This window comes from Chelonia mydas, chromosome 8 (genome assembly GCF_015237465.2).
Source record: "Chelonia mydas isolate rCheMyd1 chromosome 8, rCheMyd1.pri.v2, whole genome shotgun sequence".
NCBI lineage: Eukaryota > Metazoa > Chordata > Testudines > Cheloniidae > Chelonia > Chelonia mydas.
The window spans coordinates 27,761,552-28,659,096 of record NC_057854.1 but is presented as its reverse complement, the minus strand read 5'-3'; the positions used below and the strand labels follow the sequence as shown (position 1 = coordinate 28,659,096).

General features: G+C 40.4%; 1 protein-coding gene and 1 long non-coding RNA gene across 4 annotated transcripts; one reads left to right on the top strand and one right to left on the bottom strand.

The window, feature by feature from the left end:
- The first annotated feature begins 26,418 nt into the window (after window positions 1-26,418).
- On the top strand, window positions 26,419-52,038 carry LOC122461429. Its single transcript, XR_006283313.1, has 2 exons — window positions 26,419-26,635; window positions 50,082-52,038. It is a non-coding gene; the product is annotated as an uncharacterized LOC122461429 (long non-coding RNA).
- On the bottom strand, window positions 42,472-875,194 carry TENM2 (teneurin transmembrane protein 2). 3 transcript variants are annotated; one of them, XM_043521038.1, is made up of 31 exons: window positions 874,492-875,194; window positions 844,377-844,606; window positions 769,526-769,801; window positions 524,987-525,070; window positions 383,281-383,490; window positions 309,456-309,690; window positions 282,173-282,411; window positions 216,394-216,516; window positions 202,609-202,814; window positions 193,444-193,639; window positions 186,616-186,717; window positions 170,919-171,113; window positions 162,584-162,784; window positions 159,361-159,546; window positions 118,324-118,470; window positions 96,176-96,386; window positions 88,837-88,956; window positions 86,630-86,891; window positions 85,586-85,853; window positions 84,324-84,467; window positions 80,902-81,151; window positions 76,905-76,925; window positions 71,980-72,212; window positions 70,346-70,500; window positions 68,932-69,806; window positions 63,117-63,292; window positions 61,187-61,422; window positions 53,752-54,048; window positions 50,325-51,939; window positions 46,819-46,949; window positions 42,472-44,365 (listed from the first exon to the last, which is right to left on the bottom strand). In XM_043521038.1, the coding sequence occupies exons 2-31, from the start codon at window positions 844,600-844,602 to the stop codon at window positions 43,604-43,606; spliced, it is 8,382 nt and encodes a 2,793-aa protein (XP_043376973.1). In that variant the 5' UTR covers window positions 844,603-844,606; window positions 874,492-875,194; the 3' UTR covers window positions 42,472-43,603. The 3 variants fall into 3 exon arrangements, with proteins under 3 accessions (XP_043376973.1, XP_037762744.1, XP_043376975.1); XM_037906816.2 differs by lacking the exons at window positions 769,526-769,801; window positions 844,377-844,606; window positions 874,492-875,194 and adding an exon at window positions 600,908-601,296; XM_043521040.1 differs by lacking the exons at window positions 524,987-525,070; window positions 769,526-769,801; window positions 844,377-844,606; window positions 874,492-875,194 and adding an exon at window positions 600,908-601,296.
- Window positions 875,195-897,545: the final 22,351 nt, after the last annotated feature.

Genomic DNA, 897,545 nt, shown 5'->3' with positions numbered 1-897,545 from the left:
GACCCAGTTTTGGCTCCACAAAACCTGCACTGAACCCCTTAGGTACCAAAACTCACCTGGCACCCACAGTTTTAAAAGTAAAAGTTCCCTAGGCACCTGTGTTGCAGACTCTGGACATGCACACTGCTCTCTCTCTCTCTCTAAAAAAAAAGAAAAGGAGTACTTGTGGCACCTTAGAGACTAACCAATTTATTTGAGCATAAGCTTTCGTGAGCTACATCGGTTAGTCTCTAAGGTGCCACAAGTACTCCTTTTCTTTTTGCGAATACAGACTAACACGGCTGTTACTCTGAAAGCTCTCTCTCTCTAGGCATCCAGATGCCTATCTCCTGCCTATATCCCAGAGCCATTCATAAACCAGGAAAGGTAGGGTTCAGCCACTTCAATTGCGTGCAGGGCCTGATCCAGTTCACAAGCTCAGAGGCCACTTACTGAATTGGGTCCATTCAAAATCAAGGGCGGGAGAGAGGAAGAGACGAACATGTCGGTACCCACCTTTAACTTTTAGCCCAGTGGTTACAGCACTTGCCAGGGAGGTGGAAGACAGGTTCAATTCCCCCTCTCTGCCAGAGGGGAGAAGGATTCAAAACTGGGGTCTCACATCCTAGGCAACTGCTCTAACCACGGGGCTAAAGGGGTGGCACCACTATCTCTCCTCCCATTTTGTGTGGAGCGAGGCAGAGGCTCACTCATTTGCTCAAGCAGCAGAGTAGGCACCTAAACCACCTGATTCTGGGCAGGAGGTTCCTGGTTGTGGGTTGATAAGCAGAGATAAGTCTCGGCTGCAGGGGGTGGTGCTTAGGTGTCTAGATCTATGACAGGGGTGGGGCTAAGTACAACACACACACCCCCGGCCCCCCAAAGCATCTCCCACTGGCTAGCTTAGGCTGTTCCCCACCTAACATACTGGCTTTTATGGATCACATTCCTATTTGCCTTTCTCTCCTCATGCATTGTATAGGTGCCTAGCTCATATTGTAGTTCTGTTCCTGTGATTTTTTTTCTTAGTGCCTAAAGTTTAGGAGCTGTGATGTTCACCATTGCGATGCCTATGTCCCTTTGTGGATCCCACCCCCCCACACCTAGTGCACTAAGAGAGAAAAATAATGCTAGGCACAATGAGCAGTATATGGAAGACAGCACAAAGCTGAACACACACTGTAGTGGCCTAGGTTTCTTGGGATGCTGAAAGCATCCTGATGTGTCTGCTAGAGATTACGTATACTTTTTAGCTAGTAGCCATTTTAAGGTAAAATACCATTTATTAACCCTTTCAGTTTTATACCAGTTGAGTATATCAAAACACTTCATTTATTAAACTCACACCATCACCCATGCAAGGTAGAACCGAGGATGAGAGCACTTAGGCTGTTTTCTCTGTGGTCATTAAAGTCAGTGTCAGGAATGAAACCCATTCTCCCATTTGTGTTTCACCACTAGAGAGGTTTCCTTTGATTTATACATCCCTTTTCATCCCAGCGTGTTCTGTGAACTATACACCCACTTCTGTTAGAGAAGGCTGCCACCTTCATATTACTAGGAGACACGTTTAGGCAAGACTATCGGGACAAATCTCTGCTCTGATGAAAAGTCCCATGGTATATTGAATGCTAACAGAATCTCAGTGACTGACATGTATACACACAGGAACCCACGAAAGCTTATGCTCTAATAAATTTGTTAGTCTCTAAGGTGCCACAAGTACTCCTGTTCTTTTTACTGAAGAGGTTGCCCTTGGACAGATAAAGAGCAAATCTGAGTGGTCTGAAAGAGCCTAGGTATTTTAAACCTGATATATCAGTCAGCCACAGAATGCAAGACTCTAATTGTCTCATATGTGCTATATACAGGCCCAGTTCATTCTCTTCTTCTGATTATGCCTTCAGGAAAAGACATTTTGGGGAGGAGATTTCAATGATAATCTCTCCATGTAGAAAGTTTCTCTCCCCCCGACCCCCTTCCTCATAGAAAATATGTTCTAGGGCCTAACTCCAAACCTAGCAGACCCCAAGGGGGTCTGCAGGAGCTCAGGATGATACATGAAGCAAGCTGTACCTCTCACCTACTACAGCTATTGAGCATATTAGCCAAATATCCACTAACACTTTATTGGCATTCACAAAGCCTTCAACAGAGTCCCTCACAAGGGCCGATAGGTGGTGTTCTGTCATGAATGAGAAACTGGTTAAGAGAAAACAACAACAAATGGGGAATTTTCAATATGGCAGATGTTAATTGTGAGGTTCCCCAGCTTGTGTGAGGACTAGTATTAGTGACCTGAAAAAGGCAGTAAGGTGGCAAAATTTGTCAAGGACACAGAAGAATAGGTTAGTCTAGAATAGGGCTGTCAAGCAATTAAAAAAATTAATCGATGTTAAACAATAATAATACCATTTATTTAAATATTTATGGATGTTTTCTACATTTTCAAATATATTGATTTCAATTACAACACAGAAGACATGCATAGTGCTCACTTTATATTTATTTTTATTACAAATATTCTCACTGTAAAAATCAAAATAGTATTTTTGTATTCACCTAATACAAGTACTGTAGTGCAATCTCTTAATGATGAAAGTTGAACTTACAAATGTAGAATTATGTACAAAAAATAACTGCATTCAAAAATAAAACAATGTAAAACTTTAGAGCCGACAAGTCCACTCAGTCCTACTTCAGCCAATCGCTCAGACAAACAAGTTTGTTTGCAATTTGCAGAAGATAATACGGCCAGCTTCTTGTTTACAATGTCACCTAAAAGTGAGAACAGGCGTTCGCATGGCATGTGTCATGCACTGGATCACAGAAACCCCCTTGGGGCTTCCAACTGATCTGCCAAGACTACTTCTGCCCCTGCTTTCCCTGCCAGCTTGGAACTCCAGCACCCTGTCTAGTCTAGTCTAGTACAGTAATAAAAGTGAATACAGATAAAAATCTCACCCTCAGAGATGTTTCAATAAGTTTCTTTCACAGACTGGACGCCTTCCTAGTCTGGGCATAATCCTTTCCCCGGTACAGCCCTTGTTCCAGCTCAGGTGGTAGCTAAGGTATTTCTCATGATGGCCGCCTCCTTTGTTCTGTTTCACCCACTTATATATCTTTTGCATAAGGCAGGAATCCTTTGTCCCTCTGGGTTCCCACCCCTCTTCTGAATGGAAAAGCACCAGGTTAAAGATGGATTCCAGTTCAGGTGACATCCATCACATGTCACTGTAAGACTTCATTACCCACTTTCCAGCCCACAGGTATACAGGAAGACTTACAAGTAAAACACAGCCATCTACAGGATAATTGTCCTGGTTAATGGGAGCCATTAAGATTCCAAACCACCATTAATGGCCCACACTTTGCATAACTACAATAGGACCTCAGAGTTATACTTCATATTTCTAATTTCAGATACAAGAGTGATACATTTATACAAATAGGATTACTACACTCTGTAGAAAGAAAAAGAGTACTTGTGGGACCTTAGAGACTAACCAATTTATTTGAGCATAAGCTTTCGTGAGCTACAGCTCACTTCATCGGATGCAGTGAGCTGTAGCTCACGAAAGCTTATACTCAAATAAATTGGTTAGTCTCTAAGGTGCCACAAGTACTCCTTTTCTTTTTGCGAATACAGACTAACATGGCTGCTACTCTGATACACTCAGTAGATTATAAGCTTTGTAACGATACCTTACAAGAGACCTTTTACATGAAGCATATTCCAGTTACATTATATTAACTCATTAGCATATTTTAATAAAATCATATAGAGTGCAACGTCACAGCACAGTTGTAGCCGGCCTCACAAGGTATTTACGTAACAGATGCACTAAAGATTCATATGTCCCTTCATGATTCAACCACTCTGATGACAGATTCTGCTTGATAACGATCCAAAGCAGAGCAGACCGATGCATGTTCATTTTCATCATCCGAGTCAGATGCCACCAGCAGAAGGTTGATTTTCTTTTTTTGATGGTTCGGGTCCTGTAGTTTCCGCATCTGAGTGTTGCTCTTTTAAGACTTCTGAAAGCATGTGCCACACCTCATCCCTCTGAGATTTTGGACGGCACTTCAGATTCTTAAACCATGGGTCCAGTGCTGTAGCTATTTTTAGAAATCTCACATTGGTACCTTTTTTCGTGTTTTGTCAAACCTGCAGTGAAAGTGTTCTTAAAACGAGCATGTGCTGGGTCATCATCCGAGACTGCTAGAGCATGAAATATTTATGGCAGAATGCAGGTAAAACAGAGCAGCAGACATACAATTCTCCCCCAAGGAGTTCAGTCACAAATTTAATTAACGCATTATTTTTTAACAAGCATCATCAGCATGGAAGCATGTCCTCTGGAATGGTGGCTGAAGCATGACGGGGCATTTGGATGTTTAGTATATCTGGCAGAAAAGTGCCGTACAGATGCCTGTTCTCATTTTCAGGTGACATTGTAAATAGGAAGCAGGCAGCAGTATCGCCTGTAAATGTAAACAAACTTGTTTGTCTTAGTGATTGGCTGAAAAAAAAAGTAGGACTGAGTGAACTAGTAGGCTCTAAAGTTTTGCTTTGTTTTGTTTGAGAGTGAAGTTATGTAACAAAACAAAAAAATCTACATTTGTAAGTTACACTTTCATGATAAAGAGATTGCACTACAGTACTTGCATGAGGTGAACTGAAAAATACCATTTCTTTTGTTTATCATTTTTACAGTGCAAATATTTGTAATCAGAAATAATAATACAAAGTGAGCACTGTACACTTTATATTCTGTGTTGTAATAGAAATCAATATAGTTGAAAATGTAGAAAAACATCCAAAATATTTAATAAATTTTCATTGGCATTCTATGTTTAACACTGCGATTAATTTTTTTAATCACAATTAATTTTTTGAATTAATCGTGTGAGTTAACTGCGATTAATCATCAACCCTAGTCTAGAATAAAGACAGGTATTGCAGAGTGACCTAACAAAGCTAATTGAATGGACATCACAATGGCAAGTCATATCCATGATTAATAGTTTCATGGTAAGGAAAAGCTTGAACTACTTTCACACTTTGCTGGGTTCCAAAGTAACGACCACTCATGGAGAAGCTAGTGGTCAAGAAGCAAACAACCATCAGGAGTCTTAAGGTATGAGAGGAAAAAAAATAGTGCATTTACTTCAGAACAGGTCATCTTACCTCAAAAAGGATGACAGCATAAGTAGAGACAAATTCAGGGACAGGCATTAGGAGTATTACAGGTGCAGGAAAGTTTCTGTACAAACTAACAAAATATCAGAACTGCTTGGTTTTGAAGAAAAACTGAGGGGATATGATAAGATCTACAAGGGATATCAACAGGTTCTGTGCCTGGTTTTGTCAGCCTTCTCATGAATATGAAACACCCCTGCAGAAAAAGAGAAGCCTTTTCGGAAGAGAATAATTTATTTTAAAAGGACTAAACCATATAGTAAACTCCTTTCATAAAATCTTCAGCTCATGAAACTACCTCTTGAAAAAGTAATGCTCAGAGCAGAAATTAAACCACAAACAAATTACATACATCTTGAACGCCTACTGGTCACAAAGTGTGGTGGTGGCACACATATACATGTCTTTGTCTTCTCCTTCCTTTTCCTCTGTAGAGCAGCAACCACCTTTTACCAGGCTTGCCTGTTTATATAGGCTCCCCTTGATTGGCTGCAGCTGTCTTGAGCTGCTGAGGGGAAACATCCTCTGGGTCCTACCTATCCCCCCACCTCCTCTTTCTTTGGTGAGGCAAAACTGGGGCATGGGGAAACATTAACCAGGAAAGACCCCTTTGGGCTCTTGAAAGGTTCATATTACCCATAAAAGACGGTAAATAAGGCACTCTTATTTCTTTCTCTGATAACAGAAAAACAAGGGGACATTCAATGAAATTGAAAGACAAGAAATTTTAAAACTGATGAAAGGAAATACTTTTTTAAAAAAAAATATACACAGTTTGAGTAACCTGCAGAACTCATTGACACTGGATATCACTGAGGCCAAGGGTTTAGTAGATTTTTTTTTAAAGGTATCCTGTTTGTAGATAATGAGAGCATCACCATTAGAAAGGAATTAAAAATGACTTTTAAAGGGAATAGAAAGACATAGCTACAGGGCATAAACCAGCCACTGACTAAAGTCAGTTAGGATGAAGCTTCCATAATAATCCATAATTGGATATTCCATAATTGTTCACTGTGGAGTTTCTTGCAGCTTCCTGTGAAGCATCTAGGACGGGCCACTGTCAGAAACAGGTTATTAGATTGGATGGTCCTCTGACTTGATCCAGAATAGGAATGCTTGTGTCCCTACACTAAAACTACTGTTGACTTGACTGGGAACAGGTCAGTCCATTAGCGAATAATCAAACCAGTTTACAGAAGTGGAGTCCACTAGACAGGAACTTGGAGTGAGAGTCAGGAGACATGGGCTTTGTTCTGCATTCTGCCACTGATTTGTTATGGGCAAATGCCTCAGTTAATCATTTTTATATTGGGTATAATGGTACTTCTCTCTCTTTCTAAAGCACTTTGAGGTCTACAGATGAAACATGCTATAAGAGAGCTAGGTAATATTATAGCAGAAAAAGATCAGCAGCAATTAAAATTTTAAAATTACATAGAAGGATGAGGAAAAAAGAGAAAAAACAAGGAGAGCAGTGAGCTCAGAATACAGGTGTATTCAGACAGTATAGTCTTCTCTTGTAATGCACACTATGTTTAAGTTGTATTTATGCCTTCGATGTATTGTTTTAAACAGGATTTTTTTTTAATATCTAGGAAAATATTTCCAGGCATGTTCAACTTCAAGTGAAAGCCGTTTATTATTCCATTGTTTTCTTTCGCTCCTTTTTTTTTTAAACTCCTAAGACTATCTGCTCATTATAACATATGCATGTACATAAGCAGGAATTTATTGCATTGGAACTCATCCCCTTTTACTACTCTTACTCACAACAAAGGAATTCAGTGTTATCAAAATCTGTTTGAATTATGAAGTAATAAACAAACAGGTGACTATTGCCACACAAGCAAACAAAAGGAAGAGATGATTCATAGGTAAGTTCTTTACATATGTAAAAGGAAGTGTTGTATGTAGAACAGAGCAGAGAACAAGGCATTCAGAACTCTTAAGTTCTGTTCCTGGCTCCCTGTCTCAGTGCTATCCACTGCCATTCCATCTATTATTGTTGTATTTTCAAAGCACCAAGGAACCCAATTGTGCTAGGCTTGTAGCTTTGTATAGTCCATTTTGACAGACTATTGGATAGCAGCAGCCATTTTAATGCTATGATCTCTCTAAATATAATAAACAGTGAGTTGCTGCCCAAAGCCTGGTGTATGTTTTCTATTTATTTAAGAATCTACTTATGTTCCAACCTAAACACTTAATCAAGTCGCTGCAGTTGTGCTTACACTGGGGTGTAATTAACATGGTGGTGAAAACACCAGAAGCCACCTGTCCTGGAGGGTGCATACCCCACATTGCAGTGGGGAGACAAGAGGCAGGCAAGGCCAGGGAAGGGAAGGGCCATGGAACCTGTGTTACATGCCAAGTATGGCATGGAATCTTTCACTTGATCCCAGGAAGGCAGCTATTTAAACAGGAACCAGCCCTCGAGAAGTGGCTTTTCAAAGGAAAAGAAAATGGGCTTTGATTACTGCTAGTCTGGCGTGGAGCCTGCTGGAGCTAGGAGAACCTTAGGAGTGGGTTGGGGTTTTTTTGGATCGTTAGGACTCCTTTAAGTGGGGAAATTGACCAGACTAGGTATTCTGAAATAGCTCCCCAAGCGGATGATATTCTGGAATAAAATGATTTCATTCCAGAATTACTCTGATTGGGAAGTGCGCTAATTATTCTGGCATAAAGTTACTTTTGTTCTGGAATAGAGTGCCCACATGGAGCAACAAGTGACTGAACACTTTCCAAAAAGGCCTGCTGATACCACTGCTTAATTCTTTATTTGTTTTCTTTGTTGTAAAGAGTGAAAGGAGCTTGACAGCGTTTGCTATAGAGACCTGGGAGCCTTGGACTTTTCCCCTCAGAAGTAGGCCAAAGCCTGGGACTTAATTTTTGGGCTTTCCATTCCCACCGCCAGATAACCTGACACAATATCCCATGGATGCCACTGGTATTAAAAGGGAATTTCAGTTTTGCCAGTCTCAAATAATGAGTTGGTAGGGCTGCCCCAAAACTGCAATGTTTTTAAAAAAATCTTTGTTCTCTGTACCCGTTTTCTCAGTCTGGAGCCTTTCAGTTGCATGTTTTCATCTTTTTAAACCTCAGCAACCATGAGAACTAGAAATTTTTAATAAAAGTTGAGGTTCTGCAACTTTTGCAAAATTCTCTACTGCTGAGGAAACTCTAGCGTCTGACTGTATTGGCTTATCTTTAAAATGGGGATTTTAATCAGGACGGTGGGAGTTGTGAGAAGTAATTACAAAATGCTTTGAGATCCCACTGTGGAAAGCTAATATACAGTGTTAAATGTTTCAAAGCAATTGGTAAAACACAGTTAGGGGGTGGAAGGAATGCAAAAGTAAACACTAAACAGATGCTTGACTTATTGTGCCTGTTCATCACAGACAAATCAATGAAGGATTTTGAAAATGAAGGGAAATTAATTCAACCTGCTTCCGTAGTAGATTCATGGTGTTTATTTTTGGATAGATTTAAAATTGTGCATTTAAAATAAGCAGTGGGCATGCTGTTTTTCATGAGAAGAATTAGTAATATATAGGGTTGCCAACTTTCTTCTTGCACAAAACTAAACACCCTTGCCCCACACCATGCCCTGCCTCTCTTCCAAGGCCCTGACTCTGACCCTTCGCTGAGGCCCTGCCCCCTTCTCTCTCCATTCCTCCTCCCCCCATCACTCGCTTTCCCACCCTCGCTCATTTTCACCAGGCTGGCTCAGGGGTTGGGGCATGTGGGGGGTATGGGCTCTGGGCTGAGGGTGCGGGTTCCAGGGTGAGGCCAGAAATGAGGGGTTCAGGGTGTGGGTGGGGGCTCTGGGCTGAGGCAGGGGGTTGGGATGCGGGAAGCTGAAGGCTCTGGCTGGGGGGTTGGGCTCTGGGGTGGGGCTGGGCTGAGGGGTTTGGGGTGTAGGAGGGTGTTCCAGGCTGGGATTGATGGGTTTGGAGGGCAGGAGGGGGATCAGGGCTGGGGCAGGAGTGTGGGAGGGGGTGATGGGTGCAGGCTTCAGGCAGCGCTTACCTCAGGCAGCTCCCAGAAGCAGCAGCAGCATGTTCCCCCTTTGACTCCTCTGTAGAGGCACAGACAGGTGGCTCTGTGCACTGCCCTGTCTGCAGCACCTCCCCCGCAGCTCCCATTGACTGTGGTTCCCGGCCAATGGGAGCTGTGGGGGCAGCGCCTGTGGACAGGGCAGCACTCAGAGCCACCTGGCTGCGCTTCCGTGTAGCAGCCGGAGGGGAGAAATGCCGCTGCTTCTGGGAGCTACGCGGAGCCAAGGCGGGCAGAGAGCCTGCCTTAGCCCCTCCTATGCCACCAACCAGACTTTTAGCCACCAGGGTCCCTTTCGACCCGACGTTCCAGTTGAAAACCGGACACCTGGAAACCCTAGTAATATAGGCCCTAATTCTGCAAATCAAACTGAAGTCAGGAATATTGCCAGCCCTAAGCATTCAAAAATCAGGACAACTCCAAAAATCATAAGATTTTTTAAAAATAATCTGCAGCTGCTCTGTTATTTACTTTCCAGTTTTTGAGGCTGTAGTGTACACTTTGGCCACCTCCTCAAGTTTTTCACTACAACCATACAAGCTAAAAACATTTATTTTTTAAATGAAAGATGAGATTCTCATGTAATCACATGAATCTGGGAGCTGGGGATTTAAGAAACAGCAGATATCTCAAGACTTGTGATAGGATCATGTTAGCAACACTTAATCGGTAGGACTTGGTGTAGGGGGGCTACCAAACATATCCCTTCCCAGATTGGGGCCTTAGGCCCAGGTCTTTAGGTGCCTAAATCCCACATAAATCAATGGTATTTAGGATCCTAAATATATTTGAGTATCATGGCCTTGGTCTACATAGTCTGAATCTACCCCAGACACACTAGCATTACAGCAAACATGAATTTTATGCAACAGATATCATTTAGAGCAGTGGAAAAATTGAATGACTAGATGTATGCAGTGTAACTGCAACCAGTTACTGAAGAAATCTGAACATAGTATGCAAAGAAACCAAATGACTCCTTAAGAAGTTTCACATAATTTATGCAGCTATTTATTTCAACTTTTTCAGCATAAGGCTGTGGAGAGACTGAGAGGGTAAATAAGGAATCAAACATGTTAAATACTAAATAATAAATAAGATTTCCTGTTAGTTGCAAACTTCAAGGAATCAACAAGTCAGGTTTGGAATAAGATATGTTATTTTTCTCCTAACCTGCTGCCTCTTTCTCAGTGATTCCAATTCCACGTTAGCAGAGATTTTTTTCCCCCCTCTTGGTTTTTTTTTTGCAAACTCCATTGTACAATAGCCTTCATACAATAAAGAAATATGCATTGTGGGTAAATTCATTGGCTTTGACATCGATCAATATTTTCAAATGGAAAATATTTTGAAAATGCCCATTCAGTGGGCATTTTGCCTAATGAAGAATCCTGAATGATGAGTGCATGATTGGGCCCATAGTCACATAGGTTTAGTTATGTAAGCAAGAGCAGGATGTTTTGATGGCTTTATGTTCATAATTATGGCAAAGGGCCTCAGTTCTGTCCAAAGAGGGGTTTCTATGAGACATGTTGTAAATATTTACAACAAGAGCAAACAAACACTCAGGTGGTTTTTCTGTAACAGCCTACAATATGGTAAGTTTGGGATAGCTTCTCTCTTAAATCCAATGTAAACATTCTTTAAAATGAGCTCTGTCCAAGTGGAACGTGACTCTCAGGAGGATACCTGCCGTAGAAGCATGAGTCATGTGGAATTTCACTTTCGGGGCTGGTGACTGAAGTTACTCAGCTGTCTGTTTGCTCTATGTCACCTTTGCAATCTCTGGCACTTTGTACACCTGCATTAAAAAGATATTTATCTCTTGGCAAACAGGTCTGCAGAGAGGGAATAAATTCCTCCTGGTGACCTCCAGGTGCTGCAAGGTCAGCCACCTGTTTTTCTTCACCTAAAACAAATTGCCTTTTACAATCTGCCCTTTATCTTCAGTATTTTGTTAGACGCTCCCTGCCACGCTGTCTGGAGTGATTCCGACCATGAGTGCCAACCCCATGCATCCAACAAAGTGGGTATTCACCCACAAAAGCTTATGCTCCAATACATCTGTCTATAAGGTGCCACAGGACTCTTGGCCGCTTTTACAGATCCAAACTAACACAGCTACCCCTCTGATACTTAACCCCAGGGCAGACTGTCAAGAAGCAGGGTAGAGACCGCAAACTGGTTGTGTGAAATGTAATTATAGAGCACCAACCCCATAAGAACTGTGAACTCCTGAAGCACTTGTAACAATCTTACCATGGAGTCACAGACCGTCTGCTTGAGCATTCCAGTGTATCTTGCCACCCAGGCAAGCTGGACTTAGTGAACGTTGCTATACACCGAAGATCACAAAGATTCAGGTTGTTTCCAGTTCCAAGAGACCAGTCACTTACCCAGGTCAATTTGTACTTCAGATCTCACACCAAAGACAACACCTATAGTAAACTAAGGATTTATTAACTAGGAAAAAGAAATGAGAGTTATTTACAGGTTAAAACAGGCAAATAGATATACACAAATGAGTTACGGTCTGTGGTTCCAAAAGGTGACAGAGTTGTAGTAATCTGTCAGCACTGAATGTCTTTTAGGGCGAACCCAAGATGACCCTAAGGATCTCTGCTTCTGTTTCATAGCTCTGGGCCCTGTCTGAGTCCAAACAGCAAGAAGGAGATGAAAAATTTTCTTGTTCACTCTCTTTTTTCCCCCTTCTTCCAGAATTCAAGCGGATAGGATGAGCCCTTTTGCTTGTAGCCTGTTCATGGGTGTGAAGGGGCAATTAAAATCTTCATATTGTGATGTCCCACAATGGCCCGTTTAGTTTTGACAGTCCTTCCTGATGGAGAAGAAATAATATCTTTCATAGGGCTTAAGCATTTTGCGCTAGGTAAAGTTTTTTCTTGTTGGGTGAGTTATATAGCTGTAAAACGTTTGTTTGGACCTATGCAGCAAACACATAAGGCATAATACTTAAAGCATTGGCTTCAGACATAAGTAGGATTTATATATGTAGCAACTTACAAGTCTAAATTCTAAACATTACTATAAGCCCAATACCCATCTTAACCATACTAACATACAGGTGAGCTGGACTGGTTTCCACCAATGCATTTGCCTAAAGCCTTGGCAAGAGCTGGCACCTCGTCTGCCAGCGTCACACTCCCACGTGCATTAAAATAACTGAGCTGTACTCTTCTCACTGTTGGTTGGTGGGAAGATTGGGCCAGCTCTCTGCCCTGATGGCCTCTTAAACCATAAGAGCATAGGTCCCCAAACTGTGGGGCGTGGAGGAACATTCAGGGGATGCGGCTGGGGCCCAGGCCAGCTTGCATAAGGGGTGGGGAGCACCACCCAGCTCCACTCCTGGCCCCCAGCCCCACACCCGGGGCTCTGCTCCGGCCCCACGTCCGGGGTCCCTTCTGCCAGCCCCACGTTCCACTCCTGGCCCCCAGCCAATGGCACCCCAGCCTCAGCCCTGAGGGCCCTGACTCTGCTCCCGCCCCCCCAGCTGTGGCCCCCACCTTGGCCCCCTTTCCCCTGTCCACGTCCCCCACTCCTGGAACCACAGCCCCACTCCTGGCTCCAGCTCGGGGACGGAGGGGCGGGGGCGGACAGGAGTAAGGGTGGGAGCAAAGGAGTAAGGGTGGGAGCAAAGGTAAAAAGTTGGGGGACCACTGCCATAGAGGGTAGGAGACTGAACAGTGAGGTGCTTATTGCTTGTTTTACAAATTTTAAAACATACAGTTGATTAAAACTACACAGGAAACGGGTCCAATGAAATTGCAGCTATCACTATCTCAAATGGAGTCTCCTAGTCCAACATGCTTCATTTCCTTGCCACATATGGCCTCCCAGAGAGCTAAAACCCACCCTGCCATTGCCTGCTGCTTAGCCTCTAACTCAAGGCAGGATCTGAGCCCAAGGATCTGTTGTTAATCCACTTCCTATTTAAAATGAGATTATTGTGGTATAGGGCTAGAACTACTCCCACTGGTGGTTATGCCACTGGCAGAAGTGGGATCAGGATTTGGTCCATACTGCCAACTCCTTTTATTTAAAAAAGCAGAAGTAAAATAAGACCACCCTTCTCTCTTCCCCCACCCCCTACACACACTCTAAAAAACCCCTGTGGATCAGCGCAAATACCGCAGGAGTCTCAGTCAATTTGATTTGATTTGTAATTCCTGCTGGCTCACTGTATTTGCCCAGAAGATGAGAAAACTTTGCCAATAGGAAGTGTCTTTCCTTATCACATGCCAGTGCACTTTCTAAATAGTCGCAATAACATTGGGCACTTCTGAAACTCTTTAACATGTCCTTTAATTTTTGCATTATATTGTAAAAATGGTCCACAACACAAAATCAAATCAGAAAACAACCTAATTTTAAAATTACTATCCCCTATACTGGTGGAGTGATTTTGAAAGAAAACGAAATACAAAAACTGATCTGTAAGTAATGCAGAAAATACAGTTCATATTACTGAATAGCACGGATCTTAAGTAATTTATTGAAATTAAGTAAAAAAGATCTCATAAGGAGCAGGCTTGTGGATTTAGCTATGGAGTGGTGTAACTGAGAAGCTTGTTCATAGGACCTGATGAAATTAGACATATACCTGATTCTTGTAACTTGAAACAGATTTCATTGGCAAACCACTTTAAAATTAATCATATACCTTTATTGACACAGGTTACCCAAGCAGTCTCAGAATTAGTATAACAACAACATATCCTTGATTCTGAACAAAGCATAAAATAAAATAGATGTTGTTGAACAAACTTACCTAACACTTCTGTTTCTCACACTAGGTATGTAGTAACAGAGTTGCAGAAGTGGATTCCAGAGTCTAGGTTTAGACTAGATGCTGGGGAAATTAAGATCAGAAACTGCCATAATTTGTCAGACCATGGTACATCTTGCCCAGAGTGTCATGGGGAGGGTAGAAAACAGGGTAATCATGGAGTGGATCACCCTTTCTTCCACTCCCAAATTTTGGTAATCAGAAGTTTATGGTCTCCCGGAGCATGGGGGGGTTGCATCTCTGGCCATCTTGGCTCGTATCCATTATCTAGTTCTTTTTTTAACCTACTTATACTTTTGGCCTTCACACCATCCCACCGCAATAGTCCCACAGGTTAGTTGTGTGAAAAAGTACTTCCTTTTGTTTGTATTAAACCTGCTACCTATTGATTTCATCGGGTGATCCCTGCTTTTTGTATTGTGTGAAACGGTCAATAACATTTCTCTATTCACTTTTTTCCCCCACACCATTCATGATTTCATAGACTTCTATTATATTCCCCGTTAGTCAACTCTTCTTGAAGACGAACAGCCCTAATATATTTGGTCTCTTCTCATAAGGAAACCATTTCATACCCTTGCTCATCCTTGTTACCCTTCTCTGAGCTTTCTCCAGTTCCATTATATCCTTTTTGAGATAGGGCTACCCAGTAGTCAAGGTATGGGAACACACCACAGATTTATATATAGTGACATTATGATACTTTGTCTTATTTTCTATACCTTTTCTAATAGTTCCTAACCTACTGTTAGCCTTTTTGACCGCTGCTGCACACTATGTCGAAGTTTTCAGAGGACTATCCACCGCAACTCCATGCTCTCTTTCTTGGGTGGTAACAGCTACTTTAGAACCTATCAGTATAGTTGGGATTATTTTTCCAATGTGCGTTACTTTGTAGTTCAGTCTCCCACACAAGCCTCCCACGATAGGTTAATGGATTTTCTGTTGTAAAGGAGCATAGCAGTTGTGGGTAATCCAGGTCCTGGAAGAAGAGATGAGAACCCCATAAAAGGACTTAGGCACCTAACTGCCACTTTAGGTAGCTAAATACCAGAATCAGGCATAACTGGAATTCACAAAACCCTTGCTGAGTGGCCCCCAAGCCCTATGGACCCCTAAAATTTCTTGGTGCCTAAATTTTTACAGTAAAAGTTCCCTAGGCATCTATGCTTCTGCTTCTGAGCATGTACACTGCTGATCCATGCCAGAGTCATGCACAAACCAGAAAAAGACAGGCGTTCCTCCACCTTACTCTCCTGTAGGGCCTGATTCGGTAAGTGTTTCCAGAGATTACTCACTAGAGCAGGCCCTACTAGCTGAAAATGATGGTGATGGCGGACTTCCGTCAACTTCCACCCTGGGAGGTGGAAGATACCCAGTTCAAGTCCACCTACCACCTCACGGGGGTGCTCTGACCACTGGGCTATGGGAATATTCTGGTGGGTGGAGGCAGAAGTGGGTCCCTCAGTCTCTCCTATTGAAGCTGTTCCACTGTGGATAAATAATTTAAAAAGTCTTTGGAGCAGGGGGACTGACTGAAACTGTTAATGAAGTGGTGGCCCCACCAAGACACACAGTTTATTATGCAAATTAGAATCAAGAAAGAAACAATGTTTATTTAAAAGTGTATCATTTCACTAGGGAGACATCTACCATCTGACTGGGATGTTCCTTAAGAAATTCTTATTACTTAATTAAATAATCCAGACGCTATTTTATGACTTCCACTTTATGCCCCGATCCTGAAGTGTGATGTGGTACTAAATTCTACTGGGTTGCACTACCATCATTATACCTTTGATCTCAAGAGATCCCACAGAATTGAACAAGAGACTTGATTCTTATTAAACTAAATGAGGATCATCAGCACATGAACATAAACACTTATTTCCCAGATGGAGCAATAAGAGGGGGGGTTTATACACCTAGTGGGTCTCAAAGGAAGCATAAGAGGATGAATGAGAAACGAGTGTAGTATTTGAAGAATTTGCTGGACTAGTAAAGTGTGTGGGCTTGAGATGGAATAGTTAGAGGAGATAGGCCAGGCAAATCTCTGAAGTTGGTGCAGGTTGTGGGTACCCAGCACCTCAGAAAATCAGGAGACCTTTCTTTATATATTTAAATATGGATTTAGGTACATAACTGTCATCCAGGATCAAAGATGCTGGCTATAGCATCTTTCATTTCAAGGATCCCCAAATGCTTACATATTATAGGCCAACTTAAAAGGTGTCTCTGTATAGATGACAGGTTCCCCGCCAACTGGAGCTGCGAAGCCAGCACTCTGGGCGGAGGCAGCATACGTAGCTGCCTGGCCACGCCTCTGCCTAGGAGCAGAGTCAGGGGGATGGCGCCACTTCCAGGGAGCGCTCCCCCCCCCCCAGGTAAGCACCACCCGGAGCCCACCGCACCCCATCGCATGCCCCAATCCCCTGCCCCTCCCACACCCAAACTCTGCTGCTACTGGAGGGTGTGGGGGGAGGCACGGATCCAGCCGGCCCCACCAACCCCCAAGTCCCCCGGACCAGCAAGGGTACTGGATGCTGGCCCGCCCCCACCACAGCACCCAGGCTGCCCTCCCCCAGGTTTTAGTCAGGGGTATATAATAAAAGTCATGGAAAGGTTACGGTCCATGAATTTTTGTTTATTGCCCATGACCTGTCCAGGACTTTTACTAAAAATACCCATGACTAAAATGTAGCCTTAACCATAAGCAATGCACTCAGATGTATATACAGCATACGCATTGATTTAAATGAGAACAATATGCACATATCCAAGGGTAGAAATTTGTCCCTAATGGAGTAAGCCAAAGAACTCACTCTGCTGTGAACTAATTAGGCAATGATGATAAGTAGGCCTTTTCTTTATTTTGTCAAATTTACAAACCAACATGTGTATAATTATTAGCCAACATGGACAGCACAGATCAACTTATGAATTCTCTGATTAGATAAGGTGACCGTATTTCCCCATGCTGAATATGGGACACCTGGTAAAATTACTCATATTCAAGCAAGTTCAGCAGCAATCAATCAGAACTATGCAGTACAAATGCTCAAATTAACATCAGGTTGACTGAGCCCCTGTTAAAAAGAAACACTGTGTAGCTGGATTCTTTTTATTTACCTTATCTTTAAGGCTTTAGGGTTCACACGGGGAGGGGGTCTTACCCCCCCCACACACACACACACTCCTGTACACCTCTCTCACACGGGCGGGGCGGGGGAGTGACCAACCGACTCAACTCTCCCAGCCTGGTGCTCTCCATGCCTGGCTGGGTCCTGGGGACAGACCCGCCTCTCCTGATACCTGGTGCCACATCTTCCCGAGGCAACACATGCAGGGGAGCAGCTTGTCTCTTCCTGCCCGCACAGTGTCAAAAGGCAGCTGACACCTCCAGGATGCTGCTGGCCACCGACATAACCCAGCCACCAACATAACCCAGGCGTCTCCTGTCCCCTGGCTACAGCACGGCCAGGAATGGGTTAAGGCCTAAGGATACATTGTGCACCAGGGTCCAGGGAACCTGACTGCAGGGACTTCAGCGAACCTGACCAGAGAGGTGGTTCAGCAGGGGAGGGTGCCTAGGAGATGGAGCAGTCCCACGCTCTCTGGGGGCAGGACTCAGGGCAGCGGGGCTCAGGGTGAAGAGGGTTCTAAGCCCTTACCCAGGGGGCTGCTGCAGAGCCTGCAGGGTCGGGGCACGAACAGGCTGGAAATCGCCTCCCCCTCCTCCCCGCCCTCTGCCACTCCAGAGCTTAGCTGAGGGGCAGAGAGGCTAAACTGTGCCAGCACTGTGTGGGGCTCTGGCACACACAGGCTTCGGCTCCTCCTGGTCAGTGTCCAGGCTGGAGGGTCTTGGGCTTTCGCGGGGTGCCGGCCGAGCCAGAGGCAGTGTGGGAAGGAAGGAGCCTGCTGGCCAGTTGATCAACTGAGCACTCTGACCAGGGACTGGTTCTCTTCACAATCCTGGGAGTGGGACATGCCCCACCAGGGGAGATATGGAGGAGCAGCGGGGCTGGGGAGTGAAGGGGCAAAGCAGGGAGAGGACAGCGAGAGGGGGAGCACGTAAACGGCGGATGGGTGGACAGCAGAGGCGACACCTAACTGGCTGCTGCCTGGCATCTGTCCACACTCACCAGCCACTGCAACTCGCAGCCAGTGCTGGCTGGAAACAGGACGGAGGGTGGGGCCCTGCTGGTCGCAAGCTGGCACACAGCAGAGAAATGTGCTGATGGACCAGCAGAAGGATCAGCCAGCCCCGTGCACTGCAGCTTTGCCCCACCACCAGCCTTGCACACCCACCCCCATCATCGGCCACTGGACCCTCCACTCACTGCTGGTGGGCAGGTGGCTAGCAAGCAGGGATCCGGCCAGCAGCAGGACCTGCCAGTACTGATGGGGTGAGACAGAAAATACAGGACAATTTGCCCATTTTAAAGAAAAAGTCAGGACACCTGCAGGAGGGCTTAAAAACAGAACTGTCCCTTTAAAAACGGGACGCCTGGTCACCCTATGATTAGATAATCATGCATCAAGTGTAAATAGTCTCCCAGAAGGTCTGACAGCAATATTTCTAGTGTACTTAGAACAATGATGTTAGTGGTTCTTAGAGCAGCTTTAAGCCAAGCATACAGTCAGAAAGATGGCAAGTGATTGCTAAACCCAGATGAATTAAAACACTGCAAGTATGTATTGTAGCGAGTGACTCACAGATGATTAAATTCTCCAAGAGCGTGCAGAACACATGCAGGAGCTCTCCTCGTTAATGCAAAGCCCACCGGGCGATGTCATAGCAATTACGGCCCAGATGGGAGAAGTCTAGATTCTAAATGTCTGTTTAATATGCTACTTCCTTGCTGGGTACTAGTGCTTTTTATTTAGCTTGTAAGCTATTTGGGGGCAAGGGTCAGATCTTTGTACATATCTAAAAAGTGTCTAGTTATGGCACCAGCAGTGTGCTAATCAATAGGCAGCATGGTAGGTTACTTCTTTAGTCCTCTAGCTATGGATACTGGGATTTAAAATCTGGTATAATTCACAAGCCAAGATGAATATGCTGCACCAATTTAGTCTTGTTAGTTATGCAGAATTATTGCATTGCCCAAATTGATTATCTTTGTTCTAAAGAGGCCACAGACTGGAATAAAAATGAGTTGCAAGTCAGGACTGAGGAACAGTTGAAGAACTGTGTGTAGAAGTCTGTGTAGCATCTGGCCACATATAGGACAAGGGGGTGCGAGCACTTCCTTTCCTATGAGGCAGAGCTGGAACTGTAGGCCAAAAGCCTAATGGGAAGAAATTGTCTCAAGTAAAATTGTACTCCATTTTGCTTATTTTTGCCTGATACTCCATTTTGCTATCTTTGAATTAGTAAGAAGAAATTGCTCTGAGTTTATTTTTTGCTGATTGCGTTAACAATTGTTCTTAGAAGGATAGAAGTTTTATGGCTGTAACTGGCTTATTTACTGTTTGGTGTGAGTGAAGAATGTATGGTAAGTAACTGAGAAAGGACAACGGGGCCGGATGGTCAAGAAGGGAGTGGAGGAGTCAAGAGGCACTAACTTTATTATCAATCACCCAGATGGCAGATTGTCGACCCTAAAGCAAAGGCATACATCCCAAGGATGAGATAAGGAGTTGAGCCAAAGGGACAGCTAAGAAACAGCTGCGGATCCTCCCGGTTACAACTCAAAATAATGCTAATTAAGAGCAACCTTGAATACCTCATGATTGACAGCTCCGGTGTGACACAGCAAGATCCATAGACTTGTATGGAAACTTATCATATAAAAGAAGGGTGTATTGCCATGGAACTTTGGGTTTGTTCTGCATCAACATCGGAGCTTCAAATGCATTCAACAGAGGATCAGATCCCCTCTCTCGTCTGCTGTTTCAGCTGATCACTGGAACTGACCAAGCAACACTAAGGACTGGTAACTATAAAATCCAGCTGCAGAACCTTTTGGTGTGCGTGTGTGAATGGAAGCATATGCTGATTTTAATGCTTAAATTGTACTCTCAATAAATGCGGCATATTGCCTTATCCCCTTTTTAAAAAGATTCCATGTGCTTCTTATAAGCATAACAGCACTAGGCATAAGAAGATTAAGTAATTGCATAGGGCTCCGAGTAGCTCAAGGGGATTCCCTATTAATTATTGGAATATGCTGTGTGTGGGGAGGGAGCAAAAATATTCCTGTTTAAGGGGCCCCCTCTGGCACTGCTAGGATGTGCTGAGCACTCCCTATTTCCATGGTCTCCAGTAGAAGTTAGGGGACATAGCACATGAAAGGCGTCGTGGCATGTTGTGAGATCAGGCCTTGAAACAAGATGTAGCCAGTACTTTGTCTTGTCGTTTAAAAAACATATATACATAGAGAGAGAGTAGACCCCACAAAATAAGCAACATCTTGTGCACTACTGCTGGCTCAGTAGCAAACAATGTGCCTGAGTCTGCAGGCCATAGTCAGATTACACCCCCTGTCATAACCATAAGGGTAGCCTAAAATTCCTCCTTACCTGTAAGGGGTTAAGAAGCTCAAATAACCTGGTTGGCACATGACCAAAGGAACCAATGGGGACAAAAGATACTTTCAGATCTGGGGGTGGGAGAGGCTTTGTTCTGTGTGTGTTCTCTTGGGAAGCAGAGAAGCATCAGGTCAGAAAACTTCAATCCATGTCCTCCAAACCAGCCTCTCATATTACAGAAATTGTAAGTAAATGCCAGGCAAGGCGTGTTAGATTATCTTTTGTTCTGCTTGTGAATTTTTCCTTTGCTGGAGGGAGGTTTATTCCTGTTTTTTGTAACTTTGAAACTAAGCCTAGAGGAAGTTCTGTTGTGTTTTTGAATCTTTTGTTACCCTGTAAAGTTATTTTCCATCCTGATTTTACAGAGGTGATTTTTACCTTTTTTTTTTTTTTTAAATAAAATCCTTCTTTTAAGAACCTGACTGATTTCTCTATTGTCCTAAGGCCCAGGGGTTTGGGTCTGTGATCCCTTTGTAACCAATTGGTTAGGATATTATTCTCAAGCCTCCCCAGGAAAGAGGGTGTAAGGGCTTGGGGGGATATTTTGGGGGAAAAGGAACTCCAAGTGGTCCTTTCCCTGTTCTTTGCCTAAATCACTTTGTGGTGGCAGCATACTGTTCAAGGACAAGGCGGAATTTGTGCCTTGGGAAAGTTTTTAACGTAAGCTGGTAAAAATAAGCTTAGGAAGTCTTTCATGCGGGTCCCCACATCTGTACCCTAGAATTCAGAGTGGGGAAGGAACCCTGAAACCCCCCCACTGAGAGTTTGCCTGGGAGGCTTGCTTGCAGGGCTTTATATATCTCCTAGAGCAGTTTCTGCATGTCTTGTTTGCAACACAGAAAGACACACAGAACAGCAGAATGGTGCATGAATTGAGTTGCATTCTCCTAAGTTGCTAGGGAGACTGAATAAAGGGGCCACATTCTGCTCTCAGGTAAACACATGCAACTGCAGGGAAGTCAATCTGAGGTTAGAACTTGTTTCAAAGTGCATGTACTCAGGTGGATCAAAGACTTTAAACAGCCAAAAAAGTACAGAACTGTTTAGGGTCATCGTGTTCTTCTAGCTCCCGCAGGAACACCAGTCACATGCAGATTTTTCAGTTCTTTCATCCCATTAATCAGCACTTTCTAATTTTTAATTGTGACCTATGTAACTAACCGTAGCAGGAGATACATACAGCTCTTAGTGAAACCCCAATCCAGTATATTCAGCACCAAAATCACAGGCCTTTACTAATTGAGCTGTAGCTCTTCTTTAGCTGACAGATAACAGGTTTTAGAGCTATTATGACCAGAGACATGCTCATACACAAGATCAAGGTACTATTCGTTATTTGTGGCTTTCTATTGCTAGGCAGAAGTCTTCAGATGGAGCACTGACACATATATGCCCTACAGGTTGACTGAAAGAGTACACTCTGCAGGTCAGAGCTGACAAATAATCATAAATACCATCTGGGTACTTGACTTGGAGAACCAAAGTCTGAATCAATGTCTTCAGGCTACTTGTTATAGAAAGGGAACAGTGAAGATGAAGGATCTTGGACTGTGGTAATCTTTAGGAGCAGGAGAGGATGGCTTTGCAGAAGCTATTATAAAAACATTTTCACACATTATGAAGTTCAAGTAATCACAGGATTTAACTCCCTTAAAGTAAAAAAACCCAGTGCCCACCCAACAGCAATCAACCACCACATACTTTGGCATGTTTGACAGTCACTACTCAAGGGTGGACTGGGACTGGATTTAGTGGCCTAGAAATTGCTGGTGAGAAAGGAGGTGCACTGGCAGAATGCTTGTCTGTACAATACCTGGATACTGTTACTCACTCAATTTCATGAATAAAATTCATTCATTTTTTAGGAAACAAAATGAACATGCAACAAACTACTATAAGCCAGGAACTTAGGTGGCACACCTCAGCAGGAGGGTCACATGCACAACCTGGACTCTGTTCGGAGACTGCATGTTATAATAGGAGCACCAAATCAAAGCCTATATTTTAATATTTTGGAGCTATTTCAAAGCAACACAGTACTTATTAAATCAATGAACCAGCTAGCAGGCTAAATTTGGTATAAAAATGTATGTCCTGAACTGATTTCTATTGTAATTACCTAAATATACATCTATCAAAAATTCATAATGAATAACAGTGAAAATATAATCCTAAATCCTCCTTCTGTGGGGCAAACATGAAAATGCCATGATCGAAGTTGACAGCAGAACCTAAGAAAGTCTTGCAAATGTTAGAGAGGCATTGAAGGGTGAGAGAATCTTAAAAAAAGGCAGGTATTCCCTTAAGAGGTATATTAATCTACTCCTAGTAATCTAATCTTTGTGAGAATTGAGTGTTCTATCTATGTGCATTTCTAAAGCACCCTTTGGCACAGTATCTAAGCATCATAGATAAGCATAAAATACGAAAACAGGTGGAACCTGTCCGCAGAGAGGCCCATATCTTCAAAGGTAATAAGGTTCCTAACTCCCACTGAAATCAATGAGAGTTAGACACCTAGATAGGTTAATTAAGGCCCAGATCTTCAAACATATCTGCCCTTATCTAGCCCTTTATTTCAGATAGTTCTTCTCTGCTTTTGGTTTATTTGTTGACTTAGTTTGTGAGATGTAATTCTCTTCTACCCTGATGCCATGCAAAGAGGTGGGGGCTGGCTTTGTGACCTGAAGATAGAGAGGGTAGGGGGGTTCCTCCCATTCTCCTTTGGGAGGGTGTTCCAGCTCCTTGGGCCTACAGTTGAGAAGGCTGCACTTCTTGTATCCTCTGGTCTATGGCCCACATTCTCCCCTGTGTTTGGGCTGCTTTGTGCTTCACTGCAAATGCAAAGTGGCCCTGAAGCTGGCATAGTTAGTCATGGGAGCATCACTGCAGCCCAGGGTTGTCTTCTAGTGATGAACAGCCACTATAATGAACATGCAAGTTTAATTATTGTGGCCAAAACTTTGTCTGAGAGGAATGGACTCAGGACCAGTTTTGTGAAATGTACTTCGCCACCTAAAATGCAAATAAGGCACCTAGGCACTTCTGAAAATCCCACTTGGCACCTATCTGCACCGCTGGGCATCTAAACACTTTTTAAAATCTGCCCCTGAGGCCTCCTACTGTCTGGATTTCTTACATTGTCTTGGGAAGAGGACAGGGGCATGTGGCAGAATCTTTCTAGCTGCAGAAGGCCCCAACCCAAGCAGGAACACAGGTTGAGGGAAGTGGTGCAGGGAACATTGCTGTGGAACTCAGCTGTGATCACAGGGGAGGTTGTGTGGGGGGGGGATTGAGTCCATTTACTGTGCAGCTCCACTGGCAATAAACACTACATGCATGAATTTGAAAGAGGCTGAATCATTTTCTATTGCAGCCCATGAGTTGAGTTGTACAGCTGTCACGGAACAGCTGTGAAGGTGCTCATGCCCTGGTTATGCCCTCAGAGAGGACTTGATCCCTCACATAAATCCCTCTTTTTCAGGCTGCGTGTGGGGATGAGAATTTCACACTTAAAACAAGTGGATGGGAAAACAAGTCCCTGAACCACACTCAATACATGCCTAGTTTGCTATCAGTTCTTGATTTCAATTCGTTTCCCTGTCATGGGTTGCACTCACACCTAGACATGTCTCCTCCTGGTCGCTCTGGGGATCAGGTCTGGCCAGGCATTGTACTCTCCTCTGGCTGTGTCTCTCCCTTCATCCTCTCAGCCCGCGACCCCTTTTGCTCCAGGAACTGCAGCTTCCTCTTCATGACATAGCCCTCCAGCCACATCACTATGAGTGTTTCCCGTGGGGGTGGGGGGTGAGGGATGTGTGTAACAAAGTCTTTCCAGAACAAATTCTCCCAGGCAGTGAACTGTCCTCTGCCTGGTCCGTGCCACATTCCCAGTGGCTGGTAGAGGAACCCAGGTCCACTCTCTACTCTGAAGAGGGGCCCTTCAAATCAGCAGCCAAGGTCTGCACGCCTATTCCTTGCTGCTTTTTCCTCTGAGCCTTCTCCTATCTTCCTGGCTTCCCCTCTCTTTGAGTTTGCCAGCCTCCCAACTCCCTCCTCCCATGGAGTAACTGTGGGCTGCCCTCTCTAGTCCTGAACACACCTACCTCCTCCCAGGGACTGACTGCAGCCTACATCCCTACAGCTTGTTGTGTTGCCAGCTTCCTGCCTAGTGCAGCTTCTTCTAATTAAATCCCTGCTCCCTGGCTCCTCCTCCAGGTGCAGCCTGGGGAGTTAGATTGTCCTGCTTGGCCACCGTAACCCTTTCAAGCCTAGGGCTGGGTGGGAGACACCCCATCACATTGCCCAAACTTTACATCTGTGTGGGTCAGCCAGGGCCAGCTCTCGGTTTTTTGCCGCCCCAAGCTCAGGCGGGGCTGGGGCTCGCAGGCGGCGCTGGGAGCGGAGGGAGTGATGTCACCTTCTCCCAGCGCCGGCAGGGACTTTACCCCCTCCCCCGCCCGGCCGCGGAGAAAAGCCCCGAGATAAGGGGTGGCACAAGGCAGCGCAGCAGCCAGTGCGCAGATGAGGAGGTGCAGCCCTGGCTCCCCGGTGGGACTCGCCCTCTCCTCCCCAGGTAGCGGCTGGGCCCTGGCAGCTCAGCATCCCGGGGCTGGGGCTTCCCCTTCCCGCTGCGGCCAGGACGTCTAAGTGGCGCAGCTCCGAGAGCGCAACTGCCCCGGAAAAAGAAAAAAAGGACGTCCGGAATGCCGCCGCCCCTGGAAATGTGCCGCCCCAAGCACGTGCTTGCTTTGCTGGTGCCTGGAGCCGGTCCTGGCGTCAGCTAATATAATCTAGCTCCACATCTAGACCTACGTGTTATTTATACACAAGCCCCCTAGCTCAGGGGTGGGCAAACTATTGCCCAAGGGCTGCATCTAGCCCTCGAGCTGCCACCGGGGAGCAGTGTCAGCGGCTTGCCCCACTCCACGCAGCTCCCAGAAACAGCGGCATGTCCCCCTTCCGGCTCCTACCTGTAGAGGCAGCGAGGGGGCTCCGCACACTGTCCCTGAGCCGAGCGTGGCCCCTGTGGCTCCCATTGGCCAGGAACTGTGGCCAATGGGAGCTGCAGGGGCGGGCAGCACACAGAGCTGCTTGGCTGCGCCGCCACGTAGGAGCCAGACGGGGGACTTGCCACTGCTTCTGGGATCTTCTTGAGGTAAGTGCCACCCAGAGCCTGCACGCCGACCCCCTCCTGTGCCCCAACCCCCTTCCCAGCACTGACCCCCCCCCGCCCTCTGAACCCCTCGATCCTAGCACCCTCCTACCTCCAACCCCTCATCCCCAGCCCCACTCCAGAGCCCGCACCCCCAGCCGGAGCCCTCACCCTCTCCCTCACCCCAACCCCCAATTTCATGAGCAGTCATGGCCTGCCATACAATTTCCATACCCAGATGTGGCCCTTGGGCCAAAAAGTTTGCCCAGCCCTGCCCTAGCTTGTAAAAAGGACAGTAAGGGTTAAAGAAGGAAGCAGTAGCCTTCACAAGTGTCTCATATTGCCAGGTAATACCAATCTGAATATCCATAGCTCTTAGTAATAGACACTTTGTGTGGGGGGTGGGAGGGAGTGAGACATCTGTTCAAGTTGTGCTCAGGGCAAAGGGAAACAAACCCTGTACTTTAAACAAAATGAGGGAAAATGAAGCATTAAGAACTAGACGTTGCTGCAATCAGTGGAAGAGTGGCTTGTGTATTGATAGAGAAGAAAGTTCAGGTAAATTGCTACTGTTGTGCAAAACAAGAGATGGTTGGGGATTGGTCCTGCTTTGAGCAGGGGGTTGGACCAGGTGACCTCCTGAGGTCCCTTCCAGCCCTGATATTCTACAATTCTGTGCAGAGGAGACACAGGCACACACAGATTCCCTTTTATGGAGACTTTGCATGTATGGATGTAAAAACTTAAAATTGGAAACTAACTTCCTATCTTTACTAGAGAGGCGGGAATATGCAGTCGTAGCCTGGAAGAACAAACAGCCTTGCTCCTGACTCCATGTGTTCCTTGAAGACCATTTGATAAGAGGCCTTCAGCGGTGAGGAGAAAGTACATCAAGGTAAGAAATAAGTTTACACATTGGCTCAGAGCTCTTCTGTGATTTGGTAGGACTTTTGCATTCACTAAAACCTTTCAACACAGTCTAAGGCTGACCTGTAATGGGACTTGTTACCTGTAATTTTAAAAGGAGCCTTCAGCGATACAAATTAATCTAACTCTTGTATAGTTAACCATACTGTATCCAGATCTGCTTATTGCTGAATTGGGGTTGTTATTGAATGGAGATTAGATCTTAAAAGCTTTCTTGTTGTAAGGTTTAGCGCTAGAACTTACAAGGGAATCAGATCTATGCACTATTATACATTAAAATATAGCATCTGAATATTAATGCATACAGATCTTAAATTTGATTTCCACAAATACTCAAGTATGTGTGCTCTAGATCTTGCCTTACACACCCATATTTGTGCTAGTAAAAATGAATCCCTCAAAAGTTCCTGGTACACAAATGCAAAAGGTGAATTCATCTTTAAAACTGGAGTGAGCTAACGAAAGCACATTGTAACTTTGATAAGAGCTGTTGCAATGGGATGGATGGGTTTAGTCAACCAGCTCTACTTTGTGCCTAGAATAGCCTGGTTGGATGATGATTATGGGGTTGAGTGCCACTCACTAGCACCCACTTTATCAGCTTTATTTTAAATTGTGTAGGACAATGGTTCTCAACCAAGAGTCCAGGGCCCCTGGGGGGCCATGAGCAGGTTTCAGGGGGGCCACCAAGTAGGGCCAGTGTTAGACTTGCTGGGGCCCAGGTAGAAAGCCGAAGCCCCACTGCATGGGGCTGAAGCCCAGGGCCCTGAGCCCCACCACCCGGGGCTGAAGCGGAAGCTGGAACCCCCTAACACCGGCCCTGGCTTTTATATGCAGAAAACGAGTTGTTGTGGCACAGGCAGGCCATGGAGTTTTTATAGCATGTTGGAGGGTGGGGCTCAGAAAGAAAAAGGTTGAGAACCTCTGGCATAGGAGAATTTCTCACTGGTGGTGAGTTGCACACTTTGGAGTCAGGATGTACTGAGAGGGCCTGCAAAATATCATGCCTGCAAACAGTGAGTAAAAGTGAAAACTGTATTTTAAACAGATTGGAAAAGAAATCTTTAGGCAGCAGCAGCTAATAGTGTTACAGAGACTCCTATGTCTAGTTGTTAAAATTGAGCCAAGGCAAATGGCTACTTAGCCTAGAAGCTTTGTGGCAGGACAATGCTAATGGTGTGCCAGTGTCCCAACTTTCCACAGCTATACCATCCTAAACAGCAGCCACTGTTTGAAGGAGTAATGGAAAATATTAGCAAATAATTTACAAAGAAGCACGAGGCTACTCAATGAGAAAATCCACGACTAGCACCTAGTCCTTCATAAGAATCCAGCCTCTTCAGTATAAAAATACTCATACAAAATAAGTGGTGAATACAAACTTGTTTCTTAAGGGTTTCTTAGGGTCCAGGGCTCTCTGTATCCTGTGGATTCATATTATGAAACTCCAGGCCAAGTTGCTGTAAACTCAGTGGACTGACTTAATCGCTGGGGTAGAATGGAGTTATTGCAGGGGTGAATTTAGCTTAGTGTATCAGCCTTTGACTCTTCCCATCAGTGACTGACTGTCTTACAGCTCGGTCTTATTGCTTGTTGTTTGCAGTCTTTCCTACAGTACTAGAAGACTCTCTTTTTTTTGAGTGGTGTCATATTGATTTTATAACAACTTAAATCTATTTAGTATGTATGATAAGAGAAATCTTCAAATTGCAGAAGCACAACTTACTTGTATGTTTAGTTGTAACAAATAATATCTGTAACAAAAGGGTGGTAGTCATCATCATAAGCCTTTTGAAGTCCTAGAAACACAAAAGGGACAAACTTTTATACACCTGTCGGTGCATGGGAAGGGAAATGAGGAGTGATCTGACCATATGTGCTCTGAACACTTATGTTTTTCTCCTAGAATTACTGTCAGTTATTTCTTTAAGTGCATGTCTGCCCTGACCCAAGCAGTGTTCTGAGCCATGTTGTCTTGCTTATTAGTAATCGATACTGATGGATTGGTCATGTTGTTTAAAGTGCTCTAGTTAAACTGGAGATGCGAGCAATCTGGGGCTAATTTTCACATATGGTCCCAATCCTGCAAACCCTTATGTATGTGTTACTCTCTACCTTGTGAGTAGACACATTGAAATCAATGAGACTATCAAGATGAGTGAAGTTATGTAGTATGTGACTTAAATGCTTGCAGAATTGGGCCTTAATATAATTGCTATATGAGATAGCAAGCTGGAAAATTATAGTGATTCAGAGGGATCAAAGGAATTGCTTTGGCCATTCTTTTCGTGCCATTGAAATTAACTCTTTTAACCTTTAATGACTAGCCCAAACTCTGGTCACATCTGAGACAAAACATCAGTTATCTTTAAATATAATAATGAGAAATCTTGGTGTGACCAGTTGGCGTGTAATCAGTCTTGCCCAGTTTTGGGTTTCACTCCCTAACAGCCAGGGCTTTAAGAGCATCAGCAGACTTGTGTGATGTGCTGTTACAGCTTTCCCTGTGGCATGTCTGTCACTGATTAAATGAGCTGCAGCCTTTCCTTTGAACTTTTTTCTAGCATAAAAAGTGACTCAGGCTGGAGACTTTAAGAATCTCAGATATAATTATAATTTCTACTATTATTTGTGAGGCTGGCAACTTAAAATCCCCATGGCAGTAGCCTGTGCAACACAGTGAACCATCAAAGCAGGCAGGTCAGATGGTTGACTCTGTGAGATAAAATGTATCTTGGCAACTCTAGTATGTGGTTTTGTTTCTCTTTAAACTGGTGTGTGATATTTTTTCCCAGTACTTTCTTGGGGAGACTTATCAAGTGTGGTCCTAGGGAGTGCCCAGCTGAGCAAGTTACAGTGATCTTCCACAAGCTTTTGCAATCTTTTTTGGAGAAAAAAACCTCTCACGTAGCTCTTTTGATAGAAGTCCCCAGATTATTCAAATGTGCACAATCGTCACTGAAGCAGCAAAGGACATGCTCCCTCTGACACCAACTCCTAGTGTTATCTACAATGGCCAGGACATATGGGAAGCTTCCATGACACAGAATTTTTGCAAGATTTGGTGCTGGGGCTATCTAACCTTAGGAAAGTTAATGGATCTGTGGCTGTGTAAATGCTAGTGTTTGCAAAGTTCTCTAGGAACAGCAGTGTCGTTGGTGGTTCTCTACAACAATGTTGTATGCTATGATGACCCTGACTTGTACAGAGGCTCATATGCCTCCCCCCAACTTTTCATCTAATCATAGAAGTGCATGGTGGTCTCCTGAACATATGTAGGGTCCTCAGAAGATAACAGCTCCTCATAAAAGGGTAAGGGCACTTTGGCCACCATTGTGAATGCCCTCCTTTCCCTGAGCTGCTTCATGAAGCCTTTTTACTGCAGGCTGACTTTGGTGCTTGCCACAGCTTTGGTCGAGCTCCGCCTGCTGGACACTCCTCAGGCTGCTCTGTATAGGTCTCACACTTTAGAACTATGTGCTTTTAAGCTTCCCTTAATCTAGATAGGCTGCCACACACTTTCTTTGGCCTCCCTGGTAGGTTTCCTGGATGCAGAGTTTGAAGAGGGACATTACAATCCAGCTGCCCTAGGCCCCAGGAACAGTTCTGGCCTCCCAAGACACACCGGTTTCTTAAGTACGTTTCCCTGAGCTTCAACCTTGTGGGCATTCTGATTTACTTTTTACCTCCTGAGAGACCACGATAGTTAAGCACAGAAGATGCAGATTGTGCAAAGGCTTCTAACACAATTATTCTTTACCTTTACAAGAAATATATCTAGATAAAACACCAATACACATTTCTCTGCCTCACCTTCCTTGTCACTCCGGAGTGTTCTTTAGGCTAAGGTCAGATTATTTTAAGGAATCCAGGATCCTTCTCCCCTTGTGGTTTCTCCCCCAGATCATGGAGTCTACTCTTGCTTCTGCAACCAGCTGTCTGCTTTTGGGTTCTTCTCTCTCTCTCTCAATATGAAAGACATTTTCTTTTATAACCTCCAGTCCCTTTTGTCAGGTGATCAAAGTCCCTCACAAGGTGATCTGTTGCTTAGTTACCAGCTCAATTAGCAGGCTGGTTCTGCTGGACAGAAGCCAACTTATTGTCCAAGGAGGTTTTCCATTTGAGTAGAGGACCTTGAAGGTTTAACAACCCTCCATTGTTAGCCCTGTGTCCCCATCCTTTGGAATTTCAATCCAATAGGGAAGTAAAAAGACAACAGAGAAAGCAGACAAGTCCTGCATGCAAAATGAAGTTTGCAGTCTGACATAGAGTCTTTAGTAAAGGGATCGGCAACCTTTGGCATGTGGCCCGTCAGGGAAAGCTGCTGGTGGGCCGGGATGGTTTGTTTACCTGCAGCATCCGCAGGTTCGACGGATCGCAGCTCCCACTGGCCACAGTTTGCTGTTCCAGGCCAATGGAAGCTTCACCTGCCGCCCATGGGTGCAGCAATACACAGCTTTGAAACCCACCCTGGCTACCCAACTCCTACTGAGAATGAAGCACAGATTACTATTTGTGCCTACCCAGGCTTCACTGACTCCATCAGAAACAGAACTTGTCTCCTAGTGAGATACTTGTTCTAGGTCTCTGAGGAGAGTCCATGCTGTTTCTAGGTGGGCTATTAATGACGACTGTGCGGCAATCAGTGCAGTCTGAATAATGGATTTTTCAGTTTGCTGGCAAGTCCAAAAAATTGAAAATAGTTTTTTTCAGTTTGAACAAAATGTTTTGTTTTCATAAAATCGAATATTTCACTTGGACTATCTTAAAATATTTGAATGCTTAAAATAAAATTAAAGGAAATTTTGAAACAGTCATTTCAAACTGAAAAATTGAAACATTACAAGAAGTTCAAAATGCAATGTTTCAATTATTTCAGAATTATTTTTTTTTTAACTAAAACAATTTGGCAAAACCGACACAACTTCTCAAAACTTTTCAGTGTCACTAAACCTGCATGTTTTTGACCAAAATCTTTGTCCACCTCTAGTGACAATTAACAAAGCATTATCTTTTCTAATCTCTTTGTGGACACTTGCCTTTTCAAATTGTTATTGTTCTGATTTTCGTATTACCCCTCTTCTCAGTTTCCTTGCCCTTCAGGCTAAACACCATAAACATGGGAGAAAATGTGAGGCTGCTTAATTCCTCACTGTAGCACAAAGGAAAAAAAGGTAAATGTGTCCTGACTTGATTCTTTGTGACTTATTTAAAAAGTCTGAAAGGGGTGTCATTTTTTACATTAGAAATTCAAGTCTTGTCTACCCTGTTTTTCCAGAAAGAGACTCTAGATGAGTAGAGCACTGCTAAGATCATGACATCAAGTGATGACATATAAGCGAAATCTGGTTGCGGGCAAATATTTTTATTTAGGCTGTTGAAAATTATTCAGGCATTTGAGTTACAAATATTAAACAGTGAAGAGAAGAAGTGGCTGTCTAAAGACTGATCACTTGCAATTAAAGAGAGAGAGGGCCATAGTCGCATGTAATACCTCCACTGGGACTACCAGGAAAGCCCATATCTTTATCATATCTTTATATAACAGGCTTACTTTAAAATTAAGGGTCTTATCATCTTGAGCCTCTTTTACATGGTCTGGGCATTTCCCTGTTTGGTATCACTCCACCTAGCAGAGTGGAGAGAGGATGTGCCTTCTATGGAAAAGTCATTATAAAATGGTTAATTTTGAGAGGCGATTCTTTAAAATACGAATGATAAAGCTTATTGTAATATTTTGTACAGTAATAGTACCTTACTATATCTTGGTAAAATCTCTGCTTATGATTGTATACATAATAGGCCAGATTTTAGCTAGGTATTTAAACTGTGCTGATTGGTTTTGTATCTGAGTACCATGAAATCAATATAATTACTCTAGATTTACATCAGTGTAACAGAGAACAAAATCTGATTCTGTGTCTTGTGTGAACATGAAAACTACACAATTAAGTATGCAACAACCCTGGGAAATTTAGGAACATCTCGGATGCGCCAATCTCTCATTATTACCTGTAATTATTCAATAGTGATAGCCGAAAGTGCATGGTGGCTGTGCCACACCTTAGTACATGGAGTGTAAGTTATGCAAAACCAAGATTAGGAGAGGTTTGGATTTGGGTCTCATTCAACTGAAAGTCACTCAAATTCAGAAGAGGAGGATGGGGAATAATGTGGCTGATCTGGATAAATGGTTCTGGGTTTGGCCCCTCACTCTTTCAAATAGAGACAAGGCAAGTAAGTCATTGCAAAACTCTGACAAGTTTGCCAGAACCAGAGTGGAATTCAGCTCTAGCTTCCACTTACCCCCCAGCCTTAAGATTGAAAGATATTTTTTCATTACTTAACTCAATATTAACAGAGCAGACTTCAGGTAGGCTCTGACTGTAGGTTATTCTGTATATACCATATATCAGACCCAACATGAAACATATAAACTGATATAAATTCACTAGACTAGCCAGGTTAGTGTAACAGATTTCTGTAAATTCTAATGAAACTCATTGCAAATGGTGTTGTATGATGAATTCATGGATGCCAGTTAAATACTAGTGAACATCTCTATTGGTTGGAGTAATGAAATAATCATTGCCTTAGGGTATTCCAAACATAAAGCTCAGAACCACATATCTAACCCTGCTAAGTGCAGTGATCTTGTGTTAACCAGGCCCTCGGGAGATGCTCTGATAGAATTTTTTAATAAAGTTTTAATCATAACAAATGTTCTGAGATGAAATTGCCAGGATAGAGTTCTGACTGGCTGTTCCAAAGCAGTGAGGCACCTCTTCTCTGACAGCCTGGTGGTTAAAGTTGCTGTTCTAGGGCTTTTGACAAAGATCAAGTGCAGGGGGGAGGGATTTGATTATCTAACGGTTCTCTTCCATCCTTTACCTCTGTGGCTGTGAACAATGGATTACTGGCCAAGGTAACTGTATAGAGTTCTATTCTTGTCCATATGTTCTGTTTGTGTGTGTGGCAGAGATGTTCTGAAGGAAGGCTATCCAGCCCTATTGAGCACATATAGGCATCCATCCTACTGGAATGGGAGCAGGCCGGTATTTCTCACTGACATCAGGCCACCAATTGTGACTCTGATGTAGTGAGGTCATTTCTGACATGCTTTTGAGGGGCAATGCTTTGAAAAACAACAAAGCTGTAGATCCTATAGCTCAGAGGTTTAGAGGGCAAAATGATGTATGAACAGCCTCAATAACTTTGATATTGAACAATTTTTAAAATCAGTTTTAAATATTACTTTGCACACTGAGCCCATGGAACTTAGTACCACACAGTATCACTGAGGCAGATTTCAGTATGATTCACCAAGGATGGATTACGTATACAGAAAAGCCACATGACCAGTTTTGGAGTAAAGATTAAAATAACTAAATTGTGAAAAAGAAAAACCCTCCTACTTCAGGACACACATGAATGGGGTTACAAAGAAACTCTCCTTATGGGCAGATGATTCTATAGCTGCCTGTTACAGTGTTTCTCTCATATTCCGCTGAAGCACCCGGTAATGCCAACTGGCAGTGGTGCTACTGTATTAAATGGGTAACTCATCCAAGCCCCATGGTCCCAATTTCCGATATTCCACATTTTCTGTTCAACTCAGCTGGGACCTCCACCCCCAATTGCTTCTTTGAAGAAGAGAAAGTTAAATTGTTAAAAAGGTTTTGGCTCAAGAGAAAAGTCATTGCTAACCGGTCTCAGACTAACATGCTGCTATGGGCAGTGATCCAGACCCCTTTGCACAGCTCCACCTAGTTAAAATAAATGCTAGGTTAGTATGTGTGTGGGCAGCAGGGTCCCCGCCAGACCCCGCTTCAGGTCCTTGCGCTGGCTTTGTAGGGAATGCCTATATCAAGCCCTGAGAATCTTAGCCAAGAAAACAGTATCTGTGCCCTTCACCCAATAAAGACCCCAAACTTCCACTCCAAGGACTTATTCCCCAGTCATGGCCCTACCGTTTTAGACAATTCTCTATCCTTGAAGCCAGGGAGAGAAGGTACCCAAGGTTTTTTTGGGGGCAAACAAAAGAAGAGTCCTCTCTCCTTTTTCTTCTTTTATGGGAGAGGAGAGTCCATAGGAAAATAGAGAGGTAAGGGTGACCTGGAACTCAGGAAGTCTTCCTGGGTCAGCCCTTTGGGCTTAGTGTAAATGGGGTCTACTCAAGCCCCTCCTTGTAGGGCACATTACTCTGCAGCTGGGTCTTGTAGCTTTGGGCGCAGTGATGCTTGTTGCTGAGTCCCTCTTGGGGTTCCTGTATCAGCCATCAGATGCAAGGCAAGACAGCCCACTTCCTGTTCACCACCCCTTCCTGGGGCAGATTTTCCCTTTTAACTCCCTCCACAGAACAAGCCTTGCAGGTTATACAAAAGTTTACAAAATGTACAAAAAAATGTAAATTTTAAAAATGTACAGAAAAATCTTAACTTTAAATGAACAAAAAAGTACTGTTTTTTTTTACATTGCCTCCTTGGTGTTGGACAGGCCAGGAGTAGCTAATTAGTCTCCTCTTTGCCAGAGTGAGGGTGTGTCCCTTCAGGTGAGTGAGCCTGCTGTGATTAGATAGTGGAAGCCCCTCAGATGCACAAGGTGATGAAGTGGAAAATGTTGTGGGGACCTTACCTTCCAAATTTCCTAGCTTGGAAATCACAAAACTTAATGTTGAACACTCTTGTATGTTTGATCTACGCTTAATATATCCTTTAGAAATGTTTGCTAGACTATTAATAAGAGAATCAGTCTGGTGGGCACAAGACATGCAGTAGCATAGAGCACTGAATTGTAAATTACCCTTTGCTTCCCAGGGCCAGGTGTGATGCACTTGGATCTTTGGGGAAGTTTGATGCTTACTTATTAACTTAGGCCCACTTGACCAACAAACCCAGAAAGACCTCAGAGGAGGTTACTAGTTCGGTCTCTTGGGCAGGGAAGCAGTATCACACTCCGCCAGAGTAGTATTTATTTACAGGAAGTAGAGATCCTGAGGACGCCATAGAGACCAGAGCTCTTCTAACGCAATATTAGTGAAGGTATACTACAGAAACAGTCCTAAGGTAGCCAAGCCTGTTGACATTCTTCAGATACATACTGAACCCTATGTATCCCCCTCACCTTGCTGTTCAAACTAATTGATGGATAGGAAGTTCTGATCTGGGGGTTGATCTAGTGTTGGTTCAGCCATTAGAAAATAAGGCGCCTGAATAAAACAGAAATATGGCTCTAAATGCTTCCTTCTCCACACTCTTTTCTCTCAAATATCAGGGGTGTTTGGATCCACTGCCTTTGTCTTGTTACAGGCTGCAACCCAGAAGTTTAAAATGCATATTTTTCATTCCATCAAAAAAACAAAACAAAACAAAAAACAGGCCCCTGACTTGCTGAACATCTTGTAGACAAAACTGCCACCATGTGGCTTAAGGGTGGTGGTACAGCTTCAAGGAGGGGAAAAAAAGCTGTAAATTCCACAGGCAGCTGACGGGACACTATCACATTGAGGTTGACACAATTTTGATTTTAAAATCAAAGTTTAAATGTTTCCATAACTTTGGAGAAAGCAATGCTAGCAGGTGGCTTTTGAAATCAAACGTTCTAAGTTTTCACAAGCATGGCCCAGCCTATTCACTGTGCTAATACATGAAAACCAGAAAAGCAAAACTGACTTCTCCCTTGTTGAAGCTACAATGCAAAATTAGACCTGTAGAATTCCTTGGTTATATATATAAAAAAATCTAAGTTACTACTCTTTCAGTTAAGGAAACCTTCTTAAACACTGTCTCTCCACCTTACTGTACCAGTCGCACAAAACAGAACTATATTCTTGGGCTTTGAAGTTTACAGTGCAGCAGAACCTTGACTCACCACCCTTTGAGTTTTGGATTTGAAAAGTCAAAGCAGATGCATGTGCCACACAGTTGTGTATTTGCAGTTTGCATGTCGTTTGGTCTCACCAACAGGTCAGATTGTGATCCTCTAACTCACATTGAGGAGTACTGTTCTTCAGGCATAGTCCCACTGATATCTATGAGGCTAGTTGCAGAGTAAGGCACCTCTCAATACGAGCAGACTTTGTCTCAGCATGTCTGGGACACTGGGGATAGCTGAGCCACAGTGTGCTGCTGGATTGCATCTCAAATGGGTAACCATTTCATAGCTGTCTGCAGATATACCAGACGGGAGCCAATTAATATTCATATTGATTGAAGAGTGAGGCCAGCCTGTGCCTGGCAAGGGAGTGCCTGTGACACCCAGCAGTGCACTGAATTTTGAGAGAGCAGGCTTGGGAGCAAAGACTTCTGTGAAGCGGGTATCCTTAGTCTGGCACATGACCAAATGCATTTTAAGTGGAGGAAGTGCAAAGGCAGGTTTGTCTAGTTGGGACAGTGTAACGGAGGAACCTGGGAGAGTGAAATGTGATTACTTAAATTTGTTTCCTACAGTAGGAACAGGATTTGCTCCACTCCAGCCTTGGTGTTAGGGTTACTTATGGGGTTGCGATTAACCTAATAGAAAGTAGGGGAGCGGTAGCAAAAAGAGGCTGATATGAATGGAGAACCCTCAAAGAGGTATGAGGGGATGGACATAGATCAGATGGCATCGTGGTGAGAGACAACGGGGAAAGTAAAGGGACTTTAGAAGGACGGAGGGGAGACTAGAACAAGGAGGCTCAGCAAAGGGAAGTGGGGAAACCATAAAGACCGCCGCAGAGGAGCCAGTGTTCTGACTGATCCTACCCAAGTAGATAACCACCCAGTTCCCCTTCACATTTAGCTTGAGAAGTGGTGACTCTATATTGTAAAGTCTGGAAATCACCTGAGCATGAGGGTGCCTATCCAAACCAAACCAGAGTGCCACACCCTTGAGGTTCTCCCATTTCTCATTTTCAATATCTCTTTGCCATTGCTGAAATTGTAGGAGACCCCTTTGATTAGTGGCAGTGTTGGAGGAGGAATGAAAACTGCCTCCTCTCCCTGGTTTCTAGGACAGAGAGTAAATTGTCGAAAAAAGTAGAGCCAAGGCTGGGCAGTAAGTCTCTGGAGTGGAAGTTTACGGCTCTTTATTGTGTGAAGGGCACAGAATTTTTTTTCTTGGCTAAGAATCTAAGGGCGTGATTTAGACATTCCCTACAAAACAGTCATTGACATGGGAAGGACTATTTATTTGTATGCTCGAGTTCCTTGGGATATTGGATTTCTGTAAGCAATTGTATAACTTGCAGAGGTCTTGGCAAGCAGTCTTGGGAGGTATCATGCAAAGACTTAAGACACATCCTTAGACATGGTAGTAATTCTCCAGGAAACATGAGAAGAAGCTTAATAGCGTGGGTGGGATGAGAGAGAAATGCTTTGAAATGGACTTATGTGGCTTTTCGCAGAATAGTCAATGGATAAGAAGAGTCAGTTGAGCTAAGAATGCAGGCATATTGGTAACCTCTGGTCTGTCTCTGGGAATTCTGAGTGGCATTATCTGCTTGTCTGGGAAGGAAAGAGGAGCCTGAGGTTCCCATGAGTCCACTTCAAAGACTTTATTTGGAGGCTGAGTGGGTACCAGTGGACTAGGTGCTATAAAAGGGTGGCATTTTCAAAATACCCAAAACACTCAGGAAAAATTCTACTGAAAATCAACAGGATCTGTGCTTTTCCTAAGTTATGCAAATGCGTTTGAAAACCCCACCCAGAATATCTAAAGAGAACCTGGTGAATAGTATCTGATCATAATTTATTTGGCTAATATTTAAATGGCTTTTGTAACATTTTCCAATCAGCCGTACTTATGAACCACTAGGTGGAGAAGCACTGGGCAGAAGGGAGTTGGGGGCCAGTTGCAGCTATCTTAATATTTCAGCATAGAAACGGGAGATTTTTGGAAGGTAACACGTTTTAGGGTGATTTGGAATCTCCCTGCAGATGCTGTCTGTCTCAGAAATTAGAATGAGTCAACTCCTGAGAGTGAAGTCTGCAAAGTCCTACTTACTCAGAGTAAACTTTTTAATGGGAAAGTAAAATACACTAGAAATTTTCCCCTATTGTTATTACATGGAAAAGAGCTAGCAAGTAGCCATTGTGCATGGTAACAAACTTCCAGAACTTTGTAATGTCATCAATGCTGATTACAGCACTTACACTGCACTCATTACTCTTTGTGTAACACCAACTCAGGACAGACATATAGTGTCAATAAAAGCTCTCGTTAATCAATTATGTGGGCCAAAGTCTGTTTTGATGCCTAGATCCCACATTCCTAGGGGCTATTAATATTTGTTCTCTTCAAATGTGCAATATATCACCTGCAGTACATAGCTAGAGCTGTCTGATGTTTGATATGAAAATAATCCTATGTACTTCCTATTATGGGGAGTCTATTCGAGTTTTAAATTAATTCAGAGAATGCTGTCTTCAGTCTGTCACCTTCCTCTGAGGCATTTATTAGAGCGCCTCTTGTTACGTGATTGCATGAGAAATACTTCTAGGTAAATGTTTATCAACACACATTAAATGAAATGCCAATGCTTCATAACAATCAAATTGTACTAGTGAAATGTAAAATGTAGGCACAAAGAAGTTAGATAGAACAGAGCCAGAGTCCTATCCTTGACAGCACGATACAGTCCTCTCTTCCCCACTTAGTAGAAGTTAAATATAAAATAGCTCCTAACCCTTGTCCGTAATCATGACCCCTTTTGCTTTATCAGAATGCAGAGGGATAACATAAAGCATCACTGACTCTGCTTTTTAAATCTATAGGAGCTCAGTACAGGAATAAAGGAGGAATTGCAAGGAGCCTTCACCTCTCCACCCTCCTCCTCCTCAAATCTTCCTTACCACAGAAACAATCCCATAGCACAAAATGGACTGAAACTCCTACTTATTAGCGCAGGCCAGAAATAACCAACATCTACATTGAAGGCAAAGTAAACTTCCAACAACTGCTACCCACTGCTTAACTCACCTGTTTAGTCCTTGTAGTCAAAAGTCAGATAATAAAATGAAGCTTCAAGTCCAACACCCCAGGCAAACAATGTGATAGAAACAAAATAGCCCACATGTGGATAGTAAATATGTACTAAGTCATTCAGCAAAGGGGAATTCTACACTAGTTATGTTTATATGATAATAAATGGATGCCTTGCCAAGTGCTGAAGGTACAACACAACTTGTCACATTGTTTTGCTTCCAACACAACTGAACACAGTGAATTCAAGCCTGCAATTAACTCAAGGGTCTCTGTTGCCATCACAACTCATAAGAACATCACCTCTTGGGTTATAAAGAGGCCCAAAGTCCCAAATGTAGAACTGATCTCTAAATTCACCCTGTGATGATTCCTGACTAATCACAAAAATAAACTAAAAGCAGGAGGAAACTGGACACTGTCAAACTTCCTTCTATTATCTTCAGGAGCAAAAGGTTAATCACATTAGAGAGGAACTTCAAACTTTCCTCCTGTTATTGCATATAACAGAAATATTGAACTTTATTTTCATGGCTGGCTGTTTCTCATCAACAGAGTGAATCTGTTTTATATGGCTATTGATAATCACTTTTTATTGTCTTTTGAAGCGTACTCAAAAATAAAATTGAAATTCAAGAAATTTGCTAATTGCACAAGCAAAGAATGGCAATAACATGTTTACCAGTCCGGGGAGGTGGGGTGGCAGTGGTGCAGTCAGGCAGTTGACAAAAATGTGTGTGTGCTTTTTTTTTTAAAAAATGCAACTGAAATCATTGGGTCACTTCTTAAAATGTGGCCTAATAAGTGGACATAATGAATTGTGTATATTCATTGATATCAGTGGAAATAGCAATATCTTCTCTGCAGCCTTTCACAAAAGCAAAATTAAACTTCCACATAATGTGAATAAACTGTCTTAGTTCAGGGAAATGATTGCCATTTACAATAAAACTCAGTAAAGCTTCCGCTTCAGAATTGCTCAGATGCATTTCAGCTTTCCTTCAGCCATATACAATCTGGCCATGCAGGCCATCTGGAACTATTTATAGAATGAAGAGCAGGTGTTTGGACTTGAATTAGGAGTACGGTTGCCATGTGTGTGGTTTTCGACCAGAATGCCTGGTCAAAAAGGGACACTGGCACTTTCAGTCAGCACCACTGACCGGGCCTTTAAAAGTCTGGTTGGTGGTGCAGCAGGGCTAAGGCAGGTCCCCTGCCTCCCGTGGCTCCACGCATCTCCCAGAAGCAGCGGCATGTCCCCCCCTCTGGCTCCTAGATGTAGGGGCAGCCAGGGGACTCTGCACCCTGCCCCCTTCCCAGGCGCTGGCTCTACAGCTCCCATTGGCTGGGAACCACAGCCAATGGGCGCTTCAGGGACAGCGCCTGCGGACGGGGATGTGCGAAGAGCCACCTGGCTGAGCCTCCGCATAGGAGCCATGCTGCTGCTTCCATGAGCTGCTTGAGGTAAGCGCCGCCCGGAGCCTACACCCCTGCCCCCGCACACACACACAACCCAACCCCCTACCCCAACCATGATTCCCCCCTCCCGCCCTCCAAACCCCTCGGTCCCAGCCCAGAGCATCCTCCTGCACCTCAAATCCCGCATCCCCAGCCCCACCCCAGAGCCCACACCCCCAGCTGGAGCCCTCACCCCCTGCACCTCAACCCCTGACAAAGTGCGGCACCCCCTACTGCACCCCAAATCCCTCACACCCCTTGCCCCAGCACGGAGCCCCCTTCTGCACCCTGAACCCCTCATTTCTGGTTCCCTCCGTGGAACCCTCACCCCCAGCCCACAGCCTGTATCTGCTCCCAGACCCCAACCCTCGCCTCAGCCCGAAGCCCCCTCCCATACTCCGAACCCCTCAGCTCCACCCCCCAGCCTAGAGCTCCCTCCTGTATCCCAAACCCCTCATCACTGGCCCCACCCCAGAGCCCACACCCCCAGCCGAAGCACTCACCCCTTTCCACACCCCAACCCCTGGCCCCAGCCCAGTGAAAATGAGCGAGTGAGGTTGAAGAGAGCAAACAACGGGGGTGGGGGGTGTGTGGAGTGAGCAGGGAGTGGGGCCCCAGAGAGGGGGTGGGGCAAGGATGTTCGGTTTTGTGCGAGTAGAAAGTTGGCAACCCTAATTAAGAACCCCAAAGTGGTAGCCACTAGAGCTAAATGAAAAGTTTCTAAAAGGCTAGCACTGATATCTGATTCCAGGTGTCTCACCAATGGGGCAACAACCTTGAATAAGATGTCACTAGAACAAAGTCTGCTCAGAGATACACTAGCATAAGTCGACAAAATACCTTCACTAAGTCAATGTACACCAATGTAAATGGGAGCAGTAGTAGTCCGATTGTCTGTACAATGGTAGATTCAAACAGCTGCAGGCTTGGTAAAGGTAGGATACAATAAAGGGATTATGGCCCTGACTCTAAAATTGAGTCAGTGAGAGTAGAATGGTTCTGTTTGCGGTTTACATATCCAGTTGCAGAATTGGGGCCTATATCTGTACACCTGCCTGTAGGGTTCCCCCCCCCGCCCACTAACTTTTTCAGTCGCTTTATTAACATAACTTGTATTTCATTGTTTTTCCCAAATTATTTTTGTTCTGCTCCATGGCAAAAATTTTTAAAATGTCTGCCAGTTTAACACGCGTAATAGAGCTGCTGGTGAATGTATAGCTTACCTGGAGTCCAGAGGAAGGGATATTAACAGAATTTGTATAATGTATGATGCTCGCACACCATTTCTGCATCTAAAAGGTGCATGTAATAGGTTATATAGACAGACCCACAGCTACACAATTTTCTTTCTCAAAACATTTCCACAATAGAGACAAATAATTCACGGGAGTTTTAGAGACTTTATTACGTATAAACAATTTAAACACTTTGCCATAAATTATCTTTGCCTGTCTCTATTCTTTGCTTAGCAGCAAATTAAAATTAATATAAAAACTCAATGAACAATTCATACATATATATTACAAAAAAGTTCTTGTACCAAAGTTATTAGCTTTTTTTTTTTTTTTTTTTTTTTTGTGGTGACCATAATGTGATTGTCTCAGTTTCTCGACCAAACAAACACACTAATAATTTTAAAATCTGAAACAGTGATTGTGCCTTCTGGCTGATGTATGTACAGGGTGATCTGAAGTGGTGCCCATTTGCAATAGTGTAACACAATGCCCACAGCTCTACTGGAACTGATACCAACAAACTACTGAATCTAAACAGACTACACCCTGTAACTGTGTTATACTGTCCACAATGGAATCTTCAAAGACAAACAGAGTATGAAATTTATTTGTAGTGATTATAGCCACCATTTTAAATTTAACTTTACACTCTGCCCTCTTTGAATAAATTAAACTTCAGGCCAGACAAATGCAGGGTCTGAGTGCAAGTGCAGGTTTGTTATTTTTTAAATAATTTTTTAATTTAGTATTTCCAGTGGTCTCTCCCTCGCATTCTCATTTTCCTCCAGTTATTACACACAAATCACCCAAGCGTCATATTTTAAATGCACCTGTATCTTGCTTTAAACGAAAACCTCTTGAATATTTATCAAACAAGCAGTGTGAATCATTTTTGTTCCATCAGCTGGTCTAGAGAAGGTGGCCCTCTTGAATTTCTTAAAGTTTGCTCACGTGTGAATGGAGTGAGGTAATATAATATGAGGCCTTTTTTCTATTTTTATTTCTTTTTTTTTCTTTAGACCCAGAACAAGTGGGTAATATTTTAGGGGTACTTTTTAATTTGTATGGTTAAAGTTATCAGTCTGGCTTTAGTCCACTTCAGGATGTGGTTTTTAATCACTTGAATAGTAGCATTTAACTCAAAAAATGTGAGCTTTCTTGCCACTCGCTATCCCAAAGTAGCTCAGCCTAGTGCCCCCAGTTAGGTCTTCATCTCCTTAGGAGAGGAGATAACAGTTGTGACTACTGATTCATCCAGCAGAGGATGACAGCAGGTTAATTTGTTACCTCTTTCCCATTTCGTTCTGTCTTAAAAACTGGATGTTGCTGCTACTGTCTGCTAGCTCTGGGTACTGCTCCACTGGAAGTACATAGTATCCCTCGTAACCTTGAACCCTTCCTGTGCTCAAAAGCTGCTGCTTCTCTCCATCAGTCCATAAGCGGCTGCCCTCTTTGCCATCCCGTGCCTTCTGCTGCTCTTTGGCCCATGCTGATCCCAAGGCTCGCTGTCGAGCTTGGTCTAACACTCGTGCCTTTTCTTCATCCAGTGTGTCGGGGGTCAGTCCGTACCGTATGTTAAGTAGCAGGGTAGAATACTGGAATTCAATATTCGTAAACCTTCGAGTCCTTCCATTGATAAGGAGGGTTGGCTGGGAAACTGTAACGTTCACTCCGCTGTCCAATACCTTCCGCCCACTGGTCATTGCCAGGGTGACAAGGTCACTGTCAGATGAGCCAATCTTGACAAAGTAATGGGTATCCTTTCCTTCAATACTGTAGTGCATCTTTTCCAGGTAGTACGCATTGTTAAGCACAGAGGCAATTTTTCTGCTGTCTTCTGTGGCTATGCTGGAAATGCCAGTTGTTACGCGGCCTTCCTTCACAGCAAACATGATCCCTTTCCCAATAATGGGAGTAGTTGTTGCAAACCAGTGCCCATCTTTCTCTCTAATATTGGCATGTAATCTTTTAGAGATGACCTGTCCCTCAAGGGCCATGAATGCTTGATTGTGTCTTTCTGTTGTCTGTTGAACTCCAGTAATTAGCTGCAGAAACAAACAAATAAGGTATAGACAGCCTGAAAATGCTGACCTCAAAGTCGTAGTTTATACCTTATTCAAAAGAACAAGGAGAAATGGTGCTGTAAAAAACTATAAGCTATAGAAGGTACCACTCAAACTGTTGTTGCTGGTCTATACACTGTACAGTGAACCAACTGAAGAGAGCAATACATATACATATTGCAGTTACCTAAACCAACATAAAGGACTCAATTTTCAAAGTACCGTAGAATTGACTGTCAGATAAAAATACTTTCTGTGCATTTGTCTTTTCAGATACACTATTTGTATAGTATATATATTCAGATTTATCTATCTTGGTTATCTACAGCATGCCCATCACAAGACTATTCAGGAGTCAATCAGCTAAAACTTTTAAAGAGGGTCTGTAGAACCAATGGTACCAATTTATTAACAGATTATGTGTAATTTCTGAACATTCTGACCTAGAAGATATAAGAGTAAAAATGTGCCATGTGCCTTAGGAACCTAAGTCACTTTTCAAAATGTGACGTAAAAGTCTTGTAGACTTTCAGTGAGACATAGGCACCTAAGAACTTAGGGTATGTCTACACATTTTATTACACAGATTATTAATGATCTGGAGGATGGGATGAATTGCACCCTCAGCAAGCTCACAGATGACACTAAACTATGGGGAGAGGTAGATACGCTGGAGGGTAGCGATAGGGTCCAGAGTGACCTAGACAAATTGGAGGATGGGGCCAAAAGAAATCTGATGAGGTTCAACAAGGATAAGTGCAGAGTCCTGTACTTAGGAAGGAAGAATCCCATGCACCGCTACAGGCTGGGGACGGACTGGCTAAGCAGCAGTTCTGCAGAAAAGGACCTGGGGATTACAGTGGATAAGCTGGATATGAGTCAGCAGTGTGCCCTTGTTGCCAAGAACGCCAATGACATATTGGGCTGTATTAGTAGGAGCATTGCCAGCAGATCGAGGGAAGTGATTATTCCCCTCTATTCAGCACTGGTGAGGCCACATCTGGAGTACTGCATCCAGTTTTGGTCCTCCCACTACAGAAGGGATGTGGACAAATTGGGAGAGAGTCCAGCGGAGGGCAATGAAAATGATTAGGGGGCCGGGGCACATGACTTACGAGGAGAGGCTGAGGGAACTGGGGTTATTTAGTCTGCGGAAGAGAAGAGTGTCGGGGGGAGGGGAGGAGGCAGATTTGATAGCAGCCTTCAACAACCTGAAGGGGAGTTCCAAAGAGGATGGAGCTAGGCTGTTCTCAGTGGTGGCAGTTGACAGAATAAGAAGCAATGGTCTCAAGTTGCAGGGGGGAGGTCTAGGTTGGATATTAGGAAACACTATTTCACTAGGAGGGTGGTGAAGCACTGGAATGGGTTACCTAGGGAGGTGGTGGAGTCTCCATCCTTAGAAGTTTTTAAGGCCCAGCTCCACAAAGCCCTGGCTGGGATGATTTAGTTGGTGTTGGTCCCGCTGTGAGCAGGGGGTTGGACTAGATGACCTCCTGAGGTCTCCTCCAACCCTAATATTCTATGATTCTATGATACACTAGAATGCTACAGCAGCACAGCTGTGGGTTCTTCTATTACTGTAGTAAACCCACCTCTCGAGAGACATTATGTCTGTCAATGGAAGAATTTAATTGACCTAGAGGTGGATTAGGTTGGTTTAACCACGTCTCTCAGGGGGGGTGAATTTTTCACTTCCCTGAGCAACGTAAGTTTTAGGTGTAGGTCAGGCTAAAAATTAATTACTTTTGAAAATAGAACTTGGGCTCCTAATTCACTTAGATGCTTTTAAAATTTTATTCTAAGACTAGTTACATTACTATAAATGTGGATAACTCCACTGACTTCTGAGACTAGAAATTGGCCCAGTATTTGGGTAAGTAATTTCAAGTGTGTGTGTGTGTGTGAGTGTGAGCATATACCTTTCCTAATCAGGCAAAGAAGTAAACATCAGTTTACTTTTAGTTGCAACACCAAAATTTACAACCCAAGCCTGCCAAAAATTAAGCCCCCAAACAAACAAAATATATGTATTTTTCCCTATAAAATATTGAGTAAAACTGTTCTTTAATAGTACAATAATTGTAAACCATATTTTTATTAACATAAATAAAAGGCATAAGGATTATAATGATAAAGATAGAACAGATGGTAAGTTATACATTAAGATTTCCATTTGCTATTGTTAATCGAGTAACAACTCAAGGGTATATATATGAAGAACTAACGATGCTGCTATTATGGTAATAAACTAGGTTGGTAAGAAAGATGGCATGTTCAGTACTCCAAAAGCTGACTATATTGAATTTCATATCACTATGAAACAAATATTGTGCACTCTATTTATTGTAGACCCTATGTCTATAGTCATAAAATGATACCCAAATACAATATAAGACCAACAAAATCTCTTTAAAACACCAAGAACTTCAGCATACCTGTCCATTTTCACAGGCTTGACTCTCTGACAACTCATATGGAGGTGGCACAAAGTACATTTTTGCTCTAGGGAAACCAGGAATAATGTTGCTGAGCTGAAATCCAAACATCACCAACCAGCTTTTCACATCTAAAAATCAAAAGTAAATACATGAGTGAGAAATGAAGGTGGGTAATGTGTATCTCAGGGAATCTATGGCCTCAACTCTTGATTTCAAGTAGAGTTTGGCCTCCAAATTTCTAACCTGTTATTGCTTGGAAGCTCTCACAATTGTACTGTTCAAGTGAACTGATGCAAGAATGACTATATAAAATACATTATAAATAGCCACCAGTGACATATAGCTGTAAGGACAGTTAAGCACTGGAACAGGTTACCTAGAGAGGTTGTGGAATCTCTGTCAAGGGAAGTTTTTAAGAACAGGTTAGACAAACTTCTGTCAGGGATGGTCTAGGTAAATTTAATCCTGTCTCAGTGGATGGATTAGATGACATCTTGAGGTTCCTTCCAGCCCTCTATTTCTGATTCTATATCAGCTCTCTGGTTACTCTTTCCATCTTGTCATATGGAACTGACATCCAATGTATGAGTGATCTAAACATTTCCTACAGTTCACCATAGTTACCCATAGCTCTGTCATCTTTTGATTGGATTACTACAATGGGGCTACACTCTGTGTGATACTGGATTAATGCTTGTGAGAACACTTGGAAACTTCCTCTGGCACAAAACGTGGTTCCCCTCTTAGGCCCTACTCCGGCAAAGATTTAAACAGGTGAGTAGTTCCATTCAAGTCAAGTTCATAAAGTAAAACACATGCACAACTCTTTGCAGGATCAAGGCCTTACATAGTGATGTTTCACAGGGAGCATTCCTCCTCTGCTCCAATGTCAGTTTTTGTGAAGTCCAAGGTATTGGTTTTTCCCAAAAAAGCTCTATCTGGTTTGGATCCTGACTACCAGATGGTTCTGTTCTATTCTATATAGGTTCCTGTCCTGCACTCGTCATGGTAGAATCTGAACATCTTCCAGCAGTGCATTAAGCAACATGTCTAAAGTGGTTGAAAGAATTTTTCCAAAAGTATTCAAAATACTCAGTCTGCAAGTTTTGGAAAGGTCTGCCTTTTGGATTATTCAAAAAAAATTTGTGAACATTTTTATTGAAAATGTTTCTAATTTTTCCCTCCCTTACTCCTTTCTCTCTGAAAATAGGGAGGGTGTGGGAGAATGAAAACTTTTTGCTCTGGAGTTTCATTGAAAAAAATTCAAAAATTTGTTTTTAATTGTTTGAAAAATTTTGACCAGTTCTCCTGCCTGACTTAGAGACTTCCTCTCTCCATGTGCTATCATGACTGCAGAAATCAACTGACGAGCTGGAACGACAATAATAAACCCCAGATTTAAAGGAGAGGGGACTGATGTCAGCGAGTGTCAAACTCAATCCCTATCCTGCACTTCATTGCCAGAGCTTGAATCTGTTGACATCCAGACCATGTTACAAGCTTGTTTTCCTAGTGTCCTTTAGGGGTGGGGTGGAATGAGCCATTACAAATCTAATTTTAGTGGGTGGAGAAGTTTTGAATGTGTAGCTTAATTTTTTTTTCCCCTCTAAATACTGAAACAACGTAGTACAAAATTTCAGATTCTATCCTGGTTACATTAAAGAAATGTGTACAGATCTTCCATGGCATCATACATTTTCCCTTCAGCTATATACAGCATAGGACCATTACTCCTTTTTCTCATGGTTTCAGTTTGTGATCAGATGGAATAACATTACCTCCCAAACAATTTACTTTAGCTGTCCTCATTTGGCAATAAAGAGGAGGTTCTCTCTCATTCTAATAGTTCATTATTTTCTATTTCTAATGTTCTTCACAGGATGTCGTTACACAGCTGGAGAAATTCTTTTCCGCAGCAAAAAGCTTTCAGCAAATCAGCATCAGGTGTTAACGGTAAATATGTCTAGAGGGCTGTGTATGAAGGTTGTATGTATTTCTCACTTATGAAAATTAACCCCATATATAACAACTTCTTGTCCAAGAACAGTCTTTTAGCCCAGGGAATTCTATGATAGCAGCACATATCTGCATTAGCAATAAACCATTTTTTGGTGGAATTAAAAGTTCATAGTGTACAAGCAATTAGTATATCTTTTCTGAATTTCTTCTGTGGATGCATGAATGAAAATGAATATAACATCTTCTGAGTGCAATGAAATCTCTTAAAGTGAGACAGGACCCACTGGATTTGGGGGCTTCTGAAATGAATCACTAGAGGCCAAAGTGTGCAGTTATTAACTGAGCCAAACCCTGATGGACATTGATATTTTTGTTCAATTAAGGACCACAGAATTAGACCCCAAGAATGCAAGATACTTTGATCACTGATAAATTCTTTCCCAGTATCGAGAGCAAATACTGAAGTGTCTTCAGAATGCAAAACGACTGAAGGGCAACCTGAGAAATTATGCACACACAATGTAGTCACAGTCACAAAGAACTAACAGTCATAATATAACTTTTCTTGAAGTGCTGCCAATAAAATTGTGGTAGCTCTGTTTTTTGTTTTTTAAATTGTACTGCGGTTTTTAATTATGACATGCTGCAAACTCAGTTCTCAGAGAGTTTCTCCTGAATTCATCTTAATTACCTTTCTTTTAAAAAAAATGGTTTGCAGCTAGTTCAAGTACTATGTGATCCTACTAAGTAGCAAATTAGTAGTAATTGAGAGGAAGTTAGATGTGTCACCCAAACCCAGTACATGCAGTCTAAACTGATTTATTGTCTCCACATCCTAACACTACAGATGTTCCTCCGTCTTCCAAGAGGAAACAATGTTTAAAACATTAAGGTTCTTTTCTTAAAGCAAGAGCTAAAAATAGGTTGGTGTTTAAAGGCAGAATTGGGAAAGTAAATAAATGTTTAATCAGTGCCACTCTTGGTAGTAATTCATGTTGTGCCCATGGACAAAGTCAGCAGGTAATTCTGAGGACACTATTGAAGGAATAGGGCACTGGACTGGAGGTCAGGAGACCTGAGTCCTAATTCCTGACTCTGTCACTGACCTGCTGGGTGACTTAGGGCACTCAGTTTCATCTGTCTTCATCTTTCCCCTTTGCAAAGTGGGGATAATGGTACCATCCGTTGCACGGCACTTTGAAATCTACGTGAAAAATGCTACATAAAAACTAATTATTATTTATTATTAGTTGAAAATGATTCCCCTTTATTTAATAACCATGTGTGTCTCTCTTTCATAGGTTCTTGATCTGGGGGTCACAACCAAGAGTCAGGGATCAAGACTATGTTGTCCTTTTCATACTCCCGAATGGGAAGACGGTCCTAGCTTGATGGGAGAAGGGTTCTGCAGGTGGATGAGGAGACAGCGGAAGGAAAATCCTGGAATGGAGAAGTTTGACCTATTTCTTTTTCCAACACAAAATTCTAAACTTTAGAAATTTGCACTAAAACCTTTTAGAAAACAACTGCTAATGAGTTCTCACCTGTTACGTAATTCTTTAAATCAAGTTCGTTGCTGAGAGGGTTGTTGCTCTTGAACATGTATAAGTTGAATGGAGCAGGCTCCTTACCAATATTTTTCCACATTGTGTAATCAGGCGATGTCCAACGCCCAGCTAGAACATCATAGTCTCTCTGAGTAAAATGAACCAGCTTGGTCAGAGGATCATACAGCCCTCCATGAAATCCAATGACCAATTGAAAGTCAGGGTTGGAATCATAATATATCTCTCCATATGCAGTGTACTGAAGCTGCTTGATCATGAGGCCATTAATACTGAATACCGCCAGTGGTGTACCTGTGTTATCGGAGGCAACATAGTATTCTTCTCCACTGCTGCTTTCCATTGCAAACAGATGGCCTTGTAGATCATAGTATAGAGAAGTAATTTCTGAATTGGAATGATTGTAAACATGTGTCATTCTCGTTGGGTTGTGAAGGTCAGCGTAAAAGTACTGAAGATGGTGTCCCAAGTTAGTCTTACAAGAAGCCCTTCGCCCTAACCCATCATAACGGTACTGAATACTCCATCCACTTGCTTTGTTGTAAGCTCTTGTTAAGAGACCTTTTGAGTTGTACTCAAATATATCTGAGCCTCGTTGACATAGGAACCCATCATCATCAATTTTGTACTGCATGTCACCCAGACGTGTAATCCTGTCTCTTAGATCATAGCGTAGCGGCATCAACCGTACGCTGTTCCCTGGATTCAAGAGATGAAGATTCCCATTCAGATCATAACTATAACGCCAGGTTGGTCTGTCATTTACTGCCACACTTTGGAGCTGCCCATCTCCATCATAATCATAGGTATATTTGGTTGTGTTGGCATAAGGTCCAAGCTTCAGTTCTCTCTTTGTTACTCTTCCCATGCTGTCATACTGGACTGTCATCCAATACATGAGTGATCGGAACATTTCATACTGAACTTCTTTAATACGCCCATGGGTATCAAAGTGTTTACTCAGTGTCATCACCGCTGTAGTAATTATTTGATTTATATCATAATAAATGACTCCAAATTTGCCAAAATGCTCTACTTTGCCAGAGATCTCATCATAACGATAAAGATCAACAGGAAGAGGAGTCTCACTTATTATAGGCTTGATGCTAGCAATCCGAAAGCTATTATCATGATAGGTGTAATCAAACCTTGCATTGACCATGCCTTCTTCAGAAAATCTGTAGATTTGTTTGTCAACCAGTGGTCCAATTTTACGGTACCGGATTGTGCAAGAAAAGCCGCCACTCTGTAAGTTAACCATTTTCAGAACTCCAGTAGTTTCATCATATCCAAAAGTAACTGCAGTGCTATCATAAACAATTTCAGACAGCTTGGATAGTTTCCCGTACTTGTAGAAGACTTGTCGACCAGTTCCTAAAAAAGATGTTTTCAAAATCCTCCCATCATCACTGTAATCAAAAATCACTGAAGCATTGCTTTCAGGAGGGTTATAAATATTCCTAATGTAGCCAATAGATGTATGAGTGGACATGCTGTGCCGAGCAACACTAGGCATGGTGACAGCCTGGAGACGGTCTGTGGAATCGTATTCAAAGATGTACTGCCGTTGGCTCTGAAGCAGTAGTACCATGGACTATTACAAAAATAAAAAGACAAAAGATTATATATTTTTAGTGTCTTTCCATTTCTTTCGCTTTCTGAACTTATGGGGGAAAAAGCAAATTTTTAAATCAAGAATTTATTGAATAGGTTTCAGTGTTACGATAATAAAAAATATAAATAAAATCCAAATACATCTAAGGCACAATGCTGCCCAACAATATGACTATATTGCCACCATCTGTGATAAGTAAATTTTCCTCTTTGAAAAAAAGATCAATCCTGAGAAGGAAATGGAAGGAACATTGTATCAACCTCTTCTACCCTCTTCCTTTACTGTTTTGGGGAAAGTGAGTTTAATGCCCTGATTTATATCTCCACTGGCAGTTGTAATTTACACTGAATACTGTAAAACATGTGTGAAGAAAGTTAGCAGAGAACTGTTCTAGCATACCTAAAACAATAGACTGGGAGGGAGGGGGTTTAGGGAACATGGCATGCAGTGTTTTTAAGGATTAGATAAACTCTCAAGATCAAAGTGATTTAAATTAGGTTAAATAGAAATGAATTACCATATTTTCATTTAATAAATAATGATTAGAGATGAGATATCTGCAGCTACTGGGATGTTCTGTCAGGCTTAGTCATGCATTTTAAAATAGTAAAATTCATCCTGTTAGTTCATGCTATTATATGATGACCTATTCTATTTTATGGATATATCAGAAGAGCTGAACCATGAACAAAGTATTTCCTTTGATTAATTGAATAACTAAAGAATTCAGAGATCTGGCACAAAAGACTTTTTAACTGTTGGAACACTAAGAATCCTAGGTCATGTATATGTATGTAATAGCAGAGTCTCTGTCCTGAATGTACAAAAGACTTTAAGCACCTAAGTCCCTGTTTTAGGTGCCTAAGTCCCAGTTTGGGCAACATTACAATGTACAAAACTCCCCCCTAATCTTGTAGGTGCATAAACGCATTTGATCCCTAAGTTTTTGCAGTAAAAGGACAACAGAAGTTTATGTTTCTGCCTTTTTACATGTGCACTGCTGCCTCCCTTCAGGCATCTGAGCACCTGTCTCCCACCAAAGCCCCAGAGCTATATTTAAACCAGGGGCAGACAGGCAGGCGTGTGGGGCCCAATCCAGTGGGTGCCCTCTGAGCACATCTCTCAGGCAAGTTGTGACGGAACAGCTGGGGCTGGTCGGGGGAGGAGGAAGAGATCCCTCATAACTTTTAGCCCAGTAGTGAGGATATTCTAATGGGGGGCTCCATCAGTCTCTCCTGAAGCTGCTGCCCTCTGGAGAGACTTAGGGAGACCCACATCCGCCAGGTGGCTAGAGCACTCACCTGAGAGATAGCAAATCCCTTCTCCCCCTCAGGTGGAGGGGGCACAAACAGGGGGTTTCCCACAGCCCAGGTGAGTCCCCTAACCACTGGGCTAGGTTTCCTCCCACCTCCAGCTTCTTGTATAAAGGCCTAACTCTAAACAGAGTTCCTGGCTGTGAATTGCTAGCACAGACAGGTCCCTTCCTGCAGCCCAGACTTCGGTGCCTGTCTCCATAAGAGGGGCACATATTCCTCTGGTCAGCATCTCCCATTGGCTAGTTTAGGCTGAACTTCACACCTAGCTTCCTGGCTTTTTTAATCACGCTCTAATGTGCCTCTCTCTCTCCATTCACTGTATAGGTAGCCTAGGCACCTTATACAGTCTTTGTGAATCCAGTGATTTCTAGATGCCTAAAAGTTAGGCGCTGTGATGCTCAGCATCACAAAGCCTAACACCTTTTGTGCATTCAGCCTTCGTAACTATTGCTGTAGTTTAAATTAAGCCACTTACCTTTTCCAGGTACGTGTAACTCCACACTTTCCCATCAGCAAACATGCGGGATATGATTCGGCCTTGCTTATCTATATCTGTTCTTTCACTCATAGCACCGCGTTGAAGTCCAGCCAGTCGTCCATTGAAGAAATAAGAAACGTTGACAGCAGCAAGCCCACTGCTGGGTAGCCAAAGAAAAGGACGTCCTAGCTGATCATAAATTATTCTCAGTGTAAACTTCCGATGATCATCATATATTTTCTCTGTGCGGATGTTTCTGTCATAATCAATGGATAATAAGTTCCTTCCATGGACCTATACAAATGGAAGAAGGCTATGTTCAGTGAATCGATAAATCCTAGCCCAGGCTAACTGCTACAGTGAAAATACTAATAAACTGAAAGGACAATTACATTTCCCAGAATTTGCTTAAAAAAATGCAGGTGTGTTTTGCTGAGACATTTTACAATACATCCTGGGCTAGCAGTAATCTCTGAGCAACAGCCCCTGGGCTTGTTATAAGCTGTTAACATTTAGTAGATACCGACAGAGTATGCTCAGAAGTAATTTTTCAACTGTATTTCTCAACATTTTTTTTCATACCATGACCCCACAGTACACCAGGAAAGAGTTTTGAGGACTCCCCCTTCAATCTAGCCATATAAACAGGAGGGCTGCCATGACCACTGTTGGAGTCACAACCCCCAGGTTCAGAATCCATGCCTTCAACACTTTCTCCTTTTACTTCCCCCACTTTCAACAGAGAGGGTTTTCCTCAGAGGTGCCGGCACATAATGTGTTTTGTTCAGTCCTTTTTGAGGCTTTGGGCTTTGATCCCACAAGGTGCTTGCTGAGCAAGCTGAACTCCCAGCATCTTGCAAGCTCAGGTCCCTAGTAAGCAATAAAAATCCCATAAATTTCTTTAAGCTGAGTAAATATATTTCACTTTCTCACTTTCTTTAGTAAGACTTTCAAAAAACAAACACAACACAGCATGAAAAGTTTCAGTCCCACAGGAAACATTTTTGGAAAGTTGTGAGCAAACGAGAACAAGGGGTTGTAAGAATTGTATATGTAACTTCAACTATAGCGTTCACTACTGCAAATGCTATAAGAAAGATAAAGCAGTATATTCACTGGAGGCCAACCACAGAAAATCCAGGCCAGCACTGTAATCTAATAAAGCTTCTTAAGTAATTTAATTGTGAACGCCCCATTAATAAAGTAGAAGTCTTTAAATTAGATATCTTTTGACAGCAAGGACTACTTAAGAAGTATTCATCTGTTCCTGGGAATTTGTTCTTCATCTTATATTTTACAGTAGCTTTGATTAAGCAACATTTTCTCTTATCCAAATTTAAACTGCACATCAAACAATATGTAAATTAATCCTGAGCCTTCCTAGAGGACATAAAAGTTATTCTGAATTATTTTCACTGGCAGAGTAAGCCCAATTCCCATCCCAACCCACTCTGTAGGAATTCAGTTCTATAAAAAGCAATTTTAAAATTAATACAATTTTGTGTTCATAAGAATTTTTTTTAAATTATCGTACATTTTTCTCAGTCTGATATTTTCCAGTTAATAAAATTCAGCTCTTTTAACACAGCTTTCATTTCTTTAGTAACTCTTTGAAATTGCTCTTCATGTGGGATTTCCCACAGAAGGTTTTGATATTGACAAACAGACTAGCCCTGATGTGAAGACAACAGTAGAAGTTAAGAAAAAAAATTAGGAAAGGAAATGCTCCATCTTATTCCTTATTCAAAGTTTTAGTAGATAGGAAGTCTTGGAAGCAGAACTCAGCCATAGAGGGCAAACTTTCAGAAGTGGCCACCATTTTTGTGAGTGCAAAATCTGTGTACATGTCAAATGTCCATGTAGACTCTGCACTTTAAGAGCTACTGGGGAAAATAGAGGTACCTGCTTGTTATATTAAAGACATCTGTCTGTAAAATTAAACGAAAATTCTAGCATAGCTCCAAAATTTCAATTCTTTCCAAAGTAGCTAAATTATGAAAAAAACTTTCCTGGCGAATTCCTCAAATAAATTGGGCTAATAAATTCCAATTAGTCATATGCGTCTGTGAGGATTAGAGAGAATTTTAGATGATTTTTGTATATAATTATCCTAATTACAGGGTTTTTAAAAGTTTCCAAGATGTTCTTAAAGGTCTTTTCTCCTTCTAGACCTAAAATTACTAGATCATAAATTCTCTATTGCTATATGTTGCACTGTGGGTTTCCATCAGTAAGTGATGTTGCTATGCTCAAACATACAAGAACAACAAAATCCCATCATCAACACTGAAATTTATGATCCTATAAAGCCAGTGGTGGGAGTTGCTGTTTGAACCTCAGGAAGTCCTCACCAAGCACCAAAACCCCATAACCAGCTCTTGTTCCTCTGTCGTCTTTATGTGTAGGAGAAATGGTGATCGCCTGCCTTCTTGGATGTTTTTTGCGTGGAGGGAGTGAGGCGAAATCAATTGTTTGAAAATTCAGCTCTTTTAAGAGTTTTGCATCTTTATAAACAGCTTGACATTTTTGCCTCATCACAGCAGCTGTATCCTGCACCCTGCCTTTGCCAGTAAACCTGACTTTCAGGGCTCTCTTTTTGCTCAGAAGGAAGCCGAATCTACTTTACAAAGGTTACTAGGTTTTTGTCACAGTGAGTTGAAGTACCAGCTTTCTGAACAATTATACACCAGAATAGCTACACAAAAACATTATTCTGAGAATAAAGAAGCACCTGTTTGATAATTCAGTAACTTCGCTTTCATTTGTAAAATAAGTAACACCACAGAGTATAATTGCAATGTCATATTAATTATATAGAAACCCAAACAAAATGACTAACTCCCACTCCTTCGGGGAACGCTAACAACACTATATGACTATCATGACTGAAGATTATCTAGCAAGCTATTTTTCTTTTGTTCTGCTACCTACACACACATCTGCTTCTTCTTTTTGCTGTTGCTGTGTAAGTCACAATAGGGAAGAGCCCTTCTAGACGTTGGTTAATGGCTCTTCCAGCAAAATTCACTTGAGTATATTACAGTGTATACAAAAACAAAACAAAAACAAACAAACCAGAAAGTGTAATCTCTCTCTCTGGGTTCTGTATTAAATTGCCTGAACAACATTCAATACACTACTGAATGTACCAGTAAACAACAATACCTGACATAAATTGGTTAATATAAAAAACAGTATACACTTTCCTATATAGGCTTAATTATGGCTCTTTAATCCTGACCCCTACGAAGGCAGAGGTTTCCCTACGAGCAGTGGAGCTTCATGCTGGCATAGGCAAGAGCAGGGATAATGCCTCCACAGCCACCGTGCTCACTGGGGCCCTTGTTAAACCTTTAGAGAAGGCATAGCATGCTCTTGCCCCAGTTACAAGCTGGTGCTCGGGGGAGAGCTACATCCTAGCCCTACCATGACATTGTTCCTGCCATTAGCTATGGCCCCTTCTCTTTTCCACTCAGGGAGTGCAAATAGGAGCGTTAGGTTGACGTTAAGTGCTCAAAAATTCATAAATCATGTGAACACTGGGATAAACTACAGAGCCAAAGCTCGTATCTCTAATGGGGCAATGTTATGCTCAACAACACTCCATGACCCTGGTTGGGATAAACTACAGAATTACTAATACAGTATTTTGCTACCATAATGCTGATGTGGTGAACTGTAAGTGGATAGTTGCATGTTGAGCAGCAGGAGTCTTCTGCCCAGAAGAATGTGGATGTGTCAGGTTGCGATGAGAATGCTGGTAGCACACAACACACCAATGAAGTATGGATGTATGGTTTTGTACGGCACCCATCACATAGAATCTGAGCACCAACAATCAGGGAATGGCTGCATCTGACCTCTCAATTGAGAGTCCTCAAGAAAGAGGCTCTTAAATTTGAGGTTGAAATGTACCTGTGTCCCGTAAACAAAGCTGATGTTATCTCACTTCAATCATGACTAATATTTACATGTGAAATTTCAGAGGGAGATTTAATATTGAAAATAGTATTTGCCTTAAGAAATTAATCACATACAAGGACAGACTCCTGGACAAATGCCTTTCACATGCACCTGGTTCTGTGTCTCTGTCTCAAATTTAGGCCTCAGCTGAGAGATGTGTGAGTGTAAATACCCATGGAAGCTATAACTCATTATCTCTTGTGCCCTCCCTTCATCTATCCCACACTGCTGCATCTCCTTGTCTACCTTGCATCCCACCTGCTCCCTCACAATTTTCCAATACAGTTGCTTTTATTTCATTCACTAAACGGTTTACAAAGGTGAATTAAAATAAATGAAATGCAAATAAATTCTACGCTTTCTCCCTCATTTTCAAATTGCATTTTCAGTCCCCTCAACCTGCTATAATCTCATAGTAATTTCCATTTAAAAGAGCTAAATGGATATGTGATTATTGTTACAGGAACTAACACCAGACAATTAAATGTTGAGGTGTTGCTAGATAAAGCTGTGTTTTGGTTTGCATAAACATGATGGAAGAAAATCTAACTCTGGCAAGAATTCAGCTCTAAGATTTGTGCATTTAACTTCAGCTAATTACCACAAATACCTCTATTAAATTTTTAATATTTAGAGTAAGGATTATAGCCATTTTATTTTAGGGCCTCATTTATTTTTGTTTTGAAGACCTAGTCAAAATGCAGAGCTGATTTATCTTAGAAAAGGAGTGATTACTACTTATAATCAACTTCTACACTACAGCATATCAAAAATCAATTACACAGTCCTGAAATCCAGTCATTAAGGATTTAGCTGCTAATCTCATTCCAGTTTTTGTCTTTTAAAAAAATACAGGAGCATGCAACTCTGAAGATACAGACAGCATAAAGAAAACAGGGAGAACTACTGATAACTCAGTGCTGAGAATTTGCTAACCACTAAACACCAGGAGAATGTTAGAATGTGACATCTCCTGTCTTATTTCTCTCTGCAAATAACTAAGCAGTTGATTCACTGTATAATATCTAATGATAAGAACACTTTATGCAATTCCTTAAGGAACTAGGTGAAACAATCTTGGAACTGCTAACAATTATCTTCAAGAACTCAGGGAGGATGGGTGAGGTCCCAGAGGACCGGACAATGGCAAACACAGTACTTATCTTTAAAATGGGGAACAAAGAGGACCTGGAGAATTATATACCAGTCAGCCTAACTTTGATACTTCGAAAGATACTGGAACAAATTATTACACAATCAATTTGTAAGCGCAGAGAAGATAATAGCATTATAAGGAATAGCCAGCACAGGTTTGTCAAGAATAAATCATGCCAAATGAAGATAATTTCTTTCTTTGACAGGGTTACTAGCCTAGTGGATAGGGAAGTAGTATGTGATATCTCTCGATTTTAGGAAGGCTTTTCACACTATCTCATATGACATCTCCATAAGCAAACGAGGGAAATAATGCTTTGAAGAAATTACTGTAAGGTGGGTGCACAGCTGTTTGAAAAACCATACTCAAAGAGTATGGTATCAGTGGTTCACTGTCAAACTGGGAGGGTGTGTCTAGAGCAGAGATCGGTTTGTTTACCTGTTGCGTCTGTAGGTTTGGCCGATCGCAGCTCCCACTGGCCGCGGTTCGCTGCTCCAGGCCAATGGGGACTGCGGGAAGCGGCGTGGGCCACTGGCCATTGGTCTGGAGCAGTGAACCGGGGCCAGTGGGAGCTGCGATTGGCCGAACCTGCAGACACAGCAGGTAAACAAACTAGCCTGGCTCGCCAGGGGCCTTACCCTGATGGGCTGCGTGCCAAAGGTTGCCAATCCCTGGTCTAGAGGGTCCCTCCACGTCAATATTGGGTCTGGCAGAGTTCCATATTTTCATTAATGATTTGGATAACAGAGGAGAGTATGCTTATAAAAATTGAGATGACATCAAATTGGGAAGGGTTGCAAGCACTTTGGAGGACAGGATTAGAATTCAAAACAACCTTGACAAATTGAAGAATTGGTCTGAAATCAACAAGATGAAATTCAATAAAGAAAAGTGCAAAATACTTCATTCAGGATGGAAAAAAACAAATGCACATCTACAAATGGGGAATAACTGTTTAGGTGGTAGTAATGCTGATACGGATTTAGGGGTTATAGTGGCTCACAAATTGAAAACGAGTGAAAAATGTGATGCAGCTGAAAAAAAAAGCTAATATACTTCTGAAGTGTATTAATACGAGTGTTGTATTTAACACATGGGAGGTAACTGTCCTGCTCTACTCGGCACTGGTGAAGCCTCAGCTGAAGTACTGTGTCCAGTTCTGGATGCCACATTTTAGGAAAGATGTAGAGAAACTGGAAAGAGTCCAGAGGAGAGCAACAAAAATAATAAAAGATTTAGAAAACCCCACCTATGGGGAGATATTAAAAAAACGGGCATGTTTAGTCTTGAGAAAAGACGACTGAGGGGGGACACAATAACAATCTTCAAATATGTTAAGAGGTATTATAAAGAGGACTGTGATCAATTGTTCTCCAGATCCACTGAAGGTAGGACAAGAAGTAATCAGCTTAATCTACAACAATGCAGATTTAGGTTAGATATTAGGAAAAACTTTCTAACTATAAGGGTTCTTAAACTCTGGAACAGGCTTGCAAGGGAGGTTGTGGAATCTCTGTCTTTTGGAGGCTTTTAAGAACAGATTAGACAAACCTGTCAGGGATGGTCTAGGTTTACTTAGTCTTGCCTCAGCGCAGGGGACTGAACTAGATGACATCTCAAGGTCTCTTCCAGCTCTGTATTTCTAGGATTCTATATACAGCTTGATCCAATACCCAATGAAGCCAACAGAAGTCTCTGATTGACTTAAATGGGCTTTGGATGAGACCCACCACATTTTTCTTCCCAGTATCCCAATGTGCCTTTCAATCTCTACATACTGGGGCCACTTCATCCACAGGGAAATTTTAGCCACCTTGGGGAAGAAGGGGGGAGGGAAAATCGTGGCTGTTTAACACAGCCTTGCAGTTTACAAAAGGAAATAAAGACAAATACTTATCTCAGAGAAATTGCAGGGGGAATTTAGGTTAGTAGAATGTAATTACATGAACTAGAATTTTGTTTGGAAGAACTCTTGTGAAGAGTTCCACAGTACATTGATAGACAACAAGTGGTCAGGATTTTGATATTACAGCTCATTAGAAAGATGGCAATTCCACTATAGTGACTCTACAGGGTATTTTTTACCAGCCTCCTTTTGAATCTTCTAGTTGATGGAGCTTCTGATAACTGGTAACAGCAGACTACTCCATAGGTTTATTTGGCCTCTCAAATACATAAAACGTTACCAATGCTAGTTCACTTCATTGTCTTATTCATTTTTATGAAGTAGAATTGAATAAAATATCATTTTGAGTAGAAAACGGTCTAGATACAGGACAAAAGGTTGTTGTTGTAACAGTGAGTTCCACTTACCCTGAGCTTTCTTCCGAACACCGTCACTTTGCCTTTTATCTGTTCTTTTCTTAGGCGCCACTCAATTGAATTTAAGCCATTTTCCATTGGCAGGGAAATATTACATCGTCCTATGGTAGGGGTCACAGTACCAGCCAGGACATGAGGTTCACTGTGGAAGCTAATACTCATTCCATTGGCATACATCACTCTCAAAGTGCCATTATTACAGAGCTGGTAGCTATTCCTCACTTGATCTAGTAAAATAATAAAAAACAAAGTTTAGCAACTTTAGTCATAAAGAGAAGATAACATCAACTTAATAGGTTTTCATGGTACTTCCACTGATGTCAAACGAAGCCTGCCTGAATTGTGCTATGGTAGATATTACCAATGTTATTGACTTATGTAAAGAACAATGGTATTAATGTTGCTAGCCTGCAGAGGTGCTAAAATTTATACTGTTGTTTTCCATTTACTCTTAATTGTAAATCAAAACATATAGTGATGTATTTCAGCGCCATAATTTATGTGGATGCATTTCTAAAAGGAACAAAACTCAGGGGAAAATTATATTTTTTAACTGAACTGTGGGATGAATAACAAGCCTATTAAATGCTGTGATGTAAAAAGAGACCATTGGAATCTTTTGTCAGAAGTGAACAACTAATCCCTTTTTCAGTCTTTTAAAAACTGCCCTCCCAGCAACTACACAGTGCGATGTTATAGATTAGTTTTAAATCCCAAAGGTGCGATACCCCAACAATACAAGCTGGCAGCCACAATCCTTTATGTGTGTATGTGTCATTCTTTATCCCACCATAAAGAAGCTAAGCTAGCCAATCAGATGTCTGGCCTTTTCGCTTACTGATAAAAGTTATAAAAATAAAACTGTACTTTTATAGCCATGTTATTCTCTGACTGGTTGACACAGCCAGCTCTATTCTGTAAGACAATCAGAATGGAGCTTTTCAATACTTCAGCTGTGCGCAGCTCACCAAAGCATCAATATCCATCTGACAAAAAGACAGCATCTACATAATTAATCATTTGGTATAACAGAAATAAAGTCATTGGAACAGGAGGTGTCAGAGGATAATAGTCTATAAATGTTGACATTTATACGTCAGAAGGAGACTATTGTCCTGTGACAATGCTCTTATTCCAGTGACATTATCTCTTAATTAAAAAAACATAATCCACTAAACTCCTTTCAATCTATCTTCCGTAACTGTGACTGTTTACATTGTGTCATATACAATGTTTGGTCCATGTCAGAAAGTTTCACACAAAGTAACATTTAACCATTTTGTTGCTGATTTCTTCTGCAGTATCTCAGCTGTGGCAGCATTCTCTGATGTGGTCATGCTGCATTGAAAACATGGTACACAATTTTTTTTGGCCATGGCATCAGAAAAGGGCCTGATCCTGCATTTTACTCAAATGAGCAGTTCCATTAACTTGAAAGAATTAACTTGGATAAATCAGGGCGACAGGGCTGATCTCATCAAGTTACACTATGATAAAAACTGCCTGCATCTTTTCTCAGCTAGGATTTTACAGTGAGATAGTTTATACAAGTTCATTACGTCACTGTAAAGAATCCACCTTTTTGTCCCTAAAGTCATAGCCAACGTTGCAATGGAGTGCAATGCACTCTGAATGTGGGTAAAGTAAACCTGACATGAAAGGCATTAGCAGAGCCAATTTACAACAGATAATGATCATACTGTATTTGATTCAACTAGGGTAGACAAAACTTCCCCTGCCTGACCTGAGGAACCGCCATTTTCACAGAGCATGTATGGGAGTTTCCTCCAAGAACCTTATGTTATTCTTTTTCCTGCTCAAAAGTGCACTTATGATATGAATCTTTTGAGAATGGCTCCCTTAAAGTACTAGGGAGATATTGGTGTTTGTGTCTAATGCGCTGAAAAGTACACTCTTGTACCTTGAACCACTGTATAGGAAGCCTCCACAGAGGAGAGATTGGTAATGACTGTTACATCATCATCCCGGTTGGAATTCTCTATATCGATGGTAATAGATTTTTCCATTTCCCTGTGAAGGCTGGTCACCACTCCAGTGGGACGTGTTACATTGGTCAAGCGTCCTTCGTGGTCATAGCTAATAGATAAATTAATGAGAGCAGAATAAGCATGTGTATAGTTATATGCTTCATTTAGTTGACATTATTAATGCAGCAGCTTCTTGCTAAAATATGGCATGAAACAGATCTTGATCTTTTAGAACATTTTGAGTTGCTCAATAAGCTGTGTTTGAAAACAATCTATGGTTGTGAATTAAGGTTTTTCTAGACAAATTCTGGTCTCTATTGTACCAATGTAAATCCAGACTAACTCCAATTGAGTTAGTCTGAATTTACAATGTTGACACTGAGAACAGTATTTGGCCCAGAATCAATACATATTTTAATATTTTCAAGCCACTACAACTGGATTAGCTATGGAAAAATCACACCTCTGTAATCTGTTAGAATTCTCTGTCAACAAGATATTGGATAAGAGAGAATTAGTTGATGTAATTTGTGAAAGGCTTTTCGAAAGTCCAGAAAAAGTCCTTCACAAGAGGCTATTAAGAAAAAGAAGTACTCATAGAATTCTGCCAAAATCAGCTAAGAAACAGAAAATAAAGAGCAAAAATAAATGGGCAATTTTCAGTTTGGTGAAAGGTTAACAGTAGGGTGGCCCCAAAGGTCTCTACCAGTCTGCACCAGTGTAGACTAATATGTTTACCAATTATCAAAAAAGGGAAAGAACAAGGAGGTGGTGAAATCTGTAGAACACAAAATTATTTAGATTAAGACTAGAAAAGTCTGTGAAGAACTTTAAAGTGATCTCAGAGCTAGGTGAATGCACAGCAAAATGGCAGGTGAGATTTACCATTAAACACAAGATAATTCAAATTGGCAAGAATAATCTGAACAACTCATACACGTTGCTGGGGTTTAAATTAATGAAAGAAAAGGAACTGGACATCACTGTGGACAGCTCATTGAACATCTCTGCTCAAAGTGGAATGGAATAGAAAATATGGAAAATATTCCAATGACATTTATATAAATCAGAGGTATGCCCTTGCATGGGACACAGTTCAGTTTGGATCACCCTATCTTGAAAAAGATGTAGCAGAAATGGAAGGGATGAAAATTACTAACTAGAAACATGAAACAAATATCATAAAAAGAGTGACTGAAGAGACTCTGGCTGTTTAATTTAAGGGGGGGATATGGTAGAGGTATACAAAATCATTGTATAAATTATATATATAAATTGTAGCATCAAATATATAGAGAAGTAAAATAGGACAATCTTACTTACTCCTGTCCCAATAGAAAAACAGAATTGTAACGAAACTCGAAGACAGTACATTTAGAACTGACAAAAGGAAATACTACTATTTATTTATTATTTTTTTTAACACAATGTATAATTATCCTGTGGAACTGCTTCCACTTATAAACAGCTGGTGGAGGCTACTGTCTGAAACAGAATTCTGGACTGCTCTGATTTGGTAAGGCAACTCCTATGTTCCTAAAATGAAGTCCCAGGGTGAAATCCTGGCTCCACTAAAGTTAATGGGCATTCTACCACTGATGTCAGTGAGTCCAGGATTTTGCCCCATGTTGTACCTACAATATTGCCCAGGAGGGAATGTAAGTAGCAGAGTTAATGAGGTGTGGGTGAGATCAAGAGCTACCCTGGAAATAGGAACATCAATGATTTTGAATAGGGCAGTTGATGAAAACTTCTTTAATGGGTGATGCTGGTGGCTCATAAACTGATTTCCTGGAGTTGTGCAGCAGACAGATATAATGCATTTATTAAAAAATGACTATGATGGAGCAGGACATTTCCTGGGAAATGATGAGTGCCTGGGAGAAGTTAGTACCTAAGACTCAGCTGGGAGCCATTAATCTTCAGGAAACGATCTGACCTGGAGTTGTTATTACCACTGCAACATGACAAGAGGGGAAAGGTGAATGGATCCTTTTTTATTTTTATTTTTTGGTTAATGGGTGAAGTAGTTTCAGTTGGCATATACTGGGTTTTCCTAAGATTTAATGCACTGTGATTATCCATGCATTCAGTCTCAATCATCTCTCAACATACATATTCAGGTTATAAATAATATTTTGAGAGAAGACTTTTATTGGTCCTTTCACCATTTTTGCCACATTGTTTGCAGGCCTCTCAAATTGTCCCAAGTATTGTTGATTACATTGTGCATCCCTTCTGCGTGTTTGCGTCAATATTCTATTCTGCATTCTATACAGAATTCCTATAATGTGTCTATTGCTTTAACATCTGAGCACCTAAATATTTAGATTAAGTGCACTGTGCACTCTTTAAGGCCTGAGTTCTGACCTTTAGAAGTTTAAAATATGCACCTGGTAGACAGGCTGTAGAAAGGATTTAGCTAGGTTGGTTTCAGATATGAAGCACAATAAAGGTGTAACAGCAGCATTTGCGCTAATTTGGAGATAGGCAAGGTGTATATCCACATACATTTAAACATATCCTTATTTCTGTGTCTTATAAAAACTAGTCTGATTCAAGGGAAAACTTCATTACTTTCTTGGGATACTCCAAAGGTCAAGTGGGATATCATCAGGGACCACTTCAAAGATCTATTCCTCATGCCCAAAAAACCAAGCTTAAATTATTTTAAGTGAGCCTGTTGTCAGCTGTTGTATTACTCATGAGCTTTGACTGTTCATAATGTGAATGAAGTGCATTTAAAAAAAAATCTGTAAAGCTTTTGGCATTTTAAGAAGATTTTTGTGTTGTCATTTCACAACTCCACTATCCTATTATGATAAAGGGGACTCATTATCTGTATTTGAATGTGAGGATGTAATGGTGTTGGAGGTAACACATACTGCCTTTACAGAGCACAGACTTGGTGATTCAATAGATTTTTTCCATCTTTAATTGCTATGATCCTATATTTACCAAAACAAATGCAGCAATGATAGAAAGAGAGATCTCTCTCTGGAAATACTTCACACATTCAATCTAAAATGTAAACAAATACAGTGCGCTATGTCGACAGGGATTCTCCTATATTTTATTTAACCATTACTTACCATCTCATTAACAAAACAGCTTTGTGCTGGGATGGATTCAGGATGTTAAAGAGTCACAGTAAATTGGCTACACAGAGTCAGCTCCAACTAGATGCCTCTGTTTATCCTTTGTCACATTTTTCCATATGGAGAATTTGCATTTTACACACCGGGTTAAGTTTCACCCTTTACACATTGTTTCCCACACACTTGGTATAACGCACATTCTTCTTGAAACTAAAAATGCCCCAGAGACACAGACAGCTTTGTGGATGGCATACTACAGATGTTTTGTAACCTAGATAGAGCTGATCATGTGGCTCTGTTCTTTAATTACATGGAAAAAACTTGGGCTGCAAGGGTATAGAATATGATCAGGGTGCTAATGCATATACAACTGGTGACATTCTAGATAAACAGAAAGCATAACCTTTCTCATCTACGGGCTGTATATTGTTGTACATAGTACTTAGCCCAGCTGCAATACTTACTTGCAAAGCAGAGGAGACAATTAGCTACTATCTATCCTTTCTCAAACATACTAATTTACTAATCTAGTGCTTAATCCTGTATTACTTAATACCAGGCATACTACTAAGAGGTGCTTAGCACCAGGAAAAGTCCGACTGAAAGCACCTAGCAATTTTATGAACACTTTAAAAATAACATATAATACTTTCAAGATGCATGTCAGCACATCACAGAACATGCAAGTCATATTTCCACTTTAGTAGTCTGAGAAAACGTTTCAGAAATCTTCACGTAGAATCACACCAAGATACTGTCTCAATCATGACTTTTAATTACCCTTAGGTAAACCAATATTGTAATTTTGAATTTTTTATACCGGTAATTTAAAAAAAAAAAAGATTTCTAATTATCAATTTTTTTAAAAAAATAAGTTTTTGTAATTTGTAATTATTCAAAATTATTGTAATATTGCCATTTTGTTCATCTAAATCTGTGCACTTGTAATTATTTTGTATCCATTCATTAAAATATGTGCTGTTTGATTTAAAGTGTAGTTTCTAGGAAACAAACTAATAGATACTGCCTGTGATCTAGTGAACTTTGAACTATTGATAATCAATAACGACTAAGTAAAGGTCTATCTAAAATCCCATGCACATCTCCTTATCAAGAGTGTTTCACAAAAGTCAGATACAGTTAATATTAATTTGATTTAGTGATCAGTATTTAGCACTCTCTTGGGCCTCAGTAATGTAACTAATTAAATATCTGACATATGTTAAGGAAACAGGCCTGTTACCTGTTAAAGATAACAATTATGCAGCTTTACCTATAAGATATATGAAAATGAACAGATGTTCAAATTTGGGTGGTCAAATTATACAGTGACCACCAGATGGCACTGTTTTCCTTTTTTTATAAACCAAACACAAAACACAGATAATGTTGATGTGCACTGATAATTCAGTTACGTCTCCAGCTAGATCAAGCAGTTACTTATGTTCAGGTATTGTTTTTGTTTTGTTTTCTTACAAAAAGTCAGCAGTGTTTAAGTAGTAGGCGACATGATACGATGCTTTGGCACATGTTAGTGGGGAAAAGCTATTGCTCAGAGGACAATCTTAGAAAAACAAACCTAGGTCCAGTCATTTGTAAATAAAGCTTGACAAATATTGTCTAAGTCTAACTTGGAAAAAATTATGAATAAATGTACCACTAATTAAGTATTTCAGCAAAATTCTCAATCTCTAGATAGAAAGCCTTGCCATAGTTAAAAGCCAAAATATTCAGCATATATAGTGCAGCATATATATATACACATATTCAGCATATATAGTGCTACTTATTTAGGAAACCCTCTTGTTGCCATGTAAATTACAATAACACTATTAAGGACAGGATAATTGTTAGAGAAAATCTGGTTTGCTTTTCCAGCTTTTTAATATACCTAGGCACTTTATCTCTGATCCATTTCAGTTAAAGAGGAAATTCTGTCTTTTTTTAATCTACCTGCTCATGAAAACCAATGTGCTTTTGGGCTATCTACAAATTATATAAGTCACACTGGGGTCTAGACCTTGGGATCTAATTTCCTCACCTATCTCAAGAATGAGCAATCAGTAAAGTTAATCAACACTTTATCTCCTATATGTCATATGGGTCCAATATCCTGACATTTGAACAGCAAGACTTGTAATTTGAGTTCCAAGAGAAACTAATATTGAAATCTCTTGACAGAGGCAGCCCTGTGGGGTGTAACCACAAATTATTGTGTTGTAAACTGAGCAGACCAGCTTGGAGAAGGGGACTTCTTTGCACTCCCACTTATGGCAAAGAAAGTTGGGCCCAGTCCTGCAAACAGCAGTGTAAATGCAAGTTACTGATCCTACAAGGTGCTAGCAATTTGCTGGGAGGTGGGAGAGCTCCCTCACCAACCATACTCTGCACTGGGACTTTAGGGTGCTCAGCAACTCACAGGAAGCATCCTCTCAGGCCCTTATGTAAGGATACTGCAAGACTGTTAAAGTTAACAAAATCACACACGTGGCTCCAGGACCCTATTACATCAAGATTTAAAGACCTGATTCAATGTTCATTGAAGCCAATAGAAGGACTACCACTGATTTCAATGGGCATTATATTAGGCCCTAACCATTCTCACTTGAAAGAGAAATGCATACTCAACAAATATAAAAAACTTTCTTACTCATAAAAGGTCGTCCACCCTGTTTCATCACTCTTTGTTGCCAAGAGCCCACTATTTCCATTGTAAGTCATTAATCCAAGTTCCAGGGTCTGGGTAGACACTACCTTGAGTCCACCATTCGTGCCGACAGCCAGTGTGACAATCTGATTGTCAGGCATCAGTAAATGGCGTGGCATTCCATTGTTATCCCGACGAATTTTTAAGGAGTTACCATTGTTATCGATCACCTCCGTGACATCGTTATCGGCGCTGTAGCTGAAATTATACAGATACTCTCCGGTAACAAGACTGAGGGTGTACTGGTGGATGCCATCAGCATTGAAGACGTACAGCTCCTGTTCTCCTGGAGAAGCTGCCTCGTACTGGTTGACAGAGTTAAGAACGGGCCTGTTTTTACTAACAGCCCTAATGCGGATATTTCCAAGGTCAGCTATGTAGATAGTGCCATCTGGTGCCACAGCTAAGGAGGATGGGGAGTTTAAGATGGCGTCAGTGGCATAAGCATCATCCCCAGAATAGCAATTACAGTTGACATCATTTTTGCAGTCACAGTCTGAAGCTGCTCCGGCTAGGAGGCAGATCTCTCCATTGGTGGTTACCTGGCGTAGTCGATTAATTTTTTTCTCATCTGTCTCACTGATATAAAGGACTCCTGTGTGTGAGATGGCAATTGCACTGGCTGACTCCAGCGCAGAGTGGATGGCCAGTTTGCTAAGGGAGTAGTCTATCCCAGGAACCTGACAGTGCATGGGACGTCCAGCGATGATGCTAACCTGGTGGTTTTCTGTGATCCGTAAAATGACGTTGTTCTCCAGGACATAAAGTGAGTTATCCATGGGATTGACAGCAAGATCAGTTGGCCATTCCAGCCGCACCTATGAACCACATGATAATTCATTATTATTGTAAAACTCACACTGAAGAAGTAAATTGTTTTCAACACATAACAATTATATGTGAAATGGCAGCAAATTAGTCAATGGTTTAACAGAGTAAATCATGGAACTAAATGCTCTACTTAAGACTTGCATGTACAAATTAAAGCTATGAACAGTGCTAACTTTGGTTAATTATGTATCTGTTGCAAAGAACTGAATGCTACATTACTGAAAGTCTACAGCAAGTACAGAAAAATAAAAGGCAATTATACAATAACTTCCATTATCTCAAACTTATTTCTCTATAACTGTGTAAACAACTTGTGTTAACCACCGCAAGAGGGTAGGTTCATTCTTTTCAGTAACTAATTATATAAGCTGTTATCCTGCCCTCCATAATGTCACCAATACCCTCTAAATCCTTTTTCAGAGGAGTCTAACATACTGTATTTTCTACAGAGAATGGCCAGGCAATTATCCAAAGTAAATAGCCATCTGTTGTATGGCACATACACAAAAAGGAAGTAAAACTCTACCTGGGTGACATCCATGCTGGAATCACAGCTTAGTGGTCGAACAGCAGTTAGGTCATTAGAGCCCAGCAGAGTTGATATAATTCCATTCTGATCAACTTTCCGAATCATAGTGGCATCAACAAAATACATAAGCCCGTACTTATCCACTGCAATTCCTACAAAATAAGCAACAATCAGTGCTCTGGTTTCATGCTTTATTGATAAGTTTATTCCAAATATGGAGGGTTACAAGGTGCCGCTTTTTTGTTCATCCCCATTTTTTCAGGCCTTCAGCCCCTGACACTGCAGTCCAGATCCTCAGCTAAATCAATGTATCTCTGTTGAGGTCAATGGAACTATGCTGACTTATCCCGTGGTTGTTTAACAAATCAACCTTAATCTTGAATCTTGCATTAACTTATTATTTTGCCCTATGCTCTTTTCTGCCTCTGTATAAACTTGAAACTATTTTTTTAAAGAAAGATTTTTCTCCTTGATTCTTACATGAAAAATTCAGATTTCATTTCTCCTGGAAGACTCTATGTGTAATTCGAGAACTTGTAGGTTTTGACCCCATAGACATAATTAAAAATGACTGAGAGTGGAAGTGGTTTTCACTCAGGATGTTTTAAAATTGTTTGAGTTCCATTCCTGCCAACACTCAGGCCTGGTCTACAGTCGGAAATTAGGTTGGTATAACTACATAACTCAGCGGTGTGAAAAATCCACAGCCCTGAGCGTCTCAGTTAAACCGACCTAACCCCGGTGTAGACAGTGCTAGGTTGATGGGAGAATTCTCTCATCAACCTAGCTATCACCTCTCAGGGAGGTGGAATAACTATGCTGATGGGAGCAGCCCTCCCACTGGCTTAGGAAGCATCTTCACTGAAGCGCTACAGCAATTCCAGTGTTTTAAATGTAGACAAGCCCTTACACATGTGTTTAACTTTACACATGCCAGTAGTCCCACTGCACTCACTCAGGCTACTTGTGATAAATTTAAGCAACTATGTAAGTGCTTGCAGAATAAGAGCCTTTGTGGGGGTTTTCTGTTTGGTTTTAATGCCATCTGCTTAACACAAGAATGGAAAGAAAAACTCTTTGCTAACAACTTGACAAACCCACCCTTTTAATTAGAGGGCTTTCAAGTCACCAATTTCAGTGCTCCAAGCAAAATAGTGAAGACAAGACTCTATTCCTGATTACGTTTGAGATGAAAAAAATACTTAAAAATCCCCCAAAATCCTTTATGGCACCTTACTATAAATTATAAAGCAGCTTAAAAAGACACAGATCCATTTTTTCCCATTTGTAGGAATACGCTAATGAACATCAGAACTAAAATTAAGAAAAATACTACAGAAGGCATCCCTCCTCCTCCCAAAAAGGACTGTGTTTCAAACAATGGTGTTTTCTCCTGTTTGCAAGTTTCCTTTTAGGAGGAAGCCCAATGCTGTGAAATCTCCTTTTGCAGCGAACAGTGAAGGGGTAATAAAGTTTGTTTTAACTAAAGCATAATCGCTTGCCAATCCACTGTGATTAAAGCACAGAATAAAAATTACCAAGCAAGTAGTGATTTAATTACTAGATAATTATATCCAGATCCAGCCTAGCCTCAGACAATTGCTTTCTCCAGTCTCTTTTACTTCCTTTACCTCTAGGGCTCATTAGGGTTGCGTCCACTGCCTTCCCTCCATCTCCACATCTGGCTTCATCAAACGGCAGACACTGCTCTCCAGTCCCTGCCACCACTTCAGAGTTACCGGCCAGGTCTTTTGCACCAGTGAGGGATTTGACTCGGTAAATTCGTCGGCTGTTGGTGTCTGATACGTACAGTGAACCCGAAACGGGATCCACAGCCAGGTAGTATTTGTGAGCTGGATTGTTGCTTTAGGAGGGAAAAAACAGAAAACAGAGATGGCTAAGCAATCTAAAATCATCCTAGACCTTTTGGCCTTAGACAGTTATCTGCCATTTAAAGAACTGGAAAGAACAGTTTGACATCTTAATATTCTGAGGGGTCTGAGTTACTTCCATTTAAGGACACTGTTATACTTTTCTATTGAAACCCTTTATTTCCCACAGTGCTGATATATTACTGCTTCATTTGGGCACATTGCTTTTAAAAATACATTAGCTACAAGCTCTACAAATGGCATGGCTTCTATGCAACGTGAACCAAAGAGAAGGAAAAAAGGAATGAAAAATGGATAATGTGTCTGGGTTCTGATTACAGACTGGTCAGCATTTTCTGAAGAGTGTGGAGCTTGTCCCCCCTTTTTAAAATCACTTTCTTCACATTCCACCAAACAATACACAATAGAACCCAACAAGCAAGTAAAAAGTAGAGTAGCTGACTTCTGTGCTCAAAAATATACACTGCAAAAGGCCCTTTCCTCCTCCCACTGTTATCCCTGTATGTTGCCAGAAAGATGACTAGCCCCTGAGTTAGATGGATAAATCTGGCATTTAGTGTTCCTACACGTCAAGTATCAATGGTTTCATGCTCAGAAGGATTAGTACTGAAAAAGTGAGATAATGGAAGTGCCTTGCTCATAGAGTGAAGCTCTAAATCCACCACCAACTGGGCTGAATTCTGCACTGTGTTGAACCAATGTGCTGAGGAAAGACTTTTTTCCAGTGTGTACTATCACGTCTCTTTATTATTCCTTTGCCAGGGACTGTTTTTATAAAGCAAGTGTTTAATGTATTGAAGTAAACTAGTAAAGAGCATTAGATTCTTCATTCAGCACTCATATAATAAGTTGAGATGGGGAAAGATGCTGCTACACTCTGATTTGGAAGCAGGGAGTAGTTGGAGGTACCTGCTCAAGGCCAAATCTCTTTGGTTCATCTCTAACTGTTGTCATTCTTGTACTTCCCTTGAAAGCAGAAATCTCAGGAATGAGATCAAAGCACCAGCCTCTGAGTCATGAATACTCTGACACCAAATTCATGAGGTCTTACATAAGTAGAAAGTAGATGCATAACAAATTTATCCTTAAACAAAGTTTGTTCTCATTTGTTCTTAAAATAGTATATGAAGTTGGCCATGTAACTAAAATCAGAGAGAGCCCAAGTATTTGGCTTTCACCTGGGCTACTCACCTGCAGTGACTAGTCGTGATTTGTTCTAAAAGTGGATGCTCAGATGTATTGCTGCATCTCTAATGAAACTATAATTTTTGACAGCTTATCAAATTCTGGAACTATTTTAACAAACCATCTGCAAATTGTGAAATTTCAGTCTCAGCCATTAACACATATAACTAGAGCTGGAGCAGAGGAACAAGATGGATTCACTTTAATGTGTTTTTAAACAAGATCTCTATTATGTTTACCAGTCTCGGGAGCCTACGGTGATCTTATTTAAGGTCAATGGAGATTTTAAAAGTGTGGAGGACAAATGAGGACAGCAAGAGAAAAGGCAGGTTACTTACCAGTAAGTAGAGTCATTTGCCTCCAAAGATCCACACTCCTGGATTCATATGGCAAAAGCGCACAACTCCAAGAGTGAGGATATGTCGAGGCAAGTTATGATGGAGAAAATAAGCCATTTCTTCATTAGACTCTCACTGGAAGTATAGCCACTGGCACCTGCTACAGATGGGTTATCAGCAGCACACAGACAACTGTGCATATGTGAAGACAGCCAGATTTTGGGTGAGGAGGGGGGGGGGAGGGACAGAGAAAGCACTCTCTATTGTAATCCTCCTTCTCTGCAACAGACTGACAGTGCCTGTAATATGGCATGATTCTGAGTCAATAGCACATTCTGCTCTTTGCTCAAAAACGGTAGATTCTGGAAAGGAGATTGATTTGGCTGAAATTAAATGGGAAGAGGTAATACCATCTGCAGAAGACTCACAGGACCATAAAAACGAAGAGATGGAAGTACAATAAATAAATAGAAAATACTTGGCAGTTTTATCCCATGCAAGGATCTCAAAGCCCTTTACAAAGATGGGTAAGTACTGTTAAATCCATTTCACAGAGGAGGAAACTGAGGCACAGAGCAATTAGGTGACTTGTGCAGTGAGATCAGTGGAACGCTTGGGATTAGAACTCAATCTCTCAGTCCTTTGTCTTGTCTTCTACAGCATAATACCTTCCCACTAGGTCATCTCATCACCTTCTCTCCCTTCCCCTTTCCTCACCAAAAAATATTTAACTGAATTTTCTACCTTTGCCTTGGATAAGTGCTGGGTTTGAGGAAAAGCCCTTAAGATGTTGACTTTAGCTAACAGGACCTCTTAGCTTTCCGGTAGATAAACATCCAGGTTTGTTAGTTAAAAAAAGTTTTAAATGTTGTTTTGAGGCTTTTCCCTCTTTCATGCTGTTAGACATGCTCTCCTTTAACACTGAAGAGCAGGTTCTGTCACCATACTCACTTTGAGTAGTATCTCATTCTGCAAGTAGATTCTACTGAAATTGAGGGGAAAGTAAGGTACCAAGCACTGCAAGGTAGGGTGGCAGACTCTGGTACAGAGGGTGCCTTCTGGTCCTCTTCCTCTCTATCTTCCTTGTACAGTCATCAATATATACACTGAGCTCACCGCCCCTCCCAGCTATCAGAATTCCATGCAGGCTGTGATCATGATGCAGTGATCTCATTCAGAGCATTCATTATCGTTTGTTTCAGCAACTCATTGGCACAGATGCAGACCTGTTATATATGTGTTTGCTCTTCATCGTGAGCCGAACAAGGGCAGAGAGGGTGTGAGCCTATCCACCAAACTCAGCAGTGAGCTCACAAGATCTGAGGGGCTTTTTTCTCCAAGTTTGATAATGGGGAAAATCAACTTTTGCAGATGGAAACTGATCTAAAATGATGCACCTTCATTACTCCCACAAACAGCTAATGGCGTATTTCCTCAAAGACAGACATAACATATACTGGAAAAATAAAGAGTTCCCAAACTAGCACTTGACTGGCTAAGCAGCTTTGGCCTCTCCCTTTGCCATTAAAAAAATCCCTTTAATTCTTTATTAGATTTACATGAAGGCAGGGAACGTATCCTTTGTTTAAAAAGGTCTTTAATAAAATAATCGGTATTGCTCAGAGATGCTCTACTACAAGGCCTCATCTCATAGCACTTACTAGTGAACATAACACTTTGTACCATGAGGTCAATGAGACTCAGTCTGTCAGGAAGCAGGTTGCCTGGGACTTAGTGTAGGCAGGAGTGGGTCTTAGAGTCTGATTCTCTGCTCACTTACACCAGAGTAACTCCATTCACTTCACTTATTTCTTCGATTTAAATACTAAGAAAAGCCACCCATACACAAAGCTCTAAGCGTCCTAACAATTAGTTAGATTTACAACTGCAACTAATGGCCACCCACCAGCACAAATAATCATACAAATAATTAATTGACTCAGCCTCCCTCCTGATTTACTCCATTGCGAGAGGGGAATCACACCGTTAGGCCCCAAACCTCTGTTGCATCCATCTTATACTGGGCTCAGGAGAGATGGGGAACCATCAGACTATGGTCCCCAAGGGACCATACACCATCTGGGGATTGCACTGCTCTTCATATGCTGACCACTCTCCTTGTTCTACTCCTCCTCTACCCTCCATTGGGAACTGTGAGGAGGAAGGCACAGAGGCTGGCTATGCAAGCTGTACAACTTCTGGGGACACCTGGCTAGTGAGTTTAGTACTCATGTGGTACAAAAATGAGATTTGAATGCCTTTGAACTAGAACTCCGTTCATGGCCTGGTCTACACTGCCTTTAATGCCTTTGAACTAGAACTCTGTTCATGGCCTGGTCTACACTGCTGCTTAAGTCGCTGTAAGTTACGTCACTCAGGGATGTGAAAAAAATCACCCTGGAGCGACGTAGCTTACATTGACCTAACGTGATGTCTACTCTGCGCTGTGTCAATGGGAGATGCTCTCCCGCCGACTTACCTTCCACCTCTCGGGGAGGTGGAGTACTGAAGTTGATGGGAAAGCACTCTGCCATCGACTTATCACGTTTTCACCCACAGACCCACTAAATCGATGCCACTGCATCGACCGCAGCAGCGCCGATTTTGCTTGCCAGTGTAGATAAGCCCTTAGAAATGGATTTTAAGCTCTAGTTAAACTAACTAATCAATTATATAACCAGACCACCACATTGTTAATAGTCAGTCAATATAAGAAAGAGTGAATCCAGAAAAAATTATTAATGAGTTGAAAATGAGTTTTTGACCCATTTCCAGTTCATTAGTCCCTTTGTGAACTCTGTCCAGCATTTACAAAAGCTACTGCTGTAGTTTGCCTCAACCATTTAGACCAATTACAGACCACGGGGAGAAATGCTTATGTAAAAGTTAACTTTGGGTTCATTATACTTGCATTCCACTAGAAATTCCTAATTACTGTCAGAACTTATTTGGTTTCTTTTTGACTGTATTTCATAATTGCTAACGTTTATCATATTCATAACATACAATTAGTACATAAAAATGTTACTAAATTTGGTACATGAAAAACATTATGTTACACAAGAAGCACAACACAAAAAGCAAACACAGTGAAGCAAACAAACTGTATCAAATTATATGTGAAAGAGCTTTTGGTCTTACCTATGTTTAAACTCTTTATTTCTTTATAGAAAGGGAACAGAAGGAAAAAAAAAGAACAAACAGTTAGCTGAAGAATAGATGGTAAAGCATACATAGCATTTTATTTTTATTTTACAAAAGGACACAAGAGAGGAAATCTCTCTTCAGCTCTAGCCTTAGGTTGGTTTCGGGATGAAGCACACCAGGGGGTATTGTAATCACCAGATAGTTCCCTGCTATGATACCCTCCCTCAAGGCATATTTTGCAAGAAACTTTCTGGATCATTGAAATAATCACTATGTGGAAAAATGTTCATCTTGTGTGCTGAGAGAGAGGGGAAGAAGGTGGCAGTTTACCACATGGAACAGTGGGCTTAGCGGAGAGGTGTGGTTAATATACAGTGAAAGCAGCACTAGGATCACTTCTAAGAGTTGATAGCAAACACTTTAAACTACCCGAAAGTAGTTTCCAAAAGGAATTTTTTTTAATCTTTTGACCAATTTCTACAGCAACACATTTTTGCCCTTTGGTCCCTGTGGTAGTTGCTTAAAGCAAGTTTGACCGTAAATGCAGCCATTGATCAAGAAATTCTCTAAGCTGATCAAAGTAATTCTTTGGTTACTGCTATTTGATAACAAAGCAATAAGAGACTGAACGACGTGAACTGTGTTTTATCAATTGATGCCTAGTGTGCTGTCTAGGCACAAGGCCAAAAGGCAAGTGCCTGCTATATTCCCACATGTGAATTAATACATTTTTTGTGCCTAGTGTGTGTTGTTGTGTTTATACAATACACGCTGAGCGGAATACCGATGATGTGCGTATCTCCTGAGCTGCAGCTTTAACAGCACAGTCAGAAGCTTGGAACTTTGCGAAGTTCATTCAGTAAATTGTGCCATCAATAATAGTCCTGGCTTTAACTTCTTATTAATCAGTGATATCAGTTAATGTCTTGGGGTAATTTTATACTGCCTAGTGAAAGTGAAATATCATGCATTATACTATTCTCGTATACAATTTTACACTGGTGTAACTCCACTGACTTCCATGGAGTTACTCATCATGATTTACACTGCATATGTAAGACCAGACCATTATCTGCCACAAATGAAGGAATATTTTGGTATTAAGTATGGAAATATTAGAAGCTTTAATAAAATTGTAAATATGCCAGTTTGGGATTCTGGTCTTGTTCATACCTAAGGGCCCAATTCTTCCAACCCCTACTCATGTAAGTCCTACAGATTTTCATGGGACCACTCTTCTGAGCGAGGATGTTTTCTATGAGTAACATTTGCAGGACTGGACCCAGATTCCTTTCTGAGAACACAGAGTTAAACCGACGAATGTAAGTCCAAAGACTGTATCAAGCCTGTTGTAGATTTTCAACAGTACCCAACATGAAATAGCTTCATTGTTCACTGTTAGTAGCTGTTACAGAGGCCAAGAAAACTATACTATGGAAAACAGACTTTAATAAAAGACAAGGGTAGCTGGATAGAAGCATAAAGAAAGGGTAAACACCCTGACCTTTGCTGATGTGATTTCTTACTTTTTTGCCAGATTCTAAAGAGGCTGAGATTGATACTTGTTCACCTGCACAGCCAGAAGGGAACAGTGTTCAAGCAAGTCCTGTTGTAAATTTTGGGCCAACATTTTCAAACTTGGAAGCGCACCTATAAAGGTGACCTGATTTTCAGAGATGCTGAGGTGACATGGAAATAAATGCTTGATATTAGGCACCTCAGTTTGAAAATGTTGGCCTTTACTTATAAACATTATAGAATCATTGAAGTGTAGGGCTGGAGCCTGGAAGGAACCTCAAGAAGTCATCAAATCCAGTCTCCTGCGCTGAGGCAGGACAAAGTAAACCCAAACCGTCCCTATTCGTCCAACCTATTCTTAAATACCTCCGAAGATGGGGATTTCACAGCATCCTTTGGAAGCTGATTACAGTGCTTACTAGCCTCATAGTTAACGTTTTCTCTAATATCTAACCTATATCTGCCTTGTTGTAGATTAAGCTGATTACTTCTTGTCCTACCTTCAGTGGACATGAAGAATATTTGATCACCACCCTCTTTATGATAGCCCTTAAAGACTGTTATCACATCCCCCATCAGTCTTCTTTTATAAAGACTAAACATGCCCAGTTTTTTTAACCTTTTCTCATAGGTCAGGTTTTCTAAACCTATTATCATTTTTGTTGCTCTTCTCTGGACATGCTCCAATTTCTCCACATCTTTCCTAAAGCGTGGTGCTCAGAATTGGACACAGTACTCCAGCTGAGGCCTCACCAGTGCCAAGTAAAACAGGACAGTTACCTCTTGTGTCTTATATACAACACTCCTGTTAATACACCTCAGAACAGTATTAGCCTATTTCACAGTTGCATCACATTGCTGACTTATATTCAATTTGTGTTGCTCTATAACCCCTAAATCCTTTTCAGCAGTACTACCACCTAGCCAGGTATTCCCTATTTTGTAGTTGTGCATTTGATTTTTTCCTTCCTAAGTGAAGTACTTTGCACTTATCTTTATTGAATTTTATTTTGTTGATTTCAGACTACTTCTCCAATTTGTCAAGGTCCTTTTGAATTCTCATTCGGTCTTCTGAACTGCTTGCAACCCCTCCCAGCTTGTGCCGAGCTATGTGTCTCAAGGCAGATTAGAGCCCAACTGAATTAAATTAATCATAAAATGAGGAGTCATAGAGTGGAATGATGTTCTACAATGATAAATGTTTATGGTGGGTCACACAGCCACACAAACTACCTGCTCGGAACATGTACTGATCTGCTAATAGGAAGCATGGCCAGTGTTATTTCACATCTGATGATAATAATGATAAGTCTGTTTTCTAGAATGATGTTTTAAGTGATCCCAGGGGTGAAGAGGCATTGATGTGCAGTGATCCACAAGACAGGTGTCAGGGAATTGGCTTAAGCATAGAGCAGCCTTGATTCTGACCTCTCTTATGCGAATATAAATCAGGACTCACTCCACTGAAGTTAGAATCATATCAGTGGAAAACTGGTGTGAGACCAGAACTAGGTCCATCATCTCTTCCTAGTCCAATCATTTTGCTATGTTTCTCAGGCACTGAAAGCGAAGCGATTGGTTATTGGTGGCATCACATAAATAGGTTAGCTATTTGAATTCTCTCGAGGTGTTTGGCAGCTTTTTAAAGTCTACAAGAGCAGTAGTTTGATCACATTGCATCTCTTGACAGCTGCAGAAGTACCAAGAAAGTGTTCACGTAGGTTCCAATCATATAGTTTTTCCTCACGTGAGTAATTAATTTGTCTCCAGAGACTGACCAGTAAGAGTAAGGACTAGTCACATGAGCGCAGGTTTTCAAGAATGGCCCTTTCCTCTCCCATAGGGAAGAAAAAGGACAGTGAACAGAAATGGGTGAAATGGTCCACTATACACTGGTGCCTTTTCTATTTATGTGACCAAATCTTCAGCAATTGTTTGTGCACAGTGAGATAATTTTTAAGAACTATACTATCCTGATTATGCACGTGGCTCTCTGATATCAACCTGATCTTAACTGCACTGACCAAACCTAAAGAAAGATATTTAAAAATGTGGGGAAGGGGGAAAGGAGTGGGGACAATGGCCATGAAAAAATGTTGATATCAAAAACTCTTCTGAACTCACAAGGCTTTTAAGCCCTGGCATATTGCTCTGGCTCACCAATGACAGGCAGTCAATCCCATAGTCTTGAAAACTAGGTAGGCTTTGTCTAATAGTAAAGGGAGATTGTATTAAGTGATTAACAAAAAGAGAAAACAAGTTGATTTTTTCTTTGATCATCAGTTTTTTTCTCTATTAACACTCATTGCTCTATGATCCATAGATACTGAGCTATGCTTTTCTTTGCCCCATTTTTCCATTGGAAACTTATCAGGTGGCAAGTGACAATGTTTTAGAAAATTATAAAAAGGAATGGGAAAGTCTGATTTCAGCACAGGTTACTTATCTCAAAGGGCTATGTTTGACGCCTTACCTTAATTCCAAAATACTGGTGACATTCCTAGATGGGAAGATGCGCCGAATGTAGTTAAAATCCCCAACAAAGAGGCTTCCATCAATTCCCACTGCAAGTGCCACAGGGGCCAAAAGCTTGTTTCCTTCTGCAAGACCATTGCAACTTGGGCAGGAGATGCTCCTTCGGCGCCCGTTCCCCATAATACTGGTAATCACGGCTGGCTGCTGAGTTAGAAACCGATTCTCTCCACTGCCTTTATGCAATATACCTAACAGTGAAGGGAAATGGAAGTGGTTACTATGATAGTTTGGAAAGTTGGCCTTTAGAGGGCCTGCTTTTAACAACTGATGTGACACTGGTTCAGGGATGTAAGGTGAAGTGCCTTCAGTTGCATGGTCTCAACATTATAGTGAGGAGAGGGATAGTTGCTGTTTTCAGGACAGCCTGAGCACAAGAGTTACTCAACTAGCAGTAAAGTCAAAGGTGTAATACTGGGTCATATTAGAAGACACTACAGACATTATGAGTCAAACCATTGTCATACATCTCTTCTCCCATCGTACGGAGGTGGGTTAAAGGAAGGCCCCTGTTATAATGTCATCAACTAGAAAGCAAAACAAAGAGGCAAAGAACTGAGAGCAAAAGCAAAGAGGCAAAGAACCTGATAAGCCCCTGAGTTTCCTCTGCCTTCAGTTTATTTCTATTATTATATGGACTCTTTTGTGTCAGCTCTCCTGTCTTCTTCCTTCTTCGCTTCTCCCTCTCCTGCTCCCTCTCGCTGTCCTTCACACTCAGGCAAGGACAGCAAAAGAGATGAAGGGAAGAAGAAGGGTGAAAAGGAAAAAAAGTCAGAGACAAGAGCAAAATGCCTGAAGAGGCTTTCAAGGGCTAGAGGGAAAGTGTGGAAGGCAGAGGAGCAACCCCATTTCTGGGGGTGGGAGGAATGTCTGAATTGGGACTGCCAACCACCCTGAGGGATAATGTGAGTCCTGCCTCTTCTAGGGCTGCCAGGGTACCGCAGCTCCAAACAGCACAGAAAAGCTGCCGCTAACAATGTGGTCAAATAATATGGAAAATACCGTAGGAAACTATCAACCACATGTTCATTTGAAAATCCAATTATTATATCCTTAAGTGAAGAGGTTTGTAGCACGGCCATGAGTGCAGCTATCACCACGGACAGCTGTAACAACCATCACACCGTATGCAAGGGTGGAATGCACATGCTGGTACAATGCCACAAAGCTCAACCTGCCACATAGCATCCATGGAAGTATGTGTTAAATAAACCGACCTCACTGATTTTGAACACTACACCTAGGGTTCTTGTGCAATTAACTATTCTGCAACTTGCTCATGGAAGCAACAGAAAGAAGGTTCCCGAAAAAAGTTTGCGAGGGTCACAAAAAAAGATATGCTAAAGTCTCCAACTCCCTTAGTCCTGTTGGTAAAAAATTTGAAGAACAGTAACCGTTTTAGATCTGCCTCATAGCTATTAGCTCAAGGCACTTAAAGTCTAAGACAGAGAGAGAGAGAAACAGAAGAAGTGATGACAGGAATAGACCAACAGGAATAACTGGAGAGAAAGAGAATAGTTAGCAACCGCATATTAAGTAGTTAATGGAGCTTTGCTTTGTTTTGCAATGCACAATTAACAATGTTATGACTGCAGAGGTTTTTGTCCTTTTTCAGACTGTGAGCTCTTAGGGCTAAGGCTATGTCTCCCTATAAGTCTGTGAAGCACATGGCCCATTTTAGGTGCTTGTTATAATATAAAGAATACTAATAATTTAATTGCAGAAAAATTACACAATTACATGGATCATACACACGAAGTGGTACAGTTACAGCAATAAAAATAACTTGTGTGCTGAAATCTTTGATATTTAAAGCCTCTTATTGACCCACAAATGCCACCTAAACGCTTTTTGACCAGCTTCTTGGGAATCTCTGGTGGCCTAAGACTCCTTAAAATAAGTTTTTCACAAATTGACAGAGTCAGTACTTCAGTTAGCTCATTCAACTGACATAGTCAATCATAGTAAAAACTGGCATTTACCAGAGTAACTGCTCTAATATATTAAAAAAATAGTGGACCCATTATCTAACCCCAGACTCCACTGTCTTCTCAAGCCTGTACTTGGCTCTTCTGGAAATTATTTCACCCTGGCTAAAGTCTAGTCAAGTAAATTTGATGAAAGAAACAACTAGCTGAACCTGAGTCTACCAGAAGGTAAAAACATGGAAACACTATTTCTATATAATTTACCCCTAGAACCCAATGAGAAGAGGGCTGAAAGTTAAAGTTACAATGAAACCTACTATCCTGTTTTCTGATGTCTTCAAAGCTGACGCAAACATTTCCACAAAGTGTCTGATGCTTGAAAACTGCTTTTAGTCTCTGTGCATCTCCCTCACACCCAGTGGAAAAAACACACAAAGCTCAGACCCTGTATGCCACAAGAAATTGATCAAAGTATTTCTCGTTGGCTTTTGTGTTACTAGCTAACTGTCCTGACATTTTCTGGTTCCGAGTATTGCAAGTCCCTGACACCACGGTAGGTTCAAAGGAGGTGTTTTTTCAGGTTTGCCTGGAATAGAGTTACTGTGCAATGAACTAGAACTCTCTTCAGTTGCTAGTGCTGCAGCACCATCTTTGTGCAGCTGACTGCTTGCTGTGGCTGGAGAATGGATGTAAACATATTCACACCGAAGAACACCTAAGTTTTGCAAAATTTTCCAAAAGGACATAGTGCGGAAGCAGAGATTATTTATTGTTTTTAGAATTGACCCAGTAGGCCACGGTGGTTGGCTTTCCTCGGGGGGTGGGGTAAATGGATTTGTTTAGTCAACCTGACATCATACAACCGTTGGCTAGATAACTTGGCAGTGTTTTTTTGCAGTAGATCTGTGTTATCATCAATAGGTAAGTGGGACTTCAGAGGCCTCTTCTGATGTCACTTGGTCCCTCTGATTGCCATATCCCTGGCATGTGTTTTAACATCTATAAAAATCATGTTTCCTGTGTCCAATTTGTGTGTGATATTATGACTATAACGGGACTGGGGTCTCCCAGCTCACCAGTTCATGTCTCTCAGTTTTCCCTGGGTTTATCTTTCAGTAGGATTACAGGAGCCAAAGGCAAACACAAGGAATCAGGAAAAGTCTCAGAGAACATTGGCAGAATAAGGGGAGGAAGAAAAAGGATCAGTGAAGCAGAAGGAAATGCTGGGGAATTTAAGAATGTGCTGCTCTGTGGCAGCGTAAGAAGCGATTCTTGGAAAATGACACAATTATTCTTAGAAACAAAAACAGTTCAAACTTTACAAAATTTTCCAGAAATGTAGTGAGAAAAACAGTGGAACTGGATTTTTTACAGATGGACAGAAGTTGCTATGACGGCATGTAGTTCAGAAAACACATGGAATCAGTTAACTCACCACTCTTGACATTAAGTACATGATGTTTATCCAAAGACCAGCCCCCTAGATTTGAGGGATCTAGTTCAAAGCCTTGCAGCAGCGCTGTCCTCTTCTCCCATAAGATCAGGCTGGGGCACGTCTCATATTCAAATCCCACAGAAACTGGGGGAAAAATGGTGATGATTATTGCATAAGCAATGGACCAAAATGACAGGACAGTTTTTCAAATAGTAAAACAACTGGTTCCCAAACAGTAAGTCAACTGGTTCCCAAACACTTTCAATGAGATGGAGTGATTATGCTCTCCTCTTTCATTCCACAATATTAAACTCAGATCTTTGACTTAATTCAACCTTGAAACTTGATTCCCTTGTACTCTGTAGGGACCTGATGACCTTTTCATTGAATAATTGGCTTTGGGAAGTGACCAGTTTGATGAGGGGAGAGTAGGAAAAATCATTAAAAAAATCTAATAAAAATTCTGCTATTAAATCACAGGACAGGATTCTACTTTTAATTAGCCTGATAGTCACCACATTTATTTATTATATTTAATGGTATTTTTTTCATATGCTATATAACAGCTCTTTTAAAATGGTATTATAGAAGGCAACATCTTGTATTGGCATGTATGGATATACATACACTACATACATTAACCTGGGATCTGTGAATTATTGGGAGAAGAGGTGCTATCGTGTGCAAGTCTTTAGAATAATGTGAAAGTGCAAGAGCAAGCAGATCTTTACAATTTTCTTTCCAGATTCACATTGCTTTAATGCGCATTTGTAAAATCCTTACATCAATTGTTTACATTTTCAGGTACAACTATAAAAGTTACAAAGGTTTTTAAGGCCATTTCTTTTGTTGCTTGCTAGAATAAAGATCTCTAACTATGCAATTTAAAAATGGCTATAAAAGTGCTGGAATGACCCCTGTTAGAAAATACCATTTTAATTGTAAGCATACTACAATACAGGCAAGCACTAACAATATACACTAGATTGCAAGTGGACTAGAGTATGCATGCCATTCCAAAGGTTAGAATCACTTTTTACCAACCAGGATATATGGAGACCAAATTATTCCTTCTACTAAATGTGTGGATGAGGCACAATCCAAGGATAAAATTGTATAAAGAAGGCAGAATTTGCGTAGTTTGTATTTGAGCTACAGGTAAATTCTTGCAACAGTCCTTATTTCAGTATTCTTACTAAATTAGCCATTATAAGCACTACATCATCATTTGAAAGTTTTAGAGTTTGAATGTCATGACATACCTACAGCATCTGACAACCCATAAACCTTCTGACCATATGCATCAGTTTTGTCCCAGATAAATGTATATGCCAAATTAGGGGATGCCTGGAATGATTTTTGAAACAGATGCCCTTCCACTGCTACCATCAGATGAACTTTAATTAGATTCAGAGGCACAAGAGATTGGGTCATGGTGATCTTGAGCAAAGATTTGTATCCAGCAGTACGGGAACTCAGATAACAGAGCTTTATGTTAGAGCCAGGGAACTCGATTTCTTCATGAAGAACCTGGATGGAAACACAGAATAGACATATTAAACTTGCCACTGTACACTTTATTTCGAAGAGATATCTGTTTGCACTTTACTTAAGAACTAACAACTTTCTGTGGTTGAAAATTTGTATCCTTGCCATGCTGCAGTGATACAGTTTAGGTTATGATTTCTGGATTAATAATTGTGTGTCACTGTTATGTTTTCTTTTTGAAAACAGTCTGTTGGAAAAATTGTAAATAAAAACAACAGGCTTTATTGCTAGTTATATACATAGGGGCCACAAGAGGCTGCAATTATACAAACCTGCGACTTCCACTGGCAATTGGTATAAAGCAAAAGGGATGCCAAGATGGAATAAACCAGCAATAATAATAATACCAGTGTAGATTATTAAATAATCCCTTATCGTTTATCCCCCTGACTAGCATAAGAGAAAGCAGCTTGTGGTTAGTTGCACATACAAAGTTTTTGCAAAATTCTCTTGAAATAACCTCAGCTATAGTTAGAAATACACAGGACTTGATGTACAATGTGATAATGAGAGGCAGGAGGAGAGAGTGTAAGGTAGTCGAGAGAGATGCCTGGGTGAGATAAGCCTAGCACAGCTTCTACAAGCTTCATTAGAGAAGTCTGTCTTTTAGCTCATCTGTTAGAATCAAAACACAAGGGTACCAGCTGAAGTTCAGTGAGTGGATGGTAAAACTCTGATAATTGGGTGTACCATCTCTGATGTGTGGCTATCACAGTGAGTGATTGTTTCTACATTCTTTTCACTCCCACAAATCATACCTGGGTTTCTGGTACTATGGGATTCCGACCAGGAGCATCACTGAAGAATGTTGAAAGTGGCGATGAAATGATGACTGGATCAGGACGGACAAAGCCACTTAAATCACAGCTGGGAATGGAGTTCTCCTCAGTTTTCATCACGAGCGTATCCATGGCGTAGAAGCTATTCCATGGCAGCCATACCGTCCTTTCCTGACTCATGAATGGGGCTCGCTCAAAGTGCAGCATTAGGGAAGCTCCACCATTTGCAATCAAGTCAAACCTAGGAAAATGTGGGCTTAACATAAGAGGTGACCAGATTGAATAGTTCCACAGTGATAGCATTCCCAGCAAATGGAAATTAATGATAAGATTTAACACACACATCTTGGCTCAGGCTATTCACAATGGGAAATGGAACTGTTAACTTCTAAGCTGCTGGTTGAAATTCAGACACGATCAGCAGTAACTTAGGCTATGTCTACACAGCGCACTTTACAGCAGCACAACTGCACCGCTACAGCAGTGCCGCTATATGGTATCCAGTGTATCCACTCTGTGTCCGCAGGAGAGAGCACTCCCACTGACAAAGCGCTGTCCACATCAGCGCTTTTCATCGGTAAAACTTTTGTCGATCAAGGGTTGGTTTTTTCACACTCCTGACCAACAAAAGTTTTACTGATGAAAGTGCAGTGTAGACATAAAGTCACTCTTACAAGTTTATTTCTGAAGTGAACAAAGGTCCATTTCTGAAAACCACTACCACCACCACCAGATCTGATGTTAATCAGCACCCTCGTGAACATTCTCAGCAGAAACTGCAAGAGCTTACTGAGCCTGGATACTGAATTATCTTTTCTCTCAGGATCTGTCCCCCTGGAACAGCATTGTAGTGTATGGCACTGGTAGAGAAGCAATGGGAAACTTGGGCTGTTTCTGTTCTGTGGCTCAACAAAGAATTTTCGTCTCCAGGACCAGTGATCTGGCACCTTTCAGAAGCACCACAGACAACACATAATTGTTGATAGTGGAGGGGGAGGCGGGGACACAATTTAAAGTTTCTGGTGGTATGCAGCAGGGCTCAGGACAGGGCATATAAACCCTGGCAGGAATCGGGGGGCATGTGACCCCGTGTGCCCCCCCCACACATCGCCTCTAAGAAGCACTAAACATTTACTCTTACCTCCCACCCCAAATATGATTTGCACATGTATATGTGCATGCCCATTAGCCCTTGGAAATCTGTCTTCAATAAATAAAATACTCACAGATCTCTTTTGCCAGAGAGCTAGAAAATGGTTATTTTTTCATGTATTATATTATCTCTTGGCAATGCAATGAACTGAATTACCAGTACATGGAATAATGTAAAACAATAACATAACAGGGCCTGATTCACAATTGAGTTACTCCAGTGTTACACCAGAGTAATGCTTTTGATTTCAATAGCATTTCAATAGCATTACACTGGTGTGATAATGTAGTAAAACGCTGGACTGTATGGAAATTCACATGCCCCCTGTGTTGATTCATGTCAATTATTCCAATTCAAAGTTTTTGTGGCCTATAGATACACATAAAACTGCAAATATTTACAGTGCATTTTCCATAGAAGTTTTGTTTTAGTGCCATGTCCAATAAATTAGATAAACCATGACACTTTCATTTTTGTTTGAACTGAACTGGTGTGCATTTCAAATCAGATGATACAACAGGGAAAAAAGCAGTTCTTCACACAGCGGGGAATTGTCTAAGTATATTCAATTAGAATCTTTTGATTATGTTCTACCCTAAAGAAACTCTAAAGATAGTGGATCTTCAAAAAGGAAAGATAGAGGCAGAAGGGAACTTTTAACAAAATATACTGTTTTATAATGATACTTTTTTTCCAGCAGTGTGTTGGCCTGCCTCGCATTTTAAAATGAAGTATTTCTGGTCTCAGCTGGATATTGCTGTAGTCCACAAATGTTTTCATAGATACAGGGCAATTTATCTGAAAGGAAGTCTGACTACTAACACATTATTATCAAAAGTCAGCTTTTTCATATTCACTTTCCGTTAGTATTCAAAATGCTATGTGAAAAATTACTTTTGTGTTTACTTGATAGCTGTTTGGCCCAGTAGGAATTCTGTGCATGATACCACACGGTCCCACTAGATAGCACCATCTGTTAATCTGCACAGATATTACATACTAAGTAGGTGCAGAATGAAATAACTACACTTACGTGCCATCCTGACGAGTGATGGTGTAGCCGTACTTTGGATACTTGACAAATGACACATTGACTCCAACAAGTGGAGTCCCATCTGTAGTCACTACTTGGCCTCTTATAAGAGACACAAGACTGAAAAAGAAACACAATTAATGTTAGCTATGAAAACAAGGGTTGTGGTGTTTATAAACAGATTAGGGACACTAATCTGATCTCATTTACTCCAGTGTAAATCCAATTTATTTTGTATTTACACCAACACAACTCAGAATATTGCCATTTATTTAATTTATTTATTTATGTGAATACATATTGATCTGAGTTGAGTTTATATATATACTCAACTCAGATCAATATGTATTCAAATAAATTCATATTTAATCCATATAGAGAGTTCTTTATTTGCTGAATGGAGATGAATGTCTTTATGTGGGTGGGTTAGCTGTGATTATTGAACCATTCCTCCAGGTCTGGTAGCACTTCGATGTATAGAAAAGGAATGCCACATGACTCACTGAAGCGAGAGCTTGGAAGGTCATTCTAGCAATAAAAGATTTTTGGATACATTTTCAAAATTGCCTAAATGCCTACATCACATTTTCAAAAGAGCCTAGGTCCCATTTTCAAAAAAGACTTAGGCACTTAGGGCCATATTTTCAAAAGTATTTCAGCTTCTAAACTTGCAGATAGGAGCCTTGTGGGTTTTACAAAGGCACACCATGTTTAGGCACTAAATTCCCATTGAAATAAAAACTAACAATATCCTTAGGTGCTTCAAAGAGTCTCAATAGGTGCCTATCTCCATCTTTAGGAGCCTAAATATCTTTGCCAGTTTGGCTCTGAGAGTTGGATTTACCTCTCAGTTCCACTGGTTTTACATTGGTACAATTCCACTGATTTCAGTGGAGCTACTCACCATTCACACCAGTGTCACTGAAAACTTAACGAGATCTGTTTGCTTTCTGACAGTTGATTTTCCATTGGAGGATGTTCTCCCAACTTTTGAACTTTTTCATATTGTGTGACTATGAGATTGGATGCTATGGATCATCACTATAAACTACTGCTATTCTGGATATTTCTCTCTTTACTGTCAGTTTTTTTTCCTTCCTGTGGCACTAAGCTCTCACAGTCAACTCTCATAATCACTCCAAAAAGAACAGAGGTGGGGAGGGGATATCTGTAGTTTTCACAACTAAATTTTCCAAATTAAGGTTTGTGCAACCTCATGCAAGTGTCTGACATCTGCAAACCTTGCCCTGAATCCTGATCTCCAATACCTTGTTTTCACTCAGCAAGTAGGAAAACAATTGGGAGTTTGTTTTGAGAAAGGAATAAGTAAAAACTGAGCAGAGATTTCACTATTCAGCCCAAACTGAAAACTTTTCATTTTACCATGAAGCATTTTCAACATTTTTCACCAGCTTCAATTTGCAGCTACACAGAGAAGGCAGATAATGAAAAGCTTCATTTCTGAATTGACCCCCGCACTGGCAGGTCTGCAGCTGCTCAGCAGCCTTAACAGACTTTAGGTAATTTGGCAGACACAGATTCTTGACACCTAAGGTTCTTGGACTGAGTCCCAGTTTTAAGACTAGGGGATTAAACTGACCTGCTTTTTGCCAAAACTTGTCAAAATTCACTTGCATTTTGGGATAGGTATACTGCTTTATGTTATGTCTTATAGATCAGTTACCGAAGGGATGCAGACCTGAGGGCACATCTATCTTTATTAGCAATACCAAAGATTATTTTTAGACCTTTTTATGAACTTTGAAATGTTTAAAATGCTCTAATGTGAATTTCTAAGTGCACTCCATTGGCTTTTAAACAAACGTGTTCTCATTTTTCTTTTATTCTATGCACATTGTAATATTCTCTTGATATCAGAAAAACATAACCAGTTCATGAAAAGAATCCTTTCTATTGCTTTTTAATGATTACCATAGCAAGATTTCTCGACTTTCTAGGTCAAATATTAATTTCTGAAATCAGCATACTGTAACATGATATTGACCTCAATAGAAATCCATGCATGATGCAGACCATATAATTGGGAATACTTTGGAACAAGCCGAGTATCTTCATGTTACTGGTTTTTCTCAGATTATTTTATTAAATATATCAATCAATCATGCTTTTAAAATGTTGTTGAAAAATAGCCTGCATCCCATGTAATTTTTAACAAGTCTGTTACTTCAGATTCTTCACACATGCCTTTAATGTACAGTAAATTTACAAACACAAATATCAGCAACGCATGATATAGGTTCATTTCTATTAATGATTATCCACCTGCAATAATAATACCACAGATAACACAAGCTAACAAGTAAAGTATAGTGATTTTCCATTGATGCCATTTGAATTTTTTGTTAAATCTCTTTTGTGAGCCATTCCCTCTTAAGCATGAAAATAATTATATTCCTCAAACAATTTTCTTCCTTTTTTCACATAATAGAAGTCAAATGCGAATGCAGTACAAATTAACACGGTTGTTTTTGTTCAACAGCTTCAGACCACCACGTCTTTGTCTGTGTACCAGAATAAGCAATGAGGTAAGCATCATTAGGGGAATTATGCTATTGATTATTAGTTGCTCCTGCAGAGTCAACAGGCGGAGCAAAAGATATTTTGTAGGATTGTGATGCCTATTTCCTCCCCCTTCTTCTCCTCCATTTCTTGGCAATGGGGTGGCACAAAGAGCTCAGGAGGAGAAAGATCATTATAATTCATGGGACTTCCTTCCAAAGATTAAGACAGCTTTAATGTATGTAAAATTTGGGGCCTAACCCCTTGACAGCATTTCTCTGAAGACCATGTCAGCACTTTAAGCCCCCAGTTTCAGCATTTTGGGCTTGAACACAAACATTTGCTTCTGTCCATAATTTGGCATCTGCAATACCAGGTTGGGGTGACATTTTCAAAAGTGACGAAGGCACAGATCCACAAAGGTACTTAGGCACCTAAGCCCCATGTAGTGGAGTAGCTGCCCCACTCCTGGAGAACAGGGGTTAAAACAGCCAAGCTAGGCTGATTGGTGTAGCAGCCACAGCTATGGCCAGCTCAATTAGGGCCCAGCTGGCCCTGATAAGAGGGCTGTGGGCCAGAAGCTGAGAGAAGTCTCACTCTAGCCCTGGTGTAGGTTGGCTGCCTGCGGGGGGGGTATTTGGAGGGGAGCAGGGCTGGGGAAAGGCCAGAGGAGTGGGGGAGCTCCAGCCTGGCAGCTCCCCAGGCTGAGGCCTTGGTAAAGGCCTATGCAGGTACTGGGGCTAGGAGGTGTAGCCCAGAGATAGGCAGAGACAGCTGAGACAGCTGGTCCAAGCTCCTTGCCAATGATGAGTGGCCATTACAGACTACAGTCTGCCCCAGTGAGCGGGGGCTAGATGCTGACTGGCAGTAGCCCCTGAGGCAAGGTGGGTGAGTGGGCTAGGGGTTCCCCTGGGAGGGGAGACCCAGAGTGTGGGGGTACTGCTGGGGAAGAACCGCGAGGTAAAGGGCACCAGGGTCCAGGAGGGACATGTGACCAGCGGCAGGCTAGACACCAGCCAGCAGAGGGTGCTCTGAGCTGGAATTGAGCTAATTCCCAGGATAACCAGCAGGAGGTGCCGCACCAATGAGTCTTTGCGTCACTACACCCCGTTTTCAGGCACCATTGCAATCTACAACCTCCCTGCTCAGCTGCCACCTACAGCCAGAGGTGCCTAAACTCTCTCGGCACGTGGACTGCTGCCTCACTAGGCACCTTTCCTCTGCCTATGCCTCAGAGTGATTCACCAACTGGGGAAAGGCAGGCAGTCAGCTGCCTGAGTTGCATGTGAGGCCCAATCTGGTAGGAGAGCTCAGAGGTTGCTTAGATCTACACAAAACAGCCAAGGGGAAGGATGAGGAGGAGGATGACCTCTCTTATAACCTTTAGGATACTCACCTAGGATGTGGGAGACCACTCGTTCAGGTCCTGCCTCTGCCTAATGAGGGGAAGGGATTTGAACAAGGATGGGCAATCTCTCAGTTGAGAGCCCTAGCCTGTGGGCTATGGGATATTCTGAGGTGGATCTCCCTCAGTCTCTTCAATTGAAGTTGTCCCACTTCAATTAAATAATTAAATATTAATTGGGTAAGAAAGAGTTAGAATGACTCGAGAGTCAGTGGTTTGGGCACTCACCTGAGAGATGGCTGATCCCTGTTCAAATCCCTTCTCCCCATCAGGCAGAAGAGGGACTGGAATTGGGAGTGAACCACGTCCCAAGGGAGTACCCTAACCATTGGGTTATAAGGGACCTTCTGTTCCTCATCCTCCATCCACTAAGATGCTCCACATGCAAGTTAAGTAGAGAAGCATCTATCTTCTCCTATTCATGGATTGTTATGAGAGACAGGCACCTCCCTGCAGCCCAGACTTGGGTGCCCATCTCCATGAGAGGGACAGGGCTTGGCACACAACCCTCTCATCCACATTGGCTATCTTGGGTGGAAAGCTGCCTAGCATGCTGGCTTTTGTGGATTGCATTCTAAGGCACCTATCTCTCCTCATTCATTGTATCGGGGGCCTACATGCCTAACTCAGGTTTGTGGATTGCAGTGCGGTTCCTGTGATTTTCTAGGCACTTAAGAGGCACCATGATGCTCAGCATCTCAGTGCCTAAGTCCCTTAGTGGATCCAGGCCTAAGTGATTGATGAGCCTAAGTCCTATTTTCAAAAGAGACTTATTCACTTAGGAACTAAGCAGCAATTAAATACCCATGACTGGCCTGGGTCAGCTCACTGAGGCTTGCAGGGATCGGACTTGGGCGCTGTAGAATTGCTGTGTAGATGTTTGGGCTCAGGCTGGAGCCCAAGCTCTGGGACCCCATGAGGGGGGTGGGCCCCAGAGCTCAGTACTCCAGTCCAAGCCTGAATCTCTAGGCAACAATTTTTAGCCCCACAGCCCAGACCCCACAAACCCATGTCATATGACCTGGACCAGCCGTGGCCGTACCATAGGTCTTTTATTCCAGCATAGATGTGATTGTAGGGGCAGATTTTCAAAGGTATTTAGGTTTCTAAGACGAAGATAGACACCTAGTGGGATTTTCAAAAGACCAAAGCAGATTGACTATCAATGAGAGTTACATGCCGAACCTGTTTAGCTGCTTTTGAAAATCTCACTAAGCGCTTATCTTCATCTTAAGGTCCCTAAATACCTTTGAAAATCTGGTCCTGAGTAAGTTAAGTCCCACTGATTTTCACGTTTGAAAATTTTATCTTAGGTGACTTGCAGCAACATTTTAAAACCAAGCCTGGGATTTTCAAAGGAGCCTCATTGACTTAGACACCCAAATTCAATCGAAATTGGGCACCTATCTCCCTTGGGCACTTTTGAAAATCCCAGCCCATATCCACAAATGTACATCGTGCTATTTCTAAGTTAGAAGCTTGGAGAACAATTCGCTGATTGCTTTTTAGCTTGTGATTTTTTAAAAACTTTTTATTTATTATGATGTTATTGTTTAGTAGGAATTGTTTTTATCATTATTAACCCCTTGTCCTTTCACTTTGAAAGTATGCACACAAGCCCAAATTTAATTTTCCTGACAGGAACAAAGAGGAATTGATAGTGAAGGTAAGCCAAGAATGAAATTTCAGACTTCCTGAGCTTAGACATTGCAAGACCTACAGTTTGTAGCATGGGAGACTGACCACAGGCTCCTGCGCTACTGAGACACAGCGTGTGAGGAGAGTTAAAGTGGTAAAGCTTTTGGGATTTATTTTTAGCATTAACTTTAACCCTCCTTCAATTTGTCAGATTGTGTCACAATTTAACTGTGAAACAAAATACAACTAGCTATTCTAAACTGTATAAGCAAAGAGAGAGGATAAATATCTATTTCAATTTTACATTTTAAAGTCTGACACTGACTGAAGTCATGACATTTCTACTGATGTCAATGAAGTTCTGGTTAAACTTAACTTTTGGCCTGCGGATAGGATAGCTGCACTTACACTTTGTATGAGGCGCCATGGCTCAGTGGATAAGACATGGAATCGAGAGTCACAACACCTGGGTTCTTTTGTCAATTCAGCCACTGAACTGACCATATCCCTTCTGGATATGTCGCACAGCTTGGTTGCATTAGCTGATTTGTTTCTGCTCTTGGTCTGTTTTACTCCTTATGCACCAGTACAGCAAAAGGCCATTTTTAGTCTTATTTACAGAGTTGGTCAGTTAATGCCAACAAACATTAAATTTACAGAATTTTTCATTTTTCAGACAGGTCACTTATTAATTGCTAGGGTTTTCTATAAAAAGAAAAGGAGTACTTGTGGCACCTTAGAGACTAACAAATATATTTGAGCATAAGCTTTCATGAGCTACAGCTCACTTCATCAGATGTCACCCATTGCTGTAGTATCTGAGCAGCACATAGATATAATGTAACAATGCTTTGTTTGGTACATAGGGAAATATTATCTCTACTTTACAGATGGAGAAACTGAGGTACAGATACATTTATGATTTGCCCAGGGTCACCCAGAAAGACTATGGAAGAATTAGGAATGAAAATCCAATTTCCTGATACCCAGTGCCGTGCATTAGGCACAAGACCAGATGCAGCTCCCTCTTCAGCTTTGACTAGGAAGATATGAACATAATGAATTTATTCATCAATTTCTTAAAGTTTCCCTATGAAGGGCTAAAATGCAGACACAGTTGAATAATGTCTGTGAATAGGAAAACAGTTTTTTAAATCTTATACATGTTTTTTTTCAATCACATATAAATGAATGATGAATTGGCTTTTAGATTATTTATAAATAAAGAATTAGGAACTAAATGCAGAGCAGGCCCAGAGCTTAAAAGAAAACATGATCTGATATGGTGGTTTTATAGTGGGTCAGCTAAAAGTAAAATGGATTTATATAATGAATAAATGATAAACCAAAACAGAGCTATCTACTTGCATTTATCTTTAAAAAATCTTAATTATTCCAAAGTTATGTTTCCATATTTGTCGTATTCATACCACACAAAATACAATTGTCCTGTTAATTGAAAACTAGGATCCATTTTCTCCCTCAGTGTAAATCCTAGAGTTCTCATGAATTAAAATTCCGAGCTACTCCTTCTCAGTATAGGGAACTTAGTGTTAGACTCTGCCAGAGTGATAGAACGCAAAGTGTAATGTTATGAAATAAAGGCAATATTAATAAATTGTGACAGAATGCCCTCAGTAGGATTGTTCCCTGAGACAGAAACAGATATAGCTGCTGAAAGCACCATTTCACATTAAAACATGAACAAAATCTCTGGGAGGGATGTTTCCATGCAGCGTATCCAGGCAGATGTAATGCAATATTTATGGCTGCTACCTGCTGTTGAAGGGATTTTCTCCTGGAATTATGTGAGTGCTGTCCTTCCCCACTAAGAGCTTGATTCGATCATAGAATGACTTCACAGCTGGAGAACCAGAGTGGCTCTGCTGTATGATGTCAAGAGGATCACGGGAACCACGGCACAGCAGGCTATTCTGACACGTAGACTGGAGGCAGCAGTCTGGATCCAAGCAGTCAGTGAGGCCATCTGAAAAGGGGGAAAATCAAAGTTCAGCCAGCTGTACTGTGCTACCAAATAATACTTAATGCACATCTTCAAAGCACTGCACACATTTTAACTGCTTAGTCCTTGCAATAGCTCAGGGAGGTGGGTTAAAAGTCACTGTACTCATTATATAGATGTGAAAGCTGAGGCTGAGATACTTTCTCAATCACCTCCATTGATTTTGATGAGGTTAACTGCTTGCTTACACTAGTGTAAGCGAGAGGAGAGTCAGGGCCAGCGAAGCTAAGCAACTTCTTTGAGGCCACATAGCAGCTTAGAACAGTTGAACTGAACAAAGGATAGAGAATCCAAGGAGTTCTTTCCTAACCCTTTGTGTTGCCGGGTTTTCGCTTTTGCTTGTTGGAGGATCTGCTGTGGGGTTTACTTATTTTTTTTGGAGGAGAGCGAAAGTGGGGATATTTTCATAACCCTATTAAAAGAAAAATTATATTCTCTGCCTATTTTTGCCAATTTATGAAAAAAATGGTGATGCTTCCCTTCAATTCAATTCTCTCCTTTCCCTTCCTCCACAAATTTGAATTGTTAGGCAACAATGTGCTTGGATAAGAAGGGCTCAATCATACCGTTGTTGAGTTCAGTCAGCAAGCTCTGTATTATGTCATCCATCTCACCTGCCCTGAAGAAAATTCTAATCTACTTAGCAGCAGCAGAAATTAGAATGGAACCTTCAACTGGGAGACAGTTACCAACCACGCATCTTAGTCTGCTGAGTCAAAGTTGGCCCTACATTTAAAATACATTGTAACATAATTTTAGGCATTACCCTTTTCATTTGGTATAACTAACCTAACTGAAATGTGTAATTTTACTGGAGTTCCAGTGTAATTCAGCTATTAATGTCCAATTGTTTTAAAATATTACCTTCCTTTTAGCAAGCAAATGAGAAAGTTGCAGTTATTTACTGATGTAAAATTATGGAAACTAGCCACTCAGTTTGTAATACATTTAAGCTTGTAAAATTTCAGGTAGACTACTTTAATTTCAGAGATTCTCCCTCATATTAGAAATCTGGACATCACCTTAGGAAGCAATGAATGGCTTGGATACATACTGAATAATGTAGTCCACAATCATGCCAGTGGATTAGTTAAGACCACATAATTATTTCCTTATAGTAAGACAGAATGAATATCCCCAAATCTTTTATCTTTTACCAAATTTTTGATATGCAAAAAGACTGACTGCATCAGGGGTAGAGGGTTCCTATTCAGAGCTTTCTGAATTTTGCAATTAGCATCTTATGTCCCATGGATTGTGCTTGAATTGAGTGACGGCAACTGCAATCAAAATGACTGCTTCTGATTTAAAAATAAAACTGCTGCGGTATGGTGGCAGTGTTTTCATTCAGCATCCATGGAAACTTCTTAAGTTAGATGAACTCCCTTGTTGTTAGAGCTATAGATTTCTTTAAGGTTAACGGCCCGTTCACATTAGGAGCCCCATTCATCTTGGAGCCCCTTCCATCCTGGAGCTGGGAATTTTTTTTTCTGCAGTCCATTTACCACCCACTTTATATAATCAATGTGAGGCCATCATTGGGTTCAGATAATAACTCAAGACCGTTTTCCTATTGAGCTTTGAGCCTTTCTTCCTCAGCACCCTGCTCTTTCTGGGTTTGTGACACCTTCACAACCGTGAACTTAAAATTCTCTATTGTTTAGTTTGCGCAGTGCTTTTATTCAGGCGACTGTCAGTCAAGAGAATCCTATCAACACATCTGAAATAGCAGAAGCAAAACATAGGATATAAATTACTCCCGTCTACACATTTACATTTACCTGCTCAAGCTAGTGCACATTTTTGCTATGCCTGTTGTTATAGGTGAGCATATGTTATGACTATAACGACCTCATCACGCAGCATGATTATGGGCTGCTGCAGCCGAACACTTTTGACGACACCGTGAACTTTAAATTGGCACACCAATCTCCCAGTGGCCTGTCAGTCATGAGAATCACATCTTTATGCCAGCAAGCCCCCTTGGATATAGTCTGACATTGCAATCTTCAGTAAATTACCCTGTCACTGCCAATCTTACAGTTATCTCGCAAACAATCAAGCAGGCAATCAAACTGTTCTGAATTGCCAGTTCAGGACCTGGGAGGCTAGAAACATCTCCATTCAATACCAGTGAGAAACATGCATATCATTCCTTTGACAATGGATGATTTTATATCTCTCTCTATCTAGAGAGATAGAGATGTGTGTGTGTACACATATACTCCCCCCCCCATACATTTACACACTTACGTCCTCAAAAAGGGCAAAAGTGTGCAATAATTTAATGTAAAATTTACACCTAATCTCTTTGTCTTGGACATCATACTACTTTTTAACATTTCCTAATTTACTCCACCTCACAAGGAATTTGAGGAGAATAAAAAGCTCCTTTAAGTAAACCACAGCTAAATTACAGCATTACTTGGCAGTATACAATATACATAATCTTTAATGGTAATTTAAAGGGAATTTAAACATTGCTAAACATCCCAGAAATTAACTACAACCCACTATTCTCATCATGTTAATTTATTATGCTCATTATGTTAATTCAGATATGTTAGTAACCACATCTATGGAAGCAAGGACACTTCATTTAATTAAGATGATCATGATGGTCCCTTCTGACCTTATTTCAGAATAAGGACTGGGAATGGATGCGTCATTACACAAAGGAAAACTATTTCCCCATGTTTATTCCCCCGTTCCTCACACGTTCTTGTCAACTACTGGAAATGGCCCACCTTGATCATCATTACAAAAGGTTTTTTTTTCTCTCCTGCTGGTAATAACTCACCTTACCTGATCACTCTTGTTACAATGTGTATGGTAACACCCATTGTTTCATGTTCTCTGTGTATATAAAATCTCCCCTCTGTATTTTCCACTGCATGTATCTGATGAAGTGAGCTGTAGCTCACGAAAGCTTATGCTCAAATAAATTGGTTAGTCTCTAAGGTGACACAAGTCCTCCTTTTCCTTCTGACCTTAAAGGCTATGAGTATTTTAGATCAGTGTGAAGCTTTGTGACTGGGAGGTAACTCTAAACTTGCATTACCCAGAGAGCTAGATCTAAGTGGATCTTAGTTGTTGTGGGGGAAAAAATACAAAACCCATAAAAGTACGGGGAAAAAAGGAACAACAAAGCACCTCAAAATCTACACGTAGGCTTAATCCAATTTTCCACTGACGTCAATGGAAGTTAATCAGGCTGAGAGTACAGCTTGATCACACAAATCTAAAATAATAAGTTTAAAAGATCTAATTTTCAATGATTTGGCGTAGCAACAGTTAGCATATTTTAGGACATCCTCCATATCAAAAATCTGGATGCCTAAATTGAAGAATTTATAGAAAATGTATCAAAACATGATAAGACAAAACGTGCACACACTGAAAACAAACACATGTAACTGGAAAAATTCTGCTGTCGTTTACACCTGTGCAACTCCACCTAAAAATATGGTCCCCGTGTAAAGGACAATGTCAGGGGTCAGGGTGTCAGGCCATGTGTCCATCTGTGTTGTTGAGCCTAGGCTGTTAGAATGGCCCCTTGAGGCTCTGCGTTCAGGCTGCTTTCTATATTACACTGGGGACTGACCCAGTACGTAACAGTGGCATGATTGAAAGTGGTATAAAGCCACCTTTGCAACCCCTTATAAATTGTGCTGGGTGCAAAAGGCCAGACAATTTGCATTTCTATTCTATTTATGCCAAAATTTGCCATCCAGACACCTCATTTCATAACTATTTGCATTTACGGGCACAACTGGGTAATTAATTACATTGCTGTTTGTTTTTGTTTTCTTTAATGACATTTAAACTGGAATGGGAAAGTTTGTCTGCCTCTGCCAATATACACCCGCATCACCAAATCAACAATATTAGTTAGTTCTTAAAAAAAGAGCTTTCATAACAACATACTCTTGTAACACAAAACTCTGCAATGAACATTTTCTTTGTTTCTATTGCAGATTAGTTTGAGGTTTTGTTCTAGAGTTTTGATGGATTCAGGACCTTATAGACAGGAATAAGCACTTTTATATTGTTAATCCAGTGACAGAAGCTTTAATTGGTTTCACCCAGGCACTGTTTTTCTTCACAGCAGACATATCAGAGTTTAAAGTGGATGCAATGCCTGTTAGCAGAGTTCTGAACCACTCTTACCTACACGCCAGGGGAAACTACTGTATATGGGTGTCAGAATGATGCTGCATCCCTTCCAACAATTTAAAAGTCAGAGTGAAATAACTGAAAGTACTCTTGACTTGGCTTTAACCTGGAGAAGAATGAAATAGGAAACTGATTTGATTTAAACTGGCAGCACAAGATTAGCTCTTCATTGCTACTCTTGAATATTCGGATTATCAAGCCTTTTTAGCAACTAACAGGGTGTTCATTTTAAAGACTTCACTTTTTGTTAATGAATTTGCCCATTTCTTTGCCTATGGTTAAATGATGCATATGCATTATTACAGATTAAATGCTTTGATCTAGCCCTGCTGCACAACAACAGAATTTTAAAATATTAACTTGTGCACTTGTGCATTTTGAATTTCTGGAGCAATTAGTTATTTTTTCCTCTTGATTAGTGTCCTCATTACAAGACTTAAAAAGTTTAGAGCAGAGATAGCGATATCTTCCTCCAGTTGGGCTGCCAACACATTTGTGACCCCTCACTATTCCTTTCTCTTCTCTTCTGAGTGACATTTTTGATTACAAGTGGTAAAGAAATGCTATAATGACCCTCAAGAATTGCTTCTACATACCTGTCTGCCCTCTAATATTGAGAGAGACAATGATGCTCCAACAATACTCTTGCAATGTGCACCCACAAAAATAATTCCCCTTATTCTATGATAAATTGTTCCTTGGCCATGTTGACTATTGGCTCTTGCTTATGGCTTCCTGGCCATGTTCACCACTTGAGGTTAAGGCCAGACAGGACCCCTTCTTCTGCTACAGCCCCTTTCTGCCAACTAAGTATCTCAGTAGAGTTAACTTTTGTGCTACTACAGAATTCCACGTCACTGGAATTTACATCACTTTGCCTTTATACCAATCATCCAATTTCTGTGCTTATGAGAGGTGGCACAGGATTTTGCCCTATAGGGTGAAACTACAATGGATGACTGACGGCAAGGAAAGAGCTGCAAGGACCTTACAATTTTGTCATGGAAGATTTTCTGCCCTAGAACACATATGTAACAACAAAGTATTGTATTAACACATAGAAGAAAAATTTTGGTTGACAGAAGGTTGAAAGAAGACGACAACAAGAAGATTTCAGAGTAACAGCCGTGTTAGTCTGTATTCGCAAAAAGAAAAGGAGTACTTGTGGCACCTTAGAGACTAACCAATTTATTTGAGCATAAGCTTTCGTGAGCTACAGCTCACTTCATCGGATGCATCCGATGAAGTGAGCTGTAGCTCACGAAAGCTTATGCGCAAATAAATTGGTTAGTCTCTAAGGTGCCACAAGTACTCCTTTTCTTTTAACAAGAAGATTGTTTTCCTTATCCCATTTAGCACAAAGCCAAAATCACAGAGACAAACTCAAAGTGACACGGTCCCTATTGAAATTGGTGCTTTGGCACTATGAGTGGGAGCATACAGACATTTAAACGGTCATGCACATATGTTAGTGGTGGTGATGACTGTCAGCAAGACATAAGCTAATACAAAATTTATAGCATTCAGGCCTTGAAAGAGAGCTCCTAGGTCACTCATGGCTCTGACTCAGACAAAACAATTTTCCTATCTTAGATCCAAGAATAATTAACAAACTCGACTGAGTGCGTGTGTATAAAATGTCTATATGGCACACATATATAGTTATTGGTCAGTTAGAATAAGGTTTAGGGCCAAATTCTCTGCCATTGGAAATGGGCAGAACTCCACTGAAATGTATTGGGTATAACTCTGCCTGAACAGGACAAAAGTGATAGCAGCTGAAAAGAGGAAGCACTAGAGAAGGACCTGGGGCCCGTGTCTTCTGGCTCTATTGAGGGAGTTTGCCCTTTGTCAAAATAATTTTCATGCAGGCTCAATGCTTTACTAGCTCTACCCCTGTTCCTTGATTCTCAGATAGAGGTCTTTTCCGTCTATGCCTAACCAAGAGCCTGTGCTACGTTCATCTATGCTTTTGCGGCCAAAAGGCTGGATTACTGCAATACATTGTGCCTATGACTTCCCTTGGAAACGTCAGCCAGCATAGAATGCTCCTCTGTGTCCTAATTGGGGCAGCATGCTATGAGCATATCACACCTGTCCTCCACACTCTGCTCCTGTCTTCTTGTAGTTTTCACTTCCACATAAAATTCAAGATGTTTGTTATGTTTAAACCCCTGTGTGGCCTGGGACCAGCCTATTTGAGAAAAGGGAATTATAACAATGAGTTTGTTGAGTTAAGTGGTCCTGATCAGTATTCTTTATAGGTATTCCTGGGTATGTGTGCGCCTGGGACCAGATATTATTCAATAGCAGTGTCCATTGGTACACACCTGCACACCACACTTCCTCGTATTGTGAGCTGAGGGCACAAGTGGTGGCAGAGATTGCCTCAGTTCCTACTCTACCATGAATCACCTGAGGATCCAAAGCATGGGGCAAGAAGGTTGGGTTTTGAATACCTATAGGGACCACACATTTTGAAAAACTCCAGTTACTATTGGGTAAGGGTGACAAAGCTCTGTCCTTGCCTCAGTGGGTCCCGCGTTTCCTGGCAGATTTTGCTAGCCTCAGAGGCTCACTGTGACCCTCCACGTAACCCTTCTTTCTCTACAGACAAGGATCACAGTCTACTGAGCCATTTTCATCATAAGCCAGCAAGGGAGGTGAGGAGAAGTTATCCTTCCTTGCACAGTCTCTGTTGTCTCCCAGTCTCAGTGATTAATCAGGGGGCAAAGGTGGGGGGGGGGGGGGGGGGGAAGAGGGAGCCCGGGCCCATCCTCTACTCCAGCCTCGGGACCCTAATAGTATCAGCTATGGTAGCTGACCCTTTAGAAACATGACATGTAGAATTCCCTGGGCTACTTCCCCCACAGTAGCCCTCCTTCCTCAAGCTCCACTTCACCCTTACCTCAGGGCCTCTTTCCTTATGCCTGATATGGTGTGTACTACTCAGCCTCTCCAACAGCACAACTTCCTTCCACAGCTCCTGACATGCACACCCACCTGACTGACTGGGAGGCTTTTAACTAGTTTCAGCCAGCCCCCGATTGGCTTCAGGTGTCCCAATCAACCTAGCATTCTCCCTGCCTTCTGGAAAGTTCTTAATTGGCCCCACGTGTCTTAATTGACCTGGAGCAGCTGCCATTTCACTTAACCTGGTACCAGGGATTTGTTTAGCCTAGAGCTAATATATCTATCTCCCACTGCTTTTCTATAGCCATCTGGCCTTGCCCCGTCACAGTAAGTAACTTCCCTTTTTTCTTCCAGTGCTGGTCCCTATGGTTGTTCACTGTGAGCACTTCCAAAGCAGTTCCTTTTTAAGAGGAGGGTGTGAAAAGGTATCTGGCACCACAGTTGGCAGCATTGCTGAACCAAAGGATGCATCATCTGCTGAGACTTGAGTCGGGGCACAGTGCCTGGTTAATGTTTGGACTGAACTCCAAGTAGCTGCTCTGCAGATTTCACAGAGGAGGACACCTTGCAGTGATCCCATGAGGCAGCTTGTGCTCTAGTTCAGTGAGCTTTGGTGCCACACAGAGGAGTTTCTGCAAGCTGATAGCATAGGAGGATTCAGCCCAAGACCCACTTCGAGAGTCTCCGAGAAGAGATGGTATCACCCTTCATTCTCTCAGCAAATAAAATGAACAGCTGAGGAGGTCTCTGAACTGGTTTTGTCTGATCCCAGTCAAAAACAAGGGCCCTTCGAACATCTACAGAGAGTAATCTCCTGCCATCTCTAGTGTTGTGAGGTTTCAGGGTGTATAAATAGTTTGATTCAAACAGAAGTCTGATGGGACCTTGAGAATAAACTTAGGATGTAGTTGGAGGGATACCTTTTCTCTGTGAAAGTGGGTCTACCATGAGGGCACAAAACCCACCTACCCTCCTAGCTGAAGTAACTGCTGTCAATAAATATAGGAAAGAGCTGGAAACCACGGTGGCCTCGGAAGTGCTGCTTGTACTAAGTTCAGATCTCAGGAGATGTAGGTCGAGATACTGGAAGGAAAGTTCTGACAATGCCTTTAAGGAATCAGGCTGTCATGGGCTGAGAAAAAACAAAATAGCTCTCTGTAGGAGGGTGAAGTGCATTGATAGTTACAAGATTCACTCTCTGTGAGCTGCTCAAAATCCCAGTGCCTTTAGGGAGAGGAGATAGTTCAACAGGGACATTCTGACTCTTCTGGAGAGAGGTAATGTTTATGGCACCACAGGATGTGGGAGAGGCCAGGTGCAGGGCCAGGGTGAACCAAAACTGGCAAAGCCACCATATGCTATTAGAGTTACTGTGCTCTGGATCTTTCGGAGGCAGTAGGCATCAGGGGGATAGGGAAAGAAGGCATACAATAATGGTTCTGACCAAGGATATAGGAAGGCATCCCCTGTGGAGTCGTGACCCTGGCCGGAGTGAGAGCATAAGCATTTATTTTCTTGGGTGACAAAAAGGATCCAGGATGAGAATCCTTGAAGAGTGGTCCTTGTTGAAATTCTTACTGAGCTTGTCTGCCAGGGAATTCGTGACTCCTGCAATATGTACTGCTGAAAGGGTGATGTTGTGCTGGATGCACCAGTTCAATAGGTGGATCACATCCCTGCATGGTGGTGGGGACCTTGCTCTTCCCTGTTTGTTTATATAGTAAACAGCAGTCATGTTGTCTGACCTGATTTGGATGTGAGTAGACTGAATGATGGGTAGGAAGCATCTGCACCCCTTGCTGACAGCCCATAGTTCTACCAGGTTGATATGTGTTGGGGTTCCTTTGAGACCTCTTCCATTTGGTTCTCCAAGAATTCAGTCCAACTCTAGTCTCATCACTCAGGTTCCTTCATTAGGCATACAATGAAGCTACACTGAGTTGATCAGACTCACACATGGGGGTGATTATAGGGTGTACGACACATCTAAAGTTACATAGAAACCCTCTTCCTTTATACATATTTACACATCACATTGACTATACATTGTATCACATGTTTTTGCGGTTGGCTTAGTTCAGGGGTTCTCAAACTGGGGGTCAGGATCCCTCAGGGGGTCACGAGCTGTCAACCTCCACCCCAACCCTGCTTTGCCTCCAGCATTTATAATGGTGGTAAATATATAAACAAGTGTTTTTAATTTGTAAGGGGGTGGGGGTTGCACTCAGAGGATTGCTATGTGAAAGGGGTCACCAGTAAAAAAAGTTTGAGAATCACTGGCTTAGTTACTTCGTAGAAACCAATCCCTGTACAGCATGCTCTGTCAATGCACTGTTCCTGTACAGTTTTTCTCTCTATCGCATCTTTACATTCCTGACTTATCTGATCTACTGTTCTCTTGTCCATTGTAAATGATTTCCTGGGTATTCCCCCTTACCTTAATTAGCACAGACATTCTGTTGTCCGCCTGCTGATCTATTTACCTCCCTGTTCTTGACTCCCACAAAATGAAGCCTCCCCTTATGTCCAATTACTCATGTCAAGCGACGCCTACAATATGGAGTGTGGACTTCTGCGGGATCCACAAGCCTTGGGCTATGTGATCATCCAGATGTGCTCCCCAACCCAGGAGAGATGTGTTGGCAATAAGTGTGAGGGCTGAGGTGGATTTGGGCATTGAGGTCCCTCAAGGCTAGAAACCTGTACAGTGGTAATTATGTTTTGGCCATGGTTGAGTCCAGGGCTGCTCCAGTAAACTCTATAGTCCAAGCAGACTTTCCTGGATTGACTTGGAGTCACCAGAACTGGCTCAGATCTTGTAGAGTGGTCACTGCTATCTGTACTTCTTGGTGGGACCGGTCCTTGTGCAGCCAGTCACTGAGGTAGGGAAATATGTGACAGCCAAGCTTGCAGAATTGGGCTGCCACCATTGCTATGAATTTGTGAAAATACCCTAACCCCAGGGCCTGTTGATAGCCCAAAGGTGAGTATCTTGTACTGGAAGTGGTCTGTGCCCACTGTAAAGGGCAGAAATCTCTCTTGGGCCAAGTGTATATTGATGTGGGAAATGTAATCTTTCAGATCGAGAGCAACAAAATAGTTTTTCATTCAGTGATGGGATTATGACAGCCAGTGTAACCATTTTGAATCTTGTGTGACAAATAAGACATTCAACTATCAGAGGACCAGGATTGGCCTCCAATCCCCACCCCAAGTCTTCTTTTGAACTAGGAAGTACCTGGAGTAAAAACCCTTCCCTCTGTATTCAGGAAGTACAGACTATATGGCTCCTAGCTGGATCAAGGAGTTCACTTCCAGTATGAGAATCCTCTTGTGAGAGGGGTCTCCAAAGGAGGATTGGCCGGGGAGGAGGGCATTGGGAGGTGAGGTGGACAGGAATTCAACGGAATAGTCAGTAGAAATAATGTCCAAGATCCATTTGTCCAAGGTTAAGGTCTGTCATCATAGAAGGAAATAGGCTTGGCGACTGCCAAACAGTGGTGAAGGTGGTGACAGAACAACTGGCTGGCTCTTGATCCAACAAAATGCCTTTTTAGAAGGCTGAGGAGTGTGGAGGGAAGATGGTGGGTGTGTTCCAGAGAGTATTTAATGAACAAGCAGTGGTTGTTGAACTTCAGCATCCACCACCTGTCCATTAAACTCTGTCTGGAACATTCCGACACCAGCATCAACTTTCTGGACACTATGATCACCTTCAACAATGGTACCCTACAGACAAGTTATACAAGAAACCCTCAGATCACCACACCTACCTTCATGAGTCCCACACATGTTTATCACACCACGTGGTGTACCCTCATTCAGTGCACTAAATACCCCAATAGCAACTATGTGGGGGAAACCAAACAATCACTACGCTCTCAAATGAACTCACACAGGAAAATTATAAGACAAAAACACCACAACACCTATGGGTGAACTCTTTTCACAAAGCAGTCATTCTATATCTGACCTATCAGTCCTCATCCTCAAAGGAAACCTGCACAACACTTTCAGAAGATGAGCCTGGAAGTTTAAATGCATAACTTTGCTAGACATTAAAAATCATGAACTGAATAGAGACACTGGATTTATGGCTTATTACAACAGTTTATAACCCACTAAATTCCCCTCAACTGCTCCCCCACCACTTTCCTCCCTATGAATGGTCCCTTGAAATATGTATTAACTACTTAAGCTAAACAATCTGTTCCATCTTGTATTTAGCAGTGACGCTCTGATTAAGTTTCCCAGACCTGAAGAAGAGCTCTGTATAAGCTCAAAAGCTTGTCTCTCTCACCAACAGAAGTTGTCCAGTAAAAGCTATTACCTCACCTACCTTTTCTCTCTACAAATCCACAAGACTTAAAGCTAAGTAGCTAAAAGAAAGAACAAAAATAAATATACACAATTATTTACAAGTAAATGTTGAGTGGAATTAGAGAATACAGACACAGGAGGGTTCCCTCCCAAATCACAAGCAGAAGAACAGGAACTGAAGATGTGGGCAGTCTGTGTCGATACTTATGCCATAGATTCACAGCACAAAGAGGCATAGCACACAGGTGCAAACCAATGGACACTGCAATTGAAGAATTTCCAGTCCCAGGAGCATGGAGTGCATGCACACCTACAGTGAATACCCACAGGGCCAGCGCTTAGAAGTACTACCTCTCCCCTTTATGCCCAACTGCTATGACTAAAATAAACAGGATAGAACTTTGTAGAGCATGCTCAGTGGAGGGCTCTCTGAGAGTTCACCAGAGCCAGGGTTTGGTGACCTTCAGAGTATTATTCCAGGATTTCTTCAGTTAGGGTGTTTTGCTAAATATTTCTAAAAAAGGTTAGGGAGAGAAGGATGCAGCTACTAAGAGTCCTAAAGGCAGAAGTCTCTTTGAGGACTGTAAGGGCAAATTATGTAGTTTGTAGTAATTTGTGAAGCATCAATATGCCAAAGTGAATGGGGCCATTATAGTGAGAGATGGAAAAGGCCTGTCAGATTATCAAAAAACTTGTCCTTTTCCCTGGAAATGCAGGATTATTTCCTACAGCATATTTTTCTAGCACAAGTCCCATAGTATAGTGTGACCCTCTCCCCAGGGAGACTATTCCACAGACTTATACCTCTGACTGTCAAGAAGTTTTATCTTCAGATTCAGCCTAAATGTTCACTTTCATAACTAGAACCTGTTACTGCTAATTATACCCGCATGAATTGTACTAAATAATTCCTCCCCATCCTTGATGTTAACATGTCAAACTTTTACAGACTGGCATTTCCCCCATTAGATGGTGCTTAACCAAGCTGAAGAAATGTTTGTACACAATTACATGGATTTATATGATTCCATTTTAAGCCCTGACAAAGGCCTCTTGTGGGCCAGTCAGAATGCTCTGAGAACTGCAAACCTAACTCAGAGGACAGGCTATATTTCAGAAGACTGTAAGCCGTGACCTATGGTAAGGAACAGTATGGTCCCAAGAAGAGCCCCCCCTCCCCCGCAGGTGCAATGTTTCTTGGAGTACAGGAAAAGCTCCCCCAGCAAGCGGTTAGCTCTGCAGGTCAGTGGGGAGTGGGTAGGGCCACTGAGCTACACCTTCTTTGCCTACTTTGAGGACTTTAGTTCTGATGATGGCAATAGATTCACAGGGATCATGTACTCAGAGGAAAACAATGTCTATTATTGTGCTAAGGAGCAAAAGGTGGAGGGAGGAAGAGAAGGCTGGGGAGCTATTACCTGAATATTTTTTAACTTGTGCCCTCTAACTTAATCATGCTTCTGACCCAACTATGTCCACAGCACCTGGGTCATCTTTGAGAATTTGGAAGACATGTTGAGTGCTCACCTCGAAATTCACACTCCAAACCCACACCCCCTTGGCGCACAGGAGACCTAGAGAGCTATAACCAAAACCAATCTTTAAAACAAACAAACAAACAAACGTGCACTCAACTGCAACTTGTGCCTGGGCACCCAAGGGGTACCGTACCTGTGCAAGCTTTGGCACCTGTAGGCCTTAATTTCCCTGCCTTGGTTTCCCCAATCGCTTGCATGAGTATAATAATATATAGTTACCTACTCCACAGGGCTATTATGAGGATCAGTTAGTTAATGTTTAGAATATGCTTTGAAGATGCCATATGCGCAAGTCACTTTATTAAGTTTAAACACACACACAAGCATGCACACACAGATTCACTGGCTCTTGCTAAACTTTTTCAAAAGCCATCTTTGACAGAGATGCCACACTGAAGTTTATTAAAAGTTTCCGCAATATTTCTCCACCAAAACGATCAATAACAGATTTCAAGTATTCAGTACATCAGATAGTCTAAAGATGACTATGTGCGCTATGTCCATTGTATTGACTCTGGGGAGTCTTTCTGTTCCCAAAGTATTGTGGGTATTTGTATTGAGAACCTCATAAAATCTTTTGTCTGTGCTGAATTAGAGACCCCTGCTGAGGCAATGCTTGTTGAGGCAAGCTAAAGTACATGATTTGCTTTTGTGCTGTGAAATACTTGTATTATCTTAAATGTCACAAGCCTGATGCAGTATCAAATCACAGGATTCACAGTTCTCTAAAAGCAAAGCTTGTCCAAATGCTTATTTCAGCAAGGCAAGTTTCATTTAATTTCAGAAATGACGTTTTCTAAGCAAACTCAAATACACAACCTTTCAATAGGTCAAATACACTGCCCAGAATGTTGTATTGTTCCAGAAATGCATTTCATCCTTGAACTGAAGAAAACCTCACATTGGAGCAGATAACTCACTTTCTCTTGTTCACTATCTTTAGTCTATTGTGCCAAGCAGAATTAACACTGACTGCATTTCATAGTGAGCGCTACAGCTGTACAGTAACATATCGAGGGACAAAATATGCCCTCTGAGAAGCGCACAACTCTGCGAAGCCCACTGGAATGGTGTGTGCATGTATCCAGGGGCAGAAGTTCGCCCTGAGTCACCAAACTAGAACTAAGTTGGGAAGGGATTTATAAAAGAAAAGAAGTAGAAGAAACTCCTGGTTTGTCCAGCAAACAGTGTGGATTCAATTCTATTCTATTCTACTTAACATTTATACTCCATCTGTTGTGATTTGGGGTTTTTTCTTCAATGCCTTTGGAGAATTAAGCTTTTGGATGAAGTGTGTTCTGTGAGGAAATATAACCAGTGGTAGGGCACAGTCAGTTTTGGGGTTTTCTGATTACTCCTATTCTCTGTACCCCTATTCCAATCCAAAGCAAATTTACCATAAAAGTCTAATGGATGCAGAAGCTCAGCTTTTAAAGAAAGCAGCAGAAGGCAACAAGTTGGGGTGACTCCCTCATTTGGAACTCACTTCCTGGCCAGAGACAGAATCTAGCCAGCGCTGAGGCTTTATGTAAGCCTCTCTTCCCACTCCTATAATATTTTGCTTTGCATTTGATTAATTGATTTTATTTTGTCCATTTTGTTTTTCCTCTCTGCAATGGCAGCGCTTAAGTGCCTTGGCAGTAAGAGCTATAAAAGGAATAAAATAAATATAAAAGGATATGGAAAGTTAAGGGTTAAATTATGGCTCCAAGAGCCAGTCAAATACTTGGGGGTATAGCCTAGAATGTAGCATGTAAATTGTGGTTGAGGGAACTGTTATGCCAGCATAAAGCCCCTAGGAGGCTGGGGATGGTGGTGGAAATGGGAGCCCACTGTAAAGCAGCACTTTCTACAGCTGTGGACCATGTTTAGTATGCTCTCTTTAGCCTCCTCTCCCCTGGTGGGAGGTGATCCCCTTGCCAGAAATGGAGTACAGCGAGCAGTGCTAGATACCGTTCCATCCAGCTCAGAGTGCAGGGAATACAAGCATTGTGGCCGCCTCTTGCATGGGTGCAGACGAGGAAAGGAGTATCTCTGTTCTCCCCTGTCTTGCTCACCTGCTCACAGCAGACACAATTTGGCATCACAGAAGAAAAGCTCTGGCGGGCTTAGACATACAAAGCAGCGTTAGACGTCTGCAAGCAATATGACAAAAAAGAAGACTAAAGGCAAGAATGCAGATCCAAGTAAGAGGAGTTTAGGGGAACGGGAGAGAAGAGAAGATCTTGGGGAGAGCAGCCCTGGGAAGGAGAGAACCTCTGGAAAAAGTAAGAGCTGTTTTTGGCTCAGACAGGGAGAGAGTTCTCACTTACTAGGCCGTGCGATACAAAAGATTTTAGAGTTTAGTGGACAGTCAGCAGTCATGATGGGCCTCAAAGCTAACTTGATTCTCATTGCTTCACTGATCCCTGCCAACTGCACTGGGACACTTCCAGACTACAGAGAGCAGAGCACAATGAAAACATATCCATTTTCTCACTCAGGCATTAGTGGGTATTTAACATTTGAGAGCACTCTTCATACAACATTTGCTGTTTATTTGTTCAGCATTTTATGGGCACCAAATAATAATCATAATAAAAAATAAAATCCCAACAAACCCAGAAACAACAAACCAGCACAGAAGTGACTGAAACAACACAGAGGCTAAAGAGCTGTTCCAGTATTTTGTACTTACACAAGGATTTGCATTTTACAAGCATTTTACAAACATTAGCAAAATAATCCTCACTGTCTTCCTGTGTGGTACATACACATTATCATCCTCCTCTTACAAACAGGGAAACTAAGCTAAGGCCAGCACTTTCAAACTTGGGTGCCTAAATCCTCAAGAGTTCATACAATGCCTGGAGTTTACAAGGAGTAAAATCCCAAACTCTCCAGAGACCATTCAAATTTTTGAAGTACCACAAGGCAAAGGAAAACAGACAAGAATGTTCTGCTAGCTGCTGCAGCACAGTGTTTTACACTGAGTCCCCGGGGAGCAAGCCTCCCACTCTAGGTCGACAGAGTTGGGCTAGCAGGGTTTGCACTAGTGCTCAAAAAACAGCTATGCAGACAGCACTTTGAAGTTGCAGCTTGGGCTGGAGCTTGGGCTCTGAAGCCTATGGAGCAGGGTGGGGCTCAGAGCCTGAACTCCAGCCTGAGCCACAACTTCAAAGTACTGTCTACACAGCTATTTTTAGAGCACTAGCATGAGCTCCGCTTCCCCAGGTCTGTCAATCTGGGCTTGAGCTTGCTCCAAATTGTTGTGTTGACATATCCAAAGCAAGTCAGCAGCAAGGCTGGGAACAGAACCCACAAGTCCTGACTCCCAGTCCCCTGATATAAACACTAAACAATGCTCAGTGCTGCTCCCATGCAAATCCCACGAAAGCACTCAGTGACTGTTTTGTGTGCTTGGAATAATTCCTGCAGAAAACTGGTGCCCAAAACCAAAAATTAATTTTGGCAGAATGATGGACAAATTTTCCACTTCACTCACGGCCTCTGCACCACTTGAGTCCCCTAAAACAAAGGAATTTCACCCAGCATGAATACGTGTAGAAATATACACAGAAAATAATTTTGTCTCGATATTTGAAATGTCAGATTCTAGGATGAAAATGGGCACTGTTTTCTACCAATGGTTTCACTGCGTGTTTCAGAGAATGCCTTATTGTGGAAAGTCTTGAACTAGAAAATGAGAGGAGGTTGTAGCATTTTGTGGCAAGGATAATGCACATCAAGGAAGTTAACACCACTTCACCTGCCTGCATTTTGACAAGGCTACCTTAGCCTGTCTCATACTGGGAACTAGTTGCTTTGGAGAAAGAGGGTGAGTTCTGCCTTCCATTACACTGACAATTTTGCTTCTAGGTGCTCTCTGGCAAGATATACACAGTTCACGTAGACTGTATTGATACACTATAACCACTTCAGAATTTAGAAGGATCCTAATTATCAGAAGTTTAAAAAATTGAAGAGGAAAGACACCATTGAATGGGCTCACATACAGTTCAACTGCTCACAGAACAGAGGAAGTCCAAAAGAAAAATTAATTTAAAAATAAATGTATCCTTCTGCCATCCCTGAAATTTTGTTTCTAATACCTAAACTTCGTACGTATAATCTTGAATAACTGTAATTCCCCCAAAATTAGAAAAGATGCTTAATAACTATTAAACTACTCAGGGCTTGATTAAGACGAGGATTAGATTTAAAAGTGGCCACAATGAGTGTTTTAATGGACTTCAAACATCTTCTTTTTAGATACCCAAAAGTACCACAATTTACAAAGATTTAAAAAGGGAGTTGGCCCCAGGAAAATCCTATCTGTTAACAGGCTTCTTCCTTAAACTCCCCCCCACAAAAAGCCCCCCTGGCTTTGAAACTTTTTTGACAAAGCTATCTGAGCATCACTGCAGATCTGAACAGGATCAGAGTAAACACCTGATTAAGCACATGTCTGAACTTGATCCATGACTAGTCAGGATAAAAATAGAAATATTTCCCAAGGCTACACTTGGAGTCTGTAGGAAAGCACTTAGAGTCCTTGAAAAGAAATACTGCTGAGAGACTTAGACCCTCCCTGGATCCCTACTGCACTTGTGTGATTAAGGGTCACAGAATTCCCATACTGATTGCAGGATATGGCAGTAAACCAGCAACAATCATGCACAACTCCCAACGAGACAGGGACCAATGTGCAACTTCTGGGAATAACACGCCTCACGGACAACTGAATTTAATCTCAAAAAGTTTAGGGAAACATCAGGTATAATCTTTTGTAGTTTGATTTTTCTCCTTGGAAAAAAAAATTAGAGCTCATGTTATGACTTAAATAGATTATAAAACAAAGGGTCAAATTCTGGTCCCAGTGGAGCCATTGGCAAAACTCCTACTGACATCAGTAAGATGTAGATTTGGCCCAACAACTTCAGATGTGACAAGGAAATCCAGCCAAGGTAAGGATGTGGGTCTAGCGAATAGCCATTCTACAGCGAGCCAGGTGCATTATAGTTCAATATCTTTCTCATGAGGAGCTGGGTATAACTAATTCTAGAAGTTAGACATAAGAAAACAAAATAAAAGGCACACATGTACTGAGAGAACTCATCAGGCATTGGACATAGAAAAAAACCACGGAAAAGTTACTAAATAACCCTATAGATTACACAAAATATGTTATATTCAAAGCGCCAAGCTTGCATGAGAGTCATGGACTACTTTTTATCTGAAGATAATCAGCCTCCAGCCATAAAATTATAAAAACGTTATGGTCACTTAATAGGCAAAAACTCAGATTGGTGTGATCACATTTTAAAAAGTTGAAGGGTGATCAGGAGCGAGACTACTTTAAACTTGTAGTCACACTGAGTTGAGAGTACAGGATAGTAAAAAATTGTGGGAGCTCGCATATAGGCCTTATAAATACACAGCTAGATGGATAGATGGATGAATGGATGCATGTGTGTGAAGGAGGCTTAGTGAACAGATGATGAGCATTGTATAACACAAGGATTGGCAACATTTGGCCCGCGGCCCGCCAGGGTAAGCCCCCTGGCGGGGTGGGCTGGTTTGTTTACCTGCCACATCAGCAGGTTCGGCCGACTGCAGCTCCCACTGCCCTCGGTTCACCGCTCCAGGCCAATGGGGGCTGTGGGAAGCGGTGCGGGCCAGTGGGAGCTGCGATCGGCTGAACCTGCGGATGTGGCAGGTAAACAAACCAGCCCAGCCTGCCAGGGGGCTTACCCTGGCGGGCCATGTGCCAAAGTTGCCGATCCCTGGTATAACAACACAGATAGAAGTGGGTAAGTGGATGGATTCTGAGTGGATGGATCTCCTCAAGCCTTCGTAGGAAAAAATCCTCTAGAATTTAATAAGGATGAAACCAACAGAGAGCAAGAATGATCTATTGGTTAAGGCACTGGACTGGGACTCAGGAGACCTAGGCTCTGTCATCAACTCCCTGGGTGACCTTGGAGAGGTCATGCAGTGCAGATTTTCAAACATATTCAGCTAGCCTTTCCAAAGTGCTCAGTACTTGCAATCAGGACCAGATTTTCAAAAGAATCCAGTTCCCATTTAGGCACTAAATGAAACAGCCAGAATTTCAAAACTGCACAGTAGCTAGGAGCTACTGAGCAATTTTGAAAATCTAGCTAAACTCTTTGGAAAATTCTGGCCCCAGTTGTGGGTGCTGAGTCCTTCTGATAATTATAATCTCAATCTTTCTAGCCCTCTGTTCCCCATCTGTAAAATGGGGATACTTATTTCTTTTTCCCACCCTCTGTCTTTCTTGTCTATATGGACTATAATCTCTTTGTGACAGGGATTGACTCTTACTGTCTCAGTGCCTACCGCAACAGTGCCTGGATCTTGGCTGGAACTTTTACAACATTACTGCAACATATAAATAAAATAAAATAACAATAATAGAGTTCTACAGAAATGTAATATGGTTCTATAGAGATTACTCTACATACAAACAGAATGTAATAGACTTATATCCTTATCAGTTTAACTATCCTATAAAATTCTATATAAGGGAAATAATTATTAAATTCTATAAGATGGTGAAAAACACAAAGAAAGGTTATAATTTTTTAATATATTCTATAGCATTTTTCTATACAGGCTAGATTGTGTTTGAGAACACAAAAGCAGATCCTTCCTCTCTAAACAACACTTTGCACATTTCCATCAGCTTATAGTAGATGACATAGAGCATTATAATCAATTACAACTGGTGACAAATGGAACAGATGAAGAGAACACAATGTTAGAAAATATTTGTATAGATTGAGTGTGCATGGGAGTGTTCAGAGGCCAGATGGTCTGCAAGTCTCATAAACCTCACATTTCCCACATGTAGAGGCAGTCTGCACCCTTTCCCCTTTGGCTATGATTAAGATGAATTAACAATCACACTTCTTGCTAGTGATGATTAATATTATATTCCTGTCATTTCACATATGCATTGTATATATTTTCAGACTTTAATGGGCTAGTATTTGCTCTCTGTGAGCAAAGTCGTTGAGGCTTGTAATTCTTAAATTGGGGTGATTGGTTGAATGGTCTCACAAGAGCCAAAGGATTTCCCCCCACTGCCCGCATGTCTGTTTTACATGTGTAATATACCCTAGGTTAAACATGTAAATAAACAAAGACAGTGAAATCATTCTCCCTACTAATTTTTTAAAGCTCTTATTCCATTATTATTACCATTTCTTTCAAAAATCACTTTTGGTTTTGGGGAGAATTTCTAATTTTGCAATGTTGGCATAAAAACTAGTTCATTTTTTAATTTATGATGTTAAGTCACACAGTCGTATTACATAAGGTGGGTATTTTTATTTGTATGGTCATATGGCAAGAGCTATTTACAGGAGATAGCCCTGAGCTATGAAGTTTTGCAATGTTCAGATCCATGAGGTTGATTTGGTTCTTACAGAGTAAGGTAACAGCTGCCAAGCTGAGATTCAGATCCCAACTTTGACAACAACATTTGAGGGTGTTCAGATCTGGGTATGTGAGTGCAGAATTTGGCTCTACTGGCTAGGATTTCAAAAGAGGTCTTCACATTGTGGGTTAAGCGATTTTGAAAATCTTTCCTCAGCACTGAGCACTTGGAAATCTGACCCTGAGCTCTTCAGAAGATCTGGACCTAAGGGATTATAAATGCTGTTCAGTGTTTGGCTAACATTACTGAACTGAAAACCCCTTTTTTGGATTTGGGGGTTTAAAGCAATTTCTGTAAGCCTTAAATATTATATAAGAATAGGACACTCATCTTAAAGGCAATTTCATTGCTGAAGCAATCATCCAAAGAATAAAGAGTCTTCCTGAAGTTTTGGGAAATACCACAACCAAAACATTCTCTGCAGCTACTGCTCCAGAAGAAATACTTCATCAGTATACAACAGATGTGCTCTTTAAAATAAATGAGGTCCAACCAAAAGTAATAGACTGAAGAAAAGAAGCTACATGAAATATTTGGTTTTGATGAATGTCAGAAGAAAAGGAGAGAGCTGAAAAGCTTCTATGGCTGGCAATCAAAAGAAATATAGGGAACAATATGAGAAAGTTACTTCAGGAAAAACAAGACAGTTTCCAGGGATCCTTGTTTATTTAGCCTATCTGCTGCACCACAAATCTCAGCATTTTACAGATGGTAGAGGTCTTTTCTTCCTTTCCCATGGATGACTCAATGTATTTGTCAGGAGACTAGACATCCACATTGTACAGCTTTTGGGAACTTTTCTGCTCTAAGATTTACACTGAAAGTTTCTACAATAAAAGTTTCCAGAAAACAAGATGTACTGCAGCCCTCTTTGAAAACCATGTTGGACCAAATCCTGAAGTCCACAATCATAATTTACTTAATGTTAGTTTGCCTGGGTAAGGACAGAGCGAAAACTGAATAAAGACCTCCGGATGTAAATACAGATAGGTTTGTTCAGTCCTTTACAGCTCTGCATGTTGGCAGCAAAATACGACACAGTGAGCTATGACTTCTTATGTGGTTTTTGCATATGAGGACATGACCTTGGCTTCTGGCACAAAGGTGAATAAATGTTGCTGAATATCCTGCTAAATCAGCTATTACACTTCTGCACATATGCATAGAAGTGATTTTACAATTCACCAGGTGGCATGAGCTTGCATATCTGAGGGTAGGATCGAGGTCTAAGATTCTAGGCCATATTCATCACTGATGTAAACTCCACTGCCTGCAATGGGGTTTATACCAAGGTGGAATCTGGTCCTTTGTCTTCAAAAGGAGGCCTTTCAGGTCACACCATGCTTCCTCAAGGACACAGCTTTCTCCATCTCATTTGTTTCAAAGGAAATGTAACAACAGTATTGACAATAGTATGAGAGAGGGCCTTTCTGTAGTAAAGTGACTCATGACGAAAGTGCATATAACCCTCTGTTCTTTAGGGATTGGGAACTGGAAGACTTTTGCTCACCTCCCTCATTATCCTTGTTATCAGCACAGGAGGTTTCCATGGCAACATTGCATCCAGGCCCTCTCCAGCCGGTCTGGCAGACACACTGCCAGCTGTTCTGACCGAGCGTGCATCTCCCATTGCCATTGCACAAATCAGGGCAGCCATCTGGTTGAAGAAATGAAGAAGATAAGTACTAGAAATACTAATTTACATTAAGATTCTATGCTCTAGGCAGGTAAACAATACCACTGTGCATACAAAAAGCAGCTTCAGCTAGTGGGATAAATAAAAACCCTCACTGTTGCTGAGTGGGGAGGGGCATGGTAGGGAAAAAATTCATATTTAGCTCACACCTTCATAAAAAGTGTGCATTCAAGTGTCACATTCAAGTGATATGTAACTGGATCCCCCAAAACTTTAAGAACTTGGGTTAATTTTTAATTGTTATAGACATAATTGACAGTCTGCTGACATTTTATGCCCATTTTTATATAAAATAACTCCTCCATCCATATATATCTACATAGGAGAATTGTTTTAAAACAAAGATGGCAGCATGCCCTGTGTCTTTTCTATAGTGTATTATAGAATCCTCCAGAACTTCTTCTAACATAAAGTTGGAATATAAAGAACCTCCAGCAAAACTATTTCAAAAAAACCTCTCTCTTTAGAAGTCAGGTTTAAATGCCCACCTTTAAAAGACTTAACTATTACAAAGCCTATTCATGTCAGGATTTAGCATGTTATATTTTCCAGAGAGACACCTTAGCAGGGATATCCCATAAATAATATATAGTGTGATTGTCTTCAGCTGTGCTCTTATTTATTGTTAGTAGAGCTGAATTGGGAATGAAATATTCTACCCGGTAGGCTGCCTGTGTTTATCAACCAAATGTTCATGGATAATGGATACCTTAACTTGTCAATCTACTTCCCATAGGTGAAACTGTCACAGTAGGTAGAACTGTACCTGGCCTGAATACCTATTGAAAATAAACAGACAGAATTCCCATTGACGGGAATGAAAGGGTGAGAACGGAGAGAAAGGAAGAAGGGGGGAAGCCTTCACGGCCTGATACACACGTGGTGGCAATAGTTCTTCACTACACTATTTACTCCACATCTGAGCCATTCCAGTAACTCCTCATTTGAGAAGGCTGAAGAGTCAGGCAACAAACCTCTCTCACATGTTGCAAACCGACTGAGGGAGGGTGGCATAAACAGGAGAGAGAGGACAGAATTGCCACAACTAGAGGTAGAAAAAATGATCTGATCTACAGTGGAAACAGGATCATTGTGCTTTAAACCCTCTCACTGAGGTTTGAAATCCAATCTCCTAATCTTGCTGTCTACATAATTGTCATAGAACACTGAGTAATTGCTCCTGGTATTGAATCTTATTGCTGCAGGAATCAGGCAGCAAGTTTCCCCCTATATACAGTTTTGCAGACCAGGCTATGTACATCATGGGGCTCTCTCACCTTCCTCTGGAGGATCACATACTGGCTATTACTGGAAGGAGGACTTGAAGGACCAGTGGTTTGATCTGGCAGAGCAAATCATGCTTCTATGTTAATTTTAATTCTCCATAACCTTAGTCCAAATAATCCGAGGATAAACTGATCTCAGAAGAACCTTTCAAACTCATCCACAGGATGCATCAGGGAAGGTTTCCTTTTCCTGGATAGCAGTGGGCTAGTAGATTGTTTCTTGTGGCAAACTGTATTCTCAGTCTGGGGCCAGCCTTGACGTCTGGCCTGCAGCAGTACTCTTGGATCTTCCTGGGAGAATATGTGTGGAACAGCATATGTTAGGTCTCTCTGTATTTGCCACACTGACCCAGAACTGTGACTGTTAATAAATGGATTATTCCACTCCCATGTCCAAATTGGTACAAGGGCACAGTGAAATTGACTAACTATCCTAGCAAAGCATGGCTGTTCCTTATATTAGAAAACAGTGAGGGATTTACTTGGCACCATTCATCTTTAGATCTGCATATTTTTGTATGTTTCTTTTACATTTTTTTTTTCATTTGAACAGAGAGCTTGTGAAAGATCCTGGCTTGAGAGCTCTGGACACTAAAGTCCTGTGTTCATCCACAGACCAGATCCATTACAGGTGGTAGCAGTCAAAGTTTCTACACGCTGTCCCGCCACTGTGCTTGAACCCTGATCACTTCAAGCAGTTAAATGGGAGTTCAGTCTCCATGCCCACTCAGTGCTTGGCCTCTCTGCTGAGATTGCCAATAAGAATGTAAACTATGGTGTGTTTTGTGATGTGGCTACCTGTTTTTGTGGATAGGGCTAAGACCATTAAACTCATTCTATGTAGACAAGCTATCAGCAGATACTAAGAAGCCCCATGAGTTTTCTTCCAAGGCTGCTATTGTGTATTTAAACTACACAATGCCCCCTTCACTTGAAAGAAAGGTTATTTTTGCATTACAGATCTTAGCAGCAATATATGAAATATTTTGAAGGCATTTTATTTTATCTTTGGCTTGTCATGTTGTTTGAGTGACTAAAATGATAATGCATCAAGGGAGGCATCATGCTGTAAGACAAATGATTTGTTTTAAATGTAAAATGAACATTAATTGTGAATACCTACTCAGGGTTTGCTTTTTGTGGGGGAACTGGAGAGAGAGATAAACACATCACAGTAGCAGGTTTGCTCCACAACATATGAGCAAGATGAAAACATGAACAGTAGGGAGCCAGCATAATCTCTGAAAAGTTTTAGGTGCAGCTGGGAATTAATGGACATGACTTTGCTTTCAGCTTGAAGAGTGAAGGAAGCAGCACTAGTGCAGGCATGATGTTGCTAGGAAACACTTTGCCACCACTGTAGAGTTCATTCAATTTGTGGCCTTCCAAAGAGAGACTTTGTGTTCCAGTAACGTAAAAAACAGCTTACATTTAAAAAAAGCAAAAAAGCAAAAAAGCTAGCACATAATTAGGTCACAATGAGATCTAATTATTTTTGGCAATGATTTTTTTCTTTAAAAAGCTGTTAAAATGATGAATGTATTTAGCTCTGGAAAATGGCTTATGTTGAAGTGAATAAGCAGGTAGTGGCTACTTTGGATTTTTACAAAAATGTACAAAAAGGCACTTAAAAATTATCTCCAAATAAATACTTACATGACAGGAGAGCCATTATGGTCTGTTAGGCAAAAAGTGGTTCTAAGAGCCTGTTTACACAATAGACCAAAACATCTCCATTTTGAGCTACAGAGTAAATAATCAGCTTTCTAAAAAAAGGTCTAAAAAAGGTTTCAACTACATTTGTACAACAAACTTTTACGTAGGTCTAAAATACCTGTTTTTAAAAACTTCCTAACTGTGCATTTGCATAATGATTGAAGCCGATACTGCCAGTCTATTACTCAGGGCATGTCTAGGCTGCGATCAGAGGTGTGACTGCAGCACTTGTAGACATACCTCAGCTAGCTTTGATCTAGCTATCTCAAATGACAATAGCAGTGAAGCCATGGCAGCACCGGCTAGCCACTCAAGTCAAGGTATAGTCAAGGTCCTAGATGGGGTTGAAAGGCCAGTGCTGCTATTGTTATTTGAGCTAGCTGGATCAAAGCAAGATTGGGCATGTGCAGGGGTCACAATGCAGATTGCCGTGCAGACATACCCTCAATATTTGTACTTGGCTAGCAGGGCTTGAAGCTTTTTGTCAAGCCACCTTGAAGAATGATAATCAAGCCCCGCCAAATGAAGTAATGTTAAGACTCGGATACAAAGCAAGATCCCAATCTTGCAAATATTCACTACAGGTCACAGTACTTTCTTCAGTGTGAGTGCTCGTGGAAGTAAGCACTGCTCCCAGCACTAAGTGATTGGGCACGAAAAGCTTGAACAGAATCTGCTACTCTCACTCACACTGAATAATGCATGACTCCTTGGGTAGTACTAATGAAATTAGTGAGGCTATTGAAGGATTAATATTCCTCTCAACGAGAGTAAGAATATCAGAATCTAGCCCTGAGAACAAATTCACTGCTGCATGGGGACTGCGGAGCTATAGTCCTGAGAAAGGGCCTGTCATCGTTGAGAAGACAGGTAGAGATATTCCTAGTGAGCAGAATATTCCTTCTTATCTTTTCTGTAACGTTTAATGGAAAATGTCAAAAAGTAAGCTAAAAAACTCAGGATATAGTGCCTGTTTAAAGTGTCAGATTGACAGCTCTGGAATCTAACGGCCTATTTATCCACAGAACGGGCACAGCATGGGCAACAACAATGCAAGTTTCTCACTTCTCCAGCAGCATATCTCAAGGTAACTTGGAGAGACTGCCTCTGTGGGTGAGAAAGGAGCTCAGTCTTATGCCCTTTCAGTCCATGGCTTGCCTATAGGAATGTTACAAGGGGGGAAAGGGGTAAGTGTGTGCACACAGGGAGAATTGCCTTAAGATGTTATTTAAGAGAGTTTTGGGGGGAGGGGGATTTCACAGTTAATAATATCAAGAAACGTTTCACCATTCTTGACAAAATAACGGATCAATGTTGTGAGAGGAACAGGATGAGAGTGAGAGCGGATTTTGAGATTAAAATCAAGCACATCTTGGAACATACTGAAACATCCCTCCTCCTCACTACAGACAGACACACTTACACACATGTGTAAGTGGAAGGAGAACACTGGGAGAGGGAGGTAAAGAAAAAGAGAAAGCAAAACCAGAATGTCTCTGCTTGATTTTAGAGTCTGACGCAAAAACTGTGTGTTCCACAAGGCTGAGAGTCTGTGATGCTTTATAAATTACTCAATGAAAAAAAATTCCGTATAATCTTATCACTTCAGAATTGTGAGTCTGTAGCGGGGTAGACACCTGCTCCTGCCCTGAGAAGCTTAGAACAGCCCAGGAGAGGGCTGTGGCTGGGGCAAGCAGACCAGCCTGAGTAGGGAAGTAGGCTCAGCTGGGGCCACGCGCCAATTAGGGCTCAGCTGGCCTTATAAGTAGGCAGTGAGCTAGGAGCTCACTCTCTCTTTCCTTTGGAGAGGGAGGGATCTGGCTGCAGGGAGCAGAGAGTACCTAGATTGGTGCAGGGCTGGGGAAAGGCCAAGGGAGCTGGGGAACTCCAGCCAGGAAAATCCCAGGCTGCGGCCTAGTAGAAGGCCAGGCAGGTACGGGGGTTGCAAAGGGGGCAGCCCACAGGAAGGCTGAGGCAGCAGGTCCAAACCCCTCCTTGCCAGTGATGAGTGGCTTTTACACTGCAGTCTGTCCCCGATACAAGCGCTAGTTGGTGACTGGCAGTAGCCTTACAGTGAGACAAGGTGGGGACAGTGGGTGCAGGGTCCCCTGAGGGGGGGGGAACCCTGAGAGACAGTGGGTGTACTGCCAGGGGGCGGGCAACCATCCAAGAGACAAGGGGCACCGGGTCTGGGAGGGACGCGGGGCCAGCGGTAAGGCGGATCACTGACCTGCAGAGGGCTCTCCGGAGCCTAGTGAGCTAATTCCCAACGAAGACTAGCAGAAGGCGCCGGAGGGGTGAGTCCACTCCCTTACAGAGACTAATCCTTAATGTCTGGTGTCACTTTCTTTCTATCTTAGGGTTTTCCATGGCAACCACCACCAAAGTCTCTAAAGCGCTTCCCAAGTAAATTAGATGGGCACAGCAAATTCCTTGGAGGACTTCACTGAGTCCTCTGCTCTTCATTGGTTGGACAAGGATTAGATATACTTAACTTGCTCATAGTCAACAAGGCTATTTCTTGGCAAGATACTTTTTTACTACATCTACATTGGCAAGTAGTATCAGATCATTGAATCCTACGGGAATCATCAGGTACATCTTGAGAACAATCTTGTAACTCTTAACTGCACCAGTCAGTAATTTAATAAATACTTTACGAATATATCATTGTCCCAGGGACTTTATATTCTCTAGATACCCATACTGCTTGGTAATGAATTAGAATTGCTTCAGTCACACTTCCTAGGCCAGTTTCAACACAAACATGACCATAGCACTCCAAACAAGAGAAACCTGGCTGATATGCACTATCTATGGAATTAGGATCAAAACATGACCAGCTAATTACTTAAGACAAATACTAAATAACATATAGAAGCTTTTTTATCAAAATAATTGATTATGAGCTCCTTGTAGCAGGAACTGATCTTTCTTGCCTTTCTGAAAAGCACACAGCACAAAGTAGGGGCTACTACAGAAATATAAATAATACATACAACAATAAAAAATTAAGAACACCACCACCATTAATAATACAAAGAGCTACAGAACTTTAACATTTGCAATTAACTCTTTCTATTTCCTATATGCTATTATGATTAAACATTTATACTGGAATAGTACCTTGACACCAATCAGGTCAGGGCCTCACTGTGGTAGGTGCTATAGAAAATGAGAATTCCAGCCCTAAAGAGCTTACAATCCAAAAGAAAAGAGATACTTAGAATGTAAGCTCTTTGTTATATGTTTGTACAGCACCTTCAGCTATGGGGCCCTGGTCCATAACGGGGGCTACTAGGAACTACTGCGATACAAATAATTATTAATAAATATTGGATGAGACAAAAGTAGATGGGGATCTATAATAATTAATCAGAATATTGTAAATGTCACAATTTACATTTCCTGTATTCACAGTCAATGAAATTCATCTCTGTGTGGAGGGCCAGTGCAAAATCTATGCAGCACTTAAGCTTATTTTGTAGACAAATATAGGACTTAAATAATGCAGTGACCCTGCAGACAGGTGAAATTCATCCAGATTGCATTGCAGAATTATAATAAACAGTGAACAAAGCCATCCCTGTTATTTATGTGCTTATTTTCAAGTTATAAATACAGTGAAAACCACATTGGGGATAAATCGTCATCAGTGATTCACTGCACATTTAAACTAAGCAGCGATGGTGCTCAGTAAATTTATTTGCTGTATATAGGCACTCTAGGGAAAACTTCAACCCAGTTTTAGATGAATGTCTGCCCAAAACAACTCCCCCTGTCATCTGAGTGATATTAAAGAATACCATGTATGCGCACATTTGTACACACAAATAAAAGTTATCCTTGGCATGAACTAGTTTTAAACTTAGTGAAACTGAAAATAGTTTGTCACACTCTGGATAGAAGGTCAAAGTCCAAATTCATGCTGACTGCTTCACTTGGATTTTCTATCTGAACCTTGATCCCATCTATAATCAGTAGCACTCCCTGTTTTGATAGGGCCAGACACCTTGGAAGGGAAAGGAGGGAGAGTGGAGCATACAGGGAAAATCAAAGTCTGAAAAACTCTTCCCAAATGGGCAAGACTCATCTATTTGCTCTTTTTCCAAATTTCTAAAAGTTTACAATAATAAGCACATTTTATTTTTTTTTAAACAGAGAAAAAGGGGAAAGACGACATGTAGAAAGAAATAGCGAAGGACAAACAGGGCAATCTTTCTGTCTACCTATCCAGGCACTTACATGGGCCTCATCACCATAGTATTGGAGTGGCTCACAATGATCTATGGATTTGATCTTCACAGAACCCCTATGAGATAAAGCAGTATTATACGTATCTCACAGATGGAGAATTGAGGCCCAAGTGCACACAGGGTGTCTGTGGATGGAGCTGGGAATTGAACGTAGATCTTCCGAGTCCCAGTCCAGTGCCCAGTCTACTAGACAATCAAATCATGGCTTTCTCCTCTATCTCCTCCACATGACATGGGATTGCTTGGAGACAGAAGGGATTCCCCTGGCCTTTCCCCACTTAGTGACCCCACCATGATGGTAAAGCATTTATTTGGTCCATAAAATCACTTCAACATGGGAGAAACTAATTAGGTCATCTGGGCTCTGATTGAAAGCCCTCTGTAGTCAATGGGAGTCTATCCAGTGACTTCATGACCATTGGATCAGCCACCCAATCATTCCCCTTGCACTGTACAGTCCAGTTTTAAATCACTCATGTGATGGAGTTTACCCCACTTCCAGGATGAAAGTATCTTTATTGCATTTAAATTGGCAGTCTAATAGAGCTATGATATTGGGTGCAAATTCTTGTATTTAACACAGCTACAACTAATGTGAAGAAGGAAAATAAAAACAAAAAAAAACCCAACTACCACCTAATTTGACGAACTTCCACCTCTACCTGTTCCTCTAAAAATTGTGTTTAAAATCTCAACCAAAGTACAGCTGAAATAAACAGAATGGGTAATATGCAAAAGGAATACAGGGTATGGCAGTGCCTAAGGAATGTATAGAAATGCCACAAAGGTAATCAAGGCAATAGTCTGTTTCATTTGGCTTTTGGATGATAATCAGATTGTTTTTGTATTTTGTGCTGTTTCCTTCAATGAGCTACTGATATTCCCATTGCCGTCTAGCAAATAATGAATGAGGTGCCAAGGAGTATGGAAATCAGAGCATGACTTTGATTTCTTATCTGTTATTTTTAACCATCCAATTCCTACACCCACAGGGCATAGTTAAAGCCAAAGGAGAGGCATAAAAATACAAATGACAGATAGTAGAGATGTAGGCACTGACCAGTTATTTACTGCATGGTTAGTGTTTGATCTTTTAACTAAACTGAAATCAGTTTATAACAATAAATAACAAAATGCTTTTTTAACCATACAAATATTGAAAAGCTAATGAAGTCACTAAACAGTTCTCCCATACATTGTACAAATAAAGAAATAGCTAAACTAAGCATAAACAAACATTTTGCTAATGAGTGAGGATGTGAAAAATGAAATTGACTCAAAAATTAAACTGATTAGTTGACTTTCATTGCACAAGCTGAAGAGATGCAAAGGGCAAGCAAGAAGCATCAACAACCTTGAATACTTAACATAAAAATGGCCATACTGTGTCAGACTGATGGTCCATCTAGCCCAGTATCCTGTCTCTGACAGTGCCCAAAGCCAGATGATTCTGGCAGTTGGAGATTTAGGGACACCCAGAGCATGGGGTGGTGTCCATGACTATCTTGGGTGATAGCCATTGAGGGACCTATCCTCCATGAACGTATATAATTCTTTTTTGAACTCAGTTATACTTTTGACCTTCACAACAACCCATGGTACAGGTTTACTGTGCGTTGTGGGAAGAAGTATTTCCTGTTTGTTTGTTTGTTTTTTAAAACTGCTATTAATTTCATTGGGTGACCCACTAGTTCTTGTGTTAATGAACTTTCTCCAGACCATTTATTCATATTCACTTTCTTCAGATCATTCATGATTTTATAGACCCCTATCATATCCCCCTTTTAGTCTGCTCTTTTCTAAGCTGAACAAGTTTCTGTCTTTTGAATCTCTCCTTGTATGGAACTTGTTCCGTACCCTTAATCACTTTTCTTGCCCTTCTCTGCATCTTTTCCAATTCTAATATATCTTTTTTGAGATGGGGTGACCAGAACTGCATGCAGCATTTAAGGTGTGGGTGTACCAAGGATTTATATAGTGGCATTATGACATTTCCTGTTTTACTACCTATTCCCTTCCTAATTGTTCCTTTTGGTTAACTTAATTGACTCCGCTGCACAGTACGCGGATGTTTTTAGAGAACTATTCACAATGACAACAAGATCTCTTTCTTGAATGGTAACAGTTAATTTAGATCCCATGATTTTGTATGTATAGATGGGATTTTTTCCAATGTGCATTGCTTTGCATTTACCAACATTAAATTTCATCTACCATTTTGTGGCTGAGTTACCTAATTTACTGAGATCCCTTTGTAACTCTTCACAGTCAGCTTTGGACTTAACTATATTGAGGAATTTTGTATCAGCTGCAAATTTTGCCACCTCACTTTTCAGATAATTTATGAATATGTTGAACAGCACAGGTCCCAGTACAGAACCTTGGGCATCCTGCTATTTACCTCTCTCCATTGTGAAAACTGACCATTTACTCCTATCCTTTGTTGCATATCTTTTAACCAGTTACTGATACATGAGAGGACTTTCCCTCTTGTCCTATGACTGATTAATTTGCCAAAGACCGTTTGGAGAGGGTCCTTGTCAAAGGATTTCTGAAAGTACAAGTATACGATATTGACTAGATCACCCTCGTCCACATGTTTGTGAACTACCTCAAAGACCTCTAATAGATCAGTAAGGTATGATTTTTCCCTTACAGAAGACATGTTGACTCTTCCCCAATACATATTATGTTTATCCATGTGTCTGCTAATTTTGTTCTTTACTATAGTTTTAAGCAATTTTCCTGGTACTGAAGTTAGACTTACTTGTCTGTAATTGCCAGGGTCGCCTTTGGAGCCTTTTTAAAAAATCGGCCTTACATTAGCTAACCCCCAACCATCTGGTACAGTGGCTGATTTAAGCGATAAGTTACATACACCAGTTCTGCAGTTTTATATTTAAGTTCAGAACCCTTGGTAAATACCATCTGGTCCTAGTGACTTGTTACTGGTTAATTTCTCAATTTGTCTCAAAACCTTGTCTATTGACACCTCAATCTGGGACAGTTCCTCAGATTTGTCACCTAAAAAGAATGTGACAAGTGTGGGGATCTCTCTCATATCTTCTGCAGTGAAGACCAATGCAAAGAATTAATTTAGCTTCTCCACAAGAGTCTTATCTTCCTTAAGTGCTCCTTTAGCACCTCAATCATACAGTGGCCCCACTGTTTGGCAGACTTCCTTCTTCTGATGTACTTAATTTTTTTTTTTTTTGATGTAAGTTTTTGTATCCTTAGCTAATTGTTCTTCAAATTCTTTTTTTGGCCTTCCTTATTATGCTTTTACACTTGACTTTCCAGAGTTTATGCTCTTTTCTATTATCCTCACTAGGATTTCCAGTTTTTAAAGGATGCCCTTTTGCCTTTGACCACCTCTTTTACTCTGCTGTTTAGCCTTGGTGGCATTTTTTTTGGTCCTCTTACTGGTTGAGCCTCTATTATATGGCATTTTAAAACAGTTACTGATTCCTCTCCACTCTTACTCATAGTGCAAACAATTATGATAAGTTAATTTCCCTAAATTGCCTGTGGATGTACAGTATGACAGAGTTCTCTTCCAATTGCTATCTCCTCCTCTATCTATGTAACTATCTAATCTCTCTCTCTGCTTGCTTATGATATCTAGGCACCAAAATTAAAAATACAAAAATGGAAGAGGAAAAGATGCAAAGTTGTTTACTGGGGATTTATTTAAATCCTCTGGCAGGGTGTCAATTGTTGATATACAAAAAAGCAAATCTCCATAGCAGTTGCCTGTTGGAATACTTTTAATTTGTTCTTAACTTACCTTTCTGGAGTGGAGGAATACAAGAAGGGAAAAGGAAAAATGAAAGACGGAGCGATCACATTACAGCATAAATCACATAAATTAGAAATGGAAAAAATCTAGTAGGTCACAGAGTCCACTTCCCTGCCAATGGGGATTTCTCCCAACAATATATTCTCAAGTGTTTTACTCAATCTGGTTTTAAATTATTCAAACAGTAGGGCTTCTGTTATTCCCTATGGGAAGATTCTCCTCATAGTCCCTAGCCTAGCTGGAGCACCACTGTATTCTGGCAATCAGTGGCTGTTAGAATGGCTCTTTGGGGCTTTCTGGCATATGGGCACAGATTGGGGCAGCACAGAGGCTGCTCTAAGTTGTGTTGGAGGCGGTGCTGGTTTTAGGGTCAAGGCTGGCAAAATGCAGCATCGGTCCGGCACTAAACACAGCACAGCTAAACCCAAGAATTGGGACCTTTATATATAAACAGTAGGTAATATTCATCTGTGCACTGCACATATTTTCTACATACCCTACATCTGCTTATATTCTAGAAGAGTTGGTTGCATAGGGAGAGCCATGTGAAGGGAGATTCTGGTGCATGTGTATGTGTGTTTGGGGAGGAGGAGATGTAAAAAAGTAAGGGATAGAGGCTGAATCTTCCAGCCCCACTACCGAGTGAGAGGGTGTTGAGGAAGCCAAGGAGAAGAGAGCTCCTGCTCACGCCAAGAAAAGGACTTCCTGCTGCAACATGGGGCCCAATTCCAGTTCTGCGAACAGCAGAATGCTCAGTGAGATCCTGCTCACACATAGACCAGATCCCCAGGGCTTGGACCAGATCATAATCTCTAGACACACCTGTGGTTTGTGAGGCCACTGGGGCAAGAGAATGGCCTGAATAAATGTAATAAGAGTGTACTGCTTGCTTTTCTGCCCCAATAAAAACTATTAGCTGTTCTGACTGCAACATCTATAAGCAGACAATAGGCCAAATTCAACCTTGGTGTATCTCCTCTGACATCAGTGGAGCTGCACCAAGGATGAATTTGGCCAATTAGATGACACGGACAGGTGTAGAAGGATTTAGTAAAGTGCGCTCTGGGGTGATACCACTTTTTTGTCAGTGAAGAGTAGGGTAACATTGGTCATGACAATTTGTATTAATGGAAACATGAAATAGAACACACTGTCATATTGATGTGCTCAGCATAGGGTAGGTACCTAATTATCCATAATCTGGAAAATACAGATCTACACTCTGTTAAGGATTAATTGACCACTTGGACATCACAAAATTTGTTTCCGGCACAGACTGCAGTATTGCTGTCAAATAATCTTCCTGGTATCAGACAGGTCTTATTCTTTGTGCATGCTGATAATGAGGATGTGCTCAGGAAGTAGAGCACATGATTTGTCACCTCCTCCATGTCACATACCCAAGGAACAGTCAGCCCTTCAGTGGAATACATTTTGAACAATGCAAAATGTTAGTCTGTCTCTTCTAAGTCATGCTATAGCTAAATAGTTAACTGGATGATGTACTAGAGATGCTATCCAGCTGCTAACCTGCAGAGTTAACATCAAATCAATTCACAGAATAGCCAACTCCCTGAAAAAGAAAAGCATGACTGATTTTTCCAATAAAGCTGCAAAAATCAATAATTCTTATAGATGGAACTGCTACATTCCTAACAAACTCAGACCTCATTCTCACAGCTGTGAATCTCCTCTAGAGAATCTATAACAAGCTGGAAAGAAGATTTTTGCCTTTCTGAAAATGGTCAATGAGACCAAGTTAATCAGCCCTCATAAGAATTTAGCCCTACTTATATTCTAGTTCTGCTATGAGCATCCTGTTAGGGGACCGCATAATAGGTCCGGATGCAGTTAGTTGGTGCGTATAAGATTTTGGCAAGATGCTCTGCTTTTATAGGGTTTGAATAAGTTATGATGTACTGCTATATGGATGTCTCTAGGAATAATATTCCATGCAGGGGCTAAGGGCTAAATATTGACCTCCTCCTTTTCTCTTGCATGTACTCATATTGTCAAAAACAAGCACAGAGCTGACCAACAGGGGACACAGCACACTGTGCAGCATGAAGCTGTGCTCCATAGTGACTACCCTGTGTACAAAATTACTAAACTCACAGTTCAAAACCTCTGCATAAGATGGGCAACTCCCACAGTCCCAAGAATGAAGCAGCTGTAGAGCAGCTGTAAACATGCTCTGTGGCCTGGCAGTAATTTGGAATGAGGATCCCATTCACTCAGGCTTCAAGAAGGAGATAAAAATATGTTCCCTACAGCCTAGGCTACACATTGTATACTTTATAGTAAGATTCATACTTAACACCCAAAAATACATGTGAAAGACACAGTAAAATTCATATTTAAGTTGTCTTTCATATTTATTTTATAGTAATACAATTCATTTTAACAATATCCTAGCATGGAATTACACACACACAACCAACAGCACAACCAGAATCATAGGTCCTATTAAGCTGTCTGATACTTGGGTAAGAGGACTGACATGGGCCTTTTTATAGTTTGTGTCATTGTTTCCAGCAGGAAAAGCCAAACAAATATAGTCTGAGGTGACTTTCTCTGTGCAACTATCACTTATTTTAAATATTTTGGCAACAATGTAATGTTGTAACTAGGGCTGTCAAGCGATTAAAAAAATTAATCACGATTAATTGCACAATTAATCACGCTGTTAAACAATAGAGAATACCATTTATTTAAATATTTTTGGATGTTTTCTACATTTTCAAATAAATTGATTTCCGTTACAACACAGAATACGAGTATAGTGCTCACTTTATATTTATTTATTACAAATATTTGCACTGTAAAAAAAACCAAAAGAAATCATTTTTTTCAATTCACTTAATACAAGTACTATAGTACAATCTCTTTATCATGAAAGTTGAACTTACAAATGTAGAATAATGGACCAAAAAATAACTGCATTCAAAAATAAAACCACGTAAAACTTTAGAGTCTACAAGTCCCCTCAGTCCTACTTCAGCCAATCGCTCAGACAAACAAGTTTGGTTGCAATTTGCAGGAGATAATGCTGCTTGCTTCTTGTTTACAATGTCACCTGAAAGTGAGAACAGGCATTCGCATTGCATGGTTGTAGCCGGTGTCGCAAGATATTTACGTGCTAGATGTGCTAAAGATTCAATGTCCCTTCATGCTTAACCACCCTGATGACGGATTCTGCTTGATAACGATCCAAAGCAGAGCAGACCGATGCATGTTCATTTTCATCATCTGAGTCAGATGCCACCAGCAGAAGGTTGATTTTCTTTTTTTGATGGTTCAGGTTCTGTAATTTCCGCATCTGTGTGTTGCTCTTTTAAGACTTCTGAAAGCATGCTCTCAGATTTTGGATGGCACTTCAGATTCTTAAACCTTAGGTAGAGTGCTGTAGCTATTTTTAGAAATCTCACATTGGTACCTTTTTGCGTTTTGCCAAATTTGCTGTTCTTAAAACAAACGTGTGCTGGGTCATCATTCGAGATTGCTATAACATGAAATATATGGCAGAATGGAGGTAAAACAGAACAGGAGACACACAATTCTCCCCCAAGGAGTTCAGTCACAAATTTAATTAACACTTTTTTTTTTTCAAACGAGCATCATCTGCATGGAAGCACGTTATCTGGAATGGTGGCCGAAGCATGAAGGGGCATACGAATGTTTAGCATATCTGGCATGGAAATGTCTTGCAACACCGCTACAAAAGTGCTATGCAGACCTGTTCTCACTTTCAGGTGACGTAAATAAAAAGCAGGCAGCAGTATCTCCCGTAAATGTAAACGAACTTGTTTGTCTTAGCGGCTGGCTGAGCAAAAAGTAGGACTGAGTGGACTTGTAGGCTCTAAAGTTTTACATTGTTTTGCTTTAGAGTGCAGTTATGTAACAAAACAAAAACTACATTTGAAAGTTAACTTTCATGATAGATTGCACTACAGTACTTGTATGAGGTGAACTGAAAAATACCATTTCTTTTGTTTATCACTTTTACAGTGCAAATATTTGTAATCAAAAATAATATAAAGTGAGCACTGTACACTTTGTATTCTGTGTTGTAACAGAAATCAATATATTTGAAAATGTAGAAAAACATCCAAAATATTTAGTCAATTTCAATTGGTATTTTATTGTTTAACAGTGTGATTAATCGCAATTAATTTTTTTGAATTAATTGCATGACTTAACTGCGATTAATCAACAGCCCTAATTGTAACATGGCCCAAGAATCAGAGTGAGTATGTGGATTTAGCAAATTGAGGGATGATAGGCAAACTTTAGCATAAGTGCAAAACAGAATATCTAACTCCAGGCACAAATCTAATTAAAATGCAATAACAATAAAATCATGTTAATTCCAGTGTTATGGTTGAGAGTTTAAAGGTTAGGAATGATAAAAGTCAGGACATTCAATGATATGGTTACCACAGCAACTGTAACGCAGCCTCCTTGCTCACATGCAGGGCTTTTTTTAATTACAGAAACATAATGTGAAACTTATGCCTTAATATATATGGGATAGAATTATAGTTGCTTTGAGAACTGTAATTTTAAACTGTTTTGAATAATTAATTTATGCAAAACATGTTGGTGAAAATGGTGAACTTGACTAAACAAGAATGGACAACCCATGCTTTAAACATGTGCCTGATATTAGCCATAACCCTTAAAGAACACAGGCCATACGTAGGTACAAAAGGAAGGATAATACACATACAGTACAGCCAGTGCTATGCAGGGACACATTCTGTACCATTCTATAGGACTACTGTAGAAGCACTGTAGAGAGAGGACAGAGTCGATGGAGACAGGGATCAGAGAATACACAGCAATTTTTATTTAGTGTGATCTTTGATGGGGGGACCTGAGATTTAGTACCATGGGTTCATAGCGCGCCCCTCCCACCCCAAGTTTAGATTTCAAGCTGAACTTCATACAACTCCTTGGAAATTAGTGAAACCCAGCCTGAATAGCTAAGTTTTACCTGGCTTTGGTAGAAGAAGCTATGAAAAAACACCTCAAGACCATAGGTGGGCTCAAGGGTCAGCCCAGACTTACTGAAGGGCAGCAGTCCAGGCTTTTACTCTGGTTTTGTGGAGAAGCATGAAACCAGGTGAGTACAAAGATGTGTCTAGTTTCATGTTTCATGATGAAGGTTGCACACAACTCTACTTGGAGCGGAGCAAAGGGCCCTGTTACCCTACACTGCACTTCTCAACCCACTCAACACTCCAGTGTAGGGTGCCATGGTGCAAGAGCCCTACCAACATCTGTGTTCTTACCACAGGTCACCTCCTAATGGCAGCTACTCCTTGCTCCTACCACAGGAGTGAGCGACTGCAGAGAGCTAGCCAGAGGCCTTGTCCTGCACCCACTGAAATGACTGGCAAGATGACTATTTATTATTTTATAGTGGTAGCACCTGGGAACCCTTGTCATGAACCAGAACCCACCCCATTGTGCTAGGTGCTGTAAAAAAACAGAACAAAAAGACCATCCCTGACTTAAACAGCTTTCACTCTAAGATTAAATGGTGCAGGATCAGGCTGCATGAGAGCAGTAGTATTGTTGTGATCGAGCCATTTACCTGCACTCTCCGATCTACATGTACCCCTGGAGGTACACGGAGGTCTTCCAGGGAGTACATCAAATCATCTAGATATTTGCCTAGTTTTACAACAGGCCATATAGAAAGCACTAGCGAAGTCAGTAGAAACTAAAATTTCATACAATGACTTGTTTATACTGCTCTAAGTATTATACACTGAAATGTCAGTACAACATTTATATTCCATTTGATTTATTTTATAATTATATGGTAAAAATGAGAAAGTAAGCGATTTCTCAGTAATAGTGTGCTGTGACACTTTTGTATTTTTATGTCTGATTTTGTAAACAAGTAGTTTTTAAGTGAGGTGAAACTTTGGGTATGCAAGACAAATCAGACTCCTGGAAAGGTTGAGAGCTTTACCCAACTGAAACACTGTCAAGGACATAGAAGGTGAACTCCACCCTCTCCCAATATCTTCTTGGGTTGATGGGGAAGACTTCAATTATTATTTTTTCTTCTGTCCAGTAACTGCTTGCCATTAAGAAAATACCATCCAATAGTAGCTCTATTTTAATGTTTAAAGGAGATGCAATTGTTACTTCTACTGCTCAGAAAATATTTTTAAGCTGCATTATTATTTGTTGTAATTCAATCTCTCTTAATGCAGAGGCAGAGAATGTAAATGTCAAACTAAGTTAGATCAGGCATATTCAGAGAAGTTAAATGCACAGATACATTAAATGCTATCACCTTAAAGTAACATAAACCCACAAACCCCAGGATATTCACAATTCAGCATGAAATGCTGTCTGTAATATACCCTGTACAGCCGAGACATTTAAATCTGAATGCCTTGTTCTTTTACTCAGTTATGCTGGCAGTAAGAGTCACATTTACTGAGGGCAAAAATGTATTTCCAGTACCCAATAAACCACAATGCATTGACATGAGATGATAGATTGGTTAACAATAACATAATTTTAGGACTTTCTTAATATATCTTCAAATAAACAATGTTTATAGAGAACAAATTGGAATATTCAAGGTAAAAAGAAAACAAAATTCTTCCTTGACATTGCAGAGTCTGAAAGCTGATGGCTAATATCTTCAGTACAGGGCATAATCATGGCCACAGCAAGGTTCTGGATCAGTTGAGCTATGTGTGGAGAAGCATCTTATGTTAGCTTCAAAGACTCATTAAAAAGTTGTTTTCTGGAGCTTTAAAGCCTCAACCTTTGTTGTAATCTGCAATAGCTAGCCGGAAATTTCTGCGTGAAATTCATCCATGGGGTGGAGGGCTACTGCAAAGCCTGCTGCACCCCTTAAGCCCTATATTTGGTTGGCTGAAGGCAGAGCAGATGCTAAGGGCTACCTGCCTGCCCCTTCTACACTTCAAAAGAAGTCTTGGGTCTGGCATTACATGAACTAGTTAAGGGCAGTGAAAGTGGCAATGTGGGAACCAAGGGCTCCATGTTTATACAGATTCATTGGCTCCAGCACCACATGCAAATGTCTTGTAGGGACTATGGTAGTTGCTCCAGGCTTTAGTCTGCAGTACAGGCTGTTTTCAGCCCCAACTTTTGACCCTCTTTGGGAGCTGGATTTCACCTGCCCAAACCACCCAAAAAGACCGATTATTCTCAGCCTATCTGAATATATTCCAGCCAGTTCAATGTCTCTGTATACCACTGTATCACTGGAAGAAATGTGTTCAGATCAAGAAAAGGAAAATTTTGGCTGGAACAGCAGGAAAACTTCCTAGTGAAGGGATCTGCTAGACTGAGTTCTCAAGGGAAGTGGTCAAAGCTTCAACGCTTGAGACAGTGTGTGGACTAGAACAAGCCTGCGTGAACACTGATACAGAGCAGGTAGCTTGGAAAGGCTGTGTCCAGCCTGAACTTCCATGGTTCTATATATAGTGTGTCTGCAATGCCAACATTTATATCCAAACATTTATACTCTCATGCCAACATTTATACTCTCTGCAATATTCTTCTGACTTAGATCCTCAGCTTCAATAAAGAGCTGACATTGTGCTTAACTTCATAATAAAATAATCAAGTTAATTCAATTCTGGATAGAACTAGCAAATACAGTCTGCTTCAGTGATGATCTGAATGATGTGGATGAAACATTCTTGCATGTACTCTAAAAATCCAGAATGTAGAAGGTTGGAAAGCACAACAGTAAATAGGCAAAACTATCCTAAGAGCATAGAGAGTGAGGAGAAATAAACTGAGCATGCCACAAAGACAGCCTCTCATGCTGTTAGGTGAAAGAATAGATATATAGTTTAAAGTGCTTGGGAAATTAGATTCAGGGTTGTAATGACTTTACAGGGTGTTACCCCTTTAAAAAATGGGGTTTGCAATGGGAATACTGGCACAACCTTAAATTAGATGCCCCTGTAATGAATAAATGCATTCACAAATTCTGCTTACTCTACAAGAGAGAATAGGAAGGGATATATTTACTCAATTTAAAGTACTATACAAAATCTATACAAAGCTACTAATTGGCTTAGGCTATTATGTACTAATATTACCTCAGTATTTGCAGGATTACTTAGGTATTCTCTGTGGTAAGTTCTGTGAATACTTGAAATAATAAGGTAATCATATCTATTTATCGGAAGCAAAACTGGCCAAGTTTACTGTAGTAGAATTAACCATCAGATCTGAAATACCCAGATTCCCAGAGATAACATCCTGGTAAACTGACTGGGATGACTCAATCCTCCATCCTTGTGAAGGAGATAAACTGAGAGCCAGATCCTAAAATGGTGTAAACTCACAAAGCTCTAGTGAGTTCAACAGAGTTACATGGTTTTATATAATTTACTACATTGAGGTCCTTCAAATAAAACTCTAAATGTCTAACAAGTCTACTTGTCAGAGAAAGGAGAAGATCCCATGGTCGCTTTCATAAGAACAGGGATTTACTCTGATTTCTTGGCTATTGCCTCTGAACTTTTGTGCAATATGCCAGGAAACAGCTGTCCACCTGGCTGCAATGCTTCACCCAAAGGTGGCTGCATTTCACTGCCTGGTAAAGTGCTGCTGCTGTATGCCCTTTCTGACTTGTGAAAGAGAATGACCCAACAGTGTCATTCCCAAATGAAATAGCTAATGCATCACTGAGAGAAAGCATCGTCCCTTCCTCCTTCAAACATGCAATAATCTGACCAACACTGAAGAAACCCACCCTGGATAGATAAGTTCTAGCCAGCTGCCACCCAGTGTCAAACCTCCCATTCCTGAGCAAGCTCACAGAGAAATTAGCCAGAGGCCAACTACAAGATCACTTAACTCAAGCGAATATTCTAGACCCAGCACAGGCCACAACATGGAACTGAAACCACTTCAGTGGCACTGACTGATGATCTGTCAATGGATAGAGGGTAGATATCTATTCTCATTCTCCCAGACCTCTCTGCATCATTTGACATTGCTGACCATAAGATAGTGCTGTCTCACCTGAAAGAGTTGGCAGAGGTCCAGGGTAATGCATTAAAATGTTTTGCGTCCTTCCTGGGGTGTGTGGGCACCTAATGAGTAGTGATGGGAAACTGAACCTCCCTCATTTGTGGAGCCCTACAAGGATCAGTTCTCTCTCCAGGCCTTTATAACATGTAGCCACTAGGTGAACGGGTGAGACAAAGTGGACTCAACAATATACAGGTGAGACACAGCTCTACCTGTCCTTCACCACATACAACCACATCACTACCATCAAGCTGGCTCAGTGCTTGGATGAGATCAGCTCATGGATGAAGAACAGCTGGTTGAAGCAGAACCTGAACAAGACAGACATGATGCTGGTAGACAGAGGAAAACATTTTAAAGAGTTCACAGTCACAGTGCAGTCTTCTTTGGTTGAAGGTATACATCTATAGTTGGTAAAGTCAGCCCACTGGTAAATTCTTGGATTCTTCATGGATGCAAAACTCTCACATACTAGCATCAGCAAGCCATGCTTTCTATTGTCTCCAGTCACTTAGGAAACTCAGTCGCATCCTGACAGCTTATGTCCTGGGTTCAGCTATTCATGCCTTCGTCAGCTCTTAAGTGGACTACAGCAATGAGATATATCTGGGCATGAAGACTCCAGTGCTTAGGAAACTCCAACTAGTTCAGAACGCTGCAGCAACACTGGCTACTGCAAGCACATTAAACTGGTTCTTCACACTCTACTCTGGCTTCCCACAGTATTTCAAATCAAGTTTGCGGTCTTGATCCTTAGCTTCAATGCACTTCATGGCCTAGGCCCAGGAGTTCTAAAAAAATAATCATCAGAAGCTCTGGGATGAAGACTGTGGTTAACAACTCCACTCCTCTGGCACAACGAAAGTCTCCACAGTAAGGGTAAAGCTCATCTGTGTGGGAGACACAATGTTCTCAGGGGCGGGCCTGGGAGTGGGGAATGAACTCTTCCAGAAACTAAGGACCATCACACACTTCACCACCTTTGCTTCAAGAGCAAGGCACATTTCTTTGAGCTCGAATATAAATTAATCGCATTATGTAAAACAAAAAAAATCCTACCAAAATGAAACACTCCACTACACATGCTTCTCCCCTTGGAGAGAGAATGAGAGAACAAGCAACACGTATCAGATGTTAGCTACATTGATTGATGCACTACTGGAAGGAACTCAAACTATGGTGATGAGTGCAGTATCAGAATCTATATAGACTAGAATAGAAACTGTTCTGTGGGTTACCTATCCCCCCCCAAAAAAAGTCCCACAATGGCATTCTGGGAGAGGGCCTAAGGAGCTTTAGATTGTAAACCTTTCAGGGCAGGGACTGACTCTCATTTGGGCACTATCATAATATAAATATTTACCACTAATAATAATCAGGGAGTAAAGTCTGTCTATAGCAATGGTCCCTATTCGCATAACTTGTTTTCTGTGTGACTGTTTGTGGATTATCTGTGTATCAGAGGAATACAGGATGACTAGGGAGGCCGCTAGCCAGAATACAAGCACACTTACTGTTGTTTTTTCCACTGCCTAGGCACACATTTATGAGCACATTGGTATGCTGTGTGAGAATTTGTCCCATAATTTGTATATTGCTTGGGGATCTTATCATGAGGCACTAGATAAATAAGATCTCGGGACAATATTTTACTGCCGACCTTATTATAGCACTCATTATATGGATTCCAATATGTGGCTGCACAGTGTGCACTTTACAGACTAGTGTGTGCAAACATCTCAACTCTCCTGCAGGAAAATCAAATGAAGGGCCAAGGAATAAAAACCTGTCAGAGGTGCACTGGAACGGTTTTGAATGAAGGAAGCATTAAAAACATACAACTACTCTGTTGCAAATTCTACTTCTTTCTAGCATTTTGGGAATCCTGAGTCTTTGTGAGTGTTCAAACCAGATTAAGAATTGATAACAAATACATATCTGAAAATTAGAAACAAATGTGCAACATGTTTTATGCTAATTATTGTATGAAGGGGGAATTCCTGGTGTAAAAGTAGTATAACTACTTTTAAATGTGTCAAATAGTGCCTAAACCCCGTGCAGGCACTCTTCCATTTGGAGTGTTTGTATAAATGGATAGATAAATAAATAGAGACACAGTAGACTGTATCAGTGATGCTAGACTGTATGGCTATTCATTTATTTTGGGGACAAAGTAAGTGTATTCCACCACGCCATTTTTGTTTTTCTTAACACCTGCATTTCACTCTACAGTGCATTGTACAGTACACAGCTTCTCTTTACTGAGTGTTTTGGCCTTATGAATAATGTTTTCAGGAAATTATTTTTTTTATAATTTATTTTTATGCAACAACTGCAGAAGTAACTGACAAAGAGCTATGGGAATAAATATTGTTTTTGTGCTATTATAGGTTAATCTCTGAACTGTCATTAACTCAGCATGCATAGATGGATAAAGGTGTGCCATTACGTCTCCTGTTCGTGACCTCTCTAACTGTCCATGTGGAAAAGAAAAAAGGGTCATTTATTTCGTAAAGTAGTAAAAAAGAGTTATCTGATATTTAAAATAAATAAATAAATGATTAAATCTAAAATAGATAGACCACTCATGTCTAAAGCTTTGCATGTTTAATGATTAGTCAGTTTCTGGTACTAACCAGAAAGGGAAGGCCTTTACGTTCTGTGTAGCTATATATTTAAAATGTTTACCACCAGATAATCCATAGTTTACCGCACATCCGCCCAACAGTTACCACAGAGCAGTGTTGCCATTAATTTCCTAGATCAAATTTTAAGCCAAGAGATATGTCAGTTTTGTGCTTCTAAACAGAATGGTTCTGCCCAACTCCCCTGTGTTAGGCATGTGAAATGACCAGGTGTTTACCACTGGGCTTTTAACTTTATAGCTCTGCATCTGTACTTGGTATAGTTTTTAAACTATGCCAGGATGAGTAAGATGAGAATAATTATAGTGAAACTGTTTTCTGGGAACTGTTCCCATGGAAAAGAAACATAATCTGTAAACAAGCTGGAGTGGATAGCAAATAAAATACTCCACTTGTGCTGTGATATGTACACATGATCAATACATTGTATTATTACACTGTATTTACCGATTCATCATGATTCAATTTCAGAAGGTGCAGAATTGTGTATTTTCCCGACATTTACAATAGGTTTATAAATTGTCAGGGACTAATGCTGACTTATCAATTCTGAAAAATAGAAGTGTAGATAGTAAAGAGAATTTCCAATAAGATTTTGGAAAAAAAAAATCAAACCTTTCTGCATGACATAGGTAAATCACTATTTGCCACAATTCTCTGCAATCTGCCTTGCATTTTCAACAGTTCTCCATGGAAGTTTATAGAATTTTAGCACATATTCTGGATAGATCTTGTAAGGAAACTTTACTTTTATGACTTCTATCCATATTATCAATTATCTTACAAAGGTGTAGCTGAGAAACTACAAGAATTTGGTTTTGGTTTGGTTTGTAGGCAGAGGGGTCTGATCAAAATGTAATTTGAGTTACAACATCTTATCTGCCTCCACCAACTTCAATTTGATGTAGTATTTACCTTCACTTTTTGTGTATTGCTAAGCAGTTGCCACACTGGATTTCAAAGCAAGTTAGAAACACTTATTAATTAAGCTTCACACTCTTTCTAAAGTAGGAAATGGGATATAACTATACAGGAATTATTTAATCAACCATTGAGAAATGCAGCCATCTCTACAGTGGAACATGGCAGCTGTTTAACTGCGCCCAGCAACATCACATCAGAGTTTAGAGTAGAAAGTGAAGAATACTGTATCTAACCCAAACTGCAGAGGCAATTACCTGAGCTAGAACTTGGCCAGCACCCTGAGGTTAACTCATAAAATGTTCCGTTGTGTCTTTCGAAACTGTAAGTAGTCAGATCCTCACCAGCACCACTTTGTGCAGCATCTAAATATCACTTCGAGTTCTCCCATCTGAGCACTGATTCAGTTTGACTCTATTGCGTTTATGAGCTCTTCACAGCCCAAAATGGGAAGTGCTAAAGCAGGGGTGGGTAAACTATGGCCCGTGGGCCAGCTACGCCCCACGAGACGTTTTAAGTTGGCCCGCGAGCCACATGCTGGGCTGGGGCGCTGGGGCCCCACGTGGCTCAGCCCTGCTCCGGCCGGGACGCTGGGTCGGGGGCCGCAAAACACAGTTCCCAGAAGCCGTGGAATGGCCCCACTCCGGCTCCTATGTGCTCCAACAGGAGCTGCAGGGGCAGTGCCTGCGGATGGGGCAGCGTGCAGAACCGCCTGGCCGCGCCTCCATGTAGGAGCCAGAGACAGGACATGCCTCTGCATCCGGGAGTCACTTGAGGTAAGCGCCGTTCGGAGCCTACACCCCGCAGCCTCTCCCCATGCCCCTGCCCCAGCCCCGATCCTCCTCCCGCTCTCCAATATCCTCGATCAAAGCCCAGATCACCCTCCTGCACCCCAAACCCTGATCCCCAACCCCACCCCAGAGCCTGGACCCCCTCCTGCACCCCAACCCCAATTTTGTGAGTATTCATGGCCTGCCATACAATTTGTATTGCCTGATGTGGCCCTCGGGCCAAAAAGTTTGCCCACCCTTGTGCAAAAGTGTGTTTGTTAACTAGTTAAGCGAAATGAACGTCTTTGGAGCAGTTTCAGACTCTGAAGTAAATACATATTTGGCAATATATTTCCGTGTGCATATTACTTACTCAATGACTGTAATAGCTTCTTTAAATGGTTATGGTCTGCTTGCAGAAATCCTTCTTAATCTGGGTATCATTAACTGGAAAGACTGTCACAGCTGTTTTATGAGCTAGGACTGTCTTTCCGGTCAATGTACAAATCCATAAGCTATAGATCCTTTAGCAAATTTTTCAACATGCATAGTTTCTTTTCATTTTCAATGAAACAAAGATATTCATTTTAATTATTTCCTCCACCAGGCAATGCAAATGAGTCCATATGCGGGACCAGTAACCCCAAATGAAGTTTCCTTCAGCAAAACAATGTTCTTGAGCTGAATGAGGACAAAAATCTGGAGCACTTGTATAAAAAACACCTTCCCTTTTGTCCTGTTATAAGTTGGGAACAACTGAACAATTTTTTTCCTTTTATTTTATAAACTAATTTGTTCCTGGGTGAAGGTCTAGAATGGTGAATTTTATCCTGGAGCACAAAATTTTAAACCTTGGGCCATATCATGGCACTGATTTTTAAGCAGAGTACCCCATAGATCTCAATGGGGAGGTCTGCTTAAAAAAATCAACGGCATGATATGAGTCCTTGTTTGTAAACTCCAAAAATACAGGGTTTTTTTTAATGGAAATGCTGACACAGCACTAACTATAGGAGGGCAAACAGCATGTCTATAACAAAATTGGAGGCGTAGGGAACATTCTGAAGTGAAAGGAGCATTTATGTCCCTCCAGTTCCCCATACATAAAATTTCAAAGAGTCAGTTTTTCACATGTAGAAATGTCCAAGCAGCAATCCCTTTACAATTAAAGTATAAGAATCTTCAGGTTTTCATAATAACCAAAAATACATTGCGTAAAGAAGATGGACTTTAATTAATGAGTGTTATTCAATAGAACATGTTGCTTTCTATATAGGGGATTAAAAGATGAAAAAGAATGGGAAAAATATCAGGTTTTAATGAGCTGCCATCTTCATTTGATTTAACTAAATTTCATCTACTGTAGAAAGTATTAACAATTATGAGAGTCATTTAAGTATATCCACAGAGTTTGGCACCTGACTGCTATCTTTATGTAATTAAATTGTGTAGGAAATGGATATAAACTACTGTTAGAAGTTAAAGGTTTCAGTTCACTCATTGATCTTTCTCCTTCAACATATAAGCAAGCAAAATTATTATAAAATAAGTTGACAAAAGATTCTGATGAAAACCCATAAACTGATAACTCATGCAGCTGCCCTCAGTTTGAATTAAGCAAAGGCTGATACAGCAAGCTAATGCTTAAAAATCAGTACAGATTTTGATAGGTTTCTCATTTCCCCTTCAGCTTTTCAGCAATATGTGCAGTCATAACACAGAAGGATATTCATTAGCTGGATTTGCTGGTCCAGAACCCACTCTGTAGAGGGATAATTTACAGATGGTAGCACTTGATTTGCAAGTTCATAGTTTTTCACAAAATACTACTTGTCTGGAATCTCCCTTCAGCAAACATTGCCCTTTCAACTTTCACAAACTCAAATTGTCCTTGATTCTAATAACCAGGTCCCTAAGTATATTTCTTTTTTTTTGGCAGATCTGATGTATTTCTGCCTATTTGTATTTTGGCAGAGTAGGTTCTATCCTGAACGGACACAACCAGAATATGTATTGATTGGCTTCAAAGTAATGAATCAATTACTAATGATCCAAGAGAGGCAAATGCAATTTTTTTTCAGGTTTCCAATGAAACCCATAAAGAGATGCCATGGATCTAAAATCTATGTCTCTATAGTTTTTTTCTAACTGTACCATCAATTAATAATGGTGCCTGGGAAGGAATGTCAACCTGCATTTACTTTACCCATTTCTAATGAACTCCTGAAAAGACGGTGTGATTCTGACTCTGAAATCTATGGCATCTGTTAGAATTCACTGAAAACAAGAACAGAAAAAGCATACTGCTATTGCTCCCCCCATACCATTATTAGATGTCTAACAAAAAGTCCGCAAGGAATATAGTTAGAATCACTTTTTTTTGATGTTGTGCTTTATGTTTTTACCAGCAAATAATGATCACGGAACGTGCCCTGGCTTACTGCTCTCAATAATAAATTATAGCTTTTCTTGTTTAAAAGTAAGTGATTACGTAATTTAAAAGCAAAACAGGGTAACTTTTTTGTTTGTTTTCTATTTAATTCTAGACACACTGCCTGGCACTGTAAGTCTCTATGCTAATTTCCCCATCAACTCCCAGAGGGAATTGGTCTGTAACCCAACAGGTACACATTTTGCCTTGCTTCATTAAATGAAAAGCAAAAGAGGTCAGATTGGTTAATATTCAAAATGTGCTGAAAAGTTGATGGCAACATGCTAAAGGAACCTAGTTCTACTTTCAGGTACTCCCAGTGGTTAAAACAAAAAGCCAGTTCTCTCATCTGTACTGATGTCTCTTTGGCTGTGTAAGAATTAAATCATCTGTGACATTTAGGTTTTTTGTGTTTGTGTATACTGAATTTACAAAAATAACATCATTGCTATCCTTGTGGGACTCACTCCACAAAGAATTTAGCAATCACCTCTGATTCCTAACAATTGGAGATCACAGGGTTTTGATGCAGAATGACCTTTCTGATCAATAAATCACCAGCATGTAAGAGAAAAATAAATAAAAATGTTATTACTAAGCTCGTAGGATAGTTACTCCTAATTTTTAAAGCATTTTCCCCAGATGAATAAAGAAGACAACCTGACAATACTTTTTGTAATAAACTCACTTTTGTTTTTTGTTTTTAACAAAAGCAATACTGCTTACCATGATCCTGATTGCACCATCCCATTTATATCTTTAGCGATAAGACCACTCTGGAAAAGGCCTGTCACTTTAGTGCTAATTGTGCTGTTTCTTCTTCTAATCTTTAGGACTGCGACTACATTCTGAACAACTGCAATTCACTAGCTCACAGCTTTCAATCATCTGAACAATTTACTCTTTTGAGACAAATTAAAATGTATGTATTTAAGATTTATCGTGCAGTTTACCCACTTGTAATATTCACTAATGCTTTTACTTAATTAACATATTCCAAAACAAATATCTTTCCCACCATTATAACTAACTGGAATGAATACAACATAGACAGACCTTTACCTTATGAAGGTAACAAGGAAAATATACAAACATGATTTATTAAAAGTGTGGGTTATTTATTAACTTTTAACTCTATCAGCTCCTATAATTCATTTCAGGCTAATCACCCCAAGAATGCTTAGGAAGAAAGTCTTAAACCTCTACTTGCCGCTATTGTGCATGCTAGCTTACTTTATGGCATATAAAAAGCATGCCACAGACTGCTGATGCGAGCTACTCTGCATTGGACTGTTAAAGACATTGAATAGAAACTAAAGATACAATGGGATTAAGAGAAAAGCCATAAACCCTGACTCTGATTGGCAGTTTTTCAAAATTATAGTTCCCTATTTACAGACTGCAATGAACCCAAAGCCTTTTAATATGCATTGTGTAATGGAATACAATACGAGGGGTGAGCTCAGGTAAGATGTAGGTATCGTTAAGCAAACAGTGTTAGAGAAAATGCGGTGCCTGTCTCCTAGTTGAACATCTGGGATTCACTGCATGGCTCCTGATAAGCAATGAGACAACATAACAAGAGGCAATGAATCCCAGATGTTACAGATAGGTCATGCTCCATGGAGCTGGCACATTGGAAAGTGGAAGAAATAAAAGTCACTTTTAAGTTTACTATAGGCTGACCATATCTTCCTATGCTGAATATGGGATACCTGGTAAAATTACTCGTATTTAAGCGAGTTCAATGGCAATGCAGTACAAACATTCAAATTAACATCAAGTTGACTGAGCCCCTTTTAAAAAGAAACACTGCGTAGTTGGATTCTTTTTATTTACCTTCTTATCTTTAAGGTTTTAGGATTCACAAGGGGAGGGGTGAAACACACACACACACACACACACACACACAGGGGTGAAACACACACACACACACACACACACAGTGACTGACTGATCCTCCCTGCCCAGCGCTCTCCACCCTCCATGCCTGGCTGGGCCCCCGGGACCCGCCTCTCCTGGTACCTGGCGCCACATCTTCCCGAGGCAACATGTGGGGGGGCACACATGGTCACATACCCCCCTCCCCAGATTTCTGCCGGGGTTCACACCAGAATGTGGCCAGCAGCAGCCTTTCGGCACTGTGCAGGAGTGAAGGGACGGGACGGGAGCTGCTTTCAGCCACAAGGAAGGAGGAGTGGGGGAAGGGATGACCTGGCCTGTGTCTTTGCAGAGCTCATCTCTCCCCTTACCTCCTACTTTGTCCCTTCCTGCCCACACAGTGTCGAAAGGCAGCTAACACCTCCAGGCTGCTGCTGGTCACAGACATAACCCAGCCGCCTCACTGTGGGCAGGAAGGGATTAAGCCCTAAGGATGCATTGTGCACCAGGGCCCAGGGAACCTGGCTTCAGCAAACCCAGCCAGAGAGGTTGCTAAACAGGGGAAGGTGCCTCGGGGATGGAGCATCCTTGTGCTCCCTGGGGGCAGGACCTGAGGTGCAGGGGCAGGTGAAGAGGGTGATAAGCCCCTGTCTGGGGCTGCTGTGGAGCCTACAGGGCCAGGGTATGAACAGGCTGGAAATTGCTTTCCCCCTGCCACTCCAGAGCTCAACTGAGGGGCAGAGAGGATTCCTGTGCTAGTGCTGTGCGGGGCTTTTGCACGTGCAGGGCTCGGCTCCTCTTGGCCAGCATCCCGGGCTGGAGGGTTTGGGGCTTTCCCAGGGCACCAGCCCAGCCAGAGGCTGGGGGCGGGGGAGAAAGGAAGGAGCTACTGGCCAAGCTGTTGGTGGGCTGAGCACTCTGACCAGGGGCTGGTTCTCCGCACATTGCTGAGAGTTGGACGCACCCTGCTGGGAGGATAGGGATGAGCAGCAGGGCTGGGGGGGTTGGGGGTTAAGGGGCAAAGCAGGGAGAGGACAGCGCGAGGCGGAGCATGTAAAGGGCGGATGGGTGGGCAGCAGAGGCAACACATAACCAGCTGCCACCTGGCACCTGCTCACACTCACCAGCCACCACAGCGTGCAGCCAGCACCGGTTGCAAATGGGACAGGGGATGGAGCCCTGCTGGCCAAGAACTGACAGGCAGCAGGAGCTGTGCTGATGGACCGACAGCAGCAGCAGCCAGCCCTGCGCGTGGCATCTTCGCCCTGCCATCGGCTTTGCGCAGCCACCCCCATCGTCTGCCACTGGACCCTCCACTCATCGCTGCTGGGTGGGCGGCTGATGAGCAGGGATCCGGCCAGCAGAAGGACCCACCAGTACTGATGGAGGGAAACAGAAAATATGGGACAATTTCCCGATTTTAAAGAAAAAGTCGGGACACCTGCAGGAGGGCTTAAATACGGGTCTGATCCTTTAAAAATGGGATGTCTGGTCACCCTAGTTTACTAGGATGAGTGGGGGCACAGCTTTGGTTGGATAAAGAGACAGCACATGACTGATCTGCCGAATGTTTGGTAAGATTTATGTGAATGATTCGTCAGACATTGTGTTGTCTGTGAACATAAAAGTTACTGCTTTCACATGAAAAACATGCAACTTCTGCATTGAGTTGCTAACTGCCCATTTACCTATTCTGCTTGGATGTTTTGTACCCAGTGCTCAGGGTCAGCTTTAAGACTTGAAAGACTGCCAAGAGGGTACTGGAGTGTTAGTCACCCCCTGCTCCATTTCTGTTGCTGAATGAGAAGTGGGAATGAGGTTGAGTGCTGTGCAGTAACCTCAGCAACTCATGTCCTAGTGTCCTCTCAGGTTTCTATAAATTTGGCTGACAAATACCAACACTGTAAACTGCAGGGAGGAATCAGTCAGTTTCTGGTCTTGTGCTTAAATCCACCCTGCATAGGTTTGGATGTGCATGTATTCATACACTGAGTTGCCTTGCTTGAGTCAGTCAGGCACAAACTGATACTATGGAAAATGTTATGGTCCAAAGTGTACTTTTTTCACAAAGTCCAAAGCTGAAGATGATTAAATCTAAACAATTAGTTTACATAACCCATTGTTAACAACAGCATCCCAAGTGAGATTAACAAACCCTCCATTTCTTCCATAATTAACAGGCTGCTTTACCTGCACCACGCATAAACTGTTATCCTTAAGTGTTTATTAGAGATGAATCAAAACCTCAAATCAGAACATCCCTGAACTGTGAGAAAGTTGAGACCTGAATGCAAACTTGGAACCTCACACTCATCTGTATCTTTATATTATTAATTTATCTGAACAAATAATAATCTGTACAGATTTCTAACTGAGAGGGTGCTTCACTTATGTTTATATTTGTATATAATCACAATAAAAATAAAATAGATTTAAAATCATAGAAAGAGGTATTTACAAAGGGTAGGGTTGCCCTAACATGCAGATTAGGTTTTGGGAGTGGATCAAGATGGGGATGGGACGAGAGAAAAGAGGTGGGAGACAGCAACTTTGCAAAAGCTTTACTGAATTAGAATGCCAGAGAATGAAATTCACCACAGTGCAGATGGCCTGTAGTACAAGGCCCCCCGTTCACCAGTTAACCCCATATCAGTGCCTTCACATGGGGATCAAAGCTTTGTGCAATGGGCTATGTGTGGACAGTCTGCACTGTTTGTATATTTCATCCCTAATGAAGTTTCTATTCAGAACCATGGACAGTAGCCAGTTGTGCTGCCAAAGGAAAGTTGATTATTGAAAGAAATTTTGAAAGGAAAATAAAGTATAACTAGAGCATGCAGCAAATTCCTGAAGTGATACCCCCAGTTTGGAGTTCTTAGGGAGACTGCTTCTGTTTTTAATTTCCTTTCTGACATTGGTGGTGGTGGTGTTTTGTCCTCTCCCAGCTTTTTGGTGTATTGTCCAATCAGGAAAATTCTAGGGGTGACATCATCATTTAGGAGCACATATTCCATTACTCTTTATTTTCAATTTGAAACAATTCAGGAGTAAGACTTAAGAGACAAAATTCAGTAGAAAAACATATCTAGAATGCTGAATATGTGGAGCTAAAATGTTTGCCTCTGGGATTTTGTTTCTAATACTCATTCCATTTTACAACAGAATTTGTGGCAGGGCCAGGTTCTGTGCTTATGGAGAGAAGAAACTCACTCAGATCAGTCTAAAACACAAACACAACACAATATAATAGAATAATGACCTGTGCTGTCTATTACACAGCAATAGCTCTGCTGTCTGGTTTGACAGTGCCTCTCTCTGGGCATAATACACCAGACCCTCGCTAGAACACGGGGTTCGGGATCCATGTGCAGTACCGCGTTATAGCGGGGGCCGCGTTACCATGGATCTCAATTAAAATTTTTAAATTTGGGATCCATCGCGGCGACTGCTCTATATGCGAATCTGTGCTACTGGGACATGTTGTAACAAGACTGCAAAGCCCACTCCAGAGCATACCAAAATACATGTACACCCATCAACTGAGCACAGGATTAAGAGCAGAGCTGTGTAGAGGATGGAAGTTCCATTTTTGTGATTTAGTTTGATATTTTGTAGTTTGGCTTCATTCTGAAATGGAGCAAAAATATCAAAAATTCTCCATGAAGGGAAATAATTTTTTTTTCATTTTGGGTCAATTTCACATTTGTTTCAGCAAAAATGTTTATTTCTATTTTGACTTTATGAGTATCATAATGTACAATATAAAACAAAATTTAAAAAAATTAAAAATAAAAAGTCATTTCAAAATGAAAAGTTGAAACATTTTGTTCCAGAAATGTCAAAATGGGAGATTGTGACTTTGTTGGAACTTTCCTTCACTTGGTTTTCTTCCAAAACAAAAATCCAGTGAAATAGACCCAGTTTCACCAAGCATTTTGATTTTGATGGAACTGCACATTCTGACAGACTATTGGTTCTGTTGAAATTTCTCTATCTCTAGTTAATAGAAGAGCACTGGGAATAACTATAGTACATATGTTCTTTGGGCCACCGACATGGGGATTCAGGGCTAGATTTACAATGATTTTCAGGTGCCTCAAGATGCAAATAAGCCCCTAGTGGGACTTGCACAACTACCTAAGTGAGTTAGGCACAATGACTTTCAATGGGGGTTAGGCGCCTAACCTGGTTGGGATCTTTTGTAAATCCCAGTTGACAGCCATCTGCATCTTTAAGCACCTAGTTACTCATCCGACCCTAGAGGTATAGGAGTTGTCGGGCTATAAGTGGTTCAAGAATATGAACATGTTCATTTTAGAACACATCAAATGAGATCCCTCAATTAAGCAGTCAAATATGGTTCCCTCTTGTGCTTCGATTACTATGTTGTTTTAATGTTTAACTTTTTGTGTAAGTAAAATAAAAATGTTCTCCAAGCTCTTTTTAGAAATACTACAATGCCTATCCTGATGCCACCCACCACTGACCCCTCACAACTGTTCAAATGTCTGTTATTTTGTATCCAGCAATATCATGTAATTCACTCACTTGCTGAAACCTGTGCTTGACACCACAGGGTATAAAATAACACAGAAAACATCATCTTTGGAACATTAGGGGTGGCTGGTGCTGTGAATACTCCTAAGAACAGCAAAATCAGCTTTTGCCCTTGCGCTAGTTAGATCAGCAGCTTGATCGATCCTATTTATTTTTTAGTTTTGCGAGAGTTCGAGAATTGGCCAGAAATCAATATGACCCACACAGAAGCCCCTCCAAAGGAAAGAAATACCATGATTTAAGTTGGGAAGCTATTTACAAGGATCTGTTGGGAGCATCTTTGAAGTCCTGGGCAAAATGTAGGGTGCCTAGCTGAAAATACGATTAGCTTTTTTGACTTAGAAAAAGAAGAAATAATGCCCTGTTGTGACTATATGCGACACAAGGAGGAAAAGTAAGCCATTTGAGTGGCCTGATGTAGCTCAGCAGCAGGTTCCGTTTGTTTTTTGTTTGTTTTTTTTTTGTTTTTTTACAGGAGTCCCTCAATAAGGAGCATAAACAAAAGAGCTGTTCCTACTGGAGTAGCTTGCTTTTTAGCCAAAATATATCCCCCGCAACTGTTCCCCTTGAGACTGACATATCAAAAGTAATTGTTTTTCTCAAATTCCCTGATACTGAAACCACCATCCCTATGAGAAAATTTATACACAACGGATTATATATTTGGAAGCAAATATGTTGTCCTGTTTCGCTAGGATGGAATTATAGGATGCATACGCTAGGTTCCGATAATCTCATCCTGCAGAAATTGTTGGGAATAGTTTACTCATGTATCAGATATAAAATCAACAAATAGTACTTTAATTCCTCGTGTGGAACTGTGAAAAGAACTACAAAGCAGAAGCAGAGCTTAGAGTGAGTTTGGAAATAGGAAAATTTTTTTACACAGTGCACAATTAGTTTGGGGAACTCCTGGCCATCAGATATCATGGAAGTTAAGAGTTTAGCAGGTTGCAGAAAAGATGGGGGATGAGAGCATCCACAGTTACATTAATAAGATTAAAAAAATATTTGAAAGGGATACAAACTTCATGCTCCAAGGCATAAATGAAGGAATTAAGGAAGAAGCTTCCCCTCTGGCCAGATGTGTACATAATGACTCACTTACAGGTTTCCTGAACCTTTCTCTAGAGCATCTGGATACTATTCTAGATAGACCAATGGTGTGATCCAGTATGGCAATGTCTATATCTGCTGGGTTATAAAATATTATATATGTTATAGTTTTAACTCCTGACATATCAGGGAGTCTCAGCTATAGCTCCCACACAGTAAATATTTTCTTAATTAAAAGAACTTCTATGAAATTAGGTTGAAAAAGTAACAAGCTATTTTGATTCTAAAAGTGTCTGAAATCACTGTATATCGTCTTTTACTTAAACCACTTGAACTTAGCAGAGGTTTCAGGCCATTCAATGGGATGCCTAGTCTGTATATGTAGATTGGGCTAGAACTGATCTTTCCTTTTCCTACCCCTTCCAGGGTCTATAAACTTCAGTTTCTCTATTTGTTTGATGTAATTTTTAAGCTCTTTTGGGGAGGAGACCATGGCTTTTTAAGAAACTCTGTAAAGCACCATGCAAAGTAACAGAGCTCTCTTTATAAATGTAATAAAAATAACAATAAACAGGTCAAGATCAATCTTGAAATTACTGTTTACATACCAACACAGAGCAAAACTTCTGTAAAATTTTTATAGGGGAAGGTGCAACTTCTTCACTCTGAAACCATCAAAGTTTGCAAGCATAAAATCAAAATGTAAATTATTTGCATTGAATCTGTGATAGTCCCTCAACTTTCTTCATCTCATCCCTGCCATTTTTCTGCTTTGCTGGGGATGGGAAGTGGTGAGGAGGTCCAAGCTGTGATACTCAAAAATAAAGTGTAACACAACTTCAACAAAAACTCCATCACAACTCTATGGTACTGTATCTAAGCAAAAGGTCTGCTACTGGGTATCAAGATGGTAGGACAATAAATACAAATGAATCTGAATTTCTAAGTGCTAAACCAGATGTGAATGTCTCTAACATTTGGGCATGTCTGCATACAAGCTTTTGGCTCACGCATACTTCCTTATTTTTATTAAGATAATAAATTGTGGCTGTGGCTCAAATTGCTATGTACTTTCCAAGCACAAAGAGAAAGAGCTGGTCCTCACCCCACAGAGCAAAGAATCTAAAACCCTATAGTCGTTAGAGAAACTTGGCTGATTACTTCCAGGCAGTAAATATATACTTATATTCTGCCTTAACAAGTGACACATTTTTTCTGTTATAGATCAGATTTAAATGGTTAGAAACATATAAAAGAAAATGTCTAATTCATGTAGCTGCCTCCCTCAACACGGCTTGTTTTTGTCAGATACAGTGCCTTTCCGCTATCTCCTCTCATACGCTGCCTTCCATCTCTCCTGCAAATTATCTTTTCTTTGTATCACTATTGTTGTAATTTAAGAAAATCAGTAAAAGAAAAGAAAAAGTTCTTTGCTACAAAGAATATTCAGAGGAGACAAAACTGTCCTGCTGTGTTGGAAGACAACCACAAAGGTATGGTTTTATTGATTATTGATTTATATTATACAAAAATGAAAAAATAAATACGAAACAATATTCTTGATGATGGCACTCTTCTCTCTCCAGAGAAACCAGTTCTCAATACAGTCTGTGCAACTGACCTCTTCAAATCTCCGTCAAAAATCAAGGTAGCTTACTTCCTATTTAGTACTCAGACCAGGGGGAGTGGATGCTTCAAGAGAGAACCCAAGTCTTTTACTTTCTTGGTCTAAATCCAGCCCATATTGGCAATGTCTGAAAGTAACTGCCTTTTGATGGCTGTCATATGGGCTATATTGAAAGAATTGGAGGTGTGGCGTCTCATTTTAGTGTCGAGTGGGCAGATGTCTACAACACCAAACCACCACATGGCACTAATTAACATTGGAACTTACAGACTGCCATATTGGATCACGCTAGTGATCCATCTAGGTCCTGTGTTCCATTTCCAACAATTGCCAGTACCAGATGCTTCGGAGGAAGATATAAGAAACCCTACAAAGGGCAATTACAAAATAACCTGCCTACAAGGAATGTCTCTTTCCAAATTCTGTTACTTAGAGATAAGTTTATCACCCTGAAGCACTTCACACTTATTGGCACACTTAGTAGAGAGGCCAAGGACTCAGTGAGGAAGGAGATGGAATTTGATTCTTATTCCTGGGGATGGAGTCTCCAGGATGGCATTGAGGCATATTGGCAGGGCACTGTGAGGAAGCTTGAACTACTTGTGCTGTGCCCAGTGTGTAGGTTAATGGAAGTCTTCAGGGTACATCAACACTGCAGTTAGATAACTGCAGCTGGCCCGTGATAGCTGACCCAGGCCCATGGGGCTCAGGCTGCAGGGCTGTTTAATTGTGGTGTAGGCTTCCCAGCTCAGGTTGCAGCCTAAGCTCTGGGACCCTCCCACCTCACAGGGTCCTACAGCCCAACCTACAGCCCGAGCCCAGATGTCTACACCACAATTAAGCAGCCCTGCAAGCCAAGCCAGCTGGCATGGGCCAGCCACGGGTTTTTAATTGCAGTGTGGACATACCCTCAATCTCCAGGTTATCAAAGGTGGCACATTTCACCAGCAGTAAAATGATCAAAGGAACAAAAATTGTATTAGCCAACTTGACCCAGGTACATCAGAATGTCTATATTATCAAATATCTTTGACCACTGCCACTGCTGTCTGCTGCTAGTGAGTGAAAGGAAGTGTTGATCCACTCAGACTGAGTCTAAACTACATATAATGTAGCAGGTGAGGCAAATGAGAAAGGGGTTTTGAGGGGTAGGAAATAGTGACACAAAGGCAACATTGGTGCCTCCTCTCCTGTTCAAGGGGGCAAATCTTACTTATACCACAAAACTGCCATAACTTTGTTGTCTGATTAAATTTCATTCTTGGACTGCACAATGCTCAGGATGAAATCCTGGCCCCACTGAAGTCAATGGGAGTTTTGCAGTTAACTTCAACAGAGCTAGGATTTCACGCTCAGTTCTGTTCAAATGTGAATTGCAGATGGACAGACATCTTCCAAGTGATGGACTGGAACAAGTGCATTTGCTTCTGGCTATTCATTCAGGTTTCTGCACATATTGTACTTTCCTTTGCCTACCATCACAATGTCTCTCTCTGAGAGAAATGGATTTCCACACTCTAGTAATAAGCAATAGTTCTAACTATTAACGTCTCGTTTTTGATGGGACTAATTCAACTATTTTCAATACACTTGTTTCAACAGCAAGGAAGAAAATCTCCCATCATAAAATTCATACATGAAATTGGTCCAGGATTTAGTTACTGTTGTACCTGGTCTTTTGCTGTTTATTAATTCTGGAATAATTTATTTTCTTCCTTATCTAGATTTTTCCCTACTGTTTGGTTATAACCTCATCCATGATTACAATCACTTAATAACCACATCATAGAACATGTCTTTTTTACCTTGGGTAAAAGATTCATTTTCTTTATCATCGGCTCACAGTAAGCTATTTCTCTCCCTAACTAACTAAAGTAGGAAAGTGAAGTATGAGGTCACATGTAGAGCTTTACTTTGATACACACACCAGTTATATAGGGTTAGCCACTTGTCCTCTCTCTTTCATAGATCACCGATGCACGTGTATTTACAAAGTCTGTGTGCAACTTCTCTTTTGAACTAACGTTCTTCTGTTTTTATACTTTAGCTCTACTGCTATATTCAGAAAACTGTTGATTTGGATTTAAAACATATTTTCCAATGAGCTAACACTAGGATTTTTGGAGACTTTTCAGATTTCCCTTGTTAGAATGCAATAATAGAGGAAGAAACCACCCTTTTTGTAGAATTTAGCCAGAGGGAAAGTTAGCTTGTAACAGTCTGAGCTGTAATGTCACACAGAATGCTTAAAATATGTTCTGATTTCTGGAAAAGAATAATTCGGCATCAAATAAAGTAAAATGTTCCGAGTTAGTGTGAACACCTCCAGCTTGCAACAGCTGTCACCTTTCCACTGCCACATTAGTACAGTGTGATCTATTCCTAAAGGAACTCCAGCGGAAGAAAAAATATTTGAGTGTGTTTCAGATCCTCCATTTCCCCACAAAAGAGAGCATTTATCTTAATTCATCTACCCCCAAAGCCCATTCTCAGTGCATATCTGCCCCCCAACTCTAATATTTACAAAGAAAGAAATAACATATTTTCCTCCCAAACTATATATGTTGATGAGAGTTTCCTTTAAAAAAGTGGTAAATCACTATGCTAAAAATAAAAACAGTGGGAAAATACTGTTATCTCACTCTCTATTGAATTCAGTGACAACGCTTTCTTTGCTGCTGTGAGATCAGTTTAGGCCAATAACAGAGATATGAAATTCCTTTACGTTCCAAGCACAGTCACAAGAATTAGCATATTAGCATATATATGTCTAAACAGCTCATTATTTATACTAGAGACAGGCTTGATATTAAAACATGAGATAATTACATTTACAGAACTGCACTTCTGCCCAAATCCCATCTCTGCTACAGACGCATAGACAAAAGTTCAACACATGCTTTTCTAATGAAAAAGTGGCATAAAGACATCTTATTCTCCTCAGGAGAAACACCTTTTCCTTCCTTGTGAGAACAATTTTGGTAATGTACGCTGATAACATTAATAAAATGTATACATTTCACACCTCTGGAACAAAAGATAAAAATCTCCCCTCACAGGTCACCTATCCTATTTATAATCTGGGATATTAACTAGTGCACATAACACTTAGCACAAAATGTCATCAAGCAATCCAATATAGGCATCTTTTTGTGTGCACAGTAGTGTAGATTTCAATTACATCAAAATATAGGAATATATTTCAAAAGATTACAAAGCGAAAAAAAAATCAGCGCAAGGTGGTAAACCTTTTTGGAAAAGGTAATTACTGCACACTTTGACACAGTGCAGGGATTACCGTTATTGGTTTTTTTTAAAGTGTGAGATTAAACAGCACAGTGATAAAATATCCTGATTATCTTGGCAGAAGATGTGATAATGGGGCAATAAATGCAGAGGGCAAAAGTAGAAAAAACACTCTGCATGTAGGTTGGTGACAAACGGCTGAATCACAAAATCTTTGATTTAAATTATTATATCTGAAGCATACAGCACCACAATGTAAAATGATATGCCCATAAAATACGTAGGTCGCATTTAATTAATTAATTAATTTATAAGGGTGTATATTTGGTATCCAATCTGTATGCGTTTCCCAAAAGGTTTATACACCCAGAGAGATTCAAAGGTGGAACTTAAAAGAAAAGCAGCTCAAGGGGTGCAAGATTTTGACCACAGTTTTAAGAAAGAACAATTCACTAGTAATAGGCCTGTCCCATTAGGGTCCACAATTGCCATTAAAATTTCAATTCACATGCTTCCTCTCTGTTGGTAAATTTATCAATGTCTTTTTTAAGGTAATTAAAATAATTTCATCTATGTTTCTAACTCACTGGACTTTTTAAAGAGAATTTGATAGCCAAATAAATGATATGGGGAATGGACAGATTTGACTGCAAAGAGAAAACCACACTGCCTCTAAAGTGCATATTCTTTCGATTTGCATACAGATTCTTCTGTTCCATAGTGGTTTTCCTCAGATTTCTTAGTAGACATAGGCCCAGTTAGAAATATTCTCTCCCCAGTTTTGCTCACAGCAGAGGGAAAATACAATTTTCAGCCATTTTAAGAGAATCTGAATAAACATTATACTACCTGATTTTTATGAGAGTGAAATAAAGAACTGAGTCCACAATAACTCATTCCTGTTGAAATAACATTTAAGTCGTTTTAATTTGAAATTATGTTATATACATATAAAATCTTTTTTGGAATTTCCCAGGGTGACGTATCACAGTTGAGATGCAATCATGTTAGTCATGGCACTCTGCATGATGCCAATGCTATACTAAGCAGCATGCTATTAGGAACGGGTACATCAGCATGCTATAGTACTGGCTAGACCCTCCCATGCTGTGACTGTCTATATGCAAACACCATGCCCACTGTCACAGCACAACGGGGCAAAATGTTAGGGAGCTATTTCTGTAACAACAGGAGCACTTATTCCCCCTCAACTTGACCCCTGCTCTTGGTGGGTATTGTGGTGATGTGATTTGGATGTGATATATAGTAGCAGGGAAGCATTGATGCACCAGACCAGGAAATTAAAAAAGATGCCATTCACACAAGGAAATGTTTAGTTAAGTTTAAACAGCTTGGCTCAGATGGTACCTTGATGGACCATTTGTTACATCTCTACTTGTTAATGTCCATTAGGTTCTTTTTTTTTTTTTCCTTCTCTTTCAAATTAAGTTCCTCTGCATTTTACCCTGGGTTTTGAGAGGCTGAGCTGATGTTTAGAAGCACTAGGGTCCTTAAAGGAACAGCCTGTTACAATACACAACAGTAACTATGTTTCTACAATTTATGAAAAGAAAGCAATATGTGCCTGTTTCGGTGCCTGTCGTTTGCCTACCAATGGTGCAGTGCTCCCCATTCCAGCCCTCTCTGCATTCACATTTCCCATCTTTACAGGTTCCGTGTTCCGTGCAGCGGGGATGGCACACACGCTGGTCACAGGCCACTCCTGTCCAGCCTTCTTCACAGCGACATGCTCCGCCAATGCACACCCCGTGCGTGCCACAGTCTACGGAACACACTTCTGGTGAAAAAAATAGAATTAGGATTACAACTGAGCACTGTGATTGGGAATGGGTCACTAAACATGTGGTGAAAAGTGACTAGAATCGGCACTTTGTTTCTGTAAACTATATGCAGAGTGTGGCATGCTCATATGCCCACCAAAATGAGACTTTGCTTTTTATTAAAAATCGCCCAAAATAACAAATGCTGCTAATTTAATGCAGGACTGACAGTGCTAGAGACAGTGTCTCTTCTATTCAGGTGCACATAAACTTCTTCATGCTGCTCCAACAACATGCCTCTGCCCCGGCTTTGAGGGGCTCTTTCTATCTATACAGTAACCACCCCCCATGGCACCGTGTCTCAGAGCCCAAATCAATTGACTTGGGCTTGTGCTATGATGCTAAAAATAGCAGTGTAGATGTTCCCATTTGAGCTGGAACCTAGGCTCCGATATCCTCCCTCCTCCTGTACACTGCCATTTTTAGCCCAACAGCATGAGCCTCAAGTCATTTGACCCAGAATCTGAAACACACTGCTGTAGATTTTTTTTTTTAGGTACCCTCACATCGCCCTGCTGTGATTGCCAACAAGGGAAATAATTAGTGGCAGCTGTGATGGGTGTGTGAAGTGGACGTTTGACTGCTAAGAACTAGATTGAGGTCCATGTAAACTCATTCCATGAAGAATGACAACAATTTGGGGTCACTCACAGTGGTTTGAACTGGTAACTAGGAAGAGAGGGGCTCTGCATTCTATTGCCAATTCCCTGAGTCTTTCAGTCTCACCCCTACACACTAGCTTTTACAACTCTGGGACAGTGACAGTTATGAAGTGGGTTCTAGCCCACAAAAGCTTATGCCCAAATACATCTGTTAGTCTTTAAGGTGCCACCGGACTCCTTGTTGTTTTTGGGGATACAGACTAACACGGCTACCCCCTGATACTTGACAGTTGTGGAAGAGTTAACTGTTGTTTTCCGCATCATGCATCATCACTGAAATTTCCAGTTAAATGCTCATTGATGAACTTTTAGGGCAGTTGATGATACATGAATCAGAAAGACCCAACTTGATATTCGTTTACCAGGTATGCTGTTAGCTCTGCTGGCAGTTAGAATAATCTTGCCTTTACTTAAGACAGCTAACTAAACTGGACATGGATGGAAAACAAATGTGCACCTCAAAGTACCATTTTTAGAGTCTTGCTGTGAAACCAGCTGCTTAGATTTTTCCATTTGAACTACTAAAGAGGAGAAAATAATCTTAATTTTAGTACAGTTTTGCTATTATTTTCTATAAATAAGTAGTATTTATGATGTGCAACACAAAGCAAAACAGAAAATATACCTAGCAGACAATGGGCTGTTCATATCTGTGGCAGCCCACTGGAACGGGATAACTTCTGCAGTGAGCTAGGTGCCAGTTTTTAAATGGTTAAACTACAAACTTAGAATTTGGCAGTCTGCACCTTTTAATTAGTAACTAACCAAAAAAGGTAACTGCTTGGTTACAGCACTTTAAACAAAGGCACTGACCTGGCCCTGGGATTCTGGATAAAGACTAGAGCAGTGTTTCCCAAATTGGGGTCCACGGACCCCTGGGGATTCCCAAGGGTACTCCAGGGGTTCCACAGGCCCTGCTGATCAACTCCTTCCCTTCCCTCCCTCAGCTCCTCCCCGTCTCTCCCAGCGCCTGCACGCCAGGGAACAGCTCTATCTCCCAGAGGCTATTGAAGCCAAACCGGGAGATTGTAGGCACTAAAAGTCCAGCAGCGCAGTGGGGCTAAGGCAGGCTCCCTACCTGCCCTGGCTCCCTGCCACTCCCGGATGCAGTCCGCACATCCCTGCAGCCCCTGTGGGGCGGCAGGGAGTCTCCATGTGCTGCCCCCACCCCGAGCACTGACTCCACAGCTCCCATTGGCTGAGAACTGCGGCCAATGTGAGCTGCGAGGGTAGTGCCTGTGGGAAGGGGCTGTGCACGGAGATCCCCTGGCTCCCCCACCTAGAAGCCACTGCCAGAGAGCCTCCGGAGATAAGCACCACACTCCTCACCCCCTCCTGCACCCCAACCCTCTGCCCTAGCTCAGAGCCCACATCCCCACCCCTTCCCAGAGCCTGCAGCCCCCACCCCCTCCTGCACCCAAACTCCCTCCCAGAGCCTGCACCTGCACCCAAACTCCCCCCCAGAGCCCGCACTCTGCATCCCCTCCTGCACTCAAACTACCCCCAAAGCCCACACCCTGCCCCACTTGGTGAAAGTGAGCGAGGGTGGGGGGAAAGTGAGCGACGGAGGGAGGGAGGGGAGACAGAGTGAACGGGCGGCGGGAAGAGGTGGGGCGGGGCTGGGGCCTTGGGGGAAGGGGTGGAGTTGGGTGGGACCTGGCACTGAGTAGGGAATTTGGGGATCCCCAAAATGTTTAAATTAAAATGGGGGTCCTTGGGTTGCTGAAGTTTGAGAACCGCTGGACTAGAGCACTCCTCTCCCACGCTAGCTTCACCCAGCACTCCCCCTAAAATAAGGCAGGCAAGCTTTCTTAACTTGTCTGTTGGCTCCTGATAGGTTATTTTCTCTTACTAGCCCATCTAGGCCATCGAAGGGCTATATCTTGTTGGTACCCTGGCCATAGTGAATATTTCCTAGGTTGTGTGTATCAGGGCACCTCCAGTTTGGGGCAGAGAAGGCCTGATAGATATCACAATTCTGAAAATATTTTAAAATTATTCCTTATTAGTAAAAACCCTGTTGTTTACGAATGGGGACACTGAGACATAAAGAGGTTAAGTGACTTACCACAGGCCACAGTGTCAGAATAGGGAAGTGGAACACAGTATTTCCTAGATCCCAATCCTGTGTTCAGAACACTACAATGTATAGTATCTATCATGTAGCTGCTAAATTTATAATGACTAGAGTATAACAAACTGTTCACTGATCAGATGCTGAAAGAGTAATGTAATTTGTATTTTAAACTTGTATTTGATATTCAAATGTTAATCAGTATAGTAAACAGGACAGGAAGATTATTGCAAAGCAGAATAGAAATATTTTTCTTACCAACGGAGCAGTCAGGACCCATCCAGTTAGGATCACAGCTACAGAGGCCTGTGTCAGAGAGGTATGTCCCATGGCCACTACATTGGTCTGGACACTGGGCTCTGGGAAGTTCACAGTTTAGGCCACCCCAGCCTGGGCTACAGAGACATTCTCCATTCAAGCAAACACCTTGATTGGAGCAGGTTGGATCCAAGCAATCAACTGAACAAAGAAAACAAAACAAATACTGTGTGAATAAAGGTTGGTTCCTACAGTGTATAGTCTGGATGATACTGCTGGATGGATCAGTGCTTTGTTAGTTTACACTATTGCAGTGAATACACCAAACTCTTGCAGTTGTTTTTTAGACGATTTATATCTGTTTTGAGAACTGGTGAATATAAAATGTCTTTCTATTTGCTAGGACACAGGCTCTAAAAGTGGAAAAAATAATTTACCAACTTTAACTAATTGTTATGATTGTTACCAATGTTATAGTACTGTAAAAGAGAAATATTATTAAACCCATGTTACACATGGAAAATGGAAGCACAGATTTGCAAAGTGACTTGCCCATGGTCATAGAGATTAACATTTTCAAAAGCACCTACATGACTTTGGAGCTCAAGTCCCATTTTCAAAAGTGACTTGAATACTTAGGGGCCTAAGACTCACTGACTTTCAGGTTCCATTAGGCTTTTAAGTCACTCATGAGCTTTTGAATATTTTATTCATAGTCATTGGCTGAGCTGTGATTCGAACCTAAGAATCCCATTGCCTAAACCCTGTTCCAACCAGTAGCCATGTTTCTTCTCTTAACAAAAGTCACAGATACATCTTCCCCATTTCTCAATCTGAAAAAACGGTAATTGCTTAAAATGAGATTTTTTTAAGGTGCTGGAAAGACATTGCAGGTGTCATCTTGGATTTCACTGAACAATGGGATGCTATTGCTGTATCAGAAGTGAACTCATGGTGACATCATCATTTTCAAGGTGTTTACCTTATATCAAGCATTTGTTTAAGTGAACTGCACTTTACTGTAAATGTCAACTTAAAGGTTTATGAACAGCCTTCCACTATAGAACTGATTACCAAGATCAAACTGATGTCCTGAGTAAAATGAATTAATGCCACGACTAGTGTATATTAGTTCACAACTCAAGAACTAAGAATGATTGGCATTCGCTCTTGAGGCAATATGAAGTTCGGAGTGTATAATGAAAGTGATTTATCTCTCATCTTTTCCCAAAGATCATCTTTCTAAATGAAGGAAGAGAGAATTTCACTGAACCCTGCATGAACAATACCTGATCCTTCAAATCTCAGCCTTTTCCATAAACACAAATGCTTATCAAATTATTTTAAGACATTATAGAACCTTTAAACATGAGTATATTGATCAGGTACTAAGCACAGGATTGAAGCAGACACGAATTTAGAGATAACAGGAGTCATCAAAATTGTTTTGATTTTAATTCAGATTACAATACTACAGGAATAAATTACTATAGCATTTCTAGTGAGATTATGGACTATAATGATGGCACAGGCCACATTTTTTCAAATAATTTAATATTCAGTTAATTGGTTTTGGAAATATAACACATTTAACTATTTATAGGCAAACCTAGAAGGTTTGGATGTTAAGTTCAGGTAAGCTTCCAATAATTCAGAAGTTTATCCAAAAACTTCTTTGGTCTATAAATCAAGCTGGACATTTCAGAAGAACAGAGTCCCGCTTTTGAGATGTTGGTACTTTCTGCTTTTGGCAGGATCCAAAGTACTGTCAAAAGTCAGAATAGTTTCTTTCGTGGTATTTTGGTATTTCTTCTCAATCCAGCAAATAATTTATTTGTTAATTTTTTATTAATTATTATTATTATAAAAAGACCCTCCAAACTAACTTTTAATGACCCTCAGAGCTCATCCTGACTCTGGGGAAAAGATTACAGTTTGGTGAATTTTATCTATTATATTTAAAAGAAATTTTAGAATGGACAAATCCCAAAGTTTATTTTTAAAAAAGAGATCGGAAAATGTGTGTGTTGTTTTAAATTTCTGCCTCAAAGTACAGATAGCCATAAAAAGTATTGTTGAATACTGATGTGGGGTAGCTTTTAGGAATGTATAACAATCCACTTAAAATTGAAGCAATAATAAAAGCAATGCAGAAAGAATGAAAAATACATCCCGCTTACAGATGAATTAGCCATCTTTCCACTTTCTTGAATTATGGTACACAGGCAGAGGAAAAGCAGTTGAGATTTATTACCTCAGAATACATCTGTCATCAACCCCCCCCCCCCCCCACACACACACACTTATTTTATGGAATAACTTGCGCTAAACCTCTCTAGCTATTGTTCTAGATAAATAAATTTTATAACTATTTAAAATACATCATCTGGCTGAGTAACAGCATTCAGACTTTAAAGGAGCCGTGAGTTTAGTTTGGCTTCAAATCTTGTTCCAATTTTATACAATGCTTTTAGGGTTGATATCTAGGGCCAGATCCTCAGCTGGTGTAAATTAGCAGAAATTCATTCACTCCAGTGAAGCTAAACTGATTTACTCCAGCTAAGGTTCTAGCCCCACATCTTCAGAAGGGGGTTATTTATTTAATAAGGATTTAGAAATGGAGTCTCCGTGGTGTTTAAACAAAGGATAGTGTGCTTTAGCAGTTAAGTACGTGAGACTTAGAACCCACAGCCCCTTGGCAGCTTAGATCATTAGAACTCATTTAGTGTTGGGCTCTCTGTAGATTTGACAAAAAGGGTAGAGAATGCAATTTGTATCCCTAAGGGCAAAAAAAGAGGTCAAGGAGTTTTCCGAACAATATGTACTCTAAACCTCCAAAGAGTCATGAATTACACTTATGAAGTTAAATGTCATTGAAAAATGACTCAACCATGAAGCTGACAAGAAAAACACTGTTAACTTAACCTAATTTGTCAATTTCACTTGTCTCTCCCCAAACCATATTGAATGAAACCTGACAAATATGCCATTTCATTTTCATGTGCAAATTTGTTAATCGAGCAAGAGTGTTTATGCAGCAAAAATTGTGGATTGCAAATATCGATTCCGGTGCCACCGCCATTTCAGGTAAATTGTTTGAATGACATGACTATGATGAATATCAGAAATAAAAAGCTAACTGGAAGAAAAAAATGCTGACCCACAGTTGCTAATTCCATTTCCCAGTTGGAAAATGGCATATGAATCAAACTGACCCATTCTTTTCAGACACACAAATCAATAGAAGAGATTTCATACTTTAATATAAAATCAGGTATGTTTACCTGTTCCGTTGTGCAGTTAATTCATTTAGAAAATTTAAATAAGACTGGGTGAATGCTTAAACTGTCGAGAAACCATTTCATATTCTATCCTTTATTCAACAGCTCCTGAATTAATGTGTAAAATATTTACAGAAGGGAAATAATTTTGAGGTAGCAATATCATTGCTATGGAATTTTTATTTTATTTGCCAAATGATATATGCAAAAGGTTATTTTAACCTTTCTTTTCATGTTATTGTCCCTTCCAAGTTTGCAGTTAATACAGCTTGCCTTCTGCAATCCATTTATCTTTTAAAAACCTTATCCTTTCAAGCATTGCTTATTAAATCATCTACATCCTCCTTCCTAACATACAAATTCACTGCTCAGAAACTTTGTTAATGCACAGTTAAAGTTGATTGGCACACCCTTCCAAAATGTTCAGTGCAGGTATTACTTAAATACTCTGAAAACCAGGACAAAAAAGAGTTAAGGTTGCCCCTCAACCTTAAACTCAGCCCTTTCGAGCTGGCAAGAGACACTGTGGATATATTATCAGAGGGACAGCCGTGTTAGTCTGGATCTGTAAAAGCGGCAAAGAGTCCTGTGGCACCTTATAGACTAACAGATGTATTGGAGCATAAACTTTCGTGGGTGAATACCCATGCATCCAACGAAGTGGGTATTCACCCACGGAAGCTTATGCTCCAATACATCTGTTAGTCTATAAGGTGCCACAGGACTCTTTGTGGATATATTATAAAGTATGTTTCAGCCAGGGCTGCCCTATCATAAACAGATAGGAGGAATGACTAAGTAAGAGTGCTACTTTACGTGCTGTGCCCCAGAGAACTGTATTCTCTCATTGCTCTACAGGGGGCACTACATCTGCCTTCATTGTGTTAGGGACAACTGTACAGATCGGTGCAGGAATTATTTGCAGTAGGTCGCCACAGCTCATGCTACGATATGAGGAAAGGTGTCTCTCCACCAAACGGATCACAAATACCTCGTTTCTGTGCTGTGTTCGGTTGCTTGTAGAAGCAGAGAAGCACAATAGTCTATTCTTGCTCTGAGGATTTGTAACAATAAGGTAGCATATATGAGAGTGTTCTACAGGGCAGAGGAGATGTTCCATGGGGAATTCTTAGACCAAAGGGTCAAAGGATGGTAGCATCTCAGGGGGTCTTTATACTCAGATACCAGCTCTGCCTCCTCCTGCCCCTTATACAAATATTGTAAGTATCAAAAAATGTTGATGTCACATGATTTTTTAGGGGGGCTATATCTGTGGCAGCTCTTGCTTAAAGGGCCTCAAATTTGGATCACTAACCCTACTCTGAATCCCCATGAGGCAATCTGAGTAAGTATGGAAAACTGGCTGCTGAAATCCACAAAGTACTCTAAACAGTAAGTTAGCCTCGCCTTAACTATAGTGATGCCACAACCCTTCTATAATTTCTTATGACTTTTGGGATTACAATTTATAATTAGCCTAGAATTTAATTAATGGCAAATGTTTATGGAATCCCTAAAACACTCCAATACGTATTTGGGCGAAACGGCACCTAGAATGCTGTGTTCTGCTCTGGAAACCTCAGAATCAGAAAGATGCAGAGAAATTGGAGGGAATCTGAAGAAAAGCAACAAAAATGATTAAGTGTCAGGAGGAACTATTTCATGAGGACAGCTACAAATTAATAAATATGTATAACGTGGCTAAATGATAAAAAAGAAGATAGGATTGGTCATAGCTGTCTATAAGCTTATAAAAACCAAGGTAGGAGGGGAATTGTTTAGTGTGGCACAAAATGGAATTAATAGGGTGAAATGAAAGACAGGTAAGTTTAGGCTAACTATCAGGAAAGCCCTCCTAATACTGACATCTTTTAGATTATTCTTTTGAATCTACCACATTTTACCAAGGGATGAGGTGGAATCCCATAACTAATTTTAAACTAGACTGAACAAAGGGTAATGTTTGTATTTAATGGAACGTTCCTGCACCCTGGAATGGGATGGATGCAGAGAGATGTGCTTTAATCAGTCTTTTCTACCACTGCTGATTTCTATGCAATTCCATGAGAATGTTAGATATATTTGGGCATTTTATTGTACAATGTTGTAAGAACCCCCTCTAATCATCTACTGCCAGCTGAACTGTAAATTTCCCTTTCTGGAAGTTCCGCATCCCCAACTACTTTTGGCATGATCCAAAGCCCACTGAAATCAATTGAAAGATCTCCACTGACTTTTGGATTAAATCCTTAATCCATATGGTGCTGTAAACAATTCCCGGGAGAAGGTGACAGGAAAACACTCTATAGCAGCTGGTTTAATTAACCCAGTGTTGATAGTCTAGTAGTGAGGCTAAGGATTATGAGCATCTATCTGCTTCCAGTGAAGTAAGTGACAAAAGTCCCATTCACTTATGAGGATGGAGGATCTGATCTTTCCAGAACAGATCTGAAACACAGTGGTACTGGGTGGGGAAACCCTGTATTTTCTCCAACCATGTTCTTTGATGGGAGAAGAGTTATTTACTACCCTATGAGATGAATTGGTGCTCTCAATCTAGTTCCTAGCAGACAGACACCTCCTACACCACAGTTAGACTGCTCAGTAGAGAGCCAAGGATTGAATTGGTATGGTCACAGACCTACCATCTCAACCCAAGCTGAAACACTGGCCGATCCAGCTGAACTAACTTGATTTGAACTTGAACTAACGCGGCCCTGTTGTGAGGATAAGCAGAGGACTTCAGAGATGTCTATCTAGGAACCCTCTGGAGCAGGAGTGGGCAAACTATGGCTGGGAGGGCTGCATCCGGCCCTTCAGACATTTTAATCCAGCCCCCGAGCTCCCTCCGGGGAGCCAGGTCTGGGGCTTGCGCCGCTCTGGTGCTCCAGCCAGGGAGTGGGGTCAGGGGCTTGCACTGCTTGGCTCCCAGAAGCAGCGGCATGTCCCCTCTCTGGCTCCTCGCATAGGGGTAGCCAGGGGAATATGCATGCTGCCCGCCCCAAGCGCCACCCTTGCAGCTCCCATTGGCCATGAACCGGGGGTGGTGCCTGCAGATGGCGTATGCAGAGCTGCCTCGTCGTGCCTCTGCATAGGAGCCTGTCAAGGTTCCTTCCCCACTCTGAACTCTAGGGTACACATGTGGGGACCCGCATAAAAGACCCCCCAAGCTTATTCTTACCAGCTTAGGTTAAAAACTTCCTCAAGGTACAAATTTTGCGTTGTCCTTGAACGGTATGCTGCCACCACCAAGTGTTTTAAACAAAGAACAGGGAAAGAGACCACTTGGAGATGTCTTCCCCCAAAATACCCCCCTGAAGCCCTACACCCCCTTTCCTGGGGAAGACTTGATAATAATCCTCACCAATTGGTATACGTGAATACAGACCCAACCCTTGGATCTTAAGAACAATTAAAAAGCAATCAGGTTCTTAAAAGAATTTTAATTAAAGAAAAGGTAAAAGAATCACCTCTGTAAAATCAGGATGGTAAATACCTTACAGGATAATCAGATTCAAAACATAGAGAATCCCTCTAGGCAAAACCTTAAATTACAAAAAGACACAAAAACAGGAATATACATTCCCTCCAGCACAGCTTATTTTACAAGCCATTAAACAAAAGAAAATCTAACGCATTTTCTAGCTAGATTACTTACTAACTTAACAGGAGTTGTAAGGCTGCATTCCTGATCTGTTCCCGGCAAAAGCATCACACAGACAGACCAAACCCTTTGTTCACCCCACTCCAGATTTGAAAGAATCTTGTCCCCACATTGGCCATTTTGGGTCAGGTGCCAGCGGGATTACCTTAGCTTCTTAACACTTTAGAGGTGAAAGAATTTTGCCTCTGGCCAGGAGGGATTTTATAGCACTGTATACAGAAAGGTGGTTACCCTTCTTCTCTTTATATTTATGACAGAGCCAGAGGCGTTACAAGCCGCGGCTTCTGGGAGCTGCTTGAGGTAAGCACCGCCTGAAGTCTGCACCCCTGACCCCCCACCCCATGCCCCAACCCCTTGTCCCAGCCCTGATCCCCCTCCCGCCCTCTGAATCCTTCAGTCCCAACCCAGAGCACACTTCTGCATCCCCAACACCTCATTACCAGCCCCGCCCCAGAGCCCATACCCCTACCCAGAGCCCTCACTCCCTTCCGCACCCCAACCCCCAATTTCGTGAGCATTCATGGCTTACCATACAATTTCCATACCCAGATGTGGCCCTTGGGCCGAAAAGTTTGCCCACCCTTGCTCTGGAACATTAAATTCCCTTTTTAAGACAACAATATTAAAAGGAGACAACGCTCCAATTTATCTAGGTTGCAACAGAAGAGATGAGGAACAAACACCACTGGGCTTGATCTATGACCATATTTGGTGACGCCATTTTGTTAAACCCTCTCATTTTTGTCTACACAAAAACTGCGGCTACTTAAATTTTCAATACAAGGAGCTTTTTAGCATTCATTAAATTGGTGTCTTTTCTATGTACCATCTACTTTTCTATACTTCTATGAGATTGTCTGTAACACGAGTGATTTACCCTATATGATGCCTCAAGTGACATGGTTACCTGCAGTCTCCTAAATCCATCTCCTCTTTTTCTGCATTAACTATGACTGAAACATTTGCCTTTTGTCGGTTTTCAATTATGCCATTTTCTCTACCACTTTTCTCTTTTGTTTGTTTCACCATTTTACATTTTTAAAATGTTCAATAAATATAATCCATTAAAAAAAAGAAAGAAAAGAATCATCTTGACTCTTCAATGAAAAAATCACTCAGATTTACCTGTGGCAGACAATTCTACCACTGCAGAATAATAAGGACCTTAACTACATGACAGATCAAAAAATATAATTTAAAGTTTCACAGGCCTGTAAAACTGGAAGTACCAAAATTTTGAAATTCCTTCCTCAGTACTCTCTGTTATAGTAGTTTTATACTACAGTATAATCATAGCATTTTCTCCTCTTTCCTGCCCTCCCTCCCGTTTAGCTCCACAAACCACAAGACAAGCTCAAAGCACAGACAGAGTTTGTACTGTAGCATTTACCTTCCTCACAGTTTTCTCCTTTGTAGCCAACAGAGCAGACACAGTTTCCTTCAACACAAGAACCATGACCTCCACAAGAGGGATCAATACACTGGCTGATGGGTACATCACATTCTGGCCCTTTCCAACCACTGTAGCACAAACAGGTTCCTTTGGAATATTGTCCATTGCCACTGCACAGAACTGGGCAGGCAGCTGGAAAATGGAATGAGATAAAGAGAGCACATTGAGTCATATATAAAAGCCCATAAAAGTGTTCTAAAAATAAACTGCTAAGCTACTGATTGATAAATTTAAAGGTGTTAATTTAATGGAAAATGCTAAGTCAGACTTTAATAATTCAGTTTCTGATTACTCAAAGTATGGGTATGATTAATTATCTGAGGATAATAAATACAAGCACACACATATGCTGTCGATACTCAATATATAGCTGCTATTCATTAGACTGTGGACTTAATATTCAGAATATATGGAGAAGTCTGGAATGATTATCAGGAACAAGTCAAAATGAATGGATTTGATTCTGATGTCACACTGGTTTTACACCTGAGTAATTCCTGATTTACAGAGAGTAAAGCTCTAATGATGCATTCAAAGTAAGTCCCATTGCGTGATGCTATACAACACTAGCTTGGCCAATTTTTTTCTTACATGGTGTTTTTGAATGATCTGTACCCAAAACTTCATCATTTTTGTTCCATAACTTTGGGCATCTTGGGCAAAGCAATTATTCAAGCCTACATCTGCATCACCTTCATCCTGCCACTAGGAGAAAGGCTGGGACTGAGAAAGAATGAACAGTGCAAACAGCAATTATATGAACTGCAGTGCCTGCCAAAGACTGAGAGGATGATTATCAGCCACAAAAATGGAGAAAACAAGAATGACAGACAGAGAGAGTCTTAAGAAGGGGCGAGGATGCATTACTTTGCCTGATATTGTTTGGTGGCAGTAGATCTGTTGAAAACTAGATAATGTTCCCCTCTTTTCCCACTCCCCACCATGACTGGACAGCAACACTAAGTTCTACAAAGTTAAAAACACTGGTGTGCAAGAGCTGCATTCCATTTTTAAAAAGCCCTTTATTTTTATTGTATGATTACTATTATTTTCTCCTTAACTTGAACCACCAGGAATCACTGAAATATCAGATGTAGAATGAAGAAATGAGTTCACAGTGGTACTTCAGCTATTTCTGCATAATACAATTGGGAACTAATACTGCAGTCCTACTTCCTTGAGTTGTCCCATTGATCCCATTAAGAAGACTGGTCCTATTTTGCAATAATCTATACCTTTTTAAAAATGAAAGGATTGATTAGAAGGAATATATTCACAACAATGTTAATGTGACTCATTTTGTCCCTAGTAGTTAGTCAATATTCAAGGCCATGCAGGTTTTTCCCCTTAGAAGTGAAACTGATGATAGAGCCAGGTATCTGTGATGCAGTCAGATTTATTTACACAGAATGTACATAGTCCTGTTTCTCTGAACACAGCAGGAATCAAAAGGCAGGAGGCAGTTTCTTTACTCACAGTTCCAAGTCCCTTTCTAACCAGCTGTCTGCCTAAAAGCTGACCCACCCCCCGAGATGCTTCAAAAGAATTTCAGTAATTGTACTTTAGCAGAATTTCCAGTCTATTATCTTTTAAATTCATTTAAAAATGACAGATGTTCACATGCAAATTGCCACAGAAGGATATAGAGTAAGGGCCATGTGCTCAGAGACAGCCTCTGATTTTGCAATCCCCAAAATAGGCATGCAAGTATGTGTACTTACATCACTGTGTGTAGACATGTTTTGTACATGCACACAGATATTTGCATGTCTAGACTGAGAAGCTGGGTGATCAAACAATGAACTGCATGCACAAATGTGAATGCATGAGGCCAGTTGAAAAGGTCAAGTGTCTTTGAATAAAACTTAAGTATCTAATTTTTGCTGGGGTCCAGCAACTAAATATTTACACAATCCAAACTTAACTCAGGTGAACCAACCACATTCAAGTCTACAAAACAGAAGTTTTGTGTGCCAGGGCTTGCAGACATGACTTTATCCCATCATCCTCCCATCCCTGAAGTGTGGGGAGGAGTTGATTTGTGGTAGGCTAGGTTTGCCACAACTTTTGCAGTTTGTCTCCTCAGCCAAAATAGCCTTAAAATGTGTTGCTAGGTTTTTTTTGGGAGGGGAGAGGGGAGAAGGAGTGGATTAAAAAATATTGAAAGAAAGAAAGAAAGAAAGAAAGATCTCTATAGCCAAACTCCATTTCCTCTTGGTTTTTAAGGTGAAAATTATCTTCCCAGTGTAACTTCACAATGTAAAACTCATTCAATAGGAGCCCAGATTAAAGATTTTTTAACTCTCTCATAGCACCTCTAACAGCTAATATAAATGTAGACTATATGCTCTTCTGTAACACAGAATATAGCAACAGTAGAATTTTTATTCAGATTCTTAATATTGTTTCATTAACACTCAGTGCTTACCATAATTTCTCTCAAAAAAATCTGCATTCCCAGTGGTAGTGCAATACTTGTATGCTGTTTAGACAAAGCTGCACAATTTCCTAGTTATGTGTTTATATGATATATAAAGTACAGAACTGCCAAATTAGAAATGAAGTTCTTTATTATTCCACTGGGAATTGTAGTAGAGACAGATATAGTATGAACTTCTTACCAATGATCTCAAAGCTGACCTTCTGGGAATACTTTCTCTAGGGAATAATTAATTCAGCCTCTGTAATAACTCAAACCAGGACTGCCTCTTAACAAAGATTAAGCTGCTGCTATTGATATAGCGTGCATATTGTGTGAGAGGGAGATGGATTATTGTTCACAAGACCAACCATTTCACTCTCAGCATCAAACTCAACTGGAAATAAGGTCCCACTGCTGCAAAGATTTATGTGAAATAGGTCCACCTACAACAACCTATTTCATAGATCTGCAAAATAGCATTACAGTAAGGTTCTACTACCTGTATCTTTCTTGATTTTTTCCTTAGCAACCCAAGTGAAACATTTCAACAACACATGCTAGTTTATCTCTATATGAATCCTAGTGGGCAAATTCTGCCCTAATGTAAGGAGGTGAAACTTCTGTGTAGCTAATGGAGTTATACTTTGCTAATGCTAGGGCTGAATTTAGTCCTACAGTCATATATCAAAGCCTTCCATAATTTAGACTTAGACCAGACTTGGATGACTAAGGTTAGCTTCCTAAATCTTATTTAGGTTCCTGAATGTAAGTAGTCTCATTTTCACTCACTAATGCCACTGAAATCACTATAAGCTGCAAGTCTCAGCCCACTTTTATTTAGGAGCCTGATTTTAGGCACCCTGTTTGAAAACATCAGAAAGGTGGTACAAAAGTGGTTTTGCTTGATCTAGTGCTTGCTAAAAATCAGAGATCAAAAGGGGTCAGAGAAATCAATGTTTCAGGTGTGGGGACTTCAGGAGCTGCTCGTTTTGTTTGACAAAACAGGCTCTCCTGAATTCTATTCAGACTCATTTTAATCAACCAGGTGCACATTTTGACATGTAACTGGACCAACAGTTTATCGTAGGTACCTGTATAGATGTGAAAATGCAAAGATATAAGGCCAGATCCCAGGTTACACTAGGTTATCTTTGTGCTGCTCCCCTGGAACAAAGCTGCCCTAAATCTGACATAACTGTTCACTAGAGAATCCTCCACAGTATAGGGGGATCGTTAGATTAAGTGGCCCCAAGACCCCTCTTCTCCAGCTATTCCATCCATCTCGTGAAGGGTATGTGGCCAGGAAACAAGGGGAATAGCTGAGCTGTCCTTATGCCCTGGAAATTGCTAGCTGTTGTAAGGGCTCCTTAGGGCTGTTGGCAAATGGCACAATTTCAAGGAGCCTTCAGGCTGCTCGTACTTATGCTTAGGAGTTTGCTGGCACAGATCAAACCAGGATCAGGAAAAAGCCAAAGTGACTTTAAGCAACTTTTATACACCACATCCCGAACTGCAGTGAACACTCAGCTCAAGATTTGGGCCACAACAGTTGAAAACTACTTCCCCCTTTACCTACCTGTTAAGATATTAGTTCAAGATTCAGTGTTTTCCTGTTTCACTAACACCTAAGGAAGTTTAAGGAATGCTCCCTGTCTCTTTTAGTTTTAGGAATGTCATCAGCTGTTGCAGGAGATATACAAAAACCTAAACTTTGGTCTGCTAGTCAAAATGCTTTGATGTCATTGTTAACCAAAAATGATGCCTGGTTGTGGGACTCTGACAGGACTGTGGTGAAACAGGTATGCACAGAGACTCAAAATACATGGTCATTCACAACAGCCATGATCTACAAGTCTTTAGTTTTGTGGCCCAAACTTGAGGCTTACCAAGTTCCCTATTCTAGTTCTGTCAAACTGCACATTAGTAAGCAAGAAAGGGATTCACAGAAAAATTTCCAGAAGGACAAAAAACTCATCAGGTGTGTCAAATCTCTGACATTCAGAAACCATGTGGGGAAAGCAGCACACGCTGACTTAAGCACTAAAGTATGGATGCTTTAATTAATCCGGGGTGAATTTAATTGCTTTAGTTAAGTGGAAATTGGGTTAAAAATGATGCAGAGCATGCTGGGGTGTGTTAAAAACATGACATATGAGTTGGATGAATCGATAAATTAAAAGCGCACAGATGTTTTAATTAAACCCAGGGAAGCTAACGAAGATCGCTAGAGACTTTTAAGCCTATGATTAATTCAATTCATTTAAAATACCTGTAGAGATATGGGGATGCCTCCATTTTGAGAGTTATAAAAGTTCTCAATCGATAAGTACTTAAGCTGCTCTACAAAAAAATTCTAGGGTTTTTTAAGAAGTGACTGAGCAGCATTAATTACATAATGAATATTTACATCCTTCTGAATGCTCAGGAAGCATTTGCTTTGGCCAAAATTTATCAAACAGGTCACCGTTTTTCTCATTATTATTGTCGGTGTGATCTTAGGTGTCAGAGTGAAAGCTTTTTCTAACCCTTCCTGCACTGTCCTACAAATTATCTACCTCCAGTAGATGGCTGCTTTGCTTACAGATATTATAATGTCAACAACAGTCTCACAAAGATGAGTGTATCTCTACACGTGTGTTTACCAGGTGGAATATTGCACCCTGTATCCTGGGACTAATCATTATGGACCCATAACAAATCTTATATTGTAAGCTCTTTGGGAGCAGAGATTATCTTTTTTGGTCTGTGTTTGTACAGTACCTAGCACAATGGGGTCCAGGTAAATGACTAGGGCTCCTAGTTCTACAGTAATACAATTAATAATCACTAATAAACCAGCCCCTAGCAATGGACAAATACAAAAAGCGTTCAAATATGACAAATATTTAGTGAGACAAATGTGGACCAAATATCCTTTGTCCAATACCTGACTCCATATTTAATGGTAGATTGAGGAGGTGGGAGCCTGCTTGCCACCTCCACTAAGATGAAGTGAGGAGAAGTAATGCAGCTAGCCACCCCTGTGGGTCTAGTTGCATCCTTAAAGATGCTGGGTGAGGGAGACGCCACTGTCTTCTCTGAAGAAGTGTCTAGGGATGAGCAATGGTGCTGACCTTCTAGGGAAGGGTTTCAGGCATGGGAAAATTGGAACTGGAAGTTCTCTGGGGACTGGTAAAGGGAAGGGAACATCTTAGCTGATATTTGAAATCAGGTGATTCAGGGTCCAAATAGTACACCAATACAAGCACTTCTGCTTTCAACTATCATCATTTGTGATCTGTGGTGAGCACTAACATTGGTCCTCGGCTTTGAGAATCCTAGGAATAGCGATTGTGTGGCTGATAAAATGCAGGAATGTACACAGCAAGAAATAGTGTTTTCTATCCTCCACTGAGGAGCATTTGAGGGAAATAGAAGTCGAAACAGACAATTGTCACAGGCAAGCACCTGGGAACCTAAGTTAGAGCTCTGTTAACTTCATCACTGAAAAGAGGGAGGAGGAAGGGATATCTAAAATATCTAAACTTGGACACTTCCACTGCTCTTCCAGTACAGACAGCCAATGAGGGTAAAAAAACAGATGGGGTTTCAAGCTTCTAGGAAAGAAGAGAGAGAAGAACAGTTAAATAGCTGAACTCTCTTGCCCAATGTACAATGCCTTAAGTCCTCCTTACAGGTCTACAATAGACATGCACTGACTCAACATGCAAACCTCAACACACACCTGGAAAAGGACAGGGGAAAAAAGAGGCGCCTCTTTAAATATTTTAGATAACATTTTGGCTAACTTTCAAGGGAAGAATGTGTAACCCTTAGCCGCTCCTAGGGCAGTGCTCTCGTTAGGGCTGCCTGGCTAAAGTCAGCCTAACTGAGGCAGCAGCCTGGCCAGAGCTAAGATGGACTGCGGCAGCAGACTGCATAGGGTTGAGGTGGGTTTCTCAGTATAACTTCTAGGTGTTTAATACCAAAATATTCTCAAATTACTTTGGGTCTCATTTTAATTCACATTATATAAGTTATCATTGTTATCAAAAATGGTTTAACTGAAAGATCCTTAAGTTACCGAGTTCTATACATATAAACCTGCTACAGATATTGAAATTTGTTGCTAAATTTGAGCAGCGAAATAATTTCGTTTGAGCAAGTAAAGCAGTTTGGCAGCTAACTGAGTTTAATCCAACTGGAAGCGTTGGTGTTTAATGCAGATGGGTCCAGGCCAAAGATTCAAGTCTAGATTCAAATTCAGATTTTAACATCTCTAAAGAACAGGGACATTCAGAGCTGGGGGTTTTGCTTCAGGACCATACATTCCTATTACTTAGATATGACAAACATATAGGGAGTTGGCACAACAACTTAATTTCATTGCTTAATTTGCAACAATGAATGCAGCTCCACTATTTGCTTAAATGATTTTTAGCATCACCACAAAGTTTTCAAGATGATGCCACCTACAAGCCCAAAGAGAAAGAGTTAAAACTAAATGGAACAAAAAAATATCGGTGCAAGACTATGGAGACAACGTAACTTGAAAAGAAAACAAAATGCAGATTGTAACACCAGTAGGTAAGCTAAGACAATTAAACACAAAAATAAACTACATTTAAGCAATGTTAAGTACACAAGAGGAAAGACTTTATGTGTAAAACAGCAGCCTTGCAAAGCATGGTTATTGCAGAACAATGATTCTCAGACTTTAGCTGAAGATACATAGCACTGGGAAAATATTTTTAACTCACCATAAAGGGGCTGATATGGTCTGGAAAATCCCAGGTATCTCCAAACATGGGATGCCAACTTCTCATGCATTGGAGACCTTACTAAAGCTCTTAGCCACAGGGGATCCATTGACATGAACATTAATTTTAGCTTCCGCATGTATACATACATGCATTTAGGTGAGGGAGCAAGACCTGAGACAAAGCACACTGAAGTCACTGGAAAGACTCCTATTGACTTAATGGGCTTTGGATCAGACCCAGAAAGAACAAGTGAGTGTGGGCCTTGCTCACCTTTTAATAAATCTGAAAATCTTATTACAATGCTGTCCACGGAAAAGCTGTTAAGAAGGACATTTTTCCAGTGTTTCCAGAAGCTTTCAAGCATCAGTAACAGCAGCACAAACTTTCTGACACTCGCCAGCCAATGTACCTCAGTCCCACTTTGAAGGAACCATAGATTCATAGATACTAAGGTCAGAAGGGACCATTATGATCATCTAGTCCGACCTCCTGCACAACGCAGGCCACAGAATCTCACCCACCCACTCCTGCGAAAAACCTCTCACCTATGTCTGAGCTATTGAAGTCCTCAAATCGTGGTTTAAAGACTTCAAGGAGCAGAGAATCCTCCGGCAAGTGACCCTTGCCCCATGCTACAGAGGAAGGCGAAAAACCTCCAGGGCCTCTGCCAATCTGCCCTGAAGGAAAATTCCTTCCCGACCCCAAATATGGCGATCAGCTAAACCCTGAGCATATGGGCAAGATTCACCAGGCAGATACCCAGGAAAGAATTTTCTGTAGTAACTCAGATCCCACCCCATCTAACATCCCATCACAGGCCATTGGGCCTATTTACCATGAATATTTAAAGATCAATTAATTACCAAAATCATGAAGCAAGGTAACTCTGTTGCTGTGTCTTTGGCCTCAGTCTCTAACCCCGAAAGTAAGATGCCTAACTACTGAGGAAATGCAAAAGAAGATGTGCTCCTTGGGATGAGAACACTGTGGAATCAGAAAACCATTATGTCATACAATCTCATTACTTTTCACCTACCAGTGTGGTGGCCAACTGTGGCATCTGGCAATATGGACAACGTGAGACACACTGCACTACAGGATATAATATTAGTGTATAATTCTATGTATAATCTGATGCCAATTTATATCTTTGTTATAATTCCCCCAGTCAGTCCTTTCCATCCTCTAACCTACTACCTCCTCCACTCTCAGCTTTGAGTCAGTAGATATTGGTATGCTGCCTTCAAAGATCCAAACTTCTTGCCTGCGAAGTGCCCTCTTTCTCAGCTTCTGAGTCCTTCTTTATTCCTCTTATTCCAGCAGTCCTTCCTATTCGCTCTCCTAAACAACACGCTTGCCCCCATTACACATACTGTTGTCCTCTCTGTGTTAGACTGCCAGCTCTTTGGGAAAGGGAACATGCCCACCTCCAGTCTTGCAAATCGCCATGCACATGCACATACAAGGAATGTATGATAGCATGGTGTGATATAAAGATTTTATTGGCATGAATTTGGAATGGTCACTTTACTCATGGATGATGAAGCCCTGAGAAAATGATTAAAGGTCATCCAAAAGGAATGCTAATAAAATCATATACCACACCATCATGTACTGTGTATATACCACATGGGTTACAGAAAAACTATTTTAGAAAAGCTTTAGAAAGCTTTAAAAAAAGGCTATTTCCTCAGCCTGTAAAGCCATTTTCTTTAGTTATCCTGAGTCCAACTCAGCGTTCAAGGAAGGTCATAGAAACCTCTAAAAATGATGACCTAAAATTGTTTTTATATACCAAAATTGTAGTCACTTTAAAGACTGTTATCTCAGATGTTCACAAGGCTAGAAGCTGGAAGCTGGTAATCATCTCTTTCCAAAAATACCACTTATAGCAATGCAGGGATGGGTGGCTTCTTAAAGGTCTTTTTTTGCATGGGCTACAGCATAATCTGTGCACCTGTGTCATAACAATACTTTTCCCGTACGTGACAAGCCTTACATACATTAATAAATACCCACAATGGCCCTGTCAGGTATTGCAGAGGTAGCTATATGTTCTTGAAGGACAGCAACCTGAAGTGCAGAGTGTTGAATGACTTTCCTTAAGTCACACAGGGAGTCAATAGTAGAGCTATAGATAGAACTCAGAAGTCCTGACTTTCCAGTCCCATGTTTTAACCTTTAATATTCAGTAAAATCCATGTGTAGTAGGGTGAGATTTTAGGACTAAAAGTCAGAACTCCTGGGTTCTATTCCTTGCTCTACTATTGACTGGCTGCGTGCCTTAGCCTGGTTTTGGAGTGAGCACTGCTAAGAATGAGTTTAGTTCTTGGCATCGGTTTAGATTGCCAATCATGATGCTGGATTTTATGGTGGGGACACCTGTCCACTAGGAACTGGATTAAGGCCACAAACTCATTTCACAAAGCCCATGGAACAGCTGACAGATGCCAATGACCATCCATAACTATCAAGCTGGGCTGCAAGTCAATTTATTTGTTCTGCAGTTATATCTGACATGTTTAATGGAGCAAAATACATTTAAATGATGCAAATGATGTAATTTTTTAAGGGCAGGCAGCACTCATGTGAAACTGGGAAGAAACTCACAGTAAAAGCACCATACTAGCTTTGAACCTGGAGATCTTTGCATGACAACCAATGATATTGCTCACCTGCCAGGAATGCAGAAAATCAGCTGAAAAAATATGTGATTAGCATGATGAAGATTTGGAAATTTATAATGCACTCATCATTAATTGCTGATTCACATAGGCTAAAACTTCGGAACAGGCACATAACAAAAGGTAACCAGTCTTATCTTGGTAAGAGTTTGGAGGCTGCATAAGTTCACAGTGAGACCAAAAAGCAAGGAATGAAAGACACTTTGCAGCTTCTATTGCAGTGGATACAGAAAGAAATACCTAAAGACAGACATAAGAAGAGATGATAGGAAGGAAGCTGAATACACTGAATGTGGTCAGCCCAATACCTTGGTTGTGGGGTATGTGTCAGCTGCAAATCATGAATACAGCATTTTAAAAAGAAATAGTACCTATTTGATAAATATATTCCACATGCTGAAACACTTCTTGAGCTGTGAGCTCATGGAACATATTTGGCAGTAAGCTTTTTTTTTTTGGCTACCCTTTCTCCTTTCCTCCCTCTCCCCTCTTGTCACTTCTGTCTCCTTCCACCATCCTTCCTGTTCTCCTTACCCTCTGGCCTCTTTCCTGTTCTAGCTCTGCTGATCCCACAAACTGAATTTCACCGTTGGGCACCCTTGTTTTCCTCCTGGACTTCTGTTTTGTTGATGTGCCAAACTGAAGTGATTCAGTTGAATAACACACCACAAGCAGTGAATGGGGTAGCATTAAACATGGACTGAACATTTCTCCTTCACTGACTGAGAACAGAGTAAAGGACCATCAGCCAGACAGGCAAGAGGCCAAGGCTATTCTGTCACACACTAGTCACTGAATGTGCTAGGGTCTTTGGTGCACCTGTTCTATATTCACCTCCTATAATTTCAGACCAAATTAAGAAGACAAGATCATTTCCATTAATCCTATACAAAGGAAATGTTACGAAGGGCTACTCATTAGCACAGGCAGAAGATCACTCACTCACCATAGATAAAAGAGATGGCCCCCATCTGATGTATAGTGCAGAAATGAACTGAGTGATCAATAAATCAGCAAGATGCCCTTTCACCTTCAAGTACTTCACACTGCAATCCCTCCCATACCCATTTTCAATGGGAGCATTCTGGGTGTTAGATTAGGAAGGCAAGGCCAGCCAACCTAATTGTTGGCATGGGGCTTGATATTTGCACAAAGGAAAATCCCTGCTCTGCCTACAAGTCTCTGAATAACCCCAGGTTCAGAGAGTGCCAAAAGAGTTTCACCAGCCTCTAATTAAAACAGCTTACGTTTTGTAATATTACCATTGTTTTTCTTCAATGACAACCACGAGAAGGAGGAGCTGTCATTTTCAGTAGTTAGTAGCTACTTATTTACCCAATAATTTAGCATCTAACCTGTTAAGTGTTTATACAGCAGGTCAAAAGCACACATGTAATATAGAAGGAGTGATAATGATAAGAGCTTCCATCTTATTAAAGGCAACCATTAGAAATACCAAATGCTTTCAAAATAAAGAAAAGAAATATTTTGTACGTGTTTAATAATTATTTTAAACATAAAAAAGGAAGAGCTCAAAATGAAAAAAATAATTTACAAAAACCTACCCTTGTATTTATACTTATTAAAATGGCACCATCCTTTGCCAGCGAGCCAAAAACAAACAGAATGAAAATAAAATAATGAAAAAGCCAAACAAGAAGAATAGGAAAAAGCTGAGAATAAATAACTGAGATCTATTACAGCCAGACAGGAGAAGCAACTGATGGAACATGCTACACATTGCTGGTTTAAAAAAAAAGCATTTTAGATCAAGAAATTAATCCAAACAAGTTGGTTATTATATTGCATAATTAATGAAATTCATCTGCTAAATACCAGCTTAATGGCCACCATCAGGAGCTATCACTAGTTGACTATTAACTTTTCTTCACAAATCAAGAATGCCAGTCATCAGCTCTCAAACAGTTCAGAGCAAATTTTGCATCCTTTCATTTATGTAGATGTTTATACCATGCTCATCATTATGGTATCTGAACCCTGTGTGATGTTGCATTTGGTATAAGTCTGGGCAGAATTTTACCTTTTGAGTTTAGCTGAACAATTTCATAATGCAAGCTCTAAGTTCACCTTAGAAGGTACAATTCAAAAAGGTATGAATACCAGCACATTTGCAAAACAGTATGATGATGGCTTTGGATAAACGTTTTTTTTTTTTCCTGAGGGGAGAGAATTTGCATGCCCTTCAAAACATTATAAGAGTAAAACAAATTGTAGTAAGTTTGATACACTCCGAAGATGCTAGATCAGTTGGTTTTTTCAGAAACAAATACTGTACTGCAAATCTCAAAAAGCAGCGCAGTAGGAATCATACCTGCTTATTGACTTAGCAAGGGACATTGGCCAATTGAAAGCACCTAAATCAGTGTTAGAACAGGAACAAGAAAAAGCATTAGAGTCTGTCAAGGTGAGGAAGAAGATGCATTTAATACCTCCCAAGAGGCATCATGGAAAGTATGGAAAAAAACAACGGAACACACAAAATAAATGTAACACAGTGTCAAACTAACATAATCATGTCTCTACAAAGTGCATATTCCCCGAATTCCTCCTTGACACTATTTTGTCTCTCTGTCATTGGGCAATTTTATGGCTAATACTTAAGGACATATTACCACTTATGAAGTTACCAGCAATACAGTTCAGTTTATGGCCACTTCTGCACAGGTTTAAAGCAAACACATATTTTGAAGACAGACACACACGCACTGAATTATCCTGGGAGTTAAAAACTTTTACATTTCTGTGATGCTTCAGTCACTTGAGATTAAAATGTAAAATGAGAAATTCCCTTTAAAATCAATGGGAGTTTAACCTGACTTAGTCAGGTTAAACTCCCATTGATTTTAAAGGGAATTTTGCCTGAGTACTGAGGATTGAGTATAAATGTCAGGATTGGATCCGTAATGGTATTAGCTTTCTCCACTATGGGTGAAATCCAATCCACTCACATGAAGCCTGAGTACTGGGGAGGTAGAAGCCACCTTTCACTCAAATCCAGGGCTAGGCTAATATTCCAGCCTATGGCTTCTGCGAGTAGCTGCAGTTCTTGCATGGCAGTCACATGTAGTACTGGGGACACTGGATACACACAATGTAGGATCTGTGGTCCCTCCCCAAGCCCATCCCATTGTGGCCTTCCACCACAAACTATGGGATGGCGTGATGACCCTTCCCATGGCACATACAGGGTGTGCAGGCACTCCCTCCGCTTGGAAACCCCTTAAGTGGGGTTAGATGTTGCGACGGGCTTTGCATTGACCCTCTGTAACAGAGGTGAGTTTCACCCTATATGAAGCTGTTACACTGTTATATTATTGCATGAATCAAGCTCTAACAGCTGTTCAAGGAACCCCCTAATTCATACTTCAGCTACATTGGCCAATACTCTAGAGATTTCTATGGACAACTGGAGAAAGTGAACTGTATGGTGTTTTGGAATTCAGAAATTAAAATCAGTTTGAAAATATATTATCTACAAACTGAACTAATAGCTAAAGGCTACCTTCATTAAAACTGATATATTTCAGTATATCATGTTATTATTTTAAGCTTAGCTATACATAGAATCCTAATTTGAAATTCTGCCCTCTCAAATGGCTCTCACATACAGTATCCACTGGAGTAGAAAGAAAAATCCACACAAAATGAATGGAGATATTAAAAGGCATATTCAGTGGGTGAGATATTTATCATGCACACATGTGCACAGCCCTACAGTTGTTGGTCTGTTCCAGACCAGTAACTGTATGTGAATCTATCTGCACATGTACATGTGAAGTTTGCATGCATACACATTTTGCTCTTTTACAGGCACCTAAAAACATAGTCCATGGTGTTTAATAAATGGGAAAGAAATTAAGGGCTTCCCAGAATTCATGGAACTTACTACTATACTTGTGCTTTTGAAAGGGGAAAGACACAACACATGGAAGACAAGAGCAAGAAAGATTGGGAGAGGCCTTATGTGTTGATTGAGTGGTGCTAGTTGACTTATTGAGATATAACTGTTTGACAAATGTCCTAGAATATGACGGTTAGTCTGATGGAGCCTGAACAGTGTTTTCTGCCATAAATCTGAAGTACAGTATTAAAGCAGATTTTGTAATACCCCTACACCAAAAGTGGCTTAGTACATATAGAATTATTGCTGCATAACGCAGAAGGCATATAAAATGTTTAGTGGCCAAGATTGTGGTGTCTAAAGAGTGGCAGTCAAGCATGAAGTTACTACACACACTTTTTCACAGAACAACAACAAATAAATGTGCATCAGTGTCAATATGCATTTACAGCACACACAGTAAAGCCGTATGCTTTGAATATATACAGCGGTCTCCTTTGTAAAACTTGCCAGTTATCTTAATGTCTCAGATAATAATGTCGCCTTGGTATTCCCTACAGTATGTATAAGTGACAAGGCTAGTACTGAAGTATACTTATTAATTTATTTAAGGCAAAATGGGGATATTTTTAAGGGTCACCACTGAATCTGAAATAGTATCCAACATGCATATTTCCCCCTTTGAACATTAACGAACCCTCACTCCAAAGAAAACAATCCCAAACAGACAGTACTGAAAGTTTTCAGAGTAGCAGCCGTGTTAGTCTGTATTTGCAAAAAGAAAAGGAGTACTTGTGGCACCTTAGAGACTAACAAATTTATTTGAGCATAAGCTTTCGTGAGCTACAGCTCACTTCATCGGATGCTGTAGCTCACGAAAGCTTATGCTCAAATAAATTTGTTAGTCTCTAAGGTGCCACAAGTACTCCTTTTCTTTTTGCGAGTACTGAAAGTGTGACATAATCCCACACGAACCAGGAAATTGAGGGTGAAGCCTGTTTTAAAATTACACCACCATGCCCACGAATTAAAGGGATCTCCACAGAGCAGTTGATTATATACAATATTGCTGTATTGCAGTAGCTAGGCTAAGCCAAGAGTATCTTCCTTGACTCTCAGTTTTCTGGCTTTTGTGTGTCTGTGAGACCCTGAACATGATTTGAACTTTATTTTTTGTAGTTTAATATTGTTATCAGAAACACTACCCCTCAAAAATACCTACCCCAACTTGGCTAGAAGCATTTATTACACAACACCCCGATATCATCCACACATGGATGTGCTTTACATTTGTGGTTAGCTTTGGAAATTGTGACACTGGATCTCATAGTGTTAATTCACTGAAATAAGTGTCTAGGGTAGGGTTATTTTTATACTTCCCTGAATATAAATCTCTCATTCTCATTCTCTGAAAGTCCTGTAAGTATTACAGTTTAAAAAGATTACAAGATTAAAAAAAACCCTTTATGAATTAGAAACATGCTTAGCCTAGAAAGAATATATAAAATGTACAAATAAAGAAGATCATCAGTTGTCTATTACAGGTAAATTAATGATTATCAGAAAGCACTCATGGTAATTCAGCTGATTTTACTGGAAATGAAGCTATTTCCTTTTATTAAATTCTTCTTTCCTACGTATCTTGGCACAGAAACTAACTACGCTTATCCAAGCTCATCAGCAATGCAGCATTATTTTCACTTGACCAACTGCTTTAATTCCATCAGATGGAAGATAAAATGGTGTGTGTGTGTTTGTGTGTGCGTATGTGTGTATATATGTATACACACACCTTTATATATATATAAAATCCACTTCTTGGATCTTAATAGAATCCATGTAACTAACCTGTTCTGGAGATCCACTCCTATGTCAAAGCCTAACACAAATTGTAGAATAATAATTAACATAGGGTAAATGGTACCTTTAGCACAATCAGCACCATGGAATCCTGGAAAACAGTGACAGACTCCAGATACACACTCGCCATTCCCATGACAATTACGTGGACAATCCTGCACTGAATCTGAAAGACAGACATCAGAGACACATTAGTTGTTCCTGTTCTTGGCTGCAGAAAGAAAGCTAGTGTTGTATGTATATCCAGTGCAAGTTTTGCATTCAACTTGATAATGACAGGCCACTTTTTAAAAAATGCTAAATATTTACTGTGACACCAAGGCACCCCCATATTCGCCACTGTCATATAATTATGATATATTGTGTGAATGCCTAGTGAGATGTCATTCTAAAAGTCTTGATCTGCTAAATATGTTTGGATTCTATGTGCTATCATTGTACGTGAAGTTATAATGTTTTCACCTGACTTAGGTAAGTATCAACCTCATTTCACAGATAGGGAAATTGAGATACTGGGAGATCTAGTAACCCGCTCAAGGTCACACCTACATTGAATCTTTGGGAGTCAGAATTCACATGACTCTGTGAATGTACATTTCCTTTCTAGGCTAATGTCACACTTCAGGATTCTGAATAGAAAACAAATCTGAAGCACAGTAAAGAATTCAGATACATTGAACAGACCATAAAGTGAAATAAAACTCAACCAATAACCATCAGCTAGGCCACTGGATAGTATTCTTGGTAGTGGTGAAAACAAAAGCCAAAATGTGTGACTCTTAAAAAAATGCCATTTTGTTGTCTTCTGAAGAGGACACCTGACTATGGAAAGATTTGTTTCTTTTGCTACACAGCGCATGAAAGTACTTTCCCTGTGTCCATATATTTAGTGTGGTCTGTGGCTGACATCTTCCCTGACATTCTCTCTCATGTTTCATATCAAAGAGGTTTTCAGTTCTCCCAGTGCCTCTTGTTAGTGAAAGTTCTGATAATAGATATATGTGGAAGAACCTCTGAACTGGATAAAATACTGTACTTTTCTCTGCATTTCAGTCCGATTAATATAATTGCTCTATCAAGATATCTACATGACTATTAGACCTATTACCTTTGACCTTCTTCTAAGATGTAGTCCAGACCTGGCAACATTAAGACAAGCAGTTTATCACATCTCAAGGAGTAGTGTTTGCAAGATGGGTCAGGGGAGTATACCAAACCAGTAAGGGACCTGTACAAGAAAGTTCACATGCCATTTGGAGTTGCAGAAAACTCTCTCGATATATGCGTGGACTATCTGTCTGTTTGTGGGTGTGTGCATGCATGTGCAAACACACAGACACTTATAAAATCATTTGTGGATTATGAAGGGAAAATCATTATTCATATCTCACATTGCAGCTTACCAGAAATAACTGCTCCTAAGACTAAAGATTCAAGGCTGGACTATCCTTTCACACCAGTGTTAATCAGGACTCACTTGAGTAAATTTGGTGGATTATACCAGTGTTTTCAGTGTACTATACCAGGATGATACCTGAGAGGAGGATCAGGCCCATAGTGCAGCTGTCTTTTTAGCATTGATCCTTCAAGCAATGAAAATGTCTTCCCTATTTTTCACCATTTTATAATGTCTCCCTTTAGGTTGTGGATCGTGATCCCCCTCCTCCTAGCTGAATAGGACCTGCACGAGACTCACAAATTGGACTACTCACAAAGGCCAGCAACACTGCTTCTTAATTCCTTAATCAGCAGAGAGGAAATGAGCAACTCGTAGGCTATGAAAATCTTTCACTAAATAGGGGAAACTCACTTGTGGTTTCAGTTGTTGCTGTGACAGTGACACTCAGCAAGGTTCCCCTAGCACTTCAACCAACTTCAACACATCTTTTGATAAAGACTTGGGACTTTGGCCTGGTTTTGGTTTTCAGTTGCCTGACTAAGATGGAATCCCCTCTGCCCTTGAGTGTACCTCTTCATAAAGCATCAAGCTTTCATCATAATTTTATTCTCAGGGCAAAGGGTAGTGGCCCTCTGCCTTCCATCCTCATGTCTTTAGGGGACGGTCCACTCTCAGATATTTGTGGTGGGGGTGGTGAGAGGACAGTTGGCCAACATACTTTCACCTCCTCTTTCTTTTGGGGTGTTAGTGATCAGTAGGCAGAAAGAGGGAGTTATGAGCATTATTTTTTATAAATATCATATATTTATAAAAATAATAGTTTACCTGCTTGATATTACCTTGCTGGACTTTGAGGAGTTAAATCAAAGGAGGCTATTATGGGTGACACAAACAGAAATGAAACAATGACAAAGATGAGGCTCTTTAAGGAAAAAATGTGGGAAGCTATTAATTGGGGAATGTCCCTGCCTGGCTCCAATCAGTTTTCTTTGTGAAGGCCTAGTCCTATGAGTAAAGAGGTTATGAACATCTGGAAGATGTTAGGCTAGGCAGGAAGGTGGGTAAGTGGGCTTTCAGCAATGGCCATGAGGGGGAGTCTCTGACAGACACACGCTGAGGACATAGAAATTGCAGCAAGCAGGCTCTTTCCCCCTCCCCAGAGATGGAAGTAACCAGGCTGAATGGAATTTACCAAAATTTGCAAGGAAAGGTTAAGGTTTAGATTAAGGGCGATATGCGTACTGGCCAGAGGTGGGCAAACTATGGCCTGCGGGCCACATTCTGTCCGGCCCCTGAGCTCCCGGCCGGGGAAGCTAGCCCCCGGCCCCTCCCCTGCTGTTTCCCCTCCCCCGCAGCCTCAGCTCACTGCATCGCCAGCACTCTGACCTGCTGCTCTTGCCGGGCAGCGCGGCGGCGTGGCTGGCTCCGGCATGGTAAGGGGTTGGGGAGCAGGGGCAGGCGGTTGGATAAGGGGCAGAGGGTCCTGGGGGGCAGTCGGGGACAGGGAGCAGTGGGAGGTTGGATGGGGCAGAGATTCTGGGCGGGGTGGTCAGGGAACATAAGAATGGCCATACTGGGTCAGACCAAAGGACCATCCAGCCCAGTACCTGTCTACCGACAGTGGCCAATGCCAGGTACCCCAGAGGGAGTGAACCTAACAGGTAATAATCAAGTGATCTCTCTCTGCCATCCATCTCCACCCTCTGAAAACAGAGGCTAGGGACACCATTCCTTACTCATCCTGGCAAATAGCCATTAATGGAGTTAACCTCCATGAATTTATCCATTTCTCTTTAAAACCCTGTTATAGTCCTAGCCTTCACAACCTCCTCAAGCAAGGAGTTCCACAGGCTGACTTCAGGAAGTGAAGAAGAACTTCCTTTTATTTGTTTTAAACCTGCTACCCATTAATTTCATTTGGTAGCCCCTAGTTCTTATATTATGGGAACAAGTAAATAACTTTTCCTTATTGACTTTCTCCACATCACTCATGATTTTATATACCTCTATCATATCCCACCTTAGTTTCCTCTTTTCCAAGCTGAAAAGTCCTAGCCTCTTTAATCTCTCCTCATATGGGATCCATTCCAAACCCCTAATCATTTTAGTTGCCCTTTTCTGGCCGTTTTCTAATGCCAGTATATATTTTTTGAGATGAGGGGACCACATCTGTACGCAGTATTCAAGATGTGGGCGGACCATGGATTTATATAAGGGCAATAAGATATTCTCCGTCTTATTCTCTGTCCCTTTTTTAATGATTCCTAACATCCCATTTGCTTTTTTGACTGCCGCTGCAAACTGTGTGGACGTCTTCAGAGAACTATCCACGATGATTCCAAGATCTTTCTCCTGATTAGTTGTAGCTAAATTAGCCCTCATCATATTGTATGTATAGTTGGGGTTATTTTTTCCAATGTGCATTACTTTACATTTATCCACATGAAATTTCATTTGTTGCCCAATCACTTAGTTTTGTGAGATCTTTTTGAAGTTCTTCACAGTATGCTTTGGTCTTAACTATCTTGAGCAGTTTAGTATCATCTGCAAACTTTGCCACCTCACTGTTTACCCCTTTCTCCAGGTCATTTATGAGTAAGCTGAATAGGACTGACCCTTGGGGAACACCACTAGTTACCCCCTCTCCATTCTGAAAATTTACCATTTTATTCCTATCCTTTGTTCCAGGTCTTTTAACCAGTTTTCAATCCATGAAAGGATCTTCCCTCTTATCCCATGACAACTTAATTTACGTAAGAGCCTTTGGTGAGGAACCTTGTCAAAGGCTTTCTGGAAATCTAAGTACACTATGGCCACTGGATCCCCCTTGTCCATATGTTTGTTGACCCCCTCAAAGAACTCTAATAGATTAGTAAGACACGATCTCCCTTTACAGAAACTATGTTGACTTTTGTGCAACAATTTATGTTCTTCTATGTGTCTGACAATTTTATTCTTTACTATTGTTTCAACTAATTTGCCCGGTACTGACATTAGACTTACCGGTCTGTAATTGCCAGGATCACCTCTAGAGCCCTTCTTAAACATTGGTGTTACATTAGCTATCTTCCAGTCACTGGGTACAGTAGCTGATTTAAAACGACAGGTTACAAACCATAGTTAATAGTTCCGCAATTTCACATTTGAGTTCTTTCAGAACTCTTGGGTGAATGCCATCTGGTCCCGGTGACTTGTTACTGTTAAGTTTCTCAATTAATTCCAAAACCTCCTCTAGTGACACGTCAATCTGTGACAATTCCTCAGATTTGTCACCTACAAAAGATGGCTCAGGTTTGGGAATCTCCCTAATATCCTCAGCTGTGAAGACTGAAGCAAAGAATTCATTTAGTTTCTCTGTGATGACTTTATCGTCTTTAAGTGCTCCTTTTGTATCTCGATTGTCCAGGAACCCCAGTGGTTGTTTAGCAGGCTTCCTGCTTCTGAAGTACTTAAAAACCATTTTGTTATTACCTTCTGAGTTTTTGGCTAGCTGTTCTTCAAACTCCTTTTTGGCTTTTCTTATTACATTTTTACATTTAATTTGGCAGTGTTTATGCTCCTTTCTATTTACCTCACTAGGATCTGACTTCCACTTTTTAAAAGATGCCTTTTTATCTCTCACTGCTTCTTGTACATAGTTGTTAAGCCACAGTGGCTCTTTTTTAGTTCTTTTACTGTGTTTTTTAATTTGGGGTATACATTTAAGTTGCGCCTCTATTATGGTTTGTCTTTGAAAAAAGTGTCCATGCAGCTTGCAGTGACTTCATTCTAGTCACTGTACCTTTTAATATGTTTAACTAACCTCCTCATTTTTGCATAGTTCCCTTTTCTGAAATTAAACACCACAGTGCTGGGCTGTTGAGGTGTTCTTCCCACCACAGGAATGTGAAATGTTATTATATTATTGTCACTATTTCCAGGCGGTCCTGTTATAGTTACCTCTTGGACCAGATCCTGCACTCCACTCAGGACTAGACCGAGAGTTGCCTCTCCTGTTGTGGGTTCCTGTACCAGCTGCTCCAGGAAGCAGTCATTTAAAGTATCGAGAAATTTTGTCTCTGCATTTTGTCCTGAGGTGACATGTACCCAGTCAATGTGGGGATAACTGAAATCCCTCACTATTATTGAGTTTTTTATTTTGATAGCCTCTCTAATCTCCCTTAGCATTTCATCATCGCTATCATTGTCCTGGTCAGGTGGTCGATAATAGATCTCTCCTGTTATATTCTCATTAGAGCATGGAATTACTATCCATAGGGAATGGGGAGCAGTGGGGGCTGGATAGGCATGGGAGTCCTGAGTCCATGGGGCCTCTTAGGGGTGTGGGTGTGGATAAGGGTAAGGGCAGTCAGGGGACAGGGAGCAGGGGGGATTGGATGGGTCGAGGGTTTGGGGTGGGGGGCAGTCAGGGAGCAGGAGGTGGTTGGATAGGCGGGTGGGAGTCCCAGGGGGCCTGTGGACAGGGGTCGGGGCAGTCAGGGGACTTGGAGAAGGCGGGGTTGGATAGGGGGTGGGGTCCCGGAGGGGCGGGGGTCCCAGGAGGGGGTGGTCAGGGTACAAGGAGGAGGGGGGATTGGATGGGTCGGGGATTCTGAGGGGTGGGGAATTGAGAGGGGGTGGGGGCCAGTCAGTTTGGGGAGGCACAGCCTTCCCTACCTGGCCCTCCACATAGTTTTGCAACCCCGATGTGGCCCTCGGGCCAAAAAGTTTGCCCAAATCTTGCATAGGCCTTTACTGGCTTTACCCTTTGCTCTGCGTGTTATATAACTTTGGGTGCAACGTTTTTTAGTAGCTGTTTTTCAACCACTTTAATCATTTCACTTGTCACAGCCCTGACAGGAAAAGGGCTTATAGGTGCCAAACCTAGTTGGGTCTGTCAGGTTAGCGTGGCTGGTAAACAGAGGGTGCCCACCAATCCCGTCAAAAGGTGGTATGGTTGCACCCAGAGAGGGGGGAAGGTAGTAAAACCATCACCTGTGGGGGTGTCTTCAAGGGGGACTAACAGGGATTTAAAGCACAGCTTATCTTGTAACCGTGACACCACCTAAGTCCCATGTAAAGTTTTGGTGAGTGTTTCAATGATGAAGTCTCAGCTATGAACTGCTGACAGTTGGGTGTGACAACACTGAAAATCTCCAAACAGCCAATTAGAATGCAGCTTTGCAGGAACAGTCATACACCACTATTATTAATATCTGTAGTTATAAGATATTATGGCCATTGTAAAGCCTCTGAGTTCATTCGTTTTCTTGTTCAAAGACAGCTAAATATTAACAGGATCACAGATTTCGGCCTTCAATATAAGCAACACAAAAGCATCCACAACTCACCCCTAGAAAGATTTCCCTCTTTTCCTACCTACACTCAACATACATCAAATATTACTGGATTAAAGCAAAATATGCACAAAAAGAGAGAGCTGATAGAAGGCCTCCACACTTTATAAAGATAAGCAAAGAGAGGGAAAAATCCTCAGCATGCAGGCATACATACCTAAGATAACTGTATTGAAAGAGACCACTTCTTTGTCCTTGCCATCATTGTAAAATGCCAGGTGCCACAAACCCACATCCAAGTATTGAACAAACACAGCTTCATTCTGAACCAGGGTCTGGATACTTCGACGTTCCCGGGGGGACTCCACCACACTCCATTTCTCTTTCCCATCCAAACGCTCCATGAAATCATACTGTGTGGTAAAACAGAAACAGAGAGACCTGAATTTAGAGTGATGCTACAGATAAAAATCTGGCAGAATATCTTGCCCTTTCTTCCTCCAAATGCCCTTTCCTTCAACCCTTATTTGGAGAGTGTGGCAATTTGAAGCTAGCCTTTCCTTATTCATTATGGGCCTGGTAGCAATTCTCTTACCCTTTCTGATAATGTGATACAGACAGAATTAAGTGTCTGCACTCTGCAAAAATGTTTTCAAGTGTTTGAGTAAAAGTCCTCCACAGTCTGAGCTTTTGAAGAAAGTTGCTAATTATTTACATTGTCTATTCTCATCTAAAAAAAATACTGAATGGATTTTAGACCAATGACAATATGTACAGCAGACATGCAAACTTTAATAAGATCATATGCTAAAGGGTGTAAGAATATTGTTCAAAGAGGTCAGGAACCAACTCTCCCCTATGTACTGCACTGTTCAGCTGGCCAAGCACATTATGGCGATTTTTTACCAGCTGAAGCAATAGGTATTGGCCACTGTTGGAGGCAAGATTCAGGATGTGCTGGATTAATGTTGGGATCCTTCATAGCAAGTCTTAGGTTCTTATATAAATTCTCAAATTAGGAAATCTCATTTTGAAAGAAACTCACCCATTCCACAGCAATCACCTACAGCAGTCTCCTGCTGGCACAGTATACAGAAATCTCAGACATGCCCCCTGAAGTACTAATGAATGAAAGTCTCCTCATTGTGAATATGGAATAAACTCATTGTTTGTGCCTAATATAAGGTACCCCACTTTGTACCTGACTGAAGCTTATTGTAGAAGCATCACCACAAAGAACAAGGAAGTACTGGTTGGCTCCATTGCAACTGTGTTCAGTTTTGGGCATCTCATTGCTCAAAAGTTACTGACAAACTGGAGGAGTTCAGAAAGGAACAACAGAAATAAGGAACTGACTTATGAGGAAAGACCGAGGATGTCAAGCTTGGATAAATTCCAGTAGAGGTGGGACATGTTCATGTTAATAATCCAGAAGGTGAAAGCACTGAGCAAGTAAGGAATTATTTAGCACAGAGGAGGGGTGCTACTAGTATTCAGATGAAATCAAGAAAGGGAAAATTTAACAAGAGTGTCAGGAAAATCTTCCCAACAGTGAGATCTATTAGGCTGGGTAATAATCTCCCAAGGGAAACTCCATTGCTTGGTATATTTAAAACAAGATTGGAAGAAATATTAGTTAAATCTCCAACATGGAATACTACCTAGGCAGGCAGGTGGACTAGATGACCTCATAAACTTTTTCTACCTTTAACTTCTGTGATTCTAGAACTCCCAGGCTGACGCAATGCTCAACCCACTAGTCCCCACAGCCTCTATATGAGGAAGTCCTTAAGAAATACACCAAAACCAATATATCTAATGTTTTTATAGCTATATAACAAGTCCCCTATGAAAACAGGTCTTGTTTTAGACACATTTATCTATCTAGCACTAGATCGAGATAGATAGATGTGTCTAAAGCAAGACGTATGTGTTCAATAAAATACAGTAATAGTATGTGCTTGCTTGCCAGGAGTCTTATTGCATTTCCCTCTGTTATCACGAACACCTACAGCCCAGGTTGGTGATAGCTCAAAGAAAAGAAACACTCTGCTTTTGTTTAAAAACAACTATCGTCCTGAACTCTAAACATGCCACTTCACCTACAGAGGACTTTGTGCGCTGCAGGCTGAATTCCATTAATTAATACCGAGTTACTGAAAATAAATTAAAATATAATAATTAAATAAACATTAATAATAAGAAATATCAATAATAAATTATTATTATTATTATTAATAATAATATATTCCTTTCTGTAAGAGAGAGAGATATTTAAGTCTTCAGGACTATGGGACTATTAGTAGTGTCATGATATGTACCTGCCTGTTTTCAGGTGCATTCAAGTTAGGGGTAGTAGTGTCTGACAACTTCTGTGTCTAAAGGTATCCCCAACACCAAAGTATCTGAGCACTTCACAGTATTTACTGTATTTATCCTCAGAACTCCCCATTAGGTATGACAGTGCTATTATCTCCATTGCATAGATAGGAAAATGAGACACAAATAGATTAAGTGACTTGCCTAAGGAATTCAGTGATATAGCAGGGACTTGAACCCCAGTCTCCCAGAGTTATAGCCCACTGGGCTATCTTTCCTCTCTGAAATGCATTTTGGGTGGTGGATGGGAAGGTGTAATAGCAAGAAGTGACTAAACTAAATATCTGACTGCTCTCCACCCAAACCTATTTTACATGGCACATGGCTAGGAAAAACAATTCAGCTAAATTAGTGGGTTTAGGGATAAGCCAATAAATAGCAGGGATTTAGACAATTCGGACATGTCAGTAACTTTCAGAGCATAAATGGTGTCAAACCTGTTTGTAAATCAGACCACTAAATCAGCGACCTTTGGAAATGTTACCAAAACCTACCTGCCAGCAGTCAGAGGTTAAAGATGGACTCACTACCCTCTTGGAAAATGTTATTAGTGGGGCAACAACATCGGAAAATTTTTTATTGCTCTTTGGAAGGTTTGCTCACAGTCGGTCGACATGGAAGAAAGTAGCAATAAAAGCTGACATTTCTCACTGGCAACATGCTGTTCTGCTCTGCTTGTGCTGGCAGGCTCCTCTGCCTCCCCAATGTCTGATGCTGATTCTACCTCAGATGGCAGGGCAGGCTCAGCGGTTGGTGGGATCGAAGAGGAACAGCATGGAAGAGCTAAAAGGGCTGGAAGCAGCTTTGGCTGCAGGGTCCCCAGTCTCCTCCTGTGATCATGGGTGTGATCTAGTGATGGCAGATCCCTTTGGAGGCCTGTCCATATCATTAAAATGTTATCCATAACCAACATTCAATAGATGAGCATTATTCCTCCTTAAAACTTCTCATTAAGATGAATTCAGTGATCAGGAAAGGTCCACGGTCGTGAGCCATGATATTAAAACAGGTACAGCATGGGCAACACTCATGGAAGCTCACTCACGACAAGTCTCAATCCCATTCAGAAATGGCCAGCACTAAGGGCTTGCCTACACTTACTGGGGGATCTACGAGTAGCAACTGGTGCATCGGCGGTCGATTTAGCGGGTCAAGTGAAGACTTGCTAAATCGACTGCAGATTGCTCTCCTGTTGACTCCTGTCTTCCACCGGATCAAGAAGAGTAGCGGGAGTCGACAGGAGAGCAACATCGCTTAGTGTGGACCCCGCGGTAAGTATATCTAAGCTACATCGATTTGAGTTAAACTATTTACATAACTCAAATTGCGTAGATTAAATCGAATTTCCCCTGTAGTATAGACAAGGCCTAAGAGTGGGAGGGAGGCAGAATGCCTGCTGGAGGGGCCCTAGGTGGAGCACACCTCCAGCATAAACCCCAAGAAGCACACTATGTACGCTGGGCATGCTCCTTTCTCCTTCCTGATCCTGGAGACATAAAAGAGAGGGAATGGTCCCTGCATATTCTCCTATGTGTGTGCCACTGAAAAAACTTGGCTTGGATGGGGTTTGTTCTGGCTGAGTGGGACTTTCCACATGGCTCCCTATGCAGAAGCCATAATCAGACCTACCACTTATCTGTGTAAACAGCTGCCAAGTGTTGTGTGGACATTAACATACACATTCCAGAGCAACGTGTCTAGTTTCGATTGGCCAAGGAAACAGGCCATCAAGACCATCCCCAGGCTTGGCTCTGCTTCACCACATGCCCCACTAGCTCATTATTTTGCATCATGTTGCTCTACTGATCCTCTGATTTACTAACTGTTTTTACACAATTTTCTGCTGAAAATGTTACACATGCCCTAAAGCAACCCATAGATGGATAAGAGTGTGAGACATGTGCCACATGCACCTGTGCTCATCAGGAAGAAATTGTGAAGGTTTCTACTCACACAATGAACACAGAGTGCTAGGGATGATACCAGCTCACACGTATTAAGAAATGCCACACATCACTACTTACAACTCAAATGGAACCTTTATAGAGATCTGAAAGTTTGGCTGACTTCTAGTTTTATACTCCTCTATGGTTCATGGCTTAGGACTGATTTGCAATCAGAAATGACAAAAGACTGTCCAGAAACAAAAAGCACCAGAAACAGCAGGAGAGCACCTGTCCTTGTAGAACTCCTGGCTTGAATTTGCAGACATGAGGGGAGTGCTTTATACAGATCAGGCCTCCTGTAAAAAGGAGGCCATAATACAATGGGTTAATTTTCCAAATTTACCCTTTCCTTGGGTTTGCTCTTGTTTTTTTACCCTATGTAAGAAAGTCCTGAAGCATATCTGTACTTACAGACCTCAATGTTAACCCAAGTTCTACCTGAGCAATTTATCCCTACAATGTTTCCTTTCATGGCATCTTATCCCTCTCTCTTATACTTCTGAGAATAGCTAATGAGACCCACCTGCTCTGGCAGCCAGTGTGAGTCAGCAAAATAGCTTTGCAACTCCACACATAGTGTCCTAAAGCCTGATACCTGGTTGCACTTCCAAATTACAGATGAGTCCAAACCAAAGTCCAAGAGTGTTTGAAATCAGGATATAAACCCAGATTTTTCAAATAGACCCTATTTTAATAATGGGATGAACCAAAACATGGAGTTAAAAATTCACGAACATCACAAGTGTTCAAAATCCAGATATAGATTTAGATATTGTGGCGAGAACTCATCCTCATGCCAAAACTTCATAAGATCTACTCAGCACAAACTAGATCTGAACAACATGTGTTGGGGGGGAAAAGCTTGTTTGCAAAGTGTTTTAAAATTAGTACTTCATAAACATCCAAATTGTTGATTATGCATTAAAATACCCACCCACCAGCCATCTGATATCCAAGCTGACAGCCAATCAAACAATTTACTTTAATATTTGAACGTACATGATTCAGTGTAACATAATGTAAGCAGCATAAGTCAGAGCAAAGCGTGACATATAACAGAGGCTGAACTGATGAGAATGATATCATTCTAATCTGTGACTGCTGGGACCATGAAAAATATGAAAATATCAGTGGTGTTTATGAAGCAAGAGAACATCCTGGCTGTCCCACTATTCAAATTGTTTCCAGCTAGTCTCACTTCTAATTGAAAACAAAAGTGGTTTACTCACCCACACAAGAGAGATTTTTGCAAAGAAGATACTACGTGGGAAAGGGATGTAATATGCTCTGGTGGATTGCCTTGGCCAAGCATTCCTAATAGTATTTCTATAAACTTACTTTTTCATGCTATCATTTGAAATAGTCTGCAGATGAGCAGTATTATCAATGTTTGCTTGGATCACTATATAAGCAGCACATACGTGCTTAATCCAAGAGATTTATCATTTCTTCTCCAAATATAATCCAGTGTGCAGCCTTTTATCCATTTGCTTTCCACCATTTAAGGGCCACTTTTTAAGGGGGTTATGAATGTTTTGTTACATGGCTGTACCACTACATAGTCTGGAAAAATCTTTCTTGAAAATATAGTGAGTGCTTTTATTTCTAGCTCACTTGCCATACAAGCCTGCATTTCTGTCTATATGTCCCCCCTCCAGAGCTCCATTCCCTAGCCACAGTATTACACCAGGCTGTTTGACTGACTAAACTAGGCATTTGGAATATTTGCTAAACAGTAATACTGAGAAGGTTAAATCTCAGCAGGGCTCTCAGACAAGAGCTGCATCTTGTTGTCTCAGGGTAATCATGTACCTAATTTGCTGATTATTGACTTGTTCCCACTAAGGATTTTACTTGGCTTGACATATCAACACTGATCAGTGATGAACTGTCAAGTGAACTTGTTCACTGCTTTTACTGCTCAAGTCCTTAACTTGCAGTAACAAGGATTTTAAAATACAACTTTAGCACATCATCTGATGTCAAATTCAGATTATTTTCATTAATACAGAAATCCTTGCTCCTTTCTGGAATCAGAACAAGGCTACTCTTCTAAAGTTCAGATGTGTAGCAGGCTCTTTTCTTTTCTCTAAAATCATTTCTCTCTGCATCAGGCTGGCAGGATTTAGGATCCTGCATAAGGATGTGGGACTTTTCTGCTGAGTCTTCCTATTGTCCAATGCTAACGCCCTGCATGAAGATGCTGAGTAATTTCTGAGGATCATGCACGTAGATTTTGTTAACTCTGTCCAGGGTTAAAAAAGGGCAGGAGTCTCTTCTTGGGGAGTTCTAACTAGAGACTGGGAAAGAAAGGTCCTGTAGGTAGAAACCATGCAGAGAAGGAAGCTTAGGCTGAGACTTATGGGGTTGCTGTTTTTAATTATTTAAGATAACAATAAAGGATGTGAGTTTTGGATCTGGTATGTTGGTGCTGTGTTGAGAGAATAGGAGGAGGAGGATTCCACCTGGTCATAGTCTTTTCTGAAACACAGAACCTTAGATACACTTGATTGCAGGGCAGTAACATGTAAAATTCAGCTTGAATTAATAAACTATCAATTCCTTCCTAATAGGGCTATTGCAAGAGTCGTCCATGCCTTTGTCTCCTCCTAGCCAGACAATGACAATTCACTCTTACTTAAGGTTACATTTGAAATCTTCCTGGAGCTTTGGTTGCTCCTGAGAAGGGCAGGTCACTGTGAGCACATGACATCCTAGCTTAGTGTCTGCACTGACTCCCTGTTGATTTCCTGGGGGAATTAAAAGGAGTGGTAAAAATCTCTAAGAAGCTGAATGATTTGGAACCCAGTTATTTGACTAACCACATTTCATTCTTACTCTATTGGGTAATTAATTTCAAATGCAATTTTCTTGCTGTCAAGTTCATGGGACTGAATTGCCAGTGCAAAAATCAAGGCTGTCTCAGAAAAGGGTCCCTGCCTTTGGAACTCATTTCCTTGGCCACCTCCCAACCTTCATGGAGATGTCCAAGAATAGGTGAGAATGGGGCAGCAATCTTCTGGAATCTCCCCAGGCAGCCCTCTTGTAGTACAAAACTTCAAGGAACCCCAATGTTAATCTTTCACATGCAAATCTAATCACTGACCCCTACTATTTGTTTTCTGTCTGCTGGGCTTTACTTCCTGGCAATCTAGCAGACCTGCTGATTGTTTTGCAGGCTTCCTGCTTCTGTAAGATTTAAGAATTTCTTGTTATTTGTAGAGTGGCTGCATTGGGGGGAAGGGAGCACATTTCAGTAGAGGCCACCACAGAGGGGAATGGTGGTTAGACAACCACAGGGCCATTTGCTCTTGGATTATGTAGATGTGGTGGTCGTAATCCCTTGAATATAGTAGTGCGCATCGTTCCTGGCCCCTAGTCTTATGGCTGTGGAACGACTGCAGAACTAGCCCATAAATCAGAATCTTCAGACTCCAGTGTAGTTTCCCATACAAAATTCATTTATTCACTCTTTGTGCTGTGTGTGCGGGGGGGGGGGTTGCAACTAAAATCATGTAATGTAACCATATACAAATCTGTGTAACTCCACTCTGCTTTGGCAAATGAAAAAATGTAACTCAGAAATTCTTTGCCAATTGGTGCTAAGTGTCTAGGAACGTCAAATGGGGGCATTCCCAAGAGGGATTTTTAGATTTCTGCACTTGCTCTCCAGAACTCAAATGTCAAGTTAATCTTTCTAAATTTAAGGAAAAAATCTTTGTACTAAGAGCTAATTTTCAAGGCTGCACATGAGTGAAAGAATCCCTTCCTGAAATTGGTAGTCATCTGTGCTTTTGCTCATTCCCTGAAGAATGGAGGTTTCTTTTTTTCTTGGCATGCATAGCTACAAAACATATTATTGCTCATGAGGAGTCTGAGCCAAACCTCATCAAAGTAAATGGGAATCTTTCCATTGACTTTAATGGGCTTTGGATCTGGCCAAAATTTTCCAGCTATTTGAATCAAATCTCAGCAGTGACTATATGCCCTCCTACAGCAATGAATTCCAAATTCTCACTACACATCTTCTGAAGAAATAGTTGCTTATATTTTTTTCTAAATTTGTTAGCCATTATTTTTATTGAGTGCCCATTGCTCTGTATTATGGGGTCAGCATAAAAATGAGGGACTGATGAGTTTTCACTACAGTTGTTTGTAAGAAAGGCAAGACAAGCACCAGACTTAACTCCATACCTGAAAGGGAAAATGCAAATCTGCATACATAGCTTAGTGACCTAGTGATGGAAGAGGCCTGCGTATAGTCATTGGGAAAAGGGGATTAAAATTAACCCAACACTGACAAAAATAACCATGAAAACCCACATCTGAACAACATGTGCTAGTGCTGGTGGAATAGAAAACTTCCAGTTATCCAAACTCTGCCAACTGATTTTCTTCAGCAAGTCAAAGCAGCAAGTCCCTTATGAAGACCCTGTCTGGGCCTGAATATCTTCTCACTTACACTAGGTCAGCATCTATATAACCTCCCAGACTACTCCTGATTTATACGAGCACATGAGGGGGGAATCAGGCTTGTGACGGTCTCTTCTTTTTAGAGCATTCCAATCACCTATGGTATGTTACTCTTAGATAGTGGGCCTGATTCTAATCTCCCACCATCTATTCAGTAGTGTAATTTCAACGACCTCCGTGGATTTTATTTCTGATTTATAGCACAACAGCGCAGATTTATGCTCTGAATTTCCATCACTAGTATTTTAAGCTGACAATGGCAAACTGCAGATGTTAATTTTTAAAAAGGGTGACATTATAAAGATTGCAGGAAAACAACCTTTATTTATTCCAAGTTAAAAGAAAAATTGTCACTCCTGTAAATAATCTACTGTTAGAGGATGCCAATCTGTAACAAAGCCATTGTTGCAAACAAGCAGCTCCAGGGGGCTCTGAGGTAACTCAGAGCCATGAGGCACTGGGGAAGAACCAAGGACTCTCAGCTTCAAAAGCACAAACCCTTATCACCTAAAACTAATTGCCATTAGATCATCAGTACTTTTATCTTTTGGCTTTTAAATCCATTAAGCATAGTCATACAGTACCTGGGCATGTGATGGTGGAAGTCCTCTTCTTATATAAACACCAAAAAGAGCATCCTTTCCTAAGGAGATATTGAACTTCACGAACTGCGGCTGGCTGATATGGATTTGAGACCGCCAGAATACTCCAGGTGGTACTTCCTGGGTAACTCTGCGTCCGACCTCTGCCTCTCCGCTATCTATGCTGCTGTTTCTAGTGGCCCAAGGTCCTAGAAGACAGGAACAAGTATTAGCCAGGTGAGATTTTTTTCTAGAAATACAGGCATTTTTGGTATGCCATTTATGATGAACCATTGTGGCAATTTTAAACCCTTTAAAACAAAGCTTAACATTTTAAAGATCGGTTTCTCCCTTCATTTACATTTGTGCAACTCCATTGCTTTCTCTGACCCTTAGATTTTAAATAAGCTATAAATTCATCCCCTTAGAGCATCTGAAACTTGCATACAGCTTTTCCCCCACCACTTTTAATTCTGTGATTACTCTTTACTGATCAAGTATAATAAGAGCAGAGAGCCAGCTAAGCACATATAAATCTCCTTGTGCTCTTTTCAGCCACATCCTTAATGTGACCAAGATATAAAAATAACCAGGAAATAATTATAAAGGGGTAATTTCAATGTAAACTCACTGATTGCAGACTTCATTAGTCAGATTTCATACATTAAACAGGTCCATTAAGCCCCTCTCTATAAACTAACAATAATCACATATAAAAGGAAACACATTAATAAGGAGATAGAAAAAAGAGTTTGATAACCTTTGAAAGGCCCATATAGCTTGGGATCTGGCTACATGAAAATGCATTTCTTTCCCCCGTGCACAAATTTATTGGCTGCAGCCGGTTGAATTCCACTTGCTGATAATCCCTAGATATGCATTATTGAAAACAAGAGGCAAGACCTTTCCAGTAGACCACCTCTGGCTCTCTATCCATGAAACGGTTAGCCTTCAGAACATAGTGAAAGCTCATCCATTCAGCAAAGCCTTATGTGGTTGGGTCTGGCATTATGTTTACTTGTCCTACACTTCAGACATTTCTGTTGGGCAAATGGTCAATAGGGGAAGAGAGAGGAGAGTAGCAATGCCCCCAATTTCCAGCATACATTGATATTTGCTTTAGTGATGGTGTGCCCAGATGCCATGGTAATGAGTGCCAAGTTATTAAAATAAATTAAATAAAGGTCAGAAAACCACAGAGAAGATCTATTATGCTCATGAACATCTAAATCTACTTCTTGGTGGCTTTAATTACAACTAGGTATTGGGTGGTAGTGATACATGAAATTCAAGGAAACACATACTACTTATATCCATCATGAGCTTAGCTCTTTTTCCCATATTTCTACCACAGTACAATGTTATTCTTAGAAGATACCATATCTGGAAAGGATCCCTGAATACCAGTGAATCAGTTTCCAGCACTTTATGGACATTTTTGCCAATGCCAGCCTCTGGAGACAGTGCTTTCAGGAAGGACATAACAGCATAGCATGGACCTGCATGTAAACCCAGCAGATAAGTACCAAACACCTGCTCTGTCTTTATTGTTTTAACTGTAATAGCTACTTCAGCATGATTTCAATTTTAAATTCCAAATTACCGAGGCTCCCGGTACTTACGCTTGCATGTAGTGAAAAACCTCTTAGCGATGTTATATAGGCATTGTCTTTAAACAGTAAAAAGAATGCTTTGAGTAAGAACTGTTAATCTTTAAACTGTAGTTTTTAATAGTCCATGTCTTTTTGAATGTTCGAGGTTAACAGGTCTTCAGTAATATAAGGGCACTAGAGAAAAAGCAGGGGAAACTGCAAGAGTGCATGGGCTGCAAATGGAGTAAAAGGAGTTAACATGATGTCCTGTAAAGTGCCCGTGTTTCTGTCCCAGAGTGACATGTTATCCTGATGAGACATCTTATGCCCACTGTGACAGGCCTTTTGGTGTCAGCTGGTCTTCTATAACAGCAACTTCTATCAGGTTTGACAAACATACCACATCTAGTACACAGCTTTTATAGTATTTATGTAAAGAGGGTAGAGTGAGGCACCTAACACAAACTTACGTTATACTGATTCTCAAAATCATTATGAAGTGTGTGTCTGGATGATATTTCAGAAGTTGTGTATATGTACTTACAACATATTTTAAAATTGGTGTCCCAGGCAGGGTTGACAAACAGGTTTTGCCAGACAAAGCGACATGGATTCATCTGTCCGCTTTGCCTCATATGTAGATTAAGCATTGTAAGTCAACACAGTGGAAGCCTGGTTTTGCATATGGAGTCAACAGGAAGCTATGAAGGCAACTTGGAGCCAGCATACTAGGAAGGGAATCATGGGTACCATCCCGACTTTGAGGAGAAAAACAATGAATTTTGGGAAATATAAGGAGAAGCAAAAACACATTTTGTTATCCATTTACAGAGGAAACACCTTGAAGAACGGTGCGTGTGTGTGTGGGGGGGGAAGGGGGGAAGAGTGTTCATGAGCGCTTGGATCCTGGTTTGACTGAAAACCAGCTATCTCTGCCAAAAGACTGAACCCTTGGAGGGAAAAATTCTTTATTTTATAGGAAAGGTAACCACTGATAAGCGTTCACCCAGGTTTGCATTTTATGTTGCAGTTTTATATATAGCCATTTCTGTTTCCATTATCGTTACTCACTTTAATAATAAACTTATGACTATTTTAACTATAGGTATATCTCAATGCAGTGAAGTTATCCTGTAGCTAAACCTCAGCTGAATCAAACAAACTGGTGTGTGCACTGTTCCTTTGGGGACAGCTTACCTGGTAATTTCTATGAGTGTACAGTAGTTAAGGGCTGGACACTGCAAGGGAGTGCTTCAGGGACTTGGGGGTTGGTGTGTGCCTACCATTAGACTGCACAGAGAGGAAGAAGTCTGTGGGGACCTGAAAGGCAGGGCTAGTGTTGTCAGAGGCTGTTGGTTTCAGAGAGCTGAGCAACAGAAGGCACAGACAAAGCTGTTTCACAATCCCAGGTATCTCTGGGAAGTGTCACACCCATTGAGAAAGGTTATGAGTCAGAATACTACTAACTTTGTAGATCTATAGTTTTTCATCAGGGGATCTCAAAGTGCCTTACTCACATTAATGAATTAAACCTCACAACACTGCAGTTCAAGTAGTATCACCTTCATCTTGCATATAAGGAAACGTGGTACAGAGAAACTAAATAACTTGTGCAATATCACCCAGAATCAGCGGCAGAGATAGGAAGTGAACCCAGGAATCCTGGCTTCCAACCATCTGCTTCAAGAACTAGACCACCCTTCTGCTTTAAGTAACAATGACAAAATGTGGACAAATCCCAAGTTTTAAAAATTGTCTCTTCTGCAAATAATCTTTTGCATTCAGAGTGAAGATATTTATATGCCTATCAACCACATCTACTGCTCAAGTACCCTCAAATAACCCAGTGACCCACCATGCAGAAGCTTGTTTGTGAAACTTCCAAATGTGTCACAGTGTAGAAGTAGTTCTGCTATGTGGCCAGCGCTGCAGGAAGTACTAGAGAAGTAGTATTTTTAACATGGCAGGAGCCATGAGGAATGAAGATAGAGAGACCCACAAATGAGTCCATGTGCCTTCCAAGTGTCCTAACTCATTACACAAAGTGCCAAATCACTTAATGATTTGCTTTGTGCTTTTTTAAAGCTGAATTTCTTCATGAATATATAAGAGACTGATCCAAAGCCATTGGACATTTTTACTGACTTCAATATGCTTTGGATCAGGACCTAAAAGAGTCCTGTAATTTACAATGTAGCTTGTTTGAAAGCTATACATTGTACTATGGATGCTGGGTCTGGAACCCAGACCAGCCTCTGACGATCAGAGATTCCAGTGTGCTGAAATCCACTTCAGAATTTTGACACTTTTTCCCATCATTGGTGCCCCCACTTGCATCAGATAGACTATTTATTAGGCAATTGTAACTTCCCCTGTGAAGTCAATACTTAGGAAATGATAGTTTCAGGTAGTTCATTACATGCCCTAAGATTATAACTGCAGGTTTTTAAAGGCAATATTTTACTAATCAATTTTCCAGTACAGTCAGATGCTATACCTCTATGGAAGAATGCTCATGTAAATTTAGAGATATTGTACATTTCCATAACAGGTATCTAATATTTGAACCAGTTAAACAAGAAGGATGATAAAAAATGACACTGATCCACAAAAGGCATTATCTGATAATCAGTTCTGAAAATGTTACTATATTTCATGTAAAACTCAAAAATGGGAAACAATAAAATTATACCGCAAAACAAGCTATAAAAAATGAAGCCTTATTAGAATAGTTTTAAAACGTAATACAAGTTAGAATGCTTTTTGCATAAATCTGCTTTAGAGATTACTCTGCATCACATATTTTTATCTACAGAAAATAAAACTGAATTCTGTATATTGCCTAAGCCATTATATCTCATTCCCATTCATTTTGTAACCAGTGCTATTAGCTCATAGTTCATTTGAACTGCAAGAAGACCAGTCTCTCCTGCAGATTACTGCTGCATAGTCTATTAAAGCAACTTATACACTACACCATAAATGATAGAAAATAATTATGGTTTTGAGCTATCAATGGCTTCTGCTAATAACCCTTGCTTCCCAATCTGCTGAGTCTACATTCCCTTAAATTGTAACTTTACAAGTACATTTAATTACTACCACTAATAAAGGACATACCTCCCACTGAGGCTCCAGTTTTAAGACTTTTGGTTGAATTTAGCCCTGACCTTTTCAATTTTTCTTCAGGAAACTGTGCTTTGTGTTTCCAGGTGTGGGTGGTTCATTTTCAAAGTTCACTAGCAGCGGGGTGAAAGTCAGATAAATTACTTACTGGTTCGGGGGCCCAACTCTGGGCTTCTGGAAGGGGCGGGGCTTTGGGCAGAAGGGGAGGGGCTGGGGTCAGCCTCCCCCAGCCAGCCATTCCACGCTGCCCAGCCCGTGCCTCCCGGGGCTCTGGCCGCGGTGGCCAGGAGCCCTGGGCCCTTTTAAATTGCCAGGCCCTGGGGAGCTGCCCCTTTTGCTCCCCCCCCCGCTAAACCACCATCGGCTGCCTTGGGGGGCGGGAAAGGGGCAGCGACATTAAAGCGCTGCTCTGGCAGCGCTTTAATGTGGGCTGTGTACAGGCCGGTACCAGTGGCCACTTCTTACCAGTACGCTGTACCAGCCCACTTGACTAGCAGCCAAACACAGCAGGTTAGGTGAACTGAGGCAAAATTTTCAGCCATCAAGGGGAAAGAGCATAGGAGCTTTGGCCTTAATGCTCTAGATATGTCCCCTACTGGCAAACTACTTTATTAATGGTTTGCAGTCTTATTGTAGCTGTATTGGTACAAGGATATGACAGAGACAAGGTGGGTGAGGTGATAACTTCTCTTGGACCAACTTCTGTTGGTGAAAGAGTCAAGTTTTGAAGCTCCACACCTGAAGAAGAGCTCCGTGGAGCTTGAAAGTTTGTCTCTTCTATCAAAAGAGCTTGGCCCTATAAAAGATATTACTTCACCCACCTTGTCTACTTTATTAATGTCATTCATAAAAAATAAAGTTCTTTCCCTCAAAATTTCATTAAAATAAAATTTTCTTCTTTTTCCTAATTAGACTTCCAGTGGTTTATCTGCTTAAAAAGTTAGTGCAGATTCTGCTCATTAGGCAAAAATACAATCTACCTGTGGACCTGTGTGTTCTGAGGTGCTAACGTTGACATTTCTCAGACCACAGTGGCCTTTCACTAGGTGTTGTTGGGAGAAGTTGAAGGGAAGGTTTCCTAGTACGACCCCATTGTCACTCTTTGTTTTTCCTTACCACATGAGGTGACCCAATGTCTAGTTGTAGACAGAGCTGCCGCTGTAGCTCATTGGCTCCTTCTAAGCACTGGTCAGGAGGAAGGGGACTCAATATACTCTTTTAGTTGTGCTCCCCACTTGTCTTCACTGCGGCTGGGAACATGCCTACCAGTCCGGGTGGACAGACGCATGCTAGCTCAGCTCAAGTGAGTGTGCTAAAAATAACACTGTAGACGTTGCTAGCACAGGCTAGCTACCCTAATACAAGCCCACCTTACCCCTTAGGTCAGAGCTCAAGCTGCTATTTTTAGCATGCCAGCTTGCTCACAGCTGCAGTGTATACATACCCTGAGTGGCCTAAACTCAGATCCCTGTGTAATGCTTTTCCCAGCATGCAAAATGTATCCCCATGTCCAGTTTTAAAGATCTAATCAATACTGTTACACATGGCATGTTGTAGTTTTGTCGCCTCTAAGCCCTGGCCTCTACAAACTTATGTCAGTATAACTACGTCTCTCAGGAGTGTAGAAAATCCATACCCCTAAGCGACGCAGTTATACTGACCTAACTCCCAGTACAGACAGCGCTATATTGATGATATGGCTTCTCCCACTGACACAGTGGATTAGCGTCTTCACTGCAATGCTGTAAGTGTAGATAAGTCTTGCATTTGCAAATTTAACAAGCTTTCCCACACAGGTTTAAGTAATCAAAGCTTTTAAATCTCTGGAGATTATATGTTATTGATTCATGTTTCCCCTAAAATAACTACAACAGGTGCAAGTAAATGATAAATACCTGCACCTACATATCTATGCAAACATGGGTTATTTGTAGAAAAGCAGCACATTCCTTTCATTACGACTGATGCAAATAGATATTAATTTCATAAAGGTGAAGTATCTGCAATATGGCTTTTTTACTTTCAGTGCCAAATTAATTAGTGTGGGTAAGGCACAGCACTAGGAGTGAAGAGAGCTGGGTTCTATTTCTGGCTTTGCCCACAGCCTTCCTGTGTGATCCCAGTCAAGTTGTTTAAATTCTTGAAGCCTATCTGCAAAATGTGGACAGAAATACTGGCCTACCTCACAGGGATGCTGGGAGGCTTACTTCACTAGTTTTTGAAAAGTGCTTTAAGATCCCCAAATGGAGGCATTAGAGAAATATAAGCCAGTAATGTTATAATTATTATACCTGACAGTGGAACTGAGCTCCTAGTGCTTTGCCCCTCTGTCTCTTTCTCCCCAGATTAGGAACATCATTAAAAATAAATCTGGTCCCAACATGATACAACAGGGAACTCTGAAGGGGCAACGGCAATCTAACCATTGAGCCTCTTAGTGGCTGGCTGGCTGAGGCTTCATCAGGTTTTCCTTATTTTTAGGACTAAAAGTACTGTACTCTGCCCCCCCTGCAACTTTTATATTCTCAGTAACACATTTTGCACTAATGGCCCCACTTAAAAACTCTGTCTCTTCCACAGCCTCTAGAGAATTTCTAAGTAAACTTTATAACTTTTTCATAGTGCAGTTCCTTTTGATCTTCTTCACCTCCTAATGTAGTGAGAGTGCATCCCTCCCTCTGACTCACTCTCGCCTTCTCTCTATTTTTAGACTCTTCTCTATCTCGATGGACCACTGCAGATCATATTCAAAGACCATCAACTGCATTTAAGTAAAGTTCTGGATGTTACATAAACTGAGAGGAAACCGAGAAGTAAGGACAACCTGACGAACTCTTGCCACTGTGAACAAATAAATCCTGGTGCGAATTAACAATGCTCTGAGTGGCTGTCTCGAAGCTTGCTTGTTTATCTCATAATCTCTCATGGTTATTTAAACATTTTTACTGTGATTTTCCTTTTTCATAAACCTTTATAAAAGAGAGTTTTAAATGCATATTCCTTCCTCTAATCCACGGGAGCTATTCCAATCTCTCAGTCAAACATGTATTTAAGTACCTGTATATATTAGCTTGTTAGCCACCAAATAACACTTATTCATTTTTAAAGGTGTATTATTTACCCAGTTAAATTACTATTTTGCTATGTGCATTTTTTAAAGTCTGCTCTAGTGCTTACTGGAGATGCCAATTTGACAGTTCCGAAAGCCTCTGTTTATCCAAAGAACACAACAACACAGCAGTGGCAGAGCAAGCTTCTCCACCTCATTCCATCAACGCGCCCTCACCCTTGAACTGGGGGAACCACTTCAAGTTGGTAGTTCACAACACTTGTCAATTCAATCCTTTGTATCTCTAAGAATGAAATCAGGTTAATGTCAATTAATGTCAGCTATATATAATGTCCTATGCTTAAATAGGAAATAACTGTGAGGCTGTAGGGTAGTAATTGTTGACTTCATTAATAGAGATCTTGTAAATTCTTGGTTTTGTACTAATTGGGAAACACGTATCACTAATTTGGCAGCCCAACAGTTCCAGAGGATCCATAATGATCTGCCTTGTTAACCTGTGGCTATGGATCTGCTTTAAATACCAGTCATTAAATACCATTTTTGACACAACGCACAGTCAGCCTGTGGAACTCTTTGCCAGAGGATGTTGTGAAGGCCAAGACTATAACAGGGTTCAAAAAAGAACTAGATAAGTTCATGGAGGATAGGCCCATCAATGGCTATCCCAGTTTGCCAGAAGCTGGAAATGGGTGACAGGGAATGCATTACTTGATGATGACCTGGGGCACCTGGCATTGGCCACTGTTGGAAGACAGGATATTGGGCTAGATGGACCTTTGGTTTGACCCAGTATGGCTGCTCTTATGTTCTTACCACTATTGTTGGTGAGAGAGCCTTCTCCTTTGCAACTTCTTCAGTTTGGAACAGTCTTCTTGTATCTCTCCATCTCTTACCAAATTTCAGCTGCAAACACATATTTCCTTCCTATCCTTATCATTTAGTTTCCCTATTCCATTCCTGTTTGTTGTTATTTAAATTTGTGTGTTTGCTTTATTTAGCACTGCAATGTTTTGGGGGTACAGTTTGTGAGAATGACACTGCCCGAGTTAAAGATACATTGCACTGAGGGTTTTGCTGAAAGGCATGAATGTAAGAGTGACGCTGGTTTGAGTACCATCTTAATCCTAAAACATAGCTGGCCTTTTGTCCATCAAATGGCTGGGCCCTCTGGCTCTTTTGAAAGGAGAAAAAGATAGTTTTAATTTTATTTAGAAAGATATATTTCTGTACAAGCCTTTTCAATGGAAATATTAGTGCAGTGCAACTTTATCAGGGTAGCATCTTCCATACAAACCGTACCCCAAAGAGCTTCCTAATATTAAATGAAACACTGTCTCAAAATCCATCTGGAAATTCTATATTTTTCAAACGAAATAAAATAAATTTACTTTAGGAAATATGGGTTTAGCGTGGAGAGGCTGATATGACACAACCCGAACTCCAGTGACAGGAAGGAAGCTCCTGTAATAACGAGTCTTGTTTTGTGAAGTGAAGAGGAGGCAACGTTTCCAAGCTCAATATTACCTGTAGTTTTGCAACCTATAGGCAGCTGTACTGCAAGAGGAACTGGGTCACATCTCCTAATTCCACACATGGAGGGAACCCTTGTGTGTGATCTGCCTCTGCTTAGGTAGATGAGTGAGACAGCCACCTCTGCAGCAGGCACCATATATCCTTGGACCTCCATGAGTCTGGGGAGCTGCACGGAGGGTGGGACATGGCTTGGTCCTGGGGATGGCAAGAGTCTAGAGCCATACTCTGAAGGTGCCAAGAGCAGGGACAGGGCCCCCAGGACTGACTGATCCATGGAGTTTGTGGGTTAACCACCCATGCCTATATCATCCTGGGGGAAGGGAACTGAGATCATGGACTAGTTTGGAAAGGAACTCTGGAAGGAGAATCTCTGCCCAGGCTGCTCCGAAGGGTTTGACTGTGGCAAAGCACAATTTGGCCTTAAGAGTTTAGGTAGTATAGGCACCCCACTAACCCCCTGCTTCATTTAAAAATCTAAACACAACTCTAAGCTCTGGTGGATATAGTATGTTAAGACTCATCCTTTTCAGAACTATTAGCAAACCATTTCACTGCAGATGTAATTAAGATTTATGAGTTCAGCATGTTTAATCAAGAAAAAATACACATTATGCTGTGAGTAATTTTTGCAGCACCACATGCATCTTTCATTCCGGTTGGTATAACACAGGTAACCAAGATAGACTTTAATTATACAAACTACTGCTGCAGCCACTAACAAAATAACATAAAACAAAATACCTCCTATACATTCTGTTGTCTCTTATTTTAATCAAATGCTTTGTTTCCACTAAGACATCAAATCATACAGGTTACATTGCCTTCCCAATCCACCTCCAAAGATGGAACACAGCATGTGAGCATTTATGAAGACCAGGTTCGCAATCCTGTATGGCATTCAAATTACAGCATTTTTGCTTGCTTGCATTTTAATTTGCTCCTACAGTATATTTACCCAGTAGCCGCCTAATAACATTAACCTGCACAGCAAAACATGGTGTATCTTGACTAAAACATTATCAAAGTAAATGATTAAATACAGTATAATTTAGGGAAAATGGAGGTGGTTACTTAATTTATTGCCCTTATATGTTGATTGTCTGTTTGAATGAGCCTATGAGGGATCAAATCTTTGTCTACAATGACTATTAGACTGTAAGATCTCTGGGGCAGAGATTGTCTCTTATTATGTGTTTGTACGGTGCCGAGTACAATGGAATATTATGACATAATGCAATCAATAATAATTACATTTAGAATGATAAGTCAAGGCAGTGTGTCATTTATCAGTAAATTTTAGTAACAGAAAACAGAAAATATTGTGGTAACACTAGGGAAGATGTATTATGAGGTCATAAAAGAATGAAAGGTTTTCTAAATCTCAGACAAAGGAGTTTGTTTATATAAAACATCACCTGTTTAGAGAGGGATGATTAAGGTTGATTTTCACACAGTATATTCTGTCAGTTATGAAGGACATGGCAGGTCCCCATTTTATGGAGATGTGTGTCTAGCATCCAAAGTATTTTTAAAACTGAAGACACATTGTGGCACAGACTCAGAGAATCCAGAAATGGAAAGGCTCTAATTGGTCATTTAATCTATTGCTCTGCCATGGCAGGCTTATTCCCTAATGTACAGTGATTATTGTTTGCCCGGTCTAAGTTTTAATTGTCCCAAGCTTCCACCAATTTCCTTATGAGACAGTTCTACAGGGTTAATAGACCTCAGTGTCAGGAAGCTTTTCCTGATATTCAGCCAATATTTCCCCTATATTAGTTTCACCCCATTATTCCAGTTCTTTTTACTCTGCTAAATGATATCTGTCCATCATCAGTTTTTTTACTCCCTTGAAATATTTGTAGACTGTTTTTGTATACAAAAACACTACAGGGCAGATCCTCAGCTTCTGCAAACAGATGCTTGCCATTCACAGCAGGATTCCTGGCAAAGGGCATTCACTGTGGAGTGGGTGCAGTTTTACTGATTCTTTAAGCATGTGCATTCATGGCTTGTACTTGCTGCTGATTGCAGGATATGGCTTGAGGACAAGACCTGTAACCCACACACTACACTTCTACCTGGCAATATGGTAGGCAGGCAAATGAGTTAGATAGTCAGATCACCCAGTGCTCACTTCAGTATTATGGAGAGAACCTGCATTGCTACCTGCATGAAGGAATAAAATTTCCCTTTGCCCTCCTCCTCAAATCCCCCAGTTTTTAAATGAGTGTTGGGACTCTAAGGCAACAGTAAGCATGCCCTGTTTTCATTTAGCTATAGCATGTTCAGACATCACCAGCCTCCACTGAGCTACAGTGTATAAATATAAAGAATTATGATTTTATTATCAAAAGGCTAGTTCCTGCTCTCAGTTATGCCAGTGTACACTAGTGAAATCATTTATGTTACTCTGGATTTACACTGGTGAAACTCAGAGCAGAATTTAGCCCAGGGATAAGAGATAGGCAGATCAGTCAGAAATATCTGCTTGTTCCTCCCCTCCCTGCAACTTCTCCCCCCCTCCAACTGCCACAAGTGGCACTGCCTTTAAATGGCCTGCCCGCTGTGATGACACATAAGTGGCTGTTTTCATACGAAGGGTTAAAGGTTTCTTTGGAAGACCAATGTTTTAAAAGGACTGGCTTCATCCTGAGCCATGTCAATTATAAAAGGTCACTCTGCACAGCCAGGAAGGGCAGACCTGAAATGGCTGTTATGTGAAAAGCTGCCAGAGGCTTTCCTAAAAAGTGCTGGACTAGCAATATTAACTTTAAATTATATAAATGAAGGGAGCGGGGAGAAAACCTCTCACACCCTCTCTGCTATCAGGGTCTGCTTTTCTGTCATTCATTACATTCAGACATTCTGCCATTCATTATATTTAATGGTGGAAGGATACTTACCTAAATGTGTTGTTTTTCAAAGGTTTTATTAACATTTAAGTCACTTTAGTAAAACATGTAAAAGCAACAAGATCTTCATGTTTCTATTTAGTAACATAGGGGCTCTCACTCCTGTACACACTGGACAAAATGTAACAGTGATATAATATGATAATTCTGCATCGTACTTAGGGTCTAATTTTTAGAAGTGCTTAGCACTATAACTTCAGATTAACTCTGCAGGAGCTGAAGGTGCTCAGCAACTCTGAAAGCCCATACACCTTCATCTGAAGAACTAAAAGTGTTTTGTCACCATTAATAAGTCCATCTTCACAACACCCTTGTGAGGTAAATATTAATACCTCTGTTTAACATATGGGGAAACTGAGGCACAAAGGCATGCCTAAGGATTCACCACAGGAATATGGCACAGTTGAGAATTGGACTCAGCTCTCCTGCTTCCCAGTCCCAGGCATTAACCTCAGATCCAGCTTTTCTATACTTCCTACTCTATTACTCTATTTGAGCACTGGGCACCCCCATTGCAATATCATTCACCACAGAAGTGATCAGTGATAGTGTACATTCCAACACATAACTACAGGTCAGAGGAGCCACACAGTTCTGTTCTGTATCCAAAATACTTCCACTGACTAATATTGTAGCTTTGCACAAGTCATTCCTCCTTTCAGTGTCTCAGTTTGCTCATTTGACCTTCTTGCTTCACAGGGCAATCTGAGAGTGAACTGTGAAATGCTTTGAAACAATGATCAGTGTTGATTATTACTAATAACATCACTATAATAATCAATAAAAAGAGAGGTATAAAAATAGAGCAAAAGGAAGTTTTGCACTCAGTCATACAGAAAAAGACGTATGTTTTTCGTTTCTGAACAAAGGTTGTTACAAGCCAGTACATGAAATATGCTCTCTTGAATTTGTTACTCTCTTAACTATACAATGTGCTGTTCTCATGCTGCATTCTTCCTCATTGCCTGCTACTCCACCCCCACTTATCATCATCCATTGTCTCTATTTTCTCCCTGGAATAATATGGAGCATGACTGCTTGAATAATCTCCTCTACTGCCCTTTACTAATACTAACAGGAAGCTTATTCACTAGGGAGTCAAATTCTGCTGTCCTTACTCAGGCAGCATTCCCAGTAACTTCAATAAGAGCTTTGCCTAAATCAGGACAAGATTGTAAAATGTGGTCCCAGCAGGGGCCAAAGCTCTCTCCACTTTCCTTGCAGACAGTACAGTGCATTTCTTTTTTTGATGCTGTGTCTAGCCTTTTCTTTTTCCTGGGATGTTTGGTAGTATTCTCTTTATTTAGTATCTTGGAGTCCAGGGTCTAAAGATTTTTGTGAATTACTACAGGTAGAGAAGGCATTTGGATGGTTATACCCAGGCAAAGAGCCAGTCAGTATAGGATTACTGCAGCAGAATGTAGAGGTCATAAATAAATATTTTTGCATACCTCTTCCTGAAGTACATTTATTACAAACAGCACCGTGAGAAAAGTCTGGCTTGAGTTTCCAAGACCGTAGACTGCAAAAGATGCAGCTGTAACCTCACCTTTGCCTCCAGATGGCATTGTTGCTACATCATCAGTCCCTGGCAATCCAGTTCTTATCCCATTGTTAAAGGTGTGTCCGTCTGCTGGCTGTAACTGCCAGTTTAGTCCGAGCAGATGCATTGCTGCAGGAGAGACAAAGTAATGAAAAATAACTATACAATACATAAATTAAAAAGTAAATGGGAGGGGCAGCAGCCATTTTCAATTAAACCACTTCAAGAAGATGTTGTAAAAACAGCTTGTTCCAGGGTCAAATTAACGTGTTAAAAAAAGCAGCAGGCTCACATTGACTTGGTTTATATTTGTTCATTTACCATGGACAGTAAATAACAAAACACGATGGGAAAACATATCATCCATCTCTGGACAAACAAAAACATACAGACAAGCAATTTTAGACACTGGGAGCAAGCTCTTTGTTTCTCAATATTCCCCAAATTATACAAATTTCTTAAAAGAGTAAGTTAAAAAGAGATGGCATTTTTGAATACGAAGTGTGATACTTCCTGAAGTATAAACTTATATTAGATCTAAAATACACTAAAGCACAATTGATCCCAAACAGAATTTCCTCACTGGATTATTTAGTGTTTATTTTCATACATTTAAACTGACACCAGCAGCTTTTATTTTGATTTTGCTCTTGACTGTGTTATCAGATTACACACTTGAAAATACTTTTTTGTTCCTCTATTAAATGTTGGTCTTGTCTGTTTGGCAAGGACTTGGGGTGCATCCTTCAGGTGCTGCACTAGACATTTATATACACGTCTTCCCCTTGCATAAATGTAAGTTACTTGCATAAATTTCCATACTTTCATCATATAAGAGCCCCGTGGCTCATTTTGTTTCCTGCTGTGTTTGAAGTGCCAACAAAGCGAATTTTATTTATTTGTCTGTCCACGATCATCACTGATGCCACTCAAAAGAACGTACACAGCATCAAGGAGAACACTTTCTGCTAGCTATGGCACAGCAGCAGGAGGGGCTCACCATTATTTTGCGGGCCACACACCACACTTTAGTTATGGTCCCTTTAATAGCTCAGTTCTGCCACATCAGGTCTCAGTGACAATGCACCAAATTACAAGCATCCACCACAGAATTAAAATGGTCACAAACAGATAGACAGTGTCCAATAAAACACATCTCCAGCACTTGAGAGCCAGCATAACAATATGCTCACAGATTTGACATAGGGATGTGTAAGACAAAAAAATGATCACAGGAAAGGTAATTAGTAATGCATAGAAAATGGTTCATGCAGTTATCTCTGAATGTAGAGTATCAATATAGGCATGACTGCTCCAAATTAAGATTAAAAATAAAAACTTTGAACAACACATGCCCCCATACAGAAGGATAAAAGAACCCAATGGTCCCAACTGGGTGGCTATGGAATGGAGCTGCAGGCTCTGCAGCATGCTTTTCATTGCTTCTCAACCTCTTGGAAACCCCTCTGAAAGTGCTCTGCAGGGTTTGGTCTCCACAGTGTTCAGAGAAGCAGGCCAGAGGCAGGGGAGCAGCTGCTCTCCATGGCACCATCTTTCCACTAAGCACATGGGCCAGACTGGTGCCAGCTAATAATGACCAAGTGATCATTAATTTATGTGGGCTCCCCCATTCTGAGTTGTGAGCATGAAAGCTACACTGCTGGTTTCAGAGGACCTGGAGAAGGCCTGGCAGTAATGAGGAAGTACAGGACTTTTGTACGGATGGTCCTTGCCTCTGGTAGTGATGTGCAGGTTTCAGGGCTCAACACACTTTTACTGGTCTGGATGGATCAATCCACACAAAGAATGAGTGAGACTTCAATCAATTTAAGAGCCTGTAGTGGGAATAACCTAGATAGGGGACCATCAGACTCATAGTATCTATGCTGAAGTAACACTCAGAAAGCTGTTTCTGTTCAAAATTGTACCTAATTTTCTCTTGCAATTGTTACCTTAAATATAGGTCATTTACTTTAAGAGATGAAAGTCTATTGCTTCAAGTAAGAAGCATTATTTTTTTATGAGAAAGAGATAAGGAAAACATAACTAGTGGTTAGTCTTTCCAAGAGTAGTATATTTGCTAATTTATAACTACCAGGTAAATTCAAACAAGGAATTAAAAAAGATCTTATTAACGTGGTGTTAAGACAAACCCTGATCCATCTGCTTCCAAGTGTGCCACGATTTCATAATAAACTCTGCTGCTCTGTGCTTTAATCATAGATGCATATTAGGAAGGAGCAATTATAAATCACTCCTAACAGGGCTGGGATTTGCATGTCTACCATTGGCCCTTATAGAGACAACAGGGAGAAGATGACAATCTTCTGCATGTCCCATCTATCTAGCACTTACATCCATGATGAACCTCCACTAAGAAAAGTAAGCCCGTTTGTAAACAGGAGACATGTTCATCTTCTGCTAAGAATACTGTATGGGAATTTGGTTGTATTATGTGTCTGGGAGAAAAGCTAAGCTTTGGTATTGTATATTGCAGCTGTGAGAAGCAGCTGAGTAGTGACAGAAAGAAGCCGTCTATTCTCTCAAGCTTCAAAAGACCCTGAGATGGTAAATTTATATGATTAACCTTTTGTATTGTTAATCAGACAAGAATGCCTGCAGCAAAGGAATACATTCGTAATTAGAAAAAGTGGGATATATTCAGAAGTTGTGCACACTTACACCAGCAGTGAAATTTGGCCCAATGAGTGCCTATACTTCTCCTGTGGTCTACTTTGGTTCTTTAAAAACTACATCTGAGAAAACTGATGCTGGGGCTTAATCTTCCTCACCACTGACATGCTGTTACTTTTTGCCACAGTCCAGGTGGAGCTACCCCTTGTGGATGCTCACCAGTCAGCTGTGTTGGACCTAGGGTGACCAGGTGTCCAGTTTCCAAGACTGGAACTACTGGACTCTGGCAGCTCCGGTCAACACCACCGACCACGCTGCGCCCCGGAAGCAGCCAGCAGGTCCGGCTCCTCAGCCTGGGGGGACTGGCCAATGAGAGTTGGGGGGGGCGGTGCCTGCAGGTAAGAGCAGCATGCGGAGCCTCCTGCCCCCCCACCTACTAGCGCTGGACTTGCTGTTGGCCGCTTCTGGGATGCGCGTAACGCGGTGTCAGGACAGGCAGGCAGTCTGTGTTAGCCTCCATACACCGTCGACCGGGAGCCACGTGAGGTAAGCCCGTGCCCCAACTCCCTGCCCCAGCCCTGAGCCGCCCCAAACCTGGAGCCCCCTCCTGCACCTCAAACCCCTCAAATTCCCAGCCCCACCCCAGAGACCGCACCCCCAGCCAGAGCCCTCATCCCCTCCCGCAACCCAAGCCTCTGCCCCAGCCCAGTGAAAGTGAGTGAGGGTGGGGGACAGCGAGCCACTGAGGGAGGGGGAATGTAGTGAGCGAGGGGCGGGGCCTCGGGTGTTCGGTTTTGTGTGATTAGAAAGTTGGCAATCTTAGGTGGACCCCTTTGGACATGGGGAGGCTCCAACCACAGCCTCTAGCTCTGGCCTCTTGGGCACACTTCCCAGGCACAGACTCTCTGTCTAGAACTACTTCCAGGGAGTGGGACCCCATGATCACCTAGGACCAGTGCTGATCTCCCAACACAGCCCAGTCACTTAAGCACACTTTCCCCAGAGCTCCACTCTTGCTTACAGTTTAGCCCTTCAGGGACACATGACAGTTGAAGCAAGTGAGACACAGTCTTTGCAGAGGAATTTCTAAACCAACCATACTTTACTTTTAGATACCACAAGAGATATACAGTTCTATGGAAAAACAAAACCTTCATGCAAATCCCTGCCTCAGTTTCCTCACTCCTCTTGTGCATCCTTTGGGATTTGGTCAGTGTCTTTTCAGGGTCCTAGATGCTCTATCCTGGACCTTACTATTCGACTAAGCCTTCTCTTCCAGTTATGGACTCTCTTCATGTTCATGCACCAAGCTGCCTTTAGCATGTTCAAGTCTGGCAGTCAGAAGGTTCCTCAGCTCAGAGTGCATGTACCATTGTGTTCTCCTGAATCTTACAGAGGCTGTGTTTTTAAAAACCCGTTCTAATACCTTGTTTCTTCTTTTCTGCTGGGTATTTTCCACTGCTCCAACCACACCGCCTGCAGACAATCTGGTTAGAACTAGTTGCCTTTAGACTGCACTCACGCCATTGTTCTAGGGTGCCTAATGGAAGACTATTCAGGGTAAGGACTCTTTGGTGCTGCTGTCACAGCTCCCTAGCTCAGATCTGGGAGACATCAGCCCTGTCTGCAAATGGCTGGTTCATCATACACTGAGGAATTCAATAATACAGCAATTTCATAAAATCAACCACAATTCTTAAGTTTTACATAGGCAAATTTATCAGATCATTACACTTGCCAACAGTGGTCAAGCATAACTGCTTCCCAAGGTGGGATAACTTTTTAGAAAGTCCAGGTCAACTTCTGCTCTGAGCTGCGTCAGTTTAAATCTAGCTAATGCTAGTTAGTTCTATGACATTATTCCAGATTCACTCCAGTGTGACTGAGAGCAGAAGCTGATCCATCAAATTTATATCAACAAAAGAATTACAGAATAAATACCATAGACCCATTGTCCACTGTGGGTTATTCTCATGTAGGAGAGCAGAAATACTGTGAGCTTCACTTCTGACCTCGTACCAATTTAACATTGACTTTAGTGAAATTACTCCTGACACCAGCATGAGTTCAAATAAGGCCTATTGAGTTTTCCTGTTACAAAAACCATACTGCCAAGGACTTCCCTGAATGCCACTGCTCTAGGGAAGGAAAAGACTTCTAATAAGCCATATAGTGGCATATAATTCTGGAGTACATACACTAAGGGAAATTTCTCTATTTTGAACTTTTATCTGATCTGCATATTGTCTCAACTCATGGAAGCACTCATATGAACCGAAGGAAGTTTTGTATTTTTGTCCTGACAAATAAACATCCTGTTAGCTACAAAAAACATGATAACCGAATCCAGGCACAATGATTTTGTAAAAAACTGAATTTATATATAAATTCAATTCCTATTAAATGACAGTAATTACTAAGCTTAGAAACATGATTCTTAACTGCAGATATTCTTGTTTAACCACAGCAACATAAACCTATGTATGTCACAAACTGGTCTTTGTTGAACTCACATTGCTCATTAGTGGCCAGTTGCTGGAGGGCTAGAAGACACAGTGGGTTAGTGTTTTAGCATTTTCTCTCTGGAGAAACAGGTTCAAGTCTGACACAAGTCACAAATGAAATGAGTGTGGTAGGCCTAGTCCCAAGGGATTACTTGCCCGCATTACAAAATGGATGTACAATTCATCACGATTGTCAATCTCTCCTCAAGAGAGGCCCAAGACTGGAATAGCAAGGGTTCATAAGGTCAAGAGAGAGAGGCAATGAAGGAACTGTATGGAGAAAATCTGCACAAGTGCCTGACACCATTATGCTTGAGTCTAGCCAGGGCTTCCGTTCATTTAAAGAGAGATGAGCATTAAGGTGCTCAAATACTACAATGATGCTTGCCTTCTAAACACCTGAATGGATGGACAGATTCCACCCCTCAAAATTTAAAATAAAATAAATGGCCACATGAATGCTCATGAAAAAGCTAACAAAAAAGAAAGCAGGAACAAGACTGGTAACAGTGATGCACAGCTAACAGACTCTGAGCAAAAGCCCAGAGAAGCATTAGGTTCAGTAAGGCAGTGGCAGCTCTGGAAGCAGATACTGTGTCCTTTGTGTACAGGGCACTGCAGCCTTGTGGGGCATGACTAAACATTTTCTCACACACAATGGGTGGCAACGGAATAAACCCGACAAAAGCCAATCAATAAGTATTAGAAGTTATATGGAGAGTGACATTGTCTTTGGCTTGTGTACACATGGCAGTCAGCCCTCAGCTGTGTTTACAGAGAGGGCAATGAGGAGCAGAGGATTTTTTAAGGATCAGCAGTGTCAATATGTAACTGGAGGAAGAGCAGAATATTTGACTTCTCTTGTTAAATGACGGAGGAGGCAACTGTCTCCAAGTCAGATGTTGAATGGAGAGGCCATGATTCTTAGTTACACTAAGGTCTCTTTATACCCCTTTGGCAATGTAAATGAAACTCAGCCTAAGGAAGTTTGGAATCTATGATCCAAGTTCTTCTCCCTCATTTACATCAGTGTAACCCGCTTAAAACAAAGGGATTGCTCCAGTATAACCAAATGGAGAAATTAGTACTCTGTCATTAAAATATCTCTCTCTCTCTATATTTACCTAGCACATGGCAAACATTTCTAGGATAAGCAATAGGTGTGTTCTTTTCTCTTTTTTTTTGGTAATGAGAGGATACTGCATATCCCCTGCACTACAATGCCAGATAAAATATCTCTCTGTTCTTCTTTCAGATTCTTGGGGTAAGATTCCCTGTTATTCTTCATAGAGTATCACAATAAAATAGTTTGTTAACAGAGAATTAGGTTTCATCAGGGTCTTTTCAAGATATCACAGGCTAATGAGCACTATTTACAGCTAAATAACAGTAATAATAGGGAACAGGTTCAGGAGCACTGCATGTGTGTTTGTGTCCCTTTTTGCACTTATTTGTGTCACACAAACAGAGGGAAAAACTATTCTGCTAGGTGTGATGCCTGACATGAATAAGATAAAGCTGTCAGGTCTGTCATTATGGTTTTGTCGGGGCACCCAGTGAATCTAGCCTGGCCCCCAAACCCAGGCCACTTTTGTTTATAATGTCTGCTCTCCTTGCAGCTTTCACCTGCCCCAGTGCCTTGCAGCAAAAACACACTCTTCAGTTCCATTCACCAGTCTGGATGCCTTCTCTAGAGTCTTAACCCCTAGATGTGCTCTGAGGCATCAAAACACTCCCCTGCTCATTCACCAGTCCTGATGCCTTGACAAATGCTTGAACAGACCCCTCCCAGCAAATCCATAGGTCCTAATACCACAGATCATTTTCCAGAGGCAGTTAGGTTCTTGGATGCCCTTGTGTCTCAGCATTAGGACATTTTTACAGGCTGGGAATGCAGTATACCAGACCCCACTTATTGCAAGTTCCTCAATCCAGTGCTGAAATTTGTTCTCACTCACGTATAAACACTTATTCTATGTGTTTAATAGAAGAGTAGGGTCAATTCTGGTTGTGGGAGAAGTGAATAAGTATTTTTTAAAAAAACAACCTGCTAGCAGACTTCATCGACACAACTAACACAGTTTACACTTTCTTAAGAGATACATTTTAGACACAGCAATCAAATCATTTTATTAGGCATATTCTTTTACTTGAGAAATGCCAATTGTTTAGGGAAGCTATGCAATCAGGCTGCAGGGTTAGGTGATTAAGAACTCTACCAAACTTGCTCATGTGAAACATCTGAATGGCACTTTCACAGCATCAGAGAAGTCAGAGACTGGAACAGACCTATTATGTCACCTAGTCCTTCATGTGCCAGTGCAGGATTGTTCCTTCAGGTCAGTTTAAAGTATGATTTCCTAAATCTATCATTTGATCTAAATTTAATATAACCATTGTAATATGTAAATAAGATAACTGCTTATTAACTATACTTGTTTTCACAACTAATAGACGATTCTCTTTTTCACAGTTGTTAAACCTCAATAATCTGCTTCTCATAAGACTGGTAAGTTATTTAACATGTACTAACTGCTTTAATACATTTAAATTAAACATACATTTGGTGTTTTTATTTGAAGCATTATCAGCACATGCAACCTTTTTGTATTTTTTGTATTGTATCATGCATCATGTGTCATTGGCCACGCCATTTAACCACCTAGAGCCATATTCAGTTCCTATTTGAAAGTCGTGTAAAACTGGAGAACTCCACTGACTACAGAGATGTTACCGCAATGCTACAGGGAGTAAAATCAGGGGATGTCTCAACATCCCTATTAGTGGAATGAGGTTCAGAATACTACTTACCTATGTTTTTATTCTGTACTATCACCATGGTACTGTAGCTAAACATCTTACAAGTTACATAGTTTTTTTATCTATAATCTTCCCAGAGAGAGAGCGCGAGCGCGCGCGAGAAAGAGGGAGACCATATTTATTTACTACACAAGAATGTTGTGAGAAATGCTTCATGAAATATGGAAACCCACACCTATTGAGGGCTAAATTACCGCTGGGCCATATGAATGGCGCAAGGGGGACACAAGGGTGCCAGAAGTCACCCACTGTCCTCCCAATACAGGGGCTGGCTCACAAATACAGTTACCAATCAGTGTCATGTCTTCATTCCCTGGGGCACAAGTCAGGGGCATGAAAAAGGAGGGGCCAGAGCTTTGTCCCTACTTCTGCAATCTTCTCTATGGTGTAGCTTATTGTTTTCAGAGAGAAGAGCATAGTGCTCCCCTCCCGTAGGGAGGAAATGCCAGGCACGCTCCTTCCGCATGCCAGAGAGATACAGGACAGATTGTGTTTTTCTGCTTTTCTGAGACATGATGCTAGGGAAGGTTGGTTCCTCACCACGTAGGGCAGTATTTCCCTGGTGCTATCTGGCTCTTTACATGTTAATTCACATTTGGATTCTTAACTGTTTGGGACAGGGCTCTTATTTTATAACCCCTCTGCAGAGTGCCTAGTATGCTGCTATTATACAGATAATAAAAGGGTGCTGTGAAAGAGTGAAATATTATAATCAGCAGCGGGGGGAAAAGGGTGCTTCTGCTGAGAATTATTAATATTTTCTTTTGGATACATTTATTACTGCAGGAAAAAAAGAAGATGGAAGCAAGGCAATAAGGTATTTGATTTTTGATGTGCTTATATGTAAGAGTGGAAAACAACACAAAATATAAAAACAAAACACTTTTTTCAAACCAACTCAGTGATTTCTCTCCTCCTGAACTGCAACAAACTGAATGGAATGAATTTTCAAAGTAGTGCTCGAAAGATACGCCCACAAATCCCATTAGCAGTAATGGGATTTGTGCGCCTATCTCCCATGCAATGCTTTGAAAATTTACCCCTCTATGTCCAACTTCAGTCTTTCTACTTCAAAAATACTTGAAAAGCTTACACACACTTGGAATTACATTATGGAGAAAAAAAATGATCTGAAGACCTGGCTTCAAATTCCCGGGAGCCCCACAAGAAAGCAGAGTAAAAGATAGCTTGGAACAATAGTCACAATCTGTATCATTATTAGTTCTCTGCCTGCTATTCTGACTGCAATGAGACTGAATTTCCATTTTATACTCTTTGTCTGCTCCCCTTTCAATCCTCCTCACAGAAATGTTTTGATTTTGTGCCACTTTCCAAATGCAATTTTTGTCACAAGAAGGATAACAGCATTGCATGCTGCATTCAGGATCTGAAATCTTGTGACAAAAACCGTACAAGAGGAACAGAATGCGGCACACCATTCATCCATTCTCATGACAGGCCCTAGATTGTATAGAGTGCAGAAAATTGGCACAAGATTAATCAGTTCTTGAGACTGTATAAAATGAACTCGCTCTTTTGGCAATCTTAAGATTCAAGATTGCAGTCTTTTGTGTTCCTCTGAATGCTGGAACTGGGTGACTATAAATAATAATATTTGTATTTATCACACATAGCACCTTTCATGCTGGAAGGTTGAAATGCAACTGCTTCTGGGGTGGAACAAGAGTAGGGTAAGGGGACACTGGACAAAAACACTAGAAAACCTTACCCTTAGAAGACATACCATGAGATCTTTTGTGTTCAACCAGAACAGACGGAACCTCAATTTTAAGGTCTCATTTAAAAAAAAAATCTCACACAACCGAGTGCATGGAACTCAACTAATTTCCATTTCACATCAAAAGGAGGAAGGACTGAATTGATCTTACCAGAACTTGAAATTGTGGTTCTAGGAAGTATAGGAATTTCAAACCTTATTTTTAGACCACTAAATTACCCCCTCTCGGAATCAGATTTTCCTTACACTACATTTTGTATAATATTTTGCTTTAAAACTGAATGTAACTAAAGTGTGCATAATGTCAATATTTTATTAGAGATTTCCTGAATTTAAACCCTGTATCTGAACACCTATCTCCCCACACTTGTGCCAGATTCAAATTTCAAATGTAGCATCCATTCTACAAATCCTAGACTCTAACTGCTCCAAGCTTTGGGGATTCAAAGGCCAGATCCAAATTTTGCAGCTTGGGTCCACTTCTGATTTTTATACAAATGAAATATTTCTCCTCCACCTTTATTCCTTTGTATACAGTCTCCAAAAATAGATTTGGACTACGTTATGGCCAGCTAGTCCATTGTCCATAGAATAGAAGGATCCACATGCAGATGAACACAGCAGCAGAAACATTATGCTTGCTCAGTACCTTTTCCAAGCACAGTGTTCTGTAATACCATTTTTTCCTTTAAAAGAAATCATATAAAAGCTTTAAAAATATATTTTAAAATAGTCATGTGGCTGTAATGTTACACATATGATAATATTAGAAAGTTTTGATCCAGGCATGAATTACTATTGTGGATTTAAAAGCTCTCCTGTGATCACAAAGATAAAAGAACCACAGGGATAATAAACATTTCTGCTTTCCCAAAAGATTCTCATTCATTTTTGATAGTGAACATGTATTTTAGCTTGTTAATTTGTATGATACACATCAAACTATGTCTTACAGCCCAAATAATGTTCTATGATATACAAGGGAGAAAGTAAAGATTATATATAGTATCTATGCAGAATTCAACCCACTCTAATCCTTGTAAGCCTGGTATTATTAATGTTTTAGATTGGTGGATGTCCTATTGATCCAAAGATGTGATATCTAAGCAAGAACGAAGGTGCAGAGCCCTAAATGAAAAACAGACTTAGAAAACTAAGACAAGTCAAAAGAAAAGGAGTACTTGTGGCACCTTAGAGACTAACCAATTTATTTGAGCATAAGCTTTCGTGAGCCACAGCTCAATTCATCGGATGCATATTGTGGAAAGTGTAGAAGATCCTTTTTATATACACACAAAGCATGAAAAAATACCTCCTCCCACCCCACTCTCCTGCTGGTAATAGCTTATCTAAAGTGATCACTCTCCTTACAATGTGTATGATAATCAAGTTGGGCCATTTCCAGCACAAATCCAGGTTTTCTCACCCCAACCCCCCCCCCCCCCACACACACACACAAACCCACTCTCCTGCTGGTAATAGCTTATCTAAAGTGACCACTCTCCTTACAATGTGTATGATAATCAAGGTGGGCCATTTCCAGCACAAATCCAGGGTTTAACAAGAACGTCTGGGGGGGCGGGGTAGGAAAAAACAAGGGGAAATAGGTTACCTTGCATAATGACTTAGCCACTCCCAGTCTCTATTCAAGCCTAAGTTAATTGTATCAAATTTGCAAATGAATTCCAATTCAACAGTTTCTCGCTGGAGTCTGGATTTGAAGTTTTTTTGTTGTAATATAGAAACTTTCATGTCTGTAATCGCGTGACCAGAGAGATTGAAGTGTTCTCCGACTGGTTTATGAATGTTATAATTCTTGACATCTGATTTGTGTCCATTTATTCTTTTACGTAGAGACTGTCCAGTTTGACCAATGTACATGGCAGAGGGGCATTGCTGGCACATGATGGCATATATCACATTGGTGGATGTGCAGTGAACGAGCCTCTGATAGTGTGGCTGATGTTATTAGGCCCTGTGATGGTGTCCCCTGAATAGATATGTGGGCACAGTTGGCAATGGGCTTTGTTGCAAGGATAGGTTCCTGGGTTAGTGGTTCTGTTGTGTGGTATGTGGTTGCTGGTGAGTATTTGCTTCAGGTTGGGGGGCTGTCTGTAGGCAAGGACTGGCCTGTCTCCCAAGATTTGTGAGAGTGTTGGGTCATCCTTCAGGATAGGTTGTAGATCCTTAATAATGCGTTGGAGGGGTTTTAGTTGGGGGCTGAAGGTGACGGCTAGTGGCGTTCTGTTATTTTCTTTGTTAGGCCTGTCCTGTAGTAGGTGACTTCTGGGAACTCTTCTGGCTCTATCAATCTGTTTCTTCACTTCAGCAGGTGGGTATTGTAGTTGTAAGAATGCTTGATAGAGATCTTGTCGGTGTTTGTCTCTGTCTGAGGGGTTGGAGGCAAATGTGGTTGTATCGCAGAGCTTGGCTGTAGATGATAGATCGTGTGGTGTGGTCAGGGTGAAAGCTGGAGGCATGTAGGTAGGAATAGCGGTCAGTAGGTTTCTGGTATAGGGTTGTGTTTATGTGACCATCGTTTATTAGCACTGTAGTGTCCAGGAAGTGGATCTCTTGTGTGGACTGGACCAGTCTGAAGTTGATGGTGGGATGGAAATTGTTGAAATCATGGTGGAATTCCTCAAAGGCTTCTTTTCCATGGGTCCAGATGATGAAGATGTCATCAATATAGCGCAAGTAGAGTAGGTGTGTTAGGGGATGAGAGCTGAGGAAGCGTTGTTCTAAGTCAGCCATAAAAATGTTGGCATACTGTGGGGCCATGCGGGTACCCATAGCAGTGCCGCTGATCTGAAGGTGTACATTGTCCCCAAATGTAAAATAGTTATGGGTAAGGACAAAGTCACAAAGTTCAGCCACCAGGTTAGCTGTGACATTATCGGGGATAGTGTTCTTGACGGCTTATAGTCCATCTTTGTGTGGAATGTTGGTGTAGAGGGCTTCTACATCCATAGTGGCCAGGATGGTGTTATCAGGAAGACCACCGATGGATTGTAGTTTCCTCAGAAAGTCAGTGGTGTCTTGAAGGTAGCTGGGAGTGCTGGTAGCGTAGGTCCTGAGGAGGGAGTCTACATAGCCAGACAATCCTGCTGTCAGGGTGCCAATGCCTGAGATGATCCTGGGCGCCCCATCATCTCAGGCATTGGCACCCTGACAGCAGGATTGTCTGGCTATGTAGACTCCCAACTGTGCCCACATATCTATTCAGGGGACACCATCACAGGGCCTAATAACATCAGCCACACTATCAGAGGCTCGTTCACTGCACATCCACCAATGTGATATATGCCATCATGTGCCAGCAATGCCCCTCTGCCATGTACATTGGTCAAACTGGACAGTCTCTACGTAAAAGAATAAATGGACACAAATCAGATGTCAAGAATTATAACATTCGTAAACCAGTCGGAGAACACTTCAATCTCTCTGGTCACGCGATTACAGACATGAAAGTTGCTATATTACAACAAAAAAACTTCAAATCCAGACTCCAGCGAGAAACTGTTGAATTGGAATTCATTTGCAAATTTGATACAATTAACTTAGGCTTGAATAGAGACTGGGAGTGGCTAAGTCATTATGCAAGGCAACCTATTTCCCCTTGTTTTTTCCTACCCCCCCAGATGTTCTTGTTAAACCCTGGATTTGTGCTGGAAATGGCCCACCTTGATTATCATACACATTGTAAGGAGAGTGGTCACTTTAGATAAGCTATTACCAGCAGGAGAGTGGGTTTGTGTGTGGGGGGGGGGGGGCGGGGGGTTTGGGGTGAGAAAACCTGGATTTGTGCTGGAAATGGCCCAACTTGATTATCATACACATTGTAAGGAGAGTGATCACTTTAGATAAGCTATTACCAGCAGGAGAGTGGGGTGGGAGGAGGTATTTTTTCATGCTTTGTGTGTATATAAAAAGATCTTCTACATTTTCCACAGTATGCATCCGATGAAGTGAGCTGTGGCTCACGAAAGCTTATGCTCATATAAATTGGTTAGTCTCTAAGGTGCCACAAGTACTCCTTTTCTTTTTGCAAATACAGACTAATACGGCTGTTACTCTGAAATGAGACAAGTCAGTTAATGCTATTTAACTGTTCTAGGGCTGTTGATTTTTTATACCAACTTTTTTTTAAAGGAGCAATGTCTCCATGATTATTTATATATGTTTGAATAAATATATTTTTTTTCTCCATTATTTGAGCGTCAATCTACCATCTCCCGTGGGCTTACCAGGACATGTTCAGTTTTCAACCCTGTATCAGCCAGGTTCTTGGCAGGTTTTCGATGTTAGAGGTTTACTTTTCCATTACGGTAACTGCCAAAATGGAAACTCACTGATCTTTCTTTCCTTGCTCTGCATCTGTGTCTTAGCATCTACCGCACTAGAACAACATGCAGCAATTTAATTATTATTATTTATTTCTGTTACAGTAATGCCCATGGGCCCCAGCTGAGATTGGGGCCAATACGCTAGGAATGATACAAACATCTAATAAAAGACAGTCCCTGCCCTCAAAGAGCTTAACAGCCTTAAAGAGCTTAACAGGACAGTCCCTGCCCTCAAATATACAAGACAGAAAAAGGGTAAGAGAAAACTGCAGTTCCTATTAAAATCAATGGGAACTACACATGTTCAGTGTCCTTGAAAGTCTGGCCCATAGATATCGGAGGCATCCTCAATCGGGATTTGGGCACCTCAATACAAATGTAGGTACCTAACTTTAAACACTCAAGTATGAAAATTTGGCCTGTTGTGTTCTTTATTCAATATCTAGGGTTGATATCTGACTTGTATGGCTTTCACATTAGCACTTAAAATCACAGACTAGAGTCTAAATTTATTCAGAATATATTACTGTTTCATTTAATTTTTCTCTTCCACATTTACAAAAATGTGCCCAATTTCATCTCATGGCACATATAAAAGTATAACAAGATGCATATTGTTACATCTTTTATGAGAAATAAAGAACATGGGACATCCCCTCAAACAAAGCAATTTCCAGTTGTTTCCCCAAAAAGATGCTGAAGACGAGACATGAGCCTTGCACTGGGCCCTAAATGTCAAGAGACTTGAGGTGTGTCAAGAAGCCAATTTCGTAGACTGGGGTCAGCAATGCAGCATGCTCACTGCCAGTTTCAAACGTGTTTAAATACTCGGGGTGAAACCCAGGTCCCTATTGCAGTCAATGAGAATTTTGACCTGAAGTTCAGTTGGGTCAAGATATCACCCCAGGACTATTCTGTTAGCTTGAGCATCTCAGGTGACCTGAAATGTTACAGCAGATCCTGGGGAGAGTGATGTTCCCTCGGGCAACTGCAATCTAACCCATGAAAAACTATAGAAAAAACTCAACATTTTAAATTGAACCCTGAATTGAACTTGAGTAGTAGAGAAATTAATGCATGCATCATTGCATGCACTATATTTATGCATAGAATAAAATGTTAGAGAATTCACCCTCAACAAAATTTTTACCTTACACGATAAATTCAGTTACCTATAATATTTAAGGACTGTATATAAATTATGTCAAACAATGTAATAAAACTTAAAACATTTATGGCTGATGCAATTTAAGTCACTGGGAATTCTCCTCCAGAAAGATGGCACACTCATAGAAATACATGGAGAGAGAGGGGCAGACACACAGACAGAGAAAATGCTATGGTAACAAAGTATACAATGATGGTATTTATGATGAATGGTCTGTGCTCTCCTTTTTGTCCATAAAATTCAGTAGCCAGAGCCCAGACATGTACAGTAGGGCTCTATGTGGTGACCAAAGGAGAAGTAAATAATATATATTTTAAAAATTAGACAGCAGTCAAAATCCATCCAGCATTTCAGTCTCTCTACTCAGTATTTATCTGAATTAACTTGGCAGTCAAGGCACACGATTTTTTGTGAAGCAAGTTTACTGCTGAAAGTAATAAGTATTCTAGTTTCCCCAACACATAAATCTGCTATGGTAGCTGTTTTCTGAAGCTCTTAAACAGGAAGAACAGATGATTGTTACAGGGAGTAGTTCATTGGAAAAAAATGTAGATTTATTCTCCTTTGGAGTATTTTCTTAACATCAGAAGCAGGTTTACAAAGCAGACCCTCAATAGTTTTGAAGGAAAATAATTGGTAGCTCCTCTATTTCACTTCCACATCTGACAAGTTTCCTCAGTGGGTCTAGCTTCTCCCTTCATAATATTACTAACACCCCTAAATGCCCAGAAAGTGTCTGTTGTAACTGAGGTTTCTTCCATCCTTTTTAATTTGTGAAAGATGTATGTGGTTTATAGTCTAATAGAGAAAATCTGCTTCTGTCTCCTATAAGTGGCTGTCTATAATAACCACCATCAGTTATAAGTGAAATGCACTGTACCAATATTTTCATGGAATAAGTGGATGAAATGAAAATACGGGTATTACAAACCTCACTCATCCCTATATATAACAACCTTCAGGACATCTCTAAAAAAATCTGTGGTAACACAACACATAGTTTTATTGCTAATTTTCCATTTAAATACTGGTTTGGTGTTTCAATTGATGCCTTCTTTTTAAAAACAAATAATGCTATTAACATGGATGTTATGTAAATGAAATTCAGGTCCTCTATCTGTTCTACTTCCAAAAATTGTTTTATAAACCCGTTCATCAAATAGTTTTGTAGAGTTTGCAAAAACTCAATACATTTTTGAAGAGTACATAGTTTAAATTTGCATGTAAGTCCCTGGTGGTAAATTTTCTCTTCATATGGAGGATTAACAAATGTCCATCCCTATACTGCATCATGGAATTAAATCAAAATCAGTTATCTTTTTATAGGGGACCACATAAATTACACGCAGGAGCCTTCAGTGCACTGAATTGTTCAGCCTTAGGCTACATAAAGTGCCATGAAAAAATTGTTTCCCAGTGTTTTTTCTAAAGTGGAATGCTGCCTAGCTCACTATTATTCAGTGCAATAAATAATTAGGTTGGAATGTTTAAGTTCCGTTACAAACAGAGTAAATGACCATACGGTATCTTAGAGGTTTAGAAAGAGAATATAATTTATTTTGTTGTCTGCTCCTATTCCGGGTCAAGTCTAAAAATTTCCTTGAATCTTTAATAAATCAAATCTGTACTAGAAATGGATTCAGAGCCACTCTCTTTCCCATTATGGCAAGCTGGACACAATCCTGTCACTTCCTCCCCCGTCAATGAACAATGTGAAGGCCTGGAAGAGCCATGCTCAAGCTCATTTATTGAAGCACTCCTCTTTTTTTTTCTGTAATTGTCCTGAGAGGCTAAAAAGGAAACAAGAGTCTATGCTGACAGCTTAGCTCAGCGTGAACTCTCATTTTTCACACAGAGCTAATTAAAAACTGAAATTAGTTAAATATGGAAATGACACTTGCAAGCACTATAGCAGAATTCTGGTAAAATCCCTCCAGAGTGCTGTGACATTACCTGCTGCTTCAAAACTCCCCAACTGAATTTCACAGTTAAAAGGCTGAGCAAAGGGAAAATTATTATTGAGATTTCCAATTCAAAAGGTATATGTAAAATTCTAAATTAAATTTCATGGTAGCCCTTTCAGTAGCTGGGGACATACCGTGCAGTTCAGGGATTTGGTGCTTAAATAATGTCCCTACATGTACACTCTGATTATCTCAACTTTAGGCACAGTGCTAATTGTGCCAGGGTTATGACACTCCACAAGGCTAGCAGTACTACACTAGAGATAAGAAATGTCCTGGTGCAAAAAAAAGAGTTATTTGGAAATTTTGGATGTACAGGGCAGAAGGGGAACATTTTCACTATTCGATAGCACATTATCTCAGCAGTGTAGAATCCAGCAGCCAAAGTATTTTATGCTTCATAATTTTAATATAGATTTGTAATATTGCATCAAATACTGAACAGCTATGTAGAGAAGGGTCTACATTATATATTGTCTTGCAGTACGGGGAAGGTAATAATATTTTTTTCAAAAACAATACGTGCTCTTGTGTACTTAAATGGGCTTAAAGAACCAAGGCATTGATATGCACAAAAGGGACAATAACTGACATTAGCTTTTTTGAGTAAAGAACCATGCAAATTTCATTTGGGATCACATGACTTGCCTTCTCTATGCAAAAGCAACGGTGTTTGCCCACAGATAAATTATGATTTCTGAATGCAGTTTAACTAAACTTGCCTACAGAGTGGATCGTTTTGGATCCGTATCAAGGTATTCAGAATAGCCAGTCACTTTCAAAACAACTGGAGCACAGTGATGTTATTGTTTTTTCCTACCTTGTATTCATTTACCCTTGAGGCAACCCCTCCCACTGGCTTGCTGCCAGTGTTGCACCAGCAAATCTGTATCTAGGAAAGCAGGCAAGGGACCCCATTTCTAACAAAAGCCACTGTTACTCCAAATCAAAAGACAGAGAGCAGTGCAGTAGCAGAGCTGCCAGAATCTCTTCTCTGGCAGCTATCTGTACAATCTCTACATCACACCCAGGCTCTGCTAGTCCAGGGCCTTGAAATCATCTCGGCTTACCCAGCTGGAGGGGATACGTTGCAGCTGCACCATCAAACTGTCTTATTTTATTGAATTTTGGATATGCATTTTCAAAGCAATTCAAATGAATGTGCCTAAGGCCTAAGATCAGTAAAACTCCTGACACTGTCTGCAGCAGGCTTTCTAAGTTCATAGTTTTTAAACACAAGTGATGGGATGGGAGCTTTTATTATAAGACTGATGTTTATGAAAAGTCCGCTATACAAACTCTACTATACCACGCATTGGTAAGAAGAAATTGTATGACTTTGAGACCAAGTCACAGAATAGCCTTGAAGATGAAGGAAAGTTACATTGAAAAAAAATCAGTAAGTTATACCTTTTTCCATGTTAGGATGGCAAAATCTCTTAGAGTTTTTATAGGTCAGTGGAGAAAAAACAACAACAAAGAGCATGATGACTACAAATTCTTAAAAGGGATGATTTAACAAGCAGATAAGATTTACCAAAAGTTTCAGAAGCCTAGGGTAAGCCTCTTGAGAGTACTGTGAAACTCTGATGAAATCACCAAAGCAAAGCTTTCCCATCAAATATGGTGGCAGGATTACTAACCCTTCCCATAGCAAAATATTTTTAGTAGAGATCTTTCCTTACATATATCTGTTATCTTACATTCATATAGAACCTTTAACTTCAAAGGATCATGAAGTGCTTTACAATCTATATACATACAATGTAGCTGAAGTGCAATCTTTGGTGTAGAGGGTGACAAACCAAGCAAGACAGAAATGCGGAGAGGTTAAATTTTGATCAAGGCCACTGGACTGAACCCCTGATCTTACAAAAAGGACAACAGGATCTTCAATCTTCATGCAGGACACAGTGGAATTTAAGGGTTTTACGCATTGGCAATTTGAGACCTAAGGGATCTGAGTTGTTGCACTGGGCCTCCCAGGAATGATGCACTGCATCCACACACGATTTGTCAGTCAAGGAACATGTCAGTCAGTCAGATGGCTCCCCATTCATGATCCCATCTCAGTCGGATGCCAGGAAGCTGCTGAAGAGATTAAAGTCCATATCTGGCAGCTTATACATCCCCCAAATCCATTCAGGACATGAATGTTTGACAGGTACAAGCACAAACGCTGCTGGGAGATGCAGCTGGCTTGCCATCAAACCATGAGCTAGCATCGAAGCCAGATGAAACAAAATGCGTCAGCCACAGCCCTCTACAGAATTGTGCCTGGGTGGCTGCGGGTCCCAGACTGCCCACTTCAGTTTATTCACTTCATAACAGACAGGGAGTCAGCCAGCTGGATTCAGAGTTCTGTTCTCTCATTTTCCTGCTTGCTATTACACACGCAGCCCTCCCCAGTAGTAGAAAGCTATGCCAAAATAACTAGCCAATTTCTGCCCTTGTCTGTGGATTTTAAATAAGCCCATCTTGACTGAAGCAGTGACCAGCCTGCTTTGAACTAATATACCTGACAAGAGAATGATTTTCATTTTTCAGTGTTCTCTCCTTCCATCTCCCCTACCAGCTTGCACAGAGGGAGCTAAGTCTGAGGGTTGGGGAGCTGCAGGCAAGTACGAAAAGTCTAGGGAAGGGTGCCATGAGACATAGTTCCATTTCTTAATTTGCATAAGCATCCATAAAACAAAAGGGCTTGTCTACACTTAAAATGTAGCCGCAGTAGCACCTCAGTGAAGACACTATCTATGTCAACAGGAGGGGTTCTCCCATCAGCATAGGTACTCCAGCTCCCTGAGAGGCGGTAGCTAGCGCAACAAGAGCATTCACCTGTTGACCAAGTGCTGTCTATGCTGGGTGTGAGGTCGCTTTAACTGCATTGCTCAGGATGTGGATTTTTCACATCCCTAAGCAACATAGTTATACCAATCTAATTTCCTAGACCAGGCCAAAGTCTCCCCTTTTTTATGGTGTCATCCCAAAGACCTTTGGCACAGTAAAGTGCAAGGAGCTAGCTCAGAAGAATGTTCACTTCAGCCTTTTCATGGACTGGAACTTGTGATCCTAGGGAACCTGTATATTTCATATCTAACACTGAGACTGCTAAGACAGATCTTATTTTCCGTATACATTATCTCTCAATAAAGAAAGATTACTTACCTTTCAGTAACTTGAGTTCTCTGAGTGGTCCTCATCTGTATTCCACTATGGGCACGCATGCACTCCACGTGGCTGAGAATGGGAGATTCTTGCTAGCAGTGTCTATTGTGCTGTGTCTGCACTGTCTCCTCCTCATGCTCCAAACCTAGGGCTATGGGATGGTACCTTCCTATTGCGAGGAACCCTAGGATAAGACTTTACAGCAGAGGGGAAGGAGGCCAGGTAATACAACTAAGGACCATGTATCTTGAAGAACTCTAGTTACTGTAAGGTAAGTAACCTGTCACTCTTCTTCAAGTGATGGTCCCTATAGGTGTATTCCATTGTGGGCCATTTACAAGTAGTATTAATTGAGGAGGATGGGAGGACCCTTGCTATATGATCAACTGGAACACTGCTCTGCTGAAGCATGCATCAGCTGGAGTATCTTGCACCAGGGCATAATGCCTCATGAAAGCATGAGCAGAGCTCCATATTGCTGCTTTACACACTTTCAGGAGAGGGACCTTTCAAAGTGAGGCTACTGATGCAGCCTCGGATCTGATTGAGTGGATCTACACCCCTTGCAGGGGAAGGGTCACCATTAGCTTGTAACAGAGCCAGATGGAACCCAAAATCCATTTGGACAGTCTTTGGGATGAGATCACTTCATCCCTCATATGTTCCTGCAAAGAATATAGCTAATCTAGGTGATTTCCTAAAGGATTTAATCCTTTGCCGTTAGAATGCCAATGTCAATAGGACATCTAGAGGATGAAGCTTCCTATACTTAATGGTGCCATGTGGCTTTGAACAGAAAACAGCTAAATGAATAGACTGATTTAGATGGAATTTCAAAATCATCTTGGGTGTGATCTCAGGGAGACTTAATCCTATGGAAGACCATGTAAGAAGGATCAGTGCTCCTGCAGTTAATGTCAGTTTGGCACTGTGGTTCTTCTAAGTGCTGGACATTCCCATACCAGGACATGGAAACTCACCTGACTTGGAGGATGTCAGAGAAGAGGTCCTCTTCTTGGATGAGGACCTGAAGGAGAATTTTTCTCACTCCTTACAAGTGTGTTTCATACCCTCCTCATGCCACTATTTGGAGGAGTCCTTTGCTCTACTCCTATCAACTCAGGAGACCACTGTGCTCAGAGGGACACTTCTCAGTGCCTCTGCCTGATATACAGCAGGGCAGTATGATGGGCCACTGTCGGACTGGGGCCCTCTTAGTGTGATGCATTAGGAATCCCCAGAGCCTATACTCGCAGCCTTGACAAGTTAGGGAAATAGTGCACTTCAAGGAGACATGAGCTTCCCCAAGCTAGTAGAGGCACATGAGTTTGTCGTTGCTGAAAGGAGAGGCCCAAGGGCAGGAAATACAGTTCTTGAATCCCAGGATCTTGGGCATTCCAGTCACCCGGTACAGGACAGAGGAGGGGGGAGTCTTCAGGTAGGGGGAGATCCCTAAGGCCCTAACTACTAAAAATTACACATATCTAACTATAAAAACTATCTAAAACTATTACCTAAAAGCTATTTACAAATATTTTCAGTTCGAGGTAGAAGCTAGCAAATGCTGCAGACATTGAAGAGGTTCTCTCTCAGGCCACGCATAGCAGAAAGAAACTGGAGAGGTGGCTGGTCCTCTCTGCCCATTATGCCCTCAGTTTGGAGCATGAGGAGGTGTAGGGTGCAGGCGCAGACCAATGGAGTCCATGCATAACAAACCTGGGTAAGTATCCGCAGCCCACATTCAGAAGAATGTTCTTCTGATAAGACCTGAGACATCTGTATAAGGGAGACACCCATATAGACAACGTTTTGCCTCACAAAATCGTCCAAGAAAGTATTTATCCCATAGTAAATAGTGAGTAGTTTAAGAATAAGAGATTCAGGCTACTAATTCTCCACTTTTCAAGCAGCTAGTAAAGCTGTATTAGTTATTCCTTTGTCCATTTCCTTTTTTCTAATTTTTGCATTTGCATGCTGTAAAATCCAATAAAGTTTTACCATTTAAACAGAAGAAAACCTGAGCCTGGAGCATCGTTTCTGGGTCTGACAGACCATCTCTTACAGAAATATATCATTTACACAGCATGAGCGCAGCATATGTGCTGCATGCAGTGCAAGTGAGGGGATTACGTGTACAGAGCATACAGCGTGCATGCTGCAGCCATTTTTTCCCCTGTAAGGAACAGTTCGGCTGCTTGCAAGATGCGGCATGCACAACAAAGCAATGTCATTCCGATGACATTAAACAACCTCTGTGCACAGGAAATCAACAGAGTGAAGATTATTCCCAAAGCTAACGCCAATAAACGGCTGCCAGTTCCAGGAGACTGGTAGCCCAGGTTCCCCAGGAGAGTTTGCAAGCTGGCTATCTGAGCCATCGGCAAGAACAGGAATCCTAAGATTACCCAGTTTTCATCTGAATCGATGGCACATTTCAGTTGTTTCCTTTTTTTGTAAGCAGTGCTCCAGATCAAGTCATGAAGTAAGCAGAAGAAAAAAATCACATTCTAGATTTTGCATAATACGGGATGCTCCAATTTGAAAGGAGATATTTGTAATATTTCCACCACATAAAGGGAGTTTGGCCTTTCAGATACATTAAACCATTAGAGAAAATTCTTCAAATGATAAAACTTTAGTCAAGGTCACAAATTTAAATTTACAAATTTAAATCCTAAGTTTAATAATGACTTACCAGTAGATGACACTATTACAAGAAAAAAAATGTTTTTATAACTCAGCAGTCTTTTTTCCCCAGGTTATCAATTTTTAAATACAGAGCAAGAAAAAAAATGCTTGAGACACAATTCTGAACACATAAATGTTTCAGATCAGTCTTACTACATGTAAAAAATATTGCAGAAATTTTCCTCTTTTTTCATACTGTGACAATGTAATTTAATTGGTCTTTTGATTTTTCTTAAGGTACCGTACGTGACAGATGGAACACTAAATAGATTTAATTTAAATGGCCTGATTCACGCCTGTGTTACTCTAGTGTTACGGTGGTGTAAATCCATTCATCTCAATGGAGTTACACGACGGTGAAAATGGAGTAATGTAATCATCAGACAAGACCAGATTTATTTCTTTTTAACAATTCCACTTCAGAAAAGCCTCAGATATAACCCACCAAGCTACATGGACCTGCGAAACACTTTAAAAATACTTCATTCGTGTAATAATAATAATAATAATAGTAAAAAAAAACACTCCACTTTTCACTGTGTATCTTAGCAATTGCCAGGGCTTTTCAAATCTCAGATCACAAGGAATGATCCTGCAGACCCTTACTCGCACAAATAGTTCTTATTCACAAGAGCAGTCTCACTAGTATCAAAGGGCCTCCACAGACAAGGAAGGGTTTACAGAATCAGGCCATTAATATGTACATTCTGCAACAGTCTGTGCTCTACCCTGACCATCAAAGTGTCTCTCAATTGTTGACAAATTGAACACCACATCCTCACATCAGTTTTCTCATATAAATCCACCATGCAGGACATAAATGCCTAGGTAAAAAAATAACAACTTAGAGCTGATCCTGGACAATTTAACTACACAGTGTCCAGTTCTGCCCTGAGAAGGGTATGTGGGGCTTCCATTGACTTCAGCAGGAGTCCCCTGTGCAAATCATAGGGCAGAATTTGGCCTCCAGTATTCTGTCTTGGGCACACTCACAAGACTCAGAGCTCCAATTATACTCTCCACCACTGCCAATCAAAACCAACAGAATACAACAGCAATGCAGAAGAAAAAGAAAAAGAAAATCATTGTCTCTGTCTAAATGTGAATCCATGGCATAATTGCTAAGATGATGAAATCCACTAAAATGCAAGATTGCATGCAAAACAATGCAAAAGAAGTATGGCTGTCCCCTGACTAAAGGAGAGGCCATTGCTCCCCAAACACTGTGGAAAGTGGCACTGTATTAATACCTTAGGGCCTTGTTTGAACTTGGAATTAGCCCCAATTTCAGCCACAGGAGCTCCTTGAGTGCACTGTCTAAATGGGAGAGTTTGTGGCATTGAAGCAACACTGATTGCTGCCCACGATGGCTGAAATTAGGGTTAATTGCAAGTGTAGACAAGGCCTTGGACAGATAAGGTGTATTTACATCAAGAAAGAAATGTAGGGCCAAATCCTGCAGTCTTTACTCAGCCTTCCCTCAGGAAATTTCTATCAGTTTCTGCATAATTTAAACTTCCATTTAAAAGTTTCTTTCCCACAGGGTAGCTGGAAGAGTCATCTGCTGAGAAACCAGTGCAGTCTTCATGGAGATAAAAACAGGGCCAAACCCTTTGCATTCCAGTATCCAGGGCTGTCAACACAGCACAATTTCAAGCACACTACATTTTTAAAAATTCTTCTAATTCCTCGAGAAAATTTTAAAGCTCTTTGCAGGCATTCTGGAGTTATTTCTAAGCAATGCCAAATTATCACTATTCCTGTAGTAAAACATGATGAGGACCATTTCTGGGATAATGTGATCCAGAAGCACATATGATAAATGTGGGAGAGGGAGAGAATAGGTTGCTGATTCAGTAAATGTAAATAAGGATGCAGCAGACATGTAACAAAATACTTTAAACACATCCTTTGTTATGTATCCTTACATATGACGTGCCTGTCACAAACACTGTCAAATGCTGTAATTGAAAAGATATCTGAACAATTATCAGGCAGACACAGCAACATTACTTTTGGAAGAATGAAGGCACTGACACTATATAGCAGACTAGGCTGGTGAAAAATAAGGCAAGATTAAATATAATTCTAGGAATTTTTTTTCTCTCTCTCTTCGCTGAAAGCTAACTATTGCAGATTGATGTTTATTAAAACATTTGTCTCTATATCTTGAGTGTTGCAAAAAACCAAACTACTATTAGAAGAGGCAAAAACAACTTTTTGTGGGTGGTCAATGTATTCTTAGACCTCTCAACATCAGTCTCCTCTGTGCCTATTTATGAGGTTCCACTCTGACCAGCCCCTTCCTGTTCCTTGAAGTGGGACATAGGATACTTTTCTCATGTCTGCTCTGAGAGCACTTCTGGGGCACAATACACTATCTGAGTTTGATCGTATTGTTTAATTGGCCATATTCAGGGACCAAAGAGAGTCCATAATTAGTGGCTGGCCCTAGGTCAAGCTACCATTATAAAGGATGACATGGGGAGAGTGATCCCCATTTTAGTTTCCTTCCTTGCACATTTCCCAGCTGCCAACCAAGGCACTGGAGCAGAGTTTGTGTTTTACTTGTAGGTTGTTGTATGAAGTTTTTGTGGTTGTCTATTATGGGTGAAATCTTGTCCCTATTGAAGTCAATGGGAGTTTTGCAGTCAACTTCAATGGGGCCAGAATTTCACCCAATGTGTTTTTTTATTAAGAAGTCACTTTTTTTTCTTTCCAGAACTGGGGAGGTCTTTATGTAGTTCAGTACATTAGGTGCTCATTAACTGAATGTTGTATCTTTGTAGGTTATGAAATATAGCTCCTGGAGCCACAGTTTGCAAATAATGCGTGTATATGGTGGAAGTGATCATTGTCTCCCAACTGGTGATTGGGAGGAGGGGAACTCTGGATATGTCCCGACAGTGAAACCTACTGTGAGAAACTCCCAGGAGCTGGCTTGCAGCATATGCACTTTGTAGACCTTGATTATTCTCGTCGTATTTTTAAATATCACAATACAGTATGAACCAATTCTTGTTGTGCCAGAGTACAAGCACTTAAAGGAGCCACCTTGAGGTCAGTAAAACCAGACATACCAGCTGTGTTTTGGTTTGTATGTACTAGCAAGCACACTATCCCTCTTCATGAAGTTTCTTTGCACATTTGTATACTCATCCTGATGACAAGAAGCATAAACAGACAAAACAGAGCATTGTGTTTACACGACTGACAAGAAACTTTGTCTTCTAGGTTTATCAACGTGAGTCACAGAAACATAGAATTAGAGCAGTGGTTCTCAAACTTTTTTTTTCGCGGACCACTTGAAAAGTGCTGAAGGTCTCAGTGGACCACTTAATGATCTTTCCAAAAGTTGTTTGTACCATTAGCTAGCAATTGTAAAGCACTTTGTAAAGCGCTATATAAAAAAAACCTTAATAATAATTAATGTTTTGTTGTTCTACAAATAAAAGCACACAACTCACATTTTAATATCAATAGTCTTACCTTTCTAATGTGATGGATGTGCCCTCTCTCCCCTGCCGTGGCAGCCCCCGAGCTGGGACTGGGAAGGAGAGGGGTCTCTCCAGGTGCCGCGGAGGCATGCACCTTTGAGGGAACTATGCACAGACCACCTGAATGGAGCTTGCGGACCACTGGTGGTCTACGGACCACGGTTTGAGAACCTCTGAATTAAAGACTATGTTAGATCACCAAATCCCCCACCAGAGCAATGAAAGTTTGTTCACTACTGTATATTTATTAGTATTTTGTCCAGTCTAGTTTTAAATAGTCCCCCCTGAGCAGAGTAGTCAAAATTAAAAATAAATCAATCAGCATTTATCCACAGTTATCACCCCTGTTATCTGAGATACCAGTTATTTTTAGTGTAGTGAAATGGTGAAGTTTCTCAGATAATGCTGTGTGGTTTCTCTCTGTACAGTGTGACTTTTTAATGACAATGATTGTACTTTCAAACAGATTTGTGCTTCTGCCTTCATTTTAGGGAAGAGATCTTCAGAGAACAGGAGATGAATATGAGCATGAATATATTTGAAGGCATGTTAAACTTTGGGACTGCCAACTTCAACAAAATCCCTTCAACCATGTAGGGTACAAAATAAACAGCATCCCTACAGGCTATATAACATATATTGTGTTAGCATATAAGTAATGCATAAACCCCTCTCTGTACACAGCTTATCAGAGGCAGCCCTGAATTCACCACTGCTTGGAGTATTTAAAGTGAGATTAGAGGTCTTTCTAAAATATATGGTTAATCCAGTTTGTGGGCAAAATTTTACTGCCTATGTCTGCGGGGGATGAGGTTGAATGGTTGTAGTGTTCCCTTCTGGCCTATGAGTCTGGGAATCTGTGATTCATTCTGGTCATTCCCGCCTTTCATGGACCATGGAGAGAATAGGAAGCTCTGCATTGCCCTCATCATGTTCGTAACACTTGCACTACCAAGTTAAGATATTGTCTATATTCAAATCCCATGCTTCGGGGGTTCAGCGTGTTTTTTTTTGCAGAGGGCAGGAAGGACTCCCCCAACCCAGATATACAATTGTCCAGAGGTATTTTGAGGTGCTTTTTTTCCCCACCTTTCTTTGAAGTGATTGGTAACAGCTGGACACAGGACAGGGTGGACCAGTGCTCTGACATGGTACAGAGATTCCTTTTTCCTCAATGCTTGGCTGATAAGTCTTGCTCACATACTGCGCAGGGTCATACTGCCGGCCAAATATGGATTTGGAAGGCATTTTCCCCCAGGTCAGATTGGCAGGGACCTTCGGGGCTTTACGCCTTCTTCTGCAGCATAAAGCATAGATTACCTAGTAGGATCAGCTGGGTATATCCCACCTAATCTGTTCCCTGCCATTGCACGGGCTTTGTGCATTGATGGCATTTTGGTGTCTCCTGATCTCTGCCTGTGGCAAACAACAGTTTAGTCTCTTGAAGACTGAAATGTTTAGTCTAACTCAAGATATTGGGCTCAACATCAGGGCAATTGGTAACATTTTATGGCCTGTGATAGAAAGGTCATACTATATGGTCTGATGGTCCCTTCTGCCATTTTACACTATGAAACTATATTTTAAATTTCCAAGAGGCATAACAGCACTTTCTAATACATATTTCTAGACACAGGTAAGACACATCTGGAATAAGCCAACACATAAACGCAACATTTCCAACTAGTACACATAGGGATAATTTATATAGCTAGTCAAACAGTAACTTAATATGTTCTGGACACAGAAGTCAAACACAGTATCTGGTGTTCTACAATAAATGCTATCCAGATACTGTCCATGTTTTATTACTGCCAGTTAGTTTTAATTCATTTTGTAATTAATGCACATTACAACGTTGATTGTACTGTATTGTACAAAATGAATTCTTTTCATGCTATCGTTCATCACAGGAAGGATGATTCAGAAATTTTAAACCCTGAGAACATCCCTGGTACACTGCTTGTTAGCACCAAGACTTATTGAGGGTGCCTACTGGAAAACTTGGAAGGAGAGAAAAATGACTGCTATAACTGCAGAGAAAGTGGGGAAGAAATATGAAATGTATAGTTACCAGTGAGACATGACACACTAGCTTAACAATATGTATTCACAGCAATGTCTTCTGGAGCAACCTGGATGAAGGCCTCAGTCCTGTCTCATCCAGGAGATATGATTACAAAGTAATAGTTGCAATATACTTCAAATTCTGAAAGGGAAAGATGGATAGGGTGGGCTGTTGTAGAAAAAGCAATACTGGATTCTATTCTGTCTACATTACATTATGCACATAGAACTGAGATCTGAAAATTCACTGCCCTTTTCAGAAAGCAATTAGTTAACATCAAGAAAAGCAGTTGTTTGCAGACTTTGTCAAGCAGACTTGTCCACACTACAAGTAAACAGATGTTGTCTAATATACAACTTTCTCATTGTTTTTGTCCACCTTCTGCAGAACCTAGCAAACTTCCTCAGCAGTGAACTAACAAACTAATTATTTCTCCCACTAATATCAGTGGTTCAAGATTCCTACAGTTTTGTACATTCTAAATGATATCACCAATGCTGGTACCACACACATAAGGAAGCAAACAAAACAGTGCAAAACTGGATTCTGCTACATTGAAAAGAAAAGGAAAACATATCAGGTTTTGGAAAATGGAAATGGGTGGGTGGACTTGAGTTCGTAAGGGCCCCATTACTTGGAAATGAGGTGTTCCTAAAGGCTTTGCCAGGATGCCAAGGCTGCATTAAAAGAAGAAAATCACTAAGAATGGAAAAGTTAACATGCTGGCATTTCTTTACAAAAATCTCTTTCCCAAGCTGTACTGGAAACAGAATGAAAGTTTCTTCTTCACTTTAGCATATAACATTAATGTAAAGCACTACATTATTATTGCTATAGTGGGTTTCCACAACATTAGATCCTAATTCAAATCATTGTCTTTATAAAGTGAATTTACTGCTAATAAAATGTACCAGATTGATAGCCCGGGAGACTGAAATTCTCTACTTATCCACAGGACGGGATAGCATTGCAAGACTCTTCACGTGCTCCTGTTAATATGCTTCAAACTACTCTGCAGGAATAGCTATCTCACGGCTTGTCTACACTGGAAAATTACATCATGTGAGAATGTGTTAGCCGAAAGGATGCTAAACATGACTTAGCATTGAGTGTAGACAAGAACCATCACATCTACCACCACGGCCACCACCAGCTGACACAATGTTAAACGTGATGGGCCTAAGTCTCATTTACACTAATGCCATTTTATGCTGCTTTGGCATTTTAAAGGGGTCTTGAATGAAGTGAAAATGTAATTTGCACACTCTTGAACTTGTAAAGTGGCCTTAGCGTAAATGAGAAATATTGCCCTATAATCTTTGTCTCTGATGAGTCTTTAACATTGTTAGTGAACACATGGAGATTCCAATGTAGACAAAATACTCTGGGAGCATGTTTAATTCTGAGGGCAAGTTAATGATAAAAAAGGTAAGGGAGGTATCATCTGATTTGTAAAAATATACAGAATCATCACTTCAATGGTGTCACCCTCTGTGACATGGCAGGGGGCACTTGCTGACTGTCCCACCCCCACCCCCCAGCTCCTCTGGTTGGTGGAAATTTTGATAATACAATGTGATCAGAAATGGGTTGAGTTGCATATCACTTGAAAGCCATTTCACCATTGAACTCCACAATAGTACTAAACATGACAAACCTAGAACAATTATGTAGATATATATTTGAGAAAATATGCAAAAATCAACTTTTTAAAAATATACTTTTACCAGACTGATTTTTAAAATGTTACAAATTACTAAAAATGGAAGGAGTGCTTTGAGTTGATTTTCCATCATCAGCAAAAAAGAAGTGGTTCAATGGTGTTGATTATCAGCTTTGTTTATTATGGCAAAAGAGATGTAATGAGGCACTGGTTAAGACATCAACATCCACCCAGAAATTACTGGAATCCATTTGCAAAAGGTATGCACGTAGTTATATAACATACAATATGATCCCAAAGCAATTTATTACAAAATCCTTATTTTTTACTTTGGCCTTGATCATGTGCAGGGATCAATGGAGAGATGGAAAGTTTGTACTAAAAGCTGAATCTTTGGAGAATACCACTACGGAGGATCTGGTTAAACACAATGTTCTGCAGCACTTTACCTGCACCCATAAACTAGAAGTGCACCCATAAACTAAATTTGGCAAGGTTGAAGAGGAAGTCCACAGGGCATCTGGAAAAAGTTGAAGATGCTGGGACAAGTGTCAGCTATGGACAATATTCACCTTATACTAGATATCACGGCATGCATTTCGAGACAAACACCTGCTTCTTCAGTAGTAAGCCCGAAGCCCAAAGGCATCCATTAAGCATAATTTCAACATGCGGACAGGTGAGAAACCATATGAAGCAGTCACTCTTAGCGAGAACACTGCGTGGAAAGTAAAGTGAGTGCACCACCACAAAAGGCGCCCATGTATATGACACCGCATATCATATTGAGTGCTACGCAACTAATGTACGTAATGTGTTATGTCAAAAGGTAAAAGCAACAGAGACAAATGTTGATTTACTACTGCAAACTGAGTGTATCAACTAGAGTTCATAAATTGCCTTGCAGAGGCTCTAATGGGTAGGAAAGTGGTGGCAATGGCCAACACAGAGGCTAAGTACAGAGAAATACATGAAGAGGAACACATGCGTAGCAGAAAGGCTTTCAAAGCATTTATTGAAGATTAATTGTGGGAAACAGATGTAGCATTTGGCAATCCTATCTGCAGAAATGAATCATAGTGCATATCCTTTAAAGATGTGGCACTATCAAAGGTGGAAGAAAGTGCTAGTATCAACAGCAATATGAAGACTATTTGCAGCCACTAAATTTTTAGGGAAAAATATTTTGTCCTGCAATACCTGGGGGCTTCAGTGATCCCTAACTGATGCCAAACCTGAAAAAATAATACCATATGACTACTTCTCTAAATGGTACTTGGGTCATTCTAGTGACTTCAGCACCAGCAAGTATGACAGTAAGCAAGTGTAGACAAGGTTGTCATTTCATTGCAAGCCTCATATGCTAGTGCTTGAGTGAAAGACAGATTTCCAACACATAAATGACAATTGTGCACCCTGTGTGTAATCTATTGTATTGTTGTTTTAACAGTTTATTCCAAAACCTGTAAAAATTCCTCATGCAGCTCATGCACAGCATTGGCTCCTCCACTGGCTATAACAAAGTACTCTGCCTGGAGACTGCAGTTGTAAATGAGTTCTTTGCCTCATGGAAATGAATAAAGGGTTGTACACTCTCCTAGACCTTGCCAAGGGTAGGTTTATATTTTGTGCTGCCGATAACTTAGACTTCCTTGAAGATACAGCAGATGGCAAAGGTACCTTTCAAGACACTGTTATGGTCTGCTATCAGGAGCGTATTAATGGGGACCAGACCCAGCCACAAGTGCTGCCTGGACCTGCAAAGAACTGTTCTTTAAAGAGCTTCCTGACTCACTTACTTTTCTACCAATGTCCAAAAATTCTGAAGCCAAGAAGTCCAGTTTTCAATGAAGCAGCATTTAAATCGACTACAGTAGAGCTTTCTACATTCACTAACCTTGACCTCACTTGGTAACTGCAAAAGTGGGATTCACTCTAGCGGCAAAAAATCATTGAGTACAGCTTCAGATGAAGAGGTAGACGATGTACCTTCTAATGATATGGACAGTCAGGACACATCATTTCAGGAGAAAGGCACATTTCAACGCAGTCAACCTTTAACTCAGCACTACACGAGATGCAGGTTTCGTGCCTTTTCAAGATGAGGCATTACTGGATCATTGGCTGGAAAGACCAAATTCATCTTACTAAAAGCCATTTGATCCAGCCTCTGAAGACTCTCCCCTTGCTCTTAAGGTGCTCAGAAAGACAGACAGTCACTGATAAGGAATTAAAGCCACTGGAAGTGTTCATATACTGACAGGTTTCAGAGTAACAGCCGTGTTAGTCTGTATCATAAAAAGAAAAGGAGTACTTGTGGCACCTTAGAGACTAACCAGTTTATTTGAGCATGAGCTTTCGTGAGCTACAGCTCACTTCATCGGATGCACAGCATATCGTGTATACTGAGTTTACCATTGGAAAACCAACTTTAGGACACTTGCAGAGCTACGTTGGTAGATGTTTTCTAAGCAGACAAATGGAGAAAAATTGCCACTGACAAGGGCTGCATTTATACCTGCTATCAAGAGAGCAAATTATCAAGCAATGGAATGACTTTGGGATGATTGAGTGCATCCAAAACTACGTTCCCTTATCTGGCATGGATGGGTCTTGGAGGCTAGGCTGATCACAGCGGTTGTGTGTGAAACATCATGCACTCCCAAATCAATCCTTCAGCTAATCAAATGCTTGTGTGCAAAGACCAGATGCTCACCCTCACTACCCTGCAAATATTTGGCCAGCAGCCTGTTTTGTGGAGAGATCTGTGAGTGCTGCAAGGATGAGGTGCCCTAGATTACAATGTTGATGATGACTTTGATTAATAGATGTTTTCAGTCCTTCATGTCAAGGCTAACCTATCCACGATTACCAAAGATCAAATATCTTTTTTATGTAAACAATGTATTCCTATGTTAAAGAATAACTTAAAAAGTTGACTTTTAAACATTTTCTCCAAAATTTTGACATAGTTCTAGGTTTCTGAAGTTTTGAACCATTGTATTAAAGGAAGAAAGGACTTTCAAATGATATCCAACTCAACCCATTTCCGATGGCATGGTATTTCCATAATTTCCACCAACTCTCTCCTTGCAGGGCGGGCAAGCTGCCTCTTCCCCCAACGTGCAGGGTTCCTGCCTCTCCTTCTCTCCCTCCCTGCGGCCGATCAGCTGACGGCCCTTGCTATGGAGTGGGAGAGGGAAAAGCAGAGCCGCAGCGCGCTCTCTGCTCCGGAGACGTTGGGGAAGGGGGTGGAATCGGCATATCCCCTCCAGCCCCCTGCTGTGAGCCACTCAGGGCAGGGGGCTGGGAGCACCCGCACAACTCCAGCCCACACCCCCAGCCCTCTGCCCTGACCCCTGCACCCCCCTCACACACCCCCAGCCCTCTGTCCGACCCTGAACCCCCCACACCCCTCAGCCGACCCCTGCACCCCCCATACACCCCAGCCCCATGCTCTGATCCCTGCACCCTCCTCACACCCCCAGCCCCCCCACACCCCGACTCCTGCACCCTCCTCACACACCCGCAGCCTCCCCACACCTCATGCCCTGACTCTTGCACCCCCACATCCACATCCCCACCCTGAGCACCAAACGGCAGCTCCTGCACACACACACCCACATTCCCACCTGCACTCCTTGCACCAAACGGGAGCTGCCCAGGTAAACGCTCCATACCCAAACCTCCTGCCCCAACCCTGAGCCCTCTCCCTCATTCTAGCTCCTGGCCAGACCCTGCATCCCAACCTGCTCCTTCACCCCCAGCCCTGTTCTCAGTACACTCCCACCCTCATCTTAGTGCAGAGAGAGGGAGAGAATGGGCCAGAACCAGGGAGAAAGTAGGTACCTACTCTATGTGGCCAGGTCCAGGACCCCAGACCAGCAGTGGGCTGAGCGGGGCCGGCAGCCAGGACCCTGGCTGGCGGGAGCCAGCGGACGGAACCCCAGACCAGCAGCGGGCTGCGTGGGCCGGCGGTGTAAGATCAGCATTTTAATTTAATTTTAAATGAAGCTTCTTAAACATTTTGAAAACCTTGTTTACATACAACAATAGTTTAGCTATATAATATACAGACTTATAGAGAGAGACCTTCTAAAAAACGTTAAAATGTATTACTGGCATGCGAAACCTTAAATTAAAGCGAATAAATGAAGACTCGGCACACCACTTCTAAAATGTTGCCGACCCCTGCTGTAATGTGAGTGGAGTATGTCAGAAAGACTTTCTTTTCAACTACCAGCAACTATAAAAATGTAACACTGAAAAGATTTACATTAAAAGTTGATCTTTTACAATTATGTGAGAGTTTAAAATTTGTCCCTGCTATATGGTATGTATTTCTTGGCAGATCTTACTATATGAGACACAACATGGCACATTTTGAGGTGATTTTTGGCTAACAGAGCAATCTGAAGCACAAAGGTCCCAATTCTGAACACACTAATATATATACAGCAATTAACAACTTATGGTAGTAAAGTTAAGCACATGTATAAGTATTTGCAGGATCAAGGCCAAAGTGAAGTTAAATGTATCCAGTAATCTGATAAAGAATGGTCCTCGAGCACCAGTGTTGTTAAAATTTCTCTGAAAGAGAAACCTATTGCAAATTACGGATTACGGGACCAAAATCAATCCTATATGTGTTAATGATTTTAGAATATTATTGGGTTATATATGTGTGTTATATATGTGAATGGTGCAGTGAGACTAAAGCCAATTCTGGGCTCAAGAAAACCATGATACCTAGCTAAGGACAGGAATAAACAGGCTGCAAGAAAAGTAACATAAAATAGTCCATATTATTTGGCCTAAAAAGAAATCTTAATACTTTTCAGAAGTGAGATTACTGCACTGGACTGGGAGACTAAGGACATCTGCGATCTATTTCTAACTCTGCCACTGGTTGGCCATATAACTTTGAATAAACCACTGAAGGGCAAATTTTGCATCATAGCCACTGATTTTGGGAAACCTTGGGTCCATAATTCCAGTAGACATCAATGGGAGTTGTGGGTGCACAGTGTTTCATAAGGAATACAGTGTTGTCAAATCTTGTGATTTTTAGTGCTTTTTTGAAGCCAAACTGCTGGAATCCGGATATTGAATAAATCACGGCTTCCATTTAAGAAAAAAGAAAAGTAAGTTTCTAGCCCTTGTGTTTCAGAGAAAAGCTTGACAATGTCAGGCAAGTGCACCCTGAAGGATCAAAAGCCAGAGGCCATATACAAAGAATGCAACATCTGTTATTTAAAACAAAATCTTATGCTTCTAAACTAGTTTCATGATTTTTTGGGGGGGGGGGGGGGTCACTTTTTGAACATTTGGAGTTAGTTATATCGGAAATCCCATTGTGTCCCCCAGCTGTTTCATTAGCCTTAGGTAAGGCTCTGAGTTTGTAATGGAGGTCACGGATTCCATGACTTTCCGTGACCTCCATGACTTCTGCAGTGGCCTGTGCACCTGGCTCAGGGGCAGCTCAGGCAGCCTCTGCACCAGTCACAGCGGCCACAGCTGGAGCAGTCTCGGGCCACGGCGCCCCCGCACCCCAGCAGCAGCATTTGGGTGTGGAAGGGGGCAGAAGGTTGGGGCATGGGACCGGGTGAGGCAGGCTCTCAACAGCTCTGCATGCTGCCTCTGCCTGCAGGCACCGCCCCCGCAGCTCCCACTGGTTGCGGTTCCCAGCCAATGGGAGCTGTGAAGCCAGCGCACTGGCCGGAGGCAATGCGCAGAGCTGCCTGGCCATGCCTCAACTGAGCAGATGAGCGAGGGGGATGACACCACTTCCAGGGAGCCCCCCAGGTAAGCACCGTCCTGAATCCGCCTCACCCCATTCCATGCGCCAACTCCTGTTCCCTCCCACACCCAAACTCTGCTGCTGCTAGGAGAGGTGCGGAGTGGACCCAAGTAGGGAGCCTGCTGGCCCCGCCAATCCCCACCAGAACCAGTGGAGGTCCCAGGCCACACACTGTCGCCCACACCTCCCCCGCCCAGCACCTGCGCTGCCCTCCCCCAGCACCCGCAGCGCCCCCAGGCAGCCCCGCCAACTTTTAGTCAGGGTATATAGTAAAAGTCATGGACAGGTCAGAGGCCATGAATTTTTGTTTACTGCACATGACCTGTCCATGACTTTTACCAAAAATACCCGTGACTAAAACGTAGCCTTAACAATAAGCAATGTGGTAGGCACACAATGTTGCAGGAAAGAGACCTTTATTTATCCTTCAGAGAGGCCAGTGTTACATGCTGAGAAGCCTGTGGTTTATCCAGTAGCAACCTCGTCTCCTGTTTGCAATCCTATGCCCTTGGTGTCATACCAAACTGAGTACTTCCTAAAACCTCACCCTCTTTCTACTGTTCCACTTACCCCCCTATACTTAGCACCTCTAATATTCAGGTCTGGAAGTCTCAAGGTGGGCACTCAAAAATTGGAACACTCAAAATCAGTAGCCAATTTTGAAAATACCTATACATCACTGAAACTCAATTTCCTCATCTGTAAAATTGGGATAATACTTACTTTAGGACTTGTCTGTAAGGAGAGTTAGTGCAGAGCAGGCAGAGCTGTAAATCCACAGTTCACTAGTCTGTGCACACTAACTGGCCATGTTGACTCTGCTACCGTGCACTAAAAGTTTCATAGTGTGCTTTGACCTACTGCTGTTTTGAAGCAGATATGGAAACCTGTGTGATAGCAGGGTCCCCTGGGCCAGTTAGTGTGCTGTAGATTTATAATCCATCTTGCTGCACACTAACTCACTATAGAGACATGCCCTTAGTAAACCTACAACTAAGAGCTACAACTGAAAAGAGCTAAATTAATGCTACGTATTATTGGCCCTGATTCAGGAAAACCCTCAAGCACAGACTTAACTTTAAGCATGTGCTTAAGTCCCACCGACTTTCAATGAATAATTTTACATGGGCAAATAAAACTTCTGTCTTTCTTATCAACCACTCCAATTGTATTTTTTTTTAATGTTAGTTAAATGGTAGCTTATTTTAAAAAAAATCAATTCACCTTTTTCTTCCTATGCCCTAGGGCTAATCATGAGCACCATATTTAATTTCTATTACCGCAAGTTACTTTTCTGAGAAAAAGGAAAGTATGTTTACTAAAACATTTAACCTGGGATGTTATCATCATTCCCAATACAGTGGTGTGTGTGTGTGTGTTTGTTCAGAAAAAAGAAAAATTGCACTGGAAGTATATAGCACATCAGTATTGGATTTTGTGTGGCATTATGCTTAATTACTGTAGAAATGCCTAGAGCTATTGGATAGGTGCTTTCCTTTTTAATAAATCAAGGTAAGTAAATACAATAATGTGTACTGTAAAGACACCATCAATAGCTGTGCCAGCCAAAAACTGTCCAAGTAGCCAAGACTTTTAAAAAGACAATTAAAGGAAATCTAATTCAAAAGAAAAAAAAAGCCGTAATTCAGGCCCTGACACCATAGAGGGCTCTGCCAGCCCTAACACTGAAACGTGAGCATTGTCCCTTGAACTTCAATAGGACTCTGCAAAGACAAAGGTCCATGCTGACTGATTTCTTTTATAGGACAGGGGCCCGACTCATTTCAGCTTAACCAGAGAGAGATGGTTATCAAACTCTTAGCCACTAATCAGGGAAGACAGATGGCTCTTTTTTATTTGCTGCTAAACCTGGACAGTTGACTGCAAGTGCTAAAATATAAACAAATGTGGGCCTAATCCTACAGTCCTTACTCAGTCAAAATTCCCTTTGCTTTCAAAGTGGAGATGCCACTAATGCATTCAACTGGAGTTTTACCCAAGCAAGGAGTGTAAGAATAAGTCCTTTATTTTATTTCTGCTGCTTTTAGAAGAGCGTTAGAGGGGTCTTCCTCAGTTTCATAGTTCTGGGACAAATTGATCCATTGCTTTTTAAGATTTCTCCCTACTGATCCTTCTCACAAGACTTGTTAGTACATATAGAAGGAAGGGCAGAACACTGAGCTTCCCCACCAGCTCTAGTCTTGGGAATATTGCAATGAACTATTTTTTCACCAAAAAATGCCAATTTATTAGAACCAAAAATGTTCACCTAATTGGCTTAGTTTCAATGAATCTCTTGACTCAAAAAGCTTTTGGAAAAAAGTTTTAAATTTGTCAAAATATCCCATTTTGACATTTTCAAATAAGAAAATTTTAGAGGTTTTTTTAGTTGAAATTAATTTGCATTCAGAAATTTTAGTAAAGTTGGACTACAAAAAGGTTAAAAGTCAAAATTATTGCAACAAGATATTTCAGTTGACTAGAACCAATTTCTGTTTTGGATTTTTGGTTTCAGAAAATGTTTGAAATTTCAACTTTTCGTCCCATTTTGGGGTAGGAATTTTTTTAGGTATCTTGAAAATTTTCATGGGACGTGAAAACCATTTCTGACACAGCTCTGTTCTGGACTCTCTGCTGATCTGGTGTGGGTCTACATTTATATTACACTATAGGCTGACGAAAAGGATCTTATGTGTACCATACTGCAACTTGTAGTACACAGGAGGCAAGAGGAAATCTTATAGTACTGAATGGTTTTGCTGGGTCACTCAGCCAGTACTTGTTCTAGAAGAATACAATTTTATATTTCATTATCAGTTGTAAATTTATGTTCGATCACTTTAATAGGGTAATAATTTAAAAGAAATGCCAACATTTTTACCCCTTTGGTATGAATTAAAAGTAGTTTCAGGGTTCTCTACACTACTCATTAATCCATACTAGATGGGTAAAAATTCTGGTGTGCACTAGGGTGTCATGCACTAAATGGCCTGTGTGGACACTGCTGGTGCTAACTAAAAGTTCCTTAGTGCAGTGGTTCTCAAACTTATTTGATCATGCTCCCGTCCTTGTGTTTGTAGCAATTTATGCCCTGCCTCCCACAAGTACATATACCAATGAAAAAACAATCAACATGCAACTCTCACTAATATTAAAAACAGCAAGGTATTGATTCAAACAGAGCCAACAATACATTTTAATAAGAGCAAAAACAAAACTGCGATTATGGTCGACGCTTACAATTAAATGTGCACACCCCATCCTAGGAAAGAGATTAATGTACAGATGGCAATAACTTTGTATAATGCTATGCAAGCTTAACAGAAATCCATCAAAATGTACAGTCATCTAGAGTCAAATGCACCCGCTTCATCTGTGGCCTTGATATGTTTGGAGGAATCAGCTTTGCAAGTTATTCATTGCTGTGGGTAAAACACATGAAGCACACATTTTTTCATAAAGTTTCTCACGCCCCTCTCCCCCAAATACATTACACAAACCCCAGGGGATGGGGGTGTCCCCCATTTTTAGAATTTCTGCCTTAGTATACATTAATGCAGTACTGTTTGAAACAGGACTTTAGTGCAAACTTAATAGGCAGCAGGTTTAATTAACAGGCAGCAGGTTTAAAACAAACAAAAGGAAGTATTTTTTTCACACAACGCACAACCTGCAGAACTCCTTGCCAGAGGATGTTGTGAAGGCCAAGACCATAACAGGGTTCTAAAAAGAACTAGATAAGTTCATGGAGGATAGGCCCATCAATGGCTATTAGCCAGGATGGGCAGGTATGGTGTCCCTAGCCTTTGTTTGCCAGAAGCTGGGAATGGGTGACAGGGGATAGAACACTTAATAACCTGTTCTGTTCATTCCCTCTGGGGACCTGGCATTGGCCACTGTTGGAATACAGGCTCCTGGGCTAGATGGACCTTTGGTCTGACCCAGTATGGACATTCTTATGTTCTTAACTCGGGAAATTTTTGTGCACGGTGTGTATAGGCCACTTAATGGATAACAACCTAGTGCACACTAGAATTTATACCCCTCTAGCATGGATTAATGCACACTGTAGACAAGCCCTCAATCACTACATCAGCCCCAAGTCCCTCTGCCAATTGTTGTGGTTTTACAATCTATTAAAAAAAAAAAATCTCCTTCGCTTCTGAAGGACTCAGACAACAGGGGAAACTGATTAAAGCCTCAATCGAGCAATCACCTAATTTTACTCATGCGAGTAGTCCCAAAATAGATTCTCAAATTTAACCATATACATAAAGTTTTCAGGATCAGGGCCTAATGAAAAGTGCTGTCAAATACACAAAGTAAACAAACTGAAAAAAAAAAAATAGAGAAAAATATTTTTGCTGGTCTCTGTCAGTTATAGTATTTTAGGTGCTAATTTTAATAATAGTAGGAAAAAAAGCAAAAAGATACCAAAAGAAAGAATTAGACAGAAATACAATTTTTAAATTGATGATGTCCCTATATGTATGAATAAAAAAAATCTGAAATGATAAATGCATGAAAACATCTGCATATTTTAATTAATTACACATTCAATAAATGACTTACTAAAATTTATATATTTCTCTGTTATAAGTAAGGATACGATTCTGACATGAAGGTAATGGATTCCATGACTTTCCAGGGAATCCGTGACTTGTTCTGGGGCAGGCCTGGACCAGCTGTCAACCCCAGGGCTACTGGAGCAGCAGCTATCATAACAACTGGCTGGCGGTCAGCCCTGGGTCTGCTAGAATAGTGGGCGGTGACCAGCCCCGAGGCCACTGGAGCACTGTCTAGGCATGGAGCAGCGGCTCTCGGACAGCTGGCCAACAGCCAGTCCCGGGGCCGCCAGAACAGCGGCCGAGGGGTGGGGGAGACACACTGAACAGCTGACCAGTGGTCAGCTCTGTAGCTGTGGAGCAGCGGCCGTTGGAACAGTGATTGCGGTTAGCCCTGGGGCTGCTAGAACAGTGGCCGCTGGAACAGCTGACTGACAGTCAACCCCGGAGCCACCGAACGGCTGATCGGTGGCCCGCTGCCAGAGCGGCAGTCTGCGGCCCGCTGGTGCGGTAGCCAGGGCTGGGTCAGTCCCTGCTGCAGGAGCTGCATTGGGGCTGGAGCAGCTCCAAGCCCTTGCAGAACTCTGTTTGTCCTCCCCTCGCAGGGTATTTTTAGGAAAAGACAGGGACAGGTCGCAGGCTTCCGTGAATTTTTGTTTATTGCCCACAACCTGTCCCTAACTTTTACTAAAAACACCTGAGACAGAATCTAACTTGGCGCAGACTCATCAGCGGCGCCTCCTGCTAGTCATCACAGGGAATTATCGTTCCAGCCTCCAGAGCGCCCTCTTCAGGCCAGTGTCTCACCCTGCTGCTGGATCCCGTGTCCCTCCCAGGACCCCAGTGTCCCTTTCACTGGGTGCTACCCCCTGGCAGTACCCCACAGTTCGGGGTCTCCCCCTCCCAGGGGAACCCCCCACCCACTATCCCTACCTTGCCTCAGTTGTAGGCTCCTGCCAGTCACCAGCTAGCCCCCACACCCTGGGGCAGACTGCAGTAATGAGCCACTCATCACAGGCAAGGTTGGGTTTGGACCTGCTGCCTCTGTCTAACCTTGGGCTGTCCCCTGCAACCCAATTACCTGTTGGGCCTAATGCTAGGCCACAGCCTGGGGCCTTCCTGGCTGGAGCTCCCCAGCTCCTCAGGCTCTTCCCCAGCCCTGCTCCAATCTAGGTAGTCTAGTTAGGTCCCTACAGCCAGATCCCTCTCACTCAGAAACTAGAGAGAGTCTCTTCTCTGCTCCTGGCTTCCCTGGCTTTTAGAAGGCCCCCTGGGTGTGTTTGGGGCGTGGCCCACACCTGAGGCTACTCTGTGAATCAGCCCTGCTCTTCCCCTGCCCCAGCCCTCTCCCAGGGTTATCTTAAACCCCTCTGGGCCTGAGCAGGTGTCCACCTCGCTACACTTAGTTATAAGTTTACCTTTTTTATAATCTGGAGCCAAAGCACTATTATAAACCTCCCCTTCACTTCAAATGTTTGACATCCAAGAACAAGCTTCAGAAAAAGCAGTATTTATATTTAGGAACGGCTTCAAACTGGTGAAGCTATTATAGGATAATACCATAGTTATCTTACCAGCCTAATCAGAAAGTTCAATTTAAATGTCATTTCATGAGAAGCAATAATCCTTCAATTTACAACTGCCCTAGAGAGTGCCTAGCAACATAATTTATTACAGCAAGCCAGGGCTGATGACTAACTTTGAGAATTCCACCTCCAGAACTGGCAAAGGGGCTTGCTACTACGGATAGATTTAAAAGGGCTTGCTCATCCCATCCAGAGTTGATACCAATAGGGTAGCAAAATTTATTTGTAGCAGACTGTTCAAAAGGAGAGTAGTGCATATCCAATTCTGAAAGAAGGTCAAATTGTATTTACTAAACATTTCAAGTGGCTCAACCAGGACCATTCAGGTTTGGCCCATCCACCCCTCTGCACAAGGAGATGGAAAGTCAGACAGGCCATATCAGACTGATGTTATGACTGCATGCTCCAGGTTGCTACTCCACTCGAGTGGCACACAAGGTTTGGAGGCCCTTCCAAATGGTCTTCCCAGGAAAACTACCCTTCTCCTTTCCACAGTGGGCCCTGAATGCAGGAAATGTTCACTTCAAGTGGGACAGGAGGCCTGGGGGTCAAAATGGGACAGTCTCAGGAAACCCAGGACTGCTGGGAGCCCTGACTCAATGATGTCCCAGCAGGAAGACGTGGATGAAAGTCCTGCAATCCTACCTAGACTAATGAACGAGTGCCTGCAGTTGTTGCCTCAGTGTGGGGGGAGAACCCCTATGATGTGTGTTCTTTGCCAGGAGAGGAAAAGATTGTGTTTATGTTTATGTATAACTTCTTTCACAAAAGAATGTAAAGAAAGCCTCATTTCTCCTTGTCTTCAGCACAGTTATAATCCTTCAGTTTTAGCTTCAAGTACACACAATCTTAAACATTATAGTTTAGACTGGTTCATACGACTATGTACAGTAATGATCATAACTTCAAAACCCTGCCTTCTGCCACCTGACCAAACCAGCAGATATCTTCCTTGTGCAATCTTCATTGATCAGAGTTAAAGACCAAAGGATTACAGTGGAGAATGAGGTAGTTATGTGTATTAATTTTTAAAAATATCATATGCCACTCAGGTTATCTGTTTGATGTTAACCTGTCTGACTGCCAGGAGTTAAATTAAAGGAGGATATTCGAGAAGAAACCAACAGGAGACAAAACAGTATCAAATATAAGTGTCCTGGAGGATACCATGGAAAAGCTATTTATTAAGGAATACCCCCTAAACTGGCTCCATCCAGGACAGAATGCTTTACTCTTCCCAAGGCTGAATATGGGGCCAAAGGAGATCTAAAACCTCAAAAACCCTAGAGAAGGGAAGGGCTATAAGTAAGCTAGGAGAGACTCTAGTTATAGTAACATACTTTTTTATTGCACTATAAATAAATTCCACTCTCCCACATGATTCAGAATGGTATCTGAGCTTCAAAATTGGCTACTCAAGAATTGTAGTGGGTGGGATAGATGCAATCTACCTTGAGTACATGCATTTGATGAAATCATGGAGACCAATTTCAAAGCTTTGTTCATTTCCAAATGCTAAGGGCATCAAATACGGTCAGATCAAATCAAAGCACTAGTATTTCCAAATATTTGCAATTTATCCAGTATTCATCTAGTTCTGCTTTATTAGAAGATTCATTATATTAAAAATTCTTTCTAAAGGGATGGAGTACAAAATGGTGCATCAGTAAATAAGCCACTCTTTTTAAGACACAATTATCCATAGCTTAATATTCTGGATATTTACGATTGTCCTTACAGTAAATTAAGGGAGAAAGGGTGAGTGATGAATTGATAAACACTCATCTTATGATCAGATAACCTTTTAAGACATTACCTTGTAAGTGGGGAGAAATACAGAGGTAGAAGGTAGAGTGGACACACCTGTTTTCACACAGTGACACTTTTCTAATGAAGAAGAAAGTTATGCAGACTTTTGTGGGTGTGGGTGGCGGGGGGAAGGCAGGAGAATAGCATTTTACACATTTGTTCCATGAAGGGTTAGAATTATATATATTAAAGACTGTTACAGGTTGCAGTCTATTCTTTAAAAAAAAAAAAGGAAAAAAAAAGACAACACTTCTGTCAGGGATCCAGAGAATAATGTTTAAAGAGTAAGTCAAATTTGAGACCCTTTATCCTCAATGGTTTCCCTTTAAAAGTACACACTGATGAGTTTGAATACAGCCTTTAAATAAAGTACTTCTTTTTTTGGAACACCAGCACTATTTTCCAATCTCTCTGTTAATGTGACAGTAAGTACTGTTGATCACATGACAGGAACCTAATCAGACAGCAAGATACATTTTAACGATGCTCTTGCTATTTTCTTAAATGCTCTCTGATTTCCTGCTTTCAGTATTACTAACACAGTTCCCTGGCTGCTGGGTAGAGCTTGATCAATGAAGTTCAGCCAATTGGAATGATCCAGGACAGGCTATCAATACTGATACCCAGAACTGACAAAGAGGTGATAGAGGTGTGGAAAACAAGTGGCAAAGAGAGCACACGTCACTGTGTGTACACATTCAGGGAGCACTCAGATGGAGTGTATATTAATTTGCAACTCATTTGCTGCAAAAAAGGTAGAAATTTAAGATACGCCATACAGTAAACATGCATTTTACTGGCTGAAGCAGAGAAAACCAACATTTCATCTATTTCTGAAAACAAATAACTGTTTCTGGCACCACATCACTGTTATGCTATTACTGGCTACTACTATGGAGGGCAGAAAGTGCAGCTGTGGTCCTCAGAATATTCGGGATTTCTGGTCTGAGCATAATCACTTATGTAATGAAAAACCCATTTCTATTTCTGCATCCTCACTTCTCTTCATACTGAAATGCCTTGCATCTGTCTCCCATTTATTGAAACTTATTTTTCATCTAGACAGCCAGGCCTGGTTAGTATTTGGAATTAGTTTTTAAATCACTATTTTTCTATTATTTATGTTAGGATTTTTGGAAATATTCCATAGGTATAGTAAAAATTTGTCTTTTGACAAGTGCCCAGATACTTTCACTGGACTGAAACCAAAGGCCTGATCCAGGTCAAAGAAAAGGTTCACTCAGTTCTAAGGTGCATTAACTTAAGTAAAGAAATAAAGTCAGACTATATAGACAACATCATTACGTCAAGAGTTAAAGGGATCAAAAAAAGGGTAAAAAATTAGTTACTAATGCACGATGCAAGATTAAGAATAATCTCAGAGTCCCTGGTTTCAGAGTGGTAGCCATGTTAGTCTGTATCAGCAAAAACAATGAGGAGTCCTTGTGGCACCTTAGAGACTATCAAATTTATCTGGGCATAAGCTAAAGCTCAGAGTCCCTGAGTTTTTTTCAGAATGGGCAGAATCCACTAGCAGCTCTTTTTCCACTAATCTCATCAGGTTATGGATATATACTCCAGGATGAATGGTCTCTCAAGTTATTACAAAAGGGATTATATTCAGATAAAAACAACAACAAAAAGACTTGGTTCAGTAAAACGAATAGGCAGAAATTAGGCCCCCTCTCTTCTCTTATGCTTTTCCTTACCCTGTGACAGAGTTTTACCAGGATTCTCTGTGTATTTTACTAGACTTCTCACTTTTAGGACCCAATTCTGCTCTGCTCTCAAATAAACGCACATAAATTCCCATTTCAGGGAAAGAAGCTAAGATGTCCCATAGCTTTCTCAAGCTCTTTCTCTGGTGTCTCTTTATCTACTCAGCTCCATATTTAAAATCACTTTCTTCCTTTTGTATGACTTATCAGTCAAATTAAAATAGAAATCCTCCAGCAACAATATACTGTAAGTGAGATAACCATGTTATCCTCTCCTTCTTCAGCAGCAGAAACACATTATTGTCACAAATCCCGTTCAACTCCAGGGTGATTTCAGCTGCTGGCAACAAAAAACAGTGGGTTGGTCCATTGCAGGACTGGCCGTGGCTGTGGTCATTCAAATTCTCTGGGAATTAAACTGGAGAAAAGTATAACAACGCTCAGCAGAGGTAATAACAAAGCCTGCCCCTGGTTTGGACAATCTTGAGTTATAAATTTAGCTTTCCCGGGCTCTTTACTTCTGCTTGTATCATGGCATGTGATCATTATAATTGAAGTGCAAGAGCTTCTGCAACATTAGGACAGGTTTCAGAGTAGCAGCCGTGTTAGTCTGTATCCGCAAAAAGAAAAGGAGGATTTGTGGCACCTTAGAGACTAACCAATTTATTTGAGCATAAGCTTTCATGAGCTACAGCTCACTTCATCGGATGCATGCAGTGGAAAATACAGTGGGGAGATTTTATATACACAGAGAATATGAAACAATGGGTGTTACCATACACAGTGTAACGAGAGTGATCAGGTAAGGTGAGCTATTACCAGCAGGAGAGCGGGGGGGGGGGGAAGTGAAGGGGGGGGAGCGGGAACCTTTTGTAGTGATAATCAAGGTGGGCCATTTCCAGCAGTTGACAAGAACGTGTGAGGAACAGTGGGGGTGGGTTGGGGGAATAAACATGGGGAAATAGTTTTACTTTGAGTAATGACCCATCCACTCCCAGTCTTTATTCAAGCCTAATGTAATGGTCTCCAGTTTGCAAATTAATTCCAATTCAGCAGATCTGTGAGAGTGATGGGTCGTCCTTCAGGATAGTTTGTAGATCCTTGATGATGCGCTGGAGAGGTTTTAGTTGGGGGCTGAAGGTGATGGCTAGTGGCGTTGTTATTTTCTTTGTTGGGCCTGTCCTGTAGTAGGTAACTTCTGGGTACTCTTCTGGCTCTGTCAATCTGTTTCTTCACTTCAGCAGGTGGGTATTGTAGTTGTAAGAACGCTTGAGAGAGATCTTGTAGGTGTTTGTCTCTGTCTGACAGGTTGGATCTTGGGAGACAGGCCAGTCCTTGCTTACAGACAGCCCCCAAACCTGAAGCAAATACTCACCAGCAACCACACAACAAAAACACTAACCCAGGAACCTATCCTTGCAACAAAGCCCGTTGCCAACTGTGTCCACATATCTATTCAGGGGACACCATCATAGGGCCTAATCACATCAGCCACACTATCAGAGGCTCGTTCACCAGCGCATCTACCAATGTGATATATGCCATCATGTGCCAGTAATGCCCCTCTGCCATGTACATTGGTCAAACTGGACAGTCTCTACGTAAAAGAATAAAATGGACACAGATCAGACTTCAAGTATTATAACATTCAAAAACCAGTCGGAGAACACTTCAATCTCTCTGGTCACTCGATTACAGAGCTAAAAGTTGCAATTCTTCAACAAAAAAACTTCAAAAACAGACTCCAACGAGAGACTGCTGAATTGGAATTAATTTGCAAACTGGACACCATTTCATTAGGCTTGATAAAGACTGGGAGTGGATGGGTCATTACACAAAGTAAAACTCTTTCCCCATGTTTATTCCCTCCTCCTTCCTCCCCCCGCTCCCCCCCACTGTTCCTCAGATGTTCTTGTCAACTGCTGGAAATGGCCCACCTTGATTATCACTTGATTATCACTTCCCGCTCTCCTGCTGGTAATAGCTCACCTTACCTGATCACTCTCATTACAGTGTGTATGGTAACACCCATTGTTTCATGTTCTCTGTGTATATAAAATCTCCCCACTGTATTTTCCACTGCATGCATCCGATGAAGTGAGCTGTAGCTCATGAAAGCTTATGCTCAAATAAATTGGTTAGTCTCTAAGGTGCCACAAGTACTCCTTTTCTTTTTGCAGCATTAGGGCAGCTTTGTGATTCTCTCATGATGAAAAGCTACCCTAAAGCTGGCAAGTATCCTGACAGCAAAGGGTCCAATTCCACTGCCTCTCTGTGCCAGGTGGTTTGGCCAGGACATTCCCATGCTCTGACAATTCCCTGTCTTTTGTTTTAATGTAGGTTCAAATATGTATACAGTTGCATGTAACTGAATAATTTCAGATTCTAACTTTACATTTGTGAGCAAAAGGCCTTTCTTTTTGTTTTCCTAGTGAAGTTAGAGGCCATTCTTTTTAAAAAAGTTCACTTTGGAAACTGGGTAAGTTTTTGACCCCACCATAACCTTCCTTCCAGTTACAAGTAATATTTTTTCCCCCTTCAAGTTCAAATTAAAGCAAAACATTTCCGCTATGTCCATTCAACTTACCACTTACAGCAAAACAACCCATTAGCTCACAAATACAGTGTGTATATCAGGAATGGGCTACCTGACCTTTCAAAAAGTCCTGTCTAGTCCAAGACTATTTCTGTGAGGTAAATAAAACATCCAGCAAACAGTGCAAGCACATGATCTCATCAGGCAAATGGAAACCTATACCACCACTATACTTTGCTGGCATGAGGACTTTAAAGCATTTTCTATCCCATGACTTTCCTCAAAAAGGACCCAGAAAAACAATGTTGGAAGAATCAGCCAACCAGTAAATTAAGAAAAGCTTAAAATTAAATGAACTGATGCACTGTTATGCATTATGTATATTACCTTTAAAAATTAAACCTGATGTAGCAGGATAAATCCTGGCATCCCCAAAGAAGGCAAAAAAAACAAACAACAAAGCATATTCAAAGTTTTAGGTAAGGTTCAGCAAGATCAACATATGATTGAATGCAAGTTCCTTTGCCATTCAAGTACTACATTAGCTTAATTCCCCCCCAACACATGCACTAATTAAAAGAGTGGTTATAGTCAGGATAGCGACTGTAATTATCACACTGTGGGGCTCAATATTTATTATCTTGTTATCAAATCTGCTCAGCACATAAGTCAAAACATGATTTTTTTAACCATCAATGCTACACACTTAGTCCTGCCTCTTTAATTCAAGTAGTTTTTTCCTCTTACAACCTCTCAAATAATAAAGATTCTGGTGTCAGCGATGACGCGTGAATTAGAATAGAATACCAGCTCACTCTTCCCCAGCTGTATTAGTTATGCAGGGCTAAAGTAGAAATAACTTGCTCTGGTTAAAAACAAAGAAAAAAAGCAGGTTTGTCTTATAGGCACACATGGTTAAATTCTGCTCTCGGATCCAAACATACAGTTCCAGTTCATCTTAGTGAAAGGCACACACACTTACCATTATCTCTTAAAAACTGGCCTACAATAGGCCTTCCATCATTCTTCAGGGAAAACCCCCTTAAATCAGCGGGCATTTGGACTGCAGAATTTGGCCCAGAAACCAGAAAGATTGAGATAGACAGTACCATTTTTTGAAACGATAACTACAATTTAATCTTGTCTTATAAAGCATTATTGATATGATGGTACTCACACTCTCAATCTGTGAAAGCCAAAGGCAGGGACTTAACTACTGGATGGATAGATGGACGAATAGATGGGTGGATAGATAATCCTGACTATTTGACACCTAAATAGGATGTAATCAGGTGATTGAAACTATGATGATTCTACACAGGTACTGGCACAAAGCCTGAAGAAACAGAAAATGAAACTAACCCCTGATTACTGGTTTTTAATACGGTTGTTTAGACATATTTGGGCTTACTGAAGAATGCGTATAAAGTTTGCTGTCATTTCATATGCTAATGTGTCACTTCTCTTCCCACTGTTCAATGCACATTACTCCATAATTTCTGTTGCCTGTTACCCTTTGTAATTATTATTTTCACATCCTATCTTTTATTCTTACCTTTATACTTTGCCTTCCCAGCATTTACTTGCATAACTTCTTGCCTCCTTTGCTAATTCTGTCCCTGTGTATTTGTGGTATTATAGAGTGAATACATTAGCAGAGGTTTTAAAATCTATTCAGCCTCTTTAAAATTTGCTAAGTAAGGTGTGCTTAAAGTTAATTATATGCTGAAATGTTTAGCTGAATTGGGGCCTAAATGTACTAAAGAAATATATAGCAAAACTTAAACAAATAAAACAAAGCAGCAGTTATAGCTTGCATACTGTGTAAATGAATCCAGAAGTCTTAAGCCTTTGTCCCCTATATGCTTTTATGCTGCAGCCACTGTGCAACCCCTAGACCGTCCCTCCACAGGCAAGAAATGAGAAATTTTGAGGGCTACTGAACACTGACTTTTCAAAGTGAATTACCACAAAGTTATTTAACACAGGTGTTTCTGGTCTGGCACTATATTCGGAAAACTCAGTGTTCCATGGGCCAGAAACTCACCCTTCCCCAGCGGTGGTCTCGGGTCAGAATGCTGGGCTATAATATTAAGCATGTCATATTAAACTAGTGTAATGTTTTCAAAATATTTTTGCTTCCCCTTAATTACTGGGAGATTTCATCTGCTTCTGCACTTGTGAAATTCCTCAAAGCAAACCACCTAGTGTTCTGCCACTGTTACACCACAGATCAGGGTTCTGACCTCTGACACCCCAGTGTACATCTGGACTCACACCGCTGAAGTAAGGTAAACTACTCTGTATTAACACTGGTGCAAATGAGACTAGAGTCTGGCCCACAGTGGCTCTAAAACCAGGATGCTTTCTTCCACCTCCAGTAGCAGAGTGAATGTGTTCCATTATGTGAAGTGACAGGGTAGCTGTAATGAAAAGAAAGTGAGCACCACTAGGGAAGCCAGTGTTGCATTTTTGAACAGAAATATGAAGAAACTGTACCACCGTAATACCATGTTAACCACTATTTCCTTATAAGACTATATTCATCATTGTAATACCATAGTTAACCATTATCACTCTGTTATATCGTATTGAACATTATTGTCATGGTAATTAATGTAAGTGTCAAATAAAAATCCCTATGTATAACCAGTTTACCACTGGCTAGTACCATAACTGGAAAAATGACTAACATTATGTTACTATGGCTTCATGATGGATAAGGATGGCTCTTTCTCGAGCTGAAGAGGTTATATTTCATCATTGCTAGAAGCAGTGGAAAGGATTTGATTAGGAGCAGTTTGAAGATGGCCCTGTGTTGCGGTCTCTAGTATGTGGCTAAAAAAATGCAAGTTGGTATGAATAAAAAGCATTCATTACTGTTTGCCTCTAGTCGAGGGTTCAGAGTAAGCTTGTTTCAACTGGGGGCGGAGCGAAGTGAGAGGAAAGGGTTTTCAATTTTAAGTACTTAGCATCTGAGGGTTGTCTGGTGACCTATGTGAAATGAGTTGCTCTCAGTCTAGTTCCTAGTTGATAGGTATCTGCTTCACAAAAACCTTCAGCAGAGAGGCCAAGAACTGAATATGCATGCAGATAAAACTACCCTGTCACCCAGAGGTGGTCCCTATTATGGAAAGTTTGCACTGCTGTCACTCATGACATCCCTTTTCTGGAAATCAAACAGAGGAATCTCAGTATGCCATACCATTCACAAGTACCAAATACACCACAATTTTGAATTACACACACACACACACGTTTTGAATAATGCACAGTTTTCTTTAGTCCAGCCCTCTACCTGGTTACCCTGTACTGTAATGTATTTTAGCATTGGTGGCATACTACCTTTTAATACTGCTATTACTATTTACTTCCACTTTTTACTATTGCTGATACAGGAATTTGAGGCTCTGGCAGGTAGTTGTACTTCTGTGAAGAACCACTCCTGCTCCATGGCTGGAGCAGTGTCTGTAAAGCATCAGCTGGGGAGGAGAATTCTTTCCTCTGCCAGATCTGGAGGCAATCCTACTGGATAGCCTAGATGCTCAGGCTACACTGGGATCAAGATCTGGGCCTGAAAGATATCTTCTATTTTTCATTGAGGTCTAAATTAAAAATACTGTGCCAAAACACAGTATGTACCATACTTTCCTCATGGAATAGAACTGAGTCTAACCCAAATTTCATTTACATGTCTCCAAAAAGGCTTCTGGTATAATCTACAAAAGGAAACTGACAGAATTGCATCATGACTGTAGTCATAAATGGAGGGTAATATGCACATTTTTATGAAGACAGGCATCCCTAGGTAGAGCATGTTTGCAAAATATCTTCCCATCAGTGACACAACACAATGGAAAAGGAACGACAGGGAAAAGACGTGCACTAACAACTCCAGAAGGCATAATGCCAAAAACATGAAAACTGGAAGCAAAGGGTTGCAGCATGCTCTTCCTGAGAAGCTTCTTCAATGTCTTGCAGTATCACTGGCCCAAATCTCCCTCTAGAGGAGTTGGTCTTTCCAACATGAAGACTGGAAACTCTGTATTTTGACTTGCAGATCTTCCATCCACTTCTTCTTTCAGGAGTGTGATGGTAGCCCCCTCCTACCCATAGATAAGCAGCGGGGGTGACTCGAAAAATCATAGATCTTAGATCTCTATGGATGTCGGGAAATGCACCAAAACCCTTCTGCACAGAGGTCTTCTGCCTCCATGTTGGTTGTTGCTCCTCAGCTGACATCCATGGCAGGATAAATGTGGTTCGTCTTTTTGTACTGAACAACCACATTAATATTATAGTGTGTTTACTGTTCAGCTCTTCCAAAGGGAAAAAATAGATGAGTATGCTAAATAGAAGCTTCTGCAATGAGGGACTAATCTTACAAGATGCTGAGCATATTCAGCAAGGTTCAGAGCACGTTCAGTGGGAGTTGAGGGTGGGTGCTTGGCACCTTGCCAGATACTCTAAGGCTCTTACTGGATCAGACTCCAAACTTGCTGTACCAGTGTCCAAAGTGCTCAACGTACCCGATTTCAACTAAATCTGGACAAGACTGAAAGCCAATGTGAACTGGCTTTCCAAGCCAAAAACAAAATTAGAAATAAAGTGATACATAAGGTTACCATCAGTGCCAGGTCTGGCTCTTTTTCTTGGCTTACCCTGATCTACAGACACAGAGCCAAAGGACTCTCAGATTTCTACCTTAATTGGCTTATTCTCCTTGAACTTCAACTGAATTCAGCTACACACGTTGTAATATGGATGCCAAATGGCTGAGGCCCGCCAAACAAAACTCCTTTCCAGCTTCACGTAGCTAGTTCCCTAAGTTCCAGGGAACTAGGAATTCCTCACACAAGGTGTATGTGTGGTTTATATTGCCTCCAGCTATGTCTTTACTGAAACCTTTTAAGCTCGTGAGTGTTATTTATGAATGGAAGAAACTGCAAATATCAATGAACAAGAAATTCCTTCTGAACAGACAAATTTGCACTCACTTTACTAACTGATGCCAAGAAGATAATTCAGCTTGATATTGGCATCCAGTGCATTAATATCTCTGTACAATTTTGGTTTATGCACATAGATGATAAATAAGGTATTGTTAGTAAAGATAAAAGCTCAGGAGGTCTTAAAACCCTTAAGTCTAGGGTCCATTTGATCTGAACCACCAAAGTTGGTTCTTTGACCTTCACAAAAAGGAATGCCTTTGCATACAAGGAAAGGGATAAAACTACCATTACCTATTGCACAAAAAAGCTATTCTACTCTCTAATGTTAAGAACGTCCACAGCCTATCTGCATGCTGCAGCACCCTTATTTTATTTATTTTGAAGTATGAGTTTAAACATATGCTGGGGGAAGAAGAATCTTGTATTTGCTTAATTAACAAGCCAGAGCCTTTGGCAGGTCTGTTCCTCAAATAACAGGTTTCCCTTCACATAAAACAAAGGTGAATACAACATTTGAAGCCTACACAGGGAACATAAGTTTACCTTAAATCCCATCTGCCTTTTTAGTCCAGTAACACTGAAGAGTGAATGAGAGCTAATATTTTTCCTATGCTGTGTACACACTAATGATGCTATATAAGTGTACTATTCTCATCATTTCTGTCATTTTCTTTCCCCAAGTCCTGCTCTGTTTCGCATGATGGGAGTAGACAAAATTGCAGCAGCACTCTAAGATTCATCAGTATGAGTCTCAACATATCAATTTTCAAGTGGAGCAACTTTAAACACATTGTAGGCTTTTAGTTTCCATAGAAAATAATACTTCTATTGTTTTCAAAGAAAACTGTAAGTACCTAAAATTACCACACTTTTAACATACTGACATGATGATGGCCAGATGTTCTTTCAAGCTCAAAGTCAGATTGGCAGAAGTCAGAGCAGTTTAGAGGCTTACTTAAAACATAATATTTTATATTTGGCAGGAATTACTGTATTGTAAAAAAAAAAAAAAGACAAGGTGACTTTCTATTTTTTTTTTTTTTAGCTTAGTGTGGTTCTAAAGAGCTAAAAACTAATTTAACACAACAAATGCTTTCATCCCACCCCTACTATGAGGCAACAAGCTCCAACAACAACAGTATGAGTGGCATATGCTTTCTTTTTGACACAGCCTGAATTACTTTGCTTGTGATAAGAAAAGGAGTACTTGTGGCACCTTAGAGACTAACAAATTTATTTGAGCATAAGCTTTCGTGAGCTACAGCTCACTTCATCGGATGCATTCAGTGGAAAATAGAGTGGGGAGATTTAATAATTTTATTAAGATGATGTTGGAAGTAAAAAGAAAACAGTACAGAGTTTAAGCATAGAAGTTTCTGGTGATCAGGGAATAAGGTACAGATTATCAAGGGGTGCAAAATTCGGTTTAGGAAAGGCGTAAGGAATAAATAATCTGCAATCTCCCCGATTGGGGGTAAAAGTTTAACGGGTCAAAGTACAGACATTGAGATATGGGGGTATGTTGTTCATATAATGGCTATGTTCAGGTGTGGAGTATAATGAGTGGATACGATGATGAGGATGAATTTACCCTCATTTGGTGGGATTTAATGTTCAGTGAGTTTATGGTTCCAGTTCATATGGTCCAATGGAAAAAGTCTCTCAGTCCCTTTCCCATAGTTGATGCACGATGTTGTACCAGCTCACGGCTCCTGGTACTGTCGGTGGCCGGTGATGTGTTCGATGTAGATGTCCCTGGACCATCGGATGGTGTCTGAGACCATGAGGCGCCGCATGAGCTGTGCGAAGCATCGACCGATCCCACAGGTCCACAGCACACGCTCGTTGCAGGGGTCCCAAGCACCCAGGGCTCCGACAATCAGGGTATCCATCTGCCCTCCTAGCCCTTTGCTCTCAGGGTGTCGGCCAGGGGGGTGTATTTTTCCAGCTTACGAGCTTGGCTTCGCGGAAGGCCGGGGTCCTGTTCTCAAAGAAGACCGTGACATCGACGAGGATGATCTTTCTCTGGGCCTCGTCGGTGACTACCACGAGGTCGCAAGTGGTGGTCAGTACTGGGAATGGCGCAGTTCACTGCGACCTCCCCCAGGCACAGTGTGATGGCTTTCACCAGGCGGTTCTGGATGGCATTGTGGCACAGCTGCCAGACTCTGGAGTGGGGCTTGCAGCTGCACAGGACGTGGGGCAGGGTCTCGTTGGAGTAGCCGCATTTCCTGCAACGCTTGTCTCGGTTCCGGTGGTGGATGGCTCCGTTGAGCGGGATGCAGTTGAGCCGGGCACGGTGGATGAACCGCCAGTCGGCGAAACGGGTGAAGCCGCCCCCAGCGAGGAAGTGGTTGCTGGCGTCCCACTTGCTGGTCAGTTCAAAGGCTTTACCCTGGTCCGGTTTACGCTTCAGGGTTTCCATGTACAGTGAGTGGATGGCTGCCTTCAGGGTCCTCTGCAGCATGCCCCTGGCGCTCAGGATGACGAAGGTGTTGTCGTTGGACCTGATCTGCAGCATCAGGACTCCCAGTTCCTGGCCTCCTAGCACCACTCCCAGCAGCAGCCGATGCACTTCCCCAGGCGACGCATGGCATTGCGAGCGCGGGACCACAGTGAAGCGATGTCGTGCCCATCCCGTCCGAATTCGCCATCCAGGGAACCGCTCAGGAAGGTGGTGGTGTCTTGGCTGGAGGGGGCTCTGCCGATCCGCTTCTTTGTTGCGTCATGGAGGGCGTTTGCTGCGATGTTCCTTACCATGGAGTCGGGACACGTCAGCAGGCAGAAGGCGTGGGTGATCACTGCGAAGTCACACAGGTCGCCCATGCGGGGGGACATTGGCACCGCCATGCCTGTGGGCAATGTAGACCAGCTCGTTGCTGGCTCTCTGGGGAAGGAACAGCCACTTCTTCACCAGCTGCCGGACGATCTTGTTTGCCTTGTTGAGGGGTACCTTCGCCAAGGCGGATCCCCTTAGGACGACTGAGATGCGGGGGATCAGGAAGGTGTTCTGGGCATTTATCTTCTGCCATGGTGCTAGCAGGGAGGCGTTGATCTTGGCGGCATCCTGCAAGATCTCCTGGATGGTGTCCTTGGGTGTCTGCCGGACATGGAAACCCATCGGCGTGCCGAGGTGCTGGTACGCCTGCCCCTCTGCCAGGGGGATGATGGGATCGCCCTGGATCTGGAACCCTGTCGTCTGCACCGAGTCCCTTTTGCTGCCGTCGATGTGGAGAGTTGCGCACTTCTTTGCATTGAAGCGGAGCCCCATCCAATCGGCAGCTCGACTATATATACGCTGAGAACATGAAACAATGGGTGTTACCATTCACACTGTAACGAGAGTGATCAGGTAAGGTGAGCTATTATCAGCAGGAAAGCTGGGGCGGGGGGAGACCTTTTGTCGTGATAATCAAGGTGGGCCATTTCCAGCAGTTGACAAGAATGTTTGAGGAACAGTGGGGGGTGGGAGGGATAAACATGGGGAAATAGTTTTACTTTGTGTAACTTAGGCTTGAATAAAGACTGGGAGTGGATGGGTCATTACACAAAGAAACTATTTCCCCATATTTATTCTCTCCCCCCCACCCCACTGTTCCTCAGAGGTTCTTGTCAACTGCTGGAAATGGCCCACCTTGATTATCACTACAAAAGGTTTTTTCCACGCCCGCTCTCCTGCTGGTAATAGCTCTCCTTACCTGATCACTCTCGCTACAGTGTGTATGGTAACACCCATTGTTTCATGTTCTCTATGTATATAAATCTCCCCACTGTATTTTCCACTGAATGCATCCGATGAAGTGAGCTGTAGTTCACGAAAGCTTACGCTCAAATAAATTTGTTAGTCTCTAAGGTGCCACAAGTTCTCCTTTTCTTTTTGCGGATACAGACTAACACGGCTGCTACTCTGAAACCTGTCATTTTGCTTGTGATGTAACTGGGTTTTTGCCATCCAGGCCAATATTTTCAGGATGTCCCAATTTGAATGTGGTGATCCTGCATCTCATGAGCCTCACTTCCAGGGTAGCACGGCTCAGAATAACTTTTGGGGTTGGTGAGGTATCAGCATTTCTCTAAAGAGCACCACAACATGCTGATATTTATCAAAACATGTTGAAACCACAAAGTTGCAATATGAATTTAATGACATACAAGTTCAAGCCCACTAGAAAAACTCAGCAAGCCAGCAATCCTGGATTTAATTAGAGGCATTTGTTCTCTTTGCATGTGCAAAACTGCCGCTGATGTAAATTTATTGTATGTCATGATGAAGGAAGTGTAAGAGCATAGATTAAATGAGTGACAAAACAAAAATTGCTGGATAAACTTTTCAAAAAATCAGTTTTATGATTTTTATCAGCTATTGTGCTCTCCCCAGCCTTTTCCCTAAACAAGAAAGGAAATTGTTTGCCTCACTTCTATTTTCACCACCATGAAATGTTGGGGGGGTTTTCAGGCTGAAATTGCTCCAGGGAAAATGAAAATTAAGGTACAGATCCAAATTTTTAAGCACATACGCCAAGTTCTTCTAGAAAAACATGTTCATACAGACACTTTTGTGTGTGTACAAAACAAGCATAAGTATGCATAAAATACGAGAAAGTTTTTTACTCATACACAGGGACATTGCCACACCAGATCAGGCTAATACCCTCCCTCTGACGGCAGCCAGGATAAGAAACTTCAGAGGAAGGTGCAGGAAAGTCCATAATGGACACCTGTAGAATAACCTGCTGATAAAGGACATTTTCTCCTAGCCTGTCAGTTAGCAGCTGGCTAATGCCCTGAAGCATCAGTGTTTATATCCCTTCTGAAAAGGGTCTTTTTTTTAAAAATCCTGGCTAATCTGTGAATATTCTCATGATACATATAAACATCTAAATCTTTTTTGAATCCTATTAAACTCTAGAGCTGGCCTTAACGATTTATTGTGGCAATGAACTCCAAAGGTTCATTGGGCATTGTGTAAAATATATTTATTTTTCACAGCTTTAAATGTGTTGCCTTTTGATTTCATTCAATTCCCCTTTGTTCCTGTTTTGTAAGAAAAAGCAAATAGGAGTGCTTAATTTACTCCTCTATACTACTTACTATTTGTATACTTCTATCACAGCCCCTCTTATTTGTTTCCGCTCTAAACTAAACAGTGCCAATCTTTTCAATCTTCCCTCACACGGCATTAATAATTGTTATCATCTGTCTGTGAACTCCATCTATTTGATGCTATATATCAGAGGTTTTCATTTAGCTACCCACAACGATGCCCAGGCCTTTTTCCTAAAAGGACACAGTTAATTTAGAGCCCATAAAATGTCTGAGTAGTTCAAGTTATTCCTTCCCATGTGCTTTACTTTGTGTGTGTCAACTCTACATTTCATTTACCACTACAATGTCCATTCACCCAGCTTTGATAAGTATCTCAGTCCTTCACAGTCTTATCTAGTCTTGACAAACTTACATAGCTTTATGTCATATGCAAATTTTGATTTGACTCTATTAATTTCCTTTTCTGGATCATTAGTTAATACATTAAAGAAACAACAGTCCTAGTACTGAATCTTGCAGTATTGCATGTTTGTATGAGCATCTCATATACTTCATTCCTTCAAAAATTTTGGCTGTATACCATCTAGTTCTGGTGACTTGTTCTTTAGCTTATTCCAACACCTTCCCTTTTACATCTTTAATTCTGACAGTGCCACCTTTTTTACGCAAAGAGACAAGGTCTGAGGTTGGTATCTTCCCAACTTCCCTTCCAGAGAAAGCTGATAGAAAAAAAAAAACAACATTTGGCTTCTCTACAATTCCTTCTCATCCTTAAGAGTTGCATTTACTCTTTAAGGGCAAGTCTACGTGACCACACTACATCCACCTCAGCGAGAGGTGGAAGCTAAGTCAGCAGGAGCAGGGGTGGCAGGTTTGTAGAAATTTTGGTGGTGCCCAGAACCCGCCCCCCCAAGCTCCGCCTAAGGCCCTGGGAGGGAGTTTGGGTCGGGGTGGAGGTCTGGGGTGCAGGCCCTGGGCTAGGGATTAGGGTGCAGGAGGGGTGGAGGGTGCAGGCTCTGGGAGGGAATTTGGGTGAGGGAGGGGGTCTGGGATACAGGCTCTGTAAGGGAATTTGGGTGCTGGGTGAAGGCTCTGGGTTGGGGCAGGGGTGTAGGAGGGGATGGGGGTGCAGGCTCTGGGAGGGAGTTTGGGTGAGGGAGGGGGTCTGGGATACAGGCTCTGTAAGGGAATTTGGGTGCTGGGTGCAGGCTCTGGGCTGGGGGAAGGGGTGGGGGTGCAGGGGGGGTGAGGGGTGCAGGTTCTGGGATGGAGTTTGGGTGCAGGCTTTGGGTTGGGGATGTAGGAGGGAACGAGGGGTGCAGGCTCTGGGAGGGAGTTTGGGGTGGGAGTGGTGTAGAGGGAGGGGATGGAGGCTCAGGGAGGGAGTTTGGGGAGGGGGTGCAGGGGTGAGGGCTGTGGGGCTGAGGATGAGAGGTTTAGGGTGTGGGAGGGGGCTCAGGGCTGGGGCAGAGGATTAGGATGTGGAGGGATGAGGGCTCTGGCTGGGGTTGAGGGTTTTGGGGCCTTGGAGAGGCTCAGGGCTAGGGCGGAAGGGAAGGGTAAGGGCAGCCTGCGCTTCCATTTGTGAATGGGGGGCACTAGGACCCTGTGGTAGCAGTTGATGCAGGTAGCCAGCAGAGCAGAGTCAGTGTGAGCTGCAGGCTCCGGGGCCGGGGTAGGTGAGTGGGGGCAGCAAGTGGGAGAGCCCCACCAGCCCCAAACACTGGTGGAGCTGGGCCCCCAGGCCCAGAATATTGCTGGAGCCCAGGCACCACGAGTGTATATAATTCGCCACCCCTGAGCAGGCGTGCATCTCCCGCCGACATAGAACTGGTGTGGACAGAGCATAGATAGATGTAACTTGCATTGCTTGGGGTGTGGCTTTTTCACAGTGCTGAGTGATGTAAGTAACATCGACTTCAGTGGTAGTGTAGTCAAGCCCTTAGTCTAGTGCAGCGTTTCCCAAGCTTGGGACGCCGCTTGTTCAGGGAAAGCCCCTGGCGGGCCGGGCCGGTTTGTTTACCTGCCGAGTCCGCAGGTTCGGCCGATCGCAGCTCCCACTGGCCATGGTTCACTGCTGCAGGCCGCGGTTCGCTGCTGCAGGCCAATGGAAGCTGTGGGAAGCGGTGCGGGCTGAGGGACATACCGGCTGCCGCTTCCCGCAGCCCCCATTGGCCTGCAGCTGCGAACCACGGCCAGTGGGAGCCGCGATCAGCTGAACCTGCAGACGCGGCAGGTAAACAAACCGGCCCGGCCCGCCAGGGGCTTTCCCTGAACAAGCGGCGTCCCAAGTTTGGGAAACACTGGTCTAGTGGATTCACCAAACTTTCACTTAGGATTCCCGCTTCTGAAAGATTCCTTGTTATCTAGTTTTATGTCTTTGGTTATTTGCTCTTTAAAATACCCCTCCTTCAGTACACCAGGACATGACACAAAAGTGATTCTTAATTGTTTCCCCTTTCCACCAATATTCCTTTTAAAAACCTGCTTCCTCCTCCTGCTTACTGGACAACTTCATTGTGTTCATCATTCTCCAGTCAGGATAATGGTTAAGCAACCGCCAACACTTCTCTGCAAACTGACCATTAGCTTTATTCATGTGAAGTTATAAACCATTCCTCAATTCTCAAGGGTCAATGGTCTAATATAAGTTCATAAATAATAAGAAATGACAGATTATAAAGTAATAAACCATCCAGTGAAACTTTGTTTTATCTTACAGGAGCCTAAATACCAAAGATAAATATATTTAATCATCCATCATTTCCAAGTTACATCCGTGATTAAAATATTGAACTTGCAGTATATAGTTTCTCATTTGTATAATTGCTCACATAGACAGCCATTACATCTTAGCTGCCAAGTTCAATAAATAACATGGTTTCCAAAAAATTTTCTTTATATAACAAGCTTAGCCTGTTGCTAATTTGAGGTTTATTACAGGAGATACATAATTATCCCTGTACTACCTATTAGGCTGCATAAAATAAGTGAAAGTTTTTTACTCATACACAGGGACACTGCCATACCAGATCAGGTGAATGATCTGTGGGTTGCCATACCCTCCCCCGAACAGCAGCCAGGATAAGAAACTTCAGAAATAGTGACCATGATATAACAACATTTAACATTCCTGTGGTGGAAAGAACACCTCAACAGCCCAAAACTGTGGCATTTAATTTCAGAAAGGGGAATTATGCAAAAATGAGGGGGTTAGTTAAACAGAAATTAAAAGTTACAGTGACTAGAGTGAAATCCCTGCAAGCTGCATGGACACTTTTCAAAGACACCATAATAGAGGCGCAACTTAAATGTATACCCCAAATTAAAAAACACAGTAAAAGAACTAAAGAGAGTCACTGTGGCTTAACAACCATGTACAAGAAGCAGTGAGAGATAAAAAGGCATCCTTTAAAAAGTGGAAGTCAAATCCTAGTGAGGTAAATAGAAAGGAGCATAAACACTGCCAAATTAAATGTAAAAATGTAATAAGAAAAGCCAAAAAGGAGTTTGAAGAACAGCTAGCCAAAAACTCAAAAGGTAATAATAAAATGGATTTTAAGTACTTCAGAAGCAGGAAGCCTGCTAAACAACCACTGGGGCCCCTGGAAGATCAAGATACAAAAGGAGCACTTAAAGACGATAAAGTCATCGCAGAGAAACTAAATGAATTCTTTGCTTCAGTCTTCACAGCTGAGGATGTTAGGGAGATTCCCAAACCTGAGCCGTCTTTTGTAGGTGACAAATCTGAGGAATTGTCACAGATTGAAGTGTCGCTAGAGGAGGTTTTGGAATTAATTGAGAAACTTAACAGTAACAAGTCACCGGGACCAGATGGCATTCACCCAAGAGTTCTGAAAGAACTCAAATGTGAAATTGCGGAACTATTAACTATGGTTTGTAATCTGTCCTTTAAATCAGCTACTGTACCCTATGACTGGAAGATAGCTAATGTAACATCAATGTTTAAGAAGGGCTCTAGAGGTGATCCTGGCAATTACAGACCGGTAAGTCTAACGTCAGTACCGGGCAAATTAGTTGAAACAACAGTAAAGAATAAAATTGTCAGACACATAGAAGAGCATAAATTGTTATGCAAAAGTCAACATGGTTTCTGTAAAGAGAGATCGTGTCTTACTAATCTATTAGAGTTCTTTGAGGGGGTCAACAAACATGTGGACAAGGGGGATCCAGTGGCCATAGTGTACTTAGATTTCCAGAAAGCCTTTGACATGGTCCCTCACCAAAGGCTCTTACATAAATTAAGTTGTCATGGGATAAGAGAGAAGATCCTTTCATGGGTTGAAAACTGGTTAAAAGACAGGGAACAAAGGGTAGGAATAAATGGTAAATTTTCAGAATGGAGAGGGATAACTAGTGGTGTTCCCCAAGGATGAGTCCTAGGACCAATCCTATTCAACTTACTCATAAATGACCTAGAGAAAGGGGTAAACAGTGAGGTGGCAAAGTTTGCAGATGATACTAAACTGCTCAGGATAGTTAAGACCAAAGCAGGCTGTGAAGAACTTCAAAAAGATCTCACAAAACTCAGTGATTGGGCAACAAATGAAATTTAATGTGGATAAATGTAAAGTAATGCACATTGGAAAAAATAACCTCAACTATACATACAATATGATGGGGGCTAATTTAACTACAGCTAATCAGGAGAAAGATCTTGGAGTCATCGTGGACAGTTCTCTGAAAATATCCACGCAGTGTGCAGCGGCAGTCAAAAAAACAAACGGGATGTTAGGAATCATTTAAAAAGGGATAGAGAATAAGACAGAGAATATCTTATTGCCCTTATATAAATCCATGGTCCGCCCACATCTTGAATACTGCGTACAGATGTGGTCCCCTCATCTCTAAAAAGATATACTGGCATTAGAAAACGGCCAGAAAAGGGCAACTAAAATGATTAGGGGTTTGGAATGGGTCCCATATGAGGAGAGATTAAAGAGGCTAGGACTTTTCAGCTTGGAAAAGAGGAGATGAAGGGGGGATATGATAGAGGTATATAAAATCATGAGTGGTGTGGCGAAAGTCAATAAGGAAAAGTTATTTACTCGTTCCCATAATATAAGAACTAGGGGCCACCAAATGAAATTAATGGGCAGCAGGTTTAAACAAATAAAAGGAAGTTCTTCTTCACTCAGCGCACAGTCAACCTGTGGAACTCCTTGCCTGAGGAGGTTGTGAAGGCTAGAACTATAACAGGGTTTAAAAGAGAACTGGATAAATTCATGTAGGTTAAGTCCATTAATGGCTATTAGCCAGGATGGGTAAGGAATGGTGTCCCTAGCCTCTGTTTGTCAGAGGGTGGAGATGGATGGCAGGAGAGAGATCACTTGTGTTCTTATGACCACTGCAGAAACATACCAAGTAAGACAGAAACTGCAGAACCATGTGCTACATGCCTGACAAGTGCTTTCTCCTATGAAGGATGATCTTCCTGTTAGACTAAACTGCTAGAATGTTGCCATATAGTCAAAGGAAGCTGTGGAGTTTGTGCAGATTGCCATAAAAATGGTTGCATTGCTGTGGGGGCTTGGAAAGCCCAGTAAGTTATGAAATTGTCTTAGTGATACTAATATTTGTAGGCTCTTTTCTTCTTTAAAAAACACATAAGTTTTTGCAGACAATTGCATTAGGGGACAAACTAATTAAAAGTAAAATAAGTAAAAACAGGAGAGCCCCCCAAAGCTCAAGGAATGTATTCGAAGAACTGGTTAAGACTGCATGAAGGGTCATAAGTGTTAGGATATAGATATTCAGGCCTGTCTGCAAAGGCCTGTACTTTAAGAATTTAGGTGTATTCTTATCACTTGGCTAGTTATAGAGGTATAAAAGAAAGAATCAAAATCACTGTCTGCCGGTGTAAGGGCCTTCTCTTACCGTGACAGTCTGAGCCCCTGTTCTTAGGCTAAAGCCTTTGGCTAAGCAGCAGAGGCAGCCATAAGCTGGGAAGTGAACGGTCACATCCTCACATTCCAAACTAGTCACATTGAAAGAAGGTGCTATTGGGCTGTTAGGAATACAATCCTGTCCTGATAGTGCCTATCACCTCCAGAGAAAGGGAAGTGCCTAGAAAATGTAAAAGGAAACTTAGTTTGATAGGTTTCAGAGTAACAGCCGTGTTAGTCTGTATTTGCAAAAAGAAAAGGAGTACTCTAAGGTGCCACAAGTACTCCTTTTCTTTTAGTTTGATAGCATCCTGTCTGGCAAGAACTCACTTATCAATAGCTGGGATGTGAAATCCTCACTTCTGTATTGTTTTGTCATTATAGTTCCCACTTTGCTATTGTTTGTCTGTATAATCTCTGTCTGGTTCTGTGATTGTTCCTGTCTGCTATATAATTAATTTTGTTGGGTGTAAACTAATTAAGGTGGTATATAATTGGTTACATAATATAATCCCATAAGATGGGATATAATTGGTTACATAATCATGTTAGGATTCGTTAGTTAAATTTCAGGAAAATGATTGGTTAAGGTATAGCTAAGCAGAACTCAAGTTTTACTATATAGTCTGCAGTCAATCAGGAAGTGGGGATGGGCATGCGGGTGGGGGAAATGGGAACAGGGAATGGGGGTAAGGAAATTGGAATCATGTTTTGCTAAGGGCAGGAATGGGAACAGGGACACAGGTGTAAGGCTCTGTGGTGTCAGAGCTGGGAAGGAGGATACTAAGGAAGGAAATTGCAATCATGCTTGCTGGAAGTTCACCCCAATAAACATCGAATTGTTTGCACCTTTGGACTTTGGGTATTGTTGCTCTCTGTTCATGCGAGAAGGACCAGGGAAGTGAGTGGGTGAAGGAATAAGCCCCCTAACAATAATATAGGGTGGTCAGTAATACAGATCATGACACAACGAGAGAAAAGTAAAAGTGAAAAAGAAGTTTTATGTATGCTTGTTGTGTCTGAGAAGCACCCATGAATGTGTAGAACCCAGTTCTCTCAGAATATGCACCAGTCAGTTGATAGCATATCACAAAAGTGTCAGCCTGATTTGGAGGAATGGCAAAATGTGCATACCTGCCTGATGAGGTAGCACCATACACAAAATACTTTAAATCAGAATGTAGCATCACAGCAATAATGTCTTGATGTCCACAGCCCCCTGATGTCTGACAGCTGACCAGAGCTCTAAGATGATGATATGTTTCTAAATTTTGGAAAACATTTTTAAAAAGTATTTTGATCTTTTATAAGCAAACAAATTTGTGAAGGGATTAAAACAGCCTTACAGGTGTTGAGTTTTGACTTGGCGTGACAACTGTGATGGGATGTACAAACCCTACAATGGGCAACCTGGGGCTCAGCCTGAGGGCTGAGCCTCTTGATCCTGAAACACCCAAAAACCGCAGAGCCTGGTTAAGTGCGGAGATGCAGCCCAGGGGCGCCTTGGCATAGGAATCCCAGGGACTCGGCTCAGAAAAATGAAACATGATTTGGCAATAGGAAACAGAACTTCTTACTAGCTTGTGTGGGATAAAGTGAAAGATGCACTTACCTATGAAGTAGGCCAGCAGGATGGCAAGCAGAACTGCAGCAGCAATAGCTGATAAAGCAGCACATTTCCAGCTACAATATTTGGAGGGCTTTTTCAGCTTGAACGCATTTCTGGAGAAAGTATTTCGAGGCAACAGTCTGGGAGGTGGTGTGTAAACTGTTCCTGAAGTCAAAGGGTATCCAGGGGAAGAACTACTGAACAGAGGGGTGGTTCCAGAAGATGTCTTAAACAAGAAATGCCTGAAATGCAAGAAAAGAGACACAGTTAAAAAGGTGCAATACTGTAGTTAGAGAAGAGTATCTCCTCTCTGCACCTTCTTTCATTATGTCTGGAATCTCCTCTCTGACCTGATTCACAATTCTGCCATCATCTTTTCCTGCAAGTCACTCCTTGCAACAGTACCTCCAGGAAGCCTACAGACACTTGTTCCACCTTATCTGCTTAAAGAAGTGTTAACAAAATTGACAATAGAAAATGATAAAATAATCCAAGTACAAATCCTGGAACTAACACAGTGTGTTTTAAGCTTCCTCATTAAATCACTTTACTTTCTGTATCCCATCCGCCATCTACACGTTGTCTATTTCAGCTGTAAGCTATTTGGGGCACAAGACTGGGCCATAAATTTTAGGCTGTCGTAACTCCACTGACTTCAGTGATGCTACTGCTGGTTTACACTGGATGACAAAATAGAATCAAGTCCCCTGTGTTCTCACTGTCTGTAATGTGCCTAGCACACTTTTGGCAGGAATAAAGTCAATGATAAATAAACAGTAAGAATATCATCTACAATTCTTGCACTTTATATAAAAATAAAGACCAGATGCAAATAATCAGTGACTCCAACAGAGAAAAAGAGGAATAAAAACACAGCTATTCTTAATTCTTCCTCTCCCCTCTATTTTTAATTTAAAAATAAAACAACCCAATTATAACGTTAATGACAGAGGCCAGCCTGGTAGTAACATTCAGTTATTTATGTAACAGGTAGTGCATCAGCAACAACTGGGCAACCCTATCACAAACTGTCCTACCGCTGTGCCTTGAAAACCTGATCACAAGGGGATTACCTCTGGGGGGTCATAGGATAGTTCAAGTTCCTTCCAGTCCTTGAAAAAAGAAAAGGAGGACTTGTGACACCTTAGAGACTAACCAATTTATTTGAGCTTAAGCTTTCGGAAACCACTGAATGCATCCGATGAAGTGAGCTGTAGCTCACGAAAGCTTATGCTCAAATAAATTGGTTAGTCTCTAAGGTGCCACAGGTCCTCCTTTTCTTTTTGCGGCTACAGACTAACACGGCTGCTACTCTGAAACCTTTCAGTCCTTGGACTCCCTGCTGAGTGTGCCAATATAGATTCTAATTAGTTGCATATGTGGGGGCGCTTCTGGGTCTGGGCATCCACTATAACCTGGAATGAGTTCACCAACTCATTTCACATAAGCCATTGAACAGTCATGGGATAGTAACATTTCTAAATTTAAAAGCATTTATTTTTACTTGTACTATCCCTGTCTGCCACAACAAATTCCAACAACTGCAAGGGGAAGGGAGAATTTTATATGAAAAAAATTAATGACATCTGAAAATCTGGGATCATTACCAACCTCTTAATGCCACAGAAGGTTATACTTTAAAGTATAAGATATGGCCATGAAAAAAGCTAATGCAGTCTTGGGATGCATCAGGAGAGGTATTTCCCAGTAGAGATAAGGAGGTTTTAGTACCGTTATACAAGGCACTGGTGAGACCTCATCTGGAATACTGTGTACAGTTCTGGTCTCCCATGTTTAAGAAGGATGAATTCAAAACTGGAACAGGTACAGAGAAGGGCTACTAGGATGATCCGAGGAATGGAAAACTTGTCTTATGAAAGGAGACTCAAGGAGCTTGGCTTGTTTAGCCTAACTAAAAGAAGGCTGAGGGGAGATATGATTGCTCTCTATAAATATATCAGAGGGATAAATACCAGAAAGGGAGAGGAATTATTTAAGCTCAGTACCAATGTGGACACAAGAACAAATGGATATAAACTGGCCACCAGGAAGTTTACACTTGAAATTAGACAAAGGTTTCTAACTATCAGAGGAGTGAAGTTTTGGAATAGCCTTCCAAGGGAAGCAGTGGGGGCAAAAGATCTATCTGGCTTTAAGATTAAACACGATAAGTTTATGGAGGAGATGGTATGATGGGATAACATGGTTTTGGTAACTAAATATTCATGGTAAATAGGCCCAATGGCCTGTGATGGGATATTAGATGGGGTGGGATCTGAGTTACCCAGGAAAGAATTTTCTGTAGTATCTGGCTGGTGAGTCTTGCCCATATGCTCAGGGTTTAGCTGATCGCCATATTTGGGGTCGGGAAGGAATTTTCCTCCAGGGCAGATTGGAAGAGGCCCTGGAGGTTTTTCGCCTTCCTCTGTAGCATGGGACACGTGTCACTTGCTGGAGGATTCTCTGCTCCTTGAAGTCTTTAAGCCATGATTTGAGGACTTCAATAGCTCAGACATAGGTGAGAGGTTTTTCGCAGGAGTGGTGAGTGAAATTCTGTGGCCTGCGTTGTGCAGGAGGTCAGACTAGATGATCATAATGGTCCCTTCTGACCTAAATATCTATGAATCTATGAATAAATAAAATATAGCTCCACTTTTGCAAGGATGATCTCTTAATTCATTGTGGGTTAAGCTACAACCTGACATGGTGTTAGTTTAGACCCCAGCCTGCCCAATTAAGTGCCTTCTGGTATCACCTGAGATGCACTGTCAAACTGTGGCACCTGTTTAGTTATAATTCTCAGACCTGGAAGTGATATCACTACACATTCCTCTTAGCTTGAGTTTGATTAAGGCACGCAACTAGATCCAAAACCTACAATACCTGTGTGTTTATTAGTTTAACTAAATCCCTATCTTTCCAAGTAAACATCCTTTCTTCTCTTGCAGGCTTAGATGGCTTTCCTTTGAAACCTACAGTCCAACTAATATTCTGAATTCAACACTGTGCTAGTCTTAGTCACGGTCTTGGCAATGACTGGTAGCAGAGTAGAGCTTAATAAGCATTCTAAATCTGTATGAGAGACGCCTGCCAGAGTTACAACTACAAGGAAAGAGAAAGAAAATAACTGGCATGAATTCTGCAAGGTCCTGAGTGCCTCTTCCAATCAAAACGTGTTGAGGGAGCTGAGCAATTTGTAAAATTGGGCCCACAGTCTTTACTAACATTAGGTCTTATTTCAGATGTGAGAATGTGAGACTAATGCTAATGGTCTGGAACAAACAAGTAGGTCACTATCAAATCACTTATTATGAGCTTTAAAATCAGTATTTTGTCACCGTTTATTATAACAATGATTTGGAAGTCTGAAACCAAAATCTGTTTCCCAAGTATATTTCCCCCATCATTACTCACAGGCACACTCATTTATCATTACATGATTTTTTAGAGGACACTGAACCATTTGTTTCTAAATAAAACCCAATATATAATTACGTGCCTGGACTTTGCAAATAATCATAAGAAAATAAAAGTCAGACTGTGCTGTGGTTTTGCCAACTTTGACAGTCTCAATTTAAGACTACGGATTGGAATTTTAAGATGGTCCCTGAAAATATGCCTTGCTTATACAGTCTGATGAACACTGAATCAGTTATTCTTGTTCACTGCTTAGTTTTTAAAGAACACAAAGGACCATCTAGCATTTTACCATTAAATCCAAAATACAGCCCTGATGGAAGTGGACACAATGTCTGTCAATTTCAGAAAGAGGTGCATCCACTCACTCACATGAGTATTAGTATTTACTTATACAATAAAAATCATTGAAAAGCTCCACAGAAAAAACTAAATAATCCGCAGTTGGTTTTGAAACCATAGTATCTGAGACATTTTCACTTAAAAAAATAAAAATAGCGTCCCTATCCTGGGCTGTTTGCAAAACAATAACTAAAGGAACAGTATCATTCCAACCAATTATTTAATGGGGAGTGTTCTCCAATTAATCTTCCTGCCAAAGGACATTGCCATTCTTTACTGCTTGTAGCTAATATTGCAGGGGTGAGATTGGTTAAGTGTTAGAAACATTACAAACCCTTGTTTTCCACATTTTTATAAGTGGACTATGAAAATGTGCTCATGGCAGAAGCTCCGATTAAAAGGTTTTAACCCCAACGTGACCTACCCTTTCAAATTAAAAACAAATCTTTCAGACTCTATTCCACTTAGAAGGTTGCAAGAAATAACAGGGAATGGTTTCAGATGCTTTTTACTGTCATAACAAGACCAACTTTCATTAATTAAAATTAAAATTTGTGGGAGGGTGTGAAATAGGACTGTCTGAGTTACACCACTGCTCTTGAGATTTCTATTCCTCTTGTTTGAGTGACAGGTTGATCACTCATAAGCACTTTCATTAGTGTCATCCCAAACTCCCCCAAATCCTCATTATACCAGCACCCCTTTCCAGTTTCAAGCCTAACGGGCTTAATAAAAAGTTTTTCTGTTAGCTTCTTTTTTTTATCCCTTGGAGCAAATCTCAGCAGTGTCAAGAGGCACAAAAGTGCAGTCCTTGTGTTGCCTCGATCTGAAATGTCAAGGTTTTTAACCCAGGATCTCTAGGTGTTGTTCAGCTAACAGGGCGAGCTATAGTATAAAAAAAAAAAGTTTGAATATAATGCATTGTTCAAGTGAAGTTAGGTATAGTGAAAATCTGGCCACAGTGAAGTAGAAAATGAATAAACATATTGAATAGTTTCAGTGGAAAGTGCCGCCACTCCCCACCAAGGCTATTAATCCCTAATAGATTTTTAATACGACATGTGCAGAATGAAACTTTATGAAAGGCAAGTAAGAGATTTAGATGAATGCATGGAACTGTGCTATTCCCATATGTATTCCTATAGGTGAGGTAAAAATAGACAAGATACTTTTGAAAAAAAAATAAACCTTTGGATTTTGTCACATTTTACAGGTCCTGTCTATGTCCTTTGAAAGCTTAGCGTTTATTGTCTCTAAAGGAGTACTTTTTATAAAGTGGCAGCCAGTAAATGGTATAGTACCACATAAAACTTCGGTAATTAGGTTTTCAAAGTTATAATAAAACATTTAACTAGAGATATGTTAAATAACCACCAGGCTATTCTACATAATTGGCACTCTGTTCAGAAAAAGATGAAGACTAGAATAGCAGAGGTAAAGCAGGTCAAGAAGGAGGAGCATTCACAGAGCTGCACAAGAAAATTGGAAAAGGGAGAACTTAATGGTTAATACAATGGCCTTTCACACTTAGAGCTTCCGTTTGAGCCCAGGTTGAGCTTTTAAAAGAAATTAATTGACTTTCCCAGGTCAGTCCCTAAATACCGGTGATCTATATAGTCAGAAAAATCTCTGGGTGGGATTTGACATGCTCCAGCACAAATAGTTGTCTGTGGACCAAGAATGAGTGCAGGCCACAATTATTTCTCAGTATTAACTAGTGTATTCATGATAAGATTGGAGAGACCTTGCACCATGACTGCCTACAACAGTGTTTCCCAAACTTGGGACGCCGCTTGTGCAGGAAAAGCTCCTGGCAGGCCCGGCCGGTTTGTTTACCTGCCGCATCCGCAGGTTCAGCCGATCACAGCTCCCACTGGCCGCAGTTCGCTGTGCCCGGCCAATGAGGGCTGTGGGAAGTGGCGCGGTCTGAGGGACATACTGACTGCCGCTTCCCACAGCCCCCATTGGCCGGGCACAGCAAACCACAGCCAGTGGGAGCCGCGATCGGCCGAACCTGCGGGCGCGACAGGTAAACAAACTGGCCCGGCCCAACAGCGGCTTTCCCTACACAAGTGGCATCCCAAGTTTGGGAAACACTGGCCTACAACTTACAATGAAAAGGAAGTCACCTCTTTCACTGCTCATCCAATTAACTTTAAACAGAGTCCACATATTTAAGTGTAAAATTGTAATTAAATAGATAAATCAATAATCAGTTGTCCTAAGTGTTCTCTGCAGCTGACTGGTGCTACAGAGAAGAGCACATTTTCTACCCTAATTAGCATCACAGATCTTAGCATCAAGACAAGAATTCCTCTATGAAAACAATACACATCAAGTTAAGTGGCACAGTAGATTTAATTTACCTTCCACGGATAAAGAATGGAACTAAAATTATGTTTGGGAAACAAGTGAATTGAGTTTGACAGTGTCAGACCAGTCTATAATAGATTTTTGTCCATATCACAAAACTATTATGTGATTTTGCATAGCTGGCATTCTCTGCTCTGGAACAGGCCAAAAGTAGAAAAGCAAGGATACTGCAATTCAGAAATTGAAGTGTGTAGAGAAAGTTATGGGAGTAAATCTCCATACTGTGTATATATTGTGGTAGAGTTCCGATCTTGTCCTCCTGGGTGCCGCGCTTCCAGGTGGTTTATGCTAGCTTCAGAGGCTCACTGCAACCCTCCACGTAGCCCTTCTCTCTCTCTATGGTCAGGGATACAGTCTACTCAGCACTTTTCATCATAAGCCAGCAATGGAGGTTGGTGAGAGAATTCCCAGTGTCTCTGTTGCTCCTACGGCCTCATGCCAAAACAGTTTAGCCTCCTGTCCTGACAGGGGCCTGTTTTCCCCTCCCAGGAGGTGTTTCTGTTGTGGTGGGTTGGAGGGAACCCGGGCCCGCCCTCTACTACGGGTTCCAGCCCAGGGACCCTAATGGTAGCAGCTGTTGGCAGCCAACCTTTCACTGCTAGACTTGCTACATTTCCCTGGGTCACTTCCCCACAGCTCTCCTGCTTCTCCCTTCTTCACCCTTACCTTAGGGCTCCCTTACCAATGATTTGAGGTGTCTTCATTAACCAGCCCTTCAGCCGCACTTCCTCTTCTCCGGCTCCTCTCTGCCTGACTGGAGTGAGCCCTTTTATATTATTAGAAGGGCCTCAATTAGAGTCAGGTGGTCACATTAGCTTAAAGGCTTTGCAGGTTAATTGGAGTCAGGTGTTCTCATTAGCCTGGAGCAGCCCCTGCTCTGGTCAGTCAGGGAACAGAAAACTGTTAATCCAGTGGCCAGTATATCTGCCTTCTGGTTTAGATATTGGACCTTTTAAAAAAATATGCTTTGTTCTGATTGGTTTATTCAATAACTTGGTTTATAATAAAAGCTTGGTGGCAAAAATGGCCACTCCATTAATGAAGTAAATAAATACATATATTTCAAAGCAAAAATGTCACCTTGATAAGAAAGGCTGTAATAAAGCTTGGACCATTGACTCTGGTCTCCAGTGTTTTTCAGGGCTAGACTGTCACATGCGGCAAATAGCACATGTTTAGCATTCATAATGAAGGTGAGGGGCACATCTATGATTACGCTGAAGTAGATCCAGATTTAGGAAGGGATTTTAGATCCTGGTGCAGCAGATACCAAGTTTATTATGCAAATCTGTGTATGTGTGGGTAGTGATAGTCAGACCAGACTTTCCTTTGCAGAGATGATCCTCAGAGTAGAAACACTGTGTCTGCTGGCAGCAATGCAACAATGCTTTGTAAGTGGAGATACTTGTAATGGATAAAGATACGTAGGATGTCTACTTAAACATAGACAAGAAACACAACAAATAAACAAATATTAAATTACTCTTTTCATCAAGAAAAAGGATCTTCGGAAAACAATCCCTACCTTCTTTATGACAACCTCCCAGGGACCACCCCCAGCGTAAATATGGAAAAATCCACTGATTTCAATGGAGTTACTCTGGATTTACACGGGATAAACTGAAAGCAGAATCAGGGTCATGTCAGGTCTGAATCTGATCTCTTTAACACCAATTTAAAGTAGGAGTAAATTAATTGAAATCAATGTAATTACACCAGAGTAAAAACAGTGTGAAGATAATCAAGCTCATAATCCTCAAGTGACATATTCAGCTCTCATGTATACTGTTGTATATCCAAAGTAACTTAACACATGGCAACTGAGTTATTCCAGATTTATACTGGTATACTGACAGCAGGATTTTGTGTCCAAGACTGTACCCACTGTACCATCTATTCTGGCTCTGATCATCTTGAAAACATGTATTATGATAAGTTTAAAATAATTTATTACTTTTGAGAGCACCTCCACAGGTGCAATATAAAACCTCAACTCAGATTGATGTTCCTGCTAACTGCATCACTATAATAAATACACCACAGATTAGGAAAGTTGCTCAACCTACAATCACACACAGTCAACTGTGGCTTGGTTCACAAGCACATAATGCATTGTCACTGCACTCTTCTCATCTGCTCTCCTCTCCTAAGAGGCAGATTGCTTGCAAGAATTCAACAAACAGGAACAACGGACAGGGCAATAGGATGGAGAAGATACCAAATACTCTGATTTTTGCACTCGCCAGTCATTCAAACACTTTAAAACAACAATGCAGCCCTTCCTTATTGTGGGAAGCTAGTTACAAACACAACCAAACAAACCCACAAAAGATTTTTTAAAGCCGATTACAACCTGGATCTGTCAAATCCAAAAGCATCCACTGAAACTGTGATTCTGCTCTGAAAAATGACACTGTAGAGTTCCATGTTTATTTGTATCTCACTGACTATGTATCAGATTAACTCAGTGTAAAGATTTTGTCCATATGCCCCCGCAGAGCTGTGATGTTTGCCACTTCCCCATAGCCTGCTCCTCCTACTGCCCTCCTACACAGCAGCGTTGCCTCTCCATTAACCTCTGCAGGGCTTTATTCTTCTCAATGAGCCCCACACATGGCCTGTATTGTCCCCATGCACCTTCTGGGTATATTCCCAGTACCTGCTATGCTCTTCTACTCCCCAACCACTCAGCTTTTAAAACTTGAATGTGGTTGGGAAGTATAGTGAGGGCCAAGGATGTGGGGAGCATGGTAGCTATATGTGAAAGGGCCTGGTGTCTCTGGGTGGGGTCCTGGGGAACAGGACTGTGGGGAGGTTTGGATGAAGCCTCACGCAAGCATAGGGCTTTAAGGGAGAATAGCGACTTGTGTGAGACTGGAAGGAGCCATGATGAATGTATGGTGCGGGAGAGGAGCCATGATGGGTGTATGGTGGGGGAGAGGGGAATTTGAGCTACCTAAAAGGTGATGAGGAAAAAGGGGGACTTGAGTTCAGAGGGGGGCCTTGGGAAGAGAAGTAGCGGGGAGAGGAATTCTGCTCTGACAAACCACCTATTTACTGCCAGTCAGAGAAGAACTGAGCTGGCGGGGGAAACACAGAAGCACCAGGGAACCCTTCATAGGCTTCTTGCACAGCTGCAGGATGCCCCCCACACCACCAATCACATCACATAACTGACCACATTTCACTTTGAAATGTCAAAAGTGGCCTCTGTGCAGGATGTTATCAGAATAAGTATGCATGAAGTTTGTGGGGACTGTGGTTGTAAGTTAGAACAAAAAGAAATGTGAGAATTTTTTTTAAAGCATGTTTAAATATTCTTCAGCAAACTTTAGCAAGTATGTTACTATCTATTTATCTATATATAGATAAGAAAGATATAAATATCAGCGACACATAGATACTTCATGCACAACACAATTTATATAAAACACATACTATAGGTATATACTGAGAGACACATTTGCATTTAAAAAAGGATTAAAATCCCTCCATACAGAAGTTAATTGTCCTATGAAGAATTAGTTTGTCAAAGAGAATAATTCAACCATTCAAGTATCAGATGGAGGGATATTAGTCTTATTGTAAATGCAATCCCTCTCTCAGTATATACCTATAATATGTGTTTTATATATATTGTGTTTGAACATGAGGTGCCTGTCATTCCTATTATATACCTACACAAACAGGCACCATATGCGTAAACACACACACAGAGCACTATCTCCTCTGTACATATAAACCCACGCCACTGACGCAAACAGGACAAAACTTGTGAGAACATGCTATTTTAGTATGTTTCTTGGCCTGCAGCACATAATCAATATGCAAGGAACTGCACGGTTTAGTAGCCAAGAAAATGCCATTAGGCAAGGAAACAATCATTTAGAATCAACACATAAATATTGTTATGACACTTAATATCCATTCAAGTAGATTCTGAAGCCTCTCAGCAGCAACCAAGTTTCCAACGAAGCATTACCTAAAACCAGCACATCAGTCCTTGAAAGGCTCAGGGTTTCTTAAATGCTGGGTTCCCTAGACCCCTGAGGCAAAGCTTTTTAAAAATGCAAGTGTTAAGGCAGACTGTCATGCATGTTGCCTTAAGTACCAGAATAGCTTGTCACTGCCATCTTGAAACTCTTAACAAAGACACAGTTGGACACACAGAAGCACAGTAATTGAAAGCTGCCTGACAGGAAGGTAGTATGTTAGACTGAAAGGCAGGTGCCAGCCTTTAGGGCATCTTATTCTGTCACAGCATTAAACAGAACATAAAAGGGGCTATGTGCAGGAGGCTTCAGTTAAAAGTAACTAAAGCAGGTAGAGAAAAAGAAAACATCAGTACAGTACAATGGCTGCATTATCATCATATTGTTTAATGAGTGGCAACACTTTTTCAGAGGACAAAGTTCACATTCTAAAGCAAAACAACTGCACTGGGTGCAGGGAGGGCGAGGCGAGCCTGAATCTTAAACAGGGTACCAGTGCTATGTCTGCAGCTGGACATGTCTTCATCTAGTCAAAAAGACACCAATAGTTTGATCCTACCCTAAGAAAGACAAGCATGAATTGCCACATATTGGAGCTTGTAAAATTAGCAACGGCACTGACTTGACACAGTATACAACAAAGTGCTTTAGTACACAGCCCTTGTTAAAAATAAAAATAATCAGTGAGAATAACTTCAGATGTGAACATACCACAATGAATTGGGCAGTAACATGCATGTGTACTTGCACTAGATAACAGAACAGGAGTACTTGTGGCACCTTAGAGACGAACAAATTTATTTGAGCATAAGCTTTCGTGAGCTACAGCTGACTGCATCGGAAGCATGCAGTGGAAAATACAGTGGGGAGATTTATATACACAGAGAACATGAAACAATGGGTGTTACCATACACACTGTAAGGAGAGTGACCAGGTAAGGTGAGCTATTAGCAGCAGGAGAGCCGGGGGGGGGGGGGGGGGGGGACTTTTCGTAGTGATAATCAAGGTGGGCCATTTCCAGCAGTTGACAAGAACGTCTGAGGAACAGTGGGGGGGAGAGGGGGGAAATAAACATGGGGAAATAGTTTTAATCTGATCCCACTGAGGGTTACCAAAAGAAACTACACCATTTGCTCAAGAAACTCCCTGAAAAACCACAAGAACAAATCCGCACAGACACACCCCTGGAACCCCGACCAGGGGTATTCTATCTGCTACCCAAGATCCATAAACCTGGAAATCCTGGACGCCCCATCATCTCAGGCATTGGCACCCTGACAGCAGGATTGTCTGGCTATGTAGACTCCCTCCTCAGGCCCTACGCTACCAGCACTCCCAGCTACCTTCGAGACACCACTGACTTCCTGAGAAAACTACAATCCATCAGTGATCTTCCTGAAAATACCATCCTAGCCACTATGGATGTAGAAGCCGTCTACACCAACATTCCACACAAAGATGGACTACAAGCCCGTCAGGAACACTATCCCCGATAATGTCACGGCAAACCTGGTGGTTGAACTTTGTGACTTTGTCCTCACCCATAACTATTTCACATTTGGGGACAATGTATAACTTCAAATCAGCAGCACTGCCATGGGTACCCACATGGCCCCACAGTATGCCAACATTTTTATGGCTGACTTAGAACAATGAGTTGCGAACCAGCTGAGCAGCTAACAAAAGGAGTTTGCCTGGGATCTGCCTGAGAAGAGGTACGCTAAGGGCTGCATTAAGGAGGCTGTGTTGGTGAGTATCTGAGTGTTTGTTGTGAGGACAGTGTGACTGTGTGCTGTGTGCTTGATTGGTTGTTTGAAAAGGGGGGAAACTGGGTGTGCTTTGTTCCAGGTGAGCCTTAAGTGGGCCTGACTGCATAAAAAGCCAGTCAGTTGCGAACCAGCTGAGCAGCGAACAAAAGGAGTTTGCCTGGGAGTTCGCCTGGGGAGAGCCCACTGAGGCTTACATCTTGCCAGCTTACATCTTGCCGGATTCTCTGAGTAATTACTACAACTTTTGAGGAAGCTCGTAGAAGGAAGGTAATACGGATGGGGGTGTTCAGCTGTTGTGACCTGCACTGGATGTGCTATGTTTGTCTTTCTTCCACAGGACAGATGCGACTTTGTCTGTACAAAGTGCAAGCTGGTCTCCATACTGGAAGAGAAGGTTCAAGGTCTGGAGCAACAGGTATCGACCCTGCGTTGCATAAGGGAAACTGAAGATTTCCTGGACGGATGTCAGGATAGGCTTCTACGGGCACAAGGTTCTGAAGATTCAGACAGGCTGCACATCGGGGACAGAAGGATGGTGAAGAAATTTGGCATCATGTGACCTCCAGAAGAAAAAAGGGGAACGTCCATGTACCAGCAGGGCAGATACAGGTAAGTAACCATTTTCATGTTCCCTCCACAGGTACTAATGCGGAGAGTGGACCAGATGATACGTCTGAGGGAAGGGAGCAGAAGGAGACTCCGCCGATTGGAAGGCATGGGATGCGCTGTCCGAGGGTTGGGGGTTCCACGACCACCGCTCCCAAGAGAAGGAGGCGGGTGGTGGTGGTCGGGGACTCTCTCCTCAGGGGAACTGAGTCATCTATCTGCCGCCTCGACCAGGAAAACCGAGAAGTCTGCTGCTTGCCAGGAGCTAAGATTCACGATGTGACGGAGAGACTGCCGAGACTCATCAAGCCCTCAGATCGCTACCCCTTCCTGCTTCTTCATGTGGGCACCAATGATACTGCCAAGAATGACCCTGAGCGGATCACTGCGGACTACGTGGCTCTGGGAAGAAGGATAAAGGAGTCTGAGGTGCAAGTGGTGTTCTCGTCCATCCTCCCCGTGGAAGGAAAAGGCTTGGGTAGAGACCGTCGAATCATGGAAGTCAACGAACGGCTACGCAGGTGGTGTCGGAGAGAAGGCTTTGGATTCTTTGACCATGGGATGGTGTTCCAAGAAGGAGTGCTAGGCAGAGACGGGCTCCACCTAAGGAAGAGAGGGAAGAGCATCTTCGCAAGCAGGCTGGCTAACCTAGTGAGGAGGGCTTTAAACTAGTTTCACCGGTGGAAGGAGACCAAAGCCCTGAGGTAAGTGGGGAAGAGGAATACCGGGAGGAGGCACGAGCAGGAGCGCGTGAGAGGGGAGGGCTCCTGCCTCATACTGAGAAAGAGGGGCGATCAGCAGGTTACCTCAAGTGCCTATATACAAATGCATGAAGCCTGGGAAACAAGCAGGGAGAACTGGAAGTCCTGGCACAGTCAAGGAATTATGATGTGATTGGAATAACAGAGACTTGGTGGGATAACTCACATGACTGGAGTACTGTCATGGATGGATATAAGCTGTTCAGGAAGGACAGGAAGGGCAGAAAAGGTGGGGGAGTTGCACTGTATGTAAGAGAGCAGTATGACTGTTCAGAGCTCAAGTATGAAACTGCAGAAAAACCTGAGAGTCTCTGGATTAAGTTTAGAAGTGTGAGCAACAAGAGTGATGTCGTGGTGGGAGTCTACTATAGACCACCAGACCAGGGGGATGAGGTGGACGAGGCTTTTTTCCGGCAACTCGCAGAAGTTACTAGATCGCAGGCCCTGGTTCTCATGGGAGACTTCAATCACCCTGATATCTGCTGGGAGAGCAATACAGCGGTGCATAGGCAATCCAGGAAGTTTTTGGAAAATGTAGGGGACAATTTCCTGGTGCAAGTGCTGGAGGAACCAACTAGGGGCAGAGCTCTTCTTGACCTGCTGCTCACAAACTGGGAAGAATTAGTAGGGGAAGCAAAAGTGGATGGGAACCTGGGAGGCAATGACCATGAAATGGTCGAGTTCAGGATCCTAACACAAGGAAGAAAGGAGAGCAGCAGAATACAGACCCTGGACTTCAGAAAAGCAGACTTTGACTCCCTCAGGGAACTGATGGGCAAGATCCCCTGGGAGAATAACATGAGGGGGAAAGGAGTCCAGGAGAGCTGGCTGTATTTTAAAGAATCCTTATTGAGGTTACAGGGACAAACCATCCCGATGTGTAGAAAGAATTGTAAATATGGCAGGCGACCAGCTTGGCTTAACAGTGAAATCCTTGCTGCTCTTAAATACAAAAAAGAAGCTTACAAGAAGTGGAAGATTGGACAAATGACCAGGGATGAGTATAAAAATATTGCTCGGGCTTGCAGGAGTGAAATCAGGAAGGCCAAATCACACTAGGAGTTGCAGCTAGCAAGAGATGTTAAGAGTAACAAGAAGGGTTTCTTCAGGTATGTTAGCAACAAGAAGAAAGTCAAGGAAAGTGTGGGTCCCTTACTGAATGAGGGAGGCAACCTAGTGACAGAGGATGTGAAAAAAGCTAATGTACTCAATGCTTTTTTTGCCTCTGTCTTCACAAACAAGGTCAGCTCCCAGACTGCTGCGCTGGGCAACACAGCATGGGGAGAAGGTGACCAGCCCTCTGTGGAGAAAGAAGTGATTCAGGACTATTTAGAAAAGCTGGACGTGCACAAGTCCATGGGGCCGGATGCGTTGCATCCAAGAGTGCTAAAGGAGTTGGCGGATGTGATTGCAGAGCCATTGGTCATTATCTCTGAAAACTCCTGGCGATCGGGGGAGGTCCCAGATGACTGGAAAAAGGCTAATGTAGTGCCCATCTTTAAAAAAGGGAAGAAGGAGGATCCTGGGAACTACAGGCCAGTCAGCCTCACCTCAGTCCCTGGAAAAATCATGGAGCAGGTCCTCAAGGAATCAATTCTGAAGCACTTAGAGGAGAGGAAAGTGATCAGGAAGAGTCAGCATGGATTCACCAAGGGAAAGTCGTGCCTAACTAATCTAATTGCCTTCTGTGACGAGATAACTGGCTCTGTGGATGAAGGGAAAGCAGTGGACGTGTTGTTCCTTGACTTTAGGAAAGCTTTTGACACGGTCTCCCACAGTACTCTTGCCAGCAAGTTAAAGAAGTATGGGCTGGATAAATGGACGATAAGGTAGATAGAAAGCTGGCTAGATTGTCGGGCTCAACGGGTAGTGATCAATGGCTCCATGTCTAGTTGGCAGCCAGTATCAAATGGAGTGCCCCAGGGGTCGGTCCTGGGGTCGGTTTTGTTCAATATCTTCATTAATGATCTGGAGGATGGTGTGGATTGCACCCTCAGCAAGTTTGCAGATGACACTAAACTGGGAGGAGTGGTAGATACGCTGGAGGGTAGGGACAGGATACAGAGGGATCTAGACAAATTGGAGGATTGGGCCAAAAGAAATCTGATGAGGTTCAATAAGGACAAGTGCAGAGTCCTGCACTTAGGACAGAAGAATCCAATGCACCGCTACAGACTAGGGACCGAATGGCTCGGCAGCAGTTCTGCAGAATTGGACCTAGGGGTTACAGTGGACGAGAAGTTGGATATGAGTCAACAGTGTGCCCTTGTTGCCAAGAAGGCCAATGGCATTTTAGGTTGTATAAGTAGGGGCATTGCCAGCAGATTGAGGGACGTGATCGTTCCCCTCTATTCGACATTGGTGAGGCCTCATCTGGAGTACTGTGTCCAGTTTTGGGCCCCACACTACAAGAAGGATGTGGAAAAATTGGAAAGAGTCCAGCGGAGGGCAACAAAAATGATTAGGGGACTGGAACACATGACTTATGAGGAGAGGCTGAGGGAACTGGGGAGGTTGAGTCTTTGGAAGAGAAGAATGAGGGGGGATTTGATAGCTGCTTTCAACTACCTGAAAAGGGGTTCCAAAGAGGATGGCTGTAGACTGTTCTCAGTGGTAGCAGATGACAGAACAAGGAGTAATGGTCTCAAGTTGCAGTGTGGGAGATTTAGGTTGGATATTAGGAAAAACTTTTTCACTAGGAGGGTGGTGAAACACTGGAATGCGTTATCTAGGGAGGTGGTGGAATCTCCTTCCTTAGAAGTTTTTAAGGTCAGGCTTGACAAAGCCCTGGATGATTTAGTCGGGGATCAGTCCTGCTTTGAGCAGGGGGTTGGACTAGATGACCTCCTGAGGTCCCTTCCAACCCTGATATTCTATGATTCTTCCTCAGCTCTCGTCCCCTAATGCCCCTACTCTACTTGCGCTACATTGATGACATCTTCATCATCTGGACCCATGGAAAAGAAGCCCTTGAGGAATTCCACCATGATTTCAACAATTTCCATCCCACCATCAACCTCAGCCTGGACCAGTCCACACAAGAGATCCACTTCCTGGACACTATAGGGCTAATAAGCGATGGTCACATAAACACCACCCTATACCAGAAACCTACTGACCGCTATGCCTACCTACATGCCTCCAGCTTTCATCCAGACCACACCACATGATCCATTGTCTACAGCCAAGCTCTACAATACAACCGCATTTGCTCCAACCCCTCAGACAGAGACAAACACCTACAAGATCTCTATCAAGCATTCTTACAACTACAATACCCACCTGCTGAAGTGAAGAAACAGACTGACAGAGCCAGAAGAGTACCCAGAAGTTACCTACTACAGGACAGGCCCAACAAAGAAAATAACAGAATGCCACTAGCCATCACCTTCAGCCCCCAACTAAAACCTCTCCAATGCATCATCAAGGATCTACAACCTATCCTGAAGGACGATCCATCACTCTCACAGATCTTGGGAGACAGGCCAGTCCTTGCTTACAGACAACCCCCAAACCTGAAGCAAATACTCACCAGCAACCACACACCACACAACAGAACCACTAACCCAGGAACCTATCCTTGCAACAAAGCCCGTTGCCAACTGTGTCCACATATCTATTCAGGGGACACCATCACAGGGCCTAATGACATCAGCCACACTATCAGAGGCTCGTTCATGTGCCAGCAATGCCCCTCTGCCATGTACATTGGCCACACTGGACAGTCTCTACGTAAAAGAATAAATGGACACAAATCAGACATCAAGAATTATAACATTCAAAAACCAGTCGGAGAACACTTCAATCTCTTTGGTCACTCGATTACAGAACTAAAAGTGGCAATTCAACTAAAAAACTTCAAAAACAGACTCCAATGAGAGACTGCTGAACTGGCATTAATTTGCAAACTGGATACAATTAACTTAGGCTTGAATAAAGACTGGGCGTGGATGGGTCATTACACATAGTAAAACTATTACCCCCCCCCCCCCCGTTCCTCAGATGTTCTTGTCAACTACTGGAAATGGCCCATCTTGATTATCACTACAAAAGGTCCTCCCCCCGCTCTCCTGCTGGTAATAGCTCACCTTACCTGATCACTCTCGTTACAGTGTGTATGGTAACACCCATTGTTTCATGTTCTCTGTGTATATAAATCTCCCCACTGTATTTTCCACTGCATGCATCCGATGAAGTGAACTGTAGCTCACGAAGCTTATGCTCAAATAAATTTGTTAGTCTCTAAGGTGCCACAAGTACTCCTTTTCTTTTTGCGGATACAGACTAACATGGCTGCTAATCTGAAACTTGCACTAGATAGAATCCAAACTACTCCACTGTGTGTCATAGACCCAGTATGTCCAGGCAGTTCTCCTTTAGCTGAAATTATAGTAGCCTGTCCCTTTGAAGAGGAAAGATTTGGTTTTATCTGCTGCAAAGTTCCAAGTGGCTATGGTATGCAGAAATGCAAGACTGTTCAGGTCCCTTTTACTCAGATTCTTCCTTAAATTACAAAACATCTCAACAAATGGGCTATCCACATAAAATAATCTTACAATTAGAGACTATATTTAAATGTTACAAGGATAAAAGCCTAAATCAGGCCAATTAATCAGGGTGGAAAAAACAACAATATTTTAATAACAAAAAAATCTTAAACATGTTCGCCTTTTGCCCCAAAGCAGATTCCACTGTTGGTTTGTCATGTCTCAATCTTTACAAACTAGAATGAGAGCAAAGGATGAAAGCAGAAATCCTGCCTTCTAACAGCTAGAACATCCCTATCATTATTTGGAACTTCTCTCTTAAAGGGGTGCTTTTGCCAGTGTGCCTCCTTCTCCTTTTCTGATAATCAAAGAGTCTACATTCGTTAGGTTAACCTAGAACTACGTTAGTCTGCTAAACTGACCTTTCTAAAATGGCCCAAAAGCTTGGTCAACTGCTTGAAGATGCTTTTGGGCAAAGCGTATACTACCCTCAGGTTCTCCAACATGCTTCATTCATTTATTTATTAACTTATTTAGATAGGCCCAGAAGGCACATGGCAGCTGCCTTGGCACACATGAATTCTACCCAGCTTCCGTCTGGTAAAGAGGTGAGTGAAGGATCTGCTCCCTGACCGCAGGCCATCAAAGAGGGCAAGAGTGTGATGGACCCATTGCCTCGCTCCCACCCCAAACCAGCCAGACATTCAAGGGGAAATGTACTGTACCCTGTGAATGGGTATAGCAGCAGCTGCTCTCTCTCTGTGTGCCCAGACCTCACTCAAACATAATCCCTCCTGGAGCTGCCTGTACGTGATGCAGGTGCACACTGCCTTTAGTATGGAGCACCATGGAAACACCTTGAGCCCTTCTTAATTCTATTACTTAACTCAAGGTGTTTCCATGGTGCTCATTGTCTTCATACCTGTTTGTCCATATGCATCCATGCTCATAGAGGTTCCTACAGATTTGCTTCCATCAGCAATGGCACATATGGGCATATTGCTTACAGTAATACTGGCACAAATATACCCGCCTTCTGTTACTTTGACATTCACTTAGGGCTCTGATTCTTCACTGCCTGGGTAATAATTTATATCTATCCCAAGGGAGTGCAAAAGACAACCCAAATAGCAAAGAATTGTTGAAACAAGACACTAGAGTTTCTGACAACAACTGCCACACTGGGTCAGACCAGCGGCCCACCAGTCACCAACATTGTCCAGCACCAAATGCTTCACAAAAAAGTGAAAAAGACCACAAAAGACTGTAAATTATTATGGGATAAACTGCCTCCAGGGAACATTTCCTCTTAAACTCCAAAAGGCAGAAGTTGGATTATGAGCATCTGAAAATGTTATGAAGAGCTTATATAAGGGGGACTGTATAACAGGAAGCCCTTGACCAAATGACCCAGCGACCTGCTTTCCTTTGATCATACTTAGTTCCATCATTCAGAAAATGGGGAAAGAATATGAGTCATAATTGCATTTCCCAAACTGCTAACAAGAGTACTTCATCTTTCCTCTATTTAATTACTACTAATTATTTTGACAATACTTGTAAAGTACCACTGGAGTCTGCAAGTGGATTTTAGGGCACTTTAAAGTATCACTCAAACTAGAAATCTTGGTCTCTCGAATTTCCAAAGGGTGCCCCTGAAGAACACAGGTGAAGACCAGCTGGTATGCACAATGTATATAATCTAAAAACTGCCAAGTATAGGACTTGAACTTACAGTGCATAGGAGCAGCTCAGGTTCAGAGAACATCACATTGAGCCATCCAGTTACTGTGATAAACTACGTGCAAACCGTCCACCTTCAACAGAACCCTAGTCTTTTTGCACATGCATATTTCAGTCTTTGAGGTGTGTGAGTTGAGCTCATGCTGACCTGGAGTTCCAAACTTCACCCATAATAACTTTAGCAGTATTGTTTCCCCAAAAGGGCAATGCATACCATGCACTAGTTGAGATAAGTTTGGGGAGGATTATAACCATCCTTTGAGCCTCGTATGTGGGTGCGCACACACATAAAATGTTAGAAGAACCAGATGATTTTGTAAACAGCTGATTGTGTGTGTGTGTGTGTGCGTGAATCTTTACTCAAATGACCTCAAATTTGGACCACTAATCTTACACCACACCCCAATACGGCATGACAGATTTAAAGACAATCCAAGTTCAAATGTGGATTTTAGAGCCCATAGAATTGTTGCCTTGTCAACAGCAACCAACTCTCCACCTTAACTGAAGCAGAGCTGCCACTCTGCCATAATGTTCCCTGAAGCCTATAGACAGCTCCCTGCCAACAATCCCAAATATACAGTATATAGAAGTGAACATCTAACAAAATATATGCAACCCATAGAATGGAAGGAATCAGTCAAAAATATTCTCGCAATGAAGAAGAATGGGCCTAATTTCTATTGCTATTTAAGAATTTTCCTTTCTTTCTGAACTAAGCATTGCTAATTACAGTGATGCAGGCTTAATTCATAGCAATATAAATAACATCAGGCATAAGAACTAGCATTAGGGTATCATGCAATCTCAGACAAATATCCTTTCAAAGAAAATCTATAATAGCTCTTGGGTTACCCTCATTTATGAGCCATTATGCCTTTGACTGGCATCTGCAAATGGCCCAGTGTGAAGTTTCCGTAACAAAGACGACTATTACAGGGCAGGGAATGATGTAAACTTTCACTGTAAAGTGATAGTGCTCTCACTGTGTGCTCCCATAAAGAATCCCTCAAAAGTGTTTCAACCTTTAAAGTTGAAAACTGCGTCTTTGGCCATATCAGAAGGGTGAAAATCATATCAATGTTCAAAGTTAGCATTCTCATTATTCAATCGCATAAAAAGTACTGATTGGAGAAGCAATAAATGAACACCTCTTAACTGGAAAATGTGGAATCCCAGCACTTTTTCAAAGGAGGAGAAGACCGTCTGAAACAGACTGCAGGGAGAATAATAAAAGTTAAAGAGCATTAAACTGCAGCTTTGAGCTTAAAGGTGAAGCAGCTCAGTATTCTAGAAATGAATCTTAGAGGAAGCATCTTGATGTGCCATGGTAGTGTACTCATGTGGTTTTAGTTAAGGATATATGACCTCTTCCATTAGATACCTCAGCTACTTTAAAGAAGATAAGGAGTACTTGTGGCACCTTAGAGACTAACCAATTTATTTGAGCATAAGCTTTCGTGAGCTACAGCTCACTTCATCGGATGCATCCGATGAAGTGAGCTGTAACTCACGAAAGCTTATGCTCAAATAAATTGGTTAGTCTCTAAGGTGCCACAAGTACTCCTTTTCTTTTTGCGAATACAGACTAACACGGCTGTTACTCTGAAACCTGTCTTTAAAGAAGATGTAACAACTTATTCTGGCCTAAAATTTCACATACTCCTCTTAAGAGCAAGGTGTATGCATGCAATGACTGTAAGAAGGAAGGTTATGTGGGGAGGATGCATCAAATTTACTTAAATAATAATAATTTGAGTGATTTTTCAGTGTAAATTTAAAACTATGTATTTTACCAGTGTATATTTTTTCTTTTGCATATACGTTAAAGAGCTATGATTAAGAAAACCCAAGCTGAAACATATGCCATTTACCCATAATCCCATAAAACCAATAATGACCTAATCAAATTGGACACATTTTTTTATTTATTTATTTTTAATAACTCAGCTCCATCCCAAACTACTCTCATAAAACAACAACAAAATAAAACAAAAAATAAAAAAACAAACAAAAAAACCCTCACAACACTGAAATAAGATCCAAGTAGTGAAGACTGACATTTAAAAAGTATCTGCTGTACCTTCCAATGGACCACAGGATTAGTAAGGGGGGAGTGGAGAGATGGGTTTCCAAAGGCCACAGCAGAGGAGAAAGGAGAGCAGTCTTATTTGGAGCAAAGGATACCGCAGATTTACACTGCACCACTCAGCTACAGCCTCCATTTGGATTTATAACTTTATTGTGTGCCTTCCATACTCAGACAAGGAGGTATATGGAATCTAAACTGATATCTGAATTTTGTGTCTCCAACATAATTTTTTCCTGTAAAATAGCTATGTTACTATTCACTTAATTGTCTTTTTCATAGCCAGAAATGTGATTGTTGGTAATGTGCATTTTGGCGTGGAGCAGAATTTATTCAAGATAACTGAAAAGCTGAAAAAGCAAGAGTTGTAAAACTCTCCTCCCTCTCAAATGCACAGCATAGGTTGTAAATGGTGACTTTGCCTATTGAGCAGGTCCAATATTGAGATTAATAAGCTGACAAGTTTCAAGGAAGACTAAGAAAACTGCAAAATTAAAGTGCATTGCAACGTGAAGAGCCACTGGCTTGGTGGGATCAGTGCAATGCAGCAAGGTAAAGCTATAAAATAAAGACTGAACTGAAAGAGCAACATAAAGGTCTCGTTCGTTTCTGCATTGGCTCTAATAAGAATTTAGAGGCCACATTAGTTTTGGAACATGGGTAAGAATTACAGACTCATTTTGAAAGTTACAGATGGATTTGGTTCTGCAGGTATCAATTTTAGTAAAACTTACTAGAAATCATAAAAAGGAAAAAAAACAAAACCTTTTCCTGGGTTAATATTCTTATGATGGAGTTTATCATCAAGACCTGTCAGCTATTTAATCTTAGATACTAAGAAAAATCAATCATGGAACAACTTTGCAATGATCTTAAGCACAGCAGAGTGAGAATGTTTGTTGTGAAAAGCCTGTGTGTACCAATGACTTCAATTCATAACCCCCGAATATCCTATATCAGCTAAGAATACTGGCATTAGCAAACCGATCTTTTGTTTTCAAGGTGAATTTGTGTGTTGCTGGAGATTTTATTATCAAAAAAGAAAATTCAAGGATCTCTCATCTATAATTAAACTGACATGGGCTACAAGGCACACAATTGGAAAATAAGGCTGATGACAAGTCCTGTGAAATTTTATCTTGTTAATCTGTAAGACTCCTTAGCAATCAAATGCAGTCTATATATCATGCAGATGTAAATCACATAAATATACATATGCCAATACACATATTTTCACTTTTTTTTCTCTGTTGTCCCTGTCTTGTTCCTGAAGGGTGTAGACATCTTGTACACTGAAGGTGCAATCCTAAAAAACCCTTCCTTACCTAGGTAGTCACATTGACCTCTGTCATAAATATAAAGGGAAGGATAACAACCTTCCTGTATACAGTACTATAAAATCCCTCCTGGCCAGAGGCACAATATCCTTTTACCTGTAAAGGGTTAAGAAGCTCAGGTAACCTGGCTGGCACCTGAACAGAAGGACCAATAAGGAGACAAGATACTTTCAAATCGGGGGGAGCGGGGGGAAGGTGCGGGGTTTGTCTGTCTGTTCTGTGTGCTTGCTGGAGAGAGTTCAAGAAAGCAAGCAATCCAACTCCATTAGAATTAGTAAGTACTAGCAAGGAAATGCGTCCGTTTACTTTTGTTTTGGCTTCTGATTTTCTCTGTGCTGAGAGGAAGGTGTATTCCTGGTTTTCTTTTTGTAACTTTAAAGTTTTTGCCGAGAGGGAAATCCTCTGTGTTTTAAATCTGATTGCCCTGTGGGATTAGCTTCCCTTCTAATTTTACAGAGGTGCTTCTTTTACCAGTTTTCTTTCTAATAAAGTTCTGCTTCTTTTAAGAGCCTGACTGATTTCTCTATTGTCCTAAGACCTAGGGGTTTGGGTCTGTGATCACTTTATAACCAATTGGTTAGGATATTATTCTCAAGCCTCCCCAGGAAAGGGGGTGTAAGGGCTTGGGGGGATATTTTGGGGGAATAGGAACTCCAAGTGGTCCTTTCCCTGATTCTTTGTTAAATCACTTGGTGGTGGCAGCGTACCCTCCAAGGACAAAAAGTTTGTGCCTTAGGGAAGTTTTACCCTAAGCAGGTAGAAATAAGCATAGGGGGTCTTTCATGCAGGTTCCCACATCTGTACCCTAGAGTTCAGAGTGGGAAAGGAACCCTGACAACCTCAAAAAACACAAGTAAGGATTAACTATGCTAAGGTTGCAGGATTGTGTACCCTAGATAACAAATATGGTTTAGTGGTTACAGCAGAGAATTGGGATCGCATTTTGTCTTCCTTGCTCTGCCACTCATCCCTGACATCTAACACTCTATGAATAACATCCCTTGGGCTCCTATATCATGACCAATATGAATTCAGCAAATGCACTATGGAATTCCCCCCAGGTATGTAGTGGTTGGTAAATTGGAGAATTTAAAACTTGGTTCATCATGGTTATGTGTTCCAAGTATTTTGTGTATTGAAGAACAACAGTCTACTCTCTAGAAGAGTTCTTAAATAGACGGACACTATCTCCCTTTGCATTTTAGCCTCAGACAGTGAATTTCCTGGCAGGATCAGGCCATCCCAAAGAGGACTCGAATTTTTATCTAGACAGTTCTCAGTAATAGATGCTAGTTCCACTTTACTATGTAAGATCAAGTTCCACATAGTAGCAGATGTATTCTCAACAGATCTGGCACTTAAGAATAGTGTCTTGGCAGTTGGTCAAAAATATTCTTATCTGTTACAACTTTCTTAGTAAAAGAAATCGGCACCAGAGCCATCATCTCCAATTTTCAATTTGGTCACCTGAAACTTCTGATAACCCTCACTTCCCTCTGGCTTTTGTGCTCAGCTCCTCCACAGCATCCCTGGCCCATATCAGAGTCTTAGCAGGGCAGAATAATATGAAGTAGAGGTACAGAATGTATTTAGTGAGTCCCAGAATAGGTCAAAATCTACAGAGTATAATATTCCTTGGACCCTGAAATGGCAAATATTGAAGCCAAGCTCCTGATAATATATAAAAACAAAGTTAGATGTGTTCCTTTTTATCCTCCACATCAACTGCCTGGTTTTGCCCTCAGGTCTAACTGTGTCACTGTCACAAAGCTAACAGGAGCAGCGTGAGCATAACTGAAGGTAGACCTGCTCCCCAACTCTCCAATACTAGTCTTCTCCAGAACAAATCATTGCAGTATAGCAACTCTGACTAATGGACCATAACAGCTCCACGCTCTAGATTCAGCATAAAACCAAACCAAACCACACTCATTCCCAGGCAGTTTATGTAGCCACTGCCATTTACTTGATTGATTCAAGTCTAAGTCCAGCAATAACGACTGACCTCTAGAGCACCACAGAAAGAACCCAATCTTAAACCAATCTCTAGCTATTAGAGAGCAGGACAAGACCAAAGGAGAGGGAGGAATAGGGGCTGATTATCTCACATCTGCCTACTGCCTTCAGCTGAACCATTTGGTACTGGCCACAGCCAGAGACTGAAGAAGATGGACCTTGGCCTGATCCAGTATGGCAATTCCTGTATGCTTAGAAAGATTCCAGTTCATGTCAAATCCCAACAGCTATGGCTGCCCTTCAAACCAAAACCACGAATGAGTGACACCGTGTGGAAAACAATCCAACTTCTCAACCAATAATTAACCTATGCAAACATGGGTGTGCAAGTACATCCCACCACCAATACACTTTCCCATCTGCTCCATTCTCTTACTTCATAGCATTACTGTAGTGAGGCAGAATGGCCTCCCTCCGACCTGGAGAGCAAGAAACCACTATACTCCCCGTGGTGAGCGGAGCTAAATCCACCCCACCCCACCCCTCCAGAAGTCCTGGGGCAGGACAGGAAGTATAAAATGAGAGCCCTGCAGCTCAGCTGGTGCTGGAGACTAGCAGGGCAGACTTCTCTTCCAGGATCCCTGACTTGGCCCTAAGTGGAGCTATGCCCTGCAGTCGGAGGAGGCAGACAAGTGCCCCGAGGAGCTGTGGGGACTACTGGCTGCCGAGTAACCAGAGGGGACAGAGGACCTTTGGACTATGGAGCCCCCCTACACCCAGGCTGTGGTAGAGAGTGGTCAAGGGGAACCAGATTTTAGTCCAGGTTTTGCTGCCAGAGAGTGAGTCAGTGTGTTTTGGCAGGATCCCCACTGACCCAGTGGCAGGATTCCCTGGAACTGTTACGGCCCTGGACTGGGAGTAGGGTGAGCCCAGGTCCCCTTACTGCCAACCCCATCCCCGGGGTGGCAGCCTACCTACCTTAGGCCAGCCAGGAAGCTGGGCCATAGACAGTTTGCTGTCTGCCCCTGGCAGAAGGCTCTTGGCTAAAGACTGCTTGGGCTCTGCCCCGCCCATAGGGCCAGAGCTTCCTTATAGACTGCCACGATAGACTGTTAATTGCTGTCTGTCCCAGGCAGAAGGCTGTGGGCTAAAGACTGTTTGCACTCTGTCCCCTCCACCCCAGAGGGCCAGAGCTTCCCCATAGACTGATTACTACCCGCCTGTAGTGAGGTGGAGTGGCCTCCCTCCCCATTTGAGAGTGAGGGACACTACAATTATGTTTACCGAAATGTATAAAGTACAATAACTTTCTAATCTATTCTTATGGGCACCCACAACTGCAGATACAAGACACTTGCTCTATGACACCCTCCAATAAGTCCTGTATGTTTCAATAACCAGCCTGCCCACTCGAAAGATAGGAGTGGGCAGAAAGAGCAGTGGGTTGGTGCCAGTGAACAGATGTATCACCACAGTTGCTAGTTCTAATTTCCATGAGACCAGCTTTGCCAGTGTTTCTGATATTTAAAGCACAAGTTAGAATTAAGATGAAAAAAAATGACAATGAAACTGAACGTTTAGAAATGCAGTATGTCAGAAAACGTCTTTTTGTATTGATTTATTTTGGCGATCATAAGTGTTGCACTTTTTTTTTCTTTTATACATAACTGTGTGCCCCACAGGCTTCAAGCCGCTAGTGTGCACGGGAGGGATTAAAGTGAGTCTGCATGTTGGATGAAATATAAATTAAAATTAAACTTCTGTCAATCTTGAATCAGGGATTGTTTCTAAAGGTCTCCCAAAACACTAAATTTCAAATGAGTCTTCATTTATTACTTCAGGATAGGCCAAACGCATAATTTATCAGTGAAAGTCAATATACTCTTATAAGTAAGTTCCCCCTGAGCTTTGGAGTAAAAATATGTTATGCTAATTCTATTAGTTAGGTACACAAGAGCTGTCTGAATGAATAAACAAGTATTAAAATAAGAGACAAACAAAGAGGTGTCTAGCTGTCCATTTATCAATGCCAAATGAATAACAGCTATTCTAAACTAAATATATATTTTTATGTTGTGTTAGGTAAAAGATGAATTGACATAATGTTAATAAAATATATTTCTTTTCTTTTAACCAAATTCATATGTATTTTCTTAGCTGTTCTTTTTCAATGCAGTTGATTTTATACATGTTTATGTAACATTGCAGTACTTTCAGTATAAGGCAGCCTTGAGTTTCCAAGTCTCAATTAACCAAAAATCCCTGCTATCCGAAACCTGTACTGTAAATTCCCTCAATCGTATGAAATCTCATTTATCCAATCTTATTCATCGTCCCCATGACAGTCAGATAATTGAGACTATACTGTGTATTTTTAGAGCAGTCCTACTGAAGATCATTCCTTGCGACCTACCTGGTCTCAAGTGGAACATTACTATTGAGTACCCAGCTGTCTTGAAGTTGCACAGACTCAGGAGTGGTGGCCAAGTCATTTGGTGCAGGAGCTGGTGCATGGATCTGGTTCCGCCGATTTGTGAGAGAGTTCCTATTGAGGGAGTTGGCAGAGGAGTGATGATGAGACAGTGTATGATTGTGAGGAGGTGGGAGAGGTGGTCTCAGTGTTGACTGGCTGTGGTGATTCGAAGGGCCTGCAAGAAAAAAAGAGAAATATCATCAACATCTGTTGATGGCAGATTTTTTTGCCCCATAGCTTCAACAAGCCTTAGGCCTTTTGAAAATTTACCCCTTACAGCATAGTTGCAGTTAGATAAATGATGGTAAAATGACACTGGGAGTTCCATACTTAATATCTCCTAAAAACCCCCAGGGCAGGGGCCTGATTCTTCTTTCACTTACGCTGGTTTTCTACCAGTACAGGGAGAAGAGATCGGGCCCCAAATACGTACACTTTACAATGAAAAAGATGGGCCAAATCCTTCATGTATTTCAATGGGATCAGGCTTTGGCCCAATTTTTCTAACTGGCAGTACCACAAACTCTGTGTGAAATCTGAACATTATGCTGCTGTTCCTCCTTCTCTCACTGCAATGTGGCTAAAAATGTCATTGACGATGCATGAGGGAGGGGGGAAATAAATCTAGCTCATTCTTCCAGGACTGAGATGGCTTTGCCTTGATAATGGGAATACAAACTTGTTTTAGTCAGTAAGTAAGCAGATAAAATTCAAAAATATACAGGAAGACAATATAATGGCCGAGAAAGTATCATTTCAATAGAGTCACTTTTCTAACTATAAACACATAATGGTAAACAAGCTTATTTAATGAAATTCCATATGTTCTGGCAATTTTAAAATTTTAATAAAACTAATGAAAGAGATGAAAAATACAAGTTAATCCACAAGTAAGTGGAGTAACTGCATGTCTTAATCATTACATTAATTTTTGTAGTTTTCTAGTGAATAATAATTAGAAAAAGTAAAATTAGCAAAATTACAATTATACTGATGTATGTTTGTTTTTAGACTTTATGAAGCACATTGTGGATTTAATGACTCAAACAATAAAATAAAACATCACTGGGGAAAATGTTTACAGCCAGATTGATCTATTTTCACGTGGAACTATGAAGTATGGCAAATATACTCTTCTCAATTAATTGTAAATTAATTAAGTTCAACATTTTCAAACTTGGGTACCTAAAGTTAAACTCCTCGATAAGTGACTTGTTTTCCAGAGGTTCTCATCACCTGTTCAAAGGGTGCTAAGCACTTCTGAAAATCAGAAGTAGCCAGAAGCCTAAATATGAACTTGAGGGCTTCATTTTAGGCATTTAAGTTTGGAAATTATGACCAGAACAGACTGCCTATTCAAAGACAGAATCTGGCCAATGACGTGCAGTTATGCAAGGGAGAGAGAGTACAAAGGACCCTCTCTCCATGATCACCTTGTACAAGTCACATCCAGAATCCTGCAACTTGAGGCCTTTTTGTGCAAGAGGGAATGCTGCTACCACCACCAATGGCACGAGGCAACCCAAAGATGACAGTGGTAAATTCATGCTTCTTCCCTCCTTCCTTTCCACCTTACAGAGTGCATTCTGCTATAGAGTGCAAAGTGACCGCTCCTGATTGGATTCTTCAAGCACTCTGCCTGTGTTCTCTGCAGACAGGATTTTGGGGAGCTGGTGCTGTTGCTGCAGTGCCACACAAGAACCACCTCACTCAAGATAGCATAATTAGGGGAGCGGTGGGGAATATTGTCCTTTGGAGAGAAATGTTGATTTTCCTAAGTATTTTTGTGGCCCTTAGAGACCACAGTGATGGGCAGATGAGACAGAAACAAATGGGTAGGTTTTATTGTGACTACTTGCATAAGCAAAAATTGCCCTATGAGGAGACTCTCTAAAAAGTGAATGATAACAGAAAGAAATCCTATACTTCACATGGTACTGTAAGCAACTGGATACAGTCTCTTAAGAAATGGAAACAGCATATCCTAAATAGCATATAGGATAAAAATGAGAAGATATGCTAACAGAATGTCTATTACTTTGGACAAGTGCATCCCAAACCTTGCAGTTCATCACACGTGCTCTCTGCCCTATTAATTCTGCCCTACATATTTTTAAAATGCTTCATCCTTCCTGTACTAGTCTGAAGAAGGTGGTTTAACTTAACATACTATTAAACATCAAATGCTTAATCTACACATTGTGCTCTAGGTACTTGTACACTTCTTGGAAAGGGGACAGAGTCAGACTAAGGAGGAAGACAATGTGTTTGGATAATATCCAAGTACAGATGAGCCCAGTGGAACTATTTTCCCAAAGTCTGAATTTTGGCATTGAACAAAACACATTAATTTGGATTTCAGTAAATGGATTTTTGTGAGTGATAACATGCAAATTTGAGCACTTATGTATTAAAAGTTACTTCAGGAAGTCCAATGTTTCATATGTTCTGCAATCAACCTATTTTCTGAAGCAGCATCTCTTTTTCATATACTAATCTATGTACGTTCTCAACAATATCTCATAATACTGTCGGTCTAGTTCACACCTATAAAAGGAAACAAAGTTAATACCTTTTTTTTGGTGTGTGCTAGTTTTAGATGACTAAGTATATTTTAGATATGTTATTAGATGGTACATTCATAATGACTCAGATTCATGAAAGTACTTAAGAACACGCTTAAATCTATCTCTAGTCAGGACAGCACTTAAACATATGTTTAGCTTTAAGTACGTGCTCAGGTCCCATTGACTTCATTAAACACTTAACTGCTGGTCTGAAAATGAATGGACTTAATCACTTAAACGAAACAATTCCCTTAGTTTTGTGTGGCAGGGGAGGATAAACATGGAAAAGATATATTGTAACTATGTATAGTGTTTTGCTGTAAAGTTCAGTTTTGAGACATACAGCCTTGCCAGCTGCAACAGAGAATCTCTCTATGAACCTTGCAAATTTTCAGCCACAATATTAGACGCTGTTTTTTTAAAAAAAAAAATCAGTCAATAGTAAAGTCAATACATTAATACTAATAAAAAACATTTCTACAAGACTGCAAGATTAAGGAGGCAACAGGTTAAGTTCAAGTTCCCAAGAATACATTTAATTTAGTTCAAGTATATTATTTAAATACAAAACTATATACAGGAATTGACTAGATTAAATCTCAAAACATTTTTTTATATCAAATCAAGAACATTGTAACACACAGTACAGAACAATCAAATAAGTAACTAAACTAAATGTGTATTTGTAAATGTCCTGGAAAGAAGGACTTGCTTTTTCATAGAGCTAGACCCAAACTGGACTCGGGGTTTTGAACACCCCAGAACTTTGCAGAGATTCAAAATCTGCATTTGGAAATAAACGTCTCCACTTTTATTGTATAGGCACCTTGGCTGAAGCTAGTAGTAACCACAGCAACAACAGCTGTGACTTTCTTAGTCTTGGAACTTCAAGGAGGAGTATCACTCTTCATGTAATCAAGAATCAGCAGCTTGAAGGATTGGTACACTGTGTCTTTCAATATGTGATGCTCAGTGGTTTCTTGCTATTGCCACAGCAGTTGGAAGCCTAAAGATGATAAATAACTTGATGCGCTACAAATAACTTTGTGTAGTAGGGAAGGATTTTTTTTTTAAATACAGCAGCTACAAGTATATTGGTTTGCTTTGGAAAAAGAAAAGCTGTGGGAATTATGCCCTTCCTCAAATATTACATCAATTAGGAGGTTTATGTACTATTTAATCTCAGGTGTTTTGACGGTGGGAGGGGAAGGGTTGTTTTGATCACCTTGATCGATTGGTCCTTCAGCCTCATATAGATTGCGCTGATCACAACATGTCCTCCATTCTTCTCATATCCTGGCCTTCCTTCTCCATGTACGGCCATGTCCTTTCACGATAAAAATCTTCCCATCTCTTTGGAGGTCAGCCAAGTAGTCGTTTCAGTTCCTGTGGGTACCAGTCGGCGACAGCTGGAGTCCATCGATTGTCAGTGAGCCTCGCTATATGCCCGGCCCATCGCATTTTTTTTCCATTGCCCTCTCTGTGACAGATAGTTGATGCTCCTCTGTCTTCGTCAGCGACCATGTTTCACTGCCGTACAACATTGCCAGCAGTACCGTTGAGTTGAAGAGGCTGGCTTGTGTTGGCTTGTTGATTTTTCCTTGGAGGACATCCTTGATAGAATGGAATGTGCACCAACCTGCTTTCTTTCTTCGCGAGAGTTCACCCTCCTGATCATGGCGCATGATAATTTCTTAGCCTAAATAGACATATTGCTCAACTTCTTCTATTTGTTCTCCCTTGATTGTTATTTGGGCTTTTAGCGAGGTATCAGACCGCATATATTTCATTTTGCAACGGTTAATTTTCAGTCTGACTTGACTGCTTTTTGTGTTGAGTTCTCGCAGCATTTTCTGTAGTTTGATAGTATTTTCGGGATCAACATAATATCGTTCGCGAATATGAGATGGTTTAACTGCTCTCCGTTGATGTTGATTCCACTCTTCCAATTCATCCACTTCATTACCATTTCGAGGCAGGCTGTGAAGAGTTTTGGTGAAATTGTGTCTCCTTGTTTCACACTTGGTGGGAGTTCAGTTGACGAGAGGCTAAGAATCTCAGGGACCAGAAAAAGGACTGCCCTCTGAGTGTGCACTGCAGGACACTGACGAGAGACAATTTGATCAACCATTTAATGGAGGAGAAGGCAAGGACAGCCTGTGACATCCTTGGTCTCTGCAAAACACGACGAAGAAAGGAGACGAAAGTACTATCATGTTGGGAAAAGGAGAAGATGTGAGAACCGTTGGAGGAATCGGCTTCATCATTAACAAGGAATGGTCTTAAAAATCATCTCCTACAAGTTCAAGTCATTGCACATCGTAGTGCTACACCTCCAACTGAACAAGAACAGCACCTTCAAGATTATTCAGATCTATGCTACCACAAGCACAAGTGAAGATGACGATGTGGAAGAATTCTATGAGGAGCTTGAGGAAACCCTTGCTCAAAAATCCACATATACGATCACAATGGGAGATTTCAATGCCAAAGCTGGAAAATGGAAAGAAGGTGAAAAGTTCATTGGAAGGTATAGCATCGGTGAATGGAATCCATGAGGAGAGCGACTGGCAACTCTGGCGGAGACTAAAGAAATGTTCATTGGTAACACCTGGTTTAAGAAGAAGGCCAAGAGGAAGTGGACATGGATTGCGCCCAATGTGAAGAATAAGAACGAGATTGACTATATTGTGATCAATAAGCAGCGCACTGTACAAGACATCTCAGTAGTACTATCATTTAAAACTGGTAGTGACCATTACTTGCTCAGAGCACAGCTCAACTTGAACAAAAAGGTGGAGAAGAAAGCACTACAGATGGCATATCAGAGACAGAGGCCAAAAATATTCGATGAGGCAATCTTGAAAGCGAACATTTCCAAGGAAGTCTGGAGTCTTATAGATAACTGCGATGAGGATTATAAAAACTTCACTGATAAATTGAGGCAATGCGTGAAATTAGCCAAGAAAGAAAGACTGAAAAAAGCGAAGGGAAGAATCTCAGAGGAAACACAGAACTTGCTACAGAAGCAGAGGAATATGAAGCGAAATGATGGTGACAAACTTGAGTACTCCCTCCTCTGTAAGTTGATAAGAAGAAGACTAAAAGGAGGACTTCAAGACGTACCGAAATGAAAGGCTCTTAAAGACGACTGAAGATTGCAGAAGCCTCAAAAAATGCAAAAGGTAATTGACACTGTACAGTTCAACAATAATGGCACTGAAGAACAGGGATGGAAAACGAGCAATTGACAGAACAGGGATGGACGCGGTCTGCAAAGATTTCTACACTGAACTGTGCGCGTCTCAGACGAACGTCCCAGTACAACACTTCAAAAGACCAACGAGCATGTACTCCCAGTCTTTGTCAGCAAAGTTTGACATGCAGTTCACCAAAAGAAGGAAGGAAAAGCCCCAGGTAAAGATGGACTGACAATCGAAATAAGAGCTGGAGGCCAAGACCTCCGGGAAACCTTTGCTCAGAGGTTTAGCCATTACTTGGAAATGCAGAAGATTTAGAAGAGTCCAACACCATTCTGGTGTACAAGAAGGGCGGCTGGGAAGGTCTAAAGAACTATCGTCCAATATGCCTGCTCTCACATATTTACAAGCTGTTCACCAAAATAATAACAAACCGACTCTCACAGATTCTGGACAAGCAGCAGCTGAGAGAGCAGGCAGGCTTTCAAAGGAATTTCAGCACAATGGACCATATTTTCACTATAAACCAGCCTATTGGAATGCTCAAGGGAATGCAAATTCCCTTTATGTATTGCCTTAATCGACTATGAAAAAGCATTCGACAGCGTAGAGATCAATGTAGTGTTGAAAGCTCTTGCAGAGCAGGGCATTGACACAAACTATATCAAACCATTAAAGGAAGCCAATTCTGACGGCACTACAGGTATAACTTTATTTTATACCCCTCTTCGCATCCCAGTTAAGGGTTGTTTTAAATAACAAAAAACCTTAGAGAGCTGGACATACAAAATGAAATGTAAAAGAGCTTTCTTGTCTTTGGACCTGAGTTTCAGATGTGAACAAACATCCACAATTCCTATAAACTGTAGTAGCTGCCATGGGTGTTGAACATTTCTGAAAATCGAACTTTAAAGTGGGGATATGATCCTTCAAGAAACATTGTTGGCATCCAAGATTCAGTACACCATCTATCTACAACTTTGCCTTTGGAGACTGAGGGGAATGGGCAAGTTTGCATTCCACTTTATGAATAGTAAGTACCCCAATCTTACTTGTGTTCTAACTAACAGAGAGGGTGTGACTGAAGTCACTAGGAGTCTTCCAATTGACTTCACTGGGCTTTGGAACAGACCCTCAAAAAGGAAATTTAGGAATAACGTTGCTTTGTTTATTTCCACATTAGATAACACAATTAGAAACCTGGACTATTTATGGTTAAGCTACATCATTGGTCTAAAATTAAATCCATCTTCAAACCTGTAGAGTACCTGCACAGCTCACAATCACTGCTGCAGTAGCAGCCGCTGCTCTCCATACTCCTATATGCATAGGGAGGGCGCAGGGGGCTTTCTAGGCACAATTTACTGAGCAGCTGGCCATTCCCCCACCACTCTCAAATCATACGTGCCAGGAGGACTGCTGTGGAGACTGTTCAGTGGTGGGTAAAGAGAGTGCAGTGCTCCCTTGGAGAAACTGCTCTCTCATAGCATCATCATGAGAGTTCTAATGCAGCATTTGCAAATGTACCCTGGTGATAATAAACCTGCTACTGGATTTCACAAGGTGATACAGTTACAATGATAATGCTATGTATGTTTTCATGGGTACACACAACTCTTTGGGTTCCAAACATCACCTCCTGCCTGTATACCATATAACATGAGACAGCCATCCTACTCCTGCTCTGACATTATCAAATCCCTTTCCAAGCACTGAGACGCACTGGCCCATGAACTGTATAAATTTGCAAAAACCATGCAACACAGGGATTTGAGAGATAGGCAACTTAATCTGCCACCTCAAAGCTCTACTTAAAATCCTGCTAGAATCAGGAGAAATATCACTGAACACAGTCAAATTACAGAGCAGTCTTTTTTCTGGCTCAAAGTTCCATACCAACAGAGCCCCTGAAAAGCCATATGGGTTGCACCTTACTCATGTTCCATTGCTCTTTGCTCCTATGATTATATATGAGCATTTGAGAGTCAGGAAACAATCTCTGCGCAGACACATAACCTAATCCTCTGCACAGGACTCTTTAAACAATCCCCTTATACAGTAGTGCCTCCAAATGAATAAGTACATAATTGTCTTCTAACCAATATTTAATACTGAAAGCACAGTAAGACAGTAAAACTGATGCAGAGGGTTTCAGTCTCTGTCAGCCAGGATTAGAACTCATGAATTTCTAGTTCTGTGCTCAGACAGCTTTACCATACCTCTTCTCTAAAGAAAGGAACTGCCATATCAAAACATCTAATTCAGTATTCTGTACTAAACACTGGATTCCTCATAGGAATCCATTAATGCATCTTATTATGTAGTACGTTATCACTCTGGACCAGTGATCCCAATGACCAGTTTATACCCTGAAGCATAAGCATTAATACCCTTGTACATTTTTTAGCTAGTACTGCAGGTTTGATTCTTATTTATAGCTCTAGCTAATCCTATTGTTTCTTTTCTATTTTTTTTTACATTTCCCATGCTATTTGGCACAAGGCTGAAGTTTAAACACAATGTGAGGACAATCTGCATGCTCTGAAAATGTTAACATGTGCTATTAAAAAAAGCAGATCCGTCTGACACCCAGAGATGTCATGAATTCTCATTTCTTGTACTTTAAACCATTTGCCATTTGCCTTTATTTCCATTGTTATTACAGTATTCTGAGGCAGAAAAGATGGAATGAGCACTGTACAATCCACACTGAAAATTCACTCAAAGTGTGGTGCAACTTATGAGCCACTACTTAGATTGGAAGCTTCAAAGGGCTGAGAATGTCTTTTTGTTCTGTGTTTGTACAGCACCTAGCACTCTGGGGCCCTGGTCCATGACTAGTGCTCCTAGGCCCTGTGATAATACAAATAAATAACAACAATAACATATCAGCTTCCACTTGTGGACTATAGCCATTATTAATTATTTATTTGTATTACCGCTGTTCCTGCCCCAAAGGGCTTACAGTCTAAATATAACACAAAAGACTGACACACAAAGAAAGGGATTTGGGCTGCGTTTAGGAAGGACTTTGGTTACTAGAGCCTCATAAGATTAATGGTTGACCTCCAGTAAAGTTTTTAGCATATATATTAGAATTTTCATTTGGGTTTTTCTCTGTAATACTTTTACTCTAAGAATGTTTTGCTTTGTTAAGGCTGGTTGGTAATTGGTATACAGGGTTATAAGCCCCTGGAGAAAGGTTAACCACAGGTGGACCCCAATCAGAGCTGCTGGGGAAATCACACTAAGGTGCAGAGGGACTGCAAGCTTAAACCCCTGGTTTGGAGGGAACGATATGCAGGTCTCCACACAAAAGAAGAGACAGCTGTGAACCTGAGCCCTAACACTGGCAACCTCCAGGAAGACCAGGAGATGGGCCAAAGAGTCAGTTAACTCTGAAACTGTGACATGTGGTATCTGAGATATTCTAAGTATAAGGAAATACTGAGCTATGAAATAACTACAATATCTCAGAGACCATCGTATGGTATATGAACTAGGTAAAATGTTGGCTTATTAATTAATGGAAAGCAGTGCATCATTTTTAATAATAATATTTCACTGGTATGACACCTGTCCTGTGAGATGCTAAAAGTGATTCATTAAGTAACACAAATGTATTAGCCCCATTTTACACATGAAGAAAGTGAGGCTTAGAAGTTAAGTGATTACTCTCAGTGACAGGAACAGCTCCTAGCCTGAGTGCCCTGATTCCTACTTCCATGGACTAAGTACAAGCTTGCTGTTCATGTCTACTCACCCAAAGAGATATGGTATATACAGGAATCCAGCCTCACCTTATTAGAGAGAAGGGATGCAGCTTTTCAATAATGTAAGGTATAACAGTGGGTATAAAACACTCTTTAGAGATGCTGCATGGTGTTCTTACTTTATTTTAACTCGGCTGGTGTGGTTCTGGTCCCAGTTAGAGGAATGATATGAGAATACAGAGGTAAGAGAAGAAAGCATATCTATATCTTGTAAAATAACGTATTTCATCTGCACAGAGTGTTTTTTTTCACAGAGCTCTTCACAACTGTAGATGGTGGGAATTACACCACCACTGAAATGCAATCACTGGAGAACAGGGTAGCAGCCAAGCAGGAAACTGAATCAATGCCCCGCACAACATGTTGTGAAAAAGGAATGTTGGCCAAGGACCTTGGGTGAAACGGTGTTCTCTTATAAAAAGAACGATGACACCTTGCAGAACAGACAGGCCCTTGGTTTTGAAGATCTCCTCTGAAAAATTACCTTCTTGCCTCCCCGCACATTGCATGGCACTTAGTTTACCTGCAGAGGCTGAGTGAAGGAAAGACTGAGTTAATATGGCTGGGATTTAAACTGGTGGCTCCAGGAACTATAGGTACTCTTATTTCAAAAGTTAATGCTTAGAGTACGGTGCCACTATGGACAGGTTGAATGAACTACCATATTACACCACGTACAAATTATGGCTTCGCCCATACATCTATGTTGTACAGCAGGAAAATACAGTGTTGAGTCCTTTCTATCTCTCTCCCAAAGCAGATACTCTATAAACAGGGATGGGCAAACTTTTTGGCCTGAGGGCCACATTGGGGTTCCGAAACTGTATGGAGGGCCGGGTAAGGAAGGCTGTGCCTCCCCGAACAGCCCGCCCCTATCCTCCCCCTCCCACTTCCCGCCCCCCTGACTGCCCTCCTCAGAACCCCCAACCCATCCAACCCCCTGCTCCTTGTCCCCTGACCGCCCCTTCTTGGGACCCCACCCCCTATCCAATCCCCCCTGCTCCCTGTCCCCTATCCACATCCCCGCCCCCTGACAGGCCCCCCCGGGACTCCCACACCTATCCAACCGCCCCCTGCTCCCTGTCCCCTGACTGTCCCCCAGGATCCCCTGCCTCTTATCCAACCCCTCCCCCCCCACTCCCTTACCATGCTGCTTAGAGCACCAGGACTGGCAGCCGCACCGCTTGGCCGGAGCCAGCCATGCCACCACGCAGTCTAGCGCACAGGGGTAGGCCGGTGGCTCTCGCAGTCATGCTGCCCGGCAGGAGCTTACAGCCACGCCGCCCAGAGTGCTGGCGGCACGGCAAACTGACGCTGCGGGAGAGGTGGGACAGCAGTGAAGGGGCCAGGGGCTAGCCTCCCCGGCCAGGCACTCAAGGGCTAGACAGGACGGTCCCACGGGTTGTAGTTTGCTCACCTCTGCTCTACACACTCAGCAGAACCCTGACAAAGCTTATCAAGTTTGATCCCATAAGGGGAATACTTAAAACCAATTAAAGTTAATATCTTCCCTTTAACTATATAAAGAGGATTCTTGACAGAAATGTTTTGGCCAGAAGTCTAGTTTGTTACATTTTTTAGATGGGAGATCATTAGCTGAACACAGCTTGAAAATCTGATTGCTCTCTGGATGGTCCATGGGGGAGTGTGAAAATTGTCAAAGTGATGTAAGAATAATTGTATTAGGAGTAGGTATATTTTCCAGCTCATTCCGAAAATGAGAGGGGGAGCCAGGCGCTTGCCATCCGGATAAGGAATTCAGGAGTCAGGTGCAGGCTGTAGTCCCCCCTAAGATGCTATCCTAGCAGTACTTTGGGTTTTATATAACCCAGCTAGCTAGCATACAAAACTGTATTCAATGGGTGTAAAAGAAATGTTAGTCACAGGTGCTTTAAGGCTATATATCATTTTGATTGTTTCAGGAGCTTCACTGCGCTTACTTTCTACTGTCCAAAGTCGTCTGGAAATTATCATTTTATATTAAATCTAAACCCATTAAATGTTTTTTATACAAAACAGTCTCTCAAGATGGACTATTTGAAAATAACTGTGTCAGAGAAGCAGATAGCAGAGTGAGATCTGAGCAATGCCTAGCTGAGCATTTCAATAAATCAACATTACCTAGAGCATTTCCGTATCCTCTGGGAAGGGAAAACCTATCAGCGGAAAGTAATGATTTTTGGTCTTTCAATTGCCCTGAGGACCTTTACAATGCTATTAAGACCCATAGTCTCCCCACTGAAAAGTTTGGGAGTGAAATTATTAATAAACCTAGATGACATGTTGATTGTTGCTTTCTAACAGGAAATATTTCCTCTATTATTCCTCTGCATGATCATCATCCCTCAGCACTTGGTTTCATCAAAAATTTAAACTCTTCTTATTCCATCTGATACTATTGCATTTAGAGACTCTGTCATAGCATACACTACACACAAAACTGGAGGCTTTCAGGGACAACTGAAGAGAAAGGAAAATATTTTTCAGAAAGAAAAAAACCCAATTGTGTTAAGTTTTACCCCATTGCTCTTTCATTGGCTTTTCTTTGGGTTATAGGATTTTTACAATATCAATCCTTGAACATAAGGAAAGGATCAAAATAACAATGAAATACAGTTTTGATTTTAGATTGAGCCTCCTAAGAATCAAATGACAGGAGACAAACTCTGATGTATACCAATCATTAATTCCAAGAATAACTGAAGCGTGCCAGCAAATGGCAAGGGCAAAATAAAGGTTCCTAGAGCAATTCCACTTCAAAGCTCTCTGGAAGTCAGAATTGTTTACAATCTGGGTGACCTTCTCCCCAAAATTTCTCATGGTACAGGTCTCATAGGGCAAGTAACAAAAGTTTCTTAGACTATATAAACAAAAGTCAGATGAATGTCAACTTTGCATTGCATCATGTTATAACAAATGATACTTGATGAAATATGACATATATGTCATGTTGCATCAGGCTTTTCAATACCCTTTCTTTTTAAACACAGGCAAGAAGCAAATAATTACCCATGAGAAACAAATATTTGACTGCTTCCCTTGCGGAGAAGCAAACTCAAAGTATTACATGGTTGGTATCTCTTCCAAAGGTTGTGGAGTTTATTTTTAATTCTTCATTACTTTCTTAGATCAACAAGGTCACCAATTGTTGGTATAAGAAGTCTTGTAAAAGTCGTCTGACTCATCACACTAGCAGAGAGTTTACTTTAATGTAAATTTCTGTATGTAGGCTGCTACTCGACATGCTAAGTTGCTTCTACTATTCAAGCCGGTGAGACAGATGATGGAGAGCAGCATAAGATGGTGAAATGAATTAGCCAGTTCAGCAACAAAAGACCAGTTCTTTGGTTGGCATGTTTACTTCTTAAGGTTTTAACCTGGAGGTTTTTAGTACACTCGTTATAAGAATGTGTGTGTGCACACGCGCACACGTATAGAAAAACAAACAAACAAAAATCTTAAATAACCAGAACACACAAAGAAAAACAGAAAACCCATAATGGGATACAACCCAGATATGCAATTACCATGTTTGCTCCCTAGATGCTGCTAATCTCATATAGCTTTTTGAGCACAAATCTGAGGCCTGGTTATGCATTGAGGGTCTGATCCAAAGCCCATTAAAGTTAATGGGAGTCATTCCATTGCCTTCAACAGGCTTTAGATTAGGCACTCCCTCCCTATCTCTTGTTCCTTCCCAGAACTGATCAGGGAGTTTAATGCTAATGAGGCACTCATATGTTATGGTCATGTGGATCATATCAGTACATAGATAGACCACATCAGTACACAGATTCCTTACTTGTACTGGAAATAAGGATCTCTGCACTTTGTCACAAGAAAAAAGCCCAATGGCTGGTTTTTATTTAGTGCGTTTGAACTTAAAGGCCACAATCCTAGATAAGGTCCCCATTGTGATATGCACTATAAAGACAACAAAGATGTTGTCCCTTCCCCTGATGGGCTTACAATCTAGCTGTAAAATAGAAGACCACCAGTCAATACAACAAACAGACAGGGGTCATGCAAGGAAACAGTAAGGCAATACTGGTCAGCATGAAAAGCAGATGCCACAGAATATCCACTGCCTAACCATTGTTGAGTTTAGTGTGAGTGTGACTACAAGCTGGGAGATGTAAATATTTACTAGTTTGATTAGGGCAGGTAATAATCTATAGACAACTTTGACTAGTTGCAGGAGGATAAAAAATCCAAAGCAAACTCTTAACATCTTGCTGAAACTTCAGCTTAATCAGGGTACGCCTCACTTGAGTTTTACATTCTGGGAGCTATAAGAGAATTCTGGGAACAATTTTTTTTTATTTTAAACAAAACTTTTTGTCAAGTAACCTCCCTGTGTATACAAGTATGTTTATAAAAGAGGAGAAATGCTGTTATTTCTCATCCACTAGACTCTTATTGCCATCTTATTTGACACTGTTTGCTCACAAACTGGCTGCTTGGGACATCACAATTAGAATGTAAGTATAAGCTGTGTGCTGCCACTTACAATATGCACTATCTTTACCTTTCTATCATGAAAACATATATTGGAAATTGAATTTAAAACCAAAAGAGACAATTTCAGTCAGGCTGGCAGATAGCCTAGCATCAAAGCTGTCCAACACCACCAGAATAAGTGGAATGCTTGAAAAGGCATAACGTCTGTTGGCAACATTGTTTGATCCAAGTGTCAAGGGCAGAGTAAAAACCATAATTCTATCCATTACAGATATAGTATATGTTTTTGGAAGGTTGTTCTCATATAAAAAATGCTAGAAGTAAAGAAAATGTCTTCTTTCACCTTGTCCTTTTTCTTTTTCCAGGACAGGTATTTCTCATGAGTTACAATATTTCCTGGGGTACTGGGAAATGCAAAAACTCCAGCAATAACAGCTGCACTTTATTGGTATTAACACAACCATCTAGTGAACCAGTGACATTTCTGAGACCTATAGAAAATACAACAGAAGTAATACTTATGGAATTATATAGTGTTTTTTTCCCCTCTACCTGTCTGCATATGAGGGTCATTTCACTCTATGCAATACTGAGATCAAGCCAGTTCTGGAGTGGCATGCTCAATCCATTATAATAATGGCAGCAATATTACACAAGAGTTTAGGAATAGGAAGTGAAGACGACTACGGAACCTTATCCAATTAAAGTCACAAGGGAATATAGATGGACAAAGTGTAATTACTCAAATTGCAATTTGGCCACAACCTCTGGATTAACATCTGCACTCTTGCAAAAAGTGCTAACAGCATTTTTAATGACCACAAGTCTTCAAGACCTCAGCTTTACATCTCCATTGAAAGATGTGTATAGATTGCTTAAATCCATTAGAGAAAGGAAAAGTCCATTGCAGTTAAGCATTTTTTTCCCCTTAGGGCTATTTTATTTTTTAATCCTTTATGCTCAGTGGCACTGAAAGCTGATATGACAAATTTACATCAGCTCCAGAGAATCAGTTTCCATGCATCTACACATTTTTAAAAAAAATCTGATAAATCAGTAAGCGATGTTTACTATCAAAGTATCAGAGTGACTCAGATAAGTTAGTCTTTACTTTGATTTTTAATACTTGTAAGATTTGTTGTGTTGTGGATCAAAAATATCCTTCAGAATTTTATCCTACCTGGAAGAGATTTAGATTTTCTGTAGTAACATTGGTGTGGTCAGCATTCAGGGAAGGGGTGACATTTTTCTCTTTTTATTCTTGACTCCGGCACACTTTAGGATGTTGTAAAAATAAATTAAAATACCCATTTAATGCCTGAACCAAGAACCATACAGTCTAAAGCCCTGCTCCTTCTCCCATTCAAATCTAAAGCAAAACTTCCATTGACTTGAATGGAAGCTGAATTGAACCAGAAATTAGACAACAGGAGGGATATGCAACAAAATCATGTCCTTTAAGTAGTTTAGAAAAATTGAGCAGTAAAACAAGGAAAATGATTCTAGCTGCAGCATGTTGTGTAGTTAGGCGAGGGAAGAGAACAAAGACAAAGAGGCCAGAGAAGTGGAATGTGGTACAGCGTGGGTGGGAGATGATATAAGCATGGAGCATGCTTTAGAAGTTGCAGTGGAGGGAAAGGGGCAGATTTGTGCGATGTTGAAGGAGAAATGACAGAATATGGCAGGAGCCTGGATATAAGGAAAGGAAACAAGGAAGAGTCAAGGATAACTTGAGCCTTGCCACCTTGAAGGAGGAGAACAGTGGTGTTGACAACAGATATGGAAAAGGGGGCCTGGGAGATATGGCACATGAGGTTTTTAAGACGCACCAAGTTTATCTATATAGTATTATTAAATCTTAGGGAGAAGAAAATTCCCCCATCCAAACCTTCTCTAAACAGGCTAATTCAGAATCTTGTTAGGTACAGGTATGTGCATCTCTGTGCTGAAGCTTGTTACTACCTTCCATTTAAACTACACTTCACAATACAACGAATATTGACAAGAATGCTAATTATTACCCACTGAGAAAGACTATAAAATTTTGATTAATTTGTGTTTTAAAATGAATGAGATATTTACTGGCACTCTTTGGTCTGTAATTAGAGAGAATAACATATTGTGGATTATAGTTTTGGATTGTAAAAATACTGTGCTGCTAAACTACTTTACACTCCAGATTTCACATTCAATGGGCCTTTTCCCCCTTTCCTTTTATTTATCATTTCATAATAATTATGACATTAACCTATAACTAAACATTAAAGAAAAAATGTAAAAATTCAATATCAACAGTAGACAAAAACATTTTGTCTGGACAGATAAGTCCTCAAAAATACCTTGGAAAAATAAATACATACAAATTTCAGTGTATAGTATTACTCTCATACAGTAATGATCATTGCTCATATTGGCCTACCAATAATAATTAAATAGATATTAAATTACAGTTAGCTGTCCCAAAAATCCAGTAAAAACCCTGGTAGATCAATATCAGACCTGTTATACGAATTGACACAGCAATCTTACTTATTTTTAACTTGAGAAGAAAGAACAGTATTTGCATCACAATATCTATACACACACACTTTTGCTTTTCATCTTTAATTAACTTACTCTTGGCAGGAAACAAGACAAAAGCAGAAAAAATAAGAGTAGCAAATTCCTTATGTATTTGTGTTGTTTTATCTAATATTTTCACTTTTATCCAGATAACTTGAGTCATCTGTTATCTTTCATAGGAGAGTATAAATGTTAGAATGATGTTACCAGCTGAAGAAATAGATTTAAGGACTGAAACCTTTATTAGCCATCATAAAATGTATTACGATCTGAAGTGGAAGCAGCAAACATTTGCAAAGAAATCAGAATTAACTAGATGTTCCCCAGCAAATAAAATGGCCCATTGTCTAGTATACCCATATGCATTGCCTTAGTAAGATTTTCTACTCTTTAAATGCAACAAAAAATTATCTTTAATTAGGGCATCCATTATGTTTTAATACTTTCACACTCTATTCTGAAAATATCTTCTCCATATCTATAAGGTGTTCACCTGCCATTTCCACCCAGTTGTAAACCTTGGAAACCTTATTATCCACAAGATCTGATTCAACATCAAAGGAATCAAAATACTGCTCCTTGATGGGGTTACGACAGACATAAGATTTGGCAACCAGATCAGAGGAAACACATTTTCTAGCTGCAAGCCACACTCACATTTTCACATATTATTATTGAACATGTGGCGCTGATGGGGGAGGACGTGTGTTTTGGAGGACAAGGGTTTATTCCTAAATTATGGTTTCTGAGTGGGGGACTTGCCAATGTAGACAGTGGCCACAGACTTCAAAGTGAGTAGTAAAACACCAGGAAAAATAAAATAGGGAAAGACCTGGGAATGTTAAAGATGAATAACCCCTTACCCCAGTTTATCCATCTCACAGAATTCTCTTCTGCCTGTTCAAAAATGCATGCAATCAACACCACATTCAATTTCTTTGATTAACCACCACTGCATAACAATGATGATAAAACTTTGCATTTTTCATAGAGTCTACACATGAGTTTCTTAAAGTGCTTCATAAACATTTATTAAGCTTCATAAGATCTATGTATGAGGTAGGAATATTACTGAAATTTTACAGACAGATAAACCCAATCACAAAGAAATTAAGAGACCTGCATATAGTAAGTGGCGGAGGTTGGAACAGAATCTGGGTCCCTTAATCACAAGACATTCCCTTCCTGTTTTAGGCATTTCTCCAGTCGTAAGAGTGATTAACATGACAAAAACAGTCAGTAGCTCAGGCCCTCAGGCAGGGGCTGAGCAAAGAGTTCACCATGAGCAAGGCCCAGGCCCTGGGTCAGGGCGGGACAACAAACAGTCAGTAACTCAGGCCCCCAGGCAGGGGCTGAGCAAAGAGTTCAATAGCAAACCCAGGCTCTTGGTTCCGAATGGCCTGGGAGAGGGGGAGACTGCCACCCGCAAGATGGGTGGCAGGGGGGATGCAGGCCCACCCACTTCACTGCATCCCAGTCCGGGGCCCTAGAAGCAGCAGAAGACCCGCTGCTGTGTCAGTAGGGATCCTGGCCACAACACACTGACATTGACTCTGGCAGTGTTGCAGCCTGACTAGGGTCGGCTGCCCCCAGGCTTCTTCCTACCTCCCCCTCTAGAGGTACCTGGGTCTGGCCGGCATCCTCCAAGGGGTCACACACCATGGGCTCCTCAGGGTAACTGGCACACAGGTGGCTTGGCAGGTCCTTGGGGTAACTGGCGAGCGGCAAGCTTGGCAGTGTCTCTGGGCTCAGGCCAACAGCAGGCACTGGCTGGTCTGGCCAGACCTCAGGTCGGCAGCCGCTTGCTGTGGCCTCCCGGCTGGGAGCTCTGCCACATGCGTCTGGCCTCTCCGGTGGCTGTCTTTTAACTGAGCTCTGGGATCGGGCTTTTATGCTTCCTGTCCTGCGCCTTGACCTCTAAGGGGCGGGCGCAGGGTTCGCTGGCTCCACCCACTTTGGCGTTCAGAGAGGCTGGTCACTCTCTGGGGCGGCGGGGAACCAGACCACCTTGCTACATAGCCATTTAAAGAAAAGAAAACTGCTTAGCCAACCCTCTGTCACTCCAGCTCCAATTAAGGGAAGTGAATTGGAGCTAAGTAGATCACCTGGCCCTGATTGGGGAAGCTGGAACAGCTGCTGCCTCATCAGGCTGGGGCTGGATAAGAGCCCCAGGGGAAGGAAGCCAGGAGGAGGAGCTGGAAAGAGGGAAGCTGCAGTAGAGGGAAGGCAGTGAGGGGAAGCAGAGAGAGATAGCTTGCCCCCCTGTAAGCAGGGGACTATGTGTATGGTAGAAAGGTGATGGGAGCACAGCCTGTAAATAAAAGCACCAGGTGAGCACTGCACCAAAAGGTCTCTGTGTGACTTTCTCAGCCCAGCAGGGTCGGGAGCCAGGAGGGTCCTGCAGGGACCCCCTTTACAGTCATTTACAGCACTAAACTGCTAATTACCACGAACTACAGAGAATAAAAGCTATGCTAAGACTAATGGGAAGGTTGTGAAGTTACAGACACAAAGCTCCAACTCTAGCCATGAGTGGTAAGAAGGAACTGAGGGGGATCGGGCTGGTGTCGCGTCAGGTAGCCCGGGGAGGGGTGACAGTCACAACTTGCAAGAACCTCCATGGGTGCTGCTAGGCAAAAGTCTCTGGCTCCAGTGCACTGGGCATACACACACCTAAGTGGACTACACATCTGCATCTACTCGAAGAACATGTGGGTAAATATGTGGCTGGTGTAACTTGTACCCCTTTGACTTTCAAGTATGAAGAATGACTTGAGGGGTGTAACAGGGGAGACACCCCAAACACATTGGGCCAGATTCTCCCTGGCATTAGGGACACTTTCTGCTGCTCCACTGGAGCAAAGCCGCCTTCAAGTCAACTTATCAAGGATGGGAGGCTCTCACAGGATGTCCATTTCCCACCTGAACCCTTACATGAGTGGCCAAGTGCCTCCGGGTGGCTTAACCAAGCCTTTGAAATTGTTGGCCTTAGTCTTTGTGTGCCTCAGTTTCAGTTTCTTCACCTGTAAAATAAACTGTCCACCTCACAGGGCTGTTGTTAGGATAAGTAAATGACAGTTCCTTAAGCACTTTGAGATGCTAAGTGCAAGGCATTAGTATTACATAAGAGCATAAAAAGCATCCAAAATATATATGTATTCCATCTTTGCTTGCCCTTCAAATGGTGCATGCTGTTGTTGAAGAGAAGGAATGACATGGAAAGGGAACGAGAGTACAGACAGAAATGAGAGGGGGAAAACACAGCAGGCCAGTGAACTATCTTGCAGAAAGGGTATCCTGGTACACACAGAGACAGAGCTTCAATCCTCTTTTGTTAGCAGAGCTCTAGCAGTCTGCTTTGCACTCTCATAGCTTTTATCACCCATTGGCTACCAGAAGTACTGAGAGGAGGTCTTAAAGACACACACCATTATACATATCTTTTTTCCTATTTTCTTCCATACCTGCTCTAGCAGCTTTGATTTTATGTTCCTTTTTTCGTAATTTTCCTTTTATTTTCCCTCTTTTTCTCCCCTGTCCTCTCCAAGATATTGAGTCCACCGATTTTAGGAGACTCACCCCTGAATCCATCCTCCTTAGCACAGACTCTCTAAAGAATGCACTATCTTAATAGCCTTGAAAGAGGGTGCAGTGATGGATTATTTGCAAATAAAATATAAATTTCAGGTTCCTTTACTTTCTGAATGGTATGTGACTAGATATTACCTGCATAACTGAGTGCCTAAATACATTAATGGTAACATGAATGATCTTTGGTCACTGAAGAGAAATATCCTTAAAAATGGCTGTAGCAAGAAAACTGCTGAGACATCCGCTTGCACCAGAAGTTCTGATTTGCTGGAGCTCCACATTCTACATGCTTGACTGACTTTTGGAACAACATAAAAGGTTCATACTTCGCTGGCAAGTACAAAGCTACAGAAGCCAATGTTATCCTCACTTCACTCAATGGATTCTTATTCCCAGTTTCATGAACACAAACTTAAGAAGCTTTTTTCCTTCTCACTGCTATCCTCTTATCTCCTGTTCTCCTCATGTTTCTAGAGTTTTCTTACCAATGCCACTGAAAAGTGGAAGTGCCACAATAGTTTTTCCAAACCCAAGAAGTTATTTTAGAAAATTTACTTAGGTTCTTGCATCAGAGTCAAACATTTCTGCATGACAACAAGGTTAGAAATTTTGATATCTCTGTATAGCAGTAGAGCAAGTGAGAGATTCCAGTCCTAGCCTGTACCTAATTCTGATTAAGCATAATAGATGGATCAGTAATTCTCCAGTTTTTTCATTCTGCAGAACCCTTGTAAGAGAAAGGATTTTCTCACAAACCCACCTCCCATCCCAATTTCCTCACTCACCACTTGGTTCACAAATTATTTTGTTCTGCAGTCTGTCAGCAATGACTCTGTGGACCATAGTTCGAGAACCACTGAGCTACATTAATACAGTACAATGCATTTTGTTCAAGAAACACCTGTGTGCGACATTCTTCTCTCAGTCATATGGAGTAAATCAGGAGTAACTACTGAATTCTGTAGAGTTATTCCAGATGTACTATACATCATACAATTGAGAGCAAAATCTGTTACTGTCTCTCTGCCACAATGACTAGATCACAGTTTCCTCCTCTAAACCTAATGAAACAGCAACTGACAGACAACTTGTATAGGACTTAGGCATTCAGATATAAAATGCCAGCAACAAACTGCTAAGCCAATAAACTAAACAGTGCAAAATGCAATACCCTCTCCATTTTGCTACATTCATTCTTTCACTTATATGTATTCATGTAGGCAGTTCAATATACGCCATAGCGAAATCAGCAAACTAGATTTTGTCTTCTCTGTTGCTTCAAATCTCTCAGACTATGTAAGTTTCACTGAAATAGAAATGCTTCACTGCTATCTTTAGAACACTTGTAAAGTTTGAGTTATAAACACTTCAGATGAGAACCTAGACAGGAACTGAAGTGAGGTACATTTCAGCTCTTAAGAAGAACAGGTAGCAGAAGTATCAAGCTGTATTATAGTAATATGCCTTATATTATCTTCCTAACAATCAAAGGTAGTTATTGTTAAAACAAGTAGTAGTATGTGCCATACTATTTCCTGACACACATAAACATGACCCCTTGATTGTTATTAAAAATAGCACTTTGGCACACTGTCCAACAAAATCAATTACATTTTAGAGGTGAGCTCATTTACTTCTCTGTTAACAGCATCTCTCCACACAAACAAATCTGCTATCCTAAAAAGAACTTACCACAAGTTCTGTATGTAATTCCTTTCTGCAGTATCAAAGAGCTGGTTATGTGGCCCCAAACTGATAGGCTGAGATATTTTGAGATAAATCCTGTAAATCTGCAAGTCAGAATGTTAGTCGGTGTGCAGACACTGGGATCCCCATACCATCCACTCTAGTTCCATCTCCAGCTAAGAATTAGGATTGTTATCCAGCCTGACAAACTGGATCTAATTTATTAAAGATATATATGTTTTCCTTTAAATTGCATCACTGATCTCACCTAAAATTACAGCAGCTACATTTCAAAGCGGAACAACTTTGGAAATGTTGTTTAAATATTTGCACAGCAGGAGATCATGATACATGCCATATTTATGAGGCTTTCCCCTCTATTTAGAAAAAAATTCTTAGAGAATACCATTCATATAAACAAACATGTAACTGAAAAGTTTGCTTGTTATTGTAGTGTATGTCAGATACCTGCACATCTTCAGTCTCTAAGCTATTATTCTGCAACCTAGATACTGTACTTTCTGATTAAAATATGAAAATGTTAAAAGGACAAACGAGGCTGCAGATTTTTGAATGATCTTTTCTTTGAATGACTGCAAATAAAAGCAAAGTTTTGCTTTTAGACAGATCTGTTTCTTAAACATTTTTATGGAGCTTCTACAACTTCATACTTCTGCAACTTTTTAAATACTTTCACAACTTTGAATGTATGTGCAAGAAAGAGCAAAAACAGAAGATTGCAAAGGTCCATTAAAAGAAAAAAAAACTTAACTGTGGAGTTGTTAACTGCATCTCCATGAACTTAGATTTTAGATGCAATACATCCTTACGATAATACACACTGCAAACAAAGATTTCTTGCTTGAGATGTACAAGGTCCTCCTGACCACTTTTGATCAGTGAAGATCCCATGCTACTTTATGAAAGATTAAGTTTGTTAGCCCTTTTGTCCTGAACAAATTCCAACTTGAGTATGGCATTTTGCCTCATCCCCAGTGGTGGTACCTATTTCTTTTTCCTATACCTATTATGTGCTTTTTTTAAGACAATGGAAACTGGACCTCAGATATAGCTAGGTTGGCAAAAACACTTCATATAGAAACGGAACTTTGATCAGCGTCGTAGTGGGGGCAGGGGAACAGAATGAGAAGTAGATATCCATGTGAGTACCATTGTAGAGACTGAACTCCCTCCTTAAACAGTGCAACAAGAAGTCTGACATAGGCTATGGGAGAGCCAAATAATCTGAAGGGTCACAACTATTAACAAACAATGCTTTAAAAGTTCCAGTCACAACTATTAACAAACAATGCTTTAAAAGGTTCCTATCAACAAATTAGTGAGAACATTAAAAATATAGATTGGCTCTAAATGGGCTTGAGTTATCGGGGTGAAGTTGCATTCTCAGTGCTATAAATGATAATGGAAGACATGGAAGAAAGGGTCTTGAGAAGAAGTGGGTGATGTCAACAGCAGCAGAGAAATCAAAGAGAATGAGCATGCAAAACGGATACTTGGGCTAGGAAAGGGGGAAGACAGGAGTTGACAGGGAAACTGAATCCAGAATAGAGGGGAAGTCAAGACACCAGCAATAGATAGAATGCTAAAGATACTTAGAAATAAAAGAGAAGAGGAAGGTGCTGTTAACCGGCAAAAATCTAGGGCACCCCAATAGGGTAAACAGTGAGGATTTCTTTAGGATGGGGGAATATTAAGATGCTTCAGTGCAGAGGGGAAGAACCCAGAGAAAAGGGAATATTTGATGATTCTGAAGGAATGCGTGGGGAAGCAAAAGAGATTAGGAAATACGAGTGGCATCAGCAACTTGATAGATTTCAGAAGGACAGAATCTTGGCAGCCTCAGAGTAGAATGTAGAGTTGAAAGGGGAGAAAGCAAAGGAGAATGGATGGATAGCTCCTGGCAGATCTGTTCAATTTTGCCTTTAAAGAAGTGAGTAACATCCTGGACAGAGAGAGAAGAGTGAGGGGAAAGGGCATAAGAAGATTATGAGGAGGAAAAAAGCTATCACGGTCAAGATCGGAGAAGCAGAATTGCTTGTCCAGCAGGATAGCAGTCCTGAATAAAAAGAGGACAATAATATATTGAATATGACTTAACTTTTTTCCTCTCCCCCCTCTTTTTAAGTGTTATCTTTGAACATACGTTGCATATACTTAAAAATCAATATCAAAATTTCAGGGTTTTTTTTTTGTTTTTGTTTTTTAAAGGACTGAAAGCACAGCTCATGGTAATACAGTGGAGAAAAAAATTAGAAGAATTATTTTCACAGAGTTGTGCAAAAAGATATCACTCTCTAATGGGGGAAGTTCTCATGTCATGTGAAAAGAATTATTTTTAATCCTGTCAGTTAAGATACCATTTAAAAAGTCTACCCTGTTCAGAGCAAAGCCAAGACAAAATTGATTCTTTTATGTTTTCAGTACTCCTCAGAAAATAAAAATGGCTATTTCCTGAGGGCACAGTAAACAGATCTGAACATGCCCCTTCTTTAATCAACCACCATTAATACGGGTTCCACTTGTACCAGGCATCTATAATGCTTTTGGCTGTATTTTCTGGTGAGATAACAGTGTCATCTTGAAAATCAGTGAATGAAGAGGACAGAAAGGCACAGCTGAACTGTTCACTCATGCGCCTATCTAAGGGACAACACTCTTATCTTGCTTCAAAACACAGCCTTAAGCAACACAGAAAAGTTTCATAAATCTTTTTCTACCAATTTTGTCACTTCCTATTCTTGTCGATGGCTGAATTTGATTAGAATCAGTTTGAACCATACAAGAAATCAAAGTGATCTAGAATATAATGACTGGAGAATGTTTCGGAACCCCCCTGAGTTGCAGGATATTTCCAGCTGCTAACATAGCCGATAGCTGACTTAATAGAGCTAATGATTTCTAATGCTACTAACACTAGGCTATTTTCACAGTGGGTAAATAATGACACTTTTGTTTTGGCAATAGTTAAAGAGTCATATAACTATTTGATAAGTATACTGATACAGTATGAATGAAGTAATCTTTGAGTAACTAATGGTGGATTACACTATAACTGGGAGATCGTATACTTTTTAGTTTCCTCTTATACAACTTAATGTTTATAACCCCACAAATACCACTGCCACAGCAAAGAGATGTCCCTGTACACAATTACAAGTAATGTTTTAATCTAAGCATGAACATACATCCGTTTGTTTCAGCACGCTGTATTTTTGCTTTTATGTTGGTAGTTAATATTACCAATCGTCACCAGAAATAAAATAAAAACTAATTGGGTAGTAAAAGAAACATTCTCCAGGGCTGCACACAATGATAGCATTGACATGGTAGAGCGTGAATACCATGTAAGTCTACAGTTCTTTTACTCCTCCCAGACTGTATATTTCTGACCAATGTTAACAAAACCACTTTTCCCCCTTCTTCTCAAAGACTGTGCTCCCACTAGGGGAAATTATACCCAGAATTATGCACATTATACTCTTCCTCTGGAAAAGTCATTTCCCCTCCACCCGCCCCTTGACTTTCACAGTTGTAAGTGACTTGCCAACCTTATTTTTAAAACACATACATTTTCCATTTTTCCTCTGTGGGCATTTCCCCTGCATAAGAACTGCAGCCGTGCTCCATATTCACAGAGGTTCATTGGAACTGGAATTGCGATTTGCCTAGTACAGTTGTCAAGGCTGAATCCCCACTCTGGCACTTTGAGTGCCAAAGGTGGAGGCCTGCAAGGATTTTAAAAATTAATACTTGCCACTCCAGGCTTGTATTACACTCCCAAGGTTACAGCTTTTCTCTGTCCTTGGCTTGGTAAACACTGCCACCACCCAATGCAAACTCCCCTGGGTTCAAAGGGGACAGGAAGGAACACTTGGGAATTCCTCCCTGTGGGGAACACTCAAGCCCTTTCACCCCCCTCCGGGGAAGAGCTGAAAAAGAAAACAAAAGAAATTAGCTGTGGATACCAGCTAATCAAACAACATGGTGTTTGCTGGGAGAGGATCCCCTTAGAAAACAGGTAAAGTAGGGAACAAAGTGATTTTTAAAGTGAGAGCTCATTCTGGGTTATTTAAATAAAAAATACATTTCCTGGTTGATACCAGGCAAAGCTACACCACAGAATAGCAACAAATACCTCAGATGTCTGACCTGTGCAAATGTACCTGAAAGTGACAAAGTATATTGTCCTCTTAGGACACCAAAAAATTAATCCTGTTATTAAAAAAGGTGCATTTTTATTAAAAACAAAAAGGAAAAAAAAATCTGGAACTTAGGCTTTTTGCTAGATTTTAAAAGAAACAATTACAAAAATTAAGCACCCAAAATAGCTTTCTTGGGGGTTCAGCTTAAAGGTTACAAGCAAACAAAAGCATCTGGAATTAGCACAGAGGAGATCCACAAGCCAAAATAAAAAAAAAAAATAACCTGATTGCGTCTAGCTAAACATACTTACATATTTGTGGGGGTTTCAAATAAGTAATTCTAGGTATGATCTGATGAATTTTCATACCTGGTTCAAGCCTTACACAGCATCCTCGCTTATAGCATTGCTGCTTCATGCCTCCTTCTCCAGAGAACAAAGTTCTTTCCCATTTTAAAAAGTTCTAGCCTTCCCATTAGCTCTTTTGGTCAGGTGCCCACTACTTTTCTTTTACCTGTGGGTTTGTTAACCCTTTACAGGTAAAGCAAGCAGAGAACTCCTACCAAGAGGGATTTTACAGCTAACTGGCTGGCTGGGTGTCCATCAAAGGGAGCTACCCCACCACTTTATCACAACAATGCATTGAAAAAATCCAGAGCTTTCATCCTAATTTACTACAGTGTTTCCCTATATCAATGTTTCATTCTCCAGTGACTTCCTCCTTGTTCTCAACCACCTTTTACTCTCACCTATTTCCTCTCCCACCCTTACCCCTTTGCTAGCAGGTCTCATATCTGATGTGGACCATGGTGGCACCACTGGTGTAGGCTCCAGGCTTCATCAAGCAGAAGATTGCAGCAGCAGGAAGGGGCTCCTCCCTGTGTCTGTTAGTATCCGAGTGGGTGTGGGCTGTGCACTGTAATGTCATCACACACATTCAGCAGGTGTGCCTAACACACAGTCAGTCACTCTTCTTCTCAGCTGCCTGCTGCTGCCTTGACTGTTACTCAGCTGAGGAGGTACCATGCCTCAGGAGGCGGAAATGCAGGAGTGAGCCGGCACTGATTCCAAAACAAGATGCACCGTGATATGTTGCACAGTTGAGAGGTCTGAGTGTCGGAAGGTTTTTATTCTGCATTTTCTTATTAATCTAAACCTGAAATATTCCCTACCTGATGTTCCCCCCATATGAAGTTCTATACACAGTGCTCTGTTATTCCTTTCCAGGACCTCTCCAGACTGGCAGGATCAAGCTGACCCCTACACCAACCTTGTCCATATCTATAAATGGAAAGAGGCATAATCATAGTTCTGCAAAAAGAAAATGGGGTACCATATAAAAATAATTATGAAGTTAGCCAGAAAGATCCCAAAGTGAAATGTGAAGAAATTAAAGTCCTTAGAGGTGGCATGACAGGAAAGCATCAAATGGCAAAAAGCACACATTATGAATTTCATATATTTTTAAGAAAGCATTTGACAGCCTCCATAGGAATTCACTCTGGAATATTTTGAAGAGCCAACAGAAAAGAAGATGGAACTATCTGGGACACAGATTAAGAACGAAGCCAGAGCATCTGCCATGGCAGGCATACCATTGGGTAGCTGGAGCAACAAGCAAAAGGAGCCAAGCAAAAGAATCCCTCTGTGGAACAGTACCCAGAGAGGGAAAATGTATGGGACTTAACAACACAGAGGACATGTAAAGAGTGGCCACGGCAAACCAATATGGCTGAGTCTTGTTCACGCCCTAAGTGATATTGGATGGCACAGGAGGGATTAAGATTCAGATATCATAACGCAGAGACATATGGCACACACAACTCTAAACTATAAAGGAAACAGGAAGGTGAGGGAAAAAGAAGAGATTATAGTTAAATGGCAAGGCTCAAGAGATTATTCCAACAGGTAAAATTGAAGACGGAAATTAGGATGGTGAAAAGGGAATTTAAAGAGCAATTATCCAAAGATATAAAAACAAATAACAAGAAGTCATTTCAATATATCAGTAGCAGGAAGTCTGAATGAGAATCAGCAGGTCTGCTGGACTGCAAGGGAGTAAAGGGAGCAATTAAGACATTGCAGGCAAGCTAATTTGCAGGCTTCACTACAGAGAATGTTTGGGGAGATGCCTTCCCAGAATCTATTCTATGCAGGTAACGAAGATGAACTAATGACAGATATTGAGATAACGCACTTTTTTAAAAAGTAACAACCTTTTGATATAAATTAGAATAAATTATTAAAGAGGAGCAAGTCAACAGGACTGGATAGTTTACATCCAAGAATTCTGAAGTAATTTAAGAACAAGGTGACAGAGCTGCAATCAAAAATATGCAAATTCTCATTAAAATCAGCGATCGTACCAGAGGACTAAAGGGTAGTAAATGTTGTACCAAACTTCAAAAATAGATCCTAGGGTTGTCTTGGGAATTACAGACCAGTGAGCTATATTTCAGCACTAACATATAACTTGAAATGACAATTAAAAGTAGAATTATAAACACCTAGATGAAAAATATGTCACAGGAGACAAACCAACCTGGTCACTGCAAAAATAAATTTGATCTTTCTACCCTAAAGAATGAGAATTCCTTGAATATGTCAACAAAATAAAGGAGAGCCAACTAACTAAATATACATTTATTTGAGCATAAGCTTTCGTGAGCTACAGCTACGGCTGCTACTCTGAAACCTAACTAAATATATTTGGACTTCCAAAGGCCTTTGACAAAGCCCGTGACAAAAGACTATAAAGTGAAATAAAGTAGTTAAAGAGTAAGAAGTAAAACACTCTTATTGATTAGAAATTGGCTATGAAATCAAAAATAGTCAATTTTTTACAGGGCAAAAAATTCACAGTGGAGGTTCAGCACGGACGTCTGTATTGCTCAGTATTTTTTCAACATTCTGGGGATTGGGGTGAACAGAAAGGTTGTAAAATTTATAGATGATTAAAAAAACTGTATAGGTTAGTAAAGAATAGAGAACACTGCGAGGACCTTCAGAAGAACAATACAATGGCTGGTGAATGGGCAGCACTATAGCAGGAACATTGCAGTACTGAAAAATGCAAGGTCATACACATTGTAAAGAATAATATGGAAGACTGCTGGTTCCAAATTAACTGTATGCACTGAAGGGGGAAAAAACTGGGAATTACTCTGGGCAGCTCAATGAAAGCCACTGCTCATTGTGGGAAATGGAAAAATCTATGAAAGATATTCTGGAAAAATGTATCGAATATATCTCAATAAAAGAAAATATAATGAAACATTTGTACTAGGATCTCTCAAGGCATTCTTACTGTTACCAAGGGATTAGGTGCCATAGGAATTAATGGTAGCAGCATTTTGTGGAATGCAGCAGGCATGTCACTGAAGTGAAAGGCATGTCACAAGTTGGCTGTGGCATACTTTTCACTTCGCTTGCATACATGTTGCAAGTTACAAAATGCTGCAACCTCCCCACTGCATTCTCTCACTCTAAAAAAGTAAAGAGAGAGGCTATTTTAAATGTTTACTAATAACTTGTTTTGTGAAGACTTAGATTAGTACTACGACCCTGAAAGCCACAGATTTAAAAACAGCAAGAGCCAACACCTACTGATCCTCCATGTGACTAGATATAATCCATTCACTATTTTATGATCTTAAAGAGCCTCAAAACCCTGTGAGATGCTGAGCACCGTCCCCTCCCTTTAGCTCAGGTGCTCAGGACCTCATAAAGGTCAGGCTTAAAGTCCCCAAGGGAGCATCATAAATCGGCAGGATTTCGCATTTGCCTCTTGGCATTAGTGGACATGCAAATTCCCTGTTGACTATGTTATCTGATGAGTCTCGTATGCATTGTTCATGACTCTGTGCATACGGTATGACTTAATAAATTTGGTGCAGGTATATCTGAGTTTGAGAATCAAGAATATAGATAACTAGGGTGTATGCTAAAACCACCTCTATTTGTTTGCTTGCTTGTTTTTTTGGTCAAAACTTCTTTGGAGGATGCCAAAATCCACAAGAATCCTTTCCAGTGCACTGATTATACCACTTTTTAGTGTGGCCCATTTGCAGATATGAGGACAGGACCAGGCTCTTACTGTACAAAAGGACATGTGTTTATAGAAGTGGCAGAATCTCGCTTTGAATAGGGGGAGGAGCTGCACAGTGAAACCTAAATGTTAGAAGCACCATACTAAGCATGGGGAGTGAGAAGAGTCAAGGCGAGTGGGTGGAAATTGGGGTCTCAAAGGAAGTTGCGATGGGGTGCTCTTCATGAGAAGCAGGGTGGAATGGGAGTGGCTGCTCTGCATAGGGAGTGAAGGCAACCAGCTCCAGGCTGGTAAGGGTCGGGGTCCTAGCAGTTCATGTCTCTGTTGCCTGGGGTAGCTGCTCCCAGGCCTGACCCAATCACCCCAGTTTCTACCTGCTCCCCAGTCTAATCCTGGGCATGACAGTGACTGCTCCAGCTCCTTCAGGTCCCACTCTCTCCTTTGCCCCCTTCAGTGGCAGAGTCCAGCCCAGCCTCAGCACTTGGAACAACTTGCTAAATAATGATATAAGTGTGCTGGCTCCCACCATCCCCCCCGGTTCCACCACTGCTGTATGTTTTTATTACTGGCAAATAGTTTCCAGCAGGATGATAGGAGGATAAAAACTATGCTAAAACAGAGCACAAAAAAGTACCCACAGTACTGCTGCAACTGATGTCCAATAATTTCATATTTTAAATTTTACAATACTTCACAATTCTGTGAATATAAATGGCCGCACTGTAATATATTGCTCTGAGCTGCATATTTCTCAAACACAGCATGTTCTGACATGAAAATAAAAACAATTCAGATTTAAAGTCACCCATATATTATCAAGCATTTGCTCTTTTAGATATCATTAGCTGGCACATCTAGTATTCTAACTCTGACCAATTAAAACTTGATCACATCATACTTTAGTGAAAATCCATACAAAGGCGCTGGTCAAGGAGATGTTCCATGCTAAAAACAGAATAAGACACCACGTGATCATAAATTAAAGAGCTACAGTGCTGTAAGGTCGTTTACTCAGATTTGATGAGATTCTAAGAGACAGGCATGTTGTCCGCCTCAGTTAAAAAAAAAAAAAAGGGAAAAAAAAGCAGCAGCAGCAGCAGCATCTTTCAGCTTACAAAAGCCAGAAATATCCTTTCCTTTATTTGTGGTCCCTGTTTCCTTTGGGCTGTGTATGGGCGTACGGCTTGGGTGCTTTCAATTCCACAGCACAGAAGACCTCCCCACCACTTCCAAAGTATTTCCCTTTTATGCTTCCTTCTAAACATTGCCTTCTCCTCAGAATTGTATTGATTTTCTTAAAGTAAGGCTAATAATAAAAATGGACTTTACACCAAGAATAAGGGGAGAAGAGCATCACTGAAAAGAACAGCGATGATGAAGGAAATATACACAAATATATTGTGCAGCTTTAAGTCTGAGAAGCCTTCCTAGCTTGAATAAGAGAGATTATGGTTCTGTTTCTCTGATACTTTTTCATATTTATGTAGTAAGCTGCTCTCATTAAATAACAATGCATAATTTCAATGTGTGTTTCCACTTAATTATGACATTTCTCCTACTTTTCTGTCACATGTGCTTTCTTCCCTCCTGGCATTATTGGCCATTGAGCTTTTTACCAAACTGGTGGCAATCTTTTCCTGCACATCAGCCAACATTCATTATCAGAGGTATAGGTATATGGAATCCATTCACCCTCCAGACAGTACTCTCAATTACATTACAACACGTATTCACCCCTGAGAATCCCAGAGATAATATGGTCAGATTTTGTACCAAATGATGACCTTATGGTGCATGAAATTCCAGGCAAAACTGATCAACATTCTACTTTGAATAAAGCATTTGCAGGTCTACTATATATATATATATATAAAAAAAAAGGAGAGAGAGAGATATACGAGAATCACTCACTGGACTGACACATATTTTAATGGCTTGTCTTTATCAGCATGCCTACTTGGTGCAGTAACACATTTAGTGGAGCAATTCCGACTATAAGAGAATTCTGTGCTAGGCCATTCTAAGTCCTGATCTCCTTTCCAAAGGAGAGTTACACTTTTCCCGGGAGTCCTCCAATCCTTTGGAGCTGCAAATAAATCTGTCAGCTCACACAGTAGATGCTTATTAAGTTAGTAATTTCTTATGCAGTAGAGTGGTTTGTTTTGTAGCTTTAACACAGCATTATTTAGGGTAGGAGTTTACCAACCAGGAACAGAAAGTAAAGCTACTCCTAGAAAGCAAAAAAATTCATAACCAGCACACTTGAAATCCAACCGTTTCCTGCTTATCCCACATCAAACATTCACAAATTGATTTTTTTAAGACAATGTCATTTTAGAAAAATAAGACCGTTCCCCCCACCCCTCAAGAGAAATGTATTTATGAAACAAAGCACCAAAAACCAGGTAGGCTTTCTTCAACACCAGAATCATATTTCAGTGCGCCTTAGCTTTTCCCAACCCCCCGACTAAGAAAAAGGAATAACTCATCTTGAAACCATAATTTGCTTGCCTTCTGTGACTTCCTATCCATTGCCACAATATTCTTCTATGTAAATCAGATTTATTTATTCATAGGCACTAGCATTCCATTACTTTTGTCAAAACTGGTCTCGCGCATTCAGTCGTCTCTGCATTCTTATAAACTAACTGGAAAAGCAATTAACATTCACCAGCATTTTAGACAGGGGCGAAAAAACCCACCACACTGTTGCTAACACAACCTCTGTAGGCGTACGCTAGTGCAAAATGACTGCATCACTGTGTCGAGGGAGATAAGAGAAGTGACATAGATTAAAACAAATTGTTGATCCATACCAGAGAGAAGATAGGCAAACAATAGAAGTAAAAGCATAAATGTCAATTTGGGATGATAAAGGATACAATCTAAATGTAATCTGAGAAGCCTCCAGACAAAAGAAAGAAATAGAAATTACACATCACTGAAATACTAGAACATAATAAATGAATAAACATACACACACCCCATATGAATATGCATATGGAGAAATCCAGATAACAAGGCTGACTGCTCGGGAAACTAGGTTGCAAATTAACCCAGTAATAGTGAAAAATCTCCAAAAGGTTTGATGTTTAGATATGATAGACAGATAAAGAACCTTGTTTGTACTCTTGGCAATTTTGCTATGATTTTGAATAGTCCCGTTCTCCCCCCACCCCCAAGTTTCCCCATCTTCCCAGCCCCTCTCCCCTGCCTCCCTGGCACTTCAGCATTGCTGTCTCGGTATAAGTGCCCATAGGATAGAGAGACTGTGAGGCTGATGCATCCTTCCTGACAGGGAAGCACTGCCAAATGCTGGCTATTTATCCAGTAGAAAGACTAAGAGCAAGGGCATTGCTACAAGGTCAATCTAATTTTATCCTCCAGACTTCCCCCCCTCCCACTACATCCCCCAGTAGGCCCATATATACTCAACAGCAGTTTGTTTGATGAGTTAAGATCTGGAAACTCATTTCTAATTACTCTGGTGTCAATTCTAGTCTTGGCTTGGCTTTATGGAGACAAAATCAAACTGCAGCTTCAGCTGCAGCATGATCCAACAGATTGTAAACTAGCTGATCTGGTAGAGAGCTTAACCAGTTGAAAGGAGATCTGGAGGCTGTAAAATGCCATCACAAGCATCTTTGGTATTAACAGTGATAAATTCCACTTGGTGGTATAGAATGAGCCAAAAATTCAGGTAATTTCTTAGTTATTAGAATTGATAGCTTCATATTAGTAAGCAGTTTCTAAATCATTTTACCATTGTGTGTAGCAAACATCTATGCAATACCAACAAACTGGTGGATATCTCTGTTTACTGATTAATGACTTTGAACTATTTGTGGGATGTTCTGCATATATATATATATGAACTATCATTACTCTGAACTCTTGTATACATATAAACACCAACATATATGTTCATTTATGCAGATATGCACCCCCAAAATAGTTTAATTCAATTCCATTATATTTTAGTAATTTAATAAGCTATGCAAGTATAGTCACATTTTAATGTGTGCGCATACATACACACACATCCCACATATGTGGAGATGATATCCACATGACAGATCACTGTGTCACATCCTCCTCTGCAGGACGTATTCTAGATTTTGAAGCTCTACACTCGCTCTCCCTCTCTCTCTCGGCAGGGCTAGTAGCACGGTAGGCAAGGCCTGACAATTCCCATTATAACACCCTGTTTTCAGTTGCTTATAACTTTACCAAACTTTACCCAATTGGTCTAAAATTTTCCATGCTGGGGTGTCTGCCTCAGGCTGAGAACAAGACTGGTGTTAAAAAATTCTGGCAACCTTTTCTCTGAATAGCTCTAGTGCCCTCATGCTTAGCAGCAGGGACTTAACATTTGGCATGGAGGTAGCCTTTGTGTCCCAAATGTGCCTTCTGCTGTTACTGTGAAAATCTACCCAAATTTGGCTAAGGTATAAGCCTCTGAAAAATCCCAGTTTGCACATATTCATGTGAGACAAAGAATTTTAGCAGCTACATTGCTCCAGCCCTGGGTTGAGCCGAGCTTTCCCTGCAACTGGAGCTCTATACTGCTGAGGACCTTGCTGAGTCAGGGTCAAGGTACCTGAACTGAAAGAGTGACCACCCTACTGGCCTAGGAAGTGTGGAACAGGAAGCTTCCTGTTTCAGATGTGGAGGGGACAAAAGCCTGACCAACAGAGGAGTAGATTTGGATAAGAAGCCTGGAGGGAAGGGAATGTGGAAATTAGGACTGCAGGCTGGTAGTGGAGAGAGGAAAACTGGGACTGGGAGTTGGTGGGGAGACAGGGATTGGCTGGGTAAGGAGACTAGGACCTGTACCCAGTCAGGGAAACAGGGGGTGAGATCAGATCAGGACCTGTAGGAGAGACTGGAGCTGAGAACCAGTGGGGGTGGGGACAAGGAAGTGGGGGAAGGAGAAAAAGATCTGATAAGATGCTGTGATGCAGGAGAGATCCAAATTGCAGATCCAGATTGGCTGGACAAAGAGACTGGGACAAGTATCTGGGAGGTGTGGGTGTGGAGGGGGAAGGAGGTGCTGAGATTGGCTGAAGAGCCTAAGAAGGGAAATCAGGACTGGGATGGAGCCAGTGGAGATGAGGAACTTGGGGAAAGGGGGGGAACCCTGGAGATGAAAGGTAGGGGAGAGAGGTGGTAGTAGGGAACTGGGACTGTCTAGGAAAGGAGACTGTGCACTGAATGAGACGAGATCCTGTGGAAACAACAACAAGGAGTCCAGTGACACCTTAAAGATTAACAGATTTATTTGAGAATAAGTTTTCTTGCATCTTGCATCTGAAGAAATGAGGTTTTTATCCACGAAAGCTTATGCTCAAATAAATCTGTTAGTCTTTAAGGTGCCACCGGACTCCTTGTTGTTTTTGTGGATACAGACTAACGCAGCTACCCCCTGATACTTGTGGAAACAATAGCATGTGATCATATAATTCAAACTTTATCATAATACATTATGTACACAAAAGGAAGCTGAAATAAAGGTTGCACAGGCAACCTTAATTCTAGCCGTTACTAACTTCTGAGTTACTAATTTGTCTTTGCAACAATAATGGTTTTAACAAATATATATGGGGGTTTTTTGCAGCAAGGCAAAGTGACAAAATAAAGCATATCTCTACAGCTGCATATGATCAGAATGGGTTGGTGGCTGCTACCCAACAACATAAAGCAATAAAAGTATTTGAGAGTTATATACTCCTATAATTTTTTATGTCATATTAATGTTAATGGGAGTTATGCACATGTACTGATGGGAAAACAGATTCCATAATTTCTATAATCTGTTTTGCACATGACAGGAGCAGTTTTGAACCTTCTTTTGTAGTTTCCAAGCCACCTGGAGTCTACCTCAATTTTACCCTGACAGAGAAGCAGTGGCACAGCAACTCAGCAACTCTGGCAAAAGCCTGAAATGTTGCAGGATCATTTATCCCTCCTGAATGAAAATGGCTTATGCATTCCACTGTCAATAATGTCACAGATTTAGACCTCTATTTGTTGGTTTGGTTGGTTGATTGCCTGCATTACTTTTTCTTTTATATTTTTGGGAAGGAATGGTTATAAATTAAATAAAAATACTTGAGTGGGAAAAGCTGGGAAGAGGTTAAGCATGTTATGCAAGCTTACAGACAAAATTCTTGTTATTGTAAATTCAGTGTACTCAAAATAAATTGGTTAGTCTCTAAGGTGCCACAAGTACTCCTTTTCTTTTTGCGAATACAGACTAATACGGCTGTTACTCTGAAACCTGTCAAAATAGTTCAGTGTTCAGACTAAACCGTCCTCTCCTATGCAATCTGTTGATTAACCGAAGTCCATGCTCTAAAGCTTCGGCTATCGTTGGATTGTTTGACATCACATTTATTATTGTTTGCTTATTTAACCGAAGGTTGCCAGAGTGTTAAGCACTATTACCATTCACTTGTTGAGGTGTGTGTTTGTTTTTCCTCTTTACAAATTTTTTCATGAAAAATAGCCAATGGCTAAACAGCTGAGAGTCCCTCTTAATAAATGCATAATGTGTGGGAATTGTCTGACTGTTAACTATCTGTCAAGGTGAAGTGATTTATAAACTTTGCTGTCTGCTACTCACACAAACAGCTGTGAGAAGGAAGATCTGGATCCTTATTTACAGCAGTAAAGCAGGAACAACTAATGAATGCCTAACATTAATGAGAAAGTGACTGACCTTCATTACATGGGGAAACAGTCTATTCATAGGTTTCAGAGTAACAGCCGTGTTAGTCTGTATTCGCAAAAAGAAAAGGAGGACTTGTGGCACCTTAGAGACTAACCAATTTATTTGAGCATGAGCTTTCGTGAGCTACAGCTCACTTCATCGGATGCATGCTGTGGAAATCGCACAAGACATTTTATACACCTACCCATCCTAGAGTACAGCCCACAAAAGGTATTTAACTTCACTGTATATTTTATTTTATTGGCGCTAACAGTAGGCATCATATGAAATATATTAGTTTGAATAAGCTAATTCTCCTCTAGATATAGAAGGACACATTCTCATATTAACAAAGGGAAATGAGCAAGATGTGCATTTCACAATGAGGTGATATACCCCTTAAATGTGAGCAGTGTAGAAAGAGAGAAAAGATCAAAGAACACTTGGAAATAATTTAAGAATATTTTTTGGTATGCTGCAAAGAGTTGGAACATACATTTCATCAGGAAATTGGTGACAGGAACAGCTCTGTGTTTGCTCCCAAGGATTGATGATTTCAGCGACCCAGTGGCAAAGGTTTTGTGTGGAACAATGGAATTAGATGACTGACTCATCGATCTAATCTGAATTTTTTCTCAGTGTCCTTTTGTTCCAATTCATTGAACAACTTGAAAATAAAGTGAAGTTAAAAAAAAATCCACCGGGAACCAAATATAAATCTGGGCATTTTACTTTTATCAAAAAACTGCTACCAGTTCAGAATGCAAAGAATCATAATGGTGCTGCAAGTGTCTCTGCTGCATTTGCAGGCACTGATGCGCCACACCACAGAAATCCTTTTGCAAATACAAGATGTAAGTGTAGTTATCAGTACATGTTCATTTTCAAAAGGCAATTCCAGAAGAAATGAAAGGCACCTCTTCCATTCTCCTCTAAAAACAAAATCTACACAAAAACAATGGCTTGCTACACACACAGAAAGGACTAAAGAACATACAGGTCTCTATTCTAGACATGTTGAATATTATTAAAGACAAATGTTTGCCCCAGTTGTAATGGGAGGCAAGAGATTTTGTTTTAATGTCTGATTTTAAAAAAAATTGGCATGAGTGTGTGTGCACGTGCGTGTGTAATCAGACTTTACTGAGAGTCTTAATAACTATAGCATTCTGCATCAAAGGTCCAAAATGCTAAGCTCAAGAATGTCAAAGAGCTCAACATCCAGATGCTACTGCAACCCATGCCGGTTCCGTGTGGCAATCTGTCTCCTTCTAGTCGCAGCTAGAGATTGGTGAGCCTGCAACAGCCTTAGCTAAGAGAGAGAGGTGTCTTTTAGCTCATGCATTAGAGGTTCATGCGTTAAATTCCAGAGGTTCCAAGTTTGATCCCGGCCAACGATGACTAAGGTCTGTCGTGTTATACTACCACTGTTCTCATGTAGAAGCTATATTTAATAGAAGCTGCTAGATGCTGAGTTCTTTCGAAAATCTGGTGCTTTATTTGGGTACCTAAATGGGAGGTGAACTCTTTCAAAAAACTGGCCCAATTCTGGGTGCGGAGTGCATTTGAAAAGTTGGCCCTCGGGGCTTGAGTCTCTTCTCAGACTGGTTTCTGTCTGGTATAACTATTGCTACTAATGGAGTAACTTTTTATATATTGTAGAACACCTTAGGAATGGATGTTGTTTGTAACTCAGAACAAAACTTTATGGTTGTTCTTTCATAAGAATGGCCCTACTGGGTCAGACCAAAGGTCCATCTAACCCTGTATCCTGTCTTCCAACAGTGGCCAATGCCAGGTGCCCCAGAGGGAATGAACAGAACAGGTAATCATCAAGTGATCTATCCCCTGTTGCTCATTCCCAGCTTCTGGCAAACAAAGGCTAGGGACACCATTCCTGCCCATCCTGGCTAATAGCCACTGATGGACCTATCCTCCATGAATTTACCTAGTTCTTTTTTGAACCCTGTTATGGTCTTGGCCTTCACAACATCATCTGGCAAGGAGTTCCACAGTTTGGCTGTGCGTTGTGTGGAGAAATACTTCATTTGCCTATTAATTTCATTTGGTGACCCCTAGTAAACAACACTTCCTTACCTACTTTCTCTACACCAGTCATGATTTTATAGACCTCAATCATATCTCCCCTTTGCCGTCTCTTTTCCAAACTGAAAAGTCCCAGCATTATTAATCTCTCCTCATACGGAAGCCATTCCACACCCCTAACAATTTTTGTTGCCTTTTTCTGAACCTTTTCCAATTCCAGTATATCTTTTTTGAGATGTGGCAACCACAACTGCAAACAGTATTCAAGATGTGGGTGTACCATGGATTTATATAGAGGCAACATGATATTTTCTGTCCTATTATCTATCCTTTTCTTAATTATTCCCAGCATTCTGTTTGCTTTTTTGACTGCCACTGCACACTGAGTGGATGTTTTCAGAGAACTATCCACAGTGACTCCAAGATCTCTTTCTTGAGTGGTAACAGCTAATTTAGACCCCATCATTTTATATGTATACTTGGGATCATGCTTTCCAATGTTCATTACTTTGCATTTAACAACATTAAATTTCATCTGCCATTTTGTTGCCCAGTCACCCCGTAGTCACTTTTGTAGCTCTTCGCAGTCTGTCTGGGTCTTTATTCCTTTTTTTAGACCATTTATGAATATGTTGAATACGACTGATCCCAGAACAGACCCTGGAGGACACCACTATTTTCCTCTCTTCATTCTGAAAACTGACCATTTATACCTACCCTTTGTTTCCTATCTTTTAACCAGTTACCAATCCATGAGAGCACATTCCCTCTTATCCCGTGGCAGCTTACTTTGCGTAAGAGCCTTTGCCTGTTCTCACTTTCTGGTGACATTATAAATAAGAAGAGGGCAGCATTATCTCCTATAAATGTAACCAAACTTGTTTGTCTGAGTGATTGGCTGAACAAGAAGTAGGACTGAATGGACCTGTAGGCTCTGAAGTTTTACATTGTTTTGTTTTTGAGTGCAGTTATGTAACCAAAAAAAAAAAATCTAGATTTGTAAATTGCACTTTCATGACAAAGAGATTGCACTACAGTACTTGTATGAGGTGAACTGAAAAATACTATTTCTTTTTTTTTATCATTTTTACAGTGCAAATATTTGCAATAAAAATAATATACACTTTGATTTCAATTACAACACAATATATATGAAAATGTAGAAAAACATCCAAAATATTTAATAAATTTCAGTTACTATTCTGTTTAACAGTGCAATTAAAACTCCGATTAATCGCGATTAATTTTTTTTTGAGTTAATCGTGAGAGTTAACTGCAATTAATCAACAGTCCTAATAATAGCACATTGATTTTACATAGCTCTTTCCATCTATGGATCTCAAAGCAATTTACAGAGGAAAAAGAACAATTATATTAGAGTAGAATGATTCATTATTTTAATAAGATTAGACATTTTCACAAGTAAACTGTTCAGGACAGGGATCCTAGTTGTAGCACAGCAGGACGCTGATCCTGATTAAGGCTTTGGGTGCTACTATGAAGAACAAGTGGGATGAATTGTTTGTCAGTGGCCTGAGTAACTAAAAGAAAGAAGCATAAAGGGAAGGAGAGAAGCAGTTCAGAAAAAGAGAAGTTAAAACCTAGCTGGAAGAATAACTGCAGTCCGCTGTTAGTTCAGGATATAGCAAGAGGGGTGAAATAATTTAATAATATAGTCTGAAGAGCACAACAAAGGGTTAACAAAGATTATTAGGTTTAGACATAAAGAGCAAAAGCACAAGTAAGCAGCAGAAATCATCTTCAGGCTGATGAGTACTAGTGAGGGGGTGTCAAATGGCCGAAACAACAGTCTGTCAGCAAAGTATGTTTGAAGTGGTAGTGAGACAACTGAGGACAGTTTTGAACGATCTCATGTGATGATTATGAGCTTGATCCAAAAGCCCAACGAAATGAATGAGAGTCTTTTCATTGACTTCAATGGGCTGATGAGGGTCAGGGAAAACAAAATTAAGATGGTTCTATAGCTGGGCTAGCATATTGCAAACAGTGGGTAGTTTTAAGGGTACATATGTGTAGTTTAGATAAACTATTTGATTTTGACACATCTCTATTAAGCATTAATTCCTGAATAATTATACTTCAGTTAAAACAAAGCATGAATATAAAATAAAGATGTGTCTAACTGCCAGAAATAATTTCCATGAGTCCTTAATCTAAAAAATTGCTACATCTTAGGGAAAAAATAAAATTTTCTTGTAAGACGTTTACAATACGAGCACTTAAGAATAGGATTTTGATGCATAAATATTTATTTCTGAGTTTCTATAAAGTATATGTACTCATAAATTAGATGGCCCTTGAGGCATTTAACAGGGATTCAACAAAAATCCAGGCATAATGACAGGTTCCAGCATCTACAAATGTAAGCATACTTCTATAGTTTTACTCATTTCTCAATAACCTATTATGAATTCATATCCTAAACATATAATTCATTTAAGATTAAAGCAAGTTTCATTCTGCAGATGAATGCCTACTTAATATGAGAATACCAGATGATGAAGAGTTAGAATACATAATATCTGCAGGATGAATACTTTAATCTTACAGGAATTACATATCACCTTCTGTTTTTCATGTAAAGCACACACTCTAATATATGAGTGGAACAGGCTTTGCACATGTGCAGTTCCATTACTGCCCATTAGGGCCAATCCAAAGCCCCTTGAAATCAATAGAAAAACTCCCAATGACTTCACTGGACAAGTGCTGGACCCTGCCCATTTACTACCCTGGAGGATGAACTCCTCTATTCTAGAATTTCCCATTGGAGGTTTGTAAGAACAGGTTATTCAAACATCTGACAGGGATGATCTGGGTATATTTAATCCTACCACACCATGGGGGAAGGGGAAGAAAGGGGAAAGGACTAGGTGACCACTTGAGGTCCCTTCCAGACCTATATCTCTATGATTCTATGATTGGATTGGGCCTAGATTGGACTTGCATACTGGGATATTTAATTCAGCGACATTAATAACTAAAGACATACTTTCAAACTGTTGCAGTGCACTTTAACTGCACTTGACTCCAATCCACTTTAATGGAGTTGTGTGGTTTAAATAAATAAATAAATAATAATAAACAATGCTGTGCATTTGTATATCATTTTTATCAGAGGACCTCCAGATACCTTTACACACATTAATTAATGCAGGCTCATAACCCCTCTGAGAGACTGATACTATTTATATCCATTTTCTAAGTGGGCAAACTGAACCACAGAAAGGTTAAGCTCCACATTTTAAAGTGTGGTCTCTGATGCTGAGTGGCTCAGTTTTTGGGTGCCCAACCTGAGTCACCTTAGGGTTGATTTTCACAAGTGCTGATCATTTAGAACTCCAAATGAAGGCCCTGTTTATCTGTATAAACTCAGCACTTCTGAAAGCCAGGCAGAAGGTGTCATAACTTGGGCATCCATCAGCTGAGCTACCTGCTCAAAAGTAGAGCACGCTTTTTAAAAATCTGAGCTTGAGGGCTTGTCAACACATGGAAACTGAATGACATTGCTATGGAGAAATAGCTCATGTGGACACTCTATTCCAGAATAATTACTCTAGTTTTTGAGTTACTTTTATTCCAGAACAAAGTGTCCACATGGTGAGCTATTCTGAAAAATGCCTCTTAAATTTCCATATTTTAACATGTCCTTGGATTTATACTTTTGTTTCATTACCTTTGCACAAGACAGCCCTGTTCTGTGGTGACAATTAAAACTGATTTAATTTTGGTGTTAAAAAAAGAAGAAAGAAACTAACAAAAAGATCTCATTGTGGAATCATAAACATGATTTAAATGAAGTCTAATCCATAAGTGTATGACCCCTTTCTCTTTACTAACTGAAGTACATTCAACAGAATTAAGATCTTACAGTGACTAAGCCAAGAAAACAAACAAACAAAAAAACAACTCCACCACCACACCTTTGACTAATAGCCTCAAAGCTTAAGTTTATATGTATATTAAAAAGGGGAGGCGAAAGGTAGGGGCTTTCAACTGAAAAAATTGTGTTGAAACTTACCAACTTGACCTATCTGAATTCTCAGGAAATTAAAGACCTAATTCTATTCTCAGTAACATCCGTGTAAATTTGGAGTAACTGCAACTAGGCAGACTACGGGTATTTTTTGTTCTAAATGACTAGGGAACTGGACTTAGACTCAGTCACATTCTGAAAATTTTACCTGTAATAACATGTAAGTCAATGGAGTTTTTCCAGATTTATAGAGCCAAAATATTGACTTCATATGTTTTCACACATACAACCCTGCCCCCTCTCCGAACATTGTTTACCTATCTTGAGAACACAGTTTAAATGATGTCATCAACTGGATACAAAGATCACAGAAAAGAGTATTTGAAAGAAGTGGCTGCTTCCTACTGAAAAGGTGCTCTTCTAGAGATAATCAGAGTCCAGGACTTGATTATGTGGTGATCATACATACCCAAAATGTGACCTTACAAGTACTTTCAGAACTATTAATGGCTTGGATCCTGGTCTCTAATGCATGTGACTACAAGCAGCCTTAGCAAAGTGGGTGCAACACCATTTGCACCTACTCACATCAGGGATGAACTAGTATGTGAATTGTCACGCTTCACAGAAAACTAGCTACTGTACTTGTGAAAACTCTGCGTAGTTTGTGCACGAACAAATTTTTCTTGATACACAGTGGTGAATTGGAGAGAATACGCCAGTGCCCTATGAGTCTTCTGAAATCTTCACTCATTTGACTGTTCAGAGCAATTTGCAATAGGATTTTTACGTGTTTTGGGTTTCGGTGGAACTACTTACAACACAGATTAAGCATTAACACTGAGCGGTGTATTGTGCAACTTAGTTTATTTTTAAAAATAACCTTACCCACTGCTGCCTCCCAGGAAGTTCTGACGGATTCTGTGGGAAAGCTTTGGACCTGCGCACATTAGAAGCTCTCTCCTGCAGGGCTGGCAGGTGTGGGCTATGTCAAATAAATTTATTACAGTCTGTGCTAATAATGAAAATTATAGAAAAACTAGATGAAAGTGCTCTACATCCAGCTAATTTGAAGCTACCTTATGAGACAATAACAAGCTTCTAACGGTTTTTCCTTTTTTTTTAACACACTAATTATGCTTAATGTTCCCTGTCGCATTAGCTTTCATGGTAATTATATTTCAAAACTTTTGCAATTAGGGTGCAGTTAATATTGTGGAATATTGCAATTATTTTTCATTGTGACACCTCTATTGAAAACTGGTGGCATAATGATCACATTGTTCAACTAAATCAGAACTGTAGAAATATGGCAAATGAACCAATTATACATTATTATTTCTAATTACAGATAATGCCCTTTTCCTTGCTTTTGTCCAAAAGAATTTCTCAACTACAGATATCCAGAATTTTTCTATTTTTAAGAACTTATCTTAATTATTTTCCATCTCTGTTTTTCTTTTCATACAAACAATATACATAGCATACATGTAACATATATACACACTGTATTTAGTTATATAGTGTATCTGTAACACACGCACACAGTGTTAAATTTAAAAATGCATCCTTAAAACCTCACTGAATTTAGTTTCTGCTTATAAAGATTTTACACATGGAATGCGCCTATAAAAATATTTACATAGTGAACAAAAATGCATTACAAATGCTCCAGATTACCTTAAATTACATTAGCTGATTTTTGGTCTTTAAACAGGTTAGCCTTCCTGCCCAATGAAGTTCCATTCTATGGGTTTTCATCTATAAGTGATAACCAGTACAGTCTCTCTTTTCAGTCATAAAACGCAAATGTTGAAAAATGAAAGCTTAACAACCCTAATACTGTACTTGTAAGTGTTTCATATGCTCAGCCAGCTAATAAATGACACTGGCAGAAGCTTCTTAGGAAAGGACCAATATAAATAATTTTTAAAACGTGAAGTTCATCCCTTGATTATAAAGACTATATTTATATTTAAGCTATCCATAAATCTGGTAATGAAATGACAATAATTCAGAACTGTACACAGCAAAAAACTATAACACATTCTGAAGGAATCAGAGAGGAATCTCTAGTATACATCAGTAGTTCTCAACTGGGGGTACATGTACCCCTATGGGTACGCAGAGGTCTTCCAGGGGGTACATCCATTCATCTAGATAGTTGCCTAGTTTTACAACAGGCTACATAAAAAGCACTAGTGAAGTCAATACAAACTAAAATTTCATACAATTACTTGTTTATGCTGCTCTATATACTATACACGGAAATATAAGTGCAGTCTTTATATTCCAGTTGATTTATTTTACAATTATATGGTAAAAATGAGAAAGTAAGCAATTCTTCAGTAATAGTGTGATACTTTTGTATTTTTCTATTTGATTTTGTAAGCAAGTAGTTTTTAAGCGAGATGAAACTTGGGGTATGCAAGACAAATCAGATTCCTGAAAGGGGTACAGCAGTCTGGAAAGGTTGAGAGCCACTGGCATAGAGCGATTGGCCAAATAATAATAGCAGTGGCTAAGTTAAGGATTTTGTTAGTCCTGTACCAATTGTGAGAATCATAATTACATATCACTGTGTTTAGAGTTTTTGGGTGGGATTTTCAAAGAGCTGAGTGTGGCCTACCTAAGCTTTTAGTGTAATCAGTAGTAAAACTCTCACTGACTTCAATGGGAGTAGAGTTAAGCCAAAAATGAGCGCTTTTCAAAATCCCACTCTTTGTGCCTTTCTTCATCATCCCAATTGGTAGCCTAATGAGTTTCAGAAAGTCCTTGGCAAGGAGTGGAAGAGGTTACTTCCATTTCCTGATTGTGGATAGAAGTAGAACACGTATCACAAGTCACATATTCCTCTCTGACAACACTAGGAACAAGTTTTTCTGACCCGTATTTTCCCAATCACAGACAGGAGAACAGTATATAGCAACACTCTTGCTCAAAAGCTCAGGGTCTAATGATTGACATATTTGGGGTTGGGAAGGAATTTTCCCCCACGTCAGATTGGCAGTGACCCTGGTTTTTTTTTAACCTTTCTCTGCAGCATGGGACATGGGTCACTTGCAAGTTTAAATTAGTGTAAATGGCAAATTCTCTGTAACTTGAAGTCTTTGAATTATGATTTGAGGACTTCAGTTACTCAGCACAGGTTATGGGTTTATTACAGGAGTGGGTGGGTGAGATCCTATGTCCTGCAATGTGCAGGAGAACTAACTACATAATCATGATGGTCCCTTCTGACCTTAAAGTCTATGAGTCTATATAGGACAGAGGCAGTACAACTGTTCTAAAACTGTCCCAGACACGATTTCAATGAGATAAGAGCACCATGCACCTCACAGGACTGGGCACTGTGGTGCCATATTTTCAAATTTGTTCAGCACCCAGTTAGGCACCTAAACAAAGACCAACTTTTCAAAAGTGCCAGAAACCCAACATACTGAGTTCATTTGAAGTTCTTGGCATTTACTTTGATGTAAGCTGAGCTCCTTTGAAAATCTAACCCTGATTATGATTGCTGAGCATTTCTGAAAATTGGCATGTATAAAAGTAATGTCTCCATATTCACCTCTCCTCCAGCACTTGCCAAGATGTTGTTTGACTTTAAAAAAAAAATCATGACATTTAATTTTTCTAGAGGTATCTTCCACACAAAAATTTAAATTTTATTTCCTTTACGTAAAAATATTTCCCCTCCTCTCCAAAGGTATTTAGCATCATTCATAAAAACTTAACAATTGTTTTTCTATTCAAAACCAACGTAATAAATCTTATCTTCCTGTACCTGCGTTAAGTTGGTGGAACATATCCTAAATTGTTTTCCAATTCAGCTACCATGAATTCTACGAGGAAAAGAACTTTCCCTTACAAAAGCTAATATACTAACAAAACCGCAAACTACAAGAGGCATATTTTTGAAAACGTAATTCTCTATCTCCATTCCTGAGAACTCAGTTTTTCACATAACATTACAAGCTCCATCCTTTCAGCAAAGACCACTGGACTCTCTTCTAAGCCTGTCAGTGTTTCTCCTTAATTGGCCAGTGAATTGCTGAATTAGCAAGAGAAGGACATTCATCCAGACCACACAATGCTTTCTGTTTCGATAATACATACAGTTCCTGCTACTTCTGGGGGTGATAGACCTGAGCAGGGAATCAAACAGGGTTGTCTATGTTGTAGTTCAGAACATTTATGTTTGGTTCATCCAAAATACAGTAATAATGGGATTCAACCCTTTAACACGAACCTGCTTTCCTCCAAAAGACACTATAAATAACTCCATACTCAGCATGGCAATGAATAAAAGATGGTTCAGTCCTTGTCCACCAGCAACAGAAGCTAAACATTTTGTTTTCCCTTTGAGTCTGGCACAGGCACACATCTTGCCAACCTCATTATGTGTTTTCCTCCCGTTCCAGGTCTCTCTTAACCTTTATATCCAGACTGAATATGACCAGGACCACTGAAGACTGTTGTTAATAAAATATGAGGGTAATTTATCTCTGCCACCATGTCAGGGTTCCTTCCCCACTCTGAACTCTAGGGTACAGATGTGGGGACCTGCATGAAAGACCCCCTAAGCTTATTCTTACCAGCTTAGGTTAAAAACTTCCCCAAGGTACAAACTTTGTCTTGGCCTTGAACAGCATGCTGCCACCACCAAGCGTTTTAAACAAAGAACAGGGAAAGAGACGACTTGGAGATGTCTTTCCCCAAAATATCCCCCCAAGCCCTACACCCCCTTTCCTGGAGAAGTCTTGACAATAATCCTCACCAATTTGTACAGGTGAACACAGACCCAAACCCTTGGATCTTAAGAACAATGAAAAATCAATCAGGTTCTTAAAAGAAGAATTTTAATTAAAGAAAAGGTAAAAGAATCACCTCTGTAAAATCAGGATGGAAAATACTTTACAGGGTATTCAGATTCAAAACACAGAGGATCCCCCTCTGGGCAAAACCTTAAAGTTAAGAGAAAACAGGAATAAACCTCCCTCTTAACACAGGGAAAATTCACATAAAACAAAAGATAAACTAGTCCACCTTGCCTGGCTTACCTAAACTGGTTGCAATATTGGAGACTTGGATTAGGATAGGTTGGAGAAGATGGATTTCTGTCTGGCCTCTCTCAGTCCCAACAAACACATAAACAAAAAGCAAAAACAAAAGCCTTCCCCCCCCAAGATTTGAAATATCTTGTTCCCTTATTAGTCCTTTGGGTCAGATGCCAGCCAGGTTAGCTGAGCTTCTTAACCCTTTACAGGTAACAGGATGTTGGCTCTGGCCAGGAGCGATTTTAGAGCACTGTATACAGAAAGGTGGTTACCCTTCCCTTTATATTTATGACACGCCCCCCAAATCACAGATAGGGTGAAACACTGGCTGTGATTTCTTCCTGGAGCTCTAGGAGAAAACAGAGTTAATAAGACACATGCATCTCTAAATATACTACTAACTGTATAAAGACTAACAATATTTCCCACATCTTAAGGACAATTTCGACCAGTTGATTCTGGGAAACTTTCACAGGAGAGTGCATTAGCCACTTTGTTAGAAGCTCCTGAGATGTGTTGTATGTCGAAATCAAAATCTTGGAGGGCTAAACTCCACCGAATAAGTTTTTTGTCATTTCCCTTGGTGGTACGAAGCCACTGTTGCGCAGCATGGTCGGTTTGCAGGTGGAAACACTATCCCCAAATGTATGGGCATAACTTTTCCAGAGCGTAGACAATGGCGTAACATTCCTTTTCACTGATTGACCAGTGGCTTTCCCTCTCAGACAGCTTCTTGCTGAGAAACACAACAGGATGGAACTCTTGATTTGGTCCTTCCTGAATTAAGACTGCTCCCACACCACGCTCGGACGCATCTGTGGTTACTAGGAACGGTTTGTCAAAGTCTGGGGTCCTTAGCACAGGGTCAGACATGAGTGTCGCTTTAAGCTGGTTAAAGGCCTTCTGACACTTTTCAGTCCCCTGAACTGCATTTGGCTGTTTCTTTTTGGTTAGGTCTGTCAGTGGGCCGGCGATTTGGCTGTATTTCAGTACAAATCGCCTGTAATATCTGGCTAAGCCTAAGAAGGATTGGACCTATTCCTTTGACTTTGGGCAATCAGTGGTTTCAATTATTTTACTCTGAGAAAAAAGATAAATGTCTATAGTAAACAGGGATTTTAACTTACACCCGTTACGAATTTTTGGGTTTATTCTACAAATGAAGAGCCATAATAATTGGGAATAAAGGAACTTTTAAAGGGACTCTAAGTATGTCTTAATTTAATTTAAATTACTTAGTTATCATCAATGAACGTGTTTTGAAGACAACTGTCCTTAGGGAGTGCAGTATGTAAAACAACATTTAAAATGAATATTAAAGAGAAAAATATTGTTGATTCTTTCTGAAGTGTTACCCATTAACATGATGGCTGAGATTTATAAAAATTACATTCAATTAATTTGATTATCACATTTAAAAAATGAAGGGCTGACAATTTCTGGAGATCCCCAAAGTCAGAATGGTAGTAGGTTGAAAGCACAACCTATCTATCATATGGCATCTGTCCATTGCATATGTGCAGTGCTCATCAGTGTAATTTTCTAAGATACTGAAGTATTTAGCATGCAGTGCTGACATATGTTAATTACACTGTTCTCTATGATGATTATAGTTTCCACTGGAAGGTAGGAGTTGTGGTACTGCAGTCTCTCAGAAGACACTGTAACAGATCACAGAAGATGTGAAACATATGCATGCCATCAATGTGTCACACATTAGGCACTTTAGTAATTAAGCACAGTGAGGATAGTCAAGGACAGACAAGGAAGCCCTCACTGTGAATCCCTTTGCTTTTGTGGTTTTAAATGAAATACTTCAAGTTAATTTAGCACATTCGCTTGCACTTTAATTGGCTTTACATCATCTTTTTTGTCAGAACTGTATGCAGTGTTTGGTCTATAGCTTAGTATGCTATTTTGTTTGCTGACAGTATAAACTATGCAGTATTCAGACTATGCACACTCATGGTGAATAGATAAGCACAGTAATACCTCGCTCAGGTATAAAATGACTTACTGGCTTTGCTCTACAACAGCAGACAAAGTTATTATTTTGTTCATTTATGCACTACTAGAGTAGTTCATCTACTTACCAAAAAAGTAGCCTACCTTTAAAATCATATTAAACAGGAGCTTTGCATTTCTTTTAATAGCTTGTTCTTGTTAACATCACATGTTTTTTTACTGGTGACATGTTTCAGCAATATCAAGTCTCACAGTCATCTCATGAAAAAGGGTCTGCTGTACCAGGGAGAAACAAAAGTGAAAGACGTGAAACCTGAAAGCTGGAATTTGATTCTGAATTCAGAACCTTCTCCTCATTGCTTTCTCGGCACTCCTGGCCATAGCACAGGATCTCCTAGCCTTCTCTATGATAGCCTTGCATCCCCACCTGCTTTTTTATTCATTTAGATTTCTACCAAGTAGAAAAATAGTTCTAGGGATCCAAAATATCTCTTAAAAGGCAAATATTAAAATGTCCTGTATTGGAACTGTAATTTCAATTCCAACGTATTTCGTTTTCTTGGACCCTCCATCAGCCCTTTTGGTTACTTCCTTGGCTCTAGAATCCTTCTCAAACACTTGTTCTCTCTCTCTCTGTGAACTCTCATCCACTCTTTCACACATCTTTGTTTTTAAGGTCTTCGGAGCAGATCCTAAAATTGTCATAGCTTTATTGATTTAATAGAGCTATGGAAATTTATAGTAGGTGAGGATCTGCCCCTTAGATGGGCATTCCTACCAGAATTCTCAGGTTTATATCAAGATCACATGACAACTAAGCATAAGTATGGATGACATGTAAAGCATCTATGCTATTGCTCTCTTTCTATTTAGAATCGCTTTTAGCGACGAAAACTAAATTATATAGCAGGTTTCCTAGTCTTTTTCTGGCTATGCATTACTTAATTGCAAAAGGAGGAGAGACTCTGGATTATAGAAGGGTACTAAAGCAGCGCCACAGATTCGGTTAATGACACAAATGAGATTTTAAGAACAAAATGAAAGCATGGAAATAGCTATCTACTTACCTGGAGTTTAGTAAATGGAGCAACAAACCAGCTAAAATAAGCTGACTAGATATAGCCAACAGAGAGCCTTTACCCACAGTCAAATAACATAGATTAATAAAGAACAGCTGGGGAAAGTTCACAATATAATGTGCCATTGTCTTTAATTTTTTGAAGCCTGTTAGAGAAGATAAGCTAATGTTACAGGTTTTTCCATGTTTACACATAGAACATTTTGCTGTAAGGCTTCTTTGTTTCAGTTTCTAAACATGTTCATTAGTGCATATTGCTATAATGATTAATGTTATGATTATTTAGCAAAATGCACATATTTCAGCAGGTTTCAGAAGGCAAATGGAAGGACGAAGAGCGTATTAAACTCTTTCAAAAATGCATATGTATGTTTGTATGGACAGCAAAAGTGTCAATTTCCAGAGGAACACTGGAACTGCCACAGTGGATCAGACCAGTAGCTCATCTAGCCCAATATCCTGTCTCTGGCAGTGGTCAGCACCAGATGCTTCAGAGGAAGGTGACAGAAACCCTGCAGTAAGCAGTTATGTAATAACCTTTCCCCCTTTAATTACATTAGTTCTAACACTGCTTTGAAGTGGGAAACAGTAAAAATTATATAATATCCAAGAGCTTTAGACAAAAATGCATCTATATCAATGGGGAAAGCAAGGGATAGACAACTAATTCCTTAACCCAGATCACTTATTTTTTCCAAAGGCTGACCATTTCAATCAATGGAGTGATGCACTACATAAGGGGAATGGAATTGTTATACCACACCCCCTATCCGCTACCCACTGGATATAACGTAAAAAATCTCAGTGCAGCTCTCAGTGTAAAAGCTCAGGTAAGCAGAAAGTCGTAGATGGGCCCCAGAGCTCATTTTGCTTTGGAATGTTATTTCTTGTGCCTGAGGAATCTAAGAATGGGTGCAGTCCAGTAGTTTAGAGCAAGGGACAGAGCCGAGAATGCAGTTGTATCTCCAACCCTGCCACTGTTTTATGGTATGGCCTCAATTTTTCGATTTGTAACATGAGTATATCAATGCCTATTATTGCCAGGGGTGGTGTGAGGCTTAAACAATCAATGTCCATAAAGTGCTTTGAGATCCTTGGGCTAAAGTATTATTATTATTATAATTATAGTCTAGTGTCAGTATGCTGCACAGGTGCTGAATTTCCCATGCGCTGGGGGTGTGCTCAACCCCTGGCTCTGCCCCCATTTGACCTCTTCCCCCAAGGCCCCGACCAGCCTCTTCCCGTCCCCTCCCCACCTCTTCCCACCCCGTTCCGCCCCCTCCCCACCTCTTCCCACCCCGTTCCGCCCTCTCCCCTGAGCGCACTACATTCTTTCTCCTCCCCCATCCCTCCCAGCCTCCTGCACGCCGCGAAACAGCTGATCACGGCGGGCAGGAGGCACGGGGAGGGAGGGGGAGGCGCTGATCCACAGGGCTTTCCGGTGAGCAGGAGGTGCTGGTGGCGTGGGGCAGGGATGGGGGAGCGGATGGGGGGCTGCCGATGGGTGCTCAGTACCCACAATTTTTCCCCCATGGGTGCTCCAGCCCCGGAGCAGCCACGGAATTGGCGCCTATGGTATGCTGAGACAAAGTGTTAAGTCCAGCCAGCTATTTCAAATATATCCCTTCTAGCTGCGGGGGCAGGGGGGAGGGCCCTGCATAAACCAGAGATGGTTCCAGACTACCAAGACTGAATCAGATTTAAGTTTCCAGAGCTGTTCACACTGAGGGTTTGATAAAATTTAGCATGGCTTCTTTGGGGGGCTCTCTCTACTTCAGCTGCTCTGAAATCTTGGTCCAAAATATAAAGGAAATCCTTTTAGGTAGGGCCCTACCAAATTCAGGGTCCATTCTGGTCAATTTCACAGCCAGAGGGTTATTAAATTGGTCAATTTCACGATTTCAGATGTTTACACCTGAAATTTCACGGTGTTGTAACCACGGGGATTCTCACCAAAAATGGGATCATGGGGGGGGGTTGGCAAAGTTGTTATGGGGGAGCAAGATTGCCACTCTGACTTCTGTGCCGCCTAGGCAGCAGCCTCTGAGCTTTCTGCAGTTAGAGGAGGTTCCCAGAGGTGGAAGTGGGTAGGATCTCCCCCATGCTGCTTGGAGTGGCCTAACCGGGGGGCTCCTAGCTGCTAGTCCAGGCCAGTGACAGATTAAGGCAGGCCAATTTGGTGCCCCAGCCCCAGAAGAAGCCCCAGGGCAGAAGCCCTGACTGGGTGACCCCGAGCCCAGGCAGAATCCCTGGGGGAAGAACCCCTGAGCCCGGGCACCCCGAGCCCCAGATGCAGCCGCAGGGCTGAAACCTTCAGCCTAGGCAATTTCAGCCCAGACTGCCCTGAGCTCCGGCTGTGGGGGAGTGCAGAAGCCCAGCTGCTTCAGCTAGGCTGGGGGATGCGGAAGCTCTGTTTGGGCTGCCCTGAGCCCCGGCCGGGGAGGAAGGTGCAGAACCTCCAAGCCCGGGCGACAGGGGGCAGAAATCCGGGGCCTGGGCTGCCTCGTCTGGGGGGTGGAGGGGGTGGAATTCCCGAGCCCCGGCTGGAGCAGGGGAGGAAGGGTGGAAGCCCTGAGCCCAGGCTGCAGCCACCAAGAGCGGAAGCCCCCAGCCCTGACTGGAGACGCTGGGGGAGGAAGCCCAGAGCCACGGCAGGAGCTTGGGGAGTAGGGGCAAAAGTCCAACAAAAGGGGATGCCATTTTAGATTTGGTTTTGGTGAGTAGACCTCATAGAAGGACCTCATAGAAGACATGGTTGTAGGGGACAACCTTGGTTTGCGCGATCATGAGCTAATTCAGTTCAAACTAAACGGAAGGATAAACAAAAATAAATCTGTGACTAGGGTTTTTGATTTCAAAAGGGCTAACTTTAAAAAAATTAAGGAAATTAGTTAGGGAAATGGATTGGACTGAAGAATTTGTGGATCTAAAGGTGGAGGAGGCCTGGAATTACTTCAAGTCAACATTGCAGAAACTATCAGAAGCTGTAGCTCATGAAAGCTTATGCTCAAATAAATTTGTTAGTCTCTGAGGTCCCACAAGTACTCCTTTTCTTTTTGCGAACACAGACTAACACAGCTGCTACTCTGAAACCCATCAGAAGCCTGCATCCCAAGAATGGGGGAAAAATTCATAGGCAGGAGTTGTAGACAAAGTTGGATGAGCAAGCATCTCAGAGAAGTGATTGAGAAAAAGCAGAAAGCCTACAAGCAGTGGAAGATGGGAGGGATCAGCAATGAAAGCTACCTTCATTGAGGTCAGAACATGTAGGGATAAAGTGAGAAAAGCCAAAAGCCATGTAGAGTTGGACCTTGCAAAGGGAATTAAAACCAATAGTAAAAGATTCTATAGCCATATAAATAAGAAGAAAACAAAGAAAGAAGAAGTGGAACCGCTAAACACTAAGGATGGTGTGGAGGTTAAGGATAATCTAGGCATGGCCCAATATCTAAACAAATACTTTGCCTCAGTGAGGAGCTTAGAGATAATGGTAGGATGACAAATGGGAATGAGGATATTGAGGTAAATATTACCACTTCCGAGAAGCCAAACTTGAACATCAGAATGGGACTAAATCAGGGGGCTCAGATAATCTTCATCCAAGAATATTAAAGGAACTGGCACATGAAATTGCAAGCCCATTAGCAAAAATTTTTAATGAATCTGTAAACTCAGGGGTTGTACCTTATGACTGGAGAATTACTAATATAGTTCCTATTTTTAAAAAAGTGAAAAAAAGCGATCTGGGTAACTACAGGCCAGTTAGTTTGACATCTGTAGTATGCAAGGTCTTCGAAAAAATTTTGAAGGAGAAAGTAGTAAAGGACATTGAGGTCAATGGTAATTGGGACAAAATACAACATGGTTTTAGAAAAGGTAGATCATGCCAAACCAACCTGATCTCCTTCTTTGAGAAAGTAACAGATTTTTTAGACAAAGGAAATGCTGTGTATCTAATTTACCTCTATTACAGCAAGGCATTTGATACAGTTCCACATGGGGAATTATTAGCTAAATTGGAAAAGATGGGGATCAATATGAAAACTGAAAGGGGGATAAGGAACTGGTTAAAGGGAAGACTACAACGGGTCACACTGAAAGGTGAACTGTCAGGTTGGAGGAAGGTTACTAGTGGAGTTCCTCAGGAATCAGTTTTGGGACCAATCTTATTTAATCTTTTTATTACTGACCTTGACACAAAAAGTGGGAATGTGCTAATCAAGTTTGCGGATGACACAAAGCTGGGAGGTATTGCCAATACAGAGAAGGACCGGGATATCATACAGGAAGATCTAGATGACCTTGTAAACTGGAGTAATAGTAATAGGATGAAATTTAATAGTGAAAAGTGCAAGGTCATGCATTTAGGGATCAATAAGAATTTTTGTTATAAGCTGGGTACGCATGAATTGGAAGTAACAGAGGAGGAAAGGACATCGGAGTATTGGTTGATCAAAGGATGACTATGAGCTGCCAATGCGATATAGCCGTGAAAAAAGCTAATGCGGTCCTGGGATGCATCAGGCGAGGTATTTCGAGTAGAGATAAGGAGGTGTTAGTACCGTTATACAAGGCCCTGGTGAGACCTCATCTGGAATATTGTGTGCAGTTCTGGTCTCCCATGTTTAAGAAGGATGAATTCAAAACTGGAACAGGTACAGAGAAGGGCTACTAGGATGATCCGAGGAACGGAAATCCTGTCTTATGAAAGGAGACTCAAAGAGCTTGGCTTGTTTAGCCTAACCAACTAGATGACCTCCTGAGGTCCCTTCCAACCCTGATATTCTATGATTCTATGAAAAGAAGGCTAAGGGGAGATATGATTGCTCTCGATAAATATATCAGAGGGATAAATACCAGGGAGGGAGAGGAATTATTTAAGCTCAGTAACAATGTGGACACAAGAACAAATGGATATAAACAGGTCATCAGGAAGTTTAGACTTGAAATTAGACGAAGGTTTCTAACCATCAGAGGAGTGAAGTTCTGGAACAGCCTTCCAAGGGAAGCAGTGGGGGCAAAAGACATACCTGGCTTCAAGGCTAAGCTTGATAAGTTTATGGAGGGAATGGTATGATGGGATAGCCTAATTTTGGCAATTAATTGATCTTTGACTATTTGTGGTAAGTATGCCCAATGGCCTGTGAGGGGATGTTAGAGGGGGTGGGTTCTGAGTTACTACAGAGAATTCTTTCCTGGGTGTCTGGCTGGTGAGTCTTGCCCACATGCTCAGGGTTTAGCTGATCGCCATATTTGGGGTCGGGAAGGAATTTTCCTCCAAGGCAGATTGGCAGAGGCCCTGGGGGTTTTTTGCCTTCCTCTGCAGTACGGGGCACAGGTCACTTGCTGGAGGATTCTCTGCACCTTGAAGTCTTTAAACCATGATTTGAGGACTTCAATAGCTCAGACATAGCTTAGGGGTTTGTTACAGGAGTGAATGGGTGAGATTCTGCGGTCTGCGTTGTGCAGGAGGTCAGACTAGATGATCATAATGGTCCCTTCTGACCTTAAAGTCTATGATCCCGGGCTGCCTCAGCTGGGGTGCAAGTCCCCAGCCTGGGCTGCCCCAATCCCTTGCTGGAGCAGGGGGGCAAGCCCAGGCTGCCCTGGCTGCAGCCACTGGGAGCAGAAGCCCCCAGCCTGGCAGGAGCCGATGGGGGAGGAAGCGCTGAGCTTGGCACTGGGAGCCATGGCAGGAGCTGCACGGTGGGGGTAGAGGTGGGAAATGGAAGCCCAGAGCCCTACTGCTGTGCAGAAGTGAGAGTGTACCACCCTTATTTCTGTGCTGCCTCTGGAGCTGGATCTGATCTCCTCACCAAGAGCAGCCATGCAGGGGAAGGACAACTCCTGTCCAGCCCCAGCATGTCCGGACTAGCAGCTAAGACAGAGATGGGCAAACTATGGCCCGCAGGCCACATCCAGCCCATGGGACCATCCTGCCCAGCCCTTGAGCTCCTGGCCAGAGAGGCTAGCCCCCGGCACCTCCCCTGTTGTCCCCTCTCCCCCGCAGCCTCAGTTCGCCATGCCGCCAGCGCGGGAGGGGGCTGCACCGTGGGGGCAGGGGAGAGCAGGAAGGGAGGCTCACCTGCAGCCACAGGGGAGCAGGCGGGCGGAGGACTCAGGAGGAGCACCCGGCGGCTGAGCAGCTGGCCAGAGAGAAGCGGCGCTTTGAAGGGGAAACTGCCCCTTCTCTCCAGCTGCACAGCTGCCCCTGCTCCTCCTGAGTCCTCCGCCCATGTTTGTGGGGTCGCATTCTGAAAGGGGCTTTAGAGGGGGCCCTGTCAGGGGGCGGGGGTGTGGATAGGGGTCAGGGCAGTCAGGGAGGGTTGGATAGGGGGTGGGGTCCCGGGGGGGGCGGTTAGGGGCAGGGGTGTCCCAGGAGGGGGTGGTCAGGGGACAAGGAGTGGGGGGGGGGGGTTGGATGGGTCAGGGATTCTGAGGGGGGCAGTCAGGGCGTGGAAAGTGGGAGGGGGCGGACAGGGTTAGGGTTTGGGGAGGCACAGCCTTCCCTACCCGGCCCTCCATACAGTTTTGAACCCCGATGTGGACCTCAGGCTAAGAGCTCCCAGCAGCATGGGACATCAGATTTCACAGGGAAGGGCTGATTTCGTGGTCTGTGACATGTTTTTCATGGCTGTGAAATTGGTGGGGCCCTACTTCTGGGGCATTATATTGCTAATGGGTTGATTGTGACAGGGAAAGTGAAGGTGATGTCCATGGAACTCTTCAAAAGAAACAAAAGGCTACTCAGCTAGGTCTTTTTCTTCCCGTAATTCTGGGGACAGCACTACTCTTTCCCAGAGGCTCTGCTTCAGTCTCCAACCTGAATATTTTCCCTGCCTCTACCTTCTGGAGTTAGCACACACCCATCTCAGAGGGGTCTACAGCATACTCCTTTCTCCAAAATCAAAACCCGTCTGTCAATCAAACTAATCCAAAAGTCTTTTTTCATCTTCTCATCCCCTTCATTTAGCAGAGGGTTCTTAGCCCTTGCAGCTTTCTGCGAATCTCTTCTTCATTTAATATTTAAAGAACTCCTGAGGAAAGTGGGGGGGGTCTTTAAATATTTTGCCCCCTTCCCAGTCTCAGCTGCCCGGGGAAGTATAAGTCCCAGAGGGGAAATTCCAGCCTATGCACCTTAGAACTCTGGCCTCAGGCCCTGAAAACAAACAGCAGTCTAAGCTTTATTCCCAAACTCCCAGCTGACTTCCAAGAACACTATCTCCCACGTGACCGTGTTCCCCATGACACTGGTACTTCTGCCGGAAATGCTAAGGTGGAGTGCTGGCTTCAGAGCCTCCCATTAACAGTCTTATAGGGCCAACACACCCCATTACAAACTTCTTCTACCTTTTGGACTTCCTCCACCCTACTCTTTTGCACAGATATAGGGATTAAACATTCATGTATATAAAATTACATTAACTGCTTGCAAGAGGTTCTGCAACCATTAGCTCCACAGCAATGGAATTTTAACTGCTAATCTTTACCAAACTCCAGTCTTAGTCCTACTCCTATTGAGGTCAGCGGTAAAATTTTCCATTAATTCTGAAAGTAGATGATCAGGCTCTCTGTCTTCATTATCATGAACAATGGGCTTTTTGGTTCACTGGCAAATAAAAAGAAACTGTTTGGTATCAAACCAAAAATATATTTTTTCAAAATGTTCAGAGAATTTAAAAGTTTAAAAAAAAAGTCAAATAAAATATTTCTTTCTACCTAAAATTAAATGTTACATTTTGAGTTAAAGATTTTTTTATTTTCTATTTTTTTGTTAATATGTTTGAAGGATATTTCAAACCAAAAAATCATTTCAAACCAAAAAAATTGAAACATTTCATAAACTTACAAATTAAATTTTTTGACTTGTTTGGAATTTTGGATTTTTTTGTTTTTTCCACCCAACATGAAGAATTCAGCAGAGCCAACAAAAATTCATGAAATGTGTCAGTGTCGCCGAATCTGCATTTTTCACCAAAGAAAGTTTCAGCCAAAAAATTTCACTCAGCTCTAATCAGGAACATAATTTTGATTCAGCCTCCAAACCCCGGTTTTCCAATTACAAAAATGTACTAATTAGAGCCAAGAGATTTCTTGCATTCTCTCATCCCCAGCTGAAACAAATAAACATTACTAAGAAATGTAAATTAAATCTTGGAAGCTTAATAGCCCAAAATTCTGGGCACATTGGCATAAAAAAACTGGGAGCAGTGAGATTATACTCACATTCTCAACAGCTGGCCCACATAATGAAAGAAGATTAATCACACACAGAACAAAATGTACTTTGTTACATTAGGATTGTACGTACTTATAAATTTGTTTTTTTGGAATAACTTCAGCATATTCACCAGTCTTGTACACTCAAGTGACAAATAACTAGCTCAGAAAGACAATAACTCATCTCTTTTATTTTATACACAAACAGGGCACAAATCTGTGTGTGTGTGCTGAAGTAATTTTAGGACTTGGCTCTACATCTGCACAAAACCATCACCATTAACAATACCCCTCACCCTGCCAATGTTCAGGATGTGTGCCGATCCAGCCACAAATATAATATTCAGCGTTTATAATTTTGCATGTACATCACAGGGGCCCTTGATCAACATATCTTGATATCTTTTGTAGTGTACCGAATTAAATGCAATACCCTGCCACAAAAGAGTTACTGAAAGGAGAGAGAGGAGAAAAATTTAGTCTTGGCTTCAAAGCAGTTGCATGTACCCTCATACATCAGGGCTGAATATTAGCGAAGAGGACAGCCATCATTTTGGAGATCTTTTCTTCTGTTCCATCCATTTCTATCATAGTCTTAAGCACTACTTTTGCTTAGATTTGTGTATGTTATAATACACACAGTATTGTGTGTGAGCTGTCTTCCTGCAATGGGGGAACCACTTTATCAACCTACTAAAAAGAATTCTGTGGCTCTTATTAATCTGAGTGTCATGGCTCTGAAGTTGAAACACAGAAGCTTATGGCAAAATGTATGTATTTCCTCATGAGATCAGCTCACTTACAGTAAAAGGTCTTTCGAATTTATTGAACATAAAATGTCTGCTGGAGATACAAGTACCATTACAAAAGCAAGGGATCTATGGGAACCTTATTTTAAGTATGAAAATACCTGCTTCTGACAACCACAAAGTCATTTACATCTTTTATATCTCAGGCTAAAATTGGTCTGAAAAGCCATAATTTTTATTAAGAGGTTAACTAAATTGAATTAAGAATTGTTCAAATGGAGGATTAATGGCACTGGGGCGTGGAGTTGATAAAACTACAAAAAGAAAAGCCTTCATATTTTTTGTTCTGATCTTCGATATGCATTATGCTTAAACAAAGTGCTGTGAGGTCTGAGGTGAGTTAGTTTCTATACAGCAATCCTTCCACACACCCTCCAAAATCTACATGTCGGAGATAGCTATTTAGATATGCTCTCCTAAAGCAGCCAGTGGAGGACTCTATGGAAAATAGAAACAATACAACCACATAATATCTTTGTCAGATGAAAGTTAATGGTCACATGTCTGCAGACATTTATTAAAAGAAAACATATGTGCTATGCTGTACTCTCCAATGTCAATCAGGAATTGGTTTGATCCTTAAGAAGAAAACCCTAACAGGAGGATTAACTAAAGAGTGTCTAAATATTAAGAACCCCAGACTATAGATGCAAAAATAATTAACATCAGATATTTCTCCCATAAAAATCCACATTCCCAATCACTGTTTATGTTGATAAAATGAAAAGAAACACTTGACAAAACACAGAGTTGTCCAAGTCTGCGGAGGCTCAAAGTCATGACTCTTTGACGGGCTACTTTAAATGAGTTGGTGGTGTCAGTCCAAATCTCGTGCCCATATCCAAAAACATCTGAAACCCATTTTCACAGAGCAGTCTTAAAGTCACGAATTCAGCCAAGCTCTTGTGCACATGCTCAACTTCAGGCATGTTTTTAAATCCCAACAGCTTCAATGGGATCATAATTTTGGCTTCAGTGGGACTTAAGAATGTGATTAAATTTAACCATGTGCTCAAGTGATTTGCTTAACAAGGATCGATTTAAGCATGTACTTAAATTTTTGCTGACTAGAAGCCAGACACTCCAAAGAATTGTCCAAGAAACGAATCTGGACCCAGGGACATTCTTAATCCTAAAACACAGTCCCTCCACATCAGAGTTAAAGTGCACTGGGGCAAGGTAAGCTGGGAAGTTTGAATCTGCCCATCCTAAACCTGTTCTATAGATTAAAAAAAGAACACTTCAGTCTCCAGAGCTGTTAGTCCAGCATCATGAGCACTAAATTCACTGAAAAATATGTACAAGTGCTAAAAATGAATGTTTCCATCACCTTAACTAAACATGACAGAGTAGTTTAACTTCCATGTTACCCAGCAGCATTGGCTACACAGTTGGGTGTCTAGGTCTCCTCAATTAGTAATCCCAAAATAGAAAATGGAAGAGGAGTGTAAAGTGCTACCGGTTGCTCTGTGACAATGGGGAACTGAATGGAAATTGTTTCCAAAAAGCAGGAATGTGGAACAAGATTCTCCAATGCATTTATTTCTTTGGTATAATCTCAGAGGAATTCAAGAATGAAGAGAGTCAAACCTTCCCAGCTCTGTCAACAATAAAGAAAAAAAAGAAAAGAAAAGAAAAATGGTGTGTGGTTGGAACTGTAGATAGGGAATAAATCTTATATGTTTGTGAACCTCTGGATGATTCAAGATTTCTAATATAATATAGAGCCTTTCACCGTTAAATCAATTGGCTCAAATCTACTAAGCAGTTAAATTAATTTTTTTTATATTTGTATTAATTGTGTACATACCCCAGGAAGCGGATAGAACATACTAAAAACCTAATGCAATAAATACATAATAATATTACTAAATTTAGGGTGGTCTGACCATTGGGCATCCAACTTTCTCTGCCGACTTAAAATGCAGCTTTTGTATATATTTGCATGGAGCCTGAATTTCTGATATGTTCTATATCACATTAAACTGTGTTATACCATTTGCTAGTTTTATATTGATTACATTTCAACCAAAACAAAACCAACCAAACAAACAAACTTTTTGGGGGGAGAAAGGGGTCATTGGGAAAGGGCAGAGGGGGGTCATTTTCAGGTGTTTCTGGTCCCCCCCTGTTTAAAAAAAGCCTAATTTCAAAATAAAGCACGTTTACAAAATGAAAAGTCAAAACATTTTATTTTGAAATGGCCAAAATGAACCATTGACTTTTGTGAAAACATTTTTTATTTGGCTGAAACTTTTTGCAAAATTCAACCTCAATTCATGAATAGTTTCAGTGACCTGAAAAATGCTAATTTACTATTGCCCAAAAATTTTCACCCAGCTCTACTTATATAGCACCCAAAACCATGAACTAATTGATAAGTTAATTAATTCAGTGTACTACATTATCTCAATCCAAACCTTCCACCTGTCCCGGGGAGTCATGTGAAATGACAGCTGGGAATTCCAGTTTAATATCACTTCTGCAGTAAGAAATGTGTCCATGACTGAGGTGTAGTTTTGTGAAAAGGAACAGGGGAATGGGAATCTGGTACTTACATGGCTCTAACACGATAGTATCTTTGCACTTCACAATACAACACAATAGGAGGGAAGTTTAATTATATCTGATTTACATATGGGGAACTAAGGCAGATAGAGAATAAATGACCAAGATAGGTCACACACAGGAAGATTGAGCTAGAGCCAGGAATTGAATGCTGATCTTTTGAGCTCTGGGCCAATGACTTAACAACAAAACCACTACTCCTCTCCAGACCAAATGCACTCCCTGGAGGTTTCACTTAAACAGAAATATATGCCCATGTCAAGTCACTGATTAAGGCTGAGAAATCTTAATTCTTCAGGGGTTAAGATTATCATCTCTACAGATGACTGGGAGCACTGTGAAGCAGCTTGTACTCCAAACCACATGGTGCTGGCTCAGAATCAGCAAACACCCCAACCTGTCTGACATGGGTTCTCTATGACCAAGGCTACAGCTACACTGCATACCACTCACTGGTGGCAGCGTGTATGGTATATGCATCTACCCACCACAGCAAAAAGCACGTTGAGTCCACACTGCAGTGTATAGCCACATACGTCAAAGGCTCTGATCGGGGTGGGGTAGTGGGAGGGAAGGGGTTATCAGCAGGGAAAGGCTCTGGCAGTGGGGAACGGCTGGAGCCTTTCCCCACTGCCTCCCCTCCTAGCAGGGAGGAGCTGCCAGAGCCTTTCCCTGCAGCAAGCGAAGACTCTGGCAATGGGACGCTACACTGCTAAAAACAGCAGTTTAGAGGGAGGGCACTGCTTGGGCATGAAGAGAGCCATTAGGGTACATACCCTTGGTTTCAGGTGTGTCTTTACTTGCCTAAGCAGCGCCTCACCATCTAACTGTTATTTATATCCATGCTAGGCATTTGTGCTTTGTACGTACCCTACTTGCCGCCAGAAGAAGTGTGCAGAGTAGACATACCCCAAGAGAGCCCTCTGAGGCAGCAGGTTTGTCTGCCAAAAAGCAGCCCAAATCTTGGCACCCAACAGTGTGCTGAAACAATTGGGAACTTTCCCTCTGTATATTACAAAGTTTCACTGTGTAAGAGTTCACAGCAAGTAGATTTTACTGCAATATATCTAGAGGAGAGATCACACATCTCAGGAGGCAGAATCTGTTCTGGCAATTTAGGCATGATAAATAGAGGCATCAAGTTCAAAGCCTGCTCTAAATAATACAACTTTGTTGTTCACTTATGAATTATTTTGCCACTTGATCCCTCAAGTTTTCAATCCTAATCAGTTTCGGGATAGAAGAAACGTAAGTACAGGTTACAACCACCACCATCTCAATTCATAATATTTTAAGTAGGTATTGTCCCTTTTTGGTTCTGTGTATTTATTGATTTACCAAATGGCTAGACCTGACCTGAGCATCAGAAGAACTGGTTAAAAAATGGGAAAAGAGCTCAGCTCGTAAAGATCTCTGTGCTGTTATAGCAACATGGTATCTCATATAAATGCAACAAACAGAAAGACAGCTACTGCAGCAGAGAGAGAGAGCAACATGTAAAACGATATCCTTAGCATGGACGGGGAAGGGGAGGGAGCTGAATGGCAAGGCGTCCTAGGTAGATAGAAAAGGCCACTGAAACAAAATTAAGCTTAGGAACTGTGAATAAGTGTACCATTACGACAGATGTGAAGAAAACACGGAATCCAATCAAATGGAACAGACTGAAATGCAATTTCAGTTGAGTGTGAATGCCATAAAATGCATTGTGGAAATATTTGGGGAGCTGCACAAAGAAATAGTATTTTTCCCTCCACTTTCATGTCGATATATTTGAAAAGTAGGTATTTGCTGAAGCCAATAATTCACAATTTATACCAACATTCACATCCTCAGCTTTCTATGTTACAATTGGGTGGGAGGAGGAGTATGAATTGTCTAATTGTAAAAGGAGCTGTGATATTTTTGCTGAGATATTAAAAACAAGAGAGAAAGAACCGGTCATCTTAGTTTTAAAATTTAACGTAAAGAATGGCTCCAAAGAGTAACAGAAAACTAACTGATCATCTCTCTATTTTATTGTTGGGTTCCCATAGTTGAGCATTTCACTGATAGCATTGGTTCAACTCCAAGATATCTTATTAGAAATAATAATTGTTTTCTAGTAAAAACAGAACACTAGCAGAAAACCTTAATTTTACTTATAATCCTTTCCTAACCATTCCAGGATCACGAGTGTACAAATGTCCTACTCTATGCGCCTCAGTGCAAACACCAGAAATAATACATCTGCAATGATCACACTTTATGTAAGGGTACATACATAAAAAGTTTTTGAAGATTAACAAATGTTTAATAGAGTTTATATTCATATTACAGACATGAGTACTATGTGATGCAGATGTTTATAAGCACAAAAGAATAAGGTATTACAGATGGTTATAAGAAGCCTATTAACCTATTTAACTCTATAACTATGCATAACAATTGATTAACCATTTATTAACAGTACTCATATCCTGGTACAGTTGCACAATGCAACTGCTGGACTGTCTCACTTGTCTGGTACTTAACTGAAGTTCAAATAGGTAAAATAAATTGGTGGGTCTCTCAGCATAAAACTGACAAAGATCAAATGACCATGGAGACTGAACTATTTTCTCACTTATTAGAAGTGGCATCAGACAGCAGGGGTAAGGCATAATGGAAGGGGTGAAGCTTGGAAAGCTGGCACTGCCACTGTCTTTGCTGAACTTCCTCTATTGCTAAAGAGAGGCTGCAGTTCTCCAAAGGTGCCAATTCATAATGTTTTACAAGTATGAAACAAACAAACAAAAAGATTTAAGAAACACAAACAAGGAATCTTTGAAAGTCACTATAACTCTCAAGAGCATAATTTGATTAAAATAACGTCATCAGGACCTATTGTCAATTTTAGGTTCTTTCTTAATGTAATATAGCTGGTTTTGTTACCTTACCACCTTCTACTTGTGACTTGTTCAACCATTTGTTTAGATGTTATGATTATGAGTTCATAAATTAATAACTATATTGTTTCTGCAATACTGAACGTCTGAATTCAAGTCTAATGGCTGGAATTCACAGATCTGCTGGCATCATCAACTGATTTTACACAGTTTAGCAGCAGCAGCAACAGTATCAGTAGTAACTGCAGCATAAAGGAGCCAATTGTAAAGGCTGAAAAACAACTTTTAAATGTGAATGCAGAAACATGCCCTGTGCAGCTTCTCCAGTTCTAATGCCAATCTAACACCGTTTTAAAATGGGAAAAAACCTTGTCTGTGCTCAGGAGCACAGGGGAGTTAGATAGTGCCCCCAAATTAAAGAGATGGAAAAGTAATGAATTACAACTAAAGTACAGAAAATTCCCTTTTGAGGATATACCTGATAAATATATAAATCCAGCTCAAAACAATATCCACAGAAAGTCATTAGATCCTGAGTCCTCCTTGGTAGCAGCTACAGTTTTCTAAACACATATAGCTGACAAAATGTAATAAGTTTAAGTTTCTACCCCATCTCATCTACCCTAAAGAAAGAAAACATGAAAGCTGGATACCCTCCCCTACATATTGCCAACTATTTCCTGAGAAGAAAATGCTTTTTGGGTTCACTTTCTCCATATTGATCATTCACTGCACAATTCTTCAAGTTAGTTTAGCTCTTTATTATTTCTGGGGCAGCACACAGCAGGCACCAGTGGGAAGTGAAACAAAACAAAAACAACCTGTAGTTTTGGGACCCCAAATTAACAGGAAATGAGCATTTTTTAATTTGAATATAGAAATTGAAATGTTCAGTCTTCAATTCCCATTGCTGTAAAATACTGAGAGAAAATGCTTGCTTGTGGTATTTCAATTTGAAATCAAGAGCATTCAATGCTGTTTCTCAAGGTATTTTTACTGATATATCATATGGGACTGAGCATTAAATGCATAGATTGGAAACTACACATAGGATTGATTTTTTTTAAAAAAAAGAACGTGTCTCTGCCGGCATGGAGCCTTACCTGCCTCAGCTAGTCACTGACTGATCTTAGGCACTGTATTGGTGATGCCTAAAATGAAGCCTTCCACGCTACTCAGATTCTAGGAATAAAGGTCATTGACATCTTAATCCAGGCACCTGGCAATTAGATGCACAAGCATGAAGGGGTTCAGAGCCACAACTATCCTTCCGTGGCTGACTTCTCCACTCCAGTGGCCAGGAAGGGAGCTCAAGACGGACCAAATTAAAATGAAAAAGGAAAGTAACAGTGGAGAGGAGAGGCAACACAACAGTAGGGTTGCCAACTTTCTACTTGCACAAAACCGAACACCCTTGCCCCGCCCCCTGCCCCCTCTCCAAGGCCCCACCTCTGCTCACTCCATTCCCCTCCCCCCCATCGCTCGCTCTCCCCACCCTCACTCACTCACTCATTTTCACCAGGCTGGCTCAGGGGGTTGGGGTGCTGGAGGGGGTGAGGGCTCTGGCTGAGGGTGCAGGCTCCGGGGTGGGGCCAGAAATGAAGAGTTCAGGGTGGGGGGGGGCTCCCAGCTGAGGCAGGGGGTTGGGATGCGGGGGTGGTGGTGAGGGCTCGGGCTAGGGGTACGGGCTCTGGGGTGGGGCTGGGGATGGGAGGTTTGGGGTGTAGGAGGATGCTCCGGGCTGGGACCGAGGGGTTTGGAGGACAAGAGGGGGATCAGGTCTGGGGCAGGGGGTTGGGGTGCAGGGGGAGTGAGTCTGGGGATGAGGGGTTTGGAGGGCAGGAGGGGGATCAGGACTGGGGCAGGGAGTTGGGGCATGGGAGGGGGTGAGGGGTGCAGGGCTCTGGGCAGCACTTACCTCAGGCAGCTCCTGGAAGCAGCAACATGTCCCCCCTCCAGCTCCTACACGGAGGTGGGCCAGACTGCTCTGCGCACTGCCCCATCTGTAGGTGCTGCCCCCGCAGCTCCCTTTGGCTGCCGTTCCCCGCCAATGGGAGCTGCGGAGCTGGCGCTTGGGGCAGGGGCAGCGTGCGGAGCCCCCTGATTTCCCCTACATCTAAGAGCCAGAGCGGGGACATGCCACTGCTTCCCGGAGCTGCAGGGAGCCTGCCTTAGCCCCACTGTGCCACCGACCAGACTTTTAATGGCCCATCAGCAATGCTGACCAGAGCCACCAGGGTCTCTTTTCTACTGGGTATTCCAGTCGAAAACTGGACACCTGGTAATCCTACATGACAGTGATCAGGAGGAGGGCTCTCAGGAAGGGTAAACTTTTCTTGAAATGGTCTGAGGATGAGTCTTGAGGCCCTGTGTGTCTCTCCATAGGCCTCACAAGAAAGTTACTTTGAATTAGAGTGGAACTATATTTCACTAGTTTGGTTAGTCACCAATGAGGAGTCCTATGAGATTAGAGAGTCATGGGGAGAAAGCAGGCATAGACACCACCTGGGTGTGGTACTGAAAGATGCCATTATAGAGCTAAATTAATAAGTAAGTTTTGTGGAAGGTCAGCCTTAGTACCAAATGCTGAATGTTTGCCTTTCACAGCTCCAAGATCTACATCTTTTCCATGAGTGATGCAGATGGTTGACAGTAAGAATTTTATGCTGGATTGGCCCCATAACTTTCAAGCACCAATGTTTGTTTCCAAGGAGATTATATATTTTTTCTTTTAAAAATTGACCCGTGCATTCTATTTTAAAAAGTGCCAGGGGATCTTTAATACCATCAGTATTGAGTCCAGTTTAATACAGAAGAATAGTTCCTCTAGCAATCCAGCAGCCACTGAAATCATGCTGGGATGGATATGCATGCCTAAGTTTCTTATCTACAGTTTAAACCGATGTCCTTCTGGCAAAAAGATAAAGGTGCTACCTACCGAGTTACCCAAACCCTTTTATTTAGTCTTTTAAATAACACGAAGTCAATCCTTTGTGGAAAAAAGTAAGCTAAGGATTCAGGATTTTTCTTGTTGCTACTTTATTTTCTACTATGTAAGCCGGTAGATACAGAAACTACTTTTCCATTCAGTGGGGGGTGATACTTCACTGTCTGTGGGAGACTTCATTATTTTTCTGTGGGATTCTTTTTTTTTTTTTTTTTTTGAAGATGACTTCTCCCATAGGGTTTTAAATTATACTATTGGATACTAGAGGCATCTGTTTACATAACTCTGAACTGTAGAAGGTCAGAAAGCAGACTGCTTTGAACACTCCTAGAAGAGAATCTGGACTAAGACCTTCAGGGGTGATGTAATAATAAAAAATCCCAGATTCCTTCAGAGCAATGCTTTGTATCCACTGGAACAGACTGCTGTAAAAGGTAGTTTATGAGGATTTGAACCCAAATATCTAAATATGAAGCCCTGCTGTATTTTGTAGTACCTCTTGGTACCTTGCTGAGGAAGGTAGATCCTTTTAACTAGGCATTCACACAGCATTATAGTATATGTTTCACATTCCACATGTGTAATCATATCAAACTTGGGTCATGTTAATAAGATTTTTGTTACTGTTTATTTTGAGTTTAACACAGAACCAAGACCCTTTGAGAGTAAGGTCAAAACCAATGAGTTAAATAATTTATGTTAACATACTCCATAACAACTGCACATTTCAACTCCCTGTTGTTGTCCCCCCAGACACAATGGCACCTGTGAAAAAGCAAAGTTCTTTCTTCTAGGCTATGTCCAGAATGCTTTGTGAATGTATACTCTTACATTGGGCCAAATGCTTTATATTAGTTCATCCGTGTCAAAAGATACATAAACACTGAAAAATTGGGCCAAATTCTGCTTTCATTTAGATTCCTGTAAACCACTGGAAAACAGCTCAGAGCAAATGAAGAACAGAATTCAGTCTCAGGGCTTGGTAAAATTTCTAGTTTCACCCTATTCTCAAATTCAAAATACTTTATGCAGACAAAAAGAAATTAACATTGCATTTGCTTTCATATAATCTATAGGATTCAGAGGCTTCAAAATGAAAGTATAGTCCTGGATCTTAAATAAGGCTCTAATTAACTATCCATTGAAACAAAATGTATCATTCAAGAGGTTACTCATTTCAGAAAAAAATAAATTGTATCCAGGGGTATGTTAGTTATACTGAAAACAGAAAACACAAACTTCTCTTTTTCTGGGGTTGATGTTCAAATAGCAGTAAATCTTAATTTGACAAGAAAAAATGAGTGTCGGTAACTTAAAATCTATCCTGTTTATCTATGAAATATACAGCCTATGAACAGATAACCACTACTGTCCATTTTTGACTACACACATCAAAATAATATTTTCATTAGATAAGGGTCATTTCTAAACATAATCACAAAAAAGCACATCCTGTGTCTATATAACAAAAGAAAATGAGCCTGTTTTCCATGTTAACTGTAAGAAACCATTCTAGATAGTGTAGTGACAAAACTGACCTCTTATGGAAATATTCTGCCCTCTGGTATCTTTATATGTATAAAATGCTACACATTTTTGGTCTCATTTTCCGCTATATTTGTGAGTTTTTCAAAAATATTACCAACACGTGCATCATATTCCAACAGCCTCTTGTCCTCCTTAATATATAATTCTGCTGCATAGTATATTAAGAAACAAAAACAGAAAAACGTAAGTGATGGGCGTTCAATTAAAAACAGCATAATCTCGGTTGCATATAAAATGGTTCTGCAACTGAAATCAGGTTCTAATGAGAGAAAAAAGGAATACATTTCCACATATTTTTAATTACATAGAATTTCCTCAAACACGATTTTTAATAATATATTCCATTAAGTTAACATCATATTTGAAGAAAGTGCATTTTCTGATTTCATTTTAAGCCTGATTTTGAGCAATTATAGTGTCATTGTTCCACAGTAGAAAGGTTGAATTCATTTACTGTGTGGTTATGCTAGTTATGATTGATGTCGCTTCTCCAAATGATAAACCAATCACCCCAATGATGTAATGTCATTTTAAGAGTGCTATAATCACATTTCTCTCAAACTAGAAGCTCTGATGAGTTCTAATAAAGATTTATTGTAGATTAAAGGCTTTCATAATATCAACAATGGATTGCTCATTTGATGGAAGATTAGATTAGGTAAATTTTTTTAAGCATATGCATTTTTCAAATATATCAAGAAAGGCTATCGTGAAGGGCACAGGTCAGTACATATGGATGACTATCAACTCACATCCAGGAAGACTCATCTTAACCCCATTTAGGAGTTATCCTATAATCGTAGTGTTGAGGCAAATGTAAGTATACCATCAGCCAAACAGGAGCCCCTTATTAAGTAACGTGATCAACATGAGAATTCTTCAAATTTAATATGGTCTTTTCTATGTTTATTAAGTGTTTGCATCACAGCTTTTAAAGATAAAATCTTTGTCATGCATTAATAACCAGAGATGGGCATGAATTTAGGCCCTAGATCCAAAATGCTCAGAACTTTCCAGGGGTTTAGAATCCAAACACAAATCCAGATCAAATTTTAATCTATCTCCCCTCTCTATAATGTGCTGAACTGAAACCTTGGATCCAAACAATTTAATTTGCATAGGCATTCAAAAATCAGATTATGATTCAGGTCTGAATTTTACGGCTCAGGATCATCTCTGTTTATGACATATGGTACTTTGAAAGTCTTGCAGGTAGAAAGCATCTTTGTTATTGTAACACTTAGCACTTAGCCCTGGTCTACACTAGGACTTTAGGTCGAATTTAGCAGCGTTAAATCGATGTAAACCTGCATCCGTCCACAAGATGAAGCCCTTTTTTTTGACTTAAAGGGCTCTTAAAATCGTTTTCCTTACTCCACCCCTGACAAGTGGATTAGCACTTAAATCGGCCTTGCCGGGTCGAATTTGGGGTACTGTGGACACAATTCGACAGTATTGGCCTCCGGGAGCGATCCCAGAGTGCTCCATTGTGACCACTCTGGACAGCACTCTCAACTCAGATGCACTGGCCAGGTAGACAGGAAAAGAACCGCAAACTTTTGAATCTCATTTCCTGTTTGGCCAGAGTGGCAAGCTGCAGGTGAGCATGCAGAGCTCATCAGCAGAGGTGACCATGCAGAGCTCATCAGCAGAGGGAACGGGGGCCTGACGATATGTACCCAGAACCACCCGCGACAATGTTTTAGCCCCATCAGGCATTGGGATCTCAACCCAGAATTCCAATGGGCAGCGGAGACTGCGGGAACTGTGGGATAGCTACCCACAGTGCAACACTCCATAAGTCGAAGCTTGCCTCGGTACTGTGGAAGCACTCCGCCGACTTAATGCACTTAGAGCATTTTCTGTGGAGACACACACTCGAATATATAAAAACGATTTCTAAAAAACCGACTTCTATAAATTTGACCTAATTTCGTAGTGTAGACATACCGTTAGACAAGGTGATGCTTAAGAACATGTGAGCGTTACCTATTTAAGATAAAAATTAGTATCTTCAGTATTCACTTGTACACTATAGGAAATACCTTGAATACTTATTTAGTTATTTAAGGCATCTGGAAAGTTCTGAAGAGCCCCCACAGCAAAGTAATGTTTAAAGAACCCTGCACACAGCTGTGGTCAGAATGAGGTAATAGGTAATCGCCTGTTTGTGGTACATTCAAAATTAGAAATGAAACATAATAAGCTCCCCTTTTGAGAAACCTGATATGTTATTAAAGGTGAAAATGGAACATGCTTGAAAATTGTTGTGGTGGGGCACAGAGACAAAATGCTGAGCCATACCAGCCTTTAAAAAAGCAATTCAAAACATTTTTGAGTATACTATAAAGGTACGTAGTATCAGCCCACAGCCTGAGAGCAACATGAAACATGGCCAAGGCCACCCCAAGGTTCCAGGACATAAAAGACTTGCAATGATAAATCATCATTTAAAATGAAATATAAATAGTCATTAAACCTGCAGATGCTTTTTAGTACCACATTTCTCCATTCTCCAGTCAAACATTTGGGTTCCCATGTATGACTACATCCAGGAGATGACTCTGTTGGGTGCACCAATGTGTTGTAATCTGATTTAATGCTAGTATATCTTGGTCAGCAAACTTTATAATTAAAATTTACTGGGCACGTGCATAAATACCAAAAGATCCATGCCACACAGGATTCGTAGTGTCACGCAGACCTACATCATTATAGAGAACAGAGGACCTGGGGAGAAATTGTGAGTGATCAGTAACTGCATCTTCTACTTTTTCTGTCACTTTTCTGTGTGTTCATTGGGGTTAAATGTCAAGGCTATAAGTTGTAAGTAAAACATTTTTATTAGCTAAGGGTTTTAAATGTACATTAACTACAACAGTAAGTGAATAACCTTCCAAAACAGAAGTTCAGAATAGCATCGTTAAGGAGAATTAGGGTCAAATGCGTTTTATAAAGAATATTTGAAACCTTTCCCATGCAAGAGACTAATGGTCAGACTCTGTCCTCTGAAAACTCCCACTTAAGTTTATAGGAATTACACACAGACATATCTGAATATGGTCCATATCAACTGGATGCACTTCCTTGACAAAATAACCTAACGCAAAAAATAAGTGAAGACTTGTGCGCCTAACATTTCCAAAAGTGGCCTGTGATTTTGGGTCCCTTAGCCTGAGACATCTTGAGCCTCATTTTCAGAAAGCACTGAGCATTCACAGATTCCACTGACTACAGATGGAGTCACGGCGGCTCAGCATTTCTGAAAATGGCCCTTATTGGCCCAAGATGGGCACCCAGATATTGAGGCACCAAACAGAGGCAACACAAAATCAGATCCCACTTTTGAAAACTGTGGCCTAAAATGTTTTCCAGACATAAATTAGTTGTCTGAAAACATCAATAGTTTAGTTATATGTAAGCTGACAAGCTAGGATTAGATATAATATTGAAACAAGAGCACAACACAATAACCGGTGCAGGACACACTTTCTGGTACACAGCCTCAGAATTTGCTTTACATATATCATTGATCTATAAAAATGCAAACCACTACCATTGTGTTCAGTACCTTATACACATGTCCCTTCTACAAGAGACTGCTTCAAGGCTACTACCTAGTTGAGTGAGTCATTCTCTCAGCAACAGAGATGCACTAATAGTTTTTACATGCCTTAAATCACTCTTAATATAAAAGAAATACTCTACAGTGAAATAAAGGAAAACTAAATATGATACATAGTGTTTCCCAAAAAACCGTAAATGCAATAAATTACAAAACTGTTATTTTTTCTTCATTTTCATATTTAGGAGTCAACATTTTGTATGATACAGACATATACTTGCAAACATGACACAAAAAAGGTCATAACAACATTCCATATGCTTGAAATTTCCTTACCACTGCTGGAAGCCTGTTGTGGCCCTGAACATGCTCTTAGTAGATATGAATTAGGAGAGAATTCCTCATCAGGGTTGGTGTCCATGATTTGATGGGAGGTATTGCTGTCTAGCAATGGCATCTGGCAGCTAACTGGTGGAGGATTATGGGAACTGGGTAGCTGAGCAGATGGGAGAAGGCTAGACGAGGATGTAGGTGGAATGGGACGACCTGGGAAAGAGGACACATGGATCAAAGGTCAGCAATGAGTGTAATGAAAAAATATTTTAAAAAAGTCACATTGAAACTGGTCATTAGTATATATGATTATAGTTGGGGCAGAATCAAAATACCTATTGACCACTGGTACCAACTCGCCCCTTTGTATCATATTCAAAATGATCAGCTATGTTGTGAAGTCATTCCAGGAATGTCTCCACAGCATCAGTCTGTAACTGCTTAGATGAGCTGATGCTGGATGAATGAGATACAGCTAAACAAAGGGGGGGTGGGGGGGGGGGGAGGCCTGGTTAGCCTCATTTCTATCCCATAGAAATGTCCACAAATAAGAAAGCCAAAGGCCCAGATCTTGAGAGTGCTGAGCTCCTGCATATCCCGGTCAGATCAATTTCAGCATTTGATCCAAAGAGTTTTCATACAAAAACAACCCCTTGGTTACTTACAATTTATTATAGAAAGAAAACCCCATAGAAAGCATATTCCCAGGATTAACATGCAGGTCAGGAACCCGCTTTTAAATCAAAGTAATGCTCTCCCTCAGGTTGCTTTCACAATGGGATTATGCACATGCTTAAAATTAAGCATATGTCTACCCGTCAATTTAGCGGAGTATTTATATTTCTCCTGGTCTTTATATCCGATCACTTGAGCCCAATCCAGCAAAGCTGTTAGGGTTTGATCCAGAAACCAATTAAAGTTAAAGAGAGTCTTTCCATTGATGTTAACAGGCCAATGAGATTACTCACATGTTTAAAAGTTAAGTATGTGCTTAAGTGCTTTGCAAGACTTGGGCCTTAGTGGCCAAAATGGATACATGAAGATAATCACTGGTTACACCTTATTTCTTTTCCATTTTGCAAAATCATGTAACTTCCTGTTCAGCCATTTAGAATGATCAGAACCACTTTCCACCAGCAGAAAACAGGAAAGCAATACAAAATTAAACCATTCTTCTGCCATCCTTTCTAGCTGCATGTTTACTGGGACCGGACCCGCACTAAAGGAGGAAAAAAATACAGTTCCTACAGCACCCCTGAAGAGAGAAGAGGTGAATGATAATCCTTCCATATTGAGGCAGCTAGACCCTGGAATGGCCTGGGGTATATAATCCCAGTCTCAGTCAGACAATTATCCCTTATCCCTGTAATATTTCTAGAAGTAACATTTTCAGAGGCCCTACTATGGGCAATGCAATTGCAGCATAATCAAAATGCCAATGGAATTTAAGCATGAGATATTGGAACAATATCTTTTGTAATATTTTTCTTTGTTTACATTTTTTGATGTGTGTACTCTGTGAAGCCCCCAATTTGACAAGTAATTAGGATGTTTAGTTACTTTGGATATTCCATCTACAACAATATTTCCTGTATAGTAAATTTTACTGAATTTGCTAAGCAATTTCCATGTTTTATTAGGTTACTCACATATTTTTCCTGCAACTAGGAAACATGCCAGCTGGTAAGCATTGGAAGCAAACACAGATTATGGGCCTGATATCTACTTAAGTCAATGGGAATTTAGCCACTGACTTCACTGGGAGCAAGACTGTATATAATATGTCTAAAACACAGCGATTACACTTATACTTTCTTGCTTTTGTCTGTTCTGCAGGATCCTGGACATGATTTATTAGAAGTACAGATTTCTTGCAAAAGCTGTAACAGAGGAAAACATCCAGTTGTGGCAATCATATGAAGCCATGAATTGTCCTCGCAACAGGATTTCACCAAAGGTAGAAATGGATGCAAATTTGAAATATGGACATAGCACGATCCATTGGTGACCACAGTGGGTATCAGCACAAGTAAAAAAGCACATGCAGAATTTTCTCACTAATAATGACAACTGCCTCCAATGGCCCAAATATGGGAGCTCACTGGAGTCATGGGGCAAGAGATGTATGAGTGTAGCACAGAATATATCCGTCCTGAACCTCCCTCTTAGAATGTTTTTGCTACCGGTGCCCATCAATACTACTGAAGACATGGGACAGTGATAAGTATAATCAATGTGAATTACCTCATTCCCTTCAATGAAATTATACTATTGTGAGAAATGGGCCATAACTAGGAGTTATGAGACAGTGGAGTATTATAAGGGAATCCTTAACACATAACCCAGACTCCATTGTGTGAATGAAGAGACTGAGCCATTTCTGCATCTCTGCCCAGGAATACTGTAGATATGTATAATGGGCAAGTCAAATTTGCAGGAGCGATAAGGCTGAATGTGGGTTTGGTCAACCGCAATTCCACACCCTCTCAGTCCCACTTCTTCCTAGTCCCATCTTCCAGGTACAGAATCTCCCTCCCCACCCACCGTGCACTCTTTTCTTCAACTCTTGAGTCCTGATCGTTCCCCCAAAGTGAGGCAGCTCAGCCCACCCCAACATACAGCTGGCTGAAATCAGGTGCATAGGGCCTCACTCCCTGCCTTTGAGTCACTGCACCATCCCCTTCTCTGACAACAGGACTCATATGCCCAAGATCTTGCCTTAGTCTAATCCTCCAAACACTGACAGATGGGTGACAGAATATTCTTTTCATTGTCCATAATGACTATGTCTGTTTGAGGGAAGGGGGAGGGAGCCAGTACAAGACGACCTGCATGCCTGATTTTGGAAGGAATAAAAATGGTTTGTGTTTGGTGAGTTAGAGAAATTGTTCCAGAACAGTTTATCCATGTGGAAATGGGACCTCTGCGACGCTGCCGAGGTCAGTGAGGCATAGGAAGATATGCTGCATATGTGCTAGCAACAAACATTAAAGACACAAGAAGACTATGTTAGATGGTGCACCCTCATTTTCAACATTTCTAAAAATACAGCAATGAAGAAAATGTACAATTTGAGCATTTGGTTTTGGTGTTTTTGCATCATGAAGCCCTAGCTTTCTTTATTGTACAGTAATACCTACGGAAGCTCCCCAGTGGTACACACCAAATTGCAGAAGGAACTTTATGCATATGACATGATTGTGCAGCTTCAAACTGCTTTTCTGCTTAAATTATGTAAGTGTGCAGATATCAACCTTAACATTACATAAGTTATGAAATAATGTAATTATTATTTATATTATAATAGTGCCCCAGGACCCAACTGAGACTGGAGCACCACTGAGCTATGCACTGTACAAATATAAGAGGTGAAAATGTTGCTACCCCAAAGAGTTTACAGTCTAAATGGGCAAGACAGACCCTAAAAGGTGGAAGGAGAAAAGAGTGAATACAAAACAATGCACTGCATGTCAACAAAAAGAGTATCAGAAAGAAATATAAATTCAGTGTACAAAGAGAGAGTTATGGCGATTATTAACAGCTGACTCCAACCAATCCCCACTGATCTGGAAACATGAATTGTAACAATATTTAGAACTTTTGCTCTTTTTTTTTTTTTTGCATTCATAACACCTTACACACATTTGATAATTAATCAATCTTCACAAGAGTCCCGGGAGATACACAGGTAAATATTACCTTTTTTTTTTAATAGATGGGGAAACTGAGAAAAAGAAAAATTAAGTGACATGCTCATGAGCAAATACTGAGTCAATGTCTAAAGTAGAATTAGCACTTGGGAGTTCTTTATGCCCAGCTCCATTAGACACTACACTTCTCTCTAAAAAGAGTTCTGGAATTTGCAGAAGATGAGCTAAAAGCAATGCGACATTGCTCTAACAGGCTGTTTATGTTTCTCCATGCATTTTTGTGTTTCTTTCATAAAAATAACGCACACACAAAACTGTTATGTGATTTGCTTTCACCTTTAGCATGTAGTACGGGCATAAACAAACACAAGTTAATGTGAAAAGAACTAGACTTTATAGCAGTGACCAGTCACCACCTTGCTAGCCCTAGACCTTTTCACTAACCTAATCCAGGAAATACCTGTAATACCGATAACAAGATTCAACATCATCAAATTTGTACAGAATTAATATAGCATATATCCTAAACTTTCAAGGAAAATGAGTGAGCAGAATTGGCTTCTAATTATTTCTCTGCAACATTCCGTTGGGAACAAGCAGCTGGTTTGAGATTTGACACACCTCAGACAGGAATGTGACACTGTATATAGTGTGTACAACGAATTCTCACACATACTGGGTCTATTTCAACACTACATGTGAGATGAAAGGAAGAGAGAAGACTTTTCATATTTTTAAAATCTGCATATGCTGTACCATATGGGAATAGAGTCTTGTATTATACCAAAGGTTATTTTATAGGAGTGTGAGGGGTGTGTTTGTGTTTATGTTTTTGGTCAAGACAAACTCATGCCAACAAAACATATTTATTCAATAGTGGTAATGCCTCAAATTTATGTGGGTCAGCTCAACTGAATGCCAATCAAATCTTTACATTACAACACGCCATCATGTATTTTGCATATGAAACATATGTTACAGAAAAATATTTAATATTTTAGAGAGCTTTTAACAAATATATTGGTACTTTTAAAAAAATCCCTTCTCCTAGAAAGTCAGACATTAGAAGGAGAAACGAAAAATATAATTAATCTAGTTCTCATTTGTAGCTCAGAAAAAGTGGGTGATGCCAAATTTTTTGACATAAAGTTCCATATTGATGAGAAGGATATTTATTTTATTTGGGGGCAGGTTGTTTAATTTAAAAAAGGCAGCAATATGAAGCAGCACAGGGATGGAAAATTAGAGTACGTATCAGGGGAAATAGATTAGTGGGCAGAATATAAGTGAGGCAGTCAAAGGCCATGATAACAATTTACTTGTTAGAACATTTTCTTAAAATAGAGGTAATGGGCCCATTCATCTGTACTGTATCCCAGTAAATTGGCCAAATATATTCATATTTTTGTACCATGTAAAAATATTATATTTCTTACAGAGACAGAGATTGAACCCTGGGTCTTTTTAGAGACCTGTTTATTCAACACACAGAAGAGAGACACAGAGTTAGTGAGAGTACAGTGCTCTAAAGATGGCCAAGTGATCAATTCGGCTCTCTCTGATGTCAATTGTAGTTTTGCTATTAACGTCAACAGGAGGCTGCTCATGCCCCCAAATTTTTTCATCCCACGATGAATCATAAATTATGAATTTGTATAAAACATCTTTTTAGAAAGACTATCACCTTTTATGATTTAATAATGATAAACAGAGTATGAAGCTTATTTTATTTGTAACTTTGCATTCTTGGGCTTTTCCCATTTGAAGAATCTCATTTATGGGGTTAACAAATGAGCTGTCTCCCCAGGTTTTTGCTGCACCAGTACATGTATGTCCAACATATTACACAAAGACTTCTTGTAGTTAAACAGCATATCTTCTCTGAAAAATTACACTTAGAAAGACATCAAGAAATTAGCCTACCATAGCTTAGGGCATTTATAAACAAAATGAGATTTCCAGTAGCTTTATAAAACTGGTAATCTTCATAATCGAGAGGTTGTGACATACCTAATTTGTACTTATCTAAAATGCGATCTTTCCATATACAGGATAAACATGGATGGTCCACATCATTTACATATTGTATCATACACAAATACAACCAAATGCACGTCTTTTACTGAATCCAGCGATCTTTGTTGTATGGTCTGTTTCTGAGGACCAGGACACAAATATACATGATATTCTTTTCCTATATGTAGGTCAAAATGAAACTGCACAGACTTTACTGCACAGGATGGACAATAGGATGGGAAATTTTCACATCAGTATTTCTTAAATGATCAATTCGATAACACCTCATGGGAAACCAAAGGATAAATGCAGACAGCCAGGGAACTGGAAAGGTACCCAATGGGAGAGTAGAATATTTTCAGAGGGGAAAGAAGATGAGATATTTCCATTATAATTGACACCATAATAATAAAGACAGCTGAATATAGTGGCAAACATTCAAATGTTGACATTCAGTCATTGAATATAACATGCATTTCTGTGGAAATACAGATACTCCCTATACTTTGTACCCACATGTGGTGCTACTGTAATGGAAATTACTTTCAAACAGCAAATGCCAATGTCTTACTGGCAACTACCACATTCATCAAGCAGTAGTATGGAAGGAGGCCTCTGGACATCAAGTAGTAGTATGGAGGGTATCTGTGGTGGACAATTTTGGCCTACAACTAGAGGTGATTTAAATAACAAAGGAAGCTTACCCTACCTTTTCCTGAGCAAGTACACATAGAATTGACACAATAAATAGGAAGCTACGTGAAAATATTGGCAAAGTCCCCATTTCCGTGAATCGTATGTTTTTCTTCTTCTTCTATGAGCACGGTTAAGGGACATGCACTGCATTCTGGCTCCAATTCAAAGCCAGCCTAATTGAAGCACCTACACTGTCAGCAATGTTAATGTCACTTTAAAAAGTGTGAAATGTTGCTAAATGTGTCAGGAAACAATTAGATAACATAAGATGCATGTTTTTGCAGTGCACAGCAATATATATTATGCAGGCAGCAGATAAATGTGAAAATTTCCTGAGGTACAGCACATTCAGCAGACTCTCCGCCATTCTTTAACTGAGTAGCTGTTTTGCATGAATAAGCTGTGTTTCAAATACTTGTGAAAAGCAGGATTTTTCTATGATTGGCGACTTTCAAGCTGGGCACTCTTAAGAAAAGTCCAATTCAATAAATTAAATATGTACTGTCAAAATTGGCCCTAGGAACATAAGTTTTCTGAGCCCTGGTGATGAAATTAGAATGGTTACCAGAAAATAAAAAGTCTTCTTTCTGGTTTAGTAGCACCAGCCTCCATTTTTATAACTGAAACAGCATTTGCTCTTTATATACACTCAAAAGAGGCCAGCCTGGAGAACCAGGAAATAAGGGCTCTCACATGGGAGTGCCTGGGTTTGAATCCTCACATTCTCGTTCGCTCCTGAAGCTGACTAATATGTCCTTTCAGTTCCCAGGAGAAAGGTGAGACATTGCGCAATAGTAAGCCTGTTGGTTTGTCAGCAGCAGCAATAATTTACCTCTAAAGAGAACTTGATTAAGCCCTCTTTGTCACATACTTCACAACCTGCCAAGACTAGAGAAGGGTCTAAAATGAGGTATACAAGCAAAGTAGGGAAGAAAATTTTAAATGATTATGAGACATCAATTTCTTTAGCATCAGTGACACTTCCTATCATTTAAATTTCATAATACAGCTTTTAATGACGCGAACAAGTCTGAAAATAAGAGAGAGAAGACAGGAGTGAATCAGGATTTAAAGCAAGGGGTAGCTGAGAGGTATGACAGAGGAAAGTTACTTTAAATGTTTCTAAATCTCCAATCTCTTAAAGTAGCACACTGGCAAAAACAGTCAAACTAAGAGAAATATTTTTAGTGTGACCACTGTGCACATGAAAGAAGAAATAAGGTCTTTATAAGAGGAGACAGTCTGATGTGGAATCCAGTCCTATCCAAACTCCAGATTTATCGATGTCCCTAGGGCCTAGGGGTTTAGATGCCTAAACAGACACATAACCACTTAAATCCACCACATAGACGCCACTGACATTTTCAGATCTTCAGCTCAGGCACTGCCTAACCCCTCCTAGGTGCCTAAGACCTCTAAATTTCTGGGGATCAGCATTTTCAAAGCAGCCAAAGCACTGCTGTCACACCCCACAGCTAATGAGCTGCTCAAGATGAAGCTAGGCAGGGGAATTCCTATCCTGCCAGCAAGGCCCAATTCTGGAGGCATGACCTGAGCACACTTAAGACCTGACACTCAGCAGACCTGCAGCAGGAAGGCCAGATCCAGGCTATCAATAGGTGGATGGGCAGCACAGCATCTGCACAAACACAACTAGGAGCACAGGTGAATGTAGCATGGGTGTCAGAGAGGTTTTGAGCATAAGCAAGGAGGAGAGAGAGAAAGACAGTTTTGGATACTATGGCATAGACTACTTAAGCAGCTGATCTGGCTTAGGTTCCTAACACCAGGAGAGGGCTCACAGCTGAGGATCCTGAGTGGACAGAGGCACTTACCTCTGGCACGACAGCCAGGTGCACTGGGTCAGCCACTTAAACGCGTAAGCACATCTCTCCTTTCCTTGCACCTCTCCTCTGCATTTCACTCTGGGCTAACTTAGGTGGTTCCTCAGTCAGATGGTTGCTTTCTGAAAATCCCTTTCTTAGGCTTAACTTCCCCAGGCACTCTTCTATAAGGCACCTAGGCAGCATGGTGCCACCTGAGGACTGAAAATTTCACTGGGCAACAGGTTGCCTAAGGGTGAGACATTGCTCCACTCAGCTGAGCAATGACTGAATCCTTTAAAAATGTGGGTCTTAAATTCCTAAAGGCTCATCAAGGCGCGGTGAAACAGCGGTTGGGTCACAGTGTCACACTAGGAAGTCACAGAAGGTGATTGAGTGAGGTGAAGCAAAAACCTAATACTTAAATCAGTGGCCAAAAATAAAGAATCAGAGAAAACAGAAAATATTCAAAATTACTTACAACAGCAATGAACCAGCAGAAATAAGTCATTTCTATGGCTTTAATAGCCCTCACTGTTAAAGAACCAACCACTGAACTCTAAAATAAACTGACCTGATTTACAAAACAAAGGAAACAACATGCCTTGGGGATTAGCCTTTTCATTGCTTATGTCATGCAAAATAAGCACCAGTCATTGCTATGGTGTGAATGGAGTCAAGATAACGCAAAAACATGAAGTCATGTACAAGTACAACACAATACAGGCTAGACTGGTCCAGTCAGGCAAATTGTGTCTTGTGTATATATATATAAAAAAAAAATAGTGTCTTGTGAGTAACCATCCTTTGCTTTTTTTAACTGGAATTACACAAACACATCATTTATGCAAGGCCCAGTTCAGTCAGTCTCAGTCACACAGAGTAGTGCTTATGCTTCCAGTGGTCCCAATGAAATCGATGGGATTACTTGTGTAATAAGAAAATTCTCAAAATGAATAAGGTAGCAAAGTATCATCCACAGTTTGTACTTCTGCTCCTGGAAATGTTCATCTTTCTCCAAGGTGATTTAGAATGACATGATATGATTCAATGTAACAAACTGTTTTTTGCTAGGTTCTGAAATTTGCCCATTATCAGCATAATACATATATAATTCTTTAGTCAAACAGGGTCCTAGACAATTATCGTAACGGTGTAGGTCTGACATTTGCCCAATTTATAAACTGAACTGCACATGGTGGTGTTAAGGATGAGGATTTTTGTAGAGGTCTTAATAAAAATAGATAATTTCTCATTTGCAATTCAGCTGGAGTCATGCTACTTCCTCTTAAGGCTGAAGATTAATTTAATATCTAAGTTTGCAGGACCTCAGGCCTGAAACTAAAAAAGGAATCTGTAATTTCAAATTTCAAGGAACAGGTAAAAGAGAAGTTAAGATAATATTCACGAAAATAACAAAAGAAGTTTAACTGGGTTTGCATTGCTCATTATTCTAAGCAGACTTTGCCTGCAGTGAAGGAGAAACTGCGTACAAAGTTCTCTCCAAATGAATCATTAAATTATCTAACAACTACCAAACAAAAGTCATTTATTTTTAAAGACCAAAGAAAAACTAAGTAAAAAAGACAGAGAGAATTGGAAATTAAATAGTAAAATATTTCCATATTGAGCATGTTTTCTTTTCAAAAATCAGAAACAGTCACAATATTCAATGGAATATATATATATTTTTATATATATATATTTAGCACCTTTGATCTTTGACAGAGGGAGAGTAAAAAAGTGCACACAGGTGGCTCAGTGGCTTCGATCCAGCCTGAGTCCTGAGTTCAAGTCCTTCTTCTACTCCTTTCACATTCTATGACCTTGAGCAATCTGAATTAACCTCTATAAAATAGGCATAGAAATACTTACTTGTGAAGATAACATGTTTGTGAAGTGCTATGAATATGAAAACTACCTTATCAGTGCAGAGTACTATTATTACTAAAATTTGCGTGGAAAAGTATCTACTATCTGGAGGGTGATCACTCACTGATAACTTTTTTCAAAATGCACAGGAAAGTCAGCTATCACAATCCACATGTGTGCTAAAGAGAGATGATTAATTTTAATAACCAGCATTAAACTCTCCATTTCCTACACAATCTACATACGGCCTATGTAAAACTTGCGCAGAATTTGGACACTAAAGAGAACCAGAGATTCATACTGAAAACAGATCCAAAAGAGATCAGCATGTGAGGAAATTATCTGATGCTGTCAAAAGCTAAAGTCACTAAATTCTTGTCTTGTTAAATCATCTGATAGCCCTTTCTTTTTTAGTTAAATGAGGATAAATAATAAAAACAATTTACAACTAAAAGATGTTAGGGTTTTGCAGCTGTTGAATGTCTTTTGGGGAGATTAGATTCCATAATGAGAAGATATAACCCTCATTTTATAAAAGCTGTTGCTGTCTTGGGAAAAACATCACTGAATAAGATTAGAAAACTCCTTTCCTTCATGAACCTATTACACTTGCAAGCTGATTACTTGGCATATGCTTAATGATATCTTCATAGCTGGAAAACAATAATTTGTTCCAGTGATTTTTTTTCATCATTCACTAAAGTCAAATTTTGTGCTGTACGTTTACTGTACTTCTGATTTAGCCAATCATAAGAATAAGATGAAATGGACAAATCCACTGAAAGCAAGCGTTAACATGATCACCATAAAATAAGGCGTTAGCAAGCTATTCATATATCATTATAATTGAACTATATAAGGCATTGTCTTGGAGCTCCTTCTACCATTGCTGTGGATAAAAACAAAGTCCTAAATATCAGGACATAATTTGGGAGAAATTCACCCCCAGAGACTTGCTTGGGACCTCACCTGGACTGAATTTCAAACTTTAATTCAAACTGTAATTTAAAAGCTGGGAAGAAAGAAATGTAACTTCTCTGCTTGTGAACCTGTATCAGCTAATATGCTTTGAATGTTCATGCCAGAGAAATCTTCCAGTGAAGAGATTAAATTCAGACTTCAGATATGTAGTTACCATATATCTTGTAAATGTGCATGCAAGCGCACCAGTTGATCTTCACCCCATGTTAAAGCTGAGTTTAGACTACAACCGGAAACACAAAGCTGGTTTCCACTCTTAGAATCTCCCCTGATCCCCCAACCCTATTTTACACAATCCTCAGAAAGCTCTGACTCACATCAACATATTGCTCAAGCTGGGGAATGACGACCTCTATTGACTATGGTCTTAAACTGCTTTTGGTACCTGTGTTACAGAGAAACCCTTCTCCTGGGAGTAGAAGAACCATTAGTGATTCGTCTGCCCAAAGTCAGTGGTAGGTGGAGAAGATCACACCTTCTTGAATGAACATGAGAAAACTCAGAACTGCAATTATTTATTTAGTAAACTCTGTAAAGTCACAGATAGAACTAATTTGAAGTTTCCAACTAATGCAGTACAGACTTGGTGTTAATTCTTGTGCCCTTTTGATAAAGACAGTCACTTGTGGATAACTTTGATCACTGGATCCAGATAAATATGTTGATTTAGGTAATCAGGAAGACTGGAGTGTCTAAACAGATCAATTACTAGCTTTATAATCCAGAGATATAGTTCATGTTGTAGCACTATATAAAGCAAATAAATAGCATAACATATTGTCACAGAATATTCTGGCTGAGTGGACTTAAGTTATTAAATTCATCCCCTGTTAGTTATTTCTGCAGTTTGAGGATAGGTTTCAGAGTAACAGCCGTGTTAGTCTGTATTCGTAAAAAGAAAAGGAGTACTTGTGGCACCTTAGAGACTAACCAGTTTATTTGAGCATGAGCTTTCGTGAGCTACAGCTCACTTCATTGAGCTGTAGCTCACGAAAGCTCATGCTCAAATAAACTGGTTAGTCTCTAAGGTGCCACAAGTACTCCTTTAGTTTGAGGATAGTATTCTCACTTGCTTCCTGTCCTAAATTTCTAGGGAGTGCTGCTGTGTACTTAATGTTAAACAACCATTGCAATACACCCTAAATATGGTTGTAATTTAGCGGTGGGAGAAATTATTATATAGACAGTTAGTTAAGAATACTTGGATTGTTTAAAATAAAGGATGCTACTGGATATTTATTTTATTAAGAAATTCACAAAGGAAAGACTGAAAACCCATTTTTCAGCTCACACCATTGTTTCATACTGCATGCTAAGAGCACCCACTTTGTAGTGACTGCTACAATATTTAAACACCATTGAGCTAAACTTTCATTCTCTTTGTATTCCCGTATTAGTAGTTTAATCTGTTCACTACCTTTGTAAGGCCAAATCTTGCATTTTTATATAGTCCATATTGACTTCAGTGGAATTTTGGGGTATGTAAGTAGATGGGTGTCTACCGGGATTTTCAAAAGTGCCAAGGTGCCTACCTTAATCCCACTGAAATTAATCTGAAGTGCTTAAGTGCTTCTGAAAATCCTACTAGGAATCTATCTGAATCTTTAGGCACCTAAATACCTTTAAAAATCTGGCACTATGTCTGCTGAGAGACTTGCATACCCAATTCCTTCCCTGTGCTGTTTCTGGGACAGCACACCTATGCACTGCCCCACCATACACAGGGTTTGTGGCAACACCAGAATCTAGCCACAAATGACCAGTATAAATGAAAAATAAATAAAATTCTGACCAGTCCCCAACGTGGAATAATGGTGTGTACAATTTCATTCTTTTTAAAGCCACTGTTGAGTTGAGAGTCTGAGGATTAAAGATAAAACAAAACACCAAAAAAAGTATAAATTAACACCGGAATCTGCTGGATTAACAAAAGGAAAATAAAAAGAAAATGAACAAACACTGACTCCTGAGCTGAGAATATTTATGTTAAATTTCACTTTACATCAAATTTTTATAGACCAAGTCAAACCCTTCTAAATGGAAGATTCCAATGTAAAGGCTGTCAGACCATTAACTATCTCAGCACTAGCGGGTGCCACTATAATTAATGGGGACATTGGGAAAGCAGTACAGGAAATTAAAAAGATAAAATGTCCTTTTAATGAAAAGAAATTGCAGAGATGAAAAGACTTCTTTATAGAAAAGGGAGTTTTACCCTGCAGTACTAAAAAAACCTGTAACCTTATTAAAAGGCATTTGCAAGTACAAAATGAGATGTGTTAAAAAGGTAAGAAATCTTTTCATTATAGTAATGATTAAATTTGCTAGGATGAAGTAGTATAAATCTGGATGTGACTATCCTACGAACATGATTTGGGGCCCTGTTATGCTCTTCTCACTCAGGCAAAACCCCCACTGAAGTCAAACTGGTCCTAAGGTTCAATCCATAATGACAGTAGAATAATGCACTGCATTTCAGGCTAAACCGTTTCTTTAAATGACTCCCTTCTCCCCAGTCTTAAAGCCATTTACAAATACAGCTCAGAAAAGGTGCAGACAAAAAAAATTACCAAACGGAGGTTGAACTATGCTACACAGGAATCCAAACTTTGTTTATACAATTAGAAGAAACTCAAATGTATATCCCAATAAATGACAAGGTCCCAGCGGCAAATTAACAGGAACAATTTTCCCATCTCAGGAGCTGTCAAGATGGGCCCTGTTGGCCAATTTATCTTACTCTAACACATCTCTGGTGCTTGTCAATCAATATGTGAAACATTTGGTGCTGATTGCCATTTTTCTATCCACTTCCTTTTGCCTCTCGTACCAGGCAATTTACTGCAAGTCAATCAAGGTTGAAGCAGACCTTGTTTAAATAAAACACTCTTTTCACACCAACAATTTCAAAGACAGAATGAGCTGTATATTTTTACATTTATACTACTTTTTCAGTTTCTCCCAAAATGCCATGCTCAAGTTATAAGTCATAACTAAACCCACTCAGAGACTTCAGGAAGAAAACCAGTGAGTGAGAGTGGATTGAGTATAACTGTACACATTTTCACTGTCAAAAATTCAGTCAACAGAGATATCTAACAGAAAAAAGCATGCTTAAAAGTATGAGATTGTTTCTTATCCTTAAGTTGAAATATGGCAGAAGAAAACTGAGCATGCCCAATTGCCTGTACCTGATAACCCAAGTAAACTATTTCAAATATAAGTTTCCATTAGGATTCTATCCGGATGTGATACACAGCTTCAGGAGTGAGTTATATGCTCATATGTCAAACAAAAAAGTATAATGAAATCAGCCATTTAAGCTAAAAATATTTGGGAAAAAATTGATGTACCAACATCTCTCTCTCTGATCCCCAGCCAAAAAATAAAAACAAAATAGAAACCCCAATCCCAATATCCCTCCCCAAAAAAACTTACGTCACCCTTCTACACATCTTACAGACCATCTACTCACATTGAGTTAGAAAAGGGTGCTGACACAATATAATTTCCCTTTGCAACACACAATAAAGAGTACCATGTATTGAAGCAACACATGCTACATACTCCACCCAATAATTACCAAATATCTGTTTATCTATATATGTTAAACTCAATTTTTCTACACCTAAGTTTTCTACACGTGCAACCTGTGATGTGAAAGGAAAGTACATATATCTATATATATTCATGAAACTTATCAGACATAGATAAACACGATATGTTGGGGAAGAGTCAACACAGCTTTTGTAAAGGGAAATCATGACTCACCAATCTATTACAATTTTTTGAGGGAGTCAACAAGCATATGGACAAGGGTGATTAAGTTGATACAGTGTACTTGGACTTTTAGAAAGTCTTTGACAAGGTCCTTCACCAAAGGCTCTTAAGCAAAGAAAGCAGTCATGGGATAAGAGGGGAAGTCCTCTCATGGATCAGTACCTGGTTAAAGGGTAGGAATAAATAATCTGTTTTCACAATAGAATGGGGTAAACAGCAGGGTCCCCCCAGGATCTGTACTGGAACCTATGTTGTTCAACATGTTCATAAATGATCTAGAAAAGGGGGAGCAGGTGGGTGAGGTAATATCTTTTATTGGACCAACTTCTGTTGGTGAGAGAGACAAGCTTTTGAGCTTACACAGAGCTGTTCTTGAGGTCTGAAAAACTAACGCTAAGTCTACACTACAGCTTATGCTGACTGAAATAGTAATAATTTAATACAATCATAACACTGGATATGACAATTCCTAAAACCTATCTTAATCTTACATAAAGACAACAAATAATTCAGGTAATGATTATTTTCTTCCCTATTCTTCAAGAAGCTCCCCCTTTCTCCCACACAAAAGCATGAAGAATCAGCTGTGTTTGACACTTATGCAACAAGGGGAGAAAAGAACACTAAGATTATAAGACCTTTTCCATTCATTTGGTTGACATGTGAGACACGTGAATTTTACCCGCCAGCAAATTTTGGGAACATTCAAACTCAAAAAAGTTTTGTGGTGTGCCTCTACATGTATAACAGGCTGAACCAAAACATTCTCTCTTAATACCCTCAAACGTTTGGAAAGTTTAGATCCAGATCCTAAGTCTGCAGCTGTGGCCTCTCTCTGCTAAATATTGATATGATTAAACAGTGTTTTCTCCAATTAAAATACCAATACAACAAATCAAATAAGTGTCAGCTGTTTATAAACTAATTATTGTTTTCTCATTTATATTGCTAACAAATTTTTAATGACAAATACACCAATTTACTACTATGCACCCTTTTTAATTATAAATGCATGAGGTCGAATTTCACAGACGAAAATAATAAATCTCAGTGAAATTATTTGATAGTTGAATGAATAAACAATTGGCTCAGGGCAAAAACAAACAAACAAACAAAAAACACCAGATGATTTTTTTGCTTTTTCCATGACTTCTCATTCAAGTTTCTACATAGATTGAACAGAGTGTTTTGGAGTTTATTGGGAATGCAGATGAGTACGGGAAGATGGAGAGGACAGATATACAGAGAGGAAACATACAGGTACTGATGCGTCACCTGCCAGATGGATAAAAAGAATAGTTATTACCTTAATTCCCAAAAATGGAAATCACACAGTTGTCTTCTAAAAGAACATCACATATTTACCGGCCCTATAATAATCCAAAAGGTCCAGGATTTGTCTCTCTATATATCTATTTTTTTGTCAGATTGGTTAAAGCCTGTACCTTAATCAGGGCCGTCCCTAGCAATTCTGGAGCCCTATGCAGCCCCGCCAGAGAAGGGCCGGGAGGGGCTGGCCCCAGGCCTCCGTGGGGGCCGGGCGGGTTCTGGCTTGGGGGGCAGGGAGTAACCACCCCCCAGCACTCACCGACAGCATGGCTGAGGCCAGGTCGCTGCACTCCCGCTGGTGAGTGCAGGCCCAGCCCGGCTGCAGAGCTCAGAGTGGTGGGGGGTGGGACTGGTGCGGAGCAGAGCAGGGGCGGCGGCCTTGGGGAAGAGCCGGAGTAGGGGCTGGAGCAGCACGCAGCTGCGCACGGCACCAGTAAATTTGGTGCCCCTAATTTCTTGGTGCCCTATACAGCTGCGTACTTTGCATATGCGTAAAGACAGCCCTGACCTTAATTTTAGCCTGAACCTATAATTTCAGCCACTGTTAAGAGAATTGCACTTTCCTGTTCTCTAAAGCCCCAGAGACTAATTGAGAAGATTACCTGAAGGCCCTCAGTCTAAATGCTAAAATACTAGAAACTAGTTTAAAACAAGTTGCGTACAGAAGGGTGACAGAAATAGGAATGGCTAGAAATTTCTCAGTCACTGTGGTTTCTTTAAGTTTTAAATGGCAATCAGTATGTGATCATATAATGGGAAAAAAATAACGGTAATAAGACAGTGAGTTTCAGTCTGAAAGGATAAACGTGTCAGAAAAGATTGCTAACTGCTGCCATTTGTGTAATATATGCCTTGCTTACAGGCACAAAATTGCATTAAGCAGTAGCAACTTCACTGAATGAATTAGTTTAGAGCAGTAGCATGATCCCTTGCCTAACTTCTGAAAAGTTATGAAGAAGCATGAGCCTGCTTAAAAGCATTTATATAAACAGTACTGACATTTCCAATCCAGAAAAATGCCTTTTCCCCGACTAACGTGTCTTGCCTATAGCTAATATTGTAAAGATCACTGCCATGACATTTTTCTAAAGATACTTAAATAGGGCTTTGAGTTCTCAGTTTGAAGACTATGGAGAATTTGATAGCATTCCCGATTCAGAAACCAGGACTGGATTTTCAAGCTGCTGTCACCTCACTACATCCCAGCCTTTAAATAAACACACTGATGAAGCCCTGATGTACATTTTTACACTAAAAATTGGCCAAGGGAAAAGACCCTTTCACCTTTCTTAAATGTTTAGTATTTCAGAACCTGCAAACCCTTGCGCAATTCAGTAGTCCTTACATGTACCAGTAGTTTCATTGATTTTGAGGAAGTTTATCACACGAATAAATTGGGTTGGGTTGACTTGGGTTAATTGTTTTCTGCTTTTGGGGATTATGCTTTTCCTTTAATACAACTGTATTTTTAATTGATAGCAAATATGCCAAGAGTTTAGGACCGGTACATTTATGTGCAATATATAAGTAATTAAATAAATACATATGTGACTACTCATGTAGAGATGGGGATCCAGGATCAATCTTTTAGAGGCTACTATCTTAAATTGTTTGTAGCTGGTAAAACAAGGATTTCCTGAACAGATCAAAATAATAACTGTTGTAGAAATAATAATTGTGGTAAGACCATATCAGAGTACACAAAGATGATGCCTAATAAGAGAAACAGATATAAACTTTAGGGATGAAATCTTAATCCCACTGAAGTCAATGAGAGTTTTTTCCGTTGGCTTCAATGGGGCCAGGATTTCACTTGAGGAATTTGAATTGATGCTTGTTGCTGGCTGCTCAGTTAGGAAGCTTGCCATGAGACCACATGAAATCAACTTCCTGTACTCCCCAGCCTCTTTTATGTTTTCAGTATGCTGTTAAGAAATAAAGGAACATGTACATGAAATGTACATACTAAGCAAAACATTTCTCTGTTTGCAGTTAAGTGAAGGTCATCTGAAGCTTTAACAAAACAGGAAGTAGTGGAGGAAGGTTGTTAGTGGATGTGAGGTTTGTGGGCATTCAGGCCCCAGGCTTTTGCAATACCATATCAATCGGAAATTGGCCCCTTTGACCTGGATGATAATGTGGTATCATGTTGACAAGCATTCATGCATCAGAGGGAGAAGTGAAAAATGAAAAGAATGAGAAATAATAACTAATTTTAAAACAACTCTCTGGGAGCTTTCTGATCTAGTCTGTAGAAACCCCAAAGCATATTGTAAAAGGGTCTTTAATGCACAAATTATAATAATTACAAGTTATGATTTGCATTACTCTAGCACCTAAAAGATCTAATGCACCTAATAGACCAAGCCCTATTGTGCTAGGTGCTATAAAAACACAAAACAAGGATGGTCCCTGCCTCAGGGAGATTACAATCTAAGTTTGCGTCAAATTTCTTCGTTTAGGATAACTGTATATATTTTGGGGATAGAACTCCTTAAATGTACAGAGTAGGAAAGCTGATTCTCTGTAACTATATTGGAGATCATTTACCAAGAAGTAAAAGAAAACAAAAGAAAAATAGCAAATAGCCACACAAATTTTCAAGAATATGCAGCATTATCTACAATAAATGGAGTGATGAGTGGAAAATCCAAAGTGCTCTTTTATTGCTAAAAGTCATGCCCCCATCAAAAACTTGACATACTGGAGTGTTCTAACAAGGTCTGTTAATAATAATACTACATCACTATTCTGTCCATTTGGGGTTTTGTTCTTAAACACTTTGGCAAATGTGCTTGTTTGTTAACTCCAACAGACAATTATGAAGTGCAATTAAAAATTCAAATTATGTTAATAGGCCAGAGAAAAATGACTGTTTGCAGAAATCAGTGGCAATTACTACACATAATGGTTCTCAATTAAGCTGGAGGGTATTTTCAGTCATCATAATTCACTATCTTAAAAGTATCATAAAAATACCTAATTGCGAATTGTTAATAAAACTTACGTACAAACAATGTAATGGTCTCCCACAGAAGCAGCACTTATATCATTAATTTTTTTAAAGGATTTTCTCTAGGGAATTTATTGTGAAGATATTTTTAGTAAGTTGAAGGTAAGTTTAGTAAGTAAGGTGACTACATGGGAATGTTATCTCACAGTCCCTTTAACGTTGATTTTCATCCTAACTTTCTAGAAAAGGCTTACTCCTTTCTTTATGAAGCTTCCATTTCCCACAGGAATACAGTCAGCATTCATGCATGTCCTTACAATTCTATTCTTAGACAATGCTGCTTGCTGTATAAATTGCATTGCACATGTGATGTGAGCCAGGGGATTCTTGTTTGTCCAGCTTCAGATTTTAACTTCTGATATTTTTTCAGTGGAAGAAAATTGACTTAAAGAAGCATAGAAAATTAAGAATTAAAATGGGATCAAGAGCTAATAAGGATTCTCTTTCATTTACAGACCTTAAGCTATGAAATTCCACCTGTCCAAAAGAAAGGGTTATCTTTATTAAAGGAATTTGGTGCTATTCAGTGCAAATCACCTGCAGGACAGGTGGAATTTTAAGGCTACAGGTCTGTATGCTTTAGTTATTTGTCCTCATTATCTGCTTGAATATTACTTTATCTTCCCCCCATACCCTATTACAGAGGATGATTAGGGTACAATAGTCTGACACAGGTAGCAACTTTAGAGCCAACACAATGCAGGCTAGAGTGTACAAGCAACTTTCAGATCTCTCTAAAGGTAAGTTATCCCCCTCTGCACCCAAATAGGAACATATCATAGCACTAATTGTTAACACATTGTAGTAGCATGTATGGGGCAGAGCATGTTCTGATGAGTGATCACCAGCCCAAGCAGAAGCAAGGCAGGTGGTGACTGGCGTGGCTTAACCAGGAGATCATGCCTCTCCTACGTTAGCAGTTAGGGTGAACTGCATTGACCCTAGAAATCCCTTATTTCTTCATCTCTTTACATCAAGATCAGGAGGTGGCTGAGTGCTGCAAAAAGCAGCAAGAAATATCTCTGGTGAATGTAGGTGAGCACTGATTATTTATTACTATTAAAATAAAATAATAATAATAATAAATATCGGGAGGAGTGTGGTGGGCATGCTAAGAAAGCAGTCCCTTATTTTTGAAATGCAATATTGGCAACCCTAATTGACCCACAAAATTGTGTTCAAAGGAGATGGGGGCATAACAATGCTTTCAGCCAGGCCAGATAGCCAGGACACTTTGTTAGGTGTCCAATGAACTGAGGCACCTGGGAAAGAAAAATTGGCAAGGACTGCCTTCCACCTGACCTTTGGTATTAGTGATTTAAATAAAGTTGCCACTTTTTTATCTAAGATGTTTGGCTCTTCATTAGAAGAATGCCATATCAGCAGATAAATTCTGATCATAGCACTGCTGTGTGTGACTGAGTCAGTCTGTCAGATACAGTACTGCACTTTTCTCACATGATTTTACCAATTACATCGTAAAGAGATGTTATCTCCCTTAATGGCTTAAAACCTTCATGTGCCTTGAAACTGGAACTCATCCATGTTTGTGTGAGCATGCACACAGAAGACTCAAGATTTCTTTTCCCTATGGATAGAAACCAATGTCTTCATACACAATCAACAGCAGCAAAAAGTCAAGTACAATATTCTATACCTGCAGTGGAAGACAGTCATTCATCAACCAGGCTGCTGGATCTGCTCAGACTCTTTATTACCTTGACCTCATTAAAAGAGAGTGAGCCATGCACTGACGTAAGTCTGTCTATCTAAATACTTTCCTGTTTAATTTTTTAATAGTTCACACATAAAGGGAAAGGTTAAAGCCAATTAAAAGAGATACAAATACCATTATTATTGCCCTGACAAACTGTTAGTTATTGGATTTGGTCGTTTCACTTTAGAAAACCATTATTTTTGTTCCTGAATGAATTAGTAATTACACTGTTTATTGACTTGCTTCTTCTGTGGGATGCTTAGCTGTTCCTCAGCCCCCACTCCGTTTCTCTTGCTCTCTCTCACTTACTCCATTTTCCCTTTCATTTAAAATGACTCTTATTCTTGAGGTTAAGGCTGAAGCAATCCAAGCTTTTACGGCTGCATGAGGAAATCTACATATGGACTAAACAGTAGTTTTAACTGCTTAGTATAGCTGCTAAATTTGTTCCCATGCAGTAAAAACTTGTTTTTCTATTCCATTAAGACTATTATATGTTACTGACAGAGGTTTAAAAGCATTTAGTGCTGAAAGAACTGTTCAGAAAATTGAAGCAAAAGGATGGACAAACGATGATCTTTTAGTCCACAAGGCCCTTATTTCCTATACTGGGTGGACAAAAATATTCATTAATGCATGAACTAGCTATCATTTTTGACGTTACTTCATATTTTTCTACCTAATCGGCAACAGTCACTGTTTTGCTTACAAAGATGGAAAATTAAGGCTACATTCTTCTATCAGACGCAACTCCCACTGACTTCATGAGTGCTTTGCACACATAATTGGGGGCAGAATGTGACCATTAATGTTGTAATGATGGCAAACATTCATCCGGCCATCATTTGAAACTCAGCTTTTTCTGTACAAATATAACACAAGCACTTTCTGTTACCTTCTGCCATCTCCAAACTGGAATCTTTGCCAACAGTACATCTACCCATTCAGCAAGGTATTTATGCACATGCCCAACGTTTAAGTATGTGTGTAGTCATATTGAGATCAGTGAGTCTACTCAGGATCTTAAAGTTAGGCAAGGATTAACTACCTTGCTGAATTGGAGCCTACAGCAGATCAGTTACTTATCTGTCCTGCACCATAGCCCTGATTCAGCAAAGGTCTACAAGGAGTCAGTCACACGTTAGTTTCACCTTGTCACTTTCTGATGTCACCAGCCTCCATCATATTGGTCTATTCCTGCAACAGGTTCCCTTTGGTTCACACAGAAGATTTGTGGGTATTAGCTCCATTCTACCTCCAAAGGATATTATTATGTGTACATACAGGCCATGATTCAACAAAGTACTCAAACAGGCTTTTATATTAATTCTGTGGCCACATCTTACATATCGATAAGTACTGAAACTCTCCTACCTCTTGTCTTTTATCTCTTTTCATACAACATGGTTCAGCACTTCTAGTAGTTACTATGTGTTGTCATAGGACAGCAAACAACTGGTAAATAGCGTTTCTAATACTTCCAACATCTTGTATTATTAGCAAATTAATCTGCAGGTGACTAATCCTTTAAAAATGCAAGAAAACAGAGGAGTTAACCACAGACTATGCTTAAAAACTAGAAAGTGCAGCCCCTGCTCTCTGCTCTCAATTACACACATGTAAATAAGGAGTAGCAGCACTGAAGTCAGCTGAGTTACATCAGTGTAAGAAAGATCAGTATCAGGTCCTCTTTGTTTAAGGACTATTCAATAGAGCTGTATGGTCATTCAAAATATGTGTCATTTCCCTCAGGGTCTTTGGAGGTGCTGTGTATGCAACAGACCATACAGAACCATTAAAATATATCAGGAACTACAGTATATTTCTCATATATAAGAAAAGGTTTCTTTAACTAATAGGCTTTAAATAAAGAGCCCCTATCTTATTCATGCTCATTACATTTTGGTTTTTTTCTTCATCTAGATCCCTGCAATAATAAATATAATTATATCCATCTTTAATAACTCTGGTACCTTGAGCTGCAGGTGCTAGTATGCTGTATCTATTACCATATTTTAAGCCCTTTAAAAAGATTGCATTAATTCCTATGATAATTTCAAACCCATAATGCATTCTGAGCTCTGAATAGATGTTAATCACCACAGAATGACTGATTTTCCTGTATACTAACGAAGTCAAGCTGTAACTAGTAACTACTAACTTTTTAAATTCAATATTGCCACTGAAACAGTTGATTAAAATTTTGTTAGAATAACAATTCCCCCTGAGAGCAGTCTAAAAACTAAAACTAATCACCAGCTGCTAGAATGGTTGGATTCTTTCTACAGAGATTATTAAGACAATTGCAAATGCTTATATTATCCATAACATTCTCGGTCTCAGAAAAATTGGTATTAATATAAGTTATTTGGGCATATTTATCTTCTGTCACTTTCATCTGCTTAATATAGCAGCTAGGTCAGAGATCAGTTAGCAGAAAAGTGTTCCTCATTATTAACATGATGTTATACTTAATGTTAAAGGGTACATGACTGAGGAAAGAAAACAAATCAGTTTTTAGATTAAGAAGAAAGCAGTACAAATTTATGAATGTACTAAGAGTCAATTCTAGATTTGTTTTATTCCTATAAGGGTTTCATATTGTGCAGACCCAAAATGCATCTGGAGAAAATGCAGCAATAATCCTTAAAACACAGCAACTTTTTAATACAGGGAAAATTCACAATCTTGATCCAAAGCCAAATAAAATTATTAAGCTCAAATACAAAATCAGGACGTGAGAGTTGGCAACAGGGAGGAGTTGCAATTGCACTGGAACCCCAGAGATGAATAAGGATGACCGTTCCTGCAATAGCCATCTACTTTCCTTTTGGTCTTTTCCAACCAGTTAAGTCCCTTACTTGTGTTAATTCTGTGCACCCCATATAGTATCATTCACGGATGCACCCTGGAATATTTTGTCTAAGACACACCTATGCTTCCTAGCAGATGTCAAATTGTTTAGGATTCTGGCATGTATCTGAAATACCTAGTCCCTGTCTGCCCAGTGAGAATGTGAACATGTGTGTACCTGTACATATAAGATAACCTCCTATGAGTTGAATTTCCGCTCCTGGCAGCAACCCTTAAACACGGAGCCCAGAGCAGCTGCTTAATTCACCTACTCTTAAGACGGCTGCTGACCTTGAAATAACACTTTAGAAGGTGGTACAACCAGAGAGTCACAAATATGGTCACTCCAATAATGGTCAGAAAGTTTCCAATAGCTGCTATTCTCCCAATTGTAGTGTTTGGAAGCAACTGAAGTATTCTAACACTGTTTGGCCCATCTCAAATTAAAAGGTCACTGATCAGCCACTCAACTGTACATTAAGTACCAGTGCAATCACACTTAGAGGTTTATAACACTCAAAATGATCTGCTACCATGGACAATACCAGCTGTCTGGAGTGAATTTAAGTTAATATGTTGCTATTTGATTGCTTTGCCCATAATTTGAAAGGTGAATTGCAAATGAAATTATGAAAATTCCATCCACTTCAGCAGTATGTGCTGAATGACCCTATGAGTCAAGCTAAGAGGAGCTTTCAGCATATTGCTGCCTAAAAATCTACCTTTTTTTTCAGGACACATATCTAAGCCTACCATTGGTCCTAGCCCCACTCCGATGCGATGTGCTGGTATGTACTATGTTGATTACATTACAGGAACTATAAAACTTGGCTCTAGTATGGACTTGATCAGCATGCCAGGGAAGAAGTGTTTTTATTATTAATTATTATTATGGAGGGACTAGATAACACTCCATAGTTAAGGTTGAATTGCATTTTGCACTTAAATTGTGGCATATGAAGAATACACTGCAAGCTCCCCAAACTTACTGAGTATAGAATGCATTCTCTGAAAATTTACAAGTACATCTGCTGATTGGTTTATGACCTACAATTAATTAAAAACTGGGTCTTTAAAGTATCTGTCTTTTCTTGGTCCCAAATGATCTAAACAGAGTTATGCAGACACTTCACACTTTTTAGACTGTTAAAATTAACTGAAACCTTATGCAGGCTTTATTTGAAGAAATTAGATTGTAATGAAGCTAAATTATTAATGATTATTGTATCTAATTCTTGTGATTATACAGGCTCAGGTCAACAGCTCAAATAATGTAAGCAGGGCCACTGTGACCTCGAAGGTAACTCAGCCAAACACTGCCCTACTCTACAGCTAATTTGCATTCAACTATTCTATTGGCTGTAATGTCTCAGTGGTTGGTATCAGGGAAGCTGGACACGTGTTGAGAGTTTTTATTATAAAGGGTACTTTTCATAGGCTTTTAAAATAAGTATTCCCTCAGGGACCTAAAAAACCCCCTCTATCAATTGCCTAAGCACCATGCTTGGACATGTTCTTCAGCTTTTGTGGTAGCTGTGGCATTACCAGAGTGGTCCATACTAGCCATTGCAATGCATTGGAAGCAAGTCAGCTCTAGACTGGAAAATGTCTTTGGACCCTGAAGAAAAATATATGGTGATTTTTCAAGGTCATAATGCATTCAGTACTTCCATTATTACAACTAATTGGGTCGTTCAGCACATTACACATAATTTTGCAAAGTACTGAGCACTTCCAAGTCCTGCTGACTTCAATGGGAGTTGAGAGTGTTCACCACAATGAGGATTATGCCGATGAAGCAGTAGAGCTTTCAATTTCATTTGCAATCTGTCATTAAGTATATAACCTCCTGCATGCAATTTGTTAAAGGTGAGCAGAAAATTTTAAAACGAAAGTAAGACTGCATAATGTCTAAAACCATAACAAATCATAGATGCAGAGATAAAGATTAAACGTAGAAAATAAAATATTTCAAGATTGTTTCCTCCTTCATTTAATTTCTTGGGCCTGATTTCAGGTTTCTGTATTTCCCCTGTGGCAGTCAACGACAACTCTACTGCTTAAGCAAACGAAAAATGTGCACTCCCTACAGCACTAGTTAAGTCACCAGTTGCTGCTAGAGGGGAAATTCAGAATCCTGAACTCAAGTCTCAGCAGGCAAGTGAAGGAAGAAAATATTTCAAAATACTTTGTCTTAAGTAATTGTTTAAATCTATAAATGTTAAATACAAAACATGCACCAGTGTAATGTAAAGTTGCTATTTTAAGGGCCAAATCCACACAACCCCTATAGCCTTCCCCCTACTAGAGGTTGTTCTTTCGTATTTAAAGAAAAAGCACCATCAGAAACAAATACATATTAACAAATTGATGAAATAATTTGAGATTTTAAAGTGCAATAAACCACAATTGTGCCGGGGATGATTATGGGGTTCTTAGATCTGTGAGCTGTATAGTAGCTTGATAACAGAGGAGAAAGTGTTAAAACACGATTAAAGCGTAGAAACCCAGAAACAAGTAACATATCTGTAGCATTCTCAGGTGAGAGAGTGGAAGCAAAGGAAAGTCAATCCCCTTCAATTTCTTTCACTTTCTGCCACCCTCAACCAGCCCTCCTTTTTCTCTCCATTTCTTCCTCCCAGCTGCTCAAAGAAAACCTGCTTGCTTCCCTAATTCCCACCATAGAATCAGAGAAATGTAGGGCTGGAAGGGACCTCAAGAGGTCATCTATTTCAGCTCCCTGTGCTGAGGGAGGACCAAGTATACCTAAACCACCCTAACAGTGTCTAACCTGTTGTTTAAAACTTCTAATGATGGGGACTCCATAACCTCCCTTGGAAGCCTATTCCACTGCTTAACTATCCTTATAATTTACAAGTTTTGCATAATATCTAACCTAAATCTCACTTGCTGCAAATTAAGCCCATTACTTCTTGTTCTACCTTTAGCGGACATTGAGAACAATTGATCACAGTCCTCTTTGTAACAGCATTAACGTATTTGAAGACTGTTTTCAGCCCCCACCCTCAGTCTTCTTTCCTCAGGATTAAACATGCCCATTATTTTAACTTTCCACATAGCTCAGGTTTTCTAAACCTTTTATCACTTTTGTTGCTCTCCTTTGGACTCTCTCCAATTGCTCCACATCTTTTTAAAGCATGGCATCTAGAACTGGACACTACTCCAGCTGAGGCCTCCAGAGTGCCAAGTAGAGCGGGACAATTATTTCCTGTGTCTTACATACTACATTGCTATTAATACACAATGAAACCAGCCGTTTTTGCAACTGCATCACATGGTTGACTCACTCAATTTGAGATCCACAACTTGAAGGACAACAACTGTAAAAGGTAAAGTACCTTGAAGAAATATTTAAAACAGTCAAGCACTCTTATTAGTTATGCATTAGTTGTGAACTCTCAGAAAACCTCTCATTGTAGGTAGCTAAATGGAGGTTTTCTGGCTCAATGTTCAGTGTGACAAAAATATGAAGAAGATATTACGCTATAAAATTTGCTTAATATGATTTTAATTGTCATATATGATACGGATATGAGAAATAATATATGGTATATTATATACTATAAAATGAGATGGGAAATATTATACTCTATTTTACCTATCAGAGGTATTTATGAGGTGCCTGTCACATTGGTATCTAAGCAATGAAATGATATTATAATGCTGCTGGTGGTATGTCATCAGTACAAATACAGTGTTCTGTTCTGGACACCTCAAAGGTGACACTCCAGACGGAAATGGATAAAACAGCTGAAATAGGTCCAGAAAAGACAATAAACTTTATCAGTGACACTGGGAAGACAGGGAGCTTCCGAACGAGGAGAGTTTAACAAGATTAGGGTTATTTGGGGGCGGGGGGGGGGGGAGAAGAAGAGAGTAAGAAGAGGTAAGAGGTATAATAATGAATGACAGATAGAAGGTTAAATGGGCATGCCATTTACTCTTCTCTACAAGAAAGAGTGCTCACTGAAAATAAAGGGCATTTCAAATGAATCGAAGGAAACACCTTTTTAAGCACATATTAATCTGTGGAATTCACTGTCAAAGGACTTGTATTGGAAATATTGCTTAGTAATTTAAAAAAAAAACACTGGGAAGCATCTGAAGTTATATTAGATATGATAACAGTATAAGGACTATCCAGGCTCCTGCCTCAGGGGTCTTGCCAAAGCACACGAAGTAGCGTTGGTCAAATTTTTTTTTTAATTCTTGAAAATAAGATCAATTTTTTCACTTTTTTTAAAAAAAAAATTCCTTTTTTCTACTCTGCAGTTGATGTTGGTCTTTCCATTTACTCCAGTAGGTTTTGGGTCAGGCCACAAAAAAGCATAAAACTGCCAAGGAAGAATTTTCCCACTTATGGCACTGCCATCTGGGTTCACTATGGATATTTTATGACTTCTACTGAAGCATTTGGAATTGACCCTGTCAGTGACAGGATAATTAAATGTACCTGGCCCTTTGGTCTCCCCTGCTATGGAAAATCCTACATGTTACATGCAAAAAAGGAAAAACAGAATTATCTTCTTTGTTATTTCACAATATTTATTATTTCAAGTCATGAAATAACATAGCATTTTCTTTTATAAAGATCCTCCTAAAAATAAAAAGCGTGGCCATTTAAAAAAAACAACTTATGGTGATTCAGTTATTTGCTAATGTTATTCACTACATTTTAAAGTTATAATTTCCATATTTGATGAGAAGAAAGCTAGTGTCGAAAGTGTCAAATGCACACACAAAACCCAAAATGTTTATTTATCAGCATTTAAAAAAGACTTTTTTTTTCCATACTTGCCAAAGGCAAAGAAATACCCATCAACCCAACATGATTTCAGGATTAAAATAAGATATGATGATACACTGAAACTGTCAGCATCTCACTTGATCAATAACATTCTTCAAAGAATTTAGCCACCTTATTAAAAGAAAATTTGGAATAGAGTTTCTTTCTTGATTTGAGTTGCTCTAAACTTTTTTTTCTATTTCTATTTTAACACCTAACAAATGGTCCCAACATCCTTTTTTCCCTTGAATAGCCATGCTTATTTTATCAGAAACATGAAAAGTAGGAATGCAATTGCATTTGTGTTGATGCTAAATGTTAATAGATTTGCCTAAATGCCTGCTAATAGCACCCCTAAAATTAGCTAGACTAGTAGTGCATGCCTAATGTGTTGTTCTTGTTGTTGTTGCTTTAGCTGCTCTGTTTTTTTTCTGCAATGACAGAAATAAAGGCATTTTTGGTGATAATTTCCACACATCCACGTCTTGTACACATGCATGCAGCTAATAGTTTATATTACTGACATGGTGTCATTAAGGTTATAAATCCTAATGTTCTACTGTTTCATTAAATTAAACATGAAATGTTTAATGTTTTGTTAAATTAAACATGAAGCTGTGACTTTGCCAGCCAACAACTACGTCCTTCTATCACCTCCTCAAATTTCTCCAGGTCACGTCTTTTGTTAGGAAAACTTAGGCCTGGTCTACTCTACGAGTTTATGTCGGATTTAGCAGCGTTACATCGAATTAACCCTGCACCCATCCATACAACGAAGCCATTTTTTTCGGCATAAAGGGCTCTTAAAACAGATTTCTGTACTCCTCCCCAACGAGGGGATTAGCACTGAAATCGACATCGCCGTTTCGAATTAGGGTTAGTGTGGACGCAATTCGAAGGTATTGGCCTCCGGGAGCTATCCCACAGTGCACCATTGTGACAGCTCTGGACAGCACTCTGAACTCTGATGCCCTGGCCAGGTGTACAGGAAAAGCCCCGGGAACTTTTGAATCTCATTTCCTGTTTGGCCAAGCAAGCTCATCTGCACAGGTGACCATGCAGTCCCAGAATCGAAAAAGAGCTCCAGCATGGACCGAACAGGAGGTACTGGATCTGCTCACTGTATGGGGAGAGGAATCCGTGCTATCAGAACTATGTTCCAAAAGATGAAATGCCAAAACATTTCAAAAAATCTCAGAGGCCATGAGGGACAGAGGCTACAGCAGGGACGCAACACAGTGCCGCGTGAAACTTAAGGAGCTCAGACAGGCATACCAGAAAACCAAAGAATCAAACGGACGCTCCGGGACAGAGCCTCAGACATGCTGCTTCTATGCTGAGCTGCATGCAATTCTAAGGGGGGCCACCACCACCACCCCACCCCTGTCCGTGGACTCTGAGGATGGGGTACTCTCTGCCATGGCTGAGGATTTTGCGGATGGGAAGATGGAGGAGAAGGACGAGCTTGAGGAGAACACAAAGCACACCATTCTCCCCAACAGCCAGCATCTTTTTCTCACCCTGACTGAAATACCTTCCCAACCCAACCAAGCCGGAGAAGGGACCTCTGGTGAGTGTACCTTTTTTAATATAATACACGTTATAAAAGCAAGCATTTTTTAATTATTAAGTAGCCCTGAGGACTTGGGATGCATTCGTGGCCAGTACAGCAACTGGAAAAGTCTATTAACGTGTCTGGGGATGGAGCGGAAATCCTCCAGGGACATCGCCATGAAGCTCTCCTGGATGTACTCTAAAAAGCCTTTGCAGAAGGTTTCTGGGGAGAGCAGCCTTATTTCGTCCTCCATGGTAGGACACTTTACCACAGCAGGCCAGCAGCATGTAGTCTGGTATCATTGCATAACAAAGCATGGCAGCATATGGTCCTGGTGTTTGCTGGCATTCAAGCAACATCCGTTCTTTATCTCTCTGTGTTATCCTCAGGAGAGTGATATCGTTCATGGTAACCTGGTTGAAATAGGGGAATTTAATTAAGGGGACATTCAGAGGTGGCCATTCCTACTTGACTGTTTGCCTGTGCCTGAAAAGAAATTCTCCCCACAGTTAGCCACGCAGTTTGGGTGGGGGGCGGGGGACATTGGCGCTGAGCTGTTTGCATTTGGCTAGCAGGGATCTTCCCTGATACCAGCCACGCAGTTGCGGGAGGGGTAAAGCGATCATCCCAGAAAACTGGATGGGGAGGGGGGTTAGTTTGGTTTCTGCTGCTGCACGTTAATAGAAAAACCACAGCACTAAATGGCCAACTCAACGTGCTTTGCTTGGTATGGGAGAGGAGGGCGCTGCTGTTATGAAGGTTGCAGAAGCCGAAAGACTATGGCTTACCATGGCCGCCTGCAAGCCGAATTCTGTTGCCCGGCACTGCGTGTGTGATCTCTCACACCAAAGGCACAGGCACTCAATATAAGATGCAAAATGCGACCTTGTACCAAAATCACATGTGCTATGTAATGTGAATAGTGGTGTTCACCGTAAAAGAGTATAGCCATTGTTCTGTAAAATGTATTGTTTAAATACTTCACTCCCTTTTTTTCCTCCAGCAGCTGCAAATGTTTCAAGCCTCCCTCCTCCGTCCCAAAGGCTATCTCAGATAAGGTGGCGAAAAAAAAGCACGTGTGATGAAATGTTCTCTGAGCTCATGCAGTCGTCCAGCACTGACAGAGCTGTGTGGAGGGACACAATAGCAGAGTACAGGAAAGTGGCCGATGAATGTGAGGAGAGTTGGAGGCAGGAAGATCAGAGGAGGCATGAGGCAACGCTGGGGCTACTGCGGGATCAAATGGACATGCTCTGATGTCTGGTGGAGGTTCATGAACGGCAGCAGGATCACAGACAGCTGCTGCAGTCCCTGTTTAACAGCCCTCCCTCCTTCCCAAGTTCCATAGCCTCCTCACCCAGACACCCAAGAACGCAGGTGGGGGGGGGGGGCGCGAAGAGGCTCCGGACACCCAACCACTCCACCCCAGCGGACAGCCCAAACAACAGAAGGCTGTCATTCAAGAAGTTTTAAAGTGTCCTTTTCCTTCCCTCCTACCCTCCTCCCAGCCCCCACCTGGGCTAACTTGTGAGTTATCTCCCTATTTTTAAAATCAATCAATTAAGAAGATATGTTTTTTAAACGATAGTGACTTTATTTCCTTTGCAAGCAAGCTGTGATCAAGTGGGAGGGGGGTGGTTTACAGGGAATTTAGAGGCAACCAAGGAGGTGGGCTTTCATCAAGGAGAAACAAACAGAAGTGTCACACAGTACCCTGGCCAGTCATGAAACTGGTTTTCAAAGCTTCTCTGATGCACAGCACTTCCTGCTGTGCTCTTCTAGCCGCCCTGGTGTCTGGCTGCACATATTCAGCGGCCAGGCGATTTGCCTCAACCTCCCACCCTGCCATAAATGTCTCCTCTTTACTCTCACAGAGATTGTGGAGCACACAGCAAGCAGCAATAACAATGGGAATATTGGTTTCGCTGAGGTCTGACCGAGTCAGTAAACTGCGCCAGCGACCCTTTAAACGTCCAAATGCACACACTACCACCATTCTGCACTTGCTCAGCCTATAGTTGAACAGCTCCTTACTACTGTCCAGGGTGCCTGTGTACGGCTTCATAAGCCAGGGCATTAAGGAGTAGGCTGGGTCCCCAAGGATAACTATAGGCATTTCAACATCCCCAACAATTATTCTATGATCTGGGAAGTAAATCCCTTCCTGCAGCCACTTAAACAGACCAGAGTTCCTGAAGATGCGAGTGTCATGAACCTTTCCCGGTCATCCCACGTTGATGCTGGTGAAACGTCCCTTGTGATCCACCAGTGCTTGCAGCACCATTGAAAAGTACCCCTTGCGGTTTATGTACTGGCTGCCCTGGTGGTCCGGTCCCAAGATAGGGATATGCGTTCCATCTATAGCCCCACCCCAGTTAGGGAATCCCATTGCAGCAAAGCCATCTAGTATGACCTGCACATTTCCCAGAGTCACTACCTTTGATAGCAGCAGCTCAATGTTTGCGTTGGCTACTTGCATCACAGCAACCCCCACAGTAGATTTGCCCACTCCAAATTGATTACCGACTGACCGGTAGCTGTCTGCCATTGCAAGCTTCCATAGGGCTATTGCCACTCGCTTGTGAACTGTGAGGGCTGCTCTCATCTTGGTATTCTTGTGCTTCAGGGCAGGGGAAAGCAAGTCACAAAGTTCCATAAAAGTGCCCTTACGCATGCGAACGTTTCGGAGCCACTGGGAATCGTCCCAAACCTGCAACACTATGCGGTCCCACCACTCTGTGCTTGTTTCCCGGGCCCAAAATCGGCATTCCACAGCATGAGCCTGCCCCAGTAACACCATGATCTCCACATTGCTGGGGACCGCGGTTTTAGAGAATTCGGTGTTCATGTCCTCATCACCGCGCTGCCATCACCTCCTCGCCTGTTTTTTCAGGTGCTGGTTCTGCATGCATAAACTGCACGATAATGTGCGAGGTGTTTATAATGGTCATAACCACTGCGGTGAGCTGAACGGGCTCCATGCTTGCTGTGCTATGGTGTCTGCTCGGGCAATCCAGGGAAAAGGGTGTGAAACGATTGTCTGCTGCTGCTCTGATGGAGGAAGGGGCAACTGACTACATGGCTTACAGGGTTGGCTTACAGGGAATTAAAATCAACAAAGGGGGTAGCTTTGCATCAAGGAGAAACAGAATGGCCCCCTCAAGGATAGAACTCAAAACCCTGGGTTTAGCAGGCCGTTGATTTCACGGAGGCAGGGAGGAGAAAATGAATACAAAACAAATCTGGTCTATTTCTTGTTTTGATCCACTTCATCTATCTTTATACATCTTGCTGGCAGCAGACTGTGCAGTATGACTGCTGGCCATCGTCATGTCCTGGGTGCTTGGCAGAAGAAGCTGCAATACGACTGCTAGCTGCTCATTAAAAGCCGGTGCAGTAGGACTGCCGGCAGGACTGAATCGCCATGAGACGAAACTTAAAAGGACTTAAAAGGGTAATGACCTGACTGAATCACTCCCATGTTTGCCCAAGCACCCCGACCTCATCGAGGTCAGTTAAAAGAGCACCCTGGAGAACATCGACAGTGGCTACCAGTCATACTGCACTGTCTGCTGCCAAAAGGCAATGAGCGGCTGCTATGTAGCAATGCAGTACTGTGTCTGCCAACACCCAGGAGACATACGGTGACAGTGATGGTGAGCTGAGCGGGCTCCATGCTTGCCGTGGTATGGCATCTGCTCGGATAACCCACGAAAAAAGGCGCGAAACGATTTTCTGCCGTTGCTTTCACGGAGGGAGGGAAAGGGGGCCTGACAATATGTATCCAGAACCACCCGTGACAATGTTTTTGCACCATCAGGCATTGGGATTTCTACCCAGAATTCAAATGTGTGGCAGAGACTGCGGGAACTCTGGGATAGCTACCCACAGTGCAATGCTCCGGAAGTCGACGGTTGCCTCGGTACTGTGGACACACTCCGCCGACTAAATGCACTTAGATCATTTGTGTGGGGACACACACAATCGACTGTATAAAAATGCTTTCTACAAAACCGAATTCTAGAAATTCGACCTAATTTCATAGTGTAGACATGGCCTTGGTTTCTGTCAGTCAGAGCATCATACTCTTTTGTTGGTATAAAAATGATGCCATGTGCTTTCAGAATATTGTACATAAACTGAGGGAAATTATTTCCTACAGGCTAAAACATATAATACCAGTACTTTTCACTTCTATAAGCTCCTATAAGCTGAGGATCTCAAAGCATTTCACTAAGGAAGATAAAGTATTATTAAACACACGCAATTACAAATATCTTAGATAAAATGGTCTTTTTTAAATTAAATGGTGTAAATGTGACAATCAGTTGATGATGAGTTATGTGAAATGTGGACTCACAATACCTCAACAGATGCATCATTTTGTAAAAGTCTCCTAATACCTCCAGAAATATTTTGACATTTATTATCTTTGGGAGCAACACTTTTTAAAAATTTCTTCCTAATATGTGGTAATATTTTCGAGGTGTAGAACGGATACAAAGAGTGCACATGCAATAAATATGCAGATCATGCTGATTAAAACATCTTGAAATATTCTCTCTTTACTATTCTTTATGTTACCTCGTGCATGTCAGATTTCCCTTGTAGTTCACATAATAGAGTCTCTCTTTCTCTCTCTCTTAAAAATGCATACAAAGGGTGCATATACTTTAAGTTTATGTCTGTAGACAGTCACTGAACACTATCCGGTAACTGAGAAAACAGATCTGAAGAGCGATAAAGCCCCAAATTCTGATCTCTGTCAAACAAACCTAAACTCACAAATCTCCACTTTGAACTAATGGGGCTCCATTTTGATTGCATGTACACCATTGTAAAGCAGGAGTACATCCAATGAAGTCAGTGGAGTTACATCATTATACAGCTAGTGTGAGATAAGAATCAGGCCCTTAGTCCACATAGATGATCTTGTTATTTTGTAAAGTTTGTTAGTACAGTATTAGTAAAATGTTGATTTGTTAATTACCATTTTAAATAATGTACAACAGAAGATACATTTTCACCCCTTCTGCAGTTAGTTAACATGACTCGCTTAGACTTACCATGTTGCCATTTCATGTCTGAGAGGCAGACTAAAGTAAATTTAAAAGATCCCACTTTAATCTCCTTTTCTAGACCCAAAATTCCTTATGAAACTTTATCAAAACAAGAATTAAGTGTTCCTCCAGGTGCTTCTATAAATCACTGGAGTGTAAGCATAATAATTGCTATGTCTCTTAAGGGATGCCTGGAGCCCACTCTTAAAGAAAAAAATTGTACAATCCTTGAATCTTTCTGTAGCTGTGCTTCATTAAATGTGTAATCTGTGATCTTGCACATGCCATTCACAGTTAAATTATATCACTGGGGTGGCATGACTTTAAGACTATATATAAATAGATCCATTTGCTACCTTGTCCAGAAGTGAATTGTGTCACTTGTGGCCCTCCTCCTGGCTATTTCAGACGATCCTTTAAACAAGCTTCTCCTAGAGGATATCATTTGGGGGTTTGCTGCACAATAAAGCACATTCTGCTAGCACCATTAAGGCAGGAATCTCTAAAAGGCCAGAGAAAAGCTTTTATCTTTGTTGTGAAGAGGGGAGTCATATCTTGTTAGTAACATCTCCATGCTTACCCAGGCTTTTATGGCCTTGACAGATCAGCCCTCTTCCTTATGGGACATGCACACAAGAATAAATTAACTCATTCCTCCCCAAAGCCATCCAGGTTATGTTAACCTCATTCCTACGGTCTTGTTGGAAACCTGAACTAGCCAATCAAAGTGGGTCTGTTTAAGCTATTTCTCTACTATTTTCCCTTGTATAATAAAACAGAACATGTTGAAAGCCCTGCAATGTAATTTTAAAGGAACCGCTTGCTAGACACATTTTAAAACCTGCGTAGGTAGTTTCAGTTTCACTTGGAAGTTTGCCTTTTTCTAAAGCAACATTCCACTGCAAGCTCACACAAAGTATAGGATACTGTTTATACCAGATCTGAGCTTTGGAATGCATACACCAAAAACCTAACAACCTCATGTACACAGTTAGACCTTCCCATTTTTTTCTTCTTTTCTCTCTCTCTCTCTGATTCAAATGCACTTAAAAGGTCCATCCCACTCAAATTAGCAATAAAGTGGTTATTACAAGGGCTACCAATTTTCACCCTCACCACTGGAAAAAACAGAAGGCCTGCAAACAGGCTAATGTACTGGGGAATCAAACTGGATACATTTCAGGATGTTTCTCAGCTACTCACAGAGAAATTAGATACTATCAGGGCATGATTACAGCAATCAAAGATACTAAAACAGTACCCTGAAACAGCTACGGGGAATCATGGGGCACTTAAACTTTGCATGTCGGGTGGTGACCCTGGGAAAGGCATTGTGTGCCTGTCTGGTGGCTGCCACACTGAAGGTGCACAAACCTCATCATTTTGTCAGAGTGACAGAAGAATGAAGGAAGATGTAGAGTTATGGGACAAATTTCTTGAGCAGTTTAACAGGGTTTGAAGGGGGAATTTGGCCTGGATACTGAGAACAGAGCTTCAAGTGTAATGTAACCCCTCAAGAGGAATAGGTTTTGGGGGTGTAGTATCAAGGGGAGTGGTATGCTCAGAAGTGGCCAGAGGACTGTGTGAATCAAGGTATTGCAAAAGGCATTACCTATCTTGAATTTTCCCCAATATCGGTGGCAGTCACTATTTGGAGAGAACAATTCAGAAATAAAAAGATTTCTGGTGTGACAACCAGGCCATGGTTCATATAGCAAAAAGTTAACTAAGTCCACTCAGGTAAAGAGGCTAGTGAGAGCTTTTGTATTGAAGTACCTCTTGTTTAACATTCTTCTTAGTGTAGAATTTTCAGGAGCAGATACTGGCATTGCTGACATTCTGTCTTGATTTCAGGACAACCGATTCCTGGAGCTTGTTCTGTTTCTCAACAGAGATCCACAGGTGATGCCCCAACAACTGTGGAGCTTTGGCTTCTGACAGCCATAGGACTAGTCAAGAACACAGTTGCCAGAGGATGTTCAGACCTTTACGTAGCTTACAGAACGTAGAGCTTGGGAAGAGCTCCAGCATCTGTGGCCCAGGCTTAGGCACCAAGTGGTGAGATATGCAGTGTCTCTGGTGCACCATGTGTTGGCTCCCTCCATTGTACTGGGTCGACTAGCTAGCCTGTCCTTTTGGTGCAACCTAGCAGGCTTCCCAGACCCATGTAGAGGTTTCATAGTACTGAAGCTCTTGGACGGATGGTCCAGAGGCAACAGGCAGGGACAACAAGCACCCCATAATGACAGAAATTCTTACAGGGTTATTAAATTGAAGGTTTCTAACCATAAGAGGAGTGGAATTCTGCAACAGCTTTCAAAGGGGAGCAATGAAGTCAAAAAACCTAACTGGCTTCAAGACTGAGCTTGATAAGTTTCTGCAGAGGATGGTATGATGGGACTGCCTACGATGGCATGTTGCACATCGGTGACTGGCAGTAGCAAAAATCCCCAACTGCTGGAGATGGGACACTACAAGGGGAGGGCTCTCATTACTACAGAGAATTCTTCACCAGGTATCTGCCTGGTGGATCTTGCCCACATGCACAGGGTCTAAGTCATCACCATATTTGGAATTATGAAGGAATTTTCCCCCAGCTGAGATTGGTCTCTGGTTTTTAATTCCGCCTTCCTCTGCAGCATGGGGCACAGGTCAATTGCAGGTTTAAACTAGTGTATGGTGAATCCTCTATAACTTTAAGTCTTTGAAATATGATTTGAGGACTTGAGTAACTCAGCCAGAGGTTAGGGGTTTATTTCAGGAGTGGGTGAGGTTCTCTGGCCTGCAATGTGCAAGAGGTCAGACGAGATGAATCACAATGGTCCCTTCTGATCTTAAAGTCTATGAGTCTATGCTCTATCCAGTAGACACAGTTGTGGGATGGGGTAGTCTTTTTATCCAAAGCAACATTCATTGTGGCCTTCTTTGGCATTTTCAGGTTAAGTGAACTGGTGCATCAGGAAGTCACAGAGAGGTCCAGGTGAGCATTTTAATAATTGGACCTATGGTTATCATCCAGTACTACAGTTCCCTCCACCCAGTCTTGTGGCCTTTGTCACTCCACCCCCCTTATGGGTGGGAGGGGGAAAGGTTTCACAATTGAACTAAGTCCGTGTTTGGTTCATGGTCAAAGCCCTTTAAACCTACACTGTAATTCAGTGCCAGGTATGTGAGAGCCGGGGTAGGGGGGAGGGGAATGTAGTGTCCCTCCCTGAGGTATAATTACTAAACTTGAGGCCTGCCATTTAAATCCATCAAGTGCCAGTCAATCAGTCACCGTCTTATCCTAATCAATAGTTCTATGTCCCTCTCAAAACATCTGCCAAATTTTGTGAATTCTTACTTTTCCCCCATTTTTGAGTATTGTTCTGCAGTGAAAAATATTTAGTGGAGGAATATAAGGCAGGAAAGTTGGATCTCACAAGGAAAGCATTCTAATGGGCTAATCAAAATTCAGAGGGGATGTGTAATGTCATCAAACTTTGGCTACTGCAAGGCCTGCAGCTTAATTCTCTACTGATGCAGCCTAATTTGGGTACTGTTTCCTTTAAAAATTAGTGATAAAATTTCAAGAGTGAATGACACATACAGTAGATCTCCAGTAAAGATTTTTTCAAAGACCCACATGCAGAGGAGCAGCAATTATTTTTAGAAGCAAACTATTTCAATAAAATCTCATTTAAAAGTAGCCAGCCTTTTATATTGTGTTGCATTCCCCGTCATATGTTCATGTATAACATACAGAGCCAGACACATTCCATCAGATCAGATGTCTGATGATATAGGCTGCATCACATAAGCCCAAAATATGACATAGGGACCAACCATGTGAAATGCTGAGCTATCTCCTGCAGGGTACTCAGAGTGAACTCAGCTTTGATAGAGTTGTGGCATGTTCAAGGTGATGTAGCAGTAAACCATCCATTCTGAAGAAGTCCTATAACATTTAAAGGAAAATTATGACCCTTTCTACAGAATGTTTGAACTATTCTAGAATACTGAATAGATAAAAATATCCCTGCTATAGTATTGTGCAGAAATCCATTAGAAATTGCATCATTCTCTATTAATAACATAGGCTTTTTTAATGACTTCCATAAAACAATACTACATTTCTATATAGCCCTAGTGGTTTAATCCCTATTAAATTCTATAGGACTTTTCTATAAGGAATTGTTAAGACCCAATTTGTTTTTTTTTATGAAAAATCAACACTCTCAAAAACACTCTGGCCTTTCCAAATATTAAAGATAGAAAACAATACACTATGATGATTAAGAAAGCCCCCTTTTGGCTCCTCACCAGGCTTTCAGAAAGACCAAAGTAGAATCCACCATCACAGAATCCATGCTGTGTTTTATGTCTGACCCAGAACATTCTGAAACAGGCTATTTAGGAATGTTAAATCAGTTTATATAGACCGCTAGTCCAGCCAGATGCAGTCAAAGTGGATAGTTCTTTATCATAATACTTAATATTGTCTTATTAATTCAAGGTTCCTAAGGACATAGGCATCATCATGATTCTCTTCCTTTTTTTTTTCTCCCCACTGGTTTAAATAGTTAGAGTACATTAAGCAGGTTAGTAAACCAGAAGTATGACCATACCCTTTTGCTCCTTAAGTCTCTCAAGTCTATATAATTCTCTTGGTGTTTTCATTTTTCGAACAAATGCTTCAGTGCATTTTTGTTTTAAATAAATCAGTGTCAACAGCCAAGCACTCATGTGGAATTCTACAATAATAAACTAGTGTGCACATGCCGTAGAAGGAAGTAATGCAGTAAGGAAGCCAATCTCATTTTTAAGCTTGCAAATGGCTATTATTATAGAAAAGCCTAAGCTGTAAAGTTCAGATTTGGACTGGTACTTATCCAAAGTTCAGGGAATCAAATTTGTGGATTTTGGTTTGGGTTATCAGAGAGATAATTGGCAGTCAAAAATCACACCAGGTTCAGGTTTCTCTAGATCTGACATTTCAGTTCATACCTGTCTCTAGTTGTTATTAATGATGGCCAAATCTCAAAAGCCTGTGCTTGTGCTACTAATTGAAACTTTTCAAACAGTTGAGTCTGCTGATAAACAAGGCTAGTAATCTTGGGGGAACAGTGTTAACTACAGAATCACAGAAATGAAGAGTTGGACCAAGTATACCCTAGACCATGCCTGACAAGTGTTTGTCTAACCTGTTCTTAAAACCCTCCAACAACAGGGATCCCACAGCCTCTCTCAGTAACCGTTTCTAGTGCTTAACTATCCTTATAGCTAGAAAGTTTTCCCTAATATCTAATCTAAATCTCTCTTGCTCAAACTAAACTGATTACTTCTTGTCCTATCCTTGGTGGAGTTTTATGACCTTAATGTTAAGGTGCATATATATTATATCAAGAGGGATAAAAGTGAAAGATTAAAACAGTTATGGGCCATAATTCTATGGCACATTCCCTAATTCTGTGAAAAGCTATCATCCCTGAGGAGGTTAAGATTCTGTAAGTTGGTAGAAGACATAATTTGGGCTCTACATTACACTATTTCCCTTCAAACCTTGTGGAAGCTAATGGTGACCCTCTAAACATTACCTTCTGCTTTTCTCACTCAGCAAAAGCTTCCCCACAAGAGATAGGGTTTTTGGATGAGCAGTGGTCAGATGGTCATGGCTGCATGACTTAAGAGGAAGCTATGCTGCCACTGAGTGCGTTGGGTGTGAGGTGCAGTGGCTTGGGGAATATCAGATGGACAAATACCCTAAAATCAACAGGAAAGTCTCTGGATTTTGCTAACTGCCTGTTCTGTGGGGAACAAATCCTGTCTCCCTGACCAAATGATCTGAAGGAAATTCTAGGAATTTCAACTCTGAGTTTTCTGGCCCTTCCACACGGGGATCTGCATAGTCTTTTAGAAAGAATGGCAGAGCTTAGATACAGTGACCATTCTGCCGACTAACAGAAGTAGGCTTGGCCGCATTCAATTTTTAATTTTCATAATTCTGATGAATATCAATGTTTATTTTAAAGATTTTTTTCTCAATTTTATCCATTTAAATTGTCACAGTTGCAAAAAAAATATGGGTTTTAACTTTTTAAATTTTTTTAAATCAATTTTACAGTTGTGAGAAATTATTGGAGAGGTCAGACAATAGAGGGAAGACAATTATTTAATGACAGTAATTGTTAAGATTCAAAAGGTTAAAGCTTTATAACTGTTAGTATTATCACATCAAAATATACGAAGTAAAAATCCTTAAATCAAACTCTAATAAGTTCTCAAGAAGCATTTTTCCTACTTTGCTTATTTGTAAATTTCAATTATTATTGATGGAAATATTTTTGTCCGTGTGTGTGTGTGTGTGTGTGTGTGTATGGTAGAATTAATGTTTACCAATATTTACTGATAAAAAAATCTAATCCTTCCAAGTCTAAATATACATCCATGTCTTGACTGAAGTTATAATTCTCATCTCAAAATTTCCCTCCAGTATGCAATTTGCTAAGATCCAGAACATAAACTATGCCTAATTTTAAAAGTAGCATTTGTTCCCCTAAAGACAACAAAGAGACTTAATAAGCTGCTAATGCTTTGAACAAGCATTTGCTTTTTTGTGGGGAGGTTTGTGTTGTTTTTTATATATTTCATCTTCAATAACAACGATATTCAATAGCAAATCATATTCATCATCTACATGGACAGCTTCCAAGAGGCCAATTGCTTACAATAATACAATCAAGCTTTCGTTTTCTAACTGTGGAATTTCACACTTCTGGGGTATTTTAGTAAAGCCAACTTTCAACAGAAAAAGAATTCAGGCACTTTTCTCCTCAGAAATATTAAACTATCTCGGAACAATTCCCTTTAAGTCAAGACACTAGAACTTCCATCTGAGCATGTGAGGTTCTTCAAGAGCACAAATAAATCAGTGTCCCTCTGTATTTGAGTAAGTCTGTATAAACTTGAATCTCTGAATAGTAGTGTTTTTCATGGGATTCTTTTTGCCTTAGGCAGCCATTAGTAGGACTGATATAACAAACCATGAGAAAACCAGGGTCCCGATTTTCAGAAATACTGAAAACCTATACAGTATGCCCCACTGACTTCTATCGTAGTTATGGGCTTTCAGCACTTCTGAAAATCAGAACCCCAAATACAGTAAATAAATACAAATATTTGAGGCAGAAAAAACAAAGAGCAGAATCTGCACACTCATCTCTAACATCCCAACACTTAGATATCCTGAAGCAGTGTTTTTCCTTTTTATAAGCTGCTTCACACTAAGTCCAAACAGAGACTTTGACATAATCCACCAAACATTCTTCTAGTTGAAACAAGAAAGATGAACTGTTGTAAAATATTCAGTGAAATCAAGTTGCAACATAATTCTGTTTTACTTGCTGCCCAGACGATGATTAGTCACTTTTTAATGCTGGATGCTATTTGTTATTCTAATTCATTATCACTTTTCACATTTTTCATCTAAGTTGTGCGCAAAATTAACAAATATGAAGCTTTTCCTCTCCCCTTTGATATATGATGCCCACTGTGTAGTTCCGTCAGTGCAATTTCATCCTCTGTATTTTTTGTTTTCCCCAGAAGAAAGCCAAAAGAGTAAAAGCAGGCATATTTTCACTATTGATATTGTTAATATGTGAGGGCTGTGTTTAAACACACACACACACACACACACAAAATTTAACACAAAAGTTGATATTTGTGAATGGATTGGCCCAGTGAAATGTTTTAAACAAAACAAAATTAATCAGATTTACTTCAGTTGGCATATCTTTTTCCCAGCATCTAGTCCTGCAGTCATGTCAACATGGGAGGGGAAGAGGAAGACAAATGGTGGGAAGACCATTTGCCCCTCCAAGGGAAGGGTAGGGAAGACAGGAAGATGAATTCAGCAAGAGATTCTCCAGCCCTTCCTCCTCCCACTCGGCATAATACCACATAGGGATCTCCCAGGGAGCAGCTCTCCATGCCCCTTGGGCAGAGGTCCCCAATCTCCGCTCCTGGTCCTGGCCCCTCCCCAGAATCCTGGTCCCGTGTCCATGGCTCCACTCCTGGCCTCAGCCGCTGGCCCCAGGCCCAAGGCACTGGCTGCCAGCTGAGACTCCACTCCTGCCTCTGCCCCCAGCTATGGCCCCAGTCTTAGCCCCCTTACACCTTGTCCCCTCCTCCCAGAGCCGTGGCCCCGGCTCCGCGGAGCAGGGGCATGGACAGGAGTAAGGGGCGGGTGAGGTAAAAAGTTTTGGGACATATCCATTTTATGACTCCCCTGCATCAATCCTCCCTACTTGGGCAGTAGAACTGCACCTAACTAGGGAGAAGAGGGATCAAATTACTCCTTATTGTCCAATCCTCGCCTCCAAACACACCACATGCACTGCAGCATATTTTATAAAATCAACCACAGCACATACATTTGGCAGCACACTGTACATGCAAGGAGATCTTTAAAGATGCTGGCCATATACATGTGTTTCAGAGGAACATCTCTTGCCAGGGACTGCCATAATTTGTGACATTTCTGTGAAATCCTATACATTCTGGTAGTCCTTCCTCCCACTATAAAACCTCATCTGGAGGTAAGTACGTCTACCTAATTCTAACAGTGACCAATAGATAGGCTTAGCAGAATTCATTTTTTTTTTTTATCATTTCAGCAGATAATACTGAAGTTTATTTTTACTTTGCTTATATGTAAATTATGATTCTCATTGATGGAAATATTTTCCCCATCAGTTTGTGTGTTGAGTGAAATCGACACGTACAGACATTTACCAATAAAAATCCAAAAATATCATCCTACCATCCTACTAGTAATCAGTGACCAATTTTTGCCCTTCACTGAAGGCAAAAAAAAAGAAAAAAAAAGACACCTAGCCAACTGCAATTTTATAAACAATGAAAAATATCTTTCTGAACTTTTTATGGTCAGCTTATTTCTTGAGGCATAACTAGTTGGTATAATTATCTCAGAGCAGAAGCACCACTCTTGTCCCAGGAGGCCAAGTGTATTAACTTTGCAATATACTCAGGCTATACTATTTCCTTAACCTTAATCACTTGGATGATTCCTAATTCTGCCCCCTCAGGTAGTACACTGCTACTGCACCAGCATGAGAGAACTTTATTCATACAGTCATTTCCTTCTTTTTTGCCTCTTCAGTAAAAAAAAAACCCAAGAACTGCATGAATGCTTTACCATTTCCCCACTAAACTACTTTCTTTTTCATGAGTTGGAAAGCATAAGGAGTGCATAATTCAGAAAGGAAGATTTGTAGGTCACACGTTTGCATGGTAATATATGAATGATGAATTGTCTGGCAATTCAAAAGTAAAATACGGATAAGGAAAAAAAGGATCTCCTTTTTGGGTCAAGTGCATGCAATATGCAATAGTGAATTATCCACCTTCATGTTAAAAAGAGGGAGTTCATGAATAACACAATGCCAGAATGCATTTTGTTTTGGTACTTTTCACAATGGTCATAAATAAACTATCAGGCTATTTATTGACAAAATGTAATGGGACCCATATTTTATCATATATATATATATTGTTTGTTTTTCCTTTATCCCATTTCTTATGGGAGAAGTTACACTATATCTCCAGTAAGAAATGGGATAAAGAAAAACAAACAAAAATCATTTTTAAATCGCTGATGAAATCATGTCTCTGAAAACTCTTTGTTCACATTAGAAACTCTTCCACTCTTTGACCTGACTGCAGCAGTTCCAATTAAGGAAAGTCTTGGAACTGGATCAGCAGAGATTGCTGCACGTGTGGATTGAGATGTATGCGCAAATTTTGTACAACCCAATCATACAACATATTCATGGCTCTAGTCCCCGATATTAATCCCTCACTTTCAGGAAAGGTATAATTCACCCCTTAGAACTCTTTAAGTGGTCTTTGAGGGTTTGTATCAGACTCCTTTGGTTTCTATTGGAAGATCAGAAACCAGTAGACTAACAGACTCATTGCCCTGTTACAAAAACTAGTTGGCCAGGTGTGACATATCAGGGTACAATCCAGACTAATAAGCAGTGGTGTCTTATGCCCTGCAACCTTGGCTGCTTAACAATGTCTTGCTGAAGACGCTCCCACGGGGCCACTCACAAAGCCTTCCAGAATGCAAGCCACATCCTGAACATCTGTGCGTAACTGCAGCCACACTTAGGTTTTACTCTGGCTCTCACCAGCCTCGGTTATACTGCAGGGTGACCCCAACACATCCCTTGTCTTACCATTTCTGGGGAGAAATCTATGTCCTGTGCTGCCCAGCCCTCTCCTGGACAATAAAAGTCCATTATTCCTTTAAGAGAGGAGTATGCGCACAACTTGTCACCCTAAAGGAGTTATCCAAACACTTCAATTTAAATATACTGGATTAGATAAAACAATAAAACAAGTTTATTAGCGACAAGGAGATAGTTTTAAGTGAATACAAGTAATAAGGCATAAAAGTCAGAAATGGTTACAAGAAAAATAAAGAAAATACGTACTAATGCCTAACAAACTATATTAGATTCAAGCAAAATTTCTCACTATGTGCTTTCAGTAGATTACTGACCACACTCTGTGGGTCAGGACCGCTCCCCCAGAATCCAGCGAATGCTTTCTTTGTCCCTACAGGTTCAGTGAATGTAATGGACAGGGAGGGGGGTGTTTGGAGTGTTTGTCACTCCTTTTTTATACTGTCAGTCCCTCTCTTGCAAAACATTTCCAGATGGTCACTAGGAGACAAAGAGTCAATGTGGAAGGATCTTCCCTGCTGGTTTTTCTCACCTGGTTGAGCTTTTCTTGGTTTCCTTTCCTACTTGATGACGCTGTTTGCTGCTTAAATGCAAATTATCTAGAGCACATATTCCTTTGTTTAGGACAGACTTGTTTGTGCAGGACTGTGGGGTTTGGAACATGAGTTAATAACACCACACAGAGAAATCTTAAACATTATACACCATGTTGCCACGCACATTTTATCAGGACGATACTGACCAGCAAATTTTGAGTTTTCAATGAGTAACTTACAAGACATGCCTTATAGAAAACTATTACACTAGTGTGTAAGGTGTGAACACGTGCACATCCTGTCACACTAGGTGGAATCAAAGTGAAGCAGCTGAAAATTTTGAATTGGGTCATACACAAATAAATATACTGTTTATATAGCACCCACTCTCTGCAAAGGACCCCATGGTTCTGCCCAGTCAGACAGTAGTAATCAAAAACAAACAAACATAATACATGCAATGGACAAACCAAGCAAGAGCATAACTAAGAAAAACAAAAAAGGGAAGGAGAAACTGAGAGGCGTATGGACTAGAGTGTGGTAGAGTCCTATGGGCCAACAAGGTTCAAATTAGAAAAGAATTCTGAAAGGGTAGTGCTTTCAAAACACAGCCTGAAGTAGAAGGGATTGGACTGAGGCAGCTGTCCAAAGGAAAGGACTGCATACCCTAAGGGTCACACAGCAAAAACATAGTAGCCTGCTAGCCTAAGGCACAGCAATAGAATTGCTACCAAACACAAGGCAAGAACATGATAGAATATCTGTTGTCTGGGACACAAAATTGTAAGGAACAGAGGGAAAGGGAGAACCTCTAATGAAGTAGTTAAAGACTATGCTTTAAGAAACTGCTGTAAGATGTCTCGTGGGACACATTACCGCCCTTTTTTCCCCTCTTTTTTTGCTGCAGCATGCCTACCCTAGTACAATAACTCTCAGTAGAATAGATCTTTTTTGTAAAAAAAAAGTCTGCAGTTCTTTTCCAGACAGTGCATTATCCTAAAAACCTCTCTGTTGTTATTTTTGGTACATATCATCCTCACTTGCTGTCACATTGCATTATCATCTTTTTTTTCCCCTGGTATCCTTCGTCTTGTCACCAAACTGTCACACAGAAGTACAGCACTGGGAAAAGAACCAGATTCTCCTTGACCTAAAAACACCTACCGATTTTGAAGTCTTACATTATAAGATTTGTGATTTGAAGCAAGCAGGTGGAAGCTAATGAATGCTTTAGGAACCCAACTATAAAATATCTATTTTGTCTGGAGCATCCATGTTATCTGGTTAACTATATTTAGTTTGAAATTCTAGTATTCAGAGCTGAAGATCCTGATCTTTGGATAGAAACTAAAGTGTGCTCAGTAGTACTGGGTTAAATGGTTTTTTTTAGGTATTTTAACAAATTAAAAATAAATAATGCACACAGACACACACAAACACACAATACTTTATATTATACATATTCAATACTCACATACAGTTTATATTATAGTAGGTTGCTACACACGCAGGCCATATTTATCCTCAGGGGTATGCTTTTGAAAACAATGGAGTACATTTGGCCCATATTACATATCTATTTAAAACATATAAATGAATAAAAGGTGTACAAGGGTTTATGAACATAATTTTTAAAAATGTTCCAATTTAGAATTACTATTTGAGGAATTCAAAGTGCTTTACAATATTGATTAGGCCTCCCAATTTGCTGTCTCTAGGAAGAATAACTGCTCCTTCCCCACCCTTTTTAAAGGGGAAAAAAATGTTTTTCTTCTGTTCTGGTAAAATGTTCATCTACTCCATTGCATTTCTCCTTCCAAAGTGCTCCTTATTAAATATTTTCAAATGCTGGTATCTTTATGAGTTATGGGATAGATATATTTTATTATCTTAATTTTGTAGTTGGCAAAACAGAGAGGTTAAGGAATTTGCCCAAAGTCACACAGCTACTCAGCAGCACAACAAACAACAGGACCTGACAAGTCCTGACTTCCTAGTCTTCTGCTCTAGTCAGGCATCAGATCCCTCTTTTTTTTCCCTGTCATTGTCTTCTGCCATATAATTTTATTTGCTTTAAAAGAAAAGCACTTTTTCATTAGAAAAAAATACGGGAAACATTAACCCCAAAAGAAATGTGTTTTTGCTTAGTATTATTGCAGATCTCTCTCTGTCCATCTACCTTAGGTATTTATAAGATGCCTATAACCTTGGTTTCCCCACAGCTATAATCTCTGGCTTGATTATGCAGTGCAAACAGAGTGTTTTTTCCCTGATGTCTCAAATTCAGCATTAGACTTGCATGCAGGATTATTATATATTAAGCACCATTGTGGCCCATGCTGTAAAACCAGAGAAAGACACGGTCCCAGCACCAAGCATAATCTAGAAGATAGTACAGCTCAGACACAGTGAACCTGAGTTTGAGAAGTTGGATTTATTTCTATGTGATGTAGTTTTGTTGCAGCAGCTTTTTAGAAATATAACAGCACATCTTTCTATTTTAAGTAGAAGTAGATAAGCTGTGACAGAGAATATCCTGTCTTGAATAATAAGTCTATTCAACAATTAGCATAAAAGGCAAGGAAAATTATTAGAAACATGTGAAAGATAAATGGATTTATATGGGAAAGTATTCCCCAGTAAGAAAGTTCCTTTTAAGGCAACGATTTCAGTGTATACTGTAGGAGCTGTCATAATGTTCAAGTGCCATTAGTGTCAAACACACACACACACTCACACACACAAAGAGAAGAAGTCTCCCCACCTCTCCTATTATGCAAAGAAAAGCTGAGAAACATGTTTGCGTTTGGATTAGATGGTCTTAGCCAGCAAAGTTCAACCTTTACGCTATTAGCTGTTTGACAAGTCCTATTTTCATCACAGACATTCAAAGTCTACACTCTACAGAGCCATACTTAAGAGGAACAACAACAAAGAAGGAACTAAACAGATTTACCTCTTTCCACACTGAAGAATAGTTATGGTCAGAAATTAGCATGTAAAATGTTCCTTTACTCAAAAGACCTGCTCCTTGTGGGAGGCTCAGTTGTAGCTACTTACTTTGCTAACCCCCCGCCCCCCACCCCGGCCAAATTTTTTTTTACTATTTCATCCTCTCCTGTTAGCCCTGAAAAACCAATGTAGCCATGACAGCGTGTAGTGGGTTCTATCTCTCCTCATGCATCATCTGCAGACTTGTTCTAAATGCTCTGGATTTTTGCAAGACAGAGCCTGGAACAACAACAAATTGTCAACTAAAGTGAAAATCTGTATTTATGAGGCATGAATTTTACTCACTCTCCTATATGGCTCAGAAACATGGACGACTTATGCCAAACATACCAAAAGACTGAACAGTTTTCATATCAGATGCTTGAGTAAAATTCTTGGAATAAGATGGCAAGACAAGGTGACAAATGTGGAAGTGCTAAATTGTGCTGCTGTCCATAAAAACAAGGAGGAGTCTGGTGGCAACTTAAATACTAACAGATTTATGTGGGCATAAGCTTTCGTGGTTAAAAAACCACTTCTTTTTAACCATGAAAGCTTATGCCCAAATTAATCTGTTAGTCTTTAAGGTGCCACTGGACTCCTCCTTGTTTTTACGGATACACACTAACACGGATACCCCCTGATACTTGCGCTGGTGTGTAATTCACGAGAATGCTAATTAGTAAGAAAAAAGACTCAGGTGACTTGGACATGTCGAGCGAATGCCAGATTACAGAATACCAAAAAGTGTGCTGTACTCTGAAACTCATGAAGGGTCTAGAGCAGGGGTGGGCGAACTACAGCCCCCGGGCCAGATCCAGCCCCTCAGGGCTTTGGATCTGGCCTGTGGGATTGCGCCCTTGCCTATGGGTACCTCCCGCGAAGCTCCCACTGGTCGGGAACGGGGAACCGCGGCCAATGGAAGCTTTGGGGGAGATATCCACAGACACACGGAGCCCTCTGTGCCCCCTCCCCCAGGGGCGGCAGGGACGAGGTGCCAGCCACTTCCTGGAGCAGCGCGGGGCTGGGGCCGGCTGCCACCCCGGAGCCGCTCCAGGTAAGTGGCGATGGGCTGGAGTCCACACCCCGAACCTCTCCTGCACCTTGCACCCCACCTCTGCCCCAACCCCTTGCCCTGAGCCCCTTCCTGCACCCCACACTCCCTCCCGCACCCCAACCCCCTGCCCCAGCCCTACATTCATGGCCCTGCAAGCAATTTACTGACCCTGACGTGGCCCTTGGGCCAAAAAGTTTGCCCACCCCTGGTCGAGAGACGCAGACAGCTGCATAAATTTTGGGATGCTTGCAAGTTGACTTAATATCCTAATCTCTGTATGATTGAGAAAGGAATGTTCAAAGCTGTTCCAGTTGGCAGAATCAGCTTGTAGAGGGAGCAAAGCATTGCGAGGTGGACTGGATCAAGCTTTCTGATGACCAGCATCAGAGGAGGAAAGAATCTTCTGCTCAGATTCAGAGCCTTGCTAGTGCGTGGGTGTGCACGTATACTCATTGGTGCGTACACCATGCTCCGTAAAGAGTGACGGTGCCATTATTAAGTATTTTAGCCAGTGGGGAAAACAAGCATCCATCTCAACTGTACTCAAAAAGGGATACCACACACTGAAAGTCATTCTCCTCTGATTTTTATTTTTTGTTACAGGTAACATTTAGAATGACTATAATGGAAAGAGATTTACTCCATGCAGTTGACAGCACTTTGTATGTAGCTGGTTTCGTTAACCACTCTGTACAGGTAGTTAGTCCTTGACCTTGCATGTTGATCCTTCTGAAGACAGTGGAACTATGCATAGGCATTATTTGCCAAAGGAAGAAAACCACCACCAGTTGTTTATTTCTAGACTTGTAAAAAACAATCAAACTTGTAGAGTTATAACAAATAACATGCTCTAAAAATTGTGAATGTTCCATTACCAAAAGCAAAAATAAGAACACCCAAAGTTTTATTTCGCTGTCTGACTCCACTGAAAACAGTATTTATTTCCCACAGTATTTGTCGAATCGGGACTGGAGCTATGTCTGAAATGTTTGGGGTGGATTTTCAGTTCAATACTGAAGAAATTCTACTTGAACTTATTGTTATTGGTAAATGAAAAGTTATGCATCTGGCTCTTCTCATTAAGCCCCAAAACATGAACCACTGCAACATATTTGTTATGTTTCCAGCTCCACAAGCTCAATATTAGAATAAAGAGCAGTGACTATCAACAATTTTAATATTTCTGTGGAATATTTTTGGAACATGGCAGGGAACTCTTGATATTATCATTCTTTGATTAAGAATGATTAATTCTGTTATCGATCACGGTAGAGAAATAAATTCTACTCAGATTTCCAAAGACATTCTTAACATCTTCCTCTTTCCATTTCTCCAGTTCTGAAACTCAGACACATTTTTATGTGACACATTTAGGATCACTGGTAATAAAAGAGGAACATTTTCTGAGACTATGAAAGCAATCAGTGGAAATGATCTTTCATAAAATGAAAACACAATATCTGAAAATACATTTATCCCATCAACAATGTTTGGACTGAACTTTCCAAATATCCAGCAAAACAAAAAAGTCACTAATATGAGTTAGTGCTATATACCACCAGACCTGGGGGATGAGGTGGACGAGGCTTTCTTCTGGCAACTAACAGAAGTTACTAGATTACAGGCCCTGGTTCTCATGGGAGATTTCAATCACCCTGATATTTGCTGGGAGAGCAATACAGCGGTGCACAGACAATCCAGAAAGCTTTTGGAAAGTGTAGGGGACAATTTCCTGGTGCAAGTGCTGGAGGAACCAACTAGGGGCAGAGCTCGTCTTGACCTGTTGCTCACAAACCGAGACGAATTAGTAGAGGAAGCAAAAGTGGATGGGAACCTGGGAGTCAGTGACCATGAGACGGTCGAGCGCATCCAGTCCCATGGACTTGTGCTCATCCAGCTTTTCTAAATAATCCCAAACCACTTCTTTCTCCACAGAGGGCTGGACACCTCCTCCCCATGCTGTGCTGCCCAGTACAGCAGTCTGGGAGCTGACCTTGTTCGTGAAGACAGAGGCAAAAAAAGCATTGAGTACATTAGCTTTTTCCACATCCTCTGTCACTAGGTTGCCTCCCTCATTCAGTAAGGGGCCCACACTTTCCTTGGCTTTCTTATTGTTGCCTCATACTACTCCCTAGGCTTGGAGCATCCTCCTTGATTATAGTCTAGTTCAGTGGTTCCCAAACTTGTTCCGCCGCTTGTGCAGGGAAAGCCCCTGGCGGGCCGGGCCGGTTTGTTTACCTGCCGTGTCCGCAGGTTCGGCCGATTGCGGCTCCCAGTGGCTGCGGCTTGTGCGTGGCCCGGGCACCGCTTCCAGCAGCTCCCACTGGCCTGGAGCAGCGAACCGCGGCCACTGGGAGCCGCGATCGGCCGAACCTGCGGATGCGGCAAGTAAACAAACCGGCCCGGCCCAGCCCACCAGGGGCTTTCCCTGCACAAGCAGCGGAACAAGTTTGGGAAGCTGGTCTAGGTCATGCCTTGGAGATATACCCTGTGTGTGGGCCGTATACAGGGTATGTAGCTTGCTTTCTTTAGTATACCTAACTTGCTTTGAGAGTTGGTGCAGTGGGGTTCATGGGCAATGAGGCTCCACTTCCACCCCATCCCCTTTGGGATTAAGAACGTCCTCCCAAGGTAGCAGTCTCCGCATTCTTTGCGCAAAAACTGCAACTACACAGAAGGGAAAATTTCCTGCATTCTCCCTCCCACACACAACAGCCAGGAATAATCTGGCTCTCCCTGTATCATGCAATATCATTCTCCTTCACATCCCATACTTTTTGTGCTTCGCCTCCATCATCAAGCTCCATCACGCCTTATTTCCAAACACTGTCCCCAAATATTTCTTAATTAGATTAAAAATATATACATACAATATGCACATGTAAGAAGCCCATTGTCTTCCATTGTTATAACCCTCACCCTTCCCCTACCCTTTGTCTCGGATCACTTGCTTTGTTGTGTCTTAGTTTGCAAGCGCCTCAGGACTGGGATTGGCCACTGATTTACTTGTCTATAAAGCACTATGCATTCCTATGTACTATATACACAATGAATAAATAAAATAATACAACTCAAGGGAAAAGAAGTGAAAACAAGAGGGCTGGTATGATATAAGCTTGGCACTCAATTCCTTCACCTTAAAAGGAACTGATAAGAAATGGCATTTGAAGCTGGCAGCTATTTCAGTCTCATCACATTTTAGGAGTAATAGTTTAAAGATGTAAAGAAATGAAAGAGTCGTACTAATTTCTATTGTGTAGCGGCTGTGTCTCAGGAATCTGAGTGGAGCTATGACTCATCTCCCTCTTTCTGGGCTACATTCACGGACACCCTTTTTTCCCCACTTCTTCCTCCCTCCCCACAAATGTCTATACTCTAATAGCATATTTCCCTCGGCAAAAAGCCTGGGTGGATGATGATCTCCACAGCTGCCATCAAACCCACTTTATTGGATCAGTAAGTAAGGGGTGTCACAAGAGCAGCACACCTTCAATTTACACACCGCAACTGAACAAGTCAAATCTAGGGATCATTTGGGTCTTTACAAACTGCGGAAATCAAGTTCTTAAGGTAGTTCTTGAATTTGGTATCCTTTATATTATCTCAGCAGAGGGGTGATATAATACATGTTTTAACAAGCAGAGTAGGAGTCTGCCATTAATACTCTCCAGCTTCCAACTTTATAGTGGTGAAAAATCACATCATTAGGGGGGGAAATCATCACACAGGGGCACAAAAGAATCCAGAGACTTCAGATGATTCCAAGACACCTTATACTGAGCTGTAATAACCCATCAAAACATTATCCATGAGTGTTCATCATTTCCTTCAATTTCAGGCATCGCTTAATTTTTCCTCAAGCTTACAAAGTTGCAAGTCTTTCATTTATAAGTCATTTGAAAGCTAGTATTAGGTATAACTGTCAGACTCATTGTTGGAGAATAAAAGTTGACAGGAGCCTTGTTCAAACATCATTAATTGCATTACAAAGCACCTACACATATTCAGACTAACACAAATGTTTCATCATCTTTGTAGAAAATCTGGAAGAGTGCCTGGCCAATCCAGAGATGCAGCAGAAAAGCATTCCATTCGAGATTTCCATAAAGGCAAATGAGTATAATCACCTCTAGATATTAGGAAGGTTTCTCCTACAATGTCAGTGCAATTCTGAACTGACCAAAGCAAGGAGGAAACGTTTTCATTACTTCAAGGGTTTGCTTCGTAACTGAATTCATTCTCTGCTAAAAATAAACAAAATTAACAACTTTTTGTAAGATTCCACAGTTAACAGTTTGCAATGTAAAGACCCTCCTTTGCATCTAGCTTACTGACAGAATAACAGAATGCAGACAGAGTTTATCTCATAGTCTGAGCGCTCTCTGGTACAATGAGTCAAAGTTAAAACAGGATTGATCACTCAGATAAGACAGTGGAAATGCTGCACTGCCACTGCAGCAGTTGACCAGGTGCAGAAAGTCCACACCCTCTTGTACATGGCAGAGTGATCAGAGAGAACAGTGCGTCCCCACACTGCCAAGTAGATAGGAACAGTTTGTGGCCAATGGGTTTGTACATAGTGCATATCCCTGGGAATCAAGCCTGTTTGGGGAAGCAGCAAACTTTATCCTTTACTCCCACTCCCCAGATCCTACAGCAGCTGGCTGTGGATAGGCTCTAGAAGAATGAATTAGAAGGCCTTGAAGCACATGTTGGGACTGAGAATTACTTCCCTCAACCCTGCCTTTCCCCAGGTTTTAGTGCATTTTCCTCACTGTGAAGTCCTTTCAATCAGACACTGTTCCTTACTTAGAATCTGGCCCAGACTGGACATCATTAATTGCACTGCAAAGCAACTACACTTATTCACACTAAACAGAATAAACTGTCTAGTGAGGTTGTACAATCTGTCACTGGAAATTTTTAAGAGCAGGTTAGACAAACACCTGTCAGGGGTGGTCTAAATAATACTAAATCCTACCTTGAGTGCAGGGGACCGGACTAGAAGACCTCTCGAGGTCCCTTCCAGTCCTATGATTCTATCATTTAAGGATGGGTTGAAAGCCTTCCCATAGTGAAAACCTCTATAATGCAAAACAGTGGCATTCAAACATGAACACAGTTGAACATATAGCAATACACCTATTGAATTCTTAATTGCAAGCCAGTCAATTACTCAGGACAGAGTTTGTCCTTCCCCCACTGCCTCTTCTATATCTTTGGCTGGTGGAGATGCTGTGTGTCTCTCACTGAATCAAACTGAGATTCATGTGATCTGCAGGTAGCAGCACTTCCAAGTGAGATAAGTGGAGCCCCCCACATCAGGTCAAGCCAACAAGAACTCTGCTGTTTTAGCAAATCCATATATATGTATATGTATGTAGATACACAGATGCTACTCTTCAGGGATTGAACCTGCAGACCTTCCGTACCAGAAGCGCAGATCCCTATCAGGAGAGCAAAATGATACAGTAGAACCTCAGAGTTATGAACATCAGAGTTACAAACTGACCAGTCAACCACACAACTCATTTGGAGCTGGAAGTACACAATCAGGCAGCAGCAGAGACAAAAAAAAAAAAAAAAAAAAAAAAAAGGCTAATACAGTATAGTACTGTGTTTAACAAACTACTAAAAAAAATTAAGAGAAAGCAGCATTTTACTTCTGCATAGTAAAGTTTCAAAGCTGTATTAAGTCAATATTCAGTTGTAAACTTTGGAAAGAACATTGATAATGTTTTGTTCAGTTACGAACATTTCAAAGTTACAAACAACCTCCAGGCCTGAGGTGTTCGTAACTGAGATTCTACTGCAGGTGTTAAAGATCCTTGGTTGTATCCTCAGTGATGACGATAGTAGCACATCACAAAAAAAAGGCAAGCAGTTTATATTAAAAAATTATAGAAATCACCAACCACCGTGGACTGTAATAGCTAATCATACTGCTGGACAAAAAGCAGGCATAAAGTGGTGAAAAAACAAAATCTGCAGCAGTGTAAAACCACACAGCCCATGGTACAGAGCGTTCCCTTTCCCCAAAGCCCACTTGTGGCCAAACAGTCCTCCCAACGTCTGGCACTTCAATTAAGGATATGGAGGAAAGGATCTGCTTCTGTACATTGAGATCTGTCATTTTTCTGGCCACTCGATCCACATTTACTTGGGCGCCACAGACCATATTCAGTCTCAATACCCTTCTACCCCACTTTGCCCATCTGTCTCCTCGTACCTCAGGCTGCTGCAGATGTTTTTTCCCTACAGAGCCATGGCATGATTGCAGTCTCCTGTGGTTTGAATTCTGGGAACCACAGTATTTTTTTCCAAATACGTATCAGGCCCAATCCTGGCTATGAGATGTTAGCATTAGTCCTGAAGTTATTACATCTCCACAAATATGTCTGCAATAGGTAACTGGTATCTATGAAATAACCATCATACTAAGTGTCTGAAGCAGAATTTACTGAGTGAGTTTTTGTGGCATGGTTTGCAGGAGCTCAGACGAGGTGATCATAGTAGTCCCTTCTGGTTTTACAATCTATTAATTGTAATAGATTAATGTAGTGTTTGTGTAGCATCCCTGTAACATTTCCCATGCTTGTATAAAAATGAATATTAACTTCCTAATAAAGTCATTTCCCCACAATAAATCAATAATGTGATCTGCAGTAGACTCAGATTATTTTATTTTATCTACTCACAACAAACTAATTGGCTGGGTCTAAAACAAAGGTTGACTAAGATCCATTAATATCTACCTTGCACATTCAAGAGGCAATAAAGTGATGAGTGGCTCTTTTCTACAAAGTGTTTTTTCACATCCAAAACACTTAATCTCTCAGTTTCACGTATCCATTACATGTAAACTGTTTATAAGGGATCTCATTAGTTAGGGAGTTTAGGATATGGATGTTTTAAATTGGAGGTAATGTAATAATTATAGAAAGGCAGCAACTTGAAAGGAGAATACACTTATCTCTATGTGCTAGCAACCTTGGAAAACAAACAACAGACAGTAGCCTTGAGCAAAACCTACTGTGCAGCTAGTGGTACTGTACCAATGACAAATTGAACTGGAATCCAACTGAAATTAAATACCAGATTACCTGAGTTCAAAATTTCAATGCTAACTTCTGCCCTAATGAGCACATAATGTTTGCAATATGTGCTTGTTAACTATTGGGAGTATGTGCAAAAGGTGTGAGAGAATAATGTTAGTTATGAAAAATCTAATTTGACAGAGAACTCAAGATAACCTGCAAAACAAACAGCCACAACAAAGCTGGTTATATAGACAAAGATAATAGGTACAGATCAACAACTGAGCGACGTGAAATCATATAATGACATTTTCCTTAAATGACTAGTCATTTTGGAGGACCAAGTAGTAGTACACGATCACATTTGAGAATCTGCCTTAAAAGCTAAATAACTTGATCTCATTATTCTTTGCTATTGTGTTCCCAGTAGTTTTAAGTGTTGGCTATGGTATACAAAGGGAAAAATTAGGCAATACAGCAAATACAGAAATAACCACTATTTATCTAATGCAAAACTGGCAAGCTTTTAATCTATTTATTTTAGGTACTTATATGGCCCCCATTTTCACAGTAACTGAGTGCTTCAAAATCTTTAACCTATGTATCCTCACAACACCACTGTGAGCTAGGGTAGTGTTATCCTCATTTTGCAGTTGAGAAACTGAGGCACACAGAGATTAAGTGACTTGTCCAAGGTGACACAAGGAGCCGGTGGTGGAGCAGGGACTTGAATCTTCCAAGTCTTATGTTAGTGCCATAATCAATGCACCGCACCATTCTTTCCAGTACATGAAATGCAAGTCTGTTTAAAACAAGGTTTTAATTATTAAAAATAACCATTAGTGGGCTATCAGGTCTTTATCTTAGTTCACTTTCTTTAGACCCAAAGCAGAAACTCTGAAACTTTTAGAGATTTCACACTTTTGCATGGAGAACAGACCAAAAAAGTAGTTTTGGTTCAAATTTGATCAGAAAGCAGCTTTAAAAAAAATCACAGTTGAACACTGGATCACCTGAAGAAGCATTTTCGTTCATTAAATAAATAATGAACAAATAGATGAACTTTTAGGCCCAATTCAGCAAAGTACTTAAGGGTGTGTGTAACTTTGGGAATGTGCTTAAATGTCATTGATTCAATGTGCCTAAATGATTTGCTCAACGGAGATGAATTTAAACATGTGCTTAAACGCTCTGCTGAATTAGGGCATTGGAGACGTTCATTCTGGAAAGAGTATTTTGGAAACCCCGCCCCCCCAACTTTTAAAAGTAATACAAGGAATAATTTAGATGTGACACATTCTTTTTTGACTGTACAGTTAAATAGATAAAATGATAGTCGCTGATACTGGAGATCAGTGTGTCCCTGACAGCCAGTGTAATTAGGTTTCAGAGTAGCAGCCGTGTTAGTCTGTATCCGCAAAAAGAAAAGGAGGACTTGTGGCACCTTAGAGACTAACCAATGTATTTGAGCATAAGCTTTCGTGAACTACAGCTCACTTCATCGGATGCATTCAGTGAAAAATACAGTGGGGAGATTTATATACACAGAGAACATGAAACAATGGGTGTTACCATACACACTGTAATGAGAGTGATCACTTAAGGTGAGCTATTACCAGCAGGCCAGTGGGGGGTGGGGGCGGGTGGGAGACACCTTTTGTAGTGATAATCAAGGTGGGCCATTTCCACCAGTTGACAAGAATGTCTGAGGAACAGTGGGGGTGGGTGGGTGGAATAAACAAGGGGAAACAGGGAGAGCCAGCATAACTCTACAGACAGTTAAAGGTGAGCATGAGAGAATTTTGTTTGGTTTGGTTCCTTTTTTCCCTTGCCTCATTTCTCAATAGAACATCTTTTTCCTTCCTTTTTTTTTTTAAGCTTTATCAGCAGTTGAAGGCCTACTGTACATCAGTGACAACACTAACCTAAATTGTTAAGAAAGAATGGCACCATTAGAGAGCTCTCAACTCATTTAAAGTAATAAAATAAGTCACACTGGATACAGTTATGCAGTCACTTTTTACCCAACTGGGATGATGGCTATGTTTTATCATCCCTGCTCTCAGCTTGCCACAATTCCCTCCTCCGTTCCTCCTTTAAGAAGCAGTCTGATTTGACATATGGCATCAGTCCTAATTCAATAGAATGAGGCCAAGAGGCAATAATTTTGAGGTAACATAAAAGTTAATTACCATCTTTAAAGAAAACAGAATCTTCTGATGTTGAATCTGAAATATACTGGGTAACCTGAAATAGAAATATTTCAGCTACAATAATGCACATGTACTGAAAAAGGCCCCCACTTCTCTGCAACAGCACCAAGATATTCCCAGTGATTTCAGGCCTATCTGCTTGCTTACAGCTATTGTACAATGGGTAAGTGGATGCTCACATTACTTCTAATTTAGAAAATATAGTAAGTGCTTCTACAAATCCCTAAATATAATGTAATCTGGGGGGTGAAAAGAACTTTGGACTGTACTTTCATAGTAACATTACTTGGGGAAACAAACTCCTTCTTGGGTGTAGGCAGGCATATGCTAGGGCTTTTATTTTATTTTTTCCCCTCCAGGAACACACACTTCTTAAGGAGACTAGCAGTTTTCTCTACTTCCCTCATTTTAGAAAATTCTTTGTACTGTCACACTGCTAGATTTCCCTGTCTAACTGCATCCACTGGTCAGTGACCATATTTAATATAATGGCATAACTGCTAGCAGGGGCAGCAGATTGGCCAATGTTACACTTTTCTATTGGATAGCTACACCCTTTATTCCTCCTTAGGTAACCATATGCTCAGAGTATATTAGTGTGAATCTGTCTTTCAAAGAGGTTTACTATTGACGTGTGTTACTAGGAGAACCCTTCCAGCACCAACCACACTTTCACAAAAAGGACAATTAAATATGTGAATAAAAATTAAATAGATACATATGCCTTAACTAACATTTAGGAACAGAAGTGTGTGTCTGTCAACACTTCCATTGCAAATTCAGTGTTTTCAAGACTTAACACTACAATATTTTTCCTTTTAAATGAATATTTGAATTTAGTGCTGGGGAAAGTGCCAGATGGACAGCTCTGGACTCCTCTGTTTGTCTACAGGATAGGCAGGCCTGTCAACACTTGAATGCTCTAATTAGGGACATTAGGAGAGAAAAAACAGGGACACTTCTTCAAAGTCTGCTGAAATACATTGGACCGGGGAGCTTTTGAGAGGGAAAAAGCAGAAACATGGAAATAGCTTGCTAAACAAAACCTGCCTAGAGTGACCAGGTATCCCCTCAAGCTTTGGGCCTGCCTCAAAGTATTAATTGGCTTTACAAAACAGATTTTTTTATACAAATCCAGAGTTTGGCCATCTGAAGGAGCCAAAGGACATCCAAACTAATGAAATTAGCAACAGGCTGGCTAAGCATTTATAACTTTCAAAGATTGCTCTCCAGGCTTACTACAAGTTTCCATCATAGAATCATAGAATATCAGGTTAGAAGGGTCCTCAGGAGGTCATCTAGTCCAACCCCCTGCTCAAAGCAGGACCAATCCCCAATCTTTGCCCCAGATCCCTAAATAGCCCCCTCAAGGATTGAACTCACAACCCTGGGTTTAGCAGGCCAATGCTCAAACCACTGAGCTATCCCTGCCCCCGTCCCCAAGAAATCTTCCTAGTGGAATGCCCTCTCTAGGCACTAACTCGAGTTGGCCTTTCCTAGGAATGCAGGCACAGATCCACATGCAATCTCGCTCTGCTTCCGGATAGGCTGAGGGGTGAACCCCCTTGCAACTCAGCTATACTGCACCACATGCAGGCAGCTACTGACTGAGTCTGGGCTGGTGTCTACAATCACCTGTTCTAAAACAAAGGTGAGCATCAATGTGGGGCATGGCACAGTACAGCAAAAACAGGTTCTTTCTGGGACAGAAAGTGATTAAAAGGGGGAAAACGTAGACAAAAGCCCAGAAAATATTTTTTTTAATCCAGAAAAAAATTGAGAGGAAAAAACGGGAAGATAACTGATCTATGAATAAAGCTGCATGCTCTGGAAAAAGCTGTAAGTGCTACAAAAACAGCTTAGCAACACCGGTTGCTGTGAGCTCATCTCCCCTTGGCTGCACTCTCTGTCTTGGTTCCACAATGAATACAATTCCAGTTCAATGTCTCAGCCCTGATAATTCAAAATTCTCTATGGGATTGGCCCCAGGTACATGACAGGTCACCTCTCCCTGCAGAACTATCACAATCTACCAGCACAGTGAAATTGTTGACAAAAGGAGAAGTCTTATGGCCTCTTGAGACAGAACTTGCAAAAGAGCCCAGCTTAGATTTGGAAACTCATTTGCAGAAGAGATAAGAATAATCACTGAATAAATCATTTTCAGAATATTTTCTGTGGGCAGGAAATTGGCATACAGAATCTCATCTTAAGAGCATTTAAAACCAACCAAAATATTTTTACTTAATTCTGTTTTGAAATAAAACAGGGGTAGAAAAATGGCCAGATTGTCTCCTGCACCCATGCTCTGCTCCACTTAGGAAAGAATGATGTAGAATCCAGAACCCAGTTCTGGTTCTCTAATTCTGAGGAGCAGCCCCCAAACCAAACACAACTCAGAGTTGCTACTAGATAGATATAAATTGTGCCACTGACATAGGGTCCTTTCTCCATCACTGGACAATGGAGTAGCAAAGCAGAGCTCCATCACTCCCCCTCTCTTGCCTCTGACATGCCCTTTTCTACCAGGACAGGCTGGGCAGAGGCACAAGGTCCAGGCAGAGGCAGAGATGCAGCAGCAGGGAGTTTCCCTATGCCAAGGGAATTCCTGTTTGGACATTTGCAGCTGGATTAATACCTTTGTATACCACCTGAATGGTGCCAAGTGGTTGTAATCTGGTGTGAAAATCTGGTCCTGAGTCTCTCATAGTTTTAAAGCAGTAAATTAGTACAAATGATTAAGAACTGGTTAACTGCACACAAATAGCAACTTATTTTCATAAGTCTTTCAGTGAAGATACTGTGACAGAGCTCCGACCTTGTCCCCGTGGGTCCCGCGCTTCCAGGAGGTTTATGCTAGCCTCAGAGGCTCACTGCAACCCTCCACATAGCCCTTCTCTCTCTAGGGCCAGTGTTACAATCTACTGAGCCCTTTTCATCATAAGCCAGCAAGGAGGTTGGTGAGAGAACTCCCACAGTCTCTGTTGTTCCTATGGGTTTATTCCCGAACAGTTTAGCCTCCTGTCCTGACAGGGGCCTGTCTTCCCCTACCAGGAGGTGTTTCTGTAGTGGCAGGTTCGGGGGAACCCAGGTCCCCCCCCTTCTCCGCGTTCCAGTCCAGGGACCCTAATGGCAGCAGCTGTTGGCAGCCGACCTTTCACTGTCAGAGTTGACATTTCCCTGGGCCACTTCCCCACAGCTTTCCCACTTTTCTCTCTCAACACCTTCTTCACCCTTACCTTAGGGCTCCCTTTCCAGTGGCTTGAGGTTGTCTTCATTACCCAGCCCTTCAGCTTCACCTCCTCTCCTCTAGCTCCCTGGCTTCCCTCAGCCTGACCAGAGTGAGCCCTTTTACAGCATCAGAGGGCCTTAATTAGAGTCAGGTGTTCAGATTAGCTTAATGGCCTCACCTGACTCACTGCAGGTTTACTGGAGTCAGGTGTTCTCATTAGCCTGGAACAGCCCCTGCTCTGGTCAGTCAGGGAACAGTCTATCCAGTGGCCAGTATATCTGCCTTCTACTACTCTGCTGTATTCCGATCCTCCGTCCGTTCACGCCTCCAGGCAGAGTTCCTCTGGGCGGCGTCCACCGACTCCCTTGACGCCTTTGAGGAGCGGTGGGCGCTGTCTGGGGTTCTCTGCTCGGTGTCCCCGTCCGGTTCCCTTCTTTTGACCCTTTGACCGCACTCCCGTCCCTGTTTTTCATTAGTTGTCCCCCGTAATTTTTTGGCCTCCAGGTCCTGTGGATCTCCCCCTTAGGCTGGGGGGGGATCCTTTAGCGGTGGGCGAGCTTTGCCCGCCCACTTCCTGGATCCCAATAGGACTACTCTGCTGTATTCCGATCCTCTGTCCGTTCATGCCTCCGGGCAGAGTTCCTCTGGGCAGCGTCCACCGACTCCCTTGACGCCTTTGAGGAGCGGTGGGCGCTGTCCGGGGTCCTCTGCTCGGTTTCCCCGTCCGGTTCCCTTCTTTTTACCCTTTGACCGCACTCCCGTCCCTGTTCTTCATTAGTTGTCCCTCGTACTTATTTGGCTTCCAGGTCCTGTGGATCTCCCCCTTAGGCTGGGGGGGGATCCTTTAGCGGTGGGCGAGCTTTGCCCGCCCACTTCCTGGATCCCAATAGGACTACTCTGCTGTATTCCGATCCTCTGTCCGTTCATGCCTCCGGGCAGAGTTCCTCTGGGCGGCGTCCACTGACTCCCTTGACGCCTTTGAGGAGCAGTGGGCGCTGTCCGGGGTTCTCTGCTCAGTGTCCCTGTCAGGTTCCCTTCGTTTGACCCTTTGACCGCACTCCTGTCCCTGTTGTTCATTAGTTGTCCCCCGTAATTATTTGGTTTCCCAGGACCTGTGGACCCCCCCCTTACGCTGGGGGGGGATCCTTTAGCAGTGGGCGGGCGAAGCCAATAAGGGGATCCCATATAATTTCAAGGTATGCTCATTTTTACACTGTCCCTGAAAATGCCTCTTCCCCCAGGACTGAAGTTTTTAACAAGTGTTTGATCTCTTGTTGATTTGTAATCTTAGAGGGCCACTGAAAACTGAAACAGCGGTTACAGAACAACGGAAACAAAGAAAAGACTATGAGTGGCCAGGACCCTGAGTACAAGGGAGAAGATATATCAGAGAACAGAGTCGAGAATGACGCTTTTGCCCAAAGAAAGACAGAGCCTAGCTGTATCTTCCAAGAGTGAGTCATGTGGTTGAATGAGGCTGAATTCAATTAATATATGGTTTCATAAGCTTTGTAATCTATTTCATACACACACAATTTGTGCTTGCTTAAGGCTGCTAGATACCATAGTGGCCAATTGACTACAGCATCCTTTTATCTAGTGGCTGCTCCAGTACATTTTATTGAACAGGCCCTGTCATCTTCTCTTTCCCTAGTTGTGTCCTCGTTCATATCAGATTCTAGTCTCTCCAATATACAAAAAATGGAATAACTTGAGCCTAGTGGGTCTTTTTCCTATTTTTTTTAAATGAAAAAATGCTTTTCTATATTTTAGTTTGACTACCAGAGATGTCTGCTTTAGCCAAAAACACAGCACAATATTTGATGTCTTAAAATGGTACAGTGGCTTATTTCTCTCACCTATGCTTACTTTTTTGGTTAAAAGCAGACTTCTCATAACAAGCATTGATTTTTCTTTGGCATAAGCACATATGAGAGAAAGATACTCTAAACTGAGATGTAGGAAACTGAAAGTTACTAATTCCTTGGTGAAAAGATAAAAAAAAAAAAAACTACCCAAAAGGCAACTGTAGGGACTGTCTGTCTCTAATTGCTCTTATTTCTATTTGACTGCTCCCTAGTACTTTAGTTTTGTTTTTACATCTTTAGCTTCAAGTGTCATAAACTGTGGTATGTGGCACTTATGTTAAACAGAATGAAGAATGTTGGGACTGAAGCAACATGAAGAAATTATATAAATGAGCAGCTTGGCTGAAATAATCTCTCTCTACTCATCTGAAAGTGGATGGAATTCCTTCACAATTACAGGAGGGAATCACAGAAACACAAAAATGTAGGGCTGGAAGGGACCTCGGGCAGTCATGAAATCCAGCCCCTTGTGTTGAGGCAGGACCAAGTAAACCTAGACCATCCCTGACAGTCGTTCATCCAACCTTTTTTTAAAAACCTCCTTTGGAAGCCTATTCCAGAACCTAACTACCCTTAGAGTTAGAAAGTTTTTCTTAATATCTAACCTAAATCTACCTTGCTGCCGATTAAACCCATTACTTCTTGTCCTACTTCAGTGGACATGGGAAACAACAGATCACTGTCCTCTTTATAACAGCCCTTAAAATAGTTGAAGACTTATCAGCCCCCCACCCCCACCCCCAGAAGCTCAGCATTTCTTTAAAAAATATTATTTTAAGAATCTAGTTGCTAACAAGGCATTTAAGTTATTAAGAAGGCACTGTTAGCAAAAGCAAATAGTCCTAAAAGCAAGGGGGAAAGAGCAAGGAGGTGGGGCAAGGAAGGACAAACTACGAAGTACATTGGCTACACTGAAAAACATGTCAGTTGCCTAAATCAAGTTACCTTGGTACTCGCCAAAAGCAAAAAACAACAACAAATAACTCCAACCAAACTCCCTCTTTTGCTTCCCCCTCCCCCTCCGCCTCCCCCCCCCCCCCCCGAACTGCTAAAAAAGGATAGCTAGGGAATACTGAAAATACTGAGATCAGGTTATCTCGGGCAAAACTGGAAAGTTTTTAATTGTAACCATTATAGTTTTAGTAAAGGCTAAAACACTGAGATAAACAATACAATTTGGAGAAAACTGATCCAGGTGATTCTGCATATAATGGCATTAGTTTTCAGTACACATCGTTTCAGTTTAAAAGGAAACTGGCTATTTTCATATCTCAATTTATCTTTGCTCTTGGAAGTTACAAAAGTCAATACAAAGCAAACACAACATTCAGAACATTAATCATAACACCACCCCACCCCAACACAACTAGTGAGTTTGTGTATTTCCTTTCTTGGAATCATTAAACTCGCTTGTTTTACCACTCTAGTTACAGAAATCCATTATCAGAAAGTAGGACTTTCATACATAGGCTAAAATTCTGAACTTGAAAATGATTTCTGTATGTGTCAAATGGAGATTGGACTATTTGTTGAAAAAAGACAGAAGCTGAAAACTTTATAGATACTGGCATTTTTTTAAAAGAAAAATCTTGCTTCCATTTAAGAACTATTTGGTCTATTTGTGAATCTTTCCTATTAGTGACCATTACAATATTTTCTTGCAGATATTTGAAATTGCCCTTTTCTTCTGATATGTGGGTCACCTGTTTCTACTAAGCATGCCCCATATTAGTAATTTGTTAGCTTGCTTGAATCACAGTCGAAAACCCTTCAGCCTTGGTTTGCAGCAATAAATTCAACTGACAGTTGAAATTTGGAACACTCACTTAATATTGATTCTGAATGTAATAACAAGCGACATGACCTTTTGGAGGGTGTAAAATATGGCTGCCACAACATCTGTGCCACATTTCTTGCTGTTTAGTAATATGCTGTAACAGCATGGAGCTGGCATTAAAGCTAAGCTTTATTATCAAGCAGATCACTCCATCTCTCTGGCTTCATTAAAAAAAATGCTTTCAGCTTCTGGAGCTGGTATAGACTATAATACACATCACTGTTTCTGAGACCTAATTTACCCTGCAGTAAGAAAAGAAAAAGATATTTGTCTACTTTAAAAAAAATCTGTCAGACATAGTAAATTCCAGCAGACTAAAAACCGACACAAGTCTTCCTGACTGTAGGGAGGAGGGATTCTGCATTAAGTATCCTATCCAAACATCTACTGAGTTGATACCATGTACTGTGTCTTCCTGGGTGTGAGAAAATGCCCTCACATCCTCATTTCCACTCTGACAAAAGAGAAGAGATTAACACTTCTACTGGACTGACACCAAACACCATTCTAATTTAGCATTACCCCAGGAAACCTTGAACAAATTTTGTCAAGTTGGATACAGAAAATGTTTGCATCTGATTTACATTCAGTGTTTTTCTTTGAAGTGCTAGAATCTTTAAGATATATTCCAAGTAGGCAGAACATCAATTTCTACACTTTTAAAAATTTAATTTAAGCCGGTTAAAAATTGTCAAAAAAAAATTAACCACATTTCAACAGCAGAATTCTCAGTCACAGAATACACAAAAAAGAAAAATCACAATGCATTGTGAAGATCATTTTAAGTATCTTTTGACTTCTATTTGCCACCATAGTGTGTATATTGAAATGATGAACCCTTTATCCTTTTAGCCACCTCCTGATGTACATTAAAACAATTCAGCACATCTTTACCAGGTCATTTTAAATCCATGGTTTGTACTACAGTTTCTGCACTTCCAAATACCTGGCAACAGTTAAAAATGATTTAGTTCTTATCTTTGGGAGGGCAACATTACAATCCTTTACAGTTTACAGTTAAATATAATTTCAAAATAAAAGACCTGTCAGCATTTTAAAAAGAGATGTAACATATGGAACAAGGAAAATGCTTCTGTTCATTTATCTTCTTAATAGGCCATCCATTGCAAGCCGTGCTATTGTGCATATTCGTATTGGTCTAATACAGTGGCAATCTATATCAAGGCCATTATTAAAGTACACTTCTATGTATTAGGAACTGCAGACAGTTGGTCTGATTCTTAGTAAGTGTTTTATCCAAAGAAATGCCCAGGATGGCAGGTAATTGAAGAACATTCAATTTCCAAGCATCACCACTAAACAAGAGGAGCAACTGTGATTTGAATTATAACCCTTGGGATACTCAGAGGGAATATCCATTTGTTATAAACTTCAACCTCCCCACTAAGCATCAGTGCTGATACATAGTTAATAAAGCTAGATGTAAATTTGCCTGACATTAAAGACAGAATGAATTTTAAAAGAAAACCATATTAATAAGCATACTTAAAAATTGGCATGCCTTTTGGTGTAATTTTGTATCTGAATTAAAAGAATAAGCTAAAACGTTAAGGGCCAATTTCTTCCTACCCCTTAGACCCACTCTGAACAAAGTTAGGTGATATAATGGTAAAAACACAAGCAATCTGAATATACTAACCCTCCCACTCGTACTATAATAGGTAAAGCTTCAATGGTAGTTTGCAGTAATGGGAGATTTCCTGAAAAAAGTCTTGCATGGAAAAGAGGAGAGAATGAGTGAAAGAGAGGGAAAAGAATGTTCAACTGCCTTGAATATAAAGGAATTTCTGGTTCATTTGAACCAGACGGAGAATAAAGTAGTTCACTTTTTAAACTTTTTGACTGACATTTCAGCAGCCTCCCATCTCATAATTAGCTATTACCATAAAGGAATAAGTTCTATTAAAGGTCAAAGAAGAAGAAAAGGGCTTTAATCAAAGACCTCAAGGGCCCATGTGTTTGGTCTTTCCCAGAGCTTCCAGATAACATCCAGTTTTGAAACTTTGCCAGTTTAATCTGAGTTTAATTTATTCCAATTTTGCACAACTTAACTGCATGATACTTGCCCCCTTGAAGAGAGGTGTTAAAAGTCCTACATGGTGGAATCAATTAAGGGATCAGAGATAGCCATGTGCTCAAAGCTCTGGGAGAGGATTTGTCACTATGCAGTTGTATATGACTTGAGAGTTTAACTGCACAACCAGGCCTTACAGTTGTAAGTGGCATATCCAGAAAACAACATGATTAGTCTTAATAGTTTCAAAAATGTCCTCCTCAGAGGCTTAAACCTACTCCTTTACTGCACTACTAAACAATTACCTGCCCTGTTTACTAAGATGCTGATGTGACCTGGTTCCTGGCACCCTTTGAGGCAAGCAGAAAGGGTAAAATCATCAGAAAAAGCCAAGGTAAACAGCCACGAATTGGATTACTCCTACATTCTCAGCTGAGGTAGGATTCAAAACTAATCTGATTATATGTATATTATGAGCCACTAAGCATCTTTCTGCAGCAATTACCAAGCTTTCACACATAAAAGAGGGCATTTTCTTTAGCACTGGGCTAATCCATCAAGTGTTTAGCTTCAAAGGGAAAGTTAAAAAAAGAGAGAGAATGACTGAAGTGGGTTTATAAAGCAGTGATATTTCTTTTTTTATTGAACTAGAGAGGATTATTTTCAACTTTTAAACATACTGAAACAATTTTTGAATATAATACAATTTCATTTTTAAACTGCTTCTTTGGACTTTCAGAACTTGGCACACAGTCGTATAACTTTACAATTTCAAAAAGCTTCAGAGCAGCTGTTTGCAACGCTGTCAGTGTTTCTGATATAAACCCTAGTATTGAGGGCTTTCACGATTCTGGGGACACTTTAATTGGCAGCAGGTTGACAGCTGGCATACATGTTCCCAGATAAAAAGACATGATACTTATCTTTTTTTTATTTTTTAAATTATGGCTCAAATTGGTTAGGGAACTTTTGAGGTATATATAAAACTGTACCTAAAATGTGATTTATTTTGTGTAATTCTAGAGCAAAATATGACTGAAAATAGAGAATTGGAATGACAGATAGATATGCAAGCACACACCCATGACCCTCCACATACTTGACCGTGCTTAGGGATTGATTTTATGCAAGTGGCAAACTAACATATTAATAGAGCTGTAGGGGTAGATATGGGCAAAAATGATCTATTCTGTGACATGAATCTTTTGGGCTATATGAAAATCTGGTGCAGTTCCTTCCCCTCAGTTCAAATATGCACAAAAATAAACTCTCTCATTTAAATAAATTACAATTTCAAATGTCAGGGCTGCTACAGTGGTCATATTCCAAAAACGAGAGAGAATACAGCAGGGTGCATCAAAGTGCTAGTTGTTCAATACTTGGAGGACAAGTGGGGTTGTTTGTTTTTCATTTTTAATAGTATTTTTACTTTCCGAGGAAGCCTAACTGAGATTTAATTAAGTTTCCCCCATCCTTGCCCTCCATATCAATTAATTTTTGAGTTCCAAATCCAACTCTGTCTGCTAGCAATCACTTGTACATTGACTTTAAAAGAGTCATCAAATTGCATGGCTGAACACCTAAGTCTTGCTAAAGGGTATGGAAGGTCATTATCCTTTAGCAGAGTTATGATGATTTCTATGGAACTCCATATTGGGTACGGCACATGCCTGAAGATCCCATTGCAGGACCATGGAAGTAAGTATTTCTCTAAATTAGTCTGAGTGTATAACAAATACTGGGCTGCAAATCATCTGGGCCCCCATACATCCATGCATCCTTCCACTGCTTTCAAAAGTAGCTCACTCGTAAAACTCTTTTGCCACTCAGAACTTTCTAAGGCTAGGTACCATGGGCCAGATTCTGATCTCAGTTACATTGGAGCAACTCTTGTGACTTCATTTTCACCAGTGAAACTGAGGATAGAATGTGACCAAATGCAACAACAACTTTTGAAATATTAAATTATACTGTGTATTGTATATTACTATAATACACACAGATGTAAGTCCAGTAAGTTGGCTGCTTAGAAGTGCATTTGTATATACATACAATACACCCACATGCATGCATTTTTAAACAAACAGTTAACTTACTGTATTTGAATGTAAGTATCCAGTGCTGTATGTGCAGAAACTACTCTCCATAATATCCATTAAGTATGAGCCTTCTCTGCTATAGTGTATTTTCTATTAATATATAAGACTGGACTTTCAGTAAAAAAGTTTGCATTGTATTGGTAATGTTAGTAAACCTGGTCCAATGACAATCGATTTGTAATAGACAGGTTTTTGCACCTGAAAAAAATTCAGATGTGGGAATGCAGGCACATGAACAGACTGTTGTACCCAGAATTCATTCAGCATGGCATTCTCAAACTGACTCCAAACACAGTCACAAACACAAAGATGGTGGAAGCAGTCTAAAAAACACTTAGTGGTAGATATGATTTTAGGGGGATTGACCATTAGAAGTAGAAAAAAATCTTACCTGAAGGAATAAGGCAGAAGAGATCTTTTAACTATGCCCAGACTATGTGTATCTAAATAACCAGCCTTCACTCATTTTATGACTTATACAATCTTTAAAAATAAAGGGGCATTTGCACGCGCATGTGTGCACATATGCAGGAGATGTAATGCTCAGTGAAAACTATGGACCACAGCAAAGTTAGAGAGATACTTAATATATTTAAACAACTAACTTTTGCCCCGCAATCCCTCCCCCCCAAAAACAAAACATATCCCAACCTAAAGCACATGTGCAAGATGGGGAAAGCCACACGACAAAATAAACCACATGTAAATGGACTATCATATTAAATTATTAATTAAATATTAATAAGGGAGATTAAGCTGAACATTAACCATGAGACATAAAACCAGATTCTATTAAAAATAAAGAAGACTCTAAAGGAAGCCCATTAATGCCAAAACAATGAAAAAAGATACTCCATTTGACCAAATATATAACAAATACATATAACTGGTGGCCAAATCTTTTTGTTGTTTAATAGTGTGCTCAATTACATTTGTGTTTTTTGTTCAGAGTCAAGTTTTCAAGAAACTCCAGTAACCTTTTACCTGTAATAGTACTAGAGCTCTTAGGAACTATCTCTATCCACACACACACACACACACAAAAATTAGCTAAGAATTCCATATGTAACACACAACACCCAAGGCAAACAGACAAATAAGTAGCCCTATTGAGTTCATCGGACTACTCCCATGCACAAACTTAGACATCAGTGTTAATGCTCACAGGATTGGGGCCTATATGTACAGCAAAAGTTGACTTTGTAATCATATTTTAGTATTGACTGCACAAAATCTTAGTAATGCTATCAGCATGTCCAGCTGTAGTATGAACAACTAACACCCTGACAATAAGAATACATCATAACCCAAAGAATTTTTTACATTGTTAAGAAAAAGCTAATGCCTTCAGTAACATTACATAGCAGGCACACACAAATTACAATAATGGCTCTGTTTTTATTAAAATCAATATTAATATTAAAAAGTTGGTAAAGATTTATTTCAAGAATATCAAAATAATACTTGGGATTTCCATTATGCCAAGGTATTGGAGCACATATGGGTCCAAATTCAGCAAAATGTAAGCAGGAGTAAGCGAGTGCAAATTCCACGGAGGACTCTGAGCCAAATTCAATAGAGCTGTAAACAGCAGTGTAAGTTACATGATGGATATAATTAGAAAATAGGAGTAGGTGGCAAAGTAGCATAACATGCATCAGTATGGCATTTAGTAGGTGTGCACGAGAGCAATAAACACACCAAGAAGGTATAAAAAAGGTGCAATGCCAAGGCAGCATAGCTGGAAAACCATCTAGTGACACGGTGTAAGATAAAGCAGACTGTCCTATTTTAATTTACACCCTCACCATACTTAAAAATGAGAACTGAAAGCAGTTAAGCCAGAGTTGAATTTGGTCCCTAAAGAAGACCAGAGCAGTGTTAGCTGCATTAAGTTGCTATTTATACCCACATACCCATGGTTAGAAAATAAATGTATTTCTAGACTGAAATAAATAAAATAAAATAAAATAAAATAAATAAATAAAACTCAGATTAGCTAACCTGCCGTAGCTAACTTAGATTAAAACAGCAGTGAAGACACAGCAAATTGGCTTTTATCTCAGGTTAGCAGCTTGAATGCAACCCCAGGCTCCTCTCCAGGTTGTTACTTGAGCGCTGACCTTAGTTAAAAACTGAACTGCTGTGTCTTCATTGCTATTTTAATCCAAATTAACTAATCTGGGTTATCTCACCTGAATTAAAAAAAACTCTTTTTTTAACAGTGTAGACATACCCTAATTTATACCCAACATATACAATCCAATTTATGTTATTGTGGAATTTGGCCCACAGTATACAAGGTCATTTATGAGACCTTTGTAATATCAGTGTAGCCAGCAATGGTGATTTTACCGAGAGTCTCACAATACAGTATTAGATATCATGAAGCCCTAGTTCTTGGAGACACAATTGATTACTTAAAACTCTCAGCTTATATATAAAGTAAGTTTCTAGTCCTCACAACTGGAGACATAAGCTTGAAAAAAGTAACCCAAGTGTACTGTCAAGGCTCAAAAACAAAAAGGGCAGACAAAAACAAATCACAGATTATTTTTATTAACGATTTTAGGGCGTAACTCATAATTTTTGAACATTGGAGGTGGCAGCATTAACCCTGAAATTCCCTTTCTTTTTTAGTCCTATACTGTTTAATGATATAAAGAAAGATGGAAGCCTCATAGTGATCTAGGTAATACACCAGCACTGCATATTCACTGAATTTTATGCAATGAAACAAGTTCCAATAATTTACAAAATGTGAGTTTTCTCTCAGAAATATTCGTACTGACAGTGAAAGTCAGCAAGTTCTTTTAAGACACTATGTTTTTTCCTCCAAATGGCACTTCCCATTTTGGGCTTGTGACTGGGCTCACTCACCACATGGGCTGGCGTCTCCTGCTGGCTGTCTTGTGGATTATCTCCACAGGTTGGTACACTCTCCCTGTGGTGCCTTGCCCACTGTCACGTCTGCTCTTTGACCCGTGGTGTCGTCTTCATGACACAGCCTTCCAACCATGTCATCATATGTGCTCCCCCCTTCCATGGGTCAGTACTGCAGCCCCTTCCCCAGTGGCAAATGAGGCAGGGACCCGGACCCACCCAATACTCTAGGTCCTGGCCCAAGGACCCTCTGAACTGCACTTACTTACTGTGTTCCTTTTCCTCAACTACGGCCTCATTTCCTTGAGCCACAGCACCCTACTCACTCCCAGCAGCCCATCCAGAGCTCCTTCTCTATTCCCTGGGTCCCTGTGTGCACTGCTCTGACCAAGGTGCTACAGCGTTGCAACCTACTAGAGATGCAGTCTTTTCTCCTTGACATCCCAGAAGCCACTGACCCTGTTCTGCCCTACGGCTCTTCTTACATGGGCCTGCTGGACCCAGATTGGATGCTCCTTGCAGCCTCTCTCCTATTGGCTGCTTCGCACGCAACCTCTCTAGGCTCTATTAACCCCTTATTTTCCAGTGTGGGGGAGACGCCCCATCACAGGGCAGTTACTAAAAAACAAAGTTACATCCAAGCCACAATGGATCCATTTGAATAACTTCCTCATAGGACTGAAGAAACATTCCAGCTGCTCACTAAGTTATATGCAGAGGCTGTGCTGCTGAAAGTGCAAATATAAAACCAACTCCTTTTATCTTCTTTAGATGTTGAGCATCCAACATGACTTAGTATGAAAGTGATAAGATGTTCACCTCAGGCTTTGGATTAATTTATCTCCCAAAGTGCCATCATTCTATGTCTGAACCAAATAGACCTCACTGGAAACATTCACTGAAGGGTTCATCTGCATACCTATTTGCATGTGCATATCTATCAGTCATAGAAAAAAAAGTGCCACACACAGTAGGCTTGGCTGAGCTCCCCATTGACACACAGAGAATGAACATTTATCTCGAGATCATAAATATGCATTTTGGCAATGTTTATCCCAGTGTGTGGGTAATAGACTGAATATGGCTAAAACTAGTAAAACTCAATCCTCACAGGCCCACAGTTTCCAAGTGTCCTTTTACAACTACGAAATTACTCCATTTAGATGTACAGGATCAGGCAAATGTAGTACATTTGTAAACATTGTTTCTTGTACAGCTGAAAATACTCATATTGCCAACAAAAAACATGCCAAGCAGCTTACTACTTAAAAGTATGCAACATAAATATCAATGCTACTGAAAACTGGCAATGTTAATGCATAAGTAATCATGTGGAATATGCCTCTCTGATTAGAAAATATTCCAAAATGATTTTACACCTGAGCATTCCTCATTTTAGAATTGTTCTCTCTCTCTCTCTCTCTCTCTCTCTCTGACAGTCCATGTCTAAGTGTACCTATTCTGATAAATTAGAGTTGCAAGAAGCACAGTGGAATATTGTGAGACCTGCATTCTGGCTCCATCTGACCTCAATTGATTGAACCACCTTTCTAGTAAGAAAACTGGGATTAACAATATGTTGTTTGCCAGTTACTCATCAGATAGTGTACAAAGCAGAGGTGTGAGAACTGGGGGGGAAATCTCCTCTCTTTAAATTAAAGCTTTCTAAGATCAACAAGTTTGTGAGCCTGGGGAGAGCTTAATTAAAGTAAATAGAAAAAAATTCTAAGAGAGGGAATAGTAGGACAGCAAGGGAAAAAAATAGTGGGTCCTGAAATGAGTCCAGGAAAAGCCGGAAGTCATTTATCATTAATTCATGGGATGGGCTATATTAAGGACAGCAAATACCACACTCCTCTTCTTGTCCCTGTCTGTCTGCATTGTAACAGAAATCAAGCATTTAAAATTGATATGTTGTGACATCACCATCCATTCTTCATTTAGGCTAGATTTTCAGGCAGCTTCTTTCCCAACTACCAGCTGGCCACAATGGCCTTGCAAGTACGGAAGAGCTCATATAAGTGCAAGCAAATGCAGATATTTGCACCTACCCAAGGTAAAATACAAGTACATATACCTATAAAGTACAAGTACTATTTTATACATGCAAATGTGGGGGCTGAAATTCTTGTTCTTTGACTCTGATGTTCAAGTCATAGCTCATAAACTTTCCCCCATATATTCCAGCCTCACAACAGCCAATTAAAAAAAATCACATTCAGATTGCAGCATTTCAGTAGCAGTGCTGGCAACAGCACTTGGATCTATTTGACATTTACTGATCATATGGTGGGTTCAGTGGTGCAATTTGTGGTTTCAGAAGCACAAAGCTAATGAGGAAACAAAGAAGTAGTAATATTGTCAGTGTACTGGGGGTTGCTGGCCAGGATGCAACTCTGTGATCAACAGCTGAAGGCAACTTTACACAGAAGAATCAAAAAGTAAATGATCATGGTTCCATGATCCACACAGGGGCCAAATGTTACAAACTTAAGTATTTTAATCCCAAACCTCAAAAATGGTTACTTTTTCCACCTTCCAATTATAACTGACTACCAGAGTATAAGTGTAAATTTGGATGTTCTCTCTTTGCTAATAAAGCTTCTCTTCCTGCCACACTGATTCAGTGAATTCACTCCAATACAGTGTCATTAGTGGAGTGGACTGAGGTCCAAAAATCAGGATTAAAATAATTAGAATGCTTCTAAAAACCTAGTAAAGTTGACTCAGCCCTTCATACTTCTGAAGCAGTTAAAGTGAGCTCCATGAAGGTGTTTCAGATGTGGCTTTGTGCAGACATTAAATGACCGATGACACTTCTTCACATGAGAAGGGGTTTTCCTCAATGTCCCTAGTAATATTTTCCCTCTCTCCATTGTTGTGCAACATGCTGTGTTAGTTTCTACTCTCCACCTGTGGCTACATTTCACTGGTTTTGTATGTATGGGAGTCGTAGAGGGTTATAGCGGTGTCCTTATTATTTCTAATAAGCCCTCTGCTCCAGACCTGATTCATTAAGCGATACCACAAACTCTGGACTATAGTGTTACTGAAAAGACCAGGCAGGAGACTAAGAAGAAAGGAGCTTTACTTTACTTCTCTTTACAAGCAAAACACCTTGATAATTAGCTACCATGGAAAAGAAATAAAGGAAAACTTGCATGACAGTTCAAGTGAGTGTTGATGAAATATCTGACTTTATGAAAGTTTTCCTGTGTGGCAGTAGTTCTTTAAACAGAATGGCAGTGGCTTTAAAATGGTTTGAATTGGGAGTAGTAAATCTTTTGGCTAAAACTATAGTGGAATTTTGATTGCCTTGCAACCTCAATGTAAACTTAATGAAGTGTCTTTAGTTGGATGCTTTAAAACTGTGTCAAAGTGAAAACTGAATGCAGATGCTACCTTATAATAGACTGAGTAACTTGCAATAGCACATCCATGAAAAGCACCACAACAAAAGAACTGCGCCCAGCATGTCAGAATATTACTGATGAATGGAGATCAATACAGGACAAATCTGTGTACCTGTTTTCTTTGTTGTTACCTACTACACCGGGTGTCTGGGGGAAAATGTACCACCCTGTCCACAAGATGGTATCCTCCACCTCTTCCTTGCATACCACTGGAATGTCAGCTGTTAAAAACATGACACTGCCCTTCAGTGCAGTAAAATCCAGCCACAAAGTAATCACTGTTCATATATTAATAACATACATTCCCACTTATTCTCTATTCTTTATTCTGTCTTCCCTACCTAACAAAACCTCTGAGCATCCTTGTGTGATAACAACAACTAGTAAGCTTCCTACAGTTGACATGTTCAACAGCAAAAAAAAGAAAAAAATTAAAGAAACTTAGTGAGCTTCTTGCAATTGTCCACAGAAGCTTAAGTCCAACAATTTTTCTACCTCCCTCTAGGACATCAAAGAATAAAGTTTTTTTCTTTTGAATCCAGAAATTAGATGGTCACAGAGACTTTGATTTCCCAACCCAACAGGCAATGTGGGAATCAAACTACAGTTCTGAAAAACAATAAGGTCCTCAGGCTAGCCCCAAGCATGTTGAGGCACTACAGCTGTTAATTTTTTCCCCCAATATGCACACTGGTTACTGTTGTACTCGCAGTTTATTGATGAAAAATAGAACACAAAATAAAATTACATACAGGTGATTCCAATTAAATTTTTTTAAAAACAAACCAAAAAGTAAACAAATGCTACTGCTCAATACTGATCTTAGAAATAAATTCTAGTTAATATATCTATCACCTCACACCCTCTTGGATATGATTTTGTGACCTCTAAAATTCACATACAATGGAAACAAGGATTTATACTAAGAATTGTTAGCTATATAAAACATGGCAAGACAAAAATAGTTTACATCTGATTGTTGATCAGATACCATTGAGGAGTATGTTGGTGGTCTCAATTAAGTTTCTAGCACGAGTTGCTATATCCACAAAACCCAATCCATATAGTCAGTAATAAGTGGCATTCTAGTTGGTTGTCACATCAAAGAAGGCATAGAACAACTGGGCAATGGACAGTGAACTATTCTCTTGTACTTGAAAAGTGGTTTCTTCACAATACGGTTGTCACATGCTGGTGACAGTGTGTTGGGAAGCTTGCACTGTCACTGCTCTGAAGGTTTGATCCAACATGCCCTGAATTCAATGGGCACTGAATCTAGGCCAGTGGTTCTCAACATCCCTCGGCCCGCGCCGCTTTCTGCAGCTCCCATTGGCCTGGAGCGGCGAACCAGGGCCAGTGGGAGCCACAATCAGCCGAACCTGCGGACGCGGCAGGTAAACAAACCGACCCGGCCTGCCAGGGGCTTTCCCTGAACAAGCGGTGGACCAGAGTTGAGAACCACTGATCTAGGCCCTTAGTGAACTTGTTCTAAAGACAAAGAGAGGGTTTCGTTCTTCAGAGCTAGCAACATAAATAAATAAACCAAGCAAACAAAAAAGACAAGTTTTTTTTTTAAAGGGAAGATTATCTGAGTTATATGCTGGCAGTTTTCACATTCAGTGGTATCTACGGTGATGCTGGATGATTGAATATGACCATTTATATCATTGATATTACCATGGTTACACAATGGCAACAGATCTTGTACAAGTATGTCATGTAAGGTGTCAATGGAAAAGTTATGATTTGCTAAGAATGATTATCTTGATTTTCTTTCAGAGTAACAGCCGTGTTAGTCTGCATTCGCAAAAAGAAAAGGAGTACATGTGGCACCTTAGAGACTAACCAATTTATTTGAGCATAAGCTTTCATGAGCTACAGCTCACTTCATTAAGTGAGCTGTAGCTCATGAAAGCTTATGCTCAAATAAATTGGTTAGTCTCTAAGGTGCCACATGTACTCCTTTTCTTTTTATCTTGATTTTATGCATGCATCATCTTTGTATCTAAAATTATGAATATTGGCCATGGATTTGTATCTTATACATATGTTGTATTACTGGATAATACCCAACAGATAAGATTTACTTTTAGGGCTAGACAGCTATATGTTGATGGCCCATTAAGGACATTTCACTCTTACAATGGACCATAGAAGAAACTCATTCTGTCCAGTAAGCCTTTCTGAGGATGCCTCAGCAAGAATATGGGCAATGGCTGCCCTGAGAGTCATCAAAGCATGTAAGGACATGTGATATGCTCATGTGACCCTGGACTCCATCTTGGTCCAGTAACTTTCCACAAAGAGAGGCTATGAGCTTTGTTTGGGACAGTAAATTCCATGCACATGGCAGAGGATATAAAAGACTCCTGAAACACCCCCATCTTGTCGTCATTTCTCTGGACTGGATTTCTAACAAGGAAGCTTTGAACAGGGACTGATGACCCCCAGTATGCTTGGGTAATTTCCAGAGAGACTTTTGCAAGCTAGCAGTTTATTCCATTACTGCTATGATTCTGATCTATCAACACTGCAAATCACTTGTATGTATATGATATATTAAACATTAATAATGCTCTTCTTTTATTATTAAATCTTTAGCTTTAGTTACTAAAGGATTGGGATCAGCATGATTATTGGGCAAGATCTGAGTTATATGCTGACCTGGCTAAGTGGCTGATCTCTTGGGATTGGAAGGTCCCTATATATGATGAAATTGGTTTTCAATAATTACTCATCATAAAGCATAATTCTGGCTGGTGAGCCAAGGGCTGGAATGCCTAGGGAGACAGCATTTTTGGTTTCTTGTTAACCAGTGTGGTAATACAGAAGTTTACTTCTGTTACTGGTTTGTTATAATCTAATGATAGAGTAACCACCAGTTTGGTGATGAGTCTGCCCTATTTCTCAGCTATTTGTCCTGAATTTGGCACTCTCCACTGAGACACGGTGACATCTACTAATTGGTCAACATAAGTATTTTATTCAATCAACATAGCATCTATCCACACTAAAAAAATTCACTGCATAAGGCAATACAATGTACTATGCCAGGTAACATCACTTTATCACATAATAAAATAAGTAATAAACAAAACTAGAATCATTAGCATTTTAAATCTTACAGAAAAAGTGAAATATTTAAATGTCACATGACAAAATTGGTCAGATTTGTTAAGAACAATTTACTGGTAGTTAACATTTTCCATTTTTAAAATCTGAGTAACTAGAGTAGAGTAAACTAGAGTACTCCCACATCTTTCTTTATCTACTTTTGAACTTCAGTGAAAAGGCCTACTGACAACTACTAAATTTCTGTTTGTAGGAAATCTGACTCTTATGTAGCTAATATTACAAACTGACATATGTTATAGAATATTGAAATAGAGAAATGGTCACCAGAAGTATTCATTACTTTTATAAGGGAAGGAAAAATGCCACTTTTTCCTGACAAAGTGAAATGTCACAGTATGCCATTCCTTTAATCCATTCAGCCAATGTTGCAACTTGATTTTTTGCTTCACAAGTCTGAAGAGATACCATTTTACACAGACACCATAAATGTTTGTAAAAAAACCTGGATATTATTTCATTACCTAGGAGGTTCAAGTGGTAAACTGCTGATGCATATTTTAACAAAATAGTATCCAAACTAGTACTGAGGAGAGGCCATCTAGACATTTTCCTGTTCCATGCATACCAATCAGCGATTCGATTAATACCTTCCTCAGTGAAACAGAAATCATGATAAACTCTTCTGAGACTGAATTTAGGCTCCAATCCCACACTGTGATCTGCATAGGTGCTGTCTACCCTCAGTGGGGATCTGCCTGGACACAGCAGTCTGCCAGCACTGATCACAATACAGGATCACAAGCTGCAAAGACCTGACCAATCCTGCATGAATGTCTGTCCTTTTCATAATCTCATTTCTGTTTGTCACTATGTGAGATCTGCCAGAATCAATCAATAATACTAATAATCCTTAGCAATTTTATAAGGCTTCTGACCTGTAGGATCTCCCTTGTGGTGCACATTTGCCTCCTTGTGCACAAGATCAGAATCTTTGTCCAGCACTGTCATTTGGGGCCACACCTACACTCTGTGTCCCCTCATGTTCCCCCTCCCTCCCATCCACTGGGAAAAGCAGCCTTAGACACCTCTCAGTTCCCTCACAAAGTCAGAATCCCAGCAGGGATGGACTGTGAAAAAAACCTGGTTGTAGGAATCCACAGAAACAAGTCTCAAAGAACTAGAGTTACTGTAAGGTAGGTAGTCTTTCTTTCTATTTTGGTCACGTGGAAGCCACCTATGTTAACTACATAGCACTTCACAAATCAATAGGAGGAGGGTCTGAGGAGTCTGAGCTATAGCTAGCTAAATAAGTATTGTAGAACTGCTCTGCTGAATTTGCTATCTGATCTAGTTGTCAAATCCTTTTGGTAAATGTATAGTCTGAGCTCCAGGTGGCAGTTCTGCGGATTTCTGATAAAGGAATATTTCCTAGCAATGTTGAAGATGTTGCCTGGATCTAGTTCAGTGGGCCCTGATGCTGAAAGGAAGGGACACCTCTGCAAGCTGGTAGCCAATTATAATGTACTGAGTAATCCACTTGAATAATCTCTAGGAAGAGATGACCTGTACATTCACAGCCCTCCCTAATGCCACAAATAAGCGGGATGCTTTCCTGAATGGGATTGTCCTATCTAAATAGTAAAGAAGGGCTCTGGAAACATCTGAAGTATGAAGCTAGGTTTTTCCTGGGTTTCAGTGTGGTTTGGGGAAGAAAATGAGAACACTGATGCTTTGGTTTACAAGAAAATCAGACACCACATTGGTGAGGAACTCAGGTTGGGGTCTCAGCACCAACTTAACCCTGTGAAAGACAGGGTAAGGGGAAGTCAGTCATTAGTGCTTGAATCTTCCTAACTCTCCTGCTGAGGTGAAAGCTGGCAGGAATGAAGTGTTGAGTGTGAGTTAGTGAAGAGAGCACAACAGAAGGGGGCAGGTGTTCGATAAGGCCCTTAAGAATGACATTCAGGTCCCAGGACAGGGAAAGCTCCCAAATAGGGAGATCGGCATGAACCAGTCCTTTTAGCAATTTTGAAAGAGTAGGATGAGAAAACACTGTTCTTGTCTGCACAGAAGAGAGGCACACTGAAATGACAGCTAAATGAACTGTGATAAAACTGATGGTGAGCTGGAAGATGTAATGCAGAATCCTGGGAACTGAAGCCTGAAATCAGTCCAGACCCTGTGGTGAAGCCCAGATGGAAAATCTCTTCCACTTTGATCTGGAGACTGATTTTGTAGAGGGTTTCTTGCTCTGCACCATGATATCTTGGACTTCTTTGAAACAATCCCTTTCTGTTGTGCTCATTCAGCCACCATCCAAGGATTCAGGTTGGCAATAAGAGGCCTGGGTGGAGAATTTGTCTTTGATTCTGGGAGAGTAAGCCTGGAGACCAGGGAGAGGGATCAGTAGCTGTGTTTACAGACGCAGTAGATCATAGAATCATAGAATATCAGGGTTGGAAGGGACCTCAGAAGGTCATCTAGTCCAACCCCCTGCTCGAAGCAGGACCAAGTCCCAGTTAAATCATCCCAGCCAGGGCTTTGTCAAGCCTGACCTTAAAAACCTCTAAGGAAGGAGATTCTACCACCTCCCTAGGTAACGCATTCCAGTGTTTCACCACCCTCTTAGTGAAAAAGTTTTTCCTAATATCCAATCTAAACCTCCCCCACTGCAACTTGAGACCATTACTCCTCGTTCTGTCATCTGCTACCATTGAGAACAGTCTAGAGCCATCCTCTTTGGAACCCCCTTTCAGGTAGTTGAAAGCAGCTATCAAATCCCCCCTCATTCTTCTCTTCTGTAGACTAAACAATCCCAGCTCCCTCAGCCTCTCCTCATAAGTCATGTGTTCTAGACCCCTAATCATTTTTGTTGCCCTTCGCTGGACTCTCTCCAATTTATCCACATCCTTCTTGTAGTGTGGGGCCCAAAATTGGACACAATACTCCAGATGAGGCCTCACCAATGTCGAATAGAGGGGAACGATCACGTCCCTCGATCTGCTCGCTATGCCCCTACTTATACATCCCAAAATGCCATTGGCCTTTTTGGCAACAAGGGCACACTGCTGACTCATATCCAGCTTGTCGTCCACTGTCACCCCTAGGTCCTTTTCCGCAGAACTGCTGCCTAGCCATTCGGTCCCTAGTCTGTAGCGTGCATTGGATTCTTCTGTCCTAAGTGCAGGACCCTGCACTTATCCTTATTGAACCTCATCAGATTTCTTTTGGCCCAATCCTCCAATTTGTCTAGGTCCTTCTGTATCCTATCCCTCCCCTCCAGCGTATCTACCACTCCTCCCAGTTTAGTATCATCCGCAAATTTGCTGAGAGTGCAATCCACACCATCCTCCAGATCATTTATGAAGATATTGAACAAAACTGGCCCCAGGACCGACCCCTGGGGCACTCCACTTGACACCGGCTGCCAACTAGACATGGAGCCATTGATCACTACCCGTTGAGCCCGACAATCTAGCCAACTTTCTACCCACCTTATAGTGCATTCACCCAGCCCATACTTCCTTAACTTGCTGACAAGAATACTGTGGGAGACCGTGTCAAAAGCTTTGCTAAAGTCAAGAAACAATACATCCACTGCTTTCCCTTCATCCACAGAACCAGTAATCTCATCATAAAAGGCGATTAGATTAGTCAGGCATGACCTTCCCTTGGTGAATCCATGCTGGCTGTTCCTGATCACTTTCCTCTCATGCAAGTGCTTCAGGATTGATTCTTTGAGGACCTGCTCCATGATTTTTCCAGGGACTGAGGTGAGGCTGACTGGCCTGTAGTTCCCAGGATCCTCCTTCTTCCCTTTTTTAAAGATTGGCACTACATTAGCCTTTTTCCAGTCATCTGGGACTTCCCCCATTCGCCACGAGTTTTCAAAGATAATGGCCAATGGCTCTGCAATCACAGCCGCCAATTCCTTCAGCACTCTCGGATGCAACTCGTCCGGCCCCATGGACTTGTGCACGTCCAGCTTTTCTAAATAGTCCCTAACCACCTCTATCTCCACAGAGGGCTGGCCATCTCTTCCCCATGTTGCGATGCCCAGCGCAGCAGTCTGGGAGCTGACCTTGTTCGTGAAGACAGAGGCAAAAAAAGCATTGAGTACATTAGCTTTTTCCACATCCTCTGTCACTAGGTTGCCTCCCTCATTCAGTAAGGGACCCACACTTTCCTTGGCTTTCTTCTTGTTGCCAACATACCTGAAGAAACCCTTCTTGTTACTCTTGACATCTCTTGCTAGCTGCAGCTCCAGGTGCGATTTGGCCCTCCTGATATCATTCCTACATGCCCGAGCAATATTTTTATACTCTTATACTCTTCCCTGGTCATATGTCTTGAAACCAGGGATGATGAAAGCATCCTGGAAGGACCCCAGGCTGGTACCCTGCTCTGGGGCAGAAGAGAAGGCATTTGTTGGCGGCAAACATATGTATCACAGGGGAGCCCCATTTGTGGAATATAGTCTTGAGACCAGTGCCCTTCAGTGACCACTCATGGTTGGCTGAATACTGTTTGCTTAGGTAATCTGTCAGATAATTGTTTGTTCCTGGTAGAGGAAGGGTCAGGGGACTTACCCCTCCTATCCCAATGAAGAGGATTGGTTCTGAAAGTCACCCTTCGAGCAGAGCTCAGATCTGCCCTGCCTTAACATTGTAGAGGTGTTTCCAGGTTCAGCGCTGTCCACGTAGGTGGTGCCAAACTTGATTTGGAGAATCAAGGACATCAGCTGAAGGGACAACAGACCTTTTCTGAGAACTGGTGATGGAAGCCTTTGGACTAGGCTCCCCTGTTTACTGGGGCACTGAAGGAGTGGAATCTCTGGGAGGAGAATCACTTTCTGGAGTCGGAGGAATGTCTTTCTGAATTTGACCCTCTCCTCATGGATTATTCCAGTAGGCAGAGCTTTAACCAAATATCTCTGGCAGAGACGGACTAACAGTGGCCAGGAATGTGGCTCCTGCCTATAAAGAAAAGGCACTGACATGCCCATCAGTTAGTAGAATGATTGTCACATGACATGCCTGGCTTGAAGCCAGAGGGTTTAGGTTTGGTTGTTAGGTGGGAAAGCACCTCACCACCATGCCAAGTAATGGTTATTTAAGAGGCTGTACCAACAGGACACAAGGCTTTCCCTGTGCTAAAGTAACTAAACTAAAAATCAACAACTTCACAGTTTGATCCTATGACTGGTGCTATGACACTAAGTTCCATCTTGCTGCCATAAGTGACAAGAGGGAACTGAGATGTGGTCGGGGCTGCTCTGTCCGATGTGCGCTTGGTGGTAGGGAGCATGAGGACATGTGGTAGTAGTTGTGGCCCCAGTGGATGCTGCTGGTCAAGATTCCAACCTCATACTCATGAGTTGTATATGCACAAGTGTGATCCCTACAGACAAAGACTTGAAGGAGCAATAGCATTATCTTCATTTTACAGATGGAGAAATGGGAGCAACTTGCTCAAGGTTCACAGCAGGTCAGTGGCAGAGCCAGGTTCCGTGTACATTGCACCACACAACCTAAAACTGATGGGTTTCATATATGTAAAATGTTACGTGATGCAGTATCACTTGGTTCAGGGAACAGTCTATGTTTGATAAGCTTAAGGTAACATTTTCAAAATTGCCTAAGGGTATATCTATACTGCAGCAAAAGACCCACATCATGGCTGCAGTATGCCCAGGTTAGTTGACTCAAGCTCATGGAGCTCAGGCTGCATGGCTGTAAAATTGCAGTGTAAACATTTTGGGCTCAGACTGGAGTCCAAGCACTAAGACACCACGCGGAGGGAGGGAAGATGACAACCTTTACGAAAGTCCACACTCTTAAGTGGAAAACCGTGACTAACCGGCGACCGAACATCGACTGTCAATCTCCTGGTCAAAAGAGCAATATAATAAACCCAATTTAATAATAAGCCTAATTTAAGACAGTGATTTTACATGAGTAAAGCCCAAGCTTGATTTTACAGGGGGAAAGCTTTAGGGTTTGCAAGATCAGGGCTTTAGTTACTGAAAAATAAAAACAAAGAAACCCCACATTTCTTTGCTATTTAGAAAAATATGATTATGGAAAGAGATTCTGTTGCAAAGGACTGTGAAACCAGTTTGTGACCTTTTTATAAAGGAGCAATGAGAGGGAAACATTCGAAATACTTACATTTTGGATAAACTAAAAGGTCATGTATGTTTTACCATTTCTGTTTCATTGTGAATGGGGTTAGAACAACAAGCTGTACGTAATTCCTACTGCAATTAATAGGGCAAACTCCTGGCTCTATCTGGGCATAACTAAAGCATGGAACACAAGAGAAAACTGGGAAAAATTGTGTGGTTTTTCTCTCTTATTCTGGAGGGTCTGTACAACCCCTGCCTAGAGCATGGGAAAGTTCAAAATGGCAGAATGGGGGCATACTTTAAAACGCATGCACCAGACTTATAGAATCCTGACTTATAGAATCATAGAATATTAGGGTTGGAGGGGACCTCAGGAGGTCATCTAGTCCAACCCCCTGCTCAAAGCAGGACCAATCCCCAGTTTTTGCCCCAGGTCCCATATGGCCCCCTCAAGGATTGAACTCACAACCCTGGGTTTAGCAGGCCAATGCTCAAACCACTGAGCTATCCCTCCCCCCTCCCTTGGAGGAGTGGAACAGTGTATGCCCCCAAGGTTTAGGGATGGGGACTAAGGAGTGGATTGGACCAGACCATTCTGAATTGTTGTAAAGTAATATGGAATTGTTGAATGCCCTGCACTGCAGAATGTATTTTATCCTATCACTAAGTAAGAATAATAAGGGAGCAGCCTTGTAAAGAAAGTCAGGTCCATGGAATTAATCACCCGCAACTCCAATATCATTTTTTCTTAAAATGCTTTAATATTAGCTCCTAAGAGAGGGTAAAACCCATAACTCATGCTCATTAATGGTGTATTCATATCCACCACAAGGTGGTCTCAGCAGAAACAATGAGACAAAGAGAAGTGGATGGACTAACCTTAAATAATATCTACATAACAGATGAAGTTTGCACATTTGTCAGTGAATTGATTTTACATGACATTATCTAGGGGGAAAAGTTATTTATGGTTTATAGTATTATTTTGCTTCCATTTCTCAGGACTGTTTTTCACAGCTGCGAATCAACCAACAGTACTAAGTTACATATTAATAATTATGCTGAGCATGAGTAGAACTGATGAACATTGTACATTCCAGAGGCTAGAAGATCCTTTTTAAATCTAACATTATACCAAACAATTTAATCATCATTTGTCAGAACCTGGCAAAAAGCCTTACCAAAAAAAGATAAAGCAATCACAAGTTAAAGCAGGCTACCAAGGGTGGTTACCCCCCGCCTCCCTTTTTCCATATTTGAAAAAAAATCTAATAAAATAGAGTCTCGCCAAATCCAAACACACCAGCCATAATAAAGCAACAGACAAATATTTAAACTTGCAGGAGGAGAAAAAATTGTAACCCCTCTTTACATGAAGGAGAGTAGAATTCACTCAGTTGTGCCTGCAATGCTAATGAGAAGTATAGTTTGTCTCACTCCTGGAGTAAAGCATAAATTTTATTCACTGTCTCTCAATCTCTAACTCTAGAAAATCATTGGCACTTTTCCAAACACAACTGAGGTCTTCTGCAGCAGGGAAGAAACCCTCCTCCCATCATATAAACAATATCTGCTTCCATTCCCCCACCCCCTTTTCCCTCCCTGCAGATAGACTCAGCATGTGGTTCCTGAGGAATTAGTTGTAGAAGAACTCCCCTGCTGACAGCAAAATGCCAACTGCACGTCCTGCACATGTAATGTGTCTGACATTTCCACGTCTCACCAGGTTAACATTTTTTGACAAGTGCTTAATATATATATATCTAAGCGTGTGTGTGTTTTATTGCTGCTTTCAAATCTCCATTTTATAAAGCTTAATTTAAACAGTTATTTTACCTATGAAATCACCTGTGTTTTGATTTAAGTAGATGTAAGTGGTTTCTGAGGCCTCATTTCGGAATCAACTGGTATATTTCAGTTGACGGATGCTACAAAATGTTCAAATATCTTGCACAACAGAATTGTTAAATGCTGAAAGAACAGAGTATGATGGACACGTTTAGCTTGGTCTGTCTTGGTTAAATTTTAACCCTCTATATTTCTTCATTCCTAGTCTGCCTCACCTTGGTGAGTTGAGGAAATTCACCAAAAGTTCCAAGCATTAAAGTGTTATTTTCTTTCACTCCCTCTTTTCAATTACACCAGGGATGTCACCAGCCAGAACTTACCATAACTCCTAAGGCCTATGGTGATCAGATCGTTGAAGTGAAAACTGGATAAACCTTTCATATTATTTTCATAAGGGAAGGAAGGAAGAGAATAATTTTGGCAACTGGGAAATCTCATCAGATCAGAGGTCACAAAGGGTGTGGGAGGATTTGACGTATGGGAAGGGGATTATAGGTGGCTCAGGTGCCCAGCAGATTAGCAACTAGAGGCTGAGAGGGAGCTACAAGTCAGTGACGAGCAGGAAGGGTTATGGAAGCAAAAGCTGCCCATGACAGATGAGTCTAGAGTCCATTTATAGTCAGAAAGGGGAAGAGATGGGTATCAGACACCTGAATTATATTAGGGAAAAACGGGATTGCTATTGAGATTGACCACCCAAACAGGTTAGCACCCTGAGGATTGTTATAGCAGCAGTCACTAGATGACACTGTTACACATGGTCTTACAAGCTTTTTTTCTTAGTGTGCATGAACAGTGTACAGTCTTTGAAGAAATGAAGTATTGTAGTTTGTTAGGATCTTTTTGGGATGGGGGCGTCTATTGCAAACTCTGCCTTATTCTGTTGATCTAGAGTTAATTCTTGGTGCAGAGTTGCTTTGTGGGGACCAGACACTATTGCTTAGGATGAGATTTCTGAAAAAGTGATTTGCTGGTATGTTGTTTGTGTTCTCTGTACAAGGACTAATGGTTAGAGTGTAAATAAGTTACACAGAGAAAACACCATGCTTCTACATCACTGATTTCTCTTCCAAAGGGAAATTACAAGGCTCCAATACTTGCTACAACCTGGTATTCTATTCTTCTATTAGCAAAAAAAATGTGTTAATATTTAGAGCCCTGCAGATCTGTGGATATCAGCTTTCTGTCTATGTTTGCGGATCGGATCTGGATACAAATTTTGTATCCATGCAGGGCTCTATTACTATTTCTTAGACCTCTGAAATGGCTCTGGACAGTAGGTGAAATAGACTCAATTTCAACTATACAGTGATGATTACAACAAAGACTAGATAGAATGGAAAGACATTCAAGCTCAGAAAAGCTACATTACGAGGAGTATGTGGATTGCCATGGTGGGAAAGAGATTTTATTGAAAATGGCGCACTGAAAGGTAAAGTTCTATGGTATGCCCGTGGGTAAGACATAATTTACTGCCCATATGTATATTTATTGATTTACAGCAGATCTAATTTTAGATATTTCAAATAGGATTTTGAAAGATCAAATTTCTCATTAACTATACAGTACATCTCAATATTAATGCTATCCACAATGAGAATAATAGGTCACTCATGTTAATTAAAAATTATGAATTAGGAATGCGATTCATAAAAATAAATTACTACAAGTTCTTTTTGAGAGATGTTTCCAATGAATAACCAAATGCTCCTTGGTAATATACTGCACTACATAGAGAGGTAGAGTTCCAAAAGGGGGAGGCACTTCCAACTCAGTCACAGAATATCTGTGTCTTCCAGGTAAAATATAGGACAGATTATATGCCGTTGAGTTCTGCCTACACAGGGTCACTATAGAAACTATGTTTCTTAGAATAGCCATGATTTTCCTTGGCATCCAGCCCTGGAAGCTGCTCGTATAGGGAGGGGAGCACCTGCTTGGCCGAGTCCTCACAATATACTTCCACCCTCCATCACTCCTTCGCCTATTCCCTGGGTTGATTTTTTTTTAAATTGTAAAATATGTGGCTAAGGAGACTGACATGTTATGGCAAATTTTCAGCAGGCCTGCTCAAACTGAATCTACAGGGTCGGAAAAGTCATCTGTCTGAGTAAGCAAAACAAATGCACTCAAATTTTGTGAGTGCAGTTTTAAAGAAACCTGCTAAAATCTGATAATAAGGAGCGTATTGTTGAAGAGGAACACGAGGCTAGTTTTCAAGCATTCTTGATCATTTTCATTAGTGTCTTCACCTTTCTTTCTTTAAGAACTCCCACTCCAATATTTGCTCTCCTTTCCAGCCATCATCATTCTGCTCAATAGAGATGGTTTAATCTAGAAGCATGAGAGATCCTTCTCTGCTGTTTTAGAAGGGTTGTTTGTACATCACATATGACAGGAAGCAGTTTGTGATGTATTTGTACCAGTTCCGATCTTACAGTATGCTGTGGCATATGCAAAATGCTATGTTATTCATAACACATGCTCTATGCTGATGCTTTCTTGTTTGGTTTTACTGGTCACATTCCTAAAAGTTGCTATATACTGTCCAATAGATTACAATGACATCACATTAAGAAAAATATTCCTAGGGGTTCTAAATCTTCTCAAAGAATTGTATCACTGGATAAAATAACTTTTTCTTTCACAGACAAATCATAAATGTCAAATATCACCAATTTAAAGTAACTCTTTAAAAGGGAATGCCTCATATGACCTCTTGCTAAATGTTAAAACGGTTCCTTTGTTAGTGAGCACAATACAAAAAAAGTTTCCAGAGGCATAAAGTTGGATGACAGTTATGAAGCTGCTCCCTTAACTCAATATTTTTGGACATCTTGAAATTACCATTATCTTGAGTTATTGACTCTCCTATGCACATGCCTAGCTCACTCAATAGGTGGGGTAGACAGAAGGCATGGCCAGAGTTTCTCCCAATCCCCTTTGGGGTACAATCTCACGGATACATGGGGAGAGCATGCATTGTCCACTGAACCTCTTCAAATGTGTCCTGCATATCAAATGTTTCTTTTCATAACATCTCTAACTAGTGTTTGCTGAGTCTCCAATACTTTGAGAAATTTTTCTCCCTTTAGAAATCAAGTCCCTCTCTGATCATTCCCTAGTCAGCTTCTCTCCATATATCCCTTACGTGACCTACTTATGTCCTAAGAGTTAGAGGTTATTGCTATATCAGGGTGTGGTTACATTAAAATTTCCACAAAAGAGCGTTTGACTGGGAGTCCAATGTGATGCAAATGTCACAGTATTTTTCTCCCATGGAACAACCATTGCCTCACTGGGATGGGGCTTAAGGTATGTTTGCACCCAGCGCTAACTCTGTGTTCTTACTCAGGTGTTGCCCCAGCCCCTTCCATCCACACCCAAAGCCTTATCACCCAAGCTTGGTGGTGCTTTAAACCCAGGGCTACCTGGCCCAAATGGAGGTATAAATTAGAGCTCAGGTGCAGCTTTCACTCAATCAAGTAACACTCACTTTGCAGTGAGGACTTAGATTGAAACACTCAAGTGCTGATAATCCTTAAATGCCTCCCCACAGTTCATAAAGTGTTCCCAGAAGAACAGGCAAGTTCTCCCACAATTCACTGGGAAAGAATCATAGAGAAATTCATCTTATTGCAACACTAAGAACTATGGGATGTGCACCCAGAAGCCCTTGAAACATACACGGGTGAATGTAGCATTCACTAAGACCCAACAATGCAGGTACAACTTTGTTACATAGCTGATCATACCTGGACTGCTAAATTGGGTGTTCTGACCCAGGTGCCAATCACCTGAGTTAAGTTTGCCATGAAGATATGCCCTAAGAGGTTCCTTTCCCTACTTTTCTGTCTCCAAGTGCAGCATTCCACATCTCATTTTGATTTCCACCTCCCCAGACAAGTCAATGTGATTAACCTTTGATTTTCTGTCAATTGCTCTTGGCTATAGGAGTTAAGATTATGCCCTCATGGTGGATGTATCTTGCTTCTACTTTAGCTAGTCACAGAGAGATTATGGATTTACTGTTTTTTAAAAAACACTCTTAGCAATTTTTCCTTCCCACAAAATACAATAATTGACAGACATCAGGCCCTCTGTCCCTGAGTGACTGAGACTGTCATTTGGGCAGGGCAAGCGGGGTCTTCTAACACCCTTCTCTTCCCCACCCACCAGTCTTACTTAGGCACCTGCACAAGAGTCAGAACTATGCAGCCCACTGAATCTTAAGATCAACACTATCTCCTTTCCTTATAGGCATGCACCCCATAATGTCAAAATTTGTGTCTCATGCTTTGACCTGAAGCAGAAGCATTTTACCTTCATCTACCTGTTACGGGGATAGATCAGAAGAAAAGCAAGATAAACAAAGTGCGTGTCAAGGTTCCTTCCCCACTCTGAATTCTAGGGTACAGATGTGGGGACCTGCATGAAAGACCCCCTAAGCTTATTCTTACCAGTTTAGATTAAAACTTCCCCAAGGTACTTTGCCTTGTCCTTGAACTGTATGCTGCCACCGCCAAGCATCTTACACAAAGACCAGGGAAAGAGCCCACTTGGAGACATATTCCCCCAAAATATCCCTCCAAGCCCTACACCCCCTTTCCTGGGGAAGGCTTGATAATAATCCTCACCAATTGGTACAGGTAAACACAGACCAAAACCCTTGGATCTTAAGAACAATGAAAAAGCAATCAGGTCCTTAAAAGAAGAATTTTAATTAAAGAAAAGGTAAAAGAATCACCTCTGTAAAATCCGTATGGTAAATACCTTACAGGGTAATCAGATTCAAAACATAGAGAATCCCTCTAGGCAAAACCTTACGTTACAAAAAGACACAAAACCAGGAATATACATTCCATACAGCACAGCTTATTTTACTAGCCATTGAACAAAAGGAAATCCAACACATTTCTAGCTAGATTACTTACTAACTAACAGTTGTAAGGCTGCATTCCTGATCTGTTCCCGGCAAAAGCATCACACAGACAGACGAACCCTTTGTTTCCCCGCATCCAGATTTGAAAGTATCTTGTCTCCTCATTGGTCATTTTGTTCAGGTGCCAGCGAGGTTATCCTAGCTTCTTACCCCTTTACAGATGAAAGGGTTTTGCCTCTGGCCAGGAGGGATTTTATAGCACTGTATACAGAAAGGTGGTTACCCTTCCCTTTATATTTATGACAGTGCGCCTGAAATGTAGATTAGTTTCTGACAACATTTATCTTGATTAGCTTCACTTGCATGCTGAATGTTTCTATTAACCTATGGTGCTTTGAAAACCTGGATTTTATGCTTCCAAATTCTTAGTGTTTGATTTCAAATCAGGCAGGGGATAGCACACTGATGGTTGAGTCACTACTGGAAAAAATCAATTAAAGCACATACAGTCAATTTTACTAAATTTGCATATTCCAATACTACTGGAGTACAACATTGTTACTATGGTACCCATTAGTACAATGTTGCAAAGATTGTGACCCGTTTTCTAGCACTTTTGAAATGTGTCACTTCACAACTACGGCATCATAGCCATTTAAAATAAGCCTCAAGTTTAAAAAATGACTTGTGATTTTGTCTGTCTTCTTTTTTGCTGCCCCACTTGGGATACCTTAAAGGGTCTTGATTTTACAAGAGTGGATGGATGCTCAGCAGGTTAACAACGGAGGCACCCAGAAACACTAGCAATTTTTGAAAAATCTTGGCCAGAAACTTCTGATGATTAAATATGACTTTTTGCTTGTTGGCAGTTTATTTTTGCCTCCTTCTCTGGAAAAAAATACAATATTATCTCTAACCAAATAGTATTTTTAAGAGCATATCCACATCTTATAACAATGTAGAATTAACTAAGGAGGAAAAACAATAGATTTGAAAGTCTTGAAGGATTTTTCTAGGGACTTCCTTAGTTTTGTGATAAAGTTGTCAAGGCAAGAATAATGATGCCATTCTTAATGCTTTAAACCCCTAAATATCTAATTAAATTAGAATAAGCATGGTGCAATGGGAGATCATTTTAAAATCTATTCATAAATTTGGTACCTCCCATGTGACAACACAAATTAAGACAGATTAGAATACAATTGGGAAAAAATGGAAGGGAGAAAAGTTGATCAAATGACTTCAATAAATACTGCTGAAAGATATGAGGGCAGAAAAGAACACGCTCATGCAAGAGTAACAGACAGTTCACAAGTGCTATGGAGAGTGAAGAGACAGTTTTCAGTAAATCCAGACTGATCATTTTTTACCCTCATAGAGTGGGGTATGTCAGTCTGTAGGATTCAGGGCTCACTCTGCAATACAGAGTTTACCTGCTTGGGGAGCTCTTTCTTATGGCTCAGGCATCAAAACCATCTTGCTATGGCTCATACCTACACAAAACAGTACAACTCACCCTCCTGGGGAAGGGACAGGCAGCCAGACAACAAAAAATGGTAGCCTAGTGCAAAATGAAAAAGCAAAGTTGGCCCACAACCAGGGACTCCTGCAGCTGGGGGAAAAGGAAGGATCTGACCTTTGGCATAAATTTCCTTGTCCCCACTGTTTTGGAGTTCCCTGGGCCCTGCATACTGAAGCCATACAAGGACGACAATGCAGGAGCATTTAGATGAATGTAGCTGGGACAAGAAGCAGCTCTGTAGCAATTAATTTGCTATACTAAATGAAATAGAACCCTTTTTGTTATATTATTTTCATTTTATCAGCTCCCTTTCCTACTTTATTTTAATTACTGACTAGCATCCAGGTAACCAATTAGTACAACATTAGCATCAGGAGAAATTCAGATGCCAATTTGTAAAAAGGCTGTTGACTGTTTCCTGCCTTATGTCAGAGAGGCTATTTAAAGAGAGAGAGATAAGCACTTGCATTTCCTACACAGTATCACAAGAAGCTAGACAAAACGTGCACCTGAGTGCCACAAGTCCTTTACCTCTAGGGCTTTCTGAAAATGAACACCTAGGGTATTCAGTGCTATTAATAGTTAGAGCAAACCATATAAAATATCACAATCTACCCTAAATATAAAAATGTCTGCTGACTTCTTCAAATAAGGAAGCAAAGGGGGAAAATTGCCCATGTGCTTAAAATTACTGCATTTCTCCATCCCAAAATGCAGACTTTTATATGAATGATTGCCACTTTCAAGATCATTGGTCTGTCTCAGGTTACTGGTGAATAAATCCAATAAGTCACTCTTTGTTATGAAGACTCTAGCTGCCAGAGTTTTGTTTTGTTTTTTAAGAGGAGAAATTCAGTATGATTCTTGCCTGAGCTTCAATGGGACTGCTTGTGTGCTTAAAGTTAAGCACAACTTTAAGTGCTTTGTTAGACCAAAGAGAACAACTGGTGAAGGAAGATGATCTGGATTAATCTTTCCCCATTTCTAATATCTAGTGTTTTTTAAAATAATATCATGCCAAAGGCCCTGATGTATCAACGTACTTAACCATATGCCCAACAATAAGCATGCAAGTAGTCCCACTGCTTACTCGTGTGCTTAAATACCCTGATGAATCAGTGCCAAAGGATGGACAAGGGGATAGATAACAAATGTATTTACAATTTTTGAGGGCAAAAAGAAAAGGAGAACTTGTGGCACCTTAGAGACTAACCAATTTATTTGAGCATAAGTTTTCGTGAGCTACAGCTCACTTCATCGGATGCATGCTCAAATAAATTGGTTAGTCTCTAAGGTGCCACAAGTCCTCCTTTTCTTTTTGCGAATACAGACTAACACGGCTGTTACTCTGAAACCAATTCTTGAGGGCATTCATGTTTTCAATAAAAAGAACACTATAGCTTATTTGGACAACTTGTTTTCAGAATTCTGTACTACGTACTGTACCTGCAAAACCAGCATCACCCCAACTTTTCTCTGATTCCTACCTCGTACACCAAAAATGGAAAGTGCTTCCTATCATTGAAAAACAGGGATAACAGATCATTATTGAAATCCAGGTTACTTAACAGACCTGCTAATTTCTTTTTTCATACCAGAGAGAGTTTGGCTGTTGTACTGTAGCTCTATCTCTGCTTAAACCTATCAAGCTGATAGTTGCTCTAATTTAACTCCATTACTCTTTTGTCTTGACAACAAGAGTGTAGTCATTTCCCAAAAAGCAACCTCTTTTCTTCCTCTTTGAGGTTTATTTCAAACAATTTTCTTTCTTCTTAATGAGACTGATCCATATGTTTGCTGTTGCACATTGTGTTCAGTTAATGGGAAGATTTTCAAACACTATGAAAAAGCTTCTTTCATTTTTCCCTCTCTCAGCTTTGTGTTCTTTTGAATAGCTGCTTTAACTATTGCATTAGATACAATGTTCTGAATTCAACATGTTTTATTTCTGAACAGTGCTTTTCCTCCTGCCCCATAAACCCAACCTCCCCATGCTAGTCAGTTCAATATGCCTGTATCGCTTTTCCCCTCATTTCTCCAGTCCTCATTTTGTCTACATCAAATTATAAGAGATTAAGGTGTTTTTTAAAGCTGTTTTGATCAGGCATCCTGCGGTGAAACATCATACGTTAACTGGTGTATTGGAACTGCCACTGAGGTACCATTAGGCAACAATTACAGGACTTTTAAACTTTTGTTGTTACTGTTTCCCATTAAGTCAACTCATGGTCATTATTTGAAGGAAGAAAATGCATCCACTCTGTTCTTTTTGGTGGTAAATGAACTGTGTGCTTTCTGTCTGTGAATCAATGAAAAGCTTAAGAACAAAATCGCATGTCTGAATTGACAAAATAGGTTTCTAAAACACCAAGAGTATATCTAATATGATACCAAAGAAACTATAGGCCGAATGCAGAAACTGCTGCAACTACACACCTAATTAATATTAAGACAATGATAAAAATCACTGAACTTTGTTGGCACATTATCCTCAACTTTGTGCCAAGGCTTTGTGGTATTCATTGCGCTATTTCATTATGGATTGATTTGAATACCCTTCAATGGCAGGATACGATAAGAGGAGTCATAGGTTTCAGCTTTAGTACTTCAAAGGGCCGGTTTCCCTGTGTCTTGAACCTTGGGCAGTCATTTACATCTATGCAAAGTGGGTATACATCCTCTAACACTTTGAACTGGTGTAATTAGGCAGAGAACAGGCCCCCTATTATTGACTCTCTTGGCTTGCTCTCCACAATTTAGTAAAGCATAATACTTTTGGTGCCACAAAAATCAGGAGAGGCAAAGGAACATTTAAAACTAATTTATGTCCCCGACTGGAGACCAGCCAGCCACAGACCAGTCCTCAGCATAAAGTAGGTTGGCCTGATGGCTGGTCTACCTAGACTCCTATGGCTCCAAGAGGTTGTTCTGGCAGCCAGAAATCACCATGGTGTAGACATGCTCAGCCAACCCCCTTTCCCCATGACACACAACTGTATGCCAGGGTTCAGACGTGGGAGTGGTCTAGGAAATGCCATGCTGGCCCTACATCACTAGAGTTTTGTCTATCTATGGGAAATCCTCCAGTAAAAATAGAAACTGGCTTGGTAAGGGGGTTATGGTTGTTTTCTATCCGCAGAGAAGAGCAAAACAACCTTGGTGGACCAGAAAACGTTGCCCAGAGTATTTTTCAATTAAATATTAATTACTCTCTTCAGCAAGATATGTGTCAGGACATAGAAGCCCACACAGATCTATTCCTGTGGTTTTACATCGGAGGATGCATGATAGAGCCTGACTATTTTGGTTTATAATTATGGATACATAACTGACCCAATAATTTAGACCTAATGCAGTTTTACTATAAGTGTAGAAAACTCACTCAACATTTAGCAGTGTCCTGATCTTTTATGTACCATTGTTATCTTCCATATCTTGTAACCTATACTCCCTACAACTCTTTATCTCTTCCTCGGGCATTTGCCTTCTGCAGCCTCATGGCAACACAACTCACTGGGATAGGATATCCCTGTCCATGTCCCTTGATCAAGACTGAATGGGATTTTTAGTTTCACGAGCTCCTTATCCTTCAGCACCTCTCTTTAGAGATTACAGAGAGCTCTCTTCCCTTTGGGGATGTCTGTGTGAAATTACCAAGACAGCCGTAATCTTAATAGAACAAAATAGTAAAAATAGTATTAGTAATACTAATAATAGTAATAGTATTAGTAAAAATAGAAAGAATGAAACTGAAACAAAAGACACAGGTTGCTTAATGTATCTAATGTATCTATGCCTTTCCATAAACGAAACTAAATTCGGCATTCTCAACTTAAGTGAAAGCAATACCCCCCTCTGACCTCTCTGATCAGATTGGCAGCCTTCCTTGCTGTCCAAATGCCAACTCCTCTTAGCTGTCTCCAGGCCCTATTTATCAAGTCCATGCATGTGGGTCAGCTTGCATGCCCAGGCATACCTCCCCAACCTAGGGCAGCCATTCCTGCTTTTCAAAGCACTTTTCTCTTACATTTCTCTTACATTTTCTTTTACATTAGGGGGCTGGCAAGATAGTTTCATTCTCTGCTTTCTAGAAGATAGCCCTCTGAGTAAGAGAAGATGCTTAACAACAATTAATGGCTCCCCTTTTATTGCTAACAATATAGCTCAGATTCTGCCTTTCACAGAGCACCTTGGTTGGATGTATCTAGTTTTGGTTAGGTCTCTCGTTAAACCCCTGTAATCAATTTTTCTTTTGCCAAGAAGTGAGTTATGGGCAGACCCCTAGACCCTCCACTGTTATGCTGAAGTCCACTATCCAAGCTAAAAAGGTAAATACCCCTAAGTGATTGCCATCATGTCTTGATTTATTGCACTGGGTTTTGTTGACCGAGCGTGACTGTGTAAATAAATATATACAATAATGAAAATGTAAAGGAAAAAATATGTGGAATATTACTGATTCACAGAGCTTCTAGGCAAAAAGATAGGAAATTAAATTGTGAAGAACATTTGTAAAACAGAGCGTCAAGTATTCTTTTGGTTTGTGTATGCAACTGACAAACATGCACATTCCACTACTGACATATCACTAATCAAAAAATCTAAACCTTCCTGTTTTTATTCATTGTGATAGTATATTCTATTTCAGTAGCATCCGTAAAAGAAACTTCCACTGATATTAAAACTCCACAACATCAAATGACAGCATTTTTTCAGCATCTGATGAAAACAGGATATATACAGTCATCAAATGTAATTAGTTATATGTTGTTGGTGGACTGAAAAACACAAAGTTAAAAATATAAAATAAATACTTTTTTTACATTCACTTACGAACATCTCAGCTATAGAACTAGAACTCAAAAAGATGAGGAACCTTGTTAACTGGAGCAAAAGACAGTTTTGTGTGAAATCTAGTAGCACAGTATGTTGTCCACCACAGATTGAAACTCAAGGAAGAGGGGCTTTAGCTGCTCTGATAACTGTGTTTTATCCTCTAGGTTTGCGGAAAGATTGCTGTTGCTGACTTTCCAAATTGTGTACGCTGCAGATCCACTGAATGCATGCAGTGTGAAGGAGGGGCAACCAGTTGAGTCAGAGGCACGTGGGGAGGAACATCTCCAGTTTTTATATTTATGGTTTATTTATTGTAGAATAATTTATATTATTTTAATCTCTAATTTGTTTATTGTAGAATAAATTATATGATTTTAATCTCTAGTTCCCCTGCAGGGCTGACACAGAACATTATGATGAAATGATTATAATTAGTTTCCTTAGGTGAGATCCTGAACCCCACTGCCGCCATTATGGCCTCTTAATGCCAGGTACAATGATGATCATCAACTACCACCACTGAAGTTGTGTAGTTAGGTAATACAATTTATGGCTCTCAGCAGGAGCAGGAAGTCTGGAGTGACATCCAGGACTTCCTGAGAGACAATTTACAATAGTACAATCTTTGGAATATATAACTACATCTTGATCTTGATCCTGCTAGGACTTATGCAGTGCTTATCTTTAAGCATGTGAATAGTCTCATAGAAACTATAGGGGATTATTCATGTGCTCAAAATTAAGCCTATGTATACATCCTCCAGGACAGGGGTTACAGAGCTCAGATTAGACAGAGCTTTTAAAAGCAATTTGATTTAGAAAAGTAAACAGACAGTAGTAAAAATGATAAAATAAACAGAAGAAAAATGACCATTTTACAGGCTCAGTAAGAATCTTAAAACACTAGATGTTTTTCTAAAAAAAATGTGCCCACACTCAAGCACAAAATATGGACTTGATGAAGGAATTACTGGGTGAAATCCTATGGCTTGTGTTATGTAGGAAGACAAACTAGATGATCAGAATGGTCCCTTCTGCTCTTACAGTCTATGAATCTATGAAAACTCAGAACACTAGCTGACAGCCTCCTGTAAGCTCAAGTCTGGATTTTTTCCCCCTCTTTTTGTTGTTTTGTTGTTGTTTTTGTTGTTGTTTTTTTTTTTGGTAAATTGTGTAACATTAGTATTCTTGATTTTGGATGAGATTTTTTGATCCATTTTCCTAAAGCTCAATTCTTTGTGATGTTGTAATGTAAGGATATCTGTGGTACATTCTGCAGCACTGTGGGTGTCTTCTGCCCTACTGGACATACTTGAAATATCCAGCAGCAATCCAATGGTTAAGTGGCAGCCACAGGACTATATTTGGGATTCCTGAACTGGATTTAAAGTTCCACAGGAAACAGAGAGCTCATTGTCCTGAGGGTCTATGCTTGTGACAAGAATATTATGATCTGAGGAAACATGTTTTCCAGAGCACACACCAATGACAGTTGTTGCTGAGTACTTTGGCCCAGCATGAAGGAAGTTCCTTCTATGCCATGGGAACAGGAAAGAGTTGGGAACAGGAAGAATGTTATTTTTATTTCTACTTGACTCTGTTTTACAAATGTTATTCACAATTTAAATTTCCTAGATTTTTGCCTAGAAGCTCTGTGAATCAGTTATGATATTCCACCTGGCTCTTCCTCTACATTTTCATTATTGTATCTTTTCATTTATACAGTCATGCTAGGTCCACATAACCCAATGCAATAAAATTATTCCCCACTTTCTTTAAAAGCTTGAAATGCTGTAGGTGAAACTAACCAAAATGTTTACTAACTTTTTGTATTTAATATTGTGTCAAGCTATCAAACATACAAAGAGGGAGTGTTCCCTAATTCTGTATTGTTAATAAAACTAATACAATATGAACTAATATTTTTGGGGCTGTAAAATATATGCTCAACTGTAACACTGAGAAAACAGATTTCAGCATAACAACAATCAAGTGACTCCACTGCTGGTGCTCCACATTTTACAGTAAATGTCACTGTTTGCCAGATTTGGCACATCCATAACCTGTTTGTAAATCACAAAAATTGTTTCAAAGCTCCCCCATTCAATGATGGAATCACATTTTCTTGGAAACTCCAAGCATGTCATCTATCTCTGTCAGAAAGTCATCAATGAACAATAAAGTAAAGTGTCACCACATGTCATTAATGAGAAATCCTCTAGTCTTCCTGACTCTTCCAGTCAAGACATAAAGCGGTAGCAGAAATAGACACATCAAATGAAAAATAATGTGAAATAGCTATTAAAGAAGTTGTTGACATTCTAGCATAAAAACACCTGGAAAATTGAAATTTAAAAATAAAGAGCTGTCTCTTCTATATTTTTAAGTGCTCTTGGCAGCTGCTGTATATTCAGAGATATTTTGTTTACCTTTGATACCTGTTCTTAGAAGTATTTACTGGAATCTAAATGTAAATCTTGCATTTATCCAGAATGATGCAGAAGTCTGAATAATGGTGAACACTCACAAGAGATAAAGATATATTTTTTTCAGGACAGAAATGTTTTTCTGTCCTGAAAAAAGTTAATGAAGCACAATAATAACGACAAAGTAATTTATCACATTACTGATTACAGTATGTGCCATTTCCTAGACAACAGGAAAATGTATGGACCCATGCAGTACTCCATCCTCTATTACCTACATTGAATGGCAAAGTAAATTTATCAAGATCTTATTAATGGCCAGAGCAAAATATAAGGGGGAATGGGTACTTGTTTTGTGACCCATGAAAACTGAGGACTACAGCTTTTTTAGTTAAAGTCGTATATAACCTTAAGGGAAATATGATAAAAGTTGCATCTACTGCATGAAACCTGCATTCATTTGGAAAAAGTTAATCTGAAGCCAGATCCAACTAAAACCTTAAACAGCAACCTTCTTTAATTCTGCTAAAATCCTCTCAGCATCAAGAGTGTATAAAGTCTTAAATCTGGTGCACAATGCTCAATAATTATGACCATTAATATCTGAATGCCCATGAAGAAAGTTCACACATGGGATCAGATCAATGGTTTGTTCACTAAAAACAAAGGCAAGCAGAACTTTTCCTAATTAACTACAAGGTTTTAGCCACTAATTCCCATTCAAGGTTTGTTTTATACAGTGTCCATCATGCAAAAAAAGATTGCTGTTCTTGGGTGATAATATCTTTTATTGAACCAACTTCTGTTGGCAAAAGAGACAAGCTTTTGAGCTGCACAGAGTTCTTTTGATGCTATCTGTCTGTCTATCTGCAAAGGAGCCATATGTCTACAAAATCCTGTATGGCCAATAGGCTCTGCCTGAGATGTATTTGTTATGACATAAAAAAAAACTCTTGACTGGCCAACGGCTCATTCAGCATAGGACCTGAGGCACAATTGGGATCTTAGTATTCTGTTAAAAATAAATCACACTGTTGGACGTTATCAAGATGCTGACTAGCATCAAACTTCTGATAACAGTAAAAACAGTATCTACAGAATAAATCATTTTCCCAGTCCAGAACTGCAGGGATGAAATTAAGAAACTGCTATTTTTTATTAAGCAAGTGTGAAGTCTTCTCATTTCAGGGCATAAACAGCATACAGCATGACATGCACATTTTAATGAGGCACTTACTTTTTTGTTTAAAACATTAATGTTTACAGTTTCCATGCCTTAAAAAAAGTTCTAAAACATCTCTTTCAAAGAGGTCTCCAACTGTCAAGGTTTGGCTTCAAGAGCTAATAAAGCTTGACTCTGAGTTTTTTCCATCCTTTTAAGCACATCTCTGAGAAATTATGTCTACCTTAAAAATGCCTGGAAACCACTCAAAAGAGTGCTGGCTAAAACGTAAAGCTAATATTAGTTTCTAGAGCCAATCTGCTAGGTCTGCAAGTGATCCACAAAATTGGCACTTATCCCAAAGAAAGAAGAAAAAAAAAAAAAGAGTCTTGCAACATATCACCCTCTCCTATGGTAGAAAAAGCTTCAGATGATTAAAACAGAGTCTACTCAACCTGAATGCTGCTGAATGGACTGTGACTTTTCCTCAAGGAGCCTACAGATTCCAAGGATTTCACAGAAGTTCAGGACAATCTGTACAGAGGTTCTGTTCCTTTACGCAGATTGCAGAGGTTCTCAAACTGGGTGTCGTGACCCCTCAGGGGTTGCAAGGTTATTACATGGAGTGTCGCGAGCTGTCAGCCTCCACCCCAAACCCCGCTTCACCTCCAGTATTTATATTAGTGTTAAATATAAAAAAAGTGTTTTTAATTTATAAGGTGGGGTCACACTCAGAGGCTTGCTGTGTGAAAGGGGTCACCAGTACAAAAGTTTGAGAACCGCTGTAGGGTCCTCTGCCCTCCCTGAGACTCTGTGACAGCATGGCTCCATTGGAGATATGTAACCAGGACTTCCTTTAGTCACTCCTGCCTTTGGGACCCACACACATGCTTCCTGGCATGAAGGGGATCACAGAACAGCTAATACAGGATCAGATTGCATCTGCTTTCTGCCAGCTTTTTCTGACAGTCTGTGATGGCATCTTTGGATCTCCAACCTCAAAATAGGGCTGGTGCAAGTGGGGATGGACCTACTGAAGTATCTGAATTGCTCCCCCAATGTAAGATAAGGCAGTTCCATGCAGAGGAGACCCCTCCACACTTAAAATACTGGGGAAACAATTACCTCTTTGTAGGTAGTAAATAGGAATGAGGGATTTGAAAAATGATAACTAAAGAAGAATGAACACTCCTAATATCAACTGTAAAAACATACAGTCCTGTGCATTAAGCATTTTGAGTAAAAACCACACTATGCTCTACCCCGCACACCTTCTTTAGCAAGGGGTTACTCCCTAGCCCGAGTCAGAGAACAGTTGTATCAAATAATGGTGTAATTATAGCACAAGACATTATTATTATAAAGGATATTATTTAGACCCTTGTGGGATGCTTAAGCTTGCTCATCAATACATTTCTGAGTGACAGCTGAGTTACTTAAATATACAAGCGGTAGCATGTAAGACCTGTGGACAGTTTGTCCATTCTGTCAAAGACAGATAAATCCTGACCCAGCTGCAGGACAAAACAACTTGCTAAAACATGAGCTGAGGCAGATAGTTCAGACTCATGGGAACTAAATATTATACGCTTCAGAGGCTCCTGGAATAACAAAAAAGCTCATATAAACTATGTTGAGAAGCATACACAGGAAAGGCAGATGCTGTCCTCAAGACAAGTCCACCCACTAAAACCTTACTGCTAAATACGCTTTGCTTCCACACTGAGCAAAAAGCAACAACAAGAGCAGTGAATGTACTGCAGAAGTAAAAACCAGAGTTGTCCTGTGGGAGTAATATATGAACTGCTTTAAAATCAATATAGTTATGTTATCCTTTTATTAGTTTTCACCCCAGTCTTGTAATTGTTGGGTACCTTAATTGGCTGATTAGAGTCCAATGCTCAGGGTACACTGCATTCCTCTTAAATAAAAACCCCAGTTTGTTGAGAAGAACATTATGTTGAAACAGATGCTTGAGTATATTTAATGCTTAGTTTACACATCTGCATTTTATATTGTGTATATTTACTTTAGATTAATTATATCTTCTGCTACTTAACATGGTCACCCAGGAATTCGGAACTGATGCTGTGGTCCAGATTTATTGTCTTGGTCTTCACTTGAATCTGCATTTTAGAAGAACAAACACCTGTTCATATGCGAACTCTCAGATTCCAAGAACAAAAGGGACCATGGTGACCATTTAGTCTGACGTCCTGTATAACACAGTCCATGGAATTCCCCCAAAATAATTCCTAGAGCATACTTAAAAAAAAAAACCTAACTTGATTTAAAAATTGTCACTGATAGAGACTTACTGCAACCCTGGGAAAATTGTTCCAAAGGTTTATTACTCTCATAATTAAAAATTTATGCCTTATTTCCTGTCTGATTTTGTCTAGTTTCAACTTCCAGCCATTGGATAACGTTATACGTTTTGCTGCTAGATTGAAAAGCCCATTATTAAATATTTGTTCCCCATGTAGGCACTTATAGCCTGTAATCAAGTCACCTTTTAACTTTTTTTTGTGAGAAGCTAAACAGATTGAGCTCTTTGAGTCTCTCATTATAAGGCATATTTTCTAATCCTTTAATCATTCTCAGGGCTGTCCTCTGAACCCTCTCCAATTTATCAACATCTTTCTTGAATTGCGGGTGCCAGAACTGGACACAGTATATTTCTAGTGCCAAACATAGAGGTAAAAAACCTCTCTACTCCAATTTGAGATACTCCTGTTTATACATCCCAGGATTATATTAGCTCTTTTGGCCACAGCGTCACACTGGGAACTCACACTCCACTGATTATCCGACCACGACCCCCCAATTCTTTTTCAGAGTCACTGCTTCCCAGGATAAAATCCCTCATCCAGTAAGTACAGCCTATATTCTTTGTTCCTAGATGTATACATTTAGCCATATTAAAGTGCATATTGTTTGCTTGTGTGCAGTTTACCAAGTAATTCAGATTGCTCTGAATTAGTGACCTATCCTCTTCATCATTTATCACTCCCCCATGAGCCCTTTAACAGCCTAACACACACCAGCATACACAAGCATTAGCATTCACAATGGCAGAATAGTTGGGAGCCAATGGGTTTTGTGGGTGCAAATGTTAATTCTTTTGTATATGCACATTTTAGGGTGTATGCAACTATTATATTTTTTTGCAGGTCTCTGCACCTACCAAGAGCAAGTCAATTTTGAATGAACACAAGTGAAGACTGGGTAAAGGCATGTGTATTAGTTTAAACTGGTAGGTTTTTTTTTACTTCTGCTTCAATTAATTCTTGTGACAAAGAGCTTGCACTTTTTTGGGTATTAGGCTGATAAAGTTTACCACATTTTCATGGTACCAATAAGCATCCTTGTGTAATAGGTATTTATACTGAACGATCTCTAACAGGAGTTATAACAGAGTTCAATACAGTGAATTTTGATCCCCAGCCTCAAACGCAGAAGCCGATCAGGAAAATCTCTTTTCTTTTGTTTATACATCGCCAACAAGAAACCTTGCAAAAAGATTCCCTTCCCCAATACCCCCACAAATGCATTGATCTTCATAAGAAAAGGGACTAAAGGCACTTATTATAAAATTCATATAATTGTGGAACCCTACAATTACATGTCTCAAATGACACGAAACATCAATGTTCTCTTTCAATTTTCAAGTCCAATGATTATCTATATGTTATAATATGAAAAGCCAGAAATTCACTCATAATAGTATCCTAGATATTAATTGCCATTGAAGGTTTTCTTCAGGCATATTCAGTCTGCAAGGTATGCCAAATCATGCAGGATATTAAAAATTTCCCCCTTTCCAACAAAGAACTATTCAGACAATACAAGATATTTCAGGAGTATATTTCTGTAGTATTCTGCAATTAGGATGGCATGAATGTTAATGTTATAAATAAGTCAAGTACCATCCTTGACTCCTCTCTCCTTTACTGATCATATTCAAGCTGTCGCTAAATCCTGTTCTTTCTTCCTTTGTAGCCTATCCAAAATCTTTCCTATTTATTCCATGCTTAGTGCCAAACCCTTTGGTCCATCCCTCAATTATCTCCAGCCCAGACTACTGTAACATCCTTCTCTCTGGCCACCTAACTTCCCTCCAGTCTATCTAAAATGTGACTGCCAAACTCATCTACCTTGCAATGAAAAGGCTGAGTCCCCATCCTGTTCTCAACAGATCATACACACCCTGAGTCAGTATCCAAACTCACCCCTTTCATAGTTTTTATTATTATTGTTGCTGTTTTTGTATTATGGTCGAACCCACTGTTCTAAATCAAGGTCCCCATTGTGCTAAGCGCTGTATAAATACACAGGATTAATAGATGGCTTAGGCAGTGGTGCTATAAGGAGGGCTTTGGGATGTATGGCCACTGGGAGGCATTCATGGATAGAGGACAGTTCTCTCGGGATGGACTTCATCTGAGTAGGGAAGGAAATAGACTTCTAGGATGGAGGCTAGCACAACTGATTAAGAGAGCTTTAAACTAGGAATTTGGGGGAGACAGTTGGGAGATGTCCAGGTAATCTCCACGCCAGAATTTAGCATAGAGTGGAAAGAAAATGAAGTAAGAGTGGATACAGCCATAGGTAGGAGGAAGGGTAGTGTAGATACAAGTCTAATAGGTTATACTGGTAGTAAAATAACCGTGCCTAATAGGGTACAGAATGTGAGTGAGGCCAAACAGCAAAAATTAAGATGTTTGTACACTAATGCAAGGAGCCTAGGTAACAAAATGGAGGAACTAGAGTTACTGGTGCAGGAAGTGAAACCAGATATTATAGGTATAACAGAGACCTGGTGGAATAGTAGTCATGACTGGGCTACAGGTATTGAAGGGTATGTGCTGTTTAGGAAAGACCGAAATAAAGGTAAAGGTGGTGGAGTAGCACTGTATATCAATGATGAGATAGAATGTAAAGAAATAAGAAGCGATGAAATGGATATGACTGAGTCTGTCTGGGCAAAAATTAAATTGGGGAAGAAAACTATTAGAGCCTCCCCTGGGATAGTGCTTGGGGTGTGCTATAGACTGCCGGGATCTAATTTGGATATGGATAGAGCCCTTTTTAATGTTTTTAATAAAGTAAATACTAATGGAAACTGTGTGATCATGGGAAACTTTAACTTCCCAGATATAGACTGGAGGACGAGTGCTAGTAATAATAATAGGGCTCAGATTTTCCTAGATGCGATAGCTGATGGATTCCTTCAGCAAGTAGTTGCTGAACCGACTAGAGGGGATGCCATTTTAGATTTGGTCTTGGTGAGTAATGAGGACCTCATAGAGGAAATGGTTGTAGGGGATAATCTTGGCTCAAGTGATCATGAGCTAATTCAGTTCAAACTGAACGGAAGGATTAATAAAAATAAATCTGCAACTAGGGTTTTTGATTTCAAAAGGGCTGACTTTCAAAAATTAAGAAAATTAGTTAGGGAAGTGGATTGGACTGAAGAATTTATGGGTCTAAAGGTAGAGGAGGCCTGGGATTATTTTAAATTAAAGCTGCAGAAGCTATCGGAAGCCTGCATCCCAAGAAAGGGGAAAAAATTCATAGGCAGGAGTTGTAGACCAAGCTGGATGAGCAAGCATCTTAGAGAGGTAATTAAGAAAAAGCAGAAAGCATATAGGGAGTGGAAGAAGGGAGGGATCAGTAAGGAAAGCTACCTTATTGAGGTCAGAATATGTAGGGATAAAGTGAGACAGGCTAAAAGTCAAGTAGAGTTGGACCTTGCAAAGGGAATTAAAACCAATAGTAAAAGGTTCTATAGTCATATAAATAGGAAGAAAACAAAGAGAGAAGAAGTGGGACCGCTAAAAACTGAGGATGGAGTGGAGGTCAAGGATAATCTAGGCATGGCCCAATATCTAAACAAATACTTTGCCTCAGTCTTTAATAAGACTAAAGAGGATCTTAGGGATAATGGTAGCATGATAAATGGGAATGAGGATATGGAGGTAGACATCACCATATCTGAGGTAGAAGCAAAACTCAAACAGCTTAATGGGACTAAATCGGGGGGCCCAGATAATCTTCATCCAAGAATATTAAAAGAATTGGCACAAGAAATTGCAAGCCCATTAGCAAGAATTTTTAATGAATCTGTAAACTCAGGGGTTGTACCGTATGATTGGAGAATTGCTAACATAGTTCCTATTTTTAAGAAAGGGAAAAAACGTGATCCGAGTAATTATAGGCCTGTTAGTTTGACATCTGTAGTATGCAAGGTCTTGGAAAAAATTTTGAAGGAGAAGGTAGTTAAGGACATTGAAGTCAATGGTAAATGGGACAAAATACAACATGGTTTTACAAAAGGTAGATCGTGCCAAACTAACCTGATCTCCTTCTTTGAGAAAGTAACAGATTTTTTAGATAAAGGAAACGCAGTGGATCTAATTTACTTAGATTTTAGTAAGGCGTTTGATACTGTGCCACATGGGGAATTATTAGTTAAATTGGATAAGATGGGCATCAATAGGAAAATTGAAAGGTGGATAGGGAATTGGTTAAAGGGGAGACTACAACGAGTCCTACTGAAGGGTGAACTGTCAAGCTGGAGGGAGGTTACCAGTGGAGTTCCTCAAGGATCAGTTTTGGGACCAATCTTATTTAATCTTTTTATTACTGACCTGGGCACAAAAAGTGGGAGTGTGCTAATAAAGTTTGCGTATGATACAAAGCTGGGAGGTATTGCTAATTTAGAGAAGGACAGGGATACCCTACAGGAGGATCTGGATGACCTTGTAAACTGGAGTAATAGGAATAGGATGAAATTTAACAGTGAGAAGTGTAAGGTCATGCATTTAGGGATTAATAACAAGAATTTTAGTTATAAGCTAGGGACGCATCAACTAGAAGTAACGGAGGAGGAAAAGGACCTTGGAGTATTGGTTGATCATAGGATGACTATGAGCTGCCAATGTGATATGGCTGTGAAAAAAGCTAATGTAGTCTTGGGATGCATCAGGAGAGGTATTTCCAGTAGGGATAAGGAGGTTTTAGTACCGTTATACAAGGCACTGGTGAGACCTCACCTGGAATACTGTGTGCAGTTCTGGTCTCCCATGTTTAAGAAGGATGAATTCAAACTGGAACAGGTACAGAGAAGGGCTACTAGGATGATCCGAGGAATGGAAAACTTGTCCTACGAAAGGAGACTCAGGGAGCTTGGCTTGTTTAGCCTAACTAAAAGAAGGTTGAGGGGAGATATGATTGCTCTCGATAAATATATCAGAGGGATAAATACCAGAGAGGGAGAGGAATTATTTAAACTCAGTACCAATGTGGACACAAGAACAAATGGATATAAACTGGCCACTAGGAAATTTAGATTAGAAATTAGACGAAGGTTTCTAACCATCAGAGGAGTGAAGTTTTGGAATAGCCTTCCGAGGGAAGTAGTGGGGGCAAAAGATCTATCTTGCTTTAAGATTAAACTCGATAAGTTTATGGAGGAGATGGTATGATGGGATAACATGGTTTTGGTAATTAAATATTCATGGTAAATAGGCCCAATGGCCTGTGATGGGTTTTTAGATGGGGTAAGATCCAAGTTACCCGGGAAAGAATTTTCTGTAGTATCTGGCTGATGAATCTTGCCCATATGCTCAGGGTTTAGCTGATCGCCATATTTGGGGTCGGGAAGGAATTTTCCTCCAGGGCAGATTGGAAGGCCCTGGAGGTTTTTCGCCTTCCTCTGTAGCATGGGGCACGGGTCACTTGCTGGAGGATTCTCTGCTCCTTGAAGTCTTAAACTACGATTTGAGGACTTCAATAGCACAGATAAAGGTGTGAGGTTTTTTTTGTAGGAGTGGTGGGTGAAATTCTGTGGCCTGCGTTGTGCAGGAGGTCAGACTAGATGATCATAATGGTCCCTTCTGACCTAAATATCTATGAATCTATGAATCCTGACCCTCACAAATGCCAATCTAATTGGCTTTACTGGCAATTCAAAAAGAAAAGCACAACAAAAAAATTCCTCCCATGAGCTGGCCATCTCTAGAGTTGCCCTACATGAGCTCCCATATCCCAGCTCCATATTTCTCTCCCAGGGAGGCTGCTCCAACTTGCTTTATATCACTGGAGGAGTTAACAAGCTAGACTTGCCACAATAAATCATCACAGCTTCAGAAGCTTTTGTTCTAACAACTGCTACAGGGTCGGTTAGGCTCGTTCATCACTATGGCCTTCAACTTCCCTTAAAAGCCCATCTCCTTCTGGGTCACTTTCAAGCTCCTTGCCCTTGCTTCCAAGGCTCTGCACAGCTCTGCCCTGCCTACATCTGACTCCTGGTCTCCCACCATTCACCTGTTCAGTCCCTGTATTCCACCACTTCTGCATCACTCGCCATGCCCCTTCTTCCCTTCTCCCAAGCTGACACCTACGTCTGGAAAGTCCTCTCTGATCCTGCATGACACACAAACTCCCTCCCACTCTTCATATCCCTCCTCAAAATACAACTTTCCCTGCAACTGCTCCAACTACCATCTAATTAATTCTCTTTAAACAATAAAAATAATTTACAAATGTAATTATATAAAAAATAAGCCCTTAGGAACAAACATGACCGTGTACTGTGACAACCTTGTTTGCCTATCCCTCTCTCTAGTCCCCTTGCCTGTTATCTCCCCCAAAGTTCTCTCTTCTGGTGATCCACTTAGATTGTGTGTGTTTTGAGATAGGCACCATAGTTTCACTAACTATGCAATGCACCACCCAAGACAATCACACTAGTTACAAATATTAAATAATAAATTGTAATTGTTACAGATCCTGTGCAAAACTGCTCAGAAAGTAGATACGAATGTGGGTTTTTTAATGAACATAAATTATTTAGGCTGTCCACCAAAACAGATTCAATTTTATAGGAAACCTGTAGTGAATGACTTTTCATAGGTATTTCATGCTCCATGCCCAGGCTTCTTGCTACAGTGTCCTCAAGCTGACAACCATATATTTGTCCCTCTTCTTTTTCTCTTATTATTTTACTGACCATTATAGTTGAGTCGGTATATGACCCTTCATTTAACTGTGCTGTGTATCCTATCCTTCCAACAAAACACCCATATTTTAGGAGACCAAAGGACAGTAGAAACTGAACAGATGCCTCTCAGCAATTTCTGTTCCATAGGCTTCAAACAGAAGAAGAGCATATCAATTTTTCTCTACCTCTGATATTTTGAAACAAAATTGGTTCCACCCTTGGTTAAATTCTGGCCTTGCACCGCTTGATTTTCTCTCCCTACCTTTTTACATAGCTATGTAATTTAGTCAAATGATAGTTTAAGTACTATTATTCTAAATGATCTCTCTTTAATTGGCATTTGCAGTATTCAAGCTGTCTCAATTACATTAGACTTGAAAGGCCATTTTACTTGCATATCTTTTAATAATGTGGCAAGTTTACCAGGTTTTACTCATTAAGGGCTAGAACGTGGCACTGGGGTAAGTAGCTCATAGTTAGGGGCAGTGTGAAGCTGCACTGGTGCAGCTAGAACACCAGGGGGCAAAAGACATCTTCTGGAGCTCCAGAATGTGCAGCAGTGCATGCCTCTAGCATCCTTTTGTACTGCAGTTTACCTCCCCAATGCAGATAGCCAGCTCCGCTTGCTGTATACAAGGGGATGGACCTCTGGACCTATGTTCTCGGAGCCCTGGCCACACTCAGGCGAGTAAGAAGGGAGAAATACTTGTGCTCCCTAGAGCACAGGGGGTGCAACCCTGCCTGGTTCTCATGCAATTCTGTCTAGTCTTTACATAGGGTGATCACATTTCCCAAAGTAAAAACAGGACACTGGGTGGGGCTGGCCGAGCGCACCCACCCCCTGAGGCTGGCCTGAGCCACCTGTCCTCACCGATCACTCCACTCTGCTTGGGGCTGGGGCTGACTGCCCAAGCCCCACACCTCCTGGGACTGACAGCCTGAGCCCCACTGCCTAGTGCCTCTCGTCACCACTCCCCCCACCCCCCCCGGAACATTCCTCCATGCACCTCACATTTTTGGCAAATGGGACAAATGCCCATTTTTGCCAAAAAAGTCAGGACGTCTGAGACAGGGCTTAAAAAGGGGACTGTCCCAGCTAAAATGGACGTATGGTCACTCTATCTTTACACCCTTATACTGAGCTACCACACAAGGACCAGGCAGAATCTGACTCAGATTCCAAGCTCTGAGCATGAAACACTCACTGACTTCCTTGGAAGCTCTATGTATATACGTGGGCCAGGATTCAACCCTTACGTTTCACATATTCCAATATGTCAATTCCTGTACCATAGAACCTTTCTGATTTGCACTTCATTAAATTACAAACACTGAAATCTGCTCACAATATATTTCATGATTTCACCCTGCTTCTGCGCAAAAATGTAATAGCAAATCCTGTAGGTAGCAATCCTATTTTCATAAACAACAACATTTTAATAACATGCTACAGAACAGGTTCTTAAGTATTATGCAATATTTTCACACATAATTAAAACTAAATTATTGTTAACACACCAAATGAACAAAGTACCTTACGCCATGTATTAGCCTTGTTTTTTTACTGGTTGTTCCCTTATATGCTAATTTTAAAATTTCAATAATTCCAAAGGTTCTGAAAGTCATTAGTGTTTGTATCATTCAATAGAAACTCTCTATCTGATAGTGTTGTTTTAATGAACAATGGAGCTTAACATTCAATTATTTACCCCAAATCAATACAAAATTGATACCACAAAGTTTTGTAAAACTACTTCAGTGAATAAGGTATTACCAATATTTTTTTTCTCCCTGCATTAGCTGCCAATGTGGCATATGGCACAAGTGTCTGGTTTGGGCTATACATACAATGTAGTATTTTTCCTTTACTAGGAAGATCCTGATTCTGATTTCACTAACCCTAATTTTATACCTGGATAAACTGTTGACTTGAAAGGAGTTACTCATGTTTTACTCCACTCTAACGGAGGGCAGACCCAGGCCCAAAAGGTGAAATCCTGGGACCGCAGAATTCACGGGGTATTTGTGGAGTCAGATTTTCACCCAAAGACTTTAAATGAATGTGAAATGAAGCAGATTATAATGCTTTTCAGTGGGCCACAAGGACACAGTATAGGTGAATGGGTCATATGATACAGATGAGCTTTTTCTATAAGCCTGAGGTTACGAGTCAAAGCAAGGCAGATTGGCTAGAAACAGTAGAACTAACACAGTCTTTCATTTAGGCTTGGACACAGCAAAGTAAAAGTGAATGCTGATGGGAGCTAAAACAGAATATTTAAATAGCTATTTCCAGAAATTAATGGATTCATTATTGACACTTCAAGCTGTAATTTTAAAAGGTTAAAAGAAAAGGAGTACTTGTGGCACCTTAGAGACTAACCAATTTAACTAACCAATTTACTCTGAAACCTTTAAAAGGTAAGACGCTTCATTTTTAAATTTTCATGTTTTCCAAAAGACAGAGGGCTCATATTTGTACTGCTGGGTGTTTGTTTTCCAATAAAACACATGTATTAACCTATCAAAGATTTTTTCATGCAGATAACTACTGACAATAGAACAGGAGTACTTGTGGCACCTTAGAGACTATCTAAGATACAGACTAACAGGGCTGCTACTCTGATACTGACAATAGCTAATTCAAAAGGTTCTCATTTAAACATGGTTAAGCCATTTTGACCATTAGCAAGCCATTGCCAAACCCTTTACAAGAACTCCACAGGACTGCTTAGGTCAAAATTCACAGATAAGGCTGGTCTTGGTAGTAAAAGGAATGTATTAACTTGCCTTCCTTTACAAATATCTATGTAATTAATAACTACTGCCACATCATTGATTTACGAGTGCAGCACTTCACTTGAAAAGATAAAGATAATTGTCCTTGTTAATTATTAATGTAAACACACAGGAGTTCTTAAATAGCAGAAATACAAAATAAAAACATGCCCCAATGACTCAGGCTCAATTGATATTATTTCTACCTTTTGAGATACAGCATATCTTTACACCCTCTGGCCCTGAGGCAGGAAAGCATCCTTAGTCAGGAAGGGGTATTTAAGCAAGTGCTTAACATCTGCTACATTATTAAGTATTTTCCTGAATCAGAGCCTCTGGGTGCTGGAAGACAAAACCAAGAGCCAAACCTTTTTGTCCTTACCCAAGCAAAACATCCATTGACTGCAGGATTTAGCTATATGGATAGATTGGGTGGCTTGAGTAAAAATGCAAGATAAATCTATTTGTCAACCTATCTCTAGTCTGCCTCATGTAACTGTGTTGCAGATTTTTCATAATTTACTATTTCAATTCACATCTGCCAACGGAAATTAATGCTTTTAAAACTTCCAGCTGAATTCTAATTATATATAAGGACTAGAGAACATACACATTAGATATTCATATCAGTTTTACTTAATATCATCTTGTTTATCTTATCAAGAATATTACTTTATTATGGAAAGTATAAAACAACCTGACAAACCTAGAGAATGGGAGAATCTACATATTACATTGTTGATCACATGCAGTACCTCAGGATGGTATTGGGTGTACACTATAGGTTATATTGCTAAATTAAAAATTAACTAAATTAAATTAGAAATATGGTGCTCAAACTAGTATTACTGCTATTGGTCTTGGAAGATTTTTTTTTAATAATTACAATAATTCCATCACATACCAACACAAAACAATCCAAATGTTGGGAAGAAAATACAGCGCTATAATTTCAGATATACACTCAAGCAAAGAAGGTACAATGGGGAAATCTGTCACAATGTGCATATTAGAATAAAAATAGCAATGATATAAAAATAAAAAGACAAGGTGGTGAGGTGATATATTTTATTGGACCAACTTCTGTTAGTGGCAGGGACAAGCTTTCAAGCTTCACAAAGCTCTTACTCATGTCAAAAAGAAAGTCAAAGAAAGGCATTGAAGAACTACAGGTTAGGGATCTAGCCTCCTATACCCAGGTAGACCAAGGGATGCTACCAATTTTGGTAAAGTTGTAACAAAACCAAACTCCGAACAATTATATGAAGTTGAATTATTGAACTAAAACAATAGAAAATCCATCATTTTTCAGCTTGATTAGCCTGTGGATGGCTAGAAGTCTGAATAATATAGAATGTAGAATGCTGACATCAAGTTTTGTAAAATTCTCTATTTTGGATATTCCCTTCAGTTTCTGACTTAGTGTATTTTATATTTGGCCATCAGTTGCCTGACAAGTATTATATCCTCTTTGTTATTTACACATCGTATTAAGTCTGTTTTCTAGAAGTACAAAAGGTCAACACCACTGTATGGATAATATTGAACATTCTTTACCACAGCAAAGGAGGAACAAAGCAAAAGGAAATAGAAATCAAAGTTTGGGTCTCTAAAACTATTATTAAAAAACCCTTAATAATTAAAACGCTTGGCTATACAGTAATGATTAATGCACCTGTTTTAAATTAGTCATAAGAAAATAAAATCTCATTTGTATTTAACAACACAATGATCACTGAGTTAAGCTCCTTGAAGGGGGAAAGAAATCTAGTGCTAACTCTTGAGTTTCAAACATGCTTATTTCAGTTGGCTGCAGCAAGAAAATTATCTCATTGCTCTAACACACGTTGGAAAAGAAAACTTTATAGAACCAAAGTTTGATTTTCAACATCAACACCGAAAGTTTAGAAATTCTGTCTGAAACTAAGGTCCTATTCCTGCAACTACTTATGTACACAAGTAATCCTATTAATTGAATGCAACTATGCACAATGTAAAGCTACTAACAAGTGTGTTTTGTAAGATTGTAGTCTAAAATGCAAAAATCAAATGACAATCCAGCAGTCTAAGGCCCTGATTCTGGAAACAATTAAGCATGAAAAGTTACAGCTCAAGGGGTATGTGTTTACAGTTACATGTTGTGACAAAGTTCCTCCTCTGCATTGATGGGTCCTGTGCTTATTGGCGGATTCTCGCTTCAGAGGTTCATGGCAGCCCTCAGTTTGGCCACTTTCGTGGCTCAAATCTGCCGTTCACTCAGTTAGCCTCATCACTGGCCAGCATGGGGAAAGGAAGAACAACAATCCCCACAGTCTCTGCTGATCCACCTAGTGGATCGGGGAACAGGCCAGACACCTTCCCCTCTGGTGGAACCCACAGTCCAATTCAACTCCTCTGGTATCAAGTAGGTAGTTGGGGGGATGGAGGGAACCCGGGCCCGTCCTCCAGCCCAGGGCCCTGTGGATTGCAGCTGTCTACAGTAGCTCCTGTAACAGCTGCCTGACAGCTAAAACTCCCTGGGCTACTTCCCCATGGCCTCCTCCCAACACCTTCCTTATTCTCACCACAGGACCTTCCTCCTGATATCTGATAATGGTTGTACTTCTCAGTCTTCCAGTAGTACGCCTTCTCACTCTCAGCTTCTTGCTCTCAGCTCCTCACACGCACCACAAACTGAAGTGAGCTCCTTTTTAAACCCAGGTGCCCTGATTAGCCTGCCTTAATTGATTCTAGCAGTTTCTTGATTGACTGCAGGTGTTCTAATCATCCTGTCTGCCTTAATTGTTTCCAGAAAGTTCCTGATTGTTCTGGAAACTTCCCTGTTACCTTACCCAGGGAAAAGGGATCTACTTAACCTGGGGCTAATATATCTGCCTTCTATCACTCTCCTATAGCGATCTGGCCCGACCCTGTCACAACGTATAAGCATTAGCAGGATCAGAGCACAAAAATGTAAAGTCAAGGCCATTCATAGATCACTTGGGTCAAATTCCACCATCCATTACATCTGTGCAACCCTCACAGCATGAGGTACACTAAAGTCTGAAGTTGCTCTGGATTTATACCAAGATAACAGTAGAATTTAGTTTTATATCCTAATAAAACTACTAATAAATTTTAACCATGTTTCTTCTATTAAAAATTAACAGTTAAAAAGGACATATTTCTGTCATCTCTTTAATCTCAAACAATCTGCTGTGATACACTTGAAAAGTGATTTATCCCCAATCATACTGAAGGTTTCAAATTATTCCTTTAACAAAATATTAAGAGCTAATCATGCAGTGAACCATAGCCACATGTTTGCTGACACCAGTAATTGTCTGCTTGTAAGAATCACTGCCTGGAGGAAGGTAGAAATTACACAGCTGAGCTTCACTAAAAGAGGCACATGGGCTGTAAAATGACACATGGGAATATAAAGATGCAAGGTGAAATGGGATAGATTCCTTCCTGAATCTCAGCAACATGTGCTTTCCAAATGAGGCTTATGGCATTAGATCTCTCTCAGCAAACCTCCTCCAAAATGGAATACAGTTTCATTTCACTATCATACAAACATACATAATAGATTTTTAACGTGTGGTGCCTGGGAAAGAAACATTTCATTGAGCACCTTGTATGTGTTTTTGACTAGGTAAATATAGCAATGTGATTACACTTGCGCAGGTGACCGTGAATATATGACGTTGTTCTATAAAGGGTTAATTCAGTTTTATGACACGTAAAATATGGAACCTATTTAAAATGTATTGTATGGGTTTTCTTTCTAGCTCACCTTATATCAACAGGTATATACCGCATTTTATTATACTGGTGATAATAAGAATGCAGCATTTTTTTAAAAAATGACACTATTATTATATAGTCAAACATCTGTTTGGATATACAGGGAACCTCATTCAGCCACTCTTACAGTAAGTAGTTTCACTAATTTCAATAGGGACCACAGGCACCACTTGCAGAGTATGTTCTATTCAATGGAACTCAGGGTGGCAGAGGTGGTCCATTAATTAGCTCCTAATGGTACCATTGAAATCAGTTCAAAATAGCCTTTTTCAAAGTAAAAGTTAGAGATGCATTACATATTACATAGCTACTACAATGTAGCATTCCTGGGAACATAACAGAAGAATGTAATAGATAGAGTTGTTGTTAAAAGGTGATTGATGGAGACTAATATCAGAGCATAAAGCTATTAAAATCCTATGCATTACATTAAGTAGATTGGCTATATATGATATCTCAGAAAATTAAGTGACTGAGAAGCTATTAAGCAAGGATTTATTGTATTAAATACAAATTATTATTTCCTAATAAATTTTGCTTTTCAGTAAGCTGTCTTCTGTCATCACATGACCTTTAATCCTTCAGCTGCATAAATGTATATTGGTTATTCTCCTTCCACTTCATAATGGGTTTTAGATTTAAAGAACCTAGGGAGCGGAAGGCTTACAGAAATAATTTGGTATATATTAAACACTAATATACTGGGCAACTCTTTTCAGAGGCTTTTTGCTGTGCTTAAAATCTCTGTTGTCAGGTCAATACCTCTGTCTGAATTATTGCCTTGTCTTCAACCTTTATTGCCTTTCATTCAATTATTCATGCAATATACTGTACATGCAATCCTCCTCCTCATGTTTACATTAGGTGAAGTCTTGCTTCCTCCCCTCCCCCCCCACTGGAGCAATGGGAGTTTTGCCGTTGACTTCAATGACAAGATTTCACTTACTGTATATACATACATATTCACATGTACATTGAATGTGTATGTATTTATAGATCTCTCTATATATACAATATAAATATATATGTACACAAACACAAGTCACCCACCTCAATGCATATTATGTGCCGCACTGTACATAAACAAACATACACAGAATTACATATTATACCTGCCAAGTTATTTTAAAAAATCCCTCAAAATCAGAAGGTCTAATTGGAGCAATGGGAAAAATATAAAAAAAGTACACAGATGGGAAAACTGGTTCAGATAAACCTATCTAAACCTTCACCAATTTCAGCCATTGTGAGATTCAGAAAAATATAGTTAACTACATAGTTCTGCATTTCCTTGTTCTACTTGGCAGCAGAACTGCCAAAAAGTGGACACTATTCACTGGTTGTTACATACTGAGACCTTGACTTACATATAAAACTTTCTCTGATTTAGCTAAAATTCAGGTTTACACCAGTTTAATTAAATCCACTTACAAACTATTTTTCTGAAATTACTGTAACTTTTGTGTGTAGACAAAGCCTTACAATAAATAAGAGTAGAAAGCTCAAGAAATCTTGCAATACTTTGTTCTAGATTTCCAGTTCAATTTTACAGACCAAAGCATTTTGGATAACATCAGGGGAGTGTCCAATAGTCTGATACTCCATTAAATGAATTCGTCATTTTGGAGATTTGCCTATCACGTAGTTCCACAAAGCCAAATCGTGAAATTAACAGAAATTTTGCCTGAAAAAGGAGAAAAGTTTACAGGATTTTGTGCTACAGTCAATAAGCAGGTGCACACATGCTGTAACAAAGATCTAGGGCACCAAGGAAATGTTTCATCCAAGCCCTCATTTTTATTAAGTTACCAATGTATAATTCAACAATGCACAAAATAAATAAATAAATAATCTGTGAAAATTATATTTACAGTGGCACATTTTAAGAGCTAACTGGAGCAGCTAAAGAGCTGGATGTTTGTATGGTTCAAATAAAAGTTTTGTGAAGTGTAGGAGAAAGAAAACTAACATGTATGGCTGTTCTGGTGACCCCTTTCACATAGCAAGCCTCTGAGTGTGACCCCCCCTAATAAATTAAAAACACATTTTCATATATTTAGCACCATTATAAATACTGGAGGTGAAGTGGGGTTTGAGGTGGAGGCTGACAGTTTGCGACCCCCAGTTTGAGAACCCCTGATCTATGGTGTTTATGATCGTGTACAAACCAAATAAACTCAGCTATACATATCATTTCAGGGTGGTTTAACACATTTCTAGTCTGCTTCTAACCAATAATGAGTGGAGTTTAAACGTTGGCAGGAAAATTTTATTGCAAACACAGGGAGGTTGTTAAGTCACGAGAGGAAGCAAGTTGACCTGACCTGTATTATCCTCTTGGGAGATCCTCTATATACTGAATAGGGCACTCCTGAATGTTCTAACAACTTAATGACGACAGATTTGTAGAGGTTAACTCAAGAAAACAGTTCATCACAAAGGATTTAAAAACTGGAAAACAAATGGAACATCTTTTTCAGACCTATAGATTATATACAAAATAATAGTTTCCCTCAGAATCCTGTGTTTACATTGCTCCTGAAAAAGACCACTTAATAATCACTCATGCCCACAGGACTTGCAAAGAGAAAAACCTTATTTTTATTTTTCAATTATTTATTTTTGGGCAGTTTCACTGGAAGCCATTCCGCTATAATTATTAAAAAACTAAAATAAAATAAAAGTACAAAAGTTGAACCGATTCTGCATTCCACTCATCGAACTAACAAAATTGTGTAAATGAGTAGCAATAAAAGTATATAACTAGAATTAACACTAATCCCAACTGATATTAACTTATTGTAAATGAAAAGTTGAGACTGCGTATTATTATTTTAGGTGAAAGAAAAAAAAACAACAAATACATACCAGTAAATATCAAGATCCAACTGTATAGCAGAAAATGAAAGGTAAGAGATTAGGCTAGAATTTTTAAAGGGATCTAAAAGAGTGATTGGAAATGGAGTGCCTAATTCCATTAGACTCCTTTCAAGATCCCTTAATAATTAGGAGGAAGACTACAGGAATCTTTACTCCAACAAGTAGATCAACTGGATTCAAAGGGACAACTTACCCAAGAAAGGATTACTTACCTAAGTGTTGCAAATTCAGGCTATAGTTTAGCAGAAAAGACAAATACCGAAGTGGATACCAGGACTGATCAGCTGTGCAGATGAGGATGGAACTTCTGAATGGAAATTCAATTGTGATGTAAAGCAACTCTTAGGCCTGGTTTACTCGGGGGGAGGGGGAGAAGAGCTAAGTAGGTCTAAGTTACGCAACTTCAGCTATGAAAATAGCGTAGCTGAAAACGACATACTTAGAGCTACTTACCGTGGTGTCTTACTTACTGCAGTAGGTCGACTGCTGCCGCTTCCCCGTCGACTCTGCCTACGTTTCTCGCTCTGGTAGAGTACCAGAGTTGATGGGAGAGCGCTCGATTTACCGTGTCTTCACAAGACACGATAAATCAACCCCCACTGGATCGATCGCTCCGGAGGTAAATGTAGACATGCCCTCAGAAACGCTGCCTTCAGGAGGTGGAACTATAATTAGAAGAACATTGAAATGGAGGGCTGGAAATTGTCTTTGAGTATCCTGGGTATTTTAAAATCTATGCAACTCAGCAGCTGAATATGTTGGGACTAGGTGAACTAGTGATCCGTTACAGCATTGCAAATCCTATGTTCCTAGTAAGAAGTGTTTTGGGGGATTTTTTTTTTCTAACCCAGATCTCATCATTTTAACACAGTTTTAAATTAAGGAGCGTATAGGAGGTGGGGCAGCAGCATGTTAGTGCCGATGGACTGTGTAGAACAGATGCATCAATTTCAAAGGCTTTCATTCCCTACACAGAGCTGCCATCCGTGACAATGGCCTCTAAAGCAGAAAGACAACCAGCGGAACAATCAGACAGCTCAGGGGATGGGCTCAAACAGTCCTGAAAGTGCAGCAAAGGGTGATCCAAAGAAGGTGGTCCAAATTAAGAGCAACCTAAGGAATTCAATTAAGAAAGCCTATTCCCATTCTTCCCCAGCAGTTGCCTCCTCCATAGAGGAGGCAGCAATGGCATGGGACGATGTCTTTCAATTCTATGATCTTTTTTGATGAGCTGAAGGTATAATGTGCCATGCACCTGAGGTGAATGTGTATATTACCTAATGAACGAACACCTACCATTACAAAATACTGTCTTCTCTACAGTTTTGAAAGGTTCAGCCTCATCATAATGGATCTCTATTCTATAACGTAGTAATAATTATAATGTGAGGGGAAAAGCGTCATGGATTCTTACACAGTGAAGTGATTTGGTTAATTTACCTTCATCACTTAATCTCTCCATATTAGTAGCTAGGAAAAAGATTGTGATTTCTGTTTAATCCTGTAAACAGTTGGCATGGAAATACTTTTGATTAATTATAAATTCCAATTTGTCCATGCGTTAAATTTTGTGAACATAACTGTGCGTACGTTGCATGTGTGTTGCATGTTGAGGAGAGTTATAAGGTGACCGTCACAATGTTCTTTAAACTGAGATTCATTTTTTTCCTGACAACCATATACATAGATTATGAATAACTACTCTTAAAAATAACAGGACTTAGTGGCTTGGAGGGCTGGTCAAGATATGCCAAGGACTTTCACGTCTAGCTCACCAGTTCCAATCCAGTTGGTTGATGGTGACTAAAAGTTGTAATGATCTGACAGCTTGTGGTGGCTGTGTGAAATAAATTGATGTTTATTTGTTAATAAGTGGAGTCAAGTGTCCACAATGCAAAACTACCACCATAATGGGTACGAATCAGCACCCTTATTGACAGTGTCAGCATAGATCACAAAAATGAATGGACATGGAGACTTAGTAATCAACTCACACATGGAAGTAGCTCCTCCAAAAAACTGCCCCACAATGTTGAAGCACATTGGCAGCAAAGAGCTTGGAAGCTTGCACTGCTGCCCATGGTGTATCTGTACAGCGACTTAATATAGGGCTTCATTTTCTAAGGTTGTCAATTCAGCAACTTTCACAAACATTAAAAAAAATACACTACAGCATGTTTTAAAGAGGGAAAGAGAGAATCTCAAAGGAGAAGGTAACAGGGTATAACTTTCTGTTAGGTTAGTGTAATCTGCTGAAAATACATCAAACTGGCACTGCGTCTGAAAAATGGAAACACTGAGGTTTGATTTTAAAATGTCCATTAAAATAATAACTTTAAAAGTCACTGTTTTTTCCCTGTGAATGCAAGAATCTGCTAAGGAAGAGAAATGCTCTGCTCTAGCAGAGGCTCAAACTTGATCTCTACAATCAGATGCCTCCAGCAGGAGCACACTAAAATCTGAAGCTAGAAATGATGTTATCATTTAATAAAGGAAATACACATGAACTTGCAGAGATGTTTGTTGAAAGAAATATAGTGTCATTTATGGCAAGTAAATGGTTTTATTCATGCTGAACTACTACCAGGAAGAACACTGAAAAATGTGTTCTAATTTACTGAAGCCTGGATTCATACTGCATATACAAACTGTAACTGCTTCTGTTCTGTTTTTTGCAATATGCAATATTTACTAATTTACCATATTGACTTAACATTAAGCATATACATTACATTTAGAATTTTCCAGGGTGAAATGAAAAAACCACCCGCTCACAAGTATCATGCCCACTTAATTTGTTTAACATTTAAAGACAGGAGAGTATTTTAAAAATAGATCTTTTCATCTTATTTTGACAGGGGGGAAAGAAAGAGCTTTTTTCACCTTTGGTAGAAGTAATGTGTAGCTATTAAAATAAATATGCTGCCTGAATCTGCAAACAAGTTCTAAATACATGGATTAGCTAACCAAAAAAAACACCTCAAGTGTTTTCTGAAAATATCTGTGAATAGTTTGTTGGAAGCCTCCATAACTCACATGGCAGTTTATATTATTACCAGTTATTTTAGTAGAAATGCTAAATCATAGTAGAATGTTCATGGCAGGAAGGGTTGATTTACAGCAAAGCCTATATCCCAGCAGTCACAGGAAATAGATTATGGGACCAATCCAAAATCCATTTAAGCCCCAGATCCACCTGATTCACACATCTGATCCCTGCAAAAAGATCCACAGAAGTGAAAATCTCCCCATCCAATACAAAATAACAATCTCCTCAGACAAAGCATACCCAAGACTGCTTTCTGTGGGAGAATTATTTCGCATTCCTTAATTGGTCAGTCAGTTCAAAACTCTAAGTGTGAATAAGACTCTTCATAGTTTAGCATCTAGTCGTATATAAAACCCTATCAATGGTGTAAAACAGCCACAATGAAAGGTGGAATTAATATCATTTGTGTATATATATATATACACACACACAGTATAACAAAATAGAATATATATTCTTCTCCTCCAAGCTTCCTTAGTTGTTTATATTTTTCTTTCTTTCTTTTTTTACGCCAAAGATGTTAGCGCTGAACTCCATGTATTTATTGCATACACCTGAACAAATACATGCTTCTCTTTGCTATTAGGTAATACTCAGCATTGAGACAATCTGATTCCCACTAGTCTGTTATTGGACCACACATTTAAAAGCACACACACACACACACACACACAAAATGCAGAATGAGCAAATGTAGAGACAGGATTTTATAATTGTACTATAAAAATTGATGTAAACCTTGAATTAATTCTGCCAGCCACCCTTTTTGAATAACAGAAAGGAATGACTGGGATCTTGTTTCCTATATGCATTATAAACTTCCCTCTAGTCATTTCTTTGGTTTAAGGTTTAGTGAGTAAAAGACAGGATCTTTGTACCGTGTCTATGTTAATTAGATTTAAGGAATGTTAAAGGCGTGAGCCACGATTTAAACTGTTTTGACCATAAGATTTAGTGAAGTTTAATTTACAATGTATTCTGCTGAATATAAAATACTGCTGTCTTCTCTGTGAGAGACTGTTTGTGTGAATGAGGAATGCATGCATCAGGAAAAGATAAGGTGTGAAAGCCATCACAAATGTCCAGATGGTCAAGAAAAAGTGAGAGACTTGGAAACACCAGGAGACAATCAGAAAAACATCCATTGTATCGATGCTAAACATGTTAGCAGCACTGACAGCCTCAGAGGTGAGGCAACCACCCCCAAAGGCAGGACAACAAATAGGAGATAACGGTGGGAAGCCCAACAATAACCATCAAATGATAACAGTGGAAAACCCCAAGATTACCACCACTTAAGGACTAATGATTACAGGATGACATTGCAAAATGCCTGGACTCAAATGGGAATTTACAAGTATAAAGCTGGGGTGTTTTGCCATGAAACTCTGGGTTCAGTCCTGCCAAAACCTCGGAGCACTGGATCGCGACCAACAGACCCCAGCTCCTCACTCGTGTTCAATCTAACTGGCCATTAGATTGACTAGAGCTACAACAGACTGGTAACTATAAAAACATCAACTGGCAGGACTGTGTGCATGATGTGTATGTGTGTGTAACTGAAAAGCATATGCTAACTGTTGTAGTCTCAATAAATGCAGCATGCTGCCTTCTCCCCTATAAAGATCATGTGTGCTTCTTATAAATATAACACAAATACCCTTTTAATATTTCATTTTAAGGGATGTTACATCTTTCACTACTTTACATATCCCTGATTTATAGAGAGAAATAATCTTTGACCAGCAGTTATCTTTCCCCTTTGTGTATTGTATATGTCTGAGACAGCATAGGTTTCCTGACATTGAGTTTTACCAACTTCGAACCATCTCAACAGAAATGTCAATAATGTGTATCACAAAACTGACTAAAAAAAAAAAAATCAATATGTCAGTCCCATCTATCTTTCTTAGACTCAGCTGAATCCAACTGAAGCCCATTGTCCTTGTGTTTAAGATGCCATTTCTTGGCTATAAACAAATTGAAAGAAAAATTCTGCCTCTCTGCAGAATAAGCAGAAGCTTATCGCCTAGCCTTTACTACACAATCATGATGGTTCTACTCTTAGCTTTCCTCTGTAATTTAGGAGACCGTTTGCATAAACTCTCAATTTAAGTCATGCTGAAAAATATGCCTCGAATGCAAATCTACTCAACACACACTAAGTCAGAAACAAAAGCTGAACATTTTTAGGTGAAGAAAAAATATTTTCATCAAGCATTAATACATAACTTCTCAAAAATCCTGCACGTGTTGTCACTAGTTGCTTATAACCCAGACATGTGAAAGGAAATAAAGAAGCAAACATATCCATTGCTCAGAGCAAGAGCCAATGAGACAGCCACAGTTTTCAACAGAAGTATGCCCAAAAGGTTGGAGTTCGATTGGGTTAAATTTAACAAGGCAACACCTAAAGGCAATAGGTCCTGTCTGTTATTGAAAGGGAGGAGGACTTTCATTGTTGTCAACATCCCAGTCCTGATGCCCAAGAAAGGCACTTTGTACTGAGGACACCCCACTGTTTGGTCAGTGCTATCAAGCCAACTGGGAGGCAGCTCTGGTCAGTCCTCAGATCCCATTCCAGTTATCCAATGCTGGCCTCAAGGACCAGTATCCATTTCTGTTGCCCAGCAAGATCTGATCTTTTTATTTGCACATGATGTCCCAGTATAAGCAAAATTTCAGAATCCAAATCCAGAGTCTAATCCTGTGAGGTGCTGAATATTGCCTGGGAAGGGAGATGAGGCCAGCACAAGACCTATAATGAACTACCATCTTTTCAGTTATACTTTAAAAAGCAGCATTCGTCAGAGTGGAAACACATACACAGTGATTCTTTAAAAAAAGAACAGGAGTACTTGTGGCACCTTAGAGACTAACAAATTTATTGAGCATAAGCTTTTGTGAGCTACAGCTCACTTCATCGGATGCATAAGCTCACGAAAGCTTATGCTCAAATAAAATTGTTAGTCTCTAAGGTGCCACAAGTACTCCTTTTCTTTTTGCGAATACAGACTAACACGGCTGCTACTCTGAAACCAGTGATTCTTTAGTGATTCGCCCCAATATTCTTCAGAAAGCTCTCTACTGCCAGGCAGCACCAGCAAACAATGCTTCAGTAAACATTCAACTTTTGTACGCTCAGGGCCATGTTTACTGCAAATCCAGTGCTATGGAATCAGAGGCAGAGTCCTTCTCCCTCCGCCAGAATTTGACTGCACAAGCTAAGGTTTGGTTCTCAATAAAAGGGAACGGAATGCAAGCTGATGGAGTGCTAATTGCCTGAGTTTGCAAACCAACAGAAACAATAGCTGAGGGGAGTCAGCTGAACCCATTCATCTCAGTGAGGTATTAGCGATGAAACGTAACTATGACAATGTAATTGTAATGTTATCAACTCTTTCACTAATGATGATTTTAGGAGATACATGTAGCTCATGAGCTTGTCTTTATTCCTGAAACTAGCACAAGATATTGTGTTAGAGAATGGGAGAGACTATTAGTGTGAAACCTGGGGCAGGGCAAAAGAATAAAGACTTCTGCAAAAATTTCAATTAACCTCTGTCCCTGCTCAGAAGGGGGAAACAAAAAGGGGCATCCTGAAAGCCTCAATTGCCTTGTCATTGCCAAAATCCAAACTGCCTCTGATTCTTCAGGCACCAAAAATCCCCATCTGCCACCTACCCAGCTGGCAAAATCTCCTGCCTTCCCGAGACAACTTCTGTAAAGCAGTTATTCATTATCAATGCAAAAATCTTAAATGTAGGAGCCGAAGAAAGAAATTAAGAAAGAAATACTCCACAACTGACATTTGAAAAGAACTTACTGCCAAAGGGAATAATATAATGGAAGTATTGCATCAATTTTATTTAGTTTCTTATTTATTTTTCATATTTTTTAAAAAATTAAAAATGTAATTAATGCTGCTTCATTTGACTTGGCTTTGCTACACAAATCAAGAGATCTTGCCATAAAACTTAAGTCGCGTTTGTTGCAGAGCGTATTATTTACAATGCATTTCCAACTGATTGTCAACGCAAAAGAGAAGTCTCTCAGAACAAATGTATTCTGGAAAGTCAGCAAAAATCTACAAAAAAAAGTTCCTAGGTACTAGGATGATTTGACAAACTGTTCTTTTATTCTCCTCCCGCCCACTCCTCCAGTGGATATGATCAAATCCCAGTTAGAGGAGATAATCACCCCACCACAGCAAATATAAGGCACACCATGACAAAAATCTTTGTTCCCCCTTTTCTATCCTCTTACTCAAGTTTCAGAAAGTACATAATGGATATGAATAAATAAATGATCCTCTATCCTAATTTCATGCAGAGCAATTTGAAAAATGTTTCAAATTAACATAAAATGATAATACACATAATACATGAGGCTATCTTTCAGAGTGGTTTTGATAATTCATAAATTCAATGTTTATACAGGTTAGGCCAAGCCAAAAAGGTATCCAATATAACTATTAAACTTATGCAAAGCAGCATATCATGCTCATTGCTAAAGGAAATGGGATGAACTCAAAATCAATTAATATCTAATATATACATTATACATAAACCTACAATTGAGCTTCATCTTCACACCAATTGTTGTTTAAAATGTGCTCTGGTCTGTGAAGATAGAAATCTGGTGAGACTAGTCTGTCTGATCTATTGGGATGTTTTTACTACCTGAGTAATTAAGACACGTTAATAGCACTCAGTGAAACCATCCATATATTCTATAAGCAGACTTGTGCTTTTCTCCAACTTTAGTCAGTATATTTACATCATTACTAACCAAACTGGATAAAGATATTAAATACCCAAACAAAACTAAAAGTACTGTGGTTTTATTTTTAAAAGATTTTACCAATTCTGCCAGTATTGCTCCTACAAATTAGGAGCTTGACCCAGTATCTACTGATACTTCATTTGATTTTAACAGGCTTTGTTTTAGGCCATATATCCATACATGCATTAGAAATATCACTGTAACCTCTGCAGCTTCAAATGGAAAGATATTTGTCTACTCATCAGCACGTGGACGTAAGATTAGCTTACACTTCACCCACTAACAATCCATTAAATTGAATGGAGTGATTCATTCCTACAAAGGTGCAAGGGGAGGTCAAGGGAAACAAGGTATTTAAGATTCCATGGTAATAAGTGTGGTGTAATGGCTTAGACTAACAGATATGAGGTTTATATATATAAAGTTTGTAAGTGTGTATATATATATATGTGTGTCTGTATATAAGTATATATAAGAGGTTTATATATATAAGAAAATGTTTGCTTACCTATACTTTAAAAAAAAATTTCTTAAGTACAGGTATCTCATATATAGTCTTCTTTCTATCTGGTTTTCTATTTATATTGTTTCACATGAAACAGTTGATACTCCTGACCAAAATTAGGGAAGAGAATCATTTTGGATAAATACAAAACCAGCTGTTAATGGTTTTATCCAACAACTTGAGGTGTGAGTGCTGGCTTGCCTTTCTATTTATTTGCCTTAGTGTTTATGTTTTCCATGAATTTTTTAATGGCTCAGGAAGTCATTTGTGAGACTTAATTAATGTGAGTTCAGGTTATTTTCAGTTACAGGACAATAAAAATAACCTGAGAAAATCAGTTCTGACTTTAATTTTGATCTCAAAAGTCCAAAAGCCATGAAAACCAAAACACAAATATTGATACCAAGTTATTTGGATTTATTAAAGTCTACCCAACTACAAAGATATTTGGGTATATCTGTGATCCTGCAGAACCCAACTGCCAACCCTCATTAGCAACTCACTTTTTTTTTTTTTTTTTTTTTTTAAGACAAGGTTTGGGAATGCACTAAACATGTCCATATTCATATTATTCCCCTAGATGACGATGAAAAGCTGGTATCAACATTAATTCTCTGTGCCTCTAGAGTCTAAATTTAAACATACAGAGCAGCATTACTGGATGCCCCCATTCACTTTACATTCTCTAAACAGTTTCCTGTTATCTACAATGTGCACTATTGGCTATATTGCAGCTATTAATCCATAAACTGTATTCAAGGGATGCAGGAAGGGGTACTCCCCATCAGACAGACTCTCAGGAGGTATTTTGACTGAGTCTCCATGGGGGAGCACGTGCCTCAGTGGGAATTGCAACACTTTCTCACAAAGCATAGCGTTCACCCTTCTCTGAACTAGGTCAGTGACACTAGATGTTACATAGCCCTACATCTCCATCTCTGGGGGACTGCAGCAATGGAACCAACACCTACCTTCCCAGGGTAAGGACTGGGGTTGTGGGTGGCTCCTGCACAAAGATAGTGGAGTTGAGAGAGAAGGTTCTTTATGTCTATGCAATGCTAGCCATCATACAGCCCTATGCTGGCCCTGTCTAAAGGCCTAGAAGAAAGACTATAACTCACTTCTGTTCTGCAGTTGCAACAGATAGAATCTTTCAACATATTCCCTTAAACACCCTTCCAACGTAAAAACATAGTAGATAGTCTCCAGCCTCCATTTGTCAGCCAACATTTGATTCTGGGCCTATCCTGACAGACTCAGATTTGCAGATGGGATGAGAGTTGAGCTCACTCAGAGAGCAGAGAGACACTCTGGAAAATAGTTTGTCCCTGAGGTCAAAGTGAGGTTTTGTAAGATAACCAGTGATTATACTGCTTGGGCTTAATATTGTGAAGTTCAACATAAAGGAAGCTTACAGTGTTGCCTGATCCCAGGAACACAAAATCAGAGCTATTCACAGTCATTCTTGATCATTTCCTGCTTGTACAGTCACAAGTCCATCATTTACTTCCTCTCACTGAGTAAACCATAAAATCTTCTATTGAAAATCAGTCTCATGCATAATTATTTCTAGAAACTCCATAAAGGCCTGATCCTGTGAAGTATCCTCAGTTCTCATAGTATTTCAGCACCTTGAAGAATCATCAAGGGACTGATATGCATTAGTCATAATGGGAGTTGTGGGTGCAAATCAAAATGGGAATGTTCCTCTTAGTTGTAAATCAGATGAAATTCTTGGATTTATATTGTTTCTGCACACAACCAATGAAAAGCAACTAACTCTTTCATAAGAGATATTCAACTTCAAGTGGAGCTAGTCAAAATTTGTAATTAAAAAAAAAATACTGAAAAAGACAAGGGAAACTTTTCCCACTTTTCATCAAACTCTGTCTACCAGGTATTATTTAGTTAAGGATATGACATCATAAATTAGACTTTGTTTGCCCACAACAGTTGGGCAAACAAGTTACATAATAGGCTAGGTATAAAACTGATAATCAAATTACCTGCTTTAAAGACCAACTTGCTATGAAAAAATGCCCTCCATAATAAATGAACTTATCTCCTTCTGACTGTACTTAATAGATGTAATCTTCTTTAACACCAGCCCCCTCTGTGTTTTTCCACACAATTGCACCACTTTTGATGCAAGAACCTTTGTTCCGCAACCCCTGCCTTCTTAGAACACCATTATCACTGGCACCGGTAGTATTAATTTACTGAGTGCTCATAAGGGCTCCATAAAAACAAAGGGGAAAAAACCAACACCATGGCCTTTGGCCAGAGGTTCTTGCAATGCAAGGCCCCAGTTCTGCCACAAGATTTTGAGGTGGTGGAATCCATTCACCTACCCATCCAAAGCATATCACCCATCTCAGTGATTTCCAGGCACAAAGTAAAGGGGGGGTGAGGCAATTAGAAGCAGCTTGAAGCCCACCCCCTCTCCATCCAAAGAAACAGATCATTTTAAAATGGAGCTCCCTCAAATTTGCTCCACCTACATTCCATACTACATTCTTGAGGTAGAATACTATTCACTATTCACTGCCCCCAAAACATCATCAGTTCCCGTCCCTTATACTCTGGTCCAGTACGCCCTTTGCTCACTATGCTTCCTTCTCCTCAGTATCATAGTGATGCTACTCTAGTTGGCTTCCTTAACAAGCAGCCATTCCCCACAGTAGTAACAGGTGGATGGATGGTCGGTCCTGTCACCTTTCCTGGCCATAATGGTGTCAGGAAAGTCATCCTGTGGTTATTGGCTGTGTTGAGGTTTGTCTGTTGGGTTTGGTGGTCAGCTAGGTAATGGATCTTATTTGCTTTTGAGATGGGCAGGTAGCTGACTTGGAGACACATAGAATTACAGAAATATAGAGCTGGTTGGGACTCACTGCACTGAGGCAGGATTAAGTATACTTAGACCATCCCTAACAAGTGTCTGTATAATCTGTTCTTAAAATCCTCCAATGACAGGGACTCCAGAATAGACGAATTCATCTCCTAGGCTGGAGAGTGGGTTGGGTTCAGGCTCCTCCCAGTACCAGCTCTTCAGATTCTGAGCAAGCAGCAGACACTAGTGGGAAGTAGCAGGATCAAGTTCGGCAGTAGCTTGAGTGTCTCTGGATTAAGTGTAGAAGTGTGAGCAACAAGGGTGATGTTGTGGTGGGAGTCTGCTATAGACTGCCAGACCAGGGGGATGAGGTGGACGAGGCTTTCTTCCGGCAACTAGCGCAAGTTACTAGATCGCAGGCCCTGGTTCTCATGGGAGACTTCAATCACCCTGATATCTGCTGGGAGAGCAATATAGCGGTGCACAGACAATCCAGGAAGTTTTTGGAAAGTGTAGGGGACAATTTCCTGGTGCAAGTGCTGGAGGAACCAACTAGGGGCAGAGCTCGTCTTGACCTGCTGCTCACAAACCAGGAAAAAATAGTAAGGGAAGCAAAAGTGGATTGGAACCTGGGAGGCAGTGACCATAAGATGGTCAAGTTCAGGATCCTGACACAAGGAAGAAAGGAGAGCAGCAAAATACGGACCCTGGACTTCAGAAAAGCTGACTTTGACCCCCTCAGGGAACTGATGGGCAGGATCTCCTGGGAGAATAACATGAGGGGGAAAGGAGTGCAGGAGAGCTGGCTGTATTTTAAAGAATCCTTATTGAGGTTACAGGGACAAACCATCCCGATGTGTAGAAAGATTAGTAAATATGGCAGGCGACGCGCTTGGCTTAACAGTGAAATCCCTGCTGATCTTAAATACAAAAAAGAAGCTTACAAGAAGTGGAAGATTGGACAAATGACCAGGGAGGAGTATAAAAATATTGCTCAGGCATGCAGGAGTGAAATCAGGAAGGCCAAATCATACTTGGAGTTGCAGCTAGCAAGAGATGTGAAGAGTAACAAGAAGGGTTTCTTCAGGTATGTTAGCAACAAGAAGAAAGCCAAGGAAATTATGGGCCCCTTACTGAATGAGGGAGGCAACCTAGTGACAGAGGATGTGGAAAAAGCTAATGTACTCAATGCTTTTTTTGCCCCTGTCTTCACGAACAAGGTCAGCTCCCAGACTGCTGCACTGGGCAGCACAGCATGGGGAGGAGGTGACCAGCCCTCTGTGGAGAAAGAAGTGGTTCGGGACTATTTAGAAAAGCTGGACGAGCACAAGTCCATGTGGCCGGCTGCGCTGCATACGAGAGTGCTAAAGAAGTTGGCGGATGTGATTGCAGAGCCATTGGCCATTATCTTTGAAAACTCATGGAGATCGGGGGAGGTCCCGGAGACTGGAAAAAGGCTAATATGGTGCCCATCTTTAAAAAAGGGAAGGAGGAGGATCAGGGGAACTACAGGCCAGTCAGCCTCACCTCAGTCCCTGGAAAAATCATGAGCAGTTCGTCAACGAATCAATTCTGAAGCACTTAGAGGAGAGGAAAGTGATCAGGAACAGTCAGCATGGATTCACCAAGGGCAAGTCATGCCTGACTAACCTAACTGCCTTCTATGACAAGATAACAGGCTCTGTGGATGAGGGGAAAGCAGTGGCCGTGTTATTCCTTGACTTTAGCAAAGCTTTTGACACAGTCTCCCACAGTATTCTTGCCAGCAAGTTAAAGAAGTATGGGCTGGATGAATGGTCTATAAGGTGGATAGAAAGCTGGCTAGATTGTTGGGCTCAACGGGCAGTGATCAGTGGCTCCATGTCTAGTTGTCAGCTGGCATCAAGCGGAGTGCCCCAAGGGTCGGTCCTGGGGCTGGTTTTGTTCATTATATTCATTAATGATCTAGGAGAACTTCAGAAATAAAAGGGCTAGTGATTTACTCCACCCCATACAGAAGGTAAGATTCCCTCTCACAGAGCTCAAAAGGTGGATTCTGTTAATGACGAGCTCACATGAGGCCCTAGCAACTCACTGGTGAAAAGCATATGGAAAAAGTTTGTTTGTTTTTAATAAATCTTTAAGGTTCAAAATAATTATTTAAAGTAAGAGATTAGACATCATGAATGTGTTTGGTATTAATCATGATTAATTCATTTGCTATTTTCCGGATATTACAATAACAGATAGTCTACTATAATATAGTCATTAATGTGTAACCCATTATTTTAAAACATTAAGACAGTTTCAGCAAGAAAGCTCTTTGTATATTGCTGTAATCTCTGTCCTTCTCTCCAGTTTGTGGCTTACTGCCTTATCAGTAACTCTTTCTGATGTATGCTTTTCCTCCCCAGTACGATGTCCAGGCACTGTGGTCTTGCTAAGTCCCTGCACCTTAACTCAAGAATTACAGAAGTAAAGGGTAATACTTTCTGCCTGAGAGCTCTACATTTCATTCAGTTTCTCAGAGAATATGTTTATATATAGAATTCTTCACATGGTTTAGCTCACTATTTCCTTTATACTACAGAAAATATGTTATTGTAACTGCAAAGACAGGCCATCTTGGTACACCCTGAAAAATCTTATTGTTTACCATATGAATGACAGGCACAGAGGATCGACTCTGAAGATCAAAGATAAGATTGTATCATCAAATGTGGCATACAAAGACACAGAGAAAGGGGAGGACCCGATCAACTGTGAACATTTAATCTATTCTTTGTTTGCATACTGCATGCTATATAATAAGAATATAACATTGGGACATTTTAAAAACACTCTCTTTTGGTTGCTTAGTATTGTCCCTTAATGTCTTGAAAAACTGTTCTGTGAGCACTCTGTCTAAACGAATGTCCACATTTAATCACCCCAAATGCACCTTCACTGCATACCAGATGTGTCATTAACTATTGCTGAAAAAAAGTGAAATAAAGTCACTCAGCATGAGAATACTGTGGAATAAGTCAACACTAACAGATGGTGTTTATTTTGTCACTGCTTGTGTTAAAAATTACCACCTATTCCATCAAATCAGTTTCTTTAAGGTGGACTCTTTATGTAAAAAGTGCCACAGAAAATGTTTTGTTTTTTTATCAGCTGTCACTGAGTTCCTTAAAATATGAGCACTTCTTTTCATGGTTTCCAGTTTTCTAGGACATGGTGCAATACACAGGAGATAGGTTTGTATAAATCTGACACGATAGAGTATTTTGCCAGCAACTCTGTCTTGCAACACGCAATCTGTTTTGTTTCTCAAACAAAGTTTGCAAATTTGTTAGCTTGAATATGGTGTTTCCAAGATACAAATTCCATAACAAAGATTAAATCTGCCCTTGGGATTAAACCACTTGATACTGTCATCAATTTGTTTGTTTCTAGTACCCAATCCGTAAGGATTTTTTTTTTTCAGAATTTCTTCCATTCTCACAATTTTTATTTTTTAAGCATATAAATTTTGCTATGCAGTTTACATGCTCTAGTGGATGATTTCTGGGCAAAACACCATGTTCTGAGAAAAGTAATTGTTACATCTGAAGCTGGCTACTATAGAAATCAATGCTAACACCCCAGGATATAAATACATTTTTGCTTATCTACTTTATAAGAGTTTCTTTTTTTTTAAAACCTGTGCAAGGACAATGAAACTGAAATATTTCAAATCCACGGTAAAATAGAGAGGGTCAAATTCATCCCTTGTGTAACTCCATTGACTTTAATGGAAGAGAGACTTCAATGGAGTCACAACAGGGTGCATTGTGTCCAGTGTATGTAAATATAATTTACAACAATAATGGAACATATTTGTTTCTGAAGATTACTGGAAATGAGTTTTCAGAGTAACAGCCGGGTTAGTCTGTATTCGCAAAAAGTAAAGGAGTACTTGTGGCACCTTAGAGACTAACCAATTTATTTGAGCATAAGCTTTCGTGAGCTATATCCGATGAAGTGAGCTGTAGGTCACGAAAGCTTATGCTCAAATAAATTGGTTAGTCTCTAAGGTGCCACAAGTACTCCTTTTCTTTTTGGAAATGAGTTTGTTATTTTAAATGTCATGCTACAGAAATTAGAGACCCATACCAACTCCTCAGATCCCAAAATTAACAACTCAAAAAGTAATTACACTGAAACTAGTTTAAGTAAATTATTTTTGATTTGTAAATCAGAAACTACAACTGAGTCTACAGATATTTATTGAAGAAAACTTGTTGGGGGAGTTATATATATTACATATAGATATATTTATACACACACACACAAAATTAACCATCACTATTAAAAAACCTATCAGCACTAGAAGGATGCTACAGAACACCACGAACACTCTGGAGTCCATTCCATTGTCCTGAGTTATATATTTGCAGTGTATACAATGTGTGTGTATCACACACACAAAAATCATGTCAAAAGAACATTAATGTTGCATAGTTAAGTGCTTGGAAGTTAGGAAATGCTATAATTAAGGTTTCCTGTGCAACCTTAATGTTCCCCCCAGTACATATGTATTTTGCTACACTTTTTAATTACATGATCACATACTATTTTGTCCAATGGACTCCTGGCCACCTTCAGTACAGAGTATAGGATGATGCTCAGTTAAATGACCAACTATTCAATATTTTGTTTTCTTCTCATTGAAAAACGTATGGCCTCAGACCTTATTTACTGCACACTATTCAAGCCCTGCTCTGAAGACAGAATTACTATCCTTGTGGGCTTTTCACTTTGGCCTCTGAGTGATTCAGAAATGTTTACAAATTTATTTTCACAACATCCCTGTGTGGGGAGAGGGTGTTATTATCCCCCACATTGTAGATCAGGAACTGAGGCACAGTAAGATTAAAGTAAAACAAATCCACTAAGTTAGGATTAGTGAGACTAATTTTGAGACATTTAGGACCCGATTTTCCAGAATACTTAGCATTATACAGCACTTCCTATGTTTAAAGCATAGCTCTTGTTGACTTCAGTTTCAGCTATGAGTGAAAATCAGACACTAGGATTCAAGTCAGGCACCCAGAAAATGAGGAAACAATAGTGACCACCTCTGAAATGTCTGATTTAAGTGATTTGCCTAGCATCACACAGGAACTCAGGGTATGTCTCTACTGCAATTAAAAACTCATGGCTGGCTTCCACCAGCTGACTCAGGGTCATGGGACTCAGGCTCAGGGGCTGTTTAATGGCGGTATAGACTTTCGAGCTCAGGCTGCAGCCCGAGATCTGGGACCCTTCCGCCTCACAGGGTCCTAGAGCCCAGGCTGCAGCCCACACCCAAGTGTCTATACTGGAATTAACCAGCTCCTTAACCTGAGTCCCGTGAGCCAAAGTCAGCTGTCATGAGCCAGGCATGGGTTGTTAAGAAAGCTTTTTAAGGGGTAGAAAAAGAGCCCTTAAATTCCAACACTATGATTTATCAAAATAAATCAAGACGTTATCATAGAATTAAGTGTTTTGCTGAATAAGGATAGTTTGCTGATGGTTCGATTACTTAATAATGCCCCGATCCTGCAATCTCAGCCACATGGCTAGACTCTTATGATTGTACAGAGTCCCACTGAAGTCAGTGGGGCTCAGCATCAATGCAGGAGTGAGCACACACAGATCTGATTGCAGCCTAAGTCAGTATCACTATGTCTTCTTTTATCCTAACACCAAATGTCCTCTTTTTCCTGTGGAATTCCTGGAGGGCGGGGGAAGAAGTACTGGCCTAACATAACTCAGAAATTATTCAAGAACATAATGCTTATCTAAAAATTAACCTGATATTGTGAGAGCTTGGGTTACATGGTTCAAACACGGAGGAGAGCTTTAAGCAACTTCACCATATTCAAAATTGATAAATATAAATTGCATATCAGCCTGATAGACAAGTCATGGTTTTGGCCATACCGTGTCACTGGGCTTTGGGTAAAAAGAAGAAAGTATTGGGAGAATAAAATCTGTTATGCTAGTTTTATAACTCTGCAAACACAAATCAGATCTGAGTGCCTCCCTGACATTTCAAGACTATAACAATTTAATAATAATAATAATAAAAAAGATGGTCATGGTGCTAAATATGGGCATACATAACTAAAATATAACAGTACACAAAATAAAACGGTACAAACAGAATACATTAAAAACAAAAGGACTAAAATACTAAAGCCGTGAAGCACCATGAGAAAGGAAAGCCCTATTGAGGAAGTGGACAACCTCTCTAAACAAAAAGAAGTACCTTCATTAGTTTCTTTAAAAATGGGAGGGGATGAGACAGATCATCCACAGGCAGCAAGTTCCACATGCTGGTGGCCAGGCATGTGGAGTCAGAGCACACACATTGCCACCAGCATGATCCTCAAGAAGGATGCTTCGGTGAGTTATTTTTAGGGTGACCACATAGCAAGTATGAAAAATTGGGACAGGAAGTGGCGGGTAATAGGTGCCATTATAAAATAAAGCCCTGAATATCGGGACTGTCCCTATAAAATAGGGACATCTGGTCACCCTAGTTAGTTTTAAAACTACAATAATCTGTTTTTTGATAGGCAGAAAATGTGAAAGACTTGGGGTGATCTTCATGGGCTCAGTCCATCCAGATTCTGAGCATGGACCATGGAGCACACCGACAACTTAGGGTGCTCAGAATCTTATAAAATAAAGCTCAGTATGAACACTGCTGACCAAACATGCTACTGCATTCATCTGTAAGGCAGGTCTGAATGGTATCTTTCTAACTACATTTCCAAAGTGCCCATCGCTACAGTACCTAGGCTCAGCAGTTAGCTGCCCTTCCTATAATTATCTCTTGCTGAATGTTTTGGTGAACAGTGTTGACATCTTGTTCCTTGGCACATACTGAATGTATCAGAGTATCACACATTTAGTCAGTATACTTGCAAACTTAGCAAGCACACGTATGAACTGGACACCTCCCAAATGAAAAACTGAGGATTTTACTCACGCTAAAACAAAGGCTCCTGTACAGCTAATAGACCATGTGCACTAATAGGGTTACAGCACTATTTGGATGTATCCTCATCCAGAAAACACTTTAAACCAAGTGTTGGTGCTGTCAGTTTTTGGCAGTCAGATGGATGTTAAAGACCTCATGGCATTTTTTTTTTTTTTTTAAAAAAGAATAGAGATAAAGCTGGGTTTTGGTCCTAATTCCTTCTCTGAATTATAAACATAATAGATTAAGCCAGCACTGTTACCAGTGACAACATCTGTATGTATAAGCTCACTCTTTTCTTGTAACAATTACAGTACACAATATGCAATACATTCTTCTACAAAGCTATGCCAAACCCTATGTGTAGAAATGATTCCATACGCAGAAAAGTCCCCAAGAGATGATTAATTTCTTTCCATTTCTTTGCCATGTGTTTAGATTTTTATACTTTTTCCCCAGTTACAGCAGAACCATAAATAAGAATTAAAACTGCTGTAAAAACAGACTATATATTTAATATTAATATTTACCACTAGATACTATTTCATTCATTTCTACATCACTGAATGCATGGGATGCGGCACAATATAAAACAATATATAAATCCAACTATTTCCAGTGGGACGTGGGGTCAGGCTCCTAGGAAAGCTAAACAAAATGAGCAACAAAACACAATATAATTCAGAAAAGAAAGGATAGGAAGAATACAGTGTTCATAGATGAAGTGACCCAGAGAGAAAGGCCTTGCAGAGAGCCCCTAAGATAGGCATCAAGGGATTCTGGAGGACGCACTCAAATACTGCTGCTATTAGTGTTGCGATTCAGTGATATACTGTTTCGGCCAAACTCATTGTTAGTGTAACTCCCTTGATTTCATTGATAGCTAGATCACTAGCCACGATACTATGGTCATGGGCACTTCAGAAATGCAGAGATATAGCAGATCATTTCTCATCTTTATACAATTTATCTTTTTTTAAAGTAGTTACTAGCTACAAACTGGGCCTGATTTCTGTATCATAGACCTCTATCATGGGAATGTAATTCCTGTGGCTAACAAATTCTCTCTCACTGTAAACCTGGACTGATTTTTAAGGGCCTGATCCTATGAGATGCTGTAAGTATCCCAAGACTTATGGAGCACCCTCAACTCTCACTGACTACAAAGAAGGCTACCACAATTTGTAGGAGTCAGTGGTATTCAGCATTTGACATGATCTGGCTCTAGACAGGCAAAACAAAATAGGATCCTATCCTGGAGTTCTTGATCAGTCTATTATTATTTCTAGATTTGCTTGCATAGCACAACCTATCCATATATAAGATTGTTTGCAAGACTCCAGGGGTAATCAAATGAATGTTAAAGAAGACAGTACATCAGAAAAACAAAAAGAAAAACACCACTATCAAATATTTAAAGATCAGAATCTAGGTTATTATTTCTTTTTAGGGCTCTGATTCAGCAAAGCCCTTGGGAACATGCTTAAATGCTTTGCTAAATAAGGGCCTAACTGAACACACGTCACAAAGATGATGATGGCTGTAAGACAAGGAAAGCAGAATAGCGTAATAGGAAGCATCTTTCATCTGAACAGCCAGTCAAACATAAAACAGAAATTGCAGCCTTGAGGGCATAAGGCTTTATCAGAAATGGCTCCTGGGAAATTAGTAAGGGCACAATGGAACATATTGACTAAGATCTAAGGTTAATGCAACTGGACATATCCAATGAATGAAAACAATGCTTAGTATTTAAGAGATATCAGGAGAAAGGGGTTTATTGAATCTTTATTTAGATAGAAAATCACACCAAGAAGCACTTGGTTCTAAGATCTTCATATGTTTAATCAACTATTAAAATTTTCTCTTAATAAAAGAAGAATGCCACATTATTTTTTTCACACTCCTCCCTTTTCCCAAGTGATTTTATCTATCTTGCTGTGGGGGTGAGGAGGAATGATGCAGTTATATACTTTAACAAAACTCGTCTGTCACGGAGGTAATTCTTTACAAAAATTCTGATTGTGTTATATAGGATATGTAAGATAAAAAGCTTAACGTTGCCCTAAGAGCTACTGTCTGGATTTGAAACTGGTTTAGATAAAAAAATTCAGTCAAGGCAAAAGATGAACAGAGATATCACAAAATCTCTCATTAAAAAAGGCGGACTGCAACATCTCTGAAGCAGTACATGCAAACTTCCACTAATGAGCAAAAATATATGCAGCCACCTTTGTAAATAAATGACTGGTACAGATATTGTGGTGCCTGTCCTTAGGTCTGTGTATAAGCAGACCTGGCATCCCTCACATTATTCAGGAATCCTTTTGCCCGTAGCTGGCCTATGCCAGCTCTCTGGTTGGCTCAGGGGAATTGCAGTTCCTTCACCACCCATTCCTCCCTTAGGAGTCCAGTAACAAATACCCCAGCTTAAGAGTCAGTTAATAGATTGCAGTTATCTGAATAAAAGCCAGGTTTATTTACTACACAGTAGAAAACACAGAAAAATCCCACAAATAAAATATTTGATAAGCATAATATAAATACAGCAAGGCTAATCACTGCAGAAGCAAACTAGCCAGACTCTACGTTTATAGGGAATATGGGTTAAGCAAGACAAAAACCTTACGTATGAGAGAGTTCTTTGTCTCAGCCAGCTGCTGCCAGCCTGTCTGTCTGTCTTTCAATGTCTCAGAAAGGTGTGTGTGAAAATCTAAATAAAATAAAATAAATACATTTTAGAGACAACTCTTTGTTCTCCCTAATATTCCCCCATACACTGTTGATGTAACAAAGCTGGGCAAGGTCACAGAACGACAGTAAATATATATTTAAATAACAGAATGCTGTTCATATAGAAATTACATGAGGGTTTATAAATTTTATACAACATGATCAATGACATGTAAAGAGGCTTAGGTATGCATAACATTTGTAACCCCAGGTAAGAACCCATTCCTGCAAGTGCTGAATACCCTCGACTCCCACTGTCATCGGTGGGAGTAGGCAGAGTCTCCAAACGGGGCCCTAAATGTTACTGAGACTTAAGCGAATACATATTGAAACAAAGTCTGCCTCTGGATACATGCGCACAGTTTCCCCAAAAGTCAGTGAGATTTGTACATATCTATAAGAGACATTTAATATCCTAAGAAAAATAGTTTTACTAAATGCCCTATAGCACCATAATGTAAGTTACATGTTATATCTATTTAAAACACAATTTCAACTTTTTACTCATGATCTCTATTCTAATGCATCTCAAGAGACACTCTCCACTGTTTAGATAGGTTTGGGGTTTTTTGCGTTTACTCAAGTTGCATACATAGATTTAAATTCAGAATCAACATAATCAGGCTCATTCTGCTGAATTTGAACTAGACACAGTCCAGTGATTTGGAATAAAAAAAAAATACAAAGTGTTTCAAATATCACAGTTTATCAATTTCTAATAACATATGTTAGCTGAATGGTCTGAGAAATTGGTTTCTAAAGCCTCTCCAAAAGTTTCTATGCTAAAATAATCATTTTCAGAAAAAGAATCTCTATTAAAAGGGGGAAAAAGAAAAGGAAATGTTCAGCTCTGAATCATGGATCAGTTAGAATTAAACTAATAAAAAACCTTTCATTTGAATGTGTATAACTATTTCAAATCTAAATTGAATTAAAATAAGGTATACATTTTAAAAACAATTATACTTCTATTTTCCCAAGAAATGTCTAGATCCTTGAAGAATCTGTCAGAGGATTTAATAACTAGAAATAGTACTACTAAGTTTTGGTAAGTGATTAATCAAGAAAAGTAAAGTGAGGTAAAACTCAATTTTCAAGTAGAAATGGAGTACTTGTGGCACCTTAGAGACTAACCAATTTATTTGAGCAAAAGCTTTCGTGATCCACAGCTCACTTCATCGGATGCAATGGTTAGTCTCTAAGGTGCCACAAGTACTCCTTTTCTTTTTGCAAATACAGACTAACACGGCTGTTACTCTGAAATTTTCAAGTACTTACTTAAAAGTTCCGAAGAGGCCAGAAGCCTGGTAATTCATACAGGGTCTGTTTTTTGGAAAGTTTAAGTGCCCTCAATTTGCATGGGTTTCACTGTGAGGTTATTTGGTCCTCTCTCAGCAGATATTCAACATCTTGCAGATACTTGCTCCTACTAATTTATGGCCATGGTTCATTAATGTCCCAATCCTGCACCCACTAGTTTCAGGATCAGCACTGAAAACATGTCTGTCTTGCTTTTCATTGTCACTTATGGTATGCAAAAAACCCAACCAAACAACAAACAAACAAACGCCATTCAGTCTGATAACTGAATAAAGCCACTACACTGAAAAAAGTATTATTTCACTTGTACTGAAGGCATTAAAAGAAATGTGTTATACCTCTAGGAAGAGTAGGGGGAGATCTGTTTTACTTGGTATGCATTTCTAAACTGAAACATCTGCTATTTGATTGAAAGAGTAAAACCTCTTAAGACTTAGAGTAATGACTTTGGGGTGGAAAAATGTTCCAGAGAACATGACATATCCTTAGAAATTACACATAGCAAAAGACAGGCACGTGTGATTAGCAAATTGGCCACTCAGTGCTCTTGTACCACATACATGCAGTTGAGTATGATGTGCTGTAAAAACTGAACTCCTCGTGAAAAAGATGCAAAATAAATCATTTTCAGATACTCTGGCCCAGGACTAATCAGTTCAGTTTTATCTTTGATGAGACTGACTTTTGATTTTGAAGCAGGGAGAAAAATATTGTAGATTTTTCAAGGGCACTCCATTGCAAGTAAAAAGCTATGAATAATACCACAAAAAATGTAGTCAAGCTAAGGAGGCATTTAGAAATCTAGAAATCTTATTGAATATTAATCCTGATAGCTTATTTTTAGCAGTCACAGAACAGGTAAACAGCCAATAATTCATAGCACATTTGTTCTTTTCAGTGGTGCAAATGATTACCCAAAAGATGCAATATTAAAATGTAAGGGGAAAAAAGATTTCGAATAGGTTTGTTTAGTGCATACACTTGGTGTTATATAGCATCTGTAACCTGGTATCTAGACAGAGACATGAATAGAAATACATGAATACAGAAGCAGCCGCTTCCCGCAGCTCCCATAGACCAGGAACGGCGAAACGCGGCCACTGGGAGCTGCAGGCAGCCGTGCAAATGTAAACAAACTGTCTGGCAGCCCGGCAGCGGATTATCCTGACGTGCTGTGTGTAGCCCACAGGTTGCCCACCACCGTTCTCGATGGTAATCAGGCTACAAGGCAATACATCCCTTTTATGGGAAGGGCAAAATCACTGAACATGCAAAAGAGTGCCCAGTTTTATGTGCTTTTAGGACCATGTTTTCGGCCGACTCCCTTCTCAGCTACCATCTGTGCTCACTAATATATTTTACCCTGCAAACACCTGCTTGCACACTTTAAAATTTCTAACCTTTGTAAACTCACCAAGGTTCAAATGTCTGCATGAAAGTATAGGCACCTGCAAAACACATGCACATGTGCATACAATTTATGCACCAACATGTGGAAGCAGTGGGATGTATATTTAGTCCACACCGATAAAGATGATATTTATGTCCCACAGAGAGAGAGAATATACATGATGGTGTACTGTGGCACAAAGTTTTTATTGGCGTGGATTTGGGATGGCCATACTACCCACAAGCAGCTGAGCAATGTGTGAGTTATGCAGATTGTGCCAGACAAGTGCCAATAAAGCATTTAGACCACACCATACCAACAAACACAGCTACAACAACCCTGCAAACATACGTAATGGGTTATTTTAGAAGTGTTTGGGAGGGTGGAGTTTTTTGCATGGGGGTGTACATGTAATTTTGTTGTAATTGGGACTATTTGTTTTGAATATCAATGCCAAAATCCCCATTACAATGCAATAGTTCTGATGTGGGCGCTGCAGTACAGATAATAAAATTAAGCAATTTTAGTGGTTTGTAATCTAACAGTGTCTATTACACTATATGCTAGAATAGGAACAGGATTTATGAAGTTTAATGTCTGGGATTTTTTGTTTAATAAAAGCTTTTGTTTTTATTTCAGATACAAGCAGAGAAAAAATCATCAACATTGGATCACATTGCCTTTTATAAATTCCTATATGTTTAGTGAAATCACTATTTTGTCTTTATCTCTGGCCACCTTGGGAGTTTTGATCCTTACAATTACAAAGACTACAGAAGAGAACAACAAACTGTTCCCCCGCAGAAGCAGAGCCATCCATCTTTTTGATGTGAAACATCTAAAACAAATTTTTCAAAAATAATTTTACATTCTGCGTTATCCAAGGCTCTGTTTCTCCAACAATTCTTAACAAAGGTTTTGTTACTGATACCCAGAGGAAAGAATAATTTAAATGTTGAGACACTTTTTAAAAATAATGTCATTTGTTGGGAAGTCTCTGTGGGTATTACTTTCCTTTGACACTCACAGGGAGTTAAACCTAATTGCATTTAGGGTTATCTCTAGCTGCTATGCTCAGAATCAAACATCCTCATGAGGACTATTGTTCTAACTAATACACTTATTGGCATTTATTCAGATTTAATACAGTGTTTTATAAAAAACATCTCAAAGGGACAGTAATGGATTTTGCAATTATCAGGAAGGATAGAGTAGACTTTGACCTACAATCACTGGTCTCCTAAAAAGAAAAAAAATCTTTTGTAAGTAAACGCATAAGTCATTATGCCTAATTTTAGTCCCTATCCCACATGCCTCACCCATGTCTAGGAAAAGTACACTACACATGAACTTGCTATGCTTCATTTTATACCTTCCTGTTATTCACAGATCTTAGATACCATGTCAACACCCTCCACATGGATTACCTTCTTAGTACCAGTTTGCCAAGCCACCCTTGTCCTCATTCCAATCTCCCCTGAAGATTTACTTCTACAACACTATCTGTTCCTACAATAGGTTTACTGGAGCTAGAGGTTATATACTGTACCTCCAAAAGAATTCTCTGCTAACAAGCACTAAATATAACTATATTTAAATAATTATAACTCCAAACCAGGTTTCCTGAGCCCTCCCTCAACCCACCTATTAACAGATTCCATGCTTGCAAAACTGAATTTCCATAATATTTTTCTACCAACTCTTTGTTTAAATAATTAATACAAAACAAGTTAGCTTTTTGTTTCCTAAAATTTCCTTTTAGTCTCCTGTCTCCAAACAGTTATCCTAGCTCCAGTCTAGCCTTTGCCTGCTCCCGCATACAGAGCAAATTGCTTCTGTGCCGCTGCTCCTCACCCACCATCTTCAGAATATTGATCTCATTCCTTCCCTACCCCCATTACAGTTGATCTGTAGGTTTTTTCCCCAAGGTTGTGGTGGGAGTCTGACCAGATCCTCCCATTCTCAGCCACCATTGAGACTACTCTTTGGCTGACTGGTGAGGAGGGGAACATCTGCGCTAGGCATCCCGTTCTCTAATTGGGCCCAGGTGGAGTCAATGACACACCCATCTTACAGCCCGCCTAGGATCTCACTGGCCAATAGGAAAGCAAGAAGAAAGGAGCTACAATAGCTTTTCTTCTCCCCTTTATACCTCCCTCCCCACTCGCTTGCAAGGTGGCCAGCAGCTTCTGGAAGCACTGCTGAATGGCTGCTGCAGGTCAGAGAGAGAGAGACGCTGCTCAACGGTGTGGTTCCAATTCATACCACAGCCAGTTGCAGAATGTGATGGAGCCTGCATGGAAGGTGGGAAGGCAGCACGTTCTGTAATGCTTGGTGATGGCCTGACTGCTACTGCCTTTTCCAAGACAGCCCTAACTAATGCTATGCTTGTGGCTAACTCCAAAGGTCTCATGCCTGTTCTTGTCCTTTTCAGTTTAGCTGCATTCATCGCTGTGGATCACTATCTTCCTCTTCATCACCCTGGCACGTGTGGCTGCTTCTGACTTGGCACTTCTTTTCTTCTTAACTTTTCTGCTCAGAATAAGCTGGAATCATAACCTTTCTTTTCAACATCTTTTAGTTTGTATCACTAAGGGCTTTAGTCCCCTACTCATTAATCTTTATACTCTCCCTTCTCTTCCCCTTAGCAAATATTTAATTTTCATCCGTGTTTGATTTGGTTGTTTTTTTTTATCATTGATCACTTATGTTTTTGCAGAGATGGGCCCAAACCACAATATTCAGATTCTGGATCAAAACTTCTACAAAGTAGAGGGAAGTTTGGATCTGGGTTTCTGCTTCCGGCCCATCTCCATGTTGTTTTCATGTTGTCGTCACTTCGTTGTCTTATCCTGCTGTAATGTTTTGGATCAAAAATATTAAATAAAAATTAAATGTTTTGTACTTTCAACCAGAGAACTCATGCTTTCTATATGCAATTGGTGACTTTGAAGAATTAGAGGAAAATCTGATGGTGACAGGTAGAAATAAAAAACGACCACAAAAAATGAGTTGCTCTGCTTTTTAATAAAACATGCCACTTGATCTATTCTGATTTTACACCAAAAACGGCCTATGCAACTGTTCTTTTCTTCTATTTTCTTTAAGTGATAGAATTACCTATTCTGGTGTTTTATTCTATTGTGTTCTATTTTACATTTTCTTTATGATGTGTTGTTTGATCTTTTCTTGTCCTTGCAGCCAGAGTTGTAGTTATTCACTTCTCTGCTTCTCTGAACTACATTCACCAAGCCAATTAAACTAAAAACAGCTTGATTCTTCATATTTATGTGCTGTATTGTTCCAGTAAGTTGCAAATAGCATTATTTTCCAGAAGAGAACTCGGAATTGTATCCTCTTCTTTTCTGCTATCCACACAACCCACATTTTTTTCTTAAAAAAATAAATAAATCCACAATTCAATATTTGAAGACACTTTCCAAAATAGTAATGAAATTATTAAAAACACCACAGGAAACAAGTCACTAGTGTTAGTTCAAGTAACTTTGGCAGCTCATTGAAATCAGTTACAGATGTGCCACTTTTTCACCCTTTCCCATTCATAAAAGGCACATTTTAGAAAAATTACAAATGAAGGCTTCTGATCCACCACTGCATCAAAATGGGACTTGGAAATAATTTTACATGAATTTTCATACTGTCCTAAACTGCTAGTAAATATTATCAATATTAATCTTGTTGTGCCAGAAGTCAGATTTTCCAAGTGTATTGCTTGCAACGGTTGTACAGAACAAAGTAATTAGCAGCATGTGAAAATACTATGTAACTGTTAGAAAAAGAAAGAAAATCTCTTCGTTTGCATCTCCATTTTCCAAGGACTAGTAAAAATATTAGGCTCTATTCTCACATTCAAGAGTACAGGCACATGCATAATTCAGATTAGCGTTAACAGGCATTATCCATATAAATACATGCATGTCTCCGAAGGTCAGTCTTCACTAGAGAGGTAACACAGGCAAGCAGTACCTGGGTCTGAATACTCAGATTAGCCTAGCTCTGGGGTAAACAGCCACTCTGCAAAGCCATATCAAGTTACTTTGTCCTTACTAGTGCTGCATTCCCATGTGTGTGTCACTAGGACTTCCAGGGAATTGTGAAAAGGCACTGGAGAACTACCAGCACTTGAGTGATATCCCTGCATCTTCACTGCAATGTGGGTGGGTTATCAGCCTAAGTGAAAGTGGTGCCCAGGCTAAAACTAACGTACTTTCCCAGCTAGGCCAATGAGTCCAGATTGAAAGCACCCATAAACTTGGGTAAGACGGTTTTGTGTGTGGAAGGGAGGGGAGTTAGTGGCAACACCTGAATAAGTGCCAAGTTAACTCTGTAATGAAGACGTACACTGAAGGAATAGCCTTGATATTTTCATAAATATCTCCCCATACAGCACAGCACAGATGTTGGCCACATCAAAGGAAAAACTTTGGGACTGATCATGCTCCTAGATCCTCACAAGAAGGGACTCTTCAAGAACAGATCTTGCCATTCTTGTGTGAAAGGAGGAGTGAGAAACTTCAACGGTCACCATCCCCCACTTGAGGCCTGTGACCGAGAAAACCCCTGAATTTACACCCCACACTATTGTAATAATCTTTGTAAAAAATATGCCTTTTGGTGCACCTCGGAATGTGACACCCCTATTAATAAGGATCCTGGGGCAGCTACTGGCTGGGAAAGTCCTGGTAGCATGGTTCTAATGGAATTGGTCTGTGCAGATACACTATGCCTCTAGAGAATCACTCCCCACTATCTTCAGAGTGGCAGCCGTGTTAGTCTGCATCAACAAAAACAATGAGGAGTCCTTGTGGCACCTTAGAGACTAACAAATTTATTTGGGCATAAGCTTTCATGGGCTAAAACCCATTATCTGTAGGGCTTGGGGCCAGACCTATTCACACTTCCTAAAGAGGAAAGAGAGATGACCTTAACCCTCCACCACCAGAAGAATTTGAAAGAAACTCAACAATGGAAATCTTGCAGAATCTTCCTCTTTCCCAGACCCTCTCCCACAGCTATTTCCACAGTTGTGGGTAAGCAAACCATTCACTGCTATTGGCTCTGGTTCAGTATTAAGACTTCATAATTTCAGCCTTAAAAAAATAAAATAGCAGCTCTGTTACAAGCAATGGAATTATACTTAGGTTTAATAAGAGAAGCTGGAGTTTGAAGCAGAAGCTATAGCTAGGTTTAGGGTACTTGCACTTTCTTTAATATCTCTGCTACACAGTTCCTGATCCTAAAGCCTTTTGCATGGCTATCCCACTATCTGTACAAAAGCTATTTAAAATAGTAATCAGACTAGTGCTTTTACTTCAATTAGTGCTCCAAGACACACCCTTATACCTGCAAAGAGCAATATCTTAATTATTAGATTAATGGGGAGAATTTAGTGAAGCACAGACTGCAGAAATGAATAGTCCACAGTGGAGTTTTGTATTGCTTTGCCTAAACCAGTTGCAAAAAAAATCTATGCCAAATGTTCCCTCCCCAACTGTAGAGGAGGAATTGACGTTAACAGAGCTTGCCAAAAGCAGCAGAAAGATGCCCAGGAGATCTGCAAACTCAAAATTTAGAAGTGGACAATATACAGTAAATGCTGTATGTGATTACTGATGCCATTCATGGAACTTATCCATGACCATTATCAGCATTTAAATGAATATGTTAAAAACACTGCAGCACAAGCTAGACTGAGATGGTCAAGAGAAATCTACATTTGCCTTCATTTTTTGGGATATGTGTTAATATTCTACACCTCTACATCTGGAGAGTTCAGAGTAGAGATGAGTCAGCCAAGATGTTACCAAAATACCAAAGATGTTAGGTTCTTGCAAGAAGAAAATATGACTAGTGTGTGCTAATAACTCTTGGAACCACTGGATCTTGCAATGGCTACCAAATCACCTTCATGTGTAGGCTGACTTCAGTCAGTACCTCCCCAGTGCCTTTTATCACAGTCCTGAAATCTAAGCGAAACAAAAAGCGAAAAATGGTGCCAACTTATACATAGATTATAATATCCTCATTGTCCATTCTTTATTAAACTAAGAGCACATACTCACTTCAGTTTTAGCTTAATGCAGTGCAGACAAACATATAGGCCTCAGAGGAAGCAAGCCAGTGTACTGACCTATATTAAACCTCTTTTGACCCTCACAGTCACGCAGACTCACAAGTACAAAGTAATGCACTTCGGTGCACACAAGGAGGAAAGATTCCTTTAAAATAAACACACATTTTCCATCTGAAATGATGAGAACTGTCCACTTTCTACAAATAGATCCAGCTTTATCCCATTGGAACTACCAAGCATTTCAAGCAGTAGGCATCAGCAGGCACTGAAGCGGAAATTATCTGCCAAGTACCATTCTGCTTCTTCCTTTGTAAGTAAAGGAATAAAGTGATGTTAGCAATTTTTGATCAGATTGTATTCATTTTAATTTAAGAGATATTGTCAGCAAAAATGGAGCATTGTGACAGTTCCAAAATAATGTTGAGGCATTCATGGAAAAATGGAGAGGCTGTTCTCTCAAACAAGGGACAAAATAAAATAAATGAGAGTGACCTGCAGAGAGCCTGAAAGCCTACATTTACTGTCTGCTTGCTGGGAAGTTGCAATCTGAATTGCACAAAAAGTGGACTTACATGTTTCAGAGATACAGGCTCATGTGATGAAATATCCACAGACACTTCTATTATCAGTGCTGGGATAGGGAAGCCTTTGATATGTATAGTAGGTGCCATATGAAACTCAACATTCACTTCTTCAAGTGCAGTGATAGCCATTAAATGTTGCCACATACTGGTATGTGAGAGACTACTGTTTTCCCCCTACACTTGCAATTGAAATGATAATTGTTGATATACTGATGGTAACACAAACAATGCAAAGGGGCAGATGTTGAGTCTTATTGGCACTCAGCTTTCAAAATTACAGGATAAAGCTTTTGTCTAGTTCTCTCTAACAGAAATCTTGTTGTTTGACAGGCTCGTATTTCCCATAAATAATATATCATCCGGTGATATTACTGTCACCAGCTGAGGCAGTATCCATTCTACCCCCTTTTTAGGATTTTGTGATTTTCAGAATGAGGCTTTATTTACAAAGAATTACATTAACACCCCCCACCCTCCAAAAAAGACTGCTATCAAAATGTTAGCTTGTATCAAGATGACTCAGTATCTCCTTTCTAATTCTGAGTGTGAGATACTGTCCTCAGTCAAAAATTAATGTTCATTTTTAACTTGTTTACGTAAGTTATTAAGCAATGAATAAGTTGCTGGGTCTGTCACAAAAAGTTTTGGGAAAAGTCACAGATGACTCACAGTGTATTTTAATTAAAACATGATTTTTTGAAAATTTGTCAGATTTTGTGATATTGTCATTATCTCTCCCCACCCTACACCTGCTGTTACTTATCCACCCACTCAGCTATCACTCTTCCCATTTCAAATAAGATCTACGGATGGGAATTTAGATTACAGCTTCTAGTCTGTGACTCATAGAGTTGATAAAACATGCAATCTTGGACTTAAAAATAAAGATACACCATTCAGAGTCAGGAAAAAACAATGCCCAAGCAATGAAAGGTGGAAGAATCAGACCCGAAGAAGTTAATTCTCTCTTTAATGGGTGACTGTTTTAAATGATAGTGAAAATGTAACACTATAAAAAAGAACACAATATATGCATCTTTGTTTAGGTTTGGTAAAATTTAAGAACTAAATCCTGCCCTCTATTTTGGTCAAGTGTGGGCAAGCTTTTTGACCCAAGGGCCACATCGGGGAATAGAAATTGTATGGCGGGCCATGAATGCTCACAAAATTGGGGTTGAGGTGCAGGAGGGGGTGCGGGCTCTGGGGTGGGGCTCAGGACTGGCCTTACCATGTGGCGAACTGAGGTGGAGGAAAACTTACAAAATGTTGTGGGCCAGCCCTGGTGGGGCTGGGGATGAGGAGTTTGGGGTATAGGTGTGTGCTCTGGTCTGGGACCGAGGGTTTCGGAGGGCGGGAGGGGGATCAGGCCTGCGGCAGAGGGTTTGGGCATGGGGAGAGGCTCAGGAGGTGCAGGCTCTGAGCAGCACTTACCTCAAGTGGCTCGTGGAAGTAGTGGCATGTCTCTTCTCCAGCTCCTATGCAGAGACACGCGGAGGCACCCATCCGCCCCTGCAGCTCCCACTGGAGTGTGTAGGAGCCAGAGCGGGGCCAGGTCTCCCAAGTCCTTGGTTAGCACCTTAACCACTAGACCATCCTTCCTTGTGGAAGTACTAATCAAATCTCATTTACATTAATAAGAGTCATGCTTTCTGTCTCTCCATCTACAACACTTATACAACATGTACCAGTAACTGACCCAGGTCTTCCAAGAAAAATGCCCTTCCTCATTATTAAGAGCCATTAGTAGTTATGGGTAAAGCTACATTTCAATCACAGGTATTTTTAGTAAAAATCATGGACAGGTCATGAACAGTAAATAAAAATGCACGGCCTGTGACCTGTCTATGATTTTTACTCTACACCTCTATCTAAGACTTGGGCAGGGGGCCTCAGCTGCTCTGGGGGGAGGGGGGGAGCGGTCTGGGGGCAACATGGGTGCTGGGGGAGGTGGCCTGGAAGCCTGCTGGTGCTGGGGGTGGGAGGAGAGTTGGCGGGGCTGGCAGGCTCCCTACCCAGCTCCTCATGTCCCTGCGGCTCCTAGTCGGCAGAGGTGCCAGGGAGCTCTGTGTGCTGCTCCCGCCACAAGCACCGGTTGCGCAGCTCCCCTTGGCCAGAAATTGCAGCCAATGGGAGCTGCGGGGGTGGGGCATGCAGGTAGCGTGCAGAGCCCCCTTGCCTCTCTGCCTAGGAGCTGCAGAGCTATGCCAATGGGAACTGGGAGCCCCCCCAAACCGAGGTAAGAGCCCCCCTGCCCCCTCCAACCCCCTGCCCTAGCACTGAGCCCCCTCCCCCACACCCAAATTGCTGCAGCTAGCCCAGGGGCTGCCTGAGTCGGGCAGCCCCTGAGCCAGCACTGGCCACTGCAGAAGTCACAGAATCCATGACTTTCATGACCAACTCGTAGCCTTAATTATGGGTCAATACATCTTTGAAGCAAGGGCTGGGAGCAGAGGGATGAGCAACAGTAGGGCTTGACTTTTTCACCACAATGGCCGACTCCAGCTCTCCTATATAATGGTGTGCATCATGGCCTACAAAATGGCCTACAATATGTAGGCATTTTATTTTTTAGGGAAGCTGCTGCACTTGTGTACACACACACACACCCACGCCCCTCCTCCCCCTCCACGCACTACATTTTACAGAGTATACACATTTATCTGTTGGTGGACTGGATTTAACCCAAAGGACTGTTCCCAGGCTTCCCACAAACCAGGTAGTTCATAACAGCCTGAAGAATTACCATGGATGTAAGACAGATATACCTAAATGTATTACAAGTTCATGCTGTGCACTGTGATAGAGAAAACACATTAGAACTACAACAATAGATGAAAAAGGAGGAATATTTTAAAAGTAAATAAATGCAGACAATATTTCTACATGTATCAGCAATGTGTGTAAGGTGAAGAAAAGCATTATAATGTATTCTATGTGAACTAAAAATATTGACACAAATTACAATCATATTGTGCATTTCTTTTCCTTGGGTTTCAATGTATTTTGAGTTATTCCTTGCAGATTTATGTCTTCACTAAAGCCTCAGGGATTTTGAGACTGTTAATGACTGAATGGGCATATGATGTTTTGTAAAGAATACATAGGATTTTTTTTCCCCTGAGGTTTTCGTTCTCAAAGTTATACTTCTAGTATATAGTTGGAGTTCAACAGAACAACAAATAAGCATCATTTGTTTTCCTCTTTATCTTCTCTTTGTTCCATAGGAATTTAAATGCAAATATGAAATAGAATGGACACCAACAGATGCATCAACTGGTACTGGAGTATGATGATTGCAATCTATAAAGCATAACAGACTATTTGCTATCTGCTTACTGTCACAGCATTCTACAGTTGGAAACACTATAGCAACATTCTGTGGGAGTTATTTTTACAACCAAATTTGAACAGAAACACTCTGAAAATCACCTCAGGGATTATATAAAAATATTGTAGTGTATTCCCACATGCTTGTGCTATAGTAAATATATCTTCTCTAAGCAATTAAGGAAAAGATACTGGCCTAAATTTACAAAATTATCTTTGAGAACCTCTATTTTTGGCTAACACGGTAGAGACACTTTAAAAGAGGTATTGTTTTCAGAAATTTCTGAGCATCCACCTTCTGAAATTAGGCCCCCTTTAAGGTGTCTCAGGTTGGGAACATAAAAGTCTAGTCACTTTTGAAAATTCAGGCCACTACATTTAAATTATGATTAAAAAGTGGGAAAACTGGGCTGCGGTTTAAAACTTACTAACTTATCAAACGCCTCTCCTAGTTATTTAATGTAGTCTGCCTGCTATCCCCCCTCATCTCCCACACTCCCATCAGTAACAATGACAGCCCTCCTTCCAACCAGCTATTTAACAAACCTACCACCTCACTCATACCTGTTCCCCCATACAAGTGGCACTGGCCCTTCTCCCAGTTGCATAACTGAGCCATCTCTTTCCTAATTTGACAAAGCCCAGTAGAAGCTGATGAGTGGCTAAAGTGCAAAGTCAAATAGCCAAAGAACTTATTATAAGATTATAATTTAGCAGCTGAAGTTTAAGTGATGCTTATGACCAGATAATCTGATGTCTGAGAGAGGGATGGATGCTATCGAGAGAGGAGAAAGATGAAGTGAGAAAGTTTTGCGTCTCAGATAATGCAGTAGTATTCTGACCCTGCGGTCTCTATAATGATGATGTTTTCCTTTTCTGTTTCTCTCCTGTAATTTTAATTCTATACTTAAAATCACTCAGATTTATGGTGTTGATAAGAACTAACCTATTACAATGAGATACATTGATAAGGATTGTATTAATATTAGAAATGATCACAAAACTTCAGAGTTTGGATCTGGACTTCCCCAAAGTTCATGGATATTAAGATCTGGAATTTAGATTCTCTCTTTAACACTGAATTAATTGCTACATTAAATCTGATCAAGTAACAGAATATTGCACAAAGTCGCTGAGATTGAGGCTCAATTATAGGAATGGCCTTAATGATAACTGTACCATGACCATCCAGGTTTTCCCACTGTTAAAAGTTTTTCCAATTTAAAAGCAGTTATGTGATTCATGACAGCTCTCTGTACTATAAGGCTATTCTAATGTTATCCTATCCACTTCCCCATACACCTTGATTTCAACTTCAAGCTGTAGCTTTCAAGTATTTTGTCGATCACAATTTATTAAATGCATTCTGCTGAGGCAGCTGTCAGGACAAGGCTCAACACTGACAAGCCATCTTAGGTCTTGTTTATTTCATCCTTAAGTCACCAACTCTCATTTTATCCCTGAGGAGAAGAAATGGCTAGCTCAGAAAGGATGTGGAAGGACACTGGCTGTTCACAACACAGGCCAGGCAGAACCACTGTGCTGCCAGGGCTCTTGATCAACACAACCAGAAGTATCAATAAATTGTCAGCAGCCCATTCATGTTTACTTTTCCCTTATCATAAGTGCTATTGTGAAAATACTACTGGCACTCAGTGTATAGAAGTGATTGAATAAAAAGATACAGTGCAGGCTGTCTACTTATCCTGAAATAGCCTCTAGCGGAAGGATAAAAAGCCTTCCAACTCCATGCCAGAAGACAGGGCTATTGCACAGAATCACCAAATCCCTCACAACAATATAAACATTCAAGACCAAGTTCTGGCTCTGAAAGTGAACATGTGTATACTACAAAAAGGGAGAGGTGGTACACATCCATCTGTGCATGATGAAAAGTTTCCAACCAATCCCAGCAGCAGAAAAAAAAATCTGTGAGAGGGATCGTTTTCTACTCAGCTTTCATAAATAATATCTCGTAAGGAAAAAACTGGGAGCAGTCAGAGCCACAGTAAGCCAATAACAAAAATCAATAGATTGGGATTTTCAAAAGAACATAGCATTGACCTAACTCAGATCCTATTGACTTCACTGGACCAAGTCTAACTACATTCCCTGAAAGAATCTGCACGTATCTGCCAAATTCTGGACCATGTTCACAGAGAGGCGATAAACCCTCTGATTCTCAGGCTGACACAATGAATAGTGCCATGTGCATAAGGAAGTGAGGCAATGGTATGCATAGCGAATCTCCAGATATTCCGGTTCGTCAAAAAAAAAAAAAAATTCATGTGGACCTACACATGGTTCATTGTACAGCATGGGTGGGAATTTAAAAAGTACTCAGCGGTGACTTAACTCAGCTCCTGTTGATTTAAAAAGTTGATTTAAAAAGAGTTAGCACAGTACTGAGTGCTTTGAAAATCCCACTCATTAATACATAAAGAATGGGTGAAACATTATGACATGAGCAATCTCATCTACCACTGAAGTTAATGGGAGATGGGTGTACTCAGCATCTTTGAAAATCAGGCTAGCATCATACCACTTCTAACCACATATGGTGATTCTAACCACTGCTCCATCCTGTTTATGCCAAATTAAAAAGGGCTAGAATAGCTTAAAGGAACCCTAAAAGCCCTTGATCTGGCCAGAGGAAAATTTCCCAGTCACAGGAACTGAAGAAGACAAGCCTCAAGCTGTTTTATGAGAACCTCTAAGCAAGACCTTTTAGCAGCGTGAGAGGCTGGCCAGGAGTGTGACCACAGCATGTACCACTGTACAAATTTTGTGGGTCCATATGCAGGTGGGGACTGACTGTCCCAGGGCTGTTTAAATTATTCTGGAGGCTCCTTGGGCCCCAGAGCATCCCAGAATTGAGAGAATGCAAAGGTAACAAAGCCATTATAACACCTGTCCACACACACACACTTTCGGGCTGCAAAAGTTCTGTGCCATGACTCTTAGGGTATATCTGCCCTACAAATAAAGGCATGACTGCAGCTCAAGCTTTAATCTAGCGAGCATAACTAAAAAGAGGAGTGAAGAAATGGTGGTACAAACTGCAGTATGGGCTAGCAACGCAAGCATGTACACAGGGCCCAGGCCAATTTGTATAGCTCCCATTGAAGTGACTGCTGTCACATCTTCACTATTTTTAGACATGTTCGTTAGATTAAAGCTGGCATAGGTATGCCTACCTGAGCTGCAACAACACCTTCAACTGCAGCATAGGCATATCCTTAAGGTGCGGCCCAAAATTTCAAAACAAGACTACTCCAGCTATACCAGTGTACTGATTAGAGTAGGACATGATTAGAATAGGTACAATTGTAAATATGCTTTAAAAAAAGTTTTAAATAACAGTATTCTTCACACCAAATAATTTGGAGTTCTTCATTGAAATGCTGAGTTGTGTGTTAAGAACCTCACACTTGGAAGGTGATGCAGATTGTGCTCCAGGTTACTTGCATGTGCCTTGTCCTCTGAAGTTTTAAAGTCTTAAGTAAATGTTATGGTGGTTCAGAGTGCTGGAGAGTTACTATGATGCTGACTATTATCAATAGGAACCAACACTTGGTCATACAAGCAACTGAGGAATTGAATCAAATGACTGAGATTCCAATTGCACTGACTAGCAAAACAAGTAGACTATCTACTTAGCATTGTTTTAAGACTCATAGCTAATGAAGTAACGATACTTAAGCCAGTTCTCAGCAATGGTTGTTTAGCATTTATTTTCATTACTTTAATTGCTTCTATGATTTATTTATTTAGCACCTTTTATTAATAATACATGCCAAATTGGAGGCAACTTTACCATTGGGAATACTAGAGTAAAACTAACATCTGTGCTACCAAGTTTCCTCGCTACAAAGACCTAGATATTGAGTTATTTAATATCCAGAAAAGATATTGAAATACAAGCACTGAAAACAAAGTACAAGGAAATGACAAGATACATTTTCCCTCACCTTAGAAGGGCCTATGTACTGAACAGAAAAGAACTAGTTGTTTATTTCTAATGTGTGTGATGTTTAGCTCTATTTTATTAGCTTGGCAGAATCACTCTTTTCCTTGTTTCTAACCTTTTTTTTGGGAGGGGTATGTATATCAATGTATTTTTGTTCAAAAGGTAAGCCACATTGCTGCACCTACTAACAGCATGAAATATGTTCAGAATGCTCATACTTCTGTAAACAACTCACCCTCTACTTTCTTTTTGTGTTGTCTCTGGAACTCAGCATTCTAAACATATAAAATATTGACAGGTTTCAGAGTAGCAGCCGTGTTAGTCTGTATTCGCAAAAAGGAAAGGAGTACTTGTGGCACCTTAGAGACTAACCAATTTATTTGAGCATAAGCTTTCGTGAGCTACAGCTCACTTCATCTGATGCATAAAATGCATTTTCCACTTTTATGCATCAGATGAAGTGAGCTGTAGCTCACGAAGGCTTATGCTCAAATAAATTGGTTAGTCTCTAAAGTGCCACAAGTACTCCTTTTCTTTTACATAAAATATTATTATATAATATTATTTGAATCCACTAGCTCTCCAGTTAAAATTAAAATGTGCCATGAGATAAGATTAAAAGGCATACATGACCTCTTATGGATTCTTTGCATTTGTTAAATGTTATAAACTACACATGCATCAGCCTGGTGGTAGACACTCTGTTTAAAGAAAAAATAAATAAATCACGGGAACAGCATTATCAGGTCCAATACCTGAACCCTTTCTTAGAAGATTATGATTCAAACACCGCCAGAAAGTTAAACCAATGATTATTACTACTAGGGGTTATGTGTATCTTAAAACTGGGAGGAAAGATGGAAATTTATTCCATCTTCATTAAAAATGATTTTGGAGAACCAAGAATAATCAGTGTAACATGAGAAATGTCAACAAGGAGTTTAGTGAAATTGGAAACCAAGGTAGATGGACATGTTAAAAAGAAGACATTAATACTGAGTCTGTGTTGCATTATGTATGATGTTTACAGTTAATAAATTCTACAAGGCTGTTATCTACAAACAGTGACACTTGTAATAATAGCACTCTTATGGTCTAGGGAGGGAGCAAATTTTTGCAATTAAGTTAGAAGTAGGGCTATTCGTAGGTAGGGGAGCCTGCAATTGTTCTAATTCACTTCTGCAAGTAAGGTTCACCCACTTACAGAATATGCTGTGTACTGCTGTCTTCTAAATCTGTAGTTCCACACAGATCAAAGAACATATAGCATCAGCATGAGAACTGAGTTTTCAAAATGATTTCTGGTCCCCAAACCAATTTCATCTAATAATTAACTGATCCCCAACATGAAAAGGTGGAAGAATTCCACAGGGAGTCAGGAGAGATCAAAGCCTGTGATGTGTGTCCCCCCTGCTCTCTTTTCCGGACAGTCATCCATCTGACTTCAGTGAGTGAACAGTCGCACACAGCTAGCCACTAGAGACTGACATCAAACAGACTTTCAAATGACTTGCTGTAGATTCCAAGTTCTGCTGAGGGTAAAGGAGGAAGGGGGCAGGCAGGGAGCTACAAAAGAGGTAGCAGTAATGATTTTGGAGCAGAGGTGAAGTAGTGTTGGTGATTCTGTGCATCCTCCTGGATTTGTGGGTTCTGACACAATCAAATGTTTACATTTGTGTATCATACATTAATCACTATTGCAGCAAAGAAGCATATGCTGAATCAATGTGTTTCCATATGGATTTTCTTTTTTTCTATTTGATTTTAAATCTTCCAAAATCTGTATGCCATGCTTCTCTGGACAATGGCTTTCTACTGTTATTTATTATTACCACCACTGGGTAATGTAGATACTAACCATAAACATGTTTAAGTAGTGACTCTCATACAATTATTGCAAACAGCTTTGAAAAGGAGCGGATTTTACATTGTACACTTGCTGCAATGCCAGCGGTATAGTGGGGCACAACAGAAAAATAAGTTTGGCTTCAACTCTGTATATCTCCTTGCTTTTCATTGATTTCATAAACTTACATACACCCCACTCTCTGAGAAAGACATGGTCGGGAGACATGGAATTTGAAGTGTGTGCAGAGGGAGGTGTTTAAATGAGCTTCAGTAGAACTGAAAACAAGAAAACAATGGCCTTATTAGAACACAAATAATAAAATACACCCTAAGTTTAAGGCAGTTTAACTATATCAGATACTTATTCCTTAAATTTGTACTTACCCTACTGTAAAATCATTTTGACTTTATTATGCCCTCTGATCCCAGAGCTGTCAACAGTGGCTCTGTATGCAAGTTTGGGGCATAAATTGTTCCTTATGCAGCAGCTAAGTCTTTAAAAGGTAACACATTTTGATATAATTCATACCTAGTCAATGGTGAACAGTTAGCCATAGCACATTCATTTTTAACAAGCCTTTCATAATTATAAGGCTTTTTTTTTTCCTAAGCTCTTTTAGAATCCTCCAGTTTGTTCTAGTTACTTCACAACCAGCCCTTGAAACTTCTTTTAAAAATCACCACACATTTAATCATATATTTTAGAAACAAGCTAGCCTCTCAATAATGACCCAGTACATAGATATCATCAGGAAATAATACCCAAGGATAATAATACATACCTTTCAGAGAAAGGCATAGCTACAGGGTCAAACCTATTACCCTGGATGGTGCAAGAAGGAAATATGCATCTGCTGCAGTAACCTTTTCAAAAATATAAAGATATCAAAGTTTAACTTTATGACCTTTCTTTGTGCATGATGACACTGATAAAACCCTGTAAAACTGTTACTTACTGGACAGCACCTGCAAACTGTATAGGAGAGTTATTAAAAGATTCATTTTTTTATTTTATTTTAATCCCAACACCCACAGCAAAAGACATCCTTGCTGTACAGAGGCTCTCAAGAGGCAAAATAATAATTAGAAAATAAAATAAAAGAAAGAAAGAAGAAAAGGTAAGTGCCAACTGTATTTTTACTGAACTCAAAGGACTCAAAATCTGAATCTGGTCTTTCCAATTCAACCCAGTGTAGCAATTGACGTATGATTTGATTATCTCTGATGATTCTGGAAATTCTACAATCAAAGAGCCACATTCTGGCACTTTTCATCAAAACAGTGTGTTAATTTACACATGCATTTTCGCTAGCCAGGAATGCCTACATGATCTCTGCACAGTCTCAATGTTAGACTATACATGGTTAAGTAGTCAAAGGAGGAGAGTGCATAGGGCCATGAGCAGACCCAGGGAGCACTTGCTAAGAGAAAAGGATCGATCATACCCCAATTTTAAAGCCTTGCCTGAAAACAGGATTTGTAAACCTTCCCTACTCCCACCACTATAATTCATGGAGTGGAGAGTTAAGGCCTAGCACAGCTTGAGAGAACCAGTCTTGGAACACAACAGTTGTGCCAAGTGATTCACTTTCTGATGATTTATTTTATGATGACTTGTAGCCTGACCATAGAATTCAGAACCATACCACAGAAAGCAGAATTTTGTCTATGCACAAGAGAGCACTTAGCACATTTTTATTTATAAATAATAGTAAGAAGAACAAGCAGAAAATTCATGCACCAGTGCATCTACACTGACAGATGCAGGGATTCAGTGTAAATTGCATATTACCATACCAGTTTGTTTAGTTAATATTCTTTACACAACCTCATTTTTATTTAAAACATATACAGGATGTTTTTAATGTAATTTCCAAAGCCCACAGTGGTACTCTTTTCCCTGAACGTTTATGATGTTCACAAGTCTACATCCAAAAAAACTATTATAAGATTAAATGGATCCAGGTGGGAAATTTAAGGCAGTAACTATATTGCATGCAGCAAAGACAATATGTAAATATTACTGCAATCTCACTGACATGAAATTAGAATATGAAGGAAAATGAAATCAACAGAACTATGAGATACTGAATTAATTTACCTTCAAATATTAAAAGTAATGAATCTTCTGCTCATTTTCAGCATTCTAACAGTCATCTTAATACTAAAAATGTTAATTTAACTGCATTACTTTACTTAATGCATTTTTATACTACCACGTTTTTCAGAGGACCTCAATTAATAAGTATAATATGTACACTATTTTTCTCTTTTTTAATTTTAATTATCTTGGATAAAAAAATAATAACCCTCCTCAATTGCACCAAATATTGCAGCTAGAAGGGGAACAGGATAGGAAAGAGGGTCAAACAGGGGTGTCATAACCTCAATATTTTAGTTTATTTGATTAATTTAAAAAGAAAAAGATGACAAGGGGAGAACTTAAAAAGATAATTCAGTGTTAGCTATTATATGAGATATGGTGATGGCAAAGCTCGACTCTGAAGCTGGATTTAACCTGTCCTACAGCAGAGGTGTTCATTTGTTTTCTTTAGTACCTGGATCGCAATCACCACCCTGATCCTAGAGATGACATGAAATTGAAAAAAAGAGGACTGATAATTCAGAGGGTTTTAATGCCATACTAACATCAAGTGAGTTCATGTCTGCTCCAGCCTACTCGCCCCCACTACACAAACACTTAACTTGTGACCAAGGTGCTGCACACAACCCTCTCCCTCCATCTCCCTCCATGTGATTCTGTGAAAACTACTTCTGTAGCCACTCCATTTAATTGTTAAACAATTATTTGTTTTTCTACTTGCAGACTGAATCAAATGTTCTTTTGCATTATGATTACTCTTCTCTCTATTGCAAGCACACCCACCAGGTGCGTTCAGTATTTTAGAATACAAAGGTCAAAATCAAAGCATGCTAGGAAGATTAGTCTTTTATCACATCATCAAGCTTACAAAGTATTATTAAACATAATAATACATATAATTTCCCCTTATTGAACAAAATCATTGTGTGTCCAATCCATTTACATTTCTATTTTTCTTTTTTTAAATCAGGAACTCTTACTTTAAAAAAACAACCCTGCAGACATGGCTTCCAAGGATAGCCAATAGACTACAGCTCATACCTCTGGGATATTAAAAGCTGTCAATTGCCTAAATGTGATGATAGGTCCACCAGCAATCTCACTTCTCCAGTGACAGGTTTCAGAGTAACAGCCGTGTTAGTCTGTATTCGCAAAAAGTTAGTCTGTATTCGCAAAAAGAAAAGAAGTACTTGTGGCACCTTAGAGACTAACCAATTTATTTGAGCATAAGCTTTCGTGAGCTACAGCTCACTTCACAATATGCATCCGATGAAGTGAGCTGTAGCTCACGAAAGCTTATGCTCAAATAAATTGGTTAGTCTCTAAGGTGCCACAAGTACTCCTTTTCTTTTTGCGAATACAGACTAACTTTTTTTCCAATGAGATGATACTTAGTCTATCTTTGTCTGTTCTACATTCAGGATTTCCTCCTCCAAGGACAGCTTCTTCTTTTTTTCAAGTGATGTCAATACTGACAGTCCATCCAATGTCTGTCTCTCTGTAGATTAAATGTTTAACCACTTCAGCACCCTCCTGATCTCTCTTCCTTTGGAGAGCTGGGATAAAGCGCGAAAGGACAATTTGAGGTGATTGGGTAAATGAGTTTCCTTGTTCATTAACACCACGATGTGCAAGGATTCAGTGTGTTACTTCAGCTTCATAGGATATAATTACATGTTTTGATTAGCAGATACATTTTCCCATCCTCAGGATGTCAACAAGGGTTCAAGTGTATAACATGTATAAACGGGTGCTAATTTCACTAGTCATGAAAATGTGGTTCCCTAATTACATTTATATCCTCTTAGCCAATTTTCATCCTATACAGCTTCTCCCTGGCAGACAGTCCTGTTCTTCCCCCCTTCCCAATGACGGACAACAACTGAGTTCTAAGGAATGACGGGTGATTGTACAATTCAGTGGGCTTGGCAAGTTACATTCCTGTTGCACAGTGAGCTAAACTGCTTCATACTTAAATGATTTATGAATGTCTATACAAGTTTTTGGTCATTTCTGTACCATCATCAATAACTAAGCTTTTATCATCTGAGATTGAGTTACCAAAACATTATGGCAAAAGTGCTGCTACGATCCCGACCCATTGCTTCCTTTTTCAGAAGTTAAGCATTTCTGTTGTATGATTATTGACACTAAAAATAACAAGACAGCAAGCCTATATTGAAGATAGCGAAGTGCTCTTTTCTCTTCTGCAGTTTTCTGACAAATTTCTGGATGCCTTACTAAAGAGCTGAAAGGAGGAACATGATAACTGAAAGATTGTCTTTTCACAATTAGCCACGCCCTGACAACCACGGTTATGGAAACGCTTTCAGGCTCCTTGCTAGTAACCCCAGCAGATAAACCAACCATCCCATGTTTCACTCCAGGCCATTGTGCTCTCCCTATCTTTGATTTGAAGTCAGAGTGCTTGAGTAAAGGCAGATACTTAGGCCTTGTCTACTCTGGCAAGTTTCTGCAAAGTAGAGCAGCTTTCTGCGGTGTAACTCTTGAGGTGTACACACTGCCACGCCACTTAGTGTGCAGAAACTCCTCAGTCGCAGCATTGCAAAAAAACCACGACATAAGGCTTACAGTGCAGAGGATCCAGTGCTGTATTGGCAGTGTAAACACTGTCCCATAATCCCTCAAGTGGCCGCTCTGCTCATTGTTTTGAACTCGGCTGGCTGCCCTGAAGGCATGCGCCGCTCCCCTTTCAAAGCTCCATTTCTGACAGCCGTGCATCTGCTCTGGGACACAAAGCAAACCATTAATGTGGAATGCTCCTGCTGCTGAACACAGAGGCAGGCGTGTGTGTGTGTGTGTGTGTGTGTGTGTGTGTGTGTGTGTGTGTGTGTGTGTGTGTGTTGAACACAGAGGCAGGCGTGTGTGTGAGTGAGAGAGATTGCTGTGCAGCAAACTGGGGAGGGAGAAGGGGGCTGACCCCTCCTCCTGCCTCAGGACTGGTTGCTTCCTGCCACTGTCTAAACTTACAAGACAGCATGCTGACACACTCGCTGTCCCCCAAAACGTGGTCTTTCCTCCCCCCTCTGTACATACACACAAACTCCCTGTCACACACTCTGCCTACCTCCTGCAGTTGAAAAGCAGCTGGCAGTGTACTAGGAAGCCCATGGAACAATGAGATTGGGAAACCTGCATCATGTGATGCTCTGCCTGCCCCATGAGGCATTGCAAACCCTTCCAAAGCAGCCTGCGGCCAGTTGCACAGTGGGATAGCTACCACAATGCACTGCTCTCTTTGCAGTTGTAAGCGCTGCTAATGTGGATGCACTCCACCGTCAAAAGGAGCACAGTGTGGACAGGCAACAGCGGTTTAATTCCAGCAGTTTAATAAAAGTGGTATAACTTGTTGCACAGAAACTTGCCAGTGTAGACATACCCTTAGATGCCTCAATGTACAGGGCAGAGTGTTTAAATGAAACAAAGTGGTGTACAATGAGTGGTCCACAGCTGTCACTATCTCAAGGGGAGCTCCGGCAGGGATGTGCTTCAGAAAGGTTTTTTGTGGTGAGGAAGGGGAGAGGGGCAGACAGACCATCCTTTAGGATAACACACTGTGCTCTCATTCCCTGTGCACCCCACTAGTAATGGTAGTCAGTGTGGAATGGGGGCTAAGGCCAAGACCTCTTCCTTGCTTTTTGACTCATTTGGGATTTGTACCTACAGGTGTATTAGGAGAGAATTCTCCAGAGTACAGGAGCTATGACCGTCCATGGACCAGTACAACAGGTATGAAGGAGGGAAAGTATTCTCACACTTATTCTCCCCCACAATCCAAGTTTCTAGTGCACTTACAGGATGGCCAATTTAGCATATAGAAAATACAAGGCTACAAAGCTCTACTTTTTTAGCATTAGATTAACTTTTGCAAGCTGGTGTTTATTACATACTCTACTCTCTTTTACCTTTATAATTTAGCTTAATTAGGATATGAGCAAATGCTTAGAATAATGTGTCCATTAAACTCTCCCAAATTCTATTCCTGCTATTGATACTTTTAGGCCGTTACTAATCATTGTAAAAATGGGTAACTGCAAATAATAATTAAAGGGAAAAATCATAGGGAAATTACTAACAAATCCATCAGACTGTGTTCAATTATTGCAGCAGAAAGTTAGCAAGAGTACTGGAGCTTGCTGTATAAATCTGTTTGCACATGGATTGATATGCTTGTATCATAATTTCTCGCAGCTGTTGGACTTTTTATAACTATATTAGGAACTTAATTCAGAAACTTTCACATTGAAGGGATTAAAAAAAAATATCTGAACACATTGCCAATAATGAGTGTAAGGCTACAAATCAGAGAGGTTTAGATTTCCATTGCAAATATTCTATATGATTATGACTTCTGCAGATTCTCCTGATTAAACATAATAGCAAATTTTAACACATTTGTGCAGCATGCAATGGGAGTACCATCTGACAGTTTAAATTGTATTTGTGTAATAAAGAATTATATTGCTAACACTCTGATTCAAAAGAATACAGCCTATATGGGATACATCAGTTTCAGTTCTGACTGCACTCCCATCGTCATGCAATGAGCTATATGCAGGCAGATCACTGTGACATGCAAAGCTCATTACAAATGGGAGCCTAAGCCAGTAAATACATATCCTGCATGACCTAACCTTATTAATACCATAGAGTAACTGACACAATGGACTAAACATAATCTTTTCACTCTATATCCCATATACACAGATTATCCTGCTGAATCATTATCTTCTATATCAAGCAAAGTAAATATCTACCTATAAATTACAAGATTTATCTAATTCTTGGGACCGAAATATATAACAGGAATTGTCACATTAAGGTGAGATCTTTCTTTCCCTTTGTTATGTTTTACTTGTTCAGACTCCCTTCCCTCTTCCTCCCCTTCCTCACTCCCACTTATTTTTAATGTGAAGAATGCAGCAGTAAGTGCAAAAATTAATATGTACCACATACATATTTATTATACTAAAGTCACTGGTAGTATTCAAAAACCAGGACAGATACTTCGCTTCCTCTTCTGTAATGTCCTGATTCAACAAATCATTTAGCACATGATTAATTTTAAGCATGTATGGTCCCATCAAAGTCAAAAGTAATACATGTTTAAAGTTAAGTATGTATTCAAGTGCTTTGTTTAGATCAGGCCTAAACTCACATCAGATATAAAAAAATAAAAATAGTAAATTCTTTTTAATTTTTACATTTTCCATGTCTTATTCCTGTGTTTGAAAGCTATTCTGCCCATGTAAAGAATGGGTAATTTAAATGAGCAGGAAAAAAACCCCACTTTGGTAACACAATATTTCCTGTATGCAAATATTCAAAGTTTGATTTCTCAGAGTTTTGAAATGCATATACTAGACAACAGAGAAAAAATGTATAATGGGTTTGTGGCAGAAATGTGTTTTAAAATCAAAATTTGAAGAGGGAAAGAGATGCTTGGTAGAAAAGAAGTGAGAAGCAAACAGAAGGATCCTGACAAAAGAAAAGCACAGCAAGAAGAGGTGAGGATGTGTTACAATTGGTTCTGTTTAATTCTGTTAATTGCTGATCAGCACCTGCACTAATGGAAGGAGTATGCAATCTTTCATAAGGCAAATGGACATCAATCATTTCGTATTCCCTACTGATCTGAAGGTACATGCAGAGAGGACTCTCTCTTTATATATCTTATTTCTCACAAGTTTTAGGAGTTATGTTTGTGCTAGTAATGTAGGATTGTGACAGTGAGCTCAGTTATGACTTCCTTCTCAAATTCAAATATACAGTCATAGCATGGGACTAAGTTACTTGTACTTGGGCACTGATGATGGACTGCCTGAGAAATGGTCCAATTCCTAACAGAAAAATAAGCAGGTCATATCACCCTAGGGTGTAGTCATTTATTGTCCTTGGGACCTGCATGAAGTAACAATATCATAGTGACTAACATGCCTGTTAATCTCTAATCTAATAACATATGTTATTGCCTGTTGCCTTTTCACTTATGAAGTCTCTTATTTCTTCATTCACAATATGACTGCGGAAAAACTGAAAAGATTTTGTACCATCTAGTTGGTGTTTATGGTTTGATCACAGACCATAAAAAAACGAATACTCATTTTCCAGCGGTATAACCCCTACCCTGGTTATAGTCACAATTTCAGTGATTTGGGCAGTGGCAGATTTAGGAGGCACTTCCCATGAAGGATAAAAACTCTATTCCTCATTTGGACGTAGGGGTGATTTTTGGCAGGTGCAAGTCATCTTTCTCCCTCAGTGATGTATGCTTGAAGCATACCTCAGAAAAACACTTAATCCCTGCTAGATATAGTAGAAAGAGATTAGGACAGGGAAGGAACCAAAATCACCCACATGGCAGCAGAGAAAACTATTACTAGGCTGGCTTTACTTCTTACAGAAAAGGGGCCAGAACAAAAAGAGGACAACTGGTAATTTTAGCACCATGTACACTAAGTGAACTATACAATGTACCTGCTCTCACAGACTTTCTAAAAGTCCAGAGTCTGTTTTCACTCAGCTTCCTTACTTCCTTTCCCCAAAAAATAGATTTTTTTTCTCAATCACAAGAATGACCTTTCAGTTTTTGCTACAGTAGGCTACAGAAGTGGGGCAAGCATCTCATTTTAAACTTCAAGCTTTTAAGGCAGAAATGTGATTTGACTAGGAGGTCATCCAAAACAGAAAATTACTGGGTTCAAATGTGTTCTGGTCATTGAAACACAACACAAAAAAATACCCTGGCAATTTATTTTTAAATGCATGAAGAAAGTTTTAAAACTAAAATACAAAGAACATTCATCTTGCTCAAAATAACTGTTTTTTTTATATTCTGTCAGTCTATTATTAATCTGGCTACCTATCTGGAAGCAGCAAGACATGACAAGCAGTGAATTTCTGGGTGATCACAGCGTGCCTTAGGTAGCGTTATAAGCCATGGAAAGTACAATAATCACCCTGAAATCCACTGCCTGCAGTGAAGCAGCTACTTTAACAAAATTGGCATTGTATTTTAAAACGAGGAAAGAAAAGACGTGCATATACTAAGCACAGTACACATGTACTGGACACTATGAACAGAAAGCTTTGGTGGTGCCCCAAATTTATAAGACCTTATGTTACAGTGTTAACTTAATTTGTGTGCTATGCCAGTCTGAGCTGTACCTTGAGCAGAAGAAAAACTAGGAAATTCATCACTGGTTTAACACCAATGTTTTGTAAATATTCTTTAATTAGCATTATTATATTTTTATGATTTCTGTCAGGGGAATGTCATTTATGAACCCCAAATAAGCACTACTGAGGGTGTATAAAGCAGTGGTTTTCAGCCTGGGGGTCCGCAGACTATGTCTAAGAAGGAGTCCGCAATAGGTTGTTGTGACCATCAAACAGTGGTTTTCAACCTGTGGTCTGCAGATCCTATGTCTAAGACTTCCAAAGGGGTCTGCACTTCCATTCAAAATTTGTTAGGGGTCCGCAAATGAAAAAAGGTTGAAAATCACTGGTATAAAGGGGAAAAAATCTAATCCTCCATTAAATTTGCAAGAAACTAATATATGTAAATAGTGCCAATGGCACAAGTCTTTGGATGACAAATAGCCTTCTAGGAACCAACACAGTGCATTTAGTTACTCTGTTCCCTATAAAATGGAAAAGGTATTAATAAGAAGCTAAAACGAACAGGACAGAAATGGCACTCTTCAGTCTATTTATCTATATTTCATAGCAAATCTATATGTGTATCACAGAACTGGCTGTATTCTGTCATGAGCTGCATTTACTCAGAGTGTATATTGCAGAAGCACAAACATTTTTGATAATTAATTCATACAGTTCCATGTTGTTAGCTGTTTAGCTATTGATGAAAACATTTAACTTAATTTAATTTAATAAAATCCAGCCTTTTCCAGTGCATTTCCCCCATGTTCCATTGGCACTAATTACAGCACCTTTCCCCTCTAACAGGGAAGGCTGCCAAACAACTCCCTCTGGAGTCAATGTCATGGCTATTCTTCAGATTAGCTAGGAGGGGATCTGTAAACTGCACAGCCAGTACCCTATCCCCAGGGACTGAGCACATCACTTTAACAACTGTTGTCTCAGCTGAGTGAGCATCAGGTCCGCAAGTCCCACCCTGATTCCTAAATCAGGTCGTCTCTAGTTGGCAGCCAGTTTCCCCACACCCCAGTTTCCCCACACCCCACAAGCCAAAGCTTGACTACGAGATGATTATATTCAAATCTGGCATCATAATATTGTATCATCTAAACTGGCCATTTGTAAATAAAAAAGAGGGGAAAAGATCAAATCATTAAAAGAACATGAGCTTTCCTCAAATGTTTTTAAAGAACAAGCTGCTGATATGGTACCGTCTAGGTTATTGCTCACAATTTTTTATAGTTTTTTTAATTATTATTCTGCTTTAATACAGATTTTATTAAGGAACTTGCATTGACTTATTTCATTCCCTTATTTCATTTCTTTATTAGATTTAGCAAATTTTGTACAAATGAACAAAACCAAGTAACTGCAACCAATTTCACAGGAAGATATTTTAAATATTGCCTGTGTTATATTTATTGAATTCCAAATTTGTAAAATAAAAATCAAGACATTTCACTTTTATTGCCCTATGGGTCATTGTTAAGATCACTCAATTGTATTGGAAGCCTCTCTTTCCACTGGGACTTCTCTATTCAGAATGAAATGTTCTATTACCTGTAAAGCATGATGCATTTCCAGGTCAGTGCCATATACAGAAGCATTCTCTAAAGCAGATGTCTGAAGGGAAACATCTTAGCAAGCGGTGAGCTCATAATCAGCAGAAAGCTTTATGGACAATCTCTCCAAAGTAACATAGGTTTCCTTATTAAAGGAGATGTTTTGCTGAGCATTTGGGGTGTGCTTTATTTCTTTGTTTATTTTTAGCAAAACATATTTAAAGGACTGGAGATGCAGAAAGGGAAAAGAGAAACAGAAGGAAAAGGCAGCAGGGAAGGTGGGTTCTCTGTTAAGCACTGAATTGGTGCCTTAAAAGACACAATGAGCAACAGTGATCTTTTCTTGATCATTGTTTACAGCAAAAGTTAAAACAATCTTACAAATTTTGGGTTTCTATCCCAAAGTAAGTAGAAATGTACAAATTGTCTCCTGGTATAAATTGGCACTGCTCCATCAAAATTAATGGAGTTATGTCAATTTACACCAGCAGAGAAATTGGTCCAGATTCTTGTTCTTATTAGACTCCACAAAAACTTTACTATTACATTAATAGAAGCAGGATCATACATTTTATCATATTCTATTTAGCAAAACCTGATGTTTTCTCTTTCATTTGCTTTTAATGACAGTAAACATGGAAGACAGACAATTAAAAAAAAATTAACTAAGTCATTTCTGGTAGCACATCTAACCCATCTAACATTTGTGGTTTTACAATCATATTTTCCAATATTATAAACATTTTCCTTTCTCCTTTATTGTGTCCAACCACCACAAGAGAAAAATGCTTAACAAAATAAATACAGAAAATGAGCATACACAAACGGACATACAAACAAAAAAAGAGGAAAAAGCCTTCAGTCATATTAATCTGAAGGGCAATTTGGAACAATAACAGGAAAAAATATTCAGACATAAGGATGCCCCCTTTATTTTTGTGTGTGTCCCTTTAAAGTTAACATGGTCTGTGTTTCTTTTTTCCATGTTCGTCTCCCAGAGTCACTGAAAATGTCCTCAATGCTATTGGCACATGAGGTCAAATAAAGAGGTTAGGTAACTTGTTTTTGCTTTACTAGCCAGTGGTATCTGTGGCAGTAGCAAAGCAAAAAAAAAACAGTGCCTCTCCAAAAACAGAACACTCAAAAAATGGACAGAGGAGTTAAAATAAAGATCTTTAGAATCTGGAGACAGATTCCCTCCAATTACCACCAAATTGAAACACGCCGACCTTATTGAAAAGTCCATAGAATTTAATAGGGAAGGACAATCTTTCTATTTTTTTTTTAAACTAACCTATACAATTCCTTAGCAGGGTTATAATTCTCTAATATATTTTATAGGTTTGTTTATAGTAATTTCTATTGGTTTAATCACTGTGAACCTTTTCAATAAGGACAAATGTTGATGATATAGTAATTGGCAGTGCTTCAATCACAGCAATAAGCATCCCACTTTTGATAAAAGATTTTTTTAAAAACAAACAAAAAAAAAAAAACCCAGAGCATTTAAGGGACTGTAATGCAAGTGAATTTTTAAATTTGCATTTGCCTAGCATCCTCCTTTTTATTTTTCCTTCCTAAAAAAAAAAAAAAAATCATTTCCATAGGCCTTCATTAAAAAGCACACTCGTAAACCGGAGAAAAGACAGAATCACTGACAGACTGTGCATGTAGGGAAGTCAGCAACAGTTCCAAAGGAAGCAAAGAGACAGAAACAAGTAAAAGAGAAAAAAAAACCCAAAATAAACAAAGTGATGAAATCCCAACTCAAGTGGGCTTCTCTCCAGTTTTTTGGATTTGTACATACACAGAGCAGAATGACTGTAAAGGCTGTTTTTTCCTCCCTGGGGAGCAGCTGTCATTTCCATCACTGCAAACACAACTTTAAACAACTGTCATATCTGGAGATCTTCCCCTCCTGTCCCCTATTTTTAGCATACTGTACTTCAGGGCATGAACAAAAATACAAGAGCAGCATGAACTATGGTTTCAGTTTTATCAAGATACCTTATTATTTTAACAACTTATTTAGAGAAAAATGGAGTTGCCCTCTTTTGCTGAATAAAAAAAAATCTTTCACAATCATTAGGTCAGATAATTGAAATAGGACACAAATATAAACATTATTAATTTCTCAATTTCACCTAGCTTGCTTATAATAAAGATAAATTATGACTGGTGTAAAATATAGTACACTAATGTAGTCTTATGAAGATCCACTATATAAAATAGCTTACAATGTGCGTCTGTCAGCAGGAATCTCTCATGAATATGCAGCTCAATCACCTTCAATAGATTTTCCTTTGAGATTTTGTAACATATATGAACTTCTTCAAATAAGTGAAAAGTATTTTTTCATCAAGACCTAAAGACAAGGTGAAGCTCATATAGTCTACTGTGGTGCTGTTCTGAAGAAGCCTATTAAAAGACGACAATTATGGTAACAGGTAAAAGACAACTGAATATACCAGAACAAACAACATAAAACCTTTTCAAGGAAATATCAAAGTCATGTGCAAAACGACAGTAGGCAATTTTTTAAGACTCTAACAATGTTCATTCAGAACACGGAGTGTTGAACAAATTCTTGTCCTTTATAAATTATTGATCTTTGGTAGTAAAATCTGACAAGTTCAATAGCTTCCTGACTCCCAGAAATTTTAATATAAATAGAAAATCTGTGTAAAAATACAAAAGCAGATGTGGGCAATCTACAGAAAGCAAGGTCAGCTACAGCTAAACTCTCCAACTGTGGCTTTTGTGCAAATGCAACTTTCTGTGTTTAATTTAGGCACACCCAAGTGATAGTATGCCAATGATGGAATCTTCATGCACAAAAAATCATTTTCATATACAAATCAAGCACAAATATGGTGCCTGATCTTGCATGTGTTCCATGTAGAGAACCCCTATGGGGAGGTTAATGCGTAAAGCACTTGCAAAAGTGGGCTGAAATGTCCAAGTGATAGTGCACAGAAGATGTGTGCGTGAGGGGAAGCCTCTCAAAAGAACATGCTGTAATAATAAGACAAAGTACTTGAAGATTGAGCTGGGAGTGTTCTGACAGAGTTAAGATAGAATTTCTCTTCTTTCGTTGGATTGTGTGCCAAATCCCTCTTGCGCCTCATTCAAAGACGTTCTAAACTCCCCAGCTATTTCACAAAGCATTTCCACTATAACAGCCTTATGCTATCCCATGACTGATACGTTTGTTTCATATTGCATTGCTTTCACATGTCTTTAGAATGTAAGCACATTTGGGCAGAGCTCAACAAACTGTATGGCACAGGTCACCCCTTATACAGTGCCATGTACAAATAGTTACACACAGATAACAGCACTTACAGAGTAGACTTCCTCCAACACTTCATTCCTTCTGCCACCCTGCATTTTTTCTTAAAAGTCTTCCAACAGTCCAATCTTTTGTTAACTTGTGAGACCTAACTGTGGTATCATGGGAGTAAAGGCATTCTTATGAAGATAAAACCCTACTCTAGAAATCAGTGCTAATAGGCCTCTCGTTCCCATCAACTATTTCTCAGACTATATTTCCCTATATATGATGTTCTTGCCATTGAGTTCTAATACACAGTAGCATGAAATAACAATGTTGTTGTGGGGAGCTGGGGTGAAGACTATACATAGGTCATTCTGAGTTGCATGCAACCCTCAATAACCTGCCCCCTTCCCCCCCAAAAAACAAACATACAAATGAAATTTCAGATAATGATGCACATATTTGGTTAACTCTACATCAACTATTATATTAGCTGTTATAAATGCAGTCATAACTGATCACACCTCATAGCTTTATACTGATAAAGGTGCACAGACAGGAGAAGAGATGCAGCAGAGGATACAGATGTATGCAGAACAATAATGCCATGATAATGGAAGGGGTGCTTGTATTTAGAATGTCCTACTTCTATCAATGAAATTGCTCATATGAGAAATCTACATCTTTATGCACACCAGACATGGAAGTAATAAAGCAATTAATATATATCTGGAGGATCTCTCATCTAGGATGGTTTGCGTCATTGAAACAAAATAATCACTTCTGGCTGATGAGAAATATATTTAATGGGATTCCTTTATTAATTTATTTTTTAAAAATACTATTTTGGGGTTTGGGTTCAGAATTAGTGCCATATATTCAGAGCTATAAATTGGGCTTAGGATATTTTGTTTCAATGGAATCTGAGTAATTAAAACAGAACTGCGGTTACATTTTGCAGCATGTAGTAGAATTGCCTTTTTAATAATAGATTTGGTTCCTCTAATCCATTCTTAATCTAATTAAGGCAATGAAAAGCATCATGCTGACACCTCTGAAAACAGCTAGGATCTTATAAATAACAAAAGCAATATAGTGGCTGGTACACTCGTCCCCCACTACATATTTACTAATAATCCAAAAGCATTTCTTTTTGGTATGTTACTTCTTTTCTCTCTCTCTCTCTTTTTTTTTAAACAAAGCTGATCTCCACTGTTCATCTTGGCAGCAAGCACAGCACTCTGACACACTTTGGAATACTTTAAAAATATCTGAGAGTGAGAGCTCTTCTCCCCATTTATTATGGAATATCAGGAACTGATGCTACCTTCTACATAGTGAGAGTGAAATTCAGCCCCAAGGCAAGTGGCCTGAATCAGTGAAGCCATTAAATATGAAGCTTTTAGTGAGTCACAGTGCCTTGCCTGGGCCTGTCTGAACTATGGGCCCAATGTAAAGCTCAACAAAGTCATAGGAGTGCTTTCATTGATTTCAGTGAGCTTTGGATCAGGACCCATAGTGTCGTGCAGACCCCTTTGCATGCAGTGAATTTCACCCACAGAGAAAGTACATAATTTTACTGATCATGGTGGCTCATTAAAGATGAAATTCATCCCAGTGCTGGCATTCCATGAAAGCACTTATGCAAAGGTGATTGGGGGGGGGGCACGCAGGGTCAGGTACCCTTCCCAGATTTCTACCAGGGTTTATATGCCAGTCCCTGAATCCCACTGCATACCACCAGAACCTTTAAATTGTGCTCCCCACCCCACAATCAACAGTTATGCGTCGTCTCTGTGTCTATACACCACTTAAGGACTAAATCCTGCAGTCTTCACTCAAGCCAAACTCTCACTAATGTCAAAGAGAGTCTGGCTTGAGGGATGGCTTGAGCAGGGTAGGGATAGCTCAGTTGATTTGAGCATTGGCCTGCTAAACCCAGGGTTGTGAGTTCAATCCTTGATGGGGCCATTTAGGGATCTGGGGCAAAAATTGGGGATTGGTCCTGCTTTGAGCAGGGGGTTGGACTAGATGACCTCTTGAGGTCCCTTCCAACCCTGATATTCTATGATTCTATGATTTCCCAATTAAGATAGGATTTAAATGATAGGTAAGGCCTCCGCACTGTGGTGAAAGCTGCCCTTAAAGGGAAGAATATAGAACCCAAAAGGAGCAAAGAAAGACACAAAACTTAGTAATAACCACAAATGGTTCTTAATTAAGTTATATTAAATTTATTTGCTCTTTCCAAGCTGAACTATTTTCCATTATATGCTCATGTAACTTTTCAAGACAAGATGAATTTTTTGTTGTTTTAAATTAAAAAAATAAATCAAACACTTTTGAGGAAAAAGTAGGATTTGCTCTGTTGAATGGAGCAGGCATTATATAAAACCCCAAAACTAGGTCTGTCAAGCAATTAAAAAAATAATTGTGATTAATCGCACTGTTAAATAGTAATAGAATACTATTTATTTAAATATTTTTGGAATTTTTGTACATTTTCAAATATATTGAATTCAATTACAACACAGAATACACATTTCCAGTGCTCACTTTTTTTTATTACAAGTATTTGCACTTTAAAAAACCAAAATAGTATCTTTCAATTCACCTAATACAAGTACTGTAGTGCAATCTCTTTATCATGAAAGCTGAACTTACAAATGCAGAATTATGTACAAAACAATGGATTCAAAAATAAAATAATGTAAAATTTTAGACCGTGTAAGTCCACTCAGTCCTACTACTTATTCAACCAATTGCTCAGACAAACAAGTTTGTTTACATTTACAGGAAATAATGCTGCCCACTTCTTGTTTACAGTGTCACCTGAGAGTGAGAACAGGTGTTCTCGTTTCACTGTTGTAGCTGGCATCACAAGACATTTATGTGCCAGATGAGCTAAAGATTTATATGTCCCTTCATGCTTCAATCACCATTCCTGGGTACATGCGTCCATGCTGATGACAGGTTCTGCTCAATAACCATCCAAAGCAATGTGGACCGACGCATGTTCATTTTCATTATCTGAGTCAGATGCCACCAGCAGAAGATTGATTTTCTTTTTTGATGGTTCAGGTTCTATAGTTTCTGCATCGTAGTGTTGCTCTGTTAAGACTTCTGAAAGCAAGATGCACACTTCATCTCTCTCAGATTTTGGAAGGCACTTGAGATTCTTAAATCTTGGGTCGAGTGCTGTAGCTATCTTTAGAAATCTCACATTGGTACCTTCTTTGCATTTTGTCAAATCTGCAGTTAAAGTGTTCTTAAAATGTGTTGGGTCATCAGCCGAGACTGCTATAACATGGAATATATGACCGAATGTGGGTAAAACAGAGCAAGGGACAAACAATTCTCCCCCCAAAGAGTTCAGTTGCAAATTTAATTAATGCATTTTTTTAAATGAGCATCATCAGCATGGAAGCATGTCCTCTGGAATGCCAGATACTTTCTAGTCACTTTCTGGTGACACTGTAAATAAGAAGAAGGCAGCATTATCTCCTGTAAATGTAAACAAACTTGTTTGTCTTAGCAATTGGCTAAACAAGAAGTAGGACTGAGTGGACTTGTAGGCTCTGAAGTTTTACATTGTTTTGTTTTTGAGTGCAGTTATGTAACAAAAAAAATCTACATTTGTAAGTTGTACTTTCACGACAAAAAGAAAAGGAGTATAGCTCACTTCATCGGATGCTCAAATAAACTGGTTAGTCTCTAAGGTGCCACAAGTACTCCTTTTCTTTTTGCGAATACAGACTAACACGGCTGTTACTCTGAAACCTTTCACGACAAAGAGATTGCACTACAGTACTTGTACGAAGTGAATTGAAAAATACTATTTCTTTTGTTTATCATTTTTACAGTGCAAATATTTGTAATAAAAATAATATACATTTTTATTTCAATGACAACATAGAATACAATATATATGAAAATGTAGAAAAACATCCAAAATATTTAATACATTTCAATTGGCAATCTATCATTTAACAGTGCGATTAAAACTCCCATTAATAGTGATTTTTTTACTTTTTTTTTTTTTTTTAATCGCAATTGATTTTTTTTTTTACTTAATCGCATGAGTAAACTGCAATTAATCAACAGCCCTAACAAAATCCCTAAACAATGAACCCTAATCATAATGCACTAAGGAGTTTACTGTTCTTGTACTTTTTGGTAGATCTGTAAAATGATGCCCCACTCCCTATGAAGAAAAATAATCACTGCACTGTGTTTCATAAACATGAGCAGAATATCTTTCATGTCCATCTACCACCAGTGCAGACACTTCATGGCAATTCAGAATCTTTTGGAAATAGCTATACTTGTTCTTAACTGGCGTCAGTAGAAATAAAACTAAAATATTTACCACTGAATGTATCATTCAGTATCTGATTTCCAATGGCAAAAATAGAATAAATAATGATTATCTACAGGAAATAAAATTAGTATCACTTATCATGAACAAAGTTCTTTATGATGCACTGTGGCTTCATTAGCTTCATTTGTAAATAAATTCTATATTACAAAAGCCAATTACTATGTATTAAATTTCTGCAGCAGGATTTTATAGGGGTGTGGCCACTTCTAATATCTAGTCTTTTGAAGTAGATGGTGAAATTACATACTTGAGAGCTTCTAATCCCAAAGAAAAGAATCATTCATGATAACTGCATGCCCTAGAGTTGAAATATTGTTATAATAAAAATCTTTATTATGTTGAAAATGCATTTTCACATGGAAACAAGATGAAGTTGTTAGTTTAGAATTTTCATGAGCGCTGTCAGATGAGCTGTGTTATGCAGATATACTAAAATTTCTTTTTTGGACTGATAGTTTACAAGAACATAGTTAATAAGAGAGAATAAAATCCACGCAGAAGATTTTTGTATATTTCTTTGTAATGGGTCTTCTTAAGATTCTCTGATCCTGAGTTTTCTAAACCTAATCCAAACATATGTTTACACTGTAAAAGGAGTAATGTAATGACACTGCCACAGTTAAGTGCAAGTTTCTGATTCCATGATAACACCATTTACTAGAGACAGAAACCTGATATAGAAGGTGTAAGATGAGCATTATTTTTATTGTTTAGGAATTTATGAATGGTTTAACCTCAGTCCACTTCCTAGTAGACTAGCGCCCTCATCACAAAAGCCTTCACCATTAATGGCAATCTGAGCCTACATATGTAAAAGACTGAATGGCTCTCTAATCCCTAGAGGCAGTCCTACCCAGTAAGGGTGAGGCACTCAGAGTGCTTCTCATACTGTATATATTCTATCACAAACAGAGACCTAAAGCCTCCATGTGTCTCTGTCTTTTCACTATCATTAAGTTCATTGTGAGATGCTCTTGCCTCTGCATTACTTTAAAAACATATTTTTCAAAGCATGTTTGCCATGCTAGGACTTTGCCTTTGCCTAACTAGAAAAACATGTGGAAAAAAATTATGGCTATTTATAAAATAAAAGAACATAAAACGGAGCATAATAATTTACAAAAAAGCAAACATTCTATGTAATATGGGGAATACAGCAAGACATTTTACAGAACGTGATGTAGCAACCTACAGCAATGCCACTTAGAAGCACACCTGCACTTGAGGGAGCTCATCACATCTGGTAATACATTATATTATATAAATATATATTGTATATACATTGCCCATGGCTGTTCCCGTTCCCTCAACCTGTCTACCTGTTTGTCCTTAGACTATGAGTTCCTCAGAGCACAGATCATTCCTCTCAAGTGTTTGGAAAGCCCAACACATAATGGGTGCTGCTGCAAATAAATAATAGTATTGGTAATAACCATTATGGACTCACTGAACTGAGATGCTGACTTCTCACAATTGCATCTGAAGGTCTGAAAACTTTAGTTTGGATTTAAAATGTTTATTGGACAAAAGCTGCAGTTCCTAATCAGGCAAAATTCCCACTACCATCATAGAAATTTTGCCTGCATCAGAACTACTGGCATTGGCTCTATTTGATTACAGGTGTTTCAAGGGCCACCGTCAGCTTTATATCTAGGCCACTTGAAAAAAGTAAGTTAAATGTTGTTTCAGGTTGCACACCTGCACCTTATTCACTTGCCAATTGTTGGGTTTGTTTGTTTTTTTCACAACCACATACATCCTATTGTTAAAAAATGCCATCCTCTCCCTTGGTGCATGTGAAAGACCCACAGAGACAAGTAGGGTAAATCAACTATGCAGCAAAACTGTAAACCAACAGAAAGACAAAGAAACAGTGAAAATGACTGAAGATGCACAAACACACAAAATCTCATTTAGTTATCCTAATCTCAGGGGTTACTCAAAACAACAGTACATAAGAGTGTCATAGCAATGTGAGGTTATTTTTGTTTATTTTTTGTATCCCTTTAAAATAGGCTATTAAGCTTTAAAAAGCTTCAGTTGCCTCCATAAAGATATGGAAGTTTTTCCTGGACATCATATGTACATTCATTTGCTGTATGTTCATATACCAATATAATTTACTTGAAATCAACATATAATATATGGCAAGCATAATTTAGTAAATCCAAATGAAATGAAAGAAATGTAAGCACAACAAGCTATCATTCTGAGCATATTTCAAGTCTGCATCTGCAATTCTGGGGGGGGGGTGTGTGTGTGTGTGTGTGTGTGTGTGTGTGTGTGTGTGTGTGTGTGTGTGTGTGTGTGTGTGTGTGTGTGTGTGTGTGTAAAGGTGGATAATATCTTTTTATCGGACCAACTTCTGTTGGTGGATAATATCTTTTATCGGACCAACTTCTGTTGGTGAGAGAGAGAAGCTCAAAAGCTTGTCCTCTCACCAACAGAAGTTGGTCCGATAAAAGATATGATCTCACCCACCTTGTCTCTCTAAATTTGCATTTGACATTTAAAACATTTTAGGGTCCATTTCTGTCACCATTACTCATGTTCACTGATACCTTACTTCTCAAGTAGTTTAACTGATTTTAGTTGGGCTGCTTGTCGAATAGGATACTATTCAATGCGTATAAGGGTCGGAGAATGTGGATCTTAGTTATTCTAGATGTTGGAGTTTCATTTCATGTATTGTGAGCTGAATTCTGGACAGTGAGGTTAAAGTGGAATAATTCCCTAACAGACTCATATAAATGCCAGTTTTACAGTGTAGACGTGGATCTGAGTTTGACCTGGGACCAGCCCTATTCTATTTAATCAGGATAAAATTAATAGGTCTCTATGGAAGTTATTCTACAGGGTGATTCAATATCACAGAAAATGATATCCTTTCTATAGATATTTGCCCATAAATGTGTTGGCCATGGCCACTTTTCCCATCGGTATGACCCAGGACATTCCTCTGCAATGTCAATCACTGTAGTGGTGCCGCGGTAACTTTCTAGAAAAGCCAGAAAGGGAATGGGTAACTTCCTCAGTACATTCAAGCAGGTCTTCTGTTGTGTTTGCATGCACAGCACTGGACACAATTCAGCTCTTCATGCAGCTGAGCTATTTTTGAAAGGTTTGAATCTTTCTGTAATGTTTCGGGAAAGGGAATTTAGTGATTCATTAAAAGAGAAGGGGGAAAATGACCATGAGAAGAGCCAAAGCAAATTAGATTTACACTGGGGATCTAGAAGAAGATAAGGACATAAGCCAGTTTATGACTTCACCCAGGGGAACGGTCTTCTTTAGAATTCTACATCTTTTCATTGTAATAGGGTTGGCTCATTCAGTGAAACTGGGCTAAGTGCTCTTGTTCCAGTCCAGGTGCTCCCAACTGGGCCAATTAAGAGGGCAGGGTGGCACTGGGGAGCTACAAGAACAGACTGAGTCAGTCAGAGTAGGAGAGGAGAGCTGCCAGAGAGAGGTGCTTCCCAGGAGAGCACTGACAGCAGGAGAGCAGCAAGGGGGGTTCACTGGCTGGTGTCCCCAAGCCAGAGAGCCAGGGCGGGAAGGCTGAAGGCACGAGGAACAGCAGAGAGAGACGCTTGCTGACTCTGAGCAGAGCCAACGGCCAGAGTGTGCTGAAGAAAGGGGGAACAGTGAAGGAGCTTATCAGCTGACATCTCCTTGCAGGAAAGCTGGGCCCCAGAACAAAGAGAGGCTCCCAGCAGAGAAGCTGTGGAAGTTCCTGCTGGGAAATGCAGGAACTTGTGCCCCAGAAGGAAGGTATCTTCCTGGAAGAGGGTCAGAGGAGGACTGATAAAGAACCCAGGTGTGCCAGAAGACACTAGGATGGGGAGAATGAAGCTGTAATTTGTAAGGACTATTTGCACTAGAGTGATATGGACTATGCTTTGGAACTTTTTGGTTAAGGAATTATGTTGATGGACTTGAGGAAATGCTTCCATGGAGTTATTGGGGACTCAAAAGGGAAACTGAGGTGAGGAGCCACTTGCAGGGCTGCCGCAGGGGAGGGGAGGGTGCCTGGGAAGTGGCCAACCCTGCTATAGGTATGAATGGCAGATATATTTATGTTTTGTGGCAAATTACCAGTACAATTATGATGGGTCCCACGCTTCCTCTTCTTGGGGGGGGGTGTTTGGGGTGCAGTTTCCTGCCCCTGAACTAGGGTATCTACTGTCCCACTAGTAATGCAGAGAAGGGTAGTGGAGAGGGAGGGACCCGGGCCCGCCCTCTACTCTGGGTCCCAGCCCGGGGGCCCTAAGGATAGTGGTAAACCACTTGAACTAGTGCTTCCTTCCCCTGGGCTACTTCCCTCACCTGCTCTTCAGCTTGTGGTGCTTCCTGCCCTCTCTCTCTCTCTGCACAAGCCGGGTGCCTCTTTACCTAGGGTCTTGGTCTTCTAGCCAGCCACGGCACTCCTCCAAACTCTCCTCTACTTCAATTCCTCCAAACTGCACTCTGCTCCAACTCCTTCAAACTGCTCTCTGCTGCATCTCCAAACCACTCTGCTCCAACTCCTTTCCCTGGCTGACTGAAGCAGGCGTTTTTTATCAGGTGACTAGCTTCAGGTGCTCTAATTGGCTTCAGGTGCTTTTAATTAATCTATAGAAACCTTTCTTCCCTCTACAGGGAATAAGGCTTCTCCTCATCCTGGGACTTCTGTATCTCTCCTATATCACTCTCCTGCTGCCTTCTGGCCATGCTGTATCACAGTGTGAAAGATGCAGCGTAAAGGATCAATCAGACTTATGGCTGAAGACATCAGTCTATCTGTGCTTATTTAAAAAAAAAAAAATCACATCCTTTGAATGAGTTATAGATCAGCTGGTAGTTTGAAGATGTGCCTGAGACATTTCAAGGAGTTTTAACATTATAGATTATGATTCCTTCTACTGCAGTTAACATACCACACAATACAATATCTGGAATACATTTCTGGCAGACAAAAAGCCCCAGCCGATTTGCAATTTCCTTGCTCAAGAGCTTAGGTGTACAGTTCTCCCCGTTTAACAGAAGCTGTCCCAGTGTTCTTTGAAACAGGAAGACCATTTTCAGGAAACACTGGCCAAGCCATAAAAATTATGTTTTCTTTATTTGCAAATCTGCTGGCTCCTGCAAGTCACAAAGCAACACGCTTTAGTCCATTAGTATGACAGGTAGTACTCTTACTAACAACTGCTTTTTACTCCCTCTGACAAATGTGCTCTGTGCCATGGTTGACGTTTGTGTAGTAATCAGGACTGATGGATAGGGACGCCGGTGCTGCTGAAAGTGCCCCCCGATTTAATGTGAGCGATTTGTCAAACGTGCTGCGATCGCATTGCTGTCAGGCCCAGCCAGGAAAGCACTCTGTCATCTTTCCTCCAACCAAGGTCACTTTGTCAGGGGTAGGAGGGCTCGCCAATGAAATGTTCATGTTTATTGGTGTTGTGCATGGCCTACTTTTCACACTTCCTATTTTCTATTAAAGTGTCATTGAGAATTTCTGGGAAACTTCCCTTGTCTGAAACTTCTAAGGGGGAGTATGGTAAATTAAAAAAAAAACACAAATGTTGGTTTAAAGAAACATAACTACATGGCCAGAACCACTAAAACCCATGGCAAAAATTACCACTCTCCTTTAAAAAAAAAAAAAAGAAAAAAGCCTTTATAAATTCTTAGCAGTGTAAAGGAGTATGCAAGCCCAGTGTACCCCTTGTGACTAAGGTTGGCACTACAGATGAGGACCTCTTACTTTCTTCCAGTGGGGTCATCAAACATTCCCTGTTCAGAGGCCTGAGCCAGGGCAACCAAAAGATGCAAACTAATCAAAAATAAGGGGGAAGGGAAAGAGAAGAGACAATTCACCATCCATTGCAAGTCTTCTAGTCCCTGCTTAACTTCCTGTTTCTGTATAATTAGGTGAAGCACAGAGTCTCCTTAATTATACCCAGTCTGCTCTAAATGCGAGTTCCTGGCTGGCCCTCACAAGCACACAACTAAGAATTAGCCAAATCTGAAGTCTGTTTCATCAAGACTGCTGAACTCTCAAGTCTAGCTGAAGTCAACATAAGCTGCATGTTGTCAGCCCCTTTGGAAACCAAAGTACTAGTCTTTAACCCCTCACCATCACTATTACCGGTATTTTATGTTGCTGTGTGTTGTTTTGAGTTACTTTAATTTAAAAAAAAATAATTAAAAGTGCATTTAAAAATTACAGGGATCTATTCTCAATGCTACACCATAAAATGACTACCAACAAATCCTGTTTCCAAGCATGTTACAGAATAGCCACCAAATTCAGCAATTATAAACACAGAGTTCAAGCAGTGTAAACCCATGTAAATCCCTGCTTGTCAGGCCTGCCAAGGCAGTCCTCAATTAGAAATCATTTACAGACACCAAAGACTTGAATCCACTTCAGTCCCCAGCTTCCTGCAGACATCACCACCAGCAAATGCAATAAAATCCTCAAGAGAGATTTACCATGTAATTATGATGAAAAACTGAAAATGGCAAACCTAACATATATGATTCTATCAGTGCTGCGGGGCAAGCGGGACAGCTGCCCAGGGCGCAAAGCCGCAGAGGCGGAAAAATGGGGCGACATGGGAGGGCACATGGAGTCACATGCCTCCCAGATTTATGTCTTCCATTTAGTACAGATGTTTTCAAACTGTGGGCCGTGACCCCCTGGAAGGGGGGCACACACCCCCAGTTTGTAAACCATCACCTCCCGCCAGGAGTCGCTGGATTGGAAGCTGGTGGGAGATGCCTGGCTCGCTCGGGCCCCTGATTCTCTACTGGAGCACTGGCTGGCTACCCCGCAGTGCTCCCTGTCCTGCTCCGACGCGCTCAGAGTCGATGCATGGGGCTGTCACATTCTCCCCCAGCCCCTGCACTATCAAGAGATAAGTGTCACTTCTGGCTGAGGAGCAGTAGCACAGCCAAGAGCACCAGGGCAGCGGTGAGTGAGTGCCTCGGGGAGCATCTCATGGCAGCCAGGCTCTGTGGGCAGGGGCCAGCTCCAGGGGGCATCACTGGGTTCCTTCAGGGGAGAGGCAAGAGTGCATCAGGGGCAAAGCTTGGAGCTGTGCTGCCTGCCCTGCCTTGGGAGCTCCTGGCCATTTGAAAACCTCTGTGCTAAAAGAGAGATATCTGGGGGGGGGGGGGGGGGGCGGCATGTGACCCAGCATACCCTCTCATGCATTGCCTCTAGGAGGCGCAAATATGCTTGCTTATCCCGGGCACTAAAATGCTCTGGATTCTGTGATTTCAAATAATTATTCTGAAGTCTAAAAACAAAGAGAAACATATACTTCTACAGTATGATGATTGTATTTAGGGACAGCTTCTATTTCAAGAGGATATTTATAAGCCCTTTTTAAAGGACAGGGACCTGAGGTTTTTAAGCATTGACTCTTCCTCACTTTGCTTAATTTCCACTTACCTGTACACTATTGGAATTGGACACATCAGTGGAAGGTAAGCACCTAGATGCTTTTGAAAATCCCACTAGGCACCATCTGCATTTCTAGGCACATAAATTCTGTAAAAATCTGGCTAGCAGCAACTACAGAATTTGGAACAGACCAAAAGTGTTTTTAAAGTGGAGTTAGCATCAGAAAAGTAACAGCGCAAACAACTGCATAAACACATGTTTATTCTCCTTCAATGATTTCCTGAGCAAGTACATTCCATTTACAAGTCAGACGCATTTTCTAACTGCCAGCATTGGAAAATTGTCCTGGGATCTGATAACCAAGGTATGTTATTCCTGCCTCTTAAATCAACACCGATAATAAAGATTCTGCAATCAGCATTTAGCTGACAACTTTGCTGATGATACATGAGGTAGAATAGAATTCAGTTCACACATTCACATATGGCAGCTGCATCACATCTTCAGTGTTTACAGGCTTCCTTCTTTGTCAGTAAAATACGTAGATATCAGTCAAGGCAGAGAAGGGGCAGATACAAAGAGCAAAATGTTGTCACTTTCTGTGATTATGGCACAATCAAATCACACTAATCTTTCCCATACTACTTTGTTCTTGGCTCCCTCAACCCTTTGTGCCAGATTGTTGCCTGTCCTGCATAAGTACACTGTCTTGGAAGCTTCTGTCATGATGGGCTGCAGTAGAACTATCTCCTCTCTCTCTACAATTTATCATCTTACTTTACATAATCAGAAGTTCTCAAGCAGGAGTCTCTTCAATATAAAAGAAAGGGGAGGCTGGAAGGGTGTTCACTGTCAGGAATCTCCCGTTTTGGAAATCATTCCTCACACTCTCTTGGTCCACTGAAGCCCAGACTTATCTCCTCAAAATCACCTTTTATCTCAGGGTTCTCAGGGTATAGCACAGGAAGGGGCTGTGGGCTGGGCAGTATTATTTATAGATAGTCCCTTTGTATGGTATTACTGTGTGTGTTTTAATTTGTGGGAAAAGTGTTAAGGACATAGGATGGGAACCTACTGCCATATTTTAAAAATTCAATAAATATGTAAACAAATAAAATAATTACATGCCTGCTGTGTCTTACTGTCATTGAAAAATAGTTATGACATTTGCAGATCCCTCTAGTCCATGGAACAAGAATCTAAACGCAACTCCAAAATCCTGTTGTCCCATGTGGCAATGCATTAAACCACCACGACACTGGGCTAGCAGCTCCTTAGATATTTGCTGCTTTTATTTTGCCTGTTCAACAGCACTGTCAATCAGACAGTATTCTCTGTGTGCTCTAAAAAGAGCAAATACTCTCTGTATCAAACATGTCTCCACCCTAGGCTTTGGCTTTATTATGTGTAGGCAGAGGTGGTAGTGACACCTATATAAAGTTTGCCTAACATGCTCCACTGTAAAACCCCATTTTAAGTTGCTTATAAATTTTCCAAACTGTAACCACTCAATAAAATTTTACATACTGCCTGGCTGTCTCAGGCTGAAATTTTTTTGGAAAGTTTCAGCAAAACTGGCTCAAGCCACATCCAAGAATGAGACTAGGGGAAAATATGCTGTTTTGCCAGTGTTAACCTCTTACAGCCATTTCACTGGAAAAAGCTAGTGCCTGCACGCTTTGAAGCAGGAGCTTCACATTGGGAAAGGAAGGGTCGCCCTAGAGCCAAAAAGGGGTCGCCTCTTGCTGTACCTGTGAAAAACAACCCCAAACTGGCCAAATTATAAATAAAGCAAAGATTTTGTGATAATTATTGTTAGTAAAAGTCACCGACCGGTCACAGGCAATAAACAAAAAATCAGGAACCCATGACCTGTCTGTGACTTTTATTAAAAATAACGATACAGCTGCAGAGCAGGGGCATGCAGCCCCAGCTGCAGCCTCTGGCGGAAGCTGCAGGGCAGGGGCGCACAGCCCCAGTTACAGCCCCAGCCGCAAGCTGTGGGACAGGGACACGCTACCCCTCCTGCAGGGCAGGGGATCACAGCCCCAGCTCCAGCTTCAGCTGCTGACAACTGAAGCTGAAGAAGTCACAGAGGTCCAGTAAACTCATGGAATCCATGACTGCCATGACCTCCATGACTCAATTATAGCCTTAATTATAAACCTCTGAAAATGACTGTTTGCATATGCGCAGTAGGGGCTTGTACACACTGGCAGCAAAATTCTCCCAATATTCTGTCTCCACTGAGAAATGCTCCACCACCACCGAGCTCCATGTCAACCACAGGTTTCAGAGTAACAGCCGTGTTAGTCTGTATTCGCAAAAAGAAAAGGAGTGCTTGTGGCACCTTAGAGACTAACCAATTTATTTGAGCATGAGCTTTCGTGAGCTACAGCTCACTTCATCGGATGCATACTGTGGAAATTGCAGAATATCATTATTATATACACAGACACCATGTGTATATAATAATGATATTCTGCAATTTCCACAGTATGCATCCGATGAAGTGAGCTGTAGCTCACGAAAGCTCATGCTCAAATAAATTGGTTAGTCTCTAAGGTGCCACAAGCACTCCTTTTCTTTATGTCAACCACAGTTTACCTGCAATTGCTCTTCCCCACTGCTGTGGCTCAAGGCACTGGAACAAAGCACAAAAAGATTGCTTCTCTGGTGCTCTCAATGCTCTTTCTGCTGGCGTCGCCACACATGGAAAAGGAGAAAGCTGCCTGAGTGGAATACTGAACATTGATGAGCAGAGTGGGGATTAGGCAGCAGGGACAGGAAAAGAGGTAACAAGGATGGGGGTAAAGGGACATACTAGGAGAGGGAGGGGAACAGGAACATAGGAGAATAGAAGGAGAGGAACAAGGACAGTCTGCAGGGACAGAAAAAGAAGGGCAAACTTGGGACGCTGCTTGTTCAGGGAAAGCCCCTGGCGGGCCGGGCCGGTTTGTCTACCTGCTGCATCCACAGGTTTGGCCGATTGCGGCTCCCACTGGCCGCAGTTCGCCGCTGCAGGCCAATAGGGGTTGCGGGAAGCAGCACAGGCCGAGGGATGTACCAGCCGCCATGTCTCGCAGCCCCCATTGGCCTGCAGTGGTGAATCGCGGCCAGTGGGAGCCGTGATTGGCCGAACCTGCGGACGCGGCTGGTAAACAAACGGCGTCCCAAGTTTGGGAAACACCGCAGTAAAGCATATTATCCTCTGGAACCTGGAATAAGACCCAGGTTTCCTTAGTCCCAACATTCCTCAAATGTAAACAAATATCAGTGAAACCCACTGGTAAAGTGGGCCATTTCACCCTCTAGTGGCTAGTCCACACAGAGGATAACAGCCTATTATTACAACCAGTTACACCATTAGCCCCAATGATAGGAGTCTGTGCTGTGGATCTAAAAGTTCCAGTCCTGTAGATGACCTATCTGGAGGTTAATATGGTTCTTCAAGATGGAATTTCTGTTTTCCTTTGTTGCAGTGTTGTTGTTTTTTATACAACTAGGAAACTACATATAAAGAAATCATATTAAAATAACATTAAGATTGCAAAATCAAGAACTCAATTTGACCCCTTGTACATTTGCAATATCACATAAAATTACATGATCACATACTATTTCTCCACAGAACTCCTTCCTCATTCAGTGCAGGAGATGGATGGAGCTCTGGGAACAAATCGGGGTTGTGGAGTGAAAGACTCTTACATGTAGGACCCCAGTTGGAAGGTGTGTGGTGAATAAGGCAGGGGACTCCAGGAAGAGAAAGGTTATGGCAGCTGAATGGCACCATCGAAAACTGGATTCTATCCCTGACTCTTCCACAGAGTTGTAGAATCACTGAATCATAGACACATAGGGCTGGACGGGACCTCAAGAATCATCAAGCGCATCACCCTATGCTGAGGTAGGATATCTATACGATGCTGGATAAGTCACTTAAAACGCTCAAAGATAGTCATCTATGTTTTCCTCATTTTCTGGGTGCCCAACTCAAGACCTCTGGGGTCTGATTTAATGAAGTGCTGAGCACTCAGAACTGCAACTAATGTAAATGAAAGATATCTTTTGACCATATAAAAGTGCTATAAAATGCTAAGTACTCTGAAAAATTCACTGTTTCCAGTTGGGCACCCAAAACTAATGAATGCTTCTGGCAATTTTGGCCTTAATCATTCTGTGCCTTAGTTTCCCCCATCCGGAAAATTAGGATATCATCACCACGTCACCTCTCAGGTGTGTTGTGAAGATACTGTGATATGAGTATATACACACATTTTATACATAAATATAGATACACACAGATACATGTATACAGAGTTACACATGACGTACACTAATTATATATGTACATACAGAATCACACAGGTGCATAGCCTATAGAAAGGAGTAAGCAAAAAAAGCCCAGATCTGAATGTAAAACATATTAAAGTAAATGATTTGGTATTTTATATTATAGTGCATTGTTCAAGCTAGCTTAAGATGCATTGTTGTGCACAATATCAACAAAATTAATACATGTTATTAATTGAGAAGCAATAAATAACAGGGTTGTCTTATGAAACGTTACCATCCAAACCAAAAAATCAAAGGCTGATTCACAATCTAGCCATGCACTGAGATGAAGGACATTGTTTCAATATTCCTTATCAAATATTCAAGATTCATAGTCATGCTCTTATGGATTCCTTGCTGCACAGGAAATGATAAATTGAACCTCTATATACATCAGAGTTTCCCTGGCAAAATGCTTTAAACTGCTCACTAAATATTAGAAAGCAGTTCAGGAATTACAAAATGGACACAGACCTCTGCATCTACAAAGATTTACTTTTAAATTTAATGTAAAAATTAGAAGAAGAAGAACAAAAAAAAAATCCCTAACAACAGTATATATTCTATGCAAGATAAAGACCCAAGAATGTGCACGTTATATTATATTTATACTTCAGTCCAATTCAGGGATAAATCGTATTTCAGCTGGAAACAGGAAATATTGAAAAGAATTAAAGATAAAAAGGAAAAAAAACCAAGCATGCTAAATAACAGTCAAGATGATAATTGCACTGAACACAGACTTGCCTTAATTGTCCATCTATTTGCATGTGAGATTTAGGCAGTTATCTCCCGTAAATACTAACAGGAGTTTTGTCAGTCAATCCCCTACACACCAATGAGGCAATATACCCTCATAGACATCAAAAGTGAAAGCTAAAAAATCATTTTACTGAGAGCCACTTGGGCAGAAAATAGTTAACCCAACATGGCAGTACAGAGACTAGGAATTCCTCAGAGAGCCTAAAGAAAGAGATGTTTTCATCTCATTATGTCTACCTTCATAATTATAACAAACTCATCAGCCCCTAAATGAATACCACATATAATCATTTTCCTGCATATTTTCTGAAGCAGGAAACCTAACAAGATATAAATGCTACAGACTAATTTAGGTTATTTGCAGGTCTCATCTCATGTTGAGCTGCAATAATATATAAAAGAAGCAGAGGTAAGCTAAAAATATCTGTATAGATAGAGGGTATCATTTATTTATTTTAATCTTGGTTCATAGCCAAAAATATAACAGTTCTCTCCACTGCAAGCAATGGTAAATATATTTATATTTTGCCCTGTGTTTCTTAAAAAGAATTAGAGGACTTGACTTGATCATAAAATCCTTTAATTACCCACTTTCAGTCAAACTATTACAATTTTTTTTAAATGGTGAATTTTACTCAAAACTAATATCTTCAAACACACACATAGCTCTTAAAAGACTAAACTGGTTTCATGAAAAACGAACGCATATCACGTGTCAAAGTACATTAATTACTGTTAGGCAAATCCTGACCCACATGCTCAAAAGGACATGGAGTCTGACCAGAGATACATGTGCCAGCATGGCCCCATGCCCACGGAGCAGGGAGTGAATCCTGCCCCTAGCAACAACAGCTGAGTGGCTCTCCAAATCCACTTACGCCCGCAAAGGTAGAGTTCAAGATTCCATCCCCTGCTAACATATGTCGAAGTGCAGTCAGGCACGGTGGTCCAATGGGAATCAGGACAACTCCCAGTTCCACTACTGACTTGCTAAGTAGCCTTGGGCCAGTCATGAGACTCTTTTTACCCATCTGCAAAATGGGGATATGATATCTATTTAACATTGTTAAGCACTCTGAGGACTACAGATGAAAAGCACTACATAAAAGTATGAAAACTATGCTCCCTAACATCCCAGCTTGAGCAGTTTCTCCCCATTGACTGACAGCTGGAGAAACAGCAAGGTAGCTGAGCCCCAATTCTGGAAGTGACTGGCAGCTCTGAAATGTTTAACTGTTGGTTGGAAACAATGAGAGCCCCATCACTTGAAGACAACATCTCCACTATTGATAATCAGGGCAAGGAGAACCAATATAGTATCCATGCACCTCTCTGCCACCAAACAAATAATTGTTCTTGGGCCCAGACTGAGCCCCATAAAAATCTGGCTCTCCAACAAACCGCAGCTACAGTAGCATCAGGAAAACTGGCGGGGGACAGCGTGATTTAAAGAGGGTTATGGAAGTGCCTCTGCAGGTCCCAAAAGTGAAGGGCTTGAGTAGTCATCTGTGTACCCAACCATGTCTGACCATTCTTAGCATAGCTCCCTTCTACAAAAGTCAATGTTGTGCCCCTTAGTATTTTCCCCAATATCTTTAAAATCAGCTACCCTGGTAAATACATGAGAAGTAGCACATGTGGAAAGATTTTGTTAAAACATTTCCTATTAAAAGCATGCACCGGAGGAACTAAATGGTTAAAATAGCACAATGAATGTAAACTAAACTTGCATGGTTAAGAGGGCTCTGCTGTATCTATGCCATGCAGGAAAACTACCAGCTGTTGGAGACTTCCTCTCAGCGGGGGGGAAGGGAGGAGACAGGAGGAAGATGCTAGAAACTGAAACCATTCCTTCCTTTCAGGGTCAGATCAGGATCGGCTCTAGGCACCAGCAAACCAAGCACGTGCTTGGGGCGGCACTTGTCCAGGGGTGGCATTTCGGCCATCCCTTTTTTTTCCCCCCCTCTCTCTCGGGTGGCATTCCAGCTCTTGGAGCATGGGGCGGCAAAACACCTAGAGCCGGCCCTGGGTCAGATATATCAATAATATTCTTAACAGTGAAATGCTGATAAATATTTTAAATGTTTCTACTCTCAAAAATAATAATTGCTTCACTAGTCCCTTCACAGTGGATACCAAATGACTCTTCCAAGTATTAATTCACCCTCCAGGGACTGTGTAGAATAACATAAAATGAATCCATGTTTGTGCACATATCTTATAATTATATTTCAAGAAGAGGGGTAGAACAAGGGATAACACTGGGGTCAAATAACTTTTTTATTTAAACTAAAATACAGGGTGGAGGTAACCTGAGAAAAATCCATTTTAAAATATCCATTTACACATTGGAAATCTGCATTTGTTTGCGAAGCTCCTAATGAACAAGCATGCCTTTCTCCTGCTTCACAGATTCAAGAGAGCGTACCAGATCATCACAACTGGAGAAGACCAGTTTTACACAATCCTTTCCCTGCAAGTGCAGACAGGTATAGGTATGCATCTTGGGTACAGTAGGGCACATTATTTATTTATTTATTTCTACAAGGCTTTATGTTTATGGAAGCTAAAATTGGCAGAGTTCTTTGAGACACAGTTTTCCCTTTTTTCTTTTAATTAGTTTAATAATTATTTTCTGGATTTTTTTTCCTTATTCAGTGAATATTTTCAATTTCTTTTAATTATATTATCATATGACTAACTGAGGCTTAATTTTTCCTTACACAGTTCTAACACTGCACAAGTGCATCTCAATAGAAAAGGCCCAACGGTTTTTCTACCACAGTACAGCCATCTGCAACCTGCAAAGCTCTCCCTCTCAACACACACAGCTCCCTGATTTTTCCATGAGTCAAATCGAGTAGCTCAACAGCATTTTTTCTGAGTTAAGGACTTTAGCATTTGGTCTTAGAGTCCCATTTTGAATCCAATACAGATCTATAACTCAGTTATTGATAGGCATAAATGAGCACTCTTACCTATGTGACTACAGTGTGTGACCTGATGAAAGTGTAGGTAAAAGCACTTTCAAACAGATGATCGTTTACTGCTTTCCTTTTTTCTTATACTCACCCTCCACAACAATTGCCTTACATTTTAAAGAGTGACAGCAAAATATTCAGCCCTGGATGTGCCCACAGAAATCTAGCTATCCCAGGTCCCAGAGCAGTAAAGACACAGCACCTTGTGTTTCAGTGCAGGCTAGCTGGTGGGCTTGTATAGCCCCTGCTGAAGCCCATGCTGCCACAGATTCACTGTTCTAGTATCTGACTAGCTAAATTTAAACTATCTTGAATATGTCTACCTGAGCTATAATCATACCCGGTGATTGCAGTGTAGACAATCTATTAATGCCTATTTGCATGCACAAAGACATGTTTAATAGAACCAACAAGCACAATTTGCAGGTGCATTCACTGTGCCTGATGCCTTCAATTTAGCCTGAAAGCAGTCTAAAATCACAGGGAATTCAAACATGGATTCTTAATATATTACAAACTGGTGACAATATATAAAGAACATTATGCTATTAACAGAGCAAATTGAAGGCTTAACTCCATGATCTTTGCCCTCCTCCTTGTCCTTGCAGACCCAGTGCACAGGATGTATGGGATATGGAAAGGTTTCAAGAACAGAGGTGAGGGGCGTGGCTAGAACACATCCAAATGGTCCCTGAGGTGGGCAACTCTGTGTCTGCATCTGGACAGGAAATCAGGATGCTGTAACCAGCTTCCTGATACTCATACCTGACATTACACGCATTGTAAGCCAGACAAAACACAGGATCTGAGCCAGAATCTACACCATTATCAAAGCACTGAAAAATTCAGATGCCCCAAATCATGCATGATATTCAAATTCCATAAACTACACGTACATACACAAAGCAGGATTATGACTTTTAGGCACTACCCCTCACAGGGAGCTCCCTGGAATCGCTGCCCTCCAGACCTCAGTATGCACAGGAAGAGAGGTGCAAAGTAGCTACTGCGCAGTCCCCACAAGCGGGTGCAGAATGCAGTTCCCTCTGAAGCCAGCCACTTCTGCTCCCCAACCTTATTGAGGTAACTGAAGAACTTGAGCCCAATGGGTATGAACCGTGACTGTGCCTGGCCCCACATGGAGGGACAGAAAGGCGTGGAGGACTCCATGGCCCCTACTCCTCCATTGTGGGCCAGCCAGAGTTTGGCCCACAACTTTCATTGTTCATTTCAGCTCACAACTACTCTGTATTAGCCAAATAATGGACAATAATGACCTTCCAATTTAGACATAGTTTATTATTATTACCAAGGTGGCAAAATTTAGAAAGATTATTCATTCCAGCCTTTTTAATTACCAAAATTCTAGTTGCTTTCAAAATATCATAGTCTTCCACCCCCCTTGGGTATTCAGGAGAGCTGAAGATCACCATGGCAATAAGAAAATGGTGCCAGCATTATCTTGGCACTGACTCTTTACGGATCTCAGGAGACACTAGCACAGGAGAAAATTGAGTGCATGTAAGAAAGCAGGAACTCTTTCTATACACACACACACACACACACACACAGATAATCTCTTGCTCACACACACCTTTTACATTGATTAACTCCATGTTATAGATCCTAAACAGAAAAATCTTGGGACCTTATGCTTTTCTTAATAGACAATTAAAACATAATACCAATCTGCTGTCCCAGGGTGAAATTCATATCACTCACAAAAAGCCAGGGGTCTACCATGGTAAAGTGTGTGTGTAGCAGCAGCGCCAAGCCCAACTATTTAAAAAAAAATCACAGGTGAGCCTGAAAAAATAAGGGCATTTAGAAAAAAATGTTGAGTTCTTTTTAATTGTCTTCTGGTTTCTGAGTCTCTAGGCTACACTTAGGTCATGTATTCAAGCCTTTCTCCACAACCATGAGGGCCAGAAACTTACTTTTGTTTTTAAATGAAAGCAGCAATTAGGATGTAATGACTTGACTTCAGGGACCTGGCTTAAAAAAAATAATCACTAAATACTGCAAGACTAACAATAAATGTAGCATAGACCCTCAGGGGAAACTACTCCACTCTCTGGTCTGGAGGAGTGGCTGCAATACTTCAACATGAAGGTGAAGAGGAGCTATAAAATATAACCACCAAGTCTGAAACAACTGAACGCTAGGAGGTCAATCACACCTGTAAAGCCTGGGCTAACACTGGAGGTGGTGCAGAGCCAGCCCACCTCAGAGAAACATCAGGAGACATTCTCAGCATTCCTGGGCATGCTAATACATCCCTTTTTTGGGGACCCCTATTGGCCCAATCTCCTCCTCACCCCCGCCCTTTTAGGGTGCTGTCTACCTCTGGAGGAATAAAGAGGGAGCAATCCCTTCGCTCATTGTTAACATTAAGATTTTGTCATGGGTATTTTTAGTAAAAGTCGCAGACAGAACATGGGCAATAAACAATAAATCATGAAAGCCTGAGCCCCACTATCTGTGGGGCTGAAGCCAAAGCAGTCACGGGGATCTGTTAAAGTCACATAATCCATGACCTACATGATTAAATTTTATCCTTCCTGATTTTAACTATGCTTGGTTTTTAATGCATGTTGCACAAGAGAGTAGAATTTTTATGAGCCTTCCTGCGGTGTGTAAGGATTAATAAGAAAAAATAATATAGATACACCAAATACCAACAGATGAGAAAACCCTGTTCTATACTGTATAACAGAAGATGTTTTCTTTAAATAGCAATGAGAAATGAAAATACTGTACTGCAAATTTCCTTGTATTAAAATATTCAGGCAAAGGGCTTGACCTGGTAAGGAGCTCAATAACTAGGGGCTGATTTCCACTTTGGGGAGGTTGACGCCGCTGCAATTGATGCAGCAGGGATCGATTTAGCGGGTCCAGTGAAGACCTGCTAAATCGATGGCAGAGTGCTCTCCAGTCGACCCCGGTACTCCAGCCCTCCGAGAAGAATAACGGAAGTGACTGGAGAGCATCTCCCGTCGACCCAGGCCGTAAAGACACCAGGGTAAGTCAACCTAAACTATGTTGACTCCAGCTATATTATTCACATAGCTGAAGTAGTGTAACTTAGGTTGACTTACCCCCATAATGAAGACAATCCCTAGAGTTCAATGGGAAATGAGGATGCTGAGCCCCTCAATTTGCATCTTGTGAAACTGGGCCTGCAGTTGTTTTTGCACTTCCCTCTGTTACTTATACATCCACACAAAATTATTGTGTAGATGGTTTACATATAAGTGTACTGTTTCTTCTCACTGAGGATTTAAATAGAGCTGGTTGGAACATTTCCAGCTGAATGAAATTTCACTAAAACCTTTTTGCGGAGACATATCGGTTTCAACAGTTTTTGTCAGGAATGCTGTTTTGCAAGAGAAGACGACATAGGGAGAAAGACTCATACTCTGTCTCACACACTATAGTTAGGCTTGGAAGGATTAGATTTTTATGAGTAAATGTTGCTAACCACTGATTTCACTGTAGACACCCAAAGCAATGAAAAAATACTTTCATGGATAACAGAAATTTACAGATAGCCAACATAAGAAAAATGCTGCTTCAGAACTTACTGGAGTTTTATTTAAGGTTATTTACTTTGTATATTTTGATCTGTGATGTTGACCATTTGTGTTTTAATGGTTATGAAGTTTTAACTTTTACTATCTCAATGTCTAATGTCATTAAATAATTTTTTGACTCCCCCATCATCTGATACCCCATAATTTCTCATAACTGTGAAAATTTAAATTGATAAAAATTTAAAAAATCTTAACAATAAACATCAATATTATCATCAAAATTACATAAAAATAAATATTGAATTCTGCCACGCCTACCTACAGCTTCATGATTATGACTGGGATATGGGAGATCCAGATTAAAGTCCCCGCTGTGCCAGATTCAGAAAGATTTAAGATGAAAAGCTCAGTTTTGAAAAAAGAAAAGGAGTACTTGTGGCACCTTAGAGACTAACAAATTTATTTGAGCATAAGCTTTCGTGAGCTACAGCTCACTTCATCGGAAGAGACACTTGAACCTGGGGCTCCCAATGCTCTCAGCATCAGGCTATAGAGTCTCTCACATACACTCCTTTTCTAATTGGGTAGCTTAGGTTTCAACCCAAAAACAGACACTTCAACACAATTACATTTTCACCAAAATGTTTGAAGGTATTGCTTTCATTCCAATGTTCAACAAAAACAAATTTAAAAATCTCCACAGGTGCTGCAAAATGGGATTGTTGTCCTCGAGACAGGTCTAGATTTAAACTAATATCTGTGCACAACAAAGAATTCGTGCAGAAACTCTGGCCAATTTAGTACAGGTTTGAAATGCAGTGTCAGGACTGCCCAGACAGTATGCCTATTTTGCAGAAAGGAAGCTGCATTCCACAGCAATAAATGAATTCACAGTGTCTGAACACCAATACCACTGAAGAGGTCAAAAAGGGCTCACTGTTTATGCACGCTAATGAGAACACTTAAGCAAGAAATATAACAAAATGCATTTGGGGGATATATTTAGAAAGTAAATCATGTTGTAAAGGCAGCAATCCTGTAACTCCCATAATGAATTATGAGGTATTGGTATTTGATGCAGAACAGCAGAGCTAGAGAATGACATGATGAAACAATAGAAAGGATCTTGATTATCTGAAAGGTCCAATCATATTGCTAAGATAACTTGCAATTAACAGACTATAGTTTGCAAACTACTGTAATAAGGACGTTTACATTTGGCCACCAGGAGGAAAATATCAGGAGCAAAGAACACGTGTATGATGAAAAGCAGTGCAATGATTTTTTCTCCTTAATGTACACAATGAACGCCTGATCCTGCAAAGCAATGAGCACTCTCAATTCCCAACACTATCAATATTAGTGTAAGGTGTTCAGTATCTCAAAGGGCATGGCCCCTAGTGTTTTGTTTTAGAATAATTTTCTCATCTATGACAGCAGCTGTGTTAGTCTGTATTCGCAAAAAGAAAAGGAGTACTTGTGGCACCTTAGAGACTAACCAATTTATTTGAGCATAAGATTTCGTGAGCTACAGCTCACTTCATCGGATGCTCCTGCTGGTAATAGCTCATCTTAAGTGATCACTCTCCTTACAATGTATATATATTTTTTTCATGGTCCGTGCGTATATATAAAATCTCCTCACTGTACTTTCCACTTTATGCATCCGATGAAGTGAGCTGTAGCTCACAAAAGCTTATGCTCAGATAAATTGGTTAGTCTCTAAGGTGCCACAAGTACTCCTTTTCTCATCTATAGCATTTGGTGATGCTGTGTTTGATGTTAAGTAATATGTGAATTCTCTGATCATTTGTTTATTAAACAAAACTTTCAAGTTTTTGATTTTCTATGCCATCAGTAAGTTCCCAGACCTGAAGAAGAGCTCTATGTAAACCCCAAAGCTTATCTCTCTCATCAACAGAAGTTGGTCCAATAAAAAAGATATTACCTCACCCATCTTGTCTCTCAAATTGTTCTGGCATAAGTGGATTCTTAGAGATTTTTTTGCCCATGATTTCCCAGCACCAACAATGAAGATCATTATGTTGTAGTAGCACGTTAATTCATTTAGGAGTACATAAAATTAAGCCTTCAGGATCAGCCCTTCATAAGGAAGGTGTGTAACTGCTCCAAACAGGAGCAGCCCTGGGAAGAAATTGTGACTCCCCACATCCTACTAATAAGGAGAGAAAGTAAGTGATGGCAGCCTTTGAAAGGGCTGTAAGTTACTTCTCCCCTTATCCCAAGGCTTCACCCCTCTTTACCCTCTCCTACCTCAGCAGTTCACGGGGGGGAATAGCTAGAGAGCAGAGGCCGTGCTCTACCCAAGAAATGGGCCCAAGATTCAAGCTGGCTGAGCAAGAAGCCCCACTTTAATTCTCCTATTCCAAACAAGACAGAAAAGGGCACAATCTAATCTTTATATGCAAAGGAGGCTTCAATTCATAACCCTTTGTATGAATACATTTTAGGTCCCAATCCTCCAGTCAGAACTCCACATTTGTGCATATTTTCCAAACAGGAATAATTTACTGCTAAATAATAGAAATATACAGAGAAGTAAGATTAGTAACAGCTCTATGTGTATTCTTCTTTGGATCTACAGATACCTTCATCTCCATTTAGGGCCCAATTTTGCTTCTACTGAATGGGAATTTTGCAACTGATTTAAATGGAAACAGGACAGGTTCCTTACTTCATAAGGGTAGTTACTAATGGGGTTGCCAACTTTCTAATCCCAGGGCGTGTGGGCTCTGAGAGGGAGTTGGAGTACAGCTGGGGTTCAGGGATGGGGCAGAGGGTTGGGGTGTGAGAGGGGGTGAGGGGTGTAGGCTCCAGCTGGGCGGCACTTACCTTGGGTGGCTCCTAGGCTCAGGGGCGAGCAGGTGACTCTGTGTGCTGCCCCTGCCTGCAGGCAGCTCCCATTGGCCGCAGTTCCCAGCCAATGAGAGCTGTGGAAACAGCACTCGGGTCAGGGTGCAGAGGGAACGCATGGAGACCCCCCCTGCTGGCCCCTGCGCCTAGGAGCCAGACATGCTGGCTGCTTCTGGGAGCTGCGCCGCTGACCGGACTTTTGGCTTATTAAAACCTCCCAGATCACTTTTAATAGTCACTGGGATATTGAGGCCAATTCCAGAAGACTCCCAGCCAACCCAGGAGTGTTGGTAACCTTAGTTACGAAGCTGAAACTATGAAGCTGAAACTTCTGGTACTGAAATAAGACTATGTCACTTTACCACAAACTGGTAACCAGATTTGAACATTATTTTTAAACTGCTAGCCCAGGGGATACCACCCAAACTTCAAATCTGTATGACAGATTCCATACAGGACTATATAATTCTTCATGTCCATGTTTCCATCTCCCTTGAGTGTTTCCCTAAGCATTATATTTTTGCTTTATAGATGAAAATGAAAATATTATGTGGTTTATTAACTTCAGATTCCTTATAATTACATTTAGGGTAAGAGTCTGATGTTTGTCAATGGGAAATGCAGCTCTTTGGCATCAGAAATAAAATGTTGTTGTTTTTTTTCTGGCACATGTAAAACATTGAAGTAATTTGAGCTTGGTTTAATTTTAGTACAAAGTCAGCTTTTCAATCCACAATACATAATTTGTATTGCAGTAGTGCCTAGGAGACCCAGTCATGGACCCAGTCATTGTGCAAGGTACTGTACAAACACAAATCAATAAGGTGGTTCATGCCCCAAAGAGTTTACAAATAAAACTTTAATTTTAAACTCAAATGCCACAATAGACTGGAGGTTTCTGTAGACTGCTAGCAGCCAGTTCCACAAAGGAGCATAGTTTCAACAAAGTTCTGACTCCCATTACATCAAGGATCAAGGTTATGATTGGGACACACAAAATGATTACTCAATCCATACAGTGTGGGTGAAATTCTTTACTATTGCAATCCTCAAAATAGGGTCATGTGGTGAACAGGCCTTGAGAGGGGCCTCTGCATGGAGCTGAATTTCACCCAGTATGAGTAGAAAAAAATTTAAAATCATGGATCATGGCACAATTCGCAACCATCCAGCATGGGGCTTGAAGAGAGAGGTTTTTAATATTCTGAGACAAGTGAATGCCTGTAAGAATCTGAGCAGCTGCATTCTGTATATTCTACATCCTATAACAGTACAGTTTAGAAGCTGACAATTGTAGAGTTGCTAGTCTAGCCATGAAATAATAAAGGGCTTTTACCAAAATTTACATATTGTTGTCAGCAGAAGCCTTAGTCCAGATATATTTTGAAGTGATAAAAAGGTACCTACCTAGCAATCCTGAGATGCTTATCGATCAGTAAATCACAGGTCAATGCAACCCAAAGACACTCAACACTCAAGCATAGTGTAACATAAGCATTATACAAAAGAAATTACACAGAAGAGCCTGACTCAGCAGAACAACTCTGTAATTTGGATTTATTTTCATAAAACAATATGACACCCATGTCTTGATCTGATGTAGACAGCAAGTGATGGTGATATGAAAGAAAGAAACCAAATAGGTGTGTCATCTACAAAAACTAACAAAATCCAGTGGGGCCTGAGACATACACTGAAGACAAATAAAGACTGCATTGCATCATAGGAAAATGAAACCATATCTGATTTGAACCATCCCATCACTGACCACTGAGAATGAAATCGCTTGACCCATTCCGTTAACAAAGGATCACAGCAGCATTAACCATGTGAAGTGCTGCTGAAACATCCAAAGCGTAACACTGAGAGTACTCATGAATTGGTTTCCATTAATAAATCATTAAGCGCTTCAAAAGTGCCATCTCTCTGCAGGGTCACATTCCCTTGCTTCACTCTCCCATTCCTCACTTCCACTTCTATGCACAAGACTCTGGACCTGTACAATGCAGGATCAAGCTATGTGTAATTACCCTGTGATGGTTGCCATGCATACTCACTTTCACTGACATAAAGTTTTGAGGAAAGCCAGTCTATTGTCATATTCCATTTCCCTATTATTTCTCAAGATAAAAATGAGAGACCATTGCTGCACTATGCTTACTGACTTCAATCGGTTTTGGAAAATATCCATATTAATGAAGTAGTGGTATTAGCATTTTTACTGGAGTTCAATTTTAACTAATTGTTCTCCTAAGGCATAGAGCAAAATGATGCAACTGTGACATTTGAGCTAAGAAACAACATTGATATTTGAAATCAAGTAATCCATGCCAATTAGTGTGAAATTCAAACTAACAAACACAACATACTTTTTTTCTTACTCTAACATAATTATCTAGATCCTGGCAGCTGAAACCAAGTGGCTATCAAGCAATTTAAGGGGACCAAGTTACAGGAGTCAGCTTCTTTAACAGGATGAGTAGTCTCCTATTAGCTGGTTATGCCAAAACAGCAGTTTGCAATAATCAGATAACACAACCTTATGTAATTGTAAGTTAGATTCATAGGTGCTGGAACTAGCGGTGTTGCTGCACCCCCTGCCTTGAAATGGTTTTCATGCTATACAGGGGTTACAGTTTGGTTCAATGGCTCTCAGCACCCCTACTATTCAAATTGTTCCAGTACCCCTGATTAGATTGCAAGCTCTTCAGTAGAGACCATTTCTTTCTATGTGTTTGTGGAGAACTTAGCACAATGGGGTCCTGACCTGATCTTGTGGGCACTGCCACAATACACATAAACAAGTGAATATAGGAAGGAAGGAGAGGTCTAAGCAGAGTACTAGTTTGCCAGGAGGCCTGGAGGTGTAGCCCTTGCTACAACAGTCACTCAACACGTAACCTCTGATAAGTCACATAGGCTTCTTTTTATATTTTAAAGGAAGGCAAATATAACTTACCTACCCTGCAGACAATATTACTCTATTTCTCTGCATGCTGAACAAGTGACTTTCCCAAGTGCAAGTTTTAAAACCCATGTGTGCAGCCTCCCCAATTCCTATTTCCTTCCCTTCTTACCCTAATGCCTCTCCCAGGCAGTCTACCTCTTTGTTCAATCATTCCTTCTCCTTCTGCCCTCCCTGTTGACCCTCTCACCTTTCTCATTCATTATCACCTCTTCTATACCACACAGTGTCCGCCTTTCTGTCTCTGCCTTCTAACACTTCCTCTCTCCATCCCACACACCATCTCCCTCATTTTCCATGAGGGAGAGTGAGAGTAGGAGAAACAGAGGGGGAGAGAAAGGGAGGGAAAGTTCTAGAGCTCCTCCCTCACCAGACCTGCAGCACCATGGAAAGGCAAATCCTTGAGTTCCTTTCCCCCAGCCCTGAAGTAGTGGCCTGGAAGGAGATGAGGAAGGGGGAAGCCCTTGAGTCCCTTTCCTCACAAAGCCAAATGGTACCAGTAGCAACTGGGGGAATCTTAGATCTCAGTGCCCAGACTGCCACTTGTGTGGCAAACACCTACCTGTTTGCAATGCCTGATAGCATTGGCCACAGAGAAACAGCTTATGGAGGATCCCAGCACATAGGGGTGTGGTACGGCATAAGGAGTTAATATTTCCAGAATACTTTGAAGCTGAAGTGTTAAATTTAGAATTACTCTATTTTGCCTTTGCACATTTTGTTATTAGACACGTGGGCATATAATTATATAGTAATATGTGACCAACAAGTCCTACGAGCATCACTAATTGTGTTTCAAAAGACCCATCTTTTCCCATTTCTCTCTCACCAATTTTTTTTATTTGGGCATAAGAGTTTAGTCAATCACACAGCAGAAGGAGCAGTTGTAGCTACAGGTGACACCGTGGTGCATCAAACCCAGATGTTTTGATCCATTACTAGACCTGAGGAAAGACAAGTTATGAATTTTCCAGCCTTTGTAATGCTTTCTTCCTTCCAATTAAGGAAAATGGTTACACCTTTCCGTGCTTCTCTGTGGGAAACTAATTTGTTTTGCAACTAATCTCTCCTGTTTATAATTTTTTTGAAGAAAAAATTTATTAGCTAGAAACATTTTTCATAAATAAAACGTCTGATGCCAACTCAGCCTGACGTGCACATCAGCATCAGATAAAGTGCATATTAAAAGTTCCATTGACAACCCTCTCTTTTAAGTGATCTAACAATGTCAGCTTGAAATCTCCCAATTTTGATTCTGTTCTAACATTAGAAGCAATCCCCTCTGGCATTTGGAACTCAGCTGTCAAAGAATCTCCACAAAATACATGGAAATATTATACCAGCTTCCTATGCAGTTGTTGCAGTCAGTATGTTGGCCGTATCCTCTACTGGGAAGTGCCAACAGCCTCTACACACAGCATCCTCTTTCTGAGCTAATGCACCCTCAATCAAATCCCTCCTCAAGGTGTGCTTCTGCTGCGAAGCCTGCAAGAAATTAACTAGGTAATAACTGCAAGGTAGAAGGGCAGTTGTGGGTTTGTTTATGCAAAAAGACAGACCAACAGACAAAAATAAAATGTGAAACTAGCTCTGCCTCTTCCCCCACCCTCTGTTTTTTCTCTTTCAGACTGTTACATTCTTTGGGGCAAGTATGATACCTTCCTATTTAATCTCGAAAATGATTAGTACATTATGGGTGCCACTGCAATATAAATAAATAATAATATAATAATGATCTTGACTGAAGAGGTATTTTAATACAGCTCTTGGCATAATGATAGTAATTGAAAATCCTTCTGCACTGCAGCCTATTTTGAACATGTTTACATACCAACGTATTCATTTCTCCTCTGTTTACAAAATGGAGATAACTAAGGAAATCTCAAGTTCTTTTTATTTTTATTTTGAGGTGCTTAAAGAAACTCTCTTGGCATTTAAAAAAAAGAAACCTAATGAAACCATGCAGAGTGATAAGGGACTCAGAGGTACAAGTATTAAAAGAGATGAATTGCATTAACCCCTGCCCTTCCCCATTATAGTCACTGCCCACTGGAAACAACAACAGAATTACTAAAATCCCACACTCTCTAATGGGATGGTAATAGGATTCAGAGGCCATTAGGGTAAAGACAATCCATATTTTACAGTTTAATAAGCTCTTGCTGAAGATGCTGTATCCCTCTTCAAAGCCCAACAATTGCCAATTTTATATTAACAAATCCACAACCATGATTGGGATCACAAAATGCATCCAAATCAATAGTGTGTTGGGGTGTGTGTGTTTGTGAGTGTGAGAGAGAGAGAGAGAGAGAGAGAGAGAGAATTAAATAATTTAATGGAAACAATTTATTATTTTATAGTCATATTGATCATTAGAGCCATTTCAGAATACTTTGGATATGAAGGATGCCATGGTTACTGCAGTATGGATATAATTCTGTGAGTGAGTTGATATTTTTCATAAGACAAGCACTTTTGTCTTTCTATTATCTAAAAATACCATTTCTCTTGTTAAGAAGAAATACAGTAACCAACTATTCTTATCTCAGTAGAAGACATGATGGCACATATAATGTTGGATTTACATGTGTATACTCTGAACATGCAGATAGGAGCACACAACTCTTCATTATTAATATTTCTTCTGATACAATTAAAAGGGTGAAACTAAAAATGACTATTGAAAATTGATGATTTTTTAAAACCAGTATGAGATATTTGCAGTTAAATTCTGCCCTCAAATGCATCAACCCAGTTCTCAGTGAGGTCAACAAGAGCCTTGTATGCCTATATCTAAAACAAAATGTAGTCTACTGCAGTTAAATTACAATCATTTGTTGGCTGGCTGCTCATAAATATATAAATATGGCCACGTCAACTCTAAGTAAGCAAAACAATATACTTGAGATTAAAAAAATCCTTCAGTGTATACCACCCAAAGTGAGACAATCCTATGCTTGATTCATTGATATTGCTACTTAACATGGTTTACCAGAATATTTGCCAGTATATCCTAACAATTGTATTTAAATTAATGGGGCTTCACCTGCTCACATCTCAGTGATCAGGGCTCTTACTCACTAATTCTGGCCTCATACGTGCATGGGTGTTGATGGGAGTTGTGCCTGTAAATCATATTCTGCACTTGAGACAGCTTCTTTTCTTCATCCGTAAAACAACCATAGAAGGGGAATGCAGGCCTCCCAAGACACGTGACTCTCAAAGCGTTAACTGTCCAGTGAATCCTTCTCTTAAGAACGGTGGCAGTGTGAATAAGGAAAGGAGATTGGCCAGGATTTCTGGCAGAGGACTGAGATCTGCTCCCTGTCCTCATCTCACACACAGGTGCTTCCTGTGGCTGGGATCCTGCCAACTCCCTGAACAATCTCTGGAAGACACAGCAGAGAGGAGTTACTAATACCCATGGAAGCAGTGACTAACCATGAAAGTTTGTTTGTAAGATCCACTGTATACAAAGGACAAAACATGCCACACAAAGCACTTGTTACCACAGCTTTCAGGTCTACTAAGCAGCTTTCCCCAGGGACAAAAAGAGCAGAGACACAAACCAAGCAGGGAAGAGAAGTAGCTATGCAATGTGGATGAGAGAATATTCTATCTAGCCACCTTTCCCTTCGATATAACCTCCCCAACCTTCTTCTGTAGGATTGTATGTATGTGCAAATCTAATTGGCATTCAGATGTTCCAAACTTGTAGTTCATAGAATATCAGGATTGGAAGGGACCTCAGGAGGTCATCTAGTCCAACCCCTTGCTCAAAGCAGGACCAATCCCCAATTTTTGCCTCAAATCCCTAAATGGCCCCCTCAAGGATTAGAACTCACAACCCTGGGTTTAGCGGGCCAATGCTCAAACCACTGAGCTATCCCCTCCCCAAAATGTGTTGATCTGGTCCAGATTCTACCCTGAGATGTACATGGAGAACTCCAATGCACTTCAGTGAGAACACAGGAACATAAGAGCTGCTATGCTGGGTCAGACGAAAGGTCCATCTAGCCCACTATCCTGTCTCCGGCAATGGCCAGTTCCAGAGCGCCAGGGATAGTGTACAGAACAGAGTAATTTGGGAGTGATCCACCCCTGTCTTCCCCTCACTTCTTTCAGCAATCAGAGGTTTAGGGTTGCCCAAAGCATGGGGTTGCATCTCTAACCATCTTGGCTAATAGCCCATTGATGGACCTATCCTCCATGAACTTATCTAGGTTTTTGTTATCCAGTTATATTTTTAACAATCATAACATCCCATGGCAGTGAGTGCCACAGGTTAACTGTGTGTTGTATGAAGAAGTAATTCCTCTTGTCTTGCACACATTTATCTGATATGGCTATGTCAGATTTTGCCAAACATATACAGAACAGTGAATGTATTTGCAATGCAGGAAGTATTCACTGTGACTATCTCCATCTTAGTCTTTTTATAGCATAGAGAAAATAAGGACTTAATCCCATGAGATGCTGATCACATTCAAATTTTGTTGATGTCACAGAGTTGATGGCACTCAGCATCTCCAAAGAGTGTTCAGCACTTTGCAGGACTGAGCCCTACCTGCAGAGCTCTAGTTTTGTTAGACCAGCCCCATCGAAAGCTGTTAGTCCTACATCATCTGCAGTAAGTGATCCATAAGCAAAAAATGACAGTTTAAAATTTTGATTTTCTAAACTACTTTGGAAAGAAGTCAGAATAATATCTTTAGCAATTAATTAGATTTCTAGCAAGAAAAATGCTAAGCAAACTATTTTGACAGTTGAGCTCTTCAGCCTTCTAGATTAGACTTTTAGTTTTCAAAGGACAGCCCCAGGGCATCCTAACAAAAATAACTAAAAACCTAGTAAAATGGAAAGGGGCAACTTGTCTAAGTCCAAACACAAGAGTTACACAATAGCAACATCTTATCCCACAACATACAATAAATGGGAAACAAAAAAGGTCTCAAGTATCACAGATGGATGATAAACTAAAAGGGGGAGGGGAGAGGAAGAGAAAAAAAAAGTGAAGAGAAAAAAAACAGTGAATTACTTCTAAAGGTTTGCCCAAATTTACAAACATGTCTGTAATAATAATAAATAAATACCACCACCACCACAGTTCTATTGATATAACTCTACTTTTTCCAAAATAAGAGCATCAATACATAATTATAATTGTATAATTACACCTATTATTATGCTGTGAAATTTCCCATGTAGACATGCAAGGCACTACTTTATAGCACTGTTTATCAATCAATATTTACCTTTATGTTTCCATGCTATTGATGTATCCTGAACAGTTTCACTATGTATTATTTATTCTATAAAGAAACAAAAACTTGTAAAAGACTCCCTCATAGTAGAGGAGGAGGAAATGTAATGCCTATGAAAACAAATGACTAAACAGCACTGTTTCAAGTAAAGCACAGCGCAGGTTAAGTGCAGGCAGGTATTGACTAAGTTTACCTTCAAAGTTCAAACACTGTAGAACTTGTGACAACTGTCTTCTGCAGTTTCCACAGTATGCATCCGATGAAGTAAGCTGTAGCTCACGAAAGCTTATGCTCAAATAAATTGGTTAGTCTCTAAGGTGCCACAAGTACTCCTTTTCTTTTTGCGAATACAGACTAATACGGCTGTTACTCTGAAACCTGTGACAACTCTGTATTTTCTTTCAATATTTTTGAAGAAAAAGCAATACTATCATAGCAAAAGTAGGAGTGCTCTTCCATATGCAAAGAGCCTCTTTGGCAGAATACCGAATGAGATTTTGAGCCAACAGCCATTGAAGACTGATCACTTGACTGCTGAGCAACAGAAATGGTATACAGGGCAAATATGCCCCACAAGTGGTCTTGCATAAAGTCCATCTTGTGCATCAACTATATGACATTTGAATTGTTGCGGTACTAATAGAATGCCACCAAGTTCCACAAAGCTAATTTCCCCAATTTTCTTATAATGAACTTTGGCTTTATTCATCTTTTTTCCTAGGTAGGCCTGCTTAATAAGAACGCAACTCCCAAATGAGATAAGGTGTGCTATGGTATTCCAACGGACCAAATAGAACCACAGAGCAAGGAACCTGTAGGTGTTCCAGCCTTAGTCAAATTTATTTAAACATTTATTCCTTCTTCTCAAACCATCATATATTTTCTCTGCTGAGCAGAATTTCAGTTGAAAAAAAAGTAAATTTTCTTGCAATGCAAAAGTCAGCATCCAAATCAGAACTTCTATAAATCCTACTTTCTCTTGTTTGAATTTGAATGCAAAACTTCTCTTGCAGCTCCATATTCATGTAACCCAAACTTGAACTGCAACTATCTAGCCATTCCACTCGTTGACCTCTTTTGGGTAGGGAATTACAATTGTGTTGAATTGTGTCATGCTTTTAAGATATGGACAAAATTTTCACTAGAGACACCAAACTCATTTCCACTTGTGACACAAATTGTAATTTGAACCAACTCCTTCAGAGATGAAAGCCTTGAGCCACTGCATTGCTAACCCTCTCAGAGGAAATTTAACTTAACATAATGAAACCAAACCAATAATCATAACAGGTAAAAAAAAAAAAAAAAAAAAAGCTTTTGAAAGTAGAGAAAAAGTCTGTCAAAAACAGGGTTTTTCCCCCAAAAAAGGAAAATATGAATGACAGCTCCATCCACTCTCAAACCACCAGAGATTTGTGTCATTTAGAATATTCAATTTTAGCAGAAGGTGAACAAGGTTAAAACAATTTATGAAGAATAGGTGAGGATGAATGGATAAATATGAAAAGAAATTACATTGTCTGCATTGTGTTCCTGCTTTGCTTAGTACTCAGACATGTCACAAAAGCCTCTTTTGATTTTTATTCCAGTCATTCTGAACACCATCTTAGAAAAAGGTGGTAAGGACATACACTATTATGAACTATTATACAATAATTATAGCTTGGGTTTCTGTCAAGGTTCTCGCCACATAAATGAACGTTTATCAGGAATTTGCCTAAAATAAATAGATTAAACTAATTTCCCCAACCAGACAGACATGATTCTCTTTCATTTGACTCTTTGTTAACTGTGACTAATTATTTCACTTTGAAATTTCATTAACAGAATATTTATCTTTTCTCATTGGTGACAACTGATATACCCAAAAAGAAAAGGAGTACTTGTGGCACCTTAGAGACTAACAAAGTTATTTGAGCATAAGCTTTCGTGAGCTACAGCTCACTTCATCGGACGCATTCAGTGGAAAACTAACAAATTTATTTGAGCATAAGCTTTCGTGAGCTACAGCTCACTTCATCGGATGCACTGATATACTGTGTTTCTGGGTCTCAATATTAGAGAGCTGAACATTTGCCCATTCCTTACATTCTACTGACCTCTAGAGACTATATGTGTATATGTATGTGTGTGTGTATACATCTATACATTTATTTGTGTGTGCACATTTTAGTGCTAGACCTAGATATCACTACATGCTATAATAAATCTGTGTAAACACACACACATCCTGCATGAGTTACTTAGCCCATTTTGCATTAGGTTTAGAATGGTTTTATTTCTTGTGTGTATTTACTATATGCATAGAATCTTTTACCAGATACATTTAAGCCTGTTTCCCCTCAACTCCCCTGCCCAAATATCACAGATGGTTTAATTTTCAGCCTCATGAAGGGGATTTAGCTTTATATGTGACTCTCGATATAAACCTATAATATATCACATTTCTAAGAATCAAAACCTGTTCATTTCATGAGGAAGGTAAAGTTCTAATTCTCGTTACGTTACCAGATCATACTTGAATACATAAAGAGGGGGAGAAATGCCACCCACAACTTGGAGTCAACACTTTTTAGAAATGGTAACATCTTGTGGCAGCTTGCTTGCCTCTGTTGTGCTGCCTAGACGGAATGTGTATAAAAGCCTATTTTGAGCTTGACATCTAGTCCAAAGAGAAAGGGCCAAGGTAAAGAGCTCAACTTTATCAAATAAAGCCTATTCAAAATAGACATTAATCCAATAATAAAGGGGAATGTACAGGGCTGTAAGAATTACTGCTTTTCTTTCATGCCTGTGTTAACACCAAAAGGGTTACCATTAATCAAAACCTGATAATACAGGTTGGTCATATATAAATAATCAAAATGGTATTACAAAAAAATAAATGATTGTGCTTTCATCCTGTTAAATGCACATTTTTTTTCATGCAGGATAAATAGCGTTAAGGCACGCAGATGAAATCCTACAGCATTGCACTGAAAATTTACTCATTAATGTTTGTTTCCAATACTGCTAACATGCCACAAAAATGCCATTCGTAGGATCCTTTCATATCACATTATTCCATGGTATGAAATAGGCATAAAGATATTTTGGTGTGAACAATCAGAAAAAGTGATCTACCATAGGTTTTGGTTTCTAATAGGTTACTTTGCATTAGGTTATTACAGAATTTTACATCATACTACACATCATAATACATGATGTAAATTTTACATGATCTGGGAACAGTTGTGAGCTGCAGTTCGAGTAAGAGTTTTAGTAAGTACCGTGCAAGCAAACCATAGAAATGGAACTTTATGGCATTGCGGCTCTTCACAAATTATACATAGAGGATTAAAAAACCCTGTTAACTACAATGTATTTTATACAATGGCTAGAATTGGACCAGTGTATTAGATGAAAGGATGGTATGAGTTAAATAGAAGCATTCAGTCCAAGCTTCCCAGATACTCTATGCACTGTATATAGTAACATATTTCCAGTATACATTAGAGCTATGCATAACCAATTTCTGCTCCAAATAAACACAGAAAGATAAACACCCAGAAATTTATAAATTTGTTAGTCCCTAAGGTGCCACAAGTCCTCCTTTTCTTTTTGTGGATACAGACTAACACAGCTGCTACTCTGAAACTAATCACAATAATACTCCCCGTAATTTGCTTCTATGAAAGCAGTCGTGTATGGTAAGTGATGTCTATAATGTTTGATAGTGTCTGGTGTGACTGCCAAGAGTGGGACCCCATCTTTGAAGGTATTACAGTAGTGAGCAGATGAAAGCATTGGACATGTAAATGGGAAGAATTAAATTAATGCATGCAGGAGAGGAAACAGTTTGTATTTTCATCCTGCTCTCAAGTGATATGTGGTAGTCTACATACATGTACACCAGTTAAAACTTTCTGTAATTTATGTATCTTATACATTACACGTGTGTGTGTGTGTGTGTATATATATATATATATATATATATATATATATATATACACATACACACACACACAGAGACAACTGCACAATCACTCAGACTAGGTATCAACTATTGTTGACAGGTGTGGCATTAGACTAATGACAGCCATAGACTGTCTACACTGTAACTGTTTTAAGCTCTTTATAGTGTATTCAGAAATAGAATCCCACTAACAAAGTAATGTTATTTTTGCCGTAGACATCTGTGAAAATCTACAGAATTCTTTAGTAAAATCTATCAGCTTCCCACATAAAGCAGCAATTGTTCAGGGTGGGCTGATTTTTTTTCCTTATGAGTTTGAGATCACAGAAAAATACAAAGAAGAAAGTTTATTCCTTAGTGCTATAGTGTGTCATCAGCTTTTAAGCAGAATTCCCTATTGTTTTCAACAGAGAATTCTCTTAAATTATGATACGTTACAGCCATTTAAAGTGAATTCTGTACCATTTCAGGGAACTGACATATATGAAATAAAACAAAATAACAGGTTTGTCTTCTGCAGTTTCCACGATATGCTATGCATCCGATGAAGTGAGCTGTAGCTCACGAAAGCTCATGCTCAAATAAACTGGTTAGTCTCTAAGGTGCCACAAGTACTCCTTTTCTTAAAACAAAATAAGAAAGACAAGTACATGACAACTGAGTTTGCAACCCACTCTTGTGGCATGCACAGATATAATGGCATGCATTTTAAAAGAGATATGAACAAAAGTGCCTGTGCACTTTTGCACATGCCCAGCTTAGATGTACATTTCTTCCATTGCACACATCCAAACTGAGTTTGTGCAGATTGAGGGATCTGCAAGTCTGAATTGGACATGCACAAAAATGCATACAAAAATTTGGGTCAATGTTTGCAGCGTTTTGATGGTTCCAAAACTACTGGCATGCGACACAGGATGAGGATTTCATTTATGTAATGTCAAACTAAAAACCATGAATACATTTCATTTAAGATTAATGAGTACTCTGTGTGTGTGTGTGTGTGTGTTTAAACATACTAAAGAAACAAAAGGAACAAAAAGCGTAGTCTGAAGAAAAAACAGTGGCTATGTTAAATGTGTCCATTTAAGAAAAATGTCATACAAAAATATCTCAGACAAAGGGAATTGTTCAGCCTGCATCTGTGAAAAGCAAAGTACATTCACCAAAACTAAAACAAAATAATAGGCAATCCCTGAATACACTTGATTCACAGTGTTAATTACAAAATATGCAAAATGTAAAGATCTGCCACACATCTCTCTATCTATACACTTCTTGCTCACATAAGCAGAAGTACAAAATATTAGCACAGAAAATGACTGGGTATTAAATCAAACCATCCTACAATACATTCTGTATTAAATTCAACATATTGGAGATCTTCATGCAAAGGAATCTCATCCCAAGTCTCCACCCCTACCCCAGACTAATCTTTTCAGCTAAGGCACTGTGATATACAACATAAGTGCATTGCAACACTCTACTATTACCCAGGCAAAAATTTTTGTGTGTACTGCAAAAACCTATCTTATGTTTTTAAAAATGCATTACTGTTTTGAATTTGAAATCTGTTAGTTGGTTATCCCCTCCAAAAATAAATATTCCCACAGATAGAGGTCAGTGGTTGCCTGAAATTGCATCAGTTAATGTCTGTATAGTAGAATCCACTGCTCCTCTGGGACTGCTTTGTCATTTTATCAGAGTGATTACTAACATAGTAGTTTCAGCATAGGACACCACAGCTTTCAGTGCTCAAATTTGCTATCAGGTATCCTATTTCTACTTATTTTATTCTGTACATTACCTTTTGCTATTGAAATGTAGCTCATAATTTCTCTTTTTAATTACCTTTTCTATTCTGAGGGCAATGCTATTATTTTTCAAACTTATATAATGATAGACCCTTACTGGCAAGCCATTAAATCCTTTTGATTGTTTTACACATTGCTCCGTTAAGCGGTTAATATTCACTAGGAAATCAGCCTCAGAGCACTGAAATTAGTTTAGAGGTTGCATGCTTTTAATTTCTTAATATTTCATTACATATTAGCAACTGGTGCACATTTTTATAATGTGTTTGATCATTACTCTTAAGGGTATGCTTTCTCAGCTCTTCTGAGAAAATCTGCATTCTAAATAGCAATGTTCAGTAAACTCAATTTTTTTGTTTATTTCAAATTGCAAACAGACCTATCATGTATCCAACACAATTGGAATAATACCACTATATGCATCTTCAGTTTTAAAAGCACCCTGTGGAATGGTATACTAATGTAATGATCTTATATAATTAATCAATCAGCAACCTGCATAAATACTATCAGCATTGTTTGCGTTTTTTCTTTGCTTTTTGAACCCCGCTGCATTTCTATTTCTCTATAAAAATGATCTTTACTTTGCTCTCCAGCAACATCTACTGGAACATCAGTAAAATGCTGCTATTTATATTAATCATGCAGTTAACGTTTAATAGGGCAGACTAAGCATCTGCCAAAATGAGAGATAAATGACGTGCAATTCAGTTTTAAACAGAGTTACTACTACTGGCTTAAGCTGCCAGAGTTGCACCAAGCCTTTGACCTCTCAGATCTGCTGTCTCATAAGGATGTATAATAACTGACTAAATGATATGTAAAGTTAACCTATTATCAAGGCTTAGCTTTTATGTTATTAACATCATTAAGACAGCATGAAGGCATCCTTTTAAAACACTACATAAGGAATAGTCAGATTCTTTCAAGTTTGAGATACAAAAAAAATCACTCCCCTCCTTTTTAACTTAGAAACTATAAGCATAGCAGAGGTTGATCGGACATGCAGTTATGCAGGTTTGAAGTGAGAAGTAGCTTTAGTTGAAAGAATTTAAGTGAAATTTTTGGAAAAAAGATACTGCTATGGTCGTGGCCCTTGCAAAGTTTTAAACTACATTAAGTTGAATAAAATTTCACATGTGAATCAAGGAATATCCCTGACAAATCCCTAAGAAAGTTTTTGATATTTTGCCTCATTTGGAGTTTCCTACAATGTGCTACGGGGTCTAGTGCACACCTTCAAATATGGGGTGATTTGCATGGAATCTCCCACTGAAGGTAAAGGAAATAATGCATATGAATCCCTGTACATTGATGAAAGGGAGACTAGAACTCCCTGGGGATTCGATCCCACTCATAGATACATGGTGGCTTGTTGCTGCCTATCTTGTAAAATCAGTTATGTGAATGTACGCCCAAAGCGTCACCGCTGATTTTTACAAAATATATGGTGATGGGCACCCGTGTATTATAGCATTAGTGTAAACTTGCATAAAGACAAATAACTTGTCTATCAAATTTATTAATTTCCTTCTGCATTGTGCCTATTTATAGGTCAACAATGCTACAATCTAGCTGTCAAATACGGTTTACTTCACAGTAACTTATAAAGTTATCTTTTTATACCTCTCTTTCCAGTGGCAGTTTAATTTACTAATATACTTTTACAAATAGGTAACCCTGACAATTGCATGCTGTTTGCTTTTTTTAAATCACTAATAAAGGTCTGACTATCAAGAGAGGTTAATGGAATCTTTGCATTACCATGGAGAGAAAAAGAATAATCCTGCGGTTTATAGAATACTATCCCTCTTATTCAAAAGTCTTAGGTCACGCACACTGACAATGATTATAAAATGCAGGAGCACAGGATTCCAAAAAATTAATGAGGAATTAAAAAGATCCCAATAGCTAAACATTTTAGTCGTCATGAATGGAGAAAGCTTAGGTAACATATATATTCCTATTTTTACATAATTTAATTGTGAAATTACTTTTTGTCTTTAAATCCCTTTCAACCATCACACTAGTTATGCAACCTAAGGCATGTTTCTGAAAACTAGGGACACTGAGGTTTATAATTTTATTTCAGACACATAGCTTAAAGTTCAGACCTTTTGACTGACAATTAGTCCATCTCAATAGCTGTTATACGGAAACCCCTTTACAGTAATCCAGGTGTACTTGTGAACAGCACTTCCAGAGTTAACTCCATTTGACAATTGACAAATTCATCATTCTAATTTGGTGATTGCTTTACTAAACACGGGTGCAGTTTATGAGTTTTAGTTCCATATTTCATTCCGGATGGTACTTAATCTCTATTAACAGAACATAAACATCAACTAGGTTTTACAATATGTCTAAAGGGGCATAGCTATTCTTCTGACGAAACGTCAGGCAAACAAATCACTATCACCGCAACAAACTCCACTCTAGATTTTACTCTAAACCTTAAATAATTATAATTAATTGTGTGTGTTCAGTTGTTAGAAACAAATTGCAGAATTTCAGGTGCCTGCAAGATTGAAAGACTAAGAACTGGAATTAGACACTGAATAGCACATTGAGATTTCCCCTTAAACACTGAATTCAGCCTTATGCAAAGTCCTGCTTGCATAAAAGCTGCATTTTCTATTTCCAGTCTCCCATGCACTGAAATAAAACAGAAGGACAAACATTCAGTGTAAATGCAGCTTCTATACAAATCCATTTGCAATTGAATTTACAGCATGTTCCAATACATCACAATTATTACAGGTACTTTGCATCTTGAATGAAAGGAAGCCGATAAAAGATCCCTGCTGCTTTTTGATGCAGATGCTTTCCTCAGTTACAAAATGATGAAAATCTACCGATTTGACTAAGCCACTCTGTAAAACACTCAGATTCAGACACTTCTTACCTGCCTCAGTTGAAGGCTTCCTTCCCTTGTTAGCAGTATGAAGCATCTCTAGCCTTCCCAGTCCTCACCACCAGCCTCAAATTGCACAGCTAAGTCCCTTTTTTGCAAGAAAATGCTTATTGAAAGTGATTAGTTTGTGTTGTCCCTTTTAAGTCCCTCCTGCAAGAAGGAGCAGGGGAGCGATGTGACGCCACCTTTTAATCTTTTGCAAGAGTGAAAAGGCAGAAAAGGAGCGCTCGATCAAACTGAGCTTCACACATGACTAAAACTCGCCTGAGAGGCTGCAAGCTCTGGCTAAAGCACCACTAGGCGTGAGTGTAAGAACAGAGAAGAGGGGAGAGTCAATGAAATGTGACAACGTATGTGCATCAAAGGCAGGAAAAGAGAACAATAAGAGAGAGAATGAGAAAGCAATGAGAGAGAGAGAATATGAGGGAGAATAAGCATAAAGAAAAGATTGGGGAGTTTTCAAGCAAAGATTCTCAGAATAAAGCCAAAGTGTCTGGCAGCTTCTGTTTTTATCTCAGTGAGCATGACATACTGCCTCTCTCATTTAGCTACACATTCTTGTCTCTTCCAGGTTTGAAAACTGAGATAATCACAATGTGTGCCTGGTTTTTTGCCTGACTGGCATATGCTTGTGCAATATACCTGTGATTTTTTTCTTCTTCTTCCAGGGATGCATTATGTGCAAATTAGTTCACATATTCATTTGGACAGACAAAAAATGTGAGTTGCTAATTTCTACAACAATTTACAATATAGTTTAACTGGCAGATGGAACTCTACTTATAACAGCTGACAAACTACCATTGGTAAACAAAAGAATTAATACTTAATGCTGATAATTGAGTTTTACACAGTAACAAAAAAAATATTAGCACTGCTGAACTTGTGTGTCAAAGAGCAGGTATTACAGATATTTTCTCTCAATTCACGCTGTTATTTTTACATCAAGTTAGAAGGTGGTAGGAGCGGAGGGAATCTGATCTAGGACTAATGGTATCAAACAAATCAGTCAGACATTAGATCAGGTTTAGAACTTGGAAATATGATTAGGAATCAATTTTTAATTTCAGATTTGATTATTAACTTTTCTTCTAATTAGAAGTCCATGAGCAACATTCTCATATAAAGTAGGATTAGATTTCATGTAGTATGGGCTTTTAATACCCTTTTAAACATATTGTTAGAGCCTCTTATTTGATGTACTTCATTTATGCCTTCTTCAACGTAAGGACAGGACCAAATCGGGCCGATGGGCAACTAGTCAACTGGTCAGTAGACATGTTCCCTGCATGCAGAGTGGATATTAGGTCACAGGAGGACTATACTGTTGCACAGGGAGGCAGGATTGAGGGGGCAATGGAAAAGTAAACAAATCCTGTCCCTGCTACAGCTGCCTCCCTGTGTCTCACTCAGCGTTTAGTAAGCATCCTAATTCTATTGAGAATAGGGAGGATGGGGCCAATGGACTGGGATTTAGGATATCTGGGTCCAGTTCCCAGCTATGTAACAGACTTTTGTGTAACCTTGGGTTTATCACATAGAGTCAGATATTTAAAGGTATTTAGGGGCCTAAATGCAATTGATTTCAATGGGAGTTTTGTGGACAAATACCTGTGAAAATCTGGCCCTTAGTCTCCCCACACTTCAGCTTCTCCATCTAAATTATTTCTTGACCCCACAGAAGGGGTTATGCAGATGAATTAATTGATGTATATGAGGGGCTAACATGCAATGGTGATCGGGGCCATATAAATACCCAGTGTTGACCAATCTCATGATTTCAGTGTGAGTTTTACAAAGTTTGGTGTTTCTCTTACAGCTCTAGCTCTTGGAGTCCAATGACTACATGAGAATCTCAGATTTAATAATAATAATACAGTTCCTGGCCGCAACGATTGAAGAGGAAAGGTTGAAAACATGAACTCTAGTGGTTCGCAAACTTGCAGGATAGAGACTCCAAATTTATTTTTAACTCTCCCATGCTTTGTAAGTCAATCTAATGGTGTTTAATGCTAGAGTTTGGCGATACCAGGTACCTAAAATAGAGAGATAATGAAGACAGATTCACTCCACTGCCTCTTGAACAGCCACCATCCCATATTTGCAACTCCAGCATATGGAATGCACTGTGGGCAAAAACATATATATTATATGGCCTGCAGGGCAATTCTGTTGACTTCTCTTCCTGAATCTAGGCCTGTGAGCCTAGCCCAACCCAGCACATTGGTGCTCCCTCTGGTGGCCTACCAGAAACATTTCCCTGTGTTCTACAAGATTGTAGGGAAGCTATCTAGGAAATGGCTGCTCTTCATGCTTCTTGGTACTTTTTTTGTTTCCCTCTCCGCCCCCAGGAGTGACTCCTTTTCTAGCATCAATTCCCCACCTCTGCTGGAAGATGCAACTGGGTAAGAGGCTGTGGGAGTATTTGTGTGTGTGTGTTACGGATGAGTGACTGACTGTACTGGTGTGTGTGAGGGGGGGTAAGCTTGCAGGGATGAGTGGCTTGGTAGTTGATGCGTAGGTGGCTGTAGCTGAGCGTGGGACTGGCTGAGTAGATCTACTTCGAGGAAAGGAGGAGGAGGAAAAGAGGAGGGTCATAACTGTACGTGGTACTGTACATGATTTTCTGTAAATTGTGACAGAAAATAACTAAGTCCTTATCAAAAGAGCTCACAGTCTAAAGGCACCGATACAGACTAATCTCTCTCAGATCTATGTTAGAAATGAAGAATGTTAGGGAGGGAGAGATTCTCTGCCTGGGGTGTTTATTTCCCACTTTCACTTCTCTCAGAACTCTACTGTTATGTTAATAAACTGACCCAGTTTGTTATTGCTGTTGTATCCATATTGGTGCCAGGATATGAGAGATACCTTGTCCCTGTCAAGGAAGGCTTTTATCCTTAGATCAGAATGATCATTTTGTATGGATCTTGGAATACACCCGGTTGCACTAAATGGGAGATATTTTTTTTAAAAAATGATCAGAAGAAAATATTCCTGGCTTTATTTACCCATTAACACTTCACTCACAAACCTCTTAGGTCCAAATTCAGCAAGAGACTTAAACAAGTATGTGCTTAACTTCGAGCATGTGAAGTCAATGGGGCTATTCACATGCTTAGAGCTAGGCATGTGTTTAAGTACCTTACCAAATCAGGGCCTTTTCCAAAGGTTCTGATCTGGCTCCTTGACTGTATCAGTCCAGCACTGCTGAAAGGACCAACTCCTGGAAGTTTTGACTATGGAGTTAGACTGTTCTTCTAAGCAAAGCAAGTAGAAATTGGCCCAAGAGGTTTATGACAGGCTACATATTTAGAGTAACACAAATGCAAACGTTTTCTTTTATCTTTCTTAAATGTGTTTCTAGTTAAAAACTCTCAACCATTATTACAGTAGCATACAGAAATCATCCAATACCACATTAGAATAACTATTGCAGAGAAAAATTTACTAGTACTGACATTTTGCATGGAGATGTAAATATCTGATTTCTAGCCTGAGTCTTGTAGAAGTTTTCTTAGCTCTAGGGAAAACAGCTAATCAAAGCTATCTCTGAGCATTACCTTAGCAAAGCCAATTATAAGTCAAAGAGGAAGACCTCCCACTTCCTTTTCTCTCTACTATCTTAGCAAATCCAGTCTTTCTCCTTGTTTGCTCCTATTCTAGGATTTCAACAGTCAACAAGTAAGTGCTGATGCTGTGATTTGCAAACTTAAACTTACTTGAACCATGGGGGGCTTTAGGCTCACAAAACATTTAATTTCCCATGAGTAAAGGAAGATTTACTGGCATTAACATCCCTGGCATTCACCCACATCTTCTCCCAGTTACCGCAGCTTCACCATTTTACTGCTGCTGAATGATTTTCTGGGCAAAATGTACTTCCAGTGCTACCCGGCATATGAAGTATCACGACAATGTATTATGATTTAAGTAGAATGTTGACACATGGCAGTATTCAAGCTGGAACTGATACACAGCAGTAAAGCTAGTGCGCACATACAGCATTTGATGGCACACTTTTGGGCCTGATTCAATCCTCAAGCTGTACATAGGTTCATGCCTTAAACACCACGCATTAGAAAAGTATTGTGGGTTGCAACTTGGACTTTTCCCCCACACTTTGTAATTCCCCCACACCGAGGAATTTCAGTATCCACTGATATTAACAAAAGTGCAGTAACCACGGGCGGACTCTGAGACCAGAGCAGGCTCCTGAGTAGGATGCCTCATGTTTTGTGCAGCATATTTTTAAGCCCTGGAAGGGAAAGGAGAGTGGCAATGTGTGAAAAGATAGTCTGAATACAGGCCCATATTAACACTGCCTTTGCAGTATGACTGAATGTGCGTGTCCAAGTTAAAAGTCCCCAGGGCCTGCATTTGGCCCAAAAATTGTAGCTTTATTTACAATGTGCAATTAATAAGCAAATTTGAACAATTTATTTATGTCCTCCTGAGCAACAAATAGCAATAAAAGAGCCATGGTGAAGTATCATGCAAAGGAAAGAAAGAAAAAATTAAGTAGAGAAGCGCAGCCTTTTAGGGGATGTCTACATTGCAGTTAGGCCAGCTGACTAAGCCTCATGGGCTCAGGCTAAGGGGCTGTTTAATTGCAGTGAAGATGTTTGGGCTTGGGCTGCAACCTGAGCTCTGGAACTCTCCAGACTCCAGACCAAGTCCAAATGCCTGCACTGCAATCAAACAGCCCCTTAGCCGAAGCCCCACAAGCCTGAGTCAGCTGGCACAGGCCAGCCACGAGTTTTTAATTACAATGTAGACATACCATTAATTTACTTCCCACTCTGATTACTGTAGTTCCCCCGTATGCCACTGAAAAAGTTCTTATATTCTTATTAACCGTTCAATGTAGAGCTAGAGGATGAAGTTAAAAGTCCATTTGTGATTTAAAAAAAAATAAAGAGTGCAGTTCTGTGCATATCTTCTATTCAGTTTAGGGCCTGATCCAAAGCCCACTGAAGTCAATGAAAAGGCCTTTATGGAACAGACAACATGTGCATATGACAGAACAATCACCATTAAAACATTAACACTTACCTCTTAAAGTAATTGGCTTTACCATAGTTTTGGGAATATCTGGCATGTAAATTGCTATCTAATGCAACATTGTCAACATTTTAATGGTGAGGACAATATGTGCCCAAAAACAACTGATATCTAATCCCTGGCTGGTGCCTGGAACTTTGGGGAAATTTGCATTTGAATCAAGATCTGATTTTTGCTACTTGGCACTATATCAATGATAGGCCTGAACCAGAAGCCTGAAATAGAGCAGCCCTGAGCTTTGGGAAAGTTTGGTCTTTGTGGCTCAGGCCCATGAACAGGTAGCTATACTTCCACAGAGGAGTCCTGATATAGCCATAGTGTAGCATCCTTTTTATCTTGATCTTTGCCATATGGGAAAGATATATACTGCATATTACAAAGAAAAAGTGAGAATAATTCACAAGTAAAGTACTGCATTAGAGCTTGGGCCTGTGAGCTCCTGGGAACTGAGGGCACTAAGAGCTTTCCATGATTGGATCCTAAAGCTATTCATACATATCTAAGGTCTCTGATGACATCACATCAACTATGAGATAATACTTGAATTAACTGGGAGGTCATCAAAGATGCAAAATTAAGATTTATATAGACCTATCCTGTAGACCACGTATTTGGTAAACTACACAAGCTCATAAAAAGGTGAGGGGGAACAACTTTTCCAAAATTCATTTGTGGTGCAAAGTGTTCATCTTCCATTGCACGTTTGTATTTTTGTAAGACTATTGCAAGAGGGGGAAAATATGTTGAATATTTTGTAACAGTTTGTAACTGGGTGGAGGATTATAACATTAAAGTTGATTCAATCAATCAAAATTAAAAAAGGCTATTTGCACACTCCAGTTGGTTAACATTTTATGCTCTGCAGCCATGAAACAACTAGTTAAGATAAAAAAAAAAATAAGACATGACTTCTTAAGTATGTTTCCTCATAAAAGTCCATGGAAATAACCAATGATGTCTAAAATTAGACACACAATAACATTATATCTGAAAAAGTTATTGCTTCTTCAAATATTTATTTTCCTGTATGGAGGAAAGGGACTTGGCTCCACTTAAACTTGATGACTAAGCATATGCTATCACTTCCACTCAGTTGGATACAGGCATTGGTGAACTATTTGGTATTTTTTCTGAATGTTTTCCAGCACTGCAAATTTGGAGGCATCAGAGCAGAAGCTTTATAATAAACACAAATTCTGATGTATTCCTAAGAAAAGAAATTCAGTGTTACAGATTTTAGTTTAAATATTTTTTCAAACCAGTTTGCTACAGTAGTTGCCATTTGCTGACATACTTTCCTATAACAATCAAGAAGCAATTCAAAACCTTACTTATCAGCAAGCTCTCTTTTACAATAATCTGACTGTTATTTGTGAAATCTAGGATAAAACAGTGCAATTTCAGATGCTGAATATCTTAAAAAACTCTGGAAGCTGCCAGGAAGAGATATGAACTACACTGTATATAATATGACAGAGTTACAACAAATATATATATGCATATCCTGGGAAGTGCTTGTCTTAATGTGCAACACCAAGTTCATGACATTAAGAAACCTAATCTTGCAGAAAGAAAAAAAAATTCTCTCAACCTGCTGGATAGACTCCATATTTTCCTTCTCCTCTGAATTCCATCTTCCTGATTTTAGTTTTAGTCATTTTTAAACATAAAAATAAAAGTAGTAAAACTAATTTAAAAACTGATTAAGTGCCCTGTCCTTCTCCTTGAAGTTAATATGAGGGCGCCGACTTCAGTGGGAGCAGGTTCAGCTCCGCAATGGAAATCTTACACCTGTTTAAAGAAACAGGCTGAATAAAGGCTTGAGCTTGCAACCCTTACTTATGTGAGGTGTACCATTGACAAAGAGGATGACTCACACGAGTAAAGGATGCAGGATTTGGCTTGGAGTAATAAAAAAAAGCTATGCAATATGATGCTACTCTAACTATGATTTTATTTATTTATTTTTTTTGCCAGAGGAAATAGATATGTGAATCCAAAGTAACATGAATGTTTAAGTCACTGGTCTTAACAGCTATGTATTCTGTTGTCCCTCTTTTATTCATTATATTGTACTGCCCAGTGTCGGCTGTCCCAGCTTCCTATGGATTTTATCATCTTTGTGGATCATTAATGAAAAGTGATCAGTTGAAGAATGCTTATGGGGCAAAATATGATAAATCATGCAATGCCATAAATTAAATTAAAAGTGCTGCCCATGATGGTTTTATCTAATTCTCACAAAAATACTCTCAAGTCACAATATTTGTTTATTTTCAGGGCCTAATCTGTTATGTTAAATGTTCTGCTATGCACTAAAAAGACCTTTGTTTTAGGCTTGTTTACTCAGCATGAAAAGTATTTAAAGAGCAATGAGGGAGGACTACTGCACTATTTCCAACATCTGCTGACATTTAAAGCACAGGAAGATGACATCAAAAATTTCTAAGCACATAAAGGGCAAGGAGGAAGAATAGTTCAGGGAATTCACATCAGGATAGACGCTTTCATCTTTAAGTCACAAGTTCAATTCTAACCTTGAAAGTAAGGACCTGAGGACACCCTGGACAGACCACTTGCTGTTAACACAAAATGGGTTTTTTTTCCCTAGTGGACAGGTGTTCATGTTACATCATCTAAATGAAAGTGACAACACCCAGTTACTAGTCTGGATAGAGAAGCCGAGAACTGAGGCCCAGATTCAGCAAGGTATTAAGTATGTGCTTAATTTTACGCACATGACTTTAAGCACCACTGAATTCAGTAGGATTACTCATGTTCATAATGTCAGAAATCTTGCTGAATTGGGTCCTGAACAAACAGAGGCTGTTCTATCTTTTCTTCCCTAGACACTGAAGTATGTTGATGTGGTAAAATGGAGAGCTTATATTATACCTGTTTTGTGGATAAGATGTAAGTTACTAGAACGGTCAATCTGTCATGTTTAAGTTAGTGCTATATTTCTTATTTTTAAGTGTCTGATATATTCATAAATATTATTATTGTCACTATTATTTATTATTTGTATTACAGCAGCAACTAGATAGAGACCCCCTTAGAATCGGAGCCCTATATTGAAAAGTGCCATAGAGATGCATAGTAAAACTCAATCCTCTACCACAAAAAGTTTCCAAACTAATTTAAATAGGATACAAGTGGCTGGGTGACATATTTAAAAGGTCATGATACTGAGGGCCTATCCTGCTAACATTTACTCACTTAATAGTGTTTACTCATACAAGGAGTCTCTCTGAAATCAGTGGGTCTCCTCATGTGAATAAGGGTTTGCAGGGCTGGGTAATGATGGTGTACTGTAGTGCAGTACAATTTGTCATTTACCAATACGGGCTATTCAGGCCAAATGCAACTGAAATTCCAACCTCTGAAAGTCCCTCCCTCCCTGCCACACACACAGTATCAATTAGTCAGTTGTTATTCTGTTTTGTGAAACAAAACATTTCATGGAAACTGGAATGACTAATATTCCAGTGCAGTAGAAGATAGAATCAAGCTTTGTTTTGTTTTCCCCCGCCTCTCAGAACTGATGTATGTTTTAGCATTTGAACTCATTCAACATTAAATATTTGCTTCCTGATCTGCAGTGAAGGGAAAAAAAAGTATTTTTTCCTCCTTTGGCTTAATTACAAAGGATATACAAAGTGGTCTCACTTTTGGAAAAATCAGCTACTCTTAACAATGAGGTGTAAATTGGTGTCTGCTTAATTCTGTTCACAGTAGGAATAAAGCATAATACAATCCTCAACTCCTTAATTTTACCAGTAGAACCATAGGTACTGCACAGAAATTAACACTTTACTTGGTGTATAGAGCTATTGTCTCAAACTCGTTCAGTGCAGATTGAGGGCCATTTAACTTTATGACACATACCTATATAAGCATGTGTGCATATTTATATACACATACACTACCCTAAAATAATTTAGACCAAAATTCAGAAAGAAAAAGAAAAGAAAAGAAAAGAAAATCAGTCCCTTCCCAAAAATTGTAACCACTAAACTAGACGGGGGGGGGGGGGGGGTGGAAATAGCCTGATTCTCATCTACATTAGAGCAGTTTTGCACCATGCTGGTTCCACAAAGTTTTCCCAAAGCCTCCTTATCTGCATACTAAAGGACTTGTCCAGTCTAAGGGAATGTTCCAGTGGTGTCAGCTCTTATGCCACCATCTCCGAGGTACTGGCATACAGGGTGTGGTCAGAGGAAGGGAGGAGTGGCCAATGCTCTCTTATACCCAGGTGATCCCCAACTGCCACAATTGCCCAGTGTTACTACTGGAAACTAATGGTTGCTCTGGCATCAGAAACACATCATCTCCCTTCCTTAAAAATATCCTGTGGATTGTGTAAAGGTGTGTTAAAGCCCCTCCAAACTGCACTCAGGATCTGTTAGCATTCTGTTTTCTTCAGACTTTATGAAATTCCAGTGACTGGTTTCTTGATGCTAGGTATGTCTATACAACACAAAGCAGGTAAAGGATATATGAGAGATGAAATAAAGTCCTCCATTTCTAATCCAGTAAATCTCAAAATTAAAATTGCGGACATAAGAACAGCAAATTACATTGTCACTTATTTAGTTATGCTAAGATCGTATCAGAAATCTGGGGCTGTAATAAACATTAAGGAGGAAGGGGGTTGGGAACAAGTCTTCACTAATGGCTGTGCACTCTTCAACCCACACATTATTCTGCAACATCTGTTTTTGGCTGTAGGATCAGACTGGAAATTATGCGTTTTCTTATGACTCCGAATATTTTCTATCTTCTGTTACCACCGAGGCTGCTCCACTCTAACCGTATCTCAACAGTCAGACCTGCTGCCAATATGTGACCCAAGCCATCAAAATGGATGACAAATAACCAAAATACTGGACACCCATTCTTTGATCAGCATTGCATACTACTTTACAGATTTTAGTTCACGGTTTATAGATAGCAAATGTGGACTTTGTAATTATAAAAATGATTCTTAAGGATGTTTCTACACTATATGAATAAAATAAATGGTTTTTGCAGTCAATTTTGGGGCATGGAGAGGGGGGCCCTTGCCCAGGTTCCTTCAATACAATTTATTTTGTATCTCCCACTCCCCATTATACAGTTAAGTCAGCTCCATGTCTCCACCCCATTCCCAACCCAGCTGGTATCAGTGCAATTGAATCAGTCCTCCCACATACACACCCACACACTTTTGCACCACCCTGCTACTAATGCCATTCAGTTAGCACCTGCCCCGCATTCCCAATCCATCTGGTGGTACCAATACAATGAAGAACCCTATGCAGTTCAATAGGCCCAACTACATTTAGCCCCCTCCTTTTCCCCATTATTATTAATTTAGGTTAGGCCCTGCCACTCTGCAGGGCTCCATTGCTGCTGCCTCCAAAGAGGTCCCTGCTGCTCCTCTCTCCCCGCATCCCTATAGGGAGCACAGAGCAGAATCCCAGTTGCCCAGGAGCACACAGAGTTGTCCATGAGGGTAGGGGGAAGCCAGAATGTCCAGGCTTAGTGAGTACAGTTTTCATGGGGTGGGGGAAATGAAGCCTGCCAGCCTGTGAACAGCTCAGAGCCCACTACACTTCCTTCCCCTGCCATTGATGAAAGGTAAAGTGACTTACCCTGCTGGCTGTGTCCTCTCCCCACTCCGCCCAGAAAAGCTATTGGCTCCCATACTCCCTGCCTGGGGCTGTCTCTCTGCTCCTGAGGGGGAAAGGGAGAAACGGGGTAGGGGGTCCAGAGCTTCTGGAATAGGGTCATCTTCTCCCTGAGCCCTGCTGTTGCTGCTCCCTTTCCCACAAGTTTGCAGGGGAGCAGGGCAGGAAGGGAGGGGTCAGGTGGGATGTGGGACTTAAGCACTGGAGAGTGATTGCCTTTAGAGTGAAATTTTATTAAGAGCCACCACTTTCATACAGCTCTAGGAAAGAAATTGGAGTACTCGACTGCATAATAGGCTGCCCCTATATACCAAATTAAAGGCCAAGATTTCAAACACCAACCTATTTTTCATAGCAATAACAAATAAAATAATTGGTCATGTGATGAAGGAGCAAATAGTATGGTGGGCTCCTCAGATGATAGGATAGCCCAGGGGTGGGCAAACTTTTTGGCCCAAGGGCCACATCTGGGTATGGAAATTGTATGGCGGGCCATGAATGCTCACGAAATTGGGGCTTGGGGTGCGGCAGGGGGCTCCGGGCTGGGGCAGGAGTTTGGAGTGCGTGATGGGGGAGGTGAGGGCTCTGGCTGGGGGTATGGGCTGTGGGTTGGGGCTGGGGATCAGGGGTGCAGGAGGGTGCTCCAGGCTGGGACTAAGGGATTTGGAGGGTGGGAGGGGGATCAGGGCTGGGGCAAGGAGTTGGGGTGCAGGAGAGGGTCAGGGATGTAGGCTCCAGGCAGCGCTTACCTCAAGCAGCTCCCAGAAGCAGTGGCATGTCCCCTCTCCGGCTCCTATGCAGAGGCGCAGCCAGGCGGTTTGGTGTGCTGCCTCATCCACCGGCGCTGACCCTGCAGCTCCCATTGGCCATTGTTCCTTGCCAATGGGAGCTGCGAGGGCGACACTTGGGGAGGAGGCAATGTGCAGAGTACCCTGGCTGCTCCTACGCATAGGAGCCAGAAGCGGGACATGCCACTGCTTCCAGGAGCCATGTGAAGCCAGCCCCTGGCTGAAGCACCGGTGCGGGGCAAGCCCTGGACCCCGCTCCCTGGCAGGAGCTCGAGGGCCGGATTAAAACTTCTGAAGGACCAGATGCAGCCCCTGGGCCATAGTTTGCCCCCCCTGGGCTAGCCAATATTTCATTCTACTCTGAGTTAAAGGAATGCAAATTTCATCTTGGGGGACAGCAAAAGTGATATAGGGCATACAGAAGCAGGATCCAAAAAGTTATGGAATGCACTTTGACTCACAGGATGCGCCTTCTAAGGCTAGAGAGGAGAGCAATCTTTTGATGTAAACCAGAAATTGGCAACGTGTGAACTGAGAAAGAGCTCCAGAAAAGATAGAAAACAGCAAGATCATCTGGATAGCCATTGTTGCCTTGATGGCACATGGAAAACCAGAAGAACTCAGCAAGGCTAAATGATCAAAAATAGATGCCAAAGGGCCAACACTAATGGTAATCCAGTAGCCTCAGTCATCAGCATGACAACACTGCAAGATGCCTGAAGAAACAGACAGTTTTTTTTCTTCAAGTGTCAGGTATAGATTGTGAGCTCTGCTACTGCACGAAAAGAAAAATTAACACAACCTGACGGCAGAGAGCAATGGGTTCACAGTTGTACAGTTTGCTGTAAAATGGCAAAACATGTTGGAATACAAGAAATTAAATCCATTTAAACAAAACCAATAGATCACGGAGTTTCTTTCTTTCCCCCTTCCTTTAGAATAGAGAATCAAATATCTGGGATTATACTGACTTCAGTTGATCATTGTTGAAGACAAAACTGGAATTTATTCTATATTTGACTCAAAGCCAATCAGAATTGAAAGCTTCAAATTAAATCAACTAACCAGTAAAAATTAAATATCTCATTACAATCTAATTTTCCTGCTCGCTGATTGGTTTAATTCTTCTGGGCTTGAAGCAGATGAAAAGGAAAAATGTCTCAGAGCCTGAACAACAGAGGGAGACAGAAACAAATAATCTGTACAAATGTACTAGAACAACATACAAACAAGAAAATGGAACAAGATCATTGTTTGAGTCATCTGCGCTTTCAGAGTTTGACCACAAGGAGCTCTTCCAATATCTTGACTAAATGTCCCAGACTTTGAACATTTTTGGGGGCTCTATCTAAACTAATTCCCTTGTCTAACAATAAACTTGAGTTATAACTTCAACAAAGTCTTTCATATTCTTCTGTTGTATGTCTATTGCAGAAAGCAAGAGTGTGGGCAATCTTCCAGATTCTAAAAATATTGTAGTTATACATACGTAGTCCCTGACTGCAATTTCTGAGTCTGCTCTGTTTGCTCATTCAGTGGCACACTGGAACATGACTATGCCAGAGAGGGATTTATTATTCTTGGTAGTATGTAAGAACTGCCCGTTGGGGATGACGGGAATGAGAAAGCCCTGACTTAATTTAACCTTTCCAGTCTGTGCTTTCACGTGACAGATGCTATCTACTCCCTCATCAAACAATCACTCAGTGGTAGAGAGGTTGCATCTACCTCAAGTACTGTCCAGAACCCAAAACAAAGCAGCAACAATTGTAATGTATAGACAGGATATCTTCCTTAGAAGTCAAATATATCAGTATGCACAGCTCCTTCTTAATGACTATGCACACAGCAGAATCATGCACAGAAACAACACTTTGTATAGTCGCATGACAATAAGCAAATATGGACTATGTTTCTTTGTCATTTGGGGATCTGATTTGCAACTGGGCATTAACTCAGTTTCTCATTTTCCAGAAAACGTTTTGATTTTGTAATTTAATTTGTGGACAGAAAGAGGTAGATGTCTTTACTACTAATTTTTGAGCCCACAATTAATTTTTGCATGCAAAAATATAGGTGCAGTAATTTGCAGATACAAAACTGTATCAACAAAATCAGAGACCAACACTGAAAGCTGAGCTCTCAAAATTCAGTAGGATGGTGTTTAAAAAGAAGTATTTTCATTCATTTAGTCGTTAGGAGACAATCTATTCTAGCTGACCAACTGCACAACTAGGTGTCAGGAGTTTGGGTTCTAATCCCATCTCTATTCACTGTAGGAAGATGAGGAAGTCAATTAAGTGCTATGTGCTTGAGTTTCTCCATCTGTAAAATAGCGATATGATACTTACCTACCTCACAGCCTTAATTGTGATGTTTTAATAGTTAACACTTGCACAGAACTTTGATGTTATTCATTATTATTTGGCTAAATTGTTACTTAACGTACCTTTAAAAAAAATCACAGTGTGCACTTGTTCCAGTGTGGTTTTTTAAAATTATTATTAATGCCACACGCATGAGAGTGCCCACTCAGTAGATACAGCTCTGACCACACTGGAGAAAGGTTTTATTCCAGATATATGAATAGACTAGGGAAGCTAGACATTGACATGATACTTCACAGGGAAGCTGAAAGAGGAGACGCTGGGAACAAAACCACAAAACAATTATTTGAAAGGACCTTTTTGCGCTCCGCTCACAATATCTGTGAGCATCTGCCTCCTCAGAGCAGTGAAAAACAGATTGGAAGAGGTGGAAGGGAGAAAGAGGGAAGTACTTTTTAAAGCATAAATGTCTTATATCGGTTTATTGGTTTCTTCCTCTTCATATTTTCTTTAAATCTTTGTCCTGAACATGGGTATCTCTGCTCCTAAATACTCAGTTTTATATCAGCATTGTTTTTACCCTATTTGAATAGCACCCCTATGGTCTAATAGTCTGACTACCACTGTACATTAGCACTGTCTCTCTTTCAATCAGTTTACACCAGTGTGAAATGAGAGTCGGGCCATGGAGCATTACAACATGGTAAGGATATGACTACAGTTTCCATCACATTTTAACTATTAGCACACTGATAAGATTCTCTTTTTATTGATCAGGATGGTTTACCACTTCATAAATTTGCTTTTATGAAATGATGCTAAAAAAAAGTGAAAATACATACAGTTATGCCTAAAGGGGGTTCCTAAAATATTCTTGAAACTGTACTAGACATTAAATGGTATTTTGGCCAACACCGCAACTGCCTTGAGAAAAGGCAAGTTTCATTTCTAGACCAGCCACAGGTCTTCTATACCTAAAAATGCCAAGGCTTTAAAAGTGTGTATCTCTTAGCCCTCCATAGGGTGACCAGACGTCCTGATAAAATCGGGACTGTCCCGATTTTTAGGTCTTTGGCCGCTCCGGTGGTTTGTTTTTGTTTTTTTTTGCTTCGGCAACTCCGGCCGCTTTTTTTGCTTTCCCCATGTGTCCCGATATTTTGTCTGTTTCATCCGATCACCCTAGCCCTGCAAGACTAGAAACAGGAACTTTATTACATTGGGAAGGAGAGATTCACAGCTTCACAACGGTAACAACAGTACTTGCGTCAAGCATTGGATGGGCCTTAGATGTCAGACATCAGTAAGTTTCCATTGATCAAGTCCCTTAGGCACTTCAAAATCTGCCATTGAACATGTGCACAGTCACCTGTATCCCGACACCCAGGCACCTAAGCTAATGCCTAAGCCCCAGTGGGATCCTCAAAAAAGGCATTCCCTTGCCTTTCTCACCTGATCCAGTAGGCATTCTCAGAGGCCACCTTACAAGCTGGACCCTGCAACAAACACAGGAGGAGGAGGAGGCGGAGCTGTTGCCCTACTTATAACCTTTAGCTGCATGGTTAGAGCACGCACTGAGGATGTGGGAGATCTGTGTTCTCATCACTGCCTGAGGTAAAGCGGGGATTTGAATCCACATTTCTAGAGAATGCCCTATCCATTGGGTTTCTCAATCTTTCCTGGTGAGGACATTCCACTTTGTAAGTCATTAAATAGCCATTGGTACAGAGATTTGATCTTGAGTCTCTCACATCCCAACTGAGTGACCTAAGCACTGGACTGTAACAGTCAGTCTCACTCTCTCTCTGGTCCAATGAATATTTAATTATTTATACAAAGTGGAACTGCTTCAACAGGAGAGATTGAGATCGACTCACCGCAGAACCTCCCAGAGTCCAACAGTTGGAGTCTCCTGAGATGGGTATTCAAATCCCTCCTCTACATGAGGCAGATTTCTAACTACTAGCCTAAAGTTTAGGGAGGGGGAAGGTGGTCACTAACACCACTTTTTGTCAGAAAGAGCTAAGGTACCTAATTCCATGGCTGTGAATCCCAGATGGAGATAAGGTGCCTCCCTCTGACCCACACTAAGGTGCTTAGCTTTCTTTGAGGGGTGGAGCTGAGGCCACACCCCCTCCTTGGCATTTCCTACTGGCTAGTTTAGGCCACTGCCTGATCAGCTTATGGGCTATTCTCAGGCGCCTAACCCTCCCCAGGCATTTTATGGCTAGCCTGACTGCCTAACTTGGGGCTGTGGATTCCACTAGGTAGCAGGCAACCCAAAATAGGTGTTGTAATGCTGATCCTTTGTGAATTTAGCCTGAGGTGTTTTACATTTTTTTGGACCAAAATCCTCAACAGGTACAAATCACAGAGCTCCACTGAAGTCAACAGAGCTACACTGATTTACAACAAGTGAAGATGTCATCTATTAGTCTTAGGGCTTGTCTACACTGGCACTTTACAGCGCTGCAACTTTCTCACTCAGGGGTGTGAAAAAACACGTCCTTGAGCGCTGCAAGCTTCAGCGCTGTAACGTGCCAGTATAGACAGTGCACCAGCGCTGGGAATCGTGCTCCCAGTGCTGGTAGCTATGTCCCTTGTGGAGGTGGGTTTTTTAGAGTGCTTGGAGAGCTCTCTCCCAGCGCTGTGCTGCGATTACACAAACCATGTTAAAGCGCTACCACGGCAGTTGCCAGTGAAGACGTGCCCTTAATTTTTCTCTTCCTCTGAGACCTGTACAGTTCATATCATGTAACTGAGGCACCTGGTTTTGCTAGCAGAAGGGATACAAGAAGCAGATACTATTTTTTTTAATTCTCTCAAACATCTCTAAAATTGTTTCTGCAGAATATGCAGGATACATGAGATACATGTTAGAAAAGCAAATAAATACTTAATTGGCTTTTTAAAAATTGTTAACTGCTAATTTTTAAACACGAGGCTAATATTGAGGTGTATAATTAATAGTGAGAAATCTAATTTCAAAGCTGGCTACACTGTAAAACAAGCTACATTTTAAAATATTGATGACATTAAAACTATTAAAGTTACATAACAAATCTATGATACGTAACATTTAAGTGAATGCTTCCATACAGTGTATGTCCCCATATGTTCTCGATTTTCAAATGTTGTGTTTCTCTGTAAATATGACACTGATATGGAGGCCTAGAAATTCCTTTTGGGGCACTTGAGAAATTTGCATTTATAGCAAATGAAATGTAATGATTTATTGCAAAGTTTATATATTGCTTTCCCTACTTTGAAACTAAACTGAAGCAGCTCAGTGAATGGGCAAATCAGGGATGTTCTCTGAAGGGCTCCAATGGTGTGGGTGATACTTTTCTTGTCTTCCCAGAGGTAAAGTGTGTCATATCCTCAGTATTTACAATCTCTACCAGCCTAGAAAGCTACAGGCTATTCCTAGAGCAGGATATCTCACATTCACACATGCTTCTTATGTGCTACGAGTCTAGTCTCCCCCTCCTTTTTTTCCAAAGTTTATATAATAAAAAAATGAGTATAAAGAACATGCATACTCAATAAATTTATCCCCAAGAAATAATTAAAATAGTTCAGACTGCAATTTTAGTTTGTCTATAGTTCAGAAAAGCAAGATGTTCAAGAACTGTTCCTAGAATCCCCACTTAGCATGACACCCTGACCCTATTGAGTTCAATGGCTAAAGTCCCACTGACTTCAGTGGGGACAAGTTTTCACTCTCAGTCCTTACTCAGGCAAAATCATCTGTGAAGTTAGTGTTAGTTTTGTCTGAGTAGGCATCAGGCCATCATTGAAAAGGCTATGTTAAAAGTGCACTGAACACGCCACAAAGCTACACACACAGTGTGTCACTGGAATGAGATGACATTTTTGATAAACAGTCGGAACATCACAATACTGTGTACGCTTGTATTGCTTTGAAGACTTTGTTTTGGTCATTACTGGCATTTTTTTATTGTTAATATTATCTCTATGAGCAAGAGGAATGAATGACTACAGAATAAACTAAAAAGAAACTAATTTCAGATTGCTTTCAGTTGAGATGACTGCAGGGATAGTTCCAGCATTTGACATGTTATAATGGGGATATTCATATTGCTATCTTTGGGCATGCGTACGCTTGAAATGCTACAGTGGCACAGCTGCATGCACTGCTGAAGTGCTTCAGTTTAGACACTACCACCGCCGAAATGAGGGGTTCTTCCATTGGCATAGGTAACCCACCTCCCTGAGAGGGGATAGCTAGGTTGACAGAAGAATTCTTCTGTTGACATAGTGCTGTCTACACTAGGAGTTAGGTCAGCTTAACTATGGCAGTTGGGGTGTGGGTTTTTCACACCCCTGAGAGACCTAGTTAAACCAAATTAATTTGCTAGTGTAGACCAGGCCTTATTTTTATGAGGCAAAAAATTAAGAATTTAAAAGGCAGAAAGCACTATATACCTAGGATTCTCACCCAAGAAGAACAGATTGCATAACAGATTACAAAAGAGATGCAGAGGTCAAGGAAAATGTATGGCTACATTTAGTTGATTTTAAAATAAAAGTGATCATACCGTATGTATATTTTCCAGTAGTTTGTAGGCGGTACAGATCTAAGCTAAAGCTGTAGTGTAGGTGCAGTTCACTGAACCATATGCTGCTTTTCTTAAGTAACCCATTCTACAAAAAATAAATATCTTGTGACAGATTGTTTTGACAGCTAAAAAAGATTTAAATTTTTTGAATGCATTTGACTGAAAGGCAAAAATGTTAGGTAGATGTTAATTTAACAGATGTCAAGTTTTGCATCATCACCCTGAAACACGCAATTTCTGGCAAGCCTTCTTGCTGCATTACAACATGAAATCCTATGAATTCCACACAGATATGCCTTTCACAAACTTCCAACTTTCATTTTCATTCAAAGAAAAATATCTGAACTTTCTGTGGGAAGATGCTAACACCTGGTTATAGTTCTGGCAGATGCAAATAAACACATGCAGAGATAATGCAACTGATACCTTTTTAGGTGAACTTTTTATTAAAAATGACCAGTTTTTCTGTAATTCTTATCGTAACTGTTTGAGATTATCTACTTCTACCCTTACACAATTTTACAGATCAAATAAGGACAGAACACCTACATTATTTTAAGAGGCATACTGTTTTCCAACACATCAATTTTATTATAATTTAATATCTTAAGACTACTGGAATTTGATGTTTAGTATTCTAGTATGTACAGTATAGCATGAAATATAACAGAATATGAGACTAGAATTTACAGTCATTCACAAAAGTGGTTCCACTTAAATGAATGGGAAATATGCTCCTAAATCACTTTTGGAAATCTGATTTGTAGGCATCTAAATACAAATTTAGGAGCCTAATTTTTGGCTCATGTTTTTGAAAATTTTGACACTGGTTCTTATGTTATATATCCCTTTTCATAGTCTGGATATATCATCAATGTTTCAGAGATATTATAGATATTTTTATGCTGGCAACATATTGATTGTTGAGGGGAATGGCATTACTATTAGCTGTGAAGTGATAGGGTATGTGGCACCCTCCCCCCCATTAGGGGCCTGATTCTCCACTTCGTTATGCCAGTTTTAAATGGTATAACTCCACTGATTTCAATAAAGTTACACTGGATAAAACCAATTTAACACAGTGGAGAAGGAGGCCCTAGGTCTGTAGACTGTGGTTCGTTATATCTTCTTGGATCCCCACATGTGGCTGTGGACTTCTTGTATATTTCTAATATCTATTGCAAATATATTATCCCCATATAACAGAGGGGAAAATGGGACAAAGAGGTTAAATCGCCTGCCTTTGGGGAACTACAGACTAGTGGATTAGTCAAGGACCTAACATTCAGGAGACCTGTCTTCTAAATCTGGTATTGACTCTCATGTGCAGTGTGAATTTGAGTATGCTACTAAATCTCAGTTTCTCCATCTATAACTAGGGTGGGGGGGAAAGAAGAGAGATTTGCTTAGTCCACAGGGATGTTGTGGGACAATTTTTGTGAAGTGTAGTATCTGCTGGGCTTGATTTGCCCCCACTGAGGTATGAGTTTTTGTAAATTACACATGCCCATTGGCCATGAGAGAGAAAAGTTGCTTTTATAACATATCTGCAAATTAAAGTGAGTTTTCACAAGTGCACATTTTTGAACAAAAAATGCTTCTCTCAACAAAACTGGGGGGGGGGGGGGGGAGGGAAACAGTCTTCCAAAACTTCTTGACAAAGCAACGTTGTGGGGATGAGAAGTAATGAAAAAAGCTGGGGAAATATTGCACATTAATTTCTCTCCAAATTCACCCAGTTTTACTTAATATATTTTTTGTTCTTTTTTTATTTCTTCTCACCACATATTTAATAAATAATGTATTTAAAAAGTATTAACCAGTGGTTTGGCTTTTTACTCATCTGATTCAGTGTATTTTTTAAAGGTATTTGAAACAAAATACCCTGTGTTTTTGTTTTTTTGTGGTTTTTTTGAAAGAATGTGGCAGAAAGTCCTTTCTAAAGGCTCAGTAGTATTAATGTTAACATTGGAACCTGTGGAGAACAAAATAAAACTGGTCTGTTCGCCAAGAACTCTGTACTTTTTTTTTTTCATGTGGTGACATATAATAAATACTTAAAAAGAAAAGGAGTACTTGTGGCACCTTAGAGACTAACAAATTTATTAGAGCATAAGCTTTCATGAGCTACAGCTCACTTCACCTCACGAAAGCTTATGCTCTAATAAATTTGTTAGTCTCTAAGGTGCCACAAGTACTCCTTTTCTTTTTACGAATACAGACTAACACGGCTGCTACTCTGAAACCAATAAATACTTAGATACCCTGGGAAAACTCTCAATAACTCCATTTTACTCAGACAGATACAAGTGTCTCAAGAATCTAAGTTAAGAAGTAAGGTTACAGGGGTTGGGTTAATTCTCCCTGGAAAAGAAATATCCTTAGGTGACCTAAAAGGTTTTGAGAACCATAAATCTATGAGTTTCTGCAGCACCATTGGAGGAAGGTTCAAAAAGTAGGAGGCATAAGCTAAAAAAGTAGGAAAACAAGTGCATAGGTAGCCTAAGCCAAACTATTTTGCCTAAAGGGTATTACATGTGCTAAATATATTATAGGACCATACAAGAGAGAGACAAAAAATATGTGTTTGTTTTTCCTTTTCATATTGCAGGGAGGTGAGAATCAAATTGACCAAGAACAAGGGGACACAATTGAGCTGGCTGGATCTTCCCCATGGCTAAAATATCTTGTTTGCTAATAAATCATCATGGGATACTCAGGATACACTTTGGAACTTTACTTCTCTTGTCACAATTGTATCATACACATCTTGGAATGATGAACTTGAATGTAAGTTAGGTGTAACTGGCCATGTGCAGGCATATCCAGTATTTGAGGCACTGGCAAATGTCTGCCATAATCTGATGTTTAAAAATCTGGCCCAATGTATTCAATTTCATAAAAATGATTAAATGAAAAAAGTTACAGAATGTTACTACTGTAGCTATTTTATTCTACTTTTCCATTATTATTTGGTTCAACTAGCACAAAGATTCAACAAACTCGCCGATCATTTTAAGTTTGCTTGTTATTCTGCAGTATATAATGGGTACGGAATAGCACATACCCTTATTAGCAGCACATCTCTAGACGTTGGTCTACCAAAAAAGTGGGCTTCAGTTTAAAAAGACTCGCCACTAGAGTGACACTGCACTTAAGAGCAGGCATACAGCAGTGGATCAATTCAGCGCATTGTTAGAGATCCTTTGAAAGGAAAACAACAGCCGTGTCTCAGTATCCCCATTACCCATGCGGGGGTTGCTCTTGCATTCTCATTGACATGTCAATTACTGGGAAGGGGGCAGAAATATAGCCTAAGGGTGCTGAGTTATAAATTAGGACACTCAAGTTGACAGAGAGATTAGCTCGGCCTTTGAAGAAAGAAGAAAGAGACAGTGCAATAGAATACTGATACCAACTGATCCTTATTGCAACTCTGAAGTTGCACTCTGGAACAGAGTAAAAAACCTTGCCATAACACCTCCTGCTCTGACAAAATGGTGGGGGGAGGGGATATTCAAGATATACACAAATAAAGGGGAAAAACCAAAAACCGAACACTCTAAAGGGTGATGATACTGGAATGCTTTCTGTACAGCCTTTCATTTTGGACCTAACTTGACCTAAACGAATCCTACAGTGTTTATTATTATCAACATTTAAATAGTATATATGTTTAACACTGGAAGTACTGTAGCATTTAATTTCTTAAAGCATTTTACTTTTGGGAAATTTCTCAAACTTTCTAACGTCAAAATGGTTCCATATTGCTGTCCTCAAGCATTTCTGCATGACTGCCTGTAGATTTAGGTGTTATACTGTATGATTGTTTTAGCTTTAAAATTATTTGCACAGGTACAGCATACCTAAAATAAATGTATTTTCAAAATTAGGTCCTAGTTGATATTGCTCCAGGGTGAACTTATTAATGTTGCCATAAACCATGAAGCAAAGTACTGAAACCTGGTTTCTCTTTATTTCAACTATTTTAACAGCAGTTCTTTGTGATTAGTAGTTCTATTGCTCAAGCAAGCACGAGGCTATTTACTGGGCATCAACCACATTTCCTCTGACATGCATTGATCCACTCTGTCACAAGACTATTAAAGTAGAGTTTGTTTATATTATATTTAATGTCCCTCTTATTAAAAAGAAACACAATGAATTGCCAAGAATAATAATTTACCAACATGATGTATGTGAACTAAAAAACTTTAACACACTGTACTTTAAAACATGTCAATTCCACAGTACTTCACAAGTTGTTCCACTATTAACTGTGTTCGAGATGTTCAGATGATTTAGAATCTCAAAAGTAATGTAAAAGATTTTTATAATTCATCCAGTACAATCTAAATATGAATTTTGCAAATAATTTCTCACCAGGAAAAGTAAAAATGAATACTGTTACCATTAAATCCCATCCTGCCCCTGGAATCTTACCAACTTTTGGATAGGTTTTAAGTACTTTAGCCATTCTTTTACTGTGTCTAGACCTTGCCTTTTCCTTTGTAAATGCAGCTTTCTTCTCCGTTTACTTGAGCTTAATTTTACTTTTTATTGTAATTTACACAATTTCAGAGAAAAATAAAAAAGTTACATCATTTAAAGTTACTGTACCTTAACAAATGCACCTAAAGTGGCACTATTTTCGCATGCATGAAAGCTCAAAGCCTCAACTCCCATGAGCGATTAATCTTCAAACACTAATTAGATATTTGCTAATTAGTGTCTGATGTGTGAAATGAAAAACATTTTGAAGCTGAAATGAATAGGGTCTATAAAGATAGTGCCTGTGTCCCAGTTCTCCTTTTTACTATGTTATCATATTTCATAAATATTAATAAGATCACATGATACCACCCATTCTATAAGATTATCTTTCTGAACGAATCCTTTTGTTTAATACAATAGGGATGTGTCAATATTTTGCATTTAGTGCAAGCACTCAATGGAAAGAAGTATTTTCCCTCAATGTTAAAGAGATGTCACATTTCATGCATCACATTTATGCTGCATTAACTGGTCCTATTTTTTAACTCAGTTTATCTTTTATTCCTCTGAAATGAAGAATGCAAAACCAGTAGTGAATAATCCTTTCCATTTCTGAACAATCTTGTTAAGTTTATCTTGTTTTAAATGTAACGAGCACAGAATAAAAGAGATATAGTAATGTTTTTTCACAAATACAGAAATGGCAGATATTTTTCTAGGATGGTAAATTCCAAAGGTTTCTGAGGTATTATAAAGGTACACTTTGAAAACCATTAATTACACACACAAAGTGTATCTGATTTTTGAGGGGAAAAAAGCTATGACTACAAAGAATTTGTCTATCCTTGGTGACACATACAAAATGACTCCACATTACTAGAGTAATTCATAAATGTCACTTAGTGATCATACAGTAAGATTTCATTACCTACCAAAATAAAATATTTCGTTCCAAAAATATTTTTCAAAGAACATTTGTAGTAGGAGGACAGAATAACTTAAGAGGAAAGAGTTAATATCATACTGGAGTATTTAGGTGTTATTATATTTTAAACTACTCACCTATGAATGCTGGTCATATCACAAATTATGTCTAATCACAGGATTGATATAGCAATTTCAAATGATAGCTAAGCTTGAGTTGACAAAGGTGACATTGAAACATAATGACTAGACTATCGTTTTCTCAGGCTGTGATTATATATTTGTTTTGTGATTATAATAATGCTGATCAAGATGATTAAAACAATAATAAAGGGAAAGTTCCAAGAACCAGAAAAACACAGACCTTGGCGAGATACTGTATGGAAAGCAAAGCTACAATATTGTTCCATGCTTTTTCAATAAGACTTCTTCAATTCAGCTTAAAGTCAGACAGTTTATTAGTCCCAGAGGACTCTCTGTAAACTGAAATTGATACAGTATTTTCTACCAATTCAATGTGCTTTCAGTTTTTCATATATTTGATATGACAATAAGGTCACCTGCGCCGATTTATCATGCGCCACTATAGTTCATACTTCAGGGTAGCTTTGAGGTCTCTATCCAAACCCGAGGAGTAAAACATCAAGAATCTATTTACAGTTATTCAGGGCCAGATTCTGATCTCACTTGTGCTTGTTTTATACTGAGGAAACTGCATTCACTTCAGTGGCATTACTCCTGATTCACACCTGCATAAGTGAGATCAGAATTCCACAGCTACCAGAAATTATAGTTTAACTTCCAAAACACCCTGAAGCCCTGTTCCACAAAATACAAACAAACAAAACAGCCAGAGTGCCAGACCTACCAGATTTGACCCATTCACGTATTAAAACAAACACAAAACTAGACAACTTCTAATTACCAATAGATAAATGAGTCATGAGGAATTCAAATCAAAACAAGACATCCACCAGTCAAGCCTGCAGACAGAGGTGCGTTTACTATCCTATAATTTGCTAGGGCAAATCAATTTGAATGGTCTTAAATTCAAAGGCTTCATGTATTTGTTAATGATAACTAGTTCCTTAACAATTCATTATTTGAAAGCACAAGTGCTCTATTTTTGTTTTGTTTTTATTTACTTCTGTTAGAAGTTTTCTTTTTAATTAAGGTGATTTCTTCTTACCTATATTACTGTAGTCACACTACATTTATTTGGCAGGAGGAGAATGAATAGCACTGGTATTCACATTTGACAGACATAGCAAATCATAATCCCAGCAAGACTAAAGATGACACAGGTGATGGCCATGTCTTCTTGTGTGCTTTAAAATTCAGAGAAATGTTCTTACTCCAAAAGTTATTCTGAGCACTTAAATGTGAGCTGTACCTCTTTTATTATTCTGTGGCAGGTTTAGTCATAAACTAAAGCTGCCAATAGGTTGTTTTCATCCATGTGTCTTGTTCAATGTGATGCTGTTAGACATGGAGCTACTCTTTACCAAAACTGTTCAGGCTGTATGTTATCCAGACATCACATCACCTCTAGTTGAAACAGCATGTACCCTCTGCAAATGACAAGTTGTTTTGCTCAGAAAAGTACAAGCTGATGCCATTTAACCTGGAGATGATGCGGTATCTTGATTGCATGTTATTTAAATGGCACAAAATTTCGAAACAAATTGCAGGAATAGTCCAGAGGAGAATCACATTAAATAACACAGGCAGGGCCACAGCACACAGAGCACGTGCAACATTGGCTTTTGACTCTATGATACAACTCTGGAGATGCTCTTCATAACATCCTGGGAGAATTCAGCAAAATGGTATAGCTAAATAAAGCTATAAGAAAAGAAACAAAAACCCCAAGAAAAATCAGCCCTAATTTAATTCACTTAAACGGCCAATTATATAAAGGACACAGGACCGTTCACACATATAGTTTGTTCCCATTATTACCAGATTTGCTGACACAATTTGCTTAATTGTGTGTGAACCTGTATGTGCAATTGCTCATGCAAAAAAAGGCATAAAATCTAGCACACGTTCTTCACACCAATCTTGAAATTTTGGCCTATATAGTTTAGTTGTCTATACTCTGAATGATTGATGCACGGCTTATTGAATTATAACATTGATTATTCATCGCATATTGCAAGGCAGAAGCAAAAACCTGGTTAAGGAACGACTTGCCTATTTACTTATACTTCCCATCATCTAGTTTTGTACTACTAATTGTCTTCTTGGATTTCAAGAAGGCAGACTTTAGCAAAACTCAGGGAGTTGGTAAGTGAGATCCCATGGGAAGCAAGTCTAAGGGGAAAAACAGTTCAAGTGAGTTGGAAGTTTTTCAGAGAGACACTATTAAGGGCACAAGAGCAAACTGTCCCACTGCTGAGGAAAGATAGGAAGTATGGCAAGAGACCATCCTGGCTTAACCAGGAGATCTTTAATGATCTGAAACTCAAAAGAGAGTCCTACAAAAAGTGGAAACTAGGTCAAATTACAAAGATTCATAGATATTTAGGTCAGAAGGGACCATTATGATCATCCAGTCCGACCTCCTGCACAACGCAGGCCACAGAATTTCACCCATCACTCCTGCGAAAAACCTCTCAGCTATGTCTGAGCTATTGAAGTCCTCAAATCATGGTTTAAAGACTTCAAGGAGCAGAGAATCCTCCAGCAAGTGACCCGTGCCCCATGCTACAGAGGGGGCAAAAAACCTCCAGGGCCTCTTCCAATCTGCCCTGGAGGAAAATTCCTTCCCGACCCCAAATATGGCGATCAGCTAAACCCTGAGCAAAGGATGAATATAAACAAAAAACAAGCATGTACGGACAAAATTAGAAAGACCAAGACACAAAACAAGATTAAACTAGTAGAGACATAAGGGGAAAGAAGAAAACATTCTGTAAATACATTAGAAGCAAGACAAAGACCAAGGACAGGGTAGGCCTATTACTCAAAAACAACAGAAAATGTGGAAATGGCAGAAGTGCTAAGTCACCTTTTTGTTTCAGTTTTAACCAAAAAGGTTAGTAGAAATTGGACATATAAAACATAGTGAATGCCAGTGAAAATGAAGTAAGATCAGAGGCTAGAACTGGGAAAGAACAAGTTAAAAATTACATAGACTAGTTAGATGTCTTGAACTCACCAGGGCCTGATGAAATACATCCTAGAATACTCAAAGACCTGACTGAGGCGGTATCTGAGTCATTAGCAATTATCTTTGAAAGCTCATGGAAAATGGGAGAGATTTCAGAAGAATGGAAAAGGGCAAATATAGTGCCCATTTATAAAAAGGGAAATATGGACAACCCAGGGAATTATAGACCTGTCAGCTTAACTTCAGTACCCAGAAAGATAATGGAGCAAATTATTAAGCAATCAATTTGAAAACACCTAGAAGATAATAAGGTGATAAGTAACATGTCAGCAGGGATTTGTCAAGAACAAATTGGGTCAAACCAACCTAATAATTTACCTTGCCAGGGTAACAAGCCTTTTTGATGGGGGAGAAGCGGTAGATGTGGTATATCTTGATTTAGTAAGGCTTTTGATACTGACGAGCATAAGTTTCAGAGTAGCAGCCATGTTAGTCTGTGTCCATAAAAAGAAAAGGAGTACTTGTGGCACTTTAGAGACTAACAAATTTATTACAGCATCAGCTTTCGTGAGCTACAGATTACTTCATCAGATGCATACAGTGGAAAATATAGTGGGGAGATTTTATATACACAGAGAACATGAAACAATGGGTGTTACCATACAGACTGTAACAAGAGTGATCAGGAAAGGTGAGCTATTACCAGCAGGAGAGCGGGGGTTGGACGAGGACGGGGGACCTTTTGTAGTGATAATCAAGGTGGGCCATTTCCAGCAGTTTACAAGAACAGTAGGAGGGTAAATAAACAAGGGGAAATAGTTTTACTTTGTGTAATGACACATCCACTCCCAGTCTTTATTCAAGCCTAAATTAATTGTATCCAGTTTGCAAATTAATTCCAATTCAGCAGTCTCTTGTTGGAGTCTGTTTTTGAAGTTTTTTTGTTGAAGAATTGTCACTTTTAGCTCTGTAATCGAGTTACCAAAGAGACTGAAGTGTTCTCTGACTGGTTTTTGAATGTTATAATTCTTGACATCTGATTTGTGTCCATTTATTCTTTTACATAGAGACTGTTCAGTTTGGCCAATGTACATGGCAGAGGGGCACTGGTGGCACATGATGGCATATATCACATTGGTAGATGCGCAGGTCAACGAGCCTGTGATAGTGTGGCTGATGTGATAAGGCCTTATGATGGTGTCCCATGAATAGATATGTGGACATAGTTGGCAACGGGCTTTGTTGCAAGGATAGGTTCCTGGGTTAGTGTTTTTGTTGTGTGGTGTGTGGTTGCTGCTGAGTATTTGCTTCAGGTTTGGGGGCTGTCTGTAAGCAAGGACTGGCCTGTCTCCCAAGATCTGTGAGAGTGATGGGTCATCCTTCAGGATAGGTTGTAGATCCTTGATGATGCGTTGAAGAGGTTTCAGTTGGGGGCTGAAGGTGATGGCTAGTTGCGTTCTGTTATTTTCTTTGTTGGGCCTGTCCTGTAGTAAGTAACTTCTGGGTACTCTTCTGGCTCTGTCAATCTGTTTCTTCACTTCAGCAGGTGGGTATTGTAGTTGTAAGAACGCTTGATAGAGATCTTGTAGGTGTTTCTCTCTGTCTGACGGGTAGGAGCAAATGTGGTTGTATCGTAGAGCTTGGCTGTAGACAAGGGATCGTGTGGTGTGGTCTGGATGAAAGCTGGAGGCATGTAGGTAAGTATAGCGGTCAGTAGGTTTCTGGTATCGGGTGGCGTTTATGTGACCATCGCTTATTAGCACCATAGTGTCCAGGAAGTAGATCTCTTGTGTGGACTGGTCCAGGCTGAGTTTGATGGTGGGATGGAAATTGTTGAAATCATGGTGGAATTCCTCAAGGGCTTCTTTTCCATGGGTCCAGATGATGAAGATGTCATCGATGTAGCACGAGTAGGGGCATTAGGGGACGAGAGCTGAGGAAGCGTTGGTCTAAGTCAGCCATAAAAATGTTGGCATACTGTGGGGCCATGAGGGTACCCATAGCAGTGCCACTGATTTGAAGGTATATATTGTCCCCAAATGTGAAATAGTTATGGGTGAGGACAAAGTCACAAAGTTCAGCCACCAGGTTTGCCGTGACATTATCGTGGATACTGTTCCTGTCGGCTTGTTAATACAATTAACTTAGGCTTGAATAAAGACTGGGAGTGGATGTGTCATTACACAAAGTAAAACTATTTCCCCTTGTTTATTTACCCTCCTACTGTTCTTGTAAACTGCTGGAAATGGCCCACTTTGATTATCACTACAAAAGGTTCCTCCCCTCCCCCGCTCTCCTGCTGGTAATAGCTCACCTTTCCTGATCACTCTTGTTACAGTCTGTATGGTAACATCCATTGTTTCATGTTCTTTGTGTATATAAAATCTCCCCACTATATTTTCCCCTGTATGCATCCGATGAAGTGAGCTGTAGCTCACGAAAGCTTATGCTCTAATAAATTTGTTAGTCTCTAAGGTGCCACAAGCACTCCTTTTCTTTTGACTAGCATAACTTTCTCATAAACAAACTGGGGAAACTGTGTCCAGTTCTGGGTGCCACATTTCACGAAAGATGTGGACAAATTGGAGAAAGTCCAGGGAAGAGCAACAAAAATGATTAATGGTCTAGAAACAAGACCTATGAGGGAAGATTGAAAAAAATTGTTATGTTTAATCTGGAGAAGAGAAGACTTAGAGGGGACATGATAACAATTTTCAAGTACATAAAAGGTTGTTACAAGGAAGAGGGAGAAAAATTATTCTCCGTAACCATTGTGGACAGGATAAGGATAAGAAGCTTAAATTGCAGCAAGGGAGGTTTAGGTTGGACATTAGGAAAAACTTCCCACCTTCTCAGGATGATTAAGCACTGGAATAAATTGCCCAAGGAGGAATCTCCAACATTGGAGATTTTTAAGAGCATTTAGAAAAACACCTGCCAGGGATAGTACTTAGTTCTGCCATGAGTGCAGGGGACTGGATTAGATGGCTTTTTGAGGTCCCTTCCAGTCCTACGATTCCATGACTGTTAATTCAGCTGAGTCCTGTACTCTGTGTAGCTTTCTCCATTTAAAGGGAAGGGTTAATGCAGTTGGGTTAACTTGTAGGCCTCAAATAGCCCTATTTCACATAATGTTACTTCAATTTATGATGTGCAATCAAAGCTATGGTCTTATTTGGGGGAGTCACACAATAGTCTTATAATCTGGCTCACCACTACTTGAAATAAACCAAGCAGCTCTCTTCATCCAATATAAAGGAAGTAATGCTGCTGTAAAGGTGTCACTTACCAAACCAGGAGAGAACCTGTGGGCACATCTCTACAAAAATAAAGTATTATATAAACACTGAAGAAAGATATGTGCCAGCATTTTTATGAAAGTTTTGCCACCATATTGAAAGTTCACTTGTATATTATGCATCTGATTCAATGAGAAGTGGAGTTAAGCAAGTGTGCAGTTTCAGTAAGCACATGCTGCTATTTGGCATAGAAATCAATTATGGTCTTAAAAGGAGTGATCACATGTTCATTGCTAGAATTTGCACAGACTCTACCTTCAACAGAGTGGCAGCGACTACTGTTTAGATGCAGTCCATAACACAAATTTCCACCAGGGATGGCAAAGGTGCATTGCACCTCAGGCAATTTTAACTTACATACCTACAGAACTTATCCTATTTTTATGTATCTACTATCAGAATGCATATAAGTTCAGGCAACAAGCTCTGTTTTGTTTTTTAATAGGCGAGTTCATACAAATCCTATGTGAATAAGGTATAGAGTATTCATAAATGGAATCCCTATATTCTTCTGGGTTCTCTCTCTCTCAAAACCTGTTAATGATATTTCATTAATATTTAAAAAAAAACAACAGTTATCTACTTTTCCTAACTGTTGTTCTTCAAGATGTATTGCTCATGTCCATTCTATTCTAGATATTCGTACGCCCACATGTGTGGTTGGAGATTTTTGCCTTAGCAGTATCCATAGGGCCAGTTGTTGCGCCCCTTGAGTGCGTCGGTATATCAGGTGCTGCTGGCCCTATGCCTTCTCACTTCCTTGATGCCAGCAACTCTGACAAAGGGGCAAGAGGGTGGGTAATGGAATGGATATGAGCAACACATCTCAAAGAACAAGTTACGAAAGGAAAGTAACCGTTTTTTGTTCTTCGAGTGCTTGCTCATGTTGATTCCGTTCAAGGTGACTCACAATCAGTATCAATGGAGGTGGGCTCGGAGTTCATGGTTTTGCAGCATCACTTTGCCAAAGCCAGCATCGTCTCAAACTTGCTCGGTAAGCGCACAATGAGACGCCTGGACAGACAACCAAGCAGTGGCTCTACAGACCTCTTGGATTGGCACTTGCACCAGGAAGGCTGCTGACAATGTTTGTGCCCTGGTCGAGTGTACCATCACATTGCCAGTGGAGGCACCTTCACCAGCTCATAGCAGTAGTGGATGCAAATCATGATCCAGGACAAAATGCTCTGAGCAGACACTGGGCCACCTTTCATTCTGTCTGCCACCGCTTCGAACAACTGTGTTGATTTACAGAATGGCTTTGTTCTATCTACGGAGAAGGCCAGCGCCCTCCTGACATCCAGGGACTGTAGCCTACACTCCTCATCTGATGCATGAGGCTTTGGAAAGAAGATGGGTAAGTATATGTCCTGGAAAGTATGAAACTGGGAAAAGACCTGGGTGCAGTCACATTTGGATCTTATCCTTGTAGAAGACCATACGGGGGCCTCCAAAGTTAGCGCCCTTATCTGGGCTGACATTACCATGACCAGGAATGAAACCTTCCAGGAGAGAAGGAGAAGAGCAGGAAACCAGAGGCTCAAAGGGAGGCCCCATGAGCCTTGACAGCATGAGATTCAGGTCCCAAGGGGGGATGGGATCCCAGACATGCAGGTAGAGTCACTCCAGAATTTTCAAAACCATGCAGTCATGTCATGAGCAAAGATCGACATGCCTTGGAATGGAGGATGGAAAGCTGAGATAGAAATGACAGGGACAACACTTTGAGTTTGACGTGCACCAGATAATCCAGGATCTCCTGCAGCAGGGCCTGTTTCACCTGAATACGCCATTCCAAGGCCCAGCATGTGAACCATTTCCATTTGGCCAGGTAAGTCGCTCTGGTGGAGGGTTTCCTGTTACCCAGCAAGATCTGATGAACATGGGCCGAGCATGCCTGTTTGTCCACTGCCACGGTGGAGAGAGATGCCCCTCCCTGCCGGTCCCATCACGGACCTGCTGTGGCTGGGAGAGGTTCCCCTCCCCACCAGCCCCAATACGTATCTGTCCCAGAACTTGCTGCCAGAGCTGCTGGGGAAAGGCACTCCTCCCTCATGCCCGGCCCAGGCCCATCCTGAGCTGCCAAAGCCGTGGAGAGGCGCCTCTCCCCTGGCTCGAGCTGCTGCGGCGAGAGAGGGCTGGGGGGGAGTCCTCTCTCCCCATCATAGCCCCTGGTCAGTCTGCACCCCAAACCTCATCCCCGGCCCCACCCCAGAGCCCGCCCTCCTCTCCGCACCCCAACCCTCTGCCCCATACCTGAGCCCTCTCCCACACCCCGAACCCCTCATCCCTGACCCACCCCAGACCCCTCATCCCCAGCCAGCGCCCTCACCCCCCCCACACCTCAACCCTCTGCCCCAGCCTTGAGCCCCCTCCTACACTCTAAATCCCTTGGCCCCACCCTCACCACATGAATTTTGTTATATACAACAATATGAAGGTGATGTGTCACACATCACCTCCATATTGGGGCACATAACAAAATTCATTCTGCACATGGATGTAAAAAATTAGAGAGAACACTGACCTGGACCCCTCGATGTCTCAGGTAAGCAGACATTGGTGCCATATATTCTGTAAACGTCCTCGGCGGCTGATGAGAGGCCAAAGGGCAACGCTGTGAATGGAAAATGGCATCTGCCCACTACGAAATAGAGGAAAAATCTGTGACCTTGAAATACGGAAATAAGCATCCTTCAAGTCGAGGGCAGTGTACCAGTCTCCCAGATCCAGGGAGGGGATGATGGAGGCCAGGGAGATGATGCGAAACTTCAACTTTCTGAGAGATTTGTTGTGGCGACACAGGTCCAGAGTGGGTCTGAGACCCTCTTTGCTTTCGGAATTAGGAAGTAGTGAGAATAGAACCCTTTTCCCTTCATGTCCCAAGGGACCCACTCCACCTCAACCTCTTGGATGAGGAGCTGCTCATGAGAAGAGTCCCTGAAGAGGAACGGGGAAGGAGGAGTGGTAGGGAGGGGCAGCCAAAATTGCAGGATATAGCCCCGAGATACTATGTCTAGCACCCAGTGGTCCGAGGTGACCTGCGACCAGTCCGAATGGTAGGGACGAAAATGGTCGAGGAAAGAACAAGGTGGATCCGGGGAACTGACTGGGATGCTTCTCTCAAGCGCACCTTCAAAATGAGTGCTTCTGGCTCCTCGGATGCTTTGCCTGGCCAGGCTGTGCAGGTGAGTGGGAGGAGGAAGGGTGATGACAACTAAAGCTCATGTCTCTATCCCTTCTCCTTGCAGACCCTGATGAGGCTTCTGTGCAGACTGCGGCATATGCATGCCCAGCGAGCGAAAGGTAGCCCAAGTGTCCTTTAACCCATGCAGCCTCGCATCAGTCTGCACTGAAAAAGAGACCATTCCCATCAAATGGGAGGTCCTGGATAGAAGTCTGCATCTCTTGGGACAGGCTGGTGGTCTGAAGCCAGGAGCTGCACCTCGTGATCACCGCCGACACAACCACCCTAGCTGCCGAGTCCACAATGTCCCACGTCACCTGGAAAAAGCACCTACCCGCTGCACTGCCCTCCTCCACCACAGGAGCATAGCTGGGGGGGGGGGAGCGGGGCAGCAGCCGCTCTCCCACCCAGCAGAAGTGGTGCCTTTTTAATTTTTTCTCACCCGGCGGCGCTCCGGGTCTTCGGCGGCAGGTCAGGCGGTGCTCCAGGTCTTCAGCGGCATTTCGGCGTCGGGTCCTTCACTCACTCTGGTCTTCAGCGGCATTTTGGTAGGGGAGGGGTGTCCTTCAGTGCCGCCGAAGACTGGACCGAGTGAAGGACCCGACGCTGAAGTGCCACTGAAGACCCAGAGCAAGTGAAGGACCTGATGCCAAAGTGCCGTTGAAGACCCGGAGCACTGCCTGACCCGCTCCCAAAGACCCGGAGCACTGCCAGGTGAGTACTAGCGGGTGGCGCCTTTTTAATTTTTTTTTATCTCCGCTCCCCCACCTGTTCTCTCCACCTGGCTAAACCACTGCTCCACCAGGGTGCCAAATTCCTTGGGCAGACCCTGAGGCATGTCCACATGGCTCCGAAGTGGCAGGGTGGCCTGAACTGAGTCCTTTGCCCAATGCCCCTTAGCCTTTATTGCCCGGTGCCGGGGAGTTGTGCTTCTTTGTTTTCTTTCTGTGCACTAGTGATAGGGAGTTGTGCTGGGCGGAGCCTAGTGCTGGGGGTGCACTGTGTGCACCAAGGCCAAGGTAATAGGTGAGTCTTGGCAGGACGACTCGGAAGCCAGACGAAGGGCAGCCTCTATGAGGAGAGCCTGCAAACGAATATCCCACTCTTGCTGAGTCCTGGGTCAAAAATTATTGGAAATACGACACTTGTCCTTCACATGTGATTCCCAATCTAAGGCAAAAATCTCTGACGATCGCGCATGTAGGCACGCACACACCTAGAATGGAATCGACATGAGCAAGTACTTGAAGAAGAACCCCTCTAATTTTCATTATTTTAACTTCAACTCCTCTTCTGTCCACAAACTCACATGCTTTGTATTACGTCACAAATGTGTTATTAATCAACCTGTGCTTTATGGCTTAAGAAAAAATTCTGCTAATTAAAATGGAACCCTGATAAGACTTATTCCATGAGCCATCATCCATATGATTAGGGTGAGGCTTGTCTAATGACAAAATTTTTCCTCTTAACTGATCATCTTTTGTGTGATGTTTGTCACTTCCTAGCAGAATAATGTTACCTGAGACACAAGATAGACCAGTGGTGTGCAAACTTTTTGGCGAGGGCCACTCTGGGGTTGCAAAACTGTATGGGGGGCTGCGTAGGGAAGGCTGTGCCTCCCCAAACAGCCTGTCCCCTGCCCCGTATCCACCCCCTCCCACTTCCTGCCCCCCTCAGAACCTCCGACCAATCCAACTCCCTGTGCTCCTTGTCCCCTGACTGCCCCAACACACCCCCACCCCCACCCCTTGACAGGCCCCCTGGGACTCCCATGCCTATCCAACCCCCCCCATTCCCAGTCCCCTGACCACCCCCACCAGAACCTCCACCCCATCCAACCTCCCCCTGTCCCCTGACTGCCCCGCCCCCTATCCACACCCCTGCCCCTAACTGCCCCCCCGGGACCCCACCCCCTATCCAACCCCCCCACGCCCTGCCCCCTTACCATGCTGCTCAGAGTGGCAGGAGCTCACAGCCCCGCCGCCCGGCCGGAACCAGCCCCACAGCCCTCGCTGCCCAACAGGAGCGGCAGGTCAGAGTGTTGGCAGCGCAGCGCACTGAGGCTGCAGGGGACGGGGGACAGCAGGGGAGGGGCGGGGGGCTAGCCTCCCCAGCTGGGAGCTCAGGGGCTGGGCAGGACTGTCCCGCGGGCTGGATGTGGCCCACGGGCTGTAGTTTGCCCACCTCTGAGATAGACCCACCTTTCATTCAAAACTCTTCTGTCCAAGGAAATATTGATTTTACTTTAAAGCAAAGAAAAAAAACAAACAAATTTAAACAAGTGTTTGGGCTATGGCCAATGCATCATTTAACTGTGTGCAGAAGGTTTTGTTTAAGATAATGAAACATACTTTCCATTATAGGGCACCAGCATTACATTGTGTTATAAAAGATTGTTCCTGCATTTTTACTAACATTCTCTTTTTCACTAACTGGAATTTGACATTCATTGGCAAAGTTTAATTATTGAAGTTTTTTTATCTAAATAAAAAATGAAAGCGGAATTTGTCAAAAAGAGAAGACTGTTTTTATGCAGCTATCAAAGAATAATGGAGAACACATTCTAAAGAGTTATTAAAAGTATTTAATGAACTTGGATTCATATAGTCTCACATTCTTCATCCTGGCTAAAGGCCTAAACACCCACTCCCATTTAGATGCTACCCTAAATGTTCCCTGGCAGAAGGAACACAATGTTTTATAAAACACCCTCTTGTTTTTTGTATAGTTTCAGAATACCTCAGAGTTGTGTGTGTTTCAAAGCCCCAATCCTCCAAAGGGTTCAATCTACACAGACTGTTATTTGAGGAATGGTAGGGATGGGGGAGGAGATATCTGAATAATATTAACCTAAAGTGGATGGACCAAATACTCTGCTTGGATAGACCTATGCACCTTCTGGATCAAATTACCATTTGGCTTTGCACATATCTGGGACAAAGAGATAGCCAACTGTCTGGAAGAACTGTCTGATGGAGCTGTTGTGCCTTTATGTCACCACAAAACCCCACAGAGTTGGAACTGATAGGTCCTAATCCATCGGTCTTACCTCTCTTGTAGCTAAACATGTGCATGATGTGGAGTTAACCAAGCACAGAGCATTCTGTAAATTTCTTGTGCAAGCCTCCCATATTCTGATTATTCTAACTCCTGGCAGGAGTAATTTACTTGAGCGGCTGTTTGGGAATCCATGGTTGCACTAACTTGTGCCCACTACCGGCATAACTAAAGAGAGCTATGACTTTATCCACTAATTTCAATTTCACCCTGCATATGAATCTGAAATTGGCTCTATGACGTTTGTATCACACTACTGAATGGTTTTCTATCCAACAAAAATGCACTTATTTCTGTATTTAATCACAGGATACAGAAGAAACACATGTGACATGGCGGGAAGAAGCGATAATAATAACCTAAATTACAGAAAAGTTTACTGATGTGTGAAATATTGAAAAGAAAGCTAGGGAAGGAGGAGAAAATCATGTAAATCAACAACTGGCTGAGAGGAACTCTCTCACTATTAGACCATCCTTTCCTGGGGAGATGCTGAATGCCCCCACTGTGAATTCAATGGGAGTTCAGGACACTGAACATTTTTCAGAATCTCTCTAATATAGATCCTTGCTCAAGGAATGAAACTTGTATGTTACCTTAATAGCAGCTTGTATGTTACCTTCATATTTCTGAACCTAAATGTCAATTAGCTTAATTCTATTGATCTGTGAGAATGTCCTAATTTATTGTACCAGTGTGAATGTTTAATGAAAATTTTATTATTGGAACTATTCTACTCAAAACGAGGAAAAAAGAACCACAAACTACATTTGTATAGTTCAGACTGGATAAAGTAAAAAATTGTCTGAAGCATAAAATTATTAACTAAAATAATTTCAATGTGATTATTTACATAATAGATATTCTTTACAGATAATTCAAGAGTTTTATTAAACATTCTGATTTGGCACACATAATGTTCACTGAACCTTCACAGGTCAGTTGTTTTGTTGTAGTTAATCATTTTGATGTACTGCAAGTGCATGCTTTGTTGGCTCTAATCTTTATAATGTGTGGTGTGTGTATTTTAGAAGAAAAAATTCCACGTATAATCTATTTATTAGTTCCCTCTTTAAGAATAATATAGACACTGGAAAGAGTACAGTATGAAAGCTCCTAAATTAGAATGTATATGGTAGAGATTTGAAGATGGGTACAGAGAGAGTTATTGTAAACTCCTATTTTCCCATTCTCATAGTATCACAAATAGGGAACATTCAATTAAATTGAAAGACAACTGAAAAAAAATTTTTTTAATGTGGTGCATAATTAACCCATGGAACTCATTGTCACAAAATAGCACAGAGGCCAAAACTTAGAATTAAAAAATGCATTAGACTTTTATAGAATAACGGGAACCACTAGAACATTATTTTTAAAAACATAAAAATTGTAAGTAATATAAATCCTCATGCTATAGAGCATAAGCCAATCAATAAATGCCTGGGGTTAAAAAGAAATGTCCCCCTTTTGTAGGGTGGGCAAACAAATTCTTTAACAAGGTTTGTTTAACCTTTCTATGAACCATCTACTATCAGCCACTAGTAGAAACAGTGTGGGACCGTTGGCCTGACTCGGTATTGCAGTTCCCAAGACAACAATCTGGAAACCAAAGCTCTCCATTTTGAACAACTTATGGGTTATTAAAAAATCATGTTCCTCTTTGACCTTTCTGTGATATTGTATTGAGACAATCTTTTTATTTCTGAACTTGGAGAAAGCTAATAGGGAAGAGGACGTTCTAGACTTGATTTTGACAAATAGGGAGGAACTGATTGAGAATCTGAAACTGGAAGGCAGCTTGGGTGAAAGTGATCATGAAATGGTAGAGTTCATGATTCTAAGGCAGAGGTTCCCAAACTTGGTTCACGGCTTGTTCCGGGTAAGCCCCTGGCGGGCCGCAACATGCTTTGTTTACCTGAGCGTCCGCAGGTACGGACTCTGGCAGCTCCCAGTGGCCATGATTCACCATTCCCGGCCAATGGGAGCTGCGGGAAGCAGCACGGGCCGGGGCACCGCTTCCCGCAGCTCCCATTGGCCGGGAAAGGCAAATCGTGGCCACTGGAAGCTGCGAGCGGCCGTACCTGAGACCCTCAGGTAAACAAAGCATCTCGTGGCCCACCAGTGGCTTACCCTGAACAAGCTACGAACCAAGTTTGGGAACCCCTGTTCTAAGGAATGGTAGGAAGGAGAACAGCAAAATAAAGAATGGATTTCAAGAAGGCAGACTTTAGAAATTCAGGAAGTTGGTAGGTAAGATCCCATGGGAAACAAGTCTCAGGGGAAAAACAACTGACCGTTTTCCAAAGAGACATTATTAAGGGCACAAGAGCAAACTATCCCACTGAATAGGAAAGATAGGAAGTATGGCAAGAGACCACCCTGGCTTTACCATTGAAAAGCAATGGATGACAGGAGAGATTCCAGAAGACTGGAAAAGGGCAAATATAGTGCCAATCTATAAAAAGGGAAATAAGGACAACCCTGGAATTACAGACCAGTCAGCTTACCTTCTGTACCCAGAAAGATAATGGAGCAAATAATTAAGCAATCAATTTGCAAACATCTAGAAGACAATAAGGTGATAAAGAACAGTCAGCATGGATTTGTCAAAAACAAATCGTGTCAAACCAACCTGACAGCTTTCTTTGACAAGGTAACAAGCTTTGTGGATAGGAGGGAAGCGGTAGATGTGGTATATCTTGACTTTAGTAAAGCTTTTGATACTGTTTTGCATGACCTTCTCATAAACAAACTAGGGAAATGCAACCTAGATGGAGCTACTACAAGGTGGGTGTATAACTGGCTGGTAAACCGTTCCCAGAGCATAGTTATCAGTGGTTCACTGTCAAGCTGGAAGGGCATATTGAGTGGGGTCCCGCAGGGATCAGTTCTAGGTCCAGTTCTGTTCAATATTTTCATCAATGATTTAGATAATGGCATACAGAGTACACTTATAAAATTTGCAGATGATGCCAAGCTGGGAGGGGTTACAAGTGCTGTGACAGATAGGATTATAATTCAAAATGATCTGGACAATTTGGAGAAATGGTCTGCAATAAATAGGATGAAATTCAATAAGGATAAACACAAAGATCTCCACTTAGGAAGGAACAATCAGTTGCAAACATACAAAATGGGAAATGACTGCCTAAGAAGGAGTACTGTGGAAAGGGTACACAAGCTAAATGAGAGTCAACAGAGTAACACTGCTGCAAAAAAAGCAAACACCATTCTGGGATGTATTAGCTGGAGTGTTGTAAGCAAGACACAAGAAGTAATTCTTCTGCTCTACTCCATGCTGATTAGACCACAACTGGGGTATTGTGTCCAGTTCTGGGTGCCACATTTCAGGAAAGATGTGGACAAACTGGCAAAAGTCCAGAGAAGAGCAACAAAAATGATTAAAGGTCTAGAAAACATGCCATCTGAGGGAAGATTGAAAAAATTGGGTTTGAGAAGACTGAGAGGGGACATGATAACAGTTTTCAAGTGCATAAAAGGTTGTTACAAGGAGGAGGAAGAAAAATTGTTCTTCTTAACCTCTGAGGATAGGACAAGAAGCAATGGGCTTAAATTGCAGCAAGGGAGGTTTAGGTTGGACATTAGGAAAAACGTCCTAACTGTGAGAGTGGTTAAGCACTGGAATAAATTGCCTAGGGAGGTTGTGGAATCTCCATCATTGGAGATTTTTAGGAGCAGATTAGATAAACACCTGTCAGGGATGGTCTAGATAATACTTAGTCCTGCCATGAGTGCAGGGGACTGGACTAGATGACCTCTCAAAGTCCCTTCCAGTCCTATTATTCTATGACTGAAGCTAAATTTGTCATGTGCTGTAGCTGCTATCACCATTAGTGGATGTTTCTGTAATAATAAAATTGGCCTTACTGGGCAAATCTTTCTGATGCTCACAAAAGCAATGAAGCCCAGTACACACAGAGCTGAATTTAACTTCATTTTTTTTTACACTCATTATTTATTTAAGAAATATTAATAGGTTTACAAATTCCTGACATGTAAATATCAGAAACTAAATAATAATCATTACAACAGCAAGCTCTTGTTTAAAGAGACATACAGACTGACCCACCAGGCTATGGAACAGAGATACTAGGCCAGCTCTGTGGAACCATCTATTTGGCATTCAGCAGAGCTCAAGAAGGAAAGTCGCCTTTGCTGGTCCCTGAATGCAGAGCAGCATTCTGGCTGCTCTTAATAATACCATATGCAAATGCCAAATCTAGCACCTGCGAACACTGAAGTATGGCTGCATACCTCCCATACTAAAACAATGTTTGTCTGTTGTATTCTGGGTGATCTTGATTTGTTATCTTACAAAATAGAATTTATGAGACTGTCTGGAGGGCTTTAGGAATTTTAAAGACACTTGCCTAATTTTAACTATTTTCCCCCAAAATATGCTTATATTCATTATTCAAACAACACTAAACTCAACCCTCACTTATAAATTGCATGAACGTTTTAAAAAATCCCAAAACGAAGTCCGCCATCTATTTATAATTTTCCTTATCTGCAATAACTATGGAAAAAATATACATATCCATCATATTGATATTGGTTGTGGTCTGAGAGGGGCTACGATTAATAAACGTAATAACCAGAGGACCAAATCATGATCCACTGAAGTCAACTGAAAAACTCCCACTGATTTCTGTGTTATCAGCATTTGGCCCTTTAACACACAGCTTCAGTGGTGGATAAGGCCTTATACCGGGGCCGAACCTGGATCTGAATTTCACCTTTAGCTGTAAATACCATGTCTTACAAGATCCCACCTTCAGTGCTTCTGAAGAAGGTGGTGGTGGCAGGAGTAGTGTACAGTTTTGAAATTACTCATCTAACCTATAAATATATAAAAATAAAATTTTGAAAGGCTAGCAGTGCAAATGAAGAGGGAGAAGCAAAACGTGTCTAAAAAGCACTGTTAACAACCAAAACACCTTTGTAAAAGCATATCATCTCTCTCATCACTTCAAAAGCTACTAGCTAGATATTTGCATACAACTAAAGGGGAAAAATGATGGAGTCTCACCAAATGAGTGAGAACTGGCAGATCTGCAGAGCTCAGCACTGTCTCCATTGCCAAGTGTCATGCTTCATACAGAAGACTCACGCATCAGGTGTCCAAATCACACTTTTATTTCGCTCTGCATAAATCTCACACAGAGATATTGACAAGGTTTGTTTTATGCCAGTACAAGTGCTCCAGGAAACATTGCCTTGATGGCAATTGGGAAGACAATGTTGGCAGCTACATCAGCATGGGTACGGATCTAATTTTTGCAGCAGATGAGGAGGTTACTCACCCTGTGCAGTAACTGACGTTCTTCGAGATGAGTGTCCCTGTGGGTGCTCCACTCTAGGTGTTGGTGCGTCCCTGCGCCTTCGCTCGGAGATTTTTACAGCAGTACTCGTACCGGTCGCGCACGTGCAAGCTTGCCACCCCCCCCCAAGTGTACCTTAATAGTACGCGTGCACGACTGGTCCCCTCAGTTCCTTCTCTACAACGGAGGCCACCCCAACTCCGAAGTAGAGGGGAGGAGGGTGGGTAGTGGAGCACCCACAGGAACACTCATCTTGAAGAACGTCAGTTACTGCACAGGGTTAGTAACCTCCTCTTCTTCTTCGAGAACTGTCCCTGTGGGCGCTCCACTCTAGGTGACTTAAAAGCACTGAATCTCAAGGAGGTAGGAACTTCGGATTGGGTAGAAATGCAGTAGATAAAACAGCTCTGCCTAATCAAGTATCCGAGAGGGGGCCCTGAGTAAGGGCATAGTGCTTAACAAAAGCGTGTTCAGAAGACCAAGTGTCTGCTTTACAGATGTCAGTTAGGGGAACTTTGCGTAGAAAAGCCACGGAGATAGCCATCGATCTAGTGGAGTGGGTTCTGATGTCTGCTGGAGGCGTAACTTTCTGTATCTGATACAGAATCGGATACAGTCAGAAATCCATTTTGAAAGTGTCTGGGTAGAAATAGGTGTTGGTTCTATCCAAATAGAAGGACAAAGCCCTGCGTATGTCTAGAGTATGCATTGTGGATTCAAACAAGTTCTCATGTGGTTTAGGAAAGAAGGTCGGCAGGTGTATCGGTTCATTGAGGTGGAATGATGAATGGAACTTTGGAAGAAATTTGGGGTGTAATCAAAGGGTAACTTTTTCCTTAAAAAATAGGGTATACGGTATACGGTGGGTCTGCCATGAGAGCTGCTATTTCTCCTGCCTGCCTGGCAGAAGTGATTGCCACTAGGAATGCTGTTTTTATAGAAAGGTGTAAGAGGGAGCAAGTGCCGAGGGGTTTGAATGGTTGTTGAGTTAAGCAAGATAACACTAAGTGAAGGTCCCATGGAGGGGTAGGAGGTCTAACTTCTGGGTATAGAGATTGAAGTCCTTTGAGAAAATGTTTAGTGATCGGATGAGCAAACACAGAGGTACTGTCTATTTTATCATGGAAGGTTGTAATAGCAGTTAGGTGGACTTTGATGGAGCTAAAAGAAAGGCCAGATTGTTTGAGATCCAACAAACAAGATAGTCGAGTATAAGAGGAAGAGGTGCAGACATAGGAGGCAGTTGTTTAGTTGAGCACCATTGCGTAAATCGCTTCCACTTCTGGAGATAGGTGGTGTGAATAGATTGTGTTCTGCTATGTAGGAGCACTCTTTGGACTTCATCAGAGCATGCTATTTCGTTTTAGGAGAACCATGTAGGAACCAAGCTTTGAGGCGAAGCATGGACAGGTTGGGGTGGAAAAATTGGCTGTGTTGCTGCGATAGGAGGTTCAGAATGAGAGGCAACGAGATTGGTGGTCGAGTTGACATCCTGGTGAGGAATGGGACCCACGGTTGTCTGGGCCTTGCTGGGGCAATCAGGATCACTTTGGCACGATCTGTTCGTATTTTTGTCAGAACTCTGTGGAGAATTGGGATTGGGGGAAAAGCATAGAGTAAGTTCCAGTGCCATGGAATCATAAATGCATCTCCCAGGGAGTGCTTGCCCAGTCCTGCTCTTGAGCAAAATTCAGGGCATTTCGTGTTTTTTGCAGTTGCGAAGAGGTCTATGGTTGGGTAGCCCCAAATGCGGAATATGTTGGTGATGATCATTTCGTTTATCTCCCATTCATGGTCCCAAGAAAAGAGTCTGCTTAATTTGTCCGCTGTTGTATTCATAGCCCCAGAAAGGTAGGCGGCTGATATCCGGATATTGTTTGCAAGGCACCAGTTCCAGAGTTTCATAGCTTCTGTGCAAAGTAAATGAGAGCGAGCTCCTCCCTGCTTGTTTACATAGAACATGCAGGCGATGTTGTCTGTCATTATCCGTACACGTTGGTTCCAGATTAACAGGAGGAAGTGACGGCAGGCATTGCTAATAGCTCGAAATTCCAGGATGTTTATGTGCAGGGAGGTTTCCGATGGAGACCATAGCCCCTGGAGTTGTGTGATGTAACATGTGAGCACCCCACCCTGTGAGGGATGCATCGGTAGTCATTATGATAGATGAAGCTTCCTGGAGAAAGGGGACTCCAAAGCAGAGGTTGGAGGGAACTGTCTACCATAGGAGACAGTCTTTGACTTGGAAAGGTATGGATAGGGGTTTGTTTAGGGCATGCACACTGGGTCGTAAACCGTGGCCAACCAAGCATGGAAGCACCTCATGTCGTGCACTTTGGACCACGAAAGCACACGAGGCCATGTGACCTAGTATTTGTACACAGTCTCGAGCGGTACCTTGAGGACTGTTGCGAAGTTTTGTTGCCAGCTGCTTTATGGTGTTAAGTGATCGGATGGGAGAGATGCTATTCCCGTCCGGGAATCGAGGTGTGCTCCGATGAACTCCAGGTGCTGGGTAGGAATTAATGTGGATTTGTCGTTGTTTATTTGTAGGCCAACGGATAGGAAACAATCGACAGTGAGTTGCGTGAGTCGAAGTGCTTTGTTGAGCGTTGAGGCTTTGAGAAGGCAGTCATCTAGGTAAGGAAATATTATGACTCTTTGCTTCCTGAGGTGGGTAGTAACTATGGCCAGGAGCTTGGAAAAAACACGGGGGGCAGTGGATAGGCTGAAGGGTAGTACCCTGTATTGAAAATGTGTCGAGCCAGGGGTGAAACGAAGGAAGCGTCTCTGGGTTGGATGTATTGTCACATGAAAATAGGCGTCCTGTAGGTCAAGGGCTGAAAACCCATCGCCCTGCTCCAGCGCTGGGATTATAGCGGTGAGGGTAACCATTTTGAACTTTTGTCTTTTGATAAAATTGTTGAGCCGCCTGAGGTCGAGGATCAGTCGCCATCCCCTGGTTTTCTTTTCTGTTAAGAAATAATGGGAGTAAAACCCCTTCCCCTGTGTCTTTCGGGCACAAGCTCCACTGCTCCCAATAGAAGGAGATGTTGTACTTCTTGTAGGAGCAGTTGCTCGTGAGAGGGGTCCCTGAAGAGGGACGGCGAGGGTGGGTGGGTAGGAGACATGGATAGGAAGGGGATGGAATAGCCAAGTGTGATGACCTCTAAAACCCACTTGTCAGTGGTAATGTTCTGCCATTGATGGAAGAATGGTCGTAGGCGGTGTCAAAAAGTAGGGACGGGGGTGTAAGCATTGAAGGGGGAACATAGTTTTCTAAACCCTCGTCCAAGGCTTCAAATCTGCTTGTTAGTCGGAGGGGGTTAAGACACTGATGCGGAATTGGGGCGACGATGCTGGTATCTGGGTCTATGGCGTTGTTGCTGTTGTTGGTTGTGTGATCTCTGGAAGTGCTGGGTATATGTGGGGTAGCATGGACGGTGGTGGGGTTGGTATCTACATTGTTGCCTTCTGGTCATAGGGTTTGTATTCCTAAGGACCAGAGAGTTGCCCTTGAATCCTTCATAGAGCAAAGGACGTCGTTCGTTGTAGACGCAAAGAGTTTGTTGCCATCGAATGGAAGGTCTTCAATAGTAGTCTGGACCTCTCGAGGAAATAAAGAAGAGAGCCACGACCCTCGGCGCATGACTACTGCTATAGCGGTGGATCTTGCTGCAGTATTGGCTGCATCGAGGGCCGCTTGAAGAGCTGAAGGTGAAGGCTAGTGGCGTTCTGTTATTTTCTTTGTTAGGCCTGTCCTTCTGGGAAGTCACCTACTACAGGACAGGCCTAACAAAGAAAATAACAGAACACCACTAGCCGTCACCTTCAGCCCCCAACTAAAACCCCTCCAACACATTATCAAGGATCTACAACCTATCCTGAAGGACGACCCAACACTCTCACAAATCTTGGGAGACAGACCAGTCCTTACCTACAGACAGCCCCCCAACCTGAAGCGAATACTCACCAGCAACCACATATCACACAACAGAACCACTAACCCAGGAACCTATCCTTGCAACAAAGCCCGTTGCCAACTGTGCCCACATATCTATTCAGGGAACACCATCACAGGGCCTAATCACATCAGCCACACTATCAGAGGCTCGTTCACCTGCACATCTACCAATGTGATATATGCCATCATGTGCCAGCAGTGCCCCTCTGCCATGTACATTGGGCAAACTGGACAGTCTCTACGTAAAAGAATAAATGGACACAAATCAGATGTCAAGAATTATAACATTAATAAACCAGTCGGAGAACACTTCAGTCTCTCTGGTCACGCGATTTCTGATCTCAAAGTGATTATCCTTCAACAAAAAAACTTCGAAAACAGACTCCAATGAGAGACTGCTGAATTGGAATTAATTTGCAAATTGGATACAATTAACTTAGGCTTGAATAGAGACGGAATGGTTGATTCATTATAAAAAGTAACCTATTTCCCCTTGTTTATTCCTCCCCCCCCCCACTGTTCCTCAGATGTTCTTGTTAAACCCTGGATTTGTGCTGGAAATGGCCCAACTTGATTATCATACACATTGTAAGGAGAGTGATCACTTTAGATAAGCTATTACCAGCAGGAGAGTGGGGTGGGGGGAGAGAAAACCTTTTGTAGTGATAAACACCCATTTTTTCATGGTCTGTGTGTATAAAAACATCTTCGGTATTTTCCACAGTATGCATCCGATGAAGTGAGCTGTAGCTCACGAAAGCTTATGCTCAAATAAATTGGTTAGTCTCTAAGGTGCCACAAGTACTCCTTTTCTTAACACACTACTGGTAACACTAATAACGAACACTATTGGTAATAAACTATCTATCTAAAAGGGTAAGAGTAACAAGGGAGAAAAAGTTTTCTAACGAGTCTGCTGAGCTCCATCTCAGGCCGGGGACGGTAGAGAAGGAACTGAGGGAACCGGTTGCGCACGCGTACTATTAAGGTACACTCAGAAAAGGGGGCAAGCTCTGTGCATGCGCGACCGGTACGAGTACTGCTGTAAAAATCTCCGAGCAAAGGCGCATGGACGCACCAACACCTGGAGTGGAGCACCCACAGGGACAGCTCTCGAAGAAGAAATTCAGGTTATACAACAAACCATCCTGCCAGTGTCACTACTGGGCCTCACCTCTTCTCCAGAAACACTTCTGTGGGATGTCGTGAAAGCTTCAGCAGTTTAAGCAATCTTTTCTGTGCTGTGCTAGCAAATCTAATACACGTTGACCTTGGCATTACTGCTGCTTTTAGGGTCGAGAGCAGCTTCCTTGTTTTTGTCAAATGATCAATATATTGAAACCTGTTATGTGACAAGCCATGTTCAAATGGTTTTTAATATGCTTTGTGCCTAGTGTGTTATGCACTTTATTCTGTTTCATGTTTTGCATTCACTTTTATACAAATGTTGTATGTTTTATTTAATTCTGTCTATATTTTAATCTATTTTGTCATGTCTGATTAACTTCTGCTTGAGAAATTTATTTTGCTGTGATCCTCTGACTCCATTCATATCTACTTGGAGCTATAGGGATAAATCATGTGCTCAGAGCACAGCCTGAGTCATAGAATCATAGAATATCAGGGTTGGAAGGGACCTCAGGAGGTCATCTAGTCCAACCCCCTGCTCAAAGCAGGACCGATCCCCAATTAAATCATCCCACCCAGGGCTTTGTCAAGCCTGACCTTAAAAACTTCTAAGGAAGGAGATTCCACCACCTCCCTAGGTAACGCATTCCAGTGTTTCACCACCCTCTTAGTGAAAAAGTTTTTCCTAATATCCAACCTAAACCTCCCCCACTGCAACTTGAGACCATTACTCCTTGTTCTGTCATCAGCTACCACTGAGAACAGTCTAGAGCCATCCTCTTTGGAACCCCCCTTCAGGTAGTTGAAAGCAGCTATCAAATCTCCCCTCATTCTTCTCTTCCACAGACTAAACATCCCCAGTTCCCTCAGACTCTCCTCATAAGTCATGTGTTCCAGTCCCCTAATCATTTTTGTTGCCCTCCGCTGGACTCTTTCCAATTTTTCCACATCCTTCTTGTAGTGGGGCCCAAAACTGGATACAGTCCTCCAGATGAGGCCCCACCAGTGTCGAATAGAGGGGAACGATCACGTCCCTCAATCTGCTGGCAATGCCCCTACTTATACATCCCAAAATGCCATTGGCCTTCTTGGCAACAAGGGCACACTGTTGACTCATATCCAGCTTCTCGTCCACTGTAACCCCTAGGTCCTTTTCCACAGAACTGCTGCCTAGCCATTCGGTCCCTAGTCTGTAGCGTGCATTGGATTCTTCCGTCCTAAGTGCAGGACTCTGCACTTGTCCTTGTTCAACCTCATCAGATTTCTTTTGGCCCAATCCTCCAATTTGTCTAGGTCCCTCTGTATCCTATCCCTACCCTCCAGCGTATCTACCACTCCTCCCAGTTTAGTATCATCTGCAAACTTGCTGAGGGTGCAATCCACACCATCCTCCAGATCATTTATGAAGATATTGAACAAAACCGGCCCCAGGACCGACCCTTGGGGCACTCCACTTGATACCGGCTGCCAACTAGACATGGAGCCATTGATCACTACCTGTTGAGCCCGACAATCTAGCCAGCTTTCTATCCACCTTATAGTCCATTCATCCAGCCCATACTTCTTTAACTTGCTGGCAAGAATACTGTGGGAGACAGTGTCAAAAGCTTTGCTAAAGTCAAGGAACAACACGTCCACTGCTTTCCCTTCATCCACAGAACCAGTTATCTCATCACAGAAGGCAATTAGATTAGTCAGGCATGACTTGCCCTTGGTGAATCCATGCTGACTGTTCCTGATCACTTTCCTCTCCTCTAAGTGCTTCAGAATTGATTCCTTGAGGACCTGCTCCATGATTTTTCCAGGGACTGAGGTGAGGCTGACTGGCCTGTAGTTCCCAGGATCCTCCTTCTTCCCTTTTTTAAAGATGGGCACTACATTAGCCTTTTTCCAGTCATCTGGGACTTCCCCCGTTCGCCACGAGTTTTCAAAGATAATGGCCAATGGCTCTGCAATCACAGCCGCCAATTCCTTCAGCACTCTCGGATGCAACTCGTCCGGCCCCATGGACTTGTGCACGTCCAGCTTTTCTAAATAGTCCCGAACCACTTCTTTCTCCACAGAGGGCTGGTCACCTCCTCTCCATGCTGTGCTGCCCATTGCAGCAGTCTGGGAGCTGACCTTGTTCGTGAAGACAGAGGCAAAAAAAGCATTGAGTACATTAGCTTTTTCCACATCCTCTGTCACTAGGTTGCCTCCCTCATTCAGTAAGGGGCCCACACTTTCCTTGACTTTCTTCTTGTTGCTAACATACCTGAAGAAACCCTTGTTACTCTTAACATCTCTTGCTAGCTGCAACTCCGAGTGTGATTTGGCCTTCCTGATTTCACTCCTGCATGCCCAAGTAATATTTTTATATTCATCCCTGGTCATTTGTCCAATCTTCCACTTCTTGTGAGCTTCTTTTTTGTATTTAAGATCAGCAAGGATTTCACTGTTAAGCCAAGCTGGTTGCCTGCCATATTTACTATTCTTTCTACACATCGGGATGGTTTGTCCCTGTAACCTCAATAAGGATTCTTTAAAATACAGCCAGCTCTCCTGGACTCCTTTCCCCCTCATGTTATTCTTCCAGGGGATCTTGCCCATCATTTCCCTGACGGAGTCAAAGTCTGCTTTTCTGAAGTCCAGGGTCCGTATTCTGCTGCTCTCCTTTCTTCCTCGTGTCAGGATCCTGAACTCGACCATCTCATGGTCACTGCCTCCCAGGTTCCCATCACCAGGTAGCGTGCTGAGAGCATGAGGGCAGGGGAGCTGCTTGCACCTATGAGATTCTTTCACCCCTGCACTCCAGGGTCAGAAATAATCAGAAAATCTAGTTCCTGCTTCTGTCTTACTAAGAACTGTATCAGAACTCACAGGCCCTACCTGCCCACGGATGTGGCGGTGATGTGAGGATCTTCCCTAAGTGAAGGTATATCCTCATGCAGAAGATTTGTCCCTAGATTCAGGGTCATCTTCCATTGTCAGCTACACCAGTTCATCTTATTATTGAGAAGACAGGATTTCCTCTTTGTATCAGAGAACATAATTTGGCCTGCACCATTGTACCTAATGTAATTATTATATCCAGCCATTATTTCATTTTCTTCATATTCTCTGCAAACAAGTGTGTATATACAGTGACAGAGGAAGAAATATCTGCAATATTCAAAGTAGTCCCACTGTATCTTTGCATCTTGACCGTGTTTTTCTCCAAGTGCCCTCTATGAGTAATTCTCTAGCACTGTACCCACCCCATCCAATTTTCTTTTTTTTTTCATAACCTGAGAATTAATGAAGGCTCACAGATCTACTGTCATGGAGCTGGACTGTTTAACCATTTGTGCAATCTCTACAGCATACTACTGAGTGACCTATGCTACTAGGCAAGACCTGACAATACATTACAAAACTCAAGAACGTTTGTCTTAGCACCTTCAAGTCCTTTTCTTTGATGCTATGGTGGTTTTTCTCCTTATTGCATTAGCTATCAACCCTGATCTGCCCACCACTATGATGCTATGTCCACTTTGGCTGCAGGTTCACTACCTGGAAAAGCTTTTTAATGAAATGTGCACTGCAATCACTCCTTTCAGGGAAGAAGGCTTTTCCCTGGCAATAAGTTTCTAAAGGAACTTTTCACACAGGAAAAAAAAAGTACACTTGAGGATGTTTTCTGACATTTCTTGACAAATTTGCTAGGGAGGCAACTAACAATCACTCCACTTTTCTTAAGGTAAGAATCCTTGAAAAAACACGTTTTCCAACATATTGCACATTAAAATATATTTACCCCACCATGAAGGTCTCTCTTTATATCATTGTACTTTTTAAGTTCCTGATTCACTGGACTGAATATACCATAAAAGGTTTTCCCTTTAAACAGCTAAATTATATACACAACATACTGCAGCTGAATCTGACTTCTACTGAAACAACTAGCATAGTTAATCAAGAAATTTATATTCCTCTCCAAGTAAAATGGTGGGGGTTTTTCCCCTCTGTGGTTATACGGTTGCATGAAGTTTGATTCAGTGTGTATTTTCATGATAGTGTACAGCCAAGAGAAACCTAGCTGCTATACTATTATAATTTTGTTTACAGTATGCTTTAAAATGTTCCTAGATAACACCTCTATTTGTCAGTGACACAGCAGGGAGTAAATGAAAATGTTTATTCAGACCCCTCAGCAGAAAGAACTCCCTTAATCCACTCACTGAGGAGATAACACTGTAGGATTACAATAATCAACTTGCAGCATGTCCTCTATTAGGGCACTAAAGCCATAGCATTTCATATCCACTAGGAAATATTTCTTTGCTTACATAATATGGTGACAGACTTTCAGCCCCTTGAGATCATATTTTTCTACCCATGCCGATCCCGCAAACTGTTTCTGTATCAAATGGCTAATATTAGACTAAATATTGCAATTTAGAAAGCATGCAACTAAAAGAAAAAAATGTTTGCAGTGCTCACCAAGTAATGGAACAATGAAGAGACAGATGTTAACAACATAGTAAAGCTTCTAAGCTTCCTCATAGGGAAAATGTTACAATGAACTGCTTGTGAAGGACTCTCATTTAAATGTAGATACAAATCTCCAATAATTCCTGCCTAAAATCTTTTAAAATAGCTATTAGTAATGACCTTTTAAAGTGATTGCTGTGTGGATTCCACCCCAGGTAAGGAGGGTAGTGTCCACTGACTAAGGCAGTGGAGGATTTTTCATTTGGTTATGGAATTTTAAAGTTTTGTTAAAATACACACAATGAATATGGGGGGGGAGGGGGGGGGTAGATAATTCATTCAAACTTGGCTTTTTTCCATGCACTTTTCTAAAGAAAATTTGAAGTGTCAAAAATACATATCTGGTGCTCATTATTAAATGCTAAATACCACAGTGTTTTGAGCTGCCTTGTGGCCATTGTAAAGAAAACAGGTGTTCTGATAGATTATAAAGTGTGAGTCAGATGATGTGTAGAACAGAATTTTAATGAAGCTGCTAGCACAGTAGTCTGACTAGCCTTTTGAACATGATGCTAAAACACTGAAAGTAGTCTTAAAAAGAGACAAATAGCAGTAACACAACTCAAAAATCCTCATCAGCATACACCAAGGGAATGTGACATAGGAAGTCATTAAGCAAGGTATCATAACACCACCACTGAAATGGCTTATGGTATGGTCTGTAGTAGATATAGGCATGAGTTAAACATTATGGACAAGATTCTCAGCTAAGGCTAAGAATGCAGCACCATTTAGGGGTTGGGTGGGATTCAAAGGAGGCATAAAACTCACCTTTGCTTTCCCTTAATCCTTGCGTTACTCTGTGCAAGGCTTGTCTCTGGAGCAGCCTAAATTGTGGTCTAATTTAGGGGCCAAAACAGCTGAACACAGTGGAGAGGCATCCTGGTTAAGCCACTTTCCTCCAGCTTCCCCATACTGGTAGCAGATAGTGTAGGAGGCTGTACATTGACACTAGATCCGCACACGCTGCAGTGATCCTCCCCAAAGCAAGACACACTAATTTTGCAGTGTAAAACAGCCTCACCACACCAAAAGATCTGGCTATATAACCATCCAAATCACTCCTACGTATTACATTTCAGCAAAGACTCAAAATGATTTTGAAAGTTTAAGCAAAGCCATTTTGCAACTGACTTTAAAAAAAAAAAGTAAATATGTCTTTTTAAGTTCTGTATCTCAGAAAAGTTTCTCTCATTCACAGAAAAATTTCCACACAAAAAATATAATACCCTATTTTAAAAGGAATATGGTGTCTGAGAGATAAACTGAGTTTGAAATGGAAATTAGGCCATCACCCTTCAAACAAACCAGTGCACAGCTTTACTCACATGAGTTGACAAAGGGACTGAGTAAACTAACCCATGTGCATAAACATTTGCAGGATCAGGGATTGAGTTACATCCTTAAGCACGGATCCTGCAAAGATGTACATAATATGGATACTTAATTTTAAGCATTTGAGTAGTTCGACTGACTTGTTCAATGGACTAAAGTTAAGCATGTGTATAAATCTTTATCTTTAAGGAACTTTACAATAGTTAGACTACTGTATCTGATACTATTACTGTATCTAAATCCATCTGTGTAACATACATATTATCCTATGATTAAAACCACAGCTCCTCTTTATATGTATCGATTATTTTAATATAATTTCTTTTATTACACTGTTAATTACACAATTTATCAAAGGTTATTTGCTCCCTACGAGTCAAGCATACACTATCAATATCAATGCAGTGTTTCTGCAAATATCTATTGTGTGCTTTGATTAACATAGAATTTAAGTGTTCCCATTTTTACTTCCTACACACTCAGACGTATGTTGTTTATTATTTAAACTTTAAAAAGTGAGCATTGAAATTACTTCTGTTACTTATAAGTGAGGATTTCTGTAACTTGCTTTTAGAGACAACATGCATTTGGGTTTCTGTCTTTCAGAGATAATTAGTGAGAGATGACACAGCATTAGGAGAAAAGAAAATCTGCTCATCATCACAACTCCCAAACTTAAAAACTTCATGAATAGCATTAAAACAATAATGTATGTCACATTGTACTATTCAAATATAAACCTTTTTTAAGTCACTCATGGAGATTTTCTTTAGACTGAAATTAAGGACACAAGATTGTAACAAAAAGAAAAGGAGTACTAGTGCAACAAAAAGAAAAGGAGTACTAGTGGCACCTTAGAGACTAACAAATATATTTGAGCATAAGCTTTTGTGAGCTACAGTTCACTTCATTGGATGCATTTCTTTTTGTTTGTATTCTTTTTGCGAATACAGACTAACACGGCTGCTACTCTGAAGATTGTAACAGTTGTCAGGCCCTAGATTCTTGCACAGAGGGAGAATTATTCTGCTGACTTTCCTTGACAGGCAGATCAAGTAAGGTCTATTAGTTGTAACCCAGATATATAGAACGTTTTGAGTATTTCTCTGATACTCGACAGAGCACGATGTCTTGAGCCCCCATTGTTATGTGGCCATGAAAAAGACAAATGTGATCCTTTTATGCATCAGGGGAGGTATTTCCAGGAGATAGAGGAAAGAATTCGTGCCACTGTACAAGACACTGGTAAAACAATTCTAATCACTCACATTCAATAAGGAGAAATTCAAACTGCAACAGATGAAGAAAAGGGCTACTAGGATGATCAGGGGAACAGACAGCCAATCATATGAGAGGAACTAAAAGAGCTTGGCTTGTTTAATCTAACAATATGAAGGCTGAGAGGGATAGGATTTCTCTCTATGTATACACACCAGGGGATAAACACCATCAAGGGAAAAGGTATTTAAAATAAAGGACAATGTTGGCACAAGAACCAATGGGTATAAACTGGCTGTGAATAAATCTGGGCTGGAAATTAGAAGAGTTCTAACCATCAGAGGAAAGAGAGGTTCTGGAATAGCTTCATATAGGAGTAGTAGGAGTGAACAACCTAACTACCTTGAAGACGGGGTGTCATAAATATAAAGGGAAGGGTAACCACCTTTCTCCATACAGTGCTATAAAATCCCTCCTGGCCAGAGGCAAAGTCCTTTTACCTGTAAAGGGTTAAGAAGCTCAGGGAACCTGGCTGGCACCTGACCCAAAATGACCAGTGAGGGGACAAGATACTTTCAAATCTGGAGTGGGGGGAAAAGGCTTTGGTCTGTCTGTGTGATACCTTTGCTGGGAACAGATCAAGGATGCAAGCCCTCCAACTCCTGTAAAGTTAGTAAGTAATCTAACTAGAAAATGTGTTAGGTTTTCTTTGTTTTGGCTTGTGAAATTTACTGTGCTGGAGAAAACGTGTATTCCTGTTTCTGTGTCTTTTTGTAACTTAAGGTTTTGCCTAGAGGGATTCTCTGTGTTTTGAATCTGACTGCCTGTAAGATTATCTTCCATTCTGATCTTACAGAGTTGTTCTCTTATCTTTTTTGTTCTTCTAATGAAGTTCTGTTTTTTAAGAATCTGATTGTGTTTTCTGAGTCTTAAAAATCCAAGACTGGTTTGTGCTCATCTTGTTTATTCTCAAACCTCCCCAGGAAAGGGGGTGTAAAGGCTTGGGGGAATATTTTGGGGAAATAGGAACTCCAAGTGGTCCTTTCCCTGATTGTTTGTTAAATCACTTGGTGGTGGCAGCGTTTACCTAATCCAAGGGCAAAGACTTTGTGCCTTGGGGAAGTTTTAACCTAAGCGGGTAGAAATAAGCTTAGGGGGTCTTTCATGCGAGTCCCCACATCCGTACCCTAGAGTTCAGAGTGGGGAAGGAACCCTGACATGGGGCTTGATACATTTATAAATGGGATTAGGTTGTTTGTGATAGCAGGGGACTGGACTTGATGATCTCCTTCAGTCCTATGTTCCTACTAGGGGGAAGAAAAGGGACAGGGAAAGATGGATCCTACCTTGAGGAAAACATGTGTTCAGACAGCCTGCTACCCATTTTACCCATTTCAGCTGACCAGTGCCTCCTTCAGGTGGCCAGAGTCTGCAGATTTTTGCAAAAAAGAGCAAAACCAAACAGTTTTGTAAAGCCAGGACACGGAGACAGGTTTTGAAAACCAAAATGGTCCAAGTGTGCAGGAACATGAGGTCACCCTATTGGGTAGGGAACTGTGTGGAAGCTTAGCATGCCCCTGCCCTTGCTGTGTTTGCACTATGTATAAGTGGAAATGGCTTCAGCTTCCTTGAATGTCTATAATTTCCTTCACCAGGTGGAGACGGATAGCTATCCTTACTCAGAACAATCTCTTGACAGTACAACTTATAAAACATAGGACATAGGGATTTTTAAAAAATGAAATACTTTTTTTTTTTAAAAAAGATTACATCTTTCAATAGGTATATTTTTGTCTCTTAGTTTTACTGTTGTTTTATTTAGGTTTAGTTTTCCTTTTGGATTTAGATGTTCTGCTTGGGTTTAGGTGTTAAAAGGATAATGTCAACTCAAATTTGGTTCTAAATTTAGATTGTGTAAAACAAGATCTTAGGACATTTAACAGAAATGTTTCCATGATTATTCTTTTCTCCAATTAATTGTTTTTAAACAATTAAAACAGTCCCTGGAAGTGTTTATAACCTCATCATCGCAGCATGAAGACTCTGAAATTGAAGCTGGCTATCAACAAAGTAAAATTGATTTCCAAGCTGTAAAAAGTACAAAAAGAAAACTAACAAAATAAAAAAAAGAAAACTGGATTGTTAATATTCTTCCAGTTTTAACAGTCCAACGTGCTACTAGTAACCAAGATAAGGATCTATGTGTAAATATATGGAGCAACTCCAAAGACTAAAAAGGAGCTAAACTGATTTATGCCAGTTGAGGATCTGTTCCATCATTGGCGTGCCTGTTTATTAAGAAGGTTGAGAATATACATGTAGGCAATGGGGTAGTGATTATAGACTTTGTTACATACTTTTTTTTTTAAGGGCAAAAAATTGGAACAACAAGTGCATACATATTGGGATAATACACAAAGAATGTACCACACCCCCACATTTCCCTGTCACATTCTAATCAAATCACATGACACACGCCTGTGATTTGAACATATTTACTGCGATCCAAATGAAAACTGTATGAATTGTTCATGAATGATACAAAGAAAACTCCTGTGCACTTTGAACTTCTGTATTTTGTGCCCTCTGCTGCGAATGCAGAGCACCTTCAGAGAGGTGTGTAGCACCCTCCAGTCCCCTTCAAGTCAACTGGAGACAATGAGAGCTGAGGGTGTTCACTCAGCAAATCAAAGAAGACAACCAGCACTTTGCAAATTGAGCCATTAATCAATCAGCTTTTTTTTTTTAAATATATTTCAGCACAAAATGAACACTTGAGGCACTTTACAGTTAGGTGCAAAAAATATACTGCAGAAAATTCTGTTAAGAAATTACCTGAATATAGGGGAAAAAACAGGGAGTCCTTGTGGCACCTCAAAGACTAACAAATTTATTTGGGCATAAGCTGACGTGGGCTAGAACCCACTTCATCAGATGTATGAAGTAAAAGATACAGGAGCAGGTATAAATACATGAAAGGATGTGGGTTGCTTTACCAAGTGGCCCATTACAGACAGTTGACAAGAATGTGTGAGTAACAGTAGGGAGAAATTAGTATTGGGGAAATTAAGTTTAGGTTTTGTAATGACGCAACCACTCCAGGTCTTTATTCAGGCCTAGTTTGATGGTATCTAGTTTGCAAATTAATTCCAGTTCTGCAGCTTCACGTTGGAGTCTGTTTTTGAAGTTTTTTTGTTGAAGAATTGCCACTTTGGTCACTCAGTAACAGACCTCAGAGAGATTGAAGTGTTCTCCTACTGTTTTTTGAATGTTATGATTCCTGATGTCAGATTTGTGTCCATTTATTCTTTTGCGTAGAGACTGTCCAGTTTGGCCAATGTACATGGCAGAAGGGCATTGCTGGCACATGATAGCATATATCACATTGGTAGATGTGCAGGTGAATGAGCCCTGGATGGTGTGGTTGATGTGGTTAGGTCCTATGATGGTGTCCCTTGAATAGATATGTGCACAGAAATCACTTGCCTAAAGAGAGTAGGTAGGAGTTGGACAGTGTTGCCAAAGAAATGTCAGTGAATGAAACCTAAGTACCTCCATTTACTATTGAAGAACAATAACCTCTTCTAATTACTGTGCAGAAGTTATTGCTCTAATGTTGTAAATACCTAACAACCAGTTCACCCTTTAGATGTTCTAAGTGTTGTAAGTGTTCAGTTCTCAAAATTAAGTGACAATGCCCAGTGGAATGATGCTTTAAAATAAAAAAAAATTGAGGCTTAAAAGTGATTATAACTCAAAGTCAATTCTATAGTTTAGTTAGCAGTGCACAGAACTGCATGGAAATAATCTTGTTCTATCATTTCCATTTTTGTTCATAACATTTTCCATAACACATAAAAGATTAATCAAAGAAAAAGTCTTTATATACCTTTGATTTTTCCACAAAAAGCAATCCTTTCGGGATATCCGCTTCATACCCATTTCTATAAAATCAATTGCTTCACTTATTTCAGTCAAGTAAATAAAAGATAAATGCTAACTATCCCAAAGGAATGTTTGTTTTCCCCCTCAGTAGTATCTAAGATAAAGTTTTAACAAAATCACAACTATATGCCTGATTTCAAGTATCAGTTCGTCCACTGCAGGTCTTGCAAAAACAGTGTATCCAAAACTGAAGTAATCAATGCACATTTGACCCTAGTCCTGCATTAGCCTACTTTGGGTCCAGGTCCCACTGAAGTCACTTCCCATCAGCCTGGCTAGCTCTCATCTGTACATAGTGTATCTATTGCCAACAGCTACGGAGATCATATGGAAAAAGCAGAGTTTGGAATTAAAGAGCCAACCAGGGAATGAGAAAGCAGCAACACCACCATAAATGTTGCCCTCCTATGTTAACCTACGGCAGAACAAGGGAGCCACTTCCTTCCTTTCTACAGCCTCATTCAAACCTGCTGTCAGACTACACAGGCTTAATTCCTGAATAGGACAGAGCATCTCATCCCTAAGAGCCAAGGGCTTGATCCTGCGCCCACTGAAGTCACTGACCTCAGTGGGAGCAGGAGCAGGCTCTAAAGACTCATATTCAGTTACACAGAAGCAAAGCCTAGTGAGGCAATCTGTGCTCATTCCATCGGATCAATGTATATAACTTCCTGGTAGTGTGACGATTTCTCTCTGGATTCCAGTCTCTTTCTCCTTCAGTGCCCTGACTGCCGTAAGTGGCAATTAGAAGGAACAAAGTCACTGACACACTGCCCCAGGGAGGGTTGCAGCTGAGTAGGCATCCAAGCTCCTCAGCTCCAGTCACTATTGCACTTAAACAGCCCTTCAGAACCACGATTCATCCATAAAATCAGATGCCAGGAGTTAAATGAATTATCTGAACACCAAAGGCAGCTCTCCATTTTTTTTTGACGCTAATAATTTTCAGAGGATTCCCTTATCTAAAAGGCATCCAAAAATGGCACAATAAGAAACAGCTGTAACATAGCCTGTTGGAGCTCTGCATTTTTGTTTCCTGAGCACCATTTTAGCAGCACAAATGATATTTCCCACATGTCCCTACTCTACACAAAAATACGATGGAAGCTCTATGAATTAGTGATGCGCTGCTTAGACATATTTTGTAAATTTAATAAATTCTTCATGAGGCAACAGAATGACGTGAACGCCTCCTACACAGATCCCACGTAACTACATATACTCTCATCTGAGCAGCTGAAAGTTACAGCATCTTCAGAGTGTATGCTAGGATACACCTGACTTGTAGTCAGGGGACAGAGGAGTCAGACAGTAAGAAAAGCTAGGACTCAATCCATTATATTTCAATCATCTTTAAAAGATATTCACAAAACAGACCTGTGAAAGACAGAACATTAAATATGTAGTGTAATTTCAGCCATGTCGTTCCCAGGGTATTAGAGAGACAAGGTGGGTGAGGTAATATCTCTTGGTCCAATAAAAGATATTACCTAACCCACCTTGTGTCTCTCAGCAAATTAATAGTAAGTCACTTGCCCAGCAGGCAGAATCTGTGCGGCCTGATTCTCCACTCTTACTCCAGTTTTATACTGGTATCGCTCCACTGAAGTCAATGAGGTCACATAGCACAGAACTGATGTAAAGAAGTGGGAATCAGGCCAACGAAGTGTAAAGCTAGAAGTGATTTTTATTCAATTTTATAAATACCAGAGTAATGGAGCACAGACTAACAGTAAAGTGTTATCTCTACTCTGTCACCTGCCTTAGAAAATTTACTATTGAGCAGAAACTGGCTTTACAACACATGAAGCAGTGCATGCCGCATATCTAACAGCAACTTCAAGTTCTTTCTTGGGCAATGAAAAAAGCCACTCAGAAGACTACAGCACATGTACTCTACTCAGAACAACTTCATTAGAACGTACAACTTTGCAGGGCCAGCTTCATAAAACAAACATAAGACAGAAGAACAAAAAAGCAAACTACATGAGATACTAATAATTTGAAAACCAGTTCCTATGATATTTATAGTAGCACCACAGCCTTTCAATAAATTTTAACTAAGTCCAGATTATCTTTTCTTCCCCTAAATGTCAGATGATTGCTATAAACTTCTCATTTGCAACTAAATATACAGGACAGATCCACTTCTCCGACAATCAGACCCAGAATTAAATGTGGACATTATTCAGAAACTAGGTGGAAACGTGTGCATGCATCTACGGAGTGGGTGTAGGAATAATATGCTTGTGCATTTGCCATTTTCAACTGAACGTTAGGTGGGCAGCTTTTATTATGCCAGGGCAAAGTGAGTGAAAGGGTAGGTAATTATTGATATAAAGTGTGCATAAGTTAAATTATGAAAGCTGACAGTCACTTTTTGAATGCTCAGAAGATTCTACAGGGTTGGAAAGGTAAAGATTTCTGTTCATTCAAAATATGATTTGGACAACTCTTAAAATGAACCCTAAACATGCTGCACAGGCACAAATTTATAGATTGGTTAGAATTTTTGGGGAGACTGTTATAAGGCCTGACCCTGCAAGGTACTGAACATGCTGGCCCATATCAAGGAAAGCCCCTCAGCGCGTGCTCAACATTAAACAAGCTCAAAGTTACAATGACTTCAAAGTACACAGATGCTTGAAGTTCAGAACACGCTTAAGTGCTTTGCTGGATCAGGGCCAGAGTGCTCAGCAACTGGCAGAGTCAAAGCCCATAATGAACAAGGTTTGAGCATGGCTTCAATCAATGGGACTACTCACCTGAGTAAAGCTAAGATCATGTGTAAGTGTTTGCAGGATCAGGGCACTGTTTGTTTGGAACCCTGTTGAAATCTTGTTCTTTTAGTGGACTCAAGTTGGTATCAATCAAAAAATCTTAAAATTCAAACATAACGTTGTGCTTTGTCTCCAAAGGTTAAAAAAAATACATTGTCAATCTTCTTAGCAACTGGCTTATTTCAAATGATAGGCTCTATTTGTTCTCAAAGACTACTCTTATTATTCCTACAATGCCATAAGAGTGCATAGCACTTACAGAAAGATTAGTCACTTTATGAGTTTTTCTTAGATATGTAACTGCAATAGTGAGCTGTGCATGATTATTAAGACCTGTAAATTCCCCTGTCATTTCTAGGAACCACAGATTTCACCCATATTATATATCCGGCTCCATCTTAAATGGAAAATCCACAGAAAAGAATTTCATTCCTTAAAATATGCATTAGATATGGCATTGAGTACTGTTTTAAATTAGGTGTATCATATTTGTAAATCTGTCCAGATCTTGGGTGCATATTTTAAAAGAAAACTTCTAAAATGAAATAAAATAAAATAAAATAAAATAAAATAAAATATTTTGCATGATGGGGAAAATTCCAAGAATTTATCAGCCAGTGGTAAATTTGCTTATTACAAAAACATGATTTAAAGGTTTGTAATTTGAACACATTAAAATAATAATACATGCTGTATGTTAGGCATCACTGTTATGAATGCAAATATTTGATGTGTGTTATAGTTTGAGTTATTTATCTTCCAGAGTAATTGAGGCCAAATTAACACATCACTCCAGAAGACATTCATTCACAGAGTATATGTTGGACATGTCAAACTTGTTCAGGGGGGAGGGCCAAATAACATTTTTAATTATGGTCTGTGGGCCTCAGGACTACCGAAATTAAGTCATCTGCTACTCCCCTTGACCAAAAGCAACTCTCCCACTTATAACAGGGGGTTTGCACAAAGACCGAGGCTAAAATGTGGTTGTTACACACTAATCAAGACCCTGTTTTCACAAGGAACTCTGCGCAGACAGATCGCTGCTTGCACTCACACCCTGTCAGCATCTCTCTTTTGAGAGAGCTGTGCTAGTTCAAATAAGTTTACAGTCGTAGCAAAGATTTGTGCATGTATGGGGAGGGGAAGGGACAGTAAGTCAGAAGGAGAGCAAGAGACAGATCCAGCTCCACCAACCTGAATGACAAAGACAACACCGAAGAACTTTTGTGTCAGCAAAGGCGGAGAGAAAAAGTGAGTGGTGTGGTTAGCACACACAGGCTATATTAGTCAGTGTGATGCATGTACCAGTCTTTTGTGAATATATTGTTCCTTTTCAAGGTAATGACCTACATGTAGAAGCACATTTCGGAGTTACAAAGACAATCCCTTGTGCCTCAGAGAAGGTGACGTCCACAGGCTAACCGGCTACTAATGACATTGATGTTAACAAGCATGTTTTATCCAGAAGAATACCACAGCATTTTATGGAGAGTATGCAGTACAAAGAAATAACCTCATCCATCCAATAACACAGCCATCTCTGATGTGAATCATGATTAGATGGACGTAGCAACAGTTTAGGACAGAAAAACTCCTTAGCCAACTGAAATTAAAATTAAAAACTGATTTTGTGAGCATGAGTGCGCACGTGCACAAGAGAAAAGAGCTATGGGTTCTTTAATGGCCACGTTCCCTGCTTTAAGTTTCATCCAAAACACATACATCCTCACAGCTGCAGAATACCCCCTAAAACCAAGATGGGGCACCGGTTCAATACTGACTGAAAGGCAAGAGCAGTAGTCTATTGAATAACCAGCAGCACTTAGATCAGAGACATCAAAGGAAAACCTAAGTAATGACCAGACCAAACACTAACTGGCTTATGAGATCACAGCCCAAGGTGGTATGGCTCCTGGCCAGAACGATGATTTCTTAGCTACAAAGGGACACATCCTGACCAACCTGAAGCCTGAAAACTGCCAGAAGATATTTCAAAATGATACAATTTTGGACCAAAGGAGGACTGGAAATAACCATGTTTAGATTTATAACAAGACAAGACATGACAAAATAAAAATGGAAAGGAAGTGGCTAGCACATCTCTTTCCATAATACTAGCATACCCTGCAGAACAACAATATTTTCCCATAGCATTCAATACAATAGCATTCTCTGGGTGAGTAAATGATAGTTGAAGTACAGCCCTGTACATATACAGCACTCTCTTATCCTGGATGTTTTCCTCAAGCCTGCAAGTGCATCCATCAAGACATGCTTTCTAAATTAATTGGCCTGCAGTTTACACTCATAACCAAACACAATTAAAATAATGAGTTTCACTCACAGGACTCCAGCACATAGTTTAATTTACATAGATAATTAAAATCACCACCTCTACTGTCCTTTCTTTGTACTTGGTGCTGTACTAGCAAACCTAGATGGTGGGATATTACGCATTTTCCATTTCCATTAAGGAAAATTATAAACGAACTCCAATGCAATTCACCCAAACTTTCAAGAACAGAAAATGTTTATTGTAAAATATGCACATTACTATTGAGTTTTTTAAAATCATTCAGAAAATTAGAGTACTTTGATCAAGTTTTCATGTGATATTCAAAATAAACCATTTTTTCTAGAGCTACTTCCACTAAAATTATTTTCCACATCCGTATATTGTAAATTGATGAGTGTAGCAAGTGTATCTTATGCTCTTTTTGAGCAAGGTAACTCCAGATGAGTATTTTGGTAAATTCATTAATAGGGGCTGTATCTCTCGCCAGCGTATTCTCATTTAACTAATCATTCATTATTAATGTTATTATTTATATTATTTTGGCCCAAGATTTTCAAAAATGGATGCCTAGATTTGAGCTCCTGAGTCCGTCCGTAGGCACCTAAATGAGGAGGCCGATTTTCAAAAATGAGGAGAATCCTGAAGCTGGACACAGTTTTGACACACAGTTTTGAAAATCTTGGCTCTAAAACCTAGAGACCCCAGCTGGTTTAGAGCCACACTGTACTTGGGCTGTGCAAACATGTAGTTTAGTGTCTCAGCCCCCTAAGAGCTTAAAGTCTTATCCTTAGAAGTGGTATGTAATAAATTTTCCAGTTATATTGCCAGATTCACACTTAGGTAAGCAAATAAGCAGCCCTAACTCCACTGTCACTAGCAGCGTTTAGCCATCTACAATTTCATGGTAACTCCAGTAATTGTGATATTACTATGTTTCATTTTTGCATTATATTCATAATAAAGCATTTTGGCTCTGACTCATTTTTAATTCTCCTATACCTCAAAATAGTCTCTGCAGTCTATAGCATTGTTTGGCACGACTGAAGAAAATCAGCTGTCATTAAAGTTGACACTAATGACACTATTTGGTTATCACTTATGCCTAACTAGAACTGTATTGCCCAATTAGGTCCTTAGTTAAAAGCAGTGTAATTGACGCCAATGCACCAATCCAAAGTCTTATTTCTATATTTTTCAAAGGAACTGTTCAGAATGCATTTTCATTTAAAAGCTTGAGTGAATTGCCAACTCTCCCCACCCCAGAGAAAGTGAGACAGCATGAGATACCGAGATGGAGATATTCTTCTAATCCGAAAGCACCTCTACAGATATCGGGAGGAGTACAGCATCACCATTCATCCCTTTATTAATTCCTGAATAAGGTGCCGTGAACCAACTGTATCTAGAAGGGATACTGATTTCCAACCAAGGGCACACTGAGCCTCTTTGGACAGATCTATTTGAGAGAAGCAAAGCCAACAAAAATCTACTAACAAAGACTAAGACAGAGATTTAGCAAACTTGTATGCATGTAACACAACAAACATGAGTTCTACCAATAAGTCAATGGTATCACACAGATGAATAAAAGTTACACATATGCTTAAATGTTTGGCAAATGGGGCTCAAAATTCCAAGGGCAAAACTGTGACTTGCCCAACATGGCTGTGAAAGGCAGTAATAGCATGCAAGGTTCCCCCTCATTCTGCTGTGTGGCTGCCCCACATCACTGGGAAAGTGCAGGAGGAAAACAGACTCTGAGGGTGCTACTTCCATCTATGTAGCTGGGTAGGAAATAGGTGGAGCCTTGGCTCTGTATTCCCCCTCATCTCATCATCCAGCAAAGCTCTGCAGGTACAAAAGGAGACTACTCTGCTACTAGCAGCAACAGATTACTTCTTATGGAGTGAAATAGGGGACATGGAAACCAGGTCAGGAATTGTGACTCTCCAAGTCACATTCCTTCCCTGATCTGTTCCTGGGGCCCCTTACTTCTGGTCTTGGCAAAGTTGCAATCATGCCCCAAAAGAGCAATACTGGAAGATAGTAAGGTTAGGTCAAGCTGTTCCCTTCATAGTATTATAAACTTTTTCAGAGATGTGTAATAATTTACCTGCTTGAAACAATATCAGGCTTCACTAAATTAAAATGAGTTCAGTAGACCACAGTTCTGAGTTCTTTCACTTCAGCCCTCTTTTAAACGATCTAATTATAAATTTTGAAATGGCCTCTAGCAAGTTGTTTTGTTTTAATAATGTGTATTAATAATTAAATTATAATTTTAAGTTTAGAAAAAGACATATGCCTGCTGATTGAATAATTGTCTGGAGACCCAAACCTACATAAACAATTTAATTTGGATTTTATTTAATTTAGATTCAGGAGCATGCATCATTTTCAGAACATTAATTAGAAGCATATGAAAATAAAATCTTGAAATGGTTTTAAAAGAAAAAAACTTTGCATGGTTTGTGTCTGAGCCTAAACCAATCTCTTCAGACTCCTAGAAATTAAACAAGAATTCAGTGAAGCAAAACTGTTAAAGTGGTAGTTTTAAAGAGCTTGCCTCCTTTTCACACGCCCATACTTACGTAATAATGGGACTGGCCACCATTCGCGAGCCATGTATTCAAGAAAATCCTTGAGTGGTGTTATAATATACCAGATGAAATCTGTGTCAGCAAATCTGTTATTTGATTACTGACTCTTATTTACTAAAAATAGTTCCAAAAATTAACTTCACACCAGCAACCTGCTTCACTATACCAATAACTGCAAAAACATATTTTAAAAACCTCTCCAATTTATGCAAAATATAGATGCTTACTTACTGCTGCCTAATATGAGCAACCCATACCCACGTTAATGAGGAGTTTCTCAAAAGGAATAGGCCTATTTTCTTCTTTGGGACTGAGCACTCTCCAACAGAAGGAGGTTGCAAATCTAGTCCTATGCACCGTCTACACAGCTATTTTTAGATTACTAGCATGAACCCCACTAACACAAACCTGTGAACCCAAGCTGCGAGACTCACTCACAGTTTAATTCTGTATATATAAATAAAGGGGGGAAAGACCCAATGGAAATTTGTTGTGACCAAAACCTAATAGGAAAAAAAGACAAACCTGGATTTAAGTAAGACAGATAACATATTTTTGCAAAGTTGTCAAACTTTATGTACATCTACAATCCTCTGCTACGCTGGCCGAGGTGTTTGTTGCCATTTATCTCAAACAGGTTGAAGCAAAATTTGTTTCCTACATGATAAATACAATTTTTCACAGTACAGTTTTAAATCAAGCTTCAGATGTAGGAAACAAAAAGTGCAAAATCCATATTTTGAAGTATTATGGATTTTGCATATCTAAACAGTCATGATGAATTAGTTACAGCAACAATGAACAGTAAGAAAAATCTACAGGCAATATATTGCTCTTGCAAGTTTTACATTAAAGCAAACTAAAACCCTCAAGTTATACTACATAATAAATTATTGTAATAGTGTTTGGTGGTGCACAGTCATTTAAATAAGATTAATTCAGCAACTTTTAAATATCAATAAGTAATAAACATCTTCATGCACAGGGCATGCTCATTCATTCATGTGCTACTGAGTATACTCCAAAGTCATTTCTTCAATTAATTACAGCTTCATAAACCAAGGGCCTGCTTCTCATTAGGATTATTTATTCACTGTTCAGTGCTCATCCTATATATATTTTCTCATTTATTTTTCTCATATATATATAAATATATATATATATATATCTATAGGATAAGAGTACTTAACAACAGGATCACTGTCATCATTTAACACTAGAAACATTCCCCCCTGCTCCCTTTCCAACACATGCCCATGGTAAGTAAGTCATTTTATATCCTCGACAGGAGATATTAAGGTTAGTTCACAAACGTCCTCTGCGATTCTGTTTCCTCACCCCTACCCAAACAGAAAAAACCATAATTAACACTAGCCTATTCATACTCTGATCTTTTCACCTGACAGTGCTTCCAGTGCACTTTGTTCAAAAGCTCAGAATGTCAGCAGAAAAAACCCCCAAACTATATAGCCTATACCTATGCAATTTGAAATTGATTAAATTTCAAACAGCATGTTAATCAGCATTTCATATAGTGGGCCTTAAGCCTATCACCATGGAATTTGTGATGAAATGTGTATGATGACCATATAAAATGCAGAAGAGATATCCGGGACACACAGTGATTGAGCTATCACAAGTCCTCTTTAATGAGAGTCCTCACAGGCCAACTTCTTTAATGTGATGAAATGGTGAAAATAATGACATTTAATAAGAGGCATGGTGGTGAGATTTCAAATAGTTAATCCTTGCTCAGCCTCCTGCTTCAGATGATGGTTCTATACAAGATATAGGGAGGCAGCAGGGGGAATGAAGTGGAAGAGAACTAGAGGGGAGACTACATAAGGAGGCCAGGTACTCAAAAGGGAGAGCTGCTATCTGTACTTTGGGAGGGGGGATCTTGTGTTTAATTTTTGGAGTTTAATTGTCCTCTTTCTTCTTTTCTTTAGGGATTTTGTGCCTTGTGGAGGGAACTGTAGCGTCCATATTGGAAAGAAGGCTTTTTTTTTTTTGGAAGGGGGAGGGCGGTGGAAGACAGACAGAATAAGCCTCCTGGGACTGTTTTCTTACTCACCACAATCCTATTCTCTTCAGGTGAGAGGGAAGAGCTAGCCCAACTCCTTACATAGTGTCACAGGAATCATGCCCCAGTTCACTGTTTGACTAGTATTTCATACACCATTATTTTCAAATGACAGGAATCCAGAGTCCAGAATAAAAGTAAAAATTAAGAAACACGAATAACAAACAGTGACAACTATATGATATGTGCCAGAGGAGATCCTGGAAGCATCTCTAACAGGAAAACTGAAGCATAAGAAAGATACAAGGTAAAGGGACCATACATAAGGCATCCAGCATTAGCCCACTAAAACTTTAGAGGTCATGACTTTCAGACAAAAGAGTGTTGTTCATTAAGATGATACAGGAGCTCCTACAAGCGCAGGTAATTGTAATTGAGAGAATAAAATACAGCAGAGCTCACTCCATGTCCATAAATTCTTCAGATACCATATCACGGGTTAAAAGGATTATCCAGGGATAGACAAGACAGACAATTAAAAACAGATACTACTTGACTAGGGTTTTATTTCCCTTGCTGCACTACTGTCTGTATTACACTGAGTTACTTAAACTCCCTTTGCTTCTGTTCCCCAGTTATAAAATGGGGGATGATGATTACCCTCCTTTCCAAAGTGCTTTAAGATCAATGTGAAAAAAATTAAGTATAATTATTGCTCACTTATTTATTTTTCTCATTACAAGAGCAGCACCGAGAGGCCCTAATCAAGATTGGTGTGCCATTGTGTTAGATTCTGTACAAAGTCAGTATGAAAAGAGTCTCCAGGGAGCTCACAATCTAATAATATTGTTAGTACTCTATTGCTCCTGTTGATTAAATGTCTTGAGCCAAAGCCCTTTAAAGTCAATGGAAAAACTTCCATAGACATCAATGGGCTTTGGATTAAACCCAAAATGTCACCAGAGACCTAAAGATTTGTCACACCATCTTTTGCCCTGTCTTGATGATTTAAAAAATAAAAGTGTCCCTTAAGGGAATATGATCACAAAATGGTTATGTGCCAGTAGTAAACTCTGTGATAAATATATTTTTTTAAAATTTGGAAGATGGTTTATAGTACCGACGGTATCAAAAAGTGTGTTATAGATTCCATGGTGGTTTTTTTGTGGCGGAGGGGAGAAGTTGAAGCAAAATTATTTTAGCTTCTCTTTAGTTGTGAAATTATAAAAACATCCACAAATAAAGCTTCCCCTTGTGTTCCGGTTTCCCTTTTGGGTGAGTATAATCCTCAAAAGGTTGGTGAACTTCACAACTTGTGTTGTAACCTTCAAGGCGGAAGGGGAAAATATTCAATTTTGAAGAAAAATGTATTTTTACATTATGAACATTGAAAGGTGGAATTTTGTGCAATATATTGGAATATTTCTATTAATCTTTTTATGATGCTCTTAATCTAAAATAGAGAAAAACAATGAACGTGTGCAGTTCAGGGAGTCTCAGTAAAGAGACAGCTCAGTGGAGGCTTCCTGAGATAAGGATTACTCATCATAACATTTTTTTCTTTAAAAAATAACAAGCAAGTAAAAGCTGGAAAAATAAATACAAAACCAAATTCACAGTTCTATTTTGCCAAGCTCTTGTTTAATTTCCAGCAATAATGAGTAGTTGAGGACAGTATGCCAAATGGTGCAAACCGGTAGCATTCTTAAGCTGCTTCAAGATGTTCTGTTCTAAAATGTTCTGCGTAGCACTTAGAAAATTATGTATGTTACTGAATGTAAATAAAACAAATCCTAAATTTAATAAAGTAATATTGAAATTAAATGGTTTATATTGCTTTTGTCTCCATTGATATAATTATTCAATCAGATGCATACAATTAAAAAACAATTAAGTGACATTTAATTATCACAATATTAAAGCAAAGAATCAATAACAATCTCAAAAGGCAATTCAAAAAGTTAAGGTGTCTCTCACAATGTTACCTTGGCTAACTCTTTGTACCTATGCAAAATTTTCTGCTTTTATTTCCTCTTGGTTAAATGTAAACCTTGCTATATTGTTTATATTACTGTACTTATAGGCTATAGATCACACAAAAATAAATGGTGGTTGTATTAAAGCTGCAGTAGAAAACAAAAACTTGGAATTTCCTGACTTTGGTGTGTTCGATTTCTCTATTCTAAAGTTGCATTACAGTAGTTTTTGCATTCACAAAGTTTTGATACCATACTGCCTTTCATCCCAGGGGGATCCAAAGCACTTTACAACCCTATATGCAGGCATTTTATATACAACAGTTTAGAACAGGATCTGAAGAAAAATACCATATCTAATTCAAACTGCAGAGGAAATTTAGACAACAGAATGTAATAACTCCAACTGAAATTTGGCAGTACTATCTTCTATCCAGGAGTCAATCATCTCATCACGGCCAAAAAACGTATGACATTTAACTTAAATTAGGTGAGAGCCCTGACTGCTTTTCAAAAATAAATGGCTACAAATTGGTGCTGATAGCTTACAATTGCCTACTTCTGTTTTGGATAATTTATTACTCACTTATTGCAACATAAACTTTTGCAAACAAACCAAGGGCCTGATCCAAAGGTCATTAACATATAAATGAAAAGACTAGGCTTTGAATCAGGTCATAGCTGCCCAACTTTTGGAGCATGGGGATGAGATCAGAATAGGGTGGAATCCATGGTATTTTTAGCAACCCCTTTCAGATTTATTTTAAGCCATTGCTCATTACTATAGACATTAATAAAAAAAACCTCTCTACAATTTATGCAAAATCTGTTTCAGATACAAGCAGTGAAGCAGAGTGAGGAGGACTCTGCTTCCCAGTTTTTAGGAAGAGACAGGAAATACTAATAAGGGATTCAATCATCAGAAACCCAGCTATCTGTATTTCTAATGACTGGGAGAACTGTATGAAATTGCCTGCTGGGTGAGAAGGTTGTGCAATGCTTGAGACATCTAAACAGGCTTATGTGCAGTGCTAGGGAGGAACCGGTGGTCATCTAGTGGTACATGTAGGTACCAATGACATAGGGAAAGGTAGTAGAGAGGTCCTAAACGTCAAATTTAGGTTGCTACGTAAGAGATTGAAGTCCATGACCTCCACAGTAGCATTCTCTGAAATGCTTCCAGTTCCACATGCAGGGCCAGTTAGACAGGCAGAACTGCAGAGTCTCAATGAGTGGATGAGATGATGGTATAGGGAGGATGGATGTAGGTTTATTAGAAGCTGGGGGACCTTTTGGGAAAGGAGGAGCCCATAAAGGAAGGATGGGCTCCATCTAAACGAAAATGAACCCAGATTGCTGGTAAAATTAAAAAGTTTGTAGAGGAGTTTTAAACTAAGGGCTGTGGGAAAGCCAACAGATGCGGAGGAGCACATGGTTCAGACAGGCTCATCTGCTATGGGAGGCTCTATTAATGGGGATTCTATATGCACTAGTAACGAGAAGAGGATGGAAGCTGATAAAAATGTCTTGGGGGAGTTTTTAAACTAAAGGCTGGGGGAAAGCCGACAAGTACGAAGGAGCACACAGTTCAGACAGAGACATCATTTAGGGGAGGATTTATTAAAAGGGATACTCTATATCCTAGTAACAAAGAAAGGATAGAGGTTGGTAAAGTACAGGTAGGAACTGAAGAGAAACAGTCAAATGACACATAGTCCCATTCAATTGCATCACATACTGGCAGATAGCTAAAAATTGACAATTTTTAGCTAAGTGCTGGTATACAAATGCTAGAAGTCTAAATACTAAGATGGGTGAACTGGAGTGCATTGCATTAAATGAGGATATTGATATAATATGCATCACAGAAATTTGGTGGAATTATGATAATCAATGGGACACAGTAATACCAGGTTACAAAATATATAGGAATGACAGAGGTGGTCATGCTGGTGGGGAAGTGGCATTTTAGGTGAAAGAAAGCATGGAGTCAAATAGAGTAAAGATCTTAAGTGAATCAAACTGTACCACAGAATCTCTGTGGATAGAAATTCCATGCTTAAATAATAAGAATATAGCAGCAGAAATATACTACTGACCATCTGACCTGTAAAGTGACAGTGATTGTGAAATACTCCGGGTGATTGGAGAGGCTACAAAAACAGAAAACCCAATAATAATGGGGGATTTCAGCTATCTCCATATTGATTGGGTACATGTTGTCTCAGCATAGAATATAGAAATAAAGTTTCTTGACACCATGAATGACTGCTTCTTGGAGCAGCTAGTCCTGGAACCCAGAAAAGGAGAGGCAATTCTTAATTTAGTCCTAAGTGAAGCACAGAATCTGCTTCAAGAGGTGAATATAGCTGAATCGCTTGGTAATAGTGGCCATTATATAATTAAACTTAACATCCTTGTGGGGAGTGAGGAACACTCAAGAAGCCCACCACAGTAGCATTTAATTTCAGTAAGCGGAATTACACAACAATGACAAAGTTAGTTAAATGGAAATTTAAAAGGTACAGTCATAAAAGTGGGATGCCTGCAAGTTGCATGGAAACATTAAATGTATACCCAAATTTAAAAAAAAGTAAGAGGACCAAAAAAAGTGTCACCATGACTAAACAACGAAGTAGAAGAACTGGTTAGAAGCAAAAAAGGCATCCTTTAAGAATTGGAATTTAAATCCTCCTGAGTCAAACAGAAAGGAGCATAAACTTTGGCAAGTCAGGTGTACAAGTATAATTAGGCAGACCAAAAAAGAATTAGAGCAACTAGCCAAAGACTCAAAAACTAACAGCAAAAAAAGAAAAGAAAAGAAAAGTAAGTACATCAGGAGCAGGAAGCCTGCCAAATGATTAGTCGGGCCACTGGAAGAACAAGGTGCTAAAGGAGCACTCAAGGAGGATAAGAACATTGCAGAGAAGCTAAATTAATTCTTTGCATTGGTCTTTACTGCAGAAGATGTAAGGGAGATTCCCACACCTAAGCCATTCTTTTTAGATGATAAATCTGAAGAACTGTCCCAGAGTGAGGTGTCAGTAGGAGGTGGTTTTGGAACAAATTGATAAATTAAACAGTAATATGTCACCAGGACCAGATGGTATTCACCCAAAAGTTCTGAAGTAATTCAAATATGAAATTGCAGAACTACTATCTGTGGTATGTAATCTATCATTTAAATCAGTTTCTGTATCAGATGACTGGAGGATAGCTAACGTGACACCAATTTTTTAAAAAGGCTCCAGGGGCGATCCTGGCAATTACAGGCCAGAAAGCCTAACTTCAGTACCAGGCAAATTGGCTGAAACTGTTGTAAAGAACAGAATTATCAGACACATACATGAACAAATTTGTTGGGGAAGCATCAACATGGCTTTTGTAAAGGGAAATCATGCCTCACCAACCTATTAAAATTTTTGAGGGTATCAAACAAACATGTAAACAAGGGTGATCCAACGGATATAGTGTACTTGGACTTTCAGAAAGCCTTTGACAAGGTCCCTCACCAAAGGCTCTTAAGCAAAATTAGCTGTCATGGGATAAGATTCTCTCATGGATCGGTAACTGGTTAAAAGACAGGGAACAAAGGGTAGGATAAATGGTCAGTTTTCAGAATAGAGAGAGGTAAATGGCAGGGTTCCCCAGGGATCCATACTAGTACCAATGCTGTTCAACATATTCATAAATGATCTGGGAAAATGGGTAAACAGTGAGGTGGCAAAATTTTCAGACAATACAAAACTACTCAAGATAATTAAGTCCAAAGCAGATTGCAAAGAATTACAAAGACATATCATAAAACTCAGCGACTGGGCAACAAAATAGCAGATGAAAATTCAATGTTGATAAATGCAAAGTAATGCACATTGCGGAAAACATAATCCCAAATATACATACAAAATGGGATCTAAATTAGCTGTTGCTCCTCATGAAAGAAATCTTAGAGTCATTGTAGATAGTTCTCTGAAAACATTCACTTAATGTGCAGTGGCTGTCAAAAAAGCTAACGATATTAGGAACCATTAGGAAAGAGATAGATAATAAGACAGAAAATATCATAATGCCACTATATAAATCCATGGTACACCCACATTTTGCAATTCTTGTCACCCCATATCAAAAAAGAGATATTAGAATTAGAAAAGGTACAGAGAAGGGCAACAAAAATGATTAAGGGTATGGCACAGTTTCCACACAAAGAGATTAAAAAGACTAGGACTTTTCACCTTGAAAAAGAGACAGCTAAGGGGGGGATATGATAGAAGTCTATAGAATCGTGAGTGGTGTGGAGAAAGTAAGTGTTATTTACTTCTTCACATAACGCAAGAACCACGGGTCACCCAATGAAATTAATAGGCAGCACGTTTAAAAGAAACGTAAGGAAGTACTTCTTCACACAACACACAGTCAACCTGTGGAACTCATTGCCTGGGGATGTTGTGAAGGCCAAAACTATAACCGGGTTCAAAAAAGAATTAGATAAATTCATGGAGGATAGGTCAATCAATGGCTATCAATCAAGATGATCAGGGATGCAAAACCATGCTCTGAGTGTCCCTAGCCTCTGTTTGCCAGAAGCTGGGAGTGGACGACAGGATGGTTCACTCAATGATTGCCTGTTCTGTTCATTCCCTCTGAAGCACCTGGCATTGGCCACTGTTGGAAGACAGGATACTGGGCTAGAAGGACCATTGGTCTGATCCGAGTATGGCCATTGTTATAGACTATTTCAGTTTTGTCCTGAACCTTGTTTAAACATCATCATCAGTGCAAAAGGGGTGTACATTGTTACCAGATCTGAATGGTAGCATTTTACACCCATTCTTTCCTGGTGTATATGACTGCATAAGGTACTGGGCAATGATGAATTAGGCCCAGAATGTGTCCTTACCCCTTTCATTATGAGACATGCTTTATTACTTTAGCATACATTGCATATGCAGATGTTATTAGTAAAGCACTCACCTACATTTGGAAAGGGAATCTTTGCCATATTTATTTAATAATGAAGCAATATTCTTTGGGTTTTTTTTCAAATCCTCATTGGCCCTCCTTGTTAATGCACTGGAAACTCATAAGAACCCATATAACCACAAATCTGCATGTTGAAATCCTTATGAGAGCCTCTATTGGTTTTGTTGTATTTTTTTTATCTGCTTACTAACATCAATCTGAATTGTTTCATTTTGGGAGGTGGGGGAAGGGAATGGAACCACAGATGGCAGGCATCTGTGGTTTGCAGTGTTAACATGTACAATAATACATAGTCCTTAATTGAATACAATAATGTAACTCAATCGAGGGCTGGTGCTAACATCATAAACCATGACAGTGCAGCTCAAGCAACTAATGAATAGGAGTAGAACTTCAAGATTGAATTGCTATCTAAGGCTGCTTTCTGGGTTTATATGTTGCTCCTAGATTACACATCATACCCTAGAGAAAATGATAGTTATAATTTTAAAACAAGGAAACTGGGAACTAATTTTAAAATCTCATACTAAGTGCCACTGGAAAAAAGATCTATAATGGGGCACTGCCATTCAACCGACACCGACAGAGAAGGATTACAATTTCTGTGATGTTGAGTTTCAGATGACTACAATCCATTTATAATTAAGGATACTCTGAATGTCTAACTATAAGGAAATCATAAGTGGCTGAAGGGGAGAAATACAACTACAATCCAGATTTAACCTGCTGGATATAGCTAATGTTATGCCTGGCACTAGTAAATATACTGATGTTCAGTGCAGTGGTGACAAATGGAATGATGGATCAAGGGATGAGCACCCTCAACCCAGCACTTCACCACTGGTGCTTTGTGCCTGGCAGGATTGAGCCCTGAGCAAACATCAAACCAGTATTTCAAGGATTAGAAGAGAGGAGATCCAGTATAAATACAGGAATAAATCATGTCTTCCCTAATTTAATTTCTAATATTCTATGACAAAAGGAAGACATTGTCTATAGCTATTTTTAAACATAGTGCACTTGTATTAGTGGGGGAAGGGTCACTGCTTATTTAGGAACAAAACTGATTTCCTTAGGTACAATGCATTAGTAATCCTCTTTACTTGGGGAGGCGGGGGAGGGGGAACAACACTGGTTATATAATCCTTTACATAATCTTCAAGTCTCTATAAAAATCAAGAGACACTCAGTTTTAAAGACTGTAGTCATGATTTATTAATTTGACCAATGTTTCAGCCAGCTACTTACATTTGACTTGATTTTGGAAAAGCATTACTCGAGGAGCTGAACGAAACTTAATCCTGGTCTTACGTTTCTTATTAAAATGCTAAGTGCTTCCTTAACAAGTATGTACTATTATCATTTAGAGAGGGACTACAACTACATTTTAGAAGCAGCTGCATAAGATTTAGCATGGACAAATCCCTTCCTCTAACTATTGTATAATACAATCCAACTGCTGCTCATTATAGCTTGGCACTCTGAACTCTTTTGTAATAGAAACTTTATGGTCATTAGCCTCAGTATAATCTGCAACCATATGAATGTTTTTCTCACATAAATTTATCAGTTATACTTTATAACTAGCAGACCTATATGGGCTCAGCTGCTCCTTCTCATAACAGAGTTATAGTTGGCAGCCACAGGAATGACATAATTGGATTTTTAAACTACTGGGCTTCCCCCCGCAGCAAAAAACATACAAATCTTTTAATTAACAACAATTTTCATTTGTACCCAACACATTAACTATCATTAACTTACAGGTACAGTACACATGAATAAGTAAATAGTTCTTGAATCATTATAAACTTGGAGTTGTTAAAAATAAAAAAAAGAAACAGTATACATTCAGGGCCAATCAACCCAGCAAAATCCATTGTGTTAGGGAAGTGTGTAATACAACAAAAGTGCCCTGACTGTTATGTGGTTTAGTCTTTTCTGTGTAGATAGGACCAAATGAAGTTTTCACTACAGCTGGTTGGAAAACTGAATCTCTGTCCTGGGGAAATTCTGACATTTTAAAATTTCTTTTCATCCTGTTCTGAAATGAATAGTTCAATGGATATTCTGAAAGTTTTTGTTTCAGAACCATCAAAACTAACTTACCAAAATGTTTCTTTTTGATAATGTGATAATTGAAAATATAAAATAATATAATACAAATACAATTAATATTACAAAATAATAAAATATAAAAAGAGAAAAGAAATGAGCAAGTCAAAATGATATACTTCATCAAAACCCTCATATATGAAGATGAGTGTTATAATACAGCCAGGACAAAGTAGGCTTTATGGTGTGGATTAGTCCTAACAATTGAGTAGAAACAATCTAGTTTAACAGCTGTGATATGTGTAGATCATAAATTGGATCTGAGAGAGATATGTAGTCCCTTAGAATTCCACATGTACTTTTACATATAAATCAGTAACAGTGCAGCAGAATTTTTATGGGAAAAATATTGTATTAAATCCATCCATTTACAAAATGCAACTTGTTTTAGTGGACTGAGCAAAAAAATAGGAAACAGGAGCTCTGGCATCGGAAAGGAGACGTACAATAGGCATGTATTTCGGCCACACTTTTTAAAAGCAGGATAGTTTGATCTAAAACTTAGGATCTCTGTTTTTTCTGAGGGTGCGGGGGGATGGTATTTACAAAACTAAACTTACTATGAAGATTTGTGAAGTGTATGTGCATTTGTTTTATTTACAGTAAGTGTAAAGCATTTTGAAAAATATTTCCTACCTTCCAACACAATATCTTTGTGATACTGCATGTAAATCAAAATGGGAGTCCAGGAAAAAAAATACATAAAATTGACCAGCCTTGTATGACTATCCAGGCTGAGTGAAATGCAAAATGTAAACAAATATAAATGGTGAAAAGAAAATCAGTCACTTAAAATATATGTATTAATTAGTTAAAGTCAGTGAATATGTTTTAGATATCTAGGTGTTTGGTGCCTTAGAAACAACTAACACAGAGAGAAAGACAGAGAGAGAGAGAGAGAAATTTTAGCTAATTTAATAAAACAGAAGGGATCAGTGCTGTTGCAGAAAGATGGATTTTGCTCATGAATTATTTTTAAAAATGCCTGTTTTTCCTCTATGTTTCTAAATATCCTTTTCTTAAAACTGAAGGCCTTTTTCCAGTTGTATAATTTTTTTTGGCTCTGCTCCATTAATGGTATAATTTGTGGAAACTAATGATTAAGGTAATATATTATTTTACAGCAGGAGTCACAGAATCCATTTTTTTTTGTTTTTTTTTTAAAAGCTCCCCATGATTTTTGACATTTTGGCATTAAGTGAGTGAGTGGGTGGGTAAAATGTGCAGGTGTACTAACTTGGCTGACAGCTTTAAGAAAATGGTTCATGGAAATTTATATGAGGCTGACCTTAGGTAAGACAGCTGTGACAATGCTGTAGGGAAAGAAAGGATCCAGACCAATGGACTTGCAATAGGGCTCATACACACTAGAAGACCAGTCAGGAATTAAGACAACCAAAGTTAAAGAAAAGAGGTAACAGAAAAGCTCCTTTATAATCTTGATGTGTGGCTGTAATCACTAGCCTCAGGTTTTCAGAAAATAAGGGACCCAATTATCTAATATTAGGGTAGCAGGTCCCCTCTGTGCAGCTCATTGCTTCTCATCCTAATGCTGCAGTGGGAGGGGAAAATGTGTGAGGGTCAGCTGCATTTCAACATCATTCCTATGTCTCAGGCCTGTAGAGTTTCCTCCACTAAAAGCATATCTACACTACAGGTATTACAGTGGCACAGTTTACTTTTGGGGGAATTCTTCGCCAAAAAATTAAAAAATTTGCAACAAATTGAAAATTCTGCACACAATATTTTAAAATTCTGTGTATTTTATTTGTCAAAATAACACAATATAATCACACCAGTTTCAATTATTTTGGGTCATTTATTTCAAAATACCTGTCAGCAAGTACATCTAACAATACAGACAACAAAAAAGATTCAGGAAATGGTTTTTGACAAATAGATTCCTTACTAGGCATATTAATATGTAACTCTGAGCAATAATTCATTTAAACTACAATATAGAACTGTATTTTCTGCACCCCTCAGAAGCAGTGCAAAGGCTTGGGGGAATCAGGGGTAATGGAGGAGCTGAGGGTGAGGGAAGTAAATTGCTGGGAAGGAGTCTGGGTCTGAACTTGGAGGGTTGTTGGGTATGGGTGGGAAAAGTATGGAACAGGGTTTTTTGGGGAGTGGGGAGGGATTGTTAGGGAGCTTCCCCCATGCAGACACTGGCTGACCCCTTCAGTCAGGCACATCTGCCCCGTCCCCATATTTCTGCACGCCCATGTGTCTTTGCACCCCCTGTCCAACATGTGTCCCTCAATGCCCACTCAGACACCCACTCCCTCCATCACCATGTGGCCCTGCATGTCCCTCCCATCTGTGGCCCTGTGCCTCCACTCCCATTCAGCCTCTGCCCCAGTCCGTCCTCCCCCACTAGCCCTTATGAGCCCATCTGATCCCCCCAACACCCTATGCTGTCTGTCTCCCCATAGCTCTGACCTGCCCTGATAGGTGCTGTAAAGAAGGCAGGATTTCTCTCTTCCCTAGCTGGCCGGGAGCTGCTGCTTTGTTCTATCACCACAGCACCCTTTGGTGAGAAAAAGGCCGTCAGAAGCTTTTTTCTGCACAAAAAATTAAAAATATGTGTGGCTTATTAATTATGTGCAGAATTCCCCCAGGAATAACAGCTGCAGCACCATAGGGTAGACTCTTCCTACACCAATAGAAGGTGGGTTTCTGTCAGTGAAGGTAATCTCCCTTTCCAAACGGTAGTAGCCACATCTACACCCAGGTTTAAGCTGGCTTTATTATGAAACTCTGGGGTGTGAAAATTCAAGTGAAGTAGCCAGGCTGATCTACATTTTAAGTGTAGAGCAGAAATAAGTAAGGGAAATGGTGCTTGTTTGGGGAGCCAGAGCAGCCTCGGTGACCCCTTGTGGTTCCCAGAAGTCCACGAGGCTTTGTAAAAAATAAAGTTTTACAAGATCCATACAAGTAATTTTAAAGAAACTAAACATTCCCTTGCAATGTTTGCAATCCAAAGAACGCAGCATTGCAACAATCCATGAGTATCTGATAATGAAATTGGTAAGAAAATTCCTATGGCTGGGATTCTCAAAAGCACTAAGAGAGTTGGGTGCCTAACTCCCTTAGGGACCTGGAAATTTCTAGCCTATAAATGTTTGAAATAACCTACTTAGCCCCTTATTGCCGAACTGTCAGAATATAAAACATAAAAACGTAGCTTAAAAGTTCAACACATTTTGAAAAATATTTAAATTGTGATGATCTAAAATGTTACTTGTAACAAAGAAGGATTTTTTAAAATGCATAATTTTACTCTCATAATGTCCCTTTAAATATCAACTAGTATGCAAACCCTAGTCTGTGCATTAAAGGTAATACAGAAGGATGACACCCATGATTGGAATTAAATACAGAATCATTTCTGAACTTGACAAATGCATCTTTATCCATACCTACAGGAGGTTTCATCGAGACTAATAAAACCCAGAACCATTTTTTTTCAAAAAATAATTGAGTTTGTTATGACATGTCAAATATAATCTATCATATTGTTAACTTTCATAAAACAAGATTATATTAAATATCTGTATTGCAGAAACAATGCAACATGACTTTATAGCCTGTTCATAATCATGACCTGTTAAATATAACACTGTTAGATATATGATGAGAAATTGCCAAAAGCAGATTTGCATGGCCAACAGCAAGATTTGTTATATTCTCTCTGCCTCTGTTTGTATGTGTAATTTATTCACGAGACGAATAGGCAGTAAATTCTCCATACATTTAATTTTAGCGATACAAAACTGACAGCTTGGAAGTGTTTTGCAGATTACCTGCATGTGATCTACTATGACTAGTTCTCCACATCTCTCATGTATATAACCACATGTGCTGATGGCACATTTCCTTGATAAACAGCATCAAGAGTTAGCAAGTAAAACCCAGTGATGGCATTAATCCAATAGAACAATTTACCAACACTGCCCTGCCCTATTTATATTTAGAAAAGGGTAAAAAATTGAGTGTTTTTAACATAAAGAGTATCCACCAGCTTGCGTTATCAATACAGTCTTTAACCTCCTCTGTTGTCATCTGTCCCAGCAAAACAGTTTTCTTCACCATTTTTTAGGAAAATTAAAATAGCCTGTGTTATAAGGTTGATGCACCCTATTGATTCAGCATATCTGGGGCTTACATAAAGACCTACAGGGTAACTTTTAGCTAAATATTAAAAGTGTTACTCTTCAGTATTTCTTACCCTATGCCCTGATCCTGTACTTGGAGCCTTGAAGGGCCCCATCAGCATTAGTGGATGCCAGGTGAGTAGAGGGGTCTGCCCCTTCAGTTCTCAGGGCAGCATTGAAGCCTGTGTTGTTACTAATGAGAAGTTAGGGAATGCCTAAGAAGTGATCTTACTTGGAAATGGTTAGCTGGAAATCAGCCCATACTGTTGAACTCAGGCACTAGTCACCAAACAATTACTAGCATTTGGAGAAAAGTTATAGGCCCAGGACTGCTCCCATAGAATCACTGAGAGATTTGCCTTTGATTTTAATGGAAGCAGGATTGGATCCAGTATAAAGACTTCCATTAAATTAAACATGGGGCCATCTCAGTTTAAATATTACAAAAAAACCACAACAACTGTGTGGTGATTTCAGAATATTACAAGATGCAAAGAACTTAAAAATAGTTGATGATTTCTAATCAACACTCCTCTCCCATACACTGTCCCTCACAAATAAGCTAAATGCCATCATAAAAGTATTCAAACTGTCCAGCCACTTTCATTTTGTAACTCATTTACAAAATTCCACAATTCTTAATAGGCCTAATAAGAAACATCTGAATTATTACATGTATGATGGGATGTTATAGTTATGAGACAAAAGTGGGCCAGATATATACCCCATATAAATTGGCATACTTCTGTTGGGTGAAATCCCGCCCTGCTGAAGTCAATGGGAGTTTTGCTAGTGACTTCCATGGGGCCAGGAATTTACTCATTGATTTAATGGATTTATGCTGGTTTACACCAACTGAGAACCTGAACACTTATTTTAAGAGATTCTTTATTTGCCTTACATTGAAGTGACAAATATGTTTTATCTACTGACCCCAAATTTATTTTCGGAGGGACTGGTTTTAAGTGTTATGTACTAGCCATTGTTAGAGAAGTAACATAGTTATTTATTTGAAAGTGCAAATAAAGCATACCCATCAGGTTTTTAAGTGTTTTTTTTTTATAACTAATGCATAAAGCCTTCCTAAGGTTCTATCCTGCAAGCTCTTACCATAAGTCAATACTTAACAGGAGTAGCATCACTAAAGTCAGTTGGACAGCTGCAAGAACAAAGGCTTGTAGGATTAGACCCTTAGTTCTGCTTCATATTTGAATGTATATCACAAACCCTTTAGAGATTGTTATATGCATCAATGAAAATTTTATACAAAGAATGTTTCAAGTTCCCATGTAACTATCTGAAAATATTCTATTTCTAGAAGGCTGACATTTTATTAATTGTGAGAAAATCAGTCGTAAAATGAAATAGGTTTATGCCATGCCAATAAATGTATACCTGAGAACTACAACATGAATTAGTTTTAATTTATCTGTAATATAAGCTGCATACTTTTTATAAAGTATATGTGTATATATAACCAAGGTACAAATTAACTTCTGCCTAAGGCTACCACCAAATGTCAATTAAGCTGCTAGACTTTCAGAGGTTGGTATTCTGTCTTCCTGCCTTGGGGGAACTTTTGTATTCAATTTATTGTTGAATAAAGCAGCCAGTTTGGCAGCAGAGATAGATTAACAAACTGTATGGTTTTTGTATTTTTCTTTTTTAGGTGAGAACACACTACTGTAAACAAAATAATTAAGTAAGCCTTTTCCCATTGTTATATTTTTCACTATTTAAATCTGAGCTAAATAAAAATGATTTTAACCTTTTAAAATAGTATCTAACAAGAGATTTCACTTTATTTTAAATCAGCTATTGGCTTTGCTTAAACAATTACTGTACTAACTTTTCAATAGTAATAGAAATTGCTGTCATAACCAGCCAGAAGATGTAGACAACAACTGTGTTGCTAAAAGAGACTATCACTCCATTGACTGGTAGAAATTGTTTTAGTGTCTCTATTAACCAAACAGAAATTATCGGAGACTGCCCGTCTGCATAAGCTGAAGTACCACAGAGTAGTCCAATTGCATAACTGTGTACTATGGTTATCCTACTGTATATAATATATGCTCAAAATGGTAGAAACAATGAGTACTCCTGTGTCATCCAAACCCACTGATACTTTGGACCTAACTGCACTGAGTCTACTTTGTCAAAACTCCGAGAACAGGGATAGGAAGATTAAGATAGTAAGATTTAAAGTGCATGAGGTACCTCAGGCTTTGCCATCTTTATTCAGGATAAGAGAGTGCCCCTGGTGTATCCAGTGGGAGTTTTGCCGGAACAAAGATTGCACCCAGTTGCTCAAGGGGACTGCATACTATCACCCTCTCCCATGCACATACTCTTTAAAGTTGTAACAGGTTGGCAGTGTTTGCCTACAATACTCCTCACTATGTATTGATCCTGCTGGGAAAGGAGTCCAGTGGTTTCTGATGTCCCACCAAGGAAGATAACTTGTTTATTCACACAACATAAAGAAGGTGGGGCTGCCTCTCTAGAATGTGGGGTGAACAGCTAAAACACAAAATCCCTCTGAGAGCCTGAACCTGAAAAGGTGTGAACCAAACTGCGTGCTTTTAGTGTTAATTTGTTTTTTTGTTAGTAAAGCCAAACCTCAGGAAGGCTCTGAAGTTATTTTCTTAATTCTATATAGGAAGTGGAGTTTGGTAGATTCACCCATTATGGCTTGTAGGGAATAAGGGCATAGTAAAATTCTGTCGGACTTTGGGAGGCTATGTGGGCTCACTAAGGCCACGGCCAAACATCAAACTCACCCAGATGATAAGGAATCATCACAGCCTGTCCTGTGGTCTCTCCTGTACACATGTGATGTGAGGGGACAGAATAGGGTCACATAAATAAACTTTGCCTCTTGAGAGAATAACGATGGGGAGAGATATGGTTTTCCCATATGCTGGGCTACCCGAACAAAATAAAGGGAGAATAGTGGCTGGCCTGCTGGACTCAAGGTTTGTCCAGAGATTGGTGGAGGCGTACTTCCTTATAACCTTAGCGTCCTGAAGGACAGCATAGCTGGGACCAGAGGGAGCTTCTTCTCTGAAGGCAGGGGATACTCTTGCTCTATGGCAACCCCCATAACTCACTTACAGTGCAGCAGTAAGAAAGGGGATTGGAGGTGCCACTGTTGGTTGGTGTCCCCTAAGCCAGTTCCTACTGGTCCATGCCTGAGGCTTCCCTGGGTGGGATGCCTTCATACTGCTTCCCTCCTTCCTGAGTGCATGTTTACTTCCTAATTCTCTGCACATCCAGCTCTGATTCTGAGTCTGCCAACAGCCTCACAATTGCCCTACCAGAAATCACTCAATTTGATAGTAGCTGTCGGAGAGGTTACAGGCAGCTGCTAAAAAATGACAAGAAGAAAGATTTGCAAGACTTGTAAACCCTGTAATTGACTATTCTTTCCAAGAGTTCATGTCTGCTTGCACTGAAGTCAATTGCAAAAACTCCCAATAGCTTCAGCAGGAGCAGGATTGGACTAGGGTAAGATGAGTATGAGCCTGATACTGCAACATTCAAAGCATTTTCAACTCCCATTAAGCATAACGACAGCTGAGGAAGCTCGTCAAACAGGATTAATTTAGCCTTTACATATCCTGCCCTGGATAGGCCTGAATCTCAGAGGTTGTGAGCACCTGCATCTGCCACTGTCTTTAATAGAGTTTGGAATTGCCCAGCATCACTAAGGATCAGGCCCATGTGAGTGTTATGCTAAATGAGAAAGTTGCAATGGTGCAACCTTTAGTGGGTATTTTTAACGTAACATTTGGAGCACTCTTCATGATTTATGCTTGTCTTTTAAAGTTTAGCTTCAAAGTAAAAATGCTTGTGTTCTCTTCCTGCCACACTCATAAGTCACCAATTATTAAGTACCTGGGCAAGCATGAAAACACAAAAATATTGACGTACATTTATTTTTTTGTCGTGGTGGTGGTCATATTTTGCTTTCTGTGCTATAGCTATAATGGCGGGTTCGTTTGTGGAGTATTTGATAAACACTGTTTATCAAAGTTTTGTCTGCACAGCTATTTGTGTGGTCAGACATTTGCAGCATATTCATGAGCAGTGCGAGAGAAGACTCTGAAGAAACTCTGCCATTGCTCTCATGTTGCAGAGAAAGAGATTAATTCAACAGGAGAATGAAGCATCACACAAGTGATTTCACTGGTCCAATCTTGCCGAGGACAACAGAGACAGAAAGGGATAGATGGTCAAACAAAAACAAAAAAACAACCACCAAGAAAAACCAAAGGAACTATTTGGAACCAAGATGATTTTTTTTTTAAATGCTAACTATTCACTGCTGTAACAGCTTTTTTTTTTCTTGGTAATTAGATATGAGTCTGTTGCTGTTCTATTTACCATGGCAGTGATGCTCACATCTTATTTATTGAATGGACATCATTAGAGTGAGCACAGCACAGAAAGGTTATTAGTGCTTCATCTGAACTCTGAGAATGTCAAGCCAAGGGGGAATGGTGGATGGCGATATGAAACCTATTCCAGTTATCATGTGTTAATGAGAAGAAACAATGCAAAGTCTTCAAGGGAAAAAACAGCAACACGAGGTATATTTATGACCACAGCCATCAGTATATACCATTTTCTATATTCCCATCCTCATTAAAATATGTAGATCTTACCGTTAAGTGCTCAGTTTGCAGGCACCGCTTACATCACTAACCCACTGTGTCAGGTTCAGTGCTCTATAGTTGCTAGTTAGCACAAGCACAGAAGTAAGAGCTATATCTTGGTAGGTGAAAAAGGCCTTACTCTGAGGCATTAACACCACCACCACTCTGTGAGATTGCAGGAGAACTGGCTATTGTATGGTTATTGTAATGTTGTCTCACTAGCAAAATTCAAGATTTGCCACTTTAACATCTCTTTTCAAAAATTTTTCTTCCGCAATGTATCTATCCATTTACGTACCATAGAAGGAGAGGTGTGTCAAGCTGACAGAAGGAAAATTGGATATACATCAAGTTCACAAAAACATTAACAATTTATTGTGCTTGGTCAGTTTAAAGATCAGTTTTTTTGTTACATCGTTTATCTTTACCTTTGAGAATAAAGATGTCTTAATATTGCTATTATGCACAGCAATTCCATTCCAATGACACATGTGGCTTGTATTAATCATAGAGGGCTTATCTTGTAATCAACAAACATAATTGGGAGTACTTCTTTTTAACAGGAGATTTATTGTTTTCATTTTTTCAGGTATTGTGTTTATAAATTTATTTTTATGCATTTAAAATGCATTTGTCCAGAAAACATACCAAAACAGAAATCTTCATGTTAAAATATTAACTCACCATCACAGCTCATATATTACATATACTACAGACACACACAACATAGAATGCATGATACAGAGACACACACATTTTTGTTGGTGTCAATTTGTATGAAGACTATGTTTAAAGAAGATCTGAAAGGGGAAAAAAAAAAACTGTTCTCTGCACCCTCTCACCCTCCCCCAATTTCATGATGTATAAAGATCTGAAAAGCTTCCCTCTCCTCAACCCCACAAAAATGGCGTTATTTTCCCCTACTTGTTTAGTATAGAACTTTAGGTCTTGACTAGGCTGGCAGACTGTATTGACCAGAGGACTAGGGAAATGATGAAATCACAGAAACGAGGAGAGTAAAAGTTGAGCAATGAAGTGAAAGGTTTTTTAGTCAAACTACCCAGTTTGTTTGGCAGTTGATCTGTTGTTTGTTTTGTTCACATCTATTTAACTTCAAAGAACAACTAACATTTTGGACTGTGTTTCATAAACCTTCACTCCTTCAATCATTAAGGTGTTAAGAGCCCTCCACATCCTCCAATGGTCCTCCGGGGGGGGGACCCCAAAACAAAGCCAAAAGAAGGCAGACAGATAAAACAAGACAGACTACATTTGGCATTCCTAACAACTCTAAAGAAAAGCATGAGGAAAAAACCCTTAAAAAAAACAAACAAACAAACAAAAAAAACCCTTTTAGCCCTTCCTTAGAAAAAAACAGTATATGAGAAAATCCCTTTTAAGAACAGCTAGCAATAGAAATTAGCCAATAACAAAGGCACATCCTAAGGATGAGCAATATTGATCTGATAATATTCACTACTCATTTCCTTTCTTGTGTCTATATGTAAGACCCCATTTCTGCAACTTCATGTGTGCAGGGGACCCCCGCCTCATTGATTTTAGTGAGGTTACACAAAGGCTATGACCATACACATCACATTGCAGGATCAGGGCCTAAATTTGCAGCTATAGCCCTCTTCTGTAAATTCTTATGCACAAGCTTATAATTCAAGTCAATGGGACTAAACACTTGCTTAAAGTTAAGCAGACATATGAAATTGTTTGCAGGATTGAGCTCTTAATTTTGCCTTAAAATAGATCTATTCCCACCCCCTGCCAATGCAATGAAACTCGTCAAGCCATAAAAGCTAGAACCTGATGGTACCAAATATACCAGTCTAGTACAGAAATATAGAACAAATGAAAACAAGGATTGAGGTGGGGAAGGGGGAAGACAGAGTAAAGGCAGAGTAAATAAATAATAAAATAAATAAATGAAAAGAACTTCAATTTCTAGCTCTCTTGAAATCCCAACTACATAACGTTTCTGAACATCTCAAAGCAATATCTGCAAGCACTATGTGAAATTTCTAAAGCTATGTTGCCATATTAAGAAGAGTTATCTTGATCTATATTTAAATTTGAACCACATAAAATAAGCAATTATTTTTATCAATACAGATTAACACAATTTATGTTTTTAAGATCCAGGGAACTGATTTACGTGTTTGCAGTCATGGCTCATTTTATTTTGTGAAGCTGCCTATTACTGGTTTATTAAAGTCTCATTATAGTATTAAACCCAAATGTCAATCTTAGTTCCAATCCAGGCTCTTCTCTCTATATTTAGTAATTACCAACATAAATAATATCCAATAGTGATGAATTTGGAGCTTGCTGATCAATAGAAAATTTACAGTGGACATTCTAAGACTATTTCTTTACCAAAAGGGATAATTTATTCAAACTGACTCAGTTGGACTAGAGAAAAACAAGAAATGGCACATATCTAGATATGCACTCGACATGGACCAAATTCTCAGGTGGTATAAATCAGAATACGGAAGTCTAAGGAGCTATCTGAAGATCTGGCCCTATGCATGCAAAAAATAACATCTATAGTAGTGAACTTTAGGGGCCTGATTTGGCAAACGCATGCTAATCTTTGCACATCTCTCCGTACTACGCATGAAATTCTAGCCCCAAAATTCCAATTTACTTCAATGGAGCCAGGATTTCATCTTTACACGTCCCTATCCTACCAGAGGGTTGGGATCAGGTTTGTGATCGATGCATTTACCAACAAACCACAGAAATTACAACAGCATGAAGTCCAAAGATTTCATGACAGGCGCATGGCAGAAGCTGTTCTTTTGTTTTTCCAACAAAAGGTGTTAAGTAGTCAGCTTTTTCACCTTATTCACCTTATTTCACCTTATTCAAGAGGAAATTATGTCAGTATTTATATCTATAAAAATTCTCACATATTATATTTCCTACAGTGGGCGCTATACTTTCCTATTGAACGTTTTATGAAATAAAAAACAAAATTTATATTATACAAACAATTAAAAATGTATCTAAACAACTTTTACAAATTTGGAAATCATAAAAAGAAATGATACAAAATAAATCTGGTTAGCAATTATGAATACAATCAAAAAGAAAGATTTGCTAACAGTAAATAATTCATTCAATGTAATACCACTTTCAGCCTAAGAAACACTTAATAAACGTTGCTCCAGATTTAACCATGATTGCAATTTAAAAAATATTCCTTGAATTAACACAAGGAGTCCTAATCTAATAGAACCAGCTTCCAGTGTTGTGTCTAATTTGTTATATGTATATGTCAAAGGGAGAAAATTGATTTAACACATTAATTTAATCTTTACTTAGGAAAATAGAAAATACTTATAATCAGACCTTAATTAAAAAGCAACTGTTTTTTTCAAGAATTATTCTCACACAGTGCCACTTCTGCATTAAAAACATGTATTTTTAAGTAACTATCAAAAATGTTTATTAAAATCTAACTGCACAGATAAGTGTGCATTTTTAATGTAGTTCTAGAACTAATCCCTGGTTGTTGTCTCTCTTCCCATCAGGCCAATTTCAGTTTAAAATACAGTGATATATTTTAATCTGTTGTAGATGTTTAACACACTCAATAGGGTATCTTAAAGAACAATTTAACTGAGAGTGTTTGATGCTCAAATGCAGACCATAAATGTATTTATTTTATTCTCAATTCAGGAAAATAAGTATGATTCTATTAAGGGTTATTTATACCATGTATCTCTTTGGAAGGATAGAAGGACATTTTTACAAATGATAGTGGATGAACAGTCAAATCTCAGGGAGGAGGGGCAGAGGAAGTCTGTGGCCATATGACAGATCGCAGTATCACTCAGTTAGCTACCTTTTCAATGCGGCTTGTCTACAGCTTTGAAACAGCAGTAGATCAAAGCACAGCATGCGACTTTCACTGTGCAGTAACAGGGTCCACATGCTGACTTAATGTGCGGCAGACTAGCGTACTGTAGATTTACAGACTGGGCAGACAATTCCTTAGATTAATAAATGGAGCTATTTGTTGCTGTGTAAAAGAGAAAGGACCAAGTCTTTCCTTTTTAAAAAAACTCTCCTAATTTCCTGATCCTGAACCACTGAAGTCAGCAGGAGTTTTCAAATGGCTAACCCAACAACCTTTGGGGGTTGGGGAGGGGAAGAGGAGAGAATGGCTATCCTGCAGAAGTTTGCTATTGGAAAAGTGATGGTGTTGGTGAAGGGGAGAGCTGTCACTCCTCTAGTCCATTTTTCAAAGGTGTGGAAAAGGCCTCATCTGTTTCAACTGACCTTGGTATCCTGGGAGAAGCCTCACCTAGGAGCTGATCTTGCACCAGTGATGCAAGGAAAACTTTGCAATCAACATGAATGGATCCAGCATCGGGCCACCAGAGGCCACTTGTGCTACAAGAGTTGAATTACTGGACTAGAAATTAGAATGACTCTGTGTCTGCGACTACCCAACACAGAGGAGAAGAGGATGAGCCCACTATCAGTTGAGCCCACTATCAAAACTGCTGCAATACCCAAACAGAGCTTTGTAGCCAATTAGTTCATTCATTATGTCATCTATTGTTATGGTCAACTGTAAATAATTTACTATAGAACTGTCAACTCATATAAACAAACACCTTAGAGTAGCCTATGTGTGATATGCTTTTCATAGTTGTGAAAGCACAGAGCTGAAGAGGTGTTAAACATATGGTCACCAATTCCCTGACCCACATCTTACTACAAGATGCAGATCTGCCACTGACAGACCTCCTCCTAATCATGGAATTATAGAAATGTGCGGCTGGAAGGCAACCCAAGAAGTCAGCTAGTCCATCCTCCTGCACTGAGTTATTTTTTATTCCTAAATTATTCCTGACAGGTGTTTGTCTAACCTGTTCTTAAACACTCCAATGACAGGGATTCTACAACCTTAATTGGTAACCTATTCCAGTGCTTAACTATCCTTTTATTCAAAAAGTTTTTCCTAATATGTAACCTAAACCTTCCTGCAGATGAAAGCCATTACTTCCTGTTCTACCTTCACTGGATTTAGAGAACAATTGATCACCATCCTCTCTGTAACAGTCTCGAGATATGTTAAGAGCTGTTATCAAGCCCCCCTGCCAAGTCTTCTTTTCTCAAGACTACACATACAAGTTTGTTTTAAAATCTTTCCTCACATCAGGTTTGCTTAACCTTTTAACATTTTTGTTGCTCTCCTCCGATCTGGACTTTCTCCATATCCTTCCTGAAGTGCGGTGCCTCAAACTGGACACAATACTCCATCTCAGACTTCACCACTGCCATGTAGAGCTGAACAATTACCTCCCATGACTTAGATACAACACTCCTGTTAATACATCCCAGAATACTAGCAGCCTTTTTTGCAATTGTATCGCAAGGTAGGCTCATATTCAATTTGTGATCCACTATAACCCCCAGATCCTTTTCTGCAGTATTACTGCCTCGCCAGTTATTTCTGATTTTGTATTTGTACATTTGCTGTTTTTTTTATACCAAGGCATAATACGTTGCACTTGTCTTTTCTGAATTTCATCTTGTTGATTTCAGATCAATCTTCCAATTTGTCAAGGTCCTTTTCAATTCTAACGCTGTCCTCCAAAGTACATGCAATCCCTCCCAGTTTGGTGTCATCTATGGGTTTTTAAGCATATTCTCTAAACCATTAATGAACACACTGACTAGTACTGCATTCAGGACAACCCCCCACTGGAACCTACTAGATACATACTCCCACTTGGACAGCAAACCATAGATAACTTCTGTGAGTACAGTCTTTTCAAGCACTTATAATAATGTCAACTAGAACACATTTTCCTAGTTTGCTTATGAGAATATCATGTGGGAATGTCTCAAGAGCTTAACCAAAAACAAGATAAATCACGTCTACTGCTTTCCCCCATCCACCAGGCTATTAACCTCATCAAAGGAAATTAGGTTGATTTGGCATTATTTTTTCTTGACAAATCCATATTGGCTATTATTTATCATCCTACTATCCTCTAGGTGCTTACAAATTGATTTAATAATTTATTCCTGTATGTTTCCAGGTATTGAAGCTAGGCTGATTGGACTAATAATTCCTTGGGTCCTCTTTGCACCCTTTTGAAAAGACAGGTACTATGGGACGTCCTTTGGGATGTCACCTGTCCTCTTGGAGTTACTGAAGATAATTGCTAACAGTTCCAAGATGATTCAACTAGTTCCTTAAGTATCTTATGGTGAATTTTATCAGGCCGTGCCAACTTGAATACATCTAACTTACCTAAACATTCTTTATCTGATTCTTTTGCAATTTTTGCTTCTGTTAAATTGTGTGAAACATCTGGTCACAATTAACTTTTTAGTGAAGACTGAAGAAAGATAGGCATTAAACACCTCAGCCTTTTTGATGTCATCCATTATTAGCTCTCCTTCCCCGCTAAGTAGAGGACCTACACTTTCATTAATTTTTCTCTTACTCCGAAATATTTATAGAACCTTTTATTGCCATTTATGTCCCTTGCTAGGTGCAACACATTTTGTGCCTTAGCCTTTCTGACTGTCCTTAGATCTTGAGCTATTCTTTTGTACTCATCCTTCACAATTTTCCATATTTCCACATTTTGTAGAATTTCTTTTTGATGAAAAGCCTCTATAGTAAGTTCAAGATACTGGATCAGATTACCCCTTCTATTTCTGTGAGTGGAGGAAACTCTGATCTGGGTTACTTAGGTATAACGCTGATAGGCCAGGTGCAAACTCATGCTAAGGCTCCTAGGACTCAACTGAACACAAACAAATACATAGCTGGAGACCTATTGCCTTATCTCTGTGTTAGTATTGTTAAGATAGGTATTAGAGTTCTAAAAATGTGTTCAGACTTTATGAAATACTTGTAGGATGCTGCATATAAAGCTCACCTGTAACATCTGTATCCCCTGTTATAAAGTGATATTAAGCGTTTTCACTGTAATCCTCTGTAAGTATATATCAAGTGGGAAAGAAATATTAATATAAAATTCTGGCTTCCTATAGAAAGTGTTAGTTCCTACCCACCAGGAAGGCCCATTGAAACCAAATAAGCCATTGTGAAACATCAAACAAAGAGGACTTTGTTAATTGCATTTCTCCCCCTTTCCCACCTATGATGAAGAGAGATGCATGTGAACTCATGAATCTGGCTTGGCGGCTGAGGAGAAGGGAGGAAGGGAAGTAGGAGGAAAAAGCCCTTTCAAGGACATGTCATCCCTTCAGCTCCAGGGAGAATACATAGTAACAGAGATAAAACATTGACCTTGTCATCATGATATTCCCTCACTCCCTCCATGAAGCCACCCATGAGGTGAGGGTTGTGGTCAGTGGGGAAGCCACTGGGGCATGGCTCCTATCAGCAAAGCAGGGCAGATGCACAGGGCCCTGAGCAGAATTTGGGAGCTCTGTAGGTTTTATGGAAGGAACTCCCTGCCAGTTCAACTGAGAACTCAAATCTCATAGACCCAAAGGAACAGTCACATGGAAACAGCCATTGCTGCCTCGGACCCTCAGGAAGAAAATCCCATTATGGATAATTTTGTCCATGGATATTAGGGCCTCAATTGAAACTTCAGAAGCACCCAAGAGGAGTGCTGCATGAATATCTTTAAGGAGAACATTAAGCTCTATAAATCTTGTCTCAAGACATACTGCTAAACATTGCCAGCAGTTGAAACTGAAGTCTTAGTGCAAGTCAATTGTAGAGTTGTCATGTAAGATGAAGAGTTAAATATTCAGTTTCTAAAATACTATCTTGGATTTGTGCCACACAAATCAATCGGTCATGTGCTATGATTAACATTACCATATTGGCTTCCACTCAGATCAAGATAATTGGCTGAACAAAGTGAGGCCTAACACTCAAACCAATGGCATTTCTGTTTGTCTGGGGAGCTGCTTCAGCTCAGGAGCTATACTGACCGAGTATGAGAGAGCCTGGAGATTCAACTTTGGCTCTCTCCACAACATGTCTGGCTTAGGCAAGTTCATTTAACTTTGCTGAGTCAAAAAACTGTTTTAGTTAATCTAAACACTGTCCATTTGGTGCTGCAGGCAGAAAAATTCCTCTGCTTGCAGGACCAAATGGGCACTTGTAAGGGAAGAGATTTCTAAGATAGGCAGCAGGGTTAGGATTTAAGGTCAAGATTATGATTACTGGAGAGTGTTACCTCTGATGTTACAACACTGTTGATCAGTTTCTTTTGCAGCACTACATGGGTACTGTCATGAGTAAGCTGTTATGAAACTAATAAAACAATGAAGAAACGAAAAGGAGCATCTTAGATGACTTGACAATCAAATTTACCTTTAGTGACAGTATCCTGTAAAACTGCTACAGGTCCTGGGATACAGATTGCATCCTACATAAGCAATGAAGTGTGCAAACCTAGAGTAAACACATAGTAATAACACCTTGCACACTGATAGTGCTTTCCCTCGAAGGATATCAAACCACTTCAGAAACAAGTAACTTAAAGCCTAAAATCACCCTTGGGAGATTGGGACGTATTACTGTTATTATCCCCATCTACAAATGCAGAAAATGTGGAAGAGAGGTTAAATAACCTGTGCAAGGTCAAAAAACAAGTCAGTCGAAGAGCCAGGAAAGGAAACCAAATCACTCGCTCTATCTAGTCATAGCTAGTACTCCCAGCATTGTGCCACTAGAGAATACTCTTTCTAAGATGAATCACTGCATACATTAGCGGCACTGCAGCAGTCCATCCTGTTTTAAGAGAGTTTAGTGGTTCCACCAGTATCCCCTATTTTATGCATAGGGAATATAGCTCAAGTAGGTAGACTATCTGGAGTGAACTTCTTAAAATTGTGACCACTGAACTGTAATCTCTGCAGGCTACACCTCCAAGTGTAAGTGGGAAATTTTGTTACAAATATGTAATATACCGAACAGCATGGGTTTCATTTGGCACATGGCTGTACTTTGGCTACATCTGATCTATGCAGATTAAACATCTTGAATTGTGAAAATGAATATACTTGTAAGATACTTGTGATGTATACTCGCTCAAAGTGTTCCTCTAACACATACACCAGTGTACTCTTTGAATAGCATTCTTCATCTCTGTTAGTGTTCTGCTATTTTGGGGGGGAAGTGGAGGTGGAAGGAAGAAGGGAATTTAATGAAAAATCTGTATATAGTACACACTACTATTTCCTAAAACCACATTTTAATGACTGTATGGCTACATGCCAACAGAAAAAGGGCTTGCGTGGCAGTTTAAATGACAGAACATCTGAAGTGCCCTATAGGTCAAGAATGAAAGGCTTCAAACAGCAGTTCTGCTAAGATCCTTCTGTGACCCGGATTATATATCTTTTAATTCAAATTTATTTCCTATTAATTCAAAAGTTTAACTTACTACACCAATGCCTTCAAAAATCCCTCCTTTTTGAAAATCTGTGATCATTTATATGCCATAGGGCTCAATAATATTCATATCTCTGGCTGGAACATAAATCTATGATGAACCATAAGTACTGTAAACCAAATAACCCACAAGATGTCACAAGCAATGGGAGTACATACATCTAATGTCATTAATTTGGTATTCAAGCAACAAAGTGATGAATAAATTGAGATAATCTATAAAGTGACAAGTTTTCTTCTATATTTGTTTTAGCTACATTTGGTGATAACAGTTTACTCTATATTAAATATTCCATATTGTTAAAAGGGCAAACATTCCAAAAGTTGCATCCGATGAAGTGAGCTGTAGCTCACGAAAGCTTATGCTCAAATAAATTGGTTAGTCTCTAAGGTGCCACAAGTACTCCTTTTCTTATTCCAAAAGAAAATCTTTTGAGTGTCTGTATTTAATTTTATAGTAAGAATTAAAATTTTAAATTATAATGAAGTTTTTGTACATTCATAACCACATAGTTATTGATAAATTAAGCAATTCTAATGCAATAAGTTTGCCAATTGTCTTTACTGAGACAGAGGGAACATTCTGCTTTATATACTTGCCTTGGAGCTACTTGATGTTTTGGGATATGCATGACATTTTTAGGACCACATTAGTATATATATATTTTAGGGAACATAGAAAATATCTTCATACTGAGAAGGAAACCCATTCTGCATTCTAGTCAGAGGGTAGTGGACACCCTAATAATCCTATTGTAAATATAAAGTCATCTCTGCAGCAGACTGACAAAGGGACGTTAACTAACAGTCCCAATAGCTTCACCTTAACCCCAGATGTCATGAAACATGTCATTCTCAATACACAAGGCTCAGACAGAACAGCTATGTTGGCTAACACAAAGATGCTTACGCAGGTATTTAAAATATTTACCATCTAAACCCATAGCTTATCTCACCTTGGGAAGAAGTGTCCCCCACCCCCCCAGAAACAGTCATTATTTTAGATAGCTGCTGTGCATAGGTTTGCACAGTTGAATAGTTACATCTGATGCCAGATATGATCTAAGATACATTTACCAAGTTCTGGTTTCATTTACGCCAGCATAACCATTGAAGTCAAGGGCATAAATCAAATTTTACATAGGTCAGAGTTCAGAATTCCACTTCCAGTGTAATTCAGTACTTAGGTTAACAGTTGTTTAAGGTACATGTTGAGTGTAAGTTGGTCTGAAAATACATGTATGTGGCAAAAAGCATAATTTGCACAGTTTCTCTGATTTGATTTTCAGCAGATGTGAAAAAGCCAATTGAAATTAGACGTTGGATGGAAACAGGAAAAAGCAACTTAAAAAAAGGCTGCCCCTGTATTGTAATGTTTTCCCAGACTGTACCTAACACTCCTAAAAGAATTGGGACAAATTCTAGTTTCAGATTCACAGGTATAAATCTGGAGTCAGTGGAATTACTTTGGATTTACACTGGCACAACAGAGCAGAATTTGATTTATTGACTTCAACAGGAGTTCTTCCCACTTTAAATCAGGGCTGAATACCACGTACAAGTAAGTGACCCAAGTAACACAGTGGTGAGCTGGGTGCAATAGTGTGTCTGTTTAAGGATTTTATGTTTGTATTTCTTATCTGTCTTTATACCAGCTATTTGTGTACATACTAATATACATACTAGTTAATATCCAAACAATAGGCATACAATTTATTATTTTTATCTAAATCATCAACCTGGATATAACCTGTAATGTGGAGGAAGATACTGTTTAATACATTTTATTGAGAAGGTCTTAAAAACCAGCATTGTTTTTACCACATCAGAAAAGCATGATTGTAAATAATTCAGAGGTTCTTGATACCTCCAGAAACCAGGGTTAAAATAGCTGGACTGAAAGGTTGGTTATAATAAAAAGTTCCCAAATAGCTATTTTGAATTATCCCAGTTTGTACCCATTCTATACTTTCTTCATACAGGCATCATCATACTCTTGAGCCAGGAATGGGCGGGGACACCTAAGAAATCAACAAATTAATGTTGTTAGGATAGCTGGCCAGGAAGGAAGGATGTTCTATGAGGATGATGTCCTGTGTTCTGAAAAATAAATCTTCTCATATGCTGCTCACAAACCTATTGACTTAGGATCTCTAAATCAAAAAGTAAATTTCTAAGCTGTCTTTCAAAAAAAGTTTTAATATGGCATTTTTCATATAACCTACAGTAGCAAGGAGTGCTACTTTTCTCCTTTTTCCATCATACATCCTGAAACTTCTAGTCAAAGAGTGTATATCAAAAAGAACTAGAATCATTACCTGAGTTTAACTTCTGACATTATATTAGAACTGGTGCAAACACACAGGATCCATCATAACGATCAGACCGAATGGTCATGCACTTAAAAAAATCCAGTTCTGCTGTTAACAATATTTGAGAGCTCTGGGATGCATTTCTTTGTAACCTAGAATTTATTGCAAATAGCTGATGTCACCGATATCAAACATATCAGGTACCCTTTGAAGGATGTAAATATTCTCAAAATGTGGCTTATCATCTGAACTACAGCTAGGGTAAATGGTCTTTTATATCGGCTTTAAAAAAAACCCCAGCAAAGCGGGCACAGATTAGTATAATTAATGATAATACTGGAGAACTTTACAGGATGACGTTATTCTCAGACACACAGAGTATTCATGCTAATTATCCAAATTAAGTTTCACTAGGTCAGCAGATTTACAATAAAGGAAGAAGAAAAGGAGTACTTGTGGCACCTTAGAGACTAACCAATTTATTTGAGCATAAGCTTTCGTGAGCTACAGCTCACTTCATCGGATGCATACTGTGGAAAGTGTAGAAGATCTTTTATACACACAAAGCATGAAAAAATACCTCCCCCCACCCCACTCTCCTGCTGGCAATAGCTTATCTAAAGTGATCACTCTCCTTACAATGTGTATGATAATCAAGTTGGGCCATTTCCAGCACAAATCCAGGTTTTCTCACCCTCCCCCCCCCGCCCCCACAAACCCACTCTCCGCAGGAGAGTGGGGTGGTGGGAGGTATTTTTTCATGCTTTGTGTGTATAAAAGATCTTCTACACTTTCCACAGTATGCATCCGATGAAGTGAGCTGTAGCTCACGAAAGCGTATGCTCAAATAAATTGGTTAGTCTCTAAGGTGCCACAAGTACTCCTTTTCTTTTTGCGAATACAGACTAACATGGCTGTTACTCTGAAACCTGTCAATAAAGGAAGAGTTATGGATATTTTAGGAAAATTTACTTTAAGGAAATGGGCTACCTGCTAATTCTAAGAAAAAACTTAAAAGGTGAAAGTGTATCCATCCTTGGCCTAAATCAGCTATTGGCTGTAATCTCCCCATATTGAAATGGCCAGGTAAATTAATACTTTGAAGACCTGTTGTAAAGGGTGAGGAGCCTTTCTTCAATTTCCTTAGAATAGATTTATAAATGTTGGGTCTCCTCACAGAGGTGCATAATTTACAGCTCCCTACCCCAACCTGGTAATGAAAAAAAAGTCCAATTTAAAAACTTGTAGCTCCATGACATTAGCAAATGTATAATGCAGAATTAGGATGTACTATAAATGCAGGCTGGATTAATCTATTAATCACTGTGTGGTTTTAGTAAAAATAAAATAAAAAATACTTCTATGAAAACTAGTCATTCAAATGAATCATTACATTTCAGCAAATGTTAGCTTTTATATTCTGTATTTGAAGTAAGAATTCCTCATTTCCTAAAAGAAATATCAGATCAAATTACTCCTAACTTAACTCCACTGAAGACACTGGAATTACATCAGGGATGAATATGGCCCCTTGTGTTTAAAACAACATGAAGGTAATTTATTAAACCTAGAAAGAAAACTCTCCAGCTTTCAAAGAAATGCACATTGTACAAAAAACAGCAGTTTCTCTCCAATTTGTGTCTACTTTTGGGATGTATCTTTATCATGATTAGCTTCTTGTAAACCCTTACTAAAGGGCTACATGGAATAGCTGCAAGTTTTTCATGGCTAATACTTGCTTCTGACTCAGCAATGTGATCTGGTACATAGTGTGAAAATGACAAATTATAGTTCCTCCTGCACCAAAAGCATTCACCTTGGTAACGGCGTGGAATGGCTCCCATGCCAGTGCAACCAAGATGATTACATTCGCTGTAATCTTTGCAGGCGTTTCATTTTGAAGTTGAGCTTGAACTCTTGGCATGAGAGAGCAGAGAGTTAACAACCAAACAGTAGGTCTTTGAACTACAATGACAGATGTTTAATACTGCTTCTAACCATCATCCTTGTGTAGTCAAATTGTGATCTCAGATGAGATTTCCTGTTATGCACCTCAAGCCCTTTAACCCTTTATCCTGAGCTGTAGGTAACTACTATGTTTCATGTTGCTGCTTAATTTTTCAAAAATGTTCAGAATGGAACTGTCTCAGCCAATCACAGTGCTGGGCCAAACTAAGTGTAGGAAGGATGGTCTAATGGACCAGGCACTGGAATGGGAATCAAGAGAACTGGGTTCAATTCCCAGTTCTACCAAAAACTTCTTGTGTGATCTTGGGCAAGTCACCTCATCTATCCTGTACCTTAGTCCTCCATTTGTAAAATGGAGCTAGTATATTTCTACCTAACAGGCGTATTGAGAAGATAAAAATTAACTGAATGGCTGTGACCATGCGAATACCTAGCTAGATAGCTACAGTTACAATAGTGTGAGAGTACTGGTGTTCCTGGTAATTATACTGTACACTTTCATCTGACCCTACTGAGAAACTGAAAGATTGAGACGCCTTTGCCCACTAGGCATCCCTGTGCCTGGGAGATGGGAGAAAGTTAAACCACGTACATTTAAATATCAATTTAAAAAATCCACCAAAATACTGCATCACATAATTTAAGTGACTCTCAATGACAGCAACTTTCACGAACACTGCACCAGCCTGATGCCTCAAGAACACATGCACTGCATAGAGTATTAGTTATATGAGCATCCTAGTATACCCCTGCTGCCATCAGATCTCTCAGAAACCCAACCTATCATATCCCACGAATCAACCTACCCATCAAGTCCACCAGCAGCCTCTCCTTTTCCTTTCCTCCACTCTCCTAACCAGTGCTGCTCGTCTCCTCCTCCAAGAATTCCTCCCTTCAGCGATAATTCTACTCCCTTCTCTGGAACCATCTTCAGGGATTCGGGGCCCTTCACCCATTAATGCACAGTATGCAGGTTTGGGTGAAGCTGGGAAAGACAGACAGACAGACAGACTCCTAATGTTTATTTCTCCAGTCTCTCCATATGGATCGCCATGCTCACATTTTAGGCAAAGCCTCATGCTGCAGCTGCATGGTGTCACATCACCACTGGGTGTCACGCTGCTGCAGTGCTTAACAACACGGAAGGGTCATCTGCCATTTTAAATCACATTTTTTAAAGGGACTCTCTCTGCCCCCACTTCTGCAATACTAATTTTCTCCCCAATGTGTCAGAGATGTCACTGCCATACAGCAGGTAAGTAATTATGTCCCCTGGTTGTGGCAGGAACTAAGCATGACGCCAAAAATATTACAAGCTGAAATGTTTTCAAATACACCGGGAGGAAGACAGAAGTAGACAGAGTATCATTGGGTAGAAATAATTTCTGTATTTTAAAACTTTGTGATAGTGCACGGGGTGGGCCTGATCCTGCAACCACTCACCACATGGGATGCCTGTTGAAATTAGTGGGTGTCTGGCATGTGGAGCAGCTCCATGACACAGGGTCAAATATTATAGCAACAAATCTATTAGAAAATTAACCACTACCCATGCTAGAGAATGTTTTCTCCATATCTAACAAAATACATAGGGCAAAACAATATAATCCCCTCTTTGTTTCATCTCATTCAAAGAAACAAATTAACACACATAGGGTGAAATCCAGCCCCAACAAGTGGCTGCATTGAGAGAGTGACAATAAGCGGTCTGCATACTGATGCTTGATAGGCCAAGGCAGAGAACGGCATTGGAGGGGAGCTATCCTGGGAGAATTCCATGAAGATGCAGATCTAATGGCCCAAACATCTTGCACAAATGGTGTAAGGAGCTGAGGCTACTAGCCCAGCCCATAAGCTGAAACAGTGGTGGAGGGGATAGCAGCCTGCACTGCAGCCCCCACCCTGGGCTCAAGAGGAAGGATAGATTTTGCTCCTTTCTGTGTTGGGCATCTAACACTCAAGTACAGGGCTGAATTAAATGCCATTACTAAAGATTGACCCTCCCAGTGTCAACAGAACCAAGAACTAAAAAATGTGTCGGTTAACATAGATCCTGCAGGGATATAATTGAAAATTGGAATGCATGATAGGTTTTTTGGGTCTAGATGGCCAATACTGAAAGTACACAAGAAACACAACTGTTCACCTTCTAAGCTAATAAGCGTTCTTAGTAAACAGAGATGAAACAAGGCAGCAGCAAAGAAGCCACTACTCTGTATCACCATGGCTCATCCAGGTTGTGAAGAAAATACAGAGCTCTACTTTGCAATGTTTATTCATTTTAGTACATTACTATCTTCCAAAATTGAGGTGGTTCAGGACAATTAAATTTCCATCACAGATAAGCTATCTTGGCACACAATTTTAGCCAACCAGTTATGGTGCTGATCTATTACAATTTGATGAACTGTGAGTCTGTTGTAATAGACTGAGTAAAAATCTGCCTTATCGTAGTGCTAAAAATATCAGTAACATGTTGGATATGGGCATTCAATCCACAGTAAGTGCCAGAGAGAGTTAATAAAAGATGAACTCCTCTACCTCCTGCATTTTTAAGCAAAACTCCAGCATCTAAAATTCCAGCCTAAAGAAAAATTGAGATCTTTTCACGCTTACATTTCTTCAATGGAACTTTTGTTTCACCTTTAAATTATGTACAAAATAAAGGGCCAAATATTCTGTTAGGTGTAATCCACCATGATACACGAACAGAATACCCAAAGCACAGTGCTCCAGCCATGCCGTCTCGCCTGCTATTTTCTCTACTGTGAGAGCCTGTAAATAGTGGCGCTGGAACAGTTTTAATAGTGGGGGTGCTGAAAGCCAATCCCCTTACCCCTGCCCATGTGCCCCCCCAAAAGAGCTGGGGCCATGTCTCTGGGAGATGGGGACCTGGACATGGGTAAGGAGGCCGAGACTAGGGTGGAGCCGGGAATAGAGCTCCGCATAAATAGAGCTCCGCTGCAGCACACCACCACACTCCTAGTTCCCACACCTATGCCTGTAAAGCAGGGGTGGTGTACAGAATTATGCCAGTTCTACCTCTGTCAAATAACACTACACCAAAGGGATTTTTTCCCCATGGGGACCACTTCAGGTAACACCCATGGTCCCTTTATGCTGCCTGAGTGTTGTAAAGGGACAACAATATAATTCAATCTGGGACAGTTTGCAAAACACAATCTGGCACTCACTGAGTACATTTACGCCATGGAATTAACTCAAGCGATTCAACCATAAGTTATCTCCTTCAAGTGAGTCTATCCCAAGGGGTTGAATGGTGGTGTTTAACCATCCCTCCCCTTGCCATGGCACACTGGAACAACACAGCTTGCAGGAGGAACGCACATCCCCATGTTGCTACCTTCTGATGGCCAGTGAGGGCCAGGGCTGGCTCTACCTTTTTTGCCACCCCAAGTGGTGAAGGAAAATGCTGCTGAAAAGGGAAGCGGAGGAGCTGCCACCAGCGTGCCACCGAAAGCCGCCGCAGTGCCGCCCTTTCCCGTTTGCCGCCCCAGGCACCTGCTTGCTAGGCTGGTGCCTAGAGCCGGCCCTGGTGAGGGCAGAGGGATAGTTGGAGGACCTGCTTCCTACCTCCCTACTGGGTAGTAACTTGATCCTTGTGTGGTTTTTCCACACTTGTGCACATGCCTGCGATTAGGCAAAATCCAACTGGGGGAACAAAGAAGGTTTAAAATGCTTCTCAGTTTTGCTTGGTTTTAGTTATTAAAGTATTCTGATTCTCTGGTGCATAATGCATTTCATTTTCTACACCCGCATGTTGTCTTGTTACTGTTTAGTGCTGCTACATCATAAGCTTTCCTTTCAGGACAGGAAAAATGCCACTTTGTCTCCCTGAGTTGTCCTGTTTTAACAAAAACAATTTAGTTGCTTTAGAAACTTGTTGGAAGTATCACAGATTTTTTTCCAAGTTACAGATAAATTGAGAGCGCCTTTTTTTTTTTTAAAGAAAAAATTGTAAGTGGAGTTGCTTCATGAAAGCTAAGGGATCAAATAAGCATCAAGAAAACCAGCCAAAGAGCTCAGTTCCATCTGCATGTACATCGGGGAAGTAGGCCTGTATAAATGAGGGGCATACTTGGGAATGTAGCATGGAGACACACTGAGAATATTTCTCCTTTGTACCTCAGACCTGCTCAGGAACACCCTTGCTATTTCACTGTTGTTCCTTCATTCAGTAAAGATTGCTGACTTTGACAAATCCTTTGAAATGAAGGTTATTTTAGAAGGGTATAAACTGGGTATAAATACACTGGGTATTATAAGTCTGATTCTGAAGTCCAAGGGGACTTCAATAGGCTATCAGATTGCACAAAGACCCCACGGTTAGGACCTAAGAGGAGGTCACCCTACTAATTTTCATTTTTGACCTTAGGTAGGAGTCAAGCCATTATCTCAGAGGTAAAAGAACCATGCAGTTAAACTATATGTTTTAAACGTAACATACTAGATTGAGGAAGAGCAGGTTGATCCTGAAGTTTAATTTAAATTGGCAAAAAACAAACAAACAAAAAAAACACACCTCAACCTGGGTCCACATTTTGGGATAAGAAATTACATATAAAATTAAAGTTAAGATGCTTCAAATTCAGATACATTAATATGAGAAAACAGGCTGCTTAAATTTGATGAATGGATGGTATGGTTTGAAGTCAACCAACCACAAACAATTATGATAATTTAAAGTTGCTTAACATAAAAAAAAGAAATGTATATTCCAGGTTCTGCTCAGTTTTAAAAAAGAAAGGTAAGATTAAAGAGGGAAAACCCTATTTATGTATCTAATAAATTTAAAGTCTGATTTAGAAGAAAAGAAATCACTTTAGATAGTGTTAAGACATAAAAGTCCTCTAATAAGCCGCATCTGCTAAAACACTTATCTATATGTACCCAGACATTTCTAACACGGTCATCACTCTTATTTGAGTGCTAACAAAATTTAATTTAAACTTAAAGGACAAAGAACTTCTGGCAACAAAGGAGCAGCTGTATACAAAGTAACAAAATGCATGGACTAACAAAGGCTAGTAAAGAAATAGCAAATGCTACATGCTGGATTGCTTAGTATTGCTCGGAAATGTCACAACTTGCAAAAGAAGATGACTATATAAATGGCGGTTTACAGTTACTGACATACCGTTACCAGATAGGATGCTACAGCTATCTGGGGACATATTGAGCAAGCACAGAAAGATATTACTGGCATGAATGAAAACGGACAAAATTATTAACAGGTAACCCCAACTTTAGAAGAAAATATCTAAAACCCGCAAGTCTTGGCTGATGATGAGAAAGGAGGGAGGAAAGTGACAGCCACCTGGAACTGTTGCCAGCCCAATCGATACTTGAATCTATGTTCCCAAATGTCAAATTCTCACCTACAGTGAGGTTGGTTTGAAAGAAACGACTGTGAAAAAGTTTCATTTTATACGTTGCTACGCCCAACGACACATTTAGGGGGAGATATTCTGTGGCACAACAGCAGCTCAGTAACCAACTAGCATTGAAAAAAATGTTGTTGGGCCCCATTTGTGTCTTTGAAAATGTCGCCCTTAAACAGCAAAGCTATCAGCAAACAAGTGGACCTAACAAATTTTACCAAAATTTTAACGTGATGGTAGAAGAGATCTAAACAATACCGCTGTAACCAAGGGTTACTTTTACCAGTATGTAGTAAGTTGCCATAATTTACATTTATCATAGTGTGAATTTCAATATGAAGAATTTTGGTAATCTATCAACATACAGATAGAATCTTTAAAAGCTTCTATATTCATATAAATTATCTATTGATATATTAGTTTTCATATTAAAACTCACACTATTCTAAATGATAAACTGAATGATTTGATTTTGAGGACTGCTTCACAGATTATGATAATAGAGGAAATAGGATCCTCCTTGGCAGCCTACTGTATTAGCTTTCAGGCACCCCAAGAATAGATAATGGTCCCTTTTTGTTTTTCTTTTCTATACATTATTTCCCTAGTCATTCTCATTCCAATAAAGTGATTAAGTACCCTGATGATGCAGTAATTTATAGGAGTGGCAATTAAATAGGAACAATTCAAAGTGATTGGAAAAATGACATTGATAAACTGCAATCAAATGGTTTTCTAAAGCATATATATTATTGAATACTAACATCACCAACACTGCTTATTCAACAGAAAAAAAGGTAAAGGAAACTAGTAGAAAAGACACATGGTAAAGGTGGACAAGCACAAGTATTGGGGCATTGCATTTAACTGACAGTTTATCTTTTCAATAGTATATTGATCACTTTGCTTCAACTGTACAGTGGAAATTAAGAGCAGTACATGAAGTAAGGGCAGGATTATCCACAACAGGAGCCTGAAGTTAGGTTTCTAAATTTGTATTTAAACTCCTAAATGACTTCATTTTCAAAATATACTGAGAACCCCACTGTTCCCATTGTCAATTATTGCAGAACAATAAGTCCAGTATGTTGCAAACTGAAAAACTGACCATATAACTCTGCAATGTTTGTTATAAAACGTACCACATGTGCAACGTGGCTAAGTCAACACTGCCAATATTAACAACCTTAAAGGAATACACTCAAAGAAATCACACTTCTGCCAGGGCATTTTTCACTATCTAATATTACTAGAACTACAAGTAGGCTTGGAAGGATTAGATTTGTTTTTACTGGTAAATATTGGTAGCCATCTATTTCACTCTATACACACAAATCAACAAAAAATATTTCCATCTGTAATAAATGAAATTACAGAAAGGCAAAATAAGAAAAATACTGCTTGAGAACTTAAGAGTTTGTTTTAAGGATAGTTACTTCTTATATTTTGACATGTGACATTGACAATTTGTCTTAACGGTTATCAAGACTTAAATTCTTGAATCTCAAGGTGTATGGTCATTAAATAGTTATCTGACCCTGCAGGTCGGAGCACTAACTTACCATGCCCCCTTGTGGCTCAACTCTGTGGGTTGGCAGTAGCACCTACGGCTCGAATCGGTGGGCTTGAGGTAGGGGAACCTGAGCCCTCTCGCTCCACTGGGTTCCAACCCAGGGTCCTGAGGCTGGCATTTCAGGTGTGCTGCCTAGGCAGTGGTATCACCAAGCCTGCCCCCTGGGTTACTTCCTACCACATACCTTGCCTCTCCAGAGGCCTAATGGGGCCCTGGCTATTGACCTGCAATGCTTACTCAACTGAAAGGGGTCGGGATGTTCTTCCCCCTCACTTGTGGGCAGGTGCTCCACTGTCTCTCTGGCTGCAACCTGCAGCTCCATATTGAGGTCTGCTCTGGCCAGTGAAGGACACCTGCTATTAGGGTGACCAGATGTCCTGGGACAGTCCTGATATTTGAGGTTTTTTTTTCTTCCCCCAATATGGGCTCCTTTACCACCCCACCCCTGTCCCAATTTTTCACACTTCCAATCTGATCACCCTACCTGCTATACTCCTGCAGGGGCTGCCGGTGCAGGTCTGTTCTTTTGCACTGACTCCCCTGATTGAGCTGTACTGAGTCTTTTAAGCTCCAATTCCACTGGCCTGCCCTGAATTCTGTCAGGCTTATCTACAATAAATTAGATCGCCTCCCTCCTTTTTTTCTTTGTTTGCTTACTTTGGGCACTTTAAAGCACATTGTGAGTGGTCAAACTTCATTTTCCTTTGTGTAGGTAATTACTCACTTTACCCTGTTGGGTTTCCTTATTCAGCAACTGGGTATGTGTGTATGTGTATGTACACACATACACGTACATAGACACACACTCACGAAAGTGAGATTGTAAAACCACAGAACATGGCAGGGATCTTTAAATGCAGGTGTGCAGTAATACCTTAAATTATTTTTTAACTTTTTTTCTTTTAACTGCCTAGATCTCAAATTGATTGTGTTCCTTTAATTTCTGGAGTCCCCTAACTTGTGAGTGCTTGATCCATCAACAAAAATGCTGTTAATTCTGGTTATTGTGGTTCTTCATACTACTATTATTGCATAAAGGACAAAAGGGAACATTTAATATTTTCAGTTCGAAATAAATTTCCGTTAAGATAAATTATAACCCTAAATCTCATGTAAGATATAGCAGGTTCTTCTTACAGTGCATGCCCATTGAACACTACTAGGGAATTTTCAGGATTTTTAAATCTCTCTGCCTTCTTGCTAGGAGAAAGGATGACAGACTTTACTTAAAGTGAGATCAGGGATGATAGTATTCATTTGTTCAATTAAAGACAAATACATATCGGTATAAATAAGAACATAAGAATGGCCTTACTAGGTCAGACCAATGGTCCATCTAGCACAGTATCCTGTCTTCCAACAGTGGCCAATGACAGGTGCTTCAGAGAGAATGAACAGAACATAGTGATCCATCATGATCATGACCCATGATCCATCTCCTGCCGTCCATGCCCACCTTCTGGCAAACTGAGGCTATGGATGCTTCTGAGCATGGTTTTGCATCCCTGCCTATCCTGGCTAATAGCCATTGATGGACCTGTCCTCCATGAACTTATCTAGTTCTTTTTTGAACCCAGTTATAGTCTTGGCCTTCACAATATCCTCTGGCAGAGTTCCACAGGTTGACTGTGTGTTGTGTGCAATACTTCCTTTTGTTCATTTTAAACCTGCTACCTATTAATTTCATTTGGTGACCCCTAGCTTTTGTGCTATGAGAAGGAGGAAATATCATGACTGGTGTGGAAAAAATAAATAAATAAGTGTTTTTATAGACCTCTCTCATATCCCCCCTTAGTAGTCTCTTTTCCAAGCTGAAAAGTCCCAGTCCTAGTAATCTCTCCTCATATGGCAGCCGTTCCATACCCCAAATAATTTTTACTACCCTTTTCTGTACCTTTTCCAATTCTAATATATCTTTTTTGAGATGGGGTGACCAGATCTGCATGCAATATTCAAGATGTGGGCATACTATGGATTTATATAGAGGCAATATAATATTTGATGTCTTATTATCTATCCATTTCCTAATAATTCCCAACATTCTGTTAGCTTTTTTGACTGCTGCTGCAAATTGAGTGGATGTGCTTTTGAGTAAGTAGTCTGTTTGAACAAGACAGCTTTAAGATATTTGAGAAGACTGTTTCCTCTGAAGGTGAGCTGCGAAGCTTTAAAAAACTTTAACAGTATAGTCCAAATCCTCCTCCTGCTCTGCAGGTGCTGGATCCTCAACAGCACAGACCTATGGTGGTTCATCTGCAGAATGAGGAGGAGGACAAGATGCCAAAGGCCTGCTTAAAGGATCTGCATTGTCTGCACGTGATAAGGTCCTCTGATGGGGCTCCTGGGACAGATGGGTGTATACATATGTGGTAGGACTGGTCCAGAAGTCAGCTGCCATGAAGTTGTCCTGGTTCTTTCACCCCACGAAGGTCATGATGAGTATGGACAGAAGGCCTATCCTCTTAGGCGCAGGGAACTGCAAAGATTTCTTCACTCGGGGCTTCTCCTTCAGTAACTGAAAACATCAGAACTTACAATACTTAAGAGCAGACACCATACAAATGTTCTACTCTTGCTCGCATTTAAGTTAATGGCAAAGCTTCCGTTGACCTAAAAGGGGGCAGAACTAAAAAGAACCTAAAAGGGTGCACATACTGGTAGGCAGATAAGTGATCATCAGGCAATGGGGAATACTAGGAACAGGATGCCTGTCACTGACTGAGGTGATGGCTACTTATTATTACTTCTCAAAAGAGCTACATACCCACCTAATTTTCCACTAGTTTATGCACTCACTGATTTGGGTCTAGCCATGTGACCTTTTTAAGATACCACAAAGCTGTAGCTGCTTGCCCCTACGTAGTTCCCAGAGCATTTCTGTGTACCATGGCAGTATGCACATCAGGACCACACTAAAGCACATGTCTAAGTCTCACTGAAGTCACTTTTTAAAAAAAAGTTAAGCACATGCTTCAGTGCTGTTTTTCAGAGGGATGTTTTCTTGCATTGGGGCCTATGTTTGCACTAGTACTCTTGCATCCCTTAAAACACCTTTGACAATGTAACTGTTATATTATAGGTCTCAACCAAGCGAGCAAATATTCTAAATAAAGGACTCCATTGAAATATTACGAGGTTATATCAGAGCATTCTTTAAAACTAAATGTTCTGTATGTTTAACACAAAGTTCTTAGTTTCAAAGTCAGGGCTCTGAGCAAATAAAATAAGCATTAATAAGGAAACAAAGCAGAGGCTCAGGTATCTGAACCGTGAAGAAGAGAACCATTTCAACTGTTTCAATCGTTCGTTTCTGGCACCATGCTGTCTAGTCATATAAAGCTGTAATTGAAACCATGTGGTGTGTGTAGCGGGTTCATTACTGTCTCTGACTAAGTAATCTCATGTACTAAACATGAACTGATTGTATAACATCCTTGGGGTCAAGATGTCTTCACTTAAATATTTGTTGGGGCATATAGGTTCTTGTTCCCCCTAGAGAGCAATGGATAACCAAGCATGATAAATAAAAATGCCACAAATTGATTCGGAAAGTCACTCCTGTATACTGTGTGTGTTTAAACAATCACTTCAAAATTAATATGTTACCTTTGAAGACAGTCTTCAAAGATTTTAAAAATATGTATAATTATAACAATGTATGAGTTTCATAATATATTTAAAATTTGCAAAATGTTACATACTCAGTGATTATTCATACTTTGCTGTATAACTACAATATAATATATGGCAATATATGCTATGCCACATTGGAAAAAAAAGAAAATCTAAATGGTGAAAGAATGCTGGTATGATAAGAGAAAAACTACAATAGCAAAGTTTGCTCAATAAAACTTGAAATAGAAACAATACAAATAATTGAATCCTAACGAAAAAAAATCCTAGTTTTCTGAATGATACATTTTGCCACAAAGGAGAGCTTCCATTTGAGCATAAAGTGCCATAATAAACAAAAACAAACAAATAATACTTTAAAAATTGCACTAGATTTTTCTAGAAGCATGGGCTAGGACATGTCAGACATATGAAATATGAAGGAATAAGACTTTTTAGTACATACAAGCTCTAAAGGTTTGATCCTGCACCATTGATGTTTTTTATTGACTTTACTGGATTCAAGATCAAGCCCTGTATGTTTTCAGATGCATACAGTCAAAAACCTTTCACCTAATTAACATACTTGCTACTATGCTTAAATATTATAGTAAAGGTGGTGTTGGTATTTATCTTTGTCATCTGAAAAGTGGCAGTGTTGCTTCTGAGATTTTGTAAATTTTTATTATAAAAATGGATCCAGTAGCAGAAGCAAACACTTCCATCTTATTTTAACAAAATATTTTTGAAGGAACTGCTCTATCTCCCCACCCGACATACCTGATATTAAATTATAAAACAGAGCAGTGACTGGCATCTTTAACAAAATAATCTATTTCTGCAATAAAAACACAATTCAAGATTCAAAATCCCAGCAAATTTTACAAAATTCATGGCAGATTTTAAGAAAGAATTACCAGATTGCTACTGCCCAGTTTTTAGTTCAAGGTTTTACCTTTTTTCCCCTTTTGCATAATGCTAGCAGTTTCTGAAGCTTGTGAAACATAAGCACTTATCTTTATAATTCAATGTCTGATCTATGGCTGCACCGGGAATTCATAGGGGAAAAAGTTAAGTGCCTCACCTTATGAAGTGATCTTATTAACATCAGATATTTTATTTTTTATTTGTGGCTTTAAACTTTGGCTATCTATTTCTATGCAACTAGTTTATTTATTAAATGGATGTAATTCTTACAGGGAGATGTACTGCTCCCTCTCTTTTATGTGAGGGGGATGACAACATCAAATTTCCCTCGATAAAAAAGATGAACTAAGCATATTTGTTTTGTTATTTATAGCTGTAAGTACTTATATAACATATGAGGACAGAATGAGATGGATGTTTTAAAAAGTATCCATTTTATTTACTTTAAACAAAAGCTATATTGTATTGTAATTAAAGAATTGTGTTTGAAAAGAATTGGTGAAAACAATTGGAACCTTGTGTTTTCTCGGTATGACCAATTTCTCTCTGTAACTTAGCAACATTACATCTATAACATACAAAAATTAATTGTGCTGATGCAAATTTTTGTACATGATACTCATCAAAGTGCACTGGGATCATTTACATTTTACCTGCAATGTATGCTACACCATATGCATGCAGTAATGATTTGTTACAATGCAGCTCAGGAAAGCACAGTGTCATTGTGTTGCATATAAGCAGCAATACCACCATATCAATAATTTTGACTGTCAGTGGGAGCCAGTGTAGCTGAAACAGATGTTTTACGTTGATAAGCAGAGACTCGGAAAGAAATTTTTATCCCCACTCTTTCATTTTTCTCCATTTCCTCTACTATACCTGGCAATAACTACTCCAGTATAGCTGCCACTGGCAGCCAATATGCTCAGTCCAGGCCTCTAGGTCTCATTCCATAAATCAAACATAGTAGTGGTCATATCCATCCTTCCAGAGTACTTTTTCCTTCCCTTTGCTTGGAAGCACCTGCTTGATGGCATCAGAGAGTAAGCAGCTTTCCCATCAATCAGTCCTTTTGGATATCCTATTTCTTAAATCTTTAAGAGGGAGAGGCACAGTCACGTACAATTTATCACCAAAGTAGCTCTAAAGAGTTTGCATTCAGTGGGAACCTACTCTCCTAGTATAGAGTTTCCATTATAAAGCTACGTGAAATACTGAAGGTCATGCTGAAGTTTTACATTTTAGTAGGTTCTGTACATTTATAATTATTATGGAAATGTTCCCATTATGAGTATGCAGTGTTGTTGTAGCCGTGTCAGTCCCAGGATATTAGAGAGACAAGGAGGGTGAGGTAATATCTTTAATTGGACCAACTTCTGTTGGTGAGAGACACAAGCTTTCAAGCTACACAGAGCTTTACCTCAGGTCTGGGAAAGGTAATGTTTGATCTTGTATTTAGCTGTCACATTCCAAGTACCTTCTTGTCTCACATTATGAGTGAAATTCACAATGGCATGGAGAGCCAGAGCGAAGCCCTCTGGTAGCAGTTAAACCCTGCAAAGAGTGAAGACCATGGACAGAATAGCTACTAAGGGGACATGGAAAGAAAAGGAGTACTTGTGGCACCTTAGAGACTAACCAATTTATTTGAGCATAAGCTTTCGTGAGCTACAGCTTACTTCATCGGATGCATACTGTGGAAAATATAGAAGATGTTTGTTTTTTACATACAAATCATGAAAAAATGGGTGTTTATCACTACAAAAGGTTTTCTCTCCCCCCACCCCACTCTCCTGCTGGTAATAGCTTATGTAAAGTGATCACTCTCCTTACAATGTGTATGATAATCAAGGTGGGCCATTTCCAGCACAAATCCAGGTTTTCTCCCCCCCCCCACAAAAAAAAACACCCCACTCTCCTGTTGGTAATAGGGGACATGAAAAAGGTTTCCATGCCAGCCCAGCATATGCTGGCCTAGACGGTGGTGATTAGAGCAGGAGAGAGAACTTTGTAAGGAAGCACGATAGAGAGAGAACAATCCAAGTCCATGTTACTTTTCTTGGGGGGGCCTTCTCCATGTTGCAAAACCTTTCCCTGCTCCCCTCCATGGAGGAATTGGGGGAAAATGCAGGTTTAGGTAATCCCTGGCAGGGCAGCTCCAATGCAGTCATGTTTCCAGGTAGCTCTCTGGACATGCTGTAGGTTTGGGATTGAATCACTTGCTTCTTGTGGATGTGGGTGGGAAGGACATCCCTGATGAATGAATGTGTAGGAGACGCTGTGAGGGGATATTGGGAGATTCTCCCTCCTGCTCCCCAGCCTTTTCTAAAGGAAGGGCCCAAGTGTATTGTAAAATTGTTTTAAGGACTGTGTTCTAGCCTAAGTGGGGACAGGGTAGATAAGCAGACCTTTCTCCTGTTATAAACTAATATAGAGACCAGTTTGAAATACAATTCTAGGGAAAGGTGTGATATATCATTAAATCTCAGTGCAAACTGAGCTTTAGCACATTTGCTATTTTTTAGTCAATCTGATCTAGCCACTGTATTTTGTCAAAATCAAATTCCATTGAACTCAGTGTTTGGAATATATAAAATAAAAATAGAAATAAAATCTATACATTCTCCTTTATAATTTAGAATCCTTTAAAAATTCTACAGTATTATCGGCAATCATATTTCTATAAATTAAATATACATCAATGCTGCAAAAACCAACATAACCAACATAACCAACATAGTTACACACGGTGTAAATCTGGGGCAGAACGTGACTCACCAAATATAATGAAAACAACCTGCTAAAACATAAGGTTGATCATTAAGTAAAACTGAACCTTCTGAGAATACCTGACATAACCAGCAGCCTAACAGCAGTAATGAAGAGCTCAGGAAATATAAAATATTATTAAACATTTACATTCAGAGGAACAGGCTAATATTTAAAATCTTATTAAAAATAACACTTTTTTATTTAATTAATTTAGTTACTGAGATAAAATGACAGATGTTTCTTATAATCAGGAGAAAAATTTTCACCATTAAGCTGAACATTGGGGGGGAGGGGGAATCTACAAATCCATAATTCAACCACTTTAAAAAGCTTTAAGACTAATATGGGAAACAGGGATTTCCATTTCATAGGGTCTTGATTAATTTACTTTATAAGCATAGAGACTTTTCTATTAAACTCATCACTGCAGTACCTGACTACCTTCCAAATGGCTATGATCTATATCAACCTTTTATCCAGATCAGGACCTAGAGGAAACTTTCAGTGGGCAAGAGGAAAATGAAGCGAAGGGGTAGCACACACATTTCCCATCCTCTGACCCAGCAGAGTTCAGGTGGAATATATTATTCACCCTGAGCCATACTGCCACAAAGGTAAGAGAAGAGGCACAAACCTTCATGTAGATGACCCTGACATCATATAGATCCATGGGGTTTAGGAATATACCCTTCTCCCTATTCTGTGGGAAAAGGAGACAACTTGTACAACAGAATGAGGAGGAGCTGGGAATCTCTGAGCTAATTGTCAGCGAGGTTTCCCACAGTGTTTTTTCTGTGGGAAGGGGCAACCCAAGCCAGTTGATTTATCCTCACACCATCTTGTGAGGTAGCAAGTATTATCCCTATTTGCACACGGTGAACTGATGCACAAAGAGAGTAAGAGGGGAAGTTTTGAAAGTGCCTAAGTGACTTAGGAGTCAAAGTCTCAATTTAAAGAGTGGCTGAAGCATTTAGACATCAAACTCATAGGCTCCTAAATTTCATGGAAAGCCAAAGTGCCTAGTTTACTTTTAAATATGGGATTTAGGCACTTTTGAAAATCCCACAAGGGTCCTATTATCAGGCACCTAAATACCTTTAAAATCTGAGCCTCAAACTCTTAAGTTACTTAGGCACTTTTGAAATGTTACCTAAGTCATTTGCCCAACATCATGTAGGAAATCTACAGAACTGAGTCTGAACTCTGTCATATCTCCCAGTTCAGTATCTTAAACACAAGATCATCCTTCTCGTCTTTAGCTGCCATATAGTACCTCCAAATTGAATTAAAAGTCAACCTGGTTTTTAAAATGGATTCTCCCACTGCCAACCAAGAAGCATTTTAAGGTTTGCATAAAATCATGACTATTAACACAGAAAGGCAAATCTTTATGAATAAATACAAATTACTTAATAAAAATGCACTATTGTCAATACATCCACATCAGATTGATGGAAGATTTGGGCATATAATTTATATTTTAGATGTAAAAACAATGAACAATTTGTAACCAGGCAGCTTACTATGATTTCTTGAACTTGTGGTCAAACCAGTATCTGCAGATGTAATTCTTAGCACCGTTTTACAACCTTGGTGAATTACATAACATGAAACACACAATTATTACATATTGTATTACATAATCATGTAAATGTAATTCAAATTGTCAACTTGATATTTGTTGTGTGCAGGGAAAAAGTTTCTAGCCATTTCCCCCCAAAACAAGATAATACTTAAGACTGGCCAGCAATGTCCCAATTAACTATAACAGCTTACCCTTTTGAGATGATTGTCCTGTTGGCTGACACTCTGGGGATTGAATCATGGACCTCCAAAAGTAAAAAACATGAGCTGTTAATAGAGTGTCAATTTTGGATGGATGTATTCTGGGAGATTTAATCACATGACATAATCTTCAATTAAAGATTAATCTTTAATTCCTGGAGACTCCAGGCCAATCCTGGAGGTTTGGCAACCCTACCTGCTAAAGCTTGAGCTGAAGAGCCATGCCTCTGTAGCTGGATCTTTAACAGATGTGTATCCTCTGTGCATCAGGGACATGGGGGAACTTGTACACTCACTAGAGGGCTATGTGGATATGAACCCAGAATGATCTCTCTGCTTCTATCTGAACACAGAAATGGGAAACAACCCAAGCGTTCCTGCTGCCCAGAACTATTCCAGGGTCTACCTTGCTGAAAAGCTCAGACAGGTGAAATGATATTCTGTATTTGAAAACTAAACTACACAAAATGTGAGCTTTCCCTTGCATTGCCAGCACTGCTAGTGACTGCCGCTCTCAAAGCACTACCAGACACACCAGGACTGGGGAAGGGAGTAAAGCTGCAGCCAGAGATGCTGAGCTGAGTAGCTTACAGTGCAGAACTTTCAGCCTGACCTACTCACAGCCTGCTGCATCCCACCAAAGAGAATAGACAGAGCAGGCCAAGGAGGTAGGGCTGCAATCTGAACAAAAGAAGTCAGGATCAAGAAAGAGGCCCCAAAGAGATGTTGCCAAAGTTATTTCCAAAAGTGCCACAAACCTGAACATCCAGATAGGCTTTCAATTCACTCATATACACAGGGAGCCTGGATGAGAAGGGAACCAGACAATGAGAATATTTATATACATGTATATTCAGACATTCCTCTCATATATATAGTTCCCCTCTCCTTCAACCTCTCTCCCGCCCACACCATTTGCTAAATTGAGGCTCCTACAAGGGGAAGTAGCAGCAGAACTAGCTAGGGATGGTTGGCAGAATTCAGAGAGCATTGCAGTATGCTGTAAGATCTGCTACCCTTTGAGCTCACAGCTGTTTCCAATGCATGTTTCTAAGTGTCATATCAGGATTAAATGGATAAAAATTGAAACACTTCTATGCCAAAAAGTCATATGCATTCATATAAACTGTGTGCATGAATTATTGTGTCCTGGATCAAGTATTTTAACTAGATCTAATAAAAATTAAATAGATATACGTTTCTGCAGTTTACTGTAGGTGGAACCCACGTACGGCAGCGTAACTAAAGATATTTTAAAATATTTATGGCATAATTGTGTTCCAGAATTTAAGCTTAAGACTAAAGTCTAAGCCTTTTGGTTGTGACTATAACCTTCCACATTTTAAATGAATTCAGGCATACCTCCCTGATTCTGCAGTCAACCTGAAATAATAGCTCTGAAAAGTGCAAAACACTACTGTTGACCACAATGGAGCATTAAATTAAGCCTGACATTTATCATGACCTTGTAACTGCAAACAGTTAGCCATCTCACTTCACTTTTTAGCAGGTTCAACAAGCTAATGTTGATAATGATAATCCACCTAGGGAGTGGCAGATATCAAGGTGGTTGAACACTTTAGTTGTTGTGTCAAGAGCTACTGGTAAGGAGAACACAGGTGTTCAAAACCTCACCTGCACAAATTTTAAGTCACTATCACCCCTGCCCAAAAGGAGTGGGAGGAAGGGGAAAGACAGAAGAAGGAAGAAAAAATTTACTGACCACTATCAAAATCCTCTACTACCTCCTGAGTAATGAAAACCACTTCACAGTCTGAGCTGCTAGAGAGACTGTTTACACGATGCATGGGGTTTAAACACAAATGCTGTCATTCCTTTTGGAACAGTAATATTTGTAAATGCCCACCAAAGACATTAGAGAGGGTGAGGGAATATCTTTTAGAATACCAACGTCTGTTGATAAGAGAGAAAACCTTTCAAGCTTACACAGAGCTCTTCTTCAAAGGAACAATACATTTTGATGACTATTTTTAAAAAACCCAAAACTTCCTTAAAAAATACAACAGACCTGGCTATTACAGATGACAACTGAAGCAGAGCAATTCTTTATAGTTATAGGCTTCTAGGATCTCTGACGAACTATAGCGCAGCCAAGATAATGTATTAAATTAAGATTTATTTTTCAATAAATGGCCCAACTTAAAAAAAAACAAACCTGTAGAATAAACTCTTAAGTTTTCCAAGAAATTTTAACTTAGCTATTGATTTACCCTTGCATTTAATTCATTAAAACATATTTTTTAATCAAAAATTATCCACGATTATTTTATTTGAGAAAAGGGGCCAGATTTATTGGGTAAAATCTTGGCCCCACTGAAGTCAATGGCAAAGCTTCCATTGACTTCACTGGAGTCATAATCTCACTCCATCTCTCTATGCCAGCAAGACCCCTTAACACCATGGTGAGGATTCACCCCGAAGGGAAGAAGACTCTCAATATTGTCATCAGCTCCCAGTGGATTTCTGATATGGGGTAGCGATCTTAATTCCATATGGGAATTTCATAGGAGTCCTGCCAGCAAAGGCTGCTGAAGTGTATTCTACTATCTGCCCTGGACAGCCTTGCAAAAACAGGAAGATTCAGCTGCTTCCTATTGTCTCCAACTTTTAGCCTAGCAAATTTGCCACCCCAGGATCATGCACCAGGGTTTCCTCCTTCCAGATGCTGGTGTAAATCCCATCTGAATGTAGCTCATGATGTGTAATTAAAGATGGTTTCTATAGTTTTTCAGCTATTAGATGTCAAAATGTGCCACTAGATAGCGGCTCAAGATAAGGCCTTTTATATTCCTGAAAGGCAAAACTAAATTTTCCAATCTTGTAATGTGAAATGGAAACTCATTTCCACTTTTTGACTTTTTATCCTTTTTTTTCCTGAAGTCTGAAGTGCAATTTCAAGCTAAGTTTCTGGTTCACTAACTGAAATTAATCATATGGAGCTGCTAAGCTCTCCTGTTCATAGTTCTGGAGATGGGTGAAGAATATTTTGTATGTATTTTGTGATGTTTGGATGGTGAATTTAAAAATTAAATCCACATCGCAGCCTCAAAACATTTTTTTCTTCTCCAAAATAATTAGGATTTACCAGAATTGTCTGGGAAATACTGTGTCTATACATCTACTTCCTGCAGAAAGTTATATTTGAAAACTCAACAGACAATACAATAAATAAATGAGGTGTTAGTGTTTTAGTGAGCTAGTTACATGAGGATTAGTGTTTCTGGGAATATGGAGACCGGATAGGTGGGCGAGTGGTAATGTAATCAAGGTACTAACATTTGGGAACTACTAAATTTCAATTCTGTAATTGATCAGGTGACACTAATAGATGATAAACTAGGTCATTTCCTCTTAAAGTAGTCACCTTGTACATTTCTGCATATTTCACTTTGCTGAAGTGTATTTGTGAAAGTTGAAACACCAAAGTGAATTTATGAGGTATTGATCAGCAGTTTTGTGTATTTTGATGAGATTTAACATTGATAAGAGAAATATATTCCCAGTGGAAAATTCACTAAAAAAACTTTAACCCTGAATGTTAAAACTTTTGGAAGGAGAAATCTTAGCAGAATTGATGTCTGTGTTTAGGAAGCATCAATTATGGGCTGAGAAGAAAAAAAAAACATCACTCACAAGCAAGTAGCTAAAGTCTTTAGAGACAGACCACCTCTTCCCATATCATTTTGTACATTAAACTTCTAAAATTAATTGAACCAATTAGCAAAGTTTCTATATGAAGAAAAGCTGGCAGGGCGTTTGGAGTTGAGCCACAATATTTAGTCTGTATTAAAACTGACTTGGGAGCCGATCAATATCTCATAAATTCACTTAGGTGGCCAACTAGATAAGTTACCTGCTGTTAATGGATTTTCTCTCTCTTATTTTAACAAATTGATGGCTCACTATTATACAGAATTTCTTTAGTGTTTTATTACAAAAAATTCAATTAATCCTTTGAGACATAAAACAGTAATTTATGACAGTGTTCTGGCAGGCAAAGGTATAACAGATTTAAATAGTGTATAAATCAGATTTATTTTCAAGTTCCAAACAGAGTTTTCCTTTTGACTCTGACAACTGTCTAATCATCTTATTTTCTCCTTCCACCTGTTACAGGGCAGACCATAAGAAGCACTGAGTGATCTCAACTTCTATTAATTTACTCATCTAAGAAGTTACTTTTATGTAAATCTCATTGACTACAATATGACAACTCATACTGGAAAACTATGACTATGAAAAACTTGTGGGAATTGGGGTTTACAGTGTTGGTGCATGATTGTATTACATATAAAAATAATCTGTGACCCTCCTTTGGTACACTATGATTTCTGAATAACCAACAGAATTTCACATCACCCTCAAACGTGAAATACCAAATTCATGTTAAAACATCTATAGTCTTTACCCTTTTGTATTGGTACAATGAAGGTAGTTTACTCTGATCTACTTGCAGATCTCTCTGTTAAGGGCATTTTCAGTTTTTAAGTTATTTATGACAACAAACACTTTACATTGTTGCAGAACATTAATATTGCAATACATATTAGGATTTTGGCAAGAATCAGAAGTTATTAAAATATCCTGAATCAGACTTTTGGTAAACTACACAGCACATTATCTATAGCTATGCCGTAGTTTAATTTGATTTTTTCCCCTTTCTTCATTGTTTTTTAATTAGACCTATTGGGAACATGGGGGAGGGGAGAAAGCAGCATTTAAAAGTTAACTGAATCAGAAGGAGAAAAATATTCCTCATTTATGAAAAGCAGCACCAATAATTATTCAATGAATTTTGAAATCAACTCCAGCAGTCAAGTATATGAGATTCCTGCTGATATTGGTCATCTGAGAAATAATGATTTATTGCTCTTCAGTGCATGCTTACTTATGTGAATACAATTTTCCACTAAGGAATCAAAACAAAATAAGTGCCCCTACCATTTGCATGGTGCCATCAAAGAGATGGAGAAGTAAATTGAACACTAATGAGTATGCTTAGCACAGATGATTTACTCCATGACTGCGAAGTATACAATGCACATGCACTATGTAGTCAAGTTAACTTTATATGTTTTCTAAAAACAGGTTAAGTGCTATTTTGTAAAATGACAGGGAGAAATTAGCAAATTATTTTTGTATCATTTGTTTTTTTGCCATGAAAATTAGATTCTTGATACTTACTACTACTTGTGAGACATTCTGAGGGCCTGATTTTGATTATACGTACCATGCTTTTACAGCAGTGTAACCCATTCATTTGGAGTTACTTCTGATTTAGACCAGAGTAACCAGATGCCATGTCTGAGACCCTACTCAATCATGGATTGGGTCCCCGTATGCTAGGCATTGTAGACATACCTAACAGAAAACTATTAGAATGATTGCCATTAAGCATCCTATAAGAGTATGGCTAAAAGAAAGAAATGTACCAAGGGTCTGTTGGGTGAAGGTAAGTAAGGTTTGGGGAGAGTATCCAGGCACTGAGGGACTATTTACACTAGTAAAAATCAGGAGCATCTCTACTGAAGACAATGGATTTAGACCCAGGTGAGAGGAAAATAAGGAGCTATCCATGCACCATCCCCACCTCTGTCTGCCGGGTGCATCTACTTGAGGGATGGGTTAGAGATATCCCAAGTAGACACAGCCCCTGCATCCAGTGTCTGCTCTGCACATGATGGGGAGTTCAACACTGAAATAGCTCCCCCCAGTTCTTCCCTATGAAACATAATATAAGTAATGTCACATATTCAGTTTTAAAGCAATTGGGGATTGAACGCCTCACTGCCTAACATATAACAACAAAGAATGATAGTAACTGAACCTCAGCTGGAGCAAGGCAGTACAAAAGGTATACAAAGGACACAATTCAAGCACAAAGAGAGTAATACCACACACACAGAGTTAATTGCTTAAAAGTCATTTGTTTCATCAAACACTCATGGCACTTAGTATTTAAGGCAACAAGGAGTTTTAAAGCAAACCAAAGAGCAGAATATGGTTACCTACCCGTAACTGTTGTTCTTCAAGATGTGATGCAAACGTGCATTCTTCTTAGGTGCCTGCACTCCCAGCACACTGGAGCTGGAGAACTTTGCCTACCGGTAGCCATCGTGGGGCACTCACACCCTGTGGCCCAAGCCCTACCTCCTCCTCTGGCCATATAAGAGAGGTGCTGTGCCAACACCTTCAGTTCCTTCACTCCGAACATCAGAAGTACAGACTCTGACCCAGAGTGGGTGGAGGGTGGGTTGTGGAACACACATCTGCATCACATCTTGAAGAACCATCACAGGTAGGTAACAGTTTTTTCTTCAACTAGATGCAGCTGTGAATTTTACTGAGATGACTCAAGCAGTACTGGTAGGAGGTAGGGCTCAGTCTATTTAAAGGACTGCAGGATTGCCTTCCCAAGGTTTGCATCTGATCTGGATGTAGCAGTAATAGCACAGCGGTTGGTAAAAGTATGCACAGAGGACCAAGTGGCAGCCCTACAAATGTCCAATATACAAATGACCGTTGATTAGACAAGGGCCCTCAGTGCAAAAGCAGGCCTCATGACTTACTCAAGAAGCTCCTGCTTCAGCCACAAGTGTCTCTCCTCATCTGAGTTTTCTTTGTGAACAACTTGCAGATGTAGCAACAGTTTTTATTGTGTCCTTCACAGAGACAACACACACCGTACGGGGATTGCTGTTGGAGATGCTTGAACCCTGGTGAGGGCATAACACAGGGCAGCTAACTACTCTATTACTATACTAACAAACTTAATCTAAGCTCTACTAACTACTAAAAACAAGAAAAAATTCTCAGAAACCAGACTGAAACATGAGGTGAAAACATCAAGCAGAACTCTGACTCTAGCCATGGGTGGTGAGAAGGAACTGAGGTGCTGCCCTTATATGGCTTGGGGAGGGGCTAGGGCCACAAGGTGTGAGCACTGCTCCCACAGGTACTGCTAGGCAAAGTCCTCCAGCTCCAGTGCCTTGAATGTGCATACACCTAAGTAGAATACAAGGCTGCATCTACTCAAAGAAGAACAAATGATACTTTACCTCACTGGCAACCTTACAAGTGCCCACCAGTTTGCTGCTGTTTGTTCACTTTTTTTTCTGTCCAGACAGCTCAGGACCCAGCTCCTAATAGACTAATTTCTTTTAAGAATGAGAATTATAGATGTAAGAATTCTTGTTGATGCATCTCAATCCTAGTTCTTGGAGTGTCCACAAATTCAGGTATGCTTTTACATTCAAACACATCGAAAAAGTGATTGAAGAGGACTTGTAGGAAAACAAGGCCAAATCATGAAGTCCTTCCTCAGCCAGATGAAACTATTGACTTTCATGAGAAATTTGCCTCAGTTAGGGCTTCGGGACATGACCCTCCAGACTGAGTTTATCTGCAATATGTGGTGTTATAAAATAGATGAAAGTGAGTGTATTAAATGCTCACCAGGGGAAAAATGCAACCTTTATGCACAATGGAATAATATTACCATAGAAGCATACATTACTGGGGAAAAAAAGTGGTAGAACAGAGTATATGTAATACACAATATACAAAAAAGTATGCAACTCCAAGGTGATCTCTTCAGCAACAAAGTATACATTTAACCAATTAAAATTTAGTTTCTTATAAAAACAGTAAACACACCTCACTATTGGTAGTTTTAATCTATAATGCTATTTTTCTCATTTTATTGGCTTGTCTACAAGGGAATAAAGTAACTTCAAATTCATTTGTCCTTTAAAGGTTAAGCAGATCTTTCTGGTTTTTGTATTAAAAAGAAAGGAAATATAAAAATATACCTTTGAGGAAAAAAAACCCCACCTTTATTCTAAGAAAGTTATAAAAAACAGAAAGCCCTACTAAAAGATGTGATTAAATATTCCCAAACTTGGAAGAATTAACAACTCTAAAAATGTACAGTAATGCCAGATGATGCAGCCAGTTGTTGACAACTATTTAAAAAAATGTAAATTTGAACACATCCTGACAGTATGATGTTCTCTCAGCTATCACGTTTCTTGCAGGGTTCCAGCTGGAAAATTACAACTGGAAGACATCTGTCCTTACGTCTTTTATTCTAGGATCTCTAAAGGACAAGCTATTTACGTGACTGGTGGGGGCTTTTTGTTGTGAAGATCATTTTTGAGCTAATCAATTATCTAGCCAATTAAATAGCTTATTGCATAAGTACATCATTCTGGAAAATAGAATTGAAGCAAACTCTTCAGCCCCATACAACATTAGCAATCAAGCTCCTACAGCCACATGTGCTCTGTGAGGCAAACAGCTGATAGGTTTGCTCATCACTGGAAGTCTGAAAACATCCAACAGCTCTTATCAAATGACAAGCTTAACAAACATCCCATGAAAACGATGCCACTGAGTTGGACGAGAGTTAGGCTCTGATTCTGCAAACACATGTGTATGTGCCTAACTTTACTTGGGGCTCAATCCTGCTCTTATTCCAGTCAACAGGAAAACTCTCACTGATAATAATGGAGCAAGTTTCAGCCCTTACCTGAGTAATTCTATCTATTTCAAAACATAACCCAGTGAAGTAAAAGTTAAGCACGTGCATGAGCATTTTCAGGACTGGGGCCTTAAAAATGTCTGAAGCACTGTAAAAGCAAGAGGAAGACAAGGATAGGGTTGGCCCATTACTCAAGGCGGGGGAAGAGGGGAGAAGAATAACAACAGAAAATGTGGAAATGGCAGAGGTATTTAATGACTTCTTTGTTTCACTTTTCACCAAGAAGGTTGGTAGTGATTGGACATCTAACATAGTGAATGACATTGAAAATGAGGTAGGATCAGAAGAGGCTAAAATAGGGAAAGAACAAGTTAAAAACTACTTTGACAAATTAAATGTCTTCAGGTCACCAGGGCCTGATGAAACACATCCTAGAATACTCAAGGAGCCGACTGAGGAGATATCTGAGCCATTAGTGATTATCTTTGAAAAGTCATGGAAGATGGGAGAGATTCCAGAAGACTGGAAAAGGGCTAATATAGTGTCCATCTGTAAAAAGGGAAATAAGGAGAACCCAGGAAATTACAGACCAGTCAGATTAATTTCTGTACCCAGAAAGATAATGGAGCAAATAATTAAGCAATCAATTTGCAAACATCTAGAAGATAATAAGGTGATAAGTAACAGTCACCATGGATTTGTCAAAAACAAATCGTATCAGACCAACCTGATAGCTTTCTTTACAGGGTAACAAGTCTTGTGGATGGGGGGAAATGGTAGACTTGGTATATATTGACTTTAGCAAGGCTTTTAATACTGTCTCGCATGACCGTCTCATAAACAAACTAGGGGAATGCAACCAAGAGGGAACTACTGTAAGGTGGGTGCAAAATTGGTTGGAAAACCATTCCCAGAGAGTAATTATCAGTGGTTTACTGAATATCTTCATCAATGATTTAGATAATGGCATACAGAGTACACTTATAAAGTTTGCGGACGATACCAAGCTGGGAGGGGTTGCAAGTGCTTTGGAGGATCTGACTGAAATTCAAAATGATCTGGACAAACTGGATAAATGGTCTGAAGTAAATAGGATGAAATTCAATAAGGACAAATGCAAAGTACTCCATTTAGGAAGGAACAATCAGTTGCACACGTATAAAATGGGAAATGACTGCCTAGGAAGGTGTACTGTGGAAAGGGATCTGGGGTTCATAGTGGGCCACAAGCTAAATATGAGTCAACAGTGTAACACTGTTGCAAAAAAAGCGAACACCCTTCTGGGATGTATTAGCTGGAGCGTTGTAAGCAAAACACAATAAGTAATTCTTCTGCTCTACTCTGTACTGATTAGGCCTCAACTGGAGTATTGTGTCCAGTTCTGGGCCCCACATTTCAGGAAGGATGTTGACAAAGGGAGGTTTAGGTTGGACATTAGGAAAAACGTCCTAACTGTCAGCGTGGTTAAGTACTGGAATAAATTGCGTAGGAGGTTGTGGAATCTCCTTCATTACAGATTTTTAAGAGCAGGTTAGACAAACACCTGTCAGGGATGATCTAGATAATACTCAGTTCTGCCACAAGTGATGGGGACTGGACTAGATGACCTCTCGAGGTCCCTTCCAGTTCTATGATTCTCTGAACTTCAAGAGCCAAAGAAAGTGCTGGAATAGTATGGTAATGCTCAGCATGATTATGATGATCCTGTTGTTACTGACTGTTGATATGTATGAGTCAACATAAATTGCTAACCATAGGCCTGATTCTTCCACTTTTACTCAGCATGCAGTACCACCTTATTCTGCAAGCGGACCATTGAAGACAATGGAACTGTTTGTAGATTTGTAGTACTGAGCGCAAGAAAGACTGGCAGATTTGAGCACTGTGTGAGAGATAATGTATAAGGGACACAAACACGAAAGAGCAATTGTCCATTTTAAAAATTAAACAAAACAAAGCAAAAACCCTAGATAACTGTTGCAGTAAGAACACAAATAAGAATAAATTGTTCAATAAAACTTTAGTTTGTAAATGAACACAACTAATTGGATATTTCATAGTTTCATTTATTTAGATTTTGCTTTAACTGTGCTCGGTATTAGGACCCAATTTTGCTCACTGTTACCATATTGTAAATCTGAAATAACTCCAGTATCTAAATACGTGGGTTTTTGTTTTTTGTTGTAAACCCCACTCTTTTAAAACTCATCTCAGCCTAAGTTCAAGAAGTTAGACAACTTCTGGAGCTGTTGCTTTTTTTTTGTTTGTTTGGTTTAAAAACATTCATGCAAAAAAGAAGCTCTTCCGCTATATGATTTCTCAGAATCACCCCAGATATTTTTTTTTACTAAATACAAACCCAGCTGAATGTCACGGTCTGCTGTTAGGCATGGTACTACATTAGTCATTTCACTTTTAACAATTAAACACCAATGTCAAGCTGTCAAGGTTCCTTCCCCACTCTGAACTCTAGGGTACAGATGTGGGGACCTGCATGAAAAAAACACTAAGCTTATTTTTACCAGCTTAGGTTAAAACTTCCCCAAGGTACAAACTATTTTATCTTTTGTTCCTGGGCCTTTTTGCTGCCATCACCAAGCGTCTAACGAATATAACAGGGAAAGAGCCCGCTTGGAAACGTCTTTCCCCCCAAGATCCCCCCAAGCCCTACACCCCCTTTCCTGGGGAAGGCTTGATAAAAATCCTCACCAATTTGCATAGGTGAACACAGACCCAAACCCTTGGATCTTAAGAACAATGAAAAAGCAATCAGGTTCTTAAAAGAAGAATTTTAATTAAAGAAAAAGTGAAAGAATCACCTCTGTAAAATCAGGATGGTAAATACCTTACAGGGTAATCAGATTCAAAACATAGAGAATCCCTCGAGGCAAAACCTTAAGTTACAAAAAGACACAAAAACAGGAATATACATTCCATTCAGCACAACTTATTTTATCAGCCATTTAAACAAAACAGAATCTAACACATATCTAACTAGATTGCTTACTGACTTTTTACAGGAGTTCTGACCTGCATTGCTGCTCTGGTCCCGGCAAAATCAACACACAGACAGAGAGAACCCTTTGTTTCCCCCCCCCCGCCCCGGCCCCTCCAGCTTTGAAAGTATCTTGTCTCCTCATTGGTCATTTTGGTCAGGTGCCAGCGAGGTTATCTTAGCTTCTTAACCCTTTACAGGTGGAAGGGTTTTTCCTCTGGCCAGGAGGGATTTAAAGGTGTTTACCCTTCCTTTTATATTTATGACACAAGCAATTGCTACTGTGTTCCATTTTCTCATCATCAGATGAAGAGGAGGGAAAAAAATGCAGTGGTAATTACAAAAGGGAGGCACTTGAAACTCCACTAAGACTGGTAGGGTAAAAATGGCTTGAGCCCACATAGCCGAGACTGTGCATGGGGGATGCAATGATGTTGGACAAGTACTACAAGACAATTAATACCCGGGTGGGGGGAGGAGGTTGAAGGGGGGTGGCAGGGACAACAAATAAATGTATGCTGATATTTTGAAGGAGAACCATTAGAATTTGAAAGAGACTACGATTGTGGCTTGAACCATGTCTAGGATCAGAAGAAGCCTGAGCTATTATGCTTCATTCCTGACAACTACTGAAAAAAACCCATCCACATGAGATTTGATGGCTAGTGTACTGAGATTTATACCTGGTTTGCCACCCATAAGGAAAAGTTAATAAAGAGAGCCTAAAAGGAAAAGGTGGTGATAAAATAAGGCAGAAAAAAAAAGTGATGATGAAAAGGTGGGCATGCAAAGGAAATCCAAAGGAAGGGGAGAAAACAAAGGGATGCAAAATGAGAAAAAGAAAAACGAGGAGAATACTTAAAGGAAAAACAAATGAAACTCATGTAAACCTTCTAAATATATAATTGTCATTGATTAGGTTTTTGAGCCCTGGTATTTAAACACAATGTGTGACCTGGGCTAATTGATATTTAAGTTCTATAAATATAATTTAAAGGAAACAAGCAAGATAAATGCTTTATAAACAAAAAGAATACATTGCAAGAACAGTGATTAAAATTGGAATGATTTAGTTCATAACATTTTGAGATATCATACTTTAACTCTAACTCTAGGTACATCAATCCCTCGGTGTCTCACTAATTTGTATGAACGCTGTAATTGACAGCTTGTTAACAGCTCATTAAGAATACTGAAAACCCTGTGACAAACACCACACACAAAACAACAGAATGGACAAAGTCTCTAGTCATAAATTATACCTAGAACAACCTAATTTAAAAACTGCTGCTCAAAACACAACTTGATTAAGTAAAAAAATAAATAGAATATATGATGGTTGGTTGGGGGATTTTCCTAGGGGTATGACATGCCTGTACAGGACTATTAAAGGATATAAAATTTGCTATTTGCTATTGCAAATGTTGTAGATGATAATTAGACACTTTTTAAAAAAACAAACAAACAACAACAACAAATCTTAAATAGACCACAGCCAATTCAATTTCTCAGTCTTTCTAAATAAAAATCTAGTTAAAACATTGCTTTACTGCAATTTAAGATGGGAAACATCTACTAGCATGAATTCCAACATACCACATAAAAGACAATAACAACAACATAACAGAGAGAACCCTATTTATGTTTTCTAGTAAGAGAGTATAGAGCTACTGGATGTTGTCCTGGCTTATCTTTGGATGAAAGCCTTATTATAAGCTCATTTCAGTTGAACAAATCTCTCTGGACTCCCTGCTGAGCAAGGCATTTAAACTTTAAAGCTGAAAGGCATTCATTTTCCTTTGCTGACGGGGAAAACCTTACTGCAGAAGCTTCATGATGCACATGGAAGCTTTTAGATTTTTCAGTGGCAAGAACACATTAAGGCATTTAGCTGCTTACTGTGTTTCTCTACAGTGAATGGACATCAAAGGCATTCATTTCCACAGGTATCACAGGGGAATTCTTCTTCAGCCCAACTATCTTTGCCCTGCCCAGTTTAGAGTGTTCTTTAGACTCCAGGTAGGGAATAAGGTGTGAACATGTTTGGTGCATCATTTTCCAGATCATTTTGATATACTATCACTTCTGGGTGGTATTTAGTATATGAACCTAGAAGTGACTAAGGAGTGCAACAATATTTCTCCAGGTGAAAAGATAAACTGCATATTTGATATGGCTACGACATACAATTATAAAACTGCAGCTTTGCATACTCCCCTGTTTATGAATCTTGACTATTATTAAATGTCTACCATTGCAGTTTCTTTGGAATAAAATGTTTCACTTATTGTCTTATAGTGAGCTCCTAGAGTCTCTATAAAGCAACTGTCAAACAAAAATCTTCAAAAGACTGACTATACACCAATCAGGGACAGAGTACTTTTGTATATGAACCTATAAGCAAGACCATAAAAAGTTATCTTTAGTGTTGCACTACTCATAGATCAGGGATAACACTGAACCTCACCAACCCACACAACTGTAGTGCGTTTCAGAACGGAAGTCCCGATTATAAGGCACTGTGAAATAAAGTGGTGTAGCTCAAAAAACTATACCTGAATCTCAAATATCTCTTCATTATTTATTTATTTTTACACATTGAGGGTAAGTTTTGGCCCAGCAACATGCACTGACTCAACCTCCACTGAAATCAATCGGAGTTTTGCTCATCTTCTGCAAGGGCAGCTTTCGACACAGTGACCTCAGCAGAAGCCTTCCCTTAGGTAATACAGTAATACAAAGGTGCTTTTATTTAAACAGATTTACTGCAATCATGACCAAAAGGACCAGTCACTTTCACAAGAAATTCTATGTGGAAATTTGTTACAACATCTGATTTAATTTTTTTTTGGTCGAGTATGGTGTGGATCCAATTTGTTTTTAAAGTACTCATAATTCATGGTCACAACTAACTGCAAGTACAGTTCTGTGCACCTCTTTATCAGTGTGTGTAATTCAAGAAGTTCCAGCAGCCATTTTTTGGTGCAAAGACTAGGCTGAAAATCTTACCCTTCATGTTCGAAAGAGATAAATGGGCAAGGTGGTTTATTAAAAAATATCTTTTACTTCAAAAAAATAAAGCAAAGGCTGAAATATGGAAAAAAATAACCAAACCATACACATACACAATTTGTTTGTTTTCTGCTGGATATGGCAGATGATCATTGTTTGACAATTTTAATGGCTGAATGATTCTATCAGGATGGTCTGTCACCAAACAGACATACAGAGAAAACTCCTGACCTAAATCCTGGTATTGAGGTGGACGGACATGAAACTAGGGACTTGACAAAGTTAGACCCAGTGGAAGAGCTAATGGGGGCTGATCATCCCCTGCAGCAGCCTTCTGGTGTAAGTAGGGCCTGCAGAGTGAGCCCACACACACCAGTCAGTGGGCCTGGCTCCCTGTTCTGGACATTGCAACCCAGTGTGCTATGTCACAGAGCCACTCACACAAGTCTGGCCTGGTTGCCCCTCTGTCATGATGAGGGGCAGCTGGGCCAGACGCAAATCACACTGCAACCCTATAAAGGGCAGGAGGAAGCTTGGTGCCGGGGAAGAGATTACCAGACTCAGGAGGCTGTAGAGACACAACAGAGTGAGAAAGGCTTGCGCAGGAAAGATCCCAAGATCAGGGGAGTTTGTGGGGGGTTATGTCCAGCTTAGGACTGGGTGTGGGAGGAACACGATTATTTCTCAACTTTAAGTTAATAAACAGACTAAGGGGCACTGCTACTGGGCTTTGTTTCATTTACTGAGGAACCAAGAGGATAAACTCAGGTGAGGGGACACTAGGAGGGCTACCCTGAGGCCCAAGGCGGCTCCCAAGAGGAAACCACTCACTGACAGCCCCTCTGATGACAGACTATCATGGAGGTGCAACACTACAAATTTTTAAGGACCAAGTTGAACAAAACTGTTTACATCTGCCTACAAGAAAATTAATTAAACTCACAATCCTTAAATATAGACCCTCGCACCATTTAAGTCCTTGAGAGTTTGCCCATGGATTCAGAGGGACCAGGATTTGGTCCTACTGCATAAATGTATGTTAAAATTAATGACAAACAAGTAAATAAAGGATTATCCACTCAACAGAATATTTTCGTAACTATAATCTCTTTTGGGGCAAACACCAGGGCAAACAGTGGATCCAAGATGGTCTGGTGTGTAGGAGTTAGGATATGGTATTGGAATCTGTGAACAGGGGGTTTATACCCCCAGAAAACCACATAGCACATATTAATTTGTAAACTCTTAGGGCAAGAGCCATGTATTATTTTGTACCAGTGAGTTCAAAATTATTATGATGAGTGGTCATACAATATATTAAAAAACACATTCTCCAATACAGTTACAGAGAAAACCATAATTTGACTACATTCTCCAGAGTTTTAATGAATTTAAACAAAATTAATACTAGAAACCTAATTCCATTCTTAGAAGTCCCATGTGGAATCTTAGCCCTGTGTATAACAGATTTAGGCTACTGTTAATAGAGAGATACGATATAATAGGCTTTCTGAAAGAGAATGAAATATATGACCTGGTATCCTTTGGTATAGTCTGACTATTTTTGTATTCAAGTTCTGATTATTACTGCTTTGAAAACATGCCTGGAGAAAGTATTGGCTTAAATGCTCAGAAACCACCACACGAAGCCTCCCCACAACATAGTAAGTATTGTAATAGCAAGGTCTTAAATATAGTTTCCAAATTGTTCAGCAAATTAACAGGCCAAGGTGAAAAGTGTGTACTAACTACTTAGGTGGCCCTGAGTCAATTTTTACATAATCACAAGCTTTTTGAAGCCATTTGATAATCAGTTTATTTTACTTACCAATATTTGCATGAAGGAAAAGTAATACATTTGAAGTAGCTTAAAAATAGTAGTAATTAAGAAGCTCAGAGGTACCAAAAGCAACAACAACAAAAAAAGCCAGCCGTATTTGCAGTCCTGCTAAAAAAGCATTGCATAGACTGCACCAGGATTTACAGTCCTCCATTACCAGGAAAATTGTGATACAAGATTGCATTTACTTTTATCTTACCCAAAGTAACATTATCTTCTGCAACTGTAAAGGAACTGCACTATCATATAAATCTATTTAAAGGAATTGGCACAGCTACAATAAAAGGGCACAGCTACAATAAAAGGCATCCTTCTCTATGGCTTGTTCACTGCAAATCACCCAAGTGCTAACAGTTGAAGAGAAGCTTTTGATTTCTTTTCATACTGGCACTGTAAACCCTCTCTTGTTCAGTACACACATATCCCTCAACTTCTGTCAAAAGCAAGTACAAATTTCCTAACCAAAACTGAAAAGTCCTTGGCTTTTCAAATGACTATAAATTGCATGGCTAAGTGCATATGGCCACAGGGCTGTCACAGTTACTTTTCTTGACAATTCATCATAGCATACTAATTCTGTAATATCATTACTGCGTCTCTTCTCACTGTACTGATCCAGCCAGTTAATTTAATCAACTAATAATAGATTCAGAAATGGATGCAAGGGGCCCTAGCACTTAAAATTATATTACTAGAGATGCACAGCAGTGAAAGCAATGTATTCTCTACTTGCCATTAAATGTAACCTCCAAAAGTTATATTTTCCTGGTAAATTGGGAATTTTACCTTTAAAAAAAGTAAAAGTTTAAGATAGACCTCCAACCAACAATTTTAAAATAAAATAATGAATGTTTACACTAAACGTCATTCTATTTACATTATGCTAATTTAAAGATATTTATAAATATTTAGTCAGTTATCTTGATTATTGTAGTTGCAGTTCAAGGAAAGAACACTGCAGGAAAAGAAAAAAAGATCTATAGTGGAAACTAAAGATGTATGATTAACTGCAAAGTGAGCCATTCAAATATGGACAATTAATTTTATTAAATTTTAATCTTCTCTGCAAATGTCAATGATAATTAGAAAACATTATTCCCTAACATCTCAGTCCATTTTGCATGTCACAAAGACTAATGCATTAACTTAATACGATCAAAAATCTGAAAAAATAAGTAAATCGAAAATTAATGCAAAATGAAAGTGAAAGGATCACAACATTCTCTCCCCACCCCCTCAAAAAACATTGATTATTGAAGTAGAACATAGCGAAACTTTACACCAGGGAAATACAGGGCCAATCCTGCTCCCACTGACCTTAATGAACACAGCAACAAGGTCAAAGGGTCTTATCCTGAAAGATGCTGAGCTAATGAAGAGATAGGTGAAGTTAATAGGAGGAAAGGCATTCAGCACTGCCCAAGAAGCGGTCATCAGCTCTCAGATCAGGCCTATACTATCTATATTTTAGATGTAATTATTGCGTACAAAGTAACCATATACTACTTCAGTTGAACACACAGCCTGTTGTATTTGAACATCTTAGGAGTAAAAATTGATACCTCTAGTTTTTAAGAGCTTAGACTGCATTCACAATTAGATTTGCTTTCAGCCCTATTAACCATATGTGATTAGGACTGGAACCTCTGCTGTGCTGAGAGGCAGACAAGACCTAAGCTACCTTTACTGCTGCCATGGATCCTGGGGGGTACTAAGGGCTGAACCAACCTGAAAGTTAAAGCAAACCAACCCAGACTGCTTTACGTCCCATTTGCACTGCTGCAGGAGCAGCAGCAAAAAAGGGGCAAGAATCCAAATCTCATTATTGTGCACTGGGACAAAATCCTGTCCATAAAAGCTGACCCAAGCCCCTTCATAGAGCTTTCTGCCAAAGATGAAATTTTGCAGTATATCACTATCCAACCATAATATAGATAGATTTATATACCTGTCCTATCATTTAGCACGTGCCATCGAACTTCAATGGATTAAATACAACTTAAGGGGTACCCTGAATAGGGTTCTTGAACTGGGGCATGTTACTTGGGTGGACTAAATACATCTTCCTAAAAATGTATTAGATGGTTATCTTAAGAAATCACAGTAAACTCCTCTTAAGGTGTCCAATGTCAGTAGCTAGAAAACGTAATTCAAAATCATACATACTTACTTACAAAAGCAAGGCATCTCCTTCAGCACTATAATATAACAAAACAAATAATTTTCCTTTCATCAATATACAATAGCTTTGGTCATTATTGCGAAACATTAGGTGGTGAAGTAATGAGTGCCATGCATTTATGCTTAAATCAATGTAGTGTCTTGCAGTTATGCCACCTAATGTGTTTTTAAGTCATCCGCTACAGAAATCAATGTGATTCTTATTTGAGATTCAGTGTTAAGTTCAGCCTCATAAATTTAGAATTGCACTCTGTTATTTTGATGGTTATGTATTAACCACATCCTGAATGTTTTATGATATTATACTCAGAATTGCAGTAAGTCATGCCAGTTCCATACATAAGGCATGAGGTTCTAGCCTTATTTGTACTGTCCAGTTTGGAGGTGGGTAAATATGATGATTTATTTGACACTCCAGAAGTGAAAACTACAGTATATTCAGATAAATTCCAGGTGGTATAGCAGTAACAAAAACACACTGCAGAAAGTTCAACTGAGCATTTTCCAAGGCAAGCTGATTTTCAGAACATAAGGGTTTGATGTAATTCAAATGGCAGATTTTACATTACAATGTGCATATTGCACTTGATTGGTCCTTTTAACATGTGAAGCAGGCCTTACCCGATGTCCCAGAAATCACATGCTAAATTGTAGATATTTTTGCCTACAAGATTTATGTTGATATTTAGACTGCAAGACTGAGCCTTTTGCTGGGAATAGTCTCGTAATTAGATAACCTTATTCCACATTTTGTTTACTCTTTCAAGATACTTAAATAAACCCTAAAAGTGCACAGATAGAGAGTAGTAAAAAGCACTAGAAAACTATTTACACAGATGACTTTAATTAAAAAAAATATCCAGTAGCTTTCGTTTTTCTTCCAAATACCATCTTTAATTTAATGCTTCGGAAAAGCAAACATTAATAAACACAGCAATGTGATGATTTTTGCTCACTTTATTAAAGAAGAATTTCCTTTGACATCTCAGACACCATTTTCCCATTGTATAGAAGTGGCAACTTGTTAGAAAGAATACCAAACAACCATCCTCCACAGTGGATTTTTTTCTTTATAGTTTCTTTCTTTGGCATATTTCATCATGGCTCATAGCCTTGCTTTATTTATTTCAGTGACATATTATCTGGTTGTGTGCTCATCTTCCCAAGAGGGTGAGAAATATCCTAGGTTGTAACTAAACTGACAGACCTACCAGAATGTTTCTGGAGGTTCTAGGCTGGCCAAAAGCCAAGGGAATTTATCATGAAATGCTTGGATTCAGCAGGCATAATGGGGAACATTATGGTCACACACAAAAAATCCTTTAATATTTCCCTTTCCCTCAGGGATCTATCAAACCTGTGTACTGTATTGCTGTACGGGTCAGAAACCTGGACCCTCTTACAGGCAGACTGGAAGAGGCTAGAGGCACTCCATATGCGCTGTTAGCACCAAATCCTGAGCATACCACGTTTGACATTTTTCACAATGTCAATCTTGCAAAGATCTGGCTTTCTTTCAATCCTCTGATTATATTCAAAAGCGGTGTTGCATGCTCTTCAGTCATGTCCCTATGATGGAAAAAGCCAACCCATCACACCATGCTCTTAAACTCTCCATTGACGCACAAAAGAGTACACAACCTGACCCTACCTGGTGCCACCCACAGGGGCCCTCCTCAGAGATTTGTGGATTAACAGTATTGAGGCAGATCTGTGAACTTCACTACACAATGCCTACTGTGAGGTCATCAACTGCGGTCACTCTGGATGGCACAATGATCCTTAGTAGATCTCTGTATGTTTAGCTTACTTTGCCTCAGACAGCTTGCAAACCTCTTAGTACTCAAGTGTCTGATACTGGTTAAAGATGGAAAAGGCTATCTAGGAGATGGCAGAATGATGGTATGCAGGATCACAAACTGACTATTTTGCCATTGTTTAAAAATTAATAGTGTAATAAAGATACTTCTTAACTGCTTACAATTGGTGAAGGACTCAGATGGCATATTATATATGACAATGATTCAAACAGCAGAGATTAAATTGGCAATACTCTGAAAACAAATCTGAGATAAAAACAATTAGGAACACCTTTACAAAAATAGCTCTTCACATACTGAATCCACTGATTGTATGGGAAGAGGCCTGAACTATTTTCATTCATCGCTGAATAAATCAAGGGTAAATTTTTCAGGAATGTTTAAATGACTTAGGCCCTCAATTTTCAATGAGACGTACGCTCCTCAGACCCATTTTCAAATGTGACTTAGGTGCTTTTGAAAATTTTAAGCTATATCTTCCATACCTCTTCCAGAATAAAGTTCACTTGGATTTCGGGGTGGAAATAGGACTCAAAGACAACCAGAATAAATAGGCAAAAAGAAAAGGAGTACTTGTGGCACCTTAAAGACTAACAAATTTATTTGAGCTGTAGCTCACGAAAGCTTATGCTCATATAAATTTGTTAGTCTCTAAGGTGCCACAAGTACTCCTTTTCTTTTTGCGAATACAGACCAACCCGGCTGCTACTCTGAAACCTAAAATAAATAGGGTATTTCTTCCTCTATTTTCCAGCTACTATTCATATAGATGCACTAACTGGTTTCTGGCACCAGCAATACTTTAAGGGCATTACAGACAGATAGTAGGATACACTTCCTACTCTGGAGACAAAAAAAAATGTTATTGAGTCAAATATGGCACCTCACCCCAAAGCAAACCATGACGTGGACTACCAAGAGAATGATCATGCATCACCTAGAGCAGAGGTTCTCAAACTGAGCTCCATTCAGGTGGTCCGCGGACAGTTCCCTCTAAGATGCGTGCCTGGGCGACCGCACACAAGAAAATGAAGGGCCACCCACCTAATTAGTTGAGCCGCTCAGGCGTGGCTCCATTAATTAGGTGTATGGACCCTGGAGAAGACGCACATGTAAGGTGAGGTGGTGGCCTTGGGGGGAATAACGGGTAGGTGGGAAGGGGCAGTGTGGTGAGAAGAGAGGGTGGAGGGAATTTGGGACGTGCAAGGCTGCGGTGGCCAGAGAAAGAGGTGACTTTCCTCAGCTCCAGGGCTGACAGGGAGAGATGACCCTCCTTCCCAGCTTCAACTCTGTGGCTGCTGTGGTGGGGAAGAGAGGGAGAGACCCCCCCACCCTTCCCAGCCCCAGCTTGGGGGCTGCCACAGCGGGGGAGAGAGGGCACATCCATCGCATTAGAAAAGTAAGACTACTGATATTAAAATATGCGTTGTGTGCTTTTATTTGTAGAACAAAAATAATGTTAATTATTATTAAGGTTTTTTTTATATATAGCACTTTTATCCAAAGCACTTTATAGTAGTTAGCTAACGGTACAAACAACATTTGAAAAGATCATTAAGTGGTCCGCCGAGACCCTCAGCAATTTTCAAGTGGTCCACGGAAAAAAACGTTTGAGAACCACTGACTTAGATGCAGCAAAGTACACTGTGGAGAAGAGCAGAAGTTATTTTATAGAAATAAAGATTAAAGAGAAAATATACTGCTACAGAAAAAAAAAAGTACCACCAAGTTTATTTCTATGCCTCATTCCACCCAAGAGTCAGACTTGTCCTCTTTTACTCCTGCCAGTAACCCAGTCAAGTCAGGAACTGAGTTGGCCAGAATTACATCACTAAGGCACTTGAAAACAGAGCCATGGGTCATTTACAACATATTTTGGAGACAGTGGGAAGGAATAAATGGGGGAAGAGGTGACTGTTAGGTTGGTAGGTCACAAATGGCTCAGCGTGGGAGGAAGAACTTCAATAGTGGCCAGTAAGAGATGCTTTGGAGGAAGATGCAAGAAGCCATTTAATAAGACCATTTGGTGGATGTGTATAGTGATCCAGCTCATTTTTTACAGTGTCTGGAATAGGCACCTTTTCTAGTCCTAGAAAATATTATTGGGTATTATTGTACCTTAAGAGGGCAAGGTGATGTAGCAGTATTTTTTGCCAGAGGATGTCGGAAAGACAATATTGTAGTTGGATTAGACCAGCATGCCTATAAATATGATTGAACTAAGCAATGAAGGTTACCCATTGGCAAAACCAATACAAGTTTGAGTGCAAATGAGGTACACCAGGAGTCTTTCACAATAACCAGTCAGAGAATTTATGAAGTTGAAAAGCTGCAGGTGTTCATAGATTAAGATATGATAGGAGCACGAGAAGAAATTAGATGATTTTAAAACACTAATAAGCAGGAGAGCATACTTTCACATCATGGTCTATAGTTGTTCATGTGCAACTTATCTGCAATGCAGAAATGATAAAATAAACACCCCAAAAAAGGGATTTGCAGAAGTAAATTCTTTGAATTGCGTGACATGCACAAACAATGTCTACAAAACGTTTCATGCAATTGATTTTGCGCACAAAGCTACAGGCACATAAATATAGAGGCCACAGGCCAGATTCAGGACCCCACATACTTGCATGTAGCTCACTATCAACTAGGTCATTTATCCTTATGTTTTGAAGATCTGATGTTACACCTACACCCCCATCACATGTTCCATTTTTATGCCCAATAGACTTAAAAAAAAATAAAACACACCATGACCGAACTCTTTGTTTAGAAAGTATAATCCCAAAAGGTGTTATTTCAAGGTTATGCAAGAAAATCAGGGACACCTAGTTTGCCAAAACATAAAATAAAAAGGAAGCTTATGTACTGGCAAAAATCACTTAAATTAGGACTTAAATATATCCCTATGGTTTTGCAAGACTTAGTTGAACACAGATCAGTGAGGCTTTGGTTTGGCAGGGCTCACTCACAGTTTGTACCAACTTGGTTTAGAATTTTGGACTGACATTTTCACTAGTGTGTCTTCATTTGCGTGAAAAAGGTTTGCACAGTGCTAATTTGAATGTATTAGAAGGTATCAAAACAGAAATTTGGTGACATATTCAAATTGCCTTATTAAAGTAAGGAAGGAATTTAAGTTCTCTATGCTAGGCATACAGTATGCATCTCCTAATATGATAGGATACACCATATCTCTCTCCTCATACAATCTCTCAATACAATTACTGATTTTATTGTCATTGAAATCCTTCTATGTGGTTGGGAGGTCCAGGGGAATAGGTGGGTGTATTGGCAATTATGAAATTCCCACTAAACTATATCTGATCTTATACATTTTCAAATTAAGTTGAAACCTAAAACAATTGTATTGGGTTTCATTTTCTGAAGTTCCTCAAATAGACTATCACTGGCATTTATACATCACCTGATATGGGGGATGAAAAGCATAAGGTGCCATTGGAAGCAGGATTCACCTGCTACACAAGACAAATCCATTCAAAGAGGGTTATATATGAGCTACTTTTTCCTTTCACAACAAATAAGAGCTATCAAGTGTGATGCACGCTCAATAGCAATGACAGGAAAACCTAGGATACTTTAAATCACAGCTAAAAAGAATTAATTGTGCACAAACTATAATTGATGGTTTTAATACATTTAAAGTGGGTAATAATGGTACAAAAGAGAATGTGATTTCTTTCTCATCCCCCCTCTTACCCAAGAAAGGATCTCCATACGACTCCCTGGCTGAAACAGAAGTGTTGGCAATATTTAAGCAAAGATATGTGAAGGAAATACTCTTATGTTCACATATATGTTTTATAGTTAACTGAGCACTGTTAGCTTTAGTCTCATTACACTTTGACAATGGGAAGTAGGATATATCTAGAATTAAAGGGAAATGAAAAAGGGAAGGGAATAGCAAAGTATGTTACATAGCAATTATACCTCTAAAATGTTGTCCCTCCATTTGCACAAATATATACAAGTGAAGTAGGGATCCGTTTTATTATCTGAAAATTTAAAAAGGACTTTAAAAAAGGAATTTAAAGTATATTTCTCAAGAAGTTCTCATGGACTAAGCTAATTCTTAACTAAACCCTACAACAATAGCATCACATGGACTATAACAATTTTTAAACGGGAAAGTTTCTCCTACTTTAACAAAGAATAAAGCCCAACTAAATAGTTATTTGATGCCGACATGTATCACTGTTTCTATGTTCACCATGGTATCATTAAATCCAGAAGATGCAACTTTATTAAAACTCTTTACCAACGGGGACCATTCCCCCCAAACTACCCAGGAGGGCTGTTCCAGTGTGGATTTCATCCATGGCCCCAAGTTCAACAAACCTGAAGGCAAATATGGGGGCAATGCTCCATCTATACCCTCATCTGTGCCCAGAGGCCTGAGTTTGAAGCCAAAGTCCCCCCAACCTGCTCCCCTCCACCGTTCCAGGAGTAGGGAATCACATGCTGTGAGAGACGTGGGGAAATATTCCCCCACTGTGCTATGTCACTCTCTGGGCCCATGCCCAAACAGTCCATTAGGTTACAGGAACCACACATCAGACCCTTTTAAACCTATCAAAGTTACAATAATGCATTTTAAACCACCCAAAACTGGACCTCCCAGATTCCAGACAGAACATGAGAAAAAAATTCCTTTCAGACTCCAAACACAGCTTTGGGATCAGCCTACCCCCTGGCATCATAAGAGATCTATCTCATTAGACATTAGGGATGGGAAAGGGTGAGGCAGGAACAGAGCCAGACTGGCAATAAGCAAAAGAGCTCAAAATGGCTATTTCCCAGGAATAAGAGAAAGCAGAAGCTACTCTCCACCTGCCCTAGCAGGCATAAACCAATCACCCAGTCCCTCCTGGCTCCACAGTCCAATGGCACTGAGAGTAGGCACATCAAGCAGGATAATCTACCCACCCACCAAGAGAAGGAACACGTGCTGCAGGGAGTGGGAAGAGGAACCTAGAGCAGCACCTGTAGCACCGCCCCAGCCATTGAAGGATCTTTCTTTCCTTCTACTCATTTGGACTCAGTCTTGCAGCCCAACTAGCAAGGTAAACATTTGTATTAGCAGAATAAAGGCTCTACTTGTGTGGAATTCTGTATTATGAAAACATTAGGAAAAGTTTGCTGTTTCTGGATCTAGAATTGTTTTTAAACCATGGGCATTTCTATAAATCCATATACAATAGGCCTGCTTTCCTATATATACAAATGAATTACACATGCGCACACGCACACTTTTAATCACAGCTGTTCACTGGGAAAGTTTTATGCTTTAAGCAAGCAATGCAATAGCTGTCCTGCCTTCCTACGCTGGGAAGGATTTTTCCATCAGCTATTAGCTCCAACCATTTTCTCATCTCATTTTAACAAGCTGTAAAAGCAGAACAGCATGCCAATTACATGAATTAAATAAAATGAGTAGGTGCAAGATGGGTATAGAAAACCTCCTGAACTCCCTATATTTGTTGGAGAATATGTTAGTGTTTCACTAATGCATTTATAATACTGCCAAACAGTTTGGCACATCTGCAATGTCAGTACAACAGAATGAAAAAGAAGATACATTCCTCAGAGAGTTTCTATTTAAAATAATTTTAGATCTGTTTTATGTATATCAAGGAAGCTGCCAGTAGATCTGATCTTCAAACGCATGAACTCCACAGAGAGAAACTATGTAAACTACAGACTGTTAACCTAAATACATTTACATTTTAACTACGTAAAATCTGGTCACTGTATTTGGATACTATATGACATATCCAGAGCTTTGTTAAATGTTTTAATTGTTTACCAGGTAATAAGGGAATTGTTCAATTGCAAAAGAGCAGAAGGGTGAATTTTATGTCTATACCTCAGAACAAAATGAGTAAATTCACTGAACATATGGCTTATTAGGTCTCCTTTCCAAGATTATTCTGATTGCCACATTTTGAAAGATACTTTTTTTTTTTTTTGGATATTTGCCGTTGAACAGATATGCCATCTGTCTCCACAAATGAAAAGGGAGTTGAAGACTTTGATTGCTATTTTCCTAATCAGGATTAGGTCTAATATATTTCTAATACATTGATTTACCAGATCTGACGTCCTGTCTTGGAGCTGTTTATTAATATGTTGAAGAATCGTCCACATACACTCACAGATACCATATGCTGTGGCCTGGAAGAACAGTACCACTTATAAAACTAGGGACAATTAATTTTTGCATCTTCCCTAAACAGTCCAGGTGACACCATCCTACTCAAATGGCAGTTTTTATATATTTAGTTAAGTTTTAAATAGATTGAGGTGAGAGGCATATGCATTGCAAGTAGATAAATTTCAGTTTCTCTCACACAAATTGTAGAATAAAGTCAGTCTGGAAAGTGTTCTTTCAAATTCCTGGGGGAAAGGGGAGAGGAGTGGACAGAAGTGTGTGAGGGGGGTGGAAATCACATATAAAGATGCTGTATTGAACAGATCACAGTTATGGTTTCTGGTATTGTCATCCTGTCACTATGTAAAATGCTTGTAAATTCGATATTTCACTTTAAATCCTCAGGAACCCAGTCATTTTTCCTGTGTAGTAATTTCCCTGTGAAATTTTCACTTTTCCTCTTATTCCCTGTACAATGCAAACAACATCAAAGCATCACTTCTGCTTTCTTGTTTGTAAATCCTAAATGACAGGTAGGTTACAAATACCCACTCGCAAAAATGTGGCAACGATTGTGTCATCTCAACAGTAGTAGCAAAAATAGTAACTCATCCCTTCTAAGCACAAGTATAAAATACACAATATATTCAGACTGCGCTCTAGTAGAAACTGTACTGGTGGATTCCACGCCACTGTTTGCTGTGGCACTGGGTAGCTCTCTCCAAGGAAGTGTGGAGGACTGGAGAAGATCACTGAGTAATCAATGGATAAATGAATTACATAGATCCATTTGCCCAGGCCCCTGCACAATGCTAGTTATCAATGTTATAGGACAAAGGCAGAAATAGCAGCCACAAAGTGGCTATGCAGTTTTTCCATACCCTGTTCAGGTGGAGAACACTGTTGGTTATTTATATTGCAGAAGCAACTAGAGGCTTCAATTAGGGGTTCATGGCTTCATTGTGCTAGACACCATACACAGGAGCAGAACAAAGTTATTCACTAGAGACCGTACAGTCTGGGATTATGGCAAAACACACCGGATGGATGAAGAGACAGACAAACCAGATTACATCCTCCAAGTCTTATATGGCTCTAGGCCAAAGATCGAATTTACTGGGGGAAATAATTTGACTCCTAGTGACTACAGGGCATCATATCAGGTTACATCACCTGATATTACCAAACAGAAATGTGTGGATGACATTGAAATTTATTTTTAGACAAATACACTACCCATGGATTAGTTGATACCCTTTATTTCCGGATACCTGATCTGCAATATGAACGAGTACTTGAGCACATCGTCAATGTACTCAGTGATCTTGCCATTATTAACTAAGGACTGCTTCTCAAGTACATTATGGCATCACTTAAAGTAATAGCAACTGAAATGAACCTACTTAATTGAATCAATCTTTCCTAAAGACCTTAGTATAGTATTATCACAAGTCACTTACTGAACTGCACTTTTGAATGATGTCATACTAAAAAGTATCATGTAGAAAAATGACATTTGTCATTTTAATCCATGGAATTTCAGAAACTAACTGAAATCAAGTGTTTCCAGAGCACAATAGTATAAGAAAGAATGTATTCATAAAAAGCCCAGTTGTGCAATCATTCCTCATGTTGGTGAGTAGCTGCTCATGCAAGTAGACACATTGGCTTCAGTAGAACTACACACGCAAGTTAGGACTGCACATTCAGGTGTAGATACTACATTGACTATCACTATTTGGAATACTTTTTAATGACTGCAACACATTACTTATACATGGCTGCCCAGGGATTGTGGCAATTGTTGTGGATAGATTACCTTGACACTTTTACTCATTACTACAAGTTTCTCAGTAGCACCCTTTAAATAAATAAGTAAGTTAGGATTACATGTGTTAAATTAAACTTTTATACATCTGGGGAGTCAAGGTTTTTGTTTTTTAACCCCAGGTCAATTGTTTCAAAAACTGAACACAATTACAAATTTTGAATAGTTATTTGCTTGATTTGCAAAACTTTATCATGATTTATTGTGGCTGCTGTACACAGAGTTTACATGGTCAAAGTTGGTGCAGTCCAGTGGTGCTAACAACTCTCTTCATAATTACCGAAGGAAAACATACCTTGAAAAAGTAGAACTCACTATGATATAGACTTCAACTTTATTACAAAATATCTGTTTTATAAGCCTTCCTCACAAAGCTCGTATTCAGGTTACAATTCAATTCTCTTCTTTCCTGCTGTTTATTTCTGCTGTGGTTGATCTGTTAAGACAGGTTTCACTGTATTTGCATTGTGTTCTTTCAACTGGGTTGTAGGCATGTGTGTCTTTGTATCTTTTCATTAGAATATTTATTACAAAAAGTTTGCCAAGAAAAAGAAATCTTGTTGAACAAACCACATGAAGCTCACAGTTCAGGGTATTGATGGAGTCCACTTGGGCTTTGTGGGATGGGTGAGGGATTAATGTCATACATAGAACAGATGTGAATTCCTCTCAAATGTCAACAGCAAGTCAGTAATCAAACAAATTATAACAATGTATTTTGGTATGCAAGCCTCTTTCCTTCTTAGAAAATCAGAGATACCCAGATGGCCATAGGAAAAGAGTACAAGCTGAGAAGGTCACACACTTCCAGGTTCCTAGTTCTATAAGATTTGCCACACTGGATCAGATCATTGGTCCATCACATCCTATAGCCTAACTATGGCAGTAGTGGTCCCCAATTGTACTATGCCCCTCCTCGCGTGCAACAATCCTGTTAACTGTAAATCACATTCTCATTCACAGAATTAGCTAACTCTATTTTGAACCTAGGTGTACTATTTGACTATATGCAAATTTAGACTCATGCCAAAATGGACAGCAATGCAATTTCCACAGAGCTGTTTATTATTATAATGAAAGCGTAGTGGGTAAACAAGCATCATTTGGACAATCAACTAACTAAATTATGCTTTCATTAAGGAACAACTACAAACAGGTGGAGTAAGAACATTCATCCGTAATCTGTGTGTGTGTGTGGTAGGGGAGTAGAGAATTAAAACTCAATATTGTGCTGCACTGTGTACACAACTTCTTTAAAAGACACTTGGGTAACATATATAAGTGAAGGAAACATTTTACTACGACATTTATTATTTTCCTGATTCTCTCATGTGGTCACAATTGTACCTGTGAGTAGAAAGACCTGCAGCTCTATAGTTCAATATAATAAATATGCTTAAAGAAATAATGCCTGAAAATAAATAGTTTCACACACAACATCTTGCAAAATGTCTAATCATCATTAAAGTAAATGTAAATACATACACCAAAATGGAGAAAAGATGCAAAAATAAATAATTGAGCAATATAAATAATATATTGCATCCAGAAATACATTTTAAGCATGGTGAGTTAAAGATATTGCTCAGATAAAAATGAGAGGTAGAAATTATCATAAAATTGGACATTATGGGCCTTGGTTGTGAGTGCCTGATTGTCACAGAACTCAGTGGGAGTTGTGTGCTTATATCAAATGGCTGAAGTTGGTCACAATTATTGAACTGGGAGAGTTTTAGTTAAAACTATTGTTAGAAATGCACCACTTATGACCATAATGACATATGTTACTAGGTTAGCTTAATTTTTAGAGAAATCTTGATTTTATAATTTAACCAAAATGCTTGGAGCCTCATTTATACATGTATCAAAATTTAAGTGACACTAAAAGGACGATATTTGTCCTCTGAAGAAAGTCACTACAGTATTATTATCCTCTGATCTCAGTTCTTACTCCTGATTTCTTTTGTCATATCAGTGTCATCTATGTCAATCTCCTGATAAAACACAAAATATTTTAAGCTATATAAAGACTCCCAAAATGTTATCTTATCCCTATATTTTTCTCAGACTGACAAGCAGAAAAGGTCTAAAGTGCATATTTATAGACTTCTAGTTTATTGGTTAAAACAAATAAACTTATGAAAGTACAGTATGTCTTTAGCTCTGTGTTTATAATAATTTCAAAGTCACTACCAACTTTTTCCGCTATTCCCTTGTGCAAGTTTGTACATTTTTATAATACCTTCAGAATAATTTATCACATAGTAAAGATTTTAAAGAATCATTATCCTTTTGATCTAAAAATCCTTATATTTCATCTTTAATACGTTCTTTTGAGAGAATCTTTTTGGAGGAGTTGCTACGTATGTTTTACTCCTTTGAGATATCAACAGCAGAGCTCAAGCAAGACTTTAGGAACTTCAAATCACATTTAAAAATTGTTTGAAAAGTTTGTCAAGAAACAATTCTTTCATGCGAAGGAAATGAAATGCTATTGCAAATACACAGACCACAAGAAGGCAAAACCATCTGAAACGTTGCCCAAATTTACCACCTAATGATCTGAAGCAATTCAAGTATTTAAAGGTATTCCTTGAGCCAAAGGCAAATATATTAGCACACAGTGGAGTAATGTAATTAATACTGATTTCTTTAGACTTATTTCTAGAAGCTGAAATTGTCTCAATTTTTGCCACCACATTATATTGTGTCTTCATGTTGCAGCATTCCAATATGGAAAAAAGCATACTTGAGCCATCACACCAATGTCAAACAGCACTGAAGAGATTATCTAGAATTGCGTTCAACTTTGGAGTTCAAGGCTGTCAAGGTTCCTTCTCCACTCTGAACTCTAGGGTACAGATGTGGGGACCTGCATGAAAACTCCCTAAGCTTATTTTTACCAGCTTAGGTTAAAACTTCCCCAAGATACCAACTATTTTACCTTTTGCCCTTGGACTTTATTTGCTGCCACCATCAAGCGTCTAACAAATATATAACTGGGAAAGAGACTGCTTGGAATCATCTTCCCCCCCAAAATCCTCCCCAAAGCCTACACTCCCTTTCCTGGGGAAGGTTGATAAAAATCCTCACCAATTTGCATCGGTGAACACAGACCCAAACCCTTGGATCTTAAGAACAATGAAAAAAGCAATCAGATTCTTAAAAGAAGAATTTTAATGAAAGAAAAAGTAAAAGAATCACCTCTGTAAAATCAGGATGGTAAATACCTTACAGGGTAATCAGATTCAAAACATAGAGAATCCCTCTAGGCAAAACCTTAAGTTACAAAAAGACACAAAAACAGGAATATACATTCCATTCAGCACAGCTTATTTTCTCAGCCATTTCAACAAAACAGGATCTAACGCATATCTAGCTAGATTACTTACTAAGTTCTAAGACTCCATTCCTTTCTGTTCCCGACAAAAGCATCACACAGACAGAGAGAACCTTTGTTTCTCCCCCCACTCCAGCTTTGAAAGTATCTTGTCTCCTCATTGGTCATTTTGGTCAGGTGCCAGCGAGGTTATCCTAGCTTCTTAACCCTTTACAGGTGGAAGGGTTTTTCCTCTGGCCAGGAGGGATTTTAAAGGTGTTTACCCTTCCCTTCATATTTATGACAAAGGCACTGCAGCATATCATAAAAAAACAAAACAAAAATGTAGGGGGGCACGGGAAGAAGTTTCTTCTGCAAAGGAAGAAAATAATAATAAAAATTAAATACCCAGAAGAACTATTAGAAAATAAACCATCAGTGGCTTGACCTAAACCCACAAAGGACATATTGTTTAGAGTGAAGGCTTCACAATCTACCTCCAACTTGTGTCATTTTGCCCAGGTATTTTATTAGTATTAACTATGCAGGCTTGTATGGTTTGTTTGTTTTGGGGTTTTATTTAGGTATCCAAAAGGTTACAGCAGAGAAACACACACATACACAGAGAGTTATCCTACAGACTGATTATGCATTCCATGTTCTGTCGTCATCTTGAGGCATAACAGCATGAGCTAGGACTAGAAGAAGCCATCTTCTTGATTCTGAAATCCCTGTCAGCTGTGGCTTTAGGTCAGACATCTATCAATTTTGTATAGGTCTCCTATTAATTTCTCTTTTGTCCCCCAAATTGTCAAATGCAAAATATGTACAGTATCTCCAAAATCTTTATTCCCCTACTACAACACCCCATGTCTAGGTGTTGGTTATGCCTCATCTTTCATTCCTTTGCTGGCTTCCCATAGCTCCACATCTCATGTAATTCCTTGTCCCTGCTTTCAAGGACAGTCTAGCTTCTTCTACCTCTCTGCTCATCTGTTCCCACTTTCCCTTTGTACCTTTCACTCTCTCCTCTTCTCACACTGCCCTGTATGCCTGCAACCCTCTCTTTGACCAAGTCTTTCATGCCTTTACCTACTCCTCTTTCAATTTCCTCTTCAAAATACACTTCTTGACTGAGGACTTTAAACACTGGACTTCTGACCTCTAATCACATCATAGTTTACTTAAAGAAAAAAGAAGTGACAAGACAACTTCACACTGCCATTTAATCACAATTCCTTTCTTCGTTTCTCTCTTTTCTTTTTCTACCTTTCTTCTGTTTAAATTATAAGATTACTAGGACAGGGGCCAGGTCTGTTTTATGTGTAAAGCACAAGCAGTCTGTGGGATTATATAAAAAAAATAGTTCTTTACAGTTCTCAGGAGTTTTAGCTGCTGTCAGCAGCTCACAAAATTCCCCTCCTCTCCTCCCCTAATTACCACAAAGATTCATAATTTTGCCATAGCTTATCCTATTTTAATGTTCTATTAAGTAGTAACAGTCTAACGAAAATAGCTGAATCCATTTCTTATCTAGTTCCACTCAAGTCACAGCAATAGATTTTATAAAAGTCTCCTGTGGATCGCTTGTTCCTGATTCACCAGTTCCTACAACCCATCTTCTGAAGAAATGCAAGTTAGGCTTTCAGCCTTGAATGTTAATCCAACGTTGAGAAAAATCACTTGACGTTAGTGGGAAGGGTCCAACTGCTACCCTTTCAACATTTCTGAATGAGTCAGGCTTCTTGCAAACAAAGGATGCTCACTCATTCTCTTGCCTACAGTCATGTTGTTGTAATTAGATGGCATTATGCCTACTCCCAAGATAGTGTCTCATTTTCAACAGGGCACAGATGCCAAACAAGGACAGGTTTATGGGGCATTCTGCACATTCTAGCAAGTATCATCTCATCAGCAGAAAGTCCCTCCCTTCTGTGTCAGCAGTGCCCTATTGATACTAATGCCTCTGTGACGTTATCTGACTAAAATATGACCATATAGATCATTGTTGCAACCACTGTTATATATTTGCAGCAAAACTCATACAAAGGTTGTCAAGTGAGGTGTCTATGAAAAGGTTATGACTTGCTGGTTACAATTATGCTATCTGTATATATAATCATTTTTGTTTTTGAAGTTATAAGTATTGGCTCTATACCTGGATTTCAAATGTTTGCTCCTGGGATACCGCCCACAAGGTAGCTAGCCAGCACATCTTGGAGGGACTGTTCAAATTGAGTGACCCATTAAAAGAACTTAACTGACAATGGACTATGGGAGACACCCATCTACACTTAATGGAATTTCCTGCTGTAACCAGGCAAAATGCATGGACATGGGACTTGTCCATGTGACTCCAAACTCGATCTTGCTCCTGTAATTTTCCACAGTAAGAAAAATGGGATGCCCTCCAAATGGCAGAAACTATAAAAGGCCTCTATCCTGCTCCAGCCTCTTTCTTGCCCAAACCTCTGAATTATGGACTACACTAATGGGTGCATTCTACCTAATGGACTGTGGTCCTTCCAATGATTTGGAAGCAGCCGGAGACTTGATTTAAGCCAGCAGTTTATTCCATCACTGCTATAAGCCTGTACCAAGAACTTTACAATTACTGTATTTGATTCATTGAACCAATTTTAACTCTCACCTTCCTTTCTTTTTAGAAATAAACCTTTAGATTTGATACTAAAGGATTAGCAACAGTTTGATTTTTGGGTAAGATCTAACTTATGTATTGACCTGGGTGTGTGGCTGGTCCTTTGGGATCAGAACCACCATTTATTTGATTAGTCTGGTTGTAAAGAACCACACCTTTAAATCCAGTGTTTTTGCTAGTAATACAAGGTCTGGGATGCCAAAGGAAACTACTTTTATGACTTCTTATTAGCCAGTGTGGTGAAACAGAAGTTTACTTTTGTTGCTGGTTTGGTATATCCTATTGGGGATTAGCCACCAGTCTTGGATATATCTGCCCTATTTCTCAGCAGTTCGTTCTGAATTTGGAATCCTCAGTTGTGACCCACTGAGGCACGGTTACAGCCTCCTTATACTTGCTTGTCTTTTTTTAAAAAACAAAACCAAAAAACAGTAGACAATCTGATATTTATGACAATTTAAGAAGTCAGGAATTACACTGAATAAAAGATGTGGATGTAATGCAATGCCCCTACATGGGCCATTAGCAGCACAGATTCAATCTGGGATCTCTGATTCTAAAAGCATGAGCCTCTAAGTGCTTGAACTAAAGCAGACAGGGTCCTTAATACAAAGGTCAGAGCAGGGATCAGCAACCTTTGGCAAGCGGCCCGCCAGGGTAAGCCCCCTGGCAGGCGGGGCTGGTTTGTTTATCTGCTGCATTCGCAGGTTCGGCCGATCGCAGCTTCCACTGGCTGCGGTTCGCCGCTCCAGGCCAATGGGTGCTGGGGGAAGCCGCAGCCAGCACATCCCTCAGCCTGTGTCGCTTCCCGCAGCCCCCAGTGGCCTGCAGCAGCGAACTGTGGCCAGTGGGAGCCATGATGGGCCGAACCTACAGACGCAGCAGGTAAACAAACTGGCCCAGCCCGCCGGTTACCAATCCCTGCGTAAGATTAACCTCATAAACCACTCTATAAGGCCTAATCACTACAAAGGACAGAGAGCACAGGGTACACAGACAATCATTAAAAAGGTCAGGTTCTGCTGCCCTTCCTCACGTTGATCAGTACCTTACTTCACAAGCAATGCCACTGTTTCAACAGGACTAACCACAATGCAAGGTACAATATCACATGTGTTAGGGTGGCAGAAGCTGACCCTAGGATTTATTTTACTTGAAAAAAATTGTGTAATGTGAAAAGAGTTACTATAAAGGTTCCCTCTATTAAAGGTGAACACCACTGTTTTAATAATTGCCAGCCAAATAATTTGCCCATATCTGTCCCTTTGAGGCAGATATTGCTGTTCTCACTTTTGCAAAATGTCCATTTATATCTTTGACAAATCCCTTTAAGCTCTGCCTGAGTAAAGCCTTCAGTATTAGAAACTTTATGGATAAACTTAGGTTATTTAAACACAATTCAGTGGATCTTTTATAGGTTTTTGGCACTGACATATGTTAGTGCATAGCCCACTCATATTACTCATGCAAACAGGCCTCCTGAAGTGAACAAGTTTTGGCCCTTCTAGCTTGGAATTATATTTTTCATTTTGAAAGACAAGACGAGAAAATGTAGGAAGTGTCCATTCCTGTAGTCACGGTTGGCCTTCACTCAGGGAAAACTCCCACAAACTCCAATGGGAGGTTTTCTGTAGTAAAGATGGAGCAAGATTGTAGGGCTTGACCCGTAGCTAAAGAAACTAAAAGGATTGTTCCATTGCATTCTTAAAGGTCAGATCACTTCCTCAGCTGCCTACCATTAAAAAAAGGAAAGAAAACGAATTGCAAAGTTCTGGTCTGTGATTACATAATTTTTGGTTCAACTATCTAGGTATTTATATGGCATTCAATACCATATTATTGAAATGCCTTCAATGTACTTAAAACTAAAAAAACCAAAAACAATACTATCATTTTATCTTCATTCCCAATCCATAGGAGAAATATAGCTTAATTAGTTCATATGTTTTGTTTGTCTAAGTGGATGTGGTTTGTGAAGAATTTATCGAGGGAAGACATTAATTTATCAAAGGAATGAGTTCTGCATTTAGTTCTCAATGTGAAGAGGTCTGATCATTAGTATATCTGGCTGCAGTGAGTCCCATACAAGGCCCAGCTTCTTCAAGTGTTCCATCATCTACACTCATGAGCCCACCCCCCATGCACTGATCAAAAGTTTCACCATTTTGGTGGAATGCAGCTATGGAAAGTCCCTAAGAGACCAGCATTATGTCAAAGAATTTACATCTAATCCCCTGAAAGATTGACTATCAGGAGAGGGACCTTAAGCTGGACTCTGAATGCAGCGAGGAACCAGTAGAACATGTGGGTGAGGTGTTTGCAGCAACTTCCACTGGTAAGCAGGCGGGCTATTGTATTTATGTAGCTTTTTCTATCATTTCACTCAAGGCCGGGGTTCTCGCAACAAATTGTTTGATGGCCTCAGAGCGCAACCACTAACTCTTGCTGGTGGCCGCACTGAACTTCTTCCTAAAATTATTTTATTTTTTTATTTATTTTTCCTAAAATCATTGTAATTTATGTAAGATTTTGGATTTTTTTTTTGCAGATTCAGTAATAAAAATCATGCTCAGTTATTTCTATTCTTTACTGGACCTAACAGAATAGAAACACAAATAAGGTGCTTTGTACGTTCTTGTCTTTTATATTATTGTTTCCTTTGCTTTTTTGGTAAAAGTGGTTGTCTGTACAACAGTTCTGAAGTAAATTTAAAAATTATTTGACATAATAGAAGTCCAAATAATAATGAAAAACATATCTGGGTGGCTTGGGTCTGGGGATGAGAGGGGAAGCATGGCTGCGGCTGGTCTGGGGCTCCTCTGGGTGGGTGTGGGGGCTTGGGCTGACTGGGAGCTCCTCTGAATGGTTTGGGGAGGCGGGGGGAAGAGGGCACTCTCCGGGCTTCAGCCAGCCAGGGCTCCTCCGGGCAGGTGTGTGTGTTGAGGGGTCTTGGGACTCCTCCGGCCATGGGGGGGGCACACTTGGGGCTTCTCTGAGCGGGGGGCTTGTGGCTCTGGCTGCTGGGGGACCACAGGTAGAAGGGGTTAGCCTCCCCAAAGGGGGTGCTCCACCCACTGCCCATGCCTGCCGCTCACCTCCTGCATCCCTCCTCAGTCCCCCACACGCAGCTCAGACCCCTACACGCTGCTCATCTCCTCTCACCCACCACTCGCCTCCCCACTCCTCTGCTCACAGCCAGACCCCCCTGCCCGACTTGTCACCCTGCTGCCGGCTCGCCGCTCACCTCCTTACTCCTCCGCCATGCCGCCCCCCCGCTCGCCTCCTCACCCCCCGCCCCCACCACTGCTGGCTAGCCATTCACCTTCTTACTCCACCGCCAGGCCCCGCTGCTTGCCTCGGCGCCTCACCCTCTCATCCCCTCCTCGTCACCTTATCTTGCTCCTTAAGCGCTGTGTCCCCCCTGTGTCTCCAGAGGCATCAGAGGCAGCACATGCAGGAGCAACAGGGAGGAAGGGGAGGGGCTGATGCTTCCCTCCCCCCACTGCCAGGAAACTGTCATGGCCTCAGGAAAATCCTTGATGGCCGCACGTGGCCACAGTGGCTGCATTTGAGAAACGGTGCTCTAAGCTATACCTACACTAGGACCCAGTGTTGTGATTCCCAGCTTGGACTAGCTCTCATCTGAGCAAGCAGTCTAGAAATAATAGTGTAGCCACAGTATCAGGGGAAGTGGTGAGCAATAGCATAGGCTAGCCAACCTAGAACATATCCACAGAGTCCACTACTATTTTTAGCACATTAGCACCATGAGAGCTAGCACAAGTATGTCTACATGAAACTAGGAGTGTGATTCCAAGTTACAAGTGTAAACATACCCTAGAGTATTGTTATCCCTTCTTCTGACTCTAGTGTCCCATTCTGACATGAGTGTCATCCCTCTACTGAGCAGTAAGAGATGTTTAAGAGAAGAAATCAGTAACAGTATGGTATATTCTAATTGTAACTTGTTTTATTTATACATATTCACAGTGGTGAAAGTAAGGCTGTGTGCCCCGGTGCGCCGCCCCAGTAAGAAGGAGCCGGCTGATGCTGGGGCGCTCCGCTGAGGGTGGAGACGTGGCGTGTGGCGTGCTCCCAGCTGGGGTCCTGCCGGCTGCCGGAACTCTCCTGCAAGCTGGTGCTGGCGGCCCCGTGCTAAGCAGCAGGCAGCCAGGCAAGTGAAGGGCTGAAGGAGGGCGCACTGTAGGTGGAGGCTTAGGCGTCCGCGTCCCAGCCTGTCCTGCTGCCCCTCTCTTGCCGCACTGGCTGGACACCAGGGCACTGCAGACACGTGCCATCCCTGCGGCATGCCACTGCTGAGGCTCCTGGGGGGCGGGGAGGGTAAGAGCGCGGCAGGCAAGGGGGTCTTCTGTTGCCTTCGCTCATTTGCCTGCAGATGCAGTGCCCCCACACAGCTGGCCCTAGGGTGACCAGACGTCCTGATATTGAGCAGTTTGTCCCGCATCCTGACCGAAGTAGGCCATTTGTCCCGACATTTTGTTTCGGGCGTTGCTTTTTTTTTTTTTCCCTTAGGCAGCGGTGACAGGCAGGAGGAGCGCTTTTTCAGTTACAGCCACCTGGCGGCACTTCGGCGACGGCTACTTCTTTCTTCGCCGGCACGATTTATTTCCCGCCCCCGAACATGCCGGGTGCATGTAACAATTGAAAAGGCGCTTCCCCTGCGGCGATTCCGATATTTTGTATTTAGCATCTGGTCACCCTAGTTGGCCCACAGCTCCCTTGACAGGAACAGGAACAGTGTGGGGCAGGGACCCATCCACCATCCAGGTAACCCAGCTGCAACTGGGACAGTCCCCGCCGGGACTTCCCCCTACACACATCCCTCCCAAGTCCTCGCCGGGACTTCCCCCTACACACCCACCCCTGCCCTAAGCACCTCACACACACACCCACCCACCCCTGCCTGAGTCCCCCCACCCCTGACTCCTGCACCCCTCCACACACACCCCAACAGCCTTCCTGGAGCCCCACACACAACCCAACCCTGACTCCTGCACCCCCCACACCCCAACTCCCTCCCCTGAGCTCTCCCCACACCCCAACCCCTGCCCTGAGCTCCCCCCACACACCTCCAGCCCCCGGCCCTGAGCCCCTCCCGCCACACCAGGGGGGTTGCAATATGACAGTACCTATAAGAAATGTAAGTTACTTTCACCCCTGCATATTCACAAGTCCTGGAACAGAGATACTCAAACAGCATGTAGGCAAACCCCTCCCAGTAATCTCAGCTCAAACCAATGCCCAGTTCCCACAAAGGCCTGCCTGAACTTCTCTAATCAGAGAGATGATATCTAGGCTTGCATAGGCCATGAATGGCCTTGAAAAAAAGACAAGTCGCTTATGTCTAATATGACAGAACAAGGAGCTGGTAGTGGGATTCAATGAGAAGGGTGACATAGTCAAAGCAACAAACTAGGAAAAAGATTTTTGCAGCTGCATTCTGAGTGTACATTAGTGGGACAAGATCATATTTGTCAAGGTCAGAGAGTTTGTTGCAGTAACCAAGATGCTAGATGATGAGAACCCAGATGAGAGTTTTAGCTGTGTGAATGGGCTCCAGCTGAAAGGCCTTATCTTAGAGATGTTATGCAAAAATAATCTGCAAGACAGACATAGCCTGGATGTGAGGACCCAGAGAGGTCTGAGTTGAAGAGGACACCCACATTACAGCCCAGTATCCGAAGACCACTGCCTCTATACTGAACCTTGCATAACTGTGACACTACCACAGCAGGTCTTTCCAACACAACTGTTTGCATACTAAGAAAAAGAATTTGGAAGACAACATGCAATGGAACCTCCTAGTGACACCCGCCAAAACAATATAATGAGATGTGACATTCAAGCTTAAAAGGTCACAAATGAGCTGATCCACTGTACATAGGTTCAAAAATATGGAGGGCAGGTCTCTTCCCAATCACAAATAGTATTGAGCATTTTTGCCACCACATATATTTGATCTCCAGCAGTCCTGACAAGTCCTAAAACGATCCTAAGAACGCAGACCACTTGAATGTGCCTTCAATAGTGGGGAAGTTTATATGAAAGGCAAGTTCTTCAAAATGTTTCCATCTTCCTTCCAGCATTACATCTGTGTTATCAGTGTTCCATTTTTGTCAGATGTTCTTTGTCCAGATGCCAATTTTGGATAGATAAAGAGAAAAGCGGAAGACGGGTGTGTTTACATTTGACATAAATAATACAGAGAGCTGGATGTTTACATAATGACACTAGAGCACAATGTGTCACCATCTCTACCAACCGCTTCATATAGATGTTGAATAATATAGGTGACAGAACTGAGCACTGAGAGACTAAGCAGGTGAGGGTTTTGGAGGTAGAAAAATAGCTGCCTATAACAAAACATTTGGGTTTGGTATGACAGCAAAGAATTGAGACCTCCTGAGGCATTTCTGATGACCTCTGCAGCTTCTTGAAACAAGACTGTAAGAGGATCAGAATCATCAAAACAGTATTATGGTTCCTGAATTATGTTTCTTCTCAGCTAAAGCAATGGAATACATGGAGTTTTCACAAGCTGCATTTATTGAATAGATTAATATTAAACGTTTAAAACACTGATTTTTAACAAAAACCCACAGTGAATTTGGAATCTTATTTTTGCAGGCATCTACATTTATTCCAAGATGCTAAAAACAAAATTAGCACCAAGAAATATGCATTTTCTGATTTACTTCTGAACAGAGCTAGAAAGAATGTTTTTAATTATATCAAAATAGATGTACTTAGGCAAGCTGACAAAAATGGACATTGAGCAGACTGTAATAAGAAAATGCATTGTGTGAAATATTTAGAAATAGCGTGCATGACAAAACTAAGTATATTATATAAACTATATTAGTTAGGCTGAGACTTAATTTTATTTATATTTTACATATTTATATAATGTGTATATAAAAATGAGTTCTAAGATGAATAATAAACTGTGTATGTATGCAATGTGTGAGATATACATATCTCACACATATTGCATATGCACACAGTTTATTATTAGGCTTAGACCTAGTTGCATAAATGAATGACTGGAAAAAATGCAATATTCAAACTGACCCAACTATTCTTTAGTTAATTAAATATCTAAATCTTTGTAATCAAGAAGATTGCAGATAGTGGAAAGTACAATTCTACATGAGCAAAGATCTGAATCTGATCCTAGAAGAACTAGAGGAAACTTTGGGTGAAGTCTCACATACTTTATGTGGAAAGAGAAAGTGGAAACAAATATAATGCAAAATATATTCTTGAGATGCTTGCTTTGGTTTAATTTATATATACATACACACACACTCCTATGTTTAACTGAGATAAGGTTAATTAAAACAATATTAACATCCAAATCTACCCGAGTTTGTTTTTATCGTTCAGCCACTTACAACACATTCATTGCCAGACTGGATTAACTTTATCAGATACACACTTCTGTTGTGCAAAAATATACAAAGGCATTATTCAAATTAAATCACACTTTGAGCAGAAGTATTGTTGCTTGCTTACTTTGTTGACCTACCCCCTATCATCTGAGTCTACTTCACTAAATCTACATTGTCTCACCACAGAGAGAGAGAGAAAGGAGCACGCGCACGCGCGCTCCCAGCACAGGGGTTTTATCTTCAATAACCCCTCTTTCACATAACTGCACAATTATGAGCTCAACTCGAAATATGAAATTTTAGAAAATATTTTGACATAGTTTAGTTTCATTCATAATACCTCATTATATTGTACAATACATTTGTTACAACATCTTGTAAAATTATCATCCAGTTAATGATATGGCATCCCATTATCACTTCTCTCTACTATTAAATCTAAGACAAGAAGTGGGGTGAAGCAGAAAGGTTTAATGAAAAAAAGTATAGAGCTGATGGGTTCGTAGAAGTGATAATTAGTGAGGTTCTATTGTAATGGCTTTTGTTACAAGTTCCTAATAACTTACTAATTCATTGCAAAGCCAGTGGTTCAAAGGTCATTCAAACACAACATTCAGTTTTGAATTTGTTACAAACCCAAAGCAGAAAAAAAAATCACAACTAATAAAATCTAAGGCAGAGGGCGAAGCATAGAAAACATGTGCACAAACAGTTAAATGTATGATGAATTTATAACTAGGACATTCTTTATTCTAGGACACAAAAGGTATGTCTACACTGCAATAAACAGTTTTCTCCCCTCCGGGAGTGTCCCTCAGCCTGGGCAATTCTATAGATCCCAGTCCAAGCTTGAGTCAGCTGACTCGGGCCACCCACAGCTGTGCCTTGCATCTTTTATTGCCATGTAGAAGTACCCAAAGTGAACAAATTTCATGGTAACAACTCCTAAATTCTGTAGCAGGACCCTCTAAATTCCATGACAACCTTAAATTTACTCTATCACCATGAAATATCCTTTATTCCCGCTCTTTTGCGCCTTGCAAAAACACAGGTAAGGCTTCCTCTTGTAGGAAAATTTGCAGAGCAAGAGGTGACTGCAGGCAGGTCCTGTTACAATAAAACAGAAAAAAAAGGGGTGATCCTGACAACAGCAAAATGGGGAATTCCATGGCATCTTGGGAAAATGCCATACTGTAGAATTACAGAGGCATTGAAATGAATGGAGCAGCCCAAAGTTGTCAGAGCTATGGTGTCAGACTCCCAGGAGACACCAGATGACACTTAAATCATTTTACACTTACACCTCGGAATTGCAAACTGAGCAGTCAACGACATACGTCATTTGGAACGGGAGGTACGCAGGCAGTAGCAGACACAAAAAAAGCAAATACAGTGCAGTACTGTGTTAAATGTAAATTACTACAAAATACAAAGAGAAAGTTAAAAAAAGTTGACAAGATAAGGAAACTGTTCCTGTGCTTGTTTCTTTTAAGTTAAGATGGTTAAAAGCAACATTTTTCTTCTGCATAGTAAAGTCTCAAAGCTGTATTAAGTAAATGTTCAGCTGTAACCTTTTGTAAGAACCACCATATTGTATTGTTCAGAATTACAAACAATATCTATTCCTGAGGTGTTCATAAAAAGAAAAGGAGTACTTGTGGCACCTTAGAGACTAACCAATTTATTTGAGCATAAGCTTTCGTGAGCTACAGCTCACTTCATCGAATGCATACTGTGGAAAGTATAGAAGATCTTTTATACACACAAAGCATGAAAAAATGGGTGTTTACCACTACAAAACGTTTTCTCTCCCCCCACCCCAGTCTCCTGCTGGTAATAGCTTATGTAAAGTGATCAGTCTCCTTACAATGTGTATGATAATCAAGTTGGGCCATTTCCAGCACAAATCCAGGGTTTAACAAGAACGTCTGGGGGGGGGGGGGGGTTCATAGCTCTGAGGGTTCTACTGTAGTTCACACCTTTGAGGTTTCTTTTGCAATCAAAATGTCTAGTTTCAATTTTTTTTTAAATGAAAGCTCAGATTCTGGAGCATAATTCTGAGGCAGGGAGTGAATTCTATAGGAAATTCCACAACTGCAGAATAATTTGTGTACTGGTTATAAGCAACAAGCTATACGGTGCCACAAGGACTCCTCGTTGTTTTTACTGATACAGACTAACATGGCTACCCCTCTGAAACCTGAACTACATGGGTTATTATTGTAAAGTCTCAGTCAACATAAATGTAGGCGTTGTTACTGCACCATGCATAACATTTCTTTTCTATGTATAAACGAGCACTGTATTCCAGATGTCATCTACCTAGCTCCTTTGACATGCTTGAATATTTACCACCACTTGTATTTGTTCAGCATTGGTCTGCACCAAAGGGTTACTGGGTATCTTTTAAACCTGTAAAAACTGTCTTAGATTTTATCAACCAGTACTTCATATCCTTCTCTTGCTCAGTGTTTTAAAGCTTATGACCATTATGTGTGTGTGTGTGTGTGCGTGCGCGCTAGTGTTATATATATACACACAGAGAGAGAGAGCGCGCGCCAGAGCGCGCTTCCTTCATTTTTTGTGCCCAACTTCATTACCTTGCCTTTCTTTGTATTGAGTTGCACAAGCCACTTATCCGAACAAAACTGTAGATGATCAGTGTTAAGTCCTTAAGTCACCTCTGCTAGTCAATTCCCCCATTCCCAAACTGCTTCCTCTCAGAAGCGCCCTTGGGTTTTGAGATCAAATCAAAATTGGATCCACTTAAGCAGCTGAGCTTTGATACCATTCTTGATGACCTTTTAAATTTGTCATTTAAGAAGTACTTCACAAGCTTTCCTAAAGTACAGATAAAGTATTTCCATGCCCATACACATCAGCACTTCTTGTATTATCTTTTTAAAAATCCTCTTCTGGGCCTCCATTTTGTGAATATGCGCTAATCTGGGCCAGATCTTCTTTCTGGGATGGCCTCGAACCTCTGGCAGACCTAAGAAAATCTAGTTCTGGGGCACCTTTTCCCATTGCTCTCCAGCAACAAACTTGTTTCTGTGTGGGGAGGGGAGTCAAGCTGCATTACTAAATGAAAGATCTGAGCACAACTCTGCAGGCTCTCTGCCTTGGCATACGTGATTGCCCTGCAGATCAACTGGACACGTCTAGTTTGTTTGGGTTTGTTTTACACTCTTCTCACCTGTTCAAATCAATATTATACTTCAAATCTTACATTAAATCTACAGCTTTCTTGTTGCTCCTGGATGTAAAGTGGATGTAAAGTGTATATTATCTTACTGCTAGTTCATCCCTCTTTAAAATGAGCCTATGAAGAGGAAAGTGCATATGTAAAAATTGTACATTTCACAGATCTGCTTCCTACGTCTATTCCCATGTAGATCTGCTCACTTTACTAAGTATCCCCCAACAACCCCTACTTTTTCCTTTTGTTAGTACTTAAGACTCCAGTTCACTCTCCAGCAGCTGCAGTCATAGGTGCGGGAATTAGGAGTGCTGCCAAACTCCTTGGCTTGAAGTAGTTTCCAGTATATACAGGGTTTACAGTTTGGTTTAAAGGCTCTCAGCACCCCCACTTTACAAATTGTTCTAGCACCCCTGTCTGCAGTGGTCCTATTAACACATGTATATCAAATACAGAATTGTTAACTAAGTTCCACTTTCAGAATCTTTACTATTGATGAGCACCAAGAGAACTCTGCTTGGCTTTCAGGTCTCAAAGTTTTCAGGGATGACAGTTAAGAGAAAATCTCTAACTGTGAACTGGGCAAATCATTCACACACACACACACACACACACACACACACACACACACACGGAATCTCAAATCATTTTTACAGAGTAGAAGCCACACTTTCACCATAACCTTCTATGTGCAACTCATGAAATCAGAAATATAAAGTTGAAGAAAAATGCAAGGAAAAACAATATTGAGAGCAACATGCCCAAGATCAAGACAGTGAAAATAAGTAAAACATCTCAGTTGTAAAGCCCTAAATCTTGACCTGTTCTCTTTACATTTTCCCCATGTGGTAACATTTTATCTTTGTTTTTGAGCATAAACAGAAGTCTCTGATTCCAATTATCTTGGGAAAATGTCAAATTGTGGTGTTCATTCTATTTTTGATTGAGACAGCAACAAAAAAACAAGGTCAACACCAACTTGGGTTACCTTATGTGAGTGAATTTCTTTACAGATTTAGAATATACATGATAGTGGCATTACATGATTAACTGTAGCATTTAATACTGTGAGCTTTAAAAGAATTTTAAAAGGACATAAGGGATTTTTAAAAATTATTTGCCCTCTTATGCTCTTGTGTAATAAACCCTCTGCAGTACAAAACAAAAAGATGATTTCTGTACCAAATCTGTCTTCCATTTTGCTAGGCTTCGATAGTGATGTTACAGTAAGTGATGTAAACTTACCTTATTGTTTCCATGAAAGAAACATTCAAACTTTTAAACAATTTAAAAAATAAGAAGGGAAAGGGAAGACAAAAAAATATAGGTAAACAGGGGCTGATGCAGTCCTACATCCCACAGGGTTTGACATGTTTAGTGTTGATGGATAATGATCCTGAAAATTTTTCACCCTTTGGGATTCTCCCAACCAGTTAACGGTTGGTCCCACAAGGATGTACTGTTTGTGTGTGATCCTGTGCAGAAATCATTTTCCATCAGAAATAGGGAGTACAATCCGCAGACGGATTGGGAGAGGTCAGGGCTAAGGGTTCATATCCCACGTTGCACTCTAAATGGGTGGCAAAGCTGTAACTCAACTGTGTGAGACCCACGGATGCTGGCAAGAGTTCTATGCGACACTTCAGAACACTCTCAGGGTCTGCTGACTGCAGCCTCTCAACTCATGCCCCATAAAATGTAGCCTGGGGCTTAAAGCCACAATCTGCCCGTTCATTTAATGATGGCCGGATTTTCAGAGTCATTCTCTGCAGGTCCTTGTTTATCTATATAGTAATTATTTTAAATCATGAATCTCATAGCAGATGCATTTAAAATTTAGGCACAGATTACCATATAGTGTTGAAATATTTCCTTGCTCTACGGAAATTTGATACAGGTTTATTTCCCATGCTTTTTGTTCTTCCCTATTCCTTCCTCTCTCTCTCTCTCTCTCTCTCTCTAAAATCGAGGGCCACTACAACTTAGATACTATTTTATCTGTCACTTTGGTAGTCTGACTCTTTACCTTAATAATATAACTTGAGTCCTGAGAGGTCTCCTCTGCCCACAAAACTGATTTCATTTACCTTCTCACATATAAATGTAAAGCTGAGAAAAAGAAGTTACTTCAAAAAAATTGAAATATTTGATATTTTAGTTACATTACTGTAGAAGCCTTCAATACATTTAAAACAACACAGTAATGAAAAAATATCATTTTATGTTATGTCCTGCTGTTCAATGATAGTATCAGGTACCTGCAATTAAGGTGCTACATAGAAAAGTGTACGCTGCATCGCACTCCTAGTCCATACCATTGACACGGTTGTTCCAACTCCATCCCAAAACACAACACTGACTTGCTTTCATAGTGCCAGCTGACCTTTCTTTTAATAACTAACTACCTTCTTGATACATAGACAAAGTGCTTACAAAATGTTACTTGGTTCAAAAAAACACTTAGCAGGAAAGACCTTGATAGGTTAGTTAATTCCTTTTTCACCACCCATTTTGCTTATTATAATTTTGTTGAAGCACTTACTTCACTGGCTTCATTTTATCCCAAAACACTGAATCTTGAGTAATTCCATGTTGCTCCCTACCTCTAATCTCTTCATTAGCTAATCAATAAAACATTCCACAACACAATCAGTAATTGTGGGTCAGAGCCTAGCCTTTAAATACCATAGAGTTGGGCACTCTATAGGAACCTGAATAGAATACAATTTACATTGCTTCAGGCATGCAAATGGGTCATAAAACTGCTATAATCACCACTTTGCACTTTAAGCGGGGCGGGGGAGGGGAGGATTTGTCTGGTTGACCGAGAGAAGAGGGCAATGCTTTCTGACTTGGGGGAGGAGAGGAGACATAAAACTGCTGGAAAAGCAGTCAGCATGGTGGATGATTCACCACCTAGGAATGAGGGGTTTAAAAAGGTCAGCCTGGTTCTGGCCCCTCCTCTCATTCACTCGGAACAGGCTAGGCAGCACCCCCTCCCTATTTAGGTCACAAATATACTGGGTGATTAGCTATATCTGCTGTGGGCATTATGCTAGCCGCCCCGTTAAGGGGTGCTGGGAAGGAATTATTTCCTTACAACCATATTGGCCAGGTGCCATGGGGGTTTTCTCACCTTCCTCGCAGCAGGTTCAAGTGGGCTATGTTCATGCATAGCATGATGGGCGGTAGGTGATATGTCGCAATTCTTTAAGTGTATAGCGGATGTTCAGTGCAGGTACTCCACAAATTAAGGCACAAAAGAACATATACATTGCTTGGAAAAGTAATTAAGGAGAGGTGCTTGGTAGTTGAGCAAGCCGGGAGCAGTTGGGGACTCCTCTGATTGGTACAGCAGGGAGCCATCCCCCCCCACCAACATTATAGTTCACCTTAACCCCTCCTACAAGGGGGCGTGGTCAGTATGGTCCCGGCAGGGGAATTGCTGGAGGGACCTGGATGAAAAGGGGGGGAGCTAGTGGAAGCCTCCACCTGGAATTGTAGGTGCCCAGCAGTGGATCTGCTGGAGGGACATGAACAGAAAGAGAGGTAGGTGTGTGTGTGTGTGTGTGTGTGTGTGTGTGTGTGTGTGAGAGTGTGAGTGTGAGTGTGAGTGTGTGTGTGTGTGAGAGAGAGAGAGAAGCACTTACCTCTCCCCCCTCAGTGAATTGTGGGGGTTTTCACCTGCACATTTTATCTGCTGGGTTAGTCCCAGACATCTAATAATAAAGTTGCGGCCTGATTAAACCCATATCTAATGTCTCCTGTCATTCTTTTGGCATAGCCAGACAACCAACTAGCTGAAGATTCCCCCTGTGCGGGAAAATGTTCATGGAGCACAGAGTGAAGGTAGCGAATTCCACCCCATCTTCCCTTGCAGCTCTGGGTATAAAAGAACTGGTCAGTGCACTGCTCTACTTCAACAATTCCTGGCTGGCATAAGAGTCACACTGGACAGTTGCAAGGCAGAATAAATAAGCTGCAACACCTACAAATGCAATTCATGGCAAATCAGTGTTTTAGTCCAGTAGAGTCTTGTACCCTCCACCTGATCACAACCTCATCTGTCTTTTTAAAAAGAAGCCATAATTAGAATGGCTTTTGGAGGGGATGGGGATGGTAATTAAAATTCATTTAGGATTTATTCATCAATTTACAATATTCATATACCAAGCAAATGAGTGATCCTTTTAGTTTAAATGGCTTTATATTAGTTTCCATTACAAGCCGACTTACTTCTAAAGTCAGTCTTATATTTTCACAACATAGAATGTAAGGGCACAAATATGCAGCTCATACTCATGTATTTCCAATGAGGTCTTATGTGAGTATAGGCCTAATTCTGTAACTAATGTAGGGTTAAATTAGCCTGCTCTTCAGATGTATAAAGTAACATCACTGAAGAAGATTTTAATGGAGAGACACTGATTGTACCATCTGACTCATATATTGTAAGGGGCAGATTCTACCCTTTTATTCATGCTAAGTTGTACATTAGTGAGTAATTTGTGACTAAGCAACAGTAAGGGTGACAGAACCTGGCCATAACCAAACACATGTGGGCATAGGTTGGGATTTGAGCATCTCCAATGTTATTCTGCGGAAGACAGCATCACTTCAAACCCACCTTTCTCAACTAAGAAAATCCCTGTATTAACACCCACCCTCCATAGTAAACTTTTTTCTACACGGGTTACTATTATAAATCACCATTTGCCGTCAGTAACCACCCAGGATTATGTGAGATACTGTTATTGCCACTTAATGGTGAAGTCGCTGTCAGCAAATGTTGACTTTTTAAATAGTGTCTCCTGTAGATTAGACACAACTAGCAGAGCACCAGGAGAACAGAAAACTCTGGAACTCTGATACATTTGAGTACGTTCCCCACAACCTGTGGGTCCCCAAAACTGACTTTTTGCCTACCTAGCATAAGGCACACCAGGTGTGAGATAAATCAAGCTTCCTTATAAATGTCTGCTGTACATTTTTTGGATGAACACCCATAACTATTCAGGTAACCAGAAGCTCTGAATCCAGTTGACCATGGCTATAAGAGACTTGTATTGTTTACCCTTACATATTCACATTCTAGTTGGATGCCTCTCTTACAAGGGATCACACGAGTTACAGACAGCATTATAAAAGTTACATTTCAAGACGGGATACTAAATTCTAGGATAATATATTGAAAAAAGTGTCAGGACTGTAAAAATAGATAGAGTTGGAAAAGCACCCCCCCCCCTTTTTTTTTTAATATCCTGTTTTATCAGAAACGAGTTTCTTCCCAAGTAAATCAGGAAATTTAAATGAATTTACATTAAATTATTTTAATTTATCAATATGCATTTCAAACCTGCTAATTCAAGGTTCACACAATTCTAATTTAAGATAAAGTTCAATCATAGCAACTCTAAAAGTGAAAAAAAAAATAGTCCTAAGCCTTGTAAATGGATTTGAAGTAGCAGAAGTGTTGAAAATAGTAATATTAGTGTGATTTATAGCAATTAAGCTTCCTCTGTACGACTTGGAAATGTACGGAGAAGTACCAATATTGATTTAATATTAAAAGAAAATTGACACAGTTTATTATTTTGAAGTGGAATGACAGAATTTGTGATTAGCATCTCAGTATCAAAAATGTCACCATTTTAAAGTTGTAATATGTATTGCAATAAAGCAGCTGAACCATGTCAAGAAAAAGGGCATGCAGTGCTTTAAATAAACTCAATGAAATCTATGCATCATGAGTTCAACTAATGTGGTTAGGGGCAAAGTATAAAAATTCCATACCAAGAAATGTCTTGTTTTATGCCTGTGACTCCTGAAACTGTACTGGAGAGTGCATTTCTCTTGAAGTGTAGATTCTTGTTACTTCCTCTTCAAGAAAAGCATATCTAACAGGTTATTGATTTGGTTCTGAAGGACACAGTGTTTATTATGTAGGAAACCAATGCTGGGCAAAAGTGAAAGAAATTAATGATGGCTTTGTAAGCGTCCAGGCAGCGGTGCTGAACCTGAGTGGGGTACCTGTCAATCTATATGATAATACATTCCCAAACTTCATAAAATCGGTGATGTGAAAAGGAACTGATTTTTTTTAAGCTGAACAGGATTTGGCAGAGAAGGAGACTGAAGTTTACTTAAGTTAACACCTCTGCTTGTATAACAGACATTTCACATCTGTGTGAATATTTTACAGCCAACCATATGGAAACATTTATCATCATAAAAGCCTTACTAAATAAAATGCTAATAATGTACATTCAAAAGTGAATCTGATATACTGTGTCTTGCACTTCATTTTATAGCATGCTTCCTGTTTTGATAAACATCATAGTTTGAAAAACTACCTTTTTGAAATGCATTTTATGGATAGATTAGATAGGTAGAGGTAACTCTCAGGGTGAAAACTGCCATTGACCTCAGCAGGGGTAGACTCAAACTCAATCTTTGAGCTTTAATAGTACTGGAAAGATAACTTTCTTAGTCAGTTCATTCATTTGAAACAATTATTGGGACTTTTCCAAAGCCTACTGAAGTCAATGGGAGTTGTTTCATGGTCTTCCAATGGATTCTGGGTCAGGCCATTACGTGAATATATTTTATGCGTGAGTACAAAGCATGTAAGTTTACCAAATAGCAGAGTGAGTCAGTGTATTTTTACATACATATATTTTTAACACTTTGGTTATTTGCTTTCCTAGCATCTGCCATTACTATTAAATACACAACCCCCATATACTTTAATGAAGAAATGCATGCAACAATATTCATGGAAATACAAAGATTAGGGCTAACTTCTTCCCTCAAATACATGCCTGCTATTTCTCCTGAAATCAGCAAGAGTTGCATGTATCTACTGAGTGCTAAATTTGACTCTTTAAGTCTAACTTGGTCATATATTTCTAACATTTTGAGAAGTTTCATTTGTGTTTTTTGTTCATCTTCTTTAACATTTAACTGCTTGCATTTCAAGTCCTAACATACTGGCACTGCTGAAATTGGCAGGGGGAGGCTGAATATCCACTTTGCCTGGAATAAAGCTTAAAATAAAATAAAAGTCCTTTTCAGATAAATACCTGAAGGTGCTGAATGTGCCAACACACCATAAATTTAAAATCCCCAGATAACATGGCAGGGAGTCAATCACAGTAGCTGACATCAAGCAGTTGCCTTGAATGTTTCTATTGATGCCACAGTAGAACACTATTCTTGTGATTCCTCTTTATCTCCCCAAAATGGCTTATTTCAGAATTAAACTTGATTGTTTTGGGGGGTTTTTTTTTGAGTGACTTCAGCTTATACACTCCTGCCTTATTCACATCTTAGTGTGGAGAATTATTGAAGGCAGACACTGCATTGCTATCCATAGCAAGTCATCTTCACTAGCTAGGCATTTTTTTTAAAGTAGGCACAGAACACTGCTGAGAAATGAGTTTTAAATTGTTTTATGTGAATTTTAACTAACTTTTTTTAAACATTTCAAGTGGTAGTTAGCTTAATGTAGTTTTTATTCACAACAAATCATTGCCCATGTGTTTTGTCCTACATGGGTTCTGCATTATGTAATTTACCTTTTTATTTTTAAATTAAACAGCTAAGAATCTATACTAAACAGATATATACATATCTTTTTAAGTTACTGTGATACATACATTTGCATTATAAAACCTTGCATGTACTTACCATTAAGAGATTAGAAACCTGAGATTCAGATAAAGCTTTCAAAGTTTCATGAGAACACCTGAACAAGAGTCCTATTGACTGTGAATTAATATGGTTTTAATTAGTTAAAAACTATTAACCTTATTTCACACTGTGGGTAAAAATCATATACAAGAAAAAAAAATTCTGATAAGTTTCTTCAGACTTGTCATTATTAAATTCCACAATCTGCTCCAAGTTTCCTCTTCAGTAATAGACATGAAGCATTGCTGTCTGTAAATTAAAGTATAAAACAAGGTGGTATTCTGAGAACATCTTTAAGAGAAAACCCAGGCTGCCATTAAAAACCACCTGTAAATACCTACAAATAGAATATTTCTGGATATAGGTCATGTTTTTTCAAATCGCATTCTTTGTTATGCAGTTTACTGGAGAATAAGAGCACCATTCAATTACGTTGTTATTTAAAATACATACTATATTATATAATATTTCTCCTGTCATTTCTGGTAAAAATTGATTTTTTTAATTTACTTTTTTTTTTTTTTTAAGGCAAGTGGACAAGGAAAAGAAAGAACTTAAGTGACTCATTTATATGCAAAAAATACCACCATATGTTCTTATAGATATATATTAAAACATATATTCAAGAAACAGGCCTACCGTTTTCCTCATCTGACTTATTTTCATTGTCAGAGTCAGTCAGTGTAAGGGCTGAGTTTTCACGACTTGACAGACCGGAACTGCGCCTGGATTTTATCCCTCTCCCCCACAGCCTTATAGCATGCTCTGGAGACATTCCTCCCTCTGTGTCTGAGTCAGCATCAGACCCGGTGCTCAAGGAATAGCCTTGATGAAGTATTCCTATGTCTGAGCAGTAGCCACTTCGATGGGGAGAGGGCTCACAGATTCCTAGTTCTGCAAGGGTGAAGTTAGTTCCTAGGAGGACAGTAAAACAAAAACAATTAGTCAAAATATTTAAAATAAAATTAACAGGCCACCTTACCTTCTCATAGATATTTTATAAATCATGCCTTCATAATGAATTGTATATGGTGGACAGATTTGTAAGGACAAGGCTCATCAGAAGCATATGGTGTGTAGCAGAGAGAATTGTGAAACACACAAAACAAAAGATAAAACTCCTCAAAATCTGAGGCATTCCTTCCTCTCCCATATTTTGGCCTCAAATCTGTAAACACTTAGGCAGGTGATTAATATTATGCACATAAGCAGTCCTATTGACTTCACATGCTTAACATTATTCGCAGGATTGAGGCCTTTGTTATGAACGGTTTCACCAAAACCATTGCTACATGTCGTCATTTTTAATCACTTATAAGGTGGACAAAATCAACCCATTTCGGAGCAAAAAACGACCACCACTTCCAGGAAGAAATGGCTTTAAACTTCAAACTATTTTTCATTGAAAATGTGAAAGATTTAATTTAACTTAGTGCAAACAATTTGAGTGCAGAGTCACCCAGAATAGTGGAAAACTGTACATAGTATGAAAAGTTGTCACAATTTTGCACAGCTTTAATATGTGGGAAGGTTAGATATTTTGGGTTTCCTGTTACAACTGAAATAGGTGACATGCGTTTTCTCCATTCACAGAAGTTTTGCTCCCAACAGTAATGTTATGAGTAATGTTACTGTGTCAAAAAATGCAAACAGGAGAACAGCATGTCTGAAGTCAAACCTTCTAGGATTCATGTCAAAACACAGTAGCTCATAATATGACTCAGTAAGTTGGTAGGTGACACATTTACAACGCACTCACATATTCCCAAGGGTACTAAGAACAGACCATGCATCTTTTTAGACAATAAGGGACAAAGAACTTAGAAATATATATATAAGGAAATATTCACTGGTCTCTCTGGCTCCGCTGGTTTTGAAAAGCATGGGCAATTTCATTTACCCATGCCAGACCAGAAATGAAGAACAAAGACAGATTCAAGTCACTGGAAATACATCTGCGGAATATTTAATTCATATTGTTCACAGTGCAACTTAGTCTGAGGTCCGTGCTTCCATAATGGTGCTTTTATAGTCTGTTTAAACAGTCTATTTGCCCCCACACACATTTATATCAAATCAAGACACCCAAAGACAGATTATAAACAGGCAACTTTTGTACAAGATATTTTCATTAATAAATATGCTTCATTAACCAGTTTAAAAACAAAAAGTAACAATTCCATTCACACAGATCAATCAAGACAGCTCATATATTTAAAATATCTAGTTAATCGATCTACATAAATCTTTTTCCAGTCCCACAAGATCATTTAACTCAGTAACACTCAGATCTCAGTGGTTCAGGAGCCAAATTAGTGATCCAAATTACCCAAAAGAGCCACAGTAATATGAATTCATTGTTTCATTTACTGTAGTACTATTCATATTTAAATAGTATCATGGGGAAATATGTAGTTTTTAAAATATATTATTCTCACAGCAAGTAAATTAATAACACTGCAAGTTGACAACTTAATTGGTTAACATAGTAAAAGCATCCTCATTGGTTAATAATTAAATCACACAGTGTTTTAATGTTGTGTGCTGCAAAGAGTCGCAAGACACACTTAAAGAGCCACTTGCGGCCTATAAGCTGCAGTCGGAGTATCACTGATTTAAATCCATAAACTATTTTGAGAAAACTGCTATGCAAAGTAAAGTTATGTTTTACTTAACCTTTATCCCCAAACCCACCAGTTAAAGAAAGAGCATGTGATTTCTCTTTCAGAAGGATTAAGCCCTGGTCTACCCTACAGTTAGGTTGATGTAAGGCATAAGTTGTTATGAGGTTGATATGATGCCGCAGCTTAACGTGGCTTGTGTGGTTGCGGCAGAGCACTGGGAGAGAACTTCCCAGCGCTCTAAAAAACCCACCTCCATGACGGGAATAGCTCCCAGCGCTGGTGCACGATCTACACTGGCACTTTACAGCACTGAAACTTGCTGTGCTCAGGGGAGTATTTTTACACACCCCTGAGCGAGAAAGTTGCAGCGCTGTAAATTGCGAGTGTAGACAAGCCCTTAACAACTCCATCTCCGCAAGAGATGGACCACTTAAGTAGATATAGTTAGGTCAACACAGCATCAGCACAGACGCTGCGTTGCTTACATAAACTGTTGCTGACTTTCAAAAACTGTCCCACAATGTCCCACACAGTTAAATCAGCACAAGCACTTCTGGCAAGGACACACACCGCCAACACAAAGAGCATAGTGTAGACATGCAAAAGTAGTTTAATTACTGCGATGGTTGCAAGTCAACCTAACTTAGGTTGACTTAATTTTGTAGTGCAGGCTTGCCTTAAGCTGTTTGCTTGACCAAAAGAGGATGGATATGCTCCTGAATAGCAACTTTCAGCTCCTGAGATACCCCACTTTAGCCAATAAACCAAACAGCATTAACAGATTGCACCCTTCCTGTGCTAGGAGGAACACTGCAATAAGGCGGCAGTGAGTTAGAGAAATAAAAAGGGAGAAGGGACATTTCTAAGGGAACAAATTAGTCAGCTGTGATGTTTAAAAATAAGATAAAAAGAAAAACACACAAACAAAGAGTCACCTCCTTTCCCTCAAGACTTAATTAAGGGAAATTAACCCAAATGTTTTCTGTTAAGAGTCTATTCTGCTTGGTAAAATAATTACAGGTGTTATGATGTGTGTCTTGAGAATATGACACTTAAGATGTGCCAACCTTTTGCAACAGAAACCCCATATCATGCGGAACTCCACTACTTTAAGTTTTCAGCATATAAAAAAAGAAAATACCCAGATTTTGAGAGAAATGTATTTTGATTCATGGCCCTTGCCCCAAAATTGAAAGCAAAGCTTTTTGTCATCTGTAGTTTGGCAGTGATTCTTTAAGTAATCTTTATTATTCCATTTGATTTTCATAATGAATTTTTGATAACTGTTCACATGGTAGGTTGTCTGGGTTGAACACAATCCCATGAATTTTAGTGATTACTTACAAATTGTGCACAGTCCATAGATTTACAAAAAAATAATCTGGCGAGTTTTATTAAAGTTTTGCCTTTGCCATTCTGGATTTGAACTGATCTGAAACTTAGAAAGCTACTTAATGGTATAAAAGCATCCACACTGAACCAAAGAAGTGTCTCATACAAAATGCAAACTGTATCCTGCAATTCTGGCACATTTTGAATGGCACAGTGCAGGTTCAAGGACCTACTGAAACTTATATGAAACATACCCGACGTGAAGTGATGCTAAAATTATACCCATCCCAAATATAAAAGTGGAAATATGCTTTTAAAAAAGATTTTGTTTGTTGTTAACATAAGTATGTATGAACACAAAGCTATTATGAATATATTAGCTTAATTAAGCTTTTATATACAGTTAAGTATTTTAATACTACTCTGTAGATTTTAATAGCCTTTAAATGCCCAGATGTTTACACTCTAATGAACATTCGGTATTGACATCAAAAACAAACTAACATTTGATGCAAACAATGAACTTAATATGACTGTTCATATTATTTTCTCTGAGATAAATGGAAATGGGTTGAAGAGAGGTAATAGAAACAGAATTCACTTTTTCAGCTGTTTTGGCTTCTACTAATTGGGAGTATGGCAAAATGTATGTGGCTTCCAGAGATAACAGTATATCTATACAAACAGATCAAATTAAGAGTCAGATGTAGGAATTCGGCCAGACCACTGGTCCTTCTAAGGCCAGGATCCTGTCTCCAACAGAAGTTAGCATGAGATTCTTTTGCAAAAAACCCTATCGTGACAGGGTATAGTTATAGAATAACACCATAGTGGAAGTGTCTTCCTTCTCCAGTCAGTGGCTGGTTTGCATCCTGTACACAAATATTTCCAATTACCAGTTTCAAAAATGCTGCCATTCAGTTTCATTGACCGTCCCTTGGTTTTTGGATTTTAAGAAAAAGGCATGAGTGCTCCTATTTATCCTGTCTTCTGTATAGCATTCTTTAATTTTACATCCCTATATCATATGCCTGCTTACTCATCAACTCTTGAAACTAAAACAACCCATATCTTCTCTAACATAGTGATTGTGCTCATTAATAGATTATTTGTCCAGCTGTAATTGTGCACTAGGGTTCAAGTGATATTAATAAACCACTTTTTTTTATTTCTGTATGGGATAAAAGTCATTATTATACTCAGATGTATGGATGCAATTTAAAAAATTGCAAATTGCAAGCATCCAGCATTTCTTTAGCAAGTCAAATGTGTTCATGTCAAGAATCAACAATGTACCCAAATTCACTTCCTGGGCTCGGACGATTCAGCAGACTCCAGCATGTGGGACCCTCATGCCAAATAGTTTGCCAGAGCAAAGGCAGAGTAGTGCAAAATACCCATAATCTCTACTCTTCAGTAGAGCGGGCCAGCCAGCGTAAGCCACATAAAAGGACAGGGCCTGGGAAGCTACAGAGTCATTTTGGCCAGATGATCCAATTCTGTCTCTCTCTCTCTCAGGAAGAGCCCTCCACGAAGCTTCCTTAGAGCCTGAGATAAAATAATGCTGCAGCTCAGAGAACACCCAGGCAAGGGGAGTGGTGGTATCTGTTGCCTGGTGTCTTCTGCCAACTCTGTGACCTTGTGAGAACAAAGGGAAAAGAGTTCAATCTACACTGTTCTGCATCCATAGAGAAGGAGGGAAGCTGGCCCTCTGAGCTGAAATTCACTACAAGTAATTTACTACTTTTAGTAGTAAAGCAGATGGCTGGATTATTTTAGTGCTACTTAACGTATTCCAATAGTGCTGTACATGGGATCCAAAAAATATCTGCACTATAGTGAAGCTTTACTTGCAGAGTAGGAGGTTAGTATAAAACACTATGCGAGTTGGAATCCAGAGTACCAAAATGTAATTCAGAATCTATTCTTACTCTGCCTTCTGACCACAGGCAAAGACTTTACGTGCTTTATAGGCATGTATCGCACTGTTGGTGACAAAACAAACACACACACACTTCCACCAAATGAGTGGAATAAAGAGCTTTGGTTCTTTAAAACAACATGTTGCAATGAAAGCAACTCATCAGTAATTTTAAAAAAATTCTCCAGGAATCAGAAGTCCTTAGAATATTATAGGCGCTATTAACCTGCAAGACATCTTCAATGGTGATTATTTTAATTAAACTTCGGCAGTTAATTCCATATGTTTTGTTAAGGTACAGATAACCTGCCAAGTAAAAGTAGGTTATTGATCTTAAGTTCATAATATTAAGAGATAGAAAGGAACTACTGGATCATCAAGTCCAAGATGCAAGTGCATTATGTAGTTTCCCAGTAGTACAAAAGCAGTTTTCTAACATATATTACACATTGAAATCAAAATTAAGCTGCTAATACTGTTTTCAAACTGACTACATAACTTATGTGGCAACAAATACTCCAAAAGGGTGCGATTAAATGAATGAAGCACTATTCTATTCACTATATCAACACACAAAGATCAGAAAACAAAGCCTGTGGTATTTTTCACCTGATCTGTAGATAGAGGTTTGGATTAGTTAATAGCACATTATAGGAATACAGGAATTTCCATAATGGACCAGACTCAGGGTGCTTCTAATTCAGCATCCTATCTCTGACAGTGGCCACATTATACAAGATGCCTCAGAGGAAGGTCTAACAACACAGCAATAGGTAGACCTGGAATAATCTTCCCTCCACATTAGGTCTCATCCCGATCTCTAACAATTAGAGATCGGCCTAAGCCCTGAAGCATGAGGTTTATATACTCCTTTCAAAATTATAACAATTGTGGATATTCTTGATATCCATTTAAGTGTCTAATCCCTTTCTAAATCTTGCTAAATTCTTGGCCTCAATGACTTTCTGTGGCAATGGGTTCTTCAGTCTAAGTGCTGTGTTGCATGAAAAAGTTTTGAATTTGACAACATTTAATTTCATTGAAAGTCTCCCCTTCTTGTGTTATGAGACAGGGAGAACAAACGCCTAACAGACACTTCTCTACTCATTTTACACACTTTTATCATACCTTAGAAGATGAATAAAAGTGGGTAACAATACCAATTTTTTCAATCTTCTAATATTTTATATATGTCAATGCTATCTTAGGCTTCCTTTCTCAACTCAGTTTACATTCCATTCCACATTCCAACATATTAGATATTGGTTCTAATTATATATTATTATGCATTTTAGATTCAGCCTCCAAAACTGAAGATATTTGCTCAGAGGAGTCTGAAGAAGAGCCAAGTCTCTACTTATTGTTCTCCTGCATTTGTGACTTTCTTATTGTTTTACCCAAATTAAGATTCTCAGAAAAATTCCTTTAATACGAGCACTTGCGTGTATATCTTTGCACTTATACATCACCTTGCATTTCAATTGTTTTAATGTGCACAAGAAAGAGAGACATTCATTTTGTGTGTTATGTGCAGGGAATTAACCACATGACTCTGAGATTAATGGGGTTTGTGTGATTAAACTAAAATGCATATGCCTGGAAAATTCTCCCATTTAACATTGTTGATGCCACAGAGGGTAGAAACCTCCCATTCAGAAAAAGACCCCACACCCATTCAAAGGACAGCACCATTAAATTACTGAGCCTGAGGCAAGAATTAGTGTGTGAAATTCAATGGTCTGGGTTACACTGCACCGAGTTCGGGGTTAGCCATTTCTTCTACATATCCATCTATTTTTAAAAATTCAAATCCCCATATATTCCTTTGCTGCCAAAAAAAGGAGCAAGTATAAGATGTAGTGTACTTGTAGTGCAGATCTGAATGTGGCCAAATTCCTTAAAATGCCAGGGAACAGATCTGCTTGAAGAGCAGACCCTCCCAGTGGAAAAGATATACAGCTGATTCTAATGCCCACAGATTTTGAAAGAGATAGCATACAGAAACATAGCAGGGATGAATAGGTGGACCTTTACCGTGCAGCTATGTGTAACAGTTAACCACAGAGCAAAAAGGTCAGCAGACTACTTATTTTCTGCACTTCAAGTGTTATTGGGTTCTAGCTATTGCTTGCTCACAAAGCCAAACATTTCATAATTAATGAACAACTCCAATGTATAACTTTAACTTAATGATAATGATCTTACATTTATAAAGCACCTTTCATCCAAATAGATAATAAAGTGGTTTACAGACTTTACTAGCTGGGCATACCAACTGTATGGGAACACGGCAGGAATCACCACATCTATCAGTAAAGTGCAGCTGCCTCAACAGTGCACACAGAAGTGGCACAATAATGAATAGCGTTTGTATACGATAAACACTCAGACTGGAATTTTGGGAGGGTTAAGAACATGCTGTTTTCTAGGTAATAAACTTTAAATGAAATACACACATGAACGCTTCTTAGCAATCAAACTATCTGTTAATCTAAGAAAGTTTACTGAATGAAACTGGATTGAGCCAGCCAAAGGGAACTTTGTTTTCTAGCATCTGTTTAGTCACAACAAAATCCTTTTGATTTTCTTCTTCATAATCCTGCCATTCCTCAAGCTAGCTCAGAAACCAAAAAGTCTAATATTACAGGTTGGATGAGGGTTTTTTTGTTTTTGTTTTTTTTGAGCAGGGGTGTTGACAACCAGTTTGCTGATATTATTAGTATATTACATTAAAAAATTAAGTTAACAGACCATGAAGGTTGCGAAGCCATGCACCAAAACTTTCAAAAATGCCAAACTTAAGGTTGACTATGCAATCTTAATTCAGCCCTGTTGTGAATATCCATTTATGGCTTTAATTACATGATCTTCTACTATTTTTTTCTGCAAGATACCTGCCTCATTCAGTGAACGAGTTGTTACTCAGTATTTCTTTTTTATTCTCATTCCATGTATGGTCCTAGTCTTATTTACAACACACCATTCAAATAATGCACTGAAAAAAATTATAAATTTCTTCATGGGGCTCATTGGTATAATATCGGAGTGCTTCAAAATATCAATCTTCTCAACACTCCTGTGAGGAGAGGTGTTATCACCCTTTTACAGTTGGGAAACTCAGACTTTATGTCAGAAAGGACCATCAGGATTATCTAGTCTGACCTTCTGCACATTGCAGGCCACAGAACCTCACCCACCCACTCCCATAACAGACCCATAACCTCTGGCTGAGGTACTGACATCCTCAAATCAGGATTTAAAAACTTCAAGTTACAGAGACACTAGTTTAAATCTGCAAGTGACCTATGCTTCGTGATGCAAAGGAAGGCAAAAAACCACCAAGGTCAATGCCAATCTGATTTTGGGGTGGGGGGGGGGAATCTCCTTCCCAACCCTATATGGTGATCAATTAGGCCCTGAGCTTTTGGGCAAGATCTAACAGACACACACCTGGGAAAGAATTCTCTGTAATTACTCAGAGCCCTCCCCATCTAGCGTCCCATCACCAGCTGTTGGAGCTATTTGCTGCTAACAGATGCAGATCAGCTACATGCCATTGTAGGAGTCTCATCATAACATCCCCTCCATAAACTTATCAAGCTTAGTCTTGAAGCCAGTTAGGTTTTTTGCTCCCCTTGTAAGGCTGTTCCAGAACTTCATTCCTCTGATTGTTAGAAACCTTCATCTAATTTCAAGTCTAAACTTGTTGATGACCAGTTTACATCCATTTGTTCTTATGTCCACACTGGCACTTAAATAAGTCCTCTCCCTCCATGGTATTTTTCCATCTGATGTACTTAGAGAGAGCAATCATATCTCCCCTCAGCTTTTGTTTGGTTAGGTTAAACAAGCCAAGCTCTTTGAGTCTCCTCTTCCATTCCTCGGATCACCCTAGTAGCCCTTCTCTGACCTGTTCCAGTTTGAATTCATCTCTCAAACATCGGAGACCAGAATTGCATACAGTATTCCAGATTGAGGTCTCACCAGTGCCTTGTATAATGATACTAACACTTCCCTGTCTCTACTGCAAATACCTCACCAAATGCATCCTAGGACTGCATTAACCCTTTTCACAGCCACATCACATTAGTGGCGCATAATTGTCCTGTGATCAACCAATACACCCAGGTCTTTCTCCTCCATCACTTCCAACTGATATGTCCCAGCTTATAGCAAAAACTCTTGTTAGTCCTTAAGTGAAGGACCTTATACTTTGCACTATTAAATTTTATCCCATTTCTATAACTTTACTTTTCAAAATCTTCTTGTATGATACTCCAGTTCTCTTCCAGATTGGCAATACCTCCGAACTTTGTGTCATACGCAAATTTTATAAGCACACTCCCACTTTTTGTGCCAAGGTCATTAATGAAAATGTTAAATAAGGTTGGTCCCATGACCAATCCCTGAGGAACTGCACTAGTAACCCCCCTCCAGCCTGACTGTTCACCTTTCAGTATGACCCATTGTAGTCTCTCCTTTAACCAGTTCCTTATCCACTTTTCAATTCTAACATTAAATCCCTTTCTTCTCAAATTTAACTAATAATCTCCAGTGTGGAAATGTGTCAAATGCCTTACTGAAATAGAGGTAGATTAGATCTACTGCATTTCCTTTGTCTAAAACAAACCAGTTATCTTCTCAAAGAAGTAGATCAGGTTGGTCTGGTATGATCTACCTTTTGAAAAACCATGAACTGAAACCCAGAGAATAAAGCAAAAGTCCTAAGAAATGCCCACTAATTTTGGGTGCTAAACTTGTGAAACCTAGGGACAAATTTTTCGAAGTACTTTGCACTTTTATATGTTCATGACATAGCTCCAGTCAACTTCAGTCGCAGTCATGAGTGCTCAACAGTTCTGGAAATTTGGCGCCAGGTTTCTCAAGTTGGGAACCTACAAAAAGAGGAGCACAATAAGTGACTTACGAAGAACACTTGGGTTTATGTGACTTGCCCAGCACAGCAAAGAATGCTGTAGCAAAATCCAATTCTCCAGGGTGGCATTTAACTTCCTCAAACATCCTTTCTCCTCCTGTAATCCTCTACCTCGCCAACTACCCAAGTTCAAACTTTTGCAACCAGTGAGATATAGGTCCCACACACAATTGCCTCCTTCACTACACAGCCCTGTATCTGTCCTGTGCACTGGTTGGAGCAGGGGGGAGGTGGGGAAATAGTACGATTAACTCCCCTCTGCTCTTTCAGTGCTGTCAGCTCTTGCGATTTCTTTGCAAGTCCTGCAAGTATGGCTGGGCTGCAACCAGTCTCATGGTGATGCAAGAAGTCCTAGCCCACTTGAGAATTTCAGCCCCACCTGGTGGAAACTCCCCCAGTTGGCTACCTCCCCCGCCCCTGGGGAACAGCAGCCAACAAGACTTGCTTCAGGAAGCAGGTGGTGTTCTCCCCGCATCCTCAGGAGTTGACATCATTCTCGCAGAAGGGGAGAAGAGAATAGGAAGAGCCCAGCAGCTGATGGCAGCTCCGCTCCCTCCTGCTTCTCCCCGAAGCTCTGCCTCTTATACTGTTTATCTACCAGTTTATCTACCAGTTAGCATATAAGGACATTCTTTGGATATCAAATTAAAACCCAGGCCATAGTTCTCTCATGTTGTGTACTGACACTTCCCAATACATACATGCATTCGACTCAGAATTCTGAATTACAATGTTGGCTTCCTGGCACAAGGGGGGGGAAAAAAAAAAAAAAAAGGCTGTTCTTTAGTGTGACTGCTGAATGCCTGGAGAGATGTTGGCTATGACCAGTAACCTGACACAATTCTAATCCTATTTTCTGCACTAGTCATGAAAGTGGCAAAAAGACATGAGAAGCGTTTTCAGATGGAAAACTATAACAATTAGTTTTTATGTACTAGCAGGATTTAGGAGCAGCTGCAATAGTATATGTGGTTCTGCCACTCTGGAATTAGTTGCACCACATCACTCATGACAAGATATATTCACTCAATAATGAAGATAAACAAGGGGGTTACTGTATGGCATTGATAATTAGCAGCAACACTTTCTGGTTTAACATTCTCAAAACAAAGGCTGAAAGCAGCCTATAAACTTTATCCTTTGTGAGAAAAAATACTGGCCCAAATTCTATCCTCAGTTACACATGTAGCAACTCAACTAAAATGAAGTCAATGAGGTTGCATGAGTTTAGTTGGAGGAAGGATTTAACTTGTCTCTGCAATGACAGTCAGTTGGGGCTAGGCAGCTGGGGTTAGACTATAAACTATAAACTATTGCAGATTCTATCTCCACACACTCCAACAAGAATATATGGGGTGCAAGTCAAGACAAAAACTTGAACCCTAAATTTTGCTAGCTCTGGTGAGACTATCCATGCGTGAAAACACCTAAGTGATGTTGCTTTACTAATTTCCAGTAATATTCCAGTGCATTTCCCAACCGTAATCCAGGCACACCACCCCAACTTTCGCCACCCAGACACTAAAATTCAATCTAAACCTCAAACAGAGCATACAGAGAAGCGAAATGTTGGCCTAGTGGTTAAAGCATAGGACTGCGGAGTTAGAAAGGATGGTTTCTATTCCCAGCTTGGCAAATAACTCAATGTACATCTCCATTTAAGTAACTGAATAGCATACCTCAGTTCCCTATTTGAGATATTTATCTACCTAATAGAGTGTTGGAAGGTTTAATTATAAAATGGTTTAAGTCATTGACTAGAAAGCTTTATAGAAGCACAAAGTAAACAGACCATTGTACCTCTAGGTGCACACTTTAGAATCTTGGGTGGTGTTCAGATACAACTGACACGAATCATAAAATAAACTAGATAGCATTATTATTTTAAAGTGGACCTTTAATTCACAACAACTGGCTCATTGGCATCCACTAGTCACTCCTGTCTCTGCACCGTTAGTTCTTTCCATGATGGACACCGATTGGATCTTCAAAGTGTACTCCACTTTCAAGCAAGTTTCAGGATAGGAACAAAGTGGTATCACAATTAGAACCAGCTGCATTAGATGGTTAGATACATCTACTCATATTCATAGTGTACAATCCAGACTCTTCAACACTAGGCAGCAGTTTTTGTTAGACTATGATACCAGCAGGATGTCAGTGGCATTCTAGATGGGCACTTTCATGAGCTTATCTGTGTCAGAGATGCTGTTGTAAAAGCACCTAAGTATTTATCATAAAAAGATTTGAGGCCTTTTAAGCTCAATTGCCTTTTGATGTCCCTATATATGTGCATGCCTGTGGATATAGTCTCTTTACAGTAAAACTATGTACATCAGTGGGCAAGTCTGTACTCAGTTATTTTACTTAAAAAACTTGCATCTCTGTATGGGAAAGTTTCTAGAAAACGTTTTATCAGAAGTACACATTCCTGAGGATACTCTGATGAATTAGATAAACATTCTTTTTCTGGTTGTTCTGTTATTAAAATAAAGCTTAAATACCCTATGAAAACAACTAAACAACCACTGTTCATATCTAAGAATATGCCCAATAAATTTTGCTTTTAAGAAACAGTAAAAGTCACAGGCAATGAACTTTCATACCTTTATAACTGGCTAATTGGGCATCATGGAAGTATCTGCAAATGCTGCCATCAGACGATTCCTTATGTGTTTTCTTTTGTACTTCACACGTTCAGAACATTGGTAATATCTTATGAAGGTCCCCAGGCACATGTAAAGAGTTTATTGGCTTTAGCAGCTGTCAGCTGTTTAGTCATAAGGAGCTTCTCTACTGTAAACATGTCAACTAGAAAAAGTGGCACCATAAAATGTATCCTATACAATAGAATAAAAGAGCCCTGTGCCACTACTGAACCCTGTAGTGTTCTGTACATGTTTGAGTGATGTTGTTCATAATAGGCTTCAGCAATGCCAGAGGTGCCAGCCAGTCTCTAATACGGCTAAAAGTATCTACCAAAAGACTAACTCAAATCACTTTCAGCAGTGATAGATGCATCCACCTGAACTGGAAACAAGTTTCCCAAAGTTTTAGCACTCCTAGAAGCAGTTACAGATGAAAGGGGGAAAAGGTGTTCTCATAGCTCCTGAAACTTCCCAGCAAAGTGTGATAAAATTGGTAATTTAGTTAAAAAATGTATTTGATCACTAGAACCCCGAAGGAAAAAAAAAATCCAAATTAAACATCAAGGGAGACTGATTCACTGCTATTAGATAATGTACTTATTGCCAAATAGATGGCAGCAACACTTTTTTATTGTTTTCATTCATAATGAAGAAATGAGGAAATGTCTTTATTTACTTGATATTATAAGCTGCTTTCATCTTTTCATTTTCAAACCTTGTAAGATAATTAGTTACTTTCATGGCCATTGTCTATTGTGATGTTATAAATGGAGCAGTTGGCACCAACTCAGCCAATTATTTTTGGTCCTGAATTTTCCTGCAGATGGAATATACACTTTTACTACAGGGATTTCCTTTATGTGCCAATTACTATCATCTGTAGAATGAATATGCAACCATGAACACAGGCTTTTTTTTTTTTTTAATGTACACAATAGTAGCCATTTGACAGGAAAATGCACTATGGGTATGCCTGTGGGGTCGGCCTTGTTAGGAATACATCATTGTTATCAGTTTTCTGTAGAAGTTGGGAAGGAAGAAATGCCACCCCCTTTCCTGGCCCCTCTTTCTTCCTCCCTCCAGTGACATTTTCCACACACAAAGAGTGATGTCACTGCTGCTCTCAGTTTCCTTCTGTTCCATAGAAAATCCACTGGATTTTTCACTTTAGCCTCTTATAATTTGGCTATGATGCTCACAGGCACATACTATTGTCATCCTTCTGTCCCACCCCTGAAAAGGAGCACTACTTTGTTATTATGATCAGTTCTTTGGGCATTTAAGCCTAAATTTCCATTTGCTTCCCAATCTCATACTGTTAACTTTGCTTTCCTTGAAGTTTTGGTGTCACTTTTCCTCCCAGCTCCTCAACAAACATAACTTCATGCCAAGTCAGTGATCTGCAAATCGCTTTCTGAGTCGGCCATCTTGTTCTCCAGAATCTACCTGAAATGAAAATTAAGTTTCCAACATAGCTAGTTTAAATTTTGCATGTGGTAATATTCCCCTTGAAAAAAATTGCGTGCGTGCGTGCGTAAAAGTGACAATTCAGATTTTTCCCCATAGGAAATGCCAAAAATGAAATGTGTTTAGACTGAAAATGTAATTTAAAACAAAAAACAAACAAACAAACAAAAAAACACCAAGCAACTTTCCCCCTCCATCCCCAAATATTTTAAGTCAAAATGAAAAACAAAATGCTTATTTCAAAATGTTCATTTGAATTGAAAAATTTCAATTCAAAGTAATTAGAAATTTCATACAGGAAAACAGTTTTCTTTTAAACAAACTATTTCAACTGAAGGTTTTTTGTTTGAAATTTCCAACTCTACCAATTTCAATTTTCTGATCAGCTCTTGTTTCCAGCACTATGGTTGCAGAAAAAAAATCTTGAAAAATTTTAAAATGAATGCAAATTGATTCAGTGAGGTCTGCTTACTTCTGTCCAGAACCTCAAACAATAGCTCAGAGAGGAGAACCACCCTGTTTATCTCACTGGGGTCCTAGCTCTAATACCCAGTGATGATAGTTTAAATATCAGCACTATTAACTGATTCACTGCTGATCAAAGCATAGTAGAAAGGGAGATGGGGGAAATCACCAATCTACAGAGTCCACTGAGAGTGGTGTCATAAGTGGGTGGTGCTTAGGAGATGATACCACTTTTATTCCCAGTCTACACTGTGCAGCCAAAAGGCCAGAATGAGAAGCAGAGCCTTGGGTGTATCCAGGAGCAAAGGCCAGCTATATTTGGGTCACATTTTCTAGCTTCTCTTCACAACCATGAGAGCTAGAAACAATTTTATTTTTATTGAAAAGCTTATGTTCTGACATCACATAACCATGTGAGTCAGGGCTCCGTGCTCATTGTGTCTATGCCTTATACCAGCCTCCCCAAGGATATCTGTGGTGGAACACCACCACTGGGGAGGAAGCCAAGCCTGAAAAGCCCACCAAAGCCTGCATGATCAGATTTTGATCATCTGATCAATCTGCTCTATGAGAGATGTCACATTTTGGGATCGCAGGTGAGCAAAGTTTAGGAGAGTACCACCATTTCCTCCACCTCTGCAAAATTAACCCTCCCTATGTTATCAGCATCGCAGAAAGGAGGTTGTGCTTACCTCACATAATAAAATGGGTGAGTATCCACCATCTCTTTACCTCAGAGAAATGATCTGGTGACCTATATTAACAGTTTACTTGTAACTGTCTTCTAAATCCCCAGCCCCTTTTCCCATGAATTAGGGGCAGGTCATCGTGCAAGCATCCACCCCCTTTGTCTGAGGCAGCAGTAAGGTCCACCTGTTCACCCTCTTCTTTGACGCAATCCAGCCATTGCTTCCTCAGCTTTTCTTGGGGTCTCTTTCCTACCACCATCTCCTGCCATGCTATCTTCACTTCAGTCCCCTTCATTCATCCTCTCTATGCATCCGAACCAGCAAAGTCATGCTTCCTGGATTTTTTCTGCCTCACCACGGACTTTGGACTTCCATCTTAATAATTGTATTACTAGCAATGGGTCTCACCCTGGGTCTGGAGGGACATACTCACAGCTACGGTTCTATCAAACATTCTCCTGTAGCTCAAGTGGTCGAGCTTCTGTACTAGGATCCAAGAGTCCTAGGAGAAAGTCATTGCTTACAGGTGACACCGGATTAGTACAAAACACCCTCTGTTTGATTTAGCAGGGTTGCTAGATCAGAAAGGTAACTATGTCAAGCCTGGGCAGCAGAAACCCAGCATTTGTGTTCCTTTTTGTTGTTCTTTCCATCCAAAAGTTCTGCTTTCCATGTCCAGAGTACTAAACACTTGATAAATACAAATAAATACTTAGCCACTAGATTTACCTCCTTGAGCATTACACACACACACAAAAGACATTGCTATTTTTCTGCTTGTGACTTCTACTACACACTTCCACCCTTTACATAATATCGACAATACTAATCATTCCAAGATAAAACACTTCTGCCCTATAACTAGGTACTATAAAAGCCAATTTGTCATCTAACTGGTCTCCACTGCTTATTCTCTGTACTGGGATATCATAAACCCTATATATAAATTCTTAGTAAGGAAGTATCAGTAAATGCTACAAATAGGTATAGACCAAAACCTGCTTGGTTTCAAAGAGTGCTACTGTGCAAATTGTTCCATGCAGCTATTTTTACAGTGCACTTCATCATACTTTTTAAGTTGCTTAACTTGTTCTATAAGTATCTTGCAGATCAGGTGAAATGATAAATTCATGTCTGACTGATAAAGGTCAAGTATACCTGGATGCTTTTAATTTTATCACTTCATAGACTCTAATTACAGAATTATTAGGATTTAGCAGAAGGAAGGTTAAATTGAATTCTTCACTGATCCTCACACGAGTTCCCACTTTTTAAACCTTACAGATCTTCTCAAAGAATCACCTTTTGCATGTTATCCTATCCTGCTCTTTCCAAAGTAAGTAAATTTTATAACCTTATTGCACACTTTAAGCTCCAAGTCATGGTCCCCTGTGCAACAACAGAATGAGCACAGGAAAACTTTGCAATACTTTGCAAAACTTTGCAAAAAAAAACTTTGAAAACTTTGGCCAGGAAGAACAGAATTCTCCCCTCCCACATTCTGCACCAGGCTCTATGGCCCTTGCTGCATCCTGCATCTGTATTTCTCCCCTATCTCACCTAAGTTTGAGGGGGGGAGTTATGACTGCCCAATGAATCATTATAGCAGCTGCTATGGCTTCAGTTCCCACTCCCTATTGTGTGAGCTTTGGCAGACAACCTGGCTTCCCACATGCTTCTCCACTGCCTCTCAGCCACTGTACTCTCTCAGAAATGATGGTACTTCCTCTGTGCTTCAGGCCTTCTGCACTGGAAGGAAGCAGGATTTGACTATTACCTCAGAGTTGTTTCTCTGTCATTGACCCGAGAGGCTGGCTTTTAGCACCTGGGTCCAGTAGCTTCCGCCACCACACGCAGACCATGCATCTCTAGGTATCTAGTACAAGAACAGCACATTTTCTTTAAATTTCAGATTGGTTGTAAGTCTTCATGGTGCTGTATTTGCTCCTTTGCTCTCTCTTTGTGAGTTAGTTAACATAAGATAACATAAGAATGGCCATACTGGGTCAGACCAAAGGTCCATCCAGCCCAGTATCCTGTCTACCGACAGTGGCCAATGTCAGGTGCCCCAGAGGGAGTGAACCTAACAGGTAATGATCAAGTGATCTCTCTCCTGCCATCCATCTCCACCCTCTGACAAACAGAGGCTAGGGACACCATTCCTTTCCCATCTTGGCTAATAGCCATTAATGGACTTAGCCTCCATGAATTTACCCAGTTCTCTTTTAAACCCTGTTATAGTCCTAGCCTTCACAACCTCCTCAGGCAAGGAGTTCCACAGGTTGACTGTGCGCTGTGAGAAGAACTTCCTTTTATTTGTTTTAAACCTGCTGCCCATTAATTTCATTTGGTGGCCCCTAGTTCGTATGCTATGGGAACAAGTAAATAACGTTTCCTTATTCACTTTCTCCACACCACTCATGATTTTATATACCTCTATCAGATCCCCCCTTCGTCTCCTCTTTTCCAAGCTGAAAAGTCCTAGCCTCTTTAATCTCTCTTCATATGGGACCCATTCCAAATCCCTAATGATTTTAGTTGCCCTTTTCTGAACCTTTTCTAATGCCAGTATATCTTTTTTGAGATGAGGGGACCACATCTGTATGCAGTATTCAAGATGTGGGTGTACCATGGATTTATATAAGGGCAATAAGATATTCTTAATCTTATTCTCTATCCCTTTTTTAATGGTAAGTTAATTTTATCTGAGATACTTTTAAGGGAATTGGAAGGGGGTAAACATATGTACCCATCATACCAACAGATGAAGAAAACAGAACTAAGACCAAAATTTCCAGAAGTGGTTTTTGGTATTTCTAAACAGACACCTCGGGTCTAGCTATCAGAAATACTGTGTCTCCACACTTTTGAATTTATGGGTGCTTGAGACACTTTGGGTTGGATCGTCAAAAGTCCTAAATGGAAGACCCTAAAAATCAAGTAATCCAAAATCAGAGGAAAGTGTTGGCATATATCCTGAAGCCATCTCTCTAAATAGCACAGCAAAAGAGAAAGCTCTTTGCAGCAGAGTACTTGCATTTTGTGTTTGGCACAGAACCGATTACACTGATAGTGAATAAAAAACAGAATAAAATAGTTGAAACTATTTTTGAAAAGGTGAAATCCTGGCTTTTATTTGTTTAATTTTTTTTAAAAAGGCATATATAAAAAGTTTATATGGCCTCAGTATATTCAGTGGCATCCTGAAGACCTATTTATCTAAAAACCATCAACTGACTATCTCATGCGCACGCACACGATATAGTTATGTAAATAAATAAAAGCAGAGTTCAGAGGAGAGAGAATAAACCACTGAGTAACACTGAACTGTAACAGCAATCATTGTATACATCTACCTTCCTATCCCACTCACTAAACATGTTAAAAGTGAGAAATGGTGGCAGCTCCATTTCTGTCTTACCTAAAGTTATGGCTTCTCCCCCATTTAACCCTACCTCCCTTCTCACAGGTCCACTGCATATATAGCAGAGTCAGTGGGCAATATTGTGGAATACTTCTTTCCTTTAAAGACCAATGCTACTGCTGTATTTTGATCAGCTGCCAGAAATTGCCCTCCATCCAAAGAACTGGAGAATTCTACCCTTATGATTGCCCTCAGCCTCTAGATTAGATAATCAGAGTCCTGTAGTCACTGTAAATTCGGATCTTCAGAGTGGAAGGCCATATTAAATGGGTCAGTTTATTTTTAAATTATGTCTAGCTTCTGTTGAAGCAAGGAACTATCAATTTAATACAGTACACAGCCAACTTTTGTAAGTTTTATATGTTACAATTATTTCAAAATGCTTGGCATTATTAATCCTTTTTATATTGTTAATATAAAGATTCTGCTTCAAAAGCTAAAAAACAGTTTATTTTTTTCTTTTTTGCATTGCATGCACTGATGAACTAGCCTGCTCAGCAAGCATTTAACAGATTAGACACTCGAACATGGTTTCAGGCAATCCTCTCTCATGTTTCTGCGTATTGCCTGATAAACACTTCAAAGTAAACCGCTCATAAATATGAAATGAAAAGCTGAGAAGTCGTTATGCACAGCTTTGAGATACAAATCTCTTTATTCCCCTCTGAAGTGGCGTTTGATTGACATAATGAGACATAGATCCTGTCCAGGGACACACTGCCTTATCCCCTTTTCCTCAGGAGACAGAGACTTTAAAGAAATGCACCTCAGAACTTTCTGACAGACAGCTATAATAAAGTTGAACACTATACATTTCTTATTTTGTATTAATAGCTACTATGACAACTATGTCATATGTCAAAGACTGAAAGCATATTCATGTACAGGTAGTATTAACTGCAACTATTAAAGGAGGTAAATGGCAAGGTTCAGAAAAATTACCATATTGTACCGTATATGTTCTACATGTTTATCGTTGACATAATTTATGCCTTACTCCGCAAATAAATCCATGACCACCACACTGGCAGATTCTCATAACCACAGAGAAGCCAGCACACTGAATTCACTTAGGCTTTACATAAGTGCAGGTGTCTGCTCATAGGGCCTCTTTGCAGACTGATACTCTTACCCAATGAGGAACTACTTCTAATATGAATTTATGATCCACAAAATATTGTGCCCACCTGCAATAGACAGTAATGACTATAACTGATAGTAAACAAATGGTAAATTACATACAAACAGCAGATTAATTTCAAAATTACATAGAAGTTTTATTCTTCATTTCCCGCTCATGACTTTTGTGTTCAAACAAAATTAACATCCAGTCAACATAGTAAGTTGGAGATGAAATAGAAAAAATAATGCTAATAGAGGTCCTAGAGCAGTAGTTCTTAACCTTTACTGCAGCCTGCACCCCTCTGGTTCTCAAAATATGTTCTCGCACCCCCTATCAAAAATCGCTGAAATAGGTCAGTTCTTTAAACCTAGATATATTTTTGTTTGTATATTACAGTAATCATTAAAAAAAGTATCATGTTAATAAATACATAGGTTTGATGAAAAAGTAGTTTTACTTACCTGCCTGTGCTTAATTTGTGTTTTCGATGATTTACCTTCTAAAAAAATCTGGCATGTCTCGCATCTCCAGAAAGGGCATCTTGCACCCCCCAGGGGTGCGTGCATCCCAGGTTAAGAACCACTGTCCTAGAGTATCTCTCCAACCTTCCCCCCCGCCCCACCACATATACTCTCCCCCCAACATGAGAAACTTTTCTTGGCAATATTGTAGTTGTCATATGTGATAGCTCAAATAGAAGGCTTGATACAGAAATGACTGAATCAGGTTTTCTGGTCTGTATTATATAGGAGGTGACACTAGATCATCATAATGGTCCCCTCTGGACTAAAAAAATATGTCCGTGTTGCACATTAGGCCTGGGCTCTAACTCAGGTTTGAGCCCAAGCTCTGCTTCCATCCTCATGCAAATCAGCTGGACTCTGGTCAGCATGCACTCACGACCTGGCTCCTAGGATCCTGCTGCGGGGTGAGTCAGAGCCCAAATCCCACTATGAATTCAGTCCAAGCCTTGTCATTTTGCAGTGTGGACATGGCCTCGAGTCAGAACATCTGTGCAGTGCTGCATGGACGCATTAGCACAGCTAAGAGACCCAAGTCTAGCAATTGTAAATCTAGGTTTCCAAGACAGTTTAGACCAGAAGTGGGAAAACTACGGCCCGCGGGCCACATCCGGCCCACAGGACTGCCCTACCCGGCCCTTGAGCTCCTGGCCAGGGAGGCTAGACCCCAGCCCCTCCCCTGCTGTGCCCCTCCCCCCTGCTCTGAGCTGCATGGTAAGGGGAGGAGGTGTGGATAGAGAGCAGGGGGTGAATGGATGGGTCAGGGGACAGGTGTGGGAGTCCCATCAGGGGGCAGGGGTGTGGATAGGGGTCGGAGGGAGCAGTCAGGGGACGGTGGAACGGGGGGAGGGGTTGGATAGAGGGTGGTGGAGTTCTGAGGGGGGCAGTTAGGGGGCAGGAAGTGGGAGGGGGCAGATAAGGGGCGGAGGAGCCAGGCTGTTTGGGGAGGCACAGCCTTCCCTACCCGGCCCTCCATACAGTTTTGCACCCCAATGTGGCCCTCGGGCCAAAAAGTTTGTCCACCCCTGGTTTAGACTCACAAGTACAGACTTGGAAACAGAGAGTCCATGAGCCTGGGTCCCACAGACACAGGTTTACAATCCAGGGTGGACATAACCAAAATGTACAAGTCTATGTTACATCATTACAAGTAGGATACCTAACTTGGCAGTGGCATTAAGAATAAGGATCACAAAATGCACTATTCAATATCCTGAGATTCTAAAAATCATACTTTGAGATACTGCTGTTAACCAAGAGAGTGTTTGGTAGCACAGAAAGGTACAAAGATGCCTACCCTTGTCCACACCCCAAAACACGTACAGCCCTGATTCACCACTGTTATATCAGTTTTAAAAACTGGTATAACTCCAGTCAATGTAATTATTTAAATGTAGTTACACTGGTGCAAAAAAACTGGATTGAGCCAGTGGTAAAAAATCAGGCTCTACATGTGTAACAGGCATTTTCTGAAACTAATCCAACAACATATCTTGATTTCGATATTTTAACAGACACACATTGTGCATATTACATTTACATATGCATTCATACAACACAAGACATATCAATGACTATTGCCTATTTCATATATTAAAAGGTGTACATTTGTACGGATTGCGTATGTCAGGCTTTTGCATCCGACACATTGAGTGTGCACCACCTGCCCATCCCCTTCACGGATTTTTTTAAAAAGGAAAAAACTAAAAGATTTCAATCTCTCATTTATGTTGAAATATAAACTGTGAAATAATGCAAAGAAGGAAAGATCAGAAATGAAAAGAATTTTATAATATATACATCTAAGCTGGAGGGTGTGGAGTAGGAGGGGTAGGCAGGCGGTTGACAGAGTTAGAAGTACAATAGAAAATTACTAAAAACACAATTCAATAGCCTGCACGCTGAAATTCTCCTCTCTCTCCTGCCAACTAAAAGATGTAACAGTCTTCTAGCAAGGTCCAATATTACTAAAACTTCATTATTTAAAAAAAAATTGTATAACACATATTTACTGTTTTTGACACACCAATGGTATGCATCTGTAGAAGAAAAAAAGGCAAGCTTTATTCCTACCTGAGGAACATGCCACCACATTAGTCTATGGTAAAGTATGAAAAACTACAAATGTCAAAATATATTAATACACATTTTAGGAGCACTCTTCTCTCTCTTTTGTGGAGGATCACTTACTTTGCAAAAATGTTATAATTTGCCGTGGATCTCCTAATCATTAGCAAGTCTTACTGAACTTCAGAAGGTGAATCAATCTATCAGGGCAAGTATTGTGCAAAATGGGCAATACCAAGCCTATCTGAGATCTCTGTGTCAGCTTGAAAGCTTGTCTCTCTCACCAACAGAAGTTGGTCCCATAAAAAGATATTGCTTCACTCACCTGGTCTCTCTTATATCCTGGGACCAACATGGCTACCACAAAGTAGCTGCTCACAGTCATTCTCCAACTTTGCAATAGATGAACAGGGACACTGAGTGTCTCTATATGGCAAAACAAAAAAAACACAGCAGCGAGTCTCAGAGCATGGATCAACTGACTCTGGTTTGCTCTACGGCGCTAAACATAGCGGACGTTCCCACTTGGGTCGGCTGGAGACCAGGCTTGGAATCTCAGTGATGGGAGTGGGACTCAGATCCCAGGCTCCAGCCAGCCTCAGCCGGCACGTTTTTACTGCTATTTTTAGACTCATAGTGCAAGCCCAATTCTGTTGGCGTGGGCTCTGAGACAAGCTGTTGTGGTTTCCCTCTCCCTCAACCTCCCTTTCCCTCTCCCTCGAAGTGTGAGCATACCCTGAGTACCAGGGCTGTCCTCGCCAGATATTTACTTTAATTGATATGGCTTTTTTTAATTAAAGATTTGTGTACAAAGCCCAAAGTGTGCACACAACTAGAGATTTATGTGCACATATTTTTGTGGGCACAATCAAGTCTTGCACACTTGTATCTAATCTTTCGGACATGCAAAACTGTGCACACACTTTTTAAAAGTGGGTTTTATGTACAAGAGATATTGCAGCCCAAAGTAATATTTCCAGGATCTATATTTTGGAGTGATACAGATGGCCAACAATTCAAAAAATAGACAGAACTTTCCAACTACCTGATCTAATCTACCTGCCAGAATCATCTTTCAAGGTGCCCACAATTCACACATAGGAACAACTGTCACCAAAGTATACACACATGCGTGCCCTTCAAATAAAAGGGCATTCAGAAAAAAGGCACCGTATGAAATTTGTTAAGCATTGAACAGTTTGTTATCCTTACATTGCTATACAGTTACAAGAAAGAGAAACAAGCCTCCCAGAATTAAAAACATTTCCCACTGAAAGCTACGTTGGAAAGGAAGGGCTTTTTTAGTAATGCATATCGAACCAAAAGATTCTACCTCTTTCCTGAGCTATTTAATCCACCAGACATAAAATAATTTGATATAAAAGGTGACAATAGCATCATCCATTCTTTCTAGGTCCAAAAAGAACAGCTGTCAGTCATATTCTTGGCTTCCTCAGCCACTGGAGTATACTGAAAGCAAGCTGTCTCCAGGATAAGGGCTCCTCAGAGATCAACAGTCTCTGCATGGCCCGCAGCTGAAAAGCAAGTGCTTTTCTCACTAGATCTATTAGCCCTTTGACTTCCTTCCTTCACTGACTAATATAAATATATTGCTTAAGTGAATGATTAACACTCTCCCTAAAGAAATTCAATTAAACACTTGGAACCTCTATTTAGGAGTATCCATGGAGGCTCCAAAACATTCATGCAATTAGTTAATAATTAAGACATGGTCTCTGAGACACAAATGTGGCAAAAGCCACTTCCCTCTTCTTTAACCCTTTCTTTCTCTCGTTTCTTCGAGAATGCCTCAGATCTGCTGAATAATGTCTCCTTCAAACACCCATAACATTGTTCATAACATGTAGTTAAAAATTATCCTTTTTGTCCATCTGACTACATATTCCCCTTTTTTGCATATTTCTGTTAGCTCCCCTTTGCACAAAATATCAAGTTTAAATTTCTTGCTCTTGCCTTAGAGGCCCTACACAACCCACAAGATATAGTCAGTTTTTAAAAATTAAGCTAAAGAGTAATTGCACACCCTACTCCTGCCTCTGAGTCCCCTGCCATTTTTGAGGTCTTATGATCACATCATACTTTTAAAAATTCATTTTCTCACCCTGTTGCTATAGAAAATACCCACCCATACAGCCTGATCATGTAGCAGAAACACAGTGCTCTCAAATGTGCAAAAGTAAGCCACCTTACAAAACAGACTGACCCTGCCCTACATCAGTGATAGTTATCACAGAGGGCTACTTGTAAGAATAGTAGGTTTTAAATTTTTTTTAGACAGCAGTAGGATTTTTAAGTTGGCAGTGACACTAATTTTGTCATTACATTTAATGTGGGTTGCCCTAACAGCTGGCACTTTTTGTAGCTTGGAGTGATACTGGTTTATCCTCTACTTACTCTTCCCTGCTACACTTAGTGAAAAACATAGTCCCCACCAGACTTACCTCTGGTACAGTCTTTGCTGCTAGGTCACCTCTCAATACAAGGCATTCGCTGATTACATTGGTATCGTAGTTTCGCAGCTTCAAATTCAGTCTGGTGTAAAGCAGGCACAATTCCACTGAAATCTTGTAATTGTTCAGGGGCTTATTTTGGGACTGCATTATGTCAGTAGGTGAACAACAACGTTATTTTGTTCTTCACAGAAATATTGACTATTTTATGTACTATGATCATCATGATGAACAGCTTCATACCTAAGGCGGCAGCTTTATTCAAACTATAGCGATTTACCAGCACAAGAATTATTCAATCAAGCTACCTAGTCCTCTGTAATAAACTAGGACCTTTTCTTAGTAGTTAATATTTTTTAAAATAAGTAGTGCAACATTTCAATAGTTTTAATTTATGTCGCAGAAAGGCAATTATCTACATAATTTCCCCCCCAATGCACATTTTGATTCATCACATTAACAGAACATTAAAAATGTATGTATGAGAGAAAGTGAAAAAATACTACAGTTCATAAGTATAGAAGTCAACAAGAAAGCATATTGAAATACTTAGATAAAGATGAGTTAAAGAATTTAGTTTATCATCAGTATGACGGCTACTTACGCCAAATCTTGGGGAGAGGAGGGAGAAATGGGAAGATTAATGTGCAATAAGGAAGAGAAGAACACACACCCTGTGTGAACTGAGGGACAGAAGCCAGAAAGACCCTACAAATTATATAATCTCTCACATGGCCATAACAGACTTGCATCCAGGGCTGGCCTTACCATGAGGTGAACTGAGGCGGCCGCCTAAGGTGCCAGACTGTGCGGAGGGCGCCACTAGGACCCAGTGTGTAGAAAATTGCATCTGCTGCTGGTGCATATGTATTCTCTCTGCTCTAGATGCACAGAGATGGTGGAGTGCTGTGCTGGAGGAAGGAGGGCACGAGACATAACAGGCAGGCAGGAGAAAAGGTAAGAGGGAACAACAGAAAGCAGCAGGAGCTGCAGGGAGAGAGAGGAAGAGCAGCCTCTTAGGTGCCTGTCTAGCACCCCCAGGAGCCTGGACTGATTAACACCAGCTTCTCAGGAAGCTTCGTGTTTCCTGCTGCTTCCCTGAACCCACTTGAGAACAGGCAGTCAACTGAAGTAGTAGGAGCCAGTTAGGCCCTTGAGACGCTGATATCTTCCCTCACTCAGGCCCTGCTACCAGCCTGCTTATTTGTCCCCTTCAACTGAGGGTTGAGAGCCACTATAGCTGGCACAGAACAGCAGTCATGAGTGAAAGAAGACGACGCCCCTCTGGGGCAGCATTCAGAAAAAGAAACAAAGCAAAGGAAGCTTTTCTATCTGAGCAGGAAAGAGCTCTCCTGAGATACATAGACACAAATGTTCACGGTGAGCCTTCCAGTCCCAATGAGGATGTGAGTGGTGATGAGATGCCTGATCTTCCACTTACTCACAGTGCAGGTGACCTGGCAGCTACTGCAGCATCCATATCTCCATCTCAAATGGATGTAACCATGCACATTCCTGAAGCGTAGATCAGAGAAGAGTGTGGTGGAAGCACAAGAAACAGCTGCTGCTGAGTTTAGTTCCTTAAGTCTAGATGATCCAGGACTGTGGACCCACTTGATCCGTAGCTTGAGGGACTTCCTTGTACTGCATGGGCCACAGCAAGTGAAAAACTTCATGTTCCCCAAACACAAATGAAAATAGAAGTTTCTATCCAACACATTACTGGTGTGAAATCCCCAATGGTGACAAAGTGGAGAGGCCATGGCTTATGTACTCAAAAACCCAGAATGCTGCATACTGTTTTTATTGCAAACTCTTCCAGTCTAATGTTCCGGCCACATTGGGTTCTACAGGAACAAAGGACTGGAAAAATTCGGCTAGAAATCTGGCATGCCAAAAGGAGGCAGCAAATCACCAGAAAGAGCTTGAGATGAGACTAAGGTGAAAGGCCACCATAGATGATCAGCATCAAGAGAAGATTGCATCGGAGTCTCTTTACTGACAAAATGTTCTGAAAAGGCTCATTGCCATTGTGAGAATTCTTGCTACCCAAAACCTAGCACTGCGTGGCACTTCAGATCAGCTGTATGTGCCAAACAATGGAAACTTCCTTAAAATTGTGGAGCTGATGGCTGAGTTTGTTGCCGTACTGCAGGAGCATCTAAGAAGAGTCACTACCCAAGAAATGTACACACACTACTACCTTGGAAAAACAATTCAAAATGAGATCATACAGTCAAGGGGAACAAAAGTCAAACAAGATTGTGGCAGATCTGAAGTCAGCAAGATATTAGTCTGTTATTCTGGACTGCACACCTGACATCAGCCATATGGAACAAATGACTTTAATGGTGCGTTTTGTAACAACAACAGAACCCAGTGAAAATGTCCCTGCAATGGTGACTGTCAGAGAGCATTTTCTATAATTTAATGACATTGATGATACTACAGGAGCTGGTATGACAAATGTGCTTCTTGGAAGATATGGGAATTGCGATAGCTGACATGAGAGGTCAGGGCTACGAAAATGGTGCCAACGTGAGAGGCAAGACCAGAGGAGTGCAGACACAGATCCGAGAGTTAAACCCTCAAGCTTTTTTTGTCCCATGCACTTCTCATTCATTGAACTTGGTGGTCAGTGATGCAGCATCAGCTTCTAGTGAGACTGCTGAATTTTTTAATGTAATTCATATTTTTCTCTGCCTCAACTCATCGATGGCAAATTTTGAAGCAACATCTGGGAACTTCCTCTCTGACACTGAAACCACTGAGGGGCACACAATGGGAAAGTCGAGTGGAGGCCATAAAGCCTATCAAACACCAAATTGGGAAGATAGATGATGCCCTAGTTGCCATTATGGAGGATAATGCTATGACAGGAACTGTCGTGCGAGAACAGTGGCAGAGGGAAATGGAATCGCCAGAAACATACATAACTTCACATTTCTGTGTGGCTTAGTGTTGTGGCATGACCTACTGTTTGAAATAAATGTTGTAAGCAAGAGACTCCACGGTGTTGACCTTGATATATCTGGAGCAATGGAATAACTAGACAAAGCAAAGTCATACCTACAGTCTTACCGGTCAGATGAGGGATTTCAAAATGTTCTGAAAAGTGCACAGATGTTGGCAGAGGAACTTCACATTGAAGCTATTTTCCCACCCATTCACGAATACAAGAGTCACCGAAGATGACATTTTGATGACGAGGAATGGGATAATCCCATAAGAGACCCCAAACAACGATGCGAAGTTGAATTCTTTAACCAGGTGCTAGATTGTGCAATACAGTCAGTTGAAGAACGTTTCATGCAGCTCAAGGAACACAGCAGTATATTTGGGATGTTGTAGGATATTCCAAAACTCCTCACTACACCGGAAGAAGACCTACACCAGCAATGCAGGGCACTAGAAACAGTGTTGACACAAGATGACACGTGCGATATTGATGCGAGTGATTTAGGTGATGAACTGAAAGCCCTTTCAAGATACATTTTAGCAGAATCAACTCCAAAGGCTTTTCTGGAATATATGTGCACAAAACAAATGACCACCCTCTTTCCAAATGCTTTTGTTGCTCTGCGCATACTTCTAACACTTCCTGTAACAGTTGCCAGTGGAGAACGCAGCTTCTCCAAGCTGAAGTTAATGAAAACACATTTACGCTCCATAATGACACAGCAGAGGCTGGTCGGCCTTGCAATCATCTCGATAGAGCATGAGCTGGCCCAGGCTGTGGACCTTCAGGAAGCAGGTCAAATCTTTGCAACCAAGAAAGCACGGAAAGCACCACTTTGATTATTCAAACAGATAAAAATGCCAGTGTTTACTACGCAGACAAGAAAAGTTACATTTGCTGTTCGGGGGGTTGAAAAGGTTACTTAACTTTTTTGAACACGGCATTTTAAGTTGTTAGTTCTCCTTTTATTGGGGTAGGTAGCAGAGCAGTACCATGAGAGCAGAAGAACAGGAAGAAGGCGGAATTGAGACCTTTCCAAGTTTTGGCCCAAGCGAGGGTGCATGGGGGCGTCATTTGAACTCTCCGCCTCAGGTACCAAAATGTTGTGCGCCAGCCCTGCTTGCATCATCTGTTATGCAGAGTAATCATCATCAAGGAACACAAAGGCATGGTGAGACATAGCATAAACCTTCATTCTGTATACATCTTTCTAAAAAGGACCGTGAAAATACTAATATTGCTAACCTAGCAAAAGCCACTATTTCTCCAATGTGGTCACTGCCAAGTTATCACACCACTGTATTTTATTAGTTATAAGAGACTTATGGCCATAATGAAAGGCTCAGCTTTTCAGCTAAAATATTATTAATTGCAAATTCCTTCTGAGATGCCTCCGTTCTTTGTGATCTGTTCAGCACTCAAAAAAAAATGTTTATTCTGGATGCATACACTTGATGTTTATACTCAACTGCCTCACCTGAAGTCTAGGCTAGGCTAATATTTTCTACAGACAAAATTCTGCAAGTGGGAGTTAGACTTTCTGCATTTTCATTTCATGAAGTTCACTTCCATTTAACCCCTTCAAAATCAGTTGGGTTAGCCTGAACTTGGTGCAGAAGCTTGAGGATTTAATACTACCAAAAGTCTTGTAGTATATCTACTTAAATCCTCCACGCAATTCAAAACATGAAAACTCAAACACTAACAGTGGTGGCAGGTACAAAACTTACAAGTAAAACAGAACAAAGAATCAATATTTTGGCTCAGGGGCCAAATTAAAAAAAATCCCCCAAAATCTGGTTACATTAAACCTAAAATAAATTGATTTTTTTTGGTCAAACTAAAACCTGATTATTATTTTTTATTTTATTTTTAAGAACAGATCAAAACATTTTGAGTTGACTTGAAACATTTGGTTTTTGATTCATTTTGAATGGACTGAAACATTCAGTCAACTCAATTAAATCCCCAGCCTCCTCCCATGTTTTGTTTCGATTTCAGGTGCTTCTCACTCTTTTTATTTGTCCAATTTGAAAATCGAAACACCATTTTGAAACATAAGAGTTTAAATGAAACATTTCAGAATGGTTAACACAGAACATACAAACTCATTCCCCCATCCCCCAACTGAAAATATGCACTGAAGTCAGGTCTTCAGTGAATAGTGTTGGGCCCACAAAAATCCAGTCTTTGGTAAAAAAAAAAAAAAAAAAAAACAACAACAACAACAAAAAGAACAAAAAAACAAAACGGGTTTAAAAAATAATAATTAAAAAAAAATCACATAACTCTGCCTGAGGGACACAAACCCAAGTCTCTCCCCCTCTCAGAGGAATGGCCTCATGTCCCAGACAATCGGCTAGGCTGGGGTGGGTCTCTCAGTCTGTCCTGTTGAAGCTGCTCCACTTTATATAGATACCTGAACAGTCACTGGAGCACAGACTGGAGTCCAGGTTTTCCCCTTTCCCAGGTGAGCATCCTAACCACTGGGTTAGAGAGTCATTCTCTCTCCTCCGACCCAATGAATCCACATCTCCCAGGATCAGGCCCTTGATGATTAAGTACTATAGGTAGTGCTGCTCCCTTTGAGTCAGTACTGTAACTAAGGGCAACATGCTGTTGGAACAACCCCTCATTAGACAATATGTAAAATAACTGCTTTTTTCCTTTTCTTTTTAAAATCAAAGAGTTCAAAGTATTAACCCCAGCATCTTCCCCGAATTCAAGTTGGTGAATTACATTCCATGTTTCTCAGACTTTCCTTAGATTTTCAGGTGAATATTGTTGTCGTCATTTACAGTCTTAAAGAACTAGGCCTGTGTCCAGCGCTTAGAACACTTCAATCTCAAAGAAGATCAGTGATGGGCAATGTGTGAAGCATTTTCAGATTGTTCTGAATGAAAGACAATATAAAAATGTAAATTAATATCTGCAGGCAAGATACATATAGGCAGCTACAGTGTATGTTTTCCTTACCTCAGACTGAATTTTTAGCATTACTGGGGCACCTAGGACTGGCCTCAACACTAACAGAAATAACCCTGCTTTGCACTTGTATTGCATTGGAATGGGGTGCATATTAAGTCAGAACGAGCTCTACCATTTGTGATTGTATGTTCTATAGTATAAGGTTTCATTGTTACTTAAAGGCTACAAAAGTTAGATTCTTTTTTTAAAAAAAGCAAACCCCAGAATCCTTGGTACTAGAATACAAGTCTTACTCAATTACCTAAGCAGAAATCAATCTAGACTAGTTCATGGAACAGATTAAAAAAATAACTTAAAACAGAGAAAATAAGAACACCAAATCTATAGGATAAATATGTATCAGGCAAAATGCTGTTGTTTGGAGAGTTACCTAATATTTAACATTGCCTAAAAGATCAGGGTATCACAAGGACTCCTGGAACACGTTCCCAACAACAGAAAGACCTGCCAGTCGCAATTCTCAGACTAATTTTCAGACCATTAACATTTCTCCAAATTAATGTAAAATGCTTCTGAGTGGGAAAATACTACCTTGTACTTCCACATTTAGGATATATAATGCATCCTGGCATCCCCAGATACAAATAAATAAATACAGCTCTGTGGTGAAAACAAGTCAATGCAGATGTCTTACTGGATGCAGGTGCCATATTCTGAACACCAGACAGCTTTATCAGGCAATTAAAAAAACAAAAACCAGCTTTGATGAGGTCTTACCAAATTCTTTAACCAGAGATTGTATTAATTAAAGCTTTGGGTAGCTAGACATAAATGGGGGCAATAAATCCACAGGGACTCCTTCCCCTTCCCCCTCACCATCAAGACTTGAGCACAAAGGAAGTTTTTATTTCAATTTTATCTGATCCTACTCTAACATTTTAACTGCAGATATCACCGTAACAGAGGAGGATTATTCAAACAATTCGGGATCTGGCAAACTGCACTGTAGATTACTTCCCTGATGGCACCATACATATTTTTACTGTGCCCTCCCCCCCCTTTTTTCTTTTATTTAAACTACCTAGTGCCATCATAACTGTCTTAGTTATATGAAAACAGAAATAATACATTAAACACTTCACCTACCCAAAATGTATAGCCTTATCTGTGTGGAGAATCCTTGAAAATGCGTGGCTTTAGATAATCATACAAGCTGGAGGCTTCTGGTTTGACAATGAGTAAGTAGTGAAACAGTTAGCAATACTGGCATTTTAGTGGTTGCCCATAATTTGAGATCCTTCTAGTTGAAAGGCTCTGTATGAAGGCATTCTTCAATTAATTATTATTATTAAGGGGAAAAGCATCCTGTAAATTTGGTAATGAACATGGCATTCTTAATAGTCCCTGACAGGGTGGATTTGATTTAAATCAAATTGATTTAAATTACAATTTAAATAACTAGTCAGGAAGACTCTATTTAATCATGGTTTTCAACATAAAAGTGCATTCTTGTTGGTTGTTATAACCTTAATACATATACTTCACAACTCAGAGATAGATGTAGGTTTCATTTTTAGAAGGTACACACTATACATTTTTGAACAGTGATTTATTTTGAAAACTTTTCAGATTAGTTTTACAGCTATATAAGAAAATGAATGATCATTTGGTTATTTCATTTACCAAAAGGTAAATGAAGCAGATATTTATGAAGTCATTGGGAGGTGAACTATCTCCAATTCAATAGGGTAATCATTAATATTTGGAGGATTTTCTTGCCATGCTGTATTAGGAGGAGATCACCACCAGACAGACATTTAAATTGTTTTATTTAACTAAAACAATATTAAGTATTCTGGATTTTTTTCTTCAACAGCAAACATATAATATTTTAACAAAACAAGCATATGTCCCTCGCTTCTCACATTTATCTCCAGACTTCGTTTCCTTGTACAGATTTATTCCACCCCCAACAACCTTCTACTCATTGAACGTTTTGAAACTTTGCACTTTTAGAGAGGTAAGGGATTGACTGTGTGTACACAAATTTGTAGAGGGACAATAGAGTTGAAGTCTGTTATTTCTCACCTCTTATTTATTTTAAAACATTTTTGCTGTTAACAAGCACGTTACCTCTGGAGACACAAATCCACAGTTTGAGAACTGCAAAACTAAGCATCTCTGATAGTATCTTCTAGACTGAGCATTGAGTCCCATTGGGTAGACAGAAAGATTAACCTAAATAATCTTTACAGAAGCCCCTGGAACCCCATAAGATTGTGTACCTAATCCATGAACTATTGGAACTCATTTACAAAGCTTTTCTTAAATGTTATATGAATATATTGTCTTATACTATAGAATTAGAATTTATAATCCCTACTCCATGAGGAGATATCTTTGAGCTATAATGTATCTTAATTAAAACTATCAAAAATCCGATTTAAATTAAACGTTTGATTTTTTTAAAATCATTGATTTTTATCCACCGTGGTCCTTGAGGGCTCTGTGATCTTCTGCCTTAATGGCTTTGCTAGACTTTTCATACTCACTTCCAAATTAATCCTTACACTAAGGACCCAATGCTGTAGTTGTATTCAATAAGGAGAAAGGGCTTCTGTGGATTGGGCTTTCAGGTCTTTTGTGGATTGGGCTCTCAGGTCCACTACATATATAAACTGATGGGCTAAAGAGTTAGTATTGAAAAGCTTCCTCCCAATATTTCTGTTACAGCCTTCACCAGTCACTGAGCTTTCCTTGCCAAACATCTGACACGCAATTTATCTTTATTCCATGGAGTGACTCTTCAACCTTATACAGGTTCAGTCTTCCAAATACAGACATGGATAGAAAAAGAAATATTACAGAGACTAGTGTGTGTCGGTGCATTCTTTGATTAAGAGTATGAAAAGCACTTTCTTTTTTGAGCAATCTAGTGCCACATTTCAATATGGAAAAAAAGTAGGGGAAAGGGGAAGATGTTCAGAAAGAGAAAAAGGTCAGAGTGTGCACCAAGTTATTCTTAAATACTGTAATATCTCCAAACACTACTCTTGTTAAAGAAGTTTTAAAAGGACCCTAAAAATGAATGGGCAAAATCCCTCTTCTCTATTTCAAGATATAGTTAGTGTCAGTATGGCTACTTATTTTTAAGAGGACACACAGTGCTTCAATTATAACATCAAGGCTTTTTGCAATCAGAACACACACTTCAAGAATGAAAAGACAGATTCAAAGAATTCTGCAGTAACCCATGGGATGACAAAATCCTCACAACTCACAGATTCACATTTCTGTAGCATAAGAGAACCTGCAGATATATGGTCAGGAAGATGGAATAATGGAAAGCGGGTTCACTTTATGAATGCATTCATTAGCTTATTAAATCTACAGTGAGAGTAGGAAGGAAGGGGAGTCCCTCTTGTTAAGTGTTTACCACCCAAGCTTCATTTGTCCTTACAGAGCTCTCAGTTATGAAATTTAGGATTTTAATTGTCTTTTCCAGAATGAGCTTAGGTACTGTCTCTGCCAACATAATCAAATTACACAATTTTATGTTTGGCTTTACTCCATTAAACTAACTTTAATGTAAATGTAGCTAACTACATTTGTTTTATGAGTAAAATTAAGTCCGGAAAGAAAAGCTTTTCAAGTTGCTGTCGAATAAGCAATGAAAGTGATAAAGAATGTTATTTAAAACTCTGTAGTTTATAAAAACAAGGCCAGTTACCTGCCACAAGTTGTGATTCTGCTCCAGAAGGTCACTATGTGATGATAAATTCATACACAATACATCAGCTATGTATCTGTGTGCACGCAGAATCATATTTTTGTCACAGACATAAGTAGATAAGTTTTACTTTTGTTCCTGTCAGTAATGGAGACGCAATAGCGGTAGAATGACGTTGGATTCTATTCTGCCTTTTGCATCTAATAACAGAATTGTTAACTAAGGCTGTGCCTGCACTGGCCTGCAGTTTGGACTACAGGGGCATCAATAGCAGAGCGCACCAAAGTGATGCGCTGTAATTCCCTCAAGTGGACACTAGAGATGCAAATTAAAGGGTCCTTAGTTCACGTTAATGTTGTCCTGTTGAGGGACTACAGGAGGGTGTTAAGGCACAGCACTTATTCCTGTTCAGACCCCCACAGTAAAAACTGTTGGGCAGTGTAGATGGTGTCAGTTCCATTTGCAGGGCCAAATTCTGCACCCAGTAACCCTTGTGCAGATCCACTGAAGAGATGAGTCCTCCAGTGCCCCAGTCAGCTCCTACAACTTGATCTAAGTTGCCTCTCTGTACTTGTGTCACATACTACCTTGCATTCTGACTCAGTGATTCCCATTTTGTTCTCAAGGCAGCAGCCCCCTTACCTTCCTTCTCTTTGTCCCAGACAGCAAGGGGAACCAGGGAGATGAACAAACTGGAAGAAGAAACTACAGAAACCCTGCTGCCTGCCTGTGGCTTCGCTGGATATGTCAGGAAATGGACTGGGACAATGAGACTAAGTATGGCCAGCTGAGGCTTGTCCATAGTTAGTTTTCCTTCTCAGCATTTTTGCCATTTCAGGAGGCTTGGTGCAAAAATGCAGTCATGAACTGTGCACTGTATATGCAAGGATGAAACAGAACTTCACCGAGACTCTGCTTTCTAAAGGATATATGAAAAAGAATCAAAAGCAACTTCTAAAAGTTCTTGGTTTTTAACTGTATTTATCTGGGTAAATCTCTCACCAGTGCTGCACTACAAACAATGAAAGCAGAACATACTAGCTATAACACAGGCACATGCAGAGGTCAGTTTCCCCTGTTTCCAAACATCTACTGTGGTACTGGAATATTTAAAACAAAACAAAAAAAAACACCCCACAACATACACACACGCCTGAGTAACATTCACTTTCCTTTTGGGACCAAAACATATCCCTGCACAAAAGACATTTGAGAAAGAAAAGTGTATAGAATATTTTGTACAAAGCTTCAACAGTTTCTGAAAAACATACTGTTGTACAAATATAATAGGTGCTAAACTGGCAATATATGCAGTTTTGAAAGGATTCCCCCCCCGCAAAACCATGTATTGCGCACACAAAAAATCACTTACCAAAAAGCTACATCACATTAGCCGTAAACTACATCACATTAGCCATTAGAATCGCAACAGTCCTGTACCATCAGACAGCAGTAATTAACTACAACTGTGGAATAAGACAGACTAGATAAAACTACTTAATAATCTCAAACCATTAAGCCAGGACACCAGGTATATTACCAGCAACATATCTATCTTCAAACGAAGGGTATTATTTAAACCATCAGAGAAAAGGAACTCAGGATTAAGGTAGACTCTACATCCTTTACCTGCCTTAGTCTCCATCTTCTTTTCTTCCCTCCTACTCCAAAGAAGATCTTGCTTCTATTGAGTTGGGGAAATTTTTTTGGCCAGAACTATTTTTGGCAATAGAAGCAGATTCGGAAACACCAAGACTTCTTGTGAATTCATGTCAATTTAATCTAATTGTTCATTTAAAAAAAAAAAACCACCAAAATAGTCCTCCCCAGCAAAAAAAACAACACCCAAAACATTTAGTTTCTACATGTTCAAAACAAGTGTTTCAATTTTTGTGTTTTGGAAGATATTGTTTAAAAATGTTTTCGTGTTATGTTAAAAATATCCAAAATGCTTAAAATGGTCAGAATTGAAACAAAAGGTTTCATTTTTGTCAAAACCAAATATCTAATCCAAAGCAAGCTTTTACACTTTGAAATTTTCAGGTAAACGAAATATCAGTTATTTGCCCTGTTCTAGTTTCTGTAGCTAATGGCAACCACGAGGAAGTGCAAGGCTTAGTAGATTTTAAATCCATCACCAACATCCCTTCCAAGCAAGTGGCCTTTTTTGGGGGTGGGGTGGAGGGAGGTAGAACAATAAAGAACTTCCCATTCCAACAGCCACACTATCGTTTTCAGGGCTGGGGTGACTTCACATCTCTCTCTATATCCATACCATCCTTGATTCAAACACTCCTCTGGCACACTTCCTGGCCATTCTAACTATTTCCACATCCCTCCCTCAATAAGCCTGATGCTACCTGTATCCTCTCTGACAGTGTTATGGTTTGGGCTAAATCCGATTGACATTGCGGGAGGGGAGGAGAGTAACCACTGCCGTTTACTTAAGGTAGCTGTATGAAGTCATTAAGCTTCTTCATATTATGGGGCATCCAACCAATACACAGCTACATTACCTCTCAAAACAGAACCATGTGTAAGCCCGCTGAGGAATTATGCAGGTGAAAGGACATCAGTGTGGATTGGTACTGTTTTAGTTGAGGGGTGCGTGAGAGAAGCAGAAGAAAAACAGGACACAGAGAAGAAGTAGAAAGCCAAGTGTACAGCGGGGGGCGGGTTGGAGGGGGGGAGTGGAAGGGGAAGAAGAGGAGGAGGACCTGGAAAAAAGCCTAGAAAGAGCACTTTTGTTTTAAGTACTAGCTGAAAGAAGCTGTGAACAGAGAGCAAGAAAATGCTTATTTGATCCTCCAGTAAAACAGGATTTTGCACATTCTTTGTAAATAAGCAGGGTTGCATCAAAGAAATAACTATAAACATTTTCTCTGAAATTTCCCTGAAATTTGGCTAACCACACAGGTTGAAAAGGGGTAACAATATAATAAGATCTACTAATTTTATTTACTGAGTAAAGACAAAAACCTGATTCAGGATTGGGCCTGTAAATGATTACATATTACCAAATCCTTTTTTGGATCATGTGTGTAAGATGAAAATAGACTATTGACCTAACCTGGTATCAAGACATCACCCCTTAAACTGGAATAGGAACAACAAGAATGCTAAATCAGAAACGAGTTGAAAGCAAGACTATTTAGCTTGCCAAGTAATCTGATAATTTCCCAGGGTAATATTTTTAAACGCTAATCTGCAACTCTAATCAACTGCTTACAAAATCATTTGATTTCATTTAACTAGATACTCTAATCAGTTTCTTTAATGACCCCATGTATTTACTAAAACAACAAGGAGTTTGGTGGCACCTTAAAGAGGAAATCTGTTCGTCTTTAAGGTGCCACCAGACTCCTTGTTGTTTTTGTGGATACAGACTAACACGGTTACCCCCCCCGATATGTGTATTTACTGCTGCTCTTTATCATAACCTGTTCAGTTTCTTCCTTTATTTACACCTTGACTTGACTATAATCATTTACTGGGTCAGAAACAGACATAAGTCACTTATTCTCAATAGAATGGTAACATTAAAGTGACAGTCTAAACATAATATTCACTCCTATATGGTAGATACACCCCATTAAAATTTGGATGTACCGGTGTTCAGAAGTATCCACCTCCTCTATACTCTGCTGTCTGTCCTACTGGTTGCCTTTGGACTCTAAAGTTTAGAGTAACACCATTTACCCCAACGATTTTAGCATGGGGACAAAAGATAAACCCATCTGTCACAATATATTAAGGGTTACAACTTTAGAATAATGTAGTGGACAGCCTGTTTTTGTAAATTTGTACAGTCTGTTTAAATGTGGATGAATTAGTTTAATTTCTTTCTCTGACAGCACTGCTAGTTATAATACTTATCACTTGCTTTAGTACTTTTAATCTTCAGAGCACTTTGAAAAATGTTAAATAACCATTACATTACCCTGTGTAAGAAGCAATTATTATTATCCCCTATGTTATAGATGGGGAAACAAAGCCAGAGATTTTATGTGACTGAATAGTGGCCAAAATGGGATTAGAACTGCAGCACAGCAGCGCAGAGAACCAGGCTGCTCTATTTCAAGGGAAGCATGATCGAGCTAATTCTCTACAGTTCAAGTAAAATTTCAAAATAAAAAGTTAATTAAAAAAAAAGAAAAGAAAAATGGGGTACTTAAATTTCATATGCATGGGCAAAGCAAAAATTATCCTGGTCAGAAACAGTTAAATAAACGGTGAGAGATTATCTGGGAATCTTAGATAGCTTGTCCAGTTTTTTTTCTTCTAGACACAGTACTTCACAATGAAAACTTTTGGACTCAAACGACTTGAGAATCAAAGAGGAGAAACAATGAGATATTATATTTTAGCAAAATTGTATAAAAATATTGTAATGCAATTCTTTTCTGATGTATCTGCCTTTTCTGAAATTATCTTATTTTCCTCTGTGAGCACATGCTCGTGCATGTCTATTTTAGGTAGCAACTCAAATAGCATGTCATTTGTAAGAAACAAGTGACAGCTTTCAGTTGCACAATACACTAAGACAAAGAATGTCATTAAGGGTGGATATTTAAATGACAATGAGTAAGGGTGAAAAACAAATTTCTCTTTAATCCAGGTTCATGCAGTTTGTGCTCAAAATGTAATTATGTACAGAACAAGGCAAAGTAAGTTTACAATGAATAAAACATATTTAAATAGGCAATTGGTGCTATTTAACCACCACAAAAAAACCCACACTACTCCAGACCATTGTCTTAGAAGATGAATGAGGAACTAAATTAACTCTTTTTGGCTATCCTTCCCCTGCAGGATAACACGTTCCCTCATTTGCAGGGTTTTTTAAGATGAAAAGGAGCATAAAAATTCACAAAAAATTATTTCCTCATTGAAATCTGTCAAACTTCCTATGTGAACATTAGCAAAAGTAACAGTAATCATCCAGAGCTCTAAATGTTAGCTAAAGTTACCATTGCACAAGAGTGAAACTGCATTTTTAGATGCTTGTATTGTTTTTTGCAAATATTTAAGGCAGTTTACTTCTCAGTGAGGACTAATCATTTGGAATAATCAGAATGGCTAAATTCACCATTTCTGAGTTGGATATGGTATTAATAAAACAACTAAAAGTATTTTAGCCCCAATGTGTGCAACTTCAAGTGAAAGGATTTTCAATTTCCTCTAAGAAAAAATTGGAAAGGCTTTCTTCCCCCGATAACTTACCAACAGGTTAAAAAACAAAAACAAATAAAAAACCCACACAGACTATTGTTTTATAAAGTCCAGATGTAGCTATAATTAAGCTTCTAGTATCACAAAAGCTTTAGCAAAGCTGTCTCAGCTGCCACTAGTTAATGATTTTCATGTTTATTTCTAAGCTTTGATGACTTGACTTTTTAGGAGTTTGGCATGTTGGGTGGCTGTGTGGGTGGATGTCCGTAGGTGCCAATGAACAGCTCTACAAACTTCAAGAGTTTTAATAGAACAGCCCCATAAGACTGCAAGTTATACTAGAACAGGGATCAATAACACTGCAGGGACACAGAGGACCAGATTTGTAGAGATGCAGTATCCCTATTCCCCCCCCCCCCCCACCCCAACTCTAGATTCACCAGGACACTGCAAAACTATCAGGCACAGAAGAAAAGGCTGTTGGAAAGGATCCACTTAAAATCCCTACTATTATTAAAAAAAAAAAACAACAACACACACCACCACCACACACCCTGAAAGAAACCTGGGCCTGTGACTAGAGGCCTACCCAAAGAGGCACTCCTAAATCATGAACAATCAATTGTCTTTAACTTTTATGGGCAGTTGCAGCATTAATACAAAATTCATTCTGATCATCAATATTATGCCAACTGCTCTTTGGCACTGGTTTCTCTCACTGAAGATTTTACTATCACTGACTCTGACGTACTTATGTGCTCCAAAACAGAAGTCCTATTGTTTGTTGCTCATATATGTGCCCCAGCCTCTCCCAAGAGGCATTTGGGAAAGCAAGGGAATTTGGCTGATACTTCTGGTTTTCTTTAACATTTATTCCTCTATTTCATTGCTCGTCTCATTTTACATTCTACTACTCTTAGAATCATAGAATATCAGGGTTGGAAGGGACCTCAGGAGGTCATCTAGTCCAACCCCCTGCTCAAAGCAGGACCAATCCCCAACTAAATCATCCCAGCCAGGGCTTTGTCAAGCCTGACCTTAAAAACTTCTAAGGAAGGAGATTCCACCACCTCCCTAGGTAACGCATTCCAGTGTTTCACCACCCTCCTAGTGAAAAAGTTTTTCCTAATATCCAACCTAAACCTCCCCCACTGCAACTTGAGACCATTACTCCTTGTTCTGTCATCAGCTACCACTGAGAACAGTCTGCAATTCCCCATCAAACTTCCATCATCTGCCTTATTAAGCGCAGATTTTCCATCATACTTCCTCTCCCCACTGTCCCAACAATGCTGGATTTCTTTATTAAATAAATGACATTAATAAAGCTGGGAACACAACTGGAGCTGTTAGATATGAATCATAGGCAATCTAGGTCCATAATAACCCATAAAGACATGGCTCTGTCTTCACTTCTATATTTATAAATTATTCTGTTTCACAACAGCAAATAAGGCATAAGATTTTCAATTCTAAGTGATCACCACATTTTTCTGATGCACAAAGGCAATGAATATTTGCTCGCAACATCAGTAAAAATTAGGCAAAGGCCAAATATATGAAGCAAGCTGAAGTGAACTTTGATCTTCTGCATCCTTCCTATGTGATGTATGACTTTCAGTTTAACTAATCAAAAATTCATTCACACAGGTTGAAATGATTTTCAGTTACTTAAGAAGCCACACAACATTGGCTGTGTCTCAGAAAGGAAAACAGAGCCTGTAATCACAGCAAATTGAAAGAAGTGTAGAGTATTAGTCTGAGTGCATGACTGGGAGCCCGGAATGTCTAACTGCTTTTCTTTCCTCTCACCCATATTACCTTTGTGGAACGGAGGAAGAAAAGATAAGTGGAGACAATAATTTATGTACTCCTAGGAGGGTTAAAGCAAGGCTGAAAAAAGCTAGTTTGTATTTGAAGAAAACAGATACTGGAATATTCCCATTAACACACCTCGTCTTGGCTTTTGCTGTCTTTTGCCAAATGTGATGCATTAGTGTAAATATCTTCTTGATTTTCTCAGTACTGAATATTAAATTTGTTGCTTGTCATCTCATGTTTTATATCATGCTCTGCTACATAAAAGGTGAAGCAAACGCACTTGAAGTTACTTTGCGTATCATTTTAGCTTTGATAAGTCATTGAGAACATTTTGTTTTCCAATCTTTCCCTTATTTACTGCCTTTCATAATATATGTACATGCATACCAATTCAATAAATGTCTGTCCAGCTCTTTGTCATTTAGAGAGACATGCTACAACTACATATGTTTATTCTTAGTTGCCCCAGATTTGCTACCAGATACCAAAAACCGAGTACTAAATCATTGTTTTCATATAACTTTACCCTTCTCCCCAAATGCACTGAACGCTAATTTTGTTGCTTCATAAATAAGATTGTTCATTGTCAAAAAAACACCTTAGTACTTGCTTTCTGAAAGCAAGAAAGATGTGCAGAATAAAATTTTGCTGCAAGTCATGTTGTTTTAAAAATGACAGTATCAAGCATTTTATACCCAAGATTAGACGTATCACATCCTTGTTATAATTTAGAGGCAAATACCATCTAGATTTTACATCTCTATTAAAATGAAATCCATCATTCTAGCAGAGGAATTTAATTTAATTTAATATGGTCTCAACTTTTATGCTTCACACAGAACATACATTGCAGTTCCTCTGGTGCTTGAACAAATTAGACATACATAGAGCCATTCTACTTTCCATAATATAATAGAACACCAATAAAACTGATCAGATACTGAAATTTATCAGAACCCAGTGATTGCCATACCAATAGCAAAATCATTAGGAAGTATTTTTCAAAACAAGAATTGTAGACTGAACCCAGATATATTGTAGACAAACCTTTACTTATGGTTAAATAGAACAAAGCCCCTGAATTGCTTTAGTGCATTGCAATTCTAGTTATAAGCCAACTCAAAGTACTTAAATATGCACCTAACTTTAAGCACTGCATCGTCTAATTGCTTTCAGTCAGGGTCATAGCAACATGCACACAAAGTGAAGCTGCTCTGTTTTTAAAACAAACAAACAAAAAAGTGACTTTTATGGGCCAGATCCAAAGTCCATTGACAAACATGGGTCTTGTCCACTGGCTTCAAATGTCCTTTGGATGAGGCCCTTTAAGGACTCGATACTGTAAGGCCCCCAATTCTGTACCCAGATGTGCTAGTTTAACCCACACTGAATCTGCACACGTCTCTGAACTACAAAGTCTAGTTGCAGAATTAGGGCCTTAGACTATAAACTCTGGTACCTTGTGTTATTTCAAATCAGTCCCAGCCTGTAGCAGGATAGAATATTAATATTAACTTTGTTTTCCATGGAATTTATGTGCAAAACCTTTCTACACTATACTTCAAATAAATGTTTAAATATCCAAATTTCAGCTAAGACACATCAACGTAAAAGTATTAAGAGGATGAAGCAATACGTTTATTCTGAAGACAACTGGAAAACATTATGACGGTAGGATGATGTTCCTACACAAATCCTATTTATGCATGGTCTATAATTCTGGTAGATTTATGATCCATACGTCACACTGGATGTCAGACCATGTTATGATGACCCTGCATGCGAACTGCATCTCTTTTTAGTGTACAAAGAACTAGATAAGCATCAATTGATATTTCCCTTCCCAACCAACAGCTACAACATTAAGTTGAACACGTTCATGTTAACCACTACACGTGAATGTGCATTAAATTATACCTCATATTACTTTGGAATTTAAGTAACTAATCAAAAGCCAAACTGTGTATAAGGTATGCAATAGCCATAGAGTTGCTACCAGATTTTTTTTTTTTTTTTTTTAAGGATAGTACTCATGTTTGACAGACTCATCCCAAACTTTAAAGGGTATTAAAATGGTGCACGTCTGAGGCTGATGCAACAGGATGACAACATCAAGCACACAAACACACCGCATCACAATTCAATAAATTTTAAAATATCTTTTGGTTTTTAATAGTGTTATTTTTCTCTTCCCTGTTCCCATCATATTTTATTTTTTAATCCCGATAGGAATTGGGAATTTTCCTGTGCCTTATTCTAGACTTCAGGTGAAAATCCCTCTGTGGAGCAGGGACAATTTGGCTATGTTCACTGGTCAGCAGGTGTTAAAACTTGATTCCTATTAAGAAGAAAGGACATTTTCTCTGCAGCGATGCTCCCCCAACTGGCAATGTCAGCAGACCAACATTTAAATTCTGTGCACAAACATTCTTCTGCATTTCAAAGGAAAAGTCACCAGGCCCTCTTACTTAGTTGTAACTATAATTCATGCAACAAACATGTGGCTGATTTGAACCTTCTAGCTTATTTTAACAGCTTCATAATTTTGACAATACCTTGTTAAGTGTATTATGTAATATTTACATATTTTATATGGCAAATAAAACTGAAAATACATGTAATGCTAATGATGTGTATGATTCTTCTTTTACTGTATTTACTGCATTACTATTTAATGAACTAAACTAATTTTTGATCAAGAAAGGGTGGGATGGAGGCCTCTAATGAAGAGAATGCAGTTCACATTGCGAGTGCTACCCATGCACGCACATACACACACTTCGGAATCCTGTAGCATCAAATATCCTAAGTAACAGTAGCTTTATATATTGCAGTATTCTATTTGTTTAAGAGAGTCCCAATTGTCAGCCAATTATTTTACCGCCATAAATTAAAACGTTTGAAAATTAACAGGTTAATACCTGAATATATTCTATATGCCGTCTTTAAAAGCAAATGCAATAGATCACCCAGCATCTCTTGCTTCTCAACTGCTTCTCCAAGTGCACAGAGTATTTGGCCCTGTAACAGAACTGTTGCTCACAGAACACAAATTTCATGAGTTTCTAATTAGTGGTTCTTCTGGAAACAGTAAAATAGATTATACGTTTATAGAATGAATGTTCAGTGTTCATGAATTTTCCCTGATCAAATACCCAGCAACAACATAACTAACGGATAGTAAAACCTATTGTGCATCATCTTGTGGAGAAGTTCATAGAGATCCTGGAAAGAAGTGAGAAGAAAATTTAATTAGCCATTTTTAACTCAGCAGATGGCTTCTGGCTTCAGAAGCTCAGAGGGGAAGAAACTTTCCTGTTCTCCTCCACCACATCTTTCCTCAGTTTTGGTGTTTTTGTTAAGTCTACAGATGTTGTGTAGTCAATTCACTAGGAGCTGACTGCAGCTAAGTCATTTGAACCACAGGTCGATTACTCAAAGTGCATGTGATAAAGACATTCTCCAAGGTACCATCTGCCCTTTGCCCATAAATTAGCAACACCCAAAAGGAGGAGCGGAGAAATTCTGTCTGCATTACATCTGCCAGTCAGGCATGTAGCAGCTAAACGTGTTGTCAGGAAGCAGGGCTCCTCCCCAATTTTCCAAGCATACACTGCCCTACCCAGTTTCCTTTAAATAGGTTTACCATCCAAACTTAAGCAAACACAAAATTCTTCAGCTCACCCTTCTCAGCCAATCTTTATTCAGCCAGTTCTGCTCTCCACCAGCTCCATTACTATTCTGGAGCAGAGGTCTGGGACAACCTTCGTGAACCACAAACCCCACCACAAAAGCTAGCTCCACTTCTCTGTGATGCCTTTCCCTGGGCACAGCCTGTCCAATCACCCTCTTCCCACCCTCTGACAAACCTTTATAACCCCAGGTGTAGCCTTGCTCCCTTTAATTGGTTAAATTGGGCCCACCTCATGACACAGACACTGGGTCTAGTTTACTCACAGGGACCAGCTACCTATGATGCACCCCCATAGCCTATACTGGGGTTGCCCAGTCACAGATATCTATTTGTGCACCGGAGCCCAGGGCCTCTTTGGGAGCTTAACACTCAGTTCTCTGCTAGGCCACAAATTGATCAGATAAGCAAGCTTTTCAGGTAGACTGCAACTGACCTGCTTTTCCCACCTCCCACCCTGCAAAACCTCAAGCACATGAGTTAACAAGAATATCCCTGTGGATTTTAAAGCCATCTGAAGTGCTGATCCATAGACAGCCAAAGTAACTGTGCCAATCAATTGCTCTTCTTCCCCTTCTAGAATTACTTTTTCTCTGTTTACAGTAACCTTTTGCTTAAACAAAAACACCCTTTTCCATTTGTCACCATTTTTACTTTGCTGCTAGAGCTACCACTGAGGCAAAAGCTATTTACTGACTTTTGTTTACTTTTAGATCTATACTCAGCACTGTTCTGTACCTGGGGTATCAGCAGGATTGTGCTTATGCCTAGAAACAATGCTATGTATCAGCAGCCATGCACACCATTTATCACAGTGTTCCCTAGACAGGGCAGGTCTATCTAGTCACTTAACATTTGGCTGATGACACCCACATATCCTCTCCCTGACCCCCACCTCCAAAACCCTCTCTCACTGGAGGAGGTGCAAAACTCAGAGTCCATTATGGGCTAGAAGACATCTTAGGAGTCATTGGTATTTCCTCTCCAAACAGTGAAAGATGGGAAAAACACCGAAGAACAGACATGTTATACAAATAAGAAAACTGGCATTTTAATTTATCTAGTATTTTGTTTTGTGTTACAACACAAGGTTTCACACACACAAAATCAGAATTGTGTTGAATCCAGACACTGCAGCATATCCTTCCCTGCAGGCAGTACTATGTAAGAGGGGGAGGGCATGCAGCCCATAAAATTAAATGTTGCTCTGCTTGCATTACCCGTTGGAGGCATACAGAAAAACTGATACGGGTAACTCCTCTCACCTCCCACAGATGAGCATTTGGGAGGAGAATTTCGGCCTTTTATCTAGGCTGCACTGACTTCCCCATTTTGGGGTAACAAAGCTTCATAGTTTGCACTTCTTCTATTTTCAATATTATTTTTTGCCATATGAGCAACAAAACCTAAACTATCAGCCAACTTCCCTGGCCTCGCAGGGCTGTGTTACCCCTATCTTCTCAATGTACCAACTGCTGGTGTTAATTAGTCTCTCACACTGGAGTAGTCTCTCCCATTACCCTGATCACCTATGTTCCCCCATTCTCCCTCTTCCACTGGCGGCTTCCCTCCTGCTCTCCTAATCGGTGCCAATTCCCTGCCCTCCTGCTAGTACCTTCCCCTCTTGCTTTCTCTACTCAGTGTTATCAATCAAGGGGCAGCGGCTCCTGCCTTCTTTACTGCTTCCCCCCCTCAGTGGTGCCTCTGACTCACCCCCTTTGCCCTCTCCTTCCATTGGTGGCTGGCTTTCCTGCTGATCATCAGCTCTCTCCTCCATTTAACCTGCCCTTTTAGTGATATCAGTGCAAAAAGGTATTAACATTCCATTTAGCTTCAATAGCAAATGTTTCTGGAAAGTCATAAATCTGAATTTCAAAGTACTTAATTCTGTACAGTTTGCATGCACATGAGAAAGGAGAGACAGCCTGAGTGTGTTATGTAATTGGCAGGGAGAAATGTGAGACAAGAGAAAGTAAAATATTTTGTAAAGAATCTATTTGGTATCATAAAAATAGAGAAAAGACCACTACCTGCACTGGCAAATCCAAAACTAACTATAGCTTTTAGTAGGAATGTACAAATTCGAGGACCACAGGCTCTTTGACAGTAACAAAAGAAGCCATCTTCTACAAGAGCCCTCTCTTCCCTGATTTATATTACAGAGTATGTTGCACATTATAAATTTACAACTAGAAGTCCCCAGGATTTAAGGCAGATCCACAAGGATGCTAGAAAATTCAGTCAGGAGACCCAGCTTGACTTTGTAGGTGATATAGTTCCACTTTGCTGATTTAGTTGCCCACAGCGCTAAGGGAGTTTCTCCTTTGTTTTTGGTAGCATGTAGATCTTGCTAGAGAATTAAACCGGAAACACTCCCTGGAGTTACTGAGAACTGTAAAATACCCTTTCATGGACCGTCACAGAAGGTGAAATTCCCCCCGTGCTGAAGGCCAGCACAAGGCCTACCCACAACTTCCATCCCACTGAAGGCCTATTTTGATAGCTGAAGTGGTGCAAGGCCTGTACATGCCCTCTGCACAAAAGTCAATTTCAACCAGAAGGAGCAAATAATGAAGTTAGTTCATGAAGAAAGGATTTATTTTAAATAACTCCTTATCCCAAAATAATGGGATGAATTCCAAATTTGCTGCTATTTGTGAACAACTTGTGTTCTCAGGTGTATGGTATCAGCATATATCACAGTAAATTACATCCTTGCATTTACTCTGGGTACGGAATATATAAGGTGGAATTTTTTAAAGGCATAGACAGGAATTAAGACCCTAACTCCCATTGACTTTCCATAGCTGCTGAAAGCTTAATGCTCCTGTGTGCCTTTGAAAATCTTCCTTAGAAGGATTTTAGGTTCAGTATTTTGACTTATACCACTAAACTTGTTCATGTACAAGATGCATGGTTTTACCTAATTTTGTTTGTTCTGTGGCAGCATAAGGTACATTCTTCTAATGATAATTTAATAGTCTTTTAATTTGCCATGCATAAAGCTATGCTGTCACATGAGTAAAATCTGATGTAGCTGTGTCTCAATCTAAGTTTGCTACAGTGCTTTGAAGTTGCTCAAAAAGCAAAATTTCAAACAAAAATATGAGTTGTGATCTTATGTGTATTTTCCCCTCAGACTCAAAAAACTCAGTAACAAATGAAACTGGTTGATCTGATAAAGAAAGAGAAAGAAAGAAAAGCATTACACTCCAAGCAAGCATGAAAAATTTTCATCTCAAAAAGTCTCTCAAATGTGAACATTTGGGGGGAAAATAGATAGGCAGGAGTAGACTGAATTGCTCACAATAATACTGTACATTGGAGTATCACTATAAATTACATATCTAAAGAAAAATCAATTTTGAAATGTACAATTTCTAACTTCTCTAATGTATCACAATCAGAGCACATCTCTACCTATTCAAATCCAGTGACACGCACCAGAATCCATTATGCCAGAGTGGGATCTGACTTAAGACAGGGATGTTTCAGAGACAATAGTTAAAGTCAGCTCTTCTGAACAACCACTTGTAAATTTTATATTACATCCGCTACAGCCATCCTGTGAAATAGTCCTTCTTGGTTGTGTGTTCCTTCAATCCACCAAGTCATGCTCTTAATTTCAGTTTGTTACTATTCACAGATGTCCAGCCTCACTCTAAGGACAGTCTTCTGCACTTTGTCTCTCACTTTCAAAAGTATGGGTTTTTCAAGTCACAGATATATGGTAAGGGAGTAGGGTAGGATACTGTTCCATTTTATTTCCTTCACCTGGATATTCACATTCACTCTCAGCAATGAGAGGAAAAGCAGAAACAAAATTACACAGCTCCATCATACTATGATTAAGAGCACCACAGAAACAACAAACAAAAAAACTAAATAGGTAAACGAACAGGAAATCTACACAGAAATATCAATTACCAGATATTTCATTTTTAAATTTATTTTACTTTGAACTACTCTGTCTCTCTAAACATGAGGTGAATAAGAACTGAGTGGGTAGAATATAGTCAGCGATTTCTGTGATGAAGAACACTGTATGAAACAACATTCTTTGGTGTGGATACACATTAGGTATCAAATTGTTATGTTTTACAACAGATGAGGGAGGGAGACAGTTAGGCATTATGTTCACGATGGAGGAGTACGAGGCAATAAACAGCTTTTAAGAGTGATTACATGCAGAAGCTAGGCCAAGGCGTTTGATAACCACAAAAGCTGTTTATTGCAAATACACTCAGTTCCATAAATATTATTCTGATTACATGGAGACAAAACACATTCTACAAACTGCAATATTAAAAGACTTGACTCATAAGGATTTGAAAGTTCTATGCTGTTGCCTTCTTGGCCTTTCCCTTGATGCCATTTAGGGGCCATGGCTCTGAAACTTCATGGCTGCTGAACATGCCAACTACATGTGAAGAAAAATGCAGCTCCAGTACTTTTAAATACATTATGTACCTCACATTATCCATTGAAATTTCACTGGAATACCAGAACATGAAAATGAATACAGATTGCCCCAGAACAGCAACTGGAGTGGAAAGTCATCATAAAAGCAAAGTCAGTAATTTTTTCAAAGGCTAATTCTAAACAGTGAATGTTGTGGGTTTTGTGGATAAAAAGTAAATATTCGTCGAAGGAGTGGCCTTTGTGGAAAAGGATCAATGCCATCAGATGTGCATAACACTGCTTGAAGTATGTTGCTTTTGTTGTCGTACATGCAGCACAGGCCAATGTACTATAATGGAGCTTTCAATACTACTCTGCATCAGCAGACCTAGTACAGCGACTCATTTAAGCAGCCTTAGTGGAAGAGGTAGATTTTCAGGATTTTAGCACGGATACCTGAATTGTCTTCAGTAGGAGTCATGCCACTATAGTCCTATGCAATTCTGAAAGTGTATCCCACTCAGTCAGCAAAGATTTCAGTGGCACTTGTGAGAGAACAACATGTGATTTTTCTGTGTTATGTCTGGCTAAAATCCTTCACTTTTCAGTACAATATATTGCATTCTTACCCCTCATATAGAATCTCTGGTTCCTGGCTATAGTTTTTTTTAAAAAATCACGTATTAAAAATATTTTTAATCCCTCGAAATTCAAGATTTTAATTTGCTTTAATGCCCTCTCTTTTAATTAGAATGTTGCTAAATCCGTAGGCAGTCTTACCAACCACTTTAACCTCCTTTTAATTTGTTGTCTAGAAAATTATAACTCTTCATTAAGTGTGGGAGACACAGCATTACAATTGTGATATAGCAGTCCCCATTTTATTAACATTCTACTTAATGAATTCAGAGCTTCAAGCACATCTCAGTGGTAATGTATGCACTTGCAAGGTATTTTTTTTTTAAGCACACAAGAATTTAGCAATAGCCTATTTATGAAAGCACACATTTAATTGTGCATGCCACGCACTCAATAAATTGCTGATTCTCTTGAATACATGGAAATCAGTGTGGAAACAAATGCACGAACTTCAGTTAACTGTTTATGCACTAATTATAATTATAGCAGAATCCCTTTGATACCAAGCCACCACACTGGTGTTAGTAAAACTAAACAGGTATTTACAAAAGATTACTTAATCATGGAGAGTGTCTTGGTCATAACCTTTTTACACATTTGTGCAGTAAAACTTTGGAACGTGCTGAGATTAATTTTCACATACCATGCAGGTTTCCCTCAGGGATTCAACATAATTTCAGTTCTTCTTCACATATTGTAGTTAATTCCCTAGAGAAACCTTATGTTTAGGTGGAAAGTTTGAAAAACAACTATAAACTGTTACAAAAGAAACATGCTACCTATAAATATTTTATGTTGTTTCTTTTATCCACTTTGCATCACTTTGTAGCTGATGTTGATAACCGTCATCTCCAACTCCATATATATTTTATGTTATCTATTCAGTTTTAATTAATATTTGTCTCTTTAAAATGCAACTGTAAATATACTTAACTGAAAGCAATGCAAAAAGGCAATATACCCTGTTCAGCCATCATACATACCAGTGTTGGCCATTTGCTTTAGAGGATAAGTTTGTCACCATATCAAATCAAAGACCAACTGTATTGCTAGACATAGTATGATATTTTGGCTAAGCATATTTAGTCCAAAGCACAAAAATATACTGAGAATAGTTCTTCTAAGACTTAAGTCTTAGAGTGATTCTACTACTGTAGCAGAGAAAGAGCGCGAGCGCGCACATGAGCACGCATTGTACTAAATTGAGCAATTGAATCAGTTGTGTTCACTAATTTAGATGTCAAAATTTCAACTAGCAAATCAGCACATAGCTAGCTGATTACCAGCTAAAAGCTCTGATTGAGTGTTCTTCCACTTTTTTCATAGGGTATGCTGAAAGAGACCTGCAGTGATGATGGGGAGAAAATTATACTTAAACTTTGAATTTGACCAGGCTAATTTAAATAGCTGAATTTGGCCAATTTTCAGCAGCTTATACAATGCCAACACACTTGGAACAGCACAATCAGTTCTAGGTACCACATATTAAAAAAAAACTATATTGATAAACTGGAGGGTGTGCAGAGATGGCAACACAGACCGCTGATCATTTGGAGTGACCAGCTGCACAGGTGGGGAGGGGAGAGTAGAACTACATTAAGTTAAGTAACAACTAAAGGGGGCTAAAGATGTACACATAATTAAAGAATATTAAATACCAGAAAAGGGCAATTATTTGATATCTGGGGTGTTCACTATCACTAGGACAATAGGATAAAACCTATTTTAAAAGTAAAAATTAGACTGAATATCAGTAAAATCATTCTATAGAATACCAAATCACTGTTAGGATAATCTGCCATGGAAAGTGACAGAAGGCCCCCTCCCCCTGCCCTTTGAGACTTAAAATGACACTGGACAAAGCATGCTTCAGGGAATAATCCTCCATTAGAAGGGGGATAGAGTGATTGATTTGATAGCACTTTTCCATTAATCTATTTTATGTAATATGTTACCATCAAACTGTATCCCCAAAACCACACTGTATTAAATCGTGTGACAGACTACTATCACACAGCCACGTGTCACAGGATGGCCAAGAGCACAGGACATGATGGTTACTATTGTTAATATCAACTATAATTATTCATATTAAAAAAGTGGTCATAAACTGCTCAAATTCACTTTGCAACATCCAGGAAAAATCAATTCTACACTAAGGTGGTGTAGAGAATTTTAATCCATGCTTGGACTCTAGCCACAAAGTTTCAGCCCATAACTACACTCATTTGCATAACATTTCCTTATGCGTTGTATTCCACTCACCCTCCTTTTGTTTGACTACCACAAATCCAACTCTCAACCAAAATCCATTATTTCCTTTATTATTTTATTGAACAGGAATGGGGAGAACTACAGCTCTAAGCATAGTCCTACTTTTAAGAATGAAAATGCTAGTTGTTTTCAGCAGTCTCCTCAACAAGACATCAAACAAACACAAAAACACCAGAGACCCACTCTGTACCCCATTTAAACAAACAGTATACACCCCAAAGAGGCTTTTCTCCAAATACTTTAAAAGACACATTGACTTTGAGCACAGCAAAATATAGGGACTGTCACTTGAGGATGAGTAGGAATGAAAAGAAGCCATAACCCAAATATTCTATGGTAACGGAAGCAAAAAATAAATAAATAAAAAAAATACAAATAAAACTGCTTATATTCATGTAACTTGTTTGGCAACAGCAGTATACCATAAGGAAAGCTGCTATAATTCATAACAGCATCTTGTAATAAAACAGCTTTATGCATCCCTCTCAAACAGTTTAGTGCTCAAATCTCATCAGATGGCTGAGTAAGCATTACACTTTGGGACAGTAAATCTGTTTCCAATATGGTTTACATTCACAGATATGTACTGTAGTATTCATTCTAAGACACTTCCAGCTAAGTACCTCTAAAGAAAGAGTAGCCATAGATTTAAATATCCGGATGCTATTTTCTCTATTTCAATAATCTAGACTGACAAGGTTTTAGGGGTCAAAGTGGACAAGAAATTGAACATAATCTCCCATTTCAATGCTGTGGCAAAAATAGGGCTAACGTGATCCTCAGAATTATAACAGAGGAGTAGTAAGTAGAAGTAGATAGGTGATTTTATCTTTGCATATAGCATTGGTGAGATGGACACTAAAATACTGCATACAATTTTGGTGAACACATTTTAGAGATGTTTAAAATTAGACAGGATGCAGAAAAGAGGCACAAAGTGATCTGAGGGCTGGACAAAATGACTCACAGGGAGACAAACAGAGCTTGATTTATTTAATTTTTTGAAATGACTGAGATTTTTGTGAGTAAATACCTTCACAGGGAGAAAATACCAGGCCCCAAAAGGCTTTTTAATCTATTGGAGAAAGGCTGGAAGCTAAAGGCAGACAAATTCAAATTGGAAATAAGGCACAAATTCTTAAAAGGGTGAGGGTGATTAATCATGGGAATAACTGCCAAGCCAAGTGATGAATTCTCCGTCTCATCATGTTTTCAAATCAAGACTTGACGCCTTTCTGGAAGCTATGCTTTAGCTAAACAAGCTATGGAACTCAATACAGGGGTAACTGGGTGAAATGTAATGGCCTGTAATTCAGATTAGATTAACTAATGGTCCCTTTTGGCCCACTATGAATACAGTTTGTTTTAAAGGTAAACCAAAGAATGTCTAAAGATAACCGGGCACCGATGAACCAAGATGCTCCTCCAAAGAGCAAACAAAATAGGGACTAATTCTGTTTCTTTGAATAAACAGGTCCGCATTTGTGAACTGGACTTCAGGGGCTTGATTCAACAAGAGGAATTTTTAAATGAGTCACACACACTTAAATGTATAGGGAAATTTAAATGGTAGAAAGATTTTCTGAGAGTTTTTCATACGTTCTTCTTACAAAAGAAACCATGTTTTGTTCTGTTTTTTGGTGTGCACTGCACCCTCCCAAATATGGCTCCCAAAGAATGTAAATAAATTCTCTGATGCTTGAAATTGATTTAAGTATATGTCAGCAAAGCAACGCAGCAATGAGAAAATACATAGGAACATACAAATTATCCTATTATCTGTCCTTTCAGTGATGACTTTTTAACCATTTAAATTGCGTTGTTTTTTAATTACAAAGAATTTCTGATATATTGAAACAAAGGAAGTTTCATTCTGGTAGTAATCAGAAAGCAGAACTTTTGAATGAACTGGGCACCATTACGAAATCAGCATCTCCCTATATCTGCATACTTGTAATGGTAAACAATTGCATTAGCTCAGATATTGGGGTGTGAACTGCAGGTAAATGCTGACTTTAACGGTGATCACTATACTTTATTACTAAGCAGGCTAGTATTTCTGCTACAAAAACATGTTAGAGTTACAGTCACACTTTAATACATTTAGTCCTGCGGTATAATTACTAATCTGGTCATCTGTCAGAGGCATCAGTTTTCAATCTTATAGTGAATTTGATTATGGTACTTTATTTAACTCCAATTTCATTTTTTCTATCTTGTCAAAGAAGATCAATGCTGCTGAAACTAACTGATCACATGTTGCATCCTATGCCAGCTGGTTGATTTAAATCCTTTCCTTTTACAATGGTATCAAATGCTTAAACACTAGGACTTTTTCAACAGATACAACTTAACAGGTATAACTGGTAGTCAGTGTAAGGAAACAGTTATAGAATACAAAGATATTTTGAAAGATCACAAGAGGAAAAAAGTTTACATTAATCTTTTCCTCATGCTATTTAATGACCATTGCCGTATAGTAAGAGCTACTTAGAACTGCTGGAACAAGCCACTATTATGATTTCTAGGACCTTTGTTTCTCAAAAGAAAGCTGTGCATGTGCACAAAAGATGTTTCCTCACTCCCTTTCCAAGAAGCCTTTCTTAGAACAAATGCCGGGGGCAGTAGTGGGGGGTGGGAAATCTCCTACACTAATGTGATTCAAATCTGAATACCTGCAATTTTAGTGTGACGCTGCATTATAATCTGAATTTAGTGTTACATCTTTGAGGGTCACTTGACTAAAGCTAGAAGTGTTAGTGATAGAAGCGTTAGTGATAGAAGCCTGGTTAGAAGTTCAATTTTAATTTTCTAAATGTACTTATTTTCCCCATGGTATATTCTCTCTTTTTTTATTATGCTCAGATGATCCCTTTACATAGCTCAATTAATAGTATCAATAGAATATTCCAGAAAGCAAGTGTATAAAATATTTTGCTTGAGAAGGTGGTAAAATATCAACTAGTACAGGAGATATATTTCAGAAAAAAAAAAAAGAAGAGAGGCTGTGAAAAACATTTTTAAAACCACATTAGCAATTTCCACAATCTATTGTTCATATCAGGGTGGATTTGATTTAAATCAAATTGATTTAAATCACTAGTCAGGAAGACTCAATTTAATCATGGATTTCTACACAAAAGTACATTCCTGTTGGTTGTTATAACCTTAATACGTATTCTTCACAACTCAGAGATAGATGTAGGTTTCATTTTTAGAAGGTACACACTATACATTTTTAAACAGGGATTTTGAAAACTTTTCAGATTAGTTTTACAGCTATATAAGAAAATGAATGATTGTTTGGTTATTTCATTTACCAAAGGTAAGTGAAGCAGATATTTATGAAGTCATTAGGAGGTGAACTATCTCCAAGTCAACAGGCTAATCATTAATATTTGGAGGATTTTCTTGCCATGCTCTATTAGGAGGAGATCACCACAAGATAGACATTTTAAATTGTTTTATTTAACTAAAAACAACAACATTAAGTATTCTGGATTTTTTTCTTCAACAGCAAACATAATATTTTAACAAAACAAGCATATGAATTTTTGAATTTAGTTAAACATTCAAGTTTTTTTAAAATCAGGTTTGTTTTTGTTAAAATTTAAAATAGTTAAATGAAATATTAAAAAATGTCAGATCGACTATGTCAGCCAGGTCAACATGAGAAATTTAAAATATCGGCTTCTGCAGCTAACTCAGTTGTCTTCACCTTCATTTTCCTGTTTGTTCATAATGTGGAAAAGAAAAACAAGCTTTGCTGCTTTTTCAGGTTCCAAGTGATTTCTAAACTTGGAATGAATTAGTCCAAAGGAAGAAAATATTCTTTCTACACCGACAGAAGCAGCTACTGCTGTTAAAAGTGAGATCATCACTTCAACAGTCTCTGAATCTAAGTGCTTAAGTGACTTCCACCAGTTCAGTGGTGTGACTTTCTTTAAAGTATCATTGACAAAAACATATTTCTTGAATGGTTCACCCTTTGCTCTGAAGTTTATTATAGCTGGCATTATGGAGGGATGATTGCTGGATGTCCATGTCATAGCCAACTCCTCTTATTCAGCAATTAAAGTTTGACCCTGGTACCGAGTATTGAGAATATTTGCAAGAAAATGAGCTGGAGATAGTGCTTGTCCCATTTCATTTTTTAATGCTCGTAATTTAACTCTGTCATTGCATATTTCTCTCTTTAACATCTCACTTGGTTCCTTCCAAATTTCAACAGCGTCAGCAATAAAACAGCTATTTCCCTGCATTCTGTTCAAGGCTACAGAAATAGGCTTCAGGGTACTCAGCACGTGTTCAGCATTTCTCTTAAACCCAATGTTGAGAACTTTGGCTCTGACAGTGCCATCTATTTTTTCAGGATTTTGTTCACAAACTGTCATCAGATTAGGCCAGTTCTTGATCTAGTGCTCAACACAGTCCACTGCTGAGTTCCATCGCACGTCTTGTGGGAGAGTTAGCTTGGTTCCTCCCACTTTTTTCAGAGCAGCTGCTGCAAAGTGGTTGTTATGGAAGTATTTTGCAATTTCTACAACATTAGCCTTTATTTCTGGAACACTGAAGTCTTTGGCTAGGCGGTGCATCAAATGAGTACTCCAACCGTGTGTTATTAGCTTGGGACTCTCTGCACCGTCTTCTAAATAATTTCTTTTCATCTTGGATACATTTGCAGCATTGTCTATGACCAAGCTGCATACTAGACATTTGAATGTTTTCCCCACAGTTTGTTATAGCTTTTACTGTTACTTCTTGTAAGTATTCCATTGTGCGTGCATTTCCTGATGTATCAATTGTTTCTGTAAGGAAGACATTCCTTTCTTCTGTTGTCACACAAGCACATACCACAGGATCATTGTGGACATTGCTCCACCCATCAAGACTCAGGTTAACAATTCTACCCTCTAGACCTTTTGCACACTGCTCAATTTCTCTTTCATACACTTTATCCAGCAATTTACCTGAAACATCTGCTCTGTTGGGCGAACTGTATCCTGGTCTTAATGACTGAACCATGTTAATGAAGTGTGGGTTCTCAATCATACAGAAAGGAGAGTTTGTTGCATAAACAAACTGGGTAATTTTTTCATCAATTACTTCTTTTTGTAATCTGCTGGTTCTTATCACAAACTTATCTATGGTTGTTTCTGGATGATGGCAATTTTTTCTTCTTTTTTCTACAAGTGATATACTGTGGCTATGTGACATACATGATGTGACTGAAACACTTTCATTGGGAGATAACTCTAAAACTTTAGAAAATGATGTGATCTTGAAGGTGGATAGTCTTCAGAATCCTGTATGTTGAGGATGGGTTCTCCTAAACAAAATAAGTCAATGCAGTTATTTAATTATTATTACCATACTGCTTATTTAGTATTACTCATGCATTCACTGACACTCAGTACTACTTTAAAGGTAAAGTTGTAAAAGGAAGATCTGACTATTTCAGCTATTTTTTAATCACAACTGCATCTAAAATGATAGTACAGTAACTCCTCACTTAAAGTCGTCCCGGTTAATGTTGTTTCATTGTTACATTGCTGATCAATTAGGGAACATGCTTGTTTAAAGTTGTGCATTGTTCCCTTAGACCGTTGTTTGGCAGCTGCCTGCTTTGTCCAGTGCTTGCAGAAAGAGTAACCCCTTGGAGCTAGCTGGTGGGGGCTTGGAACTAGGGTGGACTGGCAGCCCCCCCATCAGCTCCCCACTCCCCTAAGTTCCCTGTGTGGCAGCTGCCCAGCAGGCTATCAATTGCCGGGCAGTTCAGCTGTCCCTCCCCCCATTTCCATGTGCTGCTCCTGCCCTCTGCTTTGGAGCTGCTCCCAGGAGCCTCCTGATTGCTGTGCGGGGAGAGGGGAGGAAAGAAAACTGCTAATGTCAGGGTGTCCCCCTCCCCCTGGCCCCCACTCCTTTACCCCATCGGGCCATCTCCACAGAGTGGAGAGGACGGGCGGTGGGGGGAGGACACAACAGGGCTCAGGATGGAGGGAGCTTGCTGGCAGCAGCTGCTGTCTCAACTTGCTGATCTACTTAGAGTGGCGTCAGCATACTTAAAGGGGCAATGCACGCCCCTCTCTCCCCCCCCCCCCATGCTGTCTCTCCTCCCTCCATTTGTGCCTTCTAGAGTGTGAGGCTACATTAACAATGTGTTAACCCCTAAGGGCTCAGCTGAGTGCTAGTTCATCATTTAGCAGTAAGGCATTCCCTGGGAAATATTCCACCCTCGGACTTCACCACCTCAACCAAGCTTCACAATCATTGCTGTGTACAGTATTAAATTGTTTAGAACTTATACTGTGTATATGTATATATGTATGCGTATATAGCCTTTTGTCTGGCGAAAAAAAATTCCCTGGAACTACGCCTGCCCGCCCCCCCCCGCAATTTACATTCATTCTTATGGGGAAATTGGATTCGCTTAACATTGTTTTGCTTAAATTAGCATTTTTCAGGAACATAACTACAGCGTCAAACGAGGAGTAACAACTATATTTTTTTGCTAAAACATGAGAATTCAAGAATCATCCAGAAGGAAAAAAAGACAGGCAGGCCTTAAGAAAGAAGTATGAAATAAAAAAAGTTTACCAACCTGAAAATCCTGCATGTTCAGACACGTTCCTTTCATCACCTTCAACGCAGCTTCCTCCTGCGAAGGAACACTTCTCATGATGTTGTCTCATTCGGGCAACCAGGCCTTGCATTTCTTTGTTGCACTGTTTGCATTTTGTATGCATACTTGTCTTACGCAGAGGTAGAGGAGCTTCATTAAAATATCCTAAACTGGGTCTCTTTTACGGCCTGCTGCCATTATAGGTTTTCCCTTCTAGTGAGAGAATGGTATGGTAGATCTCAAATCACTGAAGGCTACTCTCAGAAAGACCTCAAGACCTCTGGAATATGGTGCTCAAACAGTTTCACTTTTGTTTCTACTGCCTGTCCCTCCCGTCTCACATTTATCTCCAGACTTCTTCTCCTTGTCCAGATCTATTCCAGTCCCAACACTCTTCTATTCATTGAATTTTCTGAAACTTTGCACTTTTAGAGAGAGGTAAGGGATTGACTCACTGTACACAAATTTGAAGAGGGACAATAGGGTTGAGATCTGTTATTTCTCATCCTTATATATTATTTATTTAAAAACATTTTTGCTGTTAACAAGCATGTTAACTCTGGAGACACAAATCCACAGTTTGAGAACTGCAAAACTAAGCATCTCTGATAATATCTTCTAGACTGAGCACTGAGTCCCATTGGGTAGATAGAAAGATTAACCTAAATAATCTATACAGAAGCCCCTGGAACCCCATAAGATTAGTCCCTAAATCTATGAATTATTGGAACTCATTTACAAAACTTTTCTTAAACATTACATAAATATATTGTCTCACACTATAGAATTAGAATTTATAATCCCTATTCCATGATGAGATATCTTTGAGCTATAATGTATCTTAATTAAAACTATCTTTAGATAAAATGCTTTTTGGAAGAAAAAAAACCTATCAAAAAATCCAATTTAAACCAAAAAACGATTTAAATAAAAAAATCCAATTTTTTTATTTAAAAAAAATCATTGAGTTTTATCCACCCGGTTCATATCTTTGCACTGTTAGAAATTTATTTAATAAAAAAACCAACTTTTATGACCCAACTTTCCTATGAAATGTATGCAGAAGACTTTTAAAAAAGAATTTGAATTTAACGGTGCTAGCTCAATACATACTTTATATTATTCCTTACTTCAGTGTACAAATGTAGTGACAGCATATGTAGTATGGGCTGTAACCCCGTGCGTGTCTTGTGAAGCACTGCCCAAGTGTTCATACAGTGGCACATATCATAATAAGAATCTTATTACAGTCTACACGTATCACGAAAGGTGGGAGCATGTAATTCTTACTCCCACTGAAAAGGGCTCCCTCACAGTAGTATGCTTACTGGAGTCAATGGGCTACTTCTGTAAAGTTCCTTAAAGTAAGGAACCCAAGCATGTGTCCAGCTTTAGGCATGTGAGCAGTTCCTTTGAAATCAATGAGACTAGTCAGGTGTCTAAGGTTAGGCAAGTGCTTACGTGCCATGCTGAAATGGGGTGTGAGTGCCCACTGGCATAAGGATTGCACATTCCAGCTCTTACTGAAATAATTTTTATAAATTAAGTGGATTTTTTTTGCAGGTGGTGAACAGACCACATTTACAGGCAGTTACTAAATATCTAGCGTAGCCCCATTGGGAAGTCAATGGGACCACACAAGACAGCAAGCCCAGAGCCAGGAAATAAGGGTTTGCAGTATCAGGTCCTAATGCACCATTTCACTGAACAACAGTATTATACTGCAGGGAAATGCACTAATTAGTTTTGACAATTTGAAGTTTTAAAAATAATTTCAACAAATGATATTGATGTTTATTTTAAGCATTCTTTAGATTATTTAAATTTTCACACTATTGAGAAATTCGGGGTGTGAGACATTTATTTAATGATAGCAGACATTAAGGTTCAGAAAGTTAAAACTTTATAAACTTAAAATACGAACTATCAACATCAAGTAAATATCCTTAAATCAACAAATCATAGCTGTTTTTACTATTTATTCACTAGTCTATTTCTAACAACTCACTGGATTTTGACTAATTAATTCTCAAGCAGAATTTTCTTATGTTGCCTATCTGTAAATTTTGATCGCTGATGGAAATATATTTTCATTGGTATGTGGGTGGTTGTGAGGAAGCCAATTACCAACATTTACCAATTTAAAAAAAAAAAATCTAGTCCTTGTAAGCCTAACTCTAAGACACAGCTGTCCAGATATTTTTCCATTATATTTAGTGATTCTATTTTTCATCTATTAGAGTAGCAGCTCTCAACCTTTCCAGACTACCGTACCCCTTTCAGGAGTCTAATTTGTCTTGCGTACCCCCAACTTTCACCTCACTTAAAAACTTACAAAATCAGACAAACATACAAAAGCGTCACAGCACACTATTACTGAAAAATTGCTTACTTCCTCATTGTTACCATACAATTATAAAATAAATCAATTGGAATACTGTACTTACATTTCAGCGTATAATAGTATATAGAGTAGTCTAAACAAGTCACTGTCTGTATGAAATTTTAGTTTCTACCGACTTCACTAATGCTTTTTATGTAGCCTGTTGTAAAACTAGGCAAATATCTAGATAAGCTGATGTACCCCCTGGAAGATCTCTGCGTACCCCAGGGGTCTCCATACCTGTGGTTGAGAACCACTGTATTAGAGTACATTGTGAGGAATCAGACCCCTCCCATTCTTGCTTGCTTAGTTTTATTTTGTGATCCCTCCATTCACTCTCCAGTTCCCCATTCCTCCTAGATTAGCATTTTTTCTAACTAGACTGTGACACAATTTCTCTCCTAGGGCCAGATTCTGATCTGTTCATTCACAATAAGTAGTATCAATGGGACTGCTCAGGAAGTATGGGACAGTGATGAATGTGGGGGTACTTGATGTATATACTCCTCCAAGGAGAAGGAAGTTACAGCAAACTAATGCCGCTTCACTCTTGGAGAGCAGCCACATGACGTTTAACACACTTTAAACTTATGTGCATTGACTTCACCCTTTTAGTTGATTTACCTTAAGTATCCTGAGAGTCCTGCTATAGACATAATCACAGAAAATCAAAGGGGAATAGTCAGTTTCATTACCCTCATTTACAGGGGGAGACAGCACACAGGCCAACCATTAAGATTGAATGACTCCAACTACCCAAACAATGGAGCAGCAGGAGGTGGCCCTACTGCATCCTCTGGCTAACTGGGAAAACTGAGGCAAAAGGAACACCTTACAGCTGGACTCTAACAGAGACATCATTGAGCAATATGGTAATTGGGCCCAGATATGCCCAAGGGACAGTGGGTGGCTATGAAAATTCTCTCTCAAAGAGAAGAGGCAGATTCCTGGGGAGAAACTGAGACCAACCTGTGTCCCAACACAACTTGAAAAATCAGTGGGAACTGGGTATCTTACTCCCCTTTGTGACTCACTCCTCTTTATTAACCACAATATATTTAAGTTTCCCCTGTATTATATATAATCCTCAGAACTCCATTGACTCATAGAACGTGAAAGCAAGTGCTAAAATAGAAACGTGTAAAAGGGACACATTTCCTATAAAATAACCATGCGCTATGATCATTGTGAAGTACTTGCTTAATGTCAGAATGTTCCTATTGGACATCAATGTGAATTAGAACAAGCTACTAGCCATACACGTTTGTATAAAGACAAGAATAAAAATAATTAGAGGAGATGTACAAATGTTATGACTTGTTCTTGTCCACCAATGGTATGTCTATCTAAAAGAAAAGGTAATGAAATACAAAGTGATACTCAGTCCACTTTGGCAAGATATTTCAAGTATTATAAAAGGCTGTTGGGCATTGTTAAATAAGTTTGTGTTTGTTCCACTGATTTTTTAATATCTTCAAGCACACACTATTTGTTCTGATCATTCCCAGCAGAGATTTACGGCTGAACTAGATCTGACTTGAGATTGAGTGGATGAGAAAGCAGTCAGCGCAATACAAATACTGACTAACAACTTTCTCTGATGGCTGAAAGCCTGGGGTTTGGCTCAAGCAGAAAGGCAGAACTTGTCAGACAGGACTGTCAAGTGAAGAACTCAAGAATTGTGCATCCATTCAATTTTTGTACATTTTTCCTCAAGGTTGATTCTGGAACTGCTGCAGCTGAAAATTAAATGTTAAACCTAAAACACTTAAAATGCAACATCTCTTTTGATACTACTACTTTATACACGGAGAGATGAATAGGGCTCCACTGGAACCCAGCTTCTACCTGCAGGTGCAATGGAATGTTCACTGCTTGCATCTAGTGCTTCCCAGCTCTACTTGCATAGAAGTGGACAGTTGCAACCAGCCAATTCCAGTTTTCTGTAAACGTAGAGTTCTAAAATGACAAGTCATCTTTTAAATATATCTTGGTTACAGAAGTCCACATAAATAAAATCTTTATTTCAAAGTGGCTTCTTCAAAGCATGGTTTTAAAACAAAACCAAGGCCTCCAACATATCTCCCTACTCTCAAAGTCTTCACTGCTAATCTGCCTTCCTTGTGTTGTATCAGTACATGAAGTTGGAAGAAAAATGTTGCCTTATAAAAAAATTTAAGTGAATCTCTTTGGAAGTAAAATGCATAGCATGTAGGCAAATCCACACCATACCAGAAGGTTGTAAGATACTCCAATATTCAAAAGGTATTAGAACTACTTTCTGACACATCTCTACAGAGATGTGCCAAAGGTTTGACAGAGTAAAAATATTTCTATTCATCTTAACATGGAACATTTAAAAAGATTCTTCACCTTTTATGACAAGCTTGTAATGTTAGAATCTTTTGCCCCCAATAAATTGAAGAGCTGAATTTTTCAAACTGATTGGACAATAAAGATACCCATACAGGGGTGTTGAATTATATCTGCATTTCTGTCTATGCTAAACATTAAAATAAACAACGGTGAGAAAAGGTGTCAAAAGTTATCACAGGGATAATTGGTTTGTGGCAGCTAAGCATTCATAGCTATGATGCTTTTTCATCCCTTGATGTCGGCTCTTGCTATCATGGTGAAGAAGAATTCACCAAGCATTGGATTGTTCACCCACTAATATGAAACATGAGCTGGGTTTAGACTATTGTGAGGCTGGTTAGTTTTCCCTACTGATATTCTTTTGAAATAGTAATCCTGCTCAGCATAAGAGGAACCGCAGGTTCAGACTTTTGATGTATGCACTTGGCTGAGCCAATGGGATGAAGCTACTGTCTATGGCGGGGCGGCCAAACTTTTTGGCCTGAGAGCCGCATCGGGTTTTGGAAATTGTATGGAGGGCTGGTTAGGGGAGGGGGGTGTGCCCCTCCCAATCCACCCCCCCCTGCCTGGACTCCTGCCCCATCCAACCCCTCCCATTCCCTGACAGCCCCCTTCTGACCCCTACCACATCCACTCCCTGACTGCCCCTGGAACTGCCACCCATCCAACCCCATCCTCTTCTTCCTGACTGCCCCCCCCCCGGACCCCTGCCCCATCCAAGCACTCCTTCTCCCTGTCCCCTGACCGCCCCTGGAACCCCTGCCCCTGACTGCCCCCCGCCGCCTCATCCAACTCCCACCTTCCTGACTACCCCCCACCCCCATTCAACCCCCCCATTCCCCACCCCAACCCACCCCCACACCCCCTGACCAACCACCCCAAACTCCCCTGCCCTCTATCCAACCCCCCTGCTCCCCACCCCCTTACTGCTCTGCCTGGAGCACCGGTAGCTGGCAGTGCTACAGCAGCGCCGCAGCACAGAGCACCAGGTCAGGCCGCGGCTCTGGAGCTGCGCTGCCCCAGGAGCTCACCACCCCGCAGCCCAGAGCATGGCGCCAGCGGTGCAGTGAGCTGACGCTGCGGGAGAGGGGAACAACGGGGGAGGGGCTGGGGGCGAGCCTCCTGGACCAGGAGCTCAGGGGCCAGGCAGGAGGGTCCCACAGGCTGGATGTGGCCCACGGGCCGTAGTTTGCCCACCTCTGGTCTATGGGATTATGACAATACCTAAATCAGAATCCCTCCTAAATGTAATGGCACTGCAGCCTGGTGGCACACACAGCCTACCACGCTCATTTTCCACATTTTCACACCAACACTGCAAGGTAGTTTGCTGACAAACAACAACTATGATGGAGAGGATTTTTTCTTTTGGTTGGTATGTTTGCTTGGAACTAGACAAACCATACAACTCATTTCACACAAGCTCTAAACTAGCTATCAGACTGTAATGATTCAGTCATTATCAATTCTGATTTAAAACAAACAAGAGGCCCTGTGTCCCATCACTATTCCCTTTCACCCAAACTCACTCACAGAGGCATAACTTTTGAAGAGCTGTCTGCTCACAAAATAATGAAACAGACATGCAGAGCAGAAAGACCACAACACCAAACCAAAGTCTGAAGGTCTAATTTTAAGCTTTCCAGCCCTGAGTATAACTTTTATATCAAGAATTTCAGTGCCAAACCTTCATAGATCAAAAATGAAAATGGTACAACTCAAGTCTAGTACTTGACAGATTTTTACTGCAATTGTCAAAAACAAGTATCATCTAAGACCTCAGCTTAAAGCAGCTGCTTTATGTAGACTCAATACCATGGTTAATCAAAGGAATATATGTCAACAAGTCACACTGCAGAGGGCTTTACTGGCAGAAGGGACACAATATTGGGAAAATATCTGAAGCCATTTAAAAGGCAAAAATCATTCAAATTCTTCCTACAGTAGCTAAAAGAAAAATTACTTTCAGGACTACAAATGTTTATTTCCTGCAAAATTTAAATCCATCAACACACCCACTTGAACTTTGAATAAATCTGCATGTGTAAATTCCAAGACATACGCAGCTGGAAACTGCATGTGCAAATACGTCTCTTCACGTTTTCCTAACTACGTTTGGAACTGCACAGCATTTAATCCACACACAGCTATTGCAGACACTGAAAACAGTGTGCAAATTGTGAAACTATGCCTATTCTCCTGTTCATACACACTGGCCATCGCTCTCCCGCACTGGAGTTTGTGGAGGATGCAGGATTGAATGGGGGCGGGGGGGGCGTAGTTAGTCTGGTCTGACCAAATCGACAACCAGAGCATCGCCCAATGAGTGGGCACAAAGTCCTCCCCTGGAGCAATACTGGGTGCACTTGGTGGTGGTGTGTGATGTAAAGAGGTCTCTGATTGGTGTATCCCAGCAATATGTCTGCGATTATTGGATCATGCAACTCCTATTCGTGGTCAGTTGCAAAGTTCCGCAGATTCTCTCAGCAGATCACATTCTGTGTGCCAAGCGGGTAGGCTGCTGAGTAAAGGATATGATGTGTGACATGCACCGTTCCCAGAGAATAACTGACTCCACGTACAGTGCAGGGGACCTTGTGCTCCCTTGTTTACGTAGTACGCTGTTGTCGTGTTGTCTGACAAGGACATGGCGATAGCGGATAGCTGGTAAGAACATGTGGCATGCTTTGCATACTACCTGAAATTCAATATGTTTATGCATCCTGGCCTCTTGCATGACCCAGGAGCCTTGTGATCTCCAATGTGAGTGCCCCAGCCTGAATATGACTGTCACGGTCAGTGAGCATGGGCATACCGGAGGTGGTAGCAGGTGTGTCCACCAACAAAGAGAAGAGATAAACCTCCAGTGGAACATTGAATATGGTGTCCATGAACTGGTGCATAGGAGAATAGATTCTTTGGAGCCATAGCTGTAGACAAAGGTGGAGGTGGGCGAAGCATGTGATGTATGTACATGCCGCCACGTGCCCTAGGATGGAAAGGCAGGTCCTGGCTGAGACCAAAAGGTTGGAGGTTATCGGGCCTATTTGGTCTAGTAGGCTCTGGAATCTGTACTGTGATAGATGAGCTCATGTACCGTCATATCAATGTGAGCTCCTACGAATTCCAGGGACCGCAGAGGATGCAAAGTCAATTTTTCAGCACTGATGCTCACTCCTAGGGAGGAGAGTGGAAGAAGCTGGGACGTCGATGCTTTCACTTTCTGTTTGGACCGCACTGCCAGTAGCCTGTCGTTCAAGTATGGGAAGACAAGGATTCCCTGATGTCATAGGTGAGCTGCTACCACACAGAAAACATCTGTAAAAACCTCATGGGACCCTGGTAAGTCTGAATGGGAGAACCCTGTATTGGAAGCATCGATGCCCCACTTTGAACCTCAGGAACATTCTGGGGGTTGAGTGTATGTCGATATGGAAGTAGACATTTTGCATATCAAAAGCTGTAAACCACATGCCTTTTTCTAGGGAGGGAATGAGGCAACAAGTGTGACCATATGGAATTTTGGCTTGCAAAATGAGTGGTTGGAGATCCAAGATTGTCTCCATCCCCATTTCTTCTTGAGTAACAGGAAATAGTTGCAATAGAATCCTGTGCCCCAAAAGGTTCTGAGATTGGCTCTGCTGCTCCTCTCTGTAGTCCACCTCTAGGATCAGAATACTGTTGTGAGAAAGAATTCTGCGGAGGGGGTGGCCTGTCGGGGTTGGGTGGATGTAGAAGAAGCATTGTCAAACTATGGTGTAGCTGCATCAAACGATGTCCAGCACCCAATTGTCCGAGCTGGGAGAAAGAATTTGAGATGACCACTGAAAGGGGCAGGAGCATTGTTGTACAGAGTGGTTGACTGCTATCTAGGTGCAGTCAGAAATACTGCTTTCACAATGGTTCAGTGTATTGCTCAGAGGTCTGCGATGCCGGAACAGGTGGATGGGCTCTGTGTACGTTAGGGATCACTTATGAGGAGATTCATAGGCCCATCGGTAGAAGAAGTGTGGAGTTCTATAGCGTTGGACTGGTGGTGGGCAACAAAATTTTCTTTTTGGTGCCAGTGTAAAGGTGTTTGGTGCCCCAGGATCATAAGGTAGCTCAGAGATCTTTTAGTGAATGTAAGGAATCAGTCTTCTGGTTGAAGAGGTGTGATTTGTCAAAGAGAAGGTCCTCAATTTTGTTCTGCACCTCTCTAGAGGAACCTAAGAATGTAATCAGGAGTCCCTCCTCATGACAATTCCATTAGCTCATACACATAAGGATGTGTCCACTGAATAAACCACAGCCTGAAATATGGACTTGGTGACCCTGTAAAATTGCTTAGAATCGAGTACGATCCTGCTGAAATAATTTATGTGCAAATTCTTCCATAGTTTATAAAGTCGTAGTTTATCAGTGCCAAGTAGTTAGAGACTGGAACTGTAGTACAGCTGAGGAGAAGACCTTTCAACCTATGAGGTATAGTCTTTTACCCTCCCTTTCTGTTGGGGTAGAGCGTTGGTGGTGTTGTTTGGTCCACTGACACAGCCTGTATTCCCAAGGAGTTAGAAGGATGGTGTGAAAATAAAAATTCTGACCCTTTGAGGGAGTGGGGCGGGGGATGAGGGGGGAGGAGAATGTAGTATCTTTTCTCGGCCCTCCTCAGGGTAGGTGCACATGTGGCTGGCGTGCACCAGCTGAAGAACAATGTTGCCAAAACCAGTGCATGAAGAATGTTTAATAATTGGTGCAGGCTGCCCTGCACCTCTTCCAGTGGGATCCCAAGAGCATTGGCTATTCTCTGTATGAGTTCTTGAAACTGATGAGAGTTGCCTGGAAGGGAGGAAGGTGTTGATGACACAGTTGCATTTGGAAATGAAGGGAATCTCTTCAGATCAACCGGAGCTGGGCTGATCAGCGCATTGTCAAACTCCATTTCTGGATGTCTACCGGATTAAGGGCAGGGCAGTGAAACAGGGGAGTTCTTCCAAGCCAAATGAGACTGTTCTGAAGGTGTATATTGGGGCCATGAACTCCAATATGGCCAACCTGGTTGATCCTGCTGCTGTTATACTTTGCCCAAGGAGCCAGACACCAGCTTCTTGGGTAAGGCACAGGAGGAAATTGCCACAGAGCCATCGGAAACCTCTGGTAGTTGTGTTCCCAGAACAGAAGCAGTGGACTGTGCCCAATGTCCATATCCTCAAATTCAGAGGAGTCAGAGTCTTGCATTAAAAGGTGGTGCCGACAGAGATGCCAGAACAGGATGCACTGGAAAGGTACAGCCAGGAGGTAGATGTAATGCAGGAGATGGAGCCCTCTACAGAGGTGAGTGCACCAAACACATGGAGACCTCACTCCTTTCAGGGCAAACAGTTCATGAGGGCCAGAAGTGCTTCTGAGGGCAGGTCTACACAACCTCTAGAGTTGATCCAACTTGCACCGCTCGGGGCACGAAAAAGACACTCCCCCTGAGTTATGCGAGTGTACACCAGTACTATGTCGGTGGGAGATGTTCTCCCGCCAACATAGCTTCTGCTTCTCGTGGAGGTGGAGTAATTATGCTGATAGGAGAACTGTCCCGTTGGCATAGAGCACCTTCACCAGCCGCTCTACAGTGGCACAGGTGCATCAGTGCAGCTGTGCCAATGTAGTGCTTCTAGTGGAAACCTGCCCCCAGTCTCCCCAGAGTCAATGGTACCTGGTCTACTGATGGGACCGGAACCGGTATAGGCACCTGTCTCAGGACTGACAATTCATGGAATGTCAGCAGAGTCGAAGCAGGCTGGTGAGCAGTGTGGCCTCTTCTCATTTTGTGCTCACTGGAGCACACAGCTCTTCCGTGGCCAGAACTCATCGATGGTGCAGCGTCCTTCTTGGATTTAGACTATGACTTATTGCCATGCTTACACGCATGCTTCCGTGGCTCATGGCTAGATGCAGTGTCCATAGCATTGGTACCAGCAGATCTGGACAGTGGCAAGGGGAACACTCTTGGATTACTCAGGCTGATGTACATGGGGGATTCCCTGGCCAGGATCCATCTTTGGCCCTATGGTGACCTTCAGGAGGTGCTTCTTGAGGCAGAGAGCTGAGCTTTCCTGCATACGGGCAGGGAAGGAGAGGCAGATACTGCACCTGGGGCCAGTGTGGGCTTCCCCCAAACAGTACAAACAGCGGTGGTGTTTGTCACAGATAGAAAATGAGTGAGAGCAGGAAGCACAGACTTTGTATCCTGGTGTTTTTGGAATAATCCAGGACCCAGAGCTGGTATCTAAGGGGAGGGGGAGGAGGATCGTTTGGTAATTCCTGTTTTTCCCCCCGCCAAAGTACAACAAAAACAATAGAATCCTAACTATGAATGAAAATAAGAACTATGGGTTTTTTTGCTTGTTTTAGAAAACGCATCACTAAGAATGAGAGATCACAGAAGCTCCAACTTGGACCTTGTGGCAGTGAGAAGGAACTGGAGATGCGGTCGGTCTGCCTCACTCTGTATCACCTAGCGTGAAACCCAAGGCAATACAAGAGCACGTGCTCAGACTGCTGAGCAATACTATTTTGAAAAGCTTTGGATCCAGGGACATGGCACATGCGCATAACCCTCAGTGGAGTACACTGTGGACCATCACTTGAAGAACCATCACCCTAAACATCAGATAAGAATCAGGAACACCCTAAAGAGGCAGTTGGGCTGGGAAGTTGTAGGGGCAAGGTTGCGGAAGATTGGCGAGGAGCTAAGTGGTGGACTGAGTACATGACTGGATGTAAGCGTAGGATGCAGGCAGTTTCAATGAACTTTGTCCGACAGACCCTGCCAAAAGATATTGTAGCATAGCTTAGCATACTTTTGCCTGTAAACAAGTTAGATTATGTAATAAGCATAAATCATACATATAAGAATGTAACCAGCTGTTGACCCCATGTAATCCTAAGATAAGCGCGGAGAATATAGCGCCGCAGAGGACTCCCCCCCAGCGGAGTCCTGCCTGCTCAGCTGTCCCAAACGGCCAGAGTCCCCTGCAGCCCCTCCGCGTGTCCTAGGGGCTCCCCGCACAGATTGGAGCGTAAGTTCTTCCTTCCTTCCTTCAATGAAGCGTAGCTTTCTATTCTTAGGCCTGAGTGTCCTCCTTTCGCTGGCATCTCCCCTCCCGGCCCTCGCGGGCACAGAAGTCTATGGCCCAGATAAACAAAAACAATATGTTGCTTCCCATACGCTAGGACTAAAGAGACTACCAGCGTGGCCCAGGTAGTCTATATGATGGGGATTACTCACAGAATTAAGACACAAGCAAAAGAAGACTATAGATGAGCAGAATCATATCAGGGAAGAGAACTGAAAATGGATCTTAAGTGGGATAAGAAGAGTATTAACATACTAAAGTTAAGGCAATGTGCATGGGATACAAGCAAAAATAATTAGAAGCAAGACTTCTTAATGGAGATTATGACCAAAAACTGATACTTGGCAGGAGGATTCTAAAACTGAATATCGTAACAGGTAATAAAACATTTTTTGTGTACATACAAATAAGAATGAATATGACCAGGAAGAGGGGGAGTATGATAGATCAAGATCAATTACTGCACCAGCAAGCCAAAGTCCATCAGAAAAGACAGTTATAGTGAAATTCTTTGGGTAAGAATACAAGGAATGATGAACAAAAAAAGAAAAATCAACACAGAAGATTACCAGGTCTGAAGGAGGATGAGAACTAAATTTTAGACCTACTCTTAAACCACAAGCATCAAACTCATATTTGCCGGATTATGAAATCCCACATATTTGTTGCAACAATTATAACCTCCCATGCAGCAACAAAGATGATTGCTTTAGGGCAGAGGTGGGCAAACTACGGCTCACGGGCCACATCCAGCCCGTGGGACCCTTCTGCCTGGCCCCTGAGCTCTTGGCCTGGGAGGCTTGCCCCCAGCCCCTCCCCCGCTGTCCCCTTTCCCCGCAGCCTCAGTGCGCCATGCTGCTGGTGTAGTGTATTAAACTGCTCTGTGTAGGAATATGCTTCTGGTAGCAGTTACGGAGATCAATTTACTACTCTACACAAGGCGCAACACTCTGGGAGGCCGGGCAATGCTCTGGTCAGCATGGCTGTAGCGCCGCCAACCACCGGTGCTCTGTGCTGCGCAGTAAGGGGGCAGGGAGCAGGGCGACTTGTATAGAGGGCACGGGAGTTCAGGGTGGTGGTCAGGGGGTGGGGATTGAATGGGGGCAGGGATCCCGGGGGGTGGTGGGGGGCAGTCAGGGGACAGGGAGAGGGTGTGTGTGTGGCGGGGCGGAGGGGGATGGGGCAGGGGTCCTGGGGGGGCCCCGTCAGGGAACGGGGAGGGGTTGGATGGGGGCAGGGATCCTGGGGGGCAGGCAGGGGCGTGTGTGTGGATGGGGCAGGGGTCCTGGGCTGCCCCCCCCCGTCAGGGAACAGGGGGGGTGGATTGGGAGGGGCACGCCCCCCTCCCCTAACCAGCCCTCCATACAATTTCTGAAACCCAATATGGCCCTCAAGCCAAAAAAAAGTTTGCCCGCCCCTGCTTTAGGGAAAGATTCTGCCACCTTTATATGAAGCAGTACCTCACTCCTTAAGAAGTCCCATAAAACTATTTGAAGAATAATCTACTACATGTGAGTAAGGATGGTGGAATTTGGCCTTTAGATTAGAGCAGTACCATGGAAATTTATTGTCTTCATTAATTACCTCAAACTGAAAGCAGACAGTGTATTCATGAAATTTGCAAATATTAAAATGAGAGGAGCTGCGAATACTAACAAGAAATGTAAAGGAGAGAGAGACAGCGCGCGCGCGTGTGCAAACATGGACCAAACTACAAATGTTACTTGGAAAGATGTAAATTGGTACATTTGGAGAGGCTGGGGGTACAGAATCTGAAATAGTTATTCACAGGAAGAAGAAACCTGGAAAGAAGAAAACAAAAGATGAAAATAGAAATGTAGGTTTCATAGCGTAGTCAGTAAATTAAACGTGAGTTGAGGTGAATGTGTACAGCAGCATAATAGACCAGAGCATTTTGGGATTGCATAAGCAGAGGCTTCCCATCACACATCAAGGCGGCAATAATTCCTCTCCACATGGCTCAAGCGCAACAGCTTCTGACATGCATTTCATTTTGGTCACCACATTCCCCAGAAAAATACTAACAAACTGAAAGAAGACCAGAGAAAAGCAACAGAAATAAGGGAACTTGAAAGAATGACATTTGCGGAGAGATTAAAATAGCTAAATACGTACAGATTTCCTAACAAGATGAAAGTCGGGCTGTAGTAACAGTCTTCAGATATGAAACATGTGTAAAGGCCAATGAGGAAGAGAAAATTTAGAGTGGTACAAGGCATTAACAACTAGGTGAAGTGAGATAAAATTAGAAAGGGAGAGTGTATGCTGAATATCAGAAGAACACTAAGAATGTGCTGTAGAGAATAATCTTATGTTGTTAGGGAGATAGGATTCTACTAGAGTGATAGCCTTAAAAGTTAGAGGAGTCCTATGTTAGCGTGGTACTTTACTAAAAGATTTACTTCCTCCTTGGGGGAGTAAGAAGAGAGGACATATTAATAAATTCAAGCTGCATAAATCCACTCAAATGTTACACAATAAACCACATCTAATTCTTCATGTGGAATTGATTTACTTTTTAGCTCCCCTCTATGCAATTTTGGGGCAAGTGGCAATCTAATGAAGCAAAACATTCGGTGAAGTTGAGCAGATCAATGACTGCTCATCTGAAGCTATGTTTACATCTCTCCCCCTCACCCCAAAACACACAGAATTATGCTGTGTTTCACTTTACTAAGACAACTCTCAAAATAGAAGCAGAAACATGTGCAGTGAGGCACTAACAAAGAGACATATTTTAAGCTATTTCTTAGAGAAGTTTAAATTCTCTTTCGTTCAGTAGAATCTAGATAGATATTTGAAGCAGACAATTTTATATTGAGTAGGTCATTCAAATTGTTAATGCAAAGAGAATTGTGTAAAGTTGAAATTTAATATGAGTTTTAGAATCTCAGTGAGGTGCTAATATATTATAACCAATTATTAATTATGTGTTTCCTCCTCCTATTTGTTTTATTAAATAAAGTATAAGCCAACTGCAGTGACAAAATGAAGCCAAAAGAAACAGCATCCCATTTCTGTGATACATGTTAGAAACAGGGGAGAAAATCCAAGGTACCAGATTAGTAATTACTGTATGCTAATCACAATGTTTTACTGATTTTAGTAATACAGCCAATCAAAGAAACAAAAAGCAATGTGAAAATGTCACTATTATGCCTAAAACTAATACAAATGACATACTGTAAGGTTATAATATTTGCCAATATATGACAAATATGACAACTGGTTAGGAGTCATTAGTGCCTCTCTATTTAAAATATATGTTAAAACAGTGATCTAGGTTTGCCTCACTTACAGAAAGTGACTTCTGACAGGATCGGAAGCCTAAATGTTCACAGCTTAACGGGACAATGGAAGGAAATGAATTTCCTAATCCGATGAAGTGAGCAGTAGCTCACGAAAGCTTATGCTCAAATAAATTTGTTAGTCTCCAAGGTGCCACAAGTACTCCTTTTCTTTTTGTGGATACAGACTAACACAGCTGCTACTCTGAAACCTAATTGAAAATGCAACCCTGTTGCTGCTTTAAAAAGGTAAAAATGATAAGCATTATCCTTTCTCCATTTTACAAGCATTTCTAACGCTACTGGCATGCAGACATATACATTACTGACAGTAGTTATTGTACCGGGGATTATTGGGACCAAAAAAAAATGTTGTGCATTACACATACCTTGTCTTGGAAACTCATCTGACTCCCGGTGAACTAGGTCAGAAACTCTATTTCCGTAGTGCATTCTGGTGTCATGATCATAGGCCTTCAATGTCTCACTTGAGCTATAGGACTTCTGAGTTGGTACTCGGCAGTCCTCACTGTCCAATGAAGAACTTGTATAGCGGCATTCCTTCCCACACCGACCTCTTGTTAGAGAGCGGTGTCTTCGGTCTTTTATATCCATTATTCTGAGTCAGGAAGAAAAATCAACCTTTTCAGAATAGTTTATCCTTAATCTTGGGGCTAGTCACTCTACCACCTAAAACAAAAAGATAATAAAAAAGAGTGAGAACTGGAGATACAATATGCTGTGACATTTCACTTTTCTTCACTTGTTCAGAAACACAAAGTGGGCAAACTTGATGGAAAATAAGACCTTTATAAATTCCTTATAAACTTAGATAAATTGATTTTAATGGGGGAAAAGAAGAAAAAGGAAATGGATTTAGCTGTAAGTTTTGTTTAATTTAAACTATGCTTTTATTGAAGTTTAAAAACTGAAAAAAAAAAAAAACCTACTGTAATCTTTTGATTTCCGAATGCACTTTGATAATACAAACTGACAGCCGGTTATTAGCTCTTGTGATGAAACAGTATAAAGAAAAACAGATTCAAACCAACTAATTATTTCCTTTTGCTGCAGGAGGGCCTGGAACGTGGAGTGTCATATGAAATACACAACTAAGATTGAAGCGTGCAAGGACAATTACAAACATGAGGCATTAATATTCAGCATTAATGAACTACAATGGTACACATTATATTTTGTGACCATGTGAGCGAACAGCACGGTCTAGAAAGGAATAATTAAAAGTTTCTTCATTATCTATACAGCCCCCTCCTCCATTCCTAACCCCACTCCATCTCTTTAAAAAAAATAAAAAGTGTGTGTTGAAGAATTTCTCAATCTACCATTGCAATTGAGCAAATCTGTATTTACAGCACACAAGACAGACTTTCTGGAAGTCATTTGAAATTGTTAGGCTGCTTGATCCTAAAACAAAATTTGTCTTGGATGCTGAGAAACACTATTCGATTTTATTCATTTATATATGTTATATACATGCACCCTTTACCAGGACGTACCATGCTTGATACAGCTGTAAAATACAGACCCAACAATGTCTCTCAATTGTACCTCCTGAGTTCTCCAAAGGAATTAACTGTTACAGTCCACATTTTTGAACTTAAAGAGGGCTCACATGGCTTCTTTCCATCATTTGTAGAAGTGGATGCCTTCATTTCATGTTACCAAATTACAGAAAACTTGTTTACAAACTGCTGTCTAATTAACACTATGAGCTTTAACTGTTCACTTTTCAGATTATCCCACTTCTTGAACAGGCTAACTGGTTAATCACGGACATCCTATCTGCATTTTTAATTTAAACATGTGTGCAATTTTACTCATATGAGCAGTGGCCCATTAAAGTCTGATTACTCATGTAAGTAAGGTCATATATGGGCATACATGTTTGCAAGATCAGGGCTTTAGTTTGTAATAAGCTCACCATTGCAGACAAGATGTGATTGGTCAGTGGAGCTGGTAAACCAGATAAATTTCTTCCCAGCATTCAGACACTGACATTTATACTACTTTTGTTGTTTTCTTTTCTATATTTTTCTCTCAGGAGGAGGAAGTTAGGTAACCAGGAGAGCCAGCTGTTTTAAGACGCCTACATGTACTTTGCAATCTGTGAGCTCTGAAATATAAAAACATGCTTGTCCCCCCGCCCACCCCACACACATATTGTTCTTGTTTATAATTATAATACATTACAGATAAAAACCAATAAACTTTCCCCTCCCCAATCCTTTTTCCCCGCTACGTACTGCTGCTACTTGGACTAGAGCTCGTGTATCAGGTTAACTGCAAAAGTTCAACGAACAGTACAGAAAAACAAGAAAACTGTAGAACATTTTGAATCATCGATCTGTGGTTTGTGTGGCTAAATGCACTTTTGAATATCTGAATTTTTAAAAACCTGGCAGCATTAAGTCCTCAAACCTGCAGCCATTTTCACACTTACTTAATTTTAAGCACAGGAGCAGTTTCAGTGACTTCAGTGTGTCTACCCACATTTTCCAAATTTAAATGTAAGACTTAAATGTTTGCAGGATTGAGGATCTTCATTCACCACCCACACACTATAACACAATCAAATGCACTACCAGTTCATCACAATTTTAACCACACTAATAGGGTATTGAGGCAGCATGCCTCCTTGTGTAGTTGCAGTGCAGGGCTGGGAGAGCACTTTCCCCGAGCTCCAAAAAACCCTCCTCCACAAGAGGCGTAGCTCCCAGCGCTGGTGCACTGTCTAAACTGGCGCTTTACAGCGCTGCAACTTGCTGCACTCAGGGTGGTGTTTTTTCACACCTGTGAACAGGGCCTGCCTACAACATTTTGGCACCTGAGGCAGAGTTCAAATGACGCCCCCATGCACCCTCGCTTGGGCCAAAACTTGGAAAGGTCTCAATTCCGCCTTCTTCCTGTTCTTCTGCTCTCATGGTACTGCTCTGCTACCTACCCCAATAAAAGGAGAACTAACAACTTAAAATGCCTTGTTCAAAAAAGTTAAGTAACCTTTTCAAACCCCCGAACAGCAAATGTAACTTTTCTTGTCTGCGTAGTAAACACTGGCATTTTTATCTGTTTGAATAATCAAAGTGGTGCTTTCCGTGCTTTCTTGGTTGCAAAGATTTGACCTGCTTCCTGAAGGTCCACAGCCTGGGCCAGCTCATGCTCTATCGAGATGGCTGCAAAGCCGACCAGCCCCTGCTGTGTCATTATGGAGCGTAAATGTGTTTTCATTAACTTTTACAGGAAGTGTTAGAACTATGCGCAGAGCAACAAAAGCATTTGGAAAGAGGGTGGTCATTTGTTTTGTGCACATATATTCCAGAAAAGCCTTTGGAGTTGATTCTGCTGAAATGTATCTTGAAAGGGCTTTCAGTTCATCACCTAAATCACTCGCATCAATATCGCACGTGTCATCTTGTGTCAACACCGTTTCTAGTGCCCTGCATTGCTGGTGTAGGTCTTCTTCCGGTGTAGTGAGGAGTTTTGGAATATCCTACAACATCCCAAATATACTGCTGTGTTCCTTGAGCTGCATGAAACGTTCTTCAACTGACTGTATTGCACAATCTAGCACCTGGTTAAAGAATTCAAATTCGCATCGTTGTTTGGGGTCTCTTATGGGATTATCCCATTCCTCGTCATCAAAATGTCATCTTCGGTGACTCTTGTATTCTTGAATGGGTGGGAAAATAGCTTCAATGTGAAGTTCCTCTGCCAACATCTGTGCACTCTTCAGAACATTTTGAAATCCCTCATCTGACCGGTAAGACTGTAGGTATGACTTTGCTCCAGACATATCAAGGTCAACACCGTGGAGTCTCTTGCTTACAACATTTATTTCAAACAGTAGGTCATGCCACAACACTAAGCCACACAGAAATGTGAAGTTATGTATGTTTCTGGCGATTCCATTTCCCTCTGCCACTGTTCTCGCACGACAGTTCCTGTCATAGCATTATCCTCCATAATGGCAACTAGGGCATCATCTATCTTCCCAATTTGGTGTTTGATAGGCTTTATGGCCTCCACTCGACTTTCCCATTGTGTGCCCCTCAGTGGTTTCAGTGTCAGAGAGGAAGTTCCCAGATGTTGCTTCAAAATTTGCCATCGATGAGTTGATGCAGAGAAAAATATGAATTACATTAAAAAATTCAGCAGTCTCACTAGAAGCTGATGCTGCATCACTGACCACCAAGTTCAATGAATGAGAAGTGCATGGGACAAAAAAAGCTTGAGGGTTTAACTCTCGGATCTGTGTCTGCACTCCTCTGGTCTTGCCTCTCACGTTGGCACCATTTTCGTAGCCCTGACCTCTCATGTCAGCTATCGCAATTCCCATATCTTCCAAGAAGCACATTTGTCATACCAGCTCCTGTAGTATCATCAATGTCATTAAATTATAGAAAATGCTCTCTGACAGTCACCATTGCAGGGACATTTTCACTGGGTTCTGTTGTTGTTACAGAACGCACCATTAAAGTCATTTGTTCCGTATGGCTGATGTCAGGTGTGCAGTCCAGAATAACAGACTAATATCTTGCTGACTTCAGATCTGCCACAATCTTGTTTGACTTTTGTTCCCCTTGACTGTATGATCTCATTTTGAATTGTTTTTCCAAGGTAGTAGTGTGTGTACATTTCTTGGGTAGTGACTCTTCTTAGATGCTCCTGCAGTACGGCAACAAACTCAGCCATCAGCTCCACAATTTTAAGGAAGTTTCCATTGTTTGGCACATACAGCTGATCTGAAGTGCCACGCAGTGCTAGGTTTTGGGTAGCAAGAATTCTCACAATGGCAATGAGCCTTTTCAGAACATTTTGTCAGTAAAGAGACTCCGATGCAATCTTCTCTTGATGCTGATCATCTATGGTGGCCTTTCACCTTAGTCTCATCTCAAGCTCTTTCCACCTATGGAATGCTCTCTGGTGATTTGCTGCCTTCTCTTGGCATGCCAGATTTCTAGCCGAATTTTTCCGGTTCTTTGTCCCTGTAGAACTGTGACAGACCCAGACCAGTGGGGTACAGGAGTCTGGTAGAAGGCAAATATACTGGCCACTGGAGGAATAGTTTTCGGTTCCCTGAGTGACCAGAGCAGGGGCTGCCCTAGAGCAATCAGGATCCTGCTAGAACCAATTAAGACAGGCAAGCTAATTGAGACACCTGGAGCCAATAAAGAAATTAGAATCAATTATGGCAGGCAGGCTAATCAGGACACCTGGTTTAAAAAGGACCTCCCATCTGTTAGTGCGGGGGGGAGAGCAAGGAGCACAGAGTGAGAAGGCATGCTGCTGGAGGACTGAAGAATACAAGCGTGATCAGGCTTCAGGAGGAAGATACTGCAGTGAGGATAAAAAAGGTGCTGGGGGAAGGCCATGGGGAAGTAGCCGAGGGAGCTGTAGCTGTCACGCAGCTAATATAGGGGACATTGTAGACAGCTGCTATCCACAGGGCCCTGGGCTGGAATCCGGTGTAGAGGGTGGGCCCGGGTTCCCCCCATCTCCTGATCGGACACAGGAGGAGTTGCCCTGTTCTGTGAGGAATACCAGAAGAGAACGTCTAATTTGGAAAGGGATCTGGCCTGTCCCCAACGCACTAGAGACTGCGGGGATTGTTCTCCGTTTCCCCCATGCTGGCCAGTGAGGAGGTTAGCTGAGTGAATGACAGGTTTGAGCCTCTAGCACAAGGGTGGGCAAACTTTTTGGGCCAAGGGCCACATCTGGGTGGGGAAATTGTATACAGGGCTGGAGCAGGGGGTTGGGGTGCAGGAGAGAATGCGGCTTGTGTGTGGGGGGGTGCGGTGTGCAGGAACGGGCTCAGGGCAAGGGATTGGGGCAGAGGGGGGTGCAGGCGGGGTGCAAGGTGCAGGCAGGGGGCTTAGGATAGGGAGTTGGTGGGTGGGGTGCAGGAGCGGTTCGGGCTCCGGGCCGGTGCTGCTTACCTAAAGCATCTCCGTGGTGGCAGCAGCGCGCACTGGGGCCAGGGCAGGCTGCCTGCCTGCCTGCCCTGGCCCCATGGCGTGCCGCTCCAGGAAGCGGCTGGCACCACGTCCCTGCGGCCCTGGGGGAGGGGGAGGTAAAGGGCTCCATGCGCTGCCCTTATCACGCCTCCAGGTACCTCCCCTGAAGTTCCCACTGGCCGTGGTTCCTGGTTCCCAGCCAATGGGAGCTGCGGGGGGCAGTGCCTGGGAGGCAAGGGAAATGCACACACCCTCCCCCCCTCTCCCCTGGGGGCCCAGGGACGTGGTGCCGGCCACTTCTGAGAGCGGCGCAAGGCCTGTGGCACCAAGGGAGGCAATCCCACAGGCTGGATCCAAAGCCCTGAGGGGCTGGATCCGGTCCGTGGGCCGTAGTTTGCCCACCCCTGCTCTAGCAGAAGCGGCCAAGCTGGGGGCTGCCGTGAACCTCTGAGGCGAGCAAATCCAGCAAAAAGCACAGGACTCACCGAGGCAGAGGAGGAACTTTGTCACAAGAACCCAATGTGGCTGGAACATTAGACCGGAAGAGTTTGCAACAAAAACAGTATGCAGCATTCTGGGTTTTTGAGTACATAGGCCATGGCCTCACTACATTGTCACCATTGGGGATTTCACGCCAGTAATGTGTTGGATGGAAACTTCTGTTTTCATTGTCTTTGGGGAACACGAAGTTTTTCCACTTGCTGTGGCCCATGCAGTACAAGGAAGTCCCTCAAGCTACAGCTCAACTAGGTCCACAGTCCTGGATCATCTAGACTTAAGGAACTAAACTCAGCAGCAGCTGTTTCTTGTGCTTCCACTACACTCTTCTCCAATCTACACTTCAGGAATGTGCATGGTTACATCCATTTGAGATGGAGATATGGATGCTGCAGTAGCTGCCAGGTCACCTGCACTCTGACTAAGTGGAAGATCAGGCATCTCCTCACCACTCTCATCCTCACTGGGGCCGGAAGGCTCACCGTGAACATTTGTGTCTATGTATCTCAGGAGGGCTTCTTCCTGCTTAGATAGAAAGCTTCCTTTGCTTTCTTACTTTTTCTTAATGCTGCCCCAGAGGAGTGTTTTCTTCTTCTTTCACTCATGACTGCTGTTCTGTGCCAGCTATAGCCACTCTCAACCCTCAATTGACGGGGACAAATAAGCAGGCTGGTAGCAGGGCCTGAGCGAGGGAAGATATCAGCGTCTCAAGGGCCTAACTGGCTCCTACTACTTCAGTTGACTGCCTGTTCTCCTCAAGTGGGTTCAGGGAAGCAGCAGGAAACAGGAAGCTCCCTGAGAAGCTGGTGTTAATCAGTCCAGGCTCCTGGGGGTGCTAGAGAGGTACATAAGAGGCTCCTCCTCCGCTCTCTCCCTGCAGCTTTCTGTTATTCCCTCTCACCTTTTCTCCTGCCTGCCATGTCTCTTGTACTCTCCTTCCTCACAGCACTCCACCATCTCTGTACATTAGAGCAGAGAGAATACATATGCACCAGCAGCAGACACAATTTTCTACACTCTGGGTCCTAGTGGTGCCCCCCCACCCCCAGTCTGGCACCTGAGGCAGCCGCCTCGGTTCGCCTCATGGTAAGGCCAGCCCTGCCTGTGAGCGAGAAAGTTGCAGTGCTGTAAATTGCTAGTGTAGACAAGCCTTGTGTGATCTCAGCTTTCTTGGTTTCACACCAGAGTGCTTATACCACTTTTTCTTTGGTGTCACTTTACTGACTTCTATGGGATGACTCCTGATTTGTATCATAGTGTAAATGAGATCAGAATCAGTCCTACCATTCTAACACAGGCCCAAACCATTTTAGGGTTTTAATTTGAGCAGAGGAGTAGACAGTGATGAAGACTGCGTTGTATGACAGATCCCTGTGCCTGAACAGATTAGGCTTTGGGATCAGAGAGATTCATACCCAGAAAGACTGGGAAGATCCTACCAGTTGAGAGTAAGAATAGCAAGCATTTTGACTGGAAAACAAACAAACAATGTGCTCATTTTACGATTGGTAGTGAGAAGTAGTGATGATTCACACAACCCTTTGGTCAGTTACTAAGAGGGCAACATAACAGAAGCCATCTGGCCTTTTTCGTTACTGAAAACAAATTTGGAGTGTTCACTACTAGCTCATCCAAAGAGCACTAAGGATATCTAATGAATTTTTGTTCTCAAAAAGCCTTATTTCAAGCAGCTTTAATTGGTTCCTGTATTTTACACATTTAAACATTTTGATCATCACAGTCATCATAGTTACAACATCTAGTTTTCACCATGACGACTCTCATACCAGAAGAGGATTTTTTCCCTCCATTGGGAAAGACTAAGCTGATTAAAAGGAAGTCTTCATAATTATTAAATGAATTGAAATAAAGTTGATAGCCTTTATATCAAACAAGGTGGCTGATTTTAACCCCTTTACTAACTTGAAAAATGGCTGACAAACCTACACTATGTTACCAAGTGAAAAACAAACAAACAGGCTGTAGTCATGCCTAGACTTGTTTCCCCATCACACCTAGGTTTGTTTCTGGGGAACAGAAGGACAAAGAGTATGAAAGGGATGGAAAAAGACCTGGGTAATAGAAAGTTTTTTTAAAAAAACCAAAAAACAAAACACCACACGTTTCCCCTCAGAATAGTTTCCTTGTTTGCTCGGGGGTGGGGGGAACAGGATAACACAACTAACAGTTATAGAAGCTTGCACTTACATAGTATCTTTCATCTGAGGAACTCAAATGATTTACAAAATATTAATTAAGTCTTACAAAAAGCCCTGTGAAGTAGGTATATATTATCCTCATTTTACAGATGAGGCAACTAAAGCACAGAGGGGTAAGTGTCTTGCTCAAGGTCACGCAATGAGTCCGAGACATACCCAGAAGTTCTAACTCACAGTTCTCCGCTCTCACTAATGTTATCTATACAGTTTGATCATTTTATGTAGCATGATAAAAAAAAGGAGGAAAATTCACATAATACAAAAAAGTTAAACATTCATTTAATAGAATGTCTTAATTTGTGTAGCTGAATAAATCCGCGAAAAGGATTTAAAGATCAAACGCAAGCTGGTCATTGTAAACATTTCCTAAAATTTGCCTTAAGAATACAAATACTTTTCCTGCATAAAAAGAATGATCAACTGCTGCAGTGCTGATAATAAAGATGGAAAGAATCATTGCAGGATTAATACAATACAGTTAAGCATACTTTAATGATTTTGTATAATCATGTCAGAGAATATTTTTGAATCAAGAAACAGTTGTCTAAATAATTTTTTGACAAGACCTTGATCAAATTAACCAACATTTATAAAAGTCAGATGGATCTAAACGCCTGTGCAACAAATGACATGATCTCTTAGTTATTTAACTGTTGATCATTCACCTTTTTCTGTCAGCTCCTGGGGTGAAATCCTGGCCCCAATTAAGTCAGTGAGAGTTTTACCCTTCATGTCAGTGGAGCCAAGATTTCACCCCTGGTTTCTACAAGTCACTGCTCACCTGGCTAATATCCTATCTTGCTGAATGTACTTTCACTAGCACTTCAGATCCTTCAATACTTGTTCACTCACCCTCTGCTTTCAACTCACCCTCATCCCCCTCAATGTTCTCTCAGACACTTCATCCCAGGGTTCAGCTTACTTTACTGTGCAGCCAGTTCCCATATGACATGTTTCCCCTTCCCAGCATCCTATTATCCTCCTCTTGTATGCCCTGCTGCCAGCACAGACTCCATGGACCAGATTCTAAACCCAGCTCAAGGTAAATCCAGAGTTTATTCAAGTGTTTGGAGCTGCTCTTACACCATAATTGGGTCCAGACTCTCCAAAAGTGAATTTAGATTCCCTCCTAATTCCTCTCTGCTGCCTCCATTCTATACCAAATGTGACCCAAGGACCTCTTGATGACAAATGGCAGAGGGCACAATGATACATGAGAGTTACAGGTATCCCTGGGGTCTGGTATTTACATTCTAGCTCCCTAAAGAAAGAGTCACATTGTTTCTACCGAAGGCCCGTGTCACACTGATCATCAGAATCTTTGTGAAATGCACATACAGATAATATGGAATAAGAACACAATTTCTAATATATTTACATGAGGCCTTCTAGTTAAAGGCAGATCACCCTGAAGTAGTGTGCTTTGAGACTGAGTCCACCACAGCAGAAGGTGGGAGACACTTCTCTCCATGGTTAACCAATGTATATTGCGTGTCCTACCATGGAAGTCAATTTAGCATTTGACTCAGTGTGCAATGAAGACATTGCGGAGGGAAGAAATGAGCAGGTAGGGCAAACACCTTGTTTTACAGGTGAAAAAAACAAAAGGTTTGGTCTAACATCTCTAGGGATTCAGAAAGATGCCCAGTCAGTCTCCATCTTGGGAGACAAGTTGCCAGAGGTCTTGATCTCATGAAGGGGTTGGAAAAGGTGGTCTCAACTATCCTGGTTGAGAAGCGCTATGGGAAGAACTCTGGGTAAAGCACTACCATATTAGACAAGAGGACATCTTATTAAGTAAGTTTAGGCTCTAGAACGCACACTGATTTTATATGGAATCCTTTTCTCCAATATTTCTTTTTGCTATCATTTGAATCCCTGTTCTTTGTTAAATCAACTTATTCACATTTTCACTGTAAACATATTCATGTGTTGTGTGTCTAGGTGTGAGCTGGGGTCTAGGGTGTAACTAGTAAGCTGCGGTGTACTGTTTCTTTGGAACAGCCATCTGGTAATTTTGAGAGCGTCCAGTGGATAAGCAGCTCGGCACTCCAGCGGGATGCTCAGAGGACTCAGGGATTGGAGTGTATCTACTGCTTGGCCAGGGATGTCAGGGAGAAGGCTCCCTCATAGTAAGGACTCATGGTAGTGCAACTGTCATGTCTCCCAAGGTCACATTTTTGAGATTAGTTTATATTTTCCAAATTATATGTAGTCCAAATTTTCTAAACATTTCAAACACTGAAGTCAGCCTGGCCAAATTGCAAATACCTGATGCTCCTGCATACACTGTGTATTTGCACTTATACCTACTGCATGAGTGCAACAATGCACATGACAAAATGGCACATACACATATCAATCTCTGCATCCACCTCTTTAATATCACCAAAAATAACCTTTTCCTTCTTATTCCCCCTGCTAAAACCCATCCATGTACATGACTTGATTGACCCTCTTGGACTAAATTTAGCTTGCTCTCTTCCAGGCTCCCCTCATTTCAGTTCTGTCCTGACACAATCTCCTTCAGTTTTGCTAGTTATTTTCTCTTCTCTTTGCTCATTTGTGTGCCTTTATTCATGCAGACTAACAAAGGCTCTACCATCAGAGCACCAGAGAAAATAAAAGTGTCTACATTTCATTCCAATTGTAAGCACTCACTCATATTTTAGTTGAAGCTTTTTTTTTTTGGCCAGATAAAGAATCCATGAAAGACCAGCTACTCCTGTACCCCAGATCGTAAGGGCTCATAGGCACATTACAACTGGGGGCTCTAATGCAATATCAGGTCTTCATTGAAGAGACTGTCAGTTACAATACACATCAAAACTCACCTAATGTAATGAGCATACAAAGAGCTAAGGGAAGTTACTAGGTCTTAAAATTTTAACCAGATGTCAGAACTGATACTGCTTATTACACTTACATTATCCGCCCTAGGTTTGTCCAATGAGCACACTCTTCCCCCTCCCTTTTCTCTTAAATACTTCCTTCCGAGCCACTTCTCTCCTCATTTTCCTCCTTAAGTTGTCCATACCCTTAATTAAAAGAACAGCCATGCTGGGTCTTGTCTTTGTTGGCCTTTAATAGCTTTGACCATATTCTCTGGGGCAGGGATTTATCAGATACTATTTAGTGCCATAAATTTAATCAGAATAAAATATTGGAATAAAAAGACTGATTAAAAAGGAATTCTTAGATTTCAATAGAATAAAGAATAAAATACCCACTTACAAAAATAAATGGAGCCCATTCAACTTGGCTTTGAAAGCAATGAAAACCCTGCACAAAAAATGCCTTTAGTGTATATAAGCCATTAACCACATTACTCCGAGTTCTCTGCCCTTTATACACATAAAATTTATCAAAAAACAACAGAATTTCCTACTGGGATCCCTCATTCTAAAGGTTCAAGGTGGTTTGACTAGAAGTTAAAGGGAAAAGAAAGAAATGGAACACAAGGGAAAGTAGTATTACTAAGCCACATGATGAATATGTTATATCTCAATAGAATTTTTTTCTAAATCAGATTTGCTAAAAAGAAGTATTCCCTAGATTTTTAAATTCTACATCACTTCAAATAGCATTGATGGTATGGATTATGAAATTCAACGTAGGCATCAAGGGATTAAACACTCAGTAGTATGAATTTGACATTGACATAGATGTTTCTCAGACAGGAGAGCAACAATACTCTGCATTTTTATTCCATCTTGCAGCCAAGGATAATGGAGTACTTATGCAAATTAAACTGCACATCAGTGGATACTACTTAATATAACCATTTTACAGAAGTGTAAATTGTAGCCCAGAAACCTAAGCAAGTTTTCCAGAGTCGCACAGCAAGTCAGTGGTAAGAGCCAGGAATAGAATCAAGGTGTTGCTGTCCAGACACCCGTTCTAACCAAAAGAACGAACATTCCTTCCCAAGATATAAGATTTGCTTCCAGCCATATGAAAAGTGTATGCAAAAATAAAGTAAAAACATAGGAGGTTACTATGATTAGAAGGAGTATCATATTATAAACTTAAGCAAGCAAACAAACAAACACCTCCAGTAAGTCAGTGGTCCTCTCTGTTACAAAGCCTGGAAGAAAGCAAATAGATGCTAATCATGAAAAATCTGTCCAGACATTACAGCAGGAGACGAGCACAGCTCTGAGTAGGAGGCAGTACAGAATCATACTGCTGTAGAGAAAACTCTGGGAGCAATGTACTTCAAGAATTTGTAATGCCTCCTGGTACTGTAGGGGAAATGCAGCTGCTTCACGTACATTCCTACAATGCAGAGAAGTTGGCAGCTATGGGCTAAGGCCATCAGCTTCTTTACTCCCCATCCCGGTCTTCTTTATATATTAGTACCCAAATCGGCAGTAGCCCAAAGCAGTCCTTGTGCTTAATGATGTGAAAGAACTTTAAGTATGGAGATCTACTGCATAGGAGATGCAAACACTTTCCCTGCTTCCCCACACCATAGCTTGGAAAATTCATCAACTATGACTAGGACAAATGATGATAGTTTATCTATATCTGCTTGATTGCATTCAAGTTCCTATACCATACCTGACCTAAGCTTGGTTAGAAGAAAAGGAAAGACACAAGGCATCATTGCTTCCAGCCGTTAAGGACATTTTCAAAAACTCTCACCACTTAGCCCCTTGTAAAGGAAGATCAACTAAGGTATGTAACTTTTATTCAGACTCATCAAGAGCTCCTTGCTCTCCTCTACCATCTGAGAGAATGAAGAGCAACAAGGACCCTTTTTCATGTGGTTTCCAGCTTGGATTGCAACACTGAGTCAGATCCATCAGACAACTCTCCTATATGGCTGCCAGCTCCAGACTGGTCTTCAAACCGTTAGATTCTATCTACACTACAGCCTACGTTGGCATAACTTATGTTGCTCAGGGGTGTGAATAAACCACCACCTGAGCAACATACGTTACACCAGCATAAGCACTTGTGTGCACAGCACTATGTAGGCGGGACAGCTTATCCTACCAACATAGCTTCTGCAGCTCATAGAGGTGGTTTTATTATATCGATGGGAGAGCTCCCTCCCATTGGCATAGAGCATTTTCACCAGATGCGCTGCAGTGGCGCCCCTGCATCAGTACAGCTGCGCTGCTGCATGTGTATAAATGCCCTAATACAAAAGGCACTTGAATTCTAGACCCCCTGGGTTGACCCACAGTGTGTCCATGTCACCTCAGCGTTTGAAGGAAACAAGTGTGATGGATTTTATGCCAGAAAGAATGTGTCCCTTGTCCAACTTATCAAGACCTGAGCTCAAGGTTCTGTGTTTTTCTTCTAAACACCTGCCTATTAGATGGCAACCTCATGAATACTTAGAAACAGTGTTAAGATTTGCATCCTTTGAACTATTCTGCTTAGGGGCTAAAGATATCATTACCTCTTGCAACAGGGAACCCAGAATTAAGAAATAATTTAAAAAAAAACCCTATATTTGCAAAGTATAAATCTACATATACTTTGTATTCTACTAGACCAACCATGTAGGTTATGTTTTTGAATACAAGAGCCATTAGACATATGTAGTTTAGTTTTGATTCTTCTGTCAATAATGGGACACAACGTATATTGCACAGAAAGGGAAGCCATGTTATTTAAAGAAATATCACGCAGTAACACCAGGTTTGCTTTCAGCTCAACTATCAGGTTAAAAATAATAATAAAAAAAATCTCAAATACTTCATTCCAATACCAAACTCTATTATGCCTTCTACCCATTGCAGAACTTTTTCCAACATTAAAATTGTTTAAGAGTCAATCGATAAATCTTTTACAATTTTAAGGTTATGCTGTTATTAACACTGGAAAAAGATCTAGTGATACAGATATAATAGATTGTCTGTAAAGCAAGCAAATAAAATGAAGCCATGATGAAAGGTTACTAAGAATAAATGTAATGCACAGTAAAAAAGGCATTTGTAAAATGGCAAGTTTCTCCAGTTCTAACATGGGAGAAGCATTCAGTGGGAATATAAGGGAGTGACTCGCTGACAATTCCTACATGTAGGCACGGTGCGGGTGGCCAGCAAACATAAGAGGAGGTTACTCACCCTGTGCAGTAATTGATGTTTGAGATGAGTGTCCTTGTGGGTGCTCCACTCCAGGTGTTGGTGCATCCCTGCGCCTTCGCTCAGAGATTTTTATAGCAGTACTCGTACCCATCGTGCACGTGCGGAGCCTGCCCCCCTCCCCTGCTCTGAGTGTACCTTAATAGTACGCATGCACAACCGGTCTCCTCGGTTCCTTCTCTACAATGGAGGCTACCCCAACTCCAAAGTAGAGGGGAGGAGGGTGAGTAGTGGAGCACCCACAGGGACACTCATCTCGAAGAACGTCAGTTACTGCCCAGGCTGAGTAACCTCCTCTGAGAGAGAGAGGTGCTCCACTCCAGGTGACTTAAAAGTAGTGTACCTCAAGGATGTAGGGACTTCAGATTTGGTAAGAATGTAGTAGATAATACAGCTCTGCCTAATCGTGTAACAGAGAGACAGCCTTGAGTAAGGGCATAATGCTTAACAAATGTGTGTTCAGAAGACCATGTGGCCACTTTTCTATGCAAAGTTCCTCTGGCTGACATCTGTAAAGCCACAGAGGTAACCACAGATCTAGTGGAGTGAGTTCTGATGCTGGCAGGAGGTGTAACTTTCTTTATTTGATAGCACAGTCGGACACACTCAGAGATCCAGCTTGAAAGTCTCTGGGTAGAAATAGGTGTCCCTCTGGACTGCTCTGCAATGGAGACAAAAAGTCTGGAAGAGTTCCTAAAGGGCTTGGTACTATCCAAATAGAAGGACAAAGCCCTACATACGTCTAACGTATGCATTGTGGATTCAAAAGAGGTTGTTTTTTTGTAGTTTGAGAGAGGAAAAAAAGACAGGAAAAATGTTATTTAAGTACTACTGGTAACAAACTTTACAGGGAAGGTATATGAACAAAGGAAGAGAGTCTCTAAGAAGTCTGCTGAGCTCCGTCTCAGGTCAGGGACAGTAGAGAAGGAACTGAGGAGACCGAAGTGTACGTGTACTGTTAAGGTACATTCAGAACTGGGGGGCAGGCTCTGCATGTGCGTAACCGGTACAAGTACTGCTGTAAAAATCTACGAGCAAAGGTGCAGGGACACACCAACACCTGGAGTGGAGCATCCATAGGGACACCTCTCGAAGAACCACGAATACTGTTATCATATAGCCATAAAGACTACATAGCAAGCAGCTGAGCTGTTTGCACACCATGCAACACACAAGTACAGCAGTTAAAAAGAAATACCATGTAAATGAAGTGACACAGTGTAAGCACCGCCAGGGAGTAGGGAAAATGCAGAAACAGAATTCTAAAGCAGAGACACCATAAGAAACACACAGTTAACAAAAACAGCGATCAAAGTTCCCAAGACAAGCTCTTACTTTCCAAACATGTCATTTCATAGTGCGGACTTCGAAACAATTCTTTAAAACTAAAAACCAAAAGAAAATAACCCAGCAGTATGTGTCATGATGGCACCATCATAAATCTAAAGAACAGCAGACAATGCATGAAGGAAATATATAACCCAAAACACCCAAGAGTCCACCTTTTCAACAGTCATTACAGAGTTCCAATTTCACATAAATCAATTCAGACATATTCTTCAGTTTCCATTGAGAGTCTTTACAGCAGCCCTGAAGCACAGTATTCATTTATGCTCTTCCTCTATGGGCATGTGGACAAAAAACAGTTTTTCATTCATATATATTGTATATATGGCCAGTTTGAAAAATTAATTTGTTTACAATAAGCTGTTTTCGCTTTAACTATTACCATTCATTTCAGAATTTAGTACGGACAAGGAGAAGAAGTGTAATCCTGGTCCCATTGAAATCAACAGCAAATGAACCTCCTGCAATCTCAAAAGCGTGGAGGGATCTTTGGCTGGACCAGCAGGAAAAAGGGATAGTGGCTCCTTTAAGGATCCCCCACTCTGCTGAGGAAGAAGAGAGGAGAGGAATGAATGAACTGAGCTGATGGATTGGCCAGTGAGGATCAGTTAAGACATTGCCCCCCATGCACCCAGGGGATGGTATATAAACCCTGTCTTTCTGCTATGAGTCCCCTCTGCACTCAGATTAGCAGCTCCTATCTTCTCAGCCCCAGGATTAATTTTAGCTTGCTGAAACTCCTTTTGTTAGCAGCCATTGTTACCAGAAGGCAGCAAAAAATAATAAAAAAAAAAAAATTGCAATGCTGTTGTGTGTTCGGGAAACTCACATCTGAAGATCTCTTGTGAATGTAGCTAAGGAGATCAATGGGCTCCTTCATTTCCAAGTCTCCCTTAAAAGTTTGCTTGCAAAAACCTGGCAGAGAGCTCAATCTCATTCCCAAAACTCCAAGTTTAAATCTTCAGAGTAGCTACTTGCTAAGTGTCAAGCATGTCTTTTACATCTTCGCTGCTGAGACTTCAGTTTCTCACCCACCAAAAAAAGCCAACCTTTTTCTGCCTCCATCATACTTATGCATCCTGTTGTCCAATTGTGCTGATACAGTGTCTAATGGGCTTGAAAACCTGGAACTCAAACTTTTTTTTTGGTGGGGTGGGGGAGAAAGAGGGGAAATCTGATGACATTTCATTCTTTGCAAGTTCATCTGCATTTTCTTCTTCCTTCAAGAACACCGTTCTTTGAACTGCGTGGATATGCCTAACATTTCAGCCTGTGAAGCAGCAGTCTCCTCAATGGAACAAAACACAGAAGAAGTGTTCATTTGCAGGCTCTCAGTTTCCAATTTAAATTTGTGTGCTTTCTTGATCTCGTCTACAGAATCAAAAAACACCCTCAACCTGATTCTGTAGTGGATCAATTACCTTTACCCAGGCTGGCCATCTGGTTGTGTGCTTTGCCAGTCTGATGTAATGCTAATGTGTTTTTTCAACACATGCAAACTACTAGAAGTCTAAATGACAACTCCAAAACAACAACAACAACTTGGGGAACCACCATGGCAGGAGCTTCTCCAATGAGATTCAGTGAGTGGGCACCACATGCGATGAAAGATGCATACTGATTTACATGCTAAATTAGATTTTGAACACGTTTGTATGCTGCAGCCATATTAGCATTCTCCCCTGCAATGACAACAGGGCTGGCAGCCATATTTATACCATCTTTTTTTCAGTTTCTCTAAAATAGCCTCCATAATACCCTGGGCTCCTTTGGTGTGGATTTCAGTGAAATCCACAAAACTCTGAATGACCTTCACTTCATCTTTCAAAATCTGAACATTAACACCTGAGGCATTTGTTCCATTTGGGAAAGGTCTGGAATGCAATCACACATAACAGAGAAGTAGTTAGCTTTCTTAACCTTGTTGAAAATAGTCTGCTGTACTTTTCTTGATCCTATAATAAAATAATATTGAATTTGGTTTAATAAGTACATCACCATTGCAATACCAGAATTAATAGCTTCCACATGACCTTGCAACATACTATCATACCTTGCAAGCAATTCAAGTAAACCTAAAGAGTTACCATTACGATAAATGGTCTAATTTCTCAAATGAACATCTCAAAGCTAGTCACTTCTCACCCAAGTACAGCAAATTATCCAAGAGATGAAAAATACTCTGCCACGTGTAGGGATGCCAACTTTCTAACAGCACAAAACCGAACACCCCTGCTCTGCCCTGCCCCTTCCCAGAGGCCACACCCACCACTCGCTCCATCCCACCTCCCTCCATCGCTCCCTCCGTCACCCCACCCTCACTCACTTTCACCGGCTGGGGCAGGGGGTGGGGTGCGTGGGCTCTGGAGTGGGGCCAGGAATGAGGGGCTTGGGGTGTAGGAGGGGACTCCAGACTGGGGCGGGGGTTGGGGAGTTGGAGGGGGTACGGAGTCCCAGCAGCGCTTACTGCGGCTCCCAGGAAGCAGCCACTGGGTCCCTGTGGCCCCTAGATGCCTGAGCGGCCAGGGAGGTTCCATGGCACCATGCACTGCCCTCACACCCGCAGGCACTACCCCTGCAGCTCCCATTGGTTGCGATTCCCGGCCAATGGTAGCTGCAGACCCGGCACTCGGGCAGAGGCAGTGCATGGAGCCTCCGTGTGCCTAGGGGCCGCAGGGATCTGGTTGCTGCTTCCAGGAGCCGCGCAGAGTCGAGGCACGTAAGAAGCCTGCCTTAGCCCTGGGCCCCTGCTGCATCGCCGACCAGACTTTTAATGGCCTGGTCGGTAGTGCTGACCAGAACTGCAGGGGTCCGTTTTTGACCTGGCAACTCTAGCCACATGTCCATCTGAATCTGATAGCAAGTCTGCATATCTTTGTCTGCTGTGCGACTCATTGGTGTTCCAATGCCAGGGTACCCCTCAGGTCTGGGCCAGTCTCCAGCACTCAGCCAGGCCTCTGCTCTGCAGCAACTGGGTTTCAGTGCATCAGTCTGGATTTAAGAGACCTGAGCTGAGCCCTGGATAATCTGCCCCTTCCAGGGTTCATCAATCAAGCAGAAATTAAGTAATCATAGATGAGATGTCCTGCAGGCGGAGTACAAGTACAGAGGCCTTCAGAGGGCTTCTCTAATGCATTGGGCCCCAACTAGGCTCACAAGCTAGTATCCAAGAATAATGGCATCATAAATGCACCCACAAAAAGTCCTCCTTTCTATGGTTCACAAAGGAACAGGAGGAATTTGTCTGGAAAAGCAAACAAGTGAAACAGAATAAGGAGGCAAGAGTCACTGTTGGCAGATATACAGGCTGTGTGCATAATTCCCCATTAGGAATTCTGACCAAGAACCACAGTTTTAATATTTGCCTTCCTTTGCATTTGCTATGCAAAAAGTTTTGCTGTACATTAACTACGTGAGCATTTTCTACCAAAAAGGAGCTAATAATTCACGTGCAGCCAATCAGCCAGATCTTCCTTACCAAAGGCAAAATTCTGTCCCAGGTTTTCAATAACTGAACTACTTTCAGTGCCCATGTGCATAACAGCTGCCTGTTGGTTGCTAGTACAACTTTCAGTCCCAGAACCAATGCCTTCAGCACACACCCACCAAAGTGAGCAGGCTCACTAGCTAAGGAAGGCCCAGAAGTGGAAGTAGCAGAACCATTCATGGATTCAGAGTAACAGCCGTGTTAGTCTGTATTCGTAAAAAGAAAAAAGAAAAGGAGTACTTGTGGCACCTTAGAGACTAACCAGTTTATTTGAGCATGAGCTTTCGTGAGCTACAGCTCACTTCATCGGATGCATAGCATATCGTGGAAACTGCAGAAGACATTATATACACACAGAGACCATGAAACAAAACTTCCTCCCACCCCACTCTCCTGCTGCTAACAGCTTATCTAAAGTGATCATCAAGTAGGGCCATTACCAGCACAAATCCAGGTTCTCTCACCCTTCCCCCCCCCCCCACACACATACATACAAACTCACTCTCCTGCTGGTAATAGCCCATCCCTCTTTGAAACCTCAGCTCTCGTCCCCTAACGCCCCTACTTTACTAGCGCTATATTGATGACATCTTCATCATCTGAGTTTGTGTGTGTGGTTTTTGGAGGAGGGTGTGGGGGGGGGGGTGAGAAAACCTGGATTAGTGCTGGAAATGACCCACCTTGATTATCATGCGCATTATAAAGAGAGGTTTCAAAGAGGGATGGGCTATTACCAGCAGGAGAGTGAGTTTGTATGTATGTGTGTGTGGGGGGGGGGGGGGAAGGGTGAGAAAACCTGGATTTGTGCTGGTAATGGCCCTACTTGATGATCACTTTAGATAAGCTGTTACCAGCAGGAGAGTGGGGTGGGAGGAAGTTTTGTTTCATGGTCTCTGTGTGTATATAATGTCTTCTGCAGTTTCCATGATATGCTATGCATCCGATGAAGTGAGCTGTAGCTCACGAAAGCTCATGCTCAAATAAACTGGTTAGTCTCTAAGGTGCCACAAGTACTCCTTTTCTTTTTTCTTTTCATTCATGGATTGTTCACCAGTAGCACGATCAAACTATGTGAGTGTTAAGCAGCTTGGTAGACCACTCACACTTGGATCTTTTTTTAATAGATCTGTTGCAGCTTGTGGTTTTGAGCACTACTCTTGTGCTTGTAGGTATCATGCGGGGGGGGGGGGGGGGTGGGAACGGGACAGTCAGTTACTGTAAGAATTCACCCCACCACACTCCTCATGAATCAATTGCTAGGTTTGGGACGATGGTGGCTGTAGGTAAAAGATCTAACTAATCTCAGAAACGGAGTGTAATCAGGTAAGAGGACAAGCTTTCTGTGAAACTCAGAGCTATATCAGGTGAAATCAATGAGCTAGAGCCCAGGAATGTGGATAAGTTCGACTGAGGTCAAGTGAAGTGAGGCGTCACAGAGGAGCATAGGGACCTACAAGAGTAAGAAGTGAAAAATCAAAGCCAAAAAACCCAGGGCCCTTTACAGAATGTTTGAAGCCCTCCCCCCCCCGCCCATTCCCTCCCCTCTTTGCACAGCCCTGAGAGGGATACTCACTATCTTTTAAAAAGGCATAGTTGCAGCCATGGGTATGTGAACTACCTCACAGCCCCTCTGCAGACCTTGTGTCCAGCTCAGACATAATAGGTCACCAGAGAAGCCATCTGAGTCAAAATTTTCTGCTGGTATAAATTGGCACAGCTCCACCGAAGTGAGTGGAACTGGGCCAATTTACAGAAGCAGCAAATTTGGCCCTATGACTCCTAAAGTCTTATCTTTACATTGTCACCTGATTGGGAGGCTGATCACCAGTATCTTAATACTTCCTCCAATCTCATTTGATACCAGAGAGAACTGCAACATCATTTGTGTCAACCCAGTATTCACATCTCTGCCCATATCTTGGATGCCACTCTCAACTGTATCAGATCTTCCCCTTCAGGTGTCTCCCCACTGCCGCATCCTCCCCCCCTACTTCCATCCCCAGCACTACCAAGTGTGGATTCCTCAACATGCCTCAGGACATTCTTCCTCTTATTATTGCACCCTTTACCAAGGAACCCAGAAAACAGCATAACATCCCTATTTTTCCCCCTGTATAATGAACATTTTGGGCCAAATTCTGCACTATGTACAGAACTTGCCTCTTCATCCTCTCTGGTAATTCTATATTAGCTCGATTCCTGATCACTAGACAGATAATGGTTCAGCTTTGGCCTTTTCCTCTTTAGAAAGAGAGAAGACATAGCACCTGGTCACATGGCTCCTTAGACATTTGCCCTATGATCTTCCCACTACTTTTCCTAGTAGCCTGATCACATTTTCCTTAATTCTTCTTAAATTATTCCATCTGTGGTCTCACCCTGATAGGTCTCTCATATCTTCTTTCATGTTCATTTGAATTGGAGTTTGTTAGGATATAGATATTCAGGCCTGTCTGTAAAAGGCCTATACTCTAAGAATTTAGATGTATTCTTATCACTTAGCTAGTTATAGAGGTATAAAAGAAAGAATCAAAATCACTGTCTGCCAGTGTAAGGGCCTTCTCTTACTGTGACAGTCTGAGGCCCTGTGCTTAGGCTAAGATCTTTGGCTAAGTAACAGAGGCAGCCATCAGCTGGGAAGCAGCCGGTCACATCCTCACATTCCAAACTAGTCACATTGAAATAAGGTGCTATTGGGCTGTTAGGAATACAATCCTGTCCTGACAATGCCTATCGCCTCCAGAGAAAGGGAAGTGCCTGGAAGATGTAAAAGGAAACTTAGTTTGAAAGCATCCTGTCTGGTAAGAACTCACTTATCAATAGCTGGGATGTGAAATCCTCACTTCTGTGTTTGTTCTATCACCGTAGTCCCCATTTCCCCATTGTTTGTCTGTATAATCTCTGTCTGGTTCTGTGATTGTTTCTGTCTGCTGTATAATTAATTTTGGTGGGTGTAAACTAATTAAGGTGGTGGGATATAATTGGTTACATAATCATGTTACAATATGTTAGGATTGGTTAGTTAAATTTCAGGAAAATGATTGGTTAAGGTATAGCTAAGCAGAACTCAAGTTTTACTATATAGTCTGCAGTCAATCAGGAAGTGGGTGGGTGTGTGTGGGGGCAAATGGGAACAGGGTATGGGGGTGGGGAAATTGGAATCATGTTTGGCTAAGGGCAGGAATTGGAACAGGGACACAAGTGTAAGGCTCTGTGGTGTCAGAGCTGGGAAGGGGGACACTAAGGAAGGAAACTGGAATCATGCTTGCTGGAAGTTCACCCCAATAAACATCAAATTGTTTGCACCTTTGGACTTCGGGTATTGTTGCTCTCTGTTCATGCGAGAAGGACCAGGGAAGTAAGTGGGTGAAGGAATAAGCCCCCTAACAGAGTTCCTTGGGCCTCTGAGTGACCACAATTGATGCTTAAGTCCCTTCATATTCTCTCCTAGAAAGGAAGCCAGCTTGAACTTCATACGTATGTAGTCTTTTTACAGAAATAGATATAAACATTTTAATAGCTTACTGTTAGTAAATATATCTTATGTCACTATGAAGTTCAAGTTTGGCTTGCTCCACTGCAGATGTGGAGGGCTTTCAATAACCGGATGTACTGTTTGCTGATGAAATACTCAGTGCTTCCCCTCCTTTGTTTGAAGACTTGTGGGCATTTTTTAAGCACCATATAAATCGGATCCCAACATACCCATAGCTTAAATCTCATTTTCTCTTTCCTTTTACTGTATATCAATGGATATTTCAAAAAGGTCAGAAGTTGTGCTGATCACATCACTCCCCTCGTGAAAATAAATGACACTTTATATAACATTGAGGGAATGCAAAAGGGTATGGCCTCACCAAGATAGCGAGCTTGCTGTATCATGCAAATTTTATTTCCTTCTAGTTCTCATCTGTAATTATCTATTATTTTTCTCATTCTCCTATGATAAATGTATTGTGTTACTTATTGTATATTTCACCAGCTAAGTTTCCATATATCTACCCAAATTATTATTTGTTAATAGGTTTGTGTGTTTGTCTAATGAACTGTTCAAAGGAAGATAGAGAAGTTCTTATTTTAAATGTTATCTAGTTTTAATATATAAAAAGTAATGTCTGCATGAAAAGTAGGTCTCTTAATTCCATAACAAAATTTCAACTTATAGGGAGCTTCATAATGGAAGATGTTTCAATCCTGCTTGTTTCCTCCTGATTTCAATGGCTTTCATGGACCCGAGTTCAGCCAAGAACAGAAGCAGCTGTGGTTAGCTGGGTTTTGCAGAAAGGTGGTTTCTTTTTGTCTTTTCATTTTTTGAGGGCTTGTTATCCAGGAATTTGTTCAATTTTATTACATACTGTATAATATTAATGAAATTGGGTGCAGATGAATGCATAAGATAGTAGTATTATCGTACCATTTCTGATTTGATAGTTTATCTTCTGGTATTCTAGACTGCTAAGTGTTTTTGGTATGTGATGCAGCAATACACTGAAACATCAGGCAAGGCAGGGCCTCCAGTTACTTTAGGAAATTGTAGGATTTAGTATCATACCTTGGTGCAGTACTAGAGGAATATATACATATGCGTCAGGAAGTGATGGTGCCCCAGCAAATAGCACTCCTCTCTAATCAATACTGGGCCCATACTGCAGCATGGTTAGTGGTAATGTGCTCATAGATACAGTACTCATCCATACAATCACAAACTAGGTCACTATGACTAGGACCCTACCAATTTCACAGCCGTGAAAAATGTGTTATTGACCATGAAATAAGCCCTTCTCCGTTAAATCTGATCTTCCCCCTGCTTCTGGAAGTGCCCAGCCATGGGGCTCCTAGCTTTGAGTCCCAACTTGGGCTGGGGAGAGACAGGATTTGTCCTTCCCTTGCATGGCAGCGTGGGAAGGGGGAAAAAAAAACCACACCCACTTCCGGATACCTTTTGGGTTGGGATCCCCACAGTTACAACACCCTGAAATTTCAGATGTAAACAGCTGAAAATGTGAAACTGATCAATTTTTAAACCCTCCTCCTCCTGTGAAATTGATCAAAATGGACCACGAATTTGGTAGGGCCCTACCTATGACAAAAGTTTTCAAAAGCATTTAAGAGTGACTTAGGAGCCAAAGTCTCATTGGAAAAAAAAAAATCAATGGAATTTAGGATCCTAAGTGTCTAAATCACATGTGAAAATGGGTCTTGACTAATCACAATAAAAAGGAAAAAAAAACAACACTGATGCTTCTTTCCAAAGCAGCTCCATCACGCTAAAGAATGCAACAGTCCAACCACCATTGAACAGCCCCTACACATGATACCATGACCTTGAAAATATCTAACTTCCAAGCTACATATTCTTGGCAAAGTCACTGAGAACATAGTGGTGCCATGCAAGCTCCAGAGACACCTATCTGCTAGATCCATTACAATCAGGCTTCAGAACAGGACACAGTACATAGATGTGCTGTGCTGATTGATGACCTTGTCTTGGTCTTGGACAAGGCAGAACCTCTGTGCTTTAACTACTAGACATCTCAACAGCAATAAACACGTTGACCATAGGGATAATGGCACAAATATGTCATCTAGCAAGATTAACTGATCCAGCATTCAGTTGGACCCAGTTAGGCATTTCACGCTGGCTGTACTGGACACCTACTCCTCCCCACCCCAGATCCCTACCATTGGAAGTCCCACAAAGCCCACCACTTTCACCCTCTTCAACATAGAAATCAGATGGTCTCGAGCAGTGTCTCTCAAATGCGGCCACCAGGGGCTTTTCTTGCAGCCACAGCCTCCTGAGCAGTGATTTGGGGAGTGGTAGGGGCAAAGCAGTGGCCCCTACCCAGGGGCCACCAGCAGTGATTGGGCCTTACTCCTCTCTGGAGACACACAAGCTGGAGGAACAGGCAGTCAAGTTCCCCACCTTCCTGGGAGTGGTGGGCTTGGGCTTCAGCCCTGGGGTGGCAGGCTCCAGCCATGGGGTTTCGGGGTCAGTCTCCAGGCCCTATCCCCTGGGAGTGGGGCTTTGGGCTCCGGGCTCCGTTCCCTGGCTGTGCGGTGGTGGCCTCTAGCTCCGAGCTCACCCCCTCCTGCAATCACCTCTGGCCCCGCTGCCTCTCCCAGTGCCCCATCACACCTTGCCCCCGCCCCTGTACCTACTTCCCCATCCAGGGCTTAATTTAGCCCCAGCAAGCCCAGGGATGAGTAAGTCTACTGTGAAAAGTGATATTAACAAACATACAAATATCACTTTTCACAGCAGACATACTTATAGCTAGCAAGTCTTTTTTTTAAAAAAGCAAAAGAAGAAAAAAAAAAAAGAGACAAGAATATTCAAAGCACTTCGTGTTTCTATTCTGTTTTAGTCCAGTAAAGAACAGAGACAACTGTACATTATTTTTATTATTGAGTCTGAAAAAAAACCAAACCCCCATATGGATTAATTACAATGATTTGGACATGTATATATGCATGTTTATTTGTTTTTCTGAAAGTTAATTAAGTATTTTAGGGGAATTGTCAGAGCGGCGACCAGCAAGAGTTGGTAGCTGCACTCTGAGAAGCCTCTGGCTTAAAGACAGACTGTGCAACAAATGGGGATTCCAGAATAACCCAAAATATAAGTTTCCCTCTCCACTGACGCACCCTCTGAAATTACAAAGACGTCCCAGTGGTTGGATAGGGTGGGGAAAAAAGTGAAAAATGCTGAAGAGCAGTTGGCTCAGATTCAATCCAGTAAAGTCAGAAACAATGACACCAGGAAGAGGGAAAGGCTCCCAGGAATCCACCGACATTTTAACATCATTAAAAATCCAGGTCTTCAAACCACATTTAATCAGGATGTTGCAGAGACTTGAGAAACCACTATTCCTGGACATAAAAATCCTACACAATCTAGGTACTCTAGATACTGTGCATGATTGCATTTGATATCAAGCACCAGTTTCAGGCACATAGAGCTTATTAGGTCAGTGTATAATTACCTAGAAATTAGGGATCTCCCCGTCCCAGTACATTTGAATCTTCATAGTTAATGGAAACTTTGGATATTTTGCCAACACCACAAAACAATACATGGCAGCAGAGAGTGTATACCCGAATTTATTGAGTTAAAGTGTATGTTATTTCTACATCCCACAATTTATATCCAAGGGCAAATCTATTCCCTTATATTCATACAGAGCTGAAGTCAATGGGAGTTGTGCTTGTACTAGAATTTAGCTCAGAGACGGAAAGGTAATAAACTCAAACGTTAAACCACATTTAATTACAATAAAAACATATCTAGCATGTCATGTATTTAACAATCTGGGAATCTATTAGTGAAATGAAAATCTTGTTCTCATCGTTACATAATTAAATGAACTATGGCTAATGCTTTTAATTTAAGCAAACGTACAAAACAGAGAGTTTTCACCTTTATCAACTGGACATTCAATACTATCTTCCTGTCTGTTGACAAGAAAGCTAAAAGGGTAATGCAATCACAATGATGAGCAAGGTGGCTCTAACTAAGCCCATAGTAAACAATCAAAATTCACAACAACAGAACAAAGCTGTCCAAAGTCCTGAATAAATACTTGATAAGGGATTGTAGAAAGCTCTTATTAGTAACTACAGTTCAGAGGTGGCTTTCAGAAAGCATGCAGAATTTGGTTTTTTGTTTTTTAAAAGTGAGTTTTAGCAAGGATTTGAAGCAAATCTCCAAGTTAGTACATTGTGAATACACAGGAATTTATTCCAAGTAACTAATTTTTAATTTTGGCTTACACTTCTTTTTCCTTTCTCCTAATAAAAATAGTATCAAGTAGAGTTTAGTCTGGATTAGCTCGTCCCTTTTTATTTTTTCTAAATTACAGTCCTTAAGTATACAGAAAAATAGAACATTTTAATCTTGTTAACAAAATGTTCCCCACCCCCTCCATTTGTGTAATGAAAAAATTCTGTTCAGCATATGTTTCATTAACTGAGATATACAAGTTTGCTCCTGGGCTATTATTGTATAGTAGTCTCTGTAAGTCTCCCACACGTTGTTAAAGAAAAAGAATACTTATTTTATTTTCAAACTGAATGAGTGAATTATTTTCAAAGGCACCAGGCTAATTGTTTTGGAGACCAAAGCTGTGTTTTTAGTCACAAATAGATAAAGGCAATGCAGGCTTCCTTACACTGATACACCTTCTTGCCTTAACTCTTGCCTTGTAACACCATTTCTACAGATAAGAAGAGTTCCCCCTCTATAGTCCATTCAAAACAAATCCTTGTCCCATTAAAGTTAATGGAAAGATTCCCACTGACTTCAGCATGGCCAGGATTCCACTCTTGGTGTCTCATGAGAGTACTCACCAAGGCTGTTGATGGTACTATCAGAGCAAAGCAGTCAGAAAGGAATAACTTTTAGTTACCACTATTGTGGGGTAGCTTTCAATGTTTTATTATTAAAACCAAACAAAATTTGAAAAACCACATGCAAAAAAACCCCCCAAACCAAAAAAACTATTCTTCAAAACAGCCGCAACTGTGTACACAGCTACATCTCTTACATCAGAGCTTTCAGTACACAATTTGGGTGTGATGGATAGATACATATTAACCTCCCATGCTTACTGAAATCACCTTCAACTCTTATGTCTGAGAGGCATTAAGTTATTTCAGATAGTGTAATATTCCAAAGCTTTCTTAGCCACCTCATAGTCTTGCAACACAATATTTAATCTTTTGATTAACACGTTTAACTGGATAGAGAATTGTACTCTAAGCCAGTGGTTCTCAAACTAGGGCCACTGCTTGTTCAGAGAAAGCCCCTGGTGGGCCGGGCTGGTTTGTTTACCTGCCACGTCCACAGGTTCGTCTGATCGTGGCTCCCACTGGCCGCGGTTCGCCGCTCCAGGCCAATGGGGGCTGTGGGAAGCAGCGTGGGCCGAGAGATGTGCTGGCCACCCTTCCTGCAGCCCCCGTTGGCCTGGAGCGGCGAACTGCGGCCAGCGGGAGCCACGATCGGCCGAACCTGCAGACGCGGCAGGTAAACAAACCGGCCCGGCCCACCAGGGGCTTTCCCTGAACAAGCGGAAGTCCTAGTTTGAGAACTACTGCTGTAAGCTATTGAGCTGGCCAGTAACTGGAATTACTGTTGTGCAAGAAATTTTTTAAAAAATTGTCCTGAATCAGAAAGAGTCTAAGTTTACCATAAATCAAAGATTCGGAAATATTTCATTGAGGAAAGATTCTAAATAACCTTATCAAAACAAAATATTTTGCTAAAGTTGAAACATTTTGTTTTAACACAATGAAAGTTGAAACAAAACATTTTGATAATTTCCTGTTGAAAATTTTGACTAAGTTAATACTCTCCTGCTTAAGATTTAGACTTAATAAAATCCACATTTTTCAATGGAAACATTTTCTGTTGGAAAATTTCCCAGTAGGTCTAATCACATATTAATTCTCTGAAATTCCAACGTGAACATGTAAACTTTTGCATCTGTTTTGCATTGACAGGGGTAAACAGTTAAAATTTTAAACCCTTTTGTCCTCATTTCTTTGTTGAAAATGTGGAAGCATGCAAGATTTCATATTCAGCCCAGAACAAATATATGACTGTTAGAAAGTACCCTAATAGCAAAGACCTCAGAACTAGGAAAGGCCCCTTTTAAAAATGGAACTATGTGTGTGACAAGAATGAAAAAAAATACACTGGTCCAAATTCCATGACTTAATCTATTCTGACCTGGATTAGTTCCAATAAAGCACTGCTACACCAAGGGATGTGGCCAGCCAAATGGGTTTGATTTTAAAGTGGTAATTTGACATGGAATTTAAGAGTTATCAGTTAATTGGTTTTTAAAAATAAAGAATGAAAATGCTTTTAAAAGTGTGCTTTTTTATATATATTTGAATCATCCACACTTCCAAAGCATGCTAGCAATCAGATGAATCTGCTGATAATGCTAATACATTTCACTAATACTGTAAAATCAGGCTAATCCTCAATTTGCTAAATTACTTTATCATTTGCACCAAAAAGTTTGTAATTGTTTCTTCCCAATTCTCAAAGATTTAACAGAAAAGCAGCAAGGTTTTATATTAGTAAAACTTCGTATTTCTTTTTACAAAATATACAATAGTGTATAAACACACAAACTAATAAAAATTAAGATGATACTATGTTCAGGTTGTATAGTTAAAATAAACTATAGCAGGGCTCTATTAGTGACTCACAATAGTAGTTAAATACCAGGTCAGTAATCAGGGAAAGAATGTAGGGAGTGGCAGGCATAGAAGAGAAAAGTTAAGAGGAAAACAAACACTGAAAGATTTAAGAGACAGGTAGATATATAAAAAAGGGAGAAAGTGGAGTAAGTGAGGAAGAACAAAAAAAAACAAGGTCAGATTAAGTTATGCATACTTTGTATTTTACAGGAAAAAAATTCTGAGCGTGCATGCTGCAAGATGTTTTTCTTCATTTACAGTCCAATCATGACTCAATTCTGACAGGCTCTAAGAACATTCTTTTGAGAAAGTTTTGCCTAAGCTTTCCTGAACCCACTTTTTGGAAACTCGCTTTTGTACCGAAAACGGGTTCCATCAGTTTTGGTTAGAACACCGGAAGAAGTTAATTATAAATTATCTCAATAAACAACACAGTCAGTCTTGAAAGTAGCTGTAGCTTAGATTTGCAAAATTCAGTAATTCCCAAAGGGGATCTCAGTCATTGGTGAAGTTTTACTGTATATTTTCACATATCGTACACACACCAAAAAAATACATTGAGAACATTAAGGTAGAAGAGTCAAGCACTCAGAAAATCTAAGAAGGGTCAAAATTAAGGTTGCCTTAATTTGATCCCCTTATGTGTATGTGTGACCGAGTTCACTCACCGTTAGGTATCCCCTTGAGGCCCATGGCATTGCAGCTCTTTCAGTGGGCCAGCAGCCCTTGCAGACAGTTGCTCCATTGCTGCGGCAGTTTCTCGGCCAGTAACTCAGCCCTCTGGGATCTTTAATCCAGCTGTTCTGGCATCTCAATTGTTCCAAACTGAGATCCCCAAAACAGCTTTAACAGAAACAAAGACTTGTTCTGCCCTCTCTGGGGCTCTTCCTCAGCAGGTCTTCAGCTCAGCCTGCTTGCCCCCTTGCTGGGCTGACAGCCTTTATAATGGGTTTATACACCCCCTTGCTTGGGGCAAGTAGGGCAGACCAGTTCCACCATCTAATCTGAGTTCTGGCACTGAATAGCTAAATTTGCTCTTTTACCCTTGCCCAGGGAAAACTGCAGCAACTTCCCACCTCCCTTAAGCTCTCCTCTGGGTCTCCCCATGGTCTCTCCCAGGCCTCCCCACCCAGACAGCTTTTCTTCCTTCCTCACTCTCTTCCCTGCAGCTTCCTTTCCAACTCTGAGTTTTTCCCCATGGTGACTCAGGGCCCTGCAAGAACCTTCTAGTTGTCCCTGCAAGCTCTACCAGCACAGTGGTCTCTACAGCAATCAACTGATTCTTCTCAGGTGGGGCCCATCCTGTAATTAGTGGTGGCTCAGCTCCAGGTTGTCCAGTCCCAGGGTCAAGCCAACCTGTTAATCTACATTATGATATAGTCTGTAATTATATGACCACACATTTTTTTTCTTTAGTGCACAGAATGCACAGTTCTCACTTAATGAACAGCTACTCAGTATTTTGTTTTCTTTTCTTTGTTCAGTGTGTGGCCCCAGGCCTTATTTACTGCACATTATTCAAACCCTGCACTGGAGACAGAATTATTACTTTCCTCATGGGCTTTTCTAAGGAACTCATCTTTATCATACCTGAGGACATCACAAACATTAATTCATGAGATTTACAGCACCCCCGTGAGATGAGTGGGTATTATTATCCCTGTTTTACAGATAGGGAATTTAGGCACAGACAGGTTAAAGTTAAAAGCATCCACCAATTTTCGGTGCCCCATTTGAGACATCTAGAATCTGATTTTTCTAAGTACTTAGCATTAGACTACTGCTCCTCAAAATACAGCTCTTATTGACTTCAACTGCAGCTCTGCTGTTTAAGAATTTGTACAAATCAGACCCCAGGACATAGGCACTGACTCCGTGGGTGCTCCAATCCTGGAGCATCTACAGAATAAAATTAGTGAGTGCTTAGCACCCACTGGCAACCTGCTGCCCACTGATCAGCACCTCCCCCGCCCTCCCAGTGCCTCCCGCCCACCACAGTTTGCTGTTCTGTGGTGTGCAGGAGACACTGGGGGGAGGGGGAAGAGGAGCAGGGCCGGGGTGCGCTGGGGGAGGGCAGAACTGGAAGGGAAGAGGTGGGGTGGAGCGAGGGTGGGAAGGGCCAGGGAAGGGGTGGGGCCTGGGGCAGAATGGGGGTTGAGCACCCCTGGGGCGAGGAGGAAGCTGGTGCCCGTGCCCCAGTATCTAAAGTTAGGCACCCAGAAAATGAGGAAACAACTGGAAAACTTGGTTTAAGCTATTTCCCTAGCATTACACAGGAACTCTGTAGAAAAGCAGAGATAGAATCCAATTCTGGAAGGAGGCATTCGACTGCCTTAACCTTAAGAATATCCTGTCTTTTCCTAAAATCCTTTGCCTCATTCATTATACATCTTCCAGCTTCTGCAACAAAAGAGGAAGGGGTCCTATGGAAAACATCCTCCTTCAGTACACAACCCTTTTTCATCCCCAGAGCACTGTGGGAAAAATAATATGGGATGATGTAACTAAAGACAATAGCATAATGCATATGCCCAAGAGGGCCAAAACAAAGGTTCAGCTACTCAGGCTCCAGAGGGCAGTGCGCTCTAGTGAACACAAAGACTCTTTTGCTCCTTTCCCCTAAGCTTGACCCCTTCTGCCTCATTCCCTTCAACTGGTCCCTGCACCAGTCCTGTGTCTACTCCACCACCAGCTCCTCAACCCAGTCCCATTCCCCACATCTAGCCAGCATGTCTCCTTGGCCTCTTCCCCTCCTCCCCCAGATTCCCCATCCCAGTCTCCTTGCCCAGCCACTTATGGTTCCTTTCCCAACCTTCTGATCTGTTTCTCTCCCCACATTCCAGATTCTAGTCACCATCTCCCACCCCGTGTTCCTGTCCCACTGGCTCCCAGTCTCAGGCTCCCACCCCAGGCTTCTCATCCAATCTTAGTGCACTGGCCTCCCCTTGACCTCTTGTCCCCAGTTTCTTTGACCAACAAGTCCCCGTCCCTACCCTCCCCGAACCCAACTCCTTGACAGATTCTCTGCCTCCATCCCCACAGTTCCCAGTCTTCTGCTTGCAGTACCTGGTTCCACTCTGCTCAGAGCTGCTTGGAACAGCCATTACAGGGACAGCCTGGCTTTGCCGCTGGAGCATATGGAGTTGCTCTGTGGTGTTGGTGCATACACACTGCACTCACACACAGGAGCTCTAAGGGGATGACCATTTGTCACTTGTCCTCTGGGGACAATGCATGCACAGTCTGATCAGCACTAGGAGCGATGAGAGGCTTGAACATGCTCAGCGAGGACAGAATCTTCAGAGATTTTAGCTGTTAAGCTCTAGCAAGTATCTACTGAAACTGTGTGAACTCTGATTTTTCAAAGACTTATAAACTTGGTCAAATTTGGGTAAATTTGTACAAGGATAGCAAAAAGCACAACCCTACCTTAAAGCTTTCCAAAACATTCCTGTTATTAAACATTGAAAAACAAATATTTCCGTCATCCTTGTTCTTTGAAATGGCTGAACGCATTTTGGCTGAAGTTTTTCCACAACAATTCAGCCTGATGCAGACACCCAGCAAGGAAAGTTTCAGTCTAAATTATTAAAGTTTGGCAAACATTTACGCAACTGAAAACAGGGTCATCTAATAAAAAGCGTCAGGCAACCTTAACAGATGGTGCTACCACCTCCACTTATAAGCAGTCTTAGAAGAAATTTTGATCAGTATATTTTCCGTGGACTAATGCACTGACTATTTTACTATAATATGGCATCCGCAATATTATTTAATAATATTTATACTGTTACAAAATGATTTTGTAGCTGTGTTAGCTAGTTAGTTTGAAGCTCACAAATTGCTGAATATGCCTTAGAATAAGTGTCTAAACCTCACCTTTTTGACTGTAAGCTAAGTTCTTCTGCCCAGACTCAATTTCCCTTTGTCCAGGAAAAAAAAAGATTTAATGCACAATAGAGTTTATCTGCCTCAAATCAATAAAAAGCATTAAATAGATGTAAAGGAAGTATAGTTAACCAATTTAAGTATTATTGGAAGTCTTGTAGGACTGCAGATGTGCTGAATATGAAATTTATTATCTGAAAGGTACTTTGAAAGGTTTTGAGGAATTACTAGAACGCTTTCAAATGATGTGCAGCCATTTATGAAAAGTATTCAGGTGCTTTACCCAGTTTGAAAGGGAGTGCTTTTTCATAGCATTAGTTTTATAATGAATCTTTTCAGGCAAATTTCAAAGGGTGTATGGTTCACATATTTAAAGTTGAATTCATTCCTAATTTAGTATTTGACAAAGCTAATGCCTAATTGTTTTTAAAGAGTCTACAGAGGGAAATATTTTTCCTTATTCAAACATTGAAGTACAAACCATTTTTGTTTTGTTTTCATGCGTAGTGTTGAATTTGACAGCGTGGTGGATAACGGAAAAGCAGCATGTGTGTGCTAATGTAATCTTAATTGCTACAGTTACACATTTCCTTGGTATCCATTTGTACAGAATGTTAATATTGTCTAAAAAGATTGACTGTTGGTATTCTGCCGCTAGAAGAGGATTTCTTCTAATACAACACCTTTCATATTCCACGTATCTTAAAGAATTACAAACCCATGAGTCAATACTGGCAGCGTGGTGACTTTGGAGCCAAGTCAAGCAGCTGTCTACACATCCTGCAATAGCACCACACAACACTGCACATCACTTGTTTTATAAGACAAGTAATGCTGGTCAGGATGCCCCCCTCTTTTTGGAGAGTGCTGTAAATCTTGAATTTCCCCATGACAGTTCCCCGTGGCCTATAGAACGATTTCAGTTTAACAAAGCAAGAGTAATATGATATTATATTTAAAGTATGTCAGTCACTATTGCAGCGGTTCTCAAACTGTGGGTCGGGACCGCAAAGTGGTCACAATCCCTTTTTAATGGGGTTGCCAGGGTTGGCTTAGACTTGCTGGAGCCCAGGGCCGAAGCCCAAGCCACACTGCCTGGGACTGAAGCCTGAGGACTTCAGTTTGCCGCTGGACCAGGTTTACAGTTTTCGACCGGAACAAAACCTGGTCAAAAAGGGATCCGGGTGGCTCCTGTCAGCACCGCTGACTGGGTCATTGACTGTTTGGTTGGCAGCACCGCACTTGGGGCTAGCAAGCTCCCTGCTAGCCTCCATGCCGTACGGCTCCTAGGAAGAAGCTGGCATGTTCCCCCTTCAGCTCCTACGTGTAGGAGCAGCCAGGGGGCTCCGCACGCTGGCCCTGCACCAAGCACCACCCCCGCAGCTCTCATTGGCAGGAACCATAGGCAATGGGAGCTGCAGGGGCGGTGCCTGTGGATGGGGCAGTGCGCAGAGCAGCCTGGCTGTGCCTCCACATAGGAGCCAGACGGGAGACATACCGTTGCTTCTGGGAGCTGCTTCAGGTAAGTGCTACCCGGAGCCTGCATGCCTGACGCCCTCCCAGGCCCCAAACCCCTCCCCAATCCCCCTCCCACCAAAGTTGGCAACCCTAGGTGGGGCTCAGGTTACAGGCCCCCTGCCAGGGGCTGAAGCCCTTGAGCTTCAGCTTTGCCTCCCTCCACCCAGGGTGGTGGGGCTCGGGCTTTGGCCCCCCACACATGGGTCAGTGGGGCTTGGGCAGTCTCAGGCTTCGGTCCCTGCTCCTGGGGTTATGTAGTAATTTTTGTTGTCAGAAGGGGTTCACGGTGCAATGAGGTTTGAAAACCCCGGCTCTATTGCATAGGTGTTCAGAGCCAAAATTTAACTGAAGATAATATGAATCTACCAGATTCTCAGCTGGTGTAACTAAGCCTAGTTCTAGTGAGTTCAGTAGAGCTACAATGATCTGCACCTGCTGAGATATGTTAAAAAATGTATCGACACCAAGCATGACAGTAGTTAGCATTTTGAATGTTTATGCTGTTCTACCAGGAGAGTAGACATGAAGTGAAGATAATATTTTTTTCCTTTTTACTGGCAAAAAAACAAGTAGGCTAAGTTACTGGTGCAGGATCTATTTGATTTGTTACAGTATTTTTCATCAATCTTTAAAATCCACTCATTACATTACACAGAAGTGCTTCATTGGTGGACTCTGAGTGTGTGATAGAAAAAGTGTACAACAAAATGAGAACACTGTATCGTCTCACCCCTGGAGCTCACATTATACTAGCCGCCCCACACCATGCATACAAAGTGTATTAGCCCTTGCTTTAAATGTACATTTGCAATTCTAGAAGGGGACCCTGGCAAAGACCCACCAAGAATATTCATCAGTGCGGGGATGGAGGGAAACCCCTCAGAAAATTTGTATGGTCAAGAAAGAAATAATTGCAACAGAATTTAATCCAATTGTGAGTTGCTGCTGCCAACAGGGTTTTTTTCTTCTCACATATCTGAAAATGTTTAAGATGTAGGAGTGGGTAGGGTGATCTCTTGGAATCAGCGATGTATACGTTGGCAAACTACCCATGACATGTCACACTGCAGGAAGTGGTTAAAATACTGAGCAAAGACAAATAAAAATGGGCAGCAGGTAATTCTATCCAGCCCTGGACAAGGCAAAAATTGATTTACTCTTGATCTTGTCGTTGGCCTATTCTGCTGTTACCTGATTTTTGCTATCATCATCTGTAACTGGCAGTCCTCAGAAATCAGAAGTAAGAAGAAGTATCATAAAGAAATACCTCTCGACACTGCTCTTTTTTCACACAAGAATCATTGTGTTTAATGTCTTATATAGCTCCTGTGATGAAAGCACCTAGCGACTGTTATATTAAAAACAGATCATGTGCACCCTTTATAAAATTGCTAGGCCAGAAGTGCCTAACAGAAAAAAAACCACATCATAGCCAAAACTAAACAACTTTCTGTCAGAAACCCATCTGAAAAGAATAGCCTCTCAATCAAAGTGGAAGTTCATTGAATTCAGGCTCTGACTTATTGAACAAGTTTCAAAGACTTAAGACTGTTATACGACAACCCCTGCAACCTGGAGTTCCTAAGGCAGGGACCCCACAGCAGAACTCTGTACTGCCACAGAAAATCTACCACAAAAGCTCTGTGCAATGGAGTAACAGAGCTCTCACAAACTGTGTTTCTAGAGACAGAGCTCTTGGGCAGCACTTTTCCTGTTTGTCGTTCTACACATCTGTTATCTTTCGATTCTGCTCTCTTGCAGAGTGCTGATCCTCCAGACTTTCTCGATGGTGGGCCAGCTCCTGCCAGATCTGCTGACACTAAGGGTTTCTTCCCCTAGTCCAGTTCTCCACAGGCTGGATCCTTCTGCCAGGTCTGCCTCTAGGATGCCACCCTGGGTTTGGCCCTCCCCAGTGCCTATCACCTCCTCCTCTGCTGGCACCGTCTCCATTAAAGGCCAGTCACTGGAGACAACCTCTTGCAGCTCTAAGGAAGTCAGCTGCCTCCTTTGCAGGTGGGTCCAATAACTGACCCAAGCCATCTGATTCCCCAACTGATTAGGATCAGCTGGGTAGAAATGGGAGTAGCTGATCCGTTACAAGTGAGGCTCAGCCCAACTCCCCTTAAAGTGCTAGCCAACCTGCGACAACATCCCTTAACCCCAGCTCTAGTTTAATGTACCATAAATTCCTTTCAAAAATCATTACTAACCATTACACAAGCAATACATAAAAATCAGCTATATAAATACAACAGTACATTTTCACGATAGAACATGAGGGCTAAGTTAAAAAGTTGGACAGGCAGTGCAAATCAGGCAAGCTATTATAAAGTGAGTAACAATGGATTATATGGCAGTAGGGAACTTGTTGGATTTATTAATTGCTCATTACCAGATAAAAACAAACAAGCAAACATTGAAGTAATAAGTGGCTTTGATTTTGGTTTTGGGGGAGGGGGAGATAGGGGGAATCCACTGAAACATACATTTATTCTTAAAATACTTTTTCAACAAAAGGGATATTTACTTTGAGGTGCTGGGGGAGGAAGGTTGTTTGGGAATTATCTACAGTAAGTACCTCATGAAAAAAACAACACTTTTTATCCCAATTGCACCAGCATATACCTGGAGCAACTCTAGTCTTCCATCTCCTAAAAACATGGAAGTCAAGGGAGTTACTCTAGATTTGCACCAGATGGAGTTTGAGATTGAAATGTTTACGTAAATCACTTCTTCAAAACCCAAACTCATTATAAAGTAACCTCTCACTTAAATATGACACCAATGACAATTCATGGATTTTTTTCACATGCTCAGCTGCCAGAAGATAGGGTGAGATATATAACTACTGAACACACCAAAAATTGCCAAATGAATTCCCTCTCAATAAGCAAAAAAACCCAAGCTATGCATACGTGCATTACATTATATTTATATTAAAATTCCTAAATCCTTTTAGATGGGCTAAATAACCAGAAAGCAGAACACAGTGCTAACTGCAGAGGTTGGTAATGTCACAAAAGAATTCATAACAAGTTATTTGCTTTATAAAGACTAAAAAAATTCAAATAATTCTGTTTTGCTTCTAAAATATTTGAAAATGGTATTATACAGTGAGACGTGGCCTTAACTACCAGAGCACCACTTGATATTTGCTTTATTTTATGAGACATTCTCTCAAGTAGCTCTGCTTGAATCTATTTAAGGAGAATAAAAGGAAAGTGTTTTTAAAATCCTGAGCAATTTCCATAATTGTGACACTTGGCACAATTTGATAGTATATCACATTGATTTTTAGGTTTTAAAACAACAATCATTACATTATCATCTGCAGTCTAAGCAGTGGAGCCTAACCTCCTAATTAGGATGAAAAACTTAGCAGTTGCAACCCCAGTAAGTCACAGTAAATCAATATTTTTAATAAGGATTAATTTTTAAAAACTCTACAAGGTTGTATTGGAAGCTATGCTGGCGTGTCTATTGATTAACATTTGGTATTACATCTCATAAAGCACCCATTACATAAAGCATCAATCTAAGTGTAGTGTTTCCCTCTTCTTGAATACTATCAAATTATTTTTTGTATTTCACATTAAAAAGAGTCAAATAAAAGGGAATAGAGTACTAAAAGAACACAGATATACAGGAAGTGTATGTTCTACATTAACTCACTACAGAGTAATATAATGAATATTTCAGATTGTGCTTGACTCAAAATACATGATTAAAAAACCTGTATGAAAGTAAAGCTTTTTAACTTATTATTTTCTTCAGTGTCAGCACCAAATGTCTTAAATCTCATGATTTGTGGATGTGACAAACTTTTAGTTGCTGTCATGCAGGGTATCAGTCATTTCACAATGACAATAAATAATCAACACTTTAGCTACAGAAGGATTGCATGGTAAAGTGGGAAAGAAGGATTTCTAAAATAAAAAGAAAAGGGGGATCATCCACTTGCCATTTTGTGCTTGTATTAATTTTAAAAAAGGAATGTATATTACACTAAAATACTAAGAAGTTGTTAATAAAGCAGCTTTCAAGACATGCCTAGAACACATGAATATGCACTTCTGTCATCCAAAACTATTCAGTGTATCTGATAAGAGATTTCCCTTGTTGCTTCTGATTCCCCTGCCCTCTATGGGAAGGTTTTTCAGGTAAACAGCCAATTTACCATAAATGAGAGATTTTTATGTCATTTCATGGGGAAAAATGCTTTAAGAATCATAACCAGGTACCACTGAAAAACAAATCTAAATTCAAGAGCAACCTAGCTGGAAATTTACAGACATCCGGACAAATCTGTGAATTGATGCTAGGTGGCAGTACTGTGCAATTAAAACAAAAACATTCTCCTCTCTGACTCATTCCAGGCACTTTTCAAAACAAGCATCTTGTACATTCCAAGTAATGATTTAAACAACATACAGTCAGATATCATATTTTCTTTAATTTGAAACTCTTGAGAACTATATTACTTAAATAGATGTTTCAGAATTAGATTCCCTGCATGCAAAATAGTGCAAAAAGCAGTGGAGAAAGGTACATGTTCAGCTCAATACCTAGGGCCTCTTTCCCTATGTACTGCAGGGGGGAAAAACACCACTGAGGTTAGAGAGAGGAGTGTCTGCGTGAGTCCTGCAAGATCATGGGTCCTTTTTCTTCTCTTCTATAAACTGTATAAAGTCTGTCCTAGCTTTAGAAATAAATACTAGTTTGAAATAAGTAGGGTTTTAAAAGTATGTGATTTACTTATTAAAATAATACTTCTAAGTAAAGGTTTTGTTTTATTCAACTTAAAAAAAGTGATAAAAATGTTTCAAAAGCCTACACGGATGACATAAAAAGATATTAAAATTAGGTAAAGGTATCACCAGTGGGCAAATGAGATTAGATAACCAGCACCACATATTTCTTGCCAAGCATTTTCAGAACATTGTTTACTTGTGACAGAACTAAATAGCCCTTGAAAGATATTGTGTGTCGTTCACTGAACCATAAAAACTGAAGGAACAGGCTTAGCAGGTCATCTTATCCATCCCCCAACCATCCAGAAAAATGTCCATGACAGAATACTGTCACTAAGATGGAAAACTCTATACTAGGTTTTTACTTATTTTACACTGCTTACTAACCACTTTGGCAGAATTGCAAATTACAACAATATGCAATAGCATATTCAGCTCATTTGTGGAAATAATATTGTTTATATTATATAACACTGGAAGAACAGCCGCCCCCATTTCAAAAACCCACAAGTAATGATAGAGAAGGACTTTTAATATGATAATAGTACACAGAGTAACATTAGTTTTCATTGTACAACAAACACAGTACAAAGGACCTAAGAAAGAAAATAACAGAACACCACTAGCTGTCACCTTCAGCCCCCAGCTAAAACCTCTCCAGCGCATCAACAAAAATCTACAACCTACCCTGAAAAATGATCCCTCACTCTCACAGATCTTTGGAGACAGACCAGTCCTCGCTTACAGACAGCCCCCCAACCTGAAGCAAATACTCTCCAGCAACCACACACCACAAAACAAAAACACTAACCCCAGGAACCTATCCTTGCAACAAAGCCCGATGCCAACTCCGTCCACATATTTATTCAAGTGACACCATCATAGGACCTAATCACATCAGCCACGCCATCGGGGGCTCATTCACCTGCACATCTGCCAGTGTTATATATGCCATCATGTGCCAGTAATGCCCCTCTGCCATGTACATTGGCCAAACCGGACAGTCTCTAAGCAAAAGAATAAATGGACACAAATCTGACATCAGGAATCATAACATTCAAAAACTAGTAGGAGAACACTTCAATATCTCTGGCCACTCAGTAAAAGACTTAAGGGTGGCAATTTTGCAACAGAAAAGCTTCAAAAACAGACTCCAATGAGAAACTGCTGAGCTTGAATTAATATGCAAACTAGATACCGTTAACTTGGGTTTGAATAGAGACTGGGAGTGGCTGGGTCATTACACATATTGAATCTATTTCCCCATGTTAAGTATCCTCACACCTTCTTGTTAACTGTCTAAATGGGCCATCTTGATTATCACTACAGAAGTTTTTTTCTCCTGCTGATAATAGCTCATCTTAATTAATTAGCCTCTTACAGTTTGTATGGCAACTGTCACCTTCTCTGTACCTATCTATCTATCTTCTTACTATATGTTCCATTCTATGCATCCGATGAAGTGGGCTGTAGCCCATGAAAGCTTATGCTCTAATAAATTTGTTAGTCTCTGAGGTGCCACAAGAACTCCTGTTCTTTTAACCACTAGTGTAAATCTGTCATAAGTGTTCTTAGTCCCCTAGATCACTTCCAATGTTATTGCCTCATTCACTGGCCTTAGCAAATTATTCTCTTGTCTAACTGACCTTCCTATTTTTGTCAGGGCGGAGGAGTGTTTTCAGTGTTCTGGTTCAGTCCTTATAACACTTTTTTACCTTTTATATTTTCTACACTTTATCAAATATTTTTATAGTTCTCACAAGGTACCCAACACTACCAACAGTACCCTCTCTAGTCTCAAACTGGTATCTAAAGAGGAAATATCACCTGACTGTTCTCACACAAGACATTGTTATCGCTGCATTACATAATTCACTTTTTGGAGGGGTGGGGGCAACGAATCATACCAGTTACTCATGGCTAAGTAATGAATCACTTAGAGAGGTGAAACTCTTGCCATAAAATATAATTCAAGATCCCCACTAGTGCATAGCTCCCATTTTGCAATCTCTGGCCCCAATTCTGGGTTGCAGCAACATATCTCACACCTGCAGGATCATTCCTATGGTAACATAGGCTTGGATGCACAAAAAGAGTTAGGCACCTAAGGCTAAGTTTTAGGTGCCACAAGACTCACTCACAATTCAGAAAACTCCCAGCTAATCCTATAAGGATCTCAACTCATTTGGCACATAAAAGTTTCTGCAGTCAGAATTCCCTGAGCACCTATGTTTCTGCCTCTAAATTTGCACACTGCCTATCTCCTGTCTAAGCCACAGAGTGCGCCTTCTTACTCAAAACAGAATAAGAAGTCAGTAGGTTTCGCTACCTAAATTGTATGTGGGATCCAATCCAGTAGGTGCCCTCTGAGCACACCTATTGAATCCAGCTCTTCAGGTGAATTTGCACAAAGCAGACAGCAGTAGTGGGAGAAGGAGGACAACCTCCTTCATAACTTTGTCCTAACTACAGGGATTACTCACCTGGGATATAGGAAACCTTTGGTTCAAGTCTCCAGTTCAATTCCTTTCTCCCCCCTAGGCAGAGAAGGGTCTGCCACCTCTCAGCTGAGTGCTCTAACCATTGGGATATGGGATGGTTTCATGTGAGGCTCCCTCAGTCTCTCCTGTTTATGCTGCTACACTCTGGATAAATGAGAACAGAGTCATTTCAGCCAGAGAGAAAGCAAGCACAAGGCTGAGAATGACCATATCTGGGGGGTTAGGACACTCACCCAGGATGTGGGAGATTCAACATCCATTCCCCCTTCTCCAACAGGTGCCCTAACCTCTGGGCTAAAAGTTTGAGGGAGATGATTGCCTTCCCCCGGCTCCCGCAGCATAGGTGCCTAACTTCAACAGAGGGTTCACAGCTGTGAGAATCACAAGCAGAGATAGGCATCTCCCTGAAACCTGGACTTTGATGCCTCCATGAAAAGGGTGGGGCTTAGCCTCTCCCATTGGCTAGCTTCGGTGGCTCCCTGCCTAGCACGCTAACTTTTATGGATCACAACCTAATATACCTCTCTCTCTCTCCCCATTCATTCTACTGGAAGCCTGGGCTTCCAACGCGGGCTTTGTGAACTGCAGTGATTTTCTAGGCATCCAAAAGTTAGGCATTGGGAAGCTCAGTCACAACTCATAACTCCTTTTGTGCATCCAGGCCATGGTGATTCTTGCACCATTCTCTTCCTGGCTATCTGGGGGACACAGCAAGAGGATGTAGCCAAGATTCATTTACTCCCAGCTGATACCTGGATGCTGCAAGGGTCTCTTGGCACCATTAGCTTGGTGTATAGCTGCTTTAGCATTAGAGGAGGACAAAGTAAACCACACCTTTGCAACCCCTGTTCTGCAGTATGAAGTGCTCCTCAGTCAGAGATGAACATCCATTCCTCAGTTTCTATCTGGTCATATCACAGTGAAATACAGTAATAATGTTCAACTTTGTGCCCACACAACCTTAGTTTATGAACATTTAGAGCTCCCAAAAAAGGTGGATTAAAACTATTTCCTCTTGTAAATCATATTTTATTAGACAAGAGCACCCTTCAAATGCATCACGTTTCAGTGCTAGGGATCCTACATCCTGCCCTGTGTCTCCTGAAGTCCTCAGAAGGAGCTTCCGTACTACACAGAAATAGAGTATAATGTCAAAGGCAGAGCCTTAAAAACAAACTTATCAACCAGTTAGAGCAGTGGTTCCCAAACTAGGGGTGCCGCTTGTTCAGGGAAAGGCTCTGGTGGGCCGGGCCAGTTTGTTTACCTGCTGCTTCCGCAGGTTCGGCCGATTGCAGCTCCCAGTGGCCATGGTTCACCGCTCTCAGCCAATGGGAGCTGCAGGAAGAGGCATGGGCCGAGGGACGTGCTGGCTGCCACTTCCCGCAGCCCCCATTGGCATGGAGTGGTGAACTGCGGCCACTGGGAGCTGCGATCGGCCGAACATGACGACGCGGCAGATAAACAAACTGGCCCAGCCTGCCAGGGAATTTCCCTGAACAAGCGGCGCCCCTAGTTTCGGAACCACTGGGTTAGAGCTCTTACACTAAAGTGTAGTAAAACAACTTGTGTCAGGGGTAACATCAGAAACACAAACAATAAGAAATCCAGCCTATCCATAATAACAAAATCGGAAGTATTAGAGTGGGGAGGGTTGTTCCAGTCTGGTGTATAAGAGATGCCAAAGCTGTATTTACAGATAAAAATGCTAATTTCTGCAACTCTGAATCACCAGTCTGGAACTTTTAAAATCTGCCTACCATTCCCTTTAGGGAGAGAATAGAGGAGGAGGATTATTACTCAGGAACAAACATTCAAAGCTTTATGAACAAAGGTTGCATCTGCAGAGGAGAGGAGTCAAGTCAGTCTTGTACTGCCTGGAGTAATTATTTTATATCCCTGCCGAAAAAACAGATGGTAGACTAAACTGCGAATGTGAAAATCTCTTCCACCAAAGGATTCCCTCTTTCCCCATCAGGAGGCTATGAGCTAAGTGGAGTGGGTCCTGACACAGAGGACAAAGGATTCCTTTATTCAAATCCGGCTGTCCAAAGAAATCTTAGAAAGATTTTAAGAATCATATTCTACTCTCCATTACACAAGGCAGAAAATCAACTGAATTTAATGGAGTTACTCTGCTTTTACACTGCCTTTTGGGCCACTCCCACCGAATTCATGATCAGTCTGAAGACCCTAAATTCCCCACACATCCTATAGTAAAAAGGTCAGATCCTTTCTAACAATGATATCATGTCAGTGTGGCTCTGTTTGGTGTTTTTAAAAAGCTATGGCTTTTAATTTCCTGATTATTTGATAATTGCTCTATTTAACGTGATTATTTGCATGAAAAAGTGATTGACATCAGCTGGTGTTAATGATTGCGGGTAGGTTTAGTTCCTGTTTGTGAACTAAAGCTCTTGCATAAATGAGGGTTTTCCTGTTCAAGGTGGTGAATGTTCTGGGTTTTGATGAAGACATATGTGCACTGAAATACTAGCCATATCTTTCTTATGTTAAATATTGATGCTAAGTAAATGAATAGTAACATTTTATTGGATGGAGAAATTTGAGATATTATCTTTTGGTATTGGACTACCACAGCTTTTTCTTTTGTAACTTGCTGTAGCAGCATTTAGCAGTTTGGCTCTGTGTGATCTGAGCATCCATGTTTGTGAAACATGTCTCTATAAAAATTAAGTGTGAATTACCTGGTATTGACTATATACAGGCTATCATATATACATACTGCACCATGTATATCAGTATGCATTAAGCACAAATATTGTAAAAGTGATATAGCTTAAACTCACTAGCATAATCCTGTTCACTTATGCTAAGTATCCCATAACACCTTGCATTTGCTGAATCAAGCATTTGGCACAAGTAGATAGGAAACTTGTCAAGATACATTCATTCTGTATTTTAGTACAAGCCGGGAAGTACGCTCACAGACCAATACCTGGAATGCTAGTATCCAAAACAAAGATAAGGAAAAAACATAACGAACTAGGGAAGACGGACAAACTGATGGCTTGGATTTTAATGACATGTGAAGAGATGAGTAACTTGTAAAATCATATAAATAATACTAGCAGAAGTGTGTAATTGTGGAAGCACACCTCAGCTGCATGAGACAGCTTCCTGGAGACAGATTCTAAACCATACCATTTTCCAGTACTATACTATTATTAGCTTAGAGCAATAAACCTGACTGACATTGGTTATTTGGCCAAAGTGTGGTGAAGCAATTGACTATACAATTGATCAATGCACACCTTTTATGTTTGAAGGACAAAAGGTACATCATCAACTGATTAAGGTTTAGCCAAAGGAGAAACAAAGGGGCAAGCTTTAAAACCTGTGAAATGCGGGGGCGGGGACAAAATATTACCTGTGTGTTCTGGCACTTCTTGTGGCAACTACAGCAAACAGAAAAAGGATTATCAGCAGCTTGGTCAAATGAAACTAAACAGGGCCCTGACTGGGTAGTGTCAGTAGAGAAACCACTACTACACAGCACTTGTGAAGCTGCACACTAATTCCACTACTAGGTTGGGTCAATGGATAATAAGTGCCACAGATATTTAACTATGTTGGCTGTGTTTTTGGAGAATTCACAATACCTAAATTTTATATGGACATGAGAAAAATCTTATGACCATCTGAAAAGTGTATTATATGAATTAGACAATCCAACTATGGCATGGAGAATTTCTTGAAAGATAATGGCTTGAAGATTCCCTAGGAGAATCGGTCATGCTGAGGTCATTATTATTAGAGATCATCAGCTAAACAAGAGAAGGAACATTGCCTCTTTTCCATAAAAGCTCTTTTTCCTTCAGCATGACAAGCGAAGGCTATGTTTCAATGGCAGAGCGGCTTCACTAGGATGTTATGGAGCTGGGGCTTGATCCAATAGCAAATCAAGATACTACTTTCATTTTGGAAAGTTATATTGGTGTTTTATATTAGGGGGAGCTGGTAGCAACCTTTATATTAAAGTTGCCTAACACTTTCCATTGTAAAAGAGTCTTGAGAAGCCTCAACATCTCAGACCTTTGAAATATAGCAAGGAGACAGCCCGAGGATTACAAAAGCACCTTTTCTTCTTCCCACTACCCCATGAAATTCCATTCCTGAGCTATAAAGTATTAAATTTCCCACTTACCTTTTCTTGCTTGTGTTCCTCAGGAAAAAAAAATGTGGCATCACATCAAAAAACAAAATGAACATTCCAAGGCTGGGCCCATGCCACGACCAAAGCAAAAGACACTACACTGGGGAACTGCTGAAGAAATTATAGCAGCTAGGACAGTAGCAGGGAAGAAATAATGGCAGGGCCAAGCTGGGCAGTGAGCATACATCCCCTTTACCCCCAGCCCATACACACTGGCCCCAACAGCCTATATCCCTTCCCACTTCAGGGGTCATCATATATGGCACGAGCACCCCAACTCCTGGGGGGGGGGGCAGGAAGGAAGGGATGAGTGGCCTGGTCTGGACCATGCTCATTCCAACCATACCCTCGGCCCAGTACATGATGCCAGAAGTTCATCCCCTCTCTGGGATAACAGCCTTCCCCTTCTGTCAGCTAATATACTTAGTCTTCTAGCTCAAATGCTGAAGGTTCAGGGTTCAAACCCGGCTGATGATACATAATGGCGGTTTGTTACAGCTGTACATAATAGAATGTTTCTCAGGGGGGGAAAAAGGTAAAATTTACACATTAAATTAAGGACTGATTCCTATAAAGAGCTGAATGTCATCAGCACCTACTACAGGAACTTCACTCATCACTTTATATGAAATATCCCTACCATTTTTCAGGACCAAGACTTAAAATTCTGACAGCAAATCAGATGTCTGGGTAGCTGACAAGTATTCCCCAAAAAAGTGTGTGGTTTTGAGTATTCAGACAGTAATTAAATATTTAGTAGAAACTTCTAGCCAATTGTTAATTCAATAAAAATCAGAATGATAGTAGGTTTTTATAATTGTTTGTTTCTCTATGGCTGATGTACACAGTCTTTGATCTTATCAATGTATTATATATTTTCATAAAGTCAGCTTTCTACTACTGCTCTGTGCTGCACTAATATCCATTACATGAAGTGATAGTGTCTTAATTGAAATTACTTTTACTCCAGTCCATTTCATAAAAATTCATTGTTTTAATCTAGTACATGTAATATTAACAAGAACTAAATGTCTGGTCCCTCTATTATTCAGTCACTGTCACACTTCTTCACAAGAAAGCAACACTGCTAAAAAGTTTTTTTTTTTAAATAACCCATTTCATTATACTTTAAAAAAAAAAAATTATTACAATACTTGTAGCAGGAACCATAGTGGTGTGCTGTCCAGATGTCAACCGTAACTTCTAAGATGAGTCTCACCTTCACTTCAAGATTCGATCATTAACAGGAATTTTTTTCTGGGGCTCAAACTCATATATATATATATGAATGACCAAGGAATAAACACATTCAATGGGTGTGCAATGTGATGGGTGTGTGTGTGTGTGTGTGTGATGGGCGATAGAGACCTAGGAAGAACTGTATGAAAAGTCAGACAGAAAAGTCCACTGAAATCCTTAGAATTAGGCACCCCAGTATGAACATTAAAAAAGTGATACCCATTCTTCAAAAGAAGATCTAGGCCCTTATCAAGCAAAGCGCTTGAATACATGCTTAACTAGGCTGAAGTCAATGGGACTAGTCATATGATTAAGGGCTTTACTGGATTATGGCCTTAGAGAGCCTTTCACTTAATTCCTACAGTTGTGTGTTCAGGAAATGGATTTCCATGAAACAGTAAAAGGAAAACAAAAGATGCTGTTAATGCCAGGTAGTCACGCAGAATAACATCAAGCATAATACCCCAAAATTATACAGACATCTCCCATGTTCTCCACAATAACCAATGCAGAGAGATCTGCCAAGTCCGGAGATAGCGTGAAGTAATAGACATGAAAAGCGTGAACCGCATCATTCCTCCCAAGAGAGCGTCAACTCCAAGACTCACTGCTCTGGAGGGTCACACAACCACCGCCATAGAAGACAATAGCTTTCCCCGCTCACATAAGGATATAACTTGGCTGGTTGTTTAAGCAGGACTTCCCTGCTGTCACCTCTACCTTTAAGGGGGACCCTGCTGATGACCCCTTACCTCTCTGAGAATGAAGGGGTCCCTTTGCCAGCACCAATCCAAGTGTGGCAGGATGGGGCCATGGAGCAAGGGTATGATCGTAGGGAGGGAGCCACAGGATGCCTCATGTCATGGTATACCAGTGCCTCAGACTACCTTAATATGGGTCTGGATAGGATGGCTAGTGCACAATGACTGAGTCAACTGTTCAATAGTTATTTTTGTCTTCCCTGTTGAAAGAGTGGATTTCACTTAGCACAATTCCCTCAGTAAATTATTTACTCACGCACAAACAACACACCCACTCACAAACAAACATAAACAATCAAACTGACCAAAAACTATAAACTCATCAAGACATTTCTCTTAAAGAGCTAAGAAAGAAGAAAAATAATGCCTATTTTTAGATACTTGGCTGTTACAGTGATTTTTAAATACTTGGCTGTTACAGGGACTATCACAGGGCATAGCTTCTCCCCAGCTTCCAAACACACACTCTCTCATACCCAGTCTCCTTTAAGAAGGTTTGGTCTCTTAACAAGGCAAGTCAGACAACAGAAAAAACAGTTTTTTAACTCATTTCTCTTCAGTGTACTCTTCCTCCACCCCCACTGTCATCACTGTTTTTGAAAGCCACCCCCCCCCCCCACGTCTCCCTTGCCCTCAAATCAAACATAGAAAATTATAGGCAACTGAAAAGGAACTTTGAAATCGTAACACATAACTTTTGTAATAACCTCAAATATAGCTATCACTAGTATAATATAAATATTTTAAACCAAGGCCTCCAGTTTCTATAACAGCATTGCATCTTTCAAATTAAAAAAGCACTTTTGCTATATCACACTTGGATTGAAATTTAGACATCCTCTGGATCAACTATGAGAATGTGGGGTGTACTTTGAAAGACACTGTGCTATTGGTAGGTGAAATTGAGACTTCGGGATAGTGTTCCAGATACGGTAGTAACCAAACTAGAGCTACAGATGTATTCTCCACACAAGCTAAATTACACAAGTATTTTACACTTCTGCTACTCTAAGCAATTTCTGACCCAATGGATTCAGATGTATTTTACAATATGAGCATCTATAGTTTTTATCATTAATATTGTTTAAAAGCGGAAGTGGATATACTCAGCACTTACTTCTTTTCAAATCACAGTGGCTACCTTAGCATTCCTAGCCCCTTTGTTAAGTTGCTAGTTGAAGGGTTTTGACAGTTTTACCCTACATCTTTTTATTCAGAAAGACTTCTAATCTTGAAACTGGTTCTTTGTTTTAAATCAGAGATGTATTGATTAACTGTGAGATAGAACGTAGCTCACCGGTGGCTGAGTACGGTATACACTATGGAATGAGGACAGTTAAACACTGCAATCGATCCTTTCATTCTACAGCCACTGCTGCTGCAGCAAGCAGTTTCTCTAAGCTATTAATTTTATTATTAGCACACCTGGAGACATTGTTTCCCTGAGGGAAAAGCAATTCAGCTGTGTGTGCTACAAAGACCAGTGACATGTGATCAATGAGAAAGCTGGGACTACAAGGTTTCGAAGCATCTCTTTCCATTGGAATTCAGACTGGGTGTGACAATGCACTTTGTAAAACAGCAATGATGCAGAGTAATATTGCTTAAATTTTCTGTTTGCCTCATCTCACCTCATTTATAGTTAATCCCTTTTAAACAAGTTAGCCATGTTACAAGAAGATAAAGTCACTGGAAGTACAGAGAGATTCTAGCAAACAAATATTGTCTCAAGATCTGGCAATTACAAAATGGTTACGGATTTTGCCAGCAGAATTGAGTCCAAGCTTTCCTCTAACCATGAGTTCTCCTTCACTACCCCTGATATCAACCCAAGGCCAGCAAGTACCATTTCGCTCCTTGAACCATTAATTTCTCCCTTTCCTTCTACAAGAATTAGGCAATGTGCCTCAGTCCAAGGAGCATGGATCAATGTTCATGTCGCGCGCCCCATCAGTACCCGGTTCAGGCCAGATAAGCTAGTGATCCAGCCAGCAAACCAAATTTGGTGATGAATCCTGGTCACGTGTCACCTGAGATACACTGAGCATACGCTATGAAGAAGAAGTCTGAAAGGGCAGTAAATCAGCCTTCTTTAAAACCTAGTGCAACTCCATACTTGAGACAAAAATGGAAAGAGAGGAAGGACTGAAAACTAAATTTCTCTGCTAAGCATTGAATTATCTTGTGTAGAAATATGAAACAGAGAACCCCTACTGGGCCAACTTTGATGATTTTCGTGTGTGGGGGGAGAGAAGATAAGAATCGAATAAGGGTCATGTGTGTTAAATTTGCCATGGAATCATACAGATTAGAATTCACAGCTCAAGAAAAATATTCTAAATTCAACTTTTATATCGTGCAGTATGCCATAGAGAAAGGACTAACTAAAAGTTTCTGAAACTTGTGGTTGCGACCCTTTTGAAAGAAAGTTATACTTGGTTTATTATGTTGTGATTCCAGAATTTAAGATAAAGATTCATACTTTCCATTATAAATCCAATTGTGACCACTCCCAGTTTCATTTGAGGAAAGAATAGGGGAAGTAGGTCTTTATATATATAAAATGTATTACCTGTAGTCTCTGCCCAGAGGAGGAATTATTTTAATTTGTAGAATAAAAATTGTGCATTAAATGGAAGAGCCATGTTACGAGGTTTTGTGAAAGTACTGTTTTTCTACATTTTTTAAATGCTTTTTGTGCTTCATTTATAAATTAAAAATAGGACTGAATAAGCTTAATGAGAACCAAATCCTCAATGAGAACTGGCACATACAGATATTTTTACCCACATTAGACATGTTTGTGAGGGGAAAAGAAACTCATTTGAAGCTTCACATAAGTTCTGAGCTGCACCAAAATAGTCTACAAAGGTTGAAATTCTCTGAGCATCAGCACCAAAATACAAGTCTGGCTGAAGTGAGAAACAAAACTGTTAGTCATTACGAATATTCTACACACACACACACACACATCTCCATTAAAAAAGAAATGGAAAGGAATCCACAGACTGAAATCTTTATAAAGAGAATGTTAAAGTTGAGGCACATAGAGCCAGAACCAAAGCCCAATGAAAGCAACAGGAGCCTTACTATTCATTTCAGGAGGTTTGGATCAAGCCCATGTTACCTTTTTAAAGCACAATAGGCCTGCTTCTGTGAAACCTGAGCACCTTTAACTCACAATAAATTCAGTGGAAATTGATGAAATTGAGAAATTTGAAAGAGGCACTAAGAACAAAGGGCCCCAATGCCAGAACTTTATAGTCTTCAGAAAATCTTAAATCCTAAAAACTCAAGGAATTTTCAATGAGCCAATAAGCACTTCCTCCATATCTCTGCCAATCCCTACCTATGAGCCACAGACCTTGTTAACTTACTATATCTACATTATGGCCACTATAGTCCCTGCACACTTAAATATCCAGTCACTCTCATGGTCTCATGGTCATAGAAAATACAGCTTCTCATATATTACCGTTCACATATGGTCCAGAGATGACAAACTCCGTTATTCACAGTCCCAGGATCGCCTAGAAATTCCAACATATCTTATTCATGCCCTAAACCTCCAGTTAAAGTGAATATGCTTTTAGTCTATTCTACTTAGGCACACCTTGAGCTGGGATTATATTTCTGCTCCATAGCCCACAAATGTGTAGGCCCCTCTTAGCAACTTCCTCAGACAGCAATTACCAGCTCTTGTCCAATCCTCCCTACCATTCCTTTCCCTCACGTGGTCTGGTGTTTGGCCTAACATAACCTGAGGGAGTAGAGATGCATCCATAACATCTCTTGTACTTCTTCCTGCTCAAGTTGGATTCTGCACATTTGCCTGGAGGCTGGCCATCACCAATCATCTATTAAAGACATACTGACAAGTTCAGTGGAAGGCTTTCTGATGTAAGTGCTGTATATCAAGGATACAGATCCTGCCTCTGACCTGCACCCTTTCTAATAGTATTGGAGACTAATCCTTGTACCTGATATAGGTTGGAAGGTTTAGTGTAGGTTATATCATACATGCAGAAAACAAACTGTTGAAATCATATACTCAATATGGCAGACTTCACTTCTGGGTATCTAATGGCAAGGGCTTGACATCATGAGGAATAGGGTGGGTAGGGATGTTGGAGCAGGGTTATGGCTGAGGAAAGCTTGCAGTCGGATAATGAAACTTGATGAGGTGACATTGGACCAATGCCACAGACACACTTAAACCAGTCTTTGTGCATCTACTTTAGATGTAACTAGATCAATTTTAAATCAATTACTTTACACCAGTACAAGTCTGTTTAATAGGAAGAAAGTTATATTTGCAATCTTAATTAGCAGAGAGTGAAGTTTACCATTCTGCAGAGGGCCAGCAAAAGTCCTGTGCACAAGTTAAAGCCACAAAACAGGACTTTTAGCGGTACTAAGTGTTGCACAGGCTCTCTACAGAAGAATGAATTTCCTCAATTAAGTTTATTTATGTAGAAGGTGGAGGAGAGTGTGTGTGAGCGAAAGTGGAACAATAAAACCTACTCCTCCCCCGACAACAGACTCATGACTAAAGATAGTAAAAACACTCCAAAATGCTGTTCAGGGCATGGATCACTTGATGATAACCTGTCTATTCATTCCCTTTGGGGCACCTGCCATTGGCCACTGTCAGAGGACAGGATACTGGGCTTGATGGACCTTTGGTCTGACCCAGTATGGCTGTTCTTATGTTCATGTTCAAGAACATTTTTAATGTTGACTCCAGAAGAAGATGATATTATAGAATGGATATTCTTGTCCTATGTTAGAGTTAAGAATAAAGCAGTTAGTGAGAATTATAGAAATATGTCATTTCACTCCTTTATTCTATGTGCAAACCCATCTTATTTCTGGAAATGTATTTGTTTT

Coding starts and splice junctions, on each gene's coding strand:
- TENM2 (XM_043521038.1), bottom strand. CDS start 844,602: ATGGATATAAAAGACCGAAGACACCGCTCTCTAACAAGAGGTCGGTGT. Junction 525,071..769,525: donor TAAGTCAGATGAGGAAAACG/GTAGGCCTGTTT, acceptor TATTTTATTTAG/ATTTTCACACACACCTTTCT. Junction 61,423..63,116: donor TTCCTATACAGTGGTTCAAG/GTACAAGAGTGT, acceptor TTATTTTACTAG/ATCAAGTGAGGAATAGCTAC.